The sequence below is a fragment of the Alligator mississippiensis genome, chromosome 1, assembly GCF_030867095.1.
Source record: "Alligator mississippiensis isolate rAllMis1 chromosome 1, rAllMis1, whole genome shotgun sequence".
Lineage (NCBI taxonomy): Eukaryota > Metazoa > Chordata > Crocodylia > Alligatoridae > Alligator > Alligator mississippiensis.
The window spans coordinates 40,955,079-42,033,462 of record NC_081824.1 but is presented as its reverse complement, the minus strand read 5'-3'; the positions used below and the strand labels follow the sequence as shown (position 1 = coordinate 42,033,462).

Here is a 1,078,384-nt window from a genome sequence, read left to right as displayed (position 1 = left end):
TGTAGTGCTGGCCTCCCCATGGCTTTCAGGTTCCCAATGTTCTCCTTCTTCAGGCTAGGCTGTCCTTGTGGGTGCCACATAGTTTGGTGGTCCACAGCTTCCCCTGCCCTTGTACTCCCCTCCCCCCGACGAGCCTAGTTTAAAGCCCGCCGGAGGAGATCCGCCAACCTAGAAGAAAACACACGCTTACCTTTGGGGGACAGGTGAAGCCCATCCCAGCTGAGCATGTCCCTGGTCGTGACGTGCGGGTCATTGTCCAGGAAGCCGAAGCCTGCCTCGAGACACCACTGCCGAAGCCGCCAGTTGGTCTCTCTGATGCAGTTCTCATGCCGTCTTCCTCGTCCGGTCACTGGTAGGATGGAAGAGAAAACCACCTGGGCACCAAACTCCTTCAGCACGCCGCACTCAATAGCATTGAGTGAAACAGCGTTAAGCAGGGGTTGCCTGTATTAATGTCTCATGGCCTGAACTCTTGCTAGAAGTCCCAAACAAGATCAAAATTACAGAAATTCCATGCTCCTTGAAGGTGCAGTTTCCAAACTCTCCCCAAACTGACCATTTTAATGAATTAGTTCCATGAGCCTCTTCATCTGTTCACGTCTCATTCTGGTATTGACTGTTCCTTCCTAACTGCACTTCAGTTCTGCTTCTTTTACAGCCCAGACTTCTGCACCCCTCCCTCCCCTTTTCTTGACTAGTTGCAAAGACAGAAGTAGACCTGACTGATCCATTTGTCACAAGAAGAGAACAGAAAGTGCCCTGAGCCCCTCTGCTTTTCTTCCCAGCTTGTGAAAACAGTACGGTTTCTACCACCTCCTTTACCCAAAATGTCTCTGAACTTCTAAAGGATGGGTGCATTTCCTCAGGAGGCAAGAAAATAAGATAGGCAACCAGAGGAAGAGATTTCTCTCAAGTAGAGGCTGAAAGCAGGTAGAACCTGAACTGTTTGGTGCAAAACTTGAAATTCCCTCAGGGGCTAAACTGAAGGAATTGCAAAACTGGCAACTCTGAGTTTAGTACCTAGCACATTTGCACATGCAGGTTCTTACATTAAACCCTGTCCTCCCCTTTAAGGTCATCTAAAGAGAGAAATGTGTTACAGACATCCCTGGATTTACCTTCCCTTCCCTTAAGGGACTGCAGGCTGCTCCCTTTAAATTGTGCTGGTCTCTACTCCCTCAAACATTGGTGTATCCTTCCATTAGTTTGTTATCTTTTAAACACTCCTTCCCCACATCTCACCTCACTCAGCACTGCTTTGCCTTAGGGAAAACTCAAGGCTACATGACCAACCCACTCCTAAGAACTTTTATACCAAGAACTAGTCTGCATCAGACATGGATCTGGAAATGCCTCTTACAAGTTAGTTGGGATTCCAAGGCTGGGGAGAAAAGCAGGGTAAAGTAAAGCAGACAAGTTATTTTTTTCAGTAAAGAACATGATCCTGCTTTGCCTTATGCTTTGTTCCCCAAATATTGACATTGTATGTGAGTACCATTACATGATACCTGCTGTGCGATAACTTCTGTATGGATCTGCTTTAGTACTTCCCACTTTATGCACCACCTCAAAGGCTTTGTAGGCTGAAATATTTTTGCTTCTAGAGCAGCAACAGTCTCTTCATATATGTACAGCACCCAGTACTGCACTCCTCCCATCCTCGTTCAAATCAACAAGCTGTGTATTACCTAACTCAATAATATAATGGACTGTGGATATTTCACACACTAAAACTATGCTTCTCAACTATGCAAAATCTCAGTAAGTTTGAAATATTTACCAAATATAAAATACTACCTGTCCTTTAAGGTCATAGTTAACGGTTTAACCAGCTGTGTAGGTAAAAAAAACAAAACAAAACCACAAAACAATGGAAGAATATTAGTATCATATCAAGAACTAAATATACGAGGAAGGAATATGCTGTCCATGTCCATGTTAAATGCTAAAGGCAGAACATTTATACATAGTGTTATCCCATGAAATGTCTAACACCTGCTTCATTAAGAACCTCATGTAATTAGCCTTGTACGTCATCCAGCTAACATGATTCAAGAATGTTCTAGCCCTATAATTGAGTTCAAACAAGCCAACTGTTACCAAAGCCCCATCATTAACATTAGGAGAAATATGATGAGTAAATTAATGTGTCTGTCTTGCATTTCTAATCTATAATATGAGTGCATATGTGATTGTGTTAGGGGATTGTGAGCAGTAGAGTTTAGGAGAAAAGACAGCCCCAAGCTGTATATGCCTGAATGCCAACAGCTTCATGGAGCCAGCTACCAAGGAGTTTGAGATAGTAGTGTGAGCTAGGGAGTGATGAAGATTGGACAGGGATTTTTAGAATTTGAACAGATGTTACAATAAAGGAGTGGTTAGACTGCAAGTACAAATGAGAAACCTCAGACACCTACTAAGAACAATGATCTAATTGGAATGTCCCAAGAGGAGGGAGAATGTGGGACAAGGTAAATGAATGGCTCAGGACTGGTGCTACTGGGAGGGCGTTGGATTGCGTGACCACTGGCAAGCATTTGCAGGCAGAGGACTTATCTCCAGATGATAGTCTCCTCTTGTGTAAGTAAGGAAATAGCCTTTTGCGATCAAGGCTGGCCCAAATAATAATAAGGGCCATGGTTGCCATTACATTTATGGTGTGATTTATGTTAATTGCAACATAAATAATAACATGTAATTGGCATCTGAGAAATGTCATGCCCTATTTCCAAAATTGTACAACCTGTCATGCATGTCTGTCATAGCAAGGTAACTGATTAAGTGTTAAATAAAATAAATCCCAAAAAATCAGGCCCTGAGAAACACCGCTGGTAACAATTCTCCAGGCAGATAACTCACCTTTTAACATAACCTGCAATAGTGTACCTCCCATTGAATGGCTTCTTTTTCACTTCATGACTGTAGGAGTGATCTGTCCTCTGCAGCTTGACCATTAATTTCCCATGACCAACAATATCACTTTGCTTAGATCTAGATAAGAATAGTGCAGTGGGCTTCATATATCCACAAGGCCTATTATCTCTTCATATAATACTATATTTATCTGACCTAATCATCCTTTGGTAAACCAGTGTTGTATTTTGCCCCATTTTCAATTTCCTTCCTTTAAGCTCTAAGACAGGAGTAGGAAACCCCCAGCTTGGGGGCCAAAGTATGATATATAAAAGACATTTTGCTTGGCACGTGCGCCTCAGGGTGGACAGTGGGGAAGGGGCCGGGGCTGCACTGTCACAACAAGGATCAGGCCCCTCGTGGCTCCCATGCCATCTGCCCTTGGCCCACCAAAATCTTTCAAGTTGAGGTTGAGAGTGTTTTTGGCACTCTGCCCAAAAAAGTTGCCACTCTAAGATCTTACCTACTCCTGCATGAGCCTGTCCCACCCTGGGAAGCAAGCAGAGGAGGCAGACTGCCTGAAGCCAGCATTCAGCGGCCCGTCACCCCCAGGGGAGGATGCGGGGATTGGCCAGCAGCTGCCTAGGCCCAGGCCTGCCCAGCCAGCTTACCATGGTCCCTTATGCACCTGTGCATAGCTGACCCCTGATCTGAGGCTGGGCAACACACAGCTCCTGGTGCAGAGCATCTTACCTCTGAAATGTTGCCAATTTTCGCAAAAGGCTTCTGCCTCTTGCCTCTGCAGGGCCTACATCTGGACATGGGGTAAAGCCCACCAGCCTCAGCAGAGATGCAGGGTCCAGGTTGCTGCCACTCACCACTTGAAGTATCTGGATGTGCCGGCTTCACCAGCTGTGCACTGTGGATTGACACTCCTGCTCCGGCAGCTGATGGTGGTGGCGGAGAAGCAGGCTTGGCAAGCAGAGGTCACCCAGGTGGAGGTATGGGACCAGGAGCAGTGAGACCACTGAGCCCAAATGGAGGCCCTGGAGCAGAAGCACCTAGAGCTGCTCTGGCTGCATGGGGATGCTGACCACCAGGCCCTGGCCATCCTTCTGGGCCTGGTGGGCACATCCCTACCTGGACCTGGGAGGTCCTTGGCTACTTCCTGCCCACCAGCACACAGCTGCTGGGCAGGAAAAGGGCTGGCTAGGGATCAGAGGGTGGGGCTGTGTTTCTAAGATGCTGGCAGCTGGATCTGGCTTCAACATGGCTGCCAAGTGCTGGCAGTCATGTGGCCAGAGACTGGAGCTCCCCCCAGGTGGCCACAAGAGTCAAATGGCAAGGCTGGAGGGACTTAACACTAGATTTAGTGGCAAGTCTCTTCACTTGTAAACACCTGCCAAAAATCACAGTAAATTTAGTCATGCTTATATGCATGTGTAGATGCATCCTTTGCTGCCCACTTCCGGGCCCTCTGTAACTTCTCTATGTCCTTTTAAAATGTGAAGCCCAGAACTGCGCACAGTACTCCAGATGAGGCCTAACCAGTGCCGAGTAGAGAGGCATTATCACCTCATAGATTTCATAGATTTTCAAGATCGGAAGGGACCTCAGCAGATCAGAGTCCGACCCCCTGCCCTGGGCAGGAGAGTGCTGGGGTCAGATGACCCCAGCCAGGTGTTTGCCCCACCAACAAATTTGTAGGTGGCCACCAAATCCTCTCTCAGGCTTCTTTTATGGAGGCTGAAGAGATCCAGGTCCCTCAAACTCTCCTCATAGGGCCTATCCTATAGGCCCCTAATCATAGGAGTGGCCCTCCTCTAGACCCTCTCAAGGTTATCCATGTCCCTCTTGAAGTGCAGTGCCCAAAACTGAATGCAGTACTCCAGCTGTGACCTTACCAGTGCTGCATACAGGGGAAGTATCACCTCCTTAGACCTGTTCATGATGCACCTATTAATGCATGATAGAGTGTGGTTAGCTCTGTTGAGCATTTTGTCACATTGTCTACTCATGTTCATCTTTACATCAACTATAACCCTGAGATCCCTTTTTGCTGCTGTGCTGCTTAGAAAGTCATCCCCCAATCTGTGTGTGTTGGTGATTCCTTTTCTCTAGATGCAGTACTCTGCACTTATCCTTGTTAAACTGCATCCTATTTTGTTCTGCCCACTGTTCCATCTTGTTCAAATCCACCTGAATCCACTCATGTGTCTAGCAGCTAATGCTTTTATTGATGTATCTCAAAAGCACATTTGCCTTTTGTGCAGCTTCATGACACTACAGACTCATATTAAGTCTGTGATCTACAGAGACTTTCAAGTCCTTTTCCATTGTGCTGTCATCCAGCCAGCTGTCACCTGTTTTATATTTTTGATTATTCTTCCTGGGGTGTAGCACCTTGCATTTGTCCACATTGAATTTCATCCTGTTAGCTCTAGCTAAACTTTCCGATCTGTTGAGATCCTTTTGAATTGTGCTTATATCCTCCAACATGTTTGCAATCCTTTCCAGTTTTGTATCACCTGCAAGCTTGCTCTAGACGCTTTGTATGCCAGCATCCAAATTATTAATAAACATGTTCAACAGCATCAAGTCCAGGACAAATCCCTGTGGGAAACCACTCAAAACCTCCTGCCATTGTGATATGGCATTGTGACCCATTAATAATTAACCTTTGCTTGCAGCTATGAATCCAGTTATCTGTGCACCTTATGGTAGTTTTATCTATCTCATATTTCTTCAATTTGTTTATAATACAACTAGATCATGAGAGACCTTGTCAAAAGCCTTGCTGAAGTCCAGATACACTATATCCACAGCATTCCCTTCATCCACCCAAGTACTTACTTTGTTAAAAGAAAATCAGGTTTGTTTGACACAAGTTGTTTTTCATAAATCCGTGCTGGCTGCTTGCGATCAGCCTTTCCTCCTCTAGATGATTGCAAATTATGTTTCTTACAATCAGGGATCTGGGTTTTCTGTTCCCTATAGAAAAAAGGAAAAAACTCATAGATTTTCCCTTTTACCCAAGAAAAACACAGATTTTGCATGTTACCAGAGAAACGTGGATATTGCTTTTCTGCAAAGAGCTCTGTGCAGGCTGGCAGAGTTCCAGCCTGCACGGTGCTGGAGGAAGCAGGAGGAGGGCAGTCAGGCAGGGGGTGCCATGTGCATATATGCACATAGCTACTAGGCAGCCTGGAGAACAGCTCCCAGAGGTAAGTCTCGTGTGAGAGTACAGGGTGGGATTGAGGCCCCCATATGGAGGAAGGAAGGAAAGGAGGGAAGAAGTGAGTTAGGCAGGGCTGGGGCTGGTGCCCAGCCAAGCGGTGCATGGGGCTTGGGGCCTGAGGCTGGAACGTGTGGCTGCAGGGCCCTGGTGGGGAATGGGATAGGATCATGGCTGGCTCATCCTAGGGGTGGGTGGGGGTGGGGCCAACTCCCTGCTGCTGCATGCAGCAGGGGGAGCCAGGGGGACCATGTGCCCCCAAGATCTGTGCTGAGGGTGAGGGTGGATGTAGGTTGCCCACTGCAAGCTCAGACAGGGGGGGGCGCGTTTCCCCACCACTACACTCACTCCCAGGGGAAAGTGGGGCAGGTACAGGCTGCCTGCTGTGGGGTTGGGCGCTGTGCCCTGCTGCCTTGTGCATGCAGGCGGGACCCGGCAGGGCAGACCAGGGCCAGGCAGAAAAGCTCCTTTCCACCACTGCACGCCCTGTGCTGCCCTCACGACTCATCCCCTACCTGCCTCAAAGCAGCAGGAGTGGTGATACAAGGTTCTGTCTTTTGCTGCTCCGGGGCAGATGGGGAGCATGTCACCAGGACAACACAGAGCTCACAGCAGCAAGGAGCTTCCCTATCTGGCCCCACACTGGGTCCTGCCCACGGATCCATGGAGGCCTCAGGGGGAGGGCAGCAGGGCAGGGAACCCAAGCCCGCAGCTGGCAGCCTGCCTCCAGCCCCCACTCTGCACATAGATCTGGAGGGCCTGTGCACCCCCTACCCCTCCAGAATAGGGGGTGCATTCAGCAGTGGGGAACCAGGCCACCACTGCCCAAGCCCACAGCAGGCAACCCACCCCCACCCGCCATGGGCTCCGCTCCCATCATGCCACCTGTTGGGGAGGGGGGAGCTGGGCTCTACACTCTCCTCCAGGCGGCAGCTGGGGCTTGGGCGCTGCTACAGGGGGCTGCAAACATGGATCCCTGGCCCCCTGGCCCAAGCAGCTGGGAGGCCCCCTCTGGCAGGGCTGAGGCGGGCAGGGGGCTGTGGGTGGGGGGGTGAGGGGCACCAGCACGGCTGTACGGGTTGTGCAGGTGGAGTGAGGGGCACCAGCAGAGCCAGGGAGGTTGTGGGGGAGAGTGAGCAACACCAACAGGGCTGGGTGGGTTGTTGGATGGGGGAGGAGTAAGGGGTACCGGCAGGGCCAGGGGGCTGTACGGAGGAGTGGCAGGCACTGACAGGGCCAGGGGACTGTGGCAGGGAGAGTGAGGGGCAATGGCAAGGGCTGTAATTGGGGAGTGAGGGGCAGCAGCAGGGCTCTTAGAGAGATGTAGTGGGGTGGGGGGCGGGGAGTGAGAAGCACTGGTACAGCTGGAGGACTGTCAATGGGGATTTAAGGGTCTGGACCTGCATTCTGTAAGTGAAGGGGGGAAGGGGAGGTCTGGTTTTCCATGCTAAAAAACCCCAAGATCAAATACCAAAATGTATAGTTATTTAGAATTTATTTTATTATAGTGATTGAGGCACTTGTAGGCTTCCAAATTGCTTTAAAATTGTAAGTATATCAATAAAACATTTTGTATTTTGTTCAATTTATAGCTATATTGTGGCATTTAATTTTAGTCATGGATTTAGGGGGTTTTAAATCAGAGAATTTGTGATTGTTTGACAGGGAAAACCAGAATCCCTGCTTATAATATACTCCAGTCACTTCCTAGGTATCGAGGTAAGTCTAGCTGGTCTCTAGTTCCCTGGCTCCTTCTCTTTGCTTTTTTTAAAAAAGGGAAACTACACTGGCCCTTTTCCAGTCCTCTGGTACCTGACCCATCTCCCATGACTTCAAGAAGATCCCATGGCTTTGAAATCTCCTCGGCCAGTTAATAAACACTGAATGAAGCGTGGTGTGATTTGTGGGGTGCAAGAAAAGGAGCAAAAAGAAACCTAGACACACAACTGGAAGCCAGGACAAATAACGGAAAGTAGGAATGCTGCAGACACATCTAACTGGACACTTATTGGACTTGCTTGACAAAGGATACAAAGCATCTGCAGTAAGGCAGACATGAGAAGTATGCCAACAGTTAAGCCTATTTGTAATGGTGGGAGAGAAGAAATCTGCAACACTAAACCACAGGAAGGAGCAAGCTAATTTGTGAACATTTAAGGTAATGCAAAAGTTTTCCATGTGATGGCAGCAACATACTGTGGGCCTCACCAGCCCGTGCTGAAGGTTTCCCCGCCTGGGAATGGAGTGAGGCCTCATTAAAGCAGGCCAAATCTTATGTTAGCAAAACTTAAAAACAAACTATGTCTAGGCTGGGCCTAGGACAACAGTAAATCTTTGCTGTAGAATTTAGCCATAATTAATCTCATCCCTTGGTGTAAGGAGCAGCAGCCAGCCTAGATTTAGAAGAATGAAACTTAACTGTGTACACCTGCATAAAAACCCAGGAAATGGATCAAACAGGAAAAAAAAGACAAATATATAACCAATACAAGAAGTGATTTTTGTGCTCTTATGGTTACTTGTAACAACACATATAATGTAAGTAAGCACTCTTTAGCCTTTTTTATTTTATAAAAACGCTCAGAATATGTGATAGGAAGTGAGCTTCATGTCAACCTCTTATACTGTGTACACAGGTAGTATCTGGGTGCTCAAAGTTCATAATATGAGAGGGGGGAAAACAAACAGACACACTTCACCACTGATGTCCTTCCTTAAACTACAGTCTCACCAGAGACTGACCGTTCTTCTTGCCTATGACCTCAAATAAGAATTCAGTTTAGATCTTTAGTCAGCTCGACTGTCTGGTTCTCCTACTCTAACAGATATTGTTTGGTATTTTATGTATAAGACTACTGATCTAAATCATATAGGGGGCTTTAAAAAATCTAAAAAACGGGAACAACGTCCCTGCCCTGAACAGCTTAAAAAGACTCCCTGCTTTGAACAGTTTATGCAGTACAATTTTCTCTCATGCCTAGCCCTTAAGATATTTAAAACGGATGATTTAAAAAAAAGTTTAAAAAAATGCGTGAAAATTCCTCCTATACATAAGACATTTTAGAGAGATCATTTTTCAGATTTTTAATGTTGGAAGGGCTCTCAAGAGCATCCAAGTCCAACCTCCTGCACAGATGCAGGATTCACTACTGTTAACCAATTCCAACAGTAAAGGAGACTTCCCCAGGCAGCTTGTTCCACTGCTCTAACAGTTAGAAAAATTGTTCTGAGATTTTTATCTAGGCCTGCTTTACTGCTGTTTAAACTCATTGCCTTCTGTCCTTCCCTCTGCAGCAAGGCATACCATTTTTCTCCATCCTTATGACTATCTTTAAAATATTTAAAAACAACTATCATGTACACCATGAATCTCCTTTGTCCCCTGCAAAGTAGAAAGATTTATTTCCTACAACTTTTCATCTTATGCTTTACATTCCAGCCCTTTCAGCATCCTAGTTACTCTCTTCAAAACCCTCTCCAGTTTCTTCACATTCCCCACAAAGTGGGATGGCTAAAACTAGGCAATACTACAAATATGGTGAACAAAGTCTGTATTTTGTCCTATAAATATTTTCTCTTCAAACAAACTAACGTGACTCCAAGGAGATGGTTCTCCAGCTCCCGAGCCCCGCTCAGAATCTACAATATACTTCTGCACCTCCAGAATTCTCCTAATCCCAGTCCCTCCCCCAATACAAAAGTTAAGACCAAGAAAACTTTCCAAAAATATCACATTTATATCTAAATGTGTGTTCTGCCCATTCCTGATACTATTTATTTCCTGTGCTGAGGCTTCTGCAACTTCTACAGTCTTCTGGTCTCAAGAAATGATGAGGTTTTTTTAAGATACTTCCACAGACCCCACCATCCCCAAGCTAGCTACTTCCAAGTCCCCATCTCAAACTCCTCTGGCTGTGAGGTTTGGTATCCAAGATTTGTATTTGGACCACATATTTTGGTTCATGAGGAACATTTTTATAATGACCTTTTGTGATGATGAAACATACATGATTGATAGCTGTAGAATTTAATTACTGTATGTATTTGACAAGAGTCAAGAGTGCCATGCTGCGCAATCAGTGTGACCCAATACCAACCTGGAGATACCACTGTTAGAGACAGAATCTCAGTAAACTTTCATACTTTCTGATGTGAATATCCACCCATTCCTACAGGCAGTCCTAACCAAGAGGTACATCAGTGAAGACACTTCAGATCCATCTCCACTGGCTGCTCTTGAGTGCTCATTATCATGTATAAGAGACAAGCTGAGGGTGGTCCACCAGTGTACTTCCAGGCTTGTAGAGCGCTCATGGGTGCAAATGAGCAGGATGGGCTAAAGAAGAGCCCAGTCAGGACAGGCTACTACTATGGTGTAGACACCCCCACCCACCACCACCCCCAGATTTTAAGGCCAGAGGAGACCTCCTGAATAACACAGGACAAAATTTCTGAGGGTGCGTCCACACATGCCAACACGTGCACTTGCAGCAACTCAAATAGTCCTTTCCTCGCTCCTCCAGCCCCCTGACCCCTTACTTATGGCACTGGAGCCCTGGTGCTGAAGCAGCTGCTTCAGCACCAACGTGACAGGCAAACCATAGAGACTTTCTGGCAGCCAGAGCATCTCCGGTTGGCTCAAAACACGGTCCAGGACCACACCCTGCCCCGCTTTTATAAACTTCAGGTTTTTTAGACCTCTGGATTTCCAGGGGTCTAAATTTCTCTGTGCACTGCAAGTTTGCAGCGTAGAGAACATTTTTTCATTCCTGCACATGCCTCTTGCCCCGTCTCAAAGGGGCTTGAGACGGGGCAAGAGGCACGTGAGCGCTCGTCTGGAAGCACCCTGACAGTAGTTTCTGCATCAAGCCCATAACTCATCAAAGCTTTTATAGCAAACCTTTTAGAAAGTCATCCAGTCTCAATTTAAAGACTTCAAGGTGATGGACTATCCATCACATCATAGATTCACAGATTCATAGAAGTTAGGGTCGGAAGGGACCTCAATAGATCATCGAGTCCGGCCCCCTGCATAGGCAGGAAAGAGTGCTGGGTTTAGATGACCCCATCTAGGTGCCTATCTAACTTCCTCTTGAAGACCCCCAGGGTAGGGGAGAGCACCACCTCCCTTGGGAGCCCGTTCCAGTCCTTGGCCACTCAAACTGTGAAGAAGTTCTTCCTAATGTCCAGTCTAAATCTGCTCTCTGCTAGCTTGTGGCCATTATTTCTTGTAATCCCCAGGGGCGCCTTGGTGAGTAAAGCCTCACCAATTCCCTTCTGTGCCCTCATGATGAACTTATAGGCAGCCACAAGGTCACCTCTCAACCTTCTCTTGCTGAGGCTGAAGAGGTCCAGGTGCCCTAGTCTCTCCTCATAGAGCTTGGCCTGCAAGCCCTTAACCATACGAGTTGCCCTTCTCTGGACCCTCTCCAGGTTATCCACATCCCTCTTGAAGTGTGGCACCCAAAATTGCATGCAGTATTCCAACTGCGGTCTGACCAGCGCCCGATAGAGGGGAATTATCAACTCCTTGGTTCTGTTCGTCATGCATCTGCTGATACACGATAAAGTGCCATTAGCTTTTCTGATGACTTCGTCACACTGACGACTCATGTTCATCTTGGAGTCCACTAAGACTCCAAGGTGACTTTCCGCTTCCGTTTGTCCAAGCAGGTAATTTCCTAGGCAGTAGGTATGCTGGACATTTCTCCTCCCTAGGTACAGTACTTTGCATTTCTCCTTATAGATTCATAGATGTTAGGGTCAAAAGGGACCTCAATAGATCATCGAGTCTGACCCCCTGCATAAGCAGGAAAGAGTGCTGAGGTCGCCTCTCAACCTTCTCTTGCAGAGGCTGAAAAGATCCAGTTTCTCTAGTCTCTCCTTGTAGGGCTTGGTCTGCAGGCCCTTAACCATATGAGTGGCCCTTCTCTGGACCCTCTCCAGGTTATCCGCATCCCTCTTGAATTGCGGCGCCCAGAATTGCACGCAGTACTCCAACTGCGGTCTGACCAGTGCCCGATAGAGGGGAAGTATCACCTCCTTGGACCTATTCGTCATGCATCTGCTGATGCACGATAAAGTGCCATTGGCTTTTTTGATCGCTTCGTCACACTGCCAACTCAAGTTCATCTTGGAGTCCACTAGGACTCCAAGAACCCTTTCCACTTCCATTCCACCCAGCAGGTCATTCCCTAGGCTGTAGGTGTGCTGGACATTCTTCCTCCCTAGGTGCAGCACTTTGCATTTCTCCTCGTTGAACTGCATTCTGTTGTTTTCTGCCCACTTGTCCAACCTGTCCAGATCTGCTTGCAGCTGTTCCCTGCCCTCCGGCGTGTCCACATCTCCCCATAGCTTTGTGTCATCTGCAAACTTGGACAGAGTACATTTCACTCCCTCGTCCAAGTCACTGATGAAGACATTAAAGAGTATCGGTCCAAGGACCGAGCCCTGCGGGACCCCACTGCCCACACCCTTCCAGGTCGAAACCGATCCATCCATCACGACTCTCTGGGTGCGACCCTCCAGCCAATTCGCCACACACCAGGCTGTGTAGTCATCCACATCACAGCCTCTTAACTTGTTCACCAGTATGGGGTGGGATACTGTATCGAAGGCCTTCCTGAAGTCTAAGTATACGACATCCACCCCTCCTCCTGTGTCCAGGCGTTTCGTAACCTGGTCATAAAAAAAGACTAGATTGGTCAGGCACGATCTGCCTGCCACGAACCCGTGCTGATTTCCCCTCAGCATAATTTGTCCTGCCGGGCTCTCACAAATGTGAGCCTTGATAATTTTTTCAAAGACTTTGCCAAGGATGGAAGTGAGACTGACAGGTCTATAGTTGCCCGGGTCCTCCTTCCTCCCCTTTTTGAAAATGGGGACCACGTTGGCCCTTTTCCAGTCCTCCGGGACTTGGCCCGTGCGCCACGAGCTTTCAAATATTCCCGCCAGTGGCTCTGCAATGATGTTGGCCAGTGCCTTCAGCACCCTTGGATGGAGCTCATCCGGGCCTGCCGACTTAAAGGCATCCAGTTCTTCCAAATGACTCTGCACCATTTCAGGGTCTACGCATGGAAGTCTGGCGCCTTGCTGCTGCCTCTCTACAACCCCAGTGAGAGACTTCTCGTGCCCCTCACTTAGGAACACTGAGGCAAAGAACTCGTTGAGGAGTTCAGCCTTGTCCCCCCTGTCTGTCACCAATTGTTTCTGCCCATTTAGCAGGGGTCCTATTCCTCCCTGGGCCTTCCTTTTACTCCCTACATATCTAAAAAACAATTTCTTGTTGTCTTTTACTTGGGTTGCCATCCTCAGCTCCATGGTAGCTTTGGCCCGTCTAACTGCCTCCCTACAAGCACGAGCAGAGGAGGTATATTCATCTTTGGTGATCTCTCCCTGTTTCCACTTTTTATGTGCTCCTCTTTTGTCACTTAGGCTGCTCTGGATTTCTCTGGTCAGCCAGGGAAGCCTCCTGGCCCCTTTCCCTCTTTTGCCTTGCTCGGGGATCATCTTGCTTTGTGCCCGAAGGATCATTTCCTTAAGGCACAGCCACCCTTCTCGGGCTTCCATCTCTTCAAATCTCCTACTCCGCAGTGCGTCCTTGACTAATCGCCTGAGTTCATTGAAAGCAGCTTTCCTAAAGTCTAGCACTTTCACCCTACTAGTTACCTTACCCACTCGACGTCTTATGGTGAATTCTATTATTAGGTGATCACTGTCCCCCAGATGGCTACCGATCTGGAGGTCCGCTACCATGTCATCTCCCATTGCCAATACCAGATCCAGTATGGCATTCCCCCTAGTGGGACCGTGTACCTCCTGAGTCAGGTGGAGGTCCTGTACATAGGTTAGAAAGCTGCGTGAGCAGTGGGACTTTGCTGCCTGTGACTCCCAGCAGATGTCCGGGTAGTTTAGGTCCCCCATGACTACCGCCTCTTTAGCTTTTATGGTCTCCGAGATTTGCCTCAGGAGCCCCGAATCTCTTTCTTCCCCTTGATGTGGGGGTCTGTAGCAGACCCCTACCACCAAATCCCTTTCTCCTTGCCCCCCATGTAGCCTAACCCACAATCCTTCTACTTCCTCATCCTTGGATTCCGTCTTGATGAGGGTTGATATATATTGCTCACTGACATAGATCGCAACCCCTCCCCCTTTCTTCCCCACCCTGTCCTTTCTGTACAATCTATAGCCCTCAACATGTACCGCCCAGTCATGGGATGAATCCCACCAGGTTTTCATTAGCCCCACTAAGTCATAGGTGTTTAGTGCAAGCAGGAGCGCTAGTTCATCCTGCTTGTTTCCCATGCTCCTAGCATTAGTATATAGGCACTTGAGCCCTGCGCTTGAGTCCTTGTTGAATTGCATTCTGTTGTTTTCCACCCATATGTCCAACCTGTCCAGGTCTGCTTGTAGTTGTTCCCTGCCCTCCGGCGTGTCCACTTCTCCCCACGGTTTTGTGTCATCCGCAAACTTGGACAGAGTACACTTCACTCCCTCGTCCAAGTTGCTGATGAAGACATTGAAGAGTATCGGTCCAAGGACCGAGCCATGCAGGACCCCACTGCCCACACCCTTCCAGGTCGATACCGACCCATCCACTACGACTCTCTGGGTACGACCCTCTAGCCAATTCGCCACCCACCGGACTTTGTAGTCATCCAAGTCACAGACTCTTAACTTGTTCACCAGTATAGGGTGGCATACCGTATTGAAGGCCTTCCTGAAGTCTAAGTAAACAACGTCAACCCCTACTCCTGCATCCAGGTGTTTTGTAACCTGGTCATAAAAAGAGACTAGATTAGTCAGGCATGATCTACCTGCTACGAACCCGTGCTGGTTTTCCCTCAGCATAATTTTTCCTGCCGGGCTCTCACAAATGTGAGCCTTGATAATTTTTTTAAAGACTTTGCCTAGGATGGAGGTGAGACTGACTGGCCTATAGTTGCCTGGGTCGTCCTTCCTCCCCTTCTTGAAAATGGGGACCACACTGGCCCTTTTCCAGTCTTCCAGAACCTGGCCTGTGCACTATGAGTGTTCAAATATTCCCACCAGTGGCTGTGCAATGACGTCAGCCAGTGCCTTCAGTACCCTCGGATGGAGCTCATCTGGGCCTGCCGACTTAAACGCATCCAGTTCCTCCAAGTGCCTCTGCACCATCTCAGGGTCTACGCCTGTATGGAGTGGTCTCAGTGTGGAGTGGTCTACTGGTTAGAGTACAACAGGTATTCTGTATTCCAGACCTAGTTTCAATGTCAGAAATAAAAGTCAGTTTTCAATATCAGCTGCTTCCATGATCCTGAAATGGTCTTAATTCTGCTCTTCCCTAAAGAGATGTGGTGTGGCTTAATTAGGTATTCAGAAAATATTTGGAGAATCCTACGATGAAAAATGCTAGAAGACTGGATATAATTTTTGCTGCCTTTTATTACAGAATGGAGCAACAACATTCAATTTGTAAAAGATTGTCAGCATAAATCCTGATAAAGTAGTCTAAGATTTTTGGTGTGTGTATATGAATATACATAAAAAAGCTATACTTTTCAACACTTTTGGTATACAAGTATGGAATTCTGATAGCAAGTTAAAGACTAATCAACATGTACACTGAGTTATTGTAACTAATTTTCTTTTTTTGAACTCATTAAAAAAACTTGCATTTAGTGGTGCACCAATAGAGATTTTGGAGGCCAATACCAATAGCCAATTTTTAAGGAGGGATATCGGCTGATACGGATATCAGACTGATGCATCAGTGCAGCTCTACTTGCATTATATTCTTCTGGTGTTATTTTGCTTCTAAGCTAACAGCCAGCTGTTTCAGTATTATATCCTCTTCTTTTGGATTGTTTCACCATTCAGCTTCCCAAACTGTCCATTTTTCACTTCTGCATGTGGAAAATTCCAGTCAGTTGGACTGACAACATGCATAGTCCTTTTATACGTCATGTAAGGGTTAAAAATAATTGACACAGAAGCTAATCCCAGGAATAAGATGATAAAATACAGAAGTCCAAGGTTTTCCACCACATCATTCCAATTGGAAATACACACCCACCACATGTGATAAGTAAGCATCATACGGCAGTGAAACAGATGGATCACTAGCCACTCGTTTGCCTTCCAGAAAATGGTATGAGAATAGCCAGCCTGGAAAACACAGAGACAAGAAATGAGATTGCTGCTTCAAGACAACAATGCACATGGTCTTTACAAAGCAGAAGCAGGGGTGTAATTACCAGGGTCCTTGCCCTAGGTGGCAGAAGCAGCAGCAGGGGCTGGGGTGGCAGTGGCAGCAGATGAGTTTCCCATGACTGTTCTAATAGAAAATGCTCAAGTAGGAAATAGAACATAATCCTAAAACAGGATACCCCTCCCAAGCCTTAACTGCTAGGCTAGATAGTGGTTATCAGACTTGAGCATGCTCTGTCCTTTAGCTCCCCTGAACCTGTCTTTTCACAGTGAGTCAACAGGAGGGGTGGAAAATGTTTGAATTCCCTCAGGCTGTGGGCAGTCTAGAACATAAATCTTCCATTTCTTGGGCATGTCGTCTAATCACCAGGTTATGATACAAATGGGAACTTCTTCCTTCTCTTCCAGCAGGTTCATTTTACAGCCTCATTTTTCAAATTAAAAACAGAGCAAAAGGCCTGAAGAGAAACATTATATAATAGAGCCTAAAAAATATGTATCATTATTAATACATTATAGGTTTAGATTAAGACTGTTAGTAGTAACAGTAGTAATTGACATCACTAAACTTACTACAGTTTTCCTATAGTAGATATATTTGTGTTATGTTTGTTGGAGGAGTTGTAAAAACAAAGAGAAAACTGTAAAACAAGGTGAAAAGAAACACTGGTGTCAAGCAACAGGCCAAAATGGTGAAGGGAGATAAGAAAACATATTTACTAAAAGCTGTAATTTTCCTAAGGACATAAATCCAATTCCCATGTCTCAATAAAACAAATACATTTAAATAAACCAAATCAGAAAAGGTTTACTAGAGCAACCCATGTATAAATATGTGGAATGGACTGGAAATAAAATTGAAGAACTCAGTAAATCCAAGACCACCTGCTGCCAGGCTACATGTCAAACTCCTCTGCCCAGGCAGTATAGGTGAAAATCTATCTTGCATGATCACGGGTAGCCAGATAGACAATGGGATAACCATTTATTCTAGTGCTTTATCATGTAAAACACAAGTGATCAGACTGTAGACCTTTTGCCTCTTTTGTCAGTAGACAACCTACTAAACACCTACAATGCAGGTAATAACTATGGCTCATAATTCCAATTAAGGACCTGCGTAGAAGTAGAGATGTGAAAGCCTGGAAAAGAGAGAGACCTTTTGGGAAAAAAAAAACCCTTTTTCTCCCATTTTTTCTCCTGGAGGGCTTTTTTTGTTTTCCAAAAAATTGGAAAAATGGGAAGTTTTTGGAAAAATGTAGAAAAACCTCTTATGAAATGTTTTCTTTTACAATGATGAATAAAATGTTTAAGACAAAGTGTTCATGTATTGCTACCCTTGGAGTTGGAGGGAACCTCCCTCCTCCTGGCTCTGTGACCTTGAGATTCACAGAAGTACAGAATCAGCACAAAGGAGCTAAAAGAAAGTATATTTCTTTATTGAAAGCTAAGGGTTTAAATTTCTCTGAATTCAGTATATTAAACTATATTTTTAGCTGCATTAGTATATTTTCATAACCTATGTAAGTCATAATTGAATTCCTATTAATCTGTTTTGTGACAAATCACCCAACCTTATGTTACCTCTCAGCTCCATGTTGTTGGGGAACCCTGGCACAGGACGCAGCCTGTCTGACTCACAAAGAATCCCTTCCCCCCCCCCCCCAAAACAAAACTGATTAAGATGCAGTGGGAGACATACCTAAAGCCCTCCAGATAAGGGAGCAACTGCCCTAGGTCTCATTTGCAACTGAGGTGGAACCAGATGACCATACATTTACATGGGAGATGGAGAACAGAAAGCCCGAAGCAAAGACTACAGTGAACTCTGGGATCAGAGAAGCAGGGGAGCACTGCATGATGGGGAATCTGTGCTCCAAATGCTAATCAACTCACATTTTCACACACCCAGCTCAGCATTTATCAGACCAGTTCTAATCTGGATTTACAAAGGACCTTCCCCTCCTCCCCCCTCCCCCTGCCCCCCAATCTAACCAGAACTAAGCAGAAGTAAAGTTGTTTAATAGGCATCTCAGGCCGTACATTTCCCCAGTCCCACTATGGGAGGCCTATCTAAACTTGACTGACTAAAACTCAGTTGCTGGGTTAGGGAATGCTGAAGCAAGAGACCGAGTCAGAGGGGGTATGGGCAACACTTGAACAAAGGTAAAGGGTTCATCACAGCGTCCAGCCCATTGGAGCCCTGACCACAAGTGTTATCATACTTTTCCTGGGATGATTGGTGGAAGTTCTCCCCACAAAAGGTTATGACTGCCTTAAGTCTGTTAATAAGACTATAGTAAGATCTGGAAAAGTCATGCTAAGCTAAAGCTGAAACTTGTTCACAAGTAAAAATCCAAAACCCTGATGCTGCAAGCTATCTATTGTTTCCGAAGAAACCATGAGATATCCCATCAGTATATCTGCTATCCATAGGAATTTCAAGCTGGCTCTTAAGTGTCTGGTTACTCCTTAACCTTATGTTTTCCTGATTATCAATCAGTTTCTTGAGATGTTCCAGACCAGATAACCCCTTGTCGATAGAAAAGATAATTATTTACACTATTAAGAATGCTTTGAAGAAGCTAAACTGAGGGTATAAAAATCTGAAAAAAAAGCAACGAAGTGTGTGTGTGCTTCAAGAGGAGAAGTCTCTCTGACACCATCTGCTGTTGTTCTTGAGAAGCTGGAAGAAACAGATCATCTCCCTTCAAAGATTGTGCTAAGAACTTTACCTGTCAGCATTGCAACCCAAGTGCCTTGGACTGGTGAGATCCCAGCTCTCTCTCTCTCTTGTCTCTTTTCTCTCTACGCATAGATTTCTAAACCTGAACTGTATTAGTTAAGCTTGAGCTAAGTTTCCCCAAATACTTAGTGAAACCAGGGTAGTACTGTAATTGTTTGTGTTTGTTTTTCTTTTGCATGTCTATTACTACTAGTACCATTATATATTTCATATGCTCAGCAATACGTAAATTTTATAGTCAAACTGGTAGTAACTGGGTATATTTTTCCTTCTCTACTTCTCCTTCCCCACTTGCTCTGCAGCAACACTTCTTTTACCTAAGCTAAAGATCCCTGTGAAGCCCAAAAATACTGTGGGGTCTGCTCATCAAGAGCCTAAAGATTGAGACGTGCTGAGTTTGAAACACATAAGGGGATCAGCTTGTACAGGCTGATTGACCCAGTTTGGCTCAGACATGCCCTAATGAACTGAATGCTGGCCCATGAGGGTGTCAGCTGGACACCCAGCCGGATTCAGAGGTATTCTGTTTACCTGTGTGCTTGTGTCTGACTGCAGTTTATTGTTGCTCTGATGAACTGATTCTTGGTATATGAGGGTGTCAGCCTGTCCATGCTGATCAACCCGGCTGGGTCAGGCATGTCACATTAATTTGTGTGTGTTTGAGTGGATGACTGATTTGGTGACTGGAGGAACCCAGCCCCATTGAAACTGAGTCCTGCAAGATAGCTCCATTGGAGGTGAGGACTTGCAGAAGAGAGATATACAGCTCTGTACAGAAACACAAGTAACACAAGCAGCACATTGGTAGAATTACAAAGACCCTAGAAATGTATCCCTAATAAATGAGCACACCCCAAGGTGATGGGCAAATCTGGTAACACTTAGCAGTGAGGTGAGGCCTGCAGGGCAGGGAAGGTCTTCACAGTTAACTCTGAGGAGGCCTCTCCTCCATCCATTACTAAATGTGTACATGCTGTAGCTTAGTGTTTATATATGCAAACTAGCCACTAAATTACATGCGTCTTTGTTCTCCCTCAGCAAAATCGTGCAACCAACTTCTAGCATATGGAAGCATTTCCACACTGAAAGTTATTCTGAGAAAAAAATGTGACTTGCAAATACTGTCAAATGAAATATGTGTTTTCAAATCCTACTAGGATGACCAAACACATCCTTTTATGTAAAGAGTGTCCTGCAGACATTAAAAAAATCCTCCATGGGTGTAAGTGAGGAGGTAGATCATGATGATGAAAATGCAGGTAGCTCTTTCCAACGTTCTTGATCCAGAAGTCCTCCTACCGCTGCTGCTGTGTCTTCTTCTATAACATCAGCATCGCAAAGGTGTCCCAATCAACAGCCTCAAGTAACCCAATACTGCAACCAACTGTATACAAAAGACTCTCAATAGCTTCATTTGTAGACAAGATGACACCTGAAAATCAGGAAAATAATTGCCCATGCTGCTGCAAATCTCTTGGATCCAAGATTCAAAGGCAGAAATGTTAGTGATGATAGCACGGCTACTATTTGACTGGATCACAAAACAAGCAACACACTTAGGACTTGATGTTGGAAAGGTACTTTCAAATGTTGCAGATTACAGAACATCTTCAGGTATTTGGTCCAGGAATACAGTCTCGAATTCTGCCAAATATATCCCTCCTGCAACATGGTGGCAAGGCCTTTATACGACACTGCCTCTGACTCCTCTTGCTTCTCACCTGCTTCAGATTCCTCCATCTTCTGCAGCATGTGAAAGAAACTGGTCTATGTTTGGGTATACTCAAGCTATATTAAGAAATAAACTAACATGTGAAAGAGTAGAGAAGCTCGTCTCAGTCTGGGAAAATCTTCAGTTTTCAGAAGTCCATGAAGATGATAAAAATGAAGGATCAGAAGAAGCAGAAACTGCTGATAGTGATAGCTCAGAAAATGGGACTGATTAAATAAAGTTTCATGTAGCAAATTTGTACTCAATGAGTCTTGGAGTTTTTTTCACTTTTTCTCAGCTCTTTCTCTAAAAACCAGTGCTTTCTGTATCTGCTTGACACAGTGGAGGAGACTAAGTCCAGAATACATATTAACTTTCTCTGTTTCACTACAATGTTGACAGTTTCTTACCTTTTCAACTTTAATTTTTGCCTGCCTCTTATAAAATGGCAAAAACTAAGAGATGCTAGGTTCGTTAGAGTTCAGTAGCCTGTAGCTTCATTTGTAACAAAAATTAAAAACATTTTAAAATAAATTAAATTAGTAAATTTGTAATTATTGTCTGAATAAACTATACTTTTAAATTTAATAAATACACCAAACACGATAATTTTATGAGCAAACCAAGTTACACATAATACATTTTATGTTCTTAAACTAACAAAGTGAATTTAGATCTGCAAAGGGTGGTAAGAAAATAAGTATTGGATATATTTCAATTTTTCAAAAAAAATTGGGGAAAAAAACATTTTTTTCCCATGGCTTCAGCATTTCTGGAAATTTTACATCTCTACCTAGAACTTGTCACTTAAAAATGAGCTTTTGGAATTGCCACTCTGAGGCACCTATCTCTCTTCATGTATTGCAAAGGGAGTCAGGACACCTAACTCCAGATTCTGGATTCAACTCCAGCAGCCAGGTGCCTGCAAATTATGCATTGTAGTGCCTTACTAGCAGGGATTTAACTCTTGCTGACTTTAGCCCTATTTAACTACTTTTCAGGGGCTTAAATTCAATATGGTTTGATTCACTTCCAATTTCAAAGAAAAATTCCCTCTCAATCCTAGAAGTAATCTTCCAATTTGGAGGCTAGTATTTCTTTGCTTGTGGGTTTGTATAAGGGGAACTGGCAACGTCTGGATTACAAGGGCAATTTCTATTTTAACTAATGAACACAAGGCAATGATCAAATCTTACCTTTAAAAGCAGCCAGGAGATGCAGGTGGTCGGAGTACTCATCTCAAGTAGCATGCCCATCAAGGGTAGGTAGTGTCCAGACTTGGTGTTAAGTATCAGACCAAGCAAGCCAACAAAGGCAAGGAAATGATGTACTACTACAAATGCATCAAATGTCTTGAAAATAAAGTTAGACAAATGAACGGCTACATTTTCAAGTAAGAAGAATCCAGATGCTATTAAGCAGGTAAACCAGCTCCATTTCTGCTGTGAATATACTTTGTCAGCTTGAAAAACAGGATCTATGAGTAAGGCCCACAAGCCAGAAACCCAACTCTGAAGTCCAAAAACACCACGTGTGACTTTTATGTTCCAGAAGACTTTCTCCTTTGATGGCAAGGTACGGTAAGTGACACTGATCCAGGAGGACAACAAGTGAGACAGAAGAAACACTCCTAAGTAGAAGAAAAAGCCAAGTACTACTAAAAAAAAACGAACTTCCCACAGAAGATAGTCCCAATCAAACATCGTATTCGGCATTGCATCTTCATTTGCAAGATCCATTTCTTCTGTCTGCAACTCAAAAGTCTTCAGTGAAAAGCTTTAAAAACCCACAAGTGTGCTGATCTACTTTAGGTCTACATAGCCAGTCTCATTACGTAGAGCAGAAACCACACACTCTTTTTGTCTATGATTAAAACAAACACACAACATTGGTAAGAATGTATGTACATTATGGCAGGCTCAGCATTTTCAGGACAGTTAAGAATACTATTTTCATGGATATTGTACAAACCATAAAGAAACTGCTTTCTTGAAGATAATTAGCTAAATATATAAAGAAGAAGATGTAGCATTAAGAAAGAAACCCTGTTTTCTTACTTGCAGAACTTGGATGAACACAAGGTCTTGCAATGTACAATGTCTACTGTAATAATGTCTTGTCCAGAGTGGAAACAGGAGGCAGGCAGGGGCACCTGGGGCTGCCTTCCCCAGACAGCAGGCCCCTAGGCACCTCCTCTGCTGGGTTATAGAAAATGAGGGTTGGGAGGGACCTCAGCTGGCCACGTCTAATCCAACCCCCTGCTCAAAGCAGAACCGGCCCCAACTAGCTTATCCCAGCCAAGGCTTTGTCCTTCAACTATCTACAATGTAACATTCTTCCAGTTATTTTTCCTTACTATTCTTTCCCATTACTGCTAAATATGTAAAACACACTGCAATCTTCTCTGTCCCCAGCAGCTGCTTCCTGCCCTTGGACATGGGAATAGTGCGCAGGCAGATGTGCAGGGAGGATCTAGGCTGTGCAGGTGCAGAGTGCAGTGGCGGAAGGGGTGCCCACATGGGTGTGTGGTGCAGTGGTGGAGGAGAAAAAGGAAAGGATGGATGAGGAAGTGCCTGTGCAGTGCAGCAGTGGAGGCAGGGGTGCCTGTGTGGGATGTACTGCAGTGACAAGGGCATCTGCGTGGCAAATGGATCAGGCACCTGTAGCTCACCGTTGTGCATAAGCAACACGTGGCCCTTGCGGGTGCAGCCTGTGGCTTGCGCAGCATGTGACCACTGTGAAGTAGAACAGTTTAAAAGATATGACATGTTCATGCTACAGACACTTCATCCACGTCCTAGCAACAAGAGAGAGAGCCTCTCTGACAAAACAGTATAAAGTAGTCTCGGCATCAACAACTAAGCTCTGCACTTAATATATTCATCTACATACACACCCAGAAAATAAAACTACGGTTAGAAATCATTTGTGTTACAAGTTTAACATTAAGTGCAATAAAGAAGCTCAAAGCTACCAAAGATGTGGGTTTTCTGGAAAATTTTCCAATGCCCTAAATAGAGCATGATCTGATTTAGCATGTTTATTTCACTTATATTTAGTAAACAAAACTAAAAAAGTACCCCCATGTTCATTTTATGTCCCAATAGCCAAAAGTATTTGAACTGAAGTATCTGATTAGGAACTAAATTGAATACAGCACACTTAATGTGGTTTAAATGTTATATCCAAACAAATCCAAAGCTTTATGTGGAAATAAATTATTTTTACTCTAATACTTGTAAAACCATAAAGAGAATACACAATAGCATGTACTTCCCTTACATTGTTTAAATTTAAGAAAAAAACCCCAAAGCACTGAAAACTGTTGACACACCAATTTTAGCACACCCAAAGAACTGTGCACGATATATCATGGTTGTCCATTCATTTACTTCAACAGAGTTTAACTCTCTTCCACTGAGGTCACTGCGGCACCTCCAGTTTCACTGTCACTGTCTGTAGAATCACTCGCACTTATTAGTTCCATCACAGAATCAGACTGAGGCAAATCTAATTCAAAACTACTTGAACCACATTCTCTTTCGCTAAAGGATGGTTTTACCAATGAGTCTCTGGGCAAGGGCAACTTTTCATCACACTGCATCTTCTTCACTAATTGTGCTTCTGACTGATTCTCCAGAAGCAAGAGATTTTGAGAAACAGAAACAAGCTTAGCAGTGCATTCATTTGTTAGTCTATTTCTCCTTTCTGTCTTGAGGTGAAATCAAATTATTAAATTTAGCTATGAGTGAAGAGATTGAAAGTGCAGGCCCCTCCAGGGTACAAGCCTTTGTATCTGATAATGTGAGTAACATGAAAGCTGCATGGCAAATATTAAAGGCAAAGTATCCTCATTTAATGTATTTGGCTGTCTTGCTCATGGGTTGAATCTTCTGACAAAGGACATAGCCTGTATACACCTGTGTGATGAGAAGATTTGGTAGCAATTGCTTTCGGGAATATTGGCTCAGGTGTCGCTAACATAATGTTCAATAAAGGATTTCCTTGTATATCAGTCCATCCATCTGACATCAGAGTCAGTGATTCTGCTTGACCAATCCTTTGAATAACCATTGTTTGAACTCAGTCATACTCTCTATTCAAGAAAGAATGTGATAAGCAACAATGTGGCGGTGGTAAATTAGTTTCTAATGTTCCTTCCACTATTGATTTTCAGTTATGGAAAGAGGTATACCACTTGCAAATATAGCTCGAGCTAATGTCTCATCTACTTTTTCTTGATGTCCTTTTGACATTTTGTCCACAAACCCTGATAAAAAGCTTGACTATTTTGAACAGCTACTCGTGGTGGATCGCATATCTGGTGACAGTGATCTTGAAAGCGAGGATCCTGCTTCTTCTTCCCCCAGACCTGGCAGCTCAACATTTTCGTTTTCCATTTTTTGCGAATCTACTATTTCACTTGAGCTACCAAGTTCCTGCAACAAAAGGGAGAAAAATATTATTTTAGCCTATTCTGGTCTGGCCTCATCCATCAGAAGGAGGAGAAGTGGCAGGGAGCTTGCTTCCCCACCTTCCTGCCAGAAAGAACACTCTGCTGCTCACCTTGCTGCTCAGTTGCCCTGGGACTGCAGAGCCAGAGGGAAGTATAGTCTGGCTCTGCCATCAGCTAGAGGGCTAAGCTTGCTTGGCTGGGTTGAAATAGTTAACTATTTATCTATTATGTAATTTTTTTAAAAATTATTTTTAAACGTAAGCCACTTTGGGTGCTTACTGCAAGCAGAAAAGCAGGATACAAATATTTTAAATAAATAAATAAATAGCCCAAAGTTGCATCGACAACTTTTAAAATTATAATGTTTTAAAACAATATAGATGTTAGTCTATACTGTATGTTATTTATCATATTAATTTGTTTACTTACATAGGATTCCTGAAGTAGACTTTTCTCAGATGATGTTTTTCCACCACTTCATTGTGCTTTCTGTATGTGGCTTGTACTCTTTCAGGGCTGTTTCTACATGCTATTAAATGTTTCTTCATTCTTGCTGCGTTGTTAGCATACTCCTGCCCTCAATATTTACATCTACCAACTTCCTTCCTTCCTTCAGTGGCTTGAACTTCACTATAATGATGCTACACACCAGTTGTTTTTTTGGGGGGGTTAGGCATTATTATGACTACTTCAAACCAAAAGCACTAAAAAAAACCTAACAGATCTTATGCAAACACTTCCAACTTCCCCAACTCAAGAAAAGAAATGAGACACTGCTTTGTGTATTTGCTGAACTAAAAAAGAAACAAAAATTAATCACAGTTTTGGTTTTGCTTTCACTTGCAGTCTGAGATGAAATAAGAATTTTAGCTTTGTTTTTTATTTGACATACACAGCCAATTAGGTGAATTCATAACTTGATTTTTGGTTTGGATTATTGTGTGAGTGTATTTACTCTCCTGTTTACAAATCAATAAAACATAGGTGTACTCTCTCACACAATTCCTAGGGATAATCACCTGAAAAACATTAATTACAACTTTGAAACTGCCAAGCTTGCCTAATATTGTATTGGCATCCATCCATTTTTACTAATGAATTTTATGAAACAATGAATTTTTTAAAATAGAAAATTTCCCACAGAAAATAAAGCATTGGAAAATTTTCCGCCCCACATCTCTGGGTGTAGGGTGGTCTAAGAAGCATTTCCATCTCTAATCCCAGCCCCAAAACTGTTCCGTATTCAAGTCATTATATTTAGTACAGTGGCTTGTGGGGCTGTCAGCTGGCAGCCTAGCAAGGCCTAACTGTACTTTGGGCCAGGAAAGACTAAGGTCAGAGATGTCCAGGAGAGTGCCACGGAGGCATGACATGGAATGGTCCAACCTGGATTTCCAGACATAATCTGAGCCCAAGAGCCAGTTCCTTATTTGAGCCATTATACTTAGTACAGTGGGTATGCGGGGCTGTCAGTTGGCAGGCTGGCACCAAAAAATCACGTTTTGGGTCAGGTGAGACTCTGGTCAGGTATGTCCAAGAGAGTCCCCTGGTGCCACAGAGTCATGGTGTGGGGTGGCTCAAAATAGATTTCCTTCCATAATCCCAGCCCAAAAGCTAATTCCCCACTTCAGCCCATATACTCAGTACAGTGGGAAGCAGGGGAGGGGAGGAGGGGTCTGTCAGCTGGCAGCTTGGCACGGCCAAGCCATGGTTTGGGCTGGGCAAGACGATCTAGTCAGAGATGTCCAGGAGAGTCCCTTGGTGGTATAGAGGCATGATGTGGGGTGGCCCAAAAAAGTTTTCCAACCATAAACCCAGCCAAAACTGGTTTCTTATTTGAGCCCATATACTTAGTACAGCGGGCATGGGGGAACTGTCAGTTGGCAGCCTGGTATACACAAACTGCGCTTTGGGCCAGGAAAGACCCTTGCCAGAGATGTCCAGGAGAGTTCTCCTGTGCCACAGAGGCATGGTGTAGGGTGACCCAAGAAGGATTTCCAGGCATAACCCAAGCCCAAAACCAGTTCCTTATTTGAGCCATTATACTTAGAACAGTGGTTGAGGTGCTGTCGGTTGGCAGCCTGGCATGGCCAAAGTATAGCCAGAGTCCCCCGGTGGCACAGCGACATGGGGTGGAGTGGCCCAAAAAGGATTCCCAATCATAACCTCAGACCAGAAGTCAGTTCCTTATTCAAGCCATTACTGTATTTAGTACAGTAGGCATTGGAGGCTGCCACTTCGCAGCCTAGCATGAACAATCTGTGCTGTGCACAAGGCAAGACTCTGGTCAGATGTGTCCAGGAGACTGCCCCGGTGCCACAGAGGTACGATGTGGGGTTGCCCAAAAAACAGGATTTCTAGCCATAATCCCATCCCAAGAGCCACTTCCTTATTCGAGCCATTATACTTAGTACAGTGGGCACAGGGGTGTCAGTTTGCAGCCTGGCATGGCTAAACTGCGCTTTGGATCAGGCAGGACTGTGGTCAGGGTTTTTTGGGACAGTCTCTCAGTGACAAGAAGTTTGGGGTGGCCCAAGAAGCACTTGGTCCCATAATCACATCTTAATCTGACCTTTATTTACGGCTCTGTACTTGATGTGGGATATTATTTTACATATTAATTAGTACATATGCATAGCTAATGAATTTCTCTCTATATAAAACATGCAATTCATTAATAACTACCTTTTTTAAGTCTAGATTAATTTTGAAAAAGGAACCAGGAACCAACTTCAGCCTCATTAGAAACCCTGTCCTGGGGGTAGGGGCTGCTCTCAGGAAGAAAAGCAATGCAGGATCATCCCCTGAGCTGATGTGCAGTCACCTGGACATCCTCCTCCTGAACTCAGCAGCAGAAGGGGAAGGAATTTCACCCCGTGGGCGGACCGGGGTTTTGTCCTCTCCTGCACCAGGTCCAAAGCGGAGGACCTGGAGGGTCCCTGCAGGAGCACCCTGAGGAGCGGGCGCGGGCTCCTGGTGGTGCCAGCTCCGCGTTGCCAGGAGGCAACAGGCAGAGCCCAGAGGCCGGAGCGCACGGGGGAGCTGGGGCCAGGGCCGGGACCACGCTGGGTCCTTATGGACGGAGCAAGAGCCGGGAGCTCCGGGTGAGGAGGCGGCCCCGGCCCCGGCCCTTCCGCCGCACCGCGCAGGGGAACGAGCCCCGGGGCCCCGCCGCCCGGGCACAGACCGCTGCAGCCGTCGGGCGCTGTCCGCAGCGCAAGGCGGGGCGGGGAGGGGAGGGGAGGGGAGGGGAGGGGAGGGGAGGTCCGGCCAGGCCGCTACTCACCGCCGGGCCCGTGCGGCCTCCCTGGTCCCGACTTCCGCCCTTTTTGAAACAGGAAGGCAGGACACGTGCCCGCCTGTTCCTCGGGCCAGCAGGAGCGGAGCGGAGAGGGGCGGGCCCTCCCCTACTGCCTTTCCGCCGGGCCCCCCGCGCAACCCCACCCCGCCACCGCGCCGCACTCGCTGGGGAGGGCACCAGGGCGGGGAGCGCCGAGCCCAGCACAGACCTGGGGGCGCCTGCCCCCATGGACTCCTCGGGGCTGTGCACGGTGGCGAGGAGCCGCCCTCCCCCGCGCCACCAGGGCGAGCTGTCCCGGTCCCAGCCCTGCACCCACGACCCCATGCACTGTCCCGGCTGGGCTGCGGCCCCCGCCCCAGCCCCTGCCCCACTCCCTCCCTCATCCTAAGGGCCTCAGTCTGCACCCTCCCATGTCCCTTGCGCCCCATAGGCTTACCTGCAGGGACTTGCTCTCCCCACTGCCCAGCGCTTTCAGGCCACGTGCATGTCTGTGGGCGCGCAGGTGCATGTGGCGCCCCCTGCAGCCCGTTCCCGGCAGCCCCAAGCATCTCCGCTCCGGCTGGCCCGCCGCCCGCCCCCACGGGGAAACCCGCATCCCTGCACCATGCCGCGAATGCAGGACACGCGCCGGCCCGGGTTTGTGCAGCCTGGGACCGGGACTTGACCATCCCACTCCCGACCGCCCCACCCGATTAGGGCCAGGTGGTCACCCTACTCTGCCCCAGTGGTTCTCAGGCCCCTCCGGCCGCTTTCTGACTTGCACAGCGCCCCGTTGGCAAGCGCACAGCTAGAGCTCCAGTCAGAGCACATGGGGAGGGAGGTCTGGCAGCTAAAACGGTTGAGAAACACTGATCTAGCTGGGCCACTTAGGTCTGATGGGGAAGAACCTCACCCTGCTGGGCCTTGCTCTTTCCCTTGTCTGTCCTCCTCCCCCCACCCCCATTTCCAAGATCAAAAAAGAGGACACCTGTGGTGGGGTGGGGGGCAGAGAAAGGGAGGGGTATATGATTGGGAGTGGGGGGCAGTGATAACCCTGTGCCCTGCCTCTGTCCCTCACTCCTAAGCCCCTGGTCCCACAGCCCTGTCAGTGCCCCTCACTCCTGATCTGCAGCCGCCTGCCTCCCAGCCCGGCTGGTGCCCCTCAATCCTGACTCGGAGCCCTGTCCCCCCAGCCCTGCTGCCCACACAGCTACTGCCAGCACACACGATTACTTGCCAGGGGCACGTGTGCAGAGCACGTTAGCCCCAACAGCCAGTCACTTTGCCAGCTGCGCCCTGCCTCAAGCATCCAAGCTGCTCGTGCAAAGTCAGACATTTGCTCAGATTTTAAAAACCTGCCCAGATGAGGACAGGGGGCCAAAAAAAGAGGACATGTCCAGGAAAACCCAGACGTATGGTAACCGTAGACAATACCACAGGGCAAGGGCAATTCCCTGGGCTGAGGCTGCTCCTGTGGGATCCAACACTGATGACCCACCCTGCAGCCCCTTCTGCTGGCCCCGAGAGCATGGGAGAGGCAGAGGGGACCAGCTGGGCCACAAAGCATGGCTCGGTCTACATCTGCCCACCTGCCTACTGGTAGCAGAGCACGTGGGCAAGGGGACTAGCACAGAAGGTGCCTGAGCACGGGAAAGGCAGCAGCAGTGATGGCAGTCCCTAGAGGAGTAGGGGCAGGCACCACTGGAGTAGCTGAGGCAGGCACAGGGTGCTGAATGGGGAAGGAGAACATTTACCTCATTGGCAGAGGGATCTTGTGGCTTACTTTAGCTTGCTCTCCTGGTACTCTAGGCATGCTCTTTGGGAAACACTGACTTCGACATTGCCCAAAGTCATGAATGGGAAAAATTCATGCATCTAATAGAAAAACAATAACTAGTTGAGAGAGATACCCATGAGTAGGGTTCTGCTTAAATTGCAGTGAGACAAAGGGTTTTTCGTAGTCTCCTTGTGGTGTGCAGAATTGATTTTGCAGGCATTTTGCAGTGGCCCTGTCCCTCACTGCTGATTAGCAGAAGGGCAAAAACTGCATAATTAAATAACAAATTCCATGATACTATCAAATGAAATTACTGCGCTTATTATACATCCAAGTATAAAATTTAAATATATTATGAATAGAAATGTATTCACAGTATGAATTGTGACATATCATCTAACACTAAGTTATTATTAGTGTTCTACAGAAAGTTTAGAAATGCTAAATAAAACTAACCTGGATAGAAACAATTCATGTTAGTTGTTAAATGCTAGCCTGCAGCACACACCAGCAGTTGCAGCTGACATCCTCAGTCTCTGCAGTGTGAACCCCTGTCCATACACTGAGCTCACATGTTCTGCATCCACTGAATGGGTTGGAATCGTAAAGCAGTGTTTTGCCAAGTTGTACACGTGGGAACCTATCAGAAACAGTACCCCAAAACAGTCACAGTCACGGCATCTGTCATTCTTTGACAAAGAATACGTAAGAAGCACGTTTGTTGTTATGCTCTTGCTGCCATCCAGGGATTGATTTAAATAGCTGGGGGTCACAAGTTAGAAAAGACACCTGATTTGAGTAAAAGATGCAAGCACCTCTAAAAAAGGAGGCAGCCAGTTGTTTAAACCAAGGTGGTAGTGACTGATTGTACTTGGACTACCGATTCAACTTCCTGGAACAGTTCTTGTCTCCGCTGGTTTTCACATTCACAGTTTGAAAGTTGTTGTGATGCCATGTCTTCGACCCAACTTATCAACTCAATCAGTTTGTTGTGTGATAAATCAAAGCCTGCTGAATTTCAAACCATGTTAGAGGTTCCATGAATCAGATCTCATTTTCAGCCACTAACTTAATTTGATTTTCAAAGTTGCTCTGTTTTAAGAGATTGCATAATTTAAGCATACAGTACACTGTGTTCTGGGTGTGATTTCAAGCTGGGGTGTTGGTTGTAGCCATGCTAGTCTAAGGACATAGGCAGACAAGGTTCTTTGGGTAGATCTTTTAGTAGACCAGCTAAATAGTTGGAAAAATGTTTTTTTCCAAGCAAATAGATTCTCTCTGCCTGAAGAACGGTGTTTGTACCAGAAAGTTTGCAAAGAAACATTTTTCCAACTATTTAGTTGGCCTAATAAAAGCCCACCCTAATCCCCACACATGCTCCACTCCAATCATGCCGCCTCCAGGGGAGAGTGGAGCCAGGCTCTGCCCTCTGCTTCACTGCAGCAACTGCTGCCTCCCATGGGAGGCAGCTAGGGCTTGGGTGCAAATCTGGGTCCCTAGCCCTGGCAGCTGGGGGCCCCCTCCAGCAGCACTGAGGGGGGAAGGGAGCTGTGGTTGGGAGGCAAGGGGTACCAGCGGGGATGTGGGAGTGGAGCAGGGGGAACCAGCAGGCCAGAAGAGTTGTAGGGGTGGAGTGAAGAGCACCAGCAGGGCTGAGGAGGTTGTGGGGGAGAGTGTGGGGCACCAAATGGGTCAGGGGGCTGTGGCAGGGGAATGGGGAGCACCGACAGGACCAGAGAGCTGAGGGTGGGGAGTGAGGGTCCTGGACCTGCATTTTGTGAGCTAAGAGGGCAGGGGAGCACTGGTTTTCTATGATAAAAACCCAAGATCAAATACCAAAATTTATAGTTATTTAAAATTTATTTTATTATAGTGATTGAGACACTAGTAAGCTTACAAATTGCTTTAAAACTCTAAATATATCAATAAAATATTATGTTCAATTGATACCTATATTTATAGTGGCATTTCATCTTAATTGTGGATTTTGGGGGGTTTATCAGAGAATCTGCATTTTTCATCAGAGAATTTGTGATTTTTTTTTTTATCAGGGAAAAAAAGGGTCCCTGCTTGTTATAGTCCAGTAATTTCCTAGGTATTGAGGTGAGTCTAGCTGGTCTCTAGTTCCCTAGCTCCTCCTCTTCATTTCTTTTAAAAAAGGGAAACTACACTGGCCCTTTTCCTGACCTCTAGAACCTGGCTCATCTCCCATGACTTCGAGAAGATCATTGCGTCAAGGGCTTTGAGATCTCCTCTGTTAGTTCCTTCAGTACCCTGGGATTAAGTTCATCCAGCCCTGCTGACTTGAATTCATTCAATCCCAGCTAAAGATCTCTGACCATCTCTTTTGACATCTCCTCCCTCAGCTTGGCCCCCTCCTTATCCAGATAATCCCTGTTAGGTGTTTGGCTGCATCTTAATTTTTTTTTTTTTGGTGAAACTGAGGCAAAGTAGCTGTTGCGTAGCTGCACCTTCTTTGCATCTTTGGTTAGGAGTTCCACCCTGGCTTGTTGAGAGAGGGCGCACAGCTTCCTTGGTCCTTCTTTTCAGGCTAACATAGTTATAGAATTTCTTCTCGTCTTTAACCTCCTTTGCCAGGATGTTGCCTTGTTCTTTCTCTTTGTCTTCCTGATTTTGTCCTTGCAGGTTCTTGATATGCTCCCTTGGTGACTTGTATACTTTCGATTTGCATTTGAGGCATTTTAGAAACTCCTTGTTCAACCACATTGCTCGCTTGCCATTCTTGTGCTTCCATCATGTCAGGACAGTTTCTTGTTGGGCTTCCAATACTGTGCCCCTTAGATGCTCCCAGGCCTCCTGCGTACCTTTATCCTTCAATCTATCCTCCCATGACACTATGCCTATTAACCCTATGAGTCAAATGAAATGTATCTTTTTGAAATCTAGCATCCTAATTTTGCTGACCTCATGCTTTCCCTGTTTCAGGATCTGGAATTCTATCGTCTTGTGATCACGTCTTCCCAAGTTACCCGTCACCTTCACATCCTCCACAGATTCTTTCCTGTTGGTCAAGACAAGATTCAAGATAAACAATCTCCCTTGTTGTATGCTTCAGTTTCTGGAAAAGAAAGTTGTCCTCCAAACAAGTGAGGAATCAGCTTGACATTTTATGTTTGGCTACATTGTTTTTCAGGCAGATGTCCAGAAAATTGAAGTCTCCCATCAATACCATCCCCTAGCTTTTGGATTGATTTGTCACCTGCTTAAAAACTGCCTCATCCACCTCCTGATTAGGTTCCCTATAATAAATCCCTAAAATAAATTCCCAATAATAATAATATCAGTGCTGTGTCTTTCACCTTTCATTGTCACTCAAATGCATTCTGTTTTGAGGTCTTCTTCCTACTGAACCAGGGAACAGGTGTATATGTTTTTGACATACGGGGCAACACCGCCACCTTTTCCCCAGTGCTGTCCTTCTGCAACAGAGTGTAACCCTCAATGTTGACATTCCAGCCATAAAAGCTGTCCCCACAGGTCTTGGTGATGCCAATCAGATCATAGTTCTTTTCACAGGCTGCAGCTTCCATCTTACCTCAATCATTCCCCATACTTCTCATATTTGTATACATGCACCAAATGTATTTTGACTACCTCGTTTCCTTTGTGTGTTACTTTTTGCAGTCCTGTAGCAGTCTGGCCCTTTCCCAGAGTTGAATTGCTTCTTTGAGTCCTTTCCCCTCTTTCATTTTCTCCTTATCATGCAGTATGCCAGCATCATCCTGACTGAAGACTGAGCACAAATATTTGTACAGTTCAAGACCATGCCTAGGTTCTCCTATTCTCAATTTCCATTCCTCTGTTATGGCCTCACTTCTTCCCTCCTGGTTCTCACTTCATTTATATCAGGAGTGTCAAACTCATCCAGCCCCTTGGCCAGACAAGTGTTGCTGGACCAGTCTGTGACCCTGGATGAAAAAACGTTAAAGCTGGCAGTTTGCCACAGAACAATGCATATATAACAGTTCAAGCCTAACAGCTTGTAGTAGTATCTTTGAGTAAAAAGACACACCTGCCAGCTGCAGGTGTGTCTTAGCACCTGCCTACCTCTAACTCAAGGTGGGTCATTCTGGCCCACAGCTGGAAAAGTGGTTGCCTGTCACTGGCATATGCCATCACATCTTATTTCCAAGCACTCTACCATTTCATTAACATACAGTAGTACTCTACTACCTTTGCTTTTTTTTTTTTCTCTTTCCTAAACAGTTTCAGTATCTGCATTGTAGGCTGCATATCTGCTGACTACCATTTCATTATGTCTCATTTATTCTGATAACACCTTGTTCTGTGTCACATACCAGGACTTCCAGTTCCTCTATTTTATTCTCCATACTGGTTGCACTGTTTTACAAACATTTTAGGTTGTTTCCATTTTTTAGGTCAACATAATCATAGGAAGACCATGAGCTACCAGTGTGATACATCTGTGAAAACAGCTGCAATCTTATGATGTATTTGACAAACTATATATGTAACAGAGACGAAGTACCATTGTGCAAAGCATTAGTAAAACCCCCTTTAAAATATGATCAGGTCATGATTGTTCTAGTCACCAGAGTTCAAAACCGCAACAAGTTCAAAGACTTCAATCCACTTCAACAAGTTCAAAGAGTTAAGGGAATGGAGACCTTTCTTCTGAATGCAATTAAAGTAACTTAGCATCTTGTTTAGTTAAGCAAAGCAAATTAAAGGGATGCTATGATAACCAGAGAATGGGGAGAGCTTTTTAGGCTAAAAACAGACCTGTCACAATATCAAACCAATTACAAAGCACACTATGAATAGATTTTGAATGAAAATCAAAGGAAGGATGTAAACTATCAGAGTAGTGTAGTTTTGGGAAGTTCTCCCCAGAAAAGTGTGGGGAGCAAGGCACCTGAATCATATCATTTTAAGATAATACTGGACAACTTTTTGGAAAGAACAGTATCAGCACACATAAAGTAGTCATGTTTGCAGTTCTCCTATCAAGGTAGCTTGTGGTGTGAAAGGTGACTGGTAATCCAGTGCTTCAGGGTTTTTCCTGGTGAGCAGCTGGGGACAGGAGTGGCACCTCGCCTCTTCACCCATGAACGCTACTGGACTTTTAGTTTCCGTTTTGTTTTGCTTTGCCTTTCTCTGTAAGGCATGGTATGGTCCCCACCAGGATCTTTTAAGCATACTTTAACCAACCATATTGCCAGAGCCTGGTTTCCTGTTTTTACCTATAGCATATTACATGATGCACTTAATGTTTCAAGTACTGTGCCTTGGAGTTGAGTATGAGGGTTCAAAGTAGAGACTCTGGGGATTTCTTGGGTCTGCCTATGAATACAGAAGACTGAACTCTAGGGCCAAGGAGCCACCTGACGCCCTCCACCCTCCACTCTCACTTCCTCACCAGGCTATGTTATGTTTAATTATCCATGATCAATCACTTAATAGGAGTCATAAGTGAGCTTAATGGCAGTTTGTGCCCAAAAGCTTGTCTGACATCTCTCCCACTTATACAGTTGGCCTAATAAAAGATATCACCAAAAGTAAACCTCGGTTATTAGAGACACTCAACATTTAAATCAGAATTTCCCTCACTAGAAAAGATTATGTTGCAGCTATATGGGTTCATTTGACCTTTCTTGACAGTGACTCGGAGAGAGGGGGTGGGGGTGGTGGAGATTTTACAATAGTGTCTGTTTTGTATACATAATAAATATACTTTTGGCTTCCTGAAAAAAGATAGCTCAGATGTACAGGCCAGAAAAGTGGGGGAGGGGGAGGGAAGGGTGTATCCCACACCATACAGGTAAACAAGTTAAGAGGCTATGACTTGGATGACTACATAGTCCGGTGGGTGGTGAATTGGCTAGAGGGTCGCACCCAGAGAGTCGTAGTGGATGGGTCGGTATCGACCTGGAAGGGTGTGGGCAGTGGGGTCCTGCAGGTCTCGGTCCTTGGACCGATACTCAATGTCTTCATCAGCGACTTGGACGAGGGAGTGAAGTGTACTCTGTCCAAGTTTGCGGATGACACAAAACTGTGGGGAGAAGTAGACACGCCGGAGGGCAGGGAACAGCTACAAGCAGACCTGGACAGGTTGGACATATGGGCAGAAAACAACAGAATGCAATTCAACAAGGAGAAATACAAAGTGCTGCAACTAGGGAGGAAAACTGTCCAGCACACCTACTGCCTAGGAAATGATCTGCTTGGTGGAACGGAAGCGGAAAGGGATCTTGGACTCCAAGATGAACATGAGTTGGCAGTGTGACGAAGCCATCAGAAAAGCTAATGGCACTTTATTGTGCATCAGCAGATGCATGACGAACAGATCCAAGGTGATACTTCCCCTCTATCGGGCGCTGGTCAGACCGCAGTTAGAATACTGCGTGCACTTTTGGGCACCACACTTCAAGAGGGATGCGGATAACCTGGAGAGGGTCCAGAGAAGGGCAACTCGTATGGTTAAGGGCTTGCAGGCCAAGCTCTATGAGGAGAGACTGGGGCACCTGGACCTCTTCAGCCTCCGCAAGAGAAGGTTGAGAGGCGACCTTGTGGCTGCCTATAAGTTCATCATGGGGGCACAGAAGGGAATTGGTGAGGTTTTATTCACCAAGGTGCCCCTGGGGGTTACAAGAAATAATGGCCACAAGCCAGCAGAGAGCAGATTTAGACTAGACATTAGGAAGAACTTCTTCACAGTTAGAGTGGCCAAGGTCTGGAATGGACTCCCAAGGGAGGTGGTGCTCTCCCCTACCCTGGGGGTCTTCAAGACGAGGTTAGATAAGCATCTAGCTGGGGTGATCTGAACCCAGCACTCTTTCCTGCCTATGCAGGGGGTCGGACTCGATGATCTATTGAGGTCCCTTCCAACCCTAGCATCTATGAATCTAAAGGAAAATTAATCAAAAAAGGAGAAAAGGAAAATCAGCAGCACTGGCCTAAAACCAGCAAGCTATAATTAATTTAGAAGACACTTTTAGTTCGTAAGTTCTCTAAATGCGAGACATTAAGGATTCCTAGTCCTGCTCTTGCTCCCCATTTACAAAGAAATTTACTTTTGTGGAACTTCTGTTTTTTTTGTGGTAATTCTAAAGGAAGTGGAGACAACAACTAGGAATGTAAATTATAGATAGCATTTTAAACATGTTTCTTCAAATAGGAACCCACTCCTTCAATTGTTACACATATTGATTTCCTCTCTAAAATAGCACCCCAGATTCTGGATCTGTCAGCATTTTCTTGCTGGTCGAGGCCTGAAGATTGCGTGTGCCAAAGGGTCAACGAAGCTGAGCTTGTCTGGAGCAGATACTCAGCTGGTTTTAAATCTCCACAGCTGCAATGCAGTTTAGAGGAGCTATGATTTTACACCAGTTAAGAAACTTCCATTGATTCAATAAAATAGATGGCATTGATAAATATTTCTGGAATTAACCCTTTGGCATCATGTGCTTTGCTTTATTAAAAACAAACTAATAGACTATCCAGGTCCATCTCTCTATAGATGACAAATCTGGTATCTGTGAACTAATATTCAGCCATAACAGTAGTCACTGAAATGCATGCTAAGACCAAATGCATCATGTCATTTCCTAAGCTTATTTTGGAACAGACTAGTTAGAAGAATAACTATATATGCACAAGCCTCTGGTGCCAATTTAGAGGCAGCAACAGAATTGCAGTCCCAGGGGAACCCACACCACTTCCACAACAGGCAGCACTTGGAAAGCTCAGCCCATGATCCTGCAGCACCTCTTAGTACAGGAATCATTGCAGATAAGTGGAGAGCACTTTTGAACTAGAGCATCTTCAAAAAAAATAAATAAATAAAATAATGTTCTCTCTTTCCCTCTCTAAGTTGGCAGGGGGTTGACAAGAAACATCCAACTTATTTAAAACACTTGAAAAATCTCCTGTTAATGTGCTCCCCATGTAGGAAATTACATCAAAGATGGAGATTAAAAAGGCAATTAAATAAATGAAGCAACTTTACGGTATTTGATTGAATACAAGTTTTTGAATCCTTTGGTCATACTTGTAGTACTCTTCAGATTTTCAATATCTTTCCTGAAGTGATGACAACAGCACCGTCCTGGTAGTGGTTGCACTGGTACCAAACAGAGAAATTACTAAACCTCTCTTCCCCTTCTTGATACTTCTCCATTTACACAGCCTTTTATACATGGCATCACACTGGAAGCTCATGTTCAGCTACTTACGAAAGATCCATGATCTTTTCCAGAGTCACTTCTTCTCAAGGTAAGAACAAATAACCTAGGCACAGTAGATATGGAATGCAGGCTAACTTTTCATTTAGCTGTCCTCAAATGCCTACTTGTTTGTTTACATCCAGTCTACCCATGATACAGCATTCTGCATCAGTAATCCATGGTCTTCTTTAATAACTCATCCCCCAATTTCCCCCAATTTCTGAGGCATCTAAAAAGTTTATTAGTAATGATTTTTTTTAGTTCTTCTTCCAGTTTATTCATTAAAAAAAAAAGTTAACCATCAAGCCGTGAACTAATTTCCTTGGGACCCACAAGAAAGATGCCTGCTTGTTGAGGAGTTCCTGATTTGTCCTATGTACTCTATCAGTTAACCAGTTTTTAATCCATTTGATATTCACCATCTTGATTGTATCATTATTTTTAATTTTAAAGTGTTACATGGCACCATACTGGGTGTCATGCGGTAGTCAAAAAGTTAATAGGTTTGATGTAATCAATTTTATAACATCAACCCACCTCCAAAAAGGTTAGTTTGACAAAATCCATATTCCACAATTTTATGTTAATTACCCTCCTTTAACTATTTGCCACCTCCATTTAAGAGGAAGCCAACAGTTCCAATCCCTAAATGTTCCATTTAATTTGAACAATCAAATAAACACCAATAAATAAATAAATAAAAAGCTATTATGCCGTTGGCTTGATAAAATAAAACTGTAAACAGAGAGGATGACCAATAGTCTCTACCCCAAAAAGTTTCCCATTTGAGGCCTCAAATGAAAAAAAAAACAAAAACAAAAAAATCCACTTATACCCATGTGTAAAGTTACTCACACATATCTTGAAGCTCACGGCCTAACAAAAGTGCAGGCCCCACAGAGGTGGAGTGTATTTTTTTCAGTCCCCACTGATGATAGTGAAACTCTTGCTAAGCTCAGGCCTACTCACAAAAAATTAAAATGCAGAATACTGATGCTAACTGCATAATGCAACAGAACCCGAGTGCATGGTTAGGCCAGCTGAGAAGAAATAATGAGGTATCTCTTCCAGCTCATCTTGCTATATTCAGGATAATTTCAGAAAGGCTTCTAGTTGTCTGGTATGTAACCATATGCAATGCCTATCCTTGATTAATTAGTATGGTAAATATTTCTTTTGCTTTTAACTCGTGTTTATGTGCAGGAAGAAACATTCTCCATATGTGATAGATGTCTCCTCCTGATTTAGTCCAAGGACGCGTATGTTTTTCCTGGCTGTTAATCAGTTTCTTGATATGTTCCAAACTGGATAACCTCTTGTTACTGAAGAAGGTAACTCATTCAAATTAGAAATTTCTGCTAACCAGTAATGAGCAGATTGATTAACAAGATTTTTCTGTCCATTACTGCTTGGGACTGTCTCTTGATTTACACAACTAAAAGAAAGCTTTGAAGATGTTAAGCTAAGGGTATAAAAAGGCAGTAAAACAGCAAATAGTGCGTACTTCAAGAGTGAGAAATCTCTCTAACACCAGTTGCTGATGCACCTGATTTACTTGAGAAGTTGCAGAGAAACAGACCGCCTCTTCGTCACCTGTTTGGTAAGAAATCACCACCTTATAGCTAATTACTGGACTTTGACTGGGTTTGGGCTCACTTGATGTTGAACACTTGTAGTAAATAAAGCCTCTCTCACTCATTGAACGAGGTGCCATGTCAATCCCTGGGCTAGTCCGGAATCCTAGGTTTTTATTTGCTAACACCAGGTACAGAAGATGAACATGGTACAGCTGCATCAATATACCAAAAGTGGTTGTACAGGTCATATACAGTGCTCATAGAAGGACATAGTTGAGTCCTTTCTAGTTGCTGACATTAAGTTATTCTTAAAACGTATTAAGTATATAAAAGGATACATTTAGTATACACATTGCAGAAACTCATTATTACTCCATATGACCAAAGAATACCAGAAGCAAACATTTCCTCAGCAATAGCCTAATGAAAGAGTCATGCGCAACATTATTCCATAAATACTTTTATTTATGCAAACAATCTAAAACTGACATATCCAAAAAGTTATATTCAGTTAATCATACAACTCATTGGTTAAAAAAACGTACTTAATACTTCTTAGTTTTTCAGGTAGGCATTACTCTGAAGCCAAGATATTTTTGGGAGGCACAGTATATAAATCCTAAAGTACTATACAATTAAAAAGACGAGACAAAACAGCAATCTTGAGAAAAGCTTCAAAGTTTTGACCTGAAGCTATAGAACAAGGAAAGCTATATAGTAATGTGTTTGGTGTCTGATCATGAAAAATTTTGTAGACAAGAATAAACACTGAAAGAAGCATGGTGTGTTTTGTGGGGTGCAGGAAAAGGAGCAAGAAGAAACCTCGACACACAACTGGAAGCCAGGACAAATAACGGAAAGTAGGAATGCTGCAGACACATCTAACTGGACACTTAGTTTTGGATTTGCTTGACAAAGGATACAAAGGATCTGCAGTAAGGCAGACATGAGAAGTATGTCAACAGTTAAGCCTATTTGTAATGGTGGGAGAGAAGAAAAATGCAACACTAAACCACAGGAAGGAGCAAGCTAATTTGTGAACATTTGAGGTCATGCAAAAGTTTTCCATGTGATGGCAGCAACATACTGTGGGCCTCACCAGCCTGTGCTGAAACTTTCCCCACATGGGAATGGAATGAGACCTCATTAAAGCAGAAGGCCAAATCTTATGTTAACAAAACTTAAAAACAAACTATGTCTAGGCTGGGCCTAGGACAACAGTAAGTCTTGGTAGAATTTAGACATAATTAGATTTAGAAGAATGAAACTTAACCATGTGCACCTGCATAAAAACCCAGGAAATGGATCAAAGAGGAAAAAGAAGACAAATATATAACCAATACAAGAAGTGATTTTTGTGTTCTTATGGTTACTTGTAACAACACACATAATGTTCATAGCAGGCAAGCACTCTTTAGCCTTTTTATTTTATAAAAATGCTCAAAATATGCAACAGGAAGTGAGCTTGATGTCAACCTCTTATACTATGTACACAAGTAGTATCTGGGTGCTTAAAGTTCATAATATCAGAGGGGGGAAAACAAACAAACACTTGACCGCTGATGTCCTTCCTTAAACTATAGTCTCACCAGAGACTGACCATTCTTATGGCCTATGACCTCAAATAAGAATTCAATTTAGATCTTTAGTCAGCTCAACTGTCTGGTTCTCCTACTCTACCAGATACTGTCTGGTATTTTATGTATAAGACTACTGATCTAAATCATGCAGGTGTCTTTAAAAATATAAAAAAACAAGAATAAGATCCCTGCCCTGAACAGCTTACAAAAAATCCTTGCTTTGAACAGCTTATACAGTAAAATTTTCTCATTCCTACCTTGCCCTTAAAACAATGCTTTAAATCAGATGCGGGCAATTATTTTGGGCAGAGGGCCACTTACTGAGTTTTGACAAGCCATTGAGGGCCGCATGACAGGCAGCCAGGGGCAGATTAATATTAATTTTCTAAATTTTTTAGGGGCCCCGTGGGCTGGATAGAATGTCCTGGCGGGCCGCATGTGGCCCGTGGGCCGCATTTTGCCCACCACTGCTTTAAACGGATGGATTTCAAAAAGAAAAAAAAAAAGTGCATGGAAATTGCTCTGATACATAGGACATTTTAGACAGATAAAATTTCAGATTTATAATGTTGGAAGGGCTCTCAAGAGCATTCAAGTCCAACCTCCTGCACATATGCAGGATTCACTACTGTTAACCAATTCCAACTCCTTGAAAATCTCCAGTAAAGGAGACTCCACAACTTCCCTAGGCAGCTTGTTCCACTGCTCGCAGTTAGAAAGTTTGTTCTGAGACTTTATCTAGGCCTGCTTTACTGCTGTTTAAACCCATTGCTTTCTGTCCTTCACTCTGCAGCAAGGCAAGCCAATCCCCCCCTCCCATCTTCTTTATGACCATCTTCAAAATATTTAGAAATTGCTTCCATGTACACTATTAATCTCCTCTTTACCCTGCAAACTAGACAGATTTATTTCCTGCAACGTTTCATCATATGCATTACATTCCAGCCCTTTTATCATCCTAGTTGCTCTCTTCTATAAACCCTCTCCAGTTTCTTCACATTCCTCACAAAGTGGGATGGCTAAAACTAGGCAATACTCCAACTAAGGTAAACAAAATCTATATTTTGTCCTATAAATATTTTCTCTTCAACCAAAGTAACTCGACTCCAAGGAGATGGTTCTCCAGCTCCCTAACCCCACTCAGAATCCACAATATATTTTTGCACCCCCAGAATTCTCCTAATCCCAGTCCCCCCCCAAATACAAAAGTTAAGCCTATGCAAACTTTGCTAAAAAAAAAAAAAATCATATACATATCTAAATTTCTGTTCTGCCCACTCCTGATACTATTTCTTTCATGTGCTGAGGCTTCTGCAACTTTTCCAGTCTTCTGGAGAACTTCAAGAAATTATGAGGTTTTTTTTAAGATCCCTCCAGGGACCCCCACCATCCCCTAGCTACCTGTTTCCAAGTTCCCATCACAAACTCCTCTGGCTGTGAGGTTTGGCATCCAAGATTTGTATTTGGACAACATATTTTGGTTCACGAGGAACATTTTTATAATGATCTTTTGTGATGATAAAACATACATGATTGATAGCTGTAGGATTTAATTTCTGTATCTATTTGACAAGAGTCAAGAGTGCCATGCTGCCCAATCAACATGACCCAATACCAAGCAGGAGATACCACTGTTAGAGACAGAATCTCAGTTAATTTTTATACTTTCTGATGTGAATGTCCACAAGATTGCGATTGGGACTTTGGTCCACTGGGAACTAAAGCAAGATCATTAAACTGATTTCACTGAACAGACTTCAGAAAAAAAATAACTACTCTGGCACTATTAACTTAGACTGGATTTGAACTTGTGATTTAGAGGTAAAAGGTCACATCTCCAAAACAACAAAGAAATCTTCCATGTGTTCCCCTAATGGGTTCCAGCAGCATTCTGAGTATTCAAGTTTTTCTCCATTCCCTCTGTATTTATCAGTTGACAAAAAGCCTGATAAAGTTGTTTTCCCCCACCCCTCCATGCCACATACCTCCCCCCACCCCAAACAGTAACATTCATCTCCAAGTCTATTAGCACAAAGAACCACCACTCAATCAGTGCCAACTGCAAGGTTATTTTGTGCTGTGGAATGTTATACATGTAATATGTGCCCCAATAATAAGCTTATCTAAGACTTACGTTTTTTCATTGACATTTGTGATGTAGACTTGTTCTTTGAAAACTGAAACAAGTGCAACAGATCTATGACACAAGTGCTCAGCCCTCAGAGCAGTGTCCTCCACTTCCTGGCTGTCACTCCCCTGTTGCCAAACTTTGTACGAATGGGGAGCTCTGTGAATTGGACAGCATGGCCCTGTATCAGGTATACAAGGCAGTGAGAGGCCCGATTCCACCGTGGTGTGGGACCCAGTTATAGCTAATTGACTGGCCCTGTGCCACTCATCTGGCCTGTGGGGCCAAAAGATTGAATACCATTACAATATGATGGTATCATTGTTTGGCTTGGCTAGGCTATCCCAAGCATGCTACATCTACCCATTCCTACAGGCAGTCGTAACCAAGAGGTACACCAGTGAAGATGCTTCAGATCCATCTCCACAGGCTGCTCTTGAGAGTCAATTCTCATGTATAATGGACAAGCCCAAGGTGGTCCCACTGTTGTACTTCCAGGCTTGTAGAGTGTTCATGGTTGCAAATGGGCAGGATAAGCTAAGGAACAGCCTAGTCAGGACAGGCTACTACTGTGGTATAGACAATCCCACAGATTTTAAGGCCAGAGGAGACCTCCTGAATAACACAGGACAAAATCTCCTACTGTAATTTCTGCATCAAACCCATAAGTTACCTAAGCTTTTATAGCAAACCTTTTAGGAAGGCATCCAGTTGTGACTTAAAGACTTCAAGGTGGTGGACTATCCATCACATCAGTATGGAGCAGTCTACTGGTTAGAGTGCAAAAGGTATTCTGTATTCCAGACCTAGTTTCAATGTCAGAAATAAAAGTCAGTTTTCAATATCAGCTTCTTCCATGATCCTAAAATGGTCTTAATTCTAATCTTCCTTAAAGAGATGCGGTATGGCTTAATTAGGTATTCAGAAAAAAACCTAGGGAATCCGATGAAAAGTGCTAGAAGAGCAGATACAATTTTTACTGCCTTTCATTACAGAATGAAGCAACACCATTCAATTTGAAAAAAAAGTCAGCATAAATCCTGTTAAAGTAGTCTAAGATTTTTGGTGTTACTTTTAAAAAAGCTATACTTTTTAACATTTTTGAAACAAAAGTATAGAATTCTGATGGCAAGTTAAGGATGAATCAATATATACTCTGATTTCTTGTACATAATTGTGTTTTTTTGGACTCATTAAAAAAGTGTGCATTATATTCTTCTGGTCTTATATTGCTTCTATGCTAACAGCCACCTGTTTCAGTATTATATCCTCTTCTTTTGGATTGTTTCACCATTCCGCTTTCCAGATTGTCCATTTTTCACTTCTGTGTGAGGAAAGTTCCAGTCAGTTGGACTGACAACCTGCATAGTCTTTTTGTACGTCCAGTATGGGTTAAGAATTATTGACACAGAAGCTAATCCCAGGAATAAGATGATAAAATACAGAAGTCCAAGATTTTCCACCACATCATTCCAATTGGAAATACACACCCACCACATGTGATAAGTAAGCATCATACGGCAGTGAAACAGATGGATCATGAGCCACTGGTTTGCCTTCCAGAAAATGGTATGAGAATAGCCAGCCTGGAAAACAGAGACAAGTAATGAGATTGCTGCTTCAATACAACAATGCACATGGCCTTTATAAGTCAGTAGCATGGGTGTAATTACCAGGGTCCTTGTCCTAGGTGGCAGAAGCAGCAGCAGGGGCTGGGGTGGCAGTGGCAGCAGGTGAGGTGGCAGCAGCTGCCATTCTTGAACTCCTTGAAAGTGGGCACTTGGAGCTGGTGCTCCGGTCACCCACTGCTCGTTACATAACTGAACAGAAGTTCAGCCTTCTGCTGCTGTAAAGCAGGTGTGGTCAACCTGAAGCATGCAGGCCACAAGTGGCATGGGCAACTGCTGTGTGGCAGGCAAGCCTCAGACACCCAGCAAAGACAGGAGCTGAAATGCAGGCGGGGGGAGGGTGAAGTCTCTGGCCCTGTACGTAGTAAGGGCAGGACCGCTGCTGTGAGAAGATGTCAGGTATCTCTGCCAAGAACCAAATTAAACCTTCCCTGGCCCCACAAGTGCTACAGTTTTATACATCCACTAAGCACTGAAACTCTAGCAATTTCAGGACCAGAAAAGGGTCAATCTGGCTCTTGGCAATGACACCTCTCTTACAGCACTGTCCTGCCCCTGCTCAGGTCCGAGCTGCACCTCAGTCCCTCACCAATCCTGTCCAATCCAGCACCCCAAAGCCTGAAATCTCTCAGGTATAGAAGTGCAATGGGGACAAATTCCAGCAGCACTCAGGGAATGGGTGAGATTTAACTTGCTGCACTCCTGCTAACAGTGTAAACTGCTACTCTCTCCAGCGGTTTTCTATGGCGTCCTATGCAATGACACTTTATAGCACCCTTGTTCAGAAGAATGCGAAACTACTTCCCAGAATTTACAGGTACAGCAGCACCTACATGCAGCCACCTGCTGGGTAGAAGAAAATGACTGCAACAAAGCACAGGTCATGGCAGCATCAGAGTTATCACAGGATGGGAAATTTAAGCTAAACACACTGATTTAAGTCTGAGTCTGGAGATTTAAAACCACTAGGACATACTCACCTGGAACTGATTATTGATCAGAAGGTAGGATTAATTTCTCTTCCAACAAGCAACACACACCCCTCACACATGCATGACTGACTGACTTGCACACACATGCATATGGGAGCACACACATCTGACTCTCCAGCAGTAGTTTATGTTTATTTTGGGTTTGTCAGAGCTGATGACTCATTCCCACTTCCTATTTTCAAGACAGGGTTTTGAATATACCACCCCCCCCACCCACACACACCCCATTGGGTCACTTTAAATTTTTGGTGCTCTATCTAGGAAACTATTTATTTATTTATTTGGGGGGGGGGGGGGGGGGGGGGCAATTGATTCCTGACACTAAAAGCCAGTTTCCACCCCTCCCCACCCCCAACCAAAAAGGCATAAACAGATTTAGGTGTTTCAAAATTGCTATCTGCTCTGCAGCCACCTAACCCTGTAAGTGCCTCACAAGATGCCTCACAAGATACCTCTCCGTTCAATTGGAAAATTCCCAAGGTACCTGTTGTTAGAGCTATAGACATGTTTAGAACTGTCCTCGTCTGAGAAGCCTTGGCACCTAGATCCCACCTAAGCCCTACCAGAATCCAAAAAATGAGTGAATTGTCCTAAAATTCCTTAAGAAACTAACACAGTGACAGCTTTGGGCCCCTTACAAAATGCAGTTGTAGGCGCTTTATTTTTAAAACTGGGCTGGAAGGGCTGAAAATGGTGGCATCTAACTTCTATATAATAGGCTGACAGTTGCAGCACTAAGTCTGTAGACAGGAAACTGGGTTATACTTCCTCCTCAGTCTGACAAGATGCAAACCCACACTGCTCACCTCCTTGTAAACTAATACCTCTAGACTATAGGCATGCAAGGGGAGGAAGGGCCTCTCCTTCATCCTGCTGAAACTGTGCTAACCTTTTCTTTTGCAAGACATAAGAGGCCAAGAAAAGAATTCAGAGCCTGATTCTGTACCTTAGAGTTTAAGAAATGTAGCTAGGACTCCTGAATTCTAGCCCCCACTCCCATGGTTGTTCTAATGGAAAATGCATAAATAGTAAATAGAACAGTCCTAAAACCCCTCCCAAACCTTAACTGCTAAGCTATATAGTGGTTAACATACTTGAGCATGCTCTCTCCTTTTGCTCCCCTAAACCATGCCCTGTTTTTTCAAAGCGAGTCAACAGGAGGGGTGGAAAGTGTTTGAATTCCCTCAGGCTGTGGACAGTCTAGAACATAAATCTTCCACTTCCTGGGCATGTCCTCTAATCACCAGGTTATGACACAAATAGGAATTACTTCCTCCTCTTCCAGCAGGTTCATTTTACAGCCTCATTTTTCAAATTAAAAATAAAGCAAAAGGCATGAAGAGAAACATTATATAATAAAGCCTTAAAAATATATATCATTATTAATAAATTATAGGTTTAGATTAAGAATGTTAGTAGTAACTGACATCACTAAACATACTACAGTTTTCCTATAGTAGATATATTTGTGCTATGTTTCTTGGAGGAGTTGTAAAAACAAAGAGAAAACTAAAACAAGGTGAAAAGAAACACAGGTGACAAGCGACAGACCAAAATGATGAGAGGAGATATGAAAACTTCTCTACTAAAAGCTGTAGTTTTCCTAAGAACGTAAAAGCCATCAAAATGACACCTCCCAAGGCACTACAAAAATCAGTGCCTGATCCAATTCCCAGTGTCTCTCTGAAACTAAGACATTTAAATACACCAAATCAGAAAAAGTTTACTAGAGCAACCCATGTATAAATATGTGGAATTAATTGGAGAAAACATTGAAGAACTCAGCAAATCCAAGACAACATGCTGCCAGTCTGTATGCCAAACTCCTCTCCCCAGGCAGTATAGGTGAGAATCCATCTTGCACAATCACAGGTAGCCAGATACACAATGGGACAACCATTTATTCTTGTGCTTTAGCATGTAAAGCATAAGAGATCTTATGCTGTAGACCTGCCTTTTGCCTCTTCTGTCAGTAGACAACCTACCAAACACAATCCAGATAATAACTATGCCTCATAATTCCAATTAAGGACCTACCTAGAACTAGCCACTTAAAAATGAGTTTTTTGAATTGCCACTCGGAGGCACCTATCTCTCTTCATGTATTGCAAAGGGAGTCAGGACACCTAACTCCAGATTCTGGATTTAAATCCAGCAGCCTGGTGCCTGCAAATTACGCATTGTAGTGCCTTACTTGCAGGGATTTAACTCTTGCTGACTTTAGCCCTATTTAACTACTTTTCAGGGGCTTAAATTCAATATGGTTTGATTCACTTCCAATTTCAAAGAAAAATTCCCTCTCAATCCTAGAAGTAATCTTCCGATTTGGAGGCTAGTATTTCTTTGCTTGTGGGTTTGTATAAGGGGAACTGGCAACATCTGGATTACAAGGGCAATTTCTATTTTAACTAATGAACACAAGGCAATGATCAAATCTTACCTTTAAAAGCAGCCAGGAGATGCAGGTGGTCGGAGTACTCATCTCAAGTAGCATGCCCATCAAGGGTAGGTAGTGTCCAGACTCGGTATTAAGTATAAGACCAAGAAAGCCACCAAAGGCAAAGAAATGATGCACTACGAGAGATGCATCAAATGTCTTGAAAATAAAGTTAGACAAATGAACGGCTACATTTTCAAGTAAGAAGAATCCAGATGCTATTAAACAGGTAAACCAGCTCCATTTCTGCTGTGAATATACTTTGTCAGCTTGAAAAACAGGATCTATGAGTAAGGCCCACAAGCCAGAAACCCAACTTTGAAGTCCAAAAACACCACGTGTGACTGTCATGTTCCAGAAGACTTTCTCCTTTGATGGCAAGGTACGGTAAGTGACACTGATCCATGAGGACAGCGAGTGAGACAGAAGAAACACTCCTAAGTAGAGGAAAAAGCCAACTACTACTAAAAATAAACGAACTTCCCAGAGAAGATAGTTCCAGTCAAATATAGTGCTGGGCACTGCATCTTCATTTGCAAGATCCATTTCTTCTGTCTGCAACTCAAAAGTCCTCAGTGAGAAACTTTAAGTACCCACAAGTGTGCTGATTTACTTTAGGTTTAACTCAGCCCGTCTCATTACATAGAGCAGAAACCACATGCTCTTCTTTTCCGTCTGTGATTAAAACAAACACACAACATTGGTAAAGAATGTATGTACATTATGGCAGGCTCAGCAGTTTCAGGAAAGTTAAGAATTTGTTACTATTTCCATGAATGTTGCATAAACCAGAGAAATTGCTTACTTGCAGGTAATTAGCTAAAATATATAAAGAGGATGTGGCATTAAGAAAACCCTGTTTTCTTACTTGCAGAACTGGGATGAACACAGGATCTTGCAATGCACAAGGTCTGCTACAATAATCTACTGTTCAGGGTGGAAACAGGATGCAGGACAGGAGCACCTGGGGCTGCCGTCCCCAGACTCTAGGCCCCTGGGCACCTCCTCTGCTGGGTTATATGAGTGAGTGGTGGGAGGGTCCTCAGAAGGTCTAGTCCAACCCCCTGCTCAAAGCAGGACCAGCCCCAACTAGCTTATCCCAGCCAAGGCTTCATCCTGTAACTATCCACAATTCTTCCAGTTATTCTTCCCTATTATTCTTTCCCATTACTACTAAATATGTAAAACACACTGCAATTTTCTCTATCTTACATAAGTTGTCTTTTGCCTTTATAAAATATTCCTCAAAAAGGCTTCAGTTTGAAAGGTTTTGCTAACATTACTGTCAACATTGCTTAAATAATCTTGGGACAAGTGGTACGTCAATGCCTTGCCACTGTTCCTACAGAACACTTGCAAAAATCGTAACAGCCAATAAACCTATTACTTCTATCAAAAGCAGTATCCCAGGTGCAAAGAGGAACACACCTGAAAGGGGGCAGTTCCAAAGGAATATAAAAGGTTAAGAACAAAAAATGCAGCTAAAGAACAGAAAAACATCACTGGTTTCTCAGCACCCCCTTCTCCCCCTCCAACTCTCTTCAATGAAGTCTTAAAGAGTCTTTAAGATCAAACAGGCACACATATATAGCTTACAGTTTATAGATTAGGAAGGACTGTCCCACTGGCAGCCCACAGACTGCATGAGGCCTGTTATGTCCCACTGCTCAGGGCGCTCTAGTCTCCCTCCTACCTCCAGCTGCTGAATAGAGCACAGGCAGAGGTGCAGAGAGGACCTTGGCTGTGTAGGTGCAGAGTGCAATGGCAGAGGGGGTGCCTACATTAGTGTGTGGTGCAGTGGTGGAGGAAAAGGAAGGGAAGGGATGAGGAAGTGCCAGTGCAGTACGGCAGTGGGGGCAGGGCTGCTTGTATGAGCAAGGAGTACAGGGACCAGGGCACCTGCAGCTTACCCTAGTGCACGTGCAACATGCGGCCCTTGCTGGTCCAACCTGTAGCATGTGCAGCCTGTAGCCACTTGGAAGTAGGGCAGCTTAAAAGATACATGTTCACATTACAGATACTTTATCCATGTCCTAGCAACATATGAGAGCCTCTCTGAAAAAACAGTACAAAGGGGTCTTGGCATCAAGAATTAAGCTCTTGTCCTGAATATATTCAGCTACATACATGTGCAGAAAATAAACTGAGGCTTGGAAATCATTTGTGTTGCAAGTTTCACATCAAGTACAATAAAAACCCTCAAAGCTAGGCACTCTTAGGTCATAACTGCAATGACTTCAACTCCTTCCAGCTCTCTTAAACTGACTCAGTGCATAGACATGTAAGGGTTACACCTCCGGCACCGCTCCAGCGTGACTCAGACACACCAGAGAAGTGGGACCAGGGACTAGAAACCCTCAGTCCTGGCTCACAAGAATAAAGGCAGTGCAGGATCATACCCTGAGCCGATGTGTGGTTACTTCAGCATCCGAAGCAGACAAACCCACCGCTGCCTTCCAGGGCATCACTAGGAGCCGGGGATGCGGGAGGGAGGGGTGACGCACAGACTCCAAACTTGCTCAAACAGACGCTCAGAGCAAGTGCAACTAACTGCCCGTTGTGCAGCTCTGGCTTCAGCCCGCCAATGCACCTGCTGCCGCCAAAGCTCGAGGCTCCTGGTCCAGCCCCGCTCCTCAGGGGCTGCCCAGCACAGCGTGGGGGTCGGGAGCAACTTCACCCCGTGGGCAAACTGGGCCGGACCGGGACTGGGGTTTTGCCCTCCCCTGCACCAGGTCCGCGGCCCCTGCAGGAGCATCCAGAGGAGCGGGCGTGGACTCCCGCACTGCCAGGGCCAGGCCGGGTGTAGTCAGCGCTCAGAGGCCGGGGGGCTGTGACCACAGCAGCCGCCGGGCGAGAGGGAGGTCCGGGAGAGGAGGGCACGTCCGGGGACCACTCACCGCCGGGCCCGTACGGCCGCCTGCACCTACTCCCAGTCCCGGCGCTGCGCACCCCCTGCAGCGCTTCCGCCCGGCAGGCACCAACCACGCGCCCACTCCGTGGGGGCAGGGGTGCGGAACACACCAATCACGGAGCAGAAGGCGGTGCTGGGCTGCTCCGCCCCACAGCCCCGACTGCGCAGCGCGTCACGTGTGCGGCCTCGGGAAGCGGGGTGCAGCTGGCGCATGCGCGTTGTGCGCCGAGGACGGGGGGAGGAGACTAGCGTCCCGGGAACCTCCGCTGCTGGGTTATAGGCGGGAAGTGGGGGAGCTCAGGAGGTCACCTCTAGTGCGACAAGCCAGCTCAAAGCTGAGAAAGGACCCTTTAAAAAATATTTAAATTGTTCAGATTCCAAGCCAAATTATCGAAAACAAACTCCAAATCCGTGAGTCAGTGCAGAAACATCGGTGATCCTACTACGGGCAAACTTCCTCCACCCTCATCCGAGGCTTCAGATGCTGCCAAAACCTTCCAACCAGCTCATCACAGCCAAGGCTTTGTCTGCCCAGGGCTTCAAAACCTCCAAGGATGGAGACTGCGCAGCCTCTCTGGGTTAGGGTGACCACCTTTTTAAAATGGAAAGGCAGGACACATGCCTGGATCCCTATCCAGCCCGCAGGAGCAGGGCAGGGGCAGATGCAGGCCCCCTCCCCTGCTGTCTTTCCCCCGGAGCGCCCCCAAGCTGCACGTCCCCTGCCTACCGGCATAACTCCACACCGCCACCACTCAGCTGCTGTGGGGAGGGTGGGGGCCATCACCATGGCGGCACAGGACTCCCAGCAGGGTGGCAAGCCCTGAGCCCAGCACAGATCTTGAGGGCACGTGCCCCCCATGGCCAACTCCCTGGGCTGAGGCTGCTCCTGTGGGGTCCAATACTGTTGACCCACCCTGCAGCCCCTTCTGAAGGCTCTGAAAGCATGGGAGGGGTAGAGGAGACCAACTGGGCCACAAAGCATGGCTCTGTCTGCATCTGCCCACCTGCCTCCTGGTAGCAGAGCATGCTGCTAGAATCATGGGGTGGGAGGGAAGGGGCTGGCACAGAGGCTGCCTGGGCACAAGCAAGGCAGCAGCAGTTGTGGCAGTCCCCAGAGGACTAGGGGCAGGCACCACTGGAGTAGCTGAGGCAGGCACGGTGCTGAATGGGGGAGGAAAGCGTTTACCTCATTTCCACAGAGGGATCGTGTGGTTCACTTTGGCTTGCTCTCACCTGGCTTGGCTTGGTACACTAGGTGTTCCATGGCATGCTCTTTGGAAATCACTGACTTTGACTATGCCCAAAGCCATGAATGGGAAAAAATAATGCATCCAAGAATGGGAAAAAATAAGCCCTCAGGAAAGATACCCATAAGTAGGGTTCTACTTAAATCACAGCAAGACAAAGGATTTTTCATGGCCTGCTGAATTTCAAACCATGTTAGGAGCTCCATGAATCAGATCTCATTTTCAGCCACTAACTTAACTTGATTTTCAAAGTTGCTCTGTTTTAAGAGATTGCATAATTTAAGCATACACTGTGTTCTGGGTGTGATTTCAAACTCATGGGTTGTAGCCATGTTAATCTATGTCAGGAGTTTTCAACCAGGGACCCTGGGGGTACTTGGCATGGCTTCAGGGGGTACTCAGCAGTGGGCACTGCTGGGGGACCCTCCCTCACTTGCTGACTGGCTGCTGGGGGACCCCCCCCACGTGTTAACTGGCCACCAGGGGATTCCTTCCTTCTCGATCTCGATCAGCCGCCTGGGGTCCAGTGACCCAAAAAGATTGAAAATCCCTGGCCTAAGTGTTAGGGTGACTATATTTGGATCTTGGGGAGCACTGGATTTGCAGCTGAATACAAGGCTTTAACCTGTGGCCTAGCAAAAGCTGCTAACCACGAGGCAGAACGATATCTAAGCCAGTCATTTGCTTATGCTAAGTAACCATCTTAACTGTATTAACCATTTTTCTGAAAAAGCAGCAAGTAAGTCTGTGCGAGTCTGTGTGCTGTGAATGAGGTGAAGCATTAGGAATGTGGAAGATGGTACAATTTGGGACAGAAAAACAGATAGGAATGCGGAAGATAACACAGTAACTGAGATGAACATATGCAAAAGGGTGAATGGTAAAGAAGCCTCCGAAATCTGCCCATTGACTGAAGAAGTGGGGTGAAGGCGTTAGACATGCACTCATAGCAAAAAGACATGTAAATGATTAAAATGCATAGGCAATTCCATGTTAATGAACTAAACAGTAAACAGAGGCAAAGCTTGAGATGGGAGGCGAAATGGGTGGAACAGAAGGAGGGACAGAGGTGGAGTGAATGTTAATGAATGTGAATCAAAGTGTATAAATGTGGAAAGAACTATAGTTCAGTGCAGGTCGGTCCCCTGTTTGCTATTTTTTGGGGGGACCTTTGCCCGAAGCCATCTCCATTCTGAATAAAGCTGTTGCAAGCAACGTGTGTAAGTAGAGTTTGCTCCCTGCTTGCTCTGGCTAATGAGTAACAGGACCCATGAGCAATTGAATCATCATCTCCCTAGCTGTTGGGCGCCGCATAGAGTCAGGGTCTAACACTAAGTACTTAATATTTTTGCATGATAAACAAACTGTGTTGAACCATGAATTCCACCTTTGTAAACTCTCTTTCCTGCCCAGGGCAGGGGGTCATACTCAGTGATTTACTGAGGTCCCTTCCAACCCTAAAAATTCTATGAAATATAGTACGCTGTGGTAGTACTTAATAACACTAAGGACAAAGGCAGACAAGGTTCTTTGGGTAAATGTGATATCTTTTATTAGACCAACTAAATAGTTGGAAAAATGTTTCTTTTCAAGCTTTTGGGTACAAACACCCTTCTTCAGGCAGAGGGTAGACTCTAGTAGACTTCAAGATGATCATGAGTCATCAATGTGATGAAGTGATCAGTAAAGCTAACTGCACTTTATCATGCATTAACAGGTGCATCACAAACAGATCCAGGGAGGTGATACCTCCCCTCTATAGTGGCATTGGTAAAGCTGCGGCTGGAGTACTGTGTTGGGTGCTGCACTTCAAGAAGGGTGTGGATAACCTTGAAAGGGTCCAGAGGAGGGCTACTCAGATGGTTACGGGCCTGCAGGTAAGCCCTACGAGGAGAGATTGAGGGTCCTGGATCTCTTCAGCCTCCGCAAGAGAAAGCTGAGAGGTGATCTTGTGGCAGCCTACAAATTCATTGGGGGGGGGGGGGGGGCAGGGGACAGCAAGGAATAGGAGATACTCTTTACCGGAGTACCCCTTGGGGTAACTAGAAACAATGGCCACAAACTGACAGAGAGCAGATTTAGATTGGACATCAGGAAGAACTTCTTCACTGTAACGGTTACCTTGGAATGGGCTTCCAAGGGAGGTGGTGTTCTCCCCTACCCTGGAGGTCTTTAACAGGAGATTGGACAAGCACCTTGCTGGGGTCATCTGACCCCAGCTCTCTTTCCTGCCCAGGGCAGGGGGTCATACTCAATGATTTACTGACATCCCTTCCAACACTAAAAATTCTATGAAATATAGTACACTGTGGTAGTACTTAATATTTTTGCATGGTAACAAATTGTGTTAAACCATGAATTCCACCTTGTAAACAGTGGTTCTGGTGGAAGTGACACAGTTGCATTTAGATCCTGCTTTGTTTGGTGATGGACTCCCTCTGTCAAAGCTTATAGCCTGGATAATGTTTGAATGCTTTTTAAAAAAAGAGGAAACCGGTCTATCCATATCAGGAAAATGTGTGCTATAGATATCACTTACTAAAGAAAGAATGTGTGAATGGCAGATAGCATGAATTACATTGGGCATCATTCCATGGAGCACATCAGAGAAAGCTTTACACATATAGGCTGCATCCACATGAGCATGGACATTTGGCTCCCTGGGGACCACTAGCAGCAGGTCACCTTTTGCCACCACTAGTTGTCGCTGGGGAACACCTGTGCTATGTGCCTTCTCGCATATAGCAGGTAACCTGGGATGGAGGTGAGGCTGGGGCCAGCACTGGGCTGGCCCCAGCACTGGGCTGGCCCCAGCAGCCTTACTTGGGGTTTTGGGGGCCTCCCAGGGCTACAGCAGTGGTGATCCTGCCACTCAGAGCCTGGCCAGCATCTGGAGCATGGCTCCACATGGCCAGGCTCCGGTTCTGAGCAGCACACACTGCCCCTGTGTGCACCACTCCATTTCTTTGTATGGGTTCTTTTTACCCCTGGATATCCAACCCCCCCCACACACACACACACGCTGCTCCCTTGTAGCGTGGAGAACACCTGAACGTGGAGTATCTGTCCGCCATACCACATACCTCATGGCCACATTCATCTGGATGCAGCCATACATAGTACTGTCAGACAGAAATTCTGAGATCTTGTGAAATGTTAAGCCATAGATTACAACAGCCTTCACTTCAGCTTGCGCTACAGCTGAAAAATTAACAGACAAGTTGAACCGGTTCTGTTTGAAAAACAGGTAGGTCACAGTGTTTCCAGGTCCCAAGTCCAAATAAAATGTGGAGAACATAGCTCTTCTGGGCATCTCTTGCTTCATCTGCTACAATTAAGATTGACTCATATTCTGCTAATGCAGATTTTGTACAATGAACATGCAAAGCTTCTGATAGATAATTCTGGTGAAGCTTGTTTGCACATGGGAAACTGCCAGCATTTGTCATGTGCTTGTTCAAGTAGTCCCTTAATTTCAAATTATTCATATTCTCCAGAGGTATGCTGGCAGCTGTGAATGCCTCCACTAGCTCAAACGTAGCTTTTCTTTTTGTTAAACTGCTTTCAGTCATTATTTTAAACATTGAGGACATTATCACTTGTTTCTTGCTCTGACCTTCAGCCACTGCTGAAGGCTTTATATGTTATTCAGACTCTAAATGCTGATCAATGCTGTTTTTCCTCAACACATTCAGTCACGTTACAAGATGAACAAAACAATTTTCCACCAATTTTCTGTAGGAATGCATGGTTCCTACAGAGAACTGTGTTACACAATCCTAAACTGAAAAGTATTTTACTTTTTTGGATTTTTCACTAATCTTCAGACTGCAGCATTGCTGCTATTCATCTGGCTTCTTAAAAGATGGTGCTGAAACACTTTTGCTTTCCTGACTGGCACCTTCACTTAGTTTATATCGCTAGCTCAGCCTCTCAATAGTTCTCACTCACATCACAAGCTCTATGGGTGCAGTGATTGTCATGCTATCTTTGTATTCTGGTAAGCATTTTTGAGGGGAGGAGTCAATTCCGAGGGAATCATGGCCAAAGCCATTTTTTTGTGGATATTGCAATTTTTCATGATTTCTGCAAAAACGTGAAAGGGCAATTTAAGTAGGTCCTTACCCATAAAGCATGAGGTGTATATTTAATGTCAAAAGGGGTTAATTAAATATCTCTGTCAAGTTTGCAATCTGTCTGAGCAGGATCTGTTCTCCGTGGTGACAGAACAAGGAGCAATGTTCTCAAGTTGTAGCAAGGGAAGTTTAGGTTAGATATTAGGGGGAAAAAAACCCCTCTCACCAGGAGGGTAGGAAAGCCCTGGAACAGGCTGCCCAGGGAGGTTGTGGAATCTCCATCTTTAGAGGTTTTTAAGACCTGGGTAGACAAAGCCTTCCAAGGGAAGTGGTGCTTGCCCCTACCCTGGGGATCTTCAAAAGGAGGCTAGACAATCACCTAGCTGGGTCGTTTGAGCCCAGCATCCTTTCCTGCCCATGGCAGGGGGTCAGACTTGATGACCTGCTTAGGTCCCTTCTGATCCTACCAACTATAAAACTGCCTTGCCTGGGATGATCTAGTTCAGGCTGGTCCTGCTTTGAGCAGGGGGTTGAACTAGAGTAGTGATCACCAACCAGTGGATCTTGATCCACTGGCAGATCTCAGAGCCTCTTGGAGTCTATCTGAGGCAGGGGGGTGGGGAAGGGCTGGGTTCCTGTATGCATGCATACATACATCCCAGCCCAGCAAGTGCATCCGTGGGGGAGGGGAAGGGTGGGAGCTATATCGAGGCCCCTGCGGTGAGGGCAGTGCCGCAGAGCCGGGAGCAGGGGTAAGTTGAGTGGCGCCTCGGCCAGGTGGGACTTACCTGCTGGGGAGGTGTGCCCTCAAATAATTTTTTCTCCCTCTGCCTCAATCTCCCCCTGCCCTACTCACAGACTTACCTGCTGGGATTAAGGTGGTGGCAGTGCGTGGTAGATCTTAGGATGTTTTTAAATGCCAAAAGTGGTCTCCTACTTAAAAAGGTTGGAGACAACTGGACTAGAGGATCTCCTGAGGTCCCTCCCATCCCTCATTTTCTATGATCCAATATGCATGAGTACAAAACCCACCAGCTCTATTATATTCCTTAAGGAATACCACTATTCCTATCCTATGTGTTCCAGACCATTTCCTAGCCTGCACTGAAATGTATCAGGAGATGAGGACAATGTTGCTATTTGACTGGTTACTATAACAAGTGTAGAGTTATTCACAGGACTATTAGTTTTCTCATGATTCTTACCCGTTTAGAAAATGCTTAGTGGATGAAAAATGTTATGTAAAAGAGCAAGGTAGTATTTATTGTGTAATACCATAAAAGGAGGAAATACTGGTCCTTTGAAAGAGTCAGACTGCTGAATACCTTTTGCTTTGTGCTTCCTTCTGTTTCCTTGCTCTTTGCGAAATTCCTTACTTGATTCAGCTACATGTTTAAGGAGCTAAAATTCAGTAACTAACTTCCATTCATATCACATACCTTATTACTATAATAAAACCCTGCCTTTTTGCCCTGAACCACTACAATACTCTTTTAATGTCTAGTATACACTGTATTCAAAAGGACAAAGTATACTACATGTTAAATCAGAAAATCTGAAAATTGCATTTTGAACCAGAGCAGCCAGGAAAAATAAAAGTTTCCACACTTCCGTCTACTTAACATTTCCCAAAATTCCTATGAAAAAGAATAGCAAGACAACACAATTTATGAGTCAGACTACCACTAGCTTTAATATATTATACCAAGGAGGAATCTGATATCATTTATTTTTGTAGAGGACTTGTATTATTTTCAAAACCTACCTTTTCTAGCTAATTACATGCAGTGAGTAATTCCAGTACTGAGTATAAAAATCAAGTTAATAAGAATGTTAAAGACAAGGTCTTTTCTTTTTTAATTTGTTGTGCTTTATATGTTAGAGCAAGTACCAAAATGGATATTAAATCATTATACTGCAGAAATTACCATTTTAAATCTAAATACTGCAAGTGTCAGGTGTAATGGAGATAATTAAAATTTGTAACTTAAGAGTTCAACCACAGTTTTTCTTCTTTCTTTACAGATACTGTTGCTTAATTTTAACTTTTTTATTTTGCTTTCTCAGTAGAACAGGAACTGTTAGGGTTGTGACAAAATCTTATCAGGAGATCAGAAGCCACACACTAATTATGAGACTCTTCTAACCTTGCATAATTTTGTACAAAAGCCAATTGTAGAAGACATTAATAAAGAAAAGTAGAAATGATTCCTGTAGCAAGTTAGGTGACGGCGGACCATTGTGATGCCCTAAAGCAGTGCTTCTCAAACTGTTTTCCAATATGACCCCATTTTTCATCCAGTTTTGGGCACTGCATTTCAAGAGGGATGTGGAGAATCTTGAGAGGGTTCAGAGAAGGCCACTCATATGGTCAGAGGCCTGCAGGCAAGATGCTATGAGGAGAGACTGAGGGACCTAGATCTCTTCAGCCTTCACAAGAGAAGGCTGAGAGGTAATCTTGTGGCTGCCTATAAATTCATCAGGGGAGGGCAGCAGGGAATAGGAGATACTCTATTTACTAGGGTACCCCCTGGAGTAACTAGGAACAGTGGCCACAAATTGAAGGAGAGCAGATTTAGGTTGGACATCAGAAAAAAACTTCTTCACAGTAAGGGTTGCCAGAATCTGGAATGGGCTTCCAAGGGAGGTGGTGCTCTTCCCTATCCTGGGGGTCTTCAAGAGGAGACTGGACAAGCACCTAGCTGGGGTCGTCTGACCCCAGCGCTCTTTCCTATCCATGGCAGGAAGGCGGACTCGATGAGCTACTGAGGTCCGTTCCGACCCTAATATCTATGAATCTATGAATTTTAACACTTGAAAGTTCACAGGATCCCAGATGCCAACAAAAATAAAACAGCAATAAAGAAGCATAACAACAACATTCAGTATATAATTATTAAAGTTTGCATATTATAGAACAACATATAATGCAGCATGTAAATATGAAAATTTATGTTTTTAAAGTACTTTTGTGAGGGGGTGTGGCTGTGCGTGTGGAGAGACATAGGGTATGTTGGGAGGGTATATATATATATGGAGGAGTTGTGGGGACAGAATGTGGGTGTGTGGGGTTTGCGAGGGAGGGTGGGCAGATGTCGGAACTCCCCCTCCCACCCCCAACCCTGCCACCAACTGCAGCAGCTCAGGGTGCTCATGGCCCATGGCCATGCTTTGACCGGTGCTGCACATGGTGGCAAGGAGCGCACCCAGGCCAGCCTGCCTCTATCATGCAGGACTCCGCGTGGTACACATACAGCTCCATGCCACCAGGGGAAGCTCTACTTGATGGAGCTGGCTGTATTCCCTCCACTGCCATGCAGGTCCCAGGACTGCTGGAAAGCAGGCTGCAGGGCTCCACTCCACTTCTAGTAGAGTCCTGGAACCTGCCCAGCAGGGGCAGAGAAGGCAGCTGGCTCCATTGTGTGGGGCTACCCCCAGTGACATAGAGTTGCACGTGCGCCATGCAGAACCCTGTGCGATAGAAGCGGGCTGGCTTGGCTGTGCTCCTTGCCACCAAGTGCAGCACTGGCCAGAGCCATGAGTGGCTGGGTGGTAATGCCTGCACAAGCCACAAGCACCCTGATCACCCAGCGCCTGCTGATGCTGCTGCTGCTGCCACTGGCAGCAGGGGCTGTGCGGCTTGCGGGGGGGGGGGGGGAGGGGGGAGTGTGTAGGGGAGTCTCCAAATGCCCCCACCCTTCCTCACACCCACACCCTGCCTACCCAAGCTCTGCATTCCTGCTGCCCCTTGGGCACAGGCACCATGCTGCCACCAATCCCAGGCCCATATTCTCACCCAGCTGCAGCTCCCCCTCCACCCACCTCCACCTCTTTCTTACCTGGTGCCTGGAGGGAGTGGGATGCTGGGGAAGCCAAACAGGTCCCCCAATGGCTGCAGCAGTGGCAGCAGCAGCCCTGCCTGGAAGCTGCGTGCTGGCTGAGCTGGGCCCTTCCGCACACCAGGGTGGAAGCAAGGCATGCGGCTGGGCAGGATACAATTAACTGGTGGGTACCCGTGAGCCAGATGAAAGTGCCTGGATGGCTGTTTTTTGCCCACCCCTGGATTAAAGTGATTTTATTTATCGTAACTCCATACACTGTTTTTGTGACCCCATTTGGGGTTGCAACCCACAGTTTGGGAACCACTGCCCTAAAAGCTGCCTCATCCCTGCCAGGCTCTTTCCCCCCTGTCTCTTAAGGTCCAGCTATCTCTGTCCCTTCTTGGGCTCTGGGCCCCAGTGGCCCTTGTCTGTGGGACTCCCACCCAGCTGCAGGGCTCAAGGCAATCATGTGCCACTCAGACACTAATGGGACCTCTAGACAGTACTGCAGCAAGGAAATTTGGGGCCTGGGGTAAGCCCACGGCGGCAGCCTGCCCTCGGCCCAAGCACAGATCCGGGGGGCATGCACCCTCCCTATGCTTGCCTGGGAATGCATGCAGCAGTGGGAGCCGCTCTCCAGCTGTCTTTGCGCCCCCCAAATGAACCACTTGCAGCTCTGCCCCACACCCCATCCTGGATGGGCAATGCCTGTTGGCACCCCTTCACTTCAGTGCCCAGGTGGTCGCCCCACTCCCCCTCCTCCCTTGCTATGGTACTCTCTCTAAACTATCCCTTTCTAATCCCACCCAAACCACCGGTTAACCCAAAACAAAATTTAAGACTTCATGGTAGCAACACAAACCCCCAGCCCACCACCTGCCTACCACCCTTCTTCCAGGTTGCCCTCTGGTTGCACTCCAAAAGCTCCCTGCCAGGCAGTCATCAGTAGCAGTCATCTCACAGCAAGGCTTCCTCACCCTACTGCTTCTCTGGTCTAACTCCCTGCTCCTAGGTCTGGCTTGTATACTACTAAACTCCTGCCCCTTTCTGGTCATATGCCTTCCCTGTCAGCTGACTTCACCACAGGGCTATTCCTTAACCCCCTCCCGCTCCCCCCCCAGCCTGTGACTGTGCCACACAAACCCTGCTCATAAATGGGTCATGCCACTTTCTAGTAACAGGGCAAAGATTCCCTGTTACAGTTCTTCTGATTTTTCAGTTAAAAATCACTAAAATGTGATTCTTCTGTCTCAGGTTCACATTTTGAGTGCAGATTTCTACTGAGGAACAAGACGAAGCTAGATCCACACATCTCTTAGCTGAATTTAGAGGCCTGAGTTTCTAAACTCCTTCATGTAGTCCATGGAGAGCAACATGTAGGGGGTGTACATGGGTACACGTGTCCCCCCTGAGATTGGCAGCACACTCCCTGCGAAAGTGCTGCCAATGCTGCCAGCAGCACCTGCAGGCGGTCACCACTCGCCTCCACCCCGCCTTCCGCCCCTGCTGCTAACAGTGCCGTGGCTGCCTACAGGAGCTCCCCACTCGCCACCGCCACCTTTGAGTGCCCCCCCAGCCTCTGGGGGCACACATCATTCATGATGGAGAGAATTAGAAGTCTAAAACTGGGATTCACAAAAGCCATTGGAATAAACAAACATTCCTTTGACCAGAAAAGGGTGAGTGGGTGTGACTCTTGGCTACTGCTTAGGGTATTCATCTGGGAAATGGGAGATGTGCATTCTAGTCACTGCTCTGCCCCAATTAATACTCAGCAGGAGCATCCCAGACACTCTAGAACAAAGGTGATCACCTTTGGCATTCAAAAGCAACCCAGGGTCTACTGTGCACTGCCACCACCCCACCTCTACCCTGGCCTTAATCTAGCGCCCACCCCTTTCCTCCCCAATGGACTGACCTGCTGGGCTGGGGCACATGCCTGCATGTACACGGGCACTCAGCACCACCCGCCCCCTGCCCCCGCCTTCAGATAGAATCCAAGAGGCTCTCAAATCTACCACAAGAGGATCAAGATCCACTGGTTGGTGACCACTGCTCTAGAATATAAAATTGATTAGTGGTTAAGGCACTTTCCAGTGAGGCCCTTTCCACATTCCAGAGTTAATGGGAGATCTGAAATCTCTCAGAACAGAGAGCTGAACTAGGTTTCCTACATCCTGAATGAGTATCATTGGATTGAAGGTGGGGTGGGGCACAACCTCTCCCACAGATTGTGTTTTGTACAGGTCTCAACCAGTAGCTGTGCTCTGAGAACACTTGTGAGCTGGAGCCCTGAAGGCAATGTAGGCAGAAGAACCCTTAGAATGTCCTTCCTGATGTGCTTAACCCTGTCAAGATGCAAGTACTTCTGAGCATTCCCAGAAACAGACCTTTGGGAACTTGGGAAACTTCAGAAACTTAGGTACCAATGGACTTCAAAGAACTCCACAAGTAGACAGCAGTGGAGTAGGGTATCGTAGCACCTTCATTTTGAATTTAGATATATACAGGGTGGTTAAGTAACACTTGGATGCCTAAGTCCTTCTGTGCCTTAGGCTCTGAGCTATCAGACCCACTTTAATCAGACAGTAGCAAAGCTATCAATGCAAACTATGCATGAGATATGCAAAATGATCAAAGGAATGATTTGGCACAGCCATGCACTTGTTTACTCATTAATAATTAGTAACACTTTTTATTAAATATTATTTGTATTACATCAATGCCTAGGAACTAATGGAGACTGGGGCCTCTGCAGGCTAGGTGCATACAAACATAGAATAATACTCTGCCCTAGACTGAAGACCTGAACATTTAAATAGAAAAAATGGATGGATGGTGGGGAAAAGAAAAATTGGAATTACAGAAGAGGTGGGACAGTTCCATTTTCCAGCTGCATAAACCCTATCTTCAACATCAGGAACCTATATGGAAACCGAGGTATAAGATTCTGCCTTAATAAGCCTGTTATTCTGCCTATATCTTTTGCATGATACTGATGGACCACTTTTGGTGGGAGGTGTATGAGGAAGTTGACTAGGGACTGCAAAAAAAAATGTTCAGTGCTGGCATGACAAAGTCCCTGGCCTGGCTCATCATTGGCCTCTGAACTCCTCACCATTGCTTCTGGACTCTCTGGGTCCTTCCCCCTCACAGGTATCTTTCCTGTCACAACTTGATGTTATAGTTTCACAGGGAGGCCCCTAGGAGGGAGATGTGGGTTTGAGGGTAGGTCCCCATCTGAACTCAGACCCTTCTGGGCCTCAGTTAACTTTTAATCTGGCTGGGACCTTCTGTCTGGGGTCCACCACACCATGACCCTAGGTTCTTGGGTTCCAGGTCTAGCCCCTCACATTCTCTGAGCCATGGCTGTGAGCCACTTGGCTCCTAGGCAAACCCCCTGTGGGCACAGGAATAATGCTCCTCAGGCTTTACTGACAGATATCCAGTCCTTTGACACATCATAGTCTTCCCTCTGAACATATTTGGACTCCTTCCCATACTCAACACCCCAGGTTTCAGGGTCCCAGGAGTGCTTTGAGTTGGGGGCCTCTGCCACATCCCAGTGGCCTCCAATCCACCCCTTACAGCCACTCCAGTCCTCCAGTTTAAACGCTAGTCAAAAGCATGAGCATCTGCTCTCAAAACACCAAGATTACCAAACACAATGCTTCCCTGTCAGCATAGGCAGCAGAAGGCCAGGGCTAGTGAGGCTTAGCCCCCCCATAAACATGAGGCAGTGAGTAGGGCAACAGGGCATCCCAGACATGGGCTCTGGGTGGCTGCAGCAGTGGGGGAGATGCGGGCACAGACTCAGATACTCGCAGCCCAGGGTGTGGATCACTGCCCAGAAGGGCAAGCAAGTCTCAGTCTGTGAAGGGGAAGGGACGGGGGAGGGGGAGGGCAGATTGAGGCCCCTGCAGTGAGGGAGGGAGTGGGGCAGGGACAGGGGCTCAGGTGAATGGGGCCCTGAGGTGGGTAGTGGGATGGTCAGGGCCCAGGCAGCTTATCCAGGGATGGGGCGGGGGGGGGGGGGGGAAGAGAGACGGGGAGAGGCTCTAGCTGCTGTGTGCACCCTGGGGGAGGCACGGGGGGGCATGTGCCCCCTGGATTTGTGCAAGGGTGGAGGTGGGCTGCCACTGTGCACTGGGGCTTTGCGATCTGCTGCCTTTGCCACTGCTGTGTGGGAGCTGCACAATGCCATCCACAGGACAGGCAGGGGACATAGCACAGCTTGGCAGTGGTAGGCACATGGCATTGTGCAGCTCAAGAGCAGCAGCTGCGGGGTACAGAGCCCAGTGCACAGTGGCAGCCTACCTCTGCCCCACGCTCAAATCAAGGGGGCACATACCCCCTGTGCCTACCCAGAGTGTATGGACTGGCAGGAGCCCCCCCTGCACTCCTGGATGAACCACCTGGGGTCTCACGACATGCCCCATCCCCGGAACCCCATTCACCCCAGCCATTGTCCCTGCCCCACTCCCTCCCTCACTATGGGGGCCTCAATCTGCCCCCCTACCCCTTACTTTTCCCCCCACACCTTCCGCTCCACAGACTTACCTCCTGGGGTCTGACCTCGGAGCCAATTACCCAGTCACTGGACTGTGGTGAAGCTGAGGCCACAGTTGGCCAATTTTTCTGTGGGGAGGTCATGGGACACCAGATCAAGAGCTTTTTTAAAGTCCAGATATATGATGTCAATCTCTTCTCCGTTGTCCAGATGATATGTCACCTGGTCATAGAAGGAAACCTACCCATGACAAACCTGTACTGGCTATCCCTCAGGATGTTGCCTTCAGCCAACTTATCCAGATAATTTTCTCCAGAATCTTACCGGAGATTAATTAAGTCTGAAAAAGGACTTTTTGTTATCCTTGATATGTGTGCCAGATGGAGCTCAGTTGCAGCCTTGGCTTTCCTGGTCCACAGGCATGGACCAGTGCCGAGTACTTCTCCTTGGTGGTACTTCCATCCTTTATAAGTCTCTCTTTTGAGGCATAGGAGGTCCTCAAGTTCCCTGCTGAGCCAAGGGGGTTGCTGCGTCCTTTTGCTACCCTTCCTCCATGATGGGATGGACAACGCTTGTGCTGTCAGGATCGTTCCTTTGAGGAGCAACCACTCCTCTTGGATTCCTCTTTCTGTCGAGTCATGGTCCTTTAGGGCCTCAACAATGAGCTTCCGGAGCTCGTCAAAGTCAGCTTTCCTAAAGTCGAGGACTTCTGCATTGCTGACTGACTTGCCAGCTTTGCGATGGATAGGAAAGGTGCTCAGCTTGTGGTCACTATCACCCAGCTTTCCACTGATTCTTAGGTCACTTACCAGATCATCCCCTTTGGCCAGTACCATGTCCAACAACCTCTTGTCAGCCCATAGACTTCTTGAGTCAGGCATTGCTCATCCACACATATGAGGAAGCTTTGCCACCGATCGGATTTGGCCGAGTGCTCTTCCCATGAGATGTCTGGGTAGTTAAAGTCTCCCATGACAACCATGCACTGAAAGTGTGCAGCCTCAGCCAGTTCCCTGGCAAATTCCTGGTCCAGCTCTTGTTTCTGGTTAGGAGGTCTGTAGTAGACTCCTACCATGATGTCTCCTGTGCCACATTCCCCACATATTTTAACCCAGAGAGACTCCAGAGACTTCCTAAGTGCCAATGTCAATTTGCAGGGGCGTGTAGCTGTCCTTGACATAGAGAGCTACATCCCCACCCCTTTTATCTGCACGATCACACCTGTACAGGGTATAGCCATCTATAACTGTGGCCCAGTCATAGGTGGAGTCCCACCAGGTCTCCATTATTCCTATGATGTCATAGTCATTTTTGTTTAGCAGGAGGATCAGTTCCTCCTGTTTATTCCCCAAGCTCCTGGCATTGGTGTACAGGCAGGCAAGTGTCCCATTGAGGGCCCTTGCCTTCCCCACAGATCGCTCCAGGGCTAGGGTAGGGATGGGTTCCCTTGAGTGCCTTAGCCTGCTGGATTTACAAATGTTGCCCAGTGGGCTTGCAGTGGCGGTAATCCCCCCAGTGGGCTCAGTTTAAAGCTCGGTCGAGCAGATTAGCCAGTCTGGCTGAGAAGAGCCTCCTCCCCAGCAGAGTAAGGTGGAGGCTGCCTCTTCCCAGCAGAACACCTCCTCTCTCACCAAAGAGCAGGCTGTGATTGTGGAAGCCGAAGCCTTCATGATGACACCAGTGCTGCAGTCTTTGGTTGACGTGTATGCTTTCACTCAGGCCCCCCAGATAATATTTTCTCCCTCTACCTATGCTTGTAAGGGTTAATTGCACAAAGGTCAGAAGTATATAACTTTTGCTGCTCCAGGTGCAGAGTTCCTTCCGTCCCCCTGTGGTGCAGTCTTCCTGCTATAGGTGGCTTTGGCTCATACTGCCTGGGAGATCTGCCTCCTCTGGTTCCTATAGTCTGATTGCCCTTCTGGGTCAGATCCTGGACTTTATGTGTCCTTTTGGATCACCTTACCCTCTGCTTCTGCCCCAAGCCTGCCATTTGCTATCTGCATCTGGGATTGGTAGCTATTTTACTTAAGGCTCCCTTTGGCAATATGATCCTGTTTAGAGGAGCAGGGCTGGCCTGCAAGCCCTAGGCTCCATCCATCCCTCAGTAACAGGGCAGGGACCCTGGTGCTGGGACATTCTCTAGCCAAGAGTCCAAGTGCATAGGTATATACTTTTCATTCCATCCAGGAAGAGCACACATCAACTGCTGAAGCTTCCTTAGCCTGACGAAGGGTTTTTGAACCTGAAAGCTTGCTTAATGACTACTCTCCAACCATTTGGGTTGGTCTAGTAAAAGATATCAAATTCACCCAAGGAACCTTGTCTGCCTAGGTATATCCAAAGAGTTAGTGTCCCATGCCCATGCCCTGCCCTACCAAACAAAAGCAGGAAGCTGAAGAAGGAGAACTGATGGGCCACTCCTGGTGGTCACTCTCTTGAGACCTAGGTAATAAGATGGATCTGATCCCTCTAATGATATTTGTTGGACTAAGGTTTTTCCTCAACTGTCTACTCCTTTGCTAAGGTCCTGAGACAAAAGGTCTTTTCTGAACTGTTGGGAGATACTTCCTTCTCTGGGAGTACCTTAAACAAGACATACTCTTTTTGTTCATCTATTTTTGCTTCTTCTGCTTTGTCCCTTTACAAGAATATAATATAGATTTCCTTACTGTAACTTCTCAAAGCTGTGGCTGTCTTTTTACATGCTTATAAAGCATCACAGTGCTATTATAAATAATTCACAATTATTATATTCAAATCCAGAGCAACCATGGTCTCTTTCCCTTCGAGTAGCATGTAAAAAGATGAAAGTGCTTGTCTGAGCATTTTTCTTCTTCATAATGTACGGAATACCCAAGATGTGCCCAACTAGAACACGCAGTCTTTCCTGTATATTACAAATTAAGGTCTTCTGAGTGATAAAAAAGCAACCTTGTAATAAAAGTTAACCCAGCAGTGTCCCCCAAACCGTCAGATCTAACATCACAGGTATGGGTTCCCACAGTAACATTTTCAACCTAGCTATAAGATTCCACTCCAGACATTACTTAAAAAAGAAGCAAACAAACCTCCCCCCACAAACAAAACCAAAACAAAACCCCCCTAATGTCTTTTTGTTTTCAGTCGCTACATATTTTTGAAAGACTTCTGCATTAAATATTCATCTTCCCTGAGATCAGTTGTTATACCAGCTAATATGTGTTTTATATTAGAAACCTTTGGGGTGTTATCTTTGGAACATAGATGTGCCCAAGCTGCTTCCAAGGTCTCAGCTGTACTACTAAATGTGTAATCTCAGTTTAATGCTTGCACACACCCAGCAAGGCTGCTCTGGGTGGTGTCTAATGAAACCAAATGATTGCATCCAAACTTAGTTATTCCATTTTCTTTAGGACAATCCCACAATTTAGCTATTAAGGGCACTTGTACACATGATGAAATTGACCTTTTACTTGGTTTAATTGCCCTTTTTAACCATTTTTATGGCATCACCATTTACACTTGCAGCAGCGTATTATGTTTTAATTTTGTCACACTGTACACATGCGGTGGAATATTTCACTTTAAATGACTTTATGTAGCAAAGTAAAACACTTCTGATGTATTTTAGTTTGCTATATAACAAATTGCAGCAATACATCTGGAGAAGGTGGTGGGGATTGTGCACAGGGTGCTGGAAGCCTGGGTGGGCTCCCGGAAGCTCAGGCTTGGCAGTCTTCCAGTGCTCTGTGTACCATCACCACCACCTTTTCCGGCTGCCAACACATCCAGCCGCTGTCCTGCTGTCTTCCTCAACTCCCAACCAGCCCATTCCCAGGCAGCCCCAGGTGGTGGGAAAGCAGCAGGGATGGTGCACGGGGTGCTGGAAGTCCACCAAGCCCAAGCTTCCCTGAGCACACCTAGGCTTACAGTGCCCCATGCACCATTGGATCTGGTGGGTGCTGCCTGTGACCTGGGGCAGCACCCACCTGCTAGCACCCCACCTAGATGGCCACAGGGGCCACCACCATCACAGAGGGAAGCACCAGGTCCTGTCTCCGCCCCTCCACCCCTCCCCTCAGTTCAGAGGCTGCACGACCCAGCAGCAGCTCACGTGGGCAGGCTCTGCTGAGAAAGGAAAAAAAAAAGTGGTGAGGGGCCTGCTTTTTTTTCCCAGCAGAGCCTGCCCACGTCTCCCACAACTAGGGGGTGTGCTGCTGCTGGGGGGTCTGGGGCCTGCCCTCCATGGCAGCAGCACCCCCCCAGATGGCACCTGTCTGCTAGCACCCTGCCCAGAGGATTCCAGGGGAGCACCACCATGGCAGAGGGAAGAACCTGGATCTCCCCCAACCTCCCCACAGCTCAAGCACTGCTTGGCCCACCAACAGCTCACCCCCAAGCCATGGGAATGCAGGTAGGTTTCGAGAGAAAAAAAAATGATCAGCACCTTGCCACGTTTATCTTTTTTTCCCTCTCAGCAGAGAGTGCCGGCATGAGCTGGCACCAGGTTGTGCAGCCTCTAAGCTGTAGGGGTCCCAGTCTTTTTCTCTGCAGTAGCAGAGTCCCCCAGGACCACCTGGGTGGGGTGCTAGTGGGTGAGTGCTAACTGGGGGACACCACTGCCGCAGAGGGAAGGAATGGGGCCCCCCATAGCTCAGGGCCCATGGGCAACTTGGCCCCCAGCCACAAGAGAGGTAGGCAGGCTTCACTGGAAAAAAAAAAAGTGGGCCCCTTGCTGGTTTTTTTTTCTGGTAGAGCCTGCCCGTGGCTGCGGGGTGGCAATGAGCTGCCGGCAGGCTGTCACTGTTCCATAGCAGTGACAGAAGTCCCTAAATAGAAACAGTGGGATTTTAACTGACACAAGCAGCCTAAGGAACATATACCAACTTCATATAAAAAAAACCCCCATCAATCAAAGGCTGCAGACTTGCCATGTGAAACCATTCAGCTACTGTTTTTACTGCATAATATATTCATTCTCAGAGATCAGTTTGTGTTTATTCAGTTTATGCAAGCTCTGCATTAGTTCCTGGTAGCTCTGTCTTGTCATTTCTAGACTTTTTAATCAGCTTTAACTACAACTACCCTGCAGAACGGAATAATGGTGCTAATATTCTTTGTGAAGCAATTTACAATTTTAGATGAGATTATTTTAAAAAATTAAACTGTTTGCTGACTGCTTAGTTCAGAGCTAATAATTGCTGCAGAGTGAAATGTCTGTAAGAAACAAGCTTCTCTTTGAACCTGGTGGAACCTCACTGGGTACTGCAGAGAGCTGAGGATTTTGGGGAGCCCAACACAGCAGTGGATTCAGGCACAGGGCAAGGAGGGATGCAGTCCTCCAGTTTTGGCACTGCCATGTATGCATAGTAAGCTCTGAGCTCACTGCCTGGTCAGATTAGGCTCCTGCCAGGGCTCTGCAAAAGCAGCAAGCTCTGAGCTCACCAGCCGACTGAGGCAGCGGCTGCAGTACCTGCTTTTGTGTAGCTCCAGAGCCCACAGGGTGAATGCTGCTGCTGTTCCACTTTCCCCTTCCCACTGAATTCAGCAGCAGAGAAAGAAGGGGATGAGTAGTGGCAGCAGCTCTTACCCTCTGGTCTCTGCAGCTGTGTGAAAGCAGGGGCTCCGGGCAAACCACATGCCAAGAGCTCACTTGTGGCACACCCAGAGGTGTGTGTCTGCACTACCTCACCCCACTAGGATCCATGCTTGTCCTAGTCAGATGATTCTTTCCACTATTCCTTTTCCCTCATAGAGTCCTTCAAAACATTGTATGGAAATATTGTGGGAATGCTAGCTCATTTCTTGATCAATTATTATCCATGCCTCATCAGGCATAGTGCTTAGACAAGTCACCCTTCATTTTCCCTTCCAATCATTCCGTCTTTTCAAGGGTAGAGAATCCTGTTGTTTCACTTCTAATCTCCCCTTTTTCAATTTTGATATAAGAACCTCTCATGTTTTCTTTCATAATCCCTAGTTTCTCCCTTAAACATGCTCTTGAGATATCCAATTGAAAGTCCCCTCCTCCTCCTGGCCATCTACCCCAGGGTCTATAATGTTCCTCTTAAACAAAAAGGACCTGACTTATTACAAGAAGGGTTGCTCTAGCCCCTACTTTCTTCTGTCTCTTCTAGTTCTCTCTTTCATCTCCAAATTATCTTATTCTCATTCTTCCAATTTTTTAACAAAACCCATAATTTTCATTTCCATGTCCTCTATCATATTCATGCCTTTTACTACTCACCACACATTACTATATCCTCCCCCCACCCCTTCTCCCTGGTCCTAATTTCTTAAGAAAGGTGGTTGGATTCAAATTACTGCCCTCATCAGTGAGCCACTCTATACTCTCCCTGTTCTGATTCCCTCATCTTCTAATTTGGCATCTAGTACCACTTGTGGTACAGTTCTCCATCAAGCCTGTGGAAATAAATAATAAATTATATTAATACCTGTTGTAGTTTGAGATCAATGATAAGTTTCTGCTGTTCTTAGGTCCCAGTGAATATGATAGTGTGGGTAATGGATGCACACATTTTCAGCTGAATCTTCAGGCTCCTCCTTTACATCTAGACATGTTTTAACAGTTGAGGCCAGGCAAGAATGATCAGCTTTGATATCTAGGCTCTTGCTTCATAACTATAGTCAGAAGTTTCAGCTAATCTTTCAGGTATAGCCTGTTTCTCCAGTACTTGTTTTTATGTTCACTCCTCCAGCTTTTCCCATAAGGGACATTTAATCCCATTTTAGAACTAATAAAACATATTTTTCTGTGGATCTATCCTTGAGATATTTTTATGATTTCTTTGGTTCATGATATTTTCTTTTCAAGTGAAGCTCTATGTAAACTACTGTAGCAAAATGATTTCCAATCTAAGGATAAAAATGTCTTGGGCTTACTTATTTGTCTATGCAATAAATTTACTATCCCTGGCAACAGCATGCCTCAAACATGCTGCACTTCTTCAGGTAGGCTGCTTCCTAAACCAGAAGTAGAGTAGTAACAGTCAAAGGGCTATGCAGGTGGGATAATTAGTGCTGCTGAGTGACAGTGCCATTTAGCTAAGTTAATTTGTTTGATTGCATGTCCAGGCAGATGTTATTGTACTGCTTCCAAGGCCTGGAGGATCATAGCATACATGAAGCAACTCTTCTGGGGCTGGTAAGCCTTTGTCTGTGTTAGGTCAAGATCTACCTCCCTTATTCAAGATCTACCTCCCTTATTACCTCTGTCTGACTATCTCCTCAATTCTCTTACCCTTAACTTCAGGCAGCTGATAATAGTTAGGACTTTGTTATACTTTTTGCTGTGAGCCTCAAAAATGTTGATCAGTGTAAGTTCTAGCTTCAAATTTGGAGCAGTCATACCATTAGTCTAGGAACTCTACAGGTAGGAGTGTGAGAGAGATCCTGGGATACTGGAAGACTTCAATTTGGGCACCACATCTCTGGGGAGTGGACACACCTTAATGGGACAGGATCTGGGTAGTGCAGATCAGAGATAATCCTGCCCTAGAGCGGTGTAACTTTGAGCTGCATAATGAGTGCTTAAACAAGGTATTGATGTGGGACAGTCCAGGGGTTAAGAGCTCCAGGAGCCACCCCAAATTACCATGTAATAAGGCCCTTCCTGTGTAAACAGGCTGAGACAAGGCTGAAGAGCTCAAAGGGTGTCTTTACACATGTTGTAATTACAGAGCATCAGAGCAGCATCCCTGCATGTGTACAGGCACCCAAAATTGCTGCTTGCCAAACAAACTCAGGACGCAGTTCATCTCTGGGGCTTCTGCCAACAACCATTCACTGGTTAAAAGCAATATAATAAGTCCTATCTTCATAACTTTGGTTACTTACTGATAAATTCAGCATGGTCACTTTGAGACAACGTTTTTAGGGCCATAAACAATTTCTTTGAATAAGTAGCCCTGAAGAATGAAAGAGAAGGAATTATGTTCTTCTTTATCTAGAGTAAAATTCAACAGTTATTATTTCAAGTAGTAATTGGAGTTGTCACTATGGAACAATAATCACAATGCAACGAACCTGAAAAATTGCAATGCTATAGAGGCAAAAGCAATGAGGACAAGGAAGCACTTTGAAAATTTCACCTTAAAGTTATGGAAAGCTAACAAACTGCAGTGAGTTAAAAGGGAGTGGAGACATGTAGAACCTGAAATACTCCATAGTAATTGGCCTTGTACCTGCTCTTATTGTGTGGAAAGAGAAAGCTAAAGTTTGGTGACTAATTCCAGTTTCACTGAGGATGGGAGGAAAGGGAGGACACTGAAAACTGCAACTAAAAGCAGACAGTTGGGAAGAAATATCCCACATGGGCAGATTATCATAAAATGATCAAAGATGGAGATTCTTGTACATCTTTTTTATATACAACTATTTTATTTTTTTCATGGAAAAAGAGTCTATCTGCTCGTTTTAGGTATTCTTGAGAAATATTAAAATACAGACTGCAAAACCTCTTTCATGTAACCTCCAACTAGCAAACCAGTCAACTAAAGAATACAACAGCTTTTCAAATGTTGCTGTTCCTCCCCTTCATCTTTTCATACATAGGGGTCAAAAGGCAAACATCTGGAACTAGCTAGAGAACAGTGGGAGAGCTGGATCTCATAGGTCAGTGTGGTAATCCCTATGCAGAAAATCAAGTATGCCCAGGACCATTTTCCCACAATGTCTTGTTTGGGGTGGGGGAGGGGAACAGTTTATAAAACATGTGACCTAGCAGCTGATTCATATCCAATCTCCCTGGCATTCCTATTTCTGCTGTATCCTGGCGAACAAAGTTTTTTTTCATAATTTTTCTCTGTCTTTTCTAGCATGTAACATTAGTTTGTGATATGTATGAGGAGTTCTTCCTATGCTTTATTTTTGAAGATTAAAGTGCTAAAATGTTGTTAGCCTTCTATTCATAAAAGTGGGATGAAGGAAGCAATGGTAGGTGGGTGAGAGAAAAAAGAAGTTGCAAGGAATGAGGAAGGTGCATTAGAGAAAAAGAGACCCTTTTATTTATTTTCAGAACTTGATCTAAAGCTCACAAAAGCCTATAGGAGTCTCCACTGCTTTTCAGAGATTTCAGATGTGTGTGTGTGTGTATGTGTGCATGTGCACGTGTGAGTATGCCTACACTGTTAGTAATGAATGTTTAGGAGATCTGGTAGGATTTTGAGGCCCTGAACTTGCTGAGGTTCTCTCCAGCTTCAAATGGAACTACTCAAAATGGATAAACGAGAGCAAATCTTTGCTGGATAAATCCTTAATCCAGTCAACAAAATCTAAATTTTTTTCCAAACTCATAGATGATGCTGATACATAGTTCTCCCACAGTGATTTATAAGCAATAGAAAAATCAAACTCTTTGTACTCTGGAAATGATGCTGGCTCTAGTCACATGGCCATAGTTGAAAAATTACTTCAACTTACAATTCTGTAGCTATTTGTGAGCTGCCTCGGCTATATCTGGGATGGACTATATCAGCAATACTCAGAATGTGGCTCCTGAGCCTGAAGTGACTCTTCAACTTATCAGTTGTGGTTTTTCACATAAAGTGTTATCAAAGGTTGTCATGTCTTTGTTTATGTTCAATTGTTTGTTTTTTTTATTTTTTTTACTGAATACATTGAAAATATGACTAATGCAATATGTGCTATCTCTTTCTATCAGTCATGATACAAATACTGCATCCTTGTCTATATCATATATTTATATCAGTTGGGATACAGATATCACAGGTTTTTGTTTTTCTTTTGGCCAGAAACATGCTTGCCACAATTCATCTATGTTGTTAGTTAATAACAACAGTGATGGTTAATTCCCATTGCTTATGTTGATCCTGCACCAGTTAGGAATGTATGTCATTGGGTACGTCTATACAAGATGTTTACTGATGAGTTGCCTAATTACCTCCACAGTAAACTTCTCAGTGTCTACAATTGTGGCCCTATTTGAATGCAGAAAACTAATAAAATCTGCAGCAGGTTAGTATTTGTAAATAAATACAAGTACTATCCTGCTGTGGAGTTTTTTCATACATAGCAACATATGTATAGATACCGACCCAGGTGGCTGGGGGGGGGGGGGGGGGGGCATGAGGATGCTTCAGTGTTGGCACTGTCAGCTGGCTAGCCCCACACTTAAGCACCCTTGTGCTCTATTCAGCCCCTCCAAAGCATGTTGAGCCATGTGGGAGAAGCCCCAGGCTGGCAGGCTAACCCGCAGGACCTCTGCTAGCTGGGGCTGCTCCAACCTGTTTCAATATGCTGTGGTCTCATATGCAATGTCCAAACGGTACACCTGGGAACAGTAAACTCCAGTGCAAAATGTGCCGGAGTTTATTGCTTCAACTTAATTGCACATGTAGATATGCCCACTGGGCTATAATTGAATACAAAATTACAATGTCCATAGCTACTTTAATAACAAGATACATATAGACTTCTTGGGAACCCTAATCAGGGTTTCAACTTTCTGCAGTAACAAAAAATGAAATATTTGATTTCCATTGAAATGTAAACACCGGACACCAGATCATAGAATCAAAGAAGTAGGGTTGGAAGGGACCTTGTTGATCTTCAAGTCCGACCCCCTGCCTGGGCAGGAGGAAAACTGGGCTCAAATGACCCCAGCCAGGTAGGCATCGAGCCACTTCTTAAAGACCCCCAGGATAGGAGCCAGCACCACTTCCCTTGGAAGTTGGTTCCAGATCCTAGCCGCCCTAACTGTGAAGTAGTTCTTACGGATGTCTAATCTAAACCTACTCTCCAACAACTTGTGGCCATTATTCCTTGTTATCCCAGGGGGGTGCTAGGGGAAACAAGGTCTCCCCCAAACCCTTCTGGTCCTCCCTAGTGAGTTTATAGACTGTCACAAGGTCCCCCCTCAGCCTTCTCTTGTGAAGGCTGAACAGGTTCAGGTCCTGTAGCCTCTCATTGTAGGGTCTGCCCTGCTGTCCCTGGATCATGCGGGTGGCCCTCCTCTGGACCCTCTCAATGTTGTCCATATCCTTCTTGAAGTGGGGTGCCCAGAACTGGACTCAGTACTCCAGCTGTGGCCTGACCAGTGTCGCGTAGAGGGGGAGGATCACCTCCTTGGCCCTACTTGAGATGCATCTGTGGATGCACGATAGGGTCCGGTTAGCCCTGCCGACCGTGACCTCGCATTGTCGGCCCATGTTCATCTTGGAGTCAATGATGACTCCAAGATCCCTTTCTGCCTCCGTGATCTCAAGAAAGGAGTTTCCTATCTTATAAGTGTGCTGCCGGTTACTACTGCCCAAGTGCAGCACCCTGCACTTGTCAGTATTGAAACACATCCTGTTTTTGTTAGCTCACCCCTGCAACCTATCCAGATCTTTCTGCAGTCTTTCCCTCCCTACTAGCATGCCCACCTCACCCCAAATCTTGGTATCATCAGCAAATTTGAACAGGTTGCTTTTCACCCCGTCGACCAAATCTCTGATAAAGAACAGTGCGGGCCCAAAGACTGAGCCCTGGGGGACTCCGCTGCCCGCTTCCCTCCAGGTCGAATATGATCCGTCCACCACCACCCTCTGAGTATGACCCTTCAGCCAATTCGCAATCCATGTGACCGTGTAGGCATCAATGCCACAGTTGCCTAGTTTTTTAATGAGGATTGCGTGGCAGACAGTGTCAAAGGCCTTGCTGAAGTCCAGAAAGACTACATCCCCGGCGGCACCTGCATCCAATGCTTTTGTGACCTGATTGTAAAAGGCAATCAGGTTGGTCTGACATGACCTGCCCCTAATGAATCCATGCTGGTTGCCCTTGAGCATCATCCCCAATGCCGGCCCATCACAGATGTGCTCCTTGATGATTTTCTCAAAGAGTTTCCCCAGGATTGAGGTAAGACTGACGGGCCTATAGTTGCCTGGGTCCTCCCTCCTCCCTTTCTTAAAGGTGGGGACCACATTGGCAGATACAGAGCCCAAGCATGATTCTCTCTTTTGCTTTCTTCATTAGTTATATACATTACCCCATCTTGTATTGCATTTCAATCTGAAGTTGGTAATAGGGAGCAGTGAGTGCTAAACGGAAAAACACCTTCCCCAGCAATGTCACTGGTGAACAGCAATCTAATAAATTAAGTTTTGGTGATTTTAGCTATCTGCTTTACCTATACCTCATACGGATTATACGAACTAAAAGGAACTAGCCTTAGTAATGTTTCATATTTAACATTTCTCAGCAGGTGTGTATTGTTTCTTCAGGAGCCTTGGAAAATCTGGACACCAAAAGAAGGAAAGAGTGGATTGATCTGAAACTGCTCTTGTACACAACTGCAACCAGGTCCACAGCATAACTCAGAGAGATATGGGCATGATAATATATATATATACATACAGGACACATCTACATGTGCAATTAGTATGCTGCAATAAACCTCAACGCAGTTCACACTGGAGTCAGCTGCTCCCAGACACAGTACCTTCACATGCAGGCTGGTAGCAGGCTTGTGGGGTCAGCCCCAGGCTCCAGGTGGCAGCGTCAGGTGGTGGAGGGGCTAGCTGGGGCATAGACGTGCCCAATGTGCGAAGCCATGTGACTGACCCCTTGAGCCTGCTGCCAGCCCAGGGCTGCTCCTCCCCAGCTCAAACTGCTGTGGTCTCAGTCACTGCCCACACATGCTTTCTGCACAGTAAATGATACCACTGTAAGATAGTATTATCTTATGGAAGAGTTAATTCATAGATTCATAGATTCATAGATGCTAGGGTCGGAAGGGACCTCAATAGATCATTGAGTCCGACCCCCTGCATAGGCAGGAAAGAGTGCTGGGTTCAGATGACCCCAGCTAGCTGCTTATCTAACCTCCTCTTGAAGACCCCCAGGGTAGGGGAGAGCGCTACCTCCCTTGGGAGCCTGTTCCAATCTTGGCCACTCTAACTGTGAAGAAGTTCTTCCTAATGTCTAGTCTAAATCTGCTCTCTGCTAGCTTGTGGCCATTATTTCTTGTAACCCCCGGGGACGCCTTGATGAATAAAACCTCACCAATTCCCTTCTGTGCCCCCGTGATGAACTTATAGGCAGATTAATTAATTTACCATGCCCTAATGCCGGCGCATGTATAGACAGTGACTCTTTACAGTGGAACTAATTAGTCACCTCCTCAGCAAAGAGCGTGTGTAGATGCCCACTATGTATCTAGGAAGAAGAAACATGCTATTAAGCCTTTGCTGGTCTTTACCTGTACAATCAATGAGGAAAGTTAGGTGCATTCAATAGACGATGCATAAAAACCCAAATGGTGTGTGGAGAGCCAGATAAAAGTAACTCAATGAGTTGTGCCTGAACATCCCACTCCTCACAGAACCCTAACTTGTTAACCCTAACAGTGCTTAACTTAGAGCTTCACATTAGGTATTTCTAAACACTTTTGAAAGTATCCAGATGCTTCTTCTGAAAGTAGCTATCTACCTGTTGAGGGCTTAGGTTGTTTTTTTTTCTTTAGAAAGGGCCCGGGGTGGCATCTACTTTTTATATAACAGCCTAGTTGTTAGAGCATTTGCCCAAGAGGTGGGATATCTAGATTCTAAACTCTGCTCAGATTGAGGGAATTGAAGCCTATATCACCCCATCCTATGAGAGTGCCTTAAATACCAGATTGTACAACAGGTGTAGCCAAACTGTGGCAGACAAGTACAGAATACTGAAGGCAACTCTCAGGCAATTGTAAATATGGAAGACCTTTGCAGTCCAAAATATATGCACTTAGTGTGTTTGACTACTGAAACAAGGGGCTTTTCCATGGCTTTTCTAGAAACTCAAATTGTCTCTCTGCCTCTCTAATGGGGTAGAAAAGCTTGTGTATTATGAATTTGCTTTCTACCTTATTATTCTCCCCTTGGTGAAAGGCTATTAGATTTATAGGTATAAAGAATGTTGCTTCATTTTGTTGCTTTAGTGCCATCTTGTGTGATAGCAGCAACACTACAATCATGTTTTTCTATGTTATTAAGAAAATATACCCATAAAGCTCACTAACAAGATTTAAAGCAGGAGAAAGCATTTTTAAAAATAAAATTGGAGGTTTAAACATCATGAATAGAAATACATTTTCCAGCAAAGCCATCAGGAACAGAATTAATATCTGGTTTTGAAGAAACTTCTGCAATGTACACTGCTGCCCTGGAAGGGGAGGGGCGGCAGCTAGGGTAAGTGACTCAGTAGATGCACTTGTTTAATCTTTTTTCTCCTTTAAAAAGTCATCATCACTGGTAATCCCTCACAGTCAAGGATGATTATCTTCCCTAATTGTCTTATCTGTGAGCCCGAAGATGGCTGATGAAGCCTATTCAGGATCGGCAGAATCTGTTGCAGCTCAGGTGCGTGTTTCCATTTGAGGTAGGTGGTTCTGGGCTCTTGGTTCAGTCCATGACACGCTGTTTCTGCCTCTCCTGCTTTTCCATGTCCTGTTGTTGTAAGGTTTCAAAGTACTGAGATCCTTGTAAAAGACTCTTCCTCCATTTGGAGCAATCCATGAGTTGATATCGATGTTGCATTTTTTCAAGTTGGCCTTGAGGACATCTTTGAAGTGCTTTCTCTGGCCTCCTCTTGAGCATTTGCTTTGACCCGTGCTGAGAGAATACAGCATGCTATGGGAGTCTGTAGTTGGATATCCAGATTACATGACCGGCCCAGCGAAGTTGATGTCAGATGATCATCGGCTTGATGCTCATGGTGATTACTTGTGAGACAATGCTAACATTAGTGTGTCTGTCTTCCCAATGGATTCAAAGGATCTTCCTCAGGCACCACTGAAGGTAATTCTCCAGCAGCTTGACATGTCTCCTGTACATGGTCCGCATCTCAGCTCCATATGGTCAAGAGGACCATGTGGACAAAATTGAGAGGGTCCAGAGGAGGGCCACCCGCATGATCTGGGGACAGCAGGGCAGACCCTACAATGAACCTGAACCTGTTTAGCCTTCACAAGAGAAGGCTGAGGGGGGACCTTGTGACCATCTATAAACTCACTAGGGGGGACCAGAAGGGTTTGGAGGAGACCTTGTTTCCCCTAGCGCCCCCCAGGATAACAAGGAATAACGGCCACAAGTTGTTGGAGAGTAGGTTTAGATTAGGCATCTGTAGGAACTACTTCACAGTCAGGGCGGCTAGGATCTGAAACCGACTTCCAGGGGAAGTGGTGCTGGCTCCTACCCTGGGGGTCTTTAAGAAGCAGCTTGATGCCTACCTGACTGGGGTCAATTGAGCCCAGTTTTCCTCCTGCCCAGGCAGGGGGTCAGAGTTGAAGATCTACAAGGACCCTTCCGACCCTACTTCTATGATTCTATGGTAAGGTGGGGATCATGACTGCTTGATAAACTATGAGCTTGCTTTTGGATCTAATGTTTTGGATCTTTGAACACCTGTTTCCTCCGGCATCTGACAGCTGCACTTGTACATTTGAGATGATGTTAGATTTCTTTGTCAATGTCAGCCTTGTGCGAGGAGATGGCTTCCAAGATAGGGGAAATACTCAACATTCTCCAGAGTCTCACCATGATTCTGGAGCTGGAGACTCCTCATTAAAAGCTTGTTGATGGAAGACCTTAGTCTTATGAATGTTAAGCATCAGTCCCATTTTCTTGTATGCCTCGGTAAATACAGGAACAATTGCCTGAAGGTCTGCTTCTGAGTGAGCACACACTATAGCATTATCAAAGTACTAGAGCGCAATGATTGAGTCGGGGTGATCTTGGTTTTGGTTTGGAGTCATCTGAGATTAAACAGCTTGACATTCATTTTATAGTTTAGCTCCACTCTGACTGGAAGCTTGTTGGTGATCATATGTAGCATTGCAGTAAGAAATATCGAGAAGAGTGTTGGAGCAATGACACAGCCACAGCCATAGCCTTGATTAACTCCCATCTTAACCTCAAAGGAACCTGTGATAGATCTGTTATGGAGAACTACTGCTCACATACCATTATGGAGCAGGCAAAGAACAGTGATGACTTTCAGAGGGCATCCATATTTCAGAAGGATCCTCCACAGTTCTTTTTGGTTGTCAGAGTCAAAGGTTTTGTGAGGTCAAAGAAGGCCATGTAGAGATGTTTATGTTGTTTCCACCATTTTTCTGGAAGCTGGTGAGTGGTGAAGATCATGTCAGTTGTGCCTTATGATGCCCTAAAGCCACTCTGAGAGGGAGGAGCTCTTTAGCAAGTGGAAAGAGCTGGTTCAGCATTTCTCACAATGCTCTTTCCTGTGACAGGCAGCAAGGCAATTGCTCTGTAATTTCCACAGTTGGACTTCTCTCCTTTCTTGAAGATTGTCATGATCATGATCGTGGTGAATTGGCTGGAGGGTCGCACCCAGAGAGTCGTGGTGGATGGGTCAGTTTCGACCTGGAAGGGTGTGGGCAGTGGAGTCCCGCAGGGCTTGGTCCTTGGACTGATACTCTTTAATGTCTTCATCAGCAACTTGGATGAGGGAGTGAAATGTACTCTGTCCAAGTTTGCAGATGACACAAAGCTATGGGGAGAAGTGGACATGCCGGAGGGCAGGGAACAGCTGCAAGCAGACCTGGACAGGTTGGACAAGTGGGCAGAAAACAACAGGATGCAGTTCAACAAGGAGAAATGCAAAGTGCTGCACCTAGGGAGGAAAAATGTCCGGCACACCTACAGCCTAGGGAATGACCTGCTGGGTGGCACGGAAGTGGAAAGGGATCTTGGAGTCCTAGTGGACTCTAAGATGAACATGAGTCGGCAGTGTGACGAAGCCATCAGAAAAGCCAATGGCACTTTATCGTGCATCAGCAGATGCATGACGAACAGATCCAAGGAGGTGATACTTTCCCTCTATCGGGCACCGGTCAGACCGCAGCTGGAGTACTGCGTGCAATTCTGGGCGCCGCAATTCAAGAGGGATGCGGATAACCTAGAGAGGGTCCAGAGAAGGGCCACTCGTATGGTTAAGGGCCTGCAGACCAAGCCCTACGAGGAGAGACTAGAGAAACTGGACCTTTTCAGCCTCCGCAAGAGAAGGTTGAGAGGTGACCTTGTGGCTGCCTATAAGTTCATCACGGGGGCACAGAAGGGAATTGGTGAGTTTTTATTCACTAAGGCGCCCCCAGGGGTTACAAGAAATAATGGCCACAAGCTAGCAGAGAGCAGATTTAGACTAGACATTAGGAAGAACTTCTTCACAGTTTGAGTGGCCAAGGTCTGGAACGGGCTCCCAAGGGAGGTGGTGCTCTCCCCTACCCTGGGGGTCTTCAAGAGGAGGTTAGATAAGCATCTAGCTGGGATCATCTAGACCCAGCACTCTTTCCCGCCTATGCAGGGGGTCAGACTCGATGATCTATTGAGGTCCCTTTCAACCCTAACATCTATGAATCTATGAATCTATGGCATTCCTCAGGTTGTATAGGATTTCCTATTCATTCTAGATCCTTAAGATGAGGGCATGGAACTATAATGTGAACTCTTCTCCCTCCTTCTTGAAGATTTTGGTGGGGATTCCATCAACCCCAGGTGCCTTGTCATCCTTCATCTGCTGGATGACTCTCCTTACCTTGTCAAGGGTTGGAGGAATTCTGGGATTGTCTCTGACTAGGTGTTGTGGGATGGAGTTGAAAACACTCATATCAACAACAGAGTCTTGATTGAAATAGTCTTCTAAATGCTCCTTCCAAAGAATGTTGATGGCTCCCCTTTCCTTCCTCCTTCATCTCTAGGTTTCAAGCAGGTTGATCCTTGAGTGCTCAGACCATAGATAGCTTTGGTGGCACTGAAAAAACTGTATATCATGGACATTGGCAAAATGTTGAATCTCCTTTGCCTTGTCTACCTACTGTTGGCTCTGGATTTAGGACCCAGATGCCTTGTTCCAGGGGGACCCACCCTCAGGCTGGCCATGACCTTTCCATTTGATAATATGCACATTTTTTGATACACAGTGATAACACAAAAGAAACAGTACAAGCAATCAAACAATTCTCTCTCTCTCTCTATATATATATCAATTTTAGGGCTGTCATCAGAGTCAGAATACAAATGGTCAGGATACAGACTTCACTCTGAGGCTTTCCCTTAGGTGTCAGATGTCAGTATGTCAGCAGTCTGGAGGTAGGATGTTGAGGCTTGTACCCCCACCCCCATTCCAGTGGGGTGGATGAAATGGGCTGGTGGTGTGCTCTCTGTCCATGGTGGCCATGGGGAGCCTTTCTGGGGGACAGGGAAGAGGACCCCACTCAGGGACCCTCTCAAGGAGGAGGATGGAGTGGAAGAGGAGGAGGGACCTAGGCAGAGGACTTGGGCAGAACAAGGAGAAGGACCCTTTGTTACTCTCAAGTCTCTATTTTTGTATTCTCCTTCCCTCCTGATGACTCTTCATCCATGGCTGTCACTGATTGGTCTCTCTGTATTTATCACACTGTGCATATAGGTCATCACATGCACACCCTTTCCAAAACAGGAATTTCAGGCCCCCCTTTTTGGCCTTGCAAGCTGCTGCCACCTCATCTCATGTTATGGAACAGTATGGTACATGACCCCAGTTTCTCAGACTGTGTGTGTCCATTGGCCTTGTTGTGTTAGACAGCCTGTCTACCTCAGAAAGCTGAGAAACTCTGTATGAGACCCAGGCTCTTCAAAAAACAATTAAAGTGATTATATACATATTTATAACACAGTTTCCAACCCCCTCCCCCCAAACTTAAGCTATCACCTACCAACTCGTCTTCATATTGCGGTTCTCCTTTGGACCTCTGCCTTGACTTGTTGGTGACTCAGTTTCTTTTGCTTGGAGTTCATATCGTTATTTAACCTTTTGTCTTCCTTAACAAGTAAGCACATCTCTAGAAATATCAAAACATCAACAAATGGTGAGGCCCTCACTGAGCTAGTCAGTAGAAATTTCAGCAAGACCATGCAATCATTTAAAAGATTCATAGATGCTTTCTGCAGAAAGCTGCTTGTCTGTATGTAATGAGTAAGAAGGAAATATGTAGGAGTAGGGAAATTAAAATAAGGGGATATTAAAATTCTGTCATTCTTCTCCCTAGTTTTTCCTGTCCCTATATTTACTAAAGAAAGAGAGATACTACAAACGTGGCCGTATACATCATTATTTATTTTAAAATTAATACAGTAGTGACATATCTGTTAGCTGTACACAAACTTCTTTTTGCATTTTGTTTTGCAATATTTTATGTATGTGTTTACTTGATTTTATTTGATTGCTATAAGGCCACCTGCACTAAAATTGAAAGTATGAACTTGTTCTTTGTTAAATATATAAATATGCCGATAGGTTGAAATTGGATTCATTCAAAAGTAATAAGCCGAATATATTCATATTTAAAAAGACAATCTATACACAATTCATATGATATTGACCCTGCAGAATGACCTTCAGGGACCATGGAGGCAATGAGCGTGCTAAATTTGGACTGTGTGATTCTTTGCATCACTTAATACTTGTAAAGCATCTTATTAAGAAATGTTTTATCCTCTCCTCAGTTTTAACTTGTGTCAGTGTTAGAAGTTGTGCAGGAAGCAGAGATATGTGGATGCCTCTTGCATGGCAAAAAGCTACAATGATGTGCTATTGCTTATAAGGTGTAGCAGACAAAGCTCATGTGTGTGAGCTTGCATGAAATTAATCCTTAGAGTTTAAATCCTCTTTAATTTTTATTGTGTTCAAATGTGCAAAATGTTGTCAAAGTATGTGCAGTGATCCTTTTCTTGGCAGAATGAATCAGAAACTCCCAAGGGATCATGTAGTTTATCCCTTGAAATTGAGGATGATACACATTAAATAACAGCCCCCTTTTTAACTGGATCTGGTGCTTAGCCCAATATATGTTTGAACTAATGTTAGATAAGTATAAAACGTATATAATGTGTTCAAATCATTATCAAGCTTGAGGAGTGAACAGCATTTAAAAATGATCATTGGGAGTACACAGGAATTTTCTTTTGTGTTTTTCTGAATGCAAACAGTATGAGATGAAGAAAAATAACAGGTGGATTTTGTCATATTCTGATTATTAAAGTGGTAGTTTGCTGTACGCAGCAGAATATTGTATATATTCATAGAGTTTAAGGCCAGATGCTATCATTATATCATCTAGTCTGATTTCCTGTCTATCACAGGCCATTAATTTTCACCCAGTTACCTCTTATTGAGCTCAATAACTTATGTTTGAATAAGCATATCTTTCAGAAAGTCTTGATCTGAAGATTTCTGAATATGAAGATTCCCAGGCTTCTCTTCATCATTAGTTCCAGTGGTTAATCATTCTCAATATTAAAAATACATGCCTTATTTCTAATTTAAATTTATATAGCTTCAACTTCCCTGCTTCTTGTCATGCCTTTTTTTGCAGTTAAAGAGCTCATTACACCTAGTATTTTTCCACATGAAACTACTGATAAGCAGTTTGCAAGGAACTTCTTTATCTTCTTTCCCTTTGCTAAAATGGACTGATTTCTTTCTAGGTGTGGCTATGCTGCTTCCACTGTGCTCACAAGATTGTTACCAAAAGAATGTCCACACACCTACTCCTGCTACACAAACACACAACATCTAGAAATAAGGTGGTAAAGGTGCCCCAGAGTTGTTCTCAAGGATGCTAGGCCCCCTCTATGTGTGCTGGTAAAAGCTTGATGGGATCTAATGTGTGATCCACACAATCGCATGTCCTGCCATGCCACATATGCATGGCAAGAGGCATGACTGTGGGATTTCATATTAGATCCTATCACTCCTTATTGCCAGTGCAGACGGAGCCTGATCCAGGCTCTCTTTGCATCAGCAAGAAGTAGGCTCCTGTGTCTAGGAGCCATCTCAGTTGAAGCCATCACAATCTCCCAGGCTTGAGGGTAGGTCAAACCCCTGGGGCTGAGGGATGGTGACAGCTGTGATCTCCTAGGCTTGAGGGTTTCATGCATCCCGAGATTGGGAGACGGTGGGAGCCATGATCCCCCAGAGACAGCTGCATCCCTAGCCCCCCACTGTCAGGACCCAGCTGCAGCACCCAGTGTCCACAGCTGTGGGATCCATGTTGCCAGGACCCAGAGTCAGCAGCTGCTGGGGCTGAAATTCATGTCACCTCCAGGACTCCCAGACCTGGCTGGGCAGGGTGCACCCTTGCTGCTGGGTGCCCTGTCAGCTGATAGGGCTCCCAGCTTCAGGAGAGACCCTAACACACATGCCAATTAAAGCTCTATTGCAACCAGCTATAACGTTAGTACACATTTTTGAGGTCTAACTTTATAATTCGTTGGAGCTTTTTAAGGCATGATAGCTACTTGTGCAATATGTGTAATTTGTAGAGGGGGCCCTACTAGAGATGGAGGCTGTTCCATTGGTAGGGCAGCTAGCAGCAAGCCCCCAGATGGATGGACATTCCCTGCCAAGTCAGGGGCTTGCTGCTAGGTGCTCCACCAGCAGATCAGGGCAGGGGCCTGGGACCTGTCCCTTCCCCACAGCTCTTTCCAAGCCTCATGCCTTGATCACCCAATTGGGGGCATGGGACTAGGAAAGAGCTGTGCGGCTGGGACCTACCCCAGACCAGGACAATTCCTGGCCAGCCCCAGGCTGTGTGGGAAAGTCTTCATGTGCAGTCTTAGCTGGCTGGGAACTGCCCCATTTCAGGACTTGTCTGCACAGCCCAGGGAGAGGTTGATGGGTCCACAACAGGTGGAAGGTGCTTGTCCAGAGGTGGCAGAGTGTCACAGGCCTAAAAATAGCCCAGTCATGGCTGGGAAAGAGAATAGGCAAGGCCCTGCCCTGCAGCTAAGCCATGGCTAACATGTATAGACATTCACTAGATGGGGTTAGATGATTCCCAATCTCATTTAGTTTACCTGCTTAGGTGAACAAAATGAGATTGGGCCAGCCATTTTTGGCCTGATCTAATCTCCCCAAATGTCTGCACTTAGATCAGCACTTAGATCAACCTAACTGTTGCACTTACCCTTTGAAAGTCAACAGAAGTAAATTTTGATTCATCTCCAATTTGTTTTCTAGATGGAAACATTCACAAAAGTTAAATCTTAAACATGTAACAGACTGCAAATGCGGGCTTACCAGATGGGTTTGAGATACTTACCCTGGGCTAGAAACAGTGCCAGTGAACTCTGAGCAACCCCAAGGGTGGAGGAGGGGAGTCCTGCCTTGTGGAAGAGAAGCCAATCTAGAGAAGGGGTTTTCAATCCCCTCATTTGCATGGAAGGGGGATGGCCGGACTTGGGGGCTAGCCACCCTGAGCCCTGGTTGGCCAGTTTGCAAGCCAGGGAGGGACTGCTGGAGGGGATAAAAGCAGCAGCTGAACTGGCGTGGTGGGGGGCTGTTGACAGTGACTCCAGGGAATGACGCAGGAGGCCTAAGAAGAGCTGGGGTGAGCTGACCCAGCAGAGGGAGCAGACAGACCCCTCTGAAGAGCCTCAAAGGCCCTGGGAGAAGAAGGCAACAGCAGGCGGTCGTGCCTCCAGCCCTGCAGCAGAAAGGGAGCTGCGGCCAGGGTTTGGGGCAGAGAGGTGGTGCCCCAAGGCCCCATCACAGTGTGCTGGACATGCCGGGAGTCCCTCCACTCCACTGCCGAGATGAAGCAGCGGCCAGGAGCACAGGCGGTATCCTTATCCGGAGCAGGGAGCTGGACCGGTGAGTTGAGGAAATCCCTTACCTTCCTTGGGGAAGCGGGACAGCAGCAGGCAAGGCATTGGGATCCTGAGGAGCAGCAGAGTGCCAGGACGAGGGTCCCTGGGAGCTCGGGGCACAGGCCGATAATCAGAGTGGGATTGGCAAGCCACGAGGCGTGTGGGGTGCCCAGCCAGTCATCTGGAGCAGGGGTTTAGAGCAACGATCCCTGGGGGCTGCATGTGCTGCTGACCCTCTGCCACTGACTGCCCCAGAGGGGACTCAGTCCTGTCCCTTATTCTGCAGCTGATTGTCATCAGATGGAGTCCCTGAGCTTTGTGCTTGGGTCATGCTGATTGCTGCAGGAGCCTATTCTGTTGCTTGTTGCTTGCCTTTTTGGTTGCCACAGCAGGTCGCCCTTCAGCCTCTTTCGGGGGTTGGGGTTTGATACAATTTGATTGCTGCAAACCAGAAGAGCTTAACCTGTTGCAGTCTGTCGCTTATTGGGAAACCTGTTGGAGCTGCTGGGAGTAAGCACCTTGCTTCCTTGTGGTAGCATCTCAGCAGTGGCTGAAAGCTGCCATTTACCCTATCTGTGGTTCTTGAGTCAAGGGTTGACTAATGCATTCTGGTTTGTTTTGTTATTCATGTTATGCCATTTAAGTTCACTTGTAAATAACCTTTCCTATTATTCTTGTTTTGTAAATAAAGTGTAAATGGTTAAATCAGTTAAGTGTTAGACCTTCTTGGGACCACGGGCTGCTCTGTGGGGAGCAGGGCCAGCTGGAAAGTAAATTGGTGCTGGCCAGAAGCCCTGCCCCACTCTCACCACATCATCCCTGATATTGGGCAGAGGTGGCAACTATTGGGCCCCCACCTGGGTTACAAACATATATTTGATCAATTTCTAGAGGATCAGAACTAAGATACCAGCAAGGTTTTCCTTATCCCTATGGAAGCTAAATTTCCTCTGTTGATCCTTCACAGCAGATGCTGATACTGAAGAGGCACTGAACAGATACTGAAGAGGCAGATCTGAAATTTTTTTGGGACTAACATGCTTTGACTCTAGTTGCAATGAAAAGAAAAGGAAAGGAAAGGAAAGAAAGAAAGAACAAGATGCTAATGGAAAGTTATTTTACTTATCTTTGTATTCTAATCACCATGACACAGTTATCCAACTTTTAACCTGAACTCTCTTTCCATCTCCAGGTAGAAAGAATATTATCTTTTCAACATAAAAATCTAATACTCATCTGGATTCTGTATAATATAACGAATTTGCACGCTACTCATCTCTATGCATCACAATTTTCCTTAAAAAAGTGCAACTGTTCCCTAAAGCAAAGATTTAATGGCCATGTGCTATAGTGAAGTCTCATAAGTAAGACTCCATAATATTTGCAAAATGTACTGCAAAACATTAACTGGCAGACTATGACTGATAATACATTATTGAAACTTAATTACCTTTGAAATATTTTGCAGTATTTTGATCTAGTGACTTTTTCATGCACTAACAAGAATTGTATATCACCAAGGGTTATGCTGAGGTGTTTTATGTAATTTCAGAAAACAACAATAAATAAATGAAGAAATATATTTTGTGATTCAGCATCGTTGCTTTTTTTACTTATTCACTTATGTGTTTTTGCTTGTCTAGTAATTTGCAATGGGTATCTCAGCCATTTGTTAAAATTAATGAGTTCTGTGAGCTGAAGTAGGAATATATTTTAATTCCATAGTGTATAGCTCTTCTTGTCGTGTTATAAATCCCTGTGCCTGCTAGTAGCATGCTATTTCTTACAAACCAACAAGAATACTGATAATGGAATGAGAAAGACAGGAAATGCAAAGAAAATATAAATTACACAGTACTGTTCATGCCCTTCTTTACCACTCATGGTCTCCACAGCAGGTTATGGGTTGTCTCCTTGTGACATTTAGCCTGATTGTGCTTTCAGTAAACTCCATGGCAAGATGCACATTCACTTAATGAGAAACAGTATTGAGTCTGCTGGAAATTAGGAAAAGATTTTAAACTCTCAGAGGAATGGAGTTTCGGAATCATCTCCAAGTAAAGTAGCAAGGGCAGAAAACCAGAATTGCTCTAAGGATGAACTGGATACATTTATGGAAGGAATTATATGATAGGACAGGGAGTTCTGACTCAGCCATCAAGGTGGAACTAAGTGTTTTCTTTTCCCCAGGTTGGGAGTATAGACATAAACCCTGTTGTAGTGTGGAAAGTGTAAGGTAATTCATAATTAGGGCTTTTGCTGGTTGTTATTTGGGGCCAGGAAGGAGTTTTCCACTCATTAACACTACTGGGTCTAGGGGTTTTTTTGCAATCCTGTGTGGCTTTGGGACGCTTACCACAGCTAAGGCTGGGGGTCATTAATTGGAGTGCATTTCTGCCCGTCAGTGGTTCCTAGCTACATGAACAGTCTCTTTTGCTCAGATCAGACCAAATACAGGATTTAGGATCACAAAGGTCCAGTTCAGGTGAGGGGACTGGATTTGATGGCCCAAAGGCCCCTTCTAGTTCTATATTCATATATCCCCTGCTCTCAGGTCTTGTGCTTGGCAGCAAAACAGCTCCCTGGAACTGAGAAAAGCATTTATCGGTAAAAGGGAAGTCCTTCTCAGTGCTGAAACATGACCTGTTGTCCTGTGGAAATGACATGCAGACAGTCACTTGACCCATGGGAGCTGTGTGGGGATGGAACATTCTCCCTGTTAGCTGCCAAATACTAACAAACTTTTAGTGGGAGTATACTAATTTTTTACAGATGGCATTAACATGGTCAAATTTGGTTAGCTTTTCATGGGGACAGTAAAAGAGAGATCCCTAATATGACACTGACTCCCCTCTGCCAGATTTCTAGACTCCTACTCCAGTGCATAGTGGTGGTAGAGTGTCTAAGTGTGGACAAATTTTCTAGAAAATTTGTAGAGCTATGAAAATATAGTGTGACATGCACACACCTATTTAAGTGCACCGCCCTCCAGAGGGCTATAAAGTATGGCAAGGGTATATACTGCTGGTGTGCTGTAGGAGGACAGTGTGAAGAGATCCCAGCATGCTTTGAGGAGATCTCTGTTTCTGCAGATTCCAAAGGACACTGACTGCAGATGAAAATGCTGATTGGCTGGCTACCTGGACCACATTGACCCAGGGACTGCCCTCCCCAACTTGCTCAGAGACACAGCATGCCTGGACAGATCACATTTATCCTCCTACTATGGAATGAATCCTACCACCCATATGCCCTAAGGCTCCCAGTCCAGCAATACTAGTGGGTTATGTGTGTTGTATTCTTAACATCAGAGGCAAGTCATCTCACTGTTTCTTCAACAAGCTGATTCCACTCCTGTGTTGGCTGGTGTGCAGTGCCATGCATATCCATGCAGGCACAACCAAGGCCCTGGACGTGCATGTTCTTGAGCTCTGCTCCCTGTTTGTGTCTACCAGTGAGCCTAGATAACTCTGATTTAGTTAGTCGATAAAGTGCCTCTACCTTGCCTTCTGCATGATGATGACACCATACTAAACACTATGGTGGCTTAGATACTCAGGGACCACTTACAGACTATGTGCTGGTGCTTCCTTGCAAACAAAATGATCACTGACTAGTGAGAACACATCAACCTGAGGACCTAGGATAAAAAGCAGTGGCAGCAGAACTTCAGGATGTGCTGGATGGTCTTCACAGAGCTACCCATGAGTGACATAGAATCAGCATAAGAGCACCCCCCTCACCATGGAGAAATGTGTTGCCTTTGCTGTCTGGAAGCTTGCAAGCCCCGATAGCCTCTGGTCCATTACCAACCAGTTCAGCATTGGCAAGTTCACAGTGGGAGAATCAGTTCAGGAGATATGCTTGGCCATCCAGTGGATGCTGGCACCATTCTTTATCCTCCTCAGTAAACTGTGGGAGATCAATGGCTGGGGAAAGGGCACTGTTGACCTTGGGGAGTCTTCGCAGATGAAGAGCACTGGGCTCACATGCTGTTGCAACTGTTTTGGGTGACAGTTCCCTGTAACACTTTACCCTGCCCCAAACCACATCTGATTGCTCAGTGCTGTGGCTGGCATACCTGAATCTGGCGAGGTGCCAGAGGATTGGAGAAGGGCCAATGTGGTCCCCTTTTTAAAAAAAAAAAAAAGGGAGGAAAGAGGAGCCAGGAAACTATAAGCCCATTAGTCTTACCTTGGTTCTGGGAAAGCTGTTTGAGAAAATTATCCAGAAGCACATCTGCAAGGGACCAGCAGGGGAGATTATGCTTAGGGGCAACCAACATGGGTTCATTAAAGGCAGGTCCTGTCAGACCAATCTGGTTGCCTTCTATGACCAGGTCACAAAATCCATAGACGCAGGTGTCACAGTGGATGTAGTCTTTCTGGACTTTAGGAAGGCCTTCGACACTGTCTCTCACCCCATCCTCATTAAAAAATTAGGCAACTGTGGTGTCGACACCTGCACAGTCAGATGGGTTGCAAATTGGCTGGAGGGCCACACCCAGAGAGTGGTGGTATATGGGTAATTTACAACCTGGAGGGATGTGGGCAGTGGGGTTCCCTAGGGCTCGGTCCTCGGGCCTGCACTGTTCAACATCTTCATCAGTGACTTGGACAAGGGGGTGAAAAGCACCTTGTTCAAATTCGCGGACGACACTAAGATGTGGGGAGAAGTGGGCATAGTAGAAGAGAGGGAAAGGCTACAACTAGATCTGGACAGGTTACAGGGGTGGGCGGATGAGAATAGGATGGGTTTCAATACTGACAAGTGCAAGGTGCTGCACCTGGGAAGGAAGAACCAGCAGCATACCTACAGGCTGGGCAACTGCCTTCTCATCAGCACAGAGGCAGAAAAGGATCTTGGAGTCACTATTGATTCCAAGATGAACATGGGCCGCCTATGTGGGGCCATGGTCAGGAAGGCCAACCACACCTTGTCATGCATCCATAGATGCATCATAAGCAGGTCCAAGGAGGTGATCCTCCCCCTCTATGCGACATTGGTCAGGCCGCAGTTGGAGTACTGCGTCCAGTTCTGGGCACCGCACTTCAGGAGGGATGTGGACAACATGGAGAGGGTCCAGAGGAGGGCCACCCACATGATCAGGGGGCAGCAGGGTAGGCCCTACGAGGAGAGGCTACAAGACCTGAACCTGTTCAGCCTCCACAAAAGAAGGCTGAGAGGGGATCTGGTGGCCGCCTATAAACTTGCCACGGGGAACCAGCAGGCAATGGGAGAGTCCCTGTTTCCCTGAGCCCTGCTGGGAGTAACAAGGAATAATGGCCATAAGTTGACTGAGAGTAGATTCAGGCTAGACATCAGGAGGCGCTACTTCACAGTCAGGGCAGCTAGGAGCTGGAACCAACTTCCAAGGGAAGTGGTGCTTGCCCCTACCCTGGGGATCTTCAGAAGGAGGCTCGATAATCACCTAGCCAGGGTCGTTTGACCCCAGCACCCTTTCCTGCCCATGGCAGGGGGTCGGACTTGATGATCTGCTCAGGTCCCTTCCGACCCTACCAACTATGAAACTATGAAACCTCCTAGAGGAGCTGCCCATACTTCAGTCTTTGGTGGACAATGCCCTGCATGGCTTTGTTGCTGCCTCAGCTTCAAGTAACACTGACTGCTACCTTCACCCCAGCCATGACCTTTACTAGTTACAGCAGCTTAAACTGTGCTCAACTGACAATTGAGTACCTGCACACAAGCTCAGCCACTTACAAGTTCTGCTTTGGTGCCCTTGCTGAGCTTGTAGATAACACCAAAGATGCTGATGCCCTAAGAAAGGTATTTATATTACATGATATGAGGATTTGTGAAGTGATCTCATGCTGTGTTTTTTTGGAACAGGATTCAAGTGAAGCTGCCACTGTGATTCAATTTGGGAAATCAGCCTAACGATCACCAGAGTCAACTCAAATCAGGCAGTATGAAAATGGCTTGAAATTGGGTTTCAAGCAGATTGGGAAGGATTTTATCATGTTCAGAGAGGAAGACCACCATAACTTGCCTCTTCTTGTCTCACACGTTTCATGAGGAAGTGTTTTTGCTCTTCCTGCATCCAGTTGGTGGACCTTCTGGAGGCTGAGGCAAAACAGGTTGGCACATGAACATTGTAGGTCTTGTCTTTGGATGACATGTGGCAAATCATTGTTTTAAGCTATCTTGGGGGGCAGCTCTGAAGCATATGAGAGAGCTTTGTGTGCCTTTGTACTGTGGAGCAAATGGGCATAATGATGTGAGATCATGTCTCCCCTACCCTGGAGCAGTAGAGCTTAGCGTGAGTTACAGAGCAGGCTCCTTGGAGCTGTGGGGAGTTGGTAAGCAATGCATTCTGGGATACTGGAGGATTGGAACACATTCTCAAATGTTATCTGTAACTATACAGGCATTACATGTAGTGGAACAAAATGTAGCACTATGAAGAAGTTCCTGTTCAAAACAGATACTATTTTGTGGTGGTTTTTTTACTGCTACAGACTGCTTGAACCAACATACAGTCAATTTTTGTAATGCTACAAGGATGTATTAGGGCTACAAGCATAATGACAGTCCATGGCCAAAATTAAATAGTTGTAAAAATACTCTATCCTCAATTAAATAGTTTATTTTTCCTTAATCTCATTGTTGAGACATTAAAACAATATTCCCTTTAATGCCCTCCACCTCACCCTGTACACCAAAAAGTCATTAGTTTAACATGTAGCATGGAAAATGTTAGCCTTAAAGACTTATGTTTAGCCAAATTATAAGCACCTGACCACAGGGGGTTTCATAGTGTGCATTCTGGTGAGACCTGACTAAGAATGTCTTGTATTGAATAGCTTGTCTAACTCTATCCCAACTACAAAATTGGTCCAATACAAGTCAGCTGTCTAAGAAATCCTTGTTTCTTGTGTAAAAATAGACATGCATATCTGTATATCTATACTGAAGCTGCACTGCATTTACAAAAGGGCTAAAAATAAAAAGGAATATTTTGATGGCAGTAACATGGAATTGGACATAGCACTAGTGATGTTTATGCACAGTTAATCTTGTAAATGCCCCATGGACTTATTTGTAAAACTGCACAAAGACAGAGAGGCACATAACAAGTCTTCCAGGCTACGAAACGCCTTAAATGAAATTGGCAGCAGGGATCCTAAGTAAAGTCTTTCATCCCTTCCCCAAAAAATCTTTATATGGACAAGATTGAAAGCAACTCTATCTTCTGTTGCAGAAAATGGCATTGCATTTTACCAACTACAGATATAGTTCCTTTGTTTTTGATTCATCTTTACCTTCCTTTCAAGGCTTGTCTATGTACAAAATTTGTGTATCTATACCCAAAGGCCCTGGATGCATTCTCTAATTGGTAATGTAGATAGAATTTAGATATATATAGCCTCCATGTATCTGAACTGTGTCTAGTATATATAGCCTCCATGTACCCTAGTATCTTTAAATGCTGGCAGTGGCAGCTCCCGCCCTGGCTCCAGGTTGAACTCTGGGGTGGGCACTAGAGCTGCTGCTGCAAATAATGCTGCTTGGTTAGGAGGGGGCCAGAACCACCACATGTTTTATGGAGCTAGGCTGGAGCAGGTCCAGAGGCAGAGCCATGATGAAGAGTAAGCAGCAGTACAGGGGACCAGGTTGGGGAGACGGGGTCATTTGGCAGAGGGAAAGACTCCAACACATACAGGCACTGCTGGGGAAGGGGCAGGAGGGAATGTGGCATGGAGGGCAAGTGTTTGGGGACAGGAGAGAGGGGGGAAGGGGCAAGCATTAGGCTATCTGACTCCCCCACCACTTGACCCCCGCATTACCTGCCCCACTTCCACTGCTTTTCCTTATGCAGCAGTGTGGGGAACAAATTCAAGAAGCCCCTCCAATAATTAGATTCTTTACATGGAAAATTGTAACAATTTTTAAAATTTCCCATGGCTAGAGGCTAACTATTGAGGGGTCATTTTGGATTTAGGAAAATAAGGTCCTTTTCTATTACTCCTGTCTTCAAGGACACCCAGGTCTTCTTGTATAATATTTTGAATTCTCCCCTCTATTGAGAGTGTCTCACAACTTTGTGTCATCTGCCAGTTTCACTGGGACACTTCTACTTTTTTACTAAGTTTAGAAATGACAATATTAACTAAGGATTTGTCCCATGGCCAGTCCTTGAGAATCACCAGTAGTAATCTTCCTCCAGCCAATATTTCTACTTGTAACATAACCTATTGTTATCTTCTCTTAAGTCAGCTCTGTATTGCCTCACTCATTAATTCTCCTTCTATTAATCCCATCTTCTCCATCTTAACTAATAATTTCCCATGTGGCACCATACAAAATGCCTTACTGAAGTCTAGATCGTGGAGATCTATTGCATTTTCTTTGTCTAGGGACAAAAAGAGTAAAAAACCAAGAAGCGTTTGTAGCCTGACCTTGCAAAAAGGTTGAGAGGAATGATTTTTGGGCAGAACTAGCTTTAAAGGCAGGCTTGGAATACTAAGAAAGTAAACTTTCTCTAGCTCTTTGATTTTTCCTAAGTTCAGGACCTTGTGCACATTCTTGGTAAACAGACAGGGCTGCATTAAGGAAGTTGCTGACTCCATCATTTCTTGTCCCATCAAAACCAAACCGAAAAACCTTATATTGGCTATTGTTTACACAAAGGTCGATCACATATACAACATACAATCAAAATTGCATATAAAGTACAAGCTACATCTTAGCTGTAAGTGCACTGATAAGGTTTAATGAAGTAGAGGCTTCAATTGTAATACTTATACTAAAGCCTGGTTTCCCAGAATTTTCAGAGTAGTACAGTATTAGCGTACTAAAGTGCTAATGAATGTTTTAACTTAGCTGGTATGAAACATGAAAGGATGTTAGATAAGACAAAGAAGAAACAATTTAGGTGCCAGAACCAATTAACAGTTCAGGTATGGAAATAAGAATCCTAGAAACCAGATCTTTTCCACAGTGCTATATCTTGCTTACTTGCCACCTTTCAACAACCACAGATAATTTGTTTTGGGCTGGTTCTCTGGAGTCCCAGGACAAAGAAACCTTTTAAATGTTCCATGTTTTTTCTGCAGCTACATCAGTTAGGCTCTTAAACATTAAAAATAGGAACAGACTTGTAAAATAAGTAGATAGAAGACAACTAAGGAAAACTTTGTTGATAGGAAAGTTTGAAAGCAACTGGGTTTGTAGATTGGTTTTTCACCTGCTGCAAATATGCTTGTGAGATCCTCTATCCTGAGTAAAGTGCTACCCATTTTTGACAAAATAGTTTCCACCCATTTTTCTGATTATAATTTTTACCATATATTTTCATTGCATACCCCTCCTTCTTCTTTCTTTCATAAATCGACTAAGAGTTATTGCCTCATCTTGTCCCTGTGCTGTCCTTGTCTATCTCAACAGCCGGAAAATGCAGCTGCAAGCATAATCGGAAGCATTAAATCTTTCTGCAGAAAGACTAGGATCTCTCTGTACCATCTTACACAATATTCCATGATGAATCATGCTAGAAAACATATACAAATATTTCATTTCTGACAATAAAGTCAAGTATTATGCAGCTCATAGGCTAGACTCTCCATCTGTCATGCTCAGCAGACAAGGAAAGGTTTGGCCCGAGAAAGAAATCAAGGAATGGTCACAACCTTTTAGGGCATACATTACAAAAAGCACTGAAGTGAAATACATCATAGTTGTTAAGGTTATCTCAAAGGCTTGGTGGAAATGGCTTTCCAGACAAGTCTTCCAAATTGCCAAGAAACATCCCTCCTGTCATGAATTGCTACAAACCATCACCAGCCCATCTTGCCTTTTACATGAACATTTTGTTGTTGTGTGAATTCAGCATATTCATTTAGTATGGCCTGAAAAACTAATTAAAGGAATACTATCATAATTCTCTATATAACAAATTGTTTTGATTGTACTTTCTCGGTTCTATAAAAGATTAAAATATTCAGCTGAAGCACCAAACATAGGAAAAATGCCTGCACATGCTGTCATACTCAATTCATTCCTTTATTCATGACCTTGAAGGCCCCTTCTGGTTTCAAGGATACACATTCACGTGCTATCCTAAGCATTGCATTGTTTTGCCTTTTGAATGATTCTTTTCAGAAAGTAAAATCAAATACAGTCATACTTGATGCAAATCTGACACATTTTGCACAGATCAGGAGAGCCTGGTACAATGTTTATTTCACCCACACATGGAATAAATTAGTTATGACCATTCCAGCTCCTAACATGTTCTCTGGAAATAACAGAACTGGAAAAGAGGAATAAGAGGTCTTGATTTCATGCTCTGTTTCTCTTACAAAGATATCCTCCTTCAGTCTGGAGGATGCTGAGATCCATAGGATTTAGAAAAGGAGGGGGACTACAGTAGATACGACTGACATCACAGATCAGACTGTGGGGAAGATGGGGGTGAGGCCTGGCTGGATCCTACAGCTGGCAGGGGAAATTGGTGGGGAGGGGGCGGCACAGGGCAAGGTGCAGGTGCAGGGATATGGAGATCCACTTTCTGCCACCACTGTTCCTGGCAGAGTCTGTCTAGCACCATGTGCAGCCACTCCCTGTAGCCCCCAGCCGGAGGGAGCAGGAGTGGCTCTGAGGCTCCCCCCACACCTCTGGATCAGCAAGGGACAGTGGTGGTAGTGATGGGCTGGGTAGGTCTCTGCTTTCCTGTACCTGAATAGCCCTGCCAGGTGTCCCTTGCTGAGCTGGGGGCTCCAGCTGTGCTAGGGCTCTGGGGGAGGGGAACTCACTGTGCTGGAAGGTGGATGCAATCTCCCCCACCCTCAGATCCATCCCTGCTGAGATCCTGCAAATTCGCCCATCTAATGCCCACATTATTCTGTTTTTTTGGCAACCTGTATGTATCCATGTGTCATGGAGATAAGAGCCATCAAGACAAGCCCATAATATGAATTGATTCAAAATATTTTTTCACATATGTACCTTGAACAGAATTATCTGAATATTTTATAGCAGGGAATCAAATTTGCCTTCCTGGTATGTGACAATAAGATATAGACTATTTCTGTTAGTTTTGATAGACTAGAATATTTACATATTCTCTTTCCTCACAAGTGATCGATCCCCTGAGCTTCCTCCTCCCCTTTCTGTTCTCACACCAGCAGTTACTAAGCAGCAGCAGGTATAAATATGTTGAACAAAATCCTCTACTAATATAAACCATTGCTAGTCTCACTGATACCATTGCAGTTATATTGACTTACACCAGTGAATGTTCTGGCCCATAATTTATTTATACATATAAATTTAAAAAATCAGGTTGCTCTTTTCTATGGTGTTGTCAATTCCTCTCAAACATATACACATTTTATCAAATTTATTTGGCATATTCAAATCCCATATCATCACATTCATCTGCATTTCTCAGCACTTACTTGCAATTTGTTCCCTGAACTGCCAGAATTGGCTTCTGTCACATCTGTTTTGTTATTTTATGTCATTTTTAATATTTAGATACTTGAATTTTACAACAGCTTAATTTTGTTTTTATAGCCATTTGTTTAAAGCAAGTTTTTATACTGAATTCTCAAACTTCCTATGCAAACTGCATTAAAGTTAGATAGCCATCGTATCTCACTGTTGACCAAAATGCCAAGATCCTCAAGCACTTCAGTTCAAGGTCCTATATCAAACATGATGGAATACAATGGCAGCAGTACTGTTGGCTTGGGTAAAGGAACCACAAGATAAAGGATTGTGGGGCTTTATTATGGATCTTTTTTCCCCGCAGAAACTGCTTTTCCATAGAGCATTAAGCTACAACAAGTCCAATTAATACAATACAGAATTTCACCTCTATGTAACTTCTTTGTGTTCCTAGGCCATGAGTTTTTGAGGCTTCGATTTTCTGAACTCTGAGTGCTTAAAGCTCCAGTTAAACTCAGAGTTAAAATTACTCAATTCCCCTAAAAATCAGGTCTGTAGACACCTGAAAAATCTTGACCTTACACATTTGTATCAATGGCAGTATTAATAAATAATGTTACCACACAGCTATACAAAATAACATCTTAACAGGGAGGGGAAAATACTACTGCCACTGAAATTTCCAAAAAAAATTAGATGGTTATAATCCCTTAGAAAATTAAGCCCCTTAGTCTTTTTCTTGTGAATAGTTCTCTTGATCAAGTTCCAGTTTGATTTGGTCTTGAGAAATCCATGTAGACTTTATTAGTATAAACGTAGTTACAACAGTATGGTTAATTCTGTATTCAGCTTATTTGGTTCAGAAACTGAAATACTGTGTCAGCAAAAAAAAAAAATCACACCCCTAACTGATATAGATTTTCCAGTAAACCTGATTTAGTGAAATACAGCTACCCAGGCACTCCAAATACTTTAGAGCACATTTATTAAGAACACTAACATTAACAATTTTGAACATTAATGTATTTTGAGATTTTAACAAAACATTCCTTATTTTAAAAAGCTCCCCAAAGCTATATATAGATAAATGATCATTGAAATGTAATGTGATCAAGGCCTCTGGTTGTAAAATATCAACTAATTAATATCAAAATATCTTGGTTGTAGAACTGCTACTTGTGTGTCTTTGTGTCAGAACACTATTTCCACTAGAGATAAATAGACAAAGAAAAGCTAAACCTCCCTTATGGCATGGCCCTGAATTTCAGTGCTCACAAGAAAATCAGATGTTTGGCATTTAGGGCCACGTCCCCACAAGCGAGAAAATTAGTTTCCCTGGGGACAAACAGCAGCGGCACAATATGTGTTGTTGCTACTTGTCCCCAGGAAACGCCCATGCACATGCACTCTGGCACATGGCACGTTGCCCCGGGTGGGGTCAAGGCGGCTGGGGCCAGCACCTGATCTCCCTGATCTGCTGCATGCCACATGCAGAAACTGCCTGTGCCATTTCTCACTCTTCCCTATGACATGCATGCTGTGGCGTGGCCACACCTAGCATAGACAGGTGTAAGAATGGTCATGCTATTAAAGGATACAAGCTAATATGATGTAATTGTTCTATCTGTATGACTCTAGTAAACCAAGGGTAGCATAACTGCTCCAACTTTAACCCTCTTTCAACTAGAGTCAATGTTAGGGTGATTTAATTGACTTATGTCACCACGGGATCATGAAGATTTAACAGGTGTAACAGCTGCTGCATGATACCAACCTGTAGCCTCCCCTCCCCTTATAAGCAGGTATATTTCCCATATCATCAGTATTAGGGAGTTGGCTCCTACCACCATTTAGCCCATCATGTCACCCAGTGGTTAAATATTCATACCAGCACTTTTTCCTTTTTCTTATGCTGCCTATCATGCTTGGGGGTAGATCCCTGTAAACACCCTCAAAAGCACATTGTTCTCCTTAAAACTGTGCTGTTCTGCGATACCTATAAAAAGCATAACAAGCATGTTGAAGTGCTGGGACCACTGTGGATCATACTGACCTAGAAGATGCTTGTACACATCACAGGGGTGTAATTTGGTTTAGTTCTCCCTAAAATTAAGCGGTGGGTTCTTAAAAACCCATAATTTCTACCACTTCAATTTAGGGAGAATTAAACTGAACAAAACCCCTGCGGTGTGTACACAAGGGTGCGTGCCCAATTCTTACCCACCTCTCCAGTGGCTAGGGGGGAGGAGCTGGCATGAGCTGCCAGAGGGCGAGTGCTGGGGGGTACTGCAGCCACAGAGAGAAGCACCAGGCCTCCGTGCTGCTCAGGTGGGCAGGCAGGCTCTGGGGAATAATAAAAAAAAAGATCGGGCTCCTTGCCACTTTTTTTTTCCTTCAGTGGAGCCTGCCTGAACAGGCTACCTCTGGGTTGCACAGCCCCTGAGCTGCATGGAGCCTGGTGCTCCCCTGCGCGGCTGCAGTCAGAGAAGAAGTGGAAGTCTTGAAGGAACAAATAAAAGAATTGGTTGAAAGAAACTCTTTACTTGAACGAGAAAATGCACTGTTAAAATCCCTTTCAAACAATGATCAGTTATCCCAACTTTCAACCCAACAGGCCAATCCTAGTAGCACTTCACAACCGCAAACAGTGATAGCACAGCCTCCGCAGCCAACTCAACCTCCGCAGAAGCCGAATGTTTCCACAGCATAAAGCTTTCTTGCCTCATTAAGAAAAAACTGGTGGCCCCCCAGGACCACCCAGACCAGGTGCCTGCAGGCGCATGAGTGACTGGTGCCTCCTGAATCTGGAGGGGCACCCACAGGAGCTGCCAACAGCGGTGGCCCTGTTGGGGGGGCACCAGCCCTACTGACAGCATCAGAGTCGGCCGTCGGGGGGGCACCAGCCCTGTCAGCCTTGTGGATCCCTTACCAGTTGCCTATGTGCAGGTGGGTACTGCCTGGGGGGGGCCCACCACCATGAAGGAAAGCATTGGGGTCCCCCACAGCTCAGTGGGTTGTGTGACCTGGTGGCAGCTTGCTCCCACCCCCGCCGCCGGAGAGGCATGTAAGCTCCAGCACCCCTGCACCATCCCTGCTATCTGGGACCACCCAGGAATGGCTAGTTTGCCTCTGGGGCAGAGCGGCAAGGTGGCAGGAGGGTGGCTGGGTGTGCTGGTGGTGGGAAAAGGTGGCAGGGACAGTGCACAGGGCACTGGAAGCCTGCCAAGTCCTGAGCACATCAGCTTCCAGTGCCCCGTGTACTGTTGTACTTTGTTAGGTAGCAAACTAAAACACCCTGGAGGTGTTTTATCTTGCTACATAACAAAGTCATTTAAAGTGCAATATGCCACTGAGCATGCAAACAGAAATGCCATTAAAGCGCAATACGCTGCCGAGAGTGCGAACAGCAACTCCATTAAAGCACAATACACTGCCAAGCTTGCAAACAGTAGCGCAATTAAAGTGGTGCAAAAGGGCATTTAAGCCACTCTAAAGGCCATTTTTATTGTGTGTACAAAGGCCCATACTGCCTTCTTGTTTCTTTGGACTTACATTGTAAGCTCTTTGGAGCAGGGATCATCTTTCTGTTTTGTATTTCCACGCAGTCTATTACACTGGGGTCCTTTTCCATTATTGGTGTTCTCAGTACCACAATTATACAAATCATTTTAAAAATCAATATGAATACAGATACTTAGGCAGTTAGGTGCTCTCCCTTGGACACATCTGCCTACCTGAAATAAATTAATACTTTTTGTAATGCGTCTTGTACCTCCTCCATCTAGTGTTGGAGTTTTCATACTCATTTTCATTCACTCCTATTGTGGCTTCTGTCATATCAAGTAGAGACAATGTAAAACATTACCCAAGTCTTCTTCAGAGATGCTCAAACCATTCCCTGAAAGAGATACGTCTATTTGCTCTTGAAGGAACTGGAAAACATAGTGGCTGAATTGGCTAATTAATTGCTAAGACCACAAAAAATATAGAGACACTGGAATTCATAGTTTATAACCATACAACCATCTGTCATTGTTTACATTCCAATAAAACTTAACTACAAGTGATTCAGTATCAATTTACTTTCAATGTGAAGGAAGCTATTATTCTCTGTTAATGAAGCACAATGGATTGATTCAAATTATATGCAGATTAGATTCTATATCCCTAATATGAATATTAATCAAATAGTATAACTGTTAGTAGTTCTCAGCTAACTTGATTATTTGCCAATATCACTGAGATATTAAGTGTGACTTCCTATTAAGCGGATAGTCTTTCCAAATAATACTTATCCAAATTTATTAATGCTGAAATGATGGATCTACATGGCTTGACACCTGTAAACTTCTTGATCCAATTCTAATGAGATTTGCTATACAGTAATAATGTAGTAGGATCATAGGATCAGAGGAAAGTAGAGCTGGAAAGGACCTCACAAGGTTGTCTAGTTCAATACCCTGCTCAAGGCAGGATCATCCCTGTCTAAACCATTCCAGCCAAGTGTTTGTCCAGCCTGCTCTTGAAAATTTCCAAGCATGGAGATTCCACAGAGAAAAGCCCAGCTCTTTATTAATTGCCTTTCAGGTATTTGAAGACTGTTATCAAATTTTCCCTCAGCCTTCTCTTCTCCAGACTAAACAATCCTAATTCTTTCTTCCTTTCCTTACAAGTCTTGCTTTCCAGGCCCCTAATCATTTCTGTTGATTTGTGCTGAACACTTTCCAATCTCTCCACATCTTTCCTCTAAAGTGGGGCTCAACTGAACATAGTATTCCAGGAGAGACCTCACCAGTGCTGAACACAGAAGAATCACTTCCCTTGATTTGGAAATGACACTCCTGTTAATTCAATCCAACATGTTGTTAGCTTTTTTTGCAACAAAAATACAAATTTGCTAAGCATACACTTGATCCCATCATCCAAATCATTAATGAAGGTGTTAAACTGTATCAGACCAAGGACAGCCCCCTGGAGAAATTAACTTGATATCTCCTTTCAACTAGACTTTGAGACATTAATGACAACTCGGCGTGCATGATGATCCAACCTATTACGTATCTATGTTAGAATGCTTTCATCTACTGTATTTCCTTAGCTTAGTAATCAGAATGTAGTGAGAGACAGTGTCCACACCCTTGCTAAAGTCAAGGTATATCACATCCATTTCTCTCCCCCATCCATGGAGCCTGTCACCATATCACAGAAAGAAATCAGGTTAGTCAGGCATGACTTGCTCTTGGTGAATCCATGCTGGCTGTTCACCTTGTTTTCCTCCAGGTGCTTCACAATGGACTCCTTGAGACCTGCGCCATGATTCTTCCAGGTACTAACGTCAGGCTGACTGGTCTGTAATTATCTGGATCCTCTTCCTTCCTTTTTCTTAAAGATGGACACTTTATTTGCCCTTTAACAGTCATCCAGGACATAATCTCCAAAAGTTATCAAAGAGGATAACTAATTAATCTGAAATTACCTCAGCCAATTCTTTCAGTATACTAGGGTGCATGCAATCTGGGCAAAAGAGGTTTCTGAATGAAGAGAATATGTATTTTTCATTAATTCAATAAAGAGTAAACTCCACTTTTCTCAAAAAATTTAATTGCAGAATTATTTACAGAAGATGAACATAAACAATACATAAACCAATTGAAAGAGGCAGCTTCATAAAAGAGCCATGGGGCAAAATAGTGAAGCACATTTTCTTACAATCAGCTGGAGGTGAGTAGAGAATCATGAAAAATAAAAACTCAAGAATAAAACAATTCTCAAGTGTGTCTTCAAAGTAACAAGTAACATTCTGGTAAAGAAGATATTACTGAGAAGCAAGAAATAATTGTAGCAATGAAATAGCATACTGTACATTCAATTTAGGTATCCTGCATGCTACTAAATAGAATTTATCAAAAGAACCATAAAAGCATGAGAAAGAGAATTACATAAAATAGTTTAATTCTAGTGAAGTGTAGCTTTGTACAAATGGTGAATATTTGGCACTCAGTTCATCCTCATTGTTGATATGATTTCTTATGTATATATATATATTTATATATATTTATATATATATTTTAATGTTAACTAAACAGCTAGTTTCCTGGTTCTAACATTCCTTGAAATTCTATAGGAGGCATTTAATTTAGTCCTTAGGCCACACTTGAATATTTTGGCATGTTATATGGTCAATGAATGTATGAATTTTTTCTCTGTGCAGAAGAACCTGCACAATCATAGTGGCTTTGCTTTAGGAAAGAACAGTTCTAGAGCAGTATAAGCCAGACTTTAAGGTCAATTTTGTTAGTTCAGGAAAATCAATATATTAAGTGAATACATACATGCTGAGCCCTTTTAAAGTGAGATGGCCATACTATTAAACCTCCAAGGGGTAAATCAAAGCATGAGTATGAGTATGTGGATTCCATAGGTAATTATAAACAAAGCTAATATGAGAAGTTAATATGAGAAGGCTGCATTCATAGACCTGAATCTACTAAAACCCATGGTGAACTCACAGTAGTGACTATGACCTACTTGAAAGGGAATAACATCTACTATCAAAAGACTTTGCCGCAGCTAACTCCCACAATAAGTGTTTTTTAACTTAATAGAATATGCTGGGTGTGTCTACATGTGTGCTCTAATGTGCAGTAGCCTATTTCAATGAGCATTAAAACATCACGTAAAAATCCGTGCAAATATGCTAAGGCACAGTAAAATAGGCTACTGTGCATTAAGCATCACTAAAAAAGTGTGCGCTTTCAGTACTTCATATTAGGACAAACTAATGTTTATTTATTTAGTAGCTCACATTAGAGATACTAAATTTAATGTGCATTAAGAAAAGCACATTAATGCACTTGTAGATGTGCCCACTGAGTCAGATATTGATTGAAATTATGCTAGTGTAAATCTTTCATAGTCAAGAGGCATTCATCTAAAATATCTGAAGCTCTTGTGTCAATTTAGCTCCAAGGATGGAGAAAGCTGTGTTGAATGAAAGGCTAGAAAAGGACAGGAAAATTCATACAGATTTTTAAAATGTCTATGAGAAACTAATGATAATGTCTTTAAATAAACATCCTTCATTCCTAGTATAAAATGTTTTGTTTCAAAGGAGTATGCCTTAGTTGGTGTAGTTCTGTTAACTTCAGTAGAGTTATGCTGACTCACCCCAGCTGAGAATCTGACATATAGGGCACATCCCCATGAGTGGGAATGTGCATTTCCCTGGGGACAAATAGTGGCTGCTGCTATTTGCCCACAGGCACACCCTTGGCACACGGCAAAATGCCCCGGGTGGGGTAGGGAAGGCTGGAGCCAGCACCTGGGCTGGCCCCAACAGCCTTATCTGGGGCCCTGAGGGCCTCCCAGGCAGCAGCAGTGAGGATCCTGGTGTGCAGAGCCTGGTTGGCAGTTAGAGCATGGCTCTGGCTAGCAAGGCTCTGTTTTCTGGTGGTGCATGCTGCAGCCATGTATGCCACCCCATTTTTTTCTGCTGCATTTTTTTTTACATACTGGGATTTCCCAGTATCTAACTTTGCTGCTGCACTGCAAAAATGCAGCATAGCGAACGGATTCAGAAGCACTGCATGCATTTTGTGGCACCACAAAAGGCTTTGAGGTGCTACAAACTGCACATTCCCACTGATGGGGGGACAGCCATAGAATCCAATTTTGTCCTCAGTTGATGGCAGTGGAACCTGTACCCAGAGCTGTTCCAGAGTTTTCATTTGGAGGTTTTCTGAGAGCTGCAGGAATATTCAGGGTTGGTAGCGAACACCCCTACCATCATGGGCCATGCCCATGTAATTTTGGGCAGATATTAGAACTTTAAGTCCTTCCCAGCCACCACAACTCATGAAATGCATTACATGCTTAGTCTGGCATCGGTCTTTCAGATGTAATGGGTGATCTGGCTTCTTATAGTCATTAAGGATTATAGGTAATTTTTTCATAAATAAAAGAAGGTATCATTGTCTCAGTACCCTTGCCAAATTCCACGTTGGGCAATTTTGCCTAATAGTAATAAGGCACCTAAAAGCTTTTGAAATCTGGGCCTTATTGTCTAGGGCACATTGTATGCCATGTTTCAGATCTCTGTTTAACAACTGCTACGCTTCACCTTGAAGGCAGGTGAATTTCAGTGACTAGCTAAAAGATTGCTATGATTATACAGGCTTTGATTTTAGTTACAAGCTTGTTTATGCACATGAGTATGCCATAAAACACAGCACAAAAATACAGCCTGGATATGACATCTATGGTTGAAAATACTTGCCCTTAGTTTGTCCCCTCCTCCTTAAGTATTGCAAAGAGATTGTCCCATAGATCATAAGAGGAGCCATTATAATTTTAACAGGGCATGACCAATGTCCCTGTGCACAAATTTAATATATTTTTAGTCAATTCCATTCCTAGTTTTGGACTGACTACAATGCATACAGTGGGGACAGTGAATAGGGGAGGTTTCATCTATCATACACTCACACATGAATGTTGTCCTTGCAGCCTATTGTTCAGATCATCCTTTCTGAAAGAAGGAAGGAAAAAGGAAAAGAAGGAAAGACAGACAGAAAGGTGAGAGGGATCTCTGGTGGTGGAATTATCTACTAAGAAACTCAGATTCTACCACATTATTCCATTGGGAGTAGAGTATGGAATCCTTCAATGAAAAAGGCTGAGGATATAAGTAGGAAAACTGGGCAAGCCATTCATGCCCCACAGCATCTATGCCTCCATGCTAGCCTTGACTCCATCAGACATTTACATAGTAGCATAGCTCCCCTAACCACCATGGCTCCCAAGATTATTGGAAGGGGCTATTCTTAAATGTTAATATGACCCATCATCTTTTTTGCCCAATTTCTTGAAGGACATGTACTGCCCTTGCCACATTTGTTTGCCTGCATCTCTATCTTGGCCTATTCAGTTTCCTTCTCTTTCCTCAGCTCGGACAATGGACCATGCAGACAGCCTTTGCAGGACTCTGATAGGATCATATAAAAGAAGGATCCCTTTCTGGGTGGAGGGGATGAAAACCACATGTGCAGTGCCCTTGTCTCTAACAGACCTACAAGCCATGTTCTGTTTTTATATGGGTACCAGTTTGTGGGATTAGTTATACCACTTTTCTTGCATAAACCAGAATTTGGCCCATAATTAGAAAATCAGCTAGTAAAGTGCTTTGAGATCCTTCTGGGTGAAAGGCACTATATAAATGCAAATGACAAACTGCCATACACCTTGAAGCACCACTCTGAATATTAAAGGATTTACTGATATTCGTCACCTGAATCTCAATTTACTTGTGTTATCATTAAGTAATAATTTGCTCTGGCAGCAGTGCAGAAGGGTAACTGACTACTGCTCAACATTTAATCTAAACTTTAAATCAGCATTTCTAAAGCCTCTATCATACTTGATTTTATGTTTTCATACCATATTAAAGTAGGCAGGTGTATCTAATAGCCTGAAGGCCAAATTTAGCCTTAAGATTAACATGTACAACATGCAAGCAACCAGATGGGCCCAGGCTCTACCCAGATGTTAATGGTGTAGTGCAGGTGAAAACATCAAAAGTATTTGTCTCAGAGTGTGTTGTATAAAAGTAACCAGGAATAATTTGGTCCTTAGTGAACTAGTATAATTACCCAGTTAAATAACTGCTGCACTGCATTAGAATAGGACAGGGGGACCTAGTAGAAAGCCTGTCGTTCTGAAGAGTTGGTGATAAGCCACAGAACTGGGTCATGTCATGTGTGGAAAAATGTGCAAAGCAGCCCAGGAAGAAAGGGGGACTATTGAAAAGTCAGAGAAGGATTTTGAGAGATTGCTGATCTATCAAGGGCCAATAACTCAACAACGGCACACAGTCTCTTAGTAGTAATTACTATCCCTTTCAGCTTCACCAATTGAGTAACAACTTCCTCACTTCATTGTCTAAGCAGAGTTAAAGTAATAAGAATTAGACCATCTATTTACTGATACAGCAAAAGTGATGATTATTTTGGAAAAAAAACCTTCTGTAACATGAAGTGCATTCTAAGTATGAAATCCGCACACCTATTTATGCTTTAATTCTGCTGTAATTGATTTAAAAATTAATCATGAACTAAAATATCTTTTTTGGCATTAAACTGTACAACATTTTCAGTCTTTACACACTGCTGAAGACCATTCTAATCAGTTTGTCAATAAATAATAAAATGCATTGTAACATACTCCACAAAAGTGCTATGAACTTTCAAATGAAAAAAAAATACAAAGCAAGAAATAAGTATAAACCTTATTGAACCTTAAACCATTCAGGTTATGTTCCTAAGTCAATTATAGTACTCTTGAGAATTCTGTTTATTATACTTGTGTTTTATGGACAATGAAGTTGCAACAAAGGTTTTCTGATTTAGGCAAGATGTTTTTGTATTATGATGATTTTGACTCCTAACTTTTTTCTACAAATCTGTATAGCACGAAGTCTCTAATAAAAAGGTATTCAACTATTACGTTCGTGGAAAAATGATAATTTATTTAATTTTCTCCTGCATTGTTGCTCTGTAATACTGTCCCATTTTATACTAGTATGAAATCAATTTGACTTGTGTGATGAAGAGAGAGATTCGAAATGAAATCGTTGAAGGCTTATGAAGATACTATTTTGTATTAGTAACAAAGATTCAAGCACATTGAACTGGGCTGATTTGAAACACAAGTATTATAAACACCAATTATTTTTTCTTAGCTAATTAATTAGATGTACATTATATAGATAAACATGGCTTATTATCTACCTTTATTGATAGAATGTTACCTGTACACATTTAATTTATTGCATTTAAAAACATAAAATGCACAGAAAACATTTTATCATATTTAGCAGTAGTTATCTATTTTACTTTTAATTATTCTTCTTTGGAACCAAGGTAGAATAAATAAGGAATCTAAGATATCCAAAGATTCACACTGAACATACTCCCATCATTGCATGAACATTGAAAATAAAAAGGGTTTGACTTGCTCCCACAGCTTGACAATTAGCATCCAGTTTAGTGATAAAATAGCAAAATAATAAAATACCAAAAAAGTATCAACATGTAAAATTTAAACTTTTATGGATTACTGCAAGTCAACACGATAACTTAAACCTGGGATCAAGGTTACAGTTTAATTATTAAAATTTGCCTTTAGAAGTTCTGAATACTGATAGGCTCAAATGCCATTTGTCTTAGTCACATGGCCCATTGTCTTAGATGGGATTATTTGGGTAAGACAAGTGCAATTTTACCTGGAAGTATCCAACAAAATCAGATAAAACATATCAGCTGCCGTAAGTGTACATAAGTATATAAATCTATTTTAAATTTCCTACATCGAGGAAATACACTGGCTTTATTTTCATTGGATATTTCTATTTAGCTGCTCCAATTTAAATAAAATACAATTTTTAAAGCCTAAAGATGCCAATGCCTGCAAACATGTTTGTATTTAAAATAGTATGACAAAGAGAGGTTGTCACATAAGTATTGTACACTACCCAGGATTCAGCTCTTTCCATACAGAAAATGGCATGAACACACTGGGGGATGTCAGGGTCTAATGTTTATGTGTATAGAAGAATACTTTAGGTGGGATTGGGTTAATCCCTTTTTTTTTTGTATTTTTTTCAAAAGGATATACATTCGTCTTTGTTTTTGCTTCCAAATATAGTTTAAGGCTATTTGGTAAAATATATACCAGATAACAAGCTTAATTTCAGGGTTTTTTTCCCTTACAGAAACTTCTCCACTATTCAACTCTAAAGATTCATATCTTGAAGCTAAATATGCTTTTATCAGCTGTGCTCCAAAAACAGAACTCATGCTTAACAAAATCCACTGAAGAAGGAACTAAAAGAAAAAGAAAAAACCCAGATTTGAAGAAATGTCATATCATCTGCATCACCTACAATACTTCATGTTCTCAGTCATGTGGTGGGCTGCAGGGTATGCAGAATATATATTTAAAGTGCTCATCAAGGTGAAGAACCAAAGTGCTAGAGTATAATTAAATAGCTGTTCTGCCTATGGCTAAGTACATAGTATTTGTTAAAGCAGGTAAACAGAAATGTGTTATTTGGGACTGTCTCATTGTGGTAATACTATTTTGACCTAACAAAATAATCAGAACCTTGCCATCAGGATCTGTGAGTTTTGTATTTTAGTTCGTCTCCACCTGAAGACTTCTCAGAGCTGAGATGCCCAATTACCTTGGGGAAGGTAGATGAAGTGAAATAATACTATCTAAATTTATTTCAAATTAATATTAAAAGCCTCTTAGTTGTAGTGGTTTCTGTTTTTCTGGTGTAATAACCAGAGGCTTGAAAAAAATTCTCTTCTTGTATTCCATGGCTGGAAGTCACATAACTCCTGTTTTTTGTTTTTTGTTTTTTACTTATGAAGCAAGCAAGAGACTTATTCTTGCCTTAACTGATACTGCATAGGAAAAAGAGTTCTGAAAAAATACAAATGTAAACCACAGTTCACCTTTACCTTAACATAACCATTTAAACTTAGATATACTTACCACTCACATTCATATTTCTTAAACTGGTTACAACATCACAACTGGCAGTTTAAACAAGCAAGATTTTTGTTCAAGGATACCCTGGAAACTCAATTGATATAGCATTTTCAGAGTTTGAAATATTACATGTAGCATAGCTCTTGAAATTAAGGAGAGAAGATTTGTAAAATAAATGCTAACACATAAAAGAACTGTTGAAATGCAATGAGTGTTCCAAAGGAGTAATTATAACTTTTCCTTTACACATCTTGCTACAGTAGATATAACATTTTAAGGCTTCCATTTTCCTTTCACCCATCACTCAAGTCCTCTTGCATTATAATTTTGTTTAGATTTCTGCATGCCATTATACTAATACAAGCAAACATTTCTCACTGGGCATTCCCAATAGGACCAGACTTGTATGCTTCTTGGTTTCTGATGAACTTTGGAGCTTTAGTGGCTGGATATCCCTGTTCATCTCCAGAAACTTGATATGACATAAGATGCCTAATGTTATTTTGCAGTAACAAAGATGCGTAGAATGGCAGAGCACATGGGCAAATATTCTAGTTGGGTTCAAGGAAAAGAAACTGGAGGTCAGAGATACAAATGGGTTCTTTCTTTCCTGCTCTTTACATTTGTAGCACCTTCTACTTGGATTAGCTAATGCCTCTAGTGAATGGTGAGATGCACCCATTTATAGTTTGTTATTCTTATTCCTAATTATCACACAATTTATAAAAATATAAATAACAAAAAAGTAAGCTGGGTTCCATCTCAAGAGGTGTTTCTTGTTGTCCTCTGAGAACATATTGGATAAGTCAGGTCTCAACAAGCCCTATCCATTGTAGCTGATTGTAAGTCAGACAATAAATACAAAAGAAGTTGTTCTTGCAATGAACTCAGCAAATTCTGAGAAAATCAAAAGCATTCCACTGTGCTTATGGCACAAAGAACACAACAGCAAGGGCATATTTAGTGGAGAGAATGAGACAAAAATTACCAGGTAAGTGACAAACTGTACAAGCATTTCATTTTAAAAAAGGAAACTGCAGCATTCTGTCTTTAAAGCCTGGTCTGGGCCTCTGGGATATATATCTCAATGCTGTCTGCTCGTTCTGTAGCTGAATTCTGCCGAAAAGAGGCTGCTCTCTTAGCAGCCATTAGCCGTCTTCTGGCTTCTTGACGCTGTCTGTCAGGTAGGTCCAGGGACTTTTCTCTTGTGATTGGGAATTTTCCTTTTGGGGGCTTCTTTGGTACTGGAGGAGGAACTTTCCTTTCTTCCTACAATGGTTATTAAAATAAAAAGGTGTTTAAAGGAGTTAAGAGAACAGTCATGCTACAGAAATGTGAAATGAAAAATGCTTGTCCTATAGTTCAAACTTGTTTGATTTATACCCTGAAATGTGATAATTAAGGGATTAAATTCTATCCACTCTAGGGATGTTTGTGCAAATGCACCATTTCAGAATCCAGAGCAAGCTTAACTGGGTTGTTTTATAGTATCAAAACTGTATTTCCATTCATTCATATTGCAGGTACTTTACATAAACACGCTGAAACTTCACTTTCATCTTTGCTAATTTAATTTACTTGGCACATCATTATATCCATCATTTTCAGAAACATAGTCTGGATCTCAGATAAGAACGGATCTCACTGCATCTGACTGAACAGAAAGACTGCCTAAGATTAGCAGGACAGGATTTTTAATTAAATTAATCATAGTGAGTTTAGCCTCTGCTGGATAAGAGCTAGCAGCTGTGTATACATCTCTATTACTTCAATCTCCTCTCTGAATTGCTAAAAGTAACAAACAAACACAAACCAGGGAGATGAAAACATAGGGCTAATTGTTTAACACATCAGCCCAGATTATTTAAAGAAAACCACAGTGAGAAATTATCAGAACAGAAAGTGAGAGTCTTAGTACATTTTGTATAAAACTTGTGATACTTGATATCTGCAGATATCCAATCAGATATTGTTTTGTAAATTGAAATCCAGATTTTCCTTAAAAATTTGGGTCCTTCACTTAGATTGAATTACCTAAAGGGATTATGAACTGTAAATTTTACAGAAGTTTTATATTAGGGAAGTGCCCTTCAGTGCAAAAGCACGCATCACAGGCATTGTTATTATAGCTTTCTGCCATTAGCATGCATTAAAGTTACTGTAATTATCAGGATGGCAAGCCACTTATTTACATAGGACACCGGTGTGTAGATAATGTGATCCATTACAAGACCTATATAATCAAACCCTTTTGAAAGTCACATAGTTTAGAGCCTTCTAAAAGCAACTAATATGCTGAACCAAATGCAAAAATGAATGTAAGATTGGCTGGTTTTATAAAGATAGGTATTTTCATTATTCGTAGTCAGGAGGATTTACAGCTTGTTTCCTTTCTCCCATCTTAGAATCACAGAAATGCAAGCTGGAAGAGACCTCAAGACTGGACCATACAATCCGATCCCCTGCTCTACGCACAATCATTTTTGTTTAACTCCATACAGCAGCTCGCTCTAAGGTCTCTGATGGCAAGTCAGAGACACTGGCTAAGTACAGATGTTCTAAAAACCCCTTGCAGAAGCACTCTAACTTATTGCACTTTACTTAAAGCATGATAAGTTAGAACAGCAGCCAACTGAAATTCACTGGAATTCACTGTTCAATGGAGACAGGGGGCTAGCAGCCAGCTCACAGTGGCCACTGGGATGCTTCTGTACACCTCCCAGGAAGCTGCAAGAGCAGCCCCTCTCCCCATCCCTGAACCCTGCCTGTCTTCCCCCCAACTGTCAGCAGTGGCTAGGAAGGAAGAGAGAGGAATGGAGGCCCCCCCCCCAACTTGCTAGCTGGGGCCTTAGGGGGGCTGGGCCAGGTCCACATGCAGGGGAGGCTCCCTTCCCACCCCACCTAACCTCTTGAGAGCTGCAGCCAGCAGCTGCAGTGCAGTGCTGCCTAGCCAGGGCTGCTGCAGTGGAAGCGTTTGGGGTCTGTGTCCCTGCAGCAGCCCTGGCTGAATGGTACATAGTCTCCAGAGCCCTTCAACCACAGCAGCCTGGGCTAGGCAGTGCTGCAGTGCTGCCCAGCTTGGGTTGCTGCAGGGACACAGACCCTAGAGCCCTCCCCTGGAACCCCCTGCCCTCCACAATGTAGCAGCGACACGCTGCAGCCCAGCCGGGGCAGCTGCCGAGAGAGAGATCCTGGACTTATATCCTCACAGTCCCCTGACCCACACTGGGCTGTAGCATGCTGTGGGACTGGGGCAGCTGTGGGGAGAAATACCCACCCCGTTCCCCACCCTAACCTTCCCCCTGCCAGGCTGTGCATGGGGCTGAGATCAGAGGATCAGACTCAGGTCAGTGACAGCCAATGGGGTGGGGCCGACCCAGGGTTGGGCAAAGCAGCTAAGCTCTGCCTGAGGCTAGAATGGAGCCCTATACAATGCTGCTTGGGATGGCAGCAGCTGCGCTCAAAGTTAATCCTCAATGGCACCTGGCAGAGATATTTGATAAAGTGCTGTAACAGAAAGCGCTTTAGGTAGCACACTTCTATCGAGGGTTAACTTAGAGCAGGATCTGTCATTTCTAAAGCACTTTATGTTCCATGAAGGTCTGTTCTGTTATGACTGTAAAGTGCTTTTACGTGCTTAAGTGTAATGTCTGTACCTAGCCAGTGACCCCAACTAACATCCCTGGGCTCAAACTACCATATTCTTTGTTAAAAGCCAAATGATACCATCCCACCTGCTTCCTCCTTTCTGGTATTTAGCGTCCTTTTCATGGAATCACTGATGCTGTCACAACAGTCATCTTTTACTTCTGGTTGTCACCTTCCCATTAGCAGAAGTTAACTAAATCCCTACCCACCAGCCACCTGGTTGAGAAACCCAAGAGGAGAAGCAAGTACAGGATGCAAATGACAGAGCTGCCAAGGTACCTCTTGCTTCATTTCCAAACCAAACAAGCATTCAATCAGGGGGCAAGCATAATGACTCAAAGCCAAACACTGTTCATTTGCACCATACAGTAACAGCAGGGACAGAGCTGGAAGTAAGGCAGGGCTGGTACATACAGAAAAGACAGCAACTAAGCAACATTGTTGCCAATGACAGCATTGCAAATTTACAATCTGTGCTGCTAATACTGTGGCCAAGGGTGTCTGTAGGGATGCAGACTCAGAGAGAAGTGCAGACAGCATGAAATTCACAAGGCTGTCAGTGTCACCTGCCGGGATTTCTTATCCTCACAACTTTCACAGGCCAAAACCTTGTTTCTTCTATAGCCCTTCATCTCCTGCTATTCAAAAGAGGCTGATGCCAAGCCCCAGGGTGTTCTTTCCTTTCGAGAGGAAATAAATGATTTACTTTCCAGATTTTACACAGTTGCTCAAAATGTGCAAGCATGTTCACTTTAATTTAGTTTCACTTTCATGCTTTAAGTCTCAATAAATCAGAGCAAGTCTCCATTCCAATCTGAGACTTGTAATTGATACTGCAAATTCAGGCACCTAAATGAGAGTGGCTAGCAGAGGGCAGACAGCTGTTTATTGACACCTACAAGTCTACAAACTTCACTTCATAGATCTACTGGATACAAAAAATCATGGATGAAATATAGATATTGGATTTATGGCACGTTATAACCTGCCTGCTGTTTTAGAACCCTAGGTAACCTCTCTACAGTTTACTAGCTGCATTCTTTCACTAGGTCAACATCCTCCTTCCCCCCTCACCTATTGTCAACCAGGAATATGCATTTTCACGACCTGCATTTTTGCATACTGGCTTCTAATCTGCCCAGAAGAGCACCCAAACCAACCAACAGACTCTCTCCAATGCCTGAAGAAGGATGTTTGTGCCTGAAAGCTTGAAAAGAAGAATTTTTCCAAATCTTTAGTTGGTCTAATAAAAGATATCACATTTACCCAATGAACCTTGTCTGCCTATTGACACCTATTTAATTTATATAATACATTTTAAACCACACTTATGAAAAGAAAAAAATACCAGAAAGGCAAAGCCCTAATTCTGAACTGTGACATCTGTTAATTGGGCAATAGAAAACAGTTACTTTTTATCTACACGTTTGTAACCAGCCACTTACTGCAATTAGATTTAACACCCGGAGGCCATTTCTGAAGGAAATTGTATTGTCCATGGTCTGCTTACCTTCCTTTCAGGTGATTCTATTATTTTCCATTCATTGAGCTTCAGTTGGTGCAGTTCATCAAACTTCATGCTGACGTCTTCAATTGAAAGCTGCAATAAGTCCCAGAATCCTGCTAGGTCCTGGGAAGTTGGCCTTGGCATGGCACTGGGGTCCTGACACACACACAAAATAAAGTATTAATAGACTGGGAGACATTAAATGTTGTTTACAGTGCTTGTATGTGTATTTGGAAATGCACAGCTTCTCTTGCTGTAGCGCCACACATGAGGCCATGAAACTTTTTGAGCCTGGGAATTGTGTCCCACCCAATCAAAAAATCAGTGGGTTATATGTTATATGCTGACCTTTCTGGATGCCTGCTACTCAGGGCTTTCCTTTGTGGAGGGCTGACACTCATTTTTAAACTGCAGACAGCTGTCTAAGTGAGCATGGATACACATTTTTGTATTCAGCCCTCCCAGAATCCTTCTCATTTAAAGTCTGCCTTGGCAATGACAGAGTGGATGAGAATGCTATGAATCAGTTGCTGGGTTATACATATTTTTTAGTTGACATGGTATGCATATAACATAACTTATAAAACCTGAGACAATGTAATACCAAATACTGTGGGCTGTGCTACCTAGTTTGTGTTATGGTAACTTTAGCCTGCTCCAAGGAGATAAAATGAGCAATTTGCAGTCTTCCAGCATCCTAGGATGCCCTGCTTTGAGCTCCACCCACCCACAGCAAAGGTAGTATTGAGGCTCCAGTAGTGGTAAGATAAGAGTAGCCCACGAGAGAGAAGGCACCACACACCTTACATGGCCCTTATTGTTCTGAACAAGAACCTAAACTGAATGCAAACATGGTGCCTAAGGAGGCACACAGAAAGAAACAGCACCATATATACTGGGTAATGAACAATATATACATCACAGATAGAGCCCAGGTGGCCTGGCTCCTAGCCACATCTCTGCTCTTTAGCCCTTTCATGGTAAGACAGAGCTGAGCAGGCAAGAAATAGTATTAACCCTTAACATGCAGTTGCTCACGTCAAACTTTCATACAATCATAGAAAATGAGAGTTGGAAGGGACCTCAGGAGGTCATCCAGTCCAACCCCCTGTTCAAAGGAGGACCAGCCCCAAATAGATCATTCCAGACAAGTCTACCTGGGTCTTAAAAACCTCTAAAGATGGGGATTCCACACCCTTGCTGGGTAACCTGCTCTAATGCTTTACTGCCCTCCCCATGAGAACATTTTCCCAAATATCCAACCTAAACTTCTCTTGCTGCAACTTAAGACCATTGCTGCTTGTTCTGTCATCTGCCACAAACAAGACCAGTCTAATTCTATCCTCCTTATAAGCACCCTTCAGGCAGTGGAAAGCTGTTATTAAATCCCCTCAGTCTTCTCAGGCATTTGTACACTTGCTTGTGCTGCAGCGCTGGGCACTTTTAAAAGTGCATGGTGCTGTGGGGCATGCAGTTGTATAAGTGGTGAAATGTGTGTCAGCGCAGAGGAAACAGTGGCGGTGTGCTTTTGAACTAAAACATATTGGATGTGTTTTAGTTCAAAAGCAAACCACCTCCATTTTCTGCATGCTGATGCGCATTTTGCCGCTTATACAACTGCACCTTGCACAGCACAGTGTGCATCAGCTTGCATGAGAAGCAGACTCAATTCATTGTCACAGCGCATGTCACAGTGCAAAGCAATATGTATATAAATACTCCTCCAGACTAAATAAGACCAATTTCCTCAGTTTCTCCTCATAAGTCATATGCCCCAGCCCTCTAGCCATTTTTGTCACCCTCTACTAAACTCTCTCCAATTTGTCCATTTTAACATCATTTAACATTCCACAGATTTAGTCTGGTCTAAGTGTACCATATAATTTCACTCTTAAATGTTCACTAAAACAAATTAAAGTTCTGTTCCCGATTAAGCTGGGCAGACTCTTTCCTCAAGGTATTTTACTTAGGCAGTTTCTATGAGAACAAGAACAAGGTCCAGTCTGTGACATTAATGTCAGTTGTGACATTCTCCCCTTGGAAGAGGAGAATCTCTGGGAAGAAAGTAGGCCAGACTGCAACATTAGAGACAGTTTATAATACTATAGTAGCTCAGGCTGCAGCAGGCTTAGTACTGGCTGTGAAGAGTCAGTGGTTGGAGGAACTTACTCTTCCTTTGCTCCTAAATTCAACCAGTGGGACTTCGCACAAAGAACCTGCTTCACAGAGATAGCTCCATGCTGTCCAGGAATACTCAACCCTTACATAGTTATTCTTTCCCCTACATAAGGAGAGAAACAACAGTGGGACTGCATATGGAGCGCTGCCTTGCTAATGTGGGAGAAGGACCTTCTTTGAGCCAGATCCACACAGGCACTTAGGGCCCCTCTACATGTGCAGGTAAAGGTACAATTGGGATCCAATGTGAGATCCACACAATTGTGCCTCCTGACATGCTGCACATGCATGGCAGGAAGCATGACTGTGGGATCGTGCATTGGATCACATTGTGCCTTATTGCCAGTGTAGGAGAAGCCTGGGAGCAAACTCCAGTGGCTGGGAGTGAACTCAGTTGAGCCTCATGCACTCTCCAGTGCTGGGGGATCATGGCTGTCCTGATCTCCCAGACTTCAGGGTGTCCGACACCCCTGGGGCTGTGGGATTGTGGTTGCCTGATCACACTGTGCCAGAGTTTCACAAACCCTTGAGGCTGGGAGATCACAGCAGCTGCGATCCTCCAGCCCTGGGGGGTTTTGTGTACCTCCAGGGCAGCTGCAGTCAGCTGCTGGGACACAACTGAGTCCTGGCATCCAGTATCTGCCGCTGTAGGACTCTGAGTCCCTTTGCTGCTGGGACCCAGAGTTGGCAGCTGTGGGGTCTGAGACTCCTCTCAGTTACGGGACTCCCAGTCCTGACAGGGCTCACAACCACAGGAGGGACCCTGCTACATTTGCAAATTAAAGCTTGATAGCAACCAGCTATAAAGTTAGAACAGATTTTTTAGGTCTAACTTTATAGCTGATTGGAGTTATTTATGGCATGACAGCTACTCTGCATGTGTAGCTGGTCTCAAGGTAATTGTGAATTAACCAGTTAATTGTTCAATACCTGTAATGTGTTACCTGTCAGCTCTGTGTTCTTAGGGAACCCTAGCACAGTACCCAGCCTGTCTGACTCACAAAGGACTCACTCCCCCCACCCCCCACCTCTGCCTGAACAAGAACTGATTAGAGGAAGGATTTATGAAAGACAATGAAGATGCAGTGGGAGACATACCTAAAGCCCTCCAGACAAGGGTGATAGGAGGGAAGCAACTCCTCATGTCTCATTTACATCAGAGGTGGAACCAGAAGGCGGTTCTCTCATTTACATGGGAGATGGGACAGGAAAGCACCTTCATTAGCATGCAGGATGGAGAACAGAGATTCCAAGGCAAGGACCACACTGAACTCTGGGACCAGAGAAGCAGGGGAGCACTGCACAATGGGGGATCCCTGCTCTAAATGCTAATCAACACGTCTGCACCCAGCCAGCTCAGCATTTATCAGACCAATTCTAGTAATCTGTCCTTTATTGGTACCCAAAACACTGAATCTGCCTGTCTGTATTGTGAGCTCCCACAGAGTAATGCCACCCATAGCCAGGAGTGATCAGTTCCTATTATCCAGCATATGAGCCATTGTTTACCCATAAGCAAACCTAGTGTCCTCCCTTGAGCCACTGTTAGTTCTCTACAAAAACCCCTACCCAAGCTCAAGTTTCTGTCCTGGTGCTTGGATCCAAAAGCTGCACCAGTTCCACTCCTTTTCTGCCTGGAATCCCTCCACTAACCATGCTGAGGGTCCTGCCTGTCTGCAAGCTCCAACAAACACCTGGAGCTTTGCTGAGCTGTGGGACCCTAACTCTTTCCTTCTCTCTGACTCCAGGAACCTGACTTTTGCTTTCTTACTCCAGGCACAGCTTTCTAAACCTGAATTGCTGATGAAACTTGAGATAGTTTCAGTTAGGTATTTGGGAAAGTCTATGTAATATTGTAACTGTTTAATTTGTCTCTCTTGTATGGCTATTACCACTCGTATCACCATAAGTTCATATACCTGGCAATAAATAACTTTTATGGTCAAGCTCTCTCTCTCTCTGAACCTTATTTACTCTTTCTTCCCCTTGACCTCCCCATTTGCTCTGCAGCAATGCTTCTTTTACCTAAGCCAAAGATCTCTGTAATGCCCAAAAGCTATGTTGGGGTCTGCTTATCAAGGGAGTTACTAGTAGGACCATTGTGACAAGAGATTGGGATGTACTGAGTTTTGAGGTGCATGGGGGTATCAGCTGAAAGTGCTGATTGGACCCAGCCTGCTCAGACGTACCCTGTTAGTGTGTGTGTATGTGTGTCTAACTGCATTTATTATTGTCCTGCTGAAATCAGGGATGAACTGAGTTCAAGGCATATGAGGGTGTTAGCCTGTCAATGCTAAATAACCTGGCCTGGCTCAGGCATGCCCTGTTAATCTGCGTGTGTATGTGCACATATGTGTTTGACTGATTCGGTGGTTGGAGGAACCCAGCCCCATTGAAACCAAGTCCTGCAAGATAGATCTTTGGGGGTGACTTGCAGAAGGGAGAGATACAGCTCCACAGAAACACAAGTAACACAAGCAGCACATTGATAGACTTACAGAAACTCCAGAAATGTACCCCTAATAAATGAGTGAACCCCAAAGTGATGGGCAAATCTGGTAACAGGCCTTAGTTTGAGTCTACATGCCTATTCCTGCCTAATTGCTTAGCCCCTGCCCCCCACTGCAGCATGTGTAAAGTCAGCTGCTGTACTGTACACAAAAGGGCAGTGCCCCCCACATACACTGTGCATGGGAGGCCCCCACCTCAGCTCTCTTGTTGCACTGCTCCATGGGCTCTGCTGGCACCATTGGCTGCACCGCTGCACCCTGTGGTGTGGAAGCAAGGAAGCAAAAGCTGAGGGAGAGAGGGGGAGACTAGAGAGACTGGCTGCATCACCAGCTAGAGTGTTAGAGAGAGTGATTGCTACCCACTGGACATCCCTACAATAAAGTATCCCTGCACTTAAGCCCCCTGCAGGGTCTGATAATCAGCAAAAAGCACACCAGCCAAGGTCACTTATATTTAAAACAATGGGTGGAGAAAGAGCAGATGCTACCCACCTTCTATATAACAATTTACGGTAGAACCCAGATTACTTGTATCTGGGTGACTCCCAACCTGATTTGAGTGGCTTGTCAAATTAAAGATGAGCCACTTAGCTGATTGCTGCAGAATTTGCATCAAAGGACACCACTTCTCCACACAGCTGGAGCTCATAAGTAGTTCCTTCCACCAGTTTGAAGGAGCAGAGCCCTTTTAAATATGTAAATGCCACAGTAAATAGGTGGAGCACTTCAGAGGTTCACTGAGGCTCTGTATACCCCCAGATACTTAGCAACAGATACTTTGCAAACCCTCACTGCCAGAGAGGGTTTACTATAGGAATATAACTCTGTAGTATCTGGGTTCTACTGTACCAGTTGGAATATTTACCCACTATGTGGGCTTGCTTGGCTTCAAGGCCCTTCTCAGCCTGAGGGTGATCAGGTTTACACTTCCTCCATTCCAGGAGACTATCACATTTATGGGGAGCTAATGTGATACCGCAGATTCCTGCAAGCTAGGAAACTTCCTAAGGGGACACACTACTTTTAGGTGGACAATAGTGCTTGTACTGTTCACTTTAAGTTACAAGTGTGTGGATCTTATACTCCAACATCACTTGGAATCTGTATGGCAGTAAGTTATATGAACCAGGGACCAGGTGCAAAAAATATTTAAGCACCCACTGAAATCACTTAAGGCATCTAAAAACCATCTTTAATCTGGCCATTGACCCTTAGGTAACAGAAATGGGTACAACTTGTTAACTTCAAGAATTAGGCCCCCTGCATGAAAATTACTATGAGGTAAGTCCTGTGCCAGTATGTATCCTTTAATATAGCCTGTATTTCAATCTGTTCCTTCTTAACTACACCATGACCCTCTCAGTCCTTCTTGTCATTTTCCTAGTTTACTCTAAAGATCTATAAAATGATGCCAGCTGGAGGTCACTCACTGTGAATTGCCATTCCCTTCTGAATGGAAGGTAATTACCCTTCTGTCCCCTTCTTTGCACAGCTCAGCTCAAACCAGTTTCCGTATGGTATAATTTCCAATGCAGCTACTGTTGATTGGAACATGTTTTGTATTTTCTGGACCATAAGAGGGCTACCTCCTGCTGCTCACATAAAACAATAATCTACATCATTTTAGGCTAGTAACCTCCAGCAAAAAGGACTAATATTAGAGATGTCTATGATCTGTTTATATTTCATTTTATCCAGAAACTTCTCATCTTTAGTGCTGAGTTTTGAATTCAGGCTTTGATTCTATGAATAGACTTGTTATCACAACAGCCTTTATCCTGAAGGAAGCAAAGAGCTAGTCAAATGGTCACTGGTGATGCTGATGTAACTCTATATTCACCTGCAGCCCAGCCATGCTACACTGATCTGTGATCTCAGTAGATCTCCCAAGCTTTGCAGTATGGATGCGGGCGTACATATTATCCCTTCAAAGAAAGCTCAGGATGTTAGAATTAGTGTGGCTGATTCACTAGGGAGCAGTAATTAACCAGTCACACTCTCCTTGGTTGTTAGTGAAAACACTATGATGCAGCAAATTCAGGACCAGATTCTCACCTGGGCTAGGGACAGATGTTACACACGAACCGGTTTAAGTGATCAAAAACTGGTTTAATCCTGTAACAGAACAGACGTTCAGTGCACATAAACCAGTTTGAAAATGGCTGAAACTGGTTTGGTTTGGGTCAAACTGGTTTACGCAATGTCTGTACCAGACCTTTTACTGGTTTAACATAAACCAGGCTCTCCCAGCATCTCAGCATGACTGTGGGCTGCTTTCACCCTCCCCCTCACCACTTCCTGCTAAGCAAGAATTCCCCCCTCCCCTCTGCCTTGATGAGAGGTGCCTGTGTATTAGGTAGAAGACTGCATGCTGAGTACTGCCTGTGCTGAATCAGCAGGCAGAATCAACAGGTAGCTGGTAATGTCCCTTTGTTGTTTTCTTGATAGGGTGATAAACACCTAGTTGGGGGTGATAAACACTGTTATCAATCCCCTGCTGGGCTAATTAGAGTGTCCTGCCCCCTCCCCGCCCCCCCCCCCCTCAGCTCAGTACTGTCTAAGGGAAGGGAGGGCTGCTCTAGCACAACCCAGCTTCTAGCCTGAGCCACTGCAGGCATGTGGCTGCATGTCTGGTATGTCTGTGGAGTTACAAAATGATTTAACCTAGCCAGGTTAGATTAACCTGCAAAGATTGAACCAATTCAGGCTCAGGCTTTTTGAATGTCTGTCCCCAGCCCTGATGAAAATCAGCACAGCTCCTCTGAAGCTGATGGAGCCAGATGAGAATCTTTTGTAAGAAACATACAGCCAAGACCTTGATCAATCATGCAGCATAAAGTCCTATTGCAATTTTCACAAACCTTGGCTGATGGAGTAATTGTTTCTGGGTAATTATATTCTGCCCAGCAGCATAACAATACAGCCAGGCAGTCAGGGCAACTATGACACCTAAGGGCAGCAATGACTTCTGGCTGCCAGTGTGTTACTGGTGCAATTGTGCCCCCTCTAAAGTGGCAATTGGTATGGCTGTACTGTTTACCCTGCCCTAGTTATGCCACCCTAAACCTGAAGTATAGCTTTGAATGGGATGAAGAGGAACCCCTTACATTCTGGCTGAAATTTTGTTTCGTTGTGTTATGTGTTGGTAGACAACAGGTGTATTCTATCCATGAGGCATTGAATGCACTCTAGGGTGGTTGTAGTAATAACTATAGTAGTAGTAGTAGGTTGTAGTAATAACTGGCTGCCTGTATCTGGTAAGTTCCCATCAAGTTCAGTGATGCTGATTCAGGACCAAACAGAGCATCTGTTGTGGATGCATATTTAGTGAATGGTTTACAACAAAACACATATTGAAGGGATGAAAAAAATCAAATATACTACAGGCCCAGTCCTTCAATATTTACTTTCTATTAATTCCAATGGTAGCTTTACTTCACTGATGGCAAAGTTAATAACAGTCCCATCAAAATATTTCTTAATGGTAAGAACCAGCGAGCAGTGCCATTTTCAGGGACTTTGATTTATTAATCAGAAGGAAAAGAGGCAAACATCACTTAATACTGTCAATCATTTTGTCTTAAAACCACAAGATTTTATCTTTTTTTTCCCCTCTCCCCCACAAAAAATAATAATCTTGCTATCTGTTTTAAACAGCTAATGTACATGCTGGGCAGGTATTGTTCTTCCATCTTATTATAATAATTCTCTTGGTCACAAGTACTGCAAACACCCACTTTGAGATAAATGAAGTGAGACAGAGGCTAGATCCTCCAAATCCTAGTATGCATAGTTTAGTCAATCAGATAATGGATGGCACTTCTGAATATGTAGCAAGACTTTTGTAGACAGTCAAAATTTCTTTCATTAGCAAGAAAATAAATATAAAAATAAAAAGTACACGCAACATATCTATGATCAGAGAAATAGTTATCTAACAGTAGTCTGTGTGCATTTTCTGAGTCATCCAGTAACACACAGTAAAATCTTATTTTAACACAGCCTTTGAAGCAGATAATTGGATGCTTTCCTAATGTGAATCATATAACTTACCATTCCTTATTAGATAACAGTACATGAAGGAAGGGCATTTTGGATGTTACTTTCTCAGAAATATTTTACAATTTTCAGAACCCTGGCTGCTTAATTTCATGGATAACAAGTATGAAATGTGCATCTCCACTGTGAATGTCTTGTCAGGACTTTAAAAGGTTATACAGTAAATATTTAATGAAAGATGGATTTCATATAGACAAATACTTAGGTCACATCTCCTGTCACACAAACAATAGAATTCAGCACTTTTTTTAGTGCATTGCACAGAGAAAGAAGTAAAAGGTAACAATTTTATTCAATACTGAAAGGAAGCCTAAGGAGGAAGGAAACATTCTATCATATACTGTCTTGCACTCAAAGAATTATGTTCTTCTATAGATTAGTATCTTCAATGTCTACAGCTTTCCTATTACTGATAGCAGCTGTCATATTAATGAAAATAAAATTTAGAATTGAATTAGGTTCTTGTGGACTACCAGACCAATAACTCTACCAGGTAATGTAATGCACCTGCTCTTCTGGCCCAAGGACTTCATCTATGTAATTGACAATGCAAAATATGAAGCCCAATCTTGCAATCACTCTGTGTGTAAAAAGTATAGGTTCAGACCGATATTTTACAAAATGTATCCTTTTTCTCACAATTTAGATTTATTCTCTGTTTAATGCTTTTCTTAAATTTGTAAAAAAAGTCAGTTAGACTAAAATAAGACTTTGCCCTATGGAAAAATACCAACCTGCCTAAAACTATATTTCCAAGACAGTTCAATTTAAAAAGGAAACATGATTTTAGAATAAACGTCCCTTTGTCTCTCACTTTGGCTGGAAGCTAGCTGCATGGATCTTCCCTCTTCCCTTGTTCTGACCAGTGGAATTTCTTTCCTTGAGTTTATTCACATCTTTCCTGACTCCTGGCTTCAATCTCAAACTTGTGACTGCACTTCAGTGAAACACCCAATATCTACCTGAGCATCCTCACCTCAGTGTGCTCAAGTACTTTTTCAACTTTTCCTCTCATCATCTAAGTGCCTGTTCTATATAACACCAGCCTCACCACTGTCAGACTGAGCTTTATCTTCAGTGCATTCAACCTTATCACATACATTCCTGAAACTTCTTTCAATTTCTTCCATCCTATTTTAATTCTTGCTTACTTTTGCTTAACAATTGCCTTCACCATTTAACGTAGGTCCCCCACCCTTGAATATTCATAACTATTGCTTTTCCATCCATATCTGTGACTGGCCATGCCTTCTGTTTTTCCAGTGTTTATTTTTAGGCCATCTTTCTCCAAATGTTTCTCTTCTTTTTCCTCTGTTGTTATAGAGGATAGCCTGCAAATAGCAGGTCCAATGATAGAACTATTTAGCACATCTATTGTAGTAATAAACCAAAATGAGTTAGCACTGAATCCTTAATGTAACCCAGTCTTGATGTCAAGGTTTTCTGTCTTTCTCCATGAAGTTCTGACCTCTCTCCAATTGCTTCTTTAATTCTGACAATCTTTTCTGACACTCCTTTCTTAAGCAAGTTCTAGTGCATTATCTCATAGGGATCTCTACTGAATGCTTTCACGTCCGTGAATGTGTCAAATCGTTTTTTATTTCTCTTTGGGAATTTTTCTTGCGGCTCTCTAATAACGAGTACTGAATCCATGGCTCCTTTATTTTGTACAAATATGAGTAAGTTCACAATCCTTTCAAAGACTTTAATCAAACATTCTACTGGTTTTATTCATGTATAGTATTCACATCTAAGGGTGAAGTTACATCTTACACTTACACTATACTAATAGCACTTAAAACACAAATGTCCACATGTTAAAGTTTGCTAATTCCTGCTAGGTGCCCTCTGAGCATCTCAAAGATATGTCTCTTCAGGTGAGGGTTAACTTCTTTCCATCTCTATCATGCTTTACATTTTGCAGTCCATCATTGCACATCCTTCCACTTCAGTATCTTTTTCCTGGTATTTCCATACACTTCTGCTGTTCTCAGCATTTTCCAGTTAACTGTACTTCGTTCACTGTCTAGCTTTTCAATTTGTATAGCTTATTCTCCCAGCTTTACCATCTTTTCTCTGTAATTTTTAATATTCTTTCATTTCATACTATAATTCTCCCAATCTGTCCCTCCCTTCTTCCCTCCCACTGTGTCCACAATTAGAAGTCCAGGTTGAGTTGTCATCACTCGCTGTATGACTTTGCTGTTTATGAGCTTTTTCCTATACTTTTGCCTGGCCAAGAGATAATCTATTTGACTTTTCATCACTCTTACAGGTGGTGAAATGCTCCTCTCTTCTGAAATGTAGTATGAGCAATAAATAGTTGTAGGCCTTCAGCCTTTTCCAGGGTACTCTCTTTTCTTCCTCATTCCTAACTCCATATCCCATTCCTTCATGCACTACTACAAAAACATTAATGTATTTTCCTATTATTGTGCTTCCTCTCTGATATTTCTCTCACTTAATCCTCAGGATCTCCTGAACTGTTCTCCCTCTTTCTTTTCTCTGCCAACTTGTGGCTTATACCCTAATATTATGTTGGAAAATCTGATATTGCTAACTTAACATCCATCAACCTGGGCAGATAACTGTTAGAGCTCTGAAAATCATTACATTTGCCTGTTCTAGAGCAGAACCATCACATTGTGTGTGCAGTCTGCAGCAGCTCTTCCTAGTAGAAGGTTGTCCTTTACTGTTACTTTCAGTAAATTATATTATAGTTTCTGGCCTCTGGCCAGCTTGTTGATCAACTTACCAAACAGCACACCACCTATCAGTCACGCTCAGAAACTCAATCACATGATTTTTAAGGCACCTTAATTCCTTTTCTTTTCTTGCCTTTTCTACTATAAAAAATCTGTTATTCTGTTCTTGCTCCCAGTTCTCTTGCACTACTGACTTTCCATTATATATTAGGACAAATATGGGCCATCATAGTAAAACTTTGGAACTTGTACAGCTGGATGATTTACAGTAATCAGATAGATTGTTAGGTAAATCTGACTGTAAACTAGAATGTTAAGAACAAATTTTGTGAGTTTTAAGTTTTAAACTTACTTCAATTATCCAATAATATCCAGAAACATTGGCTTACCAGATTTTGTTGACAAAGCCAATAAAATTGCTGGAATTTCTGAGACATAAGGAGCTGAGCACTTCCAACAGCACTTCGGATCTTACCTAGAACTGAACATGGAGAAAGATTATTGACAATGGATGACTTGAAAGTCAATGCAAAATTATAGTTAGATAAAAGAAAGATTGCACTGTTATTCTATTATTTCAGGATATTAATACCTAGTTCCATGTCTTTTCCGCAAGACATCTGGAGACTTTGTGGGCCCCTATTGCCATGGCAATAATAAAAGAATACATTAATAACTGGAAATATCATAAGGAAAGGTTGATATAGGAAGGGAGGGATCAACTACAACTGTCTCCATTAAAGAAATCAAAGGCTTGAGAAAGTATTGGATAGTTTGTGAGTTTGCCACCTATGTTTCATTTTTAAGAAAAACCATTACATATCCAGTAAATGACACAAAAACAAAGCTCGGTCCTAAACAGGAGCACTCCAAAAATATTTTGTCATCGACTTTCTTGTATGACAAAGTACTTATGTATAAACTTAACTTCAAATAATTAAGCAGGGCTACTGAAGTCAGAGAGACTAAGGGATTGTCATAAGCACTCTTCCAAACTCCATAATACATTATCATTTTTAGCCTTATCTCACAAGCATAACTTTTCTAGCTTTCTTTCGTGAACACAATTAACAACCTGGAGATCCACTCAAGCCTCCATTGTGGAATATGATTAATCATACTTTTCATAAAACAAGCAGTCCATTTCTGCATTCACATCCTTTGTCTTCAAAAGAAATCTACACAATACTTTCAGGTGGTGAGCCTGGGAACAAAAATTCAGAACTTTATTGGGCATTAAAATCATGGACTTAACAGAGACATTGGCTTTATGGTTCACTGTAAGGGCTATGTTACATGTTAAACTTCACATGTGTTAAATGCGGTTAAAGCACAAGCATCCACATGTTCAAGCAAGAAAACATGTGCCAAGTGCACTCATTCTGCCACGTGAAGAGTATCTCCAGCCTGTCTTCAGGAAGCTGTGTTATGTTATCATCTGACAGCTTCACAGAGATATTATGAGCAAAGTCCAGTCCTCCAGTATCCAAGAGCGCATTGAGCCCAGCCCCTCTACTCCCATGGATGAACTATCTACCTGCCAGTACTCTTCTGCCCAGTGGAGTGGTACCAGCCCTAACCTGACACTGCTGCCCGCCCGAGAGGGACCTTTGTCACTGCTCTAGGGCAAGTGGACTCATGGAGTGATTTTACATTAGCGGCAGAGCAGGTAGGGAATGATCTAGCTCAAGCAACTGCTGCTGGAGTGGTGTGCCCAGAACGCCAGGCAGAAGCAGTGAGGACCAGCATGGGGTGGAGGCAAGAAGGGATGCATCCGAGTGGTGAGGCTGTACATTGCCTTGACTCCCTTCCTCAGGAGGCGCATTTCAGGGTGCTGGCAGAGTGGTGCGCGGATGAGCATAACCTGCATCCGAGGGCTGCCTGAGCTGGGAAGGGAGACACTCCCATCCCTGCCCTGCTGGCACACCACCCTTGCTACCTGCTCTGCCTACCCTCCAGCCTGGCCCAGCCAATAGCTGGAGAGAGCAGTAGGTGTGCCTGGGAAATGTAGTCTGTGGCATGACTGCTGGGACACCTGCTCACTAGCCCTCTAGTGGCAAGTCATTGCTGTGCAGGTCACAGATTGTCAGAACTCTTTATAAACCCTACTGTGCTACTGCTCACAGCTTGTACTAACTTTAATACTACATAACACTCCCAAGATTTAGCATGGGTGAACTGTAACATGTAGCAACCCCTCTAACTTAACCTTTCACATCTGTCTCTAACTTCTCTGCTCCGCAGGTGATAACTGTTCACTTTCATTTCAAGTGGTCAAATTCATTAACATAATTAAGTTAAACTAAAGTAATTGTTCTAATTTGCACTTAGATTGAACTGTGAGTGTTTCTTTCCCACACCGGATGAAGGGTGTTTGAAGCCTGAAAGCTTGTCTACTGTTTTTCCCACCTATACAAGTTGGTTCAGTAAGACATATTACCTCCTCTCAAATATCTGTTCATCATACCATAAATGTGTTTATAATAAAATGATCTCTCTCTGGTTAGGGGCTTATGCTGTATCCACTACCATCATATCATTCATCCTGTTCAGATCATAGACACCATATACTGAAATGCATATATCATTGATAAGTCTTAATAAACCAGATTGATAGTGGTTAAAAACTTACTCCAAAGCCCACAAGAATCAATAGGAATCTGTACACCAAGATTTGAACTGACCCTAAATACAAAGGTGTTTCAGAAAAACTAATGGCAATTTTGAAATAAAACCATTTTGTGTGCAATGTTCCTCATTTACTGGACCACATTATTTTGTAATGTAATCGCCCTGCTTTGCAACACAGGTATTCCAGTGAGTCACTAGTTTCTTGATACCATCTTTAAAGAAGTTTTTTGGTTGCTGTGACAGCCACTCCTGTATCATAAGCTGCACTTCTGCATCACTGCCAAATCTGTGTCCATGAAGCGTCTCCTTCTACAATCCAAACAAGTGATAATCACTTGGAGCAAGATCAGGACTGTAGTGACATTTCAAAGCCCAGTCAATGCAAAGTCTGGACAGCGTGCACTGTGCAGCCTTATATTGTCAAGTTGGAGAAGAGTACCTTACTTGAGCTCTCCATGCTGTTTGGTCCAACTAGCTGGCTTCAGGTAGTTTTGGAGAATGTAGTAGGTATTGCTATTGATTATAACCCCATGCTCCATGGACAGGAAATGGTTCAATGTAATCCCAAAACAGGATGAGCAAGAACCTGCCAAAGGGTGGCTGAGAATGAATTTTTTTAGGAAGTGGTGATGATGTGTATTTCTACTGTATGCCTTGTCTTTAGGTCTCAGGATTGTAATGGGGAGCCCAGATTTCATCTCCAGTGATGATGCATGAGAGGAACTCCTTACCTTAATCTCATACATAGTGCAGAAGTTTGGTACACACTTCCACACATGGTCAGTTATATACATCCATCAGTTGCTTTGGCATTCAAAGGGCACACATTTTCTAGTAATTCAGGTAAGCATGCAAAATGGTATGGATACTGTCAGCTCATACACCTACTTCAGCCACTAGTGAAGGAATGCTTACTCAGCTGTTTGCACACAAAGTCATATTGACTTGGGCAATGGTGTCCTCTGCTGTGGCTGTGGTGGGGTGTCCTGTCCAGGATTCATCCACTATGGACATCTGGCCATTTTTTAACTTCTCAATCCACTCATAGACCTTCTGTTGAGCCATACAGTTCTCACTGTATTTTGTCACAATCCTATGGTGAATTTCACTAGGCAGTACACCATTGGCCCACAAAAAACTAATGCTAGAATGCTGTTCCTTGGTGTACACTGACAGCTTCCTGAACATGTTGTTTACATGCTCAGCACCATCACACGTGTTCAGTATAAAATGATTGGTGCATTCAACAATGCTGTCATTGGTTTTCCTGCTGCTTTGTAGTTTCCCACTTTGTCACAGACATACAGCATAGGCAGCCATTTTGCTGGTAGTTTCTGAAACACCTTCATATATACTGCAGGTAACAGTTGTTTATTAACTAGGGCTATGCCTGGTTTACTGTCAGTACTTCAACATTCTACTCATTAATTAAAATAATAGATCTTTCTGGAATATATTTATATTTATCTATCTCTCTGTATATATTTTGGCTTCATCATAGTAAACAGCTTCATTATATAGTAAGTTTTCTGACTCTGAGGCTAGGGACAGAAATTCAAGAAGCCTAAGCCTGAATTGATTCAATCTTTGTAGGTTAGTCTAACCTGGCTAGGCTAAACTGGTTTGTAAGACATCCCTGCTGGACTGAAGAAATGCCCATGCCTGCAGTGGCTCAGGCTAGAAGCTGGGGGGGAGGGAGGACATGACAGCAGCCCTCCCTTTCTTTCCATAGTGCTGAGCTGAAGGGGGTCATGGCCAGGCCCTTACAGGATGCTCTGATTAAGGAGGGGTTCCCTGTCTCACTCCTGACCAGCCCAGCAGGGAGTTGATAACACAGTATTTATCATCCCTAACACAATGTTTATCAGCCCATTAAGAAAACAACAGGCTCTCTCATTAGTTCAAGCTCTTCTTAAACAACTTTTTCCAAAGAAGGAATGGAGGGACTTTACCAGCTACCTGCTGATTAGCTCCAAAGATCCCTAAACCAACACTGTCCTGTCTGCCTTTGTTCCCATCTCCCACAGCACGGACTGTAGCCATCATGTGGTCTGCTAGCTAATGCTGAGAGGTAACTGTGTAAGGTAGAGGGGAGGGGGGAATCCCTACTTGAGCAGGGAGTGGTGGGAGGTAGACAGAAGAGCAGCAGGAAGTCAGGCAGATGCCGTGTACCTTCAGTCTTTGATGGAGCTGCAGCCAAGGAGCTGAGGGAAGGGGCCAGCCCTGCTAGGCTGGAGCAAAGAGCAGAGCCCTACCCAGAGTTGTAAAGCATCTCAGATTCTGGGGGATTCTGATTTATCTTAAACCAGGAAGGGATCTGGGACAGACATTGCATAAACCGGTTTGACCAAATCAGTTGTCTGATACTACATTCAACCAGTTTTATCTCAAACCAGTTTCAGCCATATTCAGACTGGTTTATGTGAACTGAACATCTGTTCTCTTGTTACAGGTTTAAACCAGTTTATGATCACTTAAACCGTTTTATGTGTAATGTTTGTCCCTAGCCTAAGAGTATATACAAACATAGTATTTCTCCCAGGAGAAAGCTTTCTGTTATACAGTTCGTTGTCTCACTCTAACTACATGTGAAGTATGCAAGAGAAAATATGCTAACACTTTTTCCTGGAACAGCATCTGTAAGTTAACTGAAGCTCATTCAAATTAATTTCCAATCATTCTAGGGACAAGTCAGGCTGTGTGTGCTGTCCTCATCCACCCAATGGCAGAAGAGCAGCAATCCAGCTTGGAAGGTCTATGTGTGTAAAGACTGTGCTGCTCCTCTTTTGTCCAGGTTTTTGGCTTGGATCAATCACAGCCACCTTAATTAGACCTCTATTCACTGTCTAACTGTTCTTTATATTTAGAACATGAATAAACATTTTAAAGGAAATATTGTTGATAAATGCTACTTTCCTAATTCTTCTAAAGGAACACAGTCTTCAAGCAAGTCTCCCCAGAATTTTCCCAGACCAAACTGCATTTCTTTCTATGTGCTGCAATAGAATTGAAACAATCTAGGTATTTCTGAGAATTTTAAATGACTTTTTTTTGGATAGGAATTTTTCTGATATCCAACTCCAACCCTATCTCTTGTTCTGAACCATTCTTGGAGGAGAGGAAATGTTCTCTCAGCAGTGTTGGAAAGGATGGAATGATACTGTAATACTTTACCAGAAATTCATTGTAACGTCCTCTATAAAATGTCATCCTTTGCCATATGTTTTCTAGAATGAGTGAAAAAGATGGTTTGGCAGACCATGGGAGAATTCTTATAGTATCATGAATTACATTTTTCATCTGTTTTATCTCTATGGGCATTTAGGGGGAAAAATTAGGAACATTAAGGCACACATAGAGATAGAGCTAGCAAGGGGTATGAAAAGAAACAACAATAACAAAAATATTCTATATGTTAGAATAACATTAGAAGCCAAAGTAAGAAGGAAAGTATAGTCTCTTAATTAAAAGGTATGAGGAATTTAACTATGGATGATGTAGAGAAGGCTAAAACATTAATGGCTTTTTTAGTTCAGTCAGGTCAATTGTTAGATGCCTGGCAGAGTTAGCAAGGATAAGGGAGGAGATTATCAGCCTAGAGGAAGGTAAAAACAGGTTAGAGATTACTTAGAAGTGCTGGAGGTTTTTAAATCAGTGGGGCTGGGGTATTCATGGAATTGGCTGGGGTTATTCCAGCGCCATTAACTATTACCTTTGAAAACTAATGGAGGTCAGGTGAGGTCATGGAAAACTGGAACAAGGCAAATATAGTGCCCATCTTTAAAAAAAGATACAAGGTATAACCTCAATACCTAGAAAGCTTTTGGAGCATATCATCAAGAAATTTATTTCTAAGTACCCTGGAAGATAACAAGAAGACAAGGACAGTCAAAGCAGATTTGTCCAGGGCAACTCATGCTGAACCAACGTGATCTCATTGACAATCTGGTACAAATTTCAAAACAAGGCAAAAATATGGTCTGTATTAACATAAGTGTTACACATGAGTCAAGAGAAATGGCTCTTCCACTCTGTTTAGGACTGCTGAGGCTTAGCTTGGAGTCCTGTGTCCAGTTTTAGGCACTGCATTCAAGAATGATATGGATAAATTGGGAAGAATCAAGAGGAAAGCAACAACAGCAAAAAGATTCAAGGTTTAAGAAATACAACATACAAGGAGTGGTTAGAAGAACAGGAATGGTCTGAAAGAAAGAAGGCTGAGGGGGAACTCCTCAAATACAAAAGACTGTTATAACGAGGATGACAATCTACTATTTTCTGTGGCCTGAGATGACAGTAGCAGAAGTAACAGTCTTCAATTTCAACAAGAGAAATTTGTCTGGCTCTCATGAAATCATTCTCACAACAAGGGTGGTTAAACACTGGTATACATTACCTGGAAATGTTGTGGAATTGACATGATTGGAAGTTTTTAAGTGCAGGTTAGGCAAACACTGTGCAGCAATGGTTAAGACAAGGAAGAGCCTGCCTTGAGCAGGCAACTGGACTAGAGGACTCTTCCAGACCTGTTTATCTAGGATGATTCTAGGTTACGTTTGTTATATGCAGTCGAGAGAAAATTTCAGTTTTGTCTCCCAGTAGTGTATAAATTAATGCATGCGCCTATAATGCAAACATAATCCCATAGTTATCAGTAATAGGACTATGTGAATACTGATTTTTTCAGTTTCGTATGTCAATGAAAAATTTTATTTTTTCCATAATTTTTGGTGAATTAAAAGAAATGGTGGGAAAAAAATGTCATTTGACTCCAAACAAGTTTTTTTTTTAAACTAGTTTTCATAGTTTTAATTTGTTTTAAAAAAAACAAATGCCTTGATTTCCCAAAACAGTGAGGAGGAGGGGGGTCTCATCCCTCCATATGCTATGGCTCAGCAGTTAGGACACTTGCTTGGGATGTAGGAGTTAGAGCGTGGTGGTGCATTTCTCTCTCAACTTTCCTGCTGAAGCTGCCAAGTTGTATCAACTACTTAAATATGCCTTTGAAAGAGATATTATGAGACTCTAAAGAAACTTCCTGCCAGAGGACAGACCTCACTTTCTATTCCTCCAGAGAGAATATTTATGCCTGGGTTTCTCATATCCTAGGTGAGTATAATAACCACTATGCAGGACCTGAATAACTGGTACTGAAGTCCTGAAAATGCTTTGGGTCAACCAGAGACTATTTGAATAACTAGATTGACTGAAATTGCATTTTTATATGAATAACTTATTTACCCCTCCAAAAATACTGCTTAGCCTTGCATGGTTAAATTATCAGCAAGATACTTAACCATACATGTCACATGTGGGTTTTCCATTGACTTCAGTGGAATTATTAATTCTCTAAATTGTGAGCATGCTTGTTTAATTTGGGCCCATTGGCAATGAAGAAATTAGCCATAGTAATAATAATAATAATAATAATAATAATAATAACTTGTTATAGCACTACTTCTAGTGAACAAATATGTAGAAGCAAGAATTTACCAAAAGGGCCCCAACTTACTTTCATATAGACATGTAAATAAGATTTAGTAAAATACAAGTTAGAATCTCTCATAGTTATGCTACTCAGCTTCACTGTAATTAAATTAAAGTAGTAAAATACTTAAATTCATAATCTTTAGCATAATGGACAGGCAAAGCCTTGTTATTAATTTCATGCATTGGGGAGTAATTCTGATGAGTGCAGATTGATTATCTCCATGAAAGGATGATGAATACTAGCGAGTATAGAGATTGAGATGTTTAGTAATGCCTGGAGAGTTTGTGTCTAAGAAAATGATAAAACGAAGCAACATATATGTCAATTTTGTAAAAGAAGAAACTGCATAGCTAATCTCTTGAAACCAGAAAATGGTCATGCAGCCTTAACTCTGCTCCATCATGCATACACATTACAAAACAATCTTTAATTAATTAAACGACTGCTCCTAGGAAGTTCTGTTTAGGGGTCTGCTCCTAATTGTTCTTGGAGTTGTACCATTGCCTTAAATAAGAACAGGTTCCAGTCCAACACAGCTGATAAAGCCAGCAAAGCTATTTGTATATAATAAGAACAAAAATTAATGCTGCCTTTTCACAAACATGGAACATTTTACATGGGTGTAGAAAAAAACATATGCTATATCATAATATTTATGAAATATTATGAACTAATATAATAAAATCCAGCTTCATATCATATGTGCAACAGTGGGCAGAATCAAGGTTACATGGATTTACACTGAAATAACTGAGATCCGATTCAGATTCCAAAACCACTTTGAGTTGTTAAAAATGTTTTCCTCAGTTGTACCATTAATATGCCAAAATGAGGAAACTTCCAATAAAAATCAGATTCTGATTCCTTTAACACCAGTATAATTTTTTAATTGTCAGGCATTCATTAATGCTTATTCAAATGGCACAAACACATGCACAAGATCACTACTTTGTGTAAGAATTTTCAAGTTTACATTTCATTTAAAATATATTTTTGATTTCCTATGCCTGTAGATAAATTAGGTTCACTATTTAATTGGCAACCTTTTTAAAATTTAAATCTCTCTAAACTGTAAGTTTCTTCCTCAATTCACATAATTTTTAGTCCTATGTATAAGTTGACTATTGTGGCATGGCATTTTAGTGCAGCACAGCTGTCATTTCAGTGTGTCATATAACTGTCAAACATGTCTATTTTATTAAAACAAACCATATAACCATGAGAATGGAAAGATTAAAGCTATATGACATATGTCAGTGATGTGATTTAGAAATCACAGAAATTAGCAGGAGTTTTGCCATTGATTTTGATGAGGGGAGGATTAGGGCCACAGCATGATACACAAGGTCCAATACAAGGCCTTGGTTGCAGCAAAGCATTGATATTTTAGTTACCATTTAAAAATGAAAATGGGACAGGGATGGCACTATCTCAAATCTGCAGTAAAATCTTGCAGGACCCTCACAAAAGCATACCATACTTAATTTTAACACAAGTAATCCTATGGGCTCTTGGTGCTATTGAAATGTTACCTAAATGACAAGTTTCTATATGTTAATCTTCCACGATATCCATTGCCTAAAAGCTTTCATAACAGAAGCTTTGTGATTAAAATGAGACTTTGTATCAGAAGGGTCTTGCAGCCTCACCCCAGAGTGCTGCGAGACCCTTCCAAGGGTGCCCCATGGCCTAACCCCTGTGCCAGCTGGAAAGCAAACACCCCTCCTCCTTCCTGGAATAGGGCAGCTGAGCATATTGTAGACAAGCAGTGCCCACAGCTGTTCCCCACTCCCCAGCGCTTCCTGCCCTGACTTCCCCGACTCTGCTGTGTGCACACGTGCAAACAGGTGGATGCGAGACTCCACCTTTCCACGAGACTCCACCTTTTAGCCCAGCTCATTCCTCGCTGCTCACATGCTCAGAGTGCCCTGGCATCTTGGCTAAGAATCACTGTTGTAGGTGTCTGGTAATTTTTTTCTTGAGAAACATAGGCCAAATGTGGAATTTAGGTTCATCACAATATAACTGGCTCCCTCTGCCTCCCTCTAGTAAGGCTTGGGCCTGCACAGTCATTAACTCCCACAATTCCTAGTGCTGAGTAGTATCTAAACTCTCTGGGCTCCCTTCTCCTATTTCACTATGGTCTTCTCCAGGCCAGGGGATGGTAACCCTTTGCTGCTGCAGACAGGAGCTTGGGACCTGTCCCCCTGATGTGTCCCACAAATATCCAGCCCCCTAAACAGCATAAGTCCCTGCACTTACCCCCACTGCAGATACTCATCCCCTCTGCACTGCAAGGGTAAGGGCAGGGATGAGAGAGCAGCAGGGAGGAGGGTGCTGCGGAGGAGATGGGCAGCACAGAGTAGCTCTGTTAGACCTTTCTGAACCAGATCCAAGCTCTTTGGCATGATTCAGCCCATGTAGGTGCTGGCCCCTGCTCTCAGTGCCTGGAGTTTTACTTCTGTACATACCTAGAACTGCACTAGTCAGAGCAGCCTGGCACCTAACTCCAACCTGAACCTAATCAGAATCCAGGAACTTGGAATTTCTCCACCTGAGGGGTCAAATCCAGTATGTGCACTCAAAGTATATCTAATGTTTACCTATGGGAGTTGAGTCCTCACAAAATGCAATTGCAGTCTGTTTTTCTTGGAGCAACAAGGGTTGCAATGCCTTTTAGATAATAGGGAAGTGGTCAAAGCATTCATCTTGGAAGTGGAAAACTTCAGTTCCATGGCCCTCAGCCTCAGCAGGTTCTGTTTCTGTACAAAGTATTGCTATATCCATATTGCCACATGGTATTGCCTGGAGCCATATAGAGTTGGTCTAATTGTGATTGTTCAGAAACAGATTTTTAAAAGAAAAATATAGGTGTACTGTCCCAGTGGACATAGTCAGATGACTTACCCTGGGAACAGGCACAACTATATACTGGTATACAGGGGTGGATCCAGAAGGGGCAGGGGGTGCAGTGGTGCAGGTGCCACCTCCTCCCCCCACACACAACCCTTTCAGACTGGCCCACACCACAGGAGCCTCTGGGTATATTTTTGAATCCCCCCATACTCAAAAGCACATCCCTTCCCTTTCCTCCCCTTTCTCCCTCCTCTGTTCACCACTGCTGCTTTCCTTGCCATTCTGGGGCTTCAAAGCCACTCCTTCCTGCTGCATTTGAGCTGTGTAGGGGCCAGGCTTAGCAGGGACAGCAAAAGCAGCAGTGGCAGAGGTTATGGAGGTGGTTCCCATTCCTGTGCCTGCTCCTGGAGTATTGGACAGGGCAGGGGAATCCCACTACTCTATTGCCACTGTCACTGTCCCTGCACAGGCTGGCTGGACAGGTAGGAGTGGCTCTAAAGCTTCCCCCATCCCCAGACAGCAGGTAAACCAGCAATGGTGAGCAGGGAAAGGAAAGGATGTGCCTCTGAGCACAGATGGGAGCAGAAGGATTTTTAGATGCTCTGAGGACTTTATAAAGACCCTGGAGGCTCCCATGGCATGGTCTGCCTGCACCAGTATGAGGGGAAGGAGGCTTGAAGCAGAGTGCAGCCAGCCCTGCAGTGCAGGTTACTGCTCCCTCACCCCTTTTTTGCCAAATTCTGGATCCACCCCTGCTAGTAGATTCCATATGGGAGTGAGAAAAGCACTGCTATCTACTAATTTGGATACGAAAAAATAAATGAAGTTTTCAAAGACTCTGAAATCTAATTTACTGCTAACTGACAAAATAAGTAAAGGCACAGAAATGCAAAGATGGGGACTTTAGTTATGATAGGTTATTTTTGGTGCAATAATTATTCTTTCCTTCACTAAGACCTGATGAGAGAAGCTCTTACAACAGCATTATGAGAGAGGCTACAGTGAAAGAAAAAAATCGATATGGCAATCAAACAAGTTTTCCAAGGTCTCAAGGCTATTGTGCTAATACACAAAGTGAAATTGCTTTTTAAAATGCAATTCTATTTAACTCCTTTGCCCAAGATAAAATATAAATGGCAACATAAATATAATGCTCTTTTATGAGGTACCAATCTGTATCTATTCTTGTGGATTCAAATAAGGGATTGAGTATTGACCGTGACATTCTGAATGTGCACATTCTGCTGTGAAGTTTCTTGGGAATAGTGTGTTCCATTGGAAGATGGAAAATCTGCTTAGCTCTCTTTGGCTCAGACACTTCTGCTTCTGTTTTTCAGGGAACTGCCAAATGCTTTAGTATATTGAGATACATTTTATAGTGGGATATCACTAAACCTTGGTTCTGGTAATCTCCAAAGCTCAAAGGAAGGATGCCAAGTGTGAAAAATGACCCAAAGAAAATTACATATTCATGGATGAGCCCTAAAATGCTGTCAGATTCATTCGTTTGGTATAAGCAATACTTTTGATAATTCAAGCCTCATGATTCTTTTCATTTCCTCCTGTAGTAATTCATATCAACAGAAGAGAAGGGAAAGTAATTTGTTTGTAAACAATGTAAGTAAATTTGGGAGTAAAATGAGTGGCATCCCTTGAAATGAAGGGCACTTGAGACATATGGTTGAATGAAGCAGAAGTCTGACTGCCATATGTTACAACTAGCTAAAGCCAAAATCTGCTTTTCTTTAAACTATGCAAACCTATTAACTCCACCAACTTCATGTTGATGAGAGGAGAATCTCATCTTAAGTGCAGCTCCCAGAAAAGTAACCATGCCAAAGGAATCCATTTTATAGTGTCTCAGTGATTCCATATCACTTAAAAAAAAATGGCTCTCTTTCTCTTATGAAGAATAGGAGTCATTCAGCAAAAGAAAACCCCCAAACACACAATATTTCAGTATTGCTTATCCTCCAAATGTAATCTTTGTTGGAATTAATCTAGCAGCTCACAACCCTCCCCAGTCAAATTATGCCTTCATCTGCCTCTTTACAAACGTATGCTCCTGATTATGCAGCACTATAAACTATGGCATTCTAAGCAGCAGGATAGTCTAAAATCCTGGGAAATTTAAGTATCTACTTGCAGCTATTAAGTACCTAGATATAACTGTTAATCCAAAGTACATAATCAACTTTCTTTAAGCAGTAATAAGACAGCTTTATGTTCCAGAAAGCATTGATACCAACTAAAGCAGAACTCACTCACTCACTCACTATCAGTTGAGGAATTAATATGTATTGAGAACACCTCCCACTCTGCTCATTAAGTGGGAAACTTGACTGGATTGCAGGTGAGGAACAGCTTGAAGAAGAAGGGAAGGAGATCACCCTGGGTAATAAAAGTCAGGTCTGTTCCCTGTCACTGGCCAGTAGAAATGAATGAGGAGATGATTGACTGTGTACTCCCCCCACCCCATCTCTCAACAATTTGAACACTTGCTCGGGAGTTTAGAGCCTGTTGCTGTTAAGGACTGTTCAAAACCTATCCCTATGTCAATCTTCAATCACCAGCTGCACACATGGATCAATACCTGTGGAGATTGAAATCTGATACTTTGAGTGATTTAACTTTATCATAGGAAAGAATTTACATTGTTTAATAATACAACAGAAATAGATTTGGGGGAACTGAGAAACCTGAGTGCTGCATGAAAGGAAGTATTAAAAATCCACTAATATGGAAGAGGGCTGGGGAGTGCTAAAAACCACTTTAACTAAAGCACAATATTATTATTAGTAGTAGTATTAGTATTAGTTTGACTGCACCTGAGAGTATGATAAACCCTTCACAGAAGAAATATGCAAGCAAGGTTCTTGGCTTGAACTGCTTACAGTATAATTTCAGATATGTCACAATGAAAGGAATCACCAAAAATAAAGGGATGATTGGGTATGGAAAGATAAGTCTTACAGAAATAAGATTATGCAGTTACTTAGCAAAAGCCTGTGCATAGCATGGTGGAGTAAAATAACGGCATAAAAATAAACTGATTTAATAAAGGAACAGACTGTCTTTTCTTTGGAAAAGTGGAAAGCGAGATACAGAAATTGTCTAGGATTGCACAGAAAATTACGGTTGGAAGGGAAATCAGCTAGTCTAACCCCCTGCTCAAAGCAGGATCAGCCCCAACTAGATCATCCCAGCCAAGGCCTTGTCAAGTCAGATCTTAAAAACCTTCCAGGATGGAGATTCCAAAACCTCTCTGGGTAACCTGTTCCAGTGTTGTGCTACCCTCCTAGTAGAAAGTTTTTTCTGATATCTAACCTAGACTTACGTGCATCATATGCAACTGCTCAGAGACCTGAGGGTAAAACATGAATATGAATTGGACATGAAAGAAAGAATACAATGAAATAAGAACAGTCAGGGAAGAAGTGCAGGGGAAAGACATTGGCCCCCAAATTAAAATGGATAGATCTTACATGTATGATGGTTGGAACTTAAAAAAATAATCCCTATTGGTTAGGACAGAACATTACAATGTAAACTAAAAATTAACTAAAAAATCATGGATGAAAAAGGATAAATGACAATGGACACAGTTGCTGGGAGGGTCTAGGAGAACGTTAGGACCAATTCTATTTATCATCATTAATACTGGCCTGAGTTCTGCTCTAAGAAGAAATTCATTTTCACTTCACTGCATCACTTTACACCCTTTATTGTGAGCACAGGAGGTGAGCAAACAATAACAGTTCTTTATAAACGGATAGCAACAGAATGTAACCGACCCCTTTAAAGGGTACATGCTTGGATACATGCAGAATCTCATTGCTGTATGCTTTGTCCTTCCTCTCCATTGTTTTTTTTTTGACACTGATCAATTGCAGTGGCAAAATAATTTGCAGTGGTGAGGGAATATTTAGTCCCACTCCAGCCCCTCTATTTCAATAGGTATAGGAGTACCATACCTAGGAATAGGAATTTTACTGTAGGATTAGGTCAAAGAGCCAGTAAAACTGTTCAAAAAACCCAGATCCAGATGGAAGAAAATTTAAGGCACAGAAACTGAAGACAGCCAGCAACTATCAACTAAAGATGCTTGGCAAAGATTAAGGCTGGAACAGTGCACCATGTAGTATTGAAAAGATTTTAGGTAGTATTGCTGTTCATACATGGGCATAAATGAGACAGCCCCTCAGGACTGCTAGAGCCCACTTTGACCCTGAAATAGCTCAGAATCAGATGATTCTGAAAGCGACATGACTTCTCTCTTTTTCTGTTAGGAGCACAGCACAAACTGTCAGCCATCTAGTCTAAAACTTGTTCCTTCCTGATCCTGCAGCTGGCTATGCAGACAGATGCCCCCATTAACATCAGTGGAGTTCCTTATTTGCAACAGGGGTGGCCCATATCATCAACTGCAGCACTCAGGTATGTGACTGTAAGCTCCTTAGGGGAGGAAATGTTTTTTCTGTTGGTTTTATGAAGTATGTAATATGCTTCTGTAAAATTATTGCATAAAAATAATTGCCATGACTTCACACTCATCATAAAATATTTACATCAAATATGTACAACAAAATTTCTGAAGTGTTCTTACTTTCTTCAGACAGATCATTTTCTTCTGCTTCTCTCTCCATCTCTTTACACCATCCTTCCATCCTCTTAGTTTCAGTGTGTAGCAACTTCATAAACCAAGACCCATCTCGTCGACAAGGGGACATTCGACCAGTTTCTACTGTTTCAATGGCTGGCTCCAGCCAGGGTTCTGGTGGTGGAAGATTTGAGGTGTCAACTGGGGTCCTATAATCTTCTCTGTAACTGAACAGTCCCTGTGTCCGTACAGTTCTTACTGCACTGTATTGGGTAGGAGTGCTAGGTTCTGAATGCTGCTGGAATGATGAACCAAACTGAAGTCCTTTGTCCTCCATTGTTATGTGTCCAGGAAAACCCTCCAGTTCTAGATCAGCCTGTACAGCTGCTGTTACACTATTTGAGCGCTTAAACCGTCCATGTCTTAGGTAAGGGGAAAAAGAAAGGGGGAAAAATATATGAGAGTCTTATGTGTTGGCAAAAGACAAAGTTTTTCTTTTAATCTGATACTAGATAATAGTTATGCAGATGATTTTTTCAACTATTCTTTCCACTCTTCAAATGCTTAAGTTACTTAGAAATAAGACAGCAAGTGAAAAAAAGAGGAAAAAAGAGAAGGAAAGGGGTTGGGGGGAAGCATGTAAATAGAATATATGTAGGTATATGGTGTCATTATTGATCTGAACAAAAATATAAATGAAAATCATTTAAACCACCTTTGGAAGCACATATTAATCTGTTCTCACATTACAAAATATGGCACATCATCAATAAATGAACTGGAAATATCAGGTAGGACCTGCAGTGCTGCATTTATTGTTGAAATGCAGAAAAAAGCCAAATATACTTAGACAACCTTTTCAGAAACAGTCAAAGATATTCTGAGGTAAGGCTGTGTAGAATTTTGTAATTGGTGGAAAATAACGGCAGGAGGTTTAATATTTTTTACAAACTGTATAGAAAAATTCTCATGACGATTTTCTCTTGGATATTGATAGATTGGAGCAGATTTATGTTTAAAAAGTTGGATCAGGGACAATGGATTGCTTAAGAAATCTATATTTCTTAAGCAATAGCTAGGGCAATTGTTCAACAGCTAGGTTAACTGTTCAAATTTGACTCAAGTCAATAGGGACCAAAGGTGATTAGCAAGCACAGACTGTTTGATCTCTCTGAATCAAGATAATGGTCTTTCTCTAGGGTTTAATGGGCAACTGTATGTATCACTCTGAGATTAGAACACTTATCAGGAGCTTTAGCAGACCATACAAAGATTGACAAAGAATGGAAACTAGCTCCTAGATGTACCACACCCTCTAAGTTAGGACTGAAGTACTGTGGACTAGGCATTATTCTGCAAAGGGATTGTAAAGGCATGAAAATTTAGCCTTAGGGGTCCCATTGCATTAGCGACACTTTTAGTGCATAAGGCAGTGGTTCTTCATCCACGTTTTGTGAACCTCAAAAACTAATTGACTACAATGCTCACCTCTTAGTACAAGGGTTGAGCAGTGGAGGGAAAAGGGGAAAAGAGGGGTGGCTGAGAAGGAAGGAGCCTACATTTACCTCCTTGGCAGGGTATGGGTGAGCCTGCCCTTACTACCTCAGGCAGGGCCTGGGCAGTGAGATGTGGGGGGAAAGGGAGGAAGAAGAGCAGCCATGGCACCCTTCAAAGTTGCTCCTGGCCCCCAAGGTACTGCAGCACTTTGGTGGATAATCACTGGCATAGAGGCGTGCACCTCTGCTGTGAATACATGGAATCTGTTTATCTTCTTATCAATTTGAAGCACTAAACTAAACCTGAAACATATTTTCTACCTATCAAATTTAACACTAGAAACTTTGTCTAGATATTTAGGGACCATCTCTAAAATATTAGCAATGGACTAACACGGGCTTTGTGAATTATTCATAGAACACACTCTCCAGATTATTTGAATTTTGTTATAAATATGTCTTGTCTCCTGAAAGACTGCACATTTTTTGCCTGAATTACCGTTTTTCATCTTCCACTTGGACTCCAACAGAGTGGTATTCTCGTAGGCCTCTGCTCTCAGTATCTGAATCAGTTGCCGTTTCCACCTAATTCAACACAAAAGATACATCTGCAGAAGTGAACATTGACAATTCAACATTATTTCTCTCTCTATTCATTTCAATTAATTATGTATTTCCTTAATAAGTTCTAAGAAACAACTAACCTAGTAAAATAATTTAAATAAGTATGCAATCTGATATAATTGTTTGGTTCTCTGTACTACAAAATGGTTCATAACTACTTTATTGCTGCTCTATAATTCCTTTTTTTAAATGTACGTAGATATAATTACTCAGTTCAATGCAGGCAGGAAATAAGCCTGGCTTAACTGTTCTATTCTTAGAGCTAGGAATCCACAGGGTTGCACCTTTATATATTAGTACAAAATGGCCTCATTATATGGCAGGATGATTTACAAAATAAAAATGAAAGTAGCCCCATAAAATTTGCAAGTGATAAAAATAAATGTTGCAATGAAATTCTGTGGAAAATTGTGTTGACGAATATAGAAGCATTTAAGTGGCACAGAGGAGATAGCAAAATGCCACAGCTCACCCTTTTTTAATATAATAATCCTGAAAATGCTATATCAAATAAGTAATTCAGGCTTTTATGTGGTATTTCTATCTGAAACATGTGTACCAAAATACATTTGCAGTAAAGCTTTTGCCCTAATTCTACAAGTTCCTGCAGGATCTTATATACCCATTTCTACCACAGTACTTTTTAACACGCACACAAATGTAGAAACATGAATATTGGAGTAAATCAAAGAAGAGTCAAGGAAAAAAACAGACATAATAGAATGGCTTTTCTCTTTGCCTGTTATGCCAAAAGAAGTGTTTTCACTCATCAATATAATTTATGTAACAAAGATACTCCTATAATTAAGTGGTGGCAGAAATAAATTGATCATTTAAAATGTAGTTGTGGTCTATAAAGTTAACTAGGAGGGAGAAAGAGTCTATATGTAACATTTTAAATAAAATTGTTTTTTACATGTGTTCAGGATAATATACCAGTTAGTTATGAAAGTGTTATTTTTTAAAAGGCAGACTGCAAAAAATGCTGTAAACAATTCATGCCCAAACTACAATCATCCAATTCATTTCATAGATTTCTTAGACATTTGGGCTGGAAGGGACCCCGAAGGATCAAGTCCAGCCCCCAGCCCGAGGGGCAGGAAGTCAGCAGGGATCATAGGATCCCAGCAAGATAAGTATCCAAATGTGTCTTGAAGGTATTCAAAGTGGGTGCTTGAACCGCCTCCAGCAGCAGTCTATTCCAAACCTTGGGGGCTCGGAAAATGAAGAAGTTCTTCCTTATGTCCAGCCTGAATCGGTCATGGCAGAGTTGGTGACCGTTCGACCTTGTCATCCCTTGGGGCATTCTGGTGAACAGATGTTCCCCCAAATCCTGATAAGCACCCCTGATAAATTTGTAGGTGGCCACCACATCGCCCCTGAGCCTGCACTTTTCCAGGCTGAAGAGTCCCATGGCTCTCAGCGTCTCATCATAAGGCTTGTTTTCCTGACCTCTGATCATGCGTTTGGCTCTCCTCTGCACCCTCTCAAGCTTCTCCACATCCTTTTTGAATTGTGGAGCCCAAAACTGGACACAGTGCTCCAGCTGCGGCTTCACGAAGGCTGAGTACAAGGGGAGAATGACGTTCTGGGATTTGCTTGAGAAGCATCTATGGATGCAAGCCAGCATTTTGCTCGCTTTACAAGCTGCAGCATCACACTGAAGGCTCATGTTCATCTTGTGGTTAATCATGGCCCCCAAGTCCCTTTCATCTGTAGTGCTACCCAGCGTAGCACTACTGAGCCTATAAAGGTGCTGCAGGTTTTTCCTCCCAAGGTGGAGAACCTTGCATTTTTCGGTGTTAAACACCATCAGGTTCTCATCCACACATTTCATGAGCCTGTCAAGATCTGCCTGGATTGCCCTCCTGTCTTCAGGTGTGGATGCTTTACCCCAGAGTTTGATGTCGTCGGCAAACTTGGCCAGTCTGCTTCTGACACCAATATCCACATCATTGATGAAGATGTTAAATAGTATAGGCCCTAGGACAGAGCTTTGAGAAACCCCACAGTTCACAGCGCACCAAGACGATTGGCTCCTGTCGACCACCACCCTCTGGGTCCTACCACGGAGCCAATTCCCCAGCCAGCGGATCGTGGTGAGGCTGAGGCCACAGTTGTCCAGTTTAACTTAGTATTCCTCTTTTCTAAGCTGACAGTTTCACTAACAACATATGTTGTTCTCATTTGTTAAGCCAGGGGTTTGCAACCTTTTTAAATAAGTGTACCCCTGGTGGCCCCCTTTTTAGTAAGTGTACCCCTGGGGGGGGGAGATGAGCAGCCGGACGCAGAGCAGGGGCATGGGGAGCCCTGCCTGCTCTTGCCCTGCCCCAGCCCTGCTCCCGTGGGGCAGTGGCATGGGGTGGTGGCCCTCCATCCCCACCCACCGCGGCGTACACCCCTGGGACTTTTCAAAGTACCCCCAGGGGTACTGTACCCCTGCTTGACAACCCTGTGTTAAGCAATGAAACAATAGGTATACATAGCACTTTTTAAGTATATGTAAAGAAATCCTTTTTCCTAAGAGTTTGCTGTTTTATTTAGATGGAGACAATACATTTAATCAAGGATTTTTGTGAGGATCAAAGGCCCAAATATTTCCACATAAGATGTACGTAAAATTCTTATGCAGCTCAACATACCATGAAGCTACGACAAAGTGATCAAAATTTACTTTTTGCAAGTATAGAAACCTAGAATAATGTCACTGACATTACCAGAGTTTTTCACAGGCCTTTTATTGCCAGTGCACTGAAACAGTGCTTTGAGGACTGCCAATCAATGGAATATTAAATTGTAAGTCATTATAAATATTGAAAAGGAAGAAACATTTCCCAGTAAGCCTCTGTGATGTATGTAACAGAAATATAACAGAATCAAGCTATTCTCCTTTTGCCTGCATGTTGGGCACGTTTATGAACTGATGTCTTGTTTTGCCATTTTTATTTTTAATATCTCCAGATTTTTCAATCTTGCATGAAAGTGAATTTATTTGCTTCCGAGGTACTGCACCCCCTTTCTGGGATGCTATGAATAGCTCTGTGGATCCAACCAGTGTGATTCTAGACACAGCCTAGAAGAAATCTTCAGACCCAAAGATTTCTCTATAGGTCATTATAGAGGAGCCCTGGGCAGCTGCCTTTATAGTCTAGGAGGCCCCTTTGCACATTGCTGAGCACTGAAAGTCACTGTTTGCTGGCAGGTACCAGGTGCTGAAAGAAAGCTGCTTCCCTGCCCTGTTGTTACTCACCAGTGTAACCACTACTGTGAGATCCTGGGCCTGAAGACCCAGGAGGCCATGATGAAGCCAGCAATGTCCAAGGGCAGCAAAGTCAGTGGCCCAGTCCAAAGGTTTCTCTACGGGTCCTAAGATTTCTTCTAGGCAGTGCCTAGCATCACAGTAGTTGGACCAGGAAGTAGGACTAAGTCTTCTCTCCCATTAGACCTGTTTTGATAACTTATAGGAAGTAACAAAGATCTGGGCATAGCCTTGGAATAGGACAAACCTAATAAAGAGGCATGATTCAATGCCTTAGATCTATCCAGGCAAAATTATTTTTATGACCCCTATAAGCTCATATTTTTCCACCAACTGATTTTGGAATGATTTCGTAACATCTCCATAAAAAAGACCTTTCTAAGGTTTCTTCTCCATCTCCATAGTTGCTTCTGCTAGAAGGAAAACTTGGATGATTTGCCCAATATGTAACTGACAAAGGAATCTGTTTATTAGAGGAATAAATGTAGTTGATCCTCACTGAATATTTATACTATTCAAAACAGTTATTAAGAAAATTACAGTCTAGGGGCATGTGTAGATGAAATGGAGCCCTAAATTGAAGTGGTGGACTTTAAAAAACACCACTTCAATTTAGGGCTGATTAAACCCCCATGTGGTGCACACACCCTGCTGACTTAGCTGCCTTCTGGAAGGGAGGGGAGCGTGAGCTGCCGGTGGGTGGAGCGGTCCCTAGGCTGGGGGTGCGGGGCTGGTGCTTCCATCCGCAGCAGCTGCAGCCTCCCCCCGCTCCCCCCCAAGTGGCACCCGCCTGCAGGCACCCAGCTTGGGCAGTCCCAGGGGGCACTACAGATGCAGAGGGAAACACTGGACCCCTGTGCAGCTCAGGCAGGCAGGCAGGCTCCGCAGGGGGTTGGGGGGTGGGATCAGGCTCGCTGCTTTTCTTGGGTGCAGCTGCTTTCCCAGGCTACTGCCAGGCTACCTGCAGGGCTTCCTGCAGAGTTGCAGATCTGCACAGAGCCTGGTGCTTCGCTCCGTGGCTGTAGGGGCAGCAAACTAAAGCTCCTCAAAGTAGTTTTAGTTTGCTGCACCCCAAGTCATTTAAGACACATTACACTGCTGAATTTCCTACAGCTGCTGGAATTAATGCGCAATACACTGCCTAGGTGTGCAAACACCAACACCATTGAAGTGGTGTGAAAGCATTTAGCTCACTTTAAAGTGTTGTGCACACATGCCTCTCCTTTCATCTACACACTGCCTAGGTGTCAAAATGGCACTGGCTCTAGTTACCCCTAAAGAGAAACTCTAGCCAAACTTTCCTTCTTTCAGCCTGGCAAGCTGACACTACCTAAATTACCTGATGATTGCCTTCACATTTTGATACCTTCTATTTGTTTACTATTGTTTGCTGAATTCAAGTGCCCTACAGAAGGAGAATGATGCTAAATAAGGATTTTGATGCAATTTGTGAGAGCAAATATTGTAACATCTGATAGACAATAACCTGGGAAATAAAGGCTAATGGCAAAATAAGTAAAACCAGGAAAACAACAAGGCAACAGTGTTTTCAAATGACAGAGTTTAAGAAAACCTGTTGGAAATGACTTGGAGGAATCTTGTGAGAGGTAAGGATTTCTTAGTGCGATGTCTTTTATTGGACTAACTGTATAGTTGAGATAGAGTTAGGTGAACTTGGAATGCAAGACAGTCTTCTTTAGGTCTGAGAAGTAAAAGCTAGCACAGTGTAGTAAAAAATAATCTTCTTGAAAAATCTTTAAGATAATTCAGATTGGCCAAACTAAATTCAAATCAGCTAAGGAATGTGTTTGGTTTGATTGTGAGGCTCCCATGACTTAAAGTGTATCATAATATATTTGATAATATTTTCAATGATTTGTGAACATTTTCATACATTTATAAATGTTAGGGTCAGAAGGGACCTCAACAGATCATCGAGTCCAACCCCCTGCATAGGCAGGAAAGAGTGCTGGGTTCAGATGATCCCAGCCAGATGCCTATCTAACCTCCTCCTGAAGACTCCCTGGGTAGGGGAGAGCACCACCTCCCTTGGGAGCCCATTCCAGATTTTGGCCACTCTGTGAAGAAGTTCTTTCTAATATCCAGTCTCAATCTGCTCTCTGTTAGTTTATGGCCATTATTTCTTGTAACCCCCAGCGGTGCCTTGGTGAGTAGAGCCTCACCAATTCCCTTCCCTTCCCAATTTTATTACTCACTAGCTGGAATTCCAATTGGCTTAATGTTTGAAATCCTGATCTTGAAAACTGGGGGATTGTGGGCTGGCAGACTCCACAGTTAGGTGGGTTGGGAACTGGCTAAGTGGTCAAACCCAGAGAGTGTTAGTGGATGGGTTTGTATCATCTTGGCGAGAGGTGGCCAGTGGTGTCCCACAGGGTTCAGTTCTTGGCCCCGGGCTGTTCAACATCTTTTTCAATGATTTAGATGAGGATATGGAAAGCATGCTGGGCAAGTTTGTGGATGATACTAAGTTATGGGGAAAAGTGTCATGCTAGGGGATAGGATGCAGATCCAAGCAGACCTGGACAAGCTGGAAAGGTGGGCAGAGCAGAATCAGATGCAATTTAATGAGGATAAATGCAGAGTGCTTCATCTGGGGAGAAGTAACCAACAACATGAATATAGGTTAGGAGGAGATGCCCTGGCCAGTACAAAGGCTGAAACGGACGTTGGTGTTATGGTTGATCACAGGACGGACATGAGCCTCCAGTGTGATGCTGTAGCCAACAGAGCTAAAAGCATACTGGGATGCATTAGCCAATGTGTTGTGAGGAGGGCTAAGGAAGTGATACTTCCTTTCTATTTGGTGCTGGTGAGACCCCAGCTAGAGTACTGTGTCCAGTTGTGGGTGCTGCACATCCAAAAAGATGTTGAGAATCTTAAAAGTGTCCAGAGAAGGGCCACGAGAATGATTAAGGGTTTGGAAGAAAAACTATTTTCCTCATTTGATTTGGCTGAATCAGATCCAAAGATTCAGCACCGCTTTCCAGATTCGGCCATAGACTAAACAGGCAGCAGTCCTCACCAAGATGGACGCAGCTGCCTCCAGCTAGTAAGTCTGTTCTGGTGAATGGTGCAGGGAGGGAAGGGGCACAGGGTGGGGGACAGATCAACACCCCCACAGCAAGGGAGAGATTGGGGCTGGGACAGGCTGTGCAGTTGGGGTGGGGGGGCATGGGACTTGGGGAGGGGGGCGCCTGCCACTGAGCGCCGCCGGTCCAGGAAAGTGCTGAAGGAGCTGGCGAAAGTGGAACTCCTGGCAAAACTCTCCCACAACTCGTGGTGCTCTGGAGAAGTCCCTGAGGACTGGAAGAGGGCCAATGTTGTGCCCATCCACAAGGAGGACAGGAGGGAGGACCTGGGTAACTATAGGCCAATAAGCCTAACCTCCATCCTATGGAAAATCCTAGAAAAGTTCATCAAGGAGCCTATTTGTGATAAGGTTGCAGAAGGTGAGATTCTGAATGGCAGCCAGCATGGCTTCGTCGTGGGCACATCTTGCCTTACGAACCTCATTTCCTTCTATGACCAGGTAACTCACCACCTGGACATGATAGAGCAGGTTGACATTGTATACTTAGACTTCCAAAAGGCCTTTGATCTAGTATCCCACAATGTCCTCATGAGAAAATTGGAGATTGTGTGCTTAACTCCAAGACAGTTGGGTGGGTGAGAAACTGGATGTAGGATAGGACCCAGAGTGTCATAGTGAATGGATCTGTGTAATCCTAGCGAGAAGTGGGCAGCGGTGTCCCACAGGGGTTGGTGCTTGGTGCTTCAGTACTTTCAACATCTTTATTAATGATTTGGATGTGAGGGTGAACAGCTCACTGGCCAAGTTTGCGGACAACACCAAGTTATGAGGAAGCATGGTCACACTTGAAGATAGGCTACAGTTACAGGACGACCTAGAAAGGCTAGCAAGTTGGGTGGATCAGAACCTGATGAAGTTCAATGTCAAGAAATGTAAAGTGCTCCACCTTGGGATGAGCAACCACCAACATACCTACAGGTTGGTGGCACCAAACTGACTAGCACCATGAGTGAAATGGCCCTGGGGGTAATAATAGACCACAGTATGAATATAAGCCAGCAGTGCGAAGCTGTAGCCAGTAGGGCAAATAATACTCTGGCATGCATCAATTGATGAATCTCCAGCAAAACCAAGGAGGTGATTGTTACACTCTACTCAGCACTGGTGAGACCACAGGTGGAGTACTGCATCCAGTTCTGGGCACCACACTTTAACAAGGATGTGGGCAAGCTTGAGAGAGCCCAAAGAAGACCCACCCATATGATCAGAGTCTTAAAAGACAAACTATAGGAGGAAAGGCTGAGGGATCTGGGACTCTTCAGCCTGAGGAAAAGAAGGCTGAGAGGGGACCGGGTAGCAGCTTACTACTACATTAGGGGATTACATCAAGGTGAGCAACTGTTCACTAGGACACCCGAGGGGAAAACCAGGAGTAATGGCCACAAACTCCTAGAAGATAGATTCAGGCTCAACATTAGGAAAAACTTCTTCACAGTCAGGGTGTCCAGACTGTAGAATAAACTCCCCCCAGAGGTGGTACAATCACATACCCTGGAAATCTTCATAAGGAGACTAGATAGTCACCTTGCTGGGGTCACCTGACCCCCCAGTTATCTTTCCTGCTTGGTGCAGGGAGCTGGACCCAATGATCTTCCAAGGTCCCTTCTGGCCTTACAATCTATGAATCTGTTTCATTTGAACATAGTTCCTCTTAATGGTACAATTAATCTCCAAAGTAAGACTGCAACGATTACCTCCTGCACTTCAATTAGCTTAAGGGAAATTTACAACAAGCAGAGACATATGTGTATATTTGCATTTTCAAAATATTTTTCAGAAATTCATATCAGGATTTACCTGTCTGACTTTATGAGTGATTTCTGTGTGTCACTAAGGGGTGCCCTCTTTTCTGCTGTAATACTTCCCATCAGGAAGTCCAGCCTGCTGAAATATATTTTGTGACCAAATCAGTATTAATTGTCAGATAAATGCATGATACAGGCTGGAGACTTTATTCTGAGTGAAATTTCTTGCTAAAAATAATGTAGAAAATGTAGAAATAGGTTTTATATTAAACTAATATTAGACAAGCAATAATAAATGCTACATAATACATAGGCTTACATTTATTTTCCATTTCTGTAGTTCATTTAAATGCTGACTGGCTAACTAAATAAGAAAACAATTTGCATGACTACTTCCTAGTTTTTTAGTACTTTTAAGTTTTGATTATGTTAAAAGACAATTAAGGAAAAGATCAACAGTTATTTGTGAAAAATATTAAAATATTGCAAACTTTAAAAAATAACCATATGTGTGTTTTAACTATAATATCTCCTCTGGAGCTATTTAATGAAGTGCTCAACAAAGTGCTGCAAGTGGAGACCCCATTAATTAGTTGAATCTATAATACATAATACATTATATATATTATCTGTTACAGCTATCACTACATCTTGACCAATAATAGTATTAAGATATTTTCTGGATATTTTAGTGGAGTAGATAGGCACAGTGACATCCTGCACTGCCCCCCATCCTGACTGCTCCCACATGATCAGTGGTCTCCAAGTACACAGTGCCTGAAGAGACAGATGGTGGAAATAATAGTGTGAACTACTCAGCTTACCATCTCAGAGAAGGTCAGTATGGTAGTGCCAGGGAGGGACCCTGACCCATAGGCTGTAAACAGATTTCATATTTGACCTGGGACATGACTATCCTGGGTTTTGAGCCAGATCAAAACAGGAGCAGCACAGCCACTTACACACATAGCCCTTCCAAGATTCATTGCTGCTTCTCTGCAGGAACACACAGCCTGAATAGAGTTTTCCCTGGAACAACCTTGAGTAACCTTACAGATATACACCATGATGGTGGGGAGAAGTGTTAGCACATGGAATGTGGCATCTTTCAAGCAGAACAAGGAAAGTGAACATCTGTAAGATATAGGGATAAAAGACTATCTTTCAGAGAAATACAAGGTCTGTTTACAACTGTAGATTTTTAAAGTCAAAAGTACCTATTGGCTAGGGGACAGGGACAGAGATTCAAAAAGCCTGAGCCCGAACTGATTCAATCTTTGTAGGTTAGTCTAACCTGGCTAGGCTAAATCACTTTGTAACTGAACAGACATTCCAGACATACAGGCACATGCCTGCAGTGGCTCAGGCTAAAAGCTGGGGGGCGCTAGATCAGCCCTTCCTTCCTTCCAGCACTGAGCTGAAGGGGGAGGGATGGGGGTGGCCAGGCCCTGGCAGGAGGCTCTGATTAGCCCAGCAGGGAATTGATAACAGTGTTTATCACCCCTAACTTAGTGTTTATCACCCCATTAAGACAACAACAGAGGGACATTACCAGTTGCCTGTTGATTCTGCGTATTCATAGAATCATAGAAGTAGGGTTGGAAGGGACCTTGTAGATCTTCAAGTCTGACCCCCTGCCTGGGCAGGAGAGAAACTGGGCTCAAGGGACCCCAGCCATGTAGGCATCGAGCCGCTTCTTAAAGACCCCCAGAGTAGGAACCAGCACCACTTCCCTTGGAAGTTGGTTCCAGATCCTAGCCGCCCTAACTGTGAAGTAGTTCTTACAGATGTCTAATCTAAACCTACTTTCCAACAACTTGTGGCCGTTATTTCTTGTTATCCCAGGGGGCGCTAGGGGAAACAAGGTCTCCCCCAAACCCTCTGGTCCCCCCTAGTGAGTTTATAGACGGTCACACGGTCCCCCCTCAGCCTTCTCTTATGAAGGCTGAACAGGTTCAGGTCCCATAGCCTCTCATTATAGGGTCTGCCCTGCTGTCCCCAGATCATGCGGGTGGCCCTCCTCTGGACCCTCTCAATGTTGTCCACATCCCTCTTGAACTGGGGCGCCCAAAACTGGACACAGTATTCCAGCTGTGGCCTGACCAGTGTCGCATAGAGGGGGAGGATCACCTCCTTGGCCCTGCTCGAGATGTGTCTGAGGATGCCCTGCCGACCGTGACCTCGCATTGTCGGCCCATGTTCACCTTGGAGTCAATGATGACTCCAAGATCCCTTTCTGCCTCCGTGATCTCAGGAAGGGAGTTTCCCATCTTATAAGTGTGCTGCTGGTTACTAATGCCCAAGTGCAGCACCCTGCACTTGTCAGTATTGAAACGCATCCTGTTTTTGTCAGCCCACCCTTGCAACCTATCCAGGTCTTTCTGCAGTCTTTCCCTCCCTACTAGTGTGCCCACCACACCCCAAATTTTGGTATCATCAGCGAATTTGAACAGGTTGCTTTTCACCCCATCGTCCAGATCGCTGATAAAGAAATTGAATAGCGCGGGCCCAAAGACCGAGCCCTGGGGGACTTCGCTGCCCACTTCCCCCCAGGTCAAATATGGCCCATCCACCACCACCCTCTGAGTACGACCCTTCAGCCAATTAGCAATCCATCTGACCATGTAGGCATTGATGCCACAGTCGCGTAGTTTTTTAACAAGGATGGGGTGAGAGACAGCGTCAAAGGCCTTGCTGAAGTCCAGAAAGACTACATCCACGGCGACACCTGCATCCAATGCTTTTGTGACTTGATCGTAAAAGGCAATCAGGTTCGTCTGACATGACCTGCCCCTAATGAAACTGTGCTGGTTGCCCCTCAGCATCACCCCTGATGCCGGCCCATCACAGATGTGCTCCTTGATGTTCTTCTCAAAGAGTTTCCCCAGGATTGAGGTAAGACTGACAAGCCTATAGTTGCCCGGGTCCTCCCTCCTCCCTATCTTAAAGATGGGGACCACATTGGCTATCTTCCAATCATCTGGCACCTGGCCCGAGCACCACGAGCGCTATTGATTCAGCATGGACTGGAGCCAGCATGTGGTCAGCTAGCTAATACACAGACACCTTTCCTCAAGGCAGCGGGGAGGGGGGAATTCCTGCTTAGCAGGGAGTGGTGGTGGTGGGTGTGGGGAGCAGCCTGTAAGTCTGTCCCATAGTTGCAGTCAGGGAGCAGAGGGGAGGGGCCAGCTGTGCTGTGGAGCAGAGAGCCCTGCCTGGCCCAGAGAGCATGCTGGGGTTCTGGGGGAGTCTGGTTTATCTTAAACCAGCAAGGGGTCTAGGACAGACTTTGCATAAACCGGTTTGAGCCAAATTAGTTAAGTCTGATACTACATTCAACCAGGGTTATCTCCAACTGCCATTTTCAAACTGATTTATGTGCACTGAACGTCTGTTCTGTTACAGGTTTAAACTAGTTTCTGATCACTTAAACCACTTTATGTGTAATGTCTGTCCCCAGCCATTATGACTAACTACATATAGGCCATGCCCAGACAAGCACAGCTGTGCAGTATGTAGGGTAACAGACTCATTTGTGGTGCCACATACTACAGATTCAGCTGTTCTCCACACTGCCAGGGAGCAGCGTGGAGATTTTTTTTTGAGCCCTGGATATCCAGGTATTCAAAAAACCTGTGCAAAAAAGCATGTGCACCACTCAGAACTGGAGCCTGGCCAGCCAGAGCCACACTCTGGCTGCTGGCCCATCTCCAAGCAGCAGAATCAACACTGCTGCAGCCCCAGGAGGCCCTCAACACCCCAGATAAGGCTGCTGGGGCCAGTCTAGTGCTGATTCCAGCCGTGCCTACTTCACTTGGGGTAATCGCCATGCACCAGAGGGCATTTGGTATAAACATTCCTCTGGGACAACTAGTTGTGGCACAAGGTGTCCCGCTGCTAGTTGTCCCCAGGGAACCAAACACCCATGCTCATGCGGGCATGGCCATGGAGGTTACATCATTCAACAAGTGATTCCTGCATCAAGCTCATACTTTCTAGTTGACTTACAGCATCTATTTTTACAAAGGCCTGCAATAATTTAAAGAGTTCTAGACTTCACACCTCTTAGTAAATTGTTCCAATCATGAAATACTTCTATGGTAAATATTTGCATCGTACTTTTACTAAGAGTTTGTCTAATTTGTGTTTCTATCCATAGGATCTCTGCATACCTCTGTCAAACAGATTAAATAATCTTCTGCTTTTAGAAATTTGTTGTCCATGACCACTTATTTGCCATGATTAAGTCACCTGATAATTTTCTATTGGATAAAAAAATAGTGCAAGACTGAGAAATATAAATATTAGGTTTGGTGACCAAAGTGAAAAATTAAAAAAAATGTTTGGGCTGATCTGAAATAGAAACATTTTTGGCAAAACAAAAATGTAATTTTTAAGTTGACCCAAAAGGTTTTAGTCACCCTGAAATGTATTATTGACTTAGTCATTTCTTATTCTTCTTTTTAAATTTTAAAATGCTGTTTTGAAAATTTGAAACATTTCACTTGGAAAATGTCCAAATGAAACTTTTAAGCTTTTTGAAATTGTTTTCCCTCACTTTTTTGGACAAAGTTATGTGCTGAGTTCAACATGAATTTAGGAATAGTTTTGTCTTCCCCAAAATTGCATTTTCCATCAAATTTACTATTCACTGGAAAAAAACATTCCCCAGGTCTACAATATAAAATAAATTCATATGCCTCTTATGACAAGGTATTGTTTTTTTTCCTGCCTGTGGATTATTTCTACAGTGCCCTTCTGAACTCTTTCCAATTTGTTGACACCCTATTTAAAGCATGTACAGCAGAACTGGACATAGTATTCTAGTAAGAGTGTCACTGATACTGAATAGAGTGGCAATAACAGGTCCTTTATTCTTTATTCCTTATCAATTTAACAATAACATATTCTTCTTTAGAATTTTTCTTTACACAGAATTTATGTTTTAGTTATATATAGTTAAAAGTCATACAACCTTGCTTGATATCTGTAGTTGTATTAGTTTATGCTGCCATAACTGTGTCCAGGCAATGCCCTCTGCTGACATAACTATTTTGGTAAAAATTCATACCTTTAACTAAAGTACTTATGTTAGTTCAAAACCTGTCTGTAAATCTAGATTCAGCAGAAACTTGGGAGCTCGTGTTCAGTTAACTTGTCATTGTGGCTGCTTGCAGACATTAAAAAAAAGTGACGCTTTACTTTAAACTTGCCATGCTTCTGTGCCAAGCCCAGCACATGCCCAGGAGAGGCAGCACATTAGCTAGACCTGGCTCACATGACATCTGTATAGATTGGGTGCTTTAGTGGAGCTTTTTGTCACTTTTATGTAATAGCTGATTAAACGAGCTCTAGCTAAGAGCGCCAGAAATCCCCAGTGAAGCACATGATTTATACAAATGCTGCGGAGCTGGGTTGAAGTAATGTGCTGCTGCTTCTGGTAAATGAGAATGGTATCACAGCCAAAAGCTGATGCATCTCTTATTTAGTTAGTCCACAAGGTACACCTTTACCCTGCCTTCACCCAAAAGATACTATTGCAGAGTATCTTAGTGCTGCCTGAGGAAGGCTGTAAAATTGCTTATAGCAATACATCACATAAACACAAACAGTGATGTTTTGTGTTGAAAAAAAAGTTTCAGTTTCAATTGTAGGTTGCAGTTCTTCATGAAAAAGACTTGTAATGTAAAACAAATCTACACATTTTTCCTTTAATCATGAAACTCAAAAAGTCCCTTTTGTCACCAAAAAGATACTGGCAAATTTGTAAACTAATCCCTGCTTTACTTTTAGTTTTTGGTTTAGAATAATAATTATGATAATGAGGTTTGTGCAAAAATCACATTTATAGTGTCCTATGTATGACAAAAGAAGAAAAAAGCCAATTTTCTATACTAAAATTGCCCCATTCTTCAAAAATATCTTGAGTCAATCAAAGCATCTATAGTTATTGTTTCTATACTACAGTAGTTTTATATGCCACTCAATTTGTAATATCTTGGTAATTTTTAGAAACAGAAGTCAAATTGTGCATCATATGAAATAATTGGTATAAATAAGATGTGGGTACAATCATATTTTTTCTTCTATTTTACAATTCAAAGTACTTTTAATATATATTAGGCTATTTCTAGGACTGTTTTAACATGGCAGTCTCTAGGAGAAGTATGAGCATATGAGAAGTATGAGTGATGACTATGATAAAGGATGAAAGTCCTGGAAAAATAGCAGTAAAAATATTGATTCCTATTTAAATTCAAGGAATTTGAACTGTACAATTGCTATATCAGTACTTTAAAAAATAAATTAAATGATGTTTTAAAATAAAGTTATTTCATTACCTACCACATCTTATCTAAAGAAATTACATCACCTTCGGAAGAATGAATATATTCATTCAAAATCCACTGGTCTGGACCTGGGTGTTATAGAAATATTAATGTTGTGTGCCCTCTCTAGACTGGCCTCCTGGCCAGGTAAAGTTTAATGTAGCAGCATTTGGTTTTCTGTTAACCATCATGTTCACCCATGTGCAAGGGTCTCAATTGTGGGAGGTCAAGATATTTTACTTTAAAAAGTAGGGAAATCACAGAATTCCCCCAACAACTATAATACGGATTTTTTAAAGATACATGATTGCATTTTAACTCAAACTCAAACATTTGACAGCTTGCCGATATTCAGGAATAGAGGGTTTGATCTTGCACATCAGTGATGAAAAGTCCTTTGGCTTGAAAGGGTGTAGGAAAAATTATTATTCTTGCAAAGGGTTGGTTATTCAGCTGGTTTGTGTGAAACACTCAGTAAGGTCCAGGGGAGTTCTGCATATAGGGACATTGATGGATTGATCTAAATCTATCTTGTTCACAATATATATGGACACAGCATTTTCACAATATCAGGGTGCCTTATATTTATAGTCTGTCATATCATATAGAACCCTTTTAGCAAAAATGGCAATCTGATAAATCATTCCAGTATTTAAAAATGCACTAATTATCCACACTGCTAGCTAATTAATTGATGCAAATAAATGCAGATACAATGAAATACTGCTGCCGTGCATTCTAATGAGGAAGCTACTATTGTAGTCTATCAGGGAAATATGTAATAAAACATTTCCAGTGGGTGTTTTCATGCAGGAGGCTAAAATAAATGAAGTAGCTCAATCGTATTTAGGGGCATGAACTAAAATATTTCTGTATTTTGAAACAAAATTATTCTACTTGGCGTATTATTCAGTGCAGACAAGGCAACAAGAAAATAACAGAATGTGTTTTCTGCTTTAAAGTGTTACAGATTAATGTTTTTTACGCATATGTAACATTTGGAACCTACCTCAGAAAAAAAATTAGTAAAACATTGCAGTGTGCTGGGTCCTGTTGGAATGATTTTGTAGCTGTTTTGGTCCAGGAATTGTGTGAGGGGCAAGGATTTTTGTGGGTGATAGCTTTTATTGGACCAATTGCATGACTTCAATAGACTTAGGGAGACTAGATAAATGAAGATAAAGGATACTAGACCTCTGAAGACGAGCTTTCCAATGAGAAGCATACTTCATCAGGTGATCTTCATCAGGTGCTTTGCATATGAAAACTTGTCTAAGTCTATCCCAACCATGCAGCTGGTCCAGTAAAAGATATCACCCACAAAAAATCCTTGACTCTCACTGTGTCCTGGAATAATTTTGTAGTTTTAACCTTACACATGCTGCAAAAAAGGTGCATGAGAGGTGTCTGTACTTCAGAAAATATGTTTAGACTTTTTCAGACCCTGCATTTTTGACAAACATTTTTTGTCATTTACAGTGAATGCACTTGAAAACCAGCATTAGAGACCAAGGACCAGATGATGTGTTGCTGTAGAGATTCCCCTGTCTCTTTGTAAATCATTGCACAGATGTATTAAGGGATTATAAGCACATATTACCAAAAATACTGCATACAAAAAGGCTCTGATCCCTATGAAAGGTACTGGTCGTCACCTCTAGCAAGAGATAGGATGAAGTGATGTAATCAGAGCTTCAGAATTAATTGTTTAGACATAGAGGTTGAGGTGAGGCACATGTGTGTTATATACCTTCGGGCTCAGCTGCTGTAAGGAACAGATAAGAACCACCCTACATACCATTCCTATTTGAAGAGGGAATTCTGGGTTAACAGGCTAAAGGGTAACAAAAATGGCTTGCTACTCTTTTGAGCTTTCCATCATTATCTGCTAAGCCCTTTTTCTGAACAGCTTTGTAGGATACAGCTTTGTGGTTGCAGCTGTAAGATTAATTCTTTTGTAAAGAATTTGAAATGTAGTGATCTGTATATGTTGCTACCATTGCTATCACATATTCTACTCTCTTTTATGGGATGCTTTAGCAAAGAGTCTTTATACTATGAGGTAGGCAGGCAGTTTATTAGCAAATCATGTACCTTTTCTTATGTCTAGTACCTGAGCTATGTAACATTAGTAGAATATCATGCTGTGATGTTAGGCATGGAATGTCCATATTTTAGACAAGGCATGCTTAAAGTGATATGTTTTTTATGGATCATAATTAAGGGAAATGAAATACCTGGTACTTAAAAAGAACAGTATTGCAGTACATATTGTTGTTTCCTAACAGGCACAAAAAAACCCCAATAACATTCCACAGGGATATTTGATTAAGTGCATTTTTTGGTTATCTTACTCTGGGATTTGCTATAATGGAGCACCCTTAGAGTTGTATTGCCATTCCCACAAGCCCTATAATTCCCAGATTTATGTCAGTACTTATGGTACTTCCTCTGCAAAAGCTGAAGTATTAATCACAGCAGTGGTCCCACTGATGTCAGTGGGCATATACTTAAAGTGACTAAGTCAGTGGTTCTCAAACTTGTTGGAGCTGGCAGGCTTTATAATTTTTGTGAGTTGAGTAGCACCCAATTTCAAAAACTTTATCCATATTACAGTGCTTACTTCAGAGGCACTAGGGATTGGGGGTGGGGGACTGGCCAGGTAAGGACAAGCCTGACCTTGCACTTACTTGTTTGTCTCCTTGCATTTTGTAAAAGCCTCACAGGACCTAGTGGCACCCCAGGGTGTCATAGCACCCCAATTGAGACTCACTGGCCTATATGTTTGCAGGATCAGCACCTAAATATACACCTGTTCCTCCATCTTCACAGGGTGCTGAACTGTTTTTCTGAGTCACCTGCAGTACCTTTCATAAAAGTCAGTATTTCCTTGAGATGTAAGCAAAAAAACATTACCACACTGGGCCTGCCAGTTAGTAGAAGAAACTAAAAATTGCAACCTGGATTATTTTACTTAGTTCAGTTTAAGATGACACAATTTCATGACAGTGTTTCACAGAATAGCAGAAGTTTTGTTGGGTGAAATAAATATCATATTTTTTTCTGCTGCTCAAATAAAGGAGTACTAAAAGGATATGTTTTATTAATTTTAATTACTCAGTTTATAATTTCCTCTCTAGCTGTACATTTGGTATTTTCTTTATCCTCAGAAAAACTCCCAATCTTGGTTTGGTGACCTAGACTGCAGGGTTTTTTTTAATTTTTTTAAAGTAGAAGATCAACTAAGGACTTGGTAAATTCACCCAGGCCCCAAGGTCAAAAAAAAAAAAAAGATAATGACAAACTATACACAAATATTTTAAAACTGGAATAATTCTATAAAAAGGACTATTAATTCATAGGAAGAGGAGATGAACATACTGTTCACCTGTAGAGCTTTTCAGTATAATTTTCATATCAAGTGTTAATGACAGGTAACCTCCCTAAAGATTTATACATTCATTTTGCTTCCAGGTATTGCACATTAGTTTGAGACTTTTCTGCACGGCCATGATGTGAATTACAATTAATGCTAAGCAGCCAGGGGTTGTTTGTTAGATTATCAGAACCAGTGAAGGTGAATGACTCATTCTATGCTATTTACAGAACCAAGGCAAGCAATTCATCACTGAACAGATGTTAATGATAGGCTACCTGAATCCCTATAGAGGAACGTCGACTCTTAAGAAACTCCTCTGCTTTTGTCACTAAAATGGCCTTGTCACTGGTTCGTATTGAGGTGCTTTGATTCTCAGAAGCATGACGTTGTGCAGCTGCGGTCTCCAAGGCGAGATTCATGGCCTTGTTACTGTCCAAACTGTCTGTAGAGTTGTACATCCCTCGACCATCTTGAGGCCACGGGGAAATCCTCTGAGTCCGGCTATCATGATATGCATCTTGGGTGGATTCTGTGCTGCTCTGTGCTGTAACTGAGATTAGTGGCTTGGAAGTAGTACGAGGGGGTACTGGTGGCGGTGTTTTTTTGTAACTTGTGTAAGTTACAGCTATAAAAGAAATAATAAAAAAAAAGAAATCAAGATTAATTTGTAAATATGCTTTCTGAGACAAAAATGTAATATACAGATTATGGAACTTAAAGAATAAGGGTAATTGTGAAACAGCCGTTTTCTGTGAAGTTCACTATAACTATCTCATACTAGGATGGGTATCCATAGCAACAGGTTTATTTTATTTCAACTAAGAAGTAAAGATTGAAAATGTTCCTCATGCTAAAATGAGAACCCTTGATTATGGTGAAGATGAAAAAGTAGTTACTAAAGATTTGTGTGAGTGTGGCTGAGTGCTGCAAGTCGTGTTCAGAAGTCTAGTCTAGAAGACTAGTGCCTGTGAGGTTGGCTATAAATGGGATAAAACCAATAAGAGGAATGAGGGATGTTTTTTCCCTTCTTGTAATCATTTGAACTATGGACTCTGCACTGAAATGGTCCATTGAAGGAAGTGACAGCAATATATTGAAACAAGAAATTTGTCAAAGGTTTTTTTCCCCTGAGGAGTACAACATTACATTTTTAACTTTCAAAAACGTTTTTAAATTTACTGTTAGAAATAGATTGATTACCAAAACGACTACTTAAGTGGGGTTTATAAATGATTAAAACAAGCTAAAACATCATTCAAGCAGAACATTCTCTACAAGGAAATGTTTATAAAATGCAAAGGCTACCAACACCATTAACTACAGTGATATTATATGCATGTTTCTGTGGTAGGATTTAAACAAAAAGGGCATGTATTGAGTAGCGCTGTTTTGCAGTATACACACTAAGCAAAAATACATATTTAAAAACAGAACTAAATTATGAACAAGAAACAAGGTACACAGATGAATGGAAAATTTAAATATGTAAGGTGAAATGGGTTTGCTTCTGGTTTGTGTTAGGGCTGTGCGAAGCTTCAGTTGCTGATTTGATTCGGAGTAGATTCGGCTTGAATTGGCGGCTGAATCCAAATTGAATCGGGAGACTGATAAAAAGGTCCGTACTGATCTGAAGCCTCCAAATCAATTTGGAAAAGATTCGGAGGAGATTCGGGTAGTCCCTGCTCACCGCTGCGGGGAGCTAGACCTGGACTCCATGCCAGTAAGGGGGGGGGGAGCTGGAAGAAGGGGGAGGGGACCATGGGGGGACTCCCACCAGGCCCCAAATCCATTACTTGCCACCCACTGCTCCCCCGGCCCTGCCAGTGCCATGTACTCCCCACCCACAGCCCCCCCACCCCCCCAGCCTTGCCAGAGGGGGCACTCAGCTGCCACGGTACAGGGCCAGGGACCCAGGTCCACAGCCCCCTGCTCCCCACAGCAACACCTGAGCTCTGCCTGCCACCCACGGGAGGCTGTAGCTGCTGCAGTGGAGTGGAGCTGGAGTCCAGCTCTCCCTGCTTAATGGGCAACATGACTGGATTGGAGCCCACGAGCGGGGTGGGTGCAGGCTTCCCACTGCAGGCTTGGGCTCCCCACCCTGCTGGCCTCTCCCCAGGGCCTCCATAGCTCAGCGGGTGGGACCTGGCATGGCAGGGCAGAGCGGGGTGGAGAAACTCAGTGCGGCTGCTTTGAGCCAGGTGCAGCCACGGTGTAGCATCTCCTGCACATGTGGAGTTGTGCCCATCACTGCTGCTGGCAGGGGGTGCTTTGCCATGCTAGTGCTTGGCTTATGGTGGCAGCACTGAGCTTCCCTGCCCAGCCCTGCCATGCTGGGTCCTACCCACTGGGCTATGGAGGCCCCAGGAGGGGGGCAGTAGGGTGGGGAACCCTGAGCCTGCAAGCAGCCAGCCTGCCCCATCCCCATGAACAAATCTGGGAAGCATGTGTCCCCCCACTACTCCCCCACAAATGTGCACAGTGGTGGGGAACTAGCCCCTCCCCCGGTGAACCTCCTGCAGCTCCATCCTGCTCTCTGCCCAGGCTCTGCAGCTGCACATTCTGGCCCCAGACCCCAAGCATCACCCAGGTTGGGCAGCAGCCCCATCCCCATCCATGCCCAACTCCCTCCCTCCCTCCATCCCTCACTATGGGGGCCTGAATTCCCCATCTCCCCCCAACATTTACCTGTGGAAGCTGCTCTCCAGGCAGCCTGGTGACCATGTGCTTGTGTATATCTGCACATGCCCCCTGCCTGACCAGCCTCCTCTTGCTCCTCCTAGCCTCTTGCAGGCTGGAACTCTACCAGTCTGCAAAGGGAAACCTACCATTTCCTGTGTTTTTTTTCCTTAAAATGAAAAAATCTGTGTTTTACCGCATTTTTCTGTGGCAAATGGAAAACCTGGATCCCTGTTGATCAGGGATCTGGGGTGCTGGGGAGGGCGGGGGGGGGGGGGGGGACAGTGAGAGAGGGGAAGTAGGTGGGGTGTTTACACTAAGGTGTAGCTTACAGTGGTTATACCTCAGTGTAACATGAGCTGGGTAATATGGATCAGAGATAATCTTGCCCTGAATTGGTGTAACTTCGAGCCACCTAATGAGTATTTAAAACCAGTTTCAAGTGTTAATGTGCAGAGTATCTGGAGGTTAAGAGCTCCAGGAGCCACACAAAATTTGTGTGTAACAAGGCCCTAAGTTATGTACAATATTTTAAGAGCTGCAGGGTATTGCCATTAGATTAATAGGGGTCAAAGATCTTGAAGCCTTGACCATGTTTTCTTGTGGTAGTGGTCAACTGAGAATATTCATGATGAGAGCTGTGTCAAAATCATTCTGAACTTTTAGCTTCTGTGACTGAACTGTGTCTTGTCTTATTTCTAGAGAGCTTGTAAGGGGATAGAAACAGATATCAAAATAATAAATGACTGGTCAATGTTCAGTGTGGGCTAAATAAAAATGAAATAAACTCAAAATGTTAAATTATAACATTGAAAAAATCATCATTATCCTTCTTTACATACTGCTGATAAACTAGATCAAGATTTTTCTGCCTTATTCTGCTTTTGCCATTCTTGCTTCTCTGAAATGACAGTGAAATTGCAAAACCGGGAAGAGGTCCTTAAATGTAAACCCAAACCTGGGGTTTAACAGCAATAGTTATTAAGAGTCTGGTGCTATTGCCTAAGTTTAGTGATCATGTTTTAATGGTTTATATCCCCTACATGAATATTCATTAAAATTAAAATTGGAACAGAACACAATTCAAGGGTTTATTTGACAGAATTAGACTGACATATTACACATCTGAAGACATACTTTTCATATGTTGTGATGCAATGCATTTCTTAAAGCATGGGTGTCCTGTGTTATCACCAAATTTATTCTTTATCAGCTCTGCAATGATTAGCTAAGAAAAATAATACCTCAATGCTTCTTGAATTCTTTGGGGAATACTGGACCCCTGAAATGCTGGAGTGACCAAAATATTCAGAAATTGCCATAGTACTGGTCCATCTTAAACAGTGTCTCAAATTAATGATACTACTGGAGAAATAGCAAGATGCTGTTTCTCAGGTAATGTAGATGCAAGTATTCAAGGTGCTACAAAACATTAGAAATAGAGACATGGATGAAATGAAGCGAATGAAATTGATATTGGAAGCTATTTTTATCTATAAAATAAGACAGGTTATCAAAGTTATGACTAATTTATTATATTTCACCAGCTGTTTTCATCCTGAAGAACAGCAGTGAACAATGAGACATATGGTGAGATGATAATGAAAAATCACAGACAAGGTATATTCCTAATATCCAGGTAGTGGGTCTCATTTTTGCCTAACAAATGTAAATGTTATAATTGTGCAGATTACATTCATAGCTAAATTAATTCTCATATAGCTTTTACAAAAGTCTTCATTTGCCAAAATCAAATATTGTCATTTGATTATTAGTATTTTTAACATTTGCTTCTGAAAACATAGTACTGTTGGTGAGATGCTTTGTAAAGAAAGCACAATTTAAGGAAAACCCAACTTCTGCTTAATGTTGAAAAGGGTATATAAAATTTCTTCTCCCCTTCAAGAAAATCTACAATAAGAATAGTGGAAAAGATCTAAGTGCATAAGCAACATGGTAGCAAAAACGCCCAGTGAAATTCTCTTCAGCAACAGAGATCATAACGTGGAGCAGGTGAGTAAAAATGTATCTCTGTACAGCTGTGAGATTACACATAAAACAATGGTTCCTGTAGGGACCACTTCAGTACCAGAGTGATCCAGACTACACGGAGGTTGTAACCAAAATGGAGGAGATGATTTATGCTGAAAATTTAAGAGCCAACTCTCTTTTCTGCTTTGATCACTCAGTAGTTCCAATGAAGTCAAAGGGATTATTTGTCTGAATAAAGCAGCAGTTAGCCATAATTGAAGTAAATAAATTGCTTATTTACATGTTGACTAAGCAGTAGGCAAGGGATGTGATGAGTGGTGAAACCCTGTACACATGGAATACTCTGCTCCCTAAACTGGGCCCCATCGTGGTGTTTAATAGAGATTGGTTTTCCTTCCAAATTTTAATTATCATTACGCTTCATAATTTTGAATATTTTTGTTATCAGTACAAATGCTCAGACACTTCTTAGTTTCCTAGTTTTTGGCCTCATGTGTGAAACAACATTTCCTTTTAGCAATTCCAAATCACCCCTTTTAATCAGTCATCCCTTTGTTCTCACATCATGAGACAGCAGAAGCTTGTTCCCCAGCTACTCTATCATTCACTATCTTGTACATTTTTATTGTTTCCCTTCTTGCCTCCTTCCTATGGTGGATGATCACAGTCTTTTTAATCTCTCATCATATCAATTTTCCCTACAGCATTATTTTCCTATAGCGTTCTATTAATTTCTGTGTTCAGACGGGTTTTGACTTCTGTTGAACCCATACACACTGACCTGGAGACTGTCAGTGTATGCTGCTGCTTGAGTTGAGGCATGCTGCAGTTGCCTGGGAAATGCACTGATTCAGTCTCATAGACAAGAAAATGTGTTCCTTGGCAACACTGAAATTGTGGAGTGCCTAATTCTGAGTAACATCAAAACTTGCAAAATTTTATCTGAGACTTTCATTTCCCAACTTTGGTGAATGATTTTGGTGTTTAATTGCTGACCATTCCTGATACTCAGCTTTTCCATCATGCTGTAAACCAGAGAGGCACTTACAAAGAAAAAATAATATACTTCTCCCACATGGACAATTGGCCTGTGACATCTGTAGCAGCCTTGAAGTACAGAGAGAAAAATTAGTTGGCATCATCAGTCAGAAATATTGTCTTTCTACTGGTTTCCCCCAAACACATAAAGCTGAGATAATAAAGCTGAGATTGTCATCCTTCTGTATTCACAGGATACCCCAATAGAGAGCTTTACTAACTGTTTTCTGGAAACTGGAATTTAACAACTTGCCTTCATCTGCTACTGATCACCACCAAGAAACATACAGGGGAAAGCAAAAAAATAAAATAAAATAAATTAAATATTCATGCTAAATTTGATGGATGTCTTTGAATCACGGTACTGCCTATAGTCTCTCTCATCTTCAACAAAAATAAGAAACAGATTTTAAGTAGATTAATGGCAGGACAGTCAGTTGCTTCTATGTAGATTCATAGTGGGCTAAATAAACTACACCAAATTTGGACTATTTTTTCAATCTGGCTCGTAACAGAAGCTGGTAACCAAGTAGCTTAATATGAAATAATTTATCGAGTGATCATGGAAATGTGTAATATACACCTATTTGTTTCAGTCCTCATACTGTATAAGCAGTGCAAATCCCATCAAAGTTATTTCCTGTTAATTGATTTTATTGTTTCCAGCAGTGTTTAAATTACAGTTGGCTTACAGACCTACTCAATGCCAAACAGTCAATTACTACTGCATTTTTTGAACCACAAACAACTTTCATTAACGTGAGTATTATGGAACAATTTAAAAAGCACAGTGAGGAAGAAGGGTGCAAGGCACTCCACAAACAAGTGACAAAGAATACAATCCCTGTCTTGGAATGCTTGTAAATTTTGCATCACCTGGGACACAAAGTAATAATATTGACTACTGTACTCTTCACTGAGAGAAGTAGCAAGAAGGAGCACAGAATTTTCCCCCATACAGTTGCATCTGGCTGAATTTGCTCAAGGTAGTATAGTATAGAAACAGTCCTAGAATTAATTAATCATTTTCTCCAAAATATTATTTCAATACAAATACAATTTCTACTAGAAATGAAATGCTATTCAGTTCATTAACAATAACTAGGTCTATAATTATCTATATTAATCTGAAGATTTAAAAGTTAACAAGCAGAAGGTAAGATCTGGTATTTTGGATTGAACACCAAGTTGCATTAAAATAGATGACATTCCAGTCACTTTCAAAGCATACTCCTTTCTAATTCACCCACAGCTATTATTCATTAACAACATGTAATCATTTTTTTTTTACTATGAATCACTATAACTGTTAATATTAACCTAATGGGAAAATGCTGTTATCTAGGCTAACAGAGATAAAGTTAAATACATGATGAATTTAGTTAAAGACACCAGCAATTAAAAGGAATGGTTTTCCCTTGCTACACAGAGGACAGGATAAAGGAAACACACTAAAGCTAAGTACAGACAGTCAAAAAGCCTGAGGCTGAATCGATTTAATCTTTTCAGGTTATTCTAAGCTGTGAAGATTGAACTGATAAGCAAGTGAACAGACATTCACTTCTAATTCTGGAAATGCAGGCACATGCCTGCTGTGGCATAGGCCAGAAGCTGGGGAGCACTACAGCATTCGTCCCTGCTCGGTTGCATCAGACAGCTTGGGCCAAGGATAAGCTGCCCACCCTGTGAGGGTGGGGTTTGCTGGGGAGGTGCAAAGCATCCTGGGATGTTGGGGGAGTGTGAGTTAATATGAATTTCAAGGGGATCTGGGACAGAAGTTCAATAAACCAATTTAACCTAAATCAATTAAGTCTGATACTACATCCATCCAGGTTTATCTTAAATCAGTTTCAGCCATTTTGAAAGGGATTTATGTGCTCTGAACTTTTGTTGTGTTACAGATTTGAACTGGTTTCCAATTACTTATACTGGTTTATGTGTAATTTCTGACCCTAGCCCTGATTTCCTGAATAACAAGCTCTGTGCAACAGGGGCACAATTACTGTGTTACAGGCCCCTTGTACATGTTACATCTAAGATGTGGTTAATCAACTGATTACTGTAACTGTAACTACACATCCAACCTACACAAAAATGTGTAATAACTTTGTGGCTTGTTCTATTACCAGGCTAGGCCTTCCAGCCATAGAGGTGCACCTGGTTCTGAGACATGTTTTTTTCTATTTAAAAGCATGTTGTTTACCCAATGACCATGAAAAAAAAAACAACTTTAAAAGGACATGATAATATTAAACAGGTTAATTTTGCTTTTACAAAAGAAAAACTTATCTATTTTTTTTATAAAGGCAAATAGAATTGTGAGATCTACAAATAGATTCTTTCTTCCATCATTAACATGTTTTTTTGCTCAGTAAATAAGATGATGTAGAAATGAGACTGTGCATATGGGATCTTTGGATGATGACACAATAATTCTGCATCAAATGAAAGAAGGGAAAAAAAGTTAAGATAAATTAGCCTAACCAGGAACATCCAGATGACTGCACAGGTAGAGTTTGTGGTGCGGCAGACCCTTCTCCAAAGTTATGTGCAAGCCAATCAACTTATGCCTGAGTGAATTAAATTTTAGGGGGAGTTTTATGAATACAAATAATATTAGCAAACATAACAGGGAAAAACACAATATTTGTATTTTGTGGAATCAATTGTATCACTCAAAAATTAACCTGAAAATTACTAACCAAGATTGGAAGTGCTTCACATCCACTATGGATATATATTGGACAAGAACAAATGACTACACTAACAGAGTGGAAAATCAGGCCCACAGAATATTTACTTGTAAACTAATGAACCTTTTACTCACCAGTGAGTGCACTGACATGAGACATTTACTGAATAATTAGTTGAATAATTAGCTCAGCAGTAAATGTCTACAAGTATAGTGCTATTGGGCAGGAGTAAACTAATTAGCTTATATTATTTTAAAAAAATCTATAATTAAAAAAACCTTATATCATTTTTAAAAAACTCAGCAGCAGGATAGTTCTTGTATTTACAAACTATTGAACACTTCAAACATTTACAAGTACTATCCTGTTGCAGAATTTTTACTCTGCTGCAATGCATGTGTAGACGCTGGAGTGGCTGGCTGAGGCACAAGCGTGCTTCAGTGCAGGGGCTGCCTGCCAGCTAGCCCCGCACTGGAGCACCCTCATGTCCCAGCCAGCCCCTCTGCAGTATTGGGCTGGGTTGGAGCAGCCCCAGGCTGGCAGGCTGCCCAACCCAGGGCTACTCTGAGCTGAATCAATGTGCTGTGGTTCCAGGAGCATGTGTAAACACAGTGCTCAAGAGCAATAAGCTCCAGTAGGATAAGCACCGTAGTTTATTGCTTTGACTTAATTGCACACGTAGGCACATCTACTGACTGCTAAGTGACTTCTTGCTCATTTCCTTGGTAAAAGTCCACTTTGGCCTTGGGTCTACAACAGTGGTTACCAAAAAGTGGATCTCGATCTGCCGGTATATCTTGGAGCCTCTTGCTATAGATCTTGGAGCCTCTTGGAGTCAATCCAAGGCTGGAGTAGGGGGCTGAGTGCCCGCATGCATGCATGCATGTGCCCCAGCCCAGCAGGTCAATCTGTGAGGGAGGAAAGGGGCAGGGGCTAGATCAAGGCCTCTGCGGCGAGGGATAGTGCTGCAAGAGCAAGTTGAGTGGGACCCTGGCCGGGTGGGACTTACCTGCTGGGGAGGTGCGCCCCCAAATAATTTTTTCTCCCTCTGCCTCAATGTCTCCCCTTTCCCTTCCCATAGACTTACCTGCTGGGTGGGGGGTGGGGGTGACGGGTTGGAAACCACTGGTTTACAGGAAAGGACCTTTATATCTTTGACCTCAACTTTTGGATCACACTGGGTTTACCCTAGGCTTGCCTTCCCTTTGTGAGGTTACATTGGTGTTCTCCAGAGGTGGAAGTGCATGAACATTCTGAACTTAGCACCAAACCCTTTAAAATACACAGGTCATATTTGAAATTAAATATAGAAAATATTTTTAACAAAAATAAATGTTTTAAAAATCACATTACATTTTAAATGGCCTAAAAGCTAATTAGATGGGCTTTTTTAAATCACCACAAGAGGACCGCCCCCCTCCCCCTCCCCAAAAAAAGCCATGTTATTTAAATGCTTACAAGAGGTAAACTGTACCCTGGCCCAGTAGCAGTGATTGTAAACAGTAGCATAACTATGGTGGGATGAGAGAGGCTTCATCCCTGGATGCTGATTTAGAGGCGGCACCAACAGCATCCCACAGTAGTCTGCACCCCTGCTCTGTCACCTGGCATTCCCTCCTTCCCTTCCCCTATCACTTTTCACCCCTCTTCACCTTCCTCCCCCTCAATTCACTGGCATTCAACAGCATCTCTGCCCAGGGCACCAGAATAGCTAGTTATGCATTGGGTGGCCATCATAGAGGACATTCTGGTTTTCTGCTACTCTGTCCTCTATTGATATGAAACCATGATATGTACTCTATTTTTTCTCTTGAAGAGAAGAAATAAAGGATATAAAGGCGTCCAGTTTCATATCAATAGAGGACAGAGAACAACCAGACTGTCCTTTATGATGGCCACCCTAGTTATGCATCTGATCAAAAATTCCCATCTTTTGCCAGACAGAGTTTCTTTTATCTCTCTATTTCTCCCTCTTTCTTTTCCACCCATCCATCCCTTCAAAATGTATCATCCTTCTTACTTTCTACTTCCACTTCCTGCTGTAGATATGGGCAGTGGGGAGAACAATAATACCTTCACAATGGCATTTGTGTGCTGATATAGTTTAGGAAAACACTTACTTTCCCCCACATCACTTCTACTAGGACCTTATCTTGTTTTATAATAGGCTTATTGTGAAATGTGGTTTAACAATCCAAACTAAATGGGTTCTTCCTGATGGCAGGGTCATTGTTTTTCAATAGTTTGTATTCATTTCACTTGGTGGCTTAATCCAGATTTAAACCCCTTCCCCTTGACATGCCCCATTAATGCTATGGAAAACTGGTTTTGAAATCAAGGCTGTAAGTGGATATTTTTCATATATCTAATATATTATTAATAGTTGCCTCCTGCTGCCACATTTTTGCAGTCCTTAAGAGAACAAGGCTACAATTAATCATGTGCTTGGGTTCTTTTGATGGATTCTTTTGGTCCAAAAATTCTGTTATGTCTTCTATCATACCTTATTTGACAGCCCAGTGCTCACCCCAGTGAAAACTCACACACACAGCTCTAAAAAGCAAGCAGAAACATAGTCACTGCATGGTCTACTCCTTTCTCTCATCAGCCAACTTCACTGGTCTTAGTGCAAGGGGAAGGTGAGGTTTTCTCCCTAACCTTTTTCATTTGACCAGTAGTGCTAACCTATACAATCCTTGCCTTTAACCTGGTTATTAATGGCTCAAGCAAAGGAAAGGAGAGAAAATTCTTTTTATCCTTTCCACACAGCAGCTAGTAACAACCTTGTTTAAGTGGTTTCCCAACCTTGTATACTTTTGTAGTTTTCAAATTGGTGTTGCTCAGCTGAAGTTAATAGGGCTAGGTTGATTTACACCAGCTGAGAAGGGTCTTATTACTATACTCTTGTCTACTGTAGAGATTGGCTACATTTTTGTCCTTTATCTGCAATTATACATATGTATGTGTTTATGTGTATGTATGTGTGTATATATGTGTGTGAATGATGCGTGTGTATGTATACACACATAGTATACATGTATATACAGGTTTCCCTTGCTTTATATTGTAAATGTGTTCCTGGACAATGGCGCATAACCCAGATTTGCATAAAGAGAATTCACTTTACAATGTAACAAATAGGGATATGTTCCAAGTCCTTGACGGTACTGACCTCCAGACACATTTCTATGACTTTTAAAAGACAATTTTGGTACTCATCAATAGCAGACAGGCGGTTGTCACCATGTGCTGTACTTTGTGCCCAGCTGCAGCTGCCCAAGGATCAGCGCTTCTGTGCTGTGCCGTGCCCACTGCCCGGCCAGCAGCGGGATGCATGTGGCATTGCGCTGCTCCCGGGGCAGCTGCAGCTCCAGAAGGATGGGCAGCAGCTTCCCTGAGCAGCAGGCTTCACCCACACTGATTGCATAAAAGTGAATTTATGTCTCATATAACACATTTTTGGTATAAAAAGGGTCATCACATGAGGGTGAATTTGCACATATAGGACCCACATAAAGCAAGGGAAACCTGTATATGAAATATGTAAAAAATATAAAAGGAGAGCTTGTCTACATTGCTTCCATGCTATGAAGCATGCCCTATGCGTGCACTTTAAATCATTGTTTGTCAAATCTGGGTAAGAGTTAATACATGTTTTACAGTAGTTCCAAGCTTTTGCCAAAAGTCTACCCAAGATAAAGAGCCTAAGAATGGTTCTGTATGCTTCAGTCACTGTTAAAAGGTGGCTACATTGCCTCATACTTGGAATATGGCACACACTGGCTGTGTCTACATGAGTGGTGGACTGCATAGTAGTTATTGCATAGTAATTTAGTACTTGCTTAACTGGAGTTACTGTGCAGTACTGTTGCCACAGGTTTTTTCCTGATACTACTGTGCTGTAGCTTGTTTCTACTGTGCACACAGTTAGTGCCCAGCAACACTACTCTACTGTGCGGTAGCAATGAGCTATGGTGAAGTAGGTCATTGCTACTGTGCCTTAGTGTCTTGTGTAGATGTGCCCACTGAGTGGGAATGCATGGAGGTTTCCTGGTGGTGCTCCTTTAAGTGACATGAAAGCAGCATCAACATGACCTGAGACACTACCAAAGGATAAATCCCAGGCAAAATAGTCAGTTTAATGCAGCAGGTGATGTATCTATTTGTTGCTGCCATCTCAGTGCTGCATCAAATCCATGCAGTCATTTGACAACAAACAAGGACTTTACTATTAATACAACTTCTCAGATCAATCAAAATTTACTGGTCTTGTTACAGAAATTGATGGATGAGATGCTATGGTCTGTGTTGTGCATAGACTTAGATTAAGTTATTGCAATGGACCTTTCAAGGCTTAAAGTATATGTATCTGTGATATTATACAGGAAACTAAATAAATAGACCGGAAAATGTGACCACTAAATTTGGAAAATGGTGGAGTCTAAGAGTAGCATTTGAATACATTTTAATCTCCTAATTACAACCTGAAGAACAGAATGAAAAGAATTGTAGTAATCAAGTCATTCAATGTTTAAATCATTGCTTCCATATTGAAGAAACATATCTCTGTAGGCAGGCCACGCTACATAAATGAGAAGATCTGTTTAGGCAGAGTAATTAATGTTAGGCATAAAACAGAAATGTAAATCAAATGGGACATGAAAGTTATTTTCTGCAAGTTTATACTAAAGTTAAAAGAGAGAAATGGGCAATGCCAACCTTGGGCAATCATTGATGGACTAGCTACAAAGGGTTCTATTTTAGATCAGTTAATTAGCAAGAAATTATAGTCTGACTAGCATTTAGCATCCTGTAGACAGCAAAGTGTTGACAGCTGTTTTGATTTTCTAGACAATTCCTATGTTCTTCTAAAGTGTTGAAATTGCATTACAAAATATGATCTCAGTTTTTCAGTGTCAGAAAGGAAAATTGAGGTGGGAAAATTGCATATTTAATCATGTTCTATTTAAAAAAGATATATTACAGAAATCAAAACTATATTGCTTATAATACCCAAGGGCTGAAAAGAGCTAAGAGTCTGATATGGTTTCCAAACTATGGAGCAGTTATGCTCCCATTAACTTCACTTGGAATTCTGCCCATGGCTTTTTCTGGAAAAGAATCAGGCCTCATATTGATACACTGATATTCATTCTTCCTGTGGGGAGGGAGGGTAATAGGCATAGACTTTTTTTTTATAGTCTAACCAAAGAAAATCTTATTCCCCAATTCCCGGAACGCATTTCCCCTTCGCAGTCAATCATTCTCCGTCAATGTTTTCACAGTCACATCTACAAGCACATAAGTTAAATAGTTTTTTCATTGAGTCATTTTTACTCTCTTATTGTACCTGGAAGATCAGAAATATTTTTGACTATGAGTAAGGAGTTACCAACAAAAAACAGTGGAGAAATGCTAATAAAACAATTAACTTTAAAAGATACATTGCGTAATAAACTAGCTTTAAAAGAGCACGACATCAGTTCCCCTACATTAATGGTAATTGTAAATGACTAAACTACTTTTAATAAACAATAAAAAAATCCTTAGCTTTTACATAATGCTTTTCATATTTAAAGAGGTCTGCAAGCATCAATTCACTGTTGTATTTGAGTGAGATAATGGACAGATTAGAAATCCATTTGCCCAAGAATACAAGAACCAAAATCAAAACCCAGATTAAATCACCTCTCTGAGAAGACCACAAAACCACTACCAAGAAGCAAGTCCCACCCTCTTCCTACCACTGCACAAGTGCTGCAAGCTAAAAATATAGTGTGATTGCCATTAGCTGTGCTGAGTATACCCACCACTGCTCTCAGGACCACATGCCACACTGAGAACTTGGAAGCATCCCCAGGCACACTGCACAAAGCATGTGCGTGGTTGGATCAGGAGAGACTGGAAAGGGCTTTTAGCAGAGGTTTGGGATAACTGCATGTCCCATGTAGATATAGTCATAGTTCCAGACCAAGCACCTGGCCCTTTTTAAAATGTGCATAAGACATTGCTGGGCTTAGACCTCCTATACATAAGGCACAGTCTGGGTCCCATTGAAATCAATGGGATTTTTACCTTGACTTCGATGTAGCCAAGATTTCACCCATTACTTCCCTCTTAGAGTGACATTTTATAGTAGAATAATTTTTTTCAACAAGGGGAGTGTAAAATATACACACTTTTCTGGATGCAGAGTGATTTAGAACAGCCCCAGGGCCCTATCAAAGTTTGAAAGCATCTCCAAAATGTAGCTCACAGCACTGCAGAATTGCAGTTCCATCTTCTATGTGCCCTTTCAACCCTTACCATTGCTTGTCATATACCTAGATTTGCCAGTAGTATTTGGGGGCAGTCTTTTGTCTTCAGTATAGACTGCAGCAGAGGAATTATCACCTGACTAAATACAGAACTTTGAGGTCCTCTTTACACCACTCTAAGTCAGGGCAGAATTGAAAATATTACCTCTTGTCTTACTAAAATCTGTATAAGGTTTGGGCCAGTTTCTCAGGTACAGTAAGTCCAAGGGATTTCAAGGAAGCCATGTTAACCTATAGGAGCTGAGGATCTGGATTATGTGACATACAATTTTATATGTGAACTGATAGGAAGCTCAAAACAAAAACGTAAGGATTCAACAGGATTCATAAAGAAAAAACTTTACATTGTAGCTCACATATCACCCTTTTGGCTCTTACATATATTTCTTTAAAAAGCAAAGGCAATCTTCCTGCATGAAGAGCTGAAATAAAATTAGTTCACACTTTCTAAGATGTGTAAAAGGTAGCTCTGGAAGCACAGGAACTAGTACAGGCACAGCTCACTATTGTACCTTCCCAATTTGTGTAGCTCCTCTGAATGAACTTCCAGGGCATGGAATTTACCCTGTCATGCCTTTTTCCATCAAAGCCTGCCATTTCAAGGATCTGAATAACAAAGCTGATCCTTGTGTTGATGTATTTTTTCCCCTCTCCAATAGACACTATTGTTCATACAACTGCGGAAGAGGTGGTGCCTCCTTTCATTAAGAATCGTGGGCTCTCACCCAGGATGCACAAAGACCAGGTAAGTTCCCTTCCTTTGCCTTTGGGGATTTGAACCCTCATCTTCTATTCTAAGGAAACCTTCCTAATCACCAAGCTATAGAATATTATAGGATAGCAGTACGATCAATCTTTCTATTTGAGAGACAAATACTGTTGAGCAATTGATGCTACTCCACTTCGTATGGACTAGAAAGAGAAAATGACTATGTAACATGATAAATACTATGTTTTCTCCAGCTCCGTTCCTCCATAACTTATTAGACTGCTGGACAACTACTCCCATTCGTTAAAAAGGACGTGAATCTCTCTTCTCTGGGAGAATTTGGCTCCACAGCTGTTCTTTGATATTTATTTCTATGGAATTTCTAAGCTTCAATCTCTGGGTGCTACTTAAACAATAATATTGGACCTTCATTCCTTGCTTTTGTTTAACAATGTCCCAAATGCAAACAAAATTAAAAGAAAAAGGTTTCATGACAAAAACTGAAAAAAATGTTCCTTCTAGTTTGGATCAGACCAATTTTTTTTTGCAAAGTTCTGGTTTGTCCTGCTACCAATGCCAACTGAAAAACAAATTTTTCACAGTCCTTAGTAACTTTTAGTCAAAAGTAGTAAGAAAAAAATGGAGGGAAACCCTCCCCCACTACCACCAAATCTTGAGAACTGGTTGAGGCCCACTGGCCATCCAAAGTTTTCCAGGTAGAAACCAAGAGTCAGATCTTCCTCTACCTATTAAGGACCTAAGGGGACTTAGGCACTTAGGTGTGATCCTATCCCACTGTGTTCAAGACCCTGAACATCCAATAATGCATCTATTCTTGTTATAGCTTGTCATTTTAGCCTTAAGACTAAATTACAAAAAAAATGCAGTGAGGTGGAAGAGGACCCACTCATCATTTTATGGGATACAAGCAGAGTGAAACAGGATTGCATGTGAACACTTAAGTCCTCTGAGGTACCTAATAGGTGGAGTGAGATCTATGTCCATCTGCACATGTACATCTCTGCAACAGGGATTTATACTGCAAATACCTGGAGAAGTAACCTGGGTCTTATGGGTCCTTTCCTAGAAATGACATAGTGCCTCTAGTGAGGGAGCAAAGGTAAGAGAGGTCTTGGTGAGGCCACAGCTGGAGTACTGTATCCAGTTCTGGGCTCCGCAATTCAAGAAGGACGTCAAGAAACTTGAGAGAGCCCAGCAGAGAGCCACGCGCATGATCAGAGGGCAAGAGAATAGGCCCTATGAAGAGAGGCTGAGAGCCACGGGACTCTTCAGTCTGGAAAAGTGCGGGCTCCAGGGGGACCTGGTGGCTACCTATAAGTATACAAGGGGTGTTCATCAGGATCTGGGAGAACATCTGTTCATCAGAGCGCCCCAAGGGAAAACAAATACAAATGGTCATAAACTCCTACAAGACTGTTTTAGGCTGTACATAAGAAAAAAATTCTTTACTGCCCGAGCTCCCAAGACCTGGAATAGACTCCCTCCAGAAGTGGTGCAGGCACCTACTCTGGACTTATTCAAGAAATGCTTGGATGCTTATCTTGCTGGGGTCTTTTGACCCTAGCTAACTTCCTGCCCCTGGGGCAGGGGCCTGGATTTGTTCTTTGAGGTCCCTTCCAGCCTTAACATCTATGAATCTATGAAGAGAAAGCAGTGGCTGGAATCAAAGAAATCTGTATTTGATAGCTTTCCGTAACGTTGGGAAAGGCATCCTGCCTGTGGCAGAGGAATACAGGCAAGAGGCAGCAACAGCTGGAGCTGTACTTTATGGCTAGGGACAGAAATTACACATAAACCGGTTTAAGTGATCAAAAACTGGTTTAAACCTGTAACAGAACAGAAGCTCAGTGCATGTAAACCAGTTTAAGTGCACAGAAAAATGGTTTAAGATAAACGTGGTTGAATGTAGTATCAGACCTAATTGATCTGGGTCAAACCAGTTTATGAAACTTCTGTCTCAGACCCCTTCCTGGTTCAAGTTAATTAGAATCCCTCAGCATCCCAGCATGCTTTTCAGCCCTGGGCTGGGCTGTCTGCTCCAGAGAGTAGGGCTGGCCCCACCCCCTTGCTCTCTAGTTGGAGCAGTGAGGGCTGGCTGACAAGGATGTGGGGAGGGGGCAAAACTGGCTGGGGATGTAGTCCCCCCTCCCCCCCAAGCAAACCCTGGCTTGGGTCTGGGGACAGGGCGGTGGGTTAAATACCCCTTCCCCTACTCAAACTTACTGCTGGCTGCAACTGTAGACTACAAATCCCACAGGAACCTGGAAACAGGAAGAGAAAGTGATGAACAATCCTGCAGAATCCTGTTGCTTTAATTCTGGACTGCAAATCCCAGAGACCTCGGGGGCAGCAGGAAGAGGAAGTGAACACACAGCAGAGAGCCATACCCTGTTCCCCCTGGCTTCTGGCCTGAGCCACTGCAGCCATGTAGCTGCATTTCCTGAATCAAAGTAATGTCTGTTCACTTCTGTTTCAATTTAACCTGTGTAGTTTAGACAGAATGAATTGGTTCATCCTCAGACTTTTTGACTATCTGTGCCTAGCCTATAAACCTTGTTCCTGACAGTAGCTGTAGTGCAGAGGCAGTGGTAGAACAGGCAGGACTGTGAAATCTCAGGATAATAAATGTGCTGCATTTGTCTACATCTATCCCAACCACCCATGACACATTATCTTATAACACAGGATGCAACTCCACCCTGCCGTCTATGTTCTTATTTCACAAAGTGAAACAGGAGGAATAAAAAGTTCTTATTCTTCTTAAAGTGAAGCCTAATCACGGGCTTCACTTGGCAGGGGTCAGAGGATAAAATTTTATTTTACTTCATTAACCGAGCCATGTAACCAGTAACATAACGAAGTTGCGGGGAGGGGGATGGAGCACAAAATGGCCTGGTCACTGTCACACTACTGGCAGCACAGCTGGTCCATGTGCTGCTGCCTGCTTCCTTGCCTGCTGCCTAGGGAACTCAGGCATACAGTTACATATTAGTGTATAACTGCCATTTTTGATGGCTAAGTACAGATGTGGTACAAAGTGATCCTAGTCTCTGTGCAAAGTGGGCGCGTAAGCATGGACACAGTAACTGAGCTGGTGCAGTAGCTGCACTCCCACTGGGCAGGTATACTCTGTATATGGTCCGTATATGTCTACTTACATGAGAGCATGTCACATAATCCTTCCTGGCAGAAATTCATGCCTAGCAGATGTTAGGAGTAAGTCTCAGTAGATGAGTTGTGGTGGCACTTGGCCAGTGAGCAAAAGACTCACATTCTACACTGTTCTTAGCTGAAGTTGAATGTGCATCTCTCTGATTTTGTAGCAAGCAGCTCCAGTCACCAGGCCATAAGGTAAGCACTACTGAGATTTCCTTCTGAAGCTGGAAATATATGAGGCCAGAAGAAAACACCAGGCTCTGTGTGTATAGAATGGTGAGCTTCTGAATGGGAACAGGTCTGGCTTCTAGCCTAGACCCTTGCTCCCAGTGGGAGGGAAATTTCCCCACTGCTCTCCATCCATTTTATCAAAAAACTATCAAAAGCAAGGTGGAATGATTCAGCATCAAAAAGAGGTTGGATAGTGCCCTAACCTAGGGATTGGTGGTTACAGCCCTGGGCTGGAAAATGTGAGAGATGCAGATTTAAAACTCCTCTAAGGGGAGCTAGTCTGGGTCCCTATTTTCCAGGCAAGTATCTACCCTTGCCTATTAGGCTAAGAAAGAAGGCTCTCTTCCTTGTGACATACATGTACAGAACTGAATACCAGTCCACTCAGCATACAGCTTACTGACCATACCCAGTGGACATTTAGGCATTCACATTACACATGAACTAGGATCACAAACTGTGTGTAAGTGTCAAGAAACAACAGTTGCACAACTAGGTAACTGCCATATGTGCATGTAAAGTGAAAGTCCAGTTGGAACTCCCCAACACTATGGGCTGTCATTGCTTCATTGGCACTTGTTTTTATTGGATTAGAGGAAGGGAAGGGGCACTGGGCATTGTCTACTTTAGGTAAGGACAAGGGAAGTAATTAAGCTCCTGGGAATCTTCTGGTGCCTTGCATTCCCACCTGCTCCCACACAATGAATGATTTCTAGGAACAGGCACTTCCCAATGCATCCAGGTTTACATTCATGACTAACCTGATGCTTCCGTTCTTGGAGCAAGATTGCAACTTTCTGATTTCTACCAAGTACCCTTTGAAGCTTAGCTTTATTGTTTGAATGGCTTGCTAATGAGCATTTCAAGTGTCCTAACCGTGATGAGGTTAGAAAACAGGTTTTTCATTAATCCGACAGATAAAGAACCAACAATGCCATCAATCAGATCTAGGCAGGAACTGCTACAGTTTGAGAACCATTTTAATTTTCAGAAAGGCTAGTATTGTACCAACTACTACAGTAGTCGATAATATCCAAAATATGTCCCAGGACCAGACAGAATATCTCTGGAAAGTGTCTTAAACATTGGGGCTAGGGACAGAAGTTACACATAAACTGGTTAAAGTAATCAGAAACTGGTTTAAACCACCAACAGAAAAGAAGCTCAGTGCATATAAACCAGTTTTGAAATGGCTAAAACTGGTTTAAGATAAATCTGGTTGAATGAAGTATCAGACTTAACTGATTTGAGTCAAACCAGTTTATGCAATGTCTGTCCCAGACCCCTTACTAGTTTAAGTTAAATCAGAGTCCCCTGGCATCCCAGCATGCTCTTTGGGCTGGGTGGGGTTCTCTACTCTAGAGAGCTGGGCTGGCCCCTCCCATCCGCTCCCTCACTGGAGCTCCAGCAGAGACTTGCGGGCACAGCAGTGTCTACCTGTCTTCCCCTGCCCCATCCCGCGCTTGCTGCTCAAGCAGGGATTCCCACTCCTTCTGTCCCTCCCACAGCACAGACCATAGCCAGCATGCTGAGCAGTGTCTGTGTAAGGTAGACAGGATAATCGCAGACAGGACAGTATCTGACAGTATCCAACAGGCGACAGGACAGTATGAAATCCGCTTAGGGCTTTTTGGAGCTAATCAACAGGTAGCTGGTAATATCCCTCCTTTGCTTCCTTGGAAAAAAGTTGTTTAAGAAGAGCTAGAACTAATGAGAGAGGCTTTGTTTTTTGATGGGGTGCTGAATGCTGATAACACAGCTGATAAATGCTCTATTATCAAGGGGGAGGAAACCCTTCTTTAACCAGAGCATTCTGCAGGGGCCTGGCCATGCCCCCCTCAGCTCAGAACCGTGGAAGAGAGGGGAGGGCTGCTAGCCTGACCCCCCAGCTTCTAGCCTGAGCCACTGCAAGCATGTGCCTGCATTTTCTCAGTCCAGAGGGGATGTCTGTGTGATTACAAACTGATTCATCTTAGGCAGGCTTTTTTTGAATGTTTGTCCCTAGCCCTTGGGGGTAGCAGGAACAGGAAGCAAATACACAGCATATGCTGACTATGTGCCAGATAGGTATGCTCTAGCACCCTCCAGCTTCTGGCCCGAATCAAAATTAAATGTATGTTCACTTGTTTCTCAGTTTAATCTCTTCAGTTTAGACTAACCTGCAAAAACTGAATTGATTCACCCTTGGGCTTTTTGACTGTCTGTACTTAGCCTGGAAATTTTGACTATAGCACCCCTTTTCCAAACTGTATCAAGCAATCCTGCTAGCAGGCTAGTTAGTGGGTCTCATATACTTATTCAACAAGGCTGTGGCCCTCCTGGTGTTCTAAATGAAGCCCAGGGCCAAATTCTATTCTACTTCTTGGATGTTCAAGTAGACTCAGATGCCAAAAAGTGATTATATTCCACTCTGCTTGAATCCCTGGAAATCCATTAAAACATCTACTTTTGTAATAAGCACCCTGTTACCCTTAAGACAGTTACAAAAAAGCAGCAAGGAGGACTCATCTGCCTTTTATTGTAATACTTTTCCAGATACTTGAGTAGGGTAGAATAAAAATCACTATGTAGTCCCTAAATTCACTTATGCTAGTGGAATAGAACCTGGCCCCAAGATTCTAGGCATATTCTCACAAAAGATATTTCATAATAAAATATTGTATATTTCAAATGTTTATAATATAATTGATTAATTTTATAGATAAAATATTAATCTTTCTCTGCTTCAGATTTACATTTTCCATTTGTTATTAAATGTTCCAGTCAATCTACAATTACATTTCTTTACATCATCAATAAGAGGCAGCCATGATTTCTATCATTAAAATTTCAACTACTATAATAAAAATGATATGCCTTTTAATTTGCTAGGAAACAATGTTGGCTTTGCCAAGAAGAACTTGTTACATCAGCAGCAAAAAAAAAATTTCCAATTTAATAAAACAAGATTTGAAGGGCTGAACTGATTCCCAAGATTCAAAGGCTTAATTGACACTGAAGGCTAAAATGAAATATTGAGCTTTGAGGTCTTTCCTTGAATGACAATTTTACCCAAAACGATAATTTTACCCAAAATCTATTTTACAATTTTTAGAGCAGTGAAAGATGAAGGGGTTATTTGAAGTTTAGTAATATTTGAAATATGAAGTATCTGCCCCTAACATACCAAATGTTGTAGACAGAATTGTGGAACAATTACCATATGGTTTTAAGCTAGTGACATATTTCACAACTGAAAATTTCAATTCATTTTGAATCACATCATTGTTTCTTTTCCTTGGACATTTGCGACCCCCTCTACATGTTACAGGTATCGTCCAATTAACTGGTTAACTGTACAAATACCTTGAGACCAGCTACACCTGTAAAGTACCAATAACACTATTAAAACCTCCAACCAGCTATAAAGTTAGACCTCAAAAATGTGTACTAACTTTATACCTGGTTGCTACTGAACTTTAATTTGCACACATAGCAGGGTCTCTTCTATGGCTGGAAGCCCTGTCAACTGATGGGGCTCGCAGCTGCATTGGTACATTGTGCCCAGCCAGAGTTGAGAGCCCCATCATTCAGGGGACTCAGCTGCAGCAGCTGCTGACTCTGGGTCCTGGCAGCACCCTGAAGTCCCTGGAACCGCGTTCTATAAATGTGGATGTTGGGTCCCCACAGTGTGCCCTCCTGGTGCTGGGACCTGTGAAGCATGGATGTAATCTCCTAGCCCTGGGGGTGCATGGACCATCTAGGGCAGCTAGATCACAGCTGCCATGATCTCCCAGCTTTGGTGGTACATGAAGCATATGGCATGGCAGGAGGTATGATTGTGTGGATCATGCATTAGATCCCATTGCACCTTTACCTGCGTATGTAGAGGGGCTCAGATAAATGTTTCTTATTTGGATATTTTTCTTACTCTGGTAACACCACAGAAGACAAAAACAAATTCATTCAATGGTACTAGAAAAACAGCTTGAATACAGATCTAGATTATAAACCCATGGTTTTTGGAACTGGGGTTTCGCTTGTGACCCTGTGTGTAATTGCTATCTTTTTTCCTTTCGTCCTTTTATCCCCTCCTCCAATGTCAATATTCCCTAACACCAACAAAGCATAAAGATTACATATTTAGGCCAGAAAATCTATCTGATAAATCATTCCTGAGATGAGAAAGAAACCATGTGTGAAATGAAGGTTAGAGCTTTCAAAACCATATCACTTAACCAGCAGATTTCTAATCAATGCATAACATTTTTAATAAGGAAAGAAACAGTGGGATGCAGACATATTTACTGTCTAATCTGATTATTTTGCCAAACATGCTATCCTATTCAGCTTTATGACCCTAGGGGAAATAAAAGTTATATCTTTTTAGATGGGAAGAGTATGTTTAATATAAAATATAAAGTCACAGTTACTTAGGCATACAAGTCAATCAAGCTGAGTACTAAATTGAGTGTTCTAGAAGAGTTCTAACTTTGGTGCCTAAAGTCAAATACCAAAACTCATATTTAGATACACAAGGTTAATTATTTTGGCCTCAGTTCATGGAAAGATTACTGCATATTAGTCATCAAGTGCTATACTACAGCTGGGAAAAGTGTAGTCTCTTTGGTAGCTCTCAAAAGTTTTACTTTATTAATACATTTGTCCCTTGATAGTATGGCTATTTAAGCTTTCAGACATGTAATACAAATACCTATACATGTGGTGTGGGGGCACAGCATATCTACTTTTAACTAGAACTCGAACTTATATAGTTTAAACAGCTTTATGAAGAACAGCTTTCAGCTGTTCAGTATAAAATACCACTCTGAATGTAAAATAACCCACTAATGCTATTGAGAGAATTGCATGCCAATATTACTGAACAATGACAGCTGCTTTCCTTTCAAAAGCTCCCACTGTTTTGCTGTACTGTGGATATGTCAAATAAACAATTTAAGCAGGCATTTTTGTACATTAAGGTGTTGTGAGAATATATATTTACTTCCTGGGGATGCATAGCATGAAAGTATGCACTGCATTTTAACATAGAAATACTGATGTAAGACAATATCATACCTAAGTATAAGATCATTTATTTGAAAATATAAAAATAAATATTGACAAATAATTATTTTTGTAATGCATGTTTTCCAACTGTTATCTGTAAAATCTTTTCCCTATCAATGACAGCTGCAAGCCCAATAAATGAACCTCTTAGTTAAGCTACTTGAAAGAAAAAAAACTCTAAAATTGTTTAGAGGGCATAAAAATGAGGGGTATGATAATGACTATTGAGGAGGAATATGGCAAAGGTGTGCAGACTGTGTCATAGTATGAATGCTGCAGCATTTTATCATAATCTCTCATACTTAACTTCAGAAAAATATACTATAGGTACGTTCTCTATATTCTTCCTGAAGAATTTGAGGCATTTTAAAATCCTGGCTTCTCCTTTTGCTTTGGCATTTTAAAAGTGCCTATGAACATGAGTTCAGATGATTATTTCGGATGTACCATATCTTGGATGTGGAGGTGCAGTCAGTCATTTAGATTTCTAAAGCAATGTGAGTTAGGGCCCCCTTGGCCTCACACTGCACCTGTTGCACACTGTTGGGCCAACCTGCAGGATCTGTCTCCGCTACGTAGGCTTCAAGAGTGACATATGGCCCCTATTTCACACTGTGTGGGATGTACCAGTGACACTCGGCCCCTGTGCCCCCATTGTGCAGGTAAGACAGTCACTAGGGCTCACAGGTCATATGTTAACCACGCATAGGCTGCATGAAGCATATAAGCTACAAGTTCTGGTCTGGTCTGGTCTAAATAATACCACTCATTTGCACTTGTAACTTGTAAACTTGTACTTGTGCATGTGAAAAAAGTTTAGTTCAGGTTGAAATGCAGGCACAGTATGTAATACTTCCAGAATACAGATGTTATATATTATATTAGGTTTCTAGAATAAATATTAAGTATTTGCAGCTGAATAGATGGACATATAGGCACTATAGTACAATATCAAAGGCCCAATTCTCAATGTACTATAGAGCATCAATCATGCTAATGGCATAGGGACAAGAGGGTTTCTGTTTCATGCACTGTTTTCAAAATCAAACATGCATATTTTTACATGTGAAACAGCATAAAGGCTAGCATAGATTTTCTTACCTGTGGTTGACCTGATAGTTGAGGTGATGTTGGAAGATGCCATTGCAGAGATACATTCATCATCTTGGGAGTAACCTGCCTGAATGGCACGCAGGTAACTGTGGCTTCTTGTTCGGAAGCATCCTGGGAGGTCAAGGGCATCCATTGCCTGAGCTTCAACTTCACTAAACACTGATTCACACACCGATTCAAATTGCCCATTAACCTCTGCTTCACTCATCTGAATAAACAACAACAATGCATTTGATTTTTTGACTTGCTTTGTTTGTGATCATCATGGCCTCAACACCTCACAAATGGATACCTGTACATTGATGAAGAACTGTTTTAGCAAATAATTAAAGTTTAATAAACCTGTCTGAGCACATTCACATTTTATTGTGTTACATGGCTGTGTATAATATGTACCATGCAATTTGTTTTAAGTGATGATATTTCATACCTTTTGATATATTCAGAAGATTATCAGTAAATATTAAGAATGATAACAGACAATCCCAATATCTCTAGGTCCTGATGAAGAAATCTATGTATTGTTGACACTGGTGTGTAAAGATTAATATAGGTTACCCTCACTTTTAGTGTAGGTGGGAAGATGAACTTCTTAGTTACTTCCTTGAACGAATCAACAGAGTTGATTGATCACATAGGTGGGTTTATGCCACACCTCTTGGAGATGGCATTGCAGATTGTTCTCTTCCCTTTGCTATAAATATGATAGAGGTATCTATGGATTGTGACTAAAAGCTACATTCTGGCCTAAAGAGTTCTGATAAACAGAAAAGAATTGTCTTTACTTGCATTTCAACAGGATGGTTCAGTTGATCTCTGAGTGAGCTGCCGTCTTTGAGGTGTGGGATCAAGTGTACATATTTCTTATGTACATAGCTGAGCTAAGAAAAGTCTGGATCTTTGTTAAACACTGTCTATAAAAATCATACTTGATCCACAAACTGGTGTTCATTGAAAGAAGCAGTATAAATGTGATGCATCACATCCATAAATTATGACAACTGACATTGCTCCATTAATGATAGTTGATGTACACCTATTTAAAATAGCTGAGGGCAAGTTTAACTTCTATTTTTAAAGCCTCTATTAATCATTTTATTTATGTCATGTATTACAAATATTACTTTATTATATTTATTCAGCCAATGATACATGCTTTATATTTCAAAACAGCTTCATTGTATTATGGGGGTATAACTTGTAGCCATGTTTGCCTAAGGACATAGGCAGACAAGGTTCTTTGAGTAAATCCAGTATCTTTTATTAAACCAACTCAAATAGTTGAAAAATTCTTCCTTGCAAGCTTTCAGATATAAAAAACCCTTCATCAGGCTGAGGAAGCATCTGCAGTTGGTCTGTGCCCTTTCTGGATGGACTGATGGGTTCTTTACTATTCATTCCATCCAGGCAGAGCACAGACCAACTGCAGACGCTTCCTCAGCCTGACAAAAGGTGTTTATACCCAAACGCTTGCAAAGAAGAATTTTTCCAACTATTCGAGTTGGTCTAATAGAAGATATCATACTTACCCAAGGAAACTTGTCTATCATTATATTATATTTATTTATTTTTTGCAACTGCCAGTTTCACCATGACTTTGCATGTTTCCTTTTCCATAACCCTCTGTGATATTTATCAGGAATGTACTAAAGTCTAGATCCAATAAAGGATTAGGTGCCTACAAGCTGGGTGCTGTAACACCTATTTTTTAAGAATCTGGCCCCCAGAACAGAATCCAATATCTAAAGCTATACACATAGGTTCCTGAAATAGAGCATAGAATGAGTTAAGCCACTGAAAGAGAAAATCCAAAAAGCCCACACCCTAAATTGGGAGAGATCTGGGTGTAGCCAACAGTAGATGCTAAACCATGCATGTGAATACAATCTCACTTCCTTCTAGAGCTTAGGCACCTGAAACAGGGCATGGCTACACCTGTTTCGAATGGGAAGCCCAGAGTCCTTACCTAAGGCTTGGTGCCTGAAAAATGTTCTCCAAAATAACTGAAAAGGGGTACCTGTTTTCTCTTAAAACAGGGATGGAAAAAACAGTGGTGCTGACAATACCACTAGCATTTTGTATAATAGTGGTTAAAATACTATCCCAAAAAGTGGGAGACCAGGGGGTCATTCCTTTCTTCACTATGAAACTGCATCTCACCTCCCAGGAGACTGCCCCAACCAACAGTTGCTAGGTAGAGAGGCAGTGATATTCTCCACTCCTGGACAGAGTGAGACAGAGAGTGCACAAAAGGGAATATACACGGTTGCTCAGTGGTTAGGACAATCACCTGGGGAGAACAGAGGACTCCCTACTCCTCTGAATGTTTCTAGAGTGATGGATAAATCTTCAAAATAATCTGAAGAACAGTGAGAAACAATCACCCTCCTTTCTGTACTCTCTTTTAGGCCTCCTGTATCTACAATCTTTCAGCACAAAGGCTGACCTTCAACAGCTGAACATAACATCATATTTGGTTAGGACGCTCTTGTAGGAGGTGGGAGACATGACCTTGACTCATCTCACCTGAATGAGATGAGCTGCATACTGAATCTTGGTCTCCAGCTTCCAGGGGAGAGTACTCAAATCAGTATGATCAGGGGAAGACTGTGCTTTGATTCCTGCTCCTCCCAAAGTTTAAAATCAACTGACTGGCAGTGGCAGTGGCATTTGTACTCAGGCAGTGCTGAGGGAGTCACTTGACTTCATGGTTTATCATAATCTACCTGATCCCTTCTATACTCTTCATTCCACAGGTGTTAGCAACCCTGTCTTCTTTTAGTCATCTTGATGTTCCACTGATCAACCTATCCTTTCTTCTGTAAATCTGCTGTTTGTTAGCTGTTCCTGGTAATGAAGTTCCTTTTCCACAGCTCTGCAGATTATTTTTAACTCATTCCAATGAAGTTATATTTGATTTTCCTCAATCTTCAATAGAATAGTATAGCCATAGCTCTACTAGCATATTAACAGGGACCCTGGTTTTCTCTGATAAAAAAAATCCAAAATTTTCTGATTTAAAAAAACCTCCCCAAATCCAATTTTTTCCATGATTAAAATGAAATGCCACTATATATTTCATTTTAATCATGGACAAATGTAGATTTGGGGATTTTTGTTAATGAGAAAATTTTGGATTTTATATATCGTGGCATTTCATTTTAATCACGGGACAAATGTGGAATTGGGGATTTTTTTTAAATCAGAAAATTTTGAATTTTTTTTATCAGAGAAAACCAGAATCCCTGCAAACCAAAAAAGCTTCTAACTTATTTTTGACTAAAGAAAAACATGTGTTGTTTTATATGTAATGATGCACCTCAACGTAAGCACCCCCATTTTCAAAATTCTAGATCTGTCCATGTGAGGATGGAATTATAAATCGTTGGTGGCACCTCCTCCATCATTTAAAAATATAGAAGCTCCAACTGCATTTCAGCAGGTATCTTATCTTGCCGGCATGCATTAAACATGCTCTGCAAATGCCATCTGGACTGTGCCTGTCAGGAAACAGGCAATGCTAATCCTGATTTCTGGATCCCAGTAGAGCTTAAGTGAGAGCTGAAGTATGAACTGCTCAGATTTTCAAATTTCTGGGTATGTAAAAAAGGAAAAGTGAAGGTTGCTACAGAACTTTCAGGTCAAACAGGGAAGTGCCTAGTGAGTTAAGGCAATTTATGGGTTAGGTGGCTTCTAAGTGGGGGTGTTTGAATTGTAATTATAGATCTACCTAAAGTTTACCTAAGTCCTGTTTAGGAGTTTATTGGTCTTGTTCTAAATAAGTAATGTACAGTATTGTTCGGAGTAACTAGAAATGCTATTCACCCAGATTAGAAATTTAATATCAGACAGAGCACTGAATCAACCAATCATGCATACTGTATTTAATCATTAATTAAGAGGGAAAAATCAATACAAATATCTAGCCATGTTCTAGCTTTGCAAGTACTACATCTGGTTGATATTATTATTATTATTATTATTATTATTATTATTGTGGTTGTTGTTAATAACATATTATTCATTATAACAAAATAACTGCTGCAAATTTTCAATTTTGCTAGTTTCCATTATACAATTCCATGGAGATTTCAAATAGAACTTCTCACCACAATGAAAGGCTTTCTTTCTAATTTTTTGCAGAGATTTTGGCTATTAAATATATTTTGAAATAAATTACTGTGTCTTTCATAACATAATTAATTTTTATTTCTAACAAATATTAATGCTATCTGGAAAGGGAAAAAATTATCTTATTCTGAAGTCTTTTGATTAGAGTAGTGACCAAAAAGGTAGTTGGATCAAAGGTAAAAGTCCTCATTATTTCTTTGAAACAGTTTGTTGATGGTGAAAAAAAAAATGTTTTCTGTATTGAAAGAGTAAGCCTATGTTTTCTAATGTAAATGTACAATCTATCAGTATCCATGACTCAACTCCTAAGCAGGAATGGATAGGGAGGGAACCATTGAGATAACAGACACAAAAGCATTAAACAGCATAAAACTGCTTGATTGGACAAGAAAAGGACAGGGCCATGGGAAGGTAAGAAGAAACAGCAAAGGCATAGATACTGATATATAAATATTCTACATTTAAGTTCTGTGCTATTTCATGTATTTAATACTGAAGTGAAAATAGATGAACAGTGAAGTGGAAAATATGTAGCTGACACAAAATTATTTAGGTTAGTAAAGATTAAAAATGACAATGAGGAGCTTCCATAGGACCTAATTAACATAGCCAATTGAACAACCTGATGGAAAATGAAATTCATTATGGACAACTTTAAGGTAATGTATTTTGGAATGAAGAATTTAAGTCATTCACACACACTGATATAATTACTTAGGTAAATGGACTAACCATCATTATGGACAGCTCAATTAACTCCTTTGCAATGCACAGTGGTCAACAGGGCAAAGGATATTACGTTATATTACAGAAGATAGCCATTATATAGAATTATACAAAATTAAGGTTGGAAGAGACCTCAGGAGGTTATCTAGTTCACCCCCTGCTCAAAGCAGGCTCATCCCCAACTAGATCATCCCAGCCAAGAATTTGTCTAGCCAAGTCTTAAAAATTGCCAAGGACAGAGACTCCACAGCCTCTCTGGGTAACCTGTTCCCATGCTGTACTACCCTCCTAGTAAGAAAGTTTTCCTAATGTCTAACCTAAACTTCCCTTGCTACAACTTGAGATCATTGTTTCCTGTTCTGTAATTTTCGACCACTGAGAATAGTCTAACTCCATCCTTTTTGTAACCATGCTTCAGAAAGTTAAAGGCTGCTATCAAATCCCCCCTCAGCCTTCTCTTCTTCAGACTAAATAACCCCAGTTTCCTCAGAAGTCATGTGCCACAGCCCCTAACCATTTTATTTGCTCTCTGCTGGACTCTCTCCAATTTGTCTACATCCTTTGGGGCCCCAAAATTGGGCACAATGCTCCAGATTGCTCTCAAAAGTGCCAAACAGAGGGAAATAATCACTTCCCTTGATGTGCTTGCAATGCTTCTACTAACGCAGCTCAGTATGCCGTTGGCCTTCTTAGCAACAAGGGCACACTATTGGCTCATATTCAGCTTATTGTCCACTGTAACCCCCAGGTCTTTGTCTGCAGAGCTGTTGCTTAGCCAGTTGGTCCCCAGACTGTTCCAGTTTGTTCCATCCTAAGTGCAGGACTTTGCACTTGTTCTTACTGAACCCCATGAGATTTCTTTTAGTTCAATCCTCCAATTTATTGAGGTTACTCTGAATCCTAAGCCCCACCCTCCAGTATATCTACTACTCCCTCCAGCTTGGTGTCATCTGCACACCTGCTGAGGGTGCACTCCATCCCATCTTCCATGTCATTGATGATGATACTGAACAAACATGACCCCAGGAACAACTCAAGAGGCACTCCACTTGATACCGGCTGTCAGCTAGACATCAAGCCTGTCACTACTATCCTTTGAACTCAACGATCCAGCCAGTTTTCTATCCACCTTACAGTCCATTCATCCAAGCTGTATTCCCTTAGCTTGTTTGCAAGAATGGTGTGGGAGACCATATCAAAGGCCTTGCTAAAACCAAGGTATATCATGTCCACTGCTCTCCCTGCATCCACAGAGCCAGTCAGGTCACCATAGAAGGCAATCAGGTTGGTCAGGCATGACTTGCCCTTGGTGAAGCCATGCGGACTGTTTCTAATCACCTTCTTTCCTTCTAAAGTGTTTAGAAATGGATTCTTTGAGGACATGCCCAAGAGGTAAGGATGACTGGTCTGTAGTTACCTGGATCCTCCTTTTTCCCCTTCTTAAAGATGGGCACTATATTTGCCCTATTGCAATCAACCGGGATGTCTCCTGATCATGTTTTCAAAGCTAATGACCAGCAACCCTGCAATAACATTGGCCAACTCCCTTAGCACCCTCAGGTGCATTGCATCCAGCCCCATGGACTTGTGCATGTCCAGCTTTTCTAAATAGTCTCTGACTTGTACTTCTGCCACTATTGGATGCTCACCTCCTCCCCAAACTGCTGCCACGTGCAGCAGTCTGGGAGCTGACTCTGCCTGTGAAGACTGAGGTGAAAAAGTCATTGACTACTTCAGCCTTTTCTGCATCCTCTGTTGCTAGGTTGTTTCCCACATTTAATTAAACGCTCATAGTTTCCCTGATTCTCCTCTTGTTGCTGACCATACTGCAGAAACCCTTGTTATCCTTCACGTCCCTCGCTACCTGCAACTCCAGTTATGCTTTGCCTTTCCTGAATTCATCCCTGCATGCCCGAGCAATACTTTTATATTCCTCCCTAGTTGTTTGCAAATTTCCACTTGTTTTAAGCTTTCTTTTTGTGTTTTAGCTCATTGAAAAATTCCCTGCTAAATCAAGCTGGTCTTCTGCCATACTTGCGAGTCTTCCTGCATGTTGGGATTGTTTGTTCCTGTACCCTCAGTAAGGTTTCCTTAAAGTACAGCCAGCTCCCCGGCTTCATTTCCCCCCCTCAGACTGGGCTCCCAGGAAATCCTGCCCACCAGTTTCATGAGTGAGTTGTAGTCTGCTTTTCTGAAGTCTGGGGGCCTTACTCTGCTGCTCTCCTTCCTTCCTTCCCTTAGGATCCTAGAATAAATAATCTCATGGTCACTGTTGCTCAAGCTGCCATCCACTTCTACATTCCCCACCACTTTCTGAAGTGATTAAAATTCTGAAAGGCAAAGGTGTGGATAATATCTAAGTGAACAGAATGAAGAAAGTGAAGTATAAATGTAAACAATGTAAATAATCACTAATAAAGATTGCAATGATTAACATTATCAACTTTCAGTCCCATATTCACTTTGAATAGTGTGCTGAATTCTGGTCAAACCTTAAAACAGAAGAAACAGAAATGAAAAATGTCAAAACAAGAGCAATGAAAATTATTACAGACAGAAATGAAGCAAAGAGAAGATAAACAAGCTGTGACATGAGATAGCAATAAGGGCAATTGAGTTTTCCTATTCATGTTGATTATAATACAAAAATAAGGCCATATACAGATATTCAGTTTCTCTTGGGAGAATCACTGCTCTCCAAGGAAAAACCAGGAGTGTACAGATGTTTAGGCTTTTTTTCCCCAGAGCATAAAATGTGTGCTTCAAGAAAAAAAATGACCCAGGGACAACCAGGGTTATAAACCCTCCAAGGAGAGTTTCTCCTGAAAGAATGAACATCTATACACATTCTCTTTTTCATAGAAGCCACAGCACAACTCCAGCATTCCAGGGTGTTTTGCTTCTCCCTCCCTACCTTCAAGGGCAGTGCATGTATCACTTGCTGGACTCTGCTGGTCCAGCCAAGCAGGGAATGGAGCACACCCTTTCACAATCCCACATTGAGCTAAAGGGAGACACAGGTCAACCAAGCAGGGCTGTCTTGTACATTGCTGCCATTCTGTCTCCAGGAAGACTAAGGGAGCCTGCAGCACATACTGAGACGTGTGCACAGGGTTCCCTTGGCTGTATAGCATCAGCACTGCAAGACTTCTGCTCTTCAAGGGCTCAGCCTTCAAATATATGTTTCGGTGTCCCCAACTAACAAGGTAAAAAAAACTTGGGAAAAGTTTCCCAGATTAATTAAAAGTTTGTATGCAGTGTAAGTGAGCACTCAGTGAAATTAAAAGAAATACATTTAGTAGTGATAAAAAGGTAGTAGGCATTGTTTTTTTATTAAAAAGGCCACTATTCATCTTATGGAGCTCAGTACTACCTTCAGATTTGTGAAGTGCCTCATAAAACATTGACACTTTAGGGGAAGTGGGAAGGATCCAGTTAGTATTGATGAGTTTTTGAAATACCTCTTTTTACAAAGCTACATAGCAACTTTATTTTTGCTATCCAATAAAAAGAAAGGACTGATCCAAAATATGCAGCTGTGGTCCCAGGATGACTGAATGTTCCAAAACATTGACTAATGTGGCAACCCCTACACATTAGAAACCAGAAAATACTTATTCTTTGAATGAGAATTGCAGAACTAGACCTTTATGGTCAGTCTATTCTACCTCCTCATATATCTGCACACACGCATATATAAGACTATTGATTCTGTATATTTGTGCATGTGCACACACACATATGTATGTACATACAAAAACCTAAGATTTGCATGCAGAAATCCTAGCATTGATTCATAATTTGCTGTTTGACAGCATCCCTCAGTTCCACCATCTTTACTCATTGTTTTCTTCAGATCAAATAAGCATGTCAAATTTATTAATGTCTGAATTACCATATTTACTCGAATAGAAGACGATCCTGATTATAAGATGAGCCCCCCAAAATTAGATTATATATATGGAAAATTAATAAATTTGTTATAATTTTCCTCGTATAGAACCTAATTATTGGAGGTTTGCCTTGAATTTGTCCTCCCCTCACTGCTACAGTAGGGAAAAAAATCTGGGGGCTCAGGTAGCCCTTAGTTCTCTGCTTCCTCCCAATTTTTTCCCCTAGCTGTCCCTTCCCCCTCCCCTTACTGTCAGACCCTGCTCTCCTTAAGCATGTGGAAGTGAGGAGAAAATTTGAACATAATAACCTTGCAATTAAACATGGCTGCAGCAATTTGCATATAGTACCCATACAGTTATATCATCCAGAATTGATGCACTGTAACAGGTGCTGGGTGCACCTGTTACTTTAAGAAGGGAGAAGACTGTGGAAGGAGTTGAGTCAGCAGGAAGGAGACCACCTGACCAGAAAGGGGAGGAGCTTAACTGGGAGATAAGCTGAGGGCCAGAGCTGTTTCAACCTGACTGCTGACATGGAAAGAACTCCTGGACAAGCAGCAGAAAGAAGGAGACAGGGGTTAAGAGAAGGCAGCCTTAGAACCACATAGGGTTGGGTGGTTTAGGGACTTAGAGAAGGGGAGGTGGTGGTCTCAAGAGGCCCAGGAGCAGGGCCAGAACTTGGGAATAGAGTGGAGATGGGACCAGAGAAAGTCTGTTGCCTGGGGCAACCAGGAGGTCTGGTGCCCAGGAAGGACTAGGTACCCAGCAGTAGTCAGAATGGCCAACAGAAGTGGGCAGACAGAGGCAGCAGCCTGAGCCCAGGAAGGGGCAAGGAAGATTATTGGGACAGGGACTGCAAATCCCAGCAGTGGTAGAGACTGGGTCTTGGTACAGGCCTAGGAGTGGTGATAATTGAAAATATCTGTGAGGCATGGACTTGATGTAAGGGGTGGTTGGAGACCTGTAATAAGCCCTTAAGGTGCTGAGTAGTGACACCTGTACAAGAGCAGGGATCTCTGGGGCAGTTAATAACAGTGAGGCGTGGCACAAAATGTGAAAGGGAGAAAGCCTGAGGGGCAGAGAAAGGGCCAAACAGCCACTACAGTGCATCGTGGAGACCCTTGGGTCCAGAACTTGCTGCATTCACGTAAAAAAAATTTTAAACTGCTACACGTTTTAGCACAGGTGTTTCATAAACACAATTCTGAGCACACATTAGCACCTACTTATATCTATCATAAACTAAGCACTGCCCAATGCCAAAAGGGTCATTATTTACCACACAGTTCACTGGACTGCATCCTACCAGTCAACAGCATTTTATGACATGGTGAGCCACAAAATTGTGTTCAGTTCACCCAGAATCCCTCTGTCACACCTTCTTTCAGTCTGGCACATATGATTAATGTGACCCCACCCTCCACAGTGATCCCACATCTCAGCAGTGTTCAGTATATGTATATACTCCAGATACCTACAAATGATCCATATGCTAATTCGCCTGCACTCATAACTGGAGCCAGGTGTTCTTTTCACAAATCCTTGGATGCTCCAAAAATGTATATGCAAATGAAGTGCAGGGCAAGGTGGTCCAGATTCACTTATTGGAGAGTAGGGCCACACTAATCATATGTGCCAGGCTGAGAGAGTGGCTGACAGAGGAATTCTGGGTATGCAATGTTTGTGGCTCACTATGACTTGAAAAAGAGTTGGCGGTGAGTGGGACTGCTCTTAATGGCACTACCACACCCACATGTATTATTCAGATGAGGTATTCAGATCTTTGTGGTAGGTTCCCATCAGCTTATTTTCCTGATGTGGGCCATGTGTTTTATAATCATGCTCAGTGTTGGCAACATTTAATCAACTTCATAGTTAGTCTTCATTGCCGAGCACATGCTGGTTTTAGACAATCTATTTAATGAGATTTCTTGGTATGTAATAATAATAAAAGTGGCTTTCCCCCCCCCCCCCATGCCAATGGGTGTGGGGGGGGAGGGATCCTTGTCTTTTATTCGAGCAAATATGTTACTGTAACTACTTCCGTTCTCAGCTCTTTAACATTAATTAAGCATATCAAAACTGTCCATGTATTAGTAACTAGTCTTACATATAGCAGGTACAATAAAGGGTTTAATAAGAGTTTCCCACCTGACTAACACAGCTGGCCTGGCTAAGTGTGCTCACTGCTCTCATATAGCTCTGATTCCTTGAACGGAACTTTGGAGAATTGTAGTTGGCAGAGGGATCCAGGTTGTGAACCCCAGGCACATCACTTGCAGCTTGAAGGTAGCTCTGACTAGAAGGGAAAGAGGGAAAAATAGCAAAGTACGTGAATTTACAGATGGAATAAATTATGATACTGAAGGTAGCAACTTGTATTAGCTTCAAAAATCCACTCCCTCAGGCCATTTTCACTGCCTGTATAACATGGCACAGCCCTCTTGATCTGTGTAACTTTACACAAGCAGAGAACTTGGTCATAAGTTTACCAGTCACATATTAAAACATACAAAACATTTTTTGTCAAAATAAAATAAAATATTGCCAATCTTCCCTTGGCTACTCACGTTAAATTTTAAAGTAATAGTATATCAAGGCCGATATGAACAATAATTGCTAGTGGAATATATACCAAGAAATCTGGGAAGTCGAAGTTTCTTCAGGGATACAAATCCCTTTCATTTAGGATCCCTCTTTACTGCAGGTGTTATACATCAAGATATCTAAAGCATGAATATGTTTACAGAAGATCAAAGTATCACCTAAAGATGCACTTTGTAATGGCGCACAGCTCATTTGTACAAACCTCAGAAATAATTTTCAGCTCTCTGTTTAGAGGAGGAATGGTACAATGACATTACTCCCACCCCCTTTCTCAGTTTCATAGCACTTCTGGGTATGTCTGCCCTAGTTTTTAGATCTCAGGTTAATTGAACGTTCATTAGCTTAGAGTAAAGAACACATGTCTACTCTAGATCAAAGAACTGTCATGCACTTAGGGTAAAGAATAAATAGTTGTGGAAACGTTTTGATATCAGTGGGAATGGTGAGTTCTTATCCTCAAAACACAAGGGTAAGAAGCCTCATGTGGGTCCTCCAAAGTGTAGCACATTAATAAATACTTCAGACAATAGTGATTTTAATGAAGAAATTACTTAGTTCCCACATTCATGAAGTCCCACCACAGAAAAGCCAAAAACCTCATGGTCAAGCCATTCACCTGGGAAACTCAGGTGAGTGAGGCAGAGTATGGCCTTGAACCTGGGTCTTTTGCATCCCAGATAAGCACCGTAATGAATGGGCTATTGACTATTCTGGAGTAGTAGATCTCTTCTCTCTGAAAAACTTTTAAAGTTCTGGATTTCCTCTTGATATGCAACAGAAACCATGTTTGAAATTTTGAAAAATTTAAAGAAAAGGAGGGGAAACCTTTTCCCTTCAGCTCTCCTTAGTTCTTGCCTTCCAAGAGATGCTTAAATCATTGCAAGATTGGCTGCTTGTTATTAGTCAAATCACACAGATTAAACAAAATGAAATTGTACAAGATTAATCTATGTTTATATGTCTGCATCAATGAAATAATTATATTTAAAGTAATAAATTAACATATCATACTGACTGTGTGTCTAATTCAGTTCGCTATAACAACAACTACAGTAATGTACCATTGCAACCACAGGGTAACATTAATAAAAAAGCTTCTCCTAAAACAAATAAACTAGATTAAGATAACTGAGCCTCACTATCCAAGTCCAGGAATATCCATTTGCTCATTGAAAATATGTAAACTTTCCTTTAACAGGCTGTTAAGAGCTTTCCCTTTCATATCAGCACCAAGGTTTTCCCTGTATTGTTCTCCCTGTATTGTTAATTTATTAATGTGCATTTGTATAAAAACATTTTAATATTAATAAATATTATCTTCCAAAAGTGGATGAGAAAAAAAGTTCTCCACTTGTTATGGGGCATTTCAAATAATACATCTTGAGACCAGAAGCAATCTGAAAAACACAAGAACTTTGAGGTTTTTTCACTGAGATTTAGGCTTTTTAGGAGTCAAGTCATAGAGAACACGTGGAGAAAAAGGCTGAGAGAAATAAGATGTGCCAATGTGATCAAAACGTCTAAAAGTTCAATAATTTCTAACTTCTAATAGCTGACTTCTTTCTTTGCTATGCACAGTAATCATTTAACAAGCTAATACTTAATTCTGGAATACCTATTTTCTCACAAGATACTACTATCATAAAGTATAATCTACAATTTATATGGCAATAATTCATTAAGGAAATCCAGTATACTGTACTAATGCTAAGCAACTGAATTCTGATGGATGATGATTTGGATACTTCTTAGTAAGTAATTTTTACTTATCAGAGCACAGCAATTTATTCATGGGACTGTAGCACTGTAAGAGAAATGTTGCATATATTAGAGTGTAAAAGGAAATTCAAATAGATTCTATTAATATGTTGAATTTTTTCCAATATAATGAAATGATAAATTGTAACCCAGAATAGCATTAAAACATTCCTGAGATATACTTTCAAATTAATCCTCTTGAGAAATTACAGATTATAAACCTGATATTACGTTGATCCAGCCCCAAGTACATGTAGATATGACAGTTACAAACAAGAGGTGTCACCAGAAAGGTAAATATTTACTTGCAAACTATTTATCATTTACCTGGATATGGGATATTGTTCAATGTACACAGTATATCAAAAAATATTTTGTGATAAAGTTTTGCTTTTAAATGGCAACCATTCTGCATGCAGTAATAGGAACAAAATTTATGGCTTTCAGTTTTAAAAAGAAACGCAGATCTACTACTTAATGTACAAGCAATTTCTGCTTTGTATTAGGAATTTTTCCTTACAGACATGTAATGGAAACAAGACGGTTATGAAGATTTGTGTTTGAGCATTCCCTCCCAATGAGCACTTAAGGAACATGTACACACATTCCAGTCACTGCATGTGACCCCGATTTTCTCTCCCCACCCACGCTCTGTAGTACTGGATGTTCAGAGAGAGTAGTAGGCTGGCAGCCTTTATCAGAGAGGAGTAGGCTGGCAGCCTTTATCAGAATTCAGTTGCTTTTCTAGGATTCAGGTTCTTCGTTCCAATGAACAGCTTGGTGTCTGTAAAAGCAACTGGAAACTAAGGAGATCCCTCAGTTCTTTATGGTCCACTAATAACTGTCCTGCAGATCACAGTTTGATAACCACTGCCCTAAGAAGAAAGCTTAGGCATTACTGAGGCTTACTCTGATATGGCTTAGCAGTGTGTTATGATGACACACACTGAATAATGACACAACATGTCATTATTGTGTCCTGTTTTGGTCATTTCATCTGATAGCGGGTTTTGAAGAGGCCCAAAGACAGCCAAGAAGGATAGTGAGAAAGCAAGATAAACAAACAATAATTGAGAACACAAACTGTTTATTTGCCTTCAACCCATATCCTTAACATTTCCCTTTATTTTTTTTTCCACGGAAGATGTACTGAGCTCTCTGTACCCAGCTAGCTGTTTGTCTGTTTATGACTTTACACAGCACCCTTTATTGTAATATCTAAACATCAAATTTAGTTTTATTTTTCCTAGAAAAGGAAAAGGTTAGAGGCAATTTGACAAAACATTTCAAAATTGTGGAGAGCACTGTGTAAAGAAATCAAGTCTTCTGTCTCCCCTCCTCCCTGCAAGAAGAGTGAAGAAAATTACTGAGCAATAGCACATATTTAGAACCAAGGAAAGAAAGTATTCTTTTGACCAGTCAACCTGTGGAATGCATTGACCCAAGAAGTGGCTCAATTTTAGAGGATGAAACTGCTAATAACAACTGCAGCTATGTAAGCTAAGATAATATCATGGGTAATCAAGCATCATGCTTTGCCTACAGTGATAAGGAAGAAATCCATTTCCTTCACCATTACCTATCTAGCTATGTACTTTATGGGAGAATTTTGAAATGTGTCTTGTCATTGCCTCTGCTGCCAGAGAAGATGGATAAATAATTTGACCCTTTGTTTCTGCTATGGCTTTTTCTCTTGCAAAATTCATTCTGAATCAGTGCATTTTATTTACTGCTCTCTGTATACATATTCCTTAGAAAAGTAAAATCCCAGGCTCATCTGATTTATTTAGACTGTCACAATAAGGACCTCCTTGTAGTTCACATGCATTTTTATTTTCAGAAATCCTCCTTCCTTTGTGTTATGTGATTGTCAGAAAGTTACAACAGACAATTTTTGTGTCAACACAGCCCGTAGGCTTCAGCATGCAGTGTTGAGGATAGTTTGAATCATGCTCCATCTGCCATCCCACACTGCTTTCCCTCATTTTAGGATTGACTGATCTGCATACCCCTCTCATTGCTCTGGGCCCATGTTGGCTGCATAGCAGCTCACTCTTTAAAAGCTGGCAGGCAGTCAAAAATAGTCTATTTGAAGTCCCTACAATTCCATCAAAGTGCTATATTTAACATTATTGCCCTACAGCACTGTATTATGTTACATAACCACTTGGAGTTGTGCAGAAGTCAAGGATCTCATGGTAGTCTGGGATGAAGCAAAGATTCAGGAAACTCTTTAAAAACTTCATCAAAATTAAGACACATGTAAGAAAGGTGGGCGAACCAGGGTTACACTTGAAACAGTCTGCAATACTGGATCTAGAGTTTGGGCTATGACACATCAGGGGACTCTGACAAAGAAGAGTCATTACACAACAACATGAGTGGACATGGGATCCCAAATTATATTAGCATGGATGTACACCTTACTGACCCTGGGAAGAGGACCTTAGCCAGTAAGGACTCATGAAATCTGGTTTTATATAAATAATTGGAATGACATATTATGATATGTTAGTTTTTCATTGTGTATCCTGGATGCCACCATATGGGCAGGCATAAACTAGTAGCAGCTACTCTGAACTTTTCCCTGCCTCTTCTTTTCTGTGCTCAAAACAGTGACAGTGGAAGGTGACCAGTTCTGAAGCCAAGCATTACTGTGGGCATTTATAAATTGTCTGGTCTCAGGCATGCCATACCTTATCTCTAGTTCTATGCTTTCCTTCCTGGACACCTGTCATGGCATGTCTTAAATCCCAATATATCCTAAAAAATACAGCAGGGATCAGTTCAAGACAACACTGACACAGTGAAAATGTAACAGCTCCATTTCCTTCAGCCTCCTGGCAACAAAAATATACCCCTTTTCCTGGCTTTCCTTTCCAGCCTTCCAGCACAGTCAGTGTAACCATGCTTGTACTATAGAAGGGAACTTTTCAGAGTGCTTCTCTGAAGGTCAGTGAGATCTTCTTGAACATGCTCAGTAGGGATATGGTGGTGGCTGGAGACCACATTGGGTGTACCACTGAGTTCAAGGGCTTAAAAAAACCTCTGTCCTGGTAACTAAGCTGGAGTGTGCCAGAAGTTAGACCCAGACAGAAGTGTTCTGGGACAACTCTCTGTGAACAGGGGGCAGGGGCCAAGAGACTGCAGTGGACTATCCTATTGAAAATACTGACTGATCAGGGCTGTGTCAGCTCTGACTCCTGCTGCTAAAGAGAGATGTGTGTCCAGGTCCGAGCACCAGCTGGGAGCAAGAAGTGACACAAACATGTTAAATCTATCCAGAGGCTCCAGAGAAGATAGATTAAATCTGCTGTGAACCAGACTTGGAATATGAGGAATATCAGGGACGGTGAAGCAGGTAAGCACTACCAAGGAGCAATATAATGTATGTGTGTAAGTGTCTTGATTTTTAATGTTTTTCTTTGTAAGGTTTTCATTTTTAGTTTGTTGTTCATTTGTTATTGTTTTAGTTACTATAGTAAAAAGATACTGAGGAAAATTTGGTGCCAGGTATCTCACATTTAGTGCTGCTGTTTTGTGTGTGTGCGTGCATATGTGTGTGAAATGAGCCTTGGGGGGGTTGTGCATTTGGTATTGCATAGCCCTTTCATAAGCACCCCTTCTTCATCCTGTCTGTGTTCAAAGTGGCCCACTCAGAATGCCAATATTTTTGTGTGAATGTGATTCTCTCATAGCCACTACCCACCCTTTCTTCTTCTTGGCTGCTCCCTGTGGTGGGTGCTCAAAGTAGAGATCGCATGCTATATATCCCATCCTCCTGTTTGTGCATCCTAATGAAACAGAAGTGAGTCTGAGAACAATGAAAACTAGACATTAGACATTTCTGTGACTTCCCAATAAGCTCTTGAATGACCACCTCTCTCCACTCTATGAGGGTATCTCCTTTGCCTTCACAAATTCTGTACAACACACAGCATACAAGGCATGTATTGCCAGGTACCCTCTAGACATGGTATGAGGCTATACCACATCTGCTTCAGTCTCTGAAACTCACTTCAGTGCCATTCTGCACCTGGTTAAGGTATAATTAAATACTGTATTTACCTGAATCCAAATGACTTTGAACCCAAGATGATGCCCTGCAATAATTCGATTTCATACGTGGAAAAATTACATATATTTTTAATAATTTTTTATGTATACAATCTAATGATCAGAGGGTCATCTTAAATTTGTCTCCTCCACTGCTAGAGAGAGGAAAGCAGTGGCAAGGGGACAGGCAGCTGGAGGAGTGAGGGGGGCAGGCAGCCTTCTTGCCCCTGTCCCACCCCATATCTTCCTTCTACAGCTGGTCCACTCCCCCCTGCAGTGCCTGCCCACCCCTGTGCCTGCACCCTGCAGTGCCTGGCTCCCTCCAATGCCTGTCTTCAGCAGTCTCTTCCCTTTCCCCCTCCCCCCCACTCCACACAGCCTCTGGCCCATTCCTCCCCACCTCCTCTCTTACTGTTGGACATGGCTCCAGCTCCATTCCCTGCTGGGGCATGAACACATGAAAATGTGGCTTCTGCCTGGCCATGCAGCAGTATCCTGGGGCCTGGAGCTGCCACAGTTGCTGATTATCTGGCAGGGGATGGAGCTTCCATGTGCTCTGTGCCCCAGGAAGGAATGGAGCCAGAGCCATTCCTGACAGCAAGGGGGTGGGGGGAAGGGGCAGATACTACAGGGGCAGGTGGAAAGGTTAGGGGCTGTAGGGAGGAAAGCAGATGCTGTGGCTCTGGCTTTGAACCCAACCTGGGCTGGGGCTGGAGTCAGAACTGCAGCAGGTGCCTTCCCTCCCAATCAACCGTTCCTCCTCACCTTATACTCCAAGATGACAGGCATTTCCCCCATGCTGAATGGGGGGAAGAAACCTTATCTTGAATTTGAGTAAATGCAGTAGTTCTTTTATACAATCCATTTGTTCAATAAAGAGTTTCATCTGCCTTTATCTGGGTAGCAGAGGACAACTGGCTCTACCACAACAACATGTGGGAACAAATCTATGTTTTTCAATAAATAAGAGATGCATGATTTCCAACAGGTCCTATCATCATCAATCTTCAAGTCCACCCTGCATTACTGTTGTTGAATCTGCCACAGTGACCCACTAGGTCCTCAAGTACAAGGAAAAAAATCCCTTTCAGAGGCCTAGCATAAGTGCAGGGAATAAACATATGGGCTCCATCAGTTGCCCCATGCAGACAAAAATATCAATTCACTTACTGAGCTTTGGCAAGCCTTAGACCCTATGCTGACTGAAGTACACACTTTGATCACAACAGCCCCAGTAGTGGCTGGGTAGTAACTGACGAACAGTAAGCCTCCAAATGATGCTGATCACATATATCTGAACAGTTAGGAAAGTTTTCATGTTGGTGCCTTGCTGTTATTGCACTTCTGGGATGGGGTCTGCACAGACTTATTCAAAAGTGCCCTTTATCATCCTGGAATTCTGTAGCCACTCCTCATCTTTCCACTGTCCTCCCATCTCCCACCAGCTGTTACCCAAGAAATGGTGTTCTGCCAACCAAAACAGATCCAATAAAAGTTCCTCCAGGACAAAGCGGTCTACTTCTTCCTCATCATCTTTCTGTTGAGGATGTACCTTCAGACAGAGTAGCTGCTGCTGATGCAGCCAAAAACATTGCAGTATGTGCTTAGTAGCTTGGCAGATGACCTCTAAAGTGACACCACTCAGGAGCAAGATGTCAAATACATTGCCAAAAGCCTCTGCCTACTTATGATGACCAAGACTGAGACATATTTCATTTATGCTGGTAGGTAACTTTGAAAAGCAGCAGGTAGCAAAAGAAGGGTGATGACAGAGGGATTATGGGAATCTGAGAGTTTGGCCAAGTCCCAGAATTCCTGCCAATACTGGAATTCATGACATATGCCACAATGTGTTGTAGGACAAGTTCCATACTTCATAGAGTCCATTAATGGGACAAAGGAGCCTGGATATCTGCTGTTAATGCTTGTGAGAGCAATGAGTCTTGTTGTGTAATATGAGATTTCTGGTGGTAAGGACATTGCAAGGGCACATCATCAACACAGAAAAGGTATCTACTTCATCATGTAGACAAACCATTAATTTATCAGTCTTTATTCCTCATGATGAATCCAATTCAGGGCTGCATGCTGCCATTCAGCCTCAGTCCTTTCTACCTTTCCATTCAGCTGAGAGAGGGAGAGGAAAAGAAAGATAATTGGGATTGGAGCTGGAACATCAGACACCCAGCAGCAATCCAGGTACCCTGCACTGTACCCTCTCCACACACATACTTTTTTGCTCTGGGCTCTTGGTCTGCTCTACTGTCTATCGCCCATCTTTGTAGAGGCAAAGGTAGAGCTGAGAACAGAGCCACAGGTACCCCTAGCCAATTATGGAGGAGGCTGCAGCAATTTGAAACATTCCAGTGGGAGCAGAACAGAGGTGTGTATGTGTCCTGGCTGAAACATTTGCTATATGAAAGGTTCTCAGTATGTTTTACTCAAAAACATTTTAGTTGTTAAGTCTGTCCATGCTAGGAGCCTCCTTTGTCCTAGTATCTTCATTAACTATCTGGAAGATGGGAAGGATTTAACCCTCAGCAAGTTTGTGGATGACACCAAGCTGGTGGGAGTAGTAAATTCACTGGAGGGTAGGACTAGGATGCAGAGTGACCTAAACAAATTGAAAGATTGGGCCTAAAGAAATCTCAGGAAGTTCAACAAGGGTAAGTGCACAAGTCCTGTCCTTAGGACAGAGGAATCCCATGCACTGCTACAGCTTGGAGACTGACTGGCTAAGCAGCAGTTCTCCAGAAAAAGACCAGGGAGTTACAGTGGACAATAAGACAGATACAAGTCAGCGATGTGACTTTGTTGCCAAGAAGGCTAACAGCATACTGGGCTGCTTAGTCGGAGCGTTGCAAGCAGATCATGGGAAGTGATTATTCCCCTCTATTCAGGACTAGTGAGGACATGTCTGGAGTACTGTGTCCAGTTTTGGGCCCCTCACTACAGAAAGGATGTGGACAAATTGGAAATAGTTCAGTGGAGGGCAATGAAAATGGTTAAGGGGCTGGGGCACATAATTTATGAGGAGTGGGTGAGGGAACTAGTCTTGTTTAGTCTGGAGAAGAGAAGACTGAGGGGAAATATGAGGCTTCAACTACCTGAAGAGGGGTTCAAAAGAGGATGGAGCTAGACTGTTCCCCGTGGTGACAGATGACAGAACAAGGAACAATAGCTTCAAGTTGCAGCAAGGGAGGTTTAGGTTGGATATTAGGAATAATTTTCTTACTGGGAGGGTGGTGAAGCTCTGGAACATGTTACCTAGAAAGGTGGTTGAATCTCTATCCTCGGAGGTTTTTAAGGCTTGGCTTGACAAAGCCCTGGCTGGAATGATGTAGTTGGGGATGGTTCTGCTTTGAACAGGGGATTGGACTAGATGACCTCCTGAAGTCCCTTTCAACCCTGATTTTCTATTATCTATGATTATCAGTTATGTTTACATCCGAGCTCCAAAACTCTCAGGATGGAAGATTACAACTGGTAGCTTACAGCTGTTTTATCCCTTTCCCTTCCTCTCACATGCACCTAATTCCAGGCTCTAAGGGCATAGGCATATCCCTCCGGCAGCTCTGCAGGAAAAGCAGGCTTACCTGCCCACTTATGTACCACTCAGAAATGTTCTGGAGGATGTTTCCTACCACGGTTACAAAGCATACTACGGACAGAGATCTTGAGAGCAGGTGTGAATGACCACTCACTGTGTCTTTACCACTTAATTTTCTCAGGTTTGTCCCATGTAAAGTGGGAATAAGTGGGTGGGACCTGAGTTCCCTGCACATTTGGCAGAGCCAGGGAAGTAAGATATATACAGCCATAGGCAATGTGTAGGGAGGGACATGGGGGGCCGCATGTGCCCCCCTTGAGATTGGCACTTGCCAGCTGGGTAATGAGGGGTGATAGCTGGTGCCCCCCTGAGCATGTGAGGGCATCAAGAGAAGCGCGAGCAACAGCAATTGGCTGCTGGCCCCCCTCCCCCCCCCCCGGGTCGGTGATCCGCCGCTGGTGCCCCCCAGGATCAGGAGGCACCAGTCACCCATGTATACAACAGCAAGAATCTCACCCTGGATTCTTAATAAGTCACCTACTTCATGAAGAGAATGTCAGATTTCCAGGAAATCAATGTTATTCAATAGAATCCACTTTGGGGGCCAAAAAAATCTCATGTGTTAAGTAAAGATTTGTAATACTCCACAGTTTTGTACTTTTGACTTTTTTATGTTACCACAATTTCTATAAAATTTGTGAAAGAATTAATTATAATATTAGGGGAAATATAACCATCTTGGTTGGGTTGTCATTATGTGAGATGCAGAAACATCTTTCAGTAACAGAAAGGATAAAATTTTCAAGAGAACTGAGGCTGGCAGTTAACAAGCAGATGGCATTAGCGATGTTCCAGTAGTTATCAAAACCTATTTTGCTGAGAGATTTGCATTTGAATGCATATTCATTCTTCACCTCTTATCTAACTTAACTTTGACTTTGGATATATATACAACCACTCATCAACCTGGATCTAATAATTGGATTTAGCTAGAAGTGTCATTCTGTAGCAGCTGAAAGTCAAACAGTGACTGTGTGGAGCCCTACTGAAGTCAACTGGGGTCTGCATGGGGGCATGTTATGTACCAACTTAATTGCAGAACTGGAACTATAGATACTAAGTTGGACTCTCCCTAAGGGTAGAATGGTTATTTTAGGTCCCTTGGCATACTGCAGTTAATTTATCTGTATTAGAAAATTTACTTTCTAAGCTTTGCCAAACTATAATAGATTTTGTTTTGGTATGAATGTGATAGAAATTAGATTCTGAGCCATATTCAATTAAAAGTGCTACGTATTTCCTTTCCCCGTCATTGAAAAAAAAAAAGTCATCTTAGATATTGAATGATTGATTTATTAGAATAAGAATGAATTGGGAGAAGGGCAGAGATTAACATTCCTCTTCCTGTGAAATTTCTAATAATCACTAAAAGGAAAAATAAGGTCCTTTCTGTTTCAGTGAAAAGTAATGCTTTCTTAATTCTAGAATGCTAGACTCACAGGAACAATGATCAAAGATGATTTAATAACTGACTGTTATGGTGAAGGACTTAGGACGCAAACATTTTACAAAATTATTTTAAGCATAATTTTGTTTTGTTTTCATTAACGTCTTTAAATGCTAATACTACTAACCATATGTATGAACTCACTACTGTTTTTGATGCTTTCCCTTGCTTCATTCTTTGCTCCCTGAAACAATGGCCTATAGAAGAGACAAGTTGGGGAGATAAATTTGAAAAGCATCTAGATAACTCTGTAGCCTTAAAAGTCCTATTGACTTTTATTGAATTTGTTCTCCCAAATTCCTCTTAAATGTTGTTTATTCTCTTAAATCACCTTGAGACTAGATTCACAAAGGGACTTGAGAACTGTGACACCTACCTCTTAGGTGCCTGGATACCATGTGGAATCCTCGACTACAAGTACCCTGAAATGTGGGCAGAGTTGGGTTCCTGAACACGGAGTTCATGGAAGCAAACAAGCTGAGCAAGGACCTACTTAAATCAATGGATAAGAAATGCTGAAATTGCGATTTCAGGCAAGCTCCATGAAAAGGCATGGGCTCCGTGAAAAAGAGCAGGCTCCCCGCTCTTGGCAGGCTCCCTGAAAAAAAAAACTTCCTCAAAATAAAATGCTGGTTCCCTCTGGCTGCTGCTCCTGCCCCTTCCTGCTGATTGATGGTGATGGCTCTCTACAATATGGCACTGCCCCTTGCCACCAATTGTCAGCAGGGGGCGGGACTGCATGATGGACAGCCATCACAGCCAATCAGCAGTGAGGGTCAGAGCCACCAGGGCCCCTTGGCCAAGCAGAGGCATGGGGGGAATGCCACACTCTGCCCATGAAAATGGCTTGTGAAATTGGCTGGCAGCTGCCTCAATTTCGGTAGATCCCTAATCAAGATGAAGTAGGGGGAGGCTTGTTTTCAAATTGATATGCTGCTTCTCTATTCATTGGTACAGCAGATTGGACATGACTCTCTCAGCTCCCATGAGTGCCCCAGCCACTAGGCTATTAATCAATCTCCCCTGCCTATAGAAATATTTAATGACTTACATGAAATTACTCCAACAAGAGGTAAAAGGGCATCATTCTAGAAAAGCTAATAGTTTGGGGATTTGAACACTCTCTTGCATGTGGGCAATCTGGGTACAAGGCTGTGCTTCAAATCTGGCAGAATGGGGATGTAAAACAGCTCTATTTCCTCACTGGCCCTTTGTTTATAAGAAAGGCTCAATCTAATAGGTATTCTCATCCTAGTTTGAGAATTCTACCTGGGGTTAGGCACTGAGCTGTTGGCACCATCAGGGCTTAGATAGCTTTATGCATGCCCATAACATAAATTAAGATGTGCAGGTACTTTAGGCCTCAAAAGAATTAGCTGGGAGTGGGGGGAGGGGGAGGAAGGTGTTGAGCTGAGCCATTGTCAGACTTGGCTAAGTCATTTTGTAGATATATAGTCCTTTGGAAATTGTTACCCATTATAGTTTCTTTAAGAAGCCACTTCTTCCTTGCCTTTTTGTTTAATTTTCCCCACAAGATACATACCCATAGACATCCAATAGGCCCTGTCTGGCAAAAGAGTTAAATATGGGCTAAATCCATCTGTATTCAGCAAAGGACTTTAAGCACCCACTTAAGTTTAATTAGAGTGACTTGGACTTTAGCCATAAGTGCTTTATTGAATAAGGGATCCAGACGATGGAGACCAGTGATGACTCCATATAACTTTTAAAAATGAAATAAAAGTTACATCAGGAAAATGGATCTGTCTTCTATTTCACTAACTAAAAATATCTTCTTTTTCCAAATTCTTGCCTGAAGCAGGAAATATTTTTTAAACCTTTTATTTTAGGAGCTTACTCAGAAAGAAAACCAAAACAAAAAACACAAAACAAAAAAACCTCACCTCTTGATCCAGCCTTTCAAATGGGAAGTAAAAGTAAGACACTAGATGAGTTCAGGAGTAGAGAGGCACCTCAGTGTTAAAAAAACCCCACACATTTTCATCAGAAGCTATACATTCATGGTTGCAATTCTGACCTTTGTAAATCATTATTGCTACAGCATACTACAGGCTGAATTACCTCTTTCCAATATGTCTGTCCTATCTGTTCAAATCTCTGCACTCCTGTCAGAGCTTGAAGATCCCTCATTCTCCTTCCCTATTAACATTCCCATCTCCCACCCCAATCCAGTGGCCTTGTATTCAGGTCAAAGCCAAAGTAATAGTAGCCTCTACTGTCATTCAAGGAGATGAAGGAAAGATTATGCATTGGGTTTGGAGTGCATGCCAGTGAAGAGCAAACAGACTTTGGGAATACAAAGTGTCTTTCATTGCTCAGGAGCAAACACTATTCTCTTGACTGTAGTTGACAATTCTGCCACCATGGCATTGGTTTAACGATTGCCCTATTAGTTTGATAATGTTTTGTAATTAGCCATCAAACTGCTCTCAGTAAATCTCCAATTTCACCCCTCAGAGACTCTGAGCAGGCTACTAGTTCAGCTCAGAGCCTTGGAAAGCTGTTAATGAAGTGTGGAACTGGGTTTTTACAGTCAGGAGGATGAGAAAAAAAGCAAAGATTAATAAAAAAAGCAAATAAAAGATGAACATGGTTTTTCTACCGATTAATTTTTCTTCTCATCTGCTCTACTGAAAATATTCCCTCAATACCACCATCTCCATCTCTGAAATACATATAGAAAACATTTTTTAAAATGAAGTGTTAAACTTAAAAATGAATGGGTGTATCAGCAACATGTTGCAAAGGGTTGCAGTGAAATATTGCATTAATTTATATAGCAAGGAAGTATTCCAGAAGCTTTTTAGCACAACCCCGAACCATCACAGGAGTATGATGAGCCATTTCAGTTTCTGCACATCAAGCAGTATTTCATCAGAAGGATAATATACCTAAACCTGCCACAATTTCCAACGTCACTGAAGCATCTGGCTTCAGCCACTGTCCGAGGCAGGATAACTGGACAAGCAGTTCCAATATTCTGTTTTTATTTTCTTATTTTACATGCCACGCAGCACTATATTCCCAACTGAGTCCAAGGGTATACCTACGCAGCACAGTGCAATGCCATGCAGAGATATCCAAGCTTTGAATGAGATAGCTTGGGTACTAGAAAAAGTGTTAGTGTGGTGCTTCCCTTGGGCTTGCTTCTCAACAGGGCTGATTAGATAGGAGGAAATGCTGTGCAAATGCCACTATATGATCTTCCAGAAAATTATTTCCTGTTTAGAGGTAGATTTAGCATTTCTGAATGGCACTGCATTTTGTTACCTAGACATGCCACAGGGGCAGAAGCTTGTTGAGGAGAATTAGGTAGAATATAATCTTGTCAGGCAAGATTATAATAGCTTCAGTGACTGTGATTATTTTATGTTAGATAAATAAATAATTTTTCAAAATGCTATACCATTTACCAGTGAAATACTACCACATATCAGAGATATATTCAACATAGATGTAAAGTCTGTTAGAGAAACAAGAGGAAAAATTACACAGCATATTGTTACTATTATAATTCTACTGTTACCTGTCTGCATGACTGTTAACAACATGACCAGAAAACAGCAAATGTTATAACTTTGGGTTAAATGCTATTATTACTCCTTTCTTACATAAGCAGTTAGCCATTTTCAGAACCCTACACAACCTTCCTGTTAGGAGAAACTGATAATAGAGCTTGATATTGCATTGATTCAATCTGTGCATTTATAAAGTTGGCACAGAGTCCTGTTTCCCTGAATAATGGTGAAATCAAACATCAGAATGCAGTTTTTTTGCTGCTAGTTTCAAACCTCTTTCCAGCAATACTTACTCCATAATGCTCTCCTAGTTTTTTTCTTTAGAGTTGTGCTACATGTACTTCTGGTGGCTGTCACTAGTGTTTTCTCACTACTGTCTCTCCCAGCTTCTCTGTTTTTTGGCTGCTTCTCTCAGATATATGGAAATATTGCTCTGGTTCAGTCACCCCCAGGCTCCTCTATTTCTTATTCGATCATAATAACATTATTTTGAGCCACATGATTCAGTTTATACTCCAAGCTTATTTTGAGCAAAGGCTCCTATATTTCAGGTATGAATTCAATAAAATTGCTCAATGGCTTTTGAAGATTTCCCCTGAAAGAAAGACAGCTTTTTACACTTCCTGGCTTCTGTGAGGCTTAACCCAAATCCATAATAATATTATACTCCACCTGTAAACAACAGGCTGAAATAAAAAGGTTTGTGCTTTACCTCAAAGTCTATATTTGATACAGGATATATCCAACTATAAAACTAAAAACGTTGATTTTTTTCCTATCCTGATTACAAATAGTCAAGACAATTTCCAAGGCAAATGTGAGTACAGGCAAGATTCCAAGAAGCAACAAACTCAAAATGTGATAGATACATGAATCTGCTTCTGCTTCCATCACAGCATGTTTTCTTATGCTATATATCTCTCAAATCTATGTTTATTATAATAACAAAGTATACCAGGAATTCAGTCACTTGGATTTACAATAGTGGGACTTGCACTACCCTAGTTTTAATTTTTGAAGTACAATAGCAAAGCAAAGAGAGAGTTTAAAGAACAATGGTTTTTCTATCTTTCCACCATGCTGAGCTCGGGAGTGGCTCCATGAAGCACACCCCACCCTCTACTGAATCCTGGCAGTGAGGCAAAGTAGCCTCATTAGAGTACCCTGGGTCTATGCCAAAAGTACACCTGTAAATAGAGGCCAAGAGTGGTGTTAGCTGCATCCTCGTGGCTTTTATAAAGTGGCTACATCTCATTTTTGGGATCTGGCACACATGAAGCAGGCATGCATGGGGTGAGTGGTTTCACAGAACTTTCCCATGCACAGTATAGAGGCAGTATGAGCATGCCCACTGAGTCAGATTTTTAAAGGTATATAAGGACATGTCAGCATTTGAAACCACCACTAAATGCTATCTTCATCTTTAGGCAGACAAGGTTCCTTGGGTGAATTTGATATCTTTTATTAGACCAACCCAAATGATTGGAGAATAGTTATTAAGCAAGCTTTCGGGTTCAAAAACACAGCTACAACCCAAACCCCTGCATCTTCATCTTTAAGCACCTAAATATCACCCTGAAATGGTACTGACCTGATCTTGTACGTACTTCTCACTGGGCGTGTCTACGCAGATGCTTAATGGGCAGAAGACTGATTCTATTGCACATTAGTGTGGTGGGCAAATGTGTTAATACACAGTAGATTTAGTCTAATACACAGTAGTATCACAAACAACCCCCCATTCACCTGCGCTAATGTGCAGTAGTGCTGATTATGGCATGTTGATTATGGTACCTATCATTACAGGTACTAAATGCGCCATAATTAAAGTGCATGTATCAACATGTAGACATGCCCACTCAGAACTTTCATTTGGATCAAAAGCCATTAGGGGGAGGAGATATTTTTACTAGAAATGCCTTCTTACTTCTTAAAAAAGAAACAATTTCTCCAATAAAGTTTTCACTAAGTCAGATACTCTTAAAAGTTTACAGTAAAAATGCTATTTGACCTGCAACATGTTGCTAAATAAAATAACTTGTTGTAAATTATATGCATCTGTCATTTAGATTTCAAACAATGTAGAACAACAAAATACAGATGGCTTATTTTAACCAGATGAGAAAAAAGGTAAAAATCAGCTAAATTCTAAACATGTCAGCACTTCATCCCTCAGCACAGGTGGCTGATGAAATTAATTTTAGTTAGGTGCATACAGTTTTAAGCTTTGTTGAAGCTGAGCTACAAGCTAATGTTTCATTTTTCTACATTCAGGACAGGGTATGACTTCAAACGGAGTCTCCTGAAACTATTAAGCCAATATACATACATATATAGCAACTTATTAACAATGAACATTTGTTACACCACTGCAATAATTCTACATTTGTTACTGCAAGGACATTAGTGTTGAGTCAAAGACCCGAGTGCTTTTTCAGATCTCAGACCTGAGCCAATATTACACACCTGCACAATAGGATAAGGAAGTGTATGTATTCCTTTTATTCTTTTGTGTGAGCCTTCTCCACCTGGTGGACAGGCCAGCAGCCAAGTAATACACCTGAAATCATGTACCAAAAGAAAAAATCTGTGTTGGGTAAGTTGTGCCAGTCAGAGTAAAGAAAGAACTAGGAATTAGAAGGTGGCTGTTGGTAACAAGCTGGTTCCTGGTCTGTTCCTGGCACAGTGCAACTATATATAACAGTGGCTCATAGCTTGTGGGAAATCCACAACTGAATCATAGAAAATCGGGGTGGAAAGGGACCTCAGGGCTAGGCACAGATATTACACATAAACCGGTTTAAGTGATCAGAAACTGTTTTAAACCTGTAACAGAACAGATGTTCAGTGCACATACACCAAATTTAAAATGGCTGAAACTGGTTTGAGATAAACCTGGTTGAATGTAGTATCAGACTTAATTGATTTGGCTCAAACTGGTTTATGCAATGTCTGTCCCAGACCTCTTGCTGGTTTAAGATAAATCAGAGTCCCCCAGTATCCTGGCGTGCTCTCTGGGCTGTGGGGGTGTGTGTGTTTCTACCCTACAGCAGGGCTGGCCCCTTCCATCTGTTCCCTGGCTGAGATTTGCAGGCAAAGCAGGGTCTGCTGACTTCCCCGTGCCCCCCTCCCTTTTGCCACTTGCTGCTTAAGCAGGGATCTCTTCCTCCTCTCTCCCACAGCACAGATCATAGCCAGCATGTGGTACACTAGCTGATACTGGATAAGGCTCCGGTAGAGAGTGCAGACACAGCAGGGTCTGCATGGCTTCACCCTGTCCTATCCCCCCTCCCTGTTCAAGCAGGAAATCTCCCCCTCCCTCCCATCTCCCACAGAATAGACCCCAGCCTCAGGAACCTTAGGCATGTGGTGTGCTAGTTAATGTGGAGAGGTGTCTGTGTTTTATAGTTGGTAGGGTCGGAAGGGACCTGAGCAGATCATCAAGTCTGATCCCCTGCCATGGCAAGGAAAGAGAACTGGGGTCAAACGACCCCAGCAAGGTGTTTGTCTAACCTCCTCTTAAAGACCTCAGGGTAGGAGCCAGCACCACTTCTCTTGGAAGTTTGTTCCAGGTCCTAGCTGCCCTGACAGTGAAGTAGCGCCTCCTGATATCCAGTCTGAATCTACCCTCTGCTAGCTTGTGACCATTATTTCTAGTCACTCCTAGTAGTGCTCAGGGGAACAGGGACTCCCCCAATGCCTGCTGGTCCCCCTTGACCAGTTTGTAAATGCCCACTAGATCCCCCCTCAGCCTTCTGTGTGTGAGTCTCCAATTTTATTGGAACAGGCTGGCAGACAGAATAGGACTTTTGGAGCTAATTAACAGGTCAGCCTGGTAAGCTGTTTAAGAAGTTTGAAGTAATAGGAGAGAGGCCATTGTTTTGCTAACTGGGTGATAAAGACTGTTATCAGCCTCCCCTCTCTGCCCCCTAGCCCATTTGCTTGCCTGTCAGTTTGCTGCAGACAGTCTGAGGAAGCAGGGAGGGAGACTGACAGGCCCTGTATCATCAACCGATGAATGCATTGCACCTCCCCACCCCTTGCCTCAGAGTGCTAGCCCAGGGCTGGGGGCTGATAACATTCCCATGCCTTGAACAGCCAGCAGGGAAAAGTCTGGGACTGGGCACGCAGAACTCCCTAATCAGAGGTCCCGCTGAGGCTTGGCCATGCCCTCTTCAGCTCAGCTTCCTGAAGAAGGGAAGGGAGGGCTGTTCTAATGCTCCCTGGCTTCTTGCTTGAGCCACTGCAAGCATATGCCTGAATTTCCTCAGTCCAGAGAGAATGTCTGTCCAGTTACAAACCAGTTCAGCCTAGCTAGGTTAGACTAACCTGCAAAGATTGAATCAATGCAGGCTCAGGCTTTTTGAATGTCTGTCCCTAGCCTCAGTGCACATAAACCAGTTTGAATATCGCTTCAACTGGTTTGAGATAAACCTGGTTGAATGTAGTATCAGACTTAACTGATTTGGGTCAAACCAGTTTATGCAATGTCTGTCCCAGACCCCTTGCTGGTTTAAGTTAAATCAAACTCCCACAGCATCCTGGTATGCTCCCTGGGCTAGGCGGGGCTCTCTGCTCCACAACAGTGCTGGCCCCTGCCCTCTTCTCCCTGGCTGCAGCTCCGGCAGAGACTTGCAGGTACAGCCAGACTTGCTGGCTTTCCTGTGCTCCTCTCCTTCCCCACTCTCTCACTACTCACTGCTTAAGAAGAGATCCTTTCCTCCTCTCTGCCACAGCATGGGTTGCAGCCAGCATGTGGTATGCTAGCTAATGCTGTTTAAGGCAGATAGGACAGTGTTCGCTTAGGGCTTTTTGGAGCTAATCAACAGCTCAGTTGGTAATGTCCCTGCATTCCTTCCTTTGGGAAAAGCTGCTTAAGCAGAGCTTAAATTAATGAGAGAGGCTTTGTTTTCTGATGGGGTGTTAAATGCTGATAACAGAGCTGATAAATACTCTGTTATCAAGGAGTGGGGGAACCCCTCCCTAATCACAGCATCCTGCCTGGGCCTGGCTGCGTCCCCTCAGCTCAGCACTGTGGAAGGGGAGGTTGGGCTGCTCTGGCACCCCCCACCTTCTAGCCTGAGCCACTGCAGGCATGTGCTGGCATTTTTTCAGTCTAGAGGGGGTGTCTGCACAGTTACAAAGTGATTTAGTCTAGCCAGGTTAAATTAACCTGCAATGATTGAATCAATTCAGACTCATGCTTTTTGAATGTCTGTCCACAGCTAAAGAGGTCATCTAGTCCAACCCTGCTCAGAGCAGGACCATTCATAAATAGATCATCCCAGCCAAGGCTTTGTCTTCCCAGGTCTTAAAAACTCCAAGGATGTAAATTCCACAACTTCACTGGATAACTTGTGCTTTGCTACCCTTCTAGCAAGAAAGTTTTTCCTAATATCTAACCTAAACTTCCCTTGTTGCCACTTGAGACCATTGCTCCTTGTTCTCTCATCTGTCACCACTGAGAACAGTCTTAGCTCCATCCTTTTTGTGACTACATTTCATGTAGTTGAAAGCTGCTATTAAATCCTCTCTCAGTCTTTTCTCCAGACTAAATGAGCCCCTCTGCCTGTCCTTAGAAGTTAAGTGTCCCAGCCCCCTAAATATTTTTGTTGCCCTCTGCTGGACTCTTTCTAATTTGTCCACATCCTTTCTATAGTGGGAGGGGCAAAAACTGGACACAGTACTCCAGATGTGACCTCACCAGTGCTGAACAGAGGGGAAGAATCACTTCTTTAGATCTGCTGGCAACAATCCTACCAATGCAGTCCAGTATGCCATTAGCCTTCTTTGCAACAAGAGCACACTGTTGGCTCATACAGTAAAAGCTTTGTTATTCAGCACCCATGGGGAATGGAGGGTGCAGGATAACAAAATATGCCAAATAACTGAGCAGCCCAAAAAGGCATCTTTGCTGAGGGTTCATTCCATCCCATTTCCCAGGTCCTTGATGAAGATATTGAACAAGACTGGCCCCAGGATCGACTCCTGGGGCACTCCACTTGATACCAGCTGCCAACTAGACATCAAACCATTGATTACTAGACTCTTTAATTTTTAATTGAATCTTTAATAATATTCCACGTTGTTGTTAGGGACCTCCTCCTTCCCCAGTTTGATTTCAATGGTGACACTGCCACAGAATTCTGGGGATTAGCGAACAGGCTCAGGTGATAGCTGTAGCACTAGAACAGCAGTCTGCTTTAAATATTTATGGTTTTTAAAGGATATATTGCAAGGGGATACAGTTTTGGTGCATATCAGCTGCTCATTCTAGGAGTAGCAAGTTACGGGGGTTTAGTTTCCACATACAGTAGGATAAGAAATTGCACACAGGCAATCATTACACCGCATGTAATGCATGTTATACAGCCACCCCTTTTAACTTGCAGTAACTTGTTTGTATACCTATGGCCCCTATCAGTTTGTGTCGACATGCAAAAGTTAACAGTGTTTCCTCCCTACTGATGGATCACTGTCTTTGGATTTCCCTCTTAATTCATACAAAAATGAGCTTTCGTCAGAGCTGGGCTGAAGAACAGTTCCTTCATATCTAATGGCGATTGTGTTGAAAGGATGTCCCTGATTCTGGCCTCTGTGTTACCTTCCCATTTAAATTCATATCAAGTAAACATAGGCAATAAGGCACTCACATACTAATCATACAAAATAATATAGATGTTTCTAATTTTCCATAAACATTGCTAAAGCTATTTTTCTTTTAATTGGTTAATTACAGAGCTCAATTTAGTGAAGCCCAACAGATTTTACTTCTGTTTTTCTGGTTCTATCCCCAAGTATTATCCACAACATAGCTAGTAGCAAACTATCAGAAAAATAATCTTTGTGCATTTCTCTCAAACTCTGACTGCCAATTTTCTAATCTGTGGGCAATACCAAGTTACATGCATAGAAGTTGAGAGCAGAAAATTTAACTCTCAGATATACTTTTTTCCTTTAAAGATACTTTAAAAGAAAAGCAAAATAAATTACAAGTCTAATAGAATTGTAAAGTTATGTAAATATGTAAATACATATTTATACATTTTAAATATGCATTATTTTATGGACCACGCTGGAACCACTATTTATGTAAAACATATATTTACAATGTTAAATGAGTATGATACAGTGTAATCGATGTGCAGGAAAGCATCTTGTAGCTAACAGAATATGACAGGTGTCTTGTATATGATACTTCTATATATAGACATATGCATTTTTTGTGTAGTGTCATTCCTCTGTCATAGAAAATGGTGTTGTAATCACTTTAAAATACCTAAATGAGGGATGACAACAAAAATAATTAATCTTTAAAATACATATCTCTATCACCAGTGATATTTGAATTTTTAGTTTCCAATTCAAAGATTGATATATTTTCTTAATAAAAAAGTGAACTCTTCTAAAAATAACAGATTCATTATACTGATGAAGGAAGAAAGCAATTTTTCATCCATTAGCCATTAGTATCTCTACAGCTCATTTAGAATGAAATGGCAAGAGTATTTCCAAATCTACTTTTTAATTACAGTTTTGCATTTTGTCTGTAGATATTGGTTGGTTTGGAGAGGATGCAAAAGAAAAAAACAACCTGAGTCACTGTAGCTTTTAGAAACATAATCTATAAGGTTCAATGAATCTTACTTTTGGTGATCTCCAAGTGGCCTCTGTCCAATGGATTTTAATAATGACTCTGGCCTGGCTGCTGCCTTTGGTGATGTCTTAGGGCTAGTGTCAGAATCTCCACTTTCTTCATCTCCCATGGCTTTTATGTAGCTTCCACTTCTCATTCTCCTGCAGGGGATCTCCTCATCTTTACCACCAGTGGGGTATCCTCCCCATTCATCTTGAGGCACCTGGTACAGTACATCACAACATGTACAACATATGAATGAATTCTGTCATATTTTAAAATACTTTCCTTTGATTTTTCTCACATTACAGAAATAAGTCATTTATGTTTTTTCCCTAAGGCACAAGTCTATTTGGAAATATTTATAAGAGTTCCTAGTAAATGACTTAGAATCTTAATTCCATTTTTAATTAAAGTACTGAAGAGCTCAGGATGCACTGGGCACATCCAGACAAATGTGGCTGTGTGGTATGTGGTGCCACAAACACATTGGCAGTGCCACATACTGCATCTTTTGATGTTCTCTGTACTGCAAGGGAGCGCTGCCAGTGATGCGCTGCTCTGATTTTTTTTGGTGAGATATCCAGGGGTCAAAAAAACCTGTGGAAAAAAAAAAGGTGGAGCAGCGCGCACACAGGCTTTTTTGTACTCAAAAGCAGGGCCAGGCTGCCCGGTGCTGCACTGCGGCTGCTGGCCAGGCTCTGCATGGCAGAATCATCATTTCTGCAGCCCTAGAAGGTCTCCAGGACCCCATCTAAGGCTACTGGGGCCAGCACAGTGCTGGTCCCAGCCTTCCCTACCCCACCCAGGGTAATCTGCTGTGTGCCAAAGCGCGCATGGCATGGGCGGTCCACGGAGACAACTAGCAGTGGGGCAAGGTGCGCCACTGCTACTTGCCCCCAGGGAAACCAATGTCCATGCTCATCTGGATGTGCCCACTGAGGGTCAATCACTTTTGAATATTTTATCAGTTATTCTCATATTGGGCTTTTGGAAATAAACTATTAAAACAATAAAATATACTAGACGTAAATTATGGAAAGCTGTATTTTTTATACAAATTGACAGAACTGAGCCAGAACTAATGCCACCTGTAACTCAAATTCTTGTAAAAAAGGTAAAAATTATGCAAATTTTCAGAATTTTTTTTTTAAGTATAAGAAAGAATGTATGGAGACTGTAATATACCCTCATCATGTCTATCCAAGAATGTACTCAAATAACTTTTAATACATAGAATTCAGGCAGTTTTACAACTGTTTATATTTAGTTATTAGACAATTCATACCTAGCAGATCCATAATCATTGGTACACAACACAAAGTTCTCTGGTAATTCAGTGAGACAACATCTCTACCTAAAGCAACTTGGGATTTGAAGCAGAGACACTTTCAACTCAAGATTATATGCAGGGAAACCTGTTTAAAACATAAACCCTATCCTTTATTCTAGCTATGTTACAAATTATTTCTTTGTGCTTCAGCCATCTGGCCTCATTCCAGCTAAACACTTGAAGGTACCTTTGGCTTGAAGCAGGTAGGCAGTGCCATTGAAGACAGTTAATATGTATCACATGGTTAAAGCCTAGGTACTTTGCTTTATAAGAACCAGAACTCAGAATCTTGGAGCATCAAGTGCTTTATCAGCATAATGACTTCACATATAATATAGACTAATTAAAATGTTCACAAATATCCTATAAAGCAGAATGATGAAGAACACATAATGGAGATTACAAAGTTGAAAGGTCTAGTCAAGATTCTCATCCTGAATACATTTAAGCTTGATACAAAGGGACAAAGGGTGTGTCCTGACATTCAGGGAGGGTAGGGGGATGTAAGATCAATCTAAGGCCACCCAATCTAAGGTAAATTGGGATGGGGGACCTAGTGGGGGGGGCAGACTTGGGTGGGATCTGAGGCAATGAGGCTCTGAGGCAGGGCGGGTACTGGGGGGAAGGCAAGGTATGCAGGGGGATTACAGGGGGCAAGCAGAGTCTGTGAGGAGGACTGGGCAGGGGGCTGGTGGAATCCAAGAGGCTTGCAGGGTCCATGGGGGGAGGGTAGCTGTCCCTCACCCTCTAGGACCAGGGGTTATTTTTAGACCCTGACCTCTCCCACCCCCAGACAAACAACGCCCCCCACCCCATGCAAACTAACTCCTTCATCCTGCCCACCCCACCACCCCAATTTACTTGCCTGGCGCTGATGAGTTTGGTGAGCTTGAAGGAGGCCTGGCTGATCCATGGGGAGGGAGGTTGTTTATCTGGGGGTGGAGCTAAGGGCGGGGTGGCTAAAAATAGTTTGATTCCAGGGAGGAGGTAGGGAAAGTGCAGGGCTGGGGCTGGGGCTGGGGCTAGGCTTTCTCAGACCTGAGACTGCACTGGAAACTGTACAGAAGTTCAGGACAGATAGATCAGTCTAAAAATGGCCAATCCAATCAAAATTGACTATACCTCAGAGGTAGGGATAACTTAGATTGGATCGGCCTTTTTTAGATTGATCTAACTATTCTGAACTTTTGTACAGTTCACACTTAGATTGACCTAACTTGTGTAAGGTCCACACCTGGGCAAACTAGGTTAGATTGGGTGGTCATTTTTAATGTGCTCTAACCTCCCTGAACATCTATATGCGCCCAAGGAGTCTAGTAAACTCAACAGACCCACCCACAATAGGCTTTTCTTCTGCTTCGTAAAGTCAGTAACATATCTAGCTATCAACTGCTTCTCATCCAAAAATGCACTCATTGCCAACTCTGTCAGTGTGTACAGGATTTATGCTATGCACTCCATCCAAAGAGGGTCCAGGTAGAAGGGAAATGCAAAGGGAAAAGCTTCACAAAACAGAAGTAAAGGGAGATAAGAAGTATGGAGATGCTGGACTAAAGGAAGCAGGGAGTTAGGGTAAACATAGGGCCATCCTGAGAGAAAGGACGAGTCAGAAAAGAAAACACGTTGAAAGACAGATAAATTGTTTTAGAGGGAAATATGTTCTTAGATATTTTAAAAGCCTAAAAAAAATAGAAGTGGAAACACAAGCACTGAAAGAAAGGAAAGAAAAGATACAGTTCTGAAAAAGGAGAAAATAAAGTGCCAAAGAGAAAAACCTTCATGCTATTCTGATTTGGATTTGGAGTATAGGTTGAAGGGAAAGGTGATAATTTTTTCTAGGGCTTGAGACCTCTAGAAGTAAGAAATCATTTTTTTTTCTTTCAGAACCATACGTTTAAGGAAGTTCTCCATGAGAAAGGATTTCTGAGATTCTCTGACACCTAAAAAATATCTGCATGCAGTGTGAGTTGTAACAGATGGAGATCCTTAACATGAGAAAAATAAACACTCTTTTTACAATTTTATCACATATAACTAGAAGTACTCTTGCCTGCCAAATTCTGAATGACAGAGTTACACTGCTAAGGGATCAGGCTATTGAATTAGGACAAACTTGCTGATATCATGCAAATGTATTCATACTTTTTATTTTGTCTGTAGTGCTTGGATTCTAGTATGGCCTTGAACAAGGTCCAAATAATGAAAAAAATATTCTGGCTATTTTTATACAATGGGTACTCCAATACTTTATTTCTCTGTTTCCTTTATAAGGGGCCAATTTTGTTTTTCATGCTAAACAGTTTTGCAATTTAATAACTTTATCTGTGCTTTATTTTAGCTCAAGAATAAGTTTAAAAGGTTTGAGCAAAATCAGTTCAGCCATTTTTCAGTTTCCTTTCCCTGTCCATTCTGATGTGAAATTGTGTTTAAATAACTAAAAGCTAAACTGGTTAAAACATGCTTAGTTTGAGCTTCTCACTTGTGACTCAAAGCCTTCGCTGTAAAGTTATGAATGTTTAAATTTTGCATTTTTATAGTAAAGCCAGAAAGTTAAAGCTTAACACGGTGGTAAACAGCTCTTCTCGACAAAACTTTCAACACAGTCACATAATGTATCCTTCTTTGGCTAATTAGATATTTATAGTTTCCTTTTGTAATATAGGTTACTCTGGTTAGACTGCTGAACTCACAAAAAGGATGAAAAAGGGAAAGACTGAAATCATACTTGAAATGTAACCTGAAGAGCACTCAAGTAAACTAAAAGCTCTTCTGCTATTTTTTATATGAACATCTGGCAACCAAAAAACAAGATGACTGAAGGAAACTGATCTGCAATCTAGTTCTCAAAAAACCTGGAAGACCCATGAGCCATTAGAAGGAAAAAGAAGCCACCCACCCTTTTGCAAATAGCAAATCATAGTATGGGTTTCTGAAATTTTGGTAGACTGCCTTGTAATATAAATACAAGAGGAAAGGATTTCCTAGAGTGATATCTTTTAGTGGACCAACTAGGCAGTTGGGATATAACTAGACAAGCTTTCAGTTGCAAGACATGCTTCTTCAGGTCTGAGCAGAATGAGCCAGGCACAAGGAAAAACAGTTTCAGTGGGATTACAGATTTACGCCCAGGATTCCAGGTGCACTGAAATAAATGGAATCTTTTTGCTGACTTCAAAAAGACAGTGGAAAGACACCATGCCTTCATGATTTAAAAACAGAGCAGAATTCAATTTCAATTTTAGTTCAAGTTCAGGATTCACTTTAGGTCTTGATGCAGTCACAAGAGACTGAATACCTGAAAAAGTCTTCAGAATTCAGTTAACCTCAGCTGGCAAAAGGGACAGAATAACAGCACAGAAAAGCCCATTATACTCCACAAAAGTTTTTCTCTTTTTCTAGGATTTTAGAATACTAACCACATTCTGTTATGGATTTTATAAGGTGTATTAAATGTTTGTACTGCAAAACATGGAAGTGGCCTTACAGCTTGCAAAAATTCCTTTTACAATAGTTACCAGTCCCTGAAATTCCCATCTGCAGGGTTTGCAGCTGCTAATTGGGAATAATTACCCTAATTACCTACTTGCATATAGTGATGAGCGCTGATATTTATAATTTCTGAAAAACCTTTCTTCCTGTTCTAGATGTTAACATAAATCCTTGTATCTGCAGTTTTTATACACAAAGGAATTAACTGCATATTACCACATGAATTTTCCTTCGAAAGAACAATGAGCTGGCAAGGTCCAGATCTTTTCATTTAATTTGTCATCTGTTGCTGATTTGGTTATAACAACTATGGAAAATGATACGTTTTTAACAAATTCTGTGCCCTACTGCTGTGGTGGGAAGAAGAAAGGGAGTTGGAGGAGTGCTGGGTTAACAGCTCTATCGCTTTAATCACTTAGAATTGGATTCCGTAAAAGGAGGTAGGTGACTAAAATTTAACTTAGTAACTTTTAGGCTCCTGGTCCCTGGAATAGAATCCAGAACTCTGTCTGAACAAGCATTTTATACAATGAGATTAAAATAGCCAGTACTGTCTGGCAGGCTGCCTTGATTCAACCAAATAAGAAATTGTGAGGACAGCTGTATGCTTGAAATCCTGCTCCTTTGTGGACCTAGCCCTTCCCAGGCTACAGAAAGGCACCTGTATCTGCAGAGGACCTACTGCCCAGAATTGGCTGAAGGTAGGTGCTTACAACCATCCTTTCAAAGAATTAAGCAGGGTTCACTTTTTGTTGTCAAAACATGGCTGCCAGAGGGGTTGTGGTAGCTCCTTTTTATAACTCTCAGTGGTTACAGAATTCACTTGGGGAGTGTGAGACTCAGGTTAGTTTCATGTGGTATTCGAAGTGGAAGTATTCTCTTCCCCTCCTTCTGAAACCATTCTATTTTTCATGGACTAATAAAAGATTCACAAGGTCAGAGAGCAAAAGCAAGGAGCAGCATGACCTATGGTTGGGACACTCACCTGGGAAGAGAAAGAACTTACTTCTGGTCCCTGTTCCCAGAGCTGTTTATGCATTTTACATCAAGCAGGTGTTGGCTAAAATGCATGCAAGTTCTGGAAATTAAGGACACCTCCTCTTCTTCCTTCAGGTCAGGGCAAATTTAAAATTTTTCTGCCCAGTAGGTCAGTTTTAATAGGAGAAGTGAGAAATGCCCTGTTCCGAGCCTTCCCTAAAGTGAGGTGATTAGGGCATTCTCTAGGACATGGGGGATTTGGGTATAAACAAACTCAGGCTAAACAACTGAGAAACTCTTCTTAGGTGAATGTGCTAGCTGCTAGGCTATTATATAAAAGATGTGCAGAGATGATAACACCACTTTCTCAAGCAGCTGTTTTACAAGAAAACAGTGACTGTAATGCCTTTTGTGAATTATCCTCTCGTACGTTAGGCATGCTCCAAGAACACCTATCAGATCTGGCCCCTCAGTGGACTTAGACATAGGGATGCTTAGTTCTGGATTGGGTTTAGGAATCACACAAACCAATCACTGCTTGCTCTGTACCAGTTATGGGCATCTGCTGCAGCCGAATTCTAGCTGTCCAGAAAATTTGAAAGTTAAACCTAGAAGTGCCAAGGGACCTTAGGCTACTCTTGTTTGGGACTTTGGCTACTAAATGCTATATAAGTCTTGCTCTGGGTACCAAAAACTTTTTTTTTCAATTAAATAACCTCATTTTATTGAACAAGAGTTCTCCTCTGGGGACTCTATATTAGATTTAGAACTTTCAAAATATATAAAAACTATAATCACCAGCTGAAGCTTTTTGAAAATCTAAGGGTAAAGTTAGGGTCACATTTAGACTAGGGGTGAGCAAAATATGGCCCATGAGCCAATTTCAGCCTGCCAGGAAATTCCATTTGGCCCGTGGGTGCCCATCAATTAATTGTACCTCACCCAGACCTCATGCCTTGTTCCCACCCTTGTGTGCTGGCTGGGCTAGGCTCTTCCGCCCACAACTTGTGGGCAAGGGCGGCTGCTGCTACTGCTGCAGCTGCTGGGGGACCTGCTCATCTTCCCTGGCATCCTGCATACTCCAGGAACCAGGTAGGGAAGTGGTGGGGGAAGGGGGAGCTGCAGGTGGGCAGGAGGGCAGAGGATGGGGCTGGGGCTGGTGGCAGCACAGAGTCCATGCCCCGGGGAATGGTAGGAGCATGGGTAGGCATGCCTTTGTTGGCTTATATATATATATAGCCTGGGTCTCATACACAGTTCTCTGACCCTTCAGAAGCAAGAAGGTTGTCTAACACAACAAGGTCAACAGATGCACATAGCCTGGGAAAGTGGGGGCATGTACCACACTGTTCCATAACATGAGATAAGGTGGTACAAGCTCACAAGGCCCCAGAGTTGGGGGCTGGAGTTTTCCAGTTTTGGGGGAACAGACCAAATCAGAAGGACACTGGTAAAGCCCCAAATTAGGATGTGGGCATGTGATAGGCTTATGAAAGTGGGACTTCGGCTGACAACACAGAATGTGGACAGTATGACAAACACAGAGAGACCAATTAGTGATAGCCATGGATGAAGAGTCATCAGAAGGAAAGAAGAATACAAAAGCAAAGACTTCAAAGTAACAAAGGGTCCCACCCCATCCTCTTCCTCCTTCCTATAAGGGTCTCTGACAGGGGTCCCTGTTCCTAGGAGGGGTCCCCAACCCCACCATGGACAGAGCCCATGGGTGTGGGGATGTGCTGGGGCATCCCACCTCCATTGCCATCTTGGAACCAAGAAAAAAACCCAAATCATATGCTAGAAGTCAAACATCTACTATAATATATTTTAATTTTATTTCAAAAAGTATATTTGCCCTGATTTATGTGTATTTGCATAGTGTATATAGAGGTGATAGCATAATAGTTCAAAAATAAAGTCTTACTCTTGTATATTGTGTAGAAGCTGTGCCTGTGGTAGCGTGAGTCTGTGGATGGGTATGGGGTTTGTGGGGGGTATACAGGGTTGAGGTATGTGTGAGGTTTGTGGGATATGTGTGTGTGTGTAGGTGTGAAGTGTGGCAGGGGTGTGTGTGTGTATATGGTAGGGTGTGTATGTGGGTTGTGTCAGGGTTTGTAAGGAGGTACATGGCTACATGTGGGAGGATGTAGGTATGTTGGGGGTGTAGGTGTGTGTATATGTGGTGTGGGCTGTAGGGGGATGTGTGGGGTTGTGGGATGTGAGGGAGGGGGGGGACCATGGGGACCACCCCACATGCCCTCCCATGGCACATAACCCCTGCTGCTGGCAGCAGCAGCAGCAGCAGGTGGTGGGTCCTTGGGGTGCTTGTGGCCCACGCAGGTGCAGCTACCCAATGGCATGCAGCTTCAGCCAGTTCCGGCAGTTGCAGGTGGTAGCAAGGAGTGAAGCCAGGCCAGCTCACCTCTGTCGCTCAGGGCTCATGTGCAGCTCCCAGGATTCATGCACCACCAGGGGGAAGCCCCATGCAATGGAGCTTGCTGCTTTCCCTGTTCCCTGCTTCCACATGCAGTTCCCAGGGCTCTGCCAGGAACCAGGAAATGGGGAGGCCAGCCAGCTCCATCATGCAGGGCTTCCCCCTTGTGGTGCACAAGTACCGGGAAATGCACATTAGCCATGAACAACAGAGGCGGGTTGGCCTGGCTCTCCCCCTTACCACCATGTGCAGCTCCCAGAAATGGCTGGAGCCACGCACTGCCAGGCAGCAGTGACTGCGTAGGCCATGAGCTCCTAGAGGACCCGCTGACTGCTGCTGGCAGCAGGGGTTGTGCACCATGCGGGAGAATTAGGCATTCCCATACTCCCTCACACCTCCTTGCACCCCACACAACCACACGCTGCCCACCCAAACTCCACATTCCCACTGCCCCACTGGGCATAGGCCCCAGGTTCCACACTCCCACCAGCCCCACGCTCCCACCCAGCTGTGGGCATGAGGAAGAGCCACTGGAGGCCAGAGAAACTGAGCAGGTCCCCCAGTGGCTGCAGTAGTGGTAGCAGTGGCCCTACCCGGAAGCTGTGCATGCTGGCAGGGGCTGGGCTGAGGCCTTTCAACGCACTAGGATGGGAGTGAAGCGCACAGGCTGGGTAGGGTACAATTAATTGATGGCCACCCATGGGCTGGATGAAAATTTCCAGGCAAGCTGGATCCAGCCCATGGGCCATATTTTGGCCACCCCTGCCATAATGTGTGATTGCTCAAAGCATGCTCTAACTTTAACACTGCTTAACAGTCCACAGATTTAGTGTGGTCTACGTGTAACATGTAACTTCACCAGACTATATAGCCTCTCTAAGCAGGGGCAGATTAATAAATGGGCCCATAGAGCCTAGGCCCAGAGTTCACTGAAACTGAGGGCCCCACCAATTTTGAAGCTTGCATCACTGCTGTTTTCTGTAGGAGCAAACAGTTATTGCAGCACATTTTTGGTTCCTAGTGGACCTTGATATCATTCACCGTAGATAGTGAGGTCCAGTGCCAGACCAATCTTGTGCTTTTCTGGCCTAAGAATTCTTAATCCATCCCATTTCTGTGCCTCTGTTTCTCTAGGTTAGTGTGAATATTACCTACCTCATAGAAAGCTATGAAGCTGAATGTGTAAATGTAAAATGCTCTGGAAGTTTCAGATGAATGGTGCTACAAAAGTGAAAATATCATCAAAACCTTATTAATATAAATCTACATTCTTATTATCATCTTATTATTCATCATTGATTTAGGCTGAGAACATGAAGAAGAAAAAGATTTGAAGTGCCATATAATGGATCTGACTCACAAGCACCATGTTTTTCATGGGTACAGGAAATTAAAAACTGAAAATGTCTTGACATGAAGAGTGATGTTACCTGCAGTATGTTATTTGCTCAGTATTATTGCCTTAGGCCACTTAAGGCTGGGGATCAATGATTTATAAACCCAATCAAGAATGCTCCAAACACACAGGTGAAAGCCAAAAACTTTAATCTCAGTGAGAGCTCATGCCCAATCCAAGGTTTTTTTCCAAGGGATCCCCTTGGAAAAAGCATTGTGCTCAGAGTCACGAATTGGGAAAAAAATTGAAGAAAATCTTAAGAAAACTGAAGAAAATTGAAGAAAATGTTGAGAATGGTAAAAATGTCCTTGCAGTCATAAAGGGAATCTTCCCGATATTGTAAAATAACCCATTTTTCTACATATTTGAATAACTCTCCCTGTTTGTTTAGAGAGTACTTATGGACATTTTTTTTCACAGATTAGGGAACATCTTCCAGAATAGTTGTTCACTACAAATGCTACACTAATGGCAGTAGCCCAGACTCTGATGCTACCATGGTGAATTGTATAATATAGATATTTGGCCATTTTTTAAAACTACTGTCCTAGCAGGGTAATTTTTGGTCTGCTGGGTGTCACAACCCAAGGGTGTGATTTTTGTGTGTGCGCGCGCTTTGGCACTGCTAAATTATTTCCCGCCACGAGGAGCTTTCTTTGCAAGGTGCATTTCTCAGTTGCAAAGAGAAAACCCCGGTGCAAAGAAGTTCCCTCCACCCGCATGCAAATTTGTGTCCCACTGTTGGCCAGTTCTAAATTATTCCCACGTGGCGGCTAGTGATTGGCTTAAGAGGCTTAAGCGGTTTCCGCCCAAGTTGGAGAACTCCAAGGAGAACCCCGCAAGGGAGGACTCCACAACCATCTGGAGGAGGAGGACTTCACGTTTCGTGAAGAACTCTAAGCGCTGCAGAGCCTAACGGGCCCAGCGTGTAACTTAAGAAGGCTATAGGGGTCTGATCAACCTCTGGCCTCTCCCTGTCGCCGAGCGATCCCTCGACGAACCCCTTCCCTGTGCGCAAGTTCCACGGAGCCTAGGAAACTTCGTGTGAGTGTATCCAGAGCTCTTCTCCGAGTTGTTTTCTTTGGTTGACACGACGGGCTCGCAGTTTTAGAGCCTTCAGCTGGATTGGGCTAGAGTTCGCGAGTTTAGAACTCTTGTCCGCTTTTCTTCTTTCCTGTCTGTAACTGCAACTCAAGCAAGTTTTCCTGCCTGCACCGTCACCATCTACGTTGTAAGTAAAATAATCTTTAATCAACCGCTACGCGTCCGTGCCTAATTCTAGTCTGCCGGTCTGCATTCCCCGACCCGTGTGCCAGGGCTGCTGGCCACAGCCCGCCGCGCGTCCCTGAGGGCCTCGGACTGTTCCCGGCCTGCACATGGTGACGAAGATGGGATCAGGGGAAGGCACGCTGGAGCTAGAATTAGTTAAGAACTGCCCTCGGTGCAGTGGAAAACGCCAAGTAGATAACTTCATGGAACTGGAGGCGCATATTGCTTACCACCAGGCAGGCGGAATGGGTGAGAGGTTTATCAGCGGAAGTCTTTCGCTGAAGGGAGAAGAGGGAGCTTCCGAAGACGGAGCCCCGAGAAACAGGGAAGTATATCTGCACCCCGCGGCATTCGGGTGTATAATGAGTGATGAGCGGGTCCTGTTCAGGCCCCTTGACACTGTGTCCCTCGCCAGAGTCAACCCGTCAGGCGCAGTAAACCCGACCCTCACCCGGGAGTGTGCCCGTTGCCTAAGATGTGCTCGGGAGAGTGAACAACCGGTGCCGATCGACCGGTTCGCCCCCTTTATGCTGGCGTCTAGATTAAGGGGTCGCAAGCTTCCATCCAAGCTCCGCGAAAATCTGGAGATGGAGGAACGCGCTGCGGATGAGAGGGTGGCACCAGGATACGGCAAGGGGGGAGTGCTAACTGCAACTTTTTGTACTGTAACCGATTTAATGCAAAAGAATTTAAGTTTGAAAGCCCAGCTGCATATGGCCGTTCAAGCGGTCAAAGAAGCGGCTGCGAAAGAGAATCTTGAGACGCCACTCCAAGATGGCGCCGAGCAAGAGGGAGACCACGTGGAGGAACCGGAAGAGAAGGGTGGAGCTTTGGAAGAACCCGCGAGAGTTCGGCTGGTGACCCCGCCCACCGACGCGTCGCTTCTGGCGACCCCACCCACCGACACAGCGTCGCTTCTGGCGACCACGCCTTCTTGCCGACGGAAGGGAGAATTGAGCGGAGGAGTGCATCCGCCCCTCCTGCCTGAAGCAATAACAGCAGCAGCGACTCCCGCAGCAGCAGTTCAGCCTGTAACAACATCGACTCCCGAAGTAACAGCTCGTCCTGTAGCAACGATCAACCCAGTGACTGATGCACAAGATGCCGCCACCAGTCGCATTTGTGCTTGGATGGAGTTACAGGAGCTGTACACAGAATCTGAAATGAAATCTGATGAGGCTATAGTCTCATGGCTCGAACTCATGTCCATGGAGTTTGAGTTCAACTAACCGCCCTATTGTGTGCGGGTTTTTGTAAATATTTTGATATAAGTTAACTTATTTTTTGAGAGTTTTGTTTACAGATCCGGAATTCAGGGTGCGTGGCGGACAGAAGCCCCAAGAAGGATAACATCATCGGAAGAAGTGAGGGCTTGATGCGCGAGTTCGCCATGATGCCCACTGAAGCTCAGATCGTGCAGTTCTTTGTTATGAATCTGATTATGTGTATATGTATTTGTGCTGGTTATTATTTGATTCGATCCCTAGAGGACGAACTTCTTATGTTAGTGAATTTTGTGTTTACCCATTTAGTTCGACGACCCGTGGTAAGAGCTCTTGATGACCCGAGTGACGAGCGTGTGGTATAATTCAGCTGTGCCTTCAGCAAGGGGGGATGTCACAACCCAAGGGTGTGATTTTGTGTGTGCGCGCTTCGGCACTGCTAAATTATTTCCCGCCACGAGGAGCTTTCTTTGCAAGGTGCATTTCTCAGTTGCAAAGAGAAAACCCCGGTGCAAAGAAGTTCCCTCCACCTGCATGCAAATTTGTGTCCCACTATTGGCCAGTTCTAAATTATTCCCATGTGGTGGCTAGTGATTGGCTTGCTAGCCGTATAAGAGGCTTGAGCAGTTTCTACCCAAGTTGGAGAACTCCAAGGAGAACCCCACCAGGGAGGACTCCACAACCATCTGGAGGAGGAGGACTTCACGTTTCGTGAAGGACTCTAAGCGCTGCGGAGCCTAACGGGCCCAGCGTGTACCTTAAGAAGGCTATAGGGGTCTGATCAACCTCTCGCCTCTCCCTGTCACCGAGCGATCCCTCAACGAACCCCTTCCCTGCACGCAAGTTCCACGGAGCCTAGGAAACTTCGTGTGAGTGTATCCAGAGCTCTTCTCCAAGTTGTTTTCTTCGGTTGACACGACGGGCTCGCAGTTTTAGAGCCTTCAGCTGGATTGGGCTAGAGTTCGCGAGTTTAGAACTCTTGTCTGCTTTTCTTCTTTCCTGTCTGTAACTGCAACTCAAGCAAGTTTTTCTGCCTGCACTGCGACCATCTACGGTGTAAGTAAAATAATCTTTAATCAACCGCTACGCGTCCGTGCCTAATTCTAGTCCGCCGGCCTGCATTCCCCGACCCACATGCCAGGGCTGCTGGCCACAGCCTGCCGCACGCCCCCGAGGCCCCCGGACCGCTCCCGGCCCGCACACTGGGTAGGAAGAAAGAACACTGTTGAGCATATTTTCTCCTGAGTTCACATAAAGCAACCAGCATTCCTCTGAGAAACACATGAAACTGAGTAGGCAATTTCTGGAATTAAATGTGAAAGAAGTATTATGAGATTAATTAGCAATTTTAGTAAGATTCTGACTCCTAACAGCAGTACCTTTTCTCAAAGTAACCAAACAAAACTGTCTCTTGTATCCAAAGTAACGATCAAAAAATGGAAATTTGTGATTTTTAGGCCTTTTTCTTCATTTGCTTATATTTAGTTTCTCAGTAAATGCAATGACTGTCATGTTTGGCACTGTGGCAGACTCCTACTGGTGTGTAAAGTATTGGCAGTAATATTCTAAATGCTCAAAATTGCAAGTGTTTCCAAATCTGATTGTGGATTTGAGAGGCTAATCCAATGTTCATGACTCAGTTTTCAGGAAAATAATTTTTATTGAGAAAAAAAAGACTTGAGTATGCCTTGTTTCTGAGCCAAATGTAAGGGACTTCATTGCCACAAATTCTTGGATCAGGTTCTTTAATCACAAGTCGACTGGTTCAGGTTTCTCCATTTACAGTCCTACTAGTCTGGGCCCTGCATGTTTGAGCAGTAGGATGGAATTGTAGGGGGGAAGAGTTACTCATATGGAAAGTCTTACTTTTTAATATTAAATTTTCAGTGCACATTTTTATGTAGTGGTTCTGACTTTAATGTGTGGATTCATTGATCAAAGTGCATGAATTATATAATAAATACAATTAAAAATGTCTACAAAGACATCAGGGACTCCTCCTCATCATTAATAACAGTCATTCATTTAATTATCTTCCACTTTCATATGCCACCCCCCAACAAGTTGAAAGCTTGGGAGAACAGATAGATCTTATAGTATTCCAACTCCCTTTGCCCAAGAAGGTGATTTCATCTCAGAGTACTGAGTATCCTTCCCAAGAATGCCATGCCAGCATCCCCTTCCTATTTAACTGAGCCACTGTTATCTTGAAAGCTACATCTCAATGTAAGAGGAAGGATGTGGTTGGACAAATCACAACACATTTAAATCTTCTATAGGTCAAAACCAACCCCTTGAGGTTCGCCTGGAGTTGAGCTGAGTGGCAATACAGACCACAAAGCATGAGCAGAATGGTAGACATTCCACCAAGCGAGCTAGCAGCAGTGTTCTGCTTTTTCCAAACATTTCTCAAATGTAACCTGAAGCAAAACGCATTGCAGTAACTGGTACTTGATGTGAAGACACATCAAGATGCTATGTGTTCAGGGACACTGTGGTCACAAAACTCATCACTCTCTATAAAACTGCACTCTTAAATCTCACCTTTCATTTAAAAGAACAATTTCGAGTCCTTATGCTTTTGAGGATAAACTTGAAAACATGTACCTAGTGTAATCAATACAGTGTTCTTACTGACTCTTGAGAGAGCCTGAAACAATAGCTCAAAGTGGTATGAAATATCCTAGTCGGGCCTTTTATGACTCTGAATCCACAGGAATACGAAAAGGAAGAGCAGCCCTCTGCTAAGGGTGCTAGGCTTAAGTTTCTGGACATCTGGAATCAGGGCTCTGCTCTGCCCCAGACTTCCTGTGTGACCTTTAGGAAATGATTTCACTCCCTTTCCCAAGTTTCCTTCCATAAAATGGTAATACTAGTATTTCTCTACTTTACAGGTAAATGATGACAATAAATATGTTACTAAATACACAAAACACTTTTATACTGGTTACTAGCCAATTGCCCGTCATGAATGACGGAGTGTTTCAGGGAATGTTTACATGCCCCACCCCCACTCACCCTTCGGGGCAAGCCATGTAAACCAGAGGCGGGCAATTATTTCAGGTGGAGGGCCGCTTACTGAGTCTTGGCAAGCTATTGAGGGCCACATGGGTAGCCCTGCACATTGACAGGTGCCCACAGTCACCATCTTGTGACTGGAAGTCCTGCCCCCAGAAGTTCCTCCCCTTGCCCCTGGAAATAGTTCTTTCAGTAAGGGGTTTTGCCATCTTGGAACCAGAAAAATACCAAATTATATTCTAAAAAGGAAACTTCTATAGCATTCATTAATTTGATTTAAAAAAAATATTTTTGTCCAGATTTATATGTGTTTGTTTAGTGTACATAGAGGTGATCACACAATAGCTTAAAATGAAGTCTTATTCTTGTATGTGGTGGGGAGTGGGTATAGGTGGGGGGGGGCTGTGGGTGTGAGGTAAGGGAGCATGTGGGTGTGAATATGTGGGATGTGGGTGGGTATGGGGTTTGTGGGGGCTGTGTGTGGGTGGAGGGTGCTTGAGCTGTGTGATGGGGTATGCAGGTCTGTGTGTATGGCAGTGCGAGAGTGTGGGTGCATGTGTATGGTACGGTGTGCATGTGGGACATACCCTATGAACACCCCCCTCACACTGTCCCTGCCCATGCACACACATGCACACTCTGCCCCTGCCTGCACACATGCACGTGCGCACGCGCACACACACACACACACATACATACACACACACACTCTCTCTCTCTCTGCTCCTGCCTGCACCGGCCCCCACACGCACTCTACCCCTGGGGCACACCCCCCTGCACTCTGCCCCTGCACTCTGCCCCTGCCCCTGCCCCACACACCTATACACTGCCCCGGCCTGTGCACGCGTGCGTGCACACAGACACACACACACACACTTTGCCACTCCCTGCACATACCCCCCCACACTCTACCCCAGCCTGCATGCACACAGACACACCCAAACCCACACCCTCCCCCTGCCTGTACACACACACACCCATGCACTCCCCACCTACACACACACACACACTGCGCCCCTGCCTCACACAAACACAGACCCACCCACACACCCACACCCTGCCCTTGCCTGCGCACACACCCACACACCATCCCTGCCTGCACACACACACACACATACCCCCACACACTCTACCCCTGCCTGCTCTCACACACCTATACTCACACCCACACACTCTGCCCCTACTGGCACACACATACTCTCTCTCTACCCCTGCGTGTGCGTGTGCGCGCACACACACACACACGCGCGCTCTGTCCCTGCCCACACACGTACCGGTGGGGCTCCATGCTCTCCAGTCTGGTGATGAAATCAGGAGCTATGTGGTGTGGGGCAGGAAGCAGGGAATGACTGGGGGTGGGCAGAGCTAAGCTGCTCAGTCCTGCTGAGGACTCCCCCTGGGTCCTACTGCCCCTGGCTCCTGTCAGCTTTGACAGGCTGCCAGGGGCAAGTAAATATTAAATTCTAATGGCTCCCTCTGCCTCTGCCTCCCTGCCTGAAAAGGCAGAGCCCGCTCAACCAATTGCTGCTGGCCCTCTCAAGGGAGCATGTACACTTGATCAAAACCATTATGGACAGACAGACAGGCTAAGCCCTTTTTCATATACGAAAGGGAAGCCACAGCCAGAGTTAATTTAGGACTTTCCCAAGGTGCTATGGAATACAGCATTTCTCCCATATCCATGCACCTAGTATTTTATTTTCAGTCTCCCTAACTTGCTCGGCCTACATGTAGCAGCCTTTGTTCTCTAGCTTTCAGCAAGCTGCATAAATTAGACTACAGTGGAAATTCTATGCAGCCAAATATCAGAGGATCAGGGAGATAGAGATGGAGTCCAGCTCATAGCAAGAAGCTAAGAAGAGCCAGACAATTCATCCAGCTAGCTAGCATGCTTAAATGACAAGGCAGTACACAAGGGCCAGGGAGCTGGAAAGATATGGAACTGAAACTAACCTGCTCAATACTGCAAGACCTGCTCAATACTGCAAGAACATTTGCTATGAGTGTGGAGTTGAGGTATCTGGAAATTACAGTCCATGCAAAAAAACAAATCCATGACCCAGCTTTCCATTAGCGTGAATGACTATGGGATGGAAGTCAGGAACAGCTACCAAAGAGGAGTACTCAGCAGCCGCCTGGACCTGTAGGGAGCAGATCAGGACAGCAAAAGCACAAACTGAACATAAATTGGCAACCGGAATCAAGGACAACAAAAAGTCCTTCTTTAGATATGTAGGAAATTGCAAAAGGAACAAGGGAAGCATAGGGTCCCTGATAAATGAAATGGAACAGCTGTTAACCAACACCCATGACAAAACTGAACTCATGAATGAATACTTCACGTTGGTATTCCACCAGTCCAAGGGTGTTAGCCTGCTTGACAGGATACAGGATGATCATGGTAGAGGTGATTACCCTCCCATAGTTGAAGTAGATCTTGTGGGGGAGCACCTACAAAGGCTAAATATCTGTAAGTCAGCTGGACCAGATGAACTACACCTGAGAGTGCTAAAAGAACTAGTGGATGTCATCACACAACCAATGGCAAAGTTATTTGAAGACTCATGGTGCTTGGGAGAGGTCCCAGAAGACTGGAAAAAAGCCAATGTGGTAACTATCTTTAAGAAAGAGAGAAGGGAGGACCCAGGAAATTATAGGCCAAACAGTTTGACCTCAATCTCAGGTAAAATCCTGGAGAAAATCATCAAAGAAACCATCACACACAGGATAACTGAAGGCAATATTCTGAAAGACAGCCAACATGGCTTCATCATGGGCAGGTCATAGATTCATAGACTCGTAGATTGTAGTCGGAAGGGACCACAATGGATCATCGTGTCCGACCCCCTGCTCGTGGCAGGAAAGAGGACCGAGGTCAGATGACCCCAGCCAGGTGACTATCTAGCCTCCTCTTGAAGACCTCCAAGCTAGGTGATAGCACCACCTCTCTTGGAAGCCCATTCCAGATCCTGGCCACCTTTACTGTGAAAAATTTCTTCCTAATATCTAACCTAAATCCACTTTCAACTAGTTTACACCCATTATTCCTAGTCACTCCCTGGGGCGCCTTAGTAAACAGCGCTTCCCCTATTCCCCGTTGACCTCCCATAATAAATTTATAGGCAGCCACAAGATCTCCCCTCAGCCGTCTCTTGTGAAGGCTGAGGAGATTCAGCTCTCTCAACCTCCCCCCATAGGGTCTATCATGAAGGCCACAAATCATGCGAGTGGCCCTCCTCTGGACCCTCTCAAGATTCCCTGCATCCCTCTTGAAGTGTGGCACCCAAAACTGGACACAGTATTCCAGCTGCGGCCTGACTAGTGCCGCATAGAGGGGGAGCATCACCTCCTTTGTTCTATTAGTCATGCACCTGCTAATGCATGACAAGGTACGATTGGCCTTGTTGATGGCCTCATTACACTGCTGGCTCATGTTCATCTTGGAGTGAATTATGACTCCAAGATCCCTCTCTGCCTCTGAGCTGCTGAGAAGGACACTCCCCAACCTATAGGTGTGCTGGGGGTTCGTCCTTCCCAGGTGGAGTACCTTACATTTATCTTTATTAAATTGTATCCTATTTCTCTCTGCCCATTGATCCAACCTGTCCAGGTCAGCCCGAATCTGCTCCCTGCCCTCTGGTGTACTAACTTTGCCCCATAACTTGGTATCATCAGCGAACTTGGAGAGGGTGCTCTCCACACCCTTGTCCAAATCGCTGATGAAGATATTGAATAATATCGGTCCGAGGACTGAACCCTGCAGGACCCCACTGCCCACCTCCCTCCAGGCCAAGAAGGAACCATCCACCACCACTGTCTGGGTGCGGTCCCTAAGCCAGCTGGCCACCCACCCGATTGTGTAGGCGTCCACTCCACAGTCTGCTAGTTTCCCAATGAGGATAGGGTGCGAAACTATGTTGAAGGCCTTCCTAAAGTCCAGGAAGATGACATCAGCCTCGGCTCCCTTGTCCAGGCATTGTGTGACCTGGTCATAGAAGGCTACAAGGTTTGTCAGGCAGGATCTACCTGTTACAAACCCGTGCTGGTTTCCCCTCAGCATCGTTTCCCCTGCTGGGCCTGCACAAATGTGTTCTTTGATTATTTTCTCTAGCATTTTCCCAGGAATAGAGGTAAGACTGACTGGTCTAAAGTTGCTCAGCTCATCCCTTCTCCTTTTCTTGAAAATGGGCACCACATTGGCCCTTCTCCAGTCCTCAGGGACCTGGCCGGAGCATCACGAGTGCTCGAACAGCTGTGCCAGTGGCTGAGCTATGACACTGGCCAATTCTTTCAGCAGCCGTGGGTGGAGATCATCTGGGCCTGCTGACTTGTACTCATCGAGCTCCTCCAGGAGCTCCTTAACTATTTCAGAACTAACCAGAGGCGGACTGGTGCCATGTGGACATCTGTCAATGATCGAGGTGGGAGAATTGGCTTGGTCAGTACATAGAAATACTGAAGCAAAGAACTCACTGAAGAGCTCTGCTTTTTTCCCCGCATCAACCACCAACTGTCCTGATTTGTCCTGCAGGGGCCCTATGTTGCTCGGAGCTTTCCTTTTGCCTGCTATATACCTGAAGAAGGACTTTTTATTGTCCTTGATTGATGAAGCCAGACTGAGCTCAAGCCCCGCCTTGGCCTGTCTAACTGATTCCCTGCAATAGCACGCCAGAGAGATATATGCCAGACCAACCTCATTTCCTTCTACAATCAGGTTACTTGCTGTCTGGGTAGGGAAATGAGGATGATGTCATATACTTGGACTTCAAACAAGCCTTTGACCTGGCCTCCCATGATGTCCTCATGGTCAAATTGGGAAAATGCAGCCTTGGCTACTTCGCGGTTCAGTGACTAGGTGACTGGCTCTGTGGTAGAACCCAAAGGGTACTGATTGATGGAACTGAGTCTTCATGGTGAAAGGTGACCATGGCATCCCTCAGGGGTCAGTACTTGGGCCGGCTCTCTTCAACATGTTCATTAATAATTAGGATTCAGGTATTGCAAGCAATCTGGCAAAGTTCGCTGATGAAACTAAACTATGGGGGAGTGTTGTCACACTCTAAGACAGGCTGACAATACAGGCCAACCTGGAATGGCTTGTGAAGTGGGCTGACCACAACCTGATATAATTTAATACAGAGAAATGCAAAGTGTTCTATCTGGGGAGAAATAACCCACAACACACTTACAGGCTCAGCAGTGTTCTACTTGTCAGCACCACAACTGAACGTTATCTGGGTGTCATGACTGACAACAAAATTAACATGAGCTACCAATGCAATGCCGTAGCTGGCAGAGCTAACCAAACACTGGCATGTATCCACCAAGGCATGTTGAGCAAGGCAAAGGATGTCATCCTCCTGCTTTACATGGCCTTGATGAGACTGCAACTGGAGTACTGAGTCCACTTCTGGCCACCACACTTCAAGAAGGTTGTAGAAAAGCTCATGATTAAAGGCCTGGAGACCAAGACGTATGAGAAGAGGCTGAGGGACTTGGGATTGTTCAGCCCGGACAAGAGAAGACTCAGGGGGGAATGGGTTGCAGCCTATAAGTATATTGGGGCGTACATCATGGTTTGGGGGAGTGTCTATTCACTAAGACCCCTCAGGGGAGGATGAGAAATAATGGGCACAAGTTGATTGAAGATCGATTCAAGCTAGACATGAGGAAAAAACTTCTTTACAAGCCAAGTGCTCAGGGTTTGGAACAGGCTCCCCCCCCCCCCCCCACGAAGAGGTACAATCATCCACCCTGACAATCTTCAAAAAAGTCTTGATGCACATCTTTTCGAGATCATTTGTTCTCAGCAGCCTTTTGTGCCCACATGCATGGGGGTGGGGTGGGAGGGAAGGTGGACCCGGTGATCTGTAGGGTCCCTTCCAGCCCCTAACAACAATGAAAAAATAAAAAACTAGTCACCTGAATTTTATGCTAAATGGTGTTCTAGTCTAAGAGCCATAGTGGTGAATGTTTTATGGGGATGGGAACTATAGATATTTCAAAGCCACAGACAAAATGATGTTGTTGCAGAATTTGGAGTTCACAGTATGTAATTTGTTTGCATTTGACTGTAGAGAACACAGGGGCCTCACAATCCAAAAGATAAATTCATGTATTTGCTGCAACATCTTGTCAGGCATTAGAAAGCCTGAATAAACTGGCAGTTTTGGAATTATTGGAAATTAAATACTTCCAAGGAATGGAAGCATTCCACTTCTACATTTCTTCAGTCAGCTTATCTCTGCCCAAACACAAGCTTAAATCCTCTCTTCCATCTCTGTGGCTACCAATGGTTCTTTCTGAAGAGTAACTGGTATATTTTTGGTACAGAGAGGAAAATAATTCTAACTATTGGCTTTCAGTACCACAGAATAAAATCTATAGGGCTCCTGCATCTCCCACAGTTGCTTTCATTGTAGGACAAAGTATAGTTATAGAGAAGCTCTGGGTTAGGGACAGACATTCAACAAGTCCAAGCCTGAACTGATTCAATCTTTGCTGGTTAGTTTAACCTGCAGAGATTGAACTGGATTGCAAGTGCATAGACATTCCTTTTTCATTCTGGGAATGCAGGCACATGCCTGTAGTAGCTCAGCCCAGAAGCTCAGGGGCGCTAGAGCAGCCCTCCCTTCTCTTCCATAGAGCTGAGCTGAGGGGTGGGGGTTGGGGCGGCGCATGGCCAGGCCCTGGCAGGCCTGAGAAAAACTGAGGAGGAGTTTAAACCCCAAGCTTGGCCTGCAGGGTTCGGAGGGTGGGGAAAGAGGGAGTGTGGCCAGCCTGCTGTGGCAGAGGCAAAGGAGGAGGGAAGAGCTCTGCCCACCCCAGTGGCTCTCTGGCAGCTGGGAACAATCCCAGCACACAGCCTTGCCTGGCCCCAGAGGGGAACTCTTTTCCCTCTTCCTTCTCCCCCATGCTGTATGGTGGGGAGGAGAGGTCTGTTCAATGCTGGGGGTGCTCTTCCCCCTCTTCCTTCCCTCCACAACTGTGGGGTGGGGAAGGGGGCTCTGCAAGGCTTCCCAGCCCTCAGAGGGGGACTGTTCCCCCTACTCTTCCCCTGCTGCCACAGGGCAATGGGGGTGGGGGGACTCTTAGCCTACTTGTACCCCCCTCCTGCTATGGGGCAGGGAGGGCGGCTCTATTCAGTGCTGGGGGGGGACTTTTCCCCCTCCTCAACCTCCTTCCTTACCCCCCCACTGCCACAGGGCGGGGAGGGGTGGACTCTGTCAGTGAGTGCAGCCCAACCTGGTGCATACAGCTGGTAGCTGGCCAGACAGCGGGCTAGCTGGGTCAGCTCAGAGGTGCCAATAGGACTGGGGCCTGGCTGCTGCCTATGGCGGGGGCTGGCTACAGAACTACATGCCCCTGCAGCGCTTCTGAGCTAGCTTGACTAGCAGCTGCTGGCCATACATGCTGAACCAGGCTGCGCTCACTGACAAGGCTCAGCATCCCCATCACTGAGTGGCTGCCTCAGCCGGGGCTGAGTGAGGCCAGTCTGGGATGCAGGAGCAGGGCCACTCCCAGCAGCTGCAGCTCAGTAACAGACACTCCCAACATGTTGGCTGGGCTGGGCAGCAGCACACAGAGCTGCACCCCCCCACCCCCTGCCCTGCCACGGCAGGGGTGGGTGAAGGAGGAGGAGGGGGAAGAGTTCCACCCAGCACTGAACAGAGTCCTCCTTCCCTGCCCTGTGAGGGGAGGAGTGGGGGGGAAAGAGTCCCCTTCTGGGGTTGGGCAGTCTCACATATAGCCCTCCTCCCCACTCTGCAGCAGCTGGGGAGGAGCAGAGGGAAGAGTATATGTAATGTCTGTCCCTAGCCTTGATGTTCAAAAGAAGAGGAAGCCATTATTTTATGCCATTCTACAAATCTATGCACCAACCTTGGCCACTCATACTTAAAAGGAGGAAAGAGAATTTGGGCCTTTGGGAGCAAGAAACTGGATCTGTGCAAATTTCCATGCAGAATAGTAACCTATAAAAATGTAAGTAGCTTCACAATGTTTACAGGATATGGTCCAGTTTTACATATTTATTTTCAGGACTCCAAAAATCCAAATTACTAGGCAACTTAAAACTACTGCATTTTTTTCAGTTAAAGATGTGCACAAATGTGGTGATTGTAGGAATGTTGTAATACAAACCCTGTGATTTAGTAAATCAATAAAAAGAACTACTAAAAGAATACTCATATTGCAACTCAGAGGACTTAAAGGTTTGTTTGTCAAGTTAACCTGAAGTGTTTCTCGACTAAATTCAATGGAGTTACATCAGAGGTGAATTTGGCCTCTGTGTTTATGGCAGTCCAGTCATTTCCAGACATTTAGATACTGTTAAAAACATTTGGAGTCAGCCAGTTCTATACTGCCTTTTTATGGATGCTAGTCAGAGGCCAGATCTATATGTCCTTGGGACATTCAAACCCCAGAAGATCATGTAAGCTGGCTAGGCAAAGTGCCAGTGCATTCAGGTGAAAGACCGATGATGTGAGTAAAGACATATTTTATATTACACACACTGTGGGATAAAGCAACAATCAGCAGAGCTGCTTGGAGATGGAAATGAGCAATTTGCATTCTCTGCATTGTTACTCTGGATCTCTTTTGCTTTGTCTCTCCCAGCTGTTGACCTTGTGGGGTATGAGACCCACGTATAATAACCCAGGTGCACAGCTTTAGGCAAGAGAAGAGAGCCATGCTGGCTTTTCATTTTTAAAAATACCCGGAGTGGCAGGAATAAGCTCCCTTGTGATAATGAGCCTCCCCCATTTGCATCCTGTAGGGAAGCCTCTTTTCTCCTTCCCTTATCATATATCTGTCTCTACCCTTCATCCAGAAATAGTAAGGGGAAGTATCTTCAGCGTAATGTTGCCAACACCTATCCTCTCTCCATGTTTGGAATTTTTGGTCAAATGCATCTATCAGTCAACCTATAAATATCAATGTCTTTCTTACAGTAGCTATCAAAAGAAGCTAGAACCATGCTTCCTTTGTCAAGTCCACAGAATTGACTTATATGCAGTGAGGGACCAAAATGGCAAGATGTTGGCAACTTGGAAAAGGAGGAAAGACAGCACTCTCCACTCTCTTGAAACAGGCTGCTGAGGCCATTGGCTTCACAATTGCAGAACCTTAATGGCTAGGGATAGACATAACGCATAAACTGGTTTAAGTGATCAGAAACTGGTTTAAACCTGTAACAGGACATATGTTCAGTGCACATAAACTACATTGAAAGTGGCTGAAACCAGTTTGAGAAACCTGGTTGAATGTATCAGACCTTAAATGATTTGGGTCAAACCGGTTTATGCAATGTCTGTCCCAGAACCTTTGCTGGTTTAAGCTAAACCAGATACTCCCAGCATCCCAGCATGCTCTCTGGGCTCTCTGCTCCACAGCAGAGCTGCGCCCCCTGCACCCTGGCTGGAGCTCTGGCAGAGACTTACAGGCACAGCAGGGTCTGCTGGCTTCCCCGTCCCCCTCCCTCTCACCACCTGCTGTCTAAGCAGAGATCCCTTCCTCCTCTTTCCCACAGCACAGACCGTGGCCAGCATGTGGTATGCTAGCTAATGTTGTGTAAGGCAGATAGGATAGTGTCTGCTTAGGGCTTTATGGAGGTAATCAACAGCTTAGATGGTAATGTCCCTGCATTCCTTCCCTTGGAAAAGTTTCTTTGGGTAAATCTGATATCTTTTATTCGACCAACTAAATAGTTGGAAAAAAATTTCTTAGCAAGGTTTTGGGTTTAAAAGTCCTTTGTCAGGCTAAGGAAGCATCTGCAGTTGGTATGTGCTCTTTCTGGATGGAATGAATAGTAAAGAAGCCAGAGGCTGGTATGCATTTTCCTTTGGAAAAAAGCTGTTTAAGAAGAGCTTGTAATGAGTGAGACTTTGTTTTCTGATGAGGTGTTAAATGCTGATAACAGAGCCAATAAATGCTCTATTTATCAAGAGGGGGGCTTCCCTAATCACAGTGTCCTTTCAGGGCCTGGCCAGGCCCCCCTCAGCTCAGCCCCATGCAAGGGAAGGGAGGGTTGCTCTAGTGCCCCTCCCCCCCCCCGCCCTTCCCCGGCTTCTAGCTTGAGCCACTGCAGGCATGTGCTTGCATGTCTAGGATGTCTATCTGGATACAAAATGGATTTAACTTAGTGAGGTTAGATTAACCTGCAAAGATTGAATCAATTCAGGCTCAGGCTTTTTGAATGTCTGTCCCTAGCCAATAAGATTTGGCACAGAAGAACCTAAAAGGATCACCCCTAGGCCTAAGCTAAAATACATTTTAAAATATGTCTAAAACTTATTTCAAGCATGACACATCATTTGTCCATGAGTGTCTTTCTTAGTTGTTATGAGGCTACTACTATAATAATAGCAGAGGTATCAAAATAAATGAAAATCAATTATTGTAAAGGATTATATATATTTCTCAGCTATCCTTCTCATCCTAACAAATGAGGTTTGTGGTTCTGAACAGCTGACTCAAAATTCTGTAGGTTAGTTTCCAGAGGGAGTGTTTTTATTACAGTACTTCTAGGCATTAGAAAATGTTTTCTTCCACACAAATTTTAGGTACAGAGGGTACATTTATTCTCCTACTTGAAGAAAGAGGGACACAATGAATACATTGCCATTCAAACATCTGAGCACATGTACAGCTGCATTTTAGAAATGCCGTATAAAGAGGTGGCTGTGGGATGACCTCCCAAAAAGGAGGCAGATCATGAACATTTCTGAGTGCTCGGTTTTTTGCAGTTATTTTCTGGGGGGCCAAAACTTCAGTAGATGATCAGTGGAAGAGTGAGATCAGTCCTTAGCAGCCAGCCAGCAGTGTTGGGGAGAGAGACACCAGAGCTTGCAGGACCCAAATCATAGGTATGAACTGATTCAGAACTTTAAAATATCAAGTTACTTATGGCTACAGACACCTTGGGCCCTGTAAGCTGGATTCTGGCAGCTAAGGTAAGTATTAAATTTGTTTTCTGTGCTAAGTATGTATTTTAACTGTAGATCAAGAGGTGAATAACAGGGATAATAAAGGGCATGGAATACAAGTTGAAGAAGCTAGGTATGTTTACAAGAAAACGAGATTAAGGGAGAAACATGACAGCAGTTCTCAAATATTTGAAAGATCATCATAAAGATGGAGAAAAATTGTTCTCCCTTGAACAAAGGGGCAAAGTTTAAAATACAGCAAACATACTGTTACTAAACCTCAGGAAAAAACCTCTAACGACAAGAAGAGTAAGACAATAAGAACAAGCTTCCTAGGAAATTTTTGGAATATCTTTGTTTGGATGTTTGGAAGAAGAGGCTGGATAGACATCTGCCTGGAATGTCTAAGGAACAGCACATCCTGCATCTATGCAGGAGGATGGACTATAGTATTCTATGATTTAAGATTCAGTGCAATGATGAAAGTTATCTTGGCAAAAACAATGGGGAAGAATTTTAAAGAGGGACAATCCCCTCTAATTAAAGTGTGGTGCCATTGATCTCAGCTATGACAATTGTGCAATAATGCGGACTTGCTTTTGTTGTTTGAAGAATGCTAACTCTGAAAATCTTGGTTATTTTGTTTATAGCCAGACACTGAACATCTGTATCAACATTTTTCATCAAAAATGGGATATGGTTTCTTAGTACAGCCAGGCAGCACACTGTCACACCGTTAATCTCTGTAACTGAGTCTCCACATAGTTTTAGTCAGAGCCTTGCACCATAGTTCATTCTATGTATTAATTTCCAGTTTCTTAGACATTACACACAAACTGGTTTAAGTGATCAGAAACTGGTTTAAACCTGTAACAGAACAGACATTCAGTGCACATAAACCTGTGGTTTTTACATCTGTGGGCCCTGATGCCCTCCACCCACAGGTGTTGAGAGAGCTGGTGGGGGTCATTGCTGTGCCCTTGGCCCAGCTGGATGAGTGATTGTGGTCCACGGGCCAGGTGCCCAGAGATTGGAAACTAGCTAATGTTGTCCCCATTTATAAGAAAGGGAGAAAGGAGGACCCAGGAAACTATAGGCCCATAAGCCTCACATCGGTTTTGGGGAAAACCCTTGAAAAAATTATCAAGGATCACATCTGTGAGGGGCCAGCAGGGGAGATCATGCCCAGGGGAATTCAACAGCGGTTCATCAAAGGCAGGTCTTGCCAGACCAATCCGATGGCCTTTTATGACCAGGTAACTAAATCCCTGGATGATGGTATCACCGTGGATGTAGTCTTTCTGGACTTTAAGAAGGCCTTTGACACTGTCTCTCACCCCATTCTTATTAATAAATTGAGTGACTATGGCATTGATGCCTACACAGTTGGATGGGTCAGAAATTGGCTGATGGGGCACACCCAGAGAGTGGTGGTGGATGGGTCATACTCGACCTGGCGGGATGTGAATAGTGGGGTCCCCCAGGGCTCAGTCTTGGGGCCTACACTGTTCAACATCTTCATCAGCGACTTGGACGAGGGGGTGGAAAACACGTTGTCCAAGTCTGCTGATGACACCAAGATGTGGGGAGAAGAAGGCACACTCAAAGGGAGAGAGAGGCTGCAATTAGATTTAGACAGACTACAAAAGTGGGTGGATGGTAATAGGATGGGCTGCAAAGCCTGGGAAGCAAAAGTGCCAGTTTAATGCAATTTCCCTATTTATTTAAAATTGTTATAGAATTAAATACAGTAATGCGCAGAGATATAGTGGGCACAGTAGACATTCTCATGAATATATATGAGTAGTTTAGTTGTAGTACATGGTAGGAGCAATTTATTCCTTAATTGCTATGCAGGACTGGAAGGGGTTTTACATAGTTGGAAGAGAGGGTTTCATGTCATGACACCTACAGTTTATAATCAGGTTCCATAAAGGTATACTGCTTATGGAGTGGGTTGCGATGAAGTCCATCCTCCCAGCTCATAGACAGAGTGCAGAGCTATAGCACACCCTCCTGAGACTCCAAATTTAGCTTGTGGAATGTAGCAGTGGCCACAAATGGATTCCTGGGACTGGGTAGCCGATGGCTGAGTGGCCCTTCTGTCCTCAGTGCTGTTCTCCCTGCTGGCATACCTGAAGTAAGTGTGGAGCCCCACTGATACTGGGCTCTTTTTAAAGACACCATAAAATGAAAGGATAGCTAAATCCAGCATTTTCCTTTCATATCACAGAATACACAGCTGTCATTATCTGCATGCTAGCAGTGTCAGTGTTGTCAGGGATGACGCTAGTACTTTAATGCATTAGGAAGCCAGGAGGGGGATGCAGCCATTTTTAGCACAACATTCTATTTTCTTTTTTAGTGCTGACTCATTCACTGTACCTTTCATGTGTTTACCTAGATTGCTTGCTACTTCAAAAAGTGCTGAATGGCTGAGGGAGGAATAGCAATCAATGACACATAACATTATGCTCCCAAACTTTAGCAGGTGTCATTTCTCTACTTCTGCCTGTCTTTCAGCTTTCTTGTCTAAATTCATTTTCTTTTATGTTTCCAGGAGTGTTCACAGATACTTTTAATACTAGAAACTGTAAAATCCTATTTTTAAGTTTATAATTTCATTATTAATATTTACTTCACTTCTAGCTCTTTCCTGAACATCTTTATCACCCACAAGTATTCATGTCAGGCTGTGAGGTAAATCATACAATAGGTTTCAGATTCACGAGTTCCACCTAATTAGCCAAGGAAGCTGGTAATTGATTCATAGATGTATCACTGCTCCTTCACCTTTGTCTAAAAATATTTTATAAAAGGGGGAAAAATACATAGAAAACAGCAAACACTCTAGTTAAGCTGTATATGAGTTTCATTTCAAACTTGTCTTTTCAAGTCATTCATAGTTTTTCAAAATGTTCATACTTTATGCTGGCTTGGTTTGTCCCCAGAACTGGAGGTTCAAAGAAAAAATAATTTTATGGGCTCTATGCAAGATAAAGAGGAAAAACAGTCAAGTAATTTGGGAAAGACTCTCGGGTTCAAGCTCTGAACTCAGGCTCCACTACAAAGGTCCATTGTGAACCTGAGTGAGTCACTGAGGCTAGAAACAGACTTTGCTAAATGAAGCGGACCAGGTATGCTGGGATGTGTCCTGACACTGCTGATTCACTTCACTGGGTGAAACATATCACCCATTGTCCTACCCGTTAATTCTGTGGCCCATTGATACATGTGTTCTCTCAGGGCTTGTGGGGCCTGGTCCCTAGGAAATTCCATCCAGGATTGGACCCCCACCCAAGCCCTGGGAGACAGAGTTTGAAATACTCAGGAACTCAGTGGGGCTTAGCCACCAAACTTTGGGGCAAAGCATCCAGACCTGAAGACAGGAGGGTGATCCAGGCTGACCTGGACAGGCTCAGCAAACGGGCGGACGAGAACTTGATGGTATTTAACACTGAAAGATGCAAGGTTCTCCACCTTGGGAAGAAAAACCCGCAGCATCCTTATAGGCTCAGCAGTGCTACGCTGGCTAGCACTATGGAAGAAAAAGACTTGGCGGTCATCATTGATCACAAGATAAACATGAGCCTGAAATGCGATGCTGTGGCTAGTAAAGCGACCAAAACTCTGGCTTGCATCCATAGATGCTTCTCAAGCAAATCCTGGGACGTCATTCTCCCCTTGTACTCGGCCTTGGTGAGGCTGCAGCTGGAGTACTGTGTCCAGTTTTGGGACCCACAATTCAAAAAGGATGTGGAGAAGCTTGAGAGAGTCCAGAGAAGAGCCACGCGCATGATCAGAGGTAAAAAAAAACAGACCTTACGATGACAGGCTGAGAGCTATGGGGCTCTTCAGCCTGGAAAAGCGCAGGCTCAGGGGTGATTAGGTGGTCACCTATAAGTTTATCAGGGGTGACCACCAGTATCTGGGGGAACGTTTGTTCACCAGAGTGCCCCAAGGGATGACGAGGTTGAACGGTTATAAACTACTGCAAGACCGTTTCAGGTTGGACATAAGGAAGAATTTCTTTGCTGTCCGAGCCCCCAAGGTCTGAAACAGCCTGCCGTCGGCAGTGGTTCAAGCACCTACATTGAACACCTTTAAGAGAAAATTGGATGCTTATCTTGCTGGGATCCTGACCCCAGCTGACTTCCTGCCCTTCGGGCAGGGGGCTGGACTCGATGATCTTCTGAAGTCCCTTCCAGCCCTAATGTCTATGAAATCTATGAAGAGATGAGAACCTCCCCATAAGAGATGTGATCCCCCCCATAGGCCCCCCTATTAGAGATGAGAGCCCCCCGGCCAAAAGAGACAAGAGCCCCCAGTCTGCCCCATGCCTTTCAAATCAGCTCAGGTGGTAGTGGTGGCGGTGGCTCCTTCTGGCTTCCAGCTGCCACCACCATATTCCAACCAAGAGTTGGAGTGTAATTTGAACCCTGCTGGAGGTGACTGACCAACTTTCTCTTCTTACTGAGGCATGCTCCTGAGGATCTCTAGAATGCATCTCTGTAATCAGGGAAACCCCAACTTTCCCTGCTTATGGACATGTGTCTTGGAGATCCCAGGGACACATCTCAGTAAGTGAGGAAACCCTGGATTTCCCTGCTTACAGAAATGTGTCCCAAGATTGCCCAGGGCACATCTCTGAAAATAAGGTAAGCCAGGCATGTACTCTTGGGGCTTGAGGGACTTGATTCTACTATGTGTGTATTTATGGGGTGCAGAGGATTGGATCCCACAAACATCTGGAGCACCTGCCTGGTGGGGATGGATACTCAGGCTCCTCCAGGCTGCCCACACTCTCATGCCATAAGGTAAACTGACATCCACAGCTAAATAGAGGCACAAATTCATACCACCTTTGCCATGGCCAAATTTTTGGGCATTTGTAGTGCAACAAGGAGTATAGATGTCTGTCTGTTTGGCCTTTGTGCCACCATGAACATTTTTATGGTGACACAAAAACAACAAAAGGTGACATCTGTTTCTACCCTGAGTCTCTCAGTTCTGCAGTTCCCCTACTGTATCATGAGTATAATAGAAACTCCTCCTTCACAAGAGGTTTGTAAAGATGAACACGTTAAAGATTGTGAGATCTTTGATACTTTAATGATTCAGAACAAGCGGATACCTTAGATAGTCAGGATGAAAAATGCACTTGCTCTTACCAAAGGACCCCAAACTCTGCCCCCGCCTTTCAGTGATTTAAGAATTTACTTCATTTTAACCTACATTAAGTTATGTCTCATTCCAATCCTGTATAATTTGAGAAAATATAATTCTCAGGTTCACATATAAAGTAACTGAAACACAGAGAGTTTAACAAATTAATTGCTCAGGGTCAAGGAAGAAATTTGCAATAGAGATGATTAAAGGACCCTTTTCTTTGGTCTGAATGATCAGGGTCACATCTAAATGAGAGCAGATCTCAAAACAAATGTTCAAATGACATCTGTAGAATGGGCTTCTTCATATTTATTTACCTCAATCTATTTCACAGGTCAAGCACCTGGACACAGGAAATCCAGGTTTCACCCATTGTAATAAAATCTTTCCCATAAAGAACTCTTGCAGTATCCCTTTTGGAATGTTGCACAGCCTCTGCTACTATATAGCCTATATCATGGTAGTATTTGAGCACTTCACTATCACAAATATATTTATCCTTACACAATGAGGCACAGAGAAGGAGATCCTATAAGAAGTCTGTGGTTCAGCAAGAGACTGCAGTTAGAGCCATTATCAACAAGCTAACCCTACTTTCTATTGGAAAGAGCCTAAAAAAAGAACCTGTGAGTATAAACTCTCCAGCTGACTGGGCTCTTGACTATAAACCTGATGAGAACAGGTTAATTTTGTGCATTCTTAGTTGATCATATAGGCAGACTGCAGTTTGTGGGAATGAGCCTTCTGGAGGTCAGAATTAATAGTTGACATAGTAGAAACAAAAAACAAGAAGAACTGAAAGGAGAAATGGAGAAAACAGAAAAAAAAAAGAAAGAAGAAAGAATTTAAAGGACAGAAATAATAGTGGCTATAAAGGTGACCATAGAGGAGGAGTGTATTAATAAGATACTGAGAAATTAACAATAAGTAAATGCTCAGTTTTAAATTAAGAACTGTGGTTCCATTCTGCTTGGATCTTTTTGCAATATATAAAAATGAATAGCAATACTCTAAAGACAACATACTTGCCCACTATTGTCCACAGGGTTTAGCTTTCAAACACAAAAGAAAAACTCCCATGTAGGTAAAAAATATTATGATTAACACTGTTTTACTGATATATACAATGTCTGGAGGATCTTCCTGACAGGCACAAGAGAGGAAACAAAACCAAAACACCATATATATGTTCTATGTTATGACTAACGCCAATTCATCCCCTGCAGGTTGGAGAAGCAGAGAGCACTGCACATGACTAAAACATTTTTTTCTATTCTACATCAATTGGTTTCCACAAAACCCAGAAGTGTTAGGAAACTGAGGAATAAAAAAGAGATAAGGAAATCCTACCCACAGAAGGGTTAGGAGATTCTCATGATTCATAACATGACAAGAGATTAGAATGGGTTTATATGGCTGGTCAAAAAATATTCTGTGAAAAGAAAAGCTGATTTGGAAAGAAAATGAGAGAGAAGGCACTCAGAGCAAATAGTTCTCAGGGACTATTTGTTGGGAATAACTAAATGGCCCAAAATATCAGATCTGAAATATTTACTCTCCTGGAGGTCTTTCATTCAATTTTGAACAGAAATGGTTCACACCTTCATCCTCAAGGTAAATATACTCAGTTCCAGGTACATCAGTATCTGTGTCTTTCAAACCAGGCCTTAAAGACACAGGGGCTGTGTACCAACATTTCTATGATGAGAATTGCCATTAGTATACTTTCTCCCACCTTAACTCCTCTTGATATGAAAACCTTCTCAAGACATGGATCACACTGGTCTGGAGAAGTCATGGGGGGAGCTCCACCCTCTAATCCTTAGACCTAGAGGGAAGGGGAGCAAGAGCTGCCACCTGCTCCCTGCCAGGAACCCTGGTGTGAGAAGTAGGCAATGGGCTTTGCCACACTGCTTTGTCTGCTTGGGCACCAGTAGCCAATTGGTAGGGGTGTGTGAAATGGGCCGTATTCGATTCGGAGTCAGCCCTAATTGAGGACAGTGATTCGATTAGTTGTTTCAGATCGCTGTCCCTGATTCGATCTGGCCGAATCCGAATCTGAAGCTTCGGTGCTGATTTGGAGAATCAGTGATTTGGACATAGACACAGCTTTAAATGCTTTTTCTACATACCTCAAGGTACCAGGTGTGGCTTGTGAATTCTGCAATGCTGGGGTGGATGAAGCATCCCACAGGAGCATGGGGGGCCCCCCCGTGTGCTCAGTAGTGAACCCAGAAGTGGACCAGAAGTACTTCCAGTCCATTTCCAGGTCTGTTGGGGAGCATGCTGCGGGCCCCCCCGACCCCTCTCTCCGGCTCGACCATCAGCCACGGGAGGACCCCGGGTGCACCCCCAGACCCAGGAGGCACCAGTTGCCAAGCTGGGAGGGGTGCAGGGGGGGCCTCCACGCTCTCCTTGGCGGACATGGAAGTGGACCAGAAGTGCTTTCGTTCCACTTCTGGGTCTGCTGCCAAGTGTGCTGGGGAGCCCCCGCACTCCTGTTGAATGCTCCATCCACCCCACCATCACAGCATTGACAAGCCACCTGCTACCTTGAGGTATGGAGAAAAAATATTTAAAGCTGTGTCTATATCCGAATCACCAAATCTTTCTGAATCTCTCCGCATCGATTTGGAGGGTTCCAGTTCAATTCGAGATTAAAGGGTCTCCTGATTCAATTCAGATTCAGATATTTGGCCACCGAATCAGGCCGGATCTCTGCTGAATCAAATCGGGGACCAAAGGTCCACACAACCCTACTAAACAGACATCACTGCAAGCCACCTGCCTGGTTCTTATCTTGGAGTCCCTTGAGTGAGGAGCAGGCTGGGGGCTTTGCCCCAGTGCTCTCCAAGACTGGTCCAGAACGGAAAGGGAGCAGTGAGGCAAAGCTCCCAGCCTATTACCCAAGCTGGATCCTGATCTGGGAAAGGGTCCCCACTCTGTATTAATGGGATAACATAAAAGGACTAAGGTTATTGGTGTAACTGGCCTTTGTGAATTTACAAAGACTATGGGAAGATGTGGAAGTGACAGTAAAGAAGGAGAAAAGGAAAAAGATCTCAAGATTTCACCCTGACTGGCTTACAATCTTTAATTAATAACTGCATTCAATACATTTGTTCTAGCCACAAACTTCAGTGTGTAGTGCTCCTTCCTGTGACCTAAGATACAGACCTCTCATCAAGATGAATGCACCACAAATCCAGATACCAAAAGCACAATAATTAAATTTAGATGATACCAATTTTATTCATTTTTCAATATGAATCCTGTTAGTCAAGTCTAACACCTCCTATGTATAGTTATGCTATGTGAAAAAGCACTCATTACCTTTAAGAAATTTATAGAGCACTTCCATATTCTTACAATGATTTTTTATTGTAAACTGTAACTAGTTAATTTTTGTATTACAAATAGTAAGCAAATCTGGCTCTTACCTGAAGGTAATGGCATGGCCTCAAGGAAGGTTTGATTTCCTGATGAACCAGTGGCTTATCGAGGTTAAGTGATGACTTACGATAAGCTTCTTTCGCCTGACTTACTGTAAGTGTAGACCAAGAACTCCTTTTCATATATTTACCATCAGGGGTCATTGCCAGCCCTTCACAAGCTGAACATTTCACATCATTGTTACTTTTGGAAGTCTTTAATGAGAGATCCCCAAAGTGCCCCTGGAGAGCTTCGGGGTAGCAGTGCGAGATATGATCTGCATGATGCCTATTTACCACACTGGGTGTTCGGTAAGTGCTATCACTGTCCAAATTATCATCAGAACTCCACCAGCTACTCATTCCAGATTTATGCTTGCTTTCTGGTTTTCGCTCCTTACTTTTACTCCTTTTGCTATGCTTGGAATGATGTCCGTGATGATGATCGTCCCCTCGACTGTCGCCCTTTGTCCCGTTGACATTGCCTTTGGATGATCCTTCCAAAGAATGAGACTTAGTGAACAGTTTCTGGACTGAATGAACAAGATGGCGTATTCTTCCTGGGCTTTCACTGCGTTGCTCAGCAGCTGTTGAGGTCCTCTGATATTGTAAAGTGTGAAACCCATCCCTGTGGAGAGGAAGTTGTTTCTCAAATTGATCCAAGAGATTTGCAGGGATTCGGTTAATCTTAGTGTTAGCGTGAGACATGGCGCAATCGTCCCTAGTATCGTAATGTGAGCTGTAGTGCATTCTGGGAAAAGTGCTACTAGACATGTGATCTCCCATTACCATGGGCATCATCATGCATTCAGAATGGATGGAGCTTCGCGGTGAGCAGCGATGGTGGTCCATCGGACAGCTCTCCGTGGGGCTAAGAAGATATGATTGCCTTGGCTCCTGCCCATGGTGGATATGATCGTGGGTGTGCTCACAATCTTCAGGGGATGCTAAGCCACAAGTATGAGCGGAACATAACTGTGGTTGGTTCCGACTACCAGATAATCCTTTCATGTTCCTCGGAGCAGGAGAGTATCTTTCTTCATTGAAGTGCTGAGAAGGTGACCATGAGTACTGCTGATCTGTTGATAGAACGCACAAATACTAGTATTATAATAACCAGTTAAAATGTTCATTTTAGAAGTACAAATATATTTTAATATAATGGATTATTCATATATTATATACTCAATGAAAGGTCCCAGATATCGTTCAAGGAACTTCATTTTCTATATGAAGATTGGTTAAGTTACATGTCATAGGCAATTTATGTTGTGAATTTAGCCTTTTTCCCTATCTGCAAGTTATAACAAACAGATCCAGAACTCCATAAATTTATTCATTACATAAAGGCATTCAAATAATACATTCAGTATAATTGATTATTTGATATTTAGAATTCTCAAGTTTTATGACTAATTACCAAAGAAACATCATATTTTTCCCATTTTTGAGGATCTAAACCAGGGATCGGCAACATTTTTGGGCAGAGTGCCAAAATCACCCACAACCAGAACCTGTAAGATGTTGATGTGCCGGGGCAGATGGTAGGGGAGCCACAAGAGGACCAATCCTTGGTATTGCAGCACAGCCCCAGCACCTTTCCTGCCATCCGCCCCAAGGCCTGCATGCCAAGCAAAATGCCTTTGTGTGCCATGTTCTAGCACCCATGCTGGAGGTTGCCTACTCCTGATCTAAACTTTATAAACTATTTTTCCTTGAAATTAATGTTGTTTTATCATGAACTGAAATTCACATTTTGATTAAGTGAATAGAAGCTCCAGATCCCAAAATTTGCTTTTCATAACCAGTAAAGGTGAACTGCAAATAATAAACAAGAGGCAAAGATTTTGTTTTTTGATTATTCATTATTAATTTTATATTTTAAATTATATAGTCTTTGCTTGTTTTTATCAGACCAAGCATAGGGCTACGAGACCTGTTCAACCATCATAACTAGAACAACACCCTAAACATACTACAACATGGAAAATACTGAAATTTGCCATTTAAAATGGAAAATATACAACATGAAGAAGAAAGAAGCCTGACTACCCAGTGACATATACTTCCCAACTGATTTTAGCTCTGACTGCATTTGCCTCTTTTTCAGACCCGAGGATGGGCCCTTGATGCCTGAAAGCTTGTCCCTCAGATCTTCCATCTATATAGTTGCTCCAATAAAAGTCCAATCACAAAAATCCTTTCCTCTTGTGCATTTCCTGGATGATTATGACTGCTACACTCCCATCTACTACAATAATAAGCAGCAAATAGAAAAGGTATATGAACACTCTAAATTCAAACTTGTCCTTTTCACTAAAGTGTTTATAAATGAGAATTTTACATGATTTGAAAAATTTTAATTGTAGCTACCACCTTATGTTGTACAATTCCACTGCTTTTACCAATTACTTTTCTGTCCCAGAATACTGTAAGAAGATAACATTTCTTTCATCAGCTCTGTGTTACTGCTGGCTAAAGTAGATATATACCTAAATATACAACTCACAACTTCTTTTATACTTAATTAACTGCTTTTATGGATTTTGTGGTAAAGTTGTGGCTGTTAAACTGGTATAAATACTTATCAAGAATGGCTTCTAAATGAAGTTACTTGTTATTCAGATTTTGATTAATTCTTCTCTTCTCCTTATGCAAGTCATTGCAGCTGTCAGATTCCATAAACAAAATACTGAAAATCCAAGAAATACTTCAGTTTGATTTAGGCATTCATACCCCTTCTCACATTTCTGCTTATTGAAGCAAACATTTCAAAAGCAGACAAATATCGAGGATATAAGTGCAACCCTTCAGAGGATCATCCTTACATTTAAGTATTTACGCTTTTAACTCACTTCAGCAGTCTTTCTGCAAACCCGCTTTTGAGAATCTAGAAATATGTAAGTTATTGCAGGTGTACAATACAAACAAGTTGAAGACTTCAACAGAACTGGAAGATGAAAATGTTACTTATTACTTGATAAGACATGAGACGTTGGAGAGTGCTCACCAAGATAATACAATAGTTAAGGAGAACTTGAAATGATCTTTCTATACATGTGAAAATGTTCTCACTCTCTCTCCCTTTGTCCCCACTGATCGCTTCAGATCTCAAAGGTTTTGAGGCAAATGGATACCTCTCTCTTTACAAATAAGATTATTTTATTATGTCAATTAAGATGATATTACAACGTCCATGATGGAACAGCAATTCACTGGCATTCTTCAATAGCAAAATTAAAAACAAGCCACCCTAAAATATTGGAAGATATTTACACATTTTACTTTATTTTAATAGCATTTTAAGCAGAGTTTTAAAGGAAGTATTATATTTAACTCAAAAAAAAGAAAACAAAAAATGAAAACAAAAAAAGGATTTTTTCAAAATTAGTATTCTTAGTAAGTTTTCTGATAGAGATGGTAAGCAACTCAGTATAATGTTTATAAAATTATATTGACATATGAAGAAGCAGCCACATTTATTTCCCAAGTCAGGTCTGGTTCTACTTTGGATGTACAACAGTATTTACATCTTTGTCATCACTAATGCCATGTTACCATTCCACTTAAGAACTCTGTTTACTTATTTTACTGTAGTGTGAGAATCTTCAGGGATGGTACTGTACATTCACTCTATCCTTCTATTGCTCTTCTCCTGAAAAAGCCCAGGAGGATAACTGTCTTACTTGCATAATTTACCTCTACATCTCACAATGTGCTGAAATCCTGGAGTCCTCACAGCCTTTGATTTCACTAGGACTTTGAGTAAAGAAGGAATGAAAATGAATAAGGACTCCTAGGACATGACCTAACAGTGTTAGCTTAGTGTCAGACAAACAAACAAATGCAAGAATTCAGGAATGTTAGAGTGTAGTAGTTTTGCCTCATTTCTTGGAGGACACAAAAGAGGCAGAATGGTCTCAGATGAGAAGTCTTCTAAAAGATCAGGGCTTCTGTTTTCATAGAACAATTACTTAAAATATTTAATAATTCTGGATATTAATATTTCCTGTAAAGAAAGTAGCACAGCTGGTTGGTATACAAAACCATGGAACCAGAAGACAACAGAATTCTGAGCATAATAAACTAGTGTGATCCAAAACAATCGCAATATCACCAGAGGAAACATACCAAGTTAGACCTACAACAGGAATAAAGATTTTTAATTTAATATAGTATTACTGGAATCTTTCCAGTGACCTCCCTGGCTCATGCTGTTAGAGACTGTGGAAACAAACCACATATTCCTACTATGGCCCTACAGACATATGAATTACGCTTGACCCATGGTTTGTAGACCTGAATCCCACTGGTAATTTTCTAATATCCTGGGAAAGCCCTTGAAGCTACCATTTCTACTGAACTTCACATGGAGTTTTACCAAACTGAACTCCTGATAGATGGATGTGAGAACCGCATCCCTTTCTTTATACCCATTCCTACACTGCCATCATCTTCTCTATCTTCTCCTGGTTCGTCTCCATTTTTCATTTTTTAAAATGCCGCTTTCTTATCAAGTAACTGCTAGTCCATTTGAAGGTACTGGCCATCATTTCTGAGAGCATTCAAGCTTTTCTGCTTTGTGCCATTCTGCATCAGAAGATAGGCAGCTAGTATCCGCTGTAATTACTGAGAGTGCTGCTTTAAATTGTGAAGTAGCTCTCTTAACATTCATGTGCTGGAGCAAGAGGCCTGAAAACCTTCAAGCACTGAAAAATCAGGGCTCTGCATCTGTAGCTTCCTGGAACACCACTCTTTGCCAGAGGGACTCGTTGTGAAAACAACCAGAAATTTCACAGACATTTAAAGCAAATATATGTTAGTGAAAATTTTGCTCTACAAATCTGTTTGCATGACTCTTACCAAATCAAACTGCTAAAGCATAAAATAATAATGCCTGGGAGTAACTAAGCAATGCCTGATTTGTACCCAGGCTCTACATTTTTTAAAACTGCTCTTGATTTCCATCAAAGAATTAATTATTTTAACCTAAAAAGCCATTTGCATGTTTCATCCATCAGCCAAACTCAACTGCTCCCATTTGAAGTAGGCTAGTTATTTATTTCTAAATATATCATACAAATAATTTAACAGCCTATTTACTTCCCATGGCAATGCCTATGGCAAACGTATAGGGTGAAAAAAAACTATTAAAAACTCTTTTATATATTTTTGCCAACCTCCAGAGTGATTCTTGAAAGAAATACCTCTATTTGTGAAATACTAAGGATCTCCCTTGTGTCCTGAGACTATGCCCATCCCAGTCCTGCTTTCCAACTGCATTCTCTTTGAGGAATACAAAACTTCTTCCCACTCCCCCACAACCCCAGTCATCTCTCCATCCACTCCCATTCCTCTGCCTCACACCCAGAGGAAATCCTTCCCTACTATCCTTCTCAAGCCCACACTTCCCTTCCTATAGAGGGTCTGGGTCTGTTCCCTAAATGTATATATTCTTCCCTGCTTCCAAACATGTTATTACATTTTAAAAAATCACAAAAAGAAACAAGAGAAAGACCTTCCATCCCTGATGAAGAGTGATGCTAAATGTAATTCTAACTAGTCCCCATTTGTTAATTTTACTTAGGAGGACGGCATATGGAACTGCACAGAAAGCATTGCTAAAGTCTAAATATCTTATGTCTACTGTATTTCCCTCAACCAGAACACTTGTTAACCTATCAAAGATGGAAATGAAGTTGGTTTGGTTTGATTTGTTCTTAACATTTTTGTTTTCATGAAATTCAATAAGTTACATATAAGACAAAAGTTGTTAAAGTGTAGGTGTGTTTATATTTCATTTCTATGCAGCTACATTTCCCTAGAAGACTGGAGGAAATGTCTAATGCATTAGGTTAGCCTTTCCAAAGGAAAAATATACAGTATATATATATATATATGGATCAAGCCAAATCCAGTGTTAAATTGCTTTACAACTGTTTGGCCTTTAATTTCATCCAACAGTGAAAGTTAATCTTTTTGTAGTTTGCAAAGTTCAGCTAACTCACCAACTGGAAGGAAGAAACATTGCTCAAGCAATGTTTGAGATTTCCAGTCTATTTATGCAGATCAAAGGGGTCCATATAACATTTGCCTAAGGGTCCAAACTGTGTGAGTGCTATTCTGGTCTAAACTGCTGAACTTCAGAAAGTGGCATTTTAATACTTCTATGCTCACTCTTCAGTTCCACTTGTAGTGTGTGCAATATTGCATATTTACTGATCCATGCTAGCATCCAAAACAAACATTAATGCACTAACAACTTGATCCTGTGATTCACTGTGCATCAGTGTATCATTTGGTTGCACAAGTCTTTAGAAGATATTAGGGCTCAGCAGGGATGCATAAAGGCTTGAAAGCCCAAACTAATTGAGAGAAGCACATTAAAAAGAGATATGTAATGATACAATATGCCTGTTTGATTATATTCCTTTCTTACACAAGGAAAATATCTATTCTAGCTAAAAACTACATAACAGGGACAAGAACCCAACTGCTTTGGGGGGAAATGAGGAACATGTGAAGCCCCTGTCATCTGTTTAGCACAACAACAGATTCAGGCATAGGCTGCACAAGAACATTTTGTTCTTAGAACTAAATGCCAGCAAAGCTTTGAGTATCTTCCCATTCAAAGTACCTCTTCAGGTGCAAAACCCTCCTTTTTACTGGCAACAGTAAACAATCTCTGCCAGAGATGCCAGCCAGCAAAAGGTATGTATAGATACTCCTGTAACTCCTGCCAGCTGATGCAGTCTATTCATTCAGTAGCTCATGCTTTTTAAGGATGCACTCATGCTCTCATGTTCAACCCTTAATTTTACTTATTAGATTTATATACAACCCTTTCCCCAAAATATTCAGGTCTGCTTACAATGAAATACAATAACAATTATAGAATAATTAACATAAGAGGATACAACAAATCAACCCTCTCCCTCACCCCCAACAAAACCCCAAATTCAAAGGCAATCCATCTCTCTTCCGCTCCCCTGTTTCTGACCGAGGAGACCTTCCCCCCACTACACAACAAAACTTCACTTTCCAACCCACATTCTCCATAAAAGAAAACAAAATTTCTCCCCACACAGCTCCCATTCTCACTCTCTTGTCTTAGTGCTTCAAAGTGCCTCCCATCCTCAATGTGCAGAACAAATATTTCACAACATCACTAAAAGCAAAGGCAGGTCTGCCCTTAAATGAGATCTACTGAAAATACAGATGAAAGCTTTTGACAAAAAACCCCACACTCTGGATTTGACTAATCCATATGTGTTGTTGTTACTTTGAAAGGGCTAACATATTAGACATATCCTGCAACTTTCTTGTGAAATGCAGGGTTGGAAGAGTATAGAAATAAAGGATGAACACTCCTGAGACTCTCGTATCTTTGCCTGATTTAGATGTTATTGAAAACAATATGAGACAATTGATTATGATGCATTAAATTTAGGTCAGAAAATGCTATGGAGTATCAGTCTTTCCTCAGGGTGCTGGCCTACCTAGGACTTTTCTCTTTTTTTCTCAAAGAAGAATTTCTTGTAGCTTCAAGTCACCAGGCAACTAGAACCCTGACATAAACAGTCAACCCCTTTTTGCATCACTTGAAAGGTATCTTTGTACTTCAAGGCCGAATTTACAGCCATGGGTTTGCAATAGATTCAGCAAGAAAAGACAGACAAAACACTTCATTAGTCAAATTAAAAGAGCCATAGGATCCTTGCACACTATTACCCAGAGAAAGGTGAACTCAGTGACTATAAATATTTACCGAGAAAGAATCTCAGCTCCTTTTGTCACTGATAAAAATGGGGTCAACTCCAGTCAGGCTGAACATTATCAAACTTTAATCTGTCCTGGATTAGAGCAAATATGTTAGAGACTTAGATAAAACATGCACTGAAAGAATGTAATACTTGGTAAACTAGACATGTATGTGGTATGTCTTTAAGTAAACTGTGTGAAGTTACCCAGGCCAAATCATCTAGTAGTAGCTATTAGGGGTGTGCGAAATGGGCTGTACTTGATTCGGATTTGGCCTGAAACAGGGACAGTGATTCAATTTGTTGATTCAGATCACTGTCCATGATTCGATTTGACTGAATCCGAATCTGAAGATTTGATGCTGATTCAGAGTATCAGTGATTCAGCCATAGACACAGCATTAAATGTTTTTTCTACATACCGTGAGGTATAAGGTACGGCTCATGAACACTGCAATGCTGAGGCAGATGGAGCATCCCACAGGGGGGCCCCCCCATGCTTGGCGGTGAACTGGGTCTGCTGCTGAGCGTGCAGGGGAGCCCCCCTGCACCCACCCACCCTGGCTTGGCGATCAGCCACAGGGAAATCCCGGGTGCCCCCCCAGACCCAGGAGGGACCAGTTGCCAAGCCAGGGGAGCATGGGAGGGCCCCCCCGCGTGCTCCCCAGCAGGCCTGGAAGTGGACTGGAAGTAATTCCGGTCCACTTCCAGGTCTGCTGCCAAACGCACTGGGGAGCCCCTGTGCTCCTATGGGATGCTCCATCCGCCCCTGCATCATAACATTCACTAGCCACCTGGTACCTTGAGGTATGTAGAAAAAATATTGAAAGCTGCATCTATATCCGAATTGTCGAATCTTTCCAAATCTCTCTGAATTGATTTGGAGGGTTCTGATTCGACTCAGAGAGACTAAAGGGCCTCTTGATTCAATTTGGATTTGGAGATTCGGCTGCTGAATTGGGCCAAATCTCCACCGAATTGAATCAGGGACCGAAGCTTCGCACAGCCCTAGTGGCTTTCAGTTTCAATCAATTTTACAATTTCTGGCAGATGTCATTTCAAGTCTAATGGACAACAGTTTTGTCTTGAATGGAACTGAATTAGCAGGTTGTTACAGTGGACACTGATGAACATTTATACAAATAGTTTGTCATGTGTATGACCATACGACCACAGAAAATGCCCATTTTAGGCAAAGAATTTAAATAGCATTCACTAATTAATTTTCAAATTAATCAGTGAATGCTATTTAAATTTAAATGCCTAGTGTAAGGGGGGTGTGCGATCCCCACTGCCCCATGGAGATTGTATATAATACTATTGTATATAATGGCTCTTTGTACATAATAGCTTTATCACCCTTCTCTGTGAAAAAGAAGACAGTTATAATAAAAATGGACCAAAGTAGGTTTTTACATTCACCTTTCTGTTACACGTGCAATGTAGCGGCAGAGCTACTAAGACATCTTTTTATAGATCAGGGAATAACTACTAGCCTAGCTCCAAAATCATGCCAGTGGCTGCCCCTATTCTTCCCAGTTTTAAATAGATACCTGATGATCATAGAAAAGTAAGGTTGGAAGGCACCTCAGGAAGTCATTTAGTCCAACCCCTGGTCAAGGTACAATCATTCGAGTCAAGTGTGTGTGTAACCTGCTCGTAAAAATGTCCATGATGGAGATTCCACAACCTCTGATCAACCTGTTCCAGTGCTTACCCACCCTAATATCCACCCTAAATGTTCCGTGCTACAATTTGTGGCCTTTTTCATATCCTGTTCCCTGAAGTCACAAAAAATAATATATCTCCATCCTCTTTATAACCACCATGCAGGTATTTGGAGGGTACTATCAAATCCCACCTTCATCTTCTTTTCTCTAGTCTAAACAATTCCAGTTCTTTAGCCTTTCCTCATAAACCAAAATTTCCTAGGTAGATAATCATTTTTGTTGCTCTCCACTGAGCACTCTCTAATCCGTCCACATCTTCCTCGAAGTGCAGTGACCAAACCTGGATCAAGTCATTCCCCAGTTTGTAATCATGCAAGTAATTGTTCTAAGTGCAGGACTTCCTACTTACTCTTGTTGAATTTCATTTGATTACTTTTGGACCATTTCTCCCATTTCTCCTGGTCATTCTGAATCCTAGCCCTACCCTCCAGAGTGTGTGCAGTTCTATCCAAATTGGTTATTTAATCTGGGGAGTCAAAAGGGCCTATATGCATTCCTAGCCCCAAAGAAATTGGTGGGTCTCTTAACCACACTAGCCCAATATTTCACAAGGTGTGGGGGGATGGGGGTGGGGGGATGCACCCTGATTTTTTTATGATGTTATTTGCAAGCAAATGCCACAGAAAACCAAGGTATGGTGACTGCCATAAGGAGAATGGAAATGAAAAGAGCAGTGAACAAAATGAAGAATGGGAAAGCAACAGGGCCTGACGATATACTGGTGGAAGTTTGGAAAGTCTTGGGGGAAGAAGGAATCAATATATTGTGGAAGCTGTTTAAAGTGATATTTGCAATGGAGAAGATGCCAAATAAATGGAGAGGAAGTATGTTGGTGCCAATATTCAAGCAGAAAGGTGATGTCCAGAACTGTGGCAACTATCAGGGAGTCAAGCTGATGTCTCACACTTCGAAAGTGTGGGAAAGAGTTGTGGAGAATCAGTAAAAGACTGAGGTGGTCATTGCAGATTCATGCTGAGGAAAAGTACACTGGAAAAGTACAATTTTTGCAATAAGACAGATGATGGAGAAATACAGGGAAGATTATATAGATAGCCACTCCATTTTTATTGACCTGGAGAAAGCCTACAATCATGTACCCAGGCAGGAAATATGGGAGCACTTGGGAGTTTTCTGGGAGCACCTGCTAGAAAAAAAAATATCAGAACCATCAAGGACATGTATTGAAAATGTACAATGAAAGGGAGGAGCAGTTCAGGAGAGACAAAGAATTTTGTGGTGAAGGTGGGCATACATCAAGGGTCAATTTTGAGCTAATTTTGACCACTGTTTGTGGTCATGATGGATATTTACTGAACGTATTTGTTTATTGAATAGGAACAAAAAAACCTGTTTACTGTACTGATCTGTTTACTGAATAAATAAGAGGGAGATCACCCCAGAACAAGATGCTTGTGGGCAATGTGAACTGAGAGTCTAGAGGAAGTGCAAGCTGGATTGGATCAATGGAGAGAACTGCTAGATGGATGAGGAACGAAGAATAGTTGATCCAAAGCACAATACGTGAAATTAACTGAAAAATAACACTGATGTTCTGAAATTCCTCCTTATGCTCTCTGGGTTTAAGTGACAAGGTGTGGCCATTAACACAGAAGCCTAATACAAAAGAAAACAAAATACATGATCACTTGAATCAGGGCGCTCCAACTTTTTGGCAAGGTTTCAGACTAGAGTACAGACTGTGGAGGCTGCACCTCATGGGGCCACAGACCAGGTGGCTTCCCCCAACCCTGCTGCACAGACACCCCAGAATCAGGCAGGAGATCCTGGGTTGCCTGCACCCCACAGGCCACCAGTTGGACAGACCTGACTTAAACAATGACCACCAGGGAAGCATGCTCTGTCGTCTGTGCCTTTGCTATAAATTGCATGAATGCCCCCTTCACAGAGTACAAATTCTGTCAGAATGAAGCCTTCTGATGTCAGATATGAGTCTAAAAAAATATAGATTTTTATTAAAAAACAGAGAATAGGTATTCACTCATCTACATATGATATTGGAAGGCTTTCTCCCTATATATTTAGGACATAAAAAAGATAAGCATATGCCAGTATTAAGTTCTGATATATTAATATAAAATATGATATATCAAGTTTCTTTTCTATATCAAGTGTTGTTGAATTTTAATGGTGTTAGGTATATTTACATTTTACAGTATATTAATGATACTCAGAGAGGACTCCTGAGATCCAAACATCTCTCTTCTTATCAGATATAGTTCTTCACAGAAAGTGTTACCAAACTGGGTTTTTTTTTTATTTTCCCTGTATATAGTTGGTATATCTCTTCAGTTACAAATGATGCAACACATATATTGTTATCTACTTTTATCAATCTTACCATAATTTTTTTCTTTTGAACTAGAATTTGTTGGCCACAATTTACCTCATGGTTTGTTATGCTGTTGTTGCTTTATGATCAACACTGAGAGTTCATGTGGATTCTGTGACAGCAATAACTGAGCACCACTGTTGAATATCTAAATCTTAACCAAGCTTGCTAAATGGACAACAGTAGCAGATGAAACTCAGTGCTGATAAATAGAAAGTAATTCATATTGGTGAGAAAAGTCACATATAACCATTCTTAGTCTCAGCTCTAATCTGTGTGTCCTTCAGTTTACCATCTGTGAGTTGAATAATTCCTCCTTTCTCAACACCCACTGGCTGAATTCTATATTACATACTTCAGATCACTTACTGTCTCTCTTCCTAAGTAAAACTGCAAGTACAACATGGATCCAATTTGATTTGTATTAGAATAATCCCTAGGGATTATTCTAATACAAATAATAAATTACTTTTTTATTAAAAAAGTAGAGAAGAAATATTCATTCAAAAGAATGGGGACAACTACCTAAAATGCAATACAGGTAACCATTATAAGCTCTGATAAAGCCTGTCACTCATCATTCTTATTCATGTCTTGGAGATATCTGTATAATTATATATATCAGTGGCCTCATTATGCAAATATACTGAAAAGACCAGAATATATATATTTCATACACCTCCATACACATTCAGTGATCCCCCATCTTTGTTGGCTGGTAAGTAATGACACAAGTAATGTGCTACAGGCAATTCCTTGTCAAGATCAGTATAAAAATGGTAATTTCTTGGGTTATGGAGCCACAATAGTGTGTTTTATTGGGCACATCCACATGTTCAACTAATTTTCAGGGATAGACTCTGGTGCAGTTCACGCTGGGGTCAGCTGTTCCTGGGCACTGCATCTTCACATGTGCCTGGGACTGCAGCAGCAGAGCTGGGCTGGAGCAGCCCTAGGCTGGCAGGAAGTCTGGCAGGGGCTCAGCCCCAGGCTTTGGGTGCAAGCATCAGGTGGAGGCGCTGGCTGGGTCACAAGGGTGCAAAAGTATGGGATTGAGTGACAGGCAGCCCCTGCACTTTTGCATCCTTGTGTCCCAGCCAGCCTGTGTCACTGTATACATGTGCATTTTGTTACACTTAATTACTCCGCTGTAATACAATACCGTCCCCGATGGTACTATCTTATAGCAGAGTTAATTAATCTACTGCACTGTAATATTGGCACTTGTGTAGGGAGTGACGCTTTACTGCAGAGCTAATTTGTCAGCTCTGTAGTAAAGTGCATGTGTAGATGCACCCATTAACATATTGCCTGTGAGCATGGGACTGGGGACCACTCCACTGATATATATCTATATATATGTCTTCAAAATACACATCAGTCAACATCAACTGCTTTATGAATAGTGCAACTGGGGAGGGGGAATCAGGGAAACAGCTGCAGGCACTGTCTTTTTGGGGAGTAGGGACAAACATAGCTAATGCAGCTTGTAGCTGAGTGTCCACTGTCGCATGTGCCAAAGCTGCTGTGTTATGCCTCTGTCCTTCATAGACTATGCTTAGAAGAACACAATACAATTGAGCATAATGTGACTAACAGAAAGAGTGTAATCACAATGATTCTCCTTTGTTCTTTGAAATTTTACATTACAGTGTGTTTTGAGCATAAGGTAAGGCTTTTTATGATATCTTTTATTGGACCAACTGTACCATTAGGAGAACTGCTGGACAAGCTTTCAGGAATCAGGTGCCCTTCTCAGGTCTCACGGAATGAGGAAGGGTACTTCAAGCCCCAAAGTTTCCTATATAGTTGGTCCAATAAAAGATACCACAAAAGAGCATGACCTCTCTGACATTTCCTGGACCATTTTGGCTACAACCACTTCAACCTTTTGAGCATTAGAAGATGGTAATAGAAATAGTTAATTTTTTTAACATATACAAATTTTATAGATGATGGATTCTCTTTTCAGACATTTTGATCCTCTTTAGGAGTAAACTCTAATCCAGAGGTTGGCTACAAGGAAATACAATTTATTTTTATTGGCTCTTAAATATTTTAGCACATCAAAATAAATTTTGGGCTGTTTTGAACATATAGGAGTCCAAAGGAGTTTTTATATGTTTTAGTCACAATTCCTAGAAAAGTGTATTCTGAGAAATTATCTGCAATTTGTTCAAGGGTTTATGAGTAGGGTCTTATAATAAAAAGGAATTACTTGACAAATACCTCTAGCTCTCTATGGCTAGGGATAGAAGTTACACATAAACCAGGTGAAGTGATCAGAAACTGGTTTAAACCTGTAACAAAACATAAATTCAGGGCACATATACTAGTTTCAAAATGGCCAAAATTGGTTTAAGTTAAACCTGGTTGAATGTAGTCTCAGACTTAAGTGATTACGGTCAAATCAGTTAATAGGACTTCTGTTGCAGACCCCTTCCTGGTTTAAGGTAAATCAGAGTCCCCCCAGCATCCCGGCATGCTTCTGGTGTGACGGTTCCCAGTGCTGCTGTGCTCCCCTCACCTCCACTGGATCCTCCTCCTCCCGTCCTGCCTCTGCTGTGCCGTTCCAGGTGGTGGGGGTGGGGAAGCTTCAGCCTGGCAGCTTCTGCCCAATGCATGGAGATCTGGCTCTGGCTTTAAGATGCCCTCCACGTGCCTGCCTGCGCCCAGGGACTGCTCATCACACCAGGCAGGCAGAGCGTATGGAAGGTGTCCAGGAGCTGGAACCAGAGCTCCATGTACTGGGCCAAAGCCACTGAGCTGAAGCTTCCTGCCTGCCCACCCACAGCAGTGTAGCAGAGGCAGAGTAGCAAAGGCAGTGGCAGTTGGAGGTGAGGGAGGCAGAACAGCCCTGCCAGCCCAGGCCACCACACAGCTTGTAGTGCGGCTGCCACCAGCAGGGTGCTACACAGGACAAGGGACACAGTGGCGGCTGCTGGCATATGAGCCCCTGTGGCTGCCAGGCTCTGGGCCCGCCAGTGTCTCTGAGCTGGCCCGGGCAGCCCGCTGCCCAAGCAGCTGCTGCCCATGCTGCTGGGCTGGGCTGTCATGGAGATGCAGCCAGCTGGGAAGGGCCCTGTCCCCACCAGCCCTGCTGGGCCTTTCCCAGCCAGCTGTGGCTCCATGACAGCCCCTCCCAGGCTAGGCACGGGGAGCCAGAAGCAATCCTACCACATGGCTCCTGTGGCCCCAATCTGAGCTGCAGCCAGCTAGGAAGGGCCCTGCCCCCATGGCCCAGCCTGGGCTGGCCCTTCCATGTTCACTCTCAGCAGTGCCTGGGCTGGCTTGTCTCAGCCCCACAGCCCCAGCCCCAGCCCCAGGTAGATGGCAGGGCTATCCTGGCTGGCATGCTGTGCAAGTGGCGAGCAGGGGGGAAAGCCAGGCAGACCCTTGCTGGGCTCTCTGTTCCTATGCTTGAGAGGGAAGACAGGGGAGTTTAATCCCCATCCCTGCCCCCCTTCACCTGAGGTGCTGCCTGGGCCAGTGTCTGGCATCAGGGACAAGCCTGGCAAGGGCTGCTTCCCCCCTCCCCCTCCAGGCACACCTGGCTTGGGTCCATGCAGGCCAGGGTAGGGGTTTAAGCCCCTCCCCAATCATACTTAGCAGCCCGCCAGGAGCCTGGCCATGCCCCTCAGATCAGCTTCCCTCTAGCCTTGCCTCAGAGGGGTAGCCCAGGGCAGGGAGCTGGCAGCACTCCCGCCCCTTGAGCAGCCAACCGGGAAAAGCCTGGGATTGTGCAGGCAGACCTTCCTAATGACAGAGTCCTGCAGGGGCCCGGCCACACCCCACTCAGATCAGCTCCCTATGGAAGGGAAGGGAGGGCTGCTCTAGCACCCCCCCAGCTTCTAGCCTGAGCCACTGCAGACATGTGCCTGAATTTCCTCAGTCCAGAGAGAACGTCTGTCCAATTTCAAACCAGTTCAGCTTAGCCAGGTTAGACTAACCTGCAAAGATTGAATAAATTTAGGCTTGGGCGTGCTGAATGTCTGTCCCTAGCCCTACAGTGTTAAGACATACCGGTATATTTCCAACAGAAAAGAAGAGAGGGGAAGAGACCCTTACTGGAGTAAAGGTTGTTTTTTTTTTACATAATAATATTCATCACTAACTGGAGTAAATTCTGATTAATATAGGAATTGCCTCTGTGTAACCATTATAAAGAGCTCTGAATTTCTTTTCCTAAAGTAAAAGTGTTTCCAAAGTTTGCAACTAATTTCTACCCGGCTATAATAATAGATTTTTTTGCTATTTTACATTTTATCCTTCTGCTTGCAGATGTGTATAAAGCGATAGTGTCTTAGGAAATGTGTAAGCAATACCTAGTCTTGGTTATGTATCTATAAAGGGCATGATGATTCCAGACAGCATCATAAAGAAGCTGTGCACACAATCAACTGATTCTGATAACTGTTTGATTTAGTACTAACAGTAAATATGTGTGGTACAGAATAGTAGCTGCTTCATTTTTACAAGTTATGAACTTGTTTTGAGATTGCATAAAATGCTGCTTGTTCATTTAGACAATTAATTATTTTTCAACAAAACTTTTTTTTTGGAAAAAATGGAGATTTGGCTACACTGGAACACTTTATGAATTTATCTTGATTGTGAAGACCTGTTCATTTTGTAAAAAGATTCTGAAACGTATTATATATGTTGTACTGGTAAAAGAAAACATACTTTTTAGTTTTAAAGAATGTTTTTTCTTCAAAATTCCCTTTAATCTTATTTTTAAAAGAACAATAGTTTGAAAATGATAAAAGTTGGAAGACAACATTTTGGTTTTTGTTGAGACAAATATTTTGTTTGACTCAAACCATTTTAAAGTTTTTAGTTCACCAAACATTTAAAAAATAATGTTGGGACCAAACTAAATTGAAATCGCCAATGAACAGAAAAAGCCATCATTCATTCACTCATTTTTTGCTACTACCATCTCATGCGTTGTTTTTCTGCTCCACTCCACCTGCTGAGACTACAGAGATTTCTTCTTCTTTACATTATGACAGGGTACATGGAAAAACCTGTGACAGGGCTCCCATCCAGGCAGTTGGCCATGGTAGCAGGTGGAAAATTGTGGAAAATTGTTCTCTCCTTTACTGTCATAATAATTTTTTGAAATCACAGGTGCTCTCTTTCTGTCTCTTGCTCTCTGTTATCTGCCTGACAAGTCTATTCTGGGTTTATGTGAAGCAATACAAATGCCCAGTGCCTTCTACAGCTCTAGTGTAACTGAGCTCTCCTCTATAGCAATCAAGAGTCTCAGTCATGGGCTCCTGCCATGGGCAGCACTGGCTGTATAAGTCCTTCATGTCAGTGTCAAGCTCAGTGACAAGGGCATTTGGCAGTTTGTGACCTAATTCTGCTACAGTCTGATTAGTGATAAAGATGAAGTTGTCTTAGACCACAAATTGCTGCCAAGGGCACAGAATTTGGGTGAGAAACTCCTAATTTAAAAATTTTAAATAGGACAACTGAGACCCAAGTGAGGTTTTGAAACCCTCTATTAGGTTTTAATTTGTAAAAGGATATTTGCACCAGTGATTATGGTATTTTCTTGCATACAACACATACTTTTTCCCCATAAACCAGCTCCTGGAGTGTGCATTAAATGTGAGGATATATAGTAACAGAAGTTTCTGCCACTTACTTGGTGAAAGGGAAAGTAGAGTCTGAGCTCGTTCCACAGGGAGCAAAACAGTGAGCAGGCTTGGTTTCATAGCTAATGCTACTCAGTTACAAGGAAAGATCTTTTTTTCATTTTATCTTTCAAAAACAAGGTGCGTGTCTTATTCTGAGATAAGTTGTATATGAGACAATGTGGTCATTACACTGGTGGCAATAGAATGCGCTAGTGCAATATGGAACTGGTATTTTGTGAAATTTATCTTGGTCAGTTACATCTGCCCTGCAGTTTGCCCTGTAAGGGTTCTGGTCCTTTAAAAGGTAGTTTGTTATAAGGAACTGCTGTGAACACCTACTAAGGAACATGGGCTCCAAGTACTTGTATGATAGAGTTTTTCGCAGTTTTATCCCACACCTTCAGTTACTGTATTAAAGGCTAACTTGTTCCTTAAAATGGACTGCAGCTTTTCTGCTGAACCCAGGAACAACACATGCACCAGTACAAAACGTCTTAGTATGGAGACATCCTATGCATTGCTATGGTAGGATAGATATTGGAGGAAAGTACTTGGAAGCAAGTCTGAATAAGGAATTTTTTATGGGAATACAATTTGAAATCTAAGCACGTTATGTGTTTACCATGGGATACATTTAAGAAATGTGTCCTGTATCCTTCCAATATGTTCTAAAATGAAAGTCGCGAGTGCAACTGAACCAAGTGAATCTGTCTCTCTGTTTTTCTCTCTGTCTCTCTCTCACTGTTTCATGTTGGAGCTGTTCCATCATCCATAAATATTTAAATACACATTAGGCTGGATAAAGAGATCTAGCACCTAGGAAAGTCACTAATATGGCATACGGGAGAATGAGGTTCAAGCTCTTGCATTGCCATTTTTGTTCAACCTAAGTGAATGGGATTGATGACCTATTGCCCATGGGACAGATACAGCCTGCAAAGCTTTAATCAGAACCAGAGTCTGAGGGTAGAGGGGAGGTAAATCAGCAGCATAAAGCAGCAGACGGGAACATCAAGGGAAGCAGCTGAGTTGCAAGCAGTGGACCTCCTTAGAGAAAAGCTTCATTACTTTGGCCTGCCATTTGTAAAATGTTGCCAACCCCAGAGCTAAAGACAGACATTACACATAAACCGGTTTAAGTGATCAGAAACTGATTAAATCTGCAACAGAGCAGATGTTCTATGCATATAAACCAGTTTGAAAATGGCTGAAACCGGTTTGAGATAAACCTGGATGAATGTGTAATATCAGATTTAACTGATTTGGGTCAAACCAGTTTATGTAATTTCTGTCCCAGACCCCTTGCTGGCTTAAGTTAAATCAGACTCCCCCAGCAATTCTGGCATGCTGTCTGGGCTGGGCTCTCTGCTCCACAGCAGAGCTGCCCCCTCCCCTGAGTTGCCTGGCTGCAGCTCTGGCAAACTGCAGGCTGCTCCCCACCCTCCCTCTCACCACTCCCTGCTAAGCAGGAATTCCCCACTTCCCTATACCTTGCTGAGAGGTATCTGTGTATTAGCTAGCAGAATACATGCTAGCTATAGCCCATGCTGTAGCAGATGGGACAAAGGCAGAATCAACAGGTAGCTAGTAATAATTCTCTGTTGTTTTCTTAATGGGGTGATAAACACTGAATTAGGAGTTATAAACACTGTGTTATCAATTCCTTACTGGGGGGAGGCAACCCCTCCCTAATCATAGCTTCCCCTGCCAGGGACTGGCCATGTTCCCCTCAGCTCAGCACTTTGGAAGGGAAGGGAGGGCTGCTCTAGCACTCCTTGGCTTCTAGCCTGAGCCACTGCAGGCATGTGCCTGCACGTCTGGGATGTCTGTGCAGTTATAAATTGATTTAGTCTAGCCAGGTTAGACTAACCTGCAAAGATTGATTCAATTCAGGCCCAGGCTTTTTTTGAATGCCTGTCCCTAGTAGGGCTGTGCGAAGCCTTGGTCCCTGGTTCAATTCGGCAGAGATTCAACTCGATTGGGTGGCTGAATCTCTGAATCCAAATTGAATCAGGAGATCCTTTAATCTCTCTGAATCAAATCAGAAACCTCCAAATTGATTCAGAGATATTTGGAAAGATTTGACGATTTGGATATAGACACAGCTTTAAATGTTTTTTCTATATACCTCAAGGTACCAGGCGGCTCATGAATGCTGTGATCCTGGGGCAGATGGAGAGTCCCACAGGAGCGTGGTGGGGTCCCCCAGCATACTCAGCAGAAGACCCAGAACTGGACCAGAAGCACTTCCAGTCCACTTCTGGGTCCGATGGGGAGCGCAGAGGTGCAAACTCCCAAATGCCCCCAGCTCAGTGACTGGTGCCTCCCGAGTTTGGGGGCGCACCCAATCACTGAGCCGGGGCCCACCAATGCAGTCAGCGGCAGACCCAGAAGTGGACCAGAAGTACTTCTGGTCCACTTTTGGGTCCGCCTCCGAGCACGCAGGGGGCCACTCTGCACTCCTGTGGGACACTCCACCTACCCCAGCATTGCAGTGTTCATGAGCCATGCCTGGTACCTCAAGGTATGTAGAAAAAACATTTAAAGCTGTGTCCATGGTCGAAATGCTGATTCTCTGAATCAGCATCAAATCTTGAGATTTGTATTCAGCTGAATTGAATTGAGGACAGTGATCTGAATCACGAATTGAATCACTGTCTCCAATTTGGGCTGAATCTGAATCCAAAGTGAATATAACATTTTTCACACACCACACTCCTAGTCCCTAGTCCTAGCTCTACCTAAAAATAAATAAATAAATAAATAAATCTAAAAAAAGAAAGGAGAAAAAAAATGCCACTTTGAAAGCTCTTGATTTTCATTCTCTAGTTGCAGAATGTCGCAGGGAGAGGCAAACCGGGGAGACTCCCAAGCCCATGAGGGAAACCCCAGGGCCAGGAGCCAGGGGTGAAACAGGAAAAGTGAAAGTAAAGAAAGAAAAATTACTTACAGCAGGACGGGAGGAGGAGTGAGGACAGTGGGGAAAGCCCGCGTGAAGCATTGACCACGCCTTCAGTCAGCTGCGGCCAGTGGATGACGTCACCCCCCAATCACTGGCCGGTGGAAATGAAAGGGCCGGCAGTGAGAGGAAGTGGTGGGTGCGTGGACACCAGGAGAGGGCCTGGTCAGTGGGGTCAGCTGGAGGCACGGTACGCCGGAGGAGACTGCACGCACTGGCTGCGGAGGGGCGGATGAACCAGGCGGCGAGTCATCACCCAGATCCAGAATAACAGCTGCAGGCAAGCCAGGAGATGAGCCGGTAGGACGACCCAGGGCGCAGGGAGGTGAACGGACCTGTGAAGGCCAGGAGGGAGGCCAGCCACGCTGGGCAGACCCAGAAAGAGGGGAGCTGCGAGGACAGGACCCAGAGAGAGGGCTGCTGCACTGGGAAGACCCAGAGAGAGGGCAGCTGCAAGGGAAAGACCCAGAGAGAGGGCAACTCCAAGGCGAAGACCCAGAGAGAGGGCGGCTGTGCTGCGAGGACCCAGAGAGAGGGCAGCTGCTCCAAGGAGATTCAGAGAGAGAGGGTTACGACAGTGGGAAACAGGAGGGAGAGTAGCTCTAAACCTGGGTAGGTGGAGCGGGGCCACAGAGCTGGGCCACGTGGAGGAGGCTTCGTCAACAAGCAGAGGTGTAGAGGGGCTATCTGTGCTCCTCAAGGAAGCCCAGTAAGGGCAGGGTGATGCTTTTCTTGGGACTCATTAAGTTTGTCTTTTGAGTTGAGAAGGGTGTTTTTTGTTCCCCCGTATCAGAAGAGGTTGAGGTGGAGTGGAGGCAGGAAGACTGAGACAGTGAGAGGTGGGCTCATTGTTTGGGTATTCAGGGGAGCATGAGGTCGGCCACGGAAGCGACCAGGACCCGCCGGGCTGGGTAAAGGGCGAGGTGCAGGGGAGGAGGAGCCTCACGGAAGACAGCAAAGAAGCAGGCGGCTAACGAGGGCAACCGTGTCGCACAAAGCCCCACCCACTGTGAAAGATTCAAAGTTGTGGCAGGAGAGAAGGGGCAGTTTGCAGCACGTGTGAAGACCTCCCGTAAGGCCACCTGCAATGGCAAAGCGAGTACCGGTGAGCACTCGAATTAAGGAAGCCAAGATGTTCGAGGCCCGGCGGGTGCACAGAACTAATTATTTTAAAATCTCCAAAACTTTGTCAGGTGAGAAAGAAACATTTCCTGTGCAGTTCAATTAGTAAACCTTTTTATCTAATAAACCAGGTATGAAGGTAATACATCATTTGGTTTGAAAAGATGTTACTTTTTTGGAAAATAAATCAATAAATAAAACCCTTTAAATTCAATAGTAGAAATGAATGAATAATTCATAATAGAACATTTAGTTGATTAATGTTATGTTTTTTCCTGTTTGGGAACAGAACTTGGTCTGAACAGCATTTTCTCAAAGGTATTTGGAATTATGAGCTTCATAATTTCTACAAATAACTCTTGTTTGGCAAATAGCTCATGAGCAGTCAGTTTCACTCATAAATATCTATAATTCATGTTATTATGGTTCTGTCTTTAATTAAACAAATATCTTTTAACATGAATACATAACATACAATTTGGCATTCAAAATTCTGTTTTCTACAAGTTTTACTCAAGATTTGATTAACATTCTCAGTGTTTATAGCCATTCCTTGCAGGAACATTCTTCATATTTGTGGACAGGAAGCCTGAAGGTCTAAAAGTTGATTTACTGAAAAATATGATTGAATGATAACAGAAAATTTTTGTTTTGCCATTTTTCCATGTAAATGAGTAAACATACAATACAGATATGGAAAGAAATATTTGGACATCAGCTATTTAAATATCTGCCTCAAGATCACTTTCTGACCTCACAGGGTACTAGCAAAAAAGAGATTGTAAGAATCTAAGGGTATGCATACATGGTATAATACAATTTTGTCTGGGTAGTGGAAGGAGTATAGCTGCTTAATCAGTTTGCTCCCCCAGGCTTCTAAGCAGAGTTAATTAGCCTGGCAGGAGGATCACATTAAACACAGCTATACTGCTTCTCAGACCTTAGCTAGTTCATGTATCTTTGCACAATGCATTGAGTTGCATAAATATACCCTCAGATACTAAGGTAATGAATCAAGTAAATATGTAAGGCTTATAAACAGATGCTTCATTTGACTGGGGACTGACTGCCCTGTGATTTGATTCAGATCAAAACAGGAACAGCCTGACTGTTTACACATGTAGCCTTCTAAGCTGCATTGCTGCCCTTCTGCCAGTAGATGGCTAGATACGGCACACAGCCTGACAGGTGAGTAGTCTAATGAATGATATTTAGGGGCCTACTGAATTTGAGGCAGCTGCTCACTAATTTTACAGTCCAAGAGCAGGGCCCAGTGCCATGATCATGGTCTGAGTGGAGTGGGCCCTTCCCTGCCCCCATGCCTCTGATTGGCCAAGGGGCTCCAGAAGTCCCGCCTATCCTCGCAGATTGCCAGATGGCCCCAAACCAGGGTTTGCTTATTAACATATCAATTAGGAATTAAGCACGTGGAATCCATTAATTGATGTGTTATTCTTAAACAGTCTAAGTACTTAATTAAGCTCTAAAATGAAATATCTTATTAAAATAAGGTAATGGATACCGTGAATTGTAATGAATACTAACTATATACACTTTATTGACTAATACCAATGACATATACTTTACTAATACCAACTATATACACTTTATTAAATAATGCCATCTAAGCACTCAAACTCTAAACTGAAGTAACTTATGAAAATAAAACTATACAATGCACAATATGAATTTTAACTAATGCCAACTCATCATCGGCAGACATCAGTCTTGGGAGATATGGAGATTAAACCTTTGGTGGGTTATTGGGTACCACCACAGGTTCTTGAGTGACTGAAGAGTCCAATGTGTGACAAGCAGGTCCTCCAGAAAACTGCACACACAAACTCGGTTGAGCTTGTGCTGGCATGCCGAGTACCATCTTGCCTTGCCTGCCTCTGATTCCTGTTCTCTATTTCATCATTAACCTTCTCCATCTCAAAGTGACATAGGCCCTGCTTCATAGCAGCTTTCTACTCACAGAGGTCTGAAGTGACTGATTCCTAGTCTTGGCCATTGATGTGCAGCTCACAAAGGTTTTTCAGACATCAACATAACGGAGTTTGGGCCATCCAAGTTGATGATTGCCAGTGGCCAGCTCACCATAGAGTATATCCTTGGGGATTCAGCCATCACTCATACAATTCACATGTCCTAACCAATAGAGGCATCTTTGTCTCAGTTGCACAAACATACGGCGTATCTTGGACTATTCCAGAACAGTGAAGTTGGAGATTTTGCCATGTCATGTTATGCTCAGGATATGGCAGAGACAGTGAAGATGAAAATTGTTCAGTTTTCTTCCTTCCTACAGTCCACGTTTTGCTGCCAGAAAGCCAAGTATGAAAGCACTGTAGATGGACATCTTTGTCAATAGAGTGAGTGCTCTGTTTTTCCAAACTCTCTTTTGAAGTTTAGCCATGGCATTGCTTGCCTTTCCAATGCAAGTGTTAATTTTGGCTTCCAAGTAAAGATTTTGCAAGGTGGTGGAGCCCAAGTAAGTGAATTTTTCAACCACTTCTAGGCTTTCATCATTTATTTTAACTTCAGGGGGTGACCTATGTACTGACTCATGACTACTGTCTTCTTTAGGCTAACAGCTGGACCGAAATCATTACAAGCATGAGAAAAGTGATCCATGAGACTTTGCAGTCCTGCTTCTGAATGACTAACAATTGTTGCATTACTGACAAAGAGCATTTCACAGAGAAGAACTTCTCAGGGTTTCAATTTGGCTTTGAGATGAGAGAGGTTAAAGAGCTTCCCATTGGATCTGGTCTGAAGGGATGCTCCTTCTGAAGAGCCACTGAAGGCATATTAGAGTAGGATAGTGAAGAAAATCCCCCAAAAGTGTGAGAGCTAAGACACAGCCCTGTTTGACTGCATGGTTGATTTCACATTCTTCTGAATGCAATCCATAGAGGCAACTATAATACCAACTATATCTACTTTATTAAGGACATTATAAAAAGAAGTTTACTGAAACTGAATGCTAACCTTAAAACAGGCAGTTTATGCTAGGTATTTAACGAGAGCATGCTGCACTCAGTCACAGTGGCTGGAAACATTCTCTGTCTCTGTGGGGTGAACACTTGTTCATATGCTAAGATGGTTCATTCAGCATCCACCGAGTTTATTGGAATGGTGAGGCAGCTTCTTGCCAGGGCATAAAGATGTGGAAACCAGTCACAGACAGATTCCCAGAACACAGGCATCAACACAGGTATCTGGCACGCTTTGACAAAGTTCATGTAAGCAGCACATTCATTGTTATGCTCTTTCCCTCAGGATTGCTTTCAGTAGTTGAGGGTCAAAACTCAGCAAAGACACCTAGCTGGGATATAAAATGAGAACAGCACTAAGGAAGGGGGCAGCCAGCTGTCTACTGTGGTGGCAGTGATGAGTCCTACCTATAGTATTGGGTCAGCTTCACATTGCCTGGAACAGGTCCCTTCTGCACTGGTTGTCATGATGACAGCTTGACAGTTCTTGTGATACCCTGTCTTCAACCCAGCTTATCAAATCCATCGCCTTGTTGCGTGCATGGTGGATCATAGCCTGCTGGCCCTCAAACCAAGTCAGGAGCTCCATGAACCAGGTGGCATTGGAGCCACAAACAACACTTGATCTTGAATGCTGCCTTGCCTTAAGAGATCATAAGAGGCTTGATCATGCACGGTGTGCTAGGTATGATTTCCGGCTCCTCACTCACAAACTGCTGGTATTGCTGCATGTGCTTGGCATGGTAATGGACTGCACTGTTCTTAAAGTAGTTCTTAAAGTATTATATAATGCCAAGGTTTAATAACTCAGTTTTATAAATCAAGAGATCATAGAGCAGGAGTGGGCAAATATGGCAAAATACAGCCTGTGGGCTGGATCTGGTCCACAAGGCCATTCTATCCGGCCTGGAGGGCTCCTAAAAATTTAGAACATTTTTATCTGCTCCTGGCTGCCTGTCAAAGATGACAGGAGCCAGAGGCAGTAGGACACAGGGGGAGCCTCAGCAGGAATGCAGCAGCCCAACCCTGCCCCACCCCCAGCCATTTCCCTGCCCCTGCACTGTTCTACCACCATGTGTCTCCCAGCTGCATCACCCAACCAGGGAGCATGGGGCTGCACCAGTACTGGGTGTGCGTGTGTATGTGTGTTCATAGGGTGAGTCCCACATGCACACCGCACCATACACATGCACCCACATCCCCCTTGCACTGCCACACATGCAGACCCCCACATCCACACCCTGTCATGCATCCCAGCCACCTCCCCCCACAAACCCCATACTCACTCATACTCCACATATCCACACACTCACATGTTCCCTCACCCCCCACACCTATCTACCCCCACAAACACAACCACACCCCACACACCCACAGCCCCCAACAAGCCTAAACCCACAAGTGTACAAGTGTAAGGCTTCTTTTTAAGCTATTATATACAATCACCTGTATGTACACTACACAAACACATGTAAACCAGGACAAAAATATTTTTTGAAATAAAATTAATGAATGTTTTAGGTGTTTGCTTTTTAGAATACAATTTGGCATTTTTCTGGTTCTGAGATGGCAAAACCCCTTCTTGAAAGGAGTACTTCCAGGAGCAAGAGGAGGGACCTCTGGTGGCAAAAGTCAGGGGTTAGGGGGCAGGACTTCCAGTCACAAGATGGCGATCAGGGGGTGGGGTACCTGGCAAGGGGTGGACCTACCCATGCGGTCCTTCATAGCTTGTCAAAACTTGGTAAGTGGCCCTCTGCCTGAAATATTTGCCTGTCCCTGTCATACAGCATGCCAGACATCATGACAAATACTCTTGTGCCCAGCCTTCTTGATAATATTGCCTCTCAAACCATACACACAGTGAAAACAATGAGAATGATAGATGTTAGAGAAATATTGGATACCAAATCGCATAATTCTGAAAATGCTTTTCATGTTGCTCTCCATTAAACAAATGCTAAAGGAGAAACTTTGACATATTATTCTGCTGAATACAGTAGGTACAAGTGCTTGGGTAAGGGTTTTTTTAAAGAATTCGATAAGTTTTTTGGCTGCATTAACTGATGAACTCTTCTGCAGAATCAATACAATGCCAGAGCTCATCTCACTTCTGGCCCCTTATAGCTTCTTTCACCTTATACAGTGAATTACCATATTAATAATACCATCTAGCACTTATACAGTGTGCTCATTTGTGAAATACTATGCAAACATTAATTACTCCTCACAATATCCCTAAAAGCAAGAATCTTCCTGAAGCATGGTTCAAATCATGGTTTGACCAGGGTTCAATCCATCCTTTATCTGACTTGATGCCGCTTCTCAGGGAAGTACCCTATCACCAAGCTATTATTCTGGGGTGGGCCTCTCAATATCCCACGTCAGATCTTTTCCGTGTTTTATAAATACTTATTTAATCATTGGAGCAGAAAGAGATTAACTATAGAATCTACTGGTTAGGCTACTCATCTGAGAAGTGGAATCAAGTCTTTTCTCCAAAGGCACTGAATTGGAGGGAAGGAGAAAAATTTAATAACTTGTGGTTGTAACGTTCACTTGGATATGGAAGACAGACATGCAAGTCTGAGAGAAGGATAGAACCCCCACATTCTGTGGTGTTTTGGCTTTGTTAATATAATAATGAACCAGAAATGTTGCCAGATATTCTATTGTATTTTTCACATTTTCTAATGCCAGTCTAATGATGATAGATTATGGCATAAGGATGCCTCTTAAGTATAAACATTTCTGGGATTTGTAGGATAAGGCTGCAAATCCATACCTTTGTTTTGGGATTTTTTTGCAAGGAAACAAGTCCAAGAAAGAAAAATTCATAGGAATCTCCTGAAGCTGAAGCTCATAGAAGCTCACCTCTTCACAAGTGATTCTTCAATCTAGAAGAATAGGGAGCTCTGGCTCTTTACACTTGGAATGAAAGAAAATATCTTTATATATTGTCATAACCAGCACTACACATAATATTTCTTCTGAGAGTCTGAAGAATGCTTCTATCATAGTATCTTCATTTTATCTTCTTATTCATATCTTCTTATTGTTATGGCAGATGCTTCTGGGATTACAAAATATGGTAAGGATTAAGTGTTACTCACCAGACAATAATGTTCACACCTGAGAGACAATGCCTGGCCAGTTAAGAAAAAGCAACCACTGACAATTCACGTGAGATGGCTGTACATGTTAGCTTGCCAAAGGTTGGATACTAAATGACCCCAGATTCATCTTCAAACAGACAATGGAGATTTACACTTAAAAGGGTACAATTATAGCAAAACCAAGACCTGGAAACAGTTTTGTCTGAGACTGGTATCTCTAAACTCATCACATAAGAAGTGATAATCTGTTTCTCTGACAATGGATAGCTAAGGATATAGGAGTAGTAATATTTATGACTGAAAGAACATAAATATTTCCTAGTTATAAGTGGATTAGGAAAGATGACTGAACTGTCAAACAGACAGACATCCAGGACAGGAAGTTATATGCATAGTATATGCTCCCCAATAATTCAACTGAAACATGCAGATGAGCTGATAAGAATGAGAATTTAAGAATTGCTTTGGGAGTAAGCTTTTGTCAAAAGATTCTGGGGTACTGGGCAATTTATTTCTCTAGCTGGAGAAGGCTGGGCAGTGTAAACTAACAGGTTTACTTCCAGGAACTTTGATTCTGAAACCAACAGCTACATTCTAATCAAGAGAGAAAGCTAAGTTAAGATTAACCCATAATTCTTATAGTTTTGTTTTATTTCATATCTCTGCTTTCATTATGCAGTTATTGATTCTTACAATTCTCTTGTTTATGTTAAAAAACTTTTTGCTATTTCTTATACTTTACTCATTGTCTCTGTAGTAATTGTGATTTCAGAGTATTTGAGTATATGTGCTGGTCACTCCTACAGGAGCAAGGGCCTATGGCTTTCTTGTAGAAGCCAAACAACAGGTGATTCTTAAATTGGCATAATCTCTTCTGATAAAGCTGGCAAGGACTAGATGAGACAGGTGATGCTGAGGTACCTTGAATCAATGAGCTGGCCCCTTAGATACATCTCAACTGGTTCTCAGTGGTCAAACAGTGGACTGTAGAGAAAGATTTGGGGTTGAAGGCCACCCCTGAAAGCATGAATACACTCCTCTTGTGTTACAAATACGTACAAAGTTCCATTTGACATCAGTAAAAGCAAGGTGAGCATTCAAAAATGCTATCCCATAAAAAAGCAGCTTGAATCCCATTTCAAGGTATTTCCCATCATGAATCTTTGCACATAAAGCTAACAGTTTTTACGTAAGATAGTGATCAAGGCCTAACTTCTAATTTACGAATAATTCAGTGGTATAGAGAGGAAAGCTTAATAATCCTCACAAAATGAGAAACTAAACAAAATAAAACAAAAAAATAAAACTTCTTGCACATCTGGTAACTTTTTTTACCCAGATGTATTATTCTTTTTTTCAGAAAAAAACAGCTCCTTTTTGAAAAAAAGGGGGCTTTGTATAGAAAACATGAAGAAATTCATTGAGCAATATATGATCCTAAAATAACAATCTTATAGAAATCTACATACCACAACATTTTGGTTAGTTTCAGATGAAATGGTGAAATTTTCATACTTAATTCTAAGAACAGAAACTCAGTTTTCACAACTCAACAGGGAAAAGTGTGGATTCATTAAGGTGACTGATATTTTCCCATTGACTTCTGGGGGCCAAGATTTCACTCAGTGATTCTACATTTTCTGTTTTATTTTACTTTTGAGTCTTTTAAAAAGACAGTTTTTACCACCTTTCAAAAATTGTAATTGACTTTAGAGAACACAGAAAAAAATACATTTTCCTGCCTCGTTCCTTCAGAGCGATTGGTTACATGTTACCCATACCTGATGCTTTGTCTACTTTAAGTAACTCTAACCTTATTTAGTGTAAGTTATCTGAAAGATAACATCTGTACCTAGCTTCTCCTCTGGTGTCCCTGGAAAACTGATCCCCAACTTGAGCAGATCGCCACCCTCTTCCCCTGTAAAGACAGAAACAAAGTAACTATTTAATAACTTAGATTTTCCAGTTTTGGTTGTAAGTTCTATACTCATCTTTGCATGGCTCAGTTGCTCCTTTTATCTATACCAGGGGTCAGGAGCATGTAGCCCACAGGCTGAATCTGGCCCTCATTGGATCTGGCCTGCGGAGCTGGAAGGCTTTGTCCCTTCTTGTGCCATGCTGGAGTAAGGTAGTGAAGAGCTGCACTGGGGCTAGGTAGCTGGAAGCTGCATTGCCACCACTTCTCCCTGATTACAACACAGGTGAAACTTTCAGTTGGTGGGGAACTGAGCCGGAGCTGTGTAGTTTCTAGCTGTACCTGCACTGCGTTGGTGGAGGAGGAAGCAGCAGCATCATGGGCACAGCTGCCCTCTAGGTGGAAGCTGCACTCACACCCCAGCCACGGGTAGAGGGGCTGGGAAAAGTGGTGCTGGCTTCAGCACAGGTCCCAGCTGTCTACCCCCTTGTTGATGATATACAGCAGAAGCCACTCAGCCCCCATTAGACTGGAGCCTAGTGGTTTCAACCCATGACTTACAAAGGTTGCTAGCCCCTGATCTGTACCATCCTACATGTACAAAAGCAGGGGTGGGTGTGGAGCCCTTGTTATCTTAACTATTTATTATCATTTACCATTTGGGGTTTTTTTCCTTCTCTAATTTTCTTTTAACATTTTTTTGCTTGTTTCATTTTCCCACTCCTTTTCCACAGTTCTAGTTTCTTTGTGTTCATAAATGTCTTTTCTTTACTGTTCGTGCTGCTCTTTCCATGTCTGTTTAGTCATATTGATTTTGGTTGCCCTTTTTGGTTTTCTTTCTTTCTTTTTCTTTCATTATTCTGGAAAGTGTTCTCTTCGTAATTTCTCCAGCTGTGCCTTAAATACTTCAAACTTTTTCTTTTGTTGATTTAATATTTAATTGCTGTTACCAATTTCCTGGTCATTTTCTTTAACTCAATTCAGAGTCTTTTAAAGTCTGCATTTCTAAGCAAGTTTATTTCTATTCTCTTATTCATATGGGCTTCCTTTGTGACCCAGGACAGATTCTTTAACTTTACAACCTCAGTAAAAGGGGATAATAGCATGTCCCTACCTCACAAGGTGTTATGAGGATAAATACATTAATGATTGTGAAGTGCAGCAATTAGGGCTATATACCTATATAAAATAGTCTTACTTTCTTTATTATTTTTTTGCTTTCCGCCCTCTTTTGCCTTATTCTTCACTTTTTTCTTGACACAGTAACTAGAGAGCTCTATCATCTGCACAGCTGCCCACAGTATTCTTTGTCACACCCTATCTTAAATGTATGGATCTGAAGTTGGAAGGTCTCTCACTGCATGGCCAACTGTGAAATAGAAAATTGTATCCACATTTTCAGGGTGGAAACATAATCACAGAGTAAGTTTCTCTAAACTATTGAGTTATCTGATTTCCAATGAGCTCACATTCATAGACACAACTGACATTTTAATAGAGAGACCCACATATGTCTGAACTTGGCAACTGCTATTTTTAAATCAATATTGTACAAGCAAATTATCAGTTATGTAATATGTTTCATTCAACTTACAATGTAAACACAACTGCAATTACTATGAATTTAGCCTGTATTTAACAAATACACACACCTTTGCTTATTGGATTTTTCTAGATTACAATTTTTGGCTGTGTTGTAATGTAAATTAATTAATTTCCAATTAATTCAAATTAACCAATATGACTGCAAAGGGTAATACAGACACTCAAAAATATTTGTTCCTGGTCATGAAATACCCTGATTTTACAGAAGTGGAAGGCATGGCATAGTGTAAGGTATTCAAAAGAAAAGCAGAAAATGTTTAAAAAATTATAGAAATATAGCATTTGTTCCTATATTTAATCTTGTTAAATAAACTTGCTTTGTTAAAATACAGCCTACTAAAAATCTAGTCAGTTCAGTAACAGATAAAGTATTACATACAATTTAAGAAATGTCTGGCATATGCATTCGAATTAAATTTCATTTGGAGAGGTAATGGACAACTTCAATTAAATACAAGCACAAACTAGGTGGTTTCCATGGAGACTTTGCTCATGTGATCTGCACATAACTGTAACTAGTAAGTAGATCCTCTAATCAGACTGCATAGAAGCTGGGAATCAAGTAGAAGACAACAAAACATATATACTGTAGTCCCCAAATCCTTAAGTTGTTGTAAATTCTTACATCTAGTTTTCAAATATTACAAGAAACTATATTTAAAAGAAGGTATGCTTAAAAACGTATTTTTTGTGAAAGAGAGGTTGTGGTTTTACTCTGAAATCATACATGATTTATACTCCCCAAAACACCTAATGCATCGTTTAAAAGAAGATATTAATTTAAACAGTATTTTCTCTCTTGCTAGAAAATTTGTATTTTTTCTATCTCAAACTATTCTGGGATTCTAGACTGAACTCTGGAAATACCTAGCATAACTTTGACATGTTTTAGATGGAAAAAGAAAGTAACTTTTCTAACTTAACTATTTTTCCAGTAATTTTTGTTGGTAAAGGAATACAGTAACTTATGCTATAAACAATGGAGGAGGAAGTCTAAAAGAGGTTGGGAAAAAGATGTACTAGTGGAGATTTCAAGAAGAAAAGATTGCCTCACAGTAAAAGACCTTGCTTGGGACCCAGGAAATTTAGTTTTAGATTCTGATTCTGCCACAAGACTTCTTCTGTAAGCTTGGACAAGTTGCAATCTCTCCATGATTGAGTTCACCCTCTTTAAACATAATAGGATGCCTATATTTCACAGCCACCTTATAAGGATTCATTCCTCAATGTGTATGAGGAATAAATTGCATAAATAAATTAAAATTGCCCACCTGGAAAAGACCAGCATTCTGTCCTGAATAGGGTTAATTTCCAGATGTTTTATAAGCTTCCATAAAATTAATGTAATATATCCAGATCTTTTACTTTGCTATGGGGGGCAGAATGCTTCCTGGTAATTAGTTTATATTTTGAGCATGAGGACTGATATTACTTAATTTTTTTTATTACAAGTTTATGCATGTTCACATCACCACCGCAGCATTTAGAATGTAGCTTCTAAAGACTAGTGTCCGTTCCATCAGACCCTGATGAGGTTCAATTTATATATCCTTCATTTTTTAAGTATAAATTAATCAAAAGTCTTAGTGGCTTTTGCAGAACTAGAGAGATAATCTTTGTGTGAGGTTGAACTATATTTTAATGCAATGTGCTTCTTAACACCACAGGAATGCACAGCTTTTGTTATTTTAGCTGACATTTTTCTTCTTAGGAATAATCACTTTTATTATTGACCAAAGAAATGAAAATCATATCTTTCATTCATGAGCACAGCAGTGTCCTTCACATCTCATGGTAACGAAACCAATAAAATTATGTTGCACAGTCACAGAATTCTTGTGCATGCTAAAATATTAGTGTCATAAAACAACTTGCATTGATTGATGTTGTTTTTCTCATCCAGCACATATAGCCAAAGTAGTGCCAGATGTCCCATTGCCTGCAATAGCACCAACTGCAGAGGATTTTAAAGCAGTCGCTTTAAAAGATGATGGTAACTGTAATATGAAATTTCCCAGAGAGGGATGAACTGCAATGGTTGAAGAAAAAGACTGACAAAAAGTGGGATTTTGAAACTAGGATAATTTACACTTTAAAGCTTTTGATAATGTAAAGAGGTCACATTCTGCAGCCAACAGGCATAGTAAGTAGTTAAATCTCAAATGCACATGCTATAACATCATAAATGTACAAACTGAAGTCTAAAAATTGTCCTCTGAGACTTGAACATAGTTCCTACTGGATTCAGTGGGAAAGGTATGCAAATCTCAGAAAGCAAATTTAGCCACTAATGTTCAAAGGTGGGCTAAAAAATGCCTGTGTGCCTGTCTGATTTTGTAATATTTGGATTTCTTATGAAGAGATGTCCCAATGTCCTCTTCTATATACATGGGAAAGCAATTACTCATATATATTTAATATCTCTATTTAAAAAAATCATGATGAACTTGTGATGAATTAGAGAGCAACAGAGTACATAGATTCTTTAGTGCACAAGTGCACACAAAGCATACACAGGTGCACAGTCATTGTCACACTAGCTCCCTCCCCATCCAGAATGGTTCAGCACTACGAGAGACTCAAGAATTAGAAATCAGAGCATGATGGTTTCTGGGAACTCTACAGGGTGCATAGATAGGTGCATAGCTGCTAAGAGAAGCTATTAAAGGAAACTGGAGCTTCAGAATCAAAATCCCAGCTCCAGATTCTCACTGGGTGTTTGAATACAGGTGGCCAGTTGCACAGTGTAAATCTAGAGTAACTTTACTGGAGGTTTCATCCTTGTAAAACTGGTGTGTGCGAGAGAAAAATCAGACTCTCAGATTTTCTCCCATTGTTTGGTAAGGCTAAAAGAAAACTTTAAAGTTTCCTGCTATCATTTTCTGTTTTTGCTGAACTCTTTTTGGCACTGGAACACACAAGGTTAAAGACATCTGGGGGTAAAAGGGGGTGTGTATTTACCATGCATCACCTGTCCTACAGCAGCTACAGTAGATAGAATCTAAACCATGGTGGCTTACTTCACTTTCATTGAGGACTAAGTTGACATGGTTTAGCTCCTGTTATGACAGGTAAGGGCAAACACACAGGCAGTTACCATGGATAAGCTGACGCCAGTTACCACTCCATCCCTTTTACCCAGGAGTAATTTTTGTACGACCATTTGTAAGTATCAGACTCACTGAGAGGCAGAGGACCCTTTACGTTCTCTGTATTCTGGGGCCAGTCAAAGGGGCTAGGGATAGACATTACATACAAACTAGTTTAAGTGATCAGAAACTGGTTTTAACCTGTATCAGAACATTTATTCAGTGCACATAAACCAGTTTCAAAATGGCCAAAACCAGTTTGAGATAAACCTACCTGAATGTAGCATCAGACTTAACTGACAATTCAAAATGGTTTATGCAACTTCCATCCCAGACCCCTTCTTGGTTTAAGTTAAACCAGAGTCATCCAGCATCCCAGCATGCTCTCTGGGCTGTGGTCTCTGCTCCAGTGGAACAAGGCTGGCCCCCACCTCATTGCTCCATAGTCAGAGAAGGGACAGGCAGGGATGGGGGCCTGGCAAAATGCTGGCCCTGGAAGGAAGCAAGGACTGTTCATAGAGACGAAGTTGAAGGCTGTTATTAAATCCCCACCCAGTCTTCTCTTCTCCAGACTAAATAAGGCCAGTTCCCTGAGTCTATCCTCCTAAGTCATGTTCCCCAGCCCCCTAATGATTTTTGTTGCTCTCTGCCAGACTCTCTCTAATTTGTCCACATCCTTTCTATACTGGGAGGCCCAAAATTGGACACAGTACTCCAAATGTGGCCTCATTAGTGCTGAATACAGGGGAATAATCACTTCTCTCGATCTGCTGACATCACTCCTACTAGTGCAGCCCAGTATGCTGTTAGCTTTCTTCACAATACGCGTACATTGTTAGCTCATATTCAGCTAACTGTCCACTGTAATCCCTAGGTCCTTTTCTGCAGAGCTGCTGCCCAGCTAGTCAGTTCCCAGCCTGTACTGATGCATGGGATTGTTCTATCCTAAGTGCAAGACTTTTCACTGCTCCTTATTGAACCTCATCAAATTTCTTTTGGTTCAATCCTCCAATTTATCTAGATCACTTTGGGTGCATCTACACATTCTATGACTTCACATTAGGCTCACTGCACAGTAAAATAGTGCACAGTAAGCCTTCCCCAGAAGCATGTGTAGATGTGCTCCCTAATGGAAGTGGATTTGCTCCCAGCAGGAGCAGCCTGGTACAGGGCTGCTCCTGCCCTGCTCTGCCCCCCCATCCCTCAACAGCAACCAGGGAGTGTTCCAAGGTCCCCCAGGTGCTAGCATGGGGGCTGGCAAGGGACATGGGGTTGGTCCCAATGCACATGGGGCCAAGAGAGTTTTGCTGGCTGCAGTGGTAGCTGTCTCCTGGCCCCAGAGCTGGACCCACAGCTGCCTACCAGCCTCTTCTGGATGGGGCTTTCCTAGCTGGCAAGAGGTTCTTTGGATGTGGGGCAGTTGCCAGTGAGTCTCCTGCTGGGTAGGGAGGCACGGAGCTCACCGGTAGCTGCCCTGCTTGGTTCCCAGCCCACCCGCATGCTAGAGCTGCTCCAGGGGGTGAGTGGGAGCTGGGTTCCTGGGCACATCGGGATCAGGAGCCTCCCAGTCCCAACGTAGCTGCCAGGTAGTGTGCCCACAAGCTGGGGACACCTTTCCTGGCCATGTGGGGATTGGTCCTGACCCAATCCCCATGTACCTCGGACAAAGCAGTCCCTGTTGGCAGGACCGCTCTCCAAGCCACGTAGGGATGAGGGCAGCCCTGATTCCCACATAGTAGGGCCTTAGCCAGGCAGCAGTGGCCCCCTGCTGCCTGAGGTGACCAGGAGGAAATTGCTGCCGGTCAGCATCTACACATGCCCTATGGCACAATAGGTAATGCAGAGTTAATCTACTACCTGCATTTACAGGTAGTAGAGAACCCCACATGAGCCTAATTCACTGTGCAGTCACTGCTGCGCATAGTTACATGGTAATGCTCTACCGCACAGTAGATTAGTCTACTGCATAGTAAAGTATCTTGTGTAGACTTGCCCTCTGAATCCTAGCCCTGCCCTCCAGCATATCTACAACTCCACCAGGCTTGCTCATCTGCAAACTTTTTAAGGGTGCACTCCATCCCATTTCCAGATTGTTGATTAAAATATTGATCAAAACCAGGCCCAGGATGAAGCCCTGGGGTCCGCTTGATACTGGCTGCAAACTAGGTGTCAAGCCATTGATTACTACCCTCTAAGCCTGATGATCCAGCCAGTTTTCTGTCCACCTTACAGTCCATTCATCCAACCCATAATTCCTTAGCTTGCTTGCGAGAATGTTCCAATAAGTGAAAAAAAGAGGCTCAGGAAAACTACATACCACAAATCAAAAAGAGTACTGAGAGGTCCAGTCAAGATGCTATATGGTTTAACAACAGAGTTAAGGAGGCCATTCAAGGCAAAAAGGTATCCTTCAAAAAATGGAATAAATAAAATAAATCTTTAATGTAGAAATGGATAGTAGCTGCTTTCAACACGGCCTCATGCTCAGGTCTGTAAAGTCTACAGACTTGTATAGAAGAAAGTAAATGAAGATGGCAGGTCAGGAAGGAACTTGGAGTAACTGTAGCATCATTGTGTCACTTTTGGTGCTAGACAGGTCAAAGGTTTTCTAAGTCTGTTAACTTGAAGAATTTACTTGAAACAAGACCAAACTGAGTGTCAATGGGCATGTCTCCATGAGATGTGTACTATGGAGCAGTTCTACAGTAAACATCTCAGTATTTATAAATGTGGCCCTCTTAGACTGCAGTAAATTAAGAAACTCAGCAACAGGTTAGTACTTGTAAATACAAGTGCTATCTTGATGCAGAGTTTTTTAGCGTGCAGCAATGCACATGTGGATGCTGGAGGGGGTGGTTTGGGCAAGAGGGTGTTTCATTGTAGGGCTGCCTCCCGGCTAGCCCTGCACTGAAGCACTGTCATGCTCCAGCCAGCCCCTCTGCAGCACACTGAGCTGTGTTGGAACAACCACAGACTGGCAGACTGACTCCTCAGGCCTCCAGCCAGCCGGGGCTGCTTTGACCTGTCTCAACATGCTGCGGTCCCAGGCACACATTTAAACATGGTGCCCAGGAGCAATAAACCCTGGAACAATATGTGCCGGACTTTATTGCTTTGAATTAATTGTACATGTAGACGCACCCAATAAGGGGTACACAACCTGAGTGTTGAACTTGAGGAAAAATTAGTTGATATTCTTGGCTCTGTCAGTAACTTGTTTAAGCAGCTACCAATCCTTCCTATAACTCAATATATCTGCCTGGAAGATGGGAACAGGCATTCATTACTCATAAAACATATTGAGAGAATGGCATCTCTGTCAATGGAATTGGTTGTATTAGTCTATCCTGAAGTCCTTCTGGAGGAAAAATTCTTTAAATACTCATAAGAATACTTTAAATACACATAAGAACCCATGTGTCAAATTATCTCAGGTAGAACAGCAGAACTTTTTTAACCTTTCAGGTGTCAGAGCGAAGACAAGAATATAATCACACTACATTTATTATTTATTATTACTTATTATCATTTCCTATTTAGGAAGTGATTCCTTGCTAACAAAAGCTTATACATCTCTGATTCAATTAATCTGTAAGTGCATCTTTCCCCTGCCTTCTACATTTATTTTGTTACTTTAAAAGAAAAGACAAAACTTGAAATGAATGGTACTGTAAGAGGGAGGCAGGGGGCTCCTGTTACTTTAAGAAAATGCAGCAGACTACGATGGCTGCTGGTGCTGCAACAGCAGGAGCACAGACTGGCCCTTAATTAAAGGGAAAACTCCAGTATGTGGCTGGGAAGCCACATGACAGGAAGGGTGGTGGGGCATTGAGGCACATAAGCCCAGCATCAGAGCCAAAGCAGGCAGTCTGGCTCTGCATGTTGGAGTGGGAGGAGCTCATGGGGCAGCTGGCTACAGGAAGCAGGCCCACAGCCACCCAAGCTACCCACAAAAGAAAGAGTGAACCTGTCTCACTAGGAAGTACAGCTTGTGGTAGGGTATTTACTAGGCCTGTGCAAAGCAGCAAGTATTCAATTTGGCTTTGGATTTGGCTGATTCAGAGGGACAGTGATTCGATTTGGTGATTCAAATCACTGTCCCAATTTGATTTGGCTGATTCGGATTCGGAGATTCGGCTGCCAAATCGGGCCAAATCTCCTCTGAATCGAACAGGTGGTGGTGGCAGTGTCAGTGGTGGGGGCATGTCAGCAGCAAGCATGGCCCCACCCCCCGCCCACTCCCCCATTCCCCCAATGGTTGCCCTGTCTGGTCTCAGTGTTCTGGCACTTTAAAAAAAAAAAAGCAGAAAAAAATCCCTGCACTCACTGGCTCCAGCAGTGGCAATTGGGGCCTCTGGGGATACATGGCTGAGCCCCCCCAAGCAGCATGAGGCAGTGGGGATCAGCCCCCCCACCCTGGCTTGGCACCCACATGGCAGCTGTCGCATTGTGAGGGTGCAGTGTGGTTCGGTAGCGCCCCGTGGGGCTCTGCGTGCTGTCCTGGAGCTGGGACTGCTCAGGCTGAGCACTGCTGGGCTCTGGGTGACTGTTGGAGCTGCCCCAGCTCCAGGACAGCACACAGTGCCCAGCTGAGCTGCGCTGCACCCACGCAATGCAGCAGCTGCCATGCAGGTGCCAGGTGGGGTGGGGGGTGATTCCCGCTGCCCTGCACTGTGCAGGGGGCTCCACCATGAGCCCCCAGAGGCCCTGATTGCTACTGCTGCAGCAAGTGAGTGTGAAGCTTTAAAAACCCCCCAAAAAACAGGCCCATATTCACTGCTGAATTAGGTCAAATCTCCTCTGAATAGAACTGGCTACTGAAGCTTTGCACAGCCCTAGTATTCACCCAGACCATGGAAGAACTTTGTGGAAGCTATTTGCTTATATTTCAGTTATGCTGGTATTTATATTCACTTATGGCCCAGAGGACTGGGTTGTGGTTACGGGGGTGGTTTGGAGGCCATGGGGTTCCTGAGAGACACCCAGTAGAGAGAGCTCTAGTGAGGGTCAGGGGCATGGAACAGGGGCCCAGAAGCATGAGATAGGGGCAGGGACCCAGAAGCATGGGAGTGCAAGGCAGGGCTGGGGCTGAGATGCTGAGGTCCAGGACAGTGGACCCTGTGCTAGGGGTCTCAGCTAGAGGAAAGGGGCTGAAGCAATGAAGGTGGAACCCCAACAAAGTTTTGAGGCTTGAGGGGACTGAGTACAGAGTCAGGGCCAAGGCTCTCCCTCCTAATCCCTGCCCCCCCACAAACACCAACTGTCATCTGTGAGGCATGGGAATGACTATGGGGGTGGCTGGTGGTCATAATGATTGCTCCTAAGGCAATATGGTTTAATAGCAGAGTTAAGGAGGCCATTCAAGGCAAAAGGGCAACTGAGGTTGTCTTAAATGGGAAAACTGCCCTGTAGAGTTTGGGGAAGAAAATCATGGAGGAGCAAGGAAAGGCACCCAGGAAGAGGCTATTCCAGCCTCTGGAGGCCACCTCCCCAGGTAAAAGACCCAAAGATCAAATCATGGCAGGTGAGAGTGATAGGAGGTAAAGGGAGGCCAGAAACCATAGGCAAGCAGGTCTGACCACTAGTGGATGTCAGATACAGGGTGGACTGACTGAGCTTGTCAAAGGTATGCACAGCAATTACTAGCCAGTCACAACATTTTACTGTTATAGCTGCCTTTTACAGTTCTTCCAGAGTCCCACAAGAACTTTGGATCATTCTGCAACTTGTCCCCATCTTTCACATGTATAGTAAATATCTAAAATTAGAGAAACAATGAATTTGCCGAACTGAACTGGCACATTTGACAGTTTGCTGTGTTGAGTGATTTATTAAGGCTTGGGACATTTAACATGAGAAAGGATCTGTCCCTGCTGGGATGTGAAATAAGGACAAAACTAGAAGTTCAGCTTTCAGAACTGAAAGAAAACAGTGATTAACTATTACTTATCATAGCCCTGATAACTTCACATGAGCTCTTTTGACATAAGATCATAAAGCCATATATTTCTAAAGATGGGGCAACTATAAGTAGTTTGAGGGGTGTGTGCATTTTTTTCTGAGCATGCATGCTTTTTTATTTATAGCTCTATACTTAGTAATATACTCAATATAGATTTTAAACATAGTTTATAAATCTGACCCTGCCAGTAGCATTTTTATAAGTAATAAAAAAATAAAGGTCTGTCCAAAGCGAATGTCCCCATCAGGTTCACGTGGCTAATTCTAACTAGTTTCTGCAGCCTATAACACATGCCAGGGTGAGATGGCTAGCATATTTGTCTTTCTCTGTCTTAATAACCAGGGGTACCTAGGTTGGCTGGGGGAAACCATTAGCGTGAGTCTAAAACAGGTGCTCCAGAGTTGTGACACCTTAGCTGCTTTATCATCATACCTTGTATTTTTATAAGTAGGTCATTTAGGTATTTATTTTAAATGCTGTACCATTCCTTCTCATAAATAATAATTAAAATAAGTAGCTAGGTTGTCCTATTCAAATGCCATGGCAGCAGAGCAACAGTAGTAGACAAAGACTTGGGATCCAGTCAGGGCTCTATCATGTCCTCGTTGCCTACTCTTGAGATTGCACCTTCAACTTCCTTTCCTTTTCACTTGGGCTAGGGAAAGACATTACACATAAACTGGTTTAAGTGATCATAAACTGGTTTAAACCTGTAACAGAACAGATGGTAAGTGCACATAAACCAGTTTCAAAATGGCTGAAACCGTTTTGAGAACAACCTGGTTGAATGTAGTATTAGACTTAACTGATTTGGCTCAAACTGGTTTATGCAATGACTGTCCCAGACCTGTTGCTAGTTTAAATTAAATCAGACTCCCCCAGCATCCTGGCATGCTCTCTGGGCTGGGTGGGGCTCTCAGCTCCACAGCAGGGCTGGCCTGTCCCCTCTACTCCCTGACTGCAGGTCTGGTAGTCTTTGCAGGCATCTGCCTGGCTTCTGCTCCCTCCCCACTCTCCACTAAGCAGGCATTCCCTCATCCCTCACAGACACCTCTCAGCTTTAGCTAGGAGACCGCATGCTGGCTACCTCCGAGCTATGGCAGATGGGACAAAGGCAGAATCAGCAGATAGCTGGTAATGTCTCTGTGTTGTTTTCTTAATGAGCTGATAAACACTGAGTTAGGGCTGATAAACATCCCCTGCTGGGCTGCTCAGGAAGGGGGGAACCCCTCCCTAATTATAGTGTCCTGCCAGGGCCTGGCCATGCTCCCCACTCCACCTAGGTCAGCACTAAGAAAGGGATGGAAGGCTTCTCTAGCACCCCTTGGCTTCTAGCCTGAGCCACTGCAGGCATGTACCTGCATTTCCACAGTCCAGAGAGAACATCTGTCCAGTTACAAACCAGTTCAGCCTAGCCAGGTTAGACTAACCTGCAAAGATTGAATCAATTCAGGCTCAGGCTTTTTGAATGTATGTCCCTAGCCCTGTTCACTTGCTTCAACTTTTTCCTACCTTTTCCCTCACACCTTTGTGATGCCATCCTCACTCTCTTCATCATATATGCTACTGTTTGTTCATCTTCCCCTCTCTCACCAGTTTCTTCTACTTATATGAATTTTCTTCTGTCCACCCCTTACTCCTTTTTTTTCCTAAGTCACTCTTAAAAAATCCTATCCAAAATTTGGAAGAGAAGTCAAAATTTTAAACATCTTTTCAAACTAAAAATCTAAAAGGAAATCAGATTGGGTCAATGATATAACTTCTTTCAATGTTAACCCATGTTAAACAATTCCCAGTAGGCTCTATCAAGATTTTTAATGCTTATATGTATAAGAACATGTAATAAGCGTGTGTGTGTGTGTAGGTAGTAGAATTCTGGTTATTAACTAGGCTATATAGACACATGGTTGTTTCTTTGGTGATTCAGCAGTAGTTTCATTTTAAAATTATTTATGATTGAGTTGTGTTGGACCATCTTTTTGTTCTTTATGTTGTAGCACTAGCACAATGGTGGACAGGTATTCATTTCTAGTGCTGTAAATTTCTGCTCTGAGGAAGGCATGGGGGCAAAAAGTGGCAGCTTAACTCTGCTTAGGACTGGGCAGGGAAATAGCTTCCCAATACCTTCCCATGCCTGGTGACCCAGCCTGTGGAAAGCATAGGGAGGCAGCCGCTGCTTGATCATCTTGGTCCCCAAGATAAGTGGAGCAGGAGGGATATACCCCTGAAGTGTACAGGCATCTGTTTTGATGTGAAAAACTCTCACGCAGGTGAAATCTTCCTGGTCAAAAATGGAAGTTCTTTCTGATGGATCTGCTAGACTTCATGAGAAATAGCACAAACATCTGTACACGCACAGTTTCTAGTGGGAGCATGCCGTGCTAGAAATGTAAATGCCCAAGCACACCCAGTGAGGCCCTGCACCATGACCTCAGCTGCTACTGAAATACAAATAAATTGCCAACCTATAGTAGGCTGCATCCAGCCTGTGAAGAGATTCTATTATGCTAAAAAATGAACTTATATAGCACATCCTTAGTAAGTTTTGAGCAAGAATGAACACCTAGTGGTGGAATATATAACAATTGCCACCTTTGTCCACCTTATGACAGATCAGTGTTAATTTTGAACGGTGTTAGTTATGTTGTTGACCCCAGACATGAATGAACAAATGAATGAATGAATAAGAAGAAATAAGTCAAGGAAGTAAGTAAAAGAGACATGCCAGGGGCTCAAGATGTGTGTGTGTGTGTGTGTGTGTGTGTGTGTGTGTGTGTCGAGGGAAGGTAATGGAAAAATAAGTATTTAGCATTTGTTTTTTAAAAAAGTGTATAAATATACTACTATATTTATTTACATACCACACACACCTTATGCCCAAAAATTAACCTTTCAAAATAAGATGTGTGCCTCAAGATGGGACACTGATTTGTTGCCCAAAATAGCAGCATTGGCATTTCTATTCAGGCAGTTCTGAATTAGACAGTTGGTTTCATGGATCATTATAACCTACTTACTATTAATAACTTTTCACTCAACAGGTGTTAATGACCCACTCTTCTTTTTCCACAAATTCAGTTATCTTTTCTTTTGTAACTGTGCTGAAGAATTTGCAAATAGGTACTCCTGGTCAATCTTCTATTTTATAGCCCTGCAGACTATTTTTAGATCTTTTCAAACTCCTAGATCCATATATGGTCCAGTCTTTAGTAGCAGAGCAGCTAAGAGTTGCTAACCATTCAGCTGTTAATGGGTTAAAGCTGTAGTTTGTGCCTGAACAGAAAAAAACAAAACAAACAAAAACATATTTTCTCTCCTCATTCTGCCTTCCCAAAGAAAAGCTGCATATCTTATTAGAGGGTGTAGGGTATACAAGAAAATATGTTATCTTTTCATTTCCCGGATGCTAGAGAGTAAAAGAGAAATAAAAAACTTGAGAGTACACCTAATAGGTACTTTTGATCTTTGAAGAATTGTGCTACTACTTCCTGTGTGATTCCAATTTATAGTGACTAAATCCAGGGACAAAAATAAGTTTCTCCTGCCACTCCCTTCCATTACTCCTGCCAAGATAACACAGCTTTAAGAGAATGGGCCAGACTTTATGACTTTTTGTTGTTGTTGTCTTGCTCACTAAAGGTGCAGACAGACAAAACCCTGAACCCATTTTAAATACTGCTTAAACCACAAACATCCAAATGTGCAGGCCAATTTAGATTGATTAAATCTCCTGGAATGGTTCAAAATCATACCTGGATAATCAGGTTTATTTTTAAATGGTCGGTCCTCCTTAAATCAATTCAGTGTGCTGTGTGGACACCAAGCTTTCTATGACTAGTGTTTGGTCAGTCCTCCAGGCATCCCACACTACACCACTCCTAGCCTCCCAACCACTGCATGGCATCTCTGGCTGGCATCCAGAAATCTACTGTCCCAACCTATACTGCTTGCATTTCAATCCATCTGCACTATCCCACGTTGATTTGTTTTGGGCAGGAGAGGGTAGGAATCCAGTCTGTGGAGGAGGTACCCCTGCTTCTGTGCTCCACTGGTCAATTCCATTCAATTCCTGACAACTGACCATGCTTCAGTGCATCCCAGGTTAAGTAGGGCTCGGGGAGGTGGCTAAGTCGGTAGAGGAGGTACCCCTGCTTCTGTATTCCCATGGGGATGCCCGAAGTCTTCTTAGCTTTTAAACTTCTTAGCTTTTCTCCAAGCTACTGGTTAATTTAATTTCATTCCTGGCAAATGATATGGAGATCTTGGGAGGCTCTGAGAGTGCTCAGCACCCCAGGAACCCTGAAACAGGGGTACCTCCTCTGCCCAATTGGCCATCCCACTCCAAATCAGCCTGTGATGCCACAAAGTCAACTACCACAAATGGAATTAAATTGATAAGCAGCTTGGGGGGGAAATGCTGTTTAAAAGTTGGAGAGACTTTGTGCAGTTTCTGAGAACCCAAAAGCAGGGGTTGAGGCACCCTCCTACTTGGCCACCCCTAGGAAATATCTTCTAAAGACAGTAGCCTGAACCAGACTTTGGACAGCCCCCTGGAACAGCCCTCAGCTTAACAGTTCCCTGAAAAGAAAATATTCTGCTGTGTGTTAGCTGAAAATATTTGATACAGAAATCCCAATAATTACGGTAGCTCATATTAATTATTATTTCTATACAACTACTTTTCCAAAAATAACTTCATTTTAAGCATCATAGCAGAATACTGGTTATAAGATATGATGTCGAGGGTGGGTTTTTTTAAACTGCAACCAACAATTTCTTATTTTTATTTTAATAATCATTAAGTATGGTATGATACACTTACTATTATATTACAGTACATATGTATGTATTCATACTATATATATCTGTAATTGCTCTCTTTCTGGAGGGGTTGGGATAGGGATAGTATTGTGCGATAATCTTGATGTTGATGTTGCAAAAGAAAAAAAAATGTAGCCACGGAGCCCATTTTTCTGTTCCATGTGTTTGTTTGGGTGAGGGAAGTGCAAATGGAGTACTGAGCTTTTCATGTGTGCTTCATTGGTAGAATCAAGTCACGGCTGACAGTGTCAAAGTTAGTGGCCAAACATCAATTGGTAAATTCTGCATAATTCTCAGAATAAAGGTGTTTACATCTCTCTCTCCCTCCCTCCCCTCTTCCCTCCCTCCTTCTCTCGCTCACACACCTCTCCACAAATAACTCTTAGGAGTCAAAGAGCAAAAGGAGTGACTAACCTCTCCCTCAGCAGATTCCCTCCTGTTCTAGGTCAACAAACATCAGTACAACCATGTGGAAGGTCTTGCCTCGCTCTGTCCATTAGTCACATGAGTAATTAGACAGGTTATCCGGCCTTTTTATGAATGCTGTAACTGTTTTAATATTTAGAGTCATTTTTGTTTTGCAGAAAGTCACATAGTTTCAGCCAGTTGGTTTCCAGTGCTGGGATTTCAAATTTGTTTAAATTAATGCTTCATTTCTGTTCTGGCAGTACAATGTCAGTGATTAGTTTTAATGTCTGACTTCCAGTTCCATTTTGTACGCAGCTGTAGAAGCAGTCTGCGTTCTGCTCCTGCTTTAATGGTTACTAGTGCCTTTACTTTGAGAGCACTACAACTTTTGTATGTATACACATTCTTGGGAAAAAAATAATCTGCACGCTATTATGATGTCTGTCTACACACAACCTTCAATCTTGGTTAAACTTCATTTGAAACAGGCCAGAGGGAAATTCTGAAGCCACCAGAAACAAGCCATGTATTAATTCATAACAGAAAGAACGTGCTTGTGTGAAAGTGGACAGCAGCTAAAACTAATTATGGCAAAGTAACATCATTCAGATAAACAGCACACACAAATCAATTATATGACTGTTCCTCTCTAGCCTCAAGGACCTTACTAGGCTAAAACCAACTGCTGGCTCCACAGTTTTGACATGAAGATTACGAAACCATCTCCTAAAAGGAGTCAGCTATGACTATATGCTAAAGTAAACTTAATTCCAAATATATTTGTGTAGCCAAGGGAGAAATATATTTTTAAAAACATCCTATTGTGATTTAGTACAGCATTAGCATAGCTTCTGTTCCAGTATTCTAAAAGCTTTCCTGTGAACTAGTGGGCTTTTCATTTCTAAATGCACTCTGTGCTGTGTAAGCCTGAAACTGTAAGAAACATTCACACTAGAAGTAATATTTATTATATCCTAATCTAATTTAAATACAAGTTTTACCTGAATGCAAAGCTGAATTCTTTGCTTTGCCATTTTTACTGCATTTGCATCTAGGTTAACACTTCAATAATGCTTCTCTTAAAATAAGACATTTACTTCAAGCTGAAGATTATATTCTAACAACAGTGTGCTGACATTTATCAACAGTTATAATCCCTTAGATACTCTCTAGGTTTAATAAGCAAATAAAAGGTGTGTATTAAAAATACAAACAAACTTTCTAAAGGATTCTGAACAAATGTATTAAAACAATGTGAAGGGTTCTCTTTCAGTTATTAATGCACAGATGTTCCACATGCAATAAAAATAAATTGTAGCATGGCCTCCCATATGCATGATAATAATAAGATTTACTGTCCAAAGCTACTATTGAGTCCCAGTTTTGGAGAAGAACTACAACAACAACAAAAAATTACCCAGATAAAAGTGGCTAACTGCATTTCTTGAACAGAACCATGCAATACAGGTGGGAAATGTTTGGGAATAAATACATTTCTTATTAAAATCTAAGGATTTATTTAACACATTTTATCCTAAGCTACAATACTACCTCAGCAGATAAAACAGAACTAAAGGCCTTGACTGGCCACCAATTATTTTCTAGCACTGCACAGTATATAAAATGTATATTCATGAGCATAAGTACTCTGCATATGAAACATAGCCACAGTAGACAACTATATGATGTACCATACAAACAGCAGCAATTATTACATCAAAACAAATCTTTCCATTTTGCTTCTTAGGCATGTCCTACATTGTTTGATTGCAATGGGACTTTCATAGGATCAGAGGTAGGGCTGGAAGGAACGTCATGGTTAGGGACAGACAGTCAAATAGTTTGAGCCTGAATTGATTCAATCTTTGCAGGTTAGTCTAACCTGGCTAGGTTGAACTGGTCTGTAACTGCACAGACATCCCCTCTGGACTAAAGAAATGTAGGCATGTGCCTGCAGTGGCTCAGACTAGAAGCTGGGGAGTGCTAGAGTAGCCCTCCCTTCCCTTCAATGGTACTGAGCTGGGGGGGGGGGGGCATGGCCAAGCCCCGGCAAGATTCTCTGATTAGGGAGGGGTGTAAACCCCCACCCTGCCTACACCCTCTCAGGCTTTTCCCCTGCTGGCTGCTCAAGGGGCGGGAATGTTGTCAGACCCACGACCCTGGCTAGCACTCTGAGGAAAAGGGGGGGTTGGGGGAGGGCCAGTGCATGCATCTGTTGATGATACTGAGGTTTTCAATCTCCCTCTCCTTGTCTGCAAACCTTTCTGCAAACCTGACAGAGCTGCAAACCAGCCTAGGGGTGGTGGTGTGGCAGGGGAGCTGATAAAAACACAGTATTATCAGCCCATCAGCAAAACAAAAGCCTATCTCATTAGCTCAAGCTCTTCTTGAACAGCTTTTTCCAAGGAAGAAATGGAGGGACATTACCAGCTGCCCTGTTGATTAGCTCCAAAAAGCTCTAAGTGGATGCTGTCCTGTCTGCCTTCGTCCTGTCTGCCTTACACAGAAACGTCTCAGCATTAGGTAGCATACCACATACCTAGTGTCCACGGGGCTGGGGTTTGTGATGAGGGAGATGGGAGGGAGGAGGGAATTCCTGCTTGAGCACTGAGAAGCAAGGGAAGCCATGAAGACCCTACTGTGCCTGCAGTCTCCCCTGGAGCTCTGACCAGGGAAGAGGGGCAGGGCCAGCCTGTTCTTTGGAGCAGAGAGCCCTGCCTAGGCCAGGGATGCAAAGCATCTGTGATGCTGGGGGATTCTAGTTTGACTTAAACCAGGAAGGGGTCGGGGACAGACTGCATGAACTGGTTTGACTCAAATCAGTTAAGTCTGATACTACATTCAACCAGATTTATCTTAAACCAGTTTCAGCCATTTTGAAACTGGTTTATGTGCACTGAATTTATGTTTTGTTACAGGTTTAAACCAGTTTCTGATCACTTAAACTGGTTTATGTGTAATATCTTTCCCTAGCCCATGAGATTGTAAGTCCAGCCCCCTGCTCAAGGATCACTCTTGACTAAAAATCATCCCAGCCAAATGTCTGTCTAACTTGCTCTTGAAAATTTCCAAGGCTGGAGATTCTACAACTTCTTTAGGTAGCCTGTTCCAATGCTTAACCACTCTCATAGTTAAAAAATTCTTCCTAATTTGAAGCCTATGGACACTTTTATACATGTTCTGGGGGTGGGAAGGGTGACACTTTAATTAGAGCAGCTCCAAGAGCCACTCTAATTTAAGCGCTTCTGCATCTCCTGTATCAGCATCCCCACACTTAAAAATCATGGTGGGGGCGCTTGAATTAAAGCTTGTCCAATGAGCTTTAGATTTAGCAACCCCACCGCCATTTTTAAGCTCAGGACCACTGGTACATGAGATGTAGGAGGCTGCTGGAGCATGGCAGTTGCCACACTCCAGCCAACTCAATTAATTGAGTCTGCTCTGACACGCTGTAATTCCAGCACATCAGAAAAGCCTCTGTGCTTATGTGTAGGTGCTTTACATCTCCTCCACTGCAGTTTGAGGCCTTTGCTCCTAGGCCTGTCCCTTACAGACATAGAGAAAAGGCTATCTCCATCCTGTTCAAAATCATCCTACAGGTATTTGAAGACTGTTATCAAATCCCCACTTAGTCCTCCCTAGCTCTTTCAGCCTTTCCTTATAAGTCATGTTTTGCAGGAATCTAATCATTTTTCACTCTTTGCTGGATTCTTTCCAATCTGTCTACATTTTCTTTAAGTGTGAAGCCCACAATTGGACACAGTACTTCAGGGAAAGTCTCACCAGCACTGAATAGAGTAGAAGAATCACTGCAAGTGACAATCCCGTTAATACAACCCAGTATGCTATTGGCATTTTTTGCAACAGCAGTGTGATGTTGAGGCATATTCAGCTTTGGTTCACTGTAACTACCAGTGATTCCCCAGTCCATGTTTGTGAATGCAGTCATTTTGAGTGCAGGACTTTGCACTTGTCCTAGTTGAATCTCATCTGATTGATTTTGGACCATTCCTCCAGTTTATCCAGGTCATTCTGAATCCTAGCTCTACCCTCCAGTGTTTCTGTAATTTTTTCCAACTTGGTGTCATCTGCAAATTTGATATGCATGCACTAGATCCCATTGTCCAAATCATTAATGAATATGTTGAACAATACCAGACCCAGGAAAGAACCCTGGGGAATCCCACTTGATACCTCCTCCCACTTGATATATTTCAAATGCCCATAGAGTGATAGGGCCATCTAGTTAGAGACAAGTTTCATTTAGGAAAAACAGGGCTATTTTTCAGCTGCCTTGCATCTATATGACCTTGATAAAGTGGAGAAATGTTCCAAAATTAATCAAATAGAGATACACTATTCTACGTGGTTACAGGGGACAGCAATAGTCTTAAATGGCAGCAAGAGAAATTTAAATTGGATATTAGGCAACTTTCTCACTGGGAGGGTGGTTAAGCTTTGGAACAGGCTTGTCCAGAGAGGCTGTGGAATCCCCAGTTCTTGGAAGTTTTTAAAAATACAGAATACACAAAAAATTAAATGGCATATTTTAGGGACAACCATGTCTTAAGCAGAATTACTAGATGACCCCCAGCAGTCCCTTCCAAAGATACTATTGTATCATTCTATATAACAATATTTTCTTGGGTAAAGTATGTACCTAACAGAATAGCTCGGGAATTCTGCGCCAATTATTTTATCAGCATATACTGATTTGACAAAACTGATTTTTTCATGGAAATGAACACTTTTTTAAAATCCTGGGTGGATTTTCTGATGAAGATTACAAAGAGAAAAAGCAAAACATACTTTAGAGTAACCCAGTGGTTGCATATTCATTTAGTACAGTGATTCCCAAAAGGTGTACCCCCTACAGTATGTCGTGAGAGTGACAGAAGTGAGGAGGTAAATATTTTTCTCTCCCCTGTGGCACTCTGAGCCTGTACTTCAGCAGCACCTGCAGCTGCTCCTCTGGGGACTGCTGCCTATGCTGCTGCCTTCCCCTACCCTTTTCAGCTCATCCTCTGTATACCTCCCATACTCCTGGAACTGCCAGGAGGGTCTGTAGGAATGGTTATTGGTGTATGAGACTGTGCAAGAACAGCCTCAGCAGTGGGGGTTGCCTTTGCCCCTAAGAGGTACGGATCAGGGTTGGGGGGAGGGAGGGGGGCAGAGAGTGGAAAGATAGGGCACAGATGGGTGAGGTACTGCTACCTCTGCCCTTACATGGCACCAGCTAGATCAGTGACTCTCACCGTTTTTAGTTTCAATGACCCCTCCATATCTTTTCTGAATTTAGATCTAATTGATTTTCAACTGAGGTGTTGCAAAATTCAGAGAAGTTATACAGCTATTTTTAATACACTACATTTCAGCACTGTTATGATTTCCTCTGGCAGGGAACAGAATATGTCATGCTTTGAAATATCTATATCTTTTTGCATGTAATAATGAAGTGTGCTGTCAATTTTAATCCAGAAAAAAATGTGCCCCAGGGATCAAAAATTAGGGGAACACTGATTTGGAATATAGGAGATGAAGATTCAAGTCACTATTTTGCCCAATTTGGACCAGGGACTAGACACACATCCCACATCCTATGCAGGTATCCTGACCACATGGCTCTTTTGGTTTTGACCTCTCTCATGATTTCCTGTTAGCACTATTCTACTTTGTTCTATTGGTGCTGTTCTACTCAATAAAAATATATATATATTTTCATTGGCCAGCAAGAGAATGATTCTGTAGGCTGGTGGTTTGAGCATTCACTTGTGATTTGGAAACTGAGGTTCAAGTGTTTACACCTAAATCATAAAGAATTTTTTTCCCCTTCATCCTAGACAAATACTTCTACTACTGAAATAGTGGCCATTCTGGGGAGGTCCTTTTCTCTCTTGTTTTTCTTTTTAAAAAATCTTTGAAAAGGCCTCAGTTTTCTCCTAATGCAGGAATGGGACAAATTCTGGAATCTTAAAATGTCTGTAGAATAGGAAAACCATTTTCTCTCAGCTATATTGCCAAGCAGGTACAAAATACTATAAAATAAGACTGGTAGCATTTCATGCTCATTTTGCATTAGCTTTACATATTTGCAATTGACTACAAATATTGCATATGAATTCAAGGGTACTGGATGAGGTTTCAGGACATGACAGTTGTTGAAGAATGTAATTCCAAAGTTGCATTGTCTGAAGTGTTCAACATTGTGGAAGAAACTGAATAAATTCCCTCTGAAACTGTTAATATTCCAGGGAGAAGTTCTCTCTTTTTGGTATCCTTCAAGAGTTTAGAGTCTTTCATAGCATGGGGATTGGAATATTGTGTGTCACTGCCAACCTTGTTGTTTTGCATGTTGTCAAGAGGCACTTATCATAGCTGACATTAGTTGATAGTATGCCATTCATCTACCTTAAACCTTGAACCATGCAATAGATGCCCTCCTAACTAAGAGCAATGGAACCCATTAAATAACATTCCTCCCAAACGCTAGCTATGTGACTTTTGGAAAACCCTGCAGAAAGGAACCAACCAAAGACTAAGGCTTAGTCTACATTATAAAAATGTTGATTGTATAGCTATATTGGAAAACTTAGTATGGCCACAGTTTACACTGGCAAATAATCTTTTTTGCCAGCACAGCCTATACCAAAGTAAACTTTGTTTAGAGCTTTGGTGACATAGAACTGTCACAAAATAAATAAAATGTAACATTAATATTCCAAGGACAAGTTTCTAGTGTTGATCTAACCTGTAGCTAATACTCTCTTTATGAAACCTTACGAAAATGATTTAAATAGCAAACAAAACAAATGAAAAGGAAAACAATAAAAAATTAAAACTCATGTGACATGCAAACCATTGCTCTGCATGTTTTGGTTATCTTTCCTTTACTTTGTCTGTTTTGGCTATTGAGATTGCAAGCTCTGCAGAGAGAAGATGCTCTGTTTTTTTCTTAGAACCCCATTCTGAGTTGCCCCCTTCACACTGCTATAAAAATATAGTTCATGTGTAATGAAAAAAAAAATTAAAAGAGTGCTCTGAAGAAAGCATGATGGTTATATAGTGCAATGCTGAAATAGACCTTGGATAATTTGACCCAGACTAGAAGTACTTTAACAGTGGCATTTCTCTCCTTTGTTTTTTGTCAAAGACGGTAAGAGAGAAGATAAAGAGACAAAATTAGGAAGGACAATATGAAACATCAAGAAAAATAGCTGGTAGTGGTTCATAGAAAAATGAACAAATTAAGCTATTTAGCTCTCAAACTGTATAAAGAGTAAATTGAAATAAATGATAAGTAAATATCATGATGAGAGAGAGAAATACAAAAGACTAGAAATAAACTTGCTTCAGTCTACTATTAACATAATACAAATGTACCTCTTAATGAACAAGAAACATATCCTTAAATTTGTAGCACAGAGGCTGCATTGTTGACCTGTTTTGACCCTGAGGACTGACTAACTTAATGTTTTGATATAAATTCAAGACAGCATTGAATTTAAGATAACTCCCCAACAGTTAGATTCTATACATGGAAAATTATAAATTTGTTATAATTTTCACGTGCAGGGGGACTGGACCTGATGATCTGTAAGGTCCCTTCCAGCGCCTAACAACTATGAAACTATGTATAGAATCTAACTGTTGGAGGGACATCTTAATTTCTCCCTACCACAGCTGCAGCAGATGATCGGGTGGCTCCACCCCAGGCCTTGATCCCCCACCTGCCCTCCCCAGAGATTGCACCTGCTCCCCTGTTGCCTGCCTCCACTTGGTGCTTGCCCTTCTGGCCACTGCTTATTGAATGTGGTGGCTCTGGGGTAGGTATTGACAGTGGCTTTGGCACTGGCTCTGATCTGAGCCCAGCCTGGCCAAGGTGGCAGTGTTTCCAAGCCTAGCCTGGTTGGGGCCAGAGTTGGAGCAGCTCCACTCTCTCTGAACAGTCTCCCCAAAGCCCCCTTTCTCACTCCCCACCTCTGTACTGAGTGGTCTCTCTGGCTCCATTTCTAGAGCCAGGCCATGGCTCTTTCCTGCCCTGGCTGGTACTCAAAATTTCGATGAGATGTTTTTCCCCACCATGCTGAATGGGCAGGGAAGGGGGGGGGTAAGGGAGCAATTCTCATCTTGGTTTTAAGGAAATACAGTCATCTGAATTTATTTTAATTTATATAAACCTGAATTGCACTAAAGATGCATCTAAGCATGAATGACTCATGCCCCCAGAGGCTGGGGCGGGAGGCACGGTGACCACCTGCAGGCGGCTACAGTGGTGGTGGCGGGGGTGTGGAGGTGGTGAGCTGTCACAGGCAGCCACAGCAGTGTCAGTGGTGAGGGATAGGGGGGTGGTGAGCACCGACTGGTGGTTGGTGACCACCTGCAAACACCACCTGCAGCAGCCAGTGGCGATTGGCAACTGCCCAGAGATGCCACCGGCGGTGGCGGCGGTGAGGGTGAGGGGTGGTGAGTGGCAACTGCCCGCAGGTGCTCCTGGCAGTGTCAGTGGTGCTTCTTTCAGGGGGTGCACTGCCAATCTCAGGGGGTGCACATGCACCCACATGCACCCACTACGCATTGCCAATGCATCTAAGTATAAATGAAACATGTACCAGAATGAATAAAAACAATTTTATAATCAAAAGTCCATACAAATATTGCCTGTGTAAAAGAACTTTATTAATGTAAGCTGATCATATTATACTATATATAATGAATGAAGTTGCTGTAAACTATGTTAGGGCCTATGTCTCTGAAGCGTTAGGGCTCCCCTTTCTCTAGATGATGGCTTCCACTCTACTTGCCTTTCTACACTCTCCCCAGTATATAACTAGATTTAATTTCTAACTGGAATTTACTATTTCCTGCTGTACATACTAATTTATACTAGTTACTGCATTTAACTAGCATTTATAACAAGGAAAATCTAAGTGTGGAAAATAAAAGCTTCTTTGCAGCAAGATCTATTAGATTATGAGAGATCCCACCCCCCCCAAAAGGCAGTCATAAGGAAATCCCTTTGCTAGGTATATCAATTTAAACTGAACAAAACTTTGGACAATATTAGGTGTGGTAGACATCCTACATTAGAGGAATAGGTTTTTAGAAAAATGTAACAGGCTTTTTTCCCCCCTAATTTCTAAAACTATGGGCATACATGTACAACAGGATACTTGCTCTAGAGTCCCATAGATCTTAGAAGTTCTCACAAATTGATGTCAAGCTGAAGGTAGAGCAGGTGGCTCCTTTGAGACTAGTTCAGAGAAGCACGAGCTTTCACTGGAAACAACCTACTTTGTACAGAGCTGGCTGTACAATTCTTTTTTGTTTTGAATTTGTCATGTGCTGTCAGAAAAAGGGGCAGGGGAAGGCCAGTTTTGGACAAAAATAAAAAAATAAAAAAATGCTAAAACAAATATCAGGTTTCTAAAAAGAAACAGAAACATGTTTGGAAGTAGAAGAGGTAGAGAGTAAAACATAACAAATATAATGGGAGTGATAATGTAGTTTGGAAGCAATAGGTGTTAGGCTAGGAACAACCTAGGCAGTGTGAAGTTACAAAAGATTATTCAGAATGAAAGTCTAGGCTGGAAGTTAAAGACTCCTCTTAAACTCTGATCAGCTGTACTGAATCTTAGTACTTCAGTGAGAGGAAATATGATCCCTTTGATCAGAGAAAAATGTCTCTGTACCAAAACAAAATTATTAGAATATCTGATGGCGTCCTTCCATTTCTGTGGAATCCAGGACTCCGATAGGAAAAGCCATATATACCTAGTACCAGTCTGTGTGACAATAAATGACTGAACCCAAGCCTACGGAACAGAAAGTAGGGCAGGATAGTACCTTTTGTTCAGAAAGGCATAAGCTTTCATAAGTAACAGCTTATTAGAAGATTTTGTCTTGTGTCACTTTTTGCCTTTCTTCCCTTGTACTTGGGAATACACAAGGACAATATTACTCCTACTCCGTAAATATTTAAATCCTAGGTGAAGTAACCACTAAGATTTTCAACCAGAATAATTACCTAAAAATCCTTTAAAATACACAATTTTGTAATCAGAAACTCTAAGAATCCCAGGAAAGGATTAAAGAAAAAGCTTTTAAATATTTTTTCTATGTTAACATTTTATTTTATAAATATGAAATGCTCCATTACTTCCATTTTGGTTGTTCTTTCCCTGCAGTGCGTGGACTACATAATTACACTATATTGTGATATCATCTACTTTTTAATTTCCTTCTTTTTAATAGGTAGCAAGAAAAGTAAAATTTAGTTTACTACATGGCTGGAGTCTGAACCCTCTGCCTTGAGCTACGCCAAACTATTTTAATTTCTGTAGAAAAAGCCAGGCCTATTAAAAATAACTGTAATACTTTGTTTAACTTTCTTTCTAAAATGACTAATTGACTGGACAAAAGAATGGAAAACAGATTATGCAGAAAGCATTCAGAATCAGATGAAAAATAGCTTGCTAATGAAACTAATAGGTCTTTTTGATTGCTAATTTCAAACCACAGTGCACTCTACCCTTAGGTAAATCTGATGCCTGTTAGATTGCTATTTCTGCTACAATTTTTATCAGTGAAATGGTTACTATTTGCATGAAATCATTTATCATCAATGGCCCTCATACTTCACAGCCAACTGAGATAAGCAGAATCAGCTCATCCCATACTTTTCCATAGTTATCTAAGTTTTTTGAGGGGGAGGGGGTTCTTTTTTTATATATACTTTCCCTGCAATTTCTCCCATTTCCCCACCTAATTCTGGGTTTCTGTTGACTGATCCTCTCCACTACTTTCCTTTGCTCTATCCATTAAAACAAAACCTAGTACTGGCATCATTCTGATTACTTGTATGTGTTATCCTTTTTAATTTCTCTTTGCAAGTTTTCTATTTAGATATTAAACTATTTATGGCTTAAGTCTTCATCCTACCAGCACTTAAAACAATAGAGACATGAGTGGAGACCCTGGGTGTTACTTCAGTACAAATAACACTGATAAGAACAGCTTTGTCTTGCAATGGGACATGAAATATGTTACATGTTCCAAGCAGTGAGAAAGGAAGGAAGATGCTAAGCAGCTTTTTAAATGTATAAGAAGGGAAAGAGATGAAAATCAAGATGACCAGAGAAAGGAAAATGGTACAGCTAAAGAGGATAGCATGACAGAGAGATGAATTTAGGTGTAGAAAAACAAAGTGGAAGCAGTTTATTATTATTATTATTATTAACCTTATATTTAGCTAAAGCATAATAATAATAATACCTAATATATAATATTATTGGAAGTAGAACTAGGTACAGAGTATATGTATGTATGTAGGTAGGTAAGTAGGTAGAGAGAATATATTATAATAATAACATAAGTATTACAATAATGCAGAGTTGAGGGGTAAGGAGCGAGTGGAATATGTATGTGAGTATACGTACACACACACACACGTCTATATATAAGGTTAATTTCTGTACATAATGGTGGAGCTACCAGAATGCCATAAAAAAAACAAACAAACCACCTGGCAGGGTTACACACACACATCAGGATACAAGTTTTTCTTATGGAAATTTGATTTTTTTGTTAGCCAGGTGAGGCTAAAAAGAATTGTTAACCATGCAAAATATTGCACACTGCAGGTACAGGAAGAATAGAAGAACAACATTTAGAAATCCTGACTGGGTATGGGACAAAGATTGAAAAGACAAGTGAGAAACTCAACTGAAACATAAAAGCAGATACAGATACTTTCAGTTCAGGTATTCACAGGGGTTCTTTAACAATACAGTGTCAACCTCTATACTGCCATGCTATAATGGGAAATTTGAACTTTTCAACAAAGGTTCAGATTACAACACTAAAAGAAGCTTTTTTGATATTCCTATGATAAATATTTTACTTTAAAATACAAAATTCATGTCAAATTTCCCTTTTCAGTTTCTAAGGGAACCTTGAGTATTCTGATAGCTTGGCATTGTTTGATACAACTCTGGAAAAGCCATACCGCTTCTTATGCCTGATTCTTTCAAGAGAAAAAGAATTAAAATCTGTATATTTCAGAGACTTCTAATCTAAAGTCTTCACATTTAATCTGAAGAGAGAAGCAGCAGCAACTGGGAGAAGCTTTGGGAGTCCAAAACTCCTGGTGCCTTCTTGTAATTTCTGCTGTTAGCTTGCTGTGTGAAAACATTTGTACCTTGACTTCACAGTATGTACAATGAGGCAGTTATATTTGCTCATGAGTCTCAAAAAATAATTCATGTTTTCTCAGCACTTTGAGCACACAAAGCTTTTTATATATATGCAAAATATAATTATATTCTTAAAGGGGCAAGGACTAAATTTGTATAGTAAGTTCACTTGGGCCTTACTCTCAAAGTCAGCTTTGAGAAATCTGAAATTTTTGCTCACCAATTGACTGCAATGTACTTTCTGAAAATAATTTTACAAACCCTGGATAAGACTGGAATCATAATTTTCCAGTTGTGTACCGATATGGTCTATTTTGCTAAGTGACAATAATACACCTGGTTTAGCTCTCATCTAGGCCCTGCAGCATGTGTAAAGACCATTTCCATTGGCCTGTAGTTTCCCAGATCCTCCTTCCTCCCTCTCTTGAAGATAGGCATCACATAGGCCCTCCTCCAATCTTCAGGTACTTTGCCTGAGCACCATGAGTTCTCAAATATCCTTGCCAGTGGCCATGCAATGATGTCTGCCAGTTCCTTTACCAATCTTGGGTGCAATCTATCTGGACCAGCTGATTTGTGGTTGTCCAGCCTCTCAAGGTACTCCCTCACACGATCTATGCCAATGGTGGGCATAGATTCACCCTCACCCTGGTCATCCCGTATAATGTTAGGCAGTGTGGTTCCTTTGGGCCGGTGCAAAACCGATGCCAAGTAATCATTAAGCAGATTGGCTTTTTCCTGGGTGTCGGCTGTCAGCTGCCCCAGTTGGTTTAGCAGGAGTCCAATGTTGCCCTTGTTTTTCTTCTGACTCCCCACATACCTGAAGAAGAACTTTTTATTGTCCTTGATTCGTGTAGCCAGTTTGAGTTCGGCTGCAGCCTTGGCTTTCCTAGTTTACTCCATACAGGTGAGGATGAGTGCAGAATACTCCTCCTTAGAGGTGTTTCCTGTCTTCCATCCTTTATAAACCTCTCTTTTTAGATGTAGGAGGTCCATGAGTTCCCTGTTGAGCCAAAGGGGTTGCTGAGCCCTGTTACCACCTTTCCTATGGGTTGGGATCAACTTCCCTTCTGCTTCTAGGATTGTTTCCTTAAGGGGCAACTAGTTGTCATGAATTCCTCTCCCTGTAAAAACCTGGCCTCTCAGGACCTCAACAACAAGTCTCCTGAAGCTTATGAAAGTTGGCTTTGCTAGCTTTGTGATGGATAGTGAAAGTGATCAACTCATGATCACTGTCACCCAGGTTCCCTTCAATTCTTAGGTCGCTTACTAAATCATCCCCTTTGGCCAGTATCAGATCCAGCAGCTCCTTTTCTCTTGTTGGCCCATAAACTTCTTGAGGCAGGTAGAGCTCATCCACGTATGTGAGCAAGCTTTGAGACCAATCAGATTTGGCTTCCCATGAGATGTCCAGGTAGTTGAAGTCTCTCATGACAACCATGCACCGAGTGTGTGCAGCCTCGGCCAGTTCCCTGGAAACTTCTTGGTCAAGCTCTTGTTCCTGATTTAGAAGTCTGTAGTAGACTCATACGATTGTATCCCCTTTGCCATGTTCCCTTCATATTCTAACCCAGAGGATCTCCAGATGTCCTCCTTGGGTGCCAATCTCTGCTTTGTGGGATGTGTAACTCTCCTTCACATAGAGAGCTATACCTCCACCCCATTTTTCAGCATGATTTCTCCTGTACAGGGTATCATAGATTCATAGATTCATAGATGTTAGGGTCGGAAGGGACCTCAACAGATCATCAAGTCCGACCCCCTGCATAAGCAGGAAAGAGTGCTGGGTCTAGATGACCCCAGCTAGATACTCATCCAACCTCCTCTTGAAAACCCCCAGGGTAGGGGAGAGCACCACCTCCCTTGGGAGCCCATTCCAGACCTTGGCCACTCGAACTGTGAAGAAGTTCTTCCTAATGTCTAATCTAAATCTGCTCTCTGCTAGCTTGTGGCCATTGTTTCTTGTAACCCCCGGGGGTGCCTTGGTGAATAAATACTCACCAATTCCCTTCTGTGCCCCCGTGATGAATTTATAGGCAGCCACAAGGTCGCCTCTCAACCTTCTCTTGCGGAGGCTGAAAAGGTCCAGGTTCTCTAGTCTTTCCTCGTAGGGCTTGGTCTGCAGGCCCTTAACCATACGAGTGGCCCTTCTCTGTACCCTCTCCAGGTTATCCGCATCCTTCTTGAAGTGTGGCACCCAGAATTGCACGCAGTACTCCAACTGCGGTCTGACCAGTGCCCGATAGAGGGGAAGTATCACCTCCTTGGACCTATTCGTCATGCATAGGTCCAAGGAGGTGATATAGCCATATAGGGTATAGCCATTTGTACCCACAGTCTAGTCACAGAAGGAGTCCTACTAGGTCTCCATTATCCCTATGAGATAGTAGTCATTTCTGGTTATCAGAAGAACTAGTTCCTCCTGTTTATTCCCCTAACTCCTGGCATTAGTGTACAGTATGTCATTGGGAGCCCTAGGCTTCCTTGCACCCATGGAGAATAATTAAGATGACTAATACCCAAGGGCTGTGTCCAGATGAGTGCGAATGTTTGGTTCTTCAGGGACAAGTAGCTGCAGTGCACCTTGCACCACAGCTGCTTATCCCCAGGGAACCCCTGTGCCATATGTGCTTTGGCAGATGGCAAGTTACACTGGGGATGGTAGGGGAAGCTGGGGCCAGCACTGTGCTGGCTCCAGCAGCCTTACCTGTGGTCCTGGGGGCCTCCTGGGGCTGCAGCTGTGGTGATACACCAGGCAGAGCCTGGCTTGCAGCTGCCGTGCAGCTCTGGGCAGCCTGGCTCCACTTTTCAGTAGCGCATGCTGCATGTAAGCGCACTGCTCTGTTTTTTTTCTTTTCCATGGGGTTTTTTTTTGTAGATATCCAGGGGTCAAAAAAAACCCATGGAAAAAGAAATGGAGCAGTGCATGCATGGGCAGAGCACTCTTGCAGCACAGAGAACACCTCAGTGTGAGGTATGTGGCACTGCAGCTGTGTTTGTGGGGCCACATATCACATGACCGTGCTTGTCTGGACATGCCCTAGGTGTCTTGCTATGTTACTACATAAAAAAACCTGATGTTATTTCTAAAACCATATAACTTCAAGATATTGATCAACAGCCTTACTTTTATCCACTGATTTTCAATTCCTCTGAATTCCAGACTATTTTTTTGTTTAAATGATTTTGTGGTATCTGAAATGATATTGTTATCAGAAACTAACTTTAACCGGGCAAAAAATGACATCTTGACCTTATTACAATATTTTTCAAATGTGATACAATAGCAGATATCTGTGGGTTACCGAGCAATAAAAATAATAATAAAAAAGAACAGAAACATTCCCATTGGAGATTCTTTTGGTTATCCCATCTGTTAACATATCATAGGGTTAACACATGCATAAATACATGTATTTTTATGCAATTTAGTGACACACGTGCATGATTATCACATTGACAGCTTATCTGACAATATATTTGTCTTCAGCAATTTATGTTTTCTACAGTGACAATCCTGGTAATTTTATATCATTTGGCACAAAGCATTTTGATAATATTCAGAGCATAGAAAGCAATATAAGATAAATATTTAACCCATTAATGGTGGAGCTTTTTTCCTCACCATGTTTCCAAACCCTTGGCTGTGCTGCAGCTGGTAATAAAATTGAGCAGCTTTTTGTGAAGATTATTGAAGGTTATGACAAATATGTGCCTGTCCTAAATTCAAAAACAAAAGAAATCAAAGGTTCACCTGAACAAAACAGCTCCTCAAGATAACATGCTTGGGTAATACTAGCTTCTATGGCCAATAGCAAACAAGGGTTTGATGTGGCTAGCTAGCATCACATCCTGCTATCTTTGACCCCCAGAACCTGAATGCCCAAGTACTTATTTACAACTAGACTGACTGTAGGTAACCTGTGGCATGAGTCTGGAATATGGCTTGAACTCATATTATGACTTGATTGCTCTGCCATCATGTTGCAGCTAGCTGTAAATTATACAGTATATTAACATAAATAGTCCTTTTCTGTATACTGGTATTCTGTCTTATTTTTTGTCTTTTACATCCTATTTTTTCATAGTATTATAAAACATGTAACTTAGCAGAAAAATTACAAACCACTTTTAGCATATCTTTCTCCTGACCAGGTGGATGAATCTAAGCAAGTGAACCATTTTTGTCTCTGTGGATTGCTATGTGTATTACCATCACTTTCTTGAAGTTTTTTTTTCTTTTAATTTAAGGTTTGAAGGTTAAGTTGACAGACCAGAAGTCTTCCACAGCATGTGGAAAACCTCAATTCAAATTCTGATATCTTTCCACATGACTTTCTGATAGTCATCTAAAGCTATATCTACAAAGCATAGACAACTGGTGCTGCATATGTACCCCCCAGCAACCAGTCAGCGACTGGGGGGGGGGGGGTCCCCTGCAGCTAATCCTGCTGACTGAGGAGGGGGAGTCCCCCTGGCCATTTGCAAAGCAGCCGATCGCTCCAGCCGATCACTGCAGCTGCTTCCAGAAGTGACTGCGGCTGATTGCTCCAGCTGTGGCCACTTCTGGGAGTGCAACAGTGCTCCCACTCCCCGGCTGGCACTTCCAGGGGTGGGGGGGAGGGGCACCGGCACTCCTGCCTGTCCCCGTTGCCCATCACCTAAGCAGTGAGCACGGCTGCTCAGCGGATGCACTGGCACTCTCTGGGGGTGCACGTGCACCCCCTATGCATCGCCACTGCTACAAAGTGACTTAGGTGTCAAAATTCTTCCTAACTTAATAAATTCAAAGCCCTCATGAAGCTTTTGTCTAAAGTCTGGAGACCTTGAAATGTCTGACACTAAAATCTCCCAAATGTCTTCAATAGGACAGGCATAATCAGGCATAATCAGCAGCTGTGCTGTATCTAGTACACTGATATCAAGGATGACTGTACTGAAAGATAAGTAATTGGAAGCAAGGGTGCTTCTTATAGTCTGCCTACAATCTTTCTGAATCCCTTACAGCTCTTTAAATCTATCTTGGACTTGTCTAACTGATCTGTGGTTACAAAAGTGACTGCAAGTATAGAAACACCTAAAACTTCTCTCCAAGAACTGATTATATTACAGCTCTATTTGGACGCAGCATCCAAATGAATGTTTAACCCATACTGCATTTAATAAGCCCCATGGGGAAAGAGATAATATATAATACTAATTTTTTACAGGGAATGTTGTTGACAATATCAACGTATAATAGCCAGTAGTGGTGGTCACTCACTTTTTCATAAAAGTACATTATCTTTCTAATAGACCTATCATCACAGTCTCCAAATACTACATGGGGACAAATACATTATTTGGTTTCCTAAGATGATAAAATCCTACTTAAAAAAAGAAGTACATCAGAAGTAATAAACTCACAAAGAATCATATTTAAGGATACAGGCTGGATAACTGTACTGTATTTTTAAGACTCAGATATATTTTTGGGTATGCATACCTGTGTATTTCAGAGATGTTAGCTCTAAGCATTTCCTCAGCTTCTACAATGCAATTATAGGAGACAAATCCTTTGAGCTTCTTCCTCAAAAATATTATTTAGATATTTTCTATATTCTTAAGAAAGTATCTTAGAAAAACTTTATTGTAAAGCTGCAGTAGCCAACCTATAGTGACCAAGTTATAGCAATCTAGAGCCACCAATGCTCTAAATAGTGACCTTTGAGGATGACTATTAGAATGAAAATACATGCTAGATTATAAACTGAGAAGCATTCTTGTATGTCCTGCAGCTACAAACATTTTTGATTCAGCCCTGCCTTTCCTAGGAAGACACATGGCTCCCTCTCTCCACTTCCTTTAGTTTTCCAGGAGAAGTGCTTATAATGTGTCTTATCCATCAGGGTCCTTGACAGATGTAGGGGCAAGGGACAGACATTACATATAAACTGGTTTAAGTGATCAGAAACTGGTTTAAACCCATAACAGAACAGACATTCAGTGCACATAAACCAGTTTGAAAATGGCCGAAACTGGTCTGAGATAAACTTGGTTGAATGTAGTATCACACTTAAACGATTTGGCTCAAACTGGTTTATGCAATATCTGTCCCAGACCCCTTGCTGATTTAAATCAGAGACCCTCAGCATCCTGGCATGCTCTCTGGGCTGGGTAGGGCTGTGTGCTTCACAGCAGGGCTGACTGGGTAGGGCTCTCTAGCTGGAGCAGGGGTGGGGAATGGCCAGATGCTAGCCTGTCATGGCCCCTAAGGCAAATTCCTCCCTCCGTTTCCTCTCCTCCCCCCACACTGGCAAACCATATGGATGACAGCTGGGTTTTGCCAGCCCCAGCCGCGCCTCCACAGCTTTCCTGCAGCCAGACAGAAACAGAGTTAATTCCTCCCTCTGTCCAGCTTGCCTGCAGCCAGGGTGGGGATAATTCCACATCTGTCTGGAGCACGAGAGAGAGGCAAGACCTGCGCCAGTGAACCCAGAGCTAAGACCTGCAGGACCAGACTAAGAGGTGGGAAATGTTGGCAAAGACCTGACAATCATCACACATATGTGATGGAGATGGAGTTAAGGGAAGGTGCAGACAGCTTCTGGCTGGAAGTTGCATGCCAAAGAATGCAGAGAGCTACATTTACATTATAAAGCAGAACCTGTAAAAGCTAAACAAAGCCTTTCTGAATGCCTGACTGTAAGGAGACGCTCCACCCTCAGGATTTGTAAGACTTATATAAGGTTTATCTTGTCTTCCTGCTTTACATTTTAAGTTAGTCTAAATTGTGTATTCTGTGTGTTACTGGGCTGTATCTTAGCTTAGGCAAAGATTTTTGGTAGCTCCCTGTTGTATGCTTTGCAAATTGTTGTGTTCAATACATGCTTGCTTCAGAGAAAGGACTTTTTTCCCATCCCCACTCCTGAGTCTGGCAGCAGTAACCCCCTGCCCCCTCCCCCCCCCTCCTCCCCACAGGTTGGTGGCTGGCATCCTGTTTGTCCTGCTAGCTCCAGGCTGGTGCCTGGCCATGCCCCCTCTGTTCTAGCAGGCAGGGGTGAGAGCCTTGGAGGGCATCTCTCTTCCCTCCCCTTTGGCAGTGGATGGCAGGCATGCTTTAGCACCCCCTCGCTTCTAGCTTGAGACATTGCAGGCATGTGCTTGCATTTACTGATTTAAAAGAGAATGTCTGTCCAGTTATTAATCAGTTTGAACTGGATAGCTTTGACTAACTTGCAAAGAGTGAATCAATTCAGGCTCAGGCTTTTTGAATGTCTGTTTCTAGCCAGGGAGAACAGACAGGCAGGTCATCCTGAAACAGTGCAACTATACTAATTTACACTAACTAGGAAAATAATCTTCCCAAAGTATACAGAAGGATATTTCTCAAGTGGAAAAAACCCCATTCTTTAACCGCTGCTAGCCAAACAGCAGTAAGTGTTAATATTGCCCAACCCTCCTTTCCCAGCATCTCCACATTCACCTGATGACTTCAAATGGGGAGGATTACTGAAGGCTGTCTGCAGTACAGGTCTCTATGGTGGAATGTTTCTGAAACTGGTTCTTGAGTTCAGAACTTAAATAGGGTGTTAAAATAGAACTGGTGAAAAAATAATAATTAAATTTCACAAAAAAGAGGGTTTGATTTTTTTTATTTTTTTATTTTTTTTGTCATTCCAGATATATTTTTGGTCTGCATTGGCAAAAAAAATCAAAGGTTTAAAAAAATGTCCTAAAAACCACAAGACAGACCTACCACAGAACAGCCAATATTTACCACATTCAGCCTTTTTCCAAAAAAACAGCACTCCAAATTTGGAATCTGTGGCTTACATGGGATATTGATTTTTCTTCACTGAAACAGAAGCACAGAGGAACAGTGGCATGGAAACACTGTGCTGCAGGAAGGCTACCAGTTTATTTCTGGGACAGCAAGCAGGGAGGCTAGAATCCAGTGTTAACCCTTTTACAGCCACTCACAAATTCAGCCAAATGAGCAGCTAAAAACTACTGACAATTTGAGAGAGGCTGTGAAACTCACACCCTCCTGCTTGCTGTCCCAGAGAGAAGCTGGCAGCCATCCTAAAACACTGCCTTCAATGAAAAATGACAGCTCTAAGCCATGACTCTGGGAAAATCTTTTATTCTACATTCTGCCTTCCAAAAACAAGATATATTTCTTATTTGGGGGGAAGGAGGGCATTATATAAGAAAATACGGTAGTTACTCTTTAGCTAGCTGGTTGAGCCCCTCACCTCGCATACAAAAGACCAAGGTGAAAACAGTATATTTCCTCAAAACAAATTTTTATGGATTGACATTTCCTGATAAAAATATTATTAAAACAATTAACGATGAGCTTTACCTTAAAAAGCTGCGAAAGCCACATCTGGAAATGGAACTCTACCATCAATCTATTTTTCCTATGGATAGGAAATATGTTTTTTTTAAACACTTGTTGCACATTTATTCGCAAACATGGTAGGGAGAACAAGCTTTTATGATTTCCTCACCACCCTTTTGGAGAAGAAATCATGGTACATAGAAGAGTTTTGAAAATCACACCTGATAAATGTTTTAGGATGTTTTGTTTCCGTGGAGTAGCCTGTTAGTGTTTGGAACACAAATTGGAAGGGAGCTTATTGAGCCAGTTTCATCCTATCACAGACAAATATATCATATCATTAATAACATTTATTAATCAACAATAATAAAACATATTCTATGAGATGGTGAGACTATAGCAATTTTAATAGGGGATCAACACAGGGCTAGTACCTGTTGTTACACAAATCACTGAGTGGGCTGCATTATTATAAGTATAGCTCTTTACTCTTGTCTTTTTGTTTACAGACTTGCAAAGGGAAGATGGAGAAGGGCTGTGATGCTGAAATCACATCCACATTTACGCTGCTGCAGGGCCATACTGGTTTCAAAGATTGTAGTGGTGGCACAGACACTGACCTGTGTATACCTTGCTTGAGTACTAAATAATATAACCACTGATCAATGAATATACAACTCATATGCAGGCTTTGCTAAAAGCATTGATCAAAGTAGACCTCACCAAAGACTGACCTCACTAAGGTGCCTGTGGGAGTAAACTTGACAAACAATAAAGTGCTAAAGTTGATTGCTAGGGTGTTAGAGTTGTTTGTTACAATTAATTATTACAGCTGCTGCCAAGGAGGCTAAAATAAACCTGCTCGTAACAAAGTCTAAGAATTAAGGTAATTTGGTATATAGGTGCAAATGTTTGTTATGTAAATGCCTGATGTAAACAGAACGGCTTACTTCATGTATAAGAGAAAGCCTGGACATTTTTTAACTTTGCACTAAGCCTGTGCCTTATCACCAACATCCAAGGCTAATGTCTTGTAACCCTTTGGACAGATGTGTTAGCAAGTAGGTGATTTATAGGTAATAAAGCTGGCTAAGATTTTGCCCCTAAACTAAGCCTTGTGATTCATTTTTTGTGTAACATTGAGGTCTCCGAAAAACACACTGCACACCCTGGCACCAAAAGTCACAGCACAGAAAATATTCTGAATGCTTGTGCACAAAGCATTGGCCAAGACAGAACCCAGGAACAACCACCTGTAGAGAAGTAGCTGCAAGAGTGTGGCCTACACTGATGATATGTAGGGATCTATCAAAATCAAGGTGTCAAACGGGCAATTTTATGGGTAGATCATGGCACCGGCCACCATTTTCACAGGCTTATCACAGAGACTCCTCCCCGCTGCCGAAAGAACAATTTTCCAACTATTTAGTTGGCCTAATAAAAGATATCACATTTAGATCCCACACATATCACTCAAAGAACCTTGTCTGCCTATGTCCTCAGACCAACACAGCTATAACCAACACCCCTGAAAATAGTATAAACATATAGACATACAAAAAATTGAGAAAAGTCTCATCAACTTTCACCAACATCTTATATAGATTTTATTGATGGTTTCTTTCCTATATGCAGTCTCTCAAGAAGATAGAAAGATGTGCACATCAGAAGTAGCGTAACTATCAAGTGATCCAGTGGCTGTCATGGAGAAAAGCTCCGAGTTGGAGTTCTTAAAATTTATTTATTGAATAGCAGTGTGCTGCAATACATAAAATCCGTATGACTTATTAGTACATAAGTTACTGCTATCCTGGGACTGCATTAATGTGTAGTCTGTTTTCTTTGCAGCAGAGTAGGGAGAACAGAACAGGCAGAATATCCTCAGTTGATTCCCTTTTGTTTGGGGTGGATTGCCACCTTGGAGGTTCTTCTGAAAAATCTACTGTGACAGAATTAAAAACAGTTACATAAATTAAACAATAAGAAAATGTATTGGAAATAATGCCACCATAACTTTTTCTGCAACAGATTCAATAAGACTTTCTCAGAAAAATGAAGCATGATTGCAGCGAAATAATGCATCACACCTTAAATTGTACATGTGGCCTGGCTGATTGGGGCTCCCAGCCCAGGGAGCATGTGGGAACCCTTGACTCCCATAGGCTCCCCAGGCTGGGAGTGTCAGTCAGCTGACTGCTCCTCCCAGCTGCTGCGGCCCATTGGAACTCTTGACTCAGCTGCACTCTGGAGGCTGGGAGCACAGATCACTTGACCTGTGCTCCCAAATTATGGGGCACAGTGAAGTCCCTAACATCACTGCCCACTGGAGCCCCGTGGCCTGTGCTCCTAGGCCCTGGGGTGCAATGGAACCCTTGATTTCAGCTGTGCTGCAGAGCCTGGGAGCCCCAATCAGCTGCTGCTCTCTGCTGCTGCTCCCAGATGCTGGAGCACAATGGAGTCAATGGCTTAGAGGCACCTCTGAGGCTGGGAGCATCACCTGATCTGTGCTCCCAGCCTCCAGAGTACAGAAGACACTTTGAGTCCACTGCACACCAGACACTGGAAGTGGCAGGTGACTGGGGCCCCCAGCCTGCAGAGTGCATCAGAGTCAAGGGCTCCACTGCACCATGGAGACTGAGAGCAGAAGTCCCCAGTCCCGCAACTGCATCTCCTGCCATGCACCTGTAGCAAGCCAAGAAGCAAAATTGTTGGGATTGGGTATCAGATCCCATGGCACCCCTTTAGTCCCCTCTAGTCATGGGACTGGAATCTTGGAAAGAGGTAGATTTCAAGGAAGGATCAAAAAATAAAATAATATAATATTTCAAGTTTAATGCCCAATCTATACAATTACTTTAAAACAGATGTTTTATATTCCTGTAATAGGATGCCTTGTTAGGTTACATAGAGAATGAGCCATGTAACCATCTCCTAATTCACCCAATCTTTCTGAGTCTCTTTCCTTACTCCTGCTTCAATGATGCTGGAGTCTCTTTACTTTGGAGTCTAGTATTGTGCTGAGCACATAGCTGGCACTTAATAAACAATATTCTAGCTTTGGACCTGTGCTGTTCAATATCTTCATCAGTGACTTGGATGAGGGTGTGGAGAGCACTCTCTCCAAATTTGCAGATGATACCAAATTATGGGGTAAAGTTAACAAAGCTATGGGGAGAAGTGGACACGCCGGAGGGCAGGGAACAGCTGCAGGCAGACCTGGATAGGTTGGACAAGTGCGCAGAAAACAACAGGATGCAGTTCAACAAGGAGAAATGCAAAGTGCTGCACCTAGGGAGGAAAAATGTCCAGCACACCTACAGCCTAGGGAATGACCTGCTGGGTGGCACAGAGGTGGAAAGGGATCTTGGAGTCCTAGTGGACTCCAAGATGAACACGAGCCGGCAGTGTGACGAAGCCATCAGAAAAGCTAATGGCACTTTATCGTGCATCAGCAGATGCATGACAAATAGGTCCAGGGAGGTGATACTTCCCCTCTATAGGGCGTTGGTCAGACCGCAGTTGGAGTACTGCGTGCAATTCTGGGCACCACACTTCAGGAAGGATGCGGATAACCTGGAGAGGGTCCAGAGAAGGGCAACTCGTATGGTCAAGGGCCTGCAGACCAAGCCCTACGAGGAGAGACTAGAGAAACTGGACCTTTTCAGCCTCCGCAAGAGAAGGTTGAGAGGCGACCTTGTGGCTGCCTATAAGTTCATCATGGGGGCACAGAAGGGAATTGGTGAGGATTTATTCACCAAGGCGCCCCCGGGGGTTACAAGAAACAATGGCCACAAGCTAGCAGAGAGCACATTTAGACTGGACATTAGGAAGAACTTCTTCACAGTTCGAGTGGCCAAGGTCTGGAACGGGCTCCCAAGGGAGGTGGTGCTCTCCCCTACCCTGGGGGGTCTTCAAGAGGAGGTTAGACGAGTATCTAGCTGGGGTCATCTAGACCCAGCACTGTTTCCTGCTTATGCAGGGGGTCGGACTTGATGATCTATTGAGGTCCCTTCCGACCCTAACATCTATGAAAACAATCTAAAGTGATCCAAGTAATAGCAGGTCTACCTCTTCCCTTGAGAGACTATACCACTATGCCATCCCTAGCTGCAGACATGCAATTCAGTAGTTCAGTTAGTAACAAGACATGGGATCATAGAAAAGTAGGGTTGGAAAAGACCTCAGGAGGTCATTTAGCGCAATCCATGCTTGAGGCAGAATCATCACAGCCAAGTGCTTGTATAACCTGCACTTCCAAGGATAGGGTGGAGATTCCAGAACCTCCCAGGGTAGCCTATTCCAATGATTAACCGCCCTCATAGTGAGAGTCTTTCCTAATATTCAACCTAAATTTCCCCTGTTGTATATAACCACCCTTCAAGTATTTAAATACTGTTATCAAATCCCTGCTCAGTCTACTCTTCTCCAGACTAAATAATTCCTGTTTTTTCAGCCTTTCCTCATAAATCACATTCTCCTGATCCCTAATCATTTTTGTTGCTCTCCAGAGGACAGTTTTTAATTTGTCTATACCTTCCTTGAATTGCAGGGCCCAAAACTGGACATCCAAGTGAGGCCTCACCAATGCTAAAATATAGATAAAGGATCACTTCCCTTGACTTGCATTCTATTAATACACACCAGGATATTGATGGCTGTTTTTCTACCAAGAGCATGCTGTTGTCTTATATTCTGCATATGGTTCAATATTGCTTCCAGGTCCTTTTCTGCAGCACTAACTAACCAGTCATTCCCTAACTGGCATTTGTGCATGCAATTTATGTGACCCAAGTGCAGAAGTCTGCACTTGTCCTTGTTGAATTTAATTTGATTAATTTTGGCCAATTTTTCAGTTTTCCAAGATCATTAAGGATCCTCTAAACCAGGGGTGTCCAACCTTTTTGAATGTGGGGCCAGATCAGGAACTTTTTATCACCTAGTGGGCCGGCGAGCTATATTCAAAGACCTCACAGGAAGTAGTATCACATCAGGAAATGACAATGAAATGGGTCTAACCAGTTCAAAACTCTCCTTCGATAGCATCCACCTTTGCCACTGCTCGGGACAGGATACTGAGCTAGATGGACCATGGGGTTGACCAAGCATGGCACTTTTTATGCTCTTATGTTCAGAAGCTCTTATGTTCTTTGGTTGAGCTTCCAAACTGTGGCTGAGATTTGCAAAAAGGGGTAGATAGGCATATTACAAAGTTGTCATAAAGGATTTGGAGCCCTCTAAATCTCATTCATTTTAATGGAACTTGGCCTTTCAACTCAGCTTTGAAAATCTCAGCCCAAGGTGCCAATCAAATAAGTCAAAATATATTTTGCATTTCTATACAGTGCATCTATGTGGGGCTCTCCAAGCATTTTACAAACATGAAATGAACCTCAGGATGAGCCTAGCCAGAGCCACAGGGGCTCAGCTGCACTTTCCCCCTACGTGCACTGGTCAGTCCCGAGCGGCGCACAGCTCTGCCGCCTGTGCTGGCTGGTGCCAACCCAAGCAGGTCTGTCCCATCTGGAGCAGCACGCAGCTGAAGCTGGCTTCCCACGTGCTGCTGGGGATGGGAGAAGCCCAGCCAGGTCAGCACCGGCCAGCAAAAGTGGCGGTTGAGCCATGTATGCTTGGGACTGACCAGTGCAGGCAGGGGGAAAATGCAGCTCAGCTCCTGCCACTCCGGCCGGGCTCGTCCCGTCCCGAGTAGCACATGGCTCCGCTGCCGCTTCTGCTGGCTGGTGCAGACCCAGCCGGGCTCCTCCCATCCCCAGTAGCATGTGGGAAGCTCGCTTCAGCTGCATGCCACTTTTCCTGGCTGGTGCTGACCCAGCTGGGTTCATCCCATCCAGAGCAGCGTGCGGCTGAAGCCGGGTTCCCATGAGCTGCTGGGGCTGGGAGGAGCCCGGCTGGGTCTGCACCAGGCAGCAGAAGAAGCGGCAGAGCCATGTGCCGCTCGGGACAGGATGAGCCGGCCAGAGTGCCAGGGGCTCAGCTGCATTTTCCCCCTGCCTACACCGGTCAGTCCTAAGCGGCACACGGCTCCACCGCTGCTTCTGCTGGCCAGTACAGACCTGGCCGGGCTCCTCCCAGCCCCAGCAGCACATGGGAATCCGGCTTCAGCTGCGTGCTGCTCTGTATGGGACAGACCTGTCCAGCAGAAGATTTGGATAGACAATTATTTGCTGTTTCTCTCTGCTATTTACTGTGACATCCATCTGGATAATTATTTCATTGAAATCTACATTAGTATTGATTAAAGGCTAACAGAAACTTGAGAAAAGGTCTGATGTATCCCAAATACACTTAGGGGAACAAAGCAGGTATGATAATGGAAGCTTTAGGCACTAAGTCTGACCTACTGGGCAAAATTCTCAAATCAATCATTAGGTAAAACAGGATGTTGTCATTAGGAGACAATGAGCAAAAAAACTAAACATCAACATAGATTTACTGTGATTATAACTTGTCAGGTGTATCTGGGTGACTTCTTTGAAAGGCTGACCAAGAAAATAAATGATGGAAAACTGATAGAGGCAATCTAACTGAACTTAAGCTAGCCATTTGATAAGCAGTCAAGAAGAAATTGGTGGATAAAGTACAAGTACTGCACTGATGACTTGGATCAAAAATAGGCTGTTAGCCAGACCTAGACAACATTAAATATTTGGAGTAATTGGTTGAGAGAAATAGATAGGGAAGCAAAAGCCTTAACTTGAACATTTGCTTATATTTTAAGATTTATTTTCATTTTAAGATTTATTTAAAATATTTTAATGTGGAATCCTTAGGTTTTCTTTAAAAAGAAAGCTAGCGAACAAGCTACAGCCTCTGTGTTTTTGAAACTCTTCTGGTAAACCTGAGTGTTACATCTGGAACCCACTTATCTGTATAATTTTCCTTATTCCTATTTCCAAATGAATGAACTGTTCTTCCTCAAATATACAGAATTATTCACCTCTGTAATAAAGACAAACATAAGAAATGTACCCTTAAGTTTAAGTTATAAACTATGAAAAACACAGCATTATATCAGAAATTATTTTATGGTGTATTACTAACATTAGAATTCTGTTACAAAACACCTAAAAAAACACAGAGTAAATCTGGCAATCTAATGAGACCACATTAAGTTGGACAACAGAAATTCTTGGATTTAGGACAAATCCTTGAGTTTTTTCAGGCAAACCTGAGTGCAGAGATGTTAGAATCTATAAGAACTGACATCAATCAATGTTTGTACAAAGCTCATTTCACATATCTTTCTGCAGCAGATGATGGCCGTGAGCAACTTAGGGTCTTGCAGTTAGAAGTATGTCACAGGATGTGGTCCTATGTTACATATCTGTTTCCTTAAATAATATATGTTTCTATTTATATTCAGACTTCACTTTAAATGGGGATCCAAGTCAGATTAAAGAAATTAGAACAAGAAGAAGTAAAGGACTGCATCTTCCTAACACAAATATCTGCAAAATATTCTCTAGCTTTTGTATTAATAATGTATGTATAAAGATATTAACAACTACAAAACACAGACATGCCATACATAGCTCTTTTTAATCTGCAGTGTTCTAAGTAACTGACTGCTCATCAGTAATACTTCAAAAGCTGTGCAAGATGTAGACTTACCACCAACTCAGCAGTATTGTACAGATAGCTTTAGTCTAGTTCCCAAAAGACTTACTTGCATAGGTGTACAGCTGTATCTGGGTATGTGATCAAAATATTAAAAGTCCCACATACAATGTAATGTTTTAATGTATCTTCTGTACAACAGAGATGAAAAGAAGGGATGTGAACTTCCTAAATTTCAGTTTTTATGATAAGGATATAAATAATTTCTGCGGCAGTTGCTATACTACAGAACACTCAAATTGTAAGATAGGGTATAGGGATCTCAGTGGGTCCCAATCCCTTTTTTTAGCCACTAGGTACTATTGTAATCTAAATAAATAACAGCAGCAATATCTGGAATGTAGGGAAAGGCAACATATAGGGAAAAGGAATGAGATAATGCAAGATTACAACAATGCAAGGGACAGTGGACTAGAATGCTGAACAGTTAAGGTTCCTGTTGATATTCCACATGTCTTTATACTGCCTGTCATTTCATATTGACAGCAAAGAAAATGACAACACACATGACTTTCTCCTGACCCCAGTGCCATCATTGGTGATTAATGTCTTCAAGTAGTATGGAACTGTTTACTGAGAAAGATCACTTTTACCAGTCATGGGTCAACGGTCATAGTTCTACTCAAATCAATGAAGTTATGCCTATCTACACCAACTGAAGACCTATCCCTGTGGAGGCAAAATTGTACCTTCCTCCATTATTTAATTTCTGTTACCAGGAAAGATAACAATTTTGAATAATGAAGAAAAAACAGAGAGGTTACCATAACACAGGCAAGAAATCAGAATATATTACATTTACTATAAAAAGAAAATAGATTACATAATTATGACAAAATAAAGAAGTGTCTATAGAAGGACTATCTAGCTATACAGCTCCAAGAGTACTTAAGGGCCAGTTGTGATATAATAGATTCCAGTAAAAGCACAAACTAGTACCAACTAGTAACGTACAAATAACACCTAAATTATAACACATAACAGAGCAAGAGACAGATTTTAGTTATTCAAATAGTTTGGCATGTGATGCAGAAAGTTGTTTTTTTTTTAATGCAATGAGTTCCAACACAGAATGTGGTTCAAAGTAATTATATGGTTGGCAATAGCCATATGATTGTCATTGGGATGCTCTGTCTACTCTCTCTACCTCTCTTAAATAATTTCCCTGACCTCTTCAATCTTATCTCTGGTTTTCTAACCAAACCTTTTTGTCTTTAACTCCTATTCTGGACTAATGTTATGGGTAAGATTGCAATAAGATTCAAATTATTAACAAAAAGGTGTATAAAGAGAATACATCTAACATAACATTATACATACTCTGACTCTCTTGGGAAACTCCTTCACATACTCTTATTTTACACAAAATATACAACAATAGTACCTGTTATGGGAAAAGATAGGTGAACTGTTTTAATATCTCCCCTGGCCTCTTAAATCCTATCTCTAGTTTTCTAATCAAAACATTTTATCGTTAACTTCTATCTTGGACTAATATTACACACTTCCTCTCTCTCTTCCATGACAATTCATACCAAATACATGCATAAAAAGGGGTTCCTTCACATGCAAACTTAGTAGATAGGCTCTCCTCTGGGCATGGATGTAACTCAGAGAAAGATGCATTTTTCTTGTAAGTCACATTAAGCTGAAAAACCTCCTCTTCAAAACTTTCACGGAGAAAAAATGGTATCACTAGATATATACAAACAGGATTGCATTTCTCCAAATATATTAAGGTAATTACCATATTGTTATAAGTTTACCTCCTCCCCCTCTCCAAAGGAGGGGGAAATTGCACACACCTTATACATGGGTTGACCATAATTGGGTCCCTGACAGCCTTGACATATTTGCAATAAGAATACTAGTTTAGAAATTTTCTCAGTGAAGTTTTTAGTTCACTAGGTTTTGTGCATGTAATCCTTTGGGTCCTTTTCTGGGTTATCTGATTCTCCTGTGGGATTCTGTAAGGGCAATTACAGTTCGAGGTCTTTATCTGTAGGTATCTATTTGTAATCAGGGAAAAAAAAAACTTTTTCCTAAAACTGAACCTGAAAATGTGGGATTATGCAGGATCAGACTAAAATTAGAACATACGGTAGCACTCCCTTAACTTAAGTAGTATGTGAATTGAATCAGGCTCTTAACACTAAGCACCCAGAATCAGATCTAAAGTCAAATGAAATCAGTGGGAGTATTACCTGTAATGTCTGTGGGTTTTTTATCAGATCCATGTAGAGTTCACTTCATAATTTGGCCCTTTCAAATATTTTCTTGTCAGTTCATCAAGAACAATACTCAAATGTAGGGTAATGTATTACCAGAATCCCAAATACTCAAAACTAAAGGGATTTTAGGACTTGAAGTGTGAACAGCTACAAAGTCAGAAATATTTGTTGACCAAACATTTATTGCAATGTGTATTATATGGGTCATGCACACATTCTAATATATAACAATCAAATTTTGAGTGAATTAAGATTATGGAACCCCCCCTTAAAGCATTCCAAAAATATACAGACATGTTTATTTATCAGATGTACAAAAATCTCATGCTGGTATTGTAAATTACAAAAATCTGTTATTTCAAATATTATATCAGTGTCCGTCCATCTTTTCTATTGAATGGGCAGATTTACATTTCAGAGCTTTTTCTGAGCACCCTGTTTGAATACTCAGTTCAGCAGAACAAGGTGAGCTTTCTGACATTATTAAAACCAAAAATAATTTTGCAGGCCAAACACTGCAACAGCAAGAGATTAAAGTACAGCAGGCTCACAACCCAGCTATTTTCTAGCTAACAAGCTATTTGCTAGTGTCTGTTTTATATGGCTTAGTGACCACACTCTGCATAGAAACAGCATTCTATTTGTAGAAGGTACTCTTTGCCTTATATATTTAATGAACAGATTGCCTTCGAGTCTTTGGTAAAACAATTTTTCTCTGCTTTTAAAAAGGGGAAAAAGAGATGTAATGACTTTGTATAGCCTGTCAAGCAATGACCCTGAAGAACTATGGACCTCTTCTATAAAACCTGCCTCTTTATTGCTAAAAAACAGAGCGCAGTTAAAAGGCATATCTTTGACTATGCACAGCTATCTGCCACATTAAAGGTTAATACGTTCATTTCCCTTTGACACCTGACCTCCTTTCCATGCCAAGGTATTTTTCATTGAAACTTTACTTAACTTACTTTCCTTGAAGTAGTGCTTTTTGAGCACCTCATGGATTTTCATTAGTTGCAAACTGAATGTGTGGCTGGTCTTTAGTTAACCAGCAGCTTTTGAAGAGAAATTAGAGACAGTTTTGTGCAGTAGCTTGGAGGCAGCAAAGTTCTTTGCTACTGAGCTATAATACACGCTCATGTTCTTGTCACAGCATCTTTAGAAGGATCAAGCTTTTTCTCTGTTGTATGTTGACAATTTTCTGGCTCTGAATGGTATTTTTTTCTGTCTGACACTGTGCTCCAGGTGTCATCTTTCCCTTGCTTCCTATGGTTTCTCTTTTCTCTGAGCATTGGCACTTTTAGTCTTTCTGGGGTTTTTTTTGTTTCTCATAAAGCAATGAATAAATGTGAACTATCATATGAGATAATATATAGGGCCTTACACTGCACTCAACTTTGCATTTTCTTCCCTTGCTTTCCTAGAACTGTTACAGTTTTTTTACACTCTATATTTAATTAAAAGAAAACCAGACCAAACAAGTGCTATTCGAGGATGAACACTGAAGTATTATTTATATATCTTCTTATGCTATTTATTAGGATGAGGATGTTTTGCTTAGTACCAACATTCACCAATGAGTACCGATAAAAAACCTACTCCCCCACCTATCTGTAATTTAATTTCATAATTTCATTTCAGGCTCTACCAACAGTCAAGTAACAGTACTGTAAAGCAATAACAGCAAAAATAATTGGTATTAGCATTTTCCACCCCCAAGGACAAGGTTTACCCTGCTCTTAATTCAGCAGGATACCAGAATATTACTCTTTGTGAGGCCATTCCTTGTGTGCTGTACTTGATTTGGAATACAGTGATTCTTTAATAAACCACTGTTCTCAAGAGCCAAATAAAATTAGCTTTGATTCACCTGCACTGGGTTTCCCCTGGGTTTGGAGGAATTAAAATGTTTCTGCTAACAGACAAAAAACCAAGTAGGTGTAATTACTGATGAGTGGCCATCACCGGCCTTTATTTTAGCTGAATTCCAGTTGGGGACAGCCATGTTGAGCACGTATATTCTCAACATACACATATTTTGTTTATTGGACAAAATTTTAAAATCAAGTAAAATCTTGGCCATAAAGTATGTCAAAGAGGTGAACTGAAAGAGGTGTGAATTTTTATTTTTTATTTTTGCCACAACAGTCATTCAAAACCATCTCACTAACCTGCCGACTGTACATATGGCAACACCATTTATTTGAAATTTCAGTTTTTTCCTCCTGAGCACATGTCCAAATTCTGAGGCACATAAAGACTCCAAAGACAAAAATAACTTAACACATTTGAACATTCAGTTTCTATGGAGACTGAAATAAAAGCAAAATGTCTAATGTAAGTTCTTATTCAGCCTGATGCCTTACAGATTAGGAGCACTTCAAAATGCCTTCAGGACAGGTATTATTAAAAAACATTTTTGATGTGCAATTGTGTGTTCTAGTTACGTAAGAATTATTGCTGACAGCAATCTTATATTCCTACCCCATCTGACCATGTAAGTTTGGGGTACACTCTATGTCATTTTCAATTCTAATATCTTTCAGTCACAGGACATGAAGCATTTCAGAGGTCAGGACTTTGAGACCTATACTTTTCATCCCAAAGAATGAGGGGGTAGTGGCTCTCCTCTCTAAGAGTAAATTACTATAGGATGTCTGATGTTGCTAGCACCGAATAATAAATGTTACAGGAACTGCCTGACCTTTATAGCCCGTATCAGCAAAAAATGCCTGAAAAGCACAGCAGTGTGATTAGAGCTGTAGCAACACTCATGAGACTTCTAGCTGGCAGCTGGATTCAGAGACCAGCTTAAAAATGCAGTTAAGTGGCACTCCAGTCAGTCTTAAAGATCGTACTTAAAAAGATGCTGCTCAAAATAATCATCAGCATTAACGGTGTTTTCCTGATTTCAGTGTTTCTGCAAGGCTCATTAACTGGCCTAAAGTATTAGCCAGTTTTCCTTTTCCTTGAGGGGCAGGTAAAATGCTTCTAGATATTACCTTGCTTTAGAAAAATATACAACTTGATATTTATAATGCAGGAGGAGACCAGATTCTGAGATTATGTAAAATAGCAAAGGCCCATTACTTTGATATTGCTAAACCAATTTACACTAGCTCAGGAACTGGCCTAATTTGTTTGGTTACTAAAGACTGACTTGCTAGCATAATAAGTTCACTTTGTGTAGAAATGTTGAGATGGGGCCTATAAGTGGCTGGAGAAGACCAGTGCAAAATTTTCCCTTATAGGAAATTCATGTTAGTGGAAGCCTGGTGGAGAAGGTTTCATCATATCCTGAACTATTTATCCCTCATCCCTGGTAACAGGCTGAGTTTTCTGAGGCACTCCAAAACTGAAGCATTAACTAAGAGAAAAGCATCATGGCAGAATGATCCCTGTCTATTCTTAGTGGTGTAAATTAGGTGTGCCCCTTTGCAAACCTCTCCTGTTTCCAGGACCATTTGGATCTGAAAAAAAAAAAAGTTTTAATTCTTCCCCAACCTCCAGAACCGTCTCTTCCCCAAAACTGTGTTACTTGTACTTTTGTTTCTCCTTACCTCTATCACTTATATCAGTATTTCTTATTGGCTCTGTTTCATGGATTTTATTTCGTACTAAGACTACTGCATAGTAAGTGGTAGAGAATCAGTTTGTTTATTCACCACTAGAACCCAAGATGAGACATGCAATGAGGGTTCAAATGGTCATGCAAAAAGGGTGCAGACCATTTTTAAGCAGTTTGCAGCCATGCACTTGTGTTTGGTCATGGCTATAGACCACTTGCTATGGCCAGATCAGGTGAAAACTGCCACTTCTGTCTGTGCCTTCAATTCACTCAACAGGCAGTCTTCCAGAACATCATCAATGTCTGGTTTAAATACTTAAAGTGATCAATAAAATCATAGTAACATCACCTCTTATAATGGGTCTGTTCATTCAGTCCTTGTACACCTGAACTTTTTGAGTCAGGAGACTTAGATACACATGAATGTAGAATTTGGTGTTTTATACATTTACAAACAGTTTTACACCAGGATTCCACTGAGGCTAATATAAAATTGTTCAATAAAAAGACAGTAGAAACTTATTGAATCTGAGGGAAAATTTTTGAATTCCTTCTTATTTTTATCAAAACTATTTTGTCCTCTAATTAAAATTCACAATTTTGATGAATGAGTCAGTTGAAAAACTACATTAAAGAGATTGGTTGCAGTGTATTAGATACCGAACAACCACCCCAAAAGCAAGTAGGTTATTTTGGAAGACGTGTGTGTGTATTTATTTAGTTTTCCATAAATGGAGAGGTAGGTCACAGGAATGCTACTCACTTGACAAGTCTGGATAGCAGAGGATAGCATTTCTCTGTATACTTCTACAGTAACTTCTACCATTACCCTCGCACATGATGGAAAAGAGCATAAGGGTGCTTGACTATATAAGTGCTTTCAAGCCAAAGACTATACTAGTTAAGGCAATAGTAGAACAAACTCACTTTACATATTAATATCCAATTCAAAGGCCCCAGAAATACTTCAACTGCACTAAAAGACATGCACTTCTCCCATGCTCTTATGACATCTAGTCAAGTCATCCAAAAATATACACCCATCTCCTCACAGCTAAAAAACCCCAACACTTGAATATGAAATTGTGGAACAAGAAATCATACACAGACTGAACTGTCAAACATGGTCTGAATAGAAACTTTTCATTCTTTATCCCATTACCTGAACTAGGTATTAATTCCAGCTGTTATTTTCTATGGCCCTCAATGTGCGAACTTCCTTGTCTATTCCTACTGACTTTTTCAACTCACTTTTTGCTCATCTCAGAACTGTCCCACTCCCTGTACCTTTCTTTTGTATTTAAATTTCCCTCTATTTTTAAACCCTTTCTTTCTGACCAACTAGTTTATTGTCTATGAAAAGTCACACCTCTCTGAACCATTGCCTAAGGGTGCAGAGAGACATAACACTTGAACCATTCCAAAAATGCCACTGATTGGGAACCAGTTCACAAATGTCCCTGGACAGAAGTGTCAACATGTAGGCTGCTAAGGGTACCCAGAGTAGCATGACTATCGTAAGTGGTAGAGTACTCAGACCATCATGCCTTCCAGGGGTTAGTGCCTGGATTTTTCCTTGAAATTCCCCTAGAAGAGAAGGAAGACCAGGATTGGGACAAAGGGTTGGAGTGGAAGAGTTTGCCACGTGTCAGGGGCCTCTGTGGTCCCCCCTCCCTTCTCGTGGTTCTCAGAGGGCTGGGTGCTCTAGGGTTTACCCAAGTCTCTACAGCTTTTCCAATCCCTTTATGTAGAGTAGAACCATAAGGGCATGTCTGGCTGGTTGTAGGAATGCAGCAGAGTGTGAGGAAAAATTAAGTTACTGAACAGATCCACTTCACATTGGCTGCCAATACTATGCTCATTCTGTTCTATCAAGTGTCATTTGCATAATGGGTCTTCCCCCCCACCACCCAGCAGTTGTTACAGGCACAACCTCCAACCCATCACAAGAAGGGGGCCAGAAAGCCTGGCTCCCCTCCACAACATGGTTTCCCTCACCCCAAATAAGCCTGGGATCCCCACACAGTGTCCTAGAAGGAAACTGAAACTGACACAGAGGGCACAGAGAGAAGTAACATTTGTTGCATGATCGGTCCCTTGAAAGCACTCCGCAGCTGTGCCTGACAGAAGTGCACAGTTGTAGAGCGCTTTAAAAGTCATTGATCACATGATAAATGAACCCTTATAATATGAGGGGTTCAGATGAAGGCACTCCAAAGTGGAGCACCTTTATTAAACTTTTGTCTGCTTGGGCAGCTGGGCTGATGCAGCCCAGCCCCACCCCTGGTGCTGTCTGCATGATGGGGAGGGGGGAGAACCGCAGGGCACATGCCCCCCAGATTTGTGTGTGGGGTGGTGGCAGGTTGCTGCTGCATGCTGGGCTCTGTGCTCTGCTACCACTGTCACTGCCACTGCCTCCGGAACCACACTACACCATGTGTGTCCCACAACTGGGCAGGCAGGGGACATGGCACAGGTGTTGTGCAGCTCTGGAGGCAGCAGCAGTGGAGTGCAGCAGCAGCTTGCCTCCACCCTGCACAAAGATTGCACCTGCCCTTCCTGGCCTCCAGGGTAGCAGGAGCTCCCTTGCACCCTAGGGTGAGCCACCCAGGCCCCAACTCTCCCATGACCTGCCCCATCCCAGGGGCCCACTCACCCCAGGCCGTGCACCTGCCTCTGCCCCACTCCCTCCCTGACTGTGGGGACCTCAATTTGCCCCCCTCAAGGGCCTTCTCGCTTGCCCCACCCCTTCCTCCACAGACTTACTTGCTGGGTGGAGGGGGTGGAGATGTGCACACATGCACGCCTGCCCCCAAATAATTTTTTCTCCCTCCACCAATGGGTTTGTCCAGCCTACACTGGGAGAGAGGGCAGGTAGATTGGAGACCCCCTCCGAAGCAGGGGCCTCCAATCCATGCCCCCCACCCAGCACAGGCTGGGCATACCCCAGTCTGAACTCCCTCCTTTCTTTCTTCCCCTTCCCATTGTTCAGATAGCACGAGAGCTAGGGTGGAGCAACTTGCAGGGAGAAGTTTCAGGCACACAGCTCCTTATCTGGATCAACTCCAAAGTGCAGTTCAACCCTCCATCCTCCCGCCCTAACAGCAAATGTCTGGATCATCACTATCTCTGATGTGCCATGAGTGAGACTAGGAAGCTGCAAATCTATCAGCACCCAGAGGCTTTCTGCTTCCCCATTCCTGCAGAATGTGGTCTCTATAGGCAATAGATCTTTGGGCAATAGAGTCCGGGTTGCAGCCCAAAGTAACTCCATGCCCTGTATGGGCTTGTGAGTCAAGAGAAGCAGTACACTTTGGGATGCCAGGAGGACTAACAGGATGCTATGCATGGAATGCTCTGTCTGCTTATAACATTGAACTGGTTCAAAGAGGACCAGCTCAAAATGGTACTTGATTTTCCCAGTGTGCTTTTGAAATGTTCCAGGAAGTTTAAACCAGTCTGACATAGCCAAGTAGATTCCTAGGGAAAATAGGCACATAGCAATGGTTGATGTCACCATCCCATTTGGGAACCAGCAGCTAGCCTTCATCAAAGCCCACAAGCATAAACTGGAGAAGTACAAACTGCTGGCAGACAACCTGAGAAGCCAGGGATACAAGGGAATGGTTGAGGCACAGATTGTTGAGGCACTTCAACAATGGGACCCCAGCAATACCCATCCTGTGTGCCTGCTGAGTACCCTGCCACTATGCCAAACTGTTGAGGTGCCTCATGGTATCTGACAACGTCAGATGATCAAGGGGCATCTACATTGAGCACATCACAGGTGAATGTCAGTACATGGACTCCAACAGACCACCAACCTGAAGTGACCTAAAAGGGACTGCCTGACTGCCCCCTCCAATAGACCACAACTGAGGACACTTATACCTGATCTATCCCTCACATGCTCTTACTTGTATCAATGTGTGCCCCTTAAAACCTGCAACTCTGTAATGATGCAGCTTCATTGTGCGGTGACTATTTTCTCTATTCTGAAAGTGTTGTGCCCTTAACTCCCCTATCCCCAATCCCAACCCACCCCACAGGCTACAGTCTTACTATGTCCTCCCCTCACTCACCCTATACTATGTAGCCACTGTTGACTGGGTCTCAGTATCTCCTTCTATCCCTTCAACTCTGTAACTTCCATTTAACTTTGACTAAGAAAATTACATCTGTTCTAAGTGCTATGTCTATTTCACCGAGAGAGTATAAACACAGGTAGGATTTCTCCCTGGAGAAAGCCTTTTGCATGGGATCCTATAGACATACCAGTTCATCGTTCCACTTTAAGTACTTGTAAAGTATGCAAGATAAAATCTGCTAGCACTTTTTTCTGGGACAATATTTCAGTTAATTGCAACTCATTCAAGTTAATTGCAAGTAATTCCAAAGACAAGCCTTTCAGGCTGTGTTTTCCCTGGCCACTGAACAGCAATGCAGTTTGAAAGACCTATGTGTGTAAAGAACTGTGCTCCTTCTGCCTGGATTTTGACTCAGATCAATCAGGACTGCCTCAAAAGAGACAACTGTTTACAGCCTGAAGTGCCACCCTATTCTACCTTCTGGCTTCTGCCTGACTTCAAACTAAAACAGATAGTCACTGTTCTACACTCAAATGCATAACCTTAATATTTCCTTAGTTTAAGAATTCTTACTAACACTAGCTTGTGCTTTAAAGTATATACAGTGTTTTTACACCCCAAACCAGTGCTTCTCAATGAGGGTACCATGGAACCTGGGGTGCCTTGAGATCCTTTTAAGGGTGCCACAGGACGTTATGCAATTTTACCAATGGTAAGTGTGGTAACATTATTTACAAGATAAACTCAGAGATTTCAAATGGATATCCATAACATGAAAACATTTTGACCTGTTGTGAACTTCCAGAGTTCTTTGCAATAGAAAATTGTTCTATTATTTGACCATAGTCAAAAAAAATGAGTGAAAACTAAGAGCTATCCTTGAGGGGTGCCTTGAGTGTAAAAAGATTGAGAAACACTGCCCTGAACAAGTCTGTGTGTCTTTTTCTTTCAATTAAATTATACTATATTCCAAAAGTCCTTCTGAGCCTTGAGTTATCATAGGCCCAATGGTACTGACACACCCTGGGCATGTCTACAGGTGCAATTAATTCACAGCAATCAACTCCAGAGATTTGCCTCAGAGTTTATTGCTCCCAGGCATGCCATTTGAATGTGCACTGTGGATCACAGCACACTGAGCTGGGTCTGAGCAGCTCTGGCTGGCAGGAGGCCCCAGGGGTCAGCCTGCCACCCCGGGGATGCTCCTCTCCCCTACACCCCCTCCAGTTCAATGTGCTGCAGAGGGGCTGGCTGGGGCACAAGGGAGGGCCAGCCACCAGGCAGCCTCCACAATGAAGCACACTTGTGCCCCAGTCAGGTAGGGCAGCGTCTACACGGGTGCTGCTATGAAAATAATTAGTTTACTCCAACCTAAAAGGAGTGCATGTGTAGACTCACTATGTTTACTACGGAGCTAATTAGTCTACTCCACAGTAGACATTTCATGAAGACGTGCCCTCTGTGTGTAAGTGATATAGGACTCATGTACACTCAGGTAATACTCTGTGGCTCAGTGGGAGCTTATTTTCCAATGGACAGAGTTGGAAAATAGTGGAGAGGAGACACTGTTTAAAGGTCATATCATAATCTGGTATGGAATATATGTGTATTAATAATAAAACAATAAGAGATTTAATAAAATAACTCGGCGCTACTTTAATATTTAAGAGCAGCCATCCGCCCCCTAGAGTTTGAAGAGTTGCCAGCTGAGTATAATAAGAACTTTTACTGAGACGGGTGTGGTGTTCTTATAAATGGATAAAAATGCTTTACTTGGTTATATTTATACAGGGTTAATATACATGGGTTACCATTAAGCAGCTACAGTCATGATGGTCATATGGTCTGTAACTTAACCTTTACAAATAAAAAAAAACAAAACAGCATTTGTTGTAAAGTATCCCAACTCCCCCTAGGGGAATTTTGGAAAGGAAGAAATGCTGGATTAGACATTAATCATATAACTATAAAAAAATCAAAAGTAAAACCAAATGCTTAACTGGAATGGAGAAATTCAAAGAGCCTTTCTATTGATTTAAATGGACTTTACATAAGCATCATAAAGAGGACTGATATAATCACAGCCAGGCTAGAGATGAAGAAATAGAGACACTCATGAGCCAAAGTGATTCAAGAATTATAGTGGGGTCAGAGTGTTGTAGCTGTGATGATCCAGGACATATACTAGGGGAAAGGATTTTTTGTGATACCCCTTATTGGCCCAACTATATAACTGGGACACCTCTTGGACATGTTTTTGAGCACTGAGTTCCCTTTCTTAGGCCTAAGCATTATAGGATTACAGGAAGTGGAGGCAAATTGAAGGTCCGACTCAAGAAAGGAGACAGAAGAGAAAATTTTGTATTATGATTAGCTTTACCACAGTGTTAAGGTGCCCACTGACAGACCAGGGACTTGTCTGTGTGCAAGAGCTGTGGCTGAGGACATTTATCTTGCCCAAAAGAAGCATTTTCTTTTTAAGTGACTTGGGATGAAAGAAGCTCAAATGAACCTAAACATTTATATGATTAAAACATGCACATAAAGGTTATTAAAAGTAATGAAAGATAAAACCCTTTGAAAACCCAACTAGCAAAATATATATGAAATGATGGAACTTCAGTTTTTCAAAGGTTGCTTATTTTAATAATGCTTTGAAATGAAATCTGTTTGTTTTAATACAAACACTAAGCCTTTCCGTATTAAAAAAAAAAAAATCCTAGGAGAAAAGAGAAGGACTTCTTTTTTTAAAGAAAGATGCCCAAAATGATTAAAGGCATTATTTCATGTTATAAACTGAATAAAAAGTATTACCTTGCTTAAAGGAAACATATATTCTGTAATATTTATACATTAACATTATTTATGAGTGAATTAGCATTATTTATGAATTCAGAACTACACTCATTAATAATTATTTGTATCCAGTACATAATCTAAATGCATTTTTTCCAACCAAGAAATCTGCAATTTAATTTATTTTTAGTTTATTGCATGCAGGTAGATAAAATTCTGTTATTTAGTGTGTACACAATTTATAAAACAGGGTCAATGGGAATGGGGGGCTGACATATTTCCAATTAAATTCCAACTTCCGAACTTGAGGAAAAATTATAGTACTATGTTAGCGAATAAGAAATTAAGCATTATAACAGCTGTCTCCTGCTATGGCCTGGACAGCATAGTTTCAATGTGTAGAGCATATCCTTTGTAGAGAGAAAAACATATAATGGATGCATTAGCCCAGAAATAGGTTGTAGCCACGTTGCTCTAAGGACATAGGCAGACAAGGTTCTTTGGGTGAATCTGATATCTTTTATTAGATCAACTTAAATAGCTGAAAAACAATTTTTAAGCAAGCTTTCGGGTTCAAAAACCCTTTGTCAGGCTGAGGAAGTTTCTGTAGTCGGCGTGTACTCTTCCTGGATGGAAAGAAGCCAGAGGCTGGGCTGGTATGCATACAAGATAGGCAGTCAGTGAAAATGTAGATTGAGGAGTCAATGGGTGAGAGACAGGCTGAGGGGGGCTGAATAGTGGAGAGGTGCCTGGGGAGTCAGCTGTCAGGCAGGTTATAATGTGTCATAAATCCAATGTCTATATTTAGTCCATGATTTTTGGTATCCAGGAGGTTGATGAAGTGGAGTTCATAGGCGCATATCTGGGAAGTGTTTTGTAAGTTTCCTTTGAGGATCAGGACTGAGAGATTGGAGAGAGAGTGGTTTTCTTGTGAGAAATGTGCCCCCACAGGTAACTGGGTATTCCTGTCTTTGATAGGCTTCTTTACTTTTCATTCCATCCAGGAAGAGCACACACCAACTGCTGAAACTTCCTTAGCCTGACGAAGGGTTTTTGAACCCGAAAGCTTGCTTAATAATTTTTTTCCAACTATTTAAGTTGGTCTAATAAAAGATATCAGATTCACCCAAAGAACCTTAGCCTAGAAATGTTTTGTTTGTAGATGCAGGGGTTTTTTTTCAGTGTGAAATTGGACATAATGTTAAATTTTATTCAATTTGGGCCTTCTGTCTAAACGGGTTTAGTTTGATGTAATTTTTTTTCTTAAATAAGGTGTATTGGAAATTGTTTTCTGGCTTAAATATCTCAGGCTTTCTAATAACTTTAGTGTTGGCAAGAACCTATAAAACAGAATTGCCTTTCTGTACAAAAATTGGAAGAGAAATGAATCTGGAATAGATCTGGTATTACTAGTAGGTTTTTTTAATCAGCATTTATGATTAAATATTATTTTTAGCTGCTATTTGTTCTTACCCTCTCCACTAAGGTGATCATGGTGACAGGAGCATGAAAAAGAGAGAGCGCGAGCTGTGGGGAAGTCTAGTTCATGTTTCCATTGTCCTAAACAAATAATCTTTGATAATCCTGTTCTAAGGTAAAGACTGTCAACCACATTCTGCTATAAGTATTTTAAACCATCAACAATGTGGATGCAAATCAGACTTCAGGCTGATATCACTCCATTAGATCTGAATCGTTATAGAAGATGTTTCCTTGGAAAGTATATTACGTCAAAGTGTTTTGCATTAAAAAATCTGAGACTGCAAGAAATATTAATATTATTATATTAGAATAAGATGCCATACAAATTCTAGTTCAAAATCTTATATAAAAGATATGTGAGCTACGGTTCCCATAGCAACATATTTTAGCTAACAGTGCTGCTTTCCATTCTAGGGACTTCATTGTCATCACAGTTTACAAATTCAAAAATATTTTTCCTAAGAAGCTTATAGTGTAACGAGAGAATGCAATAAATAAAACACAAGAGAAATTTGATGCTACCATAGCCCTTTTTCATATGCAGCTTGATGAACTGTCCCCTTCTCTAGCTACCTTCCTTCCTTCAATTTTCTATAATACCCATCATGGTAGTGTTTTAATTTTATTCAAGACAAGATTCCTAGTGTTCTGGTTTTCTGTATTCATTGATAGAGAAGGCATTGATTACTCTGTTCTCTATTATAGAAGTTTTGGTCAAAAAAGGAAAGTCATGAAGCATGACTGAATTGATCACACTGGAACGGCTGGATCTAAATTCTTTCCCATTTCCTCTCCTTCCCCCCACTACTCATGGCAACTTATCTCATTCTAAATGCACAAAACAAAGATGTACTTGTTTTCTCTCCCCAAACTGACCACCTTAACAGGCTCAAGCCTTTCTTCTTTGGATTATTTACATAAGAGATTCTTTTTAAATGGTTCATAATCAGCAAGAAGATGGCTGTGAAATGTTTTAAATAGGTTAGTAAAATATGCCAAAACATGTTCTCTACATGTTATATTGGGATTCCCTTTATAGGTAATTGTAGCGTTCTTTATGATGAATAGAACCGTATCTAAACTAATCACAGTGAAGTGATAAAAATAAAGATAAAGCAACTGACACTTTGGACAGTGAGACATAGTCAGTCCTCTCCTGAGTTTAACAGTGTTTAATGAACTGCAGGTTCCCTCCCCAAAATCCTGCTCCTATGGGCCTCTTCTTCATGCACTTCCCTCCCTCTCCCAATATTTAGAACATGAAAGCACTATGATGTTAACCCCAGTAAATTTATTGTGCGTGGATTAGGGATGATGCTAATTGATTTGATTCTGAATATAAGCTCTCATTTTTCTGAGTTAGACAGCATCTCAAAGGCGGAACTGACACAAACGCTTTAAAAAAAGTTGTATTAAAAATGAACATGTGAGATATACCACCTAATGCTTATGATGAACCGAAATGAAAACATACTGAAGAGAAGAGAAGAGAGAAGAGAAGAAAAAAGAAGAGAGAAAAGAAAGAGACTAGAAAAAGAAAAACAACAGACTGGCAGATAGTATTTTTCTGTCTGCAGTACAGTATGTCTCTGCTTCATGCACCCACACAGAGAAATAATCCTTTCTTTTTCTTTTATTGTTTTTAACTCCTCTTTCTATTCTTCTGAATACACAGGGCCTGCCTCTCACCTCATATATACCAATGTCAACCAAGAGTGTTAAAATCCAAATTAAAAGGAAAACCATCACCACTAAAGTAAAACATATTTCTGAAGTCATTTTTCTCCACACATTTCTAATCCACTACTCTGTTTGCAAGTGTATGTAGCAAATTCATCCCTGGGCAAAGTTTCAGCAGAAGACCATAGAGCTCAAATAGTGTTTTGGTTTTGTGTATACCCAGTGCACAGGAATGAATAGAATGAATATTCCTCATAGAATGACAGGGCTGGAAGGAACCTCAAAAAGTTATCTAGTCCAAACTCCTGTTCAAAACAGGATCATGCCTGCCTAAAAAATACCTGAGAAATGGTTATCTACCTTACACTTAAAATCTTCTAGGATTCCACAATCTTCCTTGGTAATCTGTTCCAGTTTTTATTCATCCTCATAGAAAGTACTACCTAATCCTCATCATGTAATATATCCTCCCAAATACAGTTCAACACAGAAGCAGCTCCTTAGCCATAGGGCAGGTTATCAGCTCCTACCGAACAGGACTGACAGTAAAAAAACTGCCTCTGCACCAGGTGACAAAGTACTAGCTACTGGACTCAGGAATTGGCCATTTCCAGACTGAACTAGGAACTTGCAGACTCCCAGTAACAGAGATGTGACTAATTTCTGATAGACAAATCACACCTCTAGATCAAAGGGAACTAGGTCCACCTTTGGGTGCTTATACATGCACTCCGGGGTAGGGTGTGGGGCAGGAGGGCATTTTAATTAGAGAGGCTCTCAGGAGCTACTGTAATTAAAACACCAGCAACATCTTGTGTATTCAGCATGCCATGTTTCAAAATGGCATCAGGGGCACTTTAACCAAAGCTCATTTGACAAGCTTTAATTTGCCCCCACTGCCATTTTGAAATGCAGGATGCTGAATACACATAACACTGCAGCACACTGAATAGAGCACTCCAGCAGACACAACTGACTGATTAGAAACATCAATCAATCGATTAATCGAGTCTGCTCTGGTGTGTTCTAATCAGAATGCATTGGCGTACATGTAAAAGTGCTCGGTCCACCCAAAGTTTAAAAGTAACTGGCTGGCAGGGGCAGCTGAATTTCTATTCAGGCAGTAATGAGGGTGTCAATTGACTTCATGATTATTGTAATTACTGTACCTGATTCCTTCTGACTATTCATTCCACATGTGTTAATGACCCCCTCTCCTTTTTTATGCATCTTAATATTCCACAAATCAAGCTATCCTTTCTTCTGCAATTCTGCTGTTTGAGACTGCTGGTAATATAGCTCTTATTTCACAGCCCTGAAAACTGTTTTTAACTCTAGCTAAAAACATTGACTCAAGTGTAGAACTGTTAATTCAGGTGAGTATTAACTAAAGTGGGGAAATAACTTTCAGTGAATCACTGGATACACTGTCAAGATGCTCAAGAAGGCTAGATTTAATTTTATAAAATCTGAAAAAGAGATGTACATTTAGTTCTAACAACTACAGGACTAATGAAACATCTTTTAATAATTTTTGCTTAGTTGACTGTATTTTATACATAATACAAGATATAGCGTAGTAATGCACATTCCAATAAAGTTATTTGCTTTTGCTTTGATCTTCAATTGAATAATACAGCCCTAGGCCTGTAGCATATTAGTAAAGCTTTTAGTTTCTTTTTAACTGGAGGAAAATGTATTCTGTTATGTGTGATGATGCAACACTTTTACACTTCCCTTTTCAAAATCTTGGATCTACCCATGAAGAGAACCATAAATTTACAGACCTCACCCCTCAATTTTGGACATAAAAATCACAATCATGTTAAATCAGAAGCAAAAAAAAGGAGTTAAAACATATTATAGGTTAGCATAAACATTGCTATTCGTACTTTTACCAAAGTACAATTGGTATAAAACACATTTTACTAATAACAGCAACTAGAAAGAAGAACAAACAAAATAAAACAAAAAAAGAAGAAATCCAGAAAAAAACCTCAAAATCAGAAAATAAAATACAATACAACAAAATAAAACAAAACAAAGACACATTACATTTATCCCTCAACATTCTTGTAATAATAATTTCAGGAGAAGAGGTTCTCATCATACCATTTCTATTTCTTGTTAAAATCATTGCAACAAGAAGATGGAATAAGACTTGCAATATATTTTCAGTTTCCAACAAATTGTTTAGCTAGTCATTCCCCCCCCCCCCCCCCCCATGATATAGCCTTGATAATCTCTTGATAGGGCTGGCAAAAATTGTAGAAAACCCATGGCTTCTGGTATGTGAAAAAAGGTAGAGGTCAAAAATGTATTTACCAGAAATGAAAAGAAATAAGATGATGTCAAGGACATATCGTTTTGAAGAAATTATTCTATATGTTTAATTATAATTATCTAATAACCACAAAGTATTTTAAATGCAGATTGCCTTCCTAAACTCCACTAGGTCAATGTATAAAGAACAAAAATTCATGGAGGAGCCTTACTCAATACTGAGGTGTCAGTGGTCATAAAGATCATAGCTAGTCTTGTGGCTCTGACAGAAAATTAAAACTGTAATAAGAAAAATGTATGGTAATAAATGAATCAATAGCTCTATACTATATTCAGGGCATAGCTTTCATTTGGTGTAAATTGGCATAACTCCACTGAAGGCCTAGACTTGCAACTATGGGACAAGAGTCTCCTATCCTAGCACAGTCAGTTAAAATATGTTTATACGAATAATAATAATTCTGAATGTTTATAATACCCACAAATGAAAATTTCACTTTATAGGCACTAATGAGTTGAGGCTGGCAACAATGTCACCAACATTTTTAAGATAAAGAAATTAAAGGATAAAGAATGTAATCTATAATGTTCAGATTTGTACCTTAAGCACAAACTATTTTTCTTGCTTTGTGACAGCATGCTACATAAAACAGTTTCATTTTTCAAAAAAAAGTAGGATTGAGTCCAAAATTAGAACTGCAATTTTACATTTTCTGAATGAGTATAGCAGGTACAATAATTATACATAGCAATTCACACAAATGCCAGAATCTATAAAAATTGCACCTTGACAAATTAATGATGAACTTATGCCATAAAATAACATAGTTGACCACTTCTGCAATTCTCAGTCTACATTATCTTCCTTAAGGATTTGGCTTTAGCTATAATTCCAGTTTCATATGTCCCTTCATGTAAGTTCCCATAAAATGTAGAATTAGTTTAAAACATATAAACATCTTTCTATTAAAAGGACTGAAAATTCAGATTCTTTACTCTGACGTGCTGTCCTCAAGATACTAAAGCACTGGGGCTATTTAAGATGCTCTGCAGAATAACAAGTTCCTGACAATGTCATTTCTAAAGGCGTCACAGACTAAGTGTTGAGCAAGGATAGAGGGATGACAATTTACAAAAATCACTACCTTAATTGAATGTTCAGGATAATTTGACAAGCCCTGTACCATAATTACTGCTGCCCTTGCAGCTCTCAAATAATTATGGTTCAGATTTTTCTAGGAAGAAGATGTTTAATTAAAAAGAGAAACAAGTCAAGAATTCACATATTGCAAAAATCATAGATACATCATGTAGCTCTGCAGTAACTGTGGCCCAGATGAATTTTTCATTTTGTTTTTCTTCAATTATGTTTGGCAGGGATGAAAGATACAGATAATCATATGGTTTTATACTGAAACCCTTAATGTCAAGGTTCTCTGAGCATTTTCAAGTAATAAAAATTAACAATTAATAAAATATGAATGAATTAAAAGCATAGCTGAAAAAAATGTCCTCAGTTTGACACTGAAACAATCAGGATTTCTAAAGATCTCATCCAGCAAAGCCACAGAGTTTCACAAATGACAGGGGAATAAAATACAGTCATCTATACCCTAGGTTGTACGGTTACCCAGGAAATAATAGCTATCAATTGACCAAAGAGATGGACATGAGAAGTAAATATGAGACATAAAATATACTTGTGGGCAAAGAATCAGCACCATAACTCTAAAATCTATATCACTTCAAAATATATTGTTCATTTTATTTCTGCTGTTACTTTAATTCAGGGAAAAGGTTGGTTGTTTTTCTTGAAAGGGATTTAGTCAGAGATAAAGAATCAAGACAGTGAGGTTATAGGAATTATTTTCACTAAATAAATGAATCCCACATTGTTTTCAGTTTCATGCATAGGTAACATTTGATGCCAGTGCCCGCAGCCCCCTCCCTCCTTTGTCCCTTTTGGGTCTTTGTTAAACTGCGCTCTACATTTGGGCCTTGACAAGGAAGCCTGTCAGAGATTTTCCAATCAAGTTTGAAACTGAGTCATTCCACAGCAGTGTTCTGAAACCTGCTAATTTCCTGATTTCCTAGTTTCTTTCCAGTTTGCTTTCCTGCTGCCCTGGCTCCTCATGGCCCATAATGGTGGGCCAACTGAATGATGGGGCCTCAGATGCTCCAAGGCAAATCTCCCCTTGCAGAAGCACTGTAGCTATTGTGCGTTACTTAAAGTACTACAAGTTACAATTTCATAGATTTCATAGACATTAGGGCTGGAAGGGACCTCGGAAGATCATCGAGTCCAGCCCCCTGCCCAAAGGGCAGGAAGTCAGTTGGGGTCATAGGATCCCAGCAAGATAAGCATCCAGTTTGCTCTTGAAGGTGTTCAATGTAGGTGCTTGAACCACCTCCGGTGGCAGGCTGTTTCAGACCTTGGGGGCTCGGACAGTAAAGAAATTCTTCCTTATGTCCAGCCTGAAACGGTCTTGTAGTAGTTTACGACCATTCGACCTAGTCATCATCCCTTGGGGTGCTCTGGTGAACAAACGTTCCCCCAGATACTGGTGGTCACCCCTGATAAACTTATAGGTGGCCATCAGATCACCCCTGAGCCTCCGCTTTTCCAGGCTAAAGAGCCCCATGGCTCTCAGCCTGTCATTGTAGGGTCTGCTTCCCTGACCTCTGATCACATGTGTGGCTCTTCTCTGGACTCTCTCAAGCTTCTCCACATCCTTTTTGAATTGTGGAGCCCAAAACTGGACGCAGTACTCCAGCTGCGGCCTCATGAACGACAAGTACAAGGGGAGAATGACGTCCCAGGATTTGCTTGAGAAGCATCTATGGATGCAAGCCAGCGTTTTGGTCGCTTTACTAGCTGCAGCATCACATTGCAGGCTCATGTTCATCTTGTGGTCAATGATGACCCCCAAGTCTCTTTCTTCCATAGTGCTAGCCAGTGTAGCACTGCCGAGCCTATAAGGATGCTGTGGGTTTTTCTTCCCAAGGTGGAGAACCTTGCATTTATCGGCGTTGAACACCATCAGATTCTCATCTGCCCACTTGCTGAGCCTGTCCAGGTCAGCCTGAATCACCTGCCTGTCTTCTGGTGTGGATGCTTTGCCCCAAAGTTTGGTGTCATCAGCGAACTTGGCCAGTTCGCCTCTGACTCCAGTGTCCACATCATTAATGAAGATGTTGAACAATATGGGTCCAAGGACAGAGCCTTGGGGGACCCCACTGGTCACAGGACACCATGATGAGTGACTTCCATCAATTATTACCCTCTGGGTCCGACCATGGAGCCAGTTTTCCAGCCAGTGGATCGTGGTGGACCCAAGGCGACAATTGGCCAGTTTCACCAAGAGGTGATCATGGGATACCAGATCGAAGGCTTTTTCGAAGTCAAGATATATGACATCAATCTCTTCTCCCTTGTCCAGGTGATAGGTCACCTGGTCGTAGAAGGAAATGAGATTGGTCAAGCAAGACCTACCCGCGATAAACCCGTGCTGGCTATCCCTTAAGATGTTGGCGTCGGCCAGTCCATTAAGGATGGCCTCTTTAATAAACTTTTCTAAGATCTTTCCCGGGATAGAAGTCAGGCTAATGGGCCTATAGTTAGCCGGATCCACTTTCCTCCCTTTCTTGAAGATAGGCACCACATTGGCCTTCTTCCTGTCTTCGGGCACTACACCAGAGTGCCAAGAGTTTTCAAAGATCCGTGCTAGAGGCTGGGCTATGATGCTTGCCAGCTCCTCGAGTACCCTGGGGTGTAGATTGTCAGGGCCGGCTGACTTGAAGGTATCCAGCTTCTCAAGGTGTTCCTTCACAAAGTCAGTATTAATGGAGGGCAGGGGATCACCCTCACCCGGATTTCCCTGTCCCATAGCGGGCATGGGCATCCCATGGGACTGATGAAAGACCGACGCAAAGTACCCATTTAATAGGTTGGTTTTTTCCTGGGCGTCAGTTGTCAGTTGCCCCACCTGGTTCAGCAGGGGTCCAATGTTGCCCCTGCTTTTCCTCCGGCTCCCCACATATCTGAAAAAGGACTTTTTATTGTTGTTGATGCTCAAAGCTAGTTGAAATTCAGTTGCAGCCTTGGCTTTCCTGGTCTGCTCCCTGCAGGACTGGACCAGTGCAGAATAATCCTCCTTGGAGGTGACTCCCAACCTCCATCCTTTGTAGGCCTTTCTTTTTAGCCTCAGGAGTTCTGCTAGGTCCCTGGAGAGCCAGGGGGGCTGCTGTGCCCTCTTGCTGCCTTTCCTCCGAGATGGAATAGACTTAGCTTGTGCATTGAGGATCGCTCCCTTGAGGAGCGACCACTCTTCTTGAACTCCCCTCTCCCTGGGGTCATGGTTCCTTAGGGCCTCACTGACAAGCCTCCTGAGCTTGTCAAAGTTGGCTTTCCTGAAGTCAAGGACTTCCGTGTTGCTAACTGACTTGCCAGCTTTTCGGCGAATGGTGAAGGTGATCAGCTTGTGGTTGCTGTCACCCAGCTTCCCATCGATCACTAGGTTGCCGACTAGGTCATCCCCATTAGCCAGTACCAGGTCGAGCAGCACTTTGCCTCTCGTTGGCCCATAGACTTCTTGAGTCAGGTAGAGGTCATCCACGCACGAGAGGAAGCTTTGCGACCGCTCGGAATTTGCTGAGCGATCTTCCCACGAGACGTCCGGGTAATTGAAGTCACCCAATGCGAGTGAACCAAACATAGGTTTGCTGTTCGGTGGCAGGGGCTCAGAGCCTGCCTACATTGAGCATTAAGGGTGCTCCTAAATGCCACCCAGGAGGCTACTGGATGCTACCCTCCCCCCCTGCCCCCGATGGCGACTGTCAGCAGCAGCTGGATGGGGAGAGACCCTGGACCCCTCCCCCCCACAGCCAGACAGCAGTGCACCACAGAGCCAGGCCTGCTCCAGGAACCAAAACCCCAGACCCCTTCCCCGATGCTTCCCCAAGCTGGGCAGCCCTCCTAGCCAGCCCAGGGGAGCTGCAAGGGAAGAGATGTGGGCTCTGTGTCTCTGCAGCAGCCCTGGCCAGGCAGTGGTGCACCATGAGGCCAGGACTTTGGGAGCGTAGAGTCCAGCCCCCTTGCCCCAGAACTGTCCCAGCTGGCCAGCCCTGCCAGACAGGCCAGGGGCTGCTGCATGGGAAAGGGTCTACTCTCTGTGTCCCCATACCACCCCCCTCCCCTGCAGTCAGGCAGTGATGTGCCATGGGGCCAGGGCTGCTGCAGGATGAGAGACCTTGGACCCCTTGCCTCATTGCCCCCGCACCCCATCTGGGTAGCCCTCCTGGCCATCCCAGAGGTGCTTCAGGGAAAGAGGTCTGGGTTCTGTGACCCCACAGCCCTGACCCCATGGTGCGGCACTGTGTCCCTGAAGCTTCCCCATCCAGGAAGTGGCATGCTGCAGGGCCATAGCTGCTTTGGGGGTGCAGAACCCAGACCACATATCTCACAGCCCCCTCAGCCAAGCAGCTCTCCCAGCCAGCCTGGAGGGAGAGGAGTGGGCTGCAGAGGAAAGGGGTCTGGGTTCAGTTTCCTTCACTGCACCATGGGGCCAGGGCTGCTGTGGGAGAAACAACCCCTCCTACTTCTCCCCCACTAGCTGTGGCTCACAGCTGGCCAGAGGGAGGAGGCAGAGCTGGGATCAGGTCCATGACAGCTGAGAGGTCAGGGTCAGCCCAAACAGACCATATGAGTTCCAAGCTCTGCCCAAGGCTAGATATCAGCCCTGCACAATGCTGCCTGGGATAGTGGTGATCACTAAGTTAATTCTCACTGGGATCTGGCATAAACATTTGATAAAGCATGCTAACAGAAAGTGCATCAGTTTAATACCTTGTCTATCAAGGATTAATTTAGAGCATGACCTATCATTTTTAATTCACTCTATGAACTATGAACATCTGTTTAGTTACAGCTTTAGAGCTCTTTCTGCTTGCTCAAAGCGCTATAGGTGTAACATCTGTATCTTGCCTATATATCCAGCTTTTCATTCTGATTTATAATTACTTTTAATGTGAAATTTTCAATATGAAGTGAATTCTGTTTCGTGCATAACTCCACTTGGTAAACAGTTAGCTATAATGAGAAAAAAAGCTGAATAGCATGTAACTCCTCCTTAAGACTCTGAGGGGATGTCCAGATGAACCTGCATGTACCTCTTGCTGCATCTCAAAGCAGTTTGGGATGTGGCAAGAGACACACTGGGAACAAAAAAAATGTTCCCTATGATGTATGTTTGCAGCGCAGGCTCAAAATTTGATACCTGGATATCCAGGTATCAAACCCCTCCCCCGCCCCGGAAAAAAAGTGTGGCAGGTAACTGGAGGCTTGGGTCCTCCAAAGAGATGCTCTGGTAGCTGTAAACACGCTGCCTGCCAATGCAGGGCAAACAGTGATGCAGGCTGCTGTGACTTGGACCCAGGCTCCATTTCAGGTAAATGCGGGGGGAGGGTTGTGAAGGTGCGGGGGACTGTGGTGGGGGCAGCTTGGGAGGGGTGGGTCCCCCACCTGCCCCCTGTAGACCCACCTGCCGTCCCTCATGACCCACAGTTCACCCTCAGCAGCAGCGCCCATCAGGGTGCTCGGGGCCCTCCTGGTACAGTCCCCCTGTGCTGGGCAGCATGGCTCAGCCCTGGCCGCCTGGAACCTGGTACTGTTTCTGCCATATCATGCTGGCCTTGCCTGGCTCAGCACAGTGCTGTGCACCTTCTGGCAGATCTGGGCTGCTTGGGCTGTCACCCAGGGCCCCACACTACTTGCAGGGACTGCCTGTCACACTGGGCTGGGTCCTGTGTGCACAGGCCCCACATGTCAGTAGGCCGGGCTGCTTCTGTGCAGGCAGGACCCAGCCCAGCACGACAGGTGATCCCCATGAGTGGTGCAGGGCCCTGGGTGACAGCCTGAGCAGCTCAGATCTGCCCAAAGGCACACAGCACTGCACCGCAACACACCAGGTTAGGCCCACACAAATTGGCAGAGGCAGAGCCGGGTGCCAGGTAGCCAGAGCCGAGCTGCACTGTCTTGTGCCCCATGTGGGGGGGCTGTGCCAGGAGGTTCCCGAGTGCTCCAATGAATGCTGCTGTGGGTGAGCTGTGGGCCATGTGGGGGGAGGGGGGGCGCAGGGCTGGGATCATGCGGGAGGCATGTAGTCCATGTGAGGGGGTTGGGGCCCTGTGGGGAGGCATGTGGACCCTGTGGCAGGGCTGCGGCTCTGCAGGAGGGCACAGTCCATGTGCTGTTTGGAGGGGTTGTGTCCTGGGGGAGGGCAGGGGACACCTCCCCCCCACACTACCCCCACACCCACAGCCCCCCCAGAATCCTCCTACACCTACCCACACACCCTATGCTCCCCCACATCCCTTCATACCCACCCACATCCACACACACTCCTTCTGATCCCCTTCCTGCAAACACCATATCCCACCATCACACACCTATCATGCCCAGCTGCCCGACAGGATGAGTCCTGCTGGCAGGAACTGTGGCTGCACGGGCAACTGTCCCCACATCCTAGTTAACTCAAGGGGAGCTCTAACTGTTCTATGATAAGAAAACCAAAAGCAAACATCAAAACATATAGATAATTAGAATTTATTTTATTATGATGATAGAGACACTGGTAGGCTTCCAAATTGCTTTAAAATTGTAAGTATACTAATAAAACATTGCCCAACTGATCGATCCATCTCTCTCTCTCTCTCTCTCTATATGTGTGTGTGTGTGTATAGTGGTCTTTTGTTTTAATTGTGGAAGAACATGGATTTTGGGGTATTTTAAAGAGTGAATTTGGGATTTTTTTATCAGAGATTTTTAAGTTTTTAAATAGGGAACACCAGGATTCCTGCTACTGTGGCAAGTGGCAGGACCCAGGCAGAGAAGCCTGCTCAGGGCTGGCACCTGGGACCCAGCTGGAGGTGGCTGACCTCCTGGTCTAGTCAGGAGGACATGCTTTAACTATTCAAAGCAGGCCATCATGCTGAGAACATCTTCCAGGCAATAGCTGCCCAGATGGCAGGGCGGCAGCACACATGGCTGTAGTGCTGCACAAAGGTCAAATGTGCAGCCACAGCCTGCTGGCAGCTCGCCCAGAGGTGCAGATGACTCTGATGTGGCTGTGCAGTCCCTAACTGGGTCTGGCAGGTACACACCCTTGGTGCTGTCACAGGTGGCAGCAGGTCATAGCCAGGAGCAGTCCCCACTGCCAGACTGCTGCAGTGAGTAGACGGTGTAGGGAACTCTCGGTTAGGGCTGCTTCAGCAGTCCAGCTGGCACAAGGGGCTGATTCCTTGGAGTCTGTTACTAGCCTGTTACTTTTGCTTGCTGCTGCTAGTAAAGTGAGCAAAACGCTGGCTTGCATCCATAGATGTTTCTCAAGCAAATCCCAGGATGTCATTCTGCCATTGTACTCGGCCTTGGTGAGGCTGCAGCTGGAGTACTGCATCCAGTTTTGGGCTCCACAATTAAAAAAGGATGCGAAGAAGCTTGAGAGAGTGCAGAGAAGAGCCACGCACATGATCAGAGGTCAGGAAAACAGACCTTGTGATGAGAGGCTGAGAGCTATGGGACTCTTCAGCCAGGAAAAGTGCAGGCTCAGGGGTGATCTGATGGCTGCCTATAAGTTTATAAGGGGTACTCAGCAGGATTTGGGGGAACATCTGTTCACCAGAGCACCCCAAGGGATGACAAGGTCGAACAGTCACAAACTCCTCCAGGACCTGGACATAAAGAAGAACTTCTTTACTGTCCGAGCCCCCAAGGTCTGGAATAGACTGCTGCCGGAGGTGGTTCAAGCACCTACTTTGAATGCCTTCAAGAGATATTTTGATGTTTTCTTGCTTGGATCCTATGACCCCTGCTGGCTTCCTGCCCCTGGGGCAGGGGGCTGGACTAGAAGATCTTCCGAGGTCACTTCCAGTCATAATGCCTATGAAAGCTATGAAATCTAGTGTCCCCAGATACAAATTGGCTGGGCCCCAGAAGTTCCTGTCTATTTGTCCATTAAATTACCATGAGATCTGAGGTCCACCTGGCTAACTAGTAGTCCCTACTATATGGGGGCTTATGGATGAATGGAACAACTAAATTCTTGGGACAACAGATGCAAAAAACAGGACAGGAGTGATGTGAGGGTCAAAGGGTCAAAACTTGAAAATGAGTGCTCCTGAGGGGGGCACCGAGCAGAGCCCCCTAGGTCACACCCACCAATCCTCAATGGCATCCAAGGAGCTGGTGGACATCACCCAGTGGTGCTCCACTCAGAGGCATGTGCAGACCAGTGAGAAGAAAGCAGCCCTGCAGTCCCCGGGCATCTTCCTGGCCAGAGCTCCTTCCTGGTCATGTACAGGGCCTACTTGGCCAGGGCCAGGAGGAGGTTGACCAGGAGGTTCCAGGACTTTGTGGGGCTGCAGAAGGGGTGTCCAAAAATTAAAAGGTGGCTAGTGAAGTTCATCCAGAACCTCAGAAGGAGGTTCTGGAGGTGTAGGTGGAGGGGCTGCAGCCTGGCGCACTCAAGTGTCATGTGCACCAGGGTCTCCCTCTGCCCACGAAAGGGGCAGGAGACCACGGTGTTGGTAAAGCTTGCCACATACACACCTATGGCAATGGCTCCATGGAGGTGCTGGCAGCTGAGGTCCCTAGTGGTGCATGGGACGAAGGTGGAGTACAGGCTCAGCCACTGGGGTGCCCCAGCTACGCCCTTGCCGAGCAGGTCCCACCACTTGGTGTCTGGGCGGGACATGAGGGCAGCATGGTGGATCATGTGGTGCATGAGCATATAGAGGTGGTGGTGATTTTTGGTGGAGAAGCAGACCAGTTTGGTGTCCTCCAGTCGGCTCAGGTGCTGGAGTGGGGAGCGGCAGGCCAGCTCTACAACAAATTCTGGCAAGCAGATGGACACAGTGGGGAGCGGGGACCACCATCATGCAGGACCTGTTTGACAAAGGCAGGGGGAGGCAAGGCAGATTTCACCTGCTGTACTAGGTGGCAGGTCACATGCGTTGTTGGTAAACCCATGCATCAGGCCAGCACAGCGGGGTCCACCCACGCCCCCAGAAGCTTCTGAGAGCAAGTAGCCCTGAGCTACTTGCCAGGGCAGCTTTTATACTGCTGGGTCTAGCACAGGGCAGCTTTTTATTCTGTTGGGTGTAGCATAGGTGCTGGCCCCAGGGTGTAGCTCCCCCTGACTGCAGTTCTGGGAGGAGCTGCGCAGAGGTATTTTGCTCCAAGTGGCACAACTTGCCCCACACCAAAGTGCATGTCTGGGCACGTGCGCAGAGACAAAAATCCCTGGCTCATATCTGTGCTACTCCTATTTGAACTGCTGCAAGTGCACGTGCCTGCACGTGTGGATGTGTCCTAAATGTCTAAAATGGTACAGAGGCAGCATACAAGCTTTTTAATAGCTTTCTGCCCTGGACTGATTTTCTCCCAAGTTCAGGAACTAAAAGGCCAACCATAAGTACATATAGAATTAGTGACTTCTAAAATAACAATAAAATGAAGAAAACATTTATTCCTCAGTTTCCTTCAGAAACACAAGGAATAATCAACAAATAAGCAGCAATAAGTTTCCTGCTTTGCTAGTATATCATTTCTGTGGTTTGATGTCTGCTCAGGTTTACTATGCTGCAAGTCAAAAAGCAACCACACAAAAATTAAATGAAAATTTGAAATCAGAGTTCAACCAGTCTTCACTTTATTTACCTTATACCTTTTTGGCTGAATTTATGGGGACAGTTAGCCACCAGCATCTGTATAATACAATTTCTCCAATAATTTCTTTGAAAAGATGTATTTGTCACCTCTAATCAAACAGCTCTGAACTTGGAGACTGGAGATCTTTGATGCTGATAGCCTTGGATTAAACACAGCACACAATTATCTGTTTTGCAATGCCCCACCCTGATTTATGCTCCATATAACTCTGAATGAGCATTCAGTAAATACAGACAACGAGGATAATAAAATTGCTAGCTTTAACTAATTACTGAATTTCACAATAATTGCAAATTCTATCACTATGCAGGTACTGAAATTTCAAGCACAAATCCTGTAACAGATACAATGAATGTTAACTCAGCATTTAAACCTACAATTCTGTAAGGTGAAGACATGAATAGTTCAACAGATTTTTAACGGTAACCCATGGGGTGACACTTAACTGAAAGGAGATTTTTTCAGGAATATGCATAGGTCACAAACCAGCTAGCACCATTAGTCAGGAATCAGAATATATTCACTAAATGCTTTTTTGGTATTTTGAGACATCCTTTTCTTTTAAAACACTCCTACAAAATAATGAGACTATAAACTACTCCCTGGCCTTAAACTGCTATATGAATACTTGAAAAAGACATTTTTAACTTGCCTATTAGTTGTCACTGAGCTAGTGTTCAAGTTTGTATATAACAATATTTGATGTCTGTGTAACACTGAAACTTCAAGTGTTACATACCTTGAAGATTTTTTATCCTTCATTGATAAAAAGCTTTCAGAAGCAAAGGGGGAATGTTTTAAAATTTGCAATCTATAGCTAGATTATTCACAAAGGAAGGACAAGTAATCATTCAAAAACCTTGCTCCTAAAGACTTCATAAATTCAACAATTCATATCCAGAAAGTTTACAAGACAAATGACTGGTGCATTGGTCTCTGGGTCTGACTGAAAAGAACATAGCAATAAACTCTCACTATTTTGGAACATTAGTAAAAGAAAAGAAACACTTTACATTTGTTTGAGAATGGAATTAGAACAATGACAACAAAAGGGGACTAAAAAAACCTAGCAACAGATGGGAAGAAAAATCAAAGATCTGGGTATCCTGTCATCTCTGTTGACTGGAGGTAGTTTGACATTTTTCAACAAAACGATTTTCCAGCAGAAAATACTGAGTCATTGAAACCAAAATGGGAACACTAATTTTAACAGATGATTTGTCAAGAAAAGTTTTGGGGATTGAAGATGGAATTTCTGGTTAAACAAACAAACAAAAATACAAACAAAGAAAAAAATAAAAACACAAAATCCTGAGAGATCACAGGAGAATGAATAGGTAGCTAGGACATGGACTTGGAATTTAGAAGACCCAGGTTCAAATTCCTGCTCTGTTCTGTCTCTCACAAACTGGAATAGCTTTAACAGAGGGATTATGCAAGTCCCATCCTAGGATAGTAAATAGCCTGGTGATTAAGAAAAGAAACACTTTACATTTGTTTCTGAATGAACAAATGAATGAAAATGACAAAGCATGGATATACATTTGAGTATCTGTATCATGTTGGCTTCAATGACGACAACATCAGGACTTGAAGAAAGCTCCTATTATATAAGGCTCTGGTAACCCCAACTTTTCTCTACAGCTCTGAAACTTGGGCAACCAACAGGACCACCTGAAAAGCCTGGAATGCCTTCACCAGCACTACCACCAGAAGATCCTTGGTATAAAGTGGGAGGATTGTTGCATAAATGCTAGTGTTCTCACCAAGGCTAACACTACCAGCATGGAAGTCAGTGGCAATGTGTAGTGGGTGCACTGGGGTGCATGTGCATCCCCTGAGAGTGCTGGTGCACCCCCTGACAGGCGATGGGTAGTGGGGAGCAGTCGGGAGTGCTGGTACCCACCCTGCGAGCACTGGCCAGGGGGTGGGGGTGCCAGGCAAAGTGCTGTTGGCACTTCTGGGAGCACCACTGGCACTTCCAAGAGCACCGCTCATGCTTCCCGTTGATGAGATTGGCCACTGACTGGCCACTGGGGGGTCGTGCCCCCCCTGACTCAGGTATCACCAGTTGGCCATGATAGAAGTGTTGCTTTTACAAGATCAGCTGTGGTGGACAGGGTATTGTGTGTGAATGCCTGATGCATGTTTACCAAAACACCTGCTATACTCCCAACTCAGACAAGGACAAAGGACATGAGGGGGCCAAGGGAAATGCTTCAAAGACATCCTCAAGGCAAACATTAAGAAGTGTGGTAATGACACCACAAATTGGGGAAAACTAGTCCAGGAAAAGGCTACATGGCAATGCCTTCTGAGAAAAGGTACATCTTACTTTGAAGAAATTGTCTTATCTTGTTGACAGAAAAATGACAGCAATGGAAGGAAAGATCAAAAGACAGAAAAGGTTCGACCCTCCCTTTACCCACCACCTGTGATGTCAGCCAGAGAGTCTGTAGCTCTAGGATCAGCTTTCTTAGCCATGAACTGACTCATATACAACCCTTTACTTGACCTGTGGGAGTGATTATTCTCAAACATACTATACACTTTAATTTCCTATATGCTTAATAAGGTCCCTAACTATCACATTGCCGATTACTCTGGGGAGGTCATTCACTTTTCATAAATAACTTCAGGAAGTCTTATTTTTCATTGTGATGTGTTTGAAATTTTGAAATCTCAACATATGACAAGAGAGGATAATGATTTCTCCCAAAAAACTAATATTGACTTCCACGCAGTAATGCCAATTTACATCAGCTGACACTTTTACAACACCCAGTGAAGTTGATACATATCTGAAAAGTTAAGAAGATAGGAAAAGAGGACAGACTGTACCTGAAAGGGAGACAGCCTTGCACTGCATCACTGTCCCTCCTTAAAACAAGTGAAACCCATCAGAAACTTTCAGTTGTTATTTGCTCCAGAAGGAACAGAACAGAAGAAAAGCAGTAGTACACCCAAACAAGAGGAAAGGCTGGTGTTGGCAAGAATAAGGGAGTTAAAGCAGAAGGGGTTGTCTGTTCACTATGAGAATACGATGGAGCAATGTTGGTGATACAAAATGAGGAGCTACGGGAGGCAGAAGTAATGCCCTGAGGAAAGCACCCGGTAATTTAGCTGAGTGGTTAGGTTCTGACCATGTGTGAGGATGGAAGGGAGAGCACAGAAGCATGGGTCTAATATTTTTTTCTGCATCCAAGGAATGCTGAGATGCCAGTAGTTAGAGTTTCCGTCCTGTAAGTAAATACATCCATACAAGAAAGCCACTTTTCTCCAGGGATTTGAATCTGCAAAATTTGGATCTTCACTAGCAGGCCTAAACCTGAACCTGAACCTGAACACCTGAACAGTTTTCCCAGGAAGTCTATGGAAGTCCATATGAACTTAAATAGGATCAGGGTCCAGGTCAGTGAGGGACTGATTCATGGTCCAATGTTAATTGATAATTTCATCAACAATTTAGACAATGATACAAAATTTGGCAAAGCATAAAGATTTTACCTATAGGTTATACTGCCTTTCAAAACAGTATCTCCTATTTTGTAGGTAATTGAGAAGGACCTAAAAGTGACTCTAGATAATCATCTTAACATGAATTATCAGCACTCTGCTGTAGCAAAATGGCCTAATATGATCCTTTGACATGTAGAAAAGTGGAATATCAAGTAGAAGTAAAGAAAGGATAAATCACTGCTAAGTCTGCTACTAGAATACTGTGTCTAATACTGGGATTCGCAATTCAAAAAGAATTAGAAACACTTGAAAGAGTTCAGTAATTTAGGTGGAAACCCAAACTTATAATATGAAGTTTAAAGAGTTCAATTTATTCAATTTGTTGAGCAAAAGTTTGAGAAGTGACCCGATCCCTGTGTACAGGTGTAACTAATAGACTAGCATCTTTTCAATGTTTCCGATAAAGGCATAACAAGATCCATGGCTTGAAGTTGAAGCTAGACAAATTTAACTTTGAAATAAGATGCATTTTCCTAGCAGTGATGGTAATTAAATATTGGAACAGCTTACCACGGGAGCCGGTGGACTCACCATTGCTTGGAGTCTTAAGACGGCCTTAGATATCATTCTAAAAGACATGCTCTAATCCAGCTTCTGGAAGTCCTCAATATGCTCATAACACTTGCAGCTCTGCATTAAGACAATGACTTTAATCAAATCTCATGTTTCAGGATTTCAGGTGACAACTTGCAAGGGTCAGAAAGGATTGTTTTTCCTTTGATGCACAATTGAGCAGATAACTTTTGATTTGTGTTTTTCCTAACATCCTCAGAAGCATCAGGGATGGCCACAGCTGGAGATGGGATATTTCATGGTATGTCCTCACAGTCTAAGGTGGTACAGAGAGAATCCTTTTTCTAGATGCCTGTCTAGTGAGTCTTACTCACATACTTAGGTCGAACCAATCACCAAGTTCAACGTTAGATGGGACTTTTCCTCCAGGTCAAATTACAAGAACCTTGCTTTTGGTTTTCACTTTCCTTTGCATTATGGGGTATGACTCAGCACATCTCACTCCTACGTAAAGTCTGGTTACTGCAGGGGTCTCTGGTATGGCTGTACCTTGGTCTTTCTTTCTTTCTGCCTATGGTACATAACATTTCAGTTTCCAGAAATGATTTAGTCTCTCTGAAGCTATTTGAGTTTAACATGCAGGTATGTGAGTAGAATTTAGTGGCCTGTACTATATAGTCTGTAACATACAAACTAAATGATCTAAGACCACTTCTGGCCTTAAACTTTAATAAACTATAATATAGCTGCATCTATAGTTTGCTGGACTATTTTAGTACAAGCCAATTAATAATTAATGATCAAAGATAAGCCTAGAACCACAGCTGGGGAGAGGAGGGGGCATTTAAATATTGTGTATACTGCTGCTAAATCTCTGTGCGAAAACAAAGCTTCCAAGTTCTAGAATATAAATAGGGAACAAAACAAGAGGAAAACCTGGCCTGTAGCTTATATCTGCCTGGAACTAAAATCTCCTCCTATAACAAGCACCAGTAAATTAGTAGCCTCATCTCTGGCTAACCTAAGATAAAGAAAAAGCAGTCAATTGTGCATGCAAAATAAAAATAGGAACTGAAGATGTGGCTTATCCGAATTAAAGAGATGATTATACGGAGACTGTAAGTCAGGTCCTCCTTTTTAGGTTTTTGTTCCTCACAGTGACACATAGGCCAAAACTGAATGTCACCTTTTGGCAACTGAGGGCTACTTAGAACCATATTTAAATGCAGATACTTAAATGAAATGTTGTGCCACTTATGTGGATTTTAGATCTTATTTCCATTTGAATCACTAGACTTGTCTTTCTGAGCATGCTCAGAAAAGATTTATTTTGGCTACTTTAGTTCTGCTATGATCCAGTTCTGCTTAGATAAGCAGTCACTTCTGTGTAGGTTCCCGAAATTTTAGTCTCAGACAGATCACACAGAACATCTGGAAGAAGACGACCTAGGTTCTAGCCCCAACTCCTGCCCCCATACTGTTTCTCCTTCGTGTCTGAAAAAGTCATTGGATAAACTGGATAGGCAGCAGTGGGGGCAGGAGCCAGAAGCCAGTTGATGCCCATCTCAATGAGTCACAGAGAAGGCTCCCTTTTTCAAGGTCTCTTTCTGGTCCCAGATATCTTCTGCTCCTGGCTGCCCAGTGGCCAGCTTCAACATGAGGACAGGATCACGGCCTGGTACTTAGAGCACTAGGCTGGGAAGTAGGCAGTGAGGGTTCAAACTATCTGGCAAAAGTGAGACTAGAAACTTCCTGGATAAGTACCCTAAACACTAGGCTACTGGCCTAAAGGTGGAAAGCCTCTTCTTCCTTTGTCCTTTCAGTTGATTTGCATGGATTTTCTGGGACTTACACAGAGTTCTGCACCTTCCCAGGAACAACAGGATCACAAAAGAGAACAAGTGGCCATAAAAAAATGCCTTCTTACTGTTGTCACAAAGACAAGTATAGCTGTGTATGTGGAAACTGGCTCTGGAATATTATTTTTACATTTAGACCAGTAAGTAGCACTTAGTCATCTAAAGGCAAAATAGGATTTGGACCATAATGTACACCTGTATCTCTTTGACAGTCAAATAGGCCACTTGATCAAGTTGCATACAGTTACATACCTACCATAGCCTTTAATCAGGATATTTTCTGTGCAAGACGAATGAGGGGTCTCCCTTCAACTATTTTTTTGCCTACATAATGATACTAAGAGGGAACCTAAAGCTCTAAGGTTAGCACCAGTAATACACATTCTTAAAGTCACCATATTTTAGAAATATTTTAGAAACTTCAGAAAAAAGGCACAATTTGTTTTTAGTTTTTAGCATCATGAAATAGTTATATTAAAAAGCTGTACACATGCTGCTTCTGACTCAGTGATGCATCTCTCCAAGTGGAGACTTCTATTTCAGCCAGCTCTATAGAACCCTTATGGCCTGTACTCCAGTATTCCATGAGTATTCCCATTTAAGCAAATGGGAGTACTCATAGTAGAAAGTACTTCTTACTATGAGTAAAAAGGGCAAAATCTGATCCTGTAGTGCTCTGAATGAGTTTATTTGGAAACAAGTGCCATTCAGTGTTCTTAAACCTTGAGTAAGGACAGCTTAGATAACTTCTACACTCATTGGGAATCTGTCCTTGTTCTGAATACTTCTTGCCACATTGAACATCATTACTCTTAAGCCTTTTTACTCCCTGTTCTTAGAATGCACCTGTTTCCATGCTCCATTTGCATGTGGAAAGCTCAGAACAAAATCTATTGTCCTCTGTAGTTATTTAAATGAACAATGGGATGGATTAATACAAGAAATTGGAGTGTCCCAAAAGACATTTTCAGGACACTAAGGTATAATATGGAAGATGACGGTACAGATTATACCTCACCTATTAGATGCCTAAATTAAATTAAGCTATGGCCCCCCATACATATGCAGGTAAAGGCACAATGGGATCTAATATATAATGTACACAGTCACGCATATGCATGGCAGGAGGTGCAATTGTGGGGTCATGCATTACATCCCATCACACCTTATCACTGGTGCAGGGAGTGCCTGGGATCACGCCCCTGGGCCCCTACTGCACTAGCTCCCTGGGCTCGACGGGACTCCCAGCAGGGATAGTGTCCTGCCCGCAGTGGGAACCTCACAGCTGAGGTGGACTGTGGGGCTCACAGCAGGGCCAGCAAGGAAAACACTGCCACTGAGATGAGATGTGGGGCTGGCAGTGGCAGCAGCATTCTCCCGGCTGCAAGTCTACAGCCATTGACGTCCCCGCTCTGAGCTCTGGAACCAATGAGGTTCATGTGGGGGGGGGGGGGGGAGACATTCTTCCCACTGCAAGTCCTGCAGCTAGCACTGCGGCCTCCTTTGGAAGCCTTGTCAGCTGTGGAGCTGGCAGCAGGTAGGGCACTCCTGTCGCTGAGAGCCCCATAGTTGATAGGGCACCCATCCACAGGGGGACAATTGGCCACATGTTCAAATAGTGTAATTAGAACATGCTACAAAGTTATTCCACATTTTTTGTGGAATAACTTTGTAGCTTACAGCTTTTTTTTGATCAAGCCATTAATTGGCTTTCCTAACATGTTTCATTGTATTTTAATTGTGATTCTACCATGAAGGGAGATTTAAAATTGAAGGAGGTGTTTGTACATTTGTGGAAGAGATGAATTTTTCAGCATTATACAGAATGCTTACTGAAACCCATTAGTGCATCACAATCATCCATTTGGTAAAAACTTAATTCCAGGAACACAGACATTCGTTTGAGCATCAAGAGCATCAAATCCAGTTGCTGACAGAAAATTCCCCAGCCCAAAATGTTTATATCCTTATAACCATAGGTACTTGACTGTTTAAATCAAGATAATCCACTATTAGAAAGAAAGCTTTATAATCACATATTGGCCATTTGTGTAAGAGACAGGTGAGAGCAGACCACAGAAAACTGATAAAAGGTTTTCTCAATTCTTGTTTGATTCTGAACAGAAACCTTCCTATGATTATTCATAACCTGTGCATGTTGTGCGTTTCTTTCAGTAGATGCAAAAACTGAATCTTATATTTTCTACACCATTACCCAACTTGTGATTGTCATCAGGTTACCAAATCATACTCCCATTTTAATTTATTTTAATCACTCTCATTTGGATATGATATTTTTGAATGTATAATCTCTCTCCCTTGATTTGCTTTTAAAGATAATGTAGCTATGTGTTAATGATTGTTAATTGGTAGTGTACGGTACTGATAACATTTAGCTGCAATACAAATCATAACTCTTACATACCATGAAATGTTGGGGAAACACAGTTTAAGTTTTAACCAAAAAAAAATAAACACATAAACACAGTATGACACAGACAAATAACACAGTCTAATCTAACTGCAACTTTACCTGGAAATGCATGCCCTGATAGAGAATCCAAACCTGAAATTAAAACAATGAAAAAAAAAAGATCTTTAACACTAATTTGATATTAAAAACTTGTAACTGGCACCAACATCACATAATACTAATATAAAATTTGTCCCAGAAAGCAAAGATAAAAGCCTTAACATGGCATTACATGGAGAGTATAGGTGTGGGTTGCTAAAAGGTGGTAGGGAAGCAGGATATAAATCTGAAGCCCTTGCTCATTATAACAAACTCACTTGCTCTGTTTCTTACAAGCTTTAATAATGTTGCACTACAGTTATCTTGGGATTTTGCAAGCAATTTTAGTACAAACCAGTGATTTCAGAGGTTTATCCTTGAATAGGAACATTTGTTTTCGAGTTGGAGATATGTCTTCTCAGCCTACAATAAAACTTTTCTTTGTAAAACATGGCATATTTTGCAATATGAGTACAAAAGAATACAGACCTGATACTCTAATGCAGGAGCAGGGAAATATAAATTACTCCTTTGTTTCAGGTGAATTCACATGATACTGACACAGAAACTCTCTCTAGATTTCTTCTGTTGCCAGGACAAGAAACCAGAATTTCAAATTCCTGGGGCAGTGCCCTGTCATATATAATTAAGTATTTTAAACAGATACATTTAGTAATTTACAAAAGAGGCTCTGCACTGTGCTCACATATTAAGTTTGCAGTTAGAATTCAGTGTGAATTACTTTATCAAATACTGTCACAAAATCAGCTAGGATTGATGCCATATTAGGTGAAGACCTGATTTTCTGATGTACTGTGACAAAGAAAATCTTCCTACTTACTGTATTGATAAGTGTATCTATGCAGTATTGGATACAGGGTACACAGACAGAAAACCCTCAGGGGTCAAAAGCAACCTGTCCTTGTTCACAATAATCAAAACCATGTGTGGGAAAAGAAATTTCAGAGAGACATAGTTAGCCATGTTAGACTGAAGTCAAGTAGAAGGCAGGGTAGATTTGTACCTTATAGTCTAACCAAAGTAGATATAGATATATAGCACAAGCTTTCATGGGCTGCAGCCTGCTTCATCAGATACTGTGAAAGGATGTGCGTAAAGCAGTATATAAGGAAAAAGAAATTTGACTACAAAAGGTGGGAGGCGAAGGGCAGGGAAAAGAAGAATGGGGGAGCAGTGCTGGAGCAGTGGAAGCAATCAATAAACCCACAGCAAGAAAAGAGTCCCAAAAGGTAGTCCAAGTAATGGGATAAGAATCCATAGTTCCTGTTTATTACTATAATTAGAATCCAATACCAAAACTGTTGCCACTCAAATCAACGCAGCCAAACTCAAGATTTTGCTCTGACCTACGACAATACCAACCCTGAGACAAGGGCAAAAAAGTCCCTCTGGTTGCCACCAAGAGCCCCTGATTTAAACACCCTAAACACATCATTAATGACGTCCAACCTTCCTGGAAAAGGATGACTGTTTCAGCATAGTTATGTGGGACAAATCTGTCCCAGGTTAAAGGCACTCCCCTCCCCACCTCAAATAACAGGCTACCTAAGTCCCCGTCTCACAAAGGCACCAGGCCTTAAAAATGGGGACAGTTACCTTCAGTGCCCCAATGTCAATACAGACCACATCATCACTGAACTGAGTAATGTGGAATATAACACCTGGGCTAGGGACACACATTCAAAAAGCCTGGGCCTGAATTGATTCAATCTTTGCAAGTTAGTCTAACCTGGCTAGGCTTAACTGGTTTGTAACTGTAAAGACATCCCCTCTGGGCTGAAGAAATGCAGGGACATGCCTGCAATGGCTCAGGCTAGAAGCCGGAGGCGGGGGACACTACAGCACTATTCCCTTCCCTTCTATAGTGCTGAGCTGAGGGGGGCATGGTCAGGCCCTGGCAAGATGCTTTGATTAGGGTGGGGTTCCCCTCCTGACCAGCAAGGGAGCCAACAGGGAGCTGATAACAGAGCATATAGTTACACAGCAGGCAGTTACAGAGGGAGTTGATAGCATTTATCAGCCCATAAAACAAAAGCCTCTCTCATTAGTTCAAGCTCTTCTTAACAACTTCTTCTAAACAACTTCTTCTTCTCCTTCTAAACAACTTTTTCCAAGGAAGGAACAGAGAGACATTACCAGCTGCCTATTGATTAACTCCAAACAGCCCTAAGCAGACACTGCTCTGTCTGCCTTTGTCCTGTCTCCCATGGCACAGACTGTAGCCAGCATGTGGTATGCTAATTAATGCTGAGAGCTGTCTGTGTAAGGCAGAGGGGGAGGGGGAATCCCTGCTTGAGCAGGGAGTGGTGGGGGAAGGGGGAGGAGAGCAGGAGGAAGCCAGGCAGCTGCCACTGTACCTGCAGACTCTGCCAGCGCTCCAGCCAGGCAGCAGAGGGGAGGGACCAGCTCTGCTGTGGAACAGAGAGTCCTGCCCAGGGTAGCAAAGCATCTGGGATGCCTGGGGACTCTGATTTAAGTTAAACCAGGAAGGGGTCTGGGACAGACATTACATAAACCAGTTTGACCCAAATCAATTAAGTCTGATACTACATTCAACCAGGTTTATCTCAAACCAGTTTCAGCCATTTTCAAGCTGGTTTATGTGCACTGAACATCTGTTGTGTTACAGGTTTAAACAAGTTTCTGATCACTTAAACCGGTTTATGTAGAATGTCTGTCCCTAGCCCTGAGGTTCGTTCCTTGCAACTCCACTAATATCATATATGCCCTTGCCTGTTCACAAGGCCCCCCCTGCTGTCTACATTGGATGAACAGATTGATCCTTATGTGAAAGAATGAATGAACAGTGATCTGACATCAGATGCAGAAAGACATGCAGTTCTAAAGCAGAACACTTGAATCTCCCTGGATACTCCATCGCTGACCTGAGGGTGGCTGTTCTCACCTCTTGTGAAGAGTGGCAGCAAACCTTTACAAATCAATTTGAATGAGAAACTGCAAAAGAAGAAATCATCCACAGAGACTATGGCTTCTTGGACCATTACCTGGTGACTTAGTTTTTGTGATTTCTTTGTTCCTATGGGTTTGTGCCTGCTTGCCTGCCTCTCCCAACACTGTCCACTCTTCCTGTTTCTTTTTCCCTTCCTCTCTCCCCTCTCCCTCTCTTTCCTGCCCTTCATATTCAAATGTTTATCTCCTTCTTATACAGTGCTTTGTGCTCATCCTTTCACAGTATCTTATGAAGTCAGCTTCAGCTCACAAAAGCTTATCCTATATACCTGCATCTGTTTTGGTTAGTGTATAATGTGCAAATATATCTTGCCTTCTACAAGTGATTCCATCCATTACCTATCCTAATTGTGTTTGAAAATAAAGCAGTTATGTTTTCCTGACAACAGGAGAGAAGTTGAGTCCTGTACTTTTAATAAATAAATGAGAGAAGGGGGCAGTGGAGAACTTTGAAGAGAAAAGCTTCTTGGCTAAGTTATTCTCATATGTGTTTACATGAGCTCCCTTGGTATTACTGTGGAATGCATTTATCCTTGGTTATCACCTAGAAAAAGGGTGGTAGCTCAGTGTATGAGATAATTTATTAGAAATGTTCACTGTGACTTTTAAAGAAATACAGCGTAGAAGGATAATTTTCTTTACTGTTTGGAACAAGCAAACAAAAAATCTAATGCATCCTGAATATTTGTTGATGCAGCACAAATATTGAGACTCCTACAATACAGCTGTTTATTATAAAAAGATGTCACAGTAGAAAAAGGGTATCTAGCACTGTATATATTGACACACACAGCTCCTTCTGCTGGAAAGCAGAAGGGGAATTCTCTTGTATAAGTTAATTGACAATTGTCCCAATGAAATAAATTTACTAAGCACAAATCATATGTAATGCTGTAAAAGAACAAAATCATAACTCCTTCCCCATATACACACCCACCCACACCCATGCACACTAATATGATATGGCTGGAAATCTACCTTTTGTACGGATATATATAAAATATAATCTGCCATCTAATTAATTTAAAAAATCATGTTCTAGAACTCCCAAATTGCAAAGAAAGAACAAGTTCTACATAGACTACGGAGTTATTTGTAAAAAATGAAGGAGGCAGTTCTCTGTGAAATGAGTGAGTATATGCAATGCAGATCACTATGGAACTAACTCCAAAATTCTAGCTGAAGGAAGTATTTGAATGACTATTTATTGGACACTGATCATAATGCTGCAGTATTGGTTTGCCGTACTGTGTATTTCGATAATGCTAGGAGATGTACATGTATTTAATCTCTTGCGGCAGACCTAGTTTGTCACCTTATTACACCTCTCCTGTGTGAAGCATTAAACAAAATCAGACCTCCTTTGCTATTTGAAAGCTGCAGAGCTTTTGGTATATTGAACCCACAAATCATGATCCACATGCCCCACTTCCATCATTACTTTCTCAACAACAGTGATAAGAGCTGATACCATGAAAGACAGAAAATGTAAACGTTTCCCCTATAAAGATAAATTCAGTGTGCTGTGTTTCCCTGTTGGACTAAAATATGTACAATTACCACAGTTATAACAGAATGAAATCTTTACTGAGACTAAAACAACCGGGGTATTCAGTCTCTGCCACAGGAATTATACTATTTCCTCAAGGGAACTGAAGGTCAAGAAAAGACCAACAGAATCTGTTATTGTCCTAATGATGTTGCAGTACCTTAACTGATTATCAATAAAACCTGTCCACTTTGGTGAAATATAAGTGTCCTATGTTTTGTTTACCATGTATGCTATCTTGATTTGGTGCTATGCAGTTTGATTCTTATATATAATGTTTTACAAACAAAAAAACAGAAACAGAAGATGAAAGGGATATGTATACACACAAAACATATTTCCCCCCTTTTTTTTTTTAACAACATAACTACTTGATCCACAGTGGCAATTAGGAAAAAATTACATTCATCAAAAGTATACTTGATTTATGCTGTAAGTCACTCATTTAAATGGGAAAAAAACAATTATTTGAAAATAGAGCTGACTTCTGCTTACACCGTAACAAGAAATTTTAGATGACTTTAAAAAGTGAAAGAGGATGTACCGCTCAGCAGGCAACATCTTTGGTATGCTGCAATCATTTCATTAGCTCAGTACAGAACAGGCATTGGAGACAGTGCAGACTTTTCATGCAGATAAGCTAATTGTTTTTTTTCTTAGCATTGATTTGAGTGGGCCTTCAGGCATTGCCAAAAATCAAGTCCTCCTCTGTTTCCCATTTCCAAGGCACAATTCCTCACATTTTAATAATAGCATCTACTGTATATTATAGGATGAAATGTCTACTTCCTGCTGGATTGCACTTTTGAAAATGGACTTTCATTAGAATAATAATATGCAATATTTCTGCTTCCTAGTTTATAATCCTATGTTTGCAGTGCTGCCAAATTATACTGAAGGAACTCTGGGGCCTATTTTGGAGGAATGGTTATTTTGGTGACATACTGGAGAATGCATTTGAGATGTAGACTAACATTTGTTAGTTTTCGTGATATTAGGAATCCTTCTATGGAATTGAAGGATGAGGAATTACCACTTTAATCTCTGTTCAGATTTTAATTCATAGCAGAACTCAAAGAAGCTGAAGAAATTCTAAACTGTACTATCTTGAACATATACATTGCCTAGTTCTAAATCTTTATATTCCCCAGGAAAGAAAAGCAGTTCCCTGTGGTTTGCTAAAAAATTTTACAGCTACACTGTATACTAATTCACTAAGGGGTCACAATGGGCAGGAGAAATGAGGGCCTATGGTGAGCCACGCTCAGATATGTATGGCATGGAGGTCTTAGGGACTGTGTTTTTTGTTTTTTTTTAGCATTATTCATTCCTTTAAAAGAGGAAAAAGGAGTAAAAGCTAAAGTTCTGGATTCAGGAGAACTGCCCCTCAGAAAATATGAGACATGAATGGAGAAGACACGTGAAAAACTGGTTGGCACAAGGAACAGATGAAGAAGAATGAGGATGGAACCCTGAGACAGAACAAGAGAAAAAAATAGGGATGACTTGCACAGGTCAGAAGGATCACATACAGTTCTTTCAGTGATAAAAAAGAAAAACCGTCAGCCAGCACGGGAAATAGGAGGTGGAAGGAAGTAAGAGTGCAGGAACACACTCTAAATACACACTGTAAATATATAGGTGCATCTAATGAAGCTTTGTGTCTTTATTCCAGTATTTATTTTAAAGCTTCTCTTCTCTGACGGACAAAGGGCTGGTTGTAGCAGGATTTGGTTTCCTTCTCTTTTTCTCTACCTCCTTGCTGTTGTTCTCCTTTCTTGTCCTGCACAATATCTTTTCACTCCTCTCCTGATTTTATCCTCTAAGCTTTGGTCTTCACATTCTGCTAGAATCTGGAGGCTGGAAATACAGCTCCATCTCTTCTCATCAACTGAGATATAGATGAGTAACTCATGAAAAACACAGAAGCTGACAACTGTTAATCCTAGAGAAGGATGTCTCCAACTGGATAAAAATCTAACCTCAGTATTATCTGGATTTGGGGCTCTGATTTGACCATTTGTAAGTAGCTAAACCAGAGGGATGCATGGAGTTCTTTATGTCACACTGTTGGAGAAGCTTTGCTTCAGCTGCAATAGCATATATATTATTCATTAAAAGATTGCTTCCATAGCAAAAACAAACCCAAAACTGTCCCTGCCTATACCTATAGACAGTATTTATCACTCCCTAATCCCAGTGTTCCCACCCCCAGCCAGCAAAATGGGAACAACTCAGTTCTTATACTCTTGCTTACTATCACTGATATCTTTTCATGCCCATTTCTCATTACTCCCTTTAATAGTGCAATTATTATTTTAATATGAATATATTTTTCTATACGAATTCAATGAAGACCTGTAAAAAAAATTAGCTTGGAAATTGCACTCAGGGATTCATAACATCACAATCCTCATTCTTGAAACTCAGTGATTATTTGTTTAGGTTGCATGAGATCATTTTTACCTGATCTTATAGATGATTCAAGAAAAAAAAATAGCTTGAGTAGGTAGATATAAAACTATACAATAATTTATTGTATAAAGCTATCTGTTTCTTTGTTTGTTTTGGTACGGTACACTAGTGATTAAACTGTGCATCAAAATGATCCATGAAAATAAACTCTTTAGGGGCCTCCATAGGTTTGTTCCATGAATTTTCTATGCAGTACTGTCACTATGCTTCCTCAAGAATGCTGTATCTGCATCATTTATCTATCATCTCAGCACAGACAAAGAATAATTCAGGAGCTACTTGGGATAAATGTTTTTCAAGAAAAAATAAATGTCTGAGGCCTCTGGCACACATTAATTTGTGGGGTGCTGAGCACTGTGCTCTGTGGCCTCTGTATCTCCCCTCACAGCAGCCTTGGTCCACCAGGTATTGCCAACACTTGAGTGGAGAAAAACAGGAAAAGGAAACCACATCCTTGTTGGGTTAACAAACTGATCCAGCCCACTGCACACACCCAGTGCACCTGGCTCCTCCTGTGCACATCTGAACTGTTCTTACTCCTCCAGATAAACTCAGTCCACAGGGCTCCTCTGGGGTTCAAACAGCCCTCCACACTCTGTGCGCCTCCACTTCCCTGCTCCCAGGGTCCTCTCAGGATCCAGTGGTATCTTCCCCTGTATGCTGATCCTTCTTAAGATCCAGTGATATCTATCCTACATCCTGATCCTTTCATCATTGCTGCACCCTTTGGGCTCCTACTCACTCTGTAAGCCAGTGGTCTCCAATCTTTTTAAGGAGATCACCTTTGGCATTTAAAAGAACCCCAGCTCCGTCCCCTCCTCCCCCCCAGCCTAGCAGACAAGTCTGTGGGGAGGAAGAGGGGGGCGGGCAGATCGAGGTAGAGGGAGTAAAAATTATTTGGGGACGTGCCTCCCCAGCAGGTAAATCCCACCCGGCCAGGGCCCCATGCAACTTACCCTCTCTGCCTCTGCAGCACTGTCCCTCACTGCAGGGGCCTTGATCTAGCCCTCAACCCTTCCCTACCCCACGGACTAACCTGTTGGCCTGGGCCACACTTGTGTATGCACCCGTGCACTCAGGCCCCCACCCCAGCCTTGGATTGACTTCAAGAGGCTCCAAGATCTGCTACAAGAGGCTCTGAGATCTACCGGTGGATCGAGATCAACTGCTTGGTGACCACTGCTGTAAGCAGAGGCTTCTCCTGAGCAGTGGCTCTTTCTGGAGGGTCTGCCCAGGCCCTTGTCTCTCATGGTGGCTCCATTCTGCAATGCCACTGTGGCCATTCCCCTTGCCTCTGCCTTGAGGAAGGGTTTATATCCCAGTTAACCCCATTCCCTCAGTCAACTGACCAGGCCTCCTGCTTACTTGGCCCAGGTGCTGCCAGTCCCCTGCCTTTCCTTCCTGCTATTCTTGTCTGCAGCCAGCTAGCTGCAAGCTGGGCTTTGCAAAACAAAAGGAGGGGGTGAGCTCACCTCTGAGCCCATTGTGCCTCTTCAAATGATTTCTGCCCTAACCTGCAGCTGGCAGCTTGCCCCCCACTGCTCACCACTTGGGTGTTTTTCTTGGCCACTGGTGTCTCTGCCCTCTCACTGGGCTGTCAGTGGCACCCTCATGACAGGCAGCCATCTCTCTTCCATGGGCTACAACAGTTCTAGCTTTAAAGGGACTTCTCACCTGGCCGTCTCCTCTCCGTAACAGGACTACGGTCCCCTGTTACATGATACACTAATGGAGCACAGGACTAGAAGGAGCCTCATGGGCCACTGAGTGCTATGGTGTGTACTCAGACACTTGTTAACTGAAGACATCCCTCAAATCACCACTTCAGTCCTCACTACAAAAATGTTTTCCTCCTAGCTCTTTTCACAAGGGGTATTCAGATCCCATTACAGTATAGTCCTCTTCACACAATCATGAAAAACCTTAACTCAACCCTCAGAAACATTCCCATGTATATCATGTGTACATATGCCCATAATTAGTGACCCTGATCTAGTATAAGTTAGTGAGAAAAATCTGATCTTGGTAAGTTTTTCACAAAGGGCATGACTGAAAAAAGGATTTTGTACACAGTGTGCTAAATACTACAGATACTGTACTTTCTCTCATACTATGCAGCCCCTAAATAACACACGCACCTCAGTTTTGGAAGACAGAATATAGAAAACAAAGTTTTTTCCAGCATTCTGGCCTACAGCTCCCCACACCCCCAATGGTGAGGTAGTGCTGCAGGATGGCTTCCAGTTTTCTTCTGGGACAGTGAGCAGGAGAGATGAAGTCCTGTGTTAGCTCTTCCGCAGGCACTCTCAAACTGGCAACAGTTTCTGGCTGAGAGTCAAAAACTGCTGCCAATTTGAGAGCAAATGTAAAGGTTTAACACTGGGCTTCAAAAATCCTACCTGCTGCCTGAGAGAATCTGGCAGCCATCTTACAGTACTGCCTCTCCATGCTTCTCTATCAGTAAAGAAAAATCAGCTGCCTCATTTAAGACAGGCACCCCAGTTTTGGAACACTGATTTTTGGGAAAAGTCATGTGGTATGAGAGTAAATATAGTATCTGGGGTGAGGACAGAGTAGTTAATGTGTCCAACTATGGTTTAAAAAGCTTGAGTTCAATTCTTGCCACGGATCAAGGACTGGCAAAATATGGCCCAATGGGCCAGGTAATTCCATCTGGCCTACAGGCACATGCCAATTAATTGTACCCCACTCAGCCTACGCACCTCACTCCCACCCTTGAGCATGTAAGGGCCCAGCCCAGCCAGCACACAGCTTCCAGGAGGGGCTGCAGCCGATGCGGGACCTTCTCAACTTCCTCAATGTCCAGCAGCTTCTCCTCATCTCCCTGCTTCAGCGCTCGCTCCAGGCAGCAGGTAGGGAAGCAGTGGGGGTGGTGGGAGCTGTGGCAGGGGCAGGGGCAGGGGGCAAGCTGCCATCGGGTGAAAGCAGGGAGCATGGACCTTGGCCTGGGAGGAGTGCACAGCCTGGGCCCAGGAGGGCAGCGGGAGCATGCAACTCGGGTGGGCAGGTGGTGCATGTTGGGGGAGGGGGGGAGCTCCCCCTCCCCATGGCACACAGCCCAGGCCACCAGTGGCAGCAGCAATACAGATGGTTTTGCCAGCCACATGCAGCTCCTGGGACACTGCTGGAAGTGGCAGGGAGCACCCTGCTTTCATGGCAGCAGGGAGCATGGAAGGCAGCCAGATCTATCAAGCAAGTCTTCCCCCTTGTGGCGTGCAAATGCCAGGATCTGCACCCATGCCACTGTGAGCCCCATGTGATAGAGGCAGGCAGGCTGGCCTTGCCACCACATGCAGCTCTGGACAGAGCTGTGTGCTGCCAGGCAGCAGCACTTGTGTGGGCCATGAGCACCCTTATAGCCCTTGCCTGCTGCTGCCACCACCTACACAGGGTAGCCTCTGTGGGCCTCCAGAGGTGGTGCAATCACTTACCTACTCTGGTAGGTGATTTCTGCTGCCACCTACCTACCTTGGAAATCTTCAAGAGGAAACTGAACGGTCACCTCACTGGGGTCACCAGACCCCAGTTGTCTTTCCTGCCTTGTGCAGGAGGCTGGACCCAATGATCTTGCAAGGTTCCTTCCAGCCCCTAACAATGTATGGATCTATGAATCTATGAACAGCAGTGGGGGCTATGCACCATGGAGGGAGTGTGTGGGGGGGTCCCACACACCCTCCCTCACCGCACGAACCCCACACACCCAAACCCTGCTCCCACCCTGTCACATATACACACACCCCACAACATACCCTACACCCCCTCAAACACAGTCACACCTCAACCCCCATCCCCTCACAACCCCCCCCACATGTACCCCCAGCTACCCCCCCACACAATAGACAAGAGTAAGACTTTATTTTTTAGCTATTATGTAATCACCTCTATACACACTACACAAACAAATCACGACAAAAATATTTTTGTAGTAAAATTAAAATATGTTATAGCAGGTGTTTGACTTTTAGTGTATGACTTGGGTTTTTTCTGGTTCAGTTGGTAACCCCACTCCCAAAAGAAGTACTTCTGGGGAGGAACTTCTGGGGGAAAAGGTCAGGGGTTAGGGGCAGAACTTCCAGCTGCAAGATCGCAACCAGGGGGTGGGGCACATGTCAAGGGGTGGGGCTACACTTGCAGCCCTCAACAGCTCACCAAGACTCATTAAGTTTTCTGGCTCCAGCAAAAATAATCACCCACCCCTGCTATACACTCATTCTGCTCCATACTCTCAGCTCCAGCAAAAATAATCACCCACCCCTGCTATACACTCATTCTGCTCCATACTCTCATTCTCCTAGTCATCCCAGCTGTAAATAGGTGCTTGTCATTCAGGTTGAGGAGTCAAAAATAGCCAGATGCTAGCCACAGTGCTCCTTTATATGCTCTAGGGCCTAGGCAAGTGGGAAGATGGGGACAACCTTTTTGACTGGCATACCACAAATTAGTCGTTCATCATCCCTGAGTGCCACTGTCACCCTCCTTTCCCTGCCTGATCTGTTGCTTTCCTTTCTGCTCCATGCTCTCTGCTCTGCTTTCTGCTTCCTGTCCTATTTACTACCATGTTTCCTGCTCCATCCCTTTGTGCCACACACAGACATTGTCAGTGCCATTTATGACACGTGAGTCATGGTTGGTGACCTCTGCTCTAAGCTACAGGAGCTGGCATACCTAAACCACTCTAGCTAGGTTGGCCTTGAACCTTTTTTGATTGTGTTTATATAATCTAAATGCAAAGGAGTTCTTATAAGAGACGATTTCAGACTGTTTTAGTGTTAGAACAGCCTTCTTTGGTTGTTTTGAAAGATTGCACTCAAAATTTAGCACCAAGCAATTTGAACTGAGATCATAGTGCTTGTATATTTGTTTCAAATGTAACTGTTTTCAGCAGTGTTCAGAGAAGCACAGGGTTGTACAAGGTCCTAGTCTAAGCCCTCTGAAGTAGATGGGAGCAGCTGGTAATGGACTCTTAGAAAGGAAGGTGAATCCTTAAAGTTGAGTATGGACAGTGTTTGTGTCCAGAAAATCTCTTTATATCTAGCCATGAAATTCCTGAGAACTCACTCACAGTGCTGATTAAAAAAGAAACTATATATACCACAGTTGCTGTTTTCTAATTTTAACATAAATTACTATTTAGCTAGCAACACTATAACTACCAGAAGCATAGATTTACCTAAATGTATATAATTTATCCACACATACAATATACTTATAAATACACACACACACACACACACACACACACTTATATTTTATGTTTTATATTTTATTTTAATATATAATAATAGCTATATAATTCTATATATATTCTGTCTATATATTTTATAGTATCTATATATAGTTAGGGACCTACCTAACTCACAGTCAGAGAAAGCAATTTTCATGCTTCATGGTCATGGTCTGAACAGCTGATTTCATGCTCATTTTGTGGTGCCCCCGTGCCCTGGTGCTGATTGGCAAAGAGGAAGGACAATGGGGTGGCCACCATCTTGACTGCTAGCTGCCCTTTGTGTGGCCCCAACCCTCAGTGCCAATTGGAGACCCACAAGGGGGCAGCTGCCATATTGGCAGCTGCCCTTCATGGTGCCCTGCCAGCTGGCACCTTCACCTCTCAGGCCAACAGCAAGCCTAGGCTGCAGCAGCAACAAGGACTGCTGGTTTCCACTGGGGAGCCAGCATTTTGTTTTTATTAAGATTTTTTTTTGGTTTATTTCCTGGGAAATCACGGGCAATGCCATTTTTTTGCCATGATCGTGAAGATCACTGTTTTTCATGGTTCCCATGAAACCTTGAAACCACAAATTAAATAGGCTTTATACATAGTATAATCTAAACATTCATAAAATACCAGTATGTGTAGATTCCTCCTACACTTTTCAGAAAGGACTTTCACTTACGTCCCTGATTTAATCATGCCTAAAAACTTGTTAAATTCGTTGTACATTGAGCAGCATTTGTGAGCTGCTGAACTCTTCTGCAAATACTGGTTTTGTGATAGACAACCTTTAAACCCACCTCTTAGAAGTGCTGTTTTCCACAACTTAGGCATGTCTGCCCTTAAGTCTTTTGGAAAAATCAACAATATACCCATTTCTAGATCTCCAAATCTGCACTTCATGACATTAAATCTAAGATTTATTAATCGGGTAGAATTTAAATCTAAATAAATAAATAAAGATGTCTCTACTTTATGATATCAATCTATATTGTGATGCCATCACAAATTCCCTATTACACTTTAAGACAAAGGATAAATTGATTAGAGATTAGCAAATGGTCCATTTTAAATTATCTGTATACGGTTGTTTACATTATTCCATGTCAAAAGATCTGTGGACTGGAAATAAAAATTGAAGAAATTCAGTAGATTGGCACTGGACATAAAAAAATGCTATGCCATATTCACTACTGATGTAAACAGTCTTGTTTTTATATGTGAAACATCAGGTGAGAACAGGAAACATTAGGCCATTGGTAAAATCTTTCAATATACACTGATTTGGGCATTCAGTCTATTTACATAATGAGTCAATTTACATTTAATACAAAATAGAAAGCCAGGCAACAAGCTCAAGGGGCGTCATATAAAACAGAATGTTTTTTACACATGACATCTTTAACAGGTTGGCTGAAGGAACTATAGTCCCTTCAACCAACATGTAATGTAAAGACAGGGTATGTAATTGTAGCAGGGCACTAAGGTGCCTGCTACTGAGAGAGCCAGGAAGACTCCTCAGGTGCCGGTTGCTGAGGTAACTAGAGGGAGCTAATGATCTGCACCTGCCTAGCCAGCTGACAAGAAGGGGCAGGGCCTGGCTCCTATATAAACCACAGGCAGGAGGCCAAGCGGCAGTTCCCTACCAGCAGCTAAGGCAGAAAGAGCTCCCTGCCAGAAAGAAAAGAGAAGCCAAGCCAGGATGCCAGAAAAGTGCTGGTCACCACAGGGGGATAGAGAACCCTGGTGGGCCTGTGCATAGTTTGGCTGGAGGCTTATGTTTGCGTTGTAGCCCAGGGGCTTGTGTTTAGGTTGTGGTTTTTGTTTGCTCTTGGTTACACCGGTGGTTTGGGAGAGGCTATTAGGGGATGGAGGAGGCCTCATAAGGGACTCACAATAGTGTGGGGACCCCAGTGTCAGTGAGGGCGTGGCATATGGGGTACATAGACCCCAGCCCCAGAGAGGGGCAGGTGAGAAGCCCAGAGAAGGGGGCATTGTTGATCAGCCCCAGTGCGGGTGTGGTGAGCCCGAGAAGGGGGCAGACTTGTGGTGAGCCCAAGAGACAGGGCGGCATACGAAGAAGGCCCCGAGAGACAGGGCGGCGTACGGAGAAGGCCCCGAGAGACAGGGCAGCGTAGACTCGAGAGAAGGGCACGGAAAGAGAGAGAGAGAGACGAGACTGCAGAGAGCCCAAGTGCCATAGAGGGCGTGAAGATGGAGTGAGGGACAGAACAACGTCCATTACATCTGCGAGGCTTGGGGCGTGGTATTGGGGTGGTAGGAGCCACGGGTAGCCCATAAGACTTAGGTGCATGGGACACCCATGACAGAAGAACCATGGCCAAGAGGACAGAAGGTAGCCTCCCTATAAAATATAGAAAATCAAAGACGTGGCGGGCGAGACTCAGAGGGTGCAAGAAGGCCGCTTGGCGCAGTGAAGGAGCCGGCAGGGGAGAGCACGGCGACCCTGACGTCCCTCCTGTTACAGTCATTATGAAATCTGGCCAGAAACTATTGGAGGACCTTTACCCATTCTCTTCAAGTTTCATTTGACCTAGCTATGTCATACCTAGCTAGCTATAGCTATTTATTTTATCAAAAAATGTGTACCATTTCATGTAGCAGGACCTAGAAAATATATTCAAAATATGCTGAATGTCAGCTCCCCAAAAGCTTCTAATCTATGTGTCACTCATTTAACTAGTTTCCTAGGTTTTATTTTAACTGCCCTTCTGATTCTGAATTCTTTGTGGTGTGGGCAGGAATGTGTGGAATGAAATTCTCTCATTTAATGCTGGTATTCTTGTCAAGCATATCACTGTGACCTTTTAAAGCCATTCCTGATTGCCTTCAATTCTTTTGCTTTCTTTTTTTTTTTTTTTGTTTTTCTGAGCTGTTCTGACCCCTTTATTGTTTCTTCCTACAATCCCTACCCCACACACTCTAATAAGCCCTATCCTAAAGTAATAGTGACCTTCTGATCCAGCCTGCATGTCCAAATCCAACACCAATTTCCATCTCCCTTCTACTTAAAGAGCCTATTAATTTTCTTTCTTTTAATTCTGTATATAAAGGTACTCTCCAGTTTGGGCAGCAACTCTCCACTCATCTGAAACTGCTCTTTCAAATAATATTGGTCAACTCATAGGGTCTTTCCTACATTTGACCTCCAAGAATTTTTGCTTGCATTACACACAATTGAACAGGTTCTTCTTTTAAGCAGTTGGTAATTTATTTTCTAGCTTTTCTCAGTAAGACTAGATATATTTTCTTTAATAGCATGGGACTCACTATCCTAACAATTGTGTTAAGCTTCTGGGTATGTCCTGTTGTAACTGGATGTTTCCAGAACTTGCAAATAGTTAGGCTGAGTAAAAAAAGGTTACAAAACCGACTCAATAACTTAAACATTAGAGGATCTTACATTATATGAAACTGAACAGCAAACACCTCCTCTAAGTACACTGGATTTGCAATGCAACCTTGTAGAAAATAAATTCCATCTATTAAGCAACCTTCGTAACTGAAGCAACTTCACACACTGAAATGGCTCACGGCACTATGGTAGTTGCAGGGAAATCACCTGACATTTAGGCAGTGATGCGTCTTCACATAACAAGCCCAGGAGTGTTGCCAGTAGATAATATTTTTTACATGTGGGAAGGAAGAGGGAGAAGATAAAGAGGATTTGGATTAGTTTATGCATAAATTTTGTGACTTCCAGTATGAGTACTTATGAGAGATGTTTGCTTGTCTCAAGAGATGTCAAGCATTATTAGGGGAACATAAAAGATCAGGGCAAATGATATACAGCCACTCTTAGAGCTTGTTTTAAGACCCCAAAGACTTGACTTTCCACATATATAACACAGATATCACCAGTAGCATAACTTGGGATGTGCAAGTAGGGCATTAGCCCTGGGTGCCAACTTGGGATACCAGAAGGGTAACCCCACATGGTATCTTTGCCATGCTGGGCAATAACAGCTCCATGCAGACACCAGAGCAGCAGAGGCAGTAGGAGCCAGGGTCTTCAACTTCCAGGGCAGGTAAGACTGACCACTCCCTTTTCTTTGCTACTCTGCTATCAGTTCTCAGCACCCAACCTTCAAAAGGACACAAAGGAATTTGCCCAGGGTGTACACCTCTAGATGTCACATTCCTCTTGGAATTAGAAGTTGGCCCATGCATGATGCTGATGTAAAAACAAGTTTGTTATAAAAGTAGAGAACTGAAAATAGAGAGCTTAGACAGCATAGTCTACATACAAGCATTATGTTTCTATTAGGACAATTGCCACTCACCTGGTAGAAACTAAGGGCACCTTTACATGTGCTCTGGGGTGGGGGAGCTTTAATTAGAATGGTTCTGAGGAGCCGCTCTTATTAAAGCACCCACAGCGTCTTGTGTATTCAGTGTCCCACACTTCAAAATGACAGTGGAGGCACTTTCACTAAACCTCATTCAATAAGTTTTATTTAAAGCACCTGTACCACCATTTTGAGGTACAGGGATCCTGAATACACATGATGCCAAGGTTGCTGGAGCGTGCCAGTTAGCACGTGTCAGAGCATTTGCTGGGCACCCCTGTAGGTGCCCTAAAAGTGTACTTCAAGTGTTCATTCAGTTTTTCCTGGGGGAAATATGCCTCCAAGACAAATACCTTTGAGGTTGCCACCTGGAAGATCTCCCTGCAAGAGAAACTATTGCAAGAATGAAAAGCTACCTGCATGCTCCCCTCCTGGTTTCCTCTGGGCTAGGAGGGGAGTGGAGCAGTGGGGCAATGTTCCCTGTGTTCTCTAAGAAGAGGGACCCTCAGTCTGGGGCGTGAGGTGAGGGGGCTTTGCCCCACCACTCCAGTCCCCTTCGTGCCAGGACTAACAGAGCAGTCACTGCTCCCCCAGCCTTCTCCAGACCAAGAGTACGCTGGATCTGTGGAAGATGCAGAGAGCAGGAGAGAGGGGGCAGCTGCAAGCTTAATACCTGTACAGCTCCCTCTTCCATAAAGATTTCTGGTGGTGGAAATTTCTAAGAAAGTTCCACTGCTAGAACTGAATGCCTGTTTGAGGCCATGAAGAATGTTCTATTGTATGAAACTAAACAGATCAAAAGTGTCAAATCATTATCTGACATGATCCATCAAGCAAGATATTTTTAATTATATTAACAACAAAAGTAAAAATTGATCACATGAAAAAGCTGGGATTCACGAAACACGCAAACAACCTATAGGCTGAATTAATTGATTCTATTTTTGGTAATAGGTAAGTCAAATAAACTTTGGATAGTAATTGATCCACGTGATTTAATTTAAATAATATTGAACGTTATCTAGAGAATATTACTGAAATAATGGCAGTTGTGCTTGCAGAAAGAAGAAAATATTCTCAGTATTGTATATGGCGTATTCATTTTAGTTAATCAGTCAAGTGCTGAAATAGAAACCTTTTTTTTCAGTAATTTAATACACTACATACATTTTGTAAATCCAAGCAAATACCATTTGGTATTAATTCTGCTTGCAAGGTATTTTAATAGTTGCACAGACCTCTCAGGGCTTTTAAAGCATTGATGTTATAAAGAATGATACTCTAAAGTCGGTACTCTTTAGGGGACCTGACGTTTATGTCAGGTCAACAAATACTTTGGCCAAACAAGTTATGTTCTTCAAAGAGGAAAATATCTTTTCAGGGTTGGTTTAATTGTAGAGAGATGTTTGCACTCAACTTCCATTATAAAACATTATTGTTGCCCTCATGTAAACCTTAGCTTGGAAAATAAGTGTGACCTGAAAATATGTCAGATATATTCTTGAAGGGAAAGGAGAACTTTTTTTCAAAGTCTGAAAATCATTTGTTCGTGAGTTACGGGATTTTAAAATATTGTCCTGAAATAAAACATTACTTTCTGTCTGTTTCTTAGTCTCCGACTAGCTCAGACTGCTCATGATTCCTTTATAATTTCCATGAAATTATATCTCCTCAAATCTTTGGTTATATTTGAAGAGTAAGAAAAAGAAGCAGCATGGCTCAGTAATCTAATGCTTAGGGAAGTTTACTTTAAAAGGGGAAGCGGGGAGGAGGAAAGAGCAAAGTCTGGGGTTCCTGTTCCTGTTCCTCTCCCTACTGCTTACATATTTTGCATAAACAGTCACCGGATTAAAAAGGAAATGAACCCAGTACTCCCTCCTTAAAGGTGAGTGCCTAATCTTGCATTCTTTGCTGCACAGTAGTATAGCCTCAACAAAGAGAAAGGTGCCATTAACCAGACTACCCAGCATACAGGCGGTTTGACAATTCTCCAGGGAGGTGAGAGATGCAGGCTTCAATCCCTTCAGGTTTAGGAAGATCTGAAATCAGTTTCCCACTTCCCAGAGTGAGTCCTTTATCCAGTAGGCAGATCAACTACGGAACTTGTCGGTAAAAAGGCAGACATTTGATGAGACTGAGCAGCTCTTGAACAGTAGTTATTTGAACCACAATATTGGAATTAGGCATCCAACATCCATCTGAGTCCTTTTTTTGGTGCCTAAGTTCCTTTTTGGATATGGTCCAAAGATACTTGATTTTCTGCATGTCCTTGATTTCTTATTCTAAAGACAGAATTATTATATTTTCTCGTAGTTGCAACCTATGTATCTAGAGGTACCAAATTTTTCTGAGTTGTACCAATACAACTTGTAAGTGTATCCATCAAAATTAGTGGACCTATTTTAGAATTAAATTAGGTAACTGAAAAATGGAGCTAGTTGGTAATATTGGCTCGCAAAATTTACAGATTAAAAATACCATAATTCTTCACTGGAAAAACCTGAGATCTTTCAAATGTTTTTGTTCTATTCGCAGGGAAAGTTTCAGTTTTGACAAATCAGCACTTCCGATTAGAAAACATTTTCTTTGCTCATAGGCAAGAATTTTTGTGGATGATATCTGGTATTGGACTACCTATATGGTTGTGACAGACTTAGACAAGCTTTCAAATGCAATGCATTCTTCTTCAAACATTCTTGACCAGTTATAACAGAAAGATGAACTTAGTTTAGAAAATGCAATCTGATATACTTTTTAAAAGCAGTAAATGTTCCTTTCTGTATGCTTAGCTCACTGCAGTACAAAATATTTCCATTTTTAAAAGTTTTTAAAAAGGATCTGATCTCACAATGGCTCTATTATTAGATTTAGTCATTTTGTTTAAAAGCAGGATCTAATGGATTTGAGCACATTTTTAGAATTAAATGGCCCCTGATTTTAGGGTATTTTGAAACTGAAATGGCATGCAATATTAATTGTCATGTCTTGTCAGGAATAAAGAGTGCATTGCAACTGTATTAACAAAACAAAACAAAATATGTTCTGCATTTACAAAGTTATCACAGGACCTTTCAATGGCCCATTACTAGGAAGGGAAACTCTTGTTTCCATTGGTAACAATGAAAATGGGAATGTTAATTGTCTTCAGTACCACTGCTTGTGTCACTTTATTTTATAATATGTCTGTCAGAAGCTTGGGTTACAGTATATGAAAGCAAAAAAAAATCCCAAAACAAAACAAAACAAAACAACACCCCAATATTTCCAGTCACAAACAACTTGTGGTTCTTTTTCTCAAGTTAAATTCACTGTAAACTGAACTCAGTTAAATTCTCTCCCTCTCCAAGTATATATAAAAATATAAAATCCCTATTGCTCTTGTCTGGGGGAGGAAGGGGTGGTTCAGAAAACAGATTATCCTCCCCACAACCACAGAAAGGAGCTATTTCTCCATGTTCTCAATGCTAGTTCTTGTATATCATCCTCCACACGAGACACTATGGCAACGTAGTGCCAGTGGACACAAACCATGATGCTGATGCTACTGCACAGTAGCAACAAGCTGTTATGCAGTAGCTTGTTATTTCTGCACAATACGGTTGGAAACGACCTGTGCGCCACCTGGCCTGCTAACACAAGTATTAAATGACTACGCAGTAACAACTGTGCAGCCAGACACATGTGTAGACATGCTCACTTGCATTCATATTTCACCCTTATTTTACACTGCTTAGCTTAACTGTTGCAACTGAATGGGTAAACGATTGCAGATAAACAGTGAGGCAGTAGCGTAACTAGGGGAAGCAAAGAGGGGACCAAGTCCCAGATGCTGACTTAGAAGGGGCACTGGAATGGTTCTCCCTCCCTGAGAATCTTTGTCATCAGAAGCAGTCCCATCCTGCCTGGCCATAGAAGCCAGATGCTGAGACATAGCAGTACTACCCCTGCACTGCCCAGCCATAGAAGCCAAACTGCAGCTGTCTCGTACTGTCCACCTGTAAGAATTGGGTGCAGGCAGGAAAAGCAGGGGTATTTGAGTCTCCAGGACAGGTAAGACCCTCTCTTTCACTTTCCCCTCGCCCTACTTTCCAGTGCCCGGAACCCACTCCCACCACCCAGGGAAGTTTTGCCAAGGTGACCAGATTTGACACTTACACTGTACAGTGAGGTAAGAGAGAACTGTAGTCAACAGCCTGAGGACAGTTACTTTTCTCAGATTTTATGTTAAAAATCATAGAAAAGATATGACCAAGATTAATCAATTTTGCATTCTTTATCTTTTTAGGGGAGGGGGAGGAGGCGGTTGGTTGCTTTTTTTTTTTCTATTCCTACTTTTTACTACAGTCCTCCTCGGGGTGTTTTTCATACTGATCCTTATCTTGGAACAAACCTGAAATTTTCCAGTTTTTTGAGCAAATCTATTTTGAAGCGAGTGCAAAAGTATGATGTGCTTAAGTTCTTTCACCAAATACCTGATTTTTATTGGTGATTAAAAGTTTCTTAGATTCACAAGTTTTCTAACTAATTAAACATGATGATTTTCTATAGGCCATATCATAGTTGTTACAGAAATTATTTATTATAGGCTTCATTTTTCTTTCAGTTCTATAACTCTATTAATAAATACCTTGTTTCTTCTATATGTAATCCTAATCTCTCTCAATTAACTCTTAGCACTCTAAAGAGCAGTATCTTTATTAGGAAGAACTTCTTCACAGTTAGAGTGGCCAAGGTCTGGAATGGGCTCCCAAGGGAGGTGGTGCTCTCCCCTACCCTGGGGGTCTTCAAGAGGAGGTTAGATAAGCAGCTAGCTGGGGTCATCTGAACCCAGCACTCTTTCCTGCCTATGCAGGGGGTCGGACTCGATGATCTACTGAAGTCCCTTCCGACCCTAGCATCTATGAAATCTATGAATCTATGAATCTTGAGCTCCTACCCTACAGAGCCTCAGGTGTTTTCTACTACCATCCTATTTCCCTTCCACTGTGCTAGAATCCCTGTGATGTTGTTGTTCCTGCTCTTGTAGGCATTCCTCTTTGTCCTTCAGCCATCTCCTTTCTTTCTTCCACACTAGACAAAAGTTAGGGACAGAAATTACATAAACTGGTTTAAGTGATCGGGAAGTGATTTAAACCCATAGCAGAACAGAAATTCAGTGTACTTAAACCACTTTCAAAATGGCCAACGTGGTTTAACATAAACATAGATGGATGTGGTATCAGACTTAACTGATTTAGGTCAAATTAGTCAATTCTGTCCCATATCCCTTTCTGATTCAGGTCAACTCATAGCCCTCCAGCATCCTAGGGCTTTGCAGCTCTGGGCTGTGCTGTCTGCTCCACTGGAGCACAGCTGGCCCCACCTCCAGCTGTCAGTGGGGCTTTCCATCCTTTTCCATCATGAATGACTGGTGCCTCCTGAGATTGGGGGGGAGGGGGGGCACAATTTGTGGGTGGCAGTGTCGGCGGTGGGGGTTGCAAGCAGCAAGCAGCAATCAACAACCGTCCACAGAAGCTGGCAGTGGCATCCCTGGGGGGGTGGGGGGAGGATGGCAAGAAGTGACTGCCTGCAGAAGCCAGCAGCAGCAGCTGATCTCAGGGGGGGGCACATGCCCCCCCCCGTATCCACCCCCCCCATGAGTCACCTATGCTGTCCATCCCCCGCAGCCAGGAGATAGGCCGATTCCCCCAGCCTCATCCCTGGCCCTGCCCCATCCTCAGTCAGCAAGCTGGCTCCAGACCCCCAGCCAGTTGACTGTCTGTACCTAGTACACAAGACCTTGTTTCATCTCTTGTCAGGCCAGCATCTGAACACTGGCAGTCTTTCTTTACTTTTACTTCTCATACCACTCTTCTGCCTGTAGTCATTTTAAGTTCTACCTCAGTCTTCTTATGTCCCTATTCTCTGCTCACAACTTGTCCCACTTTGCTCTATTGATTCCTGCTTGAAGTTGTAAAAAGGATGCAAGTCCCCATTGCATAACAAGGGAGGGAGGTTGGGATTTACACTTTCTAGAAGTCCAAGTCTACCTTGTGTTCTATCAGTCTTCCCTCCTCTACAGCTCTGTAATTCTTGACAATATGGTTGTGAGCTCAGTTCCCACTCTCTCCCAACCAGCTACCTCCCAGGGTGTTATAGTAATGGAGGTTAGCCAGTGCTCTAAGTATGGAGGATCATATTTTGTCCTTCGTGGTGTATCCCAGGAAAGTGCACCCCAGACAAGTCAGTGGGTATTCCAGCATATTTCTCTAAGGGGAGAATTAGACCCAAGGGTAACGTATGAATGTGACCTAATGCTTCCCTTCATAAGATTTCACAATAGTCATTAAAACCAATCAAAATTACACATGTGGCTTCAAGCAGAACAGACCCAATTATCAATATCATTGCTACAATAACAAGGGTGTTGATGGAGAACCTGCCAATCTCACAGACTTGAACATACCATCCCTGTCAAGTGTCCATTCTTCCTTTAAAAAAAAAAAAATCCCTCTTTGAAGCTCATTTTTTTTACTTATAAATGCCAACTAGCAGCAATGAAAATGCTTCTGTTACCCATAATTTAAAACAATATCTAAGATAGAACCTTAGAATTTGTCTCTGGATTCTGCATCTGATCTCCTCTGTAAACAGATAAACCTTTTCTGCATTCCAAAACAGAAGAGTATACGAGTCTTTGACAACTGGCTAAGGTACCTAACACTGACTCACTGCATTGCTTGAGTCTGTCCTTTATTAAAGATTTCTGACAGATGTTAAATCTGAAAATTTCATATCAAGGAAGTGAAAATGCCATGAACTATTCTCATATATTCTGCCTCACTTCACCTCCATGAACCAAATGTTTCAAGAACAAACAATATTAAGTAGCTCAGTCACAACTGACACATACTTTACCCTTCATTTGAAATTCCTCTCTAGTCACCTTGCTGTGTATTGACCAAAGGAGAAACTGCATAGCTAACACAATCAATAGAATATAAAATACACAGTTCAATAGCTAAAACTAAATTGATCTCCCCAAGTACAGTGCATACTATCTTAAATTCAAAGTGCTATTATCATTTTTAAAATATATGGTACCTGTCAGTGTGCTGAGCAGTGCTACTGGAAGTGGATGGTATCATTAAAAAAAATCTGAGATCTGTATTTACCAACTTGAGGTACTCGATTAAATTCCAGAACTCAGCAGTGGCCTCACCCACTGATTACCCACGTTTATGACAACTATTTAATTTTCTACGTAGTAGTAGAAGTAGTTTTTCTCGTCTTCAGGTTAAGACGGAAAATTTTCCTTGTGTTACAAATAGCAAAACAAGTGGCCTTGTGGAAAGACTATGGTAGACTGAGATTCAGGAGAACTTGTTTTTATTTTTACCTGTGCCCCTCATCTGTTTCATGATTTCAGACTAGTTGTTTCATTTCTATGTTCCTCAGTTTTGCCTTTTGTAAAATAAGCTTAAAGGTAAAAATATCCTTTGTAAAGTGTTTTGAGACCTATGGATAAAAAGTGCTATAGAAGAGCTAGGTATTGTTCATAATAACTGTCCTCTGTTCTTTTGCAGTTATTCCTCAGTAAGTGTGTTTCTTATGCTAAGAAATATACGTTAAGTAGGTACAGTAAGCTGTGTAATGGGACCATACAGAAGATGCATCCCATGAATGAGTGTCGTAAGTAAATACATAGAAGCCAGAGAGATGCAATTTATTCATATGGCACTTCAGATTAAATCAAATTGGAGGAAAAAGATGATGGAAAAGGAAATAAAATAGCACACATAGGAATGAATGAAAGCCATTCAAAATATTGTAAATACCAAAACACAGAAGTTAAATCTATCTTATTTAGAGTCTAAAGCAGAGGCAGGCAAAATATGACCCGCGGGCTGGATCCAGTCCACCAGGTGACTTCATTCAGCCTGCGGGTGGGTGCCTAGCAATTCACTGTATACGGCCTAGCCCTGAGCTGCCACTGCTGTGCTTGCATGGGGCCAAGTCCCAATCACTACCATGGGGGCAGTGCACACTGTGCTCTCACACTTGACTGTGGGACAGTCCTTACCCCAGCTCTCTAGGTAAAGAAGTGGTGGCAAGTGGGTACAGGAGTGAGTAGCAGAAGGCAGGTGGGCAGGAGGGAAGGCAGGGAGGCAGCAGAGGAATGGCAACTGCAGCAGTGGGCATGCATGGGGAAAGTGGTGGAGGTGGCAGTGGGCAGGTAGGGGAGTGGTGGCAGTGGCAGTGGGAGTGAAGTGGCAGCTGGACTGGAGTGTGGGACCCGCACCAGTGCCATGGATCTAGGGCCAGTGTGGGGCTCAGGGCAGGGAGCCATGAGCATGGAGCCTAGGCTGGCAGGGGTGCAGGGTCTGCCTGGCTTCATTGTACAGGGCTCCTGGGGACTTGCATGCCTCCAGGGACAGCTCTGCATCAAGAAGCTAGCAGCCTGGTCCCACTCACTGCCATGTGCAGGTCATGGGGAAAGGTGGGGAGCTCTGTGCTATGGAGTTGGGATGGCTACACCCCTCTCCCTGCCACCCCAGCTGAGCCTCATGGTCTGCACCATCAGCTTCAGCATGTAGGGCTACCCCAGTGGTGATGGGCTTGGGCATCTGAGCCCCATGCAATGGATCCAGTGGCCCAACCTTGTGCAGTCCTTAGGCTTGCCCGGACCACTCGCTGCTGGGGGGCTCCACCTGCCACAAGCCACAAGCACCCCAAGGCCTGCTGCCTGGTGCTGCTACTGCCAGCAAGAACTGAACAATGGGGAAGGGGGGGCATGTGAGTGGCGTGTGCTTGTAGGAGGGTCCTTACATGCACACCTGACCATACACATTCACCTACACCCCCCCACACACCCAGTCACTTTTTCCCCATGCACCCCACAACCCTCCACACCCACAGCCCCCCACAAGTCCCATACCCACTCCCACACATCCACAAACACCCCATACCCAGCCTCACAACCCCCACAAACCCTACACACACACACCCACAGCTCCCCCACAAACCCCATACCAATCCACCCACACCCCAAATATACACACACACCCACACCTTCCCCCACACCCCACATAAACATACAAAACCTCATACCCTCTCACCCACACCTCTTGCCCCTCCCACACAATATACAAGAGTGAGACTTCATTTTAATCAATTATGCAATCACCTCTATGTACACTATGGAAATCAGGATAGAAGTATTTTTTTGAAATAAAATTAAAATGTTATTGTAGATTTTTTATTTTTAGTATATAATTTGTTTTTTTTTCTGATTCCAAGATGGCAAATGCCCCTCCCAAAAGGAGTACTTCTTGGGGCAAGGGGAGGGACTTCTGGTTGCAAAGGTACGTGGTTAGAGGCAGGACTTTCTGGTCCCAAGATGATGATCATGGGGCAGGGCACCTGTCAAGGGGTGGGGCTACACTTGTGGCCCTCAACAGCTCACCAAAACTCATTACGCGGCCCTCCAGATAAAATAAGCACCCACCCCTGGTCTAAAGTGTATTCTGAGGGGTCTGCAAAATCATAAATGTTTGCAATCAGATTCCAGTCAACGGGACCTGTTAAGCAGTTCACTGGCTCGGGACCTTAATACTGTGTTAAAAGTTATAGATATATTTGGGACTGCTGAACACTGTACCTTTTAAATATTAAACCAAATGTTAATATTGGAAGACTGGTAAACAAAGACTAAAACTCATGTGAAAAGGATATACCAATTAAACATTGGCATAAAATTATTTCAACTGACAAGAGTTATTTCATGATATTAAAACATTTAATAAAATAGGCACAGACTTACAAAATAAAGACTAGAATACTAGGTGAGCAAAACCCTTCCTGAAAACAAGAAGGGTGATTTTCAATGCTATTTCTTGATAACAGGCAAACTATAAAGCCTTAACTTTCCTTTTCATCGGCGTTAAGAAAGACACGGCTTCACAGGCATTAAAGAATATTTCAAACAATACTGTGCTTGTATTCGTGACAGTGGTTGCAGGTTCAAGACTTCAGTTCTCTGGAGCTCTCTTGTGTAATGACAGTGTTTGATTCCAGTTATACTACCAGTTGTGTCTGGAAATGAGTTTGAATTCTGTCAAGATTTATTTCTCCTAAACAGGTTTAGAATCCCTGTAACTAGAAGCCTGCATGTTAGACAAACATTATTTGGATGATCCTGTCATGGGCAGGGGGTGAAACTAGATGTAGTATTCTGAGGGCCCTTCCATCCCTATAATTTTGTTTCATAGACAATATGCTTACACATATACAATAATATGTTATTGTTGTCCTTATGTTGGAGATTGTACAGTTCCCAGAAAATAAGTCCTCCATTTAGCAAGCCTGATAGCTTTTTTCCACTGAGGCTTAATGAGAGAGCAGTTAAACTCCCATCCCTTTGTTTAAGAATATCTGAAACACCAGAAATCACTGCCTAAACAACAGACCAGTGAGGCAAAGCTGTAGTAAATCAGACTTATGGTTTGAGGGTTTTCTGAATGGAAATTCAGATGTTGGGTTATGTGTCTCCATGAATGAGAACTAGAAAAAAGCAAGCAGAAAGAGCAATCAGTCAGAAAAAGCATAGGTAATGTGATCCTGTAAGAAAGCCAAAGGCATCTATTGTCAGGGTACTGGCTGGAAAGACTTGGAACGGTCAGCAAGGAAAACATCTCCTGTTGTTTGACTTCTCCTATATTCAGGGAAAGCAGGACTTTGTGTACCTTCTTTATACATAAACCAGACTGGAAAAAAGAAAAACTGGACTCCATCATCAGTTTCTTCTCCTAGTCGTGTAGCAAAACCCCCAGTTTTTCTTTTTTTTAATTTATTTTAAAATGCATTCCCTCCCCTTCCCCAACCATTTCTGACATTTTCTCTCCCTCTCTATTCCCTACAGATAAGTATAAGTAAGCTAAGATGTAGGATAAGCTTTAACATTTTATTTTAGGTAGTAAGTTTTATTTTTCTCTCCCCTCTTTGCAAGTAAGTGCCCTGCTATTTTGATATAGATATCCACTGTTTTATAAGTGATAATTATTGTTTGTATTGATTTTTTACTACATTTATATTGTGTAATTACTGTTTTAGGCCTATATATTTAAGTTAGCATAAGTCATATCAAGTTTCCATCTTATCCCCATGACCGGCTGTGTAACCTATGACTCATACTACCTCTCCTAGTAACCTGTAACTTGGTTCCTGAATGAATGGGGATGAATGAGGGTGCTTGAGAGACAGTGGCAGTAGGTCTAAAAATAACTCCCTCTGAATGACCGAACCATCAACACCAATACTTGGACCAGTGACCCAGCCCTTGGAACCACCCTCAGCATTCAAGAAACAAAAGGTGAGGCAAGCCACCATTGTGCCAAGGCTGCACATGCTCAGTAAGAACACCTGGACCCCTATGGAACAGGACTGGCATTGCCTGGACAAGCCCTCCCATAGTAGATCAGAGGTAGTTTGCCCCATAAAAAGGGGTAGCAAAGACTGACTCCTTGGGATACCCTCTCCATCTGGACCAGCACCATGCCACACCACCTATCCACCCAGAGGCCCTACCGGCGACCCCCCTCTGGACAACACCTGCTGGACAAAGACCCCTTTCCAGCCTGGATAGGTAGCTATCACCCCCCCCCCCCCTTCAACCAAGGACTTGGACTGCTTCTCTTCTCTACCTGGACTCTAACCCTTCCACTGAGTCTCCTTCTCTGCTGCCATTGTGAGTGCTTGTGTGTGTGTGTGTGTGTGTGTGTGTGTGTGTGTGAACCAATAACTTCATGGGGCTGTGTACTGTGTTGTCTATTTAATAAACCTGTTAGTTTGAAACCCCGAGTTGGGCTTTTGTTTGTTTCCTGACTGTTTCCTCCTTGTTTCTTTCACTTATCTGCCACAATCTCCCCCCCAATCTCTAAGCTGTCAGCCTGTTTCCAGCCCCAAACTCCCAGGTTTCTGCCTCTCTCTTTCTTTCCTGGCTGTCTCCTCTTTGCCACCACTTCTCTGCCCGCCCCCCCAATATCTCAGCTGTCTGCCTCAGTTTCCAGCTCCAATCTACCTTAAGTAACCCCAAGCCTCAGTTCCTCAGCCAGCTTCTCTCTAGTCCACTGGTTCTAATACCAGTTCTGGCAACTTTCACTCCCTACACTCTAACTCTCTCTCACCTTAACCTTCCCCCCAGGTACCCCAAGCACACACATACATACCATACCATCCAAGTTAGGAACTTACCTATGTGTAGGTGGGTTATATGTGTGTGAACTGGTGCGTGTGTGTATATATAATGTCATTGTGTGCATGATATACGAATTAGTGATCTGTGTATGTGTACTGAGTGTATGGGTATGGACAATTGATTTTTATCTAACTTTTGGGGTGCATAGTGTATGTGCTTGAATTGGTGATAGGTATGCACGTGCCTAGGCTGGTTTGGATGTGTATGTGCCTGAGTTGGTAGTGTGTGTGTATATGTACTTACTTGATTTGTGTGTTTGCATTTGTGCAATTGCATCATGCCTAACTGTGCAATATTGAGATCCTGAGAGTTGGCCTGACCCCACAGGGCAACAGTCTCATAATGGGCATACAGCATGTTATAATCATGAACAATAAATTAAGAAATTCAGAATGAAAGGATATCTGGGTTCTTATGTAAAAAGCAGCACAGGAACATCCTCTTTACCCTTGTACCCTTAGTTAACACCATCATGATAAGAGGACAAGTTCTGAGCATAATATGTATATACCCAATTATTCAGTATTTGGCAACCCATTTATGTTGTTCCAGAGGTAGAATGGAACTGGCCCCTTAAGACTGCCCTGCATATTTGGGAACTTTAAACTTGGACTAGAACCAACAGATTGGCTCCAAAAGTGACCATCTTGCTTAAAAACCTGCAACATGAAGGTGTTTTGGAAATGCAGAGGGGCAAGAGGTTATATAGACAAAGTACAATGAATCTGGAGGCAGTAGCTTGACTCATGGATTTCTTTATAATTTGGAAGAGGCCCAACCTCTATTCATTTATTTTTTGCATTATGAGGGAGACACATTATGTATTCTAATAAAAAAAGCCCTTGCATTTGCAAATTCTGATTTGATCAAGAATGCCAAAGTGGTTCAATTTCTTGAAACAAAACAAAACAAAAATTATGTAGACACAAGCCATTAGATTTAAACCCATTCATTTTTATGCTTACCTGTGACAGAAATCATAAAAATTTACTTTCTTGAAAGAGTGAAGGACTGATCAACTACAGGCAGTCCTCAGACTTACAACACAATTGGTTCCTGAAAACCACATCTTAAGTCAAAACTTTGTAACTTGGAACCAATTTTCCCATAGGAAACAATGTTATAATGGGGGATTGGTTCCTGAACCAAAGCCTGATACCATATTTTCACCAAAAATAACCCAGCATTTTGTACTCAAATCAATTATAATAATAATTATAGTAATATAGGTACATTAATGTATTTATATTGTAAATAGCAATCATATTGATTTGGAAGGACTTCTTTGAGGTGACTTTGCTGAACTTTTTGTAGGGGTTTTGGTTGGGCCTTTTGAAGGGTTCTTGGCTGGAGTCTTCTGAGGAGTCTTGGCTGCAGGCTTTTCTGGAGTCTTGTCCGCTTTCTTAAAGAAAGTGTTCAAGGAAGTTTGGACAGATGTTCTCCAGGGAGATGGGTGATGCAGCGAACTTGTTCACTGACATGATGTGGTGTCGGATCAAGTGTTGTAAAGTTGATTTCATAGACATTAGGGCTGGAAGGGACCTCGGAAGATCATCGAGTCCAGCCCCCCGCCCAAAGGGCAGGACGTCAGCTGGGGTCATAGGATCCCAGCAAGATAAGCATCCAGTTTCATCTTGAAGGTGTTCAATGAAGGCGCTTGAAGAACCTCCGGTGGTAGGCTTTTCCAGACCTTGGGGGCTCGGACAGTAAAGAAATTCTTCCTTATGTCCAGCCTGAAACGATCTTGTAGTAGTTTGTGACCATTCGTCCTCGTCATCCCTTGGGGCGCTCTGGTGAACAAACGTTCCCCTAGATACTGGTGGTCACCCCTGATAAACTTGTAGGTGGCCATCAGATCACCCCTGAGCCTGCGCTTTTCCAGGCTAAAGAGCCCCAGGGCTCTCAGCCTGTCATCGTAGGGTCTGCTTCCCTGACCTCTGATCATGCGCGTGGCTCTTCTCTGGACTCTCTCAAGCTTCTCCACATCCTTTTTGAATTGTGGAGCCCAAAACTGGACGCAGTACTCCAGCTGCGGCCTCACTAAGGCCGAGTACAGGGGGAGAATGACGTCCTGGGATTTGCTTGAGAAGCATTTATGGATGCAAGCCAGCGTTTTGGTCGCTTTACTAGCCGCAGCATCGCATTGCAGGCTCATGTTTATCTTGTGGTCAATGATGACCCCCAAGTCTCTTTCTTCCATAGTGCTAACCAACATAGCACTGCCGAGCCTATAAGGATGCTGCGGGTTTTTTTTCCCAAGGTGGAGAACCTTGCATTTATCGGCGTTGAACACCATCAGATTCTCATCTGCCCACTTGCTGAGCCTGTCCAGGTCAGCCTGGATCATCCGCCTGTCTTCTGGTGTGGATGCTTTGCCCCAAAGTTTGGTGTCATCGGCGAACTTGGCCAGTCCGCTTCTGACTCCAGTGTTCACATCATTAATGAAGATGTTGAACAGTATGGGTCCAAGGACAGAGCCCTGGGGGACCCCACTGGTCACAGGACACCACGATGAGTGACTTCCATCAATTACTACCCTCTGGGTCCGACCCCGAAGCCAATTTTCCAGCCAGTGGATCATGGTGGACCCAAGGCGACAATTGGCCAGTTTCTCCAAGAGACGATCATGGGACACCAGATCGAAGGCTTTTTTGAAGTCAAGATATATGACATCAATCTCATCTCCCTTGTCCAGGTGATAGGTCACCTGGTCGTAGAAGGAAATGAGATTGGTCAAGCAATGAAACTGATGTCAGAAAGTTGAAACAGGGTGTCAATTTATAAACATTCTAAGTATGAAACGTTGTAACTTGAAACATTGTAAGTCAAGGACTGCCTGTATTGCAATGTTTGGGACAGAGAATTTTCCCCCCATGGTCTGATTGGTATGGACTGGGAATTTTTATCTTGCCCTGTAGTGGAGCGTGGGGGTAGTGAATGGGGGGCAAGGGGTAGGCATGGCCCTAGTTCTTGGATCTTTCAAGTGTATTTTAACAATAACAACAAACTCACTGAAGCAGAGCATGGGCTGCCTTGGTCCCCCTGTTTTACCTGTGGCATCTTAAGGTGTCATTTATGCATTGTGGTTGTGTTCAGGATTGACTGTGTAGTTTTGCTAACAGGTTAGACAATAGATTTGTACAGGATGATTTGAATAGGGATGATCCTGCCTCATATGCAGGAGCTTGGATTAGATGACATGCAGAGGTCCCTTCCAGCCCTAGGAGTCCATATACTTGGGAAAAACATTACGCACCAATATACTACATAGTTAGGAAGATAAACACTATTTGTAAAGTTGAACAAGACTTGCAATCAGCTTATTACTCTATTTAAAAGAATAGTTTTCTTCTTACCCTTAATTCATAAAAGTTCTATTTTCCTCCTACTTCCACCTATTTTCTTGTCTTCAAACTAATTCAAATGATTTGTTTCTAGTTCTTTCTTACTCTTCCATTGTGAACAATAATGTGCACTGGATACAAACTCAGAACTAAAGGGCATCTATGCCTGTGATGGACCTCTGCTCCCATGCATGCTAATTAGTGATTAAATTGAGCCTGCTGATGCGTGCTAATTAGTGCACTCCAGCAGCCTTCATGTCACGTGTATTCGACACCCCCGCATTTCTAAATGGCAGCAGGGGCGCTTTGACTAAAGCTCATCGAACAAGTATCTATGTTGACTAGAGAATAATTTAAAAGCTTAATCACCAAATTTGAAAAGATACAAGAAAAACACTACATGATTGTTTAACACAGAGGTGTCAAACATAAGCCTATGGAGCTGCTCAATCTGGTGCATCAGACTACCAGTGAGTGACTGGAAGTTGAGGGCCATAGCTAGCAGGATGTGGCCTGCCACAGGCTCTGGGGCCCTTGGGCCCTAGCACACATGTTAATTTGCATCAGGAGGGCAAAGGAGGGATGATACAGCCTTGGTCACCCTCCAGCCACTTTGCCCATAACCCTGATATATGCTCCAGGTCAAAGCTGGAGCTGGTACTGCTGCTGCCACTTCCTTGTGCCCTGAGCTGAATCTAGCCTGCAAGAATATTAAGAAAGCACAATTGATTGTGCCCCCTAGCATATGTAAAATATATGATGTGATTAATGTATAATTTGTACCATAGAAGGTAACATGCCACATATTCAGCCAATTTATAATGTAGAACATCTTTGAAGCTGGTTTTCATTGCAACTTAAATTGAGCATGTGGCAGGTGTCTCTGGACTGTGACTTTCTGTGCTTATGTACCATCCTGATGATCAAGTGGTGATGGAGATAGGACAGGGACAGCCCTAGGATCTTGTATGCAGTTGCCCTATTCCTGATCCCTGGGATTGAGCAGGGGTCAGCCCCAGGTCCAGACCTGAGCACTCTCTGCCTAATCACAGCAAGTAGCCTGGAGAACCCATGTGCCAGACTTGACACTACCCTCCCATCCAAACCCAGGAGGCAGTGACGAGTCCCAAATCTGGGATCCAGTGCTATCTCCTTGGATGAGGTTGGGGGTAGCATCAGATCCTAGAGCTACGACCCAGCACTATACCTGAAGGCAGGAGGTGGCCAGGTCCTGGATTGATATGTGCTCTACCCCAGGAGGCAGCCCTAGGTCTGTCCAGCCCCTGTAAATCTTCACCTCATGAAACTTACGCAGGATTACACCACGTGACTTTAAGGTCTGGTCCATATGCACTGGGAGCCTATGTGCTAGCATCTAAAGCCATGCAGGGAGTCCTTTCAGCTAATGATTTCCCTGCACCAACACCTGACACTGCCTGTGGAGCAGCCCAATGCGTGCGTGAAGTGGCAGGATGTGCAGTTTCTGGAATCAGGGATAAAATGCATCAATATCCCAATTGAGCAACTAAATTAATGTCAACTAGGGACCTAGATTCTAAGAGAATGTGTTCAACAGAGTTCTATGAAAACTGATACAGCTATGTTGATATATACTAATTGAAGACCTTGCCTTACATATTTATACTCATTTGAAAGAAGCTTTCAAGGACTTAAGCATTCATGAAAAAGAGAAGATATAGCAGATGTTTTGAGAGAATAGCTTCAAGACAATCTACAAGCTACCTCAGCCAGGACACAAAATTAGAAATTCTTCTTGCAACAGGAATTTATAGGGCACTTTTACATGTGCTTCAATACTTTCTGATTAGAATGCATTGGGGCAGACTCGATTATTGAGTTTGCTGCAGCATTCTAATCAGAATGCTCCAGCATGCTGCAGTATCTTGTGTTTAAAGCATCCCCATGTTTCAAAACGGCAGCAGGGGCACTTGTTTGACAAACAAGCTTTAGTTAAAGCACCCCTGCTGCCATTTTGAAATGTGGGATGCTGAATACACAAGACACTGCAAGGATCCAGGCTGTAACCATGTTGGTCTAAGGACATAGGCAGACAAGGTTCTTTAGGTAAATCTAATATCTTTTATTAGACCAACTCAAATAGATGGAAAAATTCTTCTTAGCAAGCTTTTGGGTATAAATACCCTTTGTCAGGCTGAGAAATCATCTGCAGTTGGTGTGTTGCCTGAATGGAATGAATAATAAAGAAGCAAGAGGCTGGTATGCATTAAAGAAAGTTAGTCGGTGAAGATGTAAATTGAAGAGTCAATGGGTGAGAGCCAGACTAGGGGGGGGGAATGGTAATGAATGTATCTGATAAATAGTGAAGAGGTACCTGGGAAGTCAGATGTTAAGGAGGTTTTAATGTGTCATTAATCGAATATCTATATTTAGTTCATGATCTTTTATACACAGGAGGTTGATGACATAAAGTTCGTAGGCTTGTCTGTGAAAGGTGCTTTGTAAATTCCCTTTGAGGACTAGAACTGAGAGATTGGAGAGAGAGTAGTTTTCTTGTGAGAAATATGCCCCCACAGGTAATTAGGTATTCTTGTCTTTGATAGATTTCTGGTGTGTGTTCATTCTAGTATGCAGTTGTTTAGTCTCTCCTATGTATTTTCAAACAGGGTGTGTATATATATATATATATATAAATAAATTACAAAATTTTTTTGTGTTTCATGTTGAATGTGAACACTGTTACAAGCATTAGTGACACATAGGGGGTGCGTGCAGGTGCATGTGGACCTCCTGATCTTGGTGGTGCACCCCCTGTGAAAAGCACCACTGACACTGCCGGCTGCACCTGTGGGCAGTCGCTGATCGCCACCCGCCCCCCCTCACTGCCAACACCACTGGCGGCATCTGCAGGCGGTTCCCAATTGCTGTGGTCGCCACTGCTCCTGCCACCAGAGGTTTCTGCAGGTGGTCGCCACCCCCCTCCACCACTGACACCACAGTGGATGCCTGCGGGAGATCCCCGCTTGGCTCACCCCTGCCAGCACCACTGCTGTGGCCACCTATGGGAGATCCCCGCTCATCGCCACCATGCCCCTTCCATTGACACAGCTGCCACTGCCTATGGGCAGTTGCCATGCCCCCCCAGCCTCCAGAAACATATATATAATTCAATCAGGGCATCAAGACACTGCAGGTGTTTTAATTAGAGTGGCTTTTGAGAGACGCTTTACTTAAAATGAGCCCCCACTCATATACAAACACCCTTATAAGTCCCTTGCCCATTTCTTAACCTGACAAGATCAGTCCATAGACATGACCAAACAGTTCCCTGAATCTTACCCAAATGCCTGAGAAATGTTTGCTCAACCTTCAGTGAATGCAAAGGATGAAAGTGGATATAAAGCTGCTTGAAATTGACACAACTTTGGAAAAAAGCTCATTACAAAATAAGAAGAAAGGCAATCCTTTCTGTAGTGGAGAAATAAAGGCTTAGAAGGAGAAACTGAAGACAATGCAACACAGGAAAATGGAGACCAGACACAGATTAGATACAGATTTCTTCATCCAAAGCTAGGACCAGTAGTAATGAGACTGCAGTCAGCAAGAATATATCAAATACTGCTCAGCAAAAAGAAAGCATCATCAAGTTTTATTTACTGAGATCAAGTTTTGTATAAATGGTGCCAAGGTAGACTAATTTTATTATATAGCATTTATTATTTATATGGCAGAAGTGGCTAGAGACCTGAGTCAGGCTGGTGAGCTACTATACTGATTGTAGGAACTTGCAGAAGCTGTCTGGATAAAAACATCTAAGTGGGTGGATGGGTGAAAGGAAAGATTGAGAAATTTATGTCAATATTTAAAATCTTCTTCCGTCTACAGCTTTCTATACGTGGACTTCAGAATAAATGGATATACATAGAACTATAATGCAAACTCAGACAATATGAACAGGTAATTGGGAAGACAAAAAAATCCCACTGCCCCACATTGTAGCATTATCTAGATGCCTCTGAAGTCTTATGTATGGTGAGGGAGAATACAATATGAGAATGAAGACATTATAGTATCTCAACCTTTTAAAAATTTTAGACAAACACTTGCCTGGGATGGTTTACATGGGGATGATCCTACCTTGAGCAAAGGGGTTGATCTAGATTGTCTCCTTTCAGCCCTACTTTTGTATGATCCAAATCATGAGTGCGCCATATCATATACATGTAACCATGAATGCTGTGTGCCCCCAGAGGTTGGGGGAGGGCATGGCAACCACTCGCAAGTGGTGGCAGCGGTGTCAGTAGTAGGGGCATGGTGGCAGTGAGAGGGGAGCTCCTGTAGGTGGTCACAGTGGTGGCGGGGGCAGGCCAAGCGGGGAGCTCCCACAGGCAACTGCAGCGGTGTTAGCAGCTGGGGTGGGGGGGGGTGGTGACCACTTGCAGATGCCCCTGGTAGTGGTGGCAGTGGCAGCCAGCAGCAACTGGGGACTGCCTGCAGATGCGGCTGGTGGTATTGGGGGGGGGATCAGGTGGTGAGCAGCAACTGCCCGCAGGTGTTGCCAGCAGCGTCAGCAGTGCTTTTCACAGGGGGTGCACCACCAAGCTCAGGGGGTGCATGTGCACCTGTATGCACCCCCTACACATCACCAGTGCTTGTAACACTGTTCACATTCAACATGAAACACCAGAAAATGTTGTCATTTCCTAGAAGCAAAATATGAACTCTGATTTTGGTCCCATTACATGACTGTGCCAAGAGAACACTTCAAAGAAACCGTCCCTATTTGGAAAGATTTGGAGAAAGAAAATGAAAACAGTCAAATACTGAAGAAAATAGTAGCTAGTATTCATTAATTGAGTAAAATTACTAAAACTGTTTATTATGTTACTTATTCATTTTGCAAATGCTACTATATAGCCTCAGGATTACGGCAAACTGCATGGCACTTCCGCTTCCTCTTTACAATAAAGAAGTACAACAAAACACAGCCTATCTTGCCATGTACTCATAAGAAGGCAAAAAGATGAAGTAACTGACCATGGGCATGCTGAATTAAATTAACCATTCCTTTCTCCTTGACACAGATTTTGCCAGCAAGTGCACTGAATGACACATAGTAACACTGGGGCTTTAAAAGGTCTTTTAATGTGTAAGATATTTTACTGCAATATTTTAATAAATTCTTTCTGGCAATTTAAAATACTACAGGTGGTTTCATTTTAATTTAAGAGTTTTCAAAGTAAATGAATGTGAAGCACTAATCCATCAGAATGTGGTTAGAGGGGAAAAAATCCTACAACAGCTACAACTGCAGTTTTATACTACTAATTAGCTACTCGATACAACATACATTAATGCAGCTGTTCTGTTTGCTAACCATTAAACTATGAAGATATGAAGACAATGAAAGGAAAATGACCTTCTATATGTCAAAGTATATTGCTGAAAGCATCTGCAGCAAATGGGCCCGTGCTTGCTCATCCAGAAAGAGTAAATAGGTTTATTAGCTTACTCAGCTGGAAAATGCTTAGTAGCTACTGGTCATCTGACAACAAATTTAATTCATAGCTCTTCAAGCTATAAAGGAAACATGATCTTTTTATGCTGTTATTCAAATGTCCTGAAATGTTATCTACTAGAACCACCAGAGAGAGGTGTTATAGCAGAGGGGTTAATTGGTCTTATGATGAAGTGTGGTTTTGAACATCATTGCACACTCTTGCCAAAGGCTGTACCCAGTTGATTCAGATGTAAAATGAGTGGTCATTTGGGCTGGGAAGGGGGTGGGAGGTCAATGGTAGCTGTATTTGCTACTTGCCATATTGCTTGTTTTTGCTGTTGGCTATAGAACTTGGTATACCTTAACCATGCTAGATCCTCTGGGTTGCAAGACTCAGGAGAATTTAGACTCTTCTGCTAACCACACAGCAGTGAGTAAGGCAAGAACATGAACACTGGAATAGCAGTAAAAAGGACATTTCTTTTATGCCCTGTCATAGTCTCTTGTAGTATTTGATTTGGCAATGAGACTCTTACAATTTTAATATCTACTGCATCTAAAACAGATTATCTCATATTAGTAGAGACAACAGACTAAACAATCCCAAAGTCACTCAAAGTCCACAACAACCTTACTCCAACTGTGTAACTCAAGTCTCATGATATAGTATATGCATCAATAATACAGAAAACCATCATCATTTTGGATTATTAGACCAAAATTGGTATGTTTGCAAAATTTCTTTTCAGAATGCAGTCTCATTTTTATCCTAAATCTGATTCCACCCGCTGTATTTACATTCACACCCCTCCTCTACTGACTATAGCTGGAATCAAGTTAGGGTATTATCCTTAACACTGCAGGCTTCACACCTTCCCCACTCTTCCCCAGTGTTTTAGCTCCACACAACACTTTTCCAACCCAATGGAAATCTCTCTGCATGGCCTGGGATCCATGCTAAGAAAGGAGTTGACAATAATGTTGGCTGAAAGAGACATGAGTAGATAAGGCAACTCAGTTGCTCTTCAGGAACTAGTCTAAAAAGGAAATACTACCTCACTGTATTATCTTTTCTATGAAAACTTTTCTCTACCACTCCTGCAAAGGTGGTTTCAACTGAGGACACTACTAGTAGCACACACCTCAACAAAGTCATGTCACTAAACTTCTGGATCAGAGAGGTGGTCAGAGTTTAAAGATGTTACAAACACCCTTCCATCTCAGTAAGTCAGGGGATAGCCATTCTGCACATTTTTTCATGGAATAGTATTCCTTCACACAAAGTGCAAAGGTATCATGCACTCAGCCTAAAATTATATTCCTGTATTTTGGAGCATTTGTGGTATGTCATGCTTAGTTATTGTCCTGAATTGGATTTCTTAATATAGCATTTGGCATCTATTAGTGGCTACTGTTAATCTGTGCTTAGTTTTATCGTTTTTATTAAAGTTGTCAATTAAAAGCAGTTAGCGCGCATGATTAACGCATTAGTTGATTCTTTCATTAATTTTTTTAACGCGTTAAGTGCACACATGGCTTTGGAGCCCACTTCCGGGCTCTATGCTTGCAGAAACTTTGATGTGGTCAGAATCAGCAGCTGTACTTGTTAGTGAGTAGAATAAGTTGGGGTAACATCAAATATACTTCATAGAGGCATATTTGTTTTTTAGAACTTTGTCTTCGGTAAATGGTCGCTGCTATTATTATTTTTCTTGTGTATATAATAAATGTTTTTGATATTTTTTATACTTTATTAATCGTCTGTGGTGAGTATGATTTCACAGCAGCTGGCAACACAGATTGGTCTCTCCTATGTGGGAAGAACCCGTACATTTTTTTGTATAAGTTGGGCAAAGGGTGTGATTCTTATAGTTGGCAAAATCTCCCTTCCTAGAGGTGAAATATCTGTGTAAGCCAGGTGAAGTTGAGGTGCTCAAAACCAATGAGTTGGCTCCTTGGACACATCTCAAGTTGTTGTCAGTGGTCAATCAGTGGACTGTGGAGAAAGGTTTGGGATTGAACATCACCCCTGTAAGCATGAATGCACTCTGCTTTGTGTCAGACCTTGTGAAAGGCAGATTCCCCTAAGACTTCCCCTGGCTGATTTTACCAGAGTAGGAATGATCTCAGTTTTGTAACAAAGTACACTTAAAAAGGACTCAGTAGAGATTTTAGGACTCTACACCAGTGAAATTAATAGCAGATTTGTCACGGACGTCAATAGGATTGGGATCAGATCCTTTGTATGGTATGAATAACTTTCTAATAATTAATTAGAAAGTTAATAGATCCACTGCTATTGTCATACTGTCCTTTTTGTTCATATGTTTTTATGTGTATATGCAGTAAGTTTGTTGTAAAGAGGTTTAAATTGACAAAGTAATGATTTAAATAGAAATGTTTCTGTGGAAACTCAATTCTTCTCTTGTTTTCTGGAGTAGGCAAGGACACTGCCATTAACTTCCTGTGTGCTTTTTTATGATACAGTGGAAAAGAAAGGTATGGAAAACAGAAGGGTTTTGATAAGTTTCTTGAGTATGCTTTATAATCCTTAGTGAAATTTGGTAGTTCATTCTATAGTATCAATTTTACAGTTAGCCATTATTTTGTCATTCTGAATATTTTCAAAACCAGTTTTAGACCCTTAACATTTTTCAGAAAATTTTCCATTCTTACAATGCATAAACCAGAAATCAGGTTTTGCTGAATTAACCTACCTTTTGCATACGGAAAAAAATATGTAAAAATGTAGCAGAGAACTTTGATTTTAATCAAATTTGGCAGGTTAATTTAACAGTACTAACTTTTTCATACAATTCTGCAGAAAAAAAAAATCGAAGAATTTAGGATTTTATGACCTAGTATTAGTTTTTAAGGCTACAATAAATATTTTCAAATCCATTTAAACTATTCCTGTTTTAGACTATGCTAACGAAAATATCTGCAATCATTACACATAGCATTTTAACTTAAAAAGGAACTATTTACCAAATTGATCTGATTATAAGAACTTATTGTTTTGACAATTTCCTGTCTGTTGCATGGTTTGTTTGGTTTGTTGGTGGGTTTTTTTTTAAACATGTGAGATATTTATATTGAGATATTAGAAATACTGCTTTTTAAGTTACTGAAATATAAACAATGCTAAAACTAGCAACAATACTAAGTATGTTTTATTAGAATTTATTAGATGCATTATTAACTTAAATAATATGTCTCAAATGTATTGTGAGCTCCATGACAGTTCATATTTTGTGGCTAACTGCAGGGGCACATGCACAAAGAAAACTACAGAAAAGCAACTAAGACTGTTTAAAGTGAAGATTTATACCTATGGTAAACCCATGATGGAAACAACTCCTTCTGAACTGGGCCTGCCAGAAGTAGAATCTATGGAGTGTTCAGTACCTCTTCACCTTAAGTCTTTTCTATTCAACTTTAAACATGTTGGACATAGCTAGATAGTATGTTAGAATTACCTAATCAAATTATCTTCTTGTAACCTCCTACTGGAAAGAAATTTGCTGACTCATTAAACCTGAATCTAGACCTCTAATAGTTTACTTTTATTAAATTCCCTCTACATATTTTCAGTGAAAAATATATACTCTGGTATTTATTACTTTTGGTACTGCTTGAAGTTTCCAGAGAGATTTATTCCCCTTCCTCATTTTAGTAGCTTAAACAATCAAGAGACAATCCATACAGTCCATACACCAACTATTTAAAGAAAAATTAAGCATATTATAATAAATAATGAAATATGCAAACACTTTTACTACTAGTAACATATTTCAGAAATCTATATATACACACAACACATTTATACTTTCATATACTTTAGCAGTCTAGTATATATAAACTGTTGCATTCTTAAATTAGGAGGTAAGCTGTTCCGTTGTAATGCAAATCATTCCCATTAGTAGCCCATAAGTTTCTTTTCCCCAGGTTTTTTCTTTCAGTCAAGTCCTCTACAAAAGGTGTGATTTGTAATTAAATATTGAGAAGACATTAGAATGAAGATTTTAGGACTTTGTCACAGGATCTAAAGATGAAATGCCAGTAATTCTTTGCCCCATAAGAAATCAATAGGGTCTTCATAGAACAGACGCAAGCATTAATTTCATATTATCTTTTCATCTTGAGCATCAAATAGGACCAAGAGCAGCAGAAGAGAGGTAATGTTCTGTTTCAGATTCAAATAAATCTAACAACATCCATCTGGCTGGGGTTATAAGGATGCTAACCCCAGTATCCCAGCCATATTTCAGTTTGGATAATTAAGTTCTGGCGACCTAAAATTTCACCTGCAGTTTACAGATACCTGGGATGCTCTCTTGAAGTACTGTAAAGCACTTTACTGAGATGTCATGATTTCTCTATATATTTTAAATATAAATATATATGTGTAATGCTACATTTACATATGTACTTATACCTAATGTATATTACATACACACACACACACACACACACACAGGGATTGGGGCTATCATTTTTAATCCATTTGGGGATGCAAGGCTAAAAATATAAGATACTGTAGTCACTATTTTTCTGATTGTCAGACTTGTCCACGTATATATGTGGAATTTGACAGAATTATGTATGGTACATATATGATATAGAACTTCACGAGTGAAATTTACCTTAGGATAGAGGTCATTGTACCTAGTAAGCCTTAAAAATGGGGCGGGGGAAATTACAGTACCATAACAGGGTAGCTGTTGGACCCCCTTGGGCCAGAGTAGAAGCAAAAAGTCTGATCTATGTTGTCACATCTTGCAGCTCAGTGGATGCATCTACACGTGCTATTACGTAATGAAATAAACTCCAGTGCACTTTGAGCTAGAGTCAGCTGCTCCTGGGCACATCATTTACACATGCACCCAAGACCACAGTACTTTGAGCCAGGGTGGAGCAGCCTCAGGCTGGCAGAGGGTCCAGGGAGGTCAGCCTTGGGCTCTGGGTGGCAGCATTGGGCAGCAGAGGTGCTGGCTGGGTTACTTCATCTTTTTCTTTTTCTTTCCCCTTCGCCTGCCCCATCCAGATGCGGGTGCTGTTGCAGATCTTGGCTCCCCACTGGTTTCAGTCATACATATCTTCTTTATCCAACTCCTTCTCTCTTATGTCCCTCTCTACTATATCTCTCTATCTTGTCTTCGGTCTTCCTCTTCCCCTTCTCCCTGGTAGTGCTATTCTGGTAACTTTTTTTCCACGTATTCTTCTGGACTCCTTTGAACATGCTCATACCATGCCAGTCTTCTCTTTTGTACTTCCTTAAATGCCTCCACTAACTTCACCGATCCTTTGATACAAGTATTCCTCATTTTGCCCATCTTCGTTACTTCACAGAGCCATGGGAGCATTATCAGCTCTGTCATGTTTAGTAGTCGCCTTTCTTGAGTTTTCTTCAGGGGCCATGTCTCCACTCTGTACAACAGCACTGGATGCACATGTCTTATAGCGCTGGATGCATTGATACTCTCCTGTCACATAATATTCCTGTCACCAGCTTGTCCACTCTGATGTTATCCTGTGGTTCAATTCCTTGTCCTTCAACTCCAACTCCTGAATTCTGATGAATGGTTGACCCTAGATACTTGAACTTGTCAATTTTTCAAACATGTTTCTCATCAATGCTCACATTTCCAATATCAGGTACCTCAGAGAAATCACAGTGCATATATTCTGTTTTGGATTCACTAATCTTCATTCCTTTTCCCTCTAGAACTTCCCTCAGTTGGTCCAATCCAGCTTGCACTTACTCTAGACTCTCAGAGCAAATGGCCACATGGTCCACAAACATCATGTTCTAAGGTAGTCTCCTTCTTATTTGTTCAGTAAACACATCTACACATCCATCACGACTGCAAACAGGAACGGGCTCAAAGCTCCCTCTTGACATATGCCCAATTTCACCTAAAAACTCTTTATTTCTGCTGAACAGCTCTTTGCTTTCGTTGTATATTTCCAATACAGGTCCTTGATGGTTCTGATATTTCTCCAGCACCTCCTTAACTCTCAGGCCTTCTCATATTTCCTCCCTGTGTATGTGATTATAGACTGTATCCAGATCAATAAAAATGAAATGGATATCTTTACCAACTTCTCTGTATGTCTCCATCATCTGTCTTATTGCAAAAGCTGGATCCCTGGTTCTTTTCCCAACATGAATCTGTACTGGCCTTCTCTAATGATCACCTCAATCCCTGACAGTATTATCCTATAGTAGAGTTAATTAATTTACTTCACCCTAATACTAGCCCACATGTAGACACTTTATTGTGGAACTAATTAGTCAACTCCACAGTAAAGTACACATGTAGATGCACCCAGTATTGCATTAATTACTTCACCAAGTTGGTAATGTTTCAAAACAGCCATCTACTGAACACAAGAATTAAAGAAGAAATATATGATTCTGTCCTAGTTCATCTTCAGACACTGAATGATTTGTAATGTTAATAGTCTGTTGAAGGGAAGGACAAATTCCCCTTTACATACTTTTTCTTCTCAAGTAGTTTTCTACAGGACATGAAATGTAAATGTTCAGAATACCAGAGCAGTGCTTATTGTACACATCTACAGATGTGTCTTGTGGATCAGTGATGGTATGTGTGCAGAATGCCAAATTTAACCACCCACATGTAAAACATAGTTTGCATGTTAATCACCTACTGCAGCAGAAAAGACTGATCAGATTTCCAAAAAGGACTGTTTATGTAAAAGGAATCATGCACTAGTCCCAAAATATCAGTAGCGGACAGTTCTAACCATATTATTTATTTATTGTGTTTATTGAGGTAGAGTCAATTGCAAATGGAGCCCTACTGGGATAGGCACTGTACAAAGAGGGAATACAAAAATCCCAACGAGCTCAAAATCTAAACAGATAAGAGAGACTAGGGACCATGTTACACGTTGTGCTTGAAGCTTCTCAAATATTGATTGATGTTAGCATTAAGGCCTTGTTACACATTCATTTTAGGTAGCTCCTGGAGCTCTTAACCCCTGGATTGTCCATACATTAACACCTGAAACTTGTTTAAATACACTTTAGGCAGTTTAAACTGCAGAGCAGTTTTATCTCTTATCTGTGTTATCCAGCTCATGTTTCATTTATGTGTGGCTACTCCCCACAGCCACTTTTGGGGGAGCTGGGGGAATAGTTTTTTATCAGCAGGACAGGAAGACAGGGGCCTTAGTAGGGGGTCTCAGGTGCCTATATACTAACACCAGGAGCATGGGGAACAAGCCGGAGGATTTAGACCTCCTACTCTGCAGTGTGCATTATGATCTAGTAGGGGTTACGGAGACCTGGTGGGACTCCTCATATGACTGGAGTGTAGCTATAGAGGGCTACACCTTGCATAGAAGGGACCGGGTGGGGAAGAAAGGTGGAGGCGTTGCTCTCTATGTGAAAGATCAGTACACCTCCTTGCAGGCTGACATCGGCCCCAAAAATAGGCGGCTTGAAACTCTCTGGGTCAAGTTGTGGGGGAGTCTGCCGAGAGAGACCTAACTGTAGATGTATACTACAGACCACCAAACTAGGGGGAGGAACTCGATCTGGACTTCACCTGAGAATTAACTGAGGCCGCACATGCATGTGACATGGTTGTCATGGGTGATTTCAATTATCCAGACATCTCCTGGGAGGAACACTCGGCCAAGTTGGATCGGCCATTAACACCTGAAACTTGTTTTAAATACACTTTAGGCAGTTTAAACTGCAGGGCAGTTTTATCTCCTTGTTGTTGCAAAGTCTGGGATTCCTTAGTGAGACTCTGCCCCTCTGTTAATGGACGCTTCTTTTCTGTCATACTCCCTACCACAGAGGAAATTCTCCTTTACCATTTTTGCTAGAGTTAAACATTTCATTCTTCCTTTTCTCACTTCTTTTGAACAACGCTGCATCCAAATCTTCTCTCCTCTCCTCCTGCCTCCATGTTGTTGCCATAATAGCATCCACCAAACTCCTTCCTGTCTGACTTCCTCTTCTATTTTGGCATGAATTTCTCTCTTTTAACAACCTCACATGCACCTTGAGTGACTTCAGCTTTCAAGCTCATGATTTATATTATTTAGCTTACTTCATCTATATTAAATTTGCAGGTCTGATTCAACTCTCCCATGCACAAAATGACCCCACACTAGAACTGGGTACTGCAGACTACAGTATAACTTAGAAAGACCAAAGTTAGCTTTAAACAAATTAGCTGAGATTTCAGAAGCAGTCTAGCCACAGCAGCAGGGAACTTTACCTGAGTAATGTATCTTATTTGGCCTGTCTGTCAGCCTTTCCATGACTTTCAATCCATCAATGCTGCTGGCTTCTTCAGGACTGCTATCACCCTTTCCTTCCTGCCTTCTCCTTTTGTATAGTAGTGGATTCACTCCAGGCTTTGCTGTCTTCCACTCAGAGCTCTATCCAATAGAAAGGTTGACTTTGCCAAAGCACAGGAATAGCTCACCCCTGCCACCTGCTTCCTCTGCTTAGCTGTCATGCTATGGAGTATCTTACGTGGAAATCCTATTATCAGGTTGACTCATTTATTCATTTATAACTCTTTTAGTTCTTTCATCAAAATAGTTAAATATTCCTACTCAATTGAATCCCAGCTGTCTTCTGCCCATTTCTGATTCACCCCTTAAATCTGCCTTTCTTTTTGCCTTGACTTATTTTTCTGCACAGGCTAATTTTCTCCAAGATAAAACTGACAAAATGCAATGTGACATTTTACCTTCCCTCTACTTCCCCTTCCCTGTCATAGGCACAGAAGTTTCTCATCTACTCTCTACTCTTTTCCTGAGTGATCTCTATCCCTGATCTTCAGTACTACTTTCCTTCTTCCTCTCTATTAACCTCTCAGACTCCTCTGGATCTTTGCTTCACAATACAATTATAATTCAGGCTTTCCCAAAAGGAAAAAAACAAAAAACAACTTGACCCCATTTGTCCCTCTAATTACTATCCATCTCCCTTCTTCCTCCAAAATCATTGACCATGAAGCTTGCTATCTTTGTCTGGAGATCCCCTCATCCAACTCCATTTTAAACCTTGTCCAGCACCGGGTCTGCTCCTTTCACTTCGACCAAAAGCACTTTTGCTAAAATCTTAATAACTTTTTCCTATAATCAGTACTCTTTCTTTATTCTCCTTGACTTATCAGCCATCTCTGTCACATTAAAACATGTCCTCCCATGTTACTCCATGTTCTTCTCTTCTGTTTTTATTTCTACCTCTCTAATTCCTCTTTCAAGGAATCCTTCACATTTTACATCAAACTTTCTAAGGGGCCTATGGGGATCTTCCTTTGGTCTCCTCATCTTTTTTTGATATACTTTATGCTGTTGTGATTGCACCTGCAGACACAAATTTAATTACTGCCTTTATGCAACTCACAGATCCAGCCTTCTATTCCACACCTGTCTCCTTCTGCCCAAACTAAATTCTCAGCTTGTCTCTAATATTTCCTGTGAACATACAGCTGTCAGTTCGAGTCCAACCTAGATGAAACAGCTTTTAATCTTCTCCTCCAAGGCCTCCACCTGTCAGTCACTGTGGATGATACCACCATCTTGACTGTCATTCAGGACTGTAACATGAATGTCATTTATCAGCTTTCCCCTTTAGGTCCTCAAATCTAAATTATGACTAAAATCATGTAGATTATGTTTGCATTAAATATCTAAGATAGAGCTTTTCCTACCCATTCACATAGCTAAAATTCTCATCCTTTCATAACTTAATATGCCTGAAATATCTTTCCCCATCTTCAATAAATGCAGTTTTGTTGCTCATATAAGTTTAGAATGCTGCTGCAAATATCATTTTCAGGCTGTCACTTTGATAATATATTACAGCTCCCTTTCCATCCTTTCATTGAATGCCTGTTCTCTATCCCATTAAACATTGGTTTCTTGTCTTTCAAAATCCCTCAGGGCCAATCCTGCCTCCAGTCAGTTTGTGATGCCATCCTTCGTCATCCACTTACTAAATTTCCAAACAAAAATGCTTGTGCTCTTTCATGAAGCTCCTCACTGCTGGGAGAAACTGTTCATCAGCATCTGAAAAACATATTTCTATTGAACTTTAGACCCCTCTTTTCCATGATACTTACAAAAAAATGACCAAAGGTTTCTGGTGGGTAAAGGTTTTTCCTCTGGAGAATAAGGCTCCTGGCAAAGGTTATAGTCCTGATGAGATTAAGGTGTTAATTGTGCTATATATAAATAACTGGCCACACATTCATCCAATCTATGGCTTCATAAAATGGCAAACTAGAAACAAAAATATTACTCCATAAATGTGTAGCATCTTTGTGACTGGTTTGTATGAATTAAATGCATGGCCTGTTTTATCATTCCAGTAATGACAAGCAGCTGATTGGGACAAGTGGCACCTGGGAATTAGGGAGCTGCCACTTCCCCTCCATGCTGGGGTTCAGCTGGGGAGTAGGGAGATTTGGGCCTCTAGCTGTGTGTACTCCTCAATGCTGGCAGTCATGCAAACCTTGGGTTTGAGGAATTTTATGCCCCACTCCCAGGTTTAAGAAACCTGCTATACATGTGTTGCATCACAGATCAGGAATGAGGCATCAACCATCTGTGCAACTGCCTTAACACCTGCCAGCTGCCTGGAAGTAAATACTGTAAGTACATGCCAGAAAAATGCCACACCCTAACATACACTTGGATGTTTGGTACAAAAGCCTGTATGAAGAAGACCTCTGTACACCACCTACCAGTCGCTTATGCCTCTTTAGTCCTAATGTGACAGAGTGAGTCCTGGAAATAGTGTCCAGTAAGTGGTATTCCAGACAGCCTAGGTGGAGCCAGCAGGAACTTCCTGGTGTAGCAGAGCAAGAGCAAAGCTAGACCCCAACCCCTTGCAAGGGTAATGGTAAAACTATAACCTCGTTACTTTAAATAATTTTCATACAACTTACTTCACATAATAATGCAAGAGTTTCTTGCATATCACAAACCTTATCAAGACATTACACCACAGAGGGGAAAAAATGCAGGAACATAAATTGTGTTCGGTGGTTAACTCTGAAACCTAATGACAATGGGTTTAAATATCAAACAAACCAGAAAACCTTAAATTATGATTTTAAATGCAGTTAAGTTATTCATGAAATATTGAATGCTGAAAAGCTATAAGGAAGGAAAAAATAATATTGAAGGGGCTAGAAAGGGGAAGGAATTACAAGTCCTGGAAGAAAAATAAAGGGTTCTTAAAAGAATTTAAAGTTTTTGAAAATTAAGTTTTCAATTAGCACGTTGGAAGTATAAACTCCCAGATTATGACTGTCATTCACAACAGGTTAGACAAAATTGCATACACTTGAGTTCACAAAGCAAGTTCTATAAGAACAGTTTGAACATGATGCTGGAGCTGTCTACACAAGTCTTGCTCTATAAATAGATAAAAATTTTGTCAAACTGAAGAGATGTTGTTGAAAGGAAAGAATTAGTACTTGAGACTATTTAAAAGTCTAAAAGTAGCAAAATGTGCAAGCAGCCAGGGATGTGTCATAGAACAGAACTCTTTGAAATGTCAAGGTTTTTATGGACTACTCAGTTTAAACTATATGGAGATATAGATGTGTCTATGTTGCTATAGCATTATTCATTTAAAATTAATGTCATTGGACAGTTTTGCCATCCAGTAGTAATGCTGTATACAAAAGAGGAAACAATTTCAGGGATATGTCAAAATATGAAGTGGTGATCCAAAGTAGGATCGAAATATGCAGTGGTGACAGTAATATGATCCTGTAGGTGGGGGTGTGAAGATGTGGCCAATAGGCTTATGCAGCCCCGAATCTGGTCCCTGGTGCTACCCCGGGTTCTTAAAGTTGACCCACATGGCACACGATGGACCAACACCATGTACAGGACCTGGGATGCATGCCACATGTGGTGCCCATTCCAGCTGGTCCTGGGCTGGACTGCACACAGTGTCCATTTTTGCTGGTCCGGGATCTGTGATGTATGTGGTGACCACTATGGCCAGTCCAGGACCCACATTTCACACAGCACCCAAGTGGCACAACATGTGACATGCATCTTGGACCAACTGGAATTGGCACCATAGGCAACACAGTCCTGGACCAGTGGGGATGGGTACCACGTGAAGCACATGTCCTGAACCAGCCAGATTGTGCAACACATGTGGAGTGCATTGCGGACCGCCTGGAACAGGTACTGCATGCAGTGTGGGTCCTAGAGCAAGTGCCATGGGGCTTGGATCCAGTATGCATGGGGGGCGGGGATGGGCAGAGGAACAGTGTGGGGAAAGGCTCTATTGGTCTGATCCAGCTTGTTAACCAGCTCTGCACCACTCACTTGGCCTGCAGGGACAGATGAGTTTGACCCTCCTGCAACATAGGACAAGGGATATCTAAAATTACTCTGCACTATACTTTAGTAAAAGCAGCTGTCAGGGCTATAAATTGTGGCAACCCACTTTTTTTTAGTCTGGAGGACATCCGCCATCATCTGAGGAATAAGACTGGCAAAAAAATAGAACATAAGGATTCTGAGAAAGACTTGCAAATTTATTATGCTACCCCACACATTCATTCCATCTGTTTGACCCCGGCTCCAGTATAAGACGCATGGGCAGAAGCCCACTGTGAGCCCCGGGGCCCCCAGGACCCCCTAAGAGGACCCCAGTGGGCCCTGACCCCCAGTATAGCTGGGAGGTAGATGGGGCCATGGAGGGAGGGGAGTAGCACAGCTGCAGGGCAGCTGAGAGAAGCTGAGGAGGGTCATGCCCCCACACTGGCTCCTACTTGGCCCAGCCCCTCGGAGTCACGCGACCAGTGCTGCCCTGCGCGTGAGGCAGGGGAAGGGTGGGCACTTACCTCTCCCCTCTTCTGGTCGGGCAGGGACCCTCAAGCCCCAAAAGCAGTGTGGCACCATTGGCAGGCCCTACTGTGCATGTGCAGAGTTTAAAAGGGCCCACTAATGGCACAAGCCGCAGTTTAGGCCCAGTTCCGGTGCGAGATGCATGGACAGAGGCCCGTTGCACCCCTGGGACCCCAGGTCTCCCAAGAAGACCCTGGCAGACCCTGACTCTCAGCACAGCTTGGAGGTAGGTGGGGCCTGTGGTGGGAGTAGCACAGCTGCAGGGCAGCTGAGAGGAGCCGAGGAGGGCCATACCTTACTGGATCCTACTTGACCCAGCCCCCCAGGGACCCACATAAACAGAACCTGTAAACAGGTGTGCTTCTAGCACCATGCACGAGTTAGCATGGGATTTTGCACAGGAGGGTGCACAGGAGAGGCCTGAGGCCCCTGGCAGGGAGCCTGAAAGCAAAGGTCTGCACAGTAGTAGCCCAAACTACCACAAGGACCATGGTGGGAGGGAAGCATCACACCCCAAAGCTCCCCCCTGAACATTGGCTGCCCTGCTCTGGTACCACTGGGGTCTCCACCCAGACGGAGTCCATGCTTCCAGCCTGTACCCAAATGGAGCCTGCAGTACCTGCTCCCACCTGGGCGAGACCCATGCCCATGGCCTCCACTCAGATGGAGCCCTAGGCTTCCTGTGAAGGCTGCCAGGTATGGACGCAGGCAGCTGGATCTGGGAGCACTGACACCTCCTCTTGTGAGATGTGCTCAACGGTGGAGGTCCTGGAGTGCCAGAGAGAACTCCAGGCAATGGCTGTGTGCCATTAGAGATATATAGCAGGAACTGGACACCTACTTCCAGGCACTCCACCCTATGACTGATGGCGCCTTGGCAGAAATAAAGAGCCACCATGAGGTCCAGCCAGGTGTTGCCTGGATGGAGGTAGTCTCCATCCCTAGGAGGCACTGCAACAGGGAGACCGATCCCCTGGAGCTGCACAACTGCTTCAAACCCCTTACACCAGCTGAGCCGGCTGAACTCCTGGCCCCAGCATGTGAGGAAGAAGGGCCACCAGCAACTTCCTATGACTGGGTAATAGGTATAGAAGGCTATACCCTCTATAGGAGTGTGCCCGCCTGGCCTCGAAAATCCTGTTCAATGCCTCTCTAGTTCATGTGCTCATCTGTCCTGCCATCGCAGGTGGTCTTACGAGGAGGTCTTCACACATGACGCCGGTCGCCCCCTTCTCGCCTGCCACGACTTTGAATCTTCCTCAGTGGGGGGGCTTAGTGCTGCACAATTACCCTCACTAGCCACTTGCTCCTTCAGCGGTCTTCCGCGAGGCTCCACCTCCCCTCTACCTCGCCCTATACCCAGCCTGGCGGGTCACTGTTGATCCTGTGGCTGATCCTGTACACCCCAAGTTTCTATCAAGTAACAAGCGTACAGCTCCTCTTTCCGTTTTTCTCACTTCCCTCCACCTCAACCCCTTCCGGTATGGGGAAAGACAAAATACTTTCTCTAGCAAAAGACAAACACAAGAAAATCGCCACCAACACCGTGCCCCCCTGTGTGTACCCACAATAGACCCCATGCTCCTATTTGACTGACAGGGTCCTTTATAGTTCACCTAGCCCTGTGGCTTGGTCCCTACCACCCTAGTTATGGTTGCTCTCCCTCAGTGCCTTTCCAATGTCGTCACCCTCTCTCTGGGCCTTCAGTATTGTTGCCCTCTCTCTGGGCCCTCACGATCTCGTCGCTCTCTCTCTGGGATTCCACCACTCTGCAGCCCTCTCTCTGGGGCTTCGCAGTGAGGCTGCCCTCTCTCCGGGTCTTCACCACCCTGCAGCCCTCTCTCTGGGTCTTCACAATCTTGCCCCTCACTCTGGGGTGTCTCTTCAAGTACCCTGGGTCCCGCCACCGTCCCACTTGTTTGGAGGCTGTAAGGAGGACCAGTGTCTCCCCCTTCTCCGCAGAGGCTACTGGTCCTGGGGTTTCTCCAGCTTCCTTCTTTGTTTCTTGCTTTTTCCTGCACTGGAGCTCCTGCTCCTAGCGCAGGCTTGTCTTTGCCACTGCTGACGGCTTCTCCCTCGTTGTGTGAGGTGTTGGATCCCTCCCTGCTGCAGATCATTGCCTCTCACTCTGCACCGTCCTTCTGGCTGATTCTGCCAGCTGGGGCTCCTCCCAGCATCCAACCCCCTGCCTCTCTGTGTGCCGTCCTTTTTGTCTCTGCTGGCCGGTAATTGCTGCTGACATCACCTGCCGGCCGCGGCTGAATGAAAGCGCAGCTAATGGCCCACGCTGGCTTTTCCCAACGTTCCTGTTTTGGCTCGGGTCCTGCTGTGAGTAAGTGTTCTTTTTTTATTTTTGTTTTTCCTGCTCCTCCCCCATTTCCTGACCCCGGGGTTCCCCCCTTGGGCTTTGGGGTCTCCCCCGCTTGTCTCTCCCTGTGACAAGGAGAAATCGTGTTGGGAAGAGGGGTGAGGTGTAGCTCTCTATGTCAAGGAGCAGTACACTTCCCTTCAAACTGAATTCATTAATCATGGAGGATGTCTTGAGACCCTCTGGGTTAAAATAAAGGGGGAACATGGGGAAGGGGATATACTTGTAGGAGTCTATTACAGACCTCCTAACCAAGAAGAACTGGATCTTGAATTCAATAGGGAAGTGGCCACGGCTGCACATTCCCAATGTGTGATCATCATGGGAGACTTCCCATGACATCTTGTGGGATGAGCACATGGCCAGGTCTGACCGGTCATGTAAATTCTTCACCTGCATTAACGACCTGTACCTAATGCAAGAGGTCTACGGGCCAACTAGGGGAGAGGTACTGCTGGGTCTGGTTCTGGCCAAAGGGGATGATCTGGTGAGTGACCTGAGGAGAGGGCAAGCTTGGTGACAGCAACCATGATCTGATTACTTTCTCTGTCCAACACAGGGTGGGCAAATCCTTCAGTAAAACAGAAATCCTCAACTTTGGGAAGGCTGACTTCCACAAACTCAGGAGACTGGTCAGCCAGGCACTAAGGGACCATGGCCCCCTAGGAAATGGAATCCATGAGGAATGGTTGTTCCTAAAGAACTCAACCCTCAATGTGCAAAGAAAGTCAATCCCATCCCACAGGAAATGCAGTCAGAGGGAAAGAAAGCCCCCTTGGCTCAACAGGGAACTTCTGGGTCTCTTGAAACAAAAAAGAGAAGCCTAAATCAGATAGAAAACTGGAATCATCACCAAGGAAGACTACTCAGCACTAGTTCATACCTGCAGGGAGTGGTCCAGAAAAGCCAAGGCAGCAAGGCTAACCAGAGTCAAGGCTAACAAAAAGTCGTTCTTCAGATATGTGGCAAGTCAGAGGAAGAACAAAAGCAACACTGGCCCCCTGCGAGATCAAATGGGGCAGCTGATGTCTGATGCCCCAGAAAAGGCCAATCTCCTAAATGATTACTTGGTGTCAATTTTCCACCCACCCAAGGGGGTCATGCTGTCAGACAGGACATAAAGCAACCAGGGCTCGGGAGATGGGCCCACAATTGACGTAGATAAAGTGAGAGAACACCTCAAGAGGCTTGACATCCATAAGTCTGTGGGCCTGGATGGATTACACCCCAGAGTCTTAAAGAGCTGGCAGACATCATAGCATGCTCTATGGCCAAGGTATCTGAAAACTCGTGACACTTGGGTGATGTACTGGAAGACTGGAAAAGAGCCAAAGTGGTCCCAATCTTCAAGAAAGGGAAGAAAGAAGATCCAGGGAATTACAGACCTATTAGTCTGACGTCCACCCCTGGAAAGATCTTAAAGAAAATTATCAAGGGATCCATCTGCAACAGGCTAAAGGAAGGCAACCTACTTAATGCCAGCCAACATGGTTTTATTACTGGAAGTTCTTGCCTGACCAACCTCATCTTCTATGACCAGGTGATGCATTGCCTGGACAAGGGAGACAAGGTTGATGTCATTTATCTGGACTTCAAGAAAGTCTTTGACTTGGTCTCCCATGATGTTCTCATGACCAAGCTGGGGAACTGTGGCCTTGACCACCTCACGTTCTGATGGCTGGGGAACTGGCTCCAGGGTCAGACCCAAAGGGTTGATGGGAACAAATCAACGTGGTGCAAGGTTACCAGTAGAGTCCCCCAGGGCTCAGTGCTTGGGCTGGTACTCTTCAATATGTTCATTAATGACCTGCATTCAGGCATCAGATGCAAACTAGCAAAGTTCATGGATGACACTAAACTATGGGGGAAGGCGGTAATGATGGAGGACAGGCTGGGGATATAGGCGACCTGGACATGCTTGCAAAGTGGGAAGACCAAAACCTGATGGCATTCAACGTAGAGAAATGCAGGGTACTCCACCTTAGGAGAAAAAAACAGCATCATATTTACAGGCTCAGCAGTGCTATGCTCGCTAGCACCACAACCGAAAGGGACTTGGGGGGGTCTTGATTGAATGAGCCCCCAGTGCGATCAACACGAGTCCCCAGTCTGATGCCATGGCCAGCAAGGCAAACCAAACTCTGGCTTGCATCTACCGATGCACCTTGAGCAAAACCAGGGATGTCATCCTCCCGTTTTACTTGGCCTTAATGAGGTCGCAGCTGGAGTACTGCATCCAGTTTTGGGCCCCCTTCTTCAGGAGGGATGTGGATAAGCTCGAGAGAGTCCAGAGGAGAGCCACCTGTATGATCAAAAGCCATGAGTGCAAGACTTATGAGGAGAGGCTGAGGGACATGGGACTCTTCAGCCTGGCAAAGAGAAGGCTCAGGGGGGACGGTGTGGCTACCCACAAGTATATAAGGGGGGTGCATCAGGATCTGGGAAAACAGTTGTTTACCAGGGCTCCCCAAGGGATAACTAGGTCTAATGGCCATAAACTTCTAGGCCGATTCAGATATGATAAGGAAAATCTTCTTTACAGTCCAAGTGTCCAAGGTCTGAAACAGACTTCCCCCATAGATGATGCAAGCACCTACTCTGGACTCATTCAAAAGGCATTTGGATATTTTTCTTGCTGGGATCATCTGATCCCTGAAGACTTCCTGCCTCTGGCAGGGGGGCTGGACTCGATGATCTCATGAGGTCCCTTCCAGCCCCTAATGTCCATGAAATCTATGAAACTAAATGCAAATGTGTCTACAATTACTCAAAGCAAAGCACTCCTCCTTCTTAATACTCAGTAATGATTTATAAATGTTAGTCACTTCCAATTTAACCTCTATACTATCCCTTGACTCTGGCTAACCAATCAAAGAATTGTGGTCCATGTAAATTTTGAGCACAGAAGGTACAGACTGTTTTAAGTGATCAAAGGTGGTACATCTGTTTTTGTTGTAAAAGCAGCCTGTTAGGATTGATGACAGCCTGGTTAAATGCAGTTCTCATGAAAAACTTCAGAAGATTAGGAAGTTGTCAGAAAAAGATCAATGGAGGTATAGGGACTGCTTTTGGAAGTTGCTCTGAATCACCGAATAAGGATTTAGTTCTGTTATAAATCAACGGGCTTATGTCAAAAATGGGAAACAGTATAAGAATTTTTCTTTATAGTACAACTACACTTACATTTAATAGAAGAGTGAATAATGTTAACACACCACACCTAGAATCTATTCCTTCACCATCTTTCAGCTGCTCTAAATTGCTAAATCCATATCATTATTAATATTTTATAATATAATAGTACCTAAATCCCTAACCAAAATTAGCTATGCACTGCATTAGTTGCTGCATGTGTATAGAATAAAATAGTGTTTCTGTCCCAGGAAGTCAAAATCAAGGTTTCTGAAAAGATGTTACTGGTGAGTGGAAAGGGAAGCAGGGAAGATTAATAGTAAAATGAGAATACTTTACATTGTAGGCAATGCTTCCAGTTACCACTTGCCTAGCCATTATCATATGTCAGGAATACAGTTGAGGCTGTTTTCAGATCACAGCACAGTAGTATTTGCCATACTGCAGGAACAAAATCCTTTAATCTTTATTGACAAGAGTACTATGGTCTGATGTGCTTGATTTTCTAAATATTGCTCTCAAAGAAAATGTGGCTAGAACACGAAAAGCAAGTTTAACAGCATCTATATTTCTCTTCCAGTGTCTGTAAAAGACATGGATCAAGATACAACAACATTTAAATATATTCTTGAAGGAAACAAATCATAAACCTATACTACTGTACACCTCAGGAACCAAGAGGCAGCTGAACTTTTTAAAAAAATCATTTATAATATTTTGCTTCATATCAGGAATTTTTACTGAGAAAAACTGATGTCTCAATTTGTTTAGCAGAATGTTGAACTACAGTGAGACTGAATTTAAATTCTGGATTTTTTTTTAGAAGTTCAGTGTTTAAAATTTTTTCCAATGCACTTAGGGTACCTACAGATGTTCAGGCCCCTGCTCTATGTGGTGTCATGACTTAGAGTCCCTACCCCAACCCAGCAGATTTTCACTTATAGGATGGGGGGGAAGGGAGTAGAAAATTGAGCCAGTCTGCACTGGCCCTCCTGGTCAGCAGGCAGAGGTGCTCCAGCAGCTTCTGAAGAGCCTGCTGAACTGCCCCCCCCAGCTCCAGGGCTATCAACAGGGAAGATGGGGGAGAGGGGAAGTGAGCAGCATGGAGCTGCTGGCTGGGCTGTGCTCTGCCTGATCTGGAGGTGGGGTGGGGTGGAACAGAGCCACCTTGCCTCATGCCCCTTCCCCCACCCACACAGCTACCCCAGCCTGGCTTATCCCAGAGGGGGAGCTCAGCTGGGCCTGTGAGACCAGGGTGCCCTGTTCAATCCCTCCTGCCCTCCAGCTCAGGCCAGGCAAAGCAGCCCACAGCTACTGCTGCTGCTCTCTAGTGTCCCAGCCAGAGTCAGGGGGAGGTGCAGTGGAATGGAGCCCCCCTGCCTTGTGTGTCTGGCCTGGCTCCCCCCACTACCCCAGCTGTGGTAGCTGGTGGGGCAGGCATGAGGTGACGGGGCTCTGTTTCACCCTCCCCCCTCCAGCTCAGGTCTGGCAAAGCCCAGCCAGCAGCTCCATGCTGCTTATTTCCCCCTCCCTCCTACCTGACAGCCCTGACCCTGCATGAAAAATTAGCTCTGGAGAGAACACAAGTTCCCTAAGGCACTCTAAAGCAGAATGCCTTAATTTAACCTGATTTGGCAAGGGTTAATTTGTCGTGCATTTGGCCATTTTAAAAGTTCTCTGCAGCCATGCACATGTGTTGAGTCATGGCTGCAGAGCAATTTCAGGGGCCAGATTGGGCAAAAATGTGACTTCTGTCTGCATCCTTAAAGAACGTTGTAGAATATCTTAATAAAATGAAATAGTACTTTTATTACATACATTTATTGTATTCTAATTGGGAAATGCGATGAGAACACGAAATCTGAATAACGCTTAGGGACTTGTATTTGTCTTCCTGCCCCCACTGATTTTGGTTTCTGTAGGAAACTCCCATCATGTCTCCCAAGACACATGTAGATATATATGTAAAATTGGCACAATGGTCTTTCAGTATTCCACGTGTTCTATGGTGTCTGACATATCACACTGATTCCAAGGTCTCTCATCTGCCACACTTCCAACCTATGCTTTCCTTAATTCCACCCGATTTCTACCACTGCCACCCCTAAAGGATGCTGTTACAGATTACCTTTAAAACAGTTTAACTCTGTGGAATGCTATGCCCTTGTAAGTTAGAACAGCTTCAGGGCAGTCACAGGTTAAGGCAGGGGTGGACAATTTTTTTGGGTGGAGGGCCTCTTAACAAGATTTGGTGATCTGTTGAGTGCTGCATGGGGAGTTCTGCCCCTTGATAGTTGCCCTGCCCCCTGGCGGCCATCTTCGGACTGGACATCCCACCCCTTTGCCCCCCAGAAATGCTCCTTTAGGGAGGGGGCATGGGTTTGCCATCTTAGAACCAGAAAAAAAACAAATCATACACCAAAAGTCAAACACCTACTATAACATACTTTCATTTTATTACAAAAAATATTTTTGTCATGATCTGTGTTTGTGTACCGTATATAGCGGTGACTGCATAATAACTAAAAAATAAAGTCTTACTCTTGTATTTTGTGTGGGGGTGTGTGGTTGTGTGTGTGTGTAGTGTGGGGGTATATGGTGGGGGGTGTATGGTGGGTGTGGGTGCATGTGTATTGTGGGACGTGGGTGTCAGTGTGTGCATGGTGGGGAGTGTGGAGGTGTTTATGGTGGGGTGTGGCATGGGGGAGTTTGTGAGGGGGTGTGGCTGTGTGGGGGGGGCATAGGGTATGTTGGGGGGTTGTGTGGCATTTGTGGGGTGTGGGTGTGTAGCTCTGGAATACAATGTCCTCTCCTGCAGTCAATGCAGGCAACACTGAGGGGGGGGGGTTGTGTATATCTGTGTGTGTGATATTTGTGGGGTGTGAAGGATGGTGTGAGGGCTGGGGGGGACCCTCCCCACACTCCCCCATGGTGCGGCAGCAGGTGGGGACACTGGTGCCTGGTGCCAGCACTGCATGTCACAGCAAGGAGCGCAGCCCTTGCTGGGCCATTTGTTTCCCCAACTCCATGGACAGGAGCCAGGACTCTAACCCTCCCCTGAGGTGGGAGAGGAGGGGAAGAGTGCTAAGTATCTTGGCATGCTGTGGCTTCTCTCACTCTGCAACCAGCAGGAGTTAGCCAGAGCTGAGGATGGGAGGGGAAGGGAAAAGTCTTGAGAAACCCAAGTGCATGGGCAGGCGTAGTAAAAAGAATTAAAGAGAAAGGAGTGGAAAAAAAGAATAAAAATGAAGAACCAAAATCTTGCATGTGTTTCACTGAATTGGGATTAGTTTGGGGAGGAGCTGAGTTAGTACTCACACCACAGCTGAGCTGAGAGCCAGCAAGCTCACTACATGAATACCATAACAGGGCAGAGCTGACACCCAGTGGGCTCACTGTATGTATTTTCTACTCCTTGGGGGCTAGAGGGCATGTTGGCTTGGGGCCAGTACCACCCCCTGGAAGTAGAATTCAGGAGGGCTGAAAGTTTGTCCACAGAACAAAGGAGTAGGAAGGGCTGGGAATGGTGCATCCTGGGATGTTGGAGGAATGAAAACAGAGTGTCTTATCTCCCTGGAGCAGAATAACAATACCCTGGACTGACCTGGTAAAATGGATCAAAGATAACCCTTGCATGAACTGGCATAACTTTAAAATGTCGAGAAGGTACTTAGCATGGGTCAACACCTTTTAACAGGAGAATGCTCCTATTTTAGGTGCCTTTACGAGGGTTTAAACACAACCTGTAACACTACTCTTACTCTTTTTGCTGTCCATACTCCTCTGCATTCTCCTCCTTTCCTTTTTCATGGCTCTTTGCTCTTATTACTCACTTTCTGCAAGTCCTCCTAATCACAGCTTGGCCTTCCAAATTAATGGATTAAAAATGGCACTGAGAAGAGGTACTTGTTGCCATCCAGATCAGTTTGCTTTCATGTCATGCTTCATCCTCCATCTGTTAATCTCTGATCTTTTTTTTTTTAAGATTGTAAGAACTTGAACCAAGGACTAGGAAACTTTTCTGTATTTGTTGAGAGGTTGTACTTGGTGTTCTAGTACCAATGACAGCATCAGAATGTAGTGAATTAATTACCACTAGTTGCCCTCCATGACTTGAATTGAGCCACTAGATAATGGACATGAGAGATATGTAACAATGCCAAGTGGAGAGTGAAAAGTGGTTACCACTTTGACCCATGAAAATGAAACTAGAGCACTGTTACCCAACCAAATATTTCTTCAGTAGTCTGTTCATTACTTTAAAGATGTGTCAGGAGTGAAAGCAAGGATAACTTAACATACATGCAGTCTTACTATTCAAAGCAAGGTTCAAGTTTTAATTAAAAGACACTTACAGAAATTCAGAATTTAATTAAATATTACAGAAATCATAACTCGGCCTAATTCAATTGTGATGCCAAGCTGGAGATTACCTGGTTTATGTACTTTTTGTCTCCTTGGGAATTTTACCATCTGTGCTCATTTCCACCAGGACTGGAACTCAAGATAAAGTCATTTATTTCAGCTAGGATATCAGTATTTTTGGCTTTAAGGATACATAATAAAAGAACAAAAACTAGAGGCACTATTTTGGATATTGACCTTACAGATCCTATAATAAAATTCCCCAACCCCTCCACAAACATTCTCTAGTAAAATCATGGCATTTTCCCTTTGGGTGTGCTAACTATGGTTTAATCGTGGTTGGTCCTACTCACTCGTTCTTTCCCTTTACAAGTTCATGTAGTCCTTTTCTGACTGATAATTATTCCCTAAGATGTACTGAATGCCTTTTTATGCTCTGTGGCATAGATTGTCCTCTCCTTTTCTACTTTTGACATGGTAATAATTAAAAATTGCCATTTAAAAAGAATATAAATCCTGTTTGTTTTCTAAAAAGTTTATAAAGAGATGTACTCACCAATTCAAGTGTATTTAGAAGTGAACAAAAGCTGTGGAACTTTGAGCTATACTTAAAACAATGTTTAACAAAAAATTCCCAGCTGCAAAGGCTTGGTCAGTATTGCTATGCTGGAGTATAAGAAACCTATTCGTCATGAAAGAATAGTCAAATTAATATGAGCAGAACAGATGTCTCAGCAGATCAGTAATATCCCCATGACAGTCACTAACATATGCCAAAACATAACATCTGAAAAACAATGAGGAAGATCAAGACAATAAGCACCTGTTATACTATCCTGGTTTTATAGCTAAGGTGACACTTAGTGAACATTTTGAGTTGAATGCGGAGCATCACAAAAGTGTAGTAATCTCATCTGAATGTTTATTCTAGACTTAGAGAAACATTAAAAACTATTTTAGATTTGGACCAATATAGCATAAATCATATATACATTCACTGTTGTTTTAAACAGTAAAATAACATAAGACAATTTCCTAGGTTTCTTAGAAAATCTAAACACACTCAAGTATTGCTATTCTTTTTCCCCCCCAAATCAGCCTGAGATGTTACCATAATTTTAAAATCACAAATTTATAATAATTAATCTATTTTAAAATCAAGGTGCTGATTGAACAATCCTTAGCTTATTTTGCCCTTTACTCTAAGAACCACCCTGCCAACACAGATAAAGATGGACAATCTGACTTTAAAAGCAGTTTCACTAATTAAGCCTGCTCCCATTGAAGCATGTAAGGAAACTGGACAGAATTAAAGGTAGAATGAGGGCCATCTTGTCTGCATAACAGGAAAGGCAGATTAGTGGAGGAAGCGGGCCAGACTGCTTAATTGCTCTCCAGACACGCAGATTTCACTTAAATAAAATTAGTAAATCTAGACATTTTGTATGCAAAGAAAGCCTTGGAAATGCAAATTGTGTAATCAATCTAGTATCTGCCTTCTAAGGCTACTGTGTATTAAACTGCACATGCAGATGTGCCCAGTGTGTTTCTTTCAGTACATACAGATTTTAGCTTAGACTGTATCTGCTTCTTTCCCAGACGTGCAGAAGAGTACTTTGTGACCAAAAGCTTGTCTAACATCGTTCCGAAATATACAGTTGGTCCATTAAAGGGTGCTATCAAAAAAACCTTGCTTCTCCTTGGACCATTGGGCCATTCCTTGGACTATTATGAAAGTCCTTGGACCAGTATGGCTACAATACTTCAACCTTACTTCTTTCTTTCAGTATAGTTCATTTTTTTTCTGGAAGGGGTTTAAAGATAAACCAAAATAAAAGTCTAATAAAAGTTAGTCATCTAATAAAAGTTTCTATACAAAGAGTTATACTGGGATAACTATTAGTTTAAATTTGCACTCTACATTATATTGCTGTAACATTGCTATGTTAAATGCTGAGTCACAAATAATAGATTTACTGTATAAACTGAACTGATTCATTTAAATAAGTACAAACTTTGATATCAGGGATGATATTTAACATGTCATCATTTCAATGTTGAAGACACAGAAGCGTCATACAACTCAGCTACATAAACAGTTTGGAATATTTTTTCATGCCAAGTAGGCCTTTCACAATATACAATAGGGCTTAAGGAGGACAAAAGTTTGGCAAATGCAGCACTAGAAAAACTGGACTGGTTCAAGACCAGCAAGATTATTACTTGCTTAATTAAAGCTTAGTCGAGTTTCCTTAGATATTTATAATCCTATTCTGAATAACCTTGGTACTGCCTGATAAACAAGAGGTTAATTACACCTTACCTTCTCCTTTCCTTTCATTGATGCTATAGGGAAGGAATATAAGAGTGGTTGCTCAGACTAAGGAAGAGAATACTGCATATTAGGAGTGTGCAAAGCAGGAAGTATTTGATTCGGATTCGGCCTGATTAGGGGGACAGTGATTCCATTTGCTGATTCAGATCACTGTCCCAATTCAATTCGGCCAAATGTGAAGATTCGATTCTGATTCGGAGAATCAGTGATTCAGCCATAGACACAGCTTTATATGTTTCTCCTATGTACCTTGATGTACCAGGTGTGGCTTGTGAATGCTGAGATGGTGGGATGGATGCAGCATCGCACAGGAGCATGGGGGGGGGTGCCCCACCCACTCAGCGGTGGACCTGGAAGAGGACCAGAAGTACTTTTGGTCCATTTCTGGGTCCGTCACCGAGTGCAAGGGGGACCTGCCCATGCCCCTCCGGCTCAGCAAAAGGCCACGGGGGGACCCCGGTTCCCCCCCTCAGACCCAGGAGGCACCAGCCGCCAAGTCAGGGGACAGAGGGGTCCCTCATGTCCTCTGCGGTGGACCCAGAAGTGGACTAGAAGTACTTCCCATCCACTGCTGGGTCAGCTGCCAAGCTCGTGGGGGACCCTCTCCACATTCTCATGGGATGTTTCATCTGCCCCACCATCTCAGCATTCATGAGCCATGCCTGGTGTCTCTAGGTATGTAGAAAAAACAAATAAAGCTGTGTCTATAGCCGAATCTTTGAATCTCTCCAAATTGGAAGCCTCTGATTTGATTCAGAGAGATTAATGGGTCTCCTGATTTGATTCAGATTTGGAAATTTGGCTGCCAAAACAGGCCGAATCTCCTCCTAATCGAATCACTGGTCAAAGCTTCACACAGCTCTACTGCCTATCATCACAAGAACATACATCCTATCTTAACTAGTGGTTTATCAGAACCAGCTCTGCCACCTAACTACCTGGATTTTCATAAAGGGCTTGTTAATACTGTTCCAATTAAGGAGCAGTTAACACCCATGTACTATCATTATTAAATCACAAGGTTGGAAAGGACCTCAAGGATGATCTGCACCAATAAAGGATTTGCCATATTGTTAACATTTTATATGAAGTGCCTGCTTTTCTATTTTTATTTACAAAAAATAAAGTTGGGGATTGATACAACCTAGAATTATACAATGACAAGGTCAATAAATCCTTTAAAGCACAACAGAAATAAACAGCTGAGACAAGATACAATGAATACAGTGGGTCTGTGACGGGTCTTTAAACAGAGCTTTGGCCTTGGTGGATATACAGGGAAGTTAACTCTAAAATCAAAGACCCTTCTGTAAAAAATATTGGTTCCCAGCTCCTTACATACAATGTCCAATAAATAATATTAAGCATATCTTTGAAGGACAGCATGTGCAACACACTGTATAAAACTTAATTAACTATCCTAAACTCCCAATCCAAAATTTGTCAGATTCTGTAAGGTCATCTATAAGGTTAATCCCCAGCTGATTTCAACTCCCAAAATGAAGCACAAAGAAAGAGAACACATGTCCATACTGGTAAAGGATTGTGACCCCTCTTCATGCACTGCATCCCATTGGATGTCATAGAGGTAGTTTACACTAGGTGTGTGTCAATAATCATTCTCATGAGGCCAAGTGGGTTAGTGTGCAGGGGGATGTGGCATATTTCACTGCAGTGCTCTCGATCACAGTCCTTTGATGGTGTTGATGTGTCCATACATGTGTGGGAAGGCTGTTCTGATGTGCTGTAATTACAGCCTATTGGAACAGACTTGATTAATTGAGTCTGCTGGAGCATGCTCATTAGTGTGCTCCAGCCAGCCTCTGCATCTTGTGCATCAGTGCCCCTGCACTTCAAAATGGTGGCGGGGGCGCTTTAATTAAAACTCACTTAATGAACTTTATTTAAAGCACCCCCCCGCCACCATTTTGAAGTGCAGGGATATTGATACCAGTAAAGTATAGCCAAGACAGCAAAAAATTCAGCCTAAACACCAGGGTTGTTAACCAGCTTCACAGACAGACTTTCCAGCCTGAGGTACAATGGAGCTCAAATTTGTCAATACAAGTTGTAGTTATTCCCCTGACCGCAAGATAGACGTTCTCAAAAACAAAAGGACCTGAATAAGACTGTATAAATCAAAACCAGCATAAATTTCATGGCACCTGAATCAAACTGAAGCCAGTGCACAGGTGTAATAGTCTCCTTACATGCACACCATTTAATAAACAGGCTACTGAGTGAGCTTGCCAGAGATTATGTTTACAACTTCTGGGATGCATCCTCTCCTGCATATCAACAGCAAAAAAGGCTTCCAGATATATGAGAACAGGTCCATAGTCCATTCTTTTACAATTGCTATCAGTGTTCTCCTGGCCCTTTTCATGATGATTTCTGTGAAGGGACCAATAGGAACTAGATGTATTAATACTGCAAATAAAAAATATAAACCAAAACCAGGAGTCTAAGAGTCACACCATTTTTTGCCAGCTCATTAAAACTGAGTTACTTAGAATCCCCTAAATGGTTGTATGTCACAGGAATGAAAATAATCATCACTAGCCTTGGAAGAATAATGCAAAACCAATTTTGCTGAAGTTTTAATTTTTAAACATATCAACTTCTGCTGAATTCACCGTTCACAAGTATTTCACTGAGTTAACTTGATGTTTACAAAAATATTCCTGGCAACTTAAGTAACAATTGGAGAATAGCAGAAAGTCCAGAAAATTTATTTTTGCAATGAAAACCCAAGTCAAAGAGTCCTATTAAGAAACCCAAATTTATCATGTGACCTGCATGTTCAACAGAGACAACGTTGCCAACTGTCCACACATTTATGGGCAATCCATGTAAAAAGACATTAAAAACAATGCTCATGAATTCCATTAAAAAAAATCCATAAAAAACTCAGAAAGTGTGCACTGCTTCTTTAAACATCTCTCTCATCTTAATGAAATCAGAATGCTTACTGAAGCATCCATGGAGAGACAGAATAAGAGAGAAAGAGCAAGACCACGGCTCGGTGCCCTACAGGGAGCTATGTCAGGGTTTATAGCCCACAGGGGGCTCCTGCTTTCATGTGAGCCATGTGCTGCCAGCACAGTGTATCCCAGCCATTGCCTGCCTGACAGGGCTGCTCAGTACACAGTTACATAGCGCTGGGCAGGACAGGGAGAAGGGGACTGGTCACGGTGCAGTCAGGATGGAGCTGTGGGGATAGGATGGGGGAGAAGTGTGTGTGGGGGGGTCCATGCTAAGATGAGAAGCAAGGTGAGTGGGAGTAATGGTGGGTGGCAGGGGGTTGACTTGGGGGTGTGGGGGGGCAGGGTACAGGCTACATTGCAGGCTGCAGGCTGTTGGAGAGAGTAAGGAACCCCTCGGGTGGGGCAGCATGGGGATGGGCAGAAAGCAGGACTGCCTAGAAGGAGGGAAGAGAACAGCTGGTGCCCAAAGTACTGTCTGAACAGTTATGGCCCCTCATACACCACAAAGGATGCATGTGTGTGAAGTTCCCTAATACAGGAAAGGGGCAGATAGGCAGTGACACAAATCACTACTTTTTACCAGAGAGCACCCTAGGACTAGTGCATGTTGCTGTTAGGTGAACACAGCAGTTAAACAGTGAGTGCATCTGTGCTTTTGTGGCAGTGCCAGTGCTCCCAGCAAATCGAATCGCTCTCCCCCAAATTGGGCCGAATCCGAATTGAATACTTCCCGCTTTGCACGCCCCTAATATGCAGTATTCGCTTCCTTAGTCTGAACAACCACTCTTATATTCCTTCCCTATAGCATCAAGCTCCCTATGCTCTAATTCAGCACCACGCAGCAGAGGGGGGAGTATGGGGTGTGGGGTGAGGACAACATACTTCCAGAGTAGACAAGATGTCTCTGTTAAGAGAAGACGTGTGGTCTTCAGGTATACAAAGACACTTTGAAATCTGAGGGATGAAGCTTCAGTTAATCTCGCTGCTAAATCTGGCCAGAAAGCTCAAGAGAGCAGAAGCAGAGGGCCCTCAGGTGGCTTCATGCCTCATTTCTTGGTTTGGTACATGCAGACTAGGAGCAGGTGGGTGGGACCACTCTTCCCAGTAGCACTCAGGAGTTATTTGTCATACATCTGGACCAAAAGCTTTTGCATAAATTATTTGCCAAATTGGGTTGAATAAAGATAAATCAGATACTGTTCAGACCATTCACAACCACAGAAAGAGAGGAAATTCACTGTCACAAAATCCAGTCATTCTTTCATGTAGAGTTCACTCAGCTCTAATTCTTACTGGTCACACAGGGTTAGGCACTTGTAGTCACAGGAATCTCTGTCACTGGTAAAGGCTAGTGAGAAGCACCCACCTGGTGGCATGAAATAGAATGATAAATACCAAAAAGGTGCAAGACAGCAACCAGGCTGCCTGCAAAATGGGTCACTCTGGAAGCCTTCTGCTCCAGCTTTGCACACTCCTAACTTTGGGTTGTGCCAAAGTGGTGTGATATAGTCCAAAGTGAGCACATCTGTTGCAGAACTGATTGCCAGGGAGGACAAAAATCATTTGGACAAAAGAGGGGAAATGTATTATGGCTTATAACCAGGCAGGAGAATGGGTTACCTACTGTCTCTGGATCACTGCCTAGCACAAAGCACTAACAGAACAGATGTGAAGAAACATTATGGAATGCAAGAATATTAATCATTTAACATAGGATATTCTCAAAGGGAAAATAAGAACCTGTTCTTAAAAATAAGTAATGTTGAATTTAGAAAAAAGGGTCAAATACAGTCAGGAAACTACAAAACCAAACAGAACACATAGTAGATTATTAACATAAAACATTAAGTAGGCAACTACTCACTGATCAAAATCTAACAATCTCTCACAACAGATAGCTTTGTAAGAAACCCATTATCAGTGCACTAGAACAGCTGCAGTGTTTATAAACCCACAAGGGACATGACACAGGTGCAGAAAGGAAAAGCTGTGTCTATAAATGGCAAAGCAAAAAAAAAAAAGAGGGAACTGTCTACACTTCTATGTAACAGCCTTACCAGCCATATTAATACTAGGCTTGTGTGATTAGAGACGTATTTGATTCGGATTTAGATTTGACCAATTTGGAGGACAGTGATTCGATGTGGTGATTCGAATCACTGTCCCCATTCGGTCTGGCCGAATCAGAAGCGGAAATTCTGTGTTGATTTGGAGATTTGGATTGGCCAAGCAGAGGCAGGCACAGCCGTGTGGTTGCAGGTTCTCCCATAGCTCCTCCAGCTGTGACGGCCTCTCCCCAGGTAGGGGGAACTGCAGGAGAAGCCCCCATGGTTGCCCTGCCCAGCCCCATCCCATGCCTGGCCCCAGCCTAGTCCTGGCACTTAAAAAAAAAAAAAAAAAAAAAGCCCCATACTAACGGACTGAGAAGTGGCAATTAGGGCCTCTGGGCACTTGTGGCAGAGCCCCCATGCAGCACAGGGCAGTGGGGGGGCAGCAGGGATCACCCCCCCCTCCGCCTGGCACCCACATGGCAGCTGCCCCATGGTGTGGATGCAGCATGGCTCATCAGGGTGCCGTGCGCTGCCTGGGAGTTAGGACAGTTCCACATGAGTGTGGGGCTTTTTAAATTTTTTTTTAATAGCTACGTACTCACTAGCTCTGGTAGTGGTGATTGGGGCCTCTGGGCACTCATGGCAGAGTGCCTCCACACAGCACAAGACAGCGGGGTGCAGCAGAGATCACTCCCCCTGCTTGGCACGCATGGAGCAGCTGTCACAGCATGGCTCAGCAGGGTGCTGTGTGCTGTCTGGAGCTGGGGTTGCTGGGGCTGAGCAGTGCCGGGCTCCAGCTGATAGGTGGAGCTGCCACAGCTGCCAGGCAGTGCGTGGCATCCTGCTGAGCTACGCTGCATCTGTACCATGGGGGAGCTGCTGCGCGGGTGCCAAGTGGGGAAGAGGGGTGATCCTCGCTGCCCCCTACTGCCCTGCACTGCATGGAGGGGCTCTGCCACAAGCCGTTAAAGGCCCCAGTCATCTCTGCCAGGGCTGGTGAGCGCAGGGATTTAAAAAAAAAAATGTTTTAAGTACTGGGAGGTGGCTAGGCCATGCAGGCGATCCATGGGGGCTTCTCCCACAGTTCCTCTAGCTGTGCCTGTCTCTGCCCTGGTGGGGGGAGCTGCAGAGGCTATGTCCTGTTGCTGGTTGCCCAGCCAGTGCTGTGGGGGGGGCGGGGGGAGGGGAGCGTGATGCAGGTGCGGCTTGCTCCGGGTGGCAGCAGGGCATAGCCCTCACTCCCAGCACTGCTGAGCCCGCATCAGTGCTGGGAGTGGGGGCTCTGTCCTGCTGCCGCTTGCCGGCTGGCATGGGGGGGCGTGGAATGCGGGCGAGCAGTGCTGGGAGTGGGCTATGCTCTGCTGCTGCTTGCCTCCTTCCACCCAAAGCGAGTTGCTCTCACATCCTGCCTCCCCGTCTGTGCAAACAGCAGCAGGGCATAGCCCATTCCCAGGGCTGCTCGGCCACATCCCACATTCCCACTCCAAGTACTGCTGAGCCTGCATCCCGCACCCTGTGCCTCCCCACCCTGCTCCTTGAGTAACGTGTCCCCTCGCCCCCGCCCCAGCTGGGCAGCTTGTCCCAGCCCCAATCCCTCCCTTCCCCAGGCTCCTTCCCTCCCCTTTCCCCCAACCCCAACAGACTTACCAGCTGGAGGCAGCTGTCTCATCTGCCTGTTTAGTCTATGGTCAAATCTCTGAAGTGGCCAAAGCTTTCTCGAATCAATTTGGATCCTTCAAATCGATTCAGAGCTTTTAAATGGTCTCCTGATTTGATTTGGATTTGGGGATTTGGTCCCAGAATCAGGCCAAATCTCCTTCAAAATGAATCAGCTATTGAGGCTTTTCACAGCCCTAATTAATACCTGCATTTCTAAGTATGAGAAGCAAGGATTTCTTAAGATAATGTATTTTATTGGACAAACTAGGTAGTTGGCATAGATTTGGACAAGCTTTCAAATGGAAGACATTCTTTCTCAAGTCTCACATAATTTCTGGACTATCATGGCTACAACATTGCTCTTATACTTTATAATTATGAGGCATTTCACAAAACATGAACATTAACCATAATGGGGTCCAGATCCAGCATGAAGTCTTTAGGTGTAGTAATGCATATAAAATACTACAAGCTGACACAAAGTAACAACATAGGGCTATAAAATGCAGAACAAAAATTTATTTTTGATATTTTTATGAATATTTACAAATTTAAATTGGGATGATTCTGATACCAGTCATATTGTAAATACATGAAAGCAAAGCAGGAAAGATTGCTGACATCCAAAAACTGCATGGTAGGAACTTCCCCACAGCAAAAGTGAAGGATGATGATTTGTTGTATGCCACACAAAAAAAGATAGTAAGTGCTATAGAAGATCCAAATTTACCTTGGGACTTGTGGTTTTGGGTTGGACCCAAATCTATTTAAAATACTAAAACAAAATAAGAGGTATATTAATGCTGATGTAAATCAGATCAGTCCCTGTAGGCATGAAGGCTAATTTTGACAATACTTCCTCTTCTATTCCTTGCACAAAAAGTTAAGTAATATAAAAGAGTAGTCTGGGAGAAATCCTGGCTCTATAATCCAAGCCAATGATGAAACTCTTATTGATTTTAATTGGGACAGAATTTTATCATCTCTCCTTATACAGTGCTTATGCAGTTTAGGTCAGTTGGCAACCTTACTGTACTACAGACCAAAACACCCCAGCTCTGGTTTGATGTGAGCCCAAGGGCTTTGATACTATGACAGTGGTAGCATTCCAACAGTGGGGTGCTTTGCCTATGCCATGCCAGGCACCAAGAAGTTGCACATACCTCACCTAGAGTACTGCGTCTGGTTTCAGGCCCTATCTTTAAAAAATAACATGGATACACTGAAAGGAGTTTGTAGGAAAGCAACCCAAACAATTTGAGAGCTGAAAAATATGACATTCAGGCTATGTACAGCCATTCAAAAAGCCTGAGGTAGAATCACTCAAAGGTGCATGGGTTTCTGTAAGCACCCTACTTCAGGTTGGGGGCAAACAGAAGTTCACCCCTCAGTGGGGGGGAAGCGGGTGAGAGTACCTGCACTGGCCATGGCCATCAGGCTGTGGGTACTTGAGCATGCTTCCCAGAGTGCCCATGGCCTGCCTAGAATGCCAGATTGCTGAGCGCTTCTGAAGAGGGATCCTGGTTTTCTCTGATAAAAAATCCCCAATTTTCATATTTAAAAAAAAAGTAACCCAACATCCACATTTTTCTGTGATCAAAATGAAACACCACCATATATTTCTTTATATATAAAGATATATTAGAGGTGTTTCATTTTAATCATGGAAAAATGTGGATTTTGAGTTACATTTTTTAATCTGAAAATTGGGGATTTTTTTTTTAATCATAGAAAACCAGGACCCCTGCTGCTGAGTCAGTGAACTGGCATCTTCAGTCTGATCTGCTCCCTGTAGCCATGGCGGTCTCTTGATGGGCTCCTGAACATCTACCCAGGAAGCCCTATGCCCCCCATAAGTCAGCGCACGGCCAGGGAGCTGCACAGGCTGCGGATGCCTGTGACTGACACTGGCTGCTGATGGGGAGGGGAGGGAAGAGGGGCTCTGCTTTGCTCAGCTTCCTGGCAGTGTGCTGGCTCACAGGGGACATGGGGGTGCCTGGGTGGGTGTGTAAAAGCCCACTAAGAGACTTCCATGGCCGTTGAGTAGGCACATTGTGGGGAAGCCAGACATGAGCAAACCCCCTTTCCCCTCCTCCCCCATCAGCATACCAGCATTAGTGACAGGCATCTGCAGCCCATGCAGCTCCCTGATACTGTGCTGGCTCATGGAGGTACCTGGGTGGATGGGCATACAGGAGCTAATGGGGGATAGCAGGGGCTAGCAAAAGTGCCTAAGATGTTAGTTAACAGTGACCTACCTTGATTCAAGAGTGGACATGGTACTGAAGTTCAATTTACCAATCTAACCTAGATTGATTAAGTCTGATACCACATCAATCCAGGTCTATTTTAGATCGGGATCCACCATTTTTAGCCCAGTGTATATGCCCTGAACTTCTGTTTTTTAAGGTTATAGTCTTGTTTCCAACCCCTAAATTGGAAAAAGTGTAATGTCTGTACCTGGCCTCAAGGAAAGCTTGGAAATAATGGGACTATTTCATTTAAAGAAGACTGAGGAAGGGATTTGATAACAGCGGTGAAACAAAGAGGGTTATTATACAGAGGATGATGACAATCTGTTCTCTGTGTTCACATGGGACAGGAAAAAGCTGTAACAATCTTAAAGGAATATTTGAAGATTAGGAAAGAATTTCTAACTGTGAGAGTGATAAAGTAGTAGAAACAATTGCCTCTACTACAACATCTACTAGAGGTTGTAAAATCACATTATAAGTTTTAAATGCACTTGACTTTGATGGCTTAGACAAAGATGATCCTGCCTTGAGCATGAGGGTGGACCAGATCAGGGGTGGGCAATTATTTTGGCTGGTGGGCTGCTTAATGAGTTTTGGTGGGCTGTTGAGGGCCACAAGGGTAGCCCTGCCCCTTGACAGGTATTCCATCCCTGGTTGCTATCTTGGGACTGGAAGTCCCACCCCCTAACCTCTGACCTTTACCACTGGAAGTCCCTCCCTTGTCCTCAGAAGTACTTTTTTTAGGAACAGGGGTTGCCATCTTTGAACCAGAAAAAAACAAACAAATCATACACTAAAAGTCAACACCTACTATAACGTATTTTAATTTTATGTAAAAAAATATTTGTCATGATTTGTGTTTGCGTTGTGTATATAAGTGACTGCATAATAGCTCAAAATAAATTCTTACTTTTGTATATTGTGTATGGAGGAGAGTGTCTGTGTGGGGTGTGGTTGGGGGTAGGTTTAAGTGTATGGTGGGGCATGGGGGAGTGTGTGTGGGGGGGCATAGGGTATGTTTTGGGGTGTATATATATGTGGGGGGCTGTGGGGGCAGCCTGTGGGTGTGTAGGGCTTGTGGGGTATAAGGGACAGTGGAAGGGTGTGGAGACCTCCCACACACACTCTCCCCTATGTTGCATAGCCCCTCCCACCACCAGCAGCAGCAGCAGGTAGGAGCCCTCAGGGCCCTCTTGCCCCATGCAGGCACTGCCACCCAATGGCACATGGCTCTGGCCAGAGCTGCACATGGGGACCAAGAGCAGAGCTGCCTCTATCATGCAGGGCTCCTTGTGGCACATGTGCAGCTCCCAGCACTTGTGTGTCACCAGGGGAAAGCCCTGTGTGATGGATCCAGTTGCCTTCCCCACCCACTGCTGTCACATGCAGCTGCTGGGACTCTGCCATAGTGGTGGAGAGCCCCACCCCCTGCTCCATGGCAACAGGGAGTGGAGAAGACAGCCGGCTCCATTGTGTGGGGCTTCCCCACCGGTGGCACACAAGTGCCAGGAGCTGAACATGCACCACAGGGAGCCCCGTGCAATAGCAGCAGGCTGGCCTGGCTGTGCTTCTTGCTGCCACATGCAGTTTTGGCCAGAGCCACATGCCACCGGGTGGCAGCACCTGCATGGGCCATGAGTACCCCAAGGGCTCCTGCCTGCTGCTGCTGCTGCCACTGATGGCAGGGGTTGTGTACCAAGGGGGGAGTGTGTGGGGGAGGTCCCTACACCTCTGCACCCTCCCTCACACCCACACCCTGCCCACCCAAACTCCATGCTGCTGCCACCTCCCTGGGCATGCAGTCCATGTTCCCACAGCCGCTATAGAATTGGCAGTACCTTTTGGATGTACAACTAACAGCTGCTGCCAATTCAACAGTGGCTTTGGGAGGGTTAACACTTTAGGTTTTGCTTGAGCCAGTCAGGATCAGTCATGTGCTCAGGATCATCTGCTGTCTGAATTCTGCCATAACTCTGAAATAATCCTTTTCCTTTATTCTGCCTTCCTAAAACAAGCTGCATGTCTGGTGGGCAGAGGGAGCATGTTGGGAAGGAACAAGAAAAGAGGATATTATATACAACTGATATCATCAATGGAAGAAAAAACAGCGCTTAATAACATTTTTTATCAGCTTTTATATATACAGTATATTCTCTACCAACATTTATAATTAGAAAAAGATCATGGCCAGGTAACTTTGGTAAAACCTTTCCTAACAAATAAGAAATCTTTTCTATTAAATGTGCTCACAGTGCCTTATATACAGATTTTTTTCCCCCTGAAGCATGTGCCTTATCTGCATATCTCCAATACTTGGAATAACCACATCCTATAAAAATTCCCATTTATTATGAGGTTTATGCAACATCTTTTCTTATATTTTCCCAATATCCCTTATATCTTTGTTTTATAACTTAATTCAGCATATGATGCCATACACGGAATGCTGGGGAGTTTTTCTTTATTTATTTTCATTTTGATGGGGCCTTATTGTGCATGGCACAGCACAAGAAAAGACGAGAGAGAGATCTTCCTCAACAGATCTTACAATCTAAGCAGGGACCAGATTTAAGGTGTGGGTGTAAAACACAACAAGACAAAGGCAAGCACAATAGCAATGGATGGATATAGACATTACCTAAATGCTTGGTTTGGAAGCTTAGGCGCTTTACATAAATTTATTTTATATATGGCATATGAAACAAGGGAAATTAGTGATTTTTTTTCTTTTTGGTCAAGATGAAAAGAATCCATGATATATGATCAAAAAGTAGGATATGTGATCAAAAGATACGTTAATAGATCTCTAACTGGTCACCTGCTTAACTATTATCTTCTATTTTCTTTCTTTTCTACATTCCTTTTTTTTTTTTTTTTTGCATCCCCAAGAAGTAATGATAAGAAATAGTTTCCAATTGCAATAGAAGTAAATGGTGCACTCTAAATTCCATAGATACTTGTGGAATTCCACTTCGCTAAGCCAAGTTCTTGATAAATGACCAGCTCAATTGCAAGAGAATTGCTTTAACATAGCATTTCTGTACCACAGGAGGAAGAGGAGAAAAAACAAAAACCAAAAAAATTAATGACTAAACTTCAGGTCCAATCTCTCTAGAACAGGGAAGCAGAATTAAATGGCTGAAAACTATTACAGCATTTGCTGTGGTGATATCTGCTGTAATAACAGCTGCAAAACACTTTCCACTATAATTCCCCATTTCCACATTCTAAAGCATTCATCTTTGGGCTGACATTTTCCAGGGTTTTTTTGCTGAAGAGCCGGACAGATTTACAATATATTTTCAGCTGAAGTTGAAGTACACATAGAAAAAAACAAAACCAATGACTGTTGATTCTGGAAGAAGAAAGGGATATACCAAAAGCATGTGAAAAGCTCACTGGCCAAGTTTGTGGACGACACCAAGTTATGGGGGAGTGTGGTCACGCTTGAGAATAGGCTGCAGATACAGGCAGACCTAAACAGGCTGGCAAGCTGGGAAGATCAGAACCAGATGAAGTTCAACGTTGAGAAGTGTTAAGTGCTCCACCTGGGGATGAACAATCCCAAATGTACTTACAGGCTTGGTGATGCCAAACTGACTAGCACCATGACTGAAAGAGAACCTAGGGGTAATAATAGAGCGTAGTATGAACATGAGCTGTCAGTGCGATGCTGTAGCCAGCAGGGCAAACAATACACTGGCATGCATCAACCAATGCATCTCCAGCAAAAATGAGGAAGTGATTCCCCTACTTCACTCGGCATTGGTGAGGCCACAGCTGGAGTACTGCATCCAGTTCTGGGTGCCGCACTTCAACAAGGTTGTGGAAAAGCTTGAGAGAGTCCAGAAAAGAGCCACCCATATGATCAGAGACTTGCAAGGCAAGCCATATGAGGAAAGGACGAGGGAGTTGGGTCTCTTCAACTTAAAAAAGAGAAGGCTGGGAGGGGACTTGGTAGCAGCTTACTGCTATATCAGGGGAGTACATCAAGGGCTCGGCAAACAACTGTTCACCAGGGCACCATTGGGGAAAGCCAGGAGTAATGGCCATGAACTCCTGGAAGACCACATCAGGCTTAACACCAGGAAAAACTTTACTGTCATGGTGTCCAGACTGTGCAATAATCTCCTTCCAGAGGTGGTGCAATCACCTACTCTGGAAATCTTCAAGAGTATATTGGACAGTCACCTCAATGGGGTCACCTGACTGAGCCCAGTTGTCTTTCCTGCCTAGTGCAGGGGGGCTGTACCTGATTATCTTGTGAGGTCCCTTCCAATCTATGAATCTATGAACATAGTCCTATGCTAAACTAGTCAATGGCCAGGGCACAATTTTGAGCCCCTGTGTAAAAAATGAGGAAATTTCTAAGTAAGGGCTTTAAAAACAAAGAGAAGTCCTGATCGGACTGTATTCTCATTGACCTCAAAGGAACCAGATTTCACATGGGAAGTCTGACAATTGGCAAAGTTGATTATTTCAGAGACCTGTACTCTTTGCCAAGTTTGGAGAGAGGTAGTTAGCTCTTATGCAAGTTACATTTTTCACATGATCGGGCCCCTGAAAGCACTCTGTAGTCATGTCACAACACATGTACATAGCTGCAGAGCACTTTTTAAATGGCTGATATTATGAAAAATTAACCCTCGATAAATCAGGCATTAGGTGCTATAGAGCAGAGTGCCTTGGGGAACTTGTGTTCTGGTTCCAGTTTCTTAGAACAGTGGTTCCCAACCATGGGGGAAATGCCAGTGGTGCCATACGCAAAGAACAAGCTTCACCGTGTGCTGGGAGCTCCCCTGCCCCTGCCCCCACGCCGCTGCTGTCACTGCACTCCACTCCCAGCAGAGGGTCTTGCCAAAAAAAGGTTGGGAACCACTGTCTTAGAGGTTAATTTTTCATGCCTTTGCGGTACTGGCCTCCCTCCCTGGGACTGTCAGGGGGGGAGGGAGAGGGGCGGGGAATGGGGAGGGAGAAGAGCAGCATGCAGGTGCTGGCTGGGCTTTGCCTGGCTGGAGCTGGAGGGGGGTCAGGGTAGAATGGAGCCCCCTTACCTTAACGGCCCCCCTAGCTACCCCAGCTGGGGTATTGGAGGGAGCTGGGCTGGGCCTATGAGGTGAGGGAGCTCTGTTCCACTCCACCCCCTCTACCCCGCAGTTCTGGCCATGGCAAAGCTAAGCTGGCAGCTTCTGCTGCTGCCACTGTCAAGAGTCCTGGGCAGGGTTTAGAGGAAGAGCCCCCCCAACCCCTTGCCTCGCAGGCCTAGCCACGCTCCCCCAAATACCCCATCTGATGTAGATGGGGAGTCTGTAAGGTGAAAGGGCTGTGTCCCACCCCATGTTCCAGCCAAGCAAAGTCCAGTTGGTAGCTGGAGCCAGCAGCTGTGTACTCCTGCAGCTCTGTACTCCTGCTCAAGTCAGAGTGGCAGAAGGGAGCCCCCACTTCCTGAACCCCCCCACCCAAGCCTCTTGACAGGGGCAGCACACAACTGCTAGCTTGGCTTTGCCATGGCTGAAGCTGGGGAGAGGGGGGTTTGCAGCCTCTTTAGAAGCTGCTGAAACACCTCTGCCTGCTGGCTGGGGCTAGTACCAGCAGGCTTGAGCACCCTAAAATCCAAAAGACAAATGTCTGTTGGGAGGGGCTCTAACTCATGACGTTTGGTATAAAGCACCAGGAGTTAGAGCACAGTCCTTAAACATCTGTAGGCAGTATGAGATTTCACTCTGCCTTGTCTTTTGCTAAGTGCATAACAAGCTTACTTTTATCAATGTTAGCAAGATCTGAATATTGTATTGAATGTATAATACATTTTTTTGTATAACTTATATATGTGCCTGCACTGAAAAAGAGGAAAATACACCTCTGATATTGCACACTACTCAAAAGTTGTCAAACTGTTCCACAGCAACTGGTTTAGGCTCCAGATGCAGGAGACTAGGATTCAGTTCTCTGTTCTATTATACATCATTGTGATACTAGGAAATGCATTTTGCCTCCTTTGTCCTTCTTTAAAATGAAGATGTGGATTTTGAGTTACTTTTTTAAATCTGAAAATTGGGGATTTTTATCAGAGAAAACCAGGATCCCTGATGATTACTCACCAGAGTGTTGTGAATGCACATTTATACAATTTAGAGAATATTTAGATACAGCAAAAGCTCTGTTATCTGGCACCCATGGGAAATGGGGGGTGCTGGATAAGCAAATATGCCAGTTACCTGAGAGGCATCTTTGCCTGGTTGGGCCACTGCCCCTCCTGCCACGTCCAGTGTGTCAGTGTGCTGGGGGACAGGCACCGTGCCACCCCTCCCCTGGCATCAGTATGCTGGGGGATAGAGCGGGGGTGGGCTCCACGTAGGCTGCTTTGTTTTGGACCATGGCCCAACAGGGACTTCTGGTTTCACTTTTGCCATGTTGACTGGCATGCCGGTTAATAGTGTGCCGGTTAATGAAGTGCCGGATTACATGGCTTTTACTCTATTGTAGAAATGGATGCTATTTATATAAAGAAATTAAATAGTTACTTGTGCAAATGCAGAAATGGGTTGGGTTTGGATTTCAATCTGGGGTTTCAATCCTGTAATCAATTATGCATGGGTATGTCTTTATCCAAAACTTTCCATCAATCTAGCTTTTCTGCCTATTGAAAAGTTATAGAGTTATGGATATTGTGGGGAAGGAGGGGGCAGGATGACATTTCAGAACTTTCCATGAAAACCAAAGTAAAAAAATTAACTGGGTTCATCTTTGCTCCCGAGACAAAATTTAATATCAGCAACAACAAACAGTCTCAGCACTCCTAAGTAACTTAGGGTCTTTTAAAAAATTTATCCGTAGTCTTCAATTATGTGATTACATTTAATTGAATGATCTTACCCTTAATTGTAATACTTAAATATTTATCATAATTAATAGACTCAATAGAGAAGCTACCATTGTATATTTTTATGGTAGCAAATGTTAATGATCATTACACATTTTTTCTGAAGCATCTGATAATTAAGCAAGAAGTCTAAACCTCTGTTAATAGTTTCTTTCACACCTGTTTTACAGAGGGTGGCAAATAAGGCAAAGAAAAATGAAGTGATGTGCCCAGGAAAAATATCACCACCATGCAGAGGACTAACCCAAAACATGTGAACTAGGGCTGTGTGAAATTTCGACGGGTGTTTTGTTTTGAAGCTGTTTTGACATATTTCGAGCTCAAAACAGTGAAATTGAAATGAAACAAAAAGCTTTGAAACAAACCAAGAGCTCTAAGTGTTTTGAAAGTTTCAAAATGTTTCTAGTTTCAAAGCCAGGCTTGCTTGCAGTGAAACAGAAACTAAGGAGAAGGAGAGGGAAGAGGGGAGAAGGACTGTCTGACATTGACTGTGTACCTGACCAATGACTGTGATCCTTCCCTGAGGTTCCTTCCAATCCCAGTGCTCTGGGGGAGAGGCGGAAAAACAGTATAAAAAGCATCAATTAAACAGCTTTCTCCATGCCTTGGGGTCAGCTTACTGAGCTGTGTTTTCCAGCATCTAAGCAGCATCAAAAAGGCTATCACTTCCTTCTTGCTAGCCTGTTCCTAGCAAGTGGGATCCAATATCTTTTCTTTTCCTAATACTTTTTATTATTATATTCATTCCTTTCAATTTATTCCTCCCCAAAATCCTCTTTTTGTTTTTGTTAGTCTACTTTGATTCTTTCCCCCCAGAAATCTCTGCTCTCTCTCTCAGTGTGAAGTCTATTCACTGTGTAGGGAAGCACAGCATATACTGCATATTAAAATATACAATTTATACAGGAACACATACATAGATTTATATATTTTATTTATTACATAAATACACACATACATTACATAAATACATGCATACTATTATCTACATACATTACATAAATACATATTATATTACAGAAGAACACACAGATTTTCCAGCACACCAAACACACCATGAAGCGTGCTGGAAAGGCAGCTGGCAAGCCTTCAGGGAGGAGCAGAAGAGGGTGTAAAGGGAGAGTTGTAAGTTTCCCTCTCCCCAAACTGAGAAGCAGCCTCTTTTCTACAGCTCGCAGGCATGAGGCTTCTAGTTCTACTTGCAGCAAGGAGAGGGGAGCAGTGCCATTGCCTGAGTCTGCATCCCCTCCAATAGTACCAGCCATAACTCCGCCACATCACCACCATGACAAAAATCAGCACCAGCATGCGTCTTCTCCATCCCCATTTCACTTCCCAGCCTCAGCCTTTCAGTGCCAGAGGAAGGACTGGAGATGGATCTGAGTGCCATAGCGAAGAAAATTCTGGGGAAAGAGGGGTAATCATCTCATTTTGTGTTCCGCACCCCGTAAGTTTCTTCTAGAGCCAGGTCTCCCCTTCCCCATCAGGCACTTCAGAGATGGCTGAGGTAGAGGCTGCGGAGGCAAGTGGCTCAGCTGAGTCCGCTCCTCCTGTTCCTGTGCCTCTGCCTGCTGAGGAGGGAGAAAAGGCAGCATCCACACATGCACCTGCATCCAGGAAGTGAGGGGGTAGTGTGGTCTGGGATCATTTTGAGCTGGCAGATAATCCCACATATGCTACCTGCCTGCAATGCCAAGCCAAAACCAGCTGGGGCAAGGGAACAAAACACATGAGCACCAAGGGGATGCTGATGCATCTCTGCAGGCATCACCCTCTTGCCCTTGCTCCTCCTTGGTCTGGCACCAGTGACAGCATGCCCAAAAACAAGTCCCCCTTTCACTCCAAAGCCCTCATCCCCCTGAAGCAGAGGCAGGTCATCCCAGAACAGTGGGGGAAAGGTGGGCACACAGGGGGATGCATTCCCAAGGTGAGCGAGGTCACCCAGAGCACTGGAGAGATGCTTGCTCTGGGTAGCCAGTCCTTCTCCTTTGTTGAGTGGCCAGGGTTCAGGCAGCTCATGGTATTTGTGGTCCCAGAGTACAAAGTCTCGGCACATGTCACCTTCAGCAGGACGGTGGTGCCCTCCCTGTATGAGGCATGCAGGGAGTACTTGACAGAGGAGCTGCACAAGGCAGGTCGGCAGGTGGCCTTAAACTTCACCTCAGACAGCTGGAGCAGCCAGGGTGCCTACCTTTCTGTGACGGCCAGAACCAGAGGGATTAATAAGCAATAAATATGTGCTTCTTAGAGGCATTTGGTATTTTGCCTAAACAGGTAATATTAGTTAATATAAAGCTTGTAAGTTTGTAAACCACAAATGTAACTTGTCTGTCATAAGTTTAACCAAAATGATAGCCTTCTTCCTTCTGTTTGTGGAACTGACTGGGCCTCATAGGCAAAGCTGTAGATGCAAGATTACCTGACCTAATGGTTTCTGCTTAGGGTTCAGCTTTAATGATAAAAAACTGGATCCAACTGCCTGGCACACCCAACACATTCCAGGAAGGTACATCTCAAGAAAGCATATTCAAATGAAACCTACAAGGGGTTGGGGCTTAGGCAGAGCAATGTCAATTTCAAACCTAAAGGTGCTGCATCATAATTTGCTTATTGGATAAACCCAAGTTTGGGTAGTAACCTTTTATGATAATTTTTAACACCTTTCAATTCCATAGTGTAACAGCTATAGGGTAACATTGTGAGTGGCTCTAAAGCCAACAGATTAGTGTAAGACTAGGTATAAAAAATGTGTGCATCAGGTAGCCAGCAGGAAGTAGGGAACAGAATGGTCATTTTTGTTCCACGCCCCCGGACTCCCACTGTGAGTGAGGATCAGATCCTGATCAAGGGATCTTCCCCAGTAATCCCTCTGACAGCTTTGAACGGGGACGCCTGACTTCGCTGGAATCACTTGACGCATACCTGGTATTGTGGAACTATCGATAAGTTGCCAACAACCCATGTCTGTCTATCTGTTGTTTTAAACAGCCCCTTGGCTAATACCCTCTCAGTGCCCAGTTGGCCTGCGACAGAGTTGATCTATCTATTGGTTGTTATTATCTGTTATTATTATTTACTATTAGCTCTTTAATACTGCATTATCTGCTTATCGCATTTATCTTTCTGTTAGCTGTTGCGTGTATGTAAGCTATAATAAATTTGCCTTTACTTCACTCCTAACTTTGCCTCCTCAATCTGAAACTGAATTAAACAGCCCAGTTGGCCTGTGATAAAAATTGATACACTCAGAGTGCCCAGCTGGCCTGTGACTCCTCTCCCTCACAGGACACTGGTGCAACCAGCAATGCCACTGGTGGGCTCTCCTTCAAGCCAAGGTGATGCATGAATCCCACATGGCAACCAAGATCATGGGGGCCATGAGTCACTTGGTGCAGGGGTGGCTTTTGGGCAGGGCAAGCTGACTCGCAGGTTCATGGTCACCAACAATGGGGCCAATATGGTCAAGGCGGTGTGTGATGCCAATGAAGTTGGCATTCACTGTGTGGCACACAAGTTCCACCTCATTGTCAAAGACATCTTGGAGGGGGACAGGGCTGCCAGTGATGGTACCAGCACCACCAGCAAGCTCATTTCAAAATGCGGGAAGGTGGCAAGCTACTTCCACTGGAGCATCAAGGGGGGCAAGATGCTGCGGGACAAATGAGTAGAGCTGAACATCCCACAGCACAGAATCATGCAGGATTTGGAGACTTGGTGGAACTCCACATACCTGATGCTCAAGAGGCTGGTGGAACAACAGAAAACCATCCATAAGATGGCCTTGCTTGGGGAGACTGGGATCAGCAGCCCCCTTAATAGAGCTGAATGGGATACCATCTCTCAGATCTAGGTAGTCCTCAAGTCCTTCCTCAAGGCTACCCTCAGTGCTGGCAATGCCCTCCTTAGCCAGGTGATCCCTGTAGCGAGGGAACTTCAGAACCAAATGGAGAACTTCCAGGGGCCAGTGTTCCTGACTGAGGCAAGGTGCTGTCACCAGATGTGCAGGCACTGAGAAGGCAGCTGAAGAAGGGCATCAGGAAATGGCTTGATCCCTTGCGGTCCAGTGTGCTGTATGTGCTGGCTGCCATGCGTGACCTGAGGGTGAAGGGCAGCATAAGTGTATGCAGCAGCAAAACCCTGGATTAGTGGACAGAGGTTCTGGTGAAGAGAGTCAGGGAGGCAGAAGGGCACAGGTGGGGGGACATGGAAGAGGGAAATCCACTGTCCCCTGCTAGCATGCCATCCACCAGCCAATCTCCTCCTCCACCACAGGCACTGCCAATGTGGGCCAAGGGCATGGTTTCCATGGTGGGGTCCACAGCCACTAGACCCCACCATCAGGCAGGAAGCGCTAAGGCCTTGCTGGCTACCTATCTCACCCAGGACGTGAAGCCACTGCTGTGTGTTGCCTTGGTGTACTGGGCAAGCCACAGCCAGATGTGGCTGGAACTGGCCACAGTTGCCCAGGAACACCTGTCCTGTTCACTGATCAGTGTTCCAAGCCAGAGGGTGTTCAGCATTGCTGGGGATGTTGTGACACCCCAACACACCACACCTCTTTGGATCCTGGTTTGGTGGAGCAGCTGGTGTTCCTGAAAGTGAACCTCCCACTCCTGGGGTTCTCTAAGCTCCATGTGCAGACAGAATGCCACCCTCCCCACTCTGTCCACACCTCCTTTTTTTTTACCCTTGGGTTTCATAACCATTTAGTGCCCCACTCTCAGACCTGGAGGGGACACTCACTGTATCACCAGGTTGATGTAGTGATCACTGTATCACTTCATCAACCTCCTGGATACAGAAATTTATGGACTCAATATAGACATTGGAATTATGACAAACTACAACCTGCTGGACATCTGACTCCACTTTTCCTTTCCTCTCCACTTTTACCTGCTACATCCCCCTTCCTCCCTACCCCAGCCTGTCTCTCATCCCCTGATGCCTCCAATTCCATTTTCACTGACTGGCTTTCTTGCCTGCACTGCATGCTAGCCTTTGGCTTCTTTACTATTCCTTCCATCCAGGACCAGCACACACACACCAACTGCAGGTGCTTCCTCAGCCTGATGAAGGGTTTTCAACCTGAAAACTTGCTAAGATATATTTCTCCAACTATTCAGTTGGTTACTAAAAGATATCAGATTGACCCAAATAACCTTGTCTGCCATGTCCTTCGATCAACACAACTACAACCTAGCACCTGTCCCTGGTCATCTGACTGGAAGGATGCAGGGCTCTGGGCACATCTAAGCCCCAGGGCTGGTGTGTCAGGGAGAGTTCTCTGCAGCTGCTGGTGAAGAAGCTCCTGCAGGAAAGAAAAGAAAGACTCTGTGACAGTTTGACTGCCTAAGATGCTAGTGCTACCGTGCTGCTACTATGCTGCTTGTGCTGTTATTTGAAGTGGTGGACCAGGCTGAGGCTGTAGGGCAGGAGGAGACCTCACTGGAGCACACTGCCGTGTCATGTAGAGGCCCCAGCACCAGTGAGGGCATAATGACAGGGGCATAGAAAGCCCAGCAACAATAGAAGATAGAGTCAGACTGAGACCTTATTACAGGGATGATATTGATATACTATCTGCGAGGCATGGGGCGTGGGAAGGAGTGGTCGAAGCCAAGCATCTAGCCCATAAGGCTTCAGGTGTCCCTTTGAGGCACCTACTTAGAGTGGGTGCCAGCAAGGGGTGGGGTCCATTAAGACCGTGACTGAGCTGAAGCTTGAGGGCAGCCTATATATTATCTTTTTCAACAAGACATGATGGCAGGCAAGAAGAGAAGGCGCCCACAGGGCAGAGCTGGCAGTCACAGGGCCCTAGGGGTATCATGGCCATCTCTAGGGACCCTACTCCGTGACAAACTACAGTTTCCAAGAAACCTCTCTCTGAAACTTGGCAGGCTTCATGGCATCCACAGGGGTTACCATGCCTGCTGTTTTCACCCTCCTGTGCCTTCACACTTACAAGTGACATGAGTTTTGCTCTGAATAGTTTGAGGTGCAGTTTCCCAGAAATCTCTGCACCTATCTCCTTGAAATTTGACAGGCTTTGTGGCCACAGCAGGGGCTACCACCCACTGCTGTTTGAATCCTTATCAGGAAAGAAGTAACAAAGTTATAGGCATTTTTGTGATTCCCCATTATAGCTTATGGGCAAAGCATCGAGACATGTCAAAACAGCAAAACAGTTTCAATGAAATGAAATGGAACAGTGCTTTGAAACAGTGAAATGAAACATTGTCCCTTGGAAATGGTGAAACAGAAGTCAAAATGAACTGGTGCCATTTCACACAGCCCTAATGTGAATCACATTATTACCAATTGGAGGGTTTAAGCACGGTGTTGTTCCTCTATAACAGGCTGAAATCTCTTCTGTAGAGTGACTGGTAACCACAAGAATGAACCCAGAGTCCAAACACAGAGCTCCAAGCTCTAGATAGCAGAAATCAACTGCAAAACTCTCCTGCAGCCCAAGAAAAGAATGTTTCATACTTTAACACCTTTTGAAAATGTTGCTTCCTGAAAAGTACCAATTTGGAATGGGACCAAGAAAAAGCATTTTTTGAAAATAATTAGCTCACGTAGACCTAGTATTGCATTTAATTTTATCCTCGGGACTCTGAAACTTTCCCTATGTTGACAAGCCTCAAGCTGGATTAAAAACTTGTTTACTCATTAGAAATAATTAAACGTAGTATTCCCACAAGGCACACAGCAGTGTATATTAGGCAGACTGAAACCACAACACATTTCAAAACTCTGTACAAAATCAAACATAAAATCAATGAAAGTATCATTTTTAAACTGAATGATCAAGTTTCACAGAAACACACAGAAGTTATTGAAATCAGGGAATTGAATTAGCCAAGTGTTAAGGACAAGCTTGCTTTGGTTTTAGAGCTGAAAGACCCAACAGATAGCCTCAAAAGGGTAGCAAGTGAACTCAACATGTATGGTATGTGCACAATGCTTAAAACTGGAACTACAACATATATCTAACACCAAAATGCCTGGAAGCTTAATTTTTGTAAGTAAAGGGCACCCCAGGATCTACTGCCCTGCCCCATCCCATGTCCTGCCACCCCCACCTCCTGAACAAGGTTGCTGGATTCTGACCTCACTCACCCAGCCCGGTCTGGGCGGCAAAGGGAGTGGTTCAGCCCAGCCACATGTGTCCTGCTGCTCCCGATCGTGAAGCATCTGACAAACTGAGATCAACTTCATAGATTTCACAGACGTTAGGGCTGGAAGGGACCTCAAAGATCATCGTTAGGGTGACAATATTTGGATCTTAGGGAGCACTGGATTTGCAGCTGAATAAAGGCATAACCTGTGGCCTAGCAGAGCTGCTGACCACAAGGCAGAATGATATCTAAGCCAGCCATTTGCTTATGGTAAGTAACCATCTTAATGTGTCAACCATTTTCTGAGGAAAAAGCAGCAAGTGAATCTTTGTGAGTCTGTGTGCTGTGAATGAGGTGACATTTTAGGAATGCTGAAGATGGTACCTGAGACAGAAAAATAGACTGGAATGTGGAAAACAACACATAATTGGTAACAGAATCCAAGATGAACATATGCAAAAAGGTGAATGGTGATTGGTGAAGAAGCCTCCAGAAGCTTCCAGGTTTTGGTCAAAGTCTGCCCACTGACAGAAGAGAAGGAGTCAAGATCTTAGACATGTGCTCATAGCAAACAGACATGTAAATGAATTAAATGCATAGGCAATTCCATGCTAATGACGCAAACTGTAAACAGAGGTGGAGCTTAAGATGGGAGGAGAAAGGGTGGAACATAGGAGGGGTGATGGTGGAATAAATGTTAATGAGCATAAACCAAAGCGTATAAATGTAGGAAAAAAACTTGCTTATTGCTGCTCCCCGTGTTCATAGGGTGTTTGTGAGGGAGCTCGTCCAAAGCTGTCTTCATTTTGAATAAAGCTGTTGCAAGCAATGTGTACTGGTGTTTGCTCCCTGCCTGCTCTGGTTAATGAGTAAGAGGATCCATGGGCAATTGGACCGTCATCTCCCTAGTTGTTGGGTGCCGCATGGAGTCGGGATCTAACAATCCTAATGATGCGGCCAGGAGAACCCCCGATCACCTGATGGTGGACTACAGTGCTCTGGGCGGCGTGCTGAAGGAGTTCGGTGCACAGGTGGTATTCTCTTCCATCCTACCAGTGAACGGACGTGGAAGACGGCATGAGAACTGCATCCGAGAGACCAAATGGCGGCTTCGGCAGTTGTGTCTCGAGGCAGGCTTCGGCTTCCTGGACAACGACCCGCACATCACGACGAGGGACATGCTCAGTTGGGATGGGCTTCACCTGTCCCCCAAAGGTAAGCGTGTGTTTTCTTCTAGGTTGGCAGATCTCCTCCGGCGGGCTTTAAACTAGGCTCATCAGGGGGAGGGGAAGATGAGGGCGGGGAAAGCTGTGGACCACCAAACCATGTGGCACCCACAAGGACAGCCCAGCCTGAAGAAAGAGAGCATTTGGAACCTGAAAGCCATGGGGAGGCCAGCACTACAGCACAGGTAAGAAATGAGAAGGTAAGAATCAAAGGGCCCCTTGGGACTCGGAGCGGGGGGGGCAGCAAAGGCACCAGTCGCAGGGCTCAAGTGCCTATATACTAATGCTAGGAGCATGGGGAACAAGCAGGATGAACTAGCGCTCCTGCTTGCACTAAACACCTATGACTTAGTAGGGCTAACAGAAACCTGGTGGGATTCATCTCATGACTGGGCGGTACATATTGAGGGCTATAGATTGTACAGAAAGGACAGGGTGGGGAAGAAAGGGGGAGGGTTTGCGCTCTATGTCAGTGAGCAATATACGTCAACCCTCATCAAGACGGAATCCAAGGATGAGGAAGTAGAAGGATTGTGGGTTAGGCTACATGGGGGGCAAGGAGAAAGGGATTTGGTGGTAGGGGTCTGCTACAGACCCCCACACCAAGGGGAGGAAATAGATGCGGGGCTCCTGAGGCAAATCTCAGAGACCATAAAAGCTAAAGAGGCGGTAGTCATGGGGGACCTAAACTACCCAGACAACTGCTGGGAGTCACAGACAGAAAAGTCCCACTGCTCACGCAGGTTTCTAACCTGTGTACAGGACCTCCATCTGACTCAGGAGGTACACGGTCCCACTAGGGGGAATGCCATACTGGGTCTGGTATTGGCAACGGGAGATGACATTGTAGGGGACCTCCAGATTGGTAGCCATCTGGGGGACAGTGATCACCTAATAATAGAATTCACCATAAGACGTCGAGTGGGTAAGGTAACTAGTAGGGTGAAAGTGCTAGACTTTAGGAAAGCTGATTTCAATGAACTCAGGCGATTAGTCAAGGACGCACTGCAGAGTAGGAGTTTTGAAGGGATGGGAGCCCAAGAAGGGTGGCTGTGCCTTAAGGAAACGATCCTTCGGGCACAAAGCAAGACGATCCCCGAGTGAGGCAAAAGAGGGAAAGGGGCCAGGAGGCTTCCCTGGCTGACCAGAGAAATCCAGAGCAGCCTAAGGGTCAAAAGGGGAGCACATAAAAAGTGGAAACAGGGAGAGATCACCAAAGATGAATATACCTCCTCTGCTCGTGCTTGTAGGGAGGCAGTTAGATGGGCCAAAGCTACCATGAAGCTGAGGATGGCAACCCAAGTAAAAGACAACAAGAAATTGTTTTTTAGATATATAGGGAGTAAAAGGAAGGCCCAGGGAGGAATAGGACCCCTGCTAAATGAGCAGAAACAATTGGTGACAGATAGGGGGGACAAGGCTGAACTCCTCAATGAGTTCTTTGCCTCGGTGTTCCTAAGTGAGGGGCACGACAAGTCTCTCACTGGGGTTGTAGAGAGGCAGCAGCAAGGCGCCAGACTTCCATGCGTAGACCCTGAAATGGTGCAGAGTCATTTGGAAGAACTGGATGCCTTTAAGTCGGCAGGCCCGGATGGGATCCATCCGAGGGTGCTGAAGGCACTAGCCGACATCATTGCAGAGCCACTGGCAGGAATATTTGAAAGCTCATGGCGCACGGGCCAAGTCCCGGAGGACTGGAAAAGGGCCAACATGGTCTCCATTTTCAAAAAGGGGAGGAAGGAGGACCCGGGCAACTATAGACCTGTCAGTCTCACCTCCATCCTTGGCAAAGTCTTTGAAAAAATTATCAAGGCTCACATTTGTGAGAGCCCGGCAGGGCAAATTATGCTGAGGGGAAATCAGCACAGGTTCATGGCAGGCAGATCGTGCCTGACCAATCTAGTTTCTTTTTATGACCAGGTTACGAAACGCCTGGACACAGGAGGAGGGGTGGATGTCGTATACTTAGACTTCAGGAAGGCCTTCAATACGGTATCCCACCCCATACTGGTGAACAAGCTAAGAGGCTGTGATGTGGATGACTACACAGTCCGGTGGGTGGCGAATTGGCTAGAGGGTTGCACCCAAAGAGTCGTGGTGGATGGGTCGGTCTCGACCTGGAAGGGTGTGGGCAGTGGGGTCCCGCAGGGCTCGGTCCTTCGACCGATACTCTTTAATGTCTTCATCAGTGACTTGGACGAGGGAGTGAAATGTACTCTGTCCAAGTTTGCAGATGACACAAAGCTATGGGGAGATGTGGACACGCTGGAGGGCAGGGAACAGCTGCAAGCAGATCTGGACAGGTTGAACAAGTGGGCAGAAAACAACAGAATGCAGTTCAACAAGGAGAAATGCAAAGTGCTGCACCTAGGGAGGAAGAATGTCCAGCACACCTACAGCCTAGGGAATGACCTGTTGGGTGGCACGGAAGTGGAAAGGGATCTTGGAGTCCTAGTGGACTCCAAGATGAACATGGGTCGGCAGTGTGACGAAGCCATCAAAAAAGCCAATGGCACTTTATCATGCATCAACAGATGCATAACGAATAGGTCCAAAGAGGTGATACTTCCCCTCTATCGGGCTCTGGTCAGACCGCAGTTGGAGTACTGCGTGCAATTCTGGGCGCCGCAATTCAAGAGGGATGCGGATAACCTGGAGAGGGTCCAGAGAAGGGCCACTCGTATGGTTAAGGGCCTGCAGACCAAGCCCTACGAGGAGAGACTAGAGAAACTGGATCTTTTCAGCCTCCGCAAGAGAAGGTTGAGAGGCGACCTTGTGGCTGCCTATAAGTTCATCACGGGGGCACAGAAGGGAATTGGTGAGTATTTATTCACCAAGGTGCCCCCGGGGGTTACAAGAAATAATGGCCACAAGCTAGCAGAGAGCAGATTTAGATTGGACATTAGGAGGAACTTCGTCACGGTTCGAGTGGCCAAGGTCTGGAATGGGCTCCCAAGGGAGGTGATGCTCTCCCCTACCCTGGGGGTCTTCAAGAGGAGGTTAGATGAGCATCTAGCTGGGGTCATCTAGACCCAGCACTCTTTCCTGCAGGGGGTCGGACTCGATGATCTATTGAGGTCCCTTCCGACCCTAACATCTATGAATCTATGAACAATCATCAAGTCCAGCCCCCTGCTCCAGGGGCAGGAAGTCAGTTAGGGTCAAAGGATCCCAGCAAGATAAGCATCCAAGCATTTCTTGAATGTGTCCAGAGTAGGTGCCTGCACCACTTCTGGAGGGAGTCTATTCCAGGTCTTGGGGGCTTGAACAGTGAAGAAATGTTTTCTTATGTCCAGCCTAAAACAGTCTTGGAGCAGCTTATTACCATTGGTCCTTGTTTTTCCTTGGGGAGCTCTGGTGAACAGATGTTCTCCCAGGTCTTGATGCACACCCCTTATGTATTTATAGGCAGCCACCAGGTCCCCACTGAGCCTGCGCTTTTCCAGGCTGAAGAGTCCCATGGCTCTCAGCCTCTCTTCATAAGGCCTGTTCTCTTGCCCTCTGATCATGCGTGTGGCTTTCCTCTGGACTCTCTCAGAAGCTCCATGATCAAGAAGTCAATTGAAATCAACTGCTTGGTGACCACTGTTCTACATCATCTCAAGGAAAAAGACAGAGTGGAAAAAACCTCCAGGTTTAATTAAAGTTATTACTTGTCGCTTTAGTCAATATCTGTTTATCAACTCTACTGTATTCATGGTCTGTAATTAAAAAAAACTTCACAATTCTTAACCTCCTCTTTAATGTACTAACAAACTGAGCATAGACAAAAGTGACAATTTTCATTCAATCTGGCCACAGAAAGCAGTCTATAGCCAAACACAAGTGCAAGCGGCTTCAAAAATGGCTAATCAGGTGAAAATCATTTCAAAACATAGCATCTTCTGTAACTTGTGTCTGTGATACCTGCCAGCTGCAAGCTTTTTTCAGAATGGGACGGGGAAAAGGAGCACAGGGAGTTTGGTTTGAGTTTTTTTCAGCCCCTGCTAGAGGGTGGAGCAGGTATATTGGAGCCCCTGCTTCTCCTCCCTCCCCCTGCTCTCCCGAGGTGAGAGGACAGGCCATTGGCGGGGGAACCCAGCAGCAGGCTCCGTTCCCCCCTAAAGAACCAACAGTGAATTTCTGTTTTTTCCAAGAGATTGTTGCAACTCAGAACACTTCCTGTGAAGCATTCTCAGGTCCTGCGGGGAGCTGCACTTCTGACTGTACCCAGAAATTAACAACAACATACTTTTGTGAGACTTCCTTTTTTTTTCTTTATGAATGCACTTGTTAGGTAAAGGGTTTTCTCCTAAACAGTATGCTACTAACTACAGTAAAAAAATCAGTAAGGGGAAACAGTTCAATGCAATAATAATAATAATACAGTAGCCTATGGTTTATAGACTTGGTGAACTCTTCTTAATGCATCTGGAAAGAATAATACAGAAGAATATATACTGACATAATAAAGTACCAATTCCTCATGTTGTTCTTAGATCATATACCTAAAGCCTTCCAATGATATATGAATGTTGATTATAATACTTAAATGTACCTTTGATATGTGGGCTTGTGTCCACAAGTGTTTTGATAAATACGTTTCAAAGCAAATCCACTGGGGATATTTACGTGGTGCGTAATGATGTGGTATGACTCTCGAAGTTGTTCTTGGATGTCACATAACTAAAAGTCTTCTAATGATATATGGGTATTAGTTATAGCACTAATTGTATCTTTTAAATGTTGGCTTGTATCCCAACATATTTTGATTACTACGCTGCAATGCAAACCCACTGGGGATATTTACAAGGTACACAGTGATACATGATATATGTGAGGTGTTAAAAATAATTTAATGTATCATTTACAATTTGCAAAAGTGATTACAAAAAAAACAACCCTTTCATACTTTTTAAGGTTGATAATCTTCATTCCATTGCCATTCATTAAAGTAATACAGAAAAGTTTTCCAGTGTACGATGGCCTTTATCCTGACATTTCTCTCTGCTTCTCATTTCTTCTAAACACGGATTTTTCAGTTCTAGCTTTCAAGTGCGTCTCCCCATAAGTCTGTTTTGGGTACCTGTCTCATTTAAATTGATTGTTTCAGGCTTCCTGACATTATCTTCACGAACCCCAAAGAGCTCTTCACAGCAGCATAACAGTACATTTACATTCATTATAGTAGTGATGTTTTAGTAGCAGGTAACTGAGCCCAGTGACCTAGAAGATCCTTTTCAGTCCCATGATGTATCAGAAGTATAGGCCACAAAGAAAATGAGGATGGACATGGCAAATTAAGATTGCTTCTTCCTAGGAATTCCAAGCTGACTTGGCTCTCATATCTTATATCCTCTCTCTCTTTCCCTGGACAGCTTCCTATCCTCCACCCTATCATTTCTCCTGAACCAGTAACAAACTGATCCAAATATGCAATAGTCACATTTCTGAATATTATCTCTTGTCTAGTCTGGACAAGGTGTCTTTTCCTTCACACTGTTGCAGGGATGGCAAAATCCAACAGCTTTAAGTTAATAAATAAAGAAAAGTATAAGCATGGCTACACAATTCAGTAATATTTTTAGCATTAACAGTTACTGAGCATGGCCACTGACTTTTATTGTGCATGCACTTCATTGATTGGCACACCATGTGCTCTGAGGTTAATATATGAGAAATGAAATAATAGTAAAGAATCTCAGGAGGCAGTCAGGACTAAGGGTGAAATGCAAGTTTTAAAAATACAGGGCTTTCTACCTGACTTCTGTTTTAAAAGTTAAATTAAAAATAACATAAAAAATGTTTGAAAATGTCATTCTTGCTCTCAGCCCTGGCAAACTATGCTGTGGTTATGTGTACATGTATGACACATGTGAACAGGTATCAGGTATTAATATGTATAGGAGTTACTGCATGCGTACGTGTACAAATAATCCTCTGCCAGTATTAAAACACAAATGCTTCATAAGTAAACCCCAGGACGTCATTCTCCCACTGTATGTGGCCTTGGTGAGGCTGCAGCTGGAGTACTGCATCCAGTTTTGGGCTCCACAGTTCAAAAACGATGTGGAGAAGCTTGAGAGGGTGCAGAGGAGAGCCACGCACATGATCAGAGGTCAGGAAAGCAGACCTTATGAAGAGAGGCTGAGAGCCATGGGACTCTTCAGCCTGGAAAAGCACAGGCTCAGGGGTGATCTGGTGGCCACCTACAAGTTTATTAGGGGTGCTCACCAGGATCTGGGGGAACGTCTGTTCACCAGAGCACCCCAAGGGATGAGAAGGTCGAACGGTCACAAACTCCTCAATGACCGTTTCAGGCTGGACATAAGGAAGAACTTCTTTAGTGTCCAAGCCCCCAAGGTTTGGAATAGACTGCCACTGGAGGTGCTTCAAGCACCTACTCTGAATGCCTTCAAGAGACATCTGGATGTTTATCTTGCTGGGATCCTATGATCCCAGCTGACTTCCTGCCTCTGGGTCAGGGGACTGGACTCAATGATCTTCTGAGGTCCCTTCCAGCCCTAATGTCTATGAAATCCATGAAATCTATGAAAATCTATAAAAAAACAAACAAACCCAAAACAAAACTATCTTACTTCAGATTCTTTGCTTGGTACAGGAATGGGTGACAAGAATTGGCTACCTGATTTGTGCAGGTAGCCCCATCTCCAAACCAATGTAAATCTCCTGGAAGGTGCCTAGGTAGCAGCTGGCTGCCTCTAAAATATACTCTGTGGGAGTGGAAGGGAAACAGAGGTGCAAGCCCTTCTCTTTAAGTTAGTGCTCTGGCCAGCGAAGAAAGGGAAACAAGAGCATAAGCTAGTGTGTTTGGCTCAAGGAAATGGATGCTGCCTGTATAAGAGAAAGCGCTGAGTTCTAGCCTGGACCCTTGTCTCCAATGGACAAAACTGCCCCCACTACTTCCCAGCTAATGATTATTAAATGTAAGGAGCAGAGGCTCAGCTTTGAGAGGGGACTGCATAGTGCCTAACCTATGGCCTGGTGGTTAAAACCCTGTGCTGGTAAAGTAGGAGAAATGTAGGTTCAATTTCCCCTTGTGGGAGAAGAGAGACCTAGGAGACGGGCCCCTGTTTCCAAGGGAAGTGCCCTAACCATTAGGCTACTGGGCTACAACATCCCTTTCCATGGACTGCCACCTTGACAGGGTAGAGATGCTTGCATGTACCAATGACCTTTAAAACACCTTTGGGAGTCTTGTACTCCTGGCAGGGTCACCCATGGTGGTAAGGTCAAAGGTGAGGTATCAGATGGAGAGCAGTCCAAAATAACAAAGCCCTCAATCGTGGAGCAGGCAGATGAAGAAGGCATACCTTTCAATGGCTATGAAGGTGGATGAAGCCTGCAGTGGAAAAGTAAACCTAGTTGTCTTGGATCTCCATGCCACTGGATACAGGTTTCTCTCCTCCACCAAGATCCATGTAACAGCCTCCTCAGGTAAAACAAGTCACATGCAGACTTTTCCACTAGTCATTTACAACCCTTTACTTCCCTCCATGGGAGTGATCATCCTCAACTGTAAGGGGTAGGTGCCGCCAATGGCTACAACGTTATAAGGACCTCCTCCTGCATCTAACACCAGTTAATCATAGGCTTTTGCCTAACTACAATTTCAGGACTTATGCTTGCCATGTATCTGCCCAACTACAGTAAATGTTCAGTAGCTATGTGAATGCTTGTGCATCCACTTTGCACATGGAATAGAATTGCTAACCATGCACAAATTTAAAAAACATCAGTATCACAGATGTATAACCACCATTTGGGTGCATACAGTAAAATAGGGTTCTGCCCTAGCTGTCCCAGTTGTTTTAGCCTGTTTAATAAGCAGCTGCTTCCATCAGAAAATCCTTACCACTCCAAAAAACAATATGTATGTTAACATGAATATACAGACATAAAAGAAATACCAAACAATTAAAGCTATTACTCAGGTTTTGCCAGCTGAATAGTGCATTAAAATCTTTGGCCAACCTAGAACATGAAATGGTTTTCTTATTTTAGAAAGTATTTTTAAATAAATTAAGCTCTTGATGATTTAAAAAAGATGCAGTTCACAAATCTGTGATCTTCATTTTGTTTTTATTTTAAAGATCCTTGATGGCCTATCACCACAGTCCCTGTCATCTTTCATGAAACACTGAAAGACTGACTCCTCACTCTTGGGCCGTGATGCCTCCTTTATCTCCAAAGCTTTAAAATTTTTATCTTTGTGCTTCGTGCACAAAAATATTTCATTGTTCTTCAGATTTCATCTCCAAATCTCAAAAATATCAACAATCCCCCCAAAATGGAAACTCCAGATCTGGTTTAATAAGAATACTTCCTCAGCTCATAGGTTAAATTCAAAATACAATGTACATGCTATTGGCTCTGCAAAGCTCTTCAGTCTTAGTCCAGTTAGATGTTTGGTCCTAGCTTACTTTCATTCACTAATTCTCATTACCAGTATCTACAGTGCAAATGCCAAACTGAATGGCCATTCATCATATTCGTTCTGTTACTCCATGCCCAGCCATGTCAGGGACAGTAACTCTCATTCAATCTAAATCAGAAGTGAAAGCTTATTTATTCCCTTTTGTGCTCTCAGTCATTTTGATCTGCACTGGACACTGCATTATTAAATGACTATACATCTCCTGTAAAGTGCCTTGAGATGTCATGGATTGATATGGTGATATGGCACACCACTCAAAGCTCTTTCCTCATCTTTCTTTCTTACAATGTACATCATTTTCTTGGTCATAAAGTGTGTAAAATGAAGAGCACTGAAAAAGTTAAATTTTGTGGCCACTGAGTAATTCTGTAGTTCTAAAAAATGGAATATACTAGTGTAAGAGCTTCAGTAATTAGGCAGCATATTGTATTGCATACATTTGTACATTTGGTCAAATTTACAATTTATATTTAGCCAGTACCAAGGCTGACCATGACTTATAGGGCACTGATAGATCCTAAACTATACTCAGTGGAATGCTGCTACCGTGGCTGTCAGGGTGCTACAACAGCTATCTCTTGGGGGAGGGAATCAAAGAAAGGCAATTTTCTCAGATCATCCAATTCTCTAAGTGATAGGATAAATTCACTCCTCCTTGTATGTGCATCCCCATGAGTACATATCCATGGTGGTAGCTTGTAGCTTCTGTTTGAAGCAGAAGCTATGTTCTTCCTTCAGGTAGCTTCTACTACCCTCCCACAGCAAATCAGGACCATGAGCTGCTTAGTACTCAAGAAGTGCAATGGCACTCAAGAAGGATATCATTTCATAATAGGCACATTTATTTATTTAATTTAGGTAATAGAAAGCCAATTCCCATGCACAAAGCTCCAGGCAGTGTAACTGTTAATTAGACTTATAGTCACAGAAGATAATCAAGCAGCAGCAAATATATATATATGCTGCACACAAAATTTAATGTATTACTTAAACATTATTTTCAAGGTCAAGCAAGTCAGGAAATGTCAGAATTAAGGTTGCACATGAATCCTTAACTTCCCACATTGTGTGCCTATATTATGATGCAGTGGTTGACTACATACTCTCCTTTTCACAGGACCTCCTCCACAACCAATGCACAGAATAACTCCTGCTATTCAAGATTTTGTTTTGTCCTCAGGGCAAACAAATGTGTAATCAAACCTTGCCCTGTAGACAGAATTATTAATTTCCTGACAGACTTTTCTTATGCACTCATTGGCATAGTGTCTGAGTGCTTCACACATATCATCAATTAATTTATTTCTAAAACATCTCTGTGGGATGAGTAGCTATTATTCCCTTTCATAGAGAACAGAGACACAGAGATTAGCATCAAAATTTTTCACTGTTTCTACCCAATTTGGAATTTCAAGAACATGATTTATCTGATAACTTAGCTTTATGTAGTACTTTTTACCTTCAAAGAACCAAATAACATTAGTTGCATCTCTGAGTGCTCAGCATTTCTGTAAATCAGAGCCCAGTATCTCAAGTCAAGTGTCAGAAATAGAGAAGCACACAATTTTTGCGACAACTCGGGAAAAGTTTGTTGTTCCCCTAGAAGAGGGAGAAGCACGGCAGGCATCTTGCAGCAGTATCCCCATGCTTTTTTTTTATTCTAGTGAAGAAAAATCACCTTCCTACTTAAGGCATACACCCCAGTGATGATTTCTGGGGAAAAATATTTGTGGTACGCAAGTAATATTATATCCAATCATACAATTAACAACTATATCATAACTCATACATACAAGGGGAATGAATCATTATCATTACTGTCATCATCATCATTATAGTATTTCCTGTGTTTAACTTCCGAGTCTTCAAGCTCAATATATTTTTACAGAACAACAAGAACTCAGGGTTTGAACAGAATAAAATAGAATCGTGCTTAGGTTCACATAGATGCCTAATAGATGAAACAGACATTGACTCTAAAATTTACACAAACTGTCACCAGAAGGCTTGTTATTTTATTAAGTCCCATTTTCAGTAACGGCTCAATTGTAGCGGCTGAAAAGACAAGGAAGTGGATCCCAATATGCACATTTTCAGCCAAAAAATGTTATGATTGGACAAAATGATAAGCCTCTGAAAACAACATGTTATAATGGGAATTGTCAGGTAACCTTAAAAATAAGTGGTACTACCTACCTTGTCTATTCCTGCACATGTATGCACATGCATGCACACACAAATAATGGATTAATTTAGCCAGGCAATGAATTAAAACAGGTGTTTTACTGGCCATTCATTTTCAACCTTCCCTGAAAATTAAGCAAATAAACAGCTTTTGCAGCATGTCCAGATGCTGTCAAAGTCAGGTTAATTTTAAGCCAAGGAACAGAACAAAATTCAAATTACAAAACCAACACAAGAACCATGTGTACAAGGTGCTGTCCCACTGAAATGTTACTTCTATGCCTGAACAATTACTTTATCATTAAATGTACCTTGTTAAACCATAGGATTTCATATTTAATAACCATTGATGAAAGTACTTCAAATGTTAATATCACTTTAGTACACCAAGATGAAAAATATAATGGAGATTTTCAGAAGTACAGGCAATAATTAGGCACCAAATGCAAATTAAAAATTAACTGGAATTAGGTACCTTGCTCTAATTTGTGCCTTTGAAATTTCTCCTCTACATGGTAACATAGGATAGAACTATTAAAATACTGATGAATGCAGAGGGAATTTCATCAATAAACTTCACTCATCAAATTAAGAAAGATCGGGCAAAGCAAGAAGATTTGCATGGATACAGCAAGTCCATACAAAATAAAAGGAGTTTCAAGGAAATTTAAACTCCGGCACCAGTTGGCATGCTTATGGTATGTTTATTGAAGCCACTATTTATTCGAAGAACAGAATATCACCACCTTCACCAGTGAGTTTCTACACCACTACTAAAAAAAATGCAAATAACTCTACTTCAATGTTAAATCCATCTCTAGACCATCTAATGAGATTATCAACATGATACTAAATACTGTGAATTGTGATGTGGATACCCTCCTACATAATTTAGCCTACTGAATAATTTCAGATCACATTTACCAATTGCTTGGTGGCATAACTACTTTAAAACATCTAGGCTAGGGACAGACATTACACATAAATCAGTTTAAGTGATCAGAAACTGGTTTAAACCTGTAACAGAACAGACATTCAGTGCACATAAACCAGTTTGAAAATGGCTGAAACTGGTTTGAGATAAACCTGATTGAATGTAGTATCAGACTTAACCAATTCAGGTCAAACTGGTTTATGCAATGTTTGTCCCAGACCCCTTGCTGGTTTAAGATAAACCAAACAGCCCCAGCATCCCAGCATGCTTTCTGGGCTGGGCAGAGTTCTCTGCTCCACTGCAGGGCTGGCCCCTCCCCTCTGCTCCCTGTCTGGAGCTCGGCACAGACTTGCAGGCACAAAGATTCTCCCTGCTAAACAGGAATTACTCCCCGTCCCCTCTGCCTTATGCAGACACCTTGGCATGAGCTAGCAGATGGCATGCTGGCTATAGTCTGTGTTGTGGGAGAGGACATTCGCAGATAGGCTTTTTGGAGCTAATCAACAGGTAGCTTAATTTCCTTCCTTGGAAGAGCTTTCTAAGAAGAGCTCCATTAATTAATGGTGAGAGGCTTTGTTTTCTTAATGAGTTGATAAACATTGAGTTAGGGGTGAAAAACATTCCCTGCTGGGCAGCTGGGGGGACAGAGGGGAATAAATAGGGCCTGGCCATGCCCTCTTCAGATCTGCTCTGTGGATGGGAAAGGAGGGCTGCTCTAGCACCACCTGGCTTCTAGCCTGAGTCATTGCAGGCATGTCCCTGTATTTCTGGGATTTCTGTTTGGGTTACAAACTGATTTAGACTAGCCAGCTTAGACTAACCTGCAAAGACTGAATCAATTCAGGCTCAGGCTTTTTGAATGTCTGTCCCTAGTCTTGGTGGCTAGAACCAGATTCAGGACAGCCACCTTGTTGCAGGGCACTAAGGTCCCCTGTTCCTTAAAGGGGTGAAACTGCTAGGGAGAGAGCCCTAGGAGTCAGTTGGGAGCCCCAGCTGCTGGTTACCAGAGCAGCCAGAATGAGATAGTTGGCCTGCACCTGCCAGCAGTTAGCTGACCAGAAGGGGCAGGGCCTGGCACATATATAAACCCCAGGGCTGGGACCAGTTCTCTGCCAGCAGCCAAGGGGGAAGGATGTCTCCTAGGGGAGGCAAAGGGAAGAGGCCTGACTGCAAGTTCAGCTTCTGGTAATTTTAAGGGACAGAGCACACCCTGTGTGGCTTGAGTTGAGCTATAGCCAAGGGGCTTGTATTTTTTATTTCTGTTTATAAAACTGGTGGTTTGGGTGAGGCTATTGTGGAAGGAGGAGGCCTCATTGGGGGGCCCACTTCAGCATGGGGGCCCCAGTGCCAGAGAGGGCACAGTGTTTGGGGGTGGACAGACCCCGGCGCCAGTGTGGGCACAGAGAGAGACAGGGCTGTGGAGAGGCCGGCGCTAGTGTGGGCACAGAAAGAGAGAGACAGAGGCAGGGCTGCAGAGAGCCCAGTGACAACCTGAGGCTGAGAGAAACCAAGGCCTCAGAGGGATGCTGTGGGAATACCATCTGCGAGGTTTGGGGTGTGGTAAAAAGGCGGTTTGGAGCCATGCATATAGCCCATAAGGCTGGGGTGTCCTGAGACATCCATTTTGAAATGGGACCCACAAGGGTTCCGGGAACCCACGGGGTTCACTGAAGTCCATCAGGACCGTGTCCAGCTGGACTTGAAGGCAGCCTCCCTATTCATTATAAAGACATCAAGCCATGGTGGACGAGAAAAGAGTCTGCCCATTGGGCGAAATTGGCAGAGTCAAGGGGCCTTAGGGGTAACACGACCATCCTTGGGGACCCCATCCCGTGATACACCTAAAGAAAAAAGCTGTGAATCCCATCAAACTCACTAATATTTTGCCATTCATATGAGAATAATTTTGATCCTTAATGTGAAAAGCAATGTTAAATCAATGCTAATAAAACACAACATAAGGCACGTTGAAGTAAAAACAACAACAACAAACAAAATGAACAACCCCCTCAAGGATAAAGAAAGTAACAGCTGCAATAACATAGTCAATATATTCAGATGTATGTGCATGTGGATCATAGACATGGACTCAAATTCTACTACCAGTGAAATCAATGGCAAAAAAAATATTAATTTAGGAGTAGGGAATATATTTTAAAAATATAATCCTCTGAAGTCTTACCATTATTCTTTCAGGGAAGTTCCTCATAAAGACTTTTTACTGTATTTTAGGCTTTCTGCAGCTATCATAACAGAAGCATTACATATGGGAAGACATACACATTTTGCATATCTATAAACTGTCTCTACAACTTTAAAATGTAAGACAACAGGAACACTTGTTAGCAGTAGCCGAAGTGTGGGTGTAATTTTGCTGGAATAGTACAATCCAAATCAAAGGAAATTTTATGCGTCTAATATGGATGGCTTCTAAAAAACATACATATGGAACCATAAGAGTGGTATAAACATTTTTATAATTTCAGTGGCTATTTTTCTAGTGCTTGCAATAATACTAGGACATAACTTATATTATATTTTTTATTCTTCTCTACACAGCAAGCATTTGTTTGCCTGAAGTTTGCTTTAAAAACATGCAAACAGAAACATGGCTGTGACTTGTTCCACTTTCTGTTTTTCAGTATCATCTGGATGATGATATTATATTATCATCAAGATGACATTAGATGTTTGGGAAGTTTGTTAATGCAGCAAACCACTTTTCAAGAAGATTCCTATACTCACCTACCAACATTACTACATATGTGTGTGTGTGCGTGTGCATAAATATATATTTACACACACATACATGTCCATATGCCTGCATGCACACACATGCACACATTTCATCATCATTTCCTCTGGGAGTTTGAGATCAACCTAAGACTCAAAATTTGTCCTAGTGTATATTAAGGTTTGTTAGTAGTTTGATAGCATCCTCTTAAATTATAAAATCTCTGTAAGTAAGCAGGAAAAAAATGAAAATGTCACTGTTGGATCTTGTATCTCTCCTTCTTTTTAAAAACTCAGTCAACTCTGCAAAGAGATCTATAATAGTGTAATTTCTTTCCAAGCAGATCTCCTTGCAGATCTCACTGCTATTTTAACATGTAGGATAAACATGTTTCATATAAGCCTAATTCATGCTCTTAGGCCTAGTCGTGGGAGAAAGGGAAGCAAGATTTCATCTTATGCTATTGATAGAATATAATTATTTCCAGGACTAGGCTTTGTTATATTCTAACCAATAATTCCTGTGTAGACATGTTCATGGAACACATTAGCACCAAAAAAGCAGTTTAATAAAAATGGAGACAAACACAATAAAAAATTACTCTCAAATTTAACTGATAAGAAACAGCAATGACATTGCAACTTGCTCAACTTTGTGTAATCCTTGTTCATTTATCTCTCTATACAAAGGCAAACCATAGACAAAGTACAGAAAGGCTTATCCTGGGCAAAATGACTTGTAGCTCATCCAGACCAGCAGCTATTGCATTACACAAAATATATTTGTTTACTTGGTACAATCTCTTACTAGTTCGACCCAATTTAGAAAAAGATTAAATGATATGGGAAACAGACAACTACAGTAAATACATCAAACCCTGAAAGTATGTTCTACTATAAAAAAGAATTGTAGTTAATTCAATTAAGATAGTCTCTCCTTCATTGGATTTAATACAAAGAACAACAGTTCTATATATCTAAAGTATATAATCTAAAAAAGTAAATAATTATTAAAAACAATTCCTTAAGAAATAAAGATGATTTCATCAAATGTAAAAGATATTCTCTTCTTAACTACATCAGAAATATAAGCATCAGCTGTACTATGGTAATTAGCATATCTAATGATCCATGAAGCACATAGCTTCCATTGTACAATATAATTAACACAGCTTTATCCTAAACAGAATATTGCTTTAGGAGATATGAAAAAAGCAAATGATTCAAAATACACAGTAAGAAAAGCTTAAGTGCAAACAATTTCTGTACTATCCAGACAGCCTGGAAAATGTACACAGCCTTCATGCTCTTGTGCATTAAACCATTCCAATGATATGTCAGTCTTACTGCTGTGGGGCTGTTGTTTTCTTTGCATACATTATATCACTGTTAGTTTTGAAATCAATATTATGGAGTGTAGTGATCCTATTTAACATTCCTGCATTCATAAAGGGCTTACCTCTAAGAGATCCCTTTAAGACAGGAGACTGTTTGTTGGTGTCGTTAGGGGTCAATGCCTCTACTTCCTTAGCTGACAAAGGAACATATTTATACATAGCACAAGCAGATCCAATTAATTGGACCCATGGTCATGACCCCTTCTGCTACTCCATATATTTTGTCTAAATAGTGCTCTAGGCCTCTAATGTACGCGTCAGAGCTCTGCTTAATTACGTGGTAATGACAACCAATTATGAGACCAGTTAGCATCATTCCGTTTTAATGAAATAATGCCAGAAACACAACGCATGTCTAATCTATTCAAATAATGTCTGGACTACAGAAGAAAATGCTTAAAATACAATCTGTTAGAAGTTAACTCAACCAAAAGCCCACAAACTGATGGGGCCTTTTTATTGCATCTTAAGAAAACTACACTGCAGCTAGTTATCTTTCCTGCTAAGCTGCCAAATTAAACTTAACCTCTAAGCTAAATTCAGTAATCATGAGTAAAGGAAATGGGAAAGTAACATTGGAAAGTGGGTATGAAACAATACAAGAAGTCTTAGGAGAATCTACAGTAAGTCTGTACAGGTAAACTATACTTGTAGAGGTTGCTGAAGGATAGCATAATGTTACAATAGCTAGATTCCTTTACTTACGCTGATTGCTGAATTTGGCCATGTATCATTAAAAGCTGGATTCTATTGCTCTGCAGTTGAATTTTAAGCAGTTGGGTTCCAAGTAGTGGTGAATGGACTCTGCTTTGAGTGGAGGAGTGAAATAGAGAATGCAGCTTAGCAACATGAGTCTGCCTGCTTCTAAAATAGATTGCTTCTGTAATCCACTCACTTGTCCAGAATTGTTTAAATAGAACTCTTATTATGTGTGTACCAAAATAATCAGAAAACATCTAAAGAAAAAAGTTTATTTTCTTGTGACACAAGTACAAAGTTCACAATGCAATGTCTCCATCCAAAGTGCAACTTTCTCGCTTTAGCAGTACAAAGCTAAGCACTACAAATTGGACTCAAGTAATGTACTGTAACAAGTGTAATCCTAAATTGTCACTACAGACTAAGCCAAGGACCTCTAGTGCTAAAAGTACAAGTCTCTGTCATTTGAGCTATATAAGTAATAATTCTAGTTGGTAGCAGTAGACGACTCGCATCTTTTGTGGGCCAGTCACCAGATGGTGACACATAATAAAAAATAATCACGTAGACTTAATATTTGCCTTCTGCACAGGGAGGAATTTCACTCAACCTCCAAATGCAACAGATCTAATCCCTCTGTGCCTTTGAGGGTCCAAAAGCTATAAAAACGATACCAATAATAAAATATGCCTAGTTGAAAAATCTGGAGCAAATGGAAGACTATGACTTTGGTTAGAACAAAGACACAACAAAGTAATCCAGAGAAAGACATTCATAAACTCTATTTATTAAGCAACATAGATGTAGGGAGTGGAATATTTTAGCATTTATTAATGGTGTTTAGCCACCCTCTATTTTAAATGAAGATATGTAAATCAAAGACATAACTCATATTTTTACCACCTGGCTCTTTTGTTGATTGGGTTTTAACAGATTTTTCTGATTATACCATTCTAGGATACACCTAAAAGTCAGATGACTGTAGACGCAGTCCCATTTAAATATTATAACCCCTTTAGACATATGTAGGGTGAAATTTATAGTACAATTTTCTAGAGATTTCTAGAAAATGGAAAATGACGTTATAAAACCCTCACATAATCTCCAAATGTTTGCAGAACACTTGTCAGCTGTACAATTCTTTATGATATCTATTACACTTTTAAGGGGGTGATTATTTTGATACCTATGCTTTTAACTGATAATGGAAAAGAGGCCGGTTTATTCCAGAGGGCAGTGTGGGCCTCACTGGAAGATTGATCAATATAAACATATACTGCTCCAACAAAGCCTTTGCTAAAGCAGTGGCCAGAGCAGGCCTGATCATCAGAGATCCAAATTTTTCATTTCCCATGAAAAAATGGGGTAAATGCAGATTTTCCTTTTTACCCAAGGAAAACATGGATTTTTCATTTTAACAGAGAAGCACACAGAATTTCCACTTTTGCAGGCGTGCAAAGCTCCAGCCTGCAAAAGACTGGGGGAGCAGGAGGAGGGCAGTCAGGCAGGAGGCACCATATGCATGTGCACGTTCACATGGCCGCCAGACAGCATGGAGACCAGCTCCCGCAGGTAAGTCTGGCAGGGGGGAAAGTGGGGATTGAAGCCTCCATAAGGAGGGAGAGAGGGAGCAAGTTGGTCAGGGTTGGGGCTGGGGCTGGGGCTGCTGCTGAGCCTGGGTGCTGCATGGGGTTTGGGGTCTGGGGCCAGAATGCGCAGCCTCAGGGCCCCTGCCAGGAGTGGGAAATAGCTGTGGGCAGCTCATCTGGGGAGCAGGAGGGGAGGTCTGATTCCCCACCACTGCACACACTCTTGGATGGGGGGGGGATAGGAGGGGCACATGCCCCCCAGATCTGTGCATGCTGTCAGGGTGGGCTGCCCACTGCAGCCTCAGGTTTCCTGCTCTGCTGCCCTCCCCCCCAGGGCCTCCATGGCACAGCAGGTCAGACCCGGCATGGCAGGGTAGAGCAGGGCTAGGAGGGGAAGGTCCTTGCTGCTGCAAGCCCCATGCTATCCTGGTGAGTTGCCCTCTGACTACCCAGCCACAGTAGGAGTGGCAGTGCAGAGCTGTGGCCCTTGGTGCTTCTGGGTGACCGGGGCCACATCGTCAGGGTGGCAAATAGCTCCCAGTGGTGCGCTTCCCCATTCAGCAATGCTCTGCCCTGCTGCACCGGGTTCTCCGCTTGGCTGCAGAGGCCACAAGGGAGGGCAGTAGGGTTGGGAAGCTCAGTGCCCACCCTACTGAGCGGGTAAAAATTATGGAAACTTGGTACTGGGCTAGAGGAGCCTACATGGTGCTGTGCCAATCCTTCATAGATTTCAAAGATGTTAGGGCTGGAAGGGACCTCAAAGTTCATCAAGTCCAGCCCCCTGCTCCAGGGGCAGGAAGTCAGCTAGGGTCAAAGGATCCCAGCAAGATAAGCATCCAGGCGTTTCTTGAATAAGTCCAGAGTAGGTGCCTGCACTACTTCTGGAGGAAGTCTATTCCAGGTCTTCGGGGCTCAGACAGTAAAGAAATTTTTTCTTATGTCCAGCCTAAAACAGTCAGGGAGAATTTATGACCATTGGCCCTTGTTTTTTCCTTGGGGCACTCTGGTGAACAAACACTCTCCCAGGTCCTGATGGACACCCCTTATGTAGTTATAAGTAGCCACCAGGTCCCCCCTGAGCCCACGCTTTTCCAGGCTGAGGAGTCCCATGGCTCTCAGCCAATCTTCATAAGGCCTATTCTCTTGCCCTCTGATCATGAGTGTGGCTCTCCTCTGGACTCTCTCAAGCTTCTCCACATCCTTCTTGAATTGTGGAGCCCAGAATTGGATGCAGTACTCCAGCTGCAGCCTCACCAAGGCTGAGTACAGTGGGAAGATGACATTCTGAGATTTACTTGAGAAGCATCTATGGATGCAAGCCAGAGTTTTGTTTGGTTTACCAGCTGTGACATCGCATTGGTGGGTCATGTTCATCTTGTGGTCAATCATGACCCCCAAGTCTCTTTGAGCTGTGGTGCTAGCAAGCATAGCACTGTCAAGCCTATATATATGCTGCCAAGGTGGAGTACCTTACATTTATCGGTATTGAATGTCATCCGGCTTGTATCCGCCCACTTACTAAGTTTACCCAAGTCACCCTGGATGACTAGCCTGTCCTCAGGTGTGGACACTATGCCCCAAAGTTTAGTGACATCAGTGAATTTAGCCAGTGCACTTCTGACATCAATCTTCACATCGTTGATAAAGATGTTAAAGAGAACCAGTCCAAGGATAGAGCCTTGGGGGATACCACTGGTCACGGAGCACCATAATGATCTGCTACCATTTACCACTACTCTCTGGGTCCAACCTCAGATACAATTTCCCAGCCATTGGACTGTGGTGTAGCCAAGGCCACAGTTGGTCAATTTTTTTTATGAGGAGGTCATGGGACACCAGATCAAAGGCTTTTTTAAAGTCCAGATATATGAAATCAATCTCTTCTCCCTTCTCCACGTGGTATGTCACCTGGTCATAGAAGGAGATGAGATTGCAAGACCCACCCATGACAAACCCATGCTTGCTGTCCCTCAGGATGTTGCCCTCAGCCAGCTTACCCAGAAGGGTTTCCTTGATAATTTTCTCCAGAATCTTACCGGGGATTGAGGTCAAACTGATCGGCCTGTAATGCTCAGAATCTACTTTCTGCCCTTTCTTGAAGATGGGTACCACATTGGCCTTCTTCCAGTCTTCAGGTACTTCACCTGAGCGCCATGAGTTTTTGAATATTTTTGCTAATGGTGGGGCTATGACACCTGCCAGCTCCTTGAGTACTCTATGGTGTAATCTGTCAGGACCAGCTGACTTGAAGGTGTCCAGCCTCTCAAGTTGATTCTTTACTAGATCAACGTTGGTGTTGGGTATAAATGCACCTTCAGCCTGGCCGGCCCGCACCTTGCTAGGCAGGGTGGTCCTACTGGTCTGATGAAAGACTGATGTGAAGTACTCATTGAGCAGATTGGCCTTTTCCTGGGTAGGAAGGCTAACTTCAGTGTGCTTAGGAATCTAGTCAACAACGCACTACAGGAGAAGAATATTGGTGACATGGGAGTCCAGGAAGGGTGGTCGTTCCTAAAGGAAACGATCCTTCGGTAACAGAGGGAGACTATCTCAGTATGAGGAAAAAGGGGGAAAGTTGCCAAAAAAACTTCCTTGGCTAAACAGAGAAATTCAGGGGAGCCTAGGGGCAAAAAAGAAGGCATATAGGTGGTGGAAGCAGGGGGAAGCTACCAAGGAGGAGTATACCTACTTGGCCTGCACTTGCAGGGAGGCAGTTAGGAAGGCCAAAGCACCTACAGAGCTGAGGTTGGCAACACGAATTAAAGACAACACAAAGTCTTTTTTTAGGTATAGAGGGAGTAAAAGGAAGGCGCAGGGCAGCATAGGACCCCTAATGAACAAGGAGGAGCAATTAGCCACGGGGGGAGGGGCAAGGCTGAGCTATTCAATGAGTTTTTGCCTCAGTGTTCCTGAACAGGGCTCAAGATGTGTCTCCTAATGGGTTCTTAGATGGGCAGCAGAGGGACACCAGCCTACCAACTGCCAACGTTGACTTGGTGCAGAGTCATTTGGATGGACTGGATGTGTTCAAGTCAGATGTGCCAGATTAGGGTACTGAAGAAATTGGCCGGTGTCATAGCAGAACCACTGGCATGGCTGCTTGAGCACTTGTGGTGCTCGGGTCAGGTCTTGGAGGATTGGAAAAGGGCCAATGTGGACCCTATTTTCAAGAAGGGGAAGAAGAAGGATCCAAGTAATTATAGGCCAGTCATTCTCACCTCCATCCTTGGAAAGGTCTTTGACAAGATTATAAAGGATCATACTTGTAGGAGTTCAGTGGGAAAAATAATGCAGTGGGGAAACCAGCAAGGTTTTGTAGCAGGTAGATCATGCCTGACCAATCTGGTTTCATTTTATGACAGGGTCACAAAATGCTTAGATGGAGGAGTAGAGGTAGATGTTGTTTTCTTGGACTTTAGTAAGGCCTTCGATATGGTATCTCATCCTATTCTCATACATAAATTAAGAGGCTGTGACAGATGTTTACACAATCTGGTGGGTGGCAAACTGGCTTAGCGGTCACAGCCAGAGAGTGGTAGTAGACGTGTTGGTATTGACCTGGAAGGATGTGGGTAGTGGGGTCCGACAGGATTCGGTCCTTGGGACCGTACTCTGCAATATCTTCATCAGTGACTTGGATGTGGGTGTGAAGTGTACTCTGTCCAAGTTGCAGGGGTTTAGGTTGTAGCCGTGTTGGTCTAAGGACATAGGCAGACAAGGTTCCTTGGGTGAATTTGATATCTTTTATTAGACCAACCCAAATGGTTGGAGAATAGTTATTAAGCAAGCTTTTGGGTTCAAAAACCCTTCGTCAGGCAAAGGAAGCTTCAGCAGTTGGTGTGTGCTCTTCCTGGATGGAATGAAAAGTAAACAAGCCAGGGGCTGGGCTGGGGAGTCAGTTGCCAGGCAGACTGTAATGTATCAAAAATCCAATGTCTATGTTTAGTCCCTGATCTCTAGTATCCAGCAGGTTGATGAAATGGAGCTCATAGGCTCGTCTCGGGGAAGTGTTGTGTAAGTTTCCCTTGAGGATCAGGACTGAGAGATTGGAGAGAGAGTGGCCCTCCTGTGAGAAATGTGCCCCCACCGGTAATTGAGTGTTTCTGTCTTTGATGGATTTCCGGTGTGCATTCATTCTGTTGCGCAGTTGTTGTCTGGTCTCTCCTATATATCTTCCATGAGGGCATTTGATCCATTGGATGAGGTATATTAAATTTCTGGAGGTGCAGCTGTAAGATCCTGGGATGCTGATGGCTCTGTTGTGGGGTGTAGTAATAGTGGGGGTGGTGGAGATGTGTTGGCAGGTTTTGCATTTCTTGTCCTGGCACGGTCTGGATCCTTTTGGTGTGTTCTGGGCTTGAGGAAGTTTGCTTCTGGTGATGAGGTTGGCGAGGTTCGGTGCTTGTCTGAAGGCTAGGATGGGTGGCTCTGGGAAGATCTTTTTAATAATAGGGTCTCTTTCTAATATAGGTTGCAATTTTTTGAGTATTTTCCATACAGGTTCAAGAGATGGGTGATAGGTCATAACCAGCGGTGTGCAATTTGTAGGTGTTTTTCTTCTGTACTGCAGCAGTTCTTCACGTGGTATCCAGGTAGCTCTGTCCAAGTTTGCAGACTATACTAAATTGTGGGGTGAAGTGCACACTCTGGAGGGTAGGGAATGATTGCAGGCGGACCTGGACAGGTTGGAAAAGTGGACAGTACACAATAGGATGCAGTACAACAAGGACAAGTGTAGAGTGCACCTAGGGTGCAAGAATATCCAGCACATCTACTGGCTGGGAAGTGACCCTTTCAGCAGCAGTGAAGTGGAAAGGGATCTTGGAGTCATAGTGGACCGCACTTTATCATGCATAAGCAAATGCATGACAGATAGAACCAAGGTGATACTTCCCCTCTATGCAGCATTGGTCAGACCGCAGTTGGAGTACTGCGTCCAGTTTTGGGCACCGTACTTCAAGAAGGATGTTGATAGACTTGAGAGGGTCCAGAGGAGGGTCACTCATATGGTTAGGGTTTACAGGACAAGCCCTATGAGAAGAGACTGAGGGAAATGGACCTCTTCAGCCTCTGCAAGAGAAGGCTGAGGCGCGATCTTGTGGCTGCCTACGAATTCATTAGGGGGACACAGCAAGGAATCGGAGATGCTCTGCTCACCAGGGTGCCTCTTGGGGTAGAGTGGCCAGAATCTGGAATGGGCTTCCAAGGGAGGTGGTGCTCTCCTCTATATTCGGGATCTTTAAGAGAAGGTTGGATAGGCATCTGGCTGGGGTCATCTGACCCCAGCACTCTTTCCTGCCTAGGCAAGGGGTCAGACTCGATGATCTGTTGAGGTCCCTTCCAACCCTAGCATCTATGAATCTATGAATGACAGATGGCACATACAGAAATTGTTACAACTCCAGAAATACCAATACATTTAGCATGCAATGTCATTCCAAGGGACTTTTTCTAAAGATGGAATTATCAAACTTAGCAGTCCTTGGCAGCTACACTGTCACACCCTCCTCAGAGACCCAATACCCAGCAACAATTACCTTCCAATAGGAACAGAGCCAAATGAAGAAGCAATTCACACCTGATTTTTTTTTTATCTTCATTTTTCCAGCCTGAGATTATTGTGGAAGCTGTAGTAGGGCTCTTGACTGCCTTGAAAATTTTTATTCCAGATGCTGCTTCTAGATGCACTGATACTCCTCTTCGTTCTTGAGTACCATGCCTCAGCTCACCTTCCTGTTTGTACTGGCCAGTGGCACTCAATCCTCCTGGTAAGCCAAAAGAGGAACATCTGGAATCTGTGGGAAGGGCTGGGAATTCCAGCTGGTATCTAACTAGTATCTCTTGCTGGTTTGGTTATTAGAAACTCCAGGACTACATTTGCCATTCTGCATCTATACAGGTTTTTTTCAGATATGGGAGATTGCTCACAGTTACTTAATACTTTTATAGTGCCTAGTATTATGGGGCTCTGACAAGGCTGATGCCTATAAACACCACTGCTGTCAGAGTGTTAAATAATAACAAATGCATTATGTTACATTATGGTAAAGAGGACAGAAAAAACAAAAACAGACGTAAAGCAATAGAAGTAAAAGGGTAACTTGCAGATAGAAGCCGCAGAACAGTAGTTGGGAGTCGGGGGGGAAACAAAACTGAAATCAAGGAAGAAGGTAGGGAGAAACAGAGCTACAGAAACAAAAAAGAGAGGAAGGGGAAGGGAAGATGCAACTGTCCTGAAGACCTTGCACATCTACAAGGTTAATAGATTCTGTTTATTCAGGTTCCTAATTGCTTCAATAAGTATTACGCCTTTGCAAATTGTTATGGCTATGGTTAGCACTATACAGACGTATAAGGTATGTAAACATGTTTGTGCGACCCAATCTCTGATCACCTGGCTGACTTAAGGAGATTAGGTCCCACTGTTGCAGACATTTGCTGCTGCCAGGAGCCGTGAGTCAGGGTGTCGGTAGAAGCAGGCAGAATTAAGGCAAGGGGAGGTCTATCAGATCTGTGGGGGAGTTGGGGAGGCTAAAAATAGCCCAGTCAGGGGGTGGGGGTAGGAAAAAAACAGTCCTGGGGCTGGGGCAAAACTGGGCTTTCCCAGCCCTGGGGTTGCACTCCAAACATGTACAGATGCTCATTAGATCAGGCTAACCTGTTCCCGATCTAATATAGTTCACCTCCTCAGGTGAACTAAGTTTTTTGGGGCCTGCCATATTTTCCCCAATCTAACCCTCTCTCCCTGGCAAGGTCTATAAAATTCAGCACTTACATAGACCTAACCCTAGTTAGGTCAATCTAACTGTAAAATCTTTACTTACCCATAGAAAGAAAGCTTACAAACTAGATAGACTCAGATCACAGATAAGATTTTTTAACAACAAAAATAATTAACTATTGGCCCAGATTACCAAAACATATGGAACCTGTTCCCTCACTTGGAACTCACGATAGCTCATTTTCTAGAAGACAGCATGTGCTTTACTTCCACCACAAGGTGCTAGGTCAAATGAGGGGATTCCTGGGTGAAACCTGTGGCCTGTGCTGAGGCCAGACCAAGTGAACACACTGTTCCCATCTAGTTTTTATGTCTATTAATATATACATAAACTATTATACTGCCAGTATAAAGTGCATCTGAGCTGGGTTGAGATCCTTTTAATTACATTGGTTTACTTTCCCACTGTATTGAAATGAGTTAAATAAAATTTATGATGTGGTTAAGAAAGAATAAGTGTGCATACCTATTGAAGAAATGCCATGGTGGGAAAGGTGGATTTGAAGGAGAGGAGTTCAGTAGTTTATTATGATGGAAGAGGAAACTGTTTAAAGGAAAGCGAGCAGTGTGAAAACACGGCAGAAATTAAAGGTTCTGAAAGGCGGTGAGACTGTAATGCTCCACAGTTCTGGATGGGTGCATTTTAATTAAATCAGAGTAAACAAGTCCGCAGCAGGGTGGGGGGAAAGCCAAGTTGTAGGCAGATTTGTCACCAGAGGCTTGAAGGTGAGACTGAAGTTTGGAGTTGCTGAGGAGGGAGACGGGAAAACAGAAGAATATGAAAGCTGGGTGACATGCTCAGAGCGAAGAACAAGGACAATAACTGTCGCTACAAAATGATGAATAGCTCAGAATGGAGAGAGATGACAGTAGTGCAGGCTGGAGAGGAAATGGTATTATTTCCTCAGCAGGTGTCTCATATTCATAACTCATGCATACCTTACCACTCAGAGTTCCCGGTTCATATGCCTTCTGGGCCCTTATCTTTACCCATGACGTCAAGTGCAAACACATTGTTTTTAAATTAATGTAAATTTTATATACATTTACCATTCTGCAACAATGTATGTCAACTAGCATTAAAACATCAAATATTTGCATTTTAGTACCACATAGCTGGAATCACTGACGGATGGATGGATGGATCTATTTACACACGCATATTTTGCATTTTAAATCAAGTTGGTGCATTAATCTTGTAATTCCTTCCACCAGGGACTGTGCAGCAGGTGAGTAATCAACAGATAATCCACTTAGATCCTTGGAAACAAGTTTGTGAATCTCTGTAGAGATTAATAATCAAACACGTTATTCAATTTTGCTCCCCAGAATTTCTACAATTTGGTTTTTTATTCGACAAGCAAGAGACATAAACATTTAACTCTTTTAATGGAGAAGAGTGCCTGTAAGGCCATATCCACCCCACACACCACATCCAGCATGTGCTGGCCCCGCTACAGGGTGGAGCATGGGCTAGACCTGCTGGCTCAGGTTTTACCCACTGACCCGCCCTTTGCACTGGCTCCAGCATGTACAGGCAGCCTGTGCTGGTCCCCTGAGCTGCAGGCAGTACTTGTGGCCCCGGATCCAGCTTAGGTGTTGACTACAGTGCAAGCCCCAGAGCCGGGTCAGCACATACTGCCCACAGCACAAGGGGCCAGCACGGGGAGTATGCTGCATTCCATGCAGCATCCCATTGGACTAGCCCTATCCTGCCCACTGGTTCTTGTATGGCCAGATCAGGCCTGCAGACAGACCCAGAGACCTTCATCTAGCCCATGGGACCAGATGAGTTTGACACCCCTGACTTACACGTTCAGATCCCCATACCCAAAATACGGTAAATGTGCAAAATCCTTTAGGCAAGGAAATACCTACCTGTTTGGAAAGTCATGCTGATCTAATCTACATTTTGGAATCAGATTCTAATCTTACATCTATACCAGTGTCAATCAGGAACAATTTTACAGATGTCAGTGAAGTTATTAGGATGCAAACTTAATGAGAAATCAGGATCAAACCCATTAACTTCTAAAACAGAGCTTGTAAAGAAACATTTAGAGGTCTTTGAGTACAGCACTTAATATTAGAGAGAGAGAGAGAGAGAGACTTTTGATGAATTGCTAGAATATTCTTGAAATAGAGTTTCATCACACAATAAATTTAATTAACTATAAAATTCTCTTGAAACTTATAGCTACAGCACAGTAGCTGTATTTTTACAGGCTATTAACTAATAATATTTCACAGCAGACAGATCTTACATTAAATAGTAAACAAATTATTTTGAGCATCTTAATGAAACTCAAAATAGATATAATGGTTTGCTGCCATTCTAAAGACACATACATTTTTTATGAATGTCTCCTTCGAGAAAGAGGCTGCCTTGACTGTTTTTTACAATATCAGGCATAGCCTAAAGGGGGCTCTATCCAAAAGCAAACTAAACTATGTATCTTATATTTACAATGTATGAGCTAACCTCTTAGGAGTCTCATGACATATGTCTATAACCCACGTGCTTGTTTGATCTTACAGATGTTTACAGAGTAACTTCTACCCTGGGCTAATAATAATAGAAACGTTCAAATGAAAGGCAAGATCTCAACATGTAAGCCAAATATAACAGTTTATTTACCCCATTTACTTCACTTTATAATATTGCTTCCTTCAGCAATATTTTTACTGTTCCCATGACATTGGCCCCTTATGGCACCGTGTTTTTCTAAGGCTCCCCTTTTCTGGATTCTCTTGAGGAACAAAATGCTTCAGTTTCTTCTACCGAAGGTGTCAACGGGAAGTTTGTTCATGTTTTGCTACTAAAATATTTATCTTATGCTTCTGTTCCTTCCAACCATGACCCACATCACATTTTCAGTTGTTGCATATCCCAAAACACTCAAACTGTGAGTCAGCTATCCTGTTTTAATCAATCCTCTCAGCCACCCTGAGCTTTGGGAAAAGCTAAAGCCCAGAGACATCTGTACTTTGTAGCTACTAAAATGCTCCATTCTCACTAGATCTTTAATAGGGATGCCATAGTAGATCAAACAATTGCTAGTCAGGTGCAGATCTCCAGAGAGCTGTTGTAGTTTTCATTCATCATCCCATAACCCACAAGTAATTTAAGATGCAGGGCACTTCTGTCAACCATCATACTTGCCAGGATCTGAAACTCATAGCATTATGATGACTGAACTTTCATGGAGATTTAGTGAGATGATGTAGTGGAAGTGGAAATACTTAGAAGCTTTTCCTTATAGGAGATGTGATATGAACTATTTTGTCCTTAATTCTTGAATTATTGTTCAGTTGGCATCCATTTGCTATCTGACCATCTCTTGAGTAGATAGATGGTCCTGCTAATTAACCTATAAGATGAGAGGTAATAGACTGATACTTGACTACATTTTATTTTTGAAATATACTTCCTGAAGAAATAAAAGAAAATGAGGTAAAGTAACATAATAATATTTTGTGTGTGGCGAACTTTTTACGTATCAATGATTCTCTATCTTTTCGGTAGATCTAATCTGCAGTACCCACATATGGGTTTGAATAGTGACTTCCCCAAGCAACAAGGGTGCTCATATTCTGGATTTCGAATCAGCTTCTATTTTATGTCTATTTACAAAATGATTTGACATCTATTTTTTCATTAAAAAACACTCAGTGTAAACCCTCAATCTGTACTAAGATAAAGCTCCCTGACACTGCTACTTCTTTCCTCTAGATATACCCATGCAGATTTGATTTGAGGATGCAGATCATGTCATTATTTAGCACAGTAAACAGATTTGCTTAACTCTAAATAAAACTGGATGAGGAATAAGCTATTACCCCTTCTCTTTCAGCTTCTTATATACAGTTGAAGCATGAAATCTAGCATTAAATGGCTGACTCTGGACTAGTCAGTCACAGTAGGAAGTCATCTATTCTAGATTCAGAGTTTGAAATGAATGCTTAGAAATCGATGACAACAGTAATTAAACTATGATTGCAGGGTGTTCCCTCAAGAACCACTAGTCCCCTCTTCTTTCAACTTGGACTGTTAACTTAACTAAGGCCCTAGTTGGTTTTTTTTTAAAGCATTAGCAGTCACACTAATAAAGAGACAGTACAAATGGTACTGGGAAAACATGAAAGTGTAAACTAATGCTATAAGCTACATCCAGAAATAAATTGGCAATCAGTGCAGTATTTTTTTTTTTAATTTCAAATGATAAAAATTAAAACTGCCTTTGTAAATACTCAGTCATTAATCCTATTAATGCGTCTCATGTTCTGTCCAAAGAATGGCATTTTTGTAAAAGTCACCAAAGTCTGGGGATGTATTTTACTTACAGATTGTGTTTTACTTGTGATTACCCATATTAATATTTTCATAGGGAAATATATGATCAAAGGAAATATTAAATAACTTGATGTTAGCCAACCCTAATAATATGGAACAATTCAGTGATGCCATTTACTCCTCTGTACACAGCAACATGATGGGTCCTTCACTTTTCTACCATTCTATTTAGAGAACATACAAACAGAATAGCAGAAATGTCATTTGTTTCCTTCCATTAATGGGTGACAAACAAGTCCTCCCCCCCACCCAAGGAAGCTTTTGAAGACATTAGAAGTATTTTTTTCCATATTACAATTTCATGGATGAGAGATCTATTAATATTAATCACCATTGAACAGAATAGTTGAAGATGTTTCCTCTGGCATCTCTAAGTCAATAATGGCAGACGCCAGGGAACATAATGGATAGGCACAGATCACTAGATCTATTTGGTTCAATGCTCTCCCTCTAGCAGCCATTTCTACCCCTGTCAGACACAGGATATTGTATTAGGTGGACCACCGGTCTGACCCAGTATGGCACTTCTTATATTCTTAAAGTAAAAAGAAGATGCTTAGAGGGGCTTTAAAAAAAGCAAATAGCCTGGGGTATAAGGAACATCCAAATTCTAATGCTAGTTCCTAATAAGACAGAGCAAGAATTTGACCTTAGATTTTCTCCACCTACTACATGCAATGCCTACCAAGTTATTAGACATTTTGAAGTGAGTGAGTTATTTTATTTTGACTAGGAATGCCATCCTGGACCCAAGAAACCTTTTCAATACCATCAAAACTCATGAGGTTCCATGAAGAAGAAATTGGCATTCCTTTGTGACAAAAAAGTTTCACCAGAAAATTCCTAACTATTATTACTGTTATAACTCATTTTCCTGAACAAGGAAGATGTTATGTCAGTTTATCCTATCAAAAAGCAACTAATATCAGAAATAAGATACAGTCACTGGATTTTAGTAATGTCTTGAAACTGCTGGGAACACTGACTAATCTTTGTAAAAGCAATCATTTCTCCAATAAATTATGCAAAAAACCTCATTATCCAAGTGTGATAATTCAAACAAGGAAAAAGCCTATATGCATATACCACACTTAGAGTAGTATCCTCTATGCTTCAAAGAAACAGAATAAAGAGTGGTGTGGAATCTAGAGTTATAAATACAAATGCGACAGAAGAAATGTTTACCACTTGGTGGAAAATGCTGGACAAAGGTGTGGTGAGTCGAAGGGAATGTTAAAGCTGTGACTGTGTGAGGAAGGCAAATTCTAATTTTAGAGTATACAAGCAAATATTTATTTTGCTAGAAAATGGCAAGCCAACCATCCAATTCTTACTAAAGTACAGGCAGTTTTGCAGTTGTGTAACCAGATCTGAACCTTGTTCTATCAGCTCTTGATCACAGATTTCTATCATCTAGACATTCTCCTCAGTCTTTGTGCACATAAGTTTCCTATGGTCAAACCACAACAGCACTGCCTCTTTCTTCTTCTTTGCCCTCTTTCATGAAAATGGATTTCACAGCACATCTGTCTGAAGCCTATCCCCCTCTCCCCCAAGACCCATGGGTTAGGCCCACCTTATATCCTAGAGCTCCAAATGTGTGGGTTTACTTTTTCACAGTTTACCTTTCACAGTTTACCTTTTCAGGCAGATGAACAAGTAGACCTGCAAGTTTTAAAAGGATTGCAAAAACTTGTCCCTCCTTACTTCAGCTAACATAACTATTAGATAAAACAAAAGCAGAGGGAGACTCCCCTGCCTGTTTCCTTGCCAAGTCCTGAGCATTCTTGGGGCTCTGGTGAGAGTTCCCCAAGGAGTCCGAGGTCTCATTCCAACATATCTCCATCCTAATCATGAAGCTTCCTCTATGCAGCCAGTTTCTCTATCCACATTTAGTGCCATGACAACTCTCCCACTAGTTGATCCATTGCTTAGTTACACTCTGCTGCAGTTCAAACTAGAAATGTGTTTGCCTTGGGTTGTAGCCATTTCTTTATCCAGTAGTGTTATAATTACATGGATAATCATCCGTGTTTAAACACCCTCTTCTGCTAGCCCTGTATCAGATAAAAAAAATTCTCTTGTCAACTTCTGTGAATTTTAGGTCACTAAGGAAACAAAAATGGCAAAGAACCAGAATGAGACTCACTTTCAATATGGACTTTGCAATCTGACTCTGCTACAAAGAGGGTCTATCAAGCAGAATGATATTATAGATCCCCCATTAGTTCCAAATTTAAAGAACAAAAGGTGGTTATGGTTTGTAACACATCATCATAGTCATTTCTGTTGTAAAATATACTATTCCAAGTAATCAGGAACCAACTTATTTTTCCTTTGTACTTATACAGCTAGCCTAAAAAAACAGTTGCATACTATAGCTATAATGTACAGAAGCAGATTTAGATGAAGAAGAGAGCTAGATCTAAAGTGGATGGGCTTCTCCCGATCTCAAAGTCTAATATCCCAGTGTAGGTATGAAAAATTGAATAATTTGGTTTAGATTCAATAATACTTCCAGCCAATCTGTGCTCTTTGATGCAGAGTAACCATTAACTTGATTTAAACAGCCAGTTAAGCAAGGTATATAGCTGTTTTGCTTTGGTTTGTCAGAAAACTGCAAAACTATAAGAAAATGCGAATAAATCTAGCCTTTTAATTTTAAGCAAATTATGCACCACAAAACCAGACAAACACCCAGATTTTTTTTCATCACCAAAATACTTATTTTTCTCTCGAGTCAATGAGATGATCTTAAGATTAGTGAAGAAAGATAAAATGAAATCTCTGGGGCTACAGTTCATGATCACACTGAAATGTTTAATGACCAAACTTAGGGGCCCTAGTTCAGTTCATAAAGTTCATAATTAACAATAATCCACATCATAAATGTGATTCTGTTGCTATAGTTTCAAGTTCTTTTACTGAAGCACATCAAAGACCGGGCTGCTGAGTCTGAATCATCTCTAATATATGAGCACTGTAATCTCTCTAGGCAATCTTTTATACCAGATATGAAGCAATAAAAAAAAAAGGAGGATTCTACTTGCAGCCAGATTTAGTTTACAAATAGAGGCATTCAAATTCGAAAAAATAACATCTTACTGGCGGTATCTTATTTGCAATATTATGGAGTTTAGAATTCTTTGAAGAACATTCAAGTTAAACTTTGAATTTGACAAAAAACACTGGTGAAAATTTGACACACATTAAAAATAACAACCTATCATATATGGGTATCTGCAACCCAGGTAGGCAAGCACTTTCTCTACTTTTATAAAACGCACTACTCATTAAAGCAGTTTGTACATGTATGAAACAAGTGTAACACTGCAAGCAGGTCCACTCTGAAATGTGACTACATAAAAAATAATCCTTCTTTTCCTTCTCAATCAACTGGATCCAGTTGCATTTACATATTTAAAGCCAGGTTTGAGACAAAAAAGCATTTTTAGTGTTATTGGTGTAAAGATTATAAAAGAGAAAATAGTTCTATTACAGTTCTATGTATCAGCAGACTGATTTACTGCGTTCCAACAGTTTCCTGCATAAAAACTCTCACTGAAGATAGTGAATTTGTAGGAGTAGCACTGAAGAAAAATATAGGGAGGCAATGGGCTTGTGCAACTGCAGGTGGGAGTCTAATTTGGCTGGCAGAACCTTTATTACAGGGTAATGCTATGTCACAAGAAAAAGAAAAAAGGTGCCACACTGACTCAGACCTCAGGTGGATGGTATAAGACTGGCAATTAGGAAACCAAAGAGGAGGCACATGTATGCATGATCATCGAATCTGGAAATAAAGCAAATAAAAATGGAAGATGACAGAACTTCTTTTCAGAATCCAAGTAAAGTATAAATGGACTATTAAAGAGTTTTCATGTCCTTGAACAATGCAATCTCATTTAGGTTAACAGAACCATTATTACAAGTTATCATTTTAATAGGTAATCATTTGGCAAATGAAAAAAAAGGTGTTCTTAACTACATATTCAATATATGTATGAGAGACAGATTATCACAGACAAATATTGGGTTTAATATTTTACTAGATGTGATGCCTAAACTAGTGACTACAGAGAAGGGGAAAGCTGATGGAAAATGATCAGAAGATGCAGAAATTTAAATCATTCTGCTTGAAGTTCTGCACTTTAAGACTCTACTGAATATTCTTCGCTCTGTCTCTACATGATTCTCTGACTAATATCAGTAATAGCTCTGCACAGAGTAAGAGTGCAGAATTTTCATGCATCATGAAGGTGATATGCAAGCACAGTCTAGGAGAACCCAGATCCCTTCTGCATAGATTAGGCTGTCTCTTCTCAGCCCACTATTTCCAACTCATTTTCAGTTGGCAGTTCCTGATTCATATTTTACAAAGATCCCTTTTGTGCCTTTATAGAATAAGAAACAGAAAAGAAACTGCTTCTTAAGAACTATCAGTACTTACTCCATTACTGAAATCACTATGGATATGACTAAGGACCAAGCAGCTCAGCAAAAGAATCATTACCAATAGCCTTTTATACATGTTTGTGTGCACACGTTTTAAGACATTGATAGAGTATATTTGACTGTGATAATTTAATTGTTTTGGTTACTAAAATTGGCAGCAGAAGAAAATGGGAAAGATAAGTGAGTAGTGGCAGAGTTCGCCCCCAGGGTATTGGAGCTCCGGTCACTGTAGCATCTCCTGGGTCTTCTAGCCCACAGGAACAAATGAATTAAAATATGGAAGTGGAGGAGTGCAATTTCTTTGCTGTAGATTATAACAAAGTTCTCAGCACTTCACATTTCATGTTTGCCGTTAGTAACTGCCATCTTTCATCCAACAGGTTACGACACAGTTTATAGCACGTAAAGTATTTCCATGTAGGGACAGTTTTAGATCTCCAATCCACTCCTCAAAAACATCTACTTCATAAGGCAGAGGTTAGTCTTTGCCAACTCCTTTGATTTGTTCAAGATGTAAATATGTAAGATTGCTTATTAAAGATGGCTCTAGGTCATTTGTTCTCAAACTTTTTAGACTCAAGGCACCCCTTGGAAAGTGACAACTCTTAGTTTGCACATTTTTCTATAGTGAAAAAACGAGTCCAATTATTTTGCAAAGAAATCAGAAAGACCACAACAATTGAGAATGTTTTTAAATATTACAAATTCCTATTTGAAATTTCTAGGTTTATTCTGTGAATAATGTTTGTGCACCTAACTGTGCTACCATTACATGGACCATTGAAAGGATTTCAAGGCATCCCAGGGAGCCATGGCACCCTGGTGGAGTATCAGTGCTTTAAGGTTAACCTGCCTCCTTTTTGTCTCGAGGCTACCAAATCCAGGCTTGTTTGGTAATACTATTATCTGCATTGTCAGAGTGTAGCCAAAGTCAGTCTACCTTCCCATATCTGTTATATGCACAGCAATTGGTAATTGCATTCACAGGTGTCTTCATCTCAGTAGTATCTCAATAGTCTTCATTCTGACCATTTTAAATTTAATTAATGAAGACTCCCATACTGAAAGGCATTGAACTTCCCTTGGATAGCCTCATTCTTCTTATATGGCTGATTCATGCAGTGAACATGCTACAAAATGTTTGCATTGTTTTGCATCTCACTGATGATGAATTCTGCCTGTAATGCTGATTTAACCAGCTAGTGCAGGGGGAGTGGGTATTCTCCTGCCCCACTGTGTCCCTGATGCAACTGTGTGGAGATCGCTGAAGAGGCATCTTCAGGCTTCTCTACAATCCAAAAATCTCCAGTTGCCATTATGACCTCATTGAACTACAACAGACCCAAGTCATAAAAACCCTGGACACAACTGACAGACTAGGGATCTGGGATTTGCAGGAAAGGTGATCTTTAGACTAGCTTTATAACACCTTCCCCAAATTCTGCCCCCATACAACTAAGCTGGACTCAGGGTCTGGCACTTAGTCAGATCTTATTTAAATTAAATCTATGCCAATTTCTGCAAGGGATTAAGCACTGAAAAACAGCCCTTTAGAAAAATCTGAAACTTTTTCTTTCCTGTTTCTCATTCTACAAAGCCAAAAAGGGATCTTTAAAGCAACAGCAATTAAAGTAACAAGTTGTTGGTAAAATTCAGAAGACATTACTGCTTGGCTTAAAGGCTTATAATGCTGGCAACTATGTACAAATACGAAGGAATGTTACAGTTCAAAAGAGCTTAAGCAATGAAAAATATTGAAATGAACAGTCAAGAGAAAGTAGATAATCTTTAAATACACAGACATGTTGTCTTAAATAAGTATACATGTGTAAGACTCATACAGTTGTGCCTCCTGCCATGACACATGCTTATGGCAGGCGGCGTGATTGTGGGATCTCACAGTATATCCAATTATGCTTTATTGCCAGTGTTGGGGGAGCCCAATCCTGGACCAAGAAGCAGGTTCCCATAGGTGGCAGCCCCTTTGCTGATGGGGATCCCAGATATGAGGACCACACACGACCTGGACCAAGAATCCCCATGTCTGACAGGGCTCTCTGTCTCAGCTATGTGTGGGTCACAGCTAGGATCAAGAGCCCTATTAAATATGGGGAATCTTGGTCAAGGTTGCATGTGAGGTCCAGCCACAATCCAAGAGCCCCATCAGCTGCAGAAATCTCAGCCCCCATAGATCATAGGGTGCTGATGTGAACTTCCAGCTGCGGGGGTGCATGGAGTGCCCCGTGGCTGAGAGACCTCATTGGCTATGACCTCCCAGCCCAGGGGATAAATTGTTCTCCCCAGGAATTGCAGTCTCCCAGCCAGAGGACTGCCTACATGTTCAAATTAAAGCTGGATAGAAACTAGTTAAAGTTATTACATTTGTTGAGCAAATAACTTTATAGTTGGTTGGATTTTTTTAAGGTGCAATGGTTAATTTGCATGTGTAGGCAGTCTAAATTTGTTGCAGAATTAACAAGGTAATAAGACAATAGATACTATGTAGAGGGGACCCAAGTAACAACATGTATCATTTTAGTTACAAAAATATTCATATCATCAGCCAGGGGAATAACCACATTGGTAAAGTTACACGTTTCAACTTTTCCAAAATGCAAACTTTTTAGACTACCTTATCTTAGCTAAACTAAACTGAGCTTTTGTAACAGACTTTAAAAGGGAAATGGATGGATCACGTGTTGTGTACAATGAATCAGAAAACAATGCTTTTTTATGCCTGGGGTTGCATATCATTTCACCACATTAATACAATTTTTGTTGCCTATACAACTCTAGAGTGACACAATACTTAAGAAAATTAAGCACAGCAGTATAGGATTTCATATCTTTGAAAAAATGGATAATTTGTGTAATTTTTTTGAACACAAAGGTAAGAAGGACTTTTACAAAGCAGAACCTGTGCCATTAAGAGCATCACACTGCAAAATTTCCAGACATTTTACAATTTTTCAGTTAAATACCAAACACTTCTTTGTAAAGGAAACATTTATCAAATTTTAGAACACCACATACATAAAATATAAATATTGGAAGAATCCACTAGTGATTGAGCAATTAGCACAGTCTCAGGTATTTTTTAAAGCATAATTATCCTCTAAGAGGTTTTTTTGTAAACTTTAATTGATAGCTTAGCTAAATAAATCACCTATATTCACTATTTACAATTATGAAAACTATGAGGCCAATATAGCAGCACATTGTTCAGAGATCCATAGACATTTGGGCTGGAAGTGACCTCGCAAGATACTCAGGCCCAGCCCCCTGCCCAAGAGTCAGGAAGTCAGCTGGGGTCCGATGACCCCAGCAAGATAAGTATCCAAGTGTTTCTGAAAGGCATCCAGAATAGGTGCTTGCACCACTTCTGGGGGGAGTCTATTCCAGCCTCTGGAGACTTGGACAGCAAGAAGCTTTTCCTTATATCCAGTCTAAAAAGGTCTGCCAGCAGTTTATGATAGTTAGACCTTATCTTCCCTTGGGGTACCCTAGTGAACAGACATTCTTCCAGTTCCTGATGCACACCCCTTACATATTTATAGGCCTCCACCAAGTGCTCCCTGAGCCTTCTCTTCTCCAGGCTGAAGAGTCCCATTACTCTCAGCCTCTCCTTATAAGGCCTGTTCTTTTGACCTCTAATTATGTGTGTAGCTTTCTTCTGGGCTCTCTCAAGCTTCTCCATGTCATTTATAAAGTGTGGGGCCCAGAATTGGATGCAGTACTCCAGCTGCAGCCTCACCAAGGGCAAGTAAAGTTGGAGGATGACTTCTTGGGTCTTGCTTGAGATGCATCGGTAGATGCAAGCCAGAGTACTGTTTGCTTTGTCAGCTGTGGCATCGCATTAGTGGCTCATGTTCATCTTGTTGTTAATCAAGACCCCCAAGTCTCTTTCGGCCGTGGCGCTAATGAGTATAGCACTGCCAAGCCTATAAGTATGACACAGTTTTTTTCTCCTGAGGTGAAGAACCTTGCATTTCTCTGTGTTGAATGTCATCAGGTTTTGATCCACCCACCTTGAGAGTCTGTCCAGGTCAGCATGAATTGCCATTCTATCCTCTAGCATGACCGCACTTCCCCATAATTTAGAGTCATCTGCGAACTTAGTCAGTCCATTTCTGACACCCGAATCCAGATAATTTATGAATATATTAAAGAGTGCTAGTTTGAGTACTGAGCCTTATTCATAGATTCATAGATGTTAGGGTCGGAAGGGACCTCAATAGATCATCGAGTCCGACCCCCTGCATAAGCAGGAAAGAGTGCTGGGTCTAAATGACCCCAGCTAGATACTCATCAAACCTCCTCTTGAAGACCCCCAGGGTAGGGGAAAGCACCACCTCCCTTGGAAGCCCGTTCCAGACCTTGGCCACTCGAACTGTGAAGAAGTTCTTCCTAATGTCCAATCTAAATCTGCTCTCTGCTAGCTTGTGGCCATTGTTTCTTGTAACCCCCGGGGGGCGCCTTGGTGAATAAAACCTCACCAATTCCCTTCTGTGCCCTGTGATGAACTTATAGGCAGCCACAAGGTCGCCTCTTAACCTTCTCCTGCGGAGGCTGAAGAGATCCAGTTTCTCTAGTTTCTCCTCGTAGGGCTTGGTCTGCAGGCCCTTAACCATACGAGTTGCCCTTCTCTGGACCCTCTCCAGGTTATCCGCATCCTTCTTGAAGTGTGGCGCCCAGAATTGCACGCAGTACTCCAACTGCGGTCTGACCAGCGCCCGATAGAGGGGAAGTATCACCTCCTTGGACCTATTCGTCATGCATCTGCTGATGCACGATAAAGTGCCATTGGCTTTTCTGATGGCTTCATCACACTGCCGGCTCATGTTCATCTCGGAGTCCACTAGGACTCCAAGATCCCTTTCCACCTCTGTGCCACCCAGCAGGTCATTCCCTAGGCTGCAGGTGTGCTGGACATTTTTCCTCCCTAGGTGCAGCACTTTGCATTTCTCCTTGTTGAACTGCATCCTGTTGTTTTCTGCCCACTTGTCCAACCTATCCAGGTCTGCCTGCAGCTGTTCCCTGCCCTCCGGCGTGTCCACTTCTCCCCATAGCTTTGTGTTATCTGCAAACTTGGACAGAGTACATTTCACTCCCTCGTCCAAGTCACTGATGAAGACATTAAAGAGTATCGGTCCAAGGACCGAGCCCTGCGGGACCCCGCTGCCCACACTCTTCCAGGTCGAGACCAACCCATCCACCACGACTCTTTGGGTGCGACCCTCTAGCCAATTCGCCACCCACCGGACTGTGTAGTCATCCACATCACAGCCTCTTAGCTTGTTCACCAGTATGGGGTGGGATACCGTATCAAAGGCCTTCCTGAAGTCTAAGTATACGACATCTACCCCTCCTCCTGTGTCCAGGCGTTTCGTAACCTGGTCATAGAAAGAGACTAGATTGGTCAGGCACGATCTGCCTGCCACAAACCCGTGCTAGTTTCCCCTCAGCATAATTTGCCCTGCCGGGCTCTCACAAATGTGAGCCTTGATAATTTTTTCAAAGACTTTACCAAGGATGGAGGTGAGACTGACTGGCCTATAGTTGCCCGGGTCCTCCTTCCTCCCCGTTTTGAAAATGGGGACCACGTTAGCCCTTTTCCAGTCCTCCGGGACTTGGCCCGTGCTCCATGAGCGTTTGAATATTCCTGCCAGTGGCTCTGCAATGATGTCGGCCAGTGCCTTCAGCACCCTCGGATGAAGCCCATCTGGGCCTGCCGATTTAAAGGCATCCAGTTCATCCAAATGACTCTGCACCACCTCAGGATTTACGTATGGTAGTCTGGCGCCTTGCTGCTGCCTCTGTACAACCCCAGTGACAGACTTGTCGTGCCCCTCACTTAGGAACACTGAGGCAAAGAACTCGTTGAGGAGTTCAGCCTTGTCCCCCCTATCTGTCACCAATTGTTTCTGCCCATTTAGCAGGGGTCCTATTCCTCCCTGGGCCTTCCTTTTACTCCCAATATATCTAAAAAACAATTTCTTGTTGTCTTTTACTTGGGTTGCCATCCTCAGCTCCATGGTAGCTTTGGCCCGCCTAACTGCCTCCCTACAAGCACGAGCAGAGGAGGTATATTCATCTTTAGTGATCTCCTAAAGTGGACCTTGTTTCCACTTTTTATGTGCTCCCCTTTTGGCCCTTAGGCTGCCCTGGATTTCTCTGGTCAGCCATGGAAGCCTCCTGGCCCCTTTCCCTTTTTTGTCTCGCTCGGGGATCGTCTTGCTTTGTGCCCAAAGGATCGTTTCCTTTAGGCACAGCCACCCTTCTTGGGCTCCCATCCCTTCAAAACTCCTACTCTGCAGTGCTTCTTTGACTAATCGCCTGAGTGCATTGAGATCAGCTTTCCTAAAGTCTATCACTTTCACCCTACTAGTTACCTTACCCACTCGACGTCTTATGTTGAATTCTATTATTAGGTGATCACTGTCTCCCAAATGGCTACCGATCTGGAGGTCCCCTATCATGTCATCCCCTGTTGCCAATACCACATCTAGTATGGCAGTATGGTCTTGGGGGATGCTACTGGTCACCAGGCACCATAGTGACTCTGTTTCATCGACTATCACTCTCCGGGTCCGACCATGGAGCCAGTTCCCCAGCCACAAGACCATAGCATTGTTGAGGTCACAGTTCCCCAATTTTACCATGAAGACATCATGGGAGACCCAGTCAAAGACTTTTTTGAAATCTAAATATATTACATTAACCTCTTCTCCTTTGTCCAGGTGATGCATCAGCTGGTCTCAGAAGGAAGTGAGGGTGGCTGGGCAAAACCTACCCGAAACAAAACCATGTTGAATATGTCTCAGAATGTTGCCTGCTGTTAGCTTGTTGTTGATGGTTTCTTTGATTATTTTTTCCAAGATCTTTCCGGGGATTGAGGTCAAACCGATTGGCCTGTAGTTCCCTGGATCTTCCTTCCTTCCTTCCTTGAAGATCAGCACCACACTGGCCCTCTTCCGATTTTCAGGAACCTCTCCAAAGGTTCTCAGATATCTTCACCATTGGTCATGTTATGATGTCAGCTAACTCTTTCAGCACTCTTGGGTGCATTCCATCCAGGCCAGCTGATTTGTGGATGTCCAGCCTCTCAAGCTGTTCCCTCACAAGATCTTTGCCAATTATAGCCACATTATCACTCTTACCCTGGTAGTCCTGTGTCCTGTCAGGCAGGGTCATTCCATTGGGCTAGTGGAAAACCAATACAAAGTAATCATTGTGGAGATTAGATTTCTCCTGGGTGTCAGTTGTCAGCTGCCCCATTTGGTTCAGCAAGGGTCTGAGGATGCCCTTGTTCTTTTTCTGACTTCCCATGTATTTGAAGAAGGACTTTTTATTCTCCTTGATTGACTTTTCTGATCCACTCCCTACATTTACAGACCAGTGCTTCATAATCCTTCTTAGTGGTAGTTCCTGACTTCCATCCCTTATAAACTTCTCTTTTCAGATTCAGGAGGTCCATGAGTTCCCTACTCAGTCAAGGGGGTCTCCCAGCCATTTTACAACCTTTCCTATGGGCCAGAATGGACTTCCCTTGTGCTTTTAGGATCACATCCTTAAGGAGAGACCACTCATCACATTGGTTGGTTGAAGTTGCCCATGACAACCATGCACCAGGAGCGTGCATCCTCTGCACGTTCCCTAGTGAATTTGTGGTCAAGCTCTTCCTCCTGGTCAGGAGGTCTGTAATAGACCCCTACCATTATATTCCTTTCACCACGTTCTCCCTATATTCTAAGCCAGAGGGTCTCAAGTTGCCCTCCTTGGGTGCCAATGACTGCATGTAAGGAAGTGTATTGTTCCTTCACACAGAGAGCTACACCCCTGCCCTTTGTCACAACACAATCCCTCCTGTACAAGGTATAGCCCTCAATACCTGTGGTTCAGTGCTGTTTTAATACTAAAATTGTAATATTAGATAGTACTGCTTAAAAAAAAAATGAGATTCCACAAATTTCCATGGGATAGATGTGTTCCAAAAGAAAGTGATAGAAAGCATCACTTCTTCTCTCTGCATGACATGTAACACACACACACACACACACACACACACACACACACACAACAGGACTCACAAAACACAAAGAATAATGAAGAGGTGCTAATTTGTTACCACATGCATATGAAAAAACAACATGCCAAAATGCATCAGGAATGTTGAAAAACATGGAGATCAAGTAATCCTACAACTTCTGTTTCACAGATGTATGAATTCAGCTAGTGGCAGCAAAGCATAACATGATGAAAATGCAATTGAATAGATTAATGAAATGTTAAAATAATATGCTGACAATGTGCTTTAATATCATGCAAAAATATACAACAAAAGCTTTAGATTTCCTGTTACCATTAGGCACTAGATTCCCTGGAGGCTAGAGTGGGGTGGGCAGAATAAGCAAAGAAAGCAAGATGCAATGATTATAATGTATGCAATGGACAACAATCGTATGTTTAAGTACAATTGAAAAAGGGAGATATAAAGTGATAATATCACTTTTGAATCAATTGAACCATTACACAAAAATACAGATAAATGGCCCTGTTATCAGGACAAAATTCAATATTACTAGTGCTATTACCCTACATTGTTCTTTTTAATGCCAGCAATGAAGGTCACAACAAAACAAACTATACACAGATGATGTGGGATAGGCCAAATATGATTTTAGTTCAGACTGTTTGATTCTGCAAACTGGGTGCAGAGCCTGATGGTGGAAACCAAAACTTATAGGTAGGAATGAGCAATATAAGGATTTTTGTGATATCTTTTATTGGACCAAATATACAGTTGGAAGTGTATTGAATGACTTTTGGGCATGCAGTGCCCTTCCTCAGGTTGAATGAATAATTGTAGCTGGGTTAATTTTACTTTGAAATTATTTTAAAAGCCAACAATTGTTCACATGAGAACATTTTGATATTTATGACAAGTTCTGTACCATATATACTGGATCAACAGCACTTCAGACATTTCCAAAATAATAACTGAGTTATCCTTTGGGGAAAATGGTCGTTAGGACTAGCAAAAATACAAGAAAGACAGACAGATAGTATAGCTGTATTTTTAGTTACTAATAAATTATAATGTAGTATATAGCATCTATCATAAGAATGAGGAAGTAACACAGATTCACTCTAGTAAATCACTGCCAAGAGACAGAGAGAGAGAGAATTTTTAGTATGGATAATTAAGATTACTGAAGTTGACTAAAAGTATGTGAAGATGTTACACTTTGATTGATCTAACTAGAATTAGGTCAATCTAACTGCCAATCTGTGCAGACGTTGAGGGAGGTTACATCGAGTAAAAAGTGGCTGGCCCAATCTAACTTAGTTCGCCTGAGGAAAGTCATCTGAGCTATCTGGGCAGCAGACTTTGCTGAGTAAACAAGGATGCATGTGAAAGAAAAATAAACAGAAGTATAGAAAGGCACAGGGAAGAAAGCCCCACATAATGTCTTGCCCTGAGAAAAGTTTTGAGAGACAGCACAATAGTTTTTAGTTTGCTGGTTCTGGTTAGCTTGCAGGTGCTGGTTAAGAAAGGCTTTGGGAGATGAGCAAGGAAACTGTCTCCTATTTGGTCATTCCTGTGCTCAGGGAGACATGACTCAAGTTCGTCATGGGGGCACAGAAGGGCATTGGTGAGGTTTTATTCACCAAGGCGCCCCTGGGGCTTACAAGAAATGATGGCCACAAGCTAGCAGAGAGCAGATTTAGACTGGACATTAGGAAGAACTTCTTCACAGTTTGAGTGGCCAAGGTCTGGAATGGGCTCCCAAGGGAGGTGGTGCTCTCCCCTACCCTGGGGGTCTTCAAGAGGAGGTTAGATAGGCATCTGGCTGGGGTCATCTAGACCCAGCACTCTTTCCTGCCTATGCAGGGGGTCGGACTCGATGATCTGTTGAGGTCCCTTCTGACCCTAACATCTATGAATCTATGACTTTCCTAATAAGCAAGACTAGAAAGAAATATGCATCTCTGTCATTACTTCCTCCTCCTAACTAACCCAATCATATGGATCTGTGGCCTTATACATTATTACTCAGGTCAGTAGTGTAATGGTACCAGGACTATCTGATCTGATTAAGTGCGACAGCAATGAGGATCAACTGCCTTTTCTGAGTATAGACAGTCTGGACAGGAAGTAAGTCCTTCCAATCCACTCTTCAGAGGTTTGACTCCCAGGAACCATCAGGATGTGATTAAAAGGAACAAAAGAATTTTGTAAACACACAAGATCAAGGACCTGGTAGCTTCCCATCTGACTGTTGTCAACAACAAGTCCATCAGAGGAACGATAAGGAAATGGGCAATAAAGATATACCCTGCCTGCAGGGGCAAGTTTTTTTTCCTAATCCCTTCTTCAGAAGTTGTCTTATTGAAGAATGCAGCAGAATTTGTCCCTATTAAAGTTGCTTTTCTTTTGGACTTCAAAGCAGCTGTGTATGTTCTTATTCTTCACAGAAATGTTGAATGCTGTTTGAACAACTCTTAGTCTCAAAGTTATCTTGTTGACAATGAATTCCACAACCAGGGAACAAATTGCAATTTTTTTGCCTTTTAAATTCTTTGAATGCGTCTATGCTTGGGTATAGTATAAAAATGGATAATTGCTAGAGCTCATTTTCCTATAGTATTTGTTGTTTTTTAGTTCTTTTATGCTCCCACTTGTTTTCATGCTCTCTAGACTAAACAGAGCAAATTATTCAGCACACTCTTTTGTCATCAGAACTTAGTTTGACTATACTCTTTTATAGATAAGCTGACCAGAACTGAAAACATGGACATTCCAGGTAAACATATACAGTTGAACTGTAATATTTTCTATAGCTTAATATATCTTAACACTATTTCCTTTTTCCTGTGCGTTACTTGCACTGTATGCTACTTTCCTGTGTGCTACTTGCACTGTGAGCAGACATTACACACAAACCAGTTTAAATGATCAGAAACTGGTTTAAACCTGTAACAGAACAGATGTTCAGTGCACATAAATCAGTTTGAAAATGGCCAAAACCAGTTTAAGATAAACCTGGTTGAATGTAGTATCAGACTTAACTGATTTGATTCAAACTGGCTTATGTGATGTCTGTCCCAGACCCCTTGCTGGTTTAAGATAAACCAGACATCCCCAGCATCCCGGCATTGCTCTCTGAGCTGGGTGGGGTTCTGCTTCACAGCAGGGCTGGCCCCCCTCCCCTCTGCTCCCTCAACAGAGCTCCTCCAGCACAGACTTGCAGATGCAACAGGGTCTGCTGGCTTCCTGTTGCCACCCCCCCCCTTTCCCTCTAACCACTTGCTGCTTAAGCAGGGATCCCTTCCTCCCATCTCCGACAGCACAGATTATATCCAGCATGTTGTATGCTAGCTAGTGCTCTATAAGGCTCTGGCAGAGTCTGCAGAGACAGCAGGGTCTGCTGACTTGCACCTGCCCTACCCCACCCCCCATCACTGCTCAAGCAAGAAATCCCCCCCCCTTTCCCTCTCTCCCATTTCCTACAGCACAGACTTCAGCCCCAGAGACCCTAGGCATGTGGTGTGCTAGCTAATGTGGAGAGGTATCTGTGTGTGAGTCTCCAACGTCACTGAGACAGGCTGGCAGAGAGAACAGGGCTTTTGGAGCTAATCAACAGGTCACCCTAGTAAGCTGTTTAAGAAGAATTTGACGTAATGGGAGAGAGGCTATTGTTTTGCTAATTGGGTGATACAGACTCTTATCAGCTCTGGGCTACCTTGCTCACTTGTCAGTTTGCTGCAGGCAGTCTGACAAGCAGGGAGGGCTGGGGGCTGACATCTCTCCCAGCCCTTGAGCAGCAGGGAAAAGCCTGGGATGGTGCAAACAGACCTCCCTAATAAGAAAGTACTGCCCGGGCCTGGCAACGTCCCCCTCAGCTCAACTCTGTGCAAGGGAAGGGAGGGCTGCTCAACACACACCCTCTCTGGCTTCGGCATCTAGCCTGAGCTACTGCAGGCATGTGGCTGAATTTCTTCAGTCCAGAGGACTAGTCTGTATGGTTGGAAACCAGTTCAGCCTAGCCAGGTTAGAATAACTTGCAAAGGTTGAATCAATTCAGGCACAGGCTTTTTGAATGTCTGTCCCTAGCCATAAGGTTGTTGAACTAGCTACAACAAAGCTCAGGTTTCATAGATTCATAGATGTTAGGGTCGGAAGGGACCTCAATAGATCATCGAGTCTGACCCCCTGCATAAGCAGGAAAGAGTGCTGGGTCTAGATGACCCCAGCTAGATGGTTATCTAACCTCCTCTTGAAGACCCCCAGGGTAGGGGAGAGCACCACCTCCCTTGGGAGCCCGTTCCAGACCTTGGCCACTCGAACTGTGAAGAAGTTCCTCCTAATGTCCAATCTAAATCTGCTCTCTGCTAGCTTTTGGCCATTATTTCTTGTAACCCCTGGGGGCACCTTGGTGAACAAATACTCACCAATTCCCTTCTGTGCCCCCGTGATGAACTTATAGGCAGCCACAAGGTCGCCTCTCAACCTTCTCTTGCGGAGGCTGAAAAGGTCCAGGTTCTCTAGTCTCTCCTCATAGGGCTTGGTCTGCAGGCCCTTAACCATACGAGTGGCCCTTCTCTGGACCCTCTCCAGGTTATCCCCATCCTTCTTGAATTGCGGCGCCCAGAATTGCACGCAGTACTCCAACTGCAGTCTGACCAGCGCCCGATAGAGGAGAAGTATCACCTCCTTGGACCTATTCGTTATGCATCTGCTGATGCACGATAAAGTGCCATTGGCTTTTCTGATGGCTTCGTCACACTGCCGACTCATGTTCATCTTAGAGTCCACTAGGACTCCAAGATCCCTTTCCACTTCCGTGCCACCCAGCAGGTCATTCCCTAGGCTGTAGGTGTGCTGGACATTTTTCCTCCCTAGGTGTAGCTCTTTGCATTTCTCCTTGTTGAACTGCATTCTGTTGTTTTCTGCCCACTTGTCTAACCTGTCCAGGTTGGCTTGCAGCTGTTCCCTGCCCTCCGGCGTGTCCACTTCTTCCCATAGCTTTGTGTCATCTGCAAACTTGGACAGAGTACATTTCACTTCCTCGTCCAAGTCACTGATGAAGACATTAAAGAGTATCGGTCCAAGGACCGAGCCCTGCGGGACCCCGCTGCCCACACCCTTCCAGGTCGAAGCTGACCCATCCACCACGACCCTCTGGGTGCAACCCTCCAGCCAATTCGCCACCCACCTGATTGTGTAGTCATCCAAGTCACAGCCTCTTAACTTGTTCACCAGTATGGGGTGGGATACCATATCGAAGGCCTTCCTGAAGTCTAAGTATACAACATCCACCCCTCCTCCTGTGTCCAGGCGTTTCGTAACCTGGTCATAAAAAGAGACTAGATTGGTCAGGCATGATCTGCCTGCCATGAACCCGTGCTGGTTTCCCCTCAGCATAATTTGTCCTGCCGGGCTCTCGCATATGTGAGCCTTGATAATTTTTTCAAAGACTTTGCCAAGGATGGAGGTGAGACTGTTGTTTTACTGAACCTTAACAGTTTATTTAAAATACAGTAACATGAAAGAATAGTTTCAAGTTGTTGTCCGTTGTCTTGAGATCTTTCTGTTAGGCCTATGATGTTGGTCCAAAAATTAATATCATGGGAAAGTGCTTTTGAATGACATGGACACTTGCCACATGGTCGCTACAAAAAATAGTTCAGAATGTCACTGCACAATCTAAATGACATAGATGTAAATATGCTAGATGCAAATAACCAAAATGTAGGAACTCCACAAAAAAACCTACAATTTCTCTTGATTTTTGTATAACATTTCTCATACTTCACTAGTTTCACAGACACCAGGAAAACTCTACATACACCCATTTACATAAGACACAAGTGCAGGTTCATCTCAACATTTTTCCAGATGAATCGTGAAGTGTCAACTGGCACTGTACAAATAGATATTAGCATTAGGGGCTGCATAATAGCAGATACAATGTTGCATTTTCTTCTCCAATGGCAAAACTTCCATTGACATTAGTAGGGTCAGGATTTAGATGCACAGATGCTAGGGTCGGAAGGGACCTCAACAGATTATCAAGTCTGAACCCCTGCATAGGCAGGAAAGAGTACTGGGGTCAGATGAGCCCAGCCAGATGCATATCCAGCCTTCTCTTGAAGATCCCCAAGGTAGGGGAGAGCACCACCTGCCTTGGAAGCCCATTCTAAATTCTGGCCATTCTTACCGCGAAGAAATTTTTCCTGAAATCTAGCCTAAATCTATTCTCTGTCAGTTTGTGACCATTGTTCCTTGCTACCCCAACAGATGCCTTGGTGAACAGAGCATCTCCCATTCCTTGCTACATTCCCCTAACGAATTTGTAGGCGACCATGAGATCACCTCTCAGTCTTCTCTTGCAGAGGTCGAAGAGGTCCAGGTCCCTCAGTCTCTCCTTATAGGGCTTGTCCTGGAAGCTCCTAGCTAAATGAGTGGCCCTCCTCTGGACCCTCTCAAGTCTATCAACACCCTTTTAGTTCATTCACCCCATTTACACTCAAAACATATACATTATAGCATTTCTTCACTCCTCACTGTCTACCAATTGCCCTCTTTTTCTGTTATACACTATATGGTCACAAAGTTAAAAAAAATCATGACGTCTGCATTGACTTTCAGTGTAAAATTTTAAAAAGTAAAGCTTAAATAAAGATCCCTTTTTGTGATGTGTGCTCTGTAACCTGAAACAATCATTTCTGTAACCTGAAACAATCATTTGTATTTTCTCCAACTGGGATACCGTTCATTTTTTTCCCACTCCAACAATGTTGACAATTGTCTAAAGTTGTCTATTTATCTTCAACGTATTAGCCAATAGTTTTGGAAACAAATGTGCCCACTTACTGAATAAAAACTCATTCAGGGAGAGGAACTATGGGATGGTCAGTCGCAAAACCTTGTTAAAAGCATGATCTCTGGAATACAAATTACCATTTAAAGAGATAAATGATTATATATTCCTTAGACTCACTAAAATGAAATAGTACCAGTAGCATTTAAGTAGATAAGTATCTGAAAGACATAAAAGCAACCAGCACTTTTCAATTACATTTGTAAATTATGAGCTTCATTCAATCCTTTCACTAACATGGATGTACATGTTAGAGCATGCTAGAACCCACAATACCATAACATTGGTGGATATGGGAAGATTCTTCCCTTTTAGCTGCAGCTGGCAAGATAGCCTGAACATGTGCTTGGGGTGAGTGCTGCCAAAGTACCAAAGGATAGTGTTAAAGAAAAGGTATTTGTCATTTCAAAATATTTGCATCAAATTCTGACTAAAAAGTAGGTAAGAAATAGTTGTATGTTCAGTATAATTCAGCTCTGATACAACATTAAGTTAAGAGACATCACATGTGGCTCTTCACCTTCCATTGTCATGTAAAGAACTCCCATGTGAATGTCTCTAGACTATTGGAAAAATTCATTTGAAGCAGCTGCACTTTCTTCAGAAGCATTGAAACTATCTTCTCTTCTCATAGGCATAATGGCTAAGTATAGACAGTGAAAAAGCCTGAGGATTAATTTATTCAAACTTTGCACGTTAGTTTAAACTGCAGAGATTAAAATGAGAAACAACTGGACGCATTTACTTTTGATTCAGGAAATGCAGCCACATGCCTGCAGTGGCTCAGGCCAGAAGCCAGGGGGCACTAGAGTGCACCTCTCTGGCATGTAGCCAGCATGGGCTGTGTGTTTGCTTCATCTTCCTGCTGTCTGCAAGGTCTCTGGGATTTGCAGTCCAGAATCACAACAGCAGGACTTTCCAGGGTTGCTTATCACTTCCTTTTCCTGCTTCCAGGTGCCGCTGGGATTTGTAGTCCACAGTTGCAGCCAGTAAATTTTGCAGCAGAGCAGCTTTGTATTTGTTTAACGCCCCTTCCTGGCTCCAGACCCCAGCCAGGGTGGCCTGGGGGAGGGGTTGGGTCTTCCCCCCCACCCCAACCCTTCTCTGCTGGAGCAGACAGAACAGCCTAGCCCAGGACTGGAAAGCATGCTGCAATGCTGGGGGACTGTGATTTATCTTGAACCAGGAAGGGGTCTGGGATAGAAGTTTCATAAACTGGTTTGATCCAAATCAGTTAAGCCTGATACTACATTCAACCAGGTTTATCTTAAACCAGTTTCAGCCATTTTGAAACTGGTTTATATGCACTGAGCTTTTGTTCTGTTACAAGTTTAAACCAGTTTCTGATGACTTAAACTGGTTTGTGTGTAACTTCTGCCCCTAGCCAATATCCCCAGGTTCTTTGTACCACAAAAATAACCTGTAACTCAGTACTTCAACAGACAGGTTTCTGCCTGGCACCCACAAGCAGGAAATACATTTGCAAGAAAAAGCTCAGGGGCTAAGTACAAACCACCAAAAAGCCCAAGGCTCAATCAGTTCAATCTTGGCAGATAAGTCTAAACTGCATAGATTGAACTGATAAGCAACTGAACAGACATTCATTTTTGAGTCCACAAATGCAGCCACATGCCTGAAGTGGCCTAAGCCAGAAGCTGGGGGGGGGGGGGGGGCAGATCTCTAGAGCATGTCTCCCTGGCTCAGCTGGAGCAGATGACTTGGGTCAAGGCTAGTCCACCCACTCTGCAGGTGGGGGTTGGTTGTGGGGGAGGTGCAAATAGTCCTGGCATGCTTGGGGGGACTGTGAGTTAACTTGAATCTGGAGGGGATCTGGGACAGAAATTCAATAAACCAATTTAACCTAAATCAGTTAAGTCTGATATCCTGATCCATCCAGGTTTATCTTAAACTAATTTTCGTCATTTTGAAAGTGGTTTACACGCACTGAAGTTTTGGGCTAGGGACAGACATGACACATAAACTGGTTTAAGTGATCAGAAACTGGTTTAAACCTGTAACAGAACAGACATTCAGTGCACATAAACCAGTTTGAAAATGGCTGAAACTGGTTTGAGATAAACCTGATTGTATGTACTATCAGACTTAACTGATTTGGCTCAAACTGGTTTATGTAATGTCTGTCCCAGACCCCTCCCTTGCTGGTTTAAGTTAAATCAGAGACCCCCCCCCCAGTATCCCAGCATGCTCTGTGGGCTGTGCAGGGCTCTCTACTGCACAGCAGGGCTGGTCCTTCCTATCTGCTCTCTAACTGAACCAGGGGTGGGGCATGGCCAGATGGCCATGGTTATGGCCTCTGAGGCCAATTCCTCCCTCTATCCCCTCCCCCCGCGCCCCTACTGGCAATCAGTTAATTCCTCCCTCTGTTCAGCTTGCCTGTAGCCAGAGAGGGGATAATTCCACATCTGTCCAGAGCAGGGGAGAGAGGCAAGACCTGCACCTGGGAGCCCAGAGCTAAGACCTGCAGAACCAGACTACGAGGTGGGAAGACTGAGGGATAAGAGCCCTGGAGGGCCTCTCTCTTCCCTGCCCTTTGGCAGTGGCTGGTAGGCATGCTCTAGTGCCCCCTGGCTTCCGGCTTGAGCCAATGCAGACATGTGCCTGCATTTGCTGGTTTAATAGATTAATGTCTGTCTAATTATTAATTAGTTTAAACTGCACAGTTTCGATTAACCTGCAAAGAGAGTTTAGATTAACCTGTGAATCAGTTCAGGCTCAGGCTTTTTGAATGTCTGCCCTTAGCCATGTTATGTTACACATTTGAACTGGTTTTCGATCACTTTTACCAGTTTGTGTAATTTCTGTTCTTAGCCAGGTTGTGCTTACAACTGGCCTACAGGCAAAAGCATAAAACAAGAATGTGGTTGTGAAACCTCTGGCTACAAAATGAACATCTAAATGAAGTAATTCTTTGGAAAAAATGTTTTAAGATCTTAATTGTCAAGTCTATACCCAAAGCTGTTGACAAATGTATATTTATGATACATTTATAAATAATGATACACAATAAATTAGCATTAAAAGATTATTAAAAATTCCAAAAATCAACCACTTAAAAGGTTAGGAAATGACAAAATGAAGGATGGCTATGCAATTTTAGGTCACCTACGTTGTGCTAATGTCTTATGGCAGCCTTTAATTACATAGTATCTACTTTATTTTTTTACCCACAGGACCACTGCCACATTCAGGCAGCCTCAGTACAGAATGGATGATATGCAGTTAATGAGCAGATATTCAATATTTTGTTTTCACCTCAAAGTTCAATATGTGACTGAGTATCTTATTAACTCCAAGCTCATTAAACCCTGTTCTAACAACTGAATTAGTAATTAAGTCAGCATGATGATGTCCACACATTTGATCAGGAAAGATTTTATATTTACTTCTAGACCACTGATACAGATGTTGAATAGTTCCTGTGAACACCCTCATTCAGTGATAATTCCTCGCTGACAACTACTTTTTGAGATCTGTCAGTTCTTAGTTCATTGAACATTTGCTCTGTCAATACTGTACACTGCTAACTTTTTAAACCAGAATGTTCCTTGATAAAAGTACCCAGAAACAACGTAATGATACAATACTAAAAGTTAAAAGCTCTGAATGGAAGTGAAAGCTTTATGACCAGCTGGAGTTTGTAAGAGTACGGAGGCATTATAAACATAGAAAGTAATGGAAAAGTCTGGCTGCAGATGCTACTCTTGACTATCTGGTCCTTCCCTCTCCCACCCCAAGGAGAGATAGAGGCTGTGCCAATATTATTTCCACACCACCCCTGCCAAGTATGAGCAAGTATCAAGCAGAAAAGAATGCAAGGAGTTAAGACACTGCATGGGGAAGTGGGAGATGTGAGTTCAAATCCACTCTGGCTAAGAAGTGTTTCTAACCCAGATCTCTCATTTTCTGGAAAAAGTGCCCTAGCTGCTAGGTTACTGGGTCTTCCTCTTTATCCTACTACCTGCATGACCTCAATGTCCAACAGTGAATTCAGTGTTTTTACTCAGTCTAAAAAATCTGGGAATTATGCAGAATTTATGAGTTTCCAAGATAAAACTGAATCCCAACTGAGCTTGTGTGGAGCTAGGCATCTAAAAGGGTTTTCTAGATCAATTCTGAGCATGTGTAGTAGGCCAAATTTAGTTACCTAGCTATTTCTTGAGGTCACAATGTACATGCATAAAGAATTTAGATATCCTAGGCCCTAGGGTTTTTGTAGAATAGGACCTGAATATTCCCAGTGTTTTCTGAAGTTCTGGAAAATAGATACAGTCAGGTATAGCTGCAGCAATGAGGTGTGGGTGCCTGTATTACATGGGTAGGTCTCTCTACTACTCTTACCCTTCCCTGCCAATATAAAGCACTCCACAGTCATGCCAAGGTGGAATTCCTACATGTATGGTAACTGCCAACTGTCATAACCCAATGAGTTTGGTGCCTCGGCACTATGGAATTTTCTTGACACACGAGAGCCTCTTGCACAGCGAGGGTTTTTGCTGCATAAAGAACCCGCGTGCAGGAGAGAGTTCCCGCCACTTTGCAGCTGTCTTTGCAGGATGCATTCTCTTTGCAGCACAGAAATGCACGGTGCAAAGAGTTCCCACCATTCGGATGCAAATTCGTGCCCCGCAATTGGCTAGTGCTAAATTATTCACACGTGGCGGCCGGTAATTGGCTTGCTGGCCGTTTAAAAGCTAGCGTGACTTCCGCCCAAGTCAAAGAGCTTTGAGCATGCTGCAGAGTGCCTCTTAGAGATCCGACTTGTGGCTAGCTGATTGATAGACTGATTACCTATCGATCCTTCTTCCCGTCGCCGAACGCAGTCCCAGACGTACCCTTTTCCTGCCGGCTTGAATTACGGACGAGTTTACTGGCATTGGCCTCGCCAGCTGGAGCAACTCACATTGTTGTCCAGACGACCGAACCGTTTCCGTCGCAGCCACCCGTGACATAAGTAAAGTTTTTGCAACCATTAAGCCTTGTCAGCCTCTCTATTCACCAGCCCGCCCTGACGAACGAGTAATTTCTGAATCACCTTGAGTCGGTTCAGCCCAGGAGAGACATGGCGACGAGGATGGGATCGGGATCACCGCGGCACATGCTGAAGGGATCAAAGGGCACGGTGATGGAAAAGAACTTAATTGGGTGCTGCCCCTGGTGCACCGGGAACTGCCACGTAGAGAATGCTAACGATCTATGGGTGCATATCGCTTACCACCAGGAGGTAGAAGGGGAGGAAAGAAGTATTGATGGTTACTTCTCCGTAAAAAGAGAAGAAGCCATGGTGAAAGAGTGGAGAACAAAGCTATCCTTAGGGTAGTTCGGATGCATAATGGGGAGCGACCAGGTTTACTATTGGCCCCCGGAAGAAACATCAACAATATCCCTAGCCGGGGTGAAAGCGCAGAAGGCAGAAAAGCTGACCCCCGCTCAGGAGTTCGCCCAATGCACCCGATACTTGAAGGAGAGTGGGGAACCCACCCCCGCGGACTGGTTCAACTGTCCGGATTTGGTGCCTGAGTCGCGGGGCCATGAGCTCCTCGTTCAGCTGAGGGAGGATTTAGAAACTAAGGGCCGTCACAAGTCGAAGTGGGGTCTAATTAAATGGAAAAAGGGAAAGATGATGAATGTGCTGTTCCGTGCAGTAACGGGCCTATTGAGGGAATACGCGAATCTGGAGGCTCAGATATATATTGCGGGTAAAGAATCGCTGGAGCGGACAGCAAAGGGCTCCGGAGCAGTGTTTATTAACAGTGCCAGCCGCATGATGCTGCTAGCAGAAAATGGCGCCGAAAGAAGCGCCAGCTACCCGGGGAACCCGGAAAGGAGGGGCGGAGTTATGGAAGACCCAGCGGGGATTCCCTTGGTGACTTCACCCCCTGAGGTGACGTCATTCCCTGCAACCACGCCTCTTTACCACAGGGAGGGGGCAATGGGAGGAGGGATGTACCCAATGCTCCCAGACGCAGAATTTAACCCTCTGTCTGCCGCAGCTTACCTGATAGCTGTGACGAAGCATGTTGAGGATGAAGATGGTGCTACACGTACCACCACTATCTCTCGTACATGCACCAGACCAGAGATTCAAGAGCTTTGCAAAGACTCTAAAATCAGGCCGGAAGAAACTTTGGCCATATGGTTAGGAAGACTGATAGTGGAATTTGGATCCGACACTTTGGATAAAGAAGAAGCGAGTGCCCTGACACGACAAGCAGCGTGGAGCGGAGGGCGCGCTACTGATTTGAATGTGGTCATGGACAGTGCCCACTGGCCCATCCCGCTCCCGGCGCTTGTGGTAGGACAGGTAACCCACAAATTTCACACCTGGCATGAGGGTTGCCCAAAGAAGGCTACAGCAGAACAACTTCTCCTGGCTATAGCTGGAGTGTCGTATCTCACATGGAGCCCAAGAACAAATCCAATGGGACTAACAGCAGTCCAGCGTAAAGAGAGATGGGCTCATCGTCACCTATTGGACCCCGGGGCAATTCCAACACCCTTGGAAGCTATAGATGCCTGCGTGGAGGTGTACGGAGGAGCGAATGCTGTTACACTCCGACTCTTCTTGAACCCAATAGCAGGACAACCAGTGGGAAGTCTTTTAGGCCATCTCCCACGATTGCAGGCACTTATGAAGCAAGGTGAGGAAGCTTCTAATGACACAAGGGATCGACCTTCAGCGTACCTGGCTGAAACATTGAGGCCTAGGCGTCAAGGGTATACCCCTCAGCGAGAGCCATGGGGGTCGCCTCCAAGGACCCCAAAAGAAAGAACCTCAAAGGAAAGAACTCTGAAGAAAAGAACTATGTTCGGATTTCTTCTCGCTCACACCGGACTAACAAAGGCTCAACTGAGACTTTTGGGAGACAAGGCCCAGGCCAGTATGGCTGAAACAATGGGATTTAATTTTGAGGATCTGTCAAAAAACGAGTAATGGCCAGCGGCTCCGCCGGCGGCCTTCCTCAACTCAGACCTGATCCTACTGATTCTCGACCATATGCTGAACTCACTGTTTACAACCCTACCGATCCGGATGACAAACAACAGGTATCCTTCCTTCTTGACACTGGAGCTCAGACCAATGTGATTACCTCGATGATACCTCATCAAAAGACCACCAAGACGATCAAAGTACAAGGGCTTAATGCTATCGCTGTCACAACGAAGGTCAAGTTTTGGGTTCAGGACCACCGATATCCCCTAGAAGCTGTTCTAGGGGGCATCAACATTTTAGGAATCCCGGGGATAAAAACGCTTGACCTCAGGGAACAAGTGCTACAGGCATCACCTGTAATTATCCCAGAGCAGGACTGGCATCGACCAACGCTTCGTGACACTTCCACCTGGCGATATCGGCCAATCCCAACTAAGGATTCTCTGAAACAGTCCCTTACTAACCTTCTGCAGCAACTCGAGCGACGAGGCTGTATTAAGACCGTAACAGCCAGCACCTATCTATCATCAGGATGGGGAGTGGCGAAACCTGGGAAGCCTAATGAAGCTCGGTTGGTCGTGGACTATCGAGAAGTCAATAAAAGATGCCAAGTACTTCAACAACCTAATCCGTCTACTCTGACACAGTGTATGTTTGAGATGGCACAGTTCCAACAAAGTCCGTGGGTCGGAGTTACATTAGATCTGAAAAATATGTTCTTTTCTATCCCAATAACTGACCCGGAGGGAATACTGAATATGTGTATTGATGGCATCATGTACAGGTGGACAGTTTGTCCGCAAGGATATCGTAACGCTCCATCATTAGCCACTGGTGCCATGAATAACACCCTGAAGAATTTGAGAGCCTTGCACTCTCTTCCCCCAGAAAAGGAATAAAAAATTTGGAGTTATGTTGATGATATTGCCATCATGGGTCGCGATAGCTCTGTAGTTGCCAGTGTAGTAAACCAACTAGTTGCTCACCTTCAAAGTGAGGGATGGACCATCAACGAGGAAAAGTCAAGCCTACATCCTGTAGATGACATTACGTTCCTTGGCACTCGATACACTGGTTCCATCCGCCATGGAGTTTCGCATGAGGGTCCTAACATCGATCCGCTAAAAACATTCCATCCTGTCACTAAGAGGCATTTTCAACAGCTTTTGGGTCATTTAAATTGGTATCGACATTATATTGGACCTAGTGATCTGGCACTCCTCACTAAATTACAGCGACAGATTCGTGACAAATCCCGAAAGTCCACGCCTTGGACGGAAAAGGATCAGCAGAATCTGCTTCGCCTGCTAACCATGGTTAAAGGTGCACAACTCCATGCCATCGATCTGGGTGAGTCACTAACCGTAACCCTTGGATTCACCACCAATCACGTGTGGGCTGTCGTGCATAACCCCCACGATGAGTTAGTATACACAGCCCACAAGACGCTTCAAGCGGCGCAACATAGATATGGAGCTATGGGAAAGATTCTCCTAGCCGAACAACTGGTGGAGCCGTTAGCAAGAGGGCATGGGACATTACGCGCTCCTGGTGCCACATTGTTACCCTTGCTGGACGTGGGAAGAATCGACCCACATTTTCATGGGGAATCTAAGACCTGGAATACGCTAGTACTAACCCACCATTATAACTGGCATTGTTGGAAGTTGGAAGACACAGTACCTGATCCAAGCCCAGAAGATGAGGAAAAGGTTCCTCCGCTGTATGGAACTTCTGCCCCAGCATGGATGGCCTCGGACGGAACCTCCCGTCATGAAGGAGCCTATGGGTACTACTGTAAAGCTTGTCATGATAAGGAAATTTTTCAAGCCGACCCAGATGATAATTCGTCCCAAAAATGTGAATTATTAGGATTCCTGAAGGTACTGGAACATTGTTTGATGTATCATAACGATACACTCCCAGTTCCGATCATTGCAATTGATTCGCAGTATATCTACAAAATTCTTACGGGCACAGCTTTTCCCACCGAGAACTTGGATGATTGGTGAGACATCTGGAGGACGTTAACTAGATTTGTACGCCTTCCATTGATTAGGCACACTAAGTCCTATCGTTCAGATACTGATCCAGTGCACGAGGTAATTGATAAGCTCTTGGAGGATCCACTCCGGACCGACATAGCTTTGCCTGTCACATCTACCACTGATCCTGAAGCAAATCCATTCCTCACGTGGCTTCACGAAAATTGGGGTCACCCAGGACCATGGGCTTGTCATCAACGTTGGTGCCGAATCATTACAGAACCGGCCTCATATGGAGCCAGGCGGGATTGGGAAAAGGTAGCTCAGGCCTGTGAAACGTGTGCTAAAGAAAAGTGTCATAAAACCAAGCATCAAATCGGAGCTTTCGATCCTTCTCAGTTTCAGGCAGGAAAAGTTTGGCAGGTGGATTTGCTGGGACCCCTCCCAGGGTCTAAACCGCCAAATAAAGGACTAGTTGTGGTTGATTTGGGGACCAGACAGTTGCAGGTTATTCCCTTACGAAAAAGCAATGCCACTGCTGTTATTGCTGCCTTGACTGCTGTGTTTGCCACCTGGCAGCCTCCTCATGAAATTCAGTCTGATGTAGGACCTCCGTTCAACTCTAATGCTCTGGATAAGTTTGCTCGTCTTCACAATGTGGCATGGCATCTTCATCTGCCGTACCATCCACAGTCCAACGGCGTTGTGGAGAGACACATAGGTCTATACAAGGAGCAGCTTCGCCTTAGAGGAGGAGGGACGTTTAAAAATTGGACTAAATTTAATCACGATGTCCTTATTTCACTAAACACTGCTAAACCATTATGGGATGAAGCTAATGTCCAGAAACCCTCACCTTGGGAGCCTAAGTTCCAACCTGACGAGTTAGTGTGGATTTCAATACCTCACCCTCATCAGTCTCATCCACAAGTTCACAAAGGGACAGTTCAACAGCCAGGACAATATCCCAATACCTATTCTGTCCAACTGGAAGAGAAGCCGGATTGTCCCCCTATTATTGTTCATCACAACTGGATGACTCGCCGTTCCAACGTTCACCCAGTATCCTTACAGTGAAGCCAGTTATGATTCATTTGTTGTGTTTTGTCCTGTTATTCTGTTTTCTTCACAGGTTTGACCCCAGCAAAAGCAGTAATCCACAACCATCTGATTATGAGACCAGACTGCAGTCCATTCGAAGCCAAAGAGTAATGGTTGTGAGGGAGGCACTGAGTCGGCAAAGAACCCATCTGCTCAGGACTTGTTATGGCATTATTTTATTTTGTTAAGTGTTTACTGACATTGTCTGCTATAGGAGAAGACGGACTGAAGCGGCTGTTCTCCAATCAGACGATGATCAGCAGTTGTTGTTATGTGTTCAAAGTTATTTGTTTATATATTTATATATATATTGGTTGCGAAGGCTTTGCCAAGTCAGTGAATCCTCTAACAAAGATGCCGTATGATGTGCTCATGTGTCGAAAGTTCCAGTTGTGCCGTCGGCAAGGGGGCATGTCATAACCCAATGAGTTTGGTGCCTCGGCACTATGGAATTTTCTTGACACACGAGAGCCTCTTGCACAGCGAGGGTTTTTGCTGCATAAAGAACCCGCGTGCAGGAGAGAGTTCCCGCCACTTTGCAGCTGTCTTTGCAGGATGCATTCTCTTTGCAGCACAGAAATGCACGGTGCAAAGAGTTCCCACCATTCGGATGCAAATTCGTGCCCCGCAATTGGCTAGTGCTAAATTATTCACATGTGGCGGCCGGTAATTGGCTTGCTGGCCGTTTAAAAACTAGCGCGACTTCCGCCCAAGTCGAAGAGCTTTGAGCACGCTGCAGAGTGCCTCTTAGAGATCCGACTTGCGGCTAGCTGATCGATAGACTGATCACCTATCGATCCTTCTTCCCGTCGCCGAACACAGGTCCAGACGTACCCTTTTCCCGCCGGCTTGAATTACGGACGAGTTTACTGGCATTGGCCTCGCCAGCTGGAGCAACTCACATTGTTGTCCAGACGACCGAACCGTTTCCGTCGCAGCCACCCGCGACGTAAGTAAAGTTTTTGCAACCATTAAGCCTTGTCAGCCTCTCTATTCACCAGCCCGCCCTGACGAACGAGTAATTTCTGAATCACCTCGAGTCGGTTCAGCCCGGCCAAGACACTAACATGGCTAATAACTGGGATAAAATGATGACTGCCAGAAGTCTAAAATCACTAGGCCTTTACAGCTCATGTTAAACATAAAAGACTTAAGCAGAGTGCAGTTATTCACATCCTTTGTAGACTGGATACAGGAGGACATACACATACACACTTACCAGGAGTCAAAACAAGCAAATCATGTAACAAATGACTGAGACATGAAGCATTTAATCTGATGATTCACACTAAAGTTTAGAGATGATCCAATTTACAAGAGACATCTCACCTGCATTAAAATGTTCTACCCATCTGAAAAATATGCAGCCATTCCACCCCACCCCTCCCCACTCCAATAGATAAGCAGCACTTGCAGGAATGTCTTTACTAATTCATCTTGAAGACTTGCTTTATAGATGAGCTCTGGAGAAGAACTTGACACACATTTTTCCAATGTTGCTCTACTGTAGAACACAGGTGATCAAGAATCCAGGATATTTTCAGTGGCTTTGGGAGAAGAGTGATGTTTATAGTGGGTAGAGACAGGATAGCCCAAAGTCTGACAGGCAGTGATGCTGCAGTGCATAAGACTGAGTTTGCCACCTTAGAGAATTTGGATCTAGGACTTAAGTAGTGCTGCATAATCTTTATCTAAAAGGACATAAGTACCATTTCATAATCTCAATGTAAAACAAAATAAAAAAAGGTATAAGGATGGAATAGTCATGGTTCAGAAACTAGATTTTTGAAATGAGTTTAATAAAATAGACAGGAATTTAGGCATGTTGGCATTTGAACAACTGGATTCTTTTTTCCTATCTCAAGAACCTCACCCATAAAACTAGTGGGAATAAAGCATATGATTACCTTTTGATACTAGGGTTGTCTGTATTACATATACTTGTCATTACATTTGGTCAGGTTTTTTTCTGTCCCATGGTAATTTTGGCAATTCCCTTTAAAGGAAAAAAGGTTTTCTTTTAATTTATGCTGGCAAAATTATTCATTAGGGGGTTTATGGAAATGAAAAAGTGGTAAAATCAGATTACCTTGTTAAATAGACAATATTAATCCAATATACAACTGGACAGTAAAATCATATCCCAAAACCAGCTTGCTATCTTAGGCCATGGATCTTATGATTTCTGTTTTGCCCCTTCAGATGTATATTTGTGTGGCCCTAAAATTTTATCTACTATCAAATAAAGTACAGTGCAAAAGCATTAACTAGTCAAGAGATAAAAGCAAAACAAAACCTCAAAACAAACTTCTCAGACAATTATCTATCAAGAATTCAATTCATGTAAAAGAGTTCCTGTAAACTTGTATCATTCATTGCAAAGATCCCAAGTCAATGACATGACAGATTATCTTTATATATCCTGAATATCACTGATGAATATCATCTGACAGAGTAGACTGTTGCCTATGAAAGCTTATGCATTTCTGAATGAGTTAGTATCCAAGAAACCACCCAACCCTGGCTTCTGCCTCTTTTCAGACTACAAGGGCTAACTAGCTCTCTGAATACCACTGATAGCATCCCCCACCTTCCATCCAAAATTGTTAACATCTTCATTTGTTGTAAAAAATCATGCTGGGTACATAAACTAAGCAACTAGCAAATAATCAAGATGCCAGGTCTATTATAAAGGATGCAGTTGGCTCCTCTATGGCCATGATCTTGGACTACTTTCTGTGAGTACAGATTAGTTAGCTGTGTTAGTCTAAAGTTAGGCAGAAGGCAGGACACTGCATTAAGGAGGAACAAGCTTTTGTAGGCTACAGCCTACTTTGTCAGATACTGACTCATTCAGAAATGCATAAGCTTTTGTAGGCAAAAGCCTACTTTATCTTTGTTATTGCTTAATTATCCTTGTCTCAGAACCAGTATTTATTCACTTCACCTGTTAAAAAACTGACCCATTCTTTGTATTCTGTAGGTTATTCCACATATGGAAACATGACCCTTTACAGGTTAAATAATGTTCATTTATATATTCATTGACCCTCCCCCCAACTCCCCCAAGGTGATGTCCTCAAATGCCTTGTCCTACTGTTTTTATCCCAAACTATGCTAGCAAACATACACTAGAAGGAATAAAAAGCAAAGATTTCCATTTTTACTGTAATGGTAAATTTGTCCTTTAAGACGGCTTCCTTCTGCCTGGAGCATGTACTGTGCTTTGCTTGGTTTAATTCAATTCATTTTTGGCATCTAACACAGAAAAGTATGTTTTTCTTTGGTTAACATCATTTCTAATACCATTCTCAATCTACTCTCACCCATAAAAATGTACTAACAGTTTAAACAGATCACTTGACTCAAGCCTTAGAACTATCACCTTTGAAAATGATTAAGAATATGGAAACACACTCACCTTCAGGCTCCCCACAGAGCGTACACTGTGACTCTGCAAAGAAAAATAAAAGAGGAATCACTATTTCTGCTTATTTTCAAGACTGGTGTGCTTGAGAGATATCAGATCATAATCACCCACAAATTTACCAAAATATTGCAAGTTCAAGCATTGCATGAATAAGTGTCATTGAATTTTTATTTCACAAGAACCAAGTTAGCTGTAAATGCTGCAAATTAACCTTCAGTGAAAATACTGTGTAAGAAATTTAAATAGGTTTACCCAAGATTTGATTAAACAGTAAGGGATAAACAGTTTACACGTTGCCCTATGGTGACATAGACATCATGTGGGACTATACATAATCAGCAGCTACGTTGCTGTAGCACTGCACTCCCCACTTTACAATGCTGCTATGGTGCCATGGAGGCACAATCTAACCATGCACCACGCACATGGCACAATATAGACGATTACTGCACCACACTTGAGTATTTCTAAACAGAAGTAGTCAAGCACAGTGCCATAGCAACATCAACTAACTGTAGGCATACCCCAAAAGTTCTACCCTTTCAGTTATATCCATGAAGCCCTAGAAGTCATGTCCACATGAGCACAGATGTTTGTTTCCCCAGGGACAAGAAGCAGTGACACACCTTGTGCCGCTGCTATTTGTCCTCAGGGGACACCTGTGCCACGTGCCCTCTGCTGCACAGCAGGTTCTCTCACGTGGGGTAGGGAAGGCTGGGGCCAGCACAGTTGCTGGCCCCAGTAACATTATTTAGGGTTCTGGGGACCTTCGGGAAATGCAGCCACATTGCTCCCGCAGCTGGAAGCCTGGTTGGCAGCCAGACTGTGGCTCCAGCAGGCCAGGCTCTGGTTTTGGGCAGGGTGCACTGCTGTCACGTGCACCACTCCGCTTTTTAAGGCATGGGGTTTTTTTACCCCAGGAGATCTGGGGTCAGAACAAAACCCTGTGCTGCAAGGATCACCTGCATCTGCAGTGTGTGTGGCGCCACAGATCCATTTGCGCCACCAGATACTGCATGTCCGTGCTTGTCTGGACATAGCCAGAGAATCTATCTGGAATACATGAATGAAACAAAATGTTTATCCTATTAGCATTTTTCGATACAGCATAGTGCTCTGGGTTATTGGAAGGGAAAGTCTAAGATATTCCTCTCTGTAATACGGGGAATGAGGTTGTTCATAGGAATCTTTCTTGCATGTAAGGTCATCTGGCTCTGCTTCCAGCACACCCCCGCCCCACGCCCCATCTCCATTTCATTGACAAGAACAGCTAGAGAGGTCAGCTCTACAGCATTCAGGGGAATAGAAGATTATTGCTTTTTGTGGTGTCTCATCTCTTCATAGTCAGCACACAAGCATCTGGTGTTTTAGCTGTGTTTTGACCCTTGCATGTTGGCTGCATTTTACCTGGCATTTGGCTAAAGAATATCTTGCATCTGAACGCTTTTTTACTGGACCACCTGCATGGTTGGAATAGATATCACTCCAAAAACTACTGTTGCCTCGCTCATATTTTGTATGCAGCATGCACATATATAATGTATTGCATGTATACATATAAGTCTATTAGCTGAAATACTGCCACCTTTGATATGCCATGTGGCATCTTCCTTCAACTGTAGGGCAGTTCTAAAGGTTAGGATAAAAGGTGAAAAAATGCCATGCACAACTGAAAATCACAAGGAATTTAATTAAGTTGGCAGAATATATTGACCTGTATTAGAATTAGCTCTACTCCTAAAACTACAGCACACTTTAATGAACACAAATGGCCAGGTGTTGTTTTACTTTTTAGATGAAAGATGGCATCTCCAACAGCAGGGAGCCTGCTGGAGCCATATTAAGACAGAAGTTTGATACTGACTCACAGGGAACACTGCCATAGACTGAATCACCAACACCGAAACATGTTTTTAAATGCTATTCCCATATGGTGATAAGATTTAAACTGAAATTTCTACATTTTTCAGATGGAGCTTTATTTTTAAAACCCTTTCTGTATGTCAAAATGCCATTCCCCACTGCTATTTTTAAATCTACTCTGAAAAAAGAATAAATTGCTTACTAGCAACATTAATATAGCTAAATCACTCCTATATCATGTTTTCAAGCGAAGACATGAATTTGGATCAATCTCTCAGTACTGAAAGTTTAGCGATTGAAGACAAACATTCATCACTCTAGTTTTGTAAAATAAATCTTCTTTGTAAAATAGATGTTCCTTCAAATAAATAAAATAATTCTTTTTTGTAGCTTGTTCCTTCTATTTGTTCTAATATTTCTTTCCACTAGAAACTCAACAAGAGGTCATTTTGATGCATGTTTTAATTTTAAATTAGCGATTAAAATTTTAAAATTGTGAATTAAATATTAATCACTTAAATAACCTAGTAATATTTTTCTCACTATATTGTCAAAGCAATCCCATAACTTTCAGCTGTAATTCTTTGATTCTACCTTTTATTCCCTTGTTTTTTCCATGCAACTTAACTGTAATACTACTTTAAGATTATTTTGTTCATTTGGGCTGCCTATAGCTCTGCTCATTCATGTTCTAATTAGAATGCATTGGAGCAGACCCAATTAATCGAGTCTGCTCCACATTCTAATTAGAATGCTCCAGCATCGCCTCAACATCACATGTATTATGCCCCACAACCATTTTGAAGTGTATGGGGGGGTGGGGCAGGGAGCTTAATACATGCGACAGTGAGCTGTTTTAGTTAGCGCGACTGTCTGGGAACCACTCTAATTAAAATGTGTGCCCCCTCTCGCCTCCAAACATGTGTATTAGCACCCTTAAGCTCTAACTCTGCAGTCACTTAAATAAACAAGCAATTGTTGTAGGATGAGGGACTATGATTGTAAACACCCAGGTAAAGAAAGAGGCTATAATTATGCCCATAGAGTATTAACACCATCTGAACAATATATAAAGAAATCCTTAAAATCAAGACAAACAGAACAACTGTTCTAACAAACTTAGATCATTTTATTTCTGGGTTCTCATTCTAGTCAGACACTGATGTGTAGTTCACTTTATAAAAAAAACTCTGAAATCAAAGCCTTGTTTTCATTTTTTTCCTGCAATCACCCTATACCCACAATGGAAAAACTTGAGTTTCATATGCTGATTCCAGAAATTAGCCCAACAGTTCAGCAAATTGATCTAAATTACCTCATTGTCTTTGATCTGAGAGTGCAAGTTCCTGCTGGATGGCAAATACAACTCAGTTTGCTTAGTCTTGCATTTGTCTTAGTTTTATGGTGCTCCTCCCTGCTTCCCCCCCGGTACGGTAAGTGGTATGCCAGCTAAAAACACTATAGTAAAATTATGACATTAACAGAGATTTTTATTAGCACATCCCTTTATATTTTAACCCTGATGGTTCAGCAGAATATGGGCAGCTGAAAAATGTAAGAAGAAACACAAACGACATTTATATCTGGCTGTATATACAACTGTATCACTATCTGGTAGATGGGCATGCAGCCCTTTGCAGCTTTACCCCTGCTCAGCTCCCCTAGGAATGGCAGGAGGCTCCCTTAGAGAAGGAGTTCCCTTTTACAATGGAGATACCTTGCAGACTCAAGAGTAACTATTTACAGAATTTAATTATATACAGGGAATAATTATAATATGCAAAAGAATATTAAATGATATCAAAAGTTTGAAATAGTCTATTTACAATTCAACAAGGGTAAGCGTATGCAAAAAATAGCCGTTAATAGCTATTTACACTTAAGAGATGATCAAGCTGATGGATACAAAACTAATAACTTATACACTATGTTAAATACTCATTACATTAATCCACTAGTTAATTATTCACACTAATAACCATTTACCCCAACTTATGCCCAAAGGATGGAGGGAGGGGCAGTCCCTCACTCCTCCCAGTATGTGTTTCTTCCAGCTGCCTCGGGCTATCCCACAAAGGCCCAAGCATCCCGCAGTCTGCAGAGGCTGTTCTCACTCCAGACCCCTGCCAGACACAGATTCTTCCTCACACACCTCCGTATAGGCTTCTCTGCCTGTGTGCTGCCTCTCCATGCCCACAGACCTATTTAGGCAATTATGCACAGAGAACGCTCACTGCCACAGGCAGACCAGGCAGCCCTCAGGCACACCAAGGTTTCTCTGGTTTTTAGACCACACAGGCATCCTGGGAACTCTCCCTTTCTGGTGTCTCTTTTTTCCATGCAGACAGTTCTGCCACAGTCCTTTCCCCAGCCACTCACACAGTGGGGTTTACTCGCACCTTTTTATCGACTCCCAAGTTTCCAAACCCAGCGGGAAATCTGTGTTCTGCTCTCTAAGGACTCCCTGGGACTATGCCTCCACCCCAAGGAATTTGTCAAGCTGGCCCATGAAGCCCAAGGGCTCGTTCTAGGGGGCGGCTTGCTCCTGCTCGACCGTCAGGCACTGCACTGGCCTCTGGCCATTCACGATGGCTTCAGCATGCACCCGTGGGATGGGATTATGCTGCAGGCTCTTCCCAGCCCTCTTCACTCTGCACGCATCTCCTTCTATCACCACCAGGAGTGGGGAGCCCATCCAGCTGATCCCTGGGCGGAAAATTCCTGGGCTCCCAAACTGATTTTTGAATCCTGAATCCCTCTGCTGTGAATAATCCCAGACTGCAAGTATGGTGTCCCAATTAGGACAAAATTGATGGTAGTTCCTGGTAAGCCGTCCCTGCTGGGACAATCTTCTTCAAGCGTTCAGGCAGTTTGATGTAGGCTGCCCTGAAGGTAAGTGCCCTTTAAACTGTGTGTTACAGATAATAGACTGAAAGAGGTAAAGCAGTGTAAAAGCTAATGTTTTGCACAGCTTAGAGTGAGTAACACTGTCCTACATGATGCGGGTTGCTATTCAGAGCAAAAGGTGGATTCACCGACAGCCACAGCACTGAAAATGACACCCTAATAGAAAACTAAAGACCTACCAGAATAAAGTTTAAAACCTGTAATTTAAAAGAGATGCCATGGGCTTGTTTCTGGGTCACTAGAGGATGAAAAATGTACTTGCAGTGATCTGAAGTAAAGAAGAGGAAGCAGCTCAGAAGACTTTTTCCTTTAATGTCTTTCTTGAGATGTCATTGAGAGGGGCTGCCTGGTTGTGTGCACTTTTGTCATATTGATTGCTGGGGAAGAATTGGACTTGGATCGAGAGCTTTTGGCTCTCATGCTGATCCTCTGCTTTCTATAGGATACCTGTCAGTGGGATTTCATAGAGTCAGTATTATTTTCTAGAGTTCTCATTGTCTTCCGAAGACTACAAACACACTATTCACTGATGCAATCTCTCTCCTCCCCTTGGTCCCATGACAAATACGTCTTAGTAATAGCATTCCCACAAAAAAGCAATGAGATATCTGCAAGATTCATCTTCATGTCTGGTAAGAGAGAATTGAAAGGGTCCAGCTATCAAAATTTTAGCTCTAGTCTTGACTGACGATTTCCTTTCCAGAGTTCTTTTAGGTTTTACTTATCTATGACACTTAGCCACAGGGATGCCAGGTGCTTCCTCCTCTACCCCAGCATGCTCAGAGAAAGCTGACAGAGGACTTTAACTTTATATTTTTATATTTCTGTCCTGATCAGAATGAATGACACTTGAGAATAGCAGCAATGTATCTGTGCATTGGGAGGAAGAAAACTTTGTGGATACTGATGATTTACCAAGAAGACATACAAAAAACTAGAACTCTTGGTTCCAAAATGATACCTTTTATTAGACCAACTGGGAAATCATAAGAAAATTGTCTTTTTGTGCAAGCTTTTGGGATCAATTCATGATGATTTACCAATACACTTATGATTATGAGTTTGCCCAACTTCAACCAGCTACTGTGTGGGAGAACCAAGTACCCTTTTTGTCATGTTGGGCTCAGGCATCCTGAATTCAACCACAAAAATAAAAGCAATACTTGTTTTTAGATATTCACCGAGGGAAATGTTTGAGAGGCCACATGATATATTCATGGTGTGAGTGCAACTCATTCTGCAAAGACTCAGTGGGGTTTGTATGTTTGAAAACTCAGAATAGGAGCAGTAAGGTTTCTATGGGTATACGAATGGTAGAAGAGGAAATGAAGGTCATACAGATCTTTGTGGTACGCTTGTGAGAAAATAATTTGTATATCACTTATGAAAAAAGGCAGGGTATTTTGTTTTGTACTTGCAATGGTACTTGCACTGAAATTGGATGGCCTAGAGGTGGTGTCACATGCTCAATGTAACACCAAGTGCAATTAACATACAACAGACACTGGTTCAAGCAGTTTAGTGCATATTAAGTGCCCTTGTGGCATCACTGTTTGCTTTCAGGTAAGGGTTATTTCCTAACGCATACCACCATTAAGAGGTCACTACATTCCAATTCATTACAGTGAATGTGTGACAAGGCCCTAAGTTTCTACCAAAAAAAACATTTTTTATGCAATTACTATTATGGTAGAAGAGATTACATAAACAAACAGGGATTTAAAATCTCATGGAAATACTGTGTCCTAGAAAAACTGTTCAACTGTCTTGAACTGGTAAATTTCAATAACTGGGAAAGGAAGGTTTTCCTACCAGGTTGATATAAATAGTGATTTGTTTTTTCCTCTTTTTAAAAATTCTTTTGGTCCATTAAGCCTCAGTTCTCTAAAGAAATCTAATTGCAGGAATTATTTAAAATGTTAAATTATTTAGTTTACTTCAGGATTTTTTTTCCTCTTGACTACATTTTCAGTTAGATGACTTAACCCGATTCATGCAAGCATTTAAATATTTGAGTCAGCTCCATGGGCCCACTCAGCAAGTAAAGTTCCTTCCAAGTGTAAGTGTTTGCAGAATCAGTACGTGGTAGATCAGCACAACAAACCCTTTATGAGGATGTTTTCATTTGTTTGTTCTGTGTTTTTAAAGTGACCAGACTCCCAGAACAAGCTTCCTAGATGTAAGGTAGGGGTAGGCAGTTATTTCAGCTAGAGGGCTGCTTAATGAGTTTCGGCGACCTGTCGAAGGCTGAACACGTAAAATCTTTTATAAGATACCATTTTAACAAATAATAGATAAAAAAACCCATATACTAAAAATCAAACATCTAGTATAAAATATTTTAATTTTACTTAAAAAATGTTTTTGTCCTGATTTATATTTTGGTTGTTTGATTGTTTGTTTTACTAGTGTATATAGAGACAATTGCATAATAGCTCAAAATAAGGTCTTGCTCAAATATACTGTGTGTGGTGGTGGGAATGGTGGTAGGTGTGAGGTTTGTGCTTGGGTGCTTGGAGGGGGGTAGGGGGGCTTCCTGCTCACTAGGTCCTTGGAGCTGGTCAGGGTACAGGCAGCAGAGCTCATCTCAGTGGTGCAGGTGCAGTCCACATCCACAAGCCAGCTCGTGGCTGCCCCCACAGTGCTCTGCATGGTGCCAAGACCTGCCCACTCCTGCCCGGGGCAGCCCATACCATGTACCCACCTGCATGGTGTAGCCCGCCCCTGCCCTGGCCAGTAAACATGGTTTCCTGGCAAGGCTGCTCCTGGTGTGACTGCAGCTACCTGCTTGCTGCTTAGCTCTCCCCCACCTCCAGCAGCTCATCCTCCTGGTACCAATATGCTGCTGCAGGTGTGGGGGAGCTGCAGCCAGGAGGCTCCTGCCCCAGTGCATGGGGCTGCAGCTCCAGTTCCTGCTCCTGGATACCTTTCACTCACTCAGCTGCCCACAGGTGTCTGCTCATCATGTCAGGTGGTTGGCAGTAGGGGGAAGGCAGTCAGGAGCTGGAGTTGGAGCCCCACACCCTGGAGCAGGAGCCACCTGGCTGCAGCTTCCCCCCAACCTGGCGTGGCATAGGACAGGAGGAGGAGGAGCTGCTGGAGGCAGGGGAAGATAAGCAGTACCTGGGCAGCTGCAGCCGCACCAGGAACAGCCCCGCCATGAAGCTGTGCATGCCAACAGGCACAGGCTACCCTGGGTGAGAGTGGGTTGGGCTCAGCCCTATGCTGCAGGGGCAGCCATGGGCTGGATCCAATCAACTGGTGGGTGCTGGTGCCCACCTCTGGGCAGGATCTAATCAGTTGGTGGGCCAGATCCCACTAAAAAATGGTGCTTTGTAATTTGAGAGTGAAAAAACAAAAACTATCCTTAACATTGATGTTAAGGTTTATCTTGTTTTGACATCAAGGTAAGTAATAAATACATGACAAGGATAACGGCTGTATCATGAAGAGCAAGTCCCAGAAAAGAAAACACATGAAAAAGGGGGTCAAATAACCCTCCTTGTGAAACAGAACATGTATATACTACATGCAGCATGCACATACAGTCACACTTATGCTGATTCATTGCCATAAATTGGAGTCACATGCCCAAATTTATCCCTGAAGTAATTTCATTCAAGTCAGTCAATGGACCAAGCTTGACTTAGTCACCAATTATTTGCTGAACTAACTAATTAAAATGTTTTCAGTTTCCAAAAGAGTTTTAATTAAAGGTACACAGAATACACTTTTTCTTTTTATCCACTTATTTTTTATTTTTTAAAATAAAGCAACAGTCTTTCTCCTTCCTAGAAGCATGGTTAGTGATATTTACAGGTATCAAGACTTAGTATGAATAGTTTCATGGATTCTAATGCTGGAAGGGAGCATTGTGATTCATTTTAAATCCATAAAAACATAGGTTGTAGTACCTCACCCTGACATTTCTGCATTGAGCCCCTAACTTTTCAGCTACAGATAACATTACAAAGGCCATGTCTTAAAAACTCAGAGAGAAACATATTCAATGTTTAATTGCCTTCACCGTTAAAAAAGAATCTCTCCTTTTAGCATAGTTTCATCCAGCTTGTACTAAAAGACCCGCTACACTAAATGATCCATTTGGTAAAGTGGTATTCTCTTGTCCAGACTTGTAAAACTGAATAGCAATTTTGATGCTTCACTTGAAACACTTTAAAGAAGCATTAATTTCAGACGACACATACATTCAGCACTTTCTAGCAATTACTTGACCATAACAGTGTGCATATGCTTCCCTTTTCTAACTAGAACTTTCACTTGCACTCACAAGATTCAAATTTTTGGTTCCATACCCTTTACCACCTGTTGTCCAGCTCATCTATATGGTCTTACTTCTACCATTAAATTTTAGCTATAAAACTTTAACAATGATAATATCATTCAGCACTTCTAAAGACTCTTCATCTGGGGTCTCATCCAAGCACCACCTTGGCTGCCTGAACTGGGAGAGAAGGATCTGGCCAGCCTGCAGCCCCTATGCAGCTGACGGGCTTCCTTGGGCTAATGACTGCTTCCATTGCTACACTGCATTTCTGACAACCTAGGGAAGGGGAGGAGAGCCAGCTCAGACACCATCTTGACTGCCCAGACTAACGGAGAGGGACCTGGCTGGCCTGCAGCTCCTACAGGGCCAGCAAGCCTTCTTAGGATGGGCATATTTAAGCTGAAGGGCAATTTTTAAGGTCATCCTTTGGTGTTCCCCTTCAGTGGGGCTTTCCTTATTTTCCTGTTGTGGGGGGTCTTTTGAATTGAAAGTTGTGTTTGTTGGAGGAAGGGGAAGCATTTGTGGGTTCCTAGGTTCAGCCACAAGCCCTCTTTGTGAAAAGGGGTTGCTGGGATGAGAGGCAGGGGCATGGGTGTGAAGAAGCTTTGGCTACTTCATAGTGAAGGGAGGTTATGCATTTTGGTTAGGATGGGCCGGAGGGTTAGTTCTCCTGCATAATAGCTTGGGAAGTAGAAGTAGATGAGGTGAGGTGGGTGTAGTTTTAGTGTTCTGGGGTGTTGTTTGGGGAGTTCATTTTTTCATAACATGTAGATTATTTTGTCTTTTATTCGAAGCCACCCTGAGCCTTCTCAAGGAGGGCAGCATACAAATCTAACGACTACATAAATATTAGGACATATGCTAGTGCATGGCTCCTACTTAAAGACCATGTGCAGATATTCCTAGAATCCAATCTAAAATTACAAGACTTACTTTAAGCAGCACGATTGTCCTGATTGTGCAGGTATCTGCAGGTGCCAGGAGCCTTATCTAAGTCAGTCAGGGTCAGGGCGAGGAACAGGCAAGATCAGAGGGTTAGGAAGGCTGCAAGGGAGTTGGGTTGGCATCATCAGGGGCTCTAATGTGTCTGTAGAGGGGTGGCAGCATCCAGGGGGTGCAGTCAGAGAGCCAAAATATAGCCCAGTTAAGAAGGGAGGGTCAGTAGTAAAAAAAGCACAGGCCTAGGGCTGGGGCAAGTGGCTGGGCTTTTCCAGCTGCAGGCTGCACTGTGAACCCTGGCACAGATGTTCATTCCTGAGACCCAAATTATAATCATGTGGCTCACTAAGCTGCATGAACATTGATCAGGTCCCATGTGCGCACACATTTGTTGGTGCCAGGAACTGCAGTTGTAAGCATGGCTAGGGCAAGGCAGGCAGGGGCACAGACTGGTGCCGGGAAGTGAAGCAGCATGGTGCACCAGGCAGGCAGTACAACAGGCACTGCTCCTGTTGACAGAAGCAAGGCAGACAGACTGGAGCAGGTGCCATCCTGCCTGACATGCCCAACCCGACTCCTGAGCAATGGCTGGAGGCAGGAGAGAGGGATGGGCTGAGCTGGGCACCACTCCTCCTGCCTGGGGTGGGATCAGACAGGCCAGGGTGGAAGGAGAGTGCTGCTATGAATGCAAGCTACTCACACGTGTGCGTACATATGTTTGGTGTCCCCTGATGCCCTGAATGGTTGCCTATGTTGCCAATCCCTAAGATCACCTGTCTGTCTGTCTGTCTGTATCCAAAGTGTGTTGTAGTTATAGTAAGTGCCTCAAGGAACAAAATGAATGGTCGGGGAGGGAGGGAGGGAAGAGAGAAAAAACAGAAAAATTTGTTGAGGATGAAAGGCAAACTTCCTCAAGGAAAATATAATTTTCTCCTTCTTCATATTTGATTTCTATATTAGCCTATACAATTTTTAATCCTGGTATGATCCATAAGTTTGAATGTTTCCCATCCTATCTATCTTTCTCTCTCTAAGCAAGTCTACATGCCACTGCCTTTAAGCCACCCCCTTATCCGCCAAGTTGTCAGCAACATTATTACCATGCAACACCCTTCTTCATGGTCTCTGCAGAGTTAAGTTATCTATAACCCAACACATATGGCTCTAAGCCTTATCAAGCAAAAAGAGAAAGACTACATAATTACATATTTAAAAAAAAATATTTTGAAAATATCCAACTTGCCCTATTTCTTTCTTATATACTGGAGGAAGGATGGTTTTGTGATTAAGGCACTACCATGGGACTCGGGAAACCTGGTTCTGTTCACGACTTTGTCATATATGTCCTTGTAGCAGGGCACTAAGATATGCCTGCTCCATTAAGGTTGGAACAGCCTGGCCAGGGAGCTCTACAGGCTAAACAGAGCTCCGCAGCTGCGGGCTGCTGGGGTAACAGCCCAAGCGGGTAATTGGGCAGCACCTGCAGGCATCACATGACTGAAAGGAGATGAGGTTTGGGTGCATATAAGCCCAGGGCTGGAGCTAGTAGGGACACTCTGTCTCTGGCAAATGTCAGGGAAGAAGCTCCTGCCTGAGGAGGTGACCTGGTGCTGCCTGCTTTACTGCCCAAGGGCAGCAAGACACCAGAAACCTCCCAGGTACTTAGGCCTAGGGGCATGCTGCCCTAAGGTGGAAGTTTGTCCCCCTTAAAGGGGCACAGCATTGTTGTCATTGATAATGTTTAAGTTATAGCCTAGAGGCTTATGCTTGTGTTTCTGTTTACACTGGAGGACCAGGATGAGGCTATAAGGGGAGGTTTAGAGGCCTTATTATTGCCTGGAGAAAGGGGCACACAATTTGGGTAGAGCCCTAGTGCCAGAGGGGCAGGGCTGCAGAAGTGATAGATAGCAGTATAACACCTGTGAGGCTTGGGACACTACAAAGGGGAGGTTGGAGTAGTGTAGTATGCCCTGGGTATTAGGGCATTAAGAGGGCAGCCTCTCACCTAGAACCATCTATTTATTTTCATTACAACAAGGCAAGGTAGGTGGGCGGGCTGACAGAGATTGGCCTCAGAATGGACCCCTGTCACAGTCCTAAAAGAACACAGGAGAATAATTTAACCCCTCTTTCCTGGTTCCTTATTGTTAAAAAAGTGATTTATAATAATACACTACCTCACAATGTACACATTAACATACAAGGTGTTACTATTTACAGATGACCACCTTGCAAAGTTGTTTGATTCACAGCTCTTCTTTTACATGTGTGTAGGGGAAAGGGCTCACTCATCTCCTTTGCATGCTACTCTGTCTGTCTAGCCTGGCCTCCTCTCTCTCTCTCTCTCTCTCTCTCTCTCTCTCTCTTTTTATTTTTTTTAATATGATCTGACCACTGTTCATTCAAAATTCTCTGCTACTGTAGAATAATCTTCCTGAATCTCTCAGCTTTGAAAATGTACTCTCACTTCAAATCTCTGCTGTAACATGTGCATATTCTCTCTTGCTAGTATTTCTATATTTTACTGCACTGTCTAGGACACTGATGAAACAAGTCCATATGGTTTTGAAAATATACAAATGTATAGAACAGTAAAAAAAAAAAAAAATCATCCTTGTTAAGGTACCATTGAATAGCGATGCCTTTTTTAATTCAGAATGCCAACATCATTGAATGAATGGAGATTATTTTTGTTATACAGAGAAATAGATTTGGACTAAAAGTGAAATATAGCTGGTGGGGGTTTTGTTGTTTTTATGGAGGGGGAGGTTAAGTTAAACACACTGAAAAACTTGGAATTAGAAATATAAATCGATAGCAATACTTTAAAATTGTTATTTCACCAATATCAATAGAAGGGGTTACAACTTCTTGTGATACTGTTTCATTGTCAGCGGCTGCATCTACATAAGTGGCGAACTACACAGTTGTTACTGCACAGTCAGTTAGTACTTGCTTATGTGCACCACTACTGCATGGTGTTACTGTGCAGTTCCTTTGCTGCATGGTTTTTTCCTCGAAGCTACTGAGCTGTAGTGTCACATCATGGCTAGTGCCTGGCAACGCTACTGCACAGTAGTAATGAGCTACAGAGCAGTAGCTTGTTGCTACTGTGCCATAGTGTCTCATGCAGATGCACCCACTGTCTCCTTACAGTACTTCTCTGATGTCAGCAAGATCGAAATCTATGCCATTTAAAGAAAAACAGAAGCTACCTATGCATTAAATTTGGATTTAGTGCAGCTGGGAAGCAAGGTATAATTTAAAACTGTGCTGAAGGACTTAGTCATTTTTAAGATTTCAGTCCATCATTTGTATCTAAACAAAGCTATGAATGAACACTACAAATAAAAAATTATTGCATTATGAACTGCCTTAAATTTTCACTCTCTTTTTATCCCCCTCCCAATATTTTTTGTACACCTCTTGTCTTCATCTATGGCTCTCTCCCTTGTTTTTTCACTGTTGCACTATGCTATCAGTTGAAATATAAATGTGACAGACCTGTGGGATAACTGTAAGGTTTGCTGTGTCCACCCAGTACTCTGTGATTCATGACAATCATCTTTACTTCATTCCAAAGACACATCAAGTCCTTTTGACAGCTTTCCAATTCTGAATCTGTAAGTGAATATTCCTATCCTATGCTCAAATATTCATCTAGAGAAATAATAGAAATGTACATAGGACTGGAAGGGACTAAGAGATCTAGTCTTTATCGTTGCTTAAAGACATGGTTAAGGATACCCAGGATATCCTTGACAGAAGTTTTTCTAACTTGTTAGAAAAACTTAGAGTGCATGGCATCCATATCACTGGAAGTAAGCCTGTTCCACCATTTAACTGTCTTTAGGCAGAGAGGATTTCCCTAGCATCTAACATAAATCTCTCTTTGCTGAAAATTTAAAGGAACTACTTATAGTGCTGGCTTTTGTCCAGAAGTATAACTGGAAATTTTAGCATGATGGGCAGGGGGAAGGGAGAGGGGAGGTATGCTAATGTCATGAAACTTGCAGAAGACCCTTACCAGAGACCTAAAAGGCCTCAGCTGCTGCTGTTTCCACTGTGGTGCAGCTTCTCCCCACACCAGGGGCTACTGCCATTGCCACCACTCCACAGACTTCCTGTATACTGACAGCAGTGGCTGCAGCTGTCACCACATGGGCTCCCCACATCTCAGTGACTGGTCCTGCTGCTGCCATTGTGCAGGCTCCTCAGAGGTCATCATTCTGGCACCCCATCTAAATCAATAACCAGGAATGGTTCTCTTGCTTTTGTCTCCCTCAGTCATGTTTCTTCTAGGCTAAAGACATCCAGTTCCTTCAACTTTTCCTAAAGAGTCATATTTGTTAGACCTCCTCATTGAATTACTCCCCTCTGTACTCTTGTCCAATCTTTCCTGTATTGTGATAGCCAAAATTGGATAGAGTACTGTAACTAAGACTTTATCAGTACTGATTTAGAACAGAATATTTACCTCTAGAGTCTTGCGAGGTATTAAGAGCAGCATCATATGTAAAAGGATATTGACATTGGTTTTCAACAGCATATTACTCAAGAGACCCTCATCTCAAAGGTATTAGGCAGATTTTAAGCTCTAATTTATATAAGGGAGTGGGTACCATCACAATAATGAAATGTTGCAAGTAAAAATACTTTGTGAGTTTTGTGATAGTCTTCACCATACTGTGCTTAGCCTCCTTCTGCAGAGGAGGACACTATTCACCTGATTTCAAAGCCAATTGAAGTCAACATAAGGATGCCCATCTTCCCTTCCTCCATTAAGCAGCAAAATAATCCTGATAAAACTATTTAAAAACACTATTTAACTGTCTTTCATAGTATTGTGACTGTATTCATGCTGGCAATGATGCAAGAATAGGCACAAAAGAATATCTGGAACATAATTGGGATTAAATATGAGCTGGGCTCATAACCATGAAAATGTCATAGGTTCATAAAAAGTTATGTGATCAAGTAATAACTAATTTTAAAGCTCTTTCCTCATCCCAAACCACTATAGTAACACTTCAGAATAACTAGCAACCATCACAGCATTACAAAGACTACATATACAAGTTGAACAATGTTTAGGGTCCTTATGACTATAGTCAATAAATGTTTTTCATCCCAACAGACCCATTTATGAAGACAATCATTACTGAGCACAGTTCTTACTTCCCTGAAAAGTCTCTACTTCTTGTCTAAATCTGACTCTCCCTGCTGCTGTTCATGTATGTTGTGGTCATGTCTCACATGAAGAAGCCTTCTGTTCTGTAGTTCCTGTTGTGCCAAAAGTCTTTGATGTCCCATCCTTCAGTAGAACTGCGATAATAGCAAGTTCTACACCTAGTAGGATCATGCACTACCATTAGAAGTACAAATCCCCTTCAAATATAAATCAACAAGAGTAGAAAAGAAAAGGGAAGAACAATGACCAGCCTAGCAAAAGAGCGACACTACAGACAAGAAGTGAGATGGAGTTAAAAAATAAATTACGGACATAACTTTTATAACAAGCATCTGTATTTATCATACTTACTCTGCCTTAATTAGTTTGCATGCCCCTTCCTTGTATACATTTTCCATTTTACAGCCTACAGGATAAAATAACCATCTCTATTTTCTAAATTTAATAAAGAAAAGCTAAATTAAAGCCAAAGCCATAATTGTACAAGCAAAAATGAACGACAATAATGTTGCTAATACAGGTGTCAGGGGTACAAGCAGGACATAAGAATTCAGGGTTTGACCAAGGGCCATAATCCAGAGGATCAGGAACAGACAAGGTCAGGGAAGCAAGGGTACTAACTAAATCAGAGATCAGGAGCAGGTAGATCAGGAGGCTAAGGTCTGCGGAGACCAAGATGTAGGCAGTTACTATGGGTAGAATCATGAAAAAGCCAGCCTATTAAATGGGTATTTTGAGTCAGTCTTTCATCATTCCCATGGGACGTCCATGCCCACTACGGGACAGGGAGGCTGGATACCTTGAAGTCAGCTGGCCCTAACAATCTACACCCCAGGGTACTCAAGGAGCTGGTGAGCATCATAGCCCAGCCTCTGGCATGGATCTTTGAGAACTCCTGGCGCTCTGGTGTAGTGCCCGAAGACTGAAAGAAGGCCAATGTGGTGCCTATCTTCAAGAAAGGGAGGAAAGTAGATCTGGCAAAGTATAGGCCCATCAGCCTGACCTCTATCCTGGGGAAGGTCTTAGAAAAGTTTATTAAAGACACCATCCTTAATGGACTGGCCAATGCCAACATCCTGAGGGATAGCCAGCATGGGTTTGTTGCGGGTAGGTCTTGCCTGACCAATCTCATTTCTTTTTATGACCAGGTGACCTATCACCTGGACAAGGGAGAAGAGATTGATGTCATATATCTTGACTTCAAAAAAGCCTTCGATCTGGTATCCCATGATCACCTCTTGGCGAAACTGGCCAATTGTGGCCTTGGGTCCATCATGATCGGCTGGCTGGGAAATTGGCTCCGTGGTCGGACCCAGAGAGTGGCAATTGACAGAAGTCAATTGGCGTGGTGCCCTGTAACCAGTGGGGTCCCCCAAGGCTCTGTTCTTGGACCCATATTGTTCAACATCTTCTTTAATGATGTTGACATTGGAGTCAGAAGCGGACTGGCCAAGTTCGCCGATGACACCAAACTTTGGGGCAAAGAATCCACACCTGAAGACAGGAGGGCGATCCAGGCTGACTGGGACAGGCTCAGCAAATGGGTGGATGAGAACCTGATGGTGTTTAACACCAAAAATGCAAGGTTCTCCACCTTGGGAGGAAAAACCTGCAGCATCCTTATAGGCTCAGCAGTGCTACACTGGCTAGCACTACAGAAGAAAGAGACTTGGGGGTCATCATTGACCAGAAGATGAACATGAGCCTTCAATGTGATGCTGCAGCTAGTAAAGCGACCAAAATACTGGCTTGCATCCATAGATGCTTCTCAAGCAAATCCCGGGACATCATTCTCCCCTTGTACTCGGCCTTGGTGAGGCCACAGCTGGAGTACTGCATCCAGTTTTGGGCCCCACAATTCAAAAAGGATGTGGAGAAGCATGAGAGAGTCCAGAGAAGAGCCACGTGCATGATCAGAGGTCAGGAAAACAAACCTTACGACAACAGGCTGAAAGCTATGGGGCTCTTTAGCCTGGAAAAGCGCAGGCTCAGGGGTGATCTGATGGCCACCTATAAGTTTATCAGGGGTGGTTCACCAGAGCGCCCCAAGGGATGATGAGGTTGAATGTTTATAAATTACTTCAACACCGTTTCAGGCTGGACATAAGGAAGAATTTCTTTACTGTCCGAGCCCCCAAGGTCTGGAATAGCCTGCCATTGGAGGTGGTTCAAGCACCTACATTGAACACCTTCAAGAGAAAATTGGATGCTTATCTTGCTGGGATCCTATGACCCCTGCTGACTTCCTGCCCTTCGGGCAGGGGGCTAAACTCAATGATCTTCTGAAGTCCCTTCCAGCCCTAATGTCTATGAAATCTATGAGCCAGGCAGAAGTCAGGAACAGGGGTCCAGATTGGAGCCACTTGCCAGAAGGTCTGAAACAGGAACCAAATAGACAGAAATCAGGAAGCAATAAGCTAAATCCAAGAAGCAGGAAACCAGGAACGAACAAGCAGGGATCAGGAAAAGGCAAACTGGAAATCAAAGGTACAAACCAGGAAGCTAAGTACAAGGTATTTGGAGCTCAAGGATAAACAGAAAGGCACGTGTCCAATTGAACTCTGAAAAAGCTGCAGCTGCAGCTAGCTAGGGATAGTTAGGCTAGTAACCTTAACGTTCAATAGGTAACCTGGGCCAGCTGAGGGCAATTTAATCTGCTTTCTGCCCTGACTCCTGAAAAAGGCAAGAAAACAAAATCAGAAAATGCTTTTAAAAAACTGTATTCTGTATATATTGAGAGAAGAGATGAAGTAGATAACAATGTGGTCAAAATGACTAATCAACATCTATTTAAAGCCAGGGGAGATCATTCAGAACCCCAACCAGCATCACTCCAGACAGACCGCTTCCCAGACTTAAGTCAAGTCAAGCTCTCCATGGGGTCAGGTGGCAACAGGTGGCTGAAAAAGCATCTTCTGGGCTACTTTATAAAACAAATCGGAAGAACCAGATGTGGTAACTGGATTAAAAGATGAATGCTCATGGAATAACAGTAGAATTGTTTCATGACTGAAGACAGCCAGAACTTCCCTTTCCAATTTGTGATGTTGTCAGAGACACCATAACCATAAGACTGCTTTAAAAACATTTGGTCAATGCAAATGTTTAAGAACTACTTTAATTTTAAAATAGATTGGTGGCTCTCAATCAATCTTACTTAAAAGACTACTACATTATATATTATCTTAGGAAATTAGACAAATAAAGCTGAGGCTGTCAGAAAAAGCAAAAATATCATGTTGTCCTCAGTAAGTTATTAGCAATGGTTTGAGACAACTTAAGTAAACTTTCAAGTTTCCAGGTTTTTGTTCACAGCTGCTGTTGAAAAGGGGCATTTGGCAAAGTTCAGACAGTAGTACCACTAGAAAAATACTAGGGCTGTAAGAAGCTTCAGGAGCTGATTCAATTTGGAGGAGATTTGGCCACCAAATCTCCAAATCCCAATTGAATTGGGAGACCTGTTACTCTCTCCGAATCAAATCAGAAGGCTCTGAACCATTTCAGAGAGATTCGGAGATTCTGCCATAGACTGTACAGGCAGGCACTAGGCAGTGCTGGCAGGAGCAGCTCGGGGAGCAGCCAGACAAGCCCCGGCTTGATCCAGCAGCCCCGGGAGAAGCTGCAGTTCATCCTGCTGCTCCCTAGGCTTCCCCCTTGGCAGTGCAAGGCAGGCAGAGCTGGCAGCCCTGGGAGCAACTGCGGGGGCTGAGGGGAATGACGGGGAGCTGGGAGAAATAAAAGGGGCTTCCCCCCAGCTCTCAATCATTCCCCCAGCTGGTTTGATCCCCCAGCTCCCAATCATTCCCCCAGCCTCTGGCTTCTCCCAGGGCCAGCACTGCTTGCCTCATGCTGGCGGAGGGGGTGCAGCTGGGGGAGCAGCCGCCAAATGAACCATGGCTTGAACTGGCAGTCTCGGGAGAAGACGTGGGGCCTGAGGGGGGAATCAAACCGGGAGCTGGGGGGAAGCTCCTGGTCATTCCCCCCAACTCCTAATCATTCCCCCCCAGCTCCCATGGCTTCTCCTGGAGCTGCCAGCACTGCCTGCCTCGCCCCACCAAGGGGGCAGCTGGGGGAGCAGCCGAATGAGCTGTGGCTTCTCCTGGGGTTGCTGGCTCAAGCCAGGGTAGGTTTGGCTACTCCACCAGCTGCTCTTGCCAGCACTGCCTACCTCTATAGTCTATGGTTGAATAAGATTTGGCACTGAATATCTTTGGATTTGGATTCAGACTAATTCGAATCACTGTCCCTCTAAATTGCCAAATCCAAATCAGAAACAAATACTTTCCGCTTTGCACGGGCCTAATAAATGCCCCTACCCCAATGCACTTACTGTCTTTTCAGATCTAACCATTATGCCTACAGTTTTAGCCTTGCTCCCACTTTTAGTATTAATTAATTTCAGGGTATGGAGAAAACATTCTTACAGTAGTTTTCCACCTCTTGCACAGACATGCATGAACAAAATATGAACAAGTCCCCCCCCCCCAAAAAAAAGAAAAGAAAAAGAAAAAAAAGAAAACAGAGAATGAAGTCTTCACAATGAAACATGATTTCCAAGTTGGAAATGTCCCATTAACTAGGATGGACAAAGTCCAGAAACACAGCCCATGGATATTAAGGGAACTGCAAAGGTATCTTCATAGAGTTCGGATTCCACTTTGAACCCAACAAGAGATAGAATTAAGATTATTAGATCCTTGTGATAATGGAATTGTAAAAGGAGAAAGAGTAAAGGATATTGACTAAATATTACCATTGAAAGACACAAGACATCATTAGTGAAATGTCCATAAGCAAGTCAAGTGCCAACCAGACCATAGAGGAAAATATAGGGAAAACCTAACTAAAAAAAACACATCTCCCATAATCAAGTTTTATTCAGTAAAATTTAGAAATTCAAACTAGTTTGCCACAACGTAGTACAGCTGAAAGGGACGGGGACTGAAGTAATTTCAAATGCAAACAACATAAAGTGGCCATTAGAGTAAAACATAAAAGTCTAAAGCAGAACTACAACGTAGCAACTTAACTACTACTTCACCATTGGAACCTATTATTTGGGTTCCAAATAATATATGTAGCAACGAACAATGTATGTAGCAACCAATGAGCCTGTTATTTCACCCAGATGAAAATACAAGGTTTGTGCTTAAAACAGCACGTGCCCAGCAGATCACTCTCACCAGATCTTTCTCAATACAGTGCTTACATGTGAACTAACCAAGCTAAAAGTAATAGAGTAGAATAATGGGGACAGATCTTTTTTCCTCTCTGGTATTTGAGCCCATAGGGTAAAACCAAATCACACTGTCAAGGTATTTGTCACAACTCTAAGTCCTAGAAAGCAACTTTAATTAAAAGTAAGTGCTGACATTCTCACCTAATCATGGCGCTGCATCTTTGGGAAAAACACCAAATATCAAGATGTGATAAAAGCATGGGGATGTAGGATGAGTTGATAACTGAATGTATTGCAAACTGAGTGTGTTAAGAACATGATCCAAAGTTCAGTGAAATCAGTTAAAATTTTTGGGCATTATACACATGCTCTGGGAATGGGGGGAAGGGCGCTTTAATTTGAACAGCTCTGAGAGCCTCTCTAATTAAAGCGCCCAGAGCATCTTGCGTATGAGCAACCCTATGCTTCAAAATGGCGGGGCGGGCATTTTATCTAAAGCTCGATGAAGTGCCCCTGCCACCATTTGGAAACATGGGCATGTTGATGCATGAGATGCTGGAGGATGCTGGAGCACTGTAAGTACTCCGCTCCAAAATACTAGATTAATCAAGTCTGTTCTGACCTGCTGCTCATATATAGACACTCTTTATGTTGAGAGAGGTAGTTAGCAGTGTTAGTCTGAAATCAGGCAGAAGGCCAGGTACAGATGCACCTTATAGACTAAGATGCTTACATAAACTTTCATAAACTTTTACTTTCATAAACTTTCACAACTGAATTTAAGAGAAATTTGAATACAGTAGGGGAGCCAACTTGCTGAGCAGTTTGGAAATACAAAGACCAGCATGAAAGAAGACATTTGTATAAAAAGATATCATCAAGGATGGCACAACCAAGAAGAGCATAAATAGAGGATTACATAAATAGAGACCAGGTCTATGGTCATAGCTAGAAGCTGAATGTTATAGAGCATTATGGGCATGGTGATTAAGTTTGAAAGAGAGATATTTCAAAACATAACTACTGCAGTAGAAATTCTTAAGGGAGACCCTCAAAACTAAAGCATAAAGATCCATATGTTAAAGGTCTGAACAGGGCTCAGTTCCATATTGCCACATTGCTTCTTCTAGATTATAGCAGCCTCTTAGATCCACAGTCATTATATCATGAGGTTACAAGACTAAAATAAAATGCAGCATGATTCTGCCCATCAGATGCAGTCTGACCTCTAGCATATGCTCTGCAAAAGACAGATTTATTTCATTTGCCACTGGCTCTTCACCCTGGCTTCTGCCTTCACTGCTGTAAAAGAAGTCCTGGATAATCAAGGTATGGTTATACTGGAAACAGTTCTCCCCTGAAGGCTGTCTGTCTGTGTGGCAGCAAAGATCACACATGCTTGCCAAGCCCCGCTCCCTCCCCCAGCTTCAAGAGCCCCATTGGGCCTTGAGGCAAAATGGCAGGGAATGATGTAGGACTGGGGAAACTTACCTGAAAGAGAGGGCGAGCCCAGACCAGCACAGCTCACAGTGCCACAGCATCATTTTTTAAACATGCTGTCTGTCCAGTTGTGTGGCATCCGGTCAATGACATCATCCCCACGTGCCACCGCAGGGAGTTTAAAAGACATGGACAAAGAGCACAAGAGCAGGCAGAAGGAAGCCAGCACTAGGCAGAGTGAGTCCAGCTGCGGGAAATGCTGCGGGATGTCAAAGCAGTGCAGCACCCATGTAGCTGGGTCACCACCGGGGCAGGGACAGGGGAAAGCAGGTTCCCCTATCAGATTACCCACCTCTGTTTCCTCCTCCCAGATGGAAGACCAGGAAGGAAGGTAGCCTGCTGTTTTTGGTTATATTCTTTTTTTTTGCTATTCTTTTTGCTTTTTTTTCTTGCTCAACTTGCTGAGACCCTCCAGGTCGAGTAGGAAGGGCCACTTCCCAACAAGGGAAAGCCCGAAGAACCTAGTCCAGGGAAAGGGACTAGAGACCAGTAGCACAGAAGTCACCGGGCACATCTATGTCACATCAATAAGCAGTCAAATGTAGAGCCAGATGGTGCATCTTGAGCCAGCATGGAGCAAGCTGGGCCAGGGAGCTGAAGCAGTGACAGAGGCCAGAAAAGTGCCGACATCCATGGTTGGGGAGTGGCTGGAGTGTAGGGAGTCAGAGCCCCAAGTCAGCCATAGCACTACCATGAGTACCCCTATGGGGGCCCATCACATACACCACTGAACCCCCTTCTTAAGTACCATCAAGACATGGCAGGTGTGTTGGGGAGGGCCCAGCCCGGGCACTTGCATGGTTATTCCCCACCCAAGCCACAGCATGCCAGTGTGTCTTAACCATCTTTAACTCCCCTACCCCATTTTCCTTCTGGTGTCCATAGGCAAAGAATCAGACCTAAAATGTGCACTATAGAGAGGTGCCAGCTAGAGGCCAAGAAGTGATAAGAAAGAAGCCTACATTTGATTAGGCAACTTTTCAAGCATAAGTAGTAGTTATTTAGGCAATGTACCCCTTCTGGCCAATTTAGTAAATGATAAAAATTATCTGAAAAAGTGAGAGGAAAATACCCATAAACATTTTACCTTAATACTCTCAATATTATTAAGAAAGAAGAATTTAAAATAACTCTCCCTGAACTACTTGACACATTAACTAATTGGTTTTTACAAATATTCCCCTGGAAAAGAGCTCTGCAAAGACAAAAGGATGAGGCCCAGGTCAGGAATACTCTCAACTGCCAAACTTAGAGATATATTAATAAATTAAACTCTCCAATGAAACAAACAAGAAATCTCAGTTTGCTTTGTTTGTGAACCAATTATCCATTTCAGTTCCAAACCTTGAACCAGTCCCTCTACCAGCATACAAGCCTTGACATTGTATTTGTTCACTTGCATGCATTTGTATTTATAGGCATGTAATTCCATTCATATGTAGAACAAATATAAATGATGCCAAATTCCAGACAAGACAACGTGAAAATTGATTTTGGAAAGATGCAAATATGCTACTTGGTACAATCCAAGATACAGAGTAGAAGTAAAAAAAAAAAAAATCTTCCTAATGATAGCAGTTCACATCAAGCCTTCAATAGTGCATGTATCTTCCATGGAGGTGACAAAACTGAATATTTTCTCCTTTTCTTTAAAAAAAAATAAAAAATCTTACACTGAAAGTTTGACAAGTTTCCAAGAAAACCATTTAGACCAAAAGGTGTAGAACTTGGAAGTCAACCAGCAAATGTAAACCAACTTATTTCTCTGAAGTGTCAAAAAGGAACTCTCTCCTTTAACACATCATACATGTGCAGCTGTTTGCCTAGAGAACAAATATGGAGAACCAGTAACAGAGGAGGAGCAGCCCATTCCACTGGTGGAGAAGGACAGGACAGGCCTCCCCAAGGGTGGAAGGATTGTGACCACTGCCACCAAGAAGACGCAACAGGTTGTGGTGGCTGGATACGTCCTTCTGTGTAGGGTGGAGAAATCCATTTGCCATCCTGACCTGTCGTCTTGGAGGTCTGCTGATTGCCCAGAGCCCAGATCTGAGATATGATGGAGGGATTACTGAGACTCATTCAGCCCTCTAATTGCCACCCCATACTGCTCATCCATGCAGGCACCCATGATACTGCCAGGGGAAACCCTGAGAAGGTCAAAATTGACTACAGGGCTCTGGGTGGAATGGTGAAGGGGGCTCAGGTGATGTTCTCCTTGATCCTTCTGGTCAAAGGGAAGGGCACAGGCAGGAGTGGGCACATTCTGTAGATCAATGCATGGCTGCAGAGAGGGTGCCGCCAGCAAGGCACTGGATTCTTTGACCATGGGATATTGTTCCAACAAGAATGACTGCTAGGAAGAGACAAAAATCCATCTGATGAAAAGGGAAGAGCATCTTCACAGACAGGCTTGCTAATCTAATGTGGAGGGCTTTAAACGAGCTTCACTGCAGAATGCAGACCAAAGCCTTGAGGTAAGTGAGGAAGCGGGAGACCTGAAAGAAGCAGAAGCAGGAGGGGGCAATAGAGGAGGTGCTCATTCTTCCCAAGAAATCAGGGCAAATCAGCTAGGTACCTCAGGTGCCTGTACATGAATGCACAGAGCCTGGGAAAGAAGCAGGAAGAATTGGAGGCCTTTGTGCAGTCACAGAACTGTGAAGTGATAGAAATAACACAGACTTGGTAGGACAGCTCACATGACTGGAGCACTGTCAGGATAGGTATAAACTGTTCAGGAAGGTGAGGCAGTGGAAAAAGGAGGAGTTATCGCATTTTATATCAAAGATCATATGATTGCTTGGAGCTCTATTGTGATTAGAAACTGGAGACAGACCTATTGAGAATCTCTGGGTTAGGGTCAGAGGGGAGAGCAACAAGGGTGATATCATGGTGCGGGTCTGCTATAAACCATCAGAACAGGGGGATGGGATGGAGGCAGCTTTTTTCAAACAGCTAGTGCAAATGTCCTGATCACAGCACTGGGGGTCCACATCTGGAGTACTGTGTTCACTTTTGAGGCCCTTCCATACAGAAAGGACATGGACAAACTGGAGAGAGTTCAGCAGAGGGCAACTAAAATGGTGAGGGGGCTGGGGAACATGACTTATGAAGAGAGGCTGAGGAAACTGGGCTTATTTAGTCTGGAGAAGAGAAGACTAAGGGGGGATTCAATAGCAGCCTTCAACTACCTGAAGGGTGGCTCCAGAGAGAATGGAGCTAGACTGTTCTCAGTGGTGGTGGAAAACAGAACAAGGAGCAATGGTCTCAAGTTACAGCAAGAGAAGTTTAGTTAGATATGAGGAAACACTCTCACTAGGAGGGTAGTAAAACACTGGAACAGGTTACACAGAGAAGTGGTGGAATCTCCATCCTTGGAGGTTTTTAAGACCCAGATAGACAAAGCCTTGGCTAGGATCATCTAGTTGCACAACTGACAGCTAAACGTGGGTGCAGTAAACTTTTCAAACTGCATTGCATCTTATGTAAAACTCTGTATACAAAACTCTGCAGAATCTGAACTGTGAGTTTCTAAAAGTTTGCCATACTTTGTTTGATGTCCAAATACCTTTGGAAATAAGCTTCACTGCAAAGGCCTCAAAACTATTTTGGACGTTGTTATTAATTTATCCACAAAAATCTCTCGAGCCCAAGCCAATTTAAAACACAGTAAAGAAACTAAATATAAATTCGGAGCATTATAATCATCAGAACATATTCTCACTGATTGCTCTAGCACGAGGTCAGGACACTATTACTAACCCCAGCTGAAACCATTTTGCCTTCTGGAAATTAATTTTTTCATAGATTCATAGATGCTAGGGTCGGAAGGGACCTCAATAGATCATCGAGTCCGACCCCCTGCATAGGCAGGAAAGAGTGCTGGGTTCAGATCACCCTAGCTAGAAGCTTATTTAACCTCCTCTTGAAGACCCCCAGGGTAGGGGAGAGCACCACCTCCCTTGGGAGCCCGTTCCAGACCTTGGCCACTCGAACTGTGAAGAAGTTCCTCCTAAAGTCCAACCTAAATCTGCGCTCTGCTAGCTTGTGGCCATTATTTCTTGTAACCCTCAGGGGCACCTTGGTGAATAAAAACTCACCAATTCCCTTCTGTGCCCCCGTGATGAACTTATAGGCAGCCACAAGATCGCCTCTCAACCTTCTCTTGCGGAGGCTGAAGAGGTCCAGGTACCTCAGTTTCTCCTCATAGGGCTTGGCCTGCAAGCCCTTAACCATATGAGTGGCCCTGCTCTGGACCCTCTCCAGGTTATCCGCATCCCTCTTGAAGTGTGGCACCCAAAACTGCACACAGTATTCCAACTGCGGTCTGATCAGCGCCCGATAGAGGGAAAGCATCACCTCCTTGGATGTGTTTGTCATGCATCTGCTGATGCACAATAAAGTGCCATTAGCTTTTCTGATGGCTTCGTCACACTGCCGACTCATGTTCATCTTGGAGTCCACTAGGACTCCAAGATCCCTTTCCGCTTCCGTTCCACCAAGCAGGTCATTCCCTAGGTAGTAAGTATGCTGGACATTTTTCCTCCCTAGATGCAGCACTTTGCATTTCTCCTTGTTGAATTGCATTCTGTTGTTTTCCGCCCATATGTCCAACCTGTCCAGGTCTGCTTGTAGTTGTTCCCTGCCCTCTGGCGTGTCCACTTCTCCCCACAGTTTTGTGTCATCCACAAATTTGGACAGATTACACTTCACTCCCTCATCCAAGTCGCTGATGAAGACATTGAAGAGTATCGGTCCAAGGACCGAGCCCTGCGGGACCCCACTGACCACACCCTTCCAGGTCGATACAGACCCATCCACTACAACTCTCTGGGTACGACCCTCCAGCCAATTTGCCACCCACCGGACTGTGTAGTTATCCAAGTCACAGCCTCTTAACTTGTTTACCAGTATGGCGTGGGATACCGTATTGAAGGCCTTCCTGAAGTCTAAGTATACGACATCAACCCCTACTCCTGCGTCCAGGCGTTTCGTAACCTGGTCATAAAAAGAGATTAGATTAGTCAGGCATGATCTACCTGCTACGAACCCGTGCTGGTTTCCCCTCAGCATAATTTGTCCTGCCGGGCTCTCTTAAATGTGAACCTTGATAATTTTTTCAAAGACTTTGCCTAGGATGGAGGTGAGACTGACTGGCCTATAGTTGCCTGGGTCCTCCTTCCTCCCTTCTTGAAAATGGGGATCACATTGGCCCTTTTCCAGTCCTCCGGGACCTGGCCCGTGCGCCACGACTGCTCAAATATTACCGCCAGTGGTTACGCAATGATGTCAGCCAGTGCCTTTAGTACCCTCAGATGGAGCTCATCCGGGCCTGCCGACTTAAAGGCATCCAGTTCCTCCAGCTGAAAATCCTCCAGTTCCTCCTCAGCTCAGTTTTTGTGGTGTCACATGTAATATATATTATATATTCACAAATCACTTCCTTCAAAATTTCAAATCTGACGTGCCAAAAATATATTGGTTCAAATTAAAGACTATAAAATATCCACTGAGTCAATTAAGACTGCATAAAACCAATTTTAATCTATATATCAGAACAATCTACTGCCCCCACACAAGGTTTTATCTAAAACTTCCTGCTTCTCCATTCAGACGCAGGACAACAGCAGTCCTGCATAACTGATTAGAGAATGGTTTCATTTTAAATAAAATCTGGAGTGAACACCTGGAGAAACATAGTGGTTCGATGCAGTTGTTTTCTATGATACAAATACATTTTGATCATTCGCAAACCCTCATCTTTGCAAGGAGGGTAAAGAGTATATCCTGTAAAGTATTCAGGGGCCTACTGCTATGGAAAAAAACAAACCAGGCACCTTGCCTCTGAATTCAAATGCTCAGAGCACAAGCCAAAAAAACAATGCTCCCCTTTCCAAGTTCTTCTTTTGGTCTGACACATTTGGTCTATGGCTTTTGGAAATTCCCAACCTCATTGACTGCCATCTCCCGAGCTAAACACAGACCATTTGGGGGGATTAGGGGAGGTTATATTGGGTTCAAAATGGCCACTGAACCCAAGGTAAATCCAGGTAGGCGGCAAGCAGGTTCTGGGTGGGATCAGGGGTCTACAGAAGGATTAGGGAGGCAAATTGGAAGGATGGAGGGGCAGGCAGTGCCTGTAGGAGTGAATCAGTGGGATCAGGGATATAGGCAGCATCCACAGGGAAGTAGGGTGCAGGGGAAGGCAGGATCTGTGGTGTGAGCTGGGTTCTGGGAGGGTTTTGTGGGATATGGGGTGCTTACAGAGGGGGTATTTAGAGGGACCAGGAGCTATTTTTAGTCCCCCAACCTTCCATGGCAAACCTACATCCCCATTGTTCCCACCACTTCCCCCACCAATACTAACTTTCTTGGCTCTGGCAGTGGTGAATGCGGATAAAAGGAGCAGCACCCAGAGTCATTATTTGCCATTATTTGCTATGCCCACATTCTCATCATTCCAGCTGATATCCATTTTTCCACCTGCCCACCTCTGTTTGACTGGTGACTTGGGAGCTACTAAGGTCTACAGCAAAAATCAGCAGCAGTAACCACAAGGAGGTCAAACTTCGGCTTATGTATAAACCACAGAAATATCCAAACACTCAAATATAGCATGCTCCATATGGAAAGAGGACTCAAGCCATCTGTATTCAAATAAACTTTCAAATATTTGGAGTTAAATCGCAAAGCAATGAAAACCTAACTCTTGACATAGTGTACTAGAAAGAGCAAAGGACTAGTAACCAGCAGGCTTCAGCATCTCCCACACCTTTACTGTCAGACCCTGCTCCCCCTGAGCACATGGAAGTAAGGGGCAAATCTGAAAACACTGGGTACATTTACAAGTATACATTATTGCAGTTGACTAATTAGCTCAACAGTAAAGTGTCATTGCCCACAAGTGTGCTCCTCTTAGGGCACAATAAATTAACTCTGGTGTAGGATAGTACTGTCTGGGACAAGTACTATCCTAGGGCAGAGTTATTTAGTGCACCAAAATGCACATGTGGACAGTGATCAGGGCTGACTGGGGCGTGGGGGTGCTACAGTGTGGGCACTACCTGCAGTCTAGCCCAGCTCTGGTGCATTTCAAGCCATGGTGACCCCACAGCTCAGATACCTCCTCCTGCCCCAGAGGATCCATATGAGGACCCCCTCTTCCCAATCCCCCCCACTCATGACTGTAACAGAGTATTCTTGTCATGAGTCCTGGAATCCTCCAAGTGAGATTGGAGACAACTTGGTCTGCCTGCACCTCAGGGAGGGCAGGGCCACACTAGTCATATGTGACAGGCTGAGTGGGGGGGCAAGAGAGGGATTCTAGGTGAATTGTTTGGGGCTCCATTTAGTGATGTTTACCTGATATTTAAGGCTGGTGAAGAAACAGAAATCACTGGAAATGGAAATGTAGGAGTGAAGAGGAAGCCAAAATGTAGTGGCTCACTATGACTTGAAAGAGAGTTGGTGCTGAAGGGGACTGTGTGCCATGGGCACTATCATATATCTTATTTGGATGGGCTGCACTAACCTATCCTTGTGGTAGGTTCCCATCAGCATATCAAATGTAGAATTTTTGGCATCAAGGGGAGGGTGTCAGGGCTAGCTCTGGCCCTCCTGGTTCAGGCCTGGTATTGCAGTACCTCCAGGCCTGGTGCCAATTCCTTGTGGCGGGAACACCAGCCCATTTTTTTTTTTTTTTAAGGGCAACACACACGCACAAAAAAAAAGTCATGGGCAGTGTTGGCTAGATTTAATCAACTTCCTAGTTGGTTTCCATTACTGCAGACATGCTGCTTTTGGCAGCAATCTAATGATAGACAATGTATTTAGTGAGGTTTCCTTGTATGAGAAAGTAAGACAAGGAACTTTCCCCACGTGATACTGGTTGGAAGAAAAACCTCATTCTTTATTCAAGTAAATAGAGTATTTTGGAGCTCACAATGAAAGTGATTTTATGACAATATCTAAAAAAGGCAGCAGGGAAAGAAATGTTGAAATACATTTCTACTTTTCTTGATCTTGTCCATTCTAACACTAAGGGAACTGAGCTTTTTATTTAATTTAATTTTATTTTATTTTTTAATTCCATGGCTGGATACTGTAGAACCAAATCGTTAACAGCAAAACTGGAGGAAGAGACTACTATTTCACCTACTGGATGATAAAGGGTTGTTTGAGAACAACTCTTCAGCTACCCAGCTGAAGTATAGGAATGACTATTACCCATCTGAGCACAGATTATAGGAATGATTCCACTATCAGGAGTCTTTTCCCATAGGAAATGCTCCCATTATAGGAATAGTGTCACCTTGCAGAAATGCACAGACATTTCCCTGTCCCAATGGGTGAATCACATGCCTAGTATGAGTAACAAAATCACTGCTCTTACTCAGGTAGCTCAAAAGTTGGTTAAGAGGCTTAGTTGACACTGATTATTCACTAGGTAAATTTACATTTGAAGATTATGGGAAGAATTTTGCCACACATAAACAAAAGCAACATACTGCATGTCCTGATGCTATGGAAACAGTGGTGATAAATGTCTCCCTAAGAAGTTAAAGAGTTCTTATGTTGAAACACCCACAACAACTTTTGAGACAGTAATAGTGGGCATGAATGGGACTTAGGTATCAAAACCTTAAGAAAACAGGTTGACCCCCAAACCCCCAAGGATTAGTTAATGAATGAGTTTAGAAGTAGCAGGAGGAAACCTGGAACACCATAAAGCTATATATCATAGAATCATAGATTCTATGATATATAGCTTTATGGTGTTCCAGGCATATACATATATCCAAAATAGTTAGACTGTACTTGAGGAAAACCAGTAAGATCCAAGATAAGAGGAAGAGAAACAGGAAAAGACAAATGCAGAATTCCAAAGAGGGTGTATATAACATGCAGACATTGTTTTAAAACCCTGACATGCGTTAATTGTAAAGCACCAACAAATACTCAAAATAATCATAACCATTGATGCTCCAGTCAACAGAACTTGAATTGCAGTTATCTACTGAAGCTTATTAGTGACCCTATTGATAAACAGAATCTAGTGAATTCAGCATACAGCTTTACAAAGTCTTAAGAGTTATAGATGCCAGAATCAAGATATTACTGAATTACATTCTCATAGGAAATAAGGTTGCTGACAAAATTTAGCCTAGATGCAAGAGATAGGGTAGCAATAATACTGCAGCCAAGAGAACCAGCATGGGAGGTGGTTAAGCACTGGAACTGGCTACCTAGGAAGGTTATGGAATCTCCAACCTTGAAAGTTTAAGGGCAGGTTAGACAGACATTTTGTCTTAGGTGGTTTAAACAGAGATGAGCCTCCCTTGAGCAGGAGATTGAACTAGATCCCCTGTAGGTCCTTGGGCCCGTAATATACATTAATTGCACCTTAAATGTAATATATGAATTGCATCATAAATAGTAACATTGCTATATGTGCAGCTGACTTATGGCACCGTGAAGTGGTGAACCAGACACCAGGATATTTCACAAAATGAGGAACCTTTGTGGCTCATTTGCATAGCACCACAATTTGGACATATAGTATGATCATGATAATGACACACATTGCCTGGGCATGCTACACATGCAAATTATGGCACTAGGATGGGGACTGACATTGCGACCAGGACAGCCCCAGTCCTGATGCCAAAAACAGGCTGCTGAGAAAGCAAGTTGCAAGTGAGCCAAGATGCTCCCTCCTACCAGGAACTTGGCAACCCCTATACCCAGCAGCCTTTCCTGCCTTGCCCTGCAGCCCCTACAGAAGCTGTGGGATGAGACACTTTAAAATGCCAGGTCTCAGTGAGCAATGTGGGGGAACCTGGCGAGGCTGAGTGCATTACTCTACAGTTCCCAAGGAGCTTCAGAGCAAGTCAGTTTAGACATCACAGACATGGGGACCCTAGTATCAAGGAGAGGCTCCCAGACACAAGGGTCCATATGCACCAGGACCTGGCACCTGAGAATTAGGTTCATGGAGCTTCTCCCCAGTGCAAGGGTTCCAGCACACTGGGGTTAAAATCTAGGCATTCAGTCCAGCTGCACATGCAGTTTTTAGACTTCCACCAGGCCCTAGCATCAGGTAAAGGCTCCTTTATCACAGGGTCCCAGTAGGGAGCCCCTAGGCTTGCAGGTGCCAGATGGGGAGTGGGGAGGGGAGGGAGTCATTTGGCTTCCCCCACCCAGAACTTTCAAACCCATGACCTGCTGGAAGTGGTGTGACTGGGGTCTGATCCCCAAAATTAACAGTCACACCTTCTACCATGCACATGTAGCATGGCATGAGGCACAATTGTTGAGATCAGGGATTAAAACCTATTATGTCATTAAGTTAATGTCTGCCAGCCTCCTCTCCAGCCTTGTGATTCTTGATCTCAAGTTAGGGGAGCATGACTGAGCCATTTTTATTCTATGAATGAGCAACTAAGAACCTTAAAATGGATACCCGTATAAATAACGGGAAGCAGACTTTGAGGTAATGCCTCACTAAACTAACTGCTTCAGGACTATGCCTGCAGTGACTGGTTGAGTAAAGCATAGCTGCCTGCTTTGTACATGCTAACCTCCTCCTCCACCAAGTGTTGTGTAGTTCTATTAAAGAGACTGCACATGTACCATGAACTCTTTGGTATGCTTATTGGTGCATAGCCACACTGCTCTAAGGGAGGCTACATTGCCATTTGTGAGATGTAATAAACAAGGTGAACATTTTGTGCTTTACCACAACACCTCTAATGGTCAGAGGTCAGGGATGCATCTGATATGTATCAGCATATCTCTGTTGAAATTAATGGAACTACACTGATCTACATCAGTCAGTGATGTGGCCCAAAATGTCTTAGTTTGTAGATAATAATATAAATGGAAGGAGAGCCAACAATTCAAGAGAATGCAATCAATTTCAAAAGGATTCTTTTTTTTTTTTTTTTTGTGATTGGCTGAACAGATGGCAAACGCAGTTTAAGGCAGAAAAATTAGAGATAATTAGCATGTCAGCTAGGCAGCAAGTTAGTTAGAGAATATACACTAAATGAAAATCTAATCTAGCATGCTGATCAAGAAAAAAAATGGGGAGCTATTGTGGAAAAAAGAATCCAAACCATTAGACCAGTTCACAGCTGTTGTATAAGAGACAAAGATAATAAGTTGTATTAAAGTGATTGATATAATGTGAAATCCACTCTCCTCCCACCTAGTACCCTTAAATCTACAAGTGGATATTATTAGTCATCCATAGAGGCCTACTGAAATGAACATGGTTTCATGTTTCCAAGATTCACTTGTTATGAATATTCTCCCTCTGCTAATTTGCTAATGCTCCCTCTTTGCACTCATACACACACAGTGTGTGTGTGTGGGTGTATATGGAGGTACACACACAGTGTGCACATCGATGCACAAGTGAGACAAATTAGCAGTATAGATAGACAGACACTGTTTGTCTACTGGTTTCAGAGACTATTGCAGAAACCACTGAATAGTGGTGATGGAAATCAAATAACTAGTCTGGCAGTGGCACAAAGGACAGCAATGTGGGGTTACGGTAAATTATGAACTCAGCACTGTGACACTGCTCAAAAAAAGCAAATATCATTTGGTGTTGGATCAACAGAAGCCCTGTACACAAGATACAGGAAGTGACAAAAACATCGTATTCAACACTGGTTATTCCTCAGGTGGAGTATTGTGTCCTGTTCCAAACACCCATGAGAAGAACATTGTAGAGAAAGCCAAAAAGGGTACACAGGTAAATGACAAAGGTTACAAAAGGGGTTAAAAACAAAATCAAAAGGAAAAAGTTTGAGAGAATTAAATATGGATACAGGAAGACTAAGGGGAAAGAGAACCAAGGGACATAGTTTTTAAATATTTGAAAGGCTGCCATGGAGATAATGACAAAACAATGTTTCTTCCTATCCAGAAAGAAGGGCTTGTGGCAGTGGATTTAGATTAGAGGGGGTGGGGGTGGGGGTGGGGGAGAGCGCGCACGAGAGCACAAGCAAGCGAGTGCATGCTCCATTATAAAAGCAATAGGACAGTTAAAGAAGCCGCCTAGAGAAGTTATGGACTCTCCTTCATTAAGAGGTTTAAAAAAAAATGCTAGCTAGGATGATTTAAGAATACTGAATTTTGCATCTGTGCAGGAGAGTTAGCCCAGAGGATCATTGCAGTCTCTAACTTTGATTCAGTGATCCCTCTGGAAAATGTACGCAGTTTTCAGAATACAGATCCAAAAACTTCTAGGTGAAAGTAGTTTGACTTCATGTAATCATTTTCAGGAGTTAGGAATAAGTCTAGTCTGGCATCACTGAAATTATATGAAGTTTTGATACTGACTTCAGTGTTAATGGCCACGTCTACAAGAGACGCTAACTGTGCAGTAGCCCAATACTACTATGTAGTAGTGTCACGTGGCAAAAACTGTGACACGATACTACTGTGCAGTAGTATTAGGCTACTGTAAAGTAACATCACAAAAATGGTGCTTGCTGGTGCTACTGTACAGTAACTCAAGTTACTGTGAATTTATTTAGTACTTGTTTATTTTAGTGTATACTAAATAAACATAGTATACTAAGTCAGTGTTAACTGTTGTTTGATCAGAGTTTTGTTTTATTAACCTAAAATATTTATTTAGAAGTTCTCTTTAATCTGGTGTGAATCTTTTTCTTTAGTTAAGATACACTAAATAGTGTCATACAAATATATTGATTATATATATATATATATATATATATATATATATATATATATATATATATATTCTTCTGTCCTATCAGAAAGGAGAACTGCATGCTAAGATTAAAGGTATCTTGATTATAGATATTAGCATTTTTGTTTTGAAATATGAAAATAAAAACCATTTTGTGTAATCCCTTTGATTATCCAAAGGAAAAAAAAATATTTCCAGGGAGAGCTGAAGGGGGAGAGAAGACAGCAGGCTATTCTAAGGGAACGATTTGTTCCTTAGGTTATTTGTTAAAATAGAAGGCTCCAATCCTGTGAAGGACTCCACCCACATAACCCCATATGCCTGCCCAGCATCATATTCATTTGCACACATTTTTATTCAACAAGATTGACAATCCTGGCAAGAATTTTAGAAATAACCTACCAGAGAACCATTTAATTCTTAGATTCACAGTACTGTCAAAGAGCCTGGATTGTCTTTTGGGCTACACTCAGGCTCATACTAGGAAGAGAGAGACTTGTCCCTTACACTTATGAAATGTCTGCTACTCTCCATCTTACTCCTGTCCCAAACCACAAACAAAATTAGAAGTGGGTAAGTCTCATGGTCCTACAACAATGTACAAGTATTGGAAATGAATCAGTATAGGGCAGAATAATAATGTGTTGATGGTTATCCAGGTAGTAATTGGAACAGGGTTATAGAAGCCATGTCTTCCTCATGGTGCTGCTAAATATTTTATTTTAGGAATGAATTTTATCTCTAATATGTATGGCAAGACTGTTTTTTTGTTTTGTTTTTTAAAATAAATTTCCAAGTTATCCTCTTTCAATACATAAAAATGTTACATCTTTCACTTAGTCCATTTGGGTTCCAAAATCTACATAATAGAGTTGGTCTCCCATTGAAGTTTTGATAGTTTAGTATTTGTTTGCATCTCAAATTTGAATGAAGTTTAACTTGTGAATTAAATTTTTAAATTACTGAGTAAAACTATACCAAAATATTCTTTTTTCATTCATTAAAATAAAGTGGGCCAGCCCCCAAAGGGAACATTTGGCCCCTTAACCATCTCCCAAGGGGAACCTTTAAAATCTGGTCCAACAAATCAAAATGTTTGGGGGTTTTTTTTAAATTTGGATTGGCCCATAATGATACGGAAATCTTTTGAATAGGTTGTTATATAAGTGTAAACATGTTGAAATATTTCTGGGGGAAGAACATTGTGTTTGCAGAAGCCACATTCTCCTAAAAAATTAAAAACATTGATGAAAATCAAATCAGAACTCTTGGTAGGAGGTGACATCTTTCATTAGAACAAGTAGATGGTTGCAAAAAATAAATTATCGGTTTGCAAGCTTTCAGGCACATGCACCCTTCCTCAGGCATAGGAAAGTGCAAAGATTTTAAAATTTCTCCCACGTTGAAATGAAAATTCTTGCTAATAATTTTTTTTGCAACTATCTAGTCAGTCTAATAAGAGACATCACATCTACCAAGAGTTCTGATTGCTTTTGCCTGTAGACCAATATAGCTACAACCTGTATCTCTAAAACACTGATGGAAATTCCTGACAAAGTCTCCTACACAGTAACCTCATACTTTCACAAAGTATGGCTAATAAAATTGCATATGCATGTGAATAGTTTTGAATTCAATTAAAAATTACAAATAACAATGCAAATTTCCATCATCCATCACAACTGTTTGTAAATTTTTTTTTAGTGCCTCCAATACAACTCCTCCCCACACACACATATTATCAGGGGGTGAAGGATTTTTTTTATAATTGAACAATACATTCAAAAAAGCTGCTTGCTAACCACTGAAAAACATTTATGTTTCTTCACAACAATTCTAGCTTGGTTAATCAGACGAAGGACTGTTTCAATGTGTTACTCAAAGCCGTTACCTTTTTCACTGCCTGCTGAACAAGACAACTAGACTCACTGTTCTAATACAAGAGCTTCACAAGACATAGTGATCACCTTTTCCTTGTATTATATGGTCATTTGTAGTGGAACGTTTGACAGCTCTCAAGATGGATTACAGGCATTGGTACATAAAAAAAAATCTATTTGTGAAAAGCGACTTAAGTGCAGGGATGAAATGACTCTTAAAATGTGTGTGAAAAATGCCCAAGCATCAATTATCTGTACATGTATGTACAACAATTCTGTAATTAGTCTTTCCCCAACTACAGTGCCCTACAGAAAACACTGTGAAACAATATGCTTCCTGGAATTGCAGACATTAGTGAACTTAACTAACTGCTTCATGTGTGGGATAGGATGTGAAGTAGGATCCAAGGAGAAAACCAGTCACCCTTGCACTTACCTCTCTCCACAAGGTGTGAAGTTAAGGCTGGTCTTATGTGAATTTTGAAAATTCTCTTAATTTTCTTATACCACACAAATCTGCTTCTGCCTCAGGCAGGATCTGGTGCTTATGAACACTACCTTCCTTTTCTTACTATTTTGGAACGGAGGAGCAAAAATAAATCTTTACACAAACTCAACATAGATTAACTGCATCTTATCAACTTTTGCTTAAAAACAGATTTTAATCATGCATTTAAAAACTTCTGAACCTCCTTAAACTGCTTGCCCCATTGATTATTCCTCAAATATAAAAGTATAATCACTTTTTAAAATGCCTATTTAGTTAAAATTTACTGCATTGGACAAATATAAAATTGAGGCAATAAAGATTAGAGGGAGAGAGAGAGAGATTATCAATACTGATTAAAGAAAATGCCTTTGGGAGAAGCAAGGGTGACCTGTCTGTACAATAAGCCCATCATGCTTATTGACTTTTATATGAATATTCTGAAAGGCAGTGGAGGAGGAAAGTGTGTTGGCTAGCAGAGAATACCTTAGGTAAGAATAACCACAACTAACTACTTATTCTGCTTTGGGAAAATCCCATCATTTTAGACAAGCAAACAAACAGGTCTACTAAGATTAATCGTTCATTACACAGGCAAAATTATATTATTACAAGTCAACTAAGACCATATTAACACAGTAGATCATACATGGTAAAGCATAAAGCTGGGCAATTAACATTTACTGTTATAAACATTATGAATGTTGACAAACAAGAACACCGCCCCCCCTGCCGAGAGCTTTACTGAATAAGGAAGTGCATTAGTTCAACCCGACGCCCCTGCGCTAGTTTAACCCAGTTCTGGGTGCTTCAGCAGGGCTTTTTTGGTGCTTTTATCTAATAGCTGATTCAATCTGTTCACTGTTGACAGGTTCTCTGTGTCATTACCCTGGTAAAAGGTAGGTAGTTTCTTTGTGGATACCTTTAAGAGTGTTATGCATAAATTGTTACATTTGTTTGGGGATTGCAGGAAGGAACAGCAGATATGTAGGCTAAGAAGGCGCCGTGAATAAATAAGCGTTTATCATTTTATGAGTTTAACTCCTTGGTCTTTTGAGAATAACACATGGTACCAGAAGTGTGGTCAGAAGAAAGAAAAAAAAACAAACCAGGAGCATCTCAGAATTCCTGAGGACTTAAGGCTGCCCCAGCAATGCCACAAAAAACTGGAAGAAATTTAAGCAGAGCTTCACCATATATACGACAGCCAGTGGAGCTATGGAGAAGGAAGACCCACTCAAGGTAGCTATTTTTTTTAAATATAGCAGGCCCAGAAGCCCTGTTATAATAGCTTACAACTGTCAGAAGCAGAACAGAAAAGCTATGGCACAGTAATAAAAAAAGTTTGAGAAATACTGTATACTCAAACTAAATGAAACCTTTGAATGGTATAATTTCCACATGAAGCAGCCTAAAGAATGTGAGACAATAGAGAAGTTTGCCAAAGGCCTCAGACTGCTGAGACAAGACATGCAACTTTGGAGACCTAAAAGAGTCCATGATCAGAGAGACTAAATAGTACTGGATATAAGGGATACAAGATTCAGGAAAAAAAAAAAAAGACTGCTAGACAATCCTGAGCTTAATTTGAAAAAGGTAGTTAGAATGTACCAAGTGGGTGAGATAAATGCCAGGCTACAGAAGCTAGAGGAAAATGCAGAACAAACTGAACTAGACAGGATTACAAGACTGCAGAAACCTAAGGCAACACACAAACAATATGGAAAGGAGGACCTCACTATGAAGCAGGCAAATACAGGCCAGAGATAATTGCTTGAAGACACTTTAGTTAGTTGCAGAGACTACGGGGGTTACCATAAACCCAAGCAATGCCCTGCATTTGGTAAGCACTGCAACAAATGCAAAAGATTCAATCACTCTGCAAGAGTTTTCAGAAGGGAACAGGATGCGACACACAAGAAACAGTAGGTGCATGTGTTATGCAATGAGGAAAAGAAAGAATTTCTCATTGGCACAATGCAAGGAGTTCATTCTTCTGAGGATTAGACAATCATCCTGGATACCAATGGACTAATGGTAACTTTTAAATTAGATACAGGGGCACAGGTCAATGTAATACCAGAATATATTATTCAAAAAATGAAAACTAAACCTATGTACTATGAGAATAAGAAAGTGCGACTTAGAGCATATAATGAGAACATAATTGCAACCAAAGATATTTGTGCATTGCATGTTAAACACAAGGGTAATCTAGTAAAAATTCAGTTTGTAACAGTCCCAGGAAAGTTAGTGCCAATTATTGGGTTGTGAACATGTAAAACTCTAAGTTTGATTAACAGAATGGATAACACTGAGGGACTAGAAAGCAAGAACATAGAAGAACACTTTTATGATGCATTTCAAGGTATATGGAAACCATCAACTGAGTACAAGATAGAATTAAGAGAACCAAATACTCCCACCATACATGCTCCAAGAAATGTTCTCCCTGCACTAAGGGAAAAAAATGAAAAAGAAATTAGATAGATTAGTTAACATGGAAATAATAGAAAAAGTAGAGCAACCAACTGACTGGGTTCGCTCACTGGTCATAATAGAAAAAAAAAGATGCATCCTTGAGCTTGCGTCTGGATCCCAAGCAGGTGACAAGGTACATCAAAAGGAAGCATTTTCCCATTCCTACCAGGGAAGGGGTCTTTGGCAGTGTGGCAGAAGCTAAATATTTCTCCACTTTGGATGAATCTTCTGGGTTTTGGCAAGTTCCCCTAAATAATGTACTTTCAATACACCCTTTGGAAGGTATTGCTTTTGTAGGCTTCCTTTTGGACTGTGTTCTGCATCTGAAGTATTTCACAGAAAGATGTAACAAATTTGAATGTCTTGATGAAACTATGGCTTATATTGATTATGTATTAGCTTAGGAAAATATTATGGAAGAACATGACTTGAAGCTAAGAAAGGCAGTAGAAAATTCTCACAGAGCATCTTTGAAACTGAACAAACAAAAATGCAAATTCAGGGTCAAAGAAAGACTATATCTGGGAGAAAAGCTAAGAAGGGGTGCAAAACAATCTTGCATGGGTTAAAGTTATTACAAACATGCCACCCCCTACAAATAAGGAAGGAGTGCAAAGATTACTGGGAATGATCAGTTTTGTAGGGAACTAGCTACCCAATTTCGCAGAGCAGACCAAACACCTTAGATCACTCCTACAAAAGAATGCTCAGTGGATCTGGGAACATGAACATAAAGCTGAATTTAAAAACCTGAAGAAAAAAATAATGAAAGCTGCGGTTCCTAAATACTATTACCCTAAAAGACCAATTCAATTGTCAACAGATGCTTCTAAAGGCGGCACTGGAGCAGCTTTGCTTCAAAAACATGGGGATAGTTGGACACCAGTAGCATATGCATCTAGGGCACTTTCTAAGTCAAAGTATATATATGCACAAATTAAGAAATAAAGTTTAGCTATGGTATATGGCTGTAAGAAATTTCATATATTCATCTGTGGGAAGCTTGTGATAGCCAAAACTGATCATAAACCTTTGGGAATTATAACAAAGAAAGGGTTATCAGGCATGCCACCCAGATTACAGAGACTTTTCTTTCAATTACAATTATATGATCTAGACATACAATGCATGGCAGAAAAACAGCTACGTATTGCAGGTACGTTGTCCAGAGCACACGACACAGTGGAAAATGACAGAATTCCAGACAGAACTAGTACATGTTAATCTAATTAAAAGAGTGATTCCTGTCTCAGATAAAAATGTGGGCACTAACTGTAGAAGCTACTGCTCAGGACAACACACTGCAAAAAGTAATAACAGCTATTTGTTCTAGTTGGCCAGGAAAACATACCTAGCCCCTACTCTCAGTTCAAGGAAGAGCTGTTAGTACTGGATGGCATTTTGTTCAACGGCTCACAACTTGTTCCAGCATTGCTAAAGAAAAACATGTTAAACCGAGTACATGAGGGGCATCTAGGCACTGAAAAATGCAAAAGGAGAGGAAGTGATGCTCTATATTGGCCCAACATAAATAATGATATAGAAGATGCTATAAAGGCTTGTACAAATCAGTGCAAAGAAAGGAGCCCATGATGCTCATGGAGGAGCCCATAGCTCTGTGATATCAAGTGGGCATTGACTTGTTCAAACATGCAGGACAAAATATGTATTAGTGCTGGATCATTATTCTTACTATCCTGAAATTGCATTGCTTGAAAGCACAACAGCAAAGTGTGTCATAACTCACATCAAATCCACTTTTGCTAAACATGGGATTCCACAAATTATGTGAACAGACCTTAATTCAACTGTCTTGAGTTTAAAGGGTTTGCAAACAAATATGGATTCTGTCATAATACTTCAAATCCTAAATACCCACAATCCAATGGTCTGGTGGAAAATGGAGTACAAATAGCAAAGAAATTGTTGAAAACAGCTACAGATTGACGCACTGAAGTTTATTTGTCACTCTTAAATTACAGGGCAACACCCATGAAACACGGATTGTCTCTAGCAGAAATGCTGTTTAACAGGAAACTCAAAACCAGGCTGCCAAATATTGTGGATGATACTCATCAAAATGAAAAGCAAGACATGAAAACATTAAAAAAAAATTACAAACTCAAACAGTACTATGCAAGGGTTCCAGGGAGTTACCACAACTGCACAACAAAGATAAGATGCTGATTTCCGATGGACAAACATGGAAACAAAAAGCACTAATTTCCCATCAAGTGGCTCCTAGACCCTATAAAGCAATCATACTGGAAGGACAGGTGTTACGAAGGAACAGACACACTTGAAGCTTGTACAGGGGAGAAAAGAAGCAGCATCACAAGATTCACAAAGGAAAGAGAGATAATATCAAAGCAACAAGAAATGACAGAGGAGTTTGAAAACGACACAAGTAGAGACATTTGAACAAAGAAACCAGACAAGAACTGAACCAATAAGGATTGAGAATGCAAAGAAACTGAGAAGCTCACTTAGAGCTAAAACACTAACACAGACTAGTAGAGACCTGTTAAAATGTGCCTTAATTATGGCTTGAACTAAATTGCCAATGCTAGTACTATATGGGGATGTGTTACATGTAAAGGGAGAAGATGAGTGGATAACTTTAAGAGTGTTATGTGTAAGTTGCTACATTTTCCCCTCCCCTGCATTGTAGGAGGGAACAGCAGATCAGTAGGCTAAGAAGCCTCTGTGAATAAACAAGCTTTATCATTTTATAAGTTTAACTCCTTGGTCTTTTAAAAATATTCAAAAGCTTTATTCTTCACTACATTCAAATCTTGAATTAGGCTAATCTCAGGGCAAGAAAGACACTATTACAAAGGTCTGCATCTATGAAGGAAAGGATGGTTTTAATTATATATCTGCAAGACTAAAGGCTAAATCCTCTCTTCACCTCCTACAGTGCAAGTGCTAATTAGCGAAAAGGCAGCAGAAACATGGAACTACACAAACCAAGCATATTTCCCAAGCATAGAGGGCATGATGACTATGGATGGACATTATTACAATCCATGAATTCAGCTCCATTTCTACTGCCACTATGTGGTTAGGGAAAAAGAAGAGAACAGGATCACCATCTTGATGCAAGAATCTTAGTCCAAACTTTGAAGACAGCTTCTAATGGATATCATTAACAAGACTGCCAATGTCTTTCCTTTTCCCACTTTTACAACTGCCTCCCTTCCTCCTCCAATATAACACTTATTTGAGGCCCAAGATGTGCAATAAATACGTCTGCATCTTTTATAGGCTTAAAATGCAGTATTGTTCTATTCCCACAGAGTCAGTAACAGGAGATAAATATTATTAAACCATGAAGTGGTTAATCAGGTACTAGCACATGCTTCAACACCAGAGTTGAAGTAGCAATATATAATGTTACCAACAAGGCAATTTAAACCATTTAAATGTCAGAGATTTATCTAACTGGACTCTCAGTAATATAAATTTTACAGGGAGAGGAATATAGATGCATTTATTGGGACAAGTTTACAACATTAAACCATTTTTCAAGTTTTTTTCTGTTATGTATGGTATTGCAAGCCTATACTGGAATATTAGCTGGATGAAGTGTGCTATAAATGACACTGCCATGCAATTCTGAATTAAGTGGCAAATATGTCTATCTGATCATTGCTTTAATATCATCCTGTATTCCTGGTTAAGTATCAGGAAAAGAAGTGGTGTCAGAGTACAAAAACTACTAAAGCTACAGATATTTTTGAACTTTGACACAGGTGGAAATTGGTCTTTCCCCATCTTCTAATTTAGCAGACTTTCATGAGACTGTGTATAAAAAGCCACCTGAGGTAAAAAGAAGCTGGAAAAGGAAATGGCAGGGTCAGTAATACAAAAGTAAGGTTGCATGTTATGTTATCAACATCAGAGCTGTTATAAATACATACAGTATAATTTATCTCTTCTCATACTTTGCTTTCTGCACATCCTTTCACAGCATCTGATAAAGTGAATTTGAGTTCATGAAAGCGTGTGCTCTCTGTATATAAAGATCATGTTATTTAGTTAGTGTATAAAGGTGCATATCTAACTCTGGCTTCTGACTGACTTCAGACTAACATGTCTAACTACCTGACTGCACATGCTGGCACTAAATTAGTTTGAACTGAGATTACTAGATGTAACCAAATTAATATAAATATTAAACAACCATATTTGCATTTTAAATCACATACTTATCATAGTAGAAAGAGGAGATTCATCTTAATCCATTTTCTTGACTAATCATTTTTTGTTTTTATTTGTGAGCGTGATATACTACAGGACAATAGACATTTTCATTTCTGATCTGCACAATGATAGCTTAAGAGCTGCAATATACACATGCTACCCAAATGAATGACACAAAGATTGGCTGTCATAAATGAAGTGAGTGAACATAACATGGCAAAGAAATCAGAACAAAGGAGGTAATTTGCAGATGATGTTAGTTACATGAGAATAACAATGATATTTTAGTGCTGCATAGTCAGAACAAAAGAAATAATTTGCAGAGAAAAGTTTTAAAGAAAAGGAAGAAAAATGGTATCTTTGATCATAGATAAAGTCTTGAAAATCACAAACTTACTTTCCCAGAAGATGAGTATGGTTGACTGTAGAAATAAATATAGATTTGATATTGTTCTCCACCCAAATGCTTTGTGAACTACAAAGGGAGGATAGAGATTTTTTAAAAAATTAATAGTCTCCACCTAGTATGTTATAAAAAAAAAAAAAAAAGAGAGAGAGAGAGAAAGCCACTAACCCTAAGAGAAAGTAGGGATCACAACCCCTAGAAAGGTAGCAGTTATATTTGTGAGGCCCTAGCCCATGCTACAAGCAGTGGCACCTTTAAGAAGAGATGTTAGCCAGCCAGATGAGGGTAGGTTGTTCTATTCCACCTAGGGTGCATCTACACATCATCTTACCTTGCCATAGCAACACAGTATGTTGCCAGACAAGGAGCTATGGCTATGTAGCAATCATGTGAGTCTACACATGACCAGCAGCTACTTTGCTATTGTGGTGCGTTTCCCCATTTTAGCATGCCGCTACAGTGGAGTAGCAGCTAAAACTAACCATGCATTGTGCATATGACACAGTACACGAGTTTACTGTGCTGTGCTTTACTACTCCCAAAAGCAAGTACTAAAGCACGGCACAGTAACAACATCACCATACAAAGTGTAGACATGCCCAGAAAGGTTTAAACGAGGTCCAAAGGGGGATGGTACCAGAAAGCCTACAGGTGGACACAAATCAGTGACAAGGGCCCACGTGTAAGTAGAGAAAATAAGACTTAGCCATAAGACTAAAATGCAAGTGGAAACTGCAGTAGGGCTAAAATAGCTAAGAGTGGGCACATCTACACGAGACATTACTGTGCAGTCGACTGTGCATTTATTTAGTACTTGTATTAGCAAGTATCAAGTGGTGTTTTCCAGGCCTCTGCATCCACTATTGTTTAATACCCTCATTAATGACTTCAAAGATGGAACTGAGTGCAGACCTCAAATTTGCAGGTGTCAAGTGTTGGATAGACTAGAAGCCCTGTGCTCCTGAAGCTAAGGCTTTGGCAAAACCTTTTAGTAGGCATCCCACCCTTTTCACCTCCCCCATTCTCCTTTGTATAATGAGGTCTCAGCTTCTAACCCAAGTCTCTTCTTCCTTTTCCCCTCTTGGAAGATTACCAGACTTAACTGCTTTGCCAACAAAATGTCATGAGCAGGGAGTTTTAAGGCCCTTTCACATCACACCTGTAAGATAAATCAAGTGACACCTTCCAGGAAGACTTGGAAGCAGATGAATAGCAAGGAAACAATTTAGGTACACATACCAAAGTAGGTTACACCTGCATTGGTATCTGTGTGGTAACTGATGATTGGTTTTCTTATAAAATTATTGAAATTAAATTGACTTCTATTGTTATTCAATGTATAATAAAGGCATAAACATGGAACTATTAGATTTAAAAAATGCAAGCCCTGTATACAGTCCCTCTACCAGCTGATCCAATCAGCTGTCTGACTGAATCAAGTTATACTCACCATGTGATTTCTTTAAGCTAATTACTATGTCATGCAGCTAACCAGCTAAAAAAGCCTAGTTCATGGTCAGGGCCTAGCCAATCCAGCTACTTGCAACAGCTGGGGTAAAGTATACTTTGGAAAACAGTATTACAATAAAAATAACCTTAGTAAACTAGAGAAGTTATCTGAAATTAATTAGATGATGCACAGTAAAGAAAAGTTTAAAGTCCTCTGGAGACTTAGGAACAAATCAAATGCATAAATCCAAATTAGGGGACAACCAGCTAGACTTCAGTAATGCAGAAAAGGATCTGGGGGTTATATTGAACTACACACTGAATAGAAGTCAAACATGTAGCATTATAGCAAACTAAAGAACAAAAGAAAAAGCTGACGGCATGCTGGCTATCCTGGGTGTTGCACTCTATTTAGTCCTTGTGAGGCTTCACCTGGAATCCTACATACCACTTTTGTGCCCCACACTTCAAAATAGACATAGAATAACTGCAAAGAGTCCAGAGAGCAACAAAAATGTGAGGTCTCAGAATCGCAACATAATGAAATTTGGAAGTACTGGGATTATTTATTCTGGGAAAAAAAGGACCGAGGAAAGATTTGATAACAGTTTTCAAAAACAAACAAAAGGGTGATTAGAGTGGCAAACAACCACACTCTTGTGTCCACATGGCAGAATAAGTAGCAATGTGACTAAAATGCAGAAAGGGATATTTGGGATGGTTATTAAGAAGAGTTTTCTAAATATGAGGGTGGTTAAATACTGGAATAGATTACCTAGGAAAGTTATGGATTCACATCAATAGAAATTTTTGAGTGAAGATTAAACATACTAAACATGTTACACCCAGGGTGTCTCTGTGGGGTTTTATTTTATCTGGAGAATTACAATACAAGCCAAAGCAAGTTCCTCCAAACTATACACCAGTTAATTGGGATGTTCTCAAAATTAGGCATTAACGACCGCAGCTACATAGAGCAGAGAATACACAAACATATTCACTACTGGGTGGCAAGGTCTCGGGGCCTTCAGAATCCATCCTCAGGGTTTGAGGCAAGATCCAGACCTCTGTCTGTGTGCAGGAGTTTTGGTACAGTTCAGGTTCACACTTCTGAATTCCTGCCCATAAGGATAAGGATCTCTAGGTCAATTCAGTAGGGAGCAGTCATGGTCTGTGACCATTGTTCTCTCCTAGGGTCACCTTATTAGCATTGGGTGTCATCACTGGCTTATGCATGTCAACTCCCTTAAAACTGTCCCTAACAATCTGCTTCTCTCTCATGCTAATCACCGCAATTTAGACTGAACTCCTTCTCAGATCAGAGTATCTAGGAGGAGCAGGAGTGACACTATATGGCAAAAAAGAGATGGGGAGTTTAGGACTCCAACACATATAGCTGGGGTGATTTAGACAGGGATGTTTTGGCCTGCACCAGGGATTGTACTAGATGAACTCCCAGGGTCCCTTCCAGCCCCATTTTCCTACGATTTTATAGTATGAGATCATTTAGGCTGTAGCAGGAGCTCTTAAAAGATCTGAAAATTAAAAAGGAATCATATAAAAAGTGGAAAGCAGTTCACATGACTACGGATGAATATAAAGGAATATTATAAACATGCCAGGATAAAAATCAGATAGGCTTAAGCACAAAATGAGTTTCAATTAGCAAGGGACATAAAAGGCAATAAGAAATGCATTACAAGCAAAAGGAAGACAAAGAAAGTAGAGGTCTTTTATTTAATGGGAAAGGCCATTACAGCTGATGCAGAAAAAGCTGAATATTCAATACCTTCTTTCCATCAGGTTTCATAAAAATACCTCATTGTGATTAGGGGTGTATTTGGTAGCCATATTGGTCTGAGTCAAAAAGGAATGCAAAAATCTAGAACTCTTGGTTCAGAAATGATACCTTTTATTGTGATTAGATACTTCATTGTGATTAGATACTTAGCCAAATTAATTTCAACAAGGAGGCAGGAGTGCAGACCATAATAGGGAAAGAACAGGTTAAAGAGTATTTAGAAAAAAGAAATAGAGGAGGTTTAAAAATTGGTAGGGCCTGATGAATTCACCAAAAGCCAATTAGTCAAAACATGCTTAATTACTGGTTGTTGAAGAGCAGTTAGTTGTGTTGGTCTTAAGGCAGAAGACATGTTAGATTTGTACTCAATAGACTAACTGTAACAGAAACACATCAGCTTTCATAAGCAGCAGCTTACTTAATCAGAGGTGCCTTCTTAGCATCTGAAGTACTGAAGTGCTGCTTACAAAAGCTTGTACCTCTCTGATTCAGTTGCTAAAGGGTACAAATATACCCGTCCTTCTTCATAGGTTATCATCATCCAGAACTCATGAAAGATGAATGAGGCCCTCAAAAGATAAAAGGGGAAAACATAGTACCCTCCTCCCCAGCTAGAAGCTAGCTTCAATCTCTATAAGGATCTTGAAATGAATTCTTAAAAGAAATAATCTGTATGTGCCTAGAAGATACGGTTATATGAAATAGAAAACAAAGGTGAAACAAAATTGTTAAAAAAATGTAGTAGATGTGACTATCTTGATAAAACTTTTAACAGTCTCATAAGCAAGCTAATTAATTATGGTGTAGACATAATCAGTAAAAGGTGGGCATGCAGCTGACTGAATAATGGCTCTCAAAATAGTTATCACTGGTTAGCTATGAAACTCTACTTGGGATGCCTTTCCACTTCCACCGTGGTCTGTTTTAGTACCAATTCTGTTAAGCATGTTTAATTATTAATGACATGGATGGCATAACAGATTGTGCTCTTGCTAAATCTGTGGACAATGCCCAGCTAAGTGTGGTTGCAAACACTTCGTAGGACTCAGTTCAGAATTCAAATGATCAACAGATTGGAATGAGAATCTGAACAGTAGAATAACTAAGGCAGGCTAACACGGTCAACAGCCTTGGGCCCCAACTTATTGGGGTAGGGAAAGGGGGGTAATAACAGCCACCATTACTGCCAGCTGGTCAAGCTGCCCTGTTATGCCTCTAAGTCCAAAAATCAACAAGATAAAAATTAGTAAAGTACAACATGCTGCACTTAAGAAGAAATCAGTTTATATAAGTACAAAATGGGTATAACAGTTCAACAGAAAAGCATTTGGGGGTTATCATGGATCACAAACAAAATACTTAGAAGTGATTGAGAAGTGAGGGTGGGAAGTTACAATTAACAGGCATTTTTTTCTTTGTTAAAATGGAGATTTCCATCCTCATTAAACTCATAGAAATGAGTTTCTACTTAAGTTAAAAAGTTAAGATTGTACTCAAATCATTGTTAGAAAAACAAACAAAATCCCTCTCTTGCAAGTTTAGTATCATATTAGGAAGTTAGAGTTAGTGCTTTAATTTGATGAGCTGGTGCCTTAGTATGCCTGATTTACAGGAGTCTCCATGTGGAAAACATTCTGTGGCACATACTGAAGAGTGAATCCAAGAAGAAAGGGTGTTGACAGAAGTGACATTTGTTGCATGATTGGCTCCCTGAAAGCATTTTACAGCCATGCCGTGACATGTGCACAGCTGCAGAGCACTTTAAAAGGGGCCAATTGTGTGGCAAATAAACCCTCATCTAATAAGGGATCAGATGAAGGCGCTTCAAAGTGTAGCGCCTTAGGGAACTTGTGCTCCCTAGGGTCAATCTGTCAGCGCAATTGGGGCTGGTACCCCTGGTGCTGTCTGAAGGAAGCAACATGGGAGGAAGAGCTGCGGGCTGGGGTTTGCCCAGCCTGAGGTGGAGTGGAGGGCAGGTGGATTGGAGCCTCCCACCTCATGGCCTCCCCGTTCCTTCAGTTCAGGCCAGGCAAACCCCAGCCTCCACAGCTCCCCTTCCTCTTTCTCCCTCCCTTCCTGTAGACAGCAATGAAGCTGGGGCGGGGGGGTTGCCTGGCTTGAACTGAAGGAGGAGGGGGGACCATCAGCCCAGTAATCATGGGACAGACAGGAATGCTCAATCCCTCCCTCCCCCCACCCCAACAGATGAACAGCTGTTGTGTCGGCAGGGGGATGGGAGATGGGGAAGGATTAACTGCAATGCAAAGCACCATGAGTTAGAGCGGGGACCTGCACCTGTCAGCACCCAAAGTGTTAACACACCGATACCATTTACTGCCTAAGAGAATTTACCTTGCATGACCAATAGATTAGGATAAATTCCCATATTAATTTACATCACTGGAAAAAGCCCCAAAAATGAACATGGATATTCTTACTCCTTTTTCCTGCAAAGTAGAATTTTTTAAATACTAAGACCACAGTTCATCAGACTCCATACGTGCATAATTCAATGCCTAGAGCAGAGTTTATTTCAAGATGAAGTCCAGAAACAAGAGATATGCAAGTAATTATGCAGAATTATGGAATTCTGTGAGGGCCAATTTTCCACTTTATTTATTTAGTCCTACTCATCTTAAGTTCCAATATCTTTACATGGATGTTGCTATTAATAGATGCATGAAAAAAACAATAAAAGAGAGAGAAAGAAAGAAAACAACTGATCAAAAGGGTCACCTTAATGGTACCAAGCTTATTTTAATATACAACAGCATAAAAAACCATTAATGATTACTTGTAGCAAGGATGATTTTCCAGAAAAGAGGCTGTACAAAGATCAGTCTAAAGAGTTTTACAATACTCTCTCTGAAATACAGAACGCTTTGTTCTTTCCAACTTCCCATTAGCCTAATGACCTTGAACTGGTCAAAATACTTTAAACATCATTAGGAAAAAAAACAGTGCTAAAATATACTGTCTGCCTGGCAAACTAAAAAATTAATGTACATTGCAAGTGATTATAGTTAGCAATTCATCCCTTAAAAGAGTATCAAATTTTTCACATTTTGTAAAGATTCCTCATTCATGAGGTGAGGGATACTGACACAAACCTCATGGGTGACTTATTTGAAGATCTCTCCCCACACACCTTAAATGTTTTGATACCTTTTTAATGAGGACTATATATAAGCACTTAGCCTCAAACTGTCTGGTACAATCCTGATAACTAAAAGTAGAAACAGAAGTGCTCTCTCTTTATGTATAGACTAGAGAGTATGTATTAAGAAAGTTCAAGCTTCTTGATACCATGGCCACACATTTGTGACAGTATTAAGATGACCATTCAGTTCTGCATACCATCAGCTAATATGTGCAAATGCAGAACAACACTGTTAAAGTTGATGCCATTGACAAAGTGTCAAGGAGGGTGCACTTGAACTGGGAGCTGTGGGGCGTGCATCAGGAAAGAAACACTTCCCGGGGTTGACGGATTCAGTTTCAGTTTGGCTTAAGAGGGAACATGTCTGCTGCATTGTGCAGTTTGATAAATAAAAGATTAATCTTGGATAAGTCCAATGTCCAAGACTCCAATCTTGTTCTACATGAATCAGTGAACCAAAATAAAGTGTTATTTATTTTGTCTAGCTGCCTGATTATATCTGTAGTTTACTCTAGGAGATTCAGTAACTAGCCATGCAAGAGTGTGGAAGGGAAGGCAAGCTACCCAACCTTAGGCCTGGTTGAGAAGAAGTCACTTACCCTATATACCTGCTTATTCCCTGTTGAGCAGAAAGAGGATTTAGAAGGATGGGGAATGGGTGGACATTTATCTCTTTTGTTCATAATCACTGACCAGAGTAGCTGAGCCATGGCAGACAGATACTAATTTACTGCTCCAGTTTACAGCAGTAAATTACTATTTCCTGTGAGCAAGGAGGAAGCAAATCATAAAATGTGATTCAGAGGGATATCTGAGTCACCACACTCTCCAAGGCTAACATTATGGTGATGTAGCTCAAATACCACCCCTTGCTCAGGGCTGTGCCTAAAGGCACAATCTAACCCTATATAAGTAATAGCCCAATTGTGTCAGCAGTTAACAGTTTCTGTAAGCAAGCAAGCAATCTTTATATACTGCTGTTTAAGGGTTAGGGGAAGATCAAGAATCTAGGAAGTTATGAGACAGAGCATCTGCTGTGTTCTTTTACTAAAATAAGCCTGTATCATGTGCCTGCGTCTGTACATAGAACAAGAAGTCCCCCCTGAGGACTAAAAATCCAGATGGATAGTTTCATGATGATTAGGCATCATGGTTAAATGTAGACACCATGAATCATTTTGGAACAAGTGATGGTGATTTGTCTTGGAAATAAAGCAAATAATTTACTAAGTTTACAGAGAGATTTGATGAGAAATGGATGGATGTTACTATAAATGTGAGTTCAATGAAAAAGGCATATAAATTCAGAAAAATGATAGGGAAGAGGCTTTGTTAGAGTGTTCTATACCAAATGCCACTAAAATGTTGGCATTTACCACTTGTATATAATTAATATCACTGAGGCATGTGTGGTGTTTCTTACTACTATCTGTAAGTGACAATACCATAAGCGTTAGTTACTTGCCATCAATACCTGTATATTACTTGCCGTGAATATATGAATATACTGTAAAGTTTTACTTAAAGTTCTGCTTTTTAAAGAGAGAGATCCCTTTGTTCAGTTGTGTAACTAGGATGGGGTGACTGAGGCAGGAGCCCAAGCTCTGACTTAAAGCGGGAGCATCACACTTAGCTGCTACCACAACCAAAAAAATTGCACTGACACCACAGCAGCAGCCAGAAGTGATGGCTTCCCCCCATGTGTGCCACTATTCTGGGTACCCGGCTGCTTTGTTAAGTTTCTGCCTTTGTTAAATATAAGAAGCCATTCTTACAACAGTGAAATGGTTCATATCACAAAAAAATAAAGTAACTACTGTAACTGACATAGCAAAAGTAATACATTAAAGGGCATCATACAAAAGAATGGCAGGAAGCGAAGATCTGTTGGTTGCTGGCTGAAAGCCATGGAAGTTCCCCCATCTTCTCTCTAACTTAGGAAGGCAAAATTCTCTTAGTTTCCCGTTTGGTACGGATGAGAGTTTCCCCTTCCACTTCTAATGAACTACTGAAATGAAGCATTCTTCAGCTGTGCCGGTTACAAAAGCAAGAATCTGTACTGTGCAAGGATGTACAGTAAAAGCCGTGTTAACCGGCATTTTACTAACCAGAATACTCGATTAACTGGAATTGCCAAAATCCCCCAATACAAATCCTCACTTTAGCAACCGGAATCTTTGCCAAGTCTATCTGGCATGCGCATCGAGTAGTTTTGTTGTTTACATTAGTTAGTGACGCTACCAGTAGAGGAGCTGCCAGAAGCCCTTCTAGTTGATATCCGCATAGGCAGGGGGAGAAAAAATGTTTTGGGGAGTTTGAGCATGTGTGCGCCCCCCTCCCCCCTCCCCGGGGGGGAAGTCTGCGGGGGAAGGGATAGGGGGAGGGAAAAGAGATCTATGTGGAGCAGGGTGGGCTGTCGCGGCAGGCTGGGGCTGGTATAACTCTCAGATACCTGGAATTTTTAGATAACCAGCACCCCCTTACCCTACTCGTGCCCGATAACAAAGCTTTTACTGTATAACACAGCCATATAAACTTACTTCTAAATTTACAAGTGTCAGCAGCACTTGTCCTAATTAAGAAATAAGGTCCAGATTCACTAAAATACCTGAAGGGCCTTAGGTGTGTAAATGGGAAATGGATGGCATTTTCCTCATGAGTGACCAACAGAGAGGTTGAATACAAGATGTAGATTCAGCTGATTGGAGCTGCTGCTTGAGAGCTTGAACTGTTACTACTGACGGAAAGACAATTTCCCTAAACCTAGTCCCTCTTGGAGACAAATCTGGCCTGTTAATCAGCCCACATACTGCAGACAGGCTCTACCAAAATGTCTCCATTAAGCTCCAGCATGTAGTTTTTTCCTCCTCCTCAAGAAGTGAAAGATGCTGTACAGTTTTAAAGCCGCATTTAAACAATACCTTTCAACTAGTCCTTTTTGTTTAATTATCCATGCACAAAATCAACCAAAATACACCGTGCTATAGCACCTCAAGCTTTTACGTAAATTATGCTTACTGATACCAGATGCAGAAATACCTCAAAATTCCACAGATTTTGCTATGGCCTGTATACACTGCTTTCTTAAAGAAGTAGGACTGCATCCACTCTGAAATATTAACAGAGAAATGCAGTTACCTTTTTTTGGCTGTAGCTATCAGATCATATTGCATACATTCTTACTGTGGACATTTCATCCATTTGAGCAGGAAGTTTAATATAAAAGGAGGAAAAAAACACAGAATAATTAATTATGGAAGAATAATGGATAGCTAAACATAATTTACTACATGAAATAGGCAGGAGTTAAATCTAGCAACAAAGGGCTTGGACTGAACAGCTGCTCTAACTCAGTCTACCTGTTTTGGAATTTAGTTTGTTAAAAGATAGAGAGGTTAGGATATTTCAGACTTCACCACTTGCTTGAGTCACACAGAAAAATTCCAGAGAAGGTTTGGAATATAATTTTAGTGCTCTTGTATGCTAGGGAAGAGAATGAACAAGGCCTAAAAGCTTTCATTTTCTGAAAACTGTACTGAAAATACACCCCATTTCCTCAATCTAGCAATTGTGATAACAACTGTAATAAATGATTAGACAGCAATATATGGAAGAAATGGCTGCTCTGATTAATTAATCTTATTTTTTACATGGCCAACAGCATAGTCTATCTTAATTGTGTTGATGATAACTTTAGCAGTTTTACCTATACAAGATCAAATGGTATTTCTGCTCCCTCTGCAAAGTGTCCAGGGCTTTACTTCCAGCCAAGGAAAACTAAAGGGTAACTAAACTTAAACACAAATGGAATATATTCACATAGATTCAAGGGCAGTATTAGTTCTGTATGTTAAAGGAATTGGACATGACTTCTTAAAAAGAAAAGTTGTGAATCCTCTACTGAACCTCACTGTTTCCATTTCAGAAATCAGCTAGAGTTGAAATATATAGGTAGCGAAACCTTGCCTGTTTAGCTATAGTTAGTAAGCAGTTATGTGGAAAGCAGTTGTGCATATTTGAACTCTTCCTAACATTATATGAAGATAAAAAGAGCATAAAGACTGTAGCTTGCCACAGAAGAAATGCTCCATGAAAGATACACTTTTCAAAATTTAAGATATTACCAGTATTTAACTGTGCCAGGCTAAAAACCTAGTTTCTTATATATCCTTTACTTCAGACCAGAAATTGCTACTATGCCATCTACAAGAAAAGTGATGCAGTACATATTCTGTTTAAATTATAGTATCAGCAGTTTATGAATCTGTGATTCCAAAGTAATGGATAAAAATAAAAAAGGGGATAATTATTATATGCTGCAAGTTTTACTTTCTGCTCATACCTATGTTGGCTAAGCTGTTTGATTCTTGTGTTGTCTGAAAAAGATTTTTTTTAAGTTTCTTACATAAGCCTTGCCTCAAGTACTATTTTTGTCTTAGTCATTTCTCATAATAAATGGCTATGAATTCTCATCTTCAGAATTGGACATAGTGCTACACAAACTGCAAAGCAGAGCTGATGGGCAACTATTCAATTAAACAGACCAAAGGGGTCAGAAGCCACAGGAGGTTAGATTGCATTAAAAAATGGCCACCTAATCAACTTAGTTTGCCCAGGTGTGGACCTTACACTAGTTTGGTGGATCTACGTGGAAACTGTACAGAAGTTCAGGACACTTACATCAGTCTAAAAGTGGCCAACCCAATTTACATTAAGAGTACCTCTGAGGTAGTCCAATTTAGCTGGGGTCCAGAGAGATGGGGCGGTACAGTTCAAAGTGCAGTTCCAAGGCTTGGAAAGCTCAGCCACTGGCCTTAGCCCAGGGGCTACACTTTTCCTACTCCCTGCCTGGTACCGGGCTATGTTTAGCCCCCAGCCCCACCCACAGACCAGCCAGGCCACCCCTCAGCCCACCGAATCTCCTATCCCACAATGTGCTCCCTGTTTTATCAGTGTTTGCAAGTGCTAGGAGCTGAGGAAGTAAGTTGGGGTGGGTGGAACGGCAAGAGGGATGGGGAATAGGCTTGCTGGGGGGGAGGAGGGGCTAAAGATAACCCCTGGTCCAGGGGATGGGGAAGAGACCCCCCTCCAATTCCACCCCTCCCCCCAGACCATGTGAGCCCTCCTAATCCCACCAAATCTTCCTGGACCTCAGCAAACCCTTCTGTGGACACTGCCTGCCCGCCAATCCCCCAAGGACTCCACCCCCACAATGTCCCCCAGAGCCTGCTTGTCCCCTGATCCCCCAACCTCCCCTTCTAGCCGCCTTACCTTAGATCAGGTGGCTATTTGTAATGTGATCTAATCTGCCCCTAACCTCCCCAAATGTCTGTATGCAGCCTCAAAGTAGGGCTAATCAACAGTAACTTATCTCTGTTGCCACGAGGGATAAGATGCTTTGGTTTAGCTTCCACTTACTGCGAGCTAAGAGCAACCACAGGGGCAGTTACAACAGAGCACCTGATGTGTATTAGAGTCTTCATGCCCTTTTGCCCCACAATTCATACATCCATGCTTTTATAAGAAACAAGCATCCCCCTCTACCTACTAATGCTCTGGCTCTAATTTTTGTGAGCAGTGTCACTTAGCAGAAATGACAAAGAAATAAGAATCCAAATTTTGGCCCCCAGATTACAAGGCATTGTTTTTTAAATTGAAAATTACTTCCATGTTTGTCATTCAGAAGCTGAAAAACAAAAAAGAATGTTATTACTTATATATGGAGACTTCGAGGATTTTAATAGTGTTCTGAAAAACATTACCTAATTAGGCCTAACTGTGTTACTTAAAGGGAGAAAGCCCCTGTAAACCTCAGTTTTTCCCCTTTTTGATGAAAAAAATTACATGCACGTATTGTTTTCTTTGCCAAAAGAGGGGGAGAAATGGTTTATTGCAGGAGCTTTCTCCTTTTCAGTAACACTGTGAGTGCATCTACATGTACGCTTTACTGTGGAGTTGACTGATTAGCTCTACAGTGAAGCATCACCATCTACACGTGTGCCAGTATTAGGGCACAGTAAATTAATTAACTCTGCTGCAGGATAGTATTGTCAGTACAATCCTATGGTGCAACAATTACATGCATTGAAATGCACATGTAGATGGTGACAGGGGCTGACTGGGGCACAAGAATGCCTGCTGCCAAGCCCCACACTTCAGCACTTTTGTACCCCTGCCAGCCCCTCCACTGCCTGACACCACCACTTAGAGGCCAGGACTGGCCCCCCAGACCCCCTGTTAGCCCAGGGGTGCTCCATCCCACCTCAAACTGCTGAGGTCCTGAGGGCACATGCAGATGCTGTGCCTGGGAGCAGCTGACTGACACAAACTGCACCAGAGTTTATGTCACCTTAATGGCACATGGAGATGCACCCTGTCAGTCCCATAAATCTATATGTCTTTTTTTGTCTCTGTGGTACAGGCTATTCCAGAACTCCCAAAGGTGCCCCTATTCTCTTACATTTTATTCTTAGCTCAAGGTATAACATAAGAGTCATTCCTGCTTCAAGTACTATCCACACACAAGTCTCTAGTTAGCTGAACCATCAGGAATTGCTGTTGATGCTCCAATTCTTTAAGCACTAGGGACTGAGTTATAAGGATGTCAGAATAACTGTGGGGTTTTTTTTGTTTTTGGGGGGTTCTTTGGGGGGGGGTCACTTAGTCCCTGAACTAGTTGTTCTTAATTTATCCTGTGGAAGTTGTTCTACTTTGAATTAACACTGAAATATTTTTTGAGTGAGAGAAAGGGAGAATGTTTGTTCAGGAATGACTCTATAGCCTACTGGCAAAGAGTCACCTCAGCAGTGGGATACCCTCCTTCTAGTCCTGCTTCAGTAAACAGCCAGACAGAGGGGGAACAACTTCAACAGGAAAACGAGAGCAGTTTATTCCAGAACAAAAGGTGGTGAGAACATTTGGTAGCTGGTGAGAATAGTTGGTTCAAATCTACTTTAGCAGGAGAGAACTGAATTTGGTTCTCCAATATTCTGGTAAATGCCATAATTTAACAAGAGGGAACTGCCCCTCCCATCACTACCTCTTCATGGGCTTCTGAATCTATAGCCTAAACAAAGAAATCAGCCAAAAATATTTGAAATTTGAAACTAGTTGGGAAAAAAACCCAAAACAAATGTCTTCACTGTTAGAATAGTGTGGAAGTGGAATAGACTGCCTAGGGAAGTTGCGGACTCTCCATCACTAGAGATGTTCAAAAAGAGGTTTGGCAGCCACTGGTCAGGGATGACACACAATTAATACTTCCTATGCTTCTGGACTTTGCTGGTTGCTCCTTTTCCACCTTTCTACTACAAGTGTCAGGGTGTTTTTAAACCTCCCTCAGAGGCATTGTGTGTTGGTTGTAGGCAAGGCTAGGGTTTTGATTGGGGTGTGCCAATGTTCCCACTGGGACTTAAAAGTCAGAAGTTCCTGGCTAGAGGGTCTTGCCACTATTCTCAAGGGAAGATCAATTACCGTATCTGGTGCAAGGAAGGAATTTTATTCCATTATCAGATTGGTATGGACTGTGGGGATTTTTCCCTCCCTCTGTAGCAGGGGGTGCAGTCCTCTACTAGGATCTCTTGAGCATATGTTAACAACTTTCATAGGTGACTGGTGCCCCCTGAGTCCAGGAAGGGCCAGGGGTACACCTAGAAGGGCCAGTGGCGCTTCTCCTGGCACCCCCACTCCACGGCCGGCTCTCTCAGGGGGGGCACCAGTGCTCCTGCCTGCCTCCCCAGCCCATCACCGAAGCAGGAAATGCTAGCTGTCAGGGGGTGCACCAGCGCTCTCAGGAGGTACATGTGCATGCCCCTACATGTTGCCACTACAACCTTTTACAGAAGCAGGACATTGGCTGCTGTGGTTTTCCCTACATTACCTGTGGCAGGTTAGGATGTCGTGTCAGGTTTGACTAGTTTTACGAAGAGTTTAGATTATGGATTTGTATAGGATAGTTTGGATAGGGATGATCCTGCCTCTTCCCTTCTATATGGTTCTATTAAATAGGTTTACACAGATTGAGTGAAACCTCTTGGGGGTGGGGGGGAGGAGAGGGGGGAAGCAGACAGTCCTACTCAACTGCTCTGTACTGCTTATTCAATGCTGTGTGCTGACAGTCTTCATTTTGCATGCATCTCCTCTAACTCAAGATAGGCAAATTTCAGAGGAGTTACAGTAACTCAAAAGGTAGAAAGGATAAACAAATTGCCATAAAGACATTAGGGAACCATTCCATTAAATTCAAATATGATGAGCTATTTCACATGAATGTGGACAACTGCTTTTAGATGGTCCAGGAAAGAAGGGAAACAGCTTTGTCATCATTTGACAGCACTTACTTCTGGAGTGGCACATAGCTTCCTGCCACCCCACTTTGGGACCAGTTGAAATCTGCTGACTCAGGATTCCTGTGTTGGACTTAAAAATCCTAGGACTTCTGTAACACTGCTAAAAATAGGGAGGATTATAAAATAGAATAAAAGGTGGTCAACACAATCATTATGAGCTATTATACAGGAAGTCCAATTTCTCTTTTAGATTTGACCATAGATAAAGCATTTTGCAAAAGCCAGTTATGACATTTTTAAAAGCCTTAATGGATTGATGTACAATATACACCATGGAGACAGAAAACAGAAAATGTGTATATTCCTTTATATTCAAATTTCACATGTTCATGGCAAATGTAATAATATAATTCTTGTTATGAACTGAAAATAACTTTACCTTTCAGTCACAGTTATTTCCACTATTTTCATTGTTTTAAATAAGTTACTTAAGCAATGGCTATTTACTGTAAAGTCATTACTAGACTTTTAATAAGGTCACTACTACAATTTCATACTGAGAGGGTAAGACTGTAAGTATTGGAAATGAGATTGCTACTGACTTCATAGCAGTAGATTTTAAAAGAGACTAACCCCTCCCGAAATGGCATGTAGCGTACTTGTTCACTCCACTTTTCTATAGGCTTTAGGATGAAGATATGGGAAAGGAAGATGTGAAAGACCCAAAAAGAGTTTCTAAATTTCTAAGATCTGGAATCCAATTCTCTCCCAATGAGGATGGGAGAAGAGTGAAGAGTAACGAAATGCACAAACTGGAGAATGCAAGTTAATGTAACTGTGCCATTTATCCAACTTTACTCTTGAAGACAACTGCATAACCAATGACACCTGGCATTACATAATATGACTATGTTAAAAGGAAGGTGCTATTAAATAATTCTTAATAGTGATGTCTGCCAAGAACAGGTATAACAAGCACAAAACACAGCTATCAGGGAAGATGGGAATATAATTGTTAGAACCACTTAAGTTGTCAGAAAATATTAGTTACAGCCATTCAGGACACAGACCTTGGAATTCAGGGTAGATTTGCCAACTGAAGTAGTGCATGCACACACACATACATTTAGATATAAGATTTTTATATAAGTAGATACAACTACTTTTCTTATGCCAGAGGCGAGCACTACTTGACATAGCTGTAAAAGGGTACAGAACCATTTGGGCTGGGAAGTAAGAGGTTTTCAGGGTGAGGTTGATCATATTGGTCCTTGGTGTGTCAGCCAAGGAACTAGCATGCTTTAAATATACTCGTCCAGTTGGCCACAGGGGGACCTTTGGCCTTGATTTGTATTCCATGTTGATTTTGTGCCTTTCAGGAGATTTCTCTGGGCATGTTAGTTTCTGAAACACTCCAGGACTAGATTTCTCCCAGTCGCTTGTGTTATCATAGGGCAAGATTCTTTGAGAAACCTTTGTCCTATTCCAGTTCACCATGTTTGCGAATGAACTGATGTCTTAATGAGACTGTTCATCCCAAGAATTTAAGCCCTCATCCTGCTCACTTTCCTTGTCACCATTCTACCTTCTGTAATTAACCAAGCATCCGACAGGCTTTTTTGCTGAATTGCCATGTTTTTGTTTGGTTCAGCTCACTTTTTCTCCTGTACCTTCAGATCTCTTACCTTGCTGAGCACCTGGCAGCTATTACTGCTTTTCCTAGTTCATTACTGTTGCCTATTCTATGCCACAGACTGAAAAAGCGACATTTAAAAGAAGCTCCAAACATTTCAAGTTGACCTTCCCTCATCAACTATCACTACAGAACAAGAATTTCACACCACAGGCTTAATCCCAAATATACTTACACTAGTCATGTCTATACCTTCTGTTTCCAGAGTCACTGATTTTACATATCACTGTACTTCAGACATTAAAACAGCACTAATTTTCTTGACTATTTTTCACCAGGTAAAGGACTTTGAGAGACTTCCCTTGTCCTTTTGGACTAATGGATATGCCTTAGTATGCTCAGCTAGAGCATTTCAAGAGAGGAAAAGATGGAGCCAGAATATAACGCACTCTGCCAATCACTGGACAACAGAGCTTTCCCATGGGGTTTATCCTAAACAAATTTTTATTAATGCATCCAAAATTAAGCCTATTGACTCCTCGGTGTCCAGGCATGACAGATCATTCAGTGCCACTTCATTGTTCAGAAGGGAGTTGATTAAAACAAGCAGAACAGTGGATCACCGGATAAACTCATCTGCTTGAGCAAATGCAAAATAATTTTTCCTTTGAACTCTTCCTTTTACGTTTGGATTTCCCAAAAAAGGCTAAAAACTATCACCTTCCTTACAGATAATAATCTTTGCTTCCAATGTTAGTGTACCTCCTTTCCTGGACTGTTTATTTTAAGTGCCACAGGTTTGCTACTTCAATACCAAGTTCGGTACCCCCAGGCAGTCAGTCCTACCTGCTATGGCAGGGGTGGGCAAAATGTGGCCTGCCAGGCCATTCTATCCAACCCGCGGGGCTCCTAAAAAATTTAGAAAATTAATATTTATCTCCCCTTGGCTGCCTGTTGTGCGGCCCTCGATGGCTTGTCAAAACTCAGTAAGCGGCCCTCTGCCCAAAGTAATTTCCCATCCCTGTGCCATGTCCTCTGGCCTCTTAGTTATCACTCCTTTTATCTTGCCTGCCACAACTTTGATGTTGACTATTATTATGATTTAGGAGCCTGGCCTTAATTATCAGAATAGCACCTTAGGTACATTTCTCCACTCTTCTCATAATAAGACTGCCTTTCTGGCCCAATGAGCGCACATACTAATGAACATGCCAACTGCCATCAGCCAGCCTCCCAGGTTCACTCCACTCCCAAATTACTCCAATACCTAGTTAGGCCTACCTAGGCTGTCCCTCTTACCTGTGAAGCCACACCTCAGTTCCAAGCTCACTTAATCAGTCTTAGTCTTCGGCTTCTTGTCCTCAATCAACTTCATGCCCTTTGGCCTCCAATCTCCTCCCACTCTTGCCACAATCAGGGTCTGCAGCCTCTTGCTCCACTCAAGACAGCTTGCCACAAGAGCCTTCAACTGCCTCGCACAGAAGCTCCTTCCATAGATGCACAGCTCAGCCTCAGCCTTTGCCCTCGGCATGCTTTCCCACCCACTGGCCAGTGAGGTTCCCTCCAGCACTCCCAGAATGCCCTATATAACAAGTCTAGCTCCTCAGGCATATTTGCCCAGTGTCCACTCCATCCCAGACACAGCACACACCCAGCACCCTCTATACGTACCCCAAAACTCCTTCACTAGGTGACCTTATGTGCTATAACAACCTTAGCATCCTTTACCAGGTTCCCTTTGCAGTTTCCCCACTCTCTACAACCCATTCCCATACCTCACACCTAAATAGCGAGCAAAACTATCAATTTAAACAAGTTAAAAGTACCCAGAGTGACTAGTTACCTCAGAAAAATCCCTGGACCATTAGCTGAGTATCTTACTATCCATGGATCACTTTTGAGCTCTTTTTTTCTTTTTTCAGGGAACACCTCTTGCCTCAACCCCAGGAGCCAGACATAAGTAACCCTAAGCTCCCCCCCCCCACCCCTTTATAGATTTCAGCAGGGCACAGGGATTTTCCATTAGTATCATCAGCAGGCCTGCAACTCTGCTGCAGCCTCTAGCTTGCACCAGCTCTCTGCAGATTTCTAGTTTCTGTCAGCTGCCTACATCCCATAACTTACTCTGAGTCGGCCAGCAGCAACTATTTTCAGCTGTATAATGCTGCCTTCTCTCCATTTAAGTAACAAGGGGTTGCAGCCCCTGTTATGGGAGTGTCATACTAATGACAGAAGGCAGAAAGAGCTACCTGGAGTAGTGTTATGATCAGTCAATAACTGATGTCATACAAGAATAACTTTTTCCTCATACTCATCACAGTCCAAAGAAGGCTGTATATTCAAAGGACATGATACTAGAAGACACACAACTAATATATGATTCTACTCTGAAAAGGATCCAAGCACAAACAGCACTTTCTTATTCAGCCAATCTGCATTCTGGATGTGCACCAAGTGAACTAGATTCTGCTTCTTCATATGCATCAATAGGATCTTTTACTAAATTCAACTCAGTTGCTCCTATGCAAGCTTTTTGAAGGCATTGGGGCTAGACTGGTATCCAGGCAGTCATTTCTCAGAACAGTACCTCACTTTGAAAAGCTTAGGTGAAGAACTGCATACAATAGTAAGCATATTTCCATAAGCAGACAGGTAACCTTGAGTGTGATCAGACTCTTTTTGTTTCCTCCCCCAGACAGTACAATTTTACTCCAAGTAATTTAAGAGGATTTTTACAGTTACATACCAAATCCAAAGTTTAGTAGAGCATAAGCAAGGGATTTAGAAAATACTCCAACACAATATTGTGGTAAATTGAAAGGACTGATCTGAGGAAGTCTGAAATCAGTTGCATAACTTGGAGGAAGAAGGGCACTACTTAGATGCGCACCCCAATTGCACCCATTTTCTCCTCATTCTTTCCTTGGCTCAAGCAGCCCTGCACCACACATCCAGAAGAGCTGGGCTGGAGCAGTGCCTGGCCAGAGGAGCTGGGCCAGAGGAGTCTGCACTGTCCAGCTGGAGGAGTTGAGCATGAGGACACCCAAAGCAGGCACCCTCTCCAGCCCTCAGTACCCTTCCCTCCCCAATATCCATGCTCAAGGGTGCAGAGGAGTTTTGCTTGGGGCACAAAAGTAATTTGTTGCACTGACTTTTGAAATTACAAACCTAGACAATTGTGAGTTAGTTATGTTTATGAATGCAGTAACAGGCTTACTTCTGAAGACTGTGGCAGATCCTGAGCCCCCACTGAAATCATTCTGGCGAAAAACAACTGTAATTTTTTCCTGAAGGGACAAACAGAAAATTTCCGCAGCATGGGGGAGCCCTGAATTCATGACATTTAGATCAGGCATTCTGTTCCCTTTGGTGTCGGGTCGGTATATCAAATTCATCCACCCACCCATGACCCACGAGGGGCACAGGGCCAGTACCGAGGCTGATCAAGCCCAAAGACCTCCTCGGTGCACTGGAGCCAGAGTATGTCTCAGACTGGCCCCACATGTTGCATGCAGCACACACAGTAGCTCCAGCCTATTATGCACTTTATGCAGTATGTATGGGCCCCAGCCCAGCAAGTTGCATGCAGTTTGTTAGGATGGTCCAGGGAACATGCTGGCTCTAGCACTGAGCCCAATCCAGAGCATCCCTGGATGCAAAAGCCAAGCCACTGCATCCCTTGGACTGCAGGTGCTTCCGACCATCCCCATATGTTGCATGCAGCACAGAAGGTCCAGCCCCACCTGCTGTGTGCAGTGCACATCGCACAGTCTCTGCATGCCCATATACAGCACACAGAGCCAGTGCATGCTGCATACAGCCCGCAGGTCCAGTCCGATACCCATAGGTAGTACTGCAGGATGGATGACAGGATGGATCCAGCCTGTGGGCTGGGTCTTTGATACCCCTGGTACAGGGGATCTCTTAGGGTTGGCTGGGGCAATCTAAGGAGAGAAAATATGGAAGCCAGAGTATGGCAGAGTGCATCAACAGCTGGACAGCAGAATTTTCCCTGGGGACTATTCTAACCTGCATAAATGAAACATTGAAGTGTTGTGCCTTATTGTATTTTCCTTGTACTATCCCTTTAAGGCTAAAGCCCTCACTTGCAGCTGTGCAGGGTTCAGTTTGTTTTGCAGCAGTTTTGCAGCACTGGGGACTGCATTTTCCCTGCCACGAGGAGCCAGAGGACATATTCTTGGTTCCTTTCACACACCAGGACTGGGCTGGGTGAGGCTCATGGTCAGGAACTGAGCAAGTATATGTCTTGCATACATACTAGGGCAACTGTTAAGATCCATCCTGGATATGATTCCAGAGAGTTATGTTAATATATACTTGTTAGTTCAACACAGGAGTGTCCAGAGTGTTGTTGCTGAACTCACAACATATCAAAAGTAAATTAAAACAACTGCATGGTTGCATTAATTCATGCAGTCCCCCCGCTAGGGCATGTGGATTGTTGCAAAAATGACTACACATAATATTTCTTTGGTGCAGCAAAAGATTGTGCTCAGTATTTGGGGGTCCAAAAATTTCAAATAATTGTCTTTGCTTTTTAAATGGTAAAGCTAAAAAACAGAGACGAAAAACCTCTCCAAGTAAAACCAGATCAAGGACATACAATATCCAGATATATTTAGAGTATTTATTAGTAGTCCTCTGCATTTTCTGAATATGGAACAATCAGTATTCACTGACAAGTTTTCAACTGCAAATTACCTTACTAGGTAGCCTCATGAAATTAATCTAGTATCAGTTCTCAGTTGAAAAAACTAGCCCTCCATTACATTTGAAAATACTTACATCTTTTAAATGCATATTATTATACAAGAAACATTTAAAATTAAAGGGAATAATAAAAAACTTCATCGCTACATATGGCATCACTGAAGAAGAGTCTGTGATTTATAAACTGTTTTGAGGTCTTTCCTTGAGATCTAAGTAAAAGCTTCCTATCTGAAAACATCAGAGGAAACATTTAAGTCAGATTGAAATCAGAGTGTTTTATTAGGGGAGAATGCCTCTAAATGTATGCAAAACACTCCTGCTGTTCCTACATTGTAGTAGTCCGTCACAAAAGAGACATTACTTACTAGACATCTGGAAACAGCTCTTTTCCTCTTGTTAATTAGTAGAACAAAGCTTTCTATAAATGCCCAAAGAATGACATTTGCCTGGCAGGCACATCACAATCTGCAGTTTAAAGTATTTTCCTGATATGAGACTATTTCATTATTCTTTTCATATTTATAATACAGAATACAGAACTTCAGAGACTACAGAAAAATTCTTAGTCCTAAACAGCACAATTATTTTGTTTAAATTATTTAGTATCAAAGCAGTTTGCAAGAATGCATTCTCACCCATGATGGGTTTTGGTGAAACCCTAATACATTTATCCATTGGTGACATGTAGGGAGCGCACACGTATCCCCTGAGATTGGCCATGCACCCCCTGGAAGCACCAGCCGTGAAACTAGAAGTGCACTTCAGGTTTCACTGCTGGCTCGGCAATCAGCCACTGGGGGACTGCCCCTTCCCCCCAGGTTTGCGATTTGCCACTGACCCCCTCCATCAGCGATTTGGTGCCCCCCTAGACTCAGGAGGCACTAGTCACCCATGCATTTCTCTCTCTACTTTCAACCATGCTGGTAAGGTATTATTTATGTTCTCTTATATAATGTTAGTCTTCCTTAGCTGATCATGAACAACTAACTTGGAAAATATTTTTTTTGATTTGCATAGAAAATATTGAATTAATTTACTCAAAGATTGCATGGGAGACAAAAAGGAGATATTATGTTATTTATGGCCTCTTTCATGGACGGCCAACGGCCAACTTCTCTTTCTTGCTGGAACAACTATTAATGTGTTTTCTCCTTAGGATGCTAATCTCAAACGTTTCCTCCCTTAGCATCAACTTTCCCTGCTTCAGCATGCTGAATTTACACTAAATCTCATCTTTATAGATCACATCAGCTTTTTCTCCAGAGAATATAGAAAGCAGTAATAAGTATGCAATTTCCTACATATATGACTGCAGTTCAAACTCTGATCTGCACTTATAATTCAGGAAAAGGCACCATGAAACTCCCAATAAGCTTATGGTTAACTGTACACTCTTTGCTTCACTACTCCAATTCCAGTGCATTAACACAGCAGAATTATAAAGCTGGATAATAGCAGGTATTTTTTTCCAGTGTGTTTTGAAAATGAATCTACTCGCTGTTGAGTGCATACCATTCTTTGAGGAGAATAAGAGGATTTGCTTTTATTCGTAACAGATGACAAAGTTCCTTTTCCCAGTGTTTTTCAAAGACTTTTGTACTGTTTGGGTTCCTCCATAGCTCAGAACAGTTCAACCCACAGGACCTCAGCTCTGAATTCCAATTATGCCGAGTTCAGCACACAACTCTGGCAGCATAAAGAGCTTTTGAGTAAAGCAAATGTTATCTAAATCAACTTTTCAGACTTTCTTTACCTTGCCAGAGTATATCTGAGATTTTTTTCCTATATTTTTAACTAGCTATCAACCGTTCCTTATGTATGTAAATGATAACAACACGGGCTGCATAGTTTGGCAACAACACACATAACACTTTCCCAATAGTAACAGCATTGACTGACAGGGTAAGGTATTTCAGCCAAGCACTGCCACCCTCTCACAGCTTATTTAATAAATACTTAATCATTCAAGCTTGCATTTTGTTTCTGTATATATGTCCCTTCCACTAGTGCACTCAAACATGTTGTCAGTTATCACTTCATTAAACTTGGCTTTCCATAAACACTATTCTATCTCCTCTTATCACCCACTAAAAAGAACTTCATGTCTTTCAGAGAATTCTCCATTTTCCTGAATAATTAATTTGCTAAACTTGTCTTTTCCATATTGTAATACCTATGATTCTATACTTTCTGGGTTTATGAATAAATCACCATTATCTATTTTTATATACTAGTTACTTCAAAGAACACCTAGGAAGGCATAAGCCCAAAAGAGATTAGCCAAGCTAATTCATAATGTGACACAATGAATAATGATTACTAACAGTACAAAGAGGTCAATGTGGTGACAAGCAAGCATTGGAACAATGCAGTAGTGTGACTACTTAGTTGCATATTGTGCATCTCAGTAGTTCAACAATCGTGTTTGGAATTCATATACATCACTATAAATCAAATATCACCCTAGCCATATACATGTTTAAAGAGATATAGGAATCAAATTATGGAATAAGTAGAGTTTAAATTTTGAACTTTGTAGTGTACTGGTCAATATAAATCACTTATCCTTAAAAATGGTTATACATAGGTATAAAATAAACTATTTGAGAGACTACCAGGTATTACACATTTAACTGAACGGAAAGTACACTATGGGGCTAACCAAGCTACTGCTTTTCATAATAGTAAAGACTAAGGCACTTACAATGACTATCATTTAATTATTTGTTGGATTGTGTTGCAGCTCTCAGCAATGTTCAATACATAAGCTTGAGCCTGCTAAAATGACCAAGTTTGCCTAAGCATTTGAGCCAAAATTGGATGTAGAAAACTTACCAAATTTTGTTGTAGTACTTCAGAGATTTCATCAGGCTGGATTTACAATATGAAATACAGCCAGCCTTCGATTATTAATTCAATATGAAGCAACAAGAGAAAGACTAGTAGGACTCATACTTCTGAGGTATGTTGAGCATGAGCGTGTGTGTACGCATGTATCTTCTACAAGAGCTTAACAGGGTGGAGGTGAAGAGCCCGTTCAAGATCCCAGTGGCTTCAACAGGAGACAAAGAAATTAAGCACTTCCAAGACTAGAATCAGGACTAACTCCCCTGTAAGATGCAGCCTTATGGTATGAACAAGCATTTGCAAGTCTTAGTTCAGTTTAGACAGCTTAGTTTAAGCCACCTGAACCCGAGTCAGGAGTGGCATGTGCAGACGGTCACCTCTTACCAGGAGAGGTACAGGTAGGCAGAAGTAAGTAAATTGGGGGGAAGGGCTGGTGGGATTAACAGGGCTGGTGGGTCTGGGGAGGAGGAGGTAGGGCCTTGCAGGTCTGCAGCAGAGGTTTACAGGTGGGACAGCTGGGGGGGAGGGAAAGGGAGAGCAGGGTGATGGGGGAGGAAATAGCCTGGTTAGAGTTGAGGGAAAAAAAACCCAGCAGTCTCAGGGCTGCGCTGTGAATGTGTGCAGGTTGTGTTAAAGCTTGCTAGACCAGTTTCACCCTTTATTGATCTAAAGTTAGTTTTTCTCTAAGGTGAATTAAATTTAGATTGAGTTTGCCATTTTTAGGGTGAACTAAGCTTTGTGAATGCTTGCATTATGGGCTTTTTAAATGACCTTAACCTTGGTTAGGGTGATCTAAATGTAATGCTTGTAGACACCCTGATCCTGAACTTAGTGCAGTAGGAATAATCACATATATAACATCAATCATGGACAGGGTCATGATCTTAAAGACCAAACGAGAATTTCTAAGTGCACTTTTCACGCTAGAGGGAAAACATGTAGGAAATGTCTAGTAGCTGGATAGCTTAATGACTGCTTAGGCTGCAGAGAAGAAGAAAGTGATGTTTTGCCTCTCAGTGGGCATGTCTACATGTGCATTAATGCACCATGGTTATGGCACATTAAGTTTAGTACCTGTAATAACAGATGCTAACTAAATGCACAGTAACTGGTGTTGCTGTGCAGAAGTGCCAGCACACACCTTTTAAATAATGCTAATGCGCAGTAGACTAATTCTACGGCACATTAACCGAAAGCATGACTTTTTGCTGTGACGAGTTAATGCACAGTAGAATTTGTCTATTGTGCACGTAGCATCTTATGTAGACGTGCCCTGAAAGCAATGATATGATAATCTTTTCCTTAAATGTATTGAATGGGGATTTTATTTAAGTACCGTGACAGTAAGATCTTAGAATTCTCCTCTTATTTTAAGAACATGCTTATAACAATCATCAGTGAATGTAGCTCTGCTGATTTTATGGTGGGATGCCAACCAATTGAGTATCTGGCCCATTCTGTAAAAGTATATGTATGTTAGTATATCAGGACTAAAGCTGTTTGATTACATCACTGCATTATCAATAGCTTACTGATTTTTATAATGCAAAAAACTTTTCTATGCAAATAAATATGCAATATTAAACTTAAAAACTTACAGGATCAGTTGTGCAGTAACATTATTGGGAGTGACTTTGTAGTACGTGATTTTAAAGACCATTAACATATGTCCAAATTAAAACAATCTTTTCAAAAGAAGTTTCTGTGATAGAATTCTAACACTAACATATGCAACAGTGCAAAACCTTGTATATCAATTACACTAAATACATGTATTATGTAAAAGAAGTACACACAGATGAAACAGCAAAACAGACAAGTGAAGTGTTCACTGATATTAGAGGTAATTTTTTAAGTGTCAGAATAAATGTTTAGTTTGACAAAGTGTTCAAGTTTCAGTTCTTAAACTAGAAGAGACTATCTTCTGGTACATTAAACATACCCTATCCTACTTGGCTTTCAAAGATTCAGCATATGCTCATGATTATTTCATAGAAGGCAATGGGCTTTCATTTTCTTTTTAAATGCAAGAAAGCTTCAAAAGGATAGAAAAGAAATAGTTCAGTATACAAAGTGCTGTACCTTTAAATAGATTACTCCATGCAAGCTTCCTTAGATTTTCGGCAGTTTCAGTTCCATCCGTCTCACTCAGCTCTTACACAAGGTTTTGAAATGGGAAAGCAAGGCAGAGCTTCCCAAACTTTTCCTCAGCATAACCCCATTTCTTCAGCATGGCTCCTCACTCCCAACTCGCAGCCCCATGGCCCTGCTGCTCCCAACCTGCAGCCGCCCAGCTGCTGTTGCCCGTAGGAGGTGGCAGTTGCTGTGGCCAGAGTAGAGCGTGGAGCCCAGCTGGTGCCCAGCCTCCACCGCCATCTGCTCCCTTGCAGGCGGTATGGCCAGAGCAGAGTCTGTAGCAGCGGGGAGGATGCAGGCTGCCTGCGGCAGGATTGGGGTTCCCTGCCCGGCTGCCCTCCCCGCAGGGGCTCCACAGTCCAGCAGATGGGGCATGGCATGGAAGGGAGTACCGTGCCACCATGGCTGCCAAGCTGAGGTGCCCCGTACCCACCTGACAGCAGTAGGAGCACAACTCTGCACCACTGCCACTGGTGGCCATAATGGTGCAGCACTCCCTCCTGCGCTGGGTCCTGCCCACTGGGCTGCAGAGACAGCCCCCGCCTGGAGCTGATTCAGCACCATTACAGCCCTGCAACCCACTGTGGGCACAAAAATCTCATGACCCCAACCACTGATGTTGTAACTCCATTTCAGGTCGCAACTCACAATTTAAGAACCGCTGAAGTAAAGGGTCCACTTACTGGGGTGACAGGCTGCACTAAATTGATCCTTAAAGTTATTAATACACAAGAAAATAAACTCTACAGTTATCTATTTCAACAAACTTGTTATTGCCTTATAACATAGGGTTTTGGATAGCTTTTGAACCACTGATATCCATTTAACTTTTATTTTAATTTCTAATTATCCTCACAAAATGCATCATGGAACATAAGTATATGTGGACAAAAAAGTAAATACACCAGTTGTTCAGTGGGCACACGCAATCATGAATAGTATAATGCACATACTATATACTATTTTGTACATACACAAATACCATAACTAGCATTATCATTACACTCATCACACTAAAGTAGATACTTCACACTGGCTTTGATGGTCCGCATGCCTATAATTCACACATACAAATCTATCCTCTTGCTACCTCTCACTGAGTGCTTAATAGCAGAGCAAGTCATGCCATGAAAAATACAATACACTACATTACAGACCACTCAGTATGAACATGTTTTTTCAAGTATGTCACAGACCTTCAACAGACTTGATTTGATTTGGCTGTCATAATTCCCAATACATTTTTATCTACTACCACTGATGAAGATATACATGATTGCATAGTACTCTGTACTCCATTTCTCAGCAGCCCCTGCCTGTGTCACTGTGGGTGGTTTCTATGGAGACCAGCCCCAGCAGCACTAGCAGGACACGTAGCAGGGTAGGAAACTGCTCTGAAGTTGGGATCTTGTGACGGTGATAGTGTGGTCCAGAGCTGGGACAGAGCTGGAACCAAATGCCCGCATGGCATGGCTAGGGGCATGTGGGTAGCAGATCACAGGTCTGCCTCAGCTCCAGACCACATTGTCACCACTGCAAGATCCCAGCCCTGGGCCTAGAGCAGCTCCCTGCCCAGCTGTGTGCTCTGCCAGTGCTGCTGGGACTGGTTTCCATAGAAACCCTGGCCCCATGCTGTCATCACTACTGGGTCTCCGTGGAAACTGGCCACAGTGACACTGGCAGAGGCTGCTGGGAAATGGAGTCCAGGCACTGGCTGGATCCACCATTTTGCCCACCGCTGTTCTAGAGTGACTTGTCATTTTGATCTAACCACATGCACATTACATTTGGAGGTCATACAATTAGCTAAATTCTATTACAACCATATAAAACTTACCCCCCAAAAGCCTATCTAATCCTTCACAACTCTCCAAATAGATATAAGCTGTATGTGAATAAAAATATTGTTTGGACAGTGAACCACCTCCAAATACCATGGGTAAAATTACTATAGGTATCATAAATGCAAATTACTGCATGCAGTGTATGCTAACAGAATATTTGCTAACTGTTTGTTAATGCCCCAGAAATGCATATATTAGTAAATAATGTAAAATTTAATAATATTTATGTTGCATGTTTGCATATTTTATTTTTGTATATCGTAGGTTGTATATAAACATTGTATTTTTGTAACTCAATCATTTTGTATACAGGGGGGACCTGGTGGCTGCCTACAAATTCATCAGGGGAGATCAACAGCAAATAGGTAGAGCCCTTTCTCCCCAGCACCACCTGGGGTGACAAGGAACATTGGTAATAAGCTGATGGAAAATAGGTTTAGGTTAGAGATCAGAAGGCAATATTTTACAGTTAGCGTGGCCAAAATCTGGAACCAGCTTCCCAGAGAAGTGGTCCTCACCCCTACCTTGGGCAAATTCAAGAGGAGGTTGGACGATCTGGGAATTGGTGAGGTTTTATTCACTAAGGCACCCCCAGGGGGTTACAAGAAATAATGGCCACAAGCTAGCAGAGAGCAGATTTAGATTTAACATTAGGAGGAACTTCTTCACAGTTCGAGTGGCCAAGGTCTGAAACGGGCTCCCAAGGGAGGTGGTGCTCTCCTCTACCCTGGGGGTCTTCAAGAGGAGGTTAGATAGGCATCTAGCGAGGGTCATCTAGACCCAGCCCTCTTTTCTGCCTATGCAGGGGGTCGGACTCGATGATCTATTGAGGTCCCTTCCGACCCTAACATCTATGAATCTATCTATTAATCTATGATCACCTGTTTGGGGTCTTGTGAACCCAGCATTCACATTCCTGCCTGTGGCAGGGGGTCAGGCTAGATGATCTGTGCAGGTCCCTCCTGACCCTAGCTACTATGATACTATGAAAGTGCTAAACTACTCTTGGAAGGATGCTAGATAGTAGTAATATACTATCATGTCAAAAAAATCCCATTGAAAGAAGAACATGTCAAGCAGTTCAGTGAACTTTCAGATGATCAAATTCTCTACTTCATTATTATGAAGACTACCCTTCAGCATAATAAGATTTTTTTTCTGAGAAAATCAGAACTTGAAGTCTGGTCCAAAGTTAGTAAGACTGGCTTTTTCATGGGGGTATGGTAAGGGGTGAAGGGGGAAAGAGAAGAGGAAACAATGCGAGTGCCCTGGTACAGTGGGCTGAGATTTTAACGTGGATTTAGCTAAAATTTCAAAATCTCAAATAGTTTGATTAATAAAGTATTCTGTAAATTTGTCAGATAGAATGCTTTCATTGTGAGAGTACCAAGCAAATACTTTGATGCTATTTATTTGGTACCATATATACTGCTAGAATTAAATCAAATATCAGTATGGCTTAGCTAAAACATCTTGATTTTTTTTTATATCAAATGTCTCATTTACGTGAAAGGCTTAGGAGATTTTGTTTACCAAACTTGCAAAATTTATTCTTCTCCATTCACTGTGAGATTTGGAGTGTGAAAGGCACCAAAGTTGATGAGATCCAACTCAAAGCCTGTTAGAGATCTCTAGGATTCTCTCAAGAAAACTGAACAACTATTGAAAGATGAAAAACTGTGGAATGGCTGTGAATTTATTCTTTCAAATGCATATATTACTTCAGAGTTAAACTACACAGCGTAATTCAGCGTAATTATTCATCCCCAAAAAACAGAGGGCTAGGGACAGAAGTTACACATACACCAGTATTAGCAATCAGAAACTGGTTCAAATCTGTAACACAACAGGGCTAGGGACAGACATTACACATAAAGTGGTTTAAGTGATCAGAAACTGGTTTAAATCTGTAACAGAACAGATGTTCAGTGCACATAAACCAGTTTGAAAATTGCTGAGACTGATTTGAGATAAACCTGGTTGAATGTAGTATCAGACTTAACTGATTTGGCTCAAACTGTCTTATGCAATGTCTGCCCCAGACCCTTTGCTGGTTTAGGTTAAATCAGAGACCCCCAGCATGCTCTCTGGGCTGGGTGGGGCTCTCTGCTGCATAGCAGGGCTGGCCCCTGCCCTCTGCTCCCTGGCTGGAACTTGGCACAGACTTGCAGGCACAGCAGGCTTCCCCGTGCCCCCCTCTCACTACTTGATGCTTAAGCAGGCATCCCTGCCTCTTCTCTGCCACAGCAAGGACCGTAGCCATTATGTGGTATGCTAGCTAATGCTGAGAGGGTGTGTGTGTGTGTGTGTGTGTGTGAGATCCCTCTCCAATTTCACTGGGATAGCTAGAAAAGTGATCAACTGGTCAGTGGGTAAGTTGTTTAAGAAGTTTAAAGTAATGTGGAGAGAAGCTATTGTATTGCTAATCGTGTGATAAAAAACTGTTATCCCACCCCTCCCCTGCCCCTGCTGGTTTGCTTGCCTCTCAATTTGCTGCAGACAGTGTGACAAAGCAAGGAGGGAGATTAGAAAGCTCTGTATCATCAACAGATGCACGCACTGCACACCCTGCCTTGCCCCAGAGTGCTAGCCCAGGGCTGGCAGCACTTGGGGGAAAAGCCTGCAACTGCGCAGGCGTACCTCCCTAATGAGAGAGTCCTGCTGGGGCCTGGTGACACCCCCTTAGCTCAGCTCCCAGCAGAAGGGAAGGGAAGGCTGCTCTAGCACCCCCTGGATGACAGGAACGAAGGGCAGTAGGATCCAGGGGAAGCCCAGCGGGCTCCAACAACAGTGGGGCCCACCCAGCCCTGCCCCCCAGCTGGAAGTCCCAGCTGGGGTTTCTGGGCTGGAAGCACGTGGCTGCCCCAGCGCGGGAAGCTCAGGTAAGTGGGGGGGGACCCCGGGCAAGGAGGGAGTGCGGGGAGGGAAGCGGCCCCTCCCTGCCCACACCCCTGGGGCTGCCTGTGTCCACTTCGGACAGCCCCATGTGGACTGCGAGCACCTGCAGCATGGGGCACCAGGCATGCGGTGGGGGAGCGGCCACTTCCCCCTGACGCTTAGCTTTTCCCTGGGCTTCTTCCCTGTGCAGAGAAAAGCGGCCCCTCGCCTGCCCCATGGCCAGCACCCCACACTGCAGGTGCTCGCAGCCCACGTGGGGCTATCTGGAGCAGGCACAGGCATCCCCAGGCAGGCTGTGAGCGGCTGCAGCATGGGGCACTGGACATGGGGCGGGGAGGGGCTGCTTTCTCCCCCCTCCCCAGGCTGGCAGTGGGGCGGATTACAAGCTGGTGCTAAGCATGGGGAAAAGTGGCCCCTCACCTGCCCCATGGCTGGCGCCCTATGCTGCAGCCACCTGCAGCCCACATGAAGATGCCTGTGCCTGCTCCAGACAGCCCCGCATGGGCTGCGACTGCCAGCACCACAGGGTGCTGGCCATGGGGCAGTTGAGGGGCTGCTTTTCCCCATGCTCAGCACCAGCTTCTCTGCTGCTGAGCAGCAGTGGGAACACAGGGCCCACACTGGTGTCCTGGGGCCAGTGCTGGTGGGGCCCAGAGCAGGGTGGCAGGAGCACGGGATCCCAGCTGGCAGGGGCTCTATGGAGCCGGGCCAGCTCCCCTCTCTCTGCTGGTGCAGCCCATCCCAGCTCCACAGACCCCTGCTTGGCCTGTGCCCTGCTCTGGGCCCCACCAGTGCTGGCCCTGGGAAATTGGTCCCAAGATGGTGACCAGGGGACAGGACACCTGTCAAGGGGCAGGACTACCTATGCGGCCCTTGACAGCCTGCCAAAACTGGGTAAGCGGCCTTCCGCCCAAAATAATTGCCCACCCCTGAGTTAGACTAACCTTCAAAGACTAAATTAATCCAGGCTCAGGCTTTTTGAATGTCTGTCCCTAGCCCAGAAGTTGAATGCACATAAACAACTTTCAAAATGGCTGAAACTAGTTTAAGATAAACCTGGATGGATATAGTATCGAACTTAACTTATTTAAGTTAAATCAGTTTATTGAACTTCTGTCCCAGACCTCTTCCAGATTAAAATTAACTCACAGTCCCCCAGCATCCCAGGATGCTTTGCACTTCCCTCCACCACAGGATTGGCAGGCTAGCTTGGCCCAAGCTGTCTGCTCAGCCAAGCAGGGAGGTTTGTTCTAGAACTCCTAGGCTTCTGGCCTAGGCCACTGCAGGCATGTGCCTGCCTTTCCAGCCAAAAGTGAATGTCTGTTCACTTGCTTATGGGTTCAATCTATGCAAGTGAGAGTAACCTGCGAAGATGGAATGGGTTCAGCCTCAGGCCTTTTGACTGTCTGTACTTAGCTCAGATGAAGATAATGATCATAACATGTAAATACAAGTTTTACTGCATTCATTTGCTTTTATTCCCTATGCCAACACATTTTTCCTGAAGTAGGGCCACTGCAGAGAGAGACTGCAATATTAAATTTCTAGCTCTTTTAGATATGAAGATACAATTCTCAATATGAACTGATGCCATGCTATTTTCCTGAGTCTGTAGGGGAAGTGTGAAACACTAGCTCTAAAAAATAAAGTAGTGCAATGTGGCCAAATTTTTTAAACTGCTTTGATCATCCCAACCCACATTTCCTCATACAAGTGAAACATCTAATATAGTATTATTATATTAATAAATACTTTGTGCTTATATGGTTATTGGTTGTAGTCATGTTGACCCAAGGACATTAGCAGACAAAGTTTTTTGGGTAGATGCAATATATCTTTTATTAGACTAACTAAATAGTTGGAAAAATTGTTATTTGCAAGCTTTCGGGCACAAACACCCTTCTTCAGGCTTATAGCACCTTTCATCTGAGAATCCTGAAGTACTTCATATAAAATGGCCATTTAAGTATCATAAAACTCATGCTAGATAGCTAATGGATAGATAGCCATTGAACTGATGGGCAAATTTATACATGAACAACAAAGTAAAGCCTAGCATTTATATAGTGTTTTCTGTCCATACCTTTCAAAACATGTTATGGAGAAGTACCAGTACAGAGAAGTAAAGTGACTTTCCCAGAGCAGGGAATAGAATCCAGGTCTACCAACACCACAGCCATTTCTTATTCACTAGGCAACAATGTTCCCAAAAAACATAATGACTCCAAATATGATTTAAAAAATAACTTCAAGTGAGACTTTGAATATATCATCTTTACAAACAGCTGGAAGTGGAACACATGCATGTTGGTTCCTCATCTCAAGACCTAACCACTTGATGGTACAGTAACTATGCAATTCACCCACTGCAACACTAATGGATCTACAGTGGCTAAACAAAAATATCTGCATTGGCTGATCAAAACTTTGAATGGAAAATCTGAGATATTTGTGCATATTTCAGGAATGTCTCTTTGAAAAATGTAACCTCCTCCAGCAGGGATAAAGTTATTGATTGCCACCATAACAAATCTATAGTGAAATACCTACAGGTTTTACAAAGCTCTTTTAATAGTTGAATATGTCAAAGTAACATATGATGTGATTTAAAACAATTACAAAATCATTTGAGCATATCAAGCAAGGCAAAGTTAAATAATATTAGGCTCAAGGGAAATTATTTTTAGAAGGGGATTAAGCTTTTCAAATCTCCAATGAAAATCTGTGTTGTAGCATGGCAGGTGCAAAAACAAGCATAGTCTGCAACGCTAAACTGTGAAAGAGTCTTTAGAACTACACTTGTGAATGATGTTACTTAGTTTGTCTCCTGCTTAGTTTGCATGGGTCCCATTGCCATAACAACTGAATACATCACAGTTCTGTTACAAATGGAACACTGAGACACAGGGATGCTAAATGACTTACCCAAAGTTATATGAAACAACTCAAGACCTAACCATACAGCTGTAACCACTGCAACATACTTCCACACCATGACATCTTAGACCACTTTAAAGGCATATGAGCTGTTCCTCATTCTATAGGTGACACTGTCACGGCAAATCAGAGCACCTGTACTGAGACCACTGAATACAACGTGACTCCATGTGAATGCTGGGGCCCATTTACATGAAGTGTGACTGTGATCTGAAAGCTATTAAACAGTTATGCTCTACTACATAGTGGGTGCATCTATATGTGATATTAATGCATCTGAATACACTCTGGCACAGTTCACCCCAGAGTTTATTGCTCCTGGGCACAGTGTTTACACATTCGCCCAGGACTACAGCACATTGAGCCACAGTAGTGCAGGATGGTGCAGGTAGGGAGCTTGGAGGGTTAGCCTGCCAGCCTGGAGCTGCTCTGCACCAGCTCAGTGTGCTGCAGAGGGGCTGCCTGGGGCATGAGACTACTACAGTGCGGGGCTAGCTGGCAAACAGCCCCTGCACTGTAGCACCCTCATGCCACAGCCAGACCCAGTTACCATCTACATGTGCATTTGAGCGCACATAAGTATAGAATAGTACTTGTGTCAGACAGTACTATTCTACAGCAGAGTTAATTAGTTTACTGTAGCCTAATAGCGCCACACATGTAGATGGTGATGCTTTACTGCAGAGGTAATTAGGCAACTGTAGTAGAATGTGCATGTAGATGCACCCAGTGATGCTTCCTCTCCCAACAGCACTGTGTGGAAAATGCTGATGTGGCTAGGTTTATGGATAATACTGTGAAGGATGATTCAAGGCAAAGTAACAGAGGCAACTATGAACAACAAGAACTACAAGAAAAGGCAAAGGAAGAAAAGAATAATGTACAAATAGATTTATACTAGTTGTGGTTTTGCTTCAGGTGTGTTGGGAGCTACCAAGTCCCCTAAAGAGTACACTGTATCTGAAATCACATTTCTTGCAAGATTCTATTACTTTCAAGCCATAACTTAAAAAAAAATGGTGATGCATCATTCCCTGTTAACATTCTTACAGAACTCTTTCTAGTTAAATACATTATTTTTTCCATCCTGTTTTATAAAATATTATCACCTTGCAAGTTTCTGTTGTTGTTTTTTGTAATTTAATACTTGATGTTAAGATGGTATCTGTATATAACAGTGCATTTTAAGAATAAAAAATATGAAAGTAGAGCTGGAAGGAACCACAGCAGGTCATCTAGTACAGCCCCCTGCTTAAGGCAGGATCATCCCTGATTGAATCATTCCTGTCAAGTGTCTATCTAACCCAGTGTTTCTCAACTTCATCAGACTCAAGGCACCCCCAGGAAAATGATGGCTCTTACTTTTCAATTGTTTTTTTGACTATAGAAAAAATAACATAGTAATTCTTCTGTTGTAAAGAATTCAGGAAGACCACAACAGGTTGGTATGTTTTTAATGAATTCCTATTTGAAATCTCTGAGTTTACCTTGTGAATCATGTTCCTGTGGCACCTTGGTTGAGAATCTCTCATCTAAGCTGCTCTTAAGAACTTCTAGGGTTGGAGATTCCCCAATTTTTCCCGGTAGCCATTTCCAAAGCCTGACCACTCCAATTTTCAGGCAGTTCCTCCTAATCTCCAGACTAAATTTGTTTCTGTTACAGTTTGAGGTTTTCTTCAAATCGTATCCTCTATAGCCACAGACAAGTCTATTGCCATACTCTCTATAATCACCCATAAGATATTTCAAGACTGTTAGCAAATCCCTTTTCAGTCTTGTTGTCTCCAGACTAAACAATCTTAGTTCTTTCCTTTACATTTCCTAGGACTTTTTCCAATCTGGCCACTTTTTTCTTGATGTGTGGGTCCCTAAACTAGACACACTGTTCCAGATGAGACCTCACTAGCACCAAATAGAATGGAAGAATCACTTCCCTTGATTTGCAAGTGAAACTCCTGTTAATACAACCCAGGATGTTGTTGAAAAACAAAGCCAACAAGAGCATACAGTTGACTCTAATTCAGTTTATGGCCTACTGTAACCCCCAGATCCTTCTCTGAAGTATTTCAGCCTAGCCAAAACATTCCCCAGTATTCCATCCTAAGTGCAGGCACTTGTCCTTGTTGAATTTAATTTGACTGTTTTTAGACCATTTCTCCAGTTTATCCAGGTCATTTTGGAGCTGGCAAGCTGGCAAGTCAGCAATACAGAAGTCCTTGACTTCAGGAAAGCTGACTTTGAAAAGCTAAGGAGGCTTGTCAGTGAGGCCCTAAAGGGCCACAACCCAAAGGGGAGGAGAGTTCAGGATGACTGGTTGATCCTCAAGGGAGCAATCCTGGATGCACAAGCAAAGTCTATCCCATCTCAGAGGAAAGGCAGCAAAAGGGCACAGCAGCCCCCTTGGCTCTCCAGGGAACTAGCAGACCTCCTGCATCTTAAAAGGAAGACCTACAAAGGATGGAGGACTGGATCCACCACCAAGGTGGAATACTCTGCACTGGTCCGGACCTGCAGGGAGCAAACCAGGAAAGCCAAGGCTGCAACTGAACTCCATCTAGCTACAAATATTAAGGATAATAAAAAGTCCTTTTTTAGATATGTGGGGAGCCAGAGGAAAAGCAAGGGCAAATTAGACCCCTGCTAAACCAGATGGCACGACTGACAACCAACGCCAGGAAAAAGCAAACTTGCTAAATGCGTACTTTGCATCAGTTTTTCCACCAGTCCCATGGGATGCCCCTGCCCACTATGAGATAGGGAGGCCCGGGTGAGGGAGATTCCTTACCCTCCATCAATGCTGAACTCATGAAGGAACACCTTGAGAGGCTGGATACCTTCAAGTCAGCTGGCCCTAACAATCTACACCCCAGGGTACTCAAGGAGCTGGCTAACATCATAGCTCAGCCCCTGGCACGGATCTTCGAGAACTCCTGGTGCTCTGGTGAAGTGCCCGAAGACTGGAAGGAGGCCATTGTGGTGCCTATCTTTAAGAAAGGGAGGAAAGTGGATCCGGCAAACTACAGGCCCATCAGCCTGACCTCTATCCCAGGGAAGACCCTAGAAAAGATTATCAAAGAAGCCATTTTTAACAGACTGGCCGGTGGCAATATCCTGAGGGACAGTCAGCATGGGTTTGTTACAGGTAGATCTTGCTTGACCAATCTCATTTCCTTTTACAACCAGGTGACCTATCACCTGGACAAGGGAGAAGAGATTGATGTCATATATCTTGACTTCAAAAAAGCCTTTGATCTGGTATCCCATGATCACATCTTGCAAAACTGGCTAACTGCGACCTTGGCCCCACCACGATCCACTGGCTGGGGAATTGGCTTTGTGGTAGGACCCAGAGGGTGGTGGTTGATGTAAGTCAATCATTGTGGTACCATGTGACCAGTGGGGACCCTCAAGGCTCTATGGGCCTATACTATTTAACATTTTCATTAATGATGTAGACATTGGTGTCAGAAGCAGACTGGCCAAGTTCGCCAACGACACCAAACTCTGGGGTAAAGCATCCACACATGAGGACAGGAGAGTGATCCAGGCAGACCTTGACAGGCTCAGGAAACGGGCGGACGAGAACCTGATGGTGTTTAGCACCAAAAATGCAAGGTTCTCTACCTTGGGAGGAAAAACCCGCAGCATGCTTATAGGCTCAGCAGTGCTATGCTGGATAGCACTACAGATGAAAGGGACTTGGGGGTCATGATTGACCACAAGATTGACATGAGCCTTCAAATGTGATATTGCAGCTAGTAAAGCAAGAAAAATGGTGGCTTGCATCCATAGATACTTCTCAAGCAAATCCCAGGATGGTCATTCTTCCATTGTAGAATGCTGACTGTCATTCTTCCATTGTACTCGGGCTTGGTGAGGCCGCAGCTGGAGTACTGGGTCCAGTTTTGGGTTCCTCAATTCAAAAAGGATGTGGGAAGCTTGAGAGGGTGCAGAGGAGAGCCACACGAAGGATCTAGGGAAACGTCTGTTCACCAGAGCACCCCAAGGGATGACGAGGTTGAACAGTCACAAACTCCTCCATGACCATTTCAGGCTGGACATAGGGAAGAACTTCTTTACTGTCCAAGCCCCCAAGGTTTGGAATAAACTGCCACCAGAGGTGGTTCAAGCACCCGCTTTGAACACCTTCAAGAGACAATTGGATCTTTATCTTGCTGGGATCCTATGATCCCTGCTGACTTCCTGCCCCTGGGGCGGGGGGCTGGACTCGATCTGCTGAGGTCCCTTCCAGCCCTAATATCTATGAATCTATGATTCTGGCTCTATGCTCCAGGGTGTCTGCAGCACCACCCAACTTGGTGTCATCCACAAATTTGCTAAGTATGAACATATCCTTTATAACATGTGCTTCAGCACTGATGTTCTTTAGCATAATATAATATAGTTTATATGTAACGAAAGGCCCTTATTCATCACTCATTTGTAGATTGAAAATATGTCAGCTATTTCTCTATTGAAAAAAAAAAATCATAAAATAATAGCAATGATCCAAACAAGGGGGAGAAATAGATGCGGGGCTCCTGAGGCAACTCTCGGAGACCATAAAAGCTAAAGAGGCGGTAGTCATGGGGGACCTAAACTACCCAGACATCTGCTGGGAGACGCAGACAGCAAGGACCCATCGCTCACACAGGTTTCTAACCTGTATACAGGACCTCCACCTGACACAGGAGGTGCATGGTCCCACTAGGGGGAATGCCATACTGGATCTGGTATTGGCAGCAGGAGATGACATGGTAGGGGACCTCCAGATTGGTAGCCATTTGGGAGACAGTGATCACTTTATAATAGAATTCAACATAAGACGGCGAGTGGGTAAGGTAACTAGTAGGGTGAAAGTGCTAGACTTTAGGAAAGCTGATCTCAATGCACTCAGGCGATTAGTCAAGGAAGCACTGCAGAGTAGGAGTTTTGATGAGATGGGAGCCCAAGAAGGGTGGCTGTGCCTAAAGGAAATGATCCTTCGGGCACAAAGCAAGACGATCCCCGAGCGAGGCAAAAAAGGGAAAGGGGCTAGGAGGCTTCCATGGCTGACCAGAGAAATCCAGGGCAGCCTAAGGGCCAAAAGGGGAGCACATAAAAAGTGGAAACAGGGTGAGATCACTAAAGACGAATATACCTCCTCTGCTCGTGCTTGTAGGGAGGCAGTTAGACGGGCCAAAGCTACCATGGAGCTGAGGATGGCAACCCAAGTAAAAGACAACAAGAAATTGTTTTTTAGATATGTAGGGAGTAAAAGGAAGGCCCAGGGAGGAATAGGACCCCTGCTAAATGGGCAGAAACAATTGGTGACAGATAGGGGGGACAAGGCTGAACTCCTCAACGAGTTCTTTGCCTCAGTGTTCCTAAGTGAGGGGCACGACAAGTCTGTCACTGGGGTTGTAGAGAGGCAGCAGCAAGGCGCCAGACTTCCATGCGTAGACCCTGAAATGGTGCAGAGTCATTTGGAAGAACTGCATGCCTTTAAATCGGCAGGCCCGGATGGGCTCCACCTGAGGGTGCTGAAGGCACTGGCCGACATCATTGCAGAGCCACTGGCAGGAATATTTGAACGCTCGTGGCGCACGGGCCAAGTCCCGGAGGACTGGAAAAGGGCTAACGTGGTCCCCATTTTCAAAAAGGGGAGGAAGGAGGACCCGGGCAACTATAGGCCAGTCAGTCTCACCTCCATCCTTGGTAAAGTCTTTGAAAAAATTATCAAGGCTCACATTTGTGAGAGCCCGGCAGGGCAAATTATGCTGAGGGGAAACCAGTACGGGTTTGTGGCAGGCAGATCGTGCCTGACCAACCTAGTCTCTTTCTATGACCAGGTTACGAAACGCCTGGACACAGGAGGAGGGGTGGATGTCATATACTTAGACTTCAGGAAGGCCTTCGATACGGTATCCCACCCCATACTGGTGAACAAGTTAAGAGGCTGTGATGTGGATGACTGCACAGTCCGGTGGGTGGCGAATTGGCTAGAGGGTCGCACCCAAAGAGTCGTGGTAGATGGGTCGGTCTCGACCTGGAAGGGTGTGGGCAGTGGGGTCCCGCAGGGCTCGGTCCTTGGACCGATACTCTTTAATGTCTTCATCAGCGACTTAGACGAGGGAGTCAAATGTACTCTGTCCAAGTTTGCAGATGACACAAAGCTATGGGGAGAAGTGGACACGCCAGAGGGCAGGGAACAGCTGCAGGCAGACCTGGATAGGTTGGACAAGTGGGCAGAAAACAACAGGATGCAGTTCAACAAGGAGAAATGCAAAGTGCTGCACCTAGGGAGGAAAAATGTTCAGCACACCTACAGCCTAGGGAATGACCTGCTGGGTGGCACAGAGGTGGAAAGGGATCTCGGAGTCCTAGTGGACTCCAAGATGAACATGAGCCGGCAGTGTGACGAAGCCATCAGAAAAGCCAATGGCACTTTATCGTGCATCAGCAGATGCATGACGAATAGGTCCAGGGAGGTGATACTTCCCCTCTATCGGGCGCTGGTCAGACCGCAGTTGGAGTACTGCGTGCAATTCTGGGCGCCACACTTCAAGAAGGATGCGAATAACCTGGAGAGGGTCCAGAGAAGGGCAACTCGTATGGTCAAGGGCCTGCAGACCAAGCCCTACGAGGAGAGACTAGAGAAACTGGACCTTTTCAGCCTCCGCAAGAGAAGGTTGAGAGGCGACCTTGTGGCTGCCTATAAGTTCATCATGGGGGCACAGAAGGGAATTGGTGAGGTTTTATTCACCAAGGCGCCCCCGGGGGTTACAAGAAACAATGGCCACAAGCTAGCAGGGAGCAGATTTAGATTGGACATTAGGAAGAACTTCTTCACAGTTCGAGTGGCCAAGGTCTGGAACGGGCTCCCAAGGGAGGTGGTGCTCTCCCCTACCCTGGGGGTCTTCAAGAGGAGGTTAGAAGAGTATCTAGCTGGGGTCATCTAGACCCAGCTCTCTTTCCTGCTTATGCAGGGGGTCGGACTCGATGATCTATTGAGGTCCCTTCCGACCCTAACATCTATGAATCTATGAAACTAAAGAATTGTAGTTCTTTTCTTTAAAGGACTAGTGCTGTCATCATATTGAGTAAGTACTATTTAATTCTAAGCAAGATTGAAGTTAATCATTTCCAAAGGTTGAGGCATTCTTTCCCCTTTGTTATGATACCATCTATATAATGGCATGCTAGGCATACACTACTTATCATAAGTACAGCAGAGTAGATTTGAAGGCCAAACCTTCAGTCTCTGCCGAGGCAATACTCAACATGAAAATTATGATTTTCTGTCTTCTTATCCATTATTGTGTTCCCGTTGAAATAATTCCCATCCTTTGTCTCTTTTTAATGATCTGTTTTGATATTAGTAATATTGATTTGAATAGATTTTTTTGTACTGGATGAAAGCCACACTTGAAAAAAATGAGATAGAAGTAGCAGTGTGACTGTAGGAAGAAACAAAGGTGAAAGGGAACCAAAATTGTGGACTGATACATGCTGCCCAGAAGAACCAGGGGAACAAATTCATCTGGGTAAAGAGTTGAGCTGAACCTGGTTATTTTACTGCAGTTTTGTTAAGAAAACTCAATCCCAAGAATTTGGGAGCTTTGGCCTTACTGTATATAAAGTATGTTTACATCTGTTCAAACCTGTCTGTTATCCAGGGATTTGAAACACTATAACCATGTATCTAAACTGAAAGACTACACTTACATTGGACACATGGATGTGTTTTGACCAAGAGAATTGTGGCCTAAAATTATGAGTAAAAATGCACTTTATTGAACTTGAAGGGATACATAGACTCAGCCAGCTTGCCAAAAACTACCTGGACTGGTAGATATGCAGACTGGTAGAAAAAAAGATGATGCCAGATGACCAAGGATAACATTTTAATTGCTTTCTTTGTCCTATTTCCTTTCCTTCCTTGCATATTTGTTTCTCTGTTTAGTTTCCACATTAACCACTGTAACCATAATAAATAGTTCATGTACAGGAGAACATTCTAATCAAACTATGAAAATGTTTATTTCCTTTTTCCTTTATTGAGCAAAATAATATAAAGTTTAATACCTAAATAAGCTGGGGCAGAGTGAAAAAATCATCCATAAGATTCAAGAAAGTTGCTGAATTAAAATATGAGCTATGATCAAATCACCTTTCCAGTTTGTAGATATTACACTTTTGGAGTGTACCAACCACCTCAGACAAATTTGTTTTGTTAACCATGCAATAGCATACCTGTTGTCACTATTTAGGTGTAAGCTACAGACTGATTCTGTGAGCAAAATAATTTTATGTTAACAACAACAGCACATGCAAAGACCCAAGTAATGTTAATTAAATAACCAAGTTTAGTAATATTTTACCAGAGTCTCATCAATAATTCTGGGATAGACTGGGCCCTTCACTGATGGCATTCTAAAAATATAGACACATCCCCAGTTTCTGAAGGCTTCTAAGCTTTGGAAAATTAACAACTATAACTAACATCTCCAGGGTTTCAACGCTTTGCTACTAGTCTGCCAAAATACTATTCCTTTGATTTTTTTCTATAGCACAAGGCTCACAGTTACAATCTACAGTAACCTTAAACTAGATTACACAAAACATTAGAAATTATTCTGTATTAGAGGAATGGATTTGATAATGTAATAGTCTCTTTACATTTCTAATTTTAATGATTTAATGAATGGGCACTAATTGTAAATGAACATGTCTGCTAAACAGTATCACAAAAGAGATGGTGGATTAAATGGACATAAAGTTTCCCCTTGTATCCTTTCATACCTGGACTGAAAGAGGGAAGTCTAGAGGTCCCCATTGCTGCTGCCTATATTGTACATAGTCTGAACAGAAAACAACCACCCCAAAGCACAATCAATCTGGTATGATTTAGAACCAGTGCATTTGTTTACATGAATGCTGATTTTTGGGATTCCATGATATGCAAAGTCATAGCAGCTCAATAATTTCTGCAGCTACTAAAAATATAACTTGAATAATTCTCTCTCTCTCATATTAAAAGTTTTAGTGAAAAACACATTGCTAATTTATGTATGCATCAGTGTACCAGGGAGCCACCTTCCACCTCCCATTATGAGTGGGACCCTGGGTGGGACCGGGACAGCTGCCTTACTCACCTTGGGGAGCATGCCGGGACTGTGCTGTCCTTGGCCAACTCACACTGGTGTCACTGGGGCCATTTCCTTTATCAGGGACAAACAGGCATCCCAGGCACAGCTGGGTCTCTGCTGCCATCACAGTGTGTCTGGGAATAAACCCAGAAATGCCTGCAAGTCCCGGCCTCTGATGATTCTCAGCTGTGATCCCTCACATGACCAAGGAGCCAGACATGAATGGCCCCCTAGGGGCCTGGCAGACTCAAGTAGGAGAGTGCCACAGCCCCATATCCTCAGAGAGGGAAAAGAACTGGCTCCGAGGGAGTGAGCAGTGCCTGTCTGTGCAGACACACATAGGAGACTGGGAGCCATATGGACATAGTCTGAGCCTGGGACAAACCTTGAGATTTGAGTACATCGATGAAGAGTAGCCAGTGGAAGAAGGCTGATCCAGTGACCCAACAGTGTCAAGCTTGAGACATGGGGTAAGTCTCTGCAAGCAGGGAGTTTCTGTAAGGGTCACTCTGAAGGACTTGAGTATTGAAATAATGGGCTGGTGACAGGTGTTGCCAGCCAGAAAGATACTGCCAAGGAAGTCAGGGGCATGCTACAGCCAAGGGTGAGATGGAAAAATTGATAGGTCTCCCAAAGGGGACTGAATTGATTGAGAAGGGATCCCTTAATTGAGGGGGTTTAGGGGTAAAGTCATTGATTGAGGGCCTACATTGATGACAATGGGACATAGAAAGATTCTCAGGTTCTCAGGCTAAGGGAAAGCCCAAGGGGGAGTTGGCAACTGGCCAAGAGATCTGGATGGGGTTGAAAGGTTGTAGGTCCATCCCACATGAGTGCTAAGGGCAGGGTGTAGCAAAGGCGGAGTCCTTGAAGAAGACATATCCTGTTTGTCAAGAGGATGCTGGTTCCTTTTGTTTTATCATTCAGCTTCACTTCATTTGCTTCCACTAAGGTGTGGCAGGAGGGCATAAGGAAGCAGGCAGTGGCTCATATAAAGAGGAAAGAGATATATTGCATTCACTGAAAATCAGTATGAACCAGTTTCTCTAAATCTTCTTGCAATAACTAAAAAAGGAAGAAAGCTTATTCTCCTTGTTCCCTCACATTACCTACTATTAATGAATACCTTTTATAGCACTATGAAGGTAAAATAAGCCACATGTTTTGCCCTGGATATCCATTTATCATTCATTTAAAAATCACTCTCTCACAAAGAGAGAGAGAGAGAGAGAGATTGAAAAATATTTGGAGATCACTGTTACTCTTTGTAATTGCTTATCTATCCAAAATAAAACAAAAGAACCAAAAAACTCTAAATCAAGGGTAGGCAAACCCTGGCACAGGTGCCAGAGCATGGCATGCAAAGGCATTTTGCTTGGCACATGTGTCTTGAGGGGGACAACAGAGAAGAGGCTGGAGCTGCGTTGCAACAACAAGGATCGGGCCCCTCATGGCTCCACCATCGTCCACCCCGGCACATCATCTTACAAGTCAAGATTGAGGATGTTTGTGGCACTCTGCCCAAAAATGTTGCTGACTCTTGCCCTAAATGAATTGAAGGAAAAAAATCTCAAAATCCTACCATCAAGGTTAAATAACCCTCCATTGCCCCTGTTATGTGAAATGCATGATGCAGCCTTGACAGTATATGGCTGACTCCACCATAATTCATATATCAGAGATGTGAGAAAGGGCACAGGTGCCTCTATGTCTCTCCCAATTATACAGTTGGTCCAATGAAAGGTATCACCCACAAAAATCCTTAAGTTCCACACACATCATGCATGTGTGTCTCCTATAGAGTCAGAGTCTCCTATCACCAAATTTAAAGATTTAAATGAAGACTAATTACTCTAGTTAGTTTGAATTATCCTCTCCAGCCTAGACTCTAGACACAAAGAATTGAAAGATATTAACAGAACATGAAAAAAAAAATACTTCCTACCACTTCTCACTAAATAACAGGCTTTATATAATAGCTTATCTAGTCAACAGGATGGTATCTGCTTCTGTTATTAATGGAAAGATACCAATCAAAAATTATATTAATGAATTAAATCATCCTTTGAAATGTAAATACTAATCTATGATTTCTATAATGTTTAAATAATTCAGTACCTCTAATATAATAAAAGAATGGGGAAAAAAGTCAATTTTGGCTTAACTCTGATTCCTACTTAAAATATGCACAGTTAGCTTCTGCAAATAAGAAAAAAGTTTCAGTAGAGCAAAACTCCCATTGACTTTAGGGAGAACTAAACTGGACCTCTGCTTCGGAGAGCAACATTATAGCATTTCACTTATTAGCAGTGATTCTGTCCTCCATTCTAAAGATATATTGATTATTTCTCTACTGAGAAGCCTTTCCCAGAGAACAATAACCACTCTTTACCAAAAAGTACATGGAAGTCTATGCAATAGAAACTTACTTCTACTTTCTATGTAATTAATGGAATACAACTCTGCAATATCCTGCTTATTCCCTTAAGGTTTAATTTGCATGTGTCATGGTAGCTCATGTTGGCACTGACAATGTATGCAGTTCTGTTATTTTTAATATATAATTTCCATGTCTAAAAATATAGCCTTTCTTGCTATTCAGTTCAGGAGTTCTGTTTATTTCCACTTGCTCACTTTTTTCCAGAACATGCTCTAGTGTGACCATTGGTTTAAGTATAATATTCTATTTTTTCCCCAAGAAACCAAATCTGTTCTTTAATATATCTCTTCTTCCTTCTCTGATGAAAACAAAGACAAAGGTATATTATTCCATTGCCAAACAAGATATTCTCTATTACCAAGCTCCTTTCCACATGCTCTGAAATACTTACAGAAACCTTTTTTCTTAAATACATGTAAGAGTTTTGACTACACTTTGTTGTCAAACCCCATGCTCATCTCCTATCTTCTCTCATTTTTACTGGAGAGCCAGGGCAACAGGCAGGCTAAACTGCCCCTAGTTGCTCTTGGTTATCAAGTGGGCCTGGCTGTCAATGGCCTAAAAATCCCCCGTTAATACCAGTTACCTGCATGGGCACCTATTTCTACTTACATGCAGCCTTTTCAGTGCCTGATGGGTTACTCAACAGGGCAGATGCCTCTCTGCCTAGCATCAGGCTTCTGATTCCTTGTTCTTAACGTTGTGGTTCCTACATTTGAATCCTAGTTTCCTAGCCTCTGGGCCCTCTTGTTGTTTCATCCTTGTTCTTCTGTTGTGTCCACTGGTTCTGGGTTCCTTTCTGCTGACTCCTGTGCTCCAGACTCGTCTAGATTCCTATTCTCCACTACCTGACTCATGACTTAGCTTGACTCATATCCTGGTCCCTTACAGCTATAGATACCTGTTCCACAACTCCTGGCTATTGACCTGTCTGAATCCCAGGCTCCTGTTCCTGACCCTACCCCTAGATTGCAATTCTACGCATAGTGACTGCTTAGGCTATGTTCCCTTACAAACCTCTGACTCTTGACATGCAAGCTCCTGATCCTTTGAAGCAGTCAAGGGACCCTTGCTTGTCTGAAACAGTTTGTTCCCTATCACCTAGGTTGTGACCTTAACCAAGGTTGGTTAAGCCCCAACTGCCTGTGGACAGAGGCAGTGTGTTATAGCCAGTGACAGTTCTATTCTATTACAGCACACATAGACATATATTTATGAAGCAACACCCTACAAATTTATGAATAATAAGTATTTACATAGTCTCTGAAAAGCTTAAGCACTTTATGAACTTAAACAAGCCACCCATTAATATAATCATAGAATAGTAGGACTGGAAGGGACCTGTAAGATCATGAAGTCCAGTCTCCTACCATGGGCAGGAGGCAGCTGGGCTCAAACGAGCTCAAGTCTTCTCTTACTCAGACTGAAAAAACCCAGTTCCCAGAGTCTCTCCTCATAGGACCTATCCTCCAGGTCCCTGAGCATATGGGTGGCCCTTCTCTGTATCCTTTCAAGCTTATCCACATCCTTCTTGAAGTGCGGTGCCCAGAACTGGACACAGTACTCCAGCTGTGGTCTTACCAACGCCGAATAGAGGTGGAGGAGCACCTCTCTGGATCTATTGTGACTGATGCATGCCAGAGTTCTGTTGGCCCTGCTGACAACTTCATTGCATCGATGGCTCATATTTATGCTGTGGTCGACTGTCACCCCCAGGTCCCTTTCAGATGCAGCGTCAGCTAGGAGACCACTGCTCATCGTATAGTTATGATGAGGGTTCTTCCTACCCAGATGAAGAACCAAGCACTTGTCCCTATTGAACCTCATCTGATTGCATTGAGCACATAGGACCAGCCTGTCAAGGTCATTCTAGATCCTTACCCTGTCCTCAGGTGTGCCTGCATTTCCCTACAGCTTGGAGTCATCTGTAAACTTAATCACTGTGCTTTTCACTCCCTCATTCAAGTCATTGATAAATAAGTTAAAGAGCACAGGCCCAAGCACTGATCCCCAGGCAACACCACTCGAGGCGACCCTCTAGGGTGAGGCCATCCCATCAATTACAACTCACTGGGATCAGCCTCCAAGCCAGTTGCCAACCCACCTCATTGTAGACCAGTCTAGGCCAGTACCCTCCAACTTAATTGAGAGAGTCTCATGGAAACATAGTGTATGATTTTTTTATTTATAATCTGTTAAAATGATATACTCTAAAACACTGTGTTTGTGCAGCCCATAACAGCTCACCAAAACTCGTTAAGTTGCCCTCCAGCTGAAATAATTGCCCATCCTTGCAACAGACCAAGAGCCAAAAGACGACTGTGGGTGCATGTACATGAGACCCTAAGTAGATAGTAGCCTAATACTACTGTGCAGTAAAGCATCATGTCAAAAACAGTGCTAACATGCTACTGCACTGTACTATTAGCCTACTGCACATTAGTGTCACTAAAAAGGTACATGCCTTGCCTGTGCTACTGTGCACTAGGTACTGAGCATTGATTTAGTACTTCGTTATACAAGTACTAAACTTAATATATGGTAACTATGGCACGTTTATGAATGTGTATACATGCCCTGTGTCATATACTTGAATACATTTAATGTCAGATCACAGATTCTTGGAGCTGACCACATACTGCTGCATTAAAAGAGATGCATAGTTCCAAGATTTAGCCAAGAAATGCATTCACAATCCACAACACCCACATGCAGAAAAAGTACTAATCCATTCCACCAAGTGCCGGTACTAATAAAAAAATACTATATATGACCATACTTAAGAAAGGTTGAGAACAAGGAAGTGAGGACTCTCATTTAATAAGAGTCCACTAGCGCTCACTGTCATTCTTTGGATGTGCTTCTTTGGAAGAAACTGAGCAAAGATAAGGTTATTAGGAAGTCATTCTTAGTACTAAGGCTTATTAGACTACTAAATAATCTCTATAGAAAAGACATGGAATCCTTCAGTGCTTGAGTCATTTAAAACTGGAAAAAGCATTAGAAAATTGTACCAAAGTGAACAATTTTACAGTGAAGTGAGAGGGATTATATAGTTTAGCATTTTCTGGGCAAATTACTAGCTGGTGTACACTGGCATAGCTCCTTTGAAATTAAGTGCCTGGAGTCAATGAAGTTACACCATTGATAGACCTACATCTCTATGTTTGAAACATTGACACCTATGGGACTCGTGAGCCTGCTGTTGCTTCTGAACAACAAAGCTAAAGGTCAGTTCAGCGTTTATGAAGTGCTATCAACATTTTGTAATTCTCACTTGAATTGTTACCCATCCACTTGAACAATTTAACTCGTGAAAGTGTCATTTTTTATAAACAGTCAAAATGCTCAACAAAGCTAACCTTTATGCTCCAGATGAATCTTGAAATGCTAATAGCTATCCTTCACTTTCTCACAAAACTTCTGAAATTGTGGTATAATAAGTTCTGAAATACAGACTTCACTGCATCCCTGTCTATAAAATCCACTGACTCAGTCTGGGTGCTGAAATCATATCTACCAGGCATGCATACGAGCTTCTGGCTTCTTTACTATTCATTCCATTCAGGAAGAGCACACACCAACTGCAAATGCATCCTCAGCCTAACGAAGGGTTTTTAAACCTGAAAGCTTGCTAAGAAAATTTTTTCCAACTATTTAAGTTGGTCTAATAAAAGATATCAGATTCACCCAAAGAACCTTGTCTGACTATGTCCTTAGACCAACACGGCTACAACCTATACCCTTGAAATCATGTATTTTGCATCCAAGCTCATAGAAAAACTATGCTAACCTGCTTTGTGCTTGATTTTTTTTTAATCTTATGCCTAATTTTCTTCTCTCCATCTGGATTCGTGTAAGAAACCTATCTGTGTTATGCCTGTCATATCTGTCTGGCATCAGCACCTAGTGATCCTACATTATGAACTCTGCTCAAATGATAGGATATTTGTGATCAGACGCAGTTAGTCTTCCTTTACTGACGATTATTATAAATCTATCTTTGTTCTGCTCTGAAGAACAATTCACCATACTGGTTATTTTTAAATGATACCTCTCATAACGCTTTACACTAACATATTTATATAGTTCAAAAGACAGGTCACAGAATTAAGAACAGGTTTGAAAGAAACCTCAAGAGGTCACCTAGTCCAATCCTTTACTCAAGGCAGGATGAAACCTAAAACCATTCCCACCAAGTATTTCTTCAACCTATATTTAAGTTTAATCAGAAGTTCTAATAAGGGAGACTCTAGTCTAGGTAAAAGCAGCAGCGAAGTTTCCCCCTTCCTCTTTATCCATAGGCGACACGTAGGGGAGATATTGGAGGGTGGGGGGGAGCCGGGGGGCATGTGTCCCCCTGGCAGGGCTACTGCCAATGCCACCAGTGGCACCTGTGGGAGCTTGCCAGCTCCGGCCTGGCCACTGACGCTGCCACCAGTGCCTGCAGGAGCTCGCCAGCTCTGCCCCAGCTGCCAACGCCACTGACAGCACCTGCAGGAGGCACCAGTTGCCCATGTCTTTATCCAAACTCTGTCAAACTCCTTTCCTTCTGCTCTCTATCCATTTTAGACCCCTCCCTTTCTTCTTTTCTCCCTTTCACTTCTGCAGTATTCCCCATGCTATACCTAGTCAGGGTTAACCTAGTCATCAGGGCTGGAACCTGCACATGGGATAAAACTCATTAACACAAGTATGACCATGAGTCTTAGGGTGAAATCTCAGTTCACTTAATGACCATTACCTCATTTGTTTTATTATTAATTGCTATTTTATACCGTTCTGGGCCAAATAATCCCCTTTTAGCAACCTAAAACAACCTGGCTATATTTCCAAATAGTTAAGAGAGCAGACTTTACACTCTTCATCTACTATACCTTGCAAAATTTAATCATAAATTTGGATGTGCCTTGTTCACAAAAATCTGCTTTTGTGTGCGCTGAGGCACATTTCCATGTGCAATTGATATGCATATATTTTAGTAGATGCCAATACTGCATTCACATTTGAGAATCTGGTCTTTCATTTTATTTAAACAATTTGGCTTTGATCTGAAAAAAGTTTTAATGTTGTAACTTAGATAAACTAAGCAGTATCTAAAAACCAAACATGGACAGACATATATATAGTAGAAAATTCAAAAATATTAATAAATCTTCATGGCAGTTTCCTATTCTAGTTTCTCCAAAATATCCTTCAGTTGTTTAACTACATACTACTATCTTTAGTGGTCTTTAGATTAGGCTGCATTTAACTGACAAAAATGCTTTCAGTAAAAGAACCTAGAAACTAATAAATATATATTTAAGTATATACATAAAACTGGAGTTGCACAGGATAGTCACTGACACAAGTAGAAGAGCAGAAATGATCAAGGTCCTTTTAAAAATTGCATAAGCAATAGCTCTCCCCTATTATCTTTCTTCCTGTATGAATCACAATCACAGCTTCCCTTGATTCTTTTCTTGTAGGTATTAGAGCAATTAACTTTTTCTTTGGCAGTCTCTAAAGAATTGTAAGACCTTGAAACATTTTATTTTAGAGGAATTTTTTTCCTTTTTTTTTTTTATAGCTAACATCCCTACAGATCTTGAAGCGTCATCTCTCTGCTTCCCTGACTCTCCCATCAAACACAGCAGAATGCTAACATTCCTTAGGGCTTTAACCAGGGTATTCTTAACATTTTCATTACAAGCTAGAATCTATGCACAAGTGACCAATGTTTCAGTAAGACTGTATAATGTACCTCCCCTATATTCAAGAAACCATGTTATTAGAACAAGACATGGGTATTTCTCCTAATACAAATATCAGAGATATTAGCTTTCTGATACTATCAGAAAGGCAATTATCAAGAATATTGGTTTCTTATACATTTTCTTCTTTAACTTCTTATTCTGTAACCAGTTACCATGTTTAATCTTTGAAATACTTTCTATAGTTCTTAATCTCTTATACAAAGGAGTTTCATGTAAGTGGAAATCAAACCCCACTGAAATATAGTCTTATAGTCATTCCTTTTCTAAGTATGATGTCCTAATTCCAATCTATATTGGAACTAGGACATCATACTTGGGTGTGTACAAGTGCATTAAAGCACTTTTCCTAAAGGCTTATTAAATTTAGTACTACCAATGTGACGTACTAAATTAATGTGCATTAGGCTGTCTTAATGCACAGGTGCACAAGCACATGCCTTTTAGGTGATGCTTAATGTGCAGTAGCCTATTTTACTATGCATTAGCATGATAGCATGGTTTTTTATGCACAGCTGTAATGTGCAGTAAATAGGCTACTGCTCATTAAAGCACACATGTAGACATGCCCCTGTGTTGTATTTTTATTCATTGCTGTATTGTAGCATGTTAGGGTCCTAAGGGCTACTGTGATGGCCCCTGGTGGTTCTGCAATCATGCCCCATTCTGCCCCTAGGGTGCCTTCCATTCATCTCACCCGCTATGCTTTCATGTAACAATAAGATTAAAAGGAAGACAGCCCATGGGCCTTTGTGTGGGCCCCAGTCTAGCTGAGCCCTCCAGATCAAAAGGCCCTCTTGACTTTAGGTCCCTCACTGGGTCTCCTTTTCCCCAGGCCTCTCACTGGGCCTCTCTTGACCATGACACTGAGGGGCACCTACAACCTAACGGCTAATTGCATGGCCTCATTCCTCCCCTACACCATGCCCCAAGCCTTGCAGGTGTTACTGTAATGCTGTTCTCCTGTTGGGGCTTTTGCCTCCTTGGCTGCCACCCCTTTTCTCTCAGCTAGACCTTCTAGCCTGGGCCCACTGTATTGGACCTGGTTTTGAGGTACTATCTTTGATCTATTTCTTTCCAGCACTGGGCCCCTGGCCCCTGTCTGGCTCTGTGGCCTCACGCGCTGTCAGCTCAAGGCGCAACCACTGCTCTGGGATCAACTCTCACAAGGGCCCTGAGCCTGCCCCTGGCAGGACTCAAGGCAGTTGCGTACCCCTAGAGCATGCAATAAATGGGAGCTCCATATAAATGGGACCTCCGTATACTACTCCTTACAGTCCCAACTCAAACCACCAGTGCTAAACTGGAACCCAACCCACAAGACCTGGGCTAAAACAAACTCACCCCTCTGGGGTTAACAACATCAGCACACAAAAGGGGAAGCAACCATCTGCCCCTTTAAGGCTAAGTACAAAAGTCAAAAAGCCCGAGGCTGAATTTATGCAGTCTTTGCAGGTTAGTCTAAACTGCACAGATTAAATTGAAACAGAAGTGAACAGATATTTACCTTTGATTCAGGAAATGAAGCTACTACATGACTGCAGTGGCTCAGGCCAGAAGCTTGGGGGGTGCTAGAGCACAGCTCTCGGGCTGTGTGTTCACTCCTTCCTGCTGCCCCTGAAGTCTCTGGGATTTGCAGTCCAGAATTACAATAGCAGGATTCTGCAGGGTTGCTCACCACTTCCTCTTCCAGGTGCCTCTGGGATTTGTAGTCCACAGTTGCAGCCAGCAGTAAGTTTGAGTGGGGGAAGGGCTGTTTAACCCCCCACCCTGGCCCCAGACCCCAGTTGGGGTTTGCCTGGTGGGGGGCAGTCCCTCTCTCCCTGTACACTGGGCTGCATCCCCAGCCCTCGTGCTTGCCCCCCACTCCCTTGTCAGCCAGCCCTCTCTGGAGCAGGCAGCCAAGCCCAGGGCTGCAAAGCATGCTGGGATGCTGGGGGATTGTGATTTAACTTGAACCAGGAAGGGGTCTGGGACAGAAGTTTCATAAACCAGTTTGACCCACATCACTGAATTCTGATACTACATTCAACCAGGTTTATCTTAAAACAGTTTCAGGCATTTTCAAACTGGTTTATGTGCACTGAACATCTGTTCTGATCCAGGTTTCTGATCACTTAAACTGGTTTATGTATAACTTGTGTCCCTAGCCTGAGACGGAAATCTTTCCTTCACCTCTTAGCTAGGATAACCTCCAGCCCTGGGCTATATCCTTATGTGCTCCTTGGGCCATATCAGAGACCCACATGCAGCACAGCAGCCCTTCCAGCATTCTTTAGTAGCGCCCCAGCCAAGAGCTCCTACCCCTGCAGCTTGCTAGCCTGAGCCTGGGGCTTATATGTCTCCTCCCTGGGCCCTGCTTCCTTCTGGTCAGGAGACTACCCTAGGCTGTCCACAGGTGCCTGCTAATTGACCTCATTTGCCAAGTTTCCATGGTGACCTGTAGCTGCTGTGCCCCTCCTGGCCTGCAGTGCTTCCCTTCCTGGGCTGCTTTCTTTAAAGGAACAGAGAGATTACATCTCTCTCACATCTATATGGAAATTCCTTAGAATGACCTACTCTATTGAATTACTTTCAGGGAATTGTAGGTGACTTGATTTCATACTACATAGTGGAAAAAAGGGTTATTGTTGGGAAGAGAAAAACTGATTATGAATAGGTTTCAGTAGTAAATCATTTACTAGTAATAGCCTTTGAGCAGGCATCATCTCCTAGTCCACCCAGTATGTGAGGTTCAAATTCACTCTTTTTCTGACTTTAACAAAGAAAACAACAAATGGATACAAAATATCATCTTGAGCCTTCAGCTCAGATCCATCTGCCCCTAGAATGATTCCCTCAAGATTGCTCAATCCATAACCTACCTGGAGACCCAGTCGTACTTCTGTGACCAAGTCAGCACTTAACCGTTCTACAGCGAGATATCAATACCTACTGATATGGTACAGCATTATAGACAAAAACTGCCAACCACTAACAGTGACACTGGAAAAAAAAATCACGGCACTAAATTATCCTGTTACAAAGGAAATATTATTGTAATCCAAAATTGTATTAAAACTGTTTTCAGTTTTAGAAGTTACTTGATTTAAAATAACCTTGAAATAGATACAATGACTTTGATCCATAAACCTTATTTGGAGAGAACAGTGGTAAGGAAAAGATGAATTGATATGCGTTTCATTTGTGAAGGTTTTGAGAGGTAACATAAGCATCAAATCATATCTTTTGTCCACCCCTCTCTTACATATTCTATTTTGTTAATGCCTTTAAGAAAAGTATTGTTCTAAACTTAAACTAAATAACAAAGAAAATACAATCATTTTCACTTTTTTGTTTCTTAGCTGATGTATTCTTCCATTCATGCCACAAATAATGCAATTTGTTTCATTTTATAAATGCGAAATCTTAAAAAATGGATTTAGGTTTTAAAAAGCAAGCAGGTAGTAGAAATGAAAATTTGACCTATTTGATAAATCCTGTAGTTCATTCTTGTATTTCATGCAGTACAAACTATATGTGGTTATAGTGGGATTTCATGGTCTCCATGAAGCAGAAACCTCATTCAGAACAAGGACCTAGGTTGTAATAGGCCTGGATATTTTCACACTTGAGGAGGATACTTGCATGAGGCACCCACTATGGGGAATAGAGGCATTTTAAACTTAAATTAGTTGTTTTCAGGTTATAGCATACTCATCCCTAACTCTGTAGTCATACCACTGACTGGACACATATACATGAGCAGCGGACTGCACAGTTGCATAGCCAAGTCCTAAATGACTGCGCAGTAACTGGTGTTACTGCACAGTAGCATCTCCACATGGTTTTTTTCCCCAACACTAGTGTGCAGTAGATCGTTACTACTGTGCTGTAGTGTATCATGTAGATGTGGCCACTGTCACTTGGGACAAATCTTTTAGCCACTTTGTCACCCCTCCTTATGGTAAAATAGAGCTAAAGATAATCTAAGAATTGTTGTGAGGACTAATTATATCATGGCTGTCAAGATCTTTGACTATGAAGAGCACTATCATTAAGTGCTAATTGGTAGGCATAAGTCAGAGCCTGCCAGTCCCACCATTCCCTGAGACAACTGCCTAGAACAGCAGCAGCTAGAAAAACTAAGAGGTTGGGAAATATGGAAACTGCAGGCCCTCAGGTATCCATCTCAAAAGTACAGAGTACCCTTTTTCCTAGAGGAATGTGACCAGGAAACCAGTCTCTTCAGTTTGACTTTTCCATTCATGAAGAGGAGAGCATCAACCCTTCATGGTGGGGGGTGGAATAAAAAAAAAAATAAAAAAATCAGTGCCTGGACATTCACTCATTTTTCTGAAATCCAGATTTCAAAGTTACTTGTCATATGCTGTCATCTGTGTCCTTTCAGTCTCTCCTTTCCTACTACCACTCTTCATTTCCCTACCCTTTCTCTCTGACAGTTATGTTTCTGTATCATGGCAGTCTACTTGCACACAAATACTGTATCTAAGCAAGTGCTATTTTTATCATGACTCACCAAAATGCCAGATACTGGAGGGATCCAATATCCTTACTAGATAAAACTAAACAAGAATTTGGAAGTATACTTTGTTGCCCATTGTCACAGTACAGGGGAGAATATCTGTTTCTGACAAGGTGGTTTAAATGAGTATTTATTATAACTGAGCTACATAGGGACTTCAGTTTATTATCCATTAGAACATTTTCCTTGAATAAACTGGGGAGCCAGATGGGTTAAGAGGGTTGTAATTCAGAGAAGTAGCCTTTCATTTACAGGTACCTCAATGTCACAAAATCTAACGCTTATTTAGAAAGGACAAAATGCTTGGCTCTTAGGGGAACTTTATGAGTAAGTCCCTGTGGCCTTATAAAACCTCAGTCATGACTATAGTAACACAAGTGAGGCCACTGATTGAATGGGCATGAGCAAGAAGCCACTCAAACCACAGCAATTCGTTGTTGAGTCAGTTAGATCTGTATACTGTAGTTGCAGGGGGAGCTACTGCTTAGTGGTATGTAGCAATTCTTACGAACTAATCACTCAAGCTTTGACCCAGAATGAAATTGGATTAATGTTGGAGTGGTTTTGCTACTCTTGTACACTGTATCAGTTTATATAGTGATACAGTTATTACATCTATGTTCACTATAGGGAAGTTGACTCCAATACTAATGCTTCTTTAGCTTCTCAATTTCTCTGGAGAATAAGGATTGTCACCCCAGCATTGGTACTGAGGCAGTAAACTCCATTAATTTATGATTACGGTAAGAACATCTTTTCCAAAATAGTAAAGATCATCAAAAGGGGAAGAAAAACAAACAAAAAACACTATGACCATATCTAGAATTTCATTTTGGACAGTCATTATGTAAGGAATTGATTTTTTAGCCTTTTCTTGGCATATCCCCTCCTCCCAGTAGGATCCATACCAGATTTGGATTGATAGCTAGTGCTTGAAGGGTCTAAGATCTGGGCTGATGTAAAAAAAAAAAAGGGGGGGGGGAGCGAGGGACAAAAGATGCTTGTAATACTGCTATATTATTCTGTGTAGAATAATAAAGCAGAATCTAAATAATTTTTGTGCTCTCAAAGTAAAAGATTTTCTCCTCTTCTGCTTTCAATTTATAGGGGTAAATTGTGGTTTTATAATGTGTCTGTGTGTAGCCACACTTCCAGGAGAGGAAACAAACCTCAAAGTTATAATTCCTTCCTTGTTCCAGGGGATTAATAATGTACTATTGACCTAGTAGAAGAGCACATTACTTTCTCCATCTATGTGTAGGCACAGCTCTGCTGTAGAGCACTGGGGAACAAAGGCACGATCTTCTATTTCCCCAGCCAGCCTGTCTTGCCTGTTGGCTCAGGGGACAGCTATTGATTGAGTTCAAACTGCTTTCATACCTTTGCTGGCAAGGTGACTGGGCATCACAGTATGGAAGTGGTGAAAACTCATTTCTCTGTACACCTCTACTGACTATTCAATCTAATTTCAAATCTAGACATTAGTTATTATTTAATATGAATATTTCAGTAGCACTCAAAGGCTCCAATCAAAATCAGGGATTTGTCTTGCTGGCTAATTTATAGTCTTGCATTAAGTGGCATAGACCTTGTCTCTTGGTAGGCTTGAAATCTAATGCAAGTCTAAGCATTTAACCCTTTTAAGATGTGTGGATAATGTTATTCAAGAGAGATTTTTTTTTTATTTAGTCTATTAGGAAATTAGGCTTGGTTCATCTGAAAATACTAGTAACCATATGTCATATCCATATTTTTTATTTTAAAAAATATCTTATTAAAATATTTTATTTAAATTTTTAATATAGATGTTTAATACACTTTTTAAAATAAAAATCAATAATGTATATTTGAACAGTACAATAGTAAACAATTTTAAATACTTCCCCAGTGCCTGTGTGTATATGTGCATTAGATCCAGGAGCAGTTTACTTGTGAATAAACTACTCTCAATTAAATGCTCCTGGGCAGGAGTATAGGGAAGAAGGGGCAGATTTGCTGCTAATGTCAGCAAACTGCTCCTGTTTCCTGGGACTCTGAGATGGGTACCTGCTGCTCTAGGCTTCCCCTGGGTGCTAGCCCAAGGGCTGGCAGGGAGCACCAGGCCAGGAGACAGCTGTCTCCTGGCCAGGGGTGGGAAATTGCAGCCTGCCCCCAGGGGAGGTTGCTGCTTGCTGTTGGGTCAGGGACAATGTCCCTCTGCCCCAACATCAGGGAGCTCCTGGCCCTGGCTCCCCGACCCGAGGCAGGGGACTTGGAAAGAGCTGCAGAGGAGGGACAGGTTCCACCCTCCTGCCTTGATCTGCCAGTGAGGCGGCTGGCAGTTAGCTCACTGCTAGCTGCACTGCCAGCAAGTTGGGGCGGGGGCCTGGAATCTACCCCACCCCTGGAGCTCTTTCCAAGCCCTGTGCTTCAATCACTTGATTGGGGCACAGGGCTGGGACCTGCCCCTGACTGGGATCGTTCCCAGACCTCACTCTGTGATAGTGGGGTGGGGGCTGGAGAGCCTGTTCCCCATGCAGCTCTGTCATCATGGAGATGCATGGGGAACAGGCTGGAGAGCTGAGTGGAGAGATCCTTATCTCCCAGGATCTCCCAGCACCAGCCCCACTGTCACAGAGCTGGTGCTGGGAGATAAGGATCTCCCACCCCTGCTCCCCGATTGTGATAGAAAAGTGGGGGGTGGGAGATAAGGATTCTTATCGCCCAGCTTCTGTTCCCAGATTGTGATCTCAGAGTGGGGGACTTGGGCCTCCCTGCTGCTGGGGTAGGGAGACATAGTCTCTAGCTGGGCTTTGGTGGCAGAGCCCACCCTGGTAGCAGGCAGGTCCTGGGGGCAGGCAGCAATCTCCTTCCCCTTGGTGGCCGGCTGGAGAGTAGATTTACTCCCAGTCAGGCATCTATATGAGTACTACTGCATAGTAAGTAATCACGAGTAAATTTGCTACTTGCATTTGCAGGTAGCTAATTTACTCATGATTAGTGAGGTTTATTGTGCAGTGAGCAAGTGCATGTGTAGACGTACATGCTTACTGCATAGTAAACTGCTACTGAGCAGTAAAGTGTCTCATGGAGACACTTAGTCTTAAATCTAATCTGTTAACAGATATATTTTGAGTTTGGCATGCATTCAACAATGCTACTCAGGAAGTTAATAGACAACAGCTTTTTTTACCTGACCTCAGATAAATTCCTTGGGTTTTCCAAAGGATAGAGAATTTTTTAAATGGGGCAACTAAATTGAATTTATGAACATACCACGTCCAAAGGTCTTATAAACATTATCCATAAGCTTGCAAGGACAAGACTACTTGGGTTGGGATTTTTACCTTACTGTAGTTTTATTATTTAGGAATATTCATTTTAATCAAGGAGCTTTAGAAATAAAATGAACTTAATTATAATAATAAGGGCTCAGTGCAATATAACTTATTGCCAGTTGGTGAATAAGAAACAACTTTAATGAGGTTAAGAGGGTCTTGTACTCCATTCCCTGTGCACTAGGAACTCCATAGGCAACTAGCAGTCTCAGCATCCATGCAGCTCTGATCCAACTTCCTTAAATGGCCAGGGCAGTACTGAGAAATGGGGAAATGATCCCCAGGGCAGAAAAGACAAGGAGCAGAGAACAGACTGCCACTAGGACATACCTTCTACTGATTGCAGAGAACGGTGTACAAGTTTATCCTTTGGTCAGAATGCTGTGGGACTGGGAAGTGCTTTGGAAGGAATATGCAGTTACTGTAGAAGAGTTAAGTGTCTCCCTGTAACCCAGCCCAGTGTCTCAGCTGCTATGAACCTTCCTGCCTTAGTTACATGTTGTCTGCTGCCCACCTTCTGAGTTGAGACAAGTTTTGGATGCAGCCCATCTCTTCTGTTCAGGACAACAGACTAACAGAAGGGGGTTTCCCTCCGTCCTCCACCTCTTTTAATTCAATTACCTAGGCTCAGTGATGGAGGGACAGGGTAGAAACCGAGCAGGTTTAAGAATCCAGGGAGGATGATAACAATCACATGAATACAAAAGGAGGCTCATTTTATGTTTTGGGCTGACACAAAACAGGGAGGGAAGAAAAGGAGGACTGAATTTAGAACAGTAGTTCTCAACCTCATTAGATTCAAATCACCCTTCACTGAACTCAAGGCACCCCTTGTTGGACTCAAGGCAGTCCTGGGGAAATGACAGCTCTAGCTCTTCCAGCAAAGTGCAACATGTAACAAGGCCCTCTCTCTTTCCCCACATCCCCTTCCTGCAAGTGGACTTATATTTAACTCTGCTTCCCCAGGGTAAAGTAGTAGGAGATATCATGATTTAGTGCTCCTCCCACCTCTTTTTTCAACCAGGTTTCAAGGCTGCGTCTAAGAAGCCATCCACACCTCTGTGAAAACCACTCAACAATCACTCAAATGACATGCTTTACTTGTCTGACACAGGGAGAGACACCCCTGCTTGTAAGAAGTTACTCTGTGTATCTACATTTAAAGCAGACAAGGAGACAGCTAAACTGAAAGTGGGGCAGGGAGATGGGAGTGACCTGGGTAAGGGTCATCCCAGATCAGACAGAAGTCATATTGCTTTCTGTAGCCAATCATAGCATATGGCAACCTTTACATATCTGCATTTTTGACAGGGTGCATCTCTGGCATGTCCTTCAGATTTGGTCTATGTTTGGATAGATTAATTCAAACCTGCTGTTAAATTATTAGGTAGCAGCCATAGGGAAGAAGCTCCAAGCAGCACATTCAAATGCAATCTCACATTCACCACGAACAGCTATATAGTTTCATAGTAACTAGGGTCAGGAGGGACCTGAACAGATCATCTAGCCTGACCCCCTGCCACAGGCAGGAATGAATGCTGGGTTCACAACACCCTAGACAGGTGAACATCCAACCTCCTCTTGAATTTGCCCAAGGTAGTGGCGAGGACCACTTCCCTGGGAAGTTGGTTCCAGATTTTGGCCACCCTAACTGTAAAATATTGCCTTCTGATCTCTAACCTAAACCTATTCTCCATCAGCTTATTACCATTGTTCCTTGTCATCCCAGGTGGTGCTGGGGAGAAAAGGGCTCTACCTATTTGCTGTTGGTAGCAAATAGGCTCTACCTATTTGCTACCTATTTGCTCCCCTGATGAGTTTGTAGGCAGCCACCAGGTCCCCCCTCAGCCTCCTCTTGCTGAGGCTGAACAGGTTCAGGTACCTCAGTCTCTCCTCATAGGGCCTGTCTTGCTGCCCTCTCACCAAACGGGTGGCCCTTCTCTGAACCCTCTCCAGGCTGGCCACATCCCTTTTGAAGTGCGGAGCCTAGTACTGGATGCAGTACTCCAACTGCAGCCTGACCAAAGTCATATAGAGAGGGAGTATCACCTCTCTGGACCAACTTGAGATGCACCTTTGGATGCATGACAAGGTATGGCTGGCCTTGCTGGCTGCAGTCTGGCATTGGCAGCTCATGTTCACCTTTCCGCCTCTGTGCTTTCAAGAAGGGAACTCCCCAGCCTGTATGTATGCTGTGGGTTCCTTCTCCCCAGGTACAGCACCCTGCATTTGTCTATGTTGAACCCCATTCTATTCTCGTCTGCCCACTTTTGAAGTCTGTCTAAATCTAGTTGCAGCCTCTCTCTCCCTTCAAGTGTGTCCCCCTTGCCCCACATCTTAGTGTCATCAGCAAATTTGGACAGCGCGCTTTCCAGCCCCTCGTCCAAGTCGCTGATGAAGATGTTAAACAGTGCAGGCCCAAGCCCTGGGGTACCCCACTGCTCACATCTCGCCAGGTTAAGTACAACCCGTCCACCACTACTCTGTGGGTGTGCCCCATTAGCCAAATTTTTACCCATCCACCTGTGTAGGCATCAATGCCACAGTCGCTTAATTTATCGATGAGGATGGGGTGAGAGATGGTGTCAAAGGCCTTCTTAGAGTCTAGAAAGACTATGTCCATGGAGACACCATCATCCAAGAATTTAGTTACTTGGTCATAAAAGGCAATCAGGTTGGTCTGGTAGGACCTGCCTTTGATCAACCCATGCTGACTGCCCCGAGCATGATCTCCCCTGCAGGCCCCCCACAGATGTGCTCCCTGACGATTCTCTCCAAGATCTTCCCGAGCACGAGGTGACGCTTACAGGCCTATAGTTACTTGGGTCCTCCTTCCTCCCTTTCTTGAAAATTGGGACCACATTAGCCAGTTTCCAATCCCCCAGCACCTGGCCAGATGACCACAAATGCTCATACAGCCAGGCTAAGGGCTCTGTGATGACCCCTGCCAGCTCCCTCAACACCCTTGGGTGGAGGGCATCTGGACCTGCAGATTTAAAAATGTCTAGCCCTTCCAGAAGATCCCTAACTACATCTGCACTGACTGAAGGCCTGAGATATTCCGAGATTGTCCCTACCTCTGGATATCATTTCAAGTTTGGCATTCTATGTCACAGCCTATTGCAAAATGCCTTATAAGTAATATATGAACACCAGAGCATCACAATTTACTGGCTTCTGTTAGTTTCAAGATAAAATTGAAGATATTAATGTTGACTCATACAGCATGCTTACACTGCCCTCCATACGAAGCCCAGGAGTGCCATCAAGAAATACCCTCCATCCATTTGTTCCTACTCAGTGCATGCAACCAGGGAATCAGGTAATTCACATGCGTGTGAGCAGTCATTGACTCACACCAGTAGGTGCGCTCAAGACAAAAGGCCCGAGACCTCTCTATAGCCCCTGTCCCACCCATTTGAGCAATTCCTTTCTCCTACTACCATACTGCTGCAGTTAAAATTCAACAGAGGTCCCTGAGATAGAGCCCACTCAACTTAAATGCTTCTAGCATGCACTTTTCTTTCTACACACTTTGAAATATACTTTTCTTCCTCAGGTCCAAAACAACACTATTCTATTGATCTTAGGGGATTCTGCAAAACTAATTTCTTTTCCTAGTTTTCTGAGGAGCGAAGGGACCCAGTGATGGGATAAGCATGTTTGTGTTCAGTTTTTTGGCTGGATATAAAAGCTGGATGTATAATTGAGATAAAACATTGGAATAAAAATGATGGCTGTATAGTTTATTACAGACTGTATTTAAAATCTCTGGCAAGGGTATCATATACATGGAGAAAGTGCCTTTTATTATTTTGTACAGAACAAAATAAAGATGAGTAATGTCTGGATGCAGCTGTCTAGTTTGACCTTAAAGAGTATTTATTTAACCCTTTATTTCTGTGGTGTTCCTTTAGGCTGAAGTGTTAATATCTGCCTAGGGAATTTTGCCTAGGGGAATTTCAGGCTTTGAGCAGTGCACTGCACTGCAGTCTCACCTGCTGGTTCTCCACTGGCCCTCAGTGGCACACAGCTGTCTCTGCTGCCAGCTCGGAGGGCACAGCTGTCACTCTAGTCTTCAGCTGGCAGAGCGGTTAGCCAAGCTGCTAGCCAATAGCTGCTAGCCAACAACTCTTGGGAGTCTCTCTATCTACTCTTCAGTACCTCCTGCTGTTCCAGCCATCCCTATCAGCACCAATTTCCATCCTCTATCCCCCACTATGTTCTTGTTCTACCACAAGCATTTCTCTCCACTCTCTTCTTCCTAGGCTGGAGGAGGGGGAGGAAATCTAAGATGCTATTAACTAGATTCTTGTATTAAGTATGATGCAAATCTGACCACATGGCAGCTGTGAGAATGGGTGCTGTTCTCTTATGGATAGGACCAATTCTCTAATGAAGCCAAAGCAAAATTGTCATTTATTGAGCCAATTGTCACTAAATGTTCAGGATATGCCTGAATAAAAATAGTACAAACACTGCGGAATTCAAGCTCTTCATCTATAATATATTCATCCTGAAGTGCACAGCTGCTATGCATATATTTATGTAACTGGGAGCTGTAGAAATATTTAAGCATCCAGCTCAACTCTGGGAAAAAAACACTTAAAAAAGTTAAGGAAGGCTAAACGTTGAGAGCAGACAAGGAGAGATAGTAATTAGATATGATCTGCCTCTTTAAAAAGCAGGAATCTCCAGCATTTTGATCAAAACCATCAATTCTGTCCACCTCCCATCTTCAAGACATAAATCTCCTGTCCTCTTTTTCAGTTCCCTCCTCCTCCTTCTCCATCACAGTACAGTGCATCTGCATATAATCTCTTTTAACACTTATATGCATTTTTTTCTAGATTTCTGCTTTCTTTCTAAACTCATTGGACAAAAATCTTTTAGTTTCTCCTGGAAGAGATACTTGGTGTTACAATACAGTAGAAACTTATTAGTCAGCAGTATTTCTTTCAGCTGTTTTGGTGGGGCTTGCTTGTTTGCTTTCTGGCAGTGTGGCAACACATATTCAAGTAGCAAACATGGATTTAAATGCTCTGGACTTCACTAGATAGGCTCTGGTGTATCTCTGATCAAGTGTTTACCTAAACATCTTCTGCATAGGCAGCATACAAAGAAAACCCACCATATATAAAGGCGTATTTCACCTCCATTTAAGAAAATAGGCCTGACTCTCTTCCAACTTTCTCTACCGTTAATTGATCGATTTCAGAGCAGTTTTTCCTAATGAGCTGTATTGGTGTAGGCACCAGGAGAAAGCGGCCCACAAATAATCTGCTTCCATCACTTAAACTCTAAAACAGTGTGTGCTGATGGGATAGCACTTGACTTCAAATAGGTATAAGACAAATATGAGACAGATCCTTGAAGACCAAAATTATAGGGGTATCCTAGGACTACACAACCTTAAAATGAGCTTGCTAGAAATGTAAATTGGGTCTATCTCAGTATTAGACAAAAAGAAAAGAAATAGATACCTCATACTTAGTGTTTTAAAGAATACCATCCTTTACTTCTAAAGACAGTCCCACAAAACAAATTAAATGAAAAAAATGCCTTAAACTTACCTCTTAGTTTACATTGATTTAATATATTTTTTCTTCTACTTTTCAACTTTCCTTGCATCTTGGGTATATAGTGGTTTTTCTCCACCCACTTCCTTCCTCTCACCTCCTCCCCCTCCAATCTGGCCTCCTTTCCTTCCTGGGAGGTTTTTAAGCTTTAATTTGAGAGTGTAAAGCTGAAAAATATTGGATACAATTTTTTTTTAATTAGAGAATTGAGCTCCTCACTGTGATTGAAGCATTTCTGGGAAAGATACCAAATGGCTTGGAGTTACTGGACTAAGTAGCCACAGTTTCTCTCTCTCAAACCCATGTTCTTTCATTATTTTTTCAGAGAACTAATGAAAGGTGCTTCCATGTTTCACCGATAGGTGTTACAGTTTACAAGGCTAGAGCTAGAAGCAAGCCTGAATCCCAGAGTCTAGAATTATACCTGGACATCAGATTCCAGAATTCCAATGTGCCCATTTCCAGCTGGAAGGAGAATGGTGGATACCAGCTAGGACTTTAATTGGTGTTCTGTAGTTTCAATACTGACCTGATGACACTGGTTAGTCAGGCTCGATATGAAGTTAAGAAGGTATTTATGATGAGAGGTTCACAATGATCTTTTTGAGTAGGCAGCAAGTTAGTTACCCCATCTGTCTGCCATATATGAGTCATTTGAAGGGGTTGGGATGAGTGGAAGGGAAGTTTTAATTCATGAGTGATTGTGCTCAAGTGAAACACTTAGGAAAAAACTCCTCTTCTGTGTTTTACGGGCTGCTAAAGAAAAAGGAAATAGGCAGAAATCTGGATGCAACAGAACGTTGATGGCCAGAGACCTCTGGGCTCTATGCTGCAAGACCAGGGCTTGCCAAGTTCCCACAACTTCATCCTTAATGGAGGGAGCTGAAGGAACACAGCATACATTCAGGAACTGCTCAGGAGCATTCTGCACCTTGTTTGTACTGTCAATTAGTAGCTGACTCTTTACAAGAGGTAGTAGTTTGTACTGTGGCTTTATTCCTTTTTAGACTCTAAGATAACAAATAGTACAGACATAAGCTGTCCCTGGTTCTTCACTGATTGATTCCAAACACTCAAGACACCTTAAATAATTAATTTCCCTCCTCAAGGTTTACAAATATCTCAGGGATGTACATTGTTCTGCTCCCACCTTTCTTCACTGCATACCCACGGTATGCACATATACTGAGCTTTTTCCTCTTAAATCAGTCACCCCAATCCCGAACTTAATTTGCTGTTTTGTTTTAACTCCTTAGAATTCACATATACATGTAAAAGGTAACAGTTACCCGCCTGATGTTTTGCATTATCTTTCTGCATATGTTTCTAAAGATTGCTATACACAGAATTGCAAATTACTGTCTTTTATCCCCCACAGGATTGGGTGATTGCATGTATATAATTGTACCTAGTTTTGAATGCACATACGTGATTTGTGTTAGTTTCTCTCAGATGCATTAGCGTCTATTTTTCTGAAGCTGAAAATCATGTGTTAACTCTGTTGTACATTTGTGTTAAGTATGTCTTGTATTTTCTATGCTCCCTGCTGTTTACATCATCTGCTGACTTCATTAACATGCTGTTTATTTACTTCTCTTAATACTATTAATGAAGCTATTAAATAAGGCTGAACTTATGACCAATCTGTGGAACTATGTTGGACAACTGATATGTACCATTAGAAAAGCTATCTTCCATAGCTTTAGAACAGAGTTAAGAATCAATTTGTCAAAATCACTCACTTTAATTGATTTTAATAAATTATTAATTACAGGATTGATTGAGGTTTAATAGTAACATTATCATAAATGCTATTTGGAAAACCGTGCCATGTAAAGGCTCAGTATTTCTGTACTTGCTCTTGCTTTATCTAAAACTACAGAAAGGTTTGGCTTTAGTCCAGAGTGAGGCTTGGATTGATATTTGTTCCTGTTCTCTTATACAGCCAATCCATTCCTATTCACTATTTTATGTCATATTTTTTCACACTTACAGCTTATGAGTATTTTGCTTAATTTCATGCAAGTCTTAAAATTGAGTGGTCTGAGCAGAAGGAAGTTTGTTTGTAAATACATACAAGAAATACTACTAAACAGGAAGAGGATGCTATCAATCTTGACAGACGTTATGTTGAGAATATGCATACATATGGAACAAACACAAACACAGTTCCAACTAAAGTTCTGTTATAACACAGCAAAACAAAGTGAGAGGAAGTATACGATTTCTGTCTATCATATACTAGGGAGTAAACAATGGAAAAGGAAACTATTTAAACTAAAGGATAATGTTGGCCCAAGCACAATGGCTATAAATTGGCCATGAACACAGAACTAAAGCTCTGAACAGAAACATCCCTTTGCTTTGACAAAGATTTCAGACTAATTTTGTTGAAGGTGAAGTTTTGAAATAGATTATTTTTTTTTAAGTTTTTTCCATTTTACAATTTAAAATTTGAAAATAGGACAAAATACTGAACTGTGCTTAAACTCAGACTAAGAGTTTCACTCTACAAACAGTACATGCTCCAATGTATTCAAACTGTCTCATGTGTTAGCTGCTTTAAAAACATGGAGAATCAAAATGATTTGATTTCTTCATTACTCACTCATTTCCCAGCTGAAATCCTGACAGATAAAATTTAAAAATGTCAAACTCCTGGCATGGAAAACCCTATGTATTAGCAAATATGTGTAGGGAAAACTCCACAGCCCAGGGGACTGGTGAAAGTGTTGGCAATCAGCACCCATTCTAGCCTGCTTGTATTCTGTTTAGAAAAAGCCATGTTAAGGGTTCATCTTCTCATTGAGCAAACCCAATGAAGTCTTCTAAAAGCCACAAGAAGAGCTTAGCCCAGTGGAACCTGTTCATGCTGTTCTGTGCTCGGTGTCAGCAAGTGTGGAAACCCAGTATAGACTACAGCAGATGGAAAATGTCTGAATCCCAGTCCACAGACTCATTTTGGATCAGCTGGGCTGTGACAACTTAGAGGATAAAAGAACAAGATATCTTTCTGCTCATGAAGTGTTTACACAAAGTCATTATACCGAGGTTTTGATTTCAGAGAGTTTTCCGCCATGAAAATAATTTAGCAAATTTAGCAGTTTTAAGCACAGAAGGTTAGTCTCAACAACAACAACAAAAAGTGCCTTAAAGATTTGTGCACAGAATATGCACAAGATTTTATTATATGAACTGTGCTTGAGCCTCCCTGGAATAGTCTCTTCAGAACTAAGAATTCTCATATGTTAGAGGATGGACCTGAGCAAAAATTCCATTTCTTTGTATCTATTTGGCTGTTTTAGAAGATCTTTATATGTCTGGACTACTCTTTTGCTACCTTGATATGATGCCTTGTTTTAGGCCAGCATATGTTGATAATGTTACAGATGTGACATATGCATGTGAGAGTATGATATGTAGGATAAACATATGGTATTTTATATTCCCTGGATGCATCTACATGTGCAATTAATTCAAAGTAATAAACTCCAGTGCTTGTTGTACCAGAGTTTATTGCTCCCAGGTGCATTGTTTGAACAAGCAGCCAGGACTGACGCACATTGAGTCGAGCTGGAGCAGTCCTATCTGGCAGGAGGCTCTGGGGAGGTAAACCTGCCAACCCAGGGCTGCTCTGACCCAGCTCAATGTGTTGCAGAGGGACTGGCTGGGAAACGAGAGTGCTCTAGTGAGGGCCTAGCCAGCAGTGAAGCACCCTTGTTCCCCAGTCAGCTATGTCAGAGTCAACACATGCATGGCTGTGGAGTAAAAAACTTGTATTTATAAGTACTACCCTGCTGTGGAGTTATTTCGTTTCCTGTGGCCTAATAGGGCTGAACATATAGAGGTGAGATGTTTACTAATTAATCTACTCTCAGTAAACATCTCATGTAAACATGCCCCTTAAGTAACGGGAAGGATGCAGGGTTCAGTGGGCAGTCCAAAAAAAACTAGCCAGAATCTGACTCTAATTATAGGACTTTAAAAATCACAATAATTATAGAAGGACTTAAAGAGCTGATAGTTTAAAGATCTCATGGTTTATTATGTTATTCCTTTCACCAGCTCAACCAACTTCTGCCAAGAGCATGGATATATTTAAGTATTACTTGCTAGGAAACAGAGTTTTAGTCAATACCCTTCTGAAAGCTGTAGTGCTATAATAGCTATATAGGTAGCTTGGGTTCTACATAGAAAAATAAAAAATACAGAGCGATTACAAAATTAAAGGAAAGAATATAAAGGGCCTTAAAATTCAAACAAAGCATGTTCACTGTAGAAGCCAGGCTTACTTTTCTCTCTATTTTACTGTTTTAATTCATCATTAAAATGGAAATAAAAGGCATATATTGTTAGCAATTCTTAGCTATAAATATGGGTGAAATACATAATATAAAGCTAGTTATATTTATTTCATCAATGGGCCACCATCACAAACTGGGAACCCCTCATGCTAGGTGCTGTAGAAAACAAACAGAAAAAAAGGTCTCTCATTGGAGTAGAGGTTAGTATCAGGACTATGGATGCATACAGACAGAGATCCTGAGCATCTGTCTCACTACTAAAATATTAAATCTTATAACACTACCATGCAATAATTGAATGTTATTAAATATCTTTATTAACTTATATGGAAAACACTCAATCAGGTTAAAAGACTTCCTTGGGGCCACAAAGCAATCAGGAGGGAGGGAATAAACTTACAGATCCTTACTAGTGTCTCTCTGGGATGCCCATAGCACCCTACATCTTCTCTGCTACTTAAAGGATGTGTCTACATGAGATACTACTGCACAGCATTACCAAGTACTAAATAAATGTGCAGTAACAGGAGGTACTGTACAGTAGTGCCAGTGAGCATCTTTTAATGTGACACTACTGAGCAGCAGCCTAATAATACTGTGCAGTAACGTATTAGCACTGTCCTTGCTGTGACGTGTTGCTGTGCAGTATTTCTGGCTACTCTGAAGTCAGTGTCTCGTGTAGATGCATTCAAGGAGTTTGAAATATCATACAATTATCCTACATATCTTACTCTCACATGCATAACAATGCTTATGATTATTCTCTTGCTAAATCATAAAAAAACATTCTGCTCTGTAACAAAGGTTAAAGGATATAGTCTGTTTACAGTTAAGCTGAGCTCAACAAACACTATTTGCAGTATTGGTATATATGTACTTGTATGAAATCAACAGTATGATGTAATATATATGGTTTTAATATGAAATAATCAATATCTAATCTATTGATTAACTTGAAATTAAAAATGAAAAAAAAATGAAGCACTGAGAACATACTGAAGCAACCTTGTTTTGTGATGTACGGAAGAATATGGGCTGCAGTTCATTGGTGTCTCCATAGAAACAAGACATTCTGGAGGGTGTAAGACATTGTCAGAGGACTAAAAAATTTAAGCCTCAGCAGAAAACAGAAGAGCACCTGAGGGATTTTTTTTAAACCAGGAAAACAAAATTAATTATTCATTTCCCACGTATGAAGCATCCACTTTTTCAGATGAGTTATTTGATATACACAAGAGATTAGTTCCCAGACCAACCAATTCTACAATTTCTACTCGATGAAATCTATATAGAAATGTTAGGTTATATTTTTTTAACAAGTAGAATGCTAAAAGGGACTATAAAATGATGAATAAATACTGTGCAATGTACTCTGACTTCTCAGTACCATTTGTTACACTTGGTTTCCACATGCTGCAATGCACAGGTGATTCCTGGACCAGACTCGGAACTTGATCTCCTGTTCCCTTGAAGGAAAGAGAGGAAAATGCAGCTGGGTAAGGATAGTTGAGTAAGTCACCTCTCTCCAGATCTGCACAGCTTTCCTCTCACTTTAAATGAATAGAGACTCCCCATGTGCAGCTGCAGCAGCTATTTATATAAGTTAAACCTATTTACAGGGCGGGTTAAAGAAGAATTGTTTCCTTAACTAGATATGCCAAATCTGAAGTTACAGGCACACAATTTCTTCATATGGAGTCAAGAATTCTAAAACAGCCTGTTTGAGCCACCAGATTTGAAGAGGGCCAGAGGCTGGGTTACTGCTCCCCAATTTCCCGCCTAGATGATACAGCATGTTAGGGTATATGTCTGCCTAGGGGATGTCTGTCGACTGAGCACAGCTAAAATGACAGCGATCCCTAGCCAATTCAGCTCCCTATCTTGAAATATGCCTTAGATTGATGCTGGCTCTGTTTCTGTGGAGGTGTCTGCCATGCTGTGGGGATAATCAGTTAGAGAGATTTATTCCCTTTTGCACTTCAGAGCAGGAGGACAGTGAATTTGGATATATTTCTATGAAGTTCAGGTGATACTTATGTATACTGACCTGTGCTACAATGATGGATTTGGGTCAGCAACACTTATTAACATTTGGCCAGGAATCTTACTGCAGTGTTGGGAGGCTTGCATTACTATGTCAAGAAACATACCAAGAAACAACCTTGATCTTCTGAAAAACCAAGAAGTCTTTCATTCATATTGCTGCTGGCCAAGATGCCATGACAGCTGCCATAATGCTTCTGAAACAACTAGAAATGGGTTCTTTATTGTTTTAAGGTAGCTAAAACTGGGAGTTTTGGTGAGAGAGGAGAGGAAGAATCATATGAGAGTGGCCTGTTGACATGGCAGCAAATGAAAAGGAATAAGAAGTATAAGATAATGTCAGGGCTATTTTTTGACTCCTTGATCTGCAGGTCACAAATGAGCAGCCCCTCACTGAGCAGCAGGGTTGGTGAACACAGTCAGAGATTTAGAATGAAAATGTTACCGACCATTTTTTACATGGCTGAGGTTAGCACTCCTGTTATAGCAGAGAGTAAACGAGAATGGGGATAAGAAGGCTCTCATATTTTCCTCTGACTTGCTCCAGGATGCATCTGAGAGTGGAAATATTGCTAATTGATATAGCCTATCATATTCAAGTTAACAACCAAATTGATTCAAGACACCTAGGGGTGGGATTTAAAGTGATTATAGCTCATCTGTGCCCAGGTATATTACATTTTTCAGTATTTACAGGAAAGACAATGTATTCACTGCAATATACACGGGGGAAGTATGTATGGGAAGATGCTTATTTACACTACAAGAGGATCTACATGTTTTTTGATTTGTGTGGCAAAGCTGAAAGCAGTTTATTTGCCTAGGGGCAACTTTTTCAGAAATTAGTTTACAAATAGCTCTGTTGCACCCTGCATAGTTTAGTCCATTTCCAACAATACAACTGGCTTTTCTGAGAAGTCAAATAAAGCTAGATCCTTCCTTACATGCACAAACACAGAAACATCAGAGCCAGTTAGGAAAAATGACTCCCTCAAACGCTGATAAATTAATAACTATTGGAATACACTTTTGGCCTCATAAGGCCTGATTCAAAGCCCTTGTACAGCTGTCCAGTTACTTCAGTGGGCTTTGATTCAGGTTTATACTTACTGGTCTGATCCTGGAAATTTACAGTTCATGTATAATTCTTGCTTATAAGTTTGTTTAATTACTGTTAATGACATTTCCCACGTGGTTAGAGATTACTCCAAAAGTGTGGGCTTCCCACTAAAAGCACAGACCAGGCTCTATGATGGATTTTTCATAAAGCACTGGTGGTTTAATTAAATTAAGTAGTTTTCTCCTTCATTATATTTTTAACCAAGTTGTGAATCTTAAAATATTTTATTTTTTTCATTTTGCAAGGATCATTTGCTATTTAACCCAAGTAATCACAGGTGCCGGGATCAGCAACTCATGGGCTGAGAGATGGATGGGGCCTTGTAATAGGGGACCCTAACCCTGTTATAGAGAAGAGGTGTTCTAGGGAAGGAAATGCAGCAGAACCCCCTTAAAGCTCCAACTTGTGTAGCTCTTGGGAATTGCTAAGGATTGCTTTTGTTTTCTTTCCTTCTTTTTGTGCATCAGGAGGCCCTTGGAAGGGGATACAAAGAATGGAGGGCTGTTTTAGGTTCACCCTGGAAGAACCCCAGGTGGGGTGGGAGGAGGTGAGTGCCCAAAAAACCTGAGAACTGTTTGTGTTGACACTGAAAAGGCCCCAGGGGAGTGGGGTTTCCCAAGGACCATGGACTGTTTATGAGAGGTTGGAGCTGCTCTTTGTTCTTTTTTTCTTTCTGCTCATGATAGTAGTAACTGGGGCAGCTGTGAGGGGAAGCAAGGAGACTGCAGAACAGTGCCCAGCACACTGTGATTTTTGCAGTGGAGGGTTTTTTTGTTGGGTTTCTTTGTAATTTCTTTAATGGTTTTTGGTTTTGGAGTGAGAGACCTAGGAGGGGGCCAGAGCTCAGGCTAACCGAAGCCCAGGCTAGAAAAACATAAGACAGACTGGAGACCACTGACAGAAAAGCAGGCAGGAGAAAGAGGGTGTGGGGGGACAAAGCCCTGAGACTTGGGGCCGGGGCAGGATAGGGAGACAAGGCCTAGGCTTAGGTTACTTAAAAGCAGTATTTTGAGGAAACATCCCAATAACACCAAGACATGGCAGGAAAAAGAGAGAGAAAGGGACCAGATTAGAGAACTGGAATAAGTAGCCAAGTACCACTTCACCACAAGGGGGGCACCCAGTTTTCCCTGGAGAACACCCTATTACAGGCCTGCAAAGCCACTGAATGCAGCCCATGGGGCTGGGGGCTTCAGCAGCATATGAAACCAAGGAGTTTCTCTGCCTGTTCAGCAGCTAGGGAGTGGAGGGTCTAGGAGGTGGCAGTGGCAGCTGGGTCCTGGTGCCAGCCATTCTCAGACCTGAGCTGCATCATTCCATCTTGCCACACAGAAAGGTTGCCAGCCACTGATAGATGCTGATATAAAATAGGTAAGCAAAAGAAAGAGTGAATTCTAGTCTCACATTCCCTCTCTTTTCAAATCCTCTCTTTTTGCAAAGAGAAAATAAGGTAATGAACAGCTAAAAGGGAAAGTATTAGCATTTACATTAACCAAATGATATATGAATAAAATTCAGAACAAGCCACAGATGGGGACACTGAGGTACACTACACAGAAAGTAACAGTGAACTGTGTGAAACATTTAGCTTATTAGCATACAAATGTGCTTGTGTGCATGCGCGCGCGCGCACACACACACACACACACACACACACACACACAACCCTGCCTTGTACAGATATTCAGTTTCTCCTGAGAGAACCACTGTTCTCCCAGAAGAAGTCACAAATGTATAGATGTTCAGGCTTTTTCTCCACGAGTAAAAATGGCCACTCCAGGAAAAAATAACATGGGCACAACCAGGGTTAAATCAGAGAGTGAATGTCTGTATATGCCATGGCTTCTCTCAGAAGAGAACATTATTTTCCAGCATCCTCCCTCCTTCCCACCCCTCACAATGACTATCACTCACTGAACTCTACTGCTTCAGCAGGGAGTGAACATGCCCCCTTCACAACCCCCACATTGTGCTGCAGGGAAACATTGGCTGCCCCAGACTGCCCATGGTCAGCCTATCACAGCTGCACTGCTGCCATCTGAACGGGAACCTGCAGAGCATGCTGAGATGTGTGTCTGAACCTTCCCCTGGCTGCACAATGTCAGTACTGCAAGCTGTCCTCTCTTCGGGGCCTCAGCCTTCAAATGTCTGTAGACCTGGCTCTGGGTAAGATTTTTTACCAGGCAAACAAATCTGGGAGAATTCTCCCAGATTATGTGAATGTGTGTACAGTCTCTGAACCTTAAGTTTTGCAGGTGCACATCCAACAAAGATTGTTAGGAATATTTGGAGCTTATCTAAGGGCGAAATCAACTAAAGACTCATAAGTGGATATTTTACTATCTATGGGGCAAGTCTGTCACCCATTTATTTATTCGTGTGGTGTATTTTGATTGAATATCAAGATAAAATCTGAATAATACTTTATTTTATTGTTGCTTATAGATTCCTTGGAATTGCATTTCTTGAAAGTTACCGGTTTGTAAATGGGTGCAAAGTTTAACAAGCTGTAAAGCCATTGGCATCTGCTAGTGTACATACTCTTACCCTAAATCAACGCAAGGTAGCTTGCTCCATATTCCTCCAGGTATAAGCCACCTTGCAACTTACTGTGAGGTAAAAGCTTGCACATGGGTGGTTAGTGAAGAGTAGGTGACATGCTGTCAGCTCACATCCTAGCTTCCCTTAGGGCCAAATGTTCATGCGCCATGTGTCAAGTTATTATTCATTGATGAAACTCAATGCTGGGTTTTGCATACTTGAAGTAATAATCTTTCAAGAATTAATTTGTGAGAGCCAGGGAACAGAACAGATTAATTTGTCCTGTTTTGTCATTTTAACTTCATGGATTGAACTATTTAGACAATTCTGACATAAGGAAAATGGGGAAGATTCTTCCCCATGTTTTTATGGGCCTAGATATTCCTTGGATAGTTCCATAGAAGAAAGATGAAGAGACAAATGCAGTCTCCCACATAAAAGCACAAAGAAAGGTACAAAAACATGCCAAAGACATTAATGTTCTCAACAAGTCATTTTGTCTGAGAGACTGTGCTATCAATAGCCTGCAGAAAACATGGCTAACTATAGGTAATATAGCAACTGCAACACATAGAAGTGAAGAACTTGCAGAGAGATAGGTCATTCCTGAGGAGCAGACATGAAGGCACAAACCTGTAAGGATAGAGGTTTTACTGTCCCAGCTTTAGAATCATCAGATTGCAAGTAGAGAACCTCTGCATCCTGTTCCTGATCTACCATTATCAAAACACCTAGATCCAAATTATCCAAGTAGGTAGCAAAAAGCAGTGATCAAAGACACACAGGAAAAAAGCACAGAATCATAGGTTTGAAAGAGACCTTAAGGGTCATTTGGTTCAATCCTCTACACAAGTACAACCTCTTCTTGAAAGTCTCTAATGAAAGAGATTGTATAACTTCCCTGGGCAGTCCATTTTACTGACTCATCATATAAGGAAGTTTTTCCTCGTAGCTAAACCAAATCTGCCTTGCTGCAGTTTAAAACCACTGCTTTGTGTCCTGCCATCTGTGGCAAGAGAGGATGCTTGTTTTCCTTCTTTTTTATGCTATTGTTTCAAATATTTGAAGATTGCTATCATACCTCCCCATCCCAACCTCCTTTTGTCCAAGCTAAATATATCTAGCTTTCTCAAACTTTCCTTGTCCAGCTTGTCTTCCATTCCCTTTATCATTTTTGTCAGACCCCTCCTGACCAACTTCTCCACATCCTTCTTAAAATGCAGATCCCAGAACTTCAAAACAGCACTCTAGATGAGACCAAAATGGTTGCCCAGTAGAGTGCTAATACAACCTCTTCCCTCTAACCTCATCCCTGACCTTATACCTCAGTCCTGTTGATGCATCCTAAAATGACATTGTTTTTTTTTGTAACTATGGGCATTTGTAAACATGCTCTGAGAGTGAGGTTGGGGGGGCACTTTAATTAGATCGGCTCCAAGAGGCACTCTAATTAAAGTGCCCAGAGCATCATGTGTATCAGCCTGTCCACACTGAAAAATGGTGGTGGGGGCACTTTAAAGCTGGTCGAATGAGCTTTAATAAAAGCACCACCACTGCCACTATTTTTCAGTGCAAGGACACTGATACATGTATTGCTGGAGTCTGCTGGAGCATGGTATTTACAATTAATTGAGTCTACTCCAAAGCACTGTAATTACAGTGTGTCAGAGCAGCCCTGCTGCACGTGTATAGATGCCATATATAGCATTTACTGACTCATGTTAAATCTATGATCCACCAAAACTTTCAAATCCTTCTCAGCAATGCTACTGCCCAGCCAGTTACCTCCCATCCTGTGTTTGTGCATTTGGTTATTCTTCTTTGGGGATGCATGTAGACGTGTGCTTTAATGTGCGGTAGCCTATTTTACTGCACAATAAAGTGTCACATAAATAACTGTGCAATTATGCTAATGCACAGTAAAATAGGCTACTGAGCATTAAGTATCACTTAAAAAACGTGCGCTTTTCATACTGCACATTAAGGCAGCTAAATACACATTTATTTAGTACCTCACACTGGGGCTAGGGACAGACATTCAAAAAGCACAAGCCTGAATTGAATTACTCTTTGCAAGTTAGTCTAAGCTGTGCAGCTTAAACTGATTAATAGCTGGACAGACATGTTCTGTTAAACCAAGCCAGAAGGCGAGGGACGCTAGAGCATGCCTGCCAGCTACTGCCAAAAGGGAGGGAAGAGAGATACCTCCCCACCCCCCCAAGGGCTGCCACCCCTCCCTGCTCGAGCAGAGGGGGTGTGGCTAGGCACCAGCCAGGGCTAGCACACAGGGTATGGGGAAAAAGCGCTTTCTCTGAAACAAGATATCAAATACAGCAATTTGCAAAGTATACAATATGGAACTATCAAAAATCTTCACCTAAGACAAGATACAGCCCAGTAAAACAGCATACACAACTTAGTCTAACTTAAAATGTAAACCAAAAAGACAATAGTCTTTCTAATCCTGAGGGCAGAGTGTCTTCTTACAGCCAGACATTCAGAAAGGCTTGTTTACATGTTCTGCTTTATAATGTAAATGTAGCTGTCTGCATTCTTTGGTGCAACTTCTCTTAACTAAATCTCCAGCATGTGTGATCACTGATGATGACTGTCAAGTCGTTTCCAACACTTTCCACCTCTCAGTCTGGTCCTGCAAGTCTCAGCTCTGGGCTCAGAGCTGCAGCAGGGTTTGAGTCTGCACACGGATCTACTTGCTTCTCCTCCCTGCTCCAGGACTGCTGGGCAAGCCACACAGACTGCACCCAAAGCCCTGGTGTTCCAGGGGAGAGAAGGGACAAAGGGAGTGATTAACTCCATCTCTGCCTGTTTGCAGGCAAGCCATGGAGGTACAGCTAGGGCTGTAGTCCCCAGGGTTTTCCAGTGGAGGGGGAGGGGGTGGAATGGGGACAGAGGGAGAAATTTGCCTTAGGGGCCATGGCAAGCCAGTGTCTGACCACATCCTGCTCCTGCTCTGGCTAGAGAGCAGAGGGGAGGGGCCAGCTATGCTGTGGAGCAGAGAGCCCTACCCAGCCCAAGAGCATGCTGGGATGCTGGGGGAGTCTGATTTATCAAAAACCAGCAAGGGGTCTGGGACAGACATTGCATAAACCAGTTTGAGCCAAATCAATTAAGTCTGATATTGCATTCAATCAGGTTCATCTCAAACCAGTTTCAGCCATTCTCAATCTGGTTTGTGCGCACTGAACATCTGTTCTATTACAGGTTTAAACCAGTTTCTGATCACTTAAACCGGTTTATATGTAATGTCTGTCCCTAGCCTGTAGGTACTACATTTAATGTGCATTAGGAAAAGCGCGTTAATGCACAGGTAGATGCATCCTATGTGTAGCACCTTACTTTTACCCGAGTTGAACTTGCTACTATTGCTTCTACTTTAGCTCTTCCATCTATTCCAGTTCCTTTTAAAATCTTTCTTCCAGTGTTCACATTCTTTCCCCAGTTCATATAATCTGCAAACTTGATCTCTTTTTCTGATACTCAAATAACTAACAAACATATTTCGCAGTCCTGGACTCAGGATGGCCCCCTGTGAAGTCACACCTGAAAACTCCTGCCATTCTAACATTTACAGTTCCCTTCTACTGGTGGTTATTGAGCCAATTATATATCTACTACATAATAATTTTACCTAGCCCACATTTTCCCAATTCACTTGAGTGTGTCATGTGGGACTTGGAAAAAAAGCCTTACAAAAGATCAAGTGTACTATGACCACTGCGTTCCTTTCATTCACTCAGCCTGTTACTTTGTCAAATCTGTCATTCAGACTGCTTGAGCCAGTATGGAACTTGCATATTAAACTGCAATATAGGGTGTGAACAAGCATTCACAGGACTGGGCTCAGGTTTAGGCAGCTTATTTTAAGTTGGGTCCCACATATGCAAGCATTTGCTGCTTGCTAAGAGAGGTGTTGACAGAAAGAGGTAAATTAGAGGGGCAGGGGGCTGGCAAGATCAGGGTGGAGGTCTGTGGGAAGGGGTGGGCAAAATGCAGCCTGAGGGCCAGATGCAACCTGCCAGGCCATTCTGGGGGCCAAATGCGACCCACCAGGCCTGCGGGGACCCTAAAAAATTTAGAAAATTAATATTAATCTGCCCTGAGCTGCCTGTCATGCAGCCCTTGATGGCTTGCTGAAACTCAGTAAGTGGCCCTCTGCCCGAAATAATTGCCTGCCCCTGGGTTGGTGGGTCCAGGGCAGCTGATGGACTGGGTGTTACAGGCAGGGTTAGTCAGTAGCAGCAGAAGGGGGAGGAGTCTGGTCGGGGTGAGTTGGGGTAAGAACAGCCCCAGGGCTATGGCAAGTGGCTGGACTTTCTCTGTCCTTGGGCTGTACCTTGCATTGGTTTAGGATGAGTATGTGCACTGAACATGTACAGGTATTCATGAAGCCAGTTTAACCCTTTATCAATCTAAGGTTAGTTTACCTCTAAGAGGCACTAACTTTAAGTTACATGATCTAATTACCATTTTTAAATTAGGTGATCTAATCTTGATTAGGGTGAGTTAAATGTAATGCTTGCATGTATCCATAATTGTTAGGGGTTGATGGTATGCAGGGTGGGTCTATCCAGACCCCAGAGAAAGATCCAGAGACAGAGTGGTAGCGTTGTCATGCCCACCTTTCCAAAGTGTATCTTGGAAGCTCTTGTTCCTCACAGCCTTGTATGCCTGGGATTGCCTGTGGAGTCCACACCACACCACGTAAGCAGCAGCCCCTGAAGTAGGTAAGAATCTGCCCCTGTCTTGGCACTCTGTCCCTTCCACCTCCATGCTGAGTGTTATGTACCCTCATTCTCTCCTTCCTTCCCCCTCTCTACTTATACCTCTGACCACCGTAAGCAGAGAGAACCTCTGCAGGTTGGATTGTGAGAAGCAGCTGTGCAGGGAACCAGGCTCAGCTGGGAGCAGACGAGGTGGTGGGCAGGTTCTACCTTCCTGCCCAGTTCCCCTGGGTCTTCCTTGCCAGCCCAGGAACAGGCACAGGGAAGGAGAATCTGCCCATCACCACTGCTATCCCCAGATGATCCCAGCTCCCCACATAGCTATTCCCCGTAACTTCAGTTGAGGAGCAGGTGGGTCGCTCCTTCCTGTGCCTAGAAGCATAGGTAGAGAAAGTGAGGGAGGGAATGGGAAGGAGGAATGGTATCATCAAGCATTCAAGGGAGAGGAGGGGGTGCCAAGAGCAGGGCAGGGGAGGTATGCTTACCTTATTTGGGACTTAAAAATCTCCCTGGTTGCTGCTCCTGTGGCATGGACTGCCTGTTTCGGTGGTGGTAGGAGGCCATGACCAGGGAGGGCAGTCACTCTCACACACCCCAGTCACTGCTCCCACACCCCATTTTTCAAAATCCCAGAGCTGCCTACTCCAGACCCCATTGCTAATCTTGCCTAGCCATGCCTCATGAGTCTTCTGCTGGCCTTGAAGCAGCTACTTCCCAAATTCCCTTCCAGTGTTGTCTCACCCACATGAAGAAAACGTAATGCACTGCAAATTTTTTTCTAAATATCTTGGGCCAGATCATCATATAGTGTAAACTGTCATAATTTCAGGGACACTGGATTTGAGATATGCCTCTTTTACCTTTCTCCTCTGATTTAAGGTGTTGTTCCATACTACAAGGTTTCTGTTTGTTAACTATGATTAGAGAAAGTATGCAACCCCCCCCCCCCCCCCGCTAAATATGGGACACTGCTAGCATGTCTGTCAGTTTAGACAGTAGTTGTATTAGCCTGAGACTGTTGAGAAATATATATGATTCCATTCCCCATCATGGCTTCCCCTATAACCATGGTAAATCACCTACTGTCTCTCTGTATCTTTCTTCCTCATTCATCAAATTAGCAGGGGTGAACACAAGAAAAATACTTGAGGTGCTTTAATAATCAGCTAATGGGGGTCATATGAGGACATTTATGATATATACTGATTTGTTCCAGTGCTATTTATATATTCTAATGCTGGAAGTATCTTGAGAAAGAAATAATCCATTTAAGCAAATAAGCACCAGAATGTGGGTGTTTATTTAAAACTTGTAAGATAGTAAATTTTGTTTAGAAAAGCATATGATCCTGTGAGATTGTTTACCCATTAAGGACATACACTACAGCAAGGAGCATTTTTTTCTAAGATAAATCGTTGCATGACAACCCTGGCCACACAAAAAGACAAGGAAAGAAAAAAGAAGAAATATGCAAAAGCTTTTGGATCTCTGAAACTTTTGTTTCAAAACTAAAGTTAAAATTTTCAATTAATATGATTTTTTAATGTAACCCTATTTGTGAATGCTATTACTTTCCCAAATAAAAATAATGGAAAAATGGGAAAAAAGGGATAAAATCATCCTCCATTCTGGAGGTGCATTAGCCGTAAGTGTTTGTAAACAGGATGCAACAATGCACAATATGTTACAAACTAATTCTGCCTGAGGAAAACCCCAGATATTAAAGAATAAGCATTCATGATTCCAAAAGACAGTCAGCCTTTGGAAAGAGACAGATTGACACAGCTTGGTACAACCATTTTGTCTAGATACTAGAAATGCTTGCTTGTGAAACTTTGGCAAGAATTAATCAGTGCCATGTGTGTTTCCTTGTAAGTTTAATCATCTGTTAGCAAGCTATTTTTCTAGCTTCAGGTCAGTCTTTCACATCAAGGTTTTTTCTTTCTTTTCCCCTTGACTCCAGGTGATTTTACCCAAGGATATTTGTTTCCCAGGGCTAGAGCTGTATGGAAGTATTGTGCAAATGAAATGTATGCCTTTGAATTAGCATATAACATTTAGTAGGACTGGATATTCTCAACATTTGTTCCTATTGTAGACCACATGATAACTACCATGATGGCTGTCTCCTACTCTCATAATGCAGACCCACTATTATCTTATTTGTGACTGTCCAACCTGCCTCTAGTAACTACGGCAAGTATTTATATTACAAAGGTAAATTAACAAAGTACCTAGCAACATTTAGTAACTGGAAACAGCCAGCTTGGATGACAACCAGCTTTCTTTAAAGCACTAGTGGTACTTGGACTAGAGTTTGGGCAATCTCTGGCTCCTGGAATTAGCAGCAACATATAGAGTTCAGATTAATTTTTTAGTTTCCTAAGGTTTCTTAGAATATCCCTTCTCAAATAGATGTCCACCCCACAGCTGATATCTTTGCTGGTGGATGTAGAAAATAGGCAAAGGAGTAATTGAGCCTGAAAATGAAGCAATCAAACCCATCACAGGATTTTCTCCAGCTCCTGTGTGAGGTGCATCACTCCATCTCTACCTACCATAAAGACAATCATTCCATCTCATGTCTTCTAAACTACCACTCATTTGCATTTTCACAGACCTGCATGTTGTAAATTAGCTTCTTTTCTACCTTGGAGAACACACCTCACCAGCAGAGTCTCCCTGTGCCTGAAGAAGGGTGTTTGGGCCCAAAGGTTTGCAAAGAACATTTTTTGCAACTATTTAGTTGGTCTAATAAAACATATTACATCTACCTAAAGAACCTTGCCTGCCGATGTTCACAGATCAACACAGCTATAACCAACAACCCTGTTACCATGCTAGGCAAACTTTTATGCCTTGGATGAATCAGGTTTAACTATAACAGAAATCATGCAGAGTATCTGTATCCATTTTCATTCCTTTCCTCTAGTGGTCATCAGTTCATCTCAGGCTACTACCACTGCTTCACTAGGTTTTTAACTTTTGTTTTTAATAATATATTTTCAATGCATTTTTTAATTTTAAACCACAGAAAAAACATAAATCTAGTCTTTGCAGTATCTGTAGACTTACACTGATATCACTGCCAACAAGATTCTGGAAATATGTGCTGTAACACAGTTTTGTCCTTGCAGTGAGACTACTTTAAAAAAAACCAAACACTGGACCTAGTATATTTATACTGCAAAGATATGTTTATAGGGAGCATGATGCAGTATGTAGAAGAAATCAGTGTTATTATGAAATTCCATTAAAGTGAGTTAGTTATTAGTTTATCACAGTGGTTCTTAACTGGGATGCTCCAAGACCCTTTCAAGTAGAACTATTCTGTGTGCCTCTTTTTCCAGGACAGGAATGTGGGGCTATATGGGGAAATGGTTGTGGCAGGAGTGGGTGCTCCTGCCATCATTAGGTTTTGTTCCCCTCCCTTCCCTTTCCTGGTCTGTTCTGCTCTCCTACTGGGAGAGAAGACAAGAGAAGCCCAAGCAGGAATTTAATAGCAGACTTTAACTACCTGAAGGGGGTTCTGAAGAGGATGGAGCTAGATTGTTCTCAGTGGGGGCAGATGACAGAGCAAGGACCAATGGTCCCAAGTTGCAGCAAGGGAAATTTAGGTTGGATAGTATGAAACACTTTTTCACTAGGAGGGTGGTGAGTCACTGGAACAAGTTACCAAGAGAGGTTGTGGAATCTCCATCCTTGGAGGTATTTATGGCCTGGCTAGACAAAGCCCTCGCTAGTCTGTGGAAAATATCAAGGGGATGAACAACACGTTTAGCTATTTGAAATAGAGAACTGCAGTATTTTTTACAAAAGATTTGCCCTTTTCAGGTAGTGCTCTTCCAAAACTCCCCTCATGAGTAATAGCCTTTCAGATGGGTCAGACTGGCCTATCTTCAACAAAAAGCTACATGTTATCTACTCTTCAGTTGTGCATGTTCATAACTACCTGTATAAGTCTATATCTAATATTAAAATTTTAAAAGACTGCTAAGGTGTATAATGACAGTGCTTTATATTAGATACTAAATGCTTTGTATTATTTTAAATAATCCTTTTCTGAACTAGATCTACAAAACAAAATTAATTGAAATCAGAAATAAATTATATTATATACATTGAGTACTGTACCTGATTAAATATTTTGGTAATTGTAACAAAAATCATTTTTCTGCACTGTCTTAATATTAGATCAACAATATAAAAGTACCCTACAATTGTAGTCTTATAATTATAGCTCAGTCTGAGATCTATAAGAGAATTTACCAGATTAATATTTTTGTTTGTTTCTTTATACAAAAAAAAGAGATTTTGTGAGGATATTAAATAACTTAACAGCAAAATCATTATCTCTTATTGAAACTAGTGGCAGGAGACATAAGAGGACTGCTCTACGTTATAACATTCATTTTTGGAATCAAACACTATGGGTAATCCTAATCTTTCAGTTAAATGCCAATGATCAGATACTTCCACTGAGTTTAGAAATTTTATATTTAGCTCCTCTTCTACTGCAGTAACAAATACATTTGACATGCCATGAGTTGCAGTTTAGACAAATGGGGCAATTAGATGGATATCAAAGGATGACAGTATAAGTAATCTCTTAGGATACAACTGTTACATCTGCATGGTTCTGTGGCGATACAAATGTAGCAAAATCCCTTCAACTTTAACCCTGCTTCATGTAGGATTTTGCTAATTTATAATGCCACAGGAACATGCAGATGTAACAGTTACATCATAACAGATGCAGCATGCTCCTGAGCTGCAGCTCCCTTGCCCCTTTTAAAATTGCTAAATGTATATTCATCCCTAAATTGATATGCTATAAACCTTAAATACATGTTTTCTATTATAGATATGCTATCATATGTAAAAAGGGAAAGAGAGAAAGTACATCCAGGGCAAAATTTGACTGTAATTACATAATTTAAATCTCAAATTATTTCTGTTTGTGTTTTAGCAACTAAAAGGAGAATCTGGTACACTACATATATCCCAAGAATATCATCTCTTTAAGATCTGGAACTTCCTGTTCCCTGATACTGGTATTTAAGCAAACTTCTATAAATTTACGTGTGACAAAATTACCCTGTTAAAAATAATTTTCTTCCAGCTCTAAGTTTCCATCCTGTGCTTATTTCTCAGGTGGAGCATATGTTGCTCATTTCTTACTATGCCTCAGTACAGGTCCAATCTCTTTCATTCAAGCAATATTTAGCTACCTTCACCTCTAGGTTTCATGTTGCTATCACTAGCCTAACACTACTGATAACTTCCTTTTGGTTGCTGAGAACTGATATAAATTATGAGTTATACAGTCTACATTTATGTATATTTTACAGCTTCTCAACAGCATTCCCACGAATGTCACATCTATTCTGTGTTTTGAGTATTTAAACATAAGGTGATATTTATTTCTGTATTACCTGTTTATTCCCAGACCCAATTGATCTGAACTTCAAGAGGTGCTATAGAAGTCAGCAAGATAATACTTGAAGTTTTAGCTGCAGTATAGCAATATGTAGGTCAGAAAGACCAAGAAAGCCCATCTGCTAATTCGGAGATGGGTTGATGCTGCTTCGGATACCGATGATTTTATCCTATACTTTAAAAATTCAAACAACAACAGCAACAACAACAAAAATTAAACCAACATAGAGGATTCTCCAGGTTTAGAAAAGATTCAGTAGAACCCTATTTACTTAGCATAACACTTTTCTAGTTTTATTCCTATTTTGTTTTATATATAGGACTATTTCACAAATGTATTCATCCCTGGAAGACAACAGCCACTTTAATTGCAATGCCTTTCTGCACGCAGTTCAGTAGTTGGGAATCATGTGCTTCTCTATTCCTATAACTTGAATCCTAATGTGATATAAGTGTATGGAAAAAAAATATTTCTTTTTAGCATGAAAACATCACTAAAACAGACAACTTGCAAGTGTTTCAGGTATCTAACAATTCAAACAATTGTGTAACAAAAGGATTGATTAGTTCAAAGTTTGCAGCAGTAATAAAATTAAATGTACATTGGATTAATTTAATTTAATTAGAAATATATAACCAAATGCTAGATTCCTGAGAGCTGGGGCCTGGAATCTTGGGACCTGGAATCCAGGATGTCTTTTAAAAATGGAGCGACCATCCCATATGAGAGTCTTATTAATTCTTAATTCATGTAACAAATGGCATGCAGTGTTTGAATCTGGACAAAATGATTTGAAGGTAGTTACAAGGAATTCTATTTACATATATCTTGAAGGGTGGAAACTCTAGAAAGCAAACATACCATTTTATCTGTAAATGGCACAGGAGAGGAAATGTGACCACCCTACATTCTGAAAACCTTCAGTCATAAAAAAGATCATTTAGTTTACCCAATGCTATTTTAACTGGTGAAAGGAACCGACTAATGACAAGAATTCAGAGTTGAGAGCAGTAAAGGAGGGGTCATCTAATTAATTTAATACAATAACAACATTTTGGAAAGCCATCATATTTTTAGTTTTTTGGGAAGTTTTCCAGGGAACCATGCTGCTTAGACATCTCCAGCAGCTCTGTTGCACTCTCACATCAAATGAAGCAAACCACATGGGATGCCTTACAGTTTAGACATATTCTGGAGTGCCTTGAAAAATAAAAACATGAGAAAATTACATTCATAAAATAAGTAGTATACAGGAAAACATGTTCAGCAGCTAGTAATGTCCGTGCTGCCTTACAGGAACCCTGAACAAATCATACCTGATAGTAGGGTCTTTTCTATATCTACAATGCTATTAGCATCAGTAGCCAACAGCTAAGGTTTTACATATTCCCTATTGGATCACTAGGGTATTCCCTGCATTAATTTTTAGGTTGCAATTTAAAACAAATATATACAGATTGTTAGACAAGAGGTCTAAAACACAATATACTAACACAAATTACCTTCAACATCTGCACTAACGTTTCTGGCAGAATACCCTTGATTGGTTTTATTTCTTCTATATCTTTCATCTATAGACTCCTATCAAGCAGTCTATTCCTCAGTGATTGTCATGGGAAGAACAGGAAAGATAACATGATCTGGCTCCTGGAGAGGGGAGGAGGGGGGCGTCTTTCCCCCCCACAAGGCAGAGGCTCTTGCTGACACATTCAGCTACAATTTCTATCTAGGTACTTAAAAGGCTTTATCATCTGTGCAGCTATCATATATTTATCCTAAAAAGAGCATTGCACAAGTTTGCTAAGTGTTACTATCCCCATTTTATAGACAGAAGACTGATAGCAGCAAGGTTTAATAACTTGCTTAATGTCACAAAGTTTCCAATAGAGCCAAATCTCCTGAACCCCTAGCCAATACCTGAACTACAAGACCATTCTTCCTCCCTTTTCTCTTCAGAGAGCATGGCTCTAATCCTGGTTTCTTTCATATGTCCAAATCATTTTTCACTGCTGTCTGGCATGTTAATGATGGCATCGTAAAAGTGAAAGAGCATATCGGAACAAGTTGGATTACACTCTGTACTTCATACACAGAAAGTCAATGTAACTGGCTCGTCACACTTCGGGAGTCTGGCACATTGGTGTCACAGTGGCATATGTTGCCAGAATTAGACTCTAAGCTGTCATCATGTCGAATAATGAAGACTGAAGTATTTATAAAGGGGTTAATGAAGGTCCCTATTATATTAGACTAACAGTTAAAAAAAAAGCTCAATTAAAAAAAAAATCACTGGACCAAACTGCATGACTCCTGGTTTCATTCACCTGCTCCTCTACCAATGTGCATATGGAAGTGGGGTGGAGGAAAGCACTTTACTTTCCGGTTGGTGCGCCCCCATGCCAAGTACAGCTCATGCCCAAAAGAGGAATTGCATCAGCTTGACACAGCTCCACAGTGTTTGTATAGCTTGCGTGTTTCAATCAGCTATTAGATAAAGGTGCCAAAAAGCCCCACTGAAGCATTCAAATTATACAGATGCTGGGGAGTCGGGTCAAACTGATGCAATTCTTATTCTGGTAAAGCACTGTTTGTTTTTTTCCCCCCCACATCTGTCAACACTTAAATATGCCATCACCTGCTTACCATCTTCTGTCTACATTGGACAGACAAGGCTATCCTTATGTGAAAGAATGAAAGGACACCAATCCAACATCAGTCCCAGAAAAGACACAAAACCCCAGGGGAGAACACAGTTACCTCGCTGAATGGTTCATCGCTGACCTCAGTGTAGTTGTTCTTAAAACAGCAAAACTTTAGAAATGAACTTGAATAGAAAACTGAGGAACAAGAAATCATCCACAGACTGTACTGTGTTAGGTATGGTCTCAACAGACTCTGGACTCTTATCCCATTACCTAGAGTAGCTTTTAAACCCCTGTGTTTCTCAGTGGATTAACTGCTTTGTTTATCCCTTTTGATCTCCTCACTCACTTTCACCTCTCTCAGCAGTGTCTCCTCCATTCTTCACCCTTTCCTATCCTTTGCATGTATTTATTTTCCTTTTGGATGAAACTATGGGAGCAGCAGCTGGGGGCTTTTTTTAAATCCTTGAAGCAGGTAAGAATTTCACCCCCTTCTCTTACTCCCCATGCTCAGCAGCATCTCCCCTTCCCTCCCATTCCTCCTCTTTCCCACCTGCTCCTGCCACCGTCCCTTGCTGACATGGGGCAGGGGGGCTCCAGAACAAATCCGGTGCCAGTCCATTGGGCTGCATGGGAAGCCCAGCTCTGGTTTAGCTGGGGATAGAGGTAGTGGCAGCAGTGGGCAGGTTTCCCCCCCACTGTCTGGTCCTGTCAGGTGTTTCCCACCAGCCTGGGAGCAGGCTCAGGGAAGGGGAACGGGGTTACCACTGCTGTTGTCCCTGGTCAAAACCACCTCCCTGCCGAGTCATTCTCCAAAGCCCCAGTTGGATCAGGGCAGAGGCACCTCTAGAGCTCACCCCATCCCTGGGCAGCTGGAAATGGTTGTAGCAATGAGCGGGGGAGAGTAGGGAGGTACCTTTGCACACTGGGGGAAGGAATGGGGTGCTAAGAGGTGGGAGCAGGATTCTTATCTGATTCAAGGTCTTAAAATATGTCTGAGGCTGGTGCTCCTGCAGCAAAGTCTGCCTGCTCTGGTGAGGGGAAGGCAGGTTGGGAACTGGGAGGTAGCCACCTCTGTGCTCCCTCCTCCTCCTTCACAAAATCTTGCATCCACTTGTGACATTTCTCCTTTTCATTTAATGACACCAGCTCTCTACAAGTCCATTCATACAGTCTGGCGAAGTCAGTTCTCTCTGAACTAGTCTGTCTGTACAGTTCCACGGTGGCTTGCCTTCTGCGGTTTTCTTAAACTTAGGAGTGGAATTTTCTAAAGTGTTTAATGTATAATCAGAAACTCAATCCATTTTTAAGTCGTGCTTTTTTAAACTCATGCTATAGTACAATGATTATATAACTAAAATTAATCCTTTGTACATTCAATTACTTGATTATTTAAGCTTTTGCCTACAATTATAATTGCACACTTCAGTTGGGAAAAAAAAAAAAAAAAAAGCCTGGCCCAAGTTTCCAGCCTACCCCTGGAATTGTCATACAGCCCAGAATTCCCACTTTTAAAGGGACTCGTGTGACAAATGTGACAAATGTAGCATTCTTCCTATGCCTGAGTTTCAGCAACAGTTTTTATTCTCACACTATACTGCAGACTCTCAGAGAAGGAACACACTCTTTTGTTTCACTGTCTGATTGAAACTGCCTGCTCTTTTGTATGTGTCTGGAGAAACATACATATCATTACTCCTTCGTGAGACCAGGAAAGCAAGATATGAGCTCCTATAAGAACAACAAAAACTGCAACTGCATCTCATGTTTATGTAATACAAAAGACGTAACAGTTCTCGCTTACTGAAATACCAACTCCTGCAATAATCCTGGTACTCCAATCATGCAAGAGGCAAGGATTGTTGGACCAAGCCCATGGTTGGGATAGACTGCATCAGGTCACCTGATGAAGAATGCTTTGAATTTAAAAGCACATCTAAGTCAATCCCACTCATGCAGTTGGTCGAATAAAAGATATCACCTACAAGAATCCTTGACTCTTGCTTAATTCCTGGAGCATTACAGCTACATCACTCCAAAACTACCGGCACTCTAATCACACACAGGGATTTAATAACAGAGAATCAATGTCTGGACATTATTGTCCTATATGGGAATCACAGGAATGATGGAAGGCAGCTACTCTCTGTACACAAATCCACATGAAAGTTGCAGCAAAGTGGTACTACTAATAGCTCTAAAGGAACCAGGACACAAAAGGCTGCAGGAGTTGATATGCATATTCCAAGGCACATGTTTGTTAGTGGATATCCTTGTTCCTGTAAGGCATGATACAAAGCCCATTTAAATAGATGGGAAGCCTACAGTCAATTATACCAGCAATTTGTATGATGCTTTTTAAAACTCTTCTACATTCTTTCTGGGAGCAGAGTTATGTTACAGGATTTGAGTGAATGAGGAACACAGTAAGCAAGCTGACTCCCATAAAACAGCGGATTTCAATTACATGAAAGAACTACAGGGCTTCATCCAGACACATTTACATGATCAGTCCCATGGAACTGACTCTGTGCATGAATGCTACAAGATTTGATTACTATTGAACAAAACCTTTCAGGACATTGTTTGCTTTTTTGTACAATTCTAAAAATATCTGAATTGAAAATTCATCCCTACCCTATCTTTTGTTCATATATGCCCTCTACTTGGCAACTGCATTGTCATATTTTTCTACTGAAAAGGTCTTTTTGTATAGTGATTAGCACAATGGGGCCCTGATCTGTGATGTGGGAAGTTGGAGTTGTACTGCCTTTACTTGAATTCCTCTATAACTGGACAGTAGCAAGCATAGAATGTAAGTTAGGATTTCTTCACACTGCATTAATGCCGGATGTGTAGTCTGTCTGTAAGGACACAGATTCACCAGGGAGCAACACCACTATTCCCTAAAAAGTCAACTTCTCCACACAAAATCATTCAGAGCTTCATAGAACTCCACTGGGCTCCCAAAGAGCAGGCAGCAGTATAATGCCATAGACCAACAGCTCCCCCTCCGTGTCACTTGAAGAGATCTGATGGTTCTGACTTGCATCATCAATATTCACTAGTGTGGAGGCTCACAACAGCATGTGTCATGCATTCATTCACTTCCCTTGCTCCCTTCTTATAGGTAGGTAGGGTATACATGGTATACCTGTAGCATGGTTCAGGGGAGAATTCACATGATATGCCTTGGACCTACAGGAGTAAATAATATGTGCCTTCATTTTGATTCCAATAAAATCAGTAGGGTTTTTGCCATCAACTTTAGTGGCAGCCTCTTCAGTTCCTTTGTGCCTGGAATATGGTGTTAGGACATTGCATAACAGTTTAGCCGAGGTTTATAAGAAGTGTTACTACTCACAGTTTGGACAGGCTGACAGGTAATCAGGGTCTGAAGGAAATGTTTATTTTTAGTACATTACAGCATGGTATATGAGGGCAAGTTGAATTTGGGATCTGCAATCTAGGGGAGCATCCTAAGAAACTGCAGGTAAATATGTAAGTTACTTTTGGCTTTGTCTTATTCATTTTTTACATGGGTTATGGTCATCTTTATAAATCCTTAAAACATTGCCATTGCCAGTAGTTACTATTAATGAAAATACTGTATTAACATTTATTAATGGCAAACAGTAGCTGTCAAGATCCTAATAATGACTAATATGCACAATTTCACTTCACTTCACTTAAGTAATTTATGCACTACTCTATGGCTTCTTCTGTATTTCTGTAGATGTTTTATGGTGTTTATTTGACAGTAACATACTTGTTACCCAATTTCTACTTTGGCAACATTCTGCTAAGAAGAATGAATAGCTTGCTAAGCAGAATTACTCTGTTATTTCCTGTATACTAATCTGACGTTAATCTGCTCTATATGATTTTCAGCACCTTTTCAGCCTGATATAAATTTTGCAAGTGTTTCTGTCAAAGACAATTAAATTATATCGCAGATACAACTCACACTGGACCAATACATGCAAGTATTTCATTGTTGTATGTATAAATTTTCATAATGCACTAAGAGAAACTAAAAGCAATTAAATTAAATTTAACTGCAGCCATCCTAGTTAATGGGGCATGACCTACCATGTACCCCAGCCCACCTGGATCCAAATGTGTGAATTGTGAAAAAATATAGTAACAGTGACACTTGAAGTCAGTGTAAAAATGCCTCTCTATGAGGCCATATTTTGTTTTCATCCATAAGCAAAACCCCCCCATCTTTGAAATGAGCATGAAAAAAACCCAGCTAATTTTGTTTTACTCTAGAATATCTTACTATTCAGTGGCATTAAAATATAAATATTTAGGGACACGAAAAAGTTCTGTTGTGTGCATGTACATGTCAAAAGGAGGCCTCTGAACGCAAATACACGATTATTATACTAGTGTAATTCCAAGGCATTTAAGCTAAATTCCACTCAGTTCACACTGGTGTAACAAAAATCAAATTCAGGCCTTAGTGCCATAGCAATACAATCAAATTAAAAAGCTGTCCAAGTTTGTTGTGCTGATTTAAGCTAAGAGCACAGTACTAAATACTTAAGAAACAGAACTTTCCAAGCACATAGGAATAAAACTTCTCAGTTAATTATAAAAGAACTGACAGAATGTATTTAGCATGATACATGCTATATTACAGAGCTTTATATAATTTGGTTCTAAATTTTGTCTTTGACAAAATTGCTTTGGAAGGTGAACCATTTTCTGCTCCTTGGTCTAATAACTCACTAGTTTATCTGACCTGAAGAAGAACACTGTGTGCCTAAAAACTTACCTAAATCACCCAGAAAACCCTTCTTTTCTCACTAGTTTCCTATAGCCATTGAATGCTCTTTCCTGTACATACAGTGGTAAAGCAAGAATATGAATTAAAACCATTAAAATAATGGGTGGTATAGTTTTCACTCCTCTGATTGTTGGGATAGTAATTATACCTCTATTGATGTTGTTTTACCTTGCATTTTATAAGTAACAAGATGTCAAACACTAATCTCTATTGGGGAAAAAAAAGCAAAGGAGTGTAGATCTAAACTTCACACTGTAAGATTTATGAATTTGGTTGAAAATAAAATATGGAGATAGAAGTTTATCAAGGAAAAAAATGAATAAACTGTCATCGTTTAAATCTCTCCTCTCTAAGAGATGCCTCCAGCAAACTCACAAATAGATTGACAACAGTACAAAAAAGGTTGCCTGCCACAAAGAAGTATGTTGCAAAATGACAATTTAATGCAGAGGCCAAATTACATCTTTTGCCCAGTCGAGTGAATGAAGTTCATGGAAATGTCTACATTTCTAAGTTTGCTTTAAGAGGCATTTACACTCAAACAACTTTCATGGCATAAATTAAATGTGTCTATTCTATGCATTTTTTAAACTTCCAGGTAACCTTTATTTTGTAGGATGTTTGCAAAGGCAGAAGATAATGCCTGGCAGTATGCTACTGCTTAATGTGCTTATCAAGTTAAGTAATTTCACTTGCCTTTCAGCATCTCCAGGATAGTGTAGACATAACATATATAATGTGAACTGGAATTCTTAAAAATACTAGCTTTATTAAAGTAATAGCATTTTTGTGTCAGGAAACCTCATTTAACTGTATTTTCACATTAAAACTTATATTACAAAATGTACTGGATTGTGTGCTAAATAATCATGTTGTTCACTTGTTGCTAAATAAAGATGTAGGCGATATAAACTGACTAGAAAGCATGTTAGATATTGATCCCATAAATTAATTGTGAACAAATGCAAGATTTACTATTAATTCAGGTTTATAGAATCATCACATGGTTAAAACTCAGTGGAAAAAAATAGGGACACTTAAAATTTGTGAAGTAATGACAACCATCCTATACCCTGCTTGCCTACACATACTTCAGTTTTCTTGGTTGCTGGAGAAGGTGTCTTTTCTACATTTCGAATGAACTTCAGAACACGTGAGCTATTTTACCCAAATACTTTACCCAAAGGGTAATTAAGAACACAGAATGGTGTCAGTAGGTACAAATTTATTAACCAAATCTGCTGATAGACAGAGTCTGCTCAGTGAAATTATTCACATCAGTAAAATCCCAACTGTTGAAAAGCACAGGATATAGGGTAGGAGACTTCACAGACATGCTGAATATACCTAAATTCATACATTTTGAGCTATCCAAATGCTACTCGCTTGTTACAAAGTTGCCTGGTCCTAAAGACACTACTGAATGAATTTTACTAGCAGAGACCTAGTAACCTAGTGATCTTCCAGACCTTTCGTTAAAAATATTTAATTTAAAGCAATTATTTGACAAAAAACCTTAACCCTCACTCTACAATTAACATATTAGCTACTGGAATAGTATATATTCTGAAGGCAATTCTACTAATATTTTAGATTGAAGTGGGTTAAAGGGTGATTCTATTTAATAGCATATTTTGCCACTGATATTTCCATAATCTAAGTGTATATATCCCTTCACAGTATATTTATCCTGTCTTTTTTTTCTTTTAAACCATTTAGTGCAGTCGATAGGTGGAACTACGGAATTTTCTTCTGCACTCTGCATTACAAAGAGAGCTGCCTTTTAAAGCTTTTCTTTTCACTGCTTTCACATATAAGAAAGGGTTTTCTAAAAACAGGTCCTTGAATTTACTAACTCCCAAGTGAAACACATCTCCTCTAACAGATGTGTAAAAACAAAATGATTTTGGCTTTGCAAACTATTACACGGTTCACTATAATAAAGGCTAATATTGGTCTGAACTTATTTTAGCATCACATGTTCTGGACTTGTTTGTATGATCAGTTTCTGTATTTAGCATTGATATTAAAGTACACCAATATGCAGCAATATTGTAATAAAAATAGTGGAGCAAGAGCTTTTTACTTAAAGACAGTACAAACCCTTTGCTTGCATGTGGAAAAAAACATGGTGCAAAGTATTGGGGGAGGGGGAAGAGAGCATCTGTTGAAAATTACCTACTTTAAGGCTAATAAATACATTATTTTCTACCTGATGTTACGGTGTTGTAGAAAGTATAAATTGAAGGTACAAGAGTAAGAAAGGAGTCATCTTTGACTTACCGTATTAAAGACTATTGCTGTATTGCAGGCAACATCCAAATACAGAGCATGAAGCGTCTCTCAGATCAAAAATATGCAAACAATGAGCAATTCAAATGCATTGTAAAAATGAAGGCCAGAGATTAGAGTATGTATCCAAGGGTCTGGTTAGTCACAGCTTTGACTAGCCTGCTACAGAGCTCTGCAAAACAAGTATACTGCAGCAGTGTGGCAAGCATAGGATTGCAATGCATGTCCCATATATTCAAGCATAATAGAAAACATGGTCTGGAGCTTATTCCATGTGGATGTGGGGTTTGTTTTGTGCAGGCAGAAAAAGGAGGGTATTTTTTCATGTAATAGAATTAGAACTGAAGATCTGTCTTGATTATTGTACACTATGATCCCCAGGATATCAGTTACATAAAGCAGGTGCCTCTGTCTCCTGTTTTCCAGATAAATGCCTGTAATTTCATTTCACAAATGATCCCTATTTAGACAGGAGCCACCTATTGTGATGATATCATTTGCTCTAGTATCCATAAATGGGCAACTTCCTACACAACGTCATGACCACTGACGACACAAATCTTTATAATATTGAGTGGGCAGGGTGGTTGATGGGGTCCCATCAATCTACAGCAGCTTCTGCTGATGTGATATCATGAATCCTGAATAATCATCTAAAGAGCTGCAAATGAAGAGGAACATTAAAATTGCCTGGTGGAGCTCATTAAAAAATTCTTTCCAGAGTAGTGGTGAAGGCAAATAAGAGAAAACCACATAGGAATGGCACCTTTTCAGAAGCCTTGTGCATTCAGGAAAGCACTAGGTAGTTAAAAAAAGCAAAATCCCTTAGTGGTTAAGATGTGTAGCTGACAGTTTCTCGTTAGCAGAGTAAGATAGGCTGTACTTCTTGTTTTCTAGCAATTGCAAAATACATACTGACAGCAAAAGTACCAGTGCTGCCATGCTGCACGAATTAATCCATCCTTATGGAATATTTTTGGGACCCAGTGACTGCCAGGACTATTTGCTCAGTGCATAAACTTTGTAGCAAAATATACTTAGAATGTTTTAATTTCTGTTTGAAATGTTCTCTCTCATAGACTCTAACTACAGCCAGACAATGCTCAGACTGAAATTTTCTGGGGAAAATGTTCCATTAGACATGCGTATTTGTGAGGTTTTATGGTAGTCACCTCTGGCCAAACTTGGTGGACACATCCTTACTTTCAGTCCATTAAATTAGTTGCTGCTTTCCCTGTATCCATGCAGTAGAGTCCCTGCTCTTTGGGCAATATTGTGATTTTTTTAAATCTTTATGTGCTCCTGTGCCCTAGCTTTTGATAACTGAAGCCAATATAGAATAAAGAAGACTGTCCGAGAAGCAGGGTACCATTTAAACATGACTAAGGGGGCTGCAAATTGACAGATAAGGAACACATTAAGATTTGAGAGGACAATTAAAGTAAATGCTATGCAAGTCTCTCTCTCTTTCTCTCTGTTTAAAAGGCAGTATAGTGATTTAGTAGCTAACACATTGTTGACAGAGTCTCCACTGAAGTTGACTAATTTAGTTCCATCCCAAACAAAATGAGAAATGGTTAATCAACTCCTTGTATTTCAGAAACAGAGAACTATTTCCTGAAGCTCACAGCAGTGGGACTCTTCTACACTACAGCTTGAGTAATGTATGTTAGAAATGCATTCAAGATCAGTAAGCAGGGTTTTCAAGACCATATTGACAAGGTTAGCATGGTAACGAGTACACTTGTAGCAGCAACACATTATCTGTACAGAAAGGACAGCTTCATTTTAAACAAAGTGATAATAGTGAAAAATTATAGATGACACCAAAATCATGTGTTCGCACTACATTACCCTCACCTTTTCTCAGGCAGCTCTTCCATCGCTGGCCTCTTGCACCTTGTCTTGGATTACAAGATCTTTCACGAAGGGACTGTCCTATACTAAATGTCTCCACCGACCCCAATATGACAGGGCTCAGTAACAAGCAGTAATACAATCCAAGCAATAAATAACAAAACAAGAAGACCTCTTTCAGATGTTACTAACAAATTCAGTGTCACAAAGCAGGTCTAGGGAGGTGGAGTAAACAAATTTGAACTCCCATGTTCTCTCTTTCTTATTGCTCCCACCATTTCTCCAGTGCTGCAACAGTGGGAGATTTCCCCACATGTCCAGAAAGAATATGACCCCAAAGTTCACACTGAAGTGAAACTGAGACAGAGGTATGTTTAAAAACCATGAAAGATACTTCAAAACACTGGCCAGCCCTTTCTTTTTCTCCTCTGATACACTTTTGGCATTGCTAATCCTCATGTTGCAACTAGCTTCTCTTTACTGTGGGTCTGATAAGGAAGCAATGACAAAACCACAGGATTGGTGTAGAGGTCTCAGGGGAATCCTCACTCCTTAGTCTCAGAACTGAGATAGTGTGGGCAGACGCAGGAAAACATAACTATAGTGGCTATATGATGCCAATAATTGTCATGACAAAGGTGAAAATGGACGTGTCTACACATTCATTAATGCACAGCACATTTATTTTAGTACTTGCTTAATGAAGTACTGACTAAATGAGCAGTAACTATAGTTACTGTGCAATAGTGGAGGCACAGTTTTTTAGTGATACTTACTGCACAATAGCCTAATACTACAGCGCAGTAGGGTATTAGCATGGTTTTTACCTGTCACGCTACTGTGAAATGTTATTAGGCTACTGCGCATTAAGTATCTAGTGTAGATGCACCCACTATGAAGAGAAGCAGCTAAAGAAAAGCTGAAGTGTGGGAGGGGTATAAGAGGTGTCCAGGACTAAGTTTTCCATGCCCAAATTTCTCATCTTGTCCAGGCACGTGATTTTGAAGTGGGAAGGAAGCAGCAGCAACTTAAAATGAAAGTCTTTCAGAGCTCCATTTTCCTCAGAGTTGCCCAAGGCAAGACCCTAAGCAAGCTGCATGTTTCTTGTTAAAAGGAGGAGACTTGTCCTAAGTATGTTTCCATTAAAAAGTAGAAAAGCAGTTATTTCCTTAAAACCAGAGTAAAGTCTATGGTTCCTTAGAACATCTGAGCTCACAGATATGCATCTCTTTTACTCACATACCACCCCCCGCCCCTTCCCCACTCTACCTCAAAGCTTGGATTAGATTTCAACGCAAATATATAATAATAGATCTAGAGCATACATTTTCCCTTCCCTTCCTAACCAGGGGACTTTGATAAAATAACGTCATATTAAAATAGTGCTGGTGAATCTCTGTAATTTCTGCTTAGGGAAATCAAGATTTAGCAGTCGCTAGTTGCAGAGCAAGTTGCCGACTGCTGTCTGCTAGGCTGCCTCACCTGAGAGAAATACAAGAAAACACCTAAGAGAAGAGAGGTGCTAAGAGAAATGTTAGTTGTAGGACTGGGCTAGGAGAAGACTCATTCTAGTGAAAGGCTGTCTGGGAGATCCTGTCTGAAGGGGGATGTAATAAATAATCAAAGCCACACAATATTGACTAAGTGAAAAGAGGAGACATGCCAAAACTGTAGGGAATAAAAGCAAGACCCTACTCCTTTTTAGAGTAAGCAGGGGTGTTTTTCTGTCACAATCTCAAACATAAAGGGCATGTCTACACATCGCCCTACCACAATATAGCAACGCACTTAGTCACTGCATGGCCCACTACAGTGATGTAGTGATCACATGGGTCTACATGTGATCAGCAGGTACGTCATCATAGCAGTGTGCTCCCCGCAGTATAGTGGGCCGCTGTAGCGATGTGGCAAAATCTAACCATGTGCAGACGCATGGTGTAATAACGGCCCATACCGCACTGTGCTCTAATGCTTCCAAAAAGAAGTACTAAAGCACTGCACCGTAGCAACGGTGCCATATGATGACATATAGATGCACCCAAACTGTCTTATTCAGTCAGGTTCACAACAGATCAGAAACAGGGTCATGAACCAAACCTCATCTAGTCTCTGGAATTACTCTCTACTCTTCTTTACCATTTATTTTTCCATCACACTGGGAAAATTAACTCCCTGCCTCACCTCTCCAGGGTTGGGCCAGCCCATAAAACTGTATGCTCTTGTATAAAGTACTATGGAACAGGGACGGAAAGAAGATTTACTGAAGTGGGGTGCAGCACATTACCCCTCAGACCATGGAGAGATGGGGATGCGGCTGGAGCTCCAGGCTCAGCATGGGGCACTGGGGACCTGGGCAGGAAGCAAGCACACAAAGGTAAGGGAGACCGGTCTGCTGTGCTACACCAACAGCACTGCTGCTATCCCTGGCTGACCTAAGACAGGGTGCAGAGCTGCTTCTATCGTGCTCCAGCTAGGGCCTGTGGGGAGCAGCTGGGCTTGGTCAGGGACAGTAGCAGCAAGGTGCAGTTTCTTCTTTCCAGTGCTTTCTCCCCACCTTCCCCACCATGTCTCCTACTGGCTAGGAGCAGGCACTAGGAGGAGGAAGCTATGTACCACTTTTGTCCTCGGCTGAACCCAGTTCCCTGTGCAGCTATTCCTTGCAACGTGTGGCAGGAGCAGATTAGAACAGCTCCGAGGCTTCCCCATGTATCAGTGGGGACAGCAGTGGCAGGATGCAGGTTCCTCCTTCCAGCCTCCAGCAGGGACACCTGTGGGGTAGGGTGGGCAGGGAGTAGGCACCAGAAGGATGAACCTGCATGTCACCGTTGCTGCCCCTGCCAAGCCTGGCACTCCATACAGCCATAGGCCCCAGCTGAAGTGGGACTGGAGCAGTTCTCAGGCTCCCCCCCATCTGGGGACCATGTTGGCAGTGACCAAAGGGGGAGTGTATCTGCATGACATCTGAATCCTCCCTTGCTAAGGAGCTTGAACCTTCTTTAAAATGTCTACACCTGACACTAAATAGAATTTGTGACCAAGTCACGATGGAATATTTAAACCAGCTAATTCCTATATTAACTGTCTCTGGGAATTTATGAGTTCATTTTCCTTTGTGGAGCTAGTAGAAGCACCTCATGCCCCAGAGATTTCTGTAGTTTCATTATAATAAGAAAATAGAGAGATATTATTTTCTGTTGTTAACTTCAAAATACACACTGACATTTCTAGTAGCTAGTTTCTTTAGGGTAGAAATAGAAAAAAAGCCAACAAAACCTGCTGAAGTTAAATGAGGTTTATCTGCTGAATTAAGTAACAGGAAATCTGCCATTCATGGTAAGTGCCATTGTAATTGATATTAATTAGTTTGAAAATAGAAGTATTAAAACTAGGAGAAATATATAGCACATGATTTAAAAACATACACTGGAATGATTTACCTTAAACTGTAGCCAACCAGCCAGTAGTAGTAAAAATAAAACTGAGCTCCTCACTTGTCATCCAGTTACAGGTGCACAGTATGAGAACAATTACTGTGCACTATGTGAAATGTTATGCTTCCTCTAATTGTATTGCTAAAGACACCTCTTGTTTTTGCCTATTAACTAGGAACAGAAAAATTGGCATGAAGAAAAACCTTATGAGAACCTTATCTTCTATTCTTTGTTTCTTGAAAAGAACAAGCTGAGACTATATTCACATTCCTAGAAATTCAGATATTTTTGGTAGTTTTCACTGTTGGTTTTCATCCAGGACCAGAATATCCTGAAAAGGGTATCACTGTGATTTTTCCAGCCAGAAGCAAAGCATAAGAAGTCTCTTGAGAAAGTCTGTTCTTCCAAGTTTGCAGCCCAGTTCAGTGGACACATGGGGCACATCCACACATGCAGGCATGTGCACTTGCATCAGCAGAAATAGGAGCAACACAAATTTGAACTGGGGATTTTTGCCTGAGTGCACGTGCCCAGACATGCATTGTGCCACTTGGGGCAAAATAAACCTGCCCAGCTCCTCCTAGAACTGCAGCCAGTGGCAACTAGAGCCTGGGGCCAGCACAGTATAAAAACTGTGTAAAAACCTGCCCTGTGCTGGCCCCAGCACTATAAAAACCTTCCCTAACAAGCAGTTCAGGGCTATTTGCTCTTAGGAGTTTCTGGGGTCCTTGGATGCCTTTGAGTGACTGCACCCCGGGGGGCTTTGCTCGGTGTCCCCTTCAGGCACACTTATTTTCATGTTTTCACCCTCTGACCCATACAACACTCCCACCTTGTTTTTGCGTTTTGTTGTGTTATTCATTCATTGGCCACTGTAGTGGCCATTAGTTAGCCAGGTGGGCCTTATGGCCCATGGCATTTGGGTAATACAAATAGACAGGAGCTTCTGGGGCCTGGCCAGCTGGTATCTGGGGATGCTAACCCTTGTTCCACCTGGACTGCTGCAGCAGCCCTGAGAGTTCCCTGCACCCTCTCCCCACTGCAGCAGTCACTGGCTATGACCTGTGACAACATGCAGCCCCAAGGCTGCATGCCTGCCAGACCTGGACAGAGACTGCACAACCACAGCAAAGGCATGTGCATCTCTAGGCCAGCTGCCAGTGGGCTGTGGCTGCACAGTTAGCCTTTGTGCATCACTACTGCCATGTGTGCTGCCACCCTGCCATCTGGGCAGCTATCGCCCGGAAGATGTTCTCAGTGTGGTGGCCTGCTTTGAACTGCCAAAACATCCTCCTGGCCCCAAGTGGCCAGGAGGTCAGCCACCTCCATCTGGGTCCCAGGTGCCAGCCTTGAGCAGGCTCCTCTGCCTCAGTCCTCCCACCTGCCTCACTAGCAGGAATTCTGGTATTCCCTATTTAAAGACTGCACAATTTCTAATAGAAAAATCCCAAATCTACTTTTTAAAATACTCCAAAATCCATGTTCTTCCACAATTAGAACAAAAGACCAATATATATATACAGTGGTGTTTTGTTCTAATTGTGGAAGAACATGGATTTTGGAGTATTTTAAAGAGTAGATCTGGGATTTTTCTATTAGAAATTGTGTGTGTGTGTGTATATATATATATATATATATATATATATAAAGAGAGAGAGAGAGAGAGAGATCAGTTGGACAATGTTTTATTGCTATATTTACAATGTTAAAGCAGTTTGGAAGCCTACCAGTGTCTCTATCCTCATAATAAAAGAAATTCTAAACAGCTATATGTTTTGATGTTTGCTTTTTGTTTTCTTATCACATGATGGGTGTGTGATGGGGGGATGTGGGGTTTGCAGTAGAGGGGGTGGGAAGGAGTATGGGGGGATGCGTGCGTGTGTGTGTGTGTGTGTGTGAGAGTGGCTATGGAGGAATGTGGGGGGCTGTGAGTCATTGTGTGGGTAGGTGTGGGGGAACTGTGAGAGGACTGTGGGTGTGGGGGGACTATGTGGGGGATGCTGCTCAGGAGGGGTGGGTCCCCTGCCCCCCACAGAGTATAGCTCCCCCACACAGCACACGGACTGCCCCCCCCCCCCCTGCTCAGGGCTGCTGCAGGGCCAACAGCTCAACCCCACAGGGTACCAGCCCCCCACAGGGTCACTGGCCACCCCCTTGCAGGGCCCACATCTGCCCCCTGCAGGTACCCCACTCTCCTCCACAGGGCTACAGCTAACCCCAGCAGCAGCAGCAGCAGCCACCGCCACCGCCATGGGTGCTCAGGGTCTACTACGTTCAGAGTTCCCCCAAGGCGCGGTGCAGCCCTGATCATCTCAGAGCCAATGCCACCTGTGCCACTCATCACAGGTGTGGCCTGGCTCAGCTCAGTGTGGCACCACGCAGTGCTATGTGCCTTTCTGCAACCCTGGCTTGCTTGAACTGTCATCCGGAGGCCAGCGGTGCTTGCAGGGACCACATGTCGTGCCGGGCCGGGTCCTGCCTCCACAGAACCGGCCCCGCCCAGCAGTGTCCAGGGCCTGTGCATGCAGGACCTGGCCCGGCATGACACGCAGTCCCTGGGAGACAGCACAAGTGGCCCAGGGATGCAGAAAGGCACAGAGCGCCATGCTATGTGGCACAGCACCAGGCCACACCTACGATGACTGGCACAGGTGGTGCTGGCTCTAAGGTGATCAGGGCCATGCCATGCCACACCATGCAGGAGCTCAAACAGCAGTGGGTCCTGAATGCCTTATGGCTGCTGCTGCTGTGGAAGGGGGAGGAGGGGGCTGTGGGCCCTGTGAAGGACCCATACCTCCAACCAGCTCCCCCTACCCACACACAACCCTCCAAAGTCCCTCAACACAAGCACAGCCTTCCCCCACACCCACAATCTCTCCCCAACCCCCAGTCTCTACTTACCCCCCCAACAGCGCCCGGGTCTCAATCCTTTTTGCCACGCTTCTGCTTGCCCGAGCATGCTAAGGGTATGTAGTCCACCTGCCAGGGCAGCAGAAGCACATAGAGACACTTTGGCCAGAAACCAGTCTCTCTCTGGAGGACCAGCTTCCCAGTTACATCAGGGCATGGTCCAGGATCATGTCCTGCCCTGTTTTTTTCCCCTGGGTATTTTTTGATAGCTGGATATCTGTTAAGATCTAATGCAACTTAATTTAACAATACTGTGATGCTGGGGAAAACCTTCCATTTCCAATTATTTTTTTAAAACCCTGCTCTACTGAAAAGTTTCTCACAAAAACCAAGAACACATTGCTGACATAGTACATAAAGAAGGAAAATCTGCACTACCAAAGTGATACCAATAAATGGCAAACAAGTTAAAAACCCTTTCAGTGCCAGACTAATATCAACAATTGGACTGGTATACAAAGGCAAACTTCAAGATTAATTTTCATTTTGCACTCCATTATAAGGACATGTGCAAACAAATCTATAAAACAAAATAAGAACATTTGAAAGGCAAATATATTGTTTTCATGGCTACATAAGTATTAAAATAATGGAGAGTAAAAAACATTTAAAAGTGGAGGGGAGAAAAGAAGGCCAGTTTGGAGGGTGGGGGGGTTCCTCTGTTTGGTTGCTTGTTTTTTGCAAAACATTGCAGATATTTCAATTTGTGAGAAACAAAATTATGGGTAGCTAGGAGCCCTTTTTACACAAATCACCAGTACTTAGGACTAAGGGACCTGGTATAAAAGGTCAATCTCCATTTAAATCTGAAAAGAAAACTACAGCAGACTCTACTGTGTCACTGAATTTACAGTGGACTCCAGATTGATTTGAAAAAAAAAATACCATTTAAACATTTATGGTATAACATGGCATAACGCCCCACATAAGCTGCTTTTCAGGATAAACATTAACTAAATACTATGGTCTACAACAAACTTCAACTGGATGATTGAGAAATCTTAAAGAGAGGCACATTTATGACCATTCTGGTGTCTAGTAAAAAGAAGTTCACAGACACAGGAAAGCCATATTCTGTGCTCCTACAAGTATAATTATTGGTACAGTTAAATTCATTATTTTTTATAGTTACTACTGTTGTGGCAAAACCCCTTACTGACAGGTGATGGTGTGTGAAAAGTAAGGGACCTATGCTGAAGATCAAGATTGCATATTGGTCCTAGAGTTTCTTCTTTCCATCCCTCGCCATCACCCAAATTCAGTGTAGTGTCGTAGGCAAGAATAAGAGGATCCGTTATCTATATGAAACATCATAGTTTCTTGGTAAACCATAAGTTATAGAAACCTATTTCTGGCTGGTTTGTAATATGGTTTCCTGGATTTTCATTTTTTTGAGGTAAGGTATTGGCTACATGCAAGAACCATGTACCAGTAATATATTACAGAGAACACATATACTCCCTAATATAACAGTTCTAGGGACTTCATCAAATTATTTTTCCTTTTGTCAGCTTCAGGACAGTTTTGCTTAGAGACTGGATCTGCTCATTCTAGAATGAAGATTTATTTTTACTTTTTTTAAGTTTCCAGTCCTTTTCACTGCACAGATGCCTTCAAAAATATTGCCAGGCACTATGCATCTCACAGTAGTTAACAGGAAAAAATATGGAAATCTCCCACCTTACCTGACCTATCATGAGTAAACTTACAGGGGTCAAGATACTCAGTCTTACGCTGTTTAAATTTCAATTATTTGAAAGATGATCTATAGCTGAGGCCTTATTTTAGCCAAACTTTAAAATATTTTTCTCAGGTCACATTGTCTTAATCATTATTGGATTAGGAATGTCAGATTTATCTAACCACTTGCAGAAATGCTACCAATCTGAATAATTGTAGCTGTAAGATGACCTATGTCATTGTCAGGTGACCAGGGTGAGGAAATATGGCCAGTCATTCACCAGAAATCCTACATGTGATATTTATTGTCCTCTGGGTTCACTGCATAGTTCAAAAGGAGACCTCAAAGAATGCTTTCCCAACTATCTTAGAATAACGTATATGTGCCCATCACTGCTTGGTGATGTCCAGGGTAATGAGATAGTTTGGTGAGTTTGTTTTCTTTTTTTCTTTTTTGTGGGTGAGGCTTCTTGTGAGGGAAAGAAGACTGTAAAAATTATCTTGTTTTGATGGCAAAGGTTTAGTAAAGAATAAAGCTTTCCAGAATGACTTGGAACAGGTTATATTCTAACCAAATAACATAAGGTCATCCTTAGCTCTGGTCAGAACATGAAATTCATTGAAGTCAGGCATGTTGGGTGGGAGAGTGGTTTTGAAAAGGTGCCCTCTAACCTGGATATGGGAGCACCTATTTCCTACCTGCCCAGTTCAGAATGATCTGGGGTGAAAGACTGTTGACTAAGACTCAAGAGATCAGAGTTCTAATCTTGCCAATGAGTTACGACATGATTTTGGGTTAGTCACTGAACTCTCTCCACTGTCTTCAGTCCCAATCATTGTTTTACTTATATAGATTTAAAGCTCTTTGTAACATGGCAAATTACTATGCAGATATATAGCTCCTGTCACAATGGCCCACATCTCTGTTGAGGCTCTTTCTTCCTACTGGAGTGCAAAAAATAACTTAACAAGATGTTTACTTTATCCTGTATGCATATGAGAGGTCAACTTCTAAAATATAAGCAACTCATATTTAGGCTCTTCAAGGCTAAAAAGCACAAAGTGGTTTGTAAAAGTGAGTTTTTCAAAGTTCCAAAAATTGCATTAGAAACACAAGCAGCTGCAGTCATAGAGGGGAGAAATTTAGTCTACTAGTTCCAGGAAATATTTTGAACTGTAACAGCCTTCAAACAATGCATCAATATTAAACTGTGCATTTTACTGCCTTTGAAAATTATTAATCTGTGCACTTTACTACCTTTAGTGAAGCATCTTCATACATAGACCTGTGGATTACAGACACCAGAAGAGTGAATAATGAAATCTATTGAATCTTGGGTTACAATATTTTAAAAAGGCTATTGTACCATTGGTTTTTAAGACAACAAAGGACACTATATGTAATGCTAGATATTTGGAGAAAGAAATAGATAACTTTTATGTCAGAGGGTAAGCAGCCTGTGATTATCTTGTTCCACTGACTTTTCAATGCTAAAATAAAACAAATTAATGAAAATGTATGGCATTAAAATCCTCTAATTTGTCATTAGCCTTGGTTCACTTATATTTTTTTCAGAGTAGTTTGTTTCCAACCCAAAACAAACTTAGCCGTCTGACCCACCCTACTATTTTCTAACATGGTTTTAAGCTGTTTGTAGCAAAAACCATGGCTGCTGAAATGTAAACCAAAAAGACTATTTAACTTCACTACTAAAAATAGCAAAGTTATTGCTGTAAAAGTAAACAAAATAAAATATGCGTTTATTGAATTATTTTCCTCGAGTCCTGTGTTTCCTCAAGAAAGAAAATAGGGGCTACATTCTTCCAATAATATCAAAAAAGAACAAATGTAGTTCTCTAGAAATATCCCAAAATAGCATATTACATTGCAGTAGTCATTCAGAGCCCTTGGCTGTAGGCCTGAGCATGATACATCAAAAATATATATTTTACTGATAGATGAACTTTTTCTGGCAAAGAAGAGGTATCCATGACAATTACTATGTATCTGTTGGCAGCCTTTAATCCCTTTGATTGTGGGTTTTTGCTGACTAGACTATGACACAGGCTTAGCAGTCTCATGCATCTGTGATTCTAGCCCTCTGCATATAGGGCACTTGTCTAAGGAATAACCCCATCCTCAAGCACCTTGTGTCATGAGTGCTCAAGTCTGTTCAGGAAAAGCCCACCCATGTTCAGATAACTGAGATGTTGCAAGCAGAACTGAAGTATACTGGTAACGTTTATATATGCAGAAGTCACTATGGTTACTGCCTACACTTGCTATGCCTAGAATGAAATCCTTCATTTTCATAAGCATTAAAATTCACCAAATGCACCAAAATTATTCAGAGAAAAAACTCTACATGTCATACAGATCCTCCAGCTCTGTTTTTTAAATCATTTTATGTTTTCCCCTTAGCTAAAACATAGCTTCTTATTACATACCTTTTTCTAATGAAAAGGCTTGCATTAGAAATCCTGTAGTACAAGCACCTCATTAAATGTAAATTTCAGCACTCAAAGATGAACAGCTCCTAGCTGCTGACCAGTGTAAACTCAGTAACCAATGAAATATTTCATGTATGATGCCAAATGAGAAGCCTTTATTGTGGACTCAGAATGCTGACTCAGAATAAATGCCTACTATAATGCAGTATAGGAAATCTTTCAGCCTAAAGATATGATTCAAATATCACCTCAGCTATGGAAAATGATAGACTTTTTCTTTTAGTTGTATTGTATCTTGTAATAAAAAGTGGATTTATGAAAATGAAAGCATTATAACATTAAAATATATTCAGTTTTGGTTTTTAATACCAGCATGATTGTTCTTAATACCCTTTCACTTCTTTTATCCAATATGAGAACTAGATAACATTTGTGTTCTTTTCTTCCCTAAAACCCCAACGCTGAATCATTCACGGTCACTTAAATGCTTTCCTTGCTTCTCCTCTTCCACTAGAAGTAACTTCTGATAGAGTTCCTTTCAGAATAACAGGTGACTTTGCTCTACGCTGACTTGTGCTCCAGAAACCTGACTGAAAGAAAGTCCCCACACATCTACATGTAAGGTGGTAACCTATTCACCTTTGTGCCACCAGAGGCTTTTTTAAAGAAAATTCTCTTCATATGACAAATGTCCCAAAGAAGGAATCATATTCTCCATGCTTAAGGGCAGCTTTCCCTTTAGCTGAAATCCCACAAACTCTCAACTTTCCTTGTAACTGAAAATCCCTTCATTCCAAGTATTAATGCTGAGTTTTGATTTTCTCCTCACTGTACCCCATCATTTAGTTGGAGTTATGTTCCTTAGAGGATATGTTACTCATACCCCACCTCCACTCCAAATATTCTCACCAAAACTACTGATCACCTTTCCCCAATACAGTGTTTTCACGGTTTCTTCTCTGTCTACAGGAGATTTGAATGGAGCTCAGCATGTTAGAAGCAAAAAGGACAATAAAACCCCAAACCTGTCATCTGGCATGGCTTTCAGGAACAGAACCTGCTTTAGCTTCTGAGTACGTAACAAGTGAGAATATCAAATAGAGACAGGAACAGTAGGGGTTAACCACATATCATTCCATGGCTTCCCCAAAAAAGGAGCAGCTATCAGTTAACATTTCATTTATTGCTTTGAACTAACTTTCCTGAAAAAACAAGCCTCATGGAAAAATATACCTCAGTTTTCACAATAGAAACTTGTTGGTTTCTATGCTACAAGGAACATACAGATAAAATGGAAAGTGTTTTTTTTTTTAAGAGTTAAAGATGAAAACATGGTTTTGCATGTATGGAATGTAAGATGATTTTGCATTATGTTTCATACTTAATACCAGACCCTGTGACAGAGAAAATTATGACTGATTTCACAGGATCATTTAAGTAGGTTTCATTAAAAAGATTTTCCATTTCATTCAGTTATGTTAGGAATGAGGCATACAGATAATTGTTTAACTTAACAGTTATTATTTGGAACTACATTTATAGACACTAACTACCTTATCATCACAATTAGCTGCTGTTGTGCCAGAGGTTTCAAAGGCTTATTTTTGTCTCCAGTGTGCAGCTGACATTCATCACAGTGCCAAAACATTCTATGCATTCTCTTAACAGTGTTCTGACATGCAAAAGTAATAGAAAGCAATCCATGAAAGTAATTAGATTAAAAAAAATATATCATTTTAAAACCAAATGACAGGTTTGGGGTTCTATTTTCCTTCTAGCTTCTGAGAGTCTAGGGTATACCCTAGTCTTATTCCCAAGCTTTTCTCCAAACCACTGTTCTTTTGATGCATATTTCCCGTTCATGGAAACTAGATATATAAAGGGAAGGAGGGAGGAAAGTATTTTCTACACATTCAAAATGGCTCAAACTGTCAGTTTAGAATAGTTGAGTGTACTGCTCAGAAGTTTACAGGACAAAACACTGCAATCTGTCTGTCTCATGTCTTTAATAAGGCTCCTTGGCACCTAGAAAAAATCAAAATAAAAGGCTATATCAATCAGTATTAGCTCACCACTTATCAAGAAAGAGAGAAAGAAAGAGAGAAAGTCTACCTTCAAATGAAGTCTTAATAAACACATTGGTAGCTAGTTCAAAATAAACTGTAGTTGAGATAGCTCACAAAAGCTGGGAGCACACTAGATTCTCTGATGCTTACTGGAAAAGAGCTTTTTATTTGTTTCACTATCATTGTTGCCTACTTATATGACCTCCTGACTTTTTGGCATTTTTTCCTGCAAAGAAGAAAGAAGTCTTTTATGCAGCCTACTTATTAATTATGTCATGCAAGAGTACTTGTGATGTGTTGCAGGCCGCTAGGCTCATTACCACATTCACTTCATTTTACCTGCATCACGAGCAGGTCCAAGGAGTTGATCCTCCTCCTCTATATGACATTGGTCCGGCTCCAGTTGAAGCACTACATCCAGTTCTGGGCACCGCACTTCAGGAGGAATGTGGGTAGCATCGAGAGGGTCCAGAGGAGGGCCACTTGCATGATCGGGGCAGCAGGGCAGGCCCTATGGGGAAAGGCTATGGGACCTGAACCTGTTCAGCCTCCACAAGAGAAGGCTGAGAGGGGATCTGGTGGCTGCCTATAAACTTGCCAAGGGGGACCAGCAGGCTATGGGAGAGTCCCTGTTCCCCCAAGCACTACCAGGGGTAACAAGGAATAATGGCCATAAGTTGACTGAGAGTAGATTCAGGCTAGACATCAGGAGGAGCTACTTCACAGTCAGGGTGGCTAGGATCTGGAACCAACTTCCAAGGGAAATGGTGCTCGCCCCTACCCTGTGGGGTCTTCAAAAGGAGGTTAGACAGCCACCTAGCTGGGGTCATTTGACCCCAGAATCCCTTCCTGCTCATGGCAGGGGGTCAGACTTAATGATCTGCTTAGGTCCCTTCCGACCCTACCAACTATGAAACTAATATACCTCTACAGTGCCACAAAAAAAGTGCACTTTCGGAAAGGAGCATCTTGGCCACAAATGTGTCTTGAGAGATGGTCTAGGTGACATGGTTCATAAGTGACTTTATTTAAAAATAAATAAAATACGGTTTGGGATTGGTACCACTCCATGTTCAATAGTTATTGATCCTCTCACCTTGAAAAAAAACAACCCTGTGAATCTGTGGATCCTTATTACATAACATCACACTCATAGAATAAATAGTCTCTCCTTATCATAAGGACTAATAAGTCTTAATATGTACTTACAAATACAATACATAAAAACATAGCACAAAGGAATATACTGCAACAAAATGAGGAACCCAATTAGCATGATAAAGAAAGGTCTGGTTTTAAGGTAAAAAATATGAATGAGCAGGGAAGAGGACAATTGGTGAATAATAAGAAGCAATTACAGGGCTGGCCATGCTGACTGGAAGAGGCTGTTAAGCAAAACTTGGAATAGAGAGACAGACTGCTGTTAAAACTGAAAAACAGCAGCAGCAAAGAAAGCTAATGAAGTAAATAAGGATGAAAACAAGTGTTTAAGGTTGAGTCCATAACCAGGCAGAGATGCATCCTATAGCTAGACTAATAGCACCCAGATCTATCTGAGACTGATAGAAATTATGTTCACAGCCCTTCTCATTAACGGTGGTCTACAGGTAACAGAGTTCTGACCACAGATCTCCTTGACAGGAAGATCTTATCTTTAAAAATTACATTTATAGTCAGCTTTGTTGTAAAACAAGTGGACAGCTCCATCTAGAGGGCAAATAGTCCTTCAGCTGTTAAAATGCCATTATCACATTTCTAAAGTCTTTATCTATATATCAGTAAATCATAAAATAATGCACGAGGCAAATTTAAGACACCCTTTACAAATATTTAAGAGAGAGCTTAACCAAAAAAAAACACAGTAACCACCCACCAGGACATCTCCACAAAAAGAGGCCAGTTCATAGAACCAAAGCTCTTGCATTTCAGGTTTTGTACAGTGCTAACTCACACAAACAAAACTTCATTTCTCCACTGTATCCTACCCCTAAACATTACATTTCTTCCACACCTGCTCAGAAACACAGACTATGCAGGATCCTTAACATTAAACACAAATAACATTAAATATAATTGTATAAAATAACTATAAAACTATATAAATTGGAGCAATTTCAAATGTAGTGGGAGGGGGGAAATTGAATTCCAAAGTCAAGCAGCAGTTGAATGGCCTGTAAACAGCACCCTCTTATACACTAAGAGAGCTACAACTCAAGTGCTTCCTACAGACCTCCTGACAGAAAAGGTAGGTTTACTTTTTTTTTTTTAATTTTACATAGTGAACTAAAGGTCAATAGTTAAGTGACAGCTAAAAAATGCTGTCATGGACTATGAAGTAGGACACATTACTCTGTTATAAAGGTTTTTCTTATCGCACTTAACAGCAGCCTTTTTTCATCCATTAGTTAATAACTTTCTCCAGTGAAATACCAGCATTATCATGGAGCACAGCAATCTTGAAAACAAACATTATACCATACACTTTAAAAATTGCATTATGTTAATTCCACCCCATCCCCTTCACTGTTCTGTATTGGGCTCTTTGCCACCCATTTATTAAAGCAGAACTTTTCTTCTGTAATAATTAAGCTAAAAAAGGATGGCTTTAACTGTATGTTTCTTCACCTTTCTTTTTTGGCCTATGGTTATACAGGACATTATAAGTCTAAAGATGGGTTGCAGTTTAATTTAAAGAAAATAGTAATTCCACTATTGGTCAAAGTACTCCCACTACATCTTATACAACTGGAAAAATTCCATGTGGAGGTTATTCCTTTACTGCACAATTTTTTTTAGATTCATATTGCCAGAACTGAAGCTGGTATAAAATAGTATTGTTTCATTGAAGCTACCAGGATTTAAACCAGCTGATGATCTGGGCCACAGCACAGCAACTAGAGAATCTGATGATCTGTGTATTAAATTAACTCTGATTACTTATTTAAGCCTATTTTATAAGTGTCATGGTGTATTGTGTTTTGTCCATTACTAGTTTATCGTGTTCATTAGTGAGGAAAGGTGGAAATATTAGAGAGTGGAGTCAATACACAATTTAATATGTCATAATGGTGCTCTGAAATTATGCATATATAATTAACCTTTACTAATTCCAAATGCATAATTCCTGAAAATTTGTTTTAAATTAATGAACTGAGGACTGCAAGGAAGACATATTTGATATAAAAACAACCCCCTCCTGCACCCAATTCACAGCTTGTTTGCATGACTGGCTGTCCAAATATTCTCTTCTATTCCAAATACCCTTTCCTTCTCCTTATCTGATTTGCTATGTATTTTTTACAGTAGGTAAATAAAGCTAAATGAGCACAGGCAGAAATAGAAACAGCAAGTTTTACAATTCTACTGCCACAATTTAAAATGAAATCAAGGGTTTTTTTTTCCCTAAAATAATGACTATATATACACACATTTTTAAAAGGGACCATTTTTACATGTTTTAGCTTTTAACAATTGCTTCTAATAGCAAGCTATTTCTTCCAAGATTTCTGTCTAGTCTTGGAATTTCAAATATAATTTAATTCAGCTTCTTATCTAAACACAGTATTCTAGCAGTTAAATATAATACTATATTTGGGATAAAATATAGGGACAGGTAAAGAATCCAGATGAAAAATCAGTTATTAGGAAGAGTGATTTAACAGTTAAAGACCAGATTTTTTAAGGTTATGTACCCAAAACCTGTTGATGATAGCCTTGGTGTAACAGGGGACCTTCTCGGGGTCAATCTGTCACTCGCCCGCTCACCTGTTTCTGGGTCAACTGCCCGCCTCCTTGTCTGCCATGCCTTGATGATATATAATTAGGATATTCATTAGGCAGGAGGCTGGCAATTTCTTGCCCCAATGCCAGGGGGTGCTATCTGCAGCTCTGTTCCTCCCCTACACCACAGCCCAAGCCTTGCAGATGGCATCCACTGTTCTTATCATCACCAGCCCCACCCTGGGTCCCAGAATCCTCCAATCAGGATCCCAACCGGATCCCTCCAATCAGGTGGTCTACTCCACCCTCATTCTGGGCTGCCTACCTCCCTGAACTCTTTCCCCTCTCGGGCGTGGTCCCCCCAGCACCTTTGGCCACACAGACCCTGGCCTCACCTCCAAAGGTAGTTAGAAACCCCAGGCCCTCAGCTCTGGGCGTCCCTCATGGTGGGCCCCTGGCCCTTTTGACCCTTCTGGTCCTGGCCCCAGCATTGACCAGTCGAGGGTGTTTTGAGTCAAACCTCTGAGCCTCTAGCCCACTCTCTACCCTGGGTCCACCTTCTTGGCTCTTCTATGGGGTAACCCACCCAGTTGTGGGAGCTGGGGTTATTAAGGCACCCCAACCCGCCTTTCACCAGGGTGGACACAGGCCTGGTATTTCCTGGAGGCTTCTGTGCCACTGGGAGCCCCACCAGGCCACCCACTCCTGGCAGGGTGTAGTTTTAGGTCATGCCCAGGACCAGGAGCCTCCAGCTCCTGCCCTTACCTCCAGTTTGATGCATGTAGTCTTGCAGTCAGGCAATGTTCCTGCCTCCCCTGCCAGCAGGGAACTGCTCAGTTTATACAGGTGGCCAGAGATCTAAAATGGCTGCCACAATCAAGCACGTGCTGGCTGTTTGGCTCAGCCCTTAAAGTGGCAGGCACCAACAGTGCCCTGCCACACTTGGGCACACAGTCCACATTTAAACCTGCTTATGGGTCATTTCTCCAAATCTACAAAATGGGTAGTAGGTGCTACAGGACTTCAAAGTACACATGTGTAAAGGACATCACCAAGGCATCTTTGTAGTAGGGAAGAATATTAAGAAATGAGCAAGTGCTTGCATGCCCAATGTGTGATACCTGACTTTAAATTTGTGGCATCTCCTCTGATCAAACTGTGAGGTCTTTACATCTGAACAAGCTTACCTGGCTAAAACACTACACTTGCCATCAGCGTTCACTCACATTGTGTGCATATAATGTTCCAAAACCGTATATTACTCAGTGGGGTTGAATATACATAAATACATGATGGAAGGGATGTTACAGGCCAAGTCAGTCCCTTGGAAAGAATACCTGAGTAGCTCCACTTTATAATTTCATTTTTGTTCAGTACTTTCTTATCCTGTGAAATCAGTCCAAGGTACAGCCTTCCTCTTGGATCAAGCTGTTTGTATTGCTGCTCTGACTATATAGCACAGAATTTTGAATTAGTTTGATGGGAATTAGTCAAATTTTGGTCTAACATGCAGGGCAGGAAAGACAGCAATGGAGATGAGGCAGTACATTGGTAGCTGCTACAACCAATATTATTCTTGTACCCTTTTCCCATGCTCTAAATAAACCAAAGTAATAATGTTCCTTAATAGAGACATATGTCAGATGACTTCATGCCAGAAAAATAAAATGAAAGAGAGAGAAAAAAAAGAATGAGTTCAGTGCCAGTTCTGGAGCATTCTGTTTTTGCAAAAGTATGTTGTAAACAGAAAGCCCCCATGTCAGTGTTTGGTAGATGTTCTTCCTGCCAGCATTGTGCTTCTGAAAATTAGTTGTGTCAACAGGCTGCAAGTGATCTCATGCACTGCTCAGGACAGCTTTTGCTCTCTTGCTAAAACTTTGAAAGTGATACAGATGGCCAAATCAGGAGTAAGTAAAGCACTCTTGAAAGTCCTGTGGGTAACAGGAACTTCAATAGAAGCCTCTGCAAAATACTGGTGACAAGTCTTGAAATCAAGTAACCACTTTATTTCTGAGGATAATACAGGCCAAATATGTATTCATTTGTTTGATGATTTCTATCATTATTCCTTATTTACACAGCCATGTTACTCTGAAGTCAGACAGAAGGCACGGTAAAGATGCCCCATATAAACCAACAAAATGTCAGTTAATTAACTTACAGATTAACTAAATGTTAGAATATAAGTGGCATCTCAACCCTGTCTTCCGCCTTACTTACATATCGGTTCAGCCTGATTACAAGTGGTCAGAAAGAAACAAAAGCAAAGAGGATGATAGAAAATACATCCTTAGACCTTTCACTGAAATTTTTGGAGGAGATACCTTTATTAAATCTAATACAGAGCCTAAATCATGATACAATACAGCTGCATAGCAGATAAGGGATTGTTACAGGTAGAGTATAGGGACTAGAAAGACCACTAAATTACACATGAGATACAAGATTATATATAAAGAAAACTTCCATTTATTTAGTTCTGAAGCCACTCCTTTAAATTCACATTTACCCATATGCTATATTGAAGTATATGTGTTTTACTGTAAAAGACTGGCTTTCTTAATATGCTTTCACTTTATTTCACTTAATTCTCATCTTGCTTCATCTGAAGGTAATAGAAGATCTGAACATGTGCAGTGAGTTCTGGAAATAGAAGTATAGTAGTATTCACCAGTGTAATCCCAGAATTTCAGATGTTCTCAGTCTAAAAGAGTCAGTTGCTTGGACACAACATTGTCCTTCCTACTAGTCCAGGGGTCAGCTACATGTGGTCCACAAACCAGATTTAGCCTGTCAAGCATTTTTAAAGCACCCTGCCCAGCTCTGGGACCCTAAAGACTGTTGGCACTGCATGGAGAGTCCCAAAGCACAGTGTGTTTTTGGACATATGGAGGGGCTGTGGCAGTGTTATGGTCCTTTTTGCACCATACACTGTGCAGTAGTTGCCTTAGCAATGACTATAACTGGGGCTCCAGCATGTCCAGATATGACCTATCTGAGCAGTCAGGTAATTGTCCATTTGTGTTTATGGTTGCTAGATTACAGTGGTGGGGACACTCTGCAGGTAGGAACCTTTGCTCAGGCTTGAGGTACAGGGGGGACCTGCCTCAACTTCCATTGAGTGTGCAGAACTAGGGACTTTTACTCCCTAAGCCTTTTAAGGGGACAGATGTTGCTCTGGTGGGTGCTCAATGATTCTTTCCTATTGCTGAGAAACTACAAGGACCTGGGGCAAGTGCAGTAGTCATTGTACACATGCAGCCACTCTCCCATTGCTGCTGCAGATCAATCCCATACTAAATTATACACTCTGGCCCTCCTCATCACTGAGTTGTTTCATTTCAGCCCTCCTTTACTGAAAGGTTGCTGATCTCTGTGCTAGTCACTGTACAGGGAATTTATAGGACTGTATGCAGGAATCAGTGAGGATCCTGCTGAAGGCCATACCACCACAGTTCTTTAAAAAATATGACACATTTCCAGGCATATAAGTACATATTCTCAAAATGTTTATAGGACCTAAGTTTATCACATCTGTGGTGTGCAAGATTGTCAATCATCTCCACTTTAGTTTCTTTACATATAATTCTCCCAAAAAAGGTGGTTTTCATATTATCTATTATATTAATTAGAAGGAAGAAAATCAAAGGTTTTTTTTGTTTTATTTTAAAAAACATTAAAAAAAATTAAAATACACATTAAGAAAGCCTGATTAGATTGTCATATTTTTTTTTCAGGACACTGTATGCAATCTTATCAAAAAGAACTTTAAAAAAAAGATGTGCCACAGCAATTGCCAAAAATCACAAGAAATCAATAAATTATTTTTTATTTATGCACAATTTTCCATTATCCTTGCAAAGTACACACAATAGTGCAGTTGTCCTGTTTGGCTGAAAAGATTCTTGGGCTTAGATTTTCATTTGTGTAAAACAGATATTGACTGCTTAATTCATGCTAAATGACAAGTTAATGGGAAAAATAAACATAAGAAGGAAAGTGAAGATAAAAATCAGTAAGCTACATTGATCAATCTATTTGACTGACTGGTTGATGTCCTTGTGTCATGTCAATAGGACTAGGGGTGCAGACACTTAATTCTGTAATTCTTACACCATTAAAATCAAAAGAGCTGTAAAAAAAAGAGGAAATAGCTATGATTCTGATTTGTGTTAATGGAACTGTGTCCAGTTCTGGGCACCCCACTTCAAGAGGGATGTGGACAACATTGAGAGGGTCCAGAGGAGGGCCACCCGCATGATCCGGGGACAGGAGGGCAGATCCTACAATGAGAGGCTACGGGACCTGAACCTGTTCAGCCTTCACAAGAGAAGGCTGAGGGGGGACCTTGTGACCGTCTATAAACTCACCGGGGGGACCAGAAGTGTTTGGGGGAGACCTTGTTTCCCATAGCGCCCACCGGGATAACAAGGAATAATGGCCACAAGTTGTTGGAAAGTAGGTTTAGATTAGACATCCATAAGAGCTACTTTACAGTTAGGGCGGCTAGGATCTGGACCCAACTTCCAAGGGAAGTGGTGCTGGCTCCTACCCTGGGGGTCTTTAAGAAGCGGCTTGATGCCTACCTGGCTGGGGTCATTTGAGCCCAGTTTTCCTCCTGGCCAGGCAGGGGGTCGGACTTGAAGATCTACAAGGTCCCTTCCGACCCTACTTCTATGATTCTATGAATGATCATGAAAAAGTAAAAAATACGCTGCAGGAACCTAAAGCTGATCTGTACTAATTGGGGACAGGGCACTGTCCTCTCAAACAGATCATCTGTTGAGTGCACTACCTGAATAAGAATGAATTGTGTTGGTCAAGAGCAAACCTATTTTTGATTGATAAACAACAGCATTTTTCTGAAATCTTTTAAGTAAAAATTCCAGGAGTTTCAGCAAAGTGTGCCAAATTTCAAATGAACTGTATGATGATTTGGCACAGCTTGAAACAAGTCTGTGAGCACTATGGCTGGATTTATACTTACATTCAGTTAAAACATAGTGGCATTTTACATAAATAGATCAAAACTGGGCTCAGATCCTGCAAGTGACTCTATTCAAGCAGACTGTCAATTGCAGAACCAGTACTCTGATGAGAAGGAAAATCTAAGCTACGATAGAAGTTCATTTAAAGACGTGGACAGAGGAGAACGATGTTAACATATGGTACAACTGGGAATGTTTGCTACTTTTCACAGGTATAAAAAAAAAAACCTCAACAAAAATAATCCATAGCAATTATTTATAGCAACAATCAAGCAAAACAAAGACATGCTAGCACAAGCATGTTTTGATGTTTTGTAGAAGAACTTGTTTACCATAGCTTTGCTTAGAGTAAAAGGTATTTTAGCATGCTCATTCCAAGAAGGCACGTTGCCTCCATGGATACATCATGGCTAAAATTTTCAAAGGACCCTAAGGGTGAGGAAGAAGCAAAAAGTTAGCACTTATACCCCAAACAGAGCTGAATGTTCATATCCCACAAGGTTTTTTGAAAACCCCAGTTTACAATCTTATTTCTCTGCCTTGTGCTGATTCTTTTCCTCATAGAAAAGGATATAAAAAACCAGAACAATTTCAGATCATTATAGGAGTCATTTTATATTAATAGTATAGGCTGCATCATATTAGATAAATAAAACCTGTACAGTGTGATTAAAGCATCTGCTAGCAAAGTCACAGATTTGCCTGCAACAGATGCTGTGAAAGATCTGCAAATGTATAGGAACCAGGCAACCTGAAATAGTGAGAATAAAAGCTACTCTGGATATTTTTAAGAGGAAAAAAAAAATTTATTTTTTTTTTAAAGAATTAAATAAAAAGCATCCTTACCATGATTCTTGTGCAATTATGTGTCTGTAGCACATGCTATGAATGCGGACCCTTTACTTTCCCCTTTGCTTTCAGCCCCTCTAGTGGCCAATAGCTGAAGATCTGTTCTTCCTCAAGGATGAGATCTGTCAGTATGTGCCATTTGCTGCTGCTCCTGCAGTTCTTCAAAGGTATGTTCCTAGTTGCGTAATTTTTTTCTGGTGATATAACTTGTCACCTTTTATTAACATTTTTGTCAGAGCTGCTGCTACATGCATACATTTAATTGCTAAGCAACAGAGAATATGCTCTGCACGGTGTGTTCAATTACTAACATTCCCTATGCCATACATTGCTACTATTAAGCTTTGTTATTTAATGTTAATGTTAATATTATATATGAAGAGTGATATTTAAAATCATATCTTTTATTTCAATTAAACCACAATCAGGGATCAGGCCTGTTACAGAGATAAGCAGGAAACCAACACAAACAGCTCACAATCTAATCTGTGGGGGATAAAGAGATGCACCGTGGAGACAAGTTACCAGTTAAGGTGAGTCCAGGCATTTGCATAAATGAGTAGGCTTCTGCTTACAGGTAACTCCCTGCTTAGAGCTACGTGCCAGTGATTTCTAAGCCCTGTGGAACTACTCCCAGGAGTAAAGTTACTTAGGTGCTTAAGCATTTGCAGTGCTGAGACCTAAAGATGCAGTTCAATAATGTAATGTTGCAAGAGTTTTTTTCAGTTCAAGTAAAGGGATAATCAGGAAATAATCTCCTTTTCTCCTAACTCAGTTTGGGATCCAGACAAACTTTCCTGCTGAAAGTAATTTGAGATGTGTCAGTGTTCAGCATTCACATCTAACTATGTTTGTGTGGTACTGTAACTTAAAGAGCTTTTGCAGAAACACAGGCTACTGAAAGGATAGGAAGAGTTGATGTTTTTGACTTATGTACATTTATGTACATTTTGACTTATGTACATCATCAGAGGGCTGCAAATCCCTTTGGCAAAAGATCATTTGGTAATTAAATTTTGCCTTTTTTATTCCAGCAATGTGAAAGAATTTGCTATTATCACTACTTATTACAGCCGACACTTTCAAACTCAGAAGCTTAAATAAAGAGGGCTTTTCTTCAGGTATAAGTGGGAACTTCAAGCCCACACAGGTTTGAAAACTGAAGTATTTTTATATATTGAAGGTGCTTGAATATAGTTAGATGATGAATTTTTACAATCGTATTTACCTATTGTTATTTCTGTAGTGTAGATGCACTTTAGCAGTCCAAAGGGGATGTAGTGTGGCTGCAACAAGCTAAATGAGCCTCAAACCAGGCCTCCAACCCCAAGTGACCTTGTGTATTCAACAAGGAGAAAATGGTCTTTAACATTTGAAGAAGGCAAAGACTCAGTGATAATCTGAATCATCTAAGAACAATGGCCTCAAGCCAGAGAGCACAAATTCAGGTGAAGGATTCAGCTGCACTTGGGGAACATCACCCTCAACATCCCTTCTCTCAGAATGACATGGAATTCCCCATAATGAACTGTTGCCAGAGCTTGCACATAAAATGATGAGATTTCTAATCTAATTAGGCTATTTAAAACAATAATTAATCATCATTTATAGAGTACTTCTATATTAAGCTTCTCTGCAGACATTAAATACTTAATCCTTGTAGCATCTCTGAGAACATAGATTTTTACTACCATTGCTTGGCAGGGGAAAATGAGGTGCAGAAACATGATGTGGCTAACCCAAGCCTGATAGTGAGTGGAAAAGAATTGAGCAATCCCTCTTTCCAAGCTAGCTAGTTCAGTGTTAAATCTAGCACTTAGGAACCTGCATTCAAGTCCTTGCTCTGTCACCAACTTCTGGTTTCACCTTTAAAGAAACACAGCTTCTTTCTAACTCAGTTTCCAATATCTAAAATTTCTCAGAAGAGTCTTGTGAGATAACTACAATTAAGGCCACAAGTTGCTCAAATACTACTCTAGTGGTGAAATGTCTTAGATCAAATCAGTGTATGCTCTTCTATGGGATGCCTGGGGGATGAGAGCAACTGTTGATTTTTTCTACCACCTCTTCTTACTCACTGCACACTACAGTACTTTAGATTGGCCTTGTCTATATTATGGCACCTATCTGTGATCTTAAAAACTCACATTTGACATTATTCAGAATGTGCATTGTGGAACCTACTGTTTAGTCCTTATGTGCACAAGTAAGGAGTGTGATTACATCTTTCTGGGCCTGTTTACACGTGCATTATGGTGCATTAAGTTTAGTATCTGTAAAAAACAGGTACTAAACAATGTGCTGTCATTGGCACTACTGTGCAGTAGCATGGCTGCACATCTTTTAGATGATGCTAATGCACAGTAGACTAATTCTACTGTGCATTCCTGCATTAACATGGCTTTTGCCATGATGAGCTAATGTGCAATAGAATTAGTTTACTGTGCTCCGAACATCTCATGAAGATGTGCCCTCTGTGTCCTAAAATGTTATTGGCACTAGTGTTTACTACAAAGCTTAAACCTATTAAACCTAATGGTTTGTAAATACTTGCTCTGGTAGTATGCACAGAAATAGAGTATTAAGTGAGGAACTGAGCTTAGAATACGTACCATGAAATAATATGCACATTATAGTGAAGTTAAATTTGCTGGGGAAAAGAGTGACTGTAGTTACTATGACATCATATATTCCTCAAAAATACAGGTCTCTGCTAAAGTACAAAAATGACAAACCTGTAACACTATGTCTGCCTTCTTTTTCTTTCAAAGCCCCCTCCCCCCACCCATTCCCCCCTGAACTCCCTACAATCCCTATTTGACTAGACCTAGAGAAAAACAGGTAAGAGCCACAGACACGGAGTTTAACTAAAAACAAGGACCATGGAGCACAGAGTATGTTTATAACAACAATAAAAGAAAATCACGAGCAGACACTGGCAACCAAAAAACTACCATACTGAGAAGCTTGGAGACAGGAGCCCTTTACCACAGAGAGTAACAATTCCTGCTCTCCTATAACATGTGTCAAAATCTTGTGCTAGAGGTGCTCCATGCCCCCCCCCCCCCCCAAATGCAAAGGTTGGTCAGTCTCCAAGATGTGTAATTCTTTATTTTTCTTCTGAAACTGGTTGTAACTTTTTCTACATATGATAATGATTTTTGCATCATAAGGAACTGGACTGAAATGAAACTCCATTCTCTCAGGCCACTAAAGAGCCATAAAATATTTTTTTGTCAGTACTTAGTTGGAGAACTTTATTTTTAATTCAAATGTTGCCTTATTGAAGCCAAAATCCAAGCCAAATTGGAATTTTAGCCTGAAAAACATTTTAAAGTAATTTGAATGTAAAAACCTATCTGAAACATTTCTCAACAGGGAAAAGATAGCTTTTCACAGATGGTTAATTCAAAAGAAGCAAAATAAGTAAAACATAAGAAACAGGAATTTATTACACATTGCACTTTGAGCAGCTCCAATGTTGATTGGTGTTAGTGCTAGCTCGAGTTTAGAGCAGTCACACCTTAAGGCTAAAAGCCTTCTCTGACTGCTCCCCACCTACACAGCTGTGACTTGCCACTGGGAGGGCTGGCGAGCAGAGGCCAGGCTAGAAGCTCATTTCTGAGTTCCCACCACAGGGCTGGTGAGCCAGAACAGGCTTCTATCCCTGCTTTAGGTTGTGGGGGGGTGTGAAAGATGGGTTAGCAGGGTGAGGGGGTGCGGGGCATGAAGCTGGGAGGCAGGGAGTTAATGTGGTGGGGTAATTAAATGGGAGATGGAAAGGAAATGGGGGTTGGGGAAGGGTGGTGAAATGAAGTCAGCCAGCCACTGAGTGATAAAATAAAAAGAACTGAAAAAAAAATTTAAAATGAAATGAAGTGGAAGTTAATTAAAGAAGGTCTCATGCTTTATTAAATTGGGATTTGGGATTGTAGTAGAGGGGGTGCTGGTCATGCTTCATGGGGATGGCTGGGAAGTGGGAGCAGTGAGGAAAGGTGATTTTGGGGGAGTTACTATCCCAGCCCTGGGAAGGAAGCCCAGCTCATGGGGACTTGATATGGTCCCCTGCTTTGTTTCCCCCCCAGCTCCCCTAAACCCTACTCCCGGACCCATCCATGCACTGTAGCCTGGGTAGCTCACATGTTCTTTGCAGACTGTTTGCATGGGGTTGCACCCCTGGGGGTAGGAAGGTCACATCCCCAGGGGTGGGACAGGGAGTTAGCTTGATGCCTGATTCACCCCTGGGCAGCATAGTTCACGGGGTGGAATGTTGTCCACAAAGATCAGGAGGGTGGGAGAAGGGACACTGCATCCTGGGATGCTGGAGGACTGCAATTTGGGTGGCTCATCTGTGGGGAATAGCCACACATTAATGGAACATGAACTCAGTAACACAAATCAGAGATAAATCTTTCCTGGAATGGTGCAACTTTAAGCTGCTAAAAGTGTGCTTTAAAACTAGTTTCAGGTGTTAATGTGTGGACTACCCAGTGGTTAAGAGGTCCAGAAGCCACCTAATATTAATGTTAACAAGGTGCACACTAACAACAAGCATTTTAGAGTAGCTAACTCTCCCTTTTCCCAATTCTGTAACCCTCACATCCTATTATAGTATTCACTCCTCCCATTGCCACCAATTTAGCAATCTATTTATTAGCAATTAGCTTTTAAATATTTATCATCAGTGCTCTTTGTGACATCAGTCAAGGAGAGTCTTTGTTCTTAACTGCTCTGAACACTACTGTGGTGCAGACAAAACTGATGAGGAACTTGACCAATAAGCCAGTTTTATTGTTAGAATTCTGCTAACTGGGGTTTGAGGCCTTCCGTAAGGAGTTTGTTGGATATGAAGTAAGCGTGCAGGATAAACTCCAGTTTTCTGTGTTTAAGAGGAAAGTATGATATAGCAATACTTCAAAAACTCAACAGCCTTGAAAAGGTTACTCTCTATCTTTTGCTATGGCGATAAAGAAAATTCTGCCTTGATGCTGAAGCTTGCAATCAAGTCAATTGAAGCACGTGATCAAGAATCCACCGCTTAAATACATATAGAAGTGTAATCTATGAGACACTATAGATAATTCATGTCTAGCTCTAATAGGATTTACACTGTGATAGGCTTTATACTGGTGTTATCTTATTCTCCAACAGAGAAGTCTTTGAGTGATCTATCATTGAAAGAGGTCTTTGTCTTCTGATTCCATTTTAACAGACCAAACAAAAGAAGGATGAACACAAGTTTCTAGTAGTCTTTACTGAGACTAGGGCTGGCAAGACAATCAATTGACTGGTTAAATAATGTCAATTGGCTTGTCAGTTGACTACTTATTACATAACCAGAGTAAAAAAAATGAAGCCAAGAATGCCCTTTATAGGTGGCAGCCTACTTCTTTTATTGTAGCATAGTGCCCTGTCTTAACAAGAGCAAAAATAAGGGCTCCTTGCCCCTCCCCCCAGTCCTGTCTTTCAGGCATCTGGACTTTCTCTCTTGCTCTTTTTCTCCCCCGCCAACCCTCACACACATAGGTAGAAGCAGACACCCCTGCCCTGCTCCTCTCTCCTGAGCCATTCCAGCCTCCTTTTCCAACCCCCACTAAGGCAGGTGGGGTTGTATGAGCTGCTCTGATCTGGAAAAATCAAAATCACAGGATAGAAGAGCTTTGCCTAGTGGCCATCTGCTGTGACTGTGGGCATTTCCAAATGCAAACATCTTTTGAAGAGTTGGCCTGCTGCCTACTTAGCATAACTATATTTTTAAAAAATGATGGAATTTGCTGTGTGTGACACAATAATTGCTGCGTGAGTTTTATTTCTGTTTAATTTCTTTTTCTTTCTTTTATTTTTTTTTTCCATTTTATAACTGTTTCAGCAGACCCTGGGGTTTTGGGAGAAAAGCCAAGGAAAAGAAATGCTTAGTATCATTTGTTTTTACATTGACCTAACATTGGGTAAAATGAGATGTCACATTTGAGTCAGATCTGAGACTGGTATACACAGCTGATTCTCAGAATGAGTGGCAATTAACTAAAATTAGCTGCAACTGCCCAAGGAAAAAGTATCATTTCATATAGTTCACAGATACTTAAAGTTGAACAATGGACTTTTACACATGTAGAATCCCAAGATAACTTTGTCCACAGAGAAATCCATTGTCTGTTTTGACCCACTGGCTGTGTCTACACGAGGCACTGACTGCACAGTAGTCTCAAGCTACTATGTCATAAAAAAGCTGTTCGTTGGTGCTACTGTGCAGTAACACGGGTTATTGTGCAGCCATTTAGTACTTGTTTGTACAAGTACTAAATGAGTATGCAATAATGACTGTGCAGTCAGTGTCTCATGTAGATATGGCCATTGATAGTTATAAAAATGTGTTAGAATTTTTTAGTATTTAATGTTATTGTCTCACAATAACAGGTGAATAACTTCTTTTTTGCAATTAATATTGAACCTATTGAAGATTAAATTATCTCTCTTCACTGTTCTAATAAACGTTAAAGGTATGTGATCACTGTTTGACAATATTTGACTGCTCAATTGAGCAAATGTTTTTGATCAGTCAAATACGCAACCCTAATTGAGATATACATGTATGTGACTGCCTAGCATCTCCTCCAAAATCAATGGTTTCTCTAAACCTTCCATCAAAAGATAATGACAAAGTCATAGACCCTAGGATTATTTTAAATGTAGAAATCTGAAACAATTCAACAAATGGTTCACCATGCCATTAGGTCTTTCATTCATCTGCTGAGTTTGCTTATGTCAAGATTTAGTCTAAAATTAGTTCAACTTTTGATAAGATCAGGGGCTCGTGCAGCTGAGGGGAAAGTCACTAGCAGTATTCAAGAAGATTACATTTTTTTAGGCAAATTAATCTATTGACTTGGCCAAACAAAACTGACATTTAGCTGTTGACTGGTTGGGCTATCTTCTAGGTCAGGGATGGGCAAATACCACCCACTGGTCGGATCCAGCCCACCAAGGGATTCTATCCAGCCCGTGGTGGGTCCTTCAGCCCTGCCTGGCCCAGTCATGGGGAGCAGCCCTGGCCATAGTGTGTGTGGCCAGTCCCACCTCCCCCAAGCACACAGCAGGACAGGGTGGCACCACTGCTGGACGTGGCCCCACTGCCCAGGCACCCCAGTCAATCTGCCTTGCACCCACCGCTAGGGTGCCAAATGGAGTGGGCAGGCAGGACATCCATGAAGATTGGCCTGGGACCCCCATGGGTGGGGTGCGCTCAGCCAGGTGGATGGGATGGGGATGGGGACAAGTAGGGTATGGTGTCCAGGAGCTGGATGGGCGGGCAGGGCTGGGATTGTGGGTCAGGGTCAGTGCAGGGCCAGGACCCAGGACAGAGATATAATCTACTCCCTACATATCCCTGCCTGTGGAACAACACCTGTCATAAGGACATGCAGGGAGTGGATTGCAGCTCTGCCTGAATCCCTGGCTTTGTGAAGTCACAGCCCCATGATCCCGCTGAGGCCCCACACACCCATCCTGCTCCCAGATACCACTCCCAACCGATCTGTGGCCCCAGCCCATCTGCCTGGCCAAGTACCCTCTGCCTGTGGAGGTCCTGGGGCAGTCTCCATGGAGGCCCTGCTTGCCCACTCTGTCCAGCACCTCCAGATAGGATCAAATACCCCACCTCCTGCCACAATGGGCCAGGTCAGCAACCCATCCTCCTAGCCCACAAGAGCTCACCAAAACTCCTTAAGTGGCCCTTCAACACAAATAACTGCCCACCCCTGCTTTCGATTTTTGTCTGTAGCACCAAAAGACAAAGCTTTTACAATCATTTTTGTTTTAATGTAAAAAACCCTAATCTGAAAAACTACTGTGATATGAAAAAGATATCACAGTTCCTTGTAGGAGGTGGTTCTGCATTATGCCCATTATAATGCTATACACAGTGGTACTGTGCAATACATGGCTTCTTGGAAGCACTAATAAATACAAAACTCTTTCACAAATGGAACAGCAACATCTTTTTTGAGGTTTTCTGGAAATGTGTACTCCATATTTCCTGCTCCAATATGAAGGAATCAATCATTTACTCTGAAAGCTATGGAGAGAACGTAATTCAGAATCCTAACCCATGCAGTACACTAATTCTCACAACTGTAAGTATCATCAAGCCTGTCCACAATATTCCAGCCTTCTCATAGCTTCAATTTGTGGGCATTACAATTTCAGGAGCTCACTCATGGCTAAATGTGTCTGTAAAATTCCCACCAGACTCTTTCGGATTTCTTACATGTTCCATACTTTATTAATTTGTCTCTAAGCATGGGTCTGGGTTTGTCCTAGGATGTAAATAAATTCTATTCTAATCATCTCTACATTCAAGTACAAGTTAATGCAAGTCTACCCAATAGTTTTGTGTGCTGTAAAAACATTGTTAGTTAGAACCATACGGTAAAGTAATCTTACCGTATACTTCTTGGGTATCTGTACATGAGCTGGAAGGCTGACCCAATGCACTGTAATTAAAGTGCATTGGAGCAGACTCAGTTAATCAAGTCTGCTGGAGCATGCTAATTAGTGTGCTCCAGCCAGCCTCCATATCTCATGTATCAGCTTCCCCATACTTCAAAATGGTGGGGGCACTTTAACTAAAGCTTGTTCGACCAGCTTTAGATAAAGCGCCCCGCTGCCATTTTGAAGTGCAGGGACTCTGATACTCAGGCACTTTAATTAGTGTGGCGCTCGGGGGCTTTATCACCCTCACTATCTGGGTGAAGAAAGTTGTACTGCATTGTTATGTTAGATAGTACAGTACCATTCAATGTGTTGCTTAGAGACGGCTGCTCAAAGCAGTCCCCAAAATGTTCAATAATTTACAACATATTGTACATTTTAGTGACTACTGCTATATTACTCTGCACTCATCTTTTGCAGAAATGCATTTTGAATTCAAGAACGAGACAGCTGGATGCTTGTCTCCTTTAGAGAGAACAAAAATTCAAAGGGCTTTTATTTTTATTGTTTCAACTTATTTGATTGCTGATCTTAAGCCCCTCTCCACTGAGTTCTGTTTGCTGAACGTTTTCTTTATTCAATGTCTGTAAAAAGAAGTGTATCAGATGCTCCTGCATTGTAAATTTCCTCCAGTGTATATTTGGGGTTCTGATTAATATCAGTAGGTAGAAGTGAGGCATTATATTTTGGTAGGCTGAGTGGTGCAAATTCCTTATTCTATGCAGTGAAAGAATCAAGACATCTGTATATCCCCACAAGTCTTATGAAACAAGTGTTTCATAAGCTTTGGACTTAGCCCTAAAAATTGGTAAATTAAAGACTTGCTATGGTAATAGTAACTTTTAAGTTGCCTGTCTTATTGTATATCACCCATCCTTCAGTCTTAACAATATTTTTTTTGCAGGCCCAAATCACCACACTAAAATGAGGGAGGAAGGAGGGGGACTATATGTTATAGACCTAAAGTGGCAATATATAAAAGAAGTCTGAGTTTAAGGTTCATAAGCAAGGATATAATACCTAATTCTCTGCAAGATGATCCAAGGAGCTGGTTGTTTTACACAGTTCTTATTGCAACATGATATTTATATCTTCATACAGTATCTGTTTGTAAGACATATTCCAAATATTTTGGATGTAAAATTCTAGGGCACTGTCTTGATTTAATTAGTGGACAAAATAGTGGTACCCTCCCAAGGTCCACCTAAATTGCACAGTCATTCAGTGAGAGAAGCAAGGATTTTTTAGGGTGCTATCTGGACCAACTAGTTCAATAAAACATATCACACTAAGAAATCCTTGCCTATTGTATAATTTTTGGACATTGCAGCTACAAAATCACTGTTACACTAGTCATTCAATGACACTGAATGGATTCTTAGGCAGGTCTGGATTAAGCACAAAGGCTAAACTCTAAACTATCTCAGGGTCCCAACTACAGAGTCAGGCAGTGATTTGAAAACTTGAAAACCTTTTGCTTAAAAAATGATATATGTATAAACACACACACACACACACACACACACCACTCCTCTGGACCCGATTACATGGCTCTGTAGACCAGACCAGATCCAGCCCATGGGCAATATATTTGACAACCCTGTGGTAGGGGATTTGGAGAACAGATCACTCTGCACATGTTCTGTCTACTTTTTGTTTAAAGCAGGGGTACTCAACCTCTGACCCATGGGCCAAATGCAGTCTATGGAGCCATAGGTATACAGCCTACATGACTCGCCACAGATCAATAAATTTGGTGGCAAAGGGGCAGGGGCAATAAATATGGCCACGCTCTCCCGCTGCCAAATTCTGAAACCCCAAGGCCATGCAGCAGGTTTGGGCCAGCCAAAAAGGTTGAGCATCACTGGGCTACAGCATTTACTACTTGCTACTCTCGAAGACAGGATACTGAACAAAATGTATCTGCAGTCTGATCCAGTATGGCAGGTCTTGTACACTTCTTGTAAGTAAGCTACTTTGAAGACATGTGCAACTGCTTTTTGTGCACAAATTAAGAATATCCCAGCTTGACTCTCAGATCCCAGAAATGCATACATTTTCATGGCCAACAGCTCAGTTTGTCAGACTTTGTTCCTCAGACAAGATTATACACCTCTGATTCAGTTAGTCTATAAAGTGTACCTGTACCTTGCTTTTTGCTTGACCTCAGGCTAACATAGCTAACTCCCGATTCTCAGTTCCCAGGTTCAGTATGCAGATCTAGCAGTTACTAAAGAGCTCTATTTGCAAAATGGGCAATGCTGAAGGGGGAAAAAAGAATGCAACACTTTCAACAAGCCACATTTTGGAATATTTTCCCATCTGTCTGGAAAACAAGGTCACAATAAATGCCCTCAATCAACAAGAAGCTCCACAGTCATGGCTTATTTGATCCTGTATATACTAGTTTGAATATTTTGTACAATGAGATTTGAGATAGCTCTAGAAAGTGGAGTCACCCCCTATGGCAGTACTATTATGTGTGCAAAAATTACATGAAGATTCACCCAAAGAACCTTGTCTGCCTATGAAGTTGTTCAACATCAACGTAGAAAGTTGGGAAGAGTGCACAGAATCCCAGTTTTAGAGGGAACATCTGGCATTGGGTGTAGCTCAGTATGAAGCGGCTTTGATCCAGAGGGTGGAAGCAAAGTGAGAAAGAAAGAAGAAGCATGCTGTAAACTGGGATTCCAACTCAGACAATGAATGAATCTGTGAAATTTGTAACAAGCTGCATCACTCAAATTGGGCTTGTCAGCCACAAGTGGCTTCATCAGGCACCTGACTAGACTTCTTACACATATACCATAATCCAGCCAATCAACAGTTGCCTACATATAATAGTTTGGGGAACTGGGGCATTAGATTACACATTTTTTTCCATGTAAAGGTTTCCACAGAAATTAACTATAACAGCTAAATTTATGGATGCCTGTTCTTTTTTAATACTGTCGGAATATTTTTTCAAATACTTTCCACTTTCCAGATTTATGATTTATTCTAGTTAAGTAGAGAATCTCTATAACTAGCCCTGGGAACACACTTGATAAAACAAAATATCCATATTTGAATTAGATATGTTTCCTGAAGATCATTTTTTACAATGTTTTACTGTTCACCACCTGATTAAATTGCACGCTGCTCCAAGTTTAATGAGAGACTGAAAAATTCTCAATGGTAATTGGGGACAGTTTTGTCTTTAAAGGGAGAAAGTGTGTGGGCAGCTAGTTGAGGCATAGGAGAATGCTTATTAGTGTGGAGGTGGAAGAAGTCCTTACAGGGAACAACAATTAAACTATTTTATTGGGAAAATACTGCATTTTTATATAAGGTGCTCCCCTGGAATCCTGGTTATCAATCCCATAGTGCCCAAAAATTATTTTCCTAATTGTGTATAACAAGATAAATCTAATGTTTTGCATTTTTCAGTTTAAAAGATTTGTAACGATTCCAGAAAACCACTAATTATTTTGTTGCATGCTGTGCATACTGCTGCGTTTTGTTTATTTGTTAAGGTGCTACTAGGAGTCTGAAACCATTCTTGATAAATCCAAATATCTGAAAAACGTAAAGACTGTTTTATACCAACTTGTCTATTGATACCACCTTGCCTATTATTCAAGAGGGCTACTACTGCTACTTTTCAGAGCAAGTGATAATTCTCCTTAGTTTTAACTGAATCCTGAACAAAGTCTGAATTGTCCTGTACTGCATAAAACTAAGATCAGGAGATTGATCAGGAACCAGAAGATGAAAAGGCAGCTCATATTAAAGCTAGATTTCACTGGGGGGTGGGAGGGGTTCCTAAAAAGATATACTCTAGTTGAAACACAATTAATTCAGGGAAGTCCTAGTGTACTGTTGGTCAGAATAGATGATCACAATAGATCCTTTTGGCTTTGCGATCTATCTTGTTTCCCTTGAAATGTTGCTGTCTTCAGCTTTCAAGGTCATTTTGATATCAACATTTTAGTTAAAGTAATGGCCTTAACTTATTTGTACATGTAAAAAAAATATTGAACTCTTAATTCAAAAGAATTTAAACTTATATGAGAAAAGCAATGCTGAATTTTATTTAAGTTGTACAGTTACATCCAATTTACATCAGATTCTTCAATATATAATCCATTTAACTCTATTGAAGGGAGAAGTAGGAGGAAAATTGAGGGTTTCTGGTTTAGTCTGGTTCAATCTTATCATTTGACTAATTTGGCAGTGATGCCAGGGTAATGAGTCAGGGATCACCAAGACATAGAAAGTGATGTGGGAGTTGCTAGGAGGACCCTGTCATTTCATGCAGAGGAAATCTTCCATAATCTGATTTTGCCACTTTATGCGTACTAAGTGCCAGTTAAGGAACCAAATATAGCCAGATCATGGCACAGTTAATGGGGCCAAAAGTCTGTCTTTCAGCTGACATTCTGGTTTGTGGCTCAGTTCAAAGACAGAGCCTGTTTACAGATTCCAATTTTCTCTTCTTTTTTTTTCTTTCTCCTTTGTTTCTTTTGTTTTGTTTGTTTCTTTTGATGGAGCAGTTAGCCATGCTCATCCACAGCCATATTTGGCTGGGAGAAGAAAGCAAGCATTAAATCCCTATTCATTGTTGTTATGGTATCATATGACTAAAGTGCAAGTGGCAGTGTGTGCAGCACATGCAAAGAAGGATTTTGTTCTAAAGACCTTAAAAGTTGGAAGCATGAGCAAAGACAACAGAAGACTGTCCTGGATTCTAAGCACTGAAGAAATAGCAACACTCCAAACTTGGGTTATTTCATTTTTAGAAGAGAAGTGTGTGTGCACAGATTCAGGATATTTTTTTTTGTCTGTTTTTTACTTATACACACTTCATTCTTGGTATCTTTATAAACAAGGATGGGTGGAAACAATAAAGCTAGCAGTAGAACTTAAGATACTATATAGCATAGGCCCATAATGTTTAGCATAATGGGACCTGACTCCTAAGTAGGGTTTACTTATGCTTTTATTATAGTGACCTGTAAGAAAACTTACATAGATGTGACAACCCATCCATAATGCCAGCAAAAGAGTTCCAAGTTAACACTTAAAACTGGAAATGGTTTTATTTCAAGCTTATCTCCTCCCTAAACATCCTTTTACTGGAACATGTGCTGATTTTGTTCATCAAAGTGACCTTTCGCCAGCTGATCGGTATGTCACTCAATCCCCCCAGTGTCGAAGATAATGCCCTCCGCTCTCTGATATGATCTGTTCACTTTGAACAGCTCTGCTGTGTTCAGACAGAACAAAATGAATGCATTCAGGCTGGAAATGAAGACTAGAGCATTCTCTTTGCATACGGAAACACCTTTGCTGTGAAGCCAGATCTTGTATTAGCTAACCTCACTTGATTTTAGGGGCTATAGCAGGGTGTAGAGAGACCAGAGATCAGAGATCTGTTTTAACAGTTGAGAACTGGTGTTAGTTCCTTAAGGACCTTCCACTAGCGAGACAAGTCACCGCTGCTTTTCAGTTGCTCTAATTAACGGAAGGGCCATCCACCACAGAATCAGGGAGGTTCACTCAGTTATACAGTTAGCCACTCTCCAGCAGCAAGCAACCTTGGAAGCAGAGAAGACTTAACCCGATACATGTGTTGGCATTTAAAAGAGAATTTTTTCTTTCCATAAAAAGCAAAGCTGAACCATATCTTAGGGTTAAAATAAACCTCCATTAAACCACACAGTGGGCATGTTTACATGTTCATTAATGTGCAGAATTTACTGTGCATTTAGTTTAGTACTTGCTTAACAAAGTACTAACTAAACGTGCAGTAACTTACGTGACTGTTCAGTAGTGCTGGCAAACTGGGTTTTTTGTGACTTACTGTGCAGTAGCCTAATAACACTGTACAGTTGCATCTTAGCACAGGTTTTGACTGGCACACTACTGCGCAGTGTTATTAGACTACTGCGCAGCAAGAATCTCATGTAGACACACCCAGTATACTGAACCTACTGCTCTACAATAGTAATCTCTCTCTTTTTTTAGTCTAAATCAGTTTTCTCTTCTTCCTTCCACGCCTCCAATCACATTGCCAGTCTCTGAGCAGAATGCAAATCTAACTAATCTCAGTTCCAATCAAACTTTAAAAACCAGCTGTTTATGTAGGATTGGAATTCAGCAAAAATGTTGTGTGTAAAATATAGTTGGGTAAAAATGCTTAAAACTTCCCAGCTGCTGCAATCACCTTTATTGTCTGAATTGCAGTAGCACAGAGACCAACATGAATACAGATGAGGGAGTCGCTGTGCTAGATGCTGTGCAGACATGAGAAACTCATCCCTGATCAAAGAATCAATGATCTAAGTATAACATTAGAGACAACTGCTTGATACAATGAACAGCCTTGAGACAACTGCTTGATACAATGAGAGGAACCCAAGCTAAGAGTAAGATAGCTATGGTTATTAAAATAAGCAGTGATTATTTACTTCAACTCTGAAAATATAAATATACTCATCACACAAGAGACATATCATACAAGTTTTGCTGTACAGGAATTCTGCTTGTGAACCCAGACCTCACTTAAGCTAACGCTTCTGACAATTTAAAGTTCCATTAAGTTAGACATACATTATATAGGGGTCAGTGTAAACAAGGCTTCTTTACATTTGGGGCTTTAAAACCAAGACTTGTTCCTAGATCGTGTGTCACGCCAGTGATAGTCAGCAACAGTAGTTACAATAAAGCATGTGACCTGATCATATTCATGGACAAGAGAAGAAGAAAGTAGTCACTGAATCATACTTTTTTTTAAATTCTGGGAAGTGCATACTGTTACTAATTCGGCATTCTTGCCAAAGATGCTAGGACTTTTAGTTTTAAAAATGCTGTACAATTAATTGATGACTGACAAGAATCTGTTCTTCATAACACTTGTTTCTTCAGGATTCAACTTAACTTTTAAAAAACTGAATATTAATGTGCAACAAAAATAGCAGTTCTTGCATGTGAAACTGCTGTGTTTCTGCTAAAGACACCCCCACTCCCTCCTACCAAACAGCTGTCTACAACAATATATTCCAAAATATTTTATTTAATGCTAATGCATCAAAGAGTGACTAAGGTAAAGGGACGGGATATTTTTGTTAAACGCCTTGATTATTCAAGACATTTTAACTTCTTTGTAACATTATACTTGCTAATTGTAAAGATGCTGTTAGATTACATAACTTAATCCAGACTCTGGATTAAATCACTATTAGCAACAGATATTCCTGGATGTGGTCTGAATCTCTCAAGGGAAGGAGCTCTCTGCCACCATCTCTTGGTAAATTGCAGGAAGAGATCTTGTGAAACAGACCTTATTTGCATGTTTGTTATTTACCATCCCACTGTGAATGTTTTGATTGTTCTCTTAAATTCATTGTGGTTTTAGCAAGGGTGATGAAATATCCTCACTACATGACAAAAAGGGAGTAGAACTGAATTTAATATGCTCTGAAAAAGAAGTCACCATATCTTGCCTGAGGTTTATATGGAAAGATAGTGAAACCTGACCCCAAACCAGAGAAAGGTTGGAGATGAACCTCTTATAGTGCACTCTTGGACTCAGAGACTTCACTAAGAATGACAAATCACGACTAGGTTGCAGCAGAAGGGAAGGGAAAAGTGACCTACTTAAGGGACAGTTGTCCTTTTTAAGTTGAGAAACTGAGGCACAGTACTTCTGTGGGGACAGATGCTTTGCAAGCATTATTAATTTATTATTGTTGTGTTTTTCTCAATGCTGCATTCATTTTTAATTTGTTTTATATACAGACTCCATGCTTATAAATATTAAATATTTCCTGTGTTTTTCATTGGAAGTTTGAGTCAATAGTGTTTCCAGCTTTAAGACAGACATGTAGATATATGAACCTGGCCCTTTTTGCTATCATATATACATGTGGTACACAATATAGCTCATCAGCCTATTTGAAAAACAGAAAATTACTTTAAATTTAGATGCATCCATATAGCAGGAAGTTAAGTTACAATCACCTAAAACTTCACTGAAAGTTGTTGGTAGCGTTGAGGTGCGATGTTGCCATGATGGTCCAGGAGATATGCAAGGAGCAAGAATACTTCTGGACATCTTTCATTCAATAATCTGTGTAGTTGATGTAGACATACGCAAGCTTTCAGGTACCACTATACCCTCTGTCAGGCAAAAGTCATTAGTTTCTATCTAAATGTAGCTAAATGCTTACAATTAATCCACTACTATATTTATCATACAGCTAATACATTTGTGCACATGTTAATAATGGACTTCATTTAGTCTATTTCTCTCCTGGGATGCTACTTTGTGAAGGTCCATACTGAAGGAATATACCTTTAATCAAAAAAGAAAATTTCCTCCTTCTGACATGGTCACTGATGGCTTCCCCACCCACCTGGAGTTTGGTACATGGAACTGAATAATAAGGGATGATACCAAAAGGAAGCTTTGGGCATGCTCATTTTCTCCAGATGAACTAAACAGATTCTGTGTAGGTTCTACTGCATGTGCTGTGATTATTCTGCAGATAAAATAGGAATACAGCCTCTCTGGCACTGAGGATAACAGACAGACATGCACACACAGACACACAAACCCTCCTAAGAGTTATAACATACCCTTCAAAACTGTAGCTTTTTTAAAAGTGTGCACAATATTGTTATTTGTGGAAAAAATAAAAGTTGCTTTCAGATTTTAAATGGAATACCACAATAATCAAACTACTCCATATATGGAGAATCAATAATTCCTCATGTTTCTTATCAAATAATAAAAACCTGAAAGGAAGAGGGGAAAGTTCCTATTTCCTTCAGCTGAAAGAAACAATCAAGATTTAATTTATAAAAATCTTCACTTGGTGCCTGATTTACTTGATTTTATTTTGGGCATGGCTCCAACAAAAGGTAGATTAATACTAGATAATTTTAAATTCACCTTCAGCTATTTGAAGTATCAGTTATATGCTTTCAAGTCAAAACTTAATAGGAACAACAAATAGTAATTCCTTTCTCTTGTATTCAAAGGTAGCATAGAAACAATACCAAAAAGAACAAGAAAAGCATTCTTATGTTAATAGCATACTGCATGCCTTGGTGCATTTGTAATTGTCATTTAACAGAATTTGAAAAGCTAGTTTCCTGTCTGTATAATTAAAACACAATTTACAAAAATCTAACTACATTATTAACAGAAAGAAAAAGAGATAAGCAAAAGTTAAACTGCAGCTACACTTTCATGAAATCTCACCATTGTGCATTTATGAATTAAGTAATTTAGAATGGATGAGAGAATGTAAGTATAGAGAAAACAGGACTAAAAGGACTTAGGTTACTGAGTGCAGCCCTGTACGCAGACCATGTCATAAAAAACCCTAATAAATCTAAATAGCTTCCATGCTGAAACCACTTAGGTTCTTATACTCTAGAATCATAATTTCATAGTTTCATAGTTGGTAGGGACAGAAGGGACCTGAGCAGATCGTCAAGTCCGACCCCCTGCCATGGCAGGAAAGAATGCTGGGGTCAAATGACCCCGGCTAGGTGTCTATCTAGCCCCTTTTTGAAGACCCCCAGGGTTGGAGCGAGCAACACTTCCCTTGGAAATTGGTTCCAGATCCTAGCCGCCCTGACTGTGAAGTAGTGCCTCCTGATGTCTAGCCTGAATCTACTCTCCGTCAACTTATGGCCGTTATTCCTTGTTACCCCCAGCAGTGCTCGGGGGAACAGGGACTCTCCCATTGCCTGCTGGTCCCCCTTGGCCAGTTTATAGATGGCCACCAGATCCCCTCTCAGCCTTCTCTTGTGGAGGCTGAACAGGTTCAGGTCTTGTAGCCTCTCCTCGTAGGCCCTGCCCTGCTGCCCCCTGATCATGTGCGTGGCCCTCCTCTGGACCCTCTCAAGGCTGCCCACATCTCTCCTGAAGTGTGGCACCCAGAACTGGACACAGCACTCCAACTGCAGCCTGACCAATGTCATATAGAGGGGGAGAATCACCTCCTTGGACTTGCTTGTGATGCATCTGTGGATGCATGACAAGGTGCAGTTAGCCTTCCTGACTGCATCCCCACATTGGCGGCCCATGTTCATCTTGGAGTCTATAATGACTCCAAGATCCTTTTCTGCCTCTCTGCTGATGAGAAGGGAGTTCTCCAGCCTGTAGGTCTGCCGCTGGTTCTTTCTCCCCAGGTGCAGTACCTTGCACTTGTCAGTATTGAATCCCATCTTCTCATCCAACCACCCCTGTAACCTGTCCAGATCCAATTGCAGCCTGTCCCTCCCTTCTAGTGTGCCTACTTCTCCCCACATCTTAGTATCATCCGCGAATTTGAACAAGGTGCTTTTCACACCCTTGTCCAAGTTGCTGATGAAGATGTTGAACAGTGTGGGCCTGACGACCGAGCCCTGAGGGACCCCACCAAGATTTGTTAATACCAGTCTTAAGACTGGTAATAACAAAATGGCCATATCTACTCAATATATACTTCAACTCAATTACGTGTTCTTTAAAGGAACATTGATTTTAAACAAGCTCTCTCCCCTGACTCAAAACACAAAATGTACTCACATCGCGTCTGATTCCATCCAGAGTATTTTACAAATTCAATAAATCAGATATCTATTAAAATGAAAGTATATTAAGGAACCATTACGCATCTAATTCACAATATACCTACAAAGGCAAGTCAGTTTAAAAAGCTGAACATTTCCCTGCAGATGTCCATGTCAGGGTTATTTGGTACCTATTCAGGGTAGTCTTAACATGCATCTAAATCAATGTATGTTATTGACTTTGGCAACAGTAATAATTTTGTAGAGTGCCTAGCATAATGAAACTAAGGGTCACAAAGGAAGTCTTTAGGCACTAACAAAATACAAATAATAACAATGCTTAAGACTTTATTATTAGTTAAGGCCTGACTTCCAGATTCTGAAACCCTTATTTGTTCCATCTTTAGAATATGAAGTAGTTCCATATTCCGTAAGGGGTGCCACTGAAACTAATGAGTAATTAATTGGTAAATAATTTATGGAGAAAGGTGTTGCCTGGCATGAATAATGGTATCAGAAAGTGGCTCTTAATTTAATTTGTAATGAAGAACAGCGATGAACCTTTGTTTTTGTTACATCACCAGTTCTCCAGGAGGACAACCTCTACCTACTTACTGCACAATAGCAGTAGCACAATACTTCTTTGCAGCACAAGCACATAGTCAATTACTGCCTCATCAGGTTTCCAATGTGTTTCTATCTATCTTAGACAGTCTTTTCACTAGCTATTTTCAGGAGCTTTACATATTTGATAGTGTAATCTTCATTTGCTTATTATTTGATTTTATTATTATTCTACCATTATAATCTCATTATAGCCTCTTCTATTTACCGTTATTGCATTTACGTTTTCTGAGTCATTATAATTGCTGTAAGTTTTCAATAATGCTTAAAATGTTCAGACTCTGAAATAAGCATCATCATTCCAGTTATAAAATTCAGTTAAGGGCTGTCACTGATTCTTGAACTGCACAATAAGTGATCTTTTTGCAATGCATGATGTATGGAGCATGCCTTGGCTGATGGCTCAAGCTTTAAAAATGGGATTTCACCATTAATCACTACACTCTATAGTAAGAGACATACCAATTTATAAACAAAGCAGCAGAACTATTATCCACAGTAGTGTGGAAACTGGAAAATCTCTTCTAAAATAGTTAAAAAGCAGAGGTCTTATGTGTTTATTTTCACATCTCTCCAGCTGTGGGGATCACTGCTATTCTGTTCTCAATGAGTTTAGAAAAGGTTATGTTTTTAGTTAAGAATGAGACTATCTGAATTATTTTTGTGATTCATTGAGCTTATAACATGTAGGTAAAGATCATGTCAGTTTACAGAAAAAGTGGGAAAAGTAAAGTACTTCAGTAAACCTATGCCAGAAAATGAACCTGGTAGGAAATCATAAGCAAAAGAGATTGATTCTCCCTTCCAGCTGCCCCCCATTATGTATTTCTCTTACCCATAAATTTAGGATGAGGCATCCCACAAAAAAGTCTACAAGTTGTTGTCCACAAAAAGATCCCTGCATCCCAACATTATCTTTCAATCTGTAGGGATCCAACAGGTCCTCAGACCCGTCCATGAAGAAAGACTTGCAGAAACACTGCCAGAGTTTCCAACACAACAGGGCTGTGCAAAGCTTCAGTCTCCGATTAATTTGGTAGACATTCAGCCCAATTTGGTGGCTGAATCTCTGAATCCGAATCGAATCAGAGGACCCTTTAATCTCTCCAAATCAAATCGGAACCCTCCAAATAGATTCAGAAAGATTCAGCTATTCAGACATAGACACAGCTTTAAATGTTTTTCTACATACCTCTAGGTACCAGGCAGTTCGTGAATGCTGCGATGCTGGGGCGCATGTTGTGTCCCACAGAAGCGCGGGGGGGTCCCCAGCATGCTCAGCAGCAGACCTGGAAGTGGACCAGACTTCTGGGTCCATTGGCTCAGCAACTGGTGACCCCTGAGTCTTGGGGGGGTCACCTGGGGTCCCCCCAAAGCCGATCACCGAGCCGAGGGAGCACGGGGGGCCCCCAGTGCACTCCCCAGTGGACTCAGAAGTGGAGCAGAAGTACTTCCAGTCCACTTCTGGGTTCTCTGCTTAGCACGTAGAGGACCCCCCTGCACTCCTGTAGGATGCCCCATCCGCCCCAGCATCGCAGTGTTCATAAACCATGCTGGTACCTCAATGTATGTAGAAAAAACATTTAAAGCTGTTTCTGTGTGTTGCAGGGCACCTCGGTGCTCCTGCTCCTAGAGAGGGGAAAGCTGCCAGGGAGAGAGCCCTGGCAGAGCCTAATGAGCGCAGCTTCAGGTTGCCAGGGCAACTGATAAGAATCAGCTGGCCAGAAGGGGGCAGGGCCTGGCCTTTATAAAGCCCAGGGCTGAGGCCAGGCTGGCAGTTCCCTGCCTGCAGCCAGAGAGGCAGGAGTTCACGGGGCTAAGATGCGAGTACTGTTCGAGCGGGATGGAGGATGGTGGCTCTGTGGTGCAGGAGCTATGTTACTGCAGCTAGGCGACCTTAAGTTAAGTTACAGCCAGGAGGTTTGTGTTTTGTTGGGTTAGTGTGTGTATTACAACCGGAGGCTTGGGTGAGGCTGTAGGGGTTGGAGGAGGCCTCATAGGGACCCCAGAGAGTGTGGGGTGCCCCAGCGCCAGTGAGGGCGCAGTCTAGCGCCAGGAGGGTGCATTATTCTCATAGTGCCAGTGAAGGCACAGCTTATGCGCCAGTGCAGGCACAACTGGCAGTGAGGAGCGCAACCAGTGGGTTGCGGGTGCAACCAGTGGGTTGCAGACGGGGAACAGACCCCAGGTTGTGTGCGGGGTACGTAGACCCCAGCCCCAGAGAGAGGGGCGATTTTTGTCAGGGAGCCCGAGGTGGGCACGGCGAGCCCCAAAGAGGGGGAGCGCCATATTAGGGAGCCCAGGACGGGCGCAGCAGACGCCAGCAAGGGCGTCACTTGCGGAGTGCATAGACACCAGCCCCAGGGAGGGGTGATTATTGAGGAGCCCTAGAGCAGGGTGATATTGAGGAGCCCTAGAGCGGGGTGATATTTAAGGAACCCAGGACAGGAGGAACGAGCCCGGTAACAGGCTAGCACCGCGGGAAACCCAGGACAGGGGCAGGGTGCTGCGGTGGACCCAGACAGAAAGGGTTAGCAGTACAGCGTCCCAGAGAAGGGCAAGGTGCTGCGGTTGCCCCGAGAGGAGAGGGAGTAGCAGCGCGGTGAGCCCGTACCAGAGAGGGTAATGGTGCGGTGGGCCTAAAAGACCGGTGGATCGAGAGGACGTCCGAGAGGGGACTAGCCTATTGTAGAGAAGGCCCAAGAGTGGGCTAGATTATAGAAGAAGGGCCCGGGAAGTGGGCGTGCAGACACACCAATGTCTTTCACATCAGCGAGGCTTGGGGCATGGTATTGGGGTGGTAGGAGCCACACGCAGCCCATAAGGCTGGGATGCTTGGGAAGCACCCGTCATACCGGGAGACCACAGGAGTCTGGAAGAACCGTGGGGACAGAGGTCCCGAGTAGCCGTGCCCAGGGAGTCATAGGCAGCCTCCCAACCTTATATTTACCAGCAAGACGTGGCGGGCAAGAATAAGAGGGTGCCTTGGGCCGGCCTTGACACGGAGCGAGGAACCTCGAGGAGATCACGGCCCTCCTAAAGGACCCCGCCGTGACACTGTGTCTGAATCACTGATTCTCTGAATCAGCATCGAATCTTTAGATTCAGTCGAATGAAATCGAGGACAGTGATTGGAATCAATTAATTGAATCACTGTCCCTGATTTGGGCCAAATCTGAATCCAAATTGAATATGGCTCACTTCATACACCCCTACAGCACAGAATGATCAGCATAGAATGTATACGTTAAATAAAAAAATAAAAAAAATAAATCAAAATATACATGGAAGCTTCTCTTAAAATATTGGAAATACTTTTGAAGTCATATTTAAATTATCTTTACAAGAAAAAAAGGCTGTATAAATATTTATGGTTCATAAGAAAAACATAAAATATATGTTTTCAGATTCAGACCTTGGCACTTAATATTTCACAAAAGAGGAAAGGAAATTTTATCTATCTATGCAATAATGTATACCTTCCTAAGACATTCTGTATTATTGTGTACAGAGCTGCAGAAGGCCACACACTCTCGATTAACATTTCTTGCTAAATTAAATATGAATTCAGAAAATACTCTGAGGTACGTATGTTTATGTAATTAATAACTGAGTATGTAAGAATTACTTTAAAAATATTTCTAAATATGTAAGTGTAAAAGAGAGCTGCACTACTTCAGTAAATCATAGCCGAACATCCTTTAGTACATGAATTCTACTTAAATACATAAATAAATAATAAAAGGAACTATGTAAATATGACACAATCCAACTCAATAGATTTGCCCTTGTCTGTATTCATTCAGGATTACATATCTTCATCTTAGACACAAAAGGTGAACATATTACATGTACTTTCTCTTCCTGCTAGAAGTGCAAAGTGAAACAATTCTCAGAAGTGCCACATGCTGGATTCTCCTTAGGTTGCTGAACAATGGAACTGATAAATAAGGTCTTCATCCAGCATTAACATAAAAGTCTTAGTTTTGCTGAGCTCATTGCTGGGTCAAGATCAAAGGCCCACACTTAAAATCAAGATCAAATTGTCCTCAAAGTTATGGACAGTGGTCGCATCTACATTAGATGCTGACTGCACAGTCATTATTGCACATTCATTTAGTATTTGTATAAACAAGTACTAAATGACTATGCAGTCATACTGAGGAATGGCTTTTTCATGTTGCTTAGGTGCAGTAGCTCATGACTACTGTGTAGTAGCGTCACATCACACTTCCTGCCATACAATGTTATTCACACAAGAGTCACGGGCTACTGCACAATCAGTGTCTTTTGTAGATGTGGCCAGTAAAGGGCAGCTGAGTAAAAAGGAGCTCATAGGTATTGTTCTGTCTTATTTCCTATGGGAATATGTCTAGCTTCAACTTCCCAATACTGGTTCTTTTTTCCCTCATATTTAACAATCAGATTAAAAAACCTTTTAATACCTTTTATTTTTTCCCGGTGAAGGTATATGTATGCCTGGGACAGCAGCAATGTGTGCTGGAGTGGAGCAGGCCCTTGCTGGCAGGGGACATTGGGAGGTTCAGCTCTGGGCTCCAGGTGGTGGCAGAGGGTGGCAGATGGGCTGGCTGGGACATGAGGGTGCTGAAAGTGCATAGCCATGTGGCTAGACAGCATGCAGGAAGTCTGGCCCCCAGCTGGCTGGGCTGACTGGGTGCAATTTATGCTCGCAGTCAGGGTCTACATGTGCATTTAATTGACAGTACTATCATATGCAGTGTTAATTAGTTTAATGTGGCCTAATACTGTTGCATATGTAGATGGTGATGCTTTACTCTAAAGCTATTTAGTCTACTCCATAGTTAAGCACATGTATTAGATGTGGCCACTTTAATTAAGCCATGTCCCAATCCTTTTTGATAAATTACCATGAGGCATTTTCTCCTGATCCAAAATAAATTTTGTGGCTGTATTCTGTATCTTTAATTCAGTATTCCAGTATCAGTCTTAATAATGCCATATACAGAGGTAAAATAATCTACCTACTCCTATTCATGGGTTCAGGTATCCTGGGACTGAAATAGCTCTTTTTGCTACAGCATCATACTGGAAGCTCACATTGAGCTATCTGTCCACTATTCAGAAGCATGGTTTAAAAGGATATGCATATTCTATAGTTGTAGTCTGCATCCTTGTCCCTTGACATATAACTTTTGTTTTGCTGGTACTAAGCATTTAGTCCAAATGCAACGAATCTACCAAAAAACCAAGATCAATATGTATCACTACCCATGTTATTTACACTTCTGTCAATCTTTGTGTCATCTGCACAGATAGCAACTGTTTTATACATAACCCCAGGTCATCACTGAAAGCGTATAAAAGCATTGGCCCAGTGTGAAGCTCTGCAGAATGCCATTAGAAACAGCCCCATTTGATGACTCCTCCTGAAGGGGTTTTTTGATACTTATAAATATCCTAGTGCTGAATCCATTTAAATGAGTTCTGTTAGTATTGTGCAATGCTACTTTTTAAAATCAGAATGTCATGCAATACTCAGTCAAACACCTCACAAAAGTTTATTACACTTGTAACAACTAAGAATGGAATCAGATTCCCTGTTACTAAGCAATGATATGAGGCTGCAAACTACAGCGGATGCAAGTGGCATAGTCAAAGGATAGCAGAGCCCAGCTTGCAAACTGCAGGCAGAAGAATGCCAGACCACTCAACAGATGATTAGCAGCACCTGGGAACCTATGACAAGTGGGGAGGCATCAGGTAACCAAAAGGAGGAGAAGTCAGTGGGTATATAGGCCTGGCTGCAAGGCTAGAGATTCCCTCTTGCCCAGGTCATTGGTGGTGCTGTATGGGAAAGAAAAAATCTCATGCACAGTATCACCTCAATCAAAGCTATACCCAAAGTTGTATCCAAAGCTATGCTGACAAGCACCATAAGCATCATAAAAGCTCTATATTAGGGCTAGCATTGCCAAAAATATCTGTGAATGTTGAAGAGCTTTGAGTTGTTAAACAAAGAATTATTACCAAAGTATGCATTGATAACGATTGCCAAGTACAAACCACCATGGGCACTGACATGTGCAGGCCCCCACTCTAACACATGGTACTTTACATAAAGTGCGATGAGTTAGAGTGTCCCCCACACCACCTAAAAGACATTTGCCTGTTAGGTCAGGGCGGGCGGGGGCAGAGGGGAAATCGAGCTTGCCTGCAGGAGTCCCATACAACAGAGGGACCGTCTTTCTCCTTCAGCTCTGCACACCCCCCACCCCCAAACTCTGGTGATGTCTGCAGAAAGGGAGTGGGAGAGGGGACAGGGAGTAAGCTGCAGGCTGGGGTTTTCCCAGCCTGAGATGGAAGGGGAGGTTGGGGAGGGGCACAAGGCAGGGGGGCTCCAATTTACCTGACCCCCTTCTCCAGCTCAGGCTCAGAATCACTCCCCTTCTCATCTTCCCCTGCTTCCTGCAGACAGCCCTGATCATGCAACCGACTGACCCTAGGGAACAGAAGTTCCCTAAGGCACTACAAAGTCGAATGCCTTCATCTGATCCCTCACTTGATGAGGGTTAATTGTCAGGCAATTGCCCACCATTAAAGTTCTCTGCAGCTGTACATGTCATGGCATGGCTGTAGAGCACCGTCAGGGGGCTGATCATGAGACAAAGGTAACTTCTGTCTGTGCCCCAAGAGACAGGCTGAGGGACAAAAGATATCTGGGGTCAGTTATCAGGGATGAAGCTCATTATCAAAAGACCACATGACCAATACAGCAGTGAAATATTTATTAAACCAGACTTCATCATCAACCCAACAACTATGACTAATGATGAAAATGTTGAAACTGTAACAATAGATACCTGCAGAATTTATATCCTGTCAGTCTATAGACCACTGAACAAAACTTTAACTTCACAACTGCATCAAACCTCAGCTGTGATAAAACAGACATTTTAACAGCCATAGTGTCAACCTGGGATAAAACACAACCAATGAAAATGAGGAATGGGTTGAAGCATGGACAGAAGCACATCAGTTGAGCATGATCCAAAGCTTCCCAATTGTTTTAACAGTAGCTGCTGTAAAATGGGCTTCAACCCCAATCTGGCATTTGCAAATAACAATGTAGCTGGATTCTGTAACAAAGCCATTGTGGAACCTATTCCCCACCCACAGCATAGACCAATCATCTTACAAATCAAAATTGCCATAATACCAAACTTAGCTCCCCTTTGACACTGTTTCAGCTTCAAGAAAAAGAAGTCAAATGCCTCAGTGCCACCATAATAAACATTGAACTAATACCAGAAAACAGAGCAATGTGTAAACATGCTATGTAGCATTTCAAAAAGATATATTTCAAGAGGCTAAAGAATGAAGTACATACCAGGACTAACACTGGAAACAGCCAATAGATAGACACAATACAATAAGCTCTATGAAGCAGGCCAATTTGCTAAGGGGACAAACTGGATGCTATATTAGTGGAAGAAAGGAGGAAGTTGTGGCAGAACCTCATTGAGAATCTGGACATGACACATAATAGCAAAAAAACATAGATAACCATCTGGAAATTTACCAGTGACTCAAAAATGAAAGAACAACACTATGTCACTGCACATCCGACCACACATGGTATAGCCACAAATAAACAACCCCACATTTCAAATCAAGAAAAAAGAAAACCAGGAGGTTCATAATTTTGGAACATATTTTACAATAGCTGAATGAATAACTGCAATAAACACTCTTAAAGATTCCAAAGCTGCTGGCCTTGGCAATATTTGTACAGAGCAAATAAAACACTTTGGTCTAACAACAAGGGCCTGGCTACTCCAAATGTACAATACATGTGTAACCACATACTAAGTCCCCAAGATATGGTAGCAAGCACATATTTTAGTACTCCTAAAAATGTGGAAAGAGCCCTTAGAGCCACAGAACTTCAGATGCATATTCAGCCAGTTTCAAAATGGCTGAAACTGGTTTGAGATAAACCTGGCTGAACGTAGTATCAGACTTAACTGATTTGGCTCAAACCCGTTTGTGCAATGTCTTTCCCAGACCTGTTCCTAGTTTAAGTGAAACCAGACTCCCCCAGCATCCCAGCATGCTCTCCGGGCTGAAAGGGGCTCTCTGATCCCGCCCCTCTGCTCTCTAGCCTGAGCAGGGACTGGCCTTAGTGGAGACAATGGCTAGCATGGCCCTGTTTAAGACAAAGTGGGTAGGGAGGGGCCTCCTTCCCCTCTTCCCCCACAGCAGCCAGGGTCAGCCTGTCTGTCGGGGAGCAGGAGGGAGGGGGCTGCAGTGGTGGCCCCTGGAGCTGGCAGACCCCAGCTGTAGAGAAGGGACAGGAGGAGGAATGAATCTTTTCTCCCTGCCTTCTTCACCTTAACGGGGCCATGCTAGGTTGGTTGTCCCGCAGGGTGGGGAGCTGGGCTGTATTTTATGCGGGGGGGGACTCTTTCTCCTCCTCCTCCTTCCAGGGTGGGGAGAAGGACTCTGTATGGCACTGGATGGGGACTCTTCCTCCTCCTCCCCTTCTCTCATGTGACAGATGAAATTATGTCTGTGTAATAAAGGTGCTTGCTGAAGGCCCTATGAAGATTAGACCAAGCGCTTTTCTGTATTTGCATATACAGGTGCTCCTCACTTAACGACCGAGTTCCATTCCTGCGACTCGGCCGTTAAGCGAATTGGTCGATAAGTGAGGAGCCGCTCTGAGCAGCGAAGTGCTCCCCGTAGGACTGTGTGCTGGCAGCCACATCCCTGGGGCGAGGGGCCGAGCTGCTCCCTCCCCCCGTCTTGCCAGCACCAGGGCAGCATTTGGCCCTGAAGCCAGGGCTGGTGGGAAGAGGATGCTGAGAGAGGGAAGGAGCTGGCACCAGGGAGCAGGAGAGAAGCTCGGCCCCGGCAGGCAGAACTAACCACCGCCCTTAAACCCACCCTCCAGACCTGTGCGCGGGGCTGCTCTGCGCCCTGCTGGCTGTTGTCGCGTGGGGCCGGGGGCATCGCGCCTGCAGGCAGGTGGGAGCCGGCGGAGCTGCCCCGGCCCCGGCGAGGAAAGCCCGCTCCGTGCGCCCCGCCCCACCCGGGCCGCGAGCGCGGGAGCTGTCCGCCCTGCCATTCTGAACCTGTGGCGCGCCGTTTCCACAATACAGGTATTCCTCACTTAACGACCTACCTGCTCGGAGTACCGACTGCTCGGAGAGCTGGTCGTAAGTCCGCACGGTCGTTAAACAGGTAGGTTGTTAAGTGAGGAGTACCTGTACTAAGCTATACGTTGTTGCTAAAAGCCTAATTAAAGTTTAAGATGTAGTGAGGTCTTGTATAAAGTAAGGCCTAGTAAATTTAGCAAAGCCTTAAAGTAGTAAGGCCCTGTGGCATAGTTAAAATTACTTTATCAAAGGAATGCAAGGCTTGTACAGCTAATTGGTCAGTCTAAGGACAGTTGAAGTAAAAGGAATCTGAGTGGTTGTACGTTATCAGAACCATTCTGAAGCTTTAAATTGGCTAGAATATCTGGAAACCATTCAGAAGGAAGAGACAGCTCTGTAAAAAGGATTAGTTAGCTGTTGCCTGGATCAGTGGGCCTGTGGACCTCGAGGAGCCCAAGGACTGCATTCCAGGGTCCCTCCCAGTACCCCTTCAGAAAATGCTGTTCAGGGATGCCTGACTTCACCTGACTTCGCTGAAGAGAAGCTTGGTGTGTATCAGGCATCAGAGGGGACTGCCGATAAGTTGCCGACGTGAATTGCTTTTGTCTGTCATTGTCTGTTTTGTTACTACACATAGTTGTGTTTTTGTTAAGTCAATAAATCTTTCTCATCTTTCTACCTCCGACCATACTCTCAATCCCAAACCCACCGCAGGCAGCTGGGACACTCCCATACCACTACAGGGCTGGGAAGCAGGGGGTGGGGAGCTCCATGCGATGTTTCCTGGCCCCAGAGTGGGTGGAAGTAAGGGGAGGCTCTGTTTCATGCTGTGCACTGCGCACCTGCAGCTCCACACTAGCAGAGGGGAAGCCCCAAACTGGACTCTGCGTGGAAGCAGGGGTCAGGCCTCCCTCCACTCCTGGCAGAGTGCAGAGACTAGCACAGCAGGGAGCAGGGGAGGCAGCAGGCTCCAGTGCAGGTCTTCCCCCACTCTGAGTACTGCAGCTGCAGGCATGGGGAATAGAGCCCTGGTGATAGGGCAGGCTCCACTCCCTCCCCCCATGCAGCACTGGCTGGAGCTGCACCTGTGCCGGCCACAAGCATCCTGACCTCCCTGCCTGCTGCTTCTGCCAGGCAGCAGGATCTGCACACCATGAGGGGAGTGTGTGGAGGGTCCCTACACCTCCCACCCTCACACCCACACCCTGCCCAGCTGAGCTCCTCACTCCCACTGCCCCTTTGCGGGGAGGAGGAGGAGGTGGAAGAGTTCCCCCCAGCATGGAATAGAGCCTCCCCCTGCCCTGATGGGAGGGGAGGGTAGAGTGAGAAGAGTCCCCCTCTGGGGCTGGGCAGCATCCCAGAACCTGCCTCCGCACCCCACGGTGGTGTGGTGGGAGTGAGAGGGAAGAGGAAGGAGAAAAGCCCCGCCCCCCAGCACTAAACAGGGCCCCCCATCTGACCCTGCGGTGGTGGGGGACAGGGGGGACAGGGAAGTGGGGGAAGAGTTCCCCTCTGGGGCCAGGCAGCCTTGTGTGCTGGGATTGCTCCCGGCTGTCAGGGAGTCAATGGGGCGGGCCTGCTGGGACCTGGCCACGCCCCCTGTCCTCTGCTCAGCTTCCTTGTGGAAGGGAGGGCTTCTCTAGTGGCCCCAGACATCAGGCTTGAGCTGCTGCAGGCATGTGCCTGCATTTCCTGAATAAAAGGGAACATCTATCCACTTGGAAATTGATTCACTCTCTGCAGGTTAGAGTAACCTGCAAAGATTAAATCAATTCAGGCTTAGCCTTTTTGAATGTCTGTCCCTAGCCTAAATGTTGTAAGAACCCTTCTCCACCGTGCCCTGTGTTTGGCTAGCTTTGTGCACTGTGTCAGTTGAAACCCTGTCCAGTCCTTAATATTGGGCCTACTCCAGCTCAGGATATGACATATCTTTACTATGTCATATTTTCAAACTCTATGAATGCCTTAAACCATTTATCACTGGTTGTCGAAGAACAACTAATTACGCAGAAAACTGGTTTTAGTCCAGGGAAATCAAGCACTGTTTAAATATCTCACAGCACAAAAAAGATGGCTTCAAAAAGGGAATGGCCACTTGTGCCATATTCGTAGACCTGTCAGCAACTTATGATACTTAAACCACCAGTGGCTGCTTGCAAAACTTTATGATACGACAAACGTTTACCAACTACTATGAACAGTATGATCCTTCCTAGGAAATAGATTAGTTTACACTGAATTATGCAAGAAGTGGAGCTGATAGCAAAAAAAAAATCGCCTACCTCAAAGAAGTGTACTTGTACCTGTACTATTTAACATCTATGCCAATGATCAATTAATTCACCCAGGAATGAGAAATTTCATTTGTGAAGATTTATTGTGTATAACCACTCAAAAAGTGGTGACTCCAAAAAGGAGAGAAACCCAAGCACAGAAGGTCTGTTAAAAAGTAGAACTAGGGAGAGAGAGCAAGCCCTGGAGAGAGGAAGCCAGATGGGACCACTATGGGGAGAGGGCATCACAGCTAGAGACTAATAAAACCAGTTGGGTGTGGCCAAGTGTAGAGAGAAATGCCCTGGTCAGGGCAGTGAGTCCAGAGCTTGGGTCAGAGTGAAGTGGCCCAATTAAAAGCAGTGAAAGGTGAAACACCTCAAGATTCACTCAGGTATTCTGAAGCCAGCTTCCAAATTTATATTTATTTCCAGCAAGGTATAGCAGTGAGGACAGGACGGTACCCTGGGAAGCTAGAATGAGAGACAGGGTTAGTGGAGCTGCCAGAGGGTGCCACAGTCAACCTCAGAAGTGGGGTCCTGTTACACAAATACAGATTAGAATAGACATATCAAGCACTTACCTTTTCTGCATCATTAATAATTTGCAAATCCCCATCGATTAAGGCACCATTGCCACCATTAGTGTTTCTTCTGTTTTTAATAAATTTACAAGAACACAACAACTTGTTATCATGTGTTATGACAGCCATGGATTTTCCCCTGATGCCCTTGATATCCCTTATGAAGTTAAATATATTTAAGTGCTTTGCTGGATCAGGTTCTAAACGAAGGAAGAATTTGCCCCCCAGATATTTATTGCCGGTAATGCTATATAAATCAGAAACTAGTTTGTCCTTCAGATCTCAGCTTAATTTGCACAGCCAGTAGTTAGAAAAATACTTCTGTACTTGTAAACAGTACATTGATTGGAAGTCAAGACAAGCATGTGAAAAAACTGTCTATCTAAAAAAAAAAGAAGAAAAAAGACACACATTCACTTTAAAATACTACTGTTTTTCAAATGAAAAAAAATAAAATCATCCTTGTGAATTAATCATTTAAGTTTGTCTATTCGTTTGCAGTTCTAAAATTTTAATTTTTTTTTAGCTAAATAAAACTTCTTTGAGGATTTTGAACAATAATTGTATCCTTCAGGGTTTTTTTGTAAAATTACAAATTTATGTGAAAAAAGATAAAGTCTTTTAAATGTGGAATAGAAATCTAGATAGAAGGGGATAATCAGTCTCTATTGTATATCTACTACTCCATTTACATAGTTCATATAACATTCTTGAAGTTCAAAATAACCATTGTAGCAATAAAACTGACTGTATTCTTACATTTCGCAGAGGTCAAGTGCAACAAAGTCACCAAACTGCAAAAGACTTATTTCTCAGAGTCAAATACGTTCAACTTAAACACTTACGTAACACGAAAAAATACTCCCTGTGAAGGTAGCTGTTTTTATATGAAGTTCCAGTGTTATGTATATAAATACTCAAGGCCATTGTCATCAGAGATAATTAATTTAACAATGTACATCAATTTAACAGTGAATCTTATGTTACTATTACCTGGCTTCCCAACGAGAATTCAAATGAAAAGTTAGGCTAACTAATACACAGCTGAAATTAATGAGGATTTGTCACTCATCCTGCTGGAGACAACAATTCTAGACAATATGATAGAATTAAATCATCAATATACTTAGAAGGGTATTCTGAAAAAACAACTTCCAGAAATGGTTACACTTTAATGGAAATTATTTGTCAGGCTTCAATACGTTAAAGCAGGGGTGCTCAACCTCCGGCCCTTAGGCCAAATACAGCCTGCAAAGACATAGGTTGGAAATTTGGTGGCACAGGGGCAGCGGCAATAAATATGGCCACCCTCCCCCATGACCAAATTCCCAAAACCCAACCCCCACGCAGCAGGTTGGGGCTAAGTAACACCCCCTTCCCCCACCCCCACAGCTGGATAATGCCAGGCCATACCCGCTTTCCTCATGGGACTGGTGTGGCTCTGGCAGCAGAGCTAACACCTGCTTCCTCCTGCTGCTGCTCACCCCCAGCAGTGTCTCCTGTCTTTGCAGACACTATGGTGAAGTGCCTCTGCCATGCAGCTCGCAGTCCCTGGCTGTGTCCCTGCACTGTGGCTGCCCAGCATGGCAGGTAAGTTTTAGTTTACTTTCTTTGTGAAGGGGAAGGGGCTTGCAAGGGGGGCAGACTGAGACCCTCACAGTGCAGGCAGCCTCTTCAGAGGCAGGTGCCTCATCCCCACAGACATTTGGGGGAGGATGTGCCCACCGGGCCTCCACTTGACCAACCGCTCATCCTGGCCAGGGCCCCACTTTCTTTGTGAAGGGGAAGTGGCTGGGGAGGGGGCAAATTGAGACCCCCCATAGTGCGGGAGGGAGTGGGCAGGGGCCAGGGCCCCACTCACCCCAGCCCCTGCTCCTGTCTGTGCCCTGCTCGCTCCCTCACCACTGGGGCCTTGATATGCCCCACAACAGCCCTTTCCCCTCCGCCTGCCCCTTCCCCCTCAGACTTGCATGCTGGGGGGGTGGGGAGAGCACAAGCACGCATGCGTACACATGCTCAGCCCCCACAAATAACTTTTTCTTCCTCTGCCTATGACTTGTCCCCTGCCCCTCTCTGGTGGCTTGATAGGGCCCTGCTGTGACCTCCCTGTGCCAGATCAGTCACCAGCTGGATCTGGTCTGCAAGCAGCCTGGGCTTTGCCCATCCAGACTGGTGGCCAAAAAGGTTGAGCAGCTGACAGTAGAGTTAATTCCTACTAACTGGTAGCCTCTGAACTCATAGAGTGTGTCTACATGAGATATGTTACTGCACATTAGCCTAATTTACTGCATAGTATGGGCATGCATGTACATGTGCCTGCCCTTACCACTTGGTAAAAATGGCTAATCATGACTAAATTTGATACCTACAAATACAGGTATCAAATTTAATTATGATTAGTTAACATGCAGTAACGCATTTGTAGGTGTAACCCAGCACTAACTTTAGTTCCAGGTCTGCCCAGCCACTAAGGGGCCAGCCTGAGCCCAGCCCCAGGGCTCCTGGCTGGCCATATCTCCTGGTCCAGGGCTGGGCTGCTCTCTGGCAGCCCCTAGCTGTAGGGTATAAAAGCCTGCAGCCATTGTGAGCCTGCAGCCATTGTGTGCCTTGGGGCACACTGCACCTTGGGCCTGCTGGAGCCTGAGCACTCCCTAGGACCAGTGCAGGCCTTGTGTGCCCCCCTGGACAGGCCACAGTCTGCCTCTGCCTGGTTTGTCCCTTTTCCAGAGCTGCTTCTTGGCCACAGGTGAGTGTTGCAAAGGGCTGCAGCTTGCTGCATTTCCTTGCCTAGCCCTGATAGTCCTGCAGGGCTGCTGGCTGGCTGTCTCTGGCAGCAGGGCCAACACCTGCTTCCTGCTGCTTCTCACCCCCAGCAGTGTCTCCTGTCTTTGCAGGCACTGTGGTGAAGTGCCTCTGCCACGTGTCTCCCAGTCCCTGGCTGTGCCCCTGCACTGGGTGCTGCTAGCTGGAGTCCAGGGCTGACATCACAGGGACAGTTGCACGGGGGGCCAGAGAGCCAGTGCAGGGCATCATGTCTTCAAGTTCCTCCACATTGAGCCTCAGCCCCACCCATGTTTGCACATCTGTGTCAACCACCCAGGCCTTCAACTGGACCCAGGAGGAGATTGGTGACCTTGTGGCATTCTGGGGTGGTGTCAGCGTACTGAGGAAGTTCATGTGGGGTGGGCACTTGAATGCCTACATTTATGAGGCTCTGTCAGATGCCAAACAGAAGTAGGGCACTCCTGGTCAGTGTGGCAGTGCCGTATTAAGGTCAAGGCCTTATGGGCATAGTGGATGGCCATGACCAAGTACAATCATTGGTCCAGTTGTGCCCACAAGATCACAGCCTTTATGCAGGAGCTGATCTGCCATTTGGTGCCCCGGGCCCCAGGCTGTACCCCTATGACTATCACCAGCAAGGGCAGCCTGCATGAACCCCTGCCCCACCCTGACCCCTCCAGTGACACATCACCAGAGGAGGGGACCTTGGACCTTCAGTGCCCTGCCTCCTTCCTGGCTGCTGTATCCACTGGTAGGTCAGGAAGCCCTGGCCAGTGGCTGCTTCATCTTCAGCACAGCCCCACACCCCACCATGAAGAGCAGCCAGCAAAGTCACAACCAGCTGACAGCAGTGCCAGCTCCTCCCCAGGGGTGGTCCCTGGCTGGATGCTGGCCCACCATGCACCATGGCCATGGACACTAGGTGCAGCCACTTGCCCTCACTGTTGGGAGTCCTGCACTGAGCCACCAGCCTCACCAGCCCTGGACACATGGTAAGTTCTGCCCAGTCCCTGGCCCTGTCCCTGCTCACCCCACCCACACTCTTGTGGCCCTGGGTTCCACCCCCATGGCATGCAGAGAAGTGGGTGGGCTGGCAGGGGCCTGGAGCTGGGCAGGCATGGGCCTCCCACACCCCAAGGAAGGCACTGATGCTGGTGGCAATGTTGGAGGGCAGGGCACATAGCACAGCCACAGGTAGTCCTCCAGGTGACAGCAGAGGTTGTGGGGCAGCCCGGACTTGCCCCTCATACTGTTGTAGCTCAGGGTTCTGAACCAAGAGTACAGGTGTGCTTGGGGCAACAGGAGGATCACCAGCAGCAGGGCCCAGTGGCTCAGGCACCCCTCAGCCTGTACAAACAGCTCATCATGCACCACCTGGAGCACATGCAGGAGGGGCATACTCAGGATCAGGGCTGTCCCGGGGGTGGGGGTGAATTGGAGCAATCGCTTTGGGCTCTGAACTTTGGGGGGCCCCTTGGACAGTGCCATATGGGCCACACTGCTGGCTTCTGGGGGCGGTCACAACCCCCCCCACCAATGGCTTCTGCAGGCAGTTGCCACTACCCCCACCCCCTGCTGCCAACATCACTGCCAGCTTCTGCAGACAGTCACCACCCCCACCCCCATGTCCTGCACAGGCAGATATGCCCTGGGCCCCACACACCCCTAGGGACAGCTCTGCTTGGCACACAGCAGTGGCATGGGGAGAGGAACCCTTGGGAGCCTCCCTGGAGAGACATCCTGTGGAGAAGGTGGAGACATGGCCAGTCCCTCACCCCAGTGGTCTGGGAGCCCCATGCACCCTAAGCCCAGGTGTGGTGAGCTGGGCAGCAGTGCAGCAAAGTAAGCGGCCTGCAGGGAGAGAGGGGGGAATGGGGTCTGGAGCTGTGGCATCAGGTGCTGCCATGAGCTTGGCCTGTTCTACCCTGGGAAGGGGGCAGGCGAGGAAGTCTGCCTGCAGCCAGAACCCAGCAGGCTGCTAGCCCCAGGAGAGCAAGTGGGAAGGCATGGGTACAGGTGAAGGAGGTGCAGGTGCTGGCCTGGAAGGCAGAAGATATTGCTGAGGAGATCACCTGGGAGGAGGCACAAGACTGGGTTCTATGGGACCAATGGGCGTGGATGGAGGCCCTGGAGTGGGAGAGCATGGAGCTGCTCCAGCAGCAGGTGGCCATCTTGGCCTAGGCAGTGGAGGCCAAGGACACTGACCACTGGGCCTTGGACACCCTCCTGGCCCTGGTGGCTGTGTCCATGCCTCCTACTGCCTGGTCCCCACTCAGTGCTCCACAGGGCCCCTGCGTCCTGCCCACTACCCTGCATCAGGCCCCTGCCTGGGCCTGGGAAGAGATCCTACAGTGCCTCCTGCCCACCAGACCCCATGGCCTGACTCCTGCCCTGGACCTGCTACCACCTGTCTGGGCCCTGCCCCTGCACTCTCCCTTGCATCACACACATGAGGACACTGAGTCTGCTTTGGGGGAGCCAGAGGGGGAGCTACCTAACCTCAGGGAACATGATCCCAGGTGGCTGCCCACTGGGTTCCCACTGGGGTCAACCGGACCCAAAGGGGAATGTCCTGAGGCTCGGGTGCTGGGCACCTGACCCTGGGCTCTACTCCTTAGTCCCCCCCACAGTCTCCCACTCTGTGCCTGAAAACCAGACATTGTAAATAGTTTTCACACTGTAAATAAGTTTAATTGTTGGTGGGTGGGGAGGGTGGTGGAAGGGCTCTGTTGGTTGAGGGAGGAGGGGAGAGGGGGCTCTGTTTGTTGGGGATGGAGGGAGGAGGGATGGGGAAGGGTGTTGTTAGGGAATTAAAGCTTTTTTCTTTCAAACTTGTACATGTCCTGAGAATGGTGCTGGGAATGGGCAGGGGGTTTGGGGTGTGTGGGCGGTGGGGCAGGTGGGCTGGAGCTGGGGAAGGGCTCTGCCAGGGCTTCCCATAGCTGGTGTCATGACCCCCACTGGTGGGTGAGTGGCTCTCCTGGGGCCAGCCGGAGTGTGGCACTGGTCATTGCTGGCAGGGGCAGGGACAGGGGCTGGAGCAGCCATGGAGCAGGGAGACAGGTGGGCAAGGAGGGAGCTGCTGCGTGCTGCTCCTGAGCTGGGCATATGGGGCCTGGGCAAGACTATGGGTATCAGAGGGTAAGACTATGGGATCAGAGGGTAAGACTATGTTCCCAAGATGGCTGCCAAGTGCTGGCAGCTGGCTCTGGCTTCAACATGGTTGCCAAGTGCTGGCAGCCATGTGGCTGGAGACTGGAGCTCCCCCCAGTGGCTACATGGACACACAGAAGGACTGGAGGGACTTGGCAATAGAATACTAAGTTCTTATACATATAGACACCTGTCAAAAATTGCTTACCGTGTATTAGCTTAATGCGCATTAAATTTAGTTGCGACTAAATGCATGTGTGGACATGCCCATAAATGCCTAACTTGCTCATTGAGAAAATTTTTAAGGCCCAGACTTTTATATTTACCCTTCATGGCTCCTTGGGTGATGTCACTTTATCTAATACTACCTGAAAAGTGAACACTGTCAATAAAACACAAAAAAAATTCAGAACAATGCAATAGTTGAAAGTACTTTGAATTCAGGCTAAATGTTGCTTCAAATAACTATGGGGACAGACTGTGCCCTTGTGATCCATGAACCAATCTTTCCTTTACAGAGGTCTTAATTACCTCCCCCTTTTCCAGATATAAACACATACATAGCGAATAAAAAAAAGTTGTGTAAAGAAAAGACAGAAGCAATCACAGGAAGAAAAAAAAAGTACCCAGCTATATGTCATCATCTTAAATACAATGTAGATTAGGTCTTAACTGGCCTCAGGGATACCCTTCCTAACCACCTTAAAGAAGGAACTCAAAGTACCAGCTGGTGCTGGAGTGTTGGATCAGAGTTACAGAAACCCAGCCCTTCTGTCCAAAGCATAAAGGGACAGTAGAACAGAGAATTGTTTTACTACATGGCTTTGGCCATCATATGCAGTCTAATTATTTAAATTATTTCTAATCTGATTATAAAGTGAAAATCATACAGCGGAGATTCTCAACCAGAGTACTGTGGCACCCAGGGGGGCTGTGAGATCCTTTTAAGGGTGCCAATGGGTGCTGGGCAATATTAGCACTGATAGGTCTTTCTGGGCATGTCTACCTGTAAACCAGAGTAAAATAATCTCAATGTCACCAACTACATGTGTGTTTAAGTGCAATAATTTACTGTGCTGCCAGAAATCTCTTGTATCACAGGACTATTTGGCACTGCAGTAAATTAGTCTACTGTGCCCTAATCACTGTGCACATGTAGACAGTGATGCTTTATTGTGCAGCAAATTAGTCTTCCGTGCAGTAAAACATTTTGTGTAGAAACACCCTCTGAGTTCTTTGCAACAGAATTGTTCTATTTTTCTGTAGTCAAACAATGAGCAAAATCTAGAAGCTGAAATTTTCTGAGAGATGCCTCAAATCTAACAAAGGTGGATTGAGCCTAAAAAGGTAGAGAACCATATGGGGGCATAGGAGTATAATTTTCAGAAGTACTTTACTAATTTAAACAGCTAAACTCATTTAAAAACATATCAAAGTGACTTTTGTTGTTTTGAAATTTTCAACCATTATTCTCAGTCTTAAAGAGTTAAGGGTTTGGTGCATGTGCATATGTGTCTATGTTTAGGAATACCTACTCTGAGCAGAGAAAATTGTTCCAAATACAATTGCAATTTAAAATGACATCTTAAGAATACAAGAGTAACAAAATATTATAAAAAACAGGTTTCCAGTAGGCAGGCTTAAAGAAGTCAATAAAAATATCTAGAAATCAAACGGGATAAACTTCAAGGGAAAATGGAAGAAAAAACATGTCCACATTATGCACAACCATGTCATGAGCAGATTAAACAAAATTATGTACTTGAGAAAACTTTATATCACATTCTTCTAAACACCCAGATGAAATGAAATGCATTCCACATTGTGCAGTCACAAGTTTTAAGCCAAACTAACTGTTGATTTTAATGGGAAGTTCCGCTTAAGTACACCACTATGCCATAAATTTAAGTTAACATTCATAAAGAAATCATGAAGAATGGAATAGTTTTTTAAAAGTGCAACCAAGTGATATTAGACAAACTAAACTACAAGAACATTTGGTCCTATGTCTATGACTTGATACCATGTTTTCCTTTGGTCCAAGGGTAATTGTTAGATTCCTTCATAACACATTTGTGGTTTGGACTACAAGCCAGTGGAAGTGTGAAGCCCACAATTCTTACTGCTGCGCTTATGTTACCTCATCTGGAGTTTGACTTTCCAATAAGGAAGTAATTTTCTTGGCCAGAAGGACAAGTGTGCCTTACACTTTCTTCCAGGAAACCCAGCACAGAACAAAAAGGTAAGGGTGTCATCTTAATCACAGGTTCATGGCTTTTCCAACATATATTGGGCTAAAAGTAGCATTTCAGAGGCTTCCAAATGGCAACTCCAAGTGGCAATTCCAAATGTCATTTGTTTAGGGGTTTCAATAAAAAAATCTTTCTTAAAAGTGGAGTAAAGGAATCAAAGGGTTTACCTGACCACTGGGCCACACAAAGTTCTCCCTGTTACATATGCTGGGATTTAGAATTCTCTTAATGAACCCAGAATGTCCATGGAAGGGAGGAATTGCCCATTCTCCAACATTGCACAGGCCACCCAGCCCTTAGGTCCAGGGAGAGTGCATCTTATTCAGCCCCTCTCCAGAGCTTGCAAATGACTTGGAAGGACTGGAGGGAGGAGAGCCCTTCCAATGACTCTTCTTAGCCCTCGTTTAGCTTCTCATTTCCACTTGACTCAAAGTGCAGCATGACTGAGACCATGAGGAAAAAGTAGGAATTTACTGCTGGCACATTTAAAAAGTAAGTTATTATCCCCTCTTCCTAGCAAAGCCAAGAGGAAGCAGAGAGATACTGTCACATGACATTAAAGTGTATCTCCAAGGGGAAGGTCTCTTAGGGCTACTCTTGGCACAGAGATTAGAGGTTGGGACAGCTTACTTCTAACCAACATCAGAATCTTAACCACATATTTTCCAAAATAAAAGGTTCCAACAGTACAAAGAGAAAAGCAAATCACATGAAGGCTGTTATTCCAGTCTTCTGACAAGCTACATGTTTTGTTTTGTGGCAAACATAGAAGTTAATCTCAGCTGATGATGATCAGTATTTTACAGTAGTCTCTCAGCAACTTGCATGATTAAGTGTACTAATACAATAACCAGTTCAGCAAAAGGAATCAGCATTGCATCACACCAGTGGTAATGTACTTGTTCAAAGGAGTAATATTGCTCAATTGAGTATAGTAAATTTTAATGTAAAAACTTCACTTAATATGAAACAATCCAAACTTCAAACAAATAGATTGCAAGTTATAAAAAGAAGTACTACAAAACCAAATTAAAAATGACAAATCTATGGAGAGACAAAAGTGAACACAAGAAGCTGTATTGGGAATGGCAAGGTATTAGGTAAGGAAATAAGCAAACATCTTTAATAAAATGAGAAAGCTACTGGGTAAAAAACAGAGGATGAAAAGAACTATCAACAGGAGGAAGAGAATGAAGTTATTGACTATGCTGAATTGTGCAAGACCCTGAGGAAATGGGTCATACAAAACATCAGAAAATATATCCATGATCCGTGACACTCTCGAGCTATAACTCAACAAAAACAAAATGATGAAATGACAAACTATCTCCCACAAGGGCACATACAGCAGAGTACCAAAAAGGAGAGATGACTTGAAAAAATTATCAAGGCTCACATTTGTGAGAGCCTGGCAGGGCAAATTATGCTGAGGGGAAACCAGCACAGGTTTGTGACAGGCAGATCGTGCCTGACCAATCTAGTCTTTTTATGACCAGGTTACGAAACGCCTGGACACAGGAGGACGGGTGGATGTCGTATATTTAGACTTCAGGAAGGCCTTCGATACGGTATCCCACCCTATACTGGTGAACAAATTAAGAGGCTGTGACTTGGATGACTACACAGTCCGGTGGGTGGCAAATTGGCTGGAGGGTTGCACCCAGAGAGTCATGGTAGATGGGTCGGTTTTGACCTGGAAGGGTGTGGGCAGTGGAGTCCCGCAGGGCTTGGTCCTTGGACCGATACTCTTTAATGTCTTCATCAGTGACTTGGACGAGGGAGTGAAATGTACTCTGTCCAAGTTTGCAGATGACACAAAGCTATGGGGAGAAGTGGACACGTCGGAGGGCAGGGAACAGCTGCAAGCAGATCTGGACAGGTTGGACAAGTGGGCAGAAAACAACAGAATGCAGTTCAACAAGGAGAAATGCAAAGTGCTGCACCTAGGGAGGAAAAATGTCCAGCACACCTACAGCCTAGGAAATGACCTGCTGGGTGGCACAGAAGTGGAAAGGGATCTTGGAGGACTAGTGGACTCCAAGATGAACATGAGTCGGCAGTGTGACGAAGCCATCAGAAAAGCCAATGGCACTTTATCGTGCATCAGCAGATGCATGACGAATAGGTCCAAGGAGGTGATACTTCCCCTCTATCGGGCACTGGTCAGACCACAGTTGGAGTACTGCATGCAATTCTGGGCGCCACACTTCAAAAAGGATGCGGATAATATGGAGAGGGTCCAGAGAAGGGCCACTCGTATGGTTAAGGGCCTACAGACCAAGCCCTACGAGGAAAGACTAGAGAAACTGGACCTTTTCAGCCTCCGCAAGAGAAGGTTGAGAGGCGACCTTGTGGCTGCCTATAAGTTCATCATGGGGGCACAGAAGGGAATTGGTGAGTATTTATTCACCAAGGCGCCCCCAGGGGTTACAAGAAATAATGGCCACAGGCTAGCAGAGAGCAGATTTAGATTGGACATTAGGAAGAACTTCTTCACAGTTCGAGTGGCCAAGGTCTGGAACGGGCTCCCAAGGGAGGTGGTGCTCTCCCCTACCCTGGGGGTCTTCAAGAGGAGGTTAGATCAGTATCTAGCTGGGGTCATCTAGACCCAGCACTCTTTCCTGCTTATGCAGGGGGTCGGACTCAATGATCTATTGAGGTCCCTTCCGACCCTAACATCTATGAATCTATGAATCTATGACTTCAGTCTCTCCAGGTATAATGTTACTTGCATATACAACTCATAATGGAGAGTAGAAAAGCTCTAAGCATAATAGAAAACTCATTGACCCTGTGTCTGGGAACAGACACTGGAACTGTCCCAGGACAAGTTGTGCCTGTGTTTGTCTCAGAACAGAAAAGACTTGGGATTGGCGTGTACACACATCACCCTTCCAGTCAGGGGTAGAGACCAGCTGAATGCTTTGCTACTTTTCTGCCATTGATTCAATAATGCAATCACAGGGCAACCATTCAGACATACTTCACAATGTCCCGGAACAAAATGTTAGCACTTCTTGTCCCATGAATCTTTTTAGAATTTGTCCTGGGACAACACACATAGGTATTTGAATGATTGCACTTTGGCCTGAGATAAAATGCTTCCTTCTGAGACAAATGTGAAATCCGTTTTTTGCCAGCGTAGTTAGGATGTAAGCTACATCACAAAATTCTGTCTTATGTTATTAACTGCTGGATGTGGGAACTCTTAGATTGCAAACAAAGGTTGTCAACTGTTAGTAAATTTACTGTCAGTAAAAAAAAATTAGGGTGCAAATGCTTGTCTGCAAAGTTAGTAAAAAAACTATAGCCATCAGTAAAAACATAAAGCAGCTCCAGCAAAATAGAAGCCTTGAGAGACAGCATAGCAGTGCAGCAACCTGCATGCTGCTGCTGCTGCATCTCAGGCTGCCTGTAATACTACTGGATCACAGGTAGGCTTCTTTGGGGGTCATGTTAGGACAGAGGTAGCAGAGCCCACTAGGGTAAGCCTAGCTCCACTGTTAGGGAACAGGGGCATAGACTGCATGGGGACCTCACATCCCCCACATCAGCTTTCAGCACAGAAACTGGGCACCCAGGAATCTGCCTTGGCCGCATTCTGGTCAGAGCTGGGCTGACTGGAGTTGGTGCAGTGGCAATGCATAGGGGGTGCATGGGGGTGCACATGCTGGTGCACCCCTTGACAGCCAGTGTTCCCTGCTTAGGTGATGGGTGGTGGGGCAGGCAGGAGTGCTGGTGCCCCCTGAGAGTGCTGGCTGGGGAGTGGGGGCACCAGGAGAATCACCACTGGCACTTCCAGATGCCCCTGGAACTTCTGGGTCAAGGCAATCGGCTGCGGGGGGGGGGACCCCGCTAACTGGCCGCCGGGGGGGGGGGGCAATTGTCCCCCCAACTCAGGAAGCACAAGTCACCCATGAGTTGGTGGGTGTTGGATGCCTGAGGCAATGCAGCCAACTGCCCAGTAGGACCTTCACTTCCTTCCCCAGGAGACAGACAGTTTTGCCTGTCCGGAAAGAGAAATAATGACTTAATGAGCTGTCTCAGTTGCCCGAGAGTTTGAAGGCTCCTCTGCCCAAAGCTCCTCCTCCCCGCACAGCAGGACACCTCAGAAACTCACCAGGATGCTCTGTGGCTGAAAAGATGGTGACAAGAACCTCTTCCCAGTCCCACCAGCATTCCAGCAGATACAAATACAGTGCTCTACCTGCTTGCTCTCAAATCCGTTACCTTGTGCTGAGGCAGGGCAGGAGTGGGAATGTAGACCAACTGCCCAAACTAACCTGCACATGCCAGCTCAGGGTCAGGCACACAGCAGCACCTTAGCTCTTGCTGTGCCTGCATGTGCACTGCAGCCAGGCTCCTTGCACAGGCACAGAGTGATCAGAGTCTGGATTCCTCCACCTCCTTGCCTGCCTCCCTGGCTGGCTCAAAACCCTACTCCTCCTGGCTGGACACTACCCTACCTCTAGGCACAGCTAATAAAATCATGAGGACAAATGACTGACATGTATTTCCGCCAATAAACTGAAAAATAGGACCGTTTTTGCAGTTTGTTCCTCATTCAGGAATGGACAGGGGACAAAGGTTTACAAACAGGACCAATGGTCACTCTACTGCTGCACCCCTGGCCTTGGCCAGGTTCTCTCACTTCCCTGGGCCTCTGGACCTAGTTTAGCTTCTGACCCTTTCACCAGGCTTAAGCTTGCTATGGCTTCTTTGTCACTCCCATGGCCTTAGTCCTCCTAGTGTCGCCTAGTTCCCCTCCCCCATTCTTCTAGGATGCCTGACCCCAGGTCAGGCTGCTTTAGCTCACTCCCATCCCTCAGCCCTCTGGGTCCCCAACCGCAGGCTAGACTGCCTGACACTGAGTGACCTGCCAGGCACCCATCCATAGCCTCCATATCTTCCCTGTATCCACAACCTGGTCCTCTGGTTAGTCTAATCAAAACATTGGCACAAGCACAACGACCATACAACAGAAATCCTCCCCACACTGGCTCATTACTTCCCCACATGGTATAAGTCCCCCTTACCTCTTTCCTCAAGGCTCTGTGGCACAGCTTGGTCAGTCCGTCTCCTGCAGCCTATGCAGCCTATGAGGTTAGACTCACCACTTGTTCTCAGGCACTGGGACCCAAAGCCTACCCCTTCCTGTCAGGTGGCCTTCCAGCTGCATACAGAGGTTTCTGTTTTGGCCTAATGACCAGCCTGCCCTTCCCTGCTGTGGGTTAGCTGGGCTGTTCATCCCACATAGCAAGCTTAGCCTGCTGCAGCATCCCCTTAAAGTAACAGGAGCCTTTGGCTTCCTGTTACAGAAACCCTGCTGTAAACAGATGCTGCATTTCTCCCAGAAAAAGCCTTTTGGTCCCAGGATCCTACAAACATCCACACTCACTATCCCACTTCAAGTGTTTGTGAAGTATGCCAGATAAAATATGTTAACAATATTTCCCAGGACATTGTTTTGTGTGTCTGCAAGTTAATTGTGGCTCAGTGAAGTTAAGATTAAAAGGGCTATGTGTATAAAGCGCTGTGAGCCTCCTGTTTTGACCCAAGTCAAAACCAGGAGAATGAGAATTATTATAATAATGCTTTTGTGGTGATATGTTTGAAATTTTGATACAATAGGCTTCAAGGCCAGATTCTGCTTTTCTTATTACGCAAATATATTTCTAACTTAAAAGTCAGATTTCACTTTCTGCCATATCATTGTCAACAATCCTTTAATTTGAAAATAATCTCTACCATGTTTCATTGATAGGTCTTGAGGTGACTTAAGAGTCCAATCCTAGAGCCACAGAAGTTTCAGGTTTTTTCACAGGGGACAGTAGGCTGCAGGCTGGGATTCCTCTCCTTTTCCACCATGTCTTTTCTGCTTTGAGGGCAAGATGCTTTACCTCAAAAAGGGATGTCTCTTGGTTGAGGTTACAGCACCAGTGGGTTGGTTGGCAGTCAGCTCCTCCCAACTCCTGATGCTGTCATCCATTTTCTTCAGGTAGGCCTTCAATGTGTCCTTGTGGTGTTTCCTCTTGTGACTGCAAGATCTCAGGCTGTTACTAAGCTGGGAGCAGGCACTTATTTTAGGAGTTGAGAGTCAGGCATCTGGACACAATGTCCAGTGCAGCAGAGCTGGTGCTTGAGGATCACTGACTCCATGCTGGTAACATTGGCTTCAACAAGGATGCTGGTATTCATGTGGCAATCTTCCACTTGATGTGGAGGATTTTCTGAAGGCATCATTGGTGATACCTCTCTAGCCTCTTGAGATGACAATAGTAGGTCACTCATGTTTTACATCTGTACAGGAAAATGGGGATGATGATCACATTGAAGATCTGGTTCTTGGTGCCTTTCTGGAGATTATGAATAAAGACATGGCAAAGCAGTTTCCCAAAGGAGACATTGTGCATCAGATCCTGTGCTGGATCTACTCATCAAGGTTCACTCTCTGAGAGAGTTGGCTACCAAAGTAGAGGAAGTGCTCATCCACCTCCAGGATCTTTCCCTAGGTAGTAATTTGGGAAGGTGAGTCACATTCATGGCCTGGGGCAGGCTGATAGACCACTTCAATCCTTGAACGGATAAGAAAGGGGCCCAGAGTTCAGTAGGATTCTCCAAAGAGATCCAGTGTGGTCAGGAGGTCTTCCTCAGTGTGCACAAGGATGGGGCAGTTTTTGGTATATTGAAGGTCAAGTATTTTTTTTCCTTTGGTATTTGAGTGGAAACATCCCAGATTGAAAAGCCTTCCATCCATTCAATGTCAATTCCAGAAGGAAGGTGGTCCTTAATGAGAAGCAGGACGACTGTCAAAAAACGGAGAATAGTGTTTGGGCAATGATGCACCCTTGCTTGACCCTGGTTTGATGAAAAATGGATCCATCTCTGATTTACTCCAAAAAACAGTCACAGTCATCTGGTCATGAAAAAGCCTAGGATCTTGCTGTACTTTTCAAGACATCCAACTCTGGCCCGTACTTTGCACCATGCTTCATAATTGATGGAATCAGAGGTCTTAGTGAAGTCAATGAAGGCCATATACAGGTCTTCCTCAGCAAGAGGGAGAAGATAGTTCAGTAAGATACAGGCAAGGATTTTTCCCTGCTGTGGAAAGGAGGGCTATACCTCAGTAGTTTACACACACACACACACACACACACGTATTTCATTTCTTGAAGATAATCAGGATGTTGGCATTTCTCAGGTCCCCAGGGATCTCTTTGTTGTTCCAAATTCAAAGAATAAATTCATGTTGTCTCAGTACCAGTTCCTCGCTTCCAGAGCTTGCAGATTTCAGCAGATATACTATCCTATCCAGTAGCCTTCTTGGGTTCTTTGATGGCATGCCAGACTTCTAGGGTAGGAGGGTTGGTAAGGATGTTGGGGGATGGACTTGACATTTGATGTGTGTCACAATTGACTCATGGTTCAGGAGTGCCTTGAAGTGATATTTCTATCTAGCTTGGGTAGATTCATCATCTTCGAGGAATGTTGAGCCCTTTTGTGATTTCAGGAAAGTAGGACCATGGGAAATTGGCCTGTAGATGGCATTCATTGCCTGGGAAAAGCTATGCATGTCACAGCTGTCTGCATACAACTGGATCTCCTTGGTTTTATCTCTCCAACACTGATTTTTGATTTTCCAGATACCCCTTTGAGCTTCAGCTGTGAGGAGCTGATGCATCTCCTTGTTCTGCTGAGATGAGTTGTTGTCTTGCCAAGCAGGATGATCCCTTCTCTTCCAGTCAAGGAGGGCTTGGATCTTGGTGTCTTTCTCATTGTGCCAGTCTTTGTGTCAATGGTGGTATAGTCAATGGATTCAGCACAGGCCATATGGATAGCAGTTTTTAGACCCTTCCAGAATTCCTCAGTGTTTCTTTCATTTGTGGACAGGGCAGACAGCTTTTAACGGAGACACTGTTGGAGATTCTCATGGACCTTTGGGACTTGAAGAGATATGGTGTTGAGAGTCCTTCATGGTGTTTTGGGGTGTTTACAGTGTTTCAGAGGAAGCCAGATGTCCACAACGGATCTGATAAGCCAGTTATCTGTTGCAACAGTCATTAGTTCCTTGCATGGCTCATGTGATATGGATATCTTTTCAATCACAGGCTCTAACAATAACATAGTCAAGAAGGTGCCAGTGCTTAGAGAAAGGGTATCTATAGGTAGTCTTGTATTTGTCACTGTGTCTGAAGATAATGTTCATGATGACAAGACCACGTTCTGCACATTTGCTCCAAAGAAAGATGCTGTTGGAGTTGGCTTTCTCTACTCCTTCCTTCCCAATGGTGCCATTCCAGAGTTCTAGGTAATGTCTGACTGTGACGCTGAAGTCACAGTCCTTCTAAGTATTAATGAGAACATGGTCAGGTCTGGATTAGAATTGTTCTTTGACAACATCCCCAGCATCAAGCACTTGGGGACATACATACTGTTTGTTGCTGAACTTAAAACAGCGAGTCATAACATGTTCATTAATACCCACAGAGAACTTCATAAGCTGACTGTCAAGCTGATTCTTGATGGCAAAGCCAATGCTATGAATGCATCTGTCCTGGTCTAGTTTCCTTTTCTAGAAGGTGTAGCCTGTAGTAGAAGTCTGTGCATGACTTTATTTAATGCGAGGAAGCTTGTGTATGGAAACAGCAACAACACAATCTTAGCAAGATGGAGGTCTGGGGTCAGTGGCAAGGGAGAACTCTAGATGGCAGGACACCTCCATCTTGCTGCAGCCTTGTTCCATCTTTACACTCATTGAGATACTAATAGCTTCTGCCTGATCCACTGTTGAGGACTTGGGGTTGTACCATGGTTTCTCTGGAGACTCCCCTTAGACCTGTTTGTCATGGGTGACCCTCCCAGGAGTATGAGACTCTGGGCAACAGCTGTGAGGATCATTGGGACATGCAAGCCTCTCCATCATTACAAGGTCTTGGTCCATGGAGAGAATTTCTGCTATATACTATAACTCCAATTAACAGTAATATGAAGTCACTTGTCAAATGAAAACATTTAAGCAGGACTTATTTGATTTTATGTATTTAAACTTCTAGTAAAATAATAATTAAAAAACCCTACCTATGACTCTAGGGTAATAAGACTTAAAAGCAGGATTTAACAAAAGTAATCAGCCATCTGGATTCAAAAATCATGGAGAACAAGCAGGAGGAGCTAGCCCTCCTACTCTCTAGTGTGCATTATGATCTAGTAGGGATTAAAGAGACCTGGTGGGACTCCTTACATGATTAGAGCATAGCCATAGAGGGCTACACCCTGCATAGAAGGGACCGGGCGGGAAAGAAAGATGGAGGCATTGCTCTCTATGTGAAAGAGCAGTACACCTCCTTGGAGGCTGACATGGACTCCAAAAATGGACAGCATCCAATTCTCTGGGTCAAATTTCAGGGGGGTGGCAATAGAGACCTAACTATAGGTGTATAATACAGACCACCAAACCAGGAGGAGGAACTTGATCTGGAGTTCACCCAAGAATTGACTGAGGCTGCACATGCATGTGACATGGTCGTCATGGGCGACTTTAATTATCCAGACATCTCCTGGGAGGAATAGTTGGGTCAGTCACGATCGTTCCTGACCTGTGTCGAGGAGCTCTTTCTGGCTCAGGAGATGCATGGGCCAGCCAGAGATGATGCTCTGCTAGACTTGGTCCTGGCCAACTGGGATGACCTGGTGACCGACTTAAATATAGAGGGAAGTCTCAGCGACAGTGACTATGTTCACTTTCCGACATAAGGCAGACAAATCAGATAGCGGGACTGAAGTCTTGGACTTCAAAAATGCAAATGTCAACAAGCTTAGGTCACTAGTAGGGCAAGTGCTGCAGGACCAGGGACTGAAGGTGAAAGGTGTGCATGAAGAGTGGTTGTTCCTTAATGACACAATCCTTGAAGCACAAAGGAAATTCATTCTCATGTGGAGAAAAGGTAACAGAAGGGCTAGGAAGCCCTCTTGGCTAAACAGGGAAATCATGGTCCTCTTAAGAAAGAAGAAAGAGGCTTATAAACAATGGAAGCTTGGGGCGGGCCCCAAGGAGGACTATTCCATGACGGTCCCCATTTGCAGGGAGCAGAAAGACAGGCTAAAGCAATGACCAAACTTGATTCCTGTTGCTAATCTAAGGACAAAAAGAAATCCTTCTTTAGGTACATAGGGAACAGGACAAAAACAAATGGGAGTGTGGGGCCATTGCTCAGCAACTCAGGAGAGCTGGTTACTGGCACCCAGAAGAAAGCTGAACTCCTGAATGACTACTTTGCCTCGGTACTTCACCAGACCAAGGGGAAAACCATACCAGGTAGAGTAGAGGATAAGCACAGTAGGAATAATTGCCTTCCCACTACTGCTGTAGAATTTGGTGTATGACCAATTAAAAAAATTAGACGTATACAAGTCAGTGGGACTGGATGATCTTCATCCAAGAGTGCTGAAGGAGTTGGCCAAAGTCATTGCAGAGCCCCTGGTGAAACTCTTCCACAACTCGTGGCACTCTGGAGAAGACCCTGAGGACTGGAAGAGGGCCAATGTTGTACCCATCCACAAGGACAGGACAGAGGACCTGGGTAACTATAGGCCAATCAGCCTAACTTCCATCCTAGGGAATATCCTAGAACAGTTCATCAAGGAGTCTATCTGTGATAAGCTTGCAGAAGATAAGATTCTGAATGACAGCCAGCATGGCTTCATTGTGGGCAGGTCTTGCCTTACCAACCTCATCTCCTTCTATGACCAGGTAACTTGCCACCAGGACAAGAGTAGGTCAAGACAAGAGTCAGCTAACTCTTGACATTGTATACCTTGACTTTCAAAAGGCCTTTGATCTAGTATCCCACAATATCCTCATGAGAAAATTGGAGGATTATAGGCTTAACTCCAAGACAGTCAGGTGGGTGAGAAACTGACTGCAGGATAGAAGCCATAGAGTCCTAATTAATGGATCTGTGTCATCCTGGTGAGAAGTGGGCAGTGGTGTCCTGCAGGGGTCGGTGTTCAGTCTAATACTTTTCAAAATCTTTATTAATGATTTGGATGTGGGGGTGAAGAGCTCACTAGCCAAGTTCGAGGATGACACCAAGTTATGGGGAAGCATGGTCATGCTTGAAGATAGGCTAAAGATACAGGCGGACCTAGATAGGCTAGGAAGTTGGGCAGATTGGAATCTGATGAAGTTCAATGTTGAGAAACGTAAAGTGCTCCACCTCAGGATGAGTAACAGCCAATATACCTACAGGCTTGCCAGTACCAAGCTGACTAGCACCACAAATGAAAGGGACCTGGGGGTAATGATAGACCAGAGTATGCATATGAACCGGCAGTGCGATGCTGTAGCCAGTAGGGCAAATAATACTCTAACATGCATCAATCAATGCATCTCTAGCAAAACCAAGGCGGTGATTCTTCCACTCTACTCAGCACTGGGGAGACCGCAGCTGGAGTACTGCATCTAGTTCTGGACACCACACTTTAACAAGAATGTGGACAAGCTTGAGAGAGTCCAAAGACAAACCACCCATATGATCAGAGTCTTAAAAGATAAGCTATATGAGGAAAGGCTGAGGGATCTAGGACTCTTCAGCCTGAGGAAAAGAAGGCTAAGAGGGGACCTGGAAGCAGCTTACTGCTACACTAGGGGAGTACATCAAGGGCTCAGTAAGCCACTGTTCACCAGGGCACCTGAGGGGAAAATCAGGAGTAATGACCACAAACTCCTGGAAGATCGATTCAGGCTCAACATTAGGAAACACTTCTTCACAGTCAGAGCATCCAGACTGTGGAATAAGCTCCCTCCAGAGGTGGTGCAATAACTTACCCCAGAAATCTTCAAGAGGAAACTTCACCTGACCCCCAGTTATCTTTCCTGCTTGGTGCAGGGGGCTGGACCCAATGATCTTCCGAGGTTCCTACCAGCCTTACCATCTGTGAATCTATAAAAAAATTCCCCTCCCAAATTTGGTGCCACCTTCTCCAGGTACCCATGAAGATAGATATGCCTTGCCTGGAAACCCAAAGGGCTGAAGTGGAAGCTTGTTCCAAAGCTGGAAATAAGGATTCTGCCTTTAGGAATTACAGGACTGTGTCCATCCTGAGCACCTCTGCCAATTTTAGACATGGGACATTTTTATGGGTAGACTCATGGTCTCAGAAGAAAATGAAAAGACCTTTACAGATTTGGATGAATAGAAACAGACACCTTAAATAAAGACTAGTCATGATACACTGAGATATGATTTGCCATTGACAAGCATTTCTAATAGTTTGGCCATTGTGGTATGCACCAATGTAAAGTTCCCGGAACAGACTAGTTCAAATTCTGTATGGCCTGGAACAGCAGCAGCAGGGCCCTACAATGTTCACATCTACTTCAATTGAAAAAAACTCTCTCTGTTCTGTTTTCTCTCTTGTAAAGTCTGTACATCTCTCAACCATATTTTATTAAAAGGCTCTTGTCACCAAAATAAAATTTAAAAAAACTTATAATTAACTTCTTTGGTCCATCACTCAGGGTATGAACAGACAAACAAACTAAACTGGACAGGTGAGCCCTGAGAGAAAGAAGGCTAAGTTACCATCATTTATCCTCTACCTCCTGCAGGGTAGGAGCATACATATAGGCAGCAAAAGTGAATCAACTGACATGGTAAAGTGCTACCATCTGTCACTGTCATGGCGCAGGGTCCAGTAGGATGGCCATGAACTTCCTAAGGCCCCCTTTACCATGCCAAGTTGACCCAATGGGCACCCTCAACTCTCAGTCTTTGATGATAAAATATATATTTGGGAGGCTACCTTTTATGCCCTCTTGGTCACATTTTGCTGGACACTCAGACCCCGTAGATTCCTGGCCCCCTGGTAGGTCCCGCTCCAAGATAGATAGTACAACGGGTGTTTCCGGGCACCCTAGCCTTATGGGCTATGCGTGGCTCCAACCATCCCTTTACCATGCCCCAAGCCTCACAGATGGAATTGACGTTGTTCAGTCACGGCCTTGTTATAATATGGCCTTCTTGTCTGCTCTGGGCCCTGTGCGGCCCTGTCTTGCTCTGCGCCCTCGCTGGCACTCGGGCTCTCTGCGGCCCTGGTCTCCCCTGTGCCCTCTCTGGCACTCATCAATGCTGCCCCCTTCTCTGGGGTTTCTCCAAGGCTGCCCCCTTCTCTGGGGCTTCTTGCTGCCCCCTCTCTTCAGGATCACCACACCCGCACTGGGGCTTCTCAACTGCCCCTCTCTGGGGCTGGGGTCAGTGCACCCCGAATGCTGCGCCCTCGCTGACGCTGGGGTCCCCACACTGCTGTGGGTCCCCCAGGAGGCCTCCTCCATCTCCTAATAGCCTCACTCAAACCACCAGTTTTAAACATTAAACAAAACACAAGCCCCTCATCTATAACATAAACTGAAGCCGCCTGACTATAACAATGTTACTCAAACCACTCCAGGGATGCTCCATCCTTTACTAGGCTCGGGACTGTACTTGCGGTCAGGCCTCTCCTCTCAGCTTGCTCAAAGAAAGCTCCTTCCCCACCTGGCTGCTGGCAGGGAACTCTCCTGGCCTCAGCCCCTAGAGTTCATAAGGGAGCCAGGCCCCGCTCCTTTCAGTCAGCTGACCGCTCAGCTCAGGTGGGTCGCTCACTAACTCCATTTTGCCCTGGTGACCAACAGCTGGTCTCCTGACTCACTGCTAGGGCTCTTTCCCTAGCAGTTTCCCCTCTATAGGAGCAGGGCACCTTAGTGCTCTGCGACAGTCACCCCAAAACATTGCTTCCTTGTCCACACCCATATTAGAACAGGCATTATTGGAGAAGAGCACATTAAGCACCAGTCTACAAATTCAGAGGACCATGCTAGAGAGTGCCATGTTTCTATATTCCATACCTGCTCCATGCACACTATACCCTAATGCAGATGTAATATAGTTCCCTTAGTGGGTGCTGAACACTTGCCTTTAAACACTCCCAAAAAAATCAAATGTATTGGTGTGCAATGAACATTACTAAGTCAACCACATTCTGTCTGTTTTGTACCTTGTCCAACACACCCACACACTATTGTGAAACAAATTGGGCTTGTGAAAGTTATTTAATCTCATCTACTTTTAACAGCTGAACCCGACATTTAACAGCATGTGAAGCAGGTGTGGTATGTTTCAAGGCCAGCCATCAGTGTGTTGGCAGTACAGTTCTTTATTCACTTTAACAAAAACAAATTGAAGTTATGCGCAGTTCTGAATGATTCAGTTTGACATTCTTCCTTCAGTTCTAATTCTGAGTTTTGTACTCTTCTTTCAGTGATACTATAAATATACTGACTGTTAAATTATTCTAACCTCACCCTTGTTGTGTGGTCCCCTGACTACTTAAGCCCCTTTCCTCTTGCCGCATAATATCTAGCTGCTCCTTTCAGCAACAATTAAGGGGCCACAAAGCTAATTTCAATCCAAACATTGTTTCATTTTTAGATATACCCTAAGTATTATAATTACTCACAGCCCAACTAATATAATACTACTCTGTACTGAGGCCACTAACAGAGCTGCACCAATACAGAGGAAACTTTGGAAGCTGAAGGTTCCCAGTTCCCTTTGGAAGGTGGACTGGACACATTCCTCTGCTGTCAGCTAACTCTGTTGGCAGGAGGGGAAGTAGGGAAGAGACAGGCCCAGCACCCTCACCCTCCATACATTACCTCTTTGGAGGGCCTAGCAGTCCACACAATGTTAGTTGAGGGTCCACTGTGCCTCACCCAACACACAGTTTATAATATTATTTGGGCTCATGAAGTTTATTTCACCTCATTTACATATAACAGTTGAACCACAGCTGTATGTCCTGGAAAGTCAAACATGGCCCCTGTGACATGTGTGTTCCTTATATTCATGAAATAAAAACATTTGAGAAGTTTCTCTTTTTAAAGCAATTAATTAGCTAATAATAATGTGAATAATATTTTGCATTTTGTAGCACTTTTCTTCTTTGAAGCATTTTATAAACATAAATTATTGCTGAACTAGGTAAGTACTAGCACCACTAATGTATGAACTACTGGTGTAGACACTCTGATCAATGGTTTGTGAAGGTGACCAAAGACCAAATGAAAGAACCAGACATTAACAGATATATTTTCAGTGAAAAGGAAATCGAAATAATGCTGTTCAGATAGAAAAGTGAACAAAATCTGTCACTGGAATAATTTGGATGGATATTAATAAAATGAATGTTATATAAAAGAAAAGGCATATAATACTGCAGACTTGTTTACTGAGTCCTCTTACTATCTCAGTTTCAATAGAATGACAAGTTTCAATAAACAAGATGGAGGTAGCCAATTTCAGTACTGGGCAAAATTCAAATAAGTTTTTTAAAGAAACATGATCGTATATGTTTAGTGCATATATGATGTGAATAAGCATCTATTCATTTTATTCCACAAGACATGGTTCACTAGTCCTAAAATATAAGTATTTAGTACTGTACATGATTTCTAAGCCTTTGTAGTAGCTAAAGATACATTTCAAGATGCATGAAAAAGGTATACGCTCCATAGGTTTAAAAATCTACAACTTGTACAAGTTTCATCAGATTCCCCCCCCCCCCCCCCCAGTAAATGAGACATCATCATCAGTTTTAAAGAAGATACAAAACAATGAAAGTACGGAACAATAAAACGAAGTGCATTGTGGACTGTCCATAGCACGGAGAGCTTTATTTTTAAAAAATCATTCCTGTTTGTCTGAATCTCACTTCATTTTTTTTTTTAATCCTTAACATTTATATCACCTACAACTTAATTGAGATGTAAGTTCTTATGCATTGTGGGCTGACTTCCGTGACTCACAATTTCCAAATATATTGGTGAAGGTGGATCACAAAATAGAATTCTATCAACTGGAACCTCCTGTACTGTTCTACTTATGTTCAACATGGAGATTCCTGGTTCCTGGGAAATTATAATTGCAGAATATGAAGAATCAGCCTTATTTTGTTAAAGAAACATAGATGAATAACAGAGCATAAAGTTGCCCTTGAATCCTCTCCCATATTATAACCCAGACAGGCCTAAAAGAGGCAAACCACATATGGTCCACCCTACTGGAATAGCTATTGTAGCAGAAAACCCCCTTTTCCTCTTGCCCGCATTTGCTCTCCCCTCTTTGGATATGTTTCTCTTCTTCTCCCTTTTCTTCCTTCCTCTTTCTTTCAGTATAAGATAAGGAATTGTGTTTTAAAGTTTGTATGTGTGTATTTTGCATCTCCCTTTGTATTTTGGTATTTTTATATATTTGTGTGCCATGGAATTACTCTTGTAGCTTATATTTTATACTCCTCACCTTTTTAACTAAATGTGTTTCATTTCAGAAGTAAGTTATACTTTGTAACAATGTTAACAAGGGCAGGAATCAAACTGCCACTTCCCTGTATCAGGCGGGCCCCTGAAAGAGCGAGTGAATCAGTGATTCAATGTGTAACACAGTAGTAGGCAACAATTATCACCTAGGGAAACCACAGATCAACCAATGGAAGAAATCAATAGGAGACAATGTAGCAACCGGGAATTCTCTAAAAGTCACTGTTCAAGGGCTAGAAGCCCCGGTCTGAGTTAATCAATGCCGGGGACCAACTTTTGGGGCTGAATATCTCCGGATCGACCGCTCCCAGAGTCCTATTCAAAATTCATCAATGGACTCCCAAACCTGCACGTACATGCGGACGACCCCTGGGGCTGACAGATGCCATCCAGTAGCCACCGAGGGGGAAGTCCCACGAGGGTCAAAGACCCCTGGATTGGGCAAACCTGAAAACTGGGGAGTCACCAAAGTCTGCCAGGGACAGATAAAAGGCAGTAAAAAGTGACCCTCAGGGGCGCCCTCTTGATCTCCAACTTGACCAACACCTGACTTGTCCAGCCAGAAGGACCAGCCGGCGACCCCCTTCTGGAGGATAACACCACGCTGGAAGAAGCCTCAACTGGCCATCAACGGCAGACTCCAGCACCTGTGGGATAGGTATACCCGACTCTTGTAACTTGCTACTGTATGTGTGCATGTGCGTGTGTGTGCATGTGTGCGGACCAGTCCCAAGGTTTATGATTTGACTTCATTACAGTGTTTCAATCTGCCTAATAAACCAGAATTTTAAGGATCCCGAGTTGGACATTTGTAGCCAACACTATCAGAGGAACATAGACATCTGGGCTGTCAATTGTGCAACTCCGCAACCACACTATCCCGACCCCCATTTGAACACAGTAAATAACTGTAAGTCATCATCAGCCTGTGATTCTGTACAAAATATTGTGCATCCTCACGTATAGTCAATTTTTGATGGTTTCACCATAAAACTTAACATTTTGAGAAATGTTCTTTATTGGTTTGTCCAGAAAGGAAGTGTTAAAGGAGAAAAGGAAATACAATTCTTGATGCCTCGTGTACTTTGGTTACTTTCCTTTACAGTTTAGTACAGACACTGCCTTCTGCTGCTAGACTGGAAGGGATTGTTTGGAAACTACCCTGGTGACGAGATTCTCCGGCCAGAATGCTACTGAAATATTGAAAAAGCTGAACAGTCTCTGTTCAGCTGTCACAAGATTTTGTTTCATAGGCCTGGTGTACAACATGGCCTTTAACAACATATTTGTAAAATAACCAGCAACAACAATATCTGTGGGCTCCTATACATGTGCAGGGAGCCTGCTCCGATGTGCTGTAATTCTAGTGTATTGGAGCACACTCAATTAAGTCTGCTGGAGCATGGAAATTAACACACTCCAGCAGCCTCCAGTGTCACGTGTATCAGCATCAGTACACTGTAAAATGGTAGTGGGGTACTTTAAACTAAAGCTTGTACAATAAGCTTTAGTTTAAAGCATCCCGCCCCCCATTTTTTCACCACAGGGACACTGATACATGTGATGCTCCAAGCGCTTTTAATCAGCACAGCTCTCAGAGCTGTGCTAATTAAAGTGCCCCCCCACACCTCCTGGAGCACGTGTATCAACACCCTATGATCACATGCATTATGTTGCAAAAGCTTCTGCCACTCCCGTCATGATGGAAGGGAGACAAATGGCTAAATTACTGCCTACAGTGCCTGATTGCAGACATTAGTGGCTGTTATTTATAGTGCCTATTATGTTATAGTTTCCCAAAGGGTCATGTTATGTTATAGCAGATGAAGCTGTTCTAGCCTAGAAAAGGTAGTTTAGAATTACAGATAATCAGTTTTGTTTGCTTGTAAAAAGTAGCATAAAACCCAACTTTTTTGATTACAGAATATTTGTTTTTTATTGTTTTTGATAATATAAAATGAAATTATAAGTACAAGAAGAAAGTGTATGTTAAAAGAACTGGCCAAAAGAGCAGAGAGCAGCAACAAGTATAGCAGAAAAATGTCCCCATTCTCTGATTACCTCCTGTATATAATATTTGGATGAAGCAAGATTTCAAGTCTTCTACAGAAACAGTCATAAGTAAAAAGAAAGCTCCATAATTTCTTTTTTCTCTGGGGAGCCTTAAATACCTAACTTGTGTCTGTTCCTCATTTCTAGGCACCTCAATGCAAGCCTACAAGAAAGAATAGAAACTGATCCAAGATAGGCAGTGTATCCCTTGGAGCTGACAAGTATACAAGATACTTCTTACTCAAAACTATAAAAAGCATTTTAGTTAAGCTTTCCTTCATTTCCTATGCTCTTACACTGCTCTTGTGAGAAACAACAGAACAAGGAAATTACAGGAGTAAAATAGAAAGTAAAATGCAGAAGGAGAGAAAGAGAGTAAATACAGACAAGATTGAAAGAGAGAACTTCTGGCTCAGTGCTAAATAACTCTCCCATAGGAAAGCCGTTACCTTCCTAATGGTCTTTGATGTAGTGCTGCAAATAAAGCTGGCTAAGGTAGAACTGAACAGATATCAGAGGTAGAATTCAAGGCCACTTCTAAAGTTGACAAAGGGTTAGGTAATGACCAAATTCACCATCAGAAGAGAGTGTCATAGACTAGAATCTAAGAGCTAGGATAGCGGCAAAAGATCAGGATAATGCCTGATCTGTCTTGCCTTCACTCATTTTTTTCGGCTTCCATGCACATTGCAGCCAACATTTTGAATGTACTTCCCAGTTGTCTCTTCATGCCCAGCATGCAGCCATGTGGTACAAAGGCAGGGAAAAAACATCTTACTTCATGAACTTTCCCTTTTAAAGTTCAGAAGATGATAGCTGCTGTTTGCTCATACCGGGACCTGCAATGGCAGAATAACGTTAATGTAGTCTGTCCGTGAAGCACCAGTGAGCCAACTCTTTCCCTATACTACAGCTAGTCTAGGCAGATATTTTCCCCTTGCCACTGCTAGCTATCCTGTGAACCAGTAAGTAGCTAGTCATATTTTGTCCCATACACAGGAATTCATGTAAATTTTACCTCGTTGCCATGTAACTAGGAATTTCTATTGTTTGAATTTCTCTGCTCAATTACATTCTTCATCTCTACTCACACACCGCACGGTGTTGGTATATCATGTGCTTTGGCAGTGGACATCAAACCTGTATTTCCCACAACTCCTACGCAAAAGAATTCCCACGTAAAACAGATTCTTTTCCCATTGTGATGTATGTGCTGCCTGAGTACCTATTTAGCAAATAAATTGAACCACTAAATAAACAAACTCAAGCTTACAGAACTCAATCATTCTTTCTACCTGCTGTTTTCATTTAGCATTATAGTTAGTTGCATTACCAACATGCACAATAACTATTAGACTAAACCATCAGCAATACAAACTGCATACATCTGTTCTCTCTTTCTCCAAGAGCTAATTTATACTTGATAGGAATTCTATATTACGTATTTCAGAAATAAAGAGCAAGGCAGTTTTCTTCAGAGAGAGGCTAAGTTTTGGAAAGAATTTTCCATCTACATATTTTCAGTCACCACCACTGCATTTCAAGTAGTTAAAAGACAATAAAGACTCTCTTTCCCACTTCTGCCTATAGAACTGAGCTTGAGTCAATTAGCAGTTTCTTCTCTTGTCCATTTCCCCTCTTTTGGAAATGGGTATAATTGTGTGCCTGTGCTAAGAAACTATTGTGGAATTATTTTATATTCAATTCCAAAAGAATCGGGGACTCTACAAGAGTCCCTTTTGAGGTTAAGTCCTATAACCCTGTGAATTTGTAAGTAAGGTCTAACGCTTATGAAAGTTCTGTTTAATTCTTGTGAATCTCCCTTTATCTATTGTTTCACAGTTTTAGTGAAATAGAAATTGTTGAGCGAAGCTATGGCGGCTGATGGGAAGGTAATCTCTGGTACCTGGGATGAATCAGTTACGTGATTATCAGTTATGAGACATTAGACTGCACCTTGCATTCAACAGGAATACTGAGAAAGACTGTAGATGATGTAGTCACAGGATTCCCATGTTACTTCACAAAGGGTCTGGGATCTGTCCCAGCCAAAGCAAAGGTTTTTCAGGGTATGACATTTCATTCTCTGATGTAATAAACTGCAGGTTATGAATGTATGTGTAACAAAAACACTGGTTATACCTATTTGTGAGAATTTACTCCCAGAATTCTATACCCAATAGCATGAGCTGATCAGGAGAGGAGGCAGCCCCTTGGGCAATGACAGAGCCATCCCTTGCCTGGTCCCAACAATCAGCTGCTTGACAGGACTAGACAGGGGAGGAGCTATATCACTACCAGCTCCAGCTTTTCTGCCTTCTGTGGCTGTGGTGGTAGCAGGTTCCTGGCAGGTCTCTCTGACAATTCACTCCAGGGATGAATGGAGTGGAGGACTGTAGGATGCTGTGGAGCCTCGAGGTCCCCCTTAGCACTAAGTGTGACTGTACAGCAGGGACGGGCAAAATGGCAGATCCAGCCAGTAGGTGGACTCCATTTCCCAGCAGACCCTGCCCATGTGGCTGGGGCCAGTTTCCATGGAGACCCCAGCAACAGCTGTGCTGTGATAGCATGAGTCAGGGGTTTCCATGAAGACCATTCCCAGCAGTGCTGGCAGGGCATGTGGCAGGGTGCAGAGCTGCTATGGAACCTGGCTGGGATCTTGTGGTGGTGACAGTATGATCCAGAGCCTGGGAAGAACTGTGATCTGCACCCGCATGCTCCAGGCAGGGTTGTTCAGGCAGCAGATCACAGCTCTGCCTGGCTCCTTGCAGTAGTGACAGTGTGGTCCGGAGCCACCGCAGACCTGAGACCCACTACCTGCACGCTCCTGCCTGGAGCATGCAGGCTGCAGATTGTTGCTTTGCCCTGGCTCTGGATCATGCTGTCATGTCTAGCAGAGGACACAACCATGCTGTCACTGTTGCAAGATCACAGCACAGCTCCGGAGTAGCTCTGCACCCTGCCAGCAGACCCTTGGGTTTTTTTAATCCCTGAAATGTAGCTATCCTTTAATTGTGGGTATCTCACCTTATGGGGAATTTGTAGCCTCATGGCCTTGGCCAACTTGGAGTCCCATCATAAAAGTACTGCTATTTTGTACTACTTTCAGTGTCTTTGTAGTGCTCCAAACAACTTGACTAGCCATATGCTTGCTTTTTGCGACAATACAAAGGTGTATTTAGAGATACAAAGGTAATGCCTGTTCATGGCCTTATGGTCAGACGGAAGCAGAACAGCATGTATTCACATCTCTGGTAGTTAGACATCCAGTAGCACTGGGAAGTCCAAGAAAACCAAAAGATGCAAACTTATCCTAACAGCCTGAAGATTGTATAGAAGAGGGGTGGAGGGGAGTCTTCCCTTTTCCTGTCATCACCACAGCAATCTTGCCACATTTGAGCTTTCACCAGCTGCTCTTAATGTAGGTGATGATCTTACATAGGTATTGGGAAACCAGGTGATAACACATTTTATCTCAGAAAAAGGAGATTTAGAGCTTGTTATTATCTACCTACTGTGGGTAATTTGGTCATGTTGTCTTAGTAGCTTACCCACCGATTTCATGCAGATACTGCATAAGATATAAGAGAATGTTGAACCAAGTCTGCCAACATTTTCCCACTAAGCAGCTGAATTTTGTAGATTGTCATCCAGTTCAATGATAAAGAGAAGCTTCAAAATCACCAATGAAAGATCACCAGACTAGAAATACTAAAATCAAATTTTATCATCTTTACCATATATCTGTTTCCTGCTCTCTTATTTTACTGTGTCCTGTTTTGGGCCCCCTGCTACAGAAAGGATGTGGACAAATTGGAGAGAGTCTAGCAGAGGACACGAAAACGGTTAGAGGGCTAGGACACATGACTTATGAGATGCTGAGGGAACTGGGCTTATTTAGTCTAGAGAAGAGGAGACCAAGAGGGGATCTGATAGTAGCCTTTAACTACCTGAAGTGGGGTTCGAAAGAGGATGGAGCTCAACTGTTCTCAGTGGTGACAGATGACAGAACAAGGAGCAAAGGAGTTGCAGGAAAGGAAGTTTAGGTTAGATATTAGGAAAAAACTCTCTCACTAGGAAGGTAGTAAAACACTGGGACAGGTTGTCCAGAGTGGTGGTGGAATCTCCATCCTTGGAGGTTTTTTAGGCCCCACTAGACAAAACTTTGGTTGGGATCTAGTTGGGGATGGTCCTGTTTGAGCAGGTGGTTGAACCAGATGACCTCTTGAGGTTCCTTCCAACCTTAATTTTCTATGCTTCTATGATTCTAAAATAAAGATATACTTCTACCCACTCTTATTAGATTGTGTTTCCTGTACAGGAGTAAACTGGCCCTCAAAAAACTATTGATTTTTCTTCAGATTTTTAGTCAATGGTAGCATACAGCCAACTTTGTACAGCAAAATAGAAATTGAAGATCAGTATATATTTGGGGTTAAAAGGGGGGGTTGCTTTGGGAAAGCATTGCATTGTTCATACAGTGTTTGTGTTGTGATGCAGTACATTCAGAAACAGAAACATCACCTAGATCAGCAAAAGAGTAGGAGAACTTTTACAGGATGTAGAATGACCTGAGAAATCTTTACACCCAATTCTTTTCAATATTTAAAGTTGCTAGAATAAGGATAGTCACATCAGAAGCAAGGCCAGTCCCTACTTGGACGGTCCAGTGATCTCTTTTGGTAGGATGAAGAGAAATAATGTTGATTAGCTTCACAGACTGCTTCTATAATAAAGAAGAGCCAATATACATAGCTTGAAGTAACAGAGGTTCAGCTACTGGGAATGATAGGTCTCTCTCAAATGTTTACTAGCTTATTTACATCTCCCCGCTTGAGACATCTGCAGGGCTAATGTGTTCCCACTTTTGCTCCTTTTGAATGTGTTGTTTCTACACTGTTGGGGAAAGAGAAGAATGTTAGGGAAAAATGGTCAGAAAAAAAGCCTTGCATTAAATATTTGAAAGTGTCACATCAAATTGGAAGCTGAAGTCTGAATCAGGAACATTTAAATATATTTAGAATAGGTCTTGAATTACAAGTAATTATTAGAATTATGAACAGTGTAAGGACCAATCCTATAACAAAATTCTATATGTGGGCCTTAATTCTGCCCTCTGAATACCTATGCATTAAGTGTGCCACAGAACATAACTCAGGAATCAATGGCGTCTCAAGCTTTTACATGACATGGATCATCTTTTAATAAATAGTGAAATTCTCTCACAGTCTACCTTTCCTTCCCATTAGCTAATGATAAACCCAACACTCCAATTCAGTGTTACAAGTCCGTTGTTTTCCCTCCCTACCACCCGCACCTCCGCCCAACACTGCCAACCTCTGCATGCCCATGACAATTATTTTCACAGAAAAATGATATCAGTAATGCATTCTCATGTATTTTTTTGCTGGAAGCAATAAGAATGAGTGTCAAACCCATGAAACTATCCAGTTCTTCGCAGAGAAAAACAATCAGGGGAGCAAGACTGGAGAACTTCTGGATTAAACAGAAGATTAAGAAAAGACTTATCCTTACTTTATTTTCACTCTTTTAATTCCAATTTCCATGGAAACCAGGCTGGAGAATGCCAGCAGGCAGTCTGCACCTGAGCCTCCAAGTAAGAACGCTCTTGTAGAGCTCAGCAGGCAGACAGCAGCAGACACAGTCTACCAGACCTGGTTCCAATGCTCAGCTATAGATTTTAAGCAAAGCACAGTCTTATGACTTAAACAAAGGAGTTACAAATAGGTATGTGTCCTAGCCACAGCTGTACCAGGATTGTTGTGGCAACTCATTTGAGCTCCTTCATTTTCCCATTTGTAGTGGGGGGGGAATTTTTCCCTCTCAAAGAGGGTGTTAGGCAAAATTCACTACCATTAATATACAAAGATGACCAAAGGAAGGAATATTTTGACTCTGAAACTCTATAATGTAATCACATTGCCAGCTATACAGTTCAGACCCCTATATTTTGAATCTTCACTAGGCATTGGGATCATTCTATGGAGAATACGCATTATATAAAAATCAAGTAATTAGCCACTGGTGCTTAATATAATCATATATTAACTAACTTTAGAAAGATAACTATGGCTTTACCCCCTGAATTGTGATGCAAACCTCTGTTCAAGTAAAAGCAGTTAATGATGAATGAATGTAAATATGTTTAAATGCAAACTGACAGTTTAAAATATTATATAAACTAAATTACACCTTGAATTCAGGAATTTTAAAGCCACCTTCAAATAAGAAGGGGGTGAGAGAAAAACAGCAGGAATGCAAAACCATTTTCTTAAATACATTAGCTAAACAAGAGAGAGGTCACCCTTATTTTGTTCTTGATACTACATCTAAGCCAATTACAGTTTATCAGAAGGATACCATAATCAGGTCATTGTAGAGGAAAGAAGATGAACAGTGCAACTGATGTAATTGTAGCCGATATAGCAGCCTCACAAAATGAAAGTGGATATAAAACACAGTATAATGAGGGTTTTATTGTCCTGTGAAAGTTCAATATTAGATCACAAAAGCTGACTAGAAAATGCAGTGGAAGATGCAAGAACTAAATCCATATATTAGGAGAGTTGCTATATGGTGTTCTAGAACTATTTATCAGACTCAAATTGATCGTGTATGTTCTCCTTCAAAATGATATATATATATATGTATATATGTATATATAAAAGCTCCCTCCCACCCCACCCCAAATTTTAGAGGGTTACAAGAACATGACTACTTTAAAAACAGTATGAAAGGAAACCAAGCCCACATGTATAAGAAGCTGAAGCAAATGTGGAGAGCATTTTGTAGACACTGATTTTCTTTTTTCAGGGGGATGCTGAAGTGGAAACTGTGGCCTTAAACTGACTATTATCAAAATTACAGGGACTCAGAAAAATAGTGCATTCTAGTTAGCTGCAAAGTGGAAAACTGTAGAACAGAGGTTAGATAACAGTATAATTTAGTATAATCTTTTCTGCAATATCTATAACAGTAATTATAGGTTTAATAGTACAAATTGGAGGGAAAAAATCGTATAGCGGTCAGCAACCTATCTTTCACTGCATCAAAAATGGTGCATTTATCAAATGCAAGGGAAGTAAGGATGTGATGTGGCTCACTTTATTAATGTTTCACAGCTTGACACAAGCAAATATTGAGGTTAGAATAGCTAGAGGAAGCAAGGGCACTATGAAAAAGCTACAGCTGATTCTCAGAGCACAAAGGTCTTTTACCCCACTCTGTCAGCATGAAAGTTATTTTTGTTTTTTTGGGGGGGCGGGGTTTGGGGTTTGGTTTTTTTTAGAGAATCTATCCTTTTTTAATGTAACAGTCACGTTGCATATGTTTACGCACCTTCTCTCTTTTGCATCAATAATTAAGTCCCAATTTTCTGGTCCATGCTGAGGAGCCACCACTTCAGTTTTGAACACGGTTGAAAACAAGAGAATGTGTCTAACTCACTCTAAGTCTTCTATTTCAATCTTCTATTTGATATTCAGTTAGTGTTTAAGACTGAATAATAGGTAGTTTTCTGAATAATAGGTAGCTTTAAATGGCTTATGGGCACACCGGGAAAGACTCTCTTTCTTTCAAATACAGACAGCAAGCAGATGCCACGTAATTTTGTCATAAACAAGCACTGCACATGCTATGGGAAAATGTAACTATCAGTAATGTGGCTGGAAATCATACCAGGTAGGGCAGGAGGGTGGGTGTTGGCATTTCTTTTAAAGGTCTCCGAATGCTCCTGCAGTAGGAAACAGGACTCACCTCAGCATGAAGTTTTGCAGTTCTTACCATGTGTAGGGAATGGAACATTGCCAAGCAACATTTATAAGAGGAATTAAGCACACTGCACACATAGGGCACATCCCCACGAGTGGGAATATGTGCTTCCCCAGAGACAAACAGCAGTGGTACAATGTGCAATGCTGCTACTTGTCCCCAGGGAACACCCATGCCACACATACTCTGGCGTGAGACACATTGCCTCAGGTGGGGTAGGGGAGGCTGAGGCCAGCAACTGTGCTGGTCCCAGCAGCAGCGTTCCCTCTCAGCTGTGTGGCATGTGTGGCCATGCAGGCGTGATCATGCCGCGCTGTCAGGCGCACCTGCACGGCCACATACACCACACAGCTTAGAGGGAACACTGCCCAGCAGCTTTACCTGGGGTCCTGGGGGCCTCCAGGAGCTGCAGTTGCATCAGTCCTGAAGCAAGGAGCCTGACCAGCAGCTGGAATGTGGCTCTGGCTGGCCAGGCTCTTGTTTTCAGAAGGTGCATGCTACCACAATGTGCACTACCCCAGTTTTTTTTAGGTGCAGGTTTTTTTGACCCTGGGATCGCCTGGGGGGGTAAAAAACACTCCCCATGATGCAAGTTAGCAGTGCACGGAACACCTGCATGTGCAGTGTACAGAGTGCAGCATCACAGATGGGTTTGCGACACTGCATACCACACATCTGCACTGCTCTGGACACACCCATAGAGGCCAAGGGGGACAGCGCTCCCAAAATTACAGCTTGCTATTCTCAGTTAGAGTTTGAATGAAATGGGTGCAATTCAACAGACTGAGCAGGATGTATCCTGCCGGGGTCATTAGTAACTTTGTACTGCTAATGATACTGTAACTTTGTACTGTACTGAATGATAAGAATATAAGAACTACCGCTTACTGGGCCACACCATAGGTCCATCTTGCCCATTATCCTGTGTCATACAAGAGCAGAGAGTGGATGCTGAAAGGGAGAATGAACTGGGTATGACCAGGGTTTTTTCCCCACTGTTCCTTTCTCACTTGCAGGCACCAGCATGTAAGGTATAGGAAGTTCTGATCGAGTGGTTGTATCCCTAAGTTCAGTTGCTACTGATGCCTCTTTGCTCCAAGAATTTGTAACCCCCTTTTTGAATCTGGCTAAACTGTCAGCTTCCACATGTGGTAGCAATGAGTTCCACACTTTAATTACATGCTGTGTGACCAACAACTTTCTTTTGTTAGTTTTAAACTTAATACATACTACTTTAATTAATTAACACCTGTACTGTACTGCATGTTTAATTTTTTTTCTAAATAACTTCACTGCCATTAATTCATAACCAGCAGTGCCAGCTGGCTAATTTATGGGTAATGTCAGGAGAATGGGAAGATCTGACCATATAAACACAGGAGTTAAAATGTGATTTTAGCATATAAAAGAAATAAAATACCAGTTTACCACCTTTGTTCGCATTCATCCCATGTTGCACAGACCTTGTATAAATAAACAAAACCACGCCATGTAATGAACCCACACTTAGAATGAAGGACACTTACTGAAAAAATTACTGAATGAATATGTAATGTCTATGTCTACTATACTCACTTCCAACTAAGGTCCTTATAGCCCAGTAGAGGTAACTCAGCAGTCACTTTTTATATAGAAGTAATTCAGAATTTAGCGGAAATCGATACCTCATTTGTTAGAGATGATGTAACAGAAACAGTTACAGATGTAACAGACAAACATAACGACAATGGACATAAATGACCACAAAAATACTTGGTCTTTTACCTCAGTGCTAGTTTTAATTAAAAAAAAATGTTTTTTGTCAAGATTGTGACACTCAAGTACAGAAACTATTTTTGGACCATTCATTTGTGACAATCCTCTTAAAACTTTGTGAGCCATTTTCTCTCAAAATTTTTATTGTTGCAAGAAATGGCTCTATTTTGCTGAAAGACAGGACTCTATGGCCGCGTCCAGATGAGTGGGCACGGGCCTGTTGCAGTGTCTCAATCACGGTATTAAAAAACACGCTGGAAAAAAGTGGCGCAGGGCACGGTGCTGGTGCATGCCCTGAGGAAACCAGAGGCTGGGTCCCCCAGAGAGATACTTTAGCACTCAGGCAGAGCATCTCTATGCCTGCCTCAGGTCCCTGCTGCTACAGCATGCTGTCTCAGCATGCTGAAGTAAGTAGGAGCAGGGCAAGGCTGCAGCAGTGACCCGGACCAAGGCTCTGTCCCAGGTATGTAGGAGCATGGGGGTGGAGGGGAACTGCGTGGGAGGGGGTGGGGGCACTGTGTTGGTGGGGTGGGTCCCCCACGTACCCCCTCCCCCCTGCCACATGGCACACAGTCCCCTCTGCAACAGCAGCAGCAGCAGCTATCAGGGCACTGTGCCAGCCCAGTTTGCTGGCATGCACTCTCAGACAGGACTGGGCTGGCTTTTGCCATCACCTGGACTCCTGGCATCAAACACAAGAGCCGTGCACCCTTGGGCCGCACTGGGTCCTACCTCCATGGACCCACCCCGATCCAATGACACACGGGGCACAAGGAGGCAGGACCTAGCTTGGCTGAGGCCACGTGACTCTTGTGTGTGGTGCTGGGAGCCCAGGTGACAGCACGAGCCAGCCTGATCCCATCTGAGAGTGCATGCCAGGGGGACACGCTGGTGCCATGCATCAGATGCAGCCACCAAGGGTCTCTGCCAGGAGCTGGAAACAAGCAACCCAAAGGCCCCTGCTGCTGGTGCTGCCAGGGGGGCTGTGCACCATGCAGAGGATGGGTGGGAGACCTACCCCTCCCACATATTTCCCCCCATCCCCACCCCCACACAGTCCCCCCAGACTCACAACCCTCCCCATAATCCACTCACAAACCCTGCACCCATTTACCCACCCACAAACCCCACACCCCCAAATCCCTGCATGAGCCCCACACCACCCCCACAAACCTCTCCCACCACAAACCCTACTGCAGTGAGGTCCTCTTTCATACAGGTCTCACTAAGGTGTCAGTAAATAAGCATGCACTTTACAGCACTTGCATATATTCATATCATTAGATTATGTTTATTTTTTATCTTTCAGTTTGCATGTGCAGGGAATTCAGCCAGTGTCATCCTGGCCAATTTAGATCTGCCAATCTTGGAAGATCCTCCTGGGGTTCCAGGTCCATTTTAGAGCACCTGATTGCACATAATCTTTTCTTCCATAACCTCAGCCGTGCCTTTTTAGCTGCCGTGTCTAATGGCAGAACACCGGTCACAAAACACTTTCACATTTTAAGCCATTTAGTTATTTCGTGTGACCACAGAGCGGATGCCTGGGTTCTTCTATCTGCTGTGATCTTTCTTTTTGGCTCACTACCTTTCTGCTAGTATCAGGTGGTGCAATGCCAGGCAGTAAGTACAAGCTATTCTTTGGTGTTGACTTTAGACATCCTGTTATTTCACAAGAACTATCATGTAGAACTGGGTCTAGTTTCATGAAATGAACTGACTGTCTCCATATTGGACATGCATACTCTGCAGCGGAGTAAAACAAGGCAATAGCAGTGGTTCGTAACACAGCTGGATTTGCTCTCCACTTGAGGTGATCAACTTTTGAAGTATGTTGTTGCAGGCACTGACTTTTACTTTCATCTTATCTACATGTGCTTTGAAGGTAAGTGTTCAGTCCAATATTATCCCCAAATACCCAGAATTTGGGTGATTAGTCAAAGGGATTCATTCCAGGTGATGTTTAATTTCCACTTGCTTTCTTTATGAAGTAGGTGTTGCTCAGTGTTTGTCAGTGAATATGTCAGCCTGTTCCTGACAATGGCAAAGTTCTCCTCTTGTGATGTGATGCATAGATCATCAGTATATATGAAGCTCCTCGTATTACTCTGTATGAGTTGGTCATCCATGTATATGGTCTGTGGGAGGCCGTTCCATTGTTGTCTCCAGCAGCTCTATTTCTTGCACAGTTCTATATAAAAATGCCTACTCTCCAAAAGAGATTGGATGACATACAGTAGGTGGTAGTTGTGTCATATTGTCATACTGAACAGCTGCAAGCAGACCTGGACAGGTTGGACAAGTGGGCAGAAAACAACAGAATGCAGTTCAACAAGGAGAAATGCAAAGTGCTGCACCTAGGGAGGAAAAATGTCCAGCACACCTACACCCTAGGGAATGACCTGCTGGGTGGCACAGAAGTGGAAAGGGATCTTGGAGTCCTAGTGGACTCCAAGATGAACATGAGTCGGCAGTGTGATGAAAGCCATCAGAAAAGTCAATGGCACTTTATCATGCATCAGCAGATGCATGACGAATAGATCCAAGGAGGTGATACTTCCCCTCTATCGGGCGCTGGTCAGACCGCAGTTGGAGTACTGCGTGCAATTCTGGGTGCCACACTTCAAGAGGGATGCAGATAACCTGGAAAGGGTCCAGAGAAGGGCCACTCATATGGTTAAGGGCTTGCAGACCAAGCCCTACGAGGAGAGACTAGAGAAACTGGACCTTTTCAGCCTCCGCAAGAGAAGGTTGAGAGGCGACCTTGTGGCTGCCTATAAGTTCATCACGGGGGCACAGAAGGGAATTGGTGAGTATTTATTCAGCAAGGCGCCCCCGGGGGTTACAAGAAACAATGGCCACAAGCTAGCAGAGAGCAGATTTAGATTGGACATTAGGAAGAACTTCACAGTTCGAGTGGCCAAGGTCTGGAACGGGCTCCCAAGGGAGGTGGTGCTCTCCCCTACCCTGGGGGTCTTCAAGAGGAGGTTAGATAAGCATCTAGCTGGGGTCATCTAGACCCAGCACTCTTTCCTGCCTATGCAGGAGGTCTGACTCGATGATCTATTGAGGTCCCTTCCGACCCTAACATCTATGAATCTATGAATTGTAGAATTTGGCAAGCAGGTTTTGGTGGTTGACTGTGTCATATGCCACGATAGGTCTACAAAACACAACACCTGTTATTATCCCTGTCTGAAATCCATCACCTATATGCCAGGTGATGTTTAGTATTTGGCTAATGCAGGACTTGCCTGGTTTAAATCCAGCTTGTTCTAGTATAAGATGTTGTTCAATATGAGATGAAAGGCAATTGAAAATAAGGCATTTGTAAAGCTTATAAAGCTGGCACAGAAGTGACACTCACCTAAAGTTCTCTGGGCCAGAGTTTCACAGAAGTAGGATCAGAAGGGACCTTGTAGATCATCAAGTCTAACCCCCCTCCCCTGGGCAGGGGAGAAAACCGGGCTCAAATGACTCCAGCCAGGTAGACGTCAAGCCTCCTCTTAAAGACCCCCAGGGTAGGAGCCATCACCACTTCCCTTGGAAGTTGGTTCCAGATCCTAGCCGCCCTGACTGTGAAGTAGTGCCTTCGGACGTCTAGTCTAAACCTACTTTCTAACAATTTGTGGCCGTTATTCCTTGTTACCCCAGGGGACGCTAGGGGGAAGAGGGTCTCTCCCAAACCCTGCTGGTCCCCCCTGTTGAGTTTATAGATGGCCACCAGGTCCCCCCTCACTGTTTTCATCCAAATCTGCAGAAAAATGACAAAGTTATAGGTATTTTAGTGATTACCCATTATAGGCTATGGCCGAATCGGCTGATTCAGCAGCCAAATCTCCAAATCTGATTCGGCCAAATTGAATAGAGACAGTGACTCGAAGTGCTGAACCAAATCACTGTTCCCCCAAATTGGCTGAATCTGAATTGAATACTTGCCACTTTGCACAGGCCTAATATTTATTCCCTAGATCAATTCTTTCCATTTCCATTGTCTTTCTTCTTGGAGCTTGTTAGTTAGGACTATCCCTGCCACAACAGTGTCTTCTGAGAAAGGATCTCTTTGAAACATTTGCTAGTATTTTCATATACATCTACTAGTATGGGAGTAAGCCCCGGTAAATACTCAGTTCTGTATTTTCAAGGTATATGCCTCTTGGAGGTTTTGCGCAGTGCATTCACAGAAGCTGCTGTGCCTGGAGTGTATTTTTACAGCTATGTAAGAAACAGTTTAAAATAAATTCATTGAGGAAACTAGCATGCATTTACAACGGGAGCAGTTTGAGTAACACTATAATACCTTGCATGTGTTGATTGTATAACAATTGCATTATTTAAAAAACATTGTGTCAAAATTCACTGAAAATTAATCTTTACCACTTCAGTATTTTAACTACTAGAGTGTAAATGAAAACAAATGTGGATTCTATTACTGTGCTACAGACTGTTTTTCCCCCCTAATACTGTTTTGCATCTCTTTTGGCTCATATGCTAAGGTCCTTATTCTTTTTTCTCTTCTGTCTTTAAATGTTTTCCCTTAGGGCCCAGTATTTACATCATTTTTTAGCTTCTTGGCTTCTCTTTCTTTTAATATCTGCATTCTCTATCAGTCGCTCTCACTTGTCTTTATTCTCAGCATCTCACTGTAATGGTTTGCTTCTTTAGAGTTGTGTGGCTTATTTTATGTAGTTCTCCTACTTACTCTCTTCCAGTCAGCCTATTTCTTCCTTTTTGCTTTTTCAATAGAAAATTGATCCTAATCTGAACACTGCCCCAAACTTTATAAGCACAACCCAAACATCCATTCATTAGAAAGACGAGGTGATGATGGGAAATGGTAAAGCTAAACGAGCTGTGCCAGGATAAAATGATGAATTTAATCTTTTTTTGTTGTTGTTGTTAGCAATGCAGTTAGCTCTTCCCCCTCAGGAACAAGAGAGACATTAAGGAATGAGGTTATAATCCATTTCTGGGTCCATTTATACAGTGCCCCTCCCTGAAGCTCTCATGTTTGATCTAACCAAATGTCCAGTCTAACCTCCACTAATTGAAAATAGACTTCTCTAAAACTACAAAATTCTGGCAAAAGATTTGAAATTAAGTCAACTCACAACACTCACCGAAGGGTGGTTAACCCTCTAATCCAGTGGTTCTCAACCTTTTTAGACTGTAAATCCCTTCTTAACTTCTGTGGACCAGGAGGCATCCCATCTCAAAAACTAATTTATTTATTACAGTACTTAGTTGCTTGAAGAGGGGCAGAGAAAAGACTACCAGTGAGTGCTGGGAGGAGGAATGACTGGAAGGGATGACATGTATCTCCTCACCAGAGCCTCCGCTTATCTAGCTTATATCTCCTCGTCTCTCCATACAGCACCCTTGTGGCAGCCTAGTTGAGAATTATGCCTCTAGTCACCAGGGTGCAGCTATTGCATTTGTAACTTGTCTCTTTCTTATGGTCATATTTTCTCCAAGAAAAAAAGCAATAAAAATTATGTTTGCTAAACTACTTTGTCTTTCATTATATTATGCATTGTTCAGGAAGACAGAACATTGTGGACACATCTGGCAGTTCTAAACTGTATTTAAATAGCAAGAAGTAGTGTGACAATACCATCCATGCAAGTATATACAATTTGTACTGAAAGGTGAATTTGCAATCACAGAAGGCTGTAGTTATTTACAGAATACTATCCATGTATGTGGTATTCACTGTACAGCAAACGAACTGTCTCAGACAAACAACAGGTTGTTGTCTTAAAAAGCTTAGGCTAAGATTTTTAAAAATAGAGGCCCAAGGTTCACCAAGTATAAATTTAGACACATAAATAAGTAGTCTGAATTTCAGAAGTCAGTTGGAGAAGGTCCCCAACACTAATTTTACCATTGGGTACAATTATGCACAAGTCACCAGGAGTTTTGCCATCAGCTTCAGTGGGAACAGGATCAAGATGAAGTTGTACAGATAAAGATGAAACATGCAGTGACAGACACAGAATGCAATGTGATCCCACATTTTGCAGAGTTTTTAAACATCCTGTACTTCTGAGAAAAAGTCCTTGTGCAACTTTAAACTTTAATAATTTTGGATGTACAAATGATAGAAGCAAATTATAAATGGTGATTGAAAGCATAATTCATTAAGTTTCAACACAATAGAGCTCAAATTTCCAGACTTCAACATAACCACCATCTTTTGTGATACATCATTCAAATCTGATTTTCCAACTCATAGAAAACATTTTCCAGTTGCTGCTAAGTGATTTCATGAATTGCATTTGTGATCCTTACCCTATGCATAGCTAATACTATGCTAAAAAACTTAATGAATTATGTTTTCAATCGCCATTTACAGTTTGCTTATATCATGTGTATATACAAAGTTATTAAAGTTAACGGTTGCACAAGGACTTTATAAATATCCTGTACTTCAGTATAGGAAGATACTTAGTTTATATTCATGTAACTAACATCTTTCAAAGTTCTGGAAATTAAAACAAGTTATTTGTCTTTCATAGTTTCTAGGTCAGAAGGGACCTGAACAGATTGTCAAGTCTGATTCCCTACCCTGGGCAGGAACGAGCGCTGAAATCATAACACCCCAGCCAGATATCTATCCAACCTCCTCTTGAAGACTCCCAAGGTAGGGGAGAGCATCACCTCCCTTGGGAGCCCATTCCAGAGCCTGACAGCCCTAACCATAAAGTAATGTCTCCTGATATCAAGCCTGAACCTGCTCTCAATCAATTTGTGGCCGCTATTCCTTGTTATCCCAGGTGGTGCCTGGGGGAACAGAGCCTCACCTGTTTTCTGCTGGTCCCCCCTGATGAGTTTATAGATGGCCACCAGATTCCCTCTCAATCTTCTCTTGTGGAGGCTGAATAGATTCAGGCCATTTAGTCTATCTTTGTAGGGCCTGGCCTGCTGCCCCCTGACCATGCAAGTGGCCCTCTTCTGGCCCTCTCAAGGTTAGCCACATCCCTCTTGAAGTGCGGTGCCAAGAACTGGATGCAGTACTCCAACTGTAGCCTGACCAGTGCCACTGAAATTGTGTCTGTGTGATAAAACTGCTTGCTGAAAGCTCTGTGAAAATTAGAACAAGTGTTTTTTCTGTCACTTGTTCAGATATTAAGCTATATGTTGTTGTTAAGAGCCTAATTAAAGTCAAAGAGTAATGAGGCCTAGTAAATTTAGCAAGGCCTTGTAGAAGTAGTGGTAGGCCCTGTGGCATAGTAAAAATTAACCTTATCAGAAGAATGCAAGGCTTGTACTGCTATTGGTCAGTCCTAAGAATAATTATAATGGGTGAATCTGGATGGCTGTAAGTTATCAGCATAGCTCAGAAGTTATAAAGTGGCTGGCACATCTGGAAATCATTTAAAAGGAAGATGCAGCTCTGTAAAAGAAGCTCCTGATTTAAGATCAGCTGCTGACTTGGATTCGGTGGGCCCGTGGATCTTGAGGAGCCTGAGGACTGAATAACAGGGTCCTTCCCGGTACCCGTTGGACAGCGCTGATTGGGGATGTCTGACTTTGCTGAGCTTTGCAGAAGAGGAACTTGTTGTAGATCAGGCATCAAAGGGGACTGCCAATAAGTTGCCGACACGAACTATTATTGTCTGTCATTGTAGTATTATCATTTATGCGTAGTTGTGTGTTTGTTAAGTCAATAAACCTTTCTTACCTTTCTACCCCTCCTACCACACTCTCAATCCCTAACCCTCCACAGGTGGCTGGGACAGACGCAGTAGTCCAACTGCGGCCTGACCAGTGCTGCATAGAGGGGAAGGATCACCTCCCTGGACCTGCTTGTGATGCATCTATAGATGCATGACAAGGTGTGGTTAGCCTTTCTTACCATGTATCTCACTTCTTCACAAATGAATATGGAAATTAAATTTTAGATCATTTTTAATTACTATAGCATAGTCGTGAGTCACATAACATTTTAAACATATAGGGTGTGTCCAGACAAGCATGGACGTGTGGCATGTGGCACTGCAAACGTATCTGCAGTGCCACATACTGCACAGTCAGGTGATCTCCCTGCTGCAAGAGCACATGTTGCCCATCTGTGAACTGCTCCATGTTTTTTCCACAAGTTTTTTTGACCCCTGGATATCCAGGGTTCAAATAAAACCACAGGAGGAAAAAAAAACAGAGCAGTGCATGTACCGGGAACCTGTGCCACTGAAAAGTGGAGCTGGACTGCCCAGAGCCATACTGTGGCTGCCAGCCAGGCCCCGCCCAACAGGAGCGCCACTGCTGCAGCCCCAGGAGGACCCCAGAGCCCTAGGTAAGGCTGCTGGGGCTAGCACAGTGCTGCCCCCAGCCTCCCCTACTGCCCCTGGTGTAATGTGCCATGCACCAAAGTGCACGCAGAATGGGCGTTCCCTGAGGACAAGTAGTTGCAGTGCAAGGTGCACCACTGCTACTTGTCCCCAGGGAACCAAATGTACCCGCTTGCCTCGATATGGCCATATAGGTTGAATTTTACAAACAATCATGTGAGGTGCAACTTCTATACGCAAACCTAGTAAAATTGGGTTGGGAAACAAATTGAGTTTATTATAAATTTTAGTTATTTCTGGGAGAACATAACGGCCTCAGGCACTTGATACCTTATTCTATTCAGCAGATTATAAAAAGGAGATTCTTAGTTTTCCACCTCTCTGAATTTTTCCCTTCAAATTGTTCACATCATATAAATCACATTCAACTACTACCACTAGATTTGTAAAGATAATCAAGTTTATAAACACTTCAAGCTTTAAAACTGCTGCAAGAGTTTACTATGAAATAAAAGTATATGAAATTGATTGTTTGCTTTTTCTGTAAAAAACAAAACAACAAAAAAAGATAGTATGTCAAATCTTTCTTCCTGCACACTTTCTCACCTTGACATTTATTCTCTTTGTGCAAAAGTCACAAACTTACCACTTCAAATTATCTTTACACATTAAGGAGTTACTCAATGCCATCATTACAAACTCTCTTCCATTATATTCCTCTCTGTATTGAGAAACAGCTTTAAAACAGATACACTGATCACATTTATATGGCTTATGTGTCTACCTGAAAACCAACAGAACCTAATAGGAAACAGACCCAGGACTGAACCTTTTCTGAGGCAGAAACACATTTTCATAATTAACAATCAGAATAGTTTAAAAATTATGATATGCATCTTTAGAAGGCAAGAAATGGTAACGTTTTCCTACAAAGATAATATCCAAAAATTGTATGCTATCTCTAATCCTACTTAATCAACTGAAAACATATAATTTAAAATACATGAATCGACTCACTTTGAAACAAATACCTAATTTTTCACTTCTCAGTTATTTTTGATCTCCAATCTAGAGAAAAAACAAATAAGAAATCCTCTCAAACTTACATAATTTCACTTCCACATTTCCTTGTACTTCAAGACAAAAATATATTAGTACATTATCCCTCCCCACAAAAAGGAAAATTAATGTTTACCTGTATTCCTGTCCGGTAAAATACAGCAGTGCTTTTGCAGTATGCCAGGCAGAACCTATTGCAATACAGAAACAAAAAGACAATTAATGTCTTATAACTATTGGAAGAAAAACAACCATTACAAAAAACAACATTTGTTATAAATATTTGGTAAACAGTTCTTATGATACTACAACAAATCCCTTTTAGGCTAGGTACAGCTGTTACACATAATTCAGACTAAGTGATCATAAATCAAACAAACAGAAGTTTGGGGTAGATAGATCAGACTGAAAATGACGGAACCTAGCCTAAGATAGTCCTGGACTGATGTGCACTCAAAGTTATGTGAATTAGGTTAGTCTGGTGCATTGAACTTCTATACCAGATTCCCTATTGAGTCAAGTTGTGGTCTGCTGGGACCCCTCGATCCTCTGTGGGCCCCCACCAGCCCCCACCTCACTAGGAGATGTGCTGGAACTCAGTCCATGCTTGGCTGCTCTAGCCAAGTGCACAGCTGGGCATGTCCCTGGGTTCTCCCAAGTCTAAGCCAACAAAACCTCGGTCCCCAGCCCCACCTTGTTCTGTATGCAGCCAGCTATCATCCACAAGCAGATAGCGAGGGGCGGGCTGGAGGGTAGCAGGGAGGGAAACAGAGACTTCTGTGTTCCCTGCATGCACCCTGGGACCCATGACTCCAAGCCATGCCCCAATATCCCATCACAAAACACCCAGAAACAGACCTGACATGGAGTCCAGGAGAACCCCTGTGCACAGGTGCAGCCTCACAGATCACACCCCTGGCTCCTGCACAAACCATCTCAGTAGCCAGAACCAGGCAACCTGTCACCTGGACCCCAGCACAGACCCCCATGAGCAGGAAGCAGTGCAGTGCAGGAGCCAGTGCAGGCGGCTCACCTCTGATAGTGTGGGGTGGCAGAGGGAAGAACATCAGGACTACCTGTATGGAGGCAACTCTTTGGCCTCCATGGCTTGGCCACTGCCAGCAGGTACCTGGCTCACAGGCACCTGGCTTGCTGAAAGGGTCACAGAGTACTAGGATGAAGAAGTGAGGGTGGGAGTGGCATTGAACATCCAAATTGGGACAAGCAGGCAGATGCCTCTGGAAACTTCAAGACCAGATGACGCATGGCCAGCTGTTTCTGTGTTGCAGACAGAGGACACTGGAGATTCCAGGCTGGGGCATAGAGCATTGCCAGAATCACAGGGTGTCTGCTGGAAGCCCCTAAAAAGTTCAAGGTTGTGGAGGTAGCCTGACCAGTGGAGCCCCAGTCATGCTGGACCAGGGGCCACACCCAGATACAGTGAGAGGGAGAGTCATTTGCCAGGACCTGCACCCTCATGCATCCTCCACTCCTCCCATCCACCCACACTTCCATCCTTCCTTCCATTCTTCCATCTACCCTCTCACAGCCACAAACCCATCTGTCCCACCTACACCTGCGGAGACCCCACAGGCACTGCCACAGACCATGGATGACCCCATCTCATCCTCTTCCTCTACCCAACCCCAGTCATATGACTGGGAAGATGAGGGATTTCATTGTCAGCTTGGACAAGGAGGAGACCCAGCACCGTCTCCAAAAAGCGCACCACAACAGAGATGTATTCAAGTTCACTGCCCATCAGATGCAGGTGTGGGGCCACAAAAGCAACTGGGAGCAGCAGTGCATTAAGACCAAGTAGATGAAGAGTAAGTATAGACATGTGCATGTCCCAACAAAATGTCCAGGGCCAGAAGGCAGACCATGACCTTCTACAAGGATCTGTCCCCACTTCCTTGCTAAGGACATGTCCCTCAAGATTTCACACACAAGATCTCATCACACCAGCAGGGGACCAGAGACACCAGCAGGGACCACACTGGAGAAGGAGGCACAGGAAGGCCCTGGGAGAATGGGAAAACTGAGTGCCCAAGAACATGTCCCCAGGGACCACAGGGCAAGAGCACAGATGATGGAGCTGGCCCATAAAGAGTCCACTCTGTTGGTGCTGGTCCCCACATCATCACACAATGTGGGAGCCAAGGTGCACCTGCAATGGAAACAGCTCCATTGACTTTTTCTAAGGTATATCAAAGAGCAGGGAGCATGGCGCACAGGAGCTGGGGGACAGCGCTGATGCCACAGCCATTGGGACCCAGGACCTGGAGTCTAAGTCCATGCCCTTCTCTCATGGGTGGCCCCCTCCATCCTGGTCCTCAATCCTGCAGACCACATTCAAGCGCACAGGCCCCAGGACACCATTCCCCCCCACTGCTGCTGTGGTTGTTCCGGATCCATTCCTCCAACACCTCCTCACTATCCCACCCCCAGCGATGCAGAACGCAACCCCCGCATCCCACTACCAGCACAGCAGCCACTACAGAAGCACAGTCAGTCCTCCCCAGACTCCTGATGATGACTCAGGCACTGAGCAAAGACACTGTGGAGCCCAGGAAGGTAAGGCTTGCCCTCACTCCATATGGTATGACGGTCATAGGCCTTGGAGGATACATGGTTCCCTGGGGGATTGCGGCAAGAAGGGGAGGAAGGGGGAACCACAGCTACTACAGGCCACCCCAACAGTCACAGCCCTCTCTCAGGTTGCTGTGGCCAAGAAGCCCAGAAAGGTGTTGGAGCTTGGTGGCAGTGGAGGGATGGTGGGGCATTAGTGTAGGGTGAATCACCCCACCCTGCCCACTCATAGTAGGGGATGGGGGAGGGCACTAGGTTCTTGAAAGGTTTTTGTCTTTCAGCACTGGGCAGACCAGCGCCCCCCCCCCCTCCCTCCCATCCTGGAGCGCAGCCAAGGTGCCAGGCTCCCCTCCTCCTGGCCTCAGACAGTTAGCAGCCCATCTCCCATTCTATGGGAACATACATCTGCCTCATTCACATCTCCCTGCCTTATCTCTCAGGGCCTTTGTAACAAGTATCTGCTCTGGGCTGATCTAAACGTGGCCCGCACACCTGTTCCTGGGGCAACCGCCCGCCTTCTCTTCTGCCACGCCTTGCTGTTAATTGGTTAATTGATGTTAATTAGCGGGAGGTTCCCTTTTACTGCCCCAATGCCAGGGGGCGCTATCTGCGGCTCCATTTCCTCCCCTACACTGCAGCCCACGCCTCACCGATGGAATTGACTCTGTTCAGTCTGGGCCTTGTTATAATCCGGCCCCCTTTTTCCCCTCTCTGGGCCCTGCGCGACCCTGTCTTGCTCTGTCCCCTCTCCTGGGGCTTCCCAATGTGTGACCCCCTCTCCTGGGGCTTCCCAATAAAGCTGCGCCTCACTGACAGCTCAGCACCCTGCCCTGTTTGGCAGCAGGCATCTCAGCACCCTGCCACAGCCCACGTGCCCACGTGGCAGAGGAGTCAGGGACAGAAGATGCATCTGTCTATGAGAACTACTAGAGTTGCAATACAGCAGGAATGAGAAAAATTCCCCCTTTCAAAACAACCCCACTTCCTCCCTCCCTGCTTCCCTTTCAGTCCAAGAAAGGCACTGATGTGATGACAGGAGTCCCACATGAGAACTGTTATCTCAGCCAATCTGTTCCCGCTGCCAAGGTGACTCCTGAGTTGTGCACCTGGAGAGGCTGGCAAGTTGCACTTTAGTACTTTCCTCCTCCCCTCTGACCCAATATGTGGGTAAAGTCCATGAGCACCACTTGAGTCCAAGTCTCTTGGTGCAGGTAGTCATTGTACTGACCTCCCCAGACAGCCTCCACCCCCACTCCTGCAGCCATAGCCCCATCTCTGTCCTGGATGGCCCATACCCTATCCCAAACCCTGGAACAAAAGCAATCCCCACCCCAACTTCTGCAATTGTGGCCGCACCCTGGCCCCAGACCCTCCCACTCCACAACCCCTAATAGTAAATTAACTCCTCCCCCACCTCCTCCTGGAGTATTAATAAAAGAACAGTGCTGGAAAGCCAAATGTGATGCATGGCAGGACACTTATTAGGTGACCGGTGTCTGGAAAACCACTCCCGGGGTCCAGTTCTGGGCTCAGCAGCATGTCAATAGTGGTGGCAATGGTGAACTCATCTGAGGGTGTCAGCTCATCATTGCAGAGCCACAATAGCACCATATGTGCATTCTTACATTGAGTGCAACCTGGGCTTCACTGGTGTGCTGTCACAGCAGACAGCCCCCTCCAGCTGCCGAGTACTTCCTGGGAGACCCTATCCTGCAGCAGGAGCACAGCATAATGACTGGGGGTCTCCCAGAAGTAGTGGAAAAGTACATCCCTCTGGGCCTAACCAACTCTCACCAAGGGAATGTCAGGAGTGAAGACCTGGTGTGGCAGGGATGCAAAGCCAAACTGTCTCTCCTGTAAGGAAAGCACAGGGGAAGAGGGCAGCATAAGCATTTTGCTCTCCCAGTGGAGTCTCACCAGGGCCATGTCAAGACATAAGTGCTGCTCCCACAGGGCCCAGTGCTGAATTACCTCTCGTGAAAGGGAAGGACAGGGGAAAAAGACTTCTGCTGGCATTCCCCAGAGTGGTCAGTTCCTGCCCACTCCAGGTATGGTCCGAGTTCCCAGGGGATCCTCTGAGGGAGTGGAGAAGGTGTCCATCACAGTGACTGCAGAAGGACCCAGGCCCTCCTTCCCCAGCAACCTGTCCTTGCCCCACTGCAGGGATGGCTGCCACCCCCAGGGCAGCCAAGGCCCCGCTCTAGCTGTGCATGGTGGAGATCAGCAGCATGGCTTCCAGCCCTGGGTAGGAAAAGGGTCTAGGCAGGGGATTCACCATAGCTCCCTCAGTGTCTCCATGTGAGTGCCCAGGTGAGTGCTGAGAGGGTCTAATACTTTATTTTATCTTTAATACTTCATTTTATCAGCAAAAATTGGAACTTCATGCAAAGGCTCTCTGCTGGCTGATTGCAGAGACCACACCTGTGTGAGGAAGGATGGCTCATGGGCAGAATGGTGGACATGGCACATGGACAGAATGGTAGCTTAAGGCTGGGTGCATGATGGGTGTTCATAGAAGGCATTGAAGAAGGAACAAAGAGATGCTGCAGGCCTTGGCTGCCACCTCCAAGTTCTGTACATGCACAACTGACTCCTGGCACCAGCTGTGGGACTGGCATGAGGAGAGACTCTAGATGTGCAGGGGGGATATGCTCAGGCTGTCGGATGTGTACACCTGGGCTGTCAAGACACAGGACCAGGGGGTTGAGATGGCCCCCTGCTGTTTAGAGGAGGCAAGCCACAGCACCGCAGAGCTAGCAGAGGCAAGACACCAGGATAGGGAGTTTATGGCCAGGGTCCTCAATTGCTTTGTGTCCACCTATGATGCCCCTGACTGGCACTAGTGCTACCTCCTGCAGAGAGCCTGTAGTCCTTCTAGCCAGGAGTGGCTTCTTGAGTTTGGGAATTAGTGTGTCAGGTCTATAGCCCCCTATTCTGTGCCTTCTCTCCAAGGTTTTATGTTTACTGAGTTCAGGACCTGTGGCATTCACCCTGACCTCAACCTCCTCCCCATCCTAACTGCCCCTTCCATGCTCTTTTGCCCGTTTCTCAAAGCTCACTCATTCCCTCCAAAGGTTTGCTAGTTTGTGTTAATTGGAAAGAGGGACCAAGTTCTGCCATGGGCAACATTCAACCGGTTTTCTTTATTAAAAACAAGAAAAGTTTGGCAACCACAATGTTATAAACTGAGTCATGTATTTTCCTCAGGCCACATTCCCCCACACCTCAGTGTATAACCCTGGGGGGAGTGTGGGGGTGAGGGGAAGGGGAACACTGTCCAGGCAGCCTCAGTTATGGGCAACAGTGCCTGGAATGCAGGGTCAGAGGTGCCTAGGGTGGGAGATCCATGGCCCAGTGCACAGGCAGGGGCACCCAAACCTCTCCAGCCTTACTCATCTGGGGAGAACTCCTGGTCTTTAAGGATGAGGAGGTATTCAGCCAGGGCTTCATGGATCTGGTTACTCTGTTGCTGTGCACTGCAAGGCTGGCACCCCCAAAATCAGCAGGGGGCTCACCATCTCCCTCTCCTGCACTTTGTATGCTCGCGTTGCCATGCCCAGTCAGTACATTGTCTCTTTAGCTCAGGCTTTGTGGAAGATCTCCCTCCTGGTCTCACAGATGTTGTGAAGAACACATGCAGAAACAATGAGTTACATCAGGTTCTCTTTGTCCACCTCAAGGCATGTGCTGAGAGCCTGCCAACACACCTTGAGGCAGCCATAGGAGCACTCCATCATCATACAGCCCCTGATCAGGCAGTGCTCCTTCCAGTGATCCTGCTTTCCCCAACAGAGCTTCATGAGCCAGGACATGAGTGGTAGCCTAGTTCCCTGATGATGTGGAGTGGGGGATGATGATATCACTGATGATGAAATTGGGGCCCCCAGGTGCATAGTGCCCACTCTCCATCAATTGAGGAGCAAGGAGTTGTGAAAGACAAGGGCATTATGGGTGCTGACGACCCAGCCAGCAAAGACATGAGAGAAGAAGTCCTGGTGGTCAGTGACACCCTGCATGATGAAGAAGAAGTAGCCCTTATAGTTGATGAATGCCTGGATGTCCTAGGCTAGGCAGAGGATGGCGATGCGGGTGCTGTCCAAGGCCTCCATGCAACTGGGGCATGGAGGCAAATGCCACAGTGACCTGTTGCCACATCAGGTCCAGATGGGCACATGTGATGTCCCGCGACTTCCCGTAAGAGTTGTGCAGGTCAATAAGCAGGACACCAGTGCTCCTGGGTCTCTTGCTTGGGCATGGGTGGTGGATGTGGGGAGGCTGGGAAGAGGCACATGCAAGTCATGAAGGAGGGCAGTTGCTCTGGGGATCTTCTGGAAGCCTAGGGCTGGGTGCAGGAGAGGGTCCATGATGATGCAACAAGGGGTTGGGGGCATGGTCAACATACCCAGCAGCCAATCGGGGATGGCCCAGCCATTTGGGTGCACTTGACAACCTCCAGCAACTCAGGGAGCCCAGGGGACATGGTAGGAGGCAGAGAACCCCCAGTATGCTGGCATTGGCCAGTTCAGGCAGCCTGTGTGTTCTCCCACATCAAATGATGAACTTGAGTTCTGCTCGCTACTGAAATAACCTAGTCTGCTTAGAGAAACCTACATAATTTAGAACAATTTCATCTCAGGCTTTTTGAATGTCTGTACCTTAGTCCTGGGCCAAGGTGTTCAGCTCTTAAACATATCTAACATGCACTGAACTCAGTGGAAATTTTGATTGCCTGATGGCTGCTGGATAAGGACTAATGAGGCCAGTTGTTTACTGTTAGCTACACATCCTTTCAAATTTCTACTCACCCATGAATCCAGATTGAGTGATGTTTGACAAGTGAGTAAAATATTTTTTGATATCATCACACTCTGATAGCATAGATGAAGTGCCTGGCATTTATAGAGATTTATTAATCTCTATAACAATTTTGGAAGGCTTGCCTACAACAACACCTAACAAACAGCAGTACAGAACTTTAGACATATTTACCTTTAAAACAATGACTAAATAAACACATACTAATGAGAATTCCATTCTTCTCTCAGTAAGCATATGCACCTTCGGTAGGGGTTTAGGTAAGAGCCAGTACGATGAATGGTCTGGAATCACAAGATGGATTCTTAATGTACACCCAATATACTTGCTCTGTGACTTTGTGAAAGTTATTCAGGCCCGGCTGACTTCTATTATTTAGTGATAGATTTTTAATGAAGCTTGGGCCAGGGACAGAAATTACACGTAAACTGGTATAAGTGATCAGAATCCAGTTCAAATCTGTAACACAACAGAAATTCAGTGCACACAAACTGCCTTCAAAATAACCAAAATTGATTTAAGATAAACCTGGATAGGTGTAGTATCAGACTTAACGGATTTAAGTTAAATACGTTTATTGAACTTCTGTCCCAGATCCCCTGCAGAGTCAAGTTAACTCATAGTCCTCCAGCATCCCAGGATGCTTTGCACCTTCTCTGCAACCCCCCCCCCACCTCTCAGGATGAGCAGGCCTACCTTGGCCCAAGCTGTCTGCTCCAGCCGAGCAGGAAGGCATGCTAGTCTAGCACTCCCTGGCTTCTAGCCTAGGCTATGGCAGGCAAGTGGCTGCATTTCAAGAATCAAAAGTGAATGTCTGTTCACTTGCTTATCAGTTCAATCTATGCAGTGATCAGGGTTGATTTGCTGAGATCTAGACACTAACTGCCCACAGCTTTCAATGAGTTTAATTCACTCTTTTATGGACCTTGGGTGTCTAAACTTATACACAAAAATGGCATCTGGAATTAAAAGCCACTTCGGAAAATTATGGGCTTCATCTTTTTGCTTTGTTTTTCCCATTCATCAAAACTAATATAATACTGCTCTCAGGTATTGAGAGAGAATATTTGCAACATGCTTTGAGTGGCAGGTACTACATAAGTGCAGAGTGCTATTTTTATTATGTGTGCATCGAAAGGTTGTTTAAGATATGAGAGTTATAAACTAGATGGCACAGTGTACTGAAATTTGCCTAAAACAAGGCAAGTCTGAAGAGGTGTTAGACACTGTCAGATTGTTTTAGAAAGAAACTATTCCTTTCTTTAAAACTATAGGAATATGAAAGGTCAGCAAGAGAAAAGATGGTATTCCTGGCTGATTAGGCATAGAAAAGATCTGCTTAATTTACGAGGTGTCACGCTAGGTTTCTCAGTTCTCAAGATGAACCCTGAAAGCCCTCTGATTTAGCACTCTCTCCGAGGAGTGTAAAAAAAGCTTGTCAACCCCCAAGGCACACTCCATAATGAAGCTTCTCCTCATGCATAGGACAAACATTTGCATGCTTATATCAGATGAAGAAAGGCTATTAATCTAATTACTTTATTAGAGACAGACTAAATTTCTTTAAAATGTGCACATGGAGGATGAGCGAATATTATACATCACATGTGAGAACATTAGTTGCATTGCCTTTCTTTTTTTCAAAGGAGATAGGATGACAAATACCAATATCCCATAATGTTCAACAGGAAACTAGGCATTCTAGTTCATAGGATCATGGGAGAGTAGGGCTGGAAGAGACCTCACAAAATCCAGCCCTCTTGCTCAAGACAGGATCTTTCCTGACTAAACCATCCCAGCCAAGTGTCTGTCTGAACTGCTTTTGAAGTTTCCAGGCATGGAGATTCCATAACATCCCTAGGTAGCCTGTTCCAATGCCTCATAGGCAGAAAGTTCTTTCCAGCTGATGGAAATGAAGGAAAAAAGTTTGCCTAATGATTACAACACAGGGTGAAAGTGCTAAAAATGCATTTATTTGCTGTACAGGCTACACAGCTAGCCTTGTACAACTCACAAACCCTCTGTCATAAAAATGGGGGTAATATGTTTCTATTTCATGGAATCAAGAAGTTTGATTTACAATCATAAAAAATGGACATCCTTGTTATAAAGCACAATTTTTATCCAAAATAAAGATAACTATAGCTAAGAGTTTAAACAGATTTCCCTCCACTGCTCTAAGAATGAAACCAATTAAAAATGAAGGTAACTGACCACCTCCTTTATATCAGTTCCTGTAGTATTTCAGTACTGGTCCCTTAAGTATCTCTTTTGTGTATCAAAAAACCTGATTGAATATTAGTCGATTTGCCGTCAACCCAACCACCTCTCAGATGATACCAGTCCAATGTTCAAAACTGTTGTCAAATATTTTAAGAGGAGAAATAAGTGGAAGCTGGTGTGCCCATGTAGCAAGGCTGCCTAATGCTTTCCATTTAAAAGAACTGTTAAACTTTTTGTAAAGCTGTAGTTTGTTTCTGGTTTCAAACATTGGACTGGTATCATCTGAGAGTGGTTGGGTCAACTGTAAATCCATTAATGTTCAATCAGGTTTTTTGATTAGCTTCTGAAGTCTGGGATTGACAATATTTTAGAGCTTGGGTCCTTGTTTATTCCAGGGGTGCTCAACCTCTGACCCACTGGCCAAATGTGGCCTGTGGAGCCATCATATCTGGCCCACGGGGCTCCCCATGGCTCTGAAAATTTGGCAGCGGGGGAGCAGTGGCCATTAATATGGATACCCTCCCCCGTGCCAAATTTACAACCCCCAGGGCCTACACAGCTACTCGGACCAGGCCAGGCTGCAAGCCCTTGCCCTGCAGAGCTGGGTCATGCTCTCCCCCTATCACACACTTCTGGATTAGGGCAGGGTCACGCCCCCTTTCCTTCCCCCACAGGGCCACAGTGGGCCAGGCCGCTTTCCTCCCTGCAGGGCCAGGTTGGGGCCTGGCCATGCTTTCTTCCCCCACAAGGCTGGGTCACACACTCTTCCCTCTTTGCAGGACTGGGTCAAGCTCCTGTCTCTTGAGGGGCTGTGTTGGGCTGGCCTGTCTCTCTGTCCCCTCCACATGGCCAGATGGCGCCCATCATGCCCTCCTAGGCACCAGATCAGGAACGCCAACTTGATCTGGCCCATGTATGGACCAGATATTGCCACTCCAGACCACTGGGCAAAAACATTGAGCACCACTGGCTTATAAAAAAAACCCGTCACCACTGCTGTGGCTTATGCTACTGAGGAAAAGTGTAGCAGTGTGTCAAAGACTCACTGAATCTTGAAATTCTGAAGCGTCAGGTTGACACTACCCTAAAAACAGCAGCATCACCACATCACATAGTGTAGAGAGGACCCCTGGAAACTAAGAGAGTAGGACTTCCCTCTTCAGTGAGAATCCCGATACTCCTGGCACAGACACAGCAACCCACCCCACCCCTGGGAGCTCCCCATCTCCTGATGAGATTGAGGACAAAAAGAGAACAAAGCCAGGTTCTATAGACCCATCACATGACCCAGTGACCCATTTGTCATTTCAACCCTGAGCTTTGCAGGATAACAGGCTTCTACTACAGCCAATTAATATAGTTAGTCCTGTAGCTCCAGTGGTATAACTGTATTGCAGCTCTCAGGGCACCTATACACGAGCAGTGAGGCTGCTTCAATGCAGTGTAATTACAGCGTGTCAGAGCAGACTTAATTAATCTAGCGTCTCATGTATCAGTGTCCCTGCACTGAAAAATGGTGGTGGGGGCACTTTAACTAAAGCTCATTCAATGTTAGTTAAAGCAGCCCTAACACCATTTTTCAGCACAGGGACCCTGATACACAAGACATGCTGGGTGCTTTAATTAGAGAGGCTCTTGGAGCTACATTAATTAAAGCACCCCCCCCACCACCACCACCATACCCAGATCACATGTATAAACACCCTCTGAGTTCAGGATTCAAACCCTGATGAAGATGAGGATAAGGGGGTAGCCAGTTATTGTTGTACATAAATAAATTGTAGGGCTTTTTAAATATATAATTACTTTTGTAAAAAATATATATTCTTTAGGTTGCAAAGTTACTTATTCAAAAGTTAGGAAACCCTAGCCTGGACAACCTTATTTCAAGTCTGTGTATGATGCAGTCATAAAGTTATATGGCCACATAATACTTTTTCCGCAGGACACTTACTTAATTGTGAGCACAAAATGTACATATAAACAGACAGAAGTAGAGCAGAATGGGCAACTGTAAGCCTGGCATTTCTGGACTTCTGTGTGTCTGACTTTAAAAGCTAACTCTTCTTTAATATATAGTTTTGGGGTATACAATACACTACTGAGTAGCTAACATATCATAGGTGTTTTCCTAGGAAATTAATTATTAGTTTCATGTAGAACTGAAAGACCAGAGGTCATCCTTAAATAACATTAATCATATTTCTTTTGAGGACACAACTACACAAATATTTTTATACCAAATTGTAAAATAACTAGAACTCTTATATTTAAAATAATAAAGTAGGAATATTGTTATTATCATAATTTTTAGAAAACTAAAGTATTATACTACATTTCTTGGAGGTTTACAAAAATCATGATGAAGTTAGAAAAAAAGTCCAGAACTGACATTTACTTTATTTATATAAACTAAAATAGATTACAGTATTAGCTTATATGTATTGAAAAGTGAAAAAATAGAAGCAAAATACAAAAGGAATACTTAAATGAAAACCAGACAATCCTTTAAAGCAGTGTTACATAGAGACTTAGCTAAGAAAACACAATCTTATTCATGTATCTAGCAACTAAGCTGAACATTCTTTTCCTACCTACTCAGACACATTTTTTCCACAAAATTCAAAAACCATTAATCAGCATTATGGATTTATTAAGAGTGTTTAATTTTTCAAATTGCAGTGAAATTAGACAGAAGCAAAAGTGAGCATCAAAGGAAAAACAGATCTAGGAGTAGCGAGACAATTTCAGTGAGGACCCAAATCTTTAAAACTCTACTCTCAGCTCTTGAAATTATTTTTTTTGCCATTTTCTACAGCAAGAACAGAAATAGTACAGAATAGACTAAGACAATGGTTGCTGTCTTTTCCTTTAACACTGCTGCCCTGTACAGAGCCAATTTCTGCTGGTAGGAGTCTGATATCAACCTCCCACCCACCTATCTACAGTATCTAGATTTTTATGCTGCACCCATCTCCATGGTATCCAAGTGCCTCTTCACAGTGTTCTCCTCCCACTTTCTCCCTTCCATTTCTTTCCTTCCTAGAGGGAATATTGCATCAGAATTTTTTAGCAAATTATCACCCTTCCCTCCCTCCTCTCTCTTTTCCCTGCTCCACTCCTTTAGCTCATTTTTATATTTCAATCCTTTTCCATATACTACTTTACTTTTCAGATCTTTTCTTTAATTACACAGACAAACCTTCATATCATTTTTCATGCTTTGCCAATTTTCGATAAACAATTTCAGTGACAATCTTCATCCAAATCAGATCTGAAAGTATTAGGATGATAGTGAGTAGAACATCAAGAAAACTGTATTGTGCTTCAGATAGGAAAAAAAAGATGTTCAGAGAACAGAGTTTTGTTTTATAAGATGTTCCTTTTTCACTGCAAGAGCAAAATAGCAATGTGACTAAGAAAGCATGTTTAGATTTCGTTATTATACAGGCCCCCAATTAGGAACATAAGAATTATCACAACTGGCTCAGCACTGTAGGCTGCAAACCCCACCTGACAAGTTGTGTAAATATTTAAAATAATGAATCCATGGGTTCTGTGCTTCTCACTGCCAGAAGTACCTGGGTTAGCCAGCTTAGAGTTTAACTCAAGCATGTCTGCAGACACTTCTCTGATTGCTGTGTGGACTAGGCCTGTGCAAACCAGCCAGTATTCGCTTTGGATTCGGCCGATTCAGGGGACAGTGATTCAAATCACTGTCCCGAATCGATTCAGCCAAATCTGATTCAGCTGCTGCTGAATCAGCCAAATCTCTGAATCAAACAGGCTGCATCCCCCACCCGCTCTCCCAGCCCTGTCAATGGCTGCCCCACCCAGCACCAGCATCCCGGCTCTTAAAAAAAAAAAAAAAAAAAAGCCCCGCACTTACTGCCTTCTCGCTGCCCCCTTATGCCCCACATTGCTCTCAGCACCAAACTTCCTGCAGCCCTGCAATGGGCTCCTGCCACCACCACGAGCTCCAGGCTCGGGTTGCGGCTGCCAGCAGTGAGCAGCCCTCTTCAAAAGGCAGCCCTGCTTGTTGCTCCCTGCCCAGGAGCAGCATGCCCAGCACAGGGACAGAACATAGCAGCTCTCTCCTCACCAACTCTGCCTCCCCATGCCATGGCTGCCCCTGCCCCTGGCAGTGATGACCAGAACCCTGGGCTCCTGCTGGCCATTGCGCTGGCCTACCATGCTGACTCCTGCCTGGCCTACGGCCATCTCACCCACACAGCTCCCCCCATGCAGTGACTGCCTGCCTGGCTGCAGCACACTGTCCCAGGGCCACCACCACTGCTGCTGCTGGCAGGGATACCAATGAGGTGCTTGAGGATGCCACCACCAGAGTCACCCTCCTGGGCCTCCAGCCCCACTGCCTTGGGGCCCACCAGGCCAGCCAGAACTGGTGGTGGCATGCTGTCCAGAATATCTGGGATGACAAGCAGTGGCTAGAGGCCTTCTGCATGACACAGGCCACTTTCTGAGACCTCGCTGAGCAACTCCAGCCCCACCTGGATCAGCAGGACACTGGCATGTGGCTGCCCCTCCCCACAGACACCCACCTGGCCCTCATCCTGCTCAAGATGTCCAAGCCTGCCATCCTACGGTACGTCAGCCACTTGGTTGGCACGGGCAAGGCTATGACCAGGGATGCCATCCTGGAGGTGTATAGCACCCTCCAGGACATCCTGGCAGACACCGTGCTCCACATGCATGATCCCCTGGAGGTGGTGACAAGGTTCCATGCTCTAGTACATTAGGGCCCTTGTGGAAAATGGGCACTTTGTGTTGTGGGTGTTGGACCTGCAGTTGGATGCCATGGCTGTCCCGCCCCTCCTTATCGGGGGCCCCACCTATCCACTCCTATACTGGCTCATGTGGCCCTAAACTGGCCACCTGGACCCCTGCCAGGCCTACTTCAACTGCTGCCTGGTCCAGACTCACGCCCTGGTGGAGTGTGGCTTTGGGCGCTCCCTCACCACTTGCCTTGAGGTCACTGAGGACAATCTCCCCCAGGTTATCATCGCAGCCTGTGTGCTGTCCAGGGGGAGCTTTTCCACAAGGCCTGGGCAGAGGAGGAGTAGTGTGCGGAGGATGCCTGGCAGCAGGAGCACCACCTGTGGCAGACATGATAGTGGCAGCCCACCCCCACTGAGGCCCCAGGATTGCTATGCACCCACCAGCAGGGGCCAGGGCACTGGGTGCTAGAGGCCCTGGCCAACCACCTCCACCAGCACTCCCCATTCTAACCCACCTGCACTGCTGCTCACAAACCCCCTCACTCCACCTGCCCACCCCCAGCACCACACTCACTGCACGAATGTCTCACAAGAACAAGTTTTTATTTCCCACATATCAACCAGAGAACCCCTCCTCTCTCCGTCCCCAACAAACAGAGCCCCCTCCACCACCCAACCCACAAACCAGAAATAAAAAACCTTCTTTCCCTTGAAAACTATTTACAATATCCTTTGTGGGCCATCCTGGATGGGGCGCCATGGGGTGGAAGTGCCTAGGGAGCAGACACTTGGGGTAGGCAGCTAGCACCCTGACCTCTGGTTGTTCCACCATGGGTATAGACACGGCTGCAAGTGCAGCAGGCTGGTTCCCCAGCATGGGTGGCTCCCCCTCTGGCAGCTTGTGGCCAGGCCCAGCAGGGCCACCATGCAGTCCTGGCCCCACTGCAGGCAGTTCTGCTTCCACACCTGTGTGGAGCCAGGCAAGAGGGGTTGGATGGTGCTAGACCTGGTGTGGGGTCTGGAGAAGGGGCTGCCAAAGGTGGTGAAGGACCTCCTTGTGGCCCAGATGGGGGCCTGCTGTTAGGCAGTGGGCAGCTGACAGAGGGCAGGCAGGACTAAGGTCAGGGGCTGGGCAGCAGGTGGCACAAATGCAAATGCCAGGACCAGAATGATGTCCAGCACCCAGTGGTCATCGTCCATGGCATGCACTGCCCGGCCCAGGATGGTGTTCTGCTCCTGTGGCAGCTGAAGCCACTCTTGATCCAGAGGCAGGAGCTCTGCCCACAACTCATGGTCTGCCTGGTCACATGTGACCTCGTGGGCAACGTCCTCTGCCCACCAGGCCCGTAAGTCTTCCAGCCAGTTCTGCCACATCACCACCAGCTGCTGAAGGAGGATGGTGCAGTCCTGCATCTGCCTCTGGTGGAGCCAGCATATCCATGGGGCCCTGGCTGTCGGCGACAGGAACCCTAAGGCCACATCCCAGCTGTCAAGGGCAGCCTTGCCTATGTGCAGCTGCACAACCTACAGAGCCATGAGACAGAAGCTGTTTGTGCGCGTTTGCAACATTTCTCTGATAAGATATTCTGTACCAGTGGTCATGTGCTGCCCAGCCTCAGTTCAGGTGTGCACAGGGACCATGGTAGGTTGGGCCAGCAGGCCAAGGCCCAGGCAGCTGCTGGTCAAGCCCCCCATTCCCACTCACTTCCCTGGAGCCAGTGGGATTTCTGGGTGCTGGCTGCAGACAGTCTGCCTCCCCTGCCCCATTCCCAGACCAGGACAGGCCAGGATCCTGGCACCACCTGCTGTCACAGCTCCAGACCCTGCTCCTCCCCTTCCTCCTGCAGGCTAGGCACTATCCTATGCTGCCGCCCAGCCCACAGCACCCAGGCTTCAGGAGCACACAGCTCCCAGATAACTGGGATGAAGAGCTGCCTGTGCCCCTGCCGTCCCCACAGAGGGCCTCTCCGGGGAGACGCCCCAGAGCCAGCCCCCCTCCGGCACACCGTTGCGGCACCCTGAGCATGCCCCTGCTGTGAGTATCAGGGGTAGCGTGTGGGGAGATGTTTGGGTGGACTCATGAGGTCCTGACTGGATATGCCCTGCTGCTGCTGCTGCTGATGCCATGGTGCCCTGGGCACACCTGTGCACCTGGTACAGGACCCTGGGCTGTCTCACAACCTCCACCACTGCCTGGAGGGCTACCTGTGGCTGTACTACATATTCCTACCACCTGCAGCCAAGGAGGTCATCGCCACAGGCATTGACACATTCCTCAGCATGAGAGGCCCAAGCCTGTCTAGATGCAGAGGCACAGACTGCTCAGTAAAGGTCTGCACTGTCTCCCAACTCTGTGAGTGCTGTGGAGGGAAACTCAGTCAGGGAAGTGCTGGTGGGCCGGGCAGGGACGGGGTTGCAGAGGTGGGGCCAGGGACAGGAAAAGGGGTGGGGAGGGCGCTCCCAATGTGGGCCTTACCATATGGCCAGGGTTTGTGTGGCCAGCGGCTCTGCTCCACCCTGGCTGTAGGTGATGGCATGTGGCTTTGGAAGGTGTCCTCCGATGGCGGGGTGCACCGTGCAAGTGCCCAGCTAGGGACTGCCCCAGGGAGAACCTGCTGCTGCTGCTGGCTGGTGGTATCACGGCCAGCTGTGCCTTGTGGCTAGCTCTGGGGTTGTGGAGCTGGCAAAGCAGGCACTGGCCAGGGCTTCCTGAGCTGCTGGTGGAGACTGCAGCTGGAAGCTTGGTGGGACAGGGTTCTGGATGCCCGAGGGGCCCTCCTGCAGTAATGTGACACTAGAGATGCCTGGCCAGGGCAGGGGCTCGGGTAGGCTGCCTGTGCTGCTATAAACAGGACAGCTGCAGCCTGGGTGCCGGTGCGCAGAGATGGCTGTCAGTTGCCACATGAAGGGCATGGAGTTACGGGCACTGTCAGACCTATGACTGGGTTGGTCATGGTGATCCACTGTGCCCACAAAGCTTTGACCTTTATGCAGCACTCCTGTGGTGACCAGTCATGCCCATGCTCCTGGATTCCGCCTGACAGGGCTTCACAGATGTGGGTGTTGAAGCACCCACCATGCTCAAGCTGGCACTGCACCTCCACCATGCTCCACAGCACCATGAAGTCACCAGTCTCCTCTGTGGTCTAGTTAGGGCCCTGCATGGGAGGCACAGGCGCAGGCACAGATGTTGGCACAGGCCTGAGTGAGGAGGATGAGGCTATTGTTGGTCCCATGCTGGCTCTCTGGGCCCCTGCACAGCTGTCCCTGTCCTGTCAGGCCTGGGCAGCTTCCTGCAACAGCCAACACAGGGGCACAGCACGGGAGTGGCAGCTGCATAGCAGAGGAAATGGCGGGTAGCACCTGCAGGCATAGGGCAGGCTTTTGGGGGTAGGCTGCGGGCAGGTGGTGATTGCCCTGATGGCCAGAAGCTGCCTACAGCTTACGTCTGGCTGGAAGCTGCAGCAGCCTGCAGCATTCTGCTGGCCTGGATGGCACTGTCCTGGCAGCCACACAGCACTGCGGTGCCACGCAGCAGTGCTGGGGTGCAGGTAGGCTGGCAGACCTGGGCTGCAGCCTGCCCAGGGGGACACAGAGCTTGGAGTGCCCTCAGGCTCCCTTCTGGTTTGCCCCAGAGCTCAAAACACCTGCAGGCTTTTAAAGCCTGAGGCAGGGACTGCCACAGAGGCAGCCCAGCCCTGGGACAGGATCGGCTCCTTGTCCGGAGCCCTTGGGCTAGCCTGAGGTCAGCCCCCTAGTGGCAGGGCAGACCCTGGAGCAAACTTGCTTCCAGGTCACACCCACACATTCATTATGTGCAGTCACTAATTCCACTTAAATTTGCTACCTGCATTTGCAGGGAGTAAATTTACAGGGGATTAAGGGTTTTTGGTACACAGTAAGCATGCACACATAATGCTACTGTGCATTTAGGCATCTCTTGTAGACATGCTCACTGAGTATGCAACAATATATAGTGGAGTAGTTAATGTTCTAATCAAGAAAAAGCTATTTAGTATACTAAAAAGCAGTTAAATTTTAAACATCTTGAGGTTTTTTACATACCAGATTTAAACATCTTGAGGGCTTTTTTGCCGCATCTATGCTCAGTTTGATTGGTACTCAAAAGTCTTGAAAGTGGTTTAACAAGACGTGTTCCTTCAAAAACCCTTTTGAGGTTGGTAGCTACTATTATCACCCCTATTCCCTTTACTTTATGCACAAAGAGGGGACACTGAAACAAATTTTAAAGAGCAGGTCTGCTAGGATGCCTGCTCACTCAACAGGTTGGCTCTGAGTGCATCTTTAGGCATCTTCTCTATCACTAGCAATAAACATGTTTGGGCTGCTGCTCACTCCTCCTAACACTGCCCAGACAGCATTGTTATAAGAGTGAAGTGGATTCTGATGCTTCTTGTCCATCATATATTGTTGTGTACCAATTTACAAAGAACTACATAAATGAAAATTAAAGATGAAGGCTACATAAGTCCAAAGTTTCTGACCGAAACCAGAAGCCAGGGAGGTTAAAGAGGCATAATTCAAGGAAGAATTTGACCTGGAGAACTTGTATTTTTGTGTAAATTTGTGAGAAACAATGGAATCAATTTATCAGATCTCAGTCTGATATCTTGATTATCCTGTGCAACTGATCAGACAGTCGATATCATCTTTGTGCTCCAGTGATCCTTAAGACTATAAGGAGGCAGATCAGCCAGTATTTATATTCCCATTAGCTATCCATCATTTCCTTTAAAATATGTAACACAGGCATACATTTAAACACATTACTTGCAAGTACTTTGTGATAAGTATTACTGGTTTCTTTTTTTCCTCAAAAATAAATAAAGAGAGCAATTTTGATTTCTTTTGAGTTCAGGGGCTAGATTTTATTATATTGTTATGTTTCCTTTTTTGTGTTTCTGGTACAAGGCTTGAATATCATGAAGAAATATTGTGCAAAATAAAAGATAAGGTTATAGTAACCATGCAGAATTTTTACTGCTAATGACTTATATAGCTAACTCTGTGTGCAATCCATGTGCGAAGTTTCTTGGCTCCAAAAGCCTTTATTAAGCCAGGAGGAAGCAGAAGTATTTTTATTGCTTTTTATGAGGTATTTGTTTATTTTTCTTTGTTAACTTCTATTATCATTATTATCACTATTATTAGTGTTGTTGTTGTTATTTTGTTCCAGGGCTCCAAACATGGCAAAAGATACTAAATGCTCTCATCCCCCATTAATACCATTGGAAGTGGAAGGCACTCTCTTGACCCCCAAAATCACTATAGGAACCAAGAAAGGTTCAAAGAGCCTGTCCCACCAAAGTTAAGTAGTCACAAACATAGATTCATAGATTCATAGATTGTAGAGTCGGAAGGAACCACAATGGATCATCGTGTCCAACCCCCTGCCCCTGGCAGGAAAGAGGACCGAGGTCAGATGACCCCGGCCAGGTGACTATCTAGCCTCCTTCTGAAGACCTCCAAGCTAGGTGAGAGCACCACCTATCTTGGAAGCCCATTCCAGATCCTGGCCACCCTCACTGTGAAAAATCTCTTCCTAATATCCAACCTAAATCCACTCTCAACTAGTTTACTCCCATTATTCCTAGTCACTCCCTGGGGCACCTTAGTAAACAGCGCTTCCCCTATCCCCCGTTGACCTCCCCTAATAAATTTATAGGCAGCCACAAGAGCTCCCCTCAGCTGTCTCTTGTGAAGGCTGAAGAGATTCAGCTGTCTCAACCTCCCCCCGTAGGGTCTGTCACGAAGGCCACTAATCATGCGAGTGGCCCTCCTTTGGACCCTCTCGAGATTCCCCACCTCCCTCTTGAAGTGTGGCACCCAAAACTGGACACAGTACTCCAACTGTGGCCTGACCAGTGTTGCATAGAGGGGGAGCATCACCTCCTTTGTTCTATTAGTCATGCACCTGCTAATGCACGACAAGGTGCAATTGGCCTTGTTGATGGCCTCATTACACTGCCGGCTCATGTTCATCTTGGAGTCAATTATGACTCCAGGATCCCTCTCTGCCTCCGAGCTGCTGAGAAGGACACTCCCCAACATAAATGTCAATAAATGTTAATAGCAGATGTAACAATGAAACATAGATAAGATATAAATGACCAAAAAGCACTTATAAGTTGTATCAAGAAAATGATTACCATTTGTAACATTTGCATTCATTTAAAGAAATTACAATCTTATTAACAGTTGAGAGAATCTCTATATATTAAATCTCTTATTATGGAGGCCAGATCTGTCAGCATACGCCAGGGACAGGCAATTATTTCAGGGGAGATCCGCTTAACAAATTCTGGTGAGCTGTCGAGGGCATAGGTAAGCCCCTTGTGGGTTGCCCTGTCCCCTTGTCACCATCTTGGGCCCAGAAGTCCCACCCCCTAACCCCTGACCTTTGCCACCAGAAGTCCTTCCCCCTAGAAATACTCCTTTTGGGACGGCAGGTTGACATCTTGGAATCAGAAAAAAAAAATCATACACAAAAAGTCAAACACCTACCATAACATATTTTAATGTTATTACAAAAAATATTTTTGTCATGATTTGTGTTTCTGTACTGTATGTAGAGGTGACTGCATAATAACTCAAAAATAAATTCTTAGTTTTGTATATTGTGGGGGAGGATGTGTGCATGTGGTGTGTGCGTGGTGTTTGGGGGTGCATGGTGTGCATGTGGTATGTGTGCATGGTATGGTTGTGTGTGTGGCGTGTATATGAGGTATGTGGGGTGTGGGGTATGTGGTGTGTGTGGTATGGGTGTGTAGTGTGTGTGTATATTGTGGATGTATATGGTGGGATGTGGGGGTGTATGATAGGATCTGGGGGCATGTGGGGTTTGTGAGGGGATGTGGCTGTGTGTGGGGGGCATAGGTATGTTGGGGGGTTGTGAATATGTGGAGGGTTGTGAGGGAGGTGGGGGGGTGTGGAGATCCCCCCACATTCTCCCTATGGTGCAGCAGCAAGCAGGGCACTCAAAGCACAGGCACTCAGCAGAGTGCAGCTCCAGCCAGCACTGCATATCTCAGTGAGGGGCACAGACTCTGTGTGGCTACTTGTATCACCAGCGCTCCCTGCCACTCAGATGCCACCCCTGTACTTACACAACAGGTAGGGAAACCCCACGTGCTGGAGCCAGGTGCTTTCCCTGCCAGGGCTGTGCAGCACCAGGGAGAAGCCTCAGGTGCTGGAGCTGTCTGCCTTCCCCACAGGGGCTGCGCTGCAGGGGAGGAAAACCACAGGCAGAGAAGACAGCTAGCTCCGGAGCCTGAAGTTTCTCTCTGGTGCTATGCAGCCCTGGCAGGGAAGACATCTGGCTCCAGCACTTGTGGCTTCCCTCCCTGCTGTGTGAGTGCAGGGGTGACACGTTAGTGGCAGGAGGCACCAGCAATACAGGCAGATGTGCAGAGGCTTCACCCTTCACTGCAATGTGCAGCGCTGGCTGGAACCATGCCCCACTGAGCACCTATGCCCTGAGAACCCCACCTGCTGCTACTGCCACCACCTGCTGGGGCTGTGCACCACAGCGGGGGGCGATGTGTGGGGGAGCCCCACACCTCCCACTCTCCTTTACACCCACAAGCTGCCCACCCCAGCTCCATGCTGCCACCACCCCCAGTCCCTATGGGTGCGGGCTCCATGCTGCCAACAGCCCCAGCCCCATGCTCCGGGCTGCCTCCCAGCTGCAGTCCCACCCCCACTTCTTGCCTACATGCTGCTCAGAGCCAGCAGGAGACCGAGGAAGTGAGCAGGTCCTAGGGGCTGCAGAAGCAGCAGCCCTACACAGAAGCTGCACGCTAGTTGGCTGGGCATTTCCATCCATGAGGGTGGGAGCCAGGCAACAGGGTATATTTCTGGGGCTGCATGTACATGTGGGCACCTCGGCACCTCGCTTCCACCCTCATGAGTCGAAGGGCTGTGCAGAGCACAATTTGCTCGGGGGCTCCCCGAAACAAATGAAAGTGCTTGGTGGGCCATATCTGGCCTGCAGGCATTATTTTGCCCACCCCTGGCCTACGTGCAATTCATAGTGATATAATGATGAAAGGTTGTTCAGTAAACACTTTGCTCAAGATTCAATGTTGGCTAGATACCAGTTACAGTACATCTAATCATGTTTGCTATGGTGTTAAAGTGCCATGAAGGTCTCCTGGGAACTGAAAACATTGGCTAAAGGGGCTCTGGTCTGGTCCTCCAGGTTGAGGGTGCTGCCGGGGGTTGGTACCTCACCCATTTCAAAAATTTCAATTACAGTCCATAAGAGAAGAAACCAGATGGAAATGATGGTCTAAAAGCTTTTTAAGTTGGAACAGGCAATGATGCATAAACCATAAAGTGAAGATGATGATGATTATGACAAAAGGTTATAAAAAGTTTTTAAAAATCAAATTAATCTTCCATAGCGAAGCATGGATTCAACTAGTTTTAAATTAATTGCTCTGAGTTTAAAAGTCTTTAAAGCTTCTAGACAGGTATCCAGACTGTTAGGGAAAAAAAACTTCTTACCTGGGTTCAAATTAAGCTTTAGAAGTGCACTTATCTTGGTTCAACTGAAAACAGACTATTCAACAAGAACTGTACAGTAGTTCAAGGCTGAAGAACAAAGATTGTGAAGAATCATAATCTCAGTATTAAAAAGCTTACTACATAAGACCAATGTGTTTAAAAAATGCTCCTAATAGGTTCTACTCTACTTAATATTCATATCTCATATGTCTATTTTATTCCTATTTTCATGCTCATTTTTATTTTTAAGATATATCTTGTCCTTACCAGGTGCATCTACATGAGATGTTTACTGTGAGGCTGACTAATTAGCTCCACAGTAAACATCTCTGCACCTACACGTGCATGCCTTTTAGGGTATAAGAAACTAATAAACTCCAAGGTAATAAATACAAGTACTACCCCGCTACAGTTTTTTCGTGTGCAGCAGCGTACATGTTGATGCAGCTGGCCGGGGCACAAGAGTGCTTCAGTGCAGAGCTGCCTACCAGCTAGGCTCCTACTGTAGCTCCCTTGTGCCCCAGTCAACTACTCCAGAGCACATTAAGCTGAGGGGAGCTGCCCTGGGCTGGCAGGCTGACCTCCAGGGTCCCCTGCTAGCCAGGGCTGCTCCACCTGAGCTCCATATTCATTTATGCACGTATTTTTCCCCACGACAAACTGGAAAGCCACCACTTCAGAGCAGATTCAATTAATCATCATTAATCGAGTCTGTTCCACACGTGAGCTGAGATGTACTGCGCTGAATTGTATGCAGTTGTATAAGTATTGAAATACACATCAGCACGCAGAAAATGGTGGCGGTGTGCTTTTGAACTAAAGCGCCTCCAAGGTGTTTTAGATCAAAAGCGCGTCACCGCCATTTTCTCAGTGCTGACACACATTTTGCCACTTACACAACTGTAAGGGTCGCAGTACTAGATGCTTTTCAAAGCACCCGGTGCTACGGTGTTTCTGCTTCAATAAACTGCAGTGTATTGCTCCAGAGTTAATTGCTCCCAGGCACAGATTCAAATGGTGTGCCCAGGAACAATTAATTCTGAAGCAATAAACTCCACAGTTTATTTTGGCATGGTAATTGTACGTGTAGACATGCCCACCCAGAACTAACTGGTATGAAACTGCTAAATGTACTCTGAGCAACCTTTAGGCTACTTCTTTTAAACAGTCTTGCTCACACTTTCTAAAATGTTTCTCCCCTCTGACATTCTCTCACTTTCTCATTCTTTTTGCCTCTTATCTTATCCAAACTTTGATCAAGTAAATGCAACCACATACATACTGTTACCTGTCAGCTCTGTGTTCTCGAGGAACCCTGGCGTAGTACCCAGCCTGTCTGACTCACGAAGGACTCACTCCCCCAACCTCTGCCTGAACCAGAACAGATCAGAAGAAAGACTTACAAAAGGCAATGGCGATGCAGTAGGAGACACTCCTAAACCCCTCTGGACAAGGGTGATAGGAGTAAGGCAACTCCCCTAGTCTCATTTACATTGAAGATGGGACAACGAGGCACCTCCATTAGCATTCAGACTGGAGAACAGATTCCAAGGCAAGGACTGCACTGAACTCTGGGACCAGAGAAGAAGGGGAGCACTGCATGATGGGGGAATCTCTGCTCCAAATGCTAATTAATCCACATATGCACACACCCAGGTCAGCATTTATCAGACCAACTCTATTGATGACTCCTTTATTGGTACCAAAAACACTCCATCTGCCTATTTGCATTGAGTTTCCTCAGAGTAACAGCGGCCCATAGCCAGGAATGGTCAGCTCCCATTGTCCAGCATAAACAACTCTGGTATACTCCCTTGAGCCATCATTTACCCATAAACAAACCTAGTGTTCTCCCTTGAATGATTATTGTTTCCTTACAAAAACCCCTACCCAAACTCAAGTTTCTGTTCTGGTGCTTGGATCCAAACGCTGCACCAGTTCCACGGGGGCTTCACCTTCTCCTTTTCTGCCTGGGATACCTCCACTGATCATGCTGGGCTCTGCCTGTCTCAGGCACTCTGGGCCTGAAACTGAACAGCTTGTCTGCAAGCTCCAACAAACACTTTCTAAGCCTCAGACTTGAATTAATCTCTCTCTCTCCTTCTCTCTTACTCCAGGCATTACTTAATAAACCTGACTTTTGTTGATCAGTCTTAAACTAGATTTCCCAAAATACCCAGCTGAAGTCATGTAATACTGTAACTTTTTTGTTTGTTTTTCCTTGTATGGCTATTACTACTAATACCATCATAAGTTTCATATACCTGGTAATAAAACTAGTTTTATGGTCAAGCTGGTTGCTATACTCTCTCTCCAAACCTCATTTACTCTTTCTTCTCCTCGACCTCCCACCCCAGCCCACCCAATTTGCTCTGCAGCAATGCTTCTTTTACCTAAGCCAAAGATCCCTGCAAAGCCCCAAAATCCTGTGGGGTCTGCTCATTAAGGAAGTTACTATCAGGACAATTGGGACAAAAGATTGGGAAGTGCTGAGTTGTGGCATTTGAGGGTGTCATCCTGTAAATGCTGAGTAACCCTGCCCACTCAGACGTGTTCCATTAATCTGTGTGTGTGTAGGTATGTGTTCGACTGATTCGGTAGCTGGAGGAACCCAGCCCCATTGAAACTAAGCCCTGCAAGGTAGCTCCACTGGGGGTGAGGACTTGCAGAAGGGAGAGATAGAGCTCCATATAGAAACACAAGTGACACAAGCAGTGGATTGATAGAATTGCAGAGACCCCAGAAATGTAACTCTACTAAATGAGTGCACCCCAAAGGGACAGGCAAATCTGATAACATATTGTACTGCCATTAAGCATCAGGGCCTACTATAGTCTGCAACTCAGAACCCTGCTGGGTCCCTTTCCTACACTCCGTATTTCAGCAAAATACGGTGGTCATATTTCTCTGAGATTCTTGAAAGGATCTCTCTGTACTTATGCTCTCTGGTTTACAAGCTGTGGGCAAACTCTTATAAATCAAATTTTGTATCCATTTATAGCATTACTGTATTATATTTTTTCTGGAACACACATGCACAATAGCAGTAGATGTACTGAAATGCTATCTTGGGTTGCTAGATTTGGGTCCCTGGACAACACAGTGCAGATTCAGCTTTCTGCTCTCAAGAGCATAATTACATTTTATTATACTTTTGGGAAGAGATTATCTTTGGGAGTTTCATTGAGATCTTTTATTTCAGCTCAAGTCCAATAACTATATAAAGGTTATCTAAAGTTTCCAACAGCTCTCTTTTCAGTCTTACTTCCAGCCAAGTCATTTGGTAAAATACACTCAGGGAATTAGAAGCAGGTTCCCAGAAAACTCATAAAATAGCTCCTTGGAATAGATGTTTCCTGAGAAATGAAGCAGCAGAAACAGAGTGATCTTACCTTCCACTTCTACCCACACCTGCACATCCTCTAAGAAAGGCTTTCCCAGTAGAAATCCATGTCAAAGTAACATGACCTTGGCATTATGAATGCAATTGAATTCAATTGCTTAGTACTAATATAGAAAGTATTAAACCCCCAATTTTAGGGTGTCTAGTGCTGACAAAAATAGTAAAGCATTTGCAATACCTTTCAATCAATCTCTGCTACTTGGCAGCATCTCTGCCACTCCAAAGAAACAATCTTATACCGTAGCTCTTGATTAGCTCTCCTCTGCTGGAAAAGGCAGCTCTACAAAACTTTTCCCACCCACAAGGATTCCAGTAAGAAGTCTGTCTTGTCAGTTTATTTTATTGTATTCTGATGATATGTCCCAGACTTGTCCAATTATGTTCCTTCAAGATTTTACTAGACTGCTGTTGTTCAATTTTCAATTTCACATTCATATGGGTGAACTTTCTTGCTAAGTGAATGTGAAAAAGCACTTGCTAGCAATTCTCTTGACTTGTGTACACTGTTATAACTTTCTTCCAAACCTTAGATTAAAAACAATAATGCTCAGCAAAATAGATTTTTTTTCATGTGCAATATTTGTAACAAATACAGTTGAGCCAGAACTATTTTGCTCTTTTTTAATGAAAGGAAACTATTAATAAAGCCTTTTTATAGCTTAATTTTATTTTAATTTAATTTAGTCCATGTATATATTTCAGCAGCCATATTATTTTAAAACTCTTTTTCAGATTTATCAAATCTCAACAAGTTGGAAGCTTTCTAAACCATACTCTACGATTAAGGAAAGTTCTGAAAGAACTGATGCAGGACCATCATTTGAAATCAGTGAAAATAAAGGACTTATTTACATCAGGCATTGACTCCTTTTTTTACCCCAGAGTAAAAGCTGATTATATTGATGTAAACATGTCATGTCTCCAAACGAACCATTTTCAACAGAACAGAAGTAGGTAAAAGTAAATCTACTGAATCCATGATCTGTTGCATCTATATAAAACCAAAGCAAATGAAGGAAAGGTACCCTGCCTCAAGCAAAAACATAAGATCTCGTGCAGACTGGATCCTTCTCCTAGTGTCTGACCTCATGCCTTGCAAACACCCTCCTCCCTCAATACTTGTGTCACTGGCCTGGACAAAGCAAAGATGCTTGACTTGGGTCACCCTACTGTCAACAGATTACCTCATTTCTCAAGGTCACATTGCTCTCCTGAGCGAGGCTGGCATGTTTACATGGATCCACATGACACAAGACCCAACCCAAACAGACCCTGGTGTACACCGAAAGCTTTTTTTGAGCTCCACAGCCAAGGTGTAAACTGAAACTTTGCATTTTCACTGGTGATCCTCCAGACATCCTTTGGCACAGCATCTATGAATGAGCACTGCTGCAAGTAAGGCGCAGCAGGAAAGGGGAAGTCTCCCTTGCAAACCCTCCCCACCCCCTGACTCCCTCCTTCTCCTCCCAGAGAACTGGAGAAGGCTTATGCCTCCAGGCCCTGACACTTAGGCTTCCCAGCCCTCCCAGCTCCCACAGCAGGGAGATGGACTCCAAGGAGATGGGCTGGGTTTTCCACCTGGGAGGCAGAACACTTGTGCTCTGTGCTGTGGTCAATGCTGTATCACCATGAAGAGCTGCATGGCTTTTTGCCTTGGGTGAGGGAAAGGGTCTAGAGAGGGGACTCACCAGAGGTCCTTTGGCATATCCCTTGTCTGCAGACTCTACATTTGTTCATGGGAGGCCTGGTTGTGGAGCTCAAGATCCTGGATCCAGCATGGTGGATGGTCTCCTGGACACCTGCAGAGTGCCAGAGACATATTTGGAGACAGTGCTAGTGACATGAAGACCAAAGGGGATCTTCAGTGTTGCGGATTAGAAAGGACAGGTTGGCAAGTGCTTGCACCCAGTTTTGTGGCAGTGGAACGAGCCACAAAGGCCCAGGAACATATCATGAAGGTCCAAGAATGTGGTCTACATATGGCCAGCTGCTCTCTGAGGGAGGTTCCATGTGTCGCTATGGAGCTGAAAGAGTTGCAGCACCAATTTAAGGAGTTTATGCACAGGGTCAAAGACCACTTGGGATCCAGTGACCACTTGGGACACAGGGCCAGAGAAAAACAGGATTGGAGCCCCATGGCCCAGTGCCAGGGCATGGGCACTCAAAGTCCTCTGGCCCTACTTATTCAGGGAGAGTTCCTAGTCCACATGGATGAGAAGCTACTTGGCCAGGGCTTTGCAGACCTGGACAGCCTGCCACTGTGCAGGTCCAGGGCCACCAATATCAGTGGGGGTGGGGGAATACAGGCATCTGGGACACACGCACACAAACACACAGAACCCAGGTATCCAGGACACACACACATACAGAACTGCTTAGGGTAAAGTTTAGAGTAAAACTTTAAAGTTTGAGTGCTTCTGCCATGAGAGCAGTCCCTGGAGCAGGGCCCGCTATGCTGGGGAAGGGCAGCGGCCTCTCCAACCACTCTGGCTCCGAAGGGCATCGGTCTCCTTATGGGAGACAGCACTGATGCCACTGAAGGGTGCCGTAGCTGGATCCCAAGTGGTTTTTGATCCTGTGCATAAATTCCTTATCCTGGCACTGCAACTCTCTCAGCTCTGTAGCAGCCATGCAACTTCTCTCTCGAGCAGCTGACCATCTGTAGACCTCATTCTTGGACCTTTGCAGTGTGTTCCTGGTCCTGGATGGCTCATTTAAATGTTGTGGCAACGTGGGTGCAAGCACTTGCCAATCTGTCCATTCTAACCCCTCACATCAGTAGTCCCTTCTGGTCTGCATGTCACTGGCACCATCTATGCACATATCTCCAGTGCTTTGCAGGTTTCTGGGTGACCATCCTGGATCCAGCATCTCAGGCTTTATGACTGAGCCTCCCAAGAACACAAGTGGAGTCTGCAGACAAAGGAGACACTGAGGGACCTCCGGTGAGTCCCCAGTCTGGACCCTTTCTCTTGTCTGGGGTCAGAACCTATGCAGCTGCTCACAACCTGGTGCTGACTGTGGCACAGAATGCCCACGTTCTGCCTCCCAGCTGGGAAAACCCAGACCTTGAGTTGCATCTCCCTGCTGTGGGAGCCGGGAGAGCTGGGAAACCCAAAAGTCAGGGCCCAGAGGCATAAGCCTTCTCTGGTTCTCTGGAAAGGAGAGGGAGGGAGGGGGAGGGAGAATGTTTGCTAAGGAGAATTCCTATTTCCAGCTGTGCCTTATCTGCAGCAGTGCTCATTCGTACCTGCTCTGCCAAAGGATGCCTAGAGGATCACCAGCAAAGGCATGGAGATTCACCTGTTGGTTACATCTTGGTTGTGGGTCTCAAAAAAAACCTTTAAATGTATATCAGGGTGTTTGGGTTGGAGTTTGTCATGTGGATCCAGGTAAACACACTGTCCTCTCTCAGGAAAACAACGCAACCTTGAGAGATGGGTCAGCCTTTTGTCAATTACCCAGATTTATGGCCCCACTCAATGTAATACAAACTGATAAGCCTCCAACAATGGTAGGGTGTCCAAGCCTTGTCATCTCTGCTTTGTTCCAGGCCAGTGACACAAGTATTGTGGGGGAGGGAGGTTGTTTGGAAGGCACAAGGTCAGTGAGGAGCATCAATAAATCAGTATCATCAGTCTTCCACCTGGACAATCTTTGAGCATGATGAATATTAGAGTAGGCAACCACATTCTTCCCCGTGAGCATACCCCGACTTACCAAGGAATCACATTAGACCATTCCCTCACCTATAAACATCACATTCAGAAAGTCAGCAGTAAAGTTTCTGTACAGATGTCTACCTTAAGATGTTTAGCCAGCATGACGTGGGGTCCCAACTTCAAAGTGCTCACAACCACCACACTTGCAATGGTATATGCCCTAGCAGATTACTGTGCTCCTGTATGGTCCACAAGTTGTTGCACTAAAAAATCTAAACGCTGTACTTGACAGTTTGCAGAGACTCATAACAGGCTGCACAACTTGCACACATACATATATTCCCTGTACTCTTGGTCATTAGATCAAGTGACATAAGAAGGCAGATCCTAACTGTGCCCTTGTGGCTAGGTTTCTGGGCCAGTGGATAGCCCAGCAGGTTGGATACTGTGGCCTTGTCTGTTGTATTCAATTTAGATAAGGGGTGGGGTAAATGGAAATGAAATTATCATTCAGAGTAATCCAATCTTAAAACAATTCCTACAGCATTTCATAGCAAGAGCAAATGAGTCCCTCATTGGACTCCACCTTGACAGAGAAGTGTGGGTCAAGTTGAACAGACTGAGATCTGGATACGGACACTTCAAAACAACACTGTACATGATGAACATCTTGGACAGCCCCCTGTGTGAATTCAGTATCTACAATCAGCACAGCCCTTAATTGCAATCTTTACAAATGCTTAGACGGGGTAGATAGAATCCATAAACTGAGCAAAAATACTGGACAGTTGCTCATAGCTGGCCTGGGGGAACAAGGTGGGAAAGGCTGGAAACAAGAGCTTCTCTGGCTCTTGTCGGTGACATCCTGGGGGTGGGGCCAGCCCAGCGCTTTTGCAAACCACATGAGCTCTGGCCTAGGTTAGACCACAGCCCTACCAGGGTGGGTGAGTGGGGTGCTGCAATGATCCATCGGATGTTGGCAGAAGGTGGAATGTGACCTACCAGGAGCCACAAAGTCATCTGGTACAGATGTTTGTTACAATGCTCTAACCTATAGCACTGAATCCTGATACCACATCCATCCAGAGTTATTCTAGAGTGGGATCTACCATTTTTACAGTGCTCTATGGTCCCTGACTGTCCCTTTGGTTATGGCTGTTGAGTGCTTTCTGCTAATATGCAGTAAGTGTGACTTCTGCACCTGGCCTCTGACTGAGAAGGAAGATTAACCTAACCATCTTCAAGCCAAACCTATGTCCTCCCCCATTCATAACAGCCTCTTACAATACCTATGTCCCCATCCATCCCAACAGGTATGCATACATACAACTGAATTCAAATTGAAAAAAACAAATGAATTTATCTGCACTCAGAATGTACAAGGAAGAACAAGGGTATATAAAAACTTACAGCTTGCTTACTAACAGGGTGGGGAGAAATGAAAATGAGGTTTTTGTGTGGGTACTCACATAGAACATTTACTTCTTTAAGGTGTTCAAACAGCAGTAAAAGATGTGGTGTTAAGAAAGAAACAATTTAGAGCCAACACAGGTATAGGAATCCCCATTCAATCTTCATACTACTGATTTTTTCAGTTTTTAGAACTAAGCACCCACAATAACAAACAAAGGAAGACTGGGAAAAATACAGCGAGACATCACCCGCTGAAAACAAGTGAGAAGAACCATTCTATCAATACTTTTCTGTTGCAATATAGCCAGTGCAGCTACCTAAGTCTAACATATTTAAAGAGCAAGCCCTAGAGAGGAATGCTGGGAGCCTAAAAAATAGGGTGATCATATGATCCAGGCAAACCAGGACAGACCCAGCTTCTGTAGTCCAGTCTGGCCAGTTGGTCAAAATTCCCAGAGTGGAGTATAGTGGGGAAGTGGAGGTGCTACCCTAATCCAGTCCTCTCAACTCGCTCCCTCCCAGCAGCAACAGTGCCTACCTGCCCACTTGCCTGGCGCACCATGACTCTCCACATCCCTGCTAGATTCTGCTTCAGGACTTCTGACCAACTGGCCAGGACCAGACTACAGTGCCCAGGCCTATATGCTCACCCTTCCCATAAAAAGCAATGTTTCATCATTAAGTTCATTTCAGGGGATTTGGTATAACTTCAGGTGCTGAAGTAAACACCTTGTGTTATAAGTAAGTCGTTTAATTTTATTCTGTACTCGTTATCAAACTGAAAAACAGGGATAATATGATTTCCAGTCCTTTGTCCAGCTTGCCTATTGAGAATGCTTTTGGGGTAAGGATTGTTTTTTGCTAAGCATCTGCAGTGTTTGGTACAATGGTGACCTGATCTTGATTGGGGTCATACGCTCCATTGAAAAAAAACGTATGTCATGAAGTCCTACGCTGAAATATCTGTGTAGCTTTTTAATACAGTTACATGTTTTAAGGCTCCAGAACTTTAAGCCGACAATAAACAGCTGGGTCACAGCCACTTCACAACAAATGTCAGCTGGTGCACTACAAAAGCATTGCCAGCTGACAGTCTCACTACTTATCTAAAGGAGCTAAGGATCAATGTAGCAGCTCAGCAGGAGTTCTGCAATACAGAGCTCCTGACTAATGAAAGCTATCTTTCATCTATCATCTGGATTAGCTGACTTTTGGCATACTATGTAAAGCTCACATATTTGCCTTTGGCTTACAGGCAGGGAAGTGGACCAGATAGTGCCACTTGCGCACCCACCGTACTTCCACTGCTTCGTTGTGCTGTGGATAACACTTAGGAAAGCTCCTAATGGTCAGACAAAGGTTACATCCACTCCCTTGCTGAACCCCACCTACATGCAAGTTGTGTACGGTCAAGTATATGCTGGCCCTCAGTCGTGGTACATGTTGACATACTGGTTTGTCAGGTTAGGATTATTTTATTGTCACTTCTAGTTTGTATCTGAATGTGAAAAAACAGCAAAAGATGGGCCCACATTTTCAAAGAATAATACAAGAACTCTTGGGGTGATGTTTTGCTTATGTAGATTTTACTACTGTATTGGAGGTTTACACTCAACCTGGAGAGCGTGAAAGATTTTGGCTACTGCTCCTGGCTGTGGTACATAAGGCAATCAATTAAATAGGTAAGAGACAAATTTACAATGAAAGTTTTGCATAGAAACAAGCCAGTCCTCTTAACTGCAACATGCAAGTTTGGCATCAGGACTTAAAACTATTCCTTATGGTCTGCTTTTATCTTTACTTAAAAAAGCCACAGATGTACAAAGAAAATCCATCTGGAAAGTTCTGAGTGCAGTGAAAGGAATTAAAACAAGTGTCTGTTATTTTGTAAGCCATCAAGATAAAGACATTGGAAACTGTCTCCGGATTATGAATTGAAAGAGGGAAGTCTAATAGGCATCCCAAATTACTGAAAAATCAGGCCTTAAAGGGCCTGGTCTTGGAGATCTGACTCACTAGAACAGTCTTGCTTGCTGTAGACCATGGCTGTCAAACCTCTGGGCATCTGAGAGCCACATACAACACAACAGAGGCCGCCGCTGAATCTTTCCCCTGCTGCGCATATAGCCCAGTTCTGCTCTCCACTGGAGTCACAGCTGGGCAGAAGGCTATGGGCTGCCAGTTAGACAGCCTGCTATAAATGAAAGACTTCATCAAGTGTTAGGGCTGCAGAAGCATGAATTCGTGGGGAAGTCTTCAACAGCTTTATGACTAATTTAAGAAGTAGAGATTTAATTATATATGACTGCTTTTAGAAGTTACTCTTGCACGTCTAATGTCAGGTCCAGGTTCCTTTTAATGAATAAGCAATCGTGGATTTTGTACAGATAGTAAAATGGGGACAATTGAACTACCATCTCTTCCTTCCTTTATTATTTCTAAATAATCTAATCCTTAAAGATCAAAAGTGCCTATGTGGCTGAGGAAGTCTAACTGAGTCTAAAGTCAGGTTTTTTTAATGTAACAATAAAACTAAAGAAAAGTGTGCATTTTCACCTGAAGTTGCCCAGAGATAAATGTCAGCTTTGCTAACTATTTATTTCACAGGCCACTTGAAAGTTCATCTAAGACCAGGATACCAGCCATAGTATTTCTAGAAACAGCTTTTTTTAATGCACATTTTTTAATGTTCAATGAAATTCAGATCTAACTGATGACCCACCAGTTCTAAATATTAACTTGAAGAGTAGTACCCTCAAGGATTCAAAATAAGAGACCAGAACTGAGGACTTCAACCTAATCACTCCAGATGGATTAAAACAAGTGACAGTAGAAAAAAAGAAAAAGGCAGGTCTATTTTTAAGAAGAGTCATTACTCAAATTTATTCACAAAGCTTTCATGAAAAGAGTGCGACTAAGACAGGAAGTGGAATCTTATTCATGCCCTTAGCAATATCTGATGGCAAGAAAAGGATTATGATTCAAATATGATTTGATTCTTTTTTTTTCCTATCTGCCACATATAAAGAATGGCTTTCTGTTTTCCTCAAAACAATGAAGGAAATTTCTTGTTCCTGAAACTGAATAATATCACAAGTTGGTGTAAAGATCAGATTTTTTTATAAGGACTTTGAGGACGGGGTTTTTAAAGTACAGTTGCAGATGCAGACTAAAGTACCGTCCCAAGTCCGTTATGGCTAGACTCTTTGGGAAAGGAGACTATGATTTGGAGGTTTAGTTGCTGCTGAGTTTTTTCAAAATGGAACATAAAAAAGCAATTAATGAGCTACTGGATATGGGAGGTTTTAAGTGGCCCTTGGCTGTGTGATGATATAGGAGTACATTGATAATGGGACTTAAATACCTACGTCTAAAACTCTCCTTCAGCACCACACAATTAAAGTTACATTTCGGTTAGGAACAGAAGTGACACATATACCTGTTTAAGTGATCCAAAACTGGTTTAAAACTGTAACAGAACAGAAGCTCATTGTACATAAGCCAGTTTCAAAATGGCTGGAACTGGTTTAAGATAAATCTGGCTGAATGCAGTATCAGACTTAACTGATTATGGTCAAACTGGTTTATGAAACTTCTGTCCCAGACCTCTTCCTGGTTCAAGTTAAATCACAGTCACCCAGCATGCTTTCGAGCCATAGGCTGGATTGTGGTGTCTGCTCGAGAGAACAGGGCTGGCCTCACCCCTCCACTCCCTAGTCAGAGCAGTAAGGGCTGGATGGGGCTGACTGGCGGGGGACGCAAGCATAGCTGGGGATGCAGCCAAGTCTGCAGTGGGGGTACTGCATCCCCTCAGACAAACCCAAGCTGAGGTCCCTTGCTCAAACTTACTGCAACTGTTGACTACAAATCCCACAGGCACCTGGAAGCAGAAAGAGGAAATGATAAGCAACCCTGCAGAATCCTGCTGCTGTAATTCCAGATTGCAAATCCCAGAGACATCAGGTGCAGCAGGAAGAGGAAGTGAACACACAGCCAGAGAGTCGTGCTCTAGCGCCCCCCTTCCTGGCTTCTGACCTGAGCCACTGCAGGCATGTGGCTGCATTTCCTGAATCAAATGTCTTTTCACTTCTGTTTCAATTTATTTTGTGCAGCTTAAACTAAACTGCAACGACTGAATCAATTTAGCTTCAGGTTTTTTGACTGTTTGTATCTAGCCTTAATGTTTCAAAATGCAGCTAAATCAATGATTCCCAAAGGATTCACTGTGGCATACTGATGTGCTGCAAGCTACCCCTGTGCGAGGAGGTAAATGCTTTCCTCCCCATCCAATACTCTGTGCCTGTCCCAGGTAGCCTTTGTGCTGTGCCCCCAATCTCCTAGCAGTGCACTCTGCTGTAAGCAGGCAGGTGGATGGACACAGAGATGAAGAGATACTTTGTATCTTGGCTCATCCCCTCCATTCCACCCATGCTCGTGGGCTGTGGGAGTGGTCACTGGCATGCTCAGCCTCAGCAGCAGGGATTGCCTTTGCCCCCTGAAGTACAGACCAGCAGGGTAAGGTCTTGCCCTCACTACCTTTAAGTGCCATCAGCTAGATCAGTGATTCTCAGCTTTTTTAGCCCTGAGGCTCCCTGAATTTAAATCTAGCTCAGTGATTTTTAGCTGGGGTGTTATGAAAATCAGCAACATTATAGAGATATTTTTTTAACTATGTATCTCAGCACTGGCACTGGTCCACTGGCACTGGTCCACTGTTAGGGGAGTGGAATAAGTTATAGGTTTTGAATATATATACATGCACACCTTCTGAGGTGTATGAGTGAAGGTGAAGGTGTATGAGGTGCCACCAATTTTAATCTGGAAAAAAAAAGCATGGCCTGAGTATCAAAAGTCTGGGAAATGCTGACCTAAATGTGTAGCACACTGCTAAATTCCCTGCACTAAGCTACTCAGCATCCAACCTCAAATACATTTTACAGACAATGTGCTCTTCACCTAGCTTGTCTACAGAGCCCGATGTGGCAGGCAGTCTCAAAGCATATGTCCTGGATCTGGTCTTGTACAAAACAATGAAGATAATCTCAATATTCATTTCCCCATTAAGCCAGGGGTTAGAGAAATGAGTAGAGATACGAGCAACCCAGGTTCAATTCCATACAGATTTAAAACTGGTATTTGAACCTTATTTTTCTGCACTCAGTGTTATTTAAAGGGGTGAAATGAGTCCCTTGGTCTTTCCTTAAGTTTTACATGAATAAATACCATACAGGTATAAATAAATGCTCAGTGAGCCATGAGAAAGATATTCAGTACCCCAGAAGTAAGGGCACTCACCAAAGAGGTGGGAGATCTTGGATCCAGTTACTGCTCTAGTTAATATTTTATACAAAGCACAAGCAAGATTGAAAAGTGATGCACCAAAAAGTACCCCATAGTTGAGAAAAGAAGGAAATGTAGGTCTAAATCAGTTAAAGGAGGTAGCTGAACTGGGGTCTCACATTTCCAGGGTGATTCTACTAACTGTTGGGCTGTTGAGTGAAAGATCAGACATTTACAGGGGACAGAGAAGAACCAACTATTAGGGCTGTGCGAAGCTTTGGGTGCTGATTTGATTCGGAGGAGATTCAGCCCGATTAGGCAGCTGAATCTGAATCCAATCAGGAGACCAATAAAAAGTCCAAATTGATTCAAAGCTCTCCGAATCAACTTGAAAAAGATTCGGAGAACTTCAGAGATTCAGGCAGTCCCCACTCACCACTGCAGGGAGCTGAACCTGGACTCTGTGCAAGTATGTAGAGAGCAGGGGTGGGGGCTGGAGGAGGAAGAAGGAGACCATGGGGGGCCCCCTGCCAGGCCTCATTCCCTGCCTTCTCCCCCAGCCCCCCTGAGCACCCTCCAATCACTGCCCGCTCTCCCAGCCTCTCACCCCCCACCCATGGCTGCCTTGCCCAGCCACAGCTCCCTGTTTTTACAAAAAAAACCCCAAAACCCTGCAGCAGCCATTGGGGCTTCTGGGGGCTCTTAGCAGAGCCCCCCACACAGTGCAGGGCAGTGTGGGGCAGCGGGGATTGCCCCCTGCTTGGCAGGAGCCGGCAAATGGAGGGAGGGTTTTTTGTTGTTTTTTTTAAAGAACCGGGAGCTGGGGCTGTGCGGGGCAACCATGGGGGAGGGGGAGGCTAAGAGACATGGCAGGGAATGGGGAATCATGGCAGAGCCCCCCCATGCAACACAGGGAAGGAGGGTGCAGCGGAGATTCCCCCTCCCTGCCACTTGGCAGCAGACGGTGAGTGGGTTTTTTTTTATTTTTATTTTTTAAAGAGCTGGGATGCTAGGGCTGGGAGAGCAGATGGGGGATAGGGGCTCATAACAGCCCCCCCCCCCCATGCAGCATGAGGCACTAGGGGGGCAGCAGGGATCATCATCCCCCTCCCCCCCGCCTGACAGCAACTGGTGAGTACCAGGCTTTTTTGGGGGGCTTTTTTTTTTTTTTTTAAGAGCCAGGATGCTGGGGCCAGGCAAGGCAGCCATTGACAGTGCTGGGAGAGCGGGCAGGGGATGGGGCCTGTTTGATTCAGAAATTTGGCTGATTGGGTGGTGGCCAACTCTCCAAATCAGATTCACCCTAATCGATTTGGGACAGTGGTTCGAATCACTGAACTGAATCACTGTCCTCTGAATTGGCTGAATCCCAAGTGAATAGTAGCCTCTTCGCACAGGCCTACCAACTATACTGGCCATATGCTGCTCCTACACTTGTGCATTTTTCCCTGTCCTCTTGTGATGCCTTTAGTTTCCTCACAGGGAAACTAGGGACTCTAAGCAGAGAGGCAGTTGCTGTGAGAAGTAGCGCAGCAGCAGACTGCCTTGAGAAGCTTTCTGGGAGCTCGTGACTGGATATCTGACTGGAACCTGAGGTTTTGACTAGTACCTGGTATGTGTGGTTTTTATAGGATTTTTCTCCTCCTCTAGAGTAACTGATTGACAGAGCTTGATCTGTGTGGGGCTAGTTTACCTAACTGAAGGATGGAGCTAGGATAGGTAGCCTTATAGAAGGCAGTCCCTTGCAAACTGAGTAGGCAGGGAACACAGGGCAGTAAACAGAGAAGGAATTTGCCCTGGAAGGAAACCAGGGAGCAGGAGACTGTGCATGAAAGTACAGGTGTGGCTGTTTTAGTGTGCGGCTTTAGTGATTTATTCTTTCTTATTGGCTAGAGACAGACATTACAAATAAACCAGTTTAAGGGATCAGAAACTGATCTAAACCTGTAACAGAATAGAAGTTCAGTGCATATAAACCACGTTTAAAATGTCCGAAACTGGTTTAAGATAAACCTGGTTGAATGTAGCAGATTTAACTGATTTAGATCAAACCAGTTTATGAAACTTCTGTTCCAGACCTCTTCCTGGTTCAAATTAAATCACAGTCCCCCAGCATTTTGCAGCTCTGGGCTGGGCTCTGCTGTCTGCTCCAGAGAACAGGGCTGGCCCAGCCCCTCTGCTCCATAGGTGGAACAGTGAGGGCTGGATGATAAGGAGGGAGGGGGGAGGCAAGCCAAGTTGGGGAAGCAGCCCATTGGTGAGGGGGGGTCACCCCCAGGCAAACTCCAGCTAGGGTCTGGGTCAATGGCGGGGAGTAAAACATCCCTTCCCCTGCTCAAAATTACTCCTGGTTGTGACTGTGGACAACAAGTCCCAGAGGCACCTGGAAGCAGGAAGAGGAAGTGATGAGCAACTCTGCAGAGTCCTGCTGCTGTGATTATGGACTGAAAATCCCAGAGACCTTAGGGGCAGGTAGAAGAGGAAGTGAACAAACACCACATGCTGGTTACATGCCAGACAGCCATGTTCTAGTGCCCCCTGTGCCCCCTCCCCCCAGCTTCTGGCTTGAGCCACTGCAGGTATGTGGCTACATTTCCTGAATCAAAAGTAAATGTGTGTTCATTTGCTTATTGGTTCGATCTTTGCAGCTTACACTACCCTGCAAAGAATGAATCAATTCAGCCTCAGGCTTTTTTACTGTCTGTACTTAGCCATCAAGTTTTGTTTACAGCCTAGGTGTCCCTCAGGGAGCAAAGGAGGCATAAATGGAGTCTAGGTTTGCAGTTGTGACCGGTATAGAATGTGCCATGTTTGTGTTCCTCCCACAGGGTCAGAACCTCTTCACTTACATTAAGCATAAGCTGATGTCTGCTCTGGAGGAAAAGATTCAAAGGTTGGATGCACAGATACCCATGCTGCATCGTATCAAGGAAAAAAATTACTTGGGCAGAAGTTATGAGATTCTGGGACTGGAGAGGCCAAAGGGAAAAGAGAAGTGGAGGAATGTGACTACTAGAAGAGGACTCAAGAGGAGCAGACTGAAGTTAGCAACCATTTTCTACTGTTCCATTTGCTTTTTCATGCCCTTGTAACAAAGTATTTAGCAGAATTTCATTGGAATCTGAGAGGTCATGCCATTACTACTTCTGCTATGGCCTTGAGCTTACAACTGCTGGGTTGTCAATTGTGCACCTTAGTGGCTGCACTTCCCCAGCCCCCTTTCTACTGCTTGGTGTGGTGGAACTGCTGAGGAAAAAAGGCAGAAGACAGAACATCAGCAGACTAGAGAGCAGGAAGCGCAGAGCCCCAGGGATGACCACTGTAGGAACACTACACCAAGAATCAAGAGAAGAGTAGTGGTGGTTGGTACTCCCTTCTGTGGGAGGCAGAAGTACCAGTTTGTTGCACAGATTTGGGGTTCCAGGAGGTGTGCTGTTTGCCTGAAGCTTTAATTCAGGATGTTAGAGAGACTGCCAAAGCTCATCCATCCCTCAGTCCACTACCCTTTTCCACTTATCCATGTAGGCAACAACAATACTGCCAGAAACAACACTAAGCAGATCAGAGGCAACTATGAGGCTTTTGGCAGGAGGGCTAAGGAGTTTAGAACACAAGTGGTATTTTCATCAATCCTCCCCTTGGAAAGCAAGGGGCAGGCAGAGACCATCTTATCTTGAAAGTAAATGCATAGCTGAAACAGAGGTGTTGCTGTGAAGTTGTTAAATGTTTTGACCAACAGGCGGATATTTGGGGGATGAGAATTGCTATCATGAGATGGGATCCATCTGACCAGAACTGGAAAGAGGATCTTTTGGCACTGTCTGGCCAACTTACTAAGCAGGGCTTTAAACTAGGTTTCATGGGGATGGTGAACAGAACCCTTTAGCAAAGGGGCAAACAAAAAGCCAAAAAGGACCAGAAGGAGCAGCTCAACTCTGGGAAAGGACCAAGAAACCACAGGACAGCAACAAGTGATGCAAAAGGGAAGCCAGTAGATTGAAATGCAAAGTATGGTGTGTGTGTGTGTGTGTGTGTGTGTGTGTGTGTGTGTGTGTGTGTGTGTGTGTGTGTGTGTGTGTGTGTGTACACAAATGTGAAAAGTATGGGGAATAAACAAGACAAGATGAGTTGAAAGCTGCCACCTGTGAAGGGAACTATGATTTGACTGGTATCAAAGAGACTTGGTGGGATATCTCTTATAATTAGAACATTAATGTTGAGGGCTACAGTGTTATTCTGTTTTGGAAGCATAGGGTTGGAAGAAAAAATGGTGGTGTCACTTTCTACGTCTAATGTACATACACTTGCTCCCTGGTTGAGGAGGAAGAAAGTAGAGCAAAATGCATTTGGGTGAAGGCACTGGGAAGGCTCCCTGTTACAGGCTACCATCCCTGCTGCATTCATCCCACTCTGTCTTAAAACAAACAAGGCAGACAAGGTTCTTTGGGTCAATCTGATGTCTTTTATTAGATCAGCTGAATAGTTGGAGAAATATATCTTGGCAAGCTTTCGGGTTTAAAAACACTTCGTCAGGCTGAGGAAACATCTGCAGTTGGTGTGTGTGCTTTTCCTGCATGGAATGAATAGTCAAGAAGCCAGAGGCTAGGCTGCAGGCAAGAAAGCCAGTCAGTGAAAATGTAAATTGAGGCATCAGGAGGTGACAGAGAGGCTGGGGGGCGGGGGGGATGTATCAGCCAGGTAAAAGTGGAGAGGTACCTGGGGAGTCAGATGTTAGGCAGGTATGTCATAAATCCAATGTCTATATTGAGTCCATGAGTTTTTATATCCAGTAGATTTATGAAGTGAAGCTTGTAGGCTTGTCTACAAAAGTTGTTTTGTAAAGTCAAACAAGCACCAAACCTTGCTGACCTCATCACCAGAAGCAAACTTCCTACAGCCCAAAACACACCGAATGGATCGAGACCATACCATGACAAGAAATGCAAAACCTGCCAACATATATCCAGTACCCCCACAATTACTACACCCCACAACAGAACCATCACCATTCCTGGATCTTACAGCTGCACCTCCAGAAATGTTGTATATCTCATCCAGTGCACCAAATACCCTGATGGAAAATATGTAGGAGACACCAAGCAACAACTCTGCATCAGAATGAATGAGTACCAGACATCTATTTAAGACAAGAACACCCAATTTCCAGTGGGAGCACATTGCTCACAAGGAAACCACACTCTCTCCAATCTCTAAATCCTGATCCTCAAAGGGAATTTACAGAATTCCTTTTGTAGACAAGCCTACAAACGTCACTTCATAAATCTACTAGTATAAAAAATCAGGGACTCAATACAGATTTTGGATTTATGGCACATTATAACCTGCCTGACATCTGACTCCCCAGGTACCTCTCCACTTTTACCTGACTGATACATCCCCCTTCCCACACCCCCCGCAAGACTCTTTCTCACCCCCTGACATCTCAATTTACTTTTTCACTGAATGTCTTTCTTGCATATCAGCCCAGCATCTGGTTTTTTTTACTATTCATTCCATTCAGGAACAGCACATACACCAACTGCAATGCTTCCTCACCCTAATGAAGGGTTTTTAAATTTGAAAGCTTGCCAAGATATATTTCTCGAACTATTCAGTTGGTCTTATAAAAGATATCAGATTGACCCAAAGTATCTTGTCTGCCTTGTGAGTGTTAAGGCAGAGCGGGATGAAAGCAACAGTGATGCTAGCCTATTACAGGGAGCCTTCCCGGTGCTGGTTAGATCTTGGCCTGTCTACATGTTTCTGGGCCAACCGCCCACCCCTCTTTCACCTGCCATGCCTTGATGAAAAACTGATTCAGATGTTACCCAGGTGGGAGGATGCCCATTTAGCATACTGATGTCTAGGGGTGACATCCATTCCACAGTTCCATACCTTCCCTGCACTGCGGCCCATACCTGACAGATTGCATCCTTCACCCCCTCCAGCTATGGTCCCTTCTCTGGGACCTAGGCTTCCCCTTTGGTCCTGACCCCATCTTCAGGCCAGTCAGAATCCCGAGCCTCTTGCTCTTGATGGAAAACTGATTCAAACATTACCCAGGCAGGAGACTGCCAATTTAAGCCCCTGATGTCTAGGGGTGACATCTGTTCCGCAGCTCTGTACCTTCCCTGCACTGCGGCCCATGCCTCACAGATGGCATCGCAGGCAGCTAAGCTCACCTAGAGCCTCACAACTCCACTACAGCCAGTAAGCCTCAGGCCTCTCAAAGATCTTACAGGTCTGGGCTTTCTCCAGCCAGAACTGTGCATGCATGTGGTGGCTGGAAGTTTTCAGGTGCACCCTACCAGCCTTTCACTAGGGAGGTTAGGAGTCCTGGCATTTCCTGGAGCTGCTGTGCCACCGGCAGTCCCACCAGGCCCCCCTACCCTGGCAGGATGCAGGTTTTAGGTCATGCCCAGGACCTCGGGCCTCCTCCTTTCCCATAGCCTCCTTCCTCATGGATCACCCTCTGTTGCTCAACCAGCCTTTTGAGCATCAGGTATGTGGAGTTCCACCAAGTCTCCATATGTTGCATGATTTTGTGCTGCAGGATGCTCAGCTCTGCCTGTTTCTCCCACAGCATCTTGCCCCCCTTGATGCTCTGGTGGAAGTAGCCTGCCATCTTCCTGCATTTCAAAATCAGCTGGCTGGTAGTGACAGCGCCATCACTGGGAACCCTGTCCCCATCCAAGGCATCCCTGATAGACATGGAACTTGTGTGCCACACAGCAGATGCCAACAAAGTAGGCCTCACACACCGCCTTGACCATATTGACCCCACTGTCGCTGACCGGGAAACCACGGGTGAGATCACCTTGTCCAACAAGTCACCCCTGCACCATGCAGTTCATGGCCACCATGATCTCCTTTGCCATGTGGGACTCATCCATCACCTCTGCTGGATGGAGAGCCCACCGATGGCCTGATTTATTGCATCAGTTCCCTGTGAGGGAGAGGTAGGCATGATCCCCACCCCGGCTGCTCCAGATGTCCAAGGTGAAGTGCAAGGCTACCTGTGGCCCTGCCTTGTGCAGCTCCTCCCACAAGTACTCCCTGCATGCCTCATACAGGGGGGGGCACCACTGTCCTGATAAAGGTGGTGTGTGCAGGAACTTGATACAATGGGGCCACGGGTGTCATGAGTCATCTGAACCCTGGAAGTTCAACAAAGGAGAAGGGCTGGCCATCCACAGCAAGCATCTCTCCAATGCTCTGAGTGACTTGCTCACCCTTGCAATGTGCTCCCCTTTGTTTGTGACCCACCGGGGTCCAGGGTGGCCTGCCTCTGTTTTGTGGGGATGGGGGCTTTGGAGCAAGAGGAGGACTTCTTTTTGGGCACTCTCCCACTGGTGCCAGGCAGAGGAAGAACAAAGGCAAAGGGGTGCTGCCTCCTGAGACGCAGCAGCTTCGCCATGCTGGTGAAGTCTTTCATGTCCTTGCCCTGGCTGATCTGGCTTCAGCAGTGCTGGCAGGTAGCAAACCTGGGCTCATCTGCCAACTCAAAATGATCTCACACTATACTACCCCCCTCCCCCACTGCTTCTGGGTTGAGGGTGGTGATCTTGCCTTATCACCAGACAGAGGCACAACAATAGGGGAAGCTGAGCCACCTGTCCCCACAACCTCCTTTGAGGTGCCTTCCAGGGAAAGACACCTGCCTCTAGAGGAACTCTGAGATGTGTGGAGCACAAACTCAGATTCTCCCTCCTTCCCCAGAATTTTCTTGGCTATCGCACTCAGCTCCCCTGCTTCCAGATCCAGCTCCATCTCTGGCATGGGGAGGCTTCACACTGGGAGCTGAAATTGGGGTGCAGGATATTGTCATGCTGGTGCTGGTGGCTATTTCTGGTGTTAGTGGAGGTGGTTCAGGTACAGGGACAGGTACTGCTTCCATCTGCTTGCTCCCACTGGCAGCAGAAGGCTCATCACTGCCAGGAAAGAAGTTGCATCTACGTTTGGGGGGGAGGGACTTGCAACTCTTCCCCTACCCTCTGTAGCCCCTCTCCCTCCCCTGCCAGAAGACCTAGCGCCTGCCTTTCCAGCACACTTCATAATGTTTGCTGTGCTGGAAAATGTGTGTGTGTGTATGTGTGTGTGAAATATATCTTGTATGTGCAATATATCTTCTGCTATCTGTTTAATATATATGTGTGTGTGTGTAATATATTTTCTATGTGCAATACATCTTCTATCGGCTGTTTATTATATCTTCTATCTGTAATATATTGGAAAGGTGTATCCAATCCTTTCCAAGAAGAGAGACTAGCAAAAGAGTAACTAAGAGCCAGCCAGTACCTTTCACATGCTGTTGCTTCCAGAGACAGCTCACAAAAGGAAGAGAAAGGCTTTACACAGAGCCTTATATGCTGTTTCTACATCCCTCCTCCAGAGCACTGTGATTGGAAGGGAAAGATCACAGTCACTAGCCAGCTACCAATGTCAATATCAGAGCAGTCTTTCCACTCCTCCTTCCCTTCTCCCCCTTCTCAGTTTCTGTTTCCCCACAAGACCACCTCTTCTGAATCACCAAATTGCTAAATCTTTTTCTGAATCGATTTGGATGGTTTGAATCAAGTCAGAGCTTTTAATGGGTCTCCTGATTTGATTAGGATTTGATGATTTGGCTGCAAAATCGTGATGAATCTGCTGCGAATCAAATCAGCAATCAAACCTTCTCACACCCCTAACAGTTACGCCTATGTTCTACTATGGGTATTTTCCATGCTTCTGCACTTTGCTGGTTGCCACATGAGGAGGGGAGGGAAGTTTTCCCTTTCTGGTGCTACATGTATCAAGGTCTTTTTTTTACTGCATTCTTCAGAAGCACTGGGTGTTGACAGCAGCCAAGGCTGGTATTTTGACTGGGGTGTGCCAATACTCCAGAGGTTCCCAGCTAGAGGATCTTGTCCCTCAGTACAAAGTCAGACTGATCACTATATTTAGGTCAGGAAGGAATTTCACCCCATAGTCAGATTGGTATGGACTGTGAAGAGTTTTGCCTTCTTATGTAGAGGGGAATATGGCCCTTTTCATAGGATCTCTTTAGTGTATTTTTAACAACCTTTGCAGCAGCAGGACACGGGCTGCCATGGTCCCCTTGCTTTGCTTGTGGCAGATGTTTGGATGTTTTGTCTTGTGTTGTGTCAGGGTCAACTGTATAGTTTTGCTAAAATGTTAGGCAATGGATTTTATGGGATTGTTTGTATAGGGATGATCCTTTTTCATGCAAGGCATTAAACTAGATGGCTTCTCAAGGTCCCCTCCAGCCCTACTTCTCTAGAACTCCAAAATCAAAGTACGTATACTAGAGAAGCACATGGAGACTGGGATTGGTGGGGAATGTTTCCCTGAGTTTATGTAAGTAATGGCAAGTTTTTCAAAACTTTTAGATGGGTGGGGGATTTGTGGGGCGGGGGGGGGGGAAGGTATTAATCCATCAATGTTTATAGGAAACATTTCTGCTAGCAAGACTATAACTGAAAATGGGATGTTTTGAGCCTGTATATATCTAATTCTTTATGTCATGTTATCTTCAGGAAAATGTCACCTCCCTAGAACAAAAGGTTAAGACAAGCAATGCTGAACTACACAACCAGGCTGTCTGACAAGTCTGCCCATTGAAAAGACTAAAGAGTCAGCACCATGATGGTCAGGCAAGCTGTGTCCATTTGCTACAGTTTCTGCACCTTAATTACTTTTTTTTTTTTAATCTCATCTTCAAAGGCTTCACCACTAATGTTACCTCATCACTTGTCCACACTGACAGTTTCTCTTTTTCAGCAATTAGATTCTCTCTGTCCCCAGTTTCCAGCCAGACATTCGGCAATGATACTGCCTGCACAAAGGACACTGAGGTAGTTTAAACGAGCAGACTTGTTAAGCAAGAACATCAAGATATTATAGTGCATCTCCCAGTACAGATTTTACACCTCATTTTGCTGAAATAACACTACTAAATGGTAACATTTTCTTTAAAAAAAATCTTCCAAAATATGACTGGACAGACTGTTTCCTCAAATGATCAGAAGGGAGTGGCGAGAAACTATAGGGTACATCTACACATACAAATGTGTGGGATGGGTTTATTCTAGAGTAATTTACTCTAGAATAAACCCATCCCAGGGCAGGCATCTACACGTGAGGAGGCAGGAGCAGATTTGATACTCAATGCTCATGGCAGCAGTATGCTCTTGACACTGGCAGCCCTGCACCGGAGCCCTGCAGCACCTGAAGGGGAGCTCTAGGCTCCCCCTAGCTGCTATCCCAGGAGGTGGCAGGGAGCATGGGGCCAGGAGCCAGCTGCCTCCTGGCAAGGGCTAGGACACTGCTCCCTGCCCCCAGGAGCTGCTGGGGTGGACTCCACCACCAGAGCCCAGGCAAAGACAATATCCTCCTGCCCTAGCAGCAGGGAGCTCCCAACCCTCGCTCCATGATCTGAGGTCATGAAGCTGAGGCTGGGAGATAAGAATCTGTAGGCCCCAGCTCAGCATTTGCAAATCCAAGGCTGGGAGATAAGAATCTAAAAGACCCCGCTCCGGAGTCATGATTGTGGAGCAGGGGCTGGGAGCTCCCTGCTGCAAGGGCAGGAGGACATTGTCCCTACTTGGGCTCCAGTGGCAGAGACTGCCTTAGCAGCAGGCAGCTCCTGAGGGCAGGACACAATTTGCCGCCCCCTGCTGCCCAGCTGACCGGGAGCATATTTGTTACTAGTCAGCCATCTACACATGCTGTAGTGCACAGTAATTACTTGTATTTATAGGCAGTAAATTTACTCAGGATTAGAACAAATTACTGTGAAGTAAACATCTGCACATGTACATAGTAACATTTACTGTGCATTAGCTCCAATCTCGGGTAAAGCATCTCAACACACCCATAGAGTGCAATCAAAATGTTGTTGTTCACAAACAATTATTGATTGAAAAACAGGGGGAGAGGGGAGGCCTTTAAATATTTCCTGAAATACTGACTATGATCTGGGATCCCATCAAAACACAATTTTGCAAAAAAAATTTCCAGTGAAGATTAGTAGGGAGTAATTATGAATAGATTCATTTCCCAGTCCAGGGAGAAACCAGTGCCATACCTAAGCATGTCTGGGACCCTGTCCTCAGGGTGGGACTTATTATTCAAACTTTTGTAACACAAAGCCTTGTAATTGCCTTGTCTGGCACAGACTCTAATCCCTAGAGTAAAGCCAATTGACACTAAGAATTTCTGTTTGTAATAAATGTAGATGCACAGAAATTTCATTTTGAAATGAGATACAAAGTGTGTGTTTGAAACTGCCACATAATTAATTTTGTGAAAATGCTGAGTGCAAGCTCAAAACTTCATGACAGTTTTGAAATGTTTGAACTTTACTTCATGGGCATCACTTCTATATTTTATTGTGCTTCATGACACATCACAAGCACACTTCGTCAAAATGATTATAACTCCAACAGGAGACCTTTTGATAAAGAAAAAGATGTTTCAATCCTTGCTTAGTTGCTGCTGTCCTTTATGATTTCAAAATACAATATATTCCAACACTGCCATGTCACTATGACATGTCAGAAATAGTTCAATATATTGTACACGTCATGAAAAAAAGTAAAAATGAATTACTTATAAATATTTTTTAAATACATTTTCCAAAATCATCTTGGGAATTTTCACTTAAACTTGATCCAATTTGCAAAGAAATATACCTTTTAGGAACAAAAAAATTATGATAAAAGTATGTAACCATGCTGTCCTTGCCTCTTGCATCCCCAGAAAACAGAAACACCTCTTTCTTTAATAGCTTGAGTCATGTGACAGGTAAGCAACCCTTTATACTTACCTGTTTTTCTCGTTGTCACAATGATCTTAATATTTGCATCCATTCATATATGATAAGCAGAGATCTGGGTTTTCTGTTTCCCATGGAAAAATGGAGAAAATCATGGATTTCCCCTTTTTATCAGAGAAAACCTGGATTTCTCCTTTTAGCAGAGAAACCCACAGAATCCCTGCTTTTACAAAGAGCTCTACAGGCTGGTTGAGCTCCCACCTGCAAGAGCTGTTTGCAAACAGGGCAGGAAACCTGGGGCCTGTGAGGTAAGTGGGGCTTGCAGGAGGTTGGAGTCCCCTCTGGCAGGGCAGGGAGGTTGCAGGTTATGGCTGCTGGCACCGGCAGGGGTGGGGAGGAAGCCAGGAGCTGGCCCCACCCCACCCGAGCAGGCAGCAGCAGTAGGGGAGCCAGCTCCATGCTGCTTCTGCTGCAGCTGGTGGGGGCAGGGAGTTGCAGACTTGGGTCCCTGGCCCCATAGCCCTGGGAGCTGGGGGACCCCTTTGGCAGGGCTGTAGGGCAGGGGCTGTGGGTGGGGCCAAAAGGCACAAATAGGGTGGGGGGTGCTGTTGTGGGGGCGAGTAAGGGGCACCAGCAGGACTGGGGGGGGGGTGAATGAGGAGCACCAGCAAGCCTGGGGGAGGCATTGGAGGTGAGTGAGGGGCACCAGCAGGGCTGGGGGGGGGGGCTCTGTGGTGAAGTAAGGTGCATCAGCAAGGCTGGAGGGGCTTTGAGGTGCAGTGAGGGGCACCAGCATGGCTGGGGGGGGCTTTGGGGTGCAGTAAGAGGCACCAGCAGGGCCAGGGAGAGCTTTGGGTTGTAGTGAGGGGCACCAGCAGGGCTGGGAGGGCTGGGAGGGGAGGGGAGTTAATAACGGATTTGTGGATTTTTTAATCAGAGTATACCAGGCCCCCTGATGATAAGACTATAAAAATTCAATTCAAGATCATATCAGGCAGTAGTTCTCAATCCTTCCCATGTCATGACCCTGTCACAACCCAAGGGTGTGATTTTTTGTTTGTGTGTGCTTCGACACTGCTGAATTATTTCCCACCACTTGTAGCTTTCTTTGCAGGGTGCATTTCTTCATTGCAACACAGAAATGCACGTTGCAAGGAGTTCCCGCCATTTGTATTCAAATTTGTGCCCCACTATTGGCCAGTTCTAAATTATTCCTATGTGGCGGCTAGCGATTGGTTTGCTAGCCGTATAAAAGGCTTGAGCGGTTTCCGCCCAAGTTGGAGGACTCCACGAACATCAGGAGGAGGAGACTTCACGTTTCGTGAAGATCTCTAAGTGCTGCGGAGCCTATTGGACCCAGCGCATATATCAAGAAGGCTACAGGGGTCTGATCAGCCTCTCGCCTCTTCCCGTCGCCACCTAATCCCTCGACGTAACCTTCCCTGCGCGCAAGTTCCACGGAGCCTAGCAAACTTCGTGTGAGTGAATCCAGAGCTCTGTCCGAGTCCTTAAACTGGGACTTAAGCGAAGTTTTCCTGGAAGTTTTCCAGCCTGCACCGCAACCATCTACGGTGTAAGTAAACAATCTTAAATCAACCATTAAGCGTCCATGCCTAATTCTAGCGTGCTGCCTGCCTTCCCCGACCTGGCATGTCCGGGCTGCTGGCCACAGCCCACCGTGCGAAAAAAGGGCCTCGGACCGCTCCCGGCCCACACAGACCCCATATTACAAAAAGACAAACATTCAGCAATCCTTCTTTTCTATCCATAGAGAAGAGCAGGTGGTTATGAATGACCCACTGGATGTGCAATTCCTATGAGTTATTCCTGGCATAGTCCATCATTGATCACAAGGAGAATGCCCTGCCTTAAAGGCAGATTCATCGCAGAATGATGAAATCCTGTTTGAAATTTGCTGTACTTTTGTCATCGGTCATAAAATGTTGGAATAATCTGAACTGTGGTCCTGAAAACACATGGTGAATAGTCAGCTTACACAATGTTCTTGGTGAGAAATAAGACACTCATGAAACAGCGATAATTCAAAGTTCGTGAATGTAGTAGCAGATCAAACAGCTCCCACTAAAGAAAGCAAGCAATAAACTCTGTGCTCATGGTATTTGTACTATGTTATCAGAGAGGACTTCAGGGCAGAGGGCTGAATCACATATGACTGAAAGAGACATAACAATTAAGCCATAAAACACTGAAGTGGATCTTGGGGACTTATGGATTAGCGACAGAAATGACATATAAACTGGTTTAAGTGATCAGAAACTGGTTTAAGCCTATAACAGAACAGGTATTCAGTGCACATAAACAAGTTTAAGTATGGCTGAAACTGGTTTGAGATAAACCTGGCTGAATGTAGTATCAGACTTAACTAATTTGAGTCAAACTGGTTTATGCAATGTCTGTCCCAGACCCCTTGCTGGTTTAAGATAAACCAGATTCCCCCCCTGCACGCTCTCTGGGCTGGGCAGGAGACTCTGTTCCACAGCAGGGCTGGCCCCTCCCCTCTGCTCCCTGGTTGCAACTCCGGCAGAGACTTGCAGGCACAGAGCGCCTGCCTGGCTTTTGCCTGCTAAGCAGGGATTATTCCCCACTCCCCTCTGCCTTACGCAGACACTTCAGCATTAGCTAGCAGACCACTTGCTGGCTACAGTCCGTGCTGTGGGAGACAACAAAGGCAGACAGATGCCCCAGACAGGATTTTTGGAGCTAAACAACAGGTCCTTGGGGGTGAGGGGCACCAGCAGGGCTGGGGTGGGGGGTCTTTGAAGGTGAGTAAGGGGCACCAGCAGGGCCGAGGAAGGCACTGGGGGTGAGTGATCATAAACTGCCCTCAACAGCTCCTGGTAGCAACAGAAGCTCGTGTCCTTCCTTGGGAAAGCTGTTTAAGAAGAGATGTTTAAGAAGAGTTCCATTAGCTGATGTAAAGAGTGTTTGTTTTCTTAATGGGTTGTTAAACACTCAGTTAGGGGTGATAAACACTCCCTGCTGGGCTTCTGGGGGAGGATGGGGAATAATAAGAGTGTACTACCCCCCCCCCCAGGTCAGCCCTGTGCAAGGGAGGGGAGGGCTGTGCTAGCCTGGCTTCTGGCTTCTAGCCTGAGCCACTGCAGGCATGTGCCTGAATTTCCTCAGTCCAGACAGGATGTCTGTCCAGTTACAAACCAGGTTAGCCTAGTCAGGTTAGACTAACCTGCAAAGACTGAATCAATTCAGGCTCAGGCTTTTGACTATATGTCCCTAGCCATGTGGTTCGAACTTGAGGGAACCAATGTAATGATGTTTTACTGGAGCTCAGACACTCATTTGCAGTTAGCATTCATTTGCATAATACTTCATTAGCTAGGACCCTGCAGTCTGTCCATACTACTTAATCATATCCTTAACTTTAAGTATACACTTTAGTGATTTATTGAACTGCCGCTTAAATTAGACTGTGGGTTAAACTAGTAAGATTTATGCTTTATCTTTTGCTGCAAAACTATCTAAATAATATTCATGAGTATTTCAGCTGACCAACAGTGCCCTTACCATTCTTACTAGAACATGATGCAAAAAGTAAATGTGTTTGCACATTTACCACCTTGCTAAATCGGACGGTGATTATTTCAAACTTCAAGCATTCTGGACACCCTGGATGACAGAAATCTAGAGGTGCAGCAATACATCAGTCCAATATCAGATCGGCACCTATATAAAGAAAATTTTATTGTATCAGAAATTGGCCTGATGTGGTCAATAATTTGGTAGATAAATGCCTGTGCATGTGCACAGCCACAGCACAGCACATAGGCAGCGAGGTGTACAGCCTGGCAGCTTGTAAGTCTGTGGTGGAAGTGGGGAAGAAAGAGGAATGGGGACACAGATCAAGGCCCCCAGTGAGGGAGGAATGGGGCTGGGCAGGGGCTGGGGCAAGCACTGCCCTGCGGGGGCAGGGCAGGGTGGATGCAGGATGGAGCTGTGACATGTCCAGGGGGCAAAGGGGTGGCTCCTGCCACTGTGCACTGCTTGTCTGTGAGCTGCTGGTCCAGTGTTTGCCCACTCATCCAGTGGCTCCCGGTGTTGCTCCTGGAGGTGGGGAGGCGTGTGCCCCCAAATCTGCATGGGGTGGGTAAGGGCAGGGCAGATGCCTCCCCCATGCCCTCCTGGACGAGTGGCAGGAGTACCACAGGGAGCTGCCAGGCAAGTGCCAAACCAGCGGCTCCCAAATGAGCAGCATGCAGCAGCAGGAACCACCCCTCCCCCCACACTCCTTGGACAAGTCATGGCTCTGTCCTGTGCCTACCCTGACATGCCCCAGCCAGATAGCACTTGCCCTTGCCCCAGCCCCACTCCTCCCTCACTGTGGGAGCCTTGATTTGCCACCCCCCCATGCCCCTTCCCTCCCCCCTCCCCTTCCACCACACTGGACTTACCAGCTGCATGCAGCTCTCCAAGCTACTGGGCTGGTATTGGAAATCAGATTGGTATCGCCCGATATGCCTCCTTAAAAATCAGTTATCGGCATCGGCCCCAAGAATCTCTATTGGTGCACCCCTACAAAAGACTGTATCATACCAAGAGATTCTCCTTCATGCTTTGTTGAATGTAAAATTAACATGTCACTTAACATTCTTGAAGCAGCTTCTGGAGAGAAAAATGTCAATGTGGACTACACTGCTCTACAACTGCCTTGCTGGTAGCAGGCTGAACCAGAGCTTTAAAGATCACCAAATTCTCTGCAAAAACAAAATTAATAGATCTCTTGGCCTATCCTATCAACAGACAGCATAGGCTGCCACCTATCAACAGACAGCATAAAGCAGTGGTACAGCAATATTTCAGATCATCATTATTTTTTCTATTTATAGATGTTTTACTCGCAGGCCTGACTGATACATTTGAACCTTACAGTAAAATTGCTGCTAATATTTGTGTGTATGGGCGCTGCTCCTGCCTCTCATCCAGGAGGGCACGGGGATGGAGGGGGTGTGCCCCCAGATCTGTGCAGGGCAGGACAGGGCAAACGCCCCCCTCCCCCATGCCCTCCCAGATAAATGGCGGGAGTAGCACAGGGAGCCGCCAGGCAAGGGCCAAATCAACAGCTCCAAAACGAGCAGCACGCAGTGGCGGGAGCCACCTCTCCCCACTCGGACAAGTCGCAACTCTGGCCTGTGCTGGTAGAATCTTGTCATCAACTGTATCACACAGCACATAAGATTCACCGGGGTGGAAGTTCCCCAGGATCAACTGTGAAGTCATAATTGTTGAGCTGTGCCAAAAGTAAATTACAATACTCTTTGTGCTGGGTCAGCTGCTGTGGAGCTGAATAAGTAGGAGTTAGTGAATAGTCAGTGGCTGCTTGATCCTAAATATCCCAATCCAAGCTCTGGGACAGAGGCATAAACGGAAAGCAAAAAATACATGGAATATAGTGAACCTAGCCTACTGACTAATGTAAGCCATATTTACTAGATTTAACTGTTAATACAAGTATCCAGTATTAATCTGGTTGACAATAATGTAATACAGATTAATTTAATTGTTATGACCAAGATGAGATTTAGGCCCCAGAACTCTAGAGATTCCTAACAGTGGAGGAAATGTAGACAAGGAAAGGAGGCCATATGTAGTATCATCACCATGGACCCGGGTTTTCCATTTGCCACAGAAAACCATGGTAAACTACGGATTTTCTCATTTTAAGGAGAAAAACCCAGACTTTCTCCTTTAAAGATGAAAAACATGGGAAAGGGTCTGTTTTGCCTTCCAGGCTGCCAGAGTTCCATCCTGCAAGGGGCTGAGGGGAGTGAGACAAGGTCAACCTGCAGGGGATACCACGTGCATGTGTGCACATACACATGCACATGGCCACCAGGTAGCATGGAAAGCAGCTCCTTCAGGTAAGTCTGATGGGGGATGGAAGGGGGGGCTGGAGAACTGAGGCCCCCATAGTGAGAGAGAGAGTTAGGCAGAGCTGGGGCTGCTACCCAGCCTGAGCAGTGCATGGGGCATGGGGTCTGGGACCGTAACACATAGAGTGAGATAGGGCCACAGGTGGCTCACTGGTGGGCAGAGGGAGATGGCTCCCCACCACTGTATACACTCCCAGGAGGGGCATGCCCCCCAGATTTGTGCATGGGGCAGGGGCGGGCTGCCCACTGAAGGCTTGGCCTCCCCACCATGCTGGCCTTCCCCCAGGGCCTCCATGACCCAGTGGGTGGGACCTGGCATGGCAAGACAGAGTGGGGCAGGGAAGCTCACTACCACCACGAGCCCCATACTGCCATGGTGAGGCACACTCTGCCAGCCTGGCAGCAGAGGGGATGTTGTCATAGAGCTGTGCCCCTTGCTGCTGCTGGGTGGGCAGGGGGTACCTTGCCATGGCAGCACGGAGCTCCCAGTGGCAGCAATGAGCTTCCCAGCCCACTCTTGCTCCGCCCTGCTGCACTGAGTCTCACCTGCTGGTATGCAGAGGCCTTGGGGGGTGGGCAGAAGGGCAGGGGAGCCCCAAGCCTGCAGTGGGAAGCCCACATCCACTCCACATGATTGTCTCCACTCTGGCCATGCCACCCATGACAAAGGGGAGCTGGGCTCCGCACCCCACTCCGCTGCCTCCCATGGGCAGCAGCTGAGGCTCAGGTTCTGCTGCAGGGGACAGGGGGCTGTAGTAGCCCCCTGGCCCCACAGCCCTGGCAGCTGGGGGCCCCCTCCAACAGGTTTGGGAGGTGAGGGGCTGTGGGTGAGGAGTGAGGAGCACGAGCAGGGCCACGAGGTTGAGGTTGGGGAGTGAGGAGCACCAGCAGCGCCCAGAGGGCTGTGGGTGGGGAGTGAGGGGCAGTGGCATGGACAAGACACTGGCATATCAGGGCTGCTCAACACCACAAAGCAGTGGGGGGTGGGGTACAGTTGCAGCTGGACCCACATCCTGGTGAGTGAAGGGAGCAGGGGAAGCTCTGATTTTCCATGATAAAAAACCTAAAATCTAATAGCAAAATTTATGGGTATTTAGAATTTATTTTATTATAGTGATTGAGGCACTGGCAGGCTTCCAAATTGCTTTAAAATTGTAAATGTATCAAAAAATTGTGTTCAACAGATACCTATATATTTAGTGATGTTTCATTTTAATCATGGGAAAATGCAGATGTTGGAGTTTTTAATCAGAGAATTTGTAATTTTTTAAACAGAGAAAATCACGATCCCTGAATTCATCACTGATACTCTGGGCTAGATCCAATACTGCCTTTTGGCTGATTTTTCCTGCTCTAGGCTAAATACAGACATTCAAAAAGCCTGACCCTAAATCAATTCAATCTTTGCAGGTTAGTCTAAACTGTGTAGACTGAACCAAGAAACAAGTGAATAGACATTCCTTTTTGATTCCAGAAATGCAGTCACATGCCTGCAGTGACTCAGGCTAGAAGCTGGGGAGCACTATAGCAAGCCCTCCCATCCCTTCAGCAGTGGCTGGGAGGCTGAAGGGAAACTGGAAGAGAAGCCCTCCAGGATTTCCCCCCCTCCCTGCTTGAGTGGGGACAGGGGCGGGGCATGGCCAGGCCCTGACAGGCCAATGAGTATGATTGGGGAGGGACTTAAACCCCCACCCTGGCCTGCATGATCCCCAGGCAGGGTGTGTCTGGAGGGGAAGAGGGGAAGCAACCCCTGCCAGGCTTTGCTTCACTCACTGTTCAAGTGGCAGGGACAGGGGGTGTCATCAGATGCCAGCCCCTGGTCGGCACACTGAGAAGGTAGGGAGGGAGGGGGGTTTCAACTTCCCCTCCCTCCCCTTTCCCACCAGCATGGGACTCCAGTCGGGGTCTATCTGGCAGGGGAACAGCAGCTTCTGCTGAGCTCTTCCCCCTCACTCCCCACTGGAGCACTGGGACCTGGGGGCGAGGCCAGACACTCGTCCTGGCCAACAGCCTGAAGCAAAGCAGGCTGAGGGAGGGGGGTTTAAGAAAGGCAGAGGGGGAAGCCTGGCAGGGACTGCTGTGCCCCTGCCAGGCAGACCCCAGATGGGGTCCCCTGTGAGTGGGGGGGGGGAGGGAGGGAGGATTAAATCTCTCTCCCTCCCCCCGCCACAATTGCCTCATGCTGCCAGCCCACTGTTGGCATCTGGCCACACCCCCACCCTCATGGCTTGAGCGGGGGTGGGGAGGACATCCTGGCAGGGGTTGCTATGCCCCTGACAGGCAGACCCCAGCTGGTGTCCCATGCCAGTGGGGGGGGGGGGGGAGGAGGGATTAAACCTCCCTCCTGTCTGCCTCAGCATGCTGGCCAGGATCTGGTCACAACCCCCACCCCCAAGCAGGGAAATTCCTGACTGCAGTCCCAAGTAGGTTTTCCCACCTGTACCCCAACCCCCTTCTCAGCCAGCTGGAGCAGTGATAGTGCTCTGGATAGGGAGCAGAGAGTCGGGGTTAACCCTGCTCTGCTGGGGCAGACAGCACAGCCAAGCCCAGGTCAACAAAGCATCCTGGGATGCTGGAAGATTGTGAGTTAACTTCAACTAGGAAGGGGTCTGGGACAGAGGTCCCTTAAACCGGTTTGACCTAAATCAGTTAAGTCTGATACTACATTCAACCAGGTTTATCTTAAACCAGATTCAGCCATTTTGAAACTGGTTCGGGTGCACTGAACTTCTGTCCTGCTACAGGTTTAAACTGGTTTCTGATCACTTAAACCAGTTTATGTGCAACTTCTGTCCCTAGCCCCTGTGATGCAAAGAAGTGCGAAAGATCACTTAACCAGTTGTGTAAATCAGGTTTATGGCTCTGTTGTCTTACCAAAGTAAAAGGAAGCTGCCAGAGCAGAAGAGTGAATGTGCTCGTCTATATAAGTGTGACCCAGTGTGTTTATAATATCCATCTCTGTATGGCTAGATATCCAGAAGTAGGACTATTGCTGATTCATCTGCGTTTCCTCTAGTTTCCTATATAAATGATCTGTGTGCAAGAAATTCTGGACTTTGCAATGTTTAATGTGAGTAGAATACACAAAGACAAAATACAGCTGACCACAACTTTGCCATCTAGGATCTTGGAGATTACTGTTGTCTGACACATTCAGATATCAATCAGTTCATCTTTTTTCTAGAAGCGCATAATTAGTTTTCTATGCTTATATGAACACACTCATCATCCTTGATTTGATAAAGCCCTAAAATGGAAACAGAAATGAAAAGAGAGGCAAACTTGTAACTTCACAGTCTGTCTTCATCTTAAACTGATCAGATAATATTAGAGCTTTAGCATCAACAAAAACTACAATTAAGTCTATCAATTCTATATCTCCTCTTTCTTTCCCCTTATAAGTCCATTCTCCTTAATCCTGCTTCATAACTGACTTCAGCCCAAAAGTGGCTAGGTTCGTTGCTCTGGGGCCTCTATATCTTGCAAAAAAAAAGTCCAAAACCACTGCAGGCTTTTTTTTCAAATTTTTTCTAAAAAAGAGAAGAAACAAAATAAAACCCTGCAATTGAAAAGAATTATGAGACATCTCTATTTATAAATGTATAATATTTTTATAAAATATTTATAAATAACCAAAACATAAAATTTTCAAACTATACATATAAAATTGTCATCAAGAGAAAACAGTCACACTGTGAGAACACGAGGCAACTGAAAAAAACATAATAAAAGTTTTAATTTAAAATGTTTGCAGATGGTTTATACAGGGTGCATCTACATGATTAACAATAAACTTTGGAGTTAATAACAATTAACACGATGCAATAAACTTTGAAGTCATTTGAGCCAGAGTAAACTGCTCCGAGGCAGAACATCTACACATGCGCCTGGGACAGTAGTAATCTGAGCAAGGATGGAACAGCCCTGGGCTAGAAGGAGGCCCTGGGGGAAGGGGGGAGTTAGCCCAGGGCTCTGGGTGCAACAGCTGGCAAAGAAGCTAGCAGGAGCCAGGGGTCTGGCCCCTGGCTGGTTAGGATGACTGGGAGCAATTTGTACCTGCTAGTCGCTGTCTACACTTGTGTTTGATTGTACTTAATGACTTTGCCATAAGACACTACTGTCCTATAAGATAGTAAGTATCTTACAACAGAGTTAATTAGTTTACTGTGCCCTAATACTGGTGCATGTGTAGACTGTGATGCTTTAGTGCAGAGCTAATTAGTCAACTACAGTAAAGTGCATGTGTAGATGCACTGACAGAGTGGGACCTGCATTTTGGCTCTTATCACTTATGCTCTGCTCTCCTTAATAGCACAAGAGTTATACATTTTTAATTTTAAATGATTTATAAATACAGCACAAAATTCAGAAATACATATGCATCAGCTACACACATCAACCTGAACTACATATATTTCTGTTCTAATCAATAATTGATATAGGAGAAAGAGAAAAAAGCAAAGAAAAGGAAGAAGAGAAGACAGGGGCATAAAAGAGGAAAACAGAAGTGTACAAGAAGTAATTTAGTTACCCAAGTAGTTTAAGTAGTCAATCTTTCAAAATTGTACCAAAATTCTTGTACCACTTACATCTGCAAAACAAGATTCTTGGCTTTGCACCACACCTAGACACAATCAGTAGTCCCTCATCAGTACAGACTGCATTATCACTCGACCAAATAACACGAATAACATCTGAAGTTCATTCACTCGCACGTCTACTAACATCATATATGCCATCACCTGCTTACAGAGCCCCTCTGCTGTCTGCACTGGACAAATGGGGAAATCCCTATGTGTAAGAATGAACAAAGAGTGATGTGACATTAGTTCCAAAAAGACACACAAGCCTCAGGCAGAACACTATAACCTCCCTTGACATCCCATCGCTGACCTCAGAGTGGCTGTTCTTTAAAAACACAACTTCATTGTGAAATAGCAAAATGAGAAATCATCCATAGACTGGATTTTGCTAAGTATGGTCTAAAAGGGGAGTGCAGATTCTTATTCCATTACCTGGATAAGCTCTTGTGATACCTTTCTTCCTATGGATTTATTCCTTGTTTGCTTCATACACTGCCCCCCCTGCCCCATTCCCTCTCTTCTTTCCTTTTGTATTTAAATAATTCTCTCGTATTTGATACATTGCTCTGTGCTCCTGCCACAGGACAGCCAGAGGGAGCTCTAGCTTCAAGGCTGGCAGAGGACCAGGTTCAGGCTTGGGCTCCAGGGGGTGGGGGACAGCTGTTTCCCAGTCCAGTGCTCCAGGGCTAGGAAATTGCTCTCTACCTCACAGCTGTTTCTCAGTAGTCTGCCCCAATTTGCTGATGAGGCAGGGAGCTGGGAGACAATTGTGGGGAAGGGGACAATTTCCCAGCCCCCTGGCCCAATTGACTGGTAGAGCAGCTGACAGTGAGCCCCCAGCTAGTCGGGAAATCTCTGCCCAGCCAGGGGCTGGCTTGGAACTGTCCTGCCCATGGGGCAGCTTCCAGCCAGACCCTGGCTAAGCGGAGAAGCAAGAGCTCCTCAGTCCCAGAGCTACTCAGCTTCCCACTCCTGTGGGGTGCCAGGAGCCCTGCAGCACTGGGGGGAAGGGCAGAGAGGGATATGGTCCCTTCACTGATCAGGTTCCAGCTCCTGGGGGGGAGCCAGGAACTGAGCAGTGCCAGGCCTGGGCTCTGTGCTAGAGTGGCTGATCAAGAGCAAATTTGTTCCTGGTCAGTGTCTGCACAAGCCCTATAGGCACAGTTTAGTACCTATATTTACAGGTACTAGCTAATTTCTCAGTAGACTAATTTATTGCACATTAGCTGCTGTGCAGTTACATGGTGATGCTTTACTGTGCAGTAGATTAGTCTACTGAGCAGTAAGGCGTCTCATGTAGATACACCCTGATATCACAAATATAAAGTGAGTAGCTAATCAGCTTTGGCCAACTCTTACACAGTATAAATTGCCTACTCTTATGCTTGGAATCTCTCTCAAACATAGCTTTACTCTGTATTTATTTCAAATTCCTAGAGAGATGAAAAGTATGAGCACAAATTTTTTGTTAAGGTGTATGTTTACCCATATAGGCACACAGGAGGTGAAAATTGGTATATCTGTTATATCCCTTATGAACTTATCTGGGAAATGTATTTACAGTTTAGGGATTTTGGTTGTTTTCTGCATCACTGAAAGGCTCCTGAACAGAGGACTTAAAATCAGAGAATGCTCCTGTGTGGTAGAGAAACATAGGCAGGAAAATTCAAGCCATTTTATTTCTTGCCTGGATCTGCCACCTTTTTCACTAAGTCAGTGGAGCTCAACCTCTTGCACAAAGTTGTGTCATCTGCCCATGTCATCTGCTAGCAGTCTAGTTGCTGCTTCCTAGCCAACACATTTCCAGACCTGTGGGGAGCCTCATGGATTGGATGCTCTGGCTCTGAGTGCTAGAATTCACCAGTGTGCAGTTGCGCTGGTGCATGGGATTGCTCCATGCCTGGATGCAGGTATACCCGGTTGGACTGGCATGCAGCCAAATCTGGGCATGCAGACTCAGGCCAGTGCATAGCCAGTTCTAGGCATGTGAGATCTTCTTCCTGCTTCCAGGTGCCTTTGGGATTTGTAGTCCACACTCGCAGTCAGCTGTAAGTTTTTAGCAGGGCAGTGCAGCTCTGTCCTCAGGGGATGGGAGGTTTAACCCCCCTCCCTGGCCCCAGACCCCAGCTGGGGCTTGCCTGGGGGAGACAGTTCCTGCCTATCTCCCCCTCCCCCCCAACCCTTCTCTACTGGAGCAGACAGCCCAGCCCAGCCCAGGGCTGAAAAAGCATGCTGGGGGACTATGATTTAACTTGAATCAGGAAGGGGTCTGGGACAGAAGTTTCATAAACTGGTTTGACCTAAATCAGTTAAGTCTGACACTATGTTCAACCAGGTTTACCTTAAACCAATTCAGCCATTTTGAAACTGGTTTATGTGCACTGACCTTCTGTTCTGTTACAGGTTTAAGCCAGTTGTTCATGACTTAAACTGATTCATGTGTAATTTCTGTCCCTAGCCTGTGTGAGAAACAGCGATCTTCAAGCCTTACACAAGTATATTATGTTGTTGTACTTCTAGAAAGGAAAAGTCTGTATCAAGGAAACATACTTAGAAAGGACAAGGAAATAAATGGTGCTGCAGCTTACTTAAACTCAGTAAAACAAAAAGAACATGGATCCAGCAAACTGGGACCTAAAATATGCCAGTCTGCTGAGTGTCTAGCAAAACAGCTCTACCGGCACTGTGACACATCACTTGTAGTATGTATTTGTGAAGATAGATCAGTTACCAGTCTACTTGCAGCCCCTGGCAAAGAGCATAGTCAGGGATGGCTGGAGTGTGGTAGCACCCTAAATTAACCCCCTGCTTGCTATAATTTGCAGCTCGTATTACACCAACAGATCTTATAACATGGGGAATATTCCTGTGCTGAGCAGAACTCAGCCAGAAGAGAACTAGTTAGTTTAGCTATTAATTTTTTAAAGAAGCAAAAGTCTTTTCTACAACTTCCTGAACAGGATTTGTTCTAACTCTTCTCATGAATCAGGCCTTTCAAAGCCACTCTTGTTTCAAAGCCGCATATGAAGAAAGTTATTCCTCAGGCAGTTGAGTTTAATTTTAGGTGTGGTAGCATATGGATTCATGCTGATAAATTCACAACATTTTGTGAAACTCTGGCAAGGCAATAACATTCTGCTGTCTGTTCACTGGTATCAAGAAGCACTGAAATCTCCTCCCCTGAAATTAAATGTTACAAATACTGAGATTGATCAACAAATCTTTCCTGTTGCAGATTATCATGCTGGTCTGATATTAATGCATTATCTTCCTTGTGTACAAGAACTAACAGATTTCCCTTATGCTTTAGGCACTCCACTTAAACTGCACTATATCTCTACATTCTCTGTTTAATCCATGCCATTTTACATCTCAGTCCCCTCCTGAGGTTTCTCCTTTCTCAGAAATCCCCATCTCTAACTGGAAAACCTAATGCAATTGTGCATGGTGTTTTTGTTTTGTTTGCACATCACTGCAGCATAATGTAGTGGTGGATAACAAATCATTGAAATCAGAGGTAAACAAACTGGCATTTTTGTCTGTCTGTCATATTAGGTGGATAATTGATCTGGAGAGTAAATGAGCACCAGATCCTTACAGAATTGTCAGTAGTCCTTTGTGAATCAGACAGTGGTGAAGCGGGGGGGGGGGGGAGGGGGGGCACAGGTGGGAGTGCCGGTGCCCACCCCCCGCAAGCACTGGCTAGGGAGTGGACTGCCATGGCACTCCCAGAAGCGGCCACAGTCACTTCCAGAAGCAGCCGCAGCAATCGGCTGCCTTGTGATTGGCTGAGGAGGGACTTCCCCCTGTCACTGACTGATCGGGGGGGGGGGAGGCATGTACCCCCACTGACTAGGGCAGCACCAGTCGCCTATGGGATCAGGTGAACATCCAAACTGCCAAAGCACTGAAGCCATCTGAAATATTATTTCTAATAGGGTGCTATATAGTTAGGGCAGTAGTTTTCAATTTATTTTCATTTGTGAACCCCTAAAAAATTTCAAATGGAGGTGCAGGTCTCTTTGAATTGTAAGTGTAGGTATTCATATACTTTTAATTGCTCATGGTCATCTTTTGTGGACCCCTTAGACATAGCCTGCAGACCCCCCAGTGTTCACTGACCACAGATTGAAAAGCACTGATTTAGGGCACAGAACTGAACAAACCATTCCATTATCATTGCTTGTTTTGCTCACTAAGGAACTCTTAATTACAAATATATGTGTTACTTCTGGACAATTCTGCAGTCTTTTTCACAGGCATAATTCCCACTGACTTAAAAGGGAGGTTGACTGGGTCAGTGCTGTAGGGTGGTCATCTTTATTGCTTCAATTGTAGGCCTATATACTGTCACAACCCAGTGGTTTTGGTGCCTCGGCACGGTGGAATTTTCCCACCACATGAGAGCCTCTTGTTAAAGGTAAGGGCTTTCTGTTGCTGCAGAAAGCCCCGGTGCAAGAGAGTTCCCGCCATTCAGATGTAAATTTGTGTCCCACTATTGGCCAGTTCTAAATTATGCACACGTGGCGGCTAGTAATTGGCTTGCTGGCCGTTTAAAAATTAGCACGACTTCCGCCCAGGTTGGACAACTTTGAGCATGCTGCAGAGTGCTTCTGAAGAGATCTGACTCGTGGCTGAGCTAATCGATAGCCTGATCACCTATCGATTCGTCTCCCCGTCGCCGAGCGCAATCCCAGACGTATCCCTTTCCCTGCTGGCCAGATTTGTAGATGGACGTGCTGGCTTGAGCCCTGCCAGCTGGAACAACTAATGTTGTTGTTCAGACAACCGGACCGTACAGTAGCGAGTCTACTAAGAGAATACGCAAATTTAGAGGCACAGATGCATACGGCGGGTAAGGAGTCACTGGAGTGGGCAGCAAAAGGCTCCGGAGCGGAGCTTATTAATAGCACCGGCCGCATGATACCGCTAACAGAAAATGGCGCCGAAAGAAGCGTGAGTCATCCGGGGAACCCGGAAAGGAGGGGCGGAGTTTCAGAAGACTCGGCGGGGATCCACCTAGCGCCTCCGCCCCCTGAGGTGACGTCATTCCCTGCAGCCCCGCCTCCTTGCCAAGGGGAGGGGGCAATGGGAGGAGAGATATACCCAACGTTCTCAGATGAAGAATTTAACTCTTTCTTTACCACAGCTCACCCAGTAGCTGTGACGAAGCATGTTGCAGATGAGGATGGTGCTACACGTACCACTATTATCTCACGCACACGCACCAGACCAGAGATTCAAGAGCTTTGTAAGGAATCTAAGATAAGATCAGGAGAAACCTTGGCAATGTGGTTAGGGCGGTTAATAGTGGAATTCGGATCTGACACCTTGGATAAAGAAGAAGCGAGTGCCTTGACCCGACAGGCGGCATGGAGTGGTGGAGGTGCTACCGATTTGAATGTGGTCACAGACAGTGCCCACTGGCCCATCCCGATCCCGGCACTCGTAGTGGGACAGGTAACCCACAAATTTCACACCTGGCACGAAGGTCGTCCACAAAAGGATACTGTGGAGCAACTCCTCCTGGCTATAGTTGGAGTGTCATATCTCTCATGGAGTCCGAGGACAAATCCCATGGGACTAACTGCCTTGCAACGAAAAGAGAGATGGGCTAATCGCCACCTATCGGACCCGGGGCAATCCCAACACCCTTGGAAGCTATAGAGGCCTGTGTGGAGGTATACGGAGGAGCAAATGCCGACTCTTTTTGAATCCAATGGCAGGTCAACCGGTGGGAAATCTCTTGGGCCATCTCCCAGGTTTACAAGCACTTATGCAACAAAGTGAAGAAGCTTCTGACACCATAAGGGACCGATCTTCAATATGCCCAGCCAGAACACTGAGATCCAGACGGCAAGAATTTATCCCTTGACGAGAGCAAGGGTGGTCACCTCCAGGAACCCCGAAGGAGAGAACCCTGAGGGAAAGAACCATGTTTGGTTTTCTTCTCTCCCACACTGGACTTACAAAAGTGCAGCTACAAATTTTGGGAGAAAGGGGTCAGTCTCGTCTGGCTGAAGCATTGGGATTCAAATTCGAGGACTCATCAAAAAACGAGTGATGGCCGGTGGCCTTCTCCAGTTCAGACCTGACCCCACGGATTCTTGACCATACGCTGAACTCACTGTTTGCAACCCTACCGATCCGGATGACCAACAACAAGCATTCTTCCTTCTCGATACTGGAGCTCAGACCAATGTGGTGACCTCAATGATACCTCATCAAAAGACCACCAAAACGATCAAAGTACAAGGGCTTAACGCTATTGCTGTCACAATGAAGGTCAAATTTTGGGTCCAAGGCTACCCATACCCCTAGAGGCTGTCCTAGGGGGCATCAACATTTTGGGAATCCCAGGGATAAAAGCACTTGACCTTAAAGAACAAGTGCTACAGGCATTACCCGTCATTATCCCAGAACAGGATTGGCATCGACCAACACTTCGTAACAACTCCACCTGGCGATATCGACCAATCCCGACTAAGGGTTCGCTAAAGCAGTCCCTTACTGACCTCCTGAGGCGACTCGAGCGACGAGGCTGTATTAAGACTGTAACAGCCAGCACCTACCTGTCATCAGGATGGGGGGTAGCGAAACCTGGAAAGCCTAATGAAGCCCGGTTGGTCGTAGACTATCAAGAAGTCAACAAAAGGTGCCAAGTACTTCAACAACCTAATCCGTCTACTCTGCCCCAGCGTATGTTTGAGATGGCACAGTTCCAGCAAAGTAAGTGGGTTGGAGTCACATTGGATCTTAAGAATATAACTGACCCGGAAGGCATACTAAACATGTGTATTGATGGCATCATGTATAGGTGGACAGTTTGTCCACAAGGATATCGTAACACTCCATCACTAGCCACAGGTGCCATGAATAACACCCTGAAGAATTTTCGAGCTTCATATTCTCTTCCTCAAGAGAAGGAACTAAAGATCTGGAGTTATGTGGATGATATCGCCATCATGGGTCGTGATAGTTCCGTAGTTACTAGTATAGTCAGTCAACTAGTCGCTCACCTTCAGAGTGAGGGATGGACAATCAACGAGGACAAGTCGTGTTTGCAACCTGTAGATGACATTACGTTCCTTAGTACTCGATACATCGGTTCCATCCGCCACGGAATTTCTCATGAGGGTCCTGACGTCGATCCATTGAAAACATTCTACCCTAAAACCAAGAGGCACTTTCAACAGCTGTTAGGTCATTTGAATTGGTATCGACATTATGTTGAACCTTGTGATTTGGCACTTCTCACCAAATTGCAGAGACAGATTCGTAACAAGTCTCAAAAGTCCACGCCCTGGATGAAAAGAGATCAGCAGAACCTGCTTTGCCTGCTAGCCATGGTTAAAGATACACAACTCCATGCCATCGATCTGGGCAAGCCACTAACCGTAACCCTCGGGTTCACCACCAACCATGTGTGGGCTGTCGCACATAATTCTCGTGATGAGCTAGTATATACAGCCCATAAAACGCTTCATGCAGCACAACATAGATATGGAGCTGTGGGAAAAATCCTCCTAGCCGAACAATTGGTGAAACTTTTAGCAAGGGGGCATGGGACGTTACGCGCTCCCGGTGCCACATTATTACCCTTGCTGGATGCGGACAGAGTTGACCCACATTTTCAGGGAGAATCTAAGACCTGGAATACGCTAGTGCTTACCCACCATTACAATTGGCATTGTTGGAAATTAGAAGACACGGTACCTGATCCGAGCCCAGAAGATGAGGAGAAGGTCCCTACATTGTATGGAACTTCTGCCCCGGCATGGATGGCCTCGGATGGAACCTCCCGACATGGCGGAGGCTGTGGATATTATTGCAAAGCTTGCAATGATAAGGAAATCTTTCAAGCTGACCCAGATAATGATTCGGCCCAAAGATGTGAATTGTTAGGATTCCTTAAAGTACTGGAACATTGTTTGACACATCATAACAATACACTCCCAGTTTCGATCATCACAATTGATTCGCAATACATTTATAAAATTTTTACGGGCACAGCTTTTCCTTCTGAACATTTGAATGATTGGCAAGATATTTGGGAAACGTTAACTAAATTCATGCGCCTTCCGTTAATTAGGCACACTAAGTCCCATCGTCCAGACACCGATCCAGTGCATGAGGTAATTGATAAGCTCTTGGAAGATCCACTCCGAACTGACATAGTCCTGCCTGTTACATTTACCACTGATCCTGAGGTAAATCCGTTCCTCGCTTGGTTTCATGAGAACTGGGGTCACCCGGGACCACGAGCTTGCCATCAACGTTGGTGCTGAACCCTTACAGAGCCGGCTTCATATGGAGCTCGGCGTGATTGGGAAAAAGTAGCTCAGGCCTGTGAGATATGTGCTAAAGAAAAGTGTCATAGAACCAAGCACCAACTAGGAGCTTTCGATCCTTCGCAGTTTTAAGCAGGAAAAGTTTGGCAGGTAGATTTACTGGGACCTCTCCCAGGGTCTAAGCCACCAAATAAAGGACTGGCTGTTGTCGATTTGGGAACAAGACAGTTACAGGTTGTCCCCCTACGAAAAAGCAATGCTACTGCCGTCATTTCTGCTTTGACCACTGTATTTGCTACTTGGCAACCTCCTCATGAGATTCAATCTGATGGAGGACCCCCGTTTAACTCAAATGCCCTGGACATATTCGCCCGTCTTTATAATGTAGCCTGGCATCTTCATTTGCCATACCATCCGCAGTCCAATGGTGTTGTGGAGAGTCACATAGGTCTGTATAAGGAGCAGCTTCACCTTAGAGGAGGAGGGATGTTTAAGAACTGGACTAAATTTAATCACGATGTGCTTATTTCACTAAACACCGCTAAACTGTTATGGGACAAGGCTAATGTCCAAAAACCTCCACCTTGGGAGCCCAAGTTCCAACCTGACAAGTTAGTGTGGATTTCGATACCACACCCCCATCAGTCTCATCCACAAGTTCACAAAGGGACAGTTCAGAGACCGGGACAATATCCCAATACCTATTCTGACCAATTAGAAGAGAAGCCCGATCGTCCTCCTATTATCGTTCATCACAACTGGATGACACGCCGTTCTAACGTTCACCCAGTATCCTTACAGTAAATCCAATTATGAGTCTTTCATCTTGTGTTGTTGTTTTCTCTCTTCACAGGACTGACCCTAGAAAAGTGGTAATCCACAGTCGTCTGAGTGTGAGATTCATCAAGCACCAGACGACAGTTCGTTCGAGTTAGTAGAGTAATGGTTATGAAGGAAACACTGAGACGGGGAACGTTCATTAGCTCAGGACTTGCTATAATACTGTTTTCATTTTATTAAACATTTTATTGACATTGTCTCTTATTAGGAGAGGACGGACTGATTACCAGACGAAGGAAGTTCCAAGTCGCTGTTCTCCAATCAGACGATGATCAACAGTTGTTGTTATATGTTCGAAGTTATTGTATTTTGTAACTTGTAAAAAAGACTGGTCTATCAAGTTGTTTGTATAATATATTACTGGTTGTTAGAGCTTTGCCAGGTCAGTAAGTCCCGAAACAAAGATGCCAGATGATAAGCTCATGTGTCTAAAATTCCAGTTGTGCCGTCGGCAAGGGGGCATGTCACAACCCAGTGGTTTTGGTGCCTCGGCACGGTGGAATTTTCCCACCACATGAGAGCCTCTTGTAAAGGTAAGGGCTTTCTGTTGCTGCAGAAAGCCCCGGTGCAAGAGAGTTCCCGCCATTCGGATGTAAATTTGTGTCCCGCTATTGGCCAGTTCTAAATTATGCACACGTGGTGGCTAGTAATTGGCTTGCTGGCCGTTTAAAAATTAGCGCGACTTCCGCCCAGGTCGGAGAACTTTGAGCATGCTGCAGAGTGCTTCTGAAGAGATCTGACTCATGGCTGAGCTAATCGATAGCCTGATCACCTATCGATTCGTCTCCCCGTCGCCGAGCGCAATCCCAGACGTATCCCTTTCCCTGCAGGCCTGATTTGTAGACGGACGTGCTGGCTTGAGCCCTGCCAGCTGGAACAACTAACGTGGTTGTTTAGACGACTGGACCGTTTTTCGTCGCAACAGCAAGCAACGTAAGTAAAGTTTTACAACCATAAAGCTTTCTCGGCCTCTCTATTCACCAGCCCGCCCCGACGAACGAGTAATTATTGAATCACCTCGAGTCGGCTTTGGCCGTCCGAGATATACAAGTAAGCCTGTTAGCTTGTTGCTTCAACCATAATTTGGCTAGAAATAGGCATCTTGGTGAAATGTATTGCTGCTACTGCTTTATACTTTGCTGAATACGCTGTGGAAACTGCTTATGCAAGACACGTGGGAGGTTTTTCAGAGAAGATACTGAAAGGTGGGTGGGGAAAACCTGGATTGAAGAAGTATATAGCTGGCAGCAAGAGCCAGGAGGAGAATTACAGTCAAGATGGTTCTGAATCAAAGTGGAGAAGACAAAGCTGAGAAGAGAAAGCAGACTTGTAACTTAGAGTGCATTGAAGTGCACTCATAAACAAACTACTGGTATCTGTAAAAAAGTTGGCTCAGATACTCAAAGCAGACAGACTGATTGGAGCTCTACACTACTGCACCTAGACTGACACCAATTCCAGAGCTAGATCAGGTATCTCTACACTACTGGACAAGGGACAGACATTACACATGAACTGGCTTAAGTGATCAGAAACTGGTTTAAATCTGTAACAGAACAGATGTTCAGTGCACATAAACTGGTTTGAAAATGGCTGAACCCAGCTGGAGATAAGTCTGATATTATGTTCAACCAGGTTTAACTGATTTGGCTCAATCTGGTTTATGTAATGTCTGTCTCAGACCCCTTCCTGGTTTAAGTTAAATCATAGATTCATAGATTGTAAGGGGCTGGAAGGGACTTCGCAAAATCATTGGGTCCAGCCCCCCTGCACTAGAAAGGAAAGGCAACTGGGGTAAGGTGACCCCAGAGAAGTGACCGTTCAGTCTCCTCTTGAAGACTTCCAGGGTAGGTGACTGCACCACCTCTGGAAGGACTTTATTCCACAGTCTGGAAACCCTAACTGTGAAGTTTTTCCTAGTATTAAGCCTGAAATGGTCTTCCAGGAGTTTGTGGCCATTACTCCGGGTTTTCCCCAAAGATTCCCTTGTGAACAGTTTTCACTGAGCCCTTGATGTATTCCCCTTTTATAGCAGTAAGCTGCTAACCAAGTCCCCTTGAACCTTCTCTTTTTTAGCCTGAAGAGACTCAAGTCCCAGTCTTTTCTTGTATGGCTTGCCTTGCGAATCTCTGATCATACGGGTGTCTCTTCTCTGGACTCTCTCAAGCTTTTGCACATCCTTGTTGATGTGCAGTGCCCAGAACTGAACACAGTACTCCAGCTGTGGTCTCACCAATGCTGAATAAAGTGGAAGAATCACTGCTTTGGTTTTGCTTGAGATGCATCGGTTGATGCATGCCAAAGTATTGTTTGCCCTGCTGGCTACAGCATCACCCTGGCGGTTCCTGTTCATACTATGCTCTATTATTACCCCTAGGTCCCTTCAGTCATGATGCTAGTCAGTTTGGTGCCACCAAGACTATAAGCATGTTGGGGATTTTTTGTTCCCCGATGGAGCACTTTATACTTCTCAACAGGTTCTGATCTGCCCAATTTGCCAGCCTATCTAGGCCCACCTGTATCCGCAGCCCATTTTTAAGCGTGACCACACTCTCCCATAACTTGGTGTCAACCCTGAACTTGGCCACTGAGCTCTTCACCTCCACATCCAAATCACTGATAAAGATGTTTAAAAGCCCTGGACCAAGCACGGACCCCTGAGGGACACCACTGGCCACTTCTTGCCAGGATGACACAGATCAATTCATTAGAACTCTCTGGGTCCTACCCCACAGCCAGCTTCCTATCCACCTAACTGTTGAGCAGTTAAGTCTACAATTTTCCAATTTTCCTATGAGAACATCATGGGATATCAGATCAAAGGACTTTTGGAAGTCCTTTTTCAAGAGGACCATGATATCCCTATTAAGCCAAGAGGGTTTACCAGCCTTTCTGCTACCTTTCTTCCATGTGGGAAAGGGCTTCTTTTGTGCTTTAAGGATCATGTCCTCAAGGAATGACCACTCTTCATGCATTCCTTTCACCTTTGGTTCCTGGTCCCACAGTACATCCCCTACAATTGCCCTGAGACTGTTGACATTAGCTTTTTTGAAGTCCAAAACTTCAACCCTGCTAGCTGATTTTCCTGCCTTGTGACAGACAGTGAATGTGATGGCCTTGTAGTTGCTGTCACCCAGGCTACCTTCTATATTCAAGTCGCTCACCAGATTGTCTCCTTTGGCTAAGACCAAGTCCAGGAGAGCATTACCTCTGTGTGGCCCATGAACTTCCCAAGTCAGGTAGAGCTCTTCAATACAGGTCAAGAAACAACACAAACAATCTGGATTAGCCAAGTATTCCTCCCAAGAGATGTCTGGGTACTTGATGACATCCATGAAAACCATGTTGCATGTGTATGTGGCCTCTGCCAGTTCTCTTGAGAACTCCAGATCGAGCTCCTCCCCCTGGTTTGGTGGTCTGTATCTGCAGCCCATTTTCAAGTTCCCTCTCTGACCAGCAAGGGGAAGGAAAGGAGATATAGGTGGTGCTGCCATTAAGCTGTTTGTCACATATTGGAAGATGGAGGATTAAATGTATATACACAAAGAGATGAAGAGAACTGAGAGAAGTGAAGCCATAATAAATTTAAAATACAAAAGGGACAAATTCTAACTTGATGTTGTTGTGTTTGTACAAAGGCATTCAGAAATATATTACTCCAGCTACAAGGGCAAGGAGTGCTGCCAGACTGGCAAGCATGGAATATTTTGTGAACATAAAGTAAAGCTATGAGTTCATTACTATTAACAGATTCAACAAAAAGGATCTTTAGATTCAGATGTAATCCTGGTGCACCTCCAACCCAACTGGTGTGCCATAATGGCTGCTGATCAGGGCAGAATTTGATTATAAATGTCTATATCTCAATTAAAATGTGAAAAGTGCACCTAGCACTAATGCTTTATACACATCTCTCAGGTTAGAACACAAAGATAGCTGGGAAATGGGAAATAGAAAGCGTTCTATTTGCATGTGATGGAGGGTATTTGTGTAGAAGGTTGACAAGTTCTTGAGGGCTGAAAGGCTTTTTCTCTTACTATAATTTATTGCCCATTTGAGTTACTTGGTTTCCTGTATATTCTTGCTTTTTTTTTTTTTGGTTGGTGGTGGGGGATATCATTTTTGCAACTGCAACTCTAATTAATTAGCATGAGGTATAAAGATTTGTACTGTGAGTGGGTTTTTTATTGTTTTAATTTAAATAAATAAGGAGGAGTATTGACTGTCCTTTATTCATCTTTTGTCATTTTGTACTCATTATTTTCCTGCTTACGAAGTTCTAATCCGTCAAAGAGCAGAAACAATATCAGTGTTGACAAGGTTCTTTGGGTAAATCTGATATCTTTTATTAGACCAGCTACATAGTTGGAAAAAAATTTCTTAGCATGCTCTCAGGTTTAAAAACCCTTCGTCAGGCTGAGGAAGCATCTGCAGTTGGTTAACTCTTGTTAACTTTCATGATTAGCACAGGTCTCCCACTTGCCCATCTGTCTTAAAGCTTTAGCTCCTTGAATTAAGTGACTGCACAAGAGTCATTGGTTTCACCCAATATTGCAATTTCTGTGTCTGAAGGGAGAAAGGGAGAGAGCGAGAGAGAGAGAGAAGCAGCAGGTAAAAACCAAGAAATCAGTGAGTGAAAGAATGAACTGTCTCTCTGCATTAGGCTTTCTACACAAACTGTCATTTTGCAACCATCATATCTAAGCTGCTCCATACTGTAGTGGCTACTAAAAATTTAGGAGATTTCAGAGTACCAGAAAAAAATGGAGGAAATATGAGCTATTTTATAGCTCATAGCAAGATACATATAGAGGGTGCATATCTTACTCCAGATAAAGAGTTAATGAAACTCCATATTTTTGTAGTGAATAAGTGTGTCATTAAGATGCATAAATTCATTCATGAGCCACTTGCATGACATAGCATCTTATTAATAGTTTAGTGAGAACCTCTCTGTGTCCACCACAGCAATATACACAGCACAAGGGTTGGGGAGGTGACCAAATCATAATTAATCCCTTGGAGTAGCAAAAATAGGCCTATTACAACTGAGTGCTGTCACAGGATAAATATCTCAGGCTAAGGAAGAAAAGTCTTGGCATTGCTTTGAGGTTTATTTTTAATAAATGCCTCTGTATCACTGCAGGAGACCACTCTCATATGACAATTTCCTATTCCATTGTCATTATCTCTTAATTAATTGCAAGTCTAAGAGGCAAAATAATAAATAGAATAAGAATCTGGAATAAAGGACTCTGATAACTCAAAGGAAAGAAAATGTTTTAATCAGCATAGGGAGGGAAGAAAAAAATCAATTGCTGACTAAGAGCCCTAACAATGTGTCATGCAGAAAAAAGTGCAAAATAAAAATGGAAAGCTCTGACGCACATACGTTTGGTGGACAGGAGTAGCTGAAAAACATCCAGGGAGAGCAGATTATTGTGCAACCTTCTGACAAGGAACTGCCAAAATGCCAGTGTGTACTTTAAAGGGTGACTTTATTGAAAAAAAAATCAGAATAAACAAACACATTTGTTTTATCCAAACAAGTTATTCATAGTATTTATATAATGTATGTAAACAAAATTTAAAGTTTAATTAGTCTTCATTATTCTCCCATGGCATATTGATTTATAGAAGAACCTACCACTTACTTCTAGCCACTCCTATTCATAACCACTAAATGTGTACTCATGTAGCACTGCATTTTGATCTCAGGTAGCTCACATCTCCCCCTCAGCCTTTAAACAAATTTTGTTTAAAATAGTAATGCTCTGAAAGGGGGCATTATGAGGATCTCTCAGTGTGACCTTATTATTCCCATTTGATTTTATGGACTCCCTGTATGCTTTATCAATGTCCTTCTCTATAGTCTTTTGCATTAAGAGACAAGGCAGGTTTCCAAAGCTATGTCTACATCAACAGCTAGGGTCTACCTTCAGGTTCTTCAAAACCCCTTGGTTCAGACACTGATGGCAGTCCAGCCTAACCCCAGTGATGTATTGTGCTTTAATGTTTAAATGTTTTAATGTTTAAATGTGTGCCTCCATAGGCACCATGTTTGATCTCAGTTTTGGTTACTCCTTAGAGCAGTTAAAGTTACCGGCCATGTAAGCTGTGTGGTACTCTCTCTCTCCCAGGCTAGTTTAATCTCCCCACCACTGTAGAACTACAAGATGGACAGCCCAAAAAACAAAACAGGGGGGAGGGGAGAGGGAGGGAAATGGCCACTTATAGAAAACAAGGGTGAATTTGATGAAAACCAAGAGCCTTGAGTAGTGTATATTAAACATTTCAAACAGTCTGTCACCTGCAACTCTATTCCAGAATGACAGTGGGTCACAACTGTGCAGACAGTGATGGGTTTCAGGGCATATGGCCTACTGTGGGCCCTTTTGTCTCTTACTTTGCTGGGGCAGGCTACCTGCGAAGAAATTACTGCAACGATGAAAGATCATTTCTCCCCTACCACATCAGAGTGCTGTTGATTCCACCGCATTCAGAGTGGGGAAGTCAGTATCATAGTTTGGAGCACCTTGGAGCCATCCACCTAAGAAAGCAACTATCAGAGAGGTTTGCAGCTCCTTTAAAAAAGTTGTTTGAGAGCACTGTCAGTCTGGAGAAGCATTGACTGACTTCAGGGGAAGTTACTGACTATGCCAACTCTTACATTCAGAAAGGCTGTGGAAACAGTGGTTGCCATGGAAACTGCAGGCAAGGACTCCCTGGAATGTAGTGTGGACCAGAAGGTACATAACTTGAGTCAACAAGGCTGTGGAGCAAAGAAACTGAGGGATTTTCTATGTGGCCATTATACACAAACCATGCATGCTAAAAGGAATTGCTGGGCACTACAGTTCATTGCTGGAAGTGCCAGGGGAAAGGACATATTGCTGTGGCCTGCCACACAGTTCAACAACCAGTAACACCTAGAAGCCATCCGCACAAGAAAGCACCTATCAGAGAAGAGCCCAAAAGGGGACATAAACCATGTGAAAGAAGATCAGAGTTCTAGTGCTGTTGACCAAGACCTGGACTTTCATGTAGTATCTGAAACGACTGTAAAAGATGGTATCTAGGTCACAACTTTAATTGAAGGGGTTCCTATAAGAATGGAGCTAGATACAGGAGTTGCTATCATCTGTGTATAACCAGTGCTTCTCATGACTACCTTTGGAGAAAACCTCTATGCTTCTGAAGGCTTACATAGAAGAAAAGGTGACCCCCAAAAGGGTACTTCAGGTTACAGTCCAACCAGATAGGCAGTCAGTCAATTTACCCTTGTATGTGATTGAAGGAAGTTATTCACCAATTTTTGGCAGATCTTGGCTAAAGCAGCTGAGAATAAATTGGAACAAGATCAAGTCAATCAGGAAGGCACCTCGAGGTTTAAAAAAAAATCCTGGAGACTCCAAAATTAGTAGATGGACCTTGGGCAGATGAGCAACATCTTAGCACTTGCAGATATGGCCTAAGTTTAGCCCCTGTATGGCCAAGAAAAAGACAGCTGCCTTGTTCTTCCATGCAGTTTCTAAGCAAAGATCCTTTTCATCTTAGCAGCTATGTGACTGATTCATTGAGGAAACATTTAAACAAGTATATAATGGAATTTGAGAAAGACAAGCAAAGGATAGAAAGACACCCAAATATATCCAATAACAGATTTCTTAGGGTATGAGTCTGGATAATTGAGATCAACACACAAGTCTCTACTTTGAATTGGACAGCACAGTATCTTGAACCTGGGCTGCCTTCATCCAAGGTAACTACCCTAACCATTAAGTTATCAACTATCCTTAGGTGGTTGCCTCTCATGTGTTGTCAAAAAATTCAAGAGGGATGACCATGATTATCCACTTTGATCTCCTCTCTACCCCAGTTGTAGACATTTTCCTACATACTGATTTAAAGTTTACCTTCATTAGTAAAATACTTTTTCCCCCCTAATTTAAATGTGTCACGTTTTAACATTCAACTGCTGATCTCATTTTGCCTCTGTCCTCCAGGCTAAAAACACCCTAAATTTCAGAGATTTTGCTACAAATACCTAGAATCCAGCAATAAAGTAATCTCTCAACCTTCTCTTTCATAAGCCAAATAAATGAAACTCCTTAAACCTCGCACTATAAAGCTTGGACCATTTTTGTGACCCTCATTTTAAGTTCCTTAGCTATTTCCATATCCTTCTTGAAAAGCAGAAACCAAGACTGGACAGGTATTCCATCTAGTATTACTAATACTGTGTAGAGTCAAGATAACGTCTGTTTGTACTTGATATTCCACTTACATGTAAGGATTGCAATAGTTTTTTCCCCCTTTTAGCTACAAGAATTAACTAAGAACTGATATGGAGATGGTTCTGTACTCTGACTTGAGTGTTCTCCTCAGTCACTGAATTTCCCATCCTCACAGAATAGCTTACATTCTTTGTTTCCAGAATTATACACTACATTTGCCTATATAAAAATAAATTTTATTCTATTGAGACTATTTAACCACACAATCAAGATCTTTCTGTAACGTAACCTATGCTCGCCATTATGAACTACCCCACCTAACTTTATATTCTGTACATATTTTACTAATGTGGTTTTTATATTATCAAGACCCTTGGACCAAAAGCCTAACTTGGAGACCACACCAGGAAAACAGCCTGCGTCTTTTACATGTCCTCCCCATTAAGAACTACATTTTGAGATCTATAAATCAGTAAATTCAATCAATCTAATATGTGTCCTGTTAATTCCATATAATGCAATTTTTTTTTCCTTTTTCAAATCATATTGTACTATATCAGATGGTTTAGAAAAATTCAAAATTCAAATACACTACATATACTCAATTATTTTATCAACAAAACCTTATAAAATATAATGTTTGTTTAACAAGACATGTTTTCCATGAAACCATGGTGACTGGCATTCATTATATGTTTAGTCTTAGTTGATAGCGTCTGAAATGAACTACTCCATTATTTCTGGGACTGAATGGAGAATACAGTTTTTAGACTATTACTTCTATCATTCTAAACACTGGAATTGGATCAGCAGTTCTTCATCTTTTTGGCATTTTTCTATTTTTCCAAGATTTGTTACTGAGTACCATTAATAGTTCCTCAAGACTCTTAGATGTCAGATAGCCAGGCTGGGTAATTTGAAGCAGATTTAACTGTGCTGCTTCACATCTGCTTTCATTACAGATAATAAAATTTGTTCCATGTATGTCATCTTATTGGATGATGCAACAGAACTCACCCCTAGAGGCCACTGTGGTGACCCCCAGTGATTACACTGGTCTCATTTCTCATTCTAGTCTCCCCAGGTATCCCCTGGGTTCTCACCAGCCAAGCCTTTGATAGTATTATAAATTTGGAAGGATGCTTTTTCCACCAGAGTGACTTCTGCAGGTGCTTTTCTCAGTGGGGTTCAGTTCACAGGGCTCTCTCAGCCCTTGGCTGAGCGCCAGTAAGGGGCTGCATGCACTAGCCTCCCTGAGGGTGTGTTACCCCTTTGCTTACAGTGGAATTGCAGGGATGGTCCCCTCAGCAAGCTTTCTCAGTTCTCATGGGACCTTAGCTCTTGTCCATTTCTCACAGTGCCTTCTCCAGGCACCCATCATGGCAGTAAAGTAACTTGAGGGGAGGAGCAGTAGTAGCAACTACCCCAAGTGTTGACACTGGGGAACAGGGGCAGGCAAAAAAACCCCAACAAACCCTACTGCTGTTAGCAGCAGTGTGTTCACAACTGTGAACTGGAAGTTGCCAATCTTGCTTTGCCCCAGGCACCTAGCCATCTCCCTATACTGCTGTACTGTGGTTTTGCAGGTTCTGTTGAAGGTTGTAGCCCTTTCTCAGGGCACTCTTTCATGGCCTCCTAATTCCCCTACAGCCATGCCCATGCCTTGCAGGTAAACAGCAACATCAACAAACATAAAAGACAGTTTCTGTGTGAGATTCCCTAAAGAGCTTCTTTCATCCCATGCTCTGCAGAGCTCCTTCTCTGAGCCTAGCAGGGGTCAGTCTGTGGCTCTACCCCAGGAGCCAGGCTTATATGTTCCTATCCCTTCTGATCACCTGATCTGCAATCCTCTCACACGCTACCCGCATTTTCCATTGGCCTTATCTACAATGCCCTCAGTTCTGCTGCAGTCATTACATAATGAGCTGCCTGCTGTTTACTATCTGGGGTTCTGCAGCTTTCTAATTTTGCTGTCTAGACCCACTCTCAGTAACAGGAGTTGCAGCCCCTGTTATAGATGGATATAGCCTCCTGCTTCATTACCAATACAGAACAGAAATATCTTTCAGCATGACTGCTTCTTCTGCACCACCATTTATAATCTTTACCTGTTACCTTTAACAATGAACTTACACAGTTTATTTAACCTTTTTAGCTATGATATTTTGTTGGTTGCTTCAGCTTCCCTTATCATTCTTCAGCCATTTGTTTAAAATTGTTGCTTATGTGAACTGTCATTAATTTTTACTTATTTCTATTTGTAAAATATTGATGTTTTATGATTTTCTATTACTTCTATATTTTCTTTTCTGGATTTTTAAATTATTATTAAAACTATTGAATTCAGTGGGGAAACGATTTCATCCAAATATTCTGTGCAACTTTTAGATACAGTTCTAACAGAATGTGCCCTGTTTGGCACACTATGTACAGTAGAAATCATAAACAAAATAGATACTAAATAGAATAAAATGGAGGACACAAACTGAAGTTCCAACAAAAAAAAAAAGAACTCAAGCTTTACAATAAAAGCAAAAATGAAAGCCAAAGTTATAACACTTTTTTCAAATACAAGTTTTTATTTATGATATATCTATTTATTTTGTAAAAATCAGGCCAATAATAAACATAATCAAGATAAATTTAAGTTTTTCCTTAAGCATAGACTTCTAGGAAGCAACTTTTTACTGAGGCCTTGCCAAGACTTACATGCTACATAAACCTTATTTGTGATCTCTGAACAAAGTTGAATTTTATCCAAAGTTCATGGGATAATTTCACATTCATAATCAGTTTTCAAGTACTCTGAGTATGAATTTACAGAGCCTCTCTGTCTGAAATGGAATATGAATTTAAAACAAAATGAAATGGAAAATGAAGAAAATCATTTGGTGCATTTAATTATCACAATGCACTTTTGCTTACAAATTACTTAAAATGCATCTTCACTCTTTAAGGTGAGGGGTTTTTTGATAATTGAAGAAAAGGCTTTGCTTCTACAAAGCTACTCAACTGTGGCCAACTTAACCACACTTTAATTAGTTTCTTAATTTATCTCTATTTCCAAATATAATGTGGAAAGAACCTTTGTTTCTGTATCCATTAAAATGTTTCTGTGCATGTTAAAAAAACCTTTAATAATTATTGTATTATAACATTTTTAATGATCTATTTTTGCAGAAGCCAAAAAAAATTAGCACACTTTAAATTATCTTAATTTGCCAAGTTCAGAAAGATGCTACAAAACTCAAATATCACTGTCAAATTTACAAGGGTTACAATGTCTAAACAAATTTAAAAGTTAAACACAACGCATAATCACTGCATCTCAGCTTCCAAAGAGACTCTTTTAGAAACTTACCCTCTTTCAAAATTAAGTCTATTTTATGCAGCACCAGATGTCTTAGGCATTCAAATTTGAGCCTCTTCTCAGCTCTGTCAGCTGTGATCATGGTGTAATATCAATGGTGCTCTCACATACCTGAGACAAGATTATGGCCACTCTAGGAAAGTGCTTCAGAAGTTGTCATTCATTCCTTCTTTCTCAATGCTCTTTTCCACTAAGCCATCCTCTTGACATCTCTTGCATAAGTCAGAAACAGAAAGAAAGCTGAGAGACTCTAGGAAGCATGCATGAACAATGCTGCAAGAAAAAAATTACGTTTTGATATAATGAAGTACCATAAGGACTTCATTTACTAAGTACTGTTGTGAGACTGGGCAAAACTGCAGTTTTAGAGTGCTGGTAAAAGTAGGACACATTCATTTATTATTGGCCTGGTTTTATTTTTAAAAGGGATTATCAAGAAAAGAACATAGTCATCAGGTCTATCCACAGAATAGCTGAATTCTATGTGTATATGCAATTTAGGCAGGAAAGGTGAATTATATGTCAAAATACTACCATGGACTGCACTTTCACATCACCAAGCATTAATCCCTGTATCAACTGTATTTTCTTCCAAAATGTGCACAGTAAAAGTATCCTATGGAGAAATTGTCCAAAATGAATACTGGGAGATATGCCGATTAAGGAACATTTGTTAAGGACACTAGGGCTAGGGACAGACATTAAAAAAGCCTGAGCCTGAATTGATTCAATCTTTGTAGGTTAGTCTAACCTGGCTAGGCTAAGTCATTTTCGTAACCAGGCAGACATCCCAGAAATGTAGACACATGCCTTCAGTGGCTCAGGCTAGAATCTGGGGGTGCTAAAGCGGCCCTCCCTTCCTTCCACAGTACTGAACTGAGGGGGGGCGTGGCCAGGCCCTGGCAGGATGCTCCAATTAGCCCAGCAGGAAATTACTAACAGTGTTTATCACCCCTAACTCAGTGTTTATCACCCCATTAAGAAACAACAGAGGGACATTACCAGCTACATGATGATTCTGCCTGTTAATTCTACCTGTTGGCTCAGCAGAGACCATAGCCAGCATGTGATCTGCTAGCTAATACACAGAAATCTCCACAGAAGTCAGAGGGGAGGGGGGAATTCCTGCTTACCAGGGAGTGGTGAGCAGAAGCAGCCTGCAAGTCTCTGGAGCTGCAGCCAGGAAGTGGAGGGGAGGAGCCAGCCCTGCTGTGGAACAGAGACCCCAGCCCAGAGAGCATGCCAGGATGCTGGGGGAGTCTGATTTATCTTAAATCAGCAAGGGGTCTGGGACAGACATTGCATAAACCAGTTTGAGCCAAATCAGCTAAATCTGATACTATATTCAACCAGCGTTATCTAAAACCAGTTTTAGCTATTCTCAAACTGGTTTATATGCACTGAACATCTGTTCTGTTATAGGTTTAAACCAGTTTCTGATCACTTAAACCAGTTTATGTATAATGTCTGTCTCTAGCCTAGGAAATAGCCAGCAGTCTAGTCTTGCAAGGTGTCATCCAGCCAACTAGGTCATCAGAGTATTTATGACATCAGACAGAGAACAGAGGTAATGAAACACAAGTTAAATCAACTTATCTAGGAAATGTCTTAATTACTACAAACCATGTGACAGAGGGTGCATCCACACAAGACACTTTACTGCATGGTAGACTAATCTACTGCTGGTAGAGCATCACAATATAACCATGCGCAGCAGCTACTGTGCAGTTAATTAGGTTAATATGCGGTTTTCTACTACCTGTAAATACAAGCAGTAGATTAAGTCTGCATTATCTACTGTGTAATAGTGCATGTTTAGATGATTACTGGGAGCAATTTGCTCCCAGTCAGCCCAAGCAGGAGGGGGCCTGCTGCTGCCTGGGTAAGGCCCAACATGGGGAGCAGCTGTACCAGCTGTAGGGGAAGCTGTCTCCCCGCCACATGAGGATCAGAACTGTCCTGATCCCCATGTGGCTGGGAGGGGTATCCCACCAGCCTGGACTGCTGTGTCCCAGCCACACTGGAATTGGGTTGGGTCCGATCCCCATGTAGCTGAGAGAGGTGTCTCTGCCTGGCAGCCAACTGGGGATCGGTAGGGTCCTGATCCCCATGTGGCCAGGAGAGGCATCCCCCTCACAGTGAGGATGCTGCCTGGCAGCCATGTGGGGATCAGGGCCCTTCCGATCCCCACATGACTTGGAGAGACATCCCTGCCCAGCAGGGAAGCTGCCTGGCAGCTACACGGGAATTGGGTTGAATGCAAGACCTTTTTAAATGTCAGAGTCCGAATTTAAAACAATGCTCCAAAAATTAGATACTATATATGGAAAATTTATAAATGTATTAAAATTTTCCAGGTACAGAATCTAATTATTGGAGAGATATCTTAAATATGCCTCCCCCCACTTCTACAGCAGGGAAAGTAGTGGCTTATGGGGGGGAGGTCAGGTGGCTAGAGGGGGGTCAGGCAGCCCCGTCACCCTCTGCCCCCTCACTTCTTTCCCCTGCATTATGTGAATCTGAACAGTGCTTCAGTGGGTGTTCTCAGCTGGTGCAAAGCAACTGTGTCCAAACAATATCAAGCAACTACAGTAGTGGTGGGGATTCAGTATGGCTGAGGAGCATTGTGGGCTGAATAAATGGTTTGTTAGGGATGGATCTCTATCCCCTTCAAAAATCTAGATGCCATAACAGGATCATCAGGCCAAGCTCCTCATTCCCTACTATGCTGAGTAGAACCTGAATATAGGAGAAAACTGTGCCTAGATTTCCTTATTCCCACTAGACTTGCTCACTTTACTACACTGCTTTTTAAGGGTCTTTGCCTTGTTGCTCAGTTGTTAGGATAAGTACATAACATGTTTGGGTTCATTCATTTAGGCTCTTTAGTGACAGAACATGCTCTCATCGTTTGCTCTCATTGTTTGCTTTGTCTACATACACAGAGCTTGTCATTTCTGCCCTTGTAAGAAAAAAAAAAGCACCTTTCATTACAAAGCAATCAAACTCTACTTTAACAAACCCACAGAAAGTACAGACAAGCATGAATCAGAGAAAGGATCAAGAAGATACTGAAGTGTAGACTAGATTGAATCCATTAACAAAATCAACTGACTCACAATTATGAACAAGAACTAACGCTGATTGTTGAAATGTACAAAAATAGCTTACCAGTCACATTTTAGCTTACATTGAAAAAATTGTTCCTGGATAAAGACAGCTCCTAAGGCAATAAATGTGAACCAGTGGTATGTAGTATATCTCATGTTCTATGCAGTGTAGAGGTATCTGAGAGAGCTTGCTCAGAGAGAGCGTGGGTAACTCTTTGCTGCACTGCACAGTGTAGTGTAGACTATCTTTATTGCACAGTGGAAAAAAAGACTTCATCTCTTACTGGAAGAATATATCTAAAACTTCAAACATTCCCAAATCCTGTCAAGGCAACATTGAACATTCACCAAATGAAGAATTGAACTCCTTGAGTCAACTGTATCCCTACTGTACCTTGCATTTACCATGCTCACCACAGTAGCAGATCATGCCACCCACTGTTTTTCTTGAATATTTAGAATTGGTGCTAGATTTCTTTAACTTACTTCAGGACAAAATAAAATGCTTTCAAGTAAGAAATCATATGATGTACTGCGTAGGATGAGACCACTTCCTTGTGAAGCAAAACATAAAACTATAAGAAAAGTGAGTGTTCATTACCTGTTTATAAATACCCAAGTGTAACAGACTGCAGATCACTGTCCATAAGACACATGAACTGAATTGGAAACATCTTTACATGTCATCAACCATCTCAGCAAAGAGCCAGTAAAACTCCTTTGTAGCTGGAATTACTCACTTCAATCTAGTGTTAAGAGTTAAAATAATATGAGAATCATTGTGCATAGTTAGAGCCCATGCCGAGATTTTTCAGGAAGGCCACAGGACATGTCACTGGAATAGTCTAACCAAGTATTTATCAAAGTGATTTCACACTGTGTGCATCAATCTGAAAGAACTTCCTGAAGAATACCAGTAACTAGGAAGTGGTAGCTTGAGAAGAAGAGTTAGGTCCTAGAGAGACTAAACCAATCATAGAAGAGGTTTTTTTTATGACAGAAAAGATCAATCAAGTCAGCAGAAAAAAAATTCATACATTGCAATAAATGAGGGACAGCAATGAAAGCCTGCAGGATTTTTTGTTTAATGTGCTATCTATAAATAATTATTGTTCAGGATAGCAGTACTACGATTATTGAGGAGGATCAGTCAGAAGAATGGAATAATGTTGAGTACTATCCTTAGACCAACACAAATGAAAGCCAACAACAGGATGAAGCTCCCAAATATGTGCTGAATTACCTTTTGGAATACATCAATAAATGGCAGTGAGCCAAATAAGGAGTCATAAAGTAAGGCCCCACCAAATAGCAGGACACATAGGGTGTCTTTAAATGTGTTCCAGGAATTAGAGGAGTGGGGAGGGTAAGGTGTGATTTAATTAGAGCAGCTCTTGGGAGCCGCTCTGATGAAAGCGCCCACAACATCTCATGCTTTCAGTGTCCCACACTTCAGAATGGTGGCAGGGACACTATCTAAAGCTTGTTCAATGGTGAGGCTTCTGGAACATGCTAACACATGATTAATCAAGTCTGCTCTGATGCATGTTTAATTAGCATGTGTTGGAGCAGGCATTGGGCACATGTATAGATGTCCAAAGGGCTTGATCCTCTCTACCTGAGTCCCACAAGATGTAGGCAAGTGGAGGAAGGAGAGACTTTTAAGTGATAGTTATGGCTTCCTGATTCTGTGTCAGACCAACCTGGGTTTCAGTTAGTGCAATATACTGGTGGCTCGACCTTGTGCCAGTAACCTGTGGTACTGAATAAAGTTTGGAATTAGCAAAGCAAAGATCTTCATCACCTAGCCACTGTATCCCCATTTCTCTCTTGCAGCACAGGGCCCTATACCAAACAAAGAGGGGAAAGCTATCAGTAAGCAAAATACTTCATCTGCCCCTTACGGCCCTTTTTACATTGCCTGGATTGAAGAATGTGGCTCAACAGACATTGGAGAAGCTAGCACAAATTCACAATGAACTCTCTATAATTAGAAAAGTCTTCTAATAGAATCAGAAAAACTATTTAAAAGTCTGGAAAGTATAAATCTGGTTAATGATCCAAAGTCAACAAGACAAGAAGTCATCATTAACCCTTAAGAAATATTCCAGAATTTTGACATGTCCTGGCAACCTGCAGGATTTTGCAGACCTTAAATACCTGCAACTTCCATGTTTCTACTTGTTTCACTCTACAGTTATTCAGGCTTGCAAAAATAAAGAAGAGTTCTTTGGTAAGCATGCAGAGGCATGTATCACAAGATAACACTTCATTTTCTCAAATCATCTTTCCAGTAAAGACTAAGACACAAGCAACAGTTCTGTCAGAAAACAGACTCTATAAATATCAAAAGTGTGTTTGTGGATAATAGGATTTCTAAGTATAAAATCAAAATGGCCGCACAGTCAAACCCACAGCAAATATTTATTATAAGCCTCTGTTATGATAGCTAAGAAGGGGGTTGCTGTACAAAAAAAAGAAAAAAAGAAGAACCAAGGAAAAGTGTATTTTTGTAATCTATCATTCAAATTCTGGTAAATTTATGAGAGTTTGGAAACATATGTAACATATAAAAGTAAATCTGAAATGGATTTGTAGCAGGACTGTGCCATTGGTGGTCCCAGGGCTGCATGCAGCTAATGAGGGGTTAATGTTCAGCCCCTAGGCTCTAACCCAGACACCTCTCCCAATATCGCTCTGCCTTCAATAAGAGCTGCAGTCTCCAGACTCCCTAATCCCTCTTCTAGCTGCCTCTTCTTGCCTTTTGGGCTGGTGGGGTGGGGAGGGAGGTGGGGCAGTGCAGCAGGGCAGGGAACTGACAGCAAGCTTGGGGCCATGGCCCATAGGAGTTGAGACTGTGCCCATAGGATGTAGTGTTGGGCTGCCCATTCAGGCATGTGTTGCTGTGCATGATAAATCACACTCATATGCCCACATAATGATGTGGGTGGGGGGATGCCTGGTGCAGAGATTTGAAAAAGGGACGCATCTACACAAGACACTTTACTGCACAGTAGACTAATCTACTGCTAACAGGGTGTCACAATGTAACCGTGCACAGCAGCTACTGTGCAATTAGGTTAACATGTGGTTTTCTACCACCTGTAAATACAGGTAGTAGATTAACTCTACATTATCTACTGTGTAATAGTGCATGTGTAGATACTGACAAGGAGCAATTTGCTCCCAGTCAGCCCAAGCGGTCAGCCCTCTGTGCATGTGGCCCCCAGGAACTTAGAAGTTGGCCAACCTTCATTTATAGCCTACATGCTAAAAGGAAAATATTCTCTATATTTAGCGGTGTGGGTTTATATAGGTGTATATAGTTTTGAAGATCTGTTGCTTATGTTAGCAATATTTGGTATTCATATGTCAAAACCCAGCAGCCCAACCAGAATTAAAAGGAGCCATTTCCACTGTAAACTAAAATGGAATGATATCACCAACTATTCTTGTTTCTAGGGCCTTTTCTTCATTGCCAAACGTGGTGTGATTTTTCCTTGGGTTATAATGAACACATGAGCTATACCAAAGAAAAAACAATGAAATCAAGGCTCTTTAGTTTTTACCATGAGACAAACCTGACAAAGGTCAACCCCAGATGAGAGTATAAGCCTCTCTATCTCATTTACCTGACAGCAAATATAAAGTGTCTTGTCTTCAGTTCTTACATCAGGATAGTTCACGTTACTCTCCTTGCTGTAAACTCCCCCCTCCCCCCTTTTTTTTTAAATAGTAAAGATAGAAAAGAAAATAGCACAAATAAGAAGAGTAATTTGGTCTGCTAAGTGGTTTCACCTGGCTGAGAGTTAGGAACAAGGTAATTATCAATGTGCCAATGGCACTTTGCAAACAATTCATAAATATATTTAAACAAACATATGGATTACATCAATTCTGTTATTTGCACATAGGTCCCCTGCAAGAGAAAATACTTATACAGCAAATTCAACTGATTCAAATATTTACACTGAGTAGTGAACTCACTATAAAGTATACATAGTGTTACTTTTCAGTCATTTAATGAAGTTTCAGGACAACATCATTCTCTTTTTCCATAGCTAGATGGATCAAGGACAGAAAATTATAAGGGCTGCCCCAAACTTTCCCTATTATTTCATCGATCAAAGTGGAAAAGGTTGCCCTGAGGAAGAACTGATCTCAAAGAGATGATCAGCACATGACTGATGAATTACTTCAGCTCCACTTAGACCTTCAGTCACAGGATTTCAGCAAAATGTAACTGCTGCACACACCCTGCACTTTTCCCATGCAAAGAGATAAACTTATCCTTTTGTCGGCAGTTCTTATGAAGATCAAACAGCAAGGTAGCCCCATCAGGACAACAGAAATAAAGACTCTCACAGATCTTATGTATTTTTCCAATAAGTAAGTGTTTTTACGTTTAGAAAATACTAGGACTGTGTGAAATTTCACTGAGTGTTTTGTTTCCAAGCTGTTTCAATGCATTTTAAACTCAAAACAAAACAAAAAGCTTCAAAGCAGTTTTAACACGAAATGGGGGCACTCAAAACATTTCAGAAGTTTTGAAACATTTCAAATTTCGAAGCAGCCTGGTGCCAGGAGGCGGGGGAGAGCCAGGGCTGCGTTCCAGGTGATTGCACAGCCCCATGGAGCTCAGCCTGGCAGCAGGAGGCAAAGCACAGCTCTGGCTCTCCCAGCCTCCCGCTGCTGGGCTGAGCTCCATGGGGCTGGCGGAGCCATTTGGAGCACAGCCCTACCTTTCCCTGCTTCTGGCCACTGGGCTGAGTACCATGGGGCTGGAGAAGCCAGGTGGAGTGCAGTCCTGGCTTTCCCTGCCTCTGGTCGCCGGGCTGAGCTCCTTGGGGCTGGCGGAGCCCCATGGAGCTCAGCCCGATGGCAGGAGGCGGGCAAAGCCATGGCTGCACTCCATCTCCCACCACTGGGCTGAGCTCCATGGGGCTGCAGAGCCGCATGGAGCACAGCCCTGGCTCTCCCCTGCCTCCTGCCACCAAGCTAGGTGACAGGAGGCTGCTGCTGCTGCCTGGGGCCAGTAGCAAATTTAGTCTTTCCAAGCACTGGGTGCACGCTGCGCCCAGCACCAGTCCCAGGCAGCAGCAGTGGTTTCCTATCATCCAGCACATATCTGGGGACCCGCACCTCCCCCCCCAGCCCCCAAGAGGAGTCTGGCACAGACCCACAGCCCTCCCAGGCATGTGGGCCCCCAGATTCATAGGTGCTAGGGTCGGAAGGAACCTCAACAGATCATCGAGTCTGACTCCCTGCCTAGGCAGGGAAGAGTGCTGGGGTCAGATGACCCCAGCCAGATACCTATCCAGCCTTCTCTTAAAAACCCACAAGGTAGGGGAGAGGACCTAATTTTGGCCAACCCTACCATTAAGAAGTTTTTCCTGATATCTAGCCTAAATCTGCTCTCTGTCAGTTTGGGACCATTGTTCCTTGTTACCAAGGTGCCTTGGTGAACAGAGCATCTCCGATCCCTTGCTGTGTCCCCCTAATGAATTTGTCGGCGGCCACAAGATCACCCCTCAGCCTTCTCTTGCAGAGGCTGAAAAGGTCCAGGTCCCTCAGTCTCTCCTCAAAGGGCTTGTCCTGTTGCTGATGATTTCGTCACACTGATGACTCATGTTCATCTTGGAGTCCACTATGACTACGAGATCCCTTTCCACTTCTGTGCTGCTGAGAGGGTCAGTTCCCAGCCAGTAGATGTGCTGGATATTTTTGTGCCCTAGGTGCAGCACTCTGAACTTGTCCTTGTTGTACTGCATCCTATTGTGTACTGCCCACTTTTCTAACCTGCCTGCAATTGTTCCCTACCCTCCAGAGTGTACACTTCACCCCACAGTTTAGTATCATCTGCAAACTTGGACAGAGTACACTTCACACCCACATCCAAGTCACTGATGAAGATATTGCAGAGTACAGGTCCAAGGACCGAACCCTGCGGGACCCCACTATCCACATCCTTCCAGGTCAATACCAACCTATCTACTACCACTCTCTGAGTGCAACTGCTAAGGCAATTTGCCACCCACCAGACTGTGTAAACATCTATATCACAGCCTCTTAATTTATTTATGAGAATGGGATGAGATACCATATCGAAGGCCTTGCTAAAATCCAAGAAAATTACATCCACCTCTAGTCCTGCATCGAAGCATTTTGTGACCCTGCCATAAAATGAAACTAGATTGATCAGGCATGATCTACCTGCTACAAATCCATGCTGGTTTCCCTGTTGCATTATTTTTCCCGGTGGACTCCCACAGATATGATCCTTCATAATCTTTTCAAAGACCTTTCCAAGGATGGAGGTGAGACTGACTGGCCTATAACTACTTGGATCCTCCTTCCTCCCCTTCTTGAAAATAGGGACCACACTGGACCTTTTCCAGTCCTCCGGGACCTGTGCTGAGCGCCATGAGTGCTCAAACAGCCGTGCCAGTGGTTTTGCTAGGACACCAGCCAATTCCTTCAGTACTCTCGGATGCAGCTCATCTGGGCCTGCTGACTTGAAATCTGCGCACCAGATAACAGGAGGCTGCCGCTGATGCCGGTGGCAGCATCAGTCTTCCCAAGCATTGGGTGTGGGCTGCGTCCAGCGCTGGTCCCAGGCAGCAGCAGCAGCCTCCTGTCATTTGGCACAGATCCAGGCACCCACACCCCTGGTAGGAGTCTGGCACAGCCCTGCAGCCCTCCTGGGGGTGAAGGCCCCTGGATCTGTGCACCAGATGACAGGAGGCTGCCACTTCCAGCAAGTGTCACAAGTTTTGCTTTGAACAGTTTGAGGTGCAGTTTCTGGGAAACCTCTACTCATATCTCCTTGAAACTTGTCAGGTTTCATCCTCTCAGAAGGGGCTACCATCCCTGCAATTTCCATCTGAATCAGGCAAGAAATGACAAAGTTTTAGGCATTTTCATGATTCCCCATTACAGTCTATGGATGAGATGTCAAAACGCGTCAAAATGCATCAAAACAGCACAATAGTTTCAACTAAATGAAATGAGACAGTGCTTCGAAACAAACCAAAATGACAAAGCGGAACACTGTCCCTTCAAAATGGCAAAACAGAAGTGGAAATGAAACAATGGTGTTTCACACAGCCCTAGAAAATACTTAACACAAACTAATAGTCAAGAGTTAAAATCAAATAAAACAAAAAAATAAAAGCTGCTGTGCACTGGTCGATGATGAACATAGAAGTTATAGGTAAATGAAAGTGTGATTTTAGAGGTCATTCTGTATCTATAGTCAGTTCATCCCAAGACAAACTATGTTATTTTGTAATTAAATTGGTGAACGTCTAAAACACAAAAGATGGAAACGGAATCTAGGTCAGCAAGACAAGAATGATTAGGATATCTGCGTTAGACCCCGACTCCATGTGGCACCCAACAACTAGGGAGATGATGATCCAATTGCTCATGGGTCTTGTTACTTATTAGCCAGAGCAGGCAGGGAGCAAACACCAGCACATTGCTCACAACAGCTTTATTCAAAATGGAGACAGCTTCAGGCAAAGGTCCCTCACAGACACACAGTCCGTGAACCAGGGGACCTGCTCTGAACATTAGTTCTTTTTACATTTTATACACCCTGGTTCATACTCATTAACATTCACTCCACCTTCACTCCTATGGTTCCACCCTTATCTCCTCCTATATCAAGCTCCAACTCTGTTTACTGTTTACTTCATTAGCATGGGATTGCCTATGCATTTAACTCATTTACATGCCTCTGCTAAGAGCGCATGCTTGAGGCCATGAACTTGGCTTCTCCCAGTCACTTGCTGGTTCTTTCTGGTTTCCTGCTGACTCCTTCATCTCCAAGGTCTTGCTTCTGCTTTATCTCCTGATGATAACTGGTGGGCTGCATCTTGTTCTTTTTACATCATATATCCTACACGCTATCCCATTGTTAGCAAACTGCTTGCTTAAGCATATGCAAGGTTATTTTAATATATCCTTCTGCCTTGCGGTTAGCAGCTTTTGCTGAGACACAGAAAAAAGCCTTTATTCAGCTACAAATCCAGTGCTCCTCAAGATCCAAATACAGTCACCCTAACACTACACTAGGAAAAAAAAAACCTTTGAGATGGATTTCGAGGTTATCATCTCTGACTTGCATTCAATTATAATGTATTTACATTGTTAGGTTTGAAAAATGCAGTGATCTTTGTTAGCCATTTTTAATATTACTCATTATTTGATATGGTGATAGATACCTTCCTCTATGTAAGAGCATACTTCTACATGTCCGAACTTTATGGCTCTCTGGTAACTGAATTAGTTTTAATGTTGCATGGGTAAATAGTCTGCTAGCACTAATGACCAATGCTTTGCTTACAAAAGAGATCAGGAACCGAGAACCATTAAAACTAATGACACTCAACATCTCAAGGTTGGTGAACTTAAAATATAAACACAACAGTAAAAGGTGAAGATTTTTGTGGATAATATCTTTTATTGGACTAAAGATTCCAGCTACAAAAATACTCACCACTTGCATTTTTCCTGTATCATCATGGCTACATTACCGTAACATTAACTAAAATAAGTTTGAAACAAGCATCTACAAAAAATAAATAGGCATGCACATATTTCCTTTTGTATACTGAAATCCTTTCCATGAAATTCCTGTATCATCAAAATCCTTCCCCAAGAACGTTCTTACTATCTGATGAATAACTTATTCTTACAAATTTTACTCTGTGGTATCTTAAAAAACTGTCCGTGCTGCTTATTTGATATCCACCATTAGACAGTTGTGGTAATTACTTAGCAAAATCACGCTTTGCTTCAGCTCTCCAAATGGATCAAGTAAATTTTTACAAATAGCGGGCGGGTGTACAGGTGCCCCTGACTGTGCAGTAATTGCCGTTAATGTGCAGTCCCAGTGGCACATGGGTCATTTCCAACGCTACTGCACAGTAGTGTCAGTGTCACAGTTCGTGCCCACCAACGTTATGTCGCTGTATTGACAAGCTACATCAACTGTAGCATATTGTATAGACATGCCCAGAATTTCTAAATGATGCATAATGAGTAATTACCCTCTACTATGATATTTTAAAATTAACCTATTATGGATTTCAGGATTTCTTTACACATTGATTAGTACACAAAGGCCATATGAATACTAGCCTTGAATGGATATATGACCATACAAAAAATTGGGGAATTAAGGCAGTTCTATACATAAAACACTCTTATTATTCAAAACACCAACAACAAGAAGTTGTGCCACCAGTCCTGCTTTTGGCAAACTATTTTACATTACTACGTGAACAACATAAAATTCAATGTTCAGGTCCTGCTACTGTTCTGACACCAGATTGCAAAAACTATTTTTTTAGTTCAACTTTTTTTAAGAAGAGTCCAAATTCTAGTAAAAAAATGGTCCTTTAATGTAATCAAACTAATTACAGTTATTAGAGTAATTGCTAATGCAATAAAACTAATTAAAAATTAAACTCCAGAAGAACTCAGCACCTTAAGAGGGCTTTGCAGCTTGGATTTACCTTTCAAAAAAGTTTTGAATTGTAGCTGTGAACAAATAAAATGAAATACAGAACTACTTTAATTTTCTAAATGACTTTTCCACCCCAAACTCACCATTTTATATATATATATATATATATATATATATATATATATTTTTTTTTTTAAACTGAAAAAGGTTGGAGCCAGTATAATTGAAATCCAAAATCTGATACTTCTCCCCTTTCTATTGTGAATAGTCTTGGTGAAGTGCTCAGATGAGTACACACTACAGAATTGACTTTCTAATAAATACCTTTCTTAGCATTTTGGAACACTCACACTTAAACTAGAATGACACTAGAGGGCACAGCTGTAATATACTTTTTCTGATATCTGTCAACCTCAGTGCACCTCTTCAGCAACTGTAATAGGATTATTCCATATGGTAATTTGTTGCAACACTGACATGTTAGCAATAAAACTCTCTTGCAGTTAAATTAATGTAAACTCTAATTAGAACACATTTTAATAAAGTCTTCTGCCAATATTCAACAAACATTCAGGATACAAATGTTTCTCCTTTGGGGCCATACTCTTCCAGTTCTACCCACACTGACTCTTTCTCTCGGAGTAGTCACAGTGACATCAGCACTACCCCATATCAGTAGGTATGGCAGAACTAAGGCCCCATCTACAAGTTACACTTACGGTGTGATTAACCAGTGAATCATGTCTTTAAGTTGGTTTCTACTTCAATTGATTAATGACATGATAAAACAACCAATAAGCCACAAAGTTACCCCACAACAAATGTATAACTTTGTTATCACACCATTAATTGAGTGTGTGGTCAGATGCACCCCTATGGCTGGGAGTCACATCAACTGAGGGGCTCCCAGTCACAGGTTACACCATCTGTGCCAGCCCCTCAGCTGACAAGGCTTGCAGAGGTCACTACTGTGAGCCTCATCAGCTGTGCAGCAGGGACAGTGTGGAGAATGCTGTCCCCCCACTTGAACCTCGTTAGCTGGTGCAGGAGGAGCCTGGGATTGTGATCCTGGGCTCCCCCTGCACCAGCAGGAAGGTGCGATGGGACGTGGCATAGCAGAAGGCATGACTGTGTGTGTCACGCATCAGATCCTATCATGCCTTTACTTGAATCCCTAGAGAGGCCCTAAATTACAGGTTTTGCTATCAGCCCTACGAGCCACATAGCCATTTTGCATTCTCAGTGCAATACAGAAGCAATTTCTCCAGTGGAAATAAAGTAATTTGTCCTAGGAGCTTAAAACAGTACCTGAGTCGTCCCCATAATGTCTGAGCCTTGTGCACGTTGCAGGCATTCACAAGTAGCAGCAGGGGTGAACTTTCAGTGGTTACACTCGTGCTTCAGTGGATGAGAAATCCTAAGATGAGGAATGAATAGAAATGGGGAAAAATATGATAAAATGCAAAGGACCCCCCACCCCCCATCAAAACAAGGAAAAGAAAAAGAGAAAGGAATTTAAATCCATGTGGTGTGCACATAAAAACAAAAATAAAACCATGGTCCCAAGCAGCATTTAATTCAATTGAGCACAGCAATGTAGCATGAAAGAAGCAAGCATAGAGAGACATATTGCACATCAAACATATCTAAAGCTCTTCCCATGGTGTGATTAACTTTTCCATCATGTGTTTGTAACTATGCTCAATGCTTCTTATGCTCTTTACATGAAAACTATGAACTATTAGATTAAAGACAGAATTTAGTATCTGACTCTTCTAGCGTGTTGCATATTGGACACAACAGAGAGCATGCTGCCTTAAAGCTGATACAAAAATTGTTTAAAGTTATAAACGTAGTATCATATTTCTCTAGTGGCTAAGAAAGTAGAATATACAGTGTATTCAGAAAACTTTCTGATATATGTCCATGGGGGACCTCACAGAGAAAACCAGCCTTGTATTTAAGAAAAAAAAGAAATTAAAATAACTGTAAAATATAATGTCATGGCACATCTACATCCTGGGCAAAATCAACAGCATCACCTGTAAGATGATATGGAAAGTTTTGTAGTGAATAAAAAGTAAAACATTGAATTGCAATTGGAATGATATGCTCGTAAAATCCCTCTGATACCTCCACATAGGCTAACCAGACCTGGATAAGCTTGACGGCATAGGGCTTCTTTTCCCTAAATTGAGCCAAATGGCAGAGACTGGACGGCGTCTTGGCTTTGCTTCCCCCACATAGTGGCTCATGCTGCTGAACCAGACTGAGGGTGTCAGAATTTGCTGTCCTTTCAGAGCATCTCATTTCATACCAGGCTCATGAAAGTTTATGCTATGTATCTTTGATTTAGTTAGCCTATAAGGTGCATATCTACCCTGTCTTCTGCCAGAATTTGCTGCTGACGTACACCAGTGACAAATGAATACAGCATCAAAGCAAGGAAGGAGAATGAAGGGACTTGTGCCTCCAAAGGCACCATTGGTTAGGAATTACATTTGAAATGATGTGGTGTACACAGCACCTGCTGCCAAGGGCAGTGCCTAAAGGCATACTCTAGGCCTTGGTTCTGAAAGCAGCCCTACATTTCCCTCTGCTTACATTTACAGAACCAGAACAGGAATAAAAATGACAGAGAAAAGCTAAAGCAGTAATGGTCTAGGAGTTATGCAAGAGGCAGGGATTTCTTAGGGTTATATCTTTTATTGGACCAACTTCAGGTTCAGCCTCAGACCTGAAGAAGAGTGTTTTGCATTTGAAAGCTTATCTAACTCTATGCCAACTGTGCAGTTAGTCCAATAAAAGATATCATCCTAAGTAATCTTTGTCTCTCATCATTCCTGGACTATTATGGCTACAGCAGCACTCTGACACTACTACAAAATGAAAGATATTGAAATAAGCCGCTTACAACAGAAAATCCACAACCTAAAGAATGGTCATACCTAAATAAGAATGTCTTACATTCAAAAGCTTGAATAACTCTATCCAAACTATGCAGTTGATCCAGTAAAATATATCACCCTAAGAAATCCCTTGTTGTAGTATTTTTAATAATAATAATAATAATGATAATACACTGGCTTTGAAGATTTAAAAAGGTCTCATCTTCCACTCTGGATTTCTTTGACATTATTTAATATAATACACAAACACAGGCATTCAATCCAACAAATCTCCCACCCAAACAGACACCAAACAAGTAATTTTTTTCTTCCCCATCAGAATTCTTCCTCAAAAAAAGCCACTTTTCATCTCCTAAGGAAAGATGGTCCCCAAAAGAAATGTGCTCCTGTTCCACAAGTCTGCATCAATGGAAAAAGACTGAATGGTGTAGATAGGGAGGACTCCTGGTTATCAACAGTCATTACAGTGGGTGGGTTATGTTTAAATGTAAACTAAGTGTGAAAAAGAAAGATAATTCAATAATTAGGGGCCCTGGATACATAATACTCCAACAATGGTATAAATACTTTGATTTTGTACAGGAAGGTAAATTACACGGTGTTCTGGAATAGATAGTTCACCAGTCATCCCTGGTAGCAGCTGCAGAGGTGCTATTACCAAATCTCAGTACCATGTGTTGGGGAAGCACATAGGTGCCTGCCGGCATTGATCAAATAGCTTCTACAGAATAACCACATATATGCAATGCCTACTGGGTAAAACTTACAATGGCACTTGTTTATGGTTGCTTTTCCCAGTGATAATTCTGCACCATATTCTAATAAATTAGACTAGTCTATAGTTGCACAACGTATCTGCTTCTTCTCTTACACAGGGATTTACACATGCTCCATATTCAAAGTAAAGTGCAATGTAACCCAGCTATTTTTTATTTGGAATATCTTTTGTGGCTGGTTTTCCATTTAATTGTATAATAAACTGGATGCACATGTGGGATGTTACAGATTATCATGAGATTAACACATTAATCACACAATAATTGTAATGTCTGCCAGGAGCTACAGACAATACTGAGCTGATGGCATGCTAGCCACCTTTCACTTAGGCAACTGAGGGAATAACTAAATGTAACTGTATTTAATGATAATTGAAACAATAGAAGCCACTGCTCAGCGCAGAGACCAGCCTGGCAAAGCCCAAGTAGAAACCAAGCAAGGTAGCCTGAAAGGTGTCAAATTGATTTATTGCTAATGCATGGGTTGGGGACATTAATGTGGTTGCAGATGCATTTAAGTGAGAGGAACCAGAAAGAAAAGAGACAGTGTGAGCAGCTTGTAGCATGGTCCTGTGAAGGAGACGAGAGGACACAGTGGACTGGATGGAAAGCAAGCTTGTATTCCAAAAGAAACTGCCTCCTGTTATTTGCTATGTTCAGTGAGATAACCCACTTACTGGCAGGGCAAACCTGAAGGAGTAAGACAGCATGGTGTAGGTTTTGCTATCAGTGATGAACTTATGTTACTGTGTGAAGCTTTGATTGACGTGTCCATACATATCATGACACTTTGAGTTAGACTTCAGAAGGGATTCATCAACTTTTTCAGTGTCCATGCAGCGTCTAACTGCAGGCTAGTGATGAGAAGACAGACGGCTTCTATCAACCACTGGAAGAAATGATCGGCAGAATTCCACAGAAGCCATTCTAGTACTTGGGAGACTTCAGTGCAAGAGTTGGGTCCAATGCTGAGATCTGTCCTGGGATTCTGGGTAGGCATGGCATTGGATGTATGAACGACAATGGTCAGAGAATTCTTGAGCTCTGTGCCAGCCAAGACTTACTGGTGACCAACACCTTTACTGGTAACATCAGAAGAACATCATGGAGACACCCAAGGTCGAAGCATTGGCATCGGCTGGACTTGGTACTGATAAGACATACATGCTTGAAAGAAATCCTGTGTACATGATCCTTTCAAAGTGCCGACTGTGACACAGACGACTTCCTTGAGAGCTGTAAAATTTCAAGCTAAGAAGATCCACTGCAATAAACCTGCTAGACAACCTCAATTAACTTGTGCCAAACCAATGATCCTCTCAAGAAATAGCTTTTCAGTAAAGAAGTAGCAAAGTCAGCTTGAACAAGTAAAACTATCCGATTCATGGGAAGTCCTGAAGACAAGTATGTACAATGAGGCAATCAAGAGTTTTGGAAAGAATACTAAGAAAAACTTCAACTGGTTTGTAGGCCATTTGGAGGTATTGCAGCCACTTATTGAGAGAAAAAGAACTGCCCTAATTACTTACAAGCCTACTCCTACTTTCCAAAACTCTTGCTCAAAAACCTAAGATAAGCTCATAAAGCTGTTCAAACATCTTCCAGGAGGTGTGCTCAAGAATTTTGGCCGGGTCTCTGCAACAGCATCCAAGAGACGGCTGATGCAGGTGACAGTAGATGCTCCTACAAGGTCATTAAAAAGGCCACTAGGTTAACAAAGTACAAGACAACTCCATTGAAAGACCTGGATGGTAATATTGTAACTGATAAAGGGAAGCAACTGGAGAGGTGGATTGAGCACTATGGAATTATATACTCCAGGGAGTCTGTTGTAGACTAACGTATGCTAGATGAATTGCCTGGGCCTGAAGTTATGACTTCGCTGGATGCCAAACCTACACTAAAGGAACATGAACAATAACAAAGCTTCAGGATCTGACTGCTTACCTGCTGAAATTTACAGACGTGCAAACAAAGACTTGCTACAAAGATTACATGAGGTATTGCTACACTGTTGGAAGGAAGAAACTGTTCTGCAAGATTTCAAGGATGTTTGTTTCATCCAGTTCTATAAAAACAAAGGAAACAGAAGTGACTGTAATAACCACAGAGGTTTATCTCGTCTCAACATCGCGGGAAAAATCTTAAGCCATATTCTTTTACCTAGACTTCAAACATTAGCTAAGGGAATCTATCCTCAGAGCCAGGGTGGCTTCTGCTCACAAAGGTCCACCACAGATATGGTCTTCTCTGTCAGACAACTACAGAAAGGCTAGGGACAGACATTCAAAAAGCCCAAACCTGAATTGATTCAATCTTTGCTGATTGGTCTAACCTGCAGAGATTGAACTGGTTTGCACTGCACTGGTAGACATTGCCTTTTCATTCTGGGAATGCAGGCACATGCCTGCAGTGGCTCAGGCCAGAAGCCCAGGAAAACTAGAGCAGCCCTTCTCTTCCATGGGGAAGCTGAGCTGGGTTGGGGGGGGGACATGGCCAGGCCCTAGCGGGCCTGAGTAAGACTAAGGAGGGTGTTAAACACCAATATTGGCCTTCAGGGTTCAGAGAGTGGAGGAAGAGGGAGGATGGCCAAACCACTGTGGCGGGGGAGGAGGAGGAAAGGAGAGTTCTGCCCGTCCCAGCAGCTCCTTGACAACTGGGAGCAATCCTGGCGTACAGCCCTACCTGGCCCCAGAGGGGAACTCTTCCCCCTCCTCCTCCCCTCAGCCAACCAATGTGGGACGGGAACGCAGGGGGCTGCTCGGCCCAGGCCCAGAGTGGGACTCTTCCCCCTGCTCCTCTCCCCACCTGCCACAGCATTGGGAGTGGGGGCCCTGTTCAGTGTTGGGAGGGGATTATTCTCCCTCCACCTCCTCCCCTCCACCACCGTGGGGCAGGGAGGGGGGCTCTATGCAGGGCTACTCAACCCCAGAAGGGGTATTCTTCTCCCCATAGGGCAGGGAGGGGGCTCTATTCCGTGCTGGGGGGGACTCTTCCGCCTCTTCTTCTCCCCCCCCCCAGCCACTGTGGGGCAGGGAGGAGGGGCTCTGTGTGGTGCTGCCCAGCCCAGCCCAGATGGGGAACAGGGAGCAGCTGTAACTGAGCTGCAGGCTTCGGGGCCAGCCTCGCTTAGCCCCAGCTGAGGCAGCTTCAGAGTGGGGTCAGACAGAGGGAGGAGCAGGAGGGGGAGGAGTCCCCCTCCAGCACCACACAGAGCCCTCCCCCACTCTCGGGAGAAGGAGGAGGGGGAAGAGTCTCCCCCAGCATGAAACAGAGCCTCCCTCCCTGCCCCACAGTAGGGGGGAGAGAAGCAGGGGAAAGAGGCCCCCTCTGGGGCTGCGCAGCCCCGTACAGAGCCCCCCTCCCCACCCTGCAGGAGGAGCAGAAGGGAGGGGGGCTGCTCCACCCCAGATGCAGTCCCCGTATGCGGGGAATTAAATCCCCTCCCTGCCCCCTTAGCCTCAATAAGGCCATGCCAGAAGGGCTGCAGTCCCTGCCTGTGGGACAGGGAAGTGGGGGAGGGGAATAAACCCCTTCCTAGGCACTCTAACATTTAGAGGATACTTATGTCCCCCCCCATCCCCTCACTGCTCCAGTAGCAGGATGTTCCTCTATCCCTTCTGCCCTGCAGTCGATGTCTACCAGCCCCAGAGGCCTATATTTTCTATATTTTCACAAGAAAACCACTCTCTCTCCAATCTCTCAGTCCTGATCCTCAAAGGAAACTTACAAAACACTTCCCAGAGACAAGCCTATGAACTCCACTTCATCAACCTCCTGGATACTAAAAATCATGGACTAAATATAGACATTGGATTTATGACACATTATAACCTGCCTGACAGCTAACTTCCCAGGTATCTCTCCACTATTCATCCCCCTTCTCTCCACCCCCCCACCCCCCAGCCTGTCTCTCACCCATTAACTTCTCAATCTACATTTTCACTGACTGCCTGTCTTGTATGCACACCAGCCCAGCCGCTGGCTTCTTTACTTTTCATTCCATCCAGGAAGAGCACACATTAACTGCTGAAACTTCCTTAGCCTGACAAAGGGTTTCTGAATGTGAAAGCTTGCTTAAAAAATGTTCTCCAATTATTTGAGTTGGTCTAATAAAAGATATCAGATTCACCCAAAGAGGGGGCTGGACTCGATGATCTTCTGAGGTCCCTTCCAGCCCTAATGTCTATGAAATCTATGAAAACCTTGTCTGCCTATGTCCTTAGACCAATATGGCTACAACCTACACCCGCTGTACATGGCTTTTATACATTTAAAAAAGGCCTTTGATATGGTTACTCGATCAGGGCTTTACATTGTACTGAAGAAGCTTGTTTGTCCATCTATATTGCTAAACCTTATGAAATCCTTACATGATGGCAAGAAGGCAACTGTAACGTATGAAAAGCAAGAGTCTGACTCATTCAACATCAACAATAGAATGAAGCAGGGCTGTGTACTGGCTCCCACATTGTTTAATATTTACTTCTCATTCCTGCTTCAACACACATTCCATGATGTTCATGTGTCTCACCACTAGACATGATTGAGGACTGTTTAATATTGCAAAGTCCAGAGCTAAGATGAAAGTAAAGTCATCGTAAGGGACCTGTTGTTTGCAGATGATGCAGCCCTGTGGCTCACAGTGTTGATACCCTACAACATCTCATTGCCAACTTCTTTGATTCGTACAAAATATCTGAGCTAGCAATAAGCTTGAAGAAGACTGTTATCATGCACCGAGGCTCTTCGGAACCAGTTCCAGAGATCACCCTAAATGTACTTATCTGGATGTTGTTGACCGATTTTTGTCTCTACTGTTACCAGCAATGTCGATCTTGATGCTGAGCTCACTAGTAGAATCTGCAAAGCAGCCAGAAACTTTGGTCTTTTGCAAGACAGAGCCTAGAACAATAACAAATTGTCAACTAAAGTAAAAATCTGTATTCGAGAGACATGTGTTTTATCCACTCTTCTATATGGCTTACAAACATGGACAACCTACGCCAAACATATCAAAAGACTAAACAGCTTTCATATCAGATGCGTGCAGAAAATTCTTCAAATAAGATGGAAAGACAGGGTGACAAATGTGAAAGTGTTAAATCATGCTGGTATGTCTTTCATGGGAACATTGATTAGTAAGAAAAGGCTCAAGTGGTGTGGTCATGTCAAGGGAATTCCAGATCACAGAATCCCAAAGAATGTGTTATACTCTGAAGCTCACAAAGAGGCTAGAAAAAGAGGCAGACCACTGTACAGATTTCATGATGCTTGCAAAAATAACTTAGCATCCTGTGGAATCTCTGTGTATAATTGGGAAATAAGTGCAGAATGCTGCTGTGGTTGGTGGAGTCAGCTTGCAGATGGAATGAGGCGCTGCGAGGCGGACTGGGTCAAGTTTTGTGATGACCAACATCAGAGGAGGAAAGAATCTGCTGCTGGGATTCAGAGAATTGCTAGTGCGTGGGCATGCCCTACCTGTGGGTGGGACTGCCACTAGTGCATCAGACTTAGCAGTCACCAAACTCATCAGCATATACACCATGTTCTGTGAAGACCGATGATGCCAATTGTTCAGAGAGATATAAATTTGGGGCTGGATCTACAAAGAGGATTTAGGCATTGCAACAACTACATTTTAACAATGGAATCCTAAACATCAAGGAAAGTGTTTAGACTCCCTAAATAATGCCTGGGTATAGTTAAGCATGTAAAAGTTGGATCCATGAAAGTCAACACCCTGAGTGAGGAGTTGCCTAGTGGAGCCAATAGGAAAGGCAGAGGAGAAGGCTGTATCTTAAACCTCATTCTTATTTCATAATTTGGGTACCTACAAGAAGAGATTTCCAGCCGTGAACCCTGTCCTGAAATTAGGTACCTGTGCCCTTTCTTTCAAAAACTGAGCAGGGGTAAGTCCTTTCCTTCCAAAGATGGTCACAGAAGAGCTTCTTTTTTCCAATAACTCCATAAGTGACCTAGGAAGGGGTACGGGGTCTTTCTTTTTCTTTTACTTTTTTTGTAAGGGCTTTTTGGAATTTGTGTTGTGTTTGCTGGGGGGAGGGGAGGAGTTTGGTGTCGGTTTTTTGGAAGGGAGTGGCAGTCGCAGACCCTCCCTGCCCCCAGTAGGAGGGTGGGTGTGAGTGGAAGGTAAAGTACAGGGCACTCCCCTGGGGTTTAGGTAGGATGCTGAGAATGGGTGGGTAGGGGGTAAGGTGGGAAAAGGTTGTTTGTAGCTGGATGTGAGTAGTGGTTGGGAGGCATGGCTGGGATTGGTGGGAGATTTGCTCGTGTAGGGGTCTGGGCAGGGAGGTGGTAGTTGGGGGAAAGGGAATAGTTAGAGTTTTGGGTTGTTTGGGAAATCCTCTTGTGGGTTGTTTGTTCACTGTAAGCTGCTCTGAGCCTTTTGGATAGGGCAGGATAGACATCTAATATAAAAATAAATAAATAGAGGATTAGCCCAGGGTTCACTTTTCTCCTCCCTCTTAGGGGATATAAACACACATGCTATACAAAATTGTTCTCAATCCCTCCTGTTGAAGTCGTTTCACTTTATGTGAAAGAATAAAATAGTCATTGGACCACAGAAAGAGAAACAGGGAGAGAGAACAAGAATGAGTATGAGTCTTTAGTTTGTGCTTAGGGCACTCACTTAGAAGAGAGCCCTTAGTTCCAGTCCTTGCATCAGTTAAGTATTCACTACATACTCACTGAAGCAAGGACTGGAACCCAGATCTCCCTCCTCCCAAAACCTAAACACTAAAGTGAACGTCAATTTTACTCTTGCTTTCTCCATAAACCAAGGAATATTTACTTTTCATCCAAAATGTCACAATTTCAACCAGGGGGATTAGGAATATACTCACTCCCCTCTCCAACTACAGATATCCTGGGCATGTCTGCATGTGCACTTTAATACTATTTTACTGCATATTAAAGCATCACATACAAAACTGTGATATTACATTAATGCATAGTAAATTAGGCTACTGTGCATTAAGTATCACTTAAAAACCATGCACATTTGTTATTGTGCATTAAGACAGCCTAAAGCACATTTGTTTAATACCTCACGTTGTAGGTACTAACTTTAATGTGCATTAGGAGTTCACATGTAGACGTGGCTTTGGATACAGATTCCAAGATTCCCTTAAACAGAGAAGGGGCATCTAGGTCTCCCACACTGGTAAGTGCTCTAACCACTAAGATATGGGATATGGGCCTGTCACTATCATCACCTCCTTTGGTGGCCATACTTTTTGCAGATCCTGAACCATTAAGAGAATGCCTGTAAGATCAGACCCCACCAAAAGGATAAGTCGAGAACTCCTATTTTTTTAATAATAAAGAAGTTAATGTGCCACCAGACTGTGGTGTTTCTAGACCTGGGCAGACACAAATTTAGGTTCCCATGGAACTCTACTGACAGAGACACAGACCCCTAGGGACCTTAGATGTCACCTGAATAGCAGCAACACTGAGGATTTACATTTTGAAGGTAGGAACCTAAAGTAGCAATTAAGAACCATCTCTGTAGATTAGACCTTTTCACACATTCTTTGCAGGACTGCATAAAAGAAATAGCTGAATTACATCAGTACTTTTTCTTCTTATGAAAACACCCCAGCAGTCCCCCAAATATTGGTGAATTGCTTGGGCCAAGGGACCCCATTACTTAGGTGCCTAAATACCTTTAAGAATATGAACTCTTTTAGCTCTTTCCTTTGGTTTCCCATCTGTAGAATGAGGATATTAACTCCTTTGCTCACAGTGATACCATGAGGAGAAATGCATTAAAGATGGTAGACATCCTGATGCCACATTAATAGGAGGCCAAAAAATACCATAGGTATGCGCAAGTACATTTAAATTTCAGACAAGATGTTTGCTTTGAATCACAGTAAAAATAAATGTTTACTTAGCAAAAAAGTAAATTAGTAATATTTAACACCAGTGGCATGATTTCATTGAAAAGCAGTGGTATATTTTTTATATGTGCTTTGAAAACAAAAAAAAATTAGCTTGCTTTTGCCTGATAGCATTAATGTTAGCTACACATACCATGTCATTTGTATTATGTGGGAGGTTTTTTCCCCTAGACACTTGAACCCACACACTCTAGCCCAGGTCCTTAATTAGTATAAATAAGCACATAACAGATGCCATCATAACAGCTGGGAATCTAGCCTCCAACTGAGAACAAGAGTTCAACAGCTTAGGATAATGTTACAGGTGAGTTCCCTCAGTATTTTAACTCAAATTCAAGTCAAATATGAACAAACTAAAAGACACCAACCTCTGTGTGGTACACAAAAGACCCAACCTCTGTGTGGTATACAATTACCAAGACATCACAAACTGTACTGTCTGCAGTCAGTTGGTGCAAAGTATTTTGTGGGAAGGAACTGTTGGGTGCCTATACACGTGCTCAGGGACGGGGAGAGGCCATTTTAGAGTGGTTCCCCGACATCTGCTTTAATTAAAATGGCTCACCATCATGTGTATTAAGGCCATGGATAATTAAAATGGCTGTGGGGGCACTTTAATTAAAACTCATTTGATGAGCACCCCCACAGCCATTTTAAAACGTAGGAGGGCTTAATACATATAACAGTGAAGCAATGCTGGAGCATTCTAATTAGAATGTGGAGCAGACTCGATTAATCGGGTCTGCTCTGATGCATTCCGATTAGAACACAAGCCAGCACATCTACAGGCAGCCCTTGAGACTACAATGTGATATTTCTCAAAAACAAGAACAGTGAAACTGGAAAATTCAATGGTAACTTTGCATTATAAATTTAATTCCACCCAAATACGCTTATTCTGCTCTTCCATCAACAGCATAGAACTGAAAAACAAAGAGGTAAACATATAATTCATTCCTAATCAAACAGGAATAGGTACGGACTTGAACTACACATGAATGCAAAGAATAAGAACTGATGTGGTACCTGTGATGGTCCAGACATTTGAGAGGCAAGGATTATAATGATGTATATTCTGTTCATCAAACCTGACAAAAAATATCTTGTATCCAAAAGCTAGTCTAACTTTTTCCCAAATATGCCATTGTTCTAATAAAAGATATCACCCTAAGAAATTCTTGCCTTTCGAGAATAAGAAATCACACTTAAACCTCTCTGCAGGCTATGCAGGCATGGAGATAGGTCCATGTGGCTAACCAGGTAATGCATGCCTTCTTACTCAGACCTGCCAACACCTTCAAACAACTAATAGTATATTTCAGTTACATACCATCCATAAAAATAGGCATAAAAGTGAATAGATTGCATAAACATGCCTAGAAATAGACAAGGAGACCATAAACTAGTAGTTACCAGAAGTACTGCTTTTCTCCCACTGAAGCATTTCATTCTTCTTTTCCTATATCAGCAGCAACATTGTACCCTCTCCCCAGCCCTACACACTAGGGACAGACAAAACACATAAACAGGTTTAAGTGATCAGAAACTGGTTTAAACCCATAACGGAACAGATGTTCAGGGCACATAAACCAGTTTGAGAATAGCTGAATCTGGTTTGAAATAAACCTGGTTGAATATAGTGTCAGACTCAACTGATTTGGCTCAAACCAGTTTATGCAATGTCTATCTCAGACTCTGCTGGTTTAAATTAAATCAGACTCCCCCAGCATCCTGGCATGCTCTCTGGGCTGAGCTGGGCGGGGCTCTCAGCTCCACAGCAGGGCTGGCCCCTCCCCTCTGCTCCCTGACTGCAGGTTGGGTAGTCTCTGCAGGTGCCTGCCTGGCATCTGCTTCCCCCCTCCCCACCCCGCTCTCTGCTAATCAGGCATTCCCCCATACCTCACAGATAACTCTCAGCTTTAATTAGCAGACCACAGGCTGGCTACCTCTGAGCTGTGGCACATGGGACAAAGACAGAATCAATAGATAGCTGGTAATGTCCCTGTGTTGTTTTCTTAATGGATTGATAAACACTGAGTTAGGGGTTATAAACATACCCTGCTGGGCTGGTCAGGAGCAGGGTGGGGGGGGGAAGGGGGAAACCCCTCCTTAATCACAGTATCCTGCCGGGGCCTGGCTACACACCCATCAGCTCAGCCCTGTGGAAGGGAAGGAAGGGCTACTCTAGCACCCCCTGGCTTCTAGCCTGAGCCACTGCAGGCATGTGCCTGAATTCTGGGATGTCTGTCTGGTTACAAAACTGAATATAGCCTAGCCAGGTTAGACTAACCTGCAAAGACTGAATCAATTCAGGTTCAGGCTTTTTGAATGTCTGTCCCTAGCCATAAACATCATTGTTAAGAATGAAAAAGCTTTGGAAACAGCAACCCACCATACACAGTCACTTGTAGTAACCCTGGGGCCCTTCAAAAGATCACTGTGCTCGGTAGGATCCTTTATTTTCCAATTTTCTTAACTGGTGTGGAACATATTTCCCCACTTGTTTTCTCCCCCCCCACCTCCCTTTCTTCCCCCTCCTGCCCTACCAAACTGAGAGATGGAACAGCATAAAGACACATGACTGTAGTTGTATACCTGATACTGTATGTGTTGGGGAATCCCTGGTAGTTGATCACTAGTGGGCTGTTGTACTGAGAAGTACTCAGTAAGCTTCCTGAGCTGAGACTGGCTGGTCCTCAGAAGGACTGTCGGACTTCCTCACAAACCTCTAGCAAAGCCTGAAAGCTAATGGAGCAGGCAAACTGGTACACTCCCTCCATGAAGTAGATCAGGGGCTAATGAAAAAAAGGCTGGACTTCTAGCTCCACCCCTTACTCCTGGTACAGCAAAAGGCTGGTAACAAATTGTTCTTTTCTTGGAACAAGGCTGTACCTGCTGTATAATGTGCCCTTGCATTCCTAGGATCATGCATCGTATATACCACCCCTTGCTCAGGAATGTCCCTCAAGTCAATGTCTAGTACATACTGACTGACTGAGAAACAGTGAATAATTGTTTAGCTGGATGACCTGCTTTTAATGTCCAGACAATGTAGCAAGCATGTCAATCAAAGTGTATCCACCTGTACATCATTACAGAAGACTCTTCATTATCAAGAGACTTAAACAAAAAGATTTCTAATGCCATAGGGCCTTACTCTCATATACACTAGGCAAGGTCCACAAAAAGATTTAGACATCTAAGTCCTACCTAACACTCACTGTAGGTACCCAAGTCTAAAATTGTGATTCTCAGCATTTTCCCTCCTCCCCCACTCCTGCTACTCACCCTAGGACGTGGCTAAAATATTTTTGTGAACTTCAGCTTTCTACATTAAAATTCCTCAGACACCTAAAGTTCTGCTGCAGTATATGCCCAGAAGCATTGCAGCCCATCTTACAGGCTCAGCTGTCATGATTCACGGGCTAGACTTTCTTTTGCCTGTCTTGCCTGAGGGGCTTTATGCATTAGGCATGCTTAGAGCATGCCTAACAAATCAGGTTCTGCACCAAACGTGGCAGCTGCCACCATTCAAAATGAAGCTGAAGGAAGAAACAGTACTGCTGCCACCCTTCTATATGAGAGATACCTAGTTAGAACATTCATCTAAATTATGGGATACTTCAGTTCAATTCTTTCCTCTACCTGAGTTCAGTTCTTCATCTCAAAACTGTATGTACCACCTCACAAGAGAGTGCCCTAACCTGGAGGGTATTCTAACGTATGGAAGACTGCTTGATTTTGCTTGGAATAACTAGGCCAGAAAGAATAAATTTCTAGTTTTGCCAGTTAGGTTACTTACATAGGAAGAGGAATGTTACCAAATGACATATTTGTTTCACATAAAATACAAAAATGGTCTTTGGAGCAGGGACTTGTGGTCTTTGGAAAGAAGATGTATTCCTCATTTTATGAGAGTCCTAGTTACCAGTAATTGTGTTTACTGTCATGACCTCTCTCTTGCTCTCTCTCCAGCCAATGACTGTTTAATTATTTCACACAAAGTAGCATAGTAACAATAGAAAGAATGAAGGACTGTACTAATCTGGCAAAGCTGGAGATTCATAACTAGTATGTTGCCAAATGCAGGGGTTAGCGACCTATGGCCCACCAGCCAGATCCAGGCCATAGAGCAACTGCATTTGGCCCCAGAGCATGGCAGCATTTGGCAACAGGGGGATTTGGTAGCATCTGGTGCCAGGGGGCTTTGCCTACTCCAAGGTTGGGAGCTTTGGCCATGCCACAGCCAGGTGGCAGGAGGAAGTGGTGGCAGCAGCAGAGGCAGTGGCTGCGTCCTATTGCCAGTCTGTCTCAGGCCTTAAGCCAGGTCATCCTGGCCCACAGCCTCAAAACATGGACAAGCATAAACCTGATGATTAGGGGAGCTCCCAGACAGGTAAGAGATGTGGATCTGAATGTCTTAAGACAAACTGCAGAATTGCTCCAAGTCTCTTACAGCCTGATTGGGTATTTTAGCCACTGCTTTATTTTGAAAGCAGTACTTGATTCTTGAAGGAAAGGGCTTGAGCACCTATTTTCTAGCAATGTGAACTATGAACAGAAAGGAATGCCTGCCCCATGTCAAGTAAGCCACCTAAATCTTGTAGAAAGGGAACTAAGGCACACACCTGTGCTCAACATTTCCTTTAGGTGGTGCTCAATGGTAGCACACTTAATTCCTGACTTTAGGGGGCTCCCAGTTCAGCACATGGGCTGTTGGGAATCCCATTCTGAGGCATCTAATTGTCCCCAAGTATTGTGCTAGGAATTTAGACACCTATCTCAGGACTGAGATTTCTGCTATGAGGGCTAGCCACTTGACAGTGTTTTTGTGGCTCTAGCTCCTAAGATCCTTCACATGGTTCTGGCAGTAAGAAGGCATAAAATGACCTTAGTATAAAGGAGAATATGACTCATTGTACCTTGATTATAAACTTATTATTGTCTGGATCAAAAAATAAGTAGCTTACCCATGATGTGGCATCACAATGTGGAAACACAGTAATGTATCACAGACACTGCCTTTCAGTATTCCTAACATTTCTTAAAATGAGTGTTCTTTCAAATTACAGACTGCTGAATCAAAACTGAATACTTCTTCAGACAGTTATCAAAGCTTTTGCATGAAACTATGAATCAAAGAACTCAGTGAATAATGTGTAAATTCTTTGCTTAGTACTATACCCACCAATGATTCCGAAAAAGAGAGATGCAGTGTTACAGGGTCACTTGGTTGAGGCTCCTTTTGAAGTCTAATGGCTAAAGGATATATAAAAACATAGATAATTGTAACCCAGAAAGAAGTTAATGCTAAGACATCATAACATGTTTCTATTACTCTAAGCTAATACACTACATAATCGCTTACTTCACTTTGTACTTAAATGCAACTTAAGGAATTTTAAACAGAAAGCATGAAATACATGAGAGAAAAGGAAATGTGAAGCATCTTAACACAAGATAAAGCTTCAAAACTGGCAGCTTCAACCAACACAAGGATTATCTGTCTTTCTGAGTATACTTTTTACATGCTAGGGACCTCATTTTCAGAACCTATGTAAACATGCATTTCAGTATCTATGCACAAACTGCATATGCAAATGGAGAAATTAGAGAAATCCACATGGCACAGTGGAACATGAAAAAGGAAGAAAGAATGGAAGAGTAACACTTAAAAGATGAAGTAATATTCCTTATTTGATTAATTTCCTCATGTAAAGTTTGTTCAATAAGAGATATAGTCTAACCTCTCAAACTTTGATTTTCACCTATTCTATAGACCATCGTAGCTATAACAGCAGCATGAAAACATTAACCGAAATGGAAGTCAGGCCTCCTTTTAGTATAAAATCCTGGACACCAGCACAAATGCTTGATTTTTCTTTACTTATTCCTGATTGATGAAGCAAACAGTACTGCATTTTCATAGTATTCCCATTATTGGCTGTAGAAAACTTTTTTGGCCTTTTTCTGTTCCATCTATTAGATGGATAAATGGCCTAAGTACGACTCTAGTCCATGCAGTTCAATTGCATTAATGTATCTACTTTGTAAAGAACTGCTATTTTACCCTTAAGGCTGTCACAAAATAGCAGCAAGGAAGAGTATCCACCAACCTTTTGCACAATTTTTTTTCAGGGACTTTAACAAGGTGGAAGAGGATCACACTTCCTAAATGCCTAAGTCATTTATGTGCCTAACAGGCGGAACAGAATCTAGCCCCTTGTCGGTCTGTCTAGCTATATTCACCTAGAGGCTGAATCAACATAAAGCCGCATAAGATTACCTGAATAAGAAACATAAGGAATATTATAGAATGGAGAGAGAGGAAGGAACAAAAACGACTATGAACTGCTACTGTAGAAAGAAATAGTTAGCCATGTTAGCCTGAAGTCTGACAGAAGGCAGGGCAGGGTGGCACCTGTCAGAACCAAGTAGTTGTATGCCTATGGCAGAGTGGAACATTCCTTTGGTTTGATCCATAGTGGAACATTCTGCTGTCAATCATTCTGCATGCCTGTGCCATAGTGGAAAATTCCATTGGTTTGGTTTGATACATATGGCACAGGGAGAAACTAGGTCACAGTGAAGAAAGTAGGTCACGGTGGAAAATTCCGCTGGGACAGAACCCAGTGACTATATGCTATGTCATGGAAAAGTACAGCTTTAGAAAAAGTTCCCGCCAACTTCATGCAAATACACACACCACAATTGGCCGGTTATAAAATATTCATATTGGTGACTAGCGATTGGCTTGTTAGTCATATAAAAGGTAAATCAGTTTCTGCCCAAGTTGGAGAACTCTGGATATTTCCCCACGTTGGAGAACTCTGTGTATTTCTCCATGTTGGAGCACTCCATATACACCTGGGAGAACTCAGAGAAGTCGGAGAACTCCGCATATACCTCGGAGTAGGGGAATTAAACCCGGGGAACTCCGCATATATTTCAGAGTAAACCTGGCGGACTGATCACCCACCAGCGACTCCCTGTCACATGACCCTCCTGACGTACCCCAACCCCGGTACCACAGTAAGCTGATTACAGGAACTTCGTCGGTCCTCTCGCGTGTTTAAGAGAGTCTTTGTAACTCATTTGTAAATGCAATTAAGCCTGTCAACTCTGCCTGCGCCCATACATCAGTGGCGTAAGTAAACAATCTATTTGTTACCAATACGCTTCCGTGCCTAATTCTGCTCCAGTGGTCAAAAGTACCCGCCTACCGTTTCGGGCTACTGGCCATAGCCCCGGCCTACCACTCGACCGCCACAGCACCTTAGAGCAGAGTTTCTCATCTGGTGTACCACAGCGTTTTGGGATGGAGCTACACCGCCCCCCACCCCGCCTGCTGCTGCTGTGGACACAGGCAGACAGGGCGTGTGGCTCCAACCAGGCAGGGCGCATGGCTTCAGCACAAAATACCAGCTGGCTGGCCGCGCACCAGCCCTCCCCGTCAGTGTCCAGCTGGCCACGCGCCATGCCCCCCCACTCCGTTGGTGTCCAGATAGCCCCCCCTCCCAACCCCTGCTTCCCATGTCCAGTGTGCCGCCGTGCTTTTTTATTTAGGTAAGCATGCCATGGGGTAAAAAAGGTTGGGAATTGCTGCCTTAGAGAAACTCGTTCAGAAAAGCATACACTAAGACATAAACAGTGCCGTATTCTGTCACAGCAATGGTCCTACGCTGTGTCATGGGCAGACAGGTCTGGGCCTACTTGGGGATTGTGGTGGCAACCACAGGTACAACAGAATCCAAGGACAAGCCAGGTCAGGAAGCCAGGAGTCAATTCAAGAACAGAGTCTAGGAACAAGCCAAGTCAGGAAGCTGGGAGATAAGGCAGAAAGGGAAATCAGAGAACAAGTCAGATCAAGAAGCCTGGAGATCAGGAAGAGAGCAGAGTCAGAGCACAAGTCAGCAAGAACAGCAACCAGTCTGGGATCAAGATTAACTCTGTTGTCCAGACACTTCCTGTTCCATGTCAGGGGTTTGAATGGAGAAAGTGGAGGATCAATTGACCCCAGCTGGCCACTCTGGTGATAGGGCATTGACAGAGGGTTAGGTCCTATTAGAGGCTTGACACCAGCTTTGAGCAGCCTGGCTAGCTAGCCAAGGTGTAGCAGGCTGAGATGCGTGACTCTCACATCAAGCCAAGGCTCCAGGTTTGAAGTTGCAGTTTGCCTTTAAACTTAGTATCCTTTCTCTGACTGACAAAGTGGATGCTTTAAAAAGATAGTACTCTGTTTTCTGTCATACCCTCCCTGCCAGAAAATGCATCTCTGACTGCTCAGTCTAAGAGCTTTTAGAATCTATGATCCATGAATTTGTCAAGTATCTTTTGAACCTGGCTATGCTATCTGCCTCTACAGCCTCCTGTGGTAATGAGTTCCAGAAGTTAACTACAGGTTGCATTAAAAAGTACTTTCTCTTGTTAGTTTTAAACCTGTCCCTGCTAATTTCAGTGGGTACCCCCTAGTTCTAGTATTTTGGGACTCAGTAAATAGCACTTCCCTGTTCACTTGTCCCACACCCTTCATGATTTTATAACCTCTAGCAGATCCACCCCATCAGCATTTTCTGTTCCAAACTAAAGAGTCCTAGCCTTTTTAGTCTGTCCTGGTATGGAAGCTGCTCCACCCCTTTGATCATCCTGATGCCCTTCTTTGAACCTTTTCTATTTCTGTTATATTCCTCTTGAGATGTGGAGACCAGAACTGCATAATATTCAAAATGTATGCCCACCACAGAGCTGTATGGTGGCATGATGATATTTTTGTGTTTTCAATTCCCTTTTTAATGGTGCTTTTGTAGGTGATGTCCTACTTTGTCAGATGTTACAGCATCCTTTTATGGCTCTAGCTCCTAAGGTCCTTCACAGTGTTCTGGCAGTACAAGGGATAAAGTGGCCTTCATATAAATAAGAATATAGCTCATTATAGCATGGTCATAAACTTATTAATGAAAGGAAAAAAATAAATTGCTTACCCATGATGTGGCAACATGTGGCATCATGATGGGAAAATACTGTAATGTGTCATAAACAATGCTTTTCCTTATTCTTAATATGTTTTAAAAGGAGTATTATATTAAATTACAGTCTGCTAAATCAAAACTGAATTTCTTCAGCTACTCATTATATCAAATGAACTTTTGCAAAGCCGAGCCTATGAATCAAAACGCTCGGTGAACTACCAAACCATACCATCTGACGAAGTGGCTGCCACCCATGAAAGCTTATGCCTTTCTGAACAAGTCTCTCAGGCAGTGATTCCCAACCAGGGTACTACAGCACCCTGAGGTGCCTTCACATCCTTTCCAGAGTCCTGCAAGGTGCCATGCAGTGTTAGCACTGTTAGGTATGCAAACATGATTCACAAAATAAACCCAGAGATGACAAATAGGAATCCATAGTATTAAAAACATTATGACCTGTTACGTTCTGAGCTCCCTGAAACAGAAGAATTGCTCTATTATATTTCTGCAGCCAAAAATTGAGGGAAAACTAAGAGCTAGTATTATTCTAGGGCTGCCTTGTGTCTAAAAAGATTGAGAACCACTGGTCTAACATGACACCCTACCCTAATTTCTTCTGTTGTAGAGACAACAATAAACTGAACAAGTATGTGGTGAAGCTGAGTTACCTTATGATCTCAAGGTCTCAAGTTACAGCAAGGGAATTTTAGGTTAGATATCAAGAAAAACTCTCCTACAAAGAGGGTAGTAAACACTGGAACAAGTTACCTAGGGAGGCTGTGGAATCGCCATTTAAGACCCAGCTAGACAGAGCCTTGGCTGGGATGATATAGTTGGGAACGGTCCTACTCTGAGCGGGGGACTAGATGACGTTCTGAGGTCCCTTCCAACTCTACTTTTTTGATTCTATGATTTACTCAAATAAATATATAACATGTCACTACATTCATCAATGAAGGAAGTAGAAATAGAGCTAAAAATGTCTTAGAAGCTTGGAACTTAAAACTTTTCAGTGTGCCTAATTGGGCTACTGATTTAATACATTGCTCTACCGTGGAAACGCTAATGAGGTAGCTACCATTTTCCTCCCAGAAACTTTTGTACTGAAAAATGTGTGTTCAGTGTAAGACATAGAACTCAATAGCAATAAAAAAATGGTTATTAATAAAATTATTATAATGTATTCCTATAATGTTAGATTACTACACAATTGCCTTTGCTTTCACTGAATTTTTAATAGATACTAATATTTTCATACACATGAAGCTTGGAGAAGATGATTTATATGCTTGAATTTTATATGTTTATTAAATTACAAGAAATAGCTAAGGAAATTCATAATTAAGAAAATTCATAGTGAATTTCTGCTTCCTGTCAATCTGACAGGTCCCTAAGTTTCAAAGAAAATACTACCTCCTTAGCTATAAAACTGTGTTTATCATCATAATGCTTATGCACACAGACTCCGGCGTGTAGCTTTATTTTGCTTAAAATTCTATATTTTTATGCCATGTTTTAGAAGAGGTATGTAAGAATTGATTATTATAATTTTGTATTGCAAAGAAAATATTTTTAGGAATACTTAATTACAAATGCTAAAACATACTGCAAACAGGAGGGTATACATCTGGGAAACATGAGGTCAAAAAGGCAAACAACTACAAAATGGTCTTCTCAAAGAACTGGAAACAACCCTTTATCTAAGACATCAGTCTGGTATAGATTAGTTCATTTCAAGAAATAAACTTTGCAAGACACTGGATAAAAGGATATAAGGAATGCCCTATGTTTAAGATAAATGAGGAGTGATGCTTAGGGATTTGACAGCAGAGCTATAAACTAACTCATAAAAGTGTGACACTTTGGCCCCATCTACATATTACACTTAAGGCATGATTAAGACAGTTAATCATGTCTTTGAGACCCAGCCACACGTTCAATCAATTAATGGTGTGATAAAACAAGCAATAAGCCAGTTATTCCACATAGAAATGTGTAATAACTTTGTGGCTCGTTTTTATCACACTATTAATTCAAAGTGTGTCCAGATGCTCCCTCATGGCTAGGAGCCCCATCAGATGATGGGAGCCACTGCTGTGGCTGTGAGTTCAGCAGCTAAGGAGGCTTGCAGCTGGGACAGCATCCCATGCACTGCTCATGCTGTGAGCCCCGTCAGCTGCGAAGCTCACAACTGTGGGAGCTTACTACTTGCTAGTGCAGGGGGAGCTTGGGGTGGTGATCCTGGGCTTCCTCTGTACCTGCAATAAGGTGTAATTGGATCTGATGCTAGATCCCACAATCATACCTCCTGCCATGTACATGTCACATCATATCCTATTGTACCTTTACCTGAATTTCTAGAGGGGGCCTTCTTTTTACAAAGAGAAAAAAAACTTAAATTAAGCCCACAAAAACTCATTTTTCTGTATGATAGAATATTCTTCATAAATATTCTGAAAGTTTTCTGCCACAAAGATAAAACCACTTACAAGACTGTGGCATATGCATTAGCAGATTGCAAATTCATGATTTGAAAGTGATACTCATATAAACCCATGGAGGTGTTGAAAGCCCAGGAAAAGGTGACAGCAGCTGACATTTGAATCCAGCCAAGCCTCTGAAAGAGGTAGGATTTTCTCCTCTTTTCTTCCTCCTTCAGCAAGATTACAGAAACAGAAGAACATCAGTTTCTTCAGTTTGAGAAAATTAACAGTCCTCTTCACACTGCAGACCAACCTGTTCATATAATGTCTACAAGTAAGACAGGAGTAAAAGCAAGAGCAGAAAGAGAGGAAAAAAGCCACAATACAGTATCAAGAAGAAATAGCCTTTTAGCACTGTTTCCACAACGCAACAACATCACTGAGGTTATTGTTTAAATGGTGTTTGCAAAAGCACTGCCAAAGGATTAGATTTATTTTTTCTTGTAATAATGTTAATGGAAAAAATAAATAATATTGTTCAAGATATTAAACACACAAGCATTTAGTTTGTGGTTTTTTTAAAAGGATACATGAGTAAACCTTGGTGTACAGAGAGAAATAGCAGAATTTTATTTTAAGTTTCTTGATATTAAGTAGGGTTTTTTTTGGGGGGGGGGGGTTTGGGTTACCATATAAGAGGCTTCTTTTCGGTAACTATTCTAAATTCTCTCCTAAATCATACGGCTTAAAATAATTTATTTGTCCCCATTTATCAGCTGCACAGATTATTCAGGTTAAATCAAACAGAAACAATTAACACTTACAAAAATGTCTTGGCTATCTATAAAATAAGAGTACTTTTGGAAACAGGACACCTTACTGATTTAGGTATCAATATAGGCAGATTTTAATTTACCTAGAGGAATATTCCCCTCAAACACAGTCAAAGATACAACTTCTGTTGTAAGGTTTCCCCAGTGCCATATAGAAGAGATTGAAGCCATTCTCTATTTTTTCAGTTTATTTTATTATAATGTTTTCTTTTTTTTGTTTAACAAAATATTTGCAGTTAACAAGTGAATTGTTTTGATTGTTTTTGTGTAATTTATTCATATGGAATACAACAACTGAATGACAGAACAAGCTATAAACATCCTATAAACCATTTAAAAATAATGGCTCTGGGAGGGGGGGGGCGATAGCAACCTTCTTGTGGTCTCCCCAAGTGTATTATATATTAATGCACAAACAAATGCCATCAACCAAGAGTCCAAATGTCTGTTTAGACCTCCTAGACTCTTACAGTTACTGAATAATGAGAAGGATTAAGAAAATCATTAACTCTGGCGGCACTATGTGCGATAACTGTGCCACATCTACCAAGGTGGGGAGCATAAGCAGTATAAATGAAAATTGTGTCAGTGATGCCTGGCAAATAACTCCATATTATAGAAGTCACATTTCCAATCTGGTAGGAATCTGAACTGGTTGCAAATGAACTGGTCGCATATTTCTGAACTGGCCTTAGGTTTAAAAAATATTAAGTCTAGAAATTTTTTTTCTTTCTTCTCAAGTCTTTCTCCTTCAGTAAGATTCTACAAAATTTTAGGAATTTGGGGGATAAACTTACTTGGCACTCAGTAAGTTACACAGCACTTTGTATTGCATGGCATGATCCAAATAGCTGGAAGTCTCCATGCTCTTCAGGTGCACTCTGATGGAATATCAAGGTTACGTGGACTCTTTTCTGAAGAAAATTTATTCTTCCACCGAACCGTTCATAGATTCATAGATTCACAGATGTTAGGGTCGGAAGGGACCTCAATAGATCATCAAGTCCGACCCCCTGCATAAGCAGGAAAGAGTGCTGGGTCTAAATGACCCCAGCTAGATACTCGTCTAACCTCCTCTTGAAGACCCCCAGGGTAGGGGAGAGCACCACCTCCCTTGGGAGCCCGTTCCAGACCTTGGCCACTCGAACTGTGAAGAAGTTCTTCCTAATGTCCAGTCTAAATCTGCTCTCTGCTAGCTTGTGACCATTGTTTCTTGTAACCCCCGGGGGCGCCTTGGTGAATAAATCCTCACCAATTCCCTTCTGTGCCCCCGTGATGAACTTATAGGCAGCCACAAGGTCGCCTCTCAACCTTCTCTTGCGGAGGCTGAAAAGGTCCAGTTTCACTAGTCTCTCCTCGTAGGGCTTGGTCTGCAGGCCCTTGACCATACGAGTTGCCCTTCTCTGGACCCTCTCCAGGTTATCCGCATCCTTCTTGAAGTGTGGTGCCCAGAATTGCACGCAGTACTCCAACTGCGGTCTGACCAGCGCCCGATAGAGGGGAAGTATCACCTCCCTGGACCTATTTGTCATGCATCTGCTGATGCACGATAAAGTGCCATTGGCTTTTCTGATGGCTTCGTCACACTGCCGGCTCATGTTCAACTTGGAGTCCACTAGGACTCCAAGATCCCTTTCCACCTCTGTGCCACCCAGCAGGTCATTCCCTAGGCTGTAGGTGTGCTGGACATTTTTCCTCCCTAGGTGCAGCACTTTGCATTTCTCCTTGTTGAACTGCATCCTGTTGTTTTCTGCCCACTTGTCCAGCCTATCCAGGTCTGCCTGCAGCTGTTCCCTGCCCTCCGGCGTGTCCACTTCTCCCCATAGCTTTGTGTCATCTGCAAACTTGGACAGAGTACATTTCACTCCCACGTCCAAGTCGCTGATGAAGACCCTTTCTTACCCTTTAAATCACGAAATCAGCCAACTCTGTCTGATTATCAAATCCAGGTGGAAACGGATCAGATCTTTTCGATCAGGGGCTAACACAGTTCAGTTAGAGGACTGGGAGCTTCCTCATACATTTGAGTCATCTTCATCCTCTAATTTGAATGGGTTACAACTGTGGTGAATATGAAGTATTGGGCTTTGGCATATAAGTAAAGGCTAGGTCTTTGATAAAAAGGCAATTTCTCTCAGATGGAGGAACAAAATACAAGAGATTTATTCTAGCAGACAACTTGAAACCAAATTTGGTCCCCAAAACTCAGTTGCATAACAAAATGTAAGCCAATTTTCTCCTTTTCCTGTAGTTCAAGAACAAAGCCCATCTAACTTAGCTCCACTAACTACAAATGAACCATTATAGTACTTGAGACTAAATGTGTGTATAATCTATTTGTGGTTTTGAAATAATATCCTCTAATTCCTCTGCTTGCAGACACTCTTGTCTTAGGATGGCTATGGTCACAGGCTTCCAAAAGGGACCAATACAGGCGGCCAGTCAAATATGTTAATAATTAGCCAGTACAATACCCACATTTTGGTTTAAGTGTAGAAGAATTATGAGATTCTCTTCCAAAACAAGTAATGGCAAAGCTTAGAAAAGTCAATAAGGGGAGATGCAATAACCTCCATAATTGTGATGTAACCTTACTTTGAAGTCATAACCAGCAACACAAAATACTATAAAATCTAGCTATTACTACTATTCTTGTGCCACTATAGTACATATGTAGTTGTATTTTCATTAAAAATAACCAGCTATTTTCTAGCATGGGAAAGTATTCCTCAGAAGTTTTATTATTTTTATAATAAAACAGGAGCTGTTTATCAAGATGAATTATTCTAAAATAACACATTGCTCACACAAAGGACAGAGAAGAAAACTCTGGCTTATGGGGTGGTTTTTTAAACACCAGAGGAGGCTAAGTAAAACTACAGAATATAAACACAGCAGTCTTAAATGTTTTTGAACATCTCCTAAGCAAAAATAAATCACTTGCACTGCAGAGATATTTTTGACACAGTGAACTAAAGGTATATTATAGAAGAGTAGGAGGCACAGTGGGTGAATAGAATAGCTGCTCACCTACAAGTCATGTGCTAAAATCTATAAAGAGAAATGATTCTTGTTTAATGGACATTAGCCAGAATAGCTGTCTCACAATTTATCCTTACCAGCTATTCTGATAGTGGCAGGGATTTTTAAGGCAGATCTTTAGATGAACATTATACACAATTACCACTCTGGATTGCAAAACTTGAACAACTTCTCTGCCTCTGGCAGAGGCTATAATCCCTCATTTTCATGAGCACAAAGAAATCAAAAGAGATTTAATATCGTGTTTTGAATTCTTTGGCTATCCACCTTAGCTTTCTCATCTAGATCTTTATGTGAAACTATCTTTTCAAACAGTTTTCACACCATTTAAATGGCAACTGTAATCAAATACTTTTTATATTTGCTTTGACATAATAAACGTTTCTTTGACTGTATATAGCAATCTATTTTAAAATAAATATTTTGTTAGAATGCTATGAAAACTCCCACCCTGTATGTTACATAAAATTATCTTCTCGGTCTGATAAAATTTGTTTGGAAGAAGACTTAAAGAAAGCAGAAATGTTCATCTGTACTATGTTCTTTCTCCACATGCAATCTCTTTTTCTGTAGTTTCATACAGGGATGATGTCAGCATGATTCATTCTGTACAGGGCTTTGGCCAAATTGGTTAATACAAAAAAATTAATTATGGTTAGAGCCCTGCAGTGTTATCTAGCATGTGCACTTTTCTTCAGATTAATGAAATCCATTTAAACAACAATAGTAGCTCTAATATTGTAAATTAAGCAAACACTAGATTGCTTGAATATGGGAAATTAAATATCTGTATGTTTTATATCTATATGCTTACTATTCTTTAGTATCTCTTATAATATGATGCAATCCATGAATAATCCTCATTACAATTTTCTTTTGCTAAAGTCCTTCTTTACCTTCCGGACATATCTTTGCAGAATATTAGCACTGATTTGCCAAGCCAGGGATGCTATCCAAAAATATGTTCTAGCGACTGTACAGTATGTACTTTCAACAAAGTGTCTCAATTTTGCATTTTTAGCTAGATCTCAGATCCCATATTAACATTAGCTGTAAGTTATAGCATTCATAATTATATTGATTGACTAAGGAAACCAAACTAGGATGGAGTTTTTTTTGGTCACATCCATGAAAAACAATTAACGTCTTTAAGCCCCTCATATAAACAAAGATATTAGGTCAAATTAATAGCTGATGTAAACCCACTGAATCAATACTCCAGAGAATAAATTACCTATTTAGTTGTGATCCAGCTATGAATACTCACTTTAAATTGTTTCCTTATTAAACCAGAGTTAAATAAACCCTATTCAGTTAATCTTTCTATTGATTTCATTGGGCCTTGGATTAAACCTGCACAGCACTATGTTCCAGACATACTAAGGACCAAAGATAGGACCCGTTGTCTGAACCACAGAACTGATGCGATCTGCATCAGGAAAGACCTGCTTTATCTGGTCTCTGAGATCTACAGCTAGGGAAATACAGTAAAATAGGAAAGTGGGGGAAGGGAGGAAGTAAAAATGAAATCACAAATTATTGCATGAAATGGCAGCCTAGAATGAACTAGTTAATAGAAATCTGAACAAACAATTTAAAAACATCTGGATACCCTTGGTCACTGCTTCACTGTGATAAGAACTTACACAATCCTATCCTGTGACAAGTAGTAAATAGGCACAGAGTTCATACCCAGAGGCCCATGGTCTAAATGGCAAGCAGCTGATAATGAAAACTGCAGCACCAGAGTTATATTATAAGCATAATGAAAGAGCAGCAAGTTTCCATGTGGAAATCAAAGGATTGGATTTATATGTTGAGCCTTGTGCCATTGTGCTTTGGGACCATACTGCATGATAAACTGCCCCTCTGTGACATGCTGCCACAGCTAAGATGAACAGGGGTACTTGAACAGGGAGTCCACAATGTAAGGGGGTACTAGCAGGGCTTTTCCCATGATGGATCCTTGGTTTGGAACTCACTTCACCCATGGTTTGTCAGAGCTCAGATTAGATAAACTTCTGGGAATGATCATCCCTCCATTTTCTCTCATGCTGTTGTAAAAAAGGAAGCTCAAGACAGTGGTGACTGTTATAGTCATTAGGAACCCTTTAGTACAATTCAGTGTCTGTTGACCTATTGTGTATAGATTCTTTTAGTTATATTTTATATGTTCAAAGAAAGTATAGGAAAAGAAAAGGAAGAAAAATTCTGATAAAATGGTTATTAAATCTGCCTGAACAGCAGATAGCTTAATATAAGCATAAGAATTGGAATAATTCTGACAGTGTCTTTTTGCAACAGTGCTGTCCTCCTGCTTCTGGCTAATGACAACAAATAGTTCTACATGGCTTCATTTGAATTGTTTGAAAAAGTCTTCCTGGTCTTGTCTCTCAGATTGTTCTTGTTTTTCACCTCTTTCTTTCAAGTCTCTGATTTTCCTGCTGTTTTCCCCAAGTTACAGACTTGAGGTTGTTGGTAGTAGCCATGTTGGCCTAAGGACAAAGGCAGAGAAGGTTCTTTGGGTAGATGTGATAACTTTTATTAGACCAACTAAATAGTTAAAAAGATGTTCTTTGCAAGCTTTCGGGCACAAACACCCTTCTTCGGGCGTAGAGAGAGTCTGCTGGTGTTCTGTGTGCCTAGGTGTTTTGTTTGTGCCTGAAAGCTTGCAAAAAACAATTTTTCCAACTATTTAGTTGGTCTGATAAAAGACTTGAGGTCAGAATTTCTGGAAGATGTTCTGTGGACTGTTGTACAGAAAGTTGGACTAGATAATCAGAGGAATAAGGCTTTCTTGCTTTAATCTATGAATCACTGCAAGTCGTTCCTCTGCGTTCTATAACGCTATCTTGCAACAGAAGCCAGTCAGTCAGCACTATCCAGGCTGTGCCTATACCTAGCAGTACTGCCTTGGAGCAGTGCCTGAAGCCATGTGAAAATGAATGTACTGTTTTCACAATTCTAAAGGGGCAATTACATGAAATACTGTGCAAGAATACAAGCTGAGTAATACTAATAATAATATACAATAATATACAATTCTTCTGCTCAATCAAAAGATGGGAGGAAAAAAGCAAGATGGTGTGGGAAAACTTGGGATTCTCATGACACCACACTGAATATGAGGCACAGGGATTTTGTTTGTTTGTTTTATAGGGATATGTCCTGCTCTGGGGAAATGCAAAAGTGTGAATAATTAGACCTGTCAATATACCACTCCAAAAGCTAAGAAAGATACAAAGGGATGGAGGACTTTGAAGTGTTATTCATAAGGTCCAAGAGGGAATTTCGATACCAGAAGGGCCTGGAGGAAGCGAAGAACACCAGATACAGTGCTGAAGTGAGGAAGCTGGAGGAGCATCTGCAGTACTTGGGCCCACTCCTGACAACTCAAGATTAACTTTGATCATCACCACCACCAGTGATTAATGTAGACTAGCTCACATGTGCCAGCACTGCAGGATTTGACCCAATGTATATGTTCATGCACAAATGCACAGCCACATGTACAGAAGGGAGAAGCCGTGACCCCCATTTTTAAATTAATACTTTCCACTATAAAAGATTCTTGGGACCTTTTCTGGAGTCCTAAAGCTGTCCTGTTTCACTGCAGGACTTGAACTTTGGCAGGCATATATCTTGACTCAGGGAGATGCTTTCCATGGTCTCATGGAAATCTACTGTGATTTGGCCAACATATAGCTATTCCAGACGCATATTATTTGCCTCTGTGGGGGCATACTGAGAAAGTGATTGGTGTCTTGCTACAGCTCCAAAGATGTGAGTTTGGTTCTCAATCTAGATCAGTGGCAAAGACTGCCCCCAGTCAACCCAGCATGTAAATAATAATGTAAATAATTCCTGCATGCTTGGGATTCAAAAGCAGCTGCTAGCCACATTACTCCCTTGTGCGCCTTAATCATACTAGCTCAATGGGTCAGAAGCCCAGGATGGATTTAATAATTTTTTGCCTGTGAGCTCATTTTTGACAACATGGTAGAATTCCTCTACTTTTCCATTAGCACTGTGCATGCTTTGTCCCACCATCAGAATTAGTCAGATAATTTTTTATTCATTCTTTTCTCTTCTTTTGGTCAGAAAATGCTGAAGTAACTCAAGAGATCCATCAGCTCTTGGATGATATTACATCATAACTCATAGAATCATAGAGAATGAGGGTTGGAAAGGCCCTCAGGAGGTCATTTAGTCCAACCCCCTGCTCAAAACTAGGCTATTCTAGCCTGGGCCTTAAAAACCTCCAAGGCTATTCCACCACCTCTCTAGGTAACCTGTCCCAGTGCTTCATCACCCTCCTAGTGAGAAAGTTTTTCCTAATATCCAACCTAAACCACCCTTGCTGCAACTTGAGACTATTGCTTCTTGTTGTGTCATCACTAAGAACAGTCTAGTTCCATCCTCTTTGGAACCAACCTTCAGGTAGCTAAAGGCTGCTATCAAATTTCCCCTCAGTCTTCTCTTCTGCAAACTAAATAAGCCCAATTCCCTCAGCCTGTCCTCATAAGTTAAGTGCCCCAGCCCCCAAACCATTTTCATTGCCTTCCACTGGACTCTCTCCTTTTTGTAGTGGGGGGACAAAAATTGGACACACTACTCCAGCTGTGGCCTCACCAGTGCAGAAGAGAGGGGAATAATTACTTCCCTGGACCTGCTGGCAACGCTCCTACTACTGCTGCCCAGTATGCTGTTAGCCTTCTTGGTGACAAGAGCACACTGCTGACTCATATCTATCTTATAGTCTACTGTAACCCTGAGGTCCTTTTCTGCAGAACTGATGCTTCGCCATTTGGTCCTGAACCTGTACTGGTGCATGGGATTCTTTCTGTCTTAAGTGCAGGACTTGCTGAGGTTGTGAGCATGACATAGGCAGCACACCACAGTCAGAAATCAGCAAAAACCCAGAGCTGCCGAACAGCCCCGGGTCCTTGAGGCAACAGCTGGCTAGACAGGGAACTGGAACTGTAAGCAAAGAAATTTGTGCCTGCTCAAGTCCTGGTCTTTTGATGGAAACAGGATGTGTGCAAATTCTTTATAAAGAAACAGGGCTGAAACTAAGGAATACCTGAATCTATCATTAATTTCTCCTTCTATATGACCCCATATACTGGGTAACAGCATGAGCTAAAACTGAGTTACAATATAGTATATTTACAGATTTGGGTTACAGATGAATCCAATTGGTTTAGATGGGTTTATGCGAACTACAATGTTTTTTTAAGGTTACCTTCTTAGAAGGTGGATAGTTTTCAAAATTATAAACTGAGAAACAGATCCAATGTTACACAAGACACCTTAGAAAGTTATTCAGATAATACCATAAATATGCTTCATGCTTTTCAGGCAAATACAAGACAATAGGCTTGATCTTCTTGTGATGTCATTTGGATTGCTAGAGCTATAGAGAATTTTTACCAGATGAAGATTTGCTGCACTATTTTACACCCTTGAAAAGTAATCTAAAAGATTATTGCTTCATACATATGTGCATGAGTAACTTTACTCAAATGAGAAGCATCTGGGAATTCACTCACTCATAATGGAAATGATTCCACTGCATCTTGTGGGGTTTCCTGAATTCTGCCATGTCCACTTCTCTCTTGGTTCTTCCAGATCGTCAGTTATCCTCTCTGACTCCCTCTGTTTGATAGGCCTCCTCGACATAGTAGGCACTTTGCTTAGTCACAAACAATTGCAGTGCCTTACATTACGAGATAACAACAAAAGTTGAAGTAGAGAGGAGGTGGAACAGTAGTACCAACAAGAAGATCTCTGAGAAAAAGGATGGAGCTTATAGGCTCTTTGAAAACAGCATGTTCAGTTTCTCCAAATTTGTTCTTGAAGGCCTGGTAAAGTAGACTGGAAAGTGGGAGGAGGGCAGGAACTGGGAACTGAAAGGTGGCCTGGAGATAAGAGTGGGAGTAGTAGACAAAGAGAACGGTTAGAAATGTGACTTGGGTAGGGTAAAGGAGCACAGGTGAAAAACCAAAATAGAAGAGAGATGATTTGTAACCAGAGGTCATGCTATGAAGGTTTTTGAAGGAAATAAGAGCTTCAATTTTATTTTCCTGCATTAAATTGGTTAAGTTTTTTGGTTTTGTGAGGATTTTTTTGTTTTTGCATTAAATAATATGATACTGTAGCTATTAACTGTTTGCATAGTCTTCACTGTTCGATGTAGTTCTGGCTTTTTGTCAATTCTTTACTTTTATAAAGGGGCGTTTAATATTAATACATTCATAATTCATTAATTTCATCTATGCTGGATTTCAAATTGTGCCTTTTACATTTTTGCTCATTATCTTCATTTTATTTTCAAAAAATAATTTGAATAGAAAGAGTTAAAAGGTTGTATTTCTATTCTGTTATCTTCTTAAGGAAGGAGCAACCTTCATTTAATAGTGCTTTCATAAAGATACGAAGACATAATCAAACAGTTCATGGGGACAAATTAACAAAACCTTTTCAAAAAGGATTTCAATGTTAGAAAGGGTGACTAAACAAAAAGAAAACACAGATTCACATTCATATGACACCTGATTGGACTCCTTCTAAAATTAATATTAGGATTAGACCCTTAGTTAGGCTTTGGGAATGCTCAAAGCATACTCTTCTTGTGTATCTGCCTTAACACGTGAATGCTCCATTTCTAACATCATTCTGTTGCTACAGAAGTTACTGTCATTTTATGAATTTCACATAAACTACATTCTCCAATGCATTACTTCCTATTTAGTCCTTTATTCCCATCTTCTAACTGAATACAACAGAATATAAAACATTACTTGTTTTGATTTGATAGCATTTTAAATTCTGCCCAGGTGAAAGTCATTCCACAAAATGAAAGGCAAGTGAAAACGAGTTGCTGTGATTTCCCTACAGAGACAAATTCAGAAGTGGAAGCTGGTTGATTCAAAAAAGACACTTATACATCAAGCTTTGTAGAACATGATGACTTTACTGATATTCAGAATTGAAAATTAATTTAGGAATGGAGTGATGGCAGATGTAACAAGCCACTTCTTTCCCACTATGTTCATTTTCAGATCTTTGTTAATTTCTTATATTTTGCCTTAGTTTCAAGTCAAGTAATTTACCTTCCTAAAGGTGCCTGCCTGATGACTTGTCATACACCTGAATACCTAAGACAAATATTTATCCTAGTTAATGAAACTGTAGAGCAAAGATCAGATAATATGCAATACTGAAACCTCAATAGAGCCATATCCTGGCCTGCATTCCAGCCCCTTTATAGTTCACCAGGGCATCTTACAAAACTCCTGCATGTGGGAGTAGCAAGAGTAGAGCTGACATTACCTGACTTGCCTAATTTCCTATCAGCCAAATCCTGTGTTCTTGATTTAGTTCTTAAAGGGACTAGCTATTTACACCTGACATGAGCATGGTGCTTGCCGCTGCTTTCACATTGAGCAAGATTAAATCCTAAATTTAAATTTGAAATTCCATCAATTATAATAGGAAGAACTGTAAACTATAAAATACAAAAGGCGCATCCTGCGGCTGCAATATAGCAAATTAAGAGAGACTGATTTTGCTACCAGATTTGCAAAATGTACTTTGTTTGTTAATTCCTGAGGGGCAAGGAAATTGGAAACTGTCTTCACACCCCATGCCAATCATTTACCATGCTTTTATCACTGTTATGAATGCACAACTTATGGTTCCATAAAAAAGATTAGGCTGAGGTTGGTACATTTGCTTGGAAAAAAGTGACTGCTGTTGGGAGCTGCACATTTGCATTTGTTTGCAACTGCACTAGCAACTGGAAGTAACCACTTTGGCTTTGTCCTGGGTCTCTACACTACTGCATTTAAACCGTTTTGAAGGGGTGAGCTGTTGCTTAGGAGTGTGTAGCTATTACAGTGCAATAGTTACATCTACATGGTTTTGTGTAAAACACCAGCACTGCCTTGATCTCCCCTGATTTTACTTGTGGCATATCCTAGGGCATTCCTGATGTTTCAGTTTTTCTGTCTTTTTATGACAGCTTCAAGTAGTTATTTTTAGAAATCTTGGGTAGGTGGCTGTCTGTAAACTTGAGGATCAGACTGGAAGGTGCTATTTTCAGACCTATTTTCAAATCTCAAATGTGCCTAATTATAGAAAATTGAGGGCACATTAAAGTTTGAAAGGGAAAAGATTTCTTCAAAATCCTTCCTTGAAAAGGAGGGGGAGCAAAAAACCCAAACAAACCAACTTTCCAACCTATCACAACTCTACATGGCAAAAGTCTATGAAATGAGAACTGTGTTTCTAAAGCAATGGTGTTCAACTATTTTAGACTCAAGGTGCCCCTCAGAATATGCCAGCTCTTACTTTTCACTCAGTTTTTGACTACAGAAAAATAATAGAACAATGCTCTCATTGCAAAGAACTCAGCAAGACCACAACGGGTCAGAATGTTTTTAACATTATGGTATCCCTCGACTTTCTTTACAAGTTGAGTGCCCAGGGTCTGGAACAGGTTCCCCATAGATGTGGTACAGTCATCCAACCTGGTGATCTTCAAAATGCATCGTGACACCCACCTTGCTGGGGTCATCTGACCCCAGCAGTCTTTCCTGCCCAAGTGCAGGGGGGCTGGACCCAATGATCTGTAAGGTCCCTTCCAGTCCCTAACATCTATGAATCAACCAGAGACTCAACCTTATAAGGGCACAGGGTATGCTTCCCAAGTTTCCAGGATTTAATTTCAGTTCACATTGACTTTTCTGAGAGTTTACATGTAAATTGCTCAGTTGTGAGTTAATTTTAACATGGCAGACAAGGTTCTTTGTGTAAATGCGATATCTTTTATTAGACCAACTGAAATAGTTGGAAAAATCCTTCTTAGCAAGCTTTCAGGTTTAAAAACCCTTCAACAGGCTGGGGAAGCATCTGCAGTTGGTGTGTGTGCTCTTCCTGGATGGAATGAATAGTAAGAATACTATTATGAATAATAAGAAAACTATTATGAATACTAATATTAAGAACACTATTATGAATAATAAGAATACTATTCATTCCATCCAGGAAGAGCACACACCAACTACAGATGCTTCCTCAGCCTGACAAAGGGTATTTAAACCCAAAAGCCTGCTAAGAACAGTTTTTCTAACTATTTGAGTTGGTCTTATAAGAGATATCAGATTTACCCAAAGAACTTTGTCTGCCTATGTCTTTAGACCAACACTTCCATAACCTACACCCCTGTATTTTTTAAATTATTCATAATATACTTTTTCTTTGGGAAAAGCTGATAAATAATATCTTCTAATATAATAAAATGCTTAATCTGTGAGTCTGTCTGTCCATAACGCTTTTGGGCAACTGTCCATGCACTTCCGAGAGGACAGGCAGCAATTGGCTGCACAGCCCAGGCAATTGGGCCAGAGAATTGAGAGTTTGAATTGCTGCCAGAGAAATTTGTGGCAGTGGCAAACACGCCCCGGCTGCCTGAACAGAAAGGCTTCCCCATACCTCCCTGCCTGTGGGCGAAGTGGGGGGATCACAGTGGTGTTGTCCCCAGCCCCCGCCACCCAGCCCCAATGTCTGCCAGAACAGCCAGCAGGGAAGGGGAGGTGGTGGGCTGGGAGGGAGGGAGGCGGAGCAGGGCTGGACCCAGAACGGCAGGCGCCAGGGTGTAGCAGGGCCAGACCCACAGCAGCGGGGGATGGGGGGGTGCAGGGCCGGACACAGGGCTTTCTCCCCCGCCCCCCAGTCATTCTTGACAAGCCATTTGCTAATTGTTTTTCATAAAATTCCACATAGATCTTTGCTCTTTTAAAATGGCTGCTACACATTCTTATTCTTAATCAAATTCCATTAGCAAAATGCCCCTTTCCAGAATAGCCTTTAGTTCCAGTACTTCCCAAAGGGAATGAAGCCAAGCTGCCCCCCAGTTTTAAAATAGCTGCATTTTCTGACTAGTAGGTAGACATTTTTTAAAAGGACAATTCTTAGAGGAAATCTATTAAGGATGTTGGCTTTCAGCCTCCACTGAAGGAGAAATATATTCAGGTATGAAAAATAATGGAAAATTATCATTAATCCTGAGCAGTTGAAGAAATCTGTATTGTACCAGATATACTCACAAAACAGAATTGGGAAAATGCGAAGGGTAGGTAGGAAAGCGAAAGCAAGGGGGCAGATTACGATTTTGTGGGTGCGTCTACACATACAGCCACCTGTGCAGATGTTACTGTGCAGTCATTCAGTATTCATTTAACCAAGTACTAAATGACTGCACAGTAACCTCATGGTTATTTTTAGATGCTACTGCACAGTAGCATCACTGTCATGGTCTGTGCCTGGCGACATTACTGTAGCAACGAGCTACAGCACAGTAGCTCATTGCCACTGTGCCACAGCGTCAAGTGTAGACATGCCCTGGTGGAGGCTAGCAGCTATGGCAAATGACTTGCTATGTTTTGGGCAGCTGTGTGCTGTTCCAGGGTGCATCTTCTCTGTTACACTTCTTTGAAACCACTATAAAACACTTATTTTATCTGGGGAGCAGAATTACTTCTTTCTATGTGTTGATGTAGAACTTCATAATGTGAAAGGGTAATGAGCTTTGGAAATTCCTGAGTTCTAAACTATATAGGGAATATTTACGCTGCTACTGAAGAGTCCCCATGACAACTACACATAGCCTTGACCCCTCACAGCACTACGCCCAGAATCTCAGAGACCAGAATCAAGCTTCTTTCTAGCCTGCCCTTTCCTGAAGCATGTTCAAAGCCCACAAGAAAAGCCATAAACACAAGAAAACAGCTGGCAGCAGTTCTGCAAAAGCCTGGACCTGACTTCAACCCTCGGCACCTCACTGTCTACATCTACTACCTTTAAGTTTGTCTAGGGTGTGGCCATGACAAAGTATGATAGATAGGAAAAAAGAAGGTCACATGGCTCGGTAGCTGAGGATATCCCTCACGGTCAATACTCAGTAGCAGAGTAGAAATACCCATACCTTTTTTCATTTCTTGCTTGCTAGGAACATACACTTTTAGGATTGTTTTTCCTTATGCTGTATTTTCCCTTTTATAACTAGGTGATTTTTTATTTAATAATTTCTTATTAAATGAAGACATTTGACATAAAACATAATCTTTGGTAACTGCTTGGAATTTACTCTTTCCCGAGATGTTCCTTCACCTGCTATTTAAAGTGAAGCACAAGTATAATTAAACCCACTCTCTTAAAAATAAACCTAGCTAAGAAAGAGTAGCTATAATTCACCTAGTATGCAATAAGAAGTTTGGGGTGACCTCTCTTCTGTTGATATGTGTTTATTGCAATAAAAATTAGCCCCTAGTGCTCTATAAATCTTAGCTGATTTATCCTACCAATTTCCCACTGAATGGATAAGTACATCCAGCAATGGTACAGGCTGAAGCTGAGGCTGAGCGACTGAGTACAGGGGTTAGTGTCAGAGCCAGGCTTAGAATACAGAAATTCTTTCCTCCGAGTATTTAAGTGATGTTTATTTTTCTCTGTAGTGAGGTTTTAATTAACTGAAGCATTTTAAAATCCTTAGATCAGGGGTTCCCAAATTCTGGTACATGTACCCCTGGGGGTATGCAAGACATCTCTGGGGGGTACGTGGGGGAAATTGTGTAATGGCAGATTTAATTTTCATTAAAATTGACAATGAATGGGTTAAGATATAAAACGTGCTGGTAGGAATATGCAGGCAGCTGGCAAATCTGGAAGGGGATACACAATAAGAACATTTCTATGTAATCTATGAAATCTATAAGAAAAAGTTTGAGAACCTTTGCCTTAGATGAAAGAAGTATGAAGGGGTGGTAGTATTCTAGCCCTGGTTTCTCCACCCATGCTGAGTGATGGACAACCTCAAAAGCCAACCACAGTTTCATGTGCTACAATGCACATGAAACTGAGGACTTGTGTCAGTGATAGAGGGTATTATGTAGTAAGATGCTGCAGTGGCTTTATGGCCATTAGTACAAGAATACTAATAAGGTTGGTCTCCTCAAAACTGAAGATCTCAGTAAGCACAGAAGATACATAGCACAGGGAGTTATCTGGACTTGATTGCATCCTTTCTAGAATCCAGTAGAGATTATAGGTAAGGAAAATAGACTTCCTCCATGGAAGAGGGGACTCATCTTCAGCTGACAGAATGGTTATATTTTATGTACACATAGCAAAGAACCTCTGAATATTTGCAGGCAGATTAGCAGAGTAAGTAATTATATATTACATTAATAATCAGGGTGCCCTTACTAAGGTGTTACATAGATGCTAATGTGACTGACACTCCATAAGCAAGGGTAGATTAGAGCAATAAGTAATGTTTGGAAATGAAGCATGGAACTTTCAAAAGTACCCAGGCACCTAACTGTGTGTCTACTCAAGTTGCCACTGAAGCACTGAGCACTTCAAACAATCCCAGCAAAAATATACCACTAATATTACTGATATATATGATTTATTTTGTGAGCAGATTTCATGAACATTAAAGTCTCAGCAAGTTCAGTATCTTTGCAAGCTAGTGAATAGTGCTTTGACCATTCCTTTGACAGAGATTCAGTTCAGAGCATGGGAGGCTCCGCTTCAGCAAGACATTTTCTCCTTTTGATTGTCAAAGCTTGCGCCTACACAAGGCGTTTACTGAGCAGTTAACTAATTAGCTGTGCAATAGAAGTTTCGTATCTACATGTGTCGATTAGATTGCAATAAAGTAATTTACTACACAGCAGGACAGTACTTCTAAATAAAAGTAAAAAGCTCCGCAGCAGCACACACTTAGATGCTGGAAGGGCTGTCTGGAGCATGAAGGTGCTTCATTGTGGGGGCTGCCCACCACCTAGCCTCACACTGAAGTGCCCTCATGTCCCAGTCAGTCCCTTCACAACACTTTAAGCTCAGGAAAGCAGTCCTGGGCTGGCAGGCTGACCCCTCCATTCCACTCAATATGCTGCACTTCTGGGAGAATGTGCAGATGCACGCACAGCTTGATTAAACTTTGGTGCAATAAGCTCTGGAGTTTATACAAGTGTAGTAACATGCATGTGTAGATGTGTTCAAACAGTAGTTTTTACAGTCCTTACTATAAGCATTTTGGGCAGGTGTTATGCATGCAGAGATTAAGAAACAGATTTGCACCCAGTTCCCTGCAGCCCTGTAATGGGCCGCTGCTGTCACCTGGGGGAGGTCCAGTTTCCCCCTGGGTGCTAGCACAGGGGTTGGCCCAGACCACCAGGCCAGGAAACAGCTGTCCCCTGGCCCCGGGGGGCTGCCTGCTGCTGGGGTGGGGACAATGTTCCCTTGCCCTGGCAACAAGGAACTCCTGGCCCTGGCTTCCCCCATCAGGGGCACCGGGCTTGGAAAGAGCAGGTACTCTCCTGCTACCTGGAGGAAAGCCAAAGATTTTATTTGCTCATTTGTTGTTTTGCACAGGATTCATGATTGTGTTATGATCTGCTGTTTGGACTGGCTGATGAAGTCCTAAGGGGATCAGGGACACCATCCCACTTACAGATGGTGCAGGGCAGCCTTCAGCCGCAACCCAGGAAAATGGACCCCAAAGTGGCATTAAAATGGATGGAGGTGTTGCTTCAGTGATAGCAATAAGCATTTCAGCAACAACAGCAGGTGCTTCAGCAGCTCCAGATTCAGAAGCAGCAGTTTCAGCAAAAATAGCAAGAGGAGCAGCCACTTTATATTTAAATTGCTGGAATGAGTGAAGGTTGGTGAAGCTGTCCTAACACAGACAGGTGGAACACTTACCAAAATGGGACCTGACAAAGCCAAAAGCATTTTAAGAGATTTTTGAGTAGATGCCTAGGATGTATCAGTGGCCCTGGGAGCAATGGGATTTCTCTGTCTCATAGGCAGGCACCTTAACTGACTGGGAAAACTTAAGCAGCCTACTGACTTCTGGGGGCTTAGGCTGCACAAGTCTACCATTTCAGATTCAGTGGGGCTCATGGAGGAGTCATACAGATGCCAGTCCTCAATGAAGCCTTTTCACCTGGACTCCTGGCCCCAACCTGTGACATAGCACCTAAAGACACATGCACCTGGTGGATGAAACCAGAATCCAACTTGCTTCACAACAGTTATAGAATTGGTGACAAACAGCTTGAACAGATGCCTTGAAGTGGGTCTGTAGACACCGAGTTCTGGACCTTAAGGAGGCAGTCTACTTTATTGAGGACTTTTTAGAGGCAGAATTAGAATGTGGGAAGCCTCCAGCTGGGCCAAAGGGACAGGCCCACCAAAGCCTGAATATAAAGGAAAGCTGGGTATGCTTGCGAGTATCTGGATAGAGGCTGCACAAACTGCCTGGCAGTCCTATTCTGCTCCCTGAAATAAGGGGGTGTGGGTTCAGCTGCTTTGGACCATGGAGTCAGGGGTAGAAGAGGATCACAACCGGGTGGTGGTATTAGACCCAGGTAAAAAGGAGCCCTCAGTCTACTTTTCATGCATCTAGCCTGGTGCTGGGACTGCCCCCTCATGAACTGTTTTTATGTTCAGTCTGGGGACTTGAAGGTCCTGATAGCCTCTCCATTCAGGGTTCTCTATGTACTAGCCATCATGGTAGAAGATGTCTGTGTCCTAGGACACCTTTCCTAGGCCAGATATGCATACATGGGCCTCCACCCAGCTCACAATTGCAGAATTCATGTACATAACCTCTATACACAGGATACACCTTCATAATGGGTACAGTTGAGTAACTCCTGATTGGGGGTTGGACAGTTGAACTGGTTACATCAGCAGCCAGCCACCTTTCTTACCTGAGAAGCCCACTGACCAAGTTGCTATACCTGGCTGCATGACAGAAAGGAAATCATAAGCCCTTGAAGAGAACTAGGAGAGATACTTCCTTTTGTCTTTGCATCCCAAGCTATGCCACACCAGTAGTGCCAATGAATTAGGAAGGTAGCTTTAGTGGCAGAGAACCTGGGTACAAGGCAAGAAAAATGAGGTCAGAATCCAATGCAAGACAGGGGGACCCAAATATTTACCAGAACCAGGCTCGATGGGCAGTTCACCTGTGGGTAAGGTGAGGACCATAGCAGAGTGGCCTGACTTCATGCAAAGGCAAAGAAAGAACCTAGTCTTTGAATCAACCTGTGGTTGGCTTTGCTGAACAGCAAGACCAAGGGTGGGCAATTATTTTGGCTGGAGGGCCGCTTACTAAGTTTAGGCAGGCTGTTGAGGGCCACATGAGTAGCCCTGTTCCTTGACAGGTGCCCCATCCCCTGGTCACCATCTTGTGACCGGAAGTCCCACCCCCTAAGCCCTGACCTTTGCCACCAGAAGTCCCTTCCCTTGTCCCTGGAAGTACTCCTTTCAGCAAGGGGTTTTCCCATTTCTGAACCAGAAAAATATCAAATTATATTCTAAAAATCAAACATCTACAACATTCATTAATTTGATTAAAAAAATATTTTGTCCTGATTTACATGCATTTGTGTAGTGTACATAGAGGTGATTGAACAATAGCTTAAAATGAAGTCTTACACTGTGTTGGCCAGAACCAAAGGGGTTAATGAGCAACTTATAGCAAAAAAAGATCTGCTTCTTGAAAGTATCTGGTAATGGCATATAGTTAATATTGGCTAAGGCAAAGCTTGCAAAATTGTTACCCACAGATGTATCCTGTCTGTCAGAACCATAACCATAATGTTAAAATTAACTGTCTGTACCAATCATAAGACTAACATGGGCCCCAAGAAGCAGAACTAGGAAACAAAACTGCAAACTTAGCTGATCTAATAATTTTTACTTAAAGGTCAGTAAATTTGACAAACCTGACCACAAGGTGTAATTAACACATTTTTAAAAATTCCAAGTTGGTTGAACTTAGGCAGGGAAAAATGCTAATCTCAGACCCCAAAGTGATGTGGTGTGATTTGCTTATTGAGTAAACCCAAGTTTAGGCAGTAACCTATTATAATAATAATTTCTAACACCTTTTAACCCCATAGGGTAACAGCTGTATGGTAAGATTATGAGTGGCTCTAAAGCCAACAGATTAGCATAGGACAGGATATCAAGGAACACGCATGTTAGGTGACCAGTAGGAAGGACAGAACAGAATGATCATTGCTGTTCCAACCCCGGACTCCAGACTCCCAGTGTGAGCAAGGACCAGATCCTGACTGAGGGACCTTCCCCAGTGCTCCCTCTGACAGTGTGGATCGGAGACGCCTGACTTCGCTGGATCAACTTGACATGTACCTGGCACTGAGGGACTATCAATAAGTTGCCAACCAAGAGGGAACTCTTTGTCAGTTTGTCTGACTGTTTTTATTATCACTGTCAATTTTTAACTTTTATTGTTATATTGTCTGTTTATTAGCTTAACCTTTTTATTAACTGTTATACGTGTAAACCATATTTTGCTGCGTAAACATATAGCAGCAAAATAGCAAGAAAAATAAGTAAAATTTATCTTCACTGTTATAAGTGAAACTTGTCTTTGCTTCACTCCCAACTCCACCTCCTCGATCCCAAACCAAACAGCCCAGTGGCTGATACAGTTGCAGCACCCAGTCAGCCTGCAACTAAACTGATACACTCACAGTGCCCAGCTGGCCTGTGACATTATGCTTGTATATTGTGGGAGCGTGGCAGGCATGGGGGTGGATATAGGTTTGTGGGTGGCTGTGGGTATGTGGGGGATGATGTGGGTGTCTGTGGGGTATTGTGGGGGGGTGGATAGGTGTGGGGGGTGTGGAGTGAGGGAACATGTGGGTGGGTGTGGATATATGGGGTATGGGTGGGTACAGGGTTTGTGGGGGGTTCTATGGGAGGATGGTGGCTGGGGTGTGAGGGGATGTGGGGGTCTGCATGTATGGCAGTGCGAGGGGGGGGTGCATGTGTATGGTGGGGTGTGTGTGTGGGACTCACCCTATGAACACATACATGCACATACACACACCCTGTCCCTCCCTCATAGCTCTGTCTCTCTCCCTCCCACCCTTCCTCCCTCCCTCATTGTATGGATGTACATGTGCACACACATGAACTCCCCACCCACTGCTCCTGGTCCCAAAGTACTGATGCAGGACCAGTGCTTCTGCAGTCTGGCAATGTAGCCAGGAGCTATGTGGTGCAAGAGTGGCAGGCAGCCAGGAGGGAAGCAGTAAAAATGGCAGCAGGCAGGGGAGAGTGGCAATGAGTGGGCCTGTGGGAGTGCAGTGACAGCTAGGCAGAAGCGTGGGGCTCGCAGTGGTGTCCTGGAGCCAGGGTCAGTGGGGACTTAGAGCAGGGCAGCAGGAGCATGGGGCCAGGCCATCAGGGGCTCTATGGAGCCAGGCCGGGCTGCACCAGCAGGGTGAGGGGGAAGTCAGCCCAGCTCCATATAGCCCCTGCCAGCCCAGCCCCGCACTCCTGCCACCTGCTCTAGGCCCTACCAGTGTTGGCTCTGGGACACCAGCATGGGCCCCGCACTTCAGTCCAGCTGCCACTGCACTCCCACATGCCCGCTCGCTGCCACTCCCCTGCCTGCCGCTGCTTTCACCACTTCCCTGCCCACCCGCTGGTCACTCTGGTATGTGGTTCCTGGCTGCATGGCCATGACCGCAAAACTCATCAGGAGCAAGCCTGACCTGGCCCTGAGGACTGGGGGAATCACCTGCAGTCCTCCCCACCCCCACATTCTTATCTGAATTTCACTCTCATGCAGAGGTAGGTGGGAACAGTCCCATGGTCCCAGGCCAGAAGCCTCTGGCTTCCAGTTGCAAGGGTAGGCTGGGTGGGCCTTGCTGCTTGGTCCTGTCGCCAGCTTCCCCTGGGTCCTACTGCCCCTGGCTCCTGTCATCTTTGACAAGCAGGTGGGGCAGATAAATATTAATTTTCTAAATGTTTTAGGGAACCCACAGGCTGGATAATTTGGCCTGGTGAGTCACATCCATCCTGCAGGCCGTATTTTGCCTACCCCTGAACAACATCATAGATACTCAGCTGGTTGCCCAAGATCCCTGAGCAATACTGAGTTGCAAGATGATCTCCTGATGTGAGTTGCACAGGACCAAACAACTGGTGCCAAGTTGTTGATGGCTCCAAGGCTACATCAAAAACAAATTTTGAAACTGGTGTGACATCCCATGAGCAGGCTCTCTGCAAGTCAAGAAATACCAGAATGGGGTGTTTCTCAATTTTTTCTGGTCTAGGGTTCAACAGAACATTAAATATGACTGATCCATATGGCCCCAGTGCTAGCAGATGGCCCAAGAGCTTGGGTGCCACTGGATTTGTTGCTGTTGGTGGGTACCCCATTTGAGCAGGTTGAAATAGATATTGTTGGGCCCTTAGAACCGAGTATCTTTGGGTGCTGCTTTATACTTGTGGACTATGTTAACCTGTGACCAGAGGTAGTAATGACCCACAGTGTGTCAGCCCAAATGTCTACAGAACTACTGAAGATCTTGAGCTTAGGGCTCCTGTGAGAAGTATTAAGCAACCAAGTTACCCTCTTAATGTCTCAGCTCCTGAAAGAGTTGTGGGCATTTCAGTCAACCTTGTTAGAATCTCCAACTACCACACCCAGAGTGATGATCTGGTCCAGAAGTACAAGCAGACCCTGGTAGAGATGTGCTCCTGCCCTATTTGCAATCCAGGAGATTCCTCAGTTATCTATGGAGTTGTCTCCCTTTGAACTTCTATATGGGAGGCAGGGCACGGAGGGCTGGAACATTGTCCAATATGTTCTGGGACTGTGGGAACAACTGGACCTAGAGGGAGCCTTTGCCTAGGAAACCGTCAGGGTTCTGCAACAAGGACAGGAACACTACAACAAGAATGCATGGCTGCAGGTCCTGCTCCCTCAGCAGAAAACAAATTCCTTGCTAAATTGCAGGACCTGTATGAGGTCCTATAAGTTGAGGATATGGCCTATAAAGTGCAGATCCTGGGGAGACAACAGAGATTACAAATAGACCACGCTAACCTGGGTTTTTTGTTTTTGTTTAGTCTTTTTTTCATGCTTCTGTCACTCAAACAACTTTGCTTTACAGTATCATACCTGGCCTGCCTTTAAACCCTTAGGATTAAATACTTTATTTGGCAAGGATATCTGTTATTGGAAAGAGCATACTGAATTTCAGTATTTCATCATTTTAATTTTTAATATCAAGGCTGAAATTTAATTTTGACATAACATTTCATTGCAGTGGCAGTTTATATTTAACATTTTAGCTGCTAACGTAGATTATAATTTGCACAAATAGCAAAAAAAATTTTATTTAAAATGCACGTGAACAACTTTTTAATGGAAAACATCTTTTATAACCGTTTGAGAGTCATGTGAAAGATGAAGGTTTTGCTGTTTTGGGGTAAGAAAAAAATTCTATAGGACTTGCTGTTTTTATACTTTGCTGTCAATTCTAAAGTAAGGAGCATAATCAAACAAATAAAAGAGAGGATGTACACATTGCAACAATAGTAAATTTTGTGATCAGATGCAATCATTTATGCACCCTGAGCCGCTGCAAAATTGTCTATTTTACAGTGTAAAACTAGCCTTAGTGTTAAATAGCTATGTGAAAATGAAATTTATACTCTAACAGAGTGGGACACTGAGATCAGTGTTTGCTAGTTTATATAAATTATATTCTTCATAAGTAAAGAATCATCAAATACGGCTACTTCTTTATTAGACATACCCTTATGGCTATCCTTTCCACACAATTTACATGTATGGAAATTTAACTGAAGCCAGTTCAAATCACCCATATACCCAACTATAAAAGTTTTGACCCTGCCTGTCTTCCTGAATGGTACCTCCTATTTTTACCCTTTTTTAATGTCAAAGTATTTTAGGCATCTGATATTTCCATGTAGCTGGTGTCAAGATACTGATATTAAGCATGCAAGAAGAAAAAGCTCATGTAACATGTTTATGATGCAGACCAACGTTCCTCATCATTTTCATCCGGTAGATGTACTTTATTTTCCTTCCTATGCTAGTGCAGTTTAGGTTCATTCACAGCAGCAAAACCCAGAGCACATCACCAGCTCAATCAATAGTAGGCTGACTTAAGAAAATTGGCTGGGTGCAAAGGCCAGTCTCTACTGTTCTAAATCAAACTCACCCCTCTAAAACAAAGACATATATTCAATGCAAACAAGTCAAGCTAATGCAATATTAGGACAGGATTTTAAAACTTTTGCATAGTTGATTATAGGTCTTATGCAATGCAACCATAGGCATGATTTCAATTACTCTTATACCAATGCAGATCATGAATACTTCATATATCTGTGTGATCAGGGAAACACTTAAAGTAACACACAGAGAAACAGATGTAAGGTACGAAAAGGAACTTGCAGATTCCATAGAGATTGCTAGGCAACACTTGACAATGTTGTGCAATATGGTATTGGCATTATTCACGTTGACAAGTGGTGTTCTTATTCATTCCAGAAAATATTCAGTATGCCAAAATTAAGACTTGGTAGCATCACAAGCCTAATGACAAGGTTAGATTTGATTTGGAAGAAAGGATACAAAAAGAGCTGAAACACCTGCATCAATCTTTTAAAGAGAATTTATAAAAACTTGCTTTATGAAGCAAAGTCAAATGTTGTTCCAAAATATGCTGGGGGCAGAAGAAGGCATAGTCCTACCTTTTTTGAGATAGCAGTATTCTACACAGACTAGAGTCTGGAGATTTGGAGCTTTTGACAGGACAGAAGGAATTTATAATAGTTGAAGTCACGAAGGCATAAATAAAAACTCCATTGCCTTTGTATTCCACTGTTGTTGGCATGGAAGATGCATTGACATAGTTGTGAGAGATGGGGAATTCAAGGTCAGGGATTACAGATTAGGGGAAGAGACCCTGCAGAAATTTGAACACTTGAAAGGAGAGGGGAGATGCAAGAAATGGAGCAGGACACCTCAAGATGCCATTTTGAGGAACTGAAGTCAGAAGGTGTACATTTTTCCCACTAAATCTTCTGTACAGATGGTGGATATTATCTCTTATTGTGTTAGAGACTATATATACTGGCAGAGAGGATAGATTATGAGCATCTGTTAGTATTTACTCATTTAATCATTGAATTAAGTATTAATGTTGGCTTACTGATTTTATTGAGACCATGAATAATTTGATCTACTAAAGTGTCTTTGAAATACATCTGCCACTATCACATCTTTCAGAGGGAATTCTTAAGAGTTATCAAAATAATATGCAGCTATGTATCTGACGAGCAGTGAAGGACTCCTTATTCCTTTAATTTTTTTGTCAGTCTTTGAAATAAGTAAAAGAATGTTAACTCTCCCTGGAGCAAACAGCCTGAAGAAAAGTCAGAATTCTAGTAGCAACCCAGATGGCATATTTTGACACTACTTGTGCTCCTTCAGCAAAGGAACAAATTAAAAAAAAAAAAATTAGGCAGCAGAGGGCACCAAAGCCCGTATGTCATTGTACTGTCTGACCATAAAGGCAGAACCCTTAGAAAGTTAGTTATTTTGTGTTCAGTAAGAACCTATTAAAGCAAGGTATTTACATTACATGTAACTACAATGATTTAACTTCAATGGGACTATCTGCATGCTTAAATGTCACATGTGTTTACATGGGGCCATGAACAACCTTTATTAAGCAGCTTCATAATACAAGTATAGTAACTGAAAAGCGAGCATCTTTTCCCTTTGAAATAGAAACAACATTGGGAGGCATTTCCATCTATGAAGCTGCTGACAAGTAATTAGCCAAAGTTCCTGTTGTTTTTAAAAACTTTAAGCCGGAAGAATACATATATAGAGAAAGAGTGGGATGTAAGAACTGGCATCTGAACCCTGCTTAGAATTCTGGCTTTCCTTCAAGCTCCTGATCTTGGAAAATTACAGTTTAGGTTCATTGCTGTGTGCTTAGTTTTAGAGCCTGTAATTGCAGTTTGGTAGTGGTACACTATGTTACTGCTTAGTAGTAAGACTGCCTGAATATAGTCTCCACAGACAAGACATTACCCTTCACTTTCCAAGCCTCTTGACATCTGCTGGTACATGCCTTACTAATAAAAGCCCTCCTGCCTTTTCTCTCTCAGACACAGACCATAAAAAAATTTGGTCCATGTATTTCCATATTAATTCCTGTCCATGCCAGCAGCTAGGGTGGCTTATATGTAGTAACATTACAAGAAAAGACAGGCAAATGAGCTTTATGATGGTAAATAAGACTAGCCCATTTGGTAATCGGTTTCCATCCTATCATAAAACCAAAGGCAATGGAACAAATAGCTGAGGGGCAGAAACTGTAATTTCATTATGCCTTTGTTCAGCCCCAGTGGAGATTTGGTCAATGACTGCAGCCTCTAGGCACACTAAAACATAAATATCAGATGATGATGACAATGATGATGACAACGACAATAAGTGTAAAATGAAGCATACCAGAATGCCTATTAATCTAGTAGCAGAAAATAAAATTCCTTTGAGGAAGAAACTGGCATTTGATAACAGGAAAAGATAATAGTCAAATTCCTTTCAGGTCTTGCACGTTAAACAGAGGTGTAGCTGCTCGAATGGGAGACCCTAAATAAAAACAAAGGTGATTGGAAAGGTGTTGCTGGAAAACAGATAGCTGGTGCTCTCCTTTCAGAAGTCAGCACTGAACCAATACCATAGCACAGAGTTGTAGTGTATTGTATTATTGGATGTGAATTCTTTCCAGTAAGAGGTATTACAGTGAAGAGTTCTATTCTTTCCCCAGTGGAAGAGTCTGACCCTCTTATCAAAACTGATAAGGGAAATGTTCAGTGAGTGCGTGTCATAAATAATATAATTATAACTGCACAACAGTTGCCTTTTACAACCAGCAGTTTCAATCAATCATAACATTAGCATGCTCAACTCTTGAGCTGACAACTCCCATGCTCACTCTTTTCCAAAAGAAAAATAATGGTATTAGGCTTATTAAATAACTGAAGGGATGAAAATATATACTTTTACTATTTATTTTTAAATATTCTACTCATGTTTTCTAAATAAAGCTACAGCAAAAACAGCCAAAGCATGAAACTGGCAAAATTCAAAAAGCCTATGGCACTACTCACATGCATAAGTTAGGCATGTAGACCATATCTCAGTAAGGACGCTAAAAAACTAAAAAGACTGAAGTTTCATATTAAAATCTGGCCTTGGAGAATGTTTGAAATCTTTTTTGCCCACATGCAATTCAAATGGCTTTAAAATGTGAAATAGTCAAGATGTCACTGAGAACTAGGATAATTTGTGGAAAATAAATAGAAATTAACTAAGTTACAAGTATCCGGAGAGTTAGGTATGTATACGGACAGTACAAAGCTCTCATAAGTTTCTGAGAGAGAGAAAATGTTCAATATTCAGTTGCCAAATTTAAAAGCTTTAAGATTCTGATAGCTTTAAAATTCTGGAACCAATTACTAGCAAATGTGCCCTTGATTTTAAGTCATTTGCACTGAAGCCACTGAGAGCTATCCACATGCTTAAAAGATAAGCATACACTTAAGTACCTTCCTAAAATGGAGATTGTGTGAACAGTATATTTTTTCAGCTCTAATTGAAAACTGACAGTAAACATACTTCTTGAATGACATCAAGAAGGAGTCTGCCCAGAAACTGAATTTTTCAAATGTTCTAAAAATATCAAGGGGTTGGGGGGGGGGGGGGGGTTAGCATGTCCTAATTTAACTTTACCTACAGCTGTCATTAGTTGCCATGCAGTGTCTACTTTGGGAATTCTTCTGTTTATATGCAAATAGAAGAAAAGGGAGGAAGATTGTGAGAATTGGCATCTTTTTATTCATTCTTATTTAACACTTCTAGCTTTATATTCTTCAATAAAGTACAATCAAACATCAAAATTAAACACTTGCTAACCCAATGTTTGTCACAATTACCAAAATACCTTCTCATTCAAAATGATAACAGTGCCTCCAATCAACTAAAATGACCAACAAAATAAAAATGGCTGAAAAAGAGATGCGTCTCACAATGTGGCGAGAGGGCCTCCAAAACCTAGACTGTGAAGGATTCTGTTGTTTGTACTCAAACTCTGAATTACACTGGGACATTAAGTGAAGCCTATGCAGCCCACAGAACAAAGGTGTAATGTGTTCTGTGCAGAAGTTAAGGACAACAGTCCTTCATAAGCCTTGATGGCCCTCTGAACTTGTATGGTAAAGGCACAACAGTTTCTGTAACCTACAACATACAAGGAGCATGATGTGGCTAGCTTCACATATGGCTGCCTTTGACTACCCAGTCCATATGATCAGGTGAGCTGTGGGTAGCCTTCAACACAAGTTCAGAGACTCAAACTTGCACCTCTGAATTCATAGCAAGGAAGTTAACCAGACTAGCACTAACCAGATGGGGTGGTACAGTTAACCAGACTAGCTCTACACCCCATCCCTGGAAGAATTACTAAATAAATGCATAAATTAATTCTGCATAAGCAGAAGTTTCCAAGTAGGCAGTTGTTACCATCTGCAAAGAAAATAAACAGTGATATTTTATTAACATATTTATATTATGGAAGCTCACAAAGAACAACATTGTTGTTTTCTGGCAATGCGCATCAACATTATAGGAAACTTCAGTGATTTTGAATACGAATCTTGATGTTGAGCCACATGAGGAAAAATAGGACCTTTTCTCTTTGGATAGTTATAAATATGACCATTTAAAAATAAGCAACTTTTTCGGGGCTTGAGTTTGCTTCATTTTTCTGTCAATAGGACATTTCCCATATACCTGGATAGGATTAAAAGTGAGCCTGCATATGGAAAAGATTATAAAGAAATCACAGCAATTTCACCTCTATAAGGACTGTACTTCGTTAGTAAGGTGTTAAATGTGCCTGTTAATTCTCAGCTACTTACTATTCCTAATAACTTACCATTAATTTAACATTTGCAGTTATATTTTAGTTGCTTTTTTACTTTGCTTTTATCAGCAGAAATATGTCATTTAATTTACTGATAAAAACTGGGAAATTGAAAAAATAAAAAGGATTGTTAAGACTGCATAGTGCAACTCTGAACACAAGTAATATAAAAGTGCAAGATAGGTTTAGCTGCACCTACTTCCCTTTGTAGATAGTTATTGCAATGCACGTGGTCATAATCTGTGGTTTATGTACTAGAACCATTTTTCTATAAAATTAAATACATATAAACAACATCTTTTATATGGTTTATCAAAACAATGTATGAAAATAATTTATTTGAACAGTGTATAATAAGTAACACTATATACTAACAATATTTTAATAAAATATGATATAGTATTGTAAATATTGATATACAAGGCTTTATAGTTAAACACTCTGGAAACTTTTTTTTCCCCCATATATCTACCTGCTTCTACCCCACAAGTGTCTGAGTACCTACAAATAAATTCATGTAAACTTAAAAAGTTCTCTCTGGTCTTGTAGTCTCCCAGTCAGCTAGAATCTGTTGTTGGATTGCATTCATAAGGGATTGAAAGCAATCTCTGTGGGAAGGCAAGGCTGAAGACGTTTTTATATTTTTTTTCTGTGTGTGCAATTTCACATCCCATTTCTTCCAGAAGGGAGGTCCACAGGCAGGGGTCAGCTGCCAAGAAAAAATCTATGCAGGGGTTTAGGTTGTAGCCATGTTGGTTTAAGGATATAGAAAAATCTATTGCACGTGTTGCCACACCTGAAATGTAAGGCTGATAGTTCTGTTCTTCCAGAGGGACGTAAATTTGTGGGAAATCACAAGCACAAAGGGTGACGCATTAATCCAGTCAACTTGAAAGGTGTTGAGGATGAGAAGGTAACTGGATTCATTAGGGCACTGGGAGCTAGAGACAAGAAAAAGAGCAGAGATGTTTTGCTGATGGCCTGTGATGTCCAGCAGAGGGCTGGCTGTTTTCAGAACCAGCTAGAGATTTTTATACATTGATCCTTGCATTTTTAAGTAAAATGCATTACAGTAATAGAGCCCGATAACCATATCATCATCACTTGGACTTCTTTAGTACATTTTATGGAACTATAATTAAACATGCAGCAGTTTGATTTTTCTCCTTAAAGTGACCTCAGTGTTTTCAACTCAATTTAGCTTGAAAATTTGGAAATCCTTTGAATCCTGTCTGTTACTCAATTTGTAAAGTGTTCCTTCCTTCAGAAGGAAAAGGTGCAATGCAACATCAATTCCAGTTTCTTACTGTCCACTCTCTCCAGTGTATCTACAATGCTGAAGCTAAAATACTCTTCCTCTTCCTCTATTCTGACCCTGTCAGTCTGCTAAAGAATTTAAGAACTGCTGAAGCCCATCTAACCCAGCATCCTTTTTCCAAGAGTAGCAAGTAGCAGATACTTTATAGCAAGAGCATAAGGAATAGGCATGTATATATGACTTGTCATATTCTCCAAGTTACCAGCAGTCTGTCATAGGTTTAAAGATGTGTTAAGTATTAGGTTAGCTCCCTAACTGATGTGTGCAATAATCCTTTGAACGACCTATTCTCCTAAATTTGTCTAATTCTTATTTGCTGCCACATTTGTCCTGTGGCAAAGAATTCAAGTTAATTATGCAATGGGCAAAAATGTATTCCTTTTATTTATTTTAAACCTGCTACCGGGTAATTTCATCAGGTACAACCTAGTTTTTTAATTATAATACCTAGTGAATAACAGTTCTCTTCTTGAAATATGAAATATCTTAACAAGAAAGAAGCAAAATTCAACATCCTGCTTGCCATCAGACACCTTTGGGGTAAACAGACTGCTCCAACTTTTATCCTAGCGTAATCTGCATAAAATGAACTTTTCCACCCAGGAGAACTTATGGCACAGGAGAGCTGGAGGGTGGTATATGAAGTTTAATTCCTACTTGGGATAAATTTTACAATCTTTGCATACTTCTTTGCCTGAGGAACGGTGCATGAGCCCAAAAGTTTGCAAATAAAGAAATGTTTTTGCAATTATCTAGTTGGTCTAATAAAAGATATTGCCTCTACCACACTGACGGAGTTCCCTTTTTACTTTTTTTGAGACCATGACTTTGTAGACTTCAACCTAATGCCTCCTCCAGTTTCAAGGTGAAAAGTCCTAATCATTTCAGCCCCTCCTTGTAGGAAAGCTGTTCCATACCCATGACCAACTTGCTGCCCTTTGCTGTGCTTTTTCTGGTTCTACTATAACCTGAGATGGGATGACCAGTATTCCATACAGTAATCAAGATGGGGGTTCACCATGGACTTCACTCTTTTCACTGCTTCCCTTTTTTTTGTTTCAAGTACAAACAGTACCAGGTTCTTTATTATCCTCAGGGCTCTGCTTCCCTTTCCTTGGTGCCAAAGCAATCCCACAATCCGCTCCTTCAACCCTTCCTCAAGTCTTCTCTCTTTTGGCTAGGTTTCCCATTCTAATCTAAATCCACTCTCTTTCACATGATCTTTTAATGATAAATTATGGAAAGGAAGTACTGCACAGAAATACAGAAGTTTGTGTGACCAGCTCTCTTTTTAGAACAATTCTATTTCAAGCTAGGAAGCAATACAGTTTTGTCAATCTTCCTTTTCAGCACTGCAGTTAAACTATCAATCCTCACAAAAAGCTTTTGTTTCCTGTACATCACATCAAGAAGTATGGCCATATGCATGTCACGGAGCTGACTGAAATGCATTTGACTAATGAAATGTCATTGAAGCCACAATGTTTTGTAAAGACAGACAAGGTTCTTTGGGTAAATCCGGTATCTTTTATAAGACCAACTCAACTAACTGGAAACATTTTTCTTAGCAAGCTTCGGGCACAAACATCCTTTGGCAGGCTGAGGAAGCATCTGCAGATGGTCTGTGCTCTACAAGATATTTCAGTTTTCATCGGGAGAGGATTAGGGGCTGGAGGGGCAAATAATCTCTTGTTCGCTATAGTCTGGTGGTTATAATACTGGCCTGTGACAAGGGAGAGAAAAGTCCAAGTCCCTGATCCAATGGGCTAGGGACAGGCATTACACAAACTGGTTTAAGTGATCAGAAATTGGTTTAAATTGGATAAGTCCCCCCACCCCTCTGCCTTACACCTCTCAGCATTAGCTACCAGACCACATGCTGGCTACAGTCCCTGCTGTGGGAGACAACAAAGGCAGACAGGCTTTTTGGAGCTAATCAACAGGAAGCTGGTAATGTCCTTTCTTGGAAAAGCTGTTTAAGAAGAGTTTGAACTAATGGAGAGAGGCTTTGTTTTTTTACTGGGCTGATAAACACTGAATTAGGGGTGACAAACATTCCCTGTTGGGCTGCTCAGGAGTGGGAGGAACATTATAGCACCCTGCCGGGGCCTGGCCATGGCCCCCACACCCACCTCAGCTCAGCATTGTGGAAGGGAAGGGAATGGAGAGCCCCTGCCCCAGCTTCTAGCCTGAGCCATTGCAGGCATGTGCCTGAATTTTTTCAGTCCAGAGGGGATGTCTGTGTGGTTACAAACTGGTTCAGCCTAGCCAGGTTAGACTAGCCTGCAAAGACTGAATCAATTCAGGCTCAGCCTTTTTGAATGTCTGTCCCTAGCCATGGACTTAGAATAATCTGGGAAGAAATTCTGGTCTACATCAAGCAGAGAAGCCTTGAACTCGAGTCTCCTTATTCCAGCCCAGTGCCCTGGCCCAAACACACTTTCCAGAATCAGAAAAGCCCTCCCCACGAAGACACGGACCAATGTGCACAAGGTAGATGAGGAAAAGTTTTTGCTGGACATAAGGAAATGTTTTTTTTCTGTACAGGTAACTAGAATCTGGAACACACTTCCAGCAGAGGTGGTGCAGCTGTCATCTCTGGCGGTCTTTAAGAGGAGGCTGGACAAATATCTCATTGAGCTTGTTTGAGCCCAATTACCTCCTGCCCATGACAAGGGACCGGACTTGATCTTATAGGTCCCTTCCGGTCCTTTTTTCTATGATTCTATGAATGAGTTGCATTTCTTTGCTGATAACTAAGCCAAAAAGATTATCCAGAAAATAGAATATCTCCTATTTCCAGGACTCAATTACATTCCTGGAAAGGATTATTTCCCAAATATGCTAATAAACTAAAAGGTTATGACCAAAACCTCAGATAGATTTTGTGGAAAAGCTCTCTTTTACCAGTTGGGGCAAAACTCTATTCAGATATGCATCATTGTTCTCAGGTGTAGTACTTTGCTCTTTTACATAATTTGAACAGCTCCCATTGATGTCAATACTTTCAAAATATGCTTGTCATCAATGGGAAATCTGAGCTATAGGAGCGCAGATAGCATATTACTTAAACTGGATACTACAATGTGGATCTGAAAAAAGAATGTTATTTTAAGATGAAATGTGAAGATCATTTGAATAGTTTGCAACCCAAAGAGAATTAGCCCGTTTCAATATTCAGGTTCATTAATACTAAGTTGTTCTAACAGGCCTAATATGATATCTCCTAAATATATTCATAGAAGTACAATCACTAGAAGCACCAGATGCCAAAAAATATTTATTTTGGAGCATCATGATTTTCACAAGTGTTATACAAAATGCCTCATACCCATCCCAAGAACTACAGAATAATGCCAAATGGTTACTAACCATACAATAAATTGTCTCAGGGATGAACATTCCGTATTTTCATCATTATATACATGTATTTACAAGAGGACATTTCCACTGGTTAATTTAACCTTTAAACATTCTGGTTGGCTTCAGAGGAAGTTATTAAAAAAAATAATAATAATATTTTCTAAGAAGGCCTTTTAAAGCTTTGCTTTTGAATTCAATTTTGACCTGAAATGCATTTAGATATTAATCCAGAAAGAAAAGTGCAGCTAGACTTTGAGTATGAACATATATATTACATTTTTTATTTTGAAAAGAAATGTAATACACTCTCTGAAACAGCTGAAAAACTAAATCTAATAGGTGCAATGCCTTGGTCATATACTATGTTATTTTCAGAAGTGAATGCATTTTCCTTTGAATTTTAAAATAATTTAACCTCATCATTTCCCATTCAATTGAAGTCTTGAAGAATTTTAGGTACTTCAGATTTCCCCAAGAAGGTCAAGATTGTGTGCTGAGAGTGTATTAATGTATAGAAGGAAGAAAAGGGCTGTACAATAGTCTAGATATACCAGAGAAGCTTTTTTAGAACTGAGCATCATCTATCCTGGGATTTTAAAGGAGCAATTCTAAATTATCATGGTGGGGGAGGGGAGACACACTGTACAACTTGCATTCAATATTGTCAACCTGTGAATTAGTAAAACGTAGAATCTGATTATAATTAAATTCTTGTTTTTTCATTAAAACATTCAACATTTTATTCTAAAATCTTGTTTAGACCAAAAAGAATAATAAAGATTTGCTGTAGGAATTTGGGATTCTCTGTAATGTCCCATAAGTTTCAGGTCATTCTTCATTGCAAGAATGCTGCTGCACTTCTAGCTGCATGACTGCACTTTCTAAATACTACATTATAAACTGTTCTCTGTAGGTACTCCTGACAAAATCTCTGAAGCCTACAAATGCGTTTATATAGGAATTTAAATATTCAACCCAATATTGATAAGCCATGGCTATTCTCTGCCTGAAGTATTCAGCCAATGGAAATTTATTGAAAAGGTAACTCCAGAAGAGCACATTTTCTATGCGTTTCCATTTTAGAAAAGAAAAACAATAAACTTACATGTCAGAAACAAATGCTTATACAACTTTCTTTCCACTTTGCCATTCTAAAAACCAAGCTTTCCTAAGAACCAAATTAACCATCTTAAAACTAGAGGTTGGCCTATATTTACAAATTAATTTGGATTAAGAGGAGGTTTGGATTTAAAGTGCAGTAGCTATTCCTGAATAATTCCAGCTGTGGCCAAGCCCTAAAACAGTTATCACACCTAAAACTGAAAGGAAATCAGAATAAATGTTTTAACTGCAACTTCCACAACTAAATCCAACTCTGAAATACAATCAGCCATACAGGTGCTGGATGACAGTGCTATGATGTGCAATGAGAAAAACTATTAAGTGAATTCCAGTGGCTTCCAGTCAGAAGAAACTGGAAACATCAGAGAGTAGTCTGAACTCTTCATGTTACTTCAAATGGAAAATGAGAAAATGAGCTGCGTGTCATTCCTAGCAGCCAGAGGCAAAAGACTAGGATACTACCAGGGTTTTTTTCATATGTAGATTACACAACATTTTACAAAGATGGATAAGCATTATTAAAACCTTATACTACCATTAAAGCTTACTCCAGGAAGTGATTGAGAAATGATGCAGGTAAGCAAAGGATCTTAATAAATATTATTTTCCCCAATGTCTCTGCTTTGTGAAGTAACTCCCAGAAAGCTGGTTGCAGTTTTTCAGGTTTCGAAAAGTCTTGAAAAATTCAGGCAAGAAAAAGTAAGTGATGTTTTCTTCCTCGCATCCCGCTCAACACAGTGCAAGGTAACTATTCTTGGCAAAATTCAAAATATCTATTTATTCACTTAAGGGTACCCTAAATCCAGAGAGTACAAGAAAACAAATTTCACTTTCGGTGAATCAAGGAAAATTGCAAGTTGTTCTCTTGCACTGTAGTGTGATGCTTAGCTAATATCATTCCAATGTGCACCCTAGCTCATGCTTATGAATAATCCAGGGAGAGAATAAAAGTCATGGAGATTTCTTGGGATGCTCTCTTTTACCTTTCATTCAAGAAATCAGCATTTCAGGGACAAAATAACCTCCACATGGCTATCAAAGCAATTTGTTCTGTGATATTTTTATGGGCTATGGGTAAATTTAGAAGAACAGCATAAAAGCTAAGATGTTAATTCCACTCATAACTAGCAATAAGATACTAAAGTTTCTTATTGCTAGTTAAATCCCTGAACTATCAAAATCATAACATAAGCACTGCTCAATTTTATTTGCTTGGATTTTATCCCACAACAAGCCCACTGACGAAGGAGTTCAACTTTTCATTGCAGAAAGCAGGTGCAAAAATTAATGGGTTCAAAGAAACAACTCACACTGCAAATGCCATTGATCAAGCATTAGAGGAGTCTAATTAGTAAAAGCTGCTTCCAATGGCAAGCTTTACTTCTTATTTTTTTACACTATACATAAAAGAAGAGTAAAACATATTGTCTACTCTTGTTTTGTTACTTTGTACTGTTGGCAGCACTTTACGTCGAATCAGTTTTGCTATTGACAACGTACCTGGCTATTTGTTAGTATCAGCAATAAAACCATCTACTGGAGTTAGTACAAGATTAGCCTTGGACATGTGTAACTCATATCAGATGACTACAGTCTGGAAATGTAACCCACATCAGATGACCATTTTTGTGCCACACATTTATTACAATAAGGAAAAAAAGATATTTTTAAATGATCAGAAAACACTGTTGTAAACCATAAAAACTCTCAGAGGGACTCAACGGTGGATGACACATCTGAAACTGTTTCTAAACCATTTTTCAAAACTCACTACAATAGAGAACTAAGTCAGAGAAAAAAAACAATAGATGAGTAAGCCGTGTTTAAAAAGGCATATCTAGGAAGTCACAGTAAGAAGAAAGATAACAACTGAGAAAAGCAAGCCAGAAAACAACAGCAGAAAGAGAAACAGTGACTGAGAAATTTACCTGAAGTGTTTCTAGTTCTTTCACCATACTGAATGCGTTTGAAGTGCATGAACCACTGCGTGACATCTCGTTTAAATATAACGCTAGAGGCATTTCTTTTACTCGAATGCAGTGTTTTTGCAAACTACGTTCCTTGCAACCCTGGGGTTCAGCAATAGGTCCTCACGGGTTCCACAAAGAGATTGGGAGCCAGGACGTGGCAGGCCGCTAGCGTCGGGTCAGGCTGGGTCACGGCTGTGTGAGCTGACCCAGCCTACAGCCAGGGGTACATGCGATATGAAAGGGTTCCGTGACTTTAGAAAGTTTGAAAACCACCGTTCTACGGAATACATTTTTGCCATAACAGCAAAAATTGGATCTCGGTGAAATGTAATCTGGTTCAGAGGGTTATACCTGTTGTTGAGACTTGTGCAACAAAGCCTGAGAATTTGTGGTCTCAGACAATACCAAAGAGATTTTGATTAGTTTGTGCCTACATTTATACTTATACTTGGTCATAGTTGTGTCTATGCTGTGTGTACCACACACAGATATACAGTACTTCATTAGCGGAAGAAAGAAAATCTTTCAGACCAAGGATGTCTACTAGTTTTAGAAGGGGAAGTTTAATTTTTTTATTAGATACTGAAATATAGGATCACTTCCACCCCACAAAGATAACTAGTCATAGAACATGGTATATTCAAACAGAGTATCATGTTCCATATAATACACTTCTAACAAATGAAATAAATCATCTTTTAAATGCCATCATACATATGGGACTAACACTAGCTTTCTGCTGTGGTGGTCCCCAGACCTCTGTTTTATCAAGCATTCTTAAATGAACTAATTAATTGTGGTGATGAAGTGAAGCCGTTAACGTGGACCATCTTGTTCATGCAGTAAAACTGAAGCAGCTGCTTTTGTTTGACTGATGTAGTTTGAAAGAGCCCCCTGATGGTAAAGAATAGAAAAACAAGGGATATTTCAGTGTTCTTTCTATTACAAAAATTACTCATAGGATTATAACAGTCATAAAAGGAAATTACTCTGACTTCATGTAATTGAAAGGGGGGAAAATGTTCATGGTTATTAAAAGATAGGTGGACAATATAATTTTGCCACTTTTCTTAAAACCAATAAAAACCCTAAACCTATAAAATCATTCTATTGACTATTCTAATACCTGAATAACTGAATCCTAATAAAGCTCTCCATTAAGTGGAAATTCAATCACTAAGACTGTATTTATGAATCCCTTCTAATAAACATTACTGAAAAATATACTATCAGAATAAAATGTTGGAACTGTGATGAGAAGTGATAACTCTACCGAGTGAACCTGTAAAAAAGGCCTGATGCTATATAGTGTGTTAAGTTTCAGTGGGAAGTGCATGCTTTCATTGAAGCTCTCTGTATCATAGGATGACCACTTCCCTTTGGAACGCTCAGGTTTTATTCTGATAACGAATGTTTCAGTAACTTACTTTAGACAGGATGAAGGACTTGATTAGAATAAAATTACACCTGAACTGACCTCGGTGGGAATTATGGGTTTTCACCACTATGCAGATAAAAGCCCTGATTTGACAGCTTTCTGTCTTCTACATTTATCACGGCCAACAGTATCCCCCATTAAGTTCCGTCCAACTTTTTAATAGGTAACAGTGAAATCCCAGCTCTGCTGAAGTCACTAGGGATTCAACCATTTAATTAAATGGGTCTAAGATGTCAACCTTGGATGTTTTGGCTCTTAAGTATGAGGGGGAACATTCTCTTCTTGAACATGTAAAACAGTCCGTTTCTTGGTTCCTAAGTACTTGCTTAAAGCAGGTTTCACTCTACAGTTAGTTTGAAATTATATCAGCTATTGACATTAACTTCAAATTGGGACTAGAAATGATAAGATTCTAGCCAGCAGGTGTGTCCAAAATTTTTCTAATGAAAAGTAGGTGTATTGTCTAGTAAGTACTATTTTATAATACCAAAAAAAGGCTAAAAATAATCTCAAAAAGCATATCTGAAAGTACTGGTTTATTTTGCATTGAGCTGAATAATGGCAACATAACGCATGCATCCTTTAGCCTAGGAATAAGATAGCAGATCAGAGGTCTAACCACAGCATTCAAAATTAACTTTCCAGTGTCTAGGGTTCTCTGTCATAAAATCATTAACAATTATAAGCCACATACAGAATAATTCAAAGAGCATATACAATGACTCATGGACCCCAAATCTTTTTGAATTATAAGTAATAACATCTAGGGTCTAGTGGTTGATTTAAAATACTAATTTAAAAATCCTGGTAAAATATAAACTCAGTCATGGAACTATATGCTTAGTATAAACGTGGAAATGATTTCAAAATTATGTGCATGTATGTGAATGTGCACAAGAGTGTGCATGTGTGTGAGCCTATGTCTTTTAGTTAAGAATTGCCATCATGCTGAAAATACAAAAATATAAACCTTCCACTATTCCCAATGTGTCCTAGAAACTTTCCAAGAACTCAAAGACTGAAAAGAAACTGAAAGGCCAGACAGCTGCATATTACAGATATTTTGCATGAATTTCCTTTGAAAATAATTTCAACATCTGTAGTATGCCAGAATCATTTCTTAAAATGAATCCACTGCAGCTAATGTGCTCTCATGACACATTCTAGGCTATAGTACAAAGGATTAAGCTATTTGGGGAAAAATAACCCACACCAAAGCCATCAGTAATCTACATTTGGATTACTTCTCACACTCAAGGAAACCTCTGGATTCAAAACATGCAGTTCCAACCATGTATGACACAAATGATTTGAAGTATTGGATTTCTTGGAGTATTGTCAGTACTCCAGTTTGGAAGCTACCTTGCTGCATAGAGAACTAAGTGAAAAAAACCCCAAAACAGCTCCAACGTTTTAGAAAGGGCCCTTCAACATCATAGTCCTGTTCAATAGCATGTACAACATACAGCCATTTAAACCTAGTGAGGCCCTCAATTTTTTTTCCAGTGCTTCAGTTTGGAAGCATGTCAAACACCACTTGCTTCCAAGACAGATTAAACCCAATTTAAACCTGCAATATCATAAAACAAGCAAAAACAAAAAAAAAAAGAAAAAAAGTGAAACAATTTTTAATGTTAAAAACCACCTAAAGCTAGGAAAATGGGCTGCCCCGGCACAGTGGTAGCTGTCACATGATGGAAAGAGTCCGTGTGTGTGTGAAGACTTATCTATCTAGATATAGATATACACGCACGCGAATACACACACTATCTAGATAGTAGGTTTCTCATACATACATATATATATACACACATATACATACATGCATGTGGGCATGTATGTGTGTATGAAGCAACCTACTAGATAGAACGGATAAGATGAAATAGGTAGTGTTTTCATTCATGCACACACACATGTGTATGCACACACAATGTGGAAGTACACCGATACCCACACTTAAAGAGACGATTACTACTAAAAATGAGGGTGATAGCATTGCACAGATTAAGACTGCGGGGAGAAACCTGGATAGTGGGGGGAATAAAATGCAGCCTCATCTTATTGCCTAGAGTTCAATCAGTCGTCTCCTCCTTGAGAACTGGGCAAGTGGAATTGCCCCGGGGAATCGGACGAACCGGGTCTGGTCCCCATGACACGGGTGTTGTTGCGAGCACCTGCACACCCCGACTCAGACGCCGCTCCCACGCGAACGAGCGGGGCTGTAAAGAGCGGCCCGAGATGGCAAACTTCGTGCCGAGGTGCGGGCAGGGAAGAGAGGCGCTGTCCTGCTGTGCCGCTACAGGCTCCCTGCACCGGGCGGCTGCGGCTGCAGACCCCCGAGCCGAGGCTCGGCTCGTCCCGCGCCCGCGGAGGAAGGCGGCGAGCCCTGAGTGCCGCAGCCTCCCGCCGCGCTCGGCCTGCGCCCCGGGGCACTCCGGAGCCTCGCCGGCCGCTGCACACCTGCGGGGGGGGGGGGCGCGGGACACCTCGGCCCCGGCGCCACGCGGCCCGGCTCCGACTCCCGCCTCGGGAACAGCCCTCTGGGAGCTCCTCGTTCCCCACTGGAGCCGGCAACGCCACCGCACCACAAGTCCAAGAGAACTTTCCGGCCCCCCGAGCGCTCCCAGCCCCGCAGCCCCGGCCCGGCCCGCAGCGCCGCTGCCCACGGAGCTGCCCCCGAGCCGCCGCCGTCGCAGCGCGCTCCAGCTTCACCCCCTCCCCGCCAGCCCCCGGCCCGCGGCATCTCCCCAGCTTCGCCCTCGCGCAGCGCGGAGAAACGCGCATCCCGCTGCGCTCCGGCTGCCGGGCACCGGGACTGGCGGGCGCTGCCTCCCCCCACACGTCGGCCCCGCGGGAGGCTGCGGGCTCCGCGCCCTCCGCACCCCGCCGCAGCCGCAGCGTCCCGGCACCTCCCGGCCACCAAGCCCGGCTCCCCGGAGCACCTGCTGCTGCCCGCCAGCAAGCTCCGGAGAACGGCATGCAGCGACCCGCGGCATCGCCCCCCGCCCCGTCCTCGTGCCCGTGCCCGTGCCCTGGACTTCGCCACCCCAGCGCTGCTGCGCCGGGGCAGGACGAGCGGTGCCGGCCGGGGCTGCCCGCGGCTGCTTACCTTTCTCAGCGCTGACATCCTAGTGCATTATTCCCGCGGCGGGACAGAAGCAGGGGCAGGGGCGAGCGGCAGCAGCAGGGCGTGCGCAGCATGACCCGAGCCCGCGGGCTCCGCGCCGCTCCCCGCGCGAGGCTGCAGCTGCCGAGCGGTCCCCGCTCCGCGCAGCCGCGCTCCCAGCCCGCCCCCGGCCCGCCCCTGCCGCCGCCGCCCAATGCGGAGCCCGCGCCGGGCCCAGGAAGCCTGGCGGGCGGGCGGGCGAGCGCGCGCGGCGCTGGCGGAGGCGGAGGGTCCCGTGCTGGCCATGGCGCTGAGCAGGAGGGAAGGTGAGGCTGGGCCCCGCTTCTCGCTCGGGGCGCAGCCGCTGCCGGGAGAGGGGGGTGAGATTCCCCTCTGCGGTGCGGACGGGACATCCTGGGGGATGAGGCTCGGGGCCGCCCGGCCGTCCCGCCTCTTCGCTTGTCCCCGCCTGAGCGGCCGTCCCGGGGACCCCTCCCGCGCGCTGGCGGCGGGCGCCCCCCTGAAGTTTCTTCCTGGCTCAGCCCGTCCCACAGCTGCGCCGCCTCCGCGCCTGGTCCGTGCCGCCTGGCGCCCCGCTGCTCCGGGCTCTCCGAGCCGGACGGGCCCTGCCTTGCCGAGCGCTGCCTTTGCCGGTGTCCCTGTCCTCCCCCCGTGCAGCGGGAATGGAAACCGGGCGGGTTGTAGGCTCAGGGCTGTGCCTGGAGGTGGACGGTCTGGTGACGGGTGTGCGCCCGCCCTGGCCCCGCTGGTATGTGAGTGTGGCTGAGCCCCCTTGGAGTTTTCAAACAGCCTGAGTATGACGCCCGCTTCCTGGTTGGCGAGGGAATGGAGCTGTGGTTAGTAACCGAGTCCTTTTCTGGGTGAACAGTATAGTCAGCGACAGGCTTTGAGGCCGTGGTTGTGCGGTATGTGGCACTACAGACCCATCTGCGGCACCACATGCTGCACACACAGGTGTTCCCCACACTGCTGCCTTGCACCGTGGGGGGAAAGGGTTGACCCCAGGAGATCCTGTGGTCAAAAAAAACCCCATGCCTTAAAAAATGGGGTGTACATGGCAGTAGCACATGCTGCCCAAAACTGGAGCCTGGCCAACCACAGCCACACTCTGGAGCGCTGCTGCAGCTCCCCGAAGCCCCCGGGACCCCAGGTAAAGCTGCTGGAGCCAGTACAATTACTGGCCCCAGCCTTCCCTACCCCACCTGGGGTAACCTGCTGTCTGCCAGAGCGTGTGTGGCATGGTGTTCCGGAGGAATACGTAGCAGCACCACTGCTTCTTGTCCCTGGGCAAACAAATATCCACTCTAGTGTGGACACGGCCTGAGAGGGAACACAGAGGCGGTTGGGTACTACTTGTTTGAAGTTTGACTCTGTAGTAGGTTGTTAGATGTGGCTCTATAGTAAATATTTATTTATTTATTCTTTGTTTTAATTTAATTTACGTGCCACCCTTCCCCACAGAGACGTAAGACGACTTAACTTACAATAAGAGAACAGAATGACTTTTATAGAACAGGAAAGCAAAATAACTTGCAAGGAAACTAAAATATTAACACAAAATGGAAACCCCCTCCTCCCACAGACAGTATCTCAGCCTAACTTTCCTTTGCTCAGAAAGGAAGGTCTTGCAGTGCTTCCAAAAAATGCCTAGACTCAGGCTCTGGCGGGCCTCAAGATGGAAAGAGTTCCAGAGCTGATGAGGGCCTCCCTCACATTTTGGCCAAAGACACTTTGGCGTATTGATGGTACTTGCAGGACATGGTACTCTCAGCTGACTTTTTTGATCATGATGGGCACAGCAGAGAAGGTGGTCCTTTTGGCATGTTGAGCCCAGACCAGATCCACCCCCATCAGAAGTTGGGCTGCCCAGTTCTGCATCAGCTGCAGCTTCTGGACCATTTTCAAAGGCAGGCCTGTGTGCAGCTTATTGCGGTAGTCTGGCCTTGAGATTACAAAGGCACAGTTGACTAGGAGATGCTGATAAAGTGTTTGTATGACCTGCTGGGACAGGACATACAAACACAGGCCATACAGATCCCGGAGGGTGATGATGAACAGGGATCCTGGTTCTCCCTGATTTAAAAAAATAAATAAATAAAAAATCGCAAATTCTCTGATTAAACACCCCAACATTTGTGATTAAAATGAAAGACCACTAATATATATATATATATATATATATATATATATATATATATATATATATGTATATCAGTTGAACACAATGGTTTCTTGATACATTTACAATTTTAAAGCAATTTCGAAGCCAACCAGTGCCTGTGTGTGCAGGGTGGGCGCAGGCTCCTCACCTTGCTGCTGTCACTCGAGGACTCTGCAGCCCAGCAGGTGTGACACGGTGCTGCAAGGCACAGTGGGGCCACACAGGGAAGCTGCTTGCCGCTGCAAGCTCCGTGCTGCTCTAGTGAGGCATCCCATGCCCTCGCAGCAGCAGCGGGGGGTGGCAGCACAGGGTTGTGCTCCTCGCTTCTGCTGTGCGTGCAAGGACCACATCACCAGGGCAGTGCAGAGCTTGCAGCAGCAACAAGCTTCCCTCATGTGCCCTGCAGCACCGGCTCACATCTGGGCTGCCTAGGCCCTGTGGGAGGGCAGCAGGATGGGGAGCCCAAGCCTGCAGCAGGCTGCCTGCATCCACCTCTGCCCCATGCACAGATCTGGGGGGCACGGGTCCCCTCTGGGATTACACGTAGTGCTGAGGAGCCAACCCCACCCCCACCTACAGTCCCGTCCCACTCCTCACCAGGGCCCTGCGGCTGTGCATTCTGGCCCTGGGCCCCAAGCCCCACACACTGACTGGCTGGGGAGCAGCCCTGGCCCTGCCCAACTCCCTCCCTATGGGGGCCTCAATTCCCACTCCCCACCCCCTAATTTACCCACGGAAGCTGCTCTCCATGCCTGGCATCCATGTGCATATACTTGTATATGGTGCCCTCTGCTTGACCGCTCCCTTCCAGCCCCTTGCAGGCTGGAACTCTGCCAGCCTGCACAGAGTTCTTTGCAAAACTGTAGAATCCACGAGTTTCTCCATTAAAATGAGAAATCTGCATTTTCCTCAGTTAAAGGGGGAAATCTCCATTTTCCCATGGGAAAGGAAAACCTAGATCCCTGGTGATAAACAAGTGCTTGTCATCCCCTCAGGACCTTTCCAGAACTTCATTTTGTCACTTCTGGCCAGATCCAAATCTGAAAGAAAGGGTCATGCAGCCTTCTCACTGGATGGAGTTAGTGAAAGGTGGTCCTGGCCACCACGGGAACCTGAAGATACAGGCACTGCAAAGGATCCAGGGATCACCCCAAGGCTGTGAACCTGAGTGATGAGCAGAGGCCAGACTTTATCCATGATTGAGACTTTGGGGTAGGGGTCAGGGTTGGTCAGAAGAGAAGTAGAGATAGTCATCATCAGTATACTTATGGCACCTCGCTCCAAATTTTTACACAATCTCATCCAGCAGCTTTATGTGAGCATTGAACAGGAGAGGTGACAAAATTAATTTCTGGAAAGGCCCTGAGGGGATGACGGGCACTCGTCCATCACCACCCTTAGTGGTCCCAGCAGATCATACAAATGCTTTGTATCAGTCTTTCCTGGTCAACTGTATCTAAGGCACCTGAAAGATCTAATTGGATTAGCAGGGCACAATTTCTCCAGTTGTTCTTCCAAGTGAAGATTGTCAGACAGGGCCAGGAGCATAGTCTCTGTGCTATATTCATGATGAAAGCCAGACTGACCAGAGTCCAAGAAGCCATTAGTATCCAGATACACATGGTGCTGTTTGGGTGACCACCCATTCCATGACCTTCCCGAAAAAGGTGAGGTTGGAAACAGGGCGGTAACTGGCTTAGGAGTCAGCATCAAGTGATGGTTTCCCAAGTAGGTTCCAGACAACTGCAAACTTAAGAACATCTGGCACCCTGTCCTCCCAAACGGAGGTATTGACAACCCTGCCAGCAGTGACCCCAGTCTCCCACAGCTGGCTTTTACAGGCCAGGATAGTCATGGGTCCAGTCTCCAACTGCTTGCCCTCAACCTTGGAAGCATATCTTCTCCATCAGTGGCAATTTAAAATGATCCATTATAAATGAGGAAGCTTGGTCTTGCCCTAATCGTGAACTCTCCTGGCAGCCACCACTTTGCTGCAAAGTTAACCTGGACACTAATGACTTTTTTTGTCTGCAAAGTAGGTGGCAAATTCGTCACAGCAGGTGGGCGATATGGATGATGAGGGAACAACCACTCTAGCTTACCTTGGATATACTGAGTTTGTCTTTCTGGCAGAAGTGATTTCTGGTATGTCAGGTGCAATTTGGTAGCCAGGCCAAAAAGATTTGTGTTCTGAAAATAGAAGTTTCAACACCACATAACATTCAAGGAATGAAGATTTCTTAGATTTCTGGAAAATCTTGATACAGACAGCAAAAGGGAAAGAATTAGTGAGAAGGGAGCCTGAGTGTATAAAACCAAAGAAGCAGATGTATCGCATTTTTATTCCAAGAGGGGAAAGAGAGCTAGAAGCTGTCCAACTCAAGCTAGCAACAAAAAAACTGCAGAACTGCCTGTCTCTAGGCAGTACTTCTCAAAATTGTTGGAGTAAAGGCACCACTCTTAACATTTGCAAATTGTGGCACCCAATCTCAAATACAAATTTATATATTATAGGGCTTACCTCCTTGCTGAGGGGCTGAGAAATGGGGGTGGAGGATTGGCCAGGCAGGGACAAGCTTAACCCTGCATTAATTTGCTTATCTCTTCACACCTCACAGAAACCCTACAAAGGATCTGGTAGCACCCCAAGATACTGTGGCACCCTGGTTGAGAATCACTGCTCTAGGGGAATGAAATAAAAAACTATAGGGGATTTATCTCATGGTATCTTAATAGTGTGAAGCAAGCAACTTCTAAATGCAGTTGTCATTGGTAACTCCCAACTGAGAAGATTAAACCAAGCAAAGGATATAAAGACACCTGGGCAGTGCTGTCTCTCTGGAGCTAAATTACTGAATACTTGCTGAAGAGCTTTCTCAATCCTCACTCAATTACTGTAGTGATGTGCAGTGGCAGAACGACCTGGTGTCATGTGGAACTAAGTAGATTTCTTTTTTTTTTTTTTTTAAATATGTCAGGGATCTTGGAAGGGAACAGGGATCTTCCTGGTACTGTACATGCAAGAGTACAAAATGGGGGAGATGAAGAAGACTTATCTGTATGACTGGTATGAAACTGCAGATTTGGGTTTTGTGAAGCTTTGGGCAATGTTCCAGATGTAGAAAGGGCTGTGTGAACAGGGCAGGCAGTGTGTTGTGGGTGCTGGAGCTGAACTGGAGTAGCTGGAGGTCAGTAAACTAACAATGCTAGGGGAGGCTCTAAAACAGGGAACTGTGATTTAAACTCAATGTAGTGTTGCAACCTATGTACAGAATGAATAATGTTTCCAATTGCTGATATGTTGGTGCTAGAAATCTAAATATAGAAGCAGGGAAAATTGTGCATCTGTATTGATTAGCCTCACTACAACATGATGAAGTTATTTGCATAATTATTTGTTCCTTAGTTTATAATCTTAAGAGTGAATAAAAGTCATTCCACCTAGGCTCTGATTGCCTATGAGAGATAACTGGGAACCACAGGACCATGGATGCATACCTGTTTGTGTGCTAGCTAGCAGAGCCTAGGGGAGGGGATGTGGGGAGGTGGACAGGGACGTGATCTGTTATATGCAAATGAACAGAATCGGAGATCAGGATGAACTGTTCTAAGCACCAATCTATAACGTGTGGAACAGGAAAAATGGTGGTGTCTAGAATTTCTCTTTGGGAGGCATAGGCCAGCATTCTCATGCTGTTAGTAGTAAATCATAATTAGGGTATCTAAAAATATCTATGATTTTCTAACACAAGGCATATTGCACCCAACACAACTTTAGACCTTTTTATGACAATAAACATGACTTATTCACTGAACTGGAAGTTTGCATTTATCTAGGGACCAATTATACGTCTATATTTCTTCATAGGTTTTTATTGAGTAATGAGCAGAAGACAAATATTTGGAATGCATACTTTTGTATTTGTAACAAATAAACAAACGGGATAAATTAGCCATTTTTTCTGTTCTTAATTTATCCAGGAATAAGGCTGCTTCCTACAGACTTCTTAATTTGTAACTGTGAAAGCATTGCAGCTGGATTTGTGACAAATTGGTTGAATATTACCAGCTTTCTTGTTTTTTGCTTTTGAGTTTTTTTTTTTTTCCATACATGTATATTTTAATACAATTACTAGCAAGGAAAATGCAAAATAGAAATGAGGGGCAACTTATTTTGCCCATTTCTGCCCAGTTTCCAGTCTGGGAACAGTATATCTTCATTTCTTCATAATGGCTACACCTGCAAGCTGCTTTTGGTCATGTGAGATTTTTTATTTTGTCAGTTACATCCAGTAAATAAGCTTATTTAAATTATCTTTGAGTAAATTACTAATATAAAGAGTTCCAGTTCCATTTTATTTTTGTGCACTTTCTAAATTAATGTAATATTGAAATTTGGGGGGAAATGCCTTTGAATAAGGAACCAGCTTCAGCCTTGTGTGATGCATCACTGCCACATCATATATTGGCTGGAGAGACAAAGAAACATTGTGGCCCTGCTGTCACATGGAATTCCACTATGGATGGAAGCAGATCTAGTGAGGGGAAAAAGACAAGTGTCAGGTCCAGTATCTGCAAGCATAGACCATATTTGCAGCTGAATATATATGGTAGCTCTGGAAACCTAAATTATTTGGCCTTGTTTATTTTGGAAAGAGTGGCAAAGCATGTTTGCATAAGTTTGCACTTGCAAGCCTTTTCTTACTGTAAAACAATAAAAGGTCTGAACTAAATGCACTTCTAATATTCCATGGTGTTTAAAGGACCAGAGGCCATATACAAAAAGTTTTTATTTAGACCAGAATTTATTTGGACTTTATGTCCAAACATGATCCAAAAAGAGATCTGGCTCAGCAGCGGGTAACCCTGGAAATGCCCAGCCTCACTGGTTGCCTCTCTGTTAGATATGTTTCCTAGGCACCTGGTGTTTTGCCATCTGCACGCACTTGTTACAGAGAATGAGGCTTAAACAGTGCTTAGATCCCATTGTAATGGAAATGGAGCCTCTGAGGGGAGGACTCAGCATTCAGTTGAATGCAAAACACAGCAACTATGGCTACTTTTATTAAAAAATGCAGTCATCACAGGGTAAAGTGGTATAAGTGCTGGTGCACACATATAATATAGCCTTGTGCTGAGAGCACTTGTCCAGAAGTGAGAGACCAGTGTTTAATTTCTCCGCCACCTACAAGGTTTTAAACCTACACCCACCAACTTCCAGAGGGCTGCCTTAAAGCACCAAGCTACATGATTAGACTGGATGGGGATGGATTTCTGTTGACTCTAGGCCACAATGCAAATAAAAATTCAAGATTCCTAAGGCCAAAAGGGGAGCAAGCAAGAAAGCCTCACTCTGGTCTCATGGCTAGGGCATTCACCCGGCTGGCGGGAAGGATGCAGAGTCCTAGGTTACAGTCCCTAATACCACCACACATACATTTTTATGTTAAATAGTCATTGGATTAATAGCTAACAGCAGTTATAATGGCCAGGTACCCAAAAATTTGGTGCCCAGTAATTAGGCATTCTCACTCCTTTATTAGACTTGGTTTCTACCTGTGTCCTTGAGCAAAAGTTAACTTAGCATCTTCTGCATTCTTGCTGCTTTTCACTCTAGTAATTGCATTTGTGTTAAGGTTGTGTAATGGCTTCCATCATGGTCTCCTTCTAAACTCATCTTAAGTGGCCAAAAAACCCTTTTTTTGGTTAAAACTTTCAGTGCTTTAGGGTGAAGTTAGAATCACAGGAGAGTAGAATGTACCAATTATATGAAGAGGTATAAGCAAGCAGTTGATTTTATTGAGACTATTTGATTGATACATATTAAGACTCCTATAACAGTGAAATTCAAAAAGAAAGTAAAAACAGAAATTCAAGCTTTGGGCTACAGATAAAGAAAAAAATCACTTTGGTGAACCTGCACATTAACTCTATTCACTGATTCAATCTCCTCTGCATTATGAAAGGTTTCTCTTCCAGCAGTTCCAGATGTCTCATTTCCATTCTATATTAACATCTTGCCATTTTTTCTTTTTGTTTTCATTTTTTCCAACTTCTTAGTTTATATCTAAGTTTATAACCACCCATTCCTTCTTTTTCTGTCTCCAGTGATAGCCACAACAACTAGTTGTTGGGACCCAGAACCCTGTGAGCTTGGGTTCTTAACTTTGGCACTTACAACATGCTCACCACCCCGCGATATATTGTTGTATTACTTTTTACTAGCTTTAGTATTAGAATTGTAACTGCTATAGTTGTTTTGCTTTTGACTTGGAATTGTAACTGTTAAGGTTGAATAAACTTGCTTATAGTTAAGGTCAAACATGTCTTAGTGTCCATACCTGGTAAAAAGGCCCGTAGCATCTATGACGCTGAAGTTGTTTTGAATCAGAACAATACAGAATACTGCATATCTCGGTCTCAGGCTTGTCTCAGTCACTCAAAAGCAAAAAAGACGGTTTGTTAGCAGTAGCTCATGCACCTTGTAATAGTTTATTTTGACATTCCTTTTAAGGATTGTGGGGTTTTTGTTTGTGTATGCATGAATATAAATCATCTTAAAAGGTTCTTTTGGCTGAAGCAAGGCTCAAGCACTCTGAATTTTATGGAGGTGATTATATGACATGGTTGCATAGTGGGGTGAGGACTAGACTGTGTTACCTGGAAGTTCCCTTTCAGTCATATGAAATACCAGGCTGAGACAGTCCCATGCAACCTTAATTCTGCTTATACATTTGAATAAGGAAGGGACCAGAGAAGTGAATAGTGTTTTCACAGAATTAGGTTATTATAATGACCATTCACGGTAAGAAACAAGATCTTCCATTCCTTTCTGATGAAAGCTGGAATGACTTGCATAAATCTTTTTGGTATCTGATTATTTTTGTAGGTATTTGGATGGGTTTACAGTACCCCTTCATGCTGTATGTGCTAATACAACAAACTGAGGTCAGAGTCTCCACAGATTTTTAATTTTGACTAGATTTGAGTCTAGACTTCCTAGAATTTGCTTTGCTTTTGAAGATTGGTAGGGTATAGAAATCACATTATCACTGTCTTCTACTTCCCAAGTCATCTTTCACTGAACTTAGACTATGAGGCTAGGGACATTGTCTGTACATTGTCTGTACATGTCTGTACATTACATATAAACTGGTTTAAGTGATCAGAAACTGATTTAAACCTGTAGCAGAACAGAAGTTAGGTGCACATAAACAAGTTTGAAAATGGCTGAAACCAGTTTGAGATACTACATTCAACCAGGTTTATCAGACTTAACTGATTTGGGTCAAACCGGTTTATGCAATGCCTTCCTAGTTTACGTTAAACCAGAATCCCCCAGCCTTCCAGGTGCTTTGCAACCTGGGGCAGGTTTCTGCTGTCTGCTCCAGCCCAACAGAACTGGCCCTGCTCCCTGGTTGGAGCTCTGGCAGAGAATGCAGGTACAGCAGCATCTGCCTGGCTTCCTCCTGCTCCCTTTCCTCCCCCTCACCACACCCTGCTCAGGCAGGGATCCGCCCTCCCCTTTGCCTTATACAGACAGCTCTCTGTATTAAATAGCATACCACATGATGGCTACGGTCCGTGCTGTGGGAGACAGGACAAAGACAGACAGGACAGTGTCCGCTTAAGGGTTTTTGGAGCTAATCAACAGGTAGCTGGTAATGTCCCTCCATTCCTCCCTTGGAAGAAGTTGTTTAAGAAGAGCCTGAACTAATGAGAGAGGCTTTGTTTTGTTTGATGGGCTGATAAATGCTAACAACTCCCTGTGTAACTCCCTACTGTGTAACTAAATGCTCTGTTATCAACAGCGAGGTGGAGCGGGGGGGGGAATCCTCTCCCTAATCAGAGTGTCCTGCTGGGACCTGGCCATGCCCCCCATTTTAGCACTTTGGAAGGGAAGGGAGGGTTACTCTAGCACCCTCCGGCTTCTAGCCTGAGCCACTGCAGGCATGTGACTGCATTTCTCGGATGTCTGTATGGTCACAAACCAGTTCAGCTTAGCCAGGTTAGACTAACCTGCAAAGATTGAATCAATTCACACTCAGGCTTTTTGAATGTCTTTCCCTAGCCTGAAGGTCTATGTTCTGTACCTCTTTCCCCCGTCTCCCCATATAATTCCTCTTTAATCAATGTCTTTCTGGGATCTGTGATTCATAAGAGAGCTAGGTTTATGAGTTGTCACTAAATTGGATTGTAGGGTGCTCCTACAGTCGACATTAATTGTAGATGGGCTGTTATCTTTTTTTCTGACTGGTATAATGTGCAGGCATATAGTAAGACACTTTAGTACAACCTCCTTTTCAAATTGTACTAATTTTTCATTATTTTTGGTCGCTGGAAAGGGAACACGTGAGTAGAGGTGTGATTTAACTCAAGTGTGAATTCAGGATTAGGTTAGAGATTGGAAGAGATACCATATTACCATCAAGATTAAAAATTGATTGTTGTCAGTAGCTACAACTTCTTTAAGGAAGCTGTTGGATCAGCAGAGTTGAATTGCCCTGGATAATGGAGGGAAAGTCTTAGATGAACTTTTGAGTTAAGAGTCCAGATATTTCTGCCTAAAGCAGTGAGCAGTGCACTAGGAGGGTTGTGTGATTAAATAGTGTGAAGGATGCCTAACACTGTTGATATGTGGTATTGTCTTTTTTTCATGCATAAATTAAAATAATGTGAAGATGTTAGGCTTTTTCAGCACTGAGTGAAGGGCACATGGTTACTGTTAGATTCCATTGTTTTGCTGTTAAAATTGTTATGAGCAAAGCTTCTTGCCAGAACAGAATTCTAAATTTATACAATGGTATTTTCATAGCACTGTATCCATGGCACTTTACCATCTACATCTGCTGGAATTATGTCAAGCTGAGTTTATTAAAATTTTGGGAGCTCATGTTCCCATTTAAGGAGGCAATTCTGAGAGTTTTCTGAATCCTTCATTATGCTGTCCTTTCATATTCTGAATCCTTCATTATGCTGTCCTATCATATTATTACCTGCCTGCTTATTGAACTACACAACCATTCAGAATATGCCAACAACTGTCATGCTGGTCATTTTGATTTTAGGCTACACTACAGCCCTGAGATGGCCTTGAAAGTGGCTGAATCGGTTTCCTTTAAACGAAGTGAAGATAATAAATGCTTATTTATTTTAGTAGTTAACTTTTTAGCATTTTGTCTTCAGACACAATGAGCCAATGGGGTCCTGCAAGCTCAAGAAGGCATAGACAAAACAATCCTGCAGGGGACTGATTAACTTTTTGTATATAATGGAAGACCACAAGATTTTTTCATCTTCAACTTGGTGCTTGAATTGGGATATCTGTACAACCTAGTTGTACATGTTATCACAATATCCCTTCTTCTTCTCCCCTATTATACCAATGAAAGCTATTCTTGTTTAGATGTTCCCTTGAAGAAAGATTGAATAGTGGTTTTAGTGGTTTGAGCTTGAATTTGTTTCACAGTTACAGCAGTGGATAGTATTTCATAGAAATTTAGATCTACTAGGTATCCTTTTTTTCCTCCACCAGACCTATGACAGGAATCTATAGCATCAAAAATATTCTGACCTGTTGTGGTCTTTTTCAGTTTTGTAACAGAATTGTCCTGGGTTTTTTTCCATTTTTTCAAAAATGATTGAAAGTTAAGAGCTGGCATTTTCCAAGGGATGCCTTCAGTCTAAAAAGTTTTGGAATTACTGGCTTATACTGGACCTTTGCATAAGGGTCTACTGCAAGTATTTGCTACTGGAAGTATGTCTGGATTTTTTTTTAGAGGGAAGGAAAATATGCAAGACTTCACAACCTTCCTTTTTCAGTTAAAAAAATCTGTAACTCACTGGAGGCATACAAAAACTGATTTTCTTGCACACGTTATTTATTTTCTCTAATAAACAGTGCCCTCATAGTTAGGGACTTCACAGAGATCCAGACAACCTGTTTCAGCTTTCATGTGCTTATTTTGGGGAATTTGACTGTTCACTGACTCAGTTCCCCAGCTGAAAGAGTGGTGGATGCATTTCTCTAATTTTGTAAGTTCTGAGATGAGTTCTGAGACTTCCTTCCCTCACTCAAATATTGTGATGAAGGAAGCTTTATAAGTAACTGGATATCTAAACTCTTTGTTTATGCTATGATTATCCATGAACACTAGGTTCACTCTAAATTGTGTCTCTTCCCCAAGAATTTATCTGGATCATTTTGGAGTCCAGCCTGACTAGCTAGTATGATTTTCCATGTTCACATTACTTTCATGATAAAAGCCACATAGGTACTGAAGCATATTTTTAAGAACCAGTGACTGTGTCTGTCTACATGTTCATTAATGCACCATGATTATAGCACATTAAGTTTAGTACTTGTAATTACAGGTACTACCTTAATGCTCCATAATCAGTGCTACTGCACATTAGCAATAGTGCACACGTTTTTGGTAGTGTTAATGCTCTGTAGGCTAATTCTACTGCACAGTGCATTAGCACGGGTTTTGTCCACCGCACTAATGCCCAGTAGAATTAGTCTATTATGTTCAAAATGTCTCTTGTAGATGTGCCTGGTTACACATACTTTACCTTAAATGGGAGTAAGACATTGCCAAAGTTGAAAGACCTGGGACTTCCTTCCCTTATTTGTTCTACACCTTTCTTACACACATAACTTTTCTCCTTTTCAACTGTTACGTACTGCCTTCAATAGAGAATCAGATTATACATAGCATGCTGGAAAGCGTGTAAGGGTCACTACTATTTTTGTAAAGGTAAATGTTCAAAATGTAGGCGTTAAAAAGCCATTTTTGGAAAATGACAGCAGCAATTTTTCCATTAATATGGGAAGAGCTTTGGATTGAACTCATTTGCTGGTTTCTGAAAGATATGACATTTGGCAGTATTAATCTTTCAGAAAACCTGGTCACAGCCTGCCTAGGTCTTTATCTATATGAGTGAGTGAGAACTAGGATATGAATTTACAGTGCCCTGGGTATTTCACACTACCGTCCCCAAGTAAAATAAACCTTAAATGGGGCAGTGTCTTGGAAATCAAGGATTGAAAACGATTCAGGTACCTCTCCCAGACTTGGCCAAACATAAGCTTACAGACACTCTCCTGACAAGCATGAGATGTGGGTTTGAATCTTCTGAGGCTGGGCACAGAACCCACGTCTCCCACTTCTGGATAAGTGCTTTGCCTGCCAGGGTACTGGCAAAATGTAGATACCATTGCTATCATTACCTTCTCATGCAGGTGTGTTTGCTAACGAGCTACATTTTTGTCAGTTCTACAATTATAGAACAATAAGGCAGGAGGTACTCACCTCAGGAGGTCATGTAGTCCAAATCCCTGCTTAATGCAGGAATATCCCTCAGTCTAAACTATTCCAGGCAAACAATTGTTGAACTTGTTCTTAAAAACTTCCAAATTTGGTGATTTTGCAGGATTGTATGCCTGTTCCAATGCTACCTGCCCTCATAACGTAAAAGTTATTTCTAATATGCAGCTTAAATTTCCCAAATTAAGACCATTGCTCCTTGTTCTGTCCCCTGTGGCCACAGAGAATAGTCTATCTCTACCCTCTTTATACCCAGGGATCCGGGTTTTCTGTTTCCCATGGGAAAATGGAGAAAACCATGGATTTCCTGGTTTTAATGAGAGAAAACGCAGATTTTCTCTTTTAGCAGAGAAACCCACGGATTTCCCCCTTTTGCAAAGAGCTTGCAAGACCTGTTTGTAAAAAAGGCAGAAAAGCCCCAGCCCTGCCCAAAGGGGTAGAGCCTGTGGTTTTCAGTTAGTCGCAAGACTTAAATCAGGCTCACTTTCCTCCTGGAGCCTGTGAAGTAGCAAGTGGGGCCTGCAGGAGGCTGGGGGTTGCGGGCCAGGGCTGGGGTGGAAGTTGGCTGGGGGCTGAGGGAGTGGGAAGGTGTTGGGGAAATGCATGAAGTGCCTGGCTGGCGCCTCCATGTGCAGCTTCCTTTAAGGACTGCTAAAGCCGCTATGGTTTCACATGCCCCCGGCCAGGCACTCCACCGGCAAGTGGGGAGGCGTTGGGGAAATGCACAGAATGCCCGGTCGGCTCCACATCTCCCCACTCGCGGCCAGAGTGCCCGGTTAAGTGCATGTGAAACTGAAGTGGTTCTAGCGGCCCTTAAGGGAAACCGCACATGGAGGTGTCAGCCAGGAGCAGGGAGATCTGAAGCCAGCCGGGCACTCCCTGCTATTCACTCTCAGGGGAAGGGGGGACCCACGCCCCCAGATCCGTGCAGAGGGTGGATCCCTGCTGCCCTGCTCTCCTCCCTGCGACCCAGCACAGCTGGGGACAGACAAGTCGTGTGGGGATCTCCTAGGGGCTGCTCGCTCTGCGTTTCCCCAGCAATGTTTCTCCTGCATGTGGGGCTGCACTGAGGGAAGCAGTGCTGGGCTCCGCCACTCAAAGCAGCAGCAGGCAGAGGAGGCGCGGTGGTGGGGAGAGGAGATCCTGGCATGGCCCACTGTTCCCAGCCATGCTGGGTGTTGCCTGCAGGGCTACAGAAGCACTGCAGCAGGGAATCAAGGTGGGAGCTTGAGCCTGCAGTCTGCTCCCTGCACAGATCTGGGGGTGCAGGTCCCTCCTGACCTCCCAGGAGTGGGCGCAGCTGCTGGGAGCCAGACCCACCCCTGCTGGAGCCAGCAGCAGGCAGGCAGCAGTGGTGGAGCCAGCTCTGCTCCTGCTGCAGCTGCCTTCTGTTGGGGGCAAGGAGCTATGGATCTGCGTCCTGGGTCCCATAGCCCAGGCAGCTGGGTGCCCCCTCCAGCAAAGCAAGGGGGCAGGGGCTGTGGGTGGCAGGCAAGGGGCACGAGCAGGGCTGGGGGGCTGTTGTAGGGGGCAAAGAGGGGCACCAGCAGGACTGGGCCGGCTGTGGGGGGAAGTGAGGGGCACCAGCAGGGTGGGGGGAAGGGAGGAGTGTGCTGAGGGGAGGCCTTTAATTTTAATCACAGATTTGGTTTTTTTTATCAGAGAATTTGCAATTTTTTATTATGGAAAACCAGGATCCCTGTTTATAACTGCCCTTCAGGTATTTAGAAACAGTTACCAACCCCCCCATAGCTTTTCTCTCCTCTGGACCAAACAATCTCAGTTCTATCAATCTTTCTTCATAAATCTTGTTCCCCAAGCCTCTAGTCATTTTTGTTTCTCTTCTGGACTTTTTCCAATTTGTCCACATCTTTAAGTGTGGGACCTAAAACTGGACTTAGTACTCCAAGGTTTCATCTGTGCTGAGTAGAGAGAGTGAAGCCCTTCCCCTGGCTTGCAAATGATGTTCCCTTTAATTCAGCTCAGTATATTACTGACTTTTTTGCAGGAAGAGTATACTGTTGGCTCATATTCAGTTTATAGACCACTGTAACCCCCAAGTCCTTCTCTGCAGTACTGCAACCTAGCCAGTCATTTCCTGGTCTGCATTTATGCATGCAGTTATTCCATCCTAAGTGCAGCCTTTTACACTTGACATTATTGAATTTCATTTGATTAATTTCAGACCATTTTATCTTTAATCAAGGTCACCTGAAATCATAGTCCTACCCTGAAGAGTGTCTTCAACTTGACCCAACTTGATGTTGCCTCCAGCTTGCTAAGCGTGCCCTCAATCCCATCCTCCAAATTAGCGATGAAGACGTTAAACAATCTGGAAAAGATTGGGGAATACGCAATAAGGTGGAAGGAAATTTTGCAAGATAGGAAATGGAATGCTTTAGTTAAAGCAGTTATAGTCCCTCAAGGCCTGTGAGATGAGGGAGAGAGAGACTTTTCTTTTTTGAATTTTAAACCTTTAATATATAAATAGTAAAAACAAGAAGTACATGGCCCACGTTGTGCAGGGAGGGTGGGAGGAGAGAGACAGAAAGAGGTTAAACAATACCAGCTCTATCCCAGGGGAAACTCCACTTGATACCTCCATCCACTTAGTCTTCAACGGCTCAACATCTAGTTGTTGAGCATGGTCCAACCAGTTACATACCCATTTTACACTACTTTCAGCTAAACTAATACTGTCTTCCATTACATTCTCTTTAGTACTCTAAAGAAATCCAAAGCCTTGCTAAAGTCAAAATACTATACTTTATCTAATTATAGATTCATAGATGTTAGGGTCGGAAGGGACCTCAATAGATCATCGAGTCCGACCCCCTGCATAGGCAGGAAAGAGTGCTGGGTCTAGATGACCCCAGCTAGATGCCTATCTAACCTCCTCTTGAAGACCCCCAGGGTAGGGGAGAGCACCACCTCTCTTGGGAGCCCGTTCCAGACCTTGGCCACTCGAACTGTGAAGAAGTTCTTCCTAATGTCCAGTCTAAATCTGCTCCCTGCTAGCTTGTGGCCATTATTTCTTGTAACCCCCGGGGGCGCCTTGGTGAATAAATCCTCACCAATTCCCTTCTGTGCCCCCGTGATGAACTTATAGGCAGCCACAAGGTCGCCTCTCAACCTTCTCTTGCGGAGGCTGAAAAGGTCCAGGTTCTATAGTCTCTTCTCATAGGGCTTGGTCTGCAAGCCCTTAACCATACAAGTGGCCCTTCTCTGGACTCTCTCCAGGTTATCCGCATCCCTCTTGAAGTGCGGCGCCCAGAATTGCACACAGTACTCCAACTGCGGTCTGACCAGCGCCCGATAGAGGGGAAGTATCACCTCCTTGGATCTATTTGTCATGCATCTGCTGATGCACGATAAAGTGCCATTGGCTTTTCTGATGGCTTCGTCACACTGCTGACTCATGTTCATCTTGGAGTCCACTAGGACTCCAAGGTCCCTTTCCAATTCCGTGCCACCCAGCAGGTCATTCCCTAGGCTGTAGGTGTGCCGGACATTTTTCCTCCCTAGGTGCAGCACTTTGCATTTCTCCTTGTTGAACTGCATTCTGTTGTTTTCTGCCCACTTGTCCAACCTGTCCAGGTCTGCTTGCAGCTGTTCCCTGCCCTCCAGCGTGTCTACTTCTCCCCATAGCTTTGTGTCATCTGCAAACTTGGACAGAGTACATTTCATTCCCTTGTCCAACTCGCTGATGAAGACATTAAAGAGTATCGGTCCCAGGACCGAGCCCTGCGGGACCCCACTGCCCACACCCTTCCAGGTCGAAACCGACCCATCCACCACGACTCTCTGGGTGCGACCCTCCAGCCAATTCGCCACCCACCGGACTGTGTAGTCATCCAAGTCACAGCCTCTTAACTTGTTCACCAGTATGGGGTGGGATACCGTATCGAAGGCCTTCCTAAAGTCTAAGTACACGACATCCACCCCTCCTCCTGTATCCAGGCGTTTCATAACCTGGTCATAAAAAGAGACTAGATTAGTCAGGCACGATCTGCCTGCTACGAACTCATGCTGGTTTCCCCTCAGCATAATTTGCCCTGCCAGGCTCTCGCAAATGTGAGCCTTGATAATTTTTTCAAAGATTTTGCCGAGGATGGAGGCGAGACTGACTAGCCTATAGTTGCCCGGGTCCTCCTTCCTCCCCTTTTTGAAGGGGATTCTTATCTTAGTATCACATCCACTTCTCTTCCCCCCTCCCTACCCCCTGCCCCACATGCTCATAGCCCATCCCCTTGTCTTACAAGGAAGTCAGGGTTGTGATGCATGACTTACTCTTGATGAAGATATGTTGGTTGTTTCTGGTTTCCTTGTTCTCCTTCAGGTGCTTAGAAGTAGATTCCTTCATGACCTGCTCCAGATTCTGTGGTTGGGTAAAGCACCAAAGATATAGACACGTAAAGTCTTTTTACCAGCAGTAATCTAGATTACAATAGATTTTAGGGAGAAATTAGATGCCCGCATGGTCCTGTGGATCATGTCTAAGCCTGAAATGTTGCCCAAGTGAAAAAAAAGGCACTTCAGGAATATCTTTAAGCCAAGATGGAAGTGCTTAATGAACCTAGGTGCCCAGAAAATTGTGTAGGTTCTGGAACAATATAAATCTGGATTGCTGTTTGTGGCTTAGGTGCCTACAATCCACTCAAGACCTGTTTAGGTGCATATAAGATTGTCCTTAAGTACTTGAGAGAAAAATACCTTCTCCATCAGAGGGACAAAAGAAGCAACACTTTTCTTGCCACATCCAGACTTCTACTTCAGGTACGTGGGGAAAATGGCAATCTCTCTTGTATCTAGAAGCAGCCCAAGCACACCTATCTGTGTAGCACTAACTCATTTCAACCCAGTTGCCATGGGAGCCTGCAGAGAATACTCTGGAATAGGAATGATATAATCACAGTTTCAGATGGGGTCAATAATTATGCACTATTCCAAGGTTTGTGAATGATGAAGCATCCATAATAGCAAACAGTTTTCCAATTAATCAGATTCTATATAACTTCAAGAAAGAGAATAAACATTTTTAGTAGGGTAGAGAGATTTTTAGAATGAAAAGTTAAAAGTTAAATATGTAGAATCTCCATTTAGCATAAAGGTGATAACTAGGAATAATGGCATTAAATTCCAAAAATTAAGATTCTTAGGTGTGTGGGGAAAAAAACAACATTTCCTCACAGTTATATTTAGTATACCACTCAATAGCTTTTTCCAAGGAAGACTCTGATGCTTCTATGACTAGAAATAGCCAAAATGAAGGGCAAAACCTAAAAAAATAAATGAATTGGTGCATAATCCTGCACTGGCAGGGAGATGGACAAAGCAATGGGAAGGACCTTCTCCACCTTAAGTTTCTATGTGGATAAGTAAATCAATGTCAGCTCTGCTCTGTTTGCCCCATATTCTCTCTTCTGTTTTACTTCAGGGACAGGTGCTACACCATCTTATACAAAAAAGGCTTCAGAGGATACGCTAATCACTGCTAGGTGAAAAAACGCTTCTGTGTATGTTGGAGAGAGAGGAGGGGGAGGGCAAATCTCAAGCTTCTAGTCAGCTTTTCTTTTTTAAAATCAACTCTACTGTGTACAGTTACTTTGTTATGGCTGTCCAGGTTGCATGTAGTAAGGTATCAGGCAAGCCCTTGAGAAGCACGGTGGGGGTCCTTAAAGAACTACATGTGGCAGATAGCCAAGAGCATGTGACAGGCGCTCCATGCAGAGTACTTCAGAGCAAGCTCTTCCTACACTCAGCTGAGAAAAGTGCTATCCTGATGTAAGTGGGCTTTTATCCCAGTGTTGCCATATAGTCTTAGATTTTTAACCTCTTTTGTGCAGCATTTTGGTATAGGAGAGGAAGTCTGTGTAGATAAAGTCTTTATACTTGTACATGTCTTCTCTTTTAATTTTCCCATAAATTTGGGGCCTCTGTCTCTTCATTAATGTCAGTAGCTTTGATAGGTACTATGTTTTTGTGTTCTCTTTAATGGGATTAGATCTTGGTTTTCCTTTACTAAACATTTGTTGGTTTCATTTTTATGATGTATTGTACACCCCTTTCTGTCAATTTGTTTCTACCTTTTAATTCTGCAATGACTAATTCTTGACAACCTGTCTAGGTATCTGTCACAACTTGCTCTCTGTTCTAAAAATTGCAAGTGCCCCACATCGATGAGTTCTAGGAAAGGGAAAACGTGTCATCTTCATTACCCAATGGATGCATCCAACATTTTTAGCACTTGTCATTTTCATAATGTTTCAGCTTTTCAACTTGAAGCCTAAGAGGAGTTCAGTTTCTTTCACTTCGTCTCTAAGGAGACAAAGAATCCAGGAACACTTAAAGCTAGAATTTGTCTCTTGAATCCTGAAGTTCTACTATATTTAAACTATCAACTGAAAAGCACAAGCTGCTTCATTGGCATGATCAGACTAAGATACCATCTCCCAGACACAGGCACTTTGTACTCATGTGCATTACCAGGCACTCAGCATTTAGAGCATCTGAGGTGCTGAGTGCTTGCCAGGTAGTGCTAAACAATTTGCATATACTTAGTACCTTACATTTGTCATTAACTCCTTGAAGGATATGGCTTTCATTGAATGACCATTCAAATAATATAAAAGCATCTATATAGACTCTGATTATAAAGTATCTAAACACAAGATGTCAGGATACCTTCAAACTTTTCTCATCTGCGGAAAAAGTGTGGTCTCCAGAAATCTATGCAATGCAACACCTAGGTAAATAAGTCAGCATTGCAGTAAGTCTTGAAAGCCAGACAATCTAGATGCAGTATGGAAGCAAGCTGAAGTGTTGATAACTCTTGCTTTACAAAAGCCTTTAACACAAGCCCTCTTCCATTTAAACCAAGAATGTTGAATAAATTCAGCAAATTCAATAAATGAGTTGTCAAGTGGTGCAGACAGAGTGCTGGTATATTCAAACATACATCTAGAATTTGTCTTTCTATCACGATGAAAGTAATATGCAATAATTTAGAAATTCTGGTTGGCATTATGTATATGTGTGTGGGGGACAAAAAGGGGAGAGAGTTTCTAAAACAATTTTAATGGTAAAAATAAATTATGCAAAAATCTACATTGTTAAATTGATCTGAGATCCTTTGTTCCTTTCTTTGTTTACAGTATCCATGTATAAAATAAACTAATTTGTTGTTTACAGATTTCTTCCTTTTGAAATCTATGCCTGCTATTTGCATCTCTCTCTACTTAATTTTTTCAGCGAAATTAAACTTTTGTCTTTCAGTTGTGTTACTTTATTTTTTAGAAGAGCTAAATCACTCCACAAACCATCTTCCCAAACGCAACGTGTACCCTACAACTCTTCCATGGATGCTGTATCACTCATTTCCAAAGTCCCTAATTTCCAGGTGCTTCGCTGCCTAATATGTTTCTTGGTCCCAAATCAGTCATGCACTCCACAGTACACAAAGCATGGGTAGAACTACACCCCTAAAAAAAAAATACTAAGCAGCAAACTGCCAAAAATTACTAATAGGAAATGCTGAAAAGAGTGCTGTGGCTGAAGTCAACCCTTCTTTTGGAGTTAGGCCTGACCTGTCTTAGGGGTCTTTTTTTTTCTGATGGTGCCCCCTTTTTACTTAATAGCCTAGTGGTTAGATCACTCCCCTGGATTCCAGTCCTTCCTCTTATGTATTTAATGTATAAAAAACGGAATGTTTATAGTGGGAGAGACTTGGGGCTAAATCCTGTTTTACCATTTACAACTAAATTGGAGTTACATAATTGCCACGTAACAGTTCTACAGCCACGTAACTGCCATTTCTGACTCTTAGGCACTGTTTGAAATTCAGCTGTAGCACAGAAATATACACCTGCCTACTAGCCATGCTCAATGTGGGCAGTGGGGTCCCCCAGGGCTCGGTCCTCGGGCCCGCACAGTTCAGCATCTTCATCAGCGACTTGGACGAGGGGGTGAAAAGTACCTTGTTCAAATTCGTGGATGACACTACGATGTGGGGAGAAGTGGGCACGCTAGAAGACAGGGACAGGCTAAAACTAGACCTGGACAGGTTACAGGGGTGGGCGGATGAGAATACGATGGGATTCAGTACTGACAAGTACAAGGTACTGCACTTGGGGAGGAAGAACCAGCAGCATGCCTACAGGCTGGGCAACTCCCTTCTAGTCAGCACAGAGGCAGAAAAGCATCTTGGAGTCATTATTGATTCCAAGATGAACATGGGCCGCCAATGTAAGCACATGGTCAGGAAGTCTAACCGCATCTTGTTGTGCATCCACAGATGCATCACAAGCAGGTCCAGGGAGGTGATCCTCCCCCTCTATGCGATATTGGTCAGGCCACAGTTGGAGTACTGCAGCTGGTTCTAGATGCTGCACTTCAGGAGGGATGTGGACAGCCTTGAGAGGGTCCAGAGGAGGGCCACTCACATGATCAGGGGGTAGCAGGGCAGGCCCTATGAGGAAAGGCTACGGGACCTGGGCCTGTTCAGCCTCCAAGAGAAGCCTGAGAGGGGATCTGGTAGCCATCTGTAAACTGGCCAAGGGGGACCAGCAGGCAATGGGAGAGTCCCTGTTCCCCCGAGCACTACCGGGAGTAACAAGGAATAACGGCCATAAGTTGACAGAGAATAGATTCAGGCTAGATGTCAAGAGGCACTACTTCACAGTCAGGGCAGCTAGAATCTGGAACCAACTTCCAAGGGAAGTGGTGCTCACTCCTATCCTGGGGGTCTTCAAAAGGAGGCTAGATAATCACCTTGCCGGGGTCATTTGACCCCAGCATTCTTTCCTGCCCAGGCAGGGGGTTGGACTTGATGATCTGCTTAGGTCCCTTCCGACCCTACTTCTATGAAACTATGAATAGGATCATGTTCTGTCCAGGCATAAGCGCAGCAAAGCATAATCATTTAGGAACCTGTATAGGGCAGGTAAATCCTAAATAACCAGGGAAAACCCAAATACTGGGTGTGAGGAGGGGGACCTTCATGTTTTAACCCTGAAGCCTAGTGGTTAGTCATTGACTGAGGGAGCAAGAGGCCTATGTTTTATCTCCCCCTCTATTTGGAGAGTTTCAACTTTCATATTCTGCTTCCAGGCACAGGTAGGCATTATACAGACCAGGGGTCAGCAATCTACAGCCTGCGGGCTACCAGATCCTGCCTATAGAGCCATGGGGGTGGGCCTTTGGTAGTATTACAGCAGCATCTTAGTGACAAGCAGCTCTGCCTGTGCTGCAGCTGAGCCAGCAGGGAGGAATAGTTGCAGCAGCAGTGGCCAGTGTTCAACCTGACAATGGGTGGTTGGACCCAGATTATGCGAGCAGGCCGGGGACAAAAGGGGTTTCGGGGCCTTATTCCTCCCTCTTCTGTCTCTCCTTCCGTCAACAGAAAAACACCAAGGAGGCGGTGAGATAAGTAAATGCTTTACTCACAGTTTAGGCAGAAAAAAAACTTCTTAACAGCTGTTTCAAGATTAAACTCGCCAATAACTCGAGAGTTCTTAAACACATTCGGATGGTATACCCAGTCGTGATGGGGGCGTCCGGGGGGAAGGGATTTCATAGACGCAGGACCTCCGGTGAGGGTGATCAGGCTTCTCCGATATTGCGCAGGTCCCCCCTTTCTTTTGGCGCTCTCGCCTTTTAAATGGGCTGCATCTGCACGCCCCCTGCCAATCAGCGCAGGTCAGGACCGCCAATCTCACGGCTATCAGGCCGCACCCACTACTTCCCCATGCCATGAGCACGACTTGCTCCTACGTTTGGCGTTTGGTCATTTTTCTTTCTTTTCTTTATCACGTGCCCCCTTGACCAAATGCCAATCTCGAACATGTTTAGGTTCAAAAACTTCCTTCCCTATATGTATATATACAAAGCCAAACTACAACATCTAATACAAATACATAATAAAACATTAAACAATGGTATTAAGGGTAAGTCCAACTCTGTTTGCCTGGATGCAGTATGAGGTTTTTGCCGGGGCCATCGCCAATAGATTCACTTGCAGCGATGGGTTTCACACCACATCATGCATCGGCGACTTCATGCCGTTTCGGGCTGAAAAACAAAACTTGGGGTTCATTAATAATATGTACTAAACTGTGCTGCGTCGACTTAGCCAATTATGATGGGCCAAGACGGTGCGTACAGGTGAGACTGTTTCAAGGGAGACAAAATAGGTGTTCAGGTACTCGCCGGGTTTAAGTACAACACCAGGAGCTGGAGTCGGGCGCTTACTAGTAGCTGTGGGAATGGTTAGCCACACTGTTTCTTGGGATGAGTAACATGGCTTCCAAGGCGGATGTGGCACCGGAGTGCGTTCATCCCATAAAGCTTTAGTGGCGTTCATGGCAATTAGTACATCATTGTTGTACTTGGTCCAGTTCTTGAATGATCCGTTTTCCCTCAGCCTTAACTGTTCCTTGTATAATCCTATTTGGCGCTCCACGACGCCATTGGACTGCGGGTGATAGGGTAGATGGTGATGCCACTGAACGTTATGCTCTACCGCAAACCATTCTAAGCCTTTGGAGTTGAAGGGTGGTCCTCCATCGGAGTGTATGACGTGGGGCACTTGCCAATGGGTGAAAGCAAGCTGTAGACATCCTTGAATCACGGGAGCAGCGGTCTTCCTCGTGGGGAGGACGAGGATTTGACAGGTTCCCAGGTCTACAATTACTAGCCCCTTGTTCGGTGCCTTGGCTCCTGGGAGTGGCCCGAGCAGGTCCACTTGCCACACCTTCCCTGGAGCAAAGTGCGCTGGGTCATAGACGCCCTTTTGGTGCTTGTGGTGCACCAGTTTTTCTCGCGCACAGGCAAAGCAGGCTTGGATTATTTTCTTCCACTGTTCTACGCTTGGTCCTTTGTTGCCTTGTTCCCTCCAACGAGCTTGTGCTCTTTTTGCTCCGAGGTGTCCCCAACGTTCGTGGAGCCAAGCGAGAAAGGGGTCGGTGTCTACAACGTCAGTGACATGTAACTGGGGTATGTCCTTTTCATCTATGGATCCTCGATGTGCCAGTAGCTGATCTATGATGGCATGTACGGGGTCCGTATCAGGTTGGTGAGAGCGCGTGTGCTTGATTAAGGGGCGAACGGAGAAATGTGATAAAATGGTCTTGACATCGTCCCAGAGGGTTGTGTGTTCTGTAACTTGTGCCTTTCCGGTAACAATTCTGTATATATATTCTGAGTCTACGGCTATGACAGGTACCGGAAGCGTCCCGTTGTGGTGATGGCAAGTGTGTTCAAGAGCTAGTTGAAAACCTCGTAGTTCAGATGCTTGAACTGACTTTCCTGGATGGGACGTTTTGAGCTCATAGTCGTGACAAGGGTCACAGTAATATCCATATCCTCCGCCATCACGGGATGTACCATCTGAGGCTATCCATGCTGGGGATGTGGTCCCATACAATTGCAGTACAATGGGATCATCCTCTTCAGCGGCCGGAATCAGTTCTCCGTCAGCGACTTGCCACGCCGACCAGTGATACCGGTAATGAAGGACCAGGGCGCTCCAAGTTTTCTCCGTGCCCTGACACTCCGGGTGGATTCTGCTAGGATTAAGCAATCCTAGTGTGGTGCCGCCGGGTGCAACAAGTACACCTGGGCTCACCGCGTGGTGTTCCCCTAGTTGAGCCACGAGCATAACCTTCCCTAAACAACCATACCGATGTTGGTGGCTTTTAAGTGTGTGGTGACCAGTGTATGCGAGTTCCCCCGTTTCGGTGTCATTGGCTGTAAACCAGATATGCTCCGTGGTGTAGCCTACATGAATTGTCAGGAGACTGCTGGCGGGGGGTGCGATCAGACGCACCTTTTTAACCTCTGTCATAACCTTTTCCAATGCAGCTTGGTCATGCTCACTCCATGGGACTCTGCGTCGTGTTTTCTTGCGAATTTGGTGTTGCAGACGCTGGATAACTTTTAAATGTGATGGCGTCATAAAATTGCAGAACCAATTTAGCTGGCCTAGCAGGCCTTGAAAGTCCGCCTGTGTGGTCGGCCAAAGTGAGGACAACTCAGGGGTAGCATTGTGTGCCATCCCCGATCGCCGTTGTCCTGTGAATCGTGTCCCCAAAAACTTAATGTCCGAGGATGGCTCGCTCATGGACTTAGCCAGGTTTACTGTCCATCCTTGATTGCTCAAATGGTCCTTTAGATCCGCAGTGGTGGCGCAGACCGCGGCACGGTCGTGCCCCATGATGACAATATCATCGACATAGGTCCAGATGTGAACATCTGCGGTCTTTGGGCGGGGACGAACAAAGCTGTCGATCGTCCCATTCATTGCTGTGACTGCTAGGGCTGGTGCGTTGTGGTAACCTTGTGGACAAACCTTCCAGGAAAACATTTGTCTGCCTACACACATATTAAGGATCCCTTGCTGGTCAAGTATAGGGATTGAATAAAACATGCCCTTTAAGTCTAATGTGGTGGCAAACCATTCTCCGCCCCTCTGTATTTCGGTCATGCCATCAAGGATGTCTGAGACGGTTTGTGCGGCGGGCATTTGGAGTGGTTTACAGCGACGATTCGCTTGTCGGTAGCCCACCACTGGATGAGCTTCCGTCGGCTTTCCTGGTTTAGGAATTCCCCATCCGGCCGAAAGGTAGGTGGAGGATTTTACGGGCTGAATGCACTCTCGCTTGCACAAGTCAGCTAAGAGGTTTCGGATTTGGGACTGCAGGTCAGTGTGCATCGGGATTGGCTGGTACCACCAGGGTGTAGGGTTTGCTAGCGCTGGCTGGTGTTTTTCGCCTGATGTCATAGTCAATGGGAGTGCTACGTATATGGCGTTCTTTAAAGCTAACACCTTTATTGCGGGGATGCCCAAGATATTTATGCCCCCTAAGACTCCATGCAGTACCCTTTAGTTGATCCAAAACTTGACCGTGGGCGCAGATGTCATGGCGTTTAGCCCTTGTACAAAGATGACTTTGGATGTCTTAACATGGGGTGTTTCAGATCTCAACACATTTACTTGAGCTCCCGTGTCTAGCAAAAAGCGTGTAGGGATAGGGGTAGAGCCTGCAGTCGCGCTCACATCATAAGTTGCGTACGGGCGTTCGTCATTAGTGGGTCGGCCGTCGTCACCCGTATCGACGGCTGCTACTCGTTTTTTTCTTTGTCTGGCTTCTGCTCTTTAGCTTAAAGCCTAGGTTCAGCGCCAGTATTTTTTGCCCTTCATCTCCTAACCCACGAAGCTGATTCTTTGTCAGACCGCTTTTGCTTAGCAGAAAGCCAAACATAGCACACTCTTTAAGTGTGCGGTCCGGCGGTCATCCACGCAGTGAGCGATCAGTTCGGGGTTTTCTAGGCGTTGCTTTCCACACTCCTACCGCCTGTACCACCACTGGCGGGGTGGGCTTAGATTCTACTTTGCGTACTGTGGTGAGCTTTCCCAGACTACTTAGAACATTCCCTATCAGCCCCCCTACCAGTGGGTGTAATAACAAGCGGAACATGTGTGTATTCATACCTGCATAAACCTCAACGCAAGCCTCCACTGCTGACGCGGATACAGGGACCTTGCCAGGATCGTTACACCAGCGATGCGGCCAAACACTGTTTGCCTGGTGTGGAGTCAGGGTCAGTGGATACCGTCCGGCATCCCAGGTTAAGTAACTGGCTCCCGCTATTGCATACAGGAGCTGTGCGGGCGATGGATCATCAGGCGGATCCGCATGCCAAGCGTGAGCTCGGTTCAACAGCGCTGGGACCCCGGCAGCACACAAAGGGATTGGCCAAGCCTGGTTGCGCAGTACTTGAGTCGTGTCACTACACGCTCCTCCACTCCATGCGGGTTGCCACATTAGGATAGCACACTCCTCCAGGTCTACTAAATCTGACCCGTGCTCTAATATCAGTCGTCCTAGCCATATTGCCAGTGTCTCACCTGGATTCAGTCGGGTATCTCTTGTCAGCTCTTAGAGTTCCCCTCTGGTGCGCGTGCGGCAGGTAGTGAGGGTGCGGGCTCCCGCGCCATCAATGACAGTTTTCACTAAGGCTACAGGGTTTGCATGCAGAACGGGTGCACCTGCGTCAGCGGGGAGGGCGGAACATAGCTCCGGCGGGATGTTGTACGGAGCCGGTTCCTCGGGTGGGGCCGACGGGGTTTCTCTAACATCGGGGTTTCCCGCCCGGGACTCTTTGGCCACGCCCTCTTCTTTACCCGCGGCGCCATCTTTAAGTGGTGGCTCGGGCTGTGCGGCACTCTGCTGCGCAGCCGTTTATCTATTATGCTGGCTTGGTTTGCTGCAGGTCGTAGTAAGGTGGTCACCGAGCGAAACAGGATATTAATCATTTTTCCCTTATTCCACTTTTGCCCTGTCCACCCTGTGGCATCCCGTCCATTGGTCTCAAGAGTCTCACGGAGTGCCATTAGAATTTCATCTTGGGCACCTCCGGGATTGAGATTGGGGCATTTCATAGATTTCATAGACATTAGGGCTGGAAGGGACCTCGGAAGATCATCGAGTCCAGCCCCCCACCCAAAGGGCAGGAAGTCAGCTGGGGTCATAGGATCCCAGCAAGATAAGCATCCAGTTTCATCTTGAAGGTGTTCAGTGAAGGCGCTTGAACAACCTCCGGTGGCAGGCTGTTCCAGACCTTGGGGGCTCGGACAGTAAAGAAATTCTTCCTTATGTCCAGCCTGAAATGATCTTGTAGTAGTTTGTGACCATTCGACCTCGTCATCCCTTGGGGCGCTCTGGTGAACAAACGTTCCCCCAGATACTGGTGGTCACCCCTGATAAACTTGTAGGTGGCCATCAGATCACCCCTGAGCCTGCGCTTTTCCAGGCTAAAGAGCCCCATGGCTCTCAGCCTGTCATCGTAGGGTCTGCTTCCCTGACCTCTGATCATGCGCGTGGCTCTTCTCTGGACTCTCTCAAGCTTCTCCACATCCTTTTTGAATTGTGGAGCCCAAAACTGGACGCAGTACTCCAGCTGCAGCCTCACTAAGGCCGAGTACAGGGGGAGAATGACGTCCCAGGATTTGCTTGAGAAGCATCTATGGATGCAAACTAGCGTTTTGGTCGCTTTACTAGCTGCAGCATCGCATTGTAGGCTCATGTTCATCTTGTGGTCAATGATGACCCCCAAGTCTGTTTCTTCCATAGTGCTAGCCAACACAGCACTGCCGAGCCTATAAGGATGCTGCGGGTTTTTTTTCCCAAGGTGGAGAACCTTGCATTTATCGGCGTTGAACACCATCAGATTCTCGTCCGCCCACTTGCTGAGCCTGTCCAGGTCAGCCTGGATCACCCACCTGTCTTCTGGTGTGGATGCTTTGCCCCAAAGTTTGGTGTCATCTGCAAACTTGGCCAGTCCGCTTCTGACTCCAGTGTCCACATCATTAATGAAGATGTTGAACAGTATGGGTCCAAGGACAGAGCCCTGGGGGACCCCACTGGTCACAGGACACCACGATGAGTGACTTCCATCAATTACTACCCTCTGGGTCCAACCCCGGAGCCAATTTTCCAGCCAGTAGATCGTGGAGGACCCAAGGCGACAATTGGCCAGTTTCTCCAAGAGACGATCATGGGACACCAGATCGAAGGCTTTTCTGAAGTCAAGATATATGACATCAATCTCATCTCCCTGGTCCAGGTGATAGGTCACCTGGTTGTAGAAGGAAATGAGATTGGTCAAGCAATTTGAATTTATCAGGAGGGATTTTGCAGCTGCTCCCCTCTTTTAGGTACTGGATGCACCTAGCGTACTCTTTTGCGGGAGTACGGTCATCTGTGCCTGTGGGCTTGACGCGGCTAAGTAACGGCTCTGGTTTTTTATCGGGCGGGTGGTAAAGAACCGCGGGACTGGAAAGGAGGCATCCTAAGGCTGCGGGGTTGAGGCCGGTCACGACCCATTCTTTAAGCGGCTCCTCGCTCCCCTCGGTTGGGCGGATGGAAACATAGCCTCCCATCTTTCCGTCCTGCCCAGCTTGATGATACGCCACATGGGCCCATAAATCATCGGCATTCGTGGTCAGGGGCCGGTGATGGTTTCCCCATGGGCAATGCCTGACTAACTCATCAGCATCTCCTTTGTTCCCCCTTTGCCCCGGGGATCCTGTTCGTGACGCCATGTTCAGCCTGACAATGGGTGGTTGGACCCAGATTATGCGAGCAGGCCGGGGACAAAAGGATTTCGGGGCCTTATTCCTCCCTCTTCTGTCTCTCCTTCCATTGACAGAAAAACACCAAGGAGGCGGTGAGATAAGTAAATGCTTTACTCACAGTTTAGGCAGAAAAAAAACTTCTTAACAGCTGTTTCAAGATTAAACTCGCTAGCTCTTAAACACGTTTGGATGGTATACCCAGTCGCGATGGGGACGTCCGGGGGGAAGGGATTTCGTGGACGCAGGACCTCCGGTGAGGGTGATCAGGCCTCTCCGATGTTGCGCGGGTCCCCCCTTTCTTTTAGCGCGCTCGCCTTTTAAACGGGCTGCATCTGCACGCCCCCTGCCAATCAGCGCAGGCCGGGACCGCCGATCTTGCGGCTATCAGGCCGCGCCCACTACTTCCCCCACGCCATGAGCACGACTTGCTCCTACGTTTGGCGTTTGGTCATTTTTCTTTCTTTTCTTTATCACAGCCAGCTCCTAACAATGGCCCACTTTGGACAGTCCCTCCATTTCTGAAAGTTGCCAACCACTGATCTAGACACCTACTCAGCCTTCCCCTTAAAACTGATCCCATGAATAGCCAAGAGAGGGAGATAAGTGAGCCTAGGAGGCAGAAAGTGGAGGGTGTATCATTTAGCGAGTTGAATGCTATTCTGCATGGCAAAGGGCCCTTGGTTCTAGCTGGATTCCTGTTCCTAGTACAAGAGAAACTTCCCCAGAACTGTTTATCCACTTTATTCAATAAATATTAAACACATGGTTCAGTGGGTCAGCTTCAGGAGAGGGCTAGGGAAGCGTCAGGATGATGCCTAGCCTGAGGCCTACTAGTTAGAATACTTTGTGGGGAAACAGGAGATGCAGGTGCAATCCCCTGCTGCGTGAGGGAGGCCTAGAATATGAACCTCATACTCCCTGGGCAAGTACGCTAATCAGTAAGTTCTGGGAGGCTGCCTTCTCTCCATACAGTGTACTTTCAGCATGATATACATTTTGCCTTGGGGTGAAATAGAATTGCAAACTATGCCACAGCATCAAAAACTTCAGGAATAAAGCTGCATATGTCACATTTAGACATATCAAGTAAAAGGATTTTGCCCTTAATGTCCCATACTATGCCCTATAGCCTGGTGGCTGGGACAGTAACATGGAGACATGAGCTTATATACCCTGAAGCGCAGGTGGGAATTGAATTTGGTGTTTCATATCTCAGTTGCTCCAAACACTTCACTTTTCCTGGCTTTCTCTCATATGTGGCTAGATATGCTCTGAGCGCATTTAAGGCTAAGTACAGACGGTCAAAAAAGCCCAAGGCTGAATTGATTCAATCTTCACAGGTTAGTCCAAACTGCATAGATTGAACTGAACAGACATTCACTTTTGATTTGGGAAATGCAGCTACATGCCTGCAGTGGGCCAGGTCAGAAACCGGGAGGTACTAAAGCACACCTCCCTGCTTGGCAGGAGCAGACAGCTTGGGCCAAGGGTATCCCGCCTACCCTGCAAGGGGGTGGAGGGGTTGTGGAGGGGGAGCAAAGCATCCTGGGATGCTGGGGGACTGTGAGTTAACTTGAATCTGGGACAGAAGTTCAGTAAACTAATTTAACCTAAATCAGTTAAGTCTGATAGTGTGTCCATCCAGGTCTATCTTAAATTGGTTTTGGCCATGTTGAAAGTTGTTTATGTACACTGAACTTCAGTTGTGTTACAGATTTGAACTGGTTTCCAATCACTTATACTGGTTTATATGTAATTTCTTTCCCTAGCCTAAAAGATCAGACCTTGTAGGCAAGTGAGGTGAAGTGCTTACTTTGTAATTCTTATCAAAACTTAAGGTGGCAGAAAAGTAAACATATAGAAGGCAGGATAGATTTGTACCTTATACTCGGGTCTCTCGTTATGCAAGGGTTGCATTCCAAAAAAAATCTCACATAAAGCGTATCCATTATTACAGGTAATTAATAGGGATACGTACTAGCCTCATTCTCCTGCCCCCCAAACCATGACAAATTCAAACAGTAATCACACAATACAATAACTGCTGCGCAGAGAGGCTGTGAGCTCCACGCTGCAAGCAGTGGTACACGCAGGGGGTGCATCACCAGGGCAGTGCACAGTGGGCTGGAGAGGCACCTGGGGGAGAGAAGCAGGGTGGTAGGGAACGCTGGCTGCTTGCTGCTCCTGGTTCCGCTCTGCTTCCATTCCCCAGGTGCCTCTCCAACCTGGCGGGTGCACCCCAACATGCCTGGGAACAGTGGGGCTGCGCGGAAAGGCTACATTGGGTCATGCCCTCTAGGCTGAGAAGGCACCTGGGGCAGGGAAGCAAGGAACAGTGGGGCCGCACGTAGAAAGTACTCACTGTGTGCTGCAAGCAGCAGCCACGCAGCACCTTCTCCCCCCGTTGAGCCAGAGAGGCACCCAGGGAAGGGAAGCGGGGTGGCAGGGAATGGCAACTGCTTGTCCTGCGCTGCCCTGGGGATGCGCCTCGTGTACCTGCCGCTCTTTGAGGGGTGCAGCCCCACACCACAAGAGGCATGTGGCCAAGGCAGCGGGGTGCAGGGCACTGGAACAGAGCCGAGACAGGCTCAGAATTGGGTCCAGGGCCCACTGTGCCCATGTGTCCGCCCCTTCACCTTGGAAGTGTGAGCGGCAGCGGGGAGCCAGCCCTCCCTCTCCCTTTCCCCTGACAAGCCACCAGAGACTTCGTTCTGCTCCCTGTTGGGGCCCTGCAGCTACACACTGTGGTCCCAGGTCCCAAGCACCCCTGGCTGGACAGCAGTCCCAGCCCTGCTCAGCTTCCTCCCCACAGGGGCCTCAGTCCCCCTCTCCCCCCACACCACTTACCTGCCAGAGCTGCTCTCAAGGCTATTTGGGGCCATGTGCATGTACTGTACGTGCACGTGGCACCCCCTGCCTCACTGCCTTCCTTCCGCTTTCTCCCAGCTCTCTGCAGGCTGGAACTCTGCCATCTTGCAGGGAGCTCGTTGCCAGCCGACTTTGCATAAGATCAGATTTTTCTCGCACAAAGTGAATTTCTGGTATAAATAAAGTCATCACATATAAGCAAATTCGCACAACATGAATTCACATAAAGAGAGACCCGACAGTATTTACTTTGGTTAGTTGAGAGAGAGAGAGAGGAGGAAAGAGAGGGCACACAAGCTTTCATGGCCTCACTTCATCAGATGCTGTGTAGCAATGTTGGTATGTCTAGGATTAGGTGGGGATTTGAGAATATAACTTCCCTTGATGTGAATAGCTGCTGTGGGTATTCATTAATTTTGAAAAACAGATTTTGGACAGAGGGAAGGAGGAGAACCAGAGTGTGGTGACACTTCAGCAGCAAAACTAGGAATAGAAGCTAGACTTCCTGACTTAAACTTTTAGACCTTTCACTGTTTACATAAATCTGCAAATAAATCTGATTTTTCAACGTTTGAATTTTGTCAGGGGGCGGGGGTACCTTTTTCAGTCTATTGTATTTTTCTATTTGCTGATATTTGAAACCCACTCTAATTTCATATCCTCTGGAAGTTTAATGTGTTGCTTTTACTTCTAGATTTTTAATGAAGACAATAAATATCTTGGCACCCTGCCACAGCCTTATACAAGTAATACTCCCAACATCAATTGATGCATTTTCTATTTATCACTGTTTCACATGTATAGTTTGAATAATTGTCATAGTGTATGCTTGTTCTGAATTTACTGTCCCAGTAAACTTCTATTCTTTATCCAATGCTTTTCCTAATTCTAGACTTGAATACGTTTAAAATTATTTTTCATCAAGCCAAAAAAAAAAAAAAGCTCATTTGTGTGACTTGTATCCTTGGTAATTTCAGATGATTTTAAATTCCCCAAGAGGCTTTCATTTTGAGATTTGGCAAATAACGGGGCAAAAAAAATTATGTCCAGGGTGTATACGGTTGGAGGAGGAACTTCTCTGTCCATAATTAAATCTTTTTGAGGGCTCTAGCAAGCATCTTTCCCCCCCTTATTTTTTGTGAATGCAGTACTCATTGAAGGTACCAAATTGGCAGCAATGCAAGTCATTGTATATCACAAAGCAGTGACTATGAAGGCATCCTAATAACGTTTGAATCCTTAGCTGGAGAGGGTTCTCCTAGAGATCATGGAAAGTCATCTTTTTGATTTTGCTGCTGTCTTTTAGTGCCTTTCTTTAGCACTGAATTTGAATAGGGTTAGTTTTTGGGGTTTTGAGCGGGGAGGGGTTTGGTTTAGCTCCCCTTCCCACCCCGAGGGTAAGATAAAGGGTGTTTTTGATGTTTCGGCCATCATGTTAAGTATTTATATCATGTAAGGGTTTGTTCCTGTGGCTTTTAAGAAAGATGGACATACACTTGTCTAGGACTGTATAAGCAATGTAGGTAGCTGTGTTAGTCTAAAGTCAAGCAGAAAGCAGGGTAGCTTTGCACTTTTAAACTAACCAGTGTAAATAAATTGATAGAGCACAATCTTTCATATGTGAGAACTTAGTCTCACATATACATACTATGGTTAGTCAATAAAGTAAAAAGCTACTCTGCCTTCTACTTGACTTTAGACTAACATGGCTAACTATGTCTCTCTGTTTATGAATGGCATCAGGCTCAACCAAAGGAAATGGATTCTAGTCAGTCTACACACTGCATCTAGTGAAGTGAGCTTTGGCTCATAAAAGCTTGTACTATGTGTTATACACACACTGGCCAGGGACAGACATTACACATAAACCAATTTAAGTAATCAGAAATTGGTTTAAACCTGTAACAGAATAGATGTTCAGTGCACATAAACCAGCTTGAAAATGGCTGAAACCGATTTGGGCCAACCCAATTCATACAATGTCTGTCCCAGACCCCTTCCTGGTTTATCTTAAACCAGAGTCCCCCAGCCTCCCAGATGTTTGCGGGGCTGTCTGCTGGAGCACAGCAGGGTTGGCCCCACCCCTCTCCTTCTGAGCCAGAGCACTATCACTGCTCCAGCTGGCTGAGGGACTACAGCAGCTGCTAGGTTTCCCCCTGTTCCATCCCTGCCCCCGCTGGCTGCTCAAGCAGGGATCCTCCCTCCGACCCCTCTCCTGTGGCAGGGACCACAGTACAGGGACTTGGCATCTAGCCATGCTCCCTCCATGCTAGCTAATGTTGAGAGATGTCTGTGTGGATCTCCAATTTCACTGGAACAAAGGGCAGACAGCTAGTGGCTTGCAAATGCAAATATACCCTGCAGATAAAAGGGATTGAAACAATGAGAGAGATGTTTTCTTTTGTAGGGCTTGGTGGGCAATAAACTTTGTTCTGACAAGCAACCTGCTGGGCTGCAATCTGTCAGTCTTCAAGAGGGGACAGAGAAGGGTGTTAGAAATTACCTGGTTTGCAGACAGTCTGAAGAAGCAGGGAGATGGAGATTGAAAAGCTCAGTATCAACAGACGCAGGGTCTGGCAACAGCCCCGCCCTTGCAGCAGCCAGGGGGGAAAAGCCTGGGACTTCAGGCAGCATGGGGGTTTACACCCCTCCCTAATTGGAGCATCCTGCCAGGGCTTGGCCATAGCACCCGCCCCCTGTCAGCTCAGCACTGTAGAAGGGTAGAGAGGGCTGCTTTAGAATCCCCTACCTTCTAGCCTGAGCCCCTGCAGGCATGTGCCTGCATTTTTGGAATGAAAAGGGAATGTCTGTCCACCTCCAAATCGGTTCAGACTTTGCAGGTTTGACTAACCTGCAGGCTCAGGCTTTTATAATATCTGTCCCTAGCAATTTTGATTAGTTTAAGGCAGTAGTTCCCAAACTGTGGGTTGTGACTCCAAATGGGGTCGCAACATCAGAGGATAGGGTTGTGGGGGTGGGGGGCTATGGGTTGAGAGTGAGGGGCCATGCTGAGGAAATAGGGCCATAAATGAGGTTATGCTGAGGAAAAGTTTGGGAAGCACTGGTCTAAGGTATAAATCTACCCTGCTTTCTAGGATGATTTAGATGGAGATGATACTACCTTGAGCATGGCATTAGACTAGACCTCCTGAGCACCCTTCCAGCACTCCCTAATGTAGTCATGCTGGGGAGTGAGGGGGGTAGTAAGGTCTAGTCTACAATCGTGTGCAATTACTTTAGAACTGTTTTGACTAGAAGTGAAGAGAGGGAAAGAAGTATACCCAACATGGTCATTATGACTGAAATGAACCATGGATTTTTGGTTCCAGTACAGTTTTTCTTTTAGCTAATGTATATAAATTAGGAATATATTATAAAGTATCTTAAGTTAACAAAAGTATGTTTCCTTCTGTTTCTTACTAGACATGCCACATTTATCATCATTCTTATGCCTCTAGGAAATGTCATTATGCTTCACAGTAAAATAATTGAGGCTTTTAAAAGACTCAGCAAACAATATTTAAATTTGAATACTTAGGGGTCCTCTCCTAAATGAAACTTGTGTGTGTGCATACTATTCTGTGATGCCTTTTTCAACTGTGTACTGCCATTCGCCAATAAAGGCCAAACTATGCACTTTATTTAAGAAGTGCAGCTAATATCAAAAGAGCTAATCCTGTGAGTGAGGTTAGTAGAATTTGATTCTAATGATATCTGGTTTCATTCTTATGCAAAATAAGAGAGGTTTCTCACTGAAAGCAATGGGATCATAGATAAGCAATGGTAGAAATATATGGCACTACATTAGGAATTTTCAATTTTCCCTATTTTGGAGATAAGCCAAGTTTATTAAAGTGTTTAGGGGAAAAAAAGAGACGTTACCTCTTTTTTTCACTTGTGAACTGCACTCTAATTTTATTTATTGGATCCATTACACAAAATGGGATTAATAGACTCATCAGACTTGTTTGTATTATGTTCATGACTTGTTTGTTTTGACTTGCTTCTGTCTGTAGACTATAGTACTTTAGAGCCTTGTAAATTCAAATAACATTGGGCGGTATTATCATTATATAAAACAGATAGCAAGGATTTCTCTAAAACTACAAAGTGACCTAGTTAAGCCTTATTTACTGTAGTAATTCTGTGTTGTTAATAGAGTAGTCTTCTGCTGGTCTTTCATTTGGTTTGTGTATGAAGCAAGAAACAAACCCCCCTGGAAGGTATGTGGGTTTGGAAGTGAGCTTTGGGTCAATACCTGTTACTTGCTATGGGCAACCAGGTCATGTTTAGGAAAAGAATTATGTATCACCCTCTGTCTTTACTGAGTTAGGATTTCTGCCCCGTTAATCCTATTGAAATACTGTACTGTTCCAGAACTTCTCTCCACTCTTCTGATTAGTTAGAAACTGTCTAATTTCCAACCTGAATGTATTCAAGACCAGTTCATACTCATTTGTCCATGTGCCAGCTTTGTCCTTGAGTTTAAATAGCATCTCTTCTCCCTGGTGTATACTCTTCTCTCAGCATTCATTTTCTTAGACTAAGCAAGCCAAGTTCTTTAAACGTCTTTCTTTCATGATAGGCTCTCCATTTCCCTGATGATCCTAATAGCCCTTCTTTGCACCTGTTCTTGTATGAACTCATCTTTCTTGCGAATAGGTGAATTGTGCAGAATATTTAGATGAGGTCTTATGGTACTGTCTTCTTGTCTTCTTCCCAAAAAGAAAGGCATATAACATTGAATCTCATTAGTCTTTTGTGTGGCTGTATCACATGGGTTCAGTCGGCCTCAAACTGATCTTTCTTCTTCTGTGTTGTCTCCAGTTGAGGGACTGGAGTAAAAGAGTAAACTACATTTTTACATTGTAGTACATTTAGCTGCTCCATGGTAATTGTCCTTATGTAGACTCTTACCATGTGTCAAAACTGTATTAAAGAAGAGATGTCACATGGTCATTTAATTCACATTCTTGCTCGTGACAGGATCATCCCAGGCAAATATTTGTCAAACCTGCACTTAAACATCCAATAAAGTGGATTCCACAACTCCTGTAGGTCAGGGGTCAAATTCATCCAACCTTGTAGGCTGGATGAATAGTGTGGAGCTAGACTGGGGCCACAGACCAGCCCTATGCACTAAAACAGGCATATGGGGCCAATCCATGAGCACCATATGCCACGTGTCAGATACAGCCCCTCATAGTGCATGCAGATGCTGGATCTGGCCCATTTTGATGTGTGCTACATGTGGCATGTGGTTCCAGTTTGAGACCTGCAGGCAGCACTGCAGTCCAGATGATAGGGCTTCTCAGGTCAGATGATAGGGCTTTGTGGGTTGGGTGTATCCCACAGGCAACTTGACACCCCTGTTCTAGGTCAGTGGGGGCTAACCTTCTTGGCAGGTATACTGCAAATTAGCCCTGCACCTTCCCTGAGTGCCACTCTGTTCTCCTTCCCCTGCCTAACCTGCTGTTCTGCTTTCTGCTTCCTTCCCTGTGCTCCCTGTCCCACCTGCTGCTCTTCCTTTTTCTTCCTCCCCTATCTACCACTGTGCTGCTTGTCTCCTCCCGAGTCTGGTGTATGCCAGTGCCACAGGTTGGCCGTGTTCTAAGTAATGTGTTCCAATGCTTAACCACTCTCATAGGTAAAAAGCTTCCCTAATATCCAAACTAAATCTCCCGTGTTACAATTTGAGCCCATTAATTATTGTCCTGGGTAGACACAGAACAATTTATTGTCATCCCTCTTTATAACCACCATTTTTGTATTTGAAGATTTATTAGATAGTCTTCTCTTTTCTAGATTAAATAATCCTAATTCTTGCAACCTTTACTCCTGGCATTTTCTAGTTTACTTATAATTTTTCTTGCTCTCTTCTGGACTCTTTCTGATATCTAATTCTAATCTAATTTCTTGAAGTATGGTGCCCAAAATTGGACTCAGTACTCTAGGTATCACCTCACCAATTCTGAATAGAGCTGAAAAATCACTTCCCCAGACTTGTATTTATGGCTTCTGTTAATATATTCCAGTCTCTCTTTGGACCATATTATACTCTTGCTTACTCATTCAAATTGCAATCCAGTGTAATTTCTAGGTCCTTTTGTATGATATTGCAGCCTAACCAGTTAGTTATTTTTTGTGTACTTGATATTTCTTCTACAGCGTAGTACTTTGCACTTGTTCCCCTTATTTATTTTGTACCATTTTCTCATTTTATAAAGGTCATTTTGAATTCTAATCATGTTGTTTGGTGTCTGTTACCCCACCCACCTTGGTGCCATCCTCAAGTTAATTAAATGTATAATCCATTATGTCCTTCCAAATCATTAATGAATGTACTGAACAGTACTAAACCTAGGATAGACTTAGTTTGGCAACTCTACTTGATACCTGTTCCCTTCTGTCCGAGTAGGTTACTCTGACAGAGGATCTGTTGTCTCCATTGAGTCTATCTTAGCTAATTTCCCATGTGGCACCTTAACAAATGCTTCTCTGATACCCAGAGTCAGATACATGCCCTCCCCCTGTCTCTCTTCCTTCCCCCCCACTTCTCTTGTCTGAACAGCTTTATACCTTCAAAGGTATCAGGCCAGTTTGCAGTGATTTGCCAGGGCACATTTTATCTCACTTTTAATTTACCTCCTTGTCTTTTAATTCTCTTGTTCTAAATCCCCATGTACTATTTGGTATTGTCTTGGGCTATATGTTCATCATCATCATCCTTACTGCAAACTGAGGCAAAGAATTTGTTTTAGTGCCTGAGCTATGCTTTATTCTTCTACTTTATGACCTTCAAGGCATGGCTTTTCTTGCTGATCAATTCCTTTCCCATTCTTTGTCAGCACTCTGCTTACAGTTAATATCATTAGTACTTGTAAACACTTGCAGAAGTTGGTGAACTTGAGAGTGGTGAGAAACACTGTATTTGTTGGCAGAACCTTGTCTTTTGCTTTCCTGCCATGAAGAAATTCTGGATATATTTATGTAGTATGCAGTGATCTGTACTTCCTTCTACCTAGATGAATTATCCATCAGCGTCTTTTTATTGTATTTGGCTTGGATCCTTTTTGAGGTTTATGTGTTTCTAAATTTCTCTTTAAAAGTACCCAGCATGAAGTAGCAATTCTAAGGCTTAATTCCATCTCTTGATGTGTGCATGTTTAACTTTTTGTTGTGCCACATTTGATGATGATGTTATGTGGAGTTCAGATTATGGATTGTATAGGATTGTTTGGATAGGGATGATCTTGCCTCAGTGCAGGCATGGAGTTGGACTAGATAACCTCTGAAGGTCCCTTCTAGCCCTACTTCTTTATGATTTTATGAAAACCCCTGCTGAAAAACTGGGGTTAAGGTTAAGCCGGGGTTATTGAAGGTTAAAGAATTTTAAATACTTGGCTTTTTCTAGACATTAATATATCATAGAATGGAGGAAATCCCTACACCTGAACAAGGCACCCCAACCTGTCACACATACCCAAATGTTTCCATGTTCACCATTTTCAGAATTTTGCTTTCAGAGTAACTCATTGACTTAAGGGCCTGCTCTTTCACCATATGCAGGCCTGCTTCTTCAAGAAAATAGTTGTCACGAGTGATTCAGTGTAAAGGCTTTTAAAAAAGTTTTATAAATGGGTCTCTTTAGCACTTTTATCTGTGGTATTAAAGGAGCAAGTATTTTCACAAATTTCAAAGTGATTTCCAGGTATACCTGTCAAGCTTGGAGGTTGTAGTATTAGGAAACTGTTTTATTATGGAAACTTCCTTATGTTTAGTTACACTTGACTGACCTTTCTGTAGCAAAGTTATTTTTATAAGAATCCACAGCAGGCTACCATACACAGTATGCATGTCCTTTCTTGTCAAATCTAAAGATTAGATTTTTTCCCCCAAATCTCTTCCCCTTTTGCTTTGTAATCTCTATGTTTGACTATGCAGAGCATCAGAATCTGAGAGGTTCTTAAACAGATAACAACATCCTGTGATAAAAACAAAATTTATTTGAAAGTGGACAAAATACCCAGGCATCACACGAGGAAGATGACAGTCTTGGCTCTAGTTCATATATTTGTATGTAACATTTTAAAATTGGTAATCCTACAATGTCAGTAACTACCATATTTTCTCACATACAACAAGTCTTACCAAATAAGTTGCACACCTTGTTTTGGAAAGGCAGAATGTAGAAAATATTTTTCAGTCTTCCTTGCCACAACATGGGCCAACTATAGTTGAATGCTTCTGGGTGCATATATCACTCACTCTCCTTGCAAACTCTGCAGCTCAAGTTTTACCCTTGCCACAGCCGCTCCTGAATTAGCAGATATTAACTGGAAGTTTGCAAGGAGAGAGTGAGTGACCTGAGCAGCAGACTCTACTCCTTCTCCATGTGCCTGGGAAGGCAAGGCAGGGCAGCACAGCCCCCTGCATCCATTAGTGTCCCCATGTATCTATTCTAGAGTGTAAATCAGCTTCCACATCCAACCCATGCATCCCAATTTTGGATGGCTAATTTTTTGGGAAAAGGTATGTGTGGTACAAAAGTAACCATGATGATATCAGCTTGCAGGTATGGGATGATAAGAAATGAAGAGTCATGTGAGAATACTGTCTCTTTTATAGTATTAAGTTGGCATATGCTGTTGGCACTGTCCATGTTACTTTAAAATGATTAAATGTTTGTAGTTTATTGATTTTAATCAGTGGCTCAATGGAAATGTCTGTGCCAGATAAGAAACCTGAATTTTAAGCAGTCATAAAAAACTGGTGTAGGATGCTTGTAAAAATGTCCTGTGTCATAAGCAGGACACGACAGCTGCTTCCACTACTGCCAAATAACTTTCACTCAAGCAGAGTGTGTGCGCTTGTGGTTTTTCATTCTCTCTGTTCTGGGTTCAAATCCTGCTGCTGATCTATGACAAGTGTTATACCTACTCTCTTGAGTCAAGCTGTTTCCCAGTACATCTATTTCAACTTGATTACCCATGTTTGCTGTCCCTGAAAAATGGTGACTTACAGTGTTAGTGGGATGAAAGAGAAGTGCCCCTTATTAATCAGAGGGTGAAAAGGAAGTATAAAAATAGAGACTTAAGTAGTTTACCTATTTAAATTGTCTCTATTATTCCACAGTCTTCATAGCGAAAGTACTGAAGAAGCTCTTTCCTGCTGTTCCCTCCACTTCTTCTCATAGCCATGTTCCAAGAGAGGAACAAAAGACAGCTGTAAGGAATCCAGCCTCCAACACAGGACAGAGGGATTCTAAGAGTATCCAGTCATCATCAGAGCATGCCAATACACCAGGTAATACAATCTGCATGGTTAGAACATGTGCTTCTTTTTTTCTTTGAAAAGGATTACAACAAAAATTAGTCATGGTGTTTTCAAATATAAGCTTGCACTATGAATTGAGCCCCAAGCTTTAAATTGTCTTGCTTGCTCAGAGTTTGAAATGCTGCATTCTGTATACTGTGGGCACATCTACATGAGATGTTTTACTGCGCATTAGACTAATCTAATGCACAGTAAAGCATCGGCATCTACACATGCACAGCAATTACTGCGCAGTAGAGTAACTGAAAGTGTCATTTGCTAGTACCCACAGATACAGAAACAGAAGGTAGAAAATGACATTTTAAACTAATGCACCGAAGCACATGTATAGATGGTACTGGGTCAACCCAGACAGTGGGGGCCAAAGCTGCTGCCTGGTTAAGTCTCAAGCCTCAGGGGGGCGGGCCAGCCATCCTGGCTCCAGGGGTAACTCCTGTCCCTGCTCCAATCTCTGCACAGCTAGGAGGGAGCTGCCCACAGAGCAAGGACAGCTCCTTCTCATCCCCCACACCGTGGAGCCCAGGCCTGATCCCCACACTCCCTGCCAGCCCAGAACTTTCCCCAGAGTCCCCTGCCAGCCCAGGGCTGGCACCCAGAGGAGCCTGGATCTCCCCCTGGCTGCTGCAGCGGGGCAGAACGTGGCAGGAGCAACCCTGGACTTAGGTTGCTCCTGTTGAGCTCCGTTTGCTTTTGATGTGGGTGCACATCTAGACACATGCCCTAACACACCTAAGTTTTCTGCACAGAAAATTCAAGCGTGGTAATTGCATCTGCAGACGCACCCTGTGTTGTTCAAACTAAATTACTCCTGGGCAAACAAATGTGAAAGTTAACTCAGAATACTAGGAAAACTACAAATCTTCTTGCTGAGGCTTCTATGTCTGTCTTCAGTCTCTTTGACTGTCCAGAAGCGCACTTGCTAAGCTCCTCCTCTAATTTTTTTAAATATTGCTTTCTCTGAGAAATAGTGGATCAAGCACTAACTAAAAATGTTCCAACTTGTATCAGATAGAAGATGATAGAACCAAAATTGGAGCTTGAGCTGCTTGCAAAATGTTAACCCATTGACTTCTGTGAAATGCTTTATTTGGTGGTGGTAGTGGGTGGTTTATTTTGGGAATATCTTGTTGAATATCGACCCAAACTGGACCCTCAACAGTATTGTGCACATCTGTAGGATGAAGGAAATGGGAAGACAATCTGAGCATGTGGATTTTAAAGTACTTTGAATCATTCTTCAAACAGAAATCACTGTTCAGCCTTCAGCTGTAATACAGCTTGGCAGGGTGGCACCCATCTTGTTCAGAGAGGCATAAGCTTTCATAAATGACAGCTTACTTCTTCAGATGCTATGAAACATGAAAAAACCTGTTCCTGTATGAAACATTTTGTAGGATCTGACAGAGTTAGACTGTCACTTATGAAAGCTTATCCCTGAACAAGTTGGTCTCTAAAATATAACCCTGCCCTGCCTTCTGCCTGACTTCAGGCTAATACCATTTGTCTCTGCACTACAGTTGGTCACTGCTTTTATGTAGGACTGATTAAATTCCCTTAATTACTAGAAAAGTTCTCAGTCAGTAGGAACTAGAAATCAGTGGAGATTTTTCCACTGACTCTGTCATAGCTGAATTAGACTTTAAGACTTGCATGTGCGTGTCCCTGGTGACAAATAGCAGCAGCATATAGTTGTGCCACTGCCTCTTTTCCCCAGGGAGTTCCTGTGCACTCTGGTGTGTGGCATGTTGCCCAGGTGGGGTAGCGGAGGCTGGGGCCAGCACCTGGGCTGACTCCAGCAGTCTTACCTGATGGTCTGGGGGCTTTCTGGGGCTTCAGCGGCAGTGATGCAGCAGCCTGGCTGGCAGCCGGAGTGTGGCTGTAGCCAGCCAGGCTCCAGTTTCTGGCAGCACACCCTGCTGCCATGTGCACCCCCATCCTTAGTGCAGGGTTTTTTCACCCCGGGATCTCCCAGGCTCATAAAAAACCCCTTGCTCCAAAGTAGCAGCATGGGGAACACCTGCATGTGTGGCATATGTGGTGTGCAGCACTGCAGACAGGTCTGCAGTGCCTCATGCTGCACATGTGCACTCGTCTGGACACGCCCCCTGCAACCCAAACTATTTTTCATGTGAAATAATATAGATTGAACCCAACCATGGTTTTGGAATTAAGCACTGAAGCTTTTTCTTTCTGATGCATCCAACCATGGAGCTCGTCTCTGGTATGTTTGGGGATATTTTGTTTACTGTGTTGTGCATTCAAATATTACTGGAATTCAGCACTGCAGTTTCCTGACTAGGGATTGTACAAATGAGCAATGAAAGGACCTTTCCTGCCCCAGAGAGGGTTTTGATGATAAGCTTCATGGATAAGCCAGGCCTCTTTCTTTCAATGTCTTAAAATATAAGTAATTTTTACTCATGACTTGCAGTCCTAGTGAGCTTAATGAAAAAAAATTACATGAACAGTTACTTGCATGCTGTGGCTTTAAAGCACCACATCTTTAAAATACATTATCAATGTAAGGCTGTATAAAATTATGAATAATGTGCAAGTGTTGTATTTGTAATGCATTCATTTTTCCTGAGGATTAGGGTTTTGAATAGTTATGAACAACTTCCTAATTGCAAGGTACTTAAATTTTTCAATCTATTTTGTGAGATGCTGAGTACTCCAGTCAATGTGAGTTTGATATTTTAATAAATAGAAATAGTATTTTAAAGAGTACTTTGATTTTTAAAGTCCATACATCTTTATAAATAATTTGAGTAATAAAATACAGAAGAACAGTGTCTGTCTGCTTCTGAATTACAGTCAAACTTTAACTTTCTGCCTCTAAATTAGATTAAACTCATGTAACAAGGCTTCAGCATTCTGTTGCAACTGTTTCTTATCATGAAATGTACACATACTTCAAATTAAAACTGGAATAATTTTCATAAATTAAAAATTCTTTAAAGTCTTGACCTGTAAATATCTGTACATTAGTTTTCCTATTGAATAGTCACACAATTAAGCATTTGATTGTTCAGAACCTATACTTATTACAGATTTACATCTACCCAGTGTACACATCACTGCTATTTTTTTGTGGCATGGTGTAATAATATTCAGAGAACAACTCAGCTAACACGACTGGTCCTGGACTCTCCCAAGCTCTGTTCTGACTCCCTCTTTTAGCAAGTGTTGTGCCTAACGTTACTAGTTTTCTACAAAGATCCTTTCAGAAACTCTTACTGGGAACTTGGGTTGGGAAATTACAGTGAAAATTTACTCGCTAAGATTGTCTTTTTATCTTACTCCTGAGTCTTTCCACCACCACCACAACCACCACCTCCCTTCTACCCTCAGCAGGTACACACTCTTAAGTCCTTGGCAGCATTAACAGTATCTGGGAAAGGTAATACTGTCTGGGACTGATTAATCCAAAAATAAATTCCGAAGAGTCCATAATAGTTGACATGTATCAATCTTAGTCTTTTCCCATCTCTAAGTGTTCCTTGTCTCAGTCCTTATTAGGGGCTCCTTTGTGGTCTGGAGGAAGAGCAGAATGGTGCTGAAAAGATTACCAATATGAGTCTACCTTTCACCCAGATCTTTATTTTGAATAGACCTTTACCTGCTGGACTTAGTTATATAGACTACGCTGTAGTAAGTGTGTAGCCTTAAGACTGAAATATGCATGTATCTGAACTTAATTAATATTTCTTACTTTGAGAAAACAGCATTTTAATTGTGAGTGCAATACTGCTGGCATCCCTTAAACTGATTACTTCCCATCATTTTGAGGCCTCTAATAGCAGCCCTTTGACATTTGCTTCTCTTCCATCATTTATTGTTATTATGCACAAATTATTATTCAGTCAACTGGAGTGCAATTATAAAATAGAGAGTGGGACTGAAAAAAGCTTTGCATGCAAACATTTTATGTACTCAACTGACATACAAATAATTGATATTTGTTATAATGTGAGCAGTAGGCAAAGTACCTTTTCTTTGTTGTTCAGTTAAGCAGGTGTGGAACTGGAGTTGACTGTATTTAGCTCTGATTAAAGTGCTTTGTCTCTGTCAGTTGTTTTACAGATATTAACTGCTGGATCTTTAAAAGAACCCTATGCTTTCTGCTGCTTCTGGGTGAAAAATGAGGCACATAAGAAGTGAAGTTTCCCAGTTGACATAGGTAGGATTAGAACTGAGGAGTTCCAGCTTCAAGTCTTTTACTTAATTCAAAGCTCTAAAATCACAACATTATCCCCTTGTAAAAGGACAAGTCATTTTACATGGATTTCTGCTTTATTTGTGCCTTTCAGTTTTTATGCATGGTTATAGATAACACACATTCTGTTGGTAGGTGATATTTTTAGAAGAGCTTTTCCTCAGGCCTCTGAACAAATTTGTCTGAGTGGAGAATTTTCTAAATGCAGACATTCTTCTGTTAGTGCAGGCATTGTTAACAGCATATGGGTCCTAAAGTGGGCAGTTACTGAGTTGATCAGGATGTAATGTAGAGTAAAACAACACTTTTTGGCTTTTATCACATGCTCACTGTAAAAATAAACAAAACACACTTCCACAGTAGGAGGTCTACTTTTGGAAAGATGCAAAAATAGGAGCTCATTTACAAAGATTGCTTAGGTATAAAAACTCAGCCAACACCTGCTTAACTGTTAAAAAAAAAAAAAAATCACCTTTCATATTTGTAGGCTTTTAATTAGGCTGTAATTAAAATTTGTTTTCATTTAATTTTGAAAGTAAGACATTAATAGATTTAATTAATAATAGGTAAAGAGTAAGAAGGTGAATAAAGTTTGTTACCTAAATTATGGGGCTAAGTCTCTATACAAAGATTAAAATAATTGGGAAGGGGGATTCCAGGCAGAAACATAAATGTCCTTTGTGGTTAATGATTTGAAGAACAAATACCATTCCTAGATTAATTTTAATCAGTTTTCCCTTTTAAGGCAGGAAAATAGTTTTGTTGGGGATGAAGGAGGAGAACTCATGTCCTGCTCTACCTCATGTAATACTAACCAAGTTAACCTAGGCTGTTCTATTTTACAAAATAAAACAGAAGAGTTCTGCCCAATAGTTCTGTGATCAAAAGTCAGGTGTATTCTTTTGCCGCTAGAATACAGCATGCTCCTCTGCTTCTGATTCTGCTTATGGATAAGTTTGTCTGTCTGACTCTGCCTTCCAGAGGAACTTGACCAATCCTATCCCTACCTCCTCATGCTGCCTGTGCTAAGGCGAGGGGGCAGGGGGGAGCCCTACATATATTTGCCCCAGAAGATTATATACGAGTAACCTCCTCTTCACTGAAGAGTCCAGCCCTTTTGGTTAAAGGTCTGTAGTTTTTTAGGTTTTTTTTCCCCAGGGAAATATTCCTCTGCAGTGACAGCCTAAGATCTTAGCAGGGGATTTTATTTCTTCCATGCCTTTTGTTTTTCTACCCAGGAAACTGGCTTTGGTATCATGTTTGATTTTGAAGGTGCCCTTGTCCCTACTTAAAGGATTAGAAATATTACTATCATGAGTTTGTAACTGCAAAAATAGTTGTATATTTGTTTATGGCTAGGATGACTGAAAAACTGAAAGCTGTTGCTATTAGTCTTCCTTATGTAAAGATAATATTGTGCTCCATTCAGTTCACAGGAACATTTCCAAATCCCATATTAAGGAATATGTGGTCAAGATCTACACCACCTCAAAGAAATGCCTAGGGATGCATACTTGGGTTGAGAACTTGTCTTTATGGCTAGGGACAAACATTACATAAACCGGTTTAAGTGATTAGAAACTGGTTTAAGCCTGTAACAGAATAGATGTTCAGTACACATAAACCAGTTTGAAAATGGCTGAAGCCGGTTTGAGAAAAACCTGGTTGAATGTAGTATGAGACTTTGGATCAGACCAGTTTATGCAATATCTGTCCCAGACCCTTTGCTGGTTTAAGTTAAATCAGACTCCCCCAGCATCCCAGGATGCTCTCTGGGCTGGGCAGGACTCTCTGCTCCACAGCAGGGCTGGCCCCTCCCCTCTGCTCCTTGGCTGGAGTTTGGCAGAGATGCAGGCATCAGCCTGGCTTCCCCCTGTTACCCTTCTCCCTTTGCCATCCCCTCAGCCTTACACAGACACCTCTCAGCATTAGCTAACAGACCACATGCTGGCTACAGTCTGTGTTGTGGCAGACCAGACAAAGGCAGAATCAACAAGTAGCTGGTAATGTCCCTGTTGCAAGGTCAGGAGTACCCACATTATGGAGAGCCCCGAACGAGAAGATCCCTCTGGCTATCGCAGCCCAGCTGTACTTCATAGGGATCTCCCAATCTGCTCCCACAGAGCTTTATTGCCTCACCAGGTGCACCGAATTGGTGCAATTATGCGGCCAGGTGCTATTTCCGATGGTGGGCAGCAGCGAAAAGAAAAAAAGAGGGAGAGTGGGAGGGGGAGAGGGAGAGACAGGGCAATGGGGAGAGCCTGCTGCCCAAGACTGAAGTCCCCAGGAATGGGGCAAAAGACCCATCAGGTCTTCAGAGCTCAGAGGAAAAGAAAAGGGAGGAGAGAGGGGAGATTGAAAGTGGAAACCCTGGCTCTGCGCTAATTGATTGTAGCTGGTACACGATTAAGCTGTCAGGACAGCAATTGATGGAAGGCATAGTGTCGCAGCGCACCTCGCTGCCCCACTCCTAGAGAGGGGAGAACTGCTGGGGAAAAGCCTCAGCAGAGATAATGAGCACAGCTGCAGGTTGCCAGGGCAACTAATGAGAGTCAGCTGATCCTGAGGGGGCAGGGCCTGGCCCCTATAAAGCCTAGAGCCAAGGCCAGGCTAGCAGTTGCCTGCTAGCAGCCAGAGGGGTAGGAGCTCCTGGAATTAGGATGCGGCGAAAAGCCTAACAGCAAGTACCGCTCGAGTGGAGTTAAGCAATGATGTTAAGTTATAGCCAGGTGGCTTTGGGTTGTTTGAGTTATAGCCAGGAGGCTTGAAGTTGTGTTTGTGATATTACACCGGTGGTTTGGGTGAGGCTATAGGGGTTGGAGGAGGCCTCATAGGGACCCCAGAGGGGTGGGGCCCTAGCGCCAAGAGGGTGCATTATCCTCATAAAGGGACCCACAGTGGCGTGGGGGCCCTAGTGCCAGTGAGGGCACAGTACTCATAGGGGGGCTCACAGGAGTGTGAGGACCCCAATGCCAGTAAGGGCGCAACTTGCAGGGTGTGTAGACCCCAGCCCAGAGAGGGGCATTTAAAGAGCCCAGTGTGGGCACAGCAAGTCCCAGAGAGAGGGGCGATTTTAGTAGGAAGCCCAGGGTGGGCATAGATAGCCCAAACAGGGGGCGGTATTATTAAGGAGCCCAGTGGGGCCCGGAAGGTCCCAGAGAAGGGGGACCGTTGCGAGGCTCAAGAGGGGCAATGTTTGAGAGGCCCAAGGGGGAGCAAGATTGAGAAGCCCAGGATGGGCGTAGCGAGCCCGGTAACAGGCTAGCACTACGGAAAACCCAGGGCAGGGGCAGGGTGCTGCGGTGGACCCAGACCAAAGGGGTTAGCAGCACAGCGCCCCAGAGAAGGGCGGTGCTGCGGTGGTCCCCAGGAAAATGGGATAGCAGCACAGTGCGCCTGGCAAACGAGAGGTTAGCAGTGCGGTGGGCCTAAAAGACCGGTGGCTCGAGAGGACGTCCCAAAGTGGACTAGATTATTTTAGAGGAGGCCCCAGAGAAGAGGTGCAGCGCTAGAAAAGGCCCCAGAGAAGTGGGCAGCATTTTAGGAAGCCTAAGGTGGGCACGGCGAGCCCCGAAGAGGGGAGCGCCTTATGAGAGAAGGCCCCAGGGAAGGGGGCAGCACTAGAGAAGGCCCCAGAGAAGGGGGCAGTGTACTTATAGAGAGACACACCAACGTCTATCACATCTGCGAGGCTTGGGGCATGGTATTAGCGGTTGGTAGGAGCCACGCGTAGCCCATAAGGCTGGGGTGCCGGAGTAGCACCCATCATACGGGGTGACCACAAGAGTCCAGGAAGACCGGGACCTCTGTCCCCGTTAGTAGCCATGCCCAAGGAGGAATAAGGTAGCCTCCCTATTATATTTACCAGCAAGATGTGGCGGGTGAGAATAAGAGGGTACCTTGGGCCGGCCTTGACACAGCGCGAGGGACCTCGGGGAGATCACAGCCCCCCTATAGGACCCTGCCGTGACACACAGAAAAAAGAGAAAAAAAAATGCTTGACAGCCGGAGTCATAATCGAGAGACCCAGAAAGGGAACCAGGAAAGAGACTGAGGAGCCACTGCAAGGTTTCAGAGGTTTTTTGGGTTATACTTCTGGCCCCTTCATTTTTATTTTTTTTTTGTGCATCTGGTCACACCAGCTGTACAGATGAGTGTCAGCTGGCTTTGGGTCAGGGAAATCATCACCCTCCCAGACTTAAAATCAAAGATGTGGCAGGAAAGATAACGGGACAGAAGCCTAACCCAATTCCACCAACTGACGTCCACCCTGACACCAGCAAGACAAGTGGATGTCCTCAGGACGCGAGGCCTCACGTCCATGTCCTGCGGTGTCTCGACAGTCCCTCTGTTGTTGTCTTAATGGGGTGATAAACACTATGTTAACAATTTCCTGCTGGGCTGGTCAGAAGGAGGTTGGGGGGGGGGAGGGGGGCTCCTCCCTAATCAGAGCGTTCTGCTAGGACCTGACCATGCCTCCTTAGCTCATCACTGTGGAATGGAAGGGAGGGCTGCTCTAACGCCCCCTAGCTTCTAGTCTGCATGTACCTGCATTTCTGGGCTTGTCTGTACAGTTACAACCTAATTCAACCTAGCCAGGTTAGACTAACCTGCAAAAATTGAATCAATTCTGGCTCAGGATTTTTGAATGTCTGTCCCTAGCCTATTTGAGCCTTAATGATACTCTTTGACCTTGTCTAAACTTTGTACCTTGTGGTTCATGGCAACTAATATCAGTTTATGGCTTTTTATTTTGAGGCCAAACCTACCCTCAGCAAGAAAAAGTATTAGGGAAAATGTTTCTGTTGGGATCTATAAAGCTAGCTATATTTAATAAACCATCCTAGAGTTCCAATACTATATGTATTCTTAGTATCTTTTCCTGCAATTTGACTAAATAGTTTGTAGGTTGTGTAAATAACTAAACAAATGATAAGGTTAAGTTGCTTGTGTCTGACTTCAAATGTGCATTTTCTTTTTGCCTACATTGTCCACCTCCGTACCCTCAATCTATTTTAACCTTTATTTTGAATGACTTGAATGACTTCGAGTTTGTTGATTGGAGGCTGTGCACCTCTTAGCATCAGCTTTTTACTAAAGAAGCAGATGACTAATTAAAATGAGATCTAAAGTCTTTGGTTTTACAGAGCAGAGAATAACCAATTTTGCCACTTTGGCTTTTGTGAATTGAAGAGAATTGAAATGACTAGTGCTATTCTTAAGTCTGAGGTATTGCAGAGCCAATTCACTTGCATTTTTTTTGTTGTGTTTTTTTTTTTTGTGTTGTTTTTTTTGCTTTATAAGTCTATTTGGCAATGAGGAAGAGAAATTAAACTAAACTATTGGATATAAGTTTAAATTAAAATACTTCAATGTTGCATACAGAAATTGCATATGATATAACTAGGGACCTACTTGATTTGTGGTTTTGTGGTTTTTGCAGAAATGACAAAAAAAAAAATGGTATGTGTGATCGCTAAGTAATATTCTATTGGCTGTAATTTCCCATGAAATCAACCCCCCCCCCCCCCAAAAAAAAACCCAACATATTATTCATATAATATGCTGTTTTAGAATCTTCCCGTCCTTATAGTGATACTTGGACAATGCAGCAATCCCTGTAGCCACTCTCATGTGCTTGAGATTTACTGTCTGTGGTGGTGGTGGAGTCTCTCTGACAATCTGTGGCAAGGGACGGGGTTGCCAAGAAATGCTCGTGAAGTTAGCCCTTATTGCTTCAAGCAGCCCATGAAAATGGCTTTGTCTCGCCACCAGTTAAGTAGGTCCCTAGATATAAGTAGGTCCCTCACCAAAATAAAACTTAAACCCAGTGTTCTGGAATATAAAAGATACATAGACAGTTGTCGCGGCGCACCTCACTGCCCCGCTCCTAGAGAGGGGGAAACTGCCAGAGGAGAAGCTCTGGCAGTGCATAAGGAGCCCTAGTGGTGACTAGGGAGTACAGGTGTGGGTTGCCAGGGCAACTAATGAGAATCAGCTGCCTGTAGGAGGCAGGGCCTGGCCCTTATAAAGCCCAGGGCTGAAGCCAGGCTAGCAGTTTCCTGCTAGCAGCTGGAGAGGCAGGAGCTCCCTCAGCCAGGATATAGGGAGAACCCTGATCGCAAATATAGCTCGTAAGAGCTCCGGAGGCTGGAGCAATGATGTTGTTACAGCCAGGCGGCTGTAAGTTAAGTTATAGCCAGGAGGCTAGTGTTTGCTTTAGTGTTTGTATTAACCGGTGGTTTGGGTGAGGCTATAAGGGGTTGGAGGAGGCCTCAATGGGGACTCGCAACAGAGTGTGAGGACCCCGGCGCCAGTAAGGGTGCAGTTTACGGGGTACGTAGACCCCAGCCCCAGAGGGGGCATTTTGAGAAGGCCCAATGCGGGCGTAGCAAGCCCCAGAGAAGAGGGCAGCACTGCGGAAGGCCCCAGAGAAGGGGGCAGCACCACAGTGCGCCCTAGAGAGGGGCACTTTGGAGGAGCCCCAGTGCAGGCATATCAAGCCCAAGAGGGGACACTATGTGAGAAGCCCAGGACGGGCATGACGAGCCCAGTAACAGGCTAGCACGGCAGAAAACCCAAGAGAAGGGCAGGGTGCTGCGGTGGACCTCAGGAAAAGGGGTTAGCAGCACAGTGCGCCCAAGAGGACAGGGTGCTGCGGTGATCCTCAGGAAAAGGGGATAGCGGTACAGCGTCCGGCAAAGGGGAAGCCGCGCAGTGGGCCTGCCTGAAAGACTGGAGGCTCGATATAGAGTCCCAAAGTGGGCAAGGGTCCCTGAGCGGGACAACACTTTTAGAGGAGGCCTGGAAAGGGCACCAAGACCCCAGAGAGAGGGCACGATTGAGAAGGCCCAGTGCGGGCGTGACGAACCCCAGGAAAGGGGGCAGCATTTTGGGAAGCCCAAGGTGGGCATGGCAAGCCCCGAAGAGGGGAGCACCCTATGTAGAGAAGGGGGCAGCACTAGAGAAGGCCCAGGAGAGCGGGCAGGTATTTTGACAGTCCAAGGTCCAGTACATCTGCGAGGCTTGGGGCGTGGTATTAGTGGTTGGTAGGAGCCATGCGTAGCCCATAAGGCTAGGGTGCCTGGAACGCACCCAGTGTACAGAGAGACCCCCGGTGGGTCCGGGAGAACGCGGGGACAGAGGTCCCAGCTAACCGTGCCTAGGAGATGTAAGGTAGCCTCCCAATTTAATTCAAGACCAAAGACATGGCGGACGAGAATAGAGGGTGCCCGTGGGCCGAATAGGCACGGAGAGGGGGCCTGCAGGACCCCGCCGTGACAACAGTGAATAGTAAAGCACAGTGTCTTTGTTTAGTGCAACTAAATGATGTTTGTTCCCTATCCTCTGTTCCTTCATTCTGAATTATGTAACAACATGCCACATAAATAGGGGTTTTTTTTGTTTTTAAAGCACTCACATTTTTCAACTTCATCATCAGTACAGGACTACATGACCTGTATACCTGTTACCTTAATCCTCTCTCTTCTATAACAGAACTATTCCAAGTATTTAATCTCAAAGGACAAAAGTATGTAGGAAAACAAAATGTGGTAATATTTTTCTTGCTGATCTGATAGAATTGCTGTAGTACATATGCTCAAGGAAATAATTTCTAGCAGTATACTGTGCAATAAACAGCTTTGGAGGCTGATTAAACAATTCAGTTTCACTTTAGCTGTTAATTACTCTGAAAGACTGTCTAGTATGAGCAAACTAAAGAGCAATAGAGATTATAATTATTATTTAACAAAGGAGAATGTCACACGTTTTGATGTTCTACAGTCAATGGCCTAAAAATGCCCTGGTGCCTCGTTATAGTATAAGTGGGATAAATAACCATCTGTGAGCAGACTATAGGTAATATTTACTCAGTGTTAGACAACCATGTCAAAAGAGTTGCTATTCCAAGTGCTAAGCTGGTAGATCTTCTGCATAGGGCATCCAATATTTTTAAATTCTTTTAGTAGGTCTTTAATTCTTTTAGTAGTAGTGGGCTATATGTATGCAGTCCCTGCCATTTTTGGGAACAGTCTGAAGCCATAAGACCAGGACTCCAGTCCCTCACGTTGAAATGTATTTTGCTTTTGAATGACCCTTCTCTGTCCATTTGCCACCACCCCCAACACTTCTTTTTTTGGTTACATGTTAATTTCAAATAATTTGGCTATCATAGGGGGAGCTAGTTGCTTCTGTGACAACAACCAAAAGCAATTTAACAAATAGTTCATCTAATAGTATGTAACAGTTGCCTAATTGGAGTAGAAAATGCTAACATTAGCAGTAAGTATAAACAAGTTCTAAACCTGAATGTAGCCAGCTGTGGGAAAACTAATTATCTTAAGAAGGGAAATAGAAAATAGTACATATGTAAGAACAACTTGATAAAATGGACTTGTTTCAGCTGGAGGAAGGGTATATATCTAGTTCAGTTTATTCTTGGTGTGTCTCCATTAACTGCAGTGGCTTTAAGCCAAGGATGAATATTTGGCTCCAGTACTTTTTGTTGTTGTTGAGTGTTTTGCATTCTTTTTTCACAGGTGTAGACCAATCAGTCTATATTTTTGGGGACCCATAACTGAATCAATCAGAAAAAAAATCTAACAGAGAGAGAATCCCAGGAAGTCCTCTACCTATTGGCAAGTCTCTTCTGATTATAGTCACAAGTGCTTCATGTCTTCATCATGGAAAGCAGGAAGCTTATTATACAGCTAAAACTAATAACCTTCCTGTACCTTTCACACATACCAGGCAATTTTGAAAATGGTATGGATGCATTTTAAAGGATTCACCATAGAATAATGCAGTTAGTTCTTATTCCAGTTCTTAGCAAGAGAGACTGGGATTAGAAGTTATCCAAATTTCCATTCAGATTCACATTCAGATTGATTCAATGTGGGAATTACTATCCTTTTGTTTGAGGGAAATAATTTTAGTGACTCTTAAAATCAATCTTGACTGTAACTGGTAAAGAGGACTTCCAGTCTGCTGTAGAGCTACAGGATATACATCCTCTATTTCTATCTACATACATTATATTTTGCATATTTTCATTGCCCCTCACTGGCCTCTTTTTTTCCTAAGGGTTTCCTGTAGATATCATCATCTTCAAATTCCACCTGTTCAGTACAGCCACTGCCTCAGGAATATTCACCTTGGGCTACATGGCATGCTTTTTATTTCTTTTTTGTGGTTCCCTAATGTAAAAGAAACTGTGGGCCTGAACAAATAGCAGCTTGGACCCACAATAAACATTCTGGAATCAGATTTTTTTTAAGAGGAAGAGGTTTTCTTTTGCTGTCTGGTGGTTCTGACTTCCAGTTACAATTCTAAGAAAGATAAGGAATGAAGTAAAGAGCACTCATGGTGCATGCATACCTATGTGAGCCTGCTGCTCAGGGCAGTCTCTTCTCCCCACCCACTTTGACACAGTTCTCTGTTGAGCATCTGGTTCCAGGACAGCTAAGATTACTGATCAGGCTTTTGGAAGGTAGACAATAAATAAAACTTCATATACTACCTTTGTTCTTATGTATTCTTTTTTGTTGGGATGAGAGAAAGAGAGAGAAATGAGAAAAAGGAGAAAGAGGTAAAGAAAGGAGAGAGAAAAGGGGAGAGAAAAAAGACAGAGACCTACCTACCTTTCTATGCAGGCAGATAGATGAGAGGAACAAAGGCAAAGAGCTGTGATTTGATATCACCAGAATCTGCTTCTTCCCCTTGAAACTGTTTGTCACATCTACAGTCCAAGATGCAGATTTTGCCATTGGCCTCTTCAAGTCATCACCGGGCTCACAGATAAGTTCTTTATTTACTGGAAGACTGCCATCCTCATATTGAGGGACTGTCATTTCCACCGATAAAACTGGTGCTGAATCTAGCTCCAAATAAATCGATTTTCTTCAAATGCTGTATTTACTTGTATATAAAATGAGGCTTTTCCCCCAGTCAGCATGGGATGGGGGGAGCCCCTCCATCTTAGATTTACATATGAAGCAGAATGGGGAGAAGACAGTGGCTGTGACTCTGACTCTGGCCCTGAATTCCTTTCCCCACCCAGCCAATCAGGAGCCCTAACACTGCTGCATGGCCAGGCAACAGCTGACCTTCTACATGTCATACTCCAGGATGGAGCAGCCTGAGCAGCGTTTGATAGTAAGGGGGAAGGAGCAGGGGCTAGGAGGCTTTGTTGGGAAGGGGCAGAGACTGGAAAGAGTGGGATGAGGGGCAGAAACTATGGGGAGCTGGGGATGAGATGCAGGTGGTGGGGAGGAAGTCTGCAGGGAGAAGTAGTAAGTGGGACAGAGGGCAGGGCAGCCACCTGATTTCCCCCCTCCTCTGCCAGCCACTGTTTTTCCTGATGTAGCATTGGAAGGGGGTGGGGGTGGGAATCAAGACAGTCTTCCGATGCTTTGATTCTATACCTAGACAATTTATAACAAGCTTATAAATTTTCCATATATAAAATGTGATTATTGGGCAGACACCTTATATTTGAGTAAGTACAGGTAGCCACACATGTGTATATGCGTGTGTGTGATATCACTTAACATGACCCTGAAGCTGGAACTAATTACTATAATGAATATTTGAATTCTCTAAAGCAAGAAATGATATGGGATTGAAAATTTGGTTCAGAAACTGAACCTTTGTGTATAGTCTTACTTTGATAAACAGGTCTGTGAATTTCCTGGATCAGTTACAGAAGAATCTCAGTAATGATATAATCAGTGAAGGTAATTACCTAATTGTAGTACAGATATGACCTTTTGGATTTGAAGTTGCTGCTGTATCTGAAATTACATTGATTGAAAGCAATGTTCTATTAGGCTGTTGGAAGGAAAATTCAACCAATAACGTCTACAGTCTAGGGCTATTTGGTGAAAGGTTTAGCCAGGTAATAGCTTAACTGGAAAATTATACCAGAAATGTTCCCATAAACTCCTGCAATACAAGAGGTGGATCTCTATTGACTTCACTGTCCCCAAAAAGCTTGTTTGTGCGCCTCAAACAGGCCAAAATAGCCTTTATTTATAGCCTTCTATGATGGGTTCTATATTAGGGTGTTAAAGATAAACTGAATAGAATGTATCTTTTTTTTTCATCTCCCCAAATTGCTGTGTTGTTGGTTTTTTGTTTTTTTTTTTTTTTATAAATATGTAGCCCACTAGCATTCTAAATGTATTTTTATAAGTCTGAAAACTTTTATTAAAGGAAAGTATTTATTTTATCAATTCTACAGTTGGCCCTCCCAGATTAGTATTTTAATGGTTAGAGTTCGGATAATCATAGGTTAAACTTTGAAATTATTTCTTTCCCAAAGGTAAGTGGTAATGTCTTGGCCTGAATAGTCAACATCTAACTTCAGGTAAATGCATGGAAGAGATGGAAGGCAAGAGAAAATGTAGTGCCTTTATATTTTTCCCCTGCAGGAAGCCAAGGAGAAGATCCTTCAGCCACTTGATACTCTTTATCCCTGACTGAAAGAGTTAACTTTACCAGAGAGGAAGAATAGAAGCTCTTCTTATGCCTTTTGACTTTTTAAGACGGGGAAAAAGTCAAACTAATTCAAGTGATTTTTGTTTACTTCCATAAATTGCGAGAGGTTCAGTAAGGATGGTACAAGGCAGAGAGCTCCTTGCTGACATACCCTGCCCTATCTTCTTGGTTTTGCTTGTAAACTTATAAGGAACACCAAGTCAAGTCAGTCCTGAGACAGCTGTGACTGTTGGGGCACTTTAGAAGTTGTGCATCATTGGTGATTCTTGGGACAGAGTGGCCTGTGGTGCCCATCTCTCTCCAGGTATGGGTGGCCATTGGCTCAGGGAGCTCATCCACCCTTTTTTTGGTCCTGCTGGGTGTCCACACATTCTCCTCACCCAAGCTAGGCTAGGTGGGAGCACCAGTTGCTGATCATGTTATAGGCTGTACTGATTTACAAGGTACCAGATAAAAGACCAACAGAGGCTTGGCCTGACAGAAAGTAGCAGTGTTTTAATGCCATACCTGCATGTGTCAGTAGGCTCTGTTAGGAGGCCATACTAATGTGAAAATGCTAGCTTCCAGTTTGGCAGCTGCTGTGTGCAGACTGTGGTGTCTCATTGTGCAGATTTGTACTGTGTAGACATATACAAGTGCAGAAATCATTGTAAAACACTAGGTGTGATCATGTACATGAGCCAGAAAAATCACATTTGGTACCTAACAGACAGTTCTATGTGCCCATCATGACTCCTCTTGTGTTAGTTAGTTTTTGTTTTTTGGAAACGAAAGGGATGAAAGAGGCAACATTTAAATCGTAAATGTAGTTTGGGAGATCACTGCTTAGCATAAGGAAAAACTATTTTAAAATAACCCAACTTTTTTTTTTTAATTTAAAGTACCTCTTTATGTTTTGCTTTTAGCTCATGTTAGATCATCTCATGGAAGGAAATTAGAGTTCCTCTATTTAATATCAATGGGAAGAAAATCGGGCCTTACTCTTGAAGGATTGAGAACGGCACACAGAAAGGGGTGTGAATCGCATGACTTGAACATACATGGATACAATGCCCAAGCTGGTTTGTTTGTTTCTGCATATTAAGTAATTATTATACTACCAGCTTCCACAGTAAGAAAAGGACACTTACACCTCAGCATGTTGTATCACTTCAAATACAGAGCTCTGTGGGGCATGCACATATACCTAGCCCCCTGGCTGGAGAGCTACCAAGTTGCTGCAAGGTGTGCTTGCCATCTAGGAGGCAGTAGCAGGGCTGATCCTTTGTGCCTCTCTGCCCCTAAGGGAGCCTATCAGTGAGCCTGAGTGCTGGCAGCTTGGCTTCTCCCCTGCCAGGGAAAGGTGGCACAGTGTCCATGGTCACCTGTCATCTGCTCTGGTCCACCCAGACCAGGAGTAGCAGCTGTCAAAGAGAGCCCTTCTGCCACCAGCGAGAGTGACAGGCATGAAAGAACCTGTTCTACTTAGCCCCTGCCACTCCCATGGGTAGGGAGTTGTGTTTGATAGCTTCTGTCCAATTCTGGCAGAGATGATGGCAGTTTGCAGCAAGGAAGAGGCTAAATTGCCTTTGGTCCCATTCCCAGGATGGAAAGAACTTTTTGGTACAGATGGCAGAGAAACCAACTGCAGGATAGGTTCTCCTCAATTTGCTGCTTACTGATAAGGGAGAATTAGTTGAGACTCTGAAGGTGAAAATCAACTTGGAAAACTGTGATATTGAAATGTCAGAGCTCAGCAGTTGCAGAGCTAGGGAACAGTGGGTTCTGGGGCAAGCATGATTTGAGCCTAAACTACACAAAATGCACAAATACATGCATTAATGCACACACAAATAATATTTTCTTTTCCACTCACCACTATTACTGCAGTGTCATCTTACGTACCTTCACCTGGCAAATTCATCAGTAATCTGGTCATAAGTCAAGTTTCCTAGCCCTCTCATTTTCAACAGATAATATTGCTAATTCCATGAAGTCTTTCTTGTCCCATTGTGCTATGCAGATAATTCCTAATTATTTTCAGTTTCATGAAGGAACATCAAAGAACTTGATACTATTATGGGGATGGTTAAACCAGCACAATCATCATACATACTTTAGCAAACTTGATGGCAAAGCACTATTATCAACAACCAGTAATTTAGCCACATCTTCCACTATAAGTAACTGAGATTTTTAGACCTGTTCTAAATGCAAGTAATTTTTCCAGGCACGGTGACAGAGAGGTTCTTGTTGTGTTCTTTCACAAGTTTCTCAGCTTTTTGTACAGTTATTCATCAGTTGCTGACACAAGTGTCTTTGGTAGAGTTACATTAAACTTTGCAATGATTGCATCTTTGCTATGAAAGCAATTTGACAGCTGGGCTAAAATTATATCCAAACATCCATAGAAACATTAACTTTGAAATCTCTCTCAACATCATTCAGTCTTTCATTTCAGTTTCTCACATAATTCATCAAAATAATTCACTTTCTCCATTTTCCCCCCCCCCCAGTTTTCAGTCATTTGAGTGTCACTTTTTTTGGCTTCTTCAAAATTATTTGGAAATAATTTGAGTAATTATGAATGTTGTGGCCTTGTCTAAACATGTTTTTTAGATTGTAAGCACTTAGAATTTGCAGTTTCCAAACTTTTTGTTTGGAATACAACAAGAAATACAAAATCATAAGTTCCTAAGATTTTCTTTAAATTTGAAGCTTCATTACATTTATCAACTTTTTCACCCAAGAAAATTATTCTGGAAAGCTCCTTTATTATGTTAACGTTGCAAAACCTCAAAGTAATAAGCTATTCATTTCTTCGTGACCAGTGTGTTGAACATATGCTTTTCAAAGTAATGTTACTAACAAGCTGAGGCAGAAGCTAATTCAGATAACATGGCACATCACATTACACTATGTCCAAAGAAAGCATAGACTCTTTCAGTCTTCTCATTAAAACATTTCATTTCAAGTATTTCCTGAACATGGTCATTAAGTGTAAGGTTCCAGTTGTGGACAGCACAGTGCACATAGTCTGCATTTGGTTCTCTCGTAGATAGCTTTGCCTGCACTCTGGCATAAGCTACATGTTGATATTTTAACCTGTTTGCCCTTATATAAAAAAGTTTTGAAAAATTACTTAAAATAGTTTAAATGTCAAATTTGACAATTATTGCAATTGTTAATAGTAACTATTTACATTTGTCATAGGCTATATTTGTGCTAAATTATACATGTTTTATGGAATTTATTTATATTCTGTAGCTGTGGATACAAGACATGTCCTTAAAATTACTGTTAAAGATGATTACTACACTGAACAAATGCCAGAAGTGTTTCAAGGACCAGATATGAACAAAGTTGAATATACTTAAGACTTCTGAAAAGCAGACTTTAATAAATAAAGGAAACCAGTAGACAGGATTTCATGGGAGGCAAGTGTATGGGACAAGGGTGTCCAGAAGAGCTGGCTCTTTCTTAAAGAGAAAGTGTTGGTCACAAAAAAGCTTTCTGCTGGTGAGGCCTCACCTGGAGGCTTGTGATCAGCTTTGAGCATTGCACTTCAGGAAAGACATGGACAAATGAGAAAAGAGACCAAAATGATTAAAGGTGTCAAAAATGTGACATGCAAGGAAAAGTTGAAAGATGTTAGTTCAAAGAGAAGACTGAGAAGGTATTTTGATAAAGTCTTCAAATACAAAAAAAAAAAAAAGTTGTTATACACGATGGTGATCAATTGTTCTCTGTGCTCCCAGAGCCCAGGATGTGAAATAATGGTTTTAAATTACAACAACAAAAACTTAGGTTGGATATTAGAACTTCTTAACTATGTGGTTGCTTAATCATTAGAACACCCTATCAAGAGACATTGTGGAATCTCTTTTTTTTTTAAAAAAAAAAAAAAAAAAAAAGGATTTTATTCTAGGAATGTATAAACAGGAATGATCCTGCCTTGAGCAGTGGGTTATATTAGGTAACTTTTGTTTTATTGTATTTTTTTAGATTTTTTTTTTCCTTCATTAATTAAAGCAGTATTAGTGCGAAGCCAGAAATCATGAACTGTTTGCATTCAACTTAATTGGTCTATTAAATTACCTACTAACAATCATTCTCTTATTTTAAGTTGCCTTCACTTTGTATGTGTGAACTATACAATGCATTCTAGCTGTCTGCTAATGCCATTTTAGTAATTAAAAAAAATACTCATTAAATGCAGATGTTGGACATTTTCCTTTTAAAAGATTAAAAAAAATACAACTATTTACATCTTACAGTCAGTAAGAGCTTAATTTAACAGGGAGTTCCAACCCTATTACTCCTAAGGGAGTAGGAACAGGAGAGTAAAGTGGGGTCCTGGTAGAAGGTGGACTTTTGGGGCTCATAGGAGCAAGGCTCTGGATCAGCCACCAGCAAAGCCAAGCACAAAGCCAGAAGCCTTAGGACTGCAGAGCAGCTGGCCTGTCTGCAGCAGCAGGAGACAGTCTGATTAATAAGTGTCATGGCGCAGGGTAATGCAGGATGGCCATGATCTCCCCAAGGCCCCCTTCCCGTACCAAGCTGGCCCAAAGGGCACCCTCACTTCTCGCCCGCCACGTGTTTGATGGAGAATAAATGTCTGGGAGGCTGCCTTACGTCCTCTTGGACGTGGTTTGGTGTAATATCTGACCTCATGGACTCCCAGACCCTTTGTGGGTCCTGCTCTGCAATGGGTGCTTCAGGGGCACCCTAGCCTTGTGCGCTAAACATGGCTCCAACCACCCCTTTACCATACCCCAAGCCTCACAGCTGGAATAGACATTGTTCTGTCTGGGCCCTGTTATAATTGGGCCCCCTTGTCCTCTCTGGGCCCTGCGTGGCCCTGTCTAGCTCTGCCCCCCTCTCTGGGGCATCTTGATAATGCTGCCCCTCCTCTCTGGGACTGGGGTTGGTGTACCCCAAATGCTGTGCTGTCACTGGTGCTGGGGTCCCCACACGACTGTGGGTCCCTTATGAGCCCTCCTCCAACCCCTAATAGCCTCACCCAAACCACCGGTCTTTAAACAACAACACAAACACAAGCCCCCTCAACTATAACAGAAATTAAAGCCTCCCAGCTAAAACCATGTTACCCAAACACCCCAGGGATGCGCCATCCTTTACCCATCTTGGGCTGTACCTGTGATCAGGCCTCTCCTTGCAGCTCTGCTCAGGGAGAGCTCCTTCCTCTCTGGCTATTGGCAGGAAACTGCCTCAGCCCCTAGGGTTTATAAGGGAGCCAGGCCCTGCCCCTTTCAGTCAGCTGACTGCTGGCGGGTGTGGGTAGCTTGCTAGCTCCAGTTGCCCTGGCAACCAACAGCTGGGCTCCTTATTCACTGCTAGGGCTCTTTCCTTAGCAGTTTCCCCTCTTTAGAAGCAGGGCACCTCAGTGCTCTGCGACAGTAAGTCAAGAAAAAATTCCTGTGCCTGGTTCAGAAAATTATGAGATCAGGTGACCAGAAGAGGTGGGGCTTACCCCAGCTCCTGAGATGGAGCAGGAGTCTGTTCCTGAAATCTTCATGGAGAGGAATTCCCTGAGGTGGGGGAGGGTCAGGGAGAGGCTGTAGAAAACAGATCCACAGGCACCCAAGTTATCCTTGGAATGTTTCGGTAATTACCCAAATGTAATTTGAAACCATACCTTCAATTACACAAACACTTACCCAAACAAACCCCTTACATTTACCCAAACCCTTGGAATATTTGGATTCGGCCGAGTGCTCTTCCCATGAGATGTTTCGGTAATTGAAGTCTCCCATGACAACTATGCACTGAGAGCATACATCCAGTTCCCTGGCGAATTCCTGTTGTTGCTCTTGTTTCTGGTTAGGAGGTCTGTAGTAGACTCCTCCATGATGTCCCCTGTCCCACATTCCCCATATATTTTAACCCAGAGGGACTCCAGTCGTCTTCCCTGGGTGCCAATATCAATTTGGAGGGACGTGTAGCTGTCCTTGACATAGAGAGCTACACTCCTACCCATTTTATCTGCACAATCTCTCCTGTACAGGGTATAGCCATCTATACCTGTGGCCCAGTGAAGTCCCACCAGCAGGTCTCCATTATCCCTATGAGATGGTAGTCATTCTTGTTTAGCAGGAAGACCAGTTCCTCCTGTTTATTCCACAAGCTCCTGGCATTGGTGTACAATGTAAGTGTCCCATTGAGGGCCCTTGCCTTCCCTATCGTTCCAAGTCTAGGGTAGGGGTGGGTTCCCTTAAGTGCCTTAGCCTGCTGGATTTGCAAGGCTTGCCCAGTGGGCTTGCAGTGGCGATTAATTCCCCCAACCCCCATTGGGCTTAGTTTAAAGCCCAGTCAAGCAGGTCAGCCAGTCTGACTGAGAAGAGCCTCCTGCCCAGCACAGTGAGATGAAGGCTGTCTCTCCCCAGCAGAACACTGCCTCTGTCACCAAAAGTGCACTGTGATCATGGAAGCTGAAGCCTTCATGATGACACCAGTGCCGCAGTCTTTGGTTGACTACTTCAATCCTCCTCTCCCTCCTCAACCCATAGCCCAAAACCAGGAGGATCGAGGAAAATACCGCCTGCACCCCCAACCCCTTAAGCCCCGCTCCCAAAGCCCTGTAGCACCTCATGACCTGGCTGGGATTGCACCAAATCGTGTCATTTGTGCCCACATGGATAAGGAGCATAGGGTAGTGGTCGGTGGGCCAGATAAGTTCAGGGATCCTCTCAGCCACTTCCCAGATATGGGCTCCCGGGAAGAAGCAGACCTCCTGGGCTAAGGAGTCGGGGCAGCAGATTGCACCCTCAGTCAGGAGTGGCCTTAGGGAGAGCAGGGACAGTAGCTGTAGGTGAACCTGCATTGCCAGCAGGAGGTGGCAGCTGTGCAGGCTCTACTGGGGCTGCAAGAGGTTCATACGAGTTGCAAAGCTCCAGAGGGGCAGGGACCTTGGTGCAGTGAGCCTTGAGGCTATTGACCACCTTGGTCCAACCCCCTGGCCGGACAGTATGGGAGATCCCAGAGTCGTCCCTTGTCCTGGAAGGTGACCTTGGTTTATCCTCCGCCTTCAGGGGGTGAAGGGTCTATCTCCCACTCACCATCCCTGATGGCGCACAGTCTCTGGACTGCTGCCTGTAGCTCCTCTATCTGGCACCCCAGAGACTCCAAAGTGGAGCAAACCCTGCAAGGGGAGGTGGCCATGCTCCTGGTCCCGTGTGCCTGGAAACATGCCAGGCAGCCCCCGCAGCCAACAGCCAGGGGCTCCGTCTGCGTGCAGCCTGGAACCATGGGTTCTGTCTGGGTGGAGGCCTCCGAGGTGCCAGAGGGGGAGGCCTCAGACTCTAAGGAGACCCTCGGGGTATGGCTTGCGCCCATCTGCAGTGTGCCACTAGGAGTCCAACTACTGATGGGACTCGCTTCCCTAGGGCTCACTGGCAGGGCCTTGGGCCTTCCCACACTAACTCCCGCACCAGGCCCAGAAGCATACCTGTTTGCACATCCTGTTCACGAGGCTCCAGTCCCATGGCTCCCTGGGGGGATGGGCCAAGTAGGAGCCGGGGCGGGGTGGAGCGACTCCCTCCTCAACTCCTCTCAGCTGGCTCCCCACAGCTGAGCTACACTAGTCCCGTCCCACCATGGGCCTCCCTTATCTCCGGCTATGCTGGGGGTCGGCAGTGTGCTCCGCAGCTGCTGGGGGTCATTGGGGGGCTTTGGGGTGTGGGAGCATGACAGGTTTCCACCTGTGCATCTCACGCCACTCCCGGAGCCTAACTGAGCTGCTCCTGGAGCCTAACTGAGACAGGAGAGATCTATGACTAGTATGGGTCTGGATTCAAAAAAGGGATTTATGCACAATGATTGGTCCTTTGGTCAGATTTTATAGGCCTGTTCTCTAGTGGATTTTTCAGCAAATCTTTTTCTCACCTATCTGAGATTCTAGTACACAACTGTGTGTCAAGTGTTGCTGGGGAAAAAGTGCTTCTAAATGTTGAAAGATATAATTAGCACATGTATTTGATACATCTGACATTTTGAATGAAATGTGCATGTTATTGTCTGAATCTCATTTAAGGGTGGGATTCACAAGCTAGTCATCCCTGCAGATAAGTCTCCTGAAGGGCCTAGTCCAGTGTTTCTCAAATTTTTTATACTTAGGGCACACTTTGTTTTATGGATTCAAATTGGTGGCATGCCTCTCAAAAAGGTGTGTGTATCTGTGTGTGTGTTCAGAAACATATAACCTATTCCTTTCCCCTGCCAGAGGAAATTATAACAGTGCTGAGCTGTACTGCTGGCTACAGAGTAAAACATTTTTTTTTAACTTTTATGAATTTCATGGCACCCCAGTTGAAAATCACTGAGATAATCTAAATTCAGAAAAGATTTGGAGGGGGCTGGAGGCTAAAAAAGTGGGGAATCACTGATCTAGCTGGTGTCACTTAAGGGGGGCGGGCAGGACCTCACCCAGCTGTACCCTGCTCTTTCTACTATCTGTCCCTGCTGACCCTTGGTCTGTACCTCAGGGAGAAAAGGCAGCCCCTGCTGCTGAGACTACTCCTGCTCCTACCGGGTCTCTTACCAGCAACCACCCCGTCAGTCCCTCCTGCTGGCCCTGGGATCATGGCAGGAGTAGAGCAGACAAGCTGGTCTAAAAAGCATGGCTCTGCATGTGCATTTATGGTCTCACAACGGAGTACATTACTGTGAGCATGGGGGAGGAGAAGGTCAGGGCAGGCAGCAGTGGCAGCAGTCCCTAGAGGAGTAGCCGCAGGCACTGCTGGAATAGCTGGGGCAGGCACAGGGTGCCAGCCAAGGGAAGAGAACAATTACATCTTCACATGGGGTGGTACCTGAACACTAGTGTGCTGCAGTACATCCTTTGGGAATCACTGGCTTAGTCTGTTAGGAATACTCTAAATATACCTAATGGCAAAGGTCCACCTCAGTGTTAGGCCTTTGGGGTTGCTTATGCCTTAGTTATTGGATAAAATGCATAGTGTTGGGATTAGATGAGGAGCCAGAACCAAGGAGTGAAGACTAGATGCGCAAGTGGTTGAAGTGCGAGGAGGACAGTTTTTTGGTAAGGTGGAAAGACAGAGACAGAAAGAGATAGTGAGCATGGAAGCAAAACCTTGGACTTACTAGTCAAAGGATCCAGGACTGGAAGGAGAAGCCTGAGGAGAAGAGGAAGTGGGATAATGTGAGGGAAAATTATAGGGAGAAGTTAGAGGGAACACTGCAGCAGAAGTGCCGGGTACATGGGGGCCCGAGGGCCCTGGCCCCCATGGGAAGAGGGTTGTCACTTTAAATGCGTAAAATTTTCCACATCTCCATTATCTTACCACCCCTTGGGAAAAATAAGTCGCCGCCTATGCACCGCAGCATGGGTCAAGTTTGGGGAACTGTCCAAAAAGTGTGTGCCCATTACAGCATGGTCCCCTCCAGAGCCCAAAATAGAACTAAAGATTCCTGAGCACAGTCATTCCCCTGCGATCAGGAAATATCAGTGAAACCCAGTGACATTGTACATATGTGTGTAATCTCTTTTTAGTGTTGGACCACATGAGAGGTTGACAGCTTACAATTGGTACCAACTATTTTCTGAGCTCAAACGGCAGAGGTGTATATTGTTTTAACTTTGTCAGTTGTCAGTGCCCCACGTGTGTTACATGATGGAATTGAATGTGTGTTATGTGAGGGAATTACAAATTGCATTTAAAGATTGTTTTTAAAGTCACAAAATTAAGAAATATGAGAATTGTAGTTTGCAGCTGAACATTAATTCAACCCTCTTTTTTAGCTACATTATGATAGAGGCTTTAATTCCATAAGCTTGTTGTGTTTCTTCCATAAGATCCCAGCTTCATCCAATGAACAGGATGGGCAATACGCACTTAACAAGCAACAAAAGAATACTTTGTTTTTTCCTCTTTGTTCGATGTGTGGCTGTAACCCTGATTTACTGCATAATAATCAGATCTATTCTTTGAATAAAAACTAGTGCTTTTCTAGTGCACTTCTTCTCTGTAGTATCCAAGTGTTCCACAAACATGTTAATTTAACTTCATAAATCCTCTGTGAGATGAGATAGCATTATCTCTTTTCCAAAGGGGGAACTGAAGGGCTGAGAAATTAAAGTTAAAATTGTTCACTTAATCTTAAGTACCTGGTTGAAGAATTCTACAGCCTGAACATTTGGCATTAAATACCATCTTATACATTCAGATGAAAGCTTTTATAGACCTCTAATGAAAGTGTGAATGTCCACTATTTTTGCAAATTGAGTATCATTGTGTCAAATTAGAAATGATGAACATGGAATAGTCAGCACCTGTAAAAAGCTTTGACTTACATGACTTATCCAGAGTCTTTCAAACTCTTCGGTATGGGCTGAGGCAGAGCTCAGCTGTCTTAACCATGAGATGCTTCTCTTTCCTATGGCTATCTGCCTCATTCACTACACACACCTTCAAAACATGCAACAGTCTCCTTTATTACACAACCATAATACTTTGCCATGGTATAGCCAGCTTGTGATAGTATGTGATCATGTAAAGTCTATAATAAGCATACAATGAGAATAAAATCTGACATTTCCTAACTCTTGCATTTTTGTTTTAGATACCCTATAATTTTAAAATATTTTTTATATTTCTTATCTAAATGCCTTTCTATCCTGTATAATGAAATGGTGCATGGCTTCACATAATCTCCACACCACTGTTTCCCAATGATACCTGGGGGACACATTTTTTCTGGAGTAAAATTGATGGTACACTTCACTCTTACACCCAAAAAGGGTGTAATATATTCCATTCCTGCCAGAGGAAACCATATAAGTGCTGAGATGTTCTGTTAAAAAAGACACAAAATACATCTTTCTTTAAGCAAAGGATTAGTTTCTGTACCAGTGGTTCTCAGCCTCTTCAGCCTCAGACCTCCTCCCCCATAACTTCAGAATTTCACAATACTTTCAGACATTTTAAATAAAAGATGCTTAACTTTAAACTCTGCACACCCCTGTGCCAAGCTCAGCACAGGCCCAGAAGAGGCATTGTGCTAAATGAACTCAGCTCTCCCAATGTCTGTATAGACCAGGCACTTCAGTGAGGCTTTTTTGTGCTTTTATCTAATAGTTGATTGAATCGACTCTAGATAAAAATGCCAAAAAGTCCTGCTGAAGCACCCAATCTATACAGACACTGCAGAACCAGTTTGAAGAAATATGCTGCTTCTTCTGGTAAAGCACTTTTGTTTGTTCATTTGTTTGTTTGAACATCTGCAAGCAGCCTGAGAGATCTAAAGTCAAAGAATATATGGAAAGCAGGCTGGGGGTTAAAAAAATTGAGGATCACTGATCTAGCTGGTGCCACTTAAGGGTGGCAGGAGCAGGACCTCACCCAGCTGTGCCCTGCTCTTTCCACTCTCTGCCCCCTCCCAACCCACTGCTGAGGATGCTCTTGCATGCTTTCTATGCTAAATACCACACATGGTAGAACATGGGTGGGGTGGAGGGGATACAGCAGACTGCAAATCAGAGCTTTGCCTGTATGTCCTCCCACTTGCAACAGAGCATAATGCTATGAGCGTGGGGTGCAGGTTATGACCAGGGCTGCCAGAAGGCAAGGGTAGGGGAAAGCAGCAGCAACAACAGTGGCAACAATTCCCAAAGGAGTAGCTGCAGGCAGTACTGGAACAGCTGGAGCAGGCACAGGGTACTGGACAGGGGAGGAGAGCATTTACCTCCTCACACAGGGGGATCTCGTGGCATAGTGTTGCTCTCACAGCACACTAGTGTGTCCCAGCACACCCTTAGGGAATCACTGCTCTACACTCTTGTACATGTGCATTGTGATATTGTTGTGAAAATATATTTTCCCTGCCTGTCTAGGATAGATGGTTTTCAGTAAATAAATTGGGTCAGTTTAGTTAACAGGTCCTGCCTCAATTGTCTCTTCCAGCTTTGCAGTTGCATAATAAATGATGCAAGGAACTACATGAAGAGTGAAGGTGATTGATATTCCTATACAATTTTAGGGGGAAAAATGGAAGCCTTTTTCATATTATAATGTATATACCTGTGTAATGAATATGTACTGTAGATTGTATTTTGAAACTACAATTTTAAACACAAATCAGGTAATTGTATGGTAGTTTATTTATTTAAAGTTCCCTTTGACTTAATCATCTAGGCAAAGGACAGACATTCAAAAAGCCTGAGAAGGAGGTGCTTCAATCTTTGCAGGTTAGTCTAACCTGCCTAGTCTGAATCAGTCTGTAACCGCTCAGACATCTCCTCTGGACTGAAAAAATGCAGGCAGTTGGCTGCAGTGGCTCAGGCTAGAAGCCGGGGGCAGCTAGCCCTCCCATCTCTTCCACAGTGCTGAGCTGAGTGGGGCATGGCCAGGCCTGGGCGGGATACTCTGATTAGGGAGGGGTTCTCCCCTCCTCCCCCCTATAACAGAGCATTTATCAGCTCTGTTATCAGCATTTACCACCCCATTAGAAAACAAACCCTTTCTCATTAGGTCAAGCTCTTCTTAAAGATCTTTTTCCACAGAAAGGAACATTCCAATGGGGGACATTACCATCTACCTGTTGATTAGCTCCAGAAAGCCCAAAGCTGAAACTGTCCTGTATGCCTTTGTCATGTCTGCCTTACACAGACACCTCTTAGCATTAGCTAGCATACCACATAATGGCTACTGTTCCTGCTGTGAGAGGGAGGGTGGGGGAATCCCTGCTTGATCAGGGAAAGCCAGGCAGACACTGCTGTGCCTGCAAGTATCTGCCAGAGCTCCAGCAAGGGAGCATGGGGGAGAGGCCAGCCCATCACTTTTGAGCAGAGAGCCTCACCCAACCCAGAAAGCATGCTGAGATGTTGGAGGACTCTGGTTTCACTTAACCAGGAAGGGGTCTGGGACAGACATTTCATAAACTAGTTTGACCCAAATCAGTTAAGTCTGATACTACATTCAACCAGGTTGATCTCAAACCAGTTTCAGCCATTTGAAACTGGTTTATGTGCACTGAATGTCTGTTCTGTTACAGGTTTAAACTAGTTTCTGATCACTTAACCCAGTTTATGTGTAATTTCTGTCCCTAGCCCTACAATGTAACACGCAATTGCTCTGCTGTGGAGAATTTGGTGACACAATGCTCCCAAAAGCATATTTTGGACATGACCACCATTTTCTAAGGTGCAAGATTCCAGCCATTTACGTTAAATCAATATGAAGCAGTAAGTGTCATTGTGATTAACTAAATGGGATTCCCTGAGCCATAAGTCTTTCTTTCTTGCAAAGCTATCAGCACCCCTAAATGCTTGGATCTTGATGCTGCTTTCTGACATTTGTCAGTTAAGGGATTTAAAAACAATGACCTTTGTAAATTGTGTTTAATATTTGAAGGGCCTTTGTTTGTTTGTGTCTAGGAAGCAAATGCAAAGTATCCAAGACTGCTACTTTAAAAAATTAGAAATTGTTGATATTGTTCAATGGAATTTAACATACTTGAGAACACAAAACACATTCTTGTCATTTAAATTCTTACAATGATTAAACACTTCACTGGTAATTGATGCTCGAAGGAAAAAAATCAGGCCCACATCCTGGCAGTTCAAGAGTTTGGCATCACATAAATTATATAAATTTGTTAGAAAGTGTTTTTTAATTAATTTTGGTGGTATTTTTTAAATTTGACTAATTAATTGGTTTATATCTTATGATATTATTTCTTTGTTTTCCTTTGTTAGCATTCAAACTTAACAGACTTTCATCATTGCCTGAAATATATTGGCTCATTCAAAAAGCAAATTATTTTCTAATATACTGCCAGAAATAAATTGTTCATACTGATGGTCCATGTGACTATAATGCAGCTTTTCCAAAGCATACTGAACTCTCCAAAATGTCCTTATTGTTGATTGTATATAGCAGGACAAATTATGAAGGTTTTTTTTTTTCTATCCTGAAAGTGTTTTATAAGAAATACTTCCCGCTATGTGACTTAAGAGATCTGTCTGCTTGCCCGTGAAGCTGACCATCAGCTGTTCTAGGTGATATAATCCAAGCTATTTGATCCTAATCCTACATGTTTGTCAGAGAGTTTTAAGCCATGCATTTTACTGGAGGATGATGACTATCGCCTCTGTACCTTTAGAAACATATCCCAAAAGGGAAGGAATAGGGTAGAACCATAGCTCCATCTGCAAGTTTGGTGGTTGGCTGGCTGTAGGAGGAACATGTTGAACCATCCAAAATTATGGTGCTGCCTGTGCAGACTCTGAAGCCTCCTGGATTTCTGGGAAGGGTTGTCTTTCTGGCTAATCACATCTGTTAGCATGCATAATAACTTATTTGGACAACAGTGGCCCAGACTTTGTCTTACCTAGCTGGAGCTGAGGAATGCTATACAGTTTGCATGGAAATTTCCCTCCCACACCCAACATACATAGTCCTAAAATACTACTTAGTATCATTTGAAGTGTGCTGGGGGGAAGGCATTCTTTTAGAACTTGCTGCCAACACTACCCCAGTGATCACTCTTCTCCCAGACAACTTTGCAGAGTGAAGATGAGGATGAGCTGCATCTGAACAGTTAGGCTAAGTACAGACAGTCAAAAGGCCCAAGGATGAATCATTAGTCTTTGCAGGTTAATCTAAATGGCAGAGATTAACCTGAGAAACAACTGGATACACATTTACTTTTGATTCAGGGAATGCAGATACATGCCTGCAGTGGCTCAAGCCAGAAGCTGAGGGGCACTAAAGCATGGCTCTCTAGCACATAGCCAGCATGGGCTGTGTGTTTGCTTCCACTTCCTGCTGCTCCCGAGGTCTCTGGGATTTGCAGTCCAGGCTCACAGTAGCAAGACTTTTCAGGGTTTCTCATCACTTCCTCTTCCTGTTTCCAGGTGCCTCTGGGATTTGTAGTCCACAGTTGCAGCCAGCATTAAGTAAGCAGGGCAGGGCAGCTCTGTCCTGAGCGGACAGATGGGAAGTTTAACCCCCCTCCCTGGCCCCAGACCCCAGCTGGCATTTGCCTGGGTGGGTAGTCCCTGCCTATCCTTCTCTTCCCCCCTAACCCTTCTCTACTGGCCTCACTGCTCCAGCTAGGGAGCAGAGGGGTAGGGCCAGCCCTGCTCTCTGGAGCAGACAGCACAGCTCAGCCCAGTGCTGGAAAGCATGCTGGGATGGTGGGGGGACTCTGATTTAACTTGAACCAGGAAGGGATCTAGGACAGAAATTTCATAAACCAATTTGACCTAAATCAGTTAAGGCTGATACTACATTGTATAAACCAGGTTTATCTTAAATTAGTTTCAGCCACTTTGAAACTGGTTTATGTGCACTGAGCTTCTATTCTGTTACAGGTTTACTCCAGTTTATGCTCACTTAAACCACTTTATGTGTAACTTCTGTCCCTAGCCTTACAGTGAAGGGTAGTACCCCAGCTAGGGAATGGTTTTCAAGCTATCTCTTTGTACCTTTCAGAGCTCCTGATGGCATATCCATGCATGTATCTATATAAGAGCATGACATTCCCACTTTCTCCTACAGTTTCATTATCTGCACTGCTGGTACGGGAGAACCTGTTGCTCCCCATTTTTCTTTTTAAAAAACACTTGTAATAGAAAAAGTGCTCATTAATGCAGAACAGAATGAAGCAAAGCTGCGTCTTTCAAATATAACATCTCATTATAAGAGATACTTCTTTTAAACCCTTGGAGGAGGAATGGTCCAAAAAGAGAAAGCAGCACACTTCAGAGTAATGACTTCAGGGTATTTTGTGTTGGTTTTTAACAACTACAGAATTCAGATTCTCTAGTTTGTTCATCCCAGTGTACTAAATAATTTGAAGATGCTTCTTGTCTGAGACTCTCTATCTCTCTTTTTTCACTAAGTCTAAAGTTTTCATAACTCCACTATTACCACTGTATCTATTCAATATTGAATGACTCCCAAAATATCAAAATTACTAGACAGACATTTTGTTTTTTATCCTGCAGGTGATGATAATGAGATCCTTCCTCCAAGAAAGCTATACACAGTGAGCCTGCCTCCTGAGGGCTACATCCCAGTTAGTCCAAACACTATTAATGACCCAGATTCTGAAAGCTCTGAGAGTAATAAGAATACAGCAGGTAAGGGGGTACACAATGTGATTATTTCTATAATTTTCTTTCCAAAAGGCATTTTAGTGTCCAGGTAATCATGTAGAACCAAATGGGAGCAACCTAGTATTTAACTGTTGCTGCCAGTGGGTGTCACTGTTTTGCAACAAAAGTAGAGTGGATGAATTTAAGATGTGTGTCCACCTGTGCAGACTTTCACCTTATAGAATTTCAGAACCAAGTGTCTCATTTGGTTACATCCTTGCAATGTCATTAATGTTGCTGAAGTTTCATAAGTGTAGATGAGGCCAGAATTTGACTACAGTGTGGATGCCACATAAGAAGAATAAGGGAGAAAGCTATAAACCAGCGGTTCCCAAACTCTGACAGATTGCACACCACCAATTTAAAATTAAGTACCACCAGCAAATGTTTCAGTTCAACCTTAAGTACCACCAGCAAATTTTTGTCATATAAAGTAATTATAAATCTGTTAACACATACCACTGACGGGTTGTCTATGTATCACTGGTGGTACGTGTACCACAGGTTGGGAACCACTGCTATAAGCAATGTAAGCCCCACTGTATAATTGATTATTGAGGTGTGTTGTACAAAGAGTAAACTGAGTCCACTCTTGAATGTAGTCCTGAGCTTTAGTAAGAGAAAGTGTTCAGACCAATAGTTTTAACTTTGCAAATCTGATTGCTGTGCTCCTGTGGAAATGGATGTCATTACTTATTCTGAACAAAATGTACTGAAAATTCATAGTGGTCCTACCTCCAGGAAGGGAATGGATACAAGAGGCCAGGTCAGGTTCAACCTGATCAACAAGAGTGCTATAGGTTGGAGAGAGAGCTTCCAAATAGAGCTTTCAAATAGCTTAGGATTTCCATAAAGATATGGAAAGGCAGATTTTCTCATTTGAAAGAGGTATCCACAGAGAGACTGAATGAGTGGTCAAAAATACAGCTTCTTCTGGAACTGTGAGACTACAAAAGGAAGTTCAAGGGTGATCTTTTTCCACATAAAAGTCAGGTGCAATAGAGAGATATTTCTAATTAAATAGTCACTTTATCAAAGCAACATATGTAACAGCAAAATTATTTGGCTAAAATCCTAATGCATCTTTAAAATAAGAACCAATCTTGTTGAACTTTTTCTCTCCTAATTGCCTCATAAGGTAGCTATATTTTCTTTGTAGGAAACTGTTCTGGTACCAAATTTAAATGATGCATTTTGCTCTTTGTGTTCAACTGGATTCAGATTCCAAAGAAATAAGCCCCTTTCTAAATTTTCTGTAAGGTCTTTTTTTAATAACAGATTTAATTATTGAAAGATAGTTTACTTCTATTAGAAGTGTTAGCCCTAGGTTAACAGTAGCAGGGTCCCGATTCTGATTCATGTTAGCGTTGTAATTTGAGAGAACCAGAGTTGTAAACGTAACTGAGCTTAGAATCAGGTCTGAGGCAGTTATTCATCTGGACAAAGTTTTTAGCTAAATGAATGTCTGATTAAACAAAACAAATCCCATGTTTGGTCTAATTATAAATAGATAGATCCTTAAGGTAAACCTAAAACGCTTAAATTTCTTGAACTGAGAAATTAGAAATGGAAATATTGTCAGCAACAATAAAATGCCACAAAAAAAAGCAAATTATTTTAGATGTTAAGAACTTTGAGACTCCAGTAGTGCTATATATATGTATATATATATAGCACAGGCTTTTGTGAGCTGAAGCTCACTTCATCAGATGCCTACCGTTTCTATTAACAGTTCTAATCACAGATGGCTTACTGAATTTTCATCTCCATGTCCGCCACATTGCTTTGGAAACTTAACAGTTCAAGTTTGCAATGAGACAATTCCTTCATAAAAATATAAGACCCTGGATTGTACTTGCTTATCTGCATACGTAAGCTTAGTGAAGGAAACCTGTGAGGATAATTTATCTAGGCCTGACACTGCACAACCACCACTCAGCTCAAACCACTGCCACTGACATCATCTTGTGTTTCTTTCACTGATGCTTGACTCATTGCTTTGGCATTCCTTACAGAAGCTCCCCAAATTGAAGAGGGTTTCCTTATACCACATATATGTACAGAGAAAGAGGCTCACTAGAGGGTACACAAAGTACCCTCATTCAGTATGTGAATGCATCCAAGATCCCTGGACACTTTGCAACTTTTGCTACAAAGTTGTGTTCAAATTGTATTTAGGTGTTTCTGGCAACAGGCACCATTCTTTTTGTGGACGGAGCTCATACAGCTCTCTATGTACTTGCAGGATTTGCAGAAGATGGGGATTTGCATGTTCATTTACAGGGCTCCTAAATTTACAGACTATGAGTCAAATACATGCAAGCTGGGTTTTATGCAGCATAGAGGTCAGAATAATTACAGTAATTACAATGAATTGTCTCTTTTGAATAGTATCGGTAAATTGCTCCCATGTATATCTTTTTGCTGTGATCTTAGTGCATGAACTGGAGCCATGGGTTTAAGCATTCAATCTGTTTTTGTTTCCATTAGAAGTGCAGCTATTGTATAATCTCAAGAGATGAATTGTATTTAACAACATTTCAACTCTACTACAATATCAATAACATTCAAGTTGTAGCATTTTCAAGGCTTAATCCACTGCCAGGTCAGATGTAAACTAGCTAATATATTTCTGCAGGCCATTCTGCTCTTTCAAATATTGCCTTCTGTGCCTATGAGGTTTTAACAGCTAACCTTGGTAAATTATGTAAATCTCCCTATTAATTTTTATAGGTGTAGGTTTCATTCATTTATATTTACTTGACTTATATAGTACTTTTGAAGTCTGATTTGGTGCTCACTGAAGTCAGTGAGAGGAGGGACACCTAATGTAGGAAAGAGTGAAGTGGCCCTGGATGTTGATCTGAAATGTATTGTATTTTAATTTTGGGGCTAAAGGCCACCTGTATGAAGTGAGTCCACCAGCTATAACAGATGTCACAGTCGATAATTGTATGGAAATAGAACAGCCACAAGGGGAAAGAATATTTTTCTAAACTTATATAGCTCTTATTTCTGCATAATAAGTGTGACAAGAATGGCAGTTTGGGCATACATGTGTGTATGCCCAAACTGCCATTATAAATTATCCTTTGTCAGGATAATGTGGCAGAATGTCAGGTGCTAAGATCTAGTACAGAAATATAGTTGTATCTGCTAACTCAGCCACTCATGTCTGGTGCATTCTCTTAGCTTCAGCAAAGAAATATATAAAAATTTGTGTTAAAAAAGTATGTAAAAGAAAATCTTAGTGAGAGTTGAACAAACTGAACAAGTCTGCGTGTGTACCCACATGCAACATTTTACATATTTTTCCTTACCTATGAAACCTGATTGACTTTCTTTGAAATTGAATCAATGACACACATTCCTCATGAATAAGGGCCATGGGAACTGAGTATTGGCCGGCTACTGCAGATGTAAACTAATTCCATTGTAGTCTATGCTTAATGGTAAACTTAAATGGAGAGCAAATTCTATACAGAGTTGAGCCCTACAGTTTGCATTCAGTAAATGATAGCTAATAATAGATTATAAAAGGGTACTTTGCTATGTTCTCAAGGCCATCTTGAACCCAGAAGTATTGGCAAGTAATAGCACTGACAGTATAAATGAAAGAAAAATCAGTTTCCCTGTCACAAAAAGAGTTGGGTAAATTATGGTGAGAGATTATATTTACATTAGACCCTGAATTTTTTTCTTAATTTTTAAAAACTTTATTTATAAAGTGGTTCAGGAGTGTACATTGTTTTGAAAACATATAATAAGACCAGGCCTTTGTTTGCCGAGAAGTTTACCATCTAAATTAAAGATATAACATCATCAGACATGAAAGTAAGATCTGAGAAGGCTAGGATAGACATTTTGTGATGCAAAAATCAGCCCATGGTAAAATGACATACTTATGCTGTGTTTCTCAGTTTAGCAGCTTTTTAAAATATATTTGGGAAAGTTATACATGAAGGTTGGTTAGATTAGACTTAATCTTTGTCAGTTGTGAAATATGACAAAGTGCCCTAAAACATTGCTCATCTCTGCATCCCTTATTCCTCTCACTCCTTACTCGGGTAGTTGCCTCATGGGTGATGTACCCACAAGATGAGATTTCTTATTTATGATAGTTTTATCCAGGCTAGATTCTGGAGAAGAAACAAAAACACTAAAGTATATCTATGTGAAGATATCACAACATTTATCTCCATCTGTCTATCTGCATATTATTCTGAGTGTTCCAAGCTCTCTTTTCCTATCATAGAAGAATGAATAATATCATGCATTGCTACTGTATTTTCCCTTATTTTCATTACATAAATCATTGTGACTGCTTAAGTAACTTCTGGGTAGTTTGAGGTAAAAAAAACCTTGTGTTGCACCTTGCTTTTACTCGATACTTGGTTTGTACAATCCCAGTTCATATTCCAGGGTTTGTGGTTCAAAGAAAACTGGCTTCTTTTGCTGTCCCCTTCTGTTAGCTATTGGTTGTAGGATTCTTTTATTAGCCTTTTAGCTTATTTCCCACTGCTCATCAAAAAATTGTGTTAACTTTTGAGCAAATCAGACAGCGTACATTTACCATCTGCTACTAGAATAAGGATTTCAACTTCAGTTGCACTAACCATGTGCATAGCTTCGTGTGTGTGTGTGTGTGTGTGTGTATATATATATATATATATATACACACATCTTCTGATGTTTGAAGGAAGCCCTCTGCTTACAGAATCTTATGCTGTACATCTCTGATAGATTTAGTGTTAAAGGTGCAAATCTACCTTCCCTTCTGCAGGAATAGGGCCATAGTGATTTTGTAGCCTAGACAGACTTGTTTGATACTTTTTCTGGTTCTGAATGAAATGGGTTGGAACTATAGGTAGGTAGAGAAACAAGGAAGCTCTTATTTTCTTCTAAAACATTCTTCTATATTTGTTTGATAGGACATCATTCTAATGCATATGTGTTTTTTGTACTGCACTTGATTCTTTTGACAAGAACATGAACACAAAATATAGCATTCAAGTTATAGATAAACTATCATCCATCAAATTCTGGTGGCCAGGTCCGTATCTTCATCTCTTTATTTAAAGACACTGACTTCATTTAGTATGTCGTTAAAGCTCTTTAATTTTATTCCTTGTTGTTGTTGTAGTTGTTACCATCATCATCATCACTATCATTATTATTACTATTATTTTTTCATCATAATTTTCTATTTAAATGCATTGTTTGGGATAAGCCCTTTGAGACATACCATTGTGTTTTGTAAGGCCAGTCTCTGAAGTACAGTCATGCAAAGTTTTATTTAATCACAAGTTATTTTTTTCTTACTTACTGCTCAGCATTAGCTAACATTTTTGTACCCTAATGTATTAGAGTAAAATGGCAAAGAACAGGTGAAACATTAATGAGTCCTGCCTCATGCACGAAAACGTTAACTATTTTTGTTAAACGTACCATATTGCTTTTGACAGGTAAACCCTTAAACTCTGATAGGCTGGATAGATATAACATGGAAATACCTATTTTGGGAGGGGGAGGGAGGATTTGCTTCTCTAACTCCAGCCCTTATTTCTTAGAGTTGGAAGATGTATGGTGCATTGTGTACTACATGTATATCTCAGTAGGATATATTGAGTGTGTTCCATGTACAGGACTGTGCCAAGGTTTGATGAGACTGTGCAAAGTTATATCCCTAGGCAGTTATATCAATTACTCTGAGAAGCAGCCCTAATCTAATTAACTGCAGATTGTCCTTACACAGGACATATGATAAAAGAATAGTTTATCCCTTATTAAGTAAACTGTTTGGAGTCTCATTACTGATGAACAGGCAGGACTGTACTAGCAGTTTAGGACTAGAGCTGGACTTTAAGTTTTTACTTTACTTGACAAGTTTGTTTCTAGCACTCTTTCTTGCAAAGAGAGTTTTGAAAATGGGAACAAATATGACCACTGGAGTAGAAAGGAACAGCTATTTCTGCAGCAAGAAGGCTCAAGAAGAGGGACCCCAAAGACCTCGCTTAGCTAGATTATTTTTATGTAAATAAATTACTTAAGTATAGGGATATATCTCACAGAATCCCAAGACAATGGTTTGCTTAATCATATCAGAAAGGAATATGTTACGTTTGAGGGGTCAGCTACAGTTTTGCAGATCTCCCTCAAAATACTGAGATCAGCTCTACTTGTTACAATGTTCCACCCTCGCTGAGATGGGAATTAAGCTGTCTGTGACTTACTCAGGCAGATCCTTCCTTGTGTATATCCACAGTTTGCTTTGATTCACTTAAGGCTTGGGGCAAACCTGGCAGGAAGGTTTAGTAATATTAAAATCTATGTTGCTGGAGAAGAATCATGCACTTGGCTCTTCACATGCTTGGTAAGTGACAGGAACTCAGACTGTTACAGAAATAAAGCACTCTGAACAGAATAGGGTTAGCTGTGTGCCTCTTGGAAAGAAGCCTTTGTCCCTGATCATTAGCAGAATTTATGAGATTACAAACTGCAAATGTATGTTTGCAAGTTCACAGAGTCTAAGGCCAGAAGGGATCATTAGATCACATGGTCTCACCTGCAGCACATTATAGGTTTCACTCCTGCATTCTGATCAATAATTTGTTTGCAAAAGTACAGCTTCCAGAAAGGCATCCATGAAGTGAGGATATCACAAGATGGATGTCTTCAACTGACCACTTCCCTTAGCATTTTGCTCCAATGGTTAACTGCTTGCACTGTTCCAGTGTCTTGTTTCCAATTTGAATTTCTCGAGTTTCCATTTCCAACCATTAGTTCTGCCTTTCTCCACTAGATTGAAGTGTACTATTAGTTTATAGTATTTTCTCCCTATAAAGACATTTACCCACACTAACCAAATCACTCCACAATATTTTTTTTGATAGGCTGAGTAGATTGAGTTTTTTAAGTCTTTCACTGTAAATCATTTATTCCAGTCCTCAGATTGGTTCTGTGGTTAATTATGTCACAATTTTTAACATATCAATATCAGAACTGTAAGTAGTATTCCAGTATTGGTGTCTCCAATGCCATTGAGGTACAGTCACATTTCTGCTTCTTATCCAAGGATTAGGATTGCATTAGCCCTTTTGACCACAGCATTATATTGGAGGCCAAAGTTAAGTTACTTATCTACTGTTTTCCTAGATACAGTCTCTCATTTTCTAGGTGCAACCTGCATTCCTTTTCCCTAGATATGTAATTTTGAATTTAGATGTATTAAAATGCATTTTTTATTAACAGGCCTAACTTTCAAGTACTTCCCATTTGACTTCTCAGGGTGCATCCACACATGCAGGCATGTGCGCTTGCAGCAGCTCAGATAGGACCAGCACAAATTTGAGTTGGGGATTTTTGCCTCAGTGCAAGTGCCTGGACACGCACATGGGAAGTGTTGCGGGCTAGATGACATATCTCCACAAACCAGATCTGGCCCATGGGTGGGAGGTTAAGCACCACTGGTATGGTGCTACATTTTAATAGGAAGGTCATGCAGGACTAAGTATGTTACGTCTCTGCAGTTACCTTTCTCAACCATACTTAAGATTTCATCAGAGTGTGAAATTAAATCATTTGGACAATACCTATTTTCCATAAAGCCATGCATGTTGACTTGCATTAATTATACCTTTTTTTAATTCATTTTAAATTTAATTTTGTATCACCGTTTCCATTATTTTGCTCAGGAGTGAGGACAGGCTAACACCTTATAGTCAAATAGGTCATCTTGCTTGTCATCTTTGAGTATTGACACAATATTAACATTCTTTCAATTTTTTGGTATTTCTCTGTCTTCCAAGAATTATTAAAAACAAATATCAGGGGACCAAAGTTCTACTTAATATTGCCGCAGTATGGGGCTTATTCAGAAGCAAGGAGGAAAAGAACAAGGGGAAGAGTGAGAGGGAGGGCTGCCTGCTCGAAGGACTGTCCGCAAGATGGCTATCACTCTCACCGCTCACTGCTGAGTGGCTGCAAGGCTGCCTGTCATGTGGCTCTGCCCCTCTTCAACAATTGGTGACATTTTTCAGCCACTATTTCTACAAATCCTTAGACACAGGTCTTGGCTCTTGCATAGTAGCATGGATTTGCCTGTTGTGGACCTTAATTTCTAATAATCAGTATTGTTTTTAAAACAAAACTGAACTTGATTTTCTTTACATTGTATTTCAATCAATCAGCAAGCAAGAAATGGACATAAAGGGGCCATCCTACACCCTTGGTAGGAAGAATGAAGGATACATCGTATCCCTGGTTATTTTTGGATATTAAACCTGTAATTCTCAGTCTTTTCTCAGATATAAGGTATTTTTGGCATACTGTCTAACTTTTCCCCACTATGATTCAAGTCCACTCTTCTCCAGAAATGAATATATTGTTCACATTTTGTAAACAGCACTCTCTTTTGTTTACCATGCTTGCAAAGAAAACTGGCAACAGTGACACACTCTGCCCCTGTTAATGCAAGCCTTCCCTTGATACTGTTGATGTGTATAGATTAATCAATACCTTCAGAGGGTGAGGTGTCTATGCAGCAGGCAACCTTTTCCTATACAGCCAGTTTTCTCTTTAAGTTAATTATACTTGACATTTTGTAGGTAGTTGCAGAATAAGAAGCATCACAAAGTGGTAGAAATGTTGAATGCCAGGGTAGAGTTGTCTGAGAAATTCTGTACTTCAAACATGTCTCTCCTTGAAGATCCTTGTTGCATATCTTGTTTTTGTAGTAACTAAACCTTCTTTCTTATATTACAATAACTTTTCGTGCAAGTATTTTGGTCACCCCAGTGTTATTTTTTAAATGAAAGATTAAATAGGCAGCTTTATTTTGGTAATTCACATGGATTATCAAGTATTGGATATTTTTCTTCTTTTGTATTAGATTTCTGCCCTGTGCTTGTAAACAAACAACCCCCCCAAAATAAAACAAAACAAAAACAACCCCCCCCGTCCCCCCCGACAAACATAGCAGGTGCACTTTGTTCAGTGAAATTACAATGGTTTTGTGGTAGCACAAATAAGATTAGAATAAAGTACTGTGTGTGCTTGGTTTAGAATTATGTGAGGGCTGCAGAACTTGACTAACCTCTCTCCAAGTCTATTAAACTTGTAAAGAATTGAAGGCTCATTCAGTTTCTGACTCTGCCACCTTGACTAGCACTCTAATGTATGGCTTAGAGACTTTTATCTGTTTATTAAATGGGTAAAGCCTGGGCAACTTTGTGACAGCTTTCCCATACCATCCAACCAATAACCACAACAGGGACACATCGGTATTAGTGGCTGTTTCTGTTTATAGGGGTGCACTAGGAACCATTGATAACCTGCTTGTATTTTAAATGTGGACTGTCTTAAATCTTATGTATACATGTGTGAAGTTCATTAACAAATTTTATTATCCACGATGGATGTTGAAACACAGAATTGGAATGAACTATATAATGCGAGTGTAGATCCCTGTGTAACAGAAATGCCATTGATTTCATAGTCCTCTCTGTCTGCAACACCATTTCTGTTCCCAGATGTCTTTACAACCATGTAAAATTTTAGCAAGTGGTGTATCATCACAAGGATGCTAAGGTTTGAAATGCTCTTGAATTTTTCAGCCGCTATTTCAAATGATTATCTTATCATTTGAGCACAAGCACCAACTAGGTCTTTTTAGAAACATAAAGACAAAGTTTTTGCCCTACAGTTTAGTCTAAATTCAAATACAGTGTCAATTAAGGGCAATGAATATTAGGGTGCAAGTTAAATAGTTTCACAAAGCAAGTCTCCTCTCACTTACATTTCTAACTTCAGTTAAGCTTGTAGAACTACACAGGGTTGGACTGGACAGAAGGAAGAGAATGGAAGCTTTAGTCCCTGTGCTACATTTTTTAATGTGTTGGTTGGTTGGTTGGTTGGTTGGTTGGTTGGTTGGTTGGTTGGTTTCAATGGTTCTGAAGCTGATTTGGTTAAACATCCCTTCTTCCTATGGATCAGCCCTCTCTGTCCCCATGTCATGGCAGTGGCAGTGCCTACCAATTTTTTTCCTCTGTTTTTTCTGTACTTGCTTTTCATTCTATTTTTAATTTCCATTCCCCACCCATCCACCCACCCACCCAATCACTTCTTCCCTCTTGGCTGCCGTATGTTCTCTCTTTCTTGCCTTGCAGCTGTGCTGCAGGCTTCCCGTTGTCATAGTGACAGTAGGCAACTTGTAGGGAAGGGAAAGGAAGAGAACAGGCGGCTGATATCAGCAGCCTCTCTAATCCCTGCAACAAGGCAGAATGGGTACGGACTTCCCAAGCTCCACTTCACTCAAAACCCTAATGGTACTTGAAACATAAGGCTGCTTAAGCAAATTTGCTCACCTTTTCCTCACGAGCGCATAATTTGCATCACCTTTCCATGCTGTAAATGTGGATGCTCCCACTCCTTTTGTAGATCTTAAAGAGCTTTACAGATGACTATTCAGCGGCATAATACTATGACTTTTGGCTGTCAGTGGAAGGATTGTCATTTTAAAACCATCCCTTCTTCCCCCTTACCTCAAGTTTGTCTGTAAACCTACCAGGATTGTAGCTGGATGATGTATTGTTTCTCTTATCTCTGTGGCCCAAATGTCCACTTGTTCACACCAAATTATACTCTTGGTTGTGCACATACCAGGCTGAGACACACGACCCTGACTCATCCCCTCCCTAGTAATACATATGTATGTATACACAGTTTTGTAGTTTTTCTGCAGCTGTGATAAGCACCGTCATTTAAGTATAAATCTACGGGAAACCATGTTTCTTATTCCTGTAGATTCCATTCAGGCCTATCTCAGTTTCAAAAAACTTTTTTCATCGTAGAAAGAAATAAAAGAAAAATCAGCAAGTGTGTGAAATTTCTGCCACCACAAAGCTGTACTCAAGATCAGTGTCCCATTGTGCCGGACACTATATAAATACAGAAGTGATTGTCCCTGAAGAGTTTGCAGTCAATGTAATATATATAAGTGGGTATTGCAACTGGTGGAAATGAATGGAAAAAAATGAGGGCAAGAGGAAAAACAGGAGTTTTTCAGACACAAACTGCATGCATAGCAATGAGAATAGCTATCAGTAGAGCCTGGTTTAAATTGTGATTTCACATTTTTCATGAAAATCATTAAATTAAGTGATTTTCATGAAAAATGAGATTTGCAACAAAATGCCACAGTACAGCCGCTTGTTGGGGAGTTTCCCGGCAAGCAGCCATATCATGGCACTTCATTCCAACAAGATGGCTGCTGTATGCTCTGCAGGGAGGATGGTGCCTGCATGGCTCTGCTGAGACAGTACCTGGTGCACTGCTGCTGCTGCTGTGTGGCTAAGTAGCGTCATTGTGAGGGGCAGTCCCTCATCTCCTTTTTCTCTTAGGAGGGTCTTGCTTCCTCGCAAGGAGACAGCGCAACTTCCCTGCTCCCACTCTCCCTGCCTGGGTGGATGGGTGTGGGATCTATTTCCCACCACTCTGTTCCTTCCCCCCCTGCCGCCAAGCCCAGAGCCCCTGGCTGTGGCAGTCTTCATGCCCCCCTCCCCCATCTTCCCTTCTCCTCCCTTTTATTTCATGTCCAACTTATTTGCACGTAAGTGACAGTGGAAGGGAAGGACTTCCTTGCCCCCTCAGCTAATTAAGGGGCACCACAATATCTGGGTGTGAAAATGCTGCCCCGCCCCCAACCAGGCCATGATATTAGCAAGCTGGGCTCATGATTTAAGCCAAGCCCTAGTAATCGTATCTGGCTTGTCTTTTGTTTGTAACAGTGTTACAGTATAATTTGGGGAAAACACTGATGCAGTCCCTATAGGAGTGCTTACTGACTTCTGCCAAGAGACAGTACAGCTTATCCAGCTGGTTCATTTTATAGTTATCCTGTTCTGTTAACTGGTTTAATTTATGGCAGTTTGTAGGAAAGTAGCCACAGGTACTTGCAGCAGCTATGATGCTAGTTCCATTTGGTCTCAGGCTACGAAAATTACTGGCTCAGAGGACTGCTTTTTAAGTCTTGGCCACTGACTCTACACTGCCTGTATTATACTTCTTTTAAGAATGAATATACTTTGATTATCTTTCATGCTACTGTTCTAATGCCTGTATCTAGCTATGTTAGACCAGAATGGTACTGTCCAAAATTTTAAACTGTCTTCCAGAAAAATGGATTAAATCAAATCACATAATTCCCTTCCACATACCATCACTGGCTTCTTGTGCTCACAATACCACATTTGATCAACTATCTGCACTGCCCTCACAGCTGTACTCTGGCCTCCATCTTTATTCCCATTTTACCTTGCTACTGTGCTTTCCCCAGTCCTGCTTATTCCAATGACACCAGCCTTGGTACAACAGCATTTCTTTCTCTTGTTCCCATCTCCTTGTTGCCTTTAGTTGTCTCGTATAAAATTTGCAAATGAGAGGATTTTTTTCAACATGTAACCAATGTGTACATGGGCAAGTCTTGTACCCCAGGCAACTTTTAACTTAACTCTCCCCCAGCAACATTTCACATTTTAATTCTTTGTACATTTATTTTAATGTCATGCCATGTTCTTGTCATACAAATAGAAAATTGTCTGTAATTGGAATAAAACTGTTAGTAATTCGGGATTACATCACTGCCTCCCAAGCACCTGTGGTAGGCTAAAGGGAAAAAAAGCAAGCCCATTACTGGTCTGCAATCCATGGCTCTGCCTTTCCCACCAACTTACCATTTAGTGTCAGGGAACATATACTGCATCCAAGCTAGTGCCATGCACATACTACATCCAGCCTCCTTGTCCCTTCATGTCAGGGACATTGAGGAACCTGATTAAGAAAACACCTAAGCAGCAAAGTGAAAGGTCAACTGTAGCAAAGGTAGGTACACCTTCACTAGGGTGGTAACAGTTTTGTTGTGCACACTGTGAGCAATCCACGTATGTACCAATGGTCCCTGGCAGGCTGTTACAGACCATGTTAAAGTCTGCACTACCACATTGGAAACTGTTATCGGTACCTAGTACCACAGTTTTACATACCCACACTACAGCTGTATCTCTATTTCTTGTGCACACACATGCTAACTCACAGTTTTTCTAGCCCGCACTAGTAATTCTAGCCACCCCCTGCACAGGACTTAATTTTTTTCTCTGCTAAAAAGGGCCAATCACCTCAGTGACTGTGGTTCACAAGCTGCAACACAATACTTGTTCACTTGCATCCAACTTGATGCTAACTATCAAAAATTCTTCATGAAATCTAGGAGTTGTGATTTTTGCACATATGCTGTTGTCTCGTCCAGATAAGTCAATTGGCATAAGCTAGCTAAATGAAGCTCAATTGAAATGAATGGCATGACATAATTTACATCTAGCCCTGTGTGCTGGCAGTGGTAAACTTAGTATCTGCCACCTGTGAATCACTGTAATTTTCCTTCTTTTACTGATGTAAAGACTTTGACCCATATCTTTGTGGTGTCCTCTTGAATCAGTTGTGATACATTATTTAGATTTTAACCTATGAGATTAGTAGCCCTTGGTTAATACCAGATAAAGCAGCCTGAATTGTAGCCTCCAGTCTTCTCTTGTTTGAGCAAATGACCTATAACAATTTGCTTTGTTCATGTATTCGTGTTATCTTACTTTCCTGAGAGACTTCTACTTTCTAAGTGGATTCATATTTGCTGGCAAAAGTTTTCATGCATACTCACCTGAAAAATGTCCCTTCACAATTTTGCTGAGGGAGTAGAAGAGGAATATATTTCTCTTCTAGCCGTTATGAAGCCCCTTTATGGAACTGTTTGTTTCATTAGGCCAGCGGTGCCAATATTTTTAATACAGGGGATTTGAAGATGCTTCATAAGTGGATATTTACTTAAAAGCTGCATGTATGACATTTAAATAAGGATGGCAAGTGATGTAGTATAAATTTAAGATGGTTCAGGTAGAATACTAGGTCAGGTATTAGTGTTTCTGCAGTGCATGTCTAATCCTCAGTTCGCAGAAATTATTGTGTGGTGTTCTGGTGTCATTTTGGCAGATAGCAATTACTCTGTCACCATGCCAGATAGGAAATTAATTAAAGATTTCACAGTAGGAGCCTGAGCAATAGAGGGATGACTGTGTGTCAAAAGCTCAGGTGATTTCCATGAACCCTAATGATGATATGCCCTCTTAATGAGTGCTTAATAAATAGCTCATATATATGTATCCCCCAAACAAATTATGAGTTAGGGCAGTCAGCCAAATGCAGTTCAAGTCACTGCCTCAAATGCAGATGAGGCAGTTTCTAATCTCTATAGCCTATGCTTACAGTGTTTTATTAATCATTTACATGTATTCTGTCTTAAGTTTTTATTTGGCATCCAGAACCATAATATTTGAGTACTTCTCAAGTATTTACAAATAGAAGTAAATTTCTGTCAACCTATATGAGCAGATACTCTGATTTAAATCATGTTGAATCTTCTCTCTAGACATGAGCAGTAGGAAACTAATATTCTTTATTAAACAAAATAAAACACTTTGGTCTCAGCTGCCTGCAAAACTAGGAGTTCATAAGTTCTTGGTGTGGCAAACTTGGCAAAGATGCATTTTTACTGAATTATTAATAACAGTATCAAAAACTGCAGAAGAGATGAGCATGAAAGTCATTGAGGGGCTCTCTTGATACTTATTAGGCTAAAAAATCCTAGTGACAGGATGCAGAAAAAGCTGAACACCTTTTTCACCTCGGTCTTCACAGGCAAAATCAGCTCCCAGATTACTGCACTTGGCAGCATAGTTTGGAGAGAGGTGAGCAGCTAAGAGTAATGAAAGAACAGGTTAGGGACTATTTAGAAAAGCTGGACATATGCAAGTCCATGGGGTTGGATGGGATACACCCTAGGGTGCTGAAGGAGTTGGCTGATGGGATTGCAGGGCCACTGACCATCATCTTTGAAAAAATCATGGTGATCAGGATAGATCCCGAATGATTGAAAAAGGGCAAACATAGCACTGATATTTAAGAAGGGGACAAAGGAGGATCCAGGGGAACTATAGACCAGTCAGCCTTACCTCAGTTCCTGGAAAAATCATGGAGCAGATCCTCAAGGAATCCATTCTAAGCACTTTGAGGGAAGAAGGTGATTAGGAACAGTCAGCATTGTTCACCAAGGGCCACGGTCATGCCTGATCAACCTGATTTCCTTCTATGAAAAGACTGGACCTGTGGATGTGGGAAGACCAGTGGATGTGGTCTCTTGATTTTAGCAAGGTTTTTGATATGGTCTCCTACAACATTCCTGCAGGCAAGCTAAGGATGTACAGGCTGGATGAATGGACTGTAAGGTGGATAGAAAACTGGCTGCAGCATCAGGCTCAGAGTGTAGTAATCAATGGCTCAAAGTCTGGTTGGCAGTCAGTATCAAGTGGAGTGCACCAGGGGTCAGTCCTGGCACCAGTTTTGTACAGTGTCTTCATCAACGACCTGGAAGATGGCATAGAGTGCACCCTCAGCAAGTTTGCGGATCAAACCAAGTTGTGGGGAGTAGAAGATACTCTGGAGGGTAGGGCTAGGATTCAGTGTGTCCTAGACAAATTGGAGGATTAGGCCAAAAGAAACCTCATGCGGTTCAACAAGGACAAGTGAAAAGTCCTGCACTTAGGACAGAACAATCCCATGCACCAGTACAGGCTGGGGGCTGACTGGCTGGGCAGCAGTTCTGCTGGAAAGAACCTGGGGATTACAGTGGACAATAAACTGAATATGAGCCAGCAGTGTGCCCTTGTTGCCAAGAAGGCTAGCAGCATACTGGGCTGTATTGCCAGCAGGTGAAGGGAAGTGATTAATCCCCTCTATTCAGAACTAGTGAGGCCACATCTAGACTACTGTGTTCAGTTTTTGGGCCCCCACTACAGAAAGGATGTGGATAAATTGGAGAGAGAGTCCAGTGAAGGACAATGAACATAGTTTGGGGGCTGGGGCACATGACTTAGGAGAGGTTGAGGGAGCTGGGTTTACTTAGTTTAGAAAAGAGAAGACGGAGAGGGGATTTAATAGCATCCTTCAACCACCTGAAGGATGGTTCAAAAGAGGATGGAGGTAAACTGTTCTCACTGGTGACAGATGACAGAACAAGGAGCAATGGCAGCAGGGGAATTTTAGGTTAGATATTAGGAAGAATTTGCTCACTAGGAGGGTAGTAAACACCCGAACAGGTTACCCAGAGAGGTTGTGGACTCTCCAACCTTGGAGGTTTTTAAGACCTGGCTAGATAAAGGTTTGGCTGGGATGATCTAGTTGGGAATGGTCCTGCTTTGAACAGGGGGTTGAACCAGATGACCTCCTGAGGTCCTTTCCAACCCTAATTTTCTATGGTTCTAATGTTTGAGCAAGAGACAGACAAACAGATGAAAACCTTTCATAGGACTAGCAGCCAGTTCTTAAGTCTTGTGCTTATTCTGCTATATAATCCCCTCCTTCATTTCTAACCTCAATTAAAGTATAAAAATAATAAAATCCCATACTATTCACATATATAGCTAAGAAGTTGTGCCATTTTTTACCACACTCCTTTGCTTGTATGTTGCAACCCCAGCCCATATACTTTTTGTTCTTTAAACCAGTGTTTCTCAACCTGTGGATCATGGCCCAAAAGGGGGGTCGCAAGAATATTTCAAAGGGTCTCAAGCAAGTGCCAGAAAAATGCGCGAAAACACAGGTTTCCCTTTGCAGGCTGCTGGCATTCCAGCCTGCAAGCAGCTGCTTGATGTGTGGCCAACACTTAGCCAGGCAGAGCCGTGGGAGCAGCCCCAGCAGCCAGATAAAGGTAAATGTATGCAGAGCAGGGGTTGGAGGGCCAGGGCATAGGGACTGTCAGGGTAGGGGGAAGTCTGTGTTTGTTTTTGTCTGGAGGGGTGGATGTATGGGGGAGGAGGGGAGCAGGTACCTCCTGGCACTGGGGGAAGGTGGCTGGGTGGCCAGATGCTGAGGCTGTGGCAGGGCACGGGGGGTGGGCCACTGTGGGTCAGGCAGGGCCAGGGGGTGTGGACAAGCCGTCGGTCTTTACAAATGGGTTCTGGTACGAAAAAAGTTGAGAACCACTGCTTTTAATTATAGATTTCATAGGCATTAGGGCTGAAAGGGACCTCATGAGATCATTGGGTCCAGCCCTCTGCCCGAGGGGCAGGAAGTCAACTGGGGTCAGATGACCCCAGCAAGATAAGCATCCAAGCATTTCTTAAAGGTATCCAGAGTAGGTGCTTGCACCACTTCTGGGGGGAGTCTATTCCAGATTCTGGAGACTAGGACAGTAAAGAAGTTTTTCCTTAAGACCAGTCTAAAACAGTCTTTCAGCAGTTTGTGACCATTAGACCCTGTCGTCCCTTGGGATGCCCTGGTGAACAGATGTTCTCCCTGTTCCCTTATATACTTATAGGCTGCCACCAAGTCACCCCTGAGCCTTCACTTCTCCAGGCTGAACAGTCCCATGCCTCGCAGCCTCTCTTCATCAAGCCTGTTCTTTTGACCTCTAATCATGCATGTGGCTCTCCTCTAGACTCTGTCAAGCTTCTCCACGTCCTTTCTAAGTGTGGAGCCCAGAATTGAATGAAGTAATACAGCTGCGGCTTTACCAAGGCCAAGTAAAGTGAGAGGATGACTTCTTGGGTCTTGGTTGAGATGCATCAGTAGATGCAAGCCAGAGTTTTATTTGCTTTGTCAACTGCAGCATTGCATTGGTGGCTCATGTTCATCTTGTGGTCAGTCATGACCCCCAAGTCTCTTTCAGTCGTGGTGCTAGTGAGTGTAGCACTGCCGAGCCTGTAAGTATGATGTGAGTTTTTTCTCCCGAGGTGGAGCACCTTGCATTTCTCTGTGTTGAATGTCATCAGGTTTTGATCCGCCCACCTTGTGACCCTGTCCAGGTTGGCCTGGATTACCAGCCTATCCTCTAACATGACCACACTTCCACATAATTTGCTGTAATCTGCAAACTTAGCCAGTCCACTTCTGACACCCGAATCCATATAATTTATGAATATATTAAAGAGTATTGGTCTGAGTACTGAGCCCTGGAGAACGCCATTGGTCACCATGCGCCATCTTGACTTGGTTCCATCAACTATCACTCTCTGGGTCTGACCATGGAGCCAGTTCCCTAGCCATCGGATTGTAAGGTTCTCAAGTCCACAGTTCCCCAATTTTACCTTGAGGACATCATGGGAGACCAAGTCAAAGGCTTTTCTGAAATCTGTTTAGAAGTCTTTGTTCCTAGCCACTGCTATGACCTGAGAATCAAGGTGCAGCAAAGGATCCAGGAGCACCCCAAGGCTAGAATTTGAGTGACAAGGGGATGCTGAACCCCAGCACTGATTGGTGTCCCCATCCTCCTAAGTCATGAGGTCTGCCAACCATCATCATTTCTGTCTTGTCTGGATTCCATTTCAGTCGGTTCACTCTCACCCAGTCCCCACCTATAGCCACACACCGGGTAAGGAGCCAGATTACAGGCCTGAGTGAGTGAGATGAAAAACAGGGATAGTGCTGTTATCATTCTCATATACACTTTAGAATGAGCAATTTTAAGAATTTTTTCCCCAGAGAGGAAAACTGCTCTTCAGTACGTTCTTTGACATGTATTGGAACCTGTAATGATATACATCCCTAAATAATAATTAGTGGTTTTTCTTCACTGTTCAAATAGACATTTTAAATCATACTCTATTATTTTAACCCCAAGCCACATATACAGTGTAATTCTAAGTATTGCAAATGCTGTAATACCTGTAACAAAAATATGTTTATAAATAATATTATATAAATAATACATTTAATATTTTTAATGACTTGGATGAGCTGTGCTGTGACTACAGTTCTTATCCCCCTTGTTCTGTAGCTTTAGCTGTAGTATTTTTGTGTCTTTTAGAAATACAGTCAAATCTTTGTTATCCCGCAACACTGGGGTAAGGGGATTGCTGGTTATGTAAAAATTCCGGTTATCTAAAATAATCTGGCAGGCGTTTTCAGATAACATGGAGTGTGTCGGGGTGGTGGGAGGCGGGTGGCAGTGGCTGCACACAGAGCAGGTGCAGCGCAGGGTGGAGTGGATGGCAGCAACTGCCGCCATGTACAAACTCCCCCTGCCCATGTCTGGCTGGCCACCCAGAAATTCCAGTTGATAGAATTTCTGGTTACTTAAATGCTGGATAACAAAGATTTTACTGTACCTTTAGCATTTAGGCAAATCCATAGTAAAGAGAAATGTTCTTTGTAGGTTGTATAGATAATGAATAAGTATTATGCATCTTAATCCAAAATTTCCCTCTTTTAAAGTTATAATACACTCAGTGAGAAAAAAGGTAAACAAAAAGGTTTCTGTAGAATGGAAGTCCTGAACTGTGTTGGGTTATTTCTAGTCATGTTGGTGAATTTCTGTTTGTTTTGTTTTTGCATTGTCATGATGTTTATTAATACAGTGGAAATCCTCTTTTAGCCTTTAGAGTATAAGATGATGGAAGAGAAGGACGGGTAGCTTGACTGAAGTCATGACTAGCATCTTTTCGTTGAGGGGTGGATGGCAAGTTGTATACCGAATTTACTTAGTCAGACAAGGTTCTTTGGGTGAATCTGATATCTTTTATTAGACCAACTTACATAGTTGAAAAACAATTATTAAGCAAGCTTTTGGGTTCAAAAACCCTTCGTCAGGCTAAGGAAGTTTCCGCAGTTGGTGTGTGCTCTTCCTGGATGGAATGAAAAGTAAAGAAGCCAGCGGCTGGGCTGGTGTGCATACAAGACAGGCAGTCAGTGAAAATGTAGATTGAGGAGTCAATGGGTGAGAGACAGGCTGGGGAAAGGGGGAAGAGAGAGAAGGGGGATGAAAGTGGAGATATACCTGGGGAGTCAGCTGTCAGGCAGGTTACAATGTGTCATAAATCCAATGTCTATATTTAGTCCATGATTTTTAGTATCCAGCAGGTTGATGAAATGGAGCTCATAGGCTCGTCTCTGGGAAGTGTTTTGTAAGTTTCCTTTGAGGATCAGGACAGAGAGATTGGAGAGAGAGTGGTTTTCTTGTGAGAAATGTGCCCCCACAGGTAACTGGGTATTTCTGTCTTTGATAGATTTCCGGTGTGCATTCATTCTGGTGCGCAGTTGTTGTTTGGTCTCTCCTACGTATTTTCCATGAGGGCATTTGGTGCATTGGATGAGATATATTACATTTCTGGAGGTGCAGCTATAAGATCCAGGAATGCTGATGGCTCTGTTGTGGGGTGTAGTAATAGTGGGGGTGGTGGAGATGTGTTGGCTGGTTTTGCATTTCTTGTCCTGGCACGGTCTGGATCCTTTTGGTGTGTTCTGGGCTTGAGGAAGTTTGCTTCTGGTGATGAGGTTAGTGAGGTTCAGTGCTTGTTTGAAGGCTAGGACGATTGGCTCTGGGAAGATCTTTTTAAGAATAGGGTCTCTTTCTAGTATGGGTTGCAATTGTTTGAGGATTTTCCGTACAGGTTTAAGGGAAGGGTGATATGTCAGAACCAGCGGTGTGCGATTTGTGGGGGGGGTTCTTCTACTTCAAATATATCGATGATATCTTCATCATTTGGACTGAAAACTTACAATCTCTGATTGAGTTCCATCAGAAATTCAACAATCACCATCCCTCCATCCAACTTTCTCTAGACTACTCCAGCACCAACATCTCCTTTTTAGACATGATGATCAGTATCCAGAATGATAAAATACAGACCACGTTATACAAGAAATCCACAGACGAACATACATATCTGCACAGAACCAGCAATCACCCTAAACACACCAAAAAAGCTGTGATATACAGCCAAGCCCTCAGATACCACCGAATTAGCACTGAAGAGAACACCTGGGATCGCCACCTCACCAATCTTAAAAAGGCTTTCACCCAGCAAGGACACTCGTCCAGAGAGAGAGATCTCACGTTTGAAAGAGCCACCCAGATACCACGTGAAGAACTGCTGCAGTACAGAAGAAACCCCCCCACAAATCGCACAAGGCTGGTTATGACATAACACCCCTCCCTTGAACCTGTACAGAAAATCCTCAAACAATTGCAACCCATACTAGAAAGAGACCCTGTTCTTAAAAAGATCTTCCCAGAGCCACCCATCCTAGTCTTCAAACAAACACCGAACCTCACTAGCCCCATCACCAGAAGCAAACTTCCTCAAGCCCAGAACACACCGAATAGATCCAGACCGTGCCATGACAAGAAATGCAAAACCTGCCAACACATCTCCACCACCCCCACTATTACTACACCCAAAAACAGAGCCATCAGCATTCCTGGATCTTACAGCTGCACCTCCAGAAATGTAATATATCTCATCCATCCAGTGCACCAAATGCCCTCATGGAAAATACGTAGGAGAGACCAAACAACAACTGCGCACCAGAGTGAACGCACACCGGAAATCTATCAAAGACAAAAATACCCAGTTACCTGTGGGGGCACATTTCTCGCAAGAAAACCACTCTCTCTCCAATCTCTCTGTCCTGATCCTCAAAGGAAACTTACAAAACACTTCCCAGAGACAAGCCTATGAACTCCACTTCATCAACCTCCTGGATACTAAAAATCATGGACTAAATATAGACATTGGATTTATGACACATTGTAACCTGCCTGACAGCTGACTCCCAAGGTATCTCTCCACTTTCATCCCCCTTCTCTCTCTTCCCCCTTTCCCCAGCCTGTCTCTCACCCATTGACTCCTCAATCTACATTTTCACTGACTGCCTGTTTTGTATGCATACCAGCCCAGCCTCTGGCTTCTTTACTTTTCATTCCATCCAGGAAGAGCACACACCAACTGCGGAAACTTCCTTAGCCTGATGAAGGGTTTTTGAATCCGAAAGCTTGCTTAATAATTGTTTTCCAACTATGTAAGTTGGTCTAATAAAAGATATCAGATTCACCCAAAGAACCTGGTCTGCCTATGTCCTTAGACCAACACGGCTACAACCTACACCCCTGTAATTTACTTAGCGGCTTTCTTGTTTAGTCCCTATTTCATAAATAACCCAAAGAAAACTGTGGCTACCCCCTTTCTCCACCAGGTGTCCCTCAGCTCCAGTGTTTACTGGGGTCAGTGCACTTTTTAGTTCAGGTAATTTGTTTTCAGTATTTTTCAGAACGTGCAGACATTCCAGCATGCAACACTGTCTTCTGGGCACAGTGCCTGTCAAGGAAGCTGAAGTACCGCCCACCTTCTAGGCAGACAGATGTGCTGTGTTGTTTCAGATTGGTGGACTGACAAAGAATGACTTGTTCAGAGAGCGGGGAGAAAATCCTATCAACGGTTGCCTGTGCTGGTCATTAATTCCAGTATTCCAGCTGTATCCAATGAGGCATCTGCTTCACATAACTGACTTACTGTAGCTGACAAGAGAATTCCTATCCGTAACAAAAACCACAATGACTTCATGTACATAAATAAAAGTTGAAGTTATTATTTTTAGGGTTCTTGGCCCCAGACCCAACTGCTTTCTCTTTGTTAGTCATGTGTATCCAGTAAAACAGATAACCAATAAAAAACTGGATATACAATGTTACCCCTATTTTAGTTGTGTTTCTGTGATGAGCAAAGACTATATTGCTCTATTCATTAAGTTCCATACCTCCAGGCATGTTAAAAAATGTATCACATGTGCATCTTTCTAGTGGTCTGGCTCTAGCTCTTCTTTTAGGAATCATATTAAAATAGGGCAGAAAGGGACCTTAGAAAACCACTGGTTTAGCCTCCTGTTTAAGGCAGGATCATCACTATCTAAACTGTCTGAGAAAAATGTTTGTCTAGCTCAGTGGTTCTCAACATTTCAAGACTCAAAGCACCCCTCAGAAAATCCCACCCATTCAGTTTCATTAGTTTTTTTGATTACAGAAAAATTATAAAGCAATTCTTCTGTTGCAGAGAGCATAGAAAGTCCACAACAGGTCAGAATGTTTTTCGCACTATGGATTCCTATTTGAAATCTCTGGAGTTTATCTTGTGAAGTTGTGAATAATATTTGCACACCTAACAGTACTAACATTGCACGGTACTCCACAGCACACCTGAAAGAATCTCAAGGCATCCCAGGGTGCTCCAGCACTGCGGTTGAGAATCACTGGTCTAGCCTGTACTTAAAGTTTCTAAAGATGGAGCTCTACAACTTCTCTCTCTAGGTAATCTAGGTAATGCTTGACCGTCCTCATGGTTAGAAAGTTCTACCTAAATTCTAACCTAAATCTCTTTCATTGCAATTTAAGCCATTACTCCTTGTCCTGTCTCCTGTGGCCACAGAAAACAATTGATCACCATTCTTTTAATAAAAACCATTTTTGTATTTGAAGACTGCTATTAAATTCCCCTTCAGTCTTCACTTTTCTGCACTAAATAATAGCCTTTTATTATATGCTGTGTTCTAGACCTCTGGTCGTTTTTGTTGCTCTCCACTAAGCTGCTTCCAATTTGTCTGTTTTTTTTAAGTGCAGTGCATATATCTATACAATACACAGTGCTCAGGTGAGACCTCACCGGCACTGAATAGAATGGAAGAATCCTTTCCCGTGATGTGCATGCAGCACTCCTATTAATGCATCCTAGTGTGCATTTATTGCACGCCTATTGACTGAGTTTCAGTTTACAATACCCCATGGCCTCCAGGTCTTTTCTGCAGTGCTGTGGTTATTCCCTGTTTTGTATTTTTACAAATAATAGTTCCTTCCCAAGCATAGCACATTATACCGTTCCTCATAAAATTCAGACCTTTTTATTATGTATTAAGTTCACTTTAGGTCCAATGCCTGTGCTGTTCTTCCCAACTTGCCATTATCTGCAAATTTACTAAGTGTATGCCCTATTCTGCCCTCCTAGTGACTAAGGAAGATATTGAACAGTATGGACCCAGCCCAGGCCCTAGGAGATCCCACTTAATACCTTGCCCCAGTTTGAGCTATGGATAACCCCTCTTTGAGAATGTGTCAGTTATGCATTTACTCTTATAGTAGTTTCAGCCATATTGTTGCTTACTTCCAAGAATGTCAGGAGATACCCTGTTAAAAGCTTTATTAAGGCTGAGTCATATCACATCCATTGTTCTTCCCCTCTGCACAAGGCCTGTCACCTTCTCATAGAAGGAAATCAGACTGGTTAGGCCTGACTTGTTCTTACCATATCCACATTGGTTGTTCCTTGTCACCCTGCATGCCTTGCCATGCTTACAAATCAGTTGTTTGATATCTTTCTTGGTATCAAAGTTAGATTGACCGGTGTATAATTGTCTGAGTCTTCCCTTTTTCCATTTTAAATGTGGACATGATACTTGCCCTTTTCTATTTTTCTGGCTTTACTATTAATTCATATAATTGAGTACTCTGTGGTGAATCTCATTTGGCCGTACTGATTTGAAAACATTTAGCCTTCCTAAGTAATATATAACATGTTTTTCTAACCTAGTAATATCTAATTGATTTGAACCAAAGTATCTTTCCTTTGTCCCTCGTGCTAAGTGGAATACATAACTGTTCATTATTGAATAGTTAATTTTTTTTGTGAAGACTCGAGTGAACATTGCAGCCTCCTTTACATTTGCCATTATTAGCTTCTTCTCCCTAGTAAGTAAGAGACCTACTCTTGTTCTAACATTTATATAATCCTTTTCTTTGCCTTTTATGTCACTTGATAGCTGTAGCTCAATTTGTGCCTTTGGCTTTCAGATTTTGTTCTCTCATGCTTTTATACCCATCCTTAGTAGTAAAGCCAAGTTTCTGAGATTCCTTTTTAAATTTCGAGCCATTGAAGAATTTACTGTTTAACCATGGGGTTCTCTTTTTGTGCTCATGTCCTTCTTTTGCAACAGAATAGCATGCCCTTGTCCCTTAATTTTGCCTCTCTAAGAAAAAAATAACTCTCTTGGACTCCTTTGCCCTTAGATTAGTCCCCCACAGCAAGTGTGTACCCATTTTCTGAGTTGGTTAAAGTCCTTCTCAGAAGTACAATTATTCTACTGTTCTCCTTTCTTCCCATTCATGAATTCTATCATATTGTGATCACTGTCAAAGTTCCCTTTATTTTCAGATTTTCCTCCAATTCCTTCCTAATACTAATGTATAGGATTAAAATAATTAGATGTTATGTGGTTGGGAAATAGACTCAGTTATGCAAGAAATGTAAAAATGAATAAGGCATATAAAACTTGATTCCAGAAGCACCTGATCCTAGCTTCTATGATAGGTGGGAGATTTGGCCAGGACAAGTGGTCTCATCTGCTGTGACAATTCTCATATTTTTAAGATAAAAAAATCTATAATGAATTAACAAAGAAAGTGAATTCCAGTCAGAGACCCTTGTTGAAAATATCATGAGCAAATCTTTAGCTGCTGCAAATGAAACATTTCTTTGGCCTTAATGGATCTGTGGCCATTTATACCTATGTCTCCTTCCAACTAAATCAAGAACTTGAGATTATGCCAATTTCCCCAGTATTATAGGGAAGGAGAGGCAGTCTCTAAGGTAACCAGGACGAAGCCTGTGTAAGGTTCCTTTTCCATGTAAAGGAGAGGGAAAAGTGCTGTAAATACTGTCTTGTGTGTGAAGCCTGTGTATAGACCACTTCAAGGTACTGTTCAATGTAAAATACAATATAATTCCCTGAGTATCAGAAAGATGCTGTACTGCTGTATGTCTAGAGATATTGGCTTTAAGAAAAATCTCTCAGATTCTGACTGCCTGGAGAGGTGTCAGAAATGATTTCTGTAACTTAAGCACAGAGTGTATAAATGCTTTCTCAACTACAGATGCCAGTCAAATCAGAGAGATGAGAAGGGTAGACGCTGAGTCATAAGGAGTAAAAGGCTTTGTTCTCTAATAAGGTTTAAGGCTCAGGAAACTTTCAGCTTAACAGGTCTAGCTGAAATCCAATGTAGGTAGTACAGTAAAGCAGTAATATCATTTGTAACTCTAGCACCACTCCAGACATGAGCAGATTCCTTGAAAACCAAGTTAAGAGATTCCTCATTCAAGTTGTAATTAACTTCTGACAAGGCTGTATCATGCTAATAGAACAATGTTGGAAGTCTACACATTTTTGGAAGTGAGAAAACAATACAATTTTCACTCTAGCATTGAAATAATATCATCAAGGACACCCATGAAAGGAAAATTACTTCAGATGTTTGGGCGGGGATACAACAGCAAGCAGCCCTGCCTCCAAAACATGCTGTGTTCATCTGGCAGAACAGACTGATCACGAGTCTGGGGTTTTTTATGGAATCTACTAGGCACTAGAAAAAAGAAATAATTTTAGGCTGCTAGACTTAGCTGGGTGTTCTCAGTAAGAAAGAGAGAGCAAATGACCACATTTGTTTTAATGGTAAATAGTTAATTAATAATTAAGGCACTGCATACACACTAGCAGGAAAATGAAGAAAGGGGAATTGCAAAACTAGTAGCATGAAAACCAGATGACAGGCTATACCCTAGAAACTATAAATGGATGAGGAGGTCAGAATAGTGGCAGCAAAATTCACCTGTTGTCACAATTACTTCCTACTGCTCTTGACATACACACTATTAAATGTTGTCAAAAGGTCAAGAAAGATAAAAGAGGGAGATTTCCCTTTGCTCTGTGTTATATAACACGCTTGTAAGCTGCCATAAGGCAGCCTTGGCACTATGTGCAGACCTTCCAGCACATGTTTTAAGTACATTGTGTATTTTGAGAGAGATGCAGATACCAGGCTGCTTATTAGTGATTCAGAAACTTGTATAATGAGTCCTTCATTAGCCTGTCATGGTTTGGAGTAAACAAGTAATAGATATGTGAAGCCTGTCCAGTTCCCTGGACTTGCCCTTACATTTTATGATAAACAAAACAAGGCGTAAAGGCTTTAGTTCTTCAAAGTAATCAGCTTTGGCAGTTGTCACACAGGCCAATCAGACATTCTAACCCACCAGAATTCAAAAGGATTGATGGATAAATGCTATAAGAAACACTCTAGCTTATTGTCTGGGTGCATCAGGATCAAGCCATCATTCAATTTCAGGTTGTCCTTGACCATTTCTATTTCTCCATTTCAGATGAGAAGTCATTAGTGTAAAATTAAAGCAGGGTACCTGTGATTTCCTGTGATGCTCATGTACTTCCCCATGACTAAAGAAATATTTACTGCTGGCAGTGCATGCAGCCAGAATCTCATCCAATTCAAACTCCTTCCAAGACAAAGAAAGACAGACAGAAAGACAGACTTTTGACTTTTATAAACGTTTATTAGGGAGAAAAGGAGATAACAATATAACAGAGGATGGTCCACACGGGGGTCCAGGTACAGAACACAGAGCCTGGGCCTGCAGCCTGCAAGCTTTGGCCTCCCAGTCTAAAACAAAAATATGCAGTACTGCATCAACCCACTAGGGTTCTTGCTGGTACCCTGGGGTGGGGGAGGCAGTGTCACAGCGCGAGGACCACATGGCCATCCTCAACACTGCAAAGCACCCCCTGAATGGCCCAATGTGCCTGGAAGGCACATACTCTCTGCTAGAGGACCACATGTTTGAATTACAGTGACAGGCACACCCAGTCCAAGAACTGAAAGACTCGCAGGGCATCATCCGAACTGGTCCCAACAAGCCAGTTCCTGCAGCTGTTGAGGATGGCCACCTTGGCCTGACCAAGCAGAAAGATGGCCAGGCAGATGATACCCCTCCCTCAGCAGTCTGGTATGGAAAAGAAAACAAAGAGGTAACCTCCGAGAGGTCCAAGGCTGCCACCTCAAACAAGGCACTGAGGACAGAAAAGAACAACAGCAGCTAGGGGCACCCAAGAAAGGCATGGAATAAATCCTCTTCTACCTCCCCCAAGCAAAAGGGTCAAGCCATCAACACAGCCAGATCCATGTGATGGACAAGAGTGCCAGTAGCTAGTATCCCATGCAGGAACCGCCACTAGAGGTTGCTGGTCCATTTGGCTATGGGTAGCTTATAAAGCATGCACTGTGCAGGGCAAACCCACACAAGTGCTGGTGCCACTACGTGCAGCCACCATGTCATGTCAGGATGAGTGGCAAGGACATGAGCATGGTGGACCTGAACCACCCATGTGTACAGGGCTTCCTGGGGCAGCATGTCAAAGCGACCCCTGGCATCACTGTCAGGAGGCATGGGAAGAGTCAAAGTGCCAGGCCCACTGCCTAGGTTGCCACCCACAGCTGGGACAACGGGTAGTAGTGGAAAGGGCTCTCCTGAGATATCCCTGGCAGGGATGACCCACTGTGCTCAAAAGTAGTCCTTGATGGCAGCTGCTGCCTCCTCTGGGAGGGAGGTCCACACATCCCCCAAGAGGCGAGTGGCGCAGTAGACCAAATGCATGCCCAACCAGGCAGCCAGAGCTTTGGCTGACAGCCAGTCTGACCAGGCCATATCAAGAAGATGGCCTAGCCAAACCATGCATGATCGGATGAGAGTTAGCTAAGCCCTGATCTGCCTCAGCCGTAAGCAGATAGAGAACAGCTCAGGGGAGCCAATGGCATCCATCCCAAAAAAAATCCACCAGCAGTCTTTGAAGCTTCTCAAGTAAGTCCAGCTGGGGCCCAGCACAGCGCACTGGTGCCATAATGTTGCGGCTGCCAAATTGTTCAGAACGAGGATCCACCCATGGTAGAAGAAATTGGGCAGACACCAGTGCCACTACTGCAGGCACCCCTCCACCTCCTTGCCAAAGTCCTCCAAATCCCGGGCTGGGAAGACCGATGTTCCAAGGTACACCTCCGGGGCCTTAAGGCCCTTGTGACACCAGGTGAGACCCCCCCCCCCCAGGCAGGTCGGGCGGGAGTGATCGGCCCATGCGCCAAGGAGCAGGACATTGCTCTTGGGCCAGTTGACGTGACCTGAAGAGGTGCACTCATAAGTATGCTGACAATCAACCAGGGACCGGACATCATCCTAGGTGCCAAGGAAAATGGTCATGTAGTCTGCATATGTCATCAGCCTAACCGGCGGGCCACCAACCAAACCAGAGGCCAATGGAAGAACACAGCATGTGAAGCAAGGGCTCAATGGCCAGAGCATAGAGCTTTCCCAGAAGGGGTAGACCTGATGGATGCCCTTGTGGACCGGAAACAGAGCACAGATCGTGCCATCACTTTCAAAAGATTGGAAATATCTCAGTGCAGGACCCAGAGGGCAGAGGTGAAGACAGACCTAAAACTAAAAGCCTCTTGGATCTGAAAAAGGTAGCTGTAACCAACCCTGTCAAAGGCTTTCTCCTGGTCTAAGGAGGTGAACCCAATATTCAATCCAAATAGGTCCAGGCTGTCAACAAGTCATGAGGCAGGAACAGATTGGCGTAGATGGTCCTGCCCAGCACACAGGAGTTCTGTTCAGGGCCAATGACTGAGGCTATGACAGTACGCATCTGAATGGCCAAGACTTTGGCCAGTCTCTTGTAGTCAGCACACAGAAGGGATACTGGCCGCCAGTTCTTAATGCAGCTGAGGTTCCCTGTCTTTGGTAGGAGGGTAAGAACTATCCAGCAACAGCTGACAGGCAAGATATTATCAGTGAGGCTCTCATGAAATGTGCGCAAGAGGCAGGGGCCAAGAAGGGGCCAAAAAGCCTTATAAAACTAAGCGGGCAACCCATCGAGACCTGGGCTTTTGCCTGAGGTGAGCCCCCCCACTCCCCCTTCCTCTCCCCTCCCTGCAATCATGAGTTCCTCCAGGGACAACTCTCAATGAAGTTCATCAGCCGGCATTGGGCAGAGCTTGGGGAGGCCATTATGTAAGTGCTTAGTGGACTTCAAGCAGAGAGGGTCAGCTGCAAACAGGTCCTGATAGAAGGTGACTGCATAACTTTGGATCTCAACAGAATCCGTGAGTATCTGGCTGTCCAGAGTCTTGTCATGGTCAATAACTTTCTGCATGGCTTGCCACCTTTCCAGGTTGAAAAAGAAATGGATCAGGGCATCAGCCTCTGCCAGTTCTTGGCAGCGGTCACAAATCCCCACGCTCTGGGCTCTGCCCTCTGCCAGCTCCCGCAGGTGCTTCTTCCGAAGCTTAAGGTTCTCAAATAGCCCTGTGTCACCACCAGCATCATGTAGGGCCATCTCAAGATCTGCTACATCCTCCTCCAACCCCCAGACCTGGTAGCAGAGCTCGCTTGTTGCCAGCTGAGTGTATTACTGGCAGAAGGCTCTGATCTGCACCTTTCCCACATGCCACTATTGCTTCTAGGAGGAAAAGGTGGTTTTCACAGTCTCCCATGTCTGCCATAAATAGGCAAAGCAGTCATGGAACTGAGCGTCCTGCAGCAACCTGGTGTTAAAGCACCAGTAGGGCACCCAGGGACACACTCTGCCAAGGAGACTCAGTTCACAAAAAATAAGACTGTGATCTGAGAGTTCAGATGGAATAATGCAGCTGCCATGCAGGACTGGCAGGCAATGCTTGGATGATGTGTAAGTGGTCAAATCTTGTCATAGCAATTCCACCAGTGGTCACCTTCAGCCAAGTGTACTGCCTCATGTTAGTGTGGAAATGGCGTCAAATGTCAACGAGGTCCACTGCCTCCAAAGCAGTTAGTAGCTGCTAGGCCAAGGGCGGATGGGGTTCTGGCCTGTTCTGGTCAAGCCACTCATCAACCATGTAATTAAAGTCCCCGCCAAGGAAGAGAAGGTCGTCACCGTTGGCTGCAGTCCACAAAAAGTCAGCCAGGGTCTCAAAGAAGGCAGTCTGTTTTTGCCCAACAGTGGCCTGCATAGACATTAATTAGGAGGAGGCAATGTTATGCTAAGAAGATACGAACAGTTAACCGGTGGTCAAGGACGACCTCTTGGGCTACCGCCGAGTCAGGAGGGACCGCTGCAGCACAAGAGGGTCATGACCCCTTCAATGAGGGAGGTGTCATGACTCAGGAAGTTATGGCCCCTCCAGGCAGCATGCCAGCGGACTTGATTATGTGTCAGTGCACATTCTTGTACTGGGTGTAGAAGGGTGTAGATAGGGGGACAGGCAAAGCCAAAAGAACACAGAGAAACACCAGAGAAGCAGGCATGCAGGACAGGGAAAAACCAGGCCTACGGCTTGCCAGCCAGTACTCCACATAACAGGCACCCAGCATCACTCGCGAGCTTGCTTAGGCAAAAATTATAACTCTGCATCCTCAGAGTGGAGTGCAGTGCTGCTGCTGCGGTCTTGGCAGAAAGCACAAATGTCTCAGGTTCCGGGAACCATTTACAAATATACTGTGCAACCTTCTAGTGGTGCTTGGTCTGGTCAAGAAATTCAGTAAGGCATTCAGCAGAGTAACCAACACCGGGAGGTTCCTCAGGAGCAGGAACAGATTCTGGCTCTAGGATGGGGACCCTCCCCCTGGAGGCAGGCACTTTAGCTGAATTGGGGGATGCCGCCTTTTGAGGCAGGGCTTCCGTCAACTCAACCTCAGAGGCAGAATCAAAATACGACCCTGAGGAGGAGGAGATGTACAAGATGTGCTCAGAGAGCTGCCGAGTCCTGCAGGAGTGGGACATGCCCCCTCACTAGGACTCTCGGCATTAGGCCCTGTGGGAGCAACGTCCTCTGAGGAGTGCCCGGGGGTGTTGGGTATCAGTCCCTGATCTCTTTGGGGGAGTGCTCTCCTGGGCTGGGCTGTCTCACTCTTGGAGCCACTTGGGGCTCCCAGAGGGCGCAATCTCCACGTCGACCTTGTCAGGCTCAGGGACCTGAGAATTGGGGTGAGGGTCATCGGGTAGGGTCATTTGGGTAGATCTTCATAGTTCGACTAATGGTAAAACGATGATAGTTTACACCACATGAGGGTCCCTTGTTGATGTCATTGTTCCTCCCACTGGTAATACTGTTCTCCCAACCCCCAGGTGCTTTGGGAAAATAAATCAGTCAATTCATGAAGCTTTGGGGGTATGCAGAGGCGAGGGTAATAGCCACCTATATAGAGAGCCTATCCATAAAGTAAGAAACTCTATGTAAATTTGTGACATATTATTTGTACTATCTGAGATATAATACAGTAATTGATAGCTGAAATTGTATAAAGTGAAAAAGATAAGACTTCTGCAGTCCATAAAAATCCTGGGCAAGGCTCAATTAAATAATAAAAGCAATGGCATCACTACTAATTCTGCTGTCTGGTATTAAGCAGGTTATGTGAAAAACTGCTTTGCATGTGGATACCAGGTTTTTAGATCTGTATGACGTTTAATATCAAATGCTGCCAGGCACGTATATTTTCCTTTATCACAGCAGACTGTGCAAATATCACAGATTGTGCCATATAACTGAGCAGAGATAATAAAACCAGGCTGCTTGTTGTTTACGGGCAAAGGTCTTGATCCTACGAGGTACTGAACAACCCCAATCCCCACTGAAGTAGATGGGAACTGAGAGAATATACCACTTTGCAAAATCAGGTGCAAAGGTCAATAGAATTTGTTATCCTTGTGTTCTCAGTGTTTGATTGTCCAGCAAAAGATGTCTTGGGACTGTTTTTTTTTTTTTTCCACAGGTGCTGAGCACTCTCACAGTAGCATTTTCTATTTAGTTTGTACTCCCTTTAAGTGATGGGACTGCACAGTGCAAGACAGTGTAGAATCAAGTTCTATGTGTGCTGTATATTTATGGTATATTCCTGACTTCATTAGATGTATTTGTTACAAATGTGTAACTACAACTATCTAACGGTGTAGATTCTGGAACAATTTTAAAACTGTTTGGGGTTATGGGGCCAGATTTTTTCCTGCTGTAATTCAACATGGCTTGATCAGTGTGTGGAAGTATTATATCAGTGCCCCCTGCTGGAGAGTCTGGACCTGGGGTTTTTCATTGTTATGGTTGCTGTTTCATATATTAGAGCACCCCAAAAGTATTAATATGGCATTATTTCTTTTCACCCATGTATTATTGCTTACCTAAGGAAGTTCCAGCTTAACTGAAAAAGAGCACTTTGTGCCTGAAAACTTGTCCAGCATTTCTCCTAACTATACTGTTCATCCAGTCAAGGTATTACCAAAACACTTTGCTTCTTACAAACTGAGTATCTTTTTAGTAATTTGTTAAATTAAATAAACTTTAAATTTACAGCATTAGGAAAGAGCTGTCCCTAGACACGTCTACACTGTGACATTATTTGTACTATCTAATAGTACAAATAATAGTTTTTCCTAATATGCGTTAAATTTAGTACCTCCAAGTGAGGTACTAAATAAATGCGCATTAGGCTGCCCTAATGCACAGTAGTGAAAGCTCACTCTGTTTTAGTGTTGCTTAATGTGCAGTAACCTATTTTACTATGCATTAGTATATTTCCATGTTTTTTATGTGACACTTTAATGTGTAGTTAAATAGGCTACTACACATTAAAGTGCACATGTAGACATGCCCCCTATCCCCTAAGCCATCTGTTTTCATAAAACAATCATGCTATTATTTTGTATATGCACCCATTTTCATCCAAACCAGAACTAGTATCAAAAGTCAACCCTAGAAAAAGAGAAGTTACAAAATAAAAATAATCAGAAGGTTTGTATTCTTTACAATAATTTGTTAGATTTTAATCCTCCAGCTTTTTTAAAGATAGCTATACTGGCTAATAAATATTACCAATTACTGAGTTACTAGTAACCAGTCATGACCTCAGGGATGATAAAAACGGTATATAGTTCAGACCAAAGTAAAAAATGAATTAAGGAAGATGATTCAATGTTTAAATGTCTTTTAAATATGCCAACTAAATTTGATGAATTAGGGCACGTTTTAATGTTCAGTTCCTTCATTTAAACTACTATGTCATTTTGCTCTTTAAAGATCATTTTGCAAACTGCAGTTAAATTTTGGTCTTTGGTATTATTTTTCAAAGGGGTCAAAATAAATATCACAGTGCTTTCTCATTAGATCACTTGTCATTTAACAATCTGTGATTCTTTTAATCCAGTAATATATCTTATCTATGAAAATGTAAATTTTAAATGCCCTTCAAGAGTTCTAGAATTCTGATTTTTCCCATTGTCTTCTTACTGTTCTGAACAAATGGACACCTGTGAATTCTTTAAACTAGGCAGTCATTGAAGACCAGTTCTGTAAAAGAAATACTGATTTTAAAGAAAGCTCTCTGAAAGGTAAAATTGTGGCCTATAAAGTTAGGGGGAAAATCTGTTTTAATTTAATACATCTTGCAGTTTAAATTGTTTAAAATAACATTGTTTTATGGGTAGAAATTTTTGCAAAAATTCCTTGATGATACTTTCAGATCAAACATAAAAACATAATCTTATTAACCAAAGACCCAGTATTTAGCAGCAATTAGTCTCTGCAGTTGCTAAGCTGAAAAAGCTCTGTAGGCAGCTACAGATTGGAACCCTGAGAGCATTTCTGTTTCAGTACCCCTAAAAACAATTACTGACTGTCACAGAGAGCTGGCTTTAGCCTTCTCTGCTACTTCTGCCCAGACTTGGGATCTTTTTAGCTCTGCCTACTCCTTTTTTCTCTGTGTCAATATAATCATTCTCAGGGCTGTTGGAGAACGCTGTGTGGTGTCTCTGTACAAAGGCAGCTGACTGGGAAATACTATTTGGAAGTAACTTGAGAAACCAAATTGTCTAAGACAGAGAATTTAAAATAAAAGATCAGTGAGGTAATTGAGTACTAAAGTTAGTCAGGTTTAAAAACAAAAGTATTGAGCTGGGACAGGTCAAATAGCCAAATCCCTATTAACAAAATCCGTAAGTCTTATGTAAAGTTAGAAGTTGTCAAATGCAAACCTACTCAAACTTTAAGGAAAACTCTGCCACACACAACAAAGAAAGATCCTCTCCTTTATTCATCATTATTATTACTTTTTATTACAGCAGTCCTTAGAAGGATTGTATTTTATTAGGCTGTGGCAGAAGGCCACCTCTGTTTCTCCCCAAAAACTCTGCTCTGTGACAATTTGGTTAGGATGGGCCCAGCAGAGGGTGCACACCTTACCCTATCTCTTTAGGTAACCTGAGCTGGATACATTCCTGAGGGAGAGGGGAAACCTGCTCCCTCTGTCTACATGACTGGCATCTTATACCTGGGTGAGGGGCTTGATCCCTGGGGAGCTAGGAACTGCCAGTCTGCCCAGCAACTAGTGATGCATTTCAAATTGGTTGGCTGACAACCAACAGGTGCTGGCCTCCGTTGGACCAGGTAAATGAGGTCACAAGGGCTATATAAGTTAAGGACTGCCCAGGAGGTGGGGGCAGCAGCCATGAGGAAGACTCAGAGAGAGAGAAGAGCTGAACCATCTGAAACTTTCTCTCTCTCTCAAAACTCATGATCAAGGAACTGCCTGCCTCCAGAAGGAATCTCCACCTGCCTCTGGATGATACTTGTGAGTATGCTACCTGAGATCTAAGTAGATATATAGCTTGCAGTAACTCAGATGCATGATCACAGGCTACCCAGCCATGGGAATTTGCTCTATGGGATTTCTCTGATATTGCTCTACGCTGTACCCTATTCCAACCCTACACCTTGTAACCAATAAAATTCTCCTTTGTACCTAGTGTGGGAGACTTATTGGGAGTGGGTCTAGATTATGCCTTGGGGTCCCCTTGGTTTGGCAGACTAAGGGAGACCACTACTTGTGCTTCTGACTGAGGGAAGCATCCCAAGTTCTTGAAGTAAATCAAGTACCCTCGAGGGCTACTAGGCCTGTGTTTCCCAGGGTGCACAGAGCCAGAATCAAGCCCAGCCCTGGGTGGTGGCAGTGGAACCCCCAAGCTAGTGAGTGTGCTCCAGAAAGGGGGTCGGCCAGACATGAGGCTCCCCCAGGGAGGCACTCGGAGCCTGGAAGGTGGTCGGGCGCAGTGAGGTGGGTGGCTCAATGCTGGAGCGCCCCCTACTGGCCTGCCACATAGGCATTGTACAAATAGACTCATAGATTGTAAGGCCAGAAGGGACCTTGGAAGATCATCGGGTCCAGCCCCCTGCACCAAGCAGGAAAGATAACTGGAGGTCAGGTGATGCCAGCAAGATGACTGTCTACTCTCCTCTTGAAGATTTCCAGGGTAGGTTATTGCACTACCTCTGGAGGGAGCTTATTCCACAGTCTGGACACTAACTGTGAAGAAGCTTTTCCTAATGTTGAGCCTGAATTGATCTTCCAGGACTTTGTGGCCATTACTCCTGGTTTTCCCCTCGGGTGCCCTGGTGAACAGTGGCTCACCGAGCCCTTGATGTACTCCCTTAGTGTAGTGGTAAGCTGCTGCCAGGTCCCCTCTCAGCCTTCTTTTCCTCAGGCTGAAAAGTCCCAGATCCCTCATCCTTTCCTCGTATGGCTTGCCTTTTAAGACTCTGATCATACAGTTGGGTCTTCTTTGGACTCTGTCAAGCTTCTCCATTTCCTTGTTAAAGTGTGCTGCCCAGAACTAGATGCAGTACTCCAGCTGCGGTCTCACCAGTGCTGATTAGAGCGGAAGAATCACCTCCTTGGTTTTGCTGGAGATACATCAATTGATGCATGCCAGAGCATTATTTGCCCTACTGGCTACAGCACCGCACTGCCGGCTTATATTCATACTGTGGTCTATTATTACCCCCAGGTCCCTTTCATTCTTGGTGCTAGTCAGTTTGGTGTTGCCAAGCCTGTAGGTGTGTTGGGGATTACTTGTCCCGAGGTGAAGCACTTTACATTTCTCAATGTTGAACTTCGTCAGAATCTGATCTGCCCAACTTGCTAACCTGTCTAGGTCTGCCTGTATCTGCAGCCCATTTTCAGCGTGACCACACTTCCCCATAACTTGGTGTCATCTGCGAACTTAAATATAAATTAAATATATTTATATATATAAATATATAGCAGTCTCTCTGCCCTGAAGGGGCAAAAGCTTGCAAAGATTTTTTCCAACTGTTTAGTTAATCTAATAAAAGATATCACATCTACCCAAAGAACTTTGCCTGCCTCTGCCCTGAAGAGCATCCAAACTTTTGATATCTCTAATTGACTCTAGTGCATAAAGATCAGATCCCAAACCCCTCTTTTGTAGATCCTCATTGTCACCACTATCAGCATTACAGATGAATAAAACCATTGCAACTACCTTTTAGAAAAGTCAGAGCCTGAAAATACCAATTTCCCATGTAATGTTCTTGAAATCTTTTCAGTATTGCTTTTGATTGCTGTAGACCATTAAGTTTTATTGCATTAGGTAGCCACAGTTTTTCACCATTGGACAAGTTATAGCCTGCTGATGCTTTAAGTTTCACTAAAAATATCTTTCTTGCTTGCTTTCTCTCTTTCTTTCTTTTTTTCTTGCTTTCTTTTGCTACTTAAACCAACCTTAAATTAATTTATGGTGATTATTTGGTGCACCATAGAAAACGCATCTAATCTATAATGATGGGAAAGGAAACAATGGATGGAAAATAAGGAGAGTGAAACACAAGTGACTGATAAAGATGAAATTTGATCTTTGGATATGAATATCTTAAACATCTTCCAAAAAGTCCATTGTATGGATCCCTGGGCAAGTACAGAAAAGCTATACTTTTCAGATCCACAGTTCAAATATGCATGAGCCAGATGGGACTCCAGGATGCACACAAGGATCCAGCCCTGTACTACCGCTTCTCAGCTACAAGCCCCAAAATCAGGGCCCCGTGCTGCTTCCCTGGGGTGTGTGCTGCCAGATAAGTGCCCCATATTGCCTCCCTCTGTTCCACACCATCTACCTGGGCCCTGTGCCATCAGATTGGGCCTTGCATCACTTCTACCTAGACACTCTATGCCTAAACTGGGCCCCGGGCCACCTCTGTGCAGCGATCCAGCATGCTGTCTGGCCCACAGAAAAATGGCAGCAGGGGAGCAGCATTTGGTGCCACCACTCCCCCGCCACCAAATTTTGGGACCCCCACTAAAAGTCCTCTGTGCTTTTCACTCTCTTCTCACTAGGGCTGTGTGAAATGGCTATGTTTTGATTAGGTTTCAGATTTGGACATTTTGGAGGGACAGTGATTCATTTGGTGTTTCGAATCAGTGTTCTGTTTTGATTCCGACAAATCTCTTTCAGAGTTTCAACGCTGTTTTGGTGATTCGGCCATAGGCTATAATAGGGAATCACTAAAATGCCTACAACTTTGTCATTTTGTGTCTGATTCAGATGAAAGTTGCAGGGATGGTTGCCCCTTCTGAGGGCATGAAGCCTTCCAAGTTTCAAGGAGATAGGTACAGGGGTGTAACAGGGAACCCTGAAGGGGTTACCAGAAGGCGGGTTGAGGGTTCAGAGGGGAAGGAAAGACCCTAGACGAAAGAGAAGGTGGGGTTGTAACAGGGAACCCTAACCCTGTTACCAGAAGACAGGTCACCCCTTTAAGATCAGGATTTTCTGTGCACAGTGCGCTGTTAAGGTAGGGGTTAAAAGTTAAGGCAGGCCAGCTGGCCAGGTAACCAGAAGGGGGCAGGCCAGGACTATAAAAACCCTGGGCTGGGCAGCAGTTGGGGCTGGCAGCTAAGGGAGAAGGAGTGCATATGAGAGCTCCATGGTGAGGCTGGGTGAGTGATCCAAAGGCTGAAGGAACTACTGAGGAACCCAGAGAAGCAGCTGCAACCCCAGAGGAAGGATGATAGCTGACAGTGGGGAGCAGAAGCACAACCCCTGAATAAATGTAAGCTGGTGTGCTGTCTTCTTTGATCATCTTTTTCTGGTGGCAGTTATAGCCCGTGGACAGACTGTTTGTGGGGGTTTTTTGAATAACACCGGCGGTTTGGGAGACACTAGTGGGAAAGGGGGAGGCCTCATTGGGACCCCACTTCACCATGGGGTCCTGGTGCCCATGTGGGTGCAGTATCTGGGGTGTACTAACCCCGGCGCCAGAGAAGGCGCGCTATTCGGGGTACATAGGCCCTGGCATCAGTGTGGGCGCAGGATTTGGGGGGGGGGCATGGAACCTAGTGCCAGAGGGCGCAATCCTAAAAGGCTGGAGTAGTTTGGTGCCCCTGAGGTGAACTTTTGTTTTTTTGGTCCTTACATAATGCCATGGTAAAAAAGAAAAAGCAAAAATGGAACTCAGCTTGGGAATTTGGGGCTTGGCCATTCTCCCCACCCCTTTCAACCCCGCCCCCCCCCCCCGTGTCTGAATTGGGACCAGGACACACTCCTTTCACCCCAAAGCCAGATTGGGGCCAAGCCACGCCCACTTCCTGTGAGCTGGATTGGGCCCACCCATCAGATCTGGCCCATGGAGGTACTGGGTATTGCCTACCCAATCTGTGGGGCAAAGAAGTAGAGCACCACTGGCTTAGAGTAATGGCAGAAGAGATTAGGGATTACTTAAAGAAGGCAGATGCTTTCAAGCTGCCAGAGCTGGATACAATGGACCTGGGGTACTGAAGGAATTGGCTGAAGCAATTTCAGAGTGACTGGCTACCCTTTTTGAGAACTCATGGGCTAGGTACACACATTCAAAAAGCCTGAGCCTGAATTGATTCAATCACTGCTTGTTAGTCTAACCTGGCTAGGCTAAACCAGTTTATAACCATAAAGACATCCCCTCTGGACTGAAAAAAATGCAGGCACATGCCTGCAGTGGCTCAGGCTAGAAGCCAGGGGGTGTTAGAGCAGTCGTCCCTTCCCTTTCACAGTGCTGAGCTGAGGGGGCATGGCCAGGCCCTGGCAGGACACTGTGATTAGGGAGGGCTCCCCCACCCCCTTCTGACCAGCCCAGCAGAGAATTGATAACTCAGTATTTATCACCCCTAACACAGTGTTTATCAACCTATTAAGAGAATAACAGAGGGACATCACCAGCTACATTTGATTCTATATTTGTCCCATCTGCCATAGCATGGACTGTAGCCAGCATGTGGTCTGCTAGCTAATGCTGAGAGGTGTCTCTGTAAAGCAGAGCAGACAGCAGAATCCCTGCCAAGGCGGGGAAGCAGAAGCCAGGCAGATGCCTGCAGTCTTTGCCGGAGCTCCAGCCAGGGAGCAGAGGGGAGGGGCCAGCACTGCTGTGGATCAGAGAGCCCTGTCCAGTCCAGAGAGCATGCCAGGATGCTGGGGGAGTCTGATTTAACTTAAACCACCAAGGGATCTGGGACAGACATTGCATAAACCGCATTGACCCAAATCAGTTAAGTCTGAATCAGTTATTTTAAACCAGTTTCAGCCATTTTCAAACTTGTTTATGTGCACTGAACTTCTGTTCTGTTATAAGTTTAAACCAGTTTCTGATCACTTAAACCAGTTTATGTGTAAACTGCCATTGAGGTTTGGTGAGGTCCCGGACGACTGGAAAAGGGCAAATACAGTACCTTCCATGCAGTGTAGCATAAAATTGTTTAATTTTATTATCTCGAATTTGCAACTTGTTGTTGAATCTTTCCTTGTTCTTCTATTATGAAAAATACATGGTCTATTTTCTCTCTTACGTTCATTCTTTTTTATTAGAGGCTTTCTTATATATCTTATCTCTGATATAAATAGTCCAAGAATTTTCATTGTCTGGCCATGTCTACATAACTGATTTGCAATACTTCCAAGTAACATCCACAAATACACTGTGCTGCTACCTAAAGCATTGAAACCATTTGTGCTGTGCCTAGCCTAACTAAATAGCACAGCTGAATGATAGTGGCATGCCTTCCCTCATGTCAGCTAGCCCACTAGCTCTGTATGGATAAAGCTCCACGGTGTGAGACAGAAATGACAATTTTCACTTGATCTGACCACAGAATGCACTTTATAGCTGTGACCAAACACAAGTGCACGTCTGCAGACAACTTCAAAAATGGCAGATTGGGTGAAAATCTGGGGGGGCAGATGGAGATGTTTCAAAAACGAAATATCTGTAACTTGTCTGTGCTGCCTGCCAGACTCCAGCTGTTTTCAAAATGAGAGGATAGAAAAGGAAGTAGAGGTAGTTAGATCTGGGTTTTTTTCAGCCCCTGCTGGAGGGTGGGGCAGGTGTATTGGAACCCCCCAAGGTTGGGTGGGGGCTCCAATTCACCCACCCCACCCTCCAGAGCCAGCTGAGGAACCCCTAGAATGAGCTCCCTCCTCTTCCTTTCCCTCCTCCCAGTCTGAAACAGGGCCAGGCTGGGAGAGAAGAGGGGTCATTGCTACGGGAAACCGGCTGCAGGCTCCCAGCCAGCAAAGTGTTCTCAGTTACAGCGGGAAGCTGCACTTTTCTCTGCGCCCCACGTGTTTGTGTTTAGAAGCATGCCTTTCACACTGCAGTATGCTTGAGACACTACTCTGAAACTAAATTCACCAATTAGCTTATCCACATGTACTATAAACTTCTAAATCTGCTGTAGTCTTTTAAAGCTGGGATGACATTACTGAATACTGTTTTGGAAGTGTAGGGGGTAACCTTGTTTATACCGTGGCTTTATAATCAGAGATGTGGGGTGGAAAATTTTCGAAAACAACATTTTCTGGAGAATTTTCCAGTGCTTTATTTTTCCATGGGAAATTTTCCATTTCTAAAAATTCATTGTTTCATAAAATTTATTCGTAATAATGAATGGATGCCAATACAATATTAGGCAAGCTTGGTAGTTTCAAATTTGTGATTAATGTTTTTCAGGTGGAAAAACATTAATCACATCCATAGGAAGTATGTGAGAGAGTACATATATGTTTTATTGTTGCGTAAACAGGAGGGTAAATACACTCGCATAATAATACAAACCAAAAATCAGGTTATGAATTCATCTAATTTGCTGTCCAGTTCAAATCAAAACCAAAGCTAAAATTCTTATTTCATCTCAGACTGTAAGTGAAAGCAAAACCAAAATTAAAACTGTGATTAATTTTTGTTTCACTTTCAGTTCAACAAACACACAGAGCAGTGTCTCATTACTTTTCTTGAGTTGGGAAAGTTGGAAGTGTTTGTGTAAGATCTGTTAGGTTTTAGTGCTTTTGGTTTGAAGTAGTCATAATCGTGCCTTATCAGGAAAAAACTAGTGTTGCAGCATCATTATAATGAAGTTCAAGCCACTGAAGGAAGGAAGAAAGTTGGTATATGTAAATATTGGGGGCAGGAGTATGCTAACAACACAACAAGAATGAAGAACAATTTAATAAAGTGTATAAACTGTCCTGAAAAAATACAAGCCATTTACAGAAAGCTAATACAACGAAGTGGTGGAGGAACATCATCTGAGAAAAGTCTACTTCAGGAATCCTATGTAAGTAAACAAATTAATAATTTAAACAACACTCAGTATAGACTAGCATCTATATTGTTTTAAAACATTATAATTTTAAAAGCTGTTAATGCAACTCTGGACTATTATTTATTTATTTATTTAAAATATTTGTATGCTGCTTTTCTGCTTGCACTGAGCACCCAAAGTGGCTTAGGCTTAACAATAAATTTTTTTTAAATTACATAATAGCTAAATAGTTAACTGTTTCAACCCAGCAGAGTGATACTTCCCTTTGGCTCTGCAGTCCCAGGGCAACTGAGCAACAGGTTGAGCAGCAGAATATTCTGTCTGGCAGGGAGGAGGGAAGCAAGCTCCTTCTGATGGATGAGACCAGACTAGAATAAGCTAAAATAAAAATCTTTTCCCCCTTTTGTTGCAGGAACTTGGTAGCTCAAGTGAAATAGTAGATCTGCAGAAAATGAAAATGTTGAGCTGCCAGGTCTGGTGGAAGAAGAAGCAGGATCCTCACTTTCAAGATCACTGTCACCAGATATGCGATCCACCACAAGTAGTTGTTCAAGACAGTCAAGCTTTGTATCAAGCTTTGTGGACAAAATGTCAAAAGAAAATCAAGAAAAAGCAGATGAGACATTAGCTGGAGCTATATTTGCAAGAAGTATACCTCTTCCCATAACTGATAATACTGGAAGTAACATTACAAACTAATTCACCCATCATATAAGTTACTGTCATGTTATCGCTTATCACATTCTTTCTTAGATAGAGAGTATGACAGAGTTCAAACAATGATTATTCAAAGCATTGGCCAAGTACAATCACTGACTCTGATGTCAGATGGATGGACTGATATACAAGGAAATCCTTAATTGAACATTATGCTAGCAACACCTGAACCAATATTCTTGAAAGCAATTGCAACCAAATCTTCTCGTCATGCAGGTGAATACATAGCCCAATTACTGAGTGAAGAGATTGAAAGTGCAGGCCCCTCCAGGGTACAAGCCCTTGTAAACAACTGATAATGTGAGTAACATGAAAGCTGCATGGCAAATATTAAAGGCAAAGTATCCTCATTTAATAGTATTTGGCTTTCTTGGTCATGGGTTGAATCTTCTGGCAAAGGACATAGTAAATGTGAATACAATGAAGACAATATTGGCAAACTGCAAAGCAATTGTGAAGGTATTCAAGAATCATCATGTTGCTAATCAGACTTTGAAGAAATTACACAAAGAGAAGCAAGGGCAGGAAAATGCCCTTTTATTGCCAGAAGAAACTAGATGGGGCTTGACTACAAAGTGTTTAGATAGTTTGCTGTGCACAAAGAACTGTTTGCAGCGTGCTTCAATAGATGACACGGTATCCCAGATTATTCCTGTGAACATTTGGAAGCAGATTCTCGACAACGTGTTCTGGGTCCGAGTTCAACGAGCATTCAATTTGCTGCTACCTTTTTCAGTGGCTGTCAAGAAACTTGAAGGAGATACACCAAGCCTTTCAAATATTTCAGAGATATTCAGACAACTGAATGAAAATCTGATTGAGCTTTTGCTGCCTTCACCTCTATTCAAAGAAGAAGAAGTAGTAAAACAAACATGCCTATCTTCAAGAAAGGGAGGAAAGTAGATCTGGGAAACTACATGCCCATCAGCCTGACATCTATCCTGGGGAAGATCTTGGAAAAAGTAATGGAAAAGAGACCATTCTTGACAAACTGGCTGATGGAAACATCCTGAGGGATAGCCAGCACAGGTTTGCTGCAGGTAGGTCTTGCCTAACCACTCTCATCTCCTATGACTAGGTGACACTTCACCTGGACGAGGGAGAAGAGATTGACGTCACATATCTGGACTTTAAAAAAGCTTTTGATCTGCTATTCCATGTTCATCTCATAGAAAAACTGGCCAACTGTGGCCTCGGCTACATCACAGTCTGCTGGCTGGGGAATTGGCTCTGTGGTCAGACCCAGAGAGTGGTAGCCAACAGAAGTCAATCATTGTGGTGTGCCACGACCAGTGGGGTCCCCCAAGGTTCCGTCCTTGGGCCTATACTCTTTAACATCTTCATTAATAATGTGGACATTGGTGTCAGAAGCAGACTGGCCATGTTTACTGATGACACCAAACTTTGGGGTAAAGCATCCTCACCTGAGGACAGGATCGTGATCCAGGACAACCTTGACAGGCTTAGAAAATGGGCAAATGAAAACCTGATGGTGTTCAATGCCAAAAAATGCAAGGTACTCCACCTTGGGAAGAAAAACCCGCAGCATGCTTATAGGCTCGGCCGTGCTACGCTTGCTAGCACCACGATCAAAAGGGACTTGGGGGTCATGATTGACCACAAGATGAATGTGAGCCACCAATGTGTTGTTGCAGCTGGTAAAGCAAGCAAAACTCTGTCTTGCATCCATAGATGCTTCTCTAGCAAATCCCAGGATGTCATCCTCCCTCTGTACTCGGCCTTGGTGAGGCCACAGCTGGAGTACTGCATCCAGTTCTGGGCTCCGCAATTTAAAAAGGGTGTGGAGAAGCTTGAGAGAGTCCAGAGAAGAGCCACACTCATGATCAGAGGGCAGAAAATAGGCCTTATGATGAGAGGCTGAGAGCTATGGGACCTTTCAGCCTGGAAAAGCGCAGGCTCAGCGGGGACCTGGTAGCTACCTGGTAGCTACTTACAAGTATATAAGGGGTGTACATCAGGATCTGGGGGAATGCCTGTTCACCAGAGCGCCCCAAGAGATGACAAGGTCAAACAGTCACAAACTCCTCCAAAACAGTTTCAGGCTGGACATAAGAAAGAACTTCCTTGTCTGAGTCCCCAAAGGCCTGGAATAGACTGCCGCCAGAGGTGGCGCAAGCACCTACTCTGAATTCCTTTAAGAGACATTTGGATGTTTATCTTGCTGGGATCCTTTGACCCTAGCTGACTTCCTGCCCCTGGGGCAGGGGGCTGGACTCGATGATCTTCCAAGGTCCCTTCCAGTCCTAATGTCTATTAACTCTGTGAAATGTTTACTAAGATATCTGAGTTTTACTCTCATCCAGTTCATCTGGCAGCAAACCTTTTGGATCCTCAACAAAGAGAATGGCATTTATCAGAAGATGAATTATCTACTGCTCTCAATACAATTCTGGATGTAGCTAAAAATGTCCCCAACATTGATTAAATAGCTGTGATGACAGACATTGCCAAGTACCACGTGAAAGAAAAACTTTGCAGCAAACACATCATTTGGCAGGCAGCAGAGAATATGTCTCCTCTCACATAGTGGAAGAGATACTGTAACACCCGACTGTTGTCCAGGTTTGCTCTAAGGATCCTAAGCATTCCACCAACAGCAGGTTCTTGTGAACGGAATTGGAAAGCTTTCACCTCAATCAAGACAAACAAGAGGAATAGACTAACAAATAAATGCACTGGTAAGCTGGTTTCTGTTTCTCAAAATCTCTTGCTTCTAGAGAATCAGTCAGAAGCACAATTAGTGAAGAAGATGCAGTGTGATGATAAGTTGCCCTTACCCATAGACTCATTGGTAAAAGCATCCTTTAGCGAAAAAGAATGTGGTTCAAGTAGTTCTGAATCAGATTTGCCTCAATCTGATTCTGAAATAGAATTAATAAGTGCGAGTGATTCTACAGACAGTGACAGTGAAACTGGAGGTGCCGCAGTGACCTCAGTAGAAGAGAGTTAAACTGTTGAAGTAGATGAATGGACAACCATGGCATGTCGTGCATGGTTCTTTGGGTGTGCTAACATTCGTGTGTCAACAGGTTTCAGTGCCTTGGGTTTTTTTCTTAAACTTAACCAAACAATGTAAGGGGAGTACATGCTATTGTGTATTGTCTTCACGTTTTTACAGGTATTCTAATAAAAATAATTTCTTTCCACATAAAGCTTTGAATTTGTTTGAATATAACACTTAAACCACATTAAGTGTGCTGTATTCAATTTTTTTCCTAATCAAATATTTCAATTCAAATACTCATGGCTATTGGGACATAAAATTAACATGGGGGTACTTTTTTAGTTTTGTTTACTAAATATAAGTCAAATAAGCATGCTAAATCAGATCATGCTCTATTTAGGGAATTAGGAAATTTTCCAGAAATTTTTTCAATTCAAAATTTTCTGGAAAACCCACAGCTTTGTTTGTAATGTTTTCTCTCTTATTTTCCATCCTATTTCTTATTCTTTGAGTTTACTTTTTTGGTCACTGATGCACAATGAATACATGTATTAATTGAGCTGTCCACAGTACTACACAGATCTTTTTTCCTGAATTGCTACAGTTCATTTAGGACCTAGTAATGAGCTATACAAAATATGCCCTGTCATGTGTACTACTTCACATATATTAACATTTAATTTTATCTACTATTGTGGTTAATTGTATTATTAACTACCACCTATGTTACAGTACCTGACAGTGTATTTGATGATTAGCTAGCAGTGAGAACCATTCAATAATCAAGGGAAAATAGGAATCCTGACTTTCTTTAGGACTCATATTTACAGAATGATATTCAAGTAGTGCAGGAGGAAAGTTCAGAAAAGAATCATAATAATTACCAGAGGAAAGCCAAACATAATCAAGAAAACTCGGTAAAACATGGGGCCTGATTCTATTTATATCGGTGTAAATCAGAAGCGACTGAAGTCAATAGTAATACACCACTGGGAGGACAATATACATGGAAGACTCTATTCCTTCTACCAGGCTCAGGCTGTTTGCTTCAAAATTCTCACTGTCCTGAACTACAAAGTATAGGGACACTTCTGGGCTTAGACTCAGTTGCCTGGATTTCAAGCACAACAGCATGTTGAGCAGTTTGGCAGGTGGCCTAGATGAGAACAGCTTTCATGACCAGGAACTCTGTGGTTATGCCTACAGATGGGAAAGGGATTTCAGAGAAGAAAAGTTATCGAACTTGACAATAGAATCCACCTAGTCTTACAAAGTTATTCCAGTCAAGTCAAAATTAGATTTAGAAATGTACCGTTATGCTTTGTTTGTATTTTCTTCCCCCATTCATCCCTGCTTTCAGCTTTGATATTTTACTCCTCCAGGGTTACACAGACGTTATTTTTCCTACATCCCATATGTCCAAATCCTCCATAAAGATGTTTAGCTCAAATGTCATGCATGTGAAACTCGACAGTTCGGGTACAAAGTAGTTTTCTTGTGTCTTTAACATGCTGCAGTGTTCAATTGCAATACAGCAAATTTATTTTTATACAGCCTCCTTCAATAGAATGTATAAAAAATTACTTTGCAGTGAGTCATCTGTCAACTGAAGAACTAAAGGTCTTGTAGCAATATTAAAAAAGGAAGTAGCTCAGAGCTGACAGAGTTCAAGACAGAAGGGGAAGCACAAATGAAAGAGTTCCCCAACTATTGAGACAATAAAGGTGGGGGGGATGCAGGGTGATGGGCTAACCAGACAGGTTGTGGATTTCAAAGGCAGGACGAGTGAATCTCAGAACATTTTGAAAATCAGAAGTACGGATGTGATTCACTGATCCATTACCCATTGCTATGCTAGCATATATCCCTTATCTTAAAAGCCATCTCATAAAATAGAGATGGAGTCCAGTATTGTAAGACTGAGTTCAAAATATGAAAGTAAAAGAAAATAAGAGCTAAGTTACTTTGATTTCTAAAGTAATAGAGTAGAATAGCAGCTGTATTTAGGGCTCCCTTAAGTTTAAGAGCAAGTGATGATTTCTCAGTTAATTAGACAGGAAATGATTATAGGCACAAATAAGGAATTCACTAGCACAGTAAAAGAATGGCTTCTGACAATCATCTGTGGGTAATGACAAACAGGCTTTCATTCTGAGGTGATGTGTGGGAGAGGAAGTAAACTCAAGGTCACAGATGACTTCACAGTTCTGCTTTTGGGTACAGAGATAAGATCTGAATACAGAAGCATAAAAGCTGAGTCAGAGAGAGGAATTTCTTCCCCTTGACATTTGAGCCTTTTGAAGAATTTAGTAGTAAGGAAATTATACTGTAGTCAGAGAATGATCGAATCAACACAGGTAGAGACATCCAAGCTTGTTACTTGGACATCCAAGCTTATTACATCCTTCTACTTCAGACGTTTTTCTCAAAGAGGTAATGTTTTCAGGTAGAACTAGTGGTGAGGTGTCCCAAAGGGAGAAGAGAAAAGAAAAGAGACAAAGCTGAAGTGCAAATTATTCTCTGGAGGCACAGCCTATAGCAGGACATGGAGGGGCTGCAACAGCCTTTTGCAAGATCTTCTACATGCTTCCTTCCTGTGCATGGCTAGCTCCTCCTACTGGTATCAAGAGGGACAAGATTTAGGCTCCACCTTCATCTCATGTCTCCTTTTGTCATTAGAGCTTCTGTGAATGATACAACCCATATTACCATTTTCACTTGAATCTAAGACAAGGATTTTTCCCCAATCAGCGTGGGGGAACTAAAGCCTCATCTTAAACTTGAGTACTGGCCTGGGGTAGGCAGCAGTTCAGCTCCAGCATTGGCCCACACTTGGGGCTCACTGAAGCCAAAGTTGGGCCACTGCCTGTCCTGGGGCTGAAATGGCTCATTTGGCAGGAGAGATGGCATGCAGTCAGGAGAAGCACGGGGCAGATTGTGGGGTGGAGGGGAGGAGCCTGCAGCCTTCCCCCTCCACCTTTGCCCCCCCCATGCCTATGTCTGTGCTTGCTCCCCACCCCCTGTCTCCCTCATCTTCCCCCTCCTTACTTAACTTCTGCTCCATTCCAGCCCCAACCTGGCTTGACTGGGAATTGCCTTTGCTTCTTTCTGACCAGGGTGGGCCAGGGCTCCTCTGTGTCCTAGAAGAGCAGAGCTGCAGAATAAGGTGGGGAGGATGGGCAGGGAATGGGTTAGTAGAGAGGAAGGCTGTACGGAGGACGATGTGGGGCAGGGGGTAGGGCTTCAGGGAGAAATAGGGGTGGGGAAAGCAGGCTGCAAGGGGCAGGCACAGGCACAAAGCTACCGGGTAGGGGACAGAAACAGGCAGTAGGGGGCAGGCACAAGTATGGAGGGCAGGCAGCAGCAGGGCATATACCAGGGGGCATATGGCGAGGGGTGGGCACAAGCACTGTGAGACAAGGGCTAGAGGAGCAAGGGTCAGGTGTCTGGCACCCTCCTCCCTGCCACTGTTTTCTCTACCCCAGCAGTTATTTAAGGTGACCTTCCACTAATTTGATTCCACTAATTAGATTCTCTACATATAAACTTGTAACAAATTCAACAAATTTATAATTTTCCATGTATAGAGTCTAATTATTGGAGGCTGCATCTTAAATTTGAAGTAGTCTTGGATTTGAGTACATATAGTATGTTTTGTTCCTGTACAGGGCTGTCTCCCACTCTGTAGAACTATATATTATGGCTCTGAACATGGAGGCCACATCTATCAAAAATATGAGGGGTCGGGATGCCATGGAATGTAGAGTGGAAGAATAATCTGGTTTTAATCTTTTCATGCTCTCAAAATATAGAGTACTAAAAGTCACACCAAGAAAAAGGAGTAAGATTAGCAGCACCTAAGCTGGTCAAAAGGGATATAAGTGGTTACACAGCCAATTTTATTTACAACTATCATGTCTTTCTCAAATCTGCAGAGGAGGATTATCAAGGACAACCCAAACGAAAGTGCACTCGAAGAAAGAAACAAAAGAACACTTTGCAAAACCCTGGTAATTTACATGGAGAACAAACAGAATTGGAGAAGCATGGGACTCTGTTTCAAGATAATTTACAGCTGCAGCAGACAGACAGCCCCAGAATAAGCAAAAACAAAAAAAGGAAAATGAAAAAGAAATGGCAAAAAGAAAAAATGAGAGCAGGTGGCTTGCTAACAAAAAACACTTGTGTGGATTTTACATACCAGCCTGACAAAAGCAACAGTGATGGAGGAGTAGACTTTGAAGACATAGATGAAAAAGCAGATGGTATTCTGGACTTCTTGCAAGCAACAAGAGAAATATATTTCACTGACAGTATGTACCATCCTTTCTAATATCTTTTCAATATCATTTACAAGTTGAAATTAGAAGAAAATATACCTATACTTATTTTTATACAGAATGGGCCAAATCCATCACTGGTATGAGGCAGTGATGTCAGTTAAAGTTGCAAGTTCTCAGAGATCATAACAATCCAATCTCATTTTAAATACCCAGATAAGTACCAGGTATAAAAGATATGGCTTTAATCTTTTTCCTCATCTGTAGAATGCATATACAATCGCTTCCTCAGTTTCATAAAGCATTTTGTAAACTTTGGAAAAAAAGTGCAAAATCATCCATATTTTTCTTCCTTCTGTGAACAAACATCTAGATGAGCTGCTCAGTATCAGAATTCTTTAAATGAGGGCAATAGATACTGTTGCAGATTCATTCTTGCCCCTCAGCCTATGTTCTAGAAATCTTCCTTTTCCCCAGTGCATGATTCATTTGTAGAACATAGAAAGAGGTAGACTGACTTTCCAACTCACCGTTCACCTAGTGGAAATGGGAATTCATGACAGGAACTATATTTAGAGGATTTGTTGATCCTGTAGATATGATAGAAGAGTGAGGTTTTGGGAATCTGTATCCAGTCAAGATGCCTAGCACTTAACAAAAAAAGGCACTTAACAACAGACCCTGATGTCCTCCTGAATTCTAATTCAGGGACTCAGATCAGATAGATCCCCATTATTTCAACATTCTTCCCTTGGAGTTCTGTTCTGTGAGGCTTCTGCCACAATAGCACTTCAGAGGTAGCTGTGCTTCAGTGATGGGTAAATGGTTCTCTATACATAATCTGAAGCAAATTTGGTATCATCTAAAATTAAAAGTGTTATATAAGCACAAGCATTTGCTATTTACATTGTTGGGACCCAGGACATATCTTTAAAACTAAAATTGTCCGTGTAAAAACTGGGAAAAGTAGTGTAACCTTTCCACAACACACAGCTTTGACTATCTTTGGGGAATCTTAAATAGCTTGCTTGCCTATATGTGTCCATCATAAACCAGAACTGTCAAGAGTCAGTCTCATAACATTTACTTTTAAAATGTAGCACAACGTTGAAAAATGATTTTATGGGGTTTTGTATTTATGTTTCTCAATTTTCAGCCAAAATAGTAAAATTTTTTGTAAAAAGATGTCCACTCTGTCAAATCTGCATGTGAAGTCTGTGATCTGACAGTCAGGTTTTTTCTGGTTCATTGTAATTCTATCAGTAATAAAAATGTTGCCATTTGCATGTTTGATTAAGTATTGCTCTTACTTACATTAATATAAATCCAAGGTAGCTCTCCTGGCTTGTGGAGTTACCCTGGGCTTACAACCACTTAACTGGGAAGAGTGTTTTATTAATATTTAGTTGCTTATATCTGTCCAGAATGGAAACCTGCTCACTTTCCCATAACTGCTTTGGCCATACGGGTCTATCAAAAAGTATTCAGATTGCTAGTTTTTATGAACCCAAGTACAAGTGTCTACCAGCAATTGACAGATTGATCAGAACTCCAGATCTGCAGAGCAGAAAGTTAAAGTCAATGTCGACCTGGATATTCAAAGAAGAGAAATTTTCAAGCAAAAGAAAAGCCATCTGGTAGATTTGATGTCACCTCCACAGATCACTCACTCCATGACAAATTTCTCTATTAGATAAACCATGTGTAGATCTGACATTTGCTGTTTGCCTTTGTAATATACTTCCTAGCTGAATTACCTAAACCCCCCACCCCTGTTTTTACATAAAATTGGAAACTACCACTTTCACTAGCTTCGGCTAATGGCATAACATTGGATTATGACTTTCTATTTGTGTCTTAGCTTCATTGCAATAATCTAGTCATCACTGGATTTGGCCCATTTAAAAATGTAACTTTAAAGTTAGCCCAAGTTAAAGGTGTTGATAGGGAGAGACCATTCAAAGACTGGGGGATTGAGTACAGGTATCAGCATAGTTTCCTTTCCAGTATCATGTTCATTCAATTAATAAATATTAAATTTCAGTAATAGAATAATCATGTGTCTCCAAAAGTGCTTAGCTGCAGATCTTCTCTACTTCTTTCCCTTTTCTCAGTTTTCATTCGTATCTTTAATGATTATAACAACCAGTTGACACACTGACTGAAAAGGGATTCATGGAAGTCATCAGTGGACTTCTGTCTCTGGCTGGACAAGCCACATGGGGCTTCAGCCCCAAATAACCTGAAATAAGTCCCCTTTGGGGATCATCCTTAATAGTCACACTTTCATCATCTTCACTATTTAGATTCAGTATCTTCTTTCCAACCTTGTTTTATTATGTAGGAAATAGGAAAAATAGGCTAATCTTCAGTATATCATAGCACTGGTTTTTAGAGTGTATAAATATAAAGGAAGGTAATGTATTTGAAAAGCAAGAGTAATTATAAATATGCAGTAAACCTGAAGAACGTTCCCAATTGTATTTGGGTTGCTTGTTTTCTGTAGCTAAATCAAAACATACAGATTCAGATGTGAGTCCAGCAACCATCGAAGAGATTTTACAACACCTTGAATCTCGCAGTATGGCTTCCTCGGACGTGATGCTTCTACATCAGATGAAATCCCTGGTACTTTTGCAAGATATTGAGAGATTGAAAGGTGCTTTGGAACAGATCCAAGAACATTCAGTGATGCCTCCTGGTATGTACCATTCACTCATCACATTGCTGATGTTCTCATTGTGGATGAAGATTCAAATTTGTCACTGATTTTTATACAGGAAATAAACTCCTAACTAAATAATTATGTAATGGGGAAAGCATGATTCTCATCAAACTGTGAAAACAGGATTCTTTATATAGTAGCCATTCATTTTCTTCTGTTATGATCATTACAGAAACTTTTCAAATAAAAATAAATATATGCAGCAGACAGGCTGGTTCCGGCTATTAAGAAGTAATCAATAATTCCTTAAATTGTAACTATTATATTTCAACTGTAGTATTTTTAAACACAATTTCCTTTATAGATTTTTCTCATGTAATTCAGAAAATATCACTGTAATGAACTTGTTAACCCAGGAGGTTTTGCACATCCATTTTAGGATTAATTTCTAATACATGGGCACCAGTACATCCTATTATATCCTCATTCATTTTTATTTAGTCAGCTGCCTGGCTGCTTTAAATATATAACAAATATAGATGTGGCATAGTAAAATTAAAGTTTGATTTACCATTTGGCACCCTGTAAATGCCAATTTTATGGTGCATGCAGCCAAAAAAATATTGTCCAGAAGAACTTGCTGATGAAACAAATAAAAAATGTTTTACAATGTATATTAAATTAACAGTTTATAAAACAAAAAGGAAGGCTGTCACTCCAGACTTGATTTTACCCCCCAGACCTAATTATGACTCAGTTTATACTTGTTTTACTTAATTACAACTCCTAATACTTTAGTAGAGTTATTTCTAGTGTAGACATGTAATAATATTAAAATTAGTTTGAGATCAGACTCAGAGTCACAGAATATAAAATACTTAAATCTCCTGCTTCCCAGCAAAGTGCATTAACCACCAGGACAGAGTATTGCCCAGATCCCTCTCCAGCCCTTGTTGTGAAGCTGACACTAGTTTGCATTTAATATTAATTGGGTAACATGGATAAACAGCATTACAGAACTTTCTGCCAGTTGGGAACTGGGGCCCAGGGCTATTCAGCTAAAAGATGGGAGGGTCCTCCTCATCATCTGTTTGACTTCTGATAGGCACACGAGTAGAGTGAATCAGTTGTGCCATGGGGGGAACCAACTCCCAAGCTGTGCATAAATGCCAAAAACTGCAGTTACACAGTTAGGTACAGAAAGTGAAATAGGATCTGGCCTTAAATTTTCTGCTCCCTTTTGTCTTTGTTTCATAGGCCAGACCTGTTGAACAGAATCAGAGAAAGACTAGAGAAAATAATTTGTAAAAGGAAAAAATAGCATTCAGGGCAAAAATCCATTTCAGTTCATTTGCCAGCTTTACTCAGGAACTGCAGCACCTATAGACTGGAGGTAGGTCATAGAATCATAGAAAGTTAGGGTAGGAAGGGACCTCAGGAGGTCATATAGTCCAACCCCCCGCTCAAAGCAGGACCATCCCCAACTAGATGATCCCAGCCAAAGATTTGTCTAGCCGGGTTTTGAAAAACTCCAATGATGGAGCTTCCATAACCACTCTGGGTAACCTGTTCCAGTGTTTTACTACCCTCCTAGTGAGAAATTTCTTCCTAATATCTAACCTAAACTTCCCTTGCTGCAACTTGAGACAATTGGCTCTCTCCAATTTGTCAAACAGACTCTCTCCAATTTGTCCAATCTTTCTGTAGAGAGGGGCCCAAAACTAGACACTGTATTCCAGATGTGGCCTCACCAGTTCTGAATACAGGAGAATAATCACTTCTCAACATCTGTATGGCAGAGCACCTTTGGGTACCTGACTTTAAGGGCAGAGTCAGGCAGCTACTGGTTGCCTGATGGCAGCAGCCATTTTGAGAACAAGTGATAAAAAGGCTGCAGTCTGCTGCTGCCAGCTCAGGCAGAAACATTGCCTGGCTGAGCTGCACCAGGAACATCTTGAAGGTAAGAGCAAGAGGCTCTTGGTCCTGGCTATGACCTAAAACTGCACCCTGCTGTTGAAGGGTGGCTTGGTGGGACTCCTGGTGGTGCGGGAGCCCCCAGGAAATGCCAGACCAGTTACCTCTCCTGTGAAAGGTGAGGAGGGGCACCTTAACTCCAGGCTCCATCTTCGAGTGGGCTTTGGAGGCAGTTGTGGGAGTAGTGGGGCCAGGCATGGCAAGTGGAGTGCCACCTGAGCCCAGCAGGGATGTGAGAGCCTGGAGACCCCAGAGGGGGTAGTGTGGGGAGTGTAGTGTGTGGCCCCGCACAGAGTAGGACTGAATGGGAGTAGGCCTGAAGGGCAGTCCCAGGGGCACGCTGAGTAGCACCGAACTGGGAGTAAGCCTTAAGGGCAGTGCAAGGGCCAGCCCCGAAAGTAGTTGATCGTGATCAGTGTCCAGTTTTGGGCCCCTCTCTACAGAAAGATTAGACTCTCTCCAATTTGTCCAGTGGTAAGCAAGTAAATAGATAGAGGGCTGGAGAACATGACTCATGAGGAGAGGCTGAGAGAACTGAGGTTAGTCAGTCTGGAGAAGAGATGAAAGAGAGGGGATTTAATAGCAGCCTTCAACTACCTGAAGGATAGTTCCAAAGAGGATGGAGCTAGACTGTTCTCAGTGGTGGCAGATGACCGAACACAAAGCAATGGTCTCAGTTTGCAGCAAGGGAAGTCTAGGTTAGATAGTAGAAAAAACTTTTGCATGAGGAAAGGGTAGTAATGCACTGGAACAGGCTACCCAGTGAGGTCATGGAATCTCCATCCTTATCAGTTTGTAAGACCCGTGTAGACAAAGCCTTGGTTGGGATGATCTAGTTGGGGATGGGGAAGAAAAAGATGCAACTTTAATCCATTCAGATGGAGGATTGCTTAGAATTCAGATCCTCCATTTTTTGAGTGCTGTAGCCAATAAGCATTATGCAAAATGTACTCAAATTGGATTGCTTATGAAAATGGAGGGAAGCCAAAGCTTAACACCTAGGGAACTTTGTAGTCCAAACATAGGCACATGTTGAGGTTTCTGGTCACTAGAATGAATGGTGGTGTACCAAATCACATTCTGGATCTGAGGTGCCTCTAAAGATGGCCTAGATACCACTTAGGTGCCTAGTTGATCAACCTGGGTCAAGCATTTTATTAATTTATTTAATGCATATGCAATTTTCCCTTCATAAAGATTGAATAATTTATAAAAAAAATGATGATCCTGTTGATACTACCTTAGCTTGTTTGCTCTGTCAGGAGATTTGTCCTCATTACTTACATCACTCCTCACTCAGTCCTGCTCAGAGTTGTACTGGGTTTCATGGGACACAGTTGAATTTCAAGTCCCCAAGTACACTAATGTAAGCAAAAGGAGAGTCTGGATTTCTGAATTAGTTGGAAGTCTGATCTATTCTAGCTTTGCTCAATAGCAGTGCCATTAGGTTTTTTATTGTGTTTTTATTTCTGCATATTTTGATGACTAATATTTGTCTTTTGCAGCCCTAGAAACCTCAGATTTAATCCACAATGGACAGCTGATAAAAGCAGGAAGCCTTCCTTATAGTTATGGAAAAGGCTTGCTGCTTCAGCACACTCCAGCTGCTCCTTATAAAAACTCAGTTTAGAGCTGTTCATGAAGATAAGAATGTACAGTACGTCAGAGCAACCCCAGTTTTTCCCAAACATGATATCTAAATTCCATCAGGACTAATCCATATGATTCTCTTTGCTTTGTTTCTGTTTTGTCTGTTTTTACTGGGACATGATGCCCTAGAAGTAAAGGTCATTCCTGATGAATGTGATGAAACAAAGACAATTTTGATTAATATTAGCAGGGAACCTTACTTCTACAAAGCAAACCAATTTTATTTCCTGTGCTTCAAGAAGCAGTGTGTTAACCCTTTCCCCTGTGGTTATGATTCAATGTCAGATGCCAGTGTCAAAGGTATAATAATTTGTGTAGATATTTTTTCACAGAGGATGAAGTGGAAAGTAATGGTAAGGAATGATTAACGGTCTTTATGACGATTCTCCCCTTATATATAAAATGTACATCTTCCCCATCTGTAAACTTTAGTGTGATTATATTATTTAAAAAATACTTCTTTAAAACCACTCAACTAGAATTTCCTTCACACCTCACAATACATTAATAACAATCAGAAATACTGTTAAGCAGGCAGAAGGAAGAAACAAAGAAAAATAAATTACCTTTTATTTAGAATTTATGTTATCCATTTTGTTGCAAGGTAGATTTCAGTAAGAGGAAAACTAAAATAAACCCCAGGTTTGTCAGATGAAGACCCATCAGTGAAAGAAACTATAGTGTCAATTACACGTGGTAATTACTTGAAGGTGTCATTGGCTGCATCCAGACGAGCACAGCTGTATGGTATGTGATGCTGCACATTCAGCGGTTCTCCATGCTGCAAGGGAGCAATGTGGTGGGGTTTTTTGACCCCTGGATATTCCCCCAAAAAGTGGAGCAGTGCGCGTGGGAGCAGTGCACACTGCTCAAAACTGGAGCCTGGCCAGCTGGAGCTAGCAGCAGCAAAAGGTGTGCCACTGCTAGTCGTCCACAGGGAACCAAACGTCCACGCTCATGTGGATGCAGCCATTCTATCTATTGTCTTTCATCTATAGTGAGGAAACCTATCTAAGAAGAAAAGATATATCCAGCATACCCAGGGTTATGTGGTATATTTTAGCTTCCTCCTTTACTCCAGAACTAAAGGGGGTTTGGGTAGAAAGAACCAACTTGGATATTTTCTGTATAAGTAATTGCCTCAAAGTTATAATTGAGTGAAAATATGGTAGAATATGGCCATTTTTCTAAGATACCTTTATTTTCTAGTTTTCACATAAAAATATTTCTTTAAGAAGTTTTGAAAGGGGTACTGGACATTTTCCATTATGTAGTACTGTTGGAGTGTTGTTGTAGCCAGGATGGTCCAGGAAGTATACAAGCAGCAAGGGTTGTTTTGTGATATCTTTTATATGACCAGTTGTATAATTGGGAGAGATGTTAGACAATCTTCCAGGCACAACGTTCCCTTTTTACATTCTGCAGTTTTTCACAAAACACCTTCAATTTTTCAACCACCTCTAAGAATTTTCCATAAGCACAAACCAAAAGAAGCCTAAGGTTGACTATACGGAAGTGTCCAGTGGTAAAAACATCATTGATCTCTTCAAGGAGTCTGGGAAGTGGGGTAAAGCTTCTGTGAGGGCATTTTCGAGAGGAGGACATGTGACTTTATAGTGCATCAGGGAGAAAATATACTGTGACTAATATAGGTCTTAAATGCTGCTTTTAGAATGAGGGATACCTGCTTATTGCCTGACATCATATTAACAACACAGGAGATTCTCCAATAGAAAAATAATGCCATTATTTCCTGAAGTATGAACTCATTCCGTTTCCTTTTCTCAGACCCGTTCTCTTATCTGTTAACATTTTCTTTTTGTTGGCAAGTATCAAGTCGAAAATAGACTCTTCTCCTGTTGCCTAGGAAATTATCACTCACTAAAGAGCTGAAAGCTACTTTTAACTGGCTTTCTTTGGAGAGGTGTCCTCTATATATGTTTCCTTTCTGTGGGGGCGTATTTTTCAGACCAGGAGACGCAATACAGTTACTCTGCATCAACAGTATACAATCTGGATAAACACAGGCCTTACAGTTGTTCAAAGTAGCTGTTTTTGAAAAGTATTCAAAGAAAAGGAAATTAAATGGGAAAGCTGAAAGCTGCATCACAGTGACTTTATAGAGCAGTCTTTAATGTGATGCTATGGTGATAAGTGCTGCAGAAATACCTATCATTAAAAATAAATTAAATAGAGCTAAATAGATCAGAATCTCAAAGCTAAGGCTGAAGCCTTGGCCATATTGTACTTTAATGCAACTCTCTGCACAGCACTTAGCACAGTGGGGCCATGTAACAGGAAGCCAGAAAACTCCTGATGCTTTAAGAGGAAAGAGTACCAGGCAGAGCTGAATCAGGGAGGACTGGCAGCTAGGAAACAAGCTACCTGCTAATGAAATGGCTGCCAGCAGACAAACCAGGGTGCAGGGCAGAGGGAGAGGCTAACTATGGGAAGATAATTCACAATGGGGAGGGAGGCAGGGTATTAAAATGTACGGGAGTAAAAGTCAGCCCAGGCAGGGCAATACAAGCCAGACAGGGCAGTAAAAGTAAGCCCAGAAACAAGGGACTGCAGACAGATGAGTTCAGTTCTAGCAGGTAAACAGGCAGGTCATCAGACACAGAGGGGAAACTATTGTGAGTGCCCACAGAGCCCCATGACCAGAAGGGGTGGAGTTTAGGAGACTCTTAAAGCTTGTGCCTGAGAGCAGATGATTGGTCTGAACCTGCTAGTTGCAGAGTGAGGAGCTGCTGCCCTGGGAGGTTCTGCTGACTCCTAGAACGCCTGATAGTACTAAGACCATGAATGCTTGCTGCAAGGAGGTTAGCACCCAAGACAGGGGGAGGCTTGTCAGACTGCCAGTTGCCTTGGAGTTTTGTTAGAGCCTGAATGCTTATGTGTTTTGTTAGAGTTTTGCCAGTGTTTTGGGCTTGGGATTGTAGGGATAGTTTGGAGGTCCCACTAGTACTCACAGGGCATGTAACTGCCTTGAGCCTTGCCAGGTTTTGCTCCATTGCCTACACCTTGGGGCCAGGGTGTCCACAGCCTGGGAGGGGCAGAGATAAGAGCCCAAACAGTCTAGACAAGGGGCTGTAAATCAGGAAGCCAGGCCCAATGCAGTGCGTCTAGGCCAAAGGTACCAGCCAAAGCAGTGGGGTGGAAACTGGGAAGCTAAGGCCCCAACAAGGGAGCAGAGGTCTGAAGTAGCCTGGTGATATGGGGCAAGGTGCCCACCTAAGTGGTAACACATGAAAAACATGAGAGATTCAGGACAGGATAGGCTAAAGAGCTCACTCTAAGACCCTTGGGCAGCCTCCCTTTCTAATTTATTATAGGGAACAAGGTGAGACGGGCAAAAGCAAAAGGGAGGGGCCTTAGAGATAGGATGGCCCAGGAACCGAGTTGCCACCAGGGGCTGTAACAGCTGCCTCTGGAATACCGGTTGTATTACAGGCCATCATTTTAGCTTAGACCTTCAGTGTAGCTGTAATATAAACAATAATTCTCAGACATGCAATCACTCTCCTCATTGTAAAGGATGCTTAAGGAAATGGTGCAGATCACAGACAGTTTTAGACATACCTATGCCTTGCTGGCTATGTCTTTCTAATGCGTGTTTTAATGTAGTTGAATCAGGATAAATAATGATATTAGAGAACGGAAAGTCGGAATGAGCTCTAATACAAATAGTTAACATTATAATTAAGAGATGCACCTGTTTATTCCAGGAATGAATTCGGATTATAGTCTTCAGATTCATTCTGGTTTCTTGAGTTACAGTGTTTATTTTTTCTTAAATACTTATGTCAAAGGGAAACAGAGATGTTCATATGACTATTGTTTCAACTTTCATAAATAACACAGAAATATTTTAATAGGAATTTTTGTTTTCTTCTTATTTTTCAGAGCATGCCAGGATAATCTCTTCTCTGTTTCACTACTGGATTACAGATATTCTTCCTGTGAAGAACCAGAAATAAAGCATGTGTGTGTAACCATCTGTGCAGAGTTAAAATGTAATATATGAGCCCTTAGTTGGTCAACAAATGTTCAGAAATGGCAGGGTCAGTATACACACTGTATGTTCACCAAGATAAATAAGCTATTTTATATATCATTGACTAGTTCCAAAAGATAATCACCACAATAAAAATACTTTCAATGTGATATTTGGTTGGTAGGAAACATTTCAGGTGCATGTGCCAGCCAAATAATTTAATATAACATGATCCAGGGTGTAGCAGGATTGAGCCCCAGAGGTGGCCGTGATGCCCCCTGGTGGTCACACAGCTACTGCACTCACTCTGGCTGAGTCCCTTTCCTTCTCTCTTTCCTGCCATGCCTTAATGTAATGAGTTCATTTATGGAAAAGGAGGCTACCCTCAAGCCCATGAGTGTGTCCTCTGTGCCAGCAAATCCTTCCCAGACCCCATGGGTCTCAAACCCACCTTCAAGTATTAGGTAGGCCCTCCTTGTCTGTCCACATTCCAGTGCGCTAATCACCTTAAGGACTCATGTCTTGGTCTCTGACCTTCCCTATAACCATGCCCGTGCCTCACAGGTGTTACTGGTAAGTCACTTCCCCTTGTTGGGCCCTCAGCTTGCCTGGCCTCTGTCTTTTTCACTCTCACTAGGCATTTTAGCCTAGGTCCATTGTGCCGAGCCTGACTCCTGGGCATCAGCCCATATCTTATCTCTTATGACTCCAGCCCTATTCTGGGCCCTCAAGGCTATAGGCCCCTGAACTTGGTCCCACCCCTCTAGGGCTCTAATTTCACTCTGACCCCCTTTTTCCACCTTGGTCTGGCATGGGGCTGTCTGGCCCTGTCTCTACCCTTTTCAGACACTGGACTCCCCAGCCATGACTCTGACCTGCTCAGGCACTGGTCATTATTTCCCCTGGCTTCAGACCACTACTGTCACTTGGCTTTGGCCCTCTTGGCCACTGCCTGCTTGCAATTTTAGTCTGGCCCCTGGTAGGGGCTGAGCTACAGTCGCATGTCCCTTCAGCCTCCCCTGCTAGCCCCAGTCCAACCAGCTGATATAAACTGCAACAAAAGAGTAAGCCCATTGACTATAATATAAAACTATCCCTGGACTGAGTTCAAACTTAAACCCCCAGCTCACTGGCTGTATCACAAGGCTTCTGCTTATCTGGATTGTATTCCCCTTTGAGCCCTCAGCCTTACTGGTAGTTTCAGGCAGCTTACCTGTCACCCAGATATTCCTCTGAAGCCTTCCTGAATGGGAGTTCTTTCCCCTGCTGCCTGCAGAGCCACACTGATTGCATGGATTTAGGCTCCCTTAGTGAGTTGTCTGCCTCAGAGGTTTCTAATTAGAACATGATGGCTAGCTCTCAGAGCAGTTTGCAACTGCTGCTCTGGCTGCTTTAGCAGTGACCTTGTAGTCCCTCCAGAGCTCTGCCCTATAGTACTATTGCACTACAGCTAGCACTGCAATAGGTACTCTGCTGCTGTGCCCATAGCTGCGCTACAGCCCTATTTCAGAGCAGTTAGTTCTCTGATAGGCACTTATAGGCTATTAATCCCTGTTGGCTTGTTCTTCTGCCACCTGTAATGAGCAGCCTTCCCCACCTGGGGCTCTTCCTGCTGCTGTTCCTCCCTTAAAGTACCGGGGAGCTCCCAGCTCCCTGTTACACAGGGGCTAAGGGGCACCTTAAATCTGCAGTTGGAGCCATGTGGACAGAATCATACAACTGTAGGATATGGGATTTATGTGAGAATGTGCTGAAAGATCTTGACTTTAATATAGTTCTTAAGTTAAATGTTTGTTTGTAATTTCCTTCTGGAAAGTGCAGTTTTTGACCTGCACTATTTACGTAATATCATGGGTTTTTATATTTTAAATTAAAATACAAATATCTTTGAAGTCTACACTGTTATTTACTAAATATATAGGTACATGTATGACCACATCTGACCACATACCATTGCATAGTGAAGTTGGTACCATTACAGTCCCCCAAAGGGAGTCTTGATTGTCTGGAGGCGATGGTTCTGGTCTGAACTCCCCTGGCATCAATGGGAGTTTAGTGGCCTTTCCACTATGGGACTAGGATTTGCCTCCTAGATTCTTAAACCTAACACTACCACTGGTTGCAATGATTCAGTTCAGCTCTCTGCAGATGAAATGATAAAAGATACCGATTATTTTCACATGTAATGGATTTTCTAGGGAAAATGATATTACGTAAGTGAGGTGGTATGGTCTAGTGGGCAGAACACTTCATTGACATTTGTAAGATGTGTTTTATTTTTCCTGGCTTGGCCACTGGCTTGCGGGCCTCCGCGCTGCCCTACCCCTCCCCGCCCTGTGATCAAGACTCCTAGAAGCCATGGGGTTAGGGGGAAATGGTAGGGGGGGCATGTGTGCATGCACATGCATACCATCCCCAATTCCCTTAACCATTATATGGTCACCTATTTAAAAGAGGAGCTTGAAATTTGCCAAAGGTATGGCCTTTGTCAGAGACATTCCATTTACCATCCTCATGAAAACCCAACCAGATTCAGCCAATGTGTAAGCCTTTGAAAAATCACAAGTTGCACGAGCTCAGTGGAGACTTCTTTAGCAGCTAAATTCTCCAAAGATTCCATTCGTACAGAACTTTCTGTGCAGCTTTGGGGTGTCCTGGGTCTGGGCTCCTGCATGAAGAGCAGGATGACTCATTTGCTTTCAGTGACATTCCTACTTGGAAGGAAACTGTGTGATCTGAATGCAGAGGAGATGAGAGATGGACTTACAATGTATAGACTGGAATGAGGAACTTTGGGCATACAACTGAGACTGAAGGTTAAATGAGGGACAGAGGGGGAAACCTGGACTGGATTTGGGGCTGAGGAAGACTGTCTGGGATCCTGGGACTGTCTAGGCAAAGAGACTGGAACTGGGATCAGATTTAAGACACAGGAATGGAAGTTAGTAGGAACTGGGAAAGTGGAGACTGGCTTTAGAGCTAAGAAGGGAAGGGAGACAGGATAAACAAAAAGACTAGAGCTGGGTGTAAAGAGGAAACTAGCACAGGACTCGAAAGTGTAAAGGGAAAAGATTTAAGATTTGCCATTTCCCCACTTCTCCCCCAAGCATAGGCTTTCTGATACTGTTTTTAATTCCATGCTTAGAATATTACTTTTTCTTCAGTCTCCTGCTTCACAGAATCAGCCTAGTGTAGGAAACAACTAGGGTTATGTAGTGAAAATATTGTAGGGTCTCTGCCTCACTAGCTGTAGAAGTTGGAAGATGTACAATGAATGAGACAAGAGTTCAGACAAATATAGTATGGTCTTCTGGGTAAGGCAATGAATGCTGCCCTCCAAAACTGGATTCTAATCCTGGCTCTGCCACACAGTTCCTCTGAGATACAAGGTAAACACACTTCAGAGTGCACAGCTAATTGTATATTTCTTGTTTTCTGGGGGATGACTTGACACCATGGCGTTTGAGGGTCCTGCCACATGTTTAAATTAAAGCTGAGCAGAAATCAGCTATAAAGCTGTAATACGTTTTCAGGCACTAACTTTGTAGCTGGTTTGCTCTTTTTATAGCTGCATAGATGTTTTTATAATGTAATAATTACTTTTCACATGTGGCCAGTCTAAATTTATTATGCAAATAACCAGTTAATTGCCAAATATATATAATATGGGGCAGGGGTCTGGGTTACAGAAATGTTGAACCCCTTTCAAATGAAGCTAAAGTCAGTGAAAGCTGCAGCTTTAACATAGAAAACGATATAAAATTCTGAATATCCTGAGAAATCATATATTTGGCATATCAGACTGGACACGCAAAAATAGTTGTTACTATTTAACTGAATTGCTCTGTACTTTGGATCCCCATCTGTGGAGGGGGAAGCTACATCTCTTCATTACATGAGGTTCATAAAAAGTAAAATGTTAGTGAAGCACTTTGGTACTGTAGCAATGAGTATCAAGAAAGCTCATGAGGAAATTAATAATTCTGTTTTCTGAGAGGAGTTTGAATAGCATGTTTCAAGTGAAGCGTAGTGGCCACACACTGTACAACAAAGATAAAATGAAATGTTTAATACTCACTTATTGAGAAGCTATCATCTATCCTGTATAGTAAATAAAGCAGGCTCCATTGGAAAAATATTCTGTGAACACATTAAAATATTGTAGTATAATGCAGTTGCACAAGGGGACCAGATTAAGGTTGTATAGCCGGCCTAAATTATGATGTTTCTATCTTCAAAGTGATTGGCTTTGCAAACTGAATGATGTCCTTTGAACATAATTTTTGGGTGCAATTAGTGTACAAACTATTTATTGTTATTTACTGTTCCTAGAACGTAGGTAGCACGCATAATAGCTGCTGCTACCCTGGTGCATTAGAAGGAATATGGGGTGCAGAAAGCCCCCACTCTTTTCAATATTTACCCATAAGTGTCAGTTTTAATTTGGTACTTTGCACTTTGACAGGAGAAAGGGAGGGAACCCTAGAGAAACAACTAGGGTTGCTGGCAACACATACAAGCTCCCTGGTATGTTGGAACTGGATGGGCCTATGGTTCCTTTCGATTTATTACCATCCCAGGATACCTGCTTCACAATATTAAGGGTATAACAAGGCACTCATCCCAGAGGCAGTGGTGATGCCCTCTGGTGGCCACTCAGCCCTTGCCTGCTGTAACTCTTTGGGCACTCTCCCCTTCACTTTCCTGCCATGCCTTATGTTATTATCTTTTAAGGAAAGGGAAGCTGCCCCAGGGCTTCCCAAGCCTGATCTTACACTGCTGACCACAGATGTCTGTGGTCATTGCCTTAAAGGTTAACTATGTGGCTCTGCCCTCCCCTTTACACCACACCCATGCATCAAGGAGGTTGCCTGTCCAATCAGTCCCCCTTGTTGGGCCCTCAGCCCACTTGGCCTCTTCCCCTTTTCTCTTTCTGGGCCTCTTAGCTCAGCTCCACTGTGTTGGACCTGGCTTCTGGGCTCCAGCCTTAGTCTCACCCTATCAAGGTTGGGTTCTCAGCTCTAGTTCTCACCCTTCTCAGGCACTGGTTCTACCCTTCTCAGACTTTGGGCCTCTGGCCCTATTTTGGCCCATTTTAGGCACTGAGCCTGCTTCAGCTCTTGCAGGGCCCTGTCTCTGCCCTTCCTGGGTGCTCGGCCCCTGACACTGATCTCCACCCTGCTCTGGGCCCTCTGGCCCCAAGGTCTGCCCTGCTCTAGGCGCTGGGCCCTCTAGGCCCCTAGTTCCACCTTGCTCTGGGCTTACTCTCTCTCACTCTCACTGGGCCAGATGGGACCTCCTTATTTATTTTAGTCCCTTCCACAAACTACCCATAGACTATATAAAAAAAAAGCCCTCTGGCTGTAACACCAACTAACCCACTCCGGGTCCAAACATAAACAGTAGCTACCTGTCTGTACCATCAGGCTTCCCCTTATGCTGGGTCCCATTCCTCTATAGAGCAGTGGCATTCTCTTTTCCTCTCCCAAGATAGCACTAGTGCCAGCTAGGGCTTATAGCTCTAGAGCTCCTTCCATTGCAGTCTCCAGGACTAGATTGCCTGCTTGGACTCAGGCACTGGTTTCATATGGCCGGAAGCCACACCCCATTTGGTCATGTGGCTCCCTGAGCTGCCACAGGTGTTGCCTGAGTAGGCTTGCTGACTAGTCTCCAGTGCAACTTACTTCTGCTGGTCTGACTGCTGTAGTGGGGCTTCTGCTTCCCAAGCAGGGTTCAGACCTGTTGGATGATTGCAGAATACCCAGATCTGCAATAGGCACTCCCCCTAGCTGGCTACTTTCCTTGTAGCCAGCTCTGCCTGCTACTCTCCTCTTCTCAAGTAACAGAAGCTTTCTGGCTGTCTGTTGCAACTTAGGGATACAGAATATTGATTTAGGGGAGAAGTTGTGATTTATAAAAGAAATGGAATCATCCCAAATTTACAGACTGTTTTCTTTTCTAAAATCAGATGTAAGAATGATGAATAAATTATGGGTGAATAGTGATCCGTTGTGGCAGCACATCTTCGAGTGCTTGCCACTTTAAGGGCTGAGTCAGGCAGCCAGCAGGTGCCTGATTGCAGCAGCCATGTTAGAACACAGGCTAGCTATATAAAGACAGCAGTTGGCTGCTGGCAGCAGGTAGAGACAATATTTAGTTGAACTGCTGTATGGAACATATAGCAGGTAAGAGTAGGCAGCTCTTGGTCCTGGGCATGACCTAAAACTGCACCCTGCTGGGGTAGTGTGGCTTGGTGGGGCTTCTAGTGGCATGGGAGCCCCCAAGAAATACCAGGCCAGTTACCTCCCTGGTGAAAGGCCATGAGTGAGTAATCATGAGAGCTCTGGGAGTAATGGGGCCAGGTATACTCATGTGTAGGTGCCTGAGCCCAGCAGGAGTGTGAGATCCCGGAAACCCCAGAGTGTGTAGCATGGGGAACGTAGTGCGAGACCCTGCACAGTATAGGGCTGAATCATGAGTAGGCCTGAAGGGCTGTGCATGTAAGGGGGCTGAGTAGGGCTGAATGGGGAGTAGGCCTGAAGGACAGTCCCAGGGGAGTGCTGAGTAGGGCTGAACTGGAGTAAGCCTGAAGGCCAGCGCAAGGGCCAGCCCTGTTACAACCTAGTTGGAAGTATGAGGAGGAGACCCCAGGGTGGGGCATGGTATAGAGTTGCTTGGTGAGGGGCTTCGGGCAGAACCAGCCCAGGGTTTGGCATAAGGCTGGGCCACGTAGAGTAGAGGAACTTGCAGGAATCGAAGGACTGTGTGGTGTGAACAGCATGCAAGTAGCAAAGCCTGATGGCCCAAGAGGGGCCTCTCAGGAGGAGCAAGGGCAGTGGAATGTGGCCCAGTAATGGGCATTATACTAGAAGCCCCTGTGAGGGGACCCGGGGGGGAGTGAATATGAGGATGAATGGAGCCCAGGTTTGGACTGGGTTTGCTCCGGTCTCAGACAAGGGAGTAATCCTAATCTGGATGCCATCTGAGAGGCATGGGCTGTGGTGTAGGGGAGCCATAGATAGCGCCCCCTAGCATCGGGGCTGGGAATGGGCAGCCTCCCACATTATGCCACCAGTTTATGGGAACAGCAAAGTCATGGCAGGAAAGACTATGTAGGCTACCCCATAGAGACAGGTGGGTGGCCCAGCATGAGACCCGGCCCTGAGCGTGCCCCCTCTCACATCCGTGTTTTAGCCCCTTCACAAACTTTTTTACTGTAAAGATTCAATTTTGTAATTAATTAGCCTACTTTTGGTTCTATATAGCCAGTTTTTGTGTTTGGGGAAGGGTTAAACTAGAAAAGATATCCAGGTAGGAAATGACTCTTAAGAGGAGGATTCAGTGGTGAAGGTCAGTGTTTGGTGAAATAGTGTTCTGTTTTTGGAAACCAGCCCTTATTTTAATATTTCTGTTTCAATGTTTGGTCTCTTCCCTTACCACAAGAAGCCTTTGATCATGCACATAATGAGGGATCCTGGTTTTCTCTGTTTAAAAATTGGAAATTCTCTTATTAACCCCACCCTTGCAAGTTCTCTGATTAAACCCCCCCAAATCCATGTTATATATATATAGGTATCAGTTGAACACAGTATCTTATTGCCATATTTACAATTTTAAAGCAATTTGGAAGCCTGCCAGTGCCTCAATCACTATAATATAAATTCTAAATACCTAAAAAAATTCGCATTTGATTTTGGGTTATTTATCATAGAAAATCAGAGCTCCCGCAGCCTCCTTCACTCACCAGGATGCAGGTACAACTGCAGCTGTCCCTACCCCACTGCTTTGTGGTGCTGAGCAGCCCTGATATGCCAGTGCCCTACCCATGCCACTGCCCCTGAGTCAGCACCCACAGCCCCCAACCGTTCTGGTGCCCCTCACTCCCCACCCACAGTCCCCTGCCCCACCCCCCAGCCCTGCCAGAGTGGGTCCCCAGCTGCTTGATTCTACAGCTCCCTGCCCCCACACTACAGTGCCTGAGTCCTGGCTGCTGCCTGTGGGATGTGGCAGCTACAGCAGCTACATCCCAGCAGCTACATCCCAGCAGCTACAGCAGCTACATCCCAGTAGAGCATGGAGCCCAGCTCCCATCCCGCCATGAGTGGCACGGCCAGAGTGGAGCCTGTGGTGGGGGGCAGATGCAGGCTGACTGCTGCAGGCTCAGGGCTTCCCACCCTGCTGGCCTTTCCCTTGGGGCCTCCACAGCCCAGCAGGCAGGACCCTGCATGGTAGGGCAGAGTGGGTCCAGGCAGGGATGCTTAGTACCACCACTGGGATCTCTATGTCACCCTGACAAAGTGCCCCCTTCCTGCCTGGCAGCAGCAAGGGGCACAACTCCATTCCACCACCCCTGCTGCTACTAGACAGCAAGGGGGTGCTTTGCTATGGTGGCACGGGGCTCACAACGGTGGCACCACACTTCCCCATCCAGCCCAGTCTTCCCTGCCATACCAGGCCTCACCCACTGAGCTGCAGAGACCCCAGGAGGAGGACAGCAGGGAAGGGAATCTGAAACCACAACAGGCAGCCCACCCCCACCCTGTGCACAAATTGGGGGGGGGGCACATGCCCACCCCAGGAGTGCGCACAAGGAGCCAGCTCCCCTGCCCCCCGGATAAGCTGCCCACAGCTCTGTCCCACTCTCTGCCTGGGCCCTGCGGCCGCATAGTCCAACCCCAGGCCCCAAGCCCCGTGTACTGCTGCAGCTGAGCAGCAGCCCCAGCCCCAACCCTGCCCAGCTCCCTCCCTCACTATGGAGACCTCCATCCCCCACCTTCTTCCCATCCCCCACCACCAGACTTTTCTGCAGGGCGCTGCTCTGCAGGCTGCCTGGCGACCATGTGCATGTGTACATGCACATGCACATGGCACCCCCTGCCTGATCACCCTTCTCCCGCTCATCCCAGCCCCTTGCAGGCTGGAACTCTGCCAGGCTTTAAAGGGACACCCACCGTTTCCCACGTTTTCACGTTTTTCTCCTTCAAAGGAGGAAATCTAAGTTTTACCCTGTTTTTCCATGGCAAATGGAAAATCCGGACCGCTGCACATAACTCTGTTAAAGCAAGTCTGTTGCACCCATTTCCTTGCATCCCTTGGATGAGCACACACCTGCCCTTTGAGATGCTGCAGGAGGCATACACAGGAACAGCATGGGGAATTTTTTTTGTATATTTGCAGTGGGTCAAAATATACCCTGGGAAAAAAAATTGGGGCCGTGCCCTGAGGCAACGGAGACTTGGGTCCCCCACAGAGCCACTCTATCAGCCAGCCAGAGCGTCTCTATGGCTGGCCCTCGCCCCAGTGCTGAAGCACGCTGCCTACCTGTGCAGGGCAAGCAGTGTGCAGGCTTCAGGGACCTGGGCTCTGTGCCAGGTAAGTAAGGGTTGGGAGCTGGAGGAGGGGATCATGGGAGGACCTCCTGCCTGGCCCCAGCCCCCACTTGCACCCTCAGCTGCCCCTTTCACTCCCCCAGCCCCCTGGTTTATTCCCCCAGCCCTTGTGCAGGGCAGGCAGTGTGCCAGCCACAGGGAGCTGGACCTGGGCTCCATGCCGGTCAGTGGGGGGGGGGCTGGAGAAGGGGGGGAAGAGACCATGGGGGGACCCCTGCAGCCCCATCCCCCGCCCACTCCCCCTGCTCCCCAAGACCCCCAATGGCTTCTCCCCCCCCTCCCCCGGCCCCAGTCCTGACACTTAAAAAAGCCCCACACTGGCTGCAGCAGCAGCAGCCGTTGAGGCCTTGTGGCAGAGCCCGCCGTCCCCCCATGCTGTGTGGGGCAGCAGCAGGGAGTGGAGATTGGCCCTGACTGCCTGGAACCCACACTGCCACTGTCAGATGGTGCGGGTGCAGCGTGGTTCAGCAGGGTGGCGTATGGTGCCTCGTGACATCTGACAGCTCGGGGCCAATTGGGTTGCACAGAGGGGCTCTGTCCGGAGGCTCCAGAGGCCGTGACGGCCGCGGCTACAGAGGGGCTCTTAAAAAAAAAAAAAAAAAAAAGAGTGCCAGGGCTGGCGCTGGGCAGGGCAGCCATTGGTGGGGCTGGGAGAACGGGTTGGGGATAGGAGCAGATGGGGCAGCAATTGTGGGGGCTGCAGGACCTGGGGGGGAATGGGGCCAGGCGGGACAGCCATTGGGGGGGTTCAGAGTGGGTGGGGGATGGGACCAAGTGAGGCAGCCATCGCGGGGGCTGGGGGAGCAAGCAGGGGTAGAGCTGGATGTGGGGCACATGGGCCCTGCAGGCAAGAGCATGGTAGCCTAAGCAGAGGCCATTTGGCTTCTGTTGGGGGGGCTGTAGCCCTGTGGGGGGTAGTCTGTGAGCTATGTGGGGGGTCTGCACCCTGCGAGGGACAGTCCACCCACACACCCCACAGCCCCCCACATCCTTCCACAGCCACCCACATACCCCCACCCCCCTTCCCACCACACTCCTACAAACCCCACATCCCCATAGCGCACACCCTATGTGCCCATTTGCCAGGCAGGATGATACCTACTGGCAGGAGCTGTGGCTGCAGGGGCAGCTGTCCCAACATCCTAGTTAGTGAAGGGGTCAGGGACCTCTAACTGCTCTATAGTAAGAAAAAAAAACAAAACATATAGGTATTTTGAAATCATTTTATTATGATGATAGAGACATTGTAGGCTTCCATATTGCTTTAACACTGTAGATATATCAATAAAACATTGCCCAATTAATCTCTGTCTCTCTGTATGTAGTGCTTTTTTTTGTTTTAATTGTGCAGTAACATGGATTTTGGGGTATTTTACAGACTAAAAAAAATCCCCAAATCAATTAGGGATTTTTCAGTTTTCAAATACGGAACACCAGAATTCCTGCTAGTGAGGCAAGTGGCAGGACCCAGGCAGAGAAGCCTGCTCAGAGCTGGCACTGGGACCTAGCTGGAGGTGGCTGACCTCCTGGCCAATTGGGGCCAGGAGGACATACTTCGGCAGTTCAAAGCAGGCCACCATACTGGGAACATCTTCCGGGCGACACCTGCCCAGATGGCCGGGCAGGGGTACACATGGCAGTAGTGCTGCACAACGGCCAACTCTGCAGCCATAGCCCGCTGGCAGCTAGCCCAGAGGGGCAGATGCCTCTACTGGCTGTGCAGTCCCCATTCAGGTCTGGCAGGCACACAGCCTTGGGGCCACATACTTTCGCAGATGGCAGCAGGTCACAGCCAGGCAGCAGCCCCCACTGCCAGACTGCTGCAGTGGGTAGAGGGTGCAGGGAACTCTCAGGACTGCTTCAACAGTCCAGCTGGCACAAGGAACCCTTTGTGTGTCCCCAGGTACCAGTTGGCCGGGCCCCAGAAGCTCCTGAGAGCGAGTAGCCCTGAGCTGCTTGCCAGGGCAACTTTTTGTACTGATGCAGCCAGGACAGGGCAGCTTTTAATACTGCTGGGACCTGCACAGGTGCTGGCCCCAGGCTCTAGCTCCCCCTAGCTGCAGATCCAGGACAAGCCAGGAAGGGTTATTTTGCCCCAAGTGGTACAACTTACACTACACCAAAGTGCATGTCCAGGCACATGCACTGAGGCAAAAAGCCCCAACTTAAATTTGCACCACTTCTATTTGAGCTGCTGCAAGCGCACGTGCCTGCATGTGTGTACGTGCCCCTTGAGTATATTTTAACTAACTATTTTCTATCCTTGTAACTGTGGGATATTGACAGTGCCTTTGTCCCCCCACTTTATCTGTGGCAAAATAGGGTCATCTTGGTGTTTTGAGGTACTGTGCCTGGTAGTATGAGTGGGTTGTTAATACAATTTTAAGAATAGGTTAGACAAATGCATGTATAGGATGGTTTAGATGGGGCGACTCCTGCCTTGAGCAGGGAGTTGAAGTAAAAGACTTGAGGTCCCTTTCATGCACACCTATGATTCCAAGATTCTGTTTTAAGTTGCTGCACAGAGAAGGCCAGATTCCAATATCCTTACCCACAATGAATGCATACCTTGTGTGTAGTTTTACTGAGGTTTGTGGGACAATTTAGAGTAGGATGCTTTATTCTGCAAGGCAGTTTCTGCAGGTCTGGGTAATTCAGCAGTCTGAGATACTTTGTTTATTTGTTCTTTTGATTCTGATTTTAATTTTGATCCCCTGTAATCAAAACATTCATTTGTTCCATTTTCCTAACTTTCATTGACTGGCAGCTAGATTGATATAGTCTCTTTTTTTCCTATTTAGCTATGAACACATTAAAGCAGAATAAGGACATTTAAAAAACCTTGGGAATTTTATACTTTAGCAAAATTGACTTTTTTTCCTTAATGCCCATCAAATAATGAAAATTCATTGACAGGACTTGGAAATGAGAAGTTCATAGAATCATAGAAGTAGGGTCAGAAGGGACCTTGTAGATCTTCAAGTCCGACCCCCTGCCTGGGCAGGAGGAAAACTGGGCTCAAGTGACCCCAGCCAGGTAGGCATCGAGCCTCTTCTTAAAGACCCCCAGGGTAGGAGCCAGCACCACTTTCCTTGGAAGTTGGTTCCAGATCCTAGCCGCCCTAACTGTGAAGTAGTTCTTACGGATGTCTAATCTAAACCTACTTTCCAACAACTTGTGGCCGTTATTCCTTGTTATCCCGGTGGGCGCTAGGGGAAACAAGGTCTCCCCCAAACCCTTCTGGTCCCCCAGAAGTTCACTGGTCTGGAATAGGAAAGGATCACACAGGGAGCAAAATGTCTTATTTTCTGTTACTGCATCTCAGCTCCAGAAATTCCCAAATGTTTGCTGATTGCAGTGCAACAAAGTCATGATCAAAGTCATGATACATAGTAGGGCTGTGCAAAATGTCACTGTTCTGTTCCAAGTTCAGTTTCGAGGTCTGGATGGAACAGTGTTTTGTATCTAATATAATTTTAAGTCGAAGCAGCCTCACTGTGTCGACTGTTTTGCTGGACTATGGGCCTGGGGAAAGGAACCTGAGTTGGGCTGACTCCCCAGATCATGCCGTATCAGCTGGGCTGCCTTCCCACCCCCTGCCAAATCTTGCACCAGGGATGGGAAGTCATCCCAGCTGGACTTTTGAAACATTTCAACTGGCCTCGCTTTGTTTCATGGCTATTTCAACAGTTTTTGTTTCATTTCGATTTTGCTGTTTCAACCTTGAAGTGAATTGAAACAGTATCGAAACGAAATGAACATCGACATTTTGCACAGCCCTAATGCATAGTAACATGGATAGTGAACAGACCTATTGCTTTTGCAATCGTAAAATTAGTTTTTAGAATGTGAATATTCCTTCTTTTTTTGTCCTACTTTTTATAGTCAGGTGTGTTAACATGGCACAAATTTCTTCATACAACTATATTTTTCACTGTTATCATTTGTTGTGAATAACCTCATGTCAGGTGGGCAAAGTTCTGTCTAAAGAAAAACATAGGTGTGTATAAACTGATTAAAATAGTAGTGTCAGCTGAGAGTTGATGAAGGGCATTTTTGCTTTTCCATAATTATTTTATTGAGACTTTCGCAATGAGATCTTCATTAAGAAAATGTAAATGTACTGTCTGAATTGAACTATTTTAAGAATTTCATTTTATTGATAGTCTAACCTCAGAAATCGTGAAATGAAATTCTCCCTCCATAAGATGTATTTGATACAAATAAGAAACGGGGAGAAGATTGCACTCTCTCTCTTGCTTCAACCCCTGTCAGATTCCTGCATTTTACAGAGAAGTCAAGTAACCCAAAGAAAACAAATCTAAGAAACATTTAAAGGATAACTTTCAGGTCAGTACTATTTGATGTCTTTATAAATGTCCTGCTATAAAGGATAAATCATACACTAATCATACTTGCTGCTGTTTCAGGGATTGTAAACCTGTGGAGAGTAAAGTAAAACTGCAGAAGATCTAGGAGAGTTTAGAAAATTGGGCCAGCATGAGTCTAATAAAAATCACTGTTGACAAATGCAAGGGTATGAGAGTGTGTGCATCTCAGCATGTGAAATAATACCATGCTACAATATACAGTGGCAGAGAGCTGGTTTGACAGCAGCCACACACAAGGTGATGTTGGGATTGATAAATGAAAGTACACAGCAGAGCAGTCTAGTTCTAAGATGATCAACTCCTATTTAATTAATTTTATTACATAGGGGGATGAAAATACCATATTTACTCGTCAAATACAAGATGAGGTTTTTCCCCCAGTCAGCATGGGAAAACAAGCACCTGGCCTTATATTCTCATGCAACAAACCACCCCAACCTCCCCATTAGATACATTTTCTATCATTAAACTGCTGCTAGAAGTAGCATGTGCTCAGTCATAGAAACTAACTCTGAAGTTGATTGAATGAAGCCCAGACTGAACATGCCCATAAAACACCTGGCCCACATTGGGTAAACAGTGGTGGGAACCTACCACACATCCAGGTTAGTACAGCCTGTCTGAATAAAATATAGTGCTCATTGTGTTCATTCACCCTCAGCACCAACTTTTTTTTTTTCTCCAAGTCATGGTAAATCAAATCATCAAATACATTTCAACTTCCTCTTCACTCCTACACCTCAGCAGTGCCTTCCTTTCCCATTTCCAATGGTTCCTATTTCTTCACCAGCCTTAAATATCTAGCAAACATTACCAAACTTGTATGTAGCAGAGAGGCTTTCACCCCATCTCTCAGTTTTTCTCATGTGATTAGTGTGGTCCTGTTCCCCTATGGGGTAGAGATGGACCAGGTCACCCTGCACCTCATCTGCATATAAGTTTTTATTCACAACAAGAATACCTGGCTCCAGTCATGAGTGGGGTGGCTAGTTAGCATGTTGGTCCTTTGCAGGGAGTATCTAGAGTACACACACATACTGAGCAGCATAGGGATGTGGGGTCACAGCAGCCTGAAATACTGTTGATTCTGCTTGGCCCCGGCCCAATAAATGAAAAGTCATGAGTCTTTTGCCTCTGACAAATACCATGCATAGTTCATACTATGTAAATGTAGGTACAAAAATGCTGCCTAAAAATGTGTGTCTGTAGTACCTGTCCTGAAACCTGCAGCAGTTTGCAACAAGTTAAAATGCATCAATTGTAGATTAATGTACCCATAGTAATTTTCATATATCCAAGTTACTATAGGTATGTTTATTGCAAAGTTAGTGGGTTTTTTGTTAATTTGAAATTCAAGAGACCAAGGGAGGGAGTGGGGGGAGGGGGGTAAGCAGCAAGTGCTGTGGTTCTGACTTTGGCCTGAGTCTGGGTCAGGACTAGAGTCAGCTCCATAGCAGTCTCCTGTCCCACTCTGCTGCTTCGACCCTCCCAACTGTCCCTTTCCCCCCGTCATGTTCAGGGTTGTGCTCAGGAGAGAAATGGGGCCTGAGCAGAGTCTGACAGTAAAAGAGGGCAAGAAAGTTTCAAGGGGAAGAGGAGGGTGGGGGGGCTGATGGCAATGGAGTAACCTGATTCCCCGATCCCCACCACTATTTTCCCTTCTGTAGCAGTGGGAAGGGGGACATATTCAAGACAACCCTTTGATTATGAGATTCTACACCTGAAAAATTATGACAATTTTTAACATTTTCCATATATTTCTATTAGTGGGGAGTCGCCTTATATTCAGGGTCATCTTATATTCAAGTAAATGTGGTAACTGAGTTCCTCCTCCACCCCCTCCCCCCAAAGATTTTACCCTAATACCTGTTCTCAGAGATTCATATTCACCAAAATCTTGTCTATTCAGGCTGAAATTTTTAGGACTTGATCATTGCCCAATTTTAACTAAATGTAAGGAGGAATTCGCAACAGAAATAAAGAAATGTTTTAATCACGTTGTGTTAAAAAAACTGATTTCTGTGTCACAGCTAATCACTAAGGATGATGAAGTTCATGCTTATGTTCTAAGTATTAGAAATCAGGATAGAGGGCTGGATTACACCACATCAGCCTATTCCAGGTTTCTTATGCCTTCTTCTGAAGTATCCAGCCATTGGATCAGGGACTGGCAGTGTCTTCCAGCAGTGGGCAGGAATGACCCAGCTTGGGTCCAAGGCAGGCTTGAATTAGGACCCAGCCACCACCATTTCTCCCTGCGTACAGCCTGAGCAAAGTTTATGGCTGCCTAGCTGCCCAGCTGCAGCATTGCACAGGCAAAGCCCCCAACTGCCAAACACCGCCAAAGACCCCTGCTGCCAAAGCTCCCACTCTGTGGGCTGGATCCAATGGCTCTGCGAGCTGGATGCAGCCCACAGGTCATAGCTTGCCAATCCCTGAATTAGATGGACCTCTGGTCCAAGCCAGTAAGACAATTCCTAAGTTTCTGTGCAAGGTGTAATTTTTTGTTTTATGGGAATTGGTGGGGAGAGGTGAGTGGTTGTTGCGTTGTGTTTAATTTTAACAAAAAGAATGTAGCTGTTAGGAGAACAGTAGGAGGAATGTTGTCCCTATTAATTAAAGAAAACTCCTGAAACATTATTTGAACAGCCTTATATCCAACATAGCTGGATTATAAAAACTGAACATTTGAATAATGAAAGGCTGAACGGAGCAGAAAGTGCCTCTGATTGTTTTAGCTTTGTTTCCATTGAGTCATTAATATTTTGCATTGGGTTTTCTTGTTAAAACTAGACAGTACAGAGGAGAAAATGCCAAACTTATGCCTCCTAAGAGCTGTTCAGCCCCTGAGTGTGCAGCATAATGAGGAACTTGTAAAATATGCAGAAAATGATGTTCCAGTAGCTTTGAACCGATTAGTTCCAAACTGTTAACGTACATGGGTTATTGTCAGTTCTTTGCTTCAAAGTTTAAGAGAGGTAAGCTCTCTTTATATATATTTCTTTAAAACATAAGAAATTACATAAACCCTGAATATAATGAATACTGAGGATGAAGTACGGCATGTGGCTACACAGCATAATCAACAAGAGCAAAAAAGACTGCTTGCACTAAGAACTGGCTGAAACATTTTTTTGTGAAATTTTGTGCGCTTCTTAGCAGTAGCCCCTGGCACAGCACAGATGGGATGTCCATATGCCCTTTTCACACTTGTAATGTCTTCTGTGTCATAAAAATAATCCATGAAAGTAACATAAAGTTCACAGCAACTTCATTAAATATAACAACAAAGGGTCACAGTGAAAAATTTCTGACGTTCTTACATTAGGGCACCTCAGGTTATAGCTAAGCTCTGCAGTTAATTGCTTCAACCTTAAATTGCACCTAATGAGGGCTGTACTGCATATTTTAGCTTCATTGTTAGCTGCCTCATCCTCCACATTGCACCTAAGCAATTCTGATTGAATTGGAAAAGTATGATATAGATGCTTTTACATTTTTAATATATATTTTTCTTATAGAGGAAAATAAGCTGTCTAAGCCAATGCCTATCCTATACTAGACCTTGATGAGAAAAATTGCTGAAAGTATAAAGAGTGATGGATTTTACAAGATACTACTTACTTACCTAAAGTTATTGAAAAAATGTGTATATAATACATATTTGAGAAACTGTGTGGGATTGTACAGTAAGGGAGATAATCAAGGGTCAGACTCAAAACTGTACATTGTAACCTTTAATCGGTTTCCTAAATCTTGTGTTAATTTTGCATCCTTAATCATCTCTAGTCATTTCTTCTATGGAATATATACTTCTTAACACCAAGTAAGTTACAATTCTTCTTACTAAAAATGTATCAAAGCTGCAGCACTGCATCCACTTTCAAGCTTCGTAATTATAGAAGAACATTGAGTGTCTAAATGGAGTCCAAAACAAAGGCTGTACAATAAAGGATAAGAGGACATGAGGGAAAGGCTGAAGTAACTGTATGTGTTGATTATGTACAAAACAACACTCAAAGTATGTGATTATGATTCATAAAAATATACTGCTTCTTTGATTATTCCTTATATGAATTTAGTGCCATGAAATTAGATAAAAACTCGTTTGATATTAAGAGAAAAAGTCTCTACATTGAGAACGCTCGGACAATGAAATTAACTAGAAGGAAAGATGTTGAGTCACCATCAATAGAGGTAGAAAATCAGATTTAGCACTTGGAGAAGCAAAGCACATGAACTCCAGGATGCACACTAGGATTAGATTTGATGAACTATTCAGACCTTTCCAGTCCTAGACACTGTGAACCAAGATTATGGACTAAATCTTTACATAGACAAGCATCCAAAAATGTTGTGGGGGGGTGAACTCAGGTAACTTTGAAAATGGGCCAGAGTAGAGGATGTTTGATAGCAACATTTTCTGTATGAAACAGGGTTGTTGGTTGTAGCCATGTTGGTCTAAGGACATAAGCAGACATGGTTCTTTGGGTAGATGTGACATCTTTGGTTTAATAAAAGATATCATATCTACCCAAAGAACCTTGTCTTTCTTTATGAAACAGTACAATTTACAAAATGAAGTCTGTTCAATATACTTTGATGTCAGGAAGCCCAGCATTAGATATTATACTCCCTAGTATATGATATGTCACCTGTTTGGAGCCTAAGGCATTGAACTGGGAAACAAACAGAGAGTGAACTTCATGACACCCTCTTCTCTTCGCACAATTTTTCCATGTTGCCCACTCATGCTTGAGAGGAGCTCCCTATAGAAATTGCAAAGCTATCTCTTGTTCCTTCTTTGAAACTCATTTTGCCAGAAAGCCCACCAAGAGTTTGGTAATGGTGCTAAGATCACAGCCTTTCAGGTTGGCCAGTATTGTCTCCTTATTTCCATCTCCTGGTTCCTCTACCTTTTTCTCTGTAAGTATCTGGGTTTTTTTCTCTTGTCTTAGGCTAAAAACAAATACCTACACACACAAAAGGTAGATGCATGCATTTTTGTTACAGCATCAATTGACCCGGTTCGTCAGATGTCAGAGATGTTACCCGTTTCCCCCCAGCATTGGGCCCCTGCTGTTTTAGGAGCCGAATCCTGTGGGATAGCTGCGAACAGGAACCATAGGTTTCCTGCTTGCGGACTTAAGCCACATGAATCTCCTTGCAGGGGATTCCTTGGGGGCACATATAGTGCTGCTGCACTTCAGCGTGGGGTACAGCAGTGCGATGCGTGTGGCTGGGGGATTCCTGGGGCACATATCTGCAAGTAGGAAACCCAGGCAGGTGCGCCTGGGGATTCAGGAACCTGATCCCATATATCCTAGGAATAGGAATTCCCAGGGCACACAGGAAGGCACTTGCTTGGGGCAGCTGGAAAGTGGAGGCAGTTCCAAGCTACCTAGGCTCATCAACCATAAAATGGCCAAGTGGGTGTAAACCTGTCCACTGCAAAAAAAAAACCAGCACAAATTTCTACCATCTATTGTTGCTGGCACAATTTTGTGCATTTGTGGCATGACCAGGGGCATGGACATCTGTTAGCTTGGCCTTTGTGCCACCATAAAAGTTTTTATGGTGACACAAAGGTGATGTCTTTTCCTAGCCTCAGGCTGTAAGCTCTTAGAGGCCAGGCCCACCGTTTTGTTCTGTTCTTGTACACTACTTAGTCCAGTGGAGCCCTGGTCCATGTTTGGGTTTCCTACGTGCTAGGGAAGGACAACAATAAATAAATAGATAGATAGCCGTATGCCAGAGCATTATGTAATCTTGGTTGTTGATTGGTTACACTAATGATTTTAATTTAAACAAATAAACAATTACTGAACAAAAGAATCGGATACTTCCTGATAGAAATCAGCCCCCTGAGCTGCACATTTCTGTGGGGCAGAGAGACACAATCCCTTGCCACACTTTAAGCCCAGGGGAGAAGCATTTTCACTGCACCATCTTTTAGGACGATACAGCATTCTCTCTCCAGCATATTGACAAGCTCTTCTGATCAAGAGGCCACGTCCTTTTTGGATAATCGGTATTTTAGAGGGAGCCAAAGGAAAGTCATCCCTGTTTTTTGGACACTGCAAAGAATGTGGGTATGCGTAGTCCTTGCCCAGAAGATGTAAGGAGCAGTTCCTTCTGCTCTTCCCCTCAATTTTCTTAGTGCCTGCTCAGTGCATGAGTGCATATCTCAGCTCAACCATTTATCACACAGCTGCCATAAAAAGACCACTGTTTGATTTATTCCTTCTCTCAGTAACAGTAATGAAGTGGAAGAGAATACAAATGCACACACAGGAAGTAGCCATGACCAGGAATATCAAACTGAACACACAGTTACTTAATTTTAGAGAGAATCAAGGAAAGAATATATAATTGAATAATGGGGGTTTTCACAAACCTACATGGACATAATGATAGCTGTTTGATCTATATCTAAGTAGGTTGAGAGTTTAAAATGAAGGGCATGTTCAAATCCAATTGTAATTCAGGAAAAGCATCCTGGCTCATTAGCATTACTATAGTGCTAAATTCTATTTACATTGCTAAACAGTTTAAAATACTTGACACATTATTCAATTAAATGTGAGATTGCTAACTGACAGACCAAAGTGCATTGATTTTTTTTCCAGCCACATTAAGCTAAATAAATGGCACAGTGTTTCATTAGCTGGTGTGCTTAACCCTTTCATTTTAACCCAATCATCCGATTTTAAAACTAACATGAAAAACATTAAAATAACCTTAAGCTTGTAAAATAGTTGATATTTCAGAGCAGACACCTCTTTGAGGCTTCTGATACATTCTTACTACTGGATGTTTCATAGCTGTGCTGCATGTCACAGATAGCAAAAGTCATGCAGAAAAAATCCCACTTCATATTTATTCAGTAAGTTCATTGATTCAGAGAGTTAGGGCAGAAGAGAACATTCAGCCTGGTTTTTGACCTCCTATATATCATAGGCCATTCAATTTCATCCCTGCTATCATATTATTGAGCTCCTAACTGGGTTTTGATAAGGCATATCTTCCAAAAAGACACCTAGGACCAGACTTAGATAAGTCGCCTTTAGGCAGCTAAGCAGAATTCTCTCTTACTTAGCATATGACCAAGGTGCAGCTTGCAGCCAACTCTGTGTTACCAAGCTATTGTGTAGGAGCAATTCTATAGTGACTCTGTAGAAGCAATTACATGCCCTATGCTATCTGGGTTAGCCAATCAGAGCTGCCCTATGCACTGCTGTTATTTGTTGATAAGCAATCAATATGCTCTGTGGGCTCCCTTAGTCTGTCTGGCAACAGATTACGACAATGCATAGGGTAGCCCTGATTGGCTAACCTAGATGGCTCATGGTTAGCTGTATTGTTAGCATGTACAGACATTCGCTCTCCCAGAAGAGACTCACCTGGAAGTGGTTTACCCCTGGTTGTACCCTGGTTATTCTTCTCCTGGAGTGGTCATTTTTACTCATTGCACTTTTTGGGCCCATCAACACCTGTGCTTTATTGTGCATTAAACTAATCTAATGAACAGGAAAGTGTTACCATCTCCATGTGCACGCAATTACTGCTCAGTAAATTGACATAAAGTGCCATTTGCTACTACCAACAGGTACAGGTACTAGCCAATGGTACTTTACAATAATGCATCTGAATACATGTGTAGATGCTGATCTGAAAGTAAATTGCTCCTATTCAGCCCAGGCATCAGGGAGCCACAGCTCCTGCTCAGCTTAGCCATCAGCTCCAGGGCAGGGGCGGAAAATTATTTTGGCTGGAGGACTGCTTAACAAGTTTTGGTGAGCTGTCAAGGGCCATATGAGTAGCCCAGTCTCTTGACAGGTGCCCTACCCCCTGATCACTATATTGAGACCAAAAGTCCCACCCTCTGACCTGGAAGTCCCTCCCCTTACCCCATGGAAACACTCCCTTTGGGAGGAGGATAGCCATCTTGAAACCAGAAAAAAAAATCATACACTAAAATTCAAATGCCTACTATAACACATTTTAATTTTATTACAAAAAATATTTTTTGTCATGATTTGTGTTTGTGTACTGTATATAGAGGTGATTGCATAATAACTCAGAAATAAAGTTTACTTTTGTACATTGTGTGTGGAGTGTGTTTGAGGCTGGGGTTGTGTGTATGGTGGGGTGTGTGGGAGGGTTTGTGAGGGAATGTGGCTCTGTGTGTGGGGGACATAGGGTATGTTGGGGGTGGTGTATATGCCAGGGGGGTTATGGGTGCAGGGTATAGGAGACCCCCCACCCCCCAACACTCCCCACATGGCACGCAGCCCCCACTGCTGGCAGCAGCAGCTGGTGAGGAACTTGGGGAACTTATGCCCCATGCAGGCGCTGGCACCTTGCAGCGTGTGGCTGTGGAAAGTGCTGTGCACGGGGATGAGGAGTGCAGCCTGCCTGGCCCACCTCTATTGCAGGGGCTCCATGTGGTGCATGTGCAGCTCCCACACTCATGCAGCACCGGGGGAAACCCCACACTGGAGCCGGCTGCCTTCCCCACCCTCTGCTGCACTGGTCCCAGGACTCCACCAGGAGTGGAGGGGAGCCCTGGCCCCTGCTTCCCTGAAGACGCCCAGGACTTGTGCAGTAGGGAGTGGAGAAGGCATCCAGCTCTAGACCAGCACCACAATAGAGGTGGGCCAGGGAGACTGTACTCCTCACCCCAACGCACAGTACTGGTTCATACGCCAGTGACTATAGCCAGCATGAGTGCCCCGAATGTCCCCGCCTGCTGCTTCTGCCCACAGTGGGGGCTATGTGCCATGTGGGGGAATGTACAGGGCTCCCTACACCCCCCACACCTTGCCCAGCAAAGCTCTGTGCTCTCACTGCCCCCTGGATGCAGGCTCCACACTGCCACCAGCCCCACACTCCCTGCCCCCCCACCCAGCTGCAGCTGCCCCTGCCCCCTCCCCACCACTTCCCTACCTGTTGCCTGAAGCAAGCAGATTGCTGGGACCCTTGGGGTGGCTGCAGTAGCAGCCGCCGCCCTACCTGGAAGCTGCTGCTGGCTGGGCCAGGCCCTTCTGCCCACAAGGGTGGGAGTGAGGTGCAATAGGGTATGTTGGGGAGGGTGTGTACACCCCCACCAGTGCCTCGCTCCCACCCTTGTGGGTGGAAGGGCTGAGCAGGGTACAGTTCATAGGTGGGTGCCCATGGGCCAGGTGAAAGTGCCTGGTAGACTGGATGCAGCCTGTTGGCCATATTTTGCCTGCCTCTGCATCAGAGGGTGGCAGAGGAGCTGTCCCCAGCTCCAGGGGCAGCTCCAAGCAGCAGGAACCTCGAGGCCAGGCAGGCAGGGCAGAGCAGTGAAAGCTTTGTGTCCCAGGCTCGTGGTGGGGAGCCATGCCCCCTGTTCCATGACTCTGGGGAACTTGTGCTTATGTTGCCCCAGGTGCCTTGGAGCATCATGGCAGGGGAAGACAGTGTTAGGGCAGGGAGTCGGGTCCAAGTGACCAATGCAAAGGGAGGGCAAAGTTTGCCTGGCTTTCCTCACTCAATCCCTGGCAGCCATGCAGCCGCAGCTACCAAGGGGCTGCCTCCACCCCTGCTCAGTTGTTTCATTCCGCTCTCCACCCCTGGGGGATGAGAGGTCCCTGCTGGCAGGCACTGCTTGTCCCACAGCTGGAGGAGGCGGGGGGGGGGGGAGGCAGGAAAGGCAAGGGGAGCCCAGGGGAGGCACAACTAGTGAAGGTGATTGTAGCTCCTGATAGGCTGGGACAGGCAACTCATCCCCATGTAACAGAGCCTGCTTTGGAGGGATGCACTCCATGCAATGGAGCCACTGGGGGGGGGGGGCAGGCACACACTGGTGGGGTGAATCCCACTTTCTCCCACAGCTGGAGACACTGTGACCCAAGTGCTCTGCAGGCACCAGCCACCATGATGCCTCGCACAGTTTTCCCTTTGCCCTCCCTTTGCACTGGCTGCCTGCAGCCCACTACCCCTGCAACACCTCCTCCTCCTATTGTGATGCTCCAAGCTACCTGTGGCAGCATGAGGGCAAGCCCCCCAGATACATGGAGCAGGGGACACAGATCCCACCTGCCAGTGGGTAATGAAATGGGAGATGGAAGGGAAATGGGGATGGGAGAAGTGTCATGTAATGAAGGAAGTCAACCACTGAAGGATAAAATAAAAGGAAATTAAAAGATGGAAAAGAAAAAGAAGAAATAAATTAAGAAGGTTTCATGTTTTAATAATCTGAAATGGTGATATAAGGGGTCCTGAACATGCTTCCTAGGGTGGCTGGGAGGTAGGAGCAGTAATTAAATGATACTGCTCCTGCCTTAGGAAGGAAGCCCCAGCTCATGGGGACCTGATTTGTTCCCCCTAATTTGTTCCCCCCTAATCACCTTAGACCCAATTGTAGACCTGTCTGCCCTCCAACCTGTCTAGCTGGCACGTACTCAGCAGGCTGTTTGCACAGGGTTGCACCCCTAGGGGTGGGAAGGTCACACCTCAGGGGCAGGAGGGGGCTTTGTGTGCCAGAACTACCCCCTGGGCTCTAGAGTTCAAGAGGTGGAATGGTGGGTGAAGGAGGGAACACTGCATCCTAGGATCCAGGACTGCAACTTGGGTGGCTCATCTGTGGGGAGTGACCACAGATTAGCAGAACACGAGCTGGGTAATATGGATCAGAGATAAACCTGCCCTGGAGTGGCATAACTGTAAGCTTCCTAAATGTGCTTCAATCTAGTTTCAGATATTAATGTGTGGAAAATCCAGGGGTTAAGAGCTCCAGGAGCCACCTAAAATTGATGTGTAACAAGAAACTCTCTAACGGTATTTTTTATAATCAGAACATTATATGGTTTTTAGTCAAATTCCTCACAGGAGTCCATGTGTTATGGTCCAAAATGATGGTCTATTACTGTCATTTTCCTTTAGTTTTCCATGAGAACAAGTTTTAGTTTTCCCAGTAGGAAAGAGCCTTAATCAAATGCACATTCAACATACAGTAACTGCATTTGTTAAATGTATTCAAGGGAAAGCAGAATAATTGAAAGGTGTTTGCAATAAACAGCCTTTCAACTCCATCTTGTGTGTTTATTTTCAATCTGCCGCTCTGCAGGGAATGGTTTGTTTAGTTATAAGTGTTTATTTAGAAAGGTCCCATGTGTTCAAACATCAAATAAACATTCATATTTGTTTCTTATCCTTGCAAGATGTGATCCATCGCACTAACTCTGTCACCAGCATGTAATAGGTTGTTTATGTTTCTAATATACTCAGTGTTCAAGAAGACATTCCACTAAATGCATCTTGTCAGTATGTTATCTACTTTGGCATATTCCTTTCAGCTCATAGGGACAAAAGAACTACTTATTAAAGTAGTGATGAATAAGAAAAAGTTTAGGTCCAGAAATTTACTTGAAGTTACGTTTGTAACCATCACACTAGGACATACATTTCCAGGAAACTACAGAAACAATTCTTTACACAAACCTAATGGGTCCATCATTCTGGCACTGGTTTGTTAGCACTGGGTGTTAGTATGAAGTAATTAAACATTTTCTGTACCCAAAATACTGTTATGAACTAAGACTGGTCTTCAAAAGGTATTTACATATGCGAGACTCATTGAAAGGTGTATAAGCTTTGAGGATCTGTGCCCAAATGCTTTTCATCTCCCTGAAAGAGAATCTCAGTTACTGAAATTGCTTATTGAGAGCCAGACTGGGCCTGGCTCTGTCTAGATGTAGAAGAGGAGAAGATGACACCATCCACCCTAATACTACCCTAATGATGGTTTCTCTCAGCTGCTGCTAGATAGCTAAAACAGTGTAGTGGGACAGCAGGGCAAAAAGGCCTACTACTCTGCCTACAGCTGGATTTCTGAACAACACATACTCCTTTTGGGGTTTCTATTTCAATGTGGTGCCTTTTAATCTATCCAGCTCCCCTCCAATAACATCTGTACCACAGTCTGACCCTGAAGCTTCACTGTAAAAAACGAGAGACAAAAGAATTACAGAACATCCCAGCAATACAATAACAGCAGGACCAATTCAGGCAGGAACTAACATGAAAGGAACAGGAATTTAAGTCAAAAATCTAAATGTCCTTCCTATTCCAACTGCAAAGGCTTTCAATTAAGAGGAAAAGACGACTGAAATGTTTCCTACCCAAAATAGGAAACCGAGGAAAAATGGATAGGATTTTCAGCACGAAGTAGCAATTTCTTCCGCTATTGGAATAGCCAGATTCTATAGCTCCCAACCAAGGAAAGACCTATTGACCGAATAGAGTTTGGTCTATTGTGATCTGCATGTAAACTCCCCACTTCAACATAGGGAAGACTGGACTCAGAAAGTGACCTGTGGGATTCTCAAAATTCTGACTCAGCCTTATACTGAACTTTTGCCATGGCTCTAGCAATACACCGTTCTTTCCAAACTTCAGATGTGGGGACCAGTTTAATTTATGCATATAGTAAAAAAAAAAAAAATAATAATTAAAAAAAATGTAAGTATCCAGCTGTAGTTTTAGTAAGAGGCATAGCAGTCATCTCTCTCCAATGCAGTGGAAGGGGGAAGGTCCATGTTCAGTCTCTTTGGGCTTATCAGCTTTCTTATTAAGAGTTTCTTTTTTTGGAGCTAAAAAAAAAAAAAGAGATGAAACCATAAAATCTATTTATCCACTTAAAAAAACCCCTCAAACCTAGCTATTAAATAAATATGTCTGCAATGCCCAGTGCTAGCAAGTTGCCAATATGCCCTGCAGGTATATTTATTCCCTTCTTCAAAAGACAGCTGTGTTTGAGCAAGAATCATCATCACTGATCATTCAGTGCTCCTATATACCCTAGGTCAGTAGGGGCATGTAACAGGGGCCTCTTGGGGCCGGCTTCCTAGTGGCCCACCCACCTGTTTCTGGGCTAACCACTTGCCTTCCCTTCTCGCCCACCATGTCTTGTTAATAGTTTAATTGATCTTAATAAGCAGGAGGCTGCCCATTTCTAGTGTTGAACCCCTCTATGATACCTCCATTCCAGCAGCCTAATCCACCTTCATCCTGGGCAGCATAACTCCCTGAACTGCTTCCCTTTCCAGGTGTGATCCCCACAGGACCTTTGGCTCACTAGCCCCAGCCCATCTCCAGGCCAGTCAGAACCCCAAGCCCTCAGCTCTTGGGCATTCCTCACAGTGGGCCCCTGGCCCTTCGACCCTTCCAGTCCTGGCCCCAGCTTGGACCAGTCAGGGAAGTTCCAGACAGGTGTGAGTCTATGGCCTCACTCTCTTTCTCTGGGGTCCACCCTCCAGAGGGGTAACCCACCCAGTTGTGGAGGCTAGGGGTTAAGGCACCCCAACCCACCTTTCACCAGGGTGGTAACTGGCCTGGTATTTCTTGGGGGCTCCCATGCCACTGGGAGCCCCACCAAGCCACCCACTCCCAGCAGAGTATAGTTTTAGGTCATGCCCAGGACCAGGAGCCTCTTGATCATCCCCTACAGCTCCTCCCTTACCTCCAGATGATATCAGCAACCCTCCAGCCCAGTGATGTTATTGCCTGACCTCCAGCAGCAAAACTGCCCTGTTTATATGGGCAGCCCCAGATTCAAAATGGCCACCTCCATCAGGCACCTGGCAGCTGCCAGCTCCAGGCCCTTAAAGTGGCAGGCACCCGCAGTGCCCTGCCACAGGCAATAGTGATCCAACTCTGCCCAAGACCATTCTGTAGCAGGATAACAGCTGTATAACCATCAAGTTATTTAGATGTAGAGACATCCTCAAGACACAAAACAGGCAGCTTTATCAATGTACTTCAGTTCATCCCTGCACTGCAATTAGTAAGCATAAACACAAGCTTTCAACTATTTCCGCTAAGCAATTTGAACTGCTGTTCATCAGAATCAAATGCACCAGCCATTTCTAGCACTTTCCTGATGCTTGTTGCAGAGCTTTGCATTTCTGTGACCATTATAGCCTATGCACCTGTTGCAGTTTCACATTCAGGATAGCATTTCAGTGATTTCTTACTGCTGCCACAAGGCCAGAGTTAGCTTCTATCTGCATGTGGTGCTTCATGCTGTACAATGCCAAACAAACTCAAAGGGATTTTGAGAGCATCTTGCAAAGGTCCCAGACTATTGGAAAAGGGTAAATATAGTACCCATATTTAAGAAAGGGAAAAAGGAGCATCTAGGGAACTACAGACTGGTCAGCTTCACCTCAGTCCCTGTAACATTCATGGAGCAGATCCTCAAGGAATCCATTCTAAGCACTTGGAGGAGAAGGTGATTAGGAACAGTAAGCATGGGTTCACCAAGGGCAATTCATGCCTGACCAACCTGATTGCCTTCTATGATGAGATGACTGTGTCTGTGGATGTGGGGATACCTTGATTCTAACAAGTCAATGTGGTATACCTTGATTTTAACAAGGCTTTTGATACTGTCTCCTACAACATTCCCACAGGCAAGCTAAGGATGTACAGGCTGGATGAATGGACTGTAAGGTGGATAGAAAACTGGCTGCAGCATCAGGCTCAGAGGGTAGTAATCAATGGCTCAAAGTCTGGTTGGCAGTCAGTATCAAGTGGAGTGCACCAGGGGTCAGTCCTGGCACCAGTTTTGTACAGTGTCTTCATCAACGACCTGGAAAATGGCATAGAGTGCACCCTCAGCAAGTTTGCAGGTGACACTAAGCTGGGGGAAGTAGTAGATACTCTGGAGAGTAGAGCTAGGATTCAGAGAGCCTTAGACAAATTGCAGGATTAGGCCAAAAGAAACCTCATGCGGTTCAGCAAGGACAAGTGAAAAGTCCTGCACTTAGGACAGAACAATCCCATGCACCAGTACAGGCTGGGGGCTGACTGGTTGGGCAGCAGCCCTGCTGAAAAGAACCTGGGGGTTACAGTGGACAGTAAACTGAATATGAGCCAGCAGTGTGCCCTTGTTGCCAAGAAGGCTAATGGTATACTGGACTGCATTGGTAGGTGTGGTGCCAGTAGGTCAAGGGAAATGATTATTCCCCTCTATTCAGAATTGCTGAGGCCACATCTGGAGTATTGTGTCCAGTTTTAGACCCCCCACTACAGAAAAGATGTGGACAACTTGGAGAGAGTTCAGTGGAGGGCAGCAAAAATCATTAGGGGGCTAGGGCACATGACTTATGAGGAGAGGCAGAGGGAACTGGGCTTATTTAGTCTAGAGAAGAGAAGACTGAAAGGATACTTAATAGCAGCCTTCAACTACCTGAAGGAGGGTTCGAAAGAGGATGGAGTTAGACTGTTCTTGGTGGTGGCAGATGACAGGACAAGGAGCAATGGTCTCAAGTTGCAGAAAAGAAAGTTTAGGTTAGATATTAGGAAAAACTCTTTCACTAGGAGAGTAGTAAAATACTGGAACACTTTACCCAGAGAGGTGGTGGAATCTCCATCGTTGGAGGTTTTTAAGATGCAGCTAGACAAAGCCATGGCTGGAATGATCTAGTTGGGGATGGTCCTAAATGATCTCCTGAGGCCCCTTCCAACCCTCATTTTCTATGATTCTGTGTGCTGGCTTTCAACTGGCCTTCAACTCAGCTTAGAAACTGAATGAACTGTATGAGAACAGTGTTTGTGCTGCAATTGATGTTAGATATATACTTATATGTACCTTAAATCATGAAAGGGAATGAAACTGTTTGCGAAACTGAACTTCTGGCAAGTTAATGAAGGGTGGCTTTCAGCCAACTGTGGCCTCAGTGCCCTCTCTCTCAACTTGGCCCTGGATGCAGCTTTACTTCCTAGAACTGCATGAGCCAAAAAATGATGCTGTGAATCGCGCAGTGTATAAAAAAATCTGTCTTTGGCTAAGAGTGGAAGGATATCATTCACTTGCTTCTCAGGTCTGAATGGATTTTCAGTCAGAACCAAAGGCTGGCCTGAGTTAAACTCCTTGCAGACCCAGCCATCATAAAGCATCAGCATCCAGTTGGCTTTTGTAGTTACTGCAATGCAAGTCCAAAATGAAAATCAATAGAGGAAAGGCAAAATGGAAATATGCAGTTTGGCTTCAGTGGCTTCATTTACCTTGCTTGGCCTTGAAGTTATGGGCTCAGGCTGCAGAACTAAAAGCTCTTAAAGACAAATGGGAGAATATCACAGCATTCCAGACTTCATCATGAAGTGTGAGACTGCAGTTGTTCCCCCAACCCCTCATTTGTCTTGTACAGCATTTATCCTGTGCACTTTTACTACCTAGAAATGGAGGGAGACTATCCAAACCTTAGCTCTATACTCTGCATGAAACTTGTCCAGCAGAGTCCATGGATAGAGTTTAAGGAAGCTTTTGGTGCCGTTCTTCAAGGCCTGGGGTCTAGACAGTGGGTCCTGGATCCCAAGGCTACACCTCCTTTTCCTTATAGAAAGAGTGAAAACCCTTGCACATTTTTCTGTTTTGTCTGAGAAGGACAGGAAGATTGCAGGTGCCCTTCCAAAAAGGCCTGAATGGAAAACCAAGATCCCACCTGCTTCATGTCCTTTCTGGCCTGGGAAGCCTGCAAAGGTTCTGATGGAGCTAGAACAAGAAGTCACTACTGGAATGAAACAGCATAAGAGTCAGGGCAACAATGAGATGTGAAAGTTGACAAGATAGGTGGGATGAGTGAAAGGAAAGGAGAGCATGAATAAGGTGAGTGAGAAGTGAGAGAGGAATTTGGAATTCAGGGAGTGAGAACAGGGAAGTCAGTGAACGAATAAAGAGGAACCAAGAATGAAGACTGTGGGAGGATTGAAAGAATTTGGGCTTAAATGAGAAGGCAAATGGGAGCCATTTATTACATGTCACATGTATTAGTCTTGTGAATCATTGTCACATGCAATAAAAAAACACTGATCCACAGAATGGCGCGTAGCAATGTATGAAACCAGCTTGTAAGCCAGAATGACAGAAACAACACAGAAGCTAAAGGTCTTGTGTCATGGAGGTCGCAGCAAAATCTCTAAAGAGAACTAGATGCTCTCTATGCTTTGTGGATCTTCAGGAATGTGACGATTTACTGATGCCCCTCTTGTGTTATACTTTTCACTTCACTAGTCTCTTTAAACTCTGTGTTTGGAGTTTCCACTTGGCCTCAGACAAATAGCTTTAACAATCAGTCAGAAAATAAGGGTTGGCTAATGAAAAATTAACTTTGTGCAAATATTCCACTTTTTATTTAATATAATTTCTATGCTTTTTCCTCATAGGCTGTTTACCCTTCATTGAAGTTGATATGAGAATCTTTCAGTGTTCAGATGGAGCTTCTACAACATAATAAATACACTTTTAATTAAAGATCATCACTTACATAACGCCATTCCCAGAATAATAAATACCTCATTAAGGGATTAGAACATGTAAATAAGACTAGAGATAGTAATGTATAGAACTAAGTGTAATTCACAATGTAATGCAATTTCAAGAGAATATAACAAGTGATTGTGTCAAAAAGGAAGCAAGCCTAGAAATGAAAATAGTGAAGACAAGGTAGTAGTTATTTCTATTTTGGTATATTGTTGAAATATATATTTGTAATGTACAACAAGAGAATTGACCAGCATGTTGTAGTTGCTTCTGGCTTGATTCATTACCCCATTACAATAAAAGGTATAATTGATATAAACATAGAGAAAGGCAGTAATGATTCTAGACTCTTAATATTTCCAAGGGTTTAAATGGAAATATTTTATTTCTAAATCAGGAACTAATTTGGGCTTCTGGAAATCTGCCTATCAATTATTGCTGAATCTAAAAAACTAACTTTATAAAAACATCAATTAGATTAAGGGGATTTTAGAACTTTTTCTCCTGTTCT

The 1,078,384-nt window shown here is 43.2% G+C and overlaps 4 protein-coding genes and 4 long non-coding RNA genes across 20 annotated transcripts; 3 read left to right on the top strand and 5 right to left on the bottom strand.

The window, feature by feature from the left end:
- Positions 1–15,493: 15,493 nt before the first annotated feature.
- LOC109283419 (protein CLN8-like) lies at positions 15,494–29,003 on the bottom strand. 8 transcript variants are annotated; one of them, XM_059730081.1, is made up of 4 exons: positions 28,927–29,003; positions 24,068–25,172; positions 21,930–22,596; positions 15,494–16,234 (listed from the first exon to the last, which is right to left on the bottom strand). In XM_059730081.1, the coding sequence occupies exons 3-4, from the start codon at positions 22,470–22,472 to the stop codon at positions 15,911–15,913; spliced, it is 867 nt and encodes a 288-aa protein (XP_059586064.1). In that variant the 5' UTR covers positions 22,473–22,596; positions 24,068–25,172; positions 28,927–29,003; the 3' UTR covers positions 15,494–15,910. The 8 variants fall into 8 exon arrangements, with proteins under 8 accessions (XP_059586064.1, XP_059586059.1, XP_059586055.1 ...); XM_059730076.1 differs by lacking the exon at positions 28,927–29,003 and adding an exon at positions 28,476–28,580 and having other exon boundaries at positions 24,016–25,172; XM_059730072.1 differs by lacking the exon at positions 28,927–29,003 and adding an exon at positions 28,476–28,580.
- An 11,471-nt stretch (positions 29,004–40,474) lies between these two features.
- Positions 40,475–71,903, bottom strand: LOC132251221 (protein CLN8-like). 4 transcript variants are annotated; one of them, XM_059730124.1, is made up of 3 exons: positions 71,795–71,903; positions 48,799–49,470; positions 40,475–45,324 (listed from the first exon to the last, which is right to left on the bottom strand). In XM_059730124.1, the coding sequence occupies exons 2-3, from the start codon at positions 49,339–49,341 to the stop codon at positions 45,001–45,003; spliced, it is 867 nt and encodes a 288-aa protein (XP_059586107.1). In that variant the 5' UTR covers positions 49,342–49,470; positions 71,795–71,903; the 3' UTR covers positions 40,475–45,000. The 4 variants fall into 4 exon arrangements, with proteins under 4 accessions (XP_059586107.1, XP_059586089.1, XP_059586098.1 ...); XM_059730106.1 differs by lacking the exon at positions 71,795–71,903 and adding an exon at positions 51,195–51,816; XM_059730115.1 differs by lacking the exon at positions 71,795–71,903 and adding an exon at positions 51,693–51,816.
- Positions 71,904–85,647: 13,744 nt separating this feature from the next.
- LOC132251210 (uncharacterized) lies at positions 85,648–89,567 on the top strand. The gene is made up of 2 exons (XR_009463115.1): positions 85,648–87,989; positions 88,953–89,567. It is a non-coding gene; the product is annotated as an uncharacterized LOC132251210 (long non-coding RNA).
- A 15,414-nt stretch (positions 89,568–104,981) lies between these two features.
- DLGAP2 (DLG associated protein 2) lies at positions 104,982–258,229 on the bottom strand. Its single transcript, XM_006275974.3, has 10 exons — positions 257,157–258,229; positions 222,491–222,702; positions 199,978–200,125; positions 189,065–189,284; positions 164,357–164,706; positions 146,133–146,218; positions 144,144–144,559; positions 128,949–129,040; positions 117,111–117,263; positions 104,982–113,221 (listed from the first exon to the last, which is right to left on the bottom strand). Exons 1-10 carry the CDS (start codon positions 258,156–258,158, stop codon positions 113,003–113,005), a joined length of 2,898 nt encoding a protein of 965 aa, XP_006276036.3. The 5' UTR covers positions 258,159–258,229; the 3' UTR covers positions 104,982–113,002.
- Positions 258,230–321,140: 62,911 nt separating this feature from the next.
- On the top strand, positions 321,141–324,253 carry LOC109283418 (uncharacterized). The gene is made up of 2 exons (XR_002090573.2): positions 321,141–321,326; positions 323,655–324,253. It is a non-coding gene; the product is annotated as an uncharacterized LOC109283418 (long non-coding RNA).
- A 39,407-nt stretch (positions 324,254–363,660) lies between these two features.
- LOC132251208 (uncharacterized) lies at positions 363,661–912,880 on the bottom strand. Its single transcript, XR_009463113.1, has 6 exons — positions 912,715–912,880; positions 849,942–850,050; positions 756,523–756,577; positions 516,825–516,857; positions 368,056–368,088; positions 363,661–363,780 (listed from the first exon to the last, which is right to left on the bottom strand). It is a non-coding gene; the product is annotated as an uncharacterized LOC132251208 (long non-coding RNA).
- A 48-nt stretch (positions 912,881–912,928) lies between these two features.
- Positions 912,929–1,048,692, top strand: ERICH1 (glutamate rich 1). 3 transcript variants are annotated; one of them, XM_014610418.3, is made up of 6 exons: positions 912,929–913,037; positions 954,362–954,532; positions 986,248–986,382; positions 1,036,170–1,036,547; positions 1,039,021–1,039,215; positions 1,046,710–1,048,692. In XM_014610418.3, the coding sequence occupies exons 1-6, from the start codon at positions 913,016–913,018 to the stop codon at positions 1,046,781–1,046,783; spliced, it is 975 nt and encodes a 324-aa protein (XP_014465904.1). In that variant the 5' UTR covers positions 912,929–913,015; the 3' UTR covers positions 1,046,784–1,048,692. The 3 variants fall into 3 exon arrangements, with proteins under 3 accessions (XP_014465904.1, XP_059586032.1, XP_059586038.1); XM_059730049.1 differs by lacking the exon at positions 912,929–913,037 and adding an exon at positions 937,201–937,290; XM_059730055.1 differs by lacking the exons at positions 912,929–913,037; positions 986,248–986,382 and adding an exon at positions 937,201–937,290.
- A 24,348-nt stretch (positions 1,048,693–1,073,040) lies between these two features.
- On the bottom strand, positions 1,073,041–1,074,178 carry LOC132249953 (uncharacterized). Its single transcript, XR_009461496.1, has 2 exons — positions 1,074,070–1,074,178; positions 1,073,041–1,073,200 (listed from the first exon to the last, which is right to left on the bottom strand). It is a non-coding gene; the product is annotated as an uncharacterized LOC132249953 (long non-coding RNA).
- Positions 1,074,179–1,078,384: the final 4,206 nt, after the last annotated feature.

Bases quoted from the DNA above. Each gene is read 5' to 3' on its own strand.
- LOC109283419 (XM_059730081.1), bottom strand. From the start codon at position 22,472: ATGGATCTTGCAAATGAAGATGCAATGCCGAATACGATGTTTGATTGG. The intron at 16,235-21,929 runs GTAAGATTTGAT...TGTGTTTTCCAG, and splicing joins TCTCCTGGCTGCTTTTAAAG to GCTGGCTATTCTCATACCAT.
- LOC132251221 (XM_059730124.1), bottom strand. From the start codon at position 49,341: ATGGATCTTGCAAATGAAGATGCAGTGCCCAGCACTATATTTGACTGG. The intron at 45,325-48,798 runs GTAAGATTTGAT...TCTGTTTTCCAG, and splicing joins TCTCCTGGCTGCTTTTAAAG to GCTGGCTATTCTCATACCAT.
- DLGAP2 (XM_006275974.3), bottom strand. From the start codon at position 258,158: ATGAAAGGATTATCTGGTAGTCGGAACCAACCACAGTTATGTTCCGCT. The intron at 129,041-144,143 runs GTAAGAACACTT...CTCCATGTTCAG, and splicing joins AAATGATCTGTCTGAAGAAA to TTCTAGGTAAGATCCGAAGT. The intron at 117,264-128,948 runs GTAAGCCAATGT...TGTGTGTGTCAG, and splicing joins GGCTTTGTCAACAAAATCTG to GACCCCAGTGCCATGCCAAG.
- ERICH1 (XM_059730049.1), top strand. From the start codon at position 937,263: ATGATGGCATGTACGGGGTCCGTATCAG. The intron at 954,533-986,247 runs GTAATACAATCT...TTTATCCTGCAG, and splicing joins AGAGCATGCCAATACACCAG to GTGATGATAATGAGATCCTT. The intron at 986,383-1,036,169 runs GTAAGGGGGTAC...TCAAATCTGCAG, and splicing joins GAGTAATAAGAATACAGCAG to AGGAGGATTATCAAGGACAA.